Below are 1,146,938 nucleotides of genomic sequence, written 5' to 3'. Positions count from 1 at the left end.
CCTGAAACCTGGGCCTCATTCCCACTACCTTTTAAACCAGATCACGATTTGGTTCGAATCAGTTCAAACAACCCTGGTTCCCACTTAATCTAAATTGCTGAAGCGATTCTGGCGGGGGGGGGGGGGGCATGCGCCAGACCCATTTAACCTGCATCTTTTTGATGCTGATTTTTTCAGCTTTTTTGATAAATTGAATCTACACAAGTGTTAACCACATGTGGATCGGAATCGATTTATATTTGCCCTTCATCCAGCTGGAGCAGGTCCATTTTGAATCGATTCATGCCTGAATGTGAACCACAAGTGGATTATTTTAATGCGATTGGGCAAATGTAGTGGGACCCATGCTCTGCTGTCAAATCAATCCATCGATTTGAATCGCACACCGATTTATCCGTAAGTAGGAATGGGGCCCGGTTCAGGCTGAGCCTTACAGACCTCTGAAACACCAGCTCTGCCAGCAGAGCTCTTTGCATCATTAAAGCCTCCTGGGGAGCTTCCAAGGGTCCATCTACACTGGAGAAATAATGTGCTTTGACACCACTTTAAGTGCTGTAGCTCCATCCTGTGGAATCCAAGGGACTTTAAAGGGTCTTTAGAGTGCTGGTGCCTCACCAAACTACAGGTCCCAGGATTCTGTTGGAAGGAGCCATGGCAGTTACAATGGTGTCAAACTGCATTATTTCTACAGTATAGATGCACCCCAAGAAGGAAGGATAGCTTAGTGGGTAAAGCCTGGGGAATTTACAATTGTGGTGATTCAGTCCTGAGCATCAGTGCCAGGAAGGTGGGAATTGGTCTCTTTCTGCTCCCCTTCTTTTTTGGGGGGAGGGCAAAGCACCCCCTCTCCCACACTGTTCCATCTTTCCGGTTTGTTGGAAGCTGGAACAGAGATCAAATTTTAATTTAAACATCCAGAACCTGCTGAGGTGTTTAAATTTTACCAAGTGGGTGAGGCTAAAGTGTGGACATTTTTGAACCAGGGGAGATGCAATGCTTGGAAAAGTTACTGGCAGGTAGCAGAGGGAGCAAGATGCTGCTCAGCCTTTGCACAGTGTAAATTCACTGTCTATACAATTGCACAAGCAAAACGTATGTCAGGCTTAGACTTAGGAATGCATCCTAGTTAGGGTTCAAATGGATGCACACTCAGAGAAAACATAATAGCTTGGTCTGAACTTTTTACAAGTGGCGAAAATGTGTTCTGGATATCGCTTTTACACTGGGGCTGCATCTGCACTGCAGGTTTGGCACCGCTTTTGCCATGGTACCATGTTATGGAATCCTGGGATTTGTAGTTTTGTGAGATATTTAGCTTTCTCTGTCACAGAGCTGTGGTGCCACAACAAACTACAGATCCTAGGAGTCCATTGTATTGAGCCATGACAGTTAATGTGGTTTAAATCTGCAGTGCAGATGCAGTCTGGGACTGACCATGTGCTACTGCTGACACTGCAGGAATCATTTCAGTGTCAGTACGAAGCGGGAATCCAACTTCAGACTGCAACTACCGGAATCCCCATAGCTAGCAAGGTTCCCTTTGGTGGATTACAAGCCCCAGAATCCCCAGCCAACATGCACATTGAGGGAACTCCAGGAGTTACAGTCGCACAAGTGCATAGCCAAGAGCCATGTTGGCTGGAAGTTTCTGGAAGTTATGGTCCATAAAAGTAATACCGTCTGCCCACACCTTTCAAGGGGGTTAGAGGTGAAAAACCCTTTTGAGAGTGGAAAATATATTTTTAACCTCAGAGAATGCTTCTCTAGGCATCTTCTGCTGGACATTGACCACAGAATCACCCTGGAGGACCAAGAGAGAAATGCCAAGAGAGAACACTTCTCCAGGCATTTCCAGTGTAATTCTACAATCACCTTCCAGCAGAAGATGACCATAAACTCATGCTGGAGATCCTAGAAATGCCTAGAGAAGTGTACCCTCTGGTCATTTCTAGGTCCTCCAGCATGATTCCATGGTCAGCTTCCAGTGGAAGACAGTAATCTGTGAAAAATCAAATTCGTAAATGCTTCGATTTTGGAGGGACAACTGTATTTCCAGGGTGTAAAAAGCAAATCGACACATGAAACAAACCACATGGGATCAGAAATGGCAAAACTGCCTGAAACCCAAACATGGAGGTTCATTTTCTAGACACTGAAAGGGGCAGAATGCAAAGGGCAGAGAGAATGTTTTCTGCCAATATCTGAAGCTGGAATTTCCCAGATTTGGAACAAGTTTTGGGTGTTGGTGACGGTGCCGCTCTGCTCAGCAGAGGGCTGCATATGTGCCTTCCAGCACTTTGTAGCGGATCTTGGTGTTGGTGATGGCACCATGCTTCTGCCGGAGATGAAGCCGGAGCTGACTCTTGTGACGGAAGCGCACATTGCATTTCTCACACTGTTGAGAACAGATTTGTGTCAAGAGGAGTTCAGGAAATACAAGTCCGAATCTGGCCCTCCCGTTATCCCAGTCTGGCCTTCCTAAGCTTTTTCTGGTGGCTATACTCCATCGCTTGGAGGCTTCCCAAGTTTTGTATGGATTTTCCTGCTCATTCTTAAACAAGGGTAGGCAACCATGTGGGAACCGTGGCCAATGTTCTGCAATATCTGTCACAAGCTACCCTCCCTCTACAGATGGGCAAGCTCAAATACTCAGAGAAGATATGCACATCCTGTCACTATCTTCCAGGACTTAGAACTACAATGGCTTTCCTCCATGGTGTACTGGTTTGAGTGTAGGACTAGGACACTGGGAGACCAGGGTTTGAATCTGGATGCACGGCAGGGGGTTAGGCTTGATGGCCCTCAGGGTCGCTTCCTGCTCTATGATTCTATGGACCATGGAAACCCACTGGGTGACTATAGTTTTTGTGGGTATTTCGGGCGATGTGGCCATGTTCTAGAAGAGTTTATTCCTGACGTTTTGCCAGCAGCTGTGGCTGGCATCTTCAGCATTCTCTGAAGTCAGGAATAAACTCTTTTAGAACATGGCCCGAAAAACCCACAAAAATCTATGGATGCCGGCCATGAAAGCCTTCGACTTCCCACTGGGTGAGCTTGGGCAAATCACACTCTCTCAGCCTCAGGGCAATGGCAAACCCCCTCTGAACAAATCTTGCCAAGAAAACCCCATAATAGGGTTGCCTTAGGGTTGCCGTAAGCTGGAAACAACTTGAAGGCACACAACAACAATAACAACAACAATGACTATCCCACTTCTAACATGCATGTCCTGTTCAGAGGAGTTCTGATCCTCAGTATTTCCAACTGCTTTAACTATTAGGAGGTACTGTATATGTGAAAAGGTCCCCTACCCAGGAAGGTTATGCAGCAGACAGATGACTGGAGAGTAGCTACCAGGGATGGTCTTTACCAAACTTTTTGTTGTTGTGTGCCTTCAAGTTGTTTTTGACAATGCTAAGGCAAATCTACAGTGGGGATTTTGTGGCAAGATTAGTTCAGAGGAGGTTGGCCATTGCCTTTCCTTTTGGAAGAAAGCAGCGGTTCCCAACCTGTGGGTGGCAACCCCTTTGGGGGTCGAACAACCCTTTCACGGGGGTCGCCTAAGACCATTGGAAAACACATATTTCATATTATATAAAACAAATAATGTTGTGGTTGGGGGTCAACACAACATGAGGAACTGTATTAAAGGGTCATGGCATTAGGAAGGTTGCGAACTGCTGCTTTAGAGTCATGGTATTCTCCCTCTTGTCTTACTCACATGATAAGGCTTCTCTCCCGTGTGGATGCGGATGTGGCTTTTGAGAGTCTGGAGGTGACGGAAACGCGTCCCGCATGTCCCGCATGGGTACGGCTTCTCTCCTGTGTGGATCAGGACGTGGGCCCGCAGATGGGCAACCTGGAAGCAAGGAAGAAGTGATGTCAAGTAGGACTGTTGTCCTACTTGAATGTTCTTTTTTTGCCGTAAGACTTTCATTTATGGTGACCCTATGAATGAGAGACCTCCAAGTCCCCCTATCCTCAACTATCCTGCTCAGCTCTTGCAAACTCAGGGCTGTGGCTTCCTTGACAGAGACTATCCATCTGTCATGCAGTCTTCCTCTTTTCCTCCTGCCTTCTACCTTCCTAAGCATTATTCTCTTTTACAGTGAGTTACATCTTTCCATGATGTCTCCAAATTACAACATCTTCAGTTTAGTCATCTTGGCTTCTAAGGAGAGATCAAGCTTGATTTGCTCTTGGACCCATTCCCATTGTGTCCATAGAAATCTCCACCACAATATCTCAAATACATTGATTTTCTTCCTATCATCTTTCATCACTGTCCAGCTTTGACAACTGTATATAGAGATGGGAAATATGAAGGCATGGACCATCCACACTTTAGTATTCAATGATACATCTTCTTGGCACTTCAGGATCTTGTCTAGTTCCTTTGTAGCTGCCCTTCCAAGTCCTCCTCTTCTTCTGATCTCTTGACTGTAGTCTCCATTCTGATTCATGGCTGAGTCTTTCCCTACTGAATAATTTATCAAACTGGAATATGTTGGGGGAAACAAACCAGCATTTACAGCATGGGAAGTATATTTGGAAATATTTGGAAAATTGTCTAAAAAACATGTTCTCTGAGTTTTTCGCACACAGTTGTTCTGAGCCGATTTCTGAGCATGCTTTCTGCAGGAAGCGCACTTTCTTTTTTAGTACAGAAAACATACTCTGGCTGTTTCTGCACTGCAGAAATAATCTAGTTTGGTACTGCTTTAACTGCCATGGCTCAATGCTATAGAATTCTGGGAATTGTAGTTTTGTGAGACATTTAACACTCTCTGTCAGAGAGCTCTGGTGCCACAGCAGACAACTCCCAGAATTCCATAGCACAGAGCTGTGGCAGTTAAAGTGTTATCAAACTGGATTATTTTTGCAGCGGGGATGCAGCCCGACTAGAAACATAATTTCTGCAACGAAATTAATGTGGGTTTTTTTCTACTCAGAAAACAGGTTTTCCATGCAGAAATACATTTCTCTGTTCTAAAATACATGTTGCTTTTCTGTTGCAGAAAATACACACTCTGTGCAGGGACATATATGTTTCTTTTCTGTGCAAAAAACTTTTTTGCAGGCTGGAAAACATGTATTTCTGTGCAGACACATTAGTCCTAAAGTGTACAGAATCTTGCGCTAGCCTCAGACCTGTCTCCATTCTACCTGATGGAGTTTCCTGAGCATCAGGACCTTTCTTTCTCCATCCTTATGCAGAATGCCACCATGTTGGATTCCTTTGCATATTAACATGTCTTCTCCTCCTCCTTCCCATTTACCTGTACAAAGCGAGATCCACAGGTCTCACACTTGTAGGGCTTTTCCCCAGAATGGATACGCAGGTGGGTCTTCAGGTTGGCAGGTCGGTTGAACTGCGCTCCACAAATGCCACAGTGGTACGGTTTCTCTCCTAAATGGGAATGGAAAGTGGCATGTGGTGAAGCCAACAGGACACTGTGGAGGGTGGCACAGATGCCCCCAACTGAAGGAAGAAAGAGGTGCTTCCCACTACCCCTCCTGTGTGAATATTCATCTCCACTTCCTTCTGGTTAGCTTGTGTCATCCTTTCCTCCTCCTCATGGTACCCACCAGTGAGGTAGTGCAGCCGGGGATGGTTGCCAGATCTCTGCCCTTGGGCCCGAGTCTTCAATTTTTTTGGGCATCACCAAAGAGGAGATGTTCATTATATCCAGATTAAACATTCATTATATCCAGAAAGGAGATGAAGATGCAAATTCCCAGTTCTGGGTTGCTCAGCTCTAGGCAAGAGGAAATGGCCATGTGCAACTCTCCAGCTACAATTTGCAAGGATTAACTGATTTTGCAAAGACTGTCCAAGGTGATCTATGGATTTATTCCGTTAGTTTCCTCCTTCCCTCACAGTTGCAATAGTGCCAGGGCTCACCCTCTGCACTACTCTTCACCCACCTTCTGGTTAAAAGCAAGTAGGCTGGATTAAATGTTCATTATCCCATCTCCAGAAGTAAGTGAGAAGGCAGAATCTCTTCATTTCACCTTGATTTGGGAAAAGCCCCAGACTGTCTCTCTGTGTGCCTAGCTACCTTGTCCTGACTCTAAACCTCCAACAGTAATTTTAATCTGAATGCTGACACATCGGACCATTATTACATACTCCAAGGCATCAGATCCCATCTGATCCTGGAAGCTAAGCAGGGTCAACCCTGGTTAGTCCATGGATGGGAGACCACCAATGAACACCAGCTGCTGTTGGCTCTATTTCAGAGGGGGGAATAGGCAAAAACCACCTCTGAGTATTCCTTGCCTAGGAAAACCCTATGCCATAAGTCAATAGGCAACCTGGCACACACCTGTGCAAACACAGCCATACATACCTGTATGCAAAGTTCGATGGCTTGCAAGGTTCCCTTTGTAGCGGAAAGCAGAGCTGCAGAAGTGACACTTGTAGGGCTTCTCCGAGGTAGCACCAGTGGCTGTGGATGATGGGTCTTGCCCTTCTGTCTCCTCCTGGAGGTACGGCAGATCACAATCCCTGCAGTGGTACAGGCCAGCGCCTAGAAAGTAAGAAATGCCAAGGGGCTTTAGACCATCTTCTTCAAACCTCAAAACTATTCCCTGCCTTGGAATCCCTCATTTTCATTTATTTATTCCAAAATCCCAAATCTCAGCTGTTTTGGAAGTTACTCTAGGCTGCGCATGCATGCACAAGCACTCTGTACAAGCCCCATTTTTTGGGAGGGGAATGGTTCATTTGGCTGAATCTCAGGCAGAGGGAAAATAATTGCAGTGGAATGTGTGTGTTGTTGGCCTTCAGGCTGTTTCCTTTTCCGGAACTCACCAGCACTGCAGGGGTCTCCTTGGCCCACGGAGATGTTTCCTGGGGGATGTGAGCAGAAAATTGGGGGTGTTTGGTTGCAGATGGAGCAATGGGGCTGAGTCGGGGGAGTTCTAGAGAAGGCGAAAGGAAAGAGGGGCAGTTAGAGCCGGGTTCAAATCATGCCTTACCTGCCAGAGGCCTCTCTATCTTTGACTTGCTACCTGTGCCCCTAAACCAAGCTGTGTGAGAGGTGGAAATCCAACATGTGCCTCCTCTTCGTACTAGGAAGCTGCACTGATGTGATTTCTTTGGAATCAATAAAAGGCTACAGAACCTGGTTAGCCCAAGTGTACCTATGGACCACACCTTTGGATCCCCTTGGATCAATATTTTTTTGTCCCAAATGCCCTCTAAGGGCATTCTGTTGCCCCCTCTGCAATTTTACAACCAGGGAGGCCTTTCTTTAATAAATAAACAGGTTGTGAACATAAAATTGCTTCTGGTCACGTACTGTTTTTTTTTTAAAAATACATCTCCTGGATGGCACTGGGGGGCACCGAAAGCAAGGTGAAATTTCCCCCACAACCTCAAAAGGACATTTTTTTTGGGGGGGGGGGAGAACAATTTTTGCAATGGGGATCCTTTTTGCAGATGAACATAGGGACATGGCTACTTCAATTGCTGCAAACGGAATGCAAAAGTAGATCTGAAGATGCTAGCCATAGATGCTGGAAAAACATCAGGAATAAACTCTTCTAAAACATGGCCTGAAAAACTCACAAAAAATATGGATGACAGCCATGAAAGCCTTCGATTTCACCGTTTGCACTCAGTTAACTCAATGGGAGGAGAGGAGAGGAGGATGAGGCAAAAGCAAACTGCTGCAGATTCTCCTAGTTTGTATGTTGTTCCTCCTTCATAACTATTGCCATCGTGCCCCCGCTCTGATGTTGCTTGGTCACACGTATCCCACCAAGATGGATAGTGACTGGCAAGGAGTTAGTTTTAGTATTATATAATGGTCTCACCACATTCGCTGGGGCTAGGCATGAAGGACCCCTGTGAATGTGGCAAAAATGAAAACCAAAAAACACTATTCTTTTTTACTTAAGGGAATGCCTCTCTAGGAATCTCCAGGTCCTCCAGAGCAATTCTATGGCCAACATCTGCCAGAAGCTGATCGTAGAATAATGAAGTAGGACCTACAAATGTCTAGAAAAGAATTTTCTCTAAGAAATTCTAGATTCTCCAACACAACTCTATGGTCAACTTCTGGCAGAGTTGCACTAGAGGACCTAGAGAACATGTTCTCTCTAGGAAACATGTTCATCAACACTGCAAATAATCAAATCTGCAAAAGTCAACTGCAAATGCAGAGGGCCAACTGTATTATTTTAGCATGTTAGCATTTGATAGTATTGTATTTTATTGTCTGCTTTTGATTATATATGTTTGATGTTCCGCCCTTTGGTGGGAAGGATGTTATAAATAAATGTGGTTTTATTATTATCATTGTTGTTGTCAGTGGGAGGGATATGAATTAGATGAGCCTTGGATCCCTTCTCACCTTTCCGTTTCTCTGATTTTCTCTGTATCTATTCACTTTTCCCTCCACCTCCAGCCAAGTTGCACTCAATGCTCTTCCCCCCCCCCCAAGTGGGGAGGACAACCAAAACCATTCCTAAAAGAAGTGCAGCGTACAGCAAGGGGATTCCCAACCAACCTGCCTAGAAAATCCATCTCCTTACAGGTCCCATGGTTCTTCCCACCTTTGAAGGCCTCTTCCCCCTTTTCCAGAGGCATCTCCATCCATATCGGCCTGGTTGAGGGACTTCGGGGGGTCCAGCCGCCCTTCCTCCTCTTCTTCTTCCTCCTCCTCTTCACGGAGCCTAGAGTTCAGAACGATGAACTTGTACTTCTTCCAGTTGCAAGCTTTGGGGTCAGGGGTCAGGACACAACTGCTCGACTCGCAAGGAGAGGCCGGCTGGCCCGGGGCAGACTGGTCCCCAGTTCCTGGGGACAGAATAGGCCCCATTTCCTTGTCTTTGGGGCAGTAGGATCTGGGGAGCAGGGTATGGGTGATGGCGGCCGAAGTGGGCTCATCCTGCACCCGCCTTGGAAAACTGGCAGCGTCTGAGCCCTCAGTCCCTTCCAGGGGCTGGAACTGATGGTGGAGGACGTTAGGCGCCAGAGGGACCAAGAAGGAGGTCACGCGGTCGTAGCTGCAAGAAACACAGAGGGATCAACTCAGCTCTTTTCCATGAATTTCCAATTTCTCCTCAAATCTTCCCTCCAACCTAATCGCACACCTTGCATTGAACAAATAAACTTTTCTCCATACGAAGGGTTGCAAGACTCAATAGGAGGCTGAAGATTCAGGCATCTCCAAATAGGAGGCAGGAGCTGCTCTGCACTATAGTCCAAATTGCAAAGAAGCTATCCAAGGTGCTGAAGCATATCCCCATGGCCAGACACATCCATCCCCTCAGATATATCCTTTTAATGTTTGGCGTCAAAGCCACTTCCTTCTGCCCACCCAAATTTCATACCTCACACGGAAAGGAATTCTCCAAGGTGCTGAAGACTGTCTCCAAAAAAGAGTCAGTGCTTGGATCCCTCTTTTAAAATCTGGACTGAAAATCAGCACAGATTCACCTGTGCTTTGGGATACTTGTTCAGCTGCTCTGCCTTCTGCAAAAATAATCTGTTTTGACACCGATGTAAGTGCCATGGCTCCATGCTATGGAATTCTGGGGTTTACACTTTATTGTAGCACCAGAGCTCTCTGAGAAAGAAAGCTAAATATCGCACAAAACTACCCATTCCAGAATTCCACAGCATGGAGCCATGGCAGTTAAAGCAATGCCAAACTTCGGTTATTTCTGCAGTGCAGATGCAGCCTTGTAAAGTAAGGTTCCCAAATCCTGGCTCTCCCTTGCACCCTGACCCATATGCCACAGACCTGGCCTGGATGAAACGATGGCAACTCTCCACCACATGTTCCATCTGTAGATAGGAAGCAGCTGCAAGGACAGCTGGCACGGTGCCCGGGGTGAGGAGGAGGCGGGAGGTGTACATGAAATCGAGGATGGCCTGGAATCCAGCCGGCTCAATGGAACTGGGCAGGGTCAGGACGCTCACTTGGTGTCCTCCTTGGCCCAGGAAGATGGAGTAAAAAAAGCCACTGGAGGAGAAGGAAGAATGGGTCAAGCTAAGAGGCTGTCATGCCAAGGCCCTCCAAAGGTTCACAGACGAAAACTTGGACATGTATGGCTGGGGCTGCATCTACACTGCAGAATTAATGCAGTTTGACACCGCTTTACTTGCCATGGCTCGATGCAATAGAATTCTAGCATTTGTAGGGTTTTTAAAAGATATTTAGCCTTCTCCGTCAGAGAGCTTCAGTGCCACAACAAACTACAGATCTCGGGATTCCATAAGATGGAGCCATGGCAGATAAAGGGGCATCAAACTGCATTAATTCTGCAGTGTGGCAGCGGCCTGAGCCACATCTAAGTGGCTCAGGCTGCCACGTCATACCACAATGACAAAATTTATTAAAGTGGAAGAAGAGACAAGCTAGGCAAGGCTGCAGCTGTTTGCTTTTGCCTGAGCCTTCTGGGAAGGGCCAGACTGGGCCCCTTCCTGTCCTCTCTCCCTGCTGAGTTTATAGAGTACCAAGCACTTTGGCGTTTGGCAACAATTTGCGCTTTGCTGTGGCACCAGAGCTCTCCGACAGAGAAGGCATAATATCTCACAAAACTACAGTTCCCAAAATTCCACAGCATTGAGCCATGGCAATTAAAGAGATGTCAAACTGCATTATTTCTGCAGTGCAGACGCAACCCACAAGCCACCTGGGCTCACAGATCCTAACAAGTCACTTGCACTGACCTCCAAAAAGAACCCTAGATGATCCCGAAAATCAGGTAACATGCTCATCTGGAAAGACAATTGTGATTCCCAACACCAAACCAACTCATAGGATTGGTGGGATCTCACACTTTTGCACCTACATACCACCCATGCCCAGGGACAATGCAAATATTATCTACCTGATTTGCACTTTCTCACCTGCAGGCAGTCAGGATGGCTTTGTGGGCCTGAAGGGGGCATCCCCCGACCCTCAAGGTGACGTCCGTGAGGATGCATCGCTTGCGCAGCTCATTCAGGTTCATCAGGACATCACTGGAGTGTCGTGTGAACTCCCGCACATAGCTTTGGTTGCCCAGCCCAGCCATAATGCCTGGCAAATTGAGAGACAGATAACATTAAAACAGTCTGGATGGGGAAGGTATTTTAGCCCATCTGTCATAGCCAGAGGGGCAAAGCCGCCTTTACATATCTGAAGGGATGGCACATGAAGATTCATACAGGCAAATCTTAAGCCTGATCTTAAAGAGAATGCCATGGTTGCCCACTTCCTCCTGCTCCAAATGCAAAATGCTCTGGTCACAATCACTGTAGTAAGTGGGGCCTCTGATGCCACACAGATGGGTTCTAGAGTTCTTTGTGGCATCCAGTGGCTGTATAAGGAACATTGACAGAGACGTTTTGCATTCACTTTGCAATTTGAGGCTGGGAAAAGTTATGAAAGCAGAGGATGGAGTGAATTTTGCTCTGTTGCTAGCCTGCTTGGACATTTCTCATAGCTGGGGGGGGGGGGTGAGAGAGGGGTCACCCTTGTGCACTCTCATTTTCTTGGTTTGCTTCTTCCATCAGCCTCACCATATAGGTGCCCCGTACGTCCAGCAAATGGGGTTTGATTTTATTGCTGGCCAAAGGATCGATCTGAGCAGAATTTGTCTGGGGGTCCAATCCTCCCTTTGGCTGTGAGGGGATGCTGGACCCCATCAGCAAAAGGGATGGAATGCTTCTCTGTTGGGTACCATTTGCTGCATCACTGAGCATCCATAAAGTTCATGTAAATAACAACAAGAACAATGCTGATGGTGATGAGATAGTGATTTGAGTGTTGAACTACAACTCTGGAGATCAGGGTTAGATTCCCAGCTCAGCCACGAAACCCACTGGGTGAACTTGGGCATGTCTCACTCTCTCAGCCTCAGGGGAAGGCAATGGTAAACCTCCTCTGAACAAATCTTGCCAAGAAAACCCCCTGTATGTCCAGCAAAAGGGGTTTGATTTTATTGCTGGCCAAAGGATTGGAAAACGAGAGTCACCATAAGTCAAAAATTACTTGAAGGCAAACTACAACAACATCTCACCACTCTTTTGACAGAGAAACCACCAGCTGCCATGGCAGAGCGGAGCTTGGAAAAGCTCAGCCCCCAGAATCCCCCAGCCAATGTGGTTGCTCAGATTACAACTCAGTTTATATCCTTACCACACATTTACCCCCAATAGCCTTGTCCCAAGGCTAACCTCCTTGAACCTGGCTGGGAGACACCTGGCTTGATGGCAATATGTGCAAAAGGGATCTAAGAGTCTCAGTGGACCACAAGTTGAACAATGTGTTGCAGCAACTAAGAAAGCCAATGCAGTTCTAGGCTCCATGAATAGGGATATAGTGTCTAGAAGTAATAGTACCACTCCATTCTGCTTTGGTCAGGCCTCACCAGGAATATTGTGTCCAGTTCTGGGCACCACAATTCAAAAAGGATATAGTCAAACTGGAGCATCTCCAGAGGAGGGTGACCAAAATGGTGAAAGGCTTGGAAACCACTATCAGGAGTGGCTTAGGGAGCTGGGTATGTTTAACCTGGACAAAAGAAGGTTAAGGAGTAACATGACAGTCATGATTAAATATTGGAAGGAAAGTCATATTGAGCTTGGTTTCTATGGGTCCAGAGACTGGGATGTGGAGGGTTGATTGTGAGTTCCTGCATGGCAGAAGGGGGTTGGACTGCATGGCCCTTGTTGGAGGTCTCTTCTGACTCTAGGACTCTATGAACCTCTGGGTTGTAATTCACCACCTCTTTTCCTCTTTCCCATTTCAATGAGACCATTTGCACACAGTGCTGGGAAAAGCAAAGAACACATTTTCTCAGCAGCTGCAGGAGCCTTTGGGAATTTCAAAAGGGTATATTTTTGGCTTCTTCCAGAAGCGTTTTTCTCACTGGGGTGGGAGGCTTTGGGAAGAGTGGGCTGGAGTCAAGCTGGAGTGGGACTGGCTTTTGGTCTCCATTTTGGCAATGAGACAAAATAGAAAAGGATCATATTAATACTGACCCACGTTTTAAAACTGGAGGAATATTTCAAGTCCTCCCTGATATGTGTATCCTAATAAAAGCTATTGCCCAATGCTTATTTTTGTTCTGATTCATGAACTGCAGGGGTGTCGCTCTGTTGTTGCTGATGGTACTCTTGTTTTAGGTGGTTGCTCTTAAATGTCAAAGGATTTCAAATCTTTTCATCACCTACTGTCCAAAGGTTTCAGGAAAGAGTAGGATGCATGAATGCGAGACAAGCGCAAGAATATACAAAACTTCATAAAACATCATAAAATCATAAGAGTTATAAAGGTCCAAAGGGGCCATTTGTCCCAACCCTCTGTCATGCAGGAATATAACTAAAACATTCCCAAGTCCTGAAAGATGGCCATCCAACCTTTACTTAAAGTTCACCACTGCTTTCTGAAGCACCTTCCCTCTATCCCACTGTCAAACAGTTCTTAGAATAAAGCAATTCTTCCTGATGTTTAGGTGCAATCTCTTTTCTTGCCATTTGAATCCATTGGTTCTAGTCTCTGGGGCATCAAAAAACAAGCTCTCCCCATTCTCTACATTACACCCTTCAGATTTATAATAAATATTTAAAGATAACTATCATGTCTCTTGGTCTTCTCTTCTCCAAGCTAGACATATCCCACTCCCTAAGTCCTTCCTCAAATGTTGGTTTCCAGACCCTTCACCATTTGGGTCGCCCTCCTCTAGACACACTCCAGCTTGTCAATATTGTCTTGAATTGTGATGACCAGAACTGGACACCAGAGTCCAAAGGAGGTCTGACCAAAGCAGAAGACAGAGGTACTATTATTTTCCTTGATCAAGACACTACACTCCTATTGATACAGCTTAGGGTTGCTTTGGCTTTTTTAGCGGCTGCATCAGACTGTTGGCTAATGTTCGGCTTGTATCCTTTTCACATGTACACACCATGTACAGTAGATATCAAGCCATATTTAATCCATTCTTTTTGTTGTTGTTGGGTGCCTTCAAGCCGTTTCCAACTTACAGAGACCCTAAGGCGAACCCATCATGCGGTTTCCTTGACAACATTTCAGAGGACGTTTCCCATTGCCTTCCCCTGGGGCTGAGAGTATATGATTTGCTAAAGGTCACCCAGTGGGTTTCATGGAATCGAACCCTAGTCTCCAGAGTCATAGTCCAACACTCAAACCACTACGCCACGCAGGTTCTCCACCTAAATCCACTACCCTACATTTATCCCTCTTAAAATTCATATATTATCCCTTACTCAGTGAAAATGTCTCTCCCCCCCCCCCCCCCAATATCTTCTCCCAGTCTCCTATATTACATTCCCTAACAACAGACAACTCATGGCTTCTGTCGCTAAACCATTTTAGATCCTTTATGTGCGGATCCAGGAATCCCAGTTCTTGAACACTTACCCCTGTCCTGCAGGGACGACTGTCTGCCAAACCAATGTATCAACCTGACAGGGCCTGTTCCTGGCCAGCAGGTGTGAGGTCCTGGGGGGGGATGATGGGACCCGGAACCCAGCGGGACCCACCTACCCCTTGTCCCTTTAGGAAACCCAATGCTCTTGAGAACCAGCCTCAAAACTGGTCAGGGCAGGGAGGGCCTTTTATAACATTGGGTGCAAACTGGAAAGGAAACGATGCAAGTCACATCCTTCCTATCTTAGTTTGGGCTCAGCTGTAAGGGGAAGGATAGAGGGGGGCAACTCAGGGGGGTGTATTTATAGTGTTTTCAGGAAGGGGGACAGTTGGCTTGCGAAGAAATCCGGAAACTTTCCAGCTCAACGTCATTTCACAACCCTATCATGACTCTGGCCTGCTCCCCCCTGCAAAGCTCAGAGTACGGATGCCCCAAGTTGGCATCCCTTCGCAATTTGCAAACTCTGTTCTCTGTCTAAGGCTGCCCCCCCCCCGCACCATCTTGCTTCAAAATATCCCCCCACACCCCCCATTGCTCTGCTGTCTCCCATTCAAACAACCCATTCTTGGTGGACTATTGTTCTGTCCTTTCACTTCCTTGCATTGTCACCTCCCATGGGCAGCAGTGTGTCTGCCGGGTGGAGGGATACGTGTGGGTGGTGGAAGGAAGCACCTGTGCGCATGAGAGCATTTCCTCCTTTCCCAGATCCTTTGGCAAAACACTGAGACTGAGCCAAAGGACAAGACGTAGCTGGAGCAGTGGATGGTACCCATGCATCCGCCGCCATGATTCCTACTGTCTGCCTCTGCCTGTCTTCTTTAAGTACATTTCCTTTGTCACTCAACCAACTGGGGCTTTCTCGGTGCCCGTTCTAAGGCTTCGAAATCCCTACCAAGGCCAGGTGAAGATTGCTTGCTCTTTGGTGTCTTTTCACCTGCAAGCAAAGCATCAACTTCATTATCCCAATTGGGGCATAAAGTCAAAGCAAGCATTCAGTGGGACCTTGTTATCTGCTGGGGTTTGGTTTCAGGCCTCTCCATAGATACCAAAATCTATAGATGCTCAAGTCCCACAAAATACAATGGCATAGTAAACACTTGGCAAAACTAAGGTGTGTTTTTTGGAATGTATATATTTTTTCAATATTTTCAAGCAATGGATGCTTGAATTCGTGGATAAAGAATCTGTGGATACGAAGGGCCAACTGCATATATGGCCTGGACTGCGTCCAGCACACACACAAACAAACGCTGATAGTGATGGCTCAGCAAGAAAGCTGACTAGGGAGCTGGGAACTAGTCTACAGACCTTTCCAGAGTCCGAGAGAAGCAAGCCACAAACAAAGCCAAGGTCAGGATACCAGAGGTCATGGAAGTCAGTTTGATCCAAGGTCAGGGCAGCCAGAAGGTAGCAGTAGTCCAGTTCATTCCAAAGTCGTAGGTTCAAGACAAACAAGGGTTCAGGAAACAAGGAGCCAGTGCCGACAGCAATCACAATGAAGGATTCCGCAATAATCTCTGGCAAAGAGTCGGCGTTCTCCAGCTGCTTAAATGAGAGACGCCTTCCCTTGTGCCAGCTGTGGCTTATCTGCAGATTGCCTCTCTGCAAGCCTTCTGGATCGACACACGAAGAACTCGCAGCTCTCCTCTGCCTAAAGGAAGGAACCTCCAGGCTAGGTTCTTCCACAGAGTCACCATTAGGCTGCTGAGCCTCAGGAGGGAACCCCACAGAGCTAGGACCTGGCTGAGCCTCAACCCCTGGGGCTGGGAGATCAGGGCTGGGGTCTGGCAGGGCAGAACTGGGACCTGGTATAGCCTCAATCACCTCTTGCACGTGAGGAGCCACGGCCTCCTCCTTGGCCTCCTCGGCCTGCTCTTGACTGGCCATGACAATATATGCTGTGCACAGTGGCATTACTACGGCTGGTGCCATCCCAGTGGGGTAACTTATGGTATTACCCACCACCCCAATGGAAAGTAGTACCAATGGGGTGGAGGAAGAGGTGCCACTTTCATGAGCAAAGCTCTGGTGCCACATCAAACTACAATTCCCAGAACTCCGTAACATTGAGCCATGGCAATTAAAGTGGTGTCAAACCAAATCATTTCTGCAGTATGGAAGCAGCCTAGGTATAGTTCCTCAGATGCATGGAGTGAATTGTTGCCCAGGAAGGACATTATAACCAGACTGTATGAAATCTATACTTAGGACAAGAAGCTACAGTGAGAACAGAATATGGAGTAACAGGATGGTTCCCACTTGGCAAAGGGGTCCGTCAAGGCTGAATATTATCTCTCTACTTGTTCAACTTGTATGCAGAAAATATCATACGAAGAGCAGGTTTAGACTCAGAAGAAGGAGGAGTGAAGGCAGGAGGAAGGAACATCAACAATCTTAGATACGTGGATGACACCATACTAGAAGTGAAAAATATCAGAGACTTGTAACAATTACTAAGGAAAGTCAAAGAAGAGAGTGCAAAAGCACTGCTGAACATAAAGAAAAGAAAAATAATGACCACAGAGGATCAAATTCCAGCTAGACAAAGAGGAAATTGAAATAGTTAATAGAGTTCCCATGCCTTGGATCAAAGATCAACCAGAATGGAGACTGGAGTCAAGAAATAAGAAAATTGGGCATGGGAAGGGCAGCCATGAAAGAAATAGATAAGATCATAGGATCATAGAATCATAGAGTTGGAAGAGACTGCAAGGGCCATCCAGTCCAGCCCCATTCTGCCATACAGGAAATCTCAATCAAAGCATCCCCGACGGATGGCCATCCAGCCTCTGCTTAAACATCTCCGAGGAAGGAGACTCCACTCCACTCCGAGGAAGGAGTGTGTTCCACTGTCGAACAGCCCTCTCTGTCAGGAAGTTCCTCCTAATGTTGAGCTGGAATCTCTTTTCCTATCGCTTGCATCCATTGTTCTGGGTCCTGTTCTCTGGAGCAGCAGAAAACATCTCTCCTGAATATGACATCCCTTCAAATATTTAAACAGGACTATCATATCACCTCTTAACCGTCTCTTCTCCAGGCTAAACATCCCCAGCTCCCGAAGTCATTTCTCATAGGGCATGGTTTCCTAAAGATCTTAAAAGTGTATACAACTGAGCATGAGAGTCAGAATTGTCCAAGTCATGATATTCCCCACCACCATGGATGGATGTGAGGGCTGGACAATGAAGAAAGCAGAGAAGAAGCAAATCCATTCGTTGGCGATGTGGTGCTGGAGAAGAGTGCAGAGGATATCATGGGTGGCCAAAAAGACAAACAAATGGGTCCTAGAACAGATCAGGCCTGAAATCTCCCAGAAAGGCAGGATGATGAATCTGTCACCACAGTCCACATTATGACAAACCACATTGGCCACATCATGAAAAGACATGAATCATTGGAAAAGACAATAATGCTAGGAAAGGTGAAGCAGAAAGAGAGGAAGGTCACATGCTAGATGGATGGACTCCGTTAAGGAGGTCACAAGTATGCATTTGCAGGACCTGAGCAGAGCAGTGGAGGAGTCTTGGGCTGGATTCCCACTATGATTTAAAGCAAATTGCTGACTGGATTATATGACCGTCCTTCCCATTTGAAAACGGTTCCGATCCTGTGATCGGTTTCCATTGCGATGAAGTGAGGCAAACACAAAAAAACTGCTCTTTCCTGACACTAGTTCTTTGGTGGTTCTTTTGAAAAAAGTTGATTCCGAAGCATGTTCAACAAGTGGGAACGATGGCAGCTCAGTGAGGGAAGTAGTTGCAAAACCAATGAATTGAATTTTATATCAATTTTTAATAAAAAAATATAGTTCCCAGGCCAGGCTGCTGTTTACGTCACCGATGATTGACATGCATTTTGAAGTGGCGCAAACTAGTGAGGATGACAATTGTGCCAAAAAGAAACGATTAGAAGGGGATAATGAAAAGATCTCCTTTCATAGTGGGAACAATGGACCTTTTGGAATTCATTCACCGACACGGAGCAAAGGCAAATCACAAAGCAGTTGAAATGTAAGTGGGAATGGGGCCTTGAAGATGTCTCATCCACAGGGTCCCCATGAGTTGAGGTGATTCCAGGGCAGTAAACAACAACAACATGAATAGCCATAGAAATGCAAAATTTGTGGATATGGCAATGGGATGACAAGTTCAATTTGTTGATGGACAAAGGCAGCTGTTGCCTAAGACCAGGGTTGATGGAGGGAGTTATAGAAGTGGGTGCAGGCTGGGAACCAGAAAGGAGATGTGATAAATTGGCAAAGAACTGGGATGTTAACTAGTTTTATAATATATAGTGTGCCAGGAAGCCATTAACTCTGTGTAACCCATAGTTTGGGGATTGGTGTTTGTGGCTCTGTTCCAATTCAGCTGTTTCTCTTTCCACTCTTCCTTTGTAGCTGTTTTCTTTTGTTCCAGGACTGCTGTCCTGAGGTCAGAGACGGAAGGTCCAGGGAGACGGGAGGGTTCTGCAATACATTTTCCTGCATTTCCATTCCTCAAGGGTTGTCATATTGTCGAGAATGGAGAGGAAGGGAAAAGGGGCAGGGAAAGGACCCCTGAAAATGGACACCCCAAAAGCGGAACATGGCGACTTTTCAGCGGCCAAGCCAGGAAACGCTCCCCAGGTCTTGAAATAGCAAAAGGATTTGTCGTTCTTTGCCAATCCAATCCCAGTAATTATATTTAGATTTCAGATTTCACAGAGCGCTGCGGCGGCCAAAGGGGTGGGGCAGGCCTTAAAATAGACGCACTCTTACTTTTTTCCTTTTTTAAAACCAGGCAACGGCTACAACAAATCCCACTCTTGGCAGCACAATCACCCGCAGTAGTGCCAAGGTGGCTGGCGATCTGAGGTGGGCACACCCTGGTTTTGCCCCGCCACAATGGTCATTCACATTACAGAATTCTAGTACAGTACTTTGATTCCGCCTTAAACTGCCATGGTTCCATCCTGTGGAATCCTGGGATTTGTAGTTTAGGGAGAGCTGTTTAGGATTCTCAGCTGGAAAGCTCCTCAAACCATAAACCCCAGGATTCCATAGGATGTTGCCATGGTAGTTAAAGTGGAATAATACTGTTATAATTCCATACTGTGAATCCACAGCATCCTCATCCCAGCCTGGGCTCTAACCAGGGCGGTTGCAATCCAGCTTCAGGGGGTCTTGGACGAAACGGATCATCTGGACCCATTTCAAACTGGCTTTCGGGCAGGTTATGGGGTTGAGACGGCCATGGTCGCCTTAGTCGATGATCTCCGTCTGGGCATCGACAGGGGAAGCGTGTCCCTGTTGGTGCTCTTGGACATCTCAGCGGCTTTCGATACCATAGACCATGGTATCCTTCTGGGACGCCTGGCAGAGGTGGGAATCGGGGGCACTGCGCTCCAGTGGTTCCGGTCCTACCTCTCCGGGAGGTCCCAGATGGTGCAGCTGGGAGACGTGTGCTCCGATGAGAGGGCCCTTAAAACCGGGGTCCCTCAAGGAGCCATTCTGTCTCCCATGCTATTTAACATTTACATGAAACCGCTGGGAGAGATCATCCGGAGACATGGGGCGCGGGGTTATCAGTACGCTGATGACACCCAAATAATCTTCTCTATGTCTCCGACTGATGCAGTGACTGAGGATGGCGTCTCTCCTCTCGTGGCCTGTCTGGAGTCAGTAATAGGCTGGATGAGGGAAAACCGACTCAAGCTGAATCCAGAGAAGACAGAGGTACTTGTGATAGGTTCCCCTGGTCCAGGAATGGCCGTGGTTCCACCTGTCCTGAACGGGGTCACGCTCCCTGTGAAGGACTCCGTGCGCAGTCTGGGGGTGCTTCTTGACTCGTCCCTTCACCTGACTGCTCAGGTGAATGCGACGGTCAAGAGCACCTGCTATCAGCTTCGGCTTCTTCGCCAGCTGCGCTCATACCTGGCCCAGAGGGACCTTGAAACTGTGGTACATGCCCTGGTAACCTCGAGATTGGATTTCTGCAATGGACTCTACATGGGACAGCCCTTGTACCAAACCCGGAAGCTTCAATTGGTGCAGAACATGGCTGCAAGGCTGGTCACTGGCACGTCCAGGGCCAGCCACATAACACCGGTTTTAAAAAACCTCCATTGGCTGCCCATTCGCTTCCGGGCGCAATACAAGGTGCTGGTAATGACCTATAAAGTCCTAAATGGCTTGGGCCCAGGATACCTGAAGGACTGCCTCTCCCCATACATTCCGCCTCGCACCCTCAGAACATCTGGGCAGCAACTCCTTAGGGTTCCCGGGGCGAGGTTATCCTCCACTTCTAGGAGGTCTTTCTCCATCGCCGCCCCGGCCCTTTGGAACACGCTGCCCATAGAGCTCCGCTCAGTTACCTCCCTGGCCCAATTCAAACGGGAGTTGAAGACTCACCTGTTTAAAATCGCATTCCCCGATTAAGTCCTTATAGGCCCCCCCACCGTAAAGGCCGCACAGGCAATGGTTGGCTAACCCGGGGGCATTTGTTGTTGTTATTTTATTTTTGTATTGTAATTTTAATACTGTTTTTGGAATTTTTTTTAATGTACTTTTAAATGTTGTGAACCGCCCTGATCCTACGGAAGGGCGGTATACAAATAAAACATTTATTATTATTATTATTACTACCCTGCCCTGCCCAATCTCTCCCTGGATCCTTCTCCTATTCGGTCAGGGCTTTAAGCGACTGCGCTGTTTGCTTGTTTGCAGTTGTTTTATTTCTAAAAAAATGTTTAGTGCCTATTACATTTCTGAGCCCTTGCTAAGATTGATAAGAAAGACTAGCAGGCTGATAAGCTTGGGAAGGAGCCAAAAGAACACAGCCGCCAAGTGCCTTCATCCTTTCCTTGGAGGAGGTGAAGATGAGAGCTGTGCTATTCCTCACACAAAGCCAAGACAGTGTGGCACAGTGGTTAAAGCAATGGACCAATGGAGTTTGGGAGGTCCAGGTTCGAGTCCCACCACTAATTCCTGAAATTCACTGGAAAGTGTTGCAGCTTTAAATATTGTAGCTCCATTCTGTGCAACCCTAGGATATGAAGTATTGCAAGGTCTTTAGTCTTCTTTGCCAAAGAGTGCCGGTGCTGCACCAAACTACAGATCCCAGGATTTGGTAGGATTATTATTATTGCTACTATTATATCCTGCCTTTCTCCCAACAGAGTTATTCAAAGTGGCTGGATGGAGTCATGGCAGTTAAATTGGTGTCAAACTGCATTATTTCTACAGTGTAGATGCACCCCCTCTCCCACACACAGCCTGACCTACCTCACAGGGGTGTTGTGAGGAATAAAGCAGAGAGAACCATGCATGCCATTCCCTGAAGGAAAGGTGGAATGGGCTACTTAAATCTGAAATACATTATGTCTTCTCCCGCCCTATAAAGCACATTTTCCTAATCCTCAAATATAACACGAGTGGGGACAGCACACGCCTGGTGATGCTGGACTACAACTTCCAGCATGCTTCAACACTGGCCTGGGAGCTGCTGGGAGTTGTGGTCCAACAACAGCTGGAAGGCTGGACCATTCACATCCTAATATATAGGAATTCCGGGGACTTTTGCGCTCTGTCCATGCTCTCGGTCCACTCTTGTGTTCCATATCTGACTTTTCAAGTAGAAAAGAATGGGGAAGTGGGATGCATCTTTGCAGGTATCGGAGCTTGGAAAAGTTACTTTTTTGGACTAGAACTCCCAGAATCCCCACCATCCCCAGCAGATTCTGGGAATTCTATCCAATGCTGCATATCCACAGTGCAGGAATAATCCAGTTTGACACCTCTTTAACTGCTGTGGCTCAATGCTATGGAATTCTGGGAACTGTAGTTCATTCTGGCACCTGACAGGTAAGGCTACATTTTTCACAAAACACCAATTCCCAGCATTCCATAGCATTGAGACACAGCAGTTAAAGTGGTGCCAAAGGTCCAAAACACACTGCAGAAATAATCCAGTTTGAGACCACTTTAATTGGACCAGATAGCCCTTGAGGTCTCTTCCAATTCTATGATTCTATAACTGCCCTGGCTGAGTGCTAGGGAATCCTGGGAACTGTAGTTCTGTGAGACATTTAACCTTCTCTGTCAGAGAGCTTTGGTGCTACAATATAGTACAATTCCCAGAATTCCATAGCACTGAGCCGGGGCAGTTACAGTGGTCTCAAACTAGTTCCGCAATCTTGGATCAAACTGAATTATTTCTGCACACACACACACACAAATAACTTTGGCAAAGGGGGATTCTGGGAGGTCCAGGTTTTTTTAAAGTTACTTTCTCAAACTTTCCGATTCTCTTTCTCCCAGGGATAGATTTCAAGAGGTCAAGGCAGATCTCAGCAAAATGGAAGGCACAAAACTGGGAGAAGATGGCATACCACCTCCTCCCTGCCAGGCAGGCCTGGACATGCCCAAGAGCCCAGCCCAAGCAATGGCTCCATGCCCGGCTACGTCTCAGGCATGCAAGCTGAGAGAGGGCCACCCGGGCCGTGCCACAAGGCGGCCATGTGGCTACATTGGCATTGAATGGGCAAGAAAGCCCGACTGGTTGCTACTTCCCTGGCACTCTAGCCACTGGGCATCACTGCCTTTGAAAGCAAGCCATGGGGAAGCGGAGGGGGAACCTCTCACCAGGCCTTTGGGAACTGAGGGTCATCTGGAGTATAGAAATGAAGCCATTTGATACCACTTTATGTACTGTAGCTCCATATTCTGGAATACTGGGACCCATTACTTGGGCGCTTCGGCAAACTACAGATCCCAGGATTCTGTTGGAGAGTTGGAGAGTCCAATGGCATTATTTCTATGGTGTAGAGGTACCCTAGGTGTCCATTCCTCTTGTTGTGCTCTTGTTGCATTCCTTTGTTTTCTGACTTATGGAAACACGATCATGGGGATTTCATGGCAGGGTTTGTTCAGAGGAGGTGTGCCGTTGCTTTCCCCTGAGGCTGAGAGTGTGTGACTTGCCCAAAGCCACCCAGTGGGTTTCATGGCTGAGCGGGTATTCGAACCCTGGTTTCCAGAGTCACAGCCCAATGCTTAAAGCACTATGCCATGCTGACTCTACAAGGCAAGCCTACCACAAGGTTTTCTTGGCCAGATTTGTTCAGAAGGGGGTTTGACAGTGTCTGCCTCTGAGGCTGAGAGAGTGTGCCTATGGTCACCCAGACAGAGGGTTTCCATGGCTGAAAGCGGTGATTTGAACCTTGGTCTCCACAGTTATAATCCAGCCCCCAAACCATTATGCCCCACTGGTTCTCCTGTCTCCCCTCCAGAGGAACCCAGGAGTCCAGCTGCCACATTCCTAGGCACTAAGTTCCAGCCCAAGCCCTGAGATGGTCGAAGCAAGCTCAGCCCTCTCCTCTTGCACTCTGCACATGCTCTCCCCCCTTGATTCCAACCTTGGGGGGAACTGCACAGGCGCCCCTTAGCAAGTGGAAAGAAAGAGGAGCGATGGGGGCCTTTCTCATGTTTCAGGACTTGGAAAAGTTCCTTGTTTTGGGAAAGCTCCTTCCCCTGCCTTGCCCTCTGCCTTTCTCCAGGGAACTTCTCAGGCATCCCTTCCCAAGAGGAAAGAAAGGAGAGATGAGGGTCCCTTTCCCCATGTTCCTTTTGGGGGGGAGGGAAGCTCCCTTGGCTCCTGCCCTAACCACTAGGCCCTGCTGCTGCCGCCCTTCCTTTGGGCTGGGGCTGGGGCTGCCCCTCCCCCACCGGAAGTGGCAGGAATTCCCAGGCGCCACGTGACCCTTTGGAATGCGGTGACGTCACCGGGGGGCTCCAAGCCTTGGCAAGAAAGTTTCTTGTTGGGGAAAAGGCAAGGAAGGCGCTGGCGAGCGAGAGAGCTGCCTTCGGAGCCCTGGGCTGGGAGAGCCGGACCCAGGTGAGGAGGGCGGGCAAAGGCCAGCCGGGCAAGGGGGCTGGGAAAGGGCCTTTGGGGCTTGTCAGTCTCCCCTCTCCTCATCTGGGCCAGGCTTTGGAGAAGCTACTTTCCCCTTCCCCTCCTCTCGCCATTTAGCTGGCATCCACACTGGAGAAATAACCCGGTTTGGCCCCGCTTTGACTCCTTTCTGGCTCAAGGCTGTGGAATTCTGGGAGTTGGAGTTTGTGCTGGGAACGGCAGGCCTAAAAAAGTAACTTTTCCCAGCTCTGAGGGGATACCTGGCCATGTTGGCATGTCTTACTGAACTTTCAGCCCCCAAAGGTCACTCTTCCAAGCTCTGCTAAGACTTCCCTTTTGCATTGGCTGAGGAAGCTGAGGATTCTGGGAACTGTAGGCCTCCCAAAAGTAACTCTCCCAAGCCCTGAGTGGAGGATGCCTGGCTGAAGAAGGGGGCAGTTCAGGGGACTCTCAGCCCCAATAGCCCTTTCCAAGCCCTGGGAGGAAAGGCCCTGGGCCAGGCCTTGCTGCCAGAAGAAGGAGCTGCAGGCTGGAAAAGGAGCTTCTCCAAGCTCTGCTCTAGATCCTATCAGGGCTTGGAGAAGTTACTTTTGTCACCCAGCCTCCCTTGTTGGGGCGACCCTGATGGCTGTCTCCAAGTCTGGCATCATCTGTTTGTTGCAACGTTTCAAATGAATTGTTTTTACCATTTGTGTGTGTGTATATATATATATATATATATATATTGCTAATCATTGCTAATTTAATGGTAGTTTATTCTGATTGATGGGAGGGATGGGCTTATAATGTTTTATATTGCCATTGTATTTTATTGGTTTGTTTTAATGTAAGATGCTTCGATCATTTGGAGGAGCAGGACATAAATAAATAAATATGATGGTGATGATGATGATTAATATTTATTTCTTACCCGCCTCTCCCCATTATTATTATTATTATTATTATTGAGGAAAGAATCCCACCTGAAACCTGGAAGTTCAGACCTTGCTGTCTCTGCCCAATTCTGGCATCCGCCGCCCTCCTGTTTATTTTAACTGTCAAAGTGGTTTTGCTTTTAAATGTTATACCTATATATTATCTATATATGTATATCTCTATATTATATCTATATATAATCATTTTGAATGGTTTTAAATTGTATTGTTTTAAATTCATGGTGCACCTACTAGAGGCTCTGCATTGGGAGAAAGGCGGGATAGAAGAGGATGATGATGATAATTATTATTATTATTATTATTATTATTATTTCTTATCCTCCTATTCCTGTGGATCAAGGCAGGGAACAACAACAATTAACAGATAAACGACACCAGTTAAAACACATCAGTTAATTTAAATGGAAAATGACAAATAACATATTAAAGCCCTGCAAAGCTGCTGCCTGCCAGAGTTGGTCCTAGACTAGATGTATCTCCATGGCATAAAGGCAGTTGTTTATTATTATTATTATTATTATTATTAAGATTTATTTATAAAGTGCTGTAGTTTTTCACAGCGCTGTACATACAATCAGTTTAAATAAAATAAAATAAAGACCTGCGAGTGGCATACACTCTACAAAGAACGATGGAGATTAATACATATATTAAATTAGTGTAGAAGCAATAAAAGAAACAATGCAGGTTAAAACAGCGTAGGCTAACAGTCATGTAAGGCCTGCAAACGCTTCCCTAAACAGGGTTGTCTTTTCCAATGTATCGGTCAAGCCTTTCTAATCCGGAATTGCGAACTATTCCGAAATATTCCCAAATTGTCCACAAGGGTGGCTGAGAGATTGTGGGGTTGGGGTGGCATGACTTCGAATCATGTCCAATCTATGGAAACCCTATTAGAGGGTTGTTGTTTTTTTGCTGTCCTCTGAGGCTGAGAGTGTGTGACTTGCCCAAGGTCCCAGTATTGCGTCATAAAAGGCACTGATTTTCAAGGATTTCCTCTGCCCCATCCCGGATTCGCCCCTTTTCACTTGCTGCCCCTCACTCCTGGAACCTTCTTCCCCCACGAGACACAAGAGCCATCACTTCTCTAACCAGCTTCAAAATGGAGCTGAAGACCATCCTGTTCAGAGAAGCGTTCCCAGGCATTGCATAATTGTCACTTGCTATTTGATGTTCTTTTGTTGTCTGTTTTATTGAATCACTTCCTGTATTGCTATGTATTTTATATGTATTATCCTACTAGAGAGGCCCCCTCCCCACCATCTTTCCCTTCTCCTTTTGTATCGTGTCTTTTTAGATTGTAAGCCCAAGGGCAGGGAACCATCCAATTAAAAAGATTGTATGTACAGCGCTGTGATTTACAGCACTTTATAAATAAAGCTTAATAATAATAATAATAATAATAATAATGACAATAAGGATACCTAAATCCCAGCAAAAATTGAGTGTGAGGACGTGGAAGGAGAAGGCGACTGGGAGCAGAGAATGCAATATGGGGGAAATCTCATTTTCTCTCTCTCCTGTATTTCTCCCAAAGTGGGTTACAAAAAAAGAATGCACATTGCACAGCGTATCCCAAGGCAAGATCTGTAATTTGCAGGCCTTGCGGCTTCAGGGCGTGTCGGAGAGGGGCTGCATTTTTCCATTGAAAGGAACTGAACCAGACTTCTCTGAGTCAGTCGGTCTCCGGATGTGTCGGGTTGCAGTGTCCATCGTCCTCAGCTATGGCTAGGGATGATGGGCATTGCAGCCTGACACATCTGGAGGCCTTCTGGTTCTGGAAGCTTAGTGCTAATTTATTGTAACAGTGATTGTTATCAAAGAATCAAGGTCCCTCCTTTTTGGAAGCCATTCTTTTCACATTATTATTATTATTATTATTATTATTATTATTATTATTATTGTCTATGTGTCTTCCTGGTTGTTGAAGGGTGCATCTGCAGTGTAGAGATAATGCAGCTTGAAGAAGAAAACAAAGATAAAATAGTGTTGTATTGATAAATGACAGATTGTAGTAAATTGATTAATAACAGTAAATATCCAAAAGGTAGAGTTTAGGGAGTCTTTTTATTTGTTCATTGTTTATTGATCTTTGTTTATTGTTTATTATTGTTGTTTATTTTTAAGTTCTTATTTAATAATAATAATAATAATATGTTTTATTTATAGACCGCTATTCCGCGATGATCATAGCGGTGTACAGTAAAATCGTTAATACAATAAAAATACAGTTAAAGGAGGGAGAAGTCTCATCCTTCAGGCAGTCCCTGATGTTGCTGGGTCTGCCTGATGGCTCCCTCTGAGGCCGAGATGACAGTTGAGGAGGGAGGGGCCTCTTCCTTCAGGCAGTCCCTGATGTTGCTGGTCTGCCTGATGGCTCCCTCTGAGGCCGAGATGACAGTTGAGGAGGGAGGGGCCTCTTCCTTCAGGCAGTCCCTGATGTTGCTGGGTCTGCCTGATGACTCCCTCTGAGGCCGAGATGACAGTTGAGGAGGGAGGGGCCTCTTCCTTCAGGCAGTCCCTGATGTTGCTGGGTCTGCCTGATGGCTCCCTCTGAGGCCGAGATGACAGTTGAGGAGGGAGGGGCCTCTTCCTTCAGACAGTCCCTGATGTTGCTGGTCTGCCTGATGGCTCCCTCTGAGGCCGAGATGACAGTTGAGGAGGGAGGGGCCTCTTCCTTCAGGCAGTCCAAGATGTTGCTGGGTCTGCCTGATGGCTCCCTCTGAGGCCAAGATGACAGTTGAGGAGGGAGGGGCCTCTTCCTTCAGGCAGTCCCTGATGTTACTGGGTCTGCCTGATGGCTCCCTCTGAGGCCGAGATGACAGTTGAGGAGGGAGGGGCCTCTTCCTTCAGGCAGTCCCTGATGTTGCTGGGTCTGCCTGATGGCTCCCTCTGAGGCCGAGATGACAGTTGAGGAGGGAGGGGCCTCTTCCTTCAGACAGTCCCTGATGTTGCTGGTCTGCCTGATGGCTCCCTCTGAGGCCGAGATGACAGTTGAGGAGGGAGGGGCCTCTTCCTTCAGGCAGTCCCTGATGTTGCTGGGTCTGCCTGATGACTCCCTCTGAGGCCGAGATGACAGTTGAGGAGGGAGGGGCCTCTTCCTTCAGGCAGTCCCTGATGTTGCTGGGTCTGCCTGATGGCTCCCTCTGAGGCCGAGATGACAGTTGAGGAGGGAGGGGCCTCTTCCTTCAGACAGTCCCTGATGTTGCTGGTCTGCCTGATGGCTCCCTCTGAGGCCGAGATGACAGTTGAGGAGGGAGGGGCCTCTTCCTTCAGGCAGTCCCTGATGTTGCTGGGTCTGCCTGATGGCTCCCTCTGAGGCCAAGATGACAGTTGAGGAGGGAGGGGCCTCTTCATTTATTTATTGTCACTTACTGTACAGTAGTGTTAAAGTCTAATAGTCTCTGTGTTTAAGAAAAGTTTTTTAAAATAAATAAATAAAGGAAATAAAGTGATGCAGTTTGACACTATTTAAGTGCTGTAGCTCCATCCTGTGGGAACCTGGGATTTATAGTTTTACAAGATCTTTAACTTTCCTTGCCAAAGGGTGCTGGTGCCTCGTTGTTTGTTGTGATTGTTGTTCCTTCAGGTCGTTTCTGACTTACGGTGACACTACTAAGCCAAACCTATCATGGGTTTTTCTTGGCAAGGTTTGTTCAGAGCAGGCTTGCCATCGGCGTCTTCTGAGGCTGAGAGAGTGTGACTTGCCCAAAGCCACCCAGCAGGTTTGCAGGTGGAGTGGGGATTCGAACCCTGGTCTTCAGAGTCAAGAGTCCAGCACTTAAACCATTACACTATGCTGGCTTCATGCCAGGGACTAACTAAACTACAAATCCCAGGTTTCTACCAGATGAAGCCATGTCAGTTAAAGTGGTGTCAAACTGGATTATTTCTGCAGTGCAGATGCACCTAAACTGAAGGTTCCCTAGGCATGGCTGAATCCATGGCCTTTTCAATCTTGAACTGCTACACTGCAAATCTGTTTTCATTTTTTACTTTGGAAGGAATGAGAGGTGGGAACTTGGCTATATATGGATATATACAGTGTGTATATATGTGTGTGTGTGTGTATAGTTTTGCAGGGCAGGTAATTTTGCTACTGCCACTATCCCTTCAGTAGGAGAATGGAAATTCACAGTTTTGGAGATCCTCTCTCCCTTCTTTTTTCATTTTTAAGGAAAGTGGAAAGTATTTTTACAATCACAGGTAATTTTCTCTTGACAGGGTTGCACATACATTCGATTTCCTAAGAGAAGTGCATTGCCTCTACCTGTCCCTTGGCCCATAGTGGGCCTGGCTTTATAAAGAAAGACTGAAAGGTGGCATTTCTTCAGCAATTTTATTAAGTAATTTCAGTTATTCAGCTCTGGTGCCACAACAAACTATCATCCCCAGAATTCCATAGCATTGAGACATGGTGGTTAAAGTGGTGTCAGATTGGATTATTTCTGCAACCCAAGAAGGTTCTGATCTTGCAGGCAGAAAGTGAACCCAGGAGTCCAGGTTCTTTCTAGCTGTCAGTGGCCTAAATCCCAGTTTGGCAGTTCCCAATTAGAGTAAACTCATTGAGTCAATGGGATGGACACAATTATTGACTGACCAAGTCCATCTTCTTTCAGTGGCGCTAGTTTAGCTTATACAGAAATTATATTTAGGAGTGGGAATTGTGTGACTCTGAACGTCTTTGGACTGCAGCTCCCAGCAGCCTTAGCTGCTCTGTGTCCCAATATCCCCAGAATGCTCTTTATCTTGCAAGCTTCTAAGATCTGCAATTCTTTACAATGTGATATTCCTGTTTTTCCCGTCAGCTTCCCTCGGGATGTCCGGCCCCACTTGGCTTCCCCCAAAACAAGTTGGCATCCCGGGACAGCCGGGCATCACCGTCTCTGCCCCCACAGTCTGCAAACCCCAGAAGAGCTTCGCTTCGGTTCCCGCCTTGCCAAAACCCCTGTATGGGTCTCAGGAGGCAAATGGGACGATGAACTCAACCGGAGCTTCCCCGCGCTACCAGCCTCAAGTGCCAGGTAAAGCTGGTTTGGTGCTGCTTAGAGGAACTGGACTCTCCGTAAGGATTGCAGCGGGCAAATCTGTGCATTGGGATAGATGAGGGGTTAAAGGGAATAGGATGGATGGGTTGGTATGGCAGGACAGTTAGGGACAATGCTGGGACCTGGGATCCTAAGCATACCATACAATCATGCTGAGGGATATAGCAAATGCCTAGAGAAAACATACTTTTTCCAATATAGGTCTGTGTAATGGGACAGATAAGGACAATGCCAGGACTGGAGACTATGAGCATACCATAGAATCATACTGGAGAACCTAGAAAATGCCTAGGACCAATATGCCTATATTGGTGTGTATAATGGGAAAGTTAGGGACAATGCCGGGACCAGAGATTTCGAACATACCATAGAATTGTGCTGGAGGACCTAGAAAATGCCTGGAGAGAGCGTATTTTTTGCAAATGTTGGTCTGTATAACGGAAAAGTTAGGGGCAATGCCGGGACCAGAAATTTTAAACTTATCTACAGTGGGACAGTGAGGGACAATGCCGGAACTGGAGATTTTGAGCATACCATAAAAATGTGCCGGAGGACCTAGAAAATGTCTAGAGAGAGTATATTCTTTTCAAAAATGGAGAAGTGAAACAGTGAATTTATAACATAAATAAATAAAAGAAAAGATATAAAATACAATATGTTTAATAATTTTGTGCATGAAACAAAAGTTTGTGTACATTGAACCATTAGAAAGCAAAGCTGTCACTGTCTTAGCCCCCATGAAAAATGTTTTCGGTTTTGGAATATTTTGGATTTCATAATTCTGGATAAGTAGGCTGACCATATTTCCTTGAAACAAAAATGGGACTATTGGGATGGCAAAAACGGGACAGGGTTCTGCAATAGTCCATATTCATGAAAAAGTAAGACAATAAAAGCTTTATTACTTGAACATACTGAGGTAGCAATTATTATTCAGTGACAGTACTCAAACAACAAATTAAGTAGATGTCGAGGGGGGACTGGATTTCACCACAATCATACAATGATTATTTCTCCAAGAAAGTAATCTTGCACAGAAATTTTTGGTCCTTCAGCACCTTATCATAAAACTTCTCACACTCCATGCCACGTCGTGTGTGTCTTTCAGGCTCGGATTTGACCCTCTCTTCTTCTCTTTCCTTCTCCATGCCAGGGCCTTCTTCTTTTCTCCAGGATCCCTCGCCTGAGCATCATTACTCACCCGCAGACGAATCTTGGGCTGGTGTTTCTCACGCTGGCTATCCCCTGCAGGTAAGTTGACCAGGTGTGTGTATTTGTGCAGACCTGGCTGGAGTGGAGCAGTACATTGAGCCCCACATCCATTGGGGTTAGGGGTTAGTGGGAAAAACGCAAACAAAAAAACCCCACACTTTTTTCATCTCTAGGAATATCTAGGTCCTCTTGTGCAACTCTGTGGTCAACAGTGTTCTCTCTAGGAATTTCTTGGTCCACTAGCACAACTCTGTGGTCCACATTGACCACAGAATTGTGCTGGAGGACCTACTAATGGCCAGAGAAGTCGAAGGTTTCATGGCCGGCATCCATAGTTTTTTGTGGGTTTTTCGGTCTATGTGGCCATGTTCTATGAGAGTTTATTCCTGACGTTTCGCCAGCATTTGTGTCTGGCATCTGAAACGTCAGGAATAAAGTCTCATAGAACATAGCCACATAGACCGAAAAACCCACAAAAAACTATTAAAAAGGCCAGAGAAGTGTTTCTCTACGACTCTCTGGATCTTCTATGGTCAGCCTCCAGCAGACTCTATGGTCAGCCTCCAGGAGAGTCGTGCTGCGGGACCTAGAGAGAACATATTAATCAAATCTGGGAATAATCAGATCTGCAAAAGTCAAAATTGTGAATGCAGAGGGTCGACTATATTTTGGTTTGTGAAGGGACAAGAGGCAGCATGTGAAAACATGCAGTATAATTTTGAAGTGCTTGCCCTGGGTGTGAATTTGAGCATGGTCAGAGCGGGGAAAAGCTTCCAGCCAGTGCTGGCCATACTGGGCTAGATGGAACCAGCATCTGACTTGGTCTAGGGCTGAATCCCATTTTTCAAATGTTTTTCTTCCTGGCTTCTTTCTTCCTGCTGCCTTTTTGCCTTACCCTCCATCTTCCACCTTCTCTCTCATCAGAGCGGGGGGCCCCTGGATCATGGCCCTCCCCACTCCTCCAACATCGACGTCCAGATCGATTCACTGACCAGCATGTTGGCCGACATGGAGAGCGCCAGGAACCGCCGAGGGGAGCGGCCGGTAAGAGAGCCCAGCGGGGGTCCCAGGTGGGACTCAGGAAGGTGGCCTCCTGGGCACTGTCCTTCTCAGAATCCCCCAGCCAACCTACTAAAGGGAGGATTCTGGGAACTGGTCAGGGAAGATTCGGGGAGTTTGGGCCAGAGAGGTTTCTTTGAGCTTTCTAGACAATGCTCAGGGAGACTTCGGGATGTTTTTCTAAGCAATGTTCAGAGGATTCTCAGAATTTTGATCAGAGATTATTAAGGGAGACTTTCTGGGAGCTGGTCAGGAAGGATTCTGGGAGTTTTTCTAGGTGATGGTCAGAAAGGATTGTGGGAGCTTTCTGGGAGATGATCAGAGAAGTTCTGGGAGTTTTTCTAGAACTTTGTGTCCAAAATCCTAACATTTCCAAGCTCTGCTTTGGTGCTAGGGGTACCGGGAGGGGTTTTTGGTGTGTTCCTGTCCCTTTTCCCATTCCTGGTGGCTGAGCTGCCTTTGATTCCTCTTCTGCAGAATTTCGAGTCCACTCCATATCCTCTGGCCCATTCGCAGCCCAGTGGCGCCAAACCAACATCAGCCTACAAACCCGTTCCAACCTTCTCTCCTGCCAAGCCTTCCGCCTTGGCCGCCAACAACAATAGCTATGCCAAGAGTGTGCCTTACGGGAGCAACCAGTCCTCTCAGCCCCCATCCTACCCGGCCGTGCCTTCCTCTTATATCACTTCCATTCCGGGTGATGCCTACAGTGCCAACTACCACCGGGCAACCGGGGTGCCCAAACCATACCCCCAACCGATACCAGCATCTTATGCCACAGCCTCTTCTCCTGCCGGCCCCCCGGTCAACATCCAGGTGAAGGTGGCCCAACCGGTATTGGGCTACAACCAGCCCCGACGCCGTCCAGAGGTTGCTTATGGTCCGCCATCTCCTCGGCCGGGCTACGGGGCAAAACCTCCCCCTCAGTACACCTCAGAGCCAGGGGTCAGGACCCGATCCCACGAGGTGGAGCCATGGTATCCGGAGCCCCCATCTTACGGCAGGCGGCTGGGCGAGGGGGAGTTTTATCCTGGTCTTGGAGGGCACCCCAGGATGGGGGCACCTCAACCCGGACCATACCAGACTGGGTTGGGCAAACCAGTGAAGGAAGAGTTGGCGGTCGCCTCCCAGATGCCCTCGAGTGGTGGAGGGATGAGGTACCAGCACCAGGTAAAAAAATGGCTGAAAGAGGGGAACTGGGAAGGGAAGGAGGGTAGCTGAATTCTGGGGTGCTTGGGGGGGGGGTGATGGAAAAGGAGAGGGTTCTGGCCCCAGAGGAAGGGTCCCAAAGGGTCTGAGTCCCTTGGAAAAGTTATCTTATAAAGCCCTAAATGGCTTGGGCCCAGGGTACTTGAGGACTGCCTCTCCCCATATAATCCGCCCCACACTCTCAGATCAGCCGGGAAGCAATTGTTGAGGGTTCCTAAGTCGAAGTACACCTTGACTGCACAGAGGGCGTTTTCCAACTTGGCCCCGCAGCTCTGGAACTCCCTTCCCAGCGAGCTCCGCTCTTGCCTCCCTTGACCTGTTTAGGAAGAAGCTCAAGACCTATCTCTTCCAACAGGCTTTCCCCCATGTGTCGTGATATCTGCTCTCTCCCCATCATATAAGTTGTCTTCCAGCTAGTTTTGTTTTGGTTTTTATTCTCTGTAATTTTATGGTGTTTTTAACTCTAGAGTGTTTTTATGATGTGTATATACTGTTTGTTCAAATTGTATAATGTTTTATACCTTTGTTGTAACCCGCTTTGATCTCCTTTGGAAAAGCGGGCTATAAATAAACATTATTATTATTATTATTATTATTATTATTATTATCTTTCAGGAGGGTAGAGTTTGGGATGGGTGGGTATGTTGGCAGGGTGGATTCTGTCATTCTAAAAAAGTCACTTTCATAAACTGTAGAGGGCAATGTGAAAAATTTCTAGTATTTCCTATAACGAAGGGGTCTTTAAGAGCATCGAGTCCAACCTTTTGCTCACTGCTGAAAATTTGTAGGTCTGATGTGTAAAATTCTGAAATATTGATATAGTCACTTCTCTATTTTCTATTGCTTGGGTTTTCAGCCAGCTTGGAACCTTTATTGGAAATGATCTTTTGGGAGGGGTGTTGAGTGCGCTCTGGGATACGTAGCTTTGTAATCTAATGTATTTTGAAATATTTAAGGTTTTTTTTTTAATCCAGTGTTTTAAAAATGGGAGATCTAAGGGCTTAGAGCAGTGATGGCGAACCTATGGCATGCGTGCCAGAGGTGGTACTCAGAGCCCTCACTGTGGGCACACATGCTGTCGCCCTAGCACAGAGTTTGATAGAGTTTCTTACTAGAAAGCCAGAAGGATGTGGCACTTTGCAATAAATAAGTGGGGTCTGGGTTGGAGTTTGGGCACTCAGTCTGTAAAAGGTTCTCCATCACTGGCTTAGAGGTTGGGAACACTTGAGGGGCAACCCCCAAAAAGGATTAATACCATATTCCATAGTTGTAGTAGCTGTCATAGTAGTAATAGCTTACAAATCCAAACAGAAGGTAGAGAACAGGGATGGAGGGATTGTGGGAGTTGTATCTAAAAACATCCTCAGACCTCAAAATTTCCCAAGCCTGGGTAAAAAGAAAAAAAAAACTGGATACAAATAAAATTGAGGATATTTCCCCTCTTTCCCTTCCTGTTTCTTCTCCCTCTCCCACGGCTCCAGGTGCCTCCAAGCCGCCCTGAAGAGGAGCTGGACCGTCTCACAAAGAAATTGGTCTACGATATGAACAATCCGCCATCTGGGGAGTATTTCGGTGAGTGTCTTGGGAAGTTTGTGCTGCCACAAAATGGTGCCAGCTTCTACGCAGTCGGAGATGGAGAAGGGTCAGGCAGCCATCTTGAGGGCAGGACACATGCAAGGGGAGGTGAGTGGAGGGCTGCGGTGTTGACCCATTGCTTTCCAGAAGGCATCTGGTGAGCAACATGGACCGACTTTGGTCCACAGGCCACATTTTCCCCAAACCTGCCAAAGGGCACATGATAGTAATGCCTTTTCTGACCCCTGAAGATAGATAGATGTCATTATTTCAATAACTACAGTTTGCCCTTCAGATTTGTGGTTTTGATTTTTGCAGATTTGATTATTTGCAGTTTTGATTAATATGTTTTTAGGTCCTCCAGCACAACTCTACCAGAGGTTGACCATAGAGCTGTGCTGGAGAACCTAGAAGTTCCTAGAGAAAACCCTTCTCTATGCATTTGTAGGTTCTCCAGCATGACTCTTTGATCAGCTTCTGGCAGATGTTGGCCACAGAGTTGCTCTGGAGGACCTGGAGATTCCTAGAGAGGTGTTCTCTCAGGTAAAAAGAATATTTTTTTATTTGCAGTTACTCCACATTCACGGGGGTCCTTCACCCCTAACCCCAGTAAATGTGGAGGGACCGCTTTAGGTAATGTAATGTAATATTCCACTTTTCTGCCAGCGTGGGACCCAAGGTGGCTCACAGTGTAAGCAAAATAATTGCTTTTTAAGACAAAGAAAATACTCATTTCTGTCTGTCTTTCTCAATCCTTGCAGGCCGCTGCTCCCAATGTGGGGAGAACGTGGTCGGCGATGGCACAGGCTGCGTTGCCATGGACCAGGTCTTCCATGTGGAGTGCTTCACTTGTGCCACATGCCGCTGCCGTCTCCGTGGACAGCCCTTCTACGCCATCGACCGCCGCTCCTACTGTGAATCCTGCTACATTGTGAGTTGCAAGGGCTGGGGAAAGGGTCTCATTGTCTCAGGTGTCCGAGGATATTAGAGATAGGTCAGAGCAGGGGGGTCAAGTGGCCAGAATTCCCCATTCAATCATCCCAGGGCTGCTGTTGGTTCCACTGGAAAGTGTTAAGTTCCCCCTAAAATCCTAGGTTCACAGTTTAGGTGTATTCCTAAAGTCAGCCCTGAGCCAGGATTTCTGCTGCGCTCAGGAATGCATAGGAGAGACACCAGTACATAAAGGTTTCAGTGTTGGACTGGGAATGCATCCTCACTGCAGAAATAATGCAGTTTTGACATCACTTTAACTGTCATGGGTCAATGCTATGGAATTCTGGGAAGTGCAGTTCCCAGAATTGAAATGCACTTCCACAAATTCCACAACATTGACCCACGGCAGCTAAAGTGGTGTCAAACCAGATTATTTCTGCAGTGCGGATGCAGCCTACGACTCCAGGAGACCAGGGTTTTGACAAATGAGGAAAATCCAAGATATAGCTAGTTTTTACATATCAAAATCTGGCAAGCCAGAGCATGAGAAAATTACTTTGAGGGGACTACAACTTCCGTAATCCCCATTCATTAAAAAGGCGGGAGACCCTAGTAATTGAAAATACTCATCAAACATCTTGATTAAACCAAATTTCCTTTCAGCATGCTAGTTGCTAAAAAAATATCTGGGAAGTCAGTGCCCCCTGGTGTTTTGGAGTGGACACTGCAAATGGATAGGGAGAAATAATGGTTTTGAGGGCACTCCATCACACCTTGGAAAAGTTACTTTTTTGGATCGCAGCTCCCAAAATTCTCCAATCACTATGGACAGCCAGTGTTTGGAAAATTGACTTTTTTAGATTGCAGCTCCCACAAACAGTGGGATTCTTGGAGCTGCAATCCAAAAAAAGGTCACTTTCCCAAGCTCTGGATTTTGGTTTGCTTATTTTTAAACTTCTCTTTATCCTGGAGAAATGGCACTCCAAAATGGAGCACTGAGGGCCACATTTGTTCCACAGGCCAAGTTTTTTCCATCTGTGCCAAAGGCACGTGATGGTAATGCCTTTTCTGATTGCTGAAGATAGTCAGATAGATGTCATTAACTGAATAACTACAGTTGGTCCTTCACATTTGTGGCTTTGACTTTTGCAGGGACAAGATCCTTTTTTCTTTCTTTAAACTGCAGATTCCTTTTCTGGACTTCAGCTCTGTGCAGTTAGCCCTGGAAGCAGCAGTCCAGAAACGGTAGCCTTTTCCATACCCTGGATTTCACCTGGCCTTCCCTTCCTCTGTCGCAATAGGTGACCCTGGAGAAATGTTCAATGTGCTCCAAGCCGATCATGGACCGGATCCTGAGGGCAATGGGGAAGGCGTACCACCCGCAGTGCTTCACTTGTGTCGTTTGCCACCGGTGCTTGGATGGAGTCCCTTTCACTGTAGATGCCACCAGCCAAATCCATTGCATTGAAGATTTCCACCGGTAAGGGGGAAAAAAATCTCTGTGCTGAATAGTATTGATTTTGCAGAGAGAGAAACAGAGGGCACCTTTAGAGCACAGCTCTAAAGCCACCAGATCTTGTCTGATCTTGGAAGATAAGCAGGGTCAGCCGTGGTTGATACTTAGATGGGATACCATCAATGAATACCTGATGCTGTAGGGTATATCTTTCAGAGGAAGGATGTGGCAAAACCACCTCTGAGGATTCCTTGCCTAAGAAAACCCTATTTTAAAAAATCACCTTAAATCGACAGACGAATTGAAGGCACTCACACACATTATAATTATATTTATATCCTGCCCTTTTCCCACTTTGATTCTCACTTTGGGTTGTTGTTTTCCAAAATGTTGTGTTTTCTTCCCTCCGTAGGAAGTTTGCTCCCCGGTGTTCGGTCTGTGGAAATGCCATCATGCCAGAACCCGGGCAAGAAGAGACGGTGAGGATTGTTGCCCTGGATCGCAGTTTTCACATCGGTTGCTATAAGTGTGAGGTGAGAAAGGAGAGTCTGCTTCTTTTTTTAGTTTCACTCCCCCCCTTTTTTTCCCCTTTTCTTTACAGTTTCCCACCCTAAAAGCTCAAATTGCGGGTCTTAAAGCTTAGCTGGCTTTAGCCAGAGTTTCAAGATAAAAGAGGATGGCCCCACACACCCCTGAAATGTGCCCCTTGGGGCCATCTCTGAACAACATTCACTCATGCTGAATGATGTTCCCTATCCGAAATCTGAATTATTCCAAAAATGTCCACGTGAGTGGCTGAGAGAGTGACACCTTTGTTTTCTCATGGTCTGTTGTACACAAACTTTGTTTCATGCACAAAATCATTTAAAAAAATATTACGTATAAAATTACCTCCAGGCAATGCATATAAGATGTATGCGAAGCATAAATCTCTTGTTTAGATTTGGGTCTTATCTCCAAGTGATCTCATTATGTATGTGCAAATATTCCAAACTGAAAAAATCCAAAATCCAGAACACTTCTGGTCCTAAGCATTTGGATAAGGGAGACTCAATGAAAAAACTCACCCAGCCACCCCTTTTAGTGCCGGATTGGGGCTGCGGCAACAACATCCCGTGGCCCTTATCTAGCTTTTTCGTGGCATAAAAAGGAGCCACCACAGAAAGGGTGCAATAGCTACTGGTGTCACGGCTTTTTGGCACTCCTTTGGCGCTGCGTCATCTGGATGCAGCACCAGAAGAGTGCCGTGATGTTGCCCACCGTGTGGTGTAGCGCACAGCATCATGCTGGAATGGGATGGAGTCAGGGCATGTGCCAAACCCCCACTCCACCCCAATGCCTGTCTTTGATGCCAGCCTGTCAAGGCTCATAGTCAAAATGGCTACTGAGACACTTCTCTCCCCTCTTCTCCCTGGCAAAAATACTTTTTAAAAAAGCATTTTCAAGCCATGGATAGTTGAATCCGTGGATTAAAAAAAATCTGTGGATATGGAAGGGAATGAGGCTGGATTTTAAAACTGGAAGAATGCGGGGGGCTGGGAATGTTGTTCCATGGATCCAGCCTAGTTGTGGGTTTCATTGCTTCTTCTTCCCCCCAACCCAGGAGTGTGGTCTTCTCCTCTCCTCCGAAGGGGAAGGTCGGGGCTGCTATCCTCTGGATGGCCATATTCTCTGCAAGAGCTGCAGCGCGCAACGGATCCAAGAGCTCTCCTCCAAGATCACCACGGACTGCTGAAAACTGCTGATGTGACGGGAGGAAGAAGGCTGACATATTTGGCTCCTGCCTCCCCATCTCTCTCTGGCGTTGGGGAAGGAGAGGCTGACCTGCCCCTGGTTTTCAGCACCCCCTGCTCTTCTCTCTCGACACCTCTTTTTCTGCCCAGCCAACTTCATAAGAGATTCATTTTGTATATTATTTCGTTGTTGTCATTGTTGTTTGTTCTGATCTTGTAATCACCAAACCTGCCCCTGTGCGTGAGTGTCGACGTGAGATGTGTGAATGGGAGGGTCAGGTGGCAAGGTTTCTAGTAAAGTGAGCATCGCCTCTTGAACCTGTAACCCATCCCTTTTCATCCCCCACACATAGTGTCTTCTCCCAGCATGAGGAAATAATGGCAGAGCATCTTATGGGAGAGATTCCTGTGGGGTTTTTTGTACTACAGTTCCCAGAATCCTGCTGCTGGGAGGGATTCTGGGAGCTGTGGTAGGAAAAAAGTAACTTTCCTAGATCATTTGCAGTCTGTGAAGGCTGGCTAGCTAAACCTGCATTGAGTTTAGCTAAGCTAGCATTGATCTTAGCTAAGCCAGCTAGCTAAGCCACCATTGAGCCACCATTGATTAAGGCTAACTAGCTAAGACAGGAGGGTTTCTCACTTATCCAAATATTATCGTGTAAGGGTTGATGATGAAAACTGCTCCCTAAGCTGTTGATGAGGGGATTCTGGGCGTTGTAGTCCAAACAAAAGAGACCTTTTCCTCAAGTTTTGGGTATAGCGTCCCTTGAACCACACTCCTGAGTTTTTTGGAGGCAGAGCAGAGAATTGGTGCTGTATCCTGGTCCTGTTTTACTCCCCTCCCCACACATAACTGAGGTATCCCTGACCCCCAGACCCATAAGCTGGACTTAGCTGGTTGGTTGGGGGCTTTTTGCTGTTCCCCCACCCACTCCATACACTGAGTGATTGCAAAGGGAGAGCCCAGACTCTTGGGCCCCGTTGCCATCTCCTTACTGTTCTTGTGCCTTTTAATAAAAACAGTTCCCCAAATGGCCATTCTTTTATGGGCTGGGTGGTTATTGTTATTTTTACATATTGAAACACCACCACTCTGAGGTCTGGCTCAGGATGGTGGTTACACACCTGTGTGGGTCCTGTGTCAAAATTTTAAATAAAGATGTGTCAAATTTCACTCTCTGTCTACTGCTTTTTTGGGTTGGTGGGCTGTACCTTTCACACTTGCTTGGTTCTGGTCCATTAGCAGAAGTTAGGAACAGAGTTCATGGTTTCTTGGCTCACTATGGCAGGCATAAGTTTCACTAGACCTGCAGAATGATCATCCTTTCCCCAAACATAACAGTCGTATCCAGCTGATAATGGCATAAGTGGAGTTGTGGTTGGGATTATTGTTGATCATTAGCTGAATATGAGCCAGCAGTGTGATGCTGCAGCAAAGAAGACAAATGCTATTTTAGCCCGTATTAACAGAACCATAGTTCCCAAGAAAAAGGAAGTCATAGTTCTGCTATATTCTGTGCTACTCAGCCCTCATCCAGAGGCCTGCATTCAATTCTGGGTAGCTCATTTTAAGAAAGATATAGATAAATTGGAGCAGGTTCAGAAAAAGACAAGATATTTTTTTCGTCCTGTTTGATTTTTAACATCTTTGCCTGATGAAGATGCCAGGGGAGCTTCGAAAGCTTGCAAAAAGTATTTGGTGCATTTTTGTTACCCAAAAAGGGTATCACTGTTTTGTGGATTTTGGATAGAAAACGCTGCTATCTATGCCAAACAACCACATGGAAATTTTGTGCAGAATAAGTCCCATATTGTGAAAAGTCTTTGAAGACCCAGTGGTTCCCAAAGACCTTCTCCTCGCTGTGGGAAGGAAATTACTATTGAAATTTGCAATAGAATCCTAGTATGTGTTGTTTTACCAAGCCTTTCATTTTCTCTGCGCAAGAGGGCCAGTGCATTGCAAAGCTACAGATCCCAGGATTCTGTAGGATGAAGCTGTGGCAATTAAAGTGGTGTCAAACTGCATTATTTCTACAGTGCAGATGCACCCACAGTTGCCAAATGGGAAATGTTCAGAGGATGGTTTCTTTGGGAGGGATTTGCTAACCCCCCTCTCCTGACACCCTGATCCCCCCCCACCACTGTATTTTTTTGATCTAGGGCCCTGGTGAGACCTGGGTTCGACTCCCCACTCAGCCATGGAACCCCTTTGGGTGATCTTGGTCACACACTCTCAGCCCTAGAAAAACCCCATGATAAGTTTTAGAGTCATCATAAGTCACATACCAGCAAAAATTCTTTGTACGACCCTCTGCTGGTTTCCTTTTAATTCAATGTTTTTTCCCCTTTCTTATTAGCTGTCTAGGCAAGTCACCATCCACTTCACTGGCTGCTCTCTGGGGGTCCCCTCAACTCCCACCCCAATTTCTCCACCTCCCCATTGGCTGAATCCTCTCCTCCCCACCTTTTTGCACCCCCCCAAAAGCCCAGCACCCTAAGGTGCTTGCTGTCTTCCATTGACTCCCATCATTTCCTTTGCCAGCTGGAGAAAACCAAGAAGGTGTAGAGTACAGAGTTGGGACCACCGGCTTCCTTTCAGGTGTGCCCCAAAAAGTCTCACAGTCCCCCATTGCCAGGATGAAGTCCCTTCGGCTTTGCCTGCTGCTCTTGGCAGTCAGATTGATTCCTGGCATTCCTGTTCCAGCTGACCCCATGGATCTCCAGATTCCTGAAAGGAAGGTAAGATTTTGGGGATTTTTTGGGGGGTCTTTTTTGGAAGTAGGGGGGCAATCTGGAAAATCAGGGTTTTTTTGAGATCATCTCACACCAGCTTTTTAAACAACCCACCCCACTAGGATACTTTGGAATGAATAAAACCAACCGCTACCCATTGTGGATGCTGCATGGTCACCAGATTTTGGTACACCGACTCTGCTTTACTATAGCTGCCAGAATCCCGCAGCAGTCTCAGCAACAACAATGTGGCTCCCTTATTCCTTTTTGTCAAAACCAGAGCTTTGGCAAACTGACCCTTTGGCAAGCTGGCTGGGAGCTTTTGCGATTTTATGTAAGGGACATCACTTTGCTACACTATTGTATTTAATGGGACCAGAGCATCCACGGATTTTGGTACCCAAGTGAGGTCCTGGAACAAAAAACCCAGTGGATGCCAAGAGCCACTCTCCACTCTGTGTGTGTACCATGTATGTGTGTGTGTACATGTGTATGCGTACACACATGCACACACATACAGAGTATATATAAATTCCAAAAAGCAAACCTTGATTTTGCCATTTTCACTACCCTACTGTATTTAGTATTCATGGGACCCAAGCATCCATGAATTTTGGTATCCATGGAGGATCCTGGAACCAAATTCCAGCAGATAACAAGGGCTAATAATAATAATAATAATAATAATAATAATAATACACCATTGTATTTAATGGGACTCGAGCATCCACAGATTTTGGTAGCCACGGGGGATTCTGGAACCAACCCCCAGCAGATACCAAGATCCCACTGTAGTAGGAAGACTGTAAAGTGAATGGTTCATTTGTCTAGATAATTTTTTTGTGTGAGAGGAACAACAGTGTCTCTTCTTTTACACCCTGTTTCCCCATGTCTTTATTTGAAATGCTCAACAGATGGTAACCCCAATTTACTAAGTTTAGCAAAGTTTTGTTGTTGCATGCCTCCTCAAGTACTTTCGGACTTATGGAGACCCCAAGGCGACGTTCTCTTGGGGTTTTCTTGGCAGCAAGTGATTGTTCAGAAGGGGTTTGCCATTGCCTCTCTCTGAGGCTGAGTGTCTGACTTGCCTTCGCTCACCCAGCGGGTTTCCATAGCCAAGCGGGGATTCAAATCTCGGTCTCCAGAGACGTAGAGGTGAATTGACACTGTAGAAACAATGCAGTTTGACACCACTTTAACTGCCATAGTGCCATGCTAAAGAATCCTGTCATTTTGTGAAGGGTTGGCACTCTGCCAAGGCTGAAGTCATTGTAGAGCTACAAATTCCAAGGATTCCATAGGATGGAGCAACAGCACTTTAAAGTGGTGTCAAATTGCATTATTTCTACAGTATAGATGCATCTGTAAGCCAATGCTCAAACCATTGCACTGTGCAGACTCTCTTGGCAAAGTTACTGATCAGGAAAGTTGCTGGGGGACTACAACTCCCATAATCTGCCAGCCAGCTATGCTATGCTATGGCATGCTATACTGGCTGGGGGATTATGGGAGTTGTAGTCTCCCAAATGTAATATTTCAATGCTCGGACTGATCAGCTTTTGCTATGTATACAAACCAGCTGTATCTTGAATTTTCTTTTATTTGATGAAACCTGCTTTGAATCTCTTCCTTCGAAAACAGGACTTCTCTGGACACCTCGTTTTGAGAGCAATTTTGGGACCCCACCGAACCCCACCAGCCGGACCCCACCGCTCTTTCCACCCTCCGATTCCTTGGGAACCCCCTCGGGAACGCAAAGCCGGCTGCAAGACCTTCTTCTGGAAAACCTTGACCTCTTGCTAGCCTACCCCAAAGGGATGGCACACAACACTCTTTGGATGCTGTGATCTGCAACTAGACCTCCCCAGTTCATCCTCACCAGAGACACCTAATATGGCCTTGAGTGCAAACCTTCCCTATATGTTCTCCTCTTTCCCCACAGAAAATGTTTAACTTTTGCTTCTGACAAGTGCCGGCAGATTTGGAACTTAGCTTGGCATTGTAATGTCTGGATGGGGGCAATAAAACGCAATCTGTTTGCATTAACCTGCTGTTTTTCAGAGTGGGGTTTTCTTTGCTATTTCGGAAAAGGTTTCACTCCTGAAGACTCAGTATCCATTCATTGGTACATATTTGTACAATTGGGCTTCCATAGCCATGGATTTTTTCTTATCCAGATTCAAGCATTCATGAATTGAAAATATTCCAAAAAATATAAATTCCAAAAAAGCAAATCTTGATTTTGCCCTTTTGTATCAGGGACACCATTTCACTGTGCCACTCTATATCATGGGTCTTGAGCATCCACAGATTTTGGTATCCACAGGGGGCCCCTAGAACCAAACCTCAGCAGATACCAAGAGTCCACTGTAAATGGATACAGTGGTCCCTTGGTATCCGCTCGGCTTTAGTTCCAGGATCCCACCCCGTGGATACAAAAATCCATGGATGCTCAATTCCCATTAAATGCAGCAACATAAGGAAATGGTGTCTCTCATATAAAATGACAAAAATCAAGGTTTGCTTTTTGGAATTTATATTTTAAAGAATATTTTCAATCCATGGATGCTTGAATCCATGGATAAAAAAAAATCTGTGGATATTGAGTACTGATTGTATTTATAATTAACTATAGAGCAATACTCCAGTTAATAAAGCCACTGTGTTCCTGGGCATGACGTTTTAGCAAACAATTTGGTGCCAGGGGCAGAAATAACATGGAAAGCAGTGGCATAACTTGGGGCATGTGAGGGATGTGGACAGCACTGTGTGATGCCTCAGAGGAGGGGATGACACCCCAGTTAGGCCCTCCTCTCACCTATTCCACCTTCTCCATGCCTGGAGAAAGCCGAGGCACCAGAGAAGGAGGGACGAGTATTCAGCCCATCCACTTTCTCTGATACCACGGCTGTCTCAGATGAAGGAGCCAAGGCACTGGAGAAAGGATGAGTGTACATCCCTTGGCTTTTGATGCCAAGGCTGTCTCAAAGGAGCTCAGGTACTGGAGAAGGAGGGACAAATGTGCACCCCTTTGGCCTTCTCCAATGCCAAGGCTCTCTTGGGTGGAATATTGTGTCCAGTTCTGGGCACCACAATTAAAAAAGGACATTGAGAAACTGGAGCGTGTCCAAAGGAGAGTAACTAAAATGGTGAAGGGTCTGGAAACCATGAAGCCCTATGAGAAGAGACTTAGGGAGCTGGGGATGTTTAGCCTGGAGAAGAGAAGGTTAAGAGGTGATATGATAGCCCTGTTTAAATATTTGAAGGGATGTCATATTGAGGAGGGAGCAAGCTTGTTTTCTGCTGCTCCAGAGACTAGGACCTGGAAAAATGGATGCAAACTGCAGGAAAAGAGATTCCACCTAACTGACAGTAAGGGCTGTTCGACAGTGGAACAAACTCCCTCAGAGTGTAGTGGCGTCTCCTTCCTTGGAGGTCTTCAAGCAGAGGCTGGATGGCCATCTGTCGGGGATGCTTTGATTGTGATTTCTTGCATGGCAGGGGGTTGGACTGGATGGCCCTTGTGGTCTCTTCCAACTCTACGATTCTATGATCCTATGATTCTATGAAGGAGCCAAGGCAATGAAGGAGGGATGAATGTACACCTCTGCCACTTCCTCTGATGCCATGGCTGTCTGGGATGAAACAGCCAAGGCACTGGAGAAAGAGGGATGAATGTGCACCCATTCCGTCTTCAATGCCATGGCTGTTTCAGATGAAGGAGCCAAGGCACCAGAGAAGGAGGGACGAATGTGCATCCCTTCCATCTTCTCCAATGCCACGGCTGTTTTGGATGTAGCCAAGGCACTGGAGAAGGAGGGCCAAATGTGCACCCTTCTGCCTTCTCCGATGCCAAGGCTGTCTCGGATGAAGGAGCCAAGGTACCAGAGGAGGAGGACCAGTGTATGCTCCTTCCATCCTTTTCCACTGCCTTGCTTGCCCAGCTGGGCCCTAGCAGCCTTGGGAGGGCATTTGGGTGGGTGGCAGGAGGGTAGCCATTTGAGCAAGTGTAGCAGCTGGAAAGGAGGGGGTTAGGGAAGGTAATTGCCACAGTTGTCCAGCAGCCATTTCCAGGCTGTGCATTGATCATGTATTCCTGCATGGCAGAGGGTTGGATTAGATGGTCCCTCAGGCTTTTCCAGTGGTCTATGGTCCAGGCTTCTGCACCGGGTGACACCAACATGAGAGACGCCACTGACAGGAAGCAGAAGGTTAGTTGGCTGCAGGGTGGGAAAAAAGAGCAGGTCAACATCTTTCTGCAAACTTTTTATTCAAAACTAACAATATGCATGTAGGTAATAAAAACTAACAGGTCAGCTAAGCATTGCATAAGGAAACAAAAACATTTTGAAACTTCCAAGGACCACTTGAAACATTTATTCCAAAATCTATCTATGGACGATTTTCATTTTCTTTCACCAGCCTCCATTTTGATTACGATGTCCATTTTGATGCCCAAACTTTATAGCCTTTTTGCTTTTTTAACATGGGGGAGAACAGATGGTTAGGCTGGTTTGCCTGTTCTCCCCTGTTTCTTTCTCTTTGCTCTTTGTGCATGCTCCGGACTGGAAGGGATTCTGGAGGCAGCTGCTCTTTATCTTGCCTGTTGTAGGCAGGCAACAACAACAAGTTTATTGATTAGTCAGCTGACCATATCAATGGAATACAAAATACAGTTACAAAATACAATATATAAAATACAAGTTAAAAAAACAAGAGAAAAACATCAAAATATCCGCATACATACCGAGGTAGAACTGGATCACACTTAAAACTCATATAGGAGGTGAATACAAATACAGACTAAATAAAAGCAAATTTAATAAAATGGGATACAAAATAAAACAGTCTAAAATAAAAATGGCTAAAACAGAGTGGGAGATAACAATAAAAATGTTTAAATGAACTTATCACCATGACATGGAGCCCCGTTTTGTATAATAAACTGATCTCTCAAGCGAGCAGCATTAACTACGCATTTAGCTACACATGATCGCAATGTGTGAATGTTCTCTCCAGAGAATAGATAAGACAATTTTGCGGTAAGATCCCAGTAGGTCACTCTATCCAAAAATGGTTGTAAAAAGTGTGATCTCTCCTTATCATAAAGACAACAGTCAAACGGATATGTGGAGTATCCTCAATAGCTGGGGCTCCACAAATACATATTCTTTCATGATAAAGTATTTTTTGAAACTGTCCTATTCTCACCATTGAATTCAATTGCCAGGTGAAGGCTGTTCTCTGGCTCTGTGTTAAATGCAACTCAAGATAATTTTCTAGGCCAAATACAATTTTAGTTTTAGCTAGGCAGGCATACACAACACAGCGAGACACACATGATACTGTATCTCCTTTGCCTTCAGCTAGCCAATCACAATGCAGTTATGGATTGCTAGAGAAGATCTAGAAAAGCAACCTTTTATTTATTTATTTGGACTACAGCTCCCAGAATTCCCAGCCAGGGCAGAGAATTCCGGGGCTTCTGGGAATTGTAGGTTTTTTTTTAAAAGGTTGCTTTCCCATGCAACATGTGAATAAACTTTCATATGTATTTATCCAAACTCAAATTCAGCAAAGAGGGCAGGAAAATAAGGCGTTGAGGCCTCTTCTGCAAAATGTTTCCCCATGGAAGGAAATGGGGATTTTTTGCCCCCCAGCCTTCTATGAATCCAAACTGGGTACGTGGCTTTTCTGTTTGTAGAAGGATGTGGAAGAAAAGAGATCAGACAATGGGAGTATAAAAAAGCAAACTCTTTTCTCATACCCTCCAACGTTTCACAGATGAAAACTGGGACATATGCGGTGAATTAACATCAGTGTGGTCAAAGACAGCAAAAGTTATTAATGAGGAAGAACAGAGAAGATAGGAGAAGCTGCAGCAGGTTGCTTTTGCCTGAGCCGACTGGAAGGACAAATTCCTCCTTCTCTCCTCCATGTTGAGTTCAACGGGGGCAAAATACTGCAATGGACACAAACTCAGGAGAAAGGGGAAAGTGGGAGGATTAAAGAGAAAAGTGGACATTTCAAAAGCAGCTGGAAAAAAGGATTAAGCAGGGCTGTCCCTGACAAACTGGAAGTTTTGGAAGGTATATTTTCTTTCATTCTGGCTCATGCAGTGTGAGCTCAAGATGCAATTCAACTGCTTTGTAAGGCACTTTTTCAGGCTAACCGCTCAAAAATATACATCTTATTCTATTTGCTTAGGACTTACAACCTTTAGTAAAGCCTTACTCATAATTTCCCTTTCCCAAAACTTGCACAATCCCTTCTGGTATGACTAGTTTCCCTCCCCTAAAAACCAAAGCAAAATATTCTGGCGGGCGGTGTAGCCACACTGCAGAAAAAAGCAGTTTAACACCACTTTAACTGCTATTACTCCACTCTACAGAACCATGGGATTTGTAGTTTGCAGACACCAAGCTGAATACCTCACCAAACTACAAATCCCAGGATTCCACAGGATGGAGCCATAACATTTAAAGTGGTGTCAAACGGCTTTATTTCTGCAGTGTGGAAGAGCAGCAGGAATGACGTCAATATGGCCAAGAAGTTAATGAGATTATATAAAAAAGCATCAGCTAAGCTGTGTCATTGGGATCTCATGTGATGCCATGTGCCAGCCTTCCCCTACCCAACACCCCACTCCTGACATGTGGGACTACAACTCCCATCATCCACAGCCAGCATGGCAGCATCTGCTGTGTAGGCAAGGGAGGGCTGAAATGTAACTACACATCTGGACCATAAAAAGCACTCCCCCTGTGGAAATCTGTGTGCAGAGTTTGGAAAAGTTCCTTTGGGGTGGAGGGCTGGGGGATTCTGGAAGTAGTTGTCCTTACCCCACCCCAAACAACTCTTTTATAAGATCTGGGAAAAGACCGATGTTTGTCAGCATGTCATGTTTTCTGCTAGCCCTGCAAGGGCTAAATTAGATAGAAGAAGACTAGTTACTAATCAGAAAAGTTGTATCATTGGCCCTCCACATCCACGGATTTTGCATCCATGGATTCAACTATCTAGTTTTACTAATATTTTTAATTGCAAAAAGAAAAGCTTGATTTTACCATTTTATGTCAGGGATGCCATTTAACTACCGCATTGTATACAATGGGACAGGAGCATCTATGGATCTTGGCATCCACAGGGGGTCCTGGAACCAAACCCCATCAGATACCAAGGGACCACTGTAATACTACTACTGTACTACTACCACTACTACTACTAATAATAATAATACCTCATTGCCCATAATGAGACGTGAGCATTATATTGGTATCCATCAGGGATCCTGGAACCAAACCCCAGAATGTACCAAGGGCCCATTGTAACGTGATTCCCCCAATAGTGAAATGTTGGCACGCAACAAATGATTACCTTTCTTTGGCAAACACCTGTAGACCACCTTGAAAGAAGACTCATCTTCTTTGTAGGGCAAGTGTGTAAATGGAACAAATGGAAATGGGATTACTTGAGGCCATCTAAGCCCTGTCTCCTGACCATATTTAGCCAACATGGCTTAAGTTCCCTGTTCATGCACTCCACCTTACCTGGGCATTATGGGGTGAGAAGAGGTGTGCAGAGAATGAGAGACAGCCAGGCCCTTTCAGTTGTGAGAGTCATTGGGAACCGATAAATCAGACAGTAATGAAGCTTCGGTTGAGACGAGGTTGGGTTCTTCCAGCAGGTTTGCCTTAAGCTGTTGCTGACGGTGAGTTAAGAACATTTATGTGTCTTCTTTGCAAAACAGGAAGAGCATGGGAGGTCCAAATGGTCAAGGATTTAGCCTTTTTTTAAACAGCAACAAAGCGGCTATCACAGTTTGCAGGCAAGAAAGAGTCCCTTGTGCCACCGGATCAATTTGTCATGAATCAAAGACAACAGGGTAATGGCTGCATATCCAGGGGTAGTTGTGTTGGCTATATAGTCAAATCCTCCCAAATCCACAAAACAGTGAAATCTTTATGGGACCAACCAAAAATGCACAAAATACACATTGCAAACTTTTGAAGCTCCTCTGGCTTCATCCGACAAAGGTGTTAAAAACCATACAGGAGAAAGAAAAATATGGCGATGTTAGAGCCACAGGCTTATATTTGCTCAAGATGTTATTGTCGTTGCTGCTGTTCTGAGTTGAGATGGTATGGAGGAATAGCCATGCAAGCAGGCCACTTCTCCTTGTGGCTACGTGGGCACAGTGAGACAAAGCATCTTAAAGTCCAGGAAATGAAATTTAAATCCCATTAGCAACACAAAAAGGTCCTTCCTTTGAGATCCAGGATGTCTCCATCCTTTGTGAGGGACTCTTATCTGCATCAAGACCTCACTGGTTACACCTGAGTCCTTGTGACAGGTGTGCTACATTAAGTTCTTTGGGGTCTTACAAGTCCCTGTTGAATGAAGCATTTAGTGATGGGGTGTGTTCCATCTCAGGCTTTTTTTGAAAATGTGTAATGAGGAATATAGGGTGGAGGTAGGCAAAACTTTGTCTGAATTTGCACAGGAGAGGCAGATAGAAGTAAGACAACCATTCCCAGGTTCACAGGAACATGATGCTACCAGCATTTGGATCAACCTTGGTTTCTGTTTGCAGTTGGTTTTAAGGTGCCAATGTTCATCCCATGTGAAGCATTTTGCACCGGCCTGGTCACCCCTGAGGTCCTGAGGATGTTGAGCAGATTGAGGTGGTAGCCTCAGTTTGAGAGTGTCCATTGTGCAGGACAGATTTTGAGGCTTCTTCTGACATGAGACGTGAGTGCACTCTTGCCTTATGGAGATGCCCTGGGTTTGTGCATGATGGGTGCCCACTATTGGCTTCTAGGCAGCGATCTTCCACCTCCTCCAGTGTTTTAGGGCCTTTCCGCAGCACATAGCACACAACCTCACTGGGAGCATGATGCAAGAAATGCTCCAGCTCAGGCAGAAAGCGGATCTCCTTTGCTGTGGAGGTCTTTGCTGACGTGACCAACAGTCCACTCTTTGCATCTGCCAATTCTCAATCGGAACTGTCAGCCAGGTTTCCAGGCTAGATCTCTGAGGTGCTTCCATGCTGGTTCTGGGATGCGACCCAACCGTTGTCACACCAGTTCCACAAACTTAGTGAAATTGTCCATGTCCTCCAGTGACATGGTTTCCGTTCCTGAGCATTGCGCTCAGACTGAGCACATGGATTGAGCGACAGGGACACCACAAGGCACACAAGCTCTCTGGAAACTCACAAGGAAAGCCTCAAAATCTTCCCCATCTCTTCAAGTGGGATGCTTTCTAGTTGATCTAGTTGCACAAGATGAGAGGGTTTTTAGATTTTAACTGTATTCTCTTTTATTGTTGTAATCCGCTTGGATTCCAAGAGATTAAGCGGAATATAAATATTATTATTATTATTAGTAGTAGTAGTAGTAGTAGTACCAGAAGAGGCTCCTTTGTCTTGTAGGTCAGCTCCAGTGCCTTTGGTGGGAGCCTTAAGCAATCATCTGTGTCTGAAATTCCCAAGAGGAAGGTGGGCAGTTCTTTTAGATCCGGTGGAAGGCATGAAGTGGGAGTCATGCTAAAGGAAAGGGGTCCCCAAAGGAGAGTTAGCAGTAGTCCTATTCCCTCCACCCCAGGAAAGCAGGTTAGACTGGCCTCAAGTTTACACTGCAAATCCCATCCCATCAAGGACATAGGAGCCTTGGCATCAACTATCAAAAAGGTGTTTGAGGGATCACAACGTTAAGGGGAACAATGAGAGACAAAATGGTAGGATTTCCTTCAATGTCAGTTGCCTTTTGGTTTAGGAGAGAGATCCATTGTGCTTCGGCATGGGTCAAAAGAGAGAAAGTTGCCCCTGTATCTTACAAGAAGAGGGGGAAAAGATTTGTTTTCAATATACACAGTCACAATAGCATCAGGAGTACGCATTAGAAAACCATCCAAAGACCAGAGGCTGCATCTTCCTGGGAGAAATAATCCTGTTTGATCCTACTTTAACTGCCATGGTTCCATGCTCTGGAATTCTGGGAAATGCAGTTTGTTGTGGTACCAGAGTGGAGCTAGTATGATTTGTGGCACTACCACAAATTATGCAGTTGAGTTTCCTGCATTTGGGGAAATCTCAGGGGTCAGCACACCAGAGTGGAGCTCTGGGGCCACAACAAACTGCATTTCCCAGAATTCTAGAGTGTGGACCCATGGCAGTTAAAGTGGGGTCAAACCGGATTATTTCTCCCAGGTGGGCACAGCCTTAGAGTAAGCAGTCCAGACTCAGAGTAGGCATTGCCCTCAGTAAGGTGAGACCAGGACCATGCAACCTGAGGAGGTGGGGGGGTCCACAGGAACATCATCTTCAGCGTATGGTCCTACAAGGAAAGAATCTCACATCCAGGGACATTCTCGCCTGAAATGGCCCATCTGGCCGCATTGAAAGCAAGACCCATCATTCCAGCCCCCTCCTTGGACCCCTCTGCCCCATCCTCTGGTACCCGCTCTGCCCCTCCAACCTCCACGCTGGCCTCGGCCGCCTCTGAACTTGCACATCTCCCTTACCGCCAGTGAGATCAACTTCAATTCCTTCTGCCTCTCCCTTTCTTTTTTCTTCTCCTTCTCCTTTTCCCAAGCAGTGCTGGCGAAGGACAGCATTTGACTGATAGAGTAGTGAAGCCACCCAGGGCAGAAATCATTAAAATAATCTCTGATGGGTTTTTGAGACTGGTTAATGAAAAAAAACACAAACAGCTGCCGGTATTCGGGATCTTCTGGGTCCAAACTCGAAGACTGTTTTGCCTTTTCAAGGAACCGGCTCCAGAATTGTCTGGGTGACTCGTCTGACTCTTGGAAGCAAGTTTGGACCTTTCCCCAGTCTGGTGGCCGCTGGGCCATCTTTCTCAAATGCTGCAACAATCGGCATCGATCCCCATCTAAAGCCATTCTGTCTTTTTCCTCCCAATACCTGTCTCTCATCAGTTCCTTTCTTTCTCTCCAATGAGTTCTGTATTGCCATTCATTCACCCATTCCTGCTCTTCCTCCCAGAGACGACGGTACTCCTCTCCCGTCAACACTCTCATCAACAATTGCTCACAATCCACATAAGTCGGCTTGTAACTGGAAAAGAGTCTTTCCAATAAATCAATGACTTTGCGTGGATTGGTACCAAATGTCCCAGACAATTGCCCCAATTCTTTCAGGTCCCATTCCAGCCAAGGATGATATCTCACAATAGCAGGTCCCTGCAAAATACTTTGAGATAAAGAACCCAAGCTGGTGCCCTGTCTTGCAGCAATGCCTACCACTCTTTCCAACACCCGCTCACCATCGAGATCAGTCAGATTGTGGTTAGACAACAGCCTTTCCAACATGCCAAGGACTCTGTGCAGGTCAGTATCAAAATTCCCAGACAATTCTCCCCACCTTTCAAGGCCCTGTTCCTGGCAGGGGTGGTACTCCACTATAGCGGACCTCTGCAAGACGACTTGGCCGTCATAACAGGTTTGCTGATGTACTGTCAAGTCCTTCGATGAGGACTCAACATGCACCTCTGGGGAATGGGAAACTTCATTGCCTTGGATGGCGTTTGGGTCAGTTAGGTTGGAATTAGTGGTCACAATGTCCTCCTGGGAAGGTCCTGGCAAATCCTGTGAAGCCCCTTGAGCCTCCAACTCCTCCACCACCTTGGTAGGAGGAGATGGTGGCGACAGGTCTATTTTCTGACCCTCCTCTGAATGCAAGGATGGAAGGTTTTCCTCTTTGTTGGGACCCCTACGGATGTCCTTAACACCCGGAACGACTCTGAGAGGAGACCTCTTGTTACTGGCTTCTGCCCACAAATCCCAGTAAGCCATCTGCCAAAGTTGATTTTTCACTATTTGACCCCGGACCGCACGGAGTGGTCCGGGTTCAAAGGATCCCCACCGGCCCCAGTGCTCTTCTCCATCTCCTAACATGGCGGTGTATCTAGGCCAAGTCGAAGTGCACAATTGAATCATAATTTTTTTCTTGTGCGTGGATCGAAAAACGGTCAGTTCCCCTTTGTCCCACAATTTGCACATGATTCCCAGGGGGCTCCCTGGAGGGATGCTCATCCCCTGACCCATTCTTTTCTAAGGGGAGTTTCCCAGCTGATGCTTACCCCCAGTTGCCCACCCCAGAGGGTCAACTCACCCTGATCCTGGCTGACCAAGTCCTGGTGGGGCAAAAACTGCAGGCCGAAGGGTCCTGCGCTGCAATCCCGGATGACTCTCAAACGTTCGCAATATTCAGCGTTCACCTTCCACTTGTTTAAGGAACTTTGGATCTGATGAGAAAGGGAAGACACACACACAGCACTGTTGTTACTTTCGAAAGGGCCAGACCCTGCAGCTTGAGAGAGAGAGTGAATAAGACAAATGTGCGCAAACCTTTTAGCAAACAGCAAGAGGGGAATTCCTAAAAGACAACTGCTCATGCTTCTCTATGCTACCCACATACCTTTGCAAAATCTTACCGTTTGCTGCTTCCTGGGCTGGCGGAAACCAGTTCAGGCTGGCCTTGCGGTCACAACAATGGTTAGCACTGAAGAGTCAAAAATGCCTTGGAGAGGAAGGCAGAGGAGATAAGGCTAGACAGCCTTGATGGATGGCTCAAAGTTCCCTCCCTTTTGGTCTGCTTAGCCTGAATCCTCAGCTATGTAAACTGATACTCTGCAGCTGCAAGCTGCACTGCAGAAACAATACAGTTGGACCCCACTTTAACTGCCGTGGTTCAATGCTATGGAGTTCTGGGCTTTGTCATTTCGTGGAATATTTAGCCTTCCCTGTCAGAGTCTCACAAAACTACAGATCACAGAATCTCATAGCATTGAGCCACGGCAGTTAAAGCGGTGTCAAACTGCTTCAATTATGCAACGTAGATGCAGCCAAAGACTGTAGTAAAATTTTGGACCCAATCCATCCATTATATCAAATACCTTTTAAAAAAGACCCTTCTGCCTTTTTTTTACACTTTTTAAAAATGTTTACACTTTATTTTATTTTACTTCTATATTTATGATTTATTTATTTATTGGCCAAATTGTATATTAAGACGGAATGGACCACCGCATTCATTTTTGGGGATCAAATAGCAGGGTTTGGCAAATCAATTAGCAAGGTATTTTTCGGGAAAGTGCTCTTTTTAATACATCTTGCAAAGAACTTGTTGTGAAACAAATTTCATATTTAGCAGATGATGACAGATCAACAAGAAACAGTTTACAGAAAAGTGTTGGGGTAAAATATGAAATGTGTGTGTGTGTGTGTGTGTGTGTGTGTGTGTATTTTGGCCACATAATCAGTTGTTTCTTTCAAATCTTAAGCAAAAATCTCAGCCTCCGCCTAGGCAAACAAGAGATACACATTTCCCAGCATAACAAAACGATCATGTTAATTGTTGCAGCCATACACAATTGTATTGCCTCCTTCGGCCCTAAGTGTGATAACCACAAATAAAGAAGCACACTTCTTTCCCTTGGCAATGCACAGTGGCAAGAGAGGCTTCCCTGTTCAATTAGCTGCCTGTTTTGCAACACTTGCAAATAGAGGAGAGAGGTGCCAACTCAAAACACAAGGTATAATACACTGAGATAGGGAACACATGGCTCTCCAAGTGTTGTCGGACTGCAACTCCCACCAGCCCTAGCCAAGTATGAGGGGTGATAGGAGTTGCAATGAGGCAACAACAGCTGCCAACTGACTCAGGTTCAAGGTATTACACTTGCTTTATGAGGGAGGCATCTGCAGTGCAGAATTAATGCACTTTGATGCCATGGTTCAGTGCTATGCAATCCTGGGAGCTCTCTGAGAGGGAAGGCTAAATATCTCACAAAACTACAGATCCCAGAATTGCATAGCATTGAGCCATGGCAGTTAAAGCTGTATCAAAATGCAGTAATTCTGTACTGCAGATGCAGCTTTGGTCAGAAACTGATCCTGGGATGTTTGGGGCCTTATAAACCAAGGTTGCATCCACACTGGAGAAATAACTCGGTTTGGCATCACTTTAACTGCTCCAGCTCAAGGCTCTGGGCCCCACAACAAACTTCAACTCCCAGAATTCGATAGCTTTGAGCCAGGGCAGTTAAAGCGGTGTCAAACTGGGTTATTTCTCAAGTGTGGATGCAGCCCAAGAAAGTTTACTTAAGACATCAGCCCTGTTGTATGCACTGAAGACCAATAGTGATGATGATGATGATGGCAGGTCCTGGGTAGCAAACGAACAAAGCTTTTACACTTTGCAAGAACCTTATCTTTTCTGCAACAGACCAGCTGCACCATCTCACCCCTTTGCCGACATTTTGCTGATAAAGCTCAAGGTTCTTGGTCAGTACATCAATGCTTGCATTGGAAAGAGCGCATTCCAGGAGCCACAGGTTTCGGGTTTCATAAATATACACTGCAGTTGCAGGCTCAAAGCTAAACCCATTAGTCTTCAGTCTCCCTAACAACCTGGGCCTTTTAAGGCAGGGGTTGTGACAGTGTGGCCCTCCAGCCTATTTTATGGCCCTTCAGGTCTCTGGACTGTCCTTTTTCTGGCTAAAACCAAAGAAGATCCATTGCCTCTCCTGGAGCCCTTTCAGACAGCACCATTGTAAAGCAGGTTGAGTAGTCTCCCTTATGGATGGCTTACATAGTGGCCGTTATCACAGGAGGGAAATGTGCCCCATCCCAAAGGAAAGGAAAAGTAGACCCAATTCGAAGGCAAGCCAATTCACGTGATTAATTATCACACGTGAATAGCAAAATTGTGGTCATTCCAAAGGCAAAGCAGAGCAACCCCAAAAAAAGTTACCACACCAGTACACACCATGCGGATTTGACACTTTGAACTGGCACCCTTGCACATGCTTAGTGGGGCTCTGAACATGTTGTGGACCTGTACACTTCCGGGGTGAAGAAGGGGGCACTTCCAGTTTCACATGAATGCTTCACGTGAATGATTGCTTCGCATTTCTTCTTCTCCATGCATATATGTAGGGGCACATGGAAGCGCGCACGCACACACACACACATATTTGTGTGCACACATACATATGCATGCACACATAACCCCCTGCCCCCTCCCTCCCCCCCAATAGGCCATGGCTCTCTCCCAAATGGCCGACCTTCCCTTCGTTTGTCTTCCCTTCAGGAAGAACCCGAAAAGAAGACAAGTGAAGCGAAGCAAAAGTTGGCTGCCACCCATTTGGGAAAGAGCTGCAGCCTATGCGCTGCACCATGGGATATGAGGGGATACCAGGCCCGATGCAAACTTGCATTCCACACCAACTGACCAACATCACATTGGATTGGCTGTGAATTCACCTTGAAATAAGATTTGTGAATTTGCTAGTTCACTGCATTTACCCATTTTTGGATTGACTTAGGATCGGCCCCAGGATGACTGCACAACGACAGCAAGTGCGTGAGATAATCTCTTGCGAATTAACGTGAATACGCATGATTGGGCTCGGGATGTCATTGAATTGGCAGTGATTGTGATAAGGGGAAAACAGGATATTTAGGTAGGACATCCAGGACACATATATTACCTAGATGAGTTAGCTGAATAAATGTATCAGAAGCCATGATTTTGGGTTGGTATAAAATGATGATCCGTTTTCTATAAAAGGTCAGACAACGGTGAGACCTCAGCTTCTGCTGAATTAGACAAAGGATAGACATTAGCTTTTGCAGACCCTGCTATAATGAAGTTTCACATATAGAAACCCCTGAGGCGGGTTCCTCTTTTCTACTGTCTGGGACATTTCTGATGACAGGCAAGTATCTCTGGGATGGACATTACATTCTGAGGAGGGGGCTAATGGGAGGCTAATGGGGGGAGAGAACACTCTTTTCTTTGTGTAATGAAGATATAAAAACCTTGTTCCCCTGTAACTCTTTGCACAGTTCTCTGATTTGAGAGCTGTGTCTTGCATATGCAATAAAATCCTTGTATCTTGTGACTACTTGCAAGTGTTTCCTGGCTTTTAAATTGTCCTGTTCCAATTGGACTGGAAGTTTTTGTCGTGCAATAAGGGCCAGTGGCATCTTGGCTTTCTGATGGGACACACACTTTGAGCCATGCACCAAATTATTTTTTAAACATATTGTATACCTTTATCTTCAGCCTCTGCGTTGTCTCCCAATCTCTCTTTGGGATGCTAGTCTCAGGACCCCAACAGACAGACAGGCAAAAGAGACGGCTTTTCTTGATCAGGATACAGTTTATTTCCAGAGCCAGATTTTAATGTCCACAAGGGTGCCTCCGAAAGAGAGGGACCCTTTGTTCTTGCAATGCCCTGATGTTTTTATACAGTTAGTTTGTGGTTACAATCATGAATGCATAATTCAAACTTATAATTGGTTACAAGATACATATTCAACTCCTCCTATATTGATTACATACAGTGGGTCTGAGGTGGAAGGCTTTTAAAAATAAATATTTAGCATGCATATATAGATGTAGTGCATAGTAGTAAAAGGTACATATGTGAAGCATTTGGAGTTGAGGCCCCAAGAATGTAAACAGGGATTAGAGCAGAGGAGTAAAAGGCACAGGCTGACCTTAAGTGAAGGACCCTGGAGTTCCTGGTGCCTGGTGCTGGCTGGGAGACATAACTCATGACAGAGAGGCATCTCTGTCAAGGATTAGAAGGGGGGCGAAGACAGATAGTGGGAATGGAATGTGGCTAAGATGTACCTTCATGTATACATGAATCTGTGCTCTGATTGTAAGAAAATTCTATATGTTTAACTTTTGCTATGGCCAATGAAGTGTGTACTGGATGGGTTTCTTTGTTTAAACCCCTATAAAAGATGCTATTTTCTTTATTTCGGGGCTCCAGAATCTGGTTTTGGGAATACAAATTCCTTCTGGAGCTGCCGGCTATCTAAATAAACATCTATGTTTTCAACTGATCGTGGTCCCCTCCTTATCTGTTCTGTCAAGACCGAAGTTGCTGTGGGCTTTAGTGAGAGGAACTCGCCATTGTTTGGGTTTCCGCAGCAGTTTCTACAACAGGTCCTTGTTATCTGCTGGCGTTTGGTTCCAGGATCCATAACAAAATCCGTGGATGCTCAAGCCCCATTAAGTATATTGACATACTAGCAAAATGGTGTCCCTTATATAAAATGGAAAATCAAGGTTTGCTATTTGAAATTTATATATATATATATATATATATATATATGCATTTTTTTGACGTGGATGCTTGAATCTGTGGATAAAAATATCCATGGATAAAGAGGGCCAAGTGTATTACACTTCTACTTGACATGCACAAACTTATTTGAGCCACATCTCTGATCTACACCTTGGCCAAGGGTCACCCATCAAACACTTCCCTTTCTATCTTTTGGCTTAAACTAGCCAAGCTGGGTCAAGCTGACCCTATATTCCATCCCAAAAGTCAGACATCTCCTATCTTTCTACTTTGAAGCTAGCAATCTCAGCAAACTGTCTCTTGTTCAGGCCTTGCCTTTGAAGCTTTTGGCAACTATCTAGTTCCAACAACTCAAGGTTGCTGTGTTAGCTGTTTTGAACAAAGCTGTTTAAGGGGCTAAACAGACCAGCCCTTTCAGCGCTGGATTGGGGCTGCAGCAACTACATGCCACAGCCCAACCTGGCCTTTCCATGGAGCAAAAAGAAGCCACAGAAAATGGTTCTTTTCTGCACTGTGGAAAGGGCACCATAGCTGCCGGTGCAGCAGCTTTTCTGCACTCCTTTGGCCTTGTGCCATCTGGATGCAGTGCCAGAGGAGCGCCATGACACTGCCTGCCGTGTGGTAGGGCATGTGGCGTCACACCGACATGGGGGCAGAGTCAGGGCATGCATCATGCGGACCCCCCACTCCACCCCAATGCTGGCCTTTATGGCTGGTATGTGGAGACCCTAAGAAAGAGTCACAAAGATCCAGGCTGTGTTAAGCCATAGAAAATGGCTTGTTCAGAATGGCTATATAATTTTTCAAGACTGGATTTACTCCACACTGGTTTCTCCTTCCAGCTCAAGGCAATAATTTTAATATTTGCTTTACCACATACTCTTCATTCTTATCCAGCCCCAATTTTCTTAAACTAAACATGATGCTCTTTTCTTTACTGAGCTGTGTATCTTTCCCTAAAATTTCCTTCTTTATTATGGTAACTATGCTCCAAAATTTCTGAATCCAGGGACAGTCCCACCACATATGGATGCATGATTCTTTAACATTACAACCATGCCAGCAGTTAACTGATAACTGATACGGCATTCTATGCCACCGACCCATCCATTTCATTTATGGTTCTTTTACTTTTGTGTTTTTATTCTTCACTATTTCTTTGCTCATTAGCAGTTAATAATCCTGGGGAGACAGGAAAGAGTCCCAGCTGTGCAAAACCTCACTCATTGCGTGCTTTTCCATCCTTCTTCTCATGCATCTCCTAACCTTTTGCCTTGATGGAAATTAAAACTGATGACTTTTTTCCTTCCCAGTTTTAATTTCCCTGTTAGGAAGAAAAGTGTGGGCAGACCCAAAGGGTGCAAAGGCTTTGGCATCAAGGAGGCCCACACAAACTAATTCATGCTAATTTTCTGCCAATGAGATCTGTTAGGATGGAATGGCTCCAGCAGAGATGTCTGGCTGTCTTCTCTCCCCCCCCCCCCCAATCTGTTCCCCAGTGGAAAACTGGGGTTGCTTATATACATGTTAAGTTCCCCTACAGAAATGGTTGGAGATTTTATTTGTCGAAGGTGGTAAATCTGCATCCAGTTTAAGATTGCAGGAGTTGCACACAGAGGGTGCTTTTGCTCATGGCTGCACATGGCTGTGCACGCAGGTTGTGTACTAAGCATTCCAGACTATGCATGCACCCTTTGGTTTCACATCCACTTGTGCCATATTGCAATTCACCAATAAGGTGGTATTGCTCCAAAACAGCCTCATGTAAACTGATGCACCATTGTCAGGATGGAGGCTCTCAGCCAAGAGATTTTTGGAAGATGTCAATGGTACCTTCACTTTCCCTTTCTTCACACAAGGGATCAGATCCAGGGGGACATTATTCTGCACAAGCATCACAGGAGAGAAGGGGAGCTGTGCCACAACACTGTATGGCCAGAGCATAGTATTACAGAATCTTAAAGACTAGGGTCATCCAGTCCTTCTGCCATGCAGGAACTCTCAGTCAAAGCATACCTGACAGATGGCCATTCAACCTCTGTTTAAAAACCTCCAAAGACAGAAACTTCACCGCCCTCCAAAGCAGCTTCTTCCACTGTCAAACAGCCCTGGCTGTCAAGAAGTTCTTCCTAATGTTTAGGTGGAATCTTTTCCTGTCACTTGCATCCATTGTTCCGTGTCCTCATCTCTGGAGCAGCAGAAAACAAGTTTGCTCCATCCGCAATGTGACACCCCTTCAAATACTTAAACAGGGCTATCATGTCACCTCTTAACCGCCTCTTCTCCGGGCTAAACATACCCAGGTCCCTAAGTCTTGCCTCATAAGGTGTGATTTCCAGACCTTTCACCATTTTGGTTGACCACACTGGCTGGGGCTTCTGGGAGCTGAAGTCCAAAACGCATGGAGGACCAAAGTTTGGAAATCACTGCTGACTTCTTGGAACACGTCTACTGCTACAACTCTTATGACAGCCCTGCAGACAGTAGTAGGCGACTCTCACGCCTCCCCTAGAACCTTATCATATATGATTTCGATGAAAACAGTATGTAGCAACAAAATCAAAAGCCTTGGAAGCCTTAGGAGTTTATCAGACAAGGGAAATTGGAAGTATAATCCAATGGCAATCCAAACGCAATCATGGGGTTTAATGTTATTGCGTGATAGACTACCACTGCAATTTCGGGCAATGGGAAGTCAGTCCGAACGCAATCATGGGGTTTCACGTTATTGCGTGATAGACTACCACACGCAATTTGGGACAATGGCAAACTATTTTCGAGGAATGGGAAGTCAGTTCGAACACAATTCGCATTCACATAAATTCGCTGAACTAGCAAATTCACGTGAATGCATTCTGGCTCCACTTTCTTTTCATTTGAAATTAGCTGCCTTATCACACTGTTGGCTCATATTCAGCTTGTGGTCTACTAAGTCTTCTGGATCCCTTTCACGTATACTGTTGTCAAGCCAGGTCTCCCCCATCCTATATCTGAGTCTTTAATTTTGACTGCCTAAGGGCAGTAGTACTTTGTAGCACCTTGGATGGGTCCTTAACAGTTGGCACTAGAGCCCAGAGCAGGTTCACTGACTTGGAGCAACTTAGAACGTTATTGCAGGGGGGAGATTAGCGAAGTGGTAATTAAATTGGTCACTCAGTGTATGAAAGGAGAAGGTCACCTGCACCCACAGGAGGCTCAGGAGGAGGCCAGATCCCTCTTCACAATCACAATTGTTGTCGACAGAATGCAGCAGGAGGTGTTCAGACCGCTATAACAGCAGCGGGGAGGTTCCTTAGTTAATGAGGAAGATGAGAGTTTGGGGAAAGTCATGCCATATTTGTGTCAACAGAGTCCTTGACCATTTCCAAGGAATAACAAGGCTGCCTCTATTTGACCGGGGGAGGATACACTTCTTTTAGTTGATTTTGGACTGCAACTCCCAGAATCCCCAACCAGGCACATTTGACCCAGAAAAAGAGTTAAAGTGGTGCCAAACCGGGTTATTTCCCCAGTGCAGATGCAGCCTTTATTTCAAACTAAGGAGTTTATCACACTGAGAGCTGGGGATGTTTAGCCTGGAGAAGAGAAGGTTGAGAGGCGATATGATAGCCCTGTATTTGAAGGAGTGTCACATTGAGGAGGGAGCAAGCTTGTTTTCTGCTGCTCCAGATTACAGGACCCAGAACAATGGATACAAGGTACAGGAAAAGAGATTCCAACTCAACATTAGGAGGAACTTCCTGAGAGAAAGGGCTGTTTGACAGTGGAACACACTCCTTCTTCAGAGATTGTGGTGGAGTCTCCTTCCTTGGAGGTCTTCAAACAGAGGCTGCATGGCCATCTGTCAATGGGGATGCTTTGATTGAGATTTCCTGCATGGCAGAAGGGGATTGGATGGATGGCCTCCAACTCTAGGAATCTATGATAAAGGGAAAAAACCAATATTGAAATGAGACAAATTAGAAACTTGAATTGTAAATTCATGTTTCATCAAGGAATAGTGTTTGTATATTTTTCGTATATTTTAGAATGTATGAAATGGGTTGTTGTTGTTGTTGTTGTTGTTTTGAAAAGGCCCCTTCCACCTTAAATGATTTTGTGCATAACCTCATTGGCTCACAAGTAACACATAAATCCTGCCACTCAGCTGCTACTCTTAGGTGCCTCTACACTATGGAAATAATGCAGTTGGACAACATCCTATGGAATCCTGGGATCTGTAGTTTTGCAAGGTCTTCAGCCTTCTCTGCCAAAGAGTGATAGTGCCTCACGAAACTAGTAATCCCAGGATCGTGTAGGATGGAGCCCTGGCTGTTAAAAGTGGCATCAAACTGCATTATTTCTACAGTGAAGATGCACCTCTAGCAAGGCCATCCTCAGTACAGAAATGTATTTTCTTTCATTTGATAGGGAGAAAACTTGGACAAGTTACTTTTAGGAGCATCACTACCAATATCCTCCTAACAATTTATGGGGGATTCTGGTAGTCGTAGTCCATAGCCACGGCCCTAGAACAGACCCACTTTGTCAGGGGTAACTTAGCAAATCAATTCAACACCCAACTAAATCCCATTGTTTCAATGGGACTACTCTAGTTGCAACAGTGGTCCAGAACACACTGCAGAAATAATCCATCTTGAGACCGCTTTAACTGCCCTGGCTCAATGCTAGGGAATTCTGGGAAATGTAGTTCTGCATGACATTTAGCCTTCTCTGTCAGAGAGCCCTGGTGCCACAATAAACTACAAATCCCGGGATTCCCTAGCATTGAGCCAGGGCAAGTTAAAGTGGTCTCAAAATGGATTATTTCCGCAGTGTGTTTTGGCCCTAATAATAGGATTCAGGATTCCCAAAAGATTTTCTAAGTTCTAGAGAGGAGCAGATCTCTAAATAGCAATCAAGTATCTTTCAAAAAGGATAAAAATGCAAAACTCCAAATATTTTGCCTAAGAGGAAAATTCAAAATCCATTTTTTGTTAATGAAAAATTTTTTAATTGCTTTTCAGTGAGAAATTGCTGTCCATGGGGGGAGTTCAGGTGTCTGGGGGGGGGGGGGGGGGAAACAAGGCAAGATGGAAGCTTCTTGTACAAAATGCATATATTATATTATATCATATTATATTATATTAATAGCAATTATATTCCATTTAACTGTTACATTCTTCCAGTCTCCCAACATGGGACTCTAGGCAACTGAAATCATCCACAATAAACGTTATACAATGATCAGAAGAATAATGTTCTTCTTAAATAGTTAAATAAACTATCCTTGAACAGCCCACTAATTTAAAAACAATCTGCAAGATTTGTCATTTTTTCTGCAAACTAGGGAATATTTGCTCTTTACAACAAGGAAATAGAACGTAGGGAAATATGACTTTTTGGATTACAGTTCCTAATCCTGGAAATTGTAACCCAAAACAGTCACTTTCACAATTTTTCATGCAAGATCCCCTTCTAAGGGTGCATCCACATTGTAGAAATAATGCAGTTTGACACCACTTTAAATGCCAGGACTCTATCCTATGGTTTTTTTAAGTTTGGTGAAGGCCAGCATGGTGCAATGGTTTGAGCGTTGGACTAGGACACTGGGAGACCAGATTTCAAATCCTGGCTCAACTATGTAAACCCACTGGGTGACCCTTGGCAAGTCACACTCTCTTAGCCTCAGAGGATGGCAATGGCAAGCCCTCCTTGAAGAAACATGCCAAGTAAACTTTATGGACCTTATCACACTAAAGAAATCCCAAAGAGAAACGGGATTTAAATGAGATTTACATTCTTAAAAAACTTGAACGCACACACACAACAAAGAGGCACCAGCACTCTCTGGCAGAGGAGGCTAAAAAGGCGGCTTGTAGAACTACAAATCCCAGGGTTTTATTTGTTTGTTTGTTTCATTTTTATGCTGATTTTCTCCCAAAAGAGGGACCCCAGGCGGCTTACAAAATTAAAAAAACAAAAAGCAGTTTTTAAAAGTAAGAACTCTACATCGGATGAAGCTACAGCGGTGCCAAAAGTGCATTATTTCTCCAGTGTAGATGCACCCTTAGCAATGAAGGAAATGCATCAGTGGCTTAGGCCTTTGGGACTTGGTGCTACATGGCTTTCCTGCCTGCTACCCACAATCCCCCTCAGGCCTTGGAGTGCCACCATCACGGCTGCCCCTTGCTGCTCTTTTGCACCAGCCTTTCCAGGGCATCCCTGCCCAGCTCCATGCAATGAAAGTCTTCAGACTCAGTGGTGTCATGGGCTCCCAGGCGCTCATAAAAGGCCTTGGCACGGCGGTTCCAGTCCATGGTCACGAATTTCATCTCCATGCAGCCTGTGGCCAGAGCATTCTGGGTTCGAGAGAGACAACAGAGAAAGAAATGACCATCACACATAACTCCTTCAAAGGAACCAAGCTGATAAAAGTGACCAAAAAGGGTCTTGTGGCTGCATTCACATTGGAGAAATAACCTGGTTTGGCACTGCTTTAACTTGTTGTCTGGCTCAAGGCTATGGAATTCTGGGAGTTGGAGTATGTTGTGGACCCCACAACATACTCCAACTCCCAGAATTCCATAGCCTTGAGCTAGAAAAGAGTCAAAGATGTGCCAAACCAGGTTATGTCTCCAATGTGAATGTAGCTTCAGACTAGGAAAAGCATGCAGGAGGAGGGCTGGAATTAGGCTTGCCATTTCATGGCAGTGGGCGGGACCTTCCCGCCTCCTGGGGGCGTGACCGGCCCCGCCCCGCCCTCCCCCATTCTCGACTCAGGGCTCCCAGGGCTGCTGCCTCCCTTTCCTACAGTGCTGAGCAGGAGGGCTGGAGCAGCAGCAGCGGCTGGAGCTAGCAGGGGGCGGGGTCTGCTGCTCTGCCCTGCCCCTATTGGCCAGCCCTCTCAAGGAGCCAGCCCTCTGCTTCCTTATTTGGGCATGCTCCAACTCCAAGCAGGGAGGGCTTTGCAGTCAGGCAAGCTGCTTTTAGTTCTTCCCCTCTTTCTCTTTCTCTTTCCACTCCTTCTCTTCTTGTTATTCCGTTATTTTTTCTTCTCCTCTTCCTCCTCTCCTTTTTCTTCCTTTCTTCCCCCTCCTCATCTTCTTTTTCTCTTTGTTCCTATTCTTCTTCTTTCTCCTCCTTCTTTCTCCTTCCCCTTTTTTCTCCTCCTCCCCCTTCCTCCTCTGCTGTTGCTGTTGTTATTGTTGTTGTTGTGTGCCCAACTCCTTTCTGACTTATGGCAACCCTGCCTCTAGTCCTCTTATTTACCCCCCTCTCTCTAAGCCCCCCTCCTCTTCTTCTCAGGGGTCCAGGGCTTCTCAAAGCTTTGCCCCCATTACAAAAGAAAAAAGACTTTGCAAGGGATCTGACCCATAAATCCCCCCTCAGTTGAGACATACCTGGGGAAAAGGAGGGGTGAGGGGTTGGGGGGTTGGAGGAGGCGAGGAAAAGGAGGAAGGGGGGAATTGCTAAGAAGGCTTGGGAGTGGGACTTGTAGTTTGCCGTGGCAAAAAGGGGAGCCTGTGGTCTTTCAGATCCCATGCCTGCTTGGGAGTGGGACATGTAGTTGTAGAATTGGGGGGGGGGGGTATTTGGCCAGAAAGAGAAGTACATTTCTGCCATCTGTCTAGGAATAATGCCAAAATGTCCTCCATTTTGAGCAGCCAAAGAAACATGCATTTATATTAACATTTTTTAAAAATTATCAAATTTTTCATGTGTCCTCCATTTTTTAAAAACCGTGTCCTACATTTGAAAATGCGGCCCTACATTTGTCCCGGTTTGGAGGTCCTGACTTATGGCAACCCTAGTTGGAATACAGTTCCCAATATCCCTAGTCAGCATGGCCATGCTGGCAGGGGGATTCTGGGAGTTGCAGTCCTCCTCCTTACACACAAACACACACTTTCCCCACGGCTTGTTGAATTACGGATAACTTGGCAAATCAAAACCCTGACGCACAACACAGTAAGAACACTGATATTTTATTTTAATGAATGTTAGCATGTACTAATATACATTATATTTAATTGTTTTTGTAGAATGTGTGCCATAGGCAGGTTTATCTTATCTATTTTAATTGACTGTATGTGCAGCGCTGTGTAAATTTACAGCGCTATATGTGTGTGTGTGTGTGTAGCTTCATCATCATCACATTATAGCTGCTGTGACTGTCCTGTGGAATCCTGGGAATTGTAGTTTCCTGGGGTTTTCAAGATTTCTCTGCTAGATTTCACAACAGGTCACAAATCTAACGGTGCATCTACACTGCAGAAATAATGCAGTTTGACACCACTTTGAGCGCTGCAGTTCCATGGAATCCTGGGATTTGTAATTTTACATGGTATTTTTTTTTTGCCTTCTCTGCAAATGAGAGCCAGGTCCATTACAAAACTACAAATCCCAGTATTCTGGAGGATGGTTAAAGCAGTGTCAAAATGCATTATCTCTACAATGTAGGTGCATCTTCAAATGTATTCTGCACTACTGAGTTATAGTATCTAGATAACACTTCTACTGCCATGGCACCATCCTAAGACTCTTGGGAATTGTAGTTTGGAGAGGTACTTATAATGTTTTAGGAAGTTCTAGTCCACTCCCCATATCTTTATATCCCAAGGTACCTGCAATGCTTGTGTTGTTTTGATGCAACAGAGAAATAATAGCAACAAAGGCAATAAAAGAAAGGCCATTAAATTTTACTTCTTGGTTGCATTCGTAAAGTTTTCTCTGTAGCATTGTAAAACAACAAGAGACCAGAGACTCTGAGGAAGTTACTTTCTCTTGCATGGTTTTTGTTTAAATATAATACAAAGTATCCTGGGATAACAGTTACATCCGAAGCAATGATCACAGTATAGCTATAATAAGGTGAGTCTCCCTTTTCCAAATCTTTTGGCTTTTGGAATTTTTAGGGTTTTGGAATAATTCCTTATGTGTAATGGAATATTTCCATATAGGCATATCTTGGAGATGGGACCCAAGTCTAAACATGAAATTCATTTCATCTTTGCACTGCATACACACCTTAAAGACACAGCCTGGATGTAATTTTATACACAATATGTGTAATAATTTTGCATCAAGGCAGTTTTGTGCCACCTTGAGTCTCTATATTGGGAGAAAGGTGGGATATAAGAAAATAATAATATTAATAATGAAACAACATCTGTGTACATTGATCCTTCTGAATGCAAAGGTGTCACTCTCTCAGCCACCATTGTGGACAGTTTGGGATTCTGGAATATTTCGGATGTCAGGATAAGGGAGACTCAACCTGAATTAAGGCTGTTCTTCAGATTCAAAACTCACCTCCGCTACTTTCCTCAGCAATTCCATTCCGATGCCTTTCCCTGACGGACCAAATGGACAGAAAGAAGCATGAGGCAGAAAATCCATCCACGTTATGTTATTTTATTTTGAATTAAACTGAGCCTGCCAAACCTGAGCAAAGCAGAGGGTGAGCCCTGGCACCAAAACACAAACACTACAAAAGGAGTAAGCTGACAGAGTAAACATGTAGACCTTCTTGAGAGTCTTTGCAAGTCGCAGGAAGAAATCACTTAATCCTTGTAAAATGTACTGAGATCCCTCTTTAATAGATGAGCTGGAGATCTGCACCCAGCCCTTTCCTTTTGCCTCGAGCAGAAGGCTCCAGAACTGGAGGATTTGCACCCAGGACCCCTCAAAATTAGGTCCTGAGACCTGGTGACCTTATTCACATACCTCTGAATTCAGACACCACATACAGGTTTTCCAAGTAGAGCATCTTTCCATGATTAACGCTGTACCCAAAAAAGTATAAGGCATGGCCTATAGGGCGACCTGCATTTGGGATGGAGCATTGGAAAAGTCATTTGTAGGAAGAAGATAAGAAAGAAAGAAAGAAAGAAAGAAAGAAAGAAATCTGCCATTGATTTACTAACACGTTGTTGTTGTTGTTGTTGTGTGCTTTCAAGTCATTTCTGACTTATGCTGACCCTAAGACCAGCCTATCATAGGGTCTTCTTGGCAAGATCTGTTCAGAGGGGTTTTGCCATTGCCTTCCTCTGAGGTTGAGAGAGTGTGACTCACCCAAAGTCACCCAGTGGGTTTCCATGTCTGAGCAGAGATTTGCACCCTAGTCTTCAGAGTTGTAGTGATGCATAGCATTTCCCCCATGCCTCTCGTCTCTTTTGAACATATCACTGAATCCACATCTCTATCCTATCGTGTGAACATCCCTCCCACTTCCAAACCACTGAACTAGCCACACACTGCTATCCAGAATTATCCCCCCCCTTTTTTTTTTTTTTTTTTTTTTCTATTTTACAACCTGGAACAAACCTGGTGTAGTTCTAATAATTCCTTTTGTAAGGTCTCTGGGGCATTGTGGATGAATGGAGTAGGGGGCATCAATTTACCTGGCTTGCATCCTTTTTCCCCAGGCTGTTCAGCCAGCAAGCATTTGAAGAAAGGGTCCTTGCCAAAGCCATCTGCTTTTAAAACTGGAGTGGAAATAATATAAAGAAGAAGATGATCATACAATAAAGAAGATACATTTGGGTTGCATCCTTGTTCCAGCAAAACGGAATGTACCTTTCCTCAAATGCAGGCCTTTTCCGATGACGCTGGATGCTTTAGCAGCAACGGGTCAGACTAGATGACCTTTGCATTACAACTTTAGTTCTGCAATTCTGAGATTTTGCTTTATGAGCGATTGCATGTGAGGAAGACCTGGGACCCTGGATTATGGAGGGCAGGATCAGGATGAGAGTCTAGTTGGTGTGGTGACAACCTGGGACACTGAATGCGAATGATGGTGGGGTGGCCTTAATACCGATCATGAGTATGTATGATGGATCCCGGTTGCAAATGCAATGGCAGGTGCAAGACAGTGTTGTCTTAAAACAAGCTTGTGGATGTTGAAAAGGAGAAGGAAGATTGGTGAGGATGAGAAAATGAGCCACAAGAGTCACAAAAGCTTGTGGTTGCTGTTTATCATTAATTTTATTTAAAGTATTTTTGTATTGCTTTCCAGACCACAAGGGCTCCCCCGAGGCAAATCAGAAATAAAAAGCAATTAAAACAATTGTTGTTGTTGTGTGCCTTTGTTTCTGACTTACGGCAACCCTAAGGCAACTGTGGGGTTTTCTTGGCAAATTTATTCAGAGAAGGTTTGCCCTTGCCATCCTCTGAGGCTGAGAGAGTGTGACTTTCTCAAGGGTCACCTATTGGGTTTCCATATCTAAACCAGCATTTGAACTCTGTTTCCAAGCCTACAAGGGGATTCGAACCCAGGTCTCCCGGAGTCCCAAGCCCAGCATTCAAACCAGTATATCGAATTGGTATTCATGGAAATACAATTTTCCAGGACATTTCTATATAGGAAAATCCTTACCTTGTGCATTTATTGTTATTTCATTCTCCAGGTGATGGTAGGTAGCAATTTCCTGGGAGAGACAGACAAGAAACAATTCTCACGATCAGGGCTGGGGAAAGTTACGTTTGGGGGACTAGAACTCCCAGGGTGCATCTACACTGTAGAAATAATTAGATTTGACACCGCTTTAACTCCTGGCATGCCATATGACAGATTCTTGGGATCTGTAGTTTGGTGAGGCACACTAGCCCTCTTAGGAGTTATACTTCAGATGGTTGTTGTTGTTGCTGTTGTGTGTCTTCAAGTCATTTCCAACTCATGGCGATCCTAAAGCAAACCTATCATGGGGATTTCTTGGCAGGATTTGTTCAGAGGAGGTTTGCCATCGCCTTCCTCTGAGGCTGAGAGACTGTGGCTTGCCCAAGGTCACCTAATGGTTTCATGGCTGAGCGGGAATTGAACCCTGGTCTCCAGGGTCCTAGTCCTACATCACTGCAAAACCATTACCTTGAAGGCCCTGCTGCACCAGGGAAGCAAGAAATGAATGCTTTGAATATAGATAAAATGTTTAAAAACCAACTCTCCCAAGCTCTGGAGAGACATTATAAACAGGAGGGCAAGGCTGATCTGAGCATGTACAGAGTGCCTTTCTTTCCTTAATGTGGAAAATAGAGATAGCAGAGGCAAAGGGGGACCGGGGAGGCCACCAGAGCTTTGTCCTGATACCCAGAGCTCACCTGTATGAGACCCATCAGGTGCTCACAGTCATCTATGGTGGCTTCTCGGATGATGCAGTCCATGCTCCGGCAACGGACAACGGTTCCAAAGTCTCCTCTTTGGAGCGGTGAGGCAGATAGCCTTTATATAAAGTTGCCTTTATAGTTCTCCCCACCCACCACAGCGCACCTGGCTCGGCAAGGCTGATGATCCTGGATGTGGTCCAGATGGAGAAACAGCGGTCCCACGGAGGCCATGCGCAAGCTGGCATGGGAACTGTACACATACTTCACTCTGTCCATGGAAGACATAGCAACGGCTGGGAGAAACAAAAGGCCAAGAGCAAAGGGCCTCTTCAGTTCTCAAAGCCCTTAGCTATAATGCCAAAAACAACCTTTGCTTTTTGCATTTTAAAAACACACATGCATATTTATTTTCAAGCTGTACATGGGTGCATCTGTGGATGCAGAATCATTGGATATGGAGGGCCAATTGGAATAACTTCAAGGACTAACCAGGGCTGACACTGCTTAAGCTTCCAAGATCAGACAGGATTTGGTGCCTTTGGGAGTTTAAATATTTCACAAAACTACAAATCCCAGTCAGGATCCCATTAGCTAAGCATTAGGAGAAACTTCCTGAGAGTAAAGGCAGTTTGACAGTGGAATAGGCTGCTTCAGGGTTCATCTACATTGTAGAAATAATTCACGTATTAGGTGTCCTTGTTAGTGTCTTACTTGACCCCCCACTTTAACTGACACAGCACCATCCTACAGAGTCCTGGGATTTGTAGTTTGGTGAGGCACCAGCCCTCTTTGGCAGGGAAGGATGAAGACCTGGTACAACTATGAACCCCAGGATTCCATAGGACGGAGCGACAGCGCTTAAAATGGTGCCAAACTGCATTATTTCTACAGTGTAGATGCACTCTTAGAAGGTGGTAGTAGTCTCTCCTTCCTTGCAGGTTTTTAATAAGAGACTGGGTGCCACCTCTTGGGGTGCTTTTGCTGTGGACCCCTTACCCTGGCAAAGGGATGGTCTAGATGATCCTTGGCATTCATTCCGATTTGGTGAACGTAAAAGCTGCCGTTGTTAGTGTCTTCGCCAGAGAAGGCATTCCATAGAAGCGGCACCACGATGAAGAAGGCTCCATCCTATAATCCACCTATAGATTCGGTGGGCTACATCTGAACTATAGAGTCCAAAGACACAATAGCTGTGAGTTGTGAGTTTTCATATCACTTACACCCCATATGAAACAAAGAATGATACCTGCTTAAACCTTCCTATTTCTCAGTACCTTTTAGGGTGCAACATTTGCACAGATGTCTCAGTGGCTGTATCTGCAGTGCAGAAATAATCCAGTTTGATGCTACTTTAACTGCTGTGGCTCAGTGCTAGGGAATCCTGGGGTTCATAGTTGTACCAGGTCTTCAGCCTTCCCTGCCAAAGAAACATTTATCCTTCTCCGCCTGAGAGCTCTGGTGCCTCAACAAAATCCAAAGCCCAGCATTCCATAGCACTGTGCCATGGCAGTTAAAGTAGTGCCAACCTGAATTATTTTCTGCAATGCAGATGCAGCCGATGTGTGTGGGTGCATGTGTCGGTCGCACATTTGACCCCTGTTGCATGCAGACATTGGACCATCCCGCCTCCCAGGTGTGCAAATGGGATTTCTGACAGTCCTGGAGCACTGAAACTATAGGCCAAAGGTTCAGGGGAGTGAAAGTTCAGGTAAACAGACTGGGTCCAAAGTGCAGGCATCCCCAGGGAAGAGCATGAGACCAGAATCAGTATCGCTTTTGCCAGCTCCAGAGCATGGGAAATTTCTTAGAGGGAACTACAGCTCCCATAATCCCCAATCATATAGGGATTCAAGGAACTATAGACCTTCAAAATAGACTCTCCATCCCTGAGTCTATTCCCCATACATCAATTCTCAGGTGCATAATAGAGATCAGGGATAGATAGTGCAATGAGCCAAGGTGGGGTGCGTGTTAAAGATTTCTGCTCTGGGACTCTTTGGGGGTCTGCGTCTACACTGCAGAATTAATGCAGTTTGACACTGCTTTAACCACCGTGGCTCAATGCCATGGGATTCTGGGATTTGTAGTTTTGTGGGAGATTTAGCCTTCTCTGTTGTGCCACAACAAGCTACAAATCCCAGGACTCCGTAGGATGGAGCCAGGACAGTTAAAGCAATGCCAACCTGCATTAATTCTGCAATGGGGCAGCAGCCTTAGTTTTAAAGTTTGGAAGAAATGTGCCAAGAAAATCAAGCGACAAGATTGCCTCAAAGTTGCCATAAGTCAGAAAAGACTTGAAGGCATACAACAACAACAACAACAACAACAACAGCTCCTATAAACTAGGGACAGGGACCATTTGTGTGGACCTTGGGCTGTGGCACCATCCTGTGGTCAGATTCAGATACATCGTAGACTCAGGTCTACAAAAGTGTACACTACAAACTTATTTTTCTCGTGAGTTTCTCACTTTTCTCTTTCAGACTAAGGGAAACCTATTGTGTGTTGTTTTTCTTGCCAAGATTTGTTCAGTGGGGTTTTTGCCTTTGAGACTGAGAGAGTGTGACTTGCCCAAGAGGGTCACCCAATGGGTTTCCATGGCTGAACGGGAATTTGAACCCTAGTCTTCAGAGTCATGATCCAAAGCTCAAAGGGTTTAGGTAAACCATAGGAAGATTTCTTGGCAAGATTTGTTCAGAGGGAAAGGGGCTCGCCATTGCCTTCCTCTGAGGCCGTGATGGTGTGACTAACCCCAAGTCACCCAGTCGATTTCCCTGGTCTTCCAGAGCCCTAGCTAGTGGCCAGAATATCTGACTGGACTGCATTTTGCTGCTGAATTTTCTGATTCAGGGTGCATCCATGCTGCCATGGCTCCATGCTCCAGAATCCTGGGATGTGCAGTTTGGTGACGCACCGGCCCTCTTTGGCAGAGACTGCGAAAGACCTTGCAAAACTATAGAGCCCAGGATGTCGTTGCATGGAGCTACAGCACTTAAAATGGACTCAAAACTGCATTGTCTTCTATAGTGTGGGTGCACCCCTGGATGGCTGTTCTGGCTCACTTTTGTGAAAACAGGATGCTGGGCTTGATCCAACATTTGCAAAAGGAGCCTTTCTTATGGACTGAAATGGGGACTTTGGGAAGTACCTGGCCACAGGTTCCAGGTGAGTCATTCTAAGTTTTTCCTTGGTGCAAACTACCTCTCCCCACATCCCTGCAGGCCTGGGCGGTGAAATGTGGCTTCCATGTGGCACCCCTGAAGGCATTAAATTCCAGTGCAGGTCATAACACATCTCTTCTCCCTTCCTTGCCCAAACTTTACCTTCTGCAGGGCTGTGTTTTTAGTCTAGCACCCATATTGGAGGAAAAGAAGGAGGAGGAGAGCTGGCCCTGAGAGCAGAGAGACATTAAAAGCCAAATAACACTGGATCCGTCCATAGAGAGATCCTGAAGCACCTTTGACACTCACTGAAAGAAAGATGTTGGCAGCATGAGCTTTCCTAGACTTCAGTCCACTTCCTCAGATGCATATTATTATTATTATTATTATTATTATTATTATTATTATTTTCAAAGGTAATAATAGTCTGTAAAATCAATATGTAAAGAGATCTTGCAGCACCTTTGAGACTCACTGAAAGAAATAAGTTGGCAGCATGAGCTTTCCTAGACTAAAGTCCACTTCCTCAGATGCATCAGATGCATGGAGTGGAAAGCCAGGGACAGACACATATGTATGCCATTGGTATGTGAGAATGTCAGTTCAAATTCGACATCCTTTGTGTTTGGAAATGAACCATATACACAAAATCCATGCAGAGGGGATTTTGAATTTGAATTGACAACTGAATTTTTTTATTCTATGAGTTTAATCCTATTTCAATGTCTTTTTTTGGGGCATGTTTTTAATTGTATTGCTTTTTAGTTTGTGAGCTGCTTTGTGTGCCCTATTTGTGGGGGAAAGGGGATATAAACAAAGATGATGATATTATTATTATTGTTGTTGTTGTTGTTGTTGTTGTTTGTTGTTATTGTTATTATTATGTTAATAATAATAATCATCATCAAAATCAAAATAAAATAATAATAATATAATAATTATAAAACAAAATAATAATGATATAAAAGAATAAAGTAATTATAATATAATAATAATATAATATAAAATAATAATATAATAATAATAAACAAAATAATAATGATATAAAAGAAAAAGTTATAATATAATATAATAATAAAAATAATAATATAAAATAATAATAATATAATACAACAAAATAATGATATAAAAGAATAAAGTAATAATATAATATAAAATAATAATATTATAATAATAAAAAACAAAATAATAATGATATAAAATAATAAAGTTATAATATAATAATAATAAAATAATAATAATATAAAATAATAATAACAATATAATGAAACAAAATAATAATAATATAAAAGAATAAAGTAATAACATAATATAATATGATAATAATATAAAATAAAAGAATATAATAAATAATAATATAATAATAAAACAAAATAATGATATAAAAGAATAAAGTAATGATATAATATAATAATAATATAAAATAAAATAAAAATATGACAATAAAATATAATAATAATAATATAAAACAACAATAATTATAAATAATAATTGTAAGCCTCTCTGATAGCCTTAAGGGCTGAAGGGCGGGGTATAAATACCATAAACAAATAGATAAATACATAAATCATATAAAATAGGAACAGGCATTAATAACGAGGATGCTAATAGCAAGCTTTGCCAGTAGTCCCCTGCCCTGGCCCAAAATGGCGGCGGCGGCTTCTTATCGCGAGAGTCCGCGAGAGACGAGAGTTGGAGCCCGGGGATTCCCCGACACGTGGTTTTGCTTTTGCTGCTGGGAGGGACGTTTTGCCGCTGCTTTGGGGCTTCATTCTGCCGCAGAGAAGGAAGAGCGCTTCGCGGAGGCTGCCTTTCTCTTCGGGGCTGGTAGGGGGAAAAGGGGGCCGTGCATCTCAGGAGGGAATGAGTCAGGGAGGGCTGGTGGATGGTGTGGGTTTCTCTTCCTCCTCCGCTGCTGCTGCTGCTGCTGATGAGTCACCCTGGATTCCCCATTGATTAAAGAGAATCCAAGGCAAGGGGGGGGGGGGCAGGATCGAACGCTGGGGCGCCAAGGTTCGGAGGGTGGAACGTTGGGGGCCCCGGCATTCCATCCCTGGAACGTTGGAGCTCTTTTTTGCACCAAGAGGAAGGAGGAAGAAAGGCCCTGATCCTGGGCCTGGGGGAGACATAGTTCGCCTGCCCTTTGGTGTCCCTCCTTTTCCGACTTAGGGAGACCCTGTTGTTGTTGTGGCTGTTGCTGTTGCAAGATTGGTTCAGAGGGATTGTTTGTTTGTTTGTTTTGCCTCTGAGGCTGAGATAGTGTGACTTGTGCCCCAAGAGCTCCATGGCTGAGCCAGGATTCGAACCCAGGTCTCTATAGAGTCGTCGTCTTAACACACAAACAACCCTCCCTCAATTATTTGGTAACACTGCAGGACCAAATATATACGTACATACATATGTACACACACAGACACACACACAAATTATATATATATATATATATATATATATATGCAATTTAAACAATTAAATAAAAAACAAAACAGATTAAAATTAAAATGGAATGGACAAAAATATGTTAAGTGACAAAGGCCAAGATCTCAAAGTGACTTAAAGCAGCAGAAAATACTGAAGGAATAGATACAATATTCTACATACAATATTAAGCAGAGAAGGCGATAAGCCTCTGGAACTCTTGTCTCACCTTTCAGTCATAGAAGGAGAAAACCATTAAAAGGAAGGGCTCTCACTAAATCAGCAATTAATAACAAGTCATTTGTGTAATAACAAATTAATAGCAATTAATTAATACGCTGTTAAAATAACTCATAGTTTAGATCAGGCGAAGGAAGCAGAGATTTGTGGACTAGATGCAACTTGTTTATTGCACCTAAAATGTATAATAAGGAACCTTTCAATAAAAAATTAAAAACCACACAATTTAAGAGACAACGTTAAAATGGCAACAATATAAAAGCATTAAAATATGCTATTTTGTGTGATTGGTTACTGCATGCATTGTATTGTCCTATCTATCTATTGTTATTATTAAGTTTTATTTATAGAGCCTTGTCAATTTACATACAATCAGTTAAAAATAGAATAAAATAAGCCTGTGGCGTATATTCAATAAGAATAATTGTACATAATACACATTAATACTTATTCACAGTAAATAATAAAACATGGCAGGTCACAAATAAAAAATAAATATTATAAAAATATAATAAATATTATAAAATTATTATTATTATTATTATTATTATTATTTGTGCCCCCCCAAAAAAGGCAGCTTACAGTTTAAAAAGCACCTTACCATTAAGAACTTGCAAAAGTGACCATTAAAATAGAATTAAATTGCAGAGTCCAGCATTGAAGCTGATCATTTGTTTAAAAAACAGAATCCAACTTTAAAACAAAGATATAAAAACCACTTTAAAACCATCTTACATCTTTATTATTGTCAATATTATCATTTTCAGGTCACTAGCTTTGCTACACTTGGTTTTTGGTGGTGCATTTTTGGAATGGCTTTTCTGGGCTCTTTGCCTTATTTGGAACCTCTTTTTACTTAAAAAGCTCCAGGCAAGGAAGGGTTAACAGGGCCGTGGGAATGGGCCCTTGTTTATGGAGGGGACTCTGGATTTGGAAGAACCCCCTCCTTTTCACAATGGTACGCTCCGCCCGGCCATTGACTCCAATGGAGGAAGAGACCATTGCAGGGGAAGGAGAGGGGAGGCAGGGATAATGGCACAGTTTATGAGCTTTTGGCTGTTGTGGAAGCATCAGATACTTGGGGGGGAAATTAATACATACATATTTGAAGGTGTAGAGACAGGTTTGGGGCTTAGAAATTTGGCTGGATTCTCCAGTACATACCTGTGCCCCCTCCATTGCGGAATGGTATGGCCCACTGCCTCCCCTTTGCCCTGGGGCTGCAAAGCAAACGTTTTCACTACGTTTTTGAAGGAGGGAGGAGTGCAAAGGGATGCTTAGGCCTTTCCCTGTTGAATTGCTCCTGTCTGGAGCCTTGCTTCCGGCTCTGGGCCTGCAATGCATCCAGGAAGTCACATCTTGCATGCTTCCAAAATAACTTGGAAATAATATTTATATTTAAATGTTTTAAAAAATAATAGTACTGTAGTAAGTTTGCAATTGCAGGCACTTTTTTGGGTGACTGTGCAAGGCGACTGTGTATAATAAAATATGGTATGGCCTTACCTTGCACAGGTACCAAAAAAAAGGGCCTGGGAATTGCAGACTTCCTACAATATAATATCATATATTAATATAATACTATTAATTTGTTAATAGTTTAATATTCAGTATGTATAATAAAAATTGTGTGTCCTTACCTTGCAGAGTTAGCAAAAAAAAGAGAATTGCAGACTTTAATTTTCATTTATTTTCCCCCAGAACTGATAAACTGCTTAGATGTTTTTTAATTGCTATAGAGTTTGTTTTTAGAGGGAAATAAAAAAGTGTTGCAACCTCATCTTTAAATGTAGAGGTCACAATAAAGTAGCTGAGGATGTGAGAGTGATTTTTAAAGGTCTCGGGTCCGAATGTTTTGCAGTTGTGTGCAATAATAATAATAATAATAATAATAATAATAATATTTTTACCCGCCTCTCCTCATGGATCAGTGACAACAACAATTAGCAGATAAACAACATCAGTTAAAATAAAGAATAAGATATACTGTATTATTGTTATTATTATTATCTGTTTTCAGCTGCTTTTATTTGTTCAGTATAGCCTATGTCTTATCACAGCACAGACATAATAATAATAATAATAATAATAATAATAATGTTTATTTATATTTCCCACCTCCCCTAAGGATTGAGGTGGGATTACATCAATAAAATAATACAATAATACAAATACAGTTGATAAAACACTAATACTGAACTTAACCCATTCCTATTAGTTCTCTAAAAACAGTTCCTATGTGTGCGTTGTGCAAAAATACCAATACACCTTTTAGCAAATTGAAGGGGCAATGCTGTCTCCAAACACCATGCGCTGGAATAAACCACAAGAAAGAAGAAAGTTGACTGTTTCGGTTTCCTAACGTAAGCAAATGGGAAGTGCCAAAATTTAGCTTTCCGAATTTCTGTTTCGCTTTCCATCTTGTGGCTGTCTTCCTGTGCAATGATCATATTAGTATTAGTAAAAAAAAAATCTAATAAGATAGCATAAAAGAAGATTTTAAAAAGTCTGTTCATTCTCCTATCTAAATATCTTGAGATCCCAGGACAGTCAGCCCTTTATATCCATCGACTCTTTTCCCACGGATTCAACCATCCATGGCTTGAAAATATCCCAGAAAGGTCCAAAACACACTGCAGAAATAATCCAGTTTGAGAGCGCTTTAACTCTCCTGGCTCAATGCCAGGGAATTTTGGAAACCGTGGTTTTGTGCGACATTTAGTTCTCTCTATCTTTGATGCTACAATAAAATACAATTCCCAGGATTCCCGAGCATTGAGAGCCAAAGCGCTCTCAAACTGGGTTATTTCTGCAGTGTGTTTTGGCCCAAAGATATAAATTTGGAATACTAAACGCTTCAAAAAGATATAAATCCCAAGGACGCTTAAGACGTCTGAGCAAAGCAGAAGAGGATTGCATTACAACTTCTTTCAATCAAGAATCCATCCGGATCACTTTGAATTTGGAAACCAATCTTTAGATACCAAAATCCATGGGATGTTTAAGCGCAGTTATCTACGGCGGCATCACAAAATGGTGTCCCTTCTATAAAATGGCGCAAACCAAGGTTTGGTTTTTTGCAATATATCTCAATCTTGACAGGTTCAACATGAGACACTGTTTTGGCCACTGTAATGTCACACCGGCACACAAAATACACACTGCCACATTTCTGCACAATGCAAAACAGAGAAAGAAGCAAGATCCGAACATATGGGGTGGGGACTTAGTAGGAGTTGCAAAAGAAAGCTTTTTTGCGGCAGATGGGTCTGGTGACTCAGGTTGTGGTTTTCCTCCAAATGCTCCCCATTCGGGGCTTGAAGGAGGTACAGTCGGCCCTCTCTGTCCATGGATCCAAACATCCACAGCTTGAACATATATATATTTTTAAAGATATAAATTGCAAAAAGCAAGCCTTGATTTTGCTATTTTATAAAAGGGACAACATTTCACTATGCCATTGTATATAATGGGACTTGAGCATCCATGGATTTTGGAATCTACAGGGGGTCCTGGAACCAAACCCCAGCAGATACCAAGGGCTAATAATAATAATATTTGTAATTAATGGAACTTGAGCATCCTTGGATTTGGACATGGGGGGGGTCATGGAATAAAATCCCAGTGGATACCAAAGGCCCACAGTAATAATAGTACTGTAATAATAATAATAATACAGTCAGCCTTCCATATCCAGATATTTTTTATCCACAGATCAGCCACCCACAGCTTGAAAATATTCCAAAGATATATTTATGTATGTATGTATAAGTTCCAAAAGGCCAACCTTCATTTTGCCATCTTATATAATGGGCATCATGTTACTATGACCCTTGGTATCTGCTGGGGTCCAGTTCCAGGACCCCCCACGGATACGAGAATCTGTGGATGCTCAAGTCCCATTATATACAATGGGTTGTATTATTATTATTATTATTATTATTATTATTATTGCGCTGAGGATTGGTTCCAGGATCCCCTGTGGATGCCAAAATCCCATTATACACAATGGGGTATTATTATTAAGATTAATACTACTACTACAGTGGGCCCTTGGTATCCGCTGGGGTTTGGTTCCAGGACCCCCTGTGGATACCAAAATCTGTGAATGCTCCAGTTCTGTTAAATACAATGGGTGTCATGAAATGGTGCTCTTTATATAAAATAACAAAATCCAGGTTTGCTCTTTGGAATTTATATATATATTTGGAATATTTTCAAGCTGGGGATAGTTGCATCCATAGATTAAAAAAATCCACAGACATGAGAGGTGTCTATATAGTGGTGCAGTTGGCCCTCTTTAACCACAGATTTTGTATTCATGGATTCAGTCACCCGCGGCTTGAAAATATTAAAATATATATGTGTGTGTATAAATTCCAAATAGCAGACCTTGATTTTCCATTTTATACAAGGGCCACCATTTTGCTGTGCCATTGTATTTAATGGGACCTGAGCATCCATGGATTTTGGTATCCATGGGGGGTCCTGGAACCAAACCCAGCGGATAACAAAGACCCACTGGGGAAATGGCACAGCTACCTGGATCCGTCCTGTTTGCAAGTTTCCAACATGAATGTTTCACAAAGCAAATGCAATGTTTTCAAGGAATGGAGAGGTCCTTAACATTTCTGGTTTCCCATCTTCCTAGCTTTTTTAGATCCTGGCCATGGACCAAGAGGAAGACCTGGATCTTGATGCCACACTAAGCCCCCCGCTCAGCCAGAACACGTTCTGGTCTTGGTGGAACGGCATGGAGGTAACAGTTTCTGATGGCTTCTTACTGAGAAGGGGATGATGGGCGCGTAGGTGGGTGGGTGCGAAGGAAGACATAGGGATCTTGTGGTGGGCTGTGGGCCAAGGGGGATGAAATAACAAGTCACCCAAAAAACCCAACCAGCCACTGTTGGGTCCATCAGTCGCTAATTTCTTCCAGGGTGGGGTGGACATTTGTGTCACTTCACACTCTGCAGTATCCATTCTTTTTTTATGGGGACCGTAGGGCTGCATCCGCACTGCAGAAATAATCCTGTTTCACACCGCTTTGACTGCCGTGGCTCAATGCTGTGGAAACCTGGGATTTATAGTTTTGTGAGCTATTTAGCTTTCTCTCACAGAGAGTTCTAGCGCCACAACAGATTCCAAGATTCCATAGGATGGAGCCATGGCAGTTAAAGCGGTGTCAGACTGCCTTAATTCTGCAATGTGGCCACAGCCAAGGAGTAACTTTGTGGTGAAGTGTAACGTATGGGCTACATGTGGCCCCCAGGGCTGTTTTGTGGCAGCCAGATACCCCCACGCTGGGGGTCCAAAATGCTCAAAAATATAATTAAGCAGGGTGCAGCCCTGTCTGCACTGCAGAAATAACCCAGTTTGACACAGCTTTAACTGCCATGACTCTGTGTGTGGAATTTTGGGAACTGTGGCTTATTGTGGTACCAGTGCTCTCTAGCAGAGAAGACTAAAATGTCTCACCAAACTGCAAATCCCAGAATTCCATAGCAGTGCGGATGCAGCCTATTTCTGTTGTAGCTCCAATATTTTCAGATATTGGGATTTTGGGCCAGAGCGACTCAACTGGTATGTTGTAATTCTTTTGTGTTTCTACCCAGAATGAAAGCTCGATGTCTAGAGTTCTAGATATGGACCTGGCAGACCCCATGGGCCCCCTGGACTTCCAAGAGGCAGGGACCAGTCCCCGAACAGGAGGAGGAGGAGGCGGATATAACTGCCCTGTGCCGGTGTCAGCGGTCTCCGTCACTGCGTCTATTGTCCCTTCCACCGAAGATTACATTGGCGACCACGGTTTTGAGCTGGCTTTTGAGCAGTCAGGGACCGCCAAGTCCGTCACCTGCACCGTACGGCATTTTGGGGGGGGAGGCATGGAGGGGGAGGGACTTCCTCTCATTAAGGAATTACAGGAATGCTTGAACATTCCTCCCCCGCCGTGCAAGCGTTTTTTTGTCCCTTGCTGGGGAGCATTGTGCTTGGGAGGGGACTGTTGTGTTTGTAGAAATAATGCCATTCGACACCACTTTTAAGTGCTGTCATGCCATCCTATGGAATCCTGGGATTTTTAGTTTTGCAAGGTCTTCAGCATTCTCTGGCAAAGAGAGCTGGGGCCTCACAAAACTACAAATCCCAGGATTCTGTAGGATAGAGCCATGGCCATTAAAGTAGGGTTGAACTGTATCTACACTATAGAAATAATGTCGTTTGACACCACTTTCAGTGCTGTTGCACCATCCTGCCTTTCGCCTTCTCTGCCAAAGAGGCCTGGAGCCTCAACAAACTACAAATCCCAGTGTTCTGTAGGATGGAGCCATGGCACTTAAAGTGGTGTCAAACGGCATTATTTCTGCAGTGCAGATGTACATGCAGTCTCTTGTTTTATAAACTAGATTTAAGTGATATTTCTTACAAAGGGGATGCTATGCTTTTCTTTTTTAAAAAAAGTGGGGGGAAAACAGGGTTTGGACTATTCCACTTGATATTGCAGGCAAGGACTCACTAAACTTAAGCGCTGCTTTGGACAAAAATATACAATTTCAGTGGGTTTTCCAGATTTTGTTTTAACTTCTGTTGTAAGGCCTTGGCTCTCACATTGAGAGAAAAGACATACATTAATGAATTAAAGTTATATCAAAATGGAACCATATTTGGGGAGAAGGAGTCTCCAAGCCTGGCTAAACCCACCAAGCATGTTATGGTGTCCCTCCATAAAGAGGATTGATAATTTATTTATTTATTCAGGATCAATTATTTATTTATTCAGAAAGTGTTTGCTGTGAGTTGTAGTTCAACAACATCTCGAGGGCTACATGATTTCTAGGCCAGTTTAAGCAATTACGACTACCTGACGTCTCTAATTCCAGACATTGATGTGTGATAGGATCTCTACTATGTATGTGTCAAACTGTAATTGTTGGTGTTTTTATTTTAATTTGGCAAATAAGAAGGGGCTAATGTGGGGTCCAGACCCTTTCCTTATCAGAAAGGGATAGTAAATATGCCCTACTTTGGATGGATGTGGCACTGAGGATTGGTTAGTTATTTAATATCCTGCCCCTCTGGGTGCCAACACGACTTAGAAATTAAAGTGATTACAGGTTCAGTCTCCTTTATCCGAAATGTCTGGGACCAGAAGTGGTTTGGTTTTTGGAATACAGTGGTCCCTTCACATTCGCTAGGGTTAGGGGTGAGGTACCCCCGTGAATGTGGAAAAACCGCAAATAAAAGAACACTGTTCTTTTTACCTAATGGAACACTTCTTTAGGAAGTGCCAGGTCCTCCAATACAATTCTGTAGTCCAACATCTGCCAGGCATTGATCATGGAATCATGCTGGAGGACCTACAAATGCCCAGAGAAGTGTTTTCTTTAGGAACATCTAGGTTCCCGAGCACAACTTTATGGTTAATGTTTGGCAGAGTTGCACCAGAGATTCCTAGAGAGAACATATTAATCAAAACGGCAAATGTGGAGGGCCAACTGTATTTGCCTATACATGATGAGACGTCTTGTAGATGGGACCAAAGTCTAAACATGAAATTCATTTATGTTTCCTATAAAGCTTATACATCTAGACTAAAGGTCATTTCATACACAGTATTCACTCACAATACACAAACTTTTTAATAATTTTGTGTATGAAACAAAGTTTGTAAACATTGGAGCATCAGAAAGCAAAGGTGACATTGTTTTAGCCACTCAGTTGGACAATTTTGGACTTTTGGACTATTTTGGATTTACAGATAAGGGATACACAACCTGTACAGAGGATGTACCTTCTTAACTATCACCTGAAAGTTTAATTGATGGTGGGTGGGAGAAATAATGGGATCTGTAATGGAAGAGATTTCCAGGGAGTCACCACCTAGAAAGCCCTGCTGCGTATGGGTAGCCCTATGGATCACAGGTGTGTGTGTGTGTTAGCTATTTTGGATATGGTGGGTATTAAATAAATGGGAAGAAATGGACTGGCAACCGTACTTGATTTTTGGCTCTTGCCTTTTTAGTGGCTGGGCTAAAGCAGCCGTACCTGCGTTCCCGAAGTAGTTGAAAGGGACGTCACTCTTTTTCAGCGTTCGGAGAGCTTCAGATGGAGAGGTGTCTCTTCTTCCCTGCATGTCGGCTTATGCCGTGGCCTTCGTACCTTCCACAGTCTCCTCCTTAGAATTAGGCATGGATGAGGGAGCATCTCTTCATCAGGTGGAACATGCCCGATTCTCTCAAATGTTCAGCGCAAAAATTATGAAGAGAGGTTGAGGGAGCTGGACATGTTCAGCCTGGTGAAGAGAAGATGGAGAGGTGACATGGTGGCCCTCTTTGAACACCCAAAGGGCTGCCCCAGATAGGTTAGTTCTGTGCTGCCCCACAAGGTAGGACCACGTAGGTAAGTTACAGGAGGGTAGATTTTGATTGAACCTTAGAAGGAGCTTCGCAGTTCAGCAATTGGATAAGTTCTCTAGAGAGGGGATGGGATCTTTTTCTTTAATCCAGTTACCTGCTGGGGATGTTTTGCTGGAGATCCTGCATTGGGCAGGGGGTTCCAACTCCATGGGCTTGTCTACATGATTCAGATGCTCCTTATTCTATTCCAATCAACTGCAATCTGGCCACAGACAGTTTGGAAGGATCTGGACTTTTCAGGGGTGGACGAAATACTCCATAATTCCAGTGGAAACCAATTATTGGGTTTTACTCAAGTGTCCCCAAAAATGCACATTAGCAAATGTGCTTCCAGCTGTCTTCTTTGCATGGATTTGCATGTTGGCCCATTTTCAGCAAAGAGGGGGTGAATACATGCAGATTCACACCGGAGAATGAAGACAATTGAGTGTTGATGTGAATGTGTGAAAATCCTTGACAATTCGCATGATACACATGTAGACTTGCCCTATGGTTCCTTCCATCTACAAGTTGAGCCTTCCTTATCTGGAAAACTGAAAACCTCAATAATCTAGAAATTTTGCTGCAAGCTGCTTGCTTCCACTTTCAAGGAAAGAGGGTTAGTTACATGACCAGTGTCTGCTGAGTTTTTTCTTAAGGAGCCCTTGTTCGGCCACTGTCAGAAATTAGATGAAGGAAGGAAAGAGGGGGGTACTCCGGTTTCTGTTTTCCAAATCAAATTTCTGACAATGTTGAAGCAAGGGATACTTGAGAAAAAAAACTCCACAGACACTAGACCTGTGACTCAGCCCCCTTTCCCCCATCCCTCATTCACTAAGTACATTCCGACCCCTGTATCCACAGGGGATACGTACCCAGATTTAACATAGATAATAGGAAATGCTATATTACTGCTGCAAATTGACCATAGAGTTGCTCTGGAGGACTTCCAGATGCCTAGAGAGATCTCCCTGATGCGCATAAGTGAAACCGCATTTGCTGATTTCACAGATACAGGGGTCAGATTGTATATGCATATGCAAAATACGGGTATTCCAAAATCTAAAAAAATACAAAGCACTACTGGTTCCAAGCATTTTAGATAAGGGAGGCTCAACTTGTATTTGGCCTCCATAACTTGTAGTCTTTTATCTGTCTCCCCCCCCCCCATTCCTCCATTCCCAAGGGATGTAATGTTGAGGATTACCTGCCAGAATTTTGAAGTGTTTATTTATTTACAAGTTGTTGGCCAAAAAAAAAATTAAATAAATCTTCCCCCCCCCCAAGTTCTGGAGAGCTTTCCTTCAAATCCCTCTTTTGGAAATAACCTCTGCCAACTTACCCTAACCGCTGTCCATTAATGGCTGCCCCTTCTGTGCATCGCCCAGCCTTGCTTTGGCATTTGCGCATGCTGCCTGCTGCTTCAGTTGAATATGTATTTTGGCTCTCCCCAGACTTTGTCTCCCGATTTTCTCTTTCATTAAGTGCTCACAGATTCAAGGTTGCTGCTGGAGATAAAGAGGAGGGGATCTGGTTTGAAACTTAATACCCCCCTCCTTCCATCCATCCTGAAACATACGTCTTACTTCTTTGGAGAAACTTGGGACAAGTCTGAACATGCTGCAGTTGTCCCGTTGTTGTGAATTTTAGCCCCACTCCTGCGGCTGTGTTACCCGTCTTTGCTGCAGTTGGGAGTAGAGGGGTATAGGGGGTGCAGCCGGCCCTATTGGAGACCTCCTGCTTTCCCAGAATTAAATCTTTTGCTCTTGCAAAGATGGCGGAAAAGGTTAGTGCTGTCACCAGTGGGGCAGTGGCGGGGTTTTACGAAAGGCAGACAACATCTTCCAGTATGAGTTTGGAAAAGTGACCTTTGGACAAGCATTCCTAGAATTTCCCCAGTTAGAAGATTCTGGGTGTTGCAGTCTCCTGAGTCACTCTTCTGAGTTTGGTTTTAAATAGTTTTAAATAGAGAATTTCAGGTCTCTCTGAACGGCTTCTCCCTTCCAAGGAGAGGATGAAATGTTAAAGTGAAGGGCTGGCAGACAGAGTGCCCCCTTTGCATAGATAGGGGCACTGGCCGAGGGAGAGGGAGGTCCGTTATTGGGGTGGTAGTGTGTGCTAGAAATCCTTGTGGAGGGTCTGTGCCTTCTCTTAAGTTCCTGGGTTGACTAGCAAGAAGATAGGATCCAGGTTTGGGAAGGGAAGCATCATAGCTGCTGGATCTAATGGGGATTAGAATTTTAAAAATAAAAGTAGGCACGCCACATTCAAATTATTCAGGTGGCAGAGTATGGCTTCAGCTAAATTCAAGTTGGGACACATGGAATATGTCATTGGGAACGTTAACCCTCTCCTTTTTATTTCTTGCTCCTCTCCTGTCCCCAAATGTAGTACTCGCCGGAACTGAACAAGCTGTTCTGCCAGCTTGCTAAAACGTGTCCAGTCCATATCAAAGTGACCAGCTTCCCACCCCACGGCTCCATCATCCGTGCCATGGCTGTCTACAAGAAGTCCGAGCACGTGGCCGAGGTGGTGAAACGCTGCCCTCACCACGAGCGATCCCAAGAGTACAACGATGGTGAGTAAATTGATGGCAAGGGATGCATGGCTTTTGGAGGGCAGAGATAGGAAGGAATGGGAATTTTGAGAATGCTGTGGGTCAGATTCACTTTGGATAGCCATCTCAGCTTCTTGATTCACATCTTGGCCACAAGTGTCGCCAAACATGGTTTCAAGGTTTCTCTTGACATCTTGTTGAAACAGAAATGTAGAGCAAGGTATCATCTGCAAAATGTAACCAGCACCTCTTGGTTAATAATGCAGATATTGGTAACAATTGTATACTGATGATAATAATAATTATTAAAACCATTATCAAATGTATGTCCTGCTCTTCCTTATTAGAAGCTCAGGGCTTCTAACAAGCTGCATAAAACCATGCCATTGAAGCTATCAATGATAGATGTTTAAAGATGAGTTGGTTGTGGATTCCTGCATTGCAAGGAGTAGAATAGATGGCCCTTGGGGTCCCCCCATGCTTGTGATTTTAAGATCCTTCACTCTCTTTTGGTGTCCCTGTTACTAACCTCTCTACTTCTCCACCCCTCTATATACAAATGGGGATTTAAAATTAATCTTTAACCATGAAGGTGAAGAGGCTAATCTTGACCCAGTTACTATCTCTCATCTTATCGTACTCCACATGTTGGTTATAAAGATAAAACAGGGCCAGAAGCAAAAAGCAGGAACCGTAACAAGGCCCACAAGGCCCTAACATTAGATGACTCAGATAAGTGAGCCATGCAACATAATACCGGCTGAGTCTGCCTTATCTAAAATACTTGGGACCAGGATTTTGGATTTCAGAATATCTGTATTTGCATATATGTACATAAGGAGAGATCTTGGAGTTGGGACCCAAGTCTAAAGACAAAATGTATCTATGTTTCATATACACCTTATTACACCTGTACCCTGGAGATAATTTTATAGGTTTTTAATAATTTTGTGCATGAAACAGAGTTTACATACATTGAAGCCTCCGAAAGCAAAAGGTGTCACTATCCCAGCCACCCTTTTGGGTAGTTTTGGATTTTGGAGTACGTATACTAGTGATTACCTGCATCTTTTTGGGATCCAAGACAAACCTGAGAGAAGTGCTGTTGACTTGCTTTTTAACTACAGTCTCTCACACACATGTCCCCTTTCTCCCAGTGCATGATCCAAAGGTGGAGGTTTATGTACATAGTCAGAAAACAAAGGTGCCACTCTTTCAGCTACCCATGAAAATAAGTTTTGGGTTTTAATATTTTGGAATTCCCGATAAGGGAATTACTGGGGTTGCAGATTCTGTTTCAGATCTCAGCTTCCTCTGGGTTAATTGGTTTGGGAGTCATCGCTGCTGAGCAAGTGAACTTTCTGTACAGTCTCAGAGACTACACTTAGTAAAATCAAGCCATCCAAAGCCTCCCTCATTTGATCTAAAGCGTTTCTCCTCCTTTCCTCTGTCTCCCCATCCCACCCTGACCCTGGTTTGTGTCTCACGGCAGGCACTGCTCCCGCTGAGCACCTGATCCGGGTGGAAGCCAACCAGCAAGCCCACTACATCTCTGATCAGAACACCAGGCGCCACAGCGTCACTGTGCCTTACGAGAAACCACAGGTTATTGGGGTGGGATTGGGTGAGCGAGGAGAAAGAGAGCCCTTGGCCATGCCTCGTTGTCTTTCTGTGAGCAATGGGAGTTGCAGTCCAACACATCTGAAGGTTTTGGGGGAAGGCTGTCTTAAAGTTGCATGCCTTTCTATCCTCCCCAGTAAGAGAACACAAATACACTCCCCTGTCTCCCTGGTTGCATCAGCACTGAAGAAATAATGCAGCTTGACACTCCTTTTTTAACTGTGTGGGTGAGAGAGGTGTGCTGTTTTTAATGCTTCTGTTCTTTTTATTTTTATTGACATCGTTTTAACTCTGTTTTGTTTTTTTAGCTGTTACGTTTTAATACGAGTATTGTTTAATTCTTTCTTAATTTTTGTGATTAATGTTGTAGTGGCATCCTTTTAAATTATTATAAGCTGTCTTGAATCCCATTTTGGGAGAAGTGCAGAGATATACATCCCATAAATAAATAAGGTAAATAAACTGCCACAGCTCCATGCAGTGGGATGCTGGGATTTGTAGTTTTGTGAACTGTTTAGACTTCTCTGTGAGAAAGCTTTGGTGCCACAGCAAACTGAAAATGCCAGCATTCCATAGGATGGAGCTGTGACAGTTAAACTGGTGCCAAACTGCATTATTTCTGCAGTGTAGGCATAGCCCTTGTGAGATATTTTTTAAAAATGTCTCTTCTGCCCAGTTTTGCTCCTGACTGTTCCCTTTCTGCCTCTTGGTGGTTTCACCTTTCGGTCACCAGGTGGGCAAAAGATCAGAGAGTAACTGTGCCTCTCTCTCAACACTGCCTTACAGGTGGGGACTGACAACACCACCATCCTGTACAACTTCATGTGCAATAGTTCATGCATGGGAGGCATGAACCGGCGTGCCATCTTGACTATCATCACCTTGGAGACCCCTCAGTGAGTAGTTTTCCTTGTGCTCCTCTTCCCAGGTTTCTTGATATGGTATGCTTGGGTAGGACGTTGGTCAGAATCATACTGAAAGACATAGAAATACCTGCAGAAGTGTTCTCTCTAGGCATTCCTAGGTGCTCCAGCACAGTTTTGTGGTTTGTTTGGGGCAGAAGGTGGCCATTGTATCATGCTGGAGGACCTAGAAATGCCTAGTAAAGTATTCTTTCTAAGCTTTGCTAGCTCCTCCAGCGAAGTGTTCTCTCTAGGCATCCCTAGGCCCTCCAATTCAATTCTGTGGTTTGCTTGGGCTGGAAGTATGTGCAAACACAACTAACAGTTGGGTAGCATACAGCAAATTAACTTGAGATAACGCAGAAACACAAAGACAACGCAGGGCAGCATAAGCGACCCACAACTCTTAGCAGATAAGTGAAGCCACTGTAAATGAATCTGTATTAAATGGTCTTACTCTAGTGTGAAAGGACCTCAGGACGACCAGCAAGGTGCTGCAGAATCAGGCTCTCATCTGTTGCTTTCCAGGACTCCCAGTGGCAGAACAGAGACACAAATTTGCTCTGTAAGATTTGTTTCTTTTGGGTGTAAGAGTTGCTTTTGTAACATCTGGAAATGTTGCCTGGCTAGGACTATGGCAGACCAAGGTTCAGATCTGCACTCAGCCATAGAAAACCATTGGGTGATCTTGGGCAAGTCACAAGTCTCCCAGCCTTAGAAAAAATCTGAATAAATCTTTAGAGCCAATGTTGTGTAGTGGTCCGAGCGTTGTATTAAAACTTCAAGAGGCCAGAATTCACATCCCTGTTCAGTCCTGGAAATTGTAGGCAAGTCACACTCTTTCAGCTTAAGAAAATAGCAAAGGCAAACCACCTCTGAAAAATCTTGCCAAGAAACTCTGGGATAAGTGTCACCGTAAGTTTGAGTCAACTTGAAAGCACACAAGAATGGGCAAAGCTTTGAGTGAATTCAGCAACCCACTGCTAACTGCACACCATTGAGAATTAAGCTATTTTTCTTGGAATGACCTGTTTTGGGATCATGCAGCATCATTCCCCTTTTGGTTAGCTCTGTGTATTCCAATGCTTACGGATCCCCACTGCTTGAAGGTTTCTAGCTACCTCCCACCCATTAATGGCTATGCTTCTGTTCCCTCTCTGTCCCTCCATAGAGGTGAGCTGCTTGGACGCCGTTGCTTTGAGGTCCGGGTTTGCGCCTGCCCTGGACGGGACCGGAGGACAGAAGAGGAGAATGTCCGGAAAACTACTGCGCCACGTGGAAAATCCAAGAAGAGTAAATGGGGGAAGAGAGCTGATATTGGGCACCTGGGATGTTTCTGAGGTTGGGATGGAAGTGGATGTTCAGGTCGAAGGAAGAGACATTGGCTGCATCCACTCTGCAGAAATAATCTGGTTTGACATTACTTTAACTGCCGTGACTCAATGCTATGGAATTCAGGAAACAAACTACAACTTCCAGAATTTTATAGCATTGAGCCATGGCAGTGAAAGTGGTTGTGAAACCAGATTATTTCTGCAGTGTGGATGCAGCCGTTGTTGGGGCTGGATGTGACAAAGATTCTGACTTGGCTGTGATCCATGAAGAACCTTGGGGTTTTAGGGTTCACTTGTATAGGAAAAAGGGAGGTAGGTGGGCATATTAAAAGAGCTTCACACTCACAGCCTATGTCTTTGTGTCTCTTTTTCCCCAGCTGTCCCGCAGAAGAACTGTTCTGAAAACTCGAAGAAATCTTCTGGGGAAGTTGGCAACAACGATGCCAATAGCGGACCGTACACTCTCCAGGTGGGTCACCCGTGTCGGTTCTGTTGACGAAACACTTGGTGAATGTAATACTGTCAGCCCTCCATATCCATGGATTTTTTTATCCATGGATTCAAGCATCCAATGAATGAAAATATTCCAAAAAATATGAGGGTTCACAATTTTGCTTCAGATCGCAACTCAGAAAATCCCCCTTGTTTGCATGGTTCTGGAATTTGTAGTCCCTACAAATGAGTTTTCCTAAGCTCCCCATGGCCATATTAACTGGGGATTATGGAAGCTGTAGTGCAAAATAAGTAACACTCATATTATGGGCTAACCTAGTTAGCATTTGGCTACTAAACTTCCATCAGTCCATTATCCCAGAATATGTATCAAAGCAGTTGGCATATGCATGAACTTGTAAAAATAGTTCAGAGTGATACTTCCAAGTTTCTGTTCTCAAGAGAAATTGGGACTTGCTAGGATCTTCCTTCCCAAATCAGCAACTTGCCGTCATCTTTCCCACCTGTCTTTTGCTTCCTCTTCCCATCCAGATCCGCAAATGGAAACACTACCTGATCTTAAAGAAAATCCTGGAAGCCTTTGAATTTCAAGAAATGAAGCAGCCTGCAGAACCAGAACAGCAGGGGGAGCCAGAGAGCCGCACGTCCCGGAAAGAGTGAGTGAATAAACCCCGCCTTCTTGATGGGGAGGGGCTAAATGCAGAAGCTCCACCCACAACGTATTTATCGAGACCCCAGATAGTTTAGGAGGGGGGCAGTTTTGGCTGGAAAGGGTGAAGGCAACTATGGATGGCTGTTTGCCACTGTAGTCATTGCCAGCCAGATGGGAATGGTTTCTCTTAATGGTACCACTTTGTACGGAGGATTTATTGTGTTGCTGAGGATACGACTTGGCTTGTTCACTCGAGTTGCACATGACTCATAATAAAGGTATATCTCAGTTAACAAAGTAGATGCATTCCTAGGATCATAAGAGTGGAAGGGATCCCAAAGGCCATCCGACACGACCCTCTTTTGCCATGCAGGAATACACAGTCAAAGCATTCTTGACAGATGGCCATCCAGCCTCTGTTTAAAAATCTCCAAAGAAGGAGACTCCAGCCCATTGCCAGGCAACGTATTTAGCTGTTGGAACAGCTCTTACATCACAAAGCTCTCTCCAATGTTTTATTTTTATTTTATTTATATGCCGCTTTTCTCCTAAATTGGACCCACTGTGGCAGCTCACAAAAGAGGCTTAAAAACAACAACAAAACAGTACAGTTTTAAAACACAATCAAAACACCACAGATAAATCAAAAGTACATGTATTCCTGGGCCTTCAGTTATTGGGAAAAATGGTACCATAGGTAGAAATAACATGGAAAAAACAGGGGTATACATTCCTATATCACAAAAGAAGAGCAGTTGGACGTGCTTCAGCAAACTCTTTATCCAGAACTAAGCAATGTGCACATGTGAAATGAAACAGCCAAGTCAAGTGCATCATAAGTAGAAATAGATTTTGAACCTCCTGGAGACCACTTGAAGGAATCTTCCATCATGCATCCAAAAATTATCTTTCATCAGCCTCCACTTTTCTTACAATTTCCATTTTTTGCAATGATGTAGACTTGAGTCAGTTGGGCTCAGGTCATTTCATTGACTTAACTTGGACTCAACTCTGCCAGGAATGAAGCACTGACTTGGCTCGACTTGAGACTTGCATATTTTTAGTTACTGACTTGCTGGCCTTGGAGGAGGAGGATTCTTCTATGTATATACCCTACCACCACCTCTTTTACTGTTAATATTGGCTCCCAGACTTAAGACTTGATTTGAAGGACTTGAGTCTTGAAAGTATCTTGCAAGGACTTGAGTCATGGCTTGAAAGTATCTTGCAAAGACTTTGGCTTAAGACTTAAAGGTAGGGACTTGAGACTTGTATCCAAACCTATAGATGTATGCTTTTTAACAAGCTGGGCGTAACTTACTGAAGCATCCTTATCTACTCTCCCCTTTTGTCTCGGTTTTGCTGTTCACATGTGCTCAGTAATGGATTCTTGGAGTCAAATGCTGCTTACTTTGCCTGTTTTAGGGAGGCACACAAGGCTGCAGCTAGAATGGCTAGATCAGAATCCTTTTGGTGCAAAACACACTGCAGAAATAATCCAGTTTGAGACTGCATCAACTGCCCTGGGTCAGTGCTAGGGAATCCTGAAAATTGTAGTTCGTTGTGGCACCAGACCTTTCTGACAGAGAAGACAAAATGTCTCACAAAACTACAGTTCCCAGAATTCCATAGCATTGAGCCAAGGCAGTTAAAGCAGTCTCAAACTTGATTATTTCTGCAATGTGTTTTGGATCTTCCTTTCCTAGATTGAAGCATAATTGCATGGTTTACTGCAGACATGCTCCTGCAGCCAGACACAAAGGGTTCTGTTTCTCGGATGTTCCTTCACCAGCTTCCCAATGCAAAAAAGCATTCCATCTAGATGGAAGAGGGTTAGGCAGGGCTTTCAAAGCCTTTGTAAGAAGGTGCTTAGCTGTCAGAGGCTTTGTTACCTGATGCATAGCTGTAGTGTCTTGAACTACAATATCAAGTGGGTTGCGAATTTATTAATAAATAAGCAGATGGCTCTCAAATATTCCCCAGTAATAGCTGTTTCTCTCTTTTTCTCTCTAGCTTGCCAAAGGCTCAGAAACGCAGTGCTGCCCCGTGTTCGTTCTGCGCCAAGAGACTCAAGATGAAGGACGAGGCCCAGGATTCTGACTAGTGTTTCCCAGCCACCCATCCCTCCTCGGCCACTTGGGCCTTTTTCTTCCTTCCTGCTTTTTAAAACCTTTTTTTTTAAAAAAACCAAAAAAATTAGAGCAGGGGGTCCCCAAAATAATGGTTTAAGACAAATTGACTGCTGATCACAACTCATTTATGGTCTCCAGTATCGCTGGATTCTGAGGCTACATCTGCACTGCAGAATTAATTCACCCTTTTAACCGCCATGGCTCCATCCCATAGAATCCTGGGATCTGCGGTATATTCTGGCAGCAGAGTATCCTTCACAGAGGAGGCTAAATATCTCACCAAACTGCAATTCTCAGGATTCCATAGCAGTGAGCCACGGCAGTTAAAGAAGTGTCAGACTGCATTAATCCTGCAGTGTAGATGCAGCCTCCGTTGCTGGAAAGGATCAGGCTCATCCTCATATCCTGCTTGGAGCTTCACTGAACGGGATGCAGGGGGCATACGGAAATGGCGGACCACCATAGGGAGTTGGGAAGTTGGCCTAGAATAGACTTTTTGGTCTGATCCAACGTAGCTGCCCTTGATGTTTCCTTCTTCCTCTGCCAAAACAAAGGGAGGATTCAAACACGGTGCAGTTGGGCTATTTTCCTGCTGTGCAAATGGTTCGGGGTGGTGGGGTTGGACCTTTGCGGCCCCCAAGGCTTCCCTGGTAGCTGCTATTGGGTGGGGTGATGCTATCTTTCCTAAACTGCCCCCCATCTCATTAGGGAAGCTGTCAAATATATTTGGAGGAGGCCATCCTGGTATATTGGGGAAGGAATTGCAGGTAGGCTGGCTTGCTGTTTCCCCAAACCTCATTCTGTCCCTTTTGGATCAGGTCCAGCCCCTGATTTCCACCAGTCACCCATAAGACGGTTCCAGGAAGCTTTGCAAGCAGGATATGGAGGCAGTAGGATTTTCTGGTATACTGCCTTGGAACATGGAGGCTACATTATGCTTCATGGCACTGAATCACCTTGGTTGATCCCCAACTAGAATAGACACCATAAAACCAGTTAGTTCATGGTGACTCAGGACAATAGTACATGTCATGAATTTCAAGGGGTCTACTTGAGTGGGGACTAACTAACGGTAAGGTGCAAGGTGATGAAATAGTTGAGGGGTTCTTCCAGGGCTGGTCCCCAGGGAGAGCACTTCTTCCTCCATCGCCATTTTGACGTTTCCCTCCCTGCAGAAAAAATACATTTCTTTTTAAAAATACGTTTGTAGCGTTTCACAACAAACCTGTTGCGATAGGAATTGCTCCCCTCTCCTCTCGCAGCGAGAGTTGCTTTTAGTTTAGGTCAGCCTCCTCCCTTCTTTTTCACTGCCAGCTTAGTTGCTCACTTATTAAAATAAGCTTCCCTTCCCTTTTCCAACTTTTTTATGTTTTGTAGCAATCCTTTTTTTATACTGAATAAAGTTCGTTTCCTCTCCCCAGCATTTCTGGTAAGTTGTCTTTATTTCTAGGCATGGGTGAGAACTTTTAATGTGGGAGAATCATTGCTTGGGAAAATTACTTTGGGGCTCTGCAACTCCCAGTATCCTCAAGACTATGCTTACAGGAGGATTCTGGGCATTATAGTCCAGTTGATTTATTTTTGGTCATGCTCAGAATAGAGAACATTTTGGAATTCTGTTGAACAGACGGTTGAAATGTCGGACACATCCCGGAAAAGGATATCTTTGCCACCCTGGTCATGGCTCCATCCTGTGGCATCCTGGGATTTGTAGTTTGTTGTGGCCACAGAGCACTCTGACAGAGAAAGTGAAATATCTCACAAAAGTACAAATCCCAGGATTGCATAGTACAGTATTTATTTATTTATTTATTTTATTTGAAGGATTTATATCCTTCCTTTCTCCCACATTGGGATTCAAGGCAGGTATTGTATTGAGTAGTATTGAGCTGTGGCAGTTAAAGCAGTGTCAAAATGCATTAATTCTGAAGTGTGGATGCAGTCGTGAGTTAAGCCTGTATTGCAGTTGAGTGTGCTTGCTGCAATTCCTCAGGCAAACCAGGAGGAGGCAGTGTTGCATTGGAGAAAATAGCCCCTCAGGGTTGCTTTTAGCAGCATCCATTCAAGAGCAAAAATAGGACTCTTATGAATGGGAGATGCAGGATTGTAAGGAGGGGGGGAAGCCATGGGGAATGTAGGTTGCCTGAATGGAAGAGGACACAGCTTGCCTTTGCAAAGTGCCAAAGCCCTTCATCTCTCTTCCTCCCTCGGCCACATTGCTTTCTGTGCCATGAAAGTCGTGGGGGAGTATTTTATTTGCAGCCCAACCTCCTTTGGGATCAGAGAAGGATCTGAGCAGTGGGGAGAGATGCCTCCCTTTGTGCAATGAAGGTCCGGTGCCAAAAGAAATCCCCCAATCCATCAAGCAAATAAATAAAGAAATGAGCATTTCTCCAAGCTGTGATGTCACAATGTGGGAAAAGGCGGGGGGGAGCACAAACTGAGCCCAGTTTCATTCTCCTCTGCCCCAAGCGTTGGGTCCTGCCAAGTTTCCCCGAGGAAAATGGGCACAGAGGGACCTGGCACTTTCCTCTATCCCCTTCTTGTGACCTTGCCGTCGCCTGGGACGGTTTATTAAAACTTGGAAGGAACAATAAAAGATCCTCAAATGCAAGAATATATCATTTAATGCAGAAGCGAGGATTTTCCAAGCCATTTTATACAGACAGCCCTCGGTATCCATGGATTCTTTATCCACGGCTTGAAAATATTCCCCAAAATTATAAATTACAAAAAGCAAACCTTGGCCATTTAATAGAAGGGACTTTACAGAAGGGGCATAAAACCCAGACCTACATTATCCCCATATACCCACCAACGTTTTACAAGTGAAAACTAGGACAAGGGTTGCCAAGAATCGTCTAGAGTGGTCCAGACGGCAAAAGTTATAATAAGGAAGAACAGACAGGATGGGAAAGGTTGCAGCAGTTTGCTTTTGCCTGAGTCTACTGGGAAAGACAAGACTCCTCTCTGTTCTGCTGACCAAACTGTCCAAATGCATCTGAGGAAGTAGACTGAAATCTAGGAAAGCTCATACTGCCAGTTTCTTTCTGTGAGTCTCAAAGATGCTACAAGATCTCATATAGGAGGGTAGGGTTGCTTTCTCTCTGGATGCATGGTTGTTCAGGGGTTTGCATTTCCGCCTGTGTGACCCTTCTCCCCCTGTCCAAACCCTTCTTCCAAAATGGGACCCCATTTTTATCCCCCTCCTTATTTGTGTGCATGCACACCCCTCCTTTAAAAAAGACAAAACCAGCAGGAGCAACCATCGCCCAGAGGATAGGGAATCAGAATCAGCCTGAGGTGCCAAGAGGCAATGGAGTATTTATAGACCTCTCCTCTGCATGGTTGGGTTTGCCAGGCCAATGGAAACGGCCGGGGAACGGTGGGGCAAGGGTTGAGGCTGAGAAATACTGTCCAAGACAGCCCCCTCCCTGCACAAAAGGCCTGATAATCCCACCCCACCCCTGGGAAAATCCCATAAGCCGCTACTGTGGCTGCCAGTGCAGCGCACTGGGTGGTGTTCTTTCTCTGTCCTTGTGGAAGGATTAGTGGGCCACACTGAGGGTTAACTCCTTCCAAGGCAGAGCTGGCATCAGGGGTTTGGGGTTTGGGGGGGTGGCATTGGTTGGAAGGCTTTGGAAAGGGTACAACCTGACCCATGTGGCACATATGGCTGCGCATGGACCCTGGTGTTTGTGGAAGGGAGCTGCCCTTGGTGGGGCGGTTGTACGTTTTGTCCAAAACACTCCTATGAGGTTTTTTTGTGCGTTTTCCAGGCTATGTGGCCATGTTCTAGAAGAGTTTATTCCTTACGTTTCGCCAGCATCTGTGACTTGCATCTTTAGAGATGCTGGCAAAACGTCAGGAAGAAACTCTTCTAGAACATGGCCACATAGCCCAAAAAACCCACAAAAAACTATGGATGCTGGCCATGAAAGCTTTCAACTTCACATTCATGTCAAGGTTCAGAGGAGGGATGGAAAGAAAATTGGGAAATATTTGAATTACTAAGTTTAAAAAGGGAGTTTCTAAAACATTGGGAGAGCCAGCTTGGTGTAATGGTTTGAGTGTTGGATGCAACTCCAGAGTTATAGTTTGCTGTTGTGTGCCGTTTCCGACATATGGCGACCCCAAGGCAAATCTATCCTTGGGTTTTCTTGGCAAGTTGTTTCGGAGGGAGGTTGCCATTGCCATCCTCTGAGGCTGAGAGAGTGTGACTTGCCCAAGGTCACCCAGTGGGCTTACCATGGCCAAGCCGGGATTCGAACCAATTCCCAGTTTGACAATCAAAACAACTGTGCAAGTCATGCACTCTCAGTCTCAGGGGAAGGCAATGGCAAGCCTCTGAACAAATCTTGTCAAGAAAAACCCGTGATTTTCAAACCTTGGGGGTCACCGTAAGTCGGAAACAATTTGAAGTCACACAGAAACAACAACAACAACAACAAAACTTTGAGAAACCCTGATGAGAATACTGGACAGATGAGATTCTTCACAGATTGGGACTTACTTTGTGTGGAAAATCCAAGTAAGGTTGTTGCTGGTGTTTTGCTTGCAAAATTTGCATTCTCTGCACATGGATATCATTGTCCATAGAGAAATAATATTTTCTTTGCAGAGAATGCTGTTTCTTCACAAGAAGCACCCATTTACCTTTTTCACGCAGAATTAGTCCCGAACTGCGAATAGCGTTGAAAAAATTGTGCCATTTTCAAGGACTTTTCTGCAAATGTCTGCAGTGATGAGCAAAAGGGTAAAATGACTAATTCTTGCCTGTGGGAATGAAATGTATCAAGATTTACATTCCTGGCTGAGATGTTGTGTGCGTCACTAGGGAGAATTCATGAGGCTTCCCAGATGTCATTGCACTGCAACTCCCAGCAGCCCTGTGGCCAGAAATGCTACAGGAATGCTGGGATGTGCAGTACTGCAATCTTCAGTAAGTGTTATGCTGATACTGTTGGTGGTATTTGTGGGCTTTTGCCTACATGGTGCAGCCACATTAAATGTGGCAATAAATTGGCCCATGTAGGGTTGCCAAATATTGCTGCCAGCCCTTCACACAAATGTGGTTCTGCACCTTTAGCCAAAGTAGGACAGGCAGTAATGACACGGGTGCAGTTCTCCCTCTGGCATACACATCAGTTGGAGAAAGTTGTCTTGAGGCTTGAATTGAAGCAAGTCAGGCAGCAAGAAGGGTGATCAAAGCATGAACCTCCAGGCAGCATTCCTCACCCTTGGCTCTGCTGACAAGGGGTGATGAGAGCTGTAGTCCAACAACATGGGGAGGACTGTCCTGCTGCCAGCACAGAAGTTGCACCAAGGCATTTCATGGATGCTCTGCACCAACGCTTTGAACCACAGCTGGGCCCTTGCCAAGGAGAGATGCATTTTGGCCGGCCGGCTTGTGCTGGGAACATTCTGTGCTTCTGGCCTTCCTTCTCCATCCCAGCAGTCCAACTCCATCCATTCACAAAAGCCAGAGAGTTCCCAGGCCTGTAGCCAAAGGTAGGGAGACAGAAGGAGAGGAGAGATTTTTTAAATCACTCTTTACATGTGCATGTATTGTTCATGAATATGTACCTATACCAGGGGTGGGCAAAATGCAAAACCTCCAGAATTGCCCTGACAATCTTTCTGTCCACCCCTCAAAGAGGAGAAATTGATGCCCCAAACCCAAATGACCGGATTTGGTTTGGACAGCTCTGATTCATCCTCTGGTATCCACTTTCTCAGTTGCTTTTCCAATGTCCCTGGCTGCATCTGCACTGTAGAAATAATGCAGTTTGACACCGCTTTAGCTGCCGTGGCTCCATCCTATGGAATCCTGAACACTAAAGTATCTGAAAGTATCTAAACACCAAAGTATTTGGTATTTTGTATATGAAAGTTAGTATCGTTCGAGCCATTGTATCTTTTATCACTTTGTGCAGAGCTGAGAGCTGAATAATGAAGTAAATGGATAGAAAGAAAATCAACTCATTTGAGTTTTGATGCTGGAGAAGAGCACCGAGGATCCCATGGACAGACAGGAAGACAGACAAATGGATCTAAGAACAAATCAAGCCCAAAATCTCTCTGGAAGCCAGGATGACAATTGAGGTTGTCGTACTTTGGCCAGACCATGAGAAGGCATAGATCACTAGAAAAGACAATAATGCAATAGAAAGAGAAGAAGGCTGCATGCTAGATAGATGGGCTCCATTAAGGAGGTCACAGGTCTGAATCTGCAAGACCTAAGCAGAGCAGTCGAGGGCAGAAGGGCTTGGAGATGTTGCCATGAGTCGAGGCCGACCCAAGGACAGTTAACAACAACATGCACCAGTACCTCTGAGCATAACTGTTGTTTGAGGTTGTCCTTAATGCCCTCAAGTCAACTCTGACTTATGGTGGCCCAATTCTAGAGATTCCATGGCAAGCTTTCTTCCAAGGAGGTTTGTCATTGCCTTCCTCTGGGGCTGAGACAGTGTGACTTGCCCAAGCTCACCCTGCAGGTTCCCATGGCAGAGCAGGAATTGGAACCCTATCTCCTGGAGGCTTAGTCCAACATTCAAACCAATACACCATGCTGTGCCTCTGACGATTTTCTTGGCTGGATTTCTTCCAAGCATGTTGCCACTGCCTTCCTCCTAAAGCCTGACATTGCTTGACTTGCCCAAGTTTTCCCAGTGAATTTCCATGGCTGTGCAAAGATTCAAAACCTGGTCCCCAGGCATCCTAGTCTTACACTAAAACCACTACACCATGCCAGCTCTCTTGTTGTGATGTCTGTGACCCAAAAACAATCCCCCCCGACTGCATCTCACCCATTTTTGCTGGCTGATCCCTGCTTTGCCTTAATCTATCCTCACCCTGGCTTCTGATCCTCCCTGAAGGCCTCCCTTTCCCCCATCTGTTGCTGTGCTGAACCATAACGGCAGATGACCTGCGCACCCCCCCCCCTTCCTTGTAATATCTCTCAAGCCAGATCGGCTTCTCCCTCGCCCAGTCCAACCCCAGCGCCCACCTTGGCTGAATCAGAACTCAGGTGCAGCATATCTTTGTTGCTGTGTGCCTTCAAGTCATTTCCAGCTTAGGATGACCCTAAGGCAAACCTTTCCTGGAGTTTCCTTGGCAAAATTTATTCAGAGGAGATTTTCCTTGAGGCTGAGAACTTGTGACTTGCCCAAGGTCACTCAGTGGGTTTCATGGCTGAGGTGGGACTCGAACTCTGTTCTCAAGAGTCACAGTCTGACACTATACCACTACGCAGCGAGAAACATTTGCATGCAATGCTGGCTCTCCAACTTTGACTTATGGAGACCCTATGAATGAGAGACCTCCAAGTCCCCTATCATTAACAGTCATGCTCAGGTGTTGCAAACTCAAGGCAGCCATGGGTGCTTTCTTGACAGAGTTTTAATGCACAATGCTTAATGACATCACCAGAGCCATCCCTCGGTCTCAGAGTTTGGCCTGGAGATCTCAGGGCCTGGGATGATCCTGAAGTAGCAACCCTATTAGGCAGCCCAAAGGGGCACTGCCCACTCTCACATTCACACATAGAAATTAGAAACCCATATCTAATTCAGGCCTTAGTATTCAGTGAGCCAGCGTGGTGTAATAATTTGAGTGTCTGACTCTGGGTGCATTTACACTGTAGAAATAATGCAGTTTTACACCATTTTGTGTTGTTGTGCCATCCTATAGAATCCTGGAATTTGCAGTTTTACAATGTCTTTAGCCTTCTCTGCCAAAGAGGGTTAGTGGCTCGCTAACTACAAATCCCAAGATTCTGTAGGGTGGAGCTGTGGCTGCTAAAGTGGTGTCAAACGGCATTATTTCTACAATGTAGGTGCACCCTATGTCTCTGCTGATCAGTGTTCAAACCCTCACTTGGCCAGGTCAACCGACAGGGTGGGCTTGGGCAAGTCATACTCCTTTAGAGGAAGGCAATAATAATAATAATAATAATAATAATAATAATAATTTTTATTTATATCCCGCCTTTCCAATTGCATGATCAAGGCGGCTTACAAGACAAGAAACAATAAAATACAAGTAAAACATCACAATATAAAAAGTTTAAAAACATCATTACTAGGGGTAGGAATGGGAATCTATACAAATCACAATTCACTAGGGGCAAGAAAAAGACAATATATTGCACTAATCCGGGGTCGAAAAACAGAGGGCAAGGAGCAGAGAAAAAACACTATTACCTAAAGTGAAAAAGCCAACTGGAATAGATGCGTTTTTAATTGTTTCTTAAAAGAAACTAAAGATGCAGAGGAACGGAGCTCTACAGGGAGCTTATTCCACAATGAGGGGGCGGCGATAGTGAAAGCCCTCTGTGAGGTCCTCACCAAATGGGATTTAGGGACCTCTAACAAATTGGTCCCAGATGTTCTGAGTGTGCGGGGCGGATTGTGTGGGGAGAGGCGGTCCTCCAAGTACCCTGGGCCCAAGCCATTTAGGGCTTTATAGGTCAAAACCAACACCTTGTATTGAGCTCGGAAGCGAATGGGTAGCCAGTGGAGATCTTTTAAAATAGGTGTTATGTGGTCTGTCCTGGAACTACCAGCGACCAGTCTGGCTGCCATATTCTGCACCAATTGAAGCTTCCGGGTTTGGTACAAGGGTTGCCCTATGTAGAGCGCATTGCAGAAATCCAATCGAGAGGTTACCAAAGCATGTACAACAGTTTCAAGGTCCCGACGGCCCAGGTAGGGGCGCAGCTGGCGTATCAGCCGAAGCTGATAACAAGCACTCCTGATCGTCGCGTCCACCTGAGATGTCAGATGAAGCGACGAATCAAGGAGTGCTCCCAAGCTGCGCACCGAGTCCCTCAAGGGGAGCGTGACCCCATTCAGGACAGGCTGACAAATCTCACCACCCGGAACCGAGGGACCTATCACCAGTACTTCCGTTTTCCCTGGATTCACACTGAGTTTGTTCTCCCTCATCCAGCCCATTACCGACGCCAAGCAGGCATCTAGAGGAGAGATGCCATCCTTAGTTACTGCATCAGTCGGAGACACAGAGAAAATTATTTGGGTGTCATCAGCATACTGATAACACCGCGCCCCGTGTCTCCGGATGATCTCTCCCAGCGGTTTCATGTAGATGTTAAAAAGCATAGGGGATAAAATCGCTCCCTGAGGGACACCGGATGTAAGTGCCCTCTTATCGGAGCGACAATCCCCCAGCTCCACCATCTGGAATCTACCCGAGAGGTAGGACCGGAACCACTGCAAAGCAGTGCCCCCGATACCCAACTCCCCCAGGCGTTCCAGAAGGATACCATGGTCGATGGTATCGAAAGCCGCCGAGATGTCCAAGAGCACTAACAGGGACACGCTTCCCCTGTCCATGCTCAGAAGGAGGTCATCAACTAAGGCGACCATGGCAGTCTCAACTCCATAGCCCGCCCGGAAGCCAGTTTGAAATGGGTCCAGAAAATCGGTGTCATCCAAGATCGATTGAAGCTGGAAGGCGACTGCTCTCTCGATCACCTTCCCCAAAAAAGGTAGCAGCGAGATGGGCCGATAGTTGTTATGAATCAGGGGGTCTAAGGAGGGTTTCTTGAGCAAGGGTTTAACCACTGCCACTTTCAATTTAGATGGAAACTGACCCTCTCTTAGAGAAGTATTAATGATGCGGTGCAACATAGTCAGCACCGCATCTCCCCCCTGAGCTGCCAACCATGAGGGACAGGGATCAAGAGAGCACGTCGTCTTCCTAACGCTTCGAAGGATCTTGTCCACTTCATCGGTACTAACAAACTCAAAGCGATCCAGTATAACTGGGGCCACGGATGCTTCGGACGCCTCTCTTACAGGACCTGCATAAATACTGGCGTCAAGATCAGCCCTGATCTGAGAGATTTTATCCGCAAAGAAGTTATTAAAATCATCACAGCAGGCTTTAGATGGTACCAGAATAGGGCTCAGGGAGGGAGGGAGCTGAGTCAGCTCTCTCACAACCCTGAACAGCTCTGCTGGACGCAACTCTGCGGACGCAATACGTGCAGCATAGAACGAATTCTTAGCTGCACCTATTGCCACTCCATAGGCCTTCAAATGAGAGCGAAGGAGTGTCCTGTCAGATAAACGCTGATGTCTTCGCCAGTTACGCTCTAGTCGTTGCACAGCCCGCTTCCTTACTCTAAGATCTTCCGTATACCATGGTTGTTTATTAGGAGCAGGCCGGTAAGGACGCTTGGGAGCGACACTGTGTATAGCCCTGGACAGGTTGGTATCCCAGATATTAGCCAGGGCATCAACAGAATCGCCGTCAGAACCAGTCGCATATCCCTCTAGGGCTTCTTGGAACCTTTTGGGTTCCATCAGCCTTCGAGGGTGGACCATCCTAATGGGTCCGCCACCCCCGGGGGAGCTTGAGGTAGAAGCCTTGATTCGAGCCTCAACCAAGAAATGATCCGTCCATGACAAGGGAGAGATGTTTGAGATCTCTACCCACGGAACCTCCATGTCCGTACTAAAGATCACATCAAGGGTATTACCAGCGCAATGCGTAGGCCCTGAGACTAGTTGAGACAGGCCCATGGCTGTCATGGTAGTCATGAACTCCCGAGCAGCACCTGTTGGAACTTCACTGGCCTCGAAAGGGATGTTGAGGTCTCCCAAGACAAGAAGTCTTGGGGACTCCAACACCAGTTCCGAGACCAGCTGTGTGAGCTCGGCCAGGGAGTCTGTTAGCGCACGAGGTGGCCTGTAGACCAACAGAATCCCCAGACTGTCTCTAGCCCTCAGGGACAGGTAAATACACTCGATGTGATCTGTTTTCCGGACAGGGATCCTGGTTAAGGAGAAGGTGTTTTTATGGACCAAGGCAACACCACCCCCCCGTCCACCTAACCTGATCTGGTCCTTAACTGAGAACCCGGCTGGGAGGGCCTGGGCCCACACTGCCTCGCCCTCAGGCCCAAGCCAGGTCTCAGTAATGCACGCCAGGTCACAGTTTTTGTCCTGCAAAAGATCATAAATGATGTGGGTCTTGCTCTTTATGGACCTGGCGTTGCATAGGAGCAGAGACAGGGTTTGTGGTACGACTGGGCTGAACCCCAGGCCTTTTTGGTTAGGAAAGTGGAAGGAAGGGGAGATAGATATTATGCATCGATCTCTCCTTCCATTTTGACATAAACCCACTTTCCTACCGCCATACCTCCCCTTGCCCCGCACAACCTCAATAGGGGCTCCAATTACACATGCATCCTCCATAACAGCTGGTATCTCACATCCCACGTCCACCCCCATACCTATTACTAACCACAATACCCCCAAACAGAGAAAAGCAAAAAACGTCATTCCCTAACAATAGAGCAAACCAAATTACAAAAGCCCCTACACACAACCAACAAGATTTTATCAAAACTGAAGATTCCCAATCTTCCCTCCCAAAGGATCCTGGCGCGATGTCACGAAGTCAGGGGGCGGACACCAACGTCTTCAAAAAAAAAAAAAAAAAAAAAAAGGCAAAGTCCTCCCCACAGCTGGAAGCTCTCCTGCCCAGGTGTCAAGGGGCATACGTCGGCGTCCTTCGGGGCCCGGCAAGCAGGGATTTTATGGAGGAGAAGCTGCTCTCACCAGCTCCTCCCTCCCTCAGAGGCGCCGTTTGGGGGCAAGGCAAAGTCCTCCCCACAGCTGGAAGCTCTCCTGCCCAGGTGTCAAGGGGCATACGTCGGCGTCCTTCGGGGCCCGGCAAGCAGGGATTTTATGGCAAAATCCCTCTGAAGAAATCTTAAGAATCAGTATGGCATAATGGTTCAAGTGTTGGACTAGGATTCCAGCAGACCAGGGTTCAAATCCTCACTCTGCAATGGAAACCCACTGACTAGATGACCAGGAGTAAGTCGCACTCTCTCAGCATCAGAAGAAAACAATGGCATACCTCCTCTGAACAAATCTTGCCAAGATAACCCCATGATAGGGTCGCCTTAGGATCACCATAAGCCATAACTGACTTGAAAGTACACAGTGACAAGTGTCACCTGTAGTCACCCTTCTAAAGGGTAGGTGCACCCTATGGCTCTGGAGACCAGGGTTCAAATCCTCCCTTGGATAGGGAAACCCACTGGGTGACCCCAAACAATGCAACCCAACCTGTGCAACCTTTCGATATAATGCTATTACTCCAGTTCTGCATTCATCTGCCTCCATAGCTTATACCTACACACAGTCACCCAGGCCTCGCCCTTCTATCCTTGCTGCCCCAGAACAAGAGTACTTGATATGTGATTCTAGGCTGCATCAATAGTAGTATATTTTAGAAGGAAGTTGACAAACTGGAGTGTGTCCAAAGGAGGGCAACTAAAATGGTGAAGGAAACCATGCCCTATGAGGAACGCCTTAGGGAGCTGGGGATGTTTAGCCTGGAGAAGAGAAGGTTAAGAAGTGAGATGATAGCCCTGTTTAAGTATTTGAAAGGATGCCATGTTGAACTTGTTTTCTGCTGCTCCAGAGAATAGGACACAATGGAGCAATGGATACAAACTACAGGAAAAGAGATTCTGCCTCAACATTAGGAGGAACTTCCTGACAGTAAGGGCTGTTTGACAGTGGAACGCACACCTTCCTTGGAGATCTTTAAGCAGAGGCTGGATGGCCATCTGTCAGGGATGCTTTGATTGAGAGTTCCTGCATGGCAGGGGGTTGGACTGGATGGCTCTTGGGGTCTCTTCCAACTCTACAATTATACGATTCTATGATTCTATGATATGACATTGACCCACAGCTGGCAGGGGAGCAGGAGTTTGGGCCACAATGGGGCAGCAAAGGGGGGTGGCACAGAAGTGTGTGCCTGGTGCCAAGGTGGGTGCTGTTGGGGGCTAGCTTGCGTGATGAGACCGCTGCTGCCATCTGAGGATGCATGGCATGACTCTGCAGAGCAGAGGGCATGCGAGGCCGCAGTGCAGAGCCCTCCCTCTCCCCAGCCTGGCATCAAGCTGCATCGCAGCTGAGAAATGGAGATTGGCAAGGATCCGGTTGGGCAGCCAGACAGAAATGCAGGCTGGAAATCTTCGGAATAAGCAGGAGGGAGGGAGAGAGGGAGGGAGGCCAGCCGAAAGCACAAGCCGCATTAGAACACACACACACACACACACAGGAACAGGCACACTCATTCTGTCTCACAGTCTGGAGGGATGGGGAGAGTTTCATAACCTGCGACAGAAGCAATAAAATCATGTCATAAGTGAGGCACTGGATGAGAGTTCAAGCCAGAAATCCAAGCTGACTACTTTTGGGGTGCTATGCTCCATTCTCTAGACACACACATATACATTTCCATGCCCTACAACATTTCACAGATGGAAATCAGACCCGTCTGGCCAAGCAACATCAGAATATAGCCAAGATGGAAGAAGCAATGAATGAGGAAGAATAGACAAGCCAGGAAATGCTGCAGCAGTTTGCTTTTGACTAAGCCTCCTGGAAAGGGCAAGATTCTGCCTCTTCCTTTCTTCTCCCCTTGCTGAATTAATTGAACACAAACTACTTTTTGCACTTTGAATTTAGTTTGCAGTAACCAAAGACAGAAAGAAAGCCCTCCTTTGAGGACCATCAGACTTCAAATTCATATTGGAAGAAAATGGCCTATTATGAAAGATAAATATGAAGGTGGGGAGATATGGTTGCCCTCTTGAAGTACTTCAAGAGACCTGTTGCAGTTGCATCTGCACTGCAGAAATAATGCAGCTGAACACCACTTTTGATATCCATAAAAAGAGGAGTCCCTTGCCCCGGTGTGATTAAACCAGTGTCCACACAAGGGGAAGGAGAATTTGTAGTTTTATCTGCTGCAGCGCATAGATATCAGTGGCCTCTTGCTCCAAAAGACAGACCCAAAGGAAAGAAACAGACATTTATGCATAGATGTTTTTCCATCCGGTAATCATACAGCATCCTATCTTTATGTAGCCACAGAGTCGCTCATGTCATGAGCAGAACACATTTCATGAGCATGCGTACTAAACAGATCACATACTACCATCCCATAGTGATCCTACATCGCCTAGCAATTCAGAAATTGAGGAGGGTACCTTTTGGCAGAGAGGTGTGTTTGAGGGCTTATGGGTTCAATACAACAATATTCAGGGTTCAGGAACTCTGTGCAGCCCTGGAAGGCATCCAGTTTGTCCCAGGCATTGTCTAAACTCTGGCGCCTGTTATCTCTTTTGTTTTCCAGTTAGGCCTTGCAGTTTTGCTCCTCTCACCTACTCTCTACATTCCTTTCTTCTGCATCTCTTTTCAGGCTGAATGAGGCTAACATCACCCCCCACAACAAGACTTTAACTGACATGGCTCCATCCTATGGAATCCTGGGATTTATGTTCTGACACAGAAGGCTCAATCACTCACCAAACTACAAATCCCAGAAATCCATTGCTGCATCTTCAAAACCACTATGCCATGGACACACATCCATGCAAAGGTTTGCGGGAGGATGCAACCTGAATTGGCATGTTTAAAGGAAGAATGATAGGCTAGGCCAACCCAAGAGAACCCAGGAGGCCTGGCTCTCGGCCTCTAAGGCCTCATTCTGCCCCACAGGACCCCTTCCTCTTTCAGATCTAACCCACATTTCCCAGGCAGAGGGAACCCCCACTTTACAAGGGTCCCACACCAGCTTCCGGAGGCAACCAGGGTGGATCTAGGGCTAAAGTGGATGACAAGATATTGCTGTTGGCTTGTTATTATGCTGAATGTTCTTCCCCAGAAAAGCAGCTGCTGATGGAGGGAAGGGTTGGCAGGCAAAGATACTGCGGGAACAGAAGGTGGGGTGGAAGAGAGAGAGGGAAGGGGCTCTGGATTTGCAGATATACTGGCTGGTTTGCATCTTTTTTTTCCTGCTGTACTGAGCACTGCAACTTGTCCATGTAACAGAAGAAGTGGCTTCCTTTGAACGAAAGCATCAAGAGGTTTTGGAAGGGAACCCTGGAGGTCATCCAGTCTAGCCCCAAGCTTAAAACAGGGAGTCTTCTGCCTACAACACTAAAGCAATGACACTCAAAGCTTTCTGCCTTTGGGACCCCACTTTACATCTACATCATCCCCCCACTTGATGTAGTATATGAATAAAAATACTTTGTTTAGTGTGCATATTTTCATTGGCACATTTGTTATATTCATATTGTAACATTTGATAACATTCTTAGATTTGGAACAGTTTTATTTAAGTAAATTCAGTATTTAACTCAACAGATGCCTGCATTTTACACATAAAGAAGTTCAGAAAGAGGAGGAAGAGGAAGGATCAGGGCTTTCAAGTCCCGCTCTGGCTCCGCTCCTTGAGCAACCCTCACATCATCCCTTGGGGTCCTGACCCACCATTTGAGAACCACTGCATTAAAACATGTTGTTGTTGTTGTTGTTGTCGTCGTTGTTGTTGTTGTTTCTGCTGTGTGCCTCCAAGTCCTTTTTGACTTGTGGCAACCCTATCATGGGGTTTTCTTGGCAAGTTTCTTCAGAGGGGGTTTGTTCTGGCCCTTCCCTGAGGCTGAGAGAGTGTGACTCTCCCAAAGCCACACGGTGGGTTTCCATGGCTGAACCGAGATTTTAAACCCAGTCTCCAGAGTCATAGTCCAACACTCAAACCACAACACTATGCTGGCTCTCCTATATGTATTAAAGTATACAAAGATGGACAGCTGTCTTAAACTAAGGCTGCATCTGAACTTCAGAAATAATGCAGTTTGATACTGCCTTAACTGCCATGCCTCTATCTTATGGAGTCCTGGGATTTGTAGTTGTAGTTTGGTGTGGCACTAGGGCTCTCTGACAGAGAAAGCTAAATGTCTCACAAAACTACAAATCCCAGCATTCCATAGCATTGAGCCATGGCAGTTAAAACAGTGTCAGAGTACATTATTTTTGCACTGCAGATGCAACCTGAGTCAAGCAATTGGTTCACCAAAGCCAATACTATCAGCTCAGCCATGTCTCCCTGGGGATTACATGCAGGATCCTTTCGTGGCCCACTTACAGACCCCTGCTAGTCCGTGGTGGACTTCCATCATTCTTAAATCCCATGAGATCAAGTGTATTCAAAGAGAGCTATGTTAGTTTGCATAAAGATGCAGGTAACATGTCTTAGCATAAAGATGCAGGTCATCATGCAGCAGGTAACACCTTGAAGGGGGTAAATTCACTGCATCTTATGAAATCAACTGCATGCTTTAGACTGGACCTTTCTTTTTCCTAATCCACCAAAGGTGCTTCTGAGGTCTAATCCACATTGCAGAATTAATGCAGTTTGTCACCGCTTTTGATTCAATGGGTCTACTCTAGTCAGGACAGATAATAGCATTGAGGCCATATGTTCCATGCAATCTTTCTCTCTCCCTGCTCTTGCTTTGACCATTAAATATTTATCCAGTGCCTCCCAGTTGCTGAATTCTAATTCCTCAGCTGCAGAAGCAGAGAATCATATGTGGCATAGATTTACGCAATTTATTCACCGAATCGGAAAATAATTTTGCAGCAGGAGGGGGAAAAGTCTGATCCCACAAAGGCAATCCACCTAGGCCTACTGTACATCATCCGTCCAGAAGCTGATCTTGCCAAGACCCTGGACAGAGCGAGATTGTGTTACGCGTGCAGAAGATTAAAGAAATACAATCTGTCTCACTGCGGCAGCAGCTGATGGAAGCCTGATGATGATGATGAGTGGGGAGAGAGGGAAGGGATTACGGAGGATCCAGCTGGGAGGGGACAGCAAAGAGCCACTTGTGGGGGAAGAGTGATCTGATGAGGAGCGCAGAATGGGCTGGAGGGGGGAATTTAGGTTACTAGGGGAAAAGGGCCAACAGGCTGCAAGAAGATAGCCCACACACACACAGCCCCTCTGGGGAAAGCATCCGCCACAGTCAGGAAGCAACTAATCCAGGTATAGGGTTGCCATCAATCTCTTCCACAAAACCAGGACAAAAGGATGGAAGACAGGATTGAGGTGGTTTATCCAAAAATCCCACCCCTCCCCGCCTATGAAAAGCCTCCTCACACACCACATTTTGGTATTTAACATTGCATACAGTCAGCGCTCCCTATATTCATGGATTCAGCCAGCCATGGCTTCCAAATATTCACACACACACACACACACACACACACACACACACACACACACACACTATATATATATACACAAATTTCCAAAAAGCAAATTTTGATTTTGCCTTTTTATAGAAAGAACCCCATTTGACTAATCGAGTCTATATGATGGGACTTGAGCATCTGCAGATTTCGGGGTTCAAGGGGGCCCTGGTACCAAATCCCAGCGGATACACCAAGGGCCCCTACTGTGTTTCAGTTGTTTATTTATAATTTGTTATCCATTTATATTCTGGGATGTGTAGTTTCTTGCTTCTTCAACCAGCCCAGCTGGTGGTGATGGGGGCATTTTTCAAACCCTTCACTGCAGGAGTTTCCTAGTAAGGCTATCCAGGTAGAAACTTGCAAGAGAATCCAGGTTGCAAGCCAGCCAGCAACCACAGACCAGAGAGCATCCATTTTGGAGATGGAACTTGATTAAATATGTGTGTCGGTGGTGTGTGTGTGTGTGTGTTAATGCAGCGATGGCCTTAGAAAACCTGACAGGGATTAGATGTGTAAGGAAACTGCTCTGTTGTCAATCCTCAGGAAGTGTATTTGGAATTGCAGAGAGTCAACAGGACTTTTAAGCATGTGCAAAAAACAGTTTCCTACTACAAAGTAGCCACAACCAGAACCATACCCAGACCTCCAGGACTGAGTTTGGTTTACGACATGGATGTAGCCATACTGCAGAGTTATAGTAGTTTAACACCCCTTTACCTGCTGTGACTGGATCCTACAGAATCTGGGGATTTGTAGTTTGGTGAAGCACCAGAGGGCTCTGTTAGACCAGGCTGAATGCCTCAGCAAACTACAAATCCCAGGATTCTGTAGGATAGTGTCATGTCAATTAAAGGGGTGTCATTTTGTTGTTGTTGTTGTTGTATGCCTTCAAGTTCCTTCCCACTTATGGCGATCCTAAGGCATGGTCATCATGGAACTTTCTTGGTAAGATTTGTTCAGAGGAGGTTTGCCATTGCCTTCCCCTGAGGCTGAGAGAGTGTGACTTGAGAGAGGTTACCCAATGGTTTTCCATGGCCAAGCTGGAAATTGAACCCTGATCTCCAGAGTCATGGTCTAACACTCAAACCATTATGCCACCCTGGCTCTTAAAGGGATGTCAGACTGCTTTAATTCTGCAGTGTGGCTGCACCCCTAGATGTGACCTCCTTGATTCCCTGAAGTATTTTGAGGCAATAATTTTGGGATCAGCTGTGTATATGTGTAGCAGCAAAGACCAAGAGCTCTGTGGACTCTCAGGGGCTGCCTGGTTTTCTGTGGTCTGAGTTTGCATAGGCAAACACTTATTGAATCCACCCTAAGGATAGATCAAATAAGCCTTTGGAAGAACGGAGGATATAAAAATGAGGTAAAGAATAAATCAAAGTGCAGTTCAACTTCTTCTAGTATCAACGCATGCATGTTTTCAAGATACACCAAACTGCATTGGGCAAAACAAAATCTAGCAGAGAAATCTATGCCTGAAATGCTGTAAAACCCTTTTTGAGGCCTATCATGTTTCAGAGGAAGGCAATGGCAAATCTCCAAGTGCTCCTTGCCCAAGTAAACCATGTAAAATTTATGGAGCAGTAACTTGAAGGAACATATACACATACTCACACAATGTGTTTGTCCATTCACCTACCGTACCTTGCCTCCGAAACCTGTGTTTCAGCTCAGGCCAGAGGCAAAATCTCACCTGTTCTCACCCTTGCCTTTCCAGGAATGAGCACCTGCCCACCATTTTGTCTCCATCCCGGAAGGCATTGTGAGGTGTGATACCTTCACACCGAACAGTGACTCAGCCAGTTGAGACTTAAGTTTGGTCGCAGACTTTAGAGATGCTGCCACACTCTAGAAAGAAAGCTATATGACACCCAGTTTAAACTTCCAAGGCTGGGATTTGTAGTTTGGTGGGGCATTGGAGCTCTTTGATAAAGAAGGCTAAGTATCTCACAAAAGACACATCCCAGGATTCCATGGCAGTTGAAGTGGTGTCAAACTACATTATTTCTATAGTGCAGATGTTATCTGCCCTTGAGAGCACCTTGACTTATGGCAACCTTGTGGAGGAGACATCTGCAAGCCCTCCTATCCTCCACTGCTCTGTCTTGTAGAAGTTATGTAGACAGTGTAAATAATTCCAGTAGAACATGAGTTGAATCTGTGTTGTTCACATGAACTTTGAATGCATCTGATTAAAAATTTTTGGAGGGGCTACCAAAAAAACCCTGCAGAACCCGGGATAACAGATATGGAGGGTAGTTTTGTTTTGTCCTTGTTTTTAGTTTTCCTAAAAGTGTCGAAATGTTGGCTGTGTGAATAACCAGTGTGAATAGACACGGGATGAATCGGGATAAAACTGCATGTCTTGAAAGTGCATCTCCCCTTGCGAAGGCAGGCTTTCCCTTTGCAAAGAAAGGAGCTTCGTGTGCATTTCCCCTTGCGAATACATCTGCATCATCAACTCCATCTTTATTTGCAGTGCTGACACACGTGGGCAACAGAACTTGCAGAGATATTATTAAATTATTATTATTATTATATGGTTCTGATAAAAAATAACAGTGTGAACAACAATGTGTGAATAAGATAATTCATATAGTTGCTAAACAAAAAGTGTAGATAACCCCCTAGATTCAGGCCTGGGACCTTCCTGATTGAGTCTATCCATCCGGCATGCGCTCTTCCTCTCTTTCTTCTACCTTCTACCTTTCCTAGCATTATTGTCTCTTCCAATAATTCACATCTTCTCATGATGTGTCAAAAGTACGACCGCCTCAGTTTGATCATCATGGCTTCTGGGAAGATTTCAAGCTCAATCTGTTCCAGGACACATTGGTTTGACTTTTGAGCTGTCCACAGGATCCTCTGCACTCTTCTCCAGCACCACATCTCCAAGAATCGCAGATACAGCCCTGGAATAGCAATAGCATTTACATTTCTATACCACTCCATAGTGAACGCCACACTCTCTAAGCAGTTTACAATGTGTAAACCAATTGCGCCCAACAAGCTGGGTCCTCATTTTATGAACCAACGAAAGGATGGAAGGCTGAGTCAACCTTGGAGCCTCTGGGATCAAACTCACAACCTTGCGGCCGCAGTACAAGCATTTAGCCACTGTGCTGGAAATTTCGGACCAAAACCCAGAGCAGACTCACTGCCTCCCACACCGGTCCCCAAAGCCTCAGGGAGTTGTCTGAAGGAGGATGGCGGAGCTGTTCCAGTTCCTCCTCTCTGGCAAATCTGAAGCGCTGTGCTGCACACAGAGGCAGGCTTTCCCTCTGCAAAGAAAGGAGAGCCTTGCGTGCATCTCCCCGGCAACCTTCCTTCCCCGGAGAAATGCTCCCTGTTTCCATGGTGACTGTCCCACTTTTGGGAGCTGTCTCTGGTGCTGCCAGCTCCTTCCCCTTGCAGCATTGCCTTGTGGGCACCCTTGCACACTCAGTAGCGGGCACGCAAAGTGTGGGACCCACCACAGAGGCCTGCAGGGAGGCCAGGGGCAAAGGGCCATGGGATTCTGGGGGATCTGCCCCTCTTTCTCCCTATCACTGCCCCTCCACCCTCCTTCTAAGGAACCCTCTTTGGGCCACCATGGCCACATCTGATAGGAAGTTGTTGATGCTATTGTTGTCCATGCCATTTTTGACTTATGGTGACCCTAAGGCAAACCTGTCATAGGGTTTTCTTGGCACATTTCCTCAGAGAGGGTTTGCCATTGCCATCCTCTGAGGCTGAGAGTGTGTGACTTGCCCAAAGTCACCCAGTGGGGCTTTGAACCCTGGTCTCCAGAGTCACAGGGCCCAAACAGACAGGCCAAAATAAAGCTGCTTCAGTTGACTTTGGAGGTATGCTGTTTAAATTACACTTGCATCTTAAGAGGCTGGAAGCCGTGCCAAAGCCACACGCCAGTCCTAAGGACTGGAGCACAGTCTTCGTTTCTGAGGAGTGATGCCCGCTCATAATACGTCCAAAGGTCAACAGTCCCCATTTAGTCTATCTTTGATTCTAGGGATAATTCATTTGCTCTTGGAGCCATTAATTTGGCTTTTTAGCCGTCCATGGCATCTACAGAACTCTTGCCCAGCACCACATTTCAAATGTGTTGATTCTCTTCCTGACAGCTTTCTTCATTCTCCAGCTTTCACAACTACATAGAAATCAGAAAGACTATGGCCTGGATGATCCTGACCTTAGTATTTAATGATATGCACTTTGGGACATTTCCCAATGTGCTTATCATTAAATCTTTCATTCCTTCTTTCACACCTTCTTTTCCTGATTTCATGAGATGCATGCAAATGTTTGCAACCATGCAGCAAGGCCTGAAGGTTTCATTTCGATTTCCAGGTCAGAAATTCAGGGGAAACAAAATATAAGAAAGGAGGAGGAGGAGGATGTAGCCAAGAGCTAGAGAGCTGCAGCTTGGCTTTGCACTAAGAATAGCTTTGTCAAGCTGACACAGACAGAGCGGATGGGCATTAAAAGCTGCAGGGAAGCATTTCAGAGCTCCAAATGTCTGCAGTGGCGCAACAGTTAGAATGGTGTCTTTGGAAAGAGAGCTGCTTCCCAGTGACACTTTGGAAAATCAGACCATCTTCATGGCATGCACCCTTGCAAGTGTCCCTTCTTTGGAAAGCGTGGAGGGGATATGCAAGAGATTTGAACATCTTTCTCCTCTACATTGGGGTTGTTTGAGGGGAAGGGACTCAAAATCCCCCTCAGCTCAAAGCATAAGGCTCTTCTCCATCTTCAGCCAGCCACTAGCACCGTCTCACTTTGCACCCGGGACCAGAGGAAGAGGGACTCTGCTTTTCAAGCAGCCAAATGCTTCTCTCTCTCTGCTCTTGGCCTCCTCTCCCCTGTCCTCCCAGTGAAAAGAAAAAGGCTACAGCCGCCTTTAATGAAAGCCATTCATTCCCACAAGGGCTCACAAGGCAGGAGGCCGCTTCTGCCAAGGCTTCCCCATCCCCCAGCTCTGGGCACACGGAGCTGTTTTAATGTCATTTATTTTCATGGACAGCCCACTCTTCCTCACCTCACAGTTCCAGGTCAGGATGATATCCATAGATCCATAAGAGAGCATGAAACTACCATAAAAGCTCTGTTCATCTCATTGCAGACATAGTAACTCATGACCAGACAGGAGACAATATAATGTTATGTCTTTTATTCACTTTCCAAGATCTAAGTGATGCCTTGTCGATGAAATACAAGATACATCTTGCAGGGGAGAAAACTCTACAACTAGATACTACCACAAAGGAGGCCCTTTCAAACATTTCTGCCCCAAAGATTTCAAAGAGGTGTAGTATTCCAAGTAGGGCCTTTCCTTGCTGGTTCTAAGATTGGTTTATAAAGGAGGTGTTCCATCAGATTAAGGTGTTTTTGTTGTGTGCCTTCAGGCCATGTGATCCCAAGGCATCCCTATCACTGGGAAATGGCTCCCCTCTCCTTATCCCATCCTTAATCCTCCATGACTGCAATGGCGCAAAAGGCTTTCAAATCGTAGTGCCGTTCCCACCATTAACCTGTCATTAAAGCAGCATTTCATTAACGCAAACCTCTGTTAATCCAAAATGCCAGCCAATGTCATGGCAGGTTAATGGAGGGATGATGATGGGATCTGCGTGATTTCATCTGAAAGCCTTTCATGCAATTGCCATCATTTGCACTTTCTGAATGAGATAAGCATGAATCCCGTCTGAAAGTCCTTCCCACGATGGCGTGTCAAGGATGGGACAGGACATCCCTCATCTGATAAATCTCCTGTATTTAAAAACAAACAAAAACAATTATTCCTTCACACTCAAATCCAATTGAAATGTCCAAAAGCCACGTCTCCACTTTGAAATATCTGCTCCGTCCAATTTATTTCATTATTCCAACACCTCTCATTCCTGTTTCGGATGGGAAAAGCCTGCAGGTTTTGGATTCCTCAGTCTGGCATCGAAGCTCACCATGCAGACATTGCTATTCTGGCTCTCAAAAAGCAAGCATTTGCTCAGCTGCCAAGTTTTCCACTCCTGTTTCCCCATCCGCAAATCAATGAGGGCCACTTTGCCTTTGCATTAAGAGGGGCCTAAAGAAATACCATTTATCTTGTGATCTATCCTTGGTTTGAATGCAGTTGTGTATGTTGCCATTGAGATGTAATTGTCAGTTTAGATTTCATATTGGTTCATTGTATTTTGGGGGGTTTTGTAGAGCTTGCACCTCTCTTTGGGAGGATTTATTCTTAAAAACTGCTGAAGATAAAGCATGGCAATGATAGTTAAAAGGCAATGTAGTGCGGTATTCTGGGAAATGCAGTTCCACAACATTCAACAGGCTAGACTTTGCCTTATGAAATATAACCTGAGGGGAGAAAAGCATTAACCTGTACGGTAACAAATGGTCGGCCCCTAAAATAATCATCACAGAAGGCTATAATGACTTGAAAAAGCCATATTACTCTGTAGGGTCCAGAAGCCACCATTAAAAACGGTAGCCTAGTATGGCAACTTCTCTACTTTTCCCGAGGGACTGTTTCCAGCTCACAAAAATCTATCTTCTTAACATTTCATTTTGCATTTATATATATGGAATTTCACTTGCTATCATCAAAACCAATATCTTACATAAACATACGCTTGCACTCCTACAAAGAACGACAACTACACAAAAATCAAGCTTTTTAAGTTTTATTTCTCATCTTTTACAGTAAATCTGATACAGGCAATTAAATAATTCTGCAAATAAAAACCAAGAACAATCCCCCCCCAAAAAAAAGTTAAAAAGCAAAGGAATTTTAAGTTATGTCTTTCATTCATAGGTGTAACGACTTCTCAAAGATGCAGCCTTGAAAGGTAAAAGGGATGAAATTTCATAAGAATTATTAAAACATAAGAAGCAAGGAAAGTTAACCACCTCCGTTGCCAAATTGTGTTTTCCTTTTTTAAAAAACAACTTGTCGTCAAGAAAGATTAAGAGGAAGGGAGAGAACAGGCAGCAACGACCCAAAAATCTCTGTCAGTTAATTAAAGTGGCTAAAGAGGCATTATTGGGTTTGGTCGACGTTTTCCCCCTCAACTACGGCGGAAACAGCGGTTTCATTATTTTTCTCCATTTTTTATATTATCTTAGTGCAATGTGTCACTATAATTAACAGATTAAAACAACTGTACACTAAAAGAACAAACAGGGCCAGAGCAGATCCTATTAAGAAACAAAGAGGAAAAGGGAAGGGGAAGGCTAGCCTTTGCAGCTGCCATGACAGTTTCTTTCGCCAGGAAACAAAATCAAAAAATGGCCACCCGTCACAAATAAGCCTCGTCTTTCAGCCATTTTAAAAAAGCTTGCTTATAACGAAGAAGCAGTTACTGCAAATGGTTAGGGAAAGCTAGGTCACTTTCAGTTACCACAGAACGGTCAAGGAAGGACCCTTTCCATTCTGGCAGCCATTTTGGGCCCTCGGCACCTTTGGCGGCACAAACTTGCGGTTTGTGTTTGCAAGGGCCAAGTTGCCACAAAAGGCTAGCATGCCATATTATTTACTGACAGGACTAGCCCAGTAATAAAATGGTTGCCGTTCCACAAAAGCATCAAATGTCAACACCGAGGAGAGCAGCCATTTTGTTTCTTTCTAATGGAGACTGATGGGAACCAGCCATTCTTCATCCTGGCAAATATTTCAAATGGGTGACAATCCTATGCATATATGTATACCCACTGTGGTCAATGGGCCATGCTTCTAACAAAACCTGTTTCAGATTGCAGCCAAAAATCACTTTTGTCCTCTTGAAAAGAATCTTTTCCAAGTGATGGCAGCCCCAAGACATGCTGACAACAAAATGGCTTCCAACAGTCATCATGGCTAACCGTTAGGTCCATTTGGCTTTACAAAATTAAAGAAAAACACTATAATATTCTCTATAATGACCAAGAAAGCAAGTAGACCTGTCTCTTGGCCAGTTGAGAACACCAAACCTTTATATCAGTTAATAGGTTTCCAGGCAAGAGCTAAACTGGTATAAAAGACTGGGGAGGAGAGGGAAAACAGTGCCAGAAAGGAGTGTGCATGTGTGTTTTTGTGTGTGTGAAGAGCAGGAAAATACAGAGGACTCAGCAGTACCTTAATTTTTTAATATATATATAAAAAATATCTATATACATTTATTATTATATTAGGAAATATCTTGAAGAGGGGGACAAGGGAAGGGGTCACAGCCTCTGAGCTCCCCACGGACCATTTTGTGGGGTGGGAAGGGAGAAAGCAAGTAATGAGGGTTAGAACAAGCCAAAGTAGCATTCCAGATATTTTGGAGTGATACGGGGAAAGTAGGGCAAAGATGGCGGGGCGGGTGGAAGCAAAGCCTTTGTTTTTTAGGACGGAGGGAGCTGGGATTGTCTAACAGCAGAGGTTAGTGACCCTAGGATGAGCAGCAGTGGTCAAGAGAGCCACCAACCCCACACACCATCATCCCCTCTTCCTTCCTTCCTTCCTCTCTTCCTTCATCTAGGCGCAAACCACTCTTAAGCTCTGCTTAAGACAAGCAAACAGAGCCGTGGAAGGAGAAGATTAGCTTTCGAGGGTGCTGGGTGTGAGGGGATGGAGGAGAAAGGACCGAGAAATTAAGCTCAGTCTTTGTTGACCCGGATCTTGAAAGCCACGCGTCCGGCGAACTTGTCCCGCTCGTCGGTCGTGGCGATGTTGGCGGCGTTGATCTTGCACTCAATGTTGTGGTCGTAGTTGAACGTGAGGTTAAGGAACTTGACGGCCACAACGGGTTGCGTGTAGTTTAGCTGCGTAGAATTGGGGAAGGGGAAAGAAGAAGGGGAGAATATGAGGCCGATGTAAGGAGCAAGCAAGTGGAAAGAAATACACTCATCCATCCATATTTGCGGCTTTGATATTTGCAGATTTCATTATTCACGGATTTGATTAATATGTTCTCTCTAGGAATTTCCAGGTCCTCCAGTGCAACTCTATGGTCAACCTTAGCTAAAGGTTGCCCTGAAAGACCTAGAGATTCCTAGAGAGAATACTCTACTAGGCCTTTGTAGCTCCTCCAGTGCAGTTCTATGGTCAGTGTCTGTCGGATGTTGACCACAGAGTTGCCCTGGAGGACCTAGAGATTCCTAGAGGTGTCCTCTCAGGTAAAAACATGGTATTTTTGTCATTTGTGGTTTTTCCATATTCACGGGAGTCTTGTGCCCCTAACCCTAGCAAATATGGAGGGACAAGTGTACAGTGAGCCCTCCACATTTGCTGGGGTTAGGGGTGCAGGACCCTCATGAAAGTGGAAAAACTGCAAATAAAAAAACATTTGTTAAACTTGAGAACACTTCTCTAGGCATTTCTAGCTCCTCCAGATGAACTCTATGATCCACATCTGCCAGAGGTTGACCACAGAATTGTGCTGGAGGACTTACAAAAAGCCTAGAGAAGTGTTTTCTTTAAGAATCTCTAGGTCTTCCAGTGTGACTTTATGGTCAACTTCCAACAGAGTCATGCTGGAACATCTAGAGATACATAGAGATAACATATTCATCAAATCTATAAATATTCAAATCTGCAAAAACCAAAGCAGCAGATGTGGAGGATTGACTGTAATCTTAACACGACCCATGAATCTCACTCCCCCATTGCTGTCTCTCATTCCTCTTCTCATGCATGAAGAGGGATTAACACACAATGAGTTTACAGATATTTTAAAAAATGCTATATAAAATTTCCCCCAAATCTTGGGAAATTTCCCCCCTTTTCCCCTTGAACTACAGGTCCCAGAATGTTACATTCTGGGAATCGTTGTCCAAAACAACAACAACAACAACTCTTCCAAGCCCACTAAAACATACTATATATATGTGTGTGTGTGTGTGTGTGTGTGTGTGTGTGTTTTTTTCTCTGTCTGTACACTTTACTCAAGTGACTTTACCATACCTTTCACAGGTAAGCTTTGGCATTTGGAAGCTGTACCAGTGTTTCCCCGTTGCACTGGGAACTTTATTTAGCATATTTTAAAACTGTGCTTCCACTCTGAATGCTTGGCATCATGGTTTTCCACTCTTAAGATAAAAGGCAGAAGTTATCCTATTTCTCCCTAATCTAGTCATAATATTTAGTGATTATCTACCACACATTTTTCCTCTCCAACCCAATTTCTCCTTACACAACCCTGTAGCAGAAGATGATACCACTGAATCTACATTGGGTTGAAGAGGAAAAGGAGAAATTGGGGCACGTCATCTAACTAACAACCCAAAATAATGGAATGGATGCAGAAAGAGCCTAGCAGTTTTTTAGCATGCACCTTTAGGATGGGATCAATGGAGACAGATGTACCAGGCAATACTTACATGTACTTTTTTGCCATAATAAGGGAAGTACATTAGGTCAATGTTCCCATTGGCAGGAAACATTGCCAACTCTCCAAGTTTCTGGGCATCTTCCTCTTTCTGTAGGAAAGAAAAAGAGTGTGAAATTATAGCTTTAGTAGCTTCCCATCCCTGATATTTGCAGCCTTCGCTCCCATCAGATCCCCGCCATTCAAAGCCCACTGCTAGCCACAATGATCCTTCTCCATTCTAACTGGTAGCTTCTATTCCTCATCCCTACCCCAACCACAACCCCACTAAGAGTTTAGGGGGAGAAATAATCTGGACTACAATTCCCACAATCTATCAGACATTGGGGGATCCTGGGGGTTGTAGTCCACATAATTTTCTCCCAGTTCAGACCCTTCCACCATCAATTATGTACTCTGTGCTCCATGTTGGGTGTCCCCTACCCCATCCCACATCCCAGCCAACATTGTTCTTACTAGGATTTCCTCCTGCGGGCTTTTTTTCTTCTGAAGATGGAAACGTAGAAGAGAAAGACAGACGGAACAAATTAGTAAGAGAATAGAAGATGGTAGAGGGGAAACAACAGTAATGAACTAAAGAAATAGAGAGAGAGGAAGGCACAGCAGCAATGCAAACAAGGTGGGTGTGTATTCTGCAACTGCACCATCAATAGTCAAAGGTTTATACTCATTACAAAATAACATACTTGAATATTAAGGTCAGGATGAGGGATGATACCCGTATAAATTTGGACAGATGGCACAAGAGGCTGAGCAACATTCCCATTTTGGGAGAAACAAGAAAAGTCACTCTCAACAATAATGAAAGAAAAAAGAACATGTCCACTTTCTTTCCTTTATGGATTGCCATAAACTTCAGCTTTCCTCAGTGCAGGCATGCCATTATTTTTCAGCACAGAATACATACCCACTGCATTATTTGCGAAGGACCGCTGCTGAAGGAGACAACAAGACAGACGGAGACAACTACTGAACGAGGCACCAACATTTGGAGCAGATAACAAGCGGTATTCAAGTCTCTCAAAGTTGCTAACTCGGCTACTCCAAGGTGGAGTGGTTCAAATAAACAGATGTTCTTAACTTTACAGTGGACCTTTGGTATCCGCTGGGGTTTGGTTCTCAGCAGATACCAAATCCTTGGATACGTAAGTCCCATTAAATACAACAGCACACTAAAATGGTGTCCTTGACAAAAATAAAGGTTTGCTTTTTGGAGGGGGGGAAAATGGGGCTATTTTCAGGCTGTGGCTGACTGAATCTTTGGACATAGAATCCATGGATATGGAGGGCTGGCTGTACATAAGAGGGAAATTGTATTGGGTCAGGGGCAGGAGGGTGAAGAAGCCTTCTCCTGCACCATAGAGCCTTGAGAAGTGTCACAAAAGGTTCCCTTTAGCAGAGCGTTGCTAAAGGAAGCTACAGGAAAACTCAAGGCAGGAAGGGAAATGGGATTTGAACTCTTGCAGTGGCACTATTTAGGTTTTAATTCCAAACGCTAATTTGACAGGCTAATCTGAAAGATGCACGCCACCCTTGGCTGCAGGTTACTCACCCCAGCTTCACATTCTCAGCAGACGAAAAGCAACAGCAACCAACCACAGCCAAGACGTTACGTTTATCTGAATGCATTTTAGCTATACCCAGGGATGGAAGAGATAGCTCTCCCTTAGCAAGGGGTAAGGAAGTCTCCCACAAAGGACTGCAGAAAAGTTAGGTGATTTGTTTGAAGAAGCTTATAGTAGGAGAAAATGTAGGATCTACTTGGGAACTGGGACCGCTAGTTCTCCCAAATGCAAGGAGAACTGAGCAAGTTAAAGGGAAGTGGGTGCTGAGAGGCAGGACTCCTTAGCTCTAGCGCTATTTCCAGAAGCAGCAGGCAGAGAAGCAAGAGAAATAAGCCCTTGGCTTCTGTAATCCACTAGGCAGTACCATCCTGAACAAATTCTAGTTTTGTCCTCTAATGGTTTGTGAGATAAGCCCTTACCTCATGCTTGGACCTGGGTCTCTGAAGGCACAAAATAGGGTTTTTTTCCCCCCAAGAGACAAGGAGGTAAACACAGTGGAGTGTTAATAGAATGAAGAGAGTGTACAGCAAGAGAGAGAACAACAAAACAAAAAAGAGATGAAGGAGAGGGAAAAAATCCATGTGATGGAGGTTTCAAAGTTTTACCTTGGATATGCAAGTGATATTCATAGTCTTGTTAGCTCCTGCGTAAAAATTGATGACCTGCAAATACAAAGATGGGGGAGGAGGAGAAAAGAGGTTAATAGATTAATTAATTTAAAGGACTCTTCTATAGCAGTGGATTCCTTCATGGCAGCAGGTTGGACTAGGTGGCCTTTGGGATCCCTTCCAACTCTACAGCTCTGTAATATTCATATGTCATCAGTCTGAGTTAAGGATCTTGAATGGTGACATACAAATATTATAGATTTTCTGCATGCCAAGGGATTGGAGAATGATCTCAAACTGGCCTTTCCACAGTTCTTATTCTCAAAACCCAGACTGGGCATTATTAAAGTTGGGTCAAAGGCTGGTAAAGTTACTTTTTTTGGATCATAGCTCCCAGATTCCCCTGGTTCAGAATAGGTATGGTACATTTAAAAAAAGAGCTGTTTGCACAAAGAGATAGAGCTGTTTCCCGAAAAAAAGATAAAGCTGTTTGCTCTGTCTGCATAAGAAGATAGAGCTGTTTGCCTCCCTTTGGGAAGAAACAACACTTATGTCTCCAATGCACTATAAACTAGGAATCAGCAACAAGATGTCCCTAATGCCTAATCTGCTTCCCCTTACAGCCCTGCCAACTGTTGATTCTGGAGCCACGGAAGCAAGTCAAAAAGGGCATCTATGATGGTTCCCCTTAGGGAAAACGAGTCCCTTGCCAAAGGCCTACAAACACCAAAGGATACTGGCTGATTCTCAGAACCGGGGAGAGGAACCACCATTCCCAGCTCCCACATCTCGGCCCACCTACCCGGTTCATTTTGACAAGGATGCACGGGCGCCCCTCTCGGTAGCCATAGGTGGTATCGTTGATACCCGAGCAATCGCCCAACATGGTGCGGTTGAACTGGCACGCCCTCTTGGGATAGTTTGGCACCCCATTGTCGGGCTGTTCGTTGTATTGTCCTGGGCGGCAGAATTCATTGGTGGCCACTTGTTTTGAATTATTATACGCTGAAAGGCAAAGGCTGCAGTTTAGAGAATATACATATTGTTCAGTGCAGAAGATCCCAATGTTCATCTGAGGGCCTTCTGCGTATCATCAATATGGCAAAATGCAGTGAGTGGACAAAGGACAGAGGCTGCATCCGCACTGCAGAAATAATCTGGTTTGACACCCTTTTAACTGCCATGACTCCATGCTATGGAATTCTGGGAACTGTAATTTGTTGGGTCATTAGAGCTCTGCTGGATTATTTCTTTAATGTGGATTCAACCGGAGTCTGCTCTGCTGTGGCACCCCATTTACCAAATACTTTTCCACAATGGGCCTGATTAATGCCAGTGTTGCCACCAACGTGGCACCAAGTGAAAACATGGCTGTTCACTGAACCTTTGGGGGCCTGTCTAGGTTTACACAAACCTTCACATTTTAAAATGGTTTTAACCTGCTTTTTCAGTTTGTTCAGTTGTTTAATGTAGGTTTATCTATCATGTTCATGTTAACACTGTTTTAAAATAGTCAGATTAGTTTTATTGTAGACCTCCCTGAGACCTTTAGACAGAGAGTGGGATATAGATTATTTTATTAAACTAATAAAATAGAAAAGATAAATAATGCCTGGCACCTCCAGTTGGAAGCAGAAGTAAGCAGCTGATAGAAAACACTTTGATCTGCTGAAGAGCCATTGCTACTAGTCACAGGAGATGAAACCAGACTCTACTGACAAATAGTCTTGGCTAATCTTAGGCATGTGAGAGGCAGCATGGTGTAGTGGTTTAAATGCTGGATTAGGACTCTGGGAGACCAGGGTTCGAATCTCCACTTAGCCACAGAAACCCACTGGGTGGTCTTGGGCAAGTCAAATTCTCTCAGCCTTAGAGGAGGGCAATGAGAAACCCCCTCTGAAGAAATCTTTAAGAGCCAGCATGGTGTAGTGGCTTGCATGTTTGACTAGGGCTCTGGGAGACCAGGGTTTGAATCCCTGCTTGGCCATGAACAAATCTTTCCTGAGAATGAGCATGCTGCAGTTGTTTGTGTGTTAGCCTAGGCCCTAGACCAAGGTTCAAATCCCTGCTTGGCCACAGAAAACTACAGGGCAAATTTCACTCTCTCAGCTTAAGGTGGCCATGGCAAACCTCCACTGAAAAAATCTTGCAAAGAAAACCCTAGTTAGATTTGACATGAAGGTATATAAAAAGCAGTTTTATCAGTTCTTCTGCCTATCTTCCAAAAAAACAAAACAAAACAAAAAAACAAATGGGGGGGAGGGGGAGGGATCCAAAAGACCCAGTGCACCCAATGGGGAGCTTTAACTGGGACCAGTGAAAAACAGCCTCCCCATTGCCAATGAATTGGGTACAGTTGCCTGTAAAAACATATCTTAGCCCACATCCATAAAATATTGGACATAAAATATGCACAAGCTGCCCTAGGGAAGCAGCTACCCCAGCATGTTAAAACGAAACTCAGCCTCACAGGAAGGTAATGGCACGCCTCCTCTGTACAGATCTTGCCAAGAAAACCCCATAATATAGCCATAGGGTTGCCTTAGTCAGAAAAGACATGAAGGCACACAACAACTAAAATATATATTTTGGAATAAGCTTCCAAGTAGTCTCTAGAAGTTTCAAAATGTTTTTATTTACCTATCTGAGGCTTAACTGACTGTTGCTGAAAGATGTTTTTGTGGTGCGGGAACCCATCTCTACAGTCTTTATCTCTATGTTATTTCTACCTCTGGTAGTTTCTGTTGAAAGGGCAACTGCTGTGCTTTGGTGACTTACACCTGTACAACTATTTCTTTCTTTACTTGAAACCCTCCAGGGACTGGTAGCTCACAGTCCAGAAACCATCGCTTTGAGCAATGCTGATGTAGGAGTTGGAGCAAGCTGCTCCACAGATTAAAATGCAAACCAATGGATTCAAGAGACACAGCCTAAACTTTAGGAAGAACTTCTAGACCAGAGAGAACTTAAAGTGTCAGGCTCTCATAAGAAGATAAGAGCCCTACTACTGGCTCATACCAATGGTCCATCGTCATTAGACTGAAAATGTTATTTCCCCAAAATTGGCAGCCAGCATAGCCAGCCTGGAACTTGTAACCCAAGTTTAGTCTTGTTTCGCAGCCACCTGGTTCAGGAGACCCAAAAGTAGACCATGAAGGCAAACGTCCCCCTGTTTGTCCTCTGGTACTTGCTAGATAGGGATATCTTGCCCCTGAGCCTGGAGGATCCACTGAGCTCTGCTGGCGATCAATGTATTCTCTGCTGATCCCCTCTGAGAGGCCTCTAAGCCAGGGACTGCCGCCACGTCTTAGAGCTATCAGCTCTCTAAGCTAATTAACCAGTCCTATGATGAAGGGATAATAAAGGCTGGCAAAAATAATTTGAAAGGCTTGCAGCGTGAATAAAAATAGAATAGAGAAGCCATTCTGCTGCTGGAGATCAAACAGGTTAATTTATCTTAAGGAGTGGGGGAAGGAAGGAAGGAAAGCGCGTCTGCCTCAAAAGCCGGTCCTTGAAGCCACAATCAGCCCTCTGCGCAGATGAACCGCTTTTGCAAAGTCTCGGTGCTTTTTCCAAACACTTCCAAGCCACAAACTGACAGTCCAGATGTTCATTAAGCATCAATCAAAAGTGATTTGAAAAAGCCAGTGCAAAAACATTATGCTGTTGTAATCCTTACAACAACCTTGCAAGGGAGGTCAGCATTATCCCCATATGGCAGACTGGGGAGGGGAAAAATCTGTCTAAGTATAAACTTCATGGTTTATAGCACAGCGGAGTTACTCATCCATTATTTGGGCAGCACCCATTAGGGCACTGAATCCATTCTGGGTTTTATTCTGATATTTAAAACGATGGTTCTGGTACTAATTCTGAGGTGGGGAGATTTGGAGACTGCATTCAACTTTCAGACAGCTCTTTTCAAAATTAATAATAATAATGATAATAATAATAATAATAAAAGTATTTATTTATAACCTGCCTCTCTGTGTGTTGGATCAAGATGGGTAACAGCATATCAAAAGAGAAAACAATAATATCAAAGGCATTTGAATCAGGCCGAAGAGAACAATTTAGGCACTTGGAGAGTGAAATTAGGGGATCGATTTGGGAAGGCCCACCAGAAGAGATCTGTTTTTATTGCCTTCTTCAAGGCCTTGAAAAATGTTAGTTGGCGGATCTCATCCAGCAGATCGTTCCAGATTTTTGGAGCGGCAGCAGAAAATGTCCTCTGCGAAGTAGTTACCAGTCTAGTTCTCTGTGACTGTAGTAGATTCTTCCCAGAGGAAGACCTGAGAGTGCAGGAAGGATTATATGGGAGGAGGCCTTCCCTCAGGTGAGCTGGACCCAGGCCATGTAGGGCTTTATAGGTAATGACCAACACCTTATACTGTGCCTGGAAGCTAATAGGCAGCCAGTGTAGGGATTTTAAGATAGGTGTAATAGGATCAAATTTCGAACTCCCTGTAACCAATCTGACTGCCCTATTTTGGACCAGTTGCAGCTTCCGAACGTGGCATGAGGGTTGCCCCATGTAGAGTGCATTACAGAAATCAAGACGAGAGGTTACCAGTGAATGTACAACCGTTTCTAGGTTTTCCTGTTCCAGGATAGGTCGTAGCTGGCATATCAGCCGAAGCTGATAACAGGCACTCCTGGCTGTCGCATCCACCTGAGATGACAGCTGAAGCGACGAGTCCAGGAGCACCCCCAAACTACAAACAGAGTCCTTTAGGGGAAGTGTGACCCTGTCCATAACTGGGGAGCTTATCACCATACTTGGATTGGGATTGCCTATGACAAGTACCTCCGTTTTTAACTCCATTTTATCATCCCCACTAATGTGAAAGTCACCACAGTTAGCATTATGGTAAACCCTACATTCAACTAACAGAACATAAAGATCTGGAAGGTTTTTTGGTTTCTTATTTTAACTATATCTGATTTTACAACATCTAAAACTCCTGGCAAAGATCAGTGATGGCAAATAGGTGCATCTCATTCAAAAGGCTTCCTTTATATTCCATATAGGCAAGATTTCTAGTTGTTATGGCACCAACTTTGTCTTACAACTCAGCTGCACATAGCAGGGATAAGATGTGAAGGCCCAGGGAAACAAAACATAAAATTCAGGGGGAAGAAGCTGCTTCTTTTTTTCTTAAAGCCTTTTTTCTAAAAAAAAAATATTAAATGCAGTATGGAATATTTTCTCTGAGTAATTTAAATAAAATATTTAAGACAATGCATTCATATATTACTCCCTCCCTCCTTCAATTGTTTCTAAAAATTATATAGCAGGTGACCTTTATTGTAAGACTACTTATAGTATCTCACATCATTGAAATTTCTGGTCTTGCTTCCCTTCTCTTCTCTTAAATTTTAATTTTTAATGGGAGCGAGTGCTTTTTCTCTGCCTGGCTCCATGGAAGAATAGAGGATATTTTAATTATTTAGATGGTTTCTTTTGGGGTTTTTTTTAATTAAGGTTGATTTTCTTCCTGCTCCTGATAAATTGGCAAAAGCACAGAGGTTCCTTATCATTCAGGCCTTCCTTATATCTTAGTAGCCATAGTAGCTCCATTTGTAATAATGCATCTTACAAAGTAAATTCAATTTGTCATTATTTTTCTGGATAAACTGTACTTTTACATATCAAGACATGTTTTTATGCCAAGACAAGTTACACAAAATGTATTTTATGTTGCTAAAAAGTGACTTTCGATCTGTAACAGTTGATAATATTGTAATTTTTTTAAAAAAATTATGAACGTTTCTGGGAAAAGAGTTTCAGGAAGAAAATGGGTTTTGCCCCATGTAAGTTTTAAATCTAAATGTGGATATTACAGGAATGGGAAGCATGTGGGTGGATTGCCTGGCTCCCAGCATTCCTCACCAACGGCTATTCTGGCTAAGGCTGCTGGGAGCTGAAGCCCAACATCATTCATGGGGTGACCATGTGGCTCCCCAGCATTGGGCCTTAGCAAAGGAATAACAGCATTGCAGAGCCACCGTAGAAAAGAAGTGGTTTGGGGGAAAGACCACCTACAAGCAGCTGATCTTCCCATGACCGTTTCCTTCTCATTAATCTGCCATGCACCAGCAATTGCTACTACGTCTTGGCAGAAAGGATTGTAGTGAGGCAGTCTGTCTCCTTTCACCCGATACTTACCCTCCAAGAAGTTATTGAGCATCTTCACATAATTCTCCCAGGTCTCAGTGTTGGAAACATTGTAGGTGATGTCCAGAGCATCTGTCTTAGGGCGAATCATCATACCTGGGAAAGTTGGAGCAGGGAGGAAGTGGCAAATGAATGAATTTCGGAGTCCCAGCTTACTTTATCCTACTTGGATACCCTCTTCGCTGGACTAAACTGTGTCTCTTGCTCTTTTCAGCATCTTTCTACAAATCTGTTCCCAGCAAAGATGACAGCTACTGTCCCTGCCTGCCCAAGTGCAATGGCCAAGTTGGATGCGCACGGATGCTGCTTGACCTCTGAGCTGATTTGTAACAGAATGGATGGACAGACCGCAGAGAAAGGGTGAGGAAGGTATAGCCTGTGGTCCAAACGTGGGCCCTTTTTGTGGTCCCTGAACCTCAACTGACTCCACCTCCCTGAATAAAACCCTCTGGGCCTCTTTTTTAATAATGGGTAAACATTCCACTTAAAAACAGCCAAAACACACACAAACACAGAATCAAAATGCAGCAGTTTCCTTATTCACGCACCCCATTTGTTTCTCAACTACCAAATTAAGTTCACTGAAGGGGGACTTCCAGACACCTCCAGTATCATCATCATCATCATCATCATCATCATCATCATCATCATCATCTCAGTTTCAAAGTCCATCAGATGTCACTGACCCAGTTTTGGACTGTCAATGATTTAGATCCTTTCCAAGAATCTAGGCACCAGCGATGGGTCATCGGATAATAGGGCTTATTCCAAGTTACGTCAGCTTTTCGTAATTGTGCTGTTGTGATCCTATCTATGGCAGTTGCACTCAGATGATCTGACAATTTGGAATTGCACAAAGCATAATAATAATAATAATAATAATAATAATAATAATATCTCAGCCCCAGTGCAAGGCAATGCAAACCACCTCTGAAGAAACCTTGCCAAGAAAAACCCATGATAGGTTCACTTTAGGGTCACCATAAGTCAGAAAAGACCTGACTGAGGCACACAACAACAACAACAACAACAGCAGCAGTAATAACATTATTTATATTCCACCCCTTTCCCAACTTTGGGACTCAGGGCAGCTTAGTGGGTTAAAAGAAGTACAGGTAAAATCCCACCACACTAAAACATGCAAAAAAAGAAGCTACAAACAGAAGTAAATGCAATTTTAAAACATAACAATTAGAAATGGCAACAACAAGGCAGACATCGGACGCCTCTAGTTCAGGGATAAGCCAGCTCCAGAGACCTAATTTTTAGGACCCACCATGAACGACCCCAGCCTCCCAAAACACACACAGAAAAATTGAAGAAGCCCAAATTCCTTTCCTGTTAATTTAAACATCTGTTTGTTGGCTTGTTTGAGTGTGACACCTTGTTTTAATTCAAAATCTCCACTCCCAGAGGCTTCTAGGAACAGAAATATAACTTTGAGGGAATGTTCATTTTTCTGGGAACAGGCCTTGCGGACACAAACAACAGGTTTTCCCCAATACCTGCCCTAGAATGACCCTTTGCCTTGAATACTTGTTAAATGGTGGCGCATGTCCCACTGCAAGGCCATGGGGCCCCTGGGGATCTGGAACAGGTTCCTTCAGGAAAGCCTCCCCTGGCTTTGGCCTCAGAAGGGACACTATGTTATAACCAGTTTAACTTGACAGGCTTTCAAGACAAAGGGTTGTATAGGCCACTTTTTGCTGCCACAACTGATCCCAAAAACCTCTGGGAACTGTAGTTTCAGGGAGATGGGGATGGTACTAGAGATTCCTATCATCCTTCCCTCTTACAGGGCAACAATTCCTAGGAATGCCTGAAAAGAGGAAACAACTATGTCAGCTTTTGTTCTCTTTGTGTCAAGCTAACCTACAATGACATAAAAATATGGCAATTCACCAAGCTGCACTTTGATCCTTAAGTCTCTCAGCAAAAGCCACTAAATTAAACTGACATTCTTTTTTTGACTACCAATCCCAGAATCCTACAGCCGGCCAAGAGATTCTAGGAACCACAGCCCAAAAAACAAAACAAAACTTTTGCTGAAGCTCAATTGCTTCTTACCAACCTTATTTGTTAAAGGGGCTTTTAGAAGTCCAGGTATCTGGTTTTACTGTTGATACATGGAAGATATGAAGACAATAGGGCCTCTGAACATGGACAGAGTTTGGTGAATACTCTTTACCTGCCAGCATACCTATCTAAGTCTCTCTTTAGATCCTGACAGGTAGAGCTTATCTCAGAGATCCTGTTCTTTGGTCAACAACTTGTATCAGAGACTGAGTCTGTACACTCAGCAAAATGAGGCCGGGGAGGCCCCTTTCCCCCCTCAAATACTTACAGGTCCTTCTTAATGTAGAGCAGTATTCAAAATGAGAAACTTCCACCAACACTTTAAACGAGTGCAGTCAATTCTAATATCTCCTTTTGCTCAGAGTTTTAAAAAGTTCCTTTTTTTACATTGCAATAACCCAAATCCCCAGCCAGCCATGCTATCCTGCTCCTATTGCTCAGAGCGGGGAAAGTTTCCTTTCTGGAGATTCTGGAGCCTGTACTCCAAAACAGGAAACTTTTCCAGTTCTGCATGTTTGCTGCATGCATGTAACATCTTGCATTTCTGAAACAGAGCCCATAACCTCAGCCTCTTTTACAATAGAGGACTTAGCACAATCTCAGTACTCAAGATCTGAGCCACACACCATTGCAATGGACCAATGCAAGACTCAACGCATCATTAGAGGCATGCGCCCTTTGAAGTCTTCTTTGCCCCAAGACACAGCTGTCTGGAAGAGACTTGGTGAAGAACATGGAGAAGGTAACTACTTTTCTCCCATGCTTTTCTCAGTAAGAAGTGGAGCAAGGTTACAAAGAGACCCACAACGAAGCCTTACCTGGAACAGAGAGACGGTCTTGGTATTTGGGGATGAAGGGATCCACTGTCTGCAGCAACACCCACATTGTGAGGGTGAAGAGGGCAGTAAGGAAGCCATAGAAGATGAAGTAGAAGATCAGGATCAGAGCTGAGGGGAGGAAGAGAAGAGACCAGGTTTGATTAGGATCAGAGCTACCAAGTAGTTATATCCAAATACATCCTACACAACCCCCAAAAGTCCATCTGTCTCATCTTACTCAATTTGCCCTCCCTCTTTCTTATCAACCTCCCTCCAGAATTCATTGGGAGATGAGGGCATCCTCAAAAGCACTGCCCCAAAATTATCCTGGAGGAGCCCTTGTAAACTGCAACCAGAAAAATGCAACAGGCCTGCTCAGAAAGTCTGTCATATAGACAACAGCGGTGGGTGGCTTCTATGATGGGGGCAAAGGAGATGAGAGACAGAAGAGATAGAGTCTGCTTTGGATTTTAGTCCCAAGTTCAAAATTCTCTGTCTCTGTCGTGCTAAGGCCCATTCTCAAAAGAGGACCCTGTACTCTAAAACAGGTTCAGCACCTTGGAGAGATCTACTTTAAAGTTCAGAACTTTCAATACCTGACTGACATTAGCAGTCCACAAATGCAATGCCTACACCACACACAACTTTGTTGTTGTTGTTGTTAACTGCTCTCAAGTTGGCCCCAACTCATGGAGGCCCTGTGGATGAAACCTCTCCAAGGCCCACTGTCCTCCACTGCTCTGCTTAAGTCCTGCAAATTCAGGCCCCTGGCCTCCCTGACCAAGTCTATCCATGTAGTCTCTCCTCTCTTTCTCCTTCCATCTACCTTTCCTAGCATTGTCTTTTCCAGGGAGTCATGCTTTCTCATGATGTGGCCAAAGGACAACAGCCTCAATTTGATCATCTTGTCTTCCAAGGAAATTTCAGGCTTGATCTGCTCTAGGACCCATTTGTTCGTCTTTTTGGCCGTCCTCAGCACTCTTCTCTAGCACCACATCTCAAATGCATTGATTTTCTTTCTGTCAGCTTTCTTCACATACATGGTAATGCCCAACTTTAATTCAGTCAATTTCCCTTCCACAAATGTGCGCATGTGCACACACTCACACCACCCTGGCCCCATGACACCCATCTCACTCAATGCAAGGGCTTTGTGCCAATTTAATTAGAAGATTGAAGATGGTGAAACCTGAGATCCATCCATCCCTCTTTCCTTCCCCCACCCTTTACCCATCTTGAGTGGGTCAATGTGAGGGCATCTGTGCTATCTATGGCAGTGGCACCATGGGGACAGGAAATGTAAAGGGGGGAGGAAACACCCAAAGCCCTACTCTACACACACACACACCCACACACCAAATAATCTTCTTTGTCACCATTGTACAGTGTGGACATGGTTGCATCTGGGAGCCATGCTAGAGTCATAAGGATGAAGAGGAGAGGCAGAATTCACTGGAAGAAAACATGGGCACATAAATGTCTAGAATGGAGTGGGAACTCTTGGGTGCAAACCCTGAACCCCCCTCCCAAGTGCAGTCCTTGAAGCCCCCCCAAAGCCTCCAGATATTTTCAGCCATTTTTTAAGCCTGAAAACTGGTGAAAGCAGCTAAAACTGTCCACATTTAACCTCCAACCAACTCAAAATGTATAAAAATTAAGTCAGAAATTAACCTACATGGTGTCTGGAAGTGACTGAGCAGTCTGCCGGGTAGAGGAGGGGGGAGGAATATCCCCTGTTGCTCCACAGTTGCCCACTTCTGATCTATAGCCTTTCACAAACTTGAACACTCCAAATCTTTTAGACTACAACTCTCTGCAGTCATGTTGGGACACCAATTTGGGGAGGCTTGCTCTAGTCTAGAGACACAATTTGCCAGAGAAAGTGGCAAACAAGCAGAGCCACAAAACATCCTCTACAATTCTGGGCCAGAGAGTTGTGTCTAGTGGTTAGAGCACAGCTTCATGCAGGCCTTGCTTTCTGGGGAAAACACAGGGCTCATAAAGCAACATGTACAGAGTGCATTTCCTCCCCCAGCAAGCACAGCAGGATATGGCAAGGGTCTATGGATTCAGATATGGCAAGGGTCTATGGATCCAGAAAATCAGATTCTGGGGCTTTGTGGCCCCTTCCCATTTTAATATTTCAGGATATTTAGTATTTTAAGAATGGAGTCAGGGGTACCCGCAAGAGAAAGGGACCAAACCTAGGGGGCCCTGAAACAAAAAGTATCTCCTTGTTTTATGCCTAACTATCATAATCAAAACAGGCAGCACAGTCTACCAAATGAGAAATGTTATCTCCTTCATGCAAAAAAGAAATTTGGAATGTTAGACATTGGTTAGTGTCATCTTCCATAAAGGAGGACTGGGGCATTGAGCTAACATTAGAATATGCATACTCAAAGTGCTGTTTTGCACGCACGCACACACACACACACCCTGAATACACTAATGTGCCCCACCAAAGATAAAGTGCCTTTCTTGGAAGCCCCCCCCCCCCCCCCGGCAATCCTCCTCTCAAATAGACTGCAGTCATCCTGCACAACAACGAACACCAAAGATACCTCCCCCCCAAAAAAAAAAACCAGAGGTGGACTTCCAGCCATGAGCAGTTTTAAGGGAGGGGGGCATTTTTGGAGGAGCCCAAGGGGAGAAAATCCTGTTGCCACCCCCATCAGATTCAGTGCAGTCACCTACCCCTGTTATAGAAGGACAGCAATAGCCCAGGCCAAACTGTGCTGGACCTGGCACCCTCTTACATTACACAAACACTATGATTCCACTTTGATCGCCATGGCACTTCCTACAGATTCGTGGGATTTGTAGTTTAGAAAGGGGCATTTAAAATTCTTAGCAAGAGGACTTTATTGCCTCCCCCAAAGTACAAACCCCAGGAGTCCATAGTATGTATTCATGGTTACTGAAGTGGTACCATAGTGCTATAATTATTTAGTATGAAAGGGCCCCCAGTTATCAAAAGAGCTAACTACCAAGTTCCTTAGAGTAGGTCAATCTGTTGAACAAGACATGAGAAACTCAGGCGTCATCTGTGCACACTTTTCAAAACTAGCTTTTGAACACCAATTACTTCAATCTGGCTTTCTTTCATGACACTTACACCTGCCAACATATAGAGCATCCACTTTGGCTTCCTAGACTAAGAACTGCGGAGGAGTCTGGAAGGGTTGAGGGCCACAGAAACAGCCTGGAGGGCCACATACCAGAGCCTCACCAGGTTCTGATACAACTGTCACCTGTCCACAATATTCCTGTCCCTAATTACCTTTGTCCCACAATGCCATGGGAGGAAATCATTTTAATAAAAAAACAATATGACTGTACTTTCATCCAAACCCTCCAACTGTCCTGATTTGACATGGAGTTTGATTCACCCTCTGTCCTCCTACCTTTTCAGTTGCTCTTAAAAGACTCTAGTTTATCTGTCCTCCTCCCACTTTCTCCCTTTGTCCTCACTTCAACTCTGCAAACTGAATTCAAAGTGCAAATTTTATTCGCAATCGATGGCTCAAGCAGAGAAGAGCCGTGCCCTTCCCAGGATGTTCAGGCAAAAGCCAACTGCTACAGCCATCTTGTCTGTTCTTCTTCATAAATAACTTCGGCCATCTTGACCACGTTCGGATGTTGCTCAGCCACACCTGTCCCACTTTTCATCTGTGAAAATGCTGCAGGGTATGCTCATCTGTCCCATAATATCACTTGCAGGTGAAGAGGGCAATGTTAGCCTTTATTCGGGTTTCACTAGCAGTTAATGCAGACCTGATCCTTGTATTAGTTACTCATAGCAAGATGAACAACGAACACTTCCCACAGAGCAGGAATGCAGGGTAATCCTCTCTCTGGTAAATAGTTAGCCAAAATATGGTTTTATTTTTGTCCGTCGGAGCACCAGAGCACTCAGTTTTAGTCCTGAACTCTCCTGGCCAGCCTGAACTAGAACGTAAGTGACACAAAAATAATTCCCACCAAATCAATGGGTTTATTCTACAGTTGGGACTTCCAATAAAACTCAGACCCTGGTTAGCACTTGGATGGGAGACTGCCAACAAAGACCAAGTTGCTGGAGACTAGATTTCAGAGGAATGAACAGGCAAAAGCACCTCTGAGTATTCCTTGACTAAGAAAACCCTATCAAATGCAGGGGGTTGCCACAAGTTGACAGGCAACTTGAGGACACATGTACACACAGCATGTGGTTGCTGTGACCCTAAAAGTATCTTCACCTAGAGTCAGACAGTTAATTTAGAGTGAAAGCTTAAGAAAGCTCCTGTAGTTTTCATAAAAGGAGAATTTTAGCAGGAGTTGTTTGTCACACAGCTAAGTAACAACCAACATCTGATGAAAAAACCCTTCCACCCAACCAGCAATGGTACAGGAGGCCACTCCAGTTTTCACTCTGGCAACCAACTTATGGTGACCCTCTCAGAGTTTTCTTGGCAAGACTTCTTCAGAGGAGGTTTGCCCTTGCCTTCCTCTGTGGCTGAGAGAGTGTGACTTGCGTAAGGTCACCCAGTGGGTTTCCACAGCTGAATAGTGATTTGAACCTTGGTCTCCCAGAGTCCTAGTTCAGCTCTCAAACCACTACACTGCCTCCAGCTTCTCAATTGATGGCGACCCCATGAATTCTGTAGGGTTTACTTAGGCAAGGAATACTCAAGAGGTGGTTTGACCAGTTCCTTTCTCTGAAATAGTGCCTACAGCACCCAATACTTCCTCGGCAGTCTCCCTTCCCATTACTAACCAGGCCTCAACCTGATTAGCTTTCAAGATCAGACAGGATTTGGTGCCTTTGGGCATTTAGAAAGCCACAGAGACCAGTAGCCACAGATACAGTTGTCCTCCATGTGCCTTCAAGTTGACTCCAACACAGGGCAACCCTATCTTAGGGTTTTCTTGGTGGCGCAGTGGTTAAATGCCTGTACTGCAGCCACTCACTCAAAACCACAAGGTTGTGAGTTCAAGACCAGCAAAATGGTTCAAGCTTGACTGGTTCAAGCTCGACTCAGGCTTGCATCCTTCTGAGGAAGTCGCTAAAATGAGTACCCAGATTGTTGGGGGCAAATTAGCTTACAGTTGTAAACCACTTAGACACTGCTTAGGCGGTATGAAGCGGTATATAAATGAAGCTTGTTTGTTTTCTTGGCTAGATTTATTCAGAGGGGATTTACTATTATTGCCTTCTTCTGAGGCTGAGAAAGGGTGACATGCCCAAAGTCTCCCAATGGGTTTCTATGGCTGAGCAGAGATTTGAACCCTGGACTCCCAGAGTCCTAGTCCAAAAGCTATTACATGCCAAAAAAAGGTGTAATACCATTCTTTTAATGTGGAGGGAGGGTAAAGGCAACCTTCACACAAACCTCAACCTAGGTGTGGTGATAGGTTTCCTAGTCTTTTCTGAATGGTTTCTAGAGGAAACTTTCCCCCAAGACATATTCCAGTAAAAATAACAATCACCCACAACCAAAGTGGCTTCACAAAGTGGCGATGCCTCAATCTGGAATGGTCTTTTTCATGTGCTACCCTGTCTTCTCATAAGATGACTATGTGGGAACATGCAACAGTCCTGCCTCTTTTCTTCAGTTAACACATTTTTTAAAAGGGGGAGAAATAACTTCAAAAATAGCTTGTTCTTCTCGGCCGTCCTTTCACTATAAAACAATTTTTAGAATCTGTCCCAACATACCTTCAGTTTGCCTGATCTTTTCCATGATTCTGGGGCTCTCCAGCTACATTGGACTACAACTCCCATTATCTCCAGAAAGCCGCTCTCTAGAATTAGTTTACCTGGACCTCACAGTTTGTGCAAACTCTCCTTCCAAGCATAGGTCCTTCATGAGTTAACTAACACAGAAGGTGACAACAACTCCTTGTCATCAGACCTCTATTTATAAGGCAATTACTGAAGTAGGTCATTACTGCCATATTGCAGATAGGGAAACTGAGGCAAAGAGGAAGTGACTAGGCGCCTGCCGCCCCAATGAGAATCTGTGGCTAAAGAGATCGGTGACGTAGGCCTGCCTGATCCATGTTGCAATACCTTAATTGGAGCCTAGTTCAAATATAGGCCATGTTACTAAGAAATAATCTCCTAAAATGAACTCAGGGCCATCCAGTGCCATTCCTGCCACAGTTGAAGACAAGGGTCCATCAGCCAGGAGCAGGCTGAGCCAAGAGGAAACAAGGAAGGAGGCACAATCCCCGGTGAAAAAGAAAAACCTAGAATTGCTTCGGAAAATAACGCTAGTAAACATTAGGAATAATTTCCCAAAGGTGGGACAGACACCTCCAAAAGGTAGAGGACTCTTCTTTGTTGCAGATTGATGAACATGTTGGATGGCCTACCTGTCAAGGATGCTCCAGTTGTCAATTTCTGCACTGGGAGTGGAATAGATGACCTTTAGGGTCCCTTCCAACTCTGTGATACTGCAAAATCTCTGAATTGCCCAATGTGTTACAGTGGTATTACTGATGATGACAGGGAATCCTAAATCAGGGGTAAACCTGCAGTAACCTTGTTACAAATTTTAAAATACTCCCCTATGAACAATAAGCCCAGCCTACTACAATATCTTCTGGTGTTAAAACAAATGAGTCTTGCAGATACTTAGTAGCCTGCAACTCCTTTGGGGCCTTTACTGAGCTGTAAAGAAATCCAAAAGTCATTTTGACCATGAACTGCAGGGTTCACTCTACATAAGTCCTGCATCATTGTATTTTTACCGAAATACAATTGAATAGAGACTGGTCTAAACATCCTACATAGCATAAAAGGTGATCTATACATGTTTCAAATATGGCCAAGTAAAGTACAGCCCCAGTGTAGTGTAGATGTTTGAGCTATGACTCTGGAAGACCAAGGTTCAAATCTCACTCTGCCATGGAAACCCACAAGATGGCCTTGGTCAAGTCACACACACACACACACAGACACACACACACACACACAGAGTCTCAGAGGAAGGCCATAGCAAACTCACTCTGAACAAATCTTGCCAAGACCTCTTAGGGTCATAAGAGTCAGAAAACTAGGGAAGGGACACGACAACAGAATACCCTTAAATCACCTTTCCTCTGGGGAAAAGAAACCAAAAACAGAGATCACTGCCTTTCATGGAAGTCTCCGGCACTTTTTAAGACCAAGCATACTTTAAAAAAAAAGAAAAAAAGAACCAGAGGCAGATTTTTGGCCAGTTCTTAGTGGTTTTTCTGGGTTTTGTCATATTGACCAAGCCATGCAGCCTCCAGGGCCTGTGAAGGGCTGAAAACTGGCCTCCAATAGCAATAGCATCAGCAACAGCATTTATATACCACTTCATACCAGACTAAGCAGTCTCTAAGCACTTTACAACTGTAAGCTAATTGCCCCCAACAAGCTAGGCACACATTTTAGCCACCTACGGAAGGATGCCAGGCTGAGTCAGCCCTGGAGCCCTGGGATCAAACTCACAACCTTGTGGTTTATGAGGGAGTGGCTGCAGCATTGGCATTTGACCACTGCGCCACCAGGGCTCTTCCAGACATATCCGTGTTGCCCACCCTGTTTGAGAGAAATTTATTTTCTGGAGGAAAACACTGTTTCCATACCCGACTGCCCTAGTGCTTTAATGTTACTCACTGGGCAAGTCCAGAAAGGGGATTATTCCCAAGCAGTGGCATCACTGGGGAAGGGGATGCAGATGGCACCAGATGATGCCCTAAGAGGAGGTGGCACCACTGTTTCCCCATCATCTGCCATTTGGCAGAAATGGGCTGTTGGATTCACTTGTTTTCTGTTTAAAATGCTCTAAGAGATGCTGTGGGTGGTGGAGGCTCAGTGGGAAGAGAAAGGAGAGGCCCCAAAGTTTTACTTTCTAATTTCAAATTTCCCCAAAATTCTAATTTTTTAAAAAAATTAAAATCTTTATTATTTTTAAATTTTCTTTAAAAACAGCATCTTTTACCAAATTTTCACTTCAGCCACATGTAAACACATTTAGACCGTGTGGACGATATTGTAATTTAAAGGTATAATTTAGTGATGTATGGGAATTATGATTTATGAGCAATGTTAAAACCACATTCCTAAGGATTCTGTAATGGGAGGAGGAGGTCAATGGTGTGTGGGGGGTGACACCATGCGTTACCCCACACCAACCCTAGCGACGCCACTGTTCCCAAACATATTTGGCCCAAGGTTTTCTCTGGTATTCTTTGCAGAACACACCCACACACACCAAGCTGGGAAGCTGCAGCTCATAAGACATTAACCTCAGAACCTTGGGCCTTTGAACGGAGAAGCAGAGCTGACATGCCACGGCTCCCGTTAATCCTGTTTGTGTCCTTTTTGCATGTGTTGCTCTCTCATGCGGGAACACGTAGTAGGGTCAGACTGAGCCATAACACACGCTGGCAGAACTGGGGGAGACCCCCCAAAAACAGCCCCTTCTTGGATAAATCAAACTATTGCACACTATTCTTGGTACCCCTATCCTACCACTCACATCTTAAGGCCCCTGTTTCCATCCCAGATAATAGTCTCATCCAAAAAGCCTACCTGGGCTCCTTGCCTTCTTATCTGCTTTCGGGCTCTTCTGATTTTGGCCAGCCCAGCATTGGGAGAGAGCTTTGATTTGATCCTATATCAGTGGTTCTCAACCTTCCTAATGCTGCAACCCTTTAATATAGTTCCTCATGTTGTGGTGACCCCCAACCATAAAATTAGTGGTGTCTCAGTTCCTAAGATCATCAGAAATATGTGTTTTCCAATGGTCTTGGGCAACCCCTGTGAAAGGGTCATGCGACCACCAAAGGGGTTGCAACCCACAGGTTGAAAACTGCTGTTCTATATAGAATGCAATTCTTTACTGAAGCACCGGCTCATGCTAATGACCAGCCTACCTCAACCGATACTGTGGGCTGGTGGCAAAGCTCAGGATCATGGGCAGGGATCTGGTTCCCAAAACCTTGGCAGACCCCTTGGGGCAGGGGTGAGCAACTGCTGGGAGACTACATTCCTCCCCTCACCTGACATCTTTAATTTGAGGGGCACTAAAGAGTCCCCTGGGGCTTCAAAAATGAGCCTGGGGCCATACTTGGCCTATAGTCCATAGTCTGCCCACAGGGCACATTTTGTCCACCTCTCACCTTATGAAGAGATGCAACCTGCCTCTCCAATTGACACTCATGTCCTTTCACCAGTCTACAGAAGGCCTTTAAACTCAAATGAAGACGTGGGGAGAAATGGGGCACCTGAATCCTTTCTCCTATTCCCTGCAGACTTTGTGTGTGTGTGCTCCGAATGGCCAACCCCCCCCCCCCCAACTTCTGGCCAGCAACATCTCCTCTGCCAGCTGCATAAAACAGAGCCAATCCTGTGCCAACTCCCCCCACATTTTACATGCACACTCCCCCCTCCATCCTCCATCTCTGCAGTACCGAAGTGAACCAAATCCCAAGCCAAATTGAGAAGGAAGCCTGCAAAAAATAAACATGAAGAAAGAATAAAAATCGTTGGCCACTTTCCCCCGACTCAAATCAGCATATCAGCTACTGCAGTGGCATGGAGGGCAGGGGGGGAAGCTTGCTTTCTGCAGTGAAATACAAGGCAGGCTCCAATGAGACCCTCTGCCAACCTCCCCGCTGCCCCACATCAACCAACACACACCATCTAAGAGGCCACAAAGCAACAGTAATAAATGGCAGTGAATCACGGAAGCCAAATGGAGGTTGGGGAGGGATGCATTGCTTTGGGGAGGTATTGGGTGACCCAGGTAGCTCTGCTTCAGAATCAATGCTGCTGTATCCCCCTCCTAGCCAAAAAGTAAGCCAAGAGGGTTTTTTAAAAAGAGAGATGCTGAGAGGACAGTTCAGCCATCTTTTCCCAGCCCTGAAATATATTGGCTAGAAAGACTGCAAGATATTTGAGAAAGGGTTGTAAAGAACTGGAGGGGATGTGGGTAAGAAAATTGTTGGAGGGGAAGGATGTGGGTGGCAAAAGGAGGGAGCTAGAGATGTGGAGGGGGTTCAGGGGGAAAGGAGGTGAGTCTAAAAGCTTTGCAAAATCAATATTTTCCCCATGATTGCAACACAGTCAGCAAGCCAGAGTCTGGACTTTTTTTTCACTCCAGGTTTGCAATGCGGCATTTCCAAAGATTGAGTTTAGCCTCCTCCAGAAGATTGCTCTTTCCACCCCAGACACAGCAATCCAATTCCCTTCAGCCTCACCCTCCAGAGAGCCCTCATCTTTTCTGTTCCCAGTGCAAAGAAGCACCATGACAGCTGCCTCCCCAAATCTGAGTCCCCTGCAGGCAATTTGGCAGGCCATTTGGGCAAAGAGCTACAAAATCTTGGAGGACTAAACTCACCAGGGTTCAAGGATCTAAAGCGAGGCAGGAGTTTGCAGAATATCAGGCCTTATTTATGGGGTGATACATTGATAAGGAACCCACAGAGTCAGTTGTTGGGGGGGGGGCACAGAATGGAGGACAGATCTATAAACTGACATTTTGGAGATCAATCTTATGAGTGGAAAGATATATAGATCAAAGTACATTTGGGAATGTGTAGGTGCATATAAGGGGCATGCAAGAAATGAGGGTTCAGAAAATGTGTACATCAGTGTAAAGGAAATAGGGGTGCAGAAAATGCATATAATAATGTAAATATAATAATAATATTTGGGGCAGGAAATGGGTTGATGAATCAGGGAATGCATATATGGGGGTACAGGAAACAGGTGCAGAAATCTGTATGTATCGGGACACAAGAAGTATATACAGTCAGCCATCCATATCCATGGATTTTTTTGTTCACCAATTCAAGCATCCACGGTTTGAAAATAATTTAAAAATATATAAATTCCAAAAAGCAAACCATGATTTTGTCATTTGATGTAAGGGACGCCATTGTACAATGCCACTGTATTTAACAGGACTTGAGTGTCCATGGATTTTGGTATCCGAGGAGGGAGGGGGGTTCCTGGAACTAAACCCCAGCAGATCCCAAGGGCCCAGTGTCCATATTGGGGTCTAGGAAGTAGAGTGCAGGAAGTGTGTATTTGGGGGTGTAGGACCTGGGTTACAGAAAATATGGCTACAGGCCAGGAAGCTGGGGTAAAGAAAATGTGCAGAAAATTGGGGTGCCAAAAGGCACATCATGAGAATGTGTACATGGGAGAGACTTTTGCCTTTTCAGCCAACCCCGGGTGCTTTCAATGGAGGACAAAACAGGAGAAACAACAGATGCTGCACCAGCCATCCCCCTCCCCTTCCAGATTTCTCTCTCTGCCAAGAGGTTTTTGGGGGGGGGGCTTGTTGACAGACTGGGCTGGCGGTGGGGGAAGGGGGCTTTCAGGCCACTTGGTGGAAGGAAAATAATGACCTACTTTCCATTTGGCTCTGGTGGTGCCAAGAGCACCTTATGCTGCACCAGTGGCCAAAAAAAGTGGGGCTGGAGTGGGGAGACAAGAGACCCCCCCTTCCAAAAAAAATAATAATAATAATAACCATTAGCATCAGCAAAAAGCCCTGTTTGGATCCAAACCTTAACTACCTTAGATGTGATGTGGTTTTTTGGGGGAATAAAAAACCCCACTTTAGTCACATGAAAATATTTCAGGTCTGTTTGGTTCACCTGGACACCGAGAACTGATGTGCAAAGCCCCCCTTTCCCCTCTGTTTGTTCATATCTATTATTCTCTATCTACATTAGTCTATCTACATGAATTTTACCATCTACATGTTATATATATTACTATCTACATGTAGATGTAATCTATATTACATCTATGATTAGTAGATGTCATCTACATTACATCTATTATTATAATTATTATTATTATTATATTTATTCCCATCCCATTCCTCCCCCCCCCCCCCAGAACTGGGCCTCTAGAGCAGCTCACAATGTTAAAAGAACACCATTGTACAGTTAAAAGCACAAAGAAGTGGTACATTAAAATATGATGAAATTATTACAATATTAAAATATATGTCTAATCAATATGCTTTAAAAATATTGACCAAGCAGGAGAAAGAGGAGGATGGGGACAAATCCTGCTGTCTTCTTTTAAAATGGGGGGGGGGGGGGGTTTATGCAGCTGCAAAAAAACTATGGGAAGGGTAGATTTGAGGAATCATTTCCTCAAAAGTATTTTCTATCCTCATCTCATTCCATTCCCTTCTCATCTGATCTGTCATTCCCCAAAAACCAGCATCTGCAAGAATGCAGTAGCCTGTGAAATCATCCCTCCTGTCAAAAATCAAATCAAATCCCCCTTTTCTTGCCTTGCTCCAAATGCAGCACCCCAAGATGTCCCCACTTTTTCTAAGGCCCATTGATCCAGCCTTGACCCACCCCACCAATCATTCCCCAGCTGCCATCTTCTGGCCTTCCAGGTCTGGGCAAGCCTTTCCATGGAATACCATCTTTCCCTTCATGGATTCCTCAAACTGACCCTTCCCATAATATATTTGTGCAGCTCCATAACCCTCCATTTTCAAAGGAGGCAGCAGGATTCTCCCCCTCTTCCTCCTCCTTCTGCCTCATCAATATTCTTAAAGCATATTGATTTCAGATATATACTATATATATATATATATATATAATCTCAAAGGGGAAGGATCCTTTGACACATCCCCACCCCATTGAGTATTAAGGTGCCTTCTAAACCATTGCAAAGGTTAGATTCCCCTGCCCCCCCTAAAATATTTTCCCCCATAGAAGGAAAAAACCCACAAATCCAAAGTAATCCAACATTCAAATTCCAGTTTTTGCAGTTTTCTGGGTTGTTGGGAGGCAGGTGCACAGGAAAAAAAAGGGGGGCACATCTATTTTTGGGGGTGCAAATGGCCTCCTTGGGTGTTTCCCTTTTGGGGGTGCAGTTCTGGTGACCCAGTTCACTCTGGTTGCTCCCCCCCCCCCAGGATTCCAACCCACAGTTCAAAAAATGGCCACTTTATTCGGATGCCAGGTCTTGGTCGCCCATTTCCCCTTCTGTCTAGTAGCTCAGATCCCAATATGATTTTCAGAGACTGCATTTATTTCAGTAACACTCCTTTCTCTTTTCCATCTGCTGAGGAAGGAAATCTTTCCTCCCCAAAATATGGGGGGGGGGGCCTTTAAAAACCCAGTGTCATAGCAGACTCCCCATTACATAATGCTCCAATTCTCCCCTCAAAGCCTCCAGGATTCACAATGAAAGAATCCCCCCCAAATAAAGCTCCCTCTCCACTGAAAGGGGTTCGCTTTGGCTCCCCAACCTTCCTTACCCCCAATAATCCCTCTCTTTCCTGCCCCCCCAAAGAGGCTCCACTAATCCTGCCCCCCCCCCCCCCCTTTTGCCATAATCCCTGGGCTGCAAAGTCCTTGAACTGAACTCTCTTGTCATGGACGCCTCTCAGTCGAGGAAGGAAGGAAGGGAAGGAGGAAGGAAGGGAAAGAAGGATGGAAAGGAAGGGGGGGGGGCAAAGGATGGAAAAAAAAGAAGGATGGAAAGGAAGGAATGCAAGAAGAAAGGATCGGAAGGAAAGAAGACGAGAAAGAAGGAAGGGAAGAAGGAAGAGAAGGAAAGGAAACAAGAAAGGGAAAGAAGGATGGAAATGGAGGAAGGAAGGGAAAGATGGAATGAAAGGAAAGAAGGATGGGGAAAAGGTAAGAAGGGAAGGAAAGGAAAGAAGGAAGGAAGGAAGGAAAAGAAGGATGAAAGAAAGGAAAGAAGAGGAGGAAGAAAGGAAGGGAAAGAAGGATGGAAAGAAATGAAAAAAGGAAGGGAAAAAGGATGAAAAGGAAGGGAAGGGAAGGGAAAGGAGGGAGCGATGCCCCCGCCAGCCCTTTCCTGACCCCGGGGGAGGGTGAGAGAGAGAGGGGGAGAGACTGACCCCAGCTGCTGCCGGTGCGTCCCATGAACTGGTGGGTCCTGGGGTTCCAGACGAACTCCTTCCACTCGGTCATGACTTGCCCGCAGGTCTTCTTCTCCTTCTCGACGGCCATTCTAGGGGCCGAAGGGGGTCCTGCTCAAAGGGGATGCTCTCAAGCCGGAGGAGAGGGAGCGCGCCTGACCCACTCCCAGCAGCAGCAGCAGCAGCAGCAGCAGCAGCAGCAGCAGCAGAAGAGATGCAGGAGATGGAGGAGGAGGAGGAGGATGCTCAGCGAGGTTTCCCCAGGAGGCAGAGAAAGAGGCGGCCGCAGGGAGCCCGCCCGCTTTTATGGCTCGCCTCCCCAGACCGCCTGCCCTGGCCACGCCCCCCCACCATGCCACGCCCCTGGCTCATGAATATGCAAGCAGCCTCTCTCAGGCACCAGAGACACGCGGAGGCAGCTCCACACGTGCAAAACCAAGGTCCGCTTTGGGGGGATTTATACTGTTATGGAAGGTTTTCGAGCCCTGGATGCTTGACTCCGTGGATAAAAAAACCAGTGGATAAGGAGGGCAACTGTCTATTTAAAATGAAATGTGGTTATAAATAGATACGTGTTCCTAAGCCCTGTTAAAGCAAACATTTCCTGATGCTAAATACCTATCAGCACTTCCTCCAGGGCTTCAATCATTATTATTATTATTATTATTATTATTACTTTCTTATATCCCGCCTTTCTCTCAAGGCGGCAAACAAGTATAAAACAATACAATTTAAAAACAATACAAAATATTTAAATAGATAAATATACAATTAAAAAAACAACTAAACAATGTAAAGATTAAAACAGTTATAAATTAACCCTCCTTTGAGATCTCTCTTTGATCATCTGTAGATCTGTGACTTCTGTTCATGCTGTTATTCTGTGTTATGAATGCAATCTATTCTCAAAGGTTTACTTGATGCTTCTGAATGTCATATACTATCTCATCTCTCATTTTGACATTTGCTAGACTTCCCCCCATTTTTGCTGACAGTAATCATTTCACAGCCTCCAATCTTTCTTTATCAAGCTTGTTGGTTTATCTTGAATTAAGGACATTAATATATCCTTCTTCATCATCTCTTTCACCTTTATTAGCCACTCTTCTTTTGATGGTATTTCCGTACTCTTCCAATACTTTGCATACAATGTACAGGAGTATTCTTCTATATTTTATCCTCTTTCTCTTCAGTCTTGTGAATCATGTTCAGCAAAAAGAACTCTGGTTTGAATGGTACTTTTGCATGTATTCTTTCTATTATCTGTTTGCGAATCCTTTCCCAGTATTTTCTGGCCTTTTTACATCTTCCAAGGCACCAAATCCCATCCAAAACATCTCCTGAACAGAGGGGCCAAAAATCTCAGAAAAGCCCCCATTGCCATGCTCCATCCAGAGGGAAGAGTGCCACTGAGCATAGGCAGAGGGCTTTGCCTTTCACAGTGAATCCATGCAATATGTTACACGTTGTCAGCTCTACCCTTAAAGGCCCTCTTAGGTTCAAAAAAGGTGATAAACATCAGTGCGACGGAGTCATAAACTCTTTCACCTGCTCCAGCGCTGTCTCGCCACCCTCCCATGCCTACCAAGGAGGAAGTTGGCAACCATCAGCCAGCAGGTAAACAGCCAGGAGAGGCCAAAGGAGCTGTCTGGCAACCACTTCCTCATGTTCAGCACTCAGGAATGGACGGGTTCCTCCTTTCACCCTCCATTATGCCACCCTTGCCTTTTCACCTTTCTGCCTCTTGCCAGCACCTCCCAGATGTACTGGACTACACTACCCATCATTCCCAACAGGCTGGCCAAGGGTGATGGGACTTGTAATCAACAAGGTTGCTGGGTCGAGATAGTCCATGGTACAGTTTGCAAACCTATCGGACATGCTTTCTTTTTGCGGTTGTGTGCCTTCAAGTCGTTCCAGACCTAGGACAAGCCTGGAGTGACCCTATAGTGTTTCTTTTTTGGCAAGATTTTTTCAGGGGAGGCATACAGTTAAGAAAGTAGATGATGCAAAAGCTTTTAGCCCCATTTAAATGGACAATCATATGAAAATACCTAAAATAATTTTAAATGCATACGGTGGGCCCTTGGTGTCCACTGGGGTTTGGTTCCAGGAAACACACACACACACACACACACTCAAATCCATGGACGCTCAAGATATATTGTATACAACAACACAGTAAAATGGTGCACCTTAGATAAAATGGCAAAATCAAGGTTTACCTTTTCAAATGTATAATTTAAAAATATATATATTTTCAAGCTGTGGATGGTTTCATCCGTGGATAAAGGCTCTATGGATACGGAGGGCCAACTGTACCAAACTATATAAAACATAAGATTGCTCCATTAAAAGACCCTGTTAAAAACAGAAGGCATGTTTAAATAAAAATATCTTTAGTTCTTTGTGGGTTTTTAGGCTTTGTGGCCATGTTCTAGAAGAGTTTATTCCTGACGTTTTGCCAGCATCTGTGGCTGGCATCTTCGTTTCTCTAAAGATGCCAGCCACAGCTGCTGGCAAAACGTCAGGAATGAACTCTTCTAGAACATGGCCACATAGCCTGAAAAACCCACAAAAAACTATGGCTGCTGGCCATGAAAGCCTTTGCCTTCACCTCGTATTAAATAGATCTCCAGGTTAAAGTGTAGAAAAGGCTAAAACAATTAAAATACATTCACACGTACGCATTAAAAGAAAGGGAGAGAGAGAGAGAGAGAGATTAGGCCCAAAAGCTTTAATACAAAAACGATTTAACGTGGCCCCTAAAAGCAACCCGCTGTCTCAGAAATGGCTTGGGGATTCTCAGCCTTGTGCTCCCAAACCTGCTTTCTCTCCTCGACGTGAGTTATGCTCCTAGCGACAACAACCAGACAGCAGAAGAATCTCCTGCGTTCTCTCTATCTCCCAGACCTTTAGCCTCCAGACAAGGAGTGCAGTTTTCTGCCATGGGGGCTTTGTGTGTGGGGAGGGGGTCAGGACTGGGGCAGCCAAAGGAGCCTGTCCAACGAGTCCTTTGGGGCGAAATACCCTCTCTGTGCAGCTGAGAGCAGCTACTTCGCTCGGGGCTGTTATCTGGCCTGTATTTCCACACCTGTCCATTAAAAGCATGCCTCCCCGATGCTTGTTCTTTTCTTTCTCCTTCTCTTATCTCTTCACAGTCTTCAAGGACAACGCTGCTGCCACCAAAACCCTGGCTCACATGCCAGAGACAGAGAGAACAGATAGGTCACAGGGAGACTACAACTCCCCCCCCCCCCCCCCGTGAAGCAGCTTCGCCTGAGACCAATTTATTTCCGTACACAATTCAAAGAGTTGGTCATGACCTACAAAGCCCTGTATCAGTGCTTCTCAACCTTCCTAATGCTGCGACCCTTTAATACAGTTCCTCATGTTGTGGTGACCCCCAACCATAGAGGAGCAGTGTCTCATTTCCTAAGACCATTGGAAATATGTTCCACAGGTTGAGAACCGCTGCCTTAAATAGTCTAGGTCCAGACCATCAGAAGATCCTGTTTTCCTGTATGAGGCTGTCTGAACCTTAAGATACCCAGAGGAAGGCTTTCTCCGTATCCCACCGCCATCGGAGCCAAGGTTGGTGAGGATGCGGGAGATGGTCTTCTTGGTGGCTGCTCCCACACTGTGGATCTTCCACCCGCAAGGAACTTGTGATTTCTTTCAAGATATTTTTGTGAAGTCGAAGGCTTTCATGGCCGACATCCATAGTTTTTTGTGGGTTTTTTGGGCTATGTGGCCATGTTCTGAAACAGTTCATTCCTGACGTTTCGCCTGCATCTGTGGCTGGCATCTTTAGAGAATGCATTCCACAGCCACAGATGCCAGCCAAACGTCAGGAATAAACTCTTATAGAGCATGGCTACATAGCCAGAAAAACCCACAAAAACTATTTAACACGACTTTGTGCTCTCTAAATTCTTGTATTCTTATTCAGCTGGAACTGTTGCAAATTGTTTATATGAGAGCCAGTGTGGCATAGTGGTTTCAGTGTTGTGCTATGACTCTGGAGACCAGGGTTTGCCAAGAAACCCACTGGGTGACCTAGGGTCAAGTCACACTCTCTCAGCCTCAGTGTAAAGCAAAGGCAACCTTCCTCTGGGCAAAGCTTGCCAAGAAACCCCATGATAGGTTTGCCTTCGGGTCACTGTCAGTCAGTAAAGACTTGAAGGCACACAACAACAACAACAACAACAACAATTGTTTTAATTGCATGCTGCTTTGAGAGAGAGGGATAGATAGGTTTCAATAAATAAATAAGCTACTATGGCATTACTTCTGGTTTTCAATGAGATGGAAGTATGTGGGAATACCTTGCCTGACGGAGGCAGAAGTACTTTTGATAAGGGACCTTCTGGGACTACATGCACCGCCAAATCTTCCAAATGCCCTTCCCACAAAATCCGCCACAAGTTCTCTTTTCTTTGGAAAAATGTGCAATTTGCCTTAATTTCAAAAAGTGCAGGACTCCTGAAAGGTGAAGAAGACTGCGGTTTCTGGAAGCTAGCAGGAGAAGCAATTCGCTTTAGGGACAGTCAGAAAAAGGACAGCCTGGAGAGCAGCAGTGAATCCGTTCCCATTTGTAATCTGAATTCCAAGGAACTATTTAAGGAGCTGTAAGAAACTTCCTTAAGGAGCTGAAATGAGCTCTTCCAGGTGCCAGACCTATTTGGGGGGATAGAGTTGAGCCCAAAGATGCCTCTCAGCTCCTATATACATAACTGCAGGATTAGCACTATTGAGCAACAGGGTGTCAGTAGAGATGGTGCAACAATGCTTTCTTAATGGCTTGGAAAATTTAAATTTTTTGGACTATAACTTCCAGTACTTTCTATCCAAGACGGATCTAGATGCAGAGCGTGGGAAATTTAACTTCTTGGAACTACAGCCCCAGTATCTCCAAAGGCTGCAGCCCACTAGACAAGAGTACTTGGGAACTCTCCACCAGTTTCTCAGCCAAGGCATTCTTAATAGCCCTGCATGGCTATTACAACCCGCCCAGGGGCTAGAGACGCATTCCAAGAGACCCATCGGTTTGCTTTTGGAAAAGATCCTTGGTCTGCTACATGGACAAAGGTGGCTTCATCTTGTTATGGATATCTCTTCCTATCAGTTTTCTGGGATCTGAAGTCTCTCAGCAAGACAGAGTCCCCCAGGGCCAGCCTCCTGGGACTGATAGCCCATGAGAATAAAAGTGCCCCCATGAGAGCTCCAATGGCCATAAAAGACCAAGGGAGTGTTTGAAGAGATAGCATCTCAAAGAAACAACAGATGTTGAAACTTTTGGGAAAGGGGGATGGGGGTCACCAAGATCTGACTCTCAGGGCCAGGATCTTCTCCTCTAGTCCTCAGGGCAAATGGGAAGAATCTCAGGAGGAGAGCATCGTCTTGAAAATGTGTATGCATTTTTTTTATGAGTTAGACTGAGTGTTCTTGATCTTACAGTTAAGCCTCCACATTTGCAGCATTGACTTTTGTGGCTTTGATTATTTGCGGCTATGATTAATATGTTCTCTCTAGGAATCTCTAGGTCCTCCAGAGAAATCCTGCTGGACATTGGCCACAGAGTTGTGCTGAAGGACCTAAAGATTCCTAGAGAAAACACTTCTGTAGGCATTTATAGGTCCTCCAGCACAATTCTATGGTCAAATTATGGTCACTGTTGACCATAGAGTTATCCTGGAGGACGTAGAGATTCCTAGAGAGGTCTTCTCTCAGGTTAAATGAAATCACCTGGATTGGCAACACTTTAACTGCCCTGGCTCAAGGCTATGGAATTCTGGGAGTTGGAGTTTGTTGTGGGGCCCAGAGTGGCGCAGAGCTCTGCTCTGGGCCTCACAACATACTCCAAAATTCCATAGCCTTGGGCCAGACAGAGTTAAAGTGGTGCCAAACCGGGTTATTTCTCCAGTATGGATGCAGCCCAAGTTTGATTCTCTCTTCAAATGCTTCACCCAGGTTTCCTCAAAATTGCCCACCTGAGATCTGGCCTGACCTTTGAGACCCAGGGCCACCTTGTGCTCATCCCACCATTTTCCATGCCCCTATGCCCCTCTGGTCATCTATGAAGGTCCACACCAAATATTCAGGCTCACTTGTTGTATCCCACAGTCTTCCCTGAGTGGAGACTGGAACTCAGAGTCACATCCTGCTGACCTGATTTTAATCTCATTGACCTCTACATTTCTCCCAGATTCAAGCTGGAAATTTAGGGATCGGAAAATCCAAGTGTATGATTGCTCTTTTCAATTAAGAGTTGAGCCATCTTGTCAGCATCATATTTTCCAATACAAAGCCAGTCAGACCAGTCTTGGCCTGTAAGTGTGCCACTAGGTGACCCAGCCTGATGCTTCAGCTTTGAGGCCTCTGTTCCTCTCTCCCAGCCTCTTGGGATCACAGGCTGGGAATGAGAGACCAAAATGTCATCCAGCCCAATGCCAAGTCAGGACGGGGAAATGTTACTTTTTGTGGAATGGCAGCTCCCAGAATTTCCTTGCTGGCGGGTCCAAAAAGGAAAAGAAAAGTAACTCCTCCACATTGGTTCCTTTCACACTGTGCAATGCAGTTATAGCACTCTGATCCCACTTCAGCTGCAATGGCTGCATGCTATTGCGTCTTGCAATTTGTAATTGGGTGAGGAGGCACTAGAACTCTCTGGCTGTGAAGTCTAGAACTACAAATCCCAGGATTCCAAAGGAGGAAGCCATGGCAGCCAAAGTGAGACAAAAGTATTAGAATCATGTGGTGTGAAAGGGCTGATAGTTGGATAGGGCACTGGAGCAAAATGGCACTAGAATTATAAACATGTCATAGAACTACAAATCCCAGGGTTCCATGAAATGAAGCCCTGGCAATTAAAGCGGACACACATACACATCTCACCTGGGCCTTGTGGGGTTTGAATATTATCCCAGCTGTGTTGTAACTGAGTACAGGCTTTCTGCCCATTGTGTATCCTTCAAATGTCCCAGTTTGGCAAGGACAGTCCTCTGTCGTCCCACTTTTTTAGTTTATTTTGAAACTTACCAGATTCTCTCTCCTCTCTCCTCTCCCCACTTTCCCCTCTTAGATGTACTTCAAGGGCTGTAAACTAAGTTCAAAGTGCAAAAGTAACTTGCACGCTTAATAACTCAGCAGGTGACAGAATTGCGCCTTTCCAGGTCAACTCAGGCAAAAGCAAACTGCTGCAGTTTCTCCCAACTTGGGTTATTCCTCATTAAAAACGGTTGCCATCTTGACACACTCTGATTTCGCTTGGCCACATATGTCCAGGTTTCATCTGTAAAATGCTGGATGTTATAGATGGCTGGCTCTACTCAGGCTTGTCTATCTCCTCCCTCTAGATCAGTGGTTCTCAACTTTCCTAATGCTGCAACCTTTGAATACAGTTCCTTGTATTGTGGTGACCCCCATCCATAAAATTATGGATGGAGACGGATAGAGAAGTGGTTTTCTGATGGTCTTAGGCGACCCCTGTAAAAGGGTCATTCAACCCCCAAAGGGGTCACGACCCACAGATTGAGAACCGCTGTTCTACATGGAGGTTGTAGTCCAACACATCAGGGAATAGTGCGGGTTGGAGACGTCGGCATTAACGCATCTACCTGCATCATGACTGATATCACCAGGGACCTGGGTTACCAGGTCAGGATTACATGAGATCTAGGGACCACTGATGTCACAAGGGGCAACTCCTGATATCTTAAGGGTCAACCACTTGTGCGCATTCAAATGAAAAAGCACAAAGTCTAACCAAAGAAGGAAATGCTTTGGGAGAATGGTAAAGGAGGGCTGTGGAAACGCTGCAGATATTTTAAGCAATGTGATGAACAAAGCTTGATCTGGAATTAGAGTGCCTTACTCCCTCCTTCCTCATCCTCTGTCCAGCTGAATTTCCCCCCCTCTTTTTTACATTGGGAGGTTTGGTGCAAAAGAACTGGAAAACACAGGCTTTTGTGTCAGGTTGCAGCAGCATCTCTGCAGTAAAGAATGACTCAGTCTGGGAAGAATAGGATTTTAACCTGCTGTAGCTGCGTGTGCCTGCCTAGATCTAAAAGTCTGACCACCAAAATGGAAAACCCTAGGAAAAGTGAAATGAAAAGTCACTCTTGGATGCATTTTGGAAGAAACCTTCAAGTGATCTCCAGAGCCTTCAAAACGTTTTTATTTACAAGTTGTTGTTTTTCTGTCCTGGGTGTTTTAACTCCTGTCTGCAAACTGGGCGTTTTGAATAAAAAGAGGGTTTAAGGTCTTGAGCTGCTCTTCTCTTTTGTGATGGTGAAAGAACTTCTCCCTATTCTTTCCATGTGATTTCTACCTCTGGGACCATATTTGTATCAAAGAAGGAATGCAGGAACACATCAGCTTTGTATACTTGTACACACACTTTTAAAACCATTGCTTTCACCTTCAGATTCTTCCCTTTTATACTGGAGGAGAGGGACCAGGCCCTAAGACTGGGGAACGTATTTGGGACCTCAGCAAAACTGCCACTATGGCTACATTCCCGCTACCTCTTAAATCGGATCATGAATCAGTTTGAACCGGTTCAAATGACCCTGGTTCCCACTTAATCTGAATTGCTGAAGCATTCCGAGGGGGCCAGGCACTAGACCTATTTAACCCACGTCTTTTTGATGCTGGTTTTTTCCACTTCTTTTTCGATAAATTGAATCTGCGCAAGTGAGAATCACATGCGGATCGGAATCAGTTTAAATTTCCCCTTCAATCGGCTGGAACTGAATCATTTCCAATTGATTCATTCATGAATGGGAACCACAAGTGGATTGTTTTAGAGGGGAAACTGCGATCAGGGCAAATATAGTGGGAGAAAATGTGATCGGGGCAAATGTAGTGGAAACCATGCTCCTCTGTCAAACTGATACATTGATTCAGATGGCACACTGATTTATTTGTGAGAATGGAGCCCTTGTTTTCTTCCTCCTCCTATCAAGACGCCTGCCATTGGTGCACAAAAGAAGCAAAGATTCACCCTGAAGATCTTGTTTCCAATCTTGACAGGTTCCAACAAGCCTCTCCTTGCTTTCTCTCTTTCTCATTCTGCCTCTGCATTGGCGAAACTATGCCAGAAGTTGGTTTCTGAGCCTTTAACTTTGCTTCCCACTCAGGATCATGTCCTGCCTCTCTTTCTCCATCTGTGAAATGGGTATATAAATAAAGGCGTAGGTGGTGAAAAGATCCTGACCAGCGTTACATAAGCGGGACGCAGGCCAGGTGCCAGTCATACACCTGCGTGGCCTGACTTGGTTCGGTTCCCTGTTTAGATTTCCTATCAAAATGGCCTTCTTGGGGAGGAGCAAACCACACGCACATTTCGGCACTTACTCATCTTCCTCGAACAAGAGGCACCTTTAAATAAAAGAGAGAGCCCAGCTCTAACACGCAAGTCCCTCCCGCCTGCCTGGTTGCATTCCATATCGCATTGCTAAAGAACATTTGTCCTACATTTTTTATATACCATTACCTTTAGGGTGGGAAGCCAATTGAGCGGGCTGTAATTGCAAAGAACGGGAACGCAGGACAGACCGGAGTGGTCCTAGCCGGAATGAGAAGGACAAAAAGAACACAAGGGAGCTGGGTTTTATGACACAGAATTGCACATATAAAATTTTGCAAGGGTTTTTTTCTTTTGTTTTGTTTTCCTGCTTTTAACCACACTCCTGTCCTTTCACCAGCATGCTTTGCTACGAAATAAGATTTCTTTTTGGCTCAGGGATAGGTGAAAAGGGGAGACAGGGCCCCTGAGAATGGCATGCCCCTTCAAATTTTTACAGATGAAAATGAGGCAAATATAAAACCAGAGGCTTGTCTGTTCAGCTGTTAGTATGGCCAGTTAGAAATGGAGGTGGGGCAGGTGCAGATAGAAATCGGTTACATCTTAAAAGGATCGGACAACGTTTTGTTGTTGTTGTTGTGTGCCTTCAAGTTGTTTCCAACTGATGGCAACCCTACGGTGAACCTACCATGGGGTTTTGTTGGCAATGTTTGTTCAGAGGGGTTTGAGGCTGAGAGTATGTGACTTGCCCAAGTGGGTTTCATGGCTGAGCCGGGAATCAAACCCTGGTAGGGCCAGTTAGAAAGAGAGGCATTGGTAAGATCTGGAGAAGGCTTTGGTTGGTTGGAAGCTGAGAGTATAGAAAGAGTTCGAGGAGTTCATGTGTAACTTTTGTTGCTGTATAATAAATCTTTACTGCTTTTTTATTTTCTACAACTCAGTATGAATCTTTTCATTTCAGAACTGATAAGGAGGATTTGGTGAAACACTGAACTCACAGACCGACACCTTCTTTTATCTTAAGGGTAATGCTCCCCTTGAGGTCCAAGTATCAGAACCAGGAAGAGATTTAAGGATAAAAGGACGTGGTCTGTGACAAGAACACAAAGGTTGGAACAGCAGGGTCAACCTGGATAGGACATCCCATAATCCCCAGACAGCATATTTCATGGTGTGTGGTGGTTAGAGCTTGTCCTAGTGCAAAGAGTAAGTTAGTGTAAGCTGCTGCCACACTGCAGAATTAATGCAGTTTGAAACCGCTTCAACTGCCATGGCTCAATGCTATGGAATCCTGGGATTTGTAGTTTTGATGTGGCACCACAGAGAAGGCTAAATATCTCTTAAAAGTACATATCCCAGGATTCCATAGCACTGAGCCATGGCAGTTTTACAAAGTCTTTTGCCTTCTCTGCCAGAGAGTGCTGGCGCATCATCAAACTACACATCCCACTAGTCTTCTGTAGACAGTGAAAGTGGTGTCAAAAGGCATTATTTCTACAGTGTGGATGCATCCAAAGACTCACAGAATTCATCTTCTGCTTTTCTCCTTCCCTTGGTTACACTCAGTCCTACCTCACAAGATTGTTATGAGGATAACGACAGGCTGAAGTCCAAAAAAGCTGACCATATACCAAATATAATATTTCAGATGCCACAAAACTCTGCCCCTTATATTCGTTGCTATACGCCTTCATGTCATTTCCCACTTATGGCAACCCTAAGGGGAACCTATCCTGGGTTTTTCTAGAGAGGGTTTGTCATTGCCATCCCCTGAGGCTGAGAGAGTGTGACTTGCCCAAGGTCACCCGGTGGTTCTATATAGTATCACACTAACATTCTCCTCTAGACACAGTTCCCGAAAGCACAAAGGTCCCCGTTGTGGTGAAGCTTCCCTGCCCAAACAACAGCCTCAAGCCTTTTCAGTGAGGCTTGCATATTTGCACACTGGGTGACCCACATTCCCCTCCATTCTCGCACTTGCACCCAGAGAGTTTCCTTCCTCCTCCGGGAATCTGGGTTGCCTGTTTTGAACATGAGTCACCACCACTGGCCACAGCTACCACCTCACAAGAAACCGGGAAGCGCAGATGGCTGGCACTGGCACAAAAGGAGGAGACCTGCTCTTCCCAGCTCCTCTCCTCCCCTGTAGTCATTTTAATGCTTCAAGTTTCTTGCTACCCAGACTGGCAGCATACAAAGAAAACTGAATAAATGGAGGCCTAGGTTCCTGCATGAACATCTAATATTTTGAGGGGGGGGGGGGAAGACTCAGGTCTGCATCCGCCCTGCAGAAATACTGCATTTGACACCACTTTAACTGCCATGGCTCAACACAATGGATTTCGGAGATCTGTAGTTTTGGAAGGTATTCAGCCTGGCCTATCAGAGGGTGCCACAACAGACTACACATTCCAGAATTCCAGAGCATTCAGCCATGGTGATTAAAGTGGGGCCAAACTGCAATATTGTATATGTTCATGTATAAGTCTAGAAATTTAGGTTGAAAAATTGACCCAAAAAAACTGAGTTAACTTATCTACGGGTCAATGTGAGTACTGCATTTTAACTCATACACACATATATATGTATGTATGGTGAAAGGCAAGAGTTTAATCTCCCCAGACTCCATTCTACTCTCTCATCCATCCAACCTTTAGTATGTGCACAACAAATAGTTATGCCTATGGCAATTTTGTAATTTCTTTGGCATTGTTTTCCTTTGCTTCATCCTTTACATCCTCCATTGCATGCCCTTAGTGTCTTCTCTTCCCTCTTTTTTACATTTGGCAAGAGCCTGTTCCAGCTTTGCACATCACATCCTGATGGAGCAGAATATATATTCTGGTATAAGATTCCCCTCTGCTTGTGATCCTTCCCCGCATCTTCTCCCTCCAGGCCCCAGTCCAAAACAAACAGCTCCAGCCTCCATAAAGGTAGGGATGTTGCAAGGTTCCTGAAAGGGCTAAGAAGAAGATGGGGAGCTGTTTGGATCAAAGTCTAAAGTGTCTACATGAAGGAAAGAAAGTGGGTGAGGGAGCCAAGAGACCTGCCACAAAAGGATAAATGAAAGGAGAGGATCTCAGAAACTGGTCGGGAGATCAGTAGGTTTTGGAGGACACACAATCCAACAGGAAACCTTTCCCAGTGCAAGTGCCATTGGAATTAATGGGAAAATGCAGCAGGAAATAAACATACAGTGGTACCCTCTGAGTGTGCGTATCAAACAGGAGTTTATCACACTGGGGCTAAGAAGGTTAAGAGGCGATACGGTAGCCCTGCTTAAGTATTTGAAGGTGTGTCACATTGAGGACGGAGCAAGCTTGTTTTCTGCTGCTCCAGAGAACAGGACCTGGGGCAATGGATGCAAAGGTATAGGAAAAGAGATCCCACCTAAACATTAGGAATAAGAGCTGTTCAACTCCCTTGGAGAGTGGTGGAGTCCCCTTCTTTAGAGGTTTTTAAACAGAGGCTGCACGGTTGGTCATCTGTCAGGGATGCTTTGGTTGTAAGTTCCTGCATGGCAGAAGGAGGGTTGGACTGGATGGCCCTTGGGGTCTCTTACAACTCTATGCTTCTATGGTTTCAATGCTAGAATGATCCTGGGTGGTTTATAAGGCCACCCTGGGCCTCGCCAGTGTTCAGACTGTCATCGGTAGGAAACCTACAGGATGTCGCCACCTTCGGTTAATTAGTGATTTGTCAATTAGGGCCCATTTTCTAGCGCTGACCTACCTCCCAGGTTATCCTGACCTTGGTTAAAGTTATACCACATCTGCAAAAAATCATATCCTCCAATGCCAGGGAGTTCTTGGCCGTCCAGATGTTTAGGACTGTAACGCCCATAAGCCCTTATCATTGGCCCTGCAGGCTGCTGGGAGTTGTGAACACTTGGGAGGCCAAGGGTTCCCCACTCCTTCCCTTGATCAAATAAATTACAATGCCAAGTATGGTCAGACTCTCTATTCACTAACCATGCAGATTAGGATTCCTGCTCTGTCCATCTGGCGTGAAAGGCCAAAGGTCTTGGAAACTATTTTCTTGACCCTGATCCTGGGGAAGGCGTTGGGGTCAGAAGGCTGCCCTCTGCTCATTCTCTAAGCACCTCATTTCCTAGCCTTCAAATTGCACCATCTGCTCCTTTGGCATGACTGCTCCCTCTCCCAAAAGTGCTTTCTGTGAAATCTGATGTACTTATAGAGTTTAAATATTGGCTATCACCTGCAGCTTCCCTGAAGGCTTTCCTAGGTCTCATCTGCACTGCAGAAATAATGCAATTTGACACCACTTTAGCTGCCATGGCTCCATCCTACAGAATCCTGGATTTGTAGTTTGTTGTGGCACCAGCACTCTCTGACAAAGAAAGCTAAATATCTCAAAAAACTACAAATCTGAATATTCCATAGCATGGAACCATGGCAATTGAACGTGGCGTCAAGCTGCATTAATTCTGCAGTGCACATTGGACCCTGGTGGGAATCACTTTGCTAGTGATGCCATTGCTAAGCCCCTGTGGTGCCACAGAGTGCTCCCAAACATCCAAGCCGTCCTCATAAGAAAGGCATTGAAGACTGTGGTTCTTGGATTTTGTTCCTGCAGGAGTTTTGGATCAAGTCAGAGTCAATCCCAAGGCATATTGTGACAACAATGTCCATAGTCCACTCTTCCAGCATCACATTTCAGGTCTGTTGATTTTCTTCAGCGCTCAGGTTTCACAACCACACATATAGAAATTAGAAACAATGAGGTAGTCCTCAGTAAACTATGCATCCCAATATCATTAGCATCTTGGTCGCTTCCCATCGACTGCCTGCTTTGTTTTAATAATTTATTTTAATAATTTAATTGTATTGTTTTTTATTGTAGGTGGGTAGGTTTGTGGGATAGTGAGTTTTGTTGTATTTTAATGTTCTTTTAATGTTGTCAGCCACCTTGATCTAATTGGAGAAGTATAAATAAATTATTGTTATTATTATTATTTTATTAATATTTATTATTTATTATTATTATATTATGTGTGTGCTGTGTGCCTCCAAGTCATTTCCGACTTGTGGCGACCTTATCATGGGGTTTTCTTGGCAAGATCTGTTCAGAGAAGGTTTGCCATTGCCTTCCCTTGAGGCTGAGAGAAGAACTAGAGGGAGCTAGGGAACTAGGCAGCAACAGGCAGGAATCCAACAGGTGAAGGCGAAATGCAGAGAAAGGACCTAGAAGGAGAAGCTTCTTTTGCTTGTGACTGGGAAACTAAGCCTGCATCCACGCTGGAGAAATAACCCGGTTTGGCACTGCTTTAACTGCCCTGGCTCAAGACTATGGAATTCTGGGAGTTCCGCAGAGCTCTGCTCTGGGCCCCACAACAAACTCCAACTCCCAGAATTCCATAGCCTTGAGCCAGGAAGAGTTAAAGTGGTGCCAAACCGGGTTATTTCTCCAATGTGGATGCAATGACAGGCAGGAATCCAACCGGTGAAGGAGACCTAGAAATACACAGGAGAGAAGCCACTTCTTTTGTTTGTGGTTGTAAAGCTAGGAAAGTAGGCACTGACAGGCAGAAATCCAGCTGGTGAAGGAGAACAAGAAATACACAGCTCCTTTTGCTTGTAACTGTGAATCTACAAAAACTAGACAGTGCCAGGCAGAAATCCAGCTGGTGGCGGAGACCTAGAAATGCACAGGAAAGATCTAGAAACAGCTGCTTCTTTTGCTTGCGACAGTGAACCTAGGCATTGGCAGGCAGGAACCCAACAGGTGAGGTGTCAGCCTTTCTGTGTGGGTGAAGCCGTACCCTGCGTACTTCTGCCCACAAGCCTCTCCCCCAAAGGGGCACCCTCCTTCCTTTTCGCCCAGCTCCCAGGTAACCATCTGCCTTTATTAAGGATGACCGTTTGTCCTTGGAAGGGCTCCAGGCTGGGCCCAAGCCAAGGCCAAATCTGGCCTCTCCATCCCTTGCCAAGCTCAGCATCCCAAGCCAGCCAGCCCTGGGCCAATGGCAGCAGGAGAATGGCGGCCACTGCAAGGTGTCCAAGCACCTCCTGGTGGCGGTAGGTGGAAGTGCACCCACAAAACTGAGATGGGGATGATGGTATATACACTCGGCCCTCCACTTTGGCAGCTTTGACTTTTGCGAGCTTGATTATTTGCACATTTGATTCATATTATCTCTCTAGGAATCTCTAGGTCCTCCAGAGAAATTGTGCTGGAAGAAGTTGACTATAGAGTTGCACCAGAGGACTTAGAGAGACCTGGAGAAAACACTTCTCTAGGCATTTGTAATAATAATTATAATGTTTGCCCCACTTCTCCATCTGGATCAAAGCATTTTACAGCACAAAAAAGTTATAAAATACAAAATAATCCCACTTATCCCCTCCCTCCTTCCCTCCCTCCCTTAACAAATAATAATCCCTACATAACAATGATAAAAACATTTTAAAACGTTAAATTAATCATTAAAATAATTTGAATTAATATATTCTTTCAGTATTTGGAAATTCAGTTCCAAACGTTGCATGTTGTGCCTGACATATGGCAGTTTCAATGTGAGTATTCTTTACACGCATTGGGTTTTAATACTTGAACAGTTGGCAGCTTATAGGATTTATACTGATTTTTACCAAAAATTGAAAATATTTCAACAGGACTACGATATTCAGAGTTTTCCAGATGAAACCAAATTCTCATTTCACGTCTGAAACATTTCCTTTTGTGCTCTGATTTTGCACTCTCTCGCTTTCAGCTGGGCTGCCAATTCATTTTTAAGTGATCTTGCTTCTGGGATTTCAAACAGAAGCCTATTATCCCAGAAAATCCAGGAGGCAATCTTTTTATTGAGACGGCAACTAGCAATTTGCAAGCTTTGCTTGCTAAATTTCTGTGCGCCAATCCAGTGACACAGGAGCAGGTCCACAAAAAAAAGTTGGCAACTCTAGCATACTTCATTCTTATTAAGGCCAACAATCCAGTTATTCTACATTCCTGCCCTAAGTCATTGCTTCACAAATATTAACTTTTCTAGGGATGTTTCAAATGCTAGAGATAATATGTATATCAGTAGTTGTTAACCTTTTTTGGGAAGGTGTCACTTGGCATTTTATAATCTGCTTAAAGCTATCAATCCCAATACACATTAAACACATAAGCACCAAATTTTTGCATACACAAAATGTATGCGAAATTTACTTCATTCAGTTTGTACTAATTCCTTACTTCAGCATTAGAAATTCAGTTCCAAACATCACATGTTGCGCCTGACATGCAGTGCCAGTTTCAACGTGACTATTCTTTTACACACAATGAAACTAGTATGAAACAAAACTATCACAATGGACAATTTAAAAAAAACACCTAGATCTTGTTTACTTAAAAATTTATTGAGAGAGACAAAAATCAAAGTCGACAAAAAGAAACCACAGGCAGGAAATCCATTTTGGCCCCTGGTTTGTGGACTCTCTGGAGCACCTCCAGGAACCCGAGATGTAGAGAAAAATATCAGGTTGTACTTGACTGCTCAAATTGGTGCAGAAATGTGCAAGTTTTTGAGCTTCACACAACTTTTTTCCGGCCCGACACAGAGTTCTGTGAAATTCCAAAGATTTCCTATGCAAGTGAATCAGTGGCGTTTATCACACTGGGGCTAATTTTGGCATTAAAGAGAGATTAAAGCGCATTGAATGCATCCTGCAAATAAAGCAAAAACGGTGAGTCGTTGCACAAATGCATTGTTGCTGAAGTCCCGAAAATAAAAAGGTGCGCTTTAATGCTTCTTTGTGACCACTTTAATGGCAGGTTTTGTGCGACGCCATGAAATCGTTTCACGTAATTATGCTATATTTTCCAGGATATTCACGGGATAAACTCCCGATTTCCTTCGTGTGATAAACTCCAATGAAACGGAGCAATTTGGCTCCCTTTTGTCTTTCTTGCCTGTGAAGTCATAGAATCTTAGTGTTCGGAGGGACCCCAAGGGCCATCCACTCCAGCCAAATCTTCCATGCAGAATACACAGTCAAAGCACCCCTGACAGATGACCATCCAGGCACTGTTTAAAAACGTCCAACGAAGGAGACACCGCCACCATTAAACCACCTGTTTTACATCTTTCCAAAAAGCCTGGAAAGGCACAGAGCTTGCCGTGTGGGAACCTTTCCGAATTGCCTGCGAGTTCCAAGTGCCCTTTGACTCTTTGACAAAGCAATAGAGATTTCCTTAATGACCTGTGACAGGTTGCTGCTGTGTCCATTTCCATCCCAGCCCTGGCTTTGCTGGGGGAGCTAATCTTAGCCCGCAAGGATTGCTAGAGCCAAACCAGCCCCCCTCTTCCTAAATCCCACTGCTGGCCGTCCTCCGGATGCAGCCTGACACTTGGTGCCAGGTGCTTGCCAAGCCCTGAGGCACCAGGGGTGGGGGTGGCGGGGGCCACACAGGAGCACCCCAACCGAAGCTGGTTTTCACTTTCCACAACGCCTGGACCGGTGGTGAGTTATTCAGGGGTGCCTTTTTTTCTTTGTGGGAGGGGGCCTTTCGTACAAGCCGAGAAGGGTTTTGATTTTGGTTGGTCGTGGAAAAGCAGCAGGCGACATGTGGCCCACAGAATGGAAATGTGGCCCACGTATGGCCAGTGGGCATGAGAGCGGTGGGTCCCTTGCTCAGACCAGATAGTTTTAAACAGGGGGCTGTCCATGGGTATCAAAGTGTGGTAAGGAGGGGTTAGGAAATGAAAATGGGGTGCAAAGGAGGAGGGGATGGGGAGAATGCCGAAGGGAGAAAAGAGGACATTTAGGGTTGCATCTGAGCAGAGTGGTGTCTGGCCCAGGAAGGACATAATACAGGGCAGGTGAAAAGATAGGGAATCCACAGTTAGAAAAGGATAGAAAGTACTGTATTTCGGTATGAAGGAAAGCCAGCATGATGTAGTGGTTTGACAGTTGGACTAGGAGACCAGAGTTCGAATCCTGACTCAGACATGTAAACCCACTGGGCAAGTCACACTCTCTCAGCCTCAGATGTTGACTATGGCAAGTCTCCTCTGAATAAATGTGCCAAGAATACCCCATGATAGGTTCGCCTTAGGGTCACCATAAGGCAGAAACGACTTGAAGATACACAACAATTTGGGTGTGAAGAATGACAGAGAGTAGCCTCCCCAACCAGAACATCAATCCTATGGGGAAGGGAGGAGAGATTGTATAGGTGGAAGGAGAAATATGGCCCTAGGCTGTATGTGGCCCCCAGGCTGTTTTTGTGGCCTTCGACGCCTTCTGACTCCCTGCTGCCCTTTTTTCTGCCCCTTCCCCACAAAAGAGTGACAGTCTTCTAGAAGCCTTCAGGACTGTGGAAGTTCACTTTCAAATTGGTTGCAGGGCTCTGCCAGCACTGTTTAACATTAAATAATAATATCCCCTTTCCAAAACTAGAAGTGCATTTCGGGCCTGTTCCACAGGGAGAGGGAGCAATTTTGGGCACTCCATACCCAAAGGTGGAAAGATGTCCCTCCCAGCCCCACCACCGCTGTTCCCCTTCCTTGCTAAAGGGCTGGAGGAGGTTGCAAGAAAGCTTGCTCATGCATGCTCAATAATAATAATAATGTTGATTCAGAGTTAGCTGCTCCTCCCTGACTCCTTCTTTCCCCCTTCCTCTCAATCCTCAATGTTTCTGTATTTGCACTTGACAGTTGTGGTTGTCGTCTTTAAGTGTTAGAGGCATAGCAGGATGCAGAACAGATGCCTGCAGGTGGATGGAGCGCTGTCACTCTTATAGTCTCTCTGGGGGTGTGAGAGAGACATTTTTATTTTCTTTGGGGGGGGGGTGGCATCACTGCTCTTGCACCTGGAGGCTCCATCAGTTGCGTTCAGGTATTCAGAAGTGCCAGGAAATAAAGGATTAATGGGGGATTTGCAGGACTATAGCTCCCATCATTCGCAGCCAGTGGCCATGCTGGCTGGGGATGATGGAAATCATGGTCCAAAACATTGAGGAAGGTTGGGGAATGTTCAAAAAGGCTGGCTGAAGGACACACAAGCATGTAATAGATGCTTCTGCTTACTATACATTTTATGTTCCCTTGCAAAATGGGTTAGTCCAGGTGGCCCCTGGAGGTACTTTCATAATTTCAGGCAAGAGAGGAGGTGGGATGGAGCAGAAAAGGAAAAAGGTGGGTATCTCTTTGCTTCTCCCATCCATTTCTCTCTGCGCAGATGGAGAAAATACGCAACAGGCTATTTCCTTAGAGTATTTTTTAAAAGATGTGTATTAAAATGTAGCTATGTGGTTGTCATTTTAAATACACCTCAAGGTTTATTTAAGGTATCCAAAGGACCCCAGGAGCCGATGGGAGGAGGGGAGAGATTAATGAAATATAGGCCACCCTGTGCGGTATTTAAGCTGATAGGGAATTAATGGATAAAATTAAATTCGCTTTCTTTAAAAGGAAGTGTGTGTGCGCGTGTGCGCATGTGCGTGTCATTTTTATTTCAAGCGACTGCAAAGAAAGCAGAAGACCTAACATTTTGCTAATTCACTGATAAATTTATTTTTCTTATCTGCTCTAATATATGTGTGTGTGTGTGTGTGTGTGTGTATGTATGTTAACCCTGTCTAGCTAGGACCCAGACCAAACTTGTCAAAAAGTTTATTTGTATTTAAATCTCTCAATCTCTCTCTCTTAGCCCCCTTTAATGAAAGATAAATTAATTCTATCCATTCGTGAAATTTCTTCCATTACCAGATCTTGCAAATTCCTTGCAAGAACCACTGAAGTGTCTATGCATATCATATTTGCATGTTTGCTTTGTAATGAACTACAAAGTTCATTACTGCATAGCCAGCTGGAGGGATACTGGGAATTGTAGTCCAAAAAGTTACTTGGCCAAGCTGTGCTCATGCCAGAGGAAGGGATGCTACTCCAGTTGGTACTCCAAAAAACCCAAAACTTTTCTAAGCTCTGAGAAGCGGAAAGACGGCAACTGATATGGGAAGAGGTAGTTTGGTCTGTTTTGCTTCCTATGCTGTGCTTTGCTATTTGTTGCATTTTGGAAGCTACCAAAACAAATCAGATTCTCGGTCTACCTAGTTCATGCAGGAATACACAAACAATGAAGTCCCTGAAAAACCTCCAAAGAAAGAGACTCCATCAGACTATAAAAGGCAGCTTCTTCCATATTTAAACAGCTCTTATTCTCAGAAAGTTCTTCCTAATGTTGAGGTGGAAGCTCTTTTCCTATAGTTTGCATCCATTGCTTTGTGTCCTAGTCTCTGGAACAGCCGCAAAAAAATGGCTCCATCCTCAATTTGACATCCCTTCAAATATTTAAACAAGGCTATCATTGCTTTCATCCTTTTCAGTTAGCCCAGAGATCATCCAGGCAGGTATTCCCTACTAGAGTAGACCCATTACATTAATGGGATTCACCTATGTGTTAGTCTGCTAGTCTGATGTCTCTCAAAAAGTCTCCAACAGCCAAAGAAAAAGGGACATCCTTGCATCGTTCCCTTTTGTATCTCAGTTGGCATCATTGGGTTGCCATTTACCAAAATCTAGGCTTTTTGAACTACTGTATTGTCTTTATTGCCAGGATGATATTTTCACCAAAGTCCATTCTCTCCAACACTTGAAATAAACAATTCCGGGAATTACTGTATTGTCAAATGCCTTCTCTGCATCGAAAAAAAATCAGACTGGCCTTTTTTCGTTTTATTCAATAATATTCAGGAGTGTTCTTACATTACTCCTTCATTGTCTTTTTGTCAAAAATCCACTCTGGTCCCCGTGAATCATCCGGAAGATATAGTTCCGCAGCCTGTTTGCCGAAATAGTAGTAAATATTCTATAGTCATTGTGTAGTAATGAAGTAGCCCTGTAATTCCTTATTAATATCTCATCCGTATCTTCTTTGTGAATCACTGTTAATCCTCCAAGAATCTGGCATCCATCCTTTTCCTTTTCCTAACAGCCCATCACACACCATTTTGAATGGTTGAAGTAATTCACTACAGTTTTCTTATCCTATATGTTATTCCTACAAGAATCTGGCATCTATCCTTTCCCTAATATCCCATCACTCTTCATCTTGTATGTTGGAGTTTCTTATAATATACTAATTGATTCCATGAGAAACTCTAGGCAAGAGTAACCAATAGGTTTTCTCAGTACAACCGCAAAACAACAAAGCAACCCTTGAGCAAAGGTGAGCAACTTTGGGGCCTCAAAGGTAGCTAGACTTCAACTCCCATCATCCTTGATGCTGGCTAGGGCAGTGAACTGACAACATCAGAAAGTTTTTTGTGGGTTTTTCGGGCTATGTGGCCATGTTCTAGAAGAGTTTATTCCTGACGTTTCGCCAGCATCTGTGGCTATGGGCATCTTCAGGGGATGCACTGTTCTAGAACATGGCCCCATAGCCCGAAAAACCCACAAAAAACTATGGATGTTGGCCATGAAAGCCTTCGACTTCACAACATCAGAAAGGCTTTAAGTCCCCACCCCAACCCTGCTTTATAGAAATGCTCTGAGCGCAAAGAAAGCGGTGGGGATCATTTCTGTGCAACACAACCACCATCTTGATGGGTTTCCCCCCAGAAGCCTTTGCAAGAGCAACTCAGTGGGAAGCCTTTACATGGGAGGGGGTCAGATCCTACACGATGCCCTCCCTCCATTGGAAGAGGGCATGAGCCACGTTTAGGCCACAAAAGCTGCTTACAAGGGAGATTATCAATGGTTTTGCTAGCTCTGCCCTAATGGGATTGGACAGGTCATTCCCAGCCCCCAACCCAGCCTCAACGGGGGGGCACTCATGTCCCCCTGCCCCAACTCTTGCCTTGGCACCCGCATGTGCATGCATTTGTGTGTTACACACACACAAAGAGACAGCCCTCTCCCGCTGGTGCAGCGGAAAGAAAGCTATAAGCAGACATGCTTTTTAAACACATTTGCCAAAGGAACTGGCCTACTAGCCATAACCAGTATACACAGTGGCCTTGGATGCCCAGTTTAGCTGCCGTGCGGCAAGCTCTGGCAAGCCTCCAATGTTCCACAGGTGAAAAAAAGTTGAGGACGTGTTGACAACAGTGTAGGTGTCAAGACCGGGTTCGGCCAGAGCATGGGAATGTTCTTGGCATTGCAGCCCAAAAACATTGATATTTCTTCCACATTGTGCAGAAGAAGCATCTCCAAATGGTGCGGCCATGTTAGTATCAAGAGCTGTGCGCATTGGGGGCAGAACGTGTCGGGTGGGAGGGACTGGGCTAGTGTGCATGCTTGGCAGAGATATTTTGGGCACTATTGCTCAAAAATTGTTTTTTTCCTAGTTTGGTACCTGATATGCTGCACTTTCCACAGCCCTTCACAATGATGGCACTTTGCATGGTTAGAGCTTTAAGATGATGGCATTTTATATTTATTTTTGCCATGTGACTCCAAGTCATTTTTGACTGATAACAACTCTAAAGCAAACTCTTTCATAAGGTTTTCTTGGCATGTTTCTTCAGCGAGAGTTTGCCATTGCCTTCCTCTGAGTCTGAGAGAGTGCAACTCACCCATTTTTATATTGCTGGCACTTCATGTGAACAACAGTTTACTCTGCTGGCACTTTACATGGATGATATTTCACTCGGACAACATTTTACATGGACAGCCCTTTACCCTTGCATGAAACCCCACTTTAATGCCCACTTGCCCCATCCAAAGAGACCTTTTCTCTCCAAAAACTATGGAGGCTCATGGAGGGAAGGATGAAAGACTTCCTTTCCTCCAGGATCAGTTAGTTTCATGGCCTGCATTTTTCATTTACAAGAGCTGATCATAGATTTCATCTCACTCCCCAAAGATACCAAGGAGCTTGGCCCTAAGTCAAAATCAAGAATCTAAATAGTGCATTATTTAACCCTCACGTATTTAACCCTGAGAGAGAGCCCAGGCCAAGTATTCAGCAGCCATTCTTACCAGCACAGCTTTGGAAATTTCCATTAGAGAGGCTGCTCTTGCAATTGCTGGTTTCATTTTTGCATGTTCCACTACTTGCCACTTTCTTCAATGCTGGGTCATACAGCGGGCCCTTGAATAACAAAATCGATGGAGGCTCAAGTCCCATTAAATACAATGGCATTATAAATTGGTGTCCCTAAAGGTTCCTAAAGGTTTCCTCTCCCTGAGCCATCTCCAAAAGGCACGTTCACCTTGTCCCGGTTCACTTGGGTTAATCCGCATCACTCTCACAATGAGCAACTGAGATGCTCTGGCAAAGACTTAATTACTCCTCCAGCAATAGGCCTTTGCAATAAGTGGGAGCCAGGGGGGATTTGCACACAATCCAAAGATATCAAGCTGGTGTTGATGTGGAAGGCAAGAAGAAAGTCAGCCCAGCCTAGCAGTTAGAATACTGGACCAGGATTTGGCAGATTCAGGTTCTAATCCCTGCAGAGTTACAAGACTCATTTTGAATGGCCACAGATCTCTTGCTCTTTCTGCCTCTTGGCCTACCTCACAGGGCTGTTGTTGTGAGGATAGAAGTATGGACCTCAAGTTGTAGAAGGAAGAAAGAGTGGGTTTTAATCCCAACTGAGCCATCAGACTCCTCTTGAGTGGCTTCAACTCTGTCACTGTTTCTCTGGCTGCATCTGCACTCCAGAATTATTGCAGTTTGACACTGATTTAATTGCCCTGGCTCAGTGCTACAGAACACTGAGATTTGTCGTTTTGTGAGACATTTAGCCTTCTTGGTCAGAGAGTCTGGTGCCACATCAAACTACAAATCCCAGGATTCCATGGGATGGAGGCGTGACAGTTAAAGCAGAGTCAAAGTGCATTCGTTCTGCAGTGTGGCAACACCCTCTGTCTTGACCTTCCTCACAGGGCTGTTGTTGTGAGGATAAACGCATGAGTGTTTTAGTTACATCTTTTAACTTTTCTATGTTTTAAATGTAATTTTGTAATGTTTTTAGATGACTTTAATTGTTTTCAGTTTTAGTGTGATGTTTTTAACTTGTTGCTTTGATCTGTGAGCCGCTTTTGGTCCCTTCTGGGAGAACGGCGGCATACAAATGAAGTAAATAAATAAAATAAGAACTAAAAGCATGGAGCGCACGAGGAAGAAAGGCAGGATTTAAATGCAGCTAATAAATAATATAACATGAAGGCAGATGACTAGGGCAGTGACATTCCCAATCGGAAGAACAGGCTGGCAGTACAGGGAGGATCCAGGTTTTTAATTTTTAATGTGGGTCTATATATGAGTGCCTAAATATAGTATGTGTCTGTGAATGAGAGAGAGATCAAACAGTCCTGTGCCCCAGTTTGAAGAGCAATGTGTGGGTGGCAAAGAGACGTGGATTCAAGGCCTGAAGCCTCCTGCAATATGGCTTTAGACTAGAGAAGTCTCATTGTCAGCAATGGGACTGACTCCAGTGCAGGACTCCCCAGGGCTGCCCAGTTAATCTAGAAGTGCTGCTTCTTATATATATACACAAAGATGCCACATTTCCTTATAAAATGAACATTTTACAGTCTAGCCACAGTGTGTCTGTGTGCTTTGCAAAGCAGATATTAAAAGTTTAAAAGGCAGCTTGGTTTGCTTAACCAGGGAAAAGAACTGCTTGAAACTGGAATAACTTTGCCAACATCCAGAACAGTGGCAGAAATAAATTGGGTTCAAAGTGTGGTGTGTGTGTACATAAAATTTTACTGGTGTTGCTTGGTTTGATGTTGAGGATTGTGTTGTCTGAATGAAACAAAAGTCTTGGTGATGCCAAAAATCCTTATAGTTTGTTACACACCAAGTTCCAACCTTTTTCTGGAGGAAAAAAAGGATGAGTCTGCCAGTCGATCCCAGACTTGCATGGAAATGTTCAAGCTTTCAGTCTAAGGGTATATCTACACTGTAGAAATATCGCAGGATAGAGTCATGACATTTTAACAGCATCTTGGGATTTGTAGTTTGGTGATGCACCAGCACTCTCTGGCAGGGAGGGCAAAAGACCTTGTAAAACTACAAATCTCAGGACTCCATAGGATGGAGCTACAGCACTTAAAGTGGTGTCAAACTGCATTACCTCTACAGTGTAGATGGACCCTAATTGTATATATGGCATTGGTCAATTTCAGTTCACAATTGTGGATACCAGAGCGCTATATATATAGTGTGTGTGTGTGTGTGTGTGTGTGTGTGTGTATAAAATTAAAAACACAGAAATACAATCTGTTTGTTCAGGAAGTACCTCTGTTAGTTGGTGGAGCAGAAGTTGTAGTCAAAATGTAACTTTTCCATGCTCTTGGACACAGAATCATAGAACCATAGCACTGGAAGAGATCTCCAAAGAGACATCTAGTCGCCTGTCAGTTGCAGGAAACCACCACTAAATACCTCTGAGAAAAGGTCAGAACTAGCCTTCCCCAATATGGCACCCTCCAGATGCATTGGATCACAGTGCCCACCATCTCCAGCCAATGGCTTTGCTGGCTGGAGATGATGGGAGAAGTAATCTTCCAGGTTAGAAGTCTACTGTATGCACTTAGAGCCTCAACAGACTGGCACTAAACATCGACATCGGGGCGGAGTGGGGGCATAGCGTCCACATGCCACATGCCCTGACTCCGCTCCATGCCAGTATGATGCTGTGCCCCCCACCACACAGTGGGAGGCCTCATAGTGCTCCCTTGCTGCAGCATGTACACACATTGTGCCAAAGGAGCACCGAAAAGCTGCGGTGCCAGTGGCTATGGCATCCTTTCCACATTGCAAAAAGGAGGCATTTTTTGCGGCTCCTTTTTGCACCATGGAAATGCCAGATTGGGCCCATGGCGTGTGGTTGCTGCGGCCCTGATCCGGCTAGGAAAGGGGTGCTATCCTGCCACCCCTAAGGGGCTGTGTCTACAACCCCTTAGTTTCCAGTAACCTGAATTAAAGTCACTGGGACACAGCTTGATATCCTATCAGTATGTCGTTTTTAAACCCTATGTTTGTTTCTATACTACCCATTTAGCCTAGAATGTAGATCAGTCTTTCATAATGGCTTACAGAGAATCTAGATGAGGTAGCTGTTGATTTATTGCATTCTAACTTTTCTGCAGTTGGCTGTCTTTTTCAGACCTCATCTTCAGGCATGTTGAAAACCAAACCATTAAAACACAATGGTGGCACCAGCCTGTCTAAGGCTTCCAAGACCTATTGTGCTTTTAATTAGTAGCTTCCATCTTGTACCTTCTGCCTCCCTTTCCCTTCCTGTTCTGTATTATTATTAAACATGAAAAGGAGAGGGAAAAGCATAGAGGAACTCCGTGATTAAGCCATCATCCTGGGAATCCTGTGGAAGAGAAGCTAATTAGAGGGTCAATTAAGAACATATTCCTCAATAATAATATCGCAGCCACTTTCAACAAAACACAATAAACTGAAATGAAGTCATAAGCAGGAAGATATTAACTAATTTTACTGGGGATCTTAACAAGGCATTCTTGGGGATGATCATTGCTGGATAATGCAGCAATAAATGAAGTGGCATGTGATGCCCTTATTTTAGGTTTGGGAACCATGCATCCCTCAAAATGTTGGGCTCCAACTCCCAACAGTCCTAGCTAGCCTCACCGATGTCTGACCTTTAAAGGAGCAATCCAAGATAGATGCCTTCTGCAGGATTTGGGCTACAGATTTTGGCTAAACATTAGAAATGTCTGTTTAACAATGGAACAGGATGCCTCAGGAGGATATGGGTTCTCCTTGGAGGTATTTAAATCTAGGCAAGCTATACACAGAACAGGTGGGTTGGGAAGTGTGTCCTCCAAATGTACCTTCCAGCTCTATGATTATCTTAGAATTGTAGAATCATAGAGTTGGAAGAGACCCCAAGGGCATCCAGTCCAACCCATTGCCATGCAGGAATATACAACCATAGCAGTGGCTCAGTGCTAGGGAATCCTGGGAATTGTAGTTTATTGTGGCACCAGAGCTCTCTGACAGAGACGGCTAAATGTCTCACAAAACTACAGTTCCCAGAATTCCCTAGCACTGAGCCAGGGTAGTTAAAGCAGTTTCAAGATGGATTGTTTCTGCCATGTGTTTTGAACCCTAGACACCATAGTCCTATTGATGCAACCTAGAATCACATTGGCTTTTTAAGCTGCCTCATCACACTGTTGACTCGTGTTCAGCTGGTGGTCTACTAAGATTGCAGATCCCTTTCGCATGTACTGCTTACTTAAAATCTGGAATTGTCTGACTTCCCCTTTCTGCTGTAATACAAACTGCACGGTCATTCCCACCTAAGGATCCCCCCACTTTTTTACCCTACTAAACAGACCATCACTGTTGTTTAGAATCAGATCTAGAATCCCCTACTTGCCTCTTCCACCTTCTGGACAATAACATTGTGTGTAAGGTAAGTGAGGAATTTGTTGGACCTTAAATTTTTGACAGTTTGACATCCAACAAATATCAGGATAGTTGAAATCCCCCATTACTGCTACATCTCTTCTTTCTCAATGTGTGGTCTTCTGTTCTAGGAAAGCACCATCCAAGTCTTCGGTTTGGCTTGGAGGTCTGTAGTAGACCCTCACCACCACATCCCCGTGGTTTCTCTTCCCCTTTATTTTTCTCCAGGTGCTCTCAACCTGCCTTCCAGGTTTTAAGTCATGGGTCTGTTCATGGGTGTATGTGTGTATAGCACATGTACAGCAGCTTCCAACAATTCTGTGACAAACAGAGGCCCAACTAACCAGTGTAGACTAGTGGTTAGAGGTGGTTTAGGACTTGGAAAATCCAGGTTCAAGTCTCCATTAAACCACAAAAACTTTGAACCAGTCATACACATGCTCTTACTCAACCAAGGTGTTGAACTTTTGATCCTAAACTACATTTAGCACCATGGATAACTCCTCAAGCTAGCTTTTAAATCCTGGAATAAACTCACTACTGCCTGACATGGAATCTGCCAGCTGCTACTGTCTGGATCCAGTGTTCTAGATCAGCAGGACTCAGAGTGGATCGGCTGAGGATTTCAGACTCCCCAATAGTTTAACAACAGCAGCTATGAAATTAATCTTCCTTTTGTGATTAAAGAAGGGCAACTAAAATGGTGAAGGGTCTGGAAACCATGTCTTATGAGGAACGACTTAGGGAGCTGGGGATGTTTAGCCTGGAGAAGAGAAGGTTAAGAGGTGATATGATAGCCCTGTTTAAATATTTAAAAGGATGTCATATTCAGGAGGGAGCAAGCTTGTTTTCTGCTGCTCCAGAGAACAGGACCCAGAACAATGGATGCAAGCTATAGGAACAGAGATTCCAGCTCAACATTAGGAGGAACTTCCTGACAGTAAGGGCTGTTTGACAGTGGAACAGACTCCTTCCTCGGAGTATAGTGGAGTCTCCCTCCTTGGAGGTTTTTAAGCAGAGGCTGGATGGCCATCTGTCAATGGGGATGTTTTGATTGAGAGTTCCTGCATGGCAGAATGGGGTTGGACTGGATGGCCCTAGTGGTCTCTTCCAACTTTATGATTCTATGATTGCTTTGCATACTTTTAAAATTATACTAGAGAAATGAACAGAGATTCGAGTAACTAGATTTGTAGTTTGGTGGAAAGGATCAGTTCTGGTGACCAAGATGAATCTTTTAGTTCTGGATTCCTTATTTTGGATTAATTCCATGAGACTCCAAATGGTGGATCTTAAAACTCTAGTGTTTTTATTGGTTATATTTTTAACCTGCCTTTCACCCAACAATGTCAAACAAACCTATCTTCAAAAGGGTCCTGTGCAGTAGGCCAAGCAGAGAGGTCTGTCCATCCCTCTCTGTCTAGAGCAACCTTCTCCTCCTGTTCCCCTCCAGGTGTGTTGGACTCCATCGTCCCCAGCTGGACTGGACAAGTATGCACTGAACACTTGCTATATTTCCATGTTACACAAAAAGCATCCAAGAGGGAGATGGGATGATTTGCACTTGGCCAATAAATATAATGTTCTCTTTGGCTTGTTAACACTACCCTTAGTTCTAGAAATCATTTTAATATTTTAATCTTTGACACTTACGAACACAACAACATCCCAGAAGAACCAAAGAAGTTATATTTCTTGGATTAACAGGTCAGGAAGGAGATGGGTGGATGGACGGACGGAAGGATGGATGGATAGGGTCCAGTCTACCTAAGGACCATATGAGTCTGCCCAGGCCCTGAGATCCTTAGGAGAGACCCTTCTCTTAGTCCCACCACCTTCACAGGTTTGGCTGGGGGACACAGAAATGCCTTCTTGGTGGTTGCCTCAAAGCTCTGAACTCTCTTCCCAGGGAAATTAGAATGACCCCCTCTTTGCTGTCCTCCTGTCAGCATTTCCCCTATGCTGACTTAACTGAGTACAAACTCCTTTTGCACTTTGAACTCAGTTTGCAGCTGCTGAAGTAAAGTGAGGATAAAGAGGGAGGAGAAGAGAGAAACTGGGACATTTTAAAATCAGCTGGATAAACTGGGATGGCAGAGGATTACTTGGGACTGTTCTTACCAAACTGGGACAGTAAGACGATATTCCATCAGAGGCAGGAGAACAAGATGGATCAAGGGTTAGAATATCTCCCTTTCTCTCCCAGTTTCATCCTCTTTCTCATTCTTGGTCTCTGCTTTCCAGGTGATACCCCGCCATGGATATTGGAGGCCTGGAGACGGTGGTGGCCAACTCGGCCTATGTGTCGGCCCGGGGTGAAGGTGGGCCCTCCACAGCCCGGGACAAGAAGATGCGGGCCAAGCTGAAGCTGCCTCACATCACCCAGTGTGAACACATCAAAGATACCTTGGACCTGGACTTCAACTTCATCTGTGTGAGGCAGCCGATCGGCAAGAGGATCTTCCAGCAGTTTTTGGAGGATACGGATGAGTTCAAAGCGGCCGCTGGCTTGTGGAAAAGCATTGAGGACTACAACACCTTGGAGGAGGCCGACCGGCCCAAGGCGGCCCAGAAGAGCGTCAACAAATACTTTGACTCAGCCTCCAAGGAGTTCTGCCCCTTCCTGGAGGAGAAGGCCATCATGAGGGTCAAGGAGGACGCCAAACACGGCCACGGCGACCTCTTCAAGGAGTCCGAGCAGCACCTCCTCAAGTACCTCGAGGCGAACACCTTGGCCAAGTACAAGGAGAGCATCCATTTTGGCCGCTTCCTCCAGTTCAAGTGGCTGGAGTCCCAGAGCGTGACGGAGGAGTGGTTCATGGACTTCCGGGTGCTGGGCAAAGGCGGCTTCGGGGAAGTGTGCGCCTGCCAGATGAAGGCCACCGGCAAGATGTACGCCAACAAAAAGCTGAACAAGAAACGGCTCAAGAAGCGCAAAGGTTATGAGGTGAGGAGATGGGGGTCACAGCTGTGTGTATATGACAACATGACCCTTTTGGTTGGGGGGGGATTCTGGGGGCAGCCATCCAAAAAAAAGGAATGTTACCTAAGAGGAGGCACACCAAAACTAATGCTTTCCCATTCTGGTTTATACAGTTGGCCCTCCTTAACCAGAGGGTTTTTTTTTATCCACGGATTCAAGCATCCACGGCTTGAAAATGTTTTTTTTAAAGTCTAAATTCCAAATAGCAAACCTTGATTTTCCATTTTATGTAACAGACACCATTTCACTCTGCCACTGTATTTAATGGGGCTTGATCATCCATGGATTTTGGTATCTACAGGGGAACCTGGAACCAAATTCCAGCGGATACCAAAGGCCCACTGTATACATGAACAACTTCAAGCAAGCCCCAATACCTCCATTTTCCTTTGCTCTCACTTTCAAAATGGTGGCAGGAAGTGACAGGGTGGGACATCAATTCCGGTAGCCATTTTGAGAGGGACTGTTGAGGAAAATGGACATTTTGGAGCTTGCCTGAGACTCATGGCTGCTCATATATATGCTCATATATATGTTCAAATGAAGTGCTTGGTATCTGCTGAGGTTGGTTCCAGGATTTCCCATGGATACCAAAATCCATAGAGGATAAAGCCCCTTTAAATACAAAGTAAAATGATGTCCTTTACATAAAGTGGCAAAATCAAGATTTGCTTTTTGGAATTTGTATTTTTTAATAAATGTTTTTAGGCCATGGATAAAGTATCTGTGGATGCAGAGGGCAGGCTGCATAAGCCAGAACTGGAAAACATTCATTTTAGCAGCAACCACTCCTAGAATTGCCAAGCCAGCATTATGGGACTTATAGTCCAAACCACCTGCAGGGTACCACATTGGCAGGAAGAGGTGTTTTGGTTGGCACACCCCTGTTGGCAACTATAAGGTCTAGTAATTTGTGTGCAGGAGTATTTTAAAATGGAAGTAGGATGCCACAACTGGTATCTACCCCCACCCACAATTGCCAGCTTGTACAGTAGAGTTGCAGTACTTAGAAAGATCTTGTAGCCCCTTTGAGACTCACTGAAAGAAAGAAGTTGGCAACAGGAGCTTTCGTAGACTTCAGTCTACTTTCTTGGATGCTTTTGGAGTAGAGTTGCAGAAACTCAGTGCCTAGTTTTGCACCTGGGCAGGCAACTTCCAAGCACTGGAGGGCCATTTTTAATGCACCCCAGCACATTAGAGGGCCACACATACCCTCCGACACTCACCTCCAGAAATATAATGCCAGGCGCCATAGGTTTATTTCAGAGGAAGGAAGTGACAAAATCACCTCTGAGGATCCCTTGCCTAAGAAAACCCTATGAAATTCATGTCACTGTAAGTCAACAGGCAATTTGAAGACACAGACGTACACACACATCATGATCCTCAGAAAGCTACAAGGGCAACAAAAGGGAGGGGGGCATATATATAGCCCACAACCTACACTTTCTCCATCCCAGTTCTTCATAAGCCTCATACGGAAGAAAGAAATCACATCACTTCTGGATGCTCCTTGTGGAAATGCTTGACACACTTTGCCTGAGGTCAGGTGGCTGTTGATGCCGGCTCACATCCCCATCATCTGTCATCACATTTAGCACCTGCTCCAGGGAGGACATACCTTCCACCATCTTGGAAGTGTGCAGGAGATGCCAACAGAGACAGCATTCATTCATTCATTCATTCATTCATTCATTCATTCAGCACAAATGGCACCGTGCATACCAAGCATAAAATATATTGGTGAATGCACATTCCTCGTCAGCTGTTCCTCCATTCCCTCATTCAGATTATCATTCTGATTTTTTGAAGGATAGCTTCACAAATCAAAATATTTGGCCCACACACCCATTGAGCTTTGGGTGCAGGGCCAGACCTTCCATTAGGCAGAGCAAGCATATCCTCCAGCATTTCAACAATGAAAACCAGGACACATGTTGCCAAGCAGTATCAGATTGTGGCCAACTTGGCAAACATTATGTACGAGGAACAGCAGACAAGCTAGGAGAGGCTGCAGCTGTTTGCTTTTGCTGGAGCCTTCAGGGAAGAGTAAGATTCTGCCTGTTCATCTCCTCTTCCACTGCAGAGTTACTTGTGTACAAACTACTGGGGGGTTGGAGTGGATGGCCCTTGTGGTCTCTTTCAACTCTATTAAGTTTATCGCATGGGACTTGGAGAACGGGAACAGAGCGGAATGGAACAGAAAGGCAGAAAAACATGTTATCGCATTGGAGAACACTGCCGATGCCGCCAGGAGCCCCCAAGCTGTTCCCCAGCAGCTAATTTTGAAGAACTGTTCAGAATCGTTCTTCAAAATTGGCTTCTGTGGAACAGTTGGGGAACGGATTAGGAACTCCTGGCAGCATCAGTATCATTCTCCCATGCGATGACATACGTTTTTTCCTCTTTCTGTTCCATTCCGTTCTGTTGCATTTTGCTCCATTCCTGTTCTCCAAATCCTGTGCAATAAACTTAGGGGGGATACTGTAATTTTACAAGCTTCATTTATATACCGCTTCAAACCACCTAAGCAGTGTCTAAGCGGTTTACAACTGTAAGCTAATTTGCCCCCAACAATCTGGGTACAGTGGTACCCCGGGTTACGAAATTAATTCGTTCCGCCGCCGCTTTCGTAACCCGGAAAACTTTCGCTAGCCGAAAAGCCCATAGGCTTTAATAGCGAAAGCCGCGATTTCGTGTGAAATCGCGCCGAAAAGCACCAAAAATTTTTTCGTAACCCGGAATAACCTTCGTAACCCGGAAACAATTAATTAACTGGATTTTTTTCGTAACCCGGAAATTTCGTAAGGCGGCGCATTCGTATCCCGGGGTACCACTGTACTCATTTTAGTGACCTCGGAAGGATGCAAGCCTGAGTCGAGCTTGAGCCTCTTTGCTGGTCTTGAACTCGCAACCTTGTGGTTTTGAGTGAGTGGCTGCAGTACAGGCATTGAACCACTGCGCCACCAGGGCTCCTGGTGTATTTTATGTATACAGTGCACCTGCGCCATACGCGGGCGCGCCATACGTGGACTTGAGCGTATGCGCTCAAGCCGCGGCGCACGCGCAGGGCGGAAGGGGCAGCGCGTCCCATTCAATTGAATGGGCGCGTGCGCCCGTTGCGCCCTGCGCGTGCCCGCGCCGCCACGCACAAGCCCCATTGTTTCCAATGGGGCTCGAGCATAGGCGGAATTCGCCTTACGCGGAGGGATCCGGAACGGATCCCCCGCGTAAGGCGAGGACGCACTGTAATATGGTATGGGGATGTTTTAGTGTAATCCGCTTTGATTGTCTTGCTAGAGAAAAGCGGTTACAAATAAAAGTTTTATTATTTATTTATTTTATTTATCTGATTCTGTGATTCTGCTTTTGCACTTTGGACCCAGTTTGCAGCAATTAGAGTAAGCTGAGGACAAAGGTGGAGGAAAGACACTGGGACTTATTTATTTATTTATTACCCCGCTCTGATGGCTTACAGTTTGTTACTTAGACATTTCCCTGCCCTCAGGCTTACAGTCTAAAAGAAGACAAGACACAAAAGGAGAAGGAATGGCCATAGGGAAGGGGGAAAGTCCAGCAGATCTGCTCTCCCTTGGAGGCCTATTGGAGCTGGCTTGTCTTTCTCTCCCTCAAGATGGTGGATAAAAGCAGCTGAAAAGTGGGATGATGGAGGATTAATCAGGACTGTCTCTCCAAAATCAGGATAGTTGGAAAGTATGAGTAGTAGGGCAACTGCTTTGGGCAGCAAATGCTGAGGGGTGGGCCTAGCAGCCTCCTGGCTCAGGTGTGGCGGAGCGGATGAGACATTTCCCCATATGAAGTATTAAATTTAGCAGTCTAGCCACTTTCTGTATGTGGTCTGGGTATGTGCATGTCCCATTTTGGTCTTCAGTACTTCAAGCCAGCATGGCATAGTGGTTTGAGTGTTGGACTATGACTCTGGAGTCCAGGGTTCAGTTTCTAGCTCAGCCATGAAATCCATTGGGTGATCTTGGGCAAGTCACACTCTCTCAGCCTCAGGAGAAGGCAAAGGCAAATACATCTTGCCAAGAAAACCCCATGATTGCCTTAAGCTCACCATAAGTTGGAACTGACTTGAATGCACCCAACACCCAGCACACCTCAAGACAGCCCTCAATACCTTGAGCTGGTCCTGTCTGGAAGTCATCCTGTGAAGAGGAGAATAAGGAAATGATATTTATTAATTTTGTATTTGCCTTTTTTGCAGAATGGGACACAAGGCAACTCCCAATATGGGTTAAAACAAAAAGGCATGTACAAAATGGATAGTACAAAAGTGTTTTTAAAAAATAAACAGACAATCCCATTAAAAACCATTTTAAAACTGTTGTTTTAAAAGGCAGACAAACCATAATAATAATAACTATATTATTGCAAAAGAGGCTGTCTCTCAGCATCCTTGGACATTTAATTTTGGGGGAGCACAAATCCCAGATTGTGGAAATGTTAGTCCAAAAAGGGAACTTTTCTGAACTTGGCAAAAAGCCTTAGAAGCAAAGCTTTTGGCTACTTCACCAAAACATGGACACTGCTGCCACACATCATGGGTGCATCTACACTGTAGAAATAATGCCATTTGACATTACTGCTTTAAGCGCTGTAGCTCCATCCTGTAGAACCCTGAGATCTGTAGTTTTACAAGATCTTTATTTAGCCAAAGAGCGCTGCCGCTCTCACCGCTCTACAAATCCCAGGGTTCTGTTGGACGGAGCCATGGCAGCTAAAGTGGTGTCAAACTGCGTTATTTCTACAGTGTGGATGCACCCATGGTGATCTATGCGCCCCACCCTTGGTCAGGATTGCTCCCATCCCCCGCCATCCCTAGATTATTTTTAGCCCAAGCAAATTAGTCATCCTAATCCCTGCTTCCTATTCTGCCCAGCCAATTACTCCTCTAAAAGAGGCTTGTCTGACTTATCTGCTCAGTGGCCACAGCAGTCGATCCGGCGAAGGAGGCGTCAGAGGAGATCAGTGTCAATACGATGCTTTCTCAGCTGGGAGGATGAGGAAGATCAGCTGGAGGGGGGAGATGGGCACCTTCCCTGCTGTTGGGCAACCTCACTTCATGTGCATGAGCCAAAAGAGAGAACCTAGTCTCCCATGCATTGGGTAGGCCCAGCCCATTTTAAGATACATTGGTTGCATTGGTTGAAACCCAGTGGGTTTCATGGCTGAGTGAAGAATCAAACCCTGGTCTCCAGAGTCATAGTCCGACACTCAAATCACCACACCATGCTCACCCTTCCCGACATACATACATACATACACACGAGAAAACACATTTTCTCTCTCTGGGAGGCCACTTAGGAGTTTATCACACAGGACAGATCCCATGCAGACTTAAAAATCTGGAAAAAACATGCAAAAGCAGGTTGATTTTCAGACACGTCGGAGTTAATTAAGCAATAATGTGACATTAACTTTACTTTTGGGATTTTCAGTACTCCCTTAGTGAAGCCCCTTTGCAAAGATGTGTAGATCTCCTTCAGTGTGCATAGTTTAAGTAGGCCATCAAACTTCCCAGCTGTAGAAGCATGCTTAAGGCCCCATCCATTTCCTAATTTCACACCTTGCAGAATGCAGTCCTCTGCCAGAGTTTGGAAAAGTTACTTTTCTAGCCTACAACTCTTAGCATTGCCCCATCCAGTATGGGAAAGAGTGTGGAAGCTCACAACCCAACAACCTCTGACAACCCATAAACACACACACAAAGCGACCCTTTCTTGTTTCTAGGGGTCTTCACTTGATCTCATTCTCAGATGGAAGAATGAATATTTTCAATAGCTTTCTCCCCTGTAAATAAGAGCGTGTCATTTGTTTATTTATTTTGCATTTTCTATAATTTTTCATCAAAAACCTTTGAAACTTGTTAGAAGGAAAAAAATGCATGCAAAGAACATATTTTTGCACAGTGTCCCCCCCTGTCCTTCACAGTCCCATCATTTATCCCAATGGTGGGATGGGGGGAATCTTTTTGGCCATGAGACACTATTTTCTGTACATTTTTGTTTGCACAACCTAAGTCTATTTTCCATTTTAAAGGAAGTTTTCTGTCCAAACAAATTTTTCGCACACACTCCCAACAATCTCAGATTGAATACGAAACCATTTCCCTGCAGTTGACTGTCTCCTGATCGGTTGCTTCACTGTATTTAGAGACATCCTTCCTCTCTGAGGATTAGGAGAGTTGTAAGTCTTTCTGACATCCGCCTTGAGTCCCTATGTTGGAAAAAGGCGGGACATAAAATAATAATAATAATAATAATAATAATAATAATAATAATAATCCCGGCTTGTTCCATTGCAGGGGGCGATTGTGGAGAAGAGGATTCTAGCCAAAGTCCACAGCCGTTTCATCGTCACCTTGGCTTACGCTTTCCAGACCAAGGCAGACCTCTGTCTTGTCATGACGCTGATGAACGGAGGAGACCTCAGGTGAGAGATGGGCAAGTAGTAAACCAATAGGAATGAAAATCTTCATTAATTTTGCTCACATAGGCAGGAACAACAATTTCAATTAATGTTGTCCCCACTACAGGAAAGTCCTTGAAAACTGCCCAGTTTTCAAGGACTGTTTGCTGTTTGGGACTTACTCTGCACACACATAAAAGTATGTGGCCGAAGTTGACCAGAGTAGTCTGTCACACTGGAGGACCTAGAGATTCCTAGAGAGAACGTATGAATCAAATCTGTGAATAATCCAATCCACAAAAGTCAAAGCCACAAATGTGGAGGGTTTCTTGGGATAGAATTTCACAGGGGAGGGGAGAGCAACCCAGTTTTGAATTTCTACAGGGATTTGTGTTAGGAACCTTGCATTTCCTCTCTCTGCTCTCCCTCCTTATTCTCCCTAGATACCACGTCTATAACGTGGATGAGAAGAACCCTGGGTTTTCAGAAGCCCGGGCTGTTTTCTATGCAGCCCAGATCATCTGCGGCTTGGAGCACCTCCACCAAAACCGCATCATCTATCGAGATCTCAAGCCAGAAAACGTCCTACTGGATGACGCAGGTAAAGAGAGGCCCCAGGGCTGCTCATCCCAGGGGCAGATCCAGGAAATGTTCCTTTTGTGGACAACTACAACTCCCAGAATCCCCTAGTTTGAGGATTCTGGGAGTTGTGAACCCCCCAAAATGCACCTTTCTTAATTTTGCCTCAAAACATTGCAGACTGGACTTCCTGGAAGGTGAAATATGTACAAATCAGAACAATCCCCAAGCCAAAAATCAAAGTCAAGATGATGATGATAATAGTAATAGTAATAATAATAATAATAAATTTTATTTATATACTGCCTTTCCCATAGGATCAAGGCAGCTCACAACATCAGATAAAACACAATATACAGTTAAAATACATCCCGTTAATTCCCCCCCCCCCAACTTTACGACACTAAAATATTATTACCTTTATCTCTTTTGCAACTGAAACTGAAGCTGAAAATGGCCTTTAATTAGGAAAACAATCCTTTTTAATGTCCATATACCTTTAGCATGCAACTGATTTGCAGAAATAAACATATGAAATCTTACATGGCGAAAGCCAGTGTTGGGTACTGGTTTGAGCATTGGACTATGACTCTGAGGATCAGTTCACTGCTTGGCTATGGAAAGACACCTTGGGCAAGTCCCACACTCTCAGCCCCATAGCCCTCTTAGATTGTATGCCATAGGCAGGTTTTTAATTTTTGTTTTAATTTTTGTATACTCAGTATGTACAGCACTGTGCAAAGTTTAATAATAACAATACTAATAATCCTGTTATAGGGTTGCCTTAGGGTCGCCGTAAATTGGAAGTGACTTGAAGGCACAGAAATATTACTCAGTTACTAATAGAGGAATGTCCAGGTATACAGGAAAGGTTTCAGCCCTGCACCTTCCCAGTAGGCTTTACCACTGTATTTTTTGTAAACAAGAAATGATGCCATCTTGCTTCCTGTTTTTGCTTTGGACTGGTTTCCAAATGGAGCTGGAGAGTAGCAGCCTTCTTCAAGCCTGGCCGCATGATGTCGTAGCGCTTCAGTTCTCTTCCCACATTAAACGGTTGTCAAAGTGTGTCTTTTGACAAACTTATTTTTCCAGCTAGACAAAAGAGGCACTTTGACAGCTGTCGCAGCTATGAAGTCAAGCAGAGAGGCACAGCGAAAGCCACTACTCTCCAGCTCCATTTCAGCTTTGCTTTCTCTTGCGATAAGGCTTCCAGGGTTCATGAGTGGAGTAAAACCACTGTGGATTGGGCCATATTTTGTGGTTTCTGGGTGGGAAAATGCTTTGATATTTATTTTTAAATTGGGGGCTAGGGATTTTTTGTAGGTCTCTTGATAGGCTTGAGGGGTATAAAATTAAAGTTGGGGCAACGTGAGGTCCTTGGGGTGCACTTTCCTCACTTTTTGCTAAGGCCTGTTGTCAAGGGCTCAGCATGCCTTGGAAAAATTACTTCCTTTGGATGATAACTCCCAGTGGCCATGCTGGCGGCGGAGGTGGGGGGGGGGGGGTGTCTGGGAACTGTAATTGGAAAACCCTATTTCCCCCCCTTCCAAAAATAATTTGCAGCCAGGCTCTGATCATCTTCAATTAAAACATCTATAAAGCTTTCAGTAATATTTATTAAAATGTCTTTTCTTTGAACACTGAAAAGCAAAATTTGAGTCATTATGCTAAGCTTTGATTTTGGAAGAATACACCTAAATAGAACCGACTGGCGATCCTCTCCTCATCCCACTCTACCTTCTTTTAAAAAACTACGAAATACAAACCCTGCTGCTTTCCACTGCCGTCCTAAAGTAGGTTTCCTGACTACTTAACATTTCAAGATTTCTCTCTCTGTGTCACTCTCTTTCTCGAGGCCTTTTCAAGTCTTTGCAAAACAGAACACTGAAAACATGAGTCATCACCAAGCGCTAATCCGGCATCAAGAGCGACTAAAAATAAGACAAAACGCCAAACTGTAAAGAACTCAGAAATCAGGCCTGGCAGATTCAAGGGGGGCACAAAGCAGCTATCGCTGTGTGACCCCAGGAGGACTTCAATTAAAAATGCAGGGGGCCCTTGGTATCTGCTGGAGTTTGGTTTCAGGACCCCCCATGGATACCAAAATCCATGGATGTTCAAGTCCCATTATATACAATAGCGAAGTAAAATGGTCTCCCTGATATAAAATGTCAAAATAAAGGCTTGCTTTTTGGAATTTATATAGTTTTAAAATATTTTCAAGCCTTGGATGCTTGAATTTGTGGATTAAAAATCCATGGATACAGAGGGCTGACTGTAAATAAATAACAGCATTCTACTCCCCTGAATTGTAGATGCCACTTAGCCTCAACATTTGGGCTTCCTTTTTCAAAAGAGCATGCAACATTTGGACGTTTGTAAGTTAAGAACACTATTGTCTTCTCATTTTTCGTAATGCAGTGTCTTAAAACAAATTCAGAATTTTGGTTTAGAATTTTAAGTGGTTCCCCAATGTATGCATAAAGAAAACCCCAACCTGCTTTCATAGCCAACTGTTTTGGGGTTTCTTGTTATGATCTCTTTGTCTTTTCTCATAGGGCATGTCCGCCTTTCAGACCTGGGCTTGGCAGTTGAACTAGAAGAAGGGAAAGACAAGACCACCGGCTACGCTGGCACACCAGGTGGGCTCTTCGGGTGCGTGGGAGCCCTAAAATGCGGGATCAGCCCTAGCCCAAGGCCTGGGTGAGAATAAGGCAACACTCCCAGTCCAGGCCCTCCAGCATTTCGCAGATTAAAACTGGGACTCATGTAGCCAAATAGCATCAGAGTGTGATCAGAATGGCAAAAAGTACGGAAGAGGAAGAACTCATAAGCTAGGAGGAGATGCGTCAGTTTCATTTTGCCTGATCCTGATGGGAAGGGCAAGAGTCTATCCCATCCAGAGCCATAGTCTAACGCTGGAACCACAGTACCATGCTGACTGTTTAGGATATAAATGCCCTCAATCTATGAAAATTACCCCCCTCCCTTTAAATATAGCTTTGCAATCTCAGTGGCCATGCTGGTCAGAGGATCTGGGGAGCTGTAGGAACCAGCATAGTTTGAGCTATGACTCTGGAGACTAGGATTTGAATCCCACCTTAGCCATGGAAAACCACTGGGTGACCTTGGGCAAGTCATATGCTCTCAGCCTCAGAAGATGACAACGGCAAACCTCCTCTGAACAAATCTTGCCAAGAAAACCCCATGATAGGTTTGCCTTAGAGTTGCCATAAGTCGGAAACAACTTGAAGGCATACAACAACGGTAATTTCCCCCAAAGCTAACTTTCCTGAACTCAGTCCTGGAACACTCTCTCACTTCTCTCTCTCTCTCTCTCCATTCCAACAGGATTCATGGCTCCAGAGCTGCTGAAAGGGGAACAATATGACTCCAGCGTAGATTACTTTACCCTGGGAGTCACCCTCTTTGAAATGATTGCTGCAAAAGGTCCTTTCCGCAGCCGCGGTGAGAAGGTAATCCCTTTTGGGAAAGCTATAAGTTGCAGAAGGTATCTGGCAGCTTCCATGTAAAGAAGCTGCTCTGGATTTTAGCATGAACTTTAAGTGATCTATCCAAAGTGCAAAGCCCATTTTGGGTTAGGACTGAGAACCTTAATGCCTGGACTTTTGTTTGAACTCTGAAGTCTGAAATGAAACAACCCTAGCCATTTCCGTTTAAGCTCCAGCTAAATCCCAGAATGGATTCACCGCACTACTGAGATGAAACCATACATGGCACTTTTAAAGCGCCATGTACATTGATGGTGCTATATAAACAACCACAACAACAACAACAACAACAATAATAATAACCACATGGCAATACTATACTAGCTAGAGAAATCTTGGGATTTGTAACATCATGAAGCCACCAACTTGGTGAAAGTTGCCCAAATCCTCAAGTTCAGGATTTCATCATAGAACAATACAAATGGGAGAGGCTAACATAATTTATGGACAAATACATCATCCCAGATTTGATAGGTGACCTCCACTTCCTCCCTTCCTTCCTTGTGTGATGCGGCAGCTAACAAGGCCAATGCGATTTTAGGCTGCTTCAATAGAAGTATAGTGTCTAGATCAAGGGAAGTAATAGTGCCATTATATTCTGCTTTGGTCAGGCCCCACCTGGAATACTGGGTCCAGTTCTGGGCAAAACAATTCAAAAAGGATGTTGAGAAAGTGGAGCCATGTGTCCAAAGGAGGGCAACTAAAATGGTGAAGGGTCTGGAAACCATGAAACCCTGTGAGAAGAGACTTAGGGAGCTGGGGATGTTTAGCCTGGAGAAAAGAAGGTTAAGAGGTGATATGATAGCCCTGTTTAAATACTTGAAGGAATGTCATATTGAGGAGGGAGCAAGCTTATTTTCTGCTATTCTAGAGACTAAGACCCAGAGCAATGGATGCAAGCTCCAGGAAAAGAGATTCCAGCTCAACATTAGGAGGAATTTCCTGACAGTGAGGGCTGTTAAACAGTGGAACAAACTCCCTCAGAGTGTAGTGTAGTGGTTCCCAACCTGTGGGTCGGGAGCCCTTTGGGGGTCAAATGACTCTTTCATTGAGGTCGCCTAGGGCCAGAGGAAAACACCTCTTTAATTACAGTTATGAAGTAGCAATGAAAATAATTTCATGGGTTTGGGTCACCACAACATGAGGAACTGTATTAAAGGGTCGTGGCATTAGGAAGGTTGGGAACCACTGGTGTAGTGGAGTCTCCTTCCTTGGAGGTCTTTAAGCAGAGGCTGGATGGCCATCTGTCAGGGATGCTTTGATTTAGATTTCCTGCATGGCAGAAGGGGGTTGGACTGGATGGCCCTTGCGGTCTCTTCCAACTCTATGATTCTATGATTCTTCTTCAGGTGGAGAACAAGGAGGTGACCCGCCGTATCCTGAACGATCCTGTGACATATCCAGACACGTTCAGCGCTGAGTGCAAGGCCTGCTGCGAGGGGCTGATGGCCAAAGACCCTGCCGCACGACTGGGGTTCAAGAATAACGACTGCAGCGAACTAAAGAACCATCCACTTTTCCAGAAAATGAATTGGGGACGACTAGAGGCAGGTAACAACCTCCAGGATAGTTGGACCATGTATGGGAAAACACAAAACAGTCATTCCCCCTCTCCCCATTTCTTTCTGCAGCTCCAGGCTACTAAACCAACAGACTATGGCTCCTCTGTAGGCTACTTAAAACCAGAGCATGGGAATAATTAATTTTAAAATATATTTTGCTACTTCCAGTCCACTAACATTTTCAGCAGTGGTTTTAAAATGTGTTAATTCACTCATGCATCATATCATACCCCTGCTGTCAATTCTTCTAAGCACTGATTAACATTGCATTTTGATTTGATTTGTTACCGTTGCAGAAATAATTGACAATGTTTAGGAATTTTAATTGATTTTATTTTTTTTAAAATTGCCCTAAACATTTATTGTCAGTTCTGATTAGAGGTGACCTATTGAATCAATGGGATTTTCATAAGTGTCAACTTACCATTAAACAATTAATTTCATTAGTATACTCTGTTGGAATGAACAATCAAATTCAGACCCTAGAATTGCCACACGAGAAATACAATGGATAACGATCACAATCACAGATGGTTTGCCTAATTATTATTTTTAATGCCAATTAATTTTCCTTAATTTTTAATAGTGCTGCATTAGCAGTGAAAGTAACATTTCCAATCTCTGAATAAAAAACGAGCTAGAGCTTTTGCAAATACAGATGAGGCAAATTTTGCAAGAAATCACCTGCAACAAACTTGTTCCTATATCTTTCTGCATTGCAAGTGCAAGTAGAAGTATACTATTCATGTTTGCCTAACTGCACCCATGAAATACCAAGTAACCATTCCAAATAATTTTCCTGCCAACTGCTGTTTGATGGGGCAGGTGAGAACACACCCGTACCTCTGAACATGCTTTGGAGGCAGGTGACGCGAGTAGAGGCCAAAGGTCTCACGGTGTTTTCTAGAAAGAACATTGTCTTCTATGGCTGCATCCACACTGGAGACATCACCTGGTTTGGCACCGCTTTAACTGTCCTGGCTCAAGGCTATGGAATTCTGGGAGTTAGAGTTTGTTGTGGGGTCCAGAGCGGAGGGCTTATTGTTAAATAGAGGACACTTAATTTCTCAAGAAATATTCATACTTTTGCATCAGGAAAATTTTTAGGTGGTGTTGAGGTAAAACATGCCAATGCCATCCCAATTTTAGAAAAAAATATTTTACCTGTGTTGGGGGCAGAAACCGCAAATAGGAAACCCCAGTCCACTGGCTCTCTCTTTAGGATTGCCCAGTTGCGGCTATAAAGTGGTATTTTGAAATCCAGAAGACATCCAAGGTAGCTGTGTTGGCCATAAAGTAAATCCCATAACATCAAAAATCCACCAACCAAAGTGCACAATACCTGATGACTACCTTATGATGACAACACCTTACCTGGTGAAGAAGCCAGTGGAGCTTTGAAAGCTTGCAACATGTATAATATTGTGCATTTTGTTTGTTCCAATAAAGGTATCACTGTTTGGTGGATTTTTGATGTAATTGGATTTGTTATATGGCCAACACCTCTGCCCCTGAATGTTTACAGGAGTTGTATGCACTGTCATGGCTTTCTGTAGAAACTGCACTCTGATAAGGATGCAAATTATTCTCATTTAGAGACACTTTGAGCTGGCACAGGGGGATAGATTTGCTCAGAACGACAAGCAAGGAGTATGCCAATATGAACCACACCAACTCTGCTTCCCTCCTCTCTTGCTCAGGTATGGTTGAGCCCCCCTTTGTTCCTGACCCCAAAGTGGTCTACGCCAAGGACATAGGTGATGTGGGTGCCTTCTCTACGGTGAAGGGTGTGATGCTGGATGATACCGATAAGGCGTTCTACGATGAATTCTCCACGGGAAACATCCCCATCCCCTGGCAGGAGGAGATGGTTGAGACAGGGGTCTTTGGGGAGCTGAATGTCTGGGGTGCTAAGGGCTCCATCCCACGGGATCTGGACCGCAATGCGCCTCCTTCCTCTGCCACCAGCAAATCGGGGACTTGCCTTCTGCTCTGAAAGGAGGCCGCCAGGTTTTCTGTGAGATTCCTGATGGCAGGACTAGGCATGGCATAGACATTGAAGCCATTGCTCAATGCCCTCTGGGCCACACTGCCCTTCCAGAGCTGGGGAAAGAAGTCGCAAATCCTAACTCTGCAATTCACTTTTCTCTAAAGGGTTACACTCTATTTCCTTTTCTGGAAACCAGTGGGAAAAAGTCCAGGAGAGAGTGCTTATTTTGACCCTGCCTCCTTTCTTCTCTAACCAGTAGGCTCCACATCCGCTTATAGAACCAAGGCATGAAGATTGTTTTAGTTTGCAATGGCCTGACCTCTTTTGACATCCAAGTGGGAAGGCCCCATACCTGGATTCTGGCTTCTTACCTCCAGTTTGGGGACAAGAACCAAAAGCAATCGATTGGAGCAAGGCGACTGCCTTGTCTGCCAGAGAGCCATCTTATGAGTCTTAAAGAAAGGAATCAGAGACTGATAAACCCACCGATTCCTATTTAAAGGAGGACTGATTCTAGCTCAGGTTTCATCCTGGTGCCCTGTGATGGGGCTGACCATTCTGGTGCTGAAGAAACAACACAGACACTTTGGTTGAGATTTTACACCGGGGTTGCACAGCATCCATCTCCATGTGCGAAGCTGCACTTTGATTATGCTACATGACACTTGTGTCAAACAGCAACCTGGCACAACATAGTATGCCACAGCTGAGAATGTGCATCTGCATACCCGATGGCACAGCATGTGCCCCTTTCTTCCTGAGGCTTAGGACTGAATGTAGACCAAAATGCCCAACTGCTTCCATAGGGGAGTTTACACCAGCGTGAGACACCAACAAGAACCCAGTCATTACTTCTCACCATCTCCAGTTCTAATTTCTAGTGCACTTTATATTTACTCAATGGATTTTGATGACAGAAAAGTTCCTGGAGCTGATGTGGAACTGCATGTTGCAAGCCACTCCGTTACACTTCCCAGTTCTTTTGCCCTAACCACCACCTTTTTGTACTGGATTCTCTCTTGCAACTCTTTGATCAGTTGGATGAGGACTGAGATGGCCAAGGGAGATAAACCCAGTCTCCAAGAAAGCTGTGCCATCCACATTGGGGCACCCAGCTCTCTGCTCATCTCATGAACAGGTTTTTCTCTGGAGATGCTGTCCTCTCAAAATACAGACATTCCTCTCCATGATACCAAATCTCAGCTTTCTGGAGTTATGGCTGGGATAATAATAATAATAATAATAATAATAATAATAATAATAATAATATGTTTTATTTATATACCGCTATTCCAAAGATCATAGCGGTGAACAGCAAGTAAGCTAATTAGCAAGTAAGCTAATTTGCCCCCAACAGTCTGGGTACTCATTTTAGCTCCCTCCTCGGAAGGATGCAAGCCTGAGTCGAGCTTGGGCCCTTTTGCTGGTCTTGAATTCGCAACCTTGTGGTTTTGAGTGAATGGCTGCAGTACAGGCATTTAACCACTGCGCCACCAGGATGACTTTGGTTTTGATACTGTTTGGTGTTGTGTAGTGGGTAAGGATTAGAGAAGGTTGCCCTAGCCATCATCTGAGGCTGAGAGAGATAGGACTTCCCTTTGCTGTCAGCCAACATTTCTTATCCAGTAACAATAAATGATATTGTCTTCACAGCAGGTAAATAACACTTTGGGCTTCTTGTATTGTATGGACAGCTGTACGTGGAAAGAATTGGTTGTTGTTGTGTCATTTCTGATTCACAGTGATCCGAAAGTGAACCTATCATGGGGCTTTCTTGGCAAGTTTCTTTACAGAAGGTTGCCCTTGCTATCATCTGAGGCTGAGAGAGTGTGACTTGCCCAGGGTCACCCAATGGACTTACATGGCTGAGCTGGGATTTGGACCCTGGTCTCCAGAGTCATAGTCCAATGGTCAAACCACTACACCATGCTGGCTGGCCTTCAGATAACCTGGACCTCACCCATATTGGACTTTATAGGTCCAAACCAGCACTTTGTGCCGAGAAACAGACCCAAGCAGCAACACAGAAAAAAAGGGCCAGCAAAATAAAAATTAAGAAATGCTGTGGTCCAGTATTAAATAGCTAACAATTCCCTGCTCTTTCAAGATGACCAAAATCTGCTGCCTGAGGCGGACCCCAAACCCTGCCCAACGGTTAGAAAACCTCCCAGTAGCAAGAAAGCAAGTTTATTGTTTCCACTCCCAAACAAGAATATAATATGCAAATATATGTAAAAGTATTTAATTTCTGTTTTTATACAGGGATTATACAGGGATTACCATGAAGTATTTTGTGCTGAATGCAGGTTGCCCTGCAATAGACTTTTGATCACATGAGCTCTTCTGGAGCAGACTTGTGGGAGGTTAGATGCCATCCACTCACAGATGGATTTTTGCTCAACTACAACTCCCAGAATCCCTGGACCACCACCACTTTAGTCTGCTGTGAGATTCTTAACTCGCAGAATCCACAGCCACCATCCCAATTTTAGTCTTTGTTGGACCACAACTCCCAGAATCTCCCAGCTGCCACCCCCAGTTGCAGTCTTTATTGGACTACAAATCCCTCAACTCCCCGGCCACCCACCACCCAACTATTATTGGAGTATAGCTTCCAGAATCCTCCAACCCTCACCACCAAGTCATAGTCTTCCATTTAGCAACAACTCCCAGAATCCCCCAATGGGCTGATTCATTTGCTGATTGAAGATACAGGAAGCCCCTGCTTTTTGATGCCATTTTTCAACAACTCACTCTTTCGATTCTGGCAAATTACAGACATCTTCCATTAATTCAATGAGGGGTCTGCTCTTTCGTCTTTTCTTCCTGCCTGCAAGGATCACTTAGGACCGATCACTCACACAGGCGGTTCCAAGGCCTGCCTACAGAAAGAGCAAACCCCTCCTCAAATTAATGGAACACGTCTACATAATTTGCAAAAGTGGAAAGACCAGGCTAGTGGTCAGTTCTTCCTATGGGGGTTTGCTTTGGACCCCTTGCATCTGTATGTACTGCTTGCAAAGTGAGCTGAGAAAAGGTGCATTGGAGTCAAAAACGTATGCAAGAAGGTCCAAAGCAAACCTCTGTTGCAGCCCAAAGTGAGCACTGCTCTGCGTTCGGTCTGTGGGGCTTCTGAGATTATGAGCAGTGTTCCTTCAATCTCTGGGGTGACTCTGTGGCAGCCAAAATGCAGTTGCAAACTAAAAAACCCAGGTTTCTCTTCTCAACCAGTTTTACTTTCTGACCATGCTCTCTGATCCCTAACCCATCAGATAAGCGGAGGCTTCCTCTAGCAGACATTTGCAAGGGAGTAAGGAAAAACATATACTTCTGCAGCCTGACAAAGCTTTCTTGGGTGTCATTCAGATGTCTTTTTTTTTTTAACGTGATGATGTGAAACATTTCACTTATGCATTCCAGGTTTGTTATTCACACTATGGAACTGCATTGATCCACATTGATGAGAGTTCAGTTGTTGACATGTGCAAGCTATTGGATAAAGATGGAACTGATGATGCAAATGCATTTGGAACCCATTTTTTGGTATGCAGCATTTTATCCCAGGTCTATTTGAGTCCATTCTCATTGGTTATTTGCTCTACCGACGAGGCAGATCTTTTTTTTTAAACTTGGGGAGAAAACCCGATATCAATTATCTTGAATTAAGTGCAGGGGGTTGGCAGCCCCTCCCCCCCAAAAAAAACTTACTAGAGTGCATTCAGGCTGCGTATAACCAACAGAGATTTAACATGGATCCATCCTGGGTTATTTTCATAGTGTGAATAACGCCAGAGTTTGTGAAATGATGGAACATGGATTTTGGGGCCGGGCATCCATTTTTTTGGACCCAGAGAAGGGCAAGAAACTATTTGTGAAATCAGAAATTGCATAAATGGCTCTTAGTAAATGGTAAGGGGTGCTGGTGGTGGAGAGGGATCGAGATCAGACCCAAAGTGTGGGGAACAGGAGGTGGAGAGCTCAGGTTTCCACAAAGGACCCTCCAAGGTCTCCTTTTTGCCAGGTGCTTGGTAATGGCATAGAACACCTAAGTTGCCTTAGGTGGGCCAAAAATGTTGCCCTTTATCATGGAGAAAGGGAGGGAAGGAGAAATTGGGGATAAGGGGTCTTTAAATGAATGCACAAAGAAGTGGGGAGAAGTCGCACTGCAGGCAACCGGGGTCTTCTAGTTTCTGCCGTCCGTGTTGGCTTTGCCTCCATCTTCCAGCCCTGGGCAACTGTGAGCCCAGATGGAGTTGCTCCGAGATTGGGCCGCATCCAGGTCCAACTCCCAGCCTTGCACCCGGATTGCCCGCAGGCAGCCTCGGAAAAACCCTCTCTCCTGGGCCAATGGGGTTCTTTCTGACCCTGGAACGGAAAGGAAGACGTCCGTAAATTGTTTGAAAATCTGCCTGATTTTCAGCCATGCCAAGAGAAAAGGCTGGGGAAGTTTTCTTGTTTTCTGAACTATAATTCCTCCATCATGGACAATGGGAGCTACAGTCCAACAGTAGCTGAAAAACTACACCTTCTTACCTTCAAGGAAGGGGGTCACATCTTGGTCTCTAGATGTGATCAGACTGCAACTCCTATCAGCTCTAGCCAATACAGCCAAGGTTGAAGAATGCTGGGCCCTGCAATCCAACAATATCTAGAGGGCTGCACAATCCTCATCTCTGTCTTAAAATAGGTGCACCACAGTGTCCCTCTGGCTGTGGTTGCATTGCAACTCCCATCATTCCCAGACCAGTAGAGATGATGGTGAGGAATGGTAGGAGCTGTGATCCAACACCTGGAGGACTGCAATTCTCACCTCTGCCTAAAAAGAAGTAGGATGCACGTTGCTCTCTGGCTATGGTTAGACTGCAAGTCCCATCAGCCCCAGGCAAGTATAGATGACACTGAGGAATGATGAGAGCTGCAGCCCAACAAAGTCTGGGAGGCCTACAGTCTAAGGGCAAAGCCAGATTTGGGATAGCAATGAGGAATAGCGTAAACCTGGAGGAATGCAAATATCATCCCCCAACTATCTCCATGGTGTTCACAGCCCATTGGAGATGAAACATTTGAGGGACTGCCATGCTGTGACATACCAGCTGCTGCCACAGGAGGGTGCACTGCAAAAAAAAACCATTCAAAATGTACAGTTGTGCCTCCATTTTTGCGGGGGGTCCGTTCCGCCCCTCCCCAATGGAAATCCGCAGATATTCAAGCCCCATTGGCTTGAATGGCAGCATGGCCATGTGGGCACCCATGGGCGCATGTCACAGGCGCGTGCCCCATTTTAAGTCCTTCCATCTGCCCCTCGCGAGTAAGCAAGGGACACGGATCCAAAGTCTGCAGAAATGGAGGGACAACTGTATTCCTACAAAATTCATGACTTTTACAACTCCAGAAATGGAAGCAGATTGGCTTGGCATCATTTTTTATCACACTTTCCTCAGGACAGCACTTTGGTGATCCAGGGTTGTGTGATTTGTTTTCCGCACTGCCAAATGAATAATAATAATAAATAATAAATTTTATTTCTACCCCGCCCTTCCATGGATATGACCAGGGCGGCTTACAAAATTTATAAAAAACATTTCAATACAGGAAATGAAGAGGATGGGAGGAGCAAAAGATAACGGCTGCCAACTGCCACCTGAAACCTGCTGCTGCATGAATATGCACACAGCAACCAGCTTCAGGAGACAGTTGGCAGTCTTGATTGCTCCTCCTCCCCACTCCTGAAGTGCAGGGCTGCTATTTGCACAGTCATACAGCAGCCCTGTGCAAGTGATCACGGCTGCCAACCGCCTCCTAAAGCAAGCTGCTGTATGACTGTGTACACAGCAGCCAGCTTCAGGAAGTTGTTGGTAGCCATGATTCATGCAATGGGGAGATGAGCAGAACTACATGAAGCAGAACTGCAGTGGAAGGGACCTATCGCAGAAAGCCAGTCATGCAATAGAAGCTAGATAGGGAACCTATTGATGGGTTTCACCCATCAATGAAAAGGTGCAGGACAGACACGTCGTCATGCGAGAAGTCCTGGCCAAAGATGCTTTTATCCTGTTAAAATTCTGCTTTTTGCCGTTGTCTTGTAATGTCGATCGTGAAATAGGAAAAACAACCTCCCTTCAGGGCAGCCTAGCAGCTCAGATACATGAATACTTGTGGAAGACAGAGGCAGTAGAATAAAATGAAGTTAAAGACTTGGTAAGATTATGCCAGCTGCCTATTTTCAAGGGGAGGTCTTACCAGGTAACCCCCCGATGATGAGGTCTCCCCGCTGTCCCAACCAGATCTGCTTTAGACTGTCGAAATCCGTTTTTGGGATGGGCTTCAAGGTCTCAGCATTGGCCAGGCGCAGTGTAAGATGAGATGGAGTGATTTGCATGACGAGCTGCAAATCCAGGCAGCCTTCTGCTGGAAGCTGGACCATGAAGACCGTCTTGTTCCCCAGCTGGGCCACCAGATCCTAAGAGACACAGAAAGACAAGGTGGTGGCCCCATCTCATAGACAAATGGTGGCCTAAAGCAAGGAGCTGGCTGATGGCAGAACACCAGATTCCCTTTTGGTATCTACCTAAGAGTAGATTTTGACAGTGGATTGCTCTAGGTTTTAATGAAGAAGAACAATACAGTCTAGGAAGAGGTGACAGCAGTTTGCTTTTGGCTGAGCTACTGGGAAGGGCAAGACTCCACTCTGCCCCTCACCTCTTCTTTTGCCTGAGTGAAAACTACTTTTTGCAGCAGTTTGCAGCAACTGAAGTGAGCTGAGGACCAAGAGGGGAAGTGGGACATTTTCACAGCAGCTGGGAAAGTGGGATGGCAGGGGTTTGATCAGGATGCCCCCTGCCAAATCTGGGCAGTCGGAGAGGTTATTTTATCAACGCTTTATTTATTTCTCTACTGAAGTTTCAGGGACAGTGCGTAAATGCCCTCTTGCCTGCTGTGGCCTTTCTCAAAAGGATTTCATGGCCCTAAAAAGGGTGGGAAAGTGATGCCCTGGGAGTCACGTCTGGCCCTCAGGGACTCAAAAAACGTTGCACCAAAATGCCATGACACGTCCCTTAAGGAACGCTGGAAACACCACATTTTGCCTTCCTCTGGGGCCGATTTATGTCTGGGAGGGATCTTTTTATCCCCCCAAAAGTGTGGTCCTCTGATGTCCCATGAGCAGAGTGACCAGACATCCTCCTTTTCCAGGACACATCCTACATTTCAACCTTCTGTCCAGGAGGAATTCTGAAATGTCCTTGATTTTGAGCATGCTGAAGAAGCATGAATTTATGATCCCAAAACATCTTCCTTTTGGCAGAAATGAGCTGTGATGGTCACCTGCATCCCTTTCAAATGTGAGTGTGCTTAGTTGTTATTTGGCCATGTCCTACATTTTGGTACTGGAATATCCTACATTTTGAGGTACCTTGTCCTCTTTTAGGACATCTGCCCACGAAGATGCTCCCCTCCTCCATGGTGTCATAACAAAACAAAAACTTTTGTCATAACAAAAGATGTCATAACCTCCGTGTTTCTCACCGTGTGCCGCAGGTCCAAGCGGAGGACAGGTGTGTGCTTGACACTGGAGATGGCTAACAAGGTTGCGGCTTGGGGTGCTCCCTCGATCCGCATCTCCACAGCCAGGGACCAGTTCCCATTGGCAGGGCTGAGTCCGGTGGGGAGGCCTATAGGGCGAGAGGAGATTTGGTTGCAAAGAGCCAAGGAAAAGAGGTTGGTAAAGGATCCAGGGGTGCATCTACATTACAGAAATAATGCCATTTGACACCACTTTAAGCACTATGGCTCCATCATAAAGAATACTAGGATCTGTAGTTTGGTGAGGCTAGATTAGAACTTCCCAGAGTCTATCGTTCTACTACTACTACTCCTCTCTGATTTATTCATCCAATCTACACTTCTTATCTTCTACATGGAAATTCCAGCAATCAGGAATTTGACGTGTTTCTGGAATGGGGAATTTATGACTTTTTAAGTATCTACAAACTTACCCAATTCAGCTTTATATATTTGATATTTCTGCTATAGAATCTTTGTAATACTAGTCTATGTATTTTTCACTATTGTTCCTGTTATGTGTATTGGATGCCTATGGTCATAATTATTATATATGTCTGCATTGCCATCTTGTTTATGTAGTATTACACTATCCTATATTACTTAATACTGTATACCTGTTATTGTTCAGCATTTCCTAGTTTGGTGAGGCACCAGCTCTCTTTGGCAGAGAAGGCAAAAGGCCTTGCAAAACTACCAGTCCCAGGATTCCACAGGATGGAGCCACAGCACTTCTAAAAGCGGTGTCAAACCGCATTATTTCTACAGTGTAGATGCACCCCAGCTGTTTCCAAGCAATCCTTAATAATATCACTACCAGACAGTAATACAGTTGGTACAAAGATGGTTAAAAGAGCCTCAGCGGCTTGGATATCTCAACTTATTACTCCCCTCCAGATGTCTTGGACCTAGATGCTTTCTAATCTATTCAGGTCATTTTGAATTTTGATCCTGTCCTATGGGCTATTAGCTATTCCTCCTAATTTGGTGTCATCTGCAAATTGGATACACATGCCCTCTATTCCTTCATCCAAGTCATTGATAAAGATGTTGAATAGCACTGGGCTCAGGACAAAACCCCGTGGTACCCCACATCCAGTGATATATGGAATTATGATTTATGAATAATGTGGGTACAATACCACAATTCAAAAAGGATGTTGAGAAACTGCAGCATGTGCAGAAGAGGGCAACCAAAATGGTGAAGGGTCTGGAAACCATAAAGCCCTATGAGGAAAGACTTAGGAAGCTGGGTATGTTTAGCTTGGAGAAGGGATGGTTAAGAGATGATATAAAGGCCCTATATAAATATTTGAAGAGGTGTCACACTGAGAATGGAGCAAGCTTGTTTTCTGCTGCTCCAGAGCCTAGAACATGGAACCATGGATGCAAACTACAGCAAAAGAGATTCCACCTCAACATTAAGAGGAACTTCCTGAGAGTAAGGGCTGTTCAACAGTGGAACAAACTCCCTCAGAGTGTAGCGGAGTCTCTTTCTTTGGAGGTCTTTAAGCAGAGGCTGGATGGCCATCTGTCTGGGATGCTTTGTTTGTTTTCCTGCATGGCAGAAGGGGATTGGACTGGATGGCCACAGGGGTCTCTTCCAACTCTATGATTCTAGTATGAGAAAATTACTAAGGCTCCTCTGTGGTGTGGTATGGGAGGAAGTCAATGGGGGTGCGTGTGACTGCATGAGTTACCCCATCGGATGACACCTGCCTTAGTGACACCACTGCCCCCATCCAAGGTTGTGGACCATAGAGTAAGTCTCTGCAGCCCTGTCCCTCTCCTCTGACCTCCAGGTTGTACCTGCCAGAGAGAAGGTGGCCAGTCCGTTCCCGGGGAAGAAGCTGCCATGGCGGATGCTGGGGAAGCAGACCTTGGTCCCCTCTTCCTCCAGGGAGCTTCCCTCTCGCCACTCCAAACTCTTGTTCAGCCACTCCCAGCGCCTCATGCACCCGTCCATGGCTGTGTTCAGCTGCAAGGCAAGAAGAAGCCAGGTTTCGGGATGTGACGCAACAGACCTTCTCCTTTCCCTTTCTTCCCCGCTTGTCTCCATCTCAGAACAAAAACCCATTTGCGGAAAATTTACTTCAAGTTTTGATCTTAGAGAAACCTTTTCTAAAACGAGGCATCGTTGGTGTTTGACGCCAGAAAAGATCTCTAAAACGTATAAAGGTTCCTCGAACTGCTGCTGTAAATGCCAAGAGAAAGTAGGACCTTTTAAATCCTGGATGTGGACCTGCAAAAGAGTTTCAAACTTTTTGGGGGGCTGAGATTCGTAAACTGATGGAAGATATTTTGAAAACTAAGCTCTAGTTCAGTTCTGAACTCTTTTTATTCGGGCTTTTAGATGATCAGTTAGAGAAGACCCAAGGCAGGATGTTACAAATATCCCCACTGCCATTCCTTTCTCTTTTTGTGCCGTGTCTTTTTAGATTGTAAACCCCAGGGCAGGGATTTGTTTTATTAACTAATTAATCTCTGTAAAATGCCACGTAAATTTATGGCGCTATACAAATAAACATTAATAATAATAACAAATACAACTGGCCCTCCAAATTTGCAGCTCTGACTTTTGCGGGTATGATTATTCATGATTACGTTTATTTTAATCTGTTGTTTGTATATTTTTGTTGAATTATATTGCCTATTAATTTTGTATTATATTCCACTTTCTAAAATGTACACCACTGGCAGGTCCATTTTATTTTTATTTTATTCTATTTTATGTACAGCACTGTGTCAACCTACAGTGCTTTATAAATAAAGTTTAATAATAATAATAATAATAATAATAATAATAATTCACAGATTTGATTAATATGTTCTCTCTAGAAATCTCTAAGTTCTCCAATGCGATGCTATTGTCAACTTTCACCAAAAGCCAGCTGCAGGACCTAAAAGGAACACTTCTCTAGGAGTTTGCAGATCCTCCAGCACAATTCTGTGGTCAACTTCTGGCAGATATTGACCATAGAGTTGCCCTGGAGGACCTAGAGATTCCTAGAGAGGTGTTCTCTCAGGTTTAAAAAATAGTTGGTTCTTTTTTAATTTGTGGTTTTTAAAACATTTACGGGGGTCCTGTGCCCCTGACTCCAGTGAATGCGCAGGGTCCACTGTATATGCAAAAGTCCAGCCTTGTTATTACTGTGCTTTTGGCCTAAAAGTCCAGTTCACACTAAAACGCAAAGCGGATGCGCCAAGTGCAGCTGCTGAGAAAGACTTACCGGCATCAGCAGCTCCTGCGCAGGGATGAACAACCCGCCGACACCAATCCGCATATCAAAAATGGGTTGTTCGATGATGGGTTTGGAGACGTGGCTCAGGACCAGTTGGTCATCTCCGTCCACTTCTAACAGGACGATATGGCCCTCATTCTTCACCATCAGCTGCCAGGGAGGAGGAAGAGAATTAGAGACCAAACCAGATGCAAGAATCCTTTTCCTTACCCCAGTTAAAAGGGGAAGAAATGGGCAAAACTCAAATATTGCCCATTTTACAACCTTGCCTGCCTTCAACATACTTTCAAACAGAACAAGAGGGGAGTCAAAAGACAGTTCCTCATTCCATGACATTTAAAGGGCAATGCACTTCAAGGCCCTTCAGTGCGATTCAATTCATGCAGAGGATTTTGGAAGCAACCCCCAAAGCTCACAGACCGGGCTGTGAACAATGATTAAGGGATCAACCTAAACTTGGAAAGTTGCTTTTTGGGAAAGTTCCTTTTCTGGGACTGCCACTCCAGAATACAATAGGCCCTTGATATCTGCTGGGGTTTGGTTGCAGGAATCCTCCTGGATATCAAAAGCTGTGGATGCTCAAGTTCCATTAGTTACAATGGCGTAGTAAAATGGTATGCGTCCCTTATATAAAGTCGCAAAATCAAGGTTTGCTTTTTTGGAATATATATATATATATATATATATATATATATATATATCAAGCCCTGAGATATCCCAGCCAGACCAGGACCTGCTTTGGGCATTTGGTTTCAGCCTGCTGGACAACTGCCCCTTGCCATACCCGGTGCCAACGGCCGTCATTGAGGCGCAGCCCCCCAGAGACGGTGATGTTGGTGACGCTGTTGTGGATCTGCATTTCGGGCTTGCCCTTCCGCAAAGCCAAGATGAACCAGTCCTTGCCGTGGTTGGTGTCACCATAGAAAATCACGCCTTCCGGGTCGAAGGTGCGGAAGTCAAAGAAGGACGTGGCACTGGGGAGAAAACATCAGGAATTGAACCCATGGCATCTAGTCGAGTGGCTACCAAACTTTAGTCCTCCAGGTGTTTTGGACTTCAACTCCCAGAAGCCCCAGCCCACTTGGTCAATAGTCAGGAATACTGGGAGCTGAAGTCCAAAACATCTGGAGGACCAAAGGTTGGGAACCACTGCAAGAATGTCACCTTCCCTTGTGGCTGTTTCCCTCAGCTTGTGTGACAGGATTTTGGAGTGTAGGGTTGTTGTGTTTTTGATCCTTGGGAGGCAGATAGGTGCAGGCTTGCAAAACACACCAAGTTGCCTTTTCAGGGGAGTTTATCACACAGAGGAAATCGGGAGTTTATCCAGTGAATATCCTGAAAAGTAACGTAATTGCACTAAACAATTTCACGCGACATCGCACAAAACCCGCCATTAAAGTAGTCACAAAGAAGCATTAACGTGGATCTTTTTACTTTCGGGATTTCGGTAACAATGCATATCCAATATCACTTTGTGCAACTGCATGTGACAGTCATTTGTGCAATTACTCACCATTCCTGCTTTGTTTGTGGGATGCTTTAAATGCACTTTAATCTCTCTTTAATGCTGAAATTAGCCCCAGTGTGATAAACTCCTAGGCCAGACCTGTCTCCATTTGTAATACCTGGGGATGAGACTCATGTAAACCAAGGGACATACATATGTTCTAAGCTATTTTTCTGGCCCTCAGAGCCCCTTATGGATTTATAAAATACAACTAGGTGAATTGTTGCTCTAGGGGACACAATCCTTTTGTAAAACAACCGCCGGAAGGTCCTGCAATCAGAAAAATGGCCTCTGGACACTCAGAAGTTCTCCAGATTATCAACTGGAGAGTCCTTTTCAGTCCAAGAGCCAGATTCAAATTCAGACAAATAGTTGTCTGAAGTTGGTGGGTGGAGCCAAAGGGAAAGGGGTGGAGCCAAACAATCCCAGCATCTTTTAGCTTGCAGCGCTTCCTTCCTTTGCCTATAAGCATTAGGAAAGTCCTTTTCAAACTTTTAGAATATGGGGAATAACAGCATGAAAGCTGGTCGAGTGTGACATTCTCCACCTCTCCAACAACTCAGGAAAAATAACTTGCCCAGTGCTTCAGTCTCCTTATTCACAGATCTCCATATGTTGTTGGAGTGCAACTCCCAGCATTCCTTTCAGTCAGCTAGGGGGATGCTGGGAGTTGTAATCCCACATCATTCAATGTCACTGCACCTGTTGAATTTCCACCATTTAAAAAATTCACAGGATCATACAGTTGGGAGGGAAACACACACCCAGATCATCTCCTAGTATTTTTCACCATGGGATCTGCTGGCTAGGGCTGATGGGAGTTGTGGTCTAACAGCATTCAAAAAGGTCACTTGGGTTCCAGGTATGTGATCTCCCAGTTTTCCCCAATGTAATTTAAATGCTTGTTTACCTGGTCACTGTGCGCAGATCAATATACAATGTGGCTGTCGGGGAAGGGTCTCCCCATCTCTGTCCAAGGTTCAGAGCTCCAGCCTCCCCAGTGAGGGACTGGAAACACTGGCCATACTGGAAAAAGAGAGAATGGTCATTAATCCCAATGGCCACTAGATGGCAGCAACGATCTCCATAGGAAGGGTAGGGACTGTGCGTTACAAGAACTGGCCAACAGGTGGCGCTGTTGCTGCAGCTGCTCGCAAAAGAACCCATAGGGTGCGTTACAGCTGAAAGCCACACGGTGGCAGTGTTGCTTCGTGTAACTTGGACAATGTATACTACGTTTCCCCCCACTTACACCTCTGCGAAAGAATAGTTTAAACTTTAATAGTAATTGATTAATTAATTAGCTAATAGCAGGCCTCACTTTGATGTAGCAGCATCATGTGGTTGTAAATTCAGCATTTCTCCCTTGTCTTCCACCTCATGTGAATAAAGTCAGTAGAATACTAATGTTGCAGTGTTTTAAGAATATCTGTGTGCTTACATGTGTGTGTGTGTAATACTGTATATATAACAATACTGTATATATGCGTGTGTGTATGTATATATAAGAATATATATACATATAATAGTGTCTATATGTGCATGTGTGTATATGTAAGTATACATATAAAACAATACTGTATATATATGTGTGTGTATATGTATATATTGTATATATGTGTGCATGTGTATATATAAGAATATATGTGTGCACGCATGTGTGTGTATAAGAATATATGTGTGTGTATGTATAACCAATAACATCCAAACTGATACCTTAATTGGACCAACCAAAATGTACAATTACGTTGCAAGCTTTCAATGTCACACTGGCTTCTTCATCAGGCAAACAGGAGAAATAAATTGAAGATGTTAGCCATAGACCTGCATTTTCTGTTTCTGGCCTTAGTTCAGGTGGTAGGGAGGGCTACCTGTAGGCTGGCACCTTCCCTCTTTTTTTGGCCATGGGTTCACTGGGAGATTTTCAAATTCAAGGAACTTTAATGTCCATTTGCAATTCAAGGAAGACATTTCCTTGGAATCCAGCATGTCTCCTTCCTTTGCGAAGCCACAGGCTTCTATGGAGGTAGAGAACTTGCATGTGGCTTGTATGGTTCTGACTTTTGTGCTCAGTTGTAGGTCTTTGCATTTTAGGATCTTTTCTAGTTTTCATAGCCGCCCTCCCCATTCTTGATCTTCCGATTTCCTGACTGCCATCCCCATTCCTATCAATGTTTGATCCCAGATATAAGAACTCTTTTACTATTTCTGTTTCCTCATTGTCTAGTTTGAACGTGTGCAAGTTCTCTATGGTCACTGTTTTTTTGTTTTATGTTCAACAGCAAACCTGCCTTTGCACTTTCTTCCTTTTGGTCTTCCTTAGCAGGTGTTCCAGGTCTGGGAGTTTCTCTGCTCCAAAAGAAAACTAGTGTGTGCTTTATAGAATATAGCAAAGCCTTTGGCTGCATAGATCATGAAAGGCTATGGAAGGCCCTTAAAGACATGATGGGAGCGCCAACACATCTGATAGTCCTGATGGGGAATCTGAACTCAGGACAAGAGGCTGCTGTCAGGACAGAACAAGGAGAAACCAAATGGTTCCCAATTGGAAAAGGAGTCAGACAAGGATGCATCCCATCAACCTCACTATTCAACTTATATGCAGAACATATGGTAAGAAATTTAGGCTTGGACATGGAAGAGAGAGAAGTGAGAATAACAGGAAGGAATATCAACAATCTGAAATATATATGTGTGTGTATGTATATATATAGTTACATAGAACCTTATCAACTAGAGGAATCCCGCAGGGAACCGGGATTTAAAGGAGATTTAAAGGAGAGAGAAAAAACCCAAAATGTGGGAAGTTTATCACACAACGTTTCTCCAAAAGTGAAATAACGTGAAAATAAAGCCAACGTAAAAGGGACAAAAATGGCGGCTTTTTACTTTTGGAACTTCCTGATAAGGACAAAAATCTGCCAGTTTTGTCCCTTTTACATTTGCTTTATTTTCTTGTTATTTCACTTTTGCAGAAATGCATGTGATAAGTTCAAAATCCTGTTTGGGATTCCTCTGTGTGATAAGGTCCCTAATTACATCAATGTAACAAAATATGACAAATATGACAAAGTATGTTACATCCTCATATTACAATTTCTGTCTCCTGTATGGTTCTTAACACCTTTACCTGATAAAGAAGCCAGTGGAGCTTTGAAAGCTTGCAACATGCATTTTGTGCATTTGGGTTGGCCTCATTAAAGGCATCACTGTTTTGTGGATTTTGGATGCTATTGTGTTTTGCTATATGGCTAAATCATGGCTATATGGCTAAAACAACACTGGTACCCCTGAATACCTTCCCAGAGGTATGGCATTTGGTAAAGGTACTTCCCTAAACTACAAACCTCAGGATTTCACAGGCTGCTGCCATGACCATTCAAATGGTATCCAAATGCTGCAACTGTGCCACAGAAAGGGTCTTAAGGAGGTCTTTGGATCAGAAAGCCATAGTTCCATTACAGTTGGTCTCCATATCTACAGTTCCGGTGGTTTGAAAATATTCCCCAAAAGCAGAGATCCCAAAAAGCAAAGCTCGGTTTACCCATTTGATGTAAGGGACACTGTTTTACTGTATAAAGTGGGGCTTGCGCATGCACAGATTTTGGTATCAGTAAAGGGCTCTGGAACCAAACCAAAGCAGATACCAAGGGACCAACTATATTTTAATTTTGGTGGCTCAAGTTTGAAATTAAAATATCCAAGGCTGGGTCTAGGGCTGAACCTGGGAAGATCACCCATCTTGTACCCAAGAAATACCTCCTGTGCCTAAAAGGGGGAGTTGGGTTTGCTTTCTGGACGATTGGATGTTGCTTGACCAGGTAGACCCCCCCCCCCCGGTTGTTCCTGACTCACCTTGGAATCGTAGGTCCCCTCAATTTTGGGGGATGGCTCCCCCGCCATCAAGGGTAGCCCTGGGAGCACCAGAAGAAGTAGCCAAGCCGCGTTGGGGAGCATAGCTATGAGACTGGAAGGAGAGGACTGCTGGGTCTAGCCAGGGCTGGAGCTCAAGGTGGAACTGACAGTAGGCAAACACCAGCGCATCATTTTTGTGCCTGAGGAAAGGCGGTTGTTGACATAAACTCTCCAGGGGTCAAGGGCCCTGAGAGGCAGAAGCCGGCCTTGGGTGAGGAGACCGGCGTCTGGATTGCGTGGCCCCAAGGATCTGCCCTGGCCTCTGGGGGGCATCAAATAGGGCCCATCATCCTGAAAGAGTGTCACCCAAAAGTGGTCAAATGGTTTTCCAGCAAGGGTTGCCCTGCTCTGCCAGTTTGGAGCGTCCTGCCCCTTTACCTGGTTCATGATGTTTATTTGTAGTTCTAGGCAGGGTCCTTAGGTTAAGTACAGAGCTCAGGAGAGCTAAATGGTTGGGGATTCCTCCTGTGGCCATGTTGTTTGGAGGGATTCTGGGAGTTCTAGTGCAAAAAAAGTGGTGAATTTTTAACTTAGTGCAAAAAAAGAGGGGTGATTTCCCCCCAAGTTCCAAGCAGAACTATACAGTGACCATGCAAGGAGGTCATGCAAGCATTGTCAGGTCTCCACTGCCAGAATGGATGCTGCTGCCTTCCCAAGCAGAGAAAAGGTTCCAAGGAGAGGTGCACCATGCTGGCCTGGCCACATTTGCCTTCCAAGACCAAGCAAGAATCAAGATCCAGGTGATCGGTTAAGTTCTCCCACTGCTCACAGAGTCATGCCCACTGGCTTTGCATTGCTTTTCCCATTCCAGATCTCTCTCTCTCTCTCATGTCTTCATCCCATGCATCAAACTCTTCAGAGAGGCATTCGATTGCTGGGTGCACACAGCAGGGCCTTCTCTGTTGCAGCACCCCAACTGAGGAACACCATCCAGATGGCTCCACCACTTCTGAATCTGTGCCATTTTGCTTGGTGTCTGGACCTTAAACTTAGGAGGTGTCTACAATGGCTGTTTTTGAAATGGTTTAATTTTAGAACTATTTTTAAAGAAGCTTTTCATTTATTTAACGTTATTAAAACTGCCGTTATCTATCGTGTATCGCCTTGAGGGCTCTGGTGGGTCAAGAGGCAATAAATAAATGCCATAAATAAATGTTGTTGTTGTTGTTGTGTGCCTTCAGATTGTTTCTAACTTAGGCAAACCTTTCTTGGCATGCTTCTTCAGAGGAGGTTTGCCATTGCCATCCTCAGAGGCGGAGAAGGTGTAACTTGCCTAAGCTCATCCAGTGGGTTTATATGGCCAAGCTGGGACTTGAACCCAGGTCTCCAGAGTCCCATAAGCAAATAAACGGCACTTGCAAAAGCAAGGCAAGGCTGACCCTTGCACATGGAGCCAGAGTGAATCCTCCTGGGGAGGTGTGAAATGCAAACTTGCCTCCCATGAAACCCTCCGCCTTACCTGCTTTCTCAGCAGGGTGAAACGGTCATTGGTCACCACCGAGAGGCGAAAGGCCTTGTTTGCTCAGGGTTGCAACACCAGCAAAGGATTAAGTGTGGGGGGCAAAGATCCAGGACTGACGGCCAAGTCTTAAGGGGCCACAAAGGGTGCATGAGTGTGCATGCCCATGGCTAAGGGAAGCACCCTGGAAGGGGAGAGGAGCACCGCTTCAAGTAGGGCCAAAGTGGGAACCAGGTGAAACTCCATTTACAGGTGCTTCTTGAGAAAATGCAGGCATGCATGCAATGGGGAAAGCATGCCATGTGTTCCTCTCCCCAGAACCAAAAAGAAGAAGCCTTTCTAAAAACAGGAAGTGGCCTTGGATCACTTGTTGCAAAGAAAAAAAAGGGGTCCACCTGGTCCAATGATGCTCAAAATTATGGCAAAACTGTCCCTCATATCCCCCATTTGGGGGCAATTGTGAAGGGATGCTGGGAGTTCAATGCGGCTCCTACCCTCTGGTATGTAGTTCCAACCAAAACAAAAATACACCTGAAGTCAGGATAATTTTGGGACTGATCTGTGGAGGCCACATTTGAGGACCGAGAAAGGGCCAAACCAAGCTTTCAACTGCATTTCAAGACGCCATCCTGCATCCATCATGATGCTTCCAAGAATGGATTAGGATATGCACGTCACATTTTGAAAGCATGAGTTCTGCATTTTGAAACAGAAAAACATCACCCATCCCCAATTCATTTTTTAAATGCATTTGCATTTCCCACTGGGCTCTCCCCACAATGTATTAACAGCCAAAGCTAGGAAATGCTCCTTCTTTTGAACTACAGCTCCAAGCATCTCAGAGGCCCCTTGGCAGCAAGGTGCGGTAGGTAGGATGCACTGCCTGGTGAGTAGAGTAGCAGACGGAGATGCAAAGAGTGTAACATGTGCAGTCTCCCTACTTGCAAAACCATGTCTCAAATATTTAGGCAAATTCTTAAGACCTAAACAAAGCCCCCAACTTCAGGGGCAGTCTATAACTTTTGCTATCAAATGTGGTGGACCAATAACAGGTGCATGGGGAAATCATGCTAGCTGTGGGGATTCTGGGAGTTGTAGTTCAAAAAAGGTCAATTTCCCAGCTCAGTAAAGTTGTCTTCCATTTTACCTTTGTGTCCAACACAAGCACTTTGCTTCACTTTACCCCCATTACAACCAGACACTCTACAACTGTGCCGGGAGTCGCCACTGTTGGCTCAAGAAATAGAGGCCTCTTTCTACCAGAACCACTCATCTTCAAATCTAAAGCCAACCAAGCCCAGATGGCTGTATTAGCAGTCTCAAACATTGCACAAGTCTGCTTATCGTTGTTGTGTGCCTTCATGTCATTTCCAACTTATGACGACCCTAAGACAAGCCTATAATTGGGTTTATTTGGCAAGTTTTTTCTGAGGAGGTTTGCCATTGCCATCCTCTGAGGCTGAGAGAGTATGACTTGCACAAGGTCACCCAGCGGGTTTTTATAATGGCCCAGCAAGATATCTAACCCTGGTCTCCAGAGTCAACATCCAACACTCAAGCCACTATGCCATGCTGGTAGATGAACATAAATGCTGAATCAAGGTGCCAAAGATTAGCCAGCTCCCACACTGTAAATTAAGAGCACCCCAGCTTTGGAAGCAGAAATGGAATTGGCTCCCTTTTTCCGAAGGTGGTACCCTGTGAAATTCAGGTAGATGGGAAGTTTAATAATGTTTTCAGTGTTCCTCAGTTGTGGGACATGACCAGAAGCCAACACTAGTTTGGAACAGTTTTTTGTTTTGATTGCAAAAGCTGTGTGTTCCTTCTATGAAAAGAGAAGGTGGAATGTGAATTGCACAGGAATTGCAATGAAGGAAGTCACAGAAATAGCACTGAAACGAAGACCAAAGGGCTATCTGGTTCAACCCTCCCCACCAGTATGGGACCAATTGCTAAGGCTCAGTCCTGAAACAAAAGCCATCTAATCTGTGTTTTAAAATGTTGCCAAGAAAGAGAATCCAGCACTTCCAAGGAGAAACCATTTCCTGCTTCACAAAGCAGCAATGTACAGGAGTTCGGTTTTTGTTTCCCCCAAAAACTGTTTTGCGTTGAGTATATATTTGTCTTTTTATTCTGAAGAAGTTAATTCGAGTTACACACAAAGATGCAGAAAGATAAATACGGTATTTTGTCTAACGGACTCTTCACACTGTCACACTTGGAACAGAGACCGGGAAAAAGCGGCAAAAAATTATTATTCATCCTCATCATCAACATTATAATTATAATTATTATTAACAGTTTTGTAGATTTATTTCTCTTTCTTTTTTATTCAAACCCTTGGTATTGTTTTTCCTCTGTTTTTTCCCTCTCCTTAAACAGTTTCAGTAAATCTCTAAAGTGCCATAAAACTAGCTAGAGGTGCTTCTAAAAAATAAAAAATAAGACAAGTTACATTCAGTAGCAAACGGTCAACGATCACCGAGAGCCCCCCCCCCAGTGACAAAGTGCAAAAGATTGGAGAGATGGACAGCTATGTACATGTCAGTGACCGCCCTTCTGCCCCCCCCCGGTGACCCACAGCCTGCCCCCTCCATGCCAGAGGTGGCGGGCACCGTCCCCAAATACCTTTGGTGCTCTCTTCATCCATCGCTTTTTCACTCGGCGTTACCAACCCTGTTCCCTTTTGCTCCCCACTCACATTCAGACACACAAGACACGCAGACACACTCAAGACTTTTCAATGCATTTGCTGTGATGCACCAGAGAGTCGTCCAAGGTTTTAGCCATGGGGGGGGAGTGGGTGCAAAATTAGAGCATGGTGCCCCCAATAACTATTCTGGCCTCCTGAGATTCAACTTCAGTCTCAAATCTTTAACGCTGATGTACAGTGGGCCCTTGGTATCCGCTGGGGTTTGGTTCCAAGACCTCCGAGGGTACCAAAATCTGTGGATGCTCAAGCCTCATTATATACAACGGGCATTATTATTATATTGTTGTATAATAATAATTAACATTATTATTATATTGTTGTTATTATTACAGTGGGCCCTTCGTATCTGTTGGGGTTTGGTTCCAGGAACCCCCTGTGGATACCAAAATCTGTGGATGCTCATGTCCCATGATATACAATGGGGTACGATGATAATGATGATGATTACAGTGGGCCCTTGGTATCCACTTGGGTATCGGTTCCAAAATCATGGATGCTCAAGTCCCATTAAATACAATGGCAGAGTAGAATTATTTCCCCTATATTCCCCCCCCCCCCCAAATTTTTCTTTACCCTAGACTGTAAAATGGCCTGCCAGAAGAGATCCAGCAGCTGAACACACTGAATTTAAAAGAGCATGAAAAACCAGCAGGTTTATCCAGATGATTTTTGTGAATTTTAAATGATTAATTTAGATGTGGATTTTAATATGTGTAGATCTTATTTGTCCATTTAAACTGATGTGTGTTTTAACTAATGTTGTTTGTTAATTGTTGTTGTCCCCACCTCAACCCATGAAATAATAATAATAATAATAATAATAATAATAATAATAATAATATGCCAGTACTGCAGCCACAAGGATGTGAGTTTGATCTCAGGGGCTCCAAGGTTGACTCAGCCTTCCATCCTTTCACCGGTCGGTAAAATGAGGACCAAACCTCTTGGGGCAGTTGGCTTAGAGATTGTAAACTGCTTAGAGAGTGCTGAGTTCACTATCATGCAGTATAGAAATGTAAATGTTATTGCTAAAATCAAGGTTTGCTTTTTGGAATTTATATATTTTTTCACTAGTTTCAAACCATGGATACTTGAATCTATGGATAAAAAAATCGATAGCTACAGAGGGCCGATTGTAACTTGAGCATTTCGAACTACGGTTTAGGCATCTAAAGAAAAGGGGCAGACAAAGCAACAAAAGGAATGCAAACATAACCAACAGGAGAGTCCTGGGGTGAACTATTTTCCAATTAGTTTCATTGTACGCAATGCTACAAATGTGAGGACTGAAGGAACATTTCATGGGGGGGGGGGGTGCACAATTCTTATTTTGGAAGGACAATGCACTAATTTCTTCCCCTGGTAGCGACAACCCTGAAGTCGCCTCTGGAAATGTACAAATATTTGCTATATTGCAATAGCAGCCGCTCACTCCAAGGAATAAGGAGGAAGTGGGAAGGAATTGCCCCAGTATTGTTCCCTGCGGTGGGACCAGGTGCTGCTGGGCATTGCCAACTTTTCCAAGAAGCTGTAGCCCAGGGGAAACCCTGCCATTGGGAGAAGTGGCAAGGCAATAGATTTCATCCACCACAGCACATTTGCTGCTGGACTTTTCACCTGGCCGGCGCATTCCTTGTTTGCATTACAGACCAAAAAATAAAGCCAACAACCCAAGTCCAAGAACCTTTTTCTTTTTCAGAACGCCAATTCTAGGAAAGGTCTAGAGCCGTGGGTTCGTAACCTGCACCTCTACCATCCCTGGTGGAAGTTGGCGAGAGGGAAGACCAACTATCTGGGAACCTCGGTTCCCTGGTGGAATTGGGGGCCTGCCCCCTTTTTTCATTTGAAATCCAGAAAGCCAGCCTGGAATTACATTGCCGTTAATGCTAGATAAGTAACTTCATGGGGATGGGGGGGAAGGCAAGTGATTTTTCTCCCTTTGCCAGCCTGGCGGTGCAGCAGGCAGGAGGCTGGAATGTGCATCCAATGTGCCTCCAATGTGGCCCCACAAGGCCACTGCTGCAAATCTTGGCCGCGCTGCAGCAGGCGGAGTAGGAAACGGCTGTGTGGAATGCGTCAGACGCTGCAGCGTGAAGTGCCGGCGCAGAGGGAGGGAAGGGGGGGTGGAAAGAAATAAGACTGCACTATGAGACATCATTGCAAAAAAAAAAAAAATTAAAGAGAGCAGAGCAGAGAAAAGCAGGAGTTCGCCACTGCTGGAGGAGGAAAGGAGTGTGCGTGGCAGGCTATCATGTGCATGTGCCACTTGCAGTGAAGCAGAGAGGAGGGCGTGAATATGCGTTTGTGTATATGCCTGCATCTGTGAAAACCTCTTTTGCAAGGCAACGGCATGCAAAGTAGATGAGGCGGCAGCTTGCTGGTAACAGGAAGGAAGAGACTTGCGCCCATGCTAGGCTGCGGTGTGTGGAAAGCGTGCGAAGAAAAGGGACATTCGCACTGCAGCAGTGCATATCTTGCATGGCCCTGGAGTGCGCCGCAAGCCACAATCGCCCTTGAGTTTTCAGAGCAAGGTTCGCAAGCCGCAACCATACCCATGTGCACCCCACTGCCGACATGCCCCCGTTGGACCCGTTCCTCCAGAAACAAAGTGTGTGTTCAAAGACACACTCACACACATGCTTGCACATGGAGATACACACCTACTTCCTCAGCCTGGTCCTGCGCAACTTGCTCCCCATGCCCATGAGCCCATTGCCCTTCCCAGCAAATTGATTCATTGCCCCCAGTTCCTCACCACGTTTCTATTACGCTCCAAATGGAGCGACGAGAAAAGCTTCCTTTTGGGGGTGGATGGTGACTCCCAGAATGCCCCAATGGACCATGCTGGCTGAGGGATTCTGGGAGTTACATGACCAAAAAAAAAAGGGCACACCCATCACAACAGCCCAAACAAAATAGGGTTACCAAAGCGGCATGCAAGCAGCATGCCTTCCTCTCCATTCATTACCCCAGAGACATTTTCTAGACCAGAGGGAGGGACAATGTGGCCACTGGGCCACAAGCAGCCCCCAAAACCATTATGTGGCCCACAAAAAAAACCCACAAGGCTCCAAACACCATAACTTTCATCCCGAGTCCTTGGGGCATACCCTGGCAGAACACCTTTGATCCTTTTTAAAATAAAATATTAAATCTGTTTATAATGGAAAGGAGGTAGACCCAGAGCCTCCTAGATGCATTTCCCACCCCAGAGGCATAGATGCTTTTTCAAAATGGCAAATTAAGTGGAAAGAGGGGGAAATGAAAGAAGGGGCAGGAAGCCATCATGAGGTTGTCAAGGGAGCAAAGTTTTAAAGCTCATTTTCAGGATAAGGAGCAAACCCATGTAAGGCGTTTATTACAGGAAGGAGATCGGGAGTTTATCCCATGAATATCCTGGAAAAATTGCGTAATTATACGAAATGATTTCACACGACATTGCACAACACCCGCCATTAAAGTGGTCACAAAAAACCCTTAATGTACATCTTTTTACTTTTGGGCTTTCAGCGACAATGCATTTCTGACATCACTTTATTTGCACAACTGTGTGTGATAATCATTTGTGCAATTACTTGCCATTTTCACTTTATTTGAAGGATGCTTTAAATGTGCTCTAATCACTCTTTAATGCCAAAATTAGCCACAGTGTGATAAACTCCTGAGTTAGGAACTCTAGGCTTAGAGGGACAAGGAAAGGGCAGTTTTGCCAAAAAGAAATGGAATGTTTTGCACCCTTCTAAAGGTATAATCTAGCTCCCTCCTCAACCTGGGTTTGGACTACAAACCCCATAAACCACAGAAAACTAGCTGTGGGTTATGGGGGTTATAGTCAAAACCTTTGGGAGGGACCGCTTGAAGTCTTCAAGCATTTTCCTAAAACATGAGACATAATTCTGGATTCCTTCCTCCTCCTTTAAAAAAATAAAATTGGCTTCCCGAAGAAAATTCACAAACACTGAAGTTAGCATGACTTTCTTAGAGATGCCAGTTTATCTCTCCTCCATAAAACAAAACAAAGCCATTTTTTTAAAAAAAAAAAAGCAGCTCAACCCTGGATAATTCTTATAAAAATTTCCACTGTTTTGGTCCTTTTGTTTTCCTAAAAAATATTAATAAATTGAAAGTTGTTAAGTCTTCTGTCGTGGAGGAGGGAAAGAATCCACCGCCCTAACCATTAACCGGTTTAAAACCCTCTTTGTGTTGAACTTTTGGCTTAGAATTTGTTTTTTCTTTCATCAAAAAGTGCAGCCATTTGGACTGGAATGAAGTGCAAGGCTCACTTTGCTCTTATCCTAAAAATAAAGTTCCCTATTTATTTTTTGGGGTTGTAGCAAGAGAAGGAGGAGATGGGTGGGGGACAGGGAGAAGAAGAAGACCATTTTGACTCCCTAAAGTAGGTATTTCCTGGAGGGGAAAAAGTAAGATATCATTTCGAAAGCATGAATTGTGAGCTCTGTGACATGCGAAGTTTGTATTTAGCAAAGAGCTGAAATGGGACAATGCTTACAATATTGTATGTGGCCCAGAATTGTGCGTTTGCGAAACAAATACCTTCCAGGTCACCTCTCTCTCTTTTCCACAGGAGGCTCAAAGATACTTTAAGCCACATTTTTGAAAATGTTCCCCACTCCCAAGGGTTCCCCCACCCCTTCGCTTTCTTTTTAAACAGCGGTAAGGATGGAGTTCCTAAAAACATAGGAAACACAGAAGAGGACTTTTAAAATATAGATATATATATATACACACACAAACAAACATTACTGAAAGGTAGATAAACTGGCCTTTAACTAATACGATGGTCCTTGACTGTTGAAAAGGTAATGAAAATGGTCATTTTTACTGGATGGAGCGGGAAGTGTTTCTATTACTGAAATGAAATATTAAACCTACAGAGCTGGTTTTACAAAGTAAAACCTTATAGGGGAGGGGGTGAATGAACAATGTAAAACATTAAAAACACAGTACACAGTGGAACCCGGTCTATTTGGCACCCCCCAACCCACACCCGACACCCAGCTATCCTATCTCACCCCAAAGGACACAGCAGGATGGGAGGAATGGGCTGTTTCCCCCTCTTCCCAGTCTCCCCATATGTGTGTGTATGTGTGTGAGGACACACCAGCCTTCACCAACTCAGTGCCGTTGAGTTAACGATGCTAGCTGTGGACAATGGGAGCTGCAGTCCCACACCCTTCGGGGGCAACTGGACTGGGGAAGGGCAGCATAGGTGCATTATGTGCACTGCATTTTTGCAGTACGTTCCAAGCTAGCCTCCGTGGCCTTAAGGGGCTACAGGGGTTTCAGGAAGACCCACAGAAACTGTTCCCTCTGTTTGCCAGGCTTCATGCACCACTACCCTCTCCGCCGTCCTCCCCCACTGCAACTCCCTCGCCTTCCTTTCCTGCCAAAAGGAAAATGTGATTAATCTCATGCAAGCTGCAAAACAAAACAGGCCAGAGAGAGAAGGGAGGGGGAACAACCTCTTTCTGGCTCTTGCAGCAGCTGCTCAGCAGAGAAAACAAACAGGAAGGCCTGGAGGAGTTTACTTTGGGGGACTACAAAGCCCAGACTCCCCCAGTCCAGGATTCCTGGAGTCTGGAAACTACAACTCCTTCGCAAAAAGGCCTAGAGTCTGGGGGTGGGGTAGACTAACTTCCAGAAACAGCCCCCCTCCCTCCAATGTCCCATAACCAGTGGCCATGTTAGTTGGGAGACTCTACATACAAATTTTCATCCCAAATAAGTTATCATTTTCTTAGCCTGGTTACTAATTAATAGTTCTTGGTGAGGGTTTTTTTTTTTTTTGGGGGGGGGGGGGAGGGTCTGTTCTGCAGAAGAATCTCCCTGCAATTCCACTGCAGAAAAGCAACATCTATTGTGATAGGGGGACCGGAAGGAGAGGAGAAAGACAGGGAAGAGAATATAGGAGTGTGTTGTAGTGGGAGGGTCCATGGGAGGACCCCACCCATTGGGGGAGGCTCCTCCTCTTTCCCCGTACAACACTCCCGGGATAGCGGGTGCAAGGAACAGGTGGCAGCAATACCACAGGACTGCGAAGACGTCGCAAGAGGGCTGCCACACATCACTGGGAGCAAAGGGGAAAGAAGAGGTTGTGCAAATTCACTAATGGTGTCTACCAAGCAAGAAGACATTCACTTGGGAGTGGGGAGGATTTGGGAGCTGGGGAGAAGAGGGGTTACCCTGTACCTATTTTTGCTATTTATTTATTTTATTTATTTATTTTTTACAGTCTTATCTATGAGGTGCCCCACTGATGCGAAGGAGGAAGGATCTCCGTGTCAGCTCAGATGCTCACCTATCCCGCACACCTCTGCACAGTTCTCTCACACGACCCAATCATCTTCCCTTCAGATCTCTTCCACACACATGCACACACATACGCACACAACTCTCTCAGAATGGAGGAGGGAGGAATTACACCATCCCCACACCCTACCCTCCCTTGCCTTCTCCCACAAATATTTCTGGCGCCTTTCTTCTCCCCTCCTTCTCTCCCCACGAGCCAACCTCCCTCTGTCCCCTCAAAGAAGGCTTCCTTTCTTCAGCCTCTCTGAAGCCGTGGGTTCTCCTCTGCTCTCGCGAAGCATGCTGCCCCCCATCGTCATGCCCCCGTTGGATCCGGCGCCCCCCTCGTGTACCTCACTCCGGCATGGGTTCATGGAATAGCTGAAGACACTGGGCAAGAAGGGGAGAGGTTGACCCTTGTCATCTGGGACGACCATGTTCAAAGCCACTGGCAGGGTGAAATTGTACGGGTAGGCTGCCAAGAGCTGATGCCCATACATTAACGGGTAGGGATCCGGGTAGAAGCTCACCTTACTGTCCCCATCACTGCTGCCCGCTTTCCCCACAGCATTGAATTGGATGGCGCTGGGATAGGCGAGGAACGAGGCCTTGTCCTCCAGATCCTTCCTCGTCCGATAGCTGCCCGGCACCAGTAATGGCAAAGGGTATTCCTGGACCGGGTACTGCTCCTCTTCCATCTCAGGAGGAGGCACCAGGACCTCCTTCTGGACCAGGCCGGTATGTGAGATGACAGGGTCTTGGAGGGAGTGTGGTAAACTAGGGGGAACTTCCACAAGGCTGGTGGCAGCCTCCAGAGTTGGTGGGTGGATGGGGAGCTCCTCAGGGAAAGGGGACTTGTCCCCATCTGGTGGTGGTGAACTTTCCTCTGGCAGCATTGGTGCAAGAGTCCGGACATCGTAAGGCGTCAGGTCCATGGGTGGAAGGTCATCTTCTGGTACTTCCTGCCGGCAGAGGGGGGCTTCCCCACTGGAGGATGACACCTGCATCTCTTGAGTGGTCTCTTCCTTCACAACGGGCGATGGTGTCACCGGAGGCACATCAGGGGTCTTCTTGGAATAGGCGATGACAGTGGTGGGAGTTGGCAATGGAGCTGGCTCGGGCTGCTTGCCTTCGTGCCGTTTCATGTGCCGACTGAGTGCTGCTGCGGTCTTGCAGACCTTTGTGCAGTGAGCACAGGTGAACTTTACCAAAGGCTTGCGGCCTACACGATGAGGAGTGCCTGGCATGGGTGCCAAGGAATGGTCCTCCTTACCAAGGCGTCCATGCACCCTCTCGTGTTTCCTCAGTTTCTTCAAAGCAGAGAAGAGTTTGCCACATACACTGCACTCATGCTTCCACTCCGAGCCCCGTATGCTCCCGGCTTTGGGTGGCTGATCCGTTCCTTCACCCTCAGATATGCCTCCAGGCACCTCAGTGGACAGTGGCTCACTGGTCCCCACACTGGCATCATCTTTGGTTTCCTCTTCCTCCTCCTCCTTTTCCCCAGCCTCCTTGGCCTTCTCTGTCCGTTTCATCCAACGCAAAGAACGCAGCTTGCGACGCCATCGGGACTTCTTCATCTTTGGCATGGCATTGCCACTGGTGCCACCACTGCCTCCACATGCCTTTCGTTTGGGCTTGTAGCTGTAGTATGGTCGCCACAGCTGGTCTTCAGTGTCTCCCCGATCACTGTCCTCCTCGCCACTCTCATTAGTGTATGACCGGTTGCCGTGCTTGCTGTGAAGTGCCAGTGTGGGATGCGGCTGCTGCTTCTCGTCATTCCGGTCACGGCCAAAATCAAAGCGCCTACTTCCAACACGACCACTCTTGTCCAACATGAGGTCCGTCTCTGAGATTCGCCGCTTGACTATGGCTTCTTCACCGATACGCACTGTAATCTGGCAGAGTGGTGCAGCACGGCTTTCAGATGTGGTGCCCACATATGCTGGCTTTGCCATGTAAGTCATGGTACGGCCAGCTCGCACACCCCTCACCCTGTGCCCATGTTCAGTCCCATTCTCTTCTGAAGCCCGCTCATCTGCCTTCTGAGACTGGATATAATCCTTCAGGACTTGCTTCTTGATGGGTTTGGCCACGACCGTGGCAGGCGAGGATTGTGGCAAGAGGAGTGGAGGCCCTGTATCTAACAATGCATCCGAAGATTTGCTGTTGTATGTGATTACTGAGGAGGTTTGCGACTTCACCGAAGTACTGTGGACTATCACGGAGGAAGCTGGCCGCCCATAGGCGATGACTGTGGGAGCCTCTGTGGGTGCTCCTGGCCGGTTGTCTGGCTGGGCCTTTTCATCTACTGGTGGGAGAACAGGCATCTCCCGGTCACTTGTGGGATCTTGCTGCTGAAAGTGTTCTTCCTCTGGAAGCTCTAATGAGCTGCCATTGGTAGTGAAGACAGAAGGGACATCGCTGGTACCCAGCGAGGAGACCAAGTTTCCATCTAAGGAGTCACTGTCCCCTAATGTCATAGGGATGGGCTGGGTGGGGAGCAAGAGGTTATCTGGTACCAGCCCTTGGCTGTAAGTCTTATAGGGTCTTTTTTGGGAACGCATGGGCAACAGCCGGTAGAGTTTCAGAGCATTGAGCTTAGGCTTATAGCCGCCATTTGGAGTCTTTTCTGAAGAGATAAGACCGGGATTGATTCCATGGAAGGCTTTCTGGTGGGTCTTCAGGTTGTAGTAGGTGACGAAGGTCTCCCAGCAGAAAATGCACTGGTAGCGCCGTTCACCTGTGTGCCAGACCTCGTGCTTGGTGCGATACTCGGCCAGGGCAAAGACTTTGTCACAGTAACGGCATGGGTACTTCCGCCGCCATGAATGGACGTTGGAGTGGCGCTTGAGGCTCGAAAGTGTCATGTAAGATCTCTCACAGACAGTGCAGAAATAGATGATGTGGCCATCCACCACTTTGACAAAGTGGTCTTGGTCAGAGATATAGTCCATACGTGTCAAGCCTCGATGGCGGAACATCACACCCTTCTTGGCTGATGCGGGTGCTCCCACTGGTTTGGAAGGTAGCACGAGATCCGGTGGCATCTCGCTGCCCTCTAAAGTGTTTTCCTTGGGCTTTTCGACTTCTTTGCATAACACTTCATGAGTCTGCAGCCGTTTGATGTGAATAAAGCCCTTTCCACAGTGGCGGCAGGACAATGAACGCCGTGTCCGGTGGAGCTTCATGTGGAGACTGAGGGCAGAAGATGTGGTGAAAGAACGACTGCAGGTTCCACAGCAGAAAGTGCTACTGGCGGGATAGGAAGCTCCTGACGGAGAAGAGCAAGCAGAGACAGGTGCCTGGGCCTCATCGTTGTTGGTGATGGAAGCAGAGGGATTGCCAGGAAGAGCATCCTGGTCCCAACCTGCACTCCCCTTCAGAACAAAAGCCAGGTCAGGCGGGGGTGGCAGTGGCACCGAGGTGACTGAGCTGAGGTTGTACAGGATCTTTGCCGTCTCTCTTTCATTGTCAGGGTGGGCGTCTTCTGCTGGACTGGATGCTTTGGCCAGCTCCTGGAAACAGAGTGGGCTGGAAGGCTCAGCTGAACGGGAAGGGCAGGTGAGGTCAATCGGTGATCCGCACAGCCTGGAGGAGATCACGCTGGAGTCGTCCATCTTTGCATCTGCTGAGGAGTCATCCAGATTCTCCAAGAGGGAGATGCCCAGACGCCGACCGACAGCTCCGATTTCTTTAGCGGCAGCTGGGCTGGGCACTGAGAGACGGGAGTTGTAGATGAAGTTGAGAATGTCAGAGAATACTTCAGCCTGGATGTCAGGAAGCTCCAGGATCTGGCCTGGCTGGCGGCACACCGAGTCCTCGGAAAGCACTTCCTTAAAGTACGGGCTGGAGGCTGCAAGGATGTTCTTATGGGCTTTGAACTTGGTGTCTTCAGCAATGATAGTGATGTCACAAAACTGGCCGCGCAGGCGCTGTTCATTCAACTGGACCAGAAGGGAGCTGGAGTGGCTGATGTCTGTGACCTCCACAACTGGAGCCATTGTGTTGTTTCCAACCTGTAGAAAGAAAGAGAGAGAGACAGAGTGAAAGACTAGGGCATCTTGGCATCTCACTTGTTCTCTATATGGCAGTGATGGTGGGGAACATAAGTTTCAATCTGGAAGAATGGTTTCGAGCTTCCCAAATTTACCAAGTTGAAACGGAAGGAGCCAAAGGCTCCAGTAGACACACAACCTTGCATCTTGGGATGCAAAGCCAACATCTCGAATTACACATATTCTAAAGTCATTACAGTGGCTGCCTATTAGCTTCCGGGCTCAGTACAAGGTGTTGGTTATTACCTACAAAGCTCAACATGGCCTGGGTCCAGTCTATTTGAAGGAACGCCTCCTCCCATATAATCCTTCCCATGCACTCCGTTCCTCTGGGAAAAATCTTTTACATCCAAAAAAGACCAGATTTGCGGTGACCTCCTGGAGGTCCTTTTCTGCTTCGGCTTCTAAAGCTTGGAATGACCTGCTGGAAGAGATTCGTCAATTATCCTCATTGGAGGCTTTTAAAAAAGCGACTAAAACCTTTCTCTTCCGGCAGGCCTTCCCTGAGTGATAACCGCCCAGAACCGATTCCATCTGTCCTTCCTATTATATCTCCTCGTCATTCGCGGATTGTAGAATAATCCTGTAGTGTTGTATTGTTATATATTTTAATCATGTTTTATGTTAATTTTATAGTTTGGGAGGGAGGGCTGGGTCAGGGTTTTGTGGGTTTTATTGTTTTTATATTGTGTATCACAAACTCTGTTGTTACCCGCCTCGATCCCCAAATGGAAGAGGCGGGATACAAATAAATATTTATTATTATTATTATTATTATTATTATTATTATTATTATTTAACATCTCAGGTTTTCTGATAATTATTATTATTATTATTATTATTATTATTAACCTTTATTTATAAAGCACTGTAAATTTACACAGCGCTGTACATACAATCTTTTAATTAGGCGGTTCCCTGCCCTCAGGAACAGAGGAGGAAGAGGAAAGAAGAATTGTAGGCTTTTCTTAGGTTGACCTTATAGGAGTAGAGCTGAATATTTCCTAGGAAAAGGAAACAGTCTTTTAGATCACAGGTGGGGAAATTGTGGGGTGTGGGCCACATATGGCTGCCCAAACGTCTGGCCAAGAAGACCCCAGTAGTCTCTAGAAAAAATTCAAAAACAAAAAAAGTGAGATTTTTCAAGTCATTTTCTTCTTGAGAACTGGGTCAAACACACAAGAGCACCTATAAATCTGATCAGGTTGTTTTTCCTCATTCCCTGCCCCCAGGCTTTATTTCAGCCATTAAATTGACCCAAAATTGTGGTTTTGGAAATAAAATGTTCCCACCCCTTATTTAAAAGAGAGCCAGAATTAGGGGGCTTTGAGGAAGGGGAACGATGGCAAGATAGGGCTGGCAGGTGTGTTACCTGACATTCAGGGAAGAATAGGGTGTTGAAGTGAAGAGGGATGAGGTTACAAGCTATAGGTAGTAGAACAGCTAATTTCTCAGGAAAGATATGCAGCAGGGGGAAAGGTGACCTAACAATCCGGGCATAGTCTGAATGCATGCAAATATGTGAGAAGGGGTGACTGAAGGGAGCCAAAATCTGAGGCCAGGAGGGGGACCAAGGAGCCACAGATTCTTCTTTCTTGTCCAAAAAGGTCACTGGTCCGCTTGCCTGGCCTAAACAACCGATGATGCATTGGGGACAGGAGGAAGTCCCCATGCCTCTCCCCACAAGCCAGCTTTGTTTCTTTTACCCATTTTCCTTTTGTATTTACATCTCTCTCTCCTTTCCTCTCCTTTCTTTGGGGAGCCATTTTGCTCAAGGAGTTCCCCCAGCTGGCAGCCTAAAATGGCTGAAGGAAACAAAGTCTGGTGCCAACTCGGATTAACAGGCGATGTGCCGGCCCAACCCACTTTGATTCAGAGCAGGCACTGAGGCCGGTTCAAGTGGCTTGCCCCGTTGCCTCAGAAGCTCACTGGGCTGGCTCCTTCGGCTTGGCATTTCCTTGTGCCAAGCACTGGCAGGCACCTTTCCTGGCCCTCTTCATTGAGCATGGCCCCTGAAGGCATGCTCTTACTCCCCTCTTTGATGAGAGAACTTATGGCATGTGAGGGGTATGTGTGCGTGCATGTGCAACAGTGGTGTCAGTTGTGTCTTTATCTGTTTCTCTACCCTTGTCACGCACAAACACACTCCTCCTCTTCCTCTTTCCACCTTTCTCTTGATCTAGGAAGAGGTAACCAGGCCTCATGTCAGCCTAAGGTCATGTCAACCTGCAGGAATGGAAAGGGGGTGTGGGTCTTCTTGTAAACGTCTATTGTGCAAGCATGCATTGGGTGGGCAAGGGAAGGAGCTGGTGAGGGGGTATGTGCATAATGCAATGACAACAATACCTTGAGGGGTTCGCTCTCTCACACAGAGACACATACACACTGACACACAATCATACACAGATGCATGCATGCATGCGCACTCACACACACGCACAATCCCTTCCTGGCTGTGACGGGAGTATCCAAACGGAAAGGAAGTTTCTATGGAAACAGGCCGGGATGACGAAGAGAGAACGGGTTGTGGAGGAAGGGAAGGGAGAGGCGGTGTGGTTGTGGGGGGAGCATAGATTTTGAGGAGGGGGACTGGGGGTTACGTTGGGGGGCCATGGCATGGAGGGGCAATGAGCAATTGAAAGGACCCTCCAGGGTCCTCTGGGGGGATTCCAAACACTGTGCAATCTGGGATTGCAATCTGTTTCCAGTAGATGTCAAGTGGATCCACTTGATCCAACTTTCCCTTCCAGGCTTCTAAGAGACCCCCGGCCTCCTCATGGCCATCTCTTGACACTAATTTATTGGTGATTTCTAGAGTGATTTTATTCCTGATCCCAGATCCCACTGGTCAATATAACCGAATGCTATCCAGCCACACATGAGAAATCACAGGAGACCACGAAGTTGTTTTGGGACGATGCAGCCCCTTTTCAAGAAAACTTCCAAGGCTGCTTCTGAATTAGAACTCTGTTCCTCTAAGGTGGTTTGTTGAGTGGTGAAAGACACTCTGCACATGCCTGGAAATCAATGCTGTCACATTGCTTTCAGAGGATGAACCTTGGCTCAAGAGTAAAATCTAAACTGAAATACAGGCTGAGTATCCCCTTAACCAAAATGCTTGAGACCAGAAATGATTTGGATTTTGGAATTTTTTAGATTTTGGAATATTTACATCTATATGGTATTTTGGAGATGGGACCCAAGTCGAAACATTACATTCATTTATGTTTCATATACATGTTATAAACATAGCCTGAAAGTAATTTTACATACAATATCTGTAATCATTTTGTGCATGAAGCAAAGTTTGTGTACACTGAAATCTCAGAAAGCAACAGTATTACTATCTCAGCCACCCATGTGGACAATTTCAGATTTTGGAATTCTGGATACGGGAGACTCAACCTGTACTGTGAGTACATCAAAGGGAGCGAAATGAACTCCTATCAGCATTAGGTATGATCTTCTTGTTATCTATTTGGCATGTGAGTAATAATATTTAATGATTTTCACCACACAGGGCACGTTTTCTCCAGTTTTCAACCAAGCCTGCCATCTTCAACACAGTGAGGAACATGCAAAATGAAAGAAACAATCGCAGAAAAGAAAATGAAAGCCAAAATGGATTTTTTCCCCCTCCCTTCCAGTTGCAAGAAATAAACACCAGAAGAGGAGGAGTGGCAGAGGAACATTTGGATTCGAGGGACAGTGTGGCTCTCTCCATTTTTCCTGCAGTTTAAAGAAGCAGAACTGGGTCGGGCTTTGAGACTGCGTTGTTGTGCGGGCGAGAGAGAGACCGAGAAGGACTGGATAAGGGAAACATGCAAGTCAAGCATAAACAAGAGGAGACGACGGATGGATTTTTGCGGCCCTCTGTGAGTCACGGAGGCTGAGGTCAGCAGATTGACTCGGGAGCGGCCGCGCTGCAATGCCGAATCTGTGCACCACAGGAGAGCAAATATGAGGCGAGAAGGAGTTACCTGTGCCAGTCAGACTGTATTGACTTGTATGCGGATTCAAAGTATCTCCAAAAAAGCGAGACAGACTGTCTAAAAATTTGAGATAATACCACCCGGAGGGGTAAACACCCTTGTCCTGTGACTGGAAAAACTCCTAGGTACTGACAACATTTGGCACACCTTCTGAAAAACACTGTTTACTAAATCCCAAATGCCAAAACCTTTCGATTGCAGTGTTTATAGAACTCAACTGGAGGAGACTCAGGTTCAAATCACCTACTTGGCTCTCTCTTTCTTTTTCAACAGAAACTACCTCGCAGGGCTATTGCAAAGATTAAATAGGAAAGCTCTTTATCTCTTGCTCCAAGAAACTGGAAGGAAAAGGCAGAGGATCCTGTAACCAATAATCATAATAGCAATTCTCACAAGCAGGACTTGGAAAGGCTTGAGATAGCTGCTGAACCAACACCTGCTCGCTGATTCATCTCCTAACCTAAATAAAAATTGCAGGAAATAATATAAAGTGGGCACACGACTCCACATCCTTCTGCCTCCCACTCTAAAGCTAGGAAGCCCCAGAAAGGCATCAGAACTAGCTGACACTATCTCCCTTCCACATGCCAAATTGTATATTTTGTCACACATCTACCCTTGCGGCACTGTAAATTTTAGGCTTTATATTCCAAGGGTTCAGAAAACTCTATTTTGCTTATAGAATTCCAATAAGGTACCATATTTGCTGAAAAGATGGAATAAATAACTAAGAGATGGCAGACTTCAGGTAGCAAGCCTAAAAGAAAAACCCTCCGGAGCAGAGTACAGATTGCGTCTCCTTAATCCAGAATTCCAAAATCCAAAATACTCCAAAATCCAATATTGTCCATATGGGTGGCTGATATAGTAACGCTTTTGCTTTCTGATGGTTCATTGTACACAACCTTTGTTTCATGCAGAAAATTATTTTAAAAATATTATGTATAAAATTATAAGGGGGGGGGGGGGAGAACTGAAATACCCATTCCCACCACAGCCACCCCAATTTTATGTGGTTCAGACCAAAATCTGTTAGGAAAGATTGTTGTTCTTCATCAAGGATACAGAATCAGGGTCTGAACTGCAGCCCATGTACACTTGGAGTACAAAATCACCTTCAGGCTATATTTATATTTAAATATAAATATTTAAATGGCCTTTCGCCGGCAAGCAAAGACATTTTTATTCCAGAAAGCTTTTTAAACTCATGCAGGCCAGTTTTATTGGGGGATGGGGGGTTGCTTTAGATTATTTTTAACCTGTATGTTTTAAATTTTGTATGTTCATAGAATCAGTCGCCACTCCTTTTCTCAGGGGATCTGTTCCGGACCCCCTTGCAAAAATGGAATTTCACTTATATTCAAGCCCCATTGTTTCTTCCTCCATTCGTTCCTTGCACATAAGTGAGGGATGCGAGTTTGAAAACCATGAGAAGGGGGGGGCTGTATTTAATTTTTTTTTTACTGTTTTAATTGTTTTTTAAAGTGTTGTTTTAGTGTTTTGTGTGTGTGTGTGTATGTTGTGAGCCGGCTTGGGTCCCAACTTGAGAGAAAGGCAGGATAAAAATAAAAATAAAATAAAATAAATGTATCCAAAATGCTTGGGACTAGAAGTGTTTGGGATTCAGATTATGGAATATCTGCATATACATAATAAGATCACTTGGAGATGGGACCCAAGTCTAAACATGAAATTCAAATTTTGTTTTGTATACACCTGTATACAAAATAATAATGAATTTCATGTTGAGACTTGGGTCCCTGCTCCAAGTTACCTCATTATATATATAAGGGAATATATGCCAGTATTCCAAAATCTGAAACAATCCCAAACACTTCTCTTCCCCAGCATTTTGGATCAGGGAAACCCAACCTGTAACAACAGGCCTAAGGGTTGCTATGGCAATCTGCAGGCCCAGAAAATCGGCAATATAATAAAAAGCGCTGTTATTGCCCTGAAGTTCAGCAAAGAAACAGCCTCAGTTCAGCCACTATAGATACAGGAGGGTTATAAGAAGTGGAATAGCAGGAAGAAAGGAAGGAAGGAAGGAAGGAAGGAAGGAAGGAAGGAAGAAAGAAAGAAAGCAAGAAAGAAAGAAAGAAAGAAAGAAAGAGGCCTGTTGCTGTTGCCATGGTGACGTGATACGGATCCCGGAGTAGATAGGCCTCAGCCAGGCGATCTTGAGAAATGTACGCTTTGTACACTTGTATACTTTAAATTTTATACTTTAGTTTAAGATGTCTTTGGAGTTTAAGCATTTTATTTTATCTTCAAGAGGGGAGAGAAAGATCTCATCTGCACTGCATAAATAATGTGGCTTGACAACACTTTAAATGCCACAGCTCCAGCCTATGGAATCCTGGGATTTCTGGTTTGTTGCGGCACCAAAGTTCTCTGACAGAGAAAGCAGAATTCTCAAAAAACTACAAGTCCCAGGAATCCACAGCACTAAGCCCCGCGGCAGTTGAAATGGTGTCAAACTGCATTATTTCTGCAGAGCAGATTAGTTGTTTTTGAGCTCTTTTGGAGACTTATGGCTACCCTAAGCCAAAGCTATAATGGGGCTTTCTTGGCAAGATTGGTTCAGAGGGTTGCCATTGACTTCCCCTGAGGCTGAGAGAGTGTGACTTCTTGCCCAAGATCACCCAGTGGGTTTCATGGCCAAACTGGGAATCGAACACTGGTTTCCAGAGTCATATTCAACACTCAAACCACTACGCCATGCCAGCTCTTCACAGATTAAACCTAAGACTATTTTACAATACAGTGGGCGCTTGGTATCCATTAGGGTTTGGTTCCAGGACCCCCCATGGATAACAGAATCCATGGATGCTCAAGTCCCACTAAATACAAGGGCATAGTGAAATGGTGTCCCTTGCATCTTGGATATTATTGTTATTGTGGCGTGATTTTATGGTTGTAATCCCGCTTCGATCCATCGGGAGAGGCAGGAAAATACAAATAAAAAATTATTATTATTATTATTATTATTATTATTATTTATTGTACAGTTTTCTCTTTTTAAACTATATTTTATTCTTTTAATAACCTATCTATTTTAATACTGTAATAATTCAATTCCATTTTAATGTACCAATTTCCTATGTTTTTAATTGTACTGTTCTTTTAATGATGCAAGCCGCTCTGAGTCCAAGTTCTGGGGAAAGCGCGGGATACAAATAAATATGATGATGACGACGATGAAGCTTTTTGAAATTCACATTTTAAAAAATATTTTAAAGTCGTGGATGCTTGAATCCGTGGATAAAGAATCCATGGATACGGAGGACTGGCTGTACATCCTCAGGGGCAAGTTTTTGCAATACGACAAACTGCGACAACAAGCCAAAGGACAGAGGCGCCAAGTGTGGGAAGATCTAGGCTGAGCCTGCGCTACCGCAGAGAAGTGCAAGCCTAGAGAGGTGCAAGCAATCCTATGGGGGGTTGCTATGGGAACCACATCCAGCTGTAGAGGTCTGGCCTAGATCCAGTCCCGGTTGCCGTAGAGACCCAAGTAAGGGAGTAGCATCTGGCCTAGATACAGCCACCGTTGCTATGGAGACTGGAACAGGATAAACTGGTGGGTCTGGAAGCAGGCGGCATTTCCATAGAGACCCAAACAAGAATGGCCAGACCTACCCAAGAGGCCCCCCATGGCTGGCAATAGCTCAGGAGTCGGGAGGAAGGTGAGGAAGATGGAGGTTGCCTTACCGGGACACGCTGACCACATCTACCGGGGATCTGCGCTGCTCTTCTTCAAGTCGCTGCCTCCAAATTTGCCGGAGCAGGAACCTCTGGAGTAGGAAAGAAAAACAAGAGGCAGGAATTAACGCTGACTTTTTAAAAAGTTGCATCTGCCACATGACCGTTTGGCCCCCAAACTCAACTGTTAGCATGACGTCCAGCGCCAAATCTTAATCACTGAAATGGCAAAGCAAACAAATGGCTGAAGCGCTAAAATGCTGTCGGTGGCACGATCTCTGGAGAAGGAAACCATTACCCGAAATTATCTGTGTTCATTATTAATCCCACCCACATCCTTTCCACCTTCGTTTTGCATCTAGAGAATACATCTTCTTTCCCCAAAACAATGCACTGTGGATCTTTTTGCTCTTACAGCGGGCTGAAATTTGGGATTTTACGGAAGACAAAATAAAGGGTCACATGGCAAGTCAGAGACAGGTTATGCAGGAAATAAGAGCCTGCAATATTAAGAATATATGAATAGACTCACCAACCTCACGGGAGAGGCAGAACATGCATCCAGCATAATCCGCAAGTCTGGATTCAAATTTCATCCTTCACTCATGAGAACTAGGAACGTGCTTTGCAATATAAATAAAATTAAAACGCAAAGATTTCCCAGGAATTCAAGTAAATTGCCTACGTCCAGTTTCCAGGCAATGGACTACATCCATGAAAGGAGAAAAATATTTCAGAAGATTGAGACCCACTGTTTTCCATCGGTCAAATATGCATTGACTGGGACATATCTTTTACGTTCAGTCCCAGTCGCACTGAATGCTTACATGAGGCCGGGCTAGTAATAAGAACAAAAGCAATTCCCACTGCACTTTTGGTTTTTTGGTTTTGGCAAAAAGAAGGCTAATATAAGCAGGGGGGGGGGGGGGGAAATGCCTTCAACATCTGTCCCTGAAAATGTTCTGCCGAACTGCCATTTTGAGAAAAAAAGCTGCGCCCACAGAAGTCATGAAGCATCAACCCTATCCACGCTCACACTAAAATAAAAGTATGATGCCTTTTACTAAAAATATCCAACTTTAGATAGATTTGGTTTGCTACAGAAACGAAAAATCGCAAGGTGCTCCTCGCTAATAAACTGGAGATTTGAGAGCGAAGATTCAGGAAAAGAACGACAACCACTGCGCTTATATCCACCTCCTGAAAGAAAAAATTAATAAATCTAGGCTGCTGAGAAATAATAATTTTAAAAATATCACCAGACTAGCGTTTCTATTTTTATAAACCTGGTTCCCTAACTTCTGGCAGCATTTTCCTGAAGACTGCACAGCCATTCGCCTTGAAAAATTTCATCCCACTCATCCAAACTCTCTTAAGCTTCCTAAGCATTCTTACCATTTTAAGAGGAAAATAAATACCCACAGGAATTCTGGAGTGGGCTGTGCTGTGTACAGAACTCGTGGATTTTATCACGGGCTTTGGGCTTCAAAAACCTTCTCTGCTTGCACACCCCAAAAATTCAGCAGTGCATCTTGGGTTCAAATCCTGTCGCTCACCAGGCACAACTATGAAACCCAAACTCCCGAAAGCCTGAGTCCGATTCTGCTAAGTACTAGACGTCATTCCCCTATACTGCAAGATCTTCAGTCCTGGCTCCCACCCTCCAAATGCATCTCCGCCACCACTGTCGGAAAACTCAGATGTCAGCTTCTGGGATGGTTGCCTACCCTGCTTTCCCTAGAAGACTTAACAGGGACTACAGCCCCCACCATGTTTCGACCATCTCCCCCAAACCACCGAGAGCGTTGAGCCTCTTCTGGGCTTGAAGTGCACAGCAAACCTGATCCCCTTCCATTTCCGGAGAGCCTGTGATCTCAGCAGAGCCGCCTGTGTTGCGTTAGCAGCATCCACCTCCCAGAGCTTAGCACTCGAAAAATGCAGCAAGGCAGAAGGCGAAAAGGGGGGAGGCTTTTTAGCTGCCAACTAAAAAAGAGGCCGCAGCCTCCAAGAGTCACTGCCTCTTCCATCCGGCAGCAGAAGTCTCCCGCATAATGGATCAGGTCACAAGGATCATTGTGGCCGAGATGGGTTGTCCATGTGCAAATCAGAAACCAGAGCTGCTTTCACACGCGTGTCCCTATTACCGCTTGGGGTAACTCAAGACGGGGACTTGATCTGTCACGCTTGGAGATTTGTTTTGCACAGCAGTCTCAGGGACCGGCTTGTGATAAATACCCACTCACAACAGGAAAATAGCAACGAGGAAGACGAGAACCATACGACTGTAGCGAAGGAATTGTCAAATGCAGTTTAGGGATGTGGGTCAGGCAGACAGGAACAGTCTCAATGCAGAACTGCCGCCAGCATGACAAAATGCGGTCTCTATGTTCTCCTTTGCGGTACGCATGACACCATTATGGGATGAACAATGCCGACAAGAAATAAAATAAGTTGTCACATGCAGGCCAGTGTTTTGAAGGAGGGGGGTCTTTCAGGCCCAAGCGGAGAAATGTAATGAAGCGTGTCAGGCCAAATCCGACAGAATTCGCTTCTGTGTTTCTCACCGGAAATCAGAATGCAATTGTGTTAAGTACATCAGTAGATCCGGATATAACCAGAGCATAAAAATAAGCTGTTGGCAGCTTATTTACATGCAGCTGACAGCGACCAGAGCTTGGGAAAGTTACTCTTCCTTTGGACAAGGACTCTTAAGAAATTTGTTGTGCTGAAAAGTTACTTTTCCAAGCTCTGAAAGGAAAGGGGTTGATGTCTTGGATCGAACTTGATACGTTCCTGAATAGGAGTGAAAAATTCAGAGCCATGAGGAGATGTGTGCCTCCATGGTGGCATCTGGGGTAGTTTCACACCCTCCAAATATCCCAGTTTTGCAGGGATGGTCCCAATTAATCCTCTGCCTTCCCACTTTTTCAGTTGTTTTTAAAATGTCCCAGTTTCTCCCTCCTCCCCCCACTCTTCCCATTTGTCCTCGGCTTATTTCAATTACTGCAGACTAAATATGCAATGGCAAATCTCCTCTGAGGAAATCTTACCAAGAAAACCCCATGATAGATTTGCCTTAGCATCATGAAAACGACTAGAAGGTACACAACGGCAAACTGAATTCAAACAAACTGAAGTAGTCTGCACTCAGTCCACTTAATGGGATGGGAGAGCATGGGGGAGACTTGTGCCCTTCCCAGTAGGTTCAGGGAAACATAAACTGCTGCAGCCTCCCCAAGCTTGTGTGTTCTTCCTCATTAATAGCATTTGCCATCCTGACCGCACTCTGATGCTCCTTGGCCACACGTGTCCCACTTTTCACATGTGAAATGTTGGCGGGTCTGCAGTTTTGGCGCGTTGTGGTACCTCAATCTGGATTTAAAAAGTGCACATTGAGACTCCTTTGGGTGCACAAGAGAACGACAACAGATGCGACACGTCAGGAGGATGACTCAGTTGCAAATAGATGGCACTGGGGGGGGACATGGGTTAGGAATGGTTTGACTCAACTTCTGAGCGCTTGCAAAAAAGAGTCAGGTGATGTCATCGCGAAGCTAATAAATAACCCCAATGAATTATTCTTTTTTCCCCTTTTAAGCCACACAAGAAAATTGCTTTGAAGCCAAAGGAAGTAGCCAAGTGCTCACAAATAATTAACCAAAACAGAAAACACACAAAAAAAGGAAACCAGACACTGAATGTCACTGTAGAAACATCAAAATACTTGACCTCTTTTCCTCCTCTTTTTTTTTAAAAACAAACCCTAATGACTAAACAGCAAAGGAAGTCACTTAATAGGAGGGCATGCCACAGCAACCATATTTGACACCCGTTGTTGCCGAAGAGGCACAAGATCTTGAACTTGGAGCCTAGGAAAGGGAAGGAAGGGCTAGTACCAGTACCGGCTGGTTCAAATGGTTCCAGAGTAAAGCTGATCTTATTTGGGTTTGCACCCTTCCTTTGGAATCCCCCTGTATTAAGAGACTAAAAGGATTTTATTAGACCACTGTTGCTTTAAAAAGGAGGCATGCCCATTCTGGGACTCAATGCATGCGGGGCCAATAACTATGGCAGGAATCAAAGGCACGGAAGAGATCTGAAGGAGGATTGGACAAGTTGCCTATGATGACACACCACTACCTTCACCCCATCCCCCTTTCCCGCTGCCTTCTCCAGTGACTAAAAAAAGCACAGTGAAATAAACACACTCACCACGCTCACTCGGTGCATGGGCACTCCCTTTGTAAAACCCAGGCAGAAGGCACAGTCTGTTCATAAACACACCTTCGCAGCCAATCGCACATTGCAACCCAGCACAGAACTCTGGGCTTTGTATAAGCATCTCCAGGTGTGCAAAATCTGGAGCATGAGATCATTCTTTCAAGCAGGAGGGTTGGAAAAGGGTGCTCCTGGACACACAAAATTCTAAGAGTTGGGCCTTCTTGTGCAACCCTGTTTGCCGTGCAACACAACTAAAAAGCAAGCCAGAAAGATGCCCATCCAACCTCTGCTGAAAAGCCTAGAAAGATGGCGCGTCACTGCCCTCCATGGCAGTTCACTCCAGAGCTGAACTGTAAAGAAGTTATTCCTAAAGTTGAAGTGGAATCTCTTTTCCTGTAGTTTGTATCCATTGCTTCATTGTGTCCTATTTTCTGGAGCAGCACAAAACAAGCTTGCTCCATTCTCAAGATGACATCCTTTTGAATATTTAAACATGGATATCATGTCACCCCTTTTCTCCAGGCTAAACATGCTCAGCTCTCTAAGCTGCTCCTCACCCGGCTTGGTAGTTTCCAGACCTTTCACCATTTTGGTCACCCTCCTCTGGTCACGCTTCAGTTTGCCAATAATCTCCTCCTTAACTATGATGCTCAGAAATAGACACCCAATTCCAGATGAGGTCTGACCAAAGCAGGCCTCCCTTTCTATGGTCTAATCTGCACTGCAGAAATAAAGCAGTTGAACACCACTTTAACTGCCATGGCTCAATGCTGCTTGGTCCTATTCGTGTTCAGAGTGAAACAGGAGACTGGGCCTTCTTGTGCCAAACTTCCACTGTTCCCTGAAAAATAGACTACAGGGGAAAAAAACTACAACCCACAAAGTGCCAAACTTCTTGGAACAATTATGCTATTGTTGCTGTTGTTGTGTGCCTTCAAATGTTCCTGACTTATAGCGACTTTAAAGCAAACCTACCACAGGGTTTTCTGGGCAAAATTTGTCCAGAGAGTTTGCCTTTGTCTTTCTTTGAAAGCTGAGAGAGTGTGACTTGCCCAAGGCCACCCAGCTGGTTTCCATGGCTGAGCAGAGATTCGAACCTTGATCCCCAGAGTTGTAGTTTGATGCTTAAACCACTACACCATGCTGGCTCTCTTGACTATACAGTCAAATAATAATGCACTTTTTGTTATTTGTTTTTTAAAGGCAAATTACAATACAAGAGGAGGTGTTTTGGAGGCAGCCAAAGTCTCACTAAAATCATTAAAAGGAACAATGGAAGGTGGATGCCTAAATTGCTCCTGATGGATAAGTATAAGTGCATCTGTTTCTTACCCTGATGGAGACTTGAGAGAGGAACACAGTTCTTGCTGTATATAATGTAATGTTTTTAAGTGTTGGAATTGTTTAATTGTTTTTTTAAACTTGTATTTTGCATATTTTATAATGTTTTAACTTGGACTGTTTTCAGTTTGTAAGCTGCCTTGAGTCCCTGTACTGGGAGGAAGATGGGAAACAAACAAACAAACAAATAATTGTATGTTTATGTCCTTCACATTGCATTTGGTCATGGAAAACCAACCTGGTGACCTTGGGCAAGTTATGCTCTCTCAGCCTCAAGGGAAGGCAATTACAAAAACTCCCTCTGAATGAATCTTGCCAAGAAAACCCCACAACAAGTTCACTTTCTATGCTGGAAATGACTAGAAGGCACACAACAAGGCATAACAAACTACTAATCCCAAGTTTCCACAGGATCCAACCAGTTAATGTGGTTAATGCGGAATCATTTGCACTACAACTGAGTTGATTTTGCAAACTGAGCAGGATCAGTCATGGCTACTATTTGGATGGGAAACCACCAGGAAAGAATCCCAGGGGCCTCCAGGTAAGAAGGCTAAGAGAGATTCCCTGGGGAAGCCCAGCTGACAGTCAGAGCTGGAGGCTTTTAAGACAGAAGGTTGTTAAGGACTGAGTTTTTATGAGCATGCCGTATTGTTTTAAACTGAACTGTCTGGAATTGCTTTTTCTCTTTTTAATTGCTTTTTATCTTTTCAAGTGTACGTTTAAAATGCTTTAATAGTGTGGGTAGTATTTTTTTCAAGCGGTGGATGGCTGAATCCGTGGATAAAGAATCCATGGATATGGAGGGAGTACTGTAATAAGTAGCAGTGTTTGCCAACGAAAGCACTCTTGAGGAGTCCTGGAACTACATCCAGTTTCAAACCAAGGCAAGTCGTCAGAGAGAAAACTGGAGAGAGCACCTGTTCCTTTAATAACTGCATAGAAGAAAGAATTTCAGCAGGAGTTGTTGGTGTCACTAGGCTTGGTATCACCCTGTGCGGGTAACTCATAGTGTCACTCCACAGACCTCCTGGGATGGGGGTGCAGATGGGGAGGAGGGTCTCAGGGAGCCCAGCATCCTATCGCCATTCCCCCTTGCAACTGAGGCAGCAAAGGACAGTTTGTTTAATTGCAAAAGATCTCCATCCTTGATGAAAAAGGCAGGCACAGCAAATAGCCTCCCCTGCCCTCCTGAGGACAATGGCAGAAGGGAGCCAAACTTATCAGGAGGGGAAGATGCAGGAGGGGGGAGCAGAGAGAAAGGTCCAAGGCTTCACCCCTATACTCAGCCCCGCCAAGGGAACGGCATGCCAAGAAGAGTCCCTCCTTTCTTTTCAAGCCTTGGGATGCTTCGCTGCTACCTGGTGTCAGCCCCTCTGATGGTGTCACCCAGTGGGATCCGCATCCCCTGCACCCTCTTAGTGACACCACTGCAACCAGGCCATAAGCAAGCCCTGCTAAATTTTCCTCTTGTGCACAACTATTAATGGTAGAAGAGCCCTCTCTGGCTTTCAGTCTTGAAACACTAGTTCCTAGCACGGTGTTCGGGAGCAATATAGGTGTGATCTTGAAAGCAACTGAAAAGCAAGTTGTTGTTGTGTGCCTTCAAGTAATTTCCAACTTATGGCGACCCTAAGGCAACCCTATCATAGGGTTTTCTTGGCAGGTTTCCTCAGAATGGGTTTGCCATTGCCATCCTGAGGCTGAGAGAGTGTGACTTGCCCAAGGTCACCCAGTAGATTTCATGGATTTGAACCCTGGTTCTCAGAGTCATAGTCCAACCCTCAAACTGCTACACCAAAAGCAACTGAAAAGCATGCAAGGAAGTGTCTTTACCTAGATTTGGTCGTCATCCTATCCAGTCTTAGGGGGAATTTGGCATTATAGTGCAAAGGTTTGAGTGCTGAGCAACCCTCGCGGAAGGTTCCAGGGCCTTCTATTTCTGCGCAAAGTCCTGTTTTGATGTTCAGCTGGGAGACTTTCCATGGAAGGATGACCTTTTCCATGCACGGCAGCTCATTCTTGTCAGCAGCGAAAAAAAGAAAAAGGAAAAAAGCATCCTAGCTGAGGAGGAAAGAAAGGCAGGGCTAAATCCAGAGAGGAAGGGGGGAAATTAGAGAGAGAAGAGAGAGAGAAGTCAATGCAACAATGGAGGGTCAGAACGGCTGGAAGGCCTCCAGGGAAAACACAACGAAGCCTCCTGCCCGTGCTGACCATCCCCTGGAAATGCCCGAAGCCGAGCTTGGCATCGGAGCAAGATGGCTGCTGGCCGGCCACAAGAGCTACGTCAGTGGACTCTTGCAGGCCTCTTTTCTGGACATGTGCGCCTACAGGCAACACTGACCCCATGCTGGGAGCTTATTTCTACACACACACACACACAAGTCACAGCGTCTAAAGAAAGAAATGGAGACGTACACAGAAACTGGGCCTGAAACCCTGTGCAACATTTGGGGATGTGGATCCCAGTCTTGAGTACCAAAGTAAAATAATTTGGTTGGGAGAACCCCAAATTCTGTGCTCTAGGTTTGCAGCTATTTAGGGGTGCAGCTGCAGAGTAGACTCAAAACGAGGGCTTTCCCATCCCTCCAAAATTCCCAGTGCTATCGAGAAATACAGTCGTTCACAACTAGAACTCTTTTTTTCTTGTTGCTGTGTTTGCATTCCCTGGGTCGCTTGGCTGCCTCGTTTCTAAAGGGAAGTTTTATTTTCTAAATCATAGCTTAGAGAGCCAGCGTGGTGAAATGGTTTGAGCACTGGGACTACGACTCTGGAGATAGTCCCAGAATCAGCCACAGAAACTCCACTGTTGCAAATCGCACTCTCTCAGCCTCAGAAGACGGCCAAGGCAAACCCCCTCTGAGCAAATCTTGCTAAGAAAACTCCATGAAAACCCCCAAGAACAAATCTAAGAGAAAGATTTGTGATAGGATGCTTTAGGGTTGCCATAAGTCAGAAATGACTTGAAGGCACTAAAGCCACTAGGTAACCTAGGCTGAGTCACACTCTCTCAGCCTCAGAGGAAGGCCAAGGCAAACCCCCTCTTAGCAAATCTTGCAAAGAAAACACCATGACAGGCTCGCCTTAGGGTCGCCATAAGTCTGAAATGACTTGAAGGCACATAACAACAACCATATCTAATGCACTAAACCCACTAGGTGACCTTGGGTGAGTCACACTCTCTCACCCTCAGGAAGGCTGAGGCAAACCCTGGCCTGAACAAATCTTGCTGAGAAAGAATTGTGATAGGGTTGCCTTAGTATTGCCATAAGTCAGAAACGACTTGAAGGTATAAAACAACAACAACCACTTTTAAATTAGTGCAATGCTAGAAATGTGGGGATCGAAGGAAAATTTCATGGGGGAGGGACATAAATTCTGATTTGGGAGGACAATGTCCTCATTTTGCCCCACTCCACCCCTAGCTACACCCCTGCTGACACTGCTCAAAAAATGCTATTATAAAACGGACAGAGCATAGCAACAAGAGAGATGGTTCAGGGCAGAAGCAAAGGGACTGGACAACGTTCAACAAGTCCTTAATTCAAACCTCGTGTCGCCCATAAAATTTGCTAAGTCCTTTCGGCAGCCGATTCCCCCTCGACCTCGGCTCCCCACCCCAGTCACTGCAATGGAGTGGGGGAAGAATAATGGGGACTTACCTCACAGTTCTGCGGAAAACATTAGCACCCAATGTTGCATGTAAAGCATTTAGGAGTGCTCCGTTTATTGATGTTGCTGCTGTTAATTTTATTTGTTTTATTATTTGTTCATTTGTTTAATGTCAGTCCTGCCTGCCTTCCAATACAGGTAACTTGCAATATAAGTTAAAACACAATATAGATATAACTATGGCTGCATCCACATTGCAGAAGCAATCTGGTTTGACATGACTTTAGCTGCTATGGCTCAATGCTATGGAATTCTGGGAATTGTTGTTTGTTGTGGCAGCAGAGCTTTTTGCTAGAAAAGGCTAAATGTCTCACAACACTAACATTCCCCAAGTTCCATAGCACTGAGTCATGGCAGCTAAAGTAGCGTCAACCTAGATTATTTCTGCAGTGTGGATGCAACCTTAGGCTTTCCTGGTTGCTTCATTTCAAATGTGCTTTTGTTAGTTGTCAATAAATAGTTTTGTGGAGCATATTCAACTCTTCTTCTTTTTTGTGATGTAGCACAGCATTGGGGCTACAGTTCCAGAGAGCAGGGTTCAATTCCCAGCTCCGCCATGAAACCTACTGGGTGACCCTGGGCAAGTCGCACTCTCTCAGCCTCAAAGGAAGGCAATGGCAAATCTCCTCTGAATAAATTCTGCTACGAAAACCCTGTGATAGGTTCAAGTCAGGGTCAATGTAAGTCTGAAATGACCTGAAGGCACACAATAAGAACAAAGGAAGCTATCCCTTTTCTTTCTATGTTATTTCTGCCTGTTTTCTGTCAAAGAAGTCATGTCCAGGAGCACATCTTGTTTATTAATGGAGATATACTTGTATCTCCCTCTATGAGGCTGCCTGGTTTGTAAACTCTTTGGAAAAGGTGTCCCCTCCATTCCATTACTATCACAGTTTGGTGTTTGGTGAAGGGTTGGCTCCCTGTTCTTTCTATCATCTGGCAATGATATTTTCATTTAGCCAGAACTTTGGCTCTCAAATTACCTGCGGCCGAAGGTTTTTTTCATGGGTTATATTATGCCTGTGTCCCTTTTACGATGTTTCAATGTCCTCTGCAACTTTTTTAACATGTGTTTCTAACAGAATTGTTCATTTAATTTTTTTTAACTGCATCAGACAGGTTTTAGTGGTATATTGTTTTCATTTGTTGTAAACTGCCCTGGGAGAAAGGCAGATACAAAAATTAATTAATATGAGTTCAAGCGTGCCCAAGTCCACATGGGAAACCTTCCCACATTATATCTGCGCATATCATACAGCCTTAAATATTCCAGGAAAAGAGTCAGAGACACAGCCATCTGTTACTTCTACAACTTTGCTTACACATCATAGGGCAAAGCTGTTGATTAGGCCTCATTTCTTGCACAACCCTGTTCTTAACCCTTTGAGAAAGCCCCATCCATACACACATACAAACACGCATCTAGGACTCGGCACAAGATAACACAAATGCCTTGTCAGATGACCACATAAAATTATACGACTGCATATGCAACGCCTACCATTCTTTCTAAATATGTGCATAGCAGAGAGCATTACACACACAAAACGCCTCTCCTCTCCGCAACACAATCAATTTGTTGTATCTACTTGCGACTGCGTTTTCTCCCTGCACAAACACAGAGGTGGCTGCTATTAATGGCTTGTTACTACAGGCAGACTCTTCCGTCTTATCTGCATCACACATATACACACTTACTTCAGCTAGAACCCCAAGAGGTGTAGACGTTTGACCACCTCGAGATCTGTGCATGCATTTGCACGTGTAAAATCATGGTGGTGCAAAGAGAAGAAAGAGTGAGGATTCAGGGGCATTTGAAGGGTATGAGACGAGAAAGACAGGAAAGCAGAAAAGTCGGGGTCGAAATGCGCTTATGAAGAACGTGGACTGCTGGGGCATGAGAGAAGGTGTGAACAAGAGGGAAATATGAGTGATACACAAGATAAGTTGGTGGGTGTGTTTGAGACAAGGCGGTATGGTTACAAAATGCACTCTGTGTGAGGGGGGGGGGGGGGAGAGGATAACACAGGAAGCATGGAGAAATTTGGCCTGTGTGGGGCGAGGCACGGCTGGGGGGGGGGGAGACAGCCAGAAGATTACAAATGAAATACGTATGAGGATGAATCCCAAGTGTTGCGCTGATGTGTCTAAAAAGACAGTGTGCGAGCATGATCAGCACATGCAGAGATGAGGTGGAAAAGATGGTATGGAGAGATCTGGGGATAATCATTCTCCAAGACCAAGCTAGAAAGAGAACAAAAGCAAGAAAAGCTAGTGCACTTAAAAATGGCTCCCGAGTATCCAGATTTGGTTTCAACACTTGTGTGGACCTCAATGCTAAAGTCTGAGGCCAGTGGCTAAGAATTTTAAATAGTTCCACAAGCCTGGCTTGGAAGGCCACGGCAGCAGTTGAAGGTGTGAGGATTGTGGGTGTTTGGCTGAGGAGGAACAAGCAGCCGAAATGGCCTTGTCCTGTCATGGGACAAAATACGTGTGCTCTTCCGTAGCTCCCTTTTCATTTTAACATGGCTTCCACAGGAAAACTTGCCACTGGTCTGTGCCGGACATCAACTGTGTGAGACTTCCATGGGGATTTTCTGCCTCAGGTGTCAAAGATGTCTTAGGCTCGATTCTGACAAACCATGGCTCGGAGGACTTTGCCTGCGAGGGAGACGAGCTTGGCACGTCAAGTCCGCAAGTCTGCACCCATGTGCCCCCCTCTCATGCGCATGTGCCTGTGACAGATGTGGGATGCAGCGAAGAGAATGGAAAAAGCTGCCAGGAAGGTACATCAGAAAAACAGCAGAGGAACTTTGAGGCACATACGTATGGGTTGTTGTGCAGCAGGCTTATGCAGGGAGCCAACAGAGAATTGCCAATTAACACAAAAGGATCTGTTTATCGTGTTATGCGGGGAGAGTAATGCAAGAGCTATTTATGGGACTGCCTAAGACTGTGATGAAGGTTAGGACAGAGCTAGATAGCAATGTACATGCAAGGCAGAAGAGAGGTTGGAGAAAATTATTGTAAGGAAAGGATCTGCGCCACTAATGGATATGTACTGTTCTTCAGAGTTGAAAGGAATGCATATATAAGATGCAGGATGTTGGGCATGTAGAAACGGGGACATTGGCAATACGGGTTGCTCAAGGTGTTTATTTGGATGCCACAGAGAGTCCTGGGTAGTGTCAGTGGAAGACAAACTCCTGAGATGTGCCAGGGTTGTATTGTGTTGTGCGAAGTAACGCACAAGGACCTACCATGTTAATCCTCCAGATGCAAACAATTCAGAATGAGCCTGGCACAGAAAGAGAAACGCTCAAGAACTATCACTTGCTTTCCTAACCATAAATATCCAATCCTCCCTACACATAGAAGCCTATTCCAAAAATAGACAGCCGTGTCCCCTCCGCACCATTTTAATCTGCGATGCTACAACCAAGTTGTTTTACCCTGTAATCCAAGAGTGAGAAACTCTGTTGGGCCTTGGGGGATTTCTTCTGTTCTTGGCAGCCTCCAGGGTCCAAAAAGATTGCACCCCTCCCCCCAAAAAACCTCTGAAAACAGGCAAAGGTTAGACATCCACTTCCTAAAAAAAAGAGTGGGGGGGGGGGGATAAATTTGATACCACACAGCCCATGGAGGTAGGGCTGCAACCTACTGCTTCTCCTAGAGTTACCAGGGGAGGTTCCTCATCCTTTGGGTTGATGGGATGGAAAAAAGGGAATTCTGGGGAGGTTGGAGGGGTTGAGGGCCACATGTGCCCCAGGGCTCTACTATGCCCACGTCTAATAAAATTGAACCCTCAATAAACTGAATTCCGCTCTTCTAGATCTTCCATATCCCAGAACCCATCCTGAAAGCACAAAATCTAAGGATCCCCACCTACTGCCATCCTCCCCACAAAACACAGCACAGTTCTACTTCCTGGAATCCCACTTCCAGGCCACGGTGTTTTGGATTGCCCTCACAAAATTCAGACCCAAGAGGTGAAAAGAAAGCCTCACTCTGCCAACGCAGGCTGTTTTCTGTCCCAGAGTCTTGGGTCCTAAAGAAGCTAGGCCCAGCTCCTCCAAACCTCCTGCTGAGAAGGTCTCAAGAGTCAGAGCAACCCCCGACCAGAGGAATGTCACAGGAGGTCCTGCTTTTCAACGACAACTCCCAGATTTGCATGATCCCTTATATCTGCTGGGCAAGGAGAAACCCACAGAGTGAGAGAGCTGTGACCCACTGATGCTCATTCCTTGGACTAGAACTCCCAGTTGTGAAGGATCCCTTCTATTTGTTAGGTAAGGAGGAACTCCAAAAGGCTGTGACTTGCTTGGGGCCCATTTCTTGGACTCGCTTCCAAGCTCTTTGCTGTTTCCTGCCCTGGGACCCCTCCAGGGGCCACAAAAAAGACTTGTCTCAACTATCCTACATAAATACATGGGAGACATAAAGAAATAAATAAAAAGCAAAGTAAACGCAGAAGATAGGTCATCAGAGCTGTACTGGTTTGGAAAAATGGATAGTGTACATACACATTAGAAGTAGATATAGACACACACACATACAGTTGGCTCTCCATATCCACAGATATTTTTATCTGTGGATTCAAGTGTCCACGGATAGAAAATATAAATTGCAACAAGCAAACCTTGACTTTGCTGTTTTATGTAAGGGACACTATTTTACTACGCCATTGTATTTCCTGGAGCTTGAGAATCCCCGTATTTGGACATCCAGGTGGGTTCTGGTACCAAACTCCGGCGGATAACAAGGGCCCACTGTCCTCTTTTCAAACAGGGCAGGGAGCATCTTCAGACCTGTTTCAAAAGGTGATTCCTCAGCCCTGGCTCCCAGCAGAGGCGATTCCCCCATTGGAAAGTGGGGAGGAAAACCCTGCAGGGAATGGAGGAGGTTGTGGGCATCCCCAAAAACAGCTTCAGGGGGTCCCTCTTTGTGAGGGGTCTGGAAGACCCCCCCCCCCAGCCAGTTCTAGATCCCTTCCCCAAGCCCACTCTTGGTATCCTCCTTCTCTGGAGGAGACCCATTTTGGTCTCTTCTTGTGGTTCCAGAAGTGGGGTACCCCATCTTGTCCTTTTCTCTGTGGGTTCAGTTTGGGGCTGCCCCCTGGGGGGTGGGGCTCAAACCATGGGCCTTAATTGGCACAGCGGACCCCTCTTGTCTTGCCCCTTTCCCTACCTTCTCTCCCCCAGAGCATGAATATTGTGGGGCAGGACGCCAAAGTGTCCAAGGTGGGCTCCCCAGGAGAGGAAAAGCCAAGGGGGCTCTGGAGGGAGGAGAAAAAGGGGCCCCTAAAGTGGGCAAGGAGGACCCCCCCATGCGTAAAAAAGGAGAGGGGGCGCCTCAAGGGGTGGCTTTCTTGCCCTTTTCCTTTCATTACTCTTGAGGGGGAGGGACCCCCAAAGTGTCCAAGGAGGGCTCTCCAGGAAGACAGAAGCCATGGGGGGCTGGGAAGGAAGGGGGAAATGGGGCGCAAGAAGGAGGGCTCGCCCTGCGTAAAAAGGGATCCCTTGGAGAAGGGGGAGAAAAGGGGTCCTTTTCTTGCCTCTTTCCCTTCCTTCCTCCCTTCGCCCCCAAAGCGTCCAAGGGGGATTTCTTCTCCTGGGGGGCTTTGGAGGGAGACTGAGGGGGATAAATGGGGCGCAACAAGGAGGGCACCGGGGCGTCAAAAGGCTGCCTTGGAGAGGTTTTGGGGGGGCTCCAAGGAGGGCTCCTGGGGGTGGAGGGGGATCCCGGGCCCTGCTTACCTGGCTCTGGGGGTCTGGTCGGGGAGGGTCCGGCTCCAGCCCAAGATGGAGGCTGCCCGCCCTGCCATTCATGCTCGCAGCCGGCTTGCAAGGGGCCCCCGCTCAGCCCAGCTGCCTGCTGCCCGCTCCGGCTCCGGCTGGCCTTCTGGCCGCTCCGGCTGCCTCCCGCTCTGACATCATCCCTCCCTCCCTCCCTCCCTCCCTCCGCTCGACACGCAACTGCCTCGCCCCCCCCCCCAAGACACACACACACAGCCCGCCTTGGCCTTTGGCCTTGCCTAGGGTTATGCCAGCAGGCTGGAGGGGCAGGGCTGCCCACCTGGCCCACTCCTCTCTCCCCCCCCCAAGGCCACCAGGGAGTTGGGCTCCCAAACACGCAGGGGGCCCATTCCCACGAGAGGGAGAGACGCGTGTCAGAAAGAAGAGGATGCGAGTTTGGGCTTGGGAGGGGGGAGTGAAGGTTACTGTATACATCTAGGCATTTAGGTCCAAATATTGACCCCAAAAAGCTGCCTCGACTTCTCCCGGGATCAAGGGAAGTCCTGGATCTGAACCCTTCTTGAAAAGGAGGCACCATCCCTGGGGCAAAGAGCCAGAGTCTCCTCTGTCCTGGAAGCACCCAGCCCTTCGACACATTCAGAAGTTCTTTGACATGGTTTTGCTTGGCTTCATCCTTTAGATCCTTTGCTACGTGCCCCAAAGTCATAGCAAAATCCATTACTTGGGCCCCTCAACTTGCCCTCGACTTAGACATGAGGTCGACTTATAGGTTTAGTGTTAAGGTTTGGTTTCAGGCAGGATAGTCAGGGGGATCCGGGGATGTCACACTCTGAGGATGAGAGAGTGTGACTGCCACCAGATCATCTGCCTGAAATCAAACCAAGGTTTGGTTTCCAGCAAGATAGGCAAGTTCCTAGGTGACTTGGGGGAAGGCACGCTCTGAGGCTGAGAGAGTGTGACTCCCTCAAACCTCAAGCCAAGGATCGCAATGGCAAAGGGAAACCCCCCTCTGAAGAAACTTGCCAAGAAAATCCCATAATAAATTTACCTTGGTGTCACTGGCTATGCAGCCCAGTGGGTGACCTTGGGCACATCACACTCTCTCAGCCTCAGAGGATGGCAAAGGCAAACCCCTTCTGAAGAAATGTTGGCAAGAAAACCCCAAGATAGAGTTGCCCTAAGTCAGGAATGACTTGAAGGTGGACAATATCTAATAAGGCATTAAACTCACTGAGTGAGTTTGGGTGAGTCACACTCTCTCAGCCTCAGAGGGAGGGAGGGGCAACCAAGCCCACTCCCCAACAAGTCTTGGCCAAAAAAAACCCTTGTGATACCATCACACTAAGTCAGAAATGGCTTGAAGGCACACAACAACAACAACAACAACAACATCTAACACACCCCACAGGGTGAATCACACATTCTCTGCCCCAGAAAACTCCATTATAGGTTCAGTTGCTGTAAGTCAGATACAACTTGAAGGCACACAACAACAACAAATTGGGAAAATACAGACAGACAGCATGGTGTAGTGGTTGGAATATTGGACTAGGGCTCTGCAGACCAAGGTTCAAATCCCTGTTCAGTCATGGAAACCCACTGGGTGACTTTGAATAAGTCTCACTCTCTCAGCCTCAAAGGAACATCAAGACCACTGAACAATTCTTGCCAAGATTGCCAGCATTTTAACGGCCATGAGTTTATAGTTTGTTGTGGCATCAAAGTTCAGATCTCCACAAAACTACAAATTCAGAATTCCATGCATGGAGCCCTGGCACTTAAAGCGCTGTCAAAGAGCTTTATTTCTGCAGTGCAGATCAGACCTTAGAAGAAAGGTCTGCTTTGGTCAAACCTCACCTGGAATCCACATTAATTCTGCATTAAATCTGCAGTGTAGATGTTGTAACCCACCTTGGGTCCTCCCCCTCCCATCTTGAGAAAACAGTATATAAACAATAGGAAAATAAAATTATTTGCATTCTCTTTCTTGAAAGCACTCTAAGATCTTCCAAGAAAGGGAAGTGGCCTTGCCTTTTCTCTTCTGGTTACTAAAAGAGCAGTTTAGAGATGGAGGGTCACCCATGTAGACAGATACAGATATATTCAGAAGACAGCTATGGCCCCAGGGCAAACTTTCCCCTTCCTTGTAAGATGTAAGAAAACTTGTATAGTGGGTCCTTGATATCCGCTGGGGTTTGGTTCCAGGGCCCCTTGTGGACACCAAAATCTTTGGATGCTCAACTCCCATAATATAAAATGGTGAAGTAAAATGGTTGGTGTCCCTTATATAAAATGGCAAAAATCAAGGTTTGTGAAGTCAAAGGCTTCTGTGGCCAGAGAATCCATAGTTTTTTTGTGGGTTTTGTGCATTCTCTGAAGATGCTGGTGAAATATCAGGAATAAACTCTTCCAGAATATAGCCACATAACCTGAAAACCCCCCACAAAAAAAAAGCTGAGGCTTGCTTTTTGGTATATATATATATATATATATATATATATATCTTTAATATTTTCAATCTGTGGATGGTTGAATCCTTGGCTGGAGAGGGCTGACTGTATTGTCTAGCCACGCTGGTTCCCAAACTGACTATTTGAAGGATGTGATAATATTTTATCCAGGGCATTCATTTTCTATATTTTAATACCTTAACACATTGTTTGTTTTCAGTCAAAATACGCTTTGGAAGTACTCTAGAGCTTTCTACACCACCACCACCACCCACATTTTTTTCAGCCACACAAAGAAGAAAAGAAAAGAAAAACCAGAAGCAATGGGGAGGAAACGCATCATCCTGGGCAGCTAGACCCCTGGGAGTACTTCCTGTCTGGGGTACCAGATCCCTGAAGAGGCTCAAGGAAGTGACCACACCTTAGAGGTCTGATGTCACAGAGACATAGGGATGGTGAATGACATCACAATTTCTCCCAGCTGTTGAGGTGCTGGGCTTTATATGGCGGCTGTGGAGGTCTGAGTGTCAGGCAAGCAAAGATCTGAGGTGGGTATTTCTTCAGTCCTTTGTCCTCTGTCTCCTTCTGCCCCTTCTTCTTCCTTCCCAGAAATCCCAGAGAGAAGATCTCAGCTATCCTAGGCCTCCCTTGCATCTCTCATCCGAACACATTGACTCTGCTTCCCTTCTAGAACCAGAACACAGATGCCTTGACATCAACAAACAGTGGGATTGTGCCCTGAAAGGCAGGGAACCCCTGTTGAACCTGAAATCTAGGGAGGAAAATCCAGCACTGAGTGGCCTCCGGCAAATCAGTTCTCTCCCCCCCTCTCCCTTCCCTTCCGCCTCTTTAATCCCATTTTCCATCTGTAGTATGGAAATAGAACTATTGTTGAGATTAAGAAACTGGCACGCACATTTGAAAAAAGTTATAATTGCTAGATACTTAATAAAAGCCATTCTTCATCTAATCCCTAATACTAGGAATCACTTCAACTGTAAGGAGGACCAGAAAGAGGGGTGGAGGAGAGGGAAAAGAAGGGAGGAAAAATGGGGCAGAAGGATGCAAGGCACATGCATGGATGGCCAGAATGTGTGATCTTAGCCCATGCACTGCATTTAGTTTTGGCTGAACAATTCATCAGGCTCAAAACCCTGCCCTTCTAAAATGTGGGAAACACATGGCCCTCCAGATGTGGTTCTGTTGTTGTTTTTGTTGGGTGTCTCCAAGTCATTTTTTACTCCTGACAACCAAAAGGTGACCCTATTGTAGGGTTTTCTTGGCAAGTTTCTTCAGAGGGGATTGCAATTGCCATCCTCTGAGGCCAAGAGTGTGTGACCCAGGCAGTGGGTTTTGATGCTTGAGCAGGGAATCGAACCCTGATGTCCAGAGTCCTAGTCCAATATTCAAACCACTTCACCACGCTGATGATTCTGCTGCAACTCCATTGGAGAAACATCTAGATTTGAATAGATCTACAAATTCAATCCATCAACAGTGGGTTGAAGAGAGACAATGGCTTCCTGACACACATTATATCCCTGATTAACACTCCAGTTGAGTTCAAAATATCCACTCACTAAAGATGGGTGCTGGAGGAGAATTTTGTGGATACCACAGATGGCTAAAAAGACAGATAAATGGATCCTGAAACAAATCAGATCTGAACTCTCTGAACTCTCCCTAGAAGCCAGGATTACTAAATTGAGGCTGTCCTATTTTGGGCACACCGTGAGAAAAGGTGATTCCTTAGGAAAGACAATAATGCTCAGAAAGATAGAAGGTAGTAGGAAGAAAGGAAGGATAGACTCAGTCAAAGAGGACACAGCCCTAGGTCTGCAGAAACTGAGCAAGGTAGTTGAGAACAGGGAATAGTCTTTGTTATTGTTGTTACTGCCTTCAAGTTGTTTCCAATTTATAGCGACCCTAAGGTGAACCTAAGGGGAACCTATAATGGGATTTTATTGGTAAATTTCTTCAGAAGAGGTTTGCCATTGCCATCCTTTGAGGCTGAGAGATTGTAACTTGCCCAAGATCACCCAGCGAGTTTCATGGCTGTGTTGGGAATCGAACCCTGGTCACCAGAGTCAACGCCAAACACTCAGAACCACTATGCCACACTGGCAGATGAACATAAATGCTGAATCAAGGTGCCAAAGATTGGCCAGCTCCCATGCCGTAAACTGAGAGCATCCCAGATTTGGAGCCAGACTTTTAGACTTTCCATGGCTACAGAAATGGAATCAGTTCCCTTTGTCCAAAGGAGGTACCCTGAACAAATCTTGCCAAGAAAACCCAGTGATAGGGTCGCCACAAGTCAGAAATGACTTGAAGGCACATAGCAACAAAGCTTGGCACCAGTTCACTCCATGCATCTGAGGAAGTTGACCAAAGTCTACGAAAGCTGATGCTCCAACTTCTTTTGCTCAGTTAACCTCAAGATGCTACAAGGTCCCTTTCCATTAGCCCTAGGCAGCATTACCAGTGATGGGAGCTGCAGTCCGATCCCATCTGAATGGCTATCCCTGCTTTCTGTTTTTGTAAAATCCTACATCCCAAGTGCAGGGATAGGCTTGAAAATGTACAGGCAATGGCCAGTGTGAGAAGTTTGAAGCAAGCAAGAGGAAACCGGCTTCCTGTTTGTGGGAGGCAAGTCAAGAGAACTTGGTATTGCTGTTTACTTCTGTTGCTTCCTTTGAACAAAATATTAACAAAAAAGAACCAACAGGTACTGTGTTCTTTGGGTTGCTGCTGTTGTTACATGCCTTCAGCTTGACTCTGACTTATGGCCACTGTATTCTAGGCAAGGTTTCTTCAAAGAAGGCTTGCCATGGCCTTCTTCTGAGGCTGAGAGAGAATGGAACTTGCCCAAGGGACAAGTGGGTTTCCACAACTATGGGGAGATTCAAACCTTGGGCTCCAACACTCGACCTACTAAAGCATGCTACCTTTTCTAGCGCTTTCTTGGCCAGATTTATTCAGAAGAGGTTTGCCCTTGCTTTTTCTCTGAGGCTGAGAGAGTGTGCTTTTCCCAGACTCACCAAGTGGGGATTCCATAGCTGAGCGGAGACTTGAATTCTGTTCTCCTGGAGTATACTACAATACTCAGGCCTCCACACCATGCTAAACATCTACTTTATTCAGTCCATTAGATGCAACTTGTGGCAGTGTAGAATGCTGATTTTATTTATTCAGAGTAGACCTGACACTATCTTGTTAGAGGCTGTAAATCACTATTAACGTAATTTGTTCAGAGCAGATTCAAGTGTAAATGTTTATCAGTCTAGCTGTGGTGGGTTGGATTTATTGCCATTTTAGAAAAAGGGACCTGCATGAGAAGAGATGAGAAAGCAAAATAATGCAGATCGCTTGTAACAAGTTACATTTGTTGCTGTGTCTTCCAGCAGTTTCCAACCTATGGCCATTGTAAAGCAACCCTATCGTGGGGTTTTCTTGGCGATATTTATTCGAAGTAAGTTTGCCATTACTTTCCTCTGAGGCTGAGAGAGCATGGCTTGCTCAAGATCCTCCATTGGGTTTCCATAGTCGAGTGGCAATTCGAACCCTGATCTCAAGTCCTAGTCCAACCACAACTCCACTTTAATTTACTGATGTGAAACACAAAAATCCATTCAAAAATACTGAAAGAAATTGCACTGGAACATCAATGTCCGGACTTAATTAAAGCTGAATGACATCTGAGTTGATAAAAATATAAATTTGTGATAAAATTGTGTGACAAGTTTGTGACATTTTTATTGTTTTTAAAATTCAGCACTCAGAAAAAGAAATTAAAGGGACCAGTCTAACTTCTCTAGAAAGGGAGTTCCAGAGCCTAGGGCAGCTACCAAGAAGGCCCTGTTTCTGGTGTTTCCATCAATGGTATCTGAGGGTGGGGGTCTCATTTTATGGCAGTTTCTCTGCCAGTCCTATGATTCTGAACAGTAACAATAATGGCAATTTAATGTGTCAAATACTATTATTATTATTATTATTATTATTATCTATATAGCGCTGTAGATTTGCACAGCGCTGTACATAAAAACAATAAAAATAAAAGAGTAAACCTGCCTATGGCGTACAATCTAAGAAATAATAGGATAATATATATAAAATACATAGCAATACAGGAAATGATTCAATAAAACAGGCAACAAAAGAACATCAAATAGCAAGTGACAATCATGCAATGCAATATCTGTCACATCCATGCTAACGAGTCAGATATTTGATCTTTCAGATCAGTGGTTCCCAACCTTTGGTCCAGGTGTTTTGAACTCCAGCTACCAGAAGCTCCAGCTGGCTTGGCCAGGAGTCAGGAAATCTGGGAACTGAAGTCCAAAACGTCTGGAGGATCAAAGTTTGAGTATCACTGCATTAGACTAATGATACAAATTAAGCCTCCTCTAGTGATGGTCCAATCTTTGAAATTGGGACTAAGAGGGCAACTGGCCAAAGACCATGGTACAGTTGGAGACAAAAGGTTGACCTGAATGTTGTCATGTCCTGCCCAGCTGTTTGCTATCAGCTAACTTTCTGGCAATTTGATTCACCTCCTCCTCCTCCATCCTCTCCCACAGGTTGCCACTTGATTCCGCTCAGTGCCAGCAATTCTTTTGTGCTGAACATCCAAGTCCTGTCTTCAGAGAAGCCCCACAATGGCGTCTGACCCCCCACTTCCAACCCGACCGGCCTGGACCGTGGCGGACCTGTTACGCTTCTCTCCGCCTTGTTCCCCGCCTCCACCTCCCCGCCGCCCGGCCTGGAACCGCTACCGCCTGTCAGAAAGCATGAAGGGGCTGCTTGTAGCTCTTTTGGGGGGCGGAGTGCCGGCTGGCTTTGTGGCCCCTTTCACTCGCATGGCCAATGAAGCGTCAGGAATCCCTTCCTTGGAGATCCTCCTTTTCCGATGTGTCCTGCATCTGCTCTTTGCCTGCTACCTCCGCTGCCAGAAGGCCCCTTGCTTTGCACCCCCAGAGGCCCGCCTGCGCAGCTTGCTCCATGCCTCCATCAACGTCATCTCCATTGGCTGCGCCTACAGCTCATTCATGGTGGTGCCCAGTGGAAACGCCGCCACAGTCCGCAAAGGATCCTCCACCATCTGCTCTGTCTTTTTGGCCCTGTGCATTAAGAATGGACACTTGACAGGGTACGACTGGTTTGGGCTGGTGGGCAGCACCCTGGGACTGATCATCATGGTGGTCCCGGATTTGTTGAACTTGGACAAGAGCACCCAGCTCTACAACACCTTTGGTTACGCCTTGGCTTGCCTGGGAGGAATGGCCTTGGCGTTGGGCCTGGTCATCTTCCGAGCCCTGGATTTCCCAGCCAAACTGGTGACAGTGGCCTTCATGTTTGGTGTGGTGGGCAGCCTGGTGTGCTCTCCAGTCATGTTCCTCCTTCAAGATCCGGTGATGCCTTTGGATCCCTTGACATGGACTTGTGTGGTGGCAATCAGCTTCCTGGCCTTAGTCTCCTTCTTGTGTGCCAGCTACGCAGTGACAAAAGCTCACCCGGCTCTGGTGTGTGCCGTGTTGCACTCTGAGGTGGTAGTGACGCTCGCTGTCCAGTACTATGTCTTGCGTGAGGCAGTCTCACCTTTTGACATTATGGGGGCTGGGGTCATCCTAGGCAGTATTGCTATCATCACAGCCCAAAATATCAGCTGCGATGCCACAGAGGATGACGACGGATTCATTATGCAGCTTAAGGGGCCTCCTTAGTAGCAGAGAAGCCTAGGTGGTAGGAGCATGAGCTTGACTAGAAAGCACCTTCCGAAATGGGAGCCATCCGAAGCAGGGAATGTCCAGAATTACCATCTGCAGAGCGGTAGAGGAGCTTATAAGCCTCTCCACCCCACTATCACATCTGGAGCTAGCAAAAACAGGAGGGAAACAGTAGAGAATTTAGTGAATTTGAAGATGGTAGGAATCTTCTGGGCACCAAATGAGAGACACCCTGAATTTTTAAATCGATCCCCTAATATCGGGACTCAAGATGGCAATAAATCTCAAATACTTGCCTGGCACAGCTGTGGCCTTGTCTGCTTCTCCTGGCAAACCTCCTCTATGGATCACAGAATCAGAGGGGATGGGAAGATCCCCTAGCCTTCCATGTTGAGATCCACATCCTGAGCGGAAGCTGGCCATCCCTCGAAGGAGCAAAAGAAAACCCTTTCAACCCTTTGCAAAACCGCCCTGGTAATGTGCTTCAGGGGTCAGTGCACCATTCTGCTGAGCCCCTTAGGTGGCATTTCCTCGATGGCAGAAGAAGTTCCTCTTTCTCCTTTGAATAGGATGCAACCACAGAGGAACAGAAATAAAACCTCTGCATTGCTTGTTAATTGAAGATAACAATATGCTGACAGCCGTAGAAAGCCAAAATGAAGAGATCAAGGGACATCTCCACCTCACTAGATGCAGTTGGACCACCTTCTCTCAGACCAGAACCCAGGAGACCATGATCAGAGGAGGTGGCAGCTACTGGGGAAATCCTCATGACTTGACTTGGGGAGAAAAAGGACTAAAATGCAACTAAGTGAGGACTGTGGCATTCTCCCCATTCTGTTTCCTTTTTCTTTCCTTTTCTTTTTTTAAAGCATTCTCAAGGAGAAAAGAGTCGCATGAGTTGAAAGACAGCCTCCAGGAGTTTGAACAAAACCCAAAGGCCTATCCATGGAGCACCACAAATTCTGTGAGAATCAAAGCCACATACAGAAGATCTTAACAAAACCTCTATCCATGTAATTTGCTGCCATACATGTAATATGTATAAACCCCTCCAAATTCGATTAAAAAGCCAAGCCACATTCAGAAGACATTATTGTGCTGAAAGATACTCCCCTGCATCTTATTTGTATCTTTCTTTTTGCAATGAGTTTTGCTTACGAATGATTTATAATAAGATTACACTTTTTTTTTAAAGCCAAGATTTTTTTTTGTGGGGGGGGGGGAGAATGAAAGAATGCAGACTGTGGGACGGTGCCTTTGTTGGACTAAAGTTACCACAGTGCCCCGGCCAGCATTATGAGAGCTGCAGTCCAATAAAGGCACTGTCCCAATGTCTGACTTCGTGGGCAAACATATCACCTCTGAACATGGCACAGTTAAGGAACTCAGAGAGAGAGGATGGCATACAGGAGGCATTATGCTTCTCACTGAGAACCTTTGTTTGTGGAATTAGCTGACCATTAGTCCTGGAAAGGAGGGTTGAAGAAAGAATGAGATCCTGTAAGCAGGAAAGCAGCAAGTCTTGCAGTGTGTGTGTGTGTATGTATGTGTGGAAGAACTGGAATAGGGGAAGGGCACTGAGGCGGGGAGATTGAATCTTGAATCAGGGGCTGGAATATTGACTTTCCAGATGTTGTTGGACTAACTGCAACTCCCATCATTCTCTGCCATTGGCTTTGGCCGGCAAGGGTGGATGGAGTTTCAATCCAACGACCTCAGGCCTCCATGCTCTCCTCACATTCAACAGCAGCTTTTTAGGGATGAAGGCAGCACAACATAGAAGAGGAGATAGGCCTATGCAACTCTAGGTACTGCTGAACTGTAGTCTCCATCATTCCTCGGCACTTGCTAAGCAAGCAAGGGCTGCTGGGAATTGCAGGTCAGAATTCATACCCCGGCACACAGCAAAGTAAGATAACTTTCTTTAAACGTCGAAGTGATAGGAATGGGAGATGGTGTTATAAGTACACTGAAAAAAGTCAACAATATAATGGGGATGTGATGACGGGATGGGGCACATTAAGTGCTGGGTTCTACTAACGGTATAATTCTTCACTAATTTTCTTCTTAAAGGAAGCAACAAATAATTTTAGCAATTTGCTTCTTGCTGCAAGAAAATTTTCAAAAACCGTGCTGTTTTTGAAGACTCTTTGCCATTTGAGACTTACACAGAACCAGAGAACCCCAGACAGGATTGTTTTGCACAAAAAACTGCCATTGCTCTGTAGTAATAGCTTGTGTACCCTATATAACAGAATGCACATATGTACAGGACTTTTCTGCAAAAATTACATTCTGTGCAGAATGTTATTTTTGGGCGGGCGGATGGATATTATCTACAAAATACAACTATAAGCAAATGTTGCAAAAATTAAGTCCTGAACTGTGAAGAATCTTATCAGTCCAGCATTCTTCTCAGTAGTGTTACTAAACACTTGAGAAACGCTTTTTTCAAAACAAAAAACCCAGTTTTTGAGTATTTTCAGATGCTCTCCCCATCGCAAGGCTCTACAGATGTTAGGAATCCCCTGAAATGTCCAGAAGGCAACAAACAAAACAGCCATGTTGGCCAAGACAAAAGGGCAGGACATACAGGCCAGCAGAGGAAAACATGGAGCTTATTGGGATGGGGTCCTGGGATCAGAGACTATAGGAGAATTGGCCAGATTTTTCTGCCACAAAACTGACATTCAGTCATCATCTGTTTTACTACAATTGGAAGTGGGAGCTGGTGGTGGAGAAAACAAAAAAAGATCATTCTTAACGGCCCATTGCAGCTGCCTTGACATTTTTTCAGCAATAATTCTCACCAAAACGCACAGAAAACAGTAATTTTGGAACACCCTTCAATGCAATCTAGTCGCACGGTACTGAATTTAAGCAATTGAGGACATATGTTGCTGTTGTTAACTGCCGTCAAGTCAACTGCCGTCAAGTCAACTTTGGTCCAAAACACACTGCAGAAATAATCCAGTTTGAGGCCATTTTAACTGCCCTGGCTCAGTGCTAGGGAATTCTGGGGATTGTAGTTTATTGTGGCGCCAGAGCTCTCTGACAGAAGGCTAAATGTCTCACAAAACACAGTCCCCCAAATTCCTTAGCATTGAGACAGGGCAGTTAAAGCGGTCTCAAACTGGATTATTTCTGCAGTGGGTTTTAGACCTTTGATTTATGACAAACCTATGAATGAGAGACTTCCACGTCACCCTATCTTCAACTCAGTTCTTACAAACCCAGGTTTGTGCCTTCCTTGCATCTCTCCACCTCTAATGTGGTCTTCCTCTTTTCCTTCTGCCTTCCCCAGCATTATTGTCTTTTCTAGCAAGTCATGTCTTCTCATGATATGTCCAAAGTATAACATTCTCAGTTTAGTCCCTAACCCTCTAGCAATGAGGAATGGCTAATTCCTGGCTTGAATGGCAGGAAAAGGTTTATTACAATCCTTTAGAGCAGCAGTTCCCAACCTGTTCCACAAGTCAAAAAGGTTGGGAACCCCTTCTTTAGAAATATACTTTAATACCCAGAGTCCAGCACTGCAGGAGTGTCGTTGAGTAGTAGGGCACATATTTCACACACACAAAGTCTCTCATGTGCCAGCTAGGATGGAAAAAGAATTCAGTGTATGAAATTCTGTACTCCACACCCACTGATTCAATGGCTTTCAAATCCATGCCTTGAAAATATCCCCATCTAACCCCCGCAAAAAAAATTCCAAAAAGTAAACCTTGATTTTATATAAGGGACACCATTTTACTACCCCATTGTATATAATGGGATTTGAGCATCCAAAAATTCAGCTATCCACAGCTTGAAAATATCCCTCCCCCCCCCCCCAAATTCCCAAAAGCAAAACTTGATTTTGTCATTTTATATAGCAAATACTATATAGTACTACAACTGGCTTGGAGATTGCCAATACTGTACAGACGATACTGAATACTATGGAAAAACCAAGACTGATACGGGTTTTTGGATCTTTGGATCCTATTCAGAGGTTGTAAAGGTTACATTTCTGGACTGCAATTCTCAGAATGCTCCAGGCAGTTTAATCTCTGCTCCTGACTCTCACTCTCTACAATGCTAAAAAATTTAGGAACGGAAATAAATTTCATTGGGGGCAGAATTCCTATTGGGAAGGCAACATCCTCATTTTGCTCTCCCTCCATACTTACACTTCAGCCCTGGCACTGAGTTCCAGAAAGAGACCTATGGACCTCTAAGATTATTTGCCAGTCCAACCATGCTCAGAGCCACACCTCAAACTGGCTCATCTCTGAACAGCAGACATGGGAATCATGTGGCCCTCCAGATGTTGTTGGACTGTAGCCCCCAGCATCCCATATCCCACAAGGATGAGGAATGCTGGAAGCTGCATCCCAGCAACATCTGGAGGGCCACACAATTGCTGTCCTTTCAGTAAAGGAACTGAACCCAGTTTGAACATTTCTAGCCATAGGTTGCTGGAAAGACCCAAAGTAAATGGTTCCAGGATTCAATTTTGCAAAATTTCTGAATCAACCAGGTATGCAATTTCCAATTTGGCAAGGGTTTCCATTTTGCCAAGCATGGATCCATATGCATTCCATTTTGGCATCCCCAAAAGTATTGTGTCTCTCTCCACCTGCTCTCTTTTTTTGTTTTGTTTTCCTTGCCACTGCCCAGTCTGTCTAGCAGCAGGTGAAGGGAAGAACTGGGACAAGTCCACCCAGTTTGCCAGGGGTCAAATTCTGGGGGCATCGGCCTGCCTGGTTCTCTAACGAAACCTGAAAGCAAACACTCAAGAATGCAGGAAACAAAAAAACTCTGCCACCAACCTGGCTGGCTAAATAAATAAGATGTTGGCTCCAGAGTGATCAGGATGCTTTCTCCAGTCTGGACTGTACAGCAGTGGCCGCGACAGTGGCATTTCCCCCAAAAGCATCCCATAGAAGGCAAAGAATCACCTGTACTATACACCAGACTCCACGCAGGCAGCTGTTCGGACCAAGAGCGACCCTTAGAAGAGAGCCAAGGGGGCCTTAGCTTTGCACGGCCAAAGCAGTGTACTAAAGGAGCTCAAGCCAGGCCTGGCCGCCATTCTGCCCTCTGGCGGCTCTCTAGCTGTCGGACCTACCAGACAGGAAGGGCTCCTTGCGTGCCCAGCCAAGGCAGTGGCCTAGAAAGTTCACAACAAGCGCTCTCTCCTCTCTGTGTGTGTGTTGCGCTTACTGCTTGCATTTCCGTCTCTTGCCTTCAGTGTCCTGCAAAGCATTCAGTTATGAAGCAGTGGGTGGAGTGTGGTATGCGCAGGCAAAGAGATTTTCTCTCTCCAGTGCTTGAATCCTCATACTGCTTTTTGATCATGCTCCGGATTAATTTGGAGATGTCACAACCAGCTCCTGCAAAGTTTCCTGGCCGCTCTTCTCACTACTCCTGCTGGTCTCCTTCTTCTCTATCTTCTGTTAAACTCCTGCCTGAATCAGAACAACCTTCTCATCCATCACTGCTCTTTTCTCCGCAAGACAGCATTTTCCCAGCCCTGAATTTCCAGCATCGTTACATGTTTCCTGGCCTACTAATGGTACTCCAAGCTCCATTTGCCATACTTCAGCCTCTCCGCTTCAAATGCCCTGGCCAAGGAGATCAGGGTGGGGAACGAGGTGGTGGCAGTGTTCAACATTTTGAACCCGGTACTTTATATCCCATTACAACAGCCTCTGATTCTGGAGTAACATTCACTTCAGCAAGGCAGAGCTGGGAAGGCCTGTGGGCCTCCAAATGTGGCTACCCTGCATTTCACATCAGCCTCAGCCATCATGGATAGTGAGGGACGATGGGAATAGTCCATCAACACCTGGAAAGCTTTCAGTTCCCCATCCCTGCTCTAAAATGGGGGTGGGGATTTGATCCACCACTTCAACTCCCAAAAGCCCCAGCCAGCATGACATACCGTGAGGGAATACAGGAGCTGAAGATCAAAACATCTGGCAGGGTACAGGTTCTTCAGCCGTGGCTTTCATGTTTTTAGACTGCAGTTCCTATAATCTTTCATCAGTGACTGTGTCTGCTGGGAGATTTGGAGAAATGGAATTCAAAAAAGGAACTTCTCAAGCTGTGTCTGCATTGCCTGGTCCCAGTATATTGCAAAGCCCCCATTTTCCCCACATGAATTCTACATGAATGTTTAAAGACTGTTCCTCAGAGCGCTGTGACTTTAGGATGGAGGAGATGGAAACACTGAAATTGGGCACTACTTATCTGGAATGCAAGTAACACTGCCATTATTGCCAGCTGATTCTGTTTTTTTGGACAGGAAATCTTTTTTTATTCACCCAAGACTTTTAGATTTCAGATGGCAACAGCGTTAGTCTGTTGAAACAAAAAGATCTCGTGTCACCTTTGTTGTTTTGCGCCTTCAAGTCATTTCCAACTTATGGCAACCCTAAAGTGAACTTGTCGCAGGGTTTTCTTGGCAAGATTTGCTCAGAAGAGGTTTGCCATTGCCTTTCCCTGAGTCCCTGCGACTTTCTCAAGATCCCCCAGTGGGTTTCATATCCAAGCTGAGAATTGAAACCTGCTCTCCAGAATCGTAGTCCAAAACTCAAATCACTACGCCACGCTGGCTCCCAATTTTATTTGTAAGCTTTCATGGGCCTCTTCAGGTGCATGCAGTTGCCAGATCATCCTAAACAGATTAGGTGGACAACCATGAACATAGCCATCAGAACAAATCATACAGGTCATAAATTTTATCTTTATGGTCTTTTGCCCCTCAAAGCAGAGTGCCAACCATGTTAATTTGGGCCTTGTGAAGCCAGGCTGACATCTTACACTGATGGATTCTGCTTTTCCTCTACAGCAAGAATGAAGACCTGTGGCCGTACAGATGTGGACAGGTTGCCGTTCTCAACATAGCCAGTTTTAGGATTATGGGACCCATAATCCAGGAAACATCAAGAGGGCTACAATTACCCACATCATGACTGGCTACTCCCTCTTTTCACAACACAAAATGTAAAACAGACAAGCAGAAAAACACTTACTATCCCACCAAGGAACGCTTTTGGGTGCTTGGATTATGTATTGTTTCAGTAATTTTTATACAGTGGGCCTTTGCCCTCCACTGAGGTTCATTTCCAGGATCCCCCTGAGGGCATCAAAATCCATGAACACTCAAGTCCTATTATGCACAATGGGAGAGTAAAATGGTGTCCCTTATGTAAAACAGCAAAATCAAGGTTTGCTTTTTAGAACTTTTTTCCCCTCACTGTGAAGAAATCTTGCCAAGAAAACCCCAAGACAGCACGGTGTAGCGGTTGTAGTGTTGGATTAGATCTCTGGGAGGCCAGAGTTCAAATCTTTTATCAACTATGGAAACCCACTGGTGACTTTGGACAAGTCAGCCTCAGAGGAAGGCCATGGAAAAACCTCTCTAAAGAAATCTTGCCAAGAAAACCCCAAGACAACTAGAATAGTGCAGTGGTTGAATGTTGGACTAAGTCTCTAGGAAACCAGGATTCGAATCCCCATTCTGTCATTGAAACCCACTGGTTTACCTTTGGCAAATCCCACTTTCTCTGCCTCACAGGAAGGCAAGCAATGGTAAACCTTCTCTGAAGAAATCTTCCCAAGTAAACCTTGGGAGAGTTTTGCCATCAGCCAAAGTTAACTTGAAGACACGTAACAACCAACAACAGTTGTCCGCCCATGTTGTAGACACAAAGTTGATGTTAAGAGGTAGCAGTGTGTTTGCAAGCCACCTACAGCCAGATCCAAACCTGGGATATCCCAGCTCAGAAGCCTGACCATCATCACCCACTTGTCTCTGGGTCACTTTCAAGATCTGTCCAAGACATCCCCTTCTTGATGAGTGTCAAATCCATCAAAAGTTCTTCTCAGTTGCATGAGAGCTGCCGCACCATCTTGCACAGGCCTTGAGAAAGAACATCATGCACCCTAAGTCTTCTGCGGTTTTTCCTGCTTTAAGAGACAATTCCTGGCAGGATGCAAAGTGCAAACAATCCCCTTTTTACCAGCTGAGCTGACCACAAGTGCTGATATTTCTAAATTCCAGAGCCATGACTTGGCAGCCCAGATCAGGAAAACAACAAACACAGAAAAACCAAAGCTTTCTCCCCAAGTCCTTCTAAAATCACTGCCCCAGTCTTGTCATGTTTTCCCCCTCCTTCATGAGAACTAGAAGCCTCAAGGGCTTACTGAAAATAGATGCCAACATGAACAGCACCTTGAGGGAGCACCAGCCAGCCAGCATGCACCCACCCCTTGAAGCAAAAAATGCTGCAGGACACTTATGTCGATGTGGAAAGACCATTTTATTCATAATATTTGATTATAAGACAAATGTCAACTTACAGGAGGAAGGGGAGGGTGAAGAAGAGGAACTGGGAAGAAGTGTTGTCACCGCTGTGGGAGCCCCCGGAAAGAGGCTCTTGTGCTCCAAGCACCTCATTAAAATGCAAATGTAATCAGAGGCACTTTAAGGCATCAGACATCCGTGACAACCAGATGGCACTGGTATTTATGAACGCACATCAGTGCTCCCTGGAGAATGGAAGATTTCTCACAAGGAGGCTTGTTGGAGGAGGGAAAGCGGGTCAAAGGGAGGGACCTGGCCTCAGTTGACCCTGTATGTTTGGGGTGTATCTTTAGATGCTGCAACGTGGGGATTTTCCTGATAGAAAGTACCTACAGCTGCATTCCAAAGTTGGTTGCACTCGAATAGCTCAGAGAACCATAATTCAGCTTTCAGAGACTCGGTTATTTATTTCCTACCTCTCCCCCGCACCCCATATAAACCCATCACATCAATTGGCCACAACAGGATTATTTTTTATACATTGTTTGTCAAAATTTCCTCCACAAGTCCTTCCACCCTCCTTGCCCAACCCACTTGTACCCCATCCTAGGATCCAAATCCCTTTTGGATCTACTTCTGTTCACAGCTTCCCTGTTACTGAATTCCACAACACCTTGCCAAGCCTAAAATCCTTCACCCCACATCACAGCTGGCACCCTACACTCAGCCTGTCAAAGGGTCACCAACCCTGCCCCCCATGAGGGCAAAGGGGTAGCTTGAAAGAAAAAGGGACACACATGCCAAGCAAGAAGGAAGCCCAGCTCCTTTTTGCTGAGGCAAACCCATGGCCTCGCAGCCATTTTCAGCATCGGCTTTGCTGGCTGGAAATCTCAGAGTGGGATGGGATGGCCGAAAGCGCCGCAAAGAGGTTAAATGATGTGTTCGCGCCATCTGCTGGGAGACAGCAAATAGAAGCAGCTGGGAGAGGAAGGAAAAGAATGACCAGCTGCTACAACACATTTGTACCCACTTCCCCCCATTTCTTCTCTCCCTGACATTTTTTAACCCCCCTCACTATCCATAACTACAGTCTCTCCCCAATTAAACCCAAAATTTGGGTGTTATTTTGAATCTAGCTCCCAGGAACCCCAAGAAATGACCACTGGCAGGCTGGGGAATCTGACAGCTGTAGTTCAAAATACTGTAGTCAAACTTTTCCAAGCTTGGAGCAGATTAATCTAAAGGGAGAGCTGTTCTAGAAAACAATTCTTATAGTGCCTAACTGTGGATATTTTTACTGTCACCCACATTCCACATTCTCAGCTGTCTTCCTCCCTTGCAACTCCAAGGTCTAGCATTTACACTTCCCACAGAAGTGGGAATGATGGGGCCCTTCTGATGTTGACCTGCAGCTCCCAGCATGCCTTGCCATTGCCTAACCTATCTCCTCTCCACACAATTGAGGACTATTCCTTCCTTGGCTAATTTTAAGGCCAAATTGAAGACACTGTTGTTTAGGGAAGCATTCCAAATTACTGGGTGTTAATCTGCTGCTTACTTTGTCTTTATTGTATACTAGCTAGTATTATTTTAGAGATATTTTAATCATTTAATGTTGTTGTTTTAGATTGTACGTCGCCTGGCAGGTTTTTATTCTTTTCTTTTATTTGACCCTTCCTATGTAAAGTGCTGTGCAAACTTTACAGCTGTTAATAAATGTTAATAATAATAATAATAATAATAATAAGGCGGCTGGAACTTGCAGGCCAACAACATTGGGAGAGCAACATGGCTCCCAACCAGCCCTGCTCCACACCCAAAATCAAGGTCTGCAACTAACACCAGAAGATGCCAGTGCTTTCTCAGCTCTGTATAGTCTATCACTTCCTAAGGCACCTAAACACCTGTTTCTTGTATCTACTTTCCAGGTGTTCTGGCCACTAGAATTAAGGGGAATATCAACTACAAGAAGACATTTTTCTCATTGGAAACTCTCATTTGTGGAATCCCCTCCACAGATACCCACCTGAAATCAGCAGAGATATCCCTTTCCACACCATATTCTCAGGTATACTGTTCCTGCTGTTACTCTCCGTTTCAAAATATGTTCACAAACATTCATATCTAAACAGTTCACGGATATTCATAAACAAATGCCTAATAAATATTGTATGTTATTGTTTCCCCATGATTATAAGTGTACAGTACTTTCCACCTCTTCTTACATTTTATTTGTGTGTTTTAACTTCTTTTCATAAACTGCCCTGGAAGCTAAACTCAAGAGCTGTGGTACATAAATCTTTTCAAAGTATATTAAAGACATCTGCTGCTGCTCCTAGATATGTGAAAGTTTTTCTCAACTTTATCAAGAACATCGTTCTCATTCCTCATCCAAATATTTAGTTATTACCTTCCAGATCTTCCTCTCTTCGGACACGATTCCTCAAAATCATTACTGTTTTTCCTGGAGGGGAGAGGAGAATTAAGTGGTTTTCCCTATATTGTTCAGCTGCACCTTCTAACAGTTTTCACCCTTGGCTATGCTGACTGGGGCTGCTGCCAAACTGCAGAATGACGCTGCTTTAAATGCCATGGCTCAACGCCACCCAATCCTGGGATTTGTAGTTTGCCAGCATGGTGTAGAAGTTTGAGTGATGGACTATGACTGTGGAAACCAGGGTTCGATTCCCAGCTTGGTCATGAAACCCACGGTGGCTCTCAGCCGTAGGAAAGTCACACTCTCTCAATCTCAGGGGAAGGCAATGGCAAACCGCCTCTGAACATAGTTTTTTGTGGGTTTTTCAGGCTATGAGGCCATGTTCTAGAAGAGTTTATTCCTGACGTTTCGCCAGCAGCTGTGGCTGGCATCTTCTGAGAAGCTGCTGGTGAAATGTCAGAAATAAACTCTTCTAGAACATGGCCTCATAGCCCCCAAAACCCACAAAAAACTATGGATGCTGGCTGTGAAAAACTTCGACTCCACTCTTCTGAACAAATCTTGCCAAGAAGACCCCATGATCAGCTAGCCATAGGGTTGCCATATATCGGAAATGACTCGAAGGCATACAGCAAGAACAGCACGGCACCAAAGCTCTCTCACAGAGCAGGCCAAGTATCTCCTGAAACGACACACAAATCCCAACACTCCATAGCATTGAGCCATGACAGTTAAAGCAGTGGCAAACTGCATTAATTCCACAGCGTACATGCAGCCTGGGGCTGCTGGGAACTGCTGTTCAACATCACCTGGAATGCCCTGTTGATCCCACCACTGCTTTCAAGAAACTTTTCCAAGTTTAATTCCCTCTCTTAATGCCATTTTTCCTTGGGTCACCAAGCAGGAAGCCTCACAGCTCTCATAACCTGATCCCTGGGCCAAGTACTCAGGTGCAAACTGGGTTCCAGCCCGGAAACCTGCCTCTCTTGAGCTTTATTACAAATGAACCCTTCCCTTCCCCAGTATCTCCCCAAACAACCCATGTTGATTTGCCCCAACTCCCGTCCCTGCCAGGACCTCCGGATCCCTTTTACGGCTCTAATACCCTCACTTCCCAATTAGAAAGTTGTGCTTCCCTCTCTGAGTATCCTCCTTACAGCCCCAAATATTTTCCAGTGACCCTTCAGTCCCTAAACATATAAAACTATTATTATTATCATCATTGTTACTTGTACAGTACTGTATTATCTGAGTCCCAGTTTTGGAAGGAAAATGGGATACAAATACTACTTATTATTATCATCATCATCATCTAACCCCAAACTATAGATGTGGATCGTGTTAATATGTGTATGTGTTGTCATTCTAAATGGATGTGTATTTTAACGGAAGTGTTTTAACTTATGTTTGTCTCCTCGTTGTTGTTCCCTATCTCAATCCATGGGGAGAGGCAGGTAATTAATAATACCAACAACATGATGATGATAATAATAATGTCCCAAATGTGTACCTTACAGTGGCCCACCAACCACAACCCAAATCCTCCCTCAAAGGGGCTCAATTACCCATCATAACCTCACCACTTGAAGCCCCCCCCCAGTTCATATATTGTGACTCCTCTGCTACCCTTTAAGCCACAGGTGGGCAAAGGGCAAGCCAAGGGCCATATGTGGCCCCTCAACCAGTTTTTGTGGTCCTCAAACCCTCAGGCCCTAAACTCACCTCTCTGACTGATACCAGCTTCCCTAAAACCCAAAGAGAAAGCCTCGCTTTGGCTCCCAAAGCCACCCCCAAAACCAGCCCCATTACAACCCAATGCAACACCTGAGATTTCTCATCTCAGACACACACACACACACACCCCATTTTATATAGGCTTCTCAGGCCCCTGTTTTATACAGGTTTGTCAAAACCCCTTTTTATATAGGTTTCAGACCTCCTTTTTAAACAGCATTCTGAGATCCCCTTTTTACATAGTTTTCTCAGAACCCCCCCTTTTTTTATATAAGCTTCTCAAACTCCCTTTTTCTATAGGCTTCTCAGACCCCCCCCCCCTTTTACATAAGCTTCTCAAATCCCTTCTTTATATAACCTCCTCAGGTGCTCCTTTTTCTATAGGCTTCTCAGACCTCCTTTTTAAACAGGATTCTGAGACCCCCTTTTATATAGGTTTTTCAGGCCCCCGTTTTATGTAACTTTCTCTTCTGCCCTTTTTCCATAGGCTTCCCAGACCCTCTCCCCCTTTTTATGTACAGCTTTCTCAGATGTCTTTTTAGACAACCTTCTCAGACCCTCCATTTTAAATAGGCTTCTCACTTCAAAAGTCGGAAAGTCCTGCCTTCCTATATTACCAAAAGCACCCAAACTACACCCTTCTCTTTTACATATCTATATATCTATATATACTGTACCTCGGAAGCCTCCCCACTCCTGGGGTTGGGGAAAGTATTTTAATTTTAAACACCACCTTTTTTTTTGGGGGGGGGGTCTTAACCCAGGGTTTGTTTGCTTGCATTCAGGTCAACGTGGGTTTACCCCAATGTAAGACTAAATCGGAGAATTCAGTCTCCAAACGCGGCTCAGAGGTTAGGGCTGCTATCTGAGGTAATGACTTGTTCTTCTTTCCTTCCTTGAACTCCACATTATTTGACCCAAATCCCTAAATTTGAGAGCCAAATTAGCCCCCATAACCTTGATTTTACCCCTTTTGTGGCTATATCCATTGTTCATTGGCATCCAGGGCCCCCTGAACCCCAAAATGCCAACCTTGCCCCCAATTAATGCCCCCCATCTCGACACCCCTCCTATAGTCGCCATCTCCCCCTCAACCAGCAGCTTCCATAACCCGCAAAGGCGTAAATCCCGCAAATCCTAGCTCTCCGTACCCCCGAGAACGCTTTAGCTGCCTTCCCGGGAAGGCCCGACGCGGTTCCGGAAACAGGCCCCGAAGCCTCGGTCTTTCCTAAGCAGAGCGCCCGAGCAAACGCGCGCCATCTCCCGCGACGCCAACTACTTGAGCCCGAGGCTTTCTAGGCCGCGCCCCGGAGCGTTCCAACCCTCTCCGCCTTGCTCTCGACAACAGCAAGCCGGGCGCAGAAGAATCCCTCTCTCCACCCTCGGCTTCCTTCGGCCATTTCCGGCAAACTTCGGACTGTAGCCACGCCCCCGGCCTCTGAGCGAACCTTTCTCTTTCCCCGCCCAGCTCGGCTTATGAATAATCAATTAGGGGGGGTGTTGATTTATGACGAGGCCCCGCCTTCTTCTTCCAGACTGTACCATTAGCCAAAAAAAGGGGGAAGGAAGGAAATAGTCAGATTAAATCAAAGATGGCTATCATTCTTAAGACATTTTGGTCGGTAAAAATAAAAGGGTTTTGATCTGAATTAATTTTTTAGTGTTGGAAGGAGCAGCATCTCAAAATTGGGATTTTTGAAAATTAGCATTTTACTTCAATCTCATCTGCACTGCAGAATTAATGCAGATTGATACCGCTTTTAACTGTCATGGCTCAGTGCTGTGGAATTCTGGGACTTGTAGTCTGTCGGTATATTTTAGCCTCCGCTGTCAGAGAGCTAGTTCTTGGTGCCACTGCAAATAACAAATCCCATTGTTCCCATTAGGATGGAGCCATAGCAGTTAAAGTGGTGTCAGACTGCATTAATTCTGCATTAAAATATATTATTATTATTATTATTATTATTATTAAAATAATAATAAAGAATTATTTATTAAAATATGTAATAAACTGCATTAATTCTGCATAAAAATAAATAAAAATAAACTGCATTAATTCTGCATCAAGAGAAGCATAGTGTCTGGATCCAGGGAAGTCATAGTCCCCCTCTATCCTGCTCTGGTCAGGCCCCACCTGGAATACTGGGTCCAGTTCTGGGCAAAACAATTCAAAAAGGATGTTGAGAAACTGGAGCCCTGTGTCCAAAGGAGGGCGACTAAAATGGTGAAGGGTCTGGAAACCATGAAACCCTGTGAGAAGAGACTTAGGGAGCTGGGGATGTTTAGCCTGGAGAAAAGAAGGTTAAGAGGTGATATGATAGCCCTGTTTAAATACTTGAAGGGATGTCATGTTGAGGAGGGAGCAAGCTTATTTTCTGCTGCTCCAGAGAAGAGAATCATAGAGTTGGAAGAGACCGCAAGGGCCATCCAGTCCAACCCCATTCTGCCATGCAGGAAATCCAAATCAAAGCATCCCCAACAGATGGCCATCCAGTCTCTGCTTAAAGACCTCCAAGGAAGGAGACTCCACCAAAATCTCCAAGGAATGAACAGCCCTTACTTTCAGGAAGTTCCTCCTAATGTTGAGGTGGAATCTCTTTTCCTGGAGCTTGCATCCATTGTTCCTGGTCCTGTTCTCTGGAGCAGCAGAAAACAAGCTTGCTCCCTCCTCAATATTACATCCCTTCAGATATTTAAACAGGGCTATCATATCACCTCTTACCCTTCTCTTCTCCAGGCTAAACATCCCCAGCTCCCTCAGTCGTTCCTCATAGGGCTTCATGGTTTCCAGACCCTTCACCATTTTGCTTGCCCTCCTTTGGACACACGGGTCCAGTTTCTCAACATCCTTTTTGAATTGTTTTGCCCAGAACTGGACACAATATTCCAGGTGGGGCCTGACCAGAGCAGGATAGAGGGGCACTATTACTTCCCTGGATCCAGACACTATGCTTCTCTTGATGCAGCCTAAAATCGCATTGGCCTTGTTAGCTGCTGCGTTGCACTGTTGACTCAAGCTCAATTTGTGGTCTCCTTGGACTCCCAGATCCCTTTCACATGGATAAGTCTCTCATTCAGCCAGGCGTCCCCCATAATCCTATGTGTGCATTTCATTTTTCTGCCCTAAGTGCAGTACCTTACATAGGACCCGGAGCAATGGATGCAAGCTCCAGGAAAAGACATTCTAGTTCAACATTAGGAAGATCCTGACAGTAAGAGCTGTTTGACGGTGGAACACACTCCTTCCTTGATGGAGAATGGTGGAGTCTCCTTCCTTGGAGGTCTCCAAACAAAGGCTAAAAGGACATCTATCAGGGATGCTTTGATGGAGAGTTCCTGCATGGCAGAAGGGGGTTGGACTGGGTGGCCCTTGTGGCCTCTTCCAGCTTTAGGATTCTATGAAGAAAACCCCATAAAACTTGGCCTTAGGGTTGCCATAAGTCACAAATGACTTGAATAATAATAATAATAAGTTTTATTTATAAACCGCTTTTCTGCAGTGATCAAAGTGGTGTACATATAGAAATTGCAATTACAAACTACCAAATACAGACTAAAAATTGCAATACATAAATAAAACTTCAGTAAAAACAGTTATACAAATTAAAACCATTACATCAAATAAAAGCTAGCTGAGTGCAGTCGATAATACAATACATATCGGGGGGGGGGGGGGAGTCACATGATATCAAGGAGCATCGAAAGAAGAAGGTCTTGAGTCTCTTTTTGAAGAGATCCAGGGAGGTGGTGGAGCGGAGCTCATTGGGAAAGGTGTTCCAGATCCCAGGGGCCGAGATGGAAAAGGCCCTTTGCGAGGTTGACACATATCTCGCCATCGGGATCCTCAGCAAATTCTTCCCGGCCGACCTGAGTGTGTGGGGCGGATTGTATGGGGAGAGGCAGTCCTCCAAGTAACCTGGGCCCAAGCCATTTAGGGCTTTATATTGAAGACCCTTGCAAACCAATGCAAAAGATATCCTCCCCAGTATACCATCTTTACTAAGGACAGAAACAACATGCAGGCATCTGACTAACGTCTCCAATTGGTTTTCCTCTCTCCTGTTTGGTTTGTAAGATCTTGCCTGATGAAGAAGAAGCTCATGGAGCTTCGAAAGCTTGCAATCAGTATATCATGCATTTCAGTTGGCCAATAATGGCATCAATGATGGATTTCGGTTTGGATTTGTCAAATGGCCAACACAGCTCCCCCTGAATGTTGTTAATTATAGAGTAAGAGAGTTTGTAAACTGTAGGCCATGGAACTGTAATCTTAGGATTAATTAGAGTATGTACATTTTAAAGGAGTTTCATTCACATGTATGTATTCTGTGTTATATGTAGGTATGTATGCTATGTACATAACATGTAGTTTTTTGTGATATGGGTCTTATGAGCGATATATATATGATCAATAACATTTATTTAAAAACTACATTTCCCAGAATTCCTTAGCACTGAGCCAGGGCAGTTAAAGCGGTTTCAAACTGGATTATTTCTGCAGTGTGTTTTGGACCTAAGTGAAAGAAGAGGAAGAAGAAGAAACCCTTTTCATGTGAATTCAGAGGCATTGCACCGTTTGTCTGGAGTGTTGTTGTTGTTGTTTTGTTGTTGTGTGCCTGGGAGGAAGCCCAAATACACTTCGCACTGGCTTTTCCCTCAGCCTCCTCCTATCTTTATCTCCCCCCCGCTCACGAAATGGTTTCGCCCTTTCCCCACCCGCGGCCCCGCCTCTTGGACTCTCCCTCCTCGGCTCAGCTACTCCCTTTCCCAGTCGTCGACGACGCAAGCTTAGCCACGCCCACATCGGGCGACGTCGCCCTTGCCGTTCTCCTCCTGCAGCCCCGTGGAGGGGGGCAAGTCTATTTAAGGCGGCGCTGAGGGCGACTGAGCTCAGTCGCGCCGGAGAGCGCGGAGGGAGAGGATAGGAGGGAGGGGAGAGGCGGCTGGACGTGGTCGCGGCTGGGAGAGCGGGGGGCGCGTTCTCGTCGGGGAGGAGCGTCGAGGGTCGGTGAGGCGGTTCTGCTTCCGCAGGGGGCCAAGGCTCGGGTTAAAAGCCGGAGCGGCGGCGGAAAAGGCCTCGGTCGCCGCCGCCATAGTCTCCCTGAGTGGCGTCCGTCTGAGGCAGAGCTGCGCCTGCGCTGTCGTCGTCGTCGTCACGTGACCGGCCGCAGCCATGCACGGGGGCGCGCCTTCCGGGGACAGCGCGTGCCCGCTGCGCACCATCAAGAGAGTCCAGTTTGGCATCCTCAGCCCAGACGAAATGGTACCCAGCAGCAAGCAAATGGGCAGCAGACTCTCTCTCTCTCTCTCTATGCTACTAGCATTGCTCTTAGAAAGCCAAGGGAGGAGGAGGAGGCTTAGCGCTGGGGCTTCCTTTCGCTTAGTTGTTGTTAGTGTTATTATTGCGTTGCGTTTTCGCAGAGCAGGGAATGAATGAAGCGCTCTTGCTGCGGCTTCACTGCCTTTATTCACCCATTTCTGTGTTTGTTTGTTGATTTTCGCATTGCACTTTTTGTGAGGCTAAAAAGGAAGAGAGTGTCATTGTTGGGGCTTCGGTTAGTTCTTCCCCCGTTTTTGTTTCTGTTTTCTTGTCGCAGTTTCTTCAGTGGAAGGAAAGAGCCTCTTTCTGGGGCTTCGCTTCTCTTGATTCACCCTTTGTTTTATTTTGTGTTTCAGTGTTGCATTTTTTCAGTGTTTGGGAAAAAGTCCTATTGCTGCAGCTTCACTCTGTTCACCCAGTTTTTAAAATGTATTTATTTATTTATCTATTTATTTGGCATTGCACTTTTTACGATGCAGAAAGAGATCGAAGGACAAAAACCAACCAAGTTACATTAGGATAATTATTATTATACTTGATTTATCTAGCAATGCACAGACTGACAATTAAATCACTCAAGATGAAACCTGGCAATGGCACACATTCTGCGAAATACATACAAGACAATAGATAATAATACAAGATAGAATTAGATGAAATAAGCAGGCAACAGATTAAGAACATCAAAGATCAAATCAGAGATCGGATGGCAATCGTAGAAACAGCTTCCCTGAACAATATAGTCTTTGAAAAGCCATAGCCAACCTGTTAATAGTTAGAAGGCCTTGGGCAAGAATGAGGGGAAAGGGCTGTTTCCATAATGAGTAACGAACAGAACAGGCCAAAGAGAGCGCTCTCTCCATGGCATTTTGCCTGGCTTCTCAGCCGGGATGCTTTGGCTTCGTGTTGTTGATTTCACTATGTTTTTGCATTGCTTTCTTAAACGCAGGAAAAAGAAAATTGCTATGCTTCCATTCTGTTCATTCACCCATTATAAATGAGGAGATGGCGCAGGATGGGAAAGAGGGGAATCCTTTCTTAAAATGAATAATAATAACAATAATAATCAGTTTCATTTTATTTGGGCATTCATCTTTTGCATTGCATTTTTTTCAGTGCAGGGAAAGTTGCTATAATAATAACAATAAGTTTTATTTATAAACCGCTTTTCCGCAGTGATCAAAGCGGTGTACAGGTAAAAATTGCAATGACAGAGTAGATAATACAGACTAAAAATTGCAATACATAAATAAAACTTCAGTAAAAACAGTTATACAAATTAAAACCATTACATCAAATAAAAGCTAGCTGAGTGCAGTCGATAATACAATACATATGGGGGGGGGGAGTCACATGATATCAAGGAGCATCGAAAGAAGAAGGTCTTGAGTCTCTTTTTGAAGAGATCCAGGGAGGTGGTGGAGCGGAGCTCATTGGGAAAGGTGTTCCAGATCCCAGGGGCCGAGATGGAAAAGGCCCTTTGCGAGGTTGACACATATCTCGCCATCGGGATCCTCAGCAAATTCTTCCCAGCTGACCTGAGTGTGTGGGGCGGATTGTATGGGGAGAGGCGGTCCTCCAAGTACCCCGGGCCCAAGCCATTTAGGGCTTTATAGGTTATAACCAGCACCTTGTATTGTGCCCGGAAGCGAACAGGCAACCAATGGAGATCTTGCAAAACCGGTGTTATATGGTCAGCCTTGGAACATCCAGTGACCAACCTTGCTGCCATATTCTGCACTAGCTGAAGCTTCCAGGTTTGGTACAAGGGTTGCCTCATGTAGAGCACATTGCAGAAATCCAATCAAGAGGTTACCAGAGCATGTACCACTGTTTCAAGGTCCTCCGGCCAAGGTAGGGTCGCAGCTGGCGTATCAGCCGAAGCTGGTAACAGGTGCTTCTGACCGTCGCGTCCACTTGAGAAGTCAACTGGAGCGACGAGTCCAAAAGCACCCCCAGACTGTGAACTGAGTCCTTCAGGGGGAGCATGACCCATTCAGGACAGGTGGGCAAATTTCACCACCTGGACCGGGAGAACCTATCACTAGTACTTCTGTTTTCTCTGGATTGAAACTGAGTTTGTTTTTCTTCATCCAGCCCATTACCAACTCCAAGCAGGCATTTAGAGGAAAGATGCCATCCCTAGTCACCGCCTCAGTCAGAGACTATGGCTTCACTTTATTATTATTATTATTTATTTGTATCCCACTCTTTTCCCAGACCTGGGACTCAGAGCAGCTTCACAGCGTTAAAAAGAAAGTGCAATTACAAACATTGAAAAAGGTACATTAAAAGGGAATTAAATTACAGCCAGCCCTCCGTTTTTGCGGAGATCTGTTCCAAACAACACAAATAGCTCTTGGGTTTGGAGAAAATACTGGAGAGTGGACTTCTTGTGCAAATCATACAAAGCAGAGCTACTGGAGTTGGGGTGAATATTGGAGGCTTGCACTTTTTGGTGTAATGGGTGTATTTGTGTATAAAGCACACACTTGCTGGATCTCATCTCAGTTGATCTTAGGCCCTCTCATTGCCTGAAACTTCCCTGCGTGGATCCTGCATCGCAAAGGATATCTCTGCTAGTTTTGCATTCTGGGTGGACAGTGAGAGTAAGGAAACCCAACTTACCAGATCAGAGCGCTTTTCTCTAGCTGCCTACTTATAATTCTTTTACAGGTGAACAGGGTTGTGCTGGTAGGAGAAAGCATTGAATATAATATTAGTCCAAAAGTTAGAGCTTTTTAAACTCCCACAACAAATTGCTACTTGGGTAGAAAGCGGTCTTGGAATCCACTCTCTTACTTTAGAAACTAAGCCTTCCTAATAAAATGGCTTTAGGAGATTATTTGAGAGGTGGAATAATTGGAATGTTCTGTGCTGCTTCTTTCTTTATTCTCTTTTGCATAGAACATGGACTTCATGTTTCCTGAGATTTTAGGATACATTTGGGAATAATGCCTCTGCCAGCTTCATTCCAAGTTTTTCGAGGTCTGCATTCTCTCTCCAAATGACTGAACAAGGTTGGCTAATACTGTTCCTGTGTTCACTTCATTTCTCCCCCCCAGAAACGGATGTCCGTGACGGAAGGAGGGATCAAGTACCCTGAAACCACAGAAGCGGGCCGCCCCAAGTTGGGGGGCTTAATGGATCCTCGGCAGGGTGTCATTGAGAGGACCGGACGGTGCCAGACCTGTGCAGGTGAGCGCATTGGTTACGATTTTTAACCAGGGTGTATTGTATTGCATTTTTATCTTTGTTATTATATTGGGGCAGCCTTTTAAAAACTGTTCTGAATATTTTTAACATGGTTGGTTTAAATGCTTTTTAAAATGTTCTCTTATTTAACTTTTGAATTCATGTACCTTGTTTTAATTCATGTCCCTTTTGGGAGAAGGGCAGAATGCAAATAAGTATCGCAGTATGCCCTTAGTATCCATTGGAGTTTTGTCCAGGACACATACACACATACCTGTGAATACTAATATCCATGGATCCTCATCCCATTATATACTGCGATGTATATAAAATGTAATAAACCTTGCCCTTTTGGATTATTATGTTTTTTAAAAATCAAGCCGTGGACGGCTGAATCTGTGTATGCAGAATCCAGGGATGTGAAGGGCTGACTGATGTTAGGATGCCCTCACTAGGCTGAAAGGGGAGTCTGAGGTGGAAGAGGCCACACATCAAATGGTTTGCTGGGGTTTAACTGTGGAGCAGGGTCTGATGGTGTCTCCTTCCTTTCCCACCCGGCAGGCAACATGACAGAATGTCCTGGCCACTTTGGACACATTGAGCTGGCCAAGCCCGTCTTCCATGTCGGCTTCTTGGGCAAGACAATGAAAGTCCTCCGCTGTGTTTGCTTCTTCTGCTCCAAACTGCTGGTTGACTCCGTGAGTAATGGCAGAAGCTGATTTGCAGCCCTGGAAGGGCAGACAACTGGCTTGCCCCCAAGATTTTTACTAATTTGCTTTAGTAGGGCTCCCTTGTGGCTTGTTAACTGCTTAAAAAGGAAAGAAAAAACAACACTCTTTTCCCATTGGGCAATTGCTTCCTTACTTGGTTGCTTGTAGTTACATGCCACAGATGACTATTGAATTCCCGTTGACAAGCCTGGAGCTTCAGCCTAGTCTGGTCCAGTCCATTGTTCCTCATTTTGTATCTTACATCCACCAGGCTCTCTTTAAAATAACTAGGTATCGCCAAGATAGAAACAAAAACTCAATTTTCTGAAAAGCAGAAACTTTCTGTCACTGTATTGTATTGTTTATTGCAATTTTTAAGGATGTAAATTGCAATAGTGTAACCAGCAATTCAAGCAAACAAAAGATAACTGCAATGGTAGTTAAAAATTGTAGCAATAGTGCTGGTGATCATTCTTACCGATATAAAAGACAAAAGTTAAATGTTCACTTTGTTGCATTTAAGGATGTGCTAATAATGCAGCTTTGTTTCACTGACTGGTGGGTGGGTGGGCAGAGTTTTTGCTCCTCTCATACTAATTTTTCCATACCAGAAATGAACTCTTGGCCACCTTAATTTTCCAGTTTTATGTTTCAGCAATCATAAAGCCCCAGAGCAGTGATGGCGAACCTATGGCACGCGTGCCAGAGATGGCACTCAGAGCTCTCTCTGTGGGCACACATGCTGTCACCCTAGCACAGAGTTTGCCAAAGTTTCTTACTAGAAAGCCAGAGGGATGTGGCACTTTGCAATAAATAAGTGGGGTCTGGGTTGCAGTTTGGGCACTCGGTCTGTAAAAGGTTCACCATCACTGCCCTAGAGGGTCTCAGGGGCACAAGAGTGCCCTCTGGATCTGCCAGAGTTGCCTGGCCACTTGGATGGTATTTCAGTTCTTTGGAAAATGTTCAAAACAGCCTCTGTCTCACTAAAAGGCAGTGAGACCTTGTTTCTCATATTAAAAACAAGAGCCATGGAGAATTCACGGATGCTCTATCATTGGTTTTTTTCAAGGGTACTCATTTCTCAAGAATTTCTGCAGGAGGACCATGCACCTCTGCTTGATATTCGTGTGACTAAAGCAAAGCTTGTAAATACTTATGTAGTTCCCCCCACTCCCAAGTTGGTTGACACTCAAACCATTTCATACGCATGTAAGGCAGCAGAAATAGTACAGTAAATGGGACAGTGTTTTTAGGGCTGAATTGAACATGAATCTTCAGTAGTCCACCCAAGATGTATAATGAGGGAGAAAGTTACACAATGAAGCGTTGCCTGTGGGTTCTTGCCAGCTGAGGCACTGAAATTGACTCCTTTCAACACACCAGTTATACCTCAGTAGAGGCAAAGGACATAGGGCAGAATGGACTAGTTTGAGTCCTACATGATCTGACTTTCCTCTGTGGTCCACCATTGTGCTTTTGCTCTAACAATACCCAAGTATAATTAATCCATGGGATGAGACCATGAGCCTACACTCTTGTTTAAAATTACAGTTGGCCCTCCCTTTTTGTGGGGGATCTGTTCCAGAACCCTCTTCAAAAACGGAGGCTCGCACATATTCAAGCCTCTTAGGCTTGAATGGGATGTGCGCACCTTTGGAAATAGGGGAGGTCGCCCCTTCGTGGATATTCGAGGGTGCAGATCCCAGATCTGTGAGTTAGGAGGAGTGACTGTATAAAGATGCCCCTTTTTGTGAGTTTAGCAGTTGGATTTGTTTGTGTTGCAAACCAGCAGGTGCCAGGAGGCATGCCATGAGCTGATGCTGGACAAGGATGTAGCATCTGGTTACATCTGATGGAAACTTTGAGGAGCTGGGGTTAAATGTTTACATGTTTGCAGATACAAATGTACAAACATGGGTATGGATGTACGAAGGTGTCCTAATACCGAATGCAAATTTCAGCCTCTCAGATTTGACTACACTAGATAGGGACAGTTTTATGGGTTTTCAGACATATTTTTGGTGCAGATATGTAGGAGTGAGGATGTCTGGTACAGATGGTAACTTTCAATAGCTCACAGATTTTAATCGCCTCTTCTTATGGCTTGGGGGTCTCTTTTTTCCTTTTTTTCTGCAGAACAATCCAAAGATTAAAGATATCCTGGCCAAATCCAAAGGACAACCGAAGAAACGCTTGACTCACGTCTATGACCTTTGCAAAGGCAAAAACATCTGTGAAGGGGGAGAAGAGATGGACAACAAGTTTGGTGTGGAGCAATCAGAGGGCGATGAGGACATCACAAAGGAAAAGGTCAGAGTCATAAGTCAGGGAATGGAGCTGGCTTTGAAGCCTACTTCCAATATGTGGCATGCTGGCCTCTACTTCTTAATATTGGCATTACTGTTGTTGCTTTAGACCTCCTTGAAAACACTTTTAGTTGCTCAAAACATTGGGGGGAGGGGGGCTTTGAAACAGTATTTGCTATTGGTTCTTTTTCCACTATGAAGTATTTTGTTGTATATAACCCCATTTATGCAGAATGGCAGAACATATCTTACCAAAGTAAATATAATGATTTGAATCTCAGACTAGGATTCTGAGAAACAGGTTTGAGTCACTGTTCAGCTGTAGAAACCCACAAGGTAACCTTGGGCCAGTCCCATTTTCTCAGGCCAAGAGGAAGGCAGTGGCAGTCTGAATAAAAATGGCCATGAAAACCATAAGACAGGATTGTCATTAATCAGAATTGACTTGAGGGGACATAACAGCAACAGTAAATATTTTTTACAAATATTTAGGTGATGCTTTCATGCCAAAATTTCAGAGTTGTGTACTTCACTAAAATGTAAAATATACCTGACACAAATATACTACACAAATGTGAGATTAAACAAATTGATGTTGGGTTAGACTGAGGAGGTAGAGCATGCTGAGGTAAAATACATTGTCAGCATGTGTCAAAAGCTATGGACAGTTGGAGCATAGTGGAAAAACATTCCCTGTAGCAGGTGCCACTGTCCACTCAGTTCTCTGCTTCAAACAGCTGTCCGCTGGGCAGCATGTGGCACTACCAGAAAGACCTCTTCCAGTGACCTCAAAGTTGGACAGCATGTCTAAGAGTTACTGTAGGGGAAGGCAGGAATCTCAGAAGAAGTGTCCTTGGCTAATAAGATTTGTCAACAGTCTAAAATTTCATCAGGACATTTACAGTGGTTACAAAGTGTCACAGATTTTGAACTGTGCAATCCAAAAGTCAACAGGGTTTTTATCTTATGTGAATTAAGTGTGCTACCTGTATTAAGTACTACATTTCACATTGTTTTAGAGCAGGAGTGGGAATAATGCAGCTCTCATATGCCATAGCCAGCATTCACAAGGATTGCTGAAGATTGCATTTCAGCCATATTTGGAGGATTGCCTGATTCTTATCCTATTCTAGATAACAAGGTTGCAGAATAGCACTTTTCTTGATGTTTTAGATCCTCCTTATTTCAGACATCCAACTAATGTAATAATCTATATGAATACTAGGTATGATTGTTGAACCAGAAAATTTCTATCTTTGAACCTATTAGATGTTCTCTTTAATGTGTCTTAGCACCAAATAATCATCTATTCTTTGGGAAGGGTTTCTCCCCTGCTTGCTCAGTATGACACTATTGAGAAAATTGGAAATATTCTCTGTTCAGAACACAAAATAGAGCCATTGTGCAGAATACTTATTCAAGAAATTTGAATCACCTTGCCTCCATTTGTTGTTGTGTGCCTGCAAGTTGTTTCTGACTTACGACAGCCCTATTACAAGGTTTTCTTGGCAAGATTTGTTCAGAGGAGGTTTGCCATTGCCTCCCGTTGAGGCTGAGAACATGTGACTTGCCTTCATATTACACCTTTTTTTTTTTAAGGAAATTATTTCTTCATTTCAAAATACTGAGAAGGCTGGTTTAGTCATTATTTTTGGACAGTTAAAAATCTACATTGCTGTTTTAGTTCTGAAAAAAAGGAATAAAGTTTTTTTAACTTAGAGTTTTCCTCAAAGATTTCTGCAAAATGGCAGGAGGTGACATCCATTTGGTGATAGTTATGGACTTCATTGCATTCCTAATTATTAAAATGGCAGTCCTAAAGACACAAAAGTGCTTCAGTGGGAAATGCGAGACAACTTCTTCCCAGTTTAATCAGATTTCTCCTTGAATCCAGGGAAATGTATTGCTATATGATTTCTTACAACTGTAGGATGCGCACACCCCTTTAAGTGACTGTCAAGAATCTTAAGCCTAATTTCAAGCATTTTGTGATTTAGTTGTTCCTCAAACACCTGTCTGAGATGAAAAATAAATTTAAAAAACAGAAGAGCCCTCCCCAAGCATTCATCTCTGTTTACTCACCTTGGCCCACAAAGATCCTAGACTTGTAACAATGTGGATTAATGTCCAAAATGAAAGAGGAACAGAAGAGCATAAGAGCAATAGGCTTAGCAAAGCTAACAGTAGGAATATATACTCAGGCATAAAGCATAATAGCTGGATCAACCTAGCCATCTGTACCAATAGCATGGATTTCACAGAACACAGCAGCAAGAACAAAAGTCTGCAAGATGTGCAGGATGCATCTGTGAGATTGAGGCATGCATGGCGCATCTGAGAGCTCTCCTTTAAATGCTTTCTGCTGTAGCCTTCCAGAAAGTTCCTGTTTTCCAAACCAGGTCAGATGAACCAGAATCTTCTCGCATTTGGCATACATGCTGACTTTTAGCCACAGCCAATTAACTCCAGTTAGCAACAGGCTGATTTGTTGCCTTTGAGGTCTCCAAGCAACTGTTAAATTTAGTTGCACAGTATCTGAACTCCCCCCATTCCCAGTAGTAGCTGCTAGAAAAAAGGACTCGTGGCTCTTGGGCCTTGAGAGGTAGAAAAGTAAAAGCGTACATAGGGTAATACTTTCTAGGCAAGATTATATGCAAATTCAGCGATTTGTTGAGGCCCTTTACAGCGCTATATAATTAAAGCATAATAATAATAACAACAACAACAACCTGAACTGATGTTGCAGGTCATAAGGCCATTTAATACCACCGTGTGTAAATGGATAAGTGGACTATCTAAGTAAATTAGTTTTTTAAAATCTAGTCTGTATACTAGATGATACTATCTGGTATGGAGACAAATTCCGTTGCCCATAGAATTAAATATTTTATGTCATATATTGTGTTTACTCAATGTGATTATTATAATTTTCATACATAAAGCAAATAGTATTTGGCCAATATCACACTACACTGTTTTAGTGCTATTATTTCACTTCTTACTTCATTTATTCATTGGATTTATATCCCACCTTTTTCCCAAAATGGAATATTAAGTCGTTTGCAGTAATTTAAAAAGGATACAACTGAAGCATTAATTACAAAAGTTAAGAACAAATTAAAGAAAACAAGCACTTTATCTGCTATGGTTGTGGAATCGTGGGATTTGCAGTTTAGGGAGGGATATTTAGAGTTCTCAGCAAGAGAGCTCTTAGGTCTTGCTAAACTACAAACCCCAGAATTCCACAGGATGCAGCCATAGCAGTTAAAGTGGAATAATTGCTCTATAATAATAATAATAATAATAATAATAATAATAGGATTTATTTATATGCTGCCCAATCACTGGGAATCTGGGCGGCTTACAACAGAGGGGATAATAGACGGTTCTCTGCCCTCAGGCTTACAATCTAAAAAACACGACACAAAAGGAGAAGGGAATGGTGAGGGGGGGATCAGGTCCAGTGGTTCTTCTCTCCCTCTGAGGCCTGGACCAAGGCAGATGGACCGGAGGGAGGGCTCTTCTTCTTCAGGCTAGCCTAGTGTAATTTTAACCTTCATCAGAGGAGGATATTAGATAGGTCAGTCATTAAAATCCTTACAGTAAAAATGTAGCATACAAAAGATTTGTTATGTTCCTACCTGTGTAAAAGGTAAGAAATTCATGGTGGGGGGCTCAGAATTTTTCTCAGCATAGGATTTCAAACAACTAATGTAAAAACAAAGCTCCAAGGCTTTTAGGCAGAATAAAAGTTCAACAAGCCTAGCAATGGGTAAGTGAAAATCCTGCACCTGACACCCCTTGTTCCTTTCTCTCTTCCTCCTCCAGGGCCATGGTGGCTGTGGGCGCTACCAGCCTAGGATCCGGCGCTCGGGCCTTGAGCTTTATGCCGAGTGGAAGCACGTCAATGAGGACTCACAGGAGAAGAAGATCCTCCTGAGCCCGGAGCGGGTGCATGAGATATTCAAGCGCATCTCAGACGAGGAATGCTTCATCCTTGGCATGGACCCCAAATACGCCCGGCCTGAATGGATGATATGCACAGTGCTTCCTGTCCCACCGCTTTCTGTCAGGCCTGCTGTGGTCATGCAGGGCTCTGCCCGGAATCAGGTAAAGGGACCCAGAGGGGAAGGATCAGCTTAGCTTTTAAGCCTAAGCAAATATCTGTTTTCTGTCCAGCATTGGCAGTAACTCTGAATGCATATGAATCATATTTATCCAGTCAGTTGAAAGTTGTTTATAGAAACTGCAGCTGTGTTGGGGGACACTTTGCCCCTGGTTGGGCCACGGTGCCATCTTTGCTGTATCACAGAGTAACCTGATGTCAGTTCCCCTTTTCTTTCAGTTAGTTTAGTTACCATAGGGTGGAAAGCAAGACAAACCTCTGTCCCAGAGAATTTTTTTAAAAATTACTCCATTGGGTGAAAAATGATAGGGATTCAGGAGCTTTGGGATATCCAGGGGCACTTTGGAGCTGTGTGCATCAGGCTGGCCTCACTTTCCCCACCCCAGCTATGAATGGATTTCTGGCATGCACCAGAGTGGACAATGCTGAAGAGATTGCTGCCCATGCAGAAATCCATCCCACCTAGCCCATCCCATATGGCTAATGCAGTATAGCTTGGAATGGGCATTATAGTTCAACATAAACATTTATATTCTAACAGAACTACTTTTCCTCCTCTTCTCACCATCTCCCAGGATGACTTGACTCACAAACTGGCCGACATTGTGAAGATCAACAACCAACTCCGGAGGAATGAACAGAATGGGGCAGCTGCCCACGTCATTGCCGAAGACGTCAAACTGCTGCAGTTTCATGTGGCCACCATGGTGGACAACGAGCTCCCTGGGCTGCCCCGTGTAAGTGCCTGGGGTGCAAAGGCCAGGGACCATCAGTGACAGGGGATGTGACTGCCACCCTTCTTCTCAGCAGAAAAAGTAGTCCTCTGACACGTCTGTCCTCTTCCTCCTCCTCACTCCATGGGCACAGTTCTTTTTGAACACTGTAGTAGAGTCTTCAGCAGTGTAGGGAGAGGCTTCACTCCTTCTGGCCCTGTCTTCCTCAGTAGCAACAGGAGCCTTATAGAGCAGAAATGGGTAACTGTTTGTAAACTCTGGATCTTGTCATTCCTCACTGCTGACATTATTCTCTGGGCTAATAGAAGTTGTAGGCCAAAAACATTTGGTGGGCCATAATTGCCAGTCCAGTTTGAAACTCCCTTTGCTTTCACTTTGCTTACAAGCCTAGGTATTTGATTTTCCCTGGATTATACAGCTAAAAGAGGAGGGGAGCCACACTGCTTTAACTGTTAGCATTTCTTTTACATATGATAGAAATATATTGTTTGTGGCATGTAACATATTTAAGTAATCAGAAACAAATATATCAGACAGACGTCACATCGGAAATGTCATTAAGTCATTAATTAAGAGAATAATGAGTTTGCTTATTTATTTACTGTATTTATACCCTGCTTTTCAGCCAGAAAGGTTCTCAGAGCAGCTTACAGATAGAGACATTTCCCTGCCCTCAGGCTTACAATCTAAAAAAGACATGACACAAAAGGGGAAGAGAATGGCAGTGGGAAGGGGAATAAGTCCAGAGGTTCTTCTCTCCCTCTGAGGGAGGACTTGTCTTCTTACTTTAGGCCAGGCCTGATGGAGCTGGCCAGCCCTTCTCTCCCTCTGAGGCCAGATGATGTCAGATGGCAAAGAGTTGCTTAGAAGTAGTTCAGCAAATCTTGATTGGTCCAGTTATTCATAAATGAAGAAGCAGGTCGTTTAATTTGTAAACTAATAAAAGGATAAAATGAGTTATTTCTCTCTCATTTTTATTTAGTGATTGTTTGGAACAATATCTTGTTCTGTGCATTTGAATACTTTCTGTAATGAATTAAACGGCTGCATACTGGAATTTTATTTTTTTATTGTTATAAATTGTATTAGGGATTAGAATTTGTATTAAAGATTGTAATACACTGCATGCTGGTTGTTTCCTGCCCTTTGAAACTTTGTTCTCCAGCACTTAGAGCAGGGGTCGGCAACCTACGGCCCGTGGGCCGGATCCAGCCCGGCGAGGCCTTGGGACCGGCCCCAGCCCGGTCCTGCGGCTGATTGCCGCCCCCGCCGCAGCTTCCACGCCACTCCAGGCACCATTTTGAGCTCTAAAATGGCTGAAGTCTTGTGTGACCTTTCCCGTTGCGGGGCAGGACGGGAAAGGTCGCGTGAGACTTTGCCACCATTTTAGAACACAGCGGTGGGCCTGTAGGAATACCTTCATTTTAGATATTGTATATGTTCCCATTTTGTTTTTTACTTCAAAATATGATGTGTGCAGTGCATGTAGAAATTATATTTATTTATTTATTTAAAAAAGATATTTAATTATTTATTTTTGGCTTCGGCCCCCCAGTTGTCCAAGGGACAGCAACCCAGCCCCCGGCTCAAAAAGGTTGCCTACCCCTGACTTAGAGAGTGTCCTTCTGTTGGAAGCTTTGATGCCACAACTTGTAAGAAAGTAGCCATTGTTTCTACTTATGTTGACTGTGTGCTGAACCTCTTGATTCACAGGCTATGCAAAAATCGGGACGGCCTCTGAAGTCTCTGAAGCAGAGGCTGAAGGGGAAAGAGGGGCGCGTGCGAGGGAACCTGATGGGAAAGCGAGTGGATTTCTCTGCCCGGACAGTCATCACGCCAGATCCCAACCTCTCCATTGACCAAGTGGGAGTGCCCCGCTCCATTGCTGCCAACATGACCTTTGCTGAGATAGTAACACCCTTCAACATTGACAGGTGAGGGTTCCCACCTGTCCACTGTATACGTTACTGGAGTTGCAGGCAGAGGCCTAACCCCTCATTGCTCTGAGCACCTGCTCACTCTTACCAACTCCTCCAGGCTCCAGGAGTTGGTCCGCAGAGGCAACAGCCAGTATCCTGGAGCCAAGTACATTATCCGGGACAATGGTGACAGGATTGACCTCCGTTTTCACCCTAAGCCCAGCGACCTGCACCTGCAGATCGGCTACAAGGTCAGTCTTGCTTTCTGGGGGGAGGATTCATGTGGGGCAGTAGTTGGATGGGAGCATCTCAATGCCTTGAGGTTGAGCTGAGGTGTTGAGGTGCACATGTGTGTTTGCAAAGAGATCTTCAGAGACACTTTTTGGCTCTTCCATGCTTTCCCTTTCCAGGTAGAGCGACACATGTGTGACGGAGATATTGTCATTTTCAACCGTCAACCAACGTTGCACAAGATGTCCATGATGGGGCACAGGGTCCGGATTCTGCCATGGTCAACTTTCCGCCTCAATCTCAGGTGAGCCTTTGCTTCTTTTGCCCTCCTCTTCTGTATTATTTCATTCCTCTTCATATGACAGCAAGAGAATAAATGGAGAAAGTGAAACAGTTGTTCAGCAGATTTTCACATTTTTCCAGAGATTAATTGTGATGAGTCCGGTCACCTGATGCATCCCATCCTCCTCCTCCTAAAAAAAACTAGTTTGCTGTTGGGATGGTTAAGGTTTTAGGAATTATATAATCCAAAACAGGTTTCCATCACAAGCTGAACAGCTTTAGAAGCAACAGCTGAAATCAATGAACAATGCAAGGCTAGGAATCCTCCAGCCCCATGATGGTTCACTGTGTCCCTTGGGGCTTCATTTCTCAGTCAAAGCCACTATTTCGAAAATATGGACAGTGTTTTCTAGGAGAAAGAAGTGTGGAAGTTGCATAGGAAGTAAACTCCTTTTTCTGAGTTCAGTATAGCAAGATATTTTCTGATCTTTAATAATGTGCATTGTAGGAACTACATAGATTTGCCATTTGTTTGTTATGGGCACTTTTCAGCCTGTAGATGGCAACCCTGGCTAGTGTTTGTTTCTCTGGGTTCATATTCTCCTCAGATAGAAGGAAGAGATTGTTTTGCCAGACCTTAGACAAGGCCCACAAGTTTCATCAGAGGCAGAAAGGGCTCTGGAAATTGGAGGGTAGCCTAGAGGGGTCTTGGCTCAGGATGTTGTGGGCTCAGTCTCTCTGCAGTCTCAGGTGGGCTCATGGCTGGCACTTGATCAAATCAGGATCTCATTATGGCTGTCTTTCTTGCACTGGCAGTGTGACTACCCCCTACAACGCTGACTTTGACGGTGATGAAATGAACCTGCACCTCCCCCAGTCCCTTGAGACACGGGCAGAAATCCAGGAACTGGCCATGGTGCCCCGTATGATTGTCACGCCCCAGTCCAACAGACCCGTCATGGGGATCGTGCAGGACACTCTCACAGCTGTCCGCAAGTTCACTAAGAGAGATGTCTTCCTGGAAAGGGTGAGTCGGGAAGGGAAAGATTCTCCCTATATCCCTTCATATCACAAAGAAGATTCCCCCTCCCTATCTTACTTCAGTTTAACATTTCCTGGCATGAAGTTGGTTGGCTTATTCTCATCCTTTTTCATACCAGTAGCAGCTTCTGTTATAATACCGCAGTTAGTGGACAAGATCTGAATTCTCAAGTCTGAATGTATTCACATTAGATCACTGATTCCCACCCTTTGGTCCTCCAGATGTTTTGAACTTCAGTTACCAGAATTCCTGATTGTTGGCCGGATTGGCTGGGTCTTCTGGGATCTGAATTCCAAAAGTAATGGAGGACTAAATATTGGGAAGACTGCACTAGGCTAATTGGAGGCTGAGGACATGAGTGCTGACTTTCAGTATTCTTCCCCTTCTCTTGCTCCAGGGTGAAGTGATGAATCTGCTAATGTTCCTGTCTACCTGGGATGGCAAAGTACCACAGCCAGCCATTCTCAAACCGCGCCCACTCTGGACTGGGAAGCAGATCTTCTCCCTCATCATACCTGGTCACATCAACTGCATCCGGACACACAGCACCCACCCAGATGATGAGGACAGTGGTCCCTACAAACACATCTCCCCTGGAGACACTAAGGTACCTTTTTGCTGGGAGTCATGCTTTGGAAAGAGTGTTAGGCAACTGTCTGCCTGCAGCCTGGAGATGGTGGGAGCCATAGTCCAGTGCATTTGGAGGGCATTACATGGGGGAAGTATTTTTGAGGACACAGTACCCTTTTCTCCTGCAGATGGTACCAAGAGGTCTCTACTCATTCCTGTGTCTCTCCAGATGTGCTTCCAAATAGAACCAGTTACTTATAGGACTCTGGAGAACTCTGGAGGTGTTAGGAAAGGAGGCCTTGCCACCTGTTGTAACTTGCTGCCCTCTTGTGTAGCAATGTGGATTGCACCCAGCAGAATCTGCAATGGGTTGGATATGAGTGAAGCAGCAGAAGGCTATTTGGGGGGTCCTTTAATTGACATGTTGTCTGCCATTTTTCAAAACAAATGATGTTTTAGTCACTTAAAGTTACCTTTCTGGTATGTTTCCAGTTGCTTTCAGAAATAAGTAAAATCATGGCCTTGGAGGTGTCCCCCCCCAAAAAAATGTTGGGGCTTGGCAAAATAAATATTGAACTTGTCTTTGGGGTGTAGCTGCATTCTTCTGTTTCTGATCTGCTGCCTGGCAAGAGAAAGAAAGCATTTGCTAGTAAGTGTCAGGCATTAATTCTTAGTCTGTCTATGTAGGTGATTGTTGAAAATGGCGAGTTGATCATGGGCATCCTGTGCAAGAAGTCTTTGGGTACTTCTGCTGGCTCCCTAGTCCACATCTCCTACCTGGAGATGGGCCATGACGTCACACGCCTCTTCTACAGCAATATCCAGACTGTCATCAACAACTGGCTCCTGATTGAAGGCAAGTCAGGGCTTCTGAGGCTTCCAGGGTGCTGGTGTCTTCCATGGCATCTTCTAAAGGACATGGAAATCCTAGCCTTAGTAGGGAAGGGTATTGTTGGAACAGTTGTCATTGCGCCCGAGTCCTGCCAGTTCAATAAAGAATTCATACTTAGTGTTGTGGTCATCCTGCCGACAGACTGAACCTGAGAAGTGGGCAAAATATTTCCCAAAATAGTTCTTCCCATTTTCCACCAATATCTCTTTTTTGGTATGTTTTGTTGGAAGCCCTGGAATTTCAGGCCCATATAATCTTCACACTTCTTCAAGAATATATTCTTTGACTGCCAGCAGGAGATCAGAGACCCAGTCTTGGTCCCACCAAAAAGGAACTTGAGAGGGGGTGGTCCACCACTATGTGAAAACTGCTGCCGTCCCATGTTGGCTTTGTCCTTCTGTGCAGTTTGGTACTGTTGCTAATTCTGGACAGGCAAACCTAGCTTTTCAAGAGTGCAGAGAGCAATGGAAAGTGGGATGATACTTTTTCTTCATGCATTTGAACTGTCTTCCCCCCAAAAAAACAGGTCACACAATTGGTATTGGGGACTCCATTGCTGATGCCAAGACCTACCAGGACATTCAGAACACCATCAAGAAGGCCAAGCAAGATGTGATAGAGGTAGGGGGAAGCAAGCACAATGCCCCATCTGGTGGTTCCCATTCTGGATGCCCATGGATGTTACGCAGGGGGCAACAGAAATATGTTTAGGGATGGGAAGACGTAGAAGCAACTGTTCAGATGCTTACTGGGGGTGGGGGCCATGGCTTATTTCATTATCTCTGTAGTGATAGAAGAGAGCTACCTATGGTTCCAGTGTGTTTTTCTTTTATAAATTAGTACTATTTATGGAGCAGCTTGCACCCCACTATCCTCTGTATAACTTCACATTTAAGCAACATAAACTTAAACAGGACAGTTGTAGTGGAGAGGGTGTGGTGGACCAGTAGAGAGCAATAGAGCTTTTAAGGAGGTATGGATAGGAAATCAAGTGGGGGAAGATTTGAGAGCTGAATCGAGGGTTAGGAGCCTATAGTCTGTGATGTCTTACCCTGCCACACACACTCTTTCTCAAAACACACATGGACTGTAGATCATGAGTAGTTGGAAGCAAGGGGTACAGTGAGATTCCAAAGAAAGTAAGTAGCTTTGGATGATGGGTTTTACCCAGACGGGTTGAGCCTTAGGGGTTCAGTACTGAGGTTTTTCCCTGCCACCACCAGGTCATTGAGAAGGCCCACAACAATGAGCTGGAGCCCACCCCTGGCAACACGCTGCGACAGACCTTTGAAAACCAAGTCAACAGGATTCTGAATGATGCCCGAGACAAGACCGGTTCTTCAGCCCAGAAGTCCCTCTCAGAGTACAACAACTTCAAATCCATGGTGGTGTCAGGAGCAAAAGGCTCCAAGATTAACATCTCACAAGTAAGGCCTGCTGTGTCCTGCTACTTGGATGTGCCTGAGTCCTGAACATGTTTGCTTGCCTGCTTAATTACAGCCCATGGATGACAGTTTTGGCTCTTTCTCCTCTGCCCCACAGGTCATTGCTGTGGTGGGACAGCAGAACGTTGAAGGGAAACGTATCCCATTTGGCTTCAAGCATCGTACACTGCCTCACTTCATCAAGGATGACTATGGTCCTGAAAGCAGAGGCTTTGTAGAGAACTCGTACCTGGCTGGCCTGACCCCGACAGAGTTCTTCTTCCACGCCATGGGAGGCAGAGAGGGATTGATTGACACAGCTGTCAAAACCGCAGAAACTGGTGAGTGGATGGCAGTGTGGAATGATGTCTGGGAAAGGATGTGGGGCAGGGGAAAATCAGGATGTAAACCATAAAATTAAAAATAAGAAAAAGCAGTTTTACAAATGCTATTGTGTTTTTTTTTAATCAATCCATGAAAGTCTATCAGAACAAAAATAAGTCTTGGTCTGCCTGTGGAATGACGGAAATAATGGGGCCATTCTAGCCTCCCTAGAAAGGGAGTTATATCACCTAGGGGCAGCCACTGGGGAGGCCCTTCTGTTTTAATAGTCAGGCTTAATCCATTGGTATAGAAAGGAGTCTCCACAACAATCTTACCAGGTCTTGAGTCCTCCTCTGCCTCTCACCAGGTTACATCCAGCGTCGACTGATCAAATCTATGGAGTCAGTGATGGTGAAGTACGATGCCACAGTGCGCAATTCCATCAACCAGGTGGTGCAGCTGCGTTATGGTGAAGATGGTCTAGCAGGGGAGAGTGTGGAGTTCCAGAATCTGGCCACCCTCAAGCCTTCCAACAAGGCATTTGAAAAGAAGTGAGTCCAGAAGTGAGGCTCTGGGTCAGGTGTACGGGAGTTGCAGAAATCTGGCTTAATTCTGCGGTTCTTGGACTTTACATAGGGCCTCCTATCCATCTCTTTTATGTGACTGTGAAATCCAGAGCTCTGTCTCATCTTGGGAAAGTGGCTGGGATTCAAGGAAAGAGAAAATAATATGCTGTTAGTGGGAAGCACTCTCTTAGGAGGCCTCCTGCCTCACTTAAATGGTTCAAAATGACTGTTTATGTGGTACTTCCCAGACGAACGAGGAATGCTTTCCCTTGCCCAGGGCTGCCACAGAGCTGTAAAAATACAAAAGTATGTTTATTTTTTAGCTCACACCAGCCCTTCTGGGATGGCCATTCTGGCCATTGTCTGCTATTGTGCAAAGGGCTCCAACCACAGCTCTCTGTAGGATATTGCCTTGCTATTGTTTTTCTGGCTGAAAGCTTGGGCATTCCAAAGCCAAGTCTGATGGAGGGCACCATCACCGTCCTCCTGAAGGCTCTGCTTTTCTTATTTATTTATTATGTATGTATTTATTATTTCTATGCTTCCAGGTTCAAATTTGACTACACAAATGAGCGGGCGCTGCGGCGCACCCTGCAGGAAGAGATGGTGAAGGACATCCTCAGCAATGCCCACATCCAGAATGAATTGGAGAGAGAGTTTGAGAAGATGAAGGAGGACCGGGAGGTGCTGAGGGTCATCTTCCCCACAGGGGACAGCAAGGTGAGAACAGGCCTCAGTATCTCCTTCTGCTTCCCCCTCCAGGCAGCTGGACAGTTCGGAGTTGGGGCTTTCTCCTTCTGGAGCCAATGCTGGATCTAGTTAGGCTGCTGGGCTGGTCGAGGAAGGCAGTTTCAATGGCCACTCCTCTGGGTTCCCGTGTTCAATTTTCATCTCCACCCATCCTCTTAATCATGTGTTTTGCTTGTGACAAGAATATAGCAACTTCCTCTCCATGCCTCTGTTACTCCTTCTTCTCTTCTTTTTCTTAGTTCCAGTAATCGGAAAATTAGCGGTGCTAGACTCGGTGGTGCAGATGTGCATCCATCCACCTAGTGTTCCTGATTTCTCTTTAGTTGTTTTTATGAGCCATCATGTCAGCTTTGATTGATGGTGACTTTGAATGAGAGACTCTGAATGAGAGACTGCTCACATTTTGCAAGCTCAGGGCAGCCCTGGCTTCCTTGATTCAGTCTTCCTCTTTTCCTACTACTTGTACTTTCAGATTTTCCCATCAAGTCCTGTCATCTCATGAGGCTTCCAAAGTATGATAGCCTCAGTTTAGTCATTTTGGCTTTTGGGGAGAGTCCAGGCTACTTGTCTCAAATCAAAAGCAAGGGAGAAACCTGTCCCTATATTTTAGTTTCTCCCTTCACCTTTACATGGAATATGGTGCTGGGGATGGGGTTGAAGAAGCATGAGGTTGCTCTTGGAGGAGGGGGTGTAAAGATGCAAAATGACACCATCTAGCCCAGGGAATGGGGATCATGCTGTTGTTGTGGACTGCACTTCCCAGTTTTTTTCACCACTGGCTGCGTTGGCAATTGTGGTTCAACATGATTCCCACCATTAGGTAATGCATGGGATGTTGGTTCCTACCAGTCAGTCTGCAAATGTACCTTTCCAAACAGGTGGTTCTTCCCTGCAACTTGCTACGTATGATCTGGAATGCTCAGAAAATTTTCCACATCAACACTCGCCTGCCCTCTGACTTGCATCCCATCAAAGTGGTGGAGGGTGAGTTTGGGGAACTGGGGACTCTGTTGGTGGTATGTGGAGAAGGAGATGATTATTCTTTGGCCTTAGAAAATACCAACTTGGGTTGATTTTGTTGTCTGCTGGGCTGTGGGATATGCTTTTTTATCTCCTGGAATGATTTATTGGTCAAACTTGGGAGGAGAAGGTGTTGATCTTGAACAGCACAGAAGAGGGGAAATAATGCAACCAGATGAGAATTGCTGGTGTTGTGACCCATATGATGATCCCCAGAGGTGGCTTCATTCTCCATTTCTCTCATCTTTACTTCTCAGGTGTGAAGGAGTTGAGCAAGAAGCTGGTGATTGTGAATGGTGATGATCCCCTGAGCAAACAGGCCCAGGAGAATGCCACCCTCCTCTTCAACATACACTTGCGCTCTACACTCTGCAGCCGGCGCATGATTGAAGAGTTCCGTCTAAGTGGGGAGGCTTTTGACTGGCTGCTAGGCGAGATTGAATCTAAATTCAACCAGGCCATTGTAAGTACCCATGGGCTACATGGGACCTCCTTTGTTTTTCCCTGGAAGGTTGCCCCCATGTAATCTATGTCATAATGAACCTAAATTCATCCGGACTAGAAAGTTTCTGATTTTGTTCAAAGAGCCAGGAAGAGACAAGGGGTCTTAAATCGCATTGAAGTCACCCAGCATGGTTTTTGTGACAAATGAGCTTCAGAGAGCCTCAGATTCATATACTGTCACAGTCACAAAGATGAGTTCAGAAGCTTTTGCTTCCTTTTTTGAGACACATGTTGATCTTATAGTTTGTTTGACGCAGACCTACTTCAAACAATAGTTTAGTGAGCTGACCCCAAACCGTAGTTAAGATTATCCCAATATTAGGTTTTTGGCATAATGCTAAACTGTGGTAGTTAAAGGAATCAAAGCAAAAGCTTGCCATTTCCTCATGCCAGGTCGTGGGGAGCATATGATCACTATGTCAACTGAATTTTCTTCCTGTCAAAAACCATCACTTTATTTTGCCCAAAATCAGCTCACTGCATCAAACATAGGAAGCTGTCTTACACTGACTCAGACCATTGTTCCATCCAGCTCATCTTTCCTAGACTTGGAGACCCTTGGTATTACCAGGGAAGTTGGCCATCCGAGTGGCAACCAGGCTTAGCCCTGCTTAGCTTCTAAAATCAGATAGGATTGAGTTGTATGGTGTTACGAAATTCTGTCCATAGAGCAACTTGATGCCAAGGGCTGTTTCCTTCCCCTAGGCTCATCCTGGTGAGATGGTGGGGGCCCTGGCTGCCCAGTCCCTGGGTGAGCCTGCCACTCAGATGACCCTGAACACCTTCCACTATGCCGGTGTGTCAGCGAAGAACGTAACGCTGGGTGTGCCTCGACTCAAAGAGCTGATCAATATCTCAAAGAAACCCAAGACCCCCTCGCTGACAGTCTTCCTGCTGGGCCAGTCTGCGCGTGATGCTGAGAGAGCCAAGGTAAGCAGGAAGGGGCAGCATAGCACACCTTGGACACTGCATCTAGTGCGGAAGAAGCAAGAAAGGGGTGAAATGGAGCCTTTCAGGCTTCTTAGCCTTGCTACCAAATGTATCCACCCCCCTCTGGCTTATCAGGTTTTTTCATCTTCATTTTGTGGTCACTTAACAGCATTCCTGGCCTTAAAATCTGCCTGCTTTTTCCCCAGGACATCCTTTGCCGCTTGGAGCATACGACCCTCCGAAAGGTGACAGCCAACACTGCCATCTACTATGATCCCAACCCACAAAATACTGTGGTGGCCGAGGACCAGGAGTGGGTGAATGTTTACTATGAGATGCCTGACTTTGATGTCACCCGCATCTCGCCTTGGCTGCTTCGGGTGGAGCTGGACCGCAAGCACATGACTGACCGCAAGCTTACCATGGAGCAGATTGCAGAGAAGATCAATGCTGGTGAGGACCAGGGCAAGGCAGGGGGCAAGCACAGGGGCTGCCCTGACTCATTCCTTGCTTCATTTTCACGATGCGCAGACCTCACTCTCTTTTCCATCTGTAAGTAAACCCATCTGCTTCTTGCCTTCTTTTCCAGGTTTTGGGGATGACCTGAACTGCATCTTCAATGATGACAATGCTGAGAAGCTGGTGCTGCGGATCCGCATCATGAACAGTGATGAGAACAAAATGCAAGAGGTGAGCATTGCCCAAGTGCAAGACTGGGAATTAGCTCTCCAGACAGTTGATTTCAGTAGAATTCCCAACAGTCCTGCCTGACAGCACCTGTGGTGAAGAATGCTGGGAGTTGTAGTCCTATCAGCATCCCACTTCTCCCTATAGCTTTAATATTTTGCTGTTGCATCTGCTGGGGTGATGGCGGAGGAGGAGGCAGGGAGACAGGCAAAAAGCAAGGAACCTACCTGTTGAAGGAAAAGGGGAAGAATTTTTTCTTGTCTGTGATAATGAATTTTACCAAAATTGGTATCTAGACTATACCATACCCCAGAATGTGGGTTGGGCACCTTCCAGCTTTCCTTCATAAAGTACAACAGAAAAAAGAAAAAAAATTTCCTTCACTGTTCTTTTCTTTTTTTAAAAAAAAATGTGGGTTGAGGTCAAAACAGGTGCAGGGACAGGTTGCCTTGTTGCAGAGGAGAGTTGCGCCTTCTGGAAATGTGATTTTGGCTTTCTTTTTGCCTCTGTCATGATGGAGGAACTTGAGGAGGCATGTGGACCCATGGTCCACATAATTCTGACCCCTGCTCTAGACTGAGCCTGTGCGGCTGTCCCATAGGGCCAGGTTGTGATATCAGTTTCTGTGAAACACAAAATGGAAGCTGACATTTCATTCATGTCCTGGTGGTGGGTCTACCCATATGTAGATGGGATTGGCTACTCTGGCAACAGAATATGCTCTATTTAGAACTGTGGTGGAATCCAGTACAGCTTCTCTTAAGAGTATCCATCCTTTCCAGCAACTCTCAAGCTCTTCCACTCAAACTCTGACCTCACTCTGTGTCTGGATTCTATAAATGCAGTTTACTACAAGATACCTGACTTTGCAGCAGACTTTTACAAGCTCTTATCCTGTGGACATTGGGGTGGGTTGAATAATATTGTGCTACATTTCTTGTTTCCTTTTCCTGTTGCTCAGGAGGAAGAGGTGGTGGACAAAATGGATGATGACGTCTTCCTGCGTTGTATTGAGTCTAACATGCTGACTGATATGACTCTTCAAGGCATCGAGCAGATCAGCAAGGTGATTATAATGCATATCTCTCCATGGGGTTGCATTTCAGGGTTCTTAGTTTACCCTTCCCTAACCTGGGGCCCTCCAGGTTGGGGAAGAGTTCTGTCCAGAGAACATTGGTATTTTCTTTCTCCTCCTACCCCACTTAAATGTCTCTGGCTGAATATGGGTTCACTCGGAAAGTACACCCCCCCCCCTGATTTTCAGCCCACTCTTCATTTCCTTCCCAGGTATACATGCACCTGCCCCAGACAGACAACAAGAAGAAAATCATCATTACTGAAGATGGGGAATTCAAGGCCCTGCAGGAGTGGATCCTAGAGACAGATGGCGTGAGCCTCATGCGAGTGCTGAGCGAGAAGGATGTGGACCCTGTCCGCACCACATCCAATGACATTGTGGAGATCTTCACGGTGGGCATCTGGCAGGGCAAGATGCCCAGTGGGAGTTGGGTTGAAGCTGAGTGTCATAGCATCCATTTTTTTATAAATGGAGGGGGAGGTTGTGCAATGAATGAGGATTCTTCCTTTGAGTGATGTGTTTTGAAAGGCTATTAGTCCCCCATTTCCTATAACTTCATTCGTGATTGATTTTGTTAATTGTAAGCATTTTATTGTTGTTCCAGTATTTTTTAACCTGCTTTGGGAGCTTTGAGAATGGTGAAGTACAGTCCACCAGCCCCGTACGTGGGCTTGAGCTCATGTGGATGGCTAGCCCAGGGAGACAAAAGGGCGCACGCCCATGATGGCATGCACAGGAGTGGGCCGCCATTAAAATAAACAGGACCTGAGGTCCCACGGTTTTTCCCATGCATAGGGTGGATGGGTGTCCGGAACAGATCCTCCATGTACACAAAGGGCCCACTGTACCCATAAAATATTTTTAAAAGAGGACCAGTAGGGTGACATAGTTAAAGTGTCGGATTGGGACATTCGCCGAAGAATGAAACTTTACTTCTCATCGATCACTTTCTCTCCCAGCCTTGACCTACTGGGCAATAAGGCGGGAGGTAAAGAGCCTGCCTGATACGGTGATTGGAGTGTCAGACAAGGACTCTGGGAAACTAGGTTTTGAATCCCTGGAAACCCACCGGGTGACCTTGTGCAAGTCACACTCTCTCAGCCTCAGAAAGTCAGTAGCAGCAAATATGAATAAATCTGATCAAGAAAACATGATAGGTTCACCTTATGGTCACCGCACATTATACTCTTGGCCTAAAAAGAAAGTGATAGCAAACTTACCTCAAGAAACCCTCAGAGAGGGTCACCATAAGTCAAAGTGGACTCAGAGTAACAGCAGGAACAAGAGTACTACAGACGCCAACTTAAAGAGGTGCCATGTTTTTCATCCTTGGTGGCCTTTTGCTTGATTCTGGTTGTCTTCCTTACAGGTCCTGGGCATTGAGGCAGTGAGGAAGGCGCTGGAGAGGGAGCTGTACCATGTCATCTCTTTTGATGGTTCCTATGTCAACTACCGCCATCTGGCACTGCTCTGTGACACCATGACTTGCCGTGGGCACTTGATGGCCATCACTCGACATGGTGTCAACCGTCAGGACACAGGGCCCCTCATGAAATGCTCCTTTGAGGAGACGGTAAGTTAGTGGGAGCACAGGAGGATAAATCATCATCATAACTGCTGGTTGGTCGAGGGGGTTTTGAGCAAATGTTGAATCATGCTGTCCTTTGCCACAGGTTGACGTCTTGATGGAAGCAGCCGCTCATGGTGAAAGTGACCCAATGAAGGGTGTCTCAGAGAACATCATGTTGGGCCAGCTTGCTCCGGCAGGCACTGGCTGCTTTGACCTCCTGTTAGATGCAGAGAAATGCAAATATGGCATGGAAATCCCCACCAACATCCCTGGATTGGGCGTCGGTGGACGTAAGTACTCTGTGACACTTTCCATACCTAAGTAGTGTGGGTGTTAAGAAGCAACTTACCTGGAAGCCTGATTTTTCTACTCAGCTTTGTGGGGAAGCAGGAGTGATAAAGCAGATGGGGCAGAGCTAGTGTAGAGGTGGCATTTGGCTGCTTCTTCTGAAGAAGTGGACTGAAATCCAAAAAAGTTGGTTCTAAATAAATTGATCTTGATCTCCTGGTTTCTTTTCCTTTCCCTCTTTTTCTTACAAGAAATTACTAAGTGGCTATGACACAGCAGCAGCTTTACCAAAACATCCAGGAATGGAACCAGATATCAACCAGTGGTGTCAAGATTAGATTCTTGGCCTCCCATTTCTTTAGAGGAATTCTCGGTGTTCCTTGAATACACATTACTGTCTTGTGGAGTAAAGTCCCATGCCATTTCTCTGAAGCAAGAGATTGAGTTTGCAAGATGTGCTCAGGAAACAGTAGGATGTAGGGGAAGCAGTCCGAAGGTGAAGGAGTTTCCTCTTCCTTTAGACCAGGGGTAGGCAACCTTTTTGAGCCGGGGGCTGGGTTGCTGTCCTTCAGACAACTGGGGGGGGGGGGGGGGGTTTTGAGCCAAAAAATAAATAATTAAATAATTTTTTTAAAAAAAAATTAAATAAATAAACCAGGACAAAATTTTCAGATGGAGGACACTTTTTTAAAAAAATGGAGGACACACAAAAAATTTGCTGATTTTTTAAAAAAAATGTTAATATAAATGCATGTTTTGGAGGCTTCTATAGACAACTGCCCCCCTTGCCCGTCGCTTGCCCCCCCTTGCCCGCCTCCTCCTGATAGGCCAAAGGCCCCATGCCCTTACATGAGAGGCCAAAGGCTCTGGCGGCAATCGGTGGCAGGACCGGGCTGGGGCCGGTCCCAAGGCCTTGCCGGGCTGCATCCGGCCTGCGGGCCACAGGTTGCCTACCCCTCCTTTAGACTGTTTCATACAGTCTCAGTGCCGCTTCAGATGATGGGTTTAAAGTAGGGAGATGTTCATATGGCAGGTGGGTTTCAGGTCAGAGGTGGCTTGTTTTACATTGTTCTCTGCTCCCCCTAAACTGTTCTAAACAGAGTATGGAAACATTATTTTCTTGTTGTAATGCAAAGAAGGAAGTTCTCTGGGTTGGTGAGTCCTTGCGGGTTGAGTTGGGAACTTATAGGGAGCTAAACCTCATGGGGAAAGATTGTGTATGATCACAGCCCTCCTCATTTCTTTTCTTGCATATCTCCACTTGGACCCAGTGTCCTCTTCTCTAACTCTGATCTTTTTTCCAGCTACCGGCATGTTCTTTGGCTCTGCTCCCAGCCCCATGGGTGGAATGTCGCCTGCCATGACCCCGTGGAACCAAGGTGCTACACCAGCCTATGGAGCCTGGTCTCCTAGTGTTGGTAAGTGTTGAGCAATGCTGTGCCTAGATCCTTTAGTGCCAAATTCAAATTTGCCCTGTTCTGTTGATTAACAGTAGTGCTCTATATCTTCTTACTTCTCTGCAAGGAATTTGTGGGAATGTTGATGGCTTTATCCTTAGAAAATCCTGAGAACTATATTAGGTTGGGAAACATGTGGCTGGCCTTAAGGGTACCCAGGCAGTTTCTCAATTGAGGGGGGATTTCAATTCCAGTCTTGATCCAACAGTTTGGCCACTTTACTCACTGTGGGATTTCACCCTCATGCACACTCCTAGGCAGCCCAGGGGATACCAGAGAGAGGGGTTGGAGGGCACTGCAACAATGTCAGATTCACTTTGCGCATTTTATTTTTTGTTCCTTCTAAAATACTGGAGTCTTAAATTTGTTCACTCAAATATGTTTCAAGTGGTATTTGAGAATTTGTCCCAGTTAGAGAAAACAGTGAAAGGGCTTGACGTTTCTAGGAATTAGACTGCAGGAAATGACGGACAACCCAAATCCATTTGACTCATTTGGCTCTTGAACTGCTGCAGGGACCTTAAGATTTTATGATTTTATTTTTTTACAAATAGGATTTACACATTATAGTTGCCAAGCTGTTGAGCCGTTTTGTTTATTGGTAGTCTTCAGGTTGCTTTTAAATGGCTCTGTTTTAATGATAAGTTATTACACGTTTATCATTTTGAGCAATTACTTTTTTGTTTTTTGTAAAACAGGTAGAAATTATTAAAGAAAATAAAAGTGGCTTGTAATCATCATTTGTAGCAGGAATGTTAGTATGACACCATGATTCCACTGCTTGGTAGTGGGCAGACTCCCTTGGGAGATGATGAATTCTCCTTTGTTGGAGGTTTTTGAACTGGCCTGCCTGTAAGGGATGTTTTAGCTGTGGTTCTTGCATTGGAAGGGAAGTGGGATAGATGACACTTTGGATCCCTTCAGGCCCCTTCACTTTCAGGGTTCTGTAAACTGTCTTTTTGGGTCTCGGTAGTTCTGAGGTATGTTTCCTTTTCTGATTGTGTCTTTACTGTCTCCTCTGCAGGGAGTGGAATGACTCCTGGGGCAGCTGGTTTTTCACCCAGTGCTGCCTCCGATGCCAGCGGCTTCAGCCCTGGCTATTCTCCAGCCTGGTCCCCCACCCCAGGTTCTCCTGGATCTCCGGGACCTTCCAGCCCATACATCCCCTCACCAGGTGGGTAGTGGTTGTGTGTTTGTGGTGTGACTCCCCCATCCTAGTCCTGCGGGCTTTAGAAGTCTGAGCAGGGTCAATCTTTGGCAGAAAGGCATGTCATAAACAGTACCAATCATTCACAATGGTTCCTCTTTCTTTTCTCCAGGTGGTGCCATGTCGCCCAGCTATTCCCCAACATCTCCCGCCTACGAACCCCGCTCCCCTGGAGGGTATACACCACAGAGCCCCAGCTACAGCCCCACATCACCCTCCTACAGCCCAACCTCTCCTTCATACTCTCCTACTAGCCCCAATTACAGCCCCACCAGCCCCAGCTACAGCCCAACCTCACCCAGTTACTCTCCAACCAGCCCCAGCTATAGCCCAACCTCACCTAGCTACAGTCCTACCAGCCCCAGCTACAGCCCCACGTCACCAAGTTACTCTCCAACCAGTCCTAGCTACAGCCCAACATCACCCAGCTATAGCCCCACCAGCCCAAGCTACAGCCCAACATCACCCAGCTACAGCCCCACCAGCCCAAGCTATAGCCCAACATCGCCCAGTTACAGCCCCACCAGTCCCAGCTACAGTCCCACATCGCCCAGCTACAGCCCTACCAGCCCTAGCTACAGCCCAACAAGCCCCAATTACAGCCCAACGTCTCCAAATTATACCCCAACTTCTCCCAGTTACAGCCCCACCTCTCCCAGTTACAGTCCAACCTCTCCTAATTATACCCCAACATCTCCAAACTACAGCCCAACTTCCCCCAGCTATTCTCCAACCAGTCCTTCCTACAGCCCTACCTCGCCCAGCTATTCTCCCTCCAGCCCCCGCTATACCCCGCAGTCCCCTACTTACACCCCCTCTTCTCCCAGTTACAGCCCCAGTTCACCCAGCTACAGCCCAACCAGCCCCAAGTATACCCCCACCAGCCCATCCTACAGCCCAAGCTCCCCAGAATACACCCCAACATCCCCCAAGTACAGCCCAACCAGCCCCAAGTACAGCCCGACTTCTCCCAAGTACAGCCCGACTTCGCCTACCTACAGCCCCACCACACCCAAGTACAGCCCGACCAGCCCCACCTACTCTCCCACCTCACCCGTCTACACCCCGACTTCTCCGAAGTACAGTCCGACAAGTCCCACCTACTCGCCGACATCCCCCAAGTACAGCCCGACTTCTCCGACCTATTCGCCAACCTCTCCGAAAGGCTCCACCTACTCGCCAACCTCCCCGGGTTACAGCCCAACTTCGCCAACCTACAGCCTCACCAGCCCAGCCATCAGCCCAGACGACAGCGACGAAGAGAACTGAAAGCGGGGGGAGGCACCTATCGCTGCCCTGGAGAACGGTTGGGGTGTGATCTCTGGGTCATGCGCTTTGTGGTTTGAGGAAAAGATTGGAAACCGTTTGGGAGATGGGAAAATTTGCCTGAAATTTCTGTCACTTTCCTGGTTGGCCCCGGCTTTGACCAAGTGGGGCTGTGGGTGGGAATCTTATGTCACTGAGTCCCATCTCTCCCTCCGCCTGCATCCCCCCTTCCCCGGGTGGAAAAAGTTTTAGTCTCTGCTCTTCTTCATGTTTTGGTATTTTTATCTTTTAAAAAAAACTTGTAAATAATCATATAGACTACCTAATAAATCTGCAAATCAGGACCCTACAGGGTAAGCCCCTCATGCAGTGTGAAGGGGGTCGGACGCGCAACCTTTCACCCCAGTAAAACAGAGCCAAGTTTCTGATCTCGTAACTGTTCGGGAGGGGAGAAAAATGACATTTTGAAGCTATGATTACTTTGAGCATCGGTTTATCCTCTGTTGATTTCCTAGCTTCAGGTCTATAGTACACCTTTCCATGTCTGTTGAGAATTATTTATGTTAAAGACATACTAGAAGGTTTCTTGACTTAGGTGCATTATGTGTTCACTTTTTCTCTCTCCTTTGGTCTAATGAGAACGAAGCTCTTTTTTAAGAGGAGCTGTTTTTAACTATGAAAAAAACAACCTCTGGTCAGGATGGCTTGGTTTTCTTCTGTCCTGCCTGCGTCGCATGTTGAAAAGTTTGGAGTTGGCCCCTGGCCTTGTTTTCTCCGGTTCTGCTCAGGGCTGAGAGGAAGGGTGCCAGGCTACTTGTTCTGGACATGTTGGCAAGAGAGAAGAGCGGCCAGATCAGTTAAAAGCAATGTCGTTTCGTTGGGTGTTTGGAATTCTTGCTTTTTTCTCTGCACTCAAAATTGTAACTTTCTGAAGGAAAAAAAATAAAAACCTTTTTTACTAACTTTTGACCTTGTGTGCATTAATTCTGGGATGTTCTTTAAAAGCTTGGCAAGTCTCCTGCGCATCACAACAGAGCATTTCTTAACTTACAGAACTGGCTGCCATATTTGACAACTCCACAGAAAGTGGGGCTTCCACCTCAGGATGGATGTAACCTTTCAGTAGCCCGTCAAAGTCAGTAGCTGAACATTACAAATGGGAAAGTATAACAACAGCCAAAATCTACAAAACAGTGATACTTTTATTTGGCCAACCGGAATGAACAAAAATACGTGTTGCAAGCTTTTGAAGCTCCACTGCCTTCTTCCTCAGGCAAAAGTGATTTAAAAAATCACTCCCCTCATACAGGAGAGGAAAACTGATGCTAGTCACAAGCTTGTATTTTGTCAAGATGTTGTTGGTGTGTCGTTCTGTGTTGAGAGGGTGCAAAGGGATATCTGTATAGGCAGGCCCCTCTTCCTCCTGGCCTTGTGGCACTGGAAACCAAGCGCTGAAAAGCTCAGGAGATAGCATTTGAATTCTTTTGCCTAGCAGAAGGGGTTGTGACTTCAGAAGGGATGGAGATGTCTTGGATCTCAGAGGAAGTACCTTTTTGCATTGGTGACAGAATTCAAATTTTATCCCCTTTATTCCAAGGAGGTTTGCCATTGCCTTCCTCTGAAGCTGAGTGAAAGTGACTTGCCCACTGTCCCTCAAATGGATTTTTCCATGGCTGAGTGGATATTTGAACCCTATGATCAACATGTCTAGAGGTTGTGGTATGGTCAGCATTGTTACCTGTGCATTTCTGTAAGGGGGGGAGCAAAAACTATGGCCAAACAATCAAATCTATTAGATCCAATAAATCTCAAATAGAACGAAAAGGAATAAGAATGTTTTACAAATAATGTCACTGAGGAAGATATGGACAGGAATTGGTTTCAACCAAGGATAGGTGAAGTGAGGCTCTCCTACATATTGTTGGGTTGTACTTCCAGGATTGTTGACTTAGCAGTCCAACAAAGTTCAAAAAGGCTTGGTGATTCTCACCCCTTTAAACAGAAAAATTACTCATAAGTTCCAAGCAAATCCCTTCATGACTTCTTAATGTCGGGAACAGTCCAATAACCCACTCGGAAGCAGAGAGAGAGAAAACAGGAGCTCCAGAATTCATTGGTGGTTTTGGTCTAGAAAGGACTAGAACTGTATCAAGTTTCTGAAAGGTCTTGAAAGGTTTGCTCTCAACAATGTTGCCCCAAGTAAGCAGCAAATAGGAAAAGCAACCTTTTGAGGGATAGTCTCTTCCTCCTTGGGGTAGATTTTTGTTTTGCAAGCAGTTTAAATGATGCAAGTGTCCACCCAGTTGCTGTGTCTTGTATACCAGTTGGCTAGACACATTTTTAAAAACCAAGGTGGACACAAACGCCTGTGAAAAACATCTAGACAGAGGTATTAGTATTTGACATGCTCAACATGGGTTAGTGTGATGCAGCAGCCAAAAAAGCCAATGCAATTTTGGGATGCATCAAGAGAAGTATAATATCCAGAGGGAGAGAAGTTTTAGTGTCTGCTTTGGTCAGAACTGTCCTGGCACAGTGTCCAGCTGATATCAATAGTATCAGCAATCTGGAACATGTTCCAGATCAGGCTGACCAAGATGGCCAAAAGTCTGGAAACCAAGCCTTATGAGGAATGACCTACAGAAGTGGATATGTTTAACTTGGAGGAGAGGAGACTGGGAGGTGACATTATAGCTATCTAAACATCTGAAGGAATGTAACAGAGAAGATGGTGCCAGCTTCTTTTGTGCTGCTCCAGCTACTAGAACAATAATCAATGGATTAAAACTACAAGAAAAGCAATTTCACCTAAACATTAGGAAGAATTTATAAGACCGGTTCAGCAGTGGGCTAGAGAGGCTCAGAGGATGATGCTGCTTCTCTCCTTGGAGATGTTCAAGTTGGATGATAGTCCTTCAAGAGTGTTGCAGTTGTGCACTCCTACGTGGCAAGGGGTTGAAATAGATGACCTTTGCAAACCCCTCCAGCTCTCTATGATTTCTCTGCATGACAGAGATTTCATGCACATCTCACATTGCATATACTTTCTGGAAAACGCTTTGCTTTTGCCATTGAGCAGGCGGTTTGGAGCAAGCCTTAGCTTCTGCTGTAGTACCACTGCAAGCCATTGCTTCTGCGGTCTTCCCACTGTTGGATTTTTTGGGTCAAGAGAAAATGTCCTATTTTGAGGCACAAGGCTCAGACCGACAGAGGCTGATGGGAACAGCTGTGCGTCTCTTGTGACCGGGCCGAAAGGAGAAGTCGGAGGGAAGGATGGTGTGTTTTCTGTGAAAATCTGGACTTGTCTTCTTCGATGGAAGAGGAAGTGGGCAGGAAGGCTCTCCCACAACTGGGCAATGGAAGGAGACCGGAGGCGGCAAAGATATTTTTAGCAAGCAATTTGAGCTTCGACAACTTTTGTCCTGGGATAGTGGTGGAACTGTTGTTGCGTGCCTTCGAGCAATTTCCCGCTCATGGTGATCCTAAGGAGGCCCTGTTATGGAAAATTTCTTCAGAGGGGGTTTGCCATTGCCATCCTCTGAGGCTGAGAGAGCGTAACTTGCCTAAGGTCACCCAGTGGGTTTCCAAGGCTGAGCAGGGATTCAATCCCTGGTGTCCAGAGTGGTAGTCCAATGCTCAAACCATTACACCACACTCCCTAAATCCTCCAGGAAACCTTCACAATAGGATGTGATGTGGATGTTGGCTTCTGTGCCACCTCCTGTTGAACATAGTTTTGAAAAACACATCTTCCAATTGTCTGATTTGGAAGGGAGAGTCCCAGCTACAGTAATCCTCTGCTTTTAAAATGTCCCAGTTTCTCTCTCCTCCTCTTTGTCCTCAGCTTACTTCAATTGCTGCAACCTGAGTTCCATGTGCAAATGGGCTTTGCACTCCATTAACCCTGCAGATGAAGTCGAAGGCTTTCATGGCTGGCATCCATAGATTTTTGTGGGTTTTTTGGGCTATGTGGCCATGTTCTAGAAGAGTTTATTCCTAATGTTTCGTCAGCATCTTCAGAGCAACCCGAAGAACCCACAAAAAACAACCCATCAGGCCTTCTTAACTTGTGTGCTTTCTTGGGAATAAGAGTGCTGTGACTCTTTAAATGCTTAATGTGGCCTAAAGGCTTGCAGCCTGTTTCAAGAGATGCATGTACTCCTACCCCTCTCTATTGAAATTTGGCTGTCCTCTGTTGGAAACAGGAAGAAGGAGAAGGATGATGATGATGATTTCTCACCTGCCTCTCCCCATGGATCAAAGTGACTTCAGTTAACAACATTATTAACAACATCAGTTAAACTACATTAATTAAAACATGCAATAGTTTAAAAGGACAAGTAAGGTTTTTTGAGCGATTAGGCCATGGTCTAGAAGAGTTTTTTCCCTGACAAATTATAATATTCTTATCTCCCTACTGTTGCAAATATATATATATATACACACAAACACACACACACTATGAAAAGTTAGAAGAATTTTGCAACCTATATATACCATATAAAACCAATTAGAGAGTGCAGCATAGCACTATAAAGTGGTATATTAATGTAAATGCTATTGCTATATTCCTGTCTACTCTTGCAAATATATATATATATATATATATATACACACACACAGACACAGAGTATTCCTATCGCCCTACTCTGCTGTGTCTGTGTTTGTGTGTGTGTGTGTGTGTGTGTATACAGTGTGTATGTGTTGTTGCAGTTTCTAGTTAGTGGTTACCAATGGGACAAACTCCAGCAGAGCAGCACTCTTCCTTTGCATATATATATATATATAGAGAGAGAGAGAGAGAGACTCTGTGTGTGTGTGTGTGTGTGTGTGTGTGTGTATGCATGCAAAGGAAGAGTGTTATACAGTCCATTCCTAGCTCTCTGCTCTTGCGAAGGAAGAGTGTTGCTCAGCTGGAGTGTGTCCCATTGCTAACCAGAGGCTGCCACAAAACCACTCCAAGGTTGCAAAGAGGGATTTGCAAAACAGAAAAGGCAAGAAGGAAGGAGCTTTCAAACAGAGGGGAACAAACAGGCAAAAGGGGCCTGCGTTGGCCGGGAATCGAACCCGGGTCAACTGCTTGGAAGGCAGCTATGCTCACCACTATACCACCAACGCTGCTTGGCAAAAGCTGAGCTCCTGGGCGGCTGTAATGGCAGAACATTCCTGCTTTCTGCAGAGCAAAAAGTTGGAAGCAAGGGCCCAAGGGAGAAGAGGGAAAGCAACCTCTTTCCTTCCTCCTTTTCCTCGTTGCCCGCAAAACCCGCCTTTGCAACTGTCTGCAGCCTGAAAAGGATCTGGCAGCGGTGGGATTCGAACCCACGCCCCCGGAGGGACTGGAGCCTAAATCCAGCGCCTTAGACCGCTCGGCCACGCTACCTCCGCCGGGGCTTCCGGGGACCCAGCCGGGACATTGGGGCAAGACAGTTAGCTAGGCTCCAGAGAGAGAGAGAGAATCCGCTTTGAGCCCGGATTTAACTGCCAGGCTCCAGGAAGTGGCAGGCAGGCAGGCAGTCCTCACAACTGACCTTTCCAGCCTGGCCACTGTTTGCTGGGGATTCTGGGATTTCTAGTCCATAAAATAACTTTTGCCGCTTGGTTACTTTTGCCTTGGGGGATTCTGGGATTTGTAGTCCATAAAAAAAAAGAAGTTTTCCATCATGGCCGCTGCTGGCTGAGAGATCTTGGGATTTCTAGTCCATGAAACAACTTTTCCAGGATGGACAGCATTGGCTGGGGGATTCTGGGGGTTGCAGTCCATAAAACTCTTTCCACCTTGGCCACTTGGCTGAGTGTGTGTGTGTGTGTGTGTGTATATCTGGACTACATCTTCCAGAATATATATGTGTATATATGTATGCGTGTTATCTGTATATAGTAATTTAGCCACCAACCCCCATTTGCTGGGGAATCTGGGCCTTGCAGTCTGTGTCCGCTGAGGATTCTGGTATTTGTAGTCCAGGGCCCTCCCTTGCCTTGGGTTCCTCTGGGAGCAGTAACCCAGAAAAGCAACTTTCCCATCCTCGGTTTTTTAGTGACTCGGGTTCGATTCCTGGCCAGCCGAAGGGAAGATGCCTTTCTTTCCCTTTCCTTTGGGGTCCCATCAAACTGGGAGGAAACTGGATGTAATTTGTTCTTGGACCCTTCAGCTCCAGGCAGAGAGAGAAAGAGAGAGAAAGAAAGAAATCCACATTTCGCACTCAATGCACTAGTTTGTAATATATATATATATATATATATATATATATGACTGACTCTGTGAAAAGATTTCACCGATGTTTTCAGAGCCCAGAGCTTGGAAAAGTCAGCATCCCTGGCAAGAGCCAGGGAAGGCCCCATTCACACTACAAAATAACCCAGTTTGGAAACCGGGTTATTTCCCCGTCCTTCAGATTGCACCAATTCCACTCACTCAGTGCAGTTTGCGGAGGGAGCAACCGAAAAGCCCCTTTAAACTGGTCCATTTGGCACCGGATCCCTTAGCAGTCCTTTTTAAAAGAACCACCACAATCCACATCTCCCAAAGTGTGAGCAAGTGATCAGATCGATTCAGATCACGCAGCCGCCATTTGGGAAACAGAGGCACCTCCATTTTGATCTGGAACGGTGGCAAATGGGAACTTTGGACCAGGTTTAAATGCCGAGGAGAGATCCGCTGCTTTGAAACGTAGTGGGAATGGTGAATCAGTTTTGAATCAGTTCACAGATGTGCATCTCTCAGTGCAAAAAATGTAAGTGTGACTAAGATTCAAAGACATAGCTGTGTTAGTCTGTAGACTCAGTATGCAGAGAGATCTTGGAGCACCTTTGAGACTCACTGAAAAAAGAAGTTGGCAGCAGGATGAGTCAACAGTGCGGTGCGGCAGCTAACAAGGTGATTCTAGGCTGCATCAATAGAAGTATAGTGTCTAGCTCAAGGGAAGTCATAGTGCCACTCTATTCTGCCTTGGTCAGGCCCCACCTGGAATATTGTGTCCAGTTCTGGGCACCACAATTCAAAAAGGATGTTGAGAAAGTGGAGCCATGTGTCCAAAGGAGGGAGACTAAAATGGTGAAAGGTCTGGAAACCATGAAGCCCTATGAGGAAGGACTCAGGGAGCTGGGGATGTTTAGCCTGGAGAAGAGAAGGTTAAGAGGGGATAGGAGAGCCCTGTTTAAATATTTGAAGGGAGGTCATATTGAGGAGGGAGCAAGCTTGTTTTCTGCTGCTCCAGAGACTAGGACCCCGAGCAATGGATGCAAGCTGCAGGAAAAGAGATTCCACCTCAACATTAGGAGGAACTTGCTGACAGTAAGGGCTGTTCAACAGTGGAACAAACTCCTTCCTCGGAGTGTAGCTGAGTCTCCTTCTTTGGAGGTCTTTAAGAAGAGGCTGGATGGCCATCTGTCAGGGATGCTTTGAGAGAGTTCCTGCATGGACTGGATGGCCCTTGCGGTCGCTTCCAACTCTATGATTCTATGATTCTAGGAGATTTCCTAGACGTCAGCCTATTTCCTCAGATGCTTTTGGTGGCGTGGAAGCCGAGGATGGACCTATGTCTGGTATGTGAGGATGTCCATTCCAATACGAAGATATAGCTGTGTTCGTCTGTGGAATCAAATTCAGAATCCTTTGGGTGTGGAGATAATGTTAATGTTAATAATCATTGTATTTTGTGTTTAAAATGCCCACTTAAACGCTGCCAGGATGAGGCCTGCTGGAAATGGGGAGCCGAAGGAAGTGGCAAGTCCAGCTTTAAGGATGGTGGTTGGTGGGCAAAGACAGAGAAGGCCCTGGGTCTGGAAAGGAGTGGCAAGACCAGTGAAGCCCAGCCAGCCCCCTTTATGCATTGGAGCTTGTGGCCCGGGAAGGGAGAGCCTCCCTGGGCTGGCCCAGTCTATCTGAGCCCTCAGTTCCTCGTGTCCCAGCCTTCCCCCTCTTCCTGGGGTCTGAGCAGATGATCTTAGGGGGACCCTTCTCCCCCAGCTGAGAGCTTTTTGAATCCCTCCCTCTCTTGCCAGGGATGCTGGAGCAGGTGGCCAAGGCACAGGGCCCGAGAGTTGGGAGAGACCCCAAGAAGGGCCCTGACTCAGTCCAGGCCCCTTCGGCCATGCAGGAACTCTCCATCATCAGAACACCCCCAAGCTAAGGCCGTCGAGACTCTGCTTGAGGACCTGCATCCCTCTGCCCTTACTCTCAGGAAGGCCCTCCTGGCCTTTGAGCTGGGGTCTCTTTTGCTCTGGCCCTCCTCCTCCTCCTTCTTCTTCTCCAGGGCCCTGCTCTCCCCTCTTGCCCTTGGCTTCTCCAGGCTCAATGTCCCCAGCAGCAGTTCCCTCAGCGAGCCTCCCTGGGCGGGCGCAGTCTATCTGGGCCTGCGGTGCTGTCCCTCCTCCTCCTGCTGCTGCTGCTCCTCCTGCTGCTCCTCCTCCTGCTGCTGCTGCCGGGAGAGCGAGCGAGCGAGCGAGAGGGCGGCGGGCGGGCGGGCCTTGGCTTCCTGCTGCCTGGCTGCTGGGGCTGGTTCTCTTCTTGTTCTGGGGGCGATGGGGAGGCATCAGCCTCAGCCTCACCGGCGCCGTCCCCGTGCGGAGCCCCCCTCGCGGCTGGCGCTGCTGGCGCTGCTGGCGCTGGCCTCGGGCTCGGCGCTGCTGCTGGCCTCGCTCAGCCTCCTCTTGGCCGCCTGGCCCCGAGCCGCCTCCTCCTCCTCCTCCTCCTCCTCCTCCGCCCGGCCCCTGCTGCAGCCCCAACCCGACGGGGCCCTCCTCCTCGGACCCGGGCACCAGGTGAGCCCCAGAGGCAGCCCTGCAAGGCTCAAGGGGAATCAGCCCCGCCGCCAGGAGCCCTTGTGGGCAAGGCACACTCTCTCAGCCTCACACAAGCTATGGGCAGCTATAGGGCTTTTTTTTGGGGGGGGGGGAGGTTCAGCCGATGAAGAGGCTTTTTCATCAGCCTTTCAGCCTTGTTCTGGAAGAGTTTGGTCCTGGCTGGCATCTCAGAGACCGCTGCCATGGAAGAGAGTGGGCTGTGTCTGTGGGGGGGGGGGGGGTGTATATCTATCTACACACACACACACCCCTGTGTGACCCTGGGGAGGGAGGAGCGGTGCCCCTGCTAACCGGAGTCTTCTTCGGCTGTTGAATGCAAGGCCTGCGGAGGGGCTCCATTGGTTGAAGCTCTTTTGTGGGTTGTTCAGGCTCTGAGGCCCTTCGGAAAGAGACCTTTCTTCTCCAGCATCTCTGGCTGCCATCTTCAGAGAATGCTGCCATGGAAGTGTATATATATATATATATATATATATATATAGAGAGAGAGAGAGAGAGAGAGAGAGAGAGAGAGAGAGAGAGATGGTTCCCTGTGAATCGGCTGGCAAGGCCTTCAGAGGGGGGTCCACTTCCTTAATGACCCCCCTTTGACCCGGGATGCTTTTCATTTGCCTTTTCTGGGTCCTGATTTTGGTGTTTTCCAGGACCAGGAGCCAAACTTTCAGGGTTTCTTGGTTCCTGTTGAAGTTGTCCAGATGCTGGTGAAACATCTGGAAGAAAGTCAGAGCAGAGCTGAGAAGGAAATGAAAGGCTGTCTTTTAGGGAGGACTATAGCTCCTAAAGAGATAGAGGGGGGGGGTGAACCTTGAGGGCTCTGGAGACCAGGGTTCAAACTCCAGCTCAGCCGTGGAGACCCACCAGTCACACTCTCTCAGCCTCAGAGGAGGGCAGGGATGGGCAACACACTATGGACACACACACACACACACACACACACACTTGGGCCAGCCAGCCAGGCAAGTAAGAGCAAAGTTCGGAAGAAAATATTGTTAGGGGGTGGGGACTATAACTCCCAGAGTGGTGCAGTGCTTTGAGCCTTGGGACACACTGGAGACTAGGGTTCGAATTCCATCTCAGCCATGGAAACCCACTGGGTGACCCTTGAGCAAATCACACTCTCTCAGCCTCAGAGGAAGGCAATGATGGCAAACCTCCTTTGAAGAAACTTGCCAAGGAAACCCTAGGATAGGGCCTTGGAGGCACACAATATACACACACAGAGAGAGCAACCCCCCCCCCACTAGCAGATAGACCCCAGGAACAGAAATGCACAGTTGTTGTGGTTCTTGTTGTGTTGGTGGTGGTTGTGTGCCTACAAGCTCCTTCTGGCTATCCTAAGGCAAACCTTTCATTGGTTTTCTTGGCAAGGTCAGTTGGAAAGGGTCAGCCAAGGCAAACCTGTCGCTGGCTTTCCTAGCAGGACTGGTCCAGAGGGCAGTTTGCCTTCACCTGAGGCTGAGAGAGTGGACTCACTGTGGGAGTCCCCACAGAGAGAGTGGGGCCAGTGAGTTTCCATGACTTATGGCCACCCAATGGCAAACTTGTGGCTAGTTTCCTTTGCCAGGGTGGGTCAGAGAGGGTCACCTAAGGCAAGCCTGTCCCTGGTTTTCATGGCAAGATACGTCCAGAGGGGGTTTGCCTTTGCCTTCTTCTCAGGCCGAGAGAGTGTGACTCACCCAAGGGTTTGCAGGGTTTATGGTGAGCATAAGGCAAAACTATCAATGGTTTTCATGGCAAGATTGGGTCAGAGGGGGTTTGCCTTTGCCTTCTCCGGAGGGTGAGAGAGTGTAACTCAGTCAAGGTTTTCCAGGGTTTATGGCGGGCCTAAGGCAAAACTATCACTGGTTTTTGTGGCAAGATTTGTTCCGGGGGGGGGGGGGGGTTGCCTTTACCTCCCTTGGAGGCTGAGAGAATGTAATTCACTCAAACTCCCATTGGCTGTGCAGGGATTCGAACCCTGGACTCCAGAGTTGCAGTCTAATGCTCAAACCACAGCATCCTGCTGGCTCTTAACACACTGTATTAAGAGCCAAAACATCAAGGAATTTTGGGTACACAAAAGCCTAGAAACACACTTTATCAATAGACAAATAACTCCACAAGTCTGGACCCCTGGGAATTAGAACGGATCTTAATAAATAGCTAAGTAATCCCACCCATTTTGAAAGCCAGGGACTAGAAACCCACTTCCTAAATAGCCCCCTCATCCCACAAATCTGGAGCACAGGGACAAGAAACAGATTTGTATTATTAGCCAAGTAATCTGACAGGTTTGGAACCCCAAAGACTAGAAATGGACTCAATCAATCAATCAATCAATCAATCAATCCATACATCAATGATCTTATTTATATCCTGCCTTTTCTGCACAGTGGGAGTCGAGGCGGTCCAACAGTAAATAATAATGGCCAAATAGTCCTCCAGATTGTGGGCCTCAGGGACTAGAAATGCACTTTATAAAAATAGTCGCACAAGAATCCCACATTTTTTGGACCCTAGAGACCAGAAATGAGTGTTATAAATAGACAAATAATCCAGATGTCGGCTCCAAACACGCAAGAGGGAGGAACGATTGTTGGTTTGGTGGAAACAGAACAGCCAGCGCACACACATCCTTCCCTCGCACACAGACTCACACAAACACACACACACTCACATATGCCCACACGGTCTGTTCAGGGTAAACAGAACCTGCTGGGTCAGAGATAAAGTTGTATCCAACTAGCAAAGTATATTTATAGAGCAAGTTGTAAACAGTGTGGTTTGGGAAGCCATGCGCTAGAAGGTGGCGCAGGCTGCCAATTGTCCAGAGCTCAGAGGAAAGTATGCAAGGGAGAAGTGTGGCCCCATTGTTAGCCACCTTTCTGGTCTGGGTACTTTTAGGACCTGTTGTGGGTGGCTAGTGCTGTACTGGTGACATTTTTGTTGTGTAACTTCAAGTCACTTCTGATTTATGGCAACCTTAAGGTGAAGCTATTATAGGATTTTCTTGGCAAGATTTGTTCAGAGGTTTGCCATTGCTTCCTCTGAGCCTGAGAGAGTATGACTTGGTTGAGGTCACCCATTGGGTTTCCATGGCCAAGCAGGGATTTGAACTCTGATCTCTAGATTCCTAGACCAGCACTCAAACCACTATGCCACACTGCGGCTACTGGTCAAAGCCAGGCTGGCTGTAGCCCCCAAATAGGTTTACTGGGCTTTATATGGCAGATCAAACAGCAGACATCAAAGGTATACCTACCCCTGGTGCCATGACCAATTGACTTGGGAAAATGCCCACAAAAATGATGAAAATCTTGTATGGCACCTTCAAGGTGCCCACATCTTGCCATTGATTGCAGTCTATAAAAGCATATGCCAGATAAATTTGGGCACATCAAAGGTGCCATGACTTTCTCCGTGCACTGGGACAAAATTCTTACTTTAGTGGATGCACAATGCTACACACACACACACAGAGAGCGCCAAGGAAAATGGGAATGGTGTGCCACATCCCAATCTCCACACTGGTCAAGCCGCACATAACCACTGGATACTTATTATGGCCTTTGGTAGTGGGCAGAACGGTTTCCGCAAAATACTTTAAATAGTTTTAAGTGGGTCCCTTTTCCCGCTCCCGCTCCTGTGCCTTTGACCACTGCATGACAGACTGAAGTTCAACAGGTGCAGCATTGCCTCAGCAAAGCAGCACAACAATGCGTAAAGATGGGATTTGCAAGAAAAGTCACAGCATGAAAGTTGGAGATGCTCCTTTTGAGTGTTGTATTTAAAAAGACAGAATTAATATACAGGCACAGCTCAGTTGACAAAGTGACACTGAAGCTCCTTTTTACATTGGCCCCTTTCCTCCTCATCCTCTGGCTAATTAGAAGTTTTCTTTAGCAGCATCAGCATTGGGGGAGGATGAAGGAGGGAGAAACAGACTTTCAGCGCTTGGTTTCAGCAGCACATTTGCAATAAACAGTGCAATAAAACAGGCCAAGTCTCCCCTATCTGGAATTCCAAGATCCGAAATATTCTAGAATCCAAAACCTTTTTTTCCTTTATGGCTGAGATAGTGCCACCTTTGCTTTCTAATGGGTCGGTATACACAAACTTTGTTTCATGCACAAAAGCATTCACAATATTGTGAAATTAGCCTCCAGCCCAGGAGGATACAAGGATGTAATTCTTCACAGATTTTGTTCTTGAAGGAAGCAGTGAGTAATTTTAGGACAGGCTAATCCAAAACTCAAAATGGTCCCCCCAGGTGGCTGTGATCCTGCCTTATTTGCTTTCCGACAGTTCAGTGGACACCAACTTCGTTTCATGCACAAAAGTATACAAAATATTGGGTATAACATCATCTTCCGGCTCTGCGTATAAGGTGTATACGAAACATTTATGAACTTCACATTTCAACTTGGGTCCCGTCTCTAAGAGATCTCATGATGCAAATGCAAATATTCCAAAATCTGAAAAACTCCAAAATTCAAAACACTCCTGGTCCCAAGCATTTCAGAGAAGGGAGATTCAGCCTATATTTTCTCCCATGCATGGCTTACTCTAAAGGCTTAGGGTAGGCCTTGTGTTTCATTCATGCCTGCATCCTTCGCCATGCAAACTGATTTAAATATATGTATTGCAAATGGTTCGAATGTGAGTTTTGTGTTGCTGCCTGAGGAAGGAAGTGAGCTTGAAAAGGTTGCTAAAGAGAGATCCAGCAGACCCATGGCCTGAGGTCAGTGCAGATGTTGGGCGTGGGAGTCCGTTCAGGGAGGAGTGGGATGATCTCAAGAGGACCCTTCTTTCTCAGGTGGAAGATCAGTGGCTTGGCTGTGGCCACCCAAGTGAGAGAAGGAGTTGGCTGAGAGCTCAGCCCCACAGTTTGCCAGGACAACATGCTTTAAGAGACCTTTCTGCTCCTCTGCATTTTGTGGTTTTTATGGGCTACAGATCTCAGAATCCTAGCAATCAGAATGCTGGGAGATGCTGTCTACAAAAAGCCACCCCTCCACTGTTGTTGTTGTTGTTGTTGTTGTTGTTGTTGTTGTTATTATTGTTATTATTATTATACTTTATTTATATAATGCTGTAGATTTACACAGTGCTGTACATACAAACAATAAAATCAATAAAGATGAAACCTGCCAATGGCGTACATTCTACGAAATACATATAAGACAATAGATAATAATACAAGATAGAATTAGATGAAATAAGCAGGCAACAGATTAAGAACATCAAATATCAAATCAAACAGAATATCAGATAACAATCGGATAAACAGTCACACAATGCCTGGAAACACTTCCCTGAACAATATAGTCTTCGACTCGGTTTTGAAACTGGTTAAAGAAGGGATGACCCTTTGCTTTGTCTGTATTTGAGGGACTATTGCACAAGATGGTTTTTTGTGGGGTTTTCGAACTATGTGGCCATGTTCTGGAAGACTTTATTCCTGACGTTTCACCAGCAGCTGTGTCTGGCATCTTCAGAGAATGCTGGCATGGAAGTGAGTGGAGCATATATATCAGTGGTGGCGAACCTATGGCACACGTGCCAGATGTGGCACTCAGAGTGCTCTTTGTGGGCACATGCGCCATCACTGCAGCACAGAGTTTGCCAGAGTTCATTACTAGAAAGCCAGAGAGGTACAGCACTTTGCAGTAAATAAGTGGGTTCGGGCACTCGATCTCTAAAAGGTTTGCCATCTCTTATATATATCCTGTGTGACTCTAAGTTGGGAGGAGTGATTTACGTGTCAATCTGTGTATCATGCGGTTGTTGAATGGCACAAGAGTTTATGCTTGTCTCCTTGGTATGTTTGTCTGCTTAAGTGAGAATTGTGCAATGGTTATGGGATTGCTGGGAAATGCAGTCTAAAACCACATATATCCCCCCCCCCCACCGGGGCCTGGACTCTGCTATACTTTTATTTGAAGGGATACCTGACCAGAGTCCTCAAAATCCTTGGTGCAGTGGGCTGTTGGTGGGGTGGGCGGCATTCTGGGAACTTTAGTTGCAGGGATTCTGGAATTTATAGTCCTCCCAAAAAAGAATGTTTTCTTGTCTCCTGAAGTCTGCTCTGTTCTTATTTGCATGGCTAGTTGGCCAGAGTTGGCAGATGCACCTCCATAGCATGGTGGACTTTTGTCTAGCAGTGAGAATACTCACAGTGGTGACTGGGGGATTATGGGATTTGTAGTATTAGGTGGGGAAAAAGCCACATTACTGCTTCTCCTCCCCTTCCTCCTCCAGCAAGCTCTTCTCCTTGTACTTGAGCAGATAGTGGACTGGAGTTTGCACAGGTCTTTTGCAACCGCCAGCTTGGGGTGAGAGTTCAGTAGCAAATGGCAGGGGAAACTGGGAGTTGTAGTACTTTTATTATTATTATTATTTAAGCTTTGATCTGATCTGAAGGGATAGCTTGGCCAGAGTTTGGGACAAGGTTTCTCCTGAGGCCATTGGAAAATGCTCCCTTTGTTCAGCACTTGTTTGTTAAGCCAAGACCCCTGACCTTGCTGGAGGATGGGGCTTGCAGTTACAGAGGTGGGGAAGGCTCACGCAGGTGCACCTTTTTCCCCAGCCCACCCTCCGGACCCCCTCCACCCAACAGCTGCCCTGGCCTGAGTTTGGAGCCTGGCCTGGGCCGCACCTCTGGATCGGCCTCCCAAAAAATCTCAGCAGTAAAAGCAGTCAAAGCAATCCTGATGTTGAGCGTTTGCAGCTGTTCTGTGCAGATGAGACCCAGTAGATTCCAAATCTGTTTTGGACGTCACTTTCCAGCCTTGGAAAGCTTGACAGGCCCATTTAAAGAACACTGAAAAACAGCTCCAATGTGACGTTTTCCCTTTAGCCAAAAAGGATGTGTGATTTTGGGGGGGACCTCTGAGCATGTGCAAAGCGATTTTATTTTGCCATTGTTTCATTGCATAATTACATGAGAGACCCAGTGTGGCATAGTAGTTTGAGCATAGGACTGAGACTCTGGAGACCAGGGTTCGAATCCCTTCTCAGCCTTGGCCAAGTCAAGAGGATGGCCAAGGCAAACCCCCTCGGAAGAAACTTGCCAAGAAAACTCTGTGATAGGGTCGCCATCAGTCAGAAATGACTTGAAGGCACACAACAACAGCAAACAGCATCCTCTGAAGGGATCCGCCTTAGTGGAACAGTAGAAGCCTTTAAAAAGGCATTAAAAACCCACCTCTTCCTACAAGCCTTCCCTCCCAATTCCTTCTAAGATTATCTTTCCGCTATTGACTTTGACGTATTGATAGTCATGATTTTAATATTATTACTGTATGTTTTTAACAATGCTTTTGGATTTAATTTGTTTTAATGTGCATTTTTAATATGTGGTATTGTTTTTACTGACTGTCTTTACTGACACTTATACACCGCTTTGATCCTGGGAAAAGCGGTTAATAAATAAACAATTTATTGTTTATTAAATAATTAATCTTGCACAGGAACCAAATATGAGCTCAGGGCATCCAGGCCAGTTTCAGGCCTTTTGGGCTGCATCTGTAGTACAGAAATAATCCAGTTTCACACCACTTTAACTGCCATGGCGCAATGCTATGGAATTCTGGGAACTGTCATTTGTTGCGGCTCCAGATAGACTCATCCTTGCCTTGTAGTCCAGTTCCCCTCTGTCTTTTTCTGAGTTCCTCTGTCTTGCTTGAGGCGATAGTGGATTAGAGTTTGTACAGCTCTCCTTTTTGGGATTGAGATTTCTGCAGTGATTGGGGGGATTCTGGATGCTGTAGTCTGTTGCTGTCTACTGCTCTGAACTGAGGAGGCCAGAGTTTGCAGATGAAGACAGGCTTTGGAGAACAGACTGTTTTTAAGGACATGTCTCTTAACAATGTTCCATATCGCTTTTATTTTAATGTTTAAATGGATATCTTTTCTATTACTTGCAATTTTGTAGATAATTACCTTTTAGCAATATGTTTTCCATGTTTTTGCATATATAACAGGGAGAGAAAGAGAGGTAAATGTGGGTGTGCATCTGTTTTATTCTTTTCATCCCACTTCTGGGTGAGAAATATATATGTATATTCTTAAAAGGCCTGGTGCTTTGAACAGATTTGACTCCTGGTAATAGTGGTCAAGGCAGGAGAGCAGGGAACAAAATTATATTGGCAACAGCTAACACATTTTGCTGCAGAAAAGACTATTAAGAGAACATCGAATATTCAGTAGAATAGGAGAATTTCTAAATTTGTCAACAGGAAAAGCAAATTAATACATTGTATCTCCAAGTAAGTGTCTGGGAATGTTACTCCTTTTAATCATTTTTGTAGCCGAACCATAAAAAGCTGCTTGGTTTATGTGACATAGCCCTTATACATCTTTAAAGAGATTGAGCCAATAATTCTTATTCTTTATCATGGGAATGTTGTTCGACTGCAAGCCCCAGCAGCCACTAGCCAGCTTCACCAAGGGTGAGGGATATTGGGATATGCTATCTGAAAAATGACTGGACGGCAACAGGATCCCCACCTCTGTCTGAAGTGGACTTAAAGTGGACTCCAACTGTTTTGGGATCAGGGCTGACTCTCCACTCTGCTCTGCATTGATCCAAACTGCAGCCACTTGTTGTTTGGATTATTCAGTAAGGGGGGGGGAATGCCATTTTGACCCTAAGGGAAACTGTTGAGGAACCACAGAGTTTGTGACATGGTTGCACCACTGAGCTGAGCGCATGCTGGTTGCACAGCACACTTGCAGCAGGAAGATCGGCGGAAAGGATGATGGAATGCTGATCTAGGAATATGTCATGTTGCGTGCTGGGTTTTGTCATGTCAGCAGTGCACCAGAGTCCTTTATCACACTTTTGCTTGGCAAGCAAAAAGCAATTTGAGGATTGGCCTGTTCCCCTCCAAAATACACTCTGTGCCTTTGGACCATCCTTTCCCTCTGCTGTGATTAATATGTTGTTTTGCTCTTGTGTTGCTGCTGGCGGAGCACCGTGCAACCTCCAAAAATGTGTGAGCTGCGGGATGTTGGGAAGGTTGTTTGCTGTGTTTCTGTAGTAACCACCTCTGCTCTCCTCCCAAAAATATATATTTTACTCTGCATTTTTGAACTCAACCCAACACCTTTCCCTCCCTCAGGTATGAGAGCTGTCAATTTGCCCTGAAAGTTGTAGCACACCATTCCTTACAGTGCTCTCAGTTTCAGTTTGCAAAAGGGTTTTCTCTTTATTCTTTGCTGTATTTGGTGGTTGTTAGGGGGATGATCCCAATCTTCCTAGAGTGGATCTTATGTTGCCAGATCTCCAGGCCTGGCCCTGAGTCTGCAGTTTTCAGGGCTCATCTCCAGATGGGAGACCCAAGTGCAAATATTCCACGTTTGCATAGGAGGGGAGAGGCTCACCTCTGGACAGGACAAGAGGATCGGGTGCAAATCTCTAGCTCACCTAATGGAGCAGCAGCTTGCTATGACCTCCAAGGTTTAATAATCCAAGTCCAAAACACACTGAAGAAATACTCCAGTTTGAGACCACTTTAACAGCCCTGGTTCAGTGCTAGGGAATCCTTGGAAATGTAGTTTATTGTGGCACCAGAGCTTTCTGACAGAGAAGGCTAAATGTCAGTTCCCAGAATTCCCTAGCATTGAGCCAGGGCGGTTAAAGCAGTCTCAAACTGGAGTATTTCTGCAGTGGGTTTTGGGCCTCAGTTGCTACCATTTGTAAAGACTGCTCAGTAGTCTGTGCACTTACTTAGGCCTAATCTGCACTGCAAAAGTAATGCCATTTGACCCCACTTTAACTGCCATGGCTCAGTGCTATGGAGTTCTGGGATTTCTAGTTTTGAGAGCTATTAGGCCTCCTTTGTCAGATTGCTCAACAACAAACTACAAATTGCTCAACAACAAACTACAAATCCCAGGATTTGATAGGATGGAGCCTTGGTAGTTAAAGCAGAGTCAAACTGCATATTATTATTTCTGCAGTTCAGGTAGCTACTTCTTTCTTTTCTTGTTGTTGTGGGACCAGGGCTCACCCTCTGCTCTGCTCTCCATCCACTTTCTGGCAAAAAGCAAGCTGGCTTGATTAAACGTTCCTTATCCCGTCTCCCCAAGCAAGCGAGAAGGAATAATCCCCTCATTTCAACACTTAACTAAGATTTCTGCTGTAATATCCAAACAGGACAATACAGTGTGCACATGTACATTGGAATGAGAAGGGGTGAACAACTGTGGTTGGTACTTAATGCATGATGCTTAATGCATGATGATTCCCAGGGGCCATTGTCCCTTGCTCTCAGGTTTTGGCCCTGAAACGTCAAGGTCTGGAATGAGCCTGAATGGGCAAACGTAATATATTCCACTATAATATATATAATATATGTAATATATATATAATATATTCAGAGATGTCATGCCTTCCTTTGGAGAGAAGCAAAAACATGTGGTTCAGTTTCCTCTCAAAACACACCCGAGAAGATTTCCAACTCTTGATCGCAACTTTCGAATGTCAGCCGCTGCCACATCCGTGGTCGCTGTGGCTTTTTGTTGCTGCTGTTGTTCCAGGAAGATTTACTCGATTCTAAGATCCACCAGCTGCTTTTGTGGCAGAGGAGGCACACCTTGTTTGAACCTTTTCACAGAGCAAAGATTTCTTTCATTATTTACTCAAGGCATTTATCTATCACTTCACGGCCCATGCAGACTGCATTGGCAATGCAGAATTAATGCAGTTTGGCATGCTTTAACTGCCATGGCTCGATGGAAAATCCTGTTATTCATAGTTTGCTATGGCACCAGAGCTCTTGGATAGAGAAGGCTAAATCGCTCCCTAAACTACAAATCCCAGAACTCCATAGCACTGAGCCATGGCAGTTAAACTGGTGTCAGACTGCATTAACTATGCAGGGCAGATGCAACCCAGGACTCCCAAGATGATGCAGAAATTTTAAAATTAGATGCATAGATAAAACAAGCACAGACATATACACACTCATTATAATAATTTTTAAATGACAGAGATATTTCAAGGACCTGAAGCCATGTGGAAGAGCACCATCTTGGCAAGCCATTGGTGCTCAGAAGAGAATGGCGCCAGCCCAGCGTCCAGTGGCAGGGAGTTCCACATTTTTGGGTGCTGCTACAGAGAAAGCCCTGTCATGTCTACACACCAACGCAGGAGCCTCTCTCAAAAGGATGGGGAAGGATTTCTGGGGAGGATGTTTTGCACGATTTGGGGGGAAAGGGTCCTGATCTGTCCTCTTTCCTGCTGGTCCGCAGGAGCTGCTATCCGAGGAAGAAGCAGAGGAACTGGGCCCGGTATGTGGATCTTCTTCTTGGCAACAGTTTGGGCTCTGATCCGGCTGACCTACGTGAGGGGTGTATGCGTACGTGTGTCCGTATGTATGCTTTGTATGTTTGGGGACGAGGGGAGTATGTCTCTGGAACACGTCACCTCTTTGGCTTGCGGTAAACCCTCTTGGCCAGATCGCATACAAAGGCATGGGGAATCTGGTTATTATCTTTTCCCTTCCAGAACTTGGGACCTTATTGTTTATGACTGCAGCTCCCAGAATCCCCCCCACCAGCCAGCATGGCTGCTGGCCATAAATCCCTGGCGTCATTTCCAAGCTAGACAATTTCTGTGCCAGGCATATGTTGGCCGTCGCATTCTGGCGGTGGGTGATGTGGAGGCAAAGATGGACAGAACTATTGTCCCCACCATGCCTTTCTTTGGCACCCCATTTCTCTTTTTATTTCCTCCCATCTGTCCTCTTGGTCCTCCAGAGGAGAAAGGGAGGAACAGATCACAGTCTAAGAGAAACTGGCAGATCGAGAAGGGGTGCTTTGGGGGGAGAAGGCTGCACCCACACTGCAGAAATAATCTCGTTTGACACCGCTTAAACTGCCATGGTTCAGTGGTATGGAATTCTGGGATTTGTAGTTTGGTGGGCACCGGTGTTCTCTGATAGAGAAGGCGAAATATCTCACAAAACTACAAATCCCACAGTTCCATGGCAAGTCATTTCCAACTTATGGCAACTCTATGGGGTCTTCTTGGCAAGTTTCTTCAGAGGTGGGTTGCCATTGCCATCCTCTGAGGCTGAGAGAGTGTGACTTGCTCAAGGTCACCCAATGGGGTTTCATGACTGAGCAGGGATTTGAACCCTGGTCTCCAGTGTCATAGTCCAATGCTCAAACCATTTGACTGCACTGGAGATCTTAGGCCTGCCTGCCTATATCTCTCAACCCAGCCTACCTCACAGGGCATTTGTGAAGCTTAAATGGATATTGGTGGGGTCTCATGTAATGGCAAGTGGAGTATAAACCAAATTGAGTGACATGTCAAAATGTGAAAACATTAAATGTTTTGCAAAACGCCACAGCCGTCAAAATGTTTCCTAATTAAAATAATTAATGGCTGTTTCCTCCCCCTCCTCCTCCCTCTAGGTGGCGCTCTCTACTGGCTGGAACAGCCAAGGCAAGTTCCTGCACCATCTTGCCCAGCAGGGGGCGCTTCGGCAGCGAAGGCAGGGTGAGTTTGGCTCCATCCCTCAAACTGGGACACTCTGTACCTAAGGGACCAGAGCCCATCTGATTGGGGACGTTCAGCAGGGACAGCCCTGGTTAGTGCTGGGATGGCAGACCACCAACTAATCCCAGGTGCCATATTTTGGAGCAAGGAACTGTTTTTGCAATAGTCAGTTAATGTATTCCATTCTTTTTCTGTTTCTTTGGATGACTTACCATTTGTTAGCAAGAAAATGTATCCATTTCTATTGTGTCTAACATTTTCAGAAAGCGATTGTCAATAGATGGAACATTTTTTGATTTCCAATTCTGGGCCAGTAATATTCTGGCCACTGAAACCATATACAATATTTTCCACCAGCGGTGGTTTTTGCTCTGATTATGTATTTTGTTGGTCATATTTAATAAATATATTTCTCTTACATTGGTTTTAACCTTGCTGAATCTTAGAGAGCCAGCATGCTGGAGTGGGTTGAGTGCTGGACTAAGACACTGGGTTCGAATCTCTGCTCAGCTATGGAAATTTTCTAGGTGGTCTTGGGCAAGTTACACTCTCCAAAGGCACTTTTGCAAACCCTTTGCATCGTGTGGCTCTTCACCCATTCAGTCTCTTCTTCCCTTCCAGCAGCTGGCAAAGGGAAGCGCTCCAGACCTCGCCGAACCAGCACCGTCTCTGCTGCGCACTACGAAGGTGAAGAGCATGGAAATGTATCTGCATCCCCAGCTCCATTCATGCCTGTTGACCCACAGATTGGAAAACCTCGGGGGATGATCTCCAACCCCACTCTGGGAAACTTTGGGGAATGGGTGGTAGTCCCTAAAAGTAATGGTTCCAAGCCCTTCCCCCCTGGCGCAAGCATGCACTCCTTCCCCTCTCTCCCTCCAAGACTGCACTCGTGGTATGCTCACAAAACCTAACCCCAGTTTCTTTATTTCAGTACAAAACACAGAGGGACGAGCTGGGATCCAGGCAGGTAACTTTTTTTGGACCAGGACATTTTGGGAGGGAGGATGGGAGCAGATGGATAAATGAAAAAACTTAGCATAAAGGAATTAAAGCAATTACAGTGGGTCCTTGGTATCCACCAGAATTTGGTTCCAAGACCCCCACGAATACCAAAATTGGTGGATGTTTGTGGTGGTGGTGGTGCCTTCAAGTCATTTTTGACTTATGGCAACCTTAAGGTGAACCTATCATGGGGTTTTCTTGGCAAGTTTCTTAAAAGTGGGGCTATCATTGCCATCCTATGAGGCTGAGAGTGTGTGACTTGCCCAGGATCACCCAGTGGGTTTCATGGCCGAGCTGGGAATTGAACCCTGGATTCCAGAGTCATGGTCCAATGCTCAAAGTACTACACCACACTTGCTGTCTTGCAATGGCAAACCTCCTCTGAACAAATCTTGCCAAGAAAACTCCATGAATTCCCTTAGGGTGGCCGTAAACTGGAAACAACTTGAAGGCACACAACAACAACAACAACAACAACAACAACAACAACAAGTAAATTGCCATCCCTAATGTAAAATGGCAAAATCAAGGTTTGCTTTTTGGAATTTTTGGAATAGTTTTTTTTAATAGTTTCAAGCCGTAGATGGCTGAATCTGTGGATGCAGAATCTGTGCAAAAATCCTTATCCATGGGTGTTGTATGCACAGAGTCAAGCATCCATGACTTGAAAATATTCCAAGAAAACATACATTCCTTATAACAAACCTTGGTTTTCCATTTTATTCAAAGGACACTATTTTCCTGTGCCATTGTATTTAATGGGACATGTGCGTCCACGGATTTTGTTACCTATGTGGGGTCCTGGAACCAAACCCTAGCGGATAGCAAAGGCCCACTGTCATTAAAAAGGTAGCCAAGCAGAGTGTGTTGGGCTACCTTGTGCCTAGGTTTTCTCAGCAACGTCTGCCTTTGGGCTCCTTCTGTGTGATGGCCAGACTTTCCAGAAAGGAGAAAAGGGGTCCAGTGGGTAGAGGGGGAATTTCTTCTTGCCACTCATTCACTTTCCAATTCTTGCCACCCATTTCTCCAGATGCAAATGGGACCATCCATGGGTGGGCAGAAGCCAAACTCAACACGACAAGCCCCCTGCGTTATGACCGGAACCGACGGGAGTTCACCGTGGTCAAGAGGGGGCTCTATTACCTGTATTGTCAGGTGAGGGGGCTAACATAGACTGGGATGGGGCTGGAGGTGTTTGGGCAGGGGGTAGGGACTTATGGGTAAAAAAGAGCATAGGATCCTGGGAACCAGGATTCTGGACTGTTTTGAGAGGGGTGGACAACTGTCAGGGGTTAGGGAATCACATCCCCACCTCCTAATGAAAAAAATGATATTTTTCCATCCTCCAGCACCTCCTAAGAGATGTGTGGGGCAATTTCAATATCGTTTGCTCCTCTCTGGGCCATTTTAGGCCGGGAGAATCCTTGACTTCCAACAGAAAGTGGCCCAGAAGTCACTTGTAGGCTTTTCCTCAAAATGTTCAGGGAGAAGGGGATGTGCCAAAATTGGTTCCTGTGGACTGGTGCCTTCTTAGAGCAAAAGGCAGTGCCAATCTCATAATCGGATGGTCCTGAGCTTGAATCTCAGAGAGGGCACAGTGTTTCAAGAGCCAGCATGGTGTCATGTTTTGAGTGCTGGACTAGACCTCTGGAGACCAAGGTTCAAATCCCTGTTTTGCCATGAAAAGCCACTGGTTGACCTTGGGCAAGTCCTACTGTGACTGTAGGTCAGAGATGACTTGGAAGCACAGAACAATAGGTCCCAAAAACAGCCCTTGGGGCCACTTGCCAGCCACAATTTCCCTACTTTGCTTTAAGAGGAAGAGAGTCTTTTCCTCCTAATGGCTTAGCAAAAGGTAAAAAGGTAGTGGCTTAGCACATTTGAATAATTGCTTCCCACATAGAAATGGGAGGAAAACTGGGTTTGGTGCACCTGGCTAGTTTTGGGCTTCAAAAGCCCCCAGAACATGGTAATAATTTTTTTTTTTTTTTTTAAAAACCATTTGGTAGAGGTCTGTGGGCTTTGGAAGGCTTCAGGAGTTTTCAAGGTCCACACTTTGGGATCTCAAAGACTTTGTGCAGCAGCCCTTGGCCAGATTTTGTTCAGTCCTGTGATGGACAGCTTGAATTTAGAGTTGGATTTCTCATTTCCCTCCCTGTGCTACCTCCTAGATGCCACTTCCCTCCACCATAGTCAAAGAGATGAAAGAAGGGCAATTACCTCTCCCATCATCCCCAAACAGTTGGGACAGTTACCTAGACTGATGACTCTTTCTTCCTCCCTCATTTCCTCTCTAAGGCTGCATCTGCAACTACAGAAACAATGCAGTCTCACACTGCTTAAACTGCCACAGAATTCTGGGTTTTGTAGTTTTGTAAGATATTTAGCCTCCTCTCTCATAGAGTTCTGGTGCCACAACAAACTACAAGCATTACAATTCCATAGCATGGAGCCATGGCAGTTAAAGCAGTGTCAAACTGCATTAATTCTGCAGGACAGATGCAGCTTGAATTTGTTCAACCTTTGCCCGAACATAGAGCGCAGAAAAGTTACTGTTTTGGATGACCAGTTCCCAAAATTCCACAGTAGCCATGCTGTCGAGGGATGCTGGGAGGATTCTGGAGTTGGCTATTCCTCCAAAGGGACCTTTCCAAGTTCTGATATGCACATATCTGTGCATCCCCATCTTGAGTTGTGTACTTCTGTTCTCTGCATTGCTGCTTTCTTGTTCCCCTCCAGGTACATTTCAACGAAGGGAAGACCATCTATATGAAGCTGGATGTGATGCTTGATGGGGAGCTAGCCTTGCGATGCTTGGAACAGTTCCCCCCGACCAGCTCTGGACCCCAGGAGCCTGAACTGAAAGTGTGCCAAGTGTCCGGCCTGGTCCTGCTCACGCCCGGAGAGTCCATCCGGCTCCGGACAATCCCCAAGGTCCGGCTGAAGGCCGAACGCTACCTCACCTACTTCGGTCTTTTCCAAGTTCACTGAGGTTGGAACAGAGTGCCCCCATTTTGGGGGAGCTGGATTGGTGGGGTATTGAGAGGACAAGGAGAGAGGGGATGATGGGAGCTGGGAATCCCAGATGCAGCCTTGTGGATTTCTCCGTTTCAAACTGCACTGGATCAGGTCAGCGTTCAATATGTCCTCCTTTGTTTCTCATCGCTGTTTTCACCTTCAAATCCTCCTAATGGCTCCTAAGTGCACTTTTTAACAAGTAGGCGGGAGGTAGGGAACGGTTGCCATAACTCATCATATCCTTGCTCCAGTGCAGCCATGTACCTGCCCTCCAACACCATTTGAATCATATTGTGAACTGAAGAACCCAAACAGCAGCTGCAAAAAGACAAACTGAGTCACTTGTGCCTGGACTTGTTGGTTCAAATAGACAAATACCACGTTTCCTTCCTGGATTGTATTTTCTTGCCAACGCTGCTAAGCTTTTTACCCATGGCGGGCACCATGCCATCCTGAACAACTTTGTTCTGCTTTCTTAAATTGGATTTGCTGGGTGCTGCTGAACTCTTTTGGAAGCCTCGTGTTTTATGGAATAAGATGCTGAGGACCCTGCAAGCCACGAACACACCACTGTCATCCTCCAGCTGGGGACAGTACACAGTGCAAAGTATATAGAGATGACAGTTTTGGTAACAGCCGGCAGAAGGTGGCGAAAGACAGAGGAGAAGGATGCACTCTGCTTTGGTTTATCCTGTCCACTCCATTGGGTCAAGAGGCCAGTTCTCACAAGCTATAGAAAGCAAAGAGGGTTGATCCTGTATCTCTGTTAGCCATCTGTAGCCCAGTTGCATGTGGATGACATCTAAGGATGCATCCACACTGCAGAAATAATCCAGTCTGACATCGCTTTAGTTGCCATGGCTCAATGTTATGAAATTCTGGGAACTGTAGTACTGTAAAGAGAGCCAGCGTGGGGTTGTGACTTCAGCTTTAGACTAGGACAGGGTTCGAATCCCAGCTCAGCGATAGAAAAATCTCTGGGTGACCTTGGAATTCTATAGCATTGATACATGGCAGTTAAAGTAGCATCAAAGTGGATTGCAGCCTAAGAGAAATGTCAAGAGACATGCAGCTGCAGCCTAAGAAAAGTATTAATTTTTTAAAAAATATGGCGTAGGCATAATGAGAGAGCTTAACATAACTCTGTGGAAACCATTTTCCAAAATGGCTTCCGCCCATCCACCGTCAGCACCTCTCTTATGAACCATAGCACATAGATCTGAAAACTGTTTGCCAAATTCTAGGTTTTGTGATGGAACAAACCCAGTGATAATTCCCTCAAAGCTTTACCAGGGCACCTTTGGAAGCTATCAAGATAAATGTGAAATGGCTTTATTTTCTGCCAGTTGGTTTCTCTGTGCAGTTTCACAAGCAGTGGATAGTTTGATGGTACACTATATGAAGTGACAATTGTATGTTCCTCAAAACAGCATCGGGCACCAAACTGATACCAGAAGAATAGCTGCTCTTTGTTCCCCAAATGTAAACCGGTGTAACCTGTAGAAATCCTTGCACTACAGATGAAAAGAAAGTAGAAAAATTGGGGAAATGGTCAAAAACACATTTCCTGAATGCCAGGGAAAGGGAGAATCCTGGCCTTACTAAAATCCTTGTAGGTCAGGATGCATCCTGTACATAACTTGCACATTTGTGTGTGTATAAAACAACATTTTCTGTAGAAGAAATGTTGGCCAGAATTCATTTGGGGACTTGCATCTTTATAAGTAGACTTAGTACATCTGTGGGAAATAATATTTAGCAGTTTCCAATGTCCTCATTCAGCGAGGGAGCACATAACTTCCCCAGTATTATGCCATGCCTGAGATACTCTGCACTTCCCTTCTTCTTTGCTAAGGGTTTTTTCCATATTGTTGATGCTGTGGGCTGCGCCAGCAGGTTTTGCAATGTGTTTCTTTCAGTAAGCACTTTTTGTGTTGTTGTTGTTGTTATTGTCACTTTTGTTGCTGCGTTCCTTCAAGCCATTTCCAACTTACAGTGACCTTACTATCGTGCGTTATTTTCTTGGGCTGAGAGCATGCGACTTGCCCAGTTATGGCTGGAGGATTTGGGAAGTTGCAGTCCCCAAAGAGGAATTTGTCCAGGTGTTGAATCAGTAACAACTTAATGTGAGACAGCATCATTTATTTAGCTTCAAAAATGTTATAAAGACCTGCTGCTTTGACAGGAATATCTTGGGTTTGGCCTCTTGGTTTTTGGCTGCTCCTGGGTCTTTTTTCAGCCACCGTTTCCTTTTTTTGCAATGAAAGCTAACGCAGCAACATTTCTTCAGTATCCTGGGGAATTTCACCTGCTGGATCAAAATTTAACAGCTACCTAAATTGGGCATTTCTGGATAGTGTAAATCTGGGGATACTTGCAAAAGCCTTTCCGACTCGACAGTTGATACTTGTGGTTGTCTAGTTCCGCACACAAGTGCCTTTGCAGATGGCTGTGGCACTGTATTTTGCAAATGAGTTAATTACAAATAGCATGCTGTTTAATTATATATTTCCCTCCACATATTCCATATTTGCCCTCTTGTTTAGGTAACGACAAAATGTGCTCTGTTTGTACACTGGTTTCCTTCTCCCGTAACAAATCAATGTATTTTCCCCCAACTTTAAATGTGTGTGTTTTTTAAAGTGTATTTCTTTTGAAAACTTGCTGTATAATTTCCAAAAGAGGCACTGATCTACTCTGGGATATTTCCATCAGTTTTTTGTTACACCCCAAAGTTTGTAGCTTGCCATCACATTCATGGAGACAGTTGACTAGGGATGCATCTACTATAACATAGAAATTATGCAGTTTGACGCCATTTTAAGTGTTGTCGCTCCATCCTATGGAATCCTGGGATCTGTAGTTTTACAAGGTCTTTAGCTTTCTCTGCCAAAGAGGACTGGTGCCTCACAAAACTACAGATCCCATGATTCTGTAGGAAGGAGCCATGGCAGTTAAAATGGTGTCAGACCGCATTATTTCTAGTGTAGATGCAGCGATGGTTCATGAGAAGGAGGATATGGGAGGCATTGGCCAATGTCACATCTGCCAAGCTTTTTGTCCTTCTTAACCATGCGATCTAAGCAGAAATTGCCATTAATAAGGACCTTCCAATGGAAGTTTATATTAAAAATTAATATCCAAGGGACAGTGCCTTGAAGCCAGATTTTTCCCTGACAGGCTTGGGGCAGAGAAGAGGAGGCATGACTGGTGCTGTTGCAAAAAGGGACAGATGAAGATAGAGATGCTTTTTGTTCTAGCTGTTAATACAGATTTTTTTTTTAAATAAAGACATTTTTAATAACAGAAGTGACTTGAATGTCTATTCATTTCATTTCCAATTCCCAACCGGGCATCGGCGAGACTGAGATGGAAGGACAGAATAAGGCCACATCTGCACTGCAGAAATAATCCGGTTTGTCGCCACTTTAACTGCCATGGCTCAATGCTATGGAATTCTGGGACTTGTAGTTGTATGAGACATTTAGCCTTCTCTGTCTGAGAGCTCTGGTGCCACACAACAGTCTACAAATCCTTGAATTCCATAGCATTGAGCCGTGGCTGATAAAGGGGTGTGAAACTGGATCATTTCTGCAATGTGGATGCAGCTCTAGTGGTTACACTTGCAGGAGGATTCTGGGAGTTGAAGTCCAACAAAGTCACTCTTCCTCAATTTCCCCACCCTCCATGCTTAGGAATGGGAGAACCGTGGGGCCCCCAGATGTTTTGGACTCCCATAATCCCCTAATCTTCTGGGACTTGAGAACATCTGGAAGATAGCAGGTTAAGGAAAACAGATCAATCTTATCTCTACCTTGCTATCAGGTGTTATCCACCCCCTTTTTCCTTATCTCTTCTCCAGAAAACTATTTCTCCACCCAGACATCCAGGCTCCCTTTCAATTTCCCCCCCATCTCTGCCAAATTCCTTTTCCTAACCATTGTTTCTTCTCTGCATTTCACTTCCACCAAAGAACTAAGTCTTATGCACATGCATTGCACATTTTATCCCTTGCAACCACCTTGTGAGGTAGATTAGAATAAAACAGAACAAATTGGCTCAAGGTTGCTAAGATTTTTAGAGCCAGTATGGTGGAGTGGTTTGAGCATTGGACAATGACTCTGGAGACCAGGGTTCGAATCCTCGCTTGGCCATGAAAACCCACTGGGTGACCTTGGACAAAAGTCAGAAATGTATTGAAGGTGCACGACAACATCATTAAGATTTTGAATTGGGATCTCTCACATGAAGCTCAGGAGTGCAGAAATGGCAAGTCATCCACATTTTGGACTTGATTTGGCAGCACTGGCTGGGGCAAATGGGAGTCGAAGTCCAACCACAACTGGGATGGCCACAGAATCCTTGTCCTTACTCCCATCACTGCATTTCACTGCCTCTCAAGAGTATGAAATAGAGCAGAAACATCTCCTGTTTTAAAGATCGTTTTATATTGATATGACAGGAGACAGCAATCTATAATCTAGAGAGATCTTGGAAGTTACAGTCCCTTAAGGATACTTTTGCAAGTTGGCGGGGGATTCTGAGGGATGTCATCCCCAAAAGCAACTTTTTGAAACTGAGGCTGCAGAAATAAAGCACTATAGTTTGACACCGCTTTAAATGCCACGACTCAGTGTTACAGAATTGTGGAATTTGTGGTTTTGTGAGTTATTTAGCTTTCACTGTCAGAGAGCTCTAGTGCCCCACTAAACTAAAAATCCCAGTATTCCATTGCATTCAGCCATGGAATTTAAAATGCCATCAAACCGGAGAGAGGGCTGCATATCCACACTCCTGGGTCCGGGATGCTTTTGCGGTTGGATTGCATGGCCTTCGGAGTTCCCCTTCCAACTCATCCGTTCCAAAGCTTGAGTATAGGGAAGTCAGGCTCAAAAAATAATATTTATAAAGAGGCAGCATCCAGTGACTGGTGACTTGCCAGGCTACCCTTTGGATCTGGCAAGCAATTGTGCGCGCGCACACACACACACACACACACACACACACACACACTTTGTTCGGCACTAGATTTGTGAAGCTGAACACCACTCTGCAGTTGGCTGCCCTCCATGCTGGGCGGGCAGAACTGGCCCTTGCGATGGGCTGTGTGTGAATAGCTTCCTCAATTTCTTGCACAACCGCCCCCAGCTTTCATTGGCACTGCCTCAGTTGCTGCCAAGCAAGAAAGCCAGCCCCATGTCCAGATGAGGTGGCCCTTTCCAGTGGGACAAGGGCATTTCCTTGTATCCATTTAGGCCAAAGAAAAAGAGAAGGATCGGGACCACAGGAGTGGGTCAAGGAACCAGATGGAGTGAGGTTTCCTTTGCCTTTGTAAAAGCCAGGTTATGGGGCTGGATGTGCCAAGGGCCTGGCACTATGACTCATGAGCGATGTTAGGGGGGCATAGGAACCAGTGGAAACTTTCAGGCCTGGGAAATTCTAGCCAGGAAAAAAAGGCGGAAAGAGATTAGTTTAGCAAAGCCAAAAGTCCCAGGATCTTTCTGGGGAAAATAAAAGTGGGTGGGTTGGCAGGACACTGGCTTGGTCCCTTTCTCCAGCTTTGGGGAAAGGAAACTCTCTTTGAGGTGTCAGAACGGTCCAGGAGTTGGAGATACTGAAAGACCAAGAACTGAGGATCTTCCAGAAGAATCATAGAAAGGGAGGACGGGATGCCAAGAGGTCATCTAAGCCAAATCCCTGCCAATGCAGCGTTTGGCACCTACAAGACCATGTTAGGTCCAGCTGCGCCTGCACCTCCATCTCCACCATCTTCTCCTCCAGGTTTTATGGCTAATTTTTGGCCAAGGCAGCGTTCCATTCAAGCACCTTCTTTCTTGCATGCCACTTGGGTGGTAGGAGTAGCCCTGGGAATGGCCTGCCTGCTCACACTGGTCAGCATCCAGTGCCAGCTGGCCATGTTGCGAGGAGAGCTGGCGCAGCTGCGAGGAGAGCTGGTGGCCAAGACGGGAGAACAGAGGAACTCGCTACTACAACAGGTAAGAGCAAAAACAGAGTGCAAGAGGGAAGAATCCAGAAGGGTGGGATGGGAGACAATACAACCTAGTAGTAGATGGTGGCTGGGAGATACCTGGGTGGGAGAACTAAACCCAGATCCAAACCAGAACTCTCCCTGCCATGGAAAAATGGAGATGAAGAATGAGCTATCATCTTAATTTCTGGCCCCTGTAAGAAACAAAATGTGTTTCCATGTCTTGGTTTCATGTTAAAACAGACTAAGGTAAGTATCATAAAAAGTTTAATTTCAAAGTTCTAGGTTTGGAACCTGTTCACAGGCCAAGCAAAAGTATTCCTGAGAATGTGCAGAGTGCATTTTCCCAGTGTTGGAGAGCACAGCACCCAGCTCTCACAAAGCAACAGGAAGCACTCAAGTTTATCACACTGGGGCTAAACTTGGCATTAGAGATTAAAGTGCATTTAAAACATCCCACAAATAAAGCGAATATGGCAAGTAATTGTGATATCGGAAATGCATTATCACTGAAATCCCGAAAGTAAAAAGATGTGTGTTAATGCTTCTTTGTGACCACTTTAATGCGACGTCATGTGAAATTGTTTCTTATAATCACACATTTTTTTCTGGGATATTCACAGGATAAATGCCCAATCTCCTTTGTGTGATAAACTCCACTGTGACCAAACATCTCTGTAGTGAGTTGGGCCTCTGCCACAAAGCAGATTGGGTTTGGAGTCCTTCTTTGCATCACAGCCAAATGTTAACAGATGTTTAGTGGTGCAGTTAATTATTACTATTATTATCATTTATTTATATAGCGCCACCCATGAACAAGGCGCTTGACAAACAGTTGCAGAATAGAAAATTTATAGCTACTGTATTCAAAAAATGTAAAGTACTAAAATACAATACTGAAATACAAGGAAGTACACACATGCACAAATAATGCAGAATAAAACAAAATAGTCAGAACAGATAATAAAATCATCAGATAATTGTATTTGTGTTGTTGTGTGCCTTCAAATCCTTTTATGGCAACTCTAAGGCGACCCTGTCACAGGGTTTTCTGGGCAAGATATGTTCAGAGGTGGTTTGCCATTGCCTTCCCCTGAGGCTGAGAGAGTGTGACTTTCCCAAAGGCACCCTGTGGGTCTGAATGGCTGAGGCGGAATTTGAATCCTGGTCTCCAGACTCATGGTCCAACAATGGTCAAACCACAACACCACACTGGTTCTCCTAATTTGCATTATTTACAATTGGAGTGCATTTTCCTCTGTAACTAACCTCTTTATTCTGTTCTGATTATTGGGGTGGGGAGAAATGGGTCATACTTGCACACTTTGGTCTTCTTTCTTTGCTTCTGCACTATACAGTCAGTCCTCTGTATCCACGGATTTTTATATTTACAGATTCAAGTACCCATGGTTTGAAAATATTTTAAAATATATATGAATTCCAAAAAACAAAGCTTGATTTTGCTATTGTATATGAGGAACCCCGCCTTACTATGTCATCACATTTAATGGGATTTGAGCATCCATGGATTTTGGTATTCACGGAGGTCCTGGAACCAAACCCCAGAAGATCCCAAGGGGCAATATATACCGCTTGGGTGCCCCTCTTCCATCAGCCTTGCCCAGGGGAGCAGCCCTATGCCAGCCACAGGAAACTGGATTGTCAGCCAGGGATCCAGTTTTACCATTGTGAAAGGATGCTGGATCCTATTAGTGAAGAGGTTGGGATGCTTCTCTGCTGGATACCATCTGCAGCATCTTTAACAGCTAATAAAACTCATGCTATAGCAGTAACATGTATCAGTTTTTGGTAGCACCCCATCCAAAAACAAACACCTAGTGAGGCCCAGAGCTAAACCCAGATCCCAGCCAGAACCAGGACTAAACCCAGATCCAAACCAGAACTCCCCCCTCCATGGAAAAATGGAGATGAGGAAGAGCCGAAGCTATCATCTTAATTTCTGGCCCCTGTAAGAAACAAAATGTGTGTCCATGGAGGCATCTACGCTGCAGAAATAATCCAGTTTGGCACCACTTTAACTGCCACGGCTCAATGCTATGTATACCTGGGATTTGTAGTTCTATGGGATATGTAACCTTCCTGGTCCAGAGAGCTCTGGTGCCACAACAAATGACAGATCCCAGGATTTCAAGCACTCAGCCATGGGAGTTAAAGCACATTGGATTAATTCTGCAGCTTGGATTAAAAATGCAGCTAAGAGCCAGCATGGCATAGTGGTTTGAGCATTGATTATGACTCTGGAGACCAGGGTTTGAGTTTCCACTTGGGTATCAAACCCACTGGGTGACCTCTGGCAGGTCACACTCTCTCAGCCTCAGAAGAAGGCAATGGCAAACCCGCTCTGAACAAATCTTGTCAAGAAAACCCCATGACAGGGTTGCTTTAGTGTCACCACAAGTTGGAAATGACTTGAAGGCATAATAACATTGGTGCAGTCCATGTGTGCTTGTGTGTGCATGCATACAATTTCTTTCTGAGTTTTGGGGAGATCATGCTGGGGACTAAACTGATTTCTCTTCACTGCCCTTCCCTGTGAAACATGGATCTTTCTTCACCTCCTGCCTCCCCAATTTGCAGAACATCCCAGGCCACATTCCTTTCCCTTGTGGTTTCCCAGATGTCGGATTTAACTTTCTTTTCCCCGACTCTGGCTGCAGTATGAATCTGGCCTCCCTTGTCTTTCAGCCGGCTCCAGATCCTGCCTGGGAACAGGTCCAAACATTGCAGCATTTCCAGGAACCACTCCGTCTATAGAGGCCGGGGGAAACAGGGAAGAATCAGGAAACCCCACAAGTTAATCCGAGTTAAAGCACCTGTGAGGGAGTGTTGTGGGTGCAAATACACAACCAGTGTGGTGGAGTGGTCTGAGTGTTGGACTATGCCTCTGGAGACCAGGGTTCAAGTCCCCACTTGGCCATAGAAACCCTTGGACAAGTCACACCCTCTCAGCCTCAGAGGAAGGCAATGGAGAAAACCCTGCTGAGCAAATCTTGCCCAGAAAACTGCACAACATGGTAACCTTGGGGTTGCCATAAATTGGAACCAATTTGAAGGCACACAACAAGAACAACAACAGCAATGCATGCATGCCTCTCAGGGATCCTACCCCTCTGAAAATGAACTGTGAGGCTGAGGCAACTGGAAAATAAGCAGGACCCTGAGCATGGGCAGAGTGGATGGCACCTGCTCCCCTCCTGACAAGCCTTAGGTCTAGCTGCACTGCAGAAATAATGCAATTTGACACTGCTTTAATGGTCATGGCTCAATGCTATGGAAATCCTGGGATTTGTAGTTTGTTGTGGCACCAGAACTCTCTGGCACAGAAGACTAACTGTCTCACAAAACTACAAATCTTGGGATAATAATAATAATAATAATAATAATAATAATAATAATAATTTATTTTTATCCTGCCTCTCTGACAGGATCGCCTGCTTACAGTAAGAAAAAGGATTGCATAGCATTAAGCCATGGCAGTTCAAGCAGTGTCGAACATTCAGAAGTAAGAATTAAAATAGAATTAAATGACACTCTTCCCTCCCCATTTAGGACCCCGGTGAACGTGGGAAAACCACAAATAACAAAAACACTATGCTTTTATCGAAGGGAACACCTCTCTAGGAATCTGTAGGTCCTTCGGTGCGACTTTTGGTTAAATCATAGAGTTGCGCTGGAGGACCTAGTGATTCCTAGACAGAACATATTAATAACATCTGTGAATAATCAAATCTGCAAAATCAGCAAAGAAACAAATCCATCAAAGTGGAGGGACGAGTGTATTACAATATTAAAACAGATTTATGTCCTTAATTCAGATGTGGCTGAGGGATGTGCACTCTGCACATGCTCAAAGTGTAAGAATTTATTGTTGTTGTTGTTTATAGCCTACCTTTTCCCTCATTTTTGGGACTCAGAGTGGCTTACAATTGAAGAGAATAGTACAATTGGAAAAAAAACACACAAAAGTGGGCATTAAAATAGGATTAAATGATTACAGTGTTAAAACAGATTGATGTCCTTAATTTGTGTGTGGCAGAAGGATGTGCACTCTGCACATGCTCAAAAGCACACTGATGTTATAAATGTCAGGACTGAGTTTTGGACTTTGGCACTGGCTTTCTTGTAGGGTTTCCCATTCCTCCCACCTTGCCCTGCCTTTAAGTCCTGTAAGGAGGACAAAGCCAGCTTTTATTCCAGCCATGGCTTCTCCTTACTTTCTCATCAGCTTCCCTTTTGAACTTCCTGTTCATTTATTGCTCTGCAGAATAAAAATGAGAAAAGCAAACATAACCGCACACAAAACATCATTTAATGTGTAAAACGGAAGCAGCGCTGCCACAAGACACAGATTAGAAATTTCCTCTTTTCACAGGCCAGAAAGCAGCTGCTACTTTCTGCAGCGACAGCTGGGCAAGGTTGCCAGCGTCTCCCTCCTGGCCCTGCTGCTGTGCTTGTCTACAAAACCATCCTGAAGGGGAGGATTGAAGCCGATTCAACATCCTCTTTAACTAGGGGGGGGGGGGAAATGTTGCATTGGACATATTTCCTCTCCATCAGGATGCTGTTAAAAGCACAGGAGTGGTTGGGTTTTTAAAAGTTGGCAACCTTTCCTCTCAAATTAATCTCTAAAAGATTTGGCTTGGCGTGGAAAGCGGGACTCATGAATTGGTACAAAATGGCAAATCCCAAGATTCTGTAAGATGGAGCCGTGGTAGTTAAAGTAGTGTTCAACTGCATTATTTCTTCAGTGTGTAGTCATTGTTGTTGTGTGCCTTCTCATTATATCCGACTTACGGAAACCTTAAGGCAAAGCTATCAAGGGGTTTTCTTGGCAAGTTTCTTCAGAGAGGGTTTGCCTTTGCCTTCCTCTGAAGCTGAGAGAGTGTGACTTGCCTAAGGTCAGCCAGTGGGTTTCCCTAAATTTCCAAACAGGAAAATCTGATCTGTCTCTTTCTCTGTATGCGTTTGACAAGCAGTGAGCAACTGTCTTCTTTGGTACTTAATCTATAATGCTTGGTGGTGGTGATGATGATGATGATGATGATGATGATGATGATGATGATGATAATGTCTTACCCGCCTCTCCCCATGGATTGAGGCAGGGAACAATAACAATGACAGATAAACAACAGAGCCATATATCACCAAGAGCTATCCCTTAGTCTCAGGTTTGAATACGTGGGGGTCACTACAACTCCCATCATCTGCAAACATTTGGCACCTGGCTGGGCTGGGGCTGATGGGAACTAGAATCCAACCAGCTTTAAAGGGCTATCAATCTGCCAATAACATGTGGCACACAATTCATTGTGAAATTAACAGATAAAATGCCTAGCTGTTCTGTTCTTTGCAAGAAGCAATGAGAGGAATTACTGTATGTGCTCAGAGGTCTGGGTTTGGGGGACCGACAGGAACCGGGTGGAAAAGGCCCTATCATTCTTTTCCAATTTTTGGTTTCAGAGGCCTGGCGATTTTCTGGGGCCCCCTGTTTTGAAATTTAAGTCCCCTGCCCCCCTGGAAAGAAGGAAAAGGGAGGTGACAAGGACGTCGCACGAACAACTACGCCAACGCAGTGAGTGGGCAGCTGTGGAAGAGGCACCTTCTCCAAACCCCAAAGCAGAGCTTGAAGGAAAAGTTACTTTTGTGGGGATGACAATTCTGGGAATCCTCATGCCCCCCAAAGTAACTTTCCCCTCAAGCTTTGCCCCAAGCTAACCAAGACCTGGGCAAACAGAATAGGGCAACAGCTACTAAGGAAGAAAAACCAGCCTTTTAAATCCATAGGAGTTTATCCCTCGGGGGCTAATTTCGGCATTAAAGAGAGATTAAAGCTCATTTAAAGCATCCTGCAAATCAAGTGAAAACGGCAAGTAATTGCACAAATTATTATCACACACAATTGTGCAAATAAAGTGATATTGGAAATGCATTGCCGCTGAAACCCCGAAAGTAAAAAGATGTGCGTTAATGCTTCTTTGTGACCAGTTTAATGGTGGGTTTTGTGCAATGTCGTGTGAAATCGTTTCGCATAATTATGTGATTTTCCCGGGATATTCACAGGATAAATTCCCAATCTCCTTCATGTGATAAACTCCCAAACTTTGGTCCTCCAGGAACTTTAGATTTCAACTCAGAGAAGCCTTAGCCAGCTTGGCCAACAGTCAGAAATTCTGGGAGCCGAAGTCCAAAACATCTGGAGGAGCAGAGTTTGGAAATCACCGATTTGGAGGATTCCCATAAACATCTGGCAGACCACTGAAGGAACCAGGTGGCTTTTCAGCCTGGTCTAGCAAACCTCTTCTTATGACAACTTATTGTAACTCTGATACAGTGGTTTCCAAACTTTCATCCTTCAGATGTTTTGCACTTCACTTCCCAGAATGCCCAGTCAGCTTGGTCAACAATCATGAAGTCTGGGAGCTGGAGTCCAAAACATCTGGAGGCTCAAAGTCTGGGAACCACTGCATTTCATATCTTTAGCTGATTTTAATTTGTTAAATGCCCTGAGTCCCCATTCTCAGGGCAGCTTCCAAGTATAACTATAAAGACATATAGCTGTGTTGGTCTGGAAAATCAGTATGCAAAGGGTTCTTGTAGTCCCTTTGAGACAAATAACTGAAAGAAAGAAGTTGGTGGTAGCATGAGAATTTTTAGACTTGAGTCTACTTCCTCAGATGCATGTAGGCTCAAGTCTACAAAAGCTCTTCCTACCAGCTTCTCTGTTTCATCAGTTAGTCTCAAAGGTGCTGCAAGATCCCTTTGCATACTAAGCATAAATACAGATGAACATAATGGTAGCGAAATTAATGGTTGAAAATAAGGTACATGGATTCTTGCTTCTCAGACTCCAGTAGAAGACACAGGCAGCAGTCTGGATCCTAACTATTACACTAGGACTTATAGGATTGGCCTGCTCTACAAGACTGTAATTAGGATAAATACTGAGCAGCTATGCCCCTCTCTCTTTTCCCCTTTTATACCTCTGTCTGTCTGCATCCATCGAAAAAAGAATTCAGGTGAAGAATTTGGAACATGAATATGTTCCATCTAAGATTCCCAGATTTCAAGGCTGGGTCCACTTTCAATGATGCTCACAATCGGAGGGAGGAATCTCATGGTGAGAGTGCTGTCTTGAAAATTTGTGTGCTTTCTGTATTTGTAAGTATTGCCACACTGCAGAACTGGAGCAGATGAATCCCGCTTCAGCTGTCAAAAACACCCAACAAAAACATTTCTGGTGACATTGCACATATCCACCTTTTAAAAAATTTGAATATACATCTCAGACCAAGCTATTTTTGCCTTCTTGCAAGTCTACCAGATGTGAAGGACAGTTCCTTCCTTCTCCTGTGGTTTTCTTACTAATTATGCAGTCACTGTCTGTAAGTCTTGTGCAAGAGGAACAGGAGTCAGGACATATATATAAACAAATCCCATAAATAAGTAAGTAAATAAATAAATAAAATACCCTCCAACATTTCGCAGGTGAAAACTGGGACATAAGTGAGTGTGCCTCTGAATGCCAAAAATTATTCTCAGACAAGCCAGGAGAAGCTGCAGCACTTTGCTTTTGCCTGAGTCTGAAGGACAAGATCCTGTCCTCTGCCTCTTCCCTTGTTAATTCCCAGCACATTTCCCCCTGATTTTGTCCTGCGTCTTCCTAAGAGAACTCCAGCTGTAGGCAGTTAAAATCTGATGCAGGCCAATGATGCCAAAGAAGGATCCCAGGATGAGAACTGGGTGGTAATAGGGAGGATATTTGGAGAGGGAAGAAGGTATTAACAGCTGGACCAAATATTACAGAGTGCATTTCTTCCTTATCTTCCCTCCAGGAAAGCAGTCTGTCCTCCATTTGACTCCTGCCCGTCTTTCAAGTAATTGTGAGTAAGCCTTTGGCCCTGCTCTGTCTTCTTCCTCTTCCTCTTCCTCTCCTCCTCCTCCTTTTTCTTCAAAAGTACTCAAAAGTGTTACTCCTCCTTGGAGTGGGCCCATTCCAGTTATGTTGGACTACAAAGCCCATCATCTCCAACCCAGCATGGCTGAAGGGCTTAGAAAGCAGTTGAAAAACAGGACAGTTAAAACAATGCAGCAAATAGGGTTGCCGGACGGAAAACTGGGGAGGGTTCCTCTATCTTTGGAGCTTATTGCATAAACGTTAAAAGGGTTTCAAGCCTCCCAGGCTGGAGCCAGGACACAGCATGGAGGGTTATCGCATACTAAATCGCTGCCTAATTGCCACCAGCCCAGGTCCCAGCCATGCTCAGCCCGCACTTTTTAGAAGTCAGAAACATCTCCTTCCATGGCAGCACCTCTCCAAATCTGAATAATAATAAATAATAAAATATTTATATCCTGCCTCTTCCGTTTGGGGATCGAGGCGGGTAACAACAGAGTTTGTGATACACAATATAAAAACAATAAAACCCACAAAACCCTGACCCAGCCCTCCCTCCCAAACTATAAAGTTAACATAAAACATGATTAAAATATACAACAATACAACACTACAAGATTATTCTACAATCTGCAAATGACGAGGAGATATAATAGGAAGGACAGATGGAATCGGTTCTGGGTGGTTATCACTCAGGGAAGGCCTGCTGGAAGAGAAAGGTTTTAGTCGCTTTGAAGAGACCTGCCTGCCAATCTCCACCTTTAGTCTGTGTCTCTGCCTTACCAATCTGGTATCCCAGTGAACTACAAATCCATCATTCCTGAGGTCATGCTTACAAATGGAAGAGAAAAATATATATATAAGATAGCTGATCGGCTTTGGGTGATCTGCAGGTAGGTTTCAAATACAGATTAAAATATAACCACTGTCTTCTTGCCAACCCCACAGATGAGGAGAACGAGACAGAAATCTGGTGGGAACCCTTCCTCCAACAAGGCCGGTCCCTGGAACTGAGCGGCACGGAAGTCGTGGTGAAGCACACGGGGCTTTACTTTGTTTACAGTCAGGTGAGAGGCATTGAAAGAAGGGAGCATCCCAGGCCACAGAGGCCTTGTCCACATGAGCCAAAATCGTGCCTCCCCATGTGTTCTCTGAGGAGAGCATGGCCAAAACCTCAATTCTGGTGCAAACAGACTGAATGATGTCTGGCACATTCAGCACTAGAACCAGAGTATAACACCCTTAACCAGTAATATAGAAGATTATCAGATGGGGGACAAAACATCCTTTTTCACACAAGATCACGCATATCCGGACACTATCCCATCCAGAAAGCACGATCAACCACGATCACATGAAAGACTTTCAAATGACGTCGCACAGGTCCTGTCATTGTCCCGTCATTGAAGCGCATTGCTCGACATTTTGCATTAATGGGAGTTCGTGTTAATGGAGTGCTGCTTCAATGATGGGACTATAGCACTGCTATCTGAAAAGCCTTTTGTGGGATCGCAGTCAAAGACGGGATAAAGACGGGGAGCGATCCTATCCTTATCTCATCCCCGTGTGATAATCTCCATCAACTCGAGCCAATTTGGAGTCAAGTCACGTCAATGACTCAACTTGGACTCGACTGAGTAATAAATGACTGGGGCCACAACAAACTCCAGTTCCCAGAATTCCATAGCATGGAGCCAGGAAGAGTTAAAGCTGTGTCAAACCGGCTTATTTCCCCAGTGTGGATGAGGCCTGGATGGCCATTTGTGTTTTGGTGGTGTATTCCTGCATGGCAGTATAGGGTTGGATTAGATTGCCTTTAGGATCTCCTCCAGCTCCATGATTCTATGATACTGTGGAGCAGGGGTAGGCAACCTTTTTGAGCCGGGGGCCGGGTTGCTGTCCCTCAGACAACTGGGGGGGCCGAAGCCAAAAAATAAATAATTAAATAATTTTTTAAAAAATTTAAATAAATAAATAAACCAGGACAAATGTAGGACAAAATTTTCAAATGGAAGACAGTGTGTTTTTTTTTAAAAAAAATGCAAGACACGCAAAAAAATTTGTTGATTTTTTAAAAAATGTTAATATAAATGCATGTTTCGGAGGCTTCTATAGACAATTGCCCCCCTTGCCCGCCTCCTCCTGATAGGCCAAAGGCCCCACACTCTCACACGAGAGGCCAAAGGCTCCGGCAGCAATCGGCAGCAGCACCGGGCTGGGGCCGGTCCCAAGGCCTTGACGGGCTGCATCCGGCCTGCGGGCCGCAAGTTGCCTACCCCTGCTGTGGAGCAACTACTGCTCTCTCTTTCCTCCTGCCTAGGTCTTGTTCCATGACCCCGCTTTTACAATGGGGCAGGTGTTGCGGAGGCTGGCCGTGGGGCGGCCAGATCAAATCTTGTTCCGCTGCGTCCAAAGCATGCCTGCGCACCCAGGAAAAGCGTACAACAGTTGCTACAGTGGAGGTGAGAGGAGGAACCATTGAATGCAGCCACCTGGAAGAACTGACCGGTTTGAATCCAGTGAGCTAATAGAGCCAGCATGGTGATGGGGCTTGAATTTTGGGAATAGGACTCTAGGAGTGCAGGGTTCAAATCCTTGCTTAGCCATGGAAAAACTTGTGGTGACTTTGGCAAGTTACTCTCTGAACCTGAGACCTCTTCTGAAAGGTCTTGAAGATACGCAACAAGCTGTCAATTAAATTAGAGATTTTCTAACAAAAAGGGGGACACTTATTAATTTCCGAAGCATAGTTGATTAATTGTACAATATCCCTTTAATTCCTGAATTAATACTGTATACAAAGGGATATTGTAGCACTTTTAGGACTAATTGAGAGAAAGAAGTGTGTAGTGCATTCATTCACACACACTCTGTCTCACACACGCGCACACATCTGCTAATTCATGGACATAAATACCTGTCTCTAAGCACTTTACTCCATTCATCTGATGAAACAGACTTGGGGTGCATCTGCACTGTAGAAATAATGCAGTTTGGCACTACTTTAACTGTTGTGGCTTCATCCTATAGAATAATGGGATTTGTAGTTTGGTGAGGCACCAGCAATCTGGCAGAGAAGGCTAAAGACCTTGTAAAACTGCAAATCCCAGGTTTCTGTAGGAATGGAACCACAGCACTTAAAATGGTGTCAAACTGCTTTACTTCTATGGTGTAGGTGCACCCTTGGTCTACGAAAGCTTACGTTACCAACCCCTTTCTCTCAGTTATTCTCAACAGTGCTACAAAATTCCTTTTCATACTGATAGAGACAGGCTGTCTTTGAATTCCAGAATTAAGTTATTCATTATTAATCAAATGAGATAGATAGATTAGATAGACAGATAGATAGAGATATACAAACTTTATTTCATGTAAAAAAATATTAAAATCATGACGTATAAATTTACCTTCAGGCTATACGCATAAGATGTTTATGAAACATAAATGAATTTTGTCTGTAGACTTGGGTCCCATCTCCAAGATACCTTATTACGTATGCATATGCAAATACAGGTATCCCAAAATCCAAAACAAACACACAAACAAATAAATAAAAACCTAAAATCCAAAACACGTTTGGTCCCAAGCATTTCAGGCAAGAGAAACTCAACCTCTGCTGAAATCAGACATTTTTAATTGGCCCTTTCACATCACACAATTATAGTGCCATTGTTCCACTTCAACTGCTTGGGATTTGCAGTTTAGTGAGGGGTATTTAGAACTGTCATCCAGAGAGCTCTAGTGTTGCCCCAAACAACAAGATGCAGACATTACAGCTGAAGTGGTATTATGATGCAATGACTGCATAAAGTGTGAAAGCACCTTCTACTGATAAAACATAGAGGACTTCTGTTGTAGAAACACTTGAAAACCATGTGAGTCGATTAGAATCTGGGATTTTTGAGTGAAAGGCTGTAGAGGTTTCCTCGGTCCCTTTCTCTCTGCTGACCCTTTTCGGCTTACCTCCTAGGGATCTTCCACTTGCAGCATGGAGACCGCTTGACCCTGCGCATCCCGCGATTCAATGCCACTTTTGATGCCAGTGCCCACGGGACGTTCTTGGGGCTGCTGGGCTTATAGGGCCTGCCTGCTGGGTCTCTCCAAATACGAATGACATTGGGGCCATAATGTTAGAGCAGGGCTGAGGATACCGCTGGAAGACGGAGCCCCAGTTCCTGAAAGGACACCAACGGAAGAACTGAAGTGCAGTTTCTCCAAGTATTTTTGTGTGGAACTGATGGAACTGAGATGGAACCACGATAAGTGGAAGATGAGGTCCAGAATCTGTATGTTGCTGTATAGGGGAGCCTAGATTTTCAACAGAAAACAACACAAAGCTTTGGACTCCACAGGGATCTCTCATCCATGTTTTTCAATATCTTAGCAGAATTTCTTATGCATAAGCAGTCTTTTTCTGCAAGTGAACATAAGAGACTCAGCTTGATCTTTGTATTCAACAAGAACACCACATTTCAAATGAGCTGATTCTCCTCCTATCTGCTGTCCTTACTGTCCAGCTTTTGCAACCATTCATCGAGACTGGAATTCCATTTCCCAACCACTGCACTTGCCCACCTCAGTATAAAAGGTGCCTATTCTTCAGCCTTTTTTACCAGAGAGATTGTCTAGGGCCTCGTTCCCACTTACGAATAAATAAGTCTGCGATCCGAATCAATGGATCGATTTGACAACGGAGCGTGGTTCACTCTACGTATGCCTCGATTGCATTTCCCCCCTGTAACATAACCCACTTGTGGTTCACATTCATGAATGAATTGATTCAAAATGGACCAGCTCCAGCCAGCCAAAGGGCAAATTTAAATTAATTTCTATCTGCATCTTGTTCACACTTGCGCAGAATCAATTTATCCAAAAAGATGCAGAAAAAAATCAGCATCAAAAAGTCACGGGTTAAATGGGTCTAGTAGTGTATGTCTCCCCCCCTCTCCAAATAGCTTCAGCGATTTGGTTCAAGTGCGAATCATGATCATTTAAACCAGTTCAACCAATTTGCAATCTGGTTTAAAAGGTAGTGGGAATGAGGCCTAGGCTATCGGCTGTTATTTTACTAGTTGCACATTTGTTCCAAGATGCAGATCCTGTGTTAGGCTAGGGCTGCCTCTGCACTGCAAAAATAAGCCGGTTTGATATCACTTTAACTGCCATGGCACCAAAACATTGTTTTTACTACAATTACAATTCCCAAAATTAAATAGCATGGAGCCATGACAGTTAAAGTGGTATCAAACCAGATTATTTTGGCAGTGCAGAAGCAGCCAGATAACCTTGCCTTTGCTATGGTGTCCTCTGCTTTTCGGAAGCAATCAAAAAAGAGTTGTATCGTGTTAGAAAAGTGGAATTGCAATTGGTTCTCCCATTTTAAATCTTCATCCAAAGGCAAAATCAGCCTTAGAAAACAGACATTGCCAGTCTATCCCACTATTGCAAACAATGGTTTGCAAGAATTTAATTTTTAAATGTTTTTTTCCTGGTTTGTGGTTTAAACTATTTTAATATTATTGTAGTTACATGGTTTATTGTAGGCCTTCTTGGGCAAAGGTTTATTATGGAGAAGAAGGCTAGCTTTTAAAATAAAACCTCAATGTTGGGCTATGCTGAGTGTTGTCTTGAATTTGTAGGTTGTGATCTAGAGGTATGCATTGTGAGAAGAAACCTATTTAAATGGTATTCATGACAAACCTGGGAGAATCAGTGCAGTGAAGTGATCTGAGCATTGGATTACGACTCTGAAGACCAGAGTTTGAATCCCCGCTCATCCATGGAAGCTGACTAGGCGACCTTTGCCAAGTCACACTCTCTCAGCCTCAGGGGAAGGCAATGGCAAACTTCTTCTGAACAAATCTTGCCAAGAAAAACCCAGGATAGTTCGCCTTACGGTCGTCATGAGTCGGGAACTATCTAAAGCCACACAACAATTAACAAAAACACGACAAACCTAAATCCCATAGTTTTCAGTGCTTCTGTTCAAAGTACAAATTCATTGCAGAAATAATCCAGTCTGAGACCACTTTAACTCAATGCTATTGATTCCTGGGAACTGTAGTTTGTGAAACATTCAGCCTTCTCTGTGAGAGAGCTCTGGTGCCATGAGAAACTACAATTCCTAGGATTCTCTAGGAATAAGCCAGGGGAGTTAAAGCGGTCTCAAACTGGATTATTTCTGCAGTGTGTTTTGGACAATGGTTAATTTGATGTGTTATTACTTTAGCAGAGAACAGAATCATATAACACGAAGGAGATTGGGAGTTTATCCCGTGAATATCCCAGAAAAATCACATAATTATGTGTAACGATTTCACACGGCAACACACAAAACCCGCCATTAAAGTGGTCACATAGAAGCATTAACACACATCTTTTTACTTGTGGGATTTCAGCAACAATGCATTTCCAGTATCACTTTATTTGTGCAATTGTGTGTGATAATAATTCGGGTAATTACTCACTGTTTTCACTTTATTTGCAGGATGCTTTAATTGAGCTTTAATCTCTCTTTAATGCTGAAATTAGCCCCCGAGGGATAAACTCCTATGGATCTAAAAGGCTAGTTTTTCTTCCTTAGTAACTGTTGCCCTTTTTTGTTTGCCCAGGTCTTGGTTAGCTTGGAGCAAAGCTTGAGGGGAAAGTTACTTTGGGGGGCATGAGGATGCCCAGAATTGTCATCCTCACTAAAGTAACTTTTCCTTCAAGCTCATAAAGTTGGAAACAACCACAAGGAAAGTGTAGTTTATTGTGGCACCAGAGCTATCTGATAGAGAAGGCTAAATATCTCCCAGAATTCTATAGCATTGAACCATGGCAGTAAAAGTGGTGTCAGACCGGATTATTTCCTGCTGTGTGGATGCAGGCCCAGTTAACTGAAGCCTCTTTGCATTTCCAAGCTTGTGGTTTGCTGATCTAGCTGGTGGTAGCAATTCTTCTCTCTGGAGGCAGGAATGCTTAGTGCAAGATGGAGATCCTCTTCCAGAGGGTTGGATTTTGCAACGCAAACAAATTCTTGCCCAAATTCCCCTTTTGTCCTCAAAACTCTAGAAGTCAGGGTCAGTCAGAGAAAAGGAAGGGCTCAGAGGACTCAAGAAAAACAAAGGAAACATTCTTCAGGCATAATTAGCCTCTTAAATTCACTTTCCCAAGGTTAAATGATCAGAGAATGCTTGAAATGCATGGCTGGGTATGTGTCAGGCCACAGTTTTGTGCAAAGTGCTTGCTCACCCCAATGCAATCCTGGGCATTTTTACTCTGCAGCAAATTCCTCTCTTATGCACTCTGTTGTTGTGTGCCTTCGAGTAGTTTCTGACTTATAGCAACCCTAAATGTGGCACAGTGGCTTGAACGTTGGACTATGACTCTAGAGACCAGGGTTCAAATCCCACTTCGTCCGTGGAAACCCACTGGGTGACCTTGGGCAATATGACACACTCTCTCAGCTTCACAGAGGAAGGCAACGGCAAAAACTCCTCTGACAAAATTTGGAAAGAAAACCCTGTGATAGGGCCGCCTTAGGGTCGCCATAAGTCGCAAGTGACTAGAAGGCAAAACAACACTGCAAGGCAAATTTACCACGGGGGTTTCTTGGCAAGGGTCTTCAGAGAGGGTTTGCCATTGCCTTTGCCTGAGGCTGAAAGTATGTGACCTTAGAAGAAGGGGGAGAACTGAGATACCAGTTCCCACCATGACTACCCTGAGTATGTGCAGACTGTGGGATTTGACCCTGAATTTGTGTGGAAAGATTGTTATCTTTGATCAAGGGGTTCCCCTCCTCTCCCAAACAGAGAAACCTGGCAGTCTGTCTCAGGAGCAAAGAAAGAACAACTTTATTGATAGGATTCCAACATTTCTAAGTTTGCAAGGTGACATTACAGATGATTAATAATTCACATGTACATTACTTTATAGTATCTAGATCAAGGGGCGTAATAGTGCCACTCTATTCTGCTCTGGTCAGGCCTCACCTGGAATAATCCTGTGTCCAGTTCTGAGCACTGCAATTCAAAAAGGATGTTGAGAAACTGGAGCATGTCCAAAGGAGGGCAACTAAAATGGTGAAGGGTCTGGAAATCATGCCTTATGAGGAAAGAAGTAGGGAGCTGGGTATGTTTAGGAAGGAGAAAAGACAGTTAAGACGTGATATAATGGCCATGTTTAAGTGTTTGAAGGAGTGTCATATTGAGGAGGGAGCAAGCTTGTTTTCTGCTGCTCTAGAGACTAGGACCTGGAACAATGGATGCAAGCTGCAGGAAAAGAGATTCCGCCTCCACATTAGGAGGAACTTCCTGACAGTAAGAGCTTTTTGACAATGAAACACATTCCCTCTGAGAGTGGTGGAGTCTCCTTCCTTGGAGGTCTTTAAACAGAGGCTGGATGACCATCTGTTGGGAATGCTTTGATTGAGATTTCCTGCATGGCCAAATGGGGTTGGACTGGATGGCCTTTGGGGTCTCTTCCAACTCTATGAGTCTACTGAGATTCCCATGACTTCATTTGGGACATGGGTCTACATGGTGTTAGTTATTAACAAGCAACAATTGAGCATTCAATTTACTTTCCCTTAGTTAGCCAATGTTGCACAAATGTATTAGTAAATGATACAGTGACCATTGATCCCAGCACCTTCCCAGGCGGCTGCAACGCTATCCTAACATGCCAAGTTGACCAAGGTCAGTTCCCACTCTTACTATCCTCACTCCCACCATCAATGCAGATGAACATACAGTTTGTTAATGATCACTGACTTTGGGCTTTTAAATGTGAACATGTCTTCATCCTAGAAAATCACACCTTGAGAGCATCTGGTCTGACCCCAACTAAAAGGAACTTGGGAATCTTGGTTTGAACTCCTAGATAAATCATTGAATTACACAATATGGTTTCAGGATTCAGCTTACAAACTCTTTCCGAAGGTCACCTTTGAGGGTTTCCGTGAATGAAGTGGGTTTTCAACCCTGGTCTCCAGAGTCATAGTCCCCTGAAGCTGAGAGAGTGCAACTTGCCCAAGGTCACCCAATGGCTTTTCATGGCCAGGGGATTTGAACCCTGGTCTCCAGGACCACAGTCAACTACAAATTCCATAATGCTGTAGGATAGAGCCATGGCGAAACCGTTAATTTCAATGTACTGACGATTCATTCAGGGATGTGTGAGAAACATGGTTGCGATATTGCATGGTGATGTGACCATAATTGCGCAATGCGTGACTGCGTGAAAATATTGAGTGCTATAGTGCTACTGTTGCATTAGATTTAATTACTGCGATGATTGCCAAATTGGCCTTGGGATGATAACCTCCTAAGTCAGTGCCAGCGAATCTTTTAGGGACCGAGTGTCCAAATTAAAAGGCCTTCTGGCGTTGGGTGTTACGTGGTGCCAGGGGTGGGACTTCCGGGAGGGAAATGGCATTTCCGGGGGGGACGTCTTCCCCCGCACCCTCCTGAAGGCCTGGCATGGCTGGGAAGGAGGAGGACAGGCATGCACTTGTTTCCCCCCCGCCCTCTGCGTGCCACAAAAAATGGCTACGCGTGCCATCTTTGGCACGTGTGCCATAGGTTCGCCACTACGGTCTTAAGTCAATTCACAAAGGCTGACCACTCTTGGGGAGACATCAGTAGTCTACATTTTTCATTGCTCTATGCTAGCTGGGGAAAGAGATCCCGCGAGATTTAAGGAGGGATTCTCGCCCGGTTAGAGCTCCACTGAGGTTCCATGGGGTTTCACTTTGTACTCTTGTGATAGTCTATGAGACCCGAGAGTCGATCTCTATAAGTGTCATGATGGGGAACGCAGAGCTAGGCAATGAGTAGAGTGACATCTGATAGTTTATGAAGAGGGAACCCTTTGGTCCAGTTGTATATTTCTTTTTCTGGAGAGAAAACATTTAAGAGCTACTTTAATAATAATGATGATGATGATGATATTATTATTGCTCCCGGCTCAGTCCCTGCTCTCTTTCTGCCGGCAGCTGAAGGCATTTTTATTTAGGCAGGCATTCGGTGGATGAATGTCACTTGTGCTGCGTGCAGTAAATGCTTTTATCCCCAATAGTTTTTACTGGTTTTGACTATGTTTTAACTTACGTTTTGATATTAATAATTTCAAATATATTTTTTAACTGTTGTCATTAACATTTTACTTCTGTCTTTTTAAATTCTTCTGTCTTTTAAAATTATTGTAACCCTCCTTGAATCCCATTGTGGGAGAACGGCAGGATATAAACCCTTGAAACAAACAAACAAACGATGATGATGATTTGTAATTATTATTATTACATATGTTATTACACTTATTATTATGCTTATTATTATTATTATTATTATTATTATTATTATTACTACAGGTTGAGTCTCTCTTATCTGAAATACATGGGACCAGAAATGTTTGGGATTTTGGATCACCTTCTCCTTCTTCTTAATATTAGTATTATTTGGGAATACTCGTATTTGCATATATGTACATAATGAAATTTCCTGGAAATGAGAACCCAGTCTAAACCACAACATTCCTTTATGTTTCATATACACTTTATAGACACAGCCTGAAGGTACATGTATACATAATATGTTTAATAATTTTGTGCATGGAATAAAGTTTGTCTACACCTTGCCATCCAAAAGCAAAGGTGTCACTGTCTCAGCCACCCATGGAAACAGTGTTGGGTTTTGGAGTATTTTGGATTTTGTAAAGCTTCTCACAAAACCATAAAATCTAGACGTTTTGGATCAGGTTCCTGGGCACCAAAGGAGATGCGGCAAAGTCTAGCCAGACCGCTGTTCTCTCACTTGCTCTGCCAGTTTCTTTATATCTGGCTGGTCGATGTGGCACACAATCCAGTGGTTGAGGTCTGTGACATTCACAGCGCCCAGCTTGGTGTAGAAATTCATTGCTGGCTGGTTCCACTTATCTGAGATGAAACGGAACTGGGAGCAGCCTTTCTCCAGGGCAATCTGTGGAAGGAGACAGAGGGGGAGCAATCTCAGTCAAACTGCCCCCCAGAACCAGTGGCATCACTAGGGGTGTGTGGGAAGTGAAACATGCATTGAATGACACCAGTGGCATCACTTGGGAGATGCAGGAGATGCAACATACACTGGGTGACACCAGTGACGTCACTAAGAGGTGTGGGAAGTGCAACATGCATCAGGTGACAACATTGGCATCACTTGGGGGATGTGGGAGATGCAATATATGCCAGGTGACACCAGTGACATCGCTAAGGGTTGCAGGAAGTGCAACATGCATCAGGTGACACCAGTGGCGTCACGTGGGGCATGCGGGAGATGCAACATACACTGGGTAACACCAGTGGCATCACCAGGGGTGTGTTTGAGGTATAACATGCATTGGGTGGCACCAGTGGCATCACTAGGGAGCTGCGGGAGGCGTAAAGTGCATGGATGACACTGTTGGGGTGGAGACAGTGGGCAGCAGTGAAAGGTCCCCAAGAAAGAAAGGGAAGACTTCTTGGCATGCTGTTTCCCATTTGGGGGGGGGGGGTGAGAACAGGGGTGAAGCTGTGGACCTTTCTGTCTGCCAGAGCTTGGTAATATCCCCCCTTTTGGGGGGATTGAAATTCCCAGCATCCCCCCTCACAACCAGTCCAAATTCTCCCTTCTCACAGTTTGACTCACCTGGGATACTTTTTTCATCAAATTTGTACCAATGCCTTTGCCTGTCCAGGAAAATGGAGGGTGGGGGAAAAGAAGGCAAATGAATCCAGTATCAGACAATTCGATATTAACGCTGCTGCTCCAGAGGGACGCACTTGAATCAATGGATTCTACCTGTTGTTGTTGTTGTTGTTGTTACTGTTGAGTGTCTCTGTTTCTGACTGATGGTGGCCCTAAAATGACCCTATCACAAGGTTTTGTTTCTGTTTTTTGGCAAAATTTGTTCAGAAGGGGATTGCCTTTGCCTTTCCTCGAGGCTGAGAAAGTGTGTCTTGCTTAAGGTCACCCAGTGGGTCTCCGTGGTTGAGCAGGGATTCAAATCCTGGAAGGAAATTCCGATCAAATTCTTTTAAATTTTCTGATGTATGTCTCTCTGCCCGCCAAATTGTTTTTAATTTTAACTTAATGCTGTATTGCATTTTATTGTTTTTAAACTCTGATTGTTTAATTCTATTTTTAATATTGGGGAGGGGGTTGGGAAGGGACCATTTAGAATTTTATTGTAATGTATTTTTACTGTTGTAATGCACCCGGATTCCTAGTGATTGGGCGGGCTATAAATAAATTTAATAGTATTATTATTATTATTATTATTATTAGCTGGAGATTTCTGGAGAGCTTTTTTCTGAATATCACACTACACTGTTATAGCGGTGTTATAGCACTATATCATTCCACTTTAACTCCTATGGCTGCCTCTTTTGGAGTCCTGGGATTTGTAGTTTAGGAAGGGGCATTTAGAATTTTAGACAACAATACCTAGAATCTGCCAGACAGCATGGCAAATTTGTGGGGGATTCTGGGCATTGTAGTCAAGACACCCACCTTTCCCAGCTATTCCGTTAATAACACCTTGTCTTCTCCTGCATTTCTTTCACTGACAATAGTTTATATGCCAATAATACACTTTGATTTCTAAGCCAGCCTTTCCCAAATCGACATTTTCTAGATGGACTTGATTGTAATTCTCATAATCCCAAACCATAATGTCTGGGAAAGTTGGGAGTTGCATCCAACTCCTCTGGAAAATGCCAGCTTGGGGTGAAACTGTCCTAATTATTGTGCCAATGTGTGGACAGATCATAAAATGGGAGCAATAACATCAGTTCCACTATAAATTGCCACATGGATTTAATCTGCACTGCAGAAATAATGCAGTTTGACACCACTTTAACTGCCACAGCTCCATGCCACAGGATTCTGGTGTTTGTAGTTCAGTGGGACATTTAGCCTTCTCTGCCAGAGAGCTCTGGTGCCCCACCAAACGACGAATCCCAGGATCCTATAGCACTAAGCCATAATAGTTAAAGTGGTGTCAAACTGGATTATTTCTTCAGCATGGATGCATCCCTAGTTTCGCATCTGTTGATTATTATCTACTAAACCCTGGGGACTCAGAGGGGTGTGAGAAATGGACTTTGCACATGCTTCAAGGTGCCCAGCCTCCTCAGTACCTCTGAAATCTGGCATGACATAGAGATCTTCTCCAAAGAGAACGGGGCCGTCCCAGGTGCAATAGGACACATAGTGGAATTGGTATCCAATAATACTGTGGCCTGCAGAGAAAGAAACAGGGGGCAAAAAGACCAAAGCCCCCGTGAGATTGAGACATAATGGGAATTAAAATCCCACCCACCCGCAGTTTGAATTCTGCACTGATGGCATGCCCTCCAATGATTCACAGATGAAAATTGGGACCCATGTGGCCAGGCAACCTCAGAGTGTTTAGTCAAGATGGCAAAAAAAATTATTATTAATGAGGATGAACACACAAGATGGGGGAGACTGCAGTGGTTTGCTTTTACCTGAGCCTACACAGTCACATCTGCACTGCAGAAATAATCCAGTTTGACTCTGCTTTAACTGCCATGCTATGGAATCGTGAGATCTGTAGTTTGTTGTGGCACCAGAGCTCTCCGACAGAGAAGGCTAAATAGCTCACAAAACTACAGTTCCCGAGATTCCATAGCATGGAGCCATGGCAGTGGAAGTGGTCTCAACCTGGATTATTTCCGCAGTGCAGATGCATTCAGGGAAAAGGAACATTTCCCTCCCTGCTTTGTCCTCTCTCCCTAATGGAGTGCATACGACTTTTGCACATTGAACTCAGTTTGCAGCACTTGACATAAGTTGAGGACAAAGGAGGAAAGTGGGAGGAGGAGAGAGAAACTGGGTCATTTTAAAGGCAGATGGAAAAGCGGGAAGGCAGAAGATTAATTGGAACTGTCTCTGCCAAATCAGGACCATTGGAGGGTTTGTGATGCTAGTTCAGCTAAACCACTTTAAGTGTCGTCTTTGGGAAAGACAAAGGATATACATACAAGTCATTCATGTTTGGGTGGGGGGAGGCCTCACCTGAGCCTATTGTGCCCAGGGAAGGCAAAATGTTTGGTGAAATTGGCACATACCATAGAGAGTATTTGGGTGGGCTACAAAAATAGGCCAAAAGACCGCATGTGATCCACAAGCCACCTTTCCCCCAACTCCTGGCATAAATAAACCAATACAATAACATACAATTTTTGGTCCAGTATATTTGTTTCATTTAAGGCTGCATTCCCACTATGATTTAAAGTGAATTGCTGATTGGGTTATACCATTTGAACCCGGTTCCGATTTTAGTGTCTAGATCCAGGGAAGTAATAGTGCCACTCTATTCTGCTCTGGTCAGGCCCCACCTGGAATACTGTGTCCAGTTCTGGGCACCACAATTAAAAAAGGACATTGAGAAACTGGAGCGTGTCCAAGGAGAGCAACTAAAATGGTGAAAGGTCTGGAAACTATGCCCTATGAGGAAAGACTTAGGGAGTTGGGGATGTTTAGCCTGGAGAAAAGAAGGTTAAGAGGTGATATGATAGCCCTGTTTAAATACTGAAGGGATGTCACATTGAGGAGGAAGTAAGCTTGTTTTCTGCTGCTCAAGAGACTAGGACCAGGAATGATGGATTCAAGCTGCAGGAAAATAGATTCCACCTCAACATTAGGAGGAACTTCCTGACAGTAAGGGCTGTTCGACAGTGGAACACACTCCTTCCTTGGAGTGTAGTGGAGTCTCTTTCCTTGGAGGTCTTCAAACGGAGGCTGGATGGCCATCTGTCAGGGATGCTTTGACTAAGATTTCCTGCATGGCAGGGGGTTGGACTGGATGGCCCTTGTGGTCTCTTCCAACTCTACGATTCTATGATTCTATGAATATTTATGGTTTCATCCAGAACAGCTTGTCTGTCTTGTGCTTACCTTCCTTGGTCTTTTCTTCTGGGGGCACCTCTGCGACAAGGCACCCAAAGGTGGCCTCTTTCCCAAAGCCATCATCTCTGAAAGCTACAAATAAATCATGATGATGTAAGGTTAGGCACTGGATAGAATGTCTTTTTTCTAGTTGACTTCTTACAGCTCGGATCTCAAGGCTTGCACCCTATTGTTAGACCCACTGAATTAAGGGGATTGGCATAATCCCATTGAGTCCCAGTTCTGAGTAAAAGGCAGGGGATAGATGAATTTTAGACTACCTAGCAATCCATCAGATTATTAAATGAGAGTGATATAAGCCATTTCTTACTTTCCGGGGTGGTCTTCACCTGGTCCAAAGCTTTATGGAAAGCCGCAGATTCCTGAAAAAGATTAAACTGTTAGAGAGAGTTGTGGAAACGTAAAGGGATCTCCAAAGTGCATCTATCTCAAGCCCCTGCAAATGCCCTCAAGTCCAGGATTCCTAGAGGAATGTTCCGCTCCACAGTCTCCATCCCAACACTTCTGCCTGTGTTTTCTCCTATTTTATTTTATTTTAATTGATGAGATTGAGACTTTTTTCCCCAAACCTCCCTAAAAGAAGGACAGATGAGACAGAACTCAATCAAGTGAGAGTGAAATTTGAAAGGCAATGGTTTGCTGGGCATTAAAAAAAGACTGCATTTGCACTGAAGAAATAATCCAGGCTGACACCATGGCTCCATGCTATGGAATCCTGGGATTTGTAGTTTATTGTGGCACCAGAGCTCTGACAGAGAAGGATAAATGTCTCGCAAAACTACAGTTCCCAGGATTCCCTAGCATTGAGCCAGGGCAGTTAAAGCGGTGTCAAACTGGATTATTTCTGCAGTGCGAATGCAGTGTCAGAGGATTAATTTGACACCCCTTGATAGAAATTGGAGGGGGGATATAAATTTGGACTATGAACCCCATCACCTACAAACAGCAAGCACAAGTAGATGGATGTGGGAAATTCATAATACCGTAACTATTAATTAATATTAATAATATTATTGATTGGTATCCCACTTTTCTCCCAGAATTGGGACCCAAAGTGGCTCACCGTCTAAAAATACAGTCCAGTTTAAAACGTATGCCCAATAGCCAACAATACCCATTGTCCACTCCTGACAGCAGGCCAAGGAGACGATGGATACTGGAGTTGAAACAAATTCCCAAGCTGAGATTCTGACAACTAAGGGAGAAGGAACCCCATCCCACAGGTCTTCCCCATATTGATCTATTCTTTGGAGATGCTGACCCTTCCAGATCCCAGTTTCTCACCCGAATCAGCCGCATGACCTCCTTGAGGTCTTTGATGGCCCAAGGACGGATGATGTAGTTCATGATGGCGCCAAGCTTCTGGCCGTCTCTGTCTCGGCTTGTGATGGACTCTGATCCACTTAAAGAAAACTGACCCACTGGACTCACCCTCTCCGTTCTCCTTGACTGGACATCTCTCTTGGGTCACCAGTTGGTGATGGTCATCTATTAATTTTGGGACATCCCAGAAGAAGGAGGATTATGACCCTAGAAGAGTGCAAAGGGTGGTATAGTACACAAGACCTCCTTTAGGTATGATTGGGAAAGCTGCATTTAGCTTTTGTCCCAAATTCCTAGCGTAAAGACAAGTCACGGGTTTGATCACCAATATAATATTAACTTCCTTTGGCTTGACTTTCACCCAACAGCTTTTGGAAGGCCTCTGTTAGACAGGAGGTCTGGGATTGAGCAGCGACGGGTTCCAGACCCAAATGTTTGTCGTTGCTGTGTACCTTCAAGTCAATTCTAACTTATGGTGACCCTAAGGCAAACCTTTCATGTTTTTTTTGGGCTGCATCTGCATTGCAGAAATAATCCACGGTGACATCGCTTTAACTGCCCTGGCTTAATGCTATGGAATTCTGGGAACGGTAGTTTTGCAAGACATTTAGCCTTCTCCGTCAGAGAGCTCTTGGGCCACAACTACAGCTCCCCAAATTCCCTAGCACTGAGCCAGGCCAGTTAAATCTGGATTATTTTTGCCATGCGGATGCAGCCTTGGCAAGATTTGTTCAGAGGGAGTATGCCATTGCCATCCTCTGAGGCTGAGAGTGTGTGACTTGCCCAGGGTCACCCAATGGGTTTCAGCCCTCTTTGGCAGAGGAGGCTAAAAACTGTGTAAAACTACACATCCCAGAATTCAACAGAATGGAGCCAAAGCACTTAAAGTGGTGTCAAGCTGCATTAATCCTGTAGTACAGAAGCAGCCCTAGGGTGCATCCACACTGTAGAAACAATGCAGTTTGACACCACTTTTGCTGCCCTGGCTCCATGCTATAGAATCCTGGGATTTGTAGTTTGGTGAAGCACCAGTTCTCTTTGACAGAGGAGGCTGAAGACCTTGTAAAACTACAAATCCCAGGATTATGAAGAATGGAGAATTTAAAGCGGTATCAAACTGCACTAATCCTGTAGTACAGATGCAGCCTTAGTGTGCATCTACACTGTAGAAATAATCTAGGATGGGGCTGCAGCACTTAAAATGGTGTCAAGCTGCATTAATCCAGCAGTGTGTGGATGCACCCTGCTGCAATGGGACACAGAAGAAGAAGCAAATCGCGCGAGAGTTCCAGCTTTCCTCCAACTCTCGCGACACTTGAGGCCCGGGAAAGTGGGCGGGACCAGGTGTGTCATGGCTGCCTCCACTCAGAGCACGTGAGTTGCTGCTTGCAGAATAGTGGCAGGTAAAGGAGGGGCTTTTTGGAGCAGTGCTTTTTCCTTTTCTCTATATATTCTGGAGGAGATAAAGGGAATTTGTGCAATTTTTGCTCTTCTGTTTGCATTGCACAAACCTGCAGGCAGATAGGTGTTCTATTATTATTATTGTTATCATCGTCATCTATTAACTAAGATTAACTATTATTATTATTAACTATTAATTACTATTATTAGATTGACTCTCATTAACAACAACAATCACAGTAAAATGTCCTTAGCAATTATAATAACATGGGATTATCCTTAATGTCATCGTTATTATTGCACAGAGTTTAGAAAGTCTGCAAAGATATATCCATCCTGGTTTGTTTTTAGTACAAAAAAAGGGGGAGGGGAAGGAAGGAGTCTTTTGTGACACCCTTTAAATCTAAGCAGTTTGTTAAGTTTATGATTGATAAATTTTGCTTGGCTGCAGCCCAATAAAAAGAAACAACATGGTCATTGAAAGTTTATGCTGAAATAAATGGGTTTTGCTTTTAAAAGAGCGCCAGGAGAGATTTGAGGAATTGCTTTCTGGATTAAAAACTCCCAGAAATTGTCTGGAAATTTTGGGAATTGTTATCCTGGTCCGCATCCGCTTTGCAGGAATAATCCGGTTTGACACCACTTTGACTGCTGTGGCTCCATGCTATGGAATTCAGAGAAATGTTCTGGTGCCACAACAAACTACAGTTCTCAGAATTCTATAGTATGGAGTCATGGCAGTTAAAGTGGCATCAAACCGGATTATTTCTGCAGTATAGATGCAGTCCAAAAAACCAAGGCTTCTCATCTGTCATTGCAGCATCATAACTACCTTGGGTACCTTTCTGGAAGAAAGGCGACCTAGAAATACATACATACATACATACATACATACATAAAATGTAAGAATAAAACAGGGCTCCTTCTTCTTCCCTCTCTCCATGAAACTACAAATCCATGGACTCCATAGCATGGAGCTACAGCACTTGGTATCAAACTGCACTATATCTACAGTGTAGATGCACTCTTATTTAGAATCATAGGCCTGTTACAGACTGCCAAAATAAAGCTGCTTCGGGTCTCTTTGGAGGTATGCTGTTTAAATGATGCATGCATCCTAAGAATCCGGAAGCTGCACCAAAGCTGCACTCCAGTGCTTAGGAATGGAGTGTGGCTTTGGCGCGACCTCCGGACTCTTAGGACCCATGCATCATTTAAATAGCATACCTCCAAAGAGACCCGAAGCAGCTTTATTTTGGCCGTCTGTAACAGGCCATAGAATCATAGAATCGTAGTTGGAAGAGACCGCAAGGGCCATGCAGTCCAACCCCCTTCTGCCATGCAGGAACTCCCAATCAAAGCATCCCCATTGACAGATGGCCATACAGCCTCTGTTTAAAGACCTCTAAGGAAGGAGACTCTATCACCCTCTGAGGAAATTTGTTCCACTGTCGAACAGCCCTTACTCTCAGGAAGTTCCTCCTAATATTGAGGTGGAATCTCTTTTCCTGGAGCTTGCATCCATTGCTCCATTGGGTCCTGTTCTCTGGAGCAGCAGAAAACAAGCTTGCTCCCTCCTCAGTGTGACATCCCTTCAAATATTTGAACAGGGCTATCATATCACCTCTTAACCTTCTTTTCTCCAGGCTAAACATCCCCAGCTCCCTAAATTGTTCCTCATAGGGCATGGTTTCCAGACCCTTCACCATTTTAGTTGCCCTCCTTTGGACATGCTCCAGTTTCTCAATGTCCTTTTTTAATTGTGGCGCCCAGAACTGGACACAATATTCCAAGTGGGGCCTGACCAAAGCAGAATACAGTGGCACTATTACTTCTCTTGATCTGGACACTATACTTCTATTGATGCAGCCTAGAATCACATTGGCCTTGTTAGCTGCCGCATCGCACTGTTGACTAATGTTCAACTTGTGGTCTACTTGGACTCCCAGATCCCTTTCACACGTAGTTTCATTCAGCCAGGTGTCCCCCATAATCCTATATCTGTGCATTTTATTTTTCCGCCCTAAGTGCAATACCTTACATTTCTCCCTGTTGAAGTTCATTTTGTTAGCTTTGGCCCAGCTTTCTAGTCTATTCAGGTCATTTTGAATCTTGATCCTGTCCTCTGGAGTATTAGCTATTCCTCCTAATTTGGTGTCATCTCCAAATTTGATAAGTATTCCCCCAATTTTGTCCTCCAAGTCATTGATAAAGATGTTGAATAGCACTGGGCCCAGGACAGAGCCCTGTGGGACCCCACTGGTCACTTCTCTCCAGAATGAAAAGGAGCCATTGTTGAGCACCCTTTGGCTTCGGCCAGTCAACCAATTACAAATCCATGTAACAGTTGCCTTGTCTAGCCCACATTTCACTATCTTGTTTGCAAGAATGTCATGGGGAACCTTGTCAAAGGCCTTACTGAAATCAAGATATACTATATCCACAGCATTCCCTTCATCTACCAAGCTGGTAATTTTATCAAAGAAAGAGATTAGATTTGTCTGGCATGCCTTGTTTCTCTCATTTTGCTCATTTATCTGTCCTTGCTTGCTCTTTTATGTCCCTTTGTACTGGTAAAACTGTTCTTGAAAGAACTAATATGATGTTGTTTTAGGAGGGAGGGGATAATTATTATTCATATTCCGCTTAATCACTTGGAATCCAAGCGGATTACAACAATACTAAAAAGAGAGTAAACCAGAAAGACATCAAAACAATAATATAAAATAACAGTTAAAATCAGTAGAAGATTTGTAAGAAATTTATAGCAGGGTCCAGACAGGATGGAAAAGGTGATGGAGAAAATGGGATTTAATTTTATACAGTATGTATTTTATTACTGCTGTAAGCCACCTCGATCCTCTTGGAGAGGCGGGATATAAATAAACTATTAGGAGCCAGTGTAGTGTAGTGGTTGGAGTGTTGGATTAGGACTCTGGAGAGCAAGGTTTGAATCTCCGCTCAGTCATGTAAACCCACTGGGTGACCTTAGGCATAGAAACATAGATCATAGAATCATAGAGCTGGAAGAGACCGCAAGGGCCATCCAGTCCAACCCCATTCTGCCATGCAGGAAATCCACAATCTCTCAGATTCAGAGGAAAGAAATTGCAACCCCCCTCTGAAGAAACTAGCCAAAAAAATAAAATAAAATAAAATAAAATAAAAAAAAACCCACCCATAAGTTGGAAATGACTTGAGGGCACACAACATACACAGAGTTGTTCTTATGTGATAATTTTGCACCTTTCTTTTTTGAATCACTTTGTATTGTTCAAGGAAAGTTGTGATTGTCTGGCTGCTGAATTTTGCGGCTGCTGACTTCTGCGGTTGTGAGTAAAGGTTTCAGCTCAGACGATGTCCGAAGGAGGAGGTGGCTTTGAGTTTCAGCATACTTTGGTGATTTTTCTTTTCTCTGCAGGAACCTCACTCCTTGGTGCCCCCTATTTTTTTGTGGGGATGAATGAAGTACCTGACGCTGTGGCCCACTCAAAGTTTGTTTGGCGGTCTGGCTGGAACCCAGACATCAGTTTGCATAAACACTATCCTAGTAGCGCTTCGTAGAGGCTGGGCTCTTGGAGAGGCTTGTATGATGGAGGCTGAACCATCCGTTGTGGATCAAGTTGTAGCAAATATGGAGCAGCCATCAGCCAGCATTGTGGAAGCGGAAGGCATTTTGGAACCCTTTGCAGAGGTGCCAAGGCTGGATGTGGGTCTAGAAACTGAAGGCACTTTGGGTGAGATGTTTTCTGGATCAGATCTCCCAGGAGAAGAGCCTCAGTTAGAAGATGCTGAGCAGTGTTTGGAGCAAGAGCTGGAGGAAAAGAAGAAGGAAGATACAAACAACGGAAGAGAAGCATTGACAGAAGGAGGCGAATATTAGTGAGTGTGGATATTCTCTTGCAGTTTGCTAGATAGAAGTCCAAGACTGCAGCTGCTCTACAAAAATAGCATTTGGGTCTCTATATCCACTGATTCTTTATCCACAGATTCAACCATCCATGGCTTGAAAATACAGTGCAGCCACCCCAATACGTGGGCTTGCCATCTGCAGACTCAAGCTCATGCAGACGGCAAGCCCCAGGCATTAAAATGGTGCATGCACCGGTGCACACAGCTATAGCAAACAACAGGACTTGAGGTCCTGCATTTTGTTCCATATGCAGGGGGTCCGGAATAGATCCCCCGCATATACAAAGGGTCCACTGTATTCCAAAAAGATATCATGTCTAAAAAGCAAAGCTTGATTTTGCTATTTTATACAAAGGGCACCATTTTACTACCCCATTGTATTTAATGGGACTTAAGCATCCATGGATTTTGCTGTCCATGGGAGGTCCTGGAACCAAACCTCAGCAGATACCAAGAGCCCATTGTAATGCAGTGACACTGCTTTAATTGTCATGGCTCAGTACTATAGAATCCTGGGATTTATAGTTTGTTGTAGCTGTCTGACAGAGAGGGCCATATATCTCACAAAACTACAAATCACAGAATTCTGTAGCATTGAGCCATGGCAATTCAAGCAGTGTCAAACTGCATTATTTCTGCAGTGCAGATGCAGCCCACCTCAGTCACAATACTGGGCTCCTTTACCTGCTCCTGGCAGAGGAAAGAAGAGAAATCCAAGAGTTCAGAGTTTTCTTCCTGGCACAAAATCTTTGTTTCTAAGTAGAAATATCTCCTAGTTGCAGTGTTTTCAACAAAGGATTGAGTTTGGGTTTGGGTTTGGGTTTGGGTTAGAGGGGTTGGTGATTGTCACAGATTAAAGGGTTGCATTGGTCATATTCCCAACACCCCCATGGGAACTTTTGTTTTGTCCTCCAAATGCACATCACAGGTCTGAGGGCTGTTTCACACCTATTTTTTGCCCACTTTGGGCTGTTTTAGGCCCAAGAGAAACCTTATTTCCAACAGGAATTGACCAAGACATTCACAGCCCAGGGTTGTAAAAAATGTGGCAATCCCCATAGGATATATTTTGCAGGCATTTGGGTCAATTTTTCCTGAGACCTGGGTCCTATAAAAGCAGCCCAGGACCACATGTGGCCCATGGGCCCAACTTTCCTCACCCCTGAGTTAGGGGTTAGGAGGTGGGTAGGTTTTTACTGTATAAGACCAGAGTGATTTAGACAAACCCTTTAGATGTGATTTGCCTTTCGCTTCTCTCCTAGCTTTCCAATGTACGATTTCTCGCAGCCTCCCAAGCTTCTGACAGGCTCTTGGGCAGAGTTCAGCCGGACGGTGGAGAATTTCCTGAAAGGCTGCAAGTGGTGAGTTGATGGTGGGATTTGCCAGATTTCCTGACCCTTGAGAAGGAGACAAATACTCCCTGGTGTTAATATACTGCTCTCAGAACTGGTATTACTGCTGATAACAAGAGCAGAAACCGACATTGCTTAGGAGACTGGTTGCTTAACCGAACACCTCTAAGATCAGAGGTAGCAGCCTTTAATTTTATTATATGCTGCCCTGAGATTGCTGGATGTAGGGCAAGATATAAATATTTTAATAAATAAGATAAAATAAATGAGAAGATGGTTGTCAAGATGCTGAAAAGAGAGGCTTGATGGGTAGAGACAGTGAGGGAGCCAGTGTGGTACAAAGAGGAGTGGGGTGTGCGGGTACAAGAGCAAGTGGGACAATGTAAATGCAGTGGGATTGGGTGAGATGAGTTCAGGTGAAAGGAAAATCCAGGCCCTAAAGCTGTGTTTCCCAAATGCTGGTCCTCCAGGTGTTTTGGACTTCAAGTTCCAGAAACAACAAACAGCTTGGTCAAAAGTCAGGAATTCTGGGAAATGAAGTCCAAAACATCCGGAGGACCAAAGTTTGAGAATCACTGTTCTAAACCATACATTTTGGAACAGTGGTTGTGTGTGTGGGGGGGGTGGGGGGGTAATACTAGCTTTGAAAGAGATTAGCAGGAAAACATGATGACTAGATAAGAATCCTTGAAAAATTTTGTGCATCCTTGGGCATCTCTACATAGGCCATGTAGAGGTGCCCAAGCATCAATTATGAACGACAGTGGGTGGCACAGTGGGATGTGTGTATTGACAGCCACATGGCATTGCTCCAGAGTGTGGACGTAATGGGGAGTGGAATTTGGGACAGCTTCTGGGCCTAAACACTCTGGAAGCTGCCCAGAGTATTCTGGCCAGCGTAGACCTGCCCTGTGTTATTGTGCAACCAGGTTTTTTTCTCTGCAAAAGGATGCCTTAGATACTGTTTTTCTTTTTCCTGCTTCAGGAGAGACCAGGCACTGACTCTCCTGGTTGCATGGACAGTCTGTTAATGCCACGCTGCTCTTTCCAGGGCTCCTGATGGGACTTGTCTGCTCACCAACAGCGCTGACAACACACTACGGATTTACAACCTTCCTGCAGAGCTGTATACTAAGGAATGGGGAACTGTTGCTGAAATGGTACGGAGTGGGGAGAGCAGAGAGAGACAGAAGCAGGGCTGTCTAGGCACACCTTGGCAACATTTCTTTTTTCTGGGAGGGGGAGTACAACCTCCAGGAGTCCCTAAGGCATGCTAATTAGGGGATTCTGGGAGCTGCAGTCCACAAAGGATTCTGGAAGTAATATATAACCGTCACGGTTTGATAATATTTACGATGGCATACACTTCAACATTTCTCAGCCTCCTCTTGCATGGTCAATATTGATAGATTCTGGGAGGTTGAGTCCAAAATGTCTGGAGGACAAAACGTTGACTCCCATTGATCTAGACTGTAGTAAAAGTTTCTGTGGCCACTTAGCTCTTGCCACAGGAATGTTTAAAAACATTTCTTGCTCTGCCTTCCCTCTACTGATAAGAGTAGAAGGCAGTTGGTTCTGGGGTGAGGATGTTTCCTTTAACAGCACATGGTTTATTAAGGAGGCCAAATGTCTGAATTGACCCCAAGAGGGGAAAGAGAAGGAGTAGCATGGGTCTTCTCTGAAGACTGCATCCCCCGATTCCTGTGTTGTGTTCACTATACCTTCTGCCTGATTTCCTGGTGTGCTTCCTGTTTGGACTGCAAAGGAGGTTTCTGGGAAAAGTTATTATTATTACTTTGGGGGGCTGTAACTCCAGAATCCCTTGTCCAGGGGCCAGCTGGGAGTTGTATTGCACAAGTCTGAATTTTCCTTTGCACAGAATGTGCTTCTGTATTGAAAGTGTCTGCAAACTATATGTTTAGGATGCATATACACTGTAGGAATAATACAGTTTGATACCACTTTAAGTGCTGCAGCTCCAACTTCTGGAATCCTGGGGTTTGTAGCTTTGCAAGGTCTTTAGCCTTCTTTGCCAAAGAGTGCTGGTGCCTTACCAAACTACAAATCGAAGGAGCTGAGCGTCCTCCACTCTCCTGACCCTGATGGCCTCTGTCTCTTCCTCTCCACAGAGCCCTGTGCTGCGCATGGTGGAAGGTGACACTGTCTACGACTACTGTTGGTTCCCGCTGATGAATTCTTCTGACCCGCAGACTTGTTTGTAAATCCATCTTTCACCCCTTCTGCTTCCTTTGCCTTTCCCTCCTGGCGCTTGCCTTCAAATGCATGGGATTGACAGTGGAAACTGAACCAGAGTCTGGCTTTGAGTGGAAGAAATCATAGCTAAAAGCTGTGGAGCAGAAGGGAGGATAGTGTGACTTTCCAGATGCTGTTGGACTGCAGCTTCCAGCATACCTCACCCTTGGTTATATGCGAGCTGGGGACTTGCAGTCCAGTAAACTGAGGGTGGGCACATGAGTCCCACCTCTGCCTTACAGCTTCCAAAGAAGAAATGGCACTCCAGCTAAACATGGGTGTGTGTGAGTGTAGCTTTTGAGGCTTGGCTGCCCCAGCTCCACTTTCCTCTACCACTATCCTGGGAGATTGTACCTGCCCTTTTTCCCAAACCAAAAATGAATGCAATTCTTTTCCTTTTAAAAAATGAAATTGTGGGTCCCAAAGGTTCATTCCTATTTCCCCCCCTTGGCATAGCATTATATAGAGCAGGAGTGGAGTTTGGGAGCTGACTGGGGGATTCTGATAGCTGGGTTACAAGATAAAATAACTTCTCCAAGATGAATTGCCTATATACCTTCATATCTTCCATTTCAGCCTTCTTAGGTCTCACATCTTGCAACAAAGGATGATCTGGGTGCTAATTTCTTTGCCTGACATGTTGTCCAGCAGATTACCAGGTGTATTCACTGTATATACTCAACTAGTTGATCTCATGTATAAGTCCAGGACAGGTTTTGGGGCCAGAATTATGGATTTTGATATGATCATGGTATGTCAAGTGTAAAAACATAGGGGCCTGTAACATAGGATCTAAAGGATGAAGCAAAGGAAAACAATGCGAAAGAACTTAGGAAGTTCCAGCAGGCATCACTGTTTGGGCTCACGCTAAAGGTTGGTTAAATGATCAAGTCTTTCCAGGACAGATTACACTCTTGCCTTTCAGCAGGGGATGGTTTCTTTTTAAAAATTATTATTATTATTATTATTATTATTATTATTATCATCATCATCATCATTATTAAGCTTTATTTATAAAGCGCTGTAAATTTACACAGCGCTGTACATACAATCTTTTTAATTGGACGGTTCCCTGCCCTTGGGCTTACAATCTAAAAAGACACGACACAAAAGGAGAAGGGAAAGGTGGTGGGGAAGGGGCCTCTCTAGTAGGATAATACATATAAAATACATAGCAATACAGGAAGTGATTCAATAAAACAGACAACAAAAGAACATCAAATAGCAAGTGACAATTATGCAATGCCTGGGAACGCTTCTCTGAACAGAATGGTCTTCAGCTCCATTTTGAAGCTGGTTAGAGAAGTGATGGTTCTTGTGTCTCGCGGGGGAAGAAGGTTCCAGGAGTGAGGGGTAGCGAGTGAAAAGGGGCGAATCCGGGATGGGGCAGAGGAAATCCTGGGCTGAGACAGGAGCCCTTGACTACCAGAACGGAGGGCCCTGGTGGGAAGGTGAGGAGAAAGAAGGTCTGATAAGTAAGGAGGGGCCAGTCCATGGAGGGCTTTGAATGTCGACAGCAGGAGCTTATACTGAATGCGGAAAGGGAGGGGGAGCCAGTGAAGGGATGCCAACACAGGAGAGATGTGGTCAGAGCGGTGGGTGGAAGTGATAATGCGTGCAGCTGAATGCTGGACAGTGATTAAAGGACGGAGGTGAGAAAGAGGAAGCCCAGCCAGGAGGACGTTACAGTAATCAAGTTGTGAGATCTCTAGGGCATGGACCAGGATCTTGGCAGTAGAGGCAGAGAGATATGGTCGGATTTTGGCAATATTGTACGAAAAGAATCTACAAGCCTTGACTGTGGTCTGGATATGAGGGATACACGACAGAGAAGAGTCAAAGATAAAGCCAAGACTGCGGGCATGCTGGACTGGTTGAATAGAAATGTTGTTCACAGAGACAGAAAAGGAGTGTTGAAGGGTGGGCTTAGGAGGAAAGACAAGAAACTCCGTCTTGGACATGTTGAGTTTCAAACGCCGATGGCGCATCCACTGTGAGACAGCTGTGAGGCAAGACGAAACTTGCTGTTCAAGCCTTGAAGAAAGGTCAGGGGTGGAAAGATACAGCTGGGTGTCATCGGCATACAGATGGTAGGAAAAACCAAAAGAGCTAATGAGTTTTCCTAAGGACAGTGTGTAGAGAGAAAACAGAAGGGGACCCAGAACAGAGCCCTGGGGAACTCCAACAGATAAGGGAACAGGAGAAGAAGTCTGACCACCTGCAACTACTGCAAAAGATCTGCCAGACAAGTAAGATCTAAACCAGTCAAGAACAGAGTCTGAGAACCCAAGGTCAGAGAGTATGTCAACTAGGAGACAGTGATCAACGGTGTCAAAGGCTGTAGACAGATCGAGAAGGATGAGAACAGAGTAAAGGCCATTAGCCTTGGCCTGTAAGAGTTAGTACATCACTTTCTTTGACCCATGGATAAGTTGACTGAGGTGTTTGGGATCAACTATTAGACTAAAATTTCTAGACTTATGCATGAGTATATACATTCTCTGGAATATACAAATAATGTGGCTAGCGTATTGAGAAAATTCACGCCTTGCCTTTGTTTATATGCCTGCGCACTCTTTTTGTTGCCCACCTGTATTGCTGGTCTTCTCTAGTCCACAACTGCTCCTCACAATCCCTTCCTTTTCTTCCCATCTAGTGTGGCCAGCAGCAGTCGGGACAATCCCATCCATATATGGGATGCTTTCAGTGGAGACCTGAGAGCCACCTTCCGGCCTTACAATCACCTTGTGAGTATGTGGGAGGGCATAATGTGCCATAGATGCCCACTGGATGCTTTTCCTCTTGAAACAATTTTGCTTTTACCCCCTCTGTTTTGATTGCTTTCTTCTCTAATCTCTCCAGAAGTTATTTTCCATTGACTCTTTGTTTTTCTTCTAGGATGAACTGACCGCTGCCCACTCTCTGTGCTTCACCCCGGATGGCGCACAACTTTTCTGTGGCTTCAACAAGACCGTCAGAGTGTTTGACACATCGCGTCCCGGCCGGATGTGTGAGAATAGGCCTACTTTGGGTGAGCTCACTTTGGTTAGGGCCAAAATTTAGGAATGTTACTTCTTTTGGAGTAATGCTACTGTATTCAGCTTTGGTCAGTGCTCACACCAATCCTGTGTCCAGTTCTGGGCACTATATTTTAAAAAGGATATTGGCAAATTGGAATAGGTCCAGGGGAGGACAAATAAGATGATTAAAGGTCTCGAAGCCATGAAACCCTATGAGAAATAGCTTAGGGAATTGGGTATGTTTAACCTAGAAAAGTGACATAATATGTGTGTGTGTGTGTGCATACCCATGTGCCTTCAAGTCACTTGTCAGCTTATAACAACCCCATGAATTTTATAGGGTTTTCTTAGGCAGGGAACACTCAGAGTTGGTTTTGCAAGTTACGTAACAGCCATCCTCAAATAACTGGAGGTATTGTGTAAAGGATGGAGCGAACTTGTTTTATACTGTTCCAGAGATTGCAACGTGAATTGGTGGATTCAAATTACAAGGAAAAAGTTTCTGCTTAAACATTAGAGAGAACTACCTCACAGTAAGTGAAAGGTTGTGAAAGAAAAAAGTCATCCTTGAATGCATTTTGGAAGAAGCTATCAACTGGCCTCTAGAAGGTTTGAGATGTTTTTATTTAGTTATGGAAAGCTTAGCTGACATGATTGTTTCATTTTACATATGCGTATGGTTAGTTTTGAATTAGAGGTTTGCTAAAACGTATTCAACTGCTCTTCTTTTTTTGGTGTAGGGATTTTACTTCCCAAGTTATTGCTGCCCTGGTACTAAATTTTCTGTTAAAGGAGTCAGGTATACCTGGGGATTTGGTTAATAAAGTAGATGTGTTCCTGGGCATTACGCAGGTATGCTAGTATACCTGGCGACTGAGAGCCAGCATGGCGTAGTAGTTTAAGTGTTGAACTATGACAGTATAGATGCAGCCAAGAGTCAGTTGCATAGTGTAGCCTGAGTGGCGGAGTGGCTTGGGTGTTGGACTGCAACTCTGGAGACCAGGGTTCAATTCCCAACTTTGGCCATGAAATCCATTGGGTGACGTTGACAAAATCTCATGCTCTCAGCCTCAGGAGAAGGCAATGGCAAACCACCTTTGAACAAATCGTGCCAAGAAAACCCCATGATAGGGTTGCCTTAGGGTCGCCATAAGGTGGAATGACTTGAAGACACACAACAACAACACCTGGAGACTACTTTGGAGAGTGGTAGAGTCTCCTTTGAATGTCTTTAAAGAGAGGCTTAGTGGCCGTTTCTCAAGAATGCTTTAGTTATGCATTCCTTGCATGGCAGAAGGGGTTGGACTGCATGGTCTATATGATCCTGACGCTATGATTCTGTGACCACAGCTCCCAAAATCCCTCAGCCAGCATGGCAGCCAGGCTGACTGGAGGATTGTACTCTAAAAGGTTTCTGGGCAAGGTGTCTCTTTCTCTTTGCAGTCGGGATCTTTGGCAGAGATCCTACATCTCTGTTCTCGGCATGTGAAGTCATGCATTGGTTGTGGGGTGGGAGTCTTGTTTTGAAAGTCAACATTACACATTTACAGAGGTACAGAGAACAAAATCTAAGAGGAAAAGTTGAAGGGAGCAGGGCATGTTCAGCCAGGTGAAGAGGAGAATAAGAGGCTGCATGCCTGCAAAATATTTAAAATATCTTAAGGACTGCTACAGAGAGGAGCATACAGCTTTCTTCTTTGCTGCCCCAGAAGCAGGGTTGGGGGGGACAGGCTTTAAAAAAACAAACCAAAACACCATTTTTTGTTGTTGCTTAAACCATTTTTTTTACATTGATGGGCAGAGCTTCACCATTACAGGCCTAAATCAGAAAATTATGTAGCAAAGTGGAGTTCAGATGTTACGGACGCTAGCTTAAACAATAATTGTTCTTTGAAAAGTGCTTTTTAAAAAACAAATTGTTTTGGTTGAACTTTATGTTAATGGAAGGGTTTGTTTCTGAATGGCATTTCTTGCCCTATAAAATAAAAGTGATTAAAAAGAAGCAACTGGCTCTGGCTACTGGTCGTAACAATGAACAACTGGCAATGAGTTAAAATGTTTAAATTGAAACAGTTGTTTAAGAGGGCTGGAAAATAGTAATAAAAATATGTGAATAATCAGTTTTTTTAAAAAAAGTTTTTTGTTTTTTTTTTAAAAAAGTCATTTGGTTTAAACCAAGGTTTAAACCAGCTAACCCAGGCCAGAAGGTAGGATCAGGTCTCATGGTTTTATTTATTTATTTAGGTATTTATATCCCGCCCTTCAGCCCTAATGGCTCTCAGGGCGGCTTACAATATTATTTTTAATCAGACAGTTCCCTGCTCTCAGGCTTACAATCTAAAAGACACGAAACAAAAGGAGAAGGGAATGATGGAGGGAAAGGGGATGAGGTCCAGTGGTTCTTCTCTCCCTCTGAGAAAAGTTTTAAGTTACAGGTGGGTAGATTTTGAGCACACATTAGAAAGAACTTGATGGTAAGAGCCACTTGACAGTGGAACCTATTATTTGAAAAGGTGGTGGATGTCTTTCTCTGGATATCTTCAAAAAAGAGGCAACCTGCATTAGGGCTAGCGCTGGATTAGATGGCTTCCAACTCATTCATTCTTTGGTTTGATAAAATACGTAACTAAAGGAGCACTAGCACCAACATCAGCATTCTTGGTAGCTCTTCTTCTGCGACCCTGAATTGAATGCAGATTTTGCTCATTAGACAAGAAAGTCCCCAAGTTTCCTTAAAGGAACATATGCACCTGCAAGACACCAGCAGAATTCCTGTCCTCGATTAGGCCAGAAATGAGGCATACAACACAGTTGGAAAAAGAGGTTCTTTCAAGACCTCTGTTGTCCTTCCATAACATCACCTTCTTGTGGGTTGCAACCGGGTGGAAAATGTGCACAGGATCATAATAAACAATTAGAATATTTTAACATAAAACATTAGATCTCTATACATTCCTCTTTCTTGTTGAATTTCAGTGCAGGCATGTGTATAGTGGTATTTACATCATTGCTCTGTCCCCTGGGAATATTCTGAAAGACCAAAATCATGTCAACACTCTTCATTGTAAATGTACTGTAAACATTGCCTTCCCAAAATTTTGGAGCAGCTGGAGAAACCCCTGAATAGCAAAACCCCCCAAAAATGTTTAATGATGCTGTCAGGAGACAGTGAAAATAAAACCTGCTCATGTTGATAAAAACCTTTTCTCAGATTTCTGTGCCTTGATAATTAAAACAAAGAGAAATAAATAAATTTTGTGCTATTTTGGGAATACTATAAGGAGTTTTGACATACTTTGGGGCTCAACAGACTGGCGTTATATGCTGGCATAGAGGTGGCATCTGCTGCGCTGAAGAAGCGGCAAAAAGCTGTCACCACAGCAGCTAGGGTGCCCTTTCTGCTGCACAAAAAAGAGCTGCTTTTCAGCTTCTTTTTGCGCTGCAGAAAGGCCAGATTGGTACCGCAGTGTGTGGTTGCCACAGTCTCAATCTGGTGAGGAAAGGTTGCCCTTTAGGGGCCATCTGTGGAGCCCCTTTGTCCTGAAGGTTGTTGATAATGGTAGGGCAAATGTAAAGAAGGCCTGTTTTAGCATCTTTCTGACCTAATGTGGGAAAGCCAGTGTGGCATAGTGGTTTCAGCATTAGACTACGACTCTGGAGACCGGGGTTTGAATTGTGGCTGAACCATGCAAACCCACTGGGTGAACTTAGGCAAATCACTCTCTCTCAGGGGAAGGCAAACCCCCTCTGAAGAAACTTGCCAAGAAAACCCCATGATAGGTTTGCCTTAGGGTCTCCATAAGTCGGAAATGACTTGAAGGCACACAAGAACAAAACGATCTAATGGGAGAAGGCTTTTGGGCCTAACTCTGTTGCCTCCTTTCTCTTTCCCAGTGAAGAAACAAGGACAGAACGGCATCATTTCCTGCATTGCCTTCAGCCCATCGCAGCCCCTCTACGCCTGCACATCCTACTCCAAGACGGTGGGCCTCTACTCCCTAGCAGAGGGTGACCCCCTGGCTGTGCTACATGGGCATCAAGGTGGCATCACCCACGCTCTCTTTTCCCCTGATGGCTTCCACTTGTTCACTGGTGGCCGCAAGGTAAGGGACTCAAGCAGAGGGCCAGGAGAAGGAGAGAAATGGAGAGGAGGGAGGACCAGGATGCCCTTGTCTAATATGGTGAAGGTGTCTCCTTTTCCTGCCTTGCCCTCACTTCTGGGGTCATCCTGGTAAATGTACCCCTACTCCCCAAAGGGATTTCTTTTGCCTAATTTTCTAAGGTTAAGCATGGGTCAAGCCTTGTTAGTATTTTGGGTGCAATATTCTTCCTCCCTCCCTGGGACTATCAGGGGCTTTATGTGCATGTCTTACAGCGGCATTATTTAAAATCATTTTAACTGGTAGGATGCTAGAGCTGGAAGAGACTTCAAGAGCCATCAAGTGACATGCAAGAATACACAAGCAAAACACTCCCAACTGTTGGCCAACCTAAGGGCAGTTTCATATACCCTCAAGCTGCCTTCGCTGAGGCAGGCTAGGAGTTTCAGACAGATGGAAGGGCTGCCATCTCCATTAGTTCCAGGAGAGCCCGCTTCTGATAATACATAGTGTTGCTTCTCCTTCCCTCCCATTCAGGATGCTGAGATCTTGTGCTGGGACCTTCGTTGGCCAGGCGAGATCCTCTTCTCCATGGGCCGCACAGTTGCCACCAATCAACGGCTCTATTTTGACTTGGACCCGTGAGTGCATATTTGTATTCTCTCCCATCCCTTACATGCACGCACATTTTGTGGGGGGAGGGTTTGCCTATAAAATGGAGCAGAAAATACTAAGCCCATGCTTTGCACCAAGAAGGTCCATTTCTTCTTCCAGCATCTTCAGGTACTGCTGGAAAACATGTACCTGAAACCCTGGGGAGTTGTGCCTGAGCCAGATGGACCAAGAGTACGACAGCCATGTGTGGCTGTTGAAGCTGGGGATTTGTGGTTTTACAAGGCTTTTAGCCTCCTCTGCCAAAGAGTGCTGGTGCCTCACCAAACTACAAATCTCAGGATTCTGTGGGGGTGGTGCCATGGCAGTTAAAGTGGTGTCAAACTGCATTATTTCTACAGTGTAGATGCACCTACACTGGACCAGAACCATATAGGGATTTAAAGGTCATAACCAGCACTTTGAATTGTGCCAGAAACTAACTGGTAGGCAGTGGAACTGTTATACAGTGGACCCTGGTTATATGCTGGGGTTTGGTTCCAAGATCCCCCACGGATAACAAAATCCGTGAATGCTCAAGTCCCATTAAATGTAATGACATAGCAAAATGGTGTCCTTTATAAAAAAAATGGAAAATCAAGGTTTGATATTTGAAATTTATACTTTTTTGAACATTTTAAAACCGTGGATGCTTGAATCCGTGTGTAAAAAATTTGTGTATCAGAAGGGCCGACTGTAGTAGGGGAATTGTACAGGATTAAAGAATGTTTTGCTAGGCTGGAAGGAGGGCAGCCTCTCTTCTGAGATTTCCCACAGTTTCTACTTGACCTATGCGGTGTGGATGATCTGGCGTGGAGGTGCCATAGCTGGTGGGTTTCCATTGCACCTTCCAGAGACCATCATCTCCACCATGGGGACAGTCTTGCAACCAGCCTTTCCGTGCTTTTCTTTGCAGGAGTGGGGTGTTTTTGGTGAGTGGGAACACCGAGGGGAACGTCACCATCTGGGACACCACACAGCCTCCAAGCAGTGACCCGCATCCTGTGCTGCAGCCCAGTTTGCAGTTCCAAGCCCTGCGGGACTGTGTCAATGGAATTAGGTACTTATTTGCATGATGGGAGGATCCTGGCCCGTGTGGGATTTGGGGAGGGGGGTAGTTTAGGGTCTATACGCAGTTCCAAGATAGAAGGTGGACTCTAGAATCCTTGTGTGCTTAAAAAAAAACACTCAGGATTTTAGAATTTGGATCATAGTACAAGATAATTCAGAACTGCACCCCCAACCCCACATGCTACCCAAGGAACAGTCCTAAAATATAGGACAAGATAAATAGTCCAGAGTAGTGCACTTCAAAGGAAAAAGATGGTGACTTTGTCTTGTATATTTGCAGCGGCAGACTACAGCACGCATGGTATAGGTCACAGGTGTGGAGTGTGTGATCCTCCAGATGTGATTGAACTGCAGCTCCCATCAGCCAAACGTAGCCAAGGGCAAGGAATGCTAAAAAAAGATGAGATGACAAATGCTGGGAGATGTAGTCCAGCATCACCAGAAGGGCTGAAAATTTCAATCCCTCATTAATTTTCTGTTATTAGAGTTTGGTAATGATTTATTCCAGTTTGTGACCGTTCCTTTTTCATTGCTGCTTAGGGTGGTTAACAAGCTACATAAAACTGCAGATTTCTAAAATAGTGCATTAGAAATGTCTGCTAAATATAATAAAAGTGTTAACAACAAGCAGCAGTAGAAAACAAAGCAAAACATTTGCAGAGATCATTAAAATATGTTTGTAATTGGCCCCTGAATGACCCAAATGTGAAAGGACAACCGAGTCCTAGTCCATTCTAACCAAGTTCAGAACTAGCAAACTAGTTCTGTAAGTGAGGTGCCACTGCTGAGAAATTCTTGCTGTGTGGTGGATCGTTGTTGTGTGGTGTACTACACCAGTGGACCACAAAACTCCAGGGCATCACAAGTAGAGCCTCTCAGCTGATCATAACATCCCTGGCAGATCAGTACTTGGAAAGGTGGAGGGTTTTAATACCTGTGTCCTGATCTGTTCAGGCCTTTGTGTACTAATATTGATGCCTTGCGTTGGACCTGGGGACTTTCTAGCAGCCAATGCAATGATTTCACAAGGTGTCAAGTCCAGCATTATCTCTGCACATGTGTCTGAGATCACCACAACTTAACAATACCACTTCTACTATATTCACACCTAATTCCCAACATTTTATGGCAGGCCTTTCATGGCAGTCAAGTTGCCTGTGCAACTCCAGCACAAGGAGTATGGTATAGCATTTTTCATGGCTGCTGAACTGGATTATCCATAGCACCAGCAAACCACAGTTATGGGGGATGGAGGGAACAGTGAAGCTCAGGGGAGACTAGTGCCTGGGATTTGGTGGACCCCTTCCTGTCTGACCCTTCTAACCCACTTTGCTCAGCCTCCACCCCAGCCTACCCCTGATGGCCACTGCCTCCGGCCAGCGCATATTTGCTAGCCCATGGGACAGCGGGAATGAAGAAGAGGAAGAGGACTTTCCATCTGACCACCATCCAGCCCATGGGAACAATTCTCTTCAGCTCTGGTGGTGCTCCTCAGTGGCCGGAGCAGAACTACTTCAGACAGTCTCATGACTTTGCAGCTGTGCCCAGGAGACATGAAGTTGGAACCACATTTGTGTGTCACTAATCTCCTACCCTTCTTTGGCCTTTGAAGCCCAAAGGGAGAGACCATGCTCCAGCTGCCATGCATAGGGTGCATAGAGCGCTGTTAGGCCAACATGTCTTTTTGCATGTGCAAATGGGACCAGACGTTTGCATGCCTGTTGGTGGTTACATCTGAAGCTTGTACCAAAGAGACAATGAGAGTTTGCTTGGATGTAGAGCTGATAGCTGTGGCTCTTCTCTTGAGATGGTACACCACTGAGGAGGAAGGTGGGTGCAAACATTTTGTGGTGCGATTGTGTGCGATTGATGTTATCTAATCGGTAGTAGAAAAGGGACATTCTCCTCAGGGGAACAGTCCCTGGTACAACAGGGTGGGGAAAGTGTGACCCCTACCAATTTTGAGATTTTGGGTAGAGCTTTAGTGGCTATCAAACCATGTCTTCACTTGGAGGACAGAGTAAGATTAAAGACCCAGGTATAAAGCATATTTATACAGTTGTGGAAGTGGGAGAGAAGATAATAAATACATATAAATATGCTTTATACCTGAGGCCTTAATACCACTCGATACAGCATCTGAAGAAGTGGGACTATGGAAGAGTTGCCCACCTCTGCTGTGTGAGACTTGGAGGTGTAAACCAAAACCCTGTTAGTCTTGACTCAAGTAGACTCATTAAATCAATGAGATTTACCTACACTTGAACTCGCTACTCAACAGTTGATTCACTGGAGTTGCATCTGCACTGCAGAAATAACCAAGCTTGACACCACTTTAATTGCCATGGCTCCATGCTATGAAATTCTGGGAAGTGTAGTTTGTTGTTCCAGAGCTCTCTGCCGGAGAAGGCTAAATGTCTCACAAAACTACAATTCTCAGATTCTACAGCACTGTGCCATGGCAGTTAAAAGCAGTGTCAAAATTCATTCTGCATTGCAGATGCAGCCTGGGTCTGCTGTAGTTAGGATGAATCAAAAGTCCTACTTGAGTGAGGACAAAGCCAGTATTAGCCATACAGTAACTGCAGCTTTCTTACCCTAGATTTGGCAATAGGGCAGGCGGGAGGAAAAGGACAAAATAAGGGACAGCCCTTTGTAGCCCATATCTCCTGTTTCCCTGGCTGTTGGCTTGCTCCTTTGGCAATTGTGTGTCGCAAGTCTCAACAGGAGAAAGAATAAATTTTAAGGAGTAAAAAGATGTATGAATGTGTTGATCTGGATGTTGTACCCTAATTTTTAAGGTTTTTTTTTAAACTAGAGGGTAACTGGTTATTTCAGGTTTTTTTTAAAAATTGCTTTGTCTTTGGTGCTCTGTAAATAGTTTTTCTTCTTTTGCTCACCTACTGGGGACATGGCTCTGATGCAGACTAGCTTGTGGGGTGGGGGTGGGGGGTTGCTATGGGTTCCTTTTTTTTACTAGTCACCTCCAGTACCTGTTTACAGACTTTAAAAACATGAACTCATCTTGTGATAGGTGTTCAATAAATGTTTACTGTGTTGTGTCTGTGTGCTTCTAAGTCTCTGAGTATGAAGGGACGTTGATTGCAACCCAGAAAAGTTGTTGCTCTCAAAGAGTGCCTGTTGAGAGGTTTGCTGGGGTGTTGGAAAGTACCTAACACATGGAATATTTTTCAGTTCTGAGTATTTTCCTAGCCATCATCCAGGTGTGATTTTTAATTATTATTCTTTTGAGAATCAAGAACCTCGTTTCCTACATCAGCCATAAAACAACATATTAATTTATATTTTCTAAATGCAAGGATCTGTAGAAAAACACAATTAACTTGAAACAGTGAGTGCATTATCTTTTGAATTCAGGTTTTCAGGTTACTTACGTCACTTGGTCACGCAGGAATGCTGGGCTTGGGTGCTTCGCTTCACTTTTTTGCCCACATCTCTTCAGTCCCAACCAAGATGGAAGGTGCAGAAGCATTCCTAAGTAGAATTGTGCTGTATGAGCTCAAAGGCACATCTAGGGGGATGTCTGCACTGTTTAAAAACCCCTTTCTCACATCAAATTGGTGCAGATCTGGCCAAACAACATTCTTTCCTATTTGCGGCAGGTGTGGCGTTTGGGGCCACCTGAGGGCTTTAATCTACAGAAAGGTGAATTTTGGTTTTCTCTGGATTTGCCAGAAAAATTCTGTAGAGTGGCTGATGGCTTTGCATTGGTGGCAGAGGCAATAGTGGCAGGCCCCTTGTCCATGGTTGAGGCAATAGTGGCAGGCCCCTTTGAAAAAATCTCGCCAATGAGAGCAAGTGTGGGATTGTGGTTGTGAGTGTTGGAGGAGGGCCCTTGGAGACCAGGGCTGAAATCTCTTTTCAGCCATGGAAACTCTCTGAGCGGCCTTGATCAAGTCACACTCTCTCGGCCTTAGAGGAAGGAGCAAACCCCCTCTGAACAAATCTTGCCAAGAAAACCCTATGCTAAATTTGCTCCAGGGCGGCCATAAGTCAGAAATGACCTGAAGGAGCACAACAGCAATGCAACACATTCTCCACGTCCACAGCAGGGAATTCTGCTGAGGTTTGGAGCTATTTCTGTTTTAAATCTGCAAGCTCTGAATGTAACAAAGGGGGAATATTCTTGGCAGGCAGAATTATTATTAATGTTTTTGTTCCTTCAGTTCAATTGAGCTAGGATTGAGCTGCGGAGTGTGTTTTCCCCCTGATCGGTTACGGCTGACCAGGGTTGTAAGGTTCACTGAGCACCACGAGGGGGCACACAATTCCTACACATGCCCCCCTATTAGAAGTTCACTAGATTTTCGGAGATGGAATGGTGCCTTTTCTCATTCTTTCCAACCCCTTTTCTTTCTGGGAACTTCACCCACTTGGTCTCCTGTTTTGGCAGAAAGAGTGGCGTGGAGGAAGAGATTCTTCAAGGCCGGACAGCCCAGAAGAAGTCTTGCCTAGGAAAGATATTCTGGGAATCTGAAAGGTAAACATCTCCTCCTAAGTTTGGGAAAACCTGAAATAATTGCAAGCGTTGACTTTGCTGCCAGCACCAAAGATGGTTATGCCATCTGGACTCCAAGCACAGCCCAAAATTCTCTGCATTCTCTCTGAAATACCCACTGATCCTTTACCTAGAAGAGGCCAGAGCTTGGGAAAGTTACTCTTTTGGACAACAGTGCCCAGAAAGTGCCCAGTGCTGGGAGTTTAAGTCCCCAAAGGTACCATTCCCAGGCTTTCCCCTGTAAGATGCAAAGAGTTCCAAGATGCACTTTATAATTTTTTGATTGCAGGTTTTTTTTAAAAAAAACCATGTTTTTGAGGTCTGGTGGAGGTAACATGGAGTAGCACTGTCTTCCATTCTGGTTTGGGGGCTGTCCCACTGAGACAACTGTTGGCCAGCATAGAGGAAAAAGGATACTGGACTGGAGAGTCCCCTGGCCTTATTCTGCTGGATGTTCCTTCCCTCATCTAAGAAACACAAATGCAACAGTGTGTTTACAGTGAGAATTATGATAATCATACCCTTTGTTTTGAAGATTGTAGGAAAGAATGTGGCCATTTGCCTTCAGATTTGCAATCTGGCCTCATTAGCAGATCTGAGAACAGCCGGTGTGGTGCAGTGGTTTGAATGTTGGACTAGGACACTGGGAAACTAGCGTTTGAATCCCTGCTCAGCCACGGAAACCCACTGGGTGGTCTTGGGCAAGTCACGCTCTCTCAGCCTCAGGAAAGAAAGAGCAAACCTCTTCTGAAGAAATCTTGCCAGGAAACCCCCTTAAAAGGTCCACCTTTGGGTCTCCATAAGCCAGAAATGGCTGCAAGGCACCTAACAACAAACAGTTTATGGTTGACCCTCCACATCTGCTTATTTGACTTTTGTGGATTTGATTATATGAGGATTTGGTTAAATAGCTTTGTGCAGAATTGGGAAGTAGAGATGGATTAAAAAAAAAGGGGGGGGGGTTTCAGCAGAGGCCGATTCTGCACCCGGTACATCCAGATGGCCATCATCCACAAGACAGAAAAGTTTTAAGACCAAAAAAAGACAGGACTTCTACTTCAAAAAGCCCAACTGGATTGCAGTATTGTTGCACATGGCCTTCCATATTTGTGCCTTTGACTTTTGCGGATTTGATTATTTGCAGTTTTGATTAATATGTTCTCTCTAGGAACCTCTAGGTCCTCCAGTGCAAATCTGCCAGAAGTTGACCAGAGAGTTATGTGGGAGGATCTAGAGGTTCCTAGGGAAAACACTTCTCTAGGCATTTGTAGGTCCTTCAACATGATTCTGTGTTCAGTTTCTGGCAGATGTTGACTATAGAGTTGCACTGGAGGACCTGGAGATTCGGGTAAAAAGGATAGTGGGTTTTTTTATATGTGGTTTTTTCACATTCACAGGGGTCCTTCACCCCTAACCCCAGCGAATATGGAGGGACCACTATAGAGGCTGCAGTACTTTTGAGTACCAAGGCGACCAGGTTTTTGGTGTTGCAATTGTGAAAACAGGAGGATTCCTGTACCTGTGTAGAAGCGGGAATTTCAACCAGCTTTGCTTATTATTTGGTTATGTGACTAGCAGCTCCTGCTGAAATCCTCTCCCCAGCGCAACCATTAAAAGGTACAGAAACCCTCTCCGGTTTTCAGTCTGGCAACTGTAGACCGTATGGCTCATTGGAAAATATGATAATGCTTGGCAAAGTGGAAGGCAGTAGGACAAGAGGAAGACCACAAAGTAAAGGTATACTGTTGAATAACGGAGGCAGAATTAGCCATGCTATTGTGCGGCTGATTTCTACTTATATATACGTATGAGTGTGCAATCTGTCACACTCTCTCAGCCTCAGAGGAAGACAGTGGCAAACTCCCTCTGAACACTTTCTGCCAAGAAAACCCTGTGATAGTTTCCCCTTTGGGTTGCCATAAATTAGAAATGACTTCAGGGCACACAACATTAGCAAGCAAATCTGTATGCTATTCCTGCCCCTCTCACTGTGGATCCTCCTTGCTGCACCCATTACTCCTACTTGCCAGCTAAAATGCCTTTCTTCCTATGGCCAAAGGTTGGCCTTTGGAGGATGCGCACCAACCTCTGTAGCAAAGGGAGGTTTAATGGCATTCCTGCTTTGGGATGAGGTTTTAACATGGTGATTGGAAGTCCTTCCCATACCCAGCAATGAAAACCAGGACATGTGTGGCTAAGCAATGTAGTCAAGATGGAGAATTGCATCTGAAATGCAAATCAGACGTCAAGGTTTGTACAGTCAGGCCTCCATATCCATGGATTCCTTATCCACGAATTCAAGCGTCCAATATATGAAAGTATATTGTTAAAAAAAATCTCAAAAGCAAACCATGATATTGCCATTTTATATAAGGGATACCATTTTACTTTGCCATTGTATTTAATGGGACTTGAACATCCACAGATTTTGGTATGCATGGGGGGGTGTTGTTGGTCCTGGAACCAAATCCCAGCAGATACCAAGGGCCCACTGTATATAGTTTTTAAATACATTTTAATATTTTTTAACTTTTTAAATTATTTTTTAAACTTTATATTTACACTTCTTAATGCTTTTGTCTTGTTTTTAACTTGTACTGTTTTAAAGGTGTTGGCATCAGCCTTGAGTCCCGCCATTAGGGAAAAGGTGGGATATATACAATAAAATGATACTAATAAATAGTGATAGTTATAAATGTGGAACAACACAGAAGCTAGAAGAGGCTGCAGCAGTTTGCTTTTGCCTGAGTGGACTGGGAAAGGGACTGGGGAGATTCCACCTCTCCTTCTTCTCCTTTTGAGTTAATGGAGTGCACTTTGAAATCAGTTTGCAAGAATTAATCTAAGCCCAGGATGAGGGGTGAAAGTGGAAGGAGGAGAGAGAAACTGGTACATTGTAAAGGGAGATGAAAAAGTGGGACACCAGAGGATTACTTGGGGCCATGCCTTCTACCTTTGCAGAATTTGTCAATGATGCAACCTGTGCCTTTGGTGCCGTCGACTGTAATTTGTGTCTAAAAGGCCCCAAGGCACATCTCACTCAGCTGCCGGCATCCAATTTTCCAAGCCAGTTGAGGGCCTTTTCCTAGAAAGATAAAACTGACAGCTTATTTTGTAATTTCCCCCCAAATTTCCAAGCTGCCACCCAACCATTAAAGCTAAAATAAGGGGGGGAAACTATTAGGACAACCATTAAAGCCGCAAGGATGATGAAGTCAAACAGTAAAAACCCTTCTGTAGCTGTTTGTATTTTCTGCGTCGCTCAAGCGGTCGGCTTTTCCAGGGATAAAAGGGGGAAAGGCCTTGTAAATTCCTCTTTCTGTTCACAACAGCAGAAGAGGAATAATAAGCAGCATAATTCAATGCAGTGTGCTAAAAGTGTAGGCTAGAAAAAAAGGTCTTGGCTGGTGTCTAAAAATCCAGCAATTTTTTTTGGAAATCTAGCGTTCCCAAGCTTTTGTAGGGTCAACATTCTGATGTTGGAGATACTTGGAAGAGATTATTTAAATTATTCAGGTGCACAAGGACATTTGAGACTATGTACAAAAGATAAAAAAACATTAAAATGCACAGACAGAAAACATTTAAAAACAGACTGGAACAACCGTAGAAAAATAATTGGGAAACCACAGGCAGTTAAAACAGATAGAACAGCCATGCTGATTTTAAGGACCAAACACAAAGTGCTCTATCCTTTGGGATTTGTAGTCTGCTCTTAGGATTCTCCCTTGAACTGCTCCATTACATAGAGCTCCCTGGCAGATAATTCTGTCTAAAAGATTACAAATCCCAGTGCTCCTGGGATGGAGACATGGCAAACTAAGGGGTCATTCAGACATAGTGTTTTTAATTCAACGATACAAATCATCTCACACATTCTGGGTTTGTTATTCACACTGGAACCACATCAATGCGCATCTCTGCAAGTTCAGTTGCTCGCATGTGCAAACATTGGAATAAAGATGGAGTCAGCGATGCAAATGCATTTGGAACATGTTCAAGGCATGCAGCATTTTATCCTGGGTCTGTTTGAGTCTATTTGCATTGGTTATTCTCACTACCCTGTACATGCGTGTCTTCAAGTCTTGCCGACTTATGGCGACCTCATCAATTTCATAGGGTTTTCTTAGGCAAGGAATATTCAGAAGTGGTTTTGCCAGTTCCTTCATCATAGCATTCCAGTTCTATTATTTGTTATGATTCTGCCTTTCTTGTCTATCTGGAAATATATCTGATTGTGTATTCCTGCATAGCAGTGGGTTGGCCCAGTTGGCCCCTTGTGGTCTCCTCCAGTTCTATGAGTCTATGATTCTATGATTCTACATTTCTTGTCCACCTGGAAATTTCTTCTTTGTGGTCTCTGTGAATCACACAAATGGGTTATATCAGTCAACTTTGCAGGTGCAGATATAAACCATTTGTGTGTATTCGCAGATGACCACTTGAAGAAATACCGTTACAGATAAGCAACCTGTCCTCCTTGTGCACCTGGAAATCCACCTTTCTTGTTCACCTGGAAATCCACCTTTCTTGTCCATCTGGAAATATGTCTTTCTGGAAATATACCTGATTTTGTATTCCTGCTTGGCAAAGGGTTGGACTGGATGGCCCTTGGGGTCTCTTCCAGTTCTATGATTCTGCACTTCCTTTTCCATCTAAAATATACCTTTCTTGTCCATCTGGAAAGATACATGTCTTGTGCATCTAAAATACACTTACTTGTCCATCTGGAAATGTACCTTCTTGACCATCTAAAATATACTTCTCTTTGTCACTCTGGAAACACACCATTCTTGCCCATTTGGAAATATACCTTTCTTGTCCCCACCTGGAAATGTAACATTCCTGTGCCCACACCCTCCCATCTTTTCCAAACTGTTTTGGGGAAGGATGGTATGGGCCCTGCCCTCCGGCCGCCCACTTGCCCTCCTTGGACCCCCTGCGTTGCCAAATAAATAGGGAACGCTAATGGCCCCAAAGTGGATTCTTGCACGGAGAAACCGTTGCCTGGCAACCACCGTGTAAACTGAACTGGCCCCGGGAAGCCAGTTGTGCCGCTTGCCTGCGTGCAACAATATTTCCTCTCATGCTTGCCAAGAGTGCTAGAAACATCTAGCCTGGCTTGTCCCGAAAGGCCAAAAGAAAGTGTCCTCATGCTTTAAAAAAGGTCAAAATGGAGGCAGGCTGGGCCCCATTGTGACCGAGGCTGCTTCCGCACTGCAGAACTAATGTGGTTTGACGCTGCTTTAGCTGCCATGGCACCATCCTTTGGAATCTTGGGGTTTATCGTTTGCTAGAAGGCAAAATAGCTCACAAAACCACAAACCCCAGAATCCCATAGCTTTGAGCCAGGCCAGTTAAAGCCGTGTCAAACTGCATTCATTCTTTAATAGTTTAATTCTATTTAATGCCCACTTTCGTATGTTTTTAATTGTACTGTTTTTAAAAAAAATTATAAGCCGCTTTGTGTGCCAGTTGTGGCAAAAGCAGGAAATAATAATAATAATAATAATAATAATAATAATAATATACAGAGATCTTGTATCACCTTTGAGACTAACTGAAAGAAAGAAATTGGCAGCATGAGCTTTCCTAGACTTCAGTCTGCTTCCTCAGATGCGTTTAGTCTAGGAAAGCCCATGCTGCCAACTTCCTTCTTTCACAGAGTCTTAAAGGTGCTACAAAATCTCTCTACGTACTGATTCTACAGACTAACACGGCTATATCTTTGATGATGATGATGAAGATGATGATGATGATTATGCAGTGTAGATGCAGCCTCACCAGTGATGCCCAAGGTCTAGGCAAGATAGATACTTGGGTACCACTTGTTCCTTAATTTGGATTTTCGTTTGACTCAGAATCATAGAATCGTAGAGTTGGAAGAGACCGCTAGGGTCATCCAGTCCAACCCCCTTCTGCCATGCAGGAAATCTAAATCAAAGCATCCCTGACAGATGGACATCCAGCCTCTGTTTGAAGACCTCTAAGGAAGGAGACTCCGTTACACTCTGAGGAAGGAGTGTATTCCACTGTCGAACAGTCCTTACTGTCTGGAAGCTGGAATCTCTTTTCATGTAGCATGCATCCATTGTTCCGGGTCCTGTTCTCTGGGGCAGCAGAAAACAAGCTTGGTCCCTCCTCAATGTGACATCCCTTCAAGTATTTAAACAGGGCTATCATGTCACTTATTAACCTTCTCTTCTCCAGGATAAACATATACCCTTCTCCCTCAGTCGTTCCTCATAGAGCTTCATGGTTTCCAGGCCCTTCACCATTTTAATCGCTGTTCTTTGGACATGCTTCAATTTCTCAACATCCTTTTTGAATTGTTTTGCCCAGAACTGGACACAGTAATCCAGGTGGAGCTTGACCAAAGCAGAATACGGTGGCACTATTACTTCCCTTGATTTAGACACTATGCTTCTATTGATGCACCCTAGAATTGCATTGGCCTCTTAGTTGCTGCATCACACTGTTGACTCATGTTCACCTTGTGGTCCACTTGGACTCCCAGATCCCTTTCACATTTACTGTTGTCAAGCCAAGTGTCCCCCATCCTATAGCTATGCATTCCACCCCTCCCATGCAATATCTTATCTTTCTCTGTATTAAAATTCATTTTGTTAGCTTTGGCCCAGCTTTCTAATTTATTAAGGCCATTTCGAATGTTGATCCTCTCCTCTGGGGTATTAGCAATTCCTCCTAATTTGGTCTCATCTGCAGATTTGATAAGCATGCCCTCTGTCACTGTTTTGTGGATTTTAGATGATGCCGTATATGAATCAGGGGTGGCCTAGTGGTCTGAGTCTTAGAATATGACTCTGGAGGCCAGGGTTCGATTCCCAGCTCAGCCATGAAACCCACTGGGAGACCTTGGACAAGTCACACTCTCTCAACCTCAGGGGAAGGCAGTGGCAAACCTCCTCTGAACAAATCTTGCCAAGAACAACCCTCTGATAGGTTTGCCTTAGGGTCGCCATAAGTCAGAAATAACTTGGAGGAAGACAACAACAAACAACAAGATATGCACAGCAAGGTTTGGCAAGTGTCACAAGTGGAGGGCATTGCTGCCATTGCTACTTTGCCTCTCCCATTGCCTCTCTTCCTGGTGCCGCTTTCTTCTACCCATCCTTCCCAGCCACCACCGGCCATGTCTTGACTTGTTTCTCCTCCTTCCTCAATATCACACCTTCCTTGCTGCCCAGCAGGTCCTTCTCAGCTTCAGGGCATTGCATCTCTTTGTGCATTGCCTGCATGTGCATATGTGGCGAAGGAGAGGAGGGCTAGATGAGACTAGTTGATCTGTGGGGCTGAGGATCAGGGATTTCATTTTATCTGCCAGGAGCATGGCGAAGAGGGACCAGACATCCTACTTTTCCTGATCATGCCCTACATTTCAACCTTCGGTCCAGGAGAGACTTCCAAAATGTTCCTCCATTTTGAGCATGGCAAAGAAGTCCATTCAGTAACACCATTTCCCACTACATAAACTGGCTTGCAAACTGACCAGAACTGGTTTAAATGGCCCTTGCAGTCACCCAGTGCTAAGCCCATTTAAACTGGTTCTTCTGGACCTGCAGCACCCCCCCCCCCCTTTTTTTTTGGCAATTAATTGATTCAGTGCTAGTGTGAACAGGCTGTAGATCTGAATCGGTTCCTTATGGTGACCCCCATGAGGCGACTCCATGTTGAATTGATCCATTGCTGAATGTGAACGCAAAGTGGGTTAAATTGAAATGGGTAGGTTCGATCACAGCTCGAATAGTGTGAACGTCTATTTGGCGCTAAATCACTTAATTGATTTGACTCAAAAAAAGATTTATTTTGTAGTGGGAATGAGGCCCATATTTACTATTCCATTTTGAGAAATATGTCTATTTGGTGCCCTGTCCTCGTTGCAAATAGGGAGATCCTTCTAAAGTTATTTTTCCCTAAATCTATCTATTTATCTATCATCCATCCATCCATCCTTTTTATTATTAAGTAACATCCAATATACAGTTACGGTTTATTACATATTAACATAACCTTTGCCACTGCAGTTCTCTGAGGCTAAGAGACTGACTCACCTAAGGTCGCCCAGTAGGTTTCTATGGCTGAGCAAGGATTCAAACCCTGCTCTCCAGAGTCATAGTCCAACACTCGAACCCCTACACTATGCTGGAAGATTCGGAGGGGTTTAGGTGCCTCATGTCAGAGCCTGGAGGGCCACATGAGACCCATAGACAGTCCTTTCCTCAGCCCTTCACTGAGCTCTGCCCGTCCTGCCAAAGATGCCAAACACGTGCGATGCCACTCAGCCGCCTCCTCCTCTCTCTGCTCTTCATTCTGCTTCCTGCTTCTGCTTCACTAGGTGCCAGGATTGGCGCTTTGTTGTTTTTTGGGCACAGCAGAAGCTAATCTTTTATTTTGATTGTTGCTTAGATATCTCAGCAGGTTTCTCCCTTTCCCAGTCCTAAAATCTGCCACCCCGTTTGCAAGCATGGGAGAAGGGAGCTTATGTGTTTATGGCAGAGACGATATTTGGGATCCAGATTTTATATTGCATCGAGGAGACTCATGGAAATGAAAGGGACTTCAAAGAATCCCATTGCTTTCAGCAGGCCTTCCCTAAGCAGAAGTTTATTATATTATATTTTTTTGGCTAGCCTCAGTAGGGAGCATGCCACTTATAAATCTGGGAAGGGCACCCTCACCTTTCTGATAATACTGTGCCACCGCTACAGTTTTTGGAAAAAGTGCTCTCAACCTGTTTCAGGGTGCTGCAATTTTGGGTTCTGGGTGTGAAGTTTTGCACCACTTGCTTTACCCAACTCATTGCCAGAGAAAGAAGAAAAGTGCAATATTCTGCATAAATTATCACTTTATTTTAAAAAATGCGCAAAGCATTTGTACAGCTGTAAGGGCCTGTGATACAAATCTGCAAAATCATTTGCAAAATGTTACTGAGAGAGGTGGGGAACGGCAAGCAGCTTTGAGGAGGCAGAACGAAAAATCAAAATGGGTATTGAAGAGCATTGGAGAGGCCTTCCAGAGGTTTTTTAGACTGCAAGCCCCAGCATCATCAAGGCCAAGGAATGCTGGGAGTTGCAGTCTATAGCAATTTTAGGAGGGCCACATACTTATCCAGAAGAAGAACATATAGTCCAACATTTTGCAGATGAAAACCAGGACATATTTAGCCAAGCAACATGGAGCCAACAGGGCAAATGTTATGAATGAGGAAGAACACACAAGCCGGCAGAGGCTGTGGCAGTTTGCTTTTGCCTGAGGCTATTGGGAAGGACAGGAGACCAGCACTGTGTAGAGGTTTAAGTGGAGGACACTGGAGATGAGGGTTTGAATCCTGGCTCAACCATGTAAACCCAGTCGGTGACCTTGAGTAAGTCACACTCTCTCTGCTTCAGAGGATGGCAATGGCAAACCCCCTCTGAAGAAACTTGCCAAGAAAACCCATGGTACGGTCTTGCCTTAGGGTCTCCATTAGTCAGAAACAACTTGAAGGCACACAACAACAACAACAATTGAGAAGGACAAGATTTTTTGTACTGTCCTCTCCTCCCCTCCCTGTTAAGGATTGAAAATGATTTTTCCTCTTTGCAGCAATGGAAGTAAGCTGAGGACAAAGGGAGAAAGTGGGAGAAGGTGCAAGAAACCGGGACATTTTATAAGGAGCTGAAAAAGTGGGACGGCAGGTATGGTATGTATGGGAATAATTGTAGCCAGCTTTCCTTACTGGGTGGCAATACGGATTGCAAGCAGAACTTCTGTGAGCATTTACAAAACCCAGTTGCAGAGGGAAATGTGACACTCTTAAGTGTGAAGTCGAAGGCTTTCATGGCTGGCATCCATAGTTTTTTGTGGTTTTTTTGGGCTATGTGGCCATGTTCTAGAAGAGTTTATTCCTGACAGATGCTGGAGAAACGTCAGCAATAAACTCTTCTTCTAGAACATGGCCACATAGCCCAAAAAACCCACATAAAACTCTTAAGGCCACATTCCCACTAACAAATAAATCACTTTGCAATCTGAATTGATGGATCGGTTCAGCAGTGGAGTGTGGTTCACCCTACATTTACCCCGATCGCATTTTCTTGCTGCAAAATAAAATAAAATAACCCACTTGTGGTTCACATTAACGAATGACTCGATTCAAAATGGACCCGCTCCAGCCGGCCAAAGGGCAAATTTAAATCAATTCTGATCCGCATCTGGTTCACACTTGTGCGGAATCGATTTATCCAAAAAGACGTGGAAAAAAATCAGCATCAAAAAGATGTGGGTTAAATGGATCTAGTGCGTGCCCCCCCTCCGAATTGCTTCAGCGATTTGGTTCAAGTGCGAACCAGAGCCATTTAAACCGGTTCAAACCAATTTATGCTCCGGTTTAGAAGGTAGTTGGAATGAGGCCTAAGTGTCTTTCTCCATCTCGCTCTCTACAATCTGCCTTATTGTGAGCTTTGTCTGTTGTTCCTTTTTCTCTTCCTAAGTGACCCTGTGCAGCGCAAAAGCAAACATACATTAAACATGATTTTCCTCTCTGTCTCCCCCCTCGACTTCTGTCTCGGCCCAAAGAGAGGGGAGAAATGGCTGGGGAAGGGGGGCTCTTGTCTCTCTCAGCTGGGGCAGGGGTTTTATGCCTCCGCTCTGGGGGACCAGCGGGAAGCTCTTGCAGCGCCTGCCTCTCAGCAAATGCATTGGCAATTTGCATCCAAATGGCCGGGCCTCCTGAGGTGAGCGCAGGTAAAAGACAAAGCTAATCTTCCAAGCTGGGAGGCACTGAGATTTCGTGGGGTCTGCTTGCCAAGGGAAAGTGGGCACCACTGGTCGGAGCTGGCCTACAATGAGAGAGAGAGAGAGAGAGAGAGAGGGCAAGGAGGTTGAATTTCAAATTCAAATAATAAATTAGAGGAGAGAGGAGGAGGAGGGATGTGAAGAAGGCTTTCACGGCCGGCCGCCATCCATAGCTTTTTGTGGATTTTTCAGGTGATGTGGCCATGTTCTGGAAGAGTTTATTCCTGGCGTTTCACCAGCATCTTCAGAAGAAGATGCCAGCCACAAATGCTGATGAAACATCAGGAATAAACCCGTCCAGAACATGGCCACATCGCCCAAAAACCCCACAAAAAACTGAGGAGAAGAGAGTTCGAGGCCTAGTAGTGTTCTTTTCTAAGTGAATACGGTTTGAGCATTAGACTAGGACTCTAGAGACCAGGGTTCGAATCCCAGTTTGGCCTTGTAAACCCACTGGGTGATCTTGGGTGAGTCACACTCAGTCTCAGAGTATGGCAATGGCAAACCCCATTTGACAAAACCTGCTAAGAAAACCCTATGATACCTTTGCCTTAGGATCGCCATAAGCAGGAAACAATTTCAAGGCCAGCAACAACAACAAAATTGTTACCTTCTAAGGAAATGATGGGCTATACATCTGTTATCACCAAAAATAAGATTTTGTTGCTCCAGTGCGATTAAAGCCAAAGGTATTTTGTGGCTCATGTCACAAAGTTTCATGAGCGGAATGAGAAAGGATAGAGAACCAGTATAGCGTAGTGGTTTGAGTGTTGGACTATGGCTCTGTAGACCAGAAGACGGTTAGACTTTGACCAAGACATTTAGTGAGGTGGACTGGATGGGTGTCTGAAGTCCCACTTTGTGGGTTGATGTGTCCACAGGCTCAGCCTTGGCATGGGAAACAAAAACTGGGGAGCACCCAATAAAAACCAGAGGAGAAGCCAGAAGCTCATCTCAAGATGTTCAATTGATGGTTGTTTTTATTGGTTTGTTGTTGTTGTTCGCTGCCTTTGAGTCAATTCTGACTCATGGCGACCATGTGGATGAGACATCTCCAAGAATCTCTATCTTCTGCTGCAGTCTTGCCCAGATCCTGCCAGCCCTTGCCTCTAATAACCCTCCTAACTGAGTTTATGCATCTGGTTTGTGGTCTTCCTCTCTTCTCCCTTTCCTAGCATTAGTGTTTTTCCTAGTGATCCATTCCTTCTCCTGATGTGGCCAAAGTACGATAGTCTCAACTTGACCCTCTTTGCTTCCAAGGAGAGCCCTGGTCTGATCTGTTCAAGAACCCATTTGTCTGTCTTCTTGGCTGCCCATGGGATCATCCTCAGCACTCTTCTCCAGCCCCACATTTCAAAGGAGTTGGGTTTCTTTCTGTCTGCTTCCTTCACTGTCCAGCTCTCACATCAGTACCTGGGGATGACGGGGAACACAATGGCCTGGACATGGTGCTCAGTTGTATGTCTTTGCTCTTCAGTATCTTTTCCAGTTTAGCAAGCTCCATAAAAACGTCCACCAACTGAGCCCCTTGAAATGCATCTCTGGTTTCTTCTTTGGCCTTGCCATAAACACGACACAGCCCTTCCTCAACCTTGGGCAGCCCTCCAGGTGTGTGTGGGCCACAACTCCCATCATCCCCAACCAGTGCCTGGGGTGATGGGTACAGCAGTCCAACACACCTGGAGGGCCATCCAAGCTGGGAAAGGGTTCCAGGGGTGAAAAATACATGGAAATACTTGTAATTTCAACTATGATAACCCAGCAGTTACTACAGTTTGGGGGGTCTGCGCCCCCAACAAGCAGCTGTTTTCCTGGTGGGCTGTTACCTCCTGTTTCCTCACTTAAAAAGACAAATTTATTTCCAGGAATGACAGTCTTCCTGCCTTAGCAATATTTTCATTTTCTACAAAATGCAATGCAGTGCATTTGGCGTAAATGCCTCAGTCCAGGGCTGTTCTTTGCATCCCCCAAAATGTCCCCCCTGCCTCCTTCCAAAACAACAATGCTCATTTATTATTTCATTCTTTTACCTTTGTTCTTCCTTGCTGGCTGCGCTTTCCTGTCTTTGCCTCTAGATGGTGCTCTTTTGCCTCGGGAACTTGGTTCATTTTCCATTTTCCTCCCAAACAGAGAAGATGCTCTTGGGATGCCAGGGAGAGTATTTCAAGGTCTATATTTTAATATACAGAATTCTCCCATTTCCCAAGCAACCTTTACAAACCCCACCGTAACCCTAGAAAGCCACCAAATTAATTTCAGTAAACCAACAAAAGTCCAATTGTGGGTCTCAACTAGCGGTGATGCTACTGCATCAGTGGAAAGTTAAACTTGCTTTAACCACCAGTTGAACTTGCTTTGGTGTACAAACTTGGTTTAATCAGCACTTTGGCTTGCTTTAACCAACAGTTAAACTTGTTTTAATCAACATTTACGCTTGCTTTAATTAACGGTTAAACTTGGTTTAGCCAACTAGTTTGTTTAATCGACATATAATCTTACTTTAACAACAGTTAGACATGTACAATCAGCATTTAAACTTGTTTTAATAACTTTTTTTTACACTTCCTTTAATCAGTGGTTAAACTTTGATTTAATCTTGTCTTAATAAATAGTTCAGCTTCCTTTCATCAATAGTTAAACTTGGTTTAGTCAACATTTAGACTCAACACTTCCACTTGCTTTAACTCAACATGTAAACTTGCTTTAATCCACAGTTACATTTGGTTTAGTGAATGCTTATGTCAGATCTACTGATTCAATATGTCTGTTTTAATCTGGGCAGGACTAACCATTTGATAGGGGTTACAGAAACTATATTTTAATCCTGTTTATGTTAGACCTTTATCCCGCCCTGTTTCAAAAACTCTTTTAATTTCTATTGCCTCTATTCCATTATCCTCTGAAAGGTTCCAGTCTCTCAAAAGGCTTGAGACTCAGAAACTTGCTTAAGTTCAGGCAATGGATGCCATGCATCATATTCTTGCATTTGAATCCTTGGAGCGAAGTGAAGGAAACTGGGGCAAAAACACCTGTCCTTTCTGATATACCTTCCCCTACATACATTATAATTTATTTTAGCATTAATTTTTTTCCAGACTTTTAACCTGCTGGGAATACGTTCAATACAAAGTGGTCAGCTGCAGAACCCATTGTGGGATGCCAGCGGTTGTAAGCACTTCTTGGAAACATTATTTATTTCGTCTTAAAAATAACAGCGCTAAACAAAATGCAAACAAGGTGAGTATCCATGAACATGTAGCAACCTCATGGCACAATTTTACACTGTTTATTTCTATGGGATTCAGGTCATAATGTTGAAAACACATCACACAGTTCTAGAACTCAGATCTCACTGTCAATGTAATGGCTCAATCCTATGGAATCCTGGGATTTGTAGTTTGGTAAGGCATTTATGATTCCTTGCCAGAGTGCAAACTGCACATCCTATGATTCCATCTGATGCACCCATGGCAGAGGGTGCATCTACACTGCAGAAATAATGCAGTTTGACACTGCTTTAACTGCCATAGTGCCATGCTACAGACTCCTGGGATCTGTAGTTTGGTGAGGCACCAGCCGTCTTTGGCAGTGAAGGAGAAAGACCTTGTGAAACTACAAACCCCAGGATTCCATAGGATGGAGCCGCAGCACTTAAAGTGGTATCAAACTGCATTATTTCTACAGTGTCGATACACCCAAAAATGTATCAAAGTGTAGAAAGAGATTCAACACTCATGTGGCAGAAGGAATCACACACAGACACCTCTTGGGCAACATGTGTATGTGTGCAACACAAAAAGTATATCTAGGTACATCAAGTGTACATCTGCTCAGAAGTTGTGGGGTCATTTCACCATGGGTCCATGCCTGTTGTTGTTGTTGTTGTGTACCTTGAAGTCGTTTCAGACTTATGGAGAGCCGAAAGAGAACCTATCATGGGGTTTTCTTGGCAATATTTTTTCAGAGGAGGTATGCCATCATCTTCCCCGGAGGCTGAGAGAGTGTGACTTGCCCAACCCCCCCAGTAAGTTTCCATGGCTGAGTGGGAATTCGTACCCTGGTTTCCAGAGTTGTAGTCCAATGCTCAAACCACTACACCATGCTACCAACTGATTAAAACTGAGATACATGTGGCCAAGCAACATCAGAGTGCGATCAAGACAGCAAAAGTCATGAATGAGGAATCTAGGAGAGGCCATGGCAGTTTGCTTTTGCCTGAGTCTACTGGGAAAGGCAAGATTTTGACCCTTCCTCTCCTTTCCCTTCTTCTGGGTTAACTGAATGTGAATGACTTTTGCACCTTGGGCTCAATTTGCAGCAATGCAAGGAAGCGAAGGGCAAAGGAGGAATGTGGGGAGGAGGAGAGAGAAACTAGGACCTTTTAAAAGCAGGTGGAATAATGGGACAGCAGAGGATTAAATTTCAAGTCAACGTTTATTGTACTAGCCAAAGGCCATGACAAAAAGAGCTTATCAAAAAATGGGACTGTCCCTGCCAAATTGGGACAGTTGGAGGGTATGATCTTCCCATGGCTTTTACTTTAGGAGAAGTGGCTTGCCAACATTTTCAAAGTACTTGCTCCACTGCTTGCTTCATGAGAACAGGAACAAGCCTGAGCCTGAGCTCCTTCTGAGCGGAACTCCTTGTCACTGGATGCTATGGATGCAAGAAAAGAAAAAAGAGGGTATTGGATTAATTGTTAGCAGTATTAATAATAATCCTTGGGAACTTTATGTTAAATTATGGGGTGCCTTTTGGACTTTTGATCTTAAATGTTTTGTGCAGTTTAAGCTTTTGGTCATGACTTTTGGCCATCAATGAACGTACTGATGATGGATTAATAAACAACCTGCTATGATAAAAGCAATTAGAAAACAAATGCTTTAAAATAATATTGTTGGCGTTGTTGTTGAGTGCCTTCAAGTCGTTTCCAACAAATGGCGACCCGAAGGGGAACCTATCATGGAGTTTTCTTGGCATGATTTGTTCAGAGGAGGTTTGCCATTGCCTTCCCTGGAGGCTGAGAGAGTGTGACTTCCCCAAAGTGATCCAGTGGGTTTCATAGATGAGCTGAGAACTGAACACTGGTCTCCAGATTCTTATACCCATTCTTACTCTTTTATTTTCATCCAGCTTTTCTTTCAAAGTAGGACCCAAGGTGGCTAACAACATATATAAAATCATCCCAACACTTAAACCTCTGTGCCATGTCTACTATAGCTCCCATGAAACAGAATTCAGATCCAGTCATCCTTGATGCATAATCGTGACTGATGCTGATCTTGCTAAATTCACTGAGTTTCCAGTTGGGATCCAGCTCTTGTGTCACATCATTTCCATCTTCTGACAAAACTTGCACCATTGGAAAAGCCATATGTAGAGAGGTCTTGTACTACCTTTGAGACTGAAAGAAAGAAATTGGCATCATGACCTTTCGTGGACTAAGGTCTACTTCCTCGGACATTGGGAAAGCAGAGATTCCACAGGCCTGGCTTCTTCTGGGCAGGGCAATGCTGCTGTGATGGGAGATGTAGTCCTATGCCAAATTTCAGAGATTGACCAAGAAGCATAGTGGTTTGAGTTTTGGACTAGGATTCTAGGGACCTGGGTTTGAATCCCGCCTTTGCCCTGGAAATACACTGGGTGACCCTGGGCAAGTCACACTCTCTCAGCCTCAGAGGAAGGCCATGGCAAACCCTCTCTGAAGAAACTTGCCAAGAGAACTAGGGTCACCATAAGTCACAAATGGCTTGAAGGCATACAACCACAACAAAGAGAGCAAGTTGACCCTCTCACCCTTCCAGGACTCTCTGGAAAATTCAGGATTTTATTCCTCTCCAAAAACGTAGCTGTCCGCAAGGCAGAATCCCATCATCGGTGGTGTGGATGCACAGACTTTGCTATCCATTTCCAAAGAGTTTGTGCAGGAGGATGCCCTGCTGGACTGGGATCTAAAGCCCTTGGCCCACTTTTTCTCCACAGGCGCCCAGCCCACTCTCCTCCAAAAACCCCTCCACCTTCCCCTCTTCCCAAACCTTGGGAGAGATTTGGCCAATAACCCTCTCCCTGCCTCCCTCTTCCCAACAATTCCTTCTATATATAATTCTGCTGACTCCATGAAAAACCAGCCCTGCCATTCATCAGCCTGGCTGGCATTTACCTGGGGAGGCACAGCCAGAGCCAGGAGCCAGGATGGCACCTTGGAAAAGAATCATTTGAAAATAAAATATACATATACAAATATATATATATATATATATTTGTATATTCTATTTTCAAATGATTCTTTGAAAATATGCATAATATATATATATTTAAATATTATATATATATATATATACAGTATATATAATATTTAAATATATATTATGCATATTTGCATTATTATTATTATTATTATTATTTTTAAAACACACTTCACCAACTAATTCTGCCATTTGGTTTCTTCTTTGCCATCTCTACACAGATGCTTGGAAGTCTCAAAATTGGTGTGTGTGCAAATATGTGTGTGTGTGTGTGTGTGTGTATACATATATATATATATACACATACATACATTCATACATACATATATATTCTGTTTTTGCAGGGAACCCTGCTGGCATTTAGTTGGCATCTCTCTTTCTCTCTCTCCATTCCTTCCCCTCCTCCTTTCTCTTTCCCTCTCTTATTCCTCTTTCACTGGAGGCTGTGTGCTGTGTGTGTGTGTGTATATATATATGTGTGTGTGTGTGGTTGTGTGTGTGTGTTTGTCTTCTCCTTCTCCCTCTTTTCTGTCTGCAGAGTCCTGACTCCGTATCTTCTTTCATCTCCTCTGACTCCAGCTCCCTGAAAGCCTTTTTTGGACTCTCTCTTCATTCCACTCTTTCGCATTCACCAATTCTTTTTTCTCTCTCTCTCTCCTCCCTTTCTCTTTCTCTCTCTCTGTCTCTTGAAGAAAAAAAGAAAAAAGGGGGAAAAAAGGAGGAAAAAGGGAGGAAAAAAAATCTCCTCCTGATTCCGGCTTCATCGTTGGGAGTTCTTCATTGCTGAGGGTTTTTGTGTTGTTGGTTTTTTGCAAAGGAGGAGTTGAAAGAAAAGAAGGAGAGGAAGAGGGGGGTGAAAGAAGGAGAGCTCCAGCAAAAAACCAAGATTGAGAGGAGGATCTGGGAGGGGAAGAAAAGGGGGGGAAAGAAGGAGGAGGGGGCAGTGGCTGGGCAGGAATTCTTCTTCCTCTGCCCCCCTTCTTTCTTCTCCTTCTTCTCCTTTCTTGCCCACTTTCCCCCTCCTCCTTTCAACACCCCCCTGAAAAGATCTCTGCAAAGAGGGACCCACAACAGGCAAGGAGCCCAGGGCAGGCCAGGACCCCCTTCCCCCAACATTTGGGCATTCTTCTCTTCTTTTTTTAGTCTGGATCTTCCTCTCTCCTCTCCTCTCCTCCCTTTCCTTCCTTTCCTCCTGTTTCTTTCTTCTTTCCTTTTCCTTTCCCTGCCCCCCTCAAAAAAGAACCACCCCAAAAGATGCCTCTTTTCCTCCAAAAACTGGCTCCATCTTTGGCTCTCAAACTTTCCGGATCCTCCGCCAAACTGCTGCCAAAAAGCCCAGCATCGATCTAACTTTCCTGATCCCACTCTCCTTTTTCTCTTCTTCTTCTTTCCCTTTCTCTCCCAAAGTCTTTCTCTCTTTTCCCCCAAAGAGTGCCTTTCTTGATTCTCTTGGCTGCCTTTGCTGAGCTGCCTCTTGGGATTTGGTCTGGAGTGTCTGCTGCGATTGTCAAAAAAAGGAGGACAACAAAAGAAGGGAAGGAGAAAGAGAAGGAAAGAAAGAAAGAAAGAAAAAGAGAGCCCTTGCTGCTGCCTCTCCTGCGGTGAGGATGGTGGCCCTGGGCATCTCCTGGCTTGGATTCTATACTGGGCTCCTCTTCGCTTTCCTGGAACTCTGGTTCATCGAAGGACTCAGCCTGGAACCCATTTACTGGAACACCTCCAACAAAAAGTAAGTCTCTCTCTATCTTTCTGGGGGGGGGGGGAGAAAGTGGAGCAAAAAAGGGGGTGTCCTTGCACACAATACACACTCACTCACTCACACACAGGGTCCAAAGTCTGCCCAAAGATTGGCAACTTTTCCAAGCTGGCGATAAGTGTCTTGCTTTGGTTTTCCTCCCAAAATAAGACCTCAAATCACATCATCAACCAAAAAGAAGCCTCAGCAGTCAGGAAAGAAGAAGAAATGGACTTAGGTTTGGCCTGTTGCGTGTGCTTTTGTGTTGCACTTTGTGTGTGTGTGTTTCAAATCTCCTTTGGAGTCTCACAATTTGGAAACGTTGGAGAGTGTTGAAGAAGGGAGTGTTTGAAATGCCTATATATATATGTATAGGAAAAGAAATATATATAAGGAATATATTCAGGAATATAAAGAAATATATATAAGGAATATATTCAGGAATCTATATAGGAAAAGGGGTGACCATGGTCAGTTTGGAGGAAACCAACATCAGAGGCATCCCCTATTACTCCAAATAATAAAACTGAAGACAGATCTATACACACACACACACACACACACACACACACATTGCAGACTTGGAAGTTTCCATTTCCTTCTCCTCACTTTCTCTCTCTCACTCTCTTTGAATATTTTGGAGAGGGGCGAAGAAAAGTGGACTGCCCTTGCTCTAGTTGGATGAACTTCTATAGATCCAGGATGCCATAGTTTTTTGATGAGGGGGTCTCCTTTTAAAGGGCAATGCCTTCTTTCTTTGAAGAGGGGGCTCTTTTGATGGCTGGCTTTGGTGAGGTTGGGCATGCATCTAAAGAAAGGAAAGGTTATGTTCATTTGAAGTGTGTGCCTGCATACACACTGCAGAAATAATGCAGTTTGACACCACTTTAACTGCCATGGCTCCATGCTATGGAGTTCTGGGGCTTGTAGTTTGTTGTGGCACCTCTGTCAAACTGCATTATTTCTGCAGTTCAAATGCAAGTGTGTGTATATATACTCCAACTTTGACAGCATCCTAAAGTTAGATGTCAAGTGTGTGTGTCAGAGAGGGACACTCTCACTCCCTGAAAACACATAAAAGTTAGTTTCGGTGAAAATCCTCATGAATCCTGGCATGTCTCAGCCATACTTAATGTGCAGGTCTTTGATGGTCATTTAGGAATCATGGCCAATGAATCCAGAAATGAAGTGGGATCGCTTACATTGGGTCCTTTATCAGAGCAACAGCTAGGAAACTCTGTGGACTCACAAAAGACACACACACACACCTTGGACTGTCAGAAAAGGCAAGGTGTGTCTGGGCTGATGCTGCGAACTCCCACATTTGTGACTTGGGTGGGTCTCTCTCTGGATTTTGCATCCTGCACTTATCTGGGGTTTGTGGGTGTCTTTTGTGTGGTTCTAGACAACAACACCTCCCTCCTTCCCCTTTCTTTCTTTCTTTCTTTCTTTCTTTCTTTCTTTCTTTCCTTCCTTCCTTCCTTCTTTCTTTTGGATCCTATTTTCCCTCTTTCTTTCTTTTTGCATGCATGGATCACATTTTCCCTCTCTCTTTCTTTTTGTGTGCATGGATCATATTTTCTTTTTATAAAAAGGTGTGCCATCCCCTTGGAAGTTTTTTCTCGCAGAACAATAAAAATGAATGAAAACTAGCTCAGAGCGAGAAAGAAACTTCTTGGCTGTATTTCACTTTAAAATGTACGCACCCACACATATACACGATCCCCCCCCCCAGATCATAGCTTTAATAGGTCAAACTATGAATTGTTGTAGGTGTAGTTGTTGTTGTTGGATTCTCATTTTCCTTTCAGTGGAGTTCCCAGGCCTGCTTGAGATGCTTACTAGAGGTGTTTGCAAGATGGGATAAGAGAGCATAATACACTCCTCTTGCTAAAAAGTCTGTCTCTCTCCTCTGGAGTCCAGAGCCGACTTCCCATCTGTTAACAATTGTGGCTAAAACCCCCAATAACTTCTGAAACCCAAGTGCTCCTTACACATTTTTAAGGGGGCTGGGAAAAAGCAAGAGGAGGAGAAGGAGGCGGCAGCGGCAGCAGCAGTGGCTAAATTGCAATAATTTAAATAGAAACTGGGATTTGGGATTACATCAGTTTTTGGAGGAATAAAAGCAGCAGGCTGGAAGGATTGGGGGTTTTTTGGGGTGGGAGGGAAGGGGAGAGGAAAGCATGGTGGTTGTTTGTCGGGGGAAAAAATCCCTTCCACATTTGATGGAGGGAGGAAAAAAACACATCCTGTGATTCATAAGTGCTACAATTTGTGCTACTGTAGCCATGCGAGAAAACGCTCCCTAGCAACAGAAATATATATTAGAGCTTAATAGGTCTATTTGCTTAAATCATGCTGTGTGGAAGTGTGTGCGTCTGTGTGTGCGTTGCGCCTCCCTTACCTTTTCTTCTCTCCCCTTTCTTTCCCATACCTTAACAATCCCTTCGAAACCTATCCATGGGGTAGCCGTGTTGGCCATATAGCCAAGGGCGATAACATCCAAAATCCACCAAAGAGTGATGCCTTTGTGGGGCCAACCCATAGGCATAAAATCCATGTTGCAGGCTTTGGAAGCTTTGCAAGCGTGCAGCATGGATTTTATGCCTTTGGGTTGGCACCATAAAGGTATCACTGCTTTGTAGATTCTGGATGTTAATCCCTTCTAAAGGAAGGGATGGTAATCCCATATTCCCAAAGTTACACCCCCTTCGCTCACTTTTGGATGAATGCAGATGTCTGATCTTTTAAACTATAGGAGGTGCAGGGAGAGAAACAATCCAGGAAGGAGAGAGAAGGTTTTCTCCCTTAATTTGTATTTTAAATATATAGATTGTATCTGGGTGTAAATAGTGGGGAGAAAGCTACTAACAGTACTCTTTTCAGGGAGAACCTGGATCTCAGGCGGATAGTATAAAACTGAAGTTTCTATAATATGCATATAACTATTTTAAAGGGAGAACTTGGGCTAAACAGGCCTGGTCAAATGGCTGGTGAGCATCTCCTCTCTAGTCTTTGTCTTTGCTATGGGCATCCATGGGCATTTGGTAGTAGAAGCCCTGTTGAAATGAATGAGAGATGAGCAAAGATGCTGTCCATTGCAATTCCCCACTCCCACGGAAATTAATGGTAAAACTTCCCAGTAGTAGATTGTGTCTCCAGAAACTACCAGCTCTAGAAACATGGAGAGCCAGCATGGCGTAGTGGTTTGACTGTTGGATTGCAGCTCTGGAGACCAGGGTTCGATTCCCTCGCTGGCCATAAAACCCACTGGGCGACCTTAGGCAAGTCACACTCTCTCAGCCTTAGAGGAAAGCAATGGCAAATCTCTGAACAAATCTTGCCAAGAAAGCCCTATGATAGGTTTGCCTCAGGGTCGCCATAAGTTGAAACCAACTTGAAAGTACACAGCGACAATGATAGAAACATGGTTTTCTTGGAGTTCTGGTTGGGTTCAAGCAGAAGTCTTCTTTTTCAAATGGATTGTTGTTGCGTTGGCAACACTGGGGATTTGGAAATGGCTGAGTGTGCATGCTTGATTTGTGTGTGTTCCTTTGGAGAGAAGTCCAAAAGAAACTGATGGGTCAACAGGAGGGAGAGACAGAAGGTTGTGATTCCTTTTTGGTTGGGACCCAAGTGTAAAATTTCAGAAGGTCAAGTGATCCCCCCCTTTCCCACACACGCACCCCACCTCAAATGGAGGAGTTGCACCACACCTTGGCCCTGCAGCATTGCCTTTGATTGTTCAAAACCATGCAAGCAAAGATTATTCCTTAGGAAAGTTGTTTCCAGAGGAGCCCACACAGAGCTTTCGCTTTTGCAAATTGTTCTGCCTGCTTCAGCAGAGTGGAATGGCTGAGAATGTGGTCAGGCTATCTCTCCCAGCCATCCCATTGTCAGTTTCCTCTCTCTTTCCCACCATTTGGCTCATTACACACACACACACAACACACACAGACACAGAATGAGCTGAAGCAAACTGACAGCAATAATGCTCATCTCTTTTTGGCATCTGGCAGTGTGGGATTAAAGCTACCACTTCTGGAGAGCTACTTTGGTGAGAACTGATGTGTCTTTCTGCGGCTTTCCTGTTTGGAAGCATCTTCTCCTTCAAAGAATAGATTAATCAACTTTTTTTCTTAAAAGGTTTTCAGTCTGTTTGGTGGTACTTTAGGATGTTGCAAGACCCATGGTGATTTTCATGGCAATATTGGTTTTGGTTCATCACTGTAAACAGGGAATGAAACTCAATTAAAGATGGCCTTTCCTTCCCGCTGTAGCTTTTCATGATTAAATTGCAAGTTACTCCACACTTTCTCCGAGGCTTGCATTGTGCTGAGGTTTCTGCAATGTACAGGAGTGTTTCAATGCGATCGGTTAATGAGCCAATTAACTGGGTGGCCACCTCTCCCAAAGGTAGGGCATCCTTTGAACAGGAAAACTTCACCCAGAGATCTGGCCCACCCAAGATGGTGAGGGGGAAAAGCAACAAGGGTGATGAGATATATAGATATATAGATGTCTAGATATAATATGTAATATCATGTCAGTATGTAAAGGTGAGTGAGTTTGGTGTGATTCCCCCCCCCCCCAACATAATTGGGACTCCATTGCCCCTGGTGTTGCTTGCTTTTCAGCAAAAAAGAGGACTTTACATTTATTCATTTATTTTTAGTCACCTGGCCAGATACTGTCCTCTGTACTCAAACCCCAGACCCCTTTATGGCAAGCCCTAAACTCAATGAAGATTGATGGGTCTGCTTTGTATTTGCAAAAGGTGTGAAAAACCAGATGTAGAGTGCTATAGGGGGGCATTTTCACACACATTGGGGTCCTGGTGTGTTATTGTCATCATGTGCCTTCAAACTGACAGTGACTTATGGGGACTCTATCCAAGAGCTTTCTTGGCCAGAGCTGTTCAGAGAGGGGTTTGCCATGGCCTTCCTCTTGAGGCTGAGAGCGGGTGACTTACCCATAGTCACTCATTGGACTTCCATGGCCATGCAGGGATTTGAACCCTGATCTCCCAGTCTTAGTCCAGCACTCAGACTAGAACACCGCTCTGGCTCTCTGCACTAACAGGCTGTTTGTGGGTAACTCTTCAATGTGTGTGGACACAACAATAGAAGAGATAATGCTTGGCAGCCTTACCTGCCTATACTTGCCATGTGTGCCATACATATGCCATACATGCACTTTCCTACATGTGGGTTTGCTTTCTATTCCCATTTTGAAAGCTGTTCAGCACCCCCACCCTCTTTACGAAAGGTCTTTCTTTTCCACTCCGGATGAATTAACTCCAAAATAGTTCCCATCCCCAACGTCACAGGGGTGGAAATGCACCCTTCCTTCAGAAGCCTGAATTATACGATTATTAAAAGAGAAGAGAAACGAACTGCCCCAACAGTGATTATATAAGCTGGGGAAATGAATGAAGGGGACAGGGAAGGAGTGTGTCTCATGAGCAAAGTGGTGTGACGGCGACATGATTCAGCAAAGCCAAAACTTTGAAAACTTTGAGTAATACAACAAAGTCATATTATTGTTGGGAGGATAACTTGGCTACATTGCCCCAAGCACAATAGGCAATTCAACCCATGTTTAACCCACCACTGCAAGATTGTTATGGCACAGGATCAGAAAACTTGGATCTTTATTCTTTGTGTGTGTGTGTGTGTGTGTGTGTGTGTGTGTGCATGTTTGAGAAACAAGATTGTAGTCCCTGTTGTTGTACAGACAGGCTTAAAGAAGGAATCATAGCTCACTGGTTGAGTCTACGCGCTTTGCATACAAATGTTGTTATGTGCCTCCAAGTCGGTTGTTGCTATGTGCCTTTAAACGGACATTGAATTATGGTGACCCTATCCTAGGGTTTTCTTGGCAAGGTTTATTTCAGAGGTGGCTTGTCATTGCCTTTCTCTGAGGCTGAAATGTGTGAATGATCCAGGGTCACCCAATAGGTTTCCAAAGCTGAGCAAAGATTCAAATCCTGGCCTTCCAGAGTTCAGCACTCAAACCATGCTGGCTCATAGTGAAATACTTTTTTGTTCTGTGCCTTCAAATTGACTCCAATTTAAGGCAACTCTCTCATAGAGTTTTCTTGGTAAGTTTTTTTTTCCAGAGGAGGTTTGCCATTGCTCTCCTCATAGGCTGAGAGAGTATGACTTGCTCAAGATCACCCAGTGAGCTTCCATGTTTGAATGGAGATTTGAACCCAAGTCCTAGCCCATCACTCAAACTGGCTCTCTGAATTTCTGTTATTTTCACTGAAGTGGTTGGGTAGCAGATGATGCAAAAGCTTGGAAAAGTTACTGTTTTGAACTATGATTCCCAGAATCCCCCAGCCAGCATGACCCTTCTGGAAATCATAATCCAAAAGAGTACTGTAACTTTTCCAAGCTCTGGCAAGACCTCTCTCTCTGTCTGAGGACCTGCCAGCTAGAGAAGTGCCAATTACTGGCTAAAAAGAGAGAAATAATTGACCTGGTATAAGGCAGTTAGTTCCCCTATGAAAAGTGTACACTTATTATAGGATATGCCATCCCGAAAACTCCCAAAGGAGAGCTGAGTTTCAAGATGTGTTTAAATTGTAATGATTGGCATGACCCTCTCAACCCCTGGCCCTTAAGCAAAGAAAGATACTTTAGAGACTTTGCAAAATGTCCACCTTATTATAGTTCGGATTCCAAATTTTGATAAAATGCTTTGCTTGGGTGTAATAAAGTTTTGTGCTCCGGCTGAAATGGTGTTTTTGCAAAGCTCCCCTCAGCTAGGTCAATGTTGGCTGCCCTCTTAGAAGTGGGCACACAACCGTAGGCTGAGAATCAATTCTGCCATCCACCCTGTTTGGTAACAGCCATTCTTCCCTTCAGAAATAAGAACCTTTTGTGGTTTTTATTTTTCTGGAACATCTCCTCTCGTTTCACTCTTGGAGAAATAGGTCGGATCGACAACATGCACATCTGTTTTGCTGCAGATATGTATCAGGCGATTGCAAAGTTTGACCACCATGGTTCCTCCACAAAGGATCTTGAGAATCCTAGTTGGGTGGTAGCGTCGAAGCTTTCAAGATCTCTATCTTTCTTCCCACAGTTCTCTGGAGAAAGGAACTCACTGCTAAAATCTGCGGTTTAACTCTGTGTTGTACAGATAGATATAGACAGGGTGTCATACCGCAACTTTGGTCTGGCCAACACAGTGGTGGCTGTTTGACTTCCAGCCAGCATAGGCAGAAATGGGAAAAATCCAAATGTCCTGGGAAGGAGGCAAATGTTTGCACATCAAAACAGAAGTTCTACATTGGTCCTATACAGTTGGCACTCTGTGTCCATAAATTCCTTATCCGCAGATTCAAGCATCCACAGCTTGGAAATATTCAAAAATGTATAAATTCCAGAAAGCAAAACTTGAATATGCCATTTTATATAAGGGACACCATTTTACTACACCATTGTATTTAAAGGGACTTGAGGATCCACGTATCGATGGTATCGATGGGGGTCCTGGAACCAAACTCCAACAGATACTAAGGGTCTACTGTACTTGGTGAAGTACAGTCAGCCCTATGTATCCACAAGATTCTTTATCCACAGATTCAAACATCCATGGTTTGAAAATATTCAAAAATTTATGAATTCCCCAAAATAAACCTTGATTTTGTCATTTTATATAAGGCACTCCATTTTACTATGCCATTTTATTTAATGGGACATGAGCATCCACAGATTTGGTATCAATGGAGGGTCCTACAACCAGTGAATACCAAGGGATGACTGTACATACCACCACAGAAGAAATCTAGATGGGATTCAGGATCCTTTTCAACGATAAATGGAATTTTTCTTTTTATGTGTTTGTGGTTACTCCCAAGAATACGGCAGGTTGAGTCTCTCTTATGTGAAATGCTTGGGACCAGAAGTGTTTTGGATTTTGCATTTTTTGGAATTTCAGAATGCCTCTAATTGCACATATGTCCATAATGATCCAGCATGGCATAATGACTTAAGTGCTGGGCTACAACTCTGGAGACCAAGGTTCAGTTCCCAGCTCAGCTATGAAACCCATTGGGTGACCATGGGCAAGTCAGAATCTCTCAGCCTCCAAGGATGACAATGGCAACCTCCTCTGAACAAATCTTGCCAAGAAAACCCCATGATAGGTTCATCTTAGGGTCACCATAGGTTAGAAACAACTTGAAGGCACACAACAACAGCAATAACTACAACAACAAATGAGATGCTGTGGACATTATACGCATAACCTGAAGATAATTTTATACACACTATTTTTAATAACTTTGTGAATGAAACAAAGTTTGTGTACAGCAAAACACCTGGAAGCAAAAGATTCACTATCTCAGCCACCCATGAAAAAGGTTTGCTTTGTGAAATATTTTAGATTTTGGAATTCCAGGTAAAGGAGAATCAACCTGTACTGCAATTTTTATATCCCTAAAACCCCCATAACAGAATTCCTGCATGGAGATCACTTTTCTTCTTCTGAAAGGAAAAAATCCTAGCTTTGGTTTCTACCATGACAAGATTCAGGTTCTTTGACAGAGGGGCTGAATATCGCAAAGAGTCATGGGTGGGATATAACACACTTCAAAGCTTAGGACAACTGTTGTCGAGGTTTCTATTAAGACATTTGTCATTTCAGTTCCTGGGGAACAAGGACTGCTCCAGAGATGCTCACTGATCCATTATCACCAAGGAACAATTTCCAACATGTTTTCCATGTTTGTCTGCTCAAGATGGCATATCTTAAAGTTTTTCAGGATGGTATAGCCTACAGACCAACAAGACGTCCCATGCACCTGGAAGACTTTAAAAACAAAAACGATCGTGGCATAAAGTTTTGAAGACAACTAAGTCCATACAAACTCTCTTTCCTTTGAGGAGTCCAACTGGGTTTAAGGCTGTTTGTGAAAGCATCATAGATGTGGAGTTGCTACTGGGATTTGCAGCCAAAGGCCATGTCTATGTGAATGTTTCTGGCAAGACCAGCAAAGAGATGTTAATTTGAGCCAGCTTGGCCCCATGGATGGACCCTGGGTCCCTCCATGGCCTTCAGCAGCTGTAGGCCTTCCCTTTCTTTTTTGCCTCAGTTTCTTCTGAGCGGAATAACTATGGGCTCCATTTCAAGGTGGTGGTAGGTAGATGGTCTTAATAAAGATTGTGAAACATTTTGTGCTGAAAAATTGTAGCCATCTGCATTGCTGGTAGAGCCAACATAATGTAGTGATTTGCGTTTTGGATTATAACTCTGAAGATCAGGGTTCAATTTGCCATTCGAGCATAAAAACCCACTGGGTGACTTTGGGCAAGTAACACTCTCTCCACCTCAGAGGAAGGCAATAGCAAACCTCCTTTGAAGAAACTTGCCATGTAAAATCCCATGATGGATTTGCCTTTGTTGGGGTATGCCTTCATGTCGTTTCTGACTTATGGTGACCCTAAGGCCAACCTATCATGGTGTTTTCTTGGCAAGATTGGCTCAGAACTTCAGAGGAGGTTTGCCTTTGCCCTCCTTGGAGGCTGAGAGAGCGTGACTTGCTCAAGGCCACTCAGTGGGTTTCAAGGCCAAGCTGGGATTCAAATCCTGCTCTCCGGAGCCGAGGGTCTCCCTAAGTCAAAAAATGACTTTGAGGCACACAACAAATGCATTGCCAAACCAGCCTCCCAAAGTGGAGAGAAGTGGTTTTTCAACCTACGTGGAGCTCTCTGCGCAAGCTGTCCTCTTCCATATGGCGGCGTGAAAAGTTCTGAGGAGCTAGCAAGCTCTTTCCTTTCCTCCCTCGCTGAAGTTGATCCAATAAAAGCAATCCTCTTACCTGTTTTGGGTTGGCAGTTGACAAAAGCTGCAAACCAGAAGTCAAGCTGGGTATAGCAGCGGTTTGGCTCCTTGTAAAATATTTTTCCTTCGCTCGACACTTGGGGAGTTGCCTGTGATTCGTTGGCAGACAGATGTCAACTTGTTGAAGGTGTTTGTCTTTATAGCTCTCCGTCAGGCAATTTGTGCATGGAGAATAATGTTTCCCCCCCCCCCTTTGCTTTTTCCCCCATCCAAAATGCCACCTCCCTTTCCTGAAATGTGCCATTCCCAATAGGTCCGAATCCTACATCTTGTGTCCACAACATTCCCAAAGTAGCATCTGTTTTTTAGATTGGGACAAACCAATCCAACTCAGCGGACTCCCTGCTTTAGAGAAACCTCTGGCCTTGGAGGTCCTTTATCTTCCCGCTGCTTTGCTTGTGGGAAAAGTGTAATTTGAGGGTAGCCATTTCTTCTTCTTTTCTGACAACTCTTCTCATGGAGGTGACTTGGGCGTGACAGATCCTGCCCCGGCGTATGTGGCGGGGTCAAGATGGATGACCTCTACAGTCTCTCATAGACCTATAATTGTTTAAAACTGTCGTCTTCCTTCTGAAACCACTGGGAAGCTGTACCTTTGATATACAGTATTTTAACATGCTAGTGAGTTTCCTCCTCCATTTTGAAAATGTTCTTTTTCTGAAGCAGGGAGAGAGGGAGGGAGGAAAGAACACGTGCGTTTCTTTACTTTTTCTGGAATACGGCACCTCCTCCTGAATTGCATTCAGTGACGATGTTGCATCTCTTGCTATAATACACACAAGGTACTGGAAAGGAAGGAGCTGTAACTATTATCAGTGGCTTCAATAGGGAGTGCAAGAACTGAGGACCACTCTGGGTGACACCATCAGAGGGGATGACATTGGGCAGCAGTAAGACATTTCTGCTGAAAGTGGGGGACTCTCCTTGGTGTGACGCTTCTTTTCGGGAAGGTGAGGGATGTCCCAGCTTTGCCTTCTCAACTGGGGGAAAGTGGTGGCAGGATGCTGGGTTCCCTGGGGTGAGATCCTCCTCTGCATCCCCATCTCATGAGGTCCATGGGGTGACACCATGAGTCATTGCACTGCGTGACACCAACCCTAGTGATGACACTGGTATTATTATTATTATTATTATTATTATTATTATTATTATTATCTACTTCAGTGCGACCTTGTTATCTGCTGGCATTTGGTTCCAGGACTCTCCGTGGATAACAAAATCCGTGGATGCTCAAGTACCATTAAATATAATGGCATAATAAAATGGTGTTCCTTATATAAAGTAGAAAATCAAGGTTTGCTATTTGGAATTTATACTTTTTTGAATATTTTCAAACTGTGGATGCTTCAATCTGTGGATAAAAAAATCCATGGATAAGGAGAGTTGACTGTAATATAGTTGACCCTTCATATCCATGAGTTCCTTATACATGGGTTTAACTATCCATGGCTTCAAAATATTTTTAAAAATATATAAATTCCAAAAAAAACCCACCCAAACCTTGATTTTGCCATTTTAAAGAAGAGATACTATTTTACTATATCATTGTATTTAAGGGGACTTGAACATCCATGGATTTTGGTGTCCACAACAAGTCCTGGAACCAAACCCCAGCGGATCTCAAGGACCCACTGTACCCACTAATAATAAATAATGTTTATATGACACTACTGGGTGACTTTGGGCAAATCACACTCAGCCACAGAGGATGGCAATGGTGATCCTCCTCTGAACACATTGTACCAAGAAAACCCCACGATAGGGTCACCGTAAAGTCGGGAATGACTTGAAGGGACACAACAACAAATACCATATATCAGGGCAGCTTACAAGTAAAATCTATTTAAGCAGATTAAAAGAATCTGAAATCATTTAAAAAATAGACATATTAAAAAGCATATTAAATAATTTAGCAAGTTTTAAAAATGGTTTCTAAAGGTTAAAAACAATTTAAAGCCATGTGCCTTGGCATTTTGTAATGAATCTGTTAGACCCGTCAGGTTTTCATCAACCAGCCATGCTTTCCCTTGGTACCAAAATGAAGCACTAGTCAGATCTCTGAAGGGAAGGCATGGCACAGTTGTGGGGCACAGTTAAGCAGTAAGTATGTGTGTGTGTGCTTTTGTGTTACTCATTTGCTAGAACTGGTCTTTTTTACCTGAATGGCATACTTGTGCAATGGTGGTTGATACTTAAGTTTTTAGGATGCCTAATAACTTTTAATTTGTAAGCTGCTTTGTGTCCCAACTTTGTGGAAGTAGCGAGATATCATCATCATCATCAGGGATTGTCCCTTTACATCACAAGGGGTCTCTTGTCAATCTCAGATTTTGATACTGAAATCCCAAGGCCTTAGAATTGGCAACCTGAAAAAGGAGAGTAACTTCTTGCCATATGTGTGTCTCCTATTTCAGAAATCCAGATTTTTGGGTCCCTCTTTTCCCATTACTGGGTCCTCATTATTGTTTTCCAACTACTTTTCAGCCCTTGGGCTTTTTTTAAAAAAGAAAGAGAGGCAAAGGTCCAGATTCAATTCCTGGCATCTCCAGCTGAGAAGGATCAAGTAACAGGAATGGGAAAAGGTGCCCATCTCTGCCTAGGGCATTAGACAGCTGTTTTCAATCAGAGTAGACAGTATTGGACTAATGGAAAAGCAATCTGGCTCTGCGAAGGTCAGCTTATTGCTACCTTCTCTGCATGATGCTTCAGATTTTAAAACTATTTTTGTACACATGTCTGTTTAACTCAGGAGTGGAAGTTATGTGTTTCTCCAGATGTTTGTGAATGGCGTATCTCACCATTACTCACCAGTAGACCTTTTGGCAAGGGCTGGCTGGAGTTGTAATAAACAAGACGTTGTAGTAAAACAACAACATGTGGTAATAAAACAACAGTGTCTTGGGGATACACAGTTTCCACCCCCCCCCCCCCCCCCGGTTTAGCACTTACATGGCTATCTATACACAGGATATATGGAGGTGGTACTTGGATTATCCAAACCACTGCTGGGAACCTGTTGGAGACTTGCTTCTTCGTAAGTGGACTTCCGTCTCTGGGAATTAGAATCGCATCGTTGCATCATGTCTATATTCAGTAGAGGGCTGCTGTTATGTTACTAAGAGCTGAGAAAGTGCATGATGCACATTAGTGCACTATGTGCATTGTGCAGTTATGTACATTGCACACTAAAGTGCACCATGCAGTGTGCATCATGCAGTTACATGCATTGCACAACAATGTGTATCGTACTGTGATGTGCATTATGCATCTATGTGCATTGGGTGCTCTTGCCAATGTCCCATGATGCATCTTTGCAATTTACTAAAGGGGTTTATTTAACGCCTCTGCTTCATAGCTAGGTACAGTGGGACCTTGGTATCTGCTGGGGTTTGCTTCCAAGACCCTTCAGGGATACCAAAATATTTGCAGCAAATGGGTGGGCTGCTTCCATCGTGCCTTTCTGGATGGGACAGTAAAATGATAGAAAGCCAGTGTGGCACGTTGAGTGTTGAACTGCGACTCTGGAGACCAGGATTCCATTCCCAGCTCAGCCATGAAAACCCATGAAATTCACATGTTCAGCCCCAGGGAAAGTCAATGGCAAACTTCTTCTGAACAGATCATGGCAAGACAACCCCATGATAGGTCTGTCTTAGAGCTGCCATAAGTTGGAAATAACTTGAAAGCACTCAGCAACAAAGTGTGCCTTCAAGTATATAAAATGGCAAAATCAAGGTTCGCTATTTAGATTATTTTTTGTTGGGGGGGAATATTTTAAAGCTGTTGATGGTTGAATCCATGGTTGAATCTACAATGGATACGGAGGGCTGACTATATACATAAAATTATGTAATGTAATAGGTCACAGAGGATCCTAGCACACATAACTGTGACAGATGAGTCCCTAAATGTGGGAAGTGATGGGGAAGAGTCCCCTGCGTATGTGAAAAATGTCTTTCCCTTGCCAGTTAGCAACAATACCAGCACCATCTGACATTGGTTTCCCAGGGCAGGTGAAGGCGAGTGATGCTTAAGGCTATGGCTGCAATCCTTAAAAACTGACGCCTCTGCTTGAATGATGGAGGGGCAAGTGAGTGGGACACAATCCTCTCTACTTTTTATTTTATTTTCTTCCAGAATGTTTGGCAGTCTGTCTGCCCTGAAACCGATTCGAAGGGTAGAAAACTGGGCCTTGGGCTCACCACAGTTGCCTTGCCCTCCTGCAGAGGCATAAGTTAGGAGAAAGGCAAAATTTGGGCACCTTCTGGATTTCATTAAGCACTCCCTATCTTCCCCCAATGTAGACACAGATTGTGGTCCGACTATAACAATACCCCACAAAAAACTATTCCAGTTCTGATGAATGAACCCCTACACATTAAAGCTCTTCTCCCCTTCCCATGCATGCTGCACACTCCCTTCAGTCCCTCAGGCTCCTGGGATAAATGAGATATTTGAACATTAAAATATGGTGTGTGTGTGTCCCTCGTATGTTCCCTCGGGAGAAATCAAGCCAAACGGGTTTGTTGTGCCTCCTGGTTTTAAATAAATAAATAAAAAAAGAACATTTCCAGATTTCAACATCAGCGTCGAACCTTTCAGCTGCTTCTTTGGCCCAACCCACAGACGTTTCGGCAGCAAAAAGTGTGGGTTCCTCAGGCCTTGGAGTGTCTGCCTGAAGCTTGCATTCCACCTGGGCATTGGGAAATGTGTCTTTAAAATGTTGTATTTCTCCATTGGTTATCACTGTTGCAACATTTAGGGACAGAGGATCCTCTTGTTCTTATAGACACCGTTGCAAAATGGGATGTGCAGCCTGGCCTGGGAGAAAGGTGGCCCCATATGGAATAGGTATGAATTTACACAGCTACCTAGACTCCTGAATACTTTATTGTTATTATTTTAAAATAATATTTATTATGTTCTAAATCATAACATACAGAATTAAAAAACCAAAACAACATCAAAATAACTAAACACAATGCTACTGACCAAAATAACAAATAAACCTAAACTGCATCCACATGGCAGAAATAATCCAGTTTGACACCACTTTAAATGCCATGATTTAATGCTACAGAATTCTGGAAAGCGTAGTTTGTTGTGGCCTGAGAGCTCTCTGACAGAGAAGGCTTAATGTCCCACAAAACTACAATTCCACAGCACTGAGCCCGGGTAGTTAAAATGGTGCCAAACTGGATTATTTCTGCAGTGTGGATGCAGCTTTAATAATCTAAAAATAATCTTAAGAACCTAATTGACCCACCCCTCCACTTAAAAAACTAAACTGAACAAAATAACTACATATAACAAATTAACTGAAATTCCCATCCCAGAAAATTTAAAGCAAAATATAGTGAACTTCTCCAATGTATGTTTTGACTGCAAATCCACTTCTCTTTTAGTATCCCAAACATCTAAAAAGCTTCAAGTCTCCCAGTCTGTGAGCATCATTTTCTTTTCTTTCTTATTCAGGTAAAGCAATAATAATAATAATAATACTAATAATAACAATAATAATGGTTCCCAGTCTTTTAAAAAGTTGACCAACCATTTCTTCTCCAGTAATATTGAAAGTCTGTCCATCTTTGCCAACTCCAGGACTTTGGTAATCCAGTCTTCAGATGATGGAATAGGATTTGTCTTCCAGTTCTGGGCATATCAAAATCTAGCTGCTAATATCATACAGTGAATCACTTTAAAATAGATATCTTTATCTTTTTCTTTAACTATTTGTGGTTTTCGGTGTGCCTGTTTCTTCGACAGGGATTTGCCATTGCCATCCTCTGAGGCCAAGAGAATGCCACTTGCCCAAGTCACCCAGCGGGTTTCCCTGGCTAAGCAGGGATTCGAACCCAGCTCTCCAGAGTCACAGATCTAGCCTGCACTGCAAAAAATAATGCCGTTTGACACTTCTTTGACTAGCATAGGTCCCTGTTATGGAATCCTGGGATTTGTAGTTTGTTGTGGCACTAGGCAGGGAAGATTTGCTGTTGTTGCCATTGTGTGCCTTCAAATCGTTTCTGACTTATGACAACCCAAAGGCAAACCTATCACAGGCTTTTCTTGGCAAGATTTGTTCAGAGGAGGTTTGCCATTGCCTTCCCTTGAGGCTGAGAGAGTGACACATACCCAAGTTCACCCAGTGGGTTTCATGGCCAAGTGGGGAATTGAACCCTGATCTCCATAGTCATAGTCACTAAGCCATGCTGGCTTTAACTAAGCAAAAATAAAATAAAAGTCCAGTTTAAATTCAATCTTGCCTCTCCAAAGTGACTGCATTAGCAAACTCATTTCTCCAATAAATCTTTGCATTATCAGAAGTCTGTCGCATGTGGCAAGATGGACCTTCGCAGTGTCCGTATATTTTCAGCAGCTCTGCTCAATTGTATTTAATCGACTAACATTTTAATCACAGGTTAAAATTTGCCACCGGCTAGTCTATTAAGTAATCGATTGACAGCTAGATAATACATGGATTTCTTTAAAAAGCACTTCAGATGTTTTGCAGCCCTCATTTTCAGCACCGAGAGTGTGTCTGAGATCTGAGTTCTTAATGAAGTTTTGGACAGAGAAGAAAGAGATACTCAAGGCTGTGGACAGAAGAGGATGCTCATAAGATGGGAGAAAGTGCCGGACGTGTGGTCTTTTTGGTCTCTGCTGATTCGTGAGCATTGGGCGGACATGGAAAACCCATGTACACTTCCCACTTTGTGCCAATTAACGTTGATGTGGCTCGCAAAAAAGGCAGTCCAAAACCTGGTGGAAATTGGCCTGCGTCAAGTCTCCTTTAGGAGGATTTTTCACTGCAATGTGTCCCCACGTTTGGGTCCTCTTGCCTCCTGGAAAAATATATTCTTCCACCTGAGACAAATCAATGCCACCTTTCCAAATGAATGCATATAATGCCCATGTTGTTGTTGATTGCCATCAAGACTTATAGTTACCCTATGAATGAGAAACCTTCAGGCCTCCCTGTTAGCAGCTCAGGTCTTGCAAATGTAGTCTAGCCACCTGCTGCCACATTGATTGCAGAATCAACGCAGTTTGACATCACTTTAAATGGCATGGCTCAATCCTATGGAATTCTGGGGTGTGTAGTTTGCTGTGGCACCAAAGCTAAATATCTCACAAAACTACAAATCCATAGCACTGAGCCTTGGCAGTTAAAGCGGTATCAAACTGCATCCATTCTGTATTGTAGATGCAGCCTCTTCCTCTTTTCCTACTCCTTCCAATTTACCAAGCATTATTGTCTTTTCTAAGGAGTTTTATCACACTGGGGCTAATTTCAGCATTACAGAGAGATTGAAGCGCATTTAAAGCATCCCGTGAACAAAGCAGGAATGGTGAGTAATTATGCAAATGATCATCACGTGCAGTTGCTCAAATAAAGTAATATCGGAAATGCATTGTCATCGAAATCCTGAAAATAAAAAGATGTGCATGAATGTTTCTTTGTGACCACTTTAATGGCGGGTGTTGTGTGACATTGTATGAAATCGTTATGCATAATTACGCGATTTTCCTGGGATATCCATGGGATACTCCCGATCTCCTTCGTATGATAATTGCCTAAGTCATGTCTTTTCATGATATGTCCAAAGTACAGCAGTCTCAATGTAGTAATTTTGGCTTCTAGGGAGAATTTTGTTTGGCTCCTGGATGCATTTATTGGTATCTGCAAAACTTTCCTCTAGCAACACATTTCAAAGGAGTTGATGCTCTTCTTAACAGCTTTTTCCACTGTCCAACTTTCACAGCTGTACGTAAAAATTGGAAACATGGCAAGGACAAACCTGACCTTGGTATTCAATAGTGCCCAAGACACCCAAAGTTTTTCTGACATGTGTGGCAGTAGATCCCACAAGCACCTCTCTAGCATTCTGGCAGGAGAGATGGAAGAAAACTACATCAATAACAAGCTTTTGTAACAAGCCAAATCTGTTGCCCTGGAAGGTTGCCTTGGTCGGTCTACCTAATGATAGTGCCGGCTGTGTTGACGCCTGTTGTCCTCAATGCCATGCCAAATCTATTGTCTCTCATTCCACTTTCTGGGGAAGAAGATGCCAGTTTGTAGCTGCCAGTTTGGCCCCAAGCAGTTGGAAAAGTCTTCCTGGTGTTTTCTGCCTGAAATCTCCATTTTTTGTTCTAAGTGTTTGCCTGTGGTTTGATGCCACGACGCATATGGAGAGAAATCTATAGCCTCTCTTCCTCAAGGCTACCTTTTGTGTTCTTAGGAAGAGTAGTCCCATTCTCCCCAAGCCTTTCCTTCTCCATTCTAAACAATCTCCACTCCTTCCATCCCTCCTTATGCCTTCTCTTCTCCACTCCTCTCAGCATTTGTGTTGTTTGGTGCCCTTTTTTGAATTCTGGCCAATTATTTCTCACAAGGGATTGCAAGCCAGCTCTTATCAGGTGGTTTGCTGGCGGAAGCAAGTCTCTCTTTTCTTTTTTCCCTTCTTTCTTTTTTCCAGATGTTCACAAGGGCTAGGAACCTTACATCTACCCCCTTTCCACCCCCTTCTTTTTTCCAAAGGAAAAGTAAGATTCCATTCTTGCAGATCAGCAGGATTTTGCTATTCAGGTGGATTTTTCACGAGGGGCGTGCAAATCACTTTTTGTCATCTCCCAGGAATCTCTGGTGTCATCACCACATCGGCCGATTTGCATTAATCCCATTCCTAGGTGCGTCTTTTTCTTTTCCCCTGCTCTAAAAGGTTGCTTTGCATTATTCCTTTTTATGGGGAAGGACATCGCTAATGGTACATCTAGCAAAACAAGAAAGTAGTACCTGATCAGTACTGGTCAGATAAGAGGAGCAAGCCAAAAAGATCTCTTGCAATATATCTGAAGAAGTCATCCTCCTGGCCCCCCTCCTTTAATTGCGCTTTCCCCGAAAGGAAATCTTTTAAGAGCTCATCCGAGGAGGAGCTCTGTGGTGGTAGCAATGGTTCGAAGACCAATAATGTGCTTCAGGTGGGGCACATCTGTTCACAGGTGTCGCAGAAAGCGCATGAAGGTTCGACATGTGACCGTAAATCCACCTTCCTGTTCAGCCCTCAACCGCTTTTAAAAACTGGTTTCCTGCCCATTTACAAACCGCAATACGTTAATTCTCTCCCTCCACTGTGCACACAAAATGGTGCAAAGTGCTGGGGGCGAAGGCTACATGGCACACCTCTTTTTTTAAAAAAAATATCCTCTATTTAGTGCTGGGTTGTGGAGATGATATTTTGGTTCGCTTCAAGACTTTTGGCTCAGTACCGTATGGAATTTGCAATGACAATAAATGATCATGTTCTACAAAGGGAAAGGAGGGATTCTTTCTTTCTTTCTTTCTTTCTTTCTTTCTTTCTTTCTTTCCTTCCGAGAGTCTTTATACTTTTCTTTCTTCTGCCATGTTCGTACTTAAATATCTGCTGATGTGCCCAGTAAATCTAAGCTTTCCCCTTTTATTAAAATCGACAGTTCTGTGTCCTGGAGCCAGAAAAGGCTCAGCTGTCGTTGCAACGGTGTCCCTAAAGAATTCTTTCTTTTACGACGTTGAAATTCCCAATAAAATGAAAGTAGCAAATAATTGGATGGCCCTAATCAAACTTGGCAAAGATGTTGTCTGTGTGGCCTCTGTACACCAGCGTTGACCATTCACTGGGAGAAGATCTCTTGTATCTTCTCCCAAGGTCTATCCATAGTAGTTGGGTACCCAGAAACAGAATATATCCATGCAAACGCTCTCTTCCCAATAATTAACACCTGGCAATGTTTGAATGGACAAGTGGGATTTGGGACAGTTGGGCCCCCTTGTTAATTCCTGGAAAGCTGCATATGGGCACATGTATCGTTTTTGAATTTCTGACTCAGGGCAGCCCAAAATCAAGAGCAAATGCTTTCTAAATTATTCAAGGTAGCAAACTAAGGCCTTGTCTACACAATGAAAATACTCCTTGTGCCATTTGAATAAAATGTATTCTGGCCACACACAATTCAAAGGAGTCCTGACTTTTTGCACAAACACCACTGGGAAAGGCTTCATTGTTTTTACTGGAGTATCTATATGTATCCATGAGGATGCACATTGTCGAATGTGTGGCTGGCCCTCTGTTTTGCATGGATTTGTATGGCTGCACATTTTCGGCAGAGAGAGGGCGAATAGATGTGAATTGGCACAGGAAAGTGATGACAAACATTCATGTGCATGTGCAAAAATCCACAGCAATTCACATAATATACTTAGCATGGACACTAGAGCTAAGAGACAGTGCTACAGAAGGGAAAGGAGATACAATCAGTTGTCACATAAGCAATGTGGTGACCGCTGGCTTACACTGGCCTTTTAAAAGGACTACTAGAAAATGACAAGGAGGAGGAAAGGTAATGGCCAAAGAATGAAACCTACATGTTCATAGGCAGTATATCTCTGTGATCACAACCAGCTGTTTGCAGCAAATGTGTGGGTTGCCTTACTGGTGACATCCAGATGTTGTAAACACTGGTGGAGATAAGGCTGTCAGATAAAATGGGCCCTCTCTCTGACCCAAGAAAGGGATTTTTCATGGCCTCACAGAGCCTTCAACTAGTAGCCAAACTGGTGGGGATATGCGTTCCAGTCCAACACCAGATACAGGTGGGATAGACTAACCTAATTTAATTTAGACCCTCTACTCCTACCCTTTCAGAAACTATCTTGGCCCTACCCTGAGTAGTATTTTAATTATTTGCAAAATATCAACCAGCTACCCCAGAGACAGATTCATACCAAGAAAAAGTACAATTTACATAAAATTATAATGCTACCGTGATACAATCCTATCAATTGAAACCAGCAGCCGGGGCCTTGCTTGAAAGCTGAAATATACTTTCTCTAAACGCTCGTTGAGGAAGGATTAGCGAAACCCGTTTGCCGATCCGTCCAAAGAGAAATTTAATTGGGCGCAGCATCACCCCCACCCAATGCCCTACTTGTGCACCCAAGAAGTAAAGGGGGGCAAAAATGCCAAATCGTAGCCCTTTTTCATGAGAAACGGTAAATCGCCCCGGCTCGATTCAAAACCTTTGAAACCAGGTTGCAACTGCCCAGTCTGCTGGGAATTTACCAAATGAGCTGGAGCACCAGTTTCCCTCTCTTGGTCTTGATTTTTTTTCCCTCTCTTTCTCTCTTTCTTATGTGCAAGGGGAGAGACAAATCATCTCAGCATTGTGTCCAATTGGTCAATCACCACTTATTGTGCAGGAAGAATGGTGAAAGGGGGACCTTTATTTGCAGGATACATTTTCCCTCCGCTTCCCTTCGGTGCTTGTTTTTGTCTCCCTGCGCTCCCCTCCTCCAACCTTTGTGCAATTCAAGAGCCCCCTTGGAAACCAGAGCAGGAAGGGGGCTGGTGAAGTGCCATCTTGTCACCTGTGTGACATGCGTCGAAGCAAAGGAGTGAAGGCCCAGCCGCCCGATCGATGCTCCCAAGGCACTTAAAAATCAGTCCCCTCTTGTTAAATCAACAGGCAACTGTTCGCCTGATGCATGCTTCGCCACACTAATCGGGCTTGGGTTTGTGTGAGGTTCGGCAATGGATTTTGTGCAGCTGCACCTGGCAAAAGGAGAACTGGAAGGCCCTCCGTGTTTCGGAGAAAAGATGGGAAACGTTTGGACGCTTTTCACAAGCGACATGGAGGAAGCCGTTTCCATCACTTCAGAAGTCCGTATTATGGAGATAGCTTTAGTAGGCCAACCTAAATACAGTCGGCCTTCTGTATCCACAGATTCTTTATCCACAGATTCAAGCATCCCTTCCTTGAAGATATGCACAAAATTATTTGAAATACTGTATGACGTCTATGTAGAAGGAGTAAATGAAACATAAATGATTTTTGCGTTTAGACTTGGCTCTCCATGTTATCTCATTATGTACAGATATGCAAATACAGGTATTCCAAAATCCGAAATATTCTGAAGTCCAAAACACATCTGGTCCCAAGCATTTTGGATAAAAGAGATTCAACATGTCTATGATTGTATCATCCCAGAATATGAATCACGTGGAGATGTAAATGATGAACTGGATCCCCTTTTTCTCATGTGATTCTACTCCAAACCTCAGCGGATACCAAGGGCCTACTGTACCACAAAGTACAATAACATCCAAAATCCACAAAACAGTGATACCTTTACTGGGTCATCCAAAATGCACAAAATCAGTATCACTGTTTTGTGAATTTTGTATATTATTGTACTTTGCTACATGGCTATCATGGCTGCCCCGGGTATGTTTCCTAATACCACAAGATAGACTTTGAATGGTACTTTATGATCAACACAGCTTTCCCTGAATTTTTTTTATCTGAATGTGCATCATATTTGTTTATTGTTGATGGCCAAAAGCAATTTTACACTAAAGGGATATTCTTGTACATGCAAGATTCATGTTCATACAACAGACATGGTGTATGTAAAATATGCCTATAATTATAATTCTGGTCACTGGTGAAAATCACTTTGCACAGACTGGCTGTTGCCAGTCTGGCAGGTTTAGTTCAGACAGTTTACCACTGCTGTGTTGCTGTTTTGGAAATGTATTTTATGTATTATCAATATAGTGGGCCTTTGATGTTTGCTGGATTTTGGTTCCAGGACCCCTTGTGGATACCAAAACCTGCAGATGGTCAAGTCCCATTACATATAATGGCATAGTAAAATGGTGTCCCTTATATAAAATAGCAAAACCTGGGTCATATCTTGTGGGTGGGGAGATATTTTCAAGCCGTGGATGCAGTATCCATAAATGTTCAAGCCTTATATAAAATGGAAAAAAAAAATCAAGATTTGCTTTTTGGGATGGGGGGGATTTTTTTTCCAAGCCATGGATAGCTGAATCCATGGATGTAGAATTTATGGATGCAGGGGGGCGACTGTATTAGTAACACAATTTTTGCCTTTAATTAGCATCAGTTGATAACCGAATGCCTTGTGTGTAGAACCATGACATCCAGTCCTAATGTTAAGCAAGGTAAACTGGACTATCTGGTGCCGTTGTGTGTGTCCCCATTCAAGGAAATAAATAGTCAGTTCTTTTTAGTGTATTGTTCTAAGCTTTTCAGATAGCTTTGGGGGGGGGGGGGTGGAATTAATTTTTTGGATTTTCTGCCTGGGCCACCCCAAATCCCCTCTGCTAAGGGGCCATGGTTTTGCTAGGCACGGCCAGGGAGCTCAGCCCGCAGAAGGTGGGCTAGGGAACGCGGTGCAGGGAGCTTTCCAGAGGTACGGTAATTTTGCTGACAAGCAGACAGGGATGGCTGGTGCTGCTCTTGTTAATTAGGTCATGAACAATTTGGAACAGTTTGATGTTAAAAATGTGATGTGAGAGACCGTTCGATAGGAGTTTCAAGAACGAAATGAGGAGCGGAGTTGAGGAAATGCACACACAGGCATTTCGTATGTGCTTCTCTAACCCCCCCCCCCCAGGTTATATAATGAAAAGTAGCTATAAATACAAGATATACACACACAACACACAAAATAAAACAATAAAATGCAAAGTCGTCTTCCAGCTTCCATAGCTGGCTAATCTTGCACTGGAGCCCTGGCCTAAGAGTTCTGCACGCATGATGCATTGATGCTTAATGGCACCCTCTTTTTCTCAGGTTCTCTGACCCCGAGTTTAGGGAAGGGAAGGTCTGCCTCTTTTGCTGGGTTTATAGGAAATGAGTACAATTTCAGAGAGAGGACAGGCTATTTTTGTGCCTTGATGGGAAATTTTCCTACCAGGATTTGGCCCCAACCCATCAGGTGTGGAGGGTGGCCTCAGCCGTCCTCACACATTGGATGCCTCTACATTGCAGAAATAATGCAGTTTGACACCACTTTAACTGCCGTGGCTCCATCCTACAAAATCTTGGCATTTGTGGTTTTGTGAAGCACCAGCAGCCCTCTTTGGCAGAGAAGGCAAAAGACCTTGCAAAACTGCAAATCCTAGGATTCCATCGGATGGAGCAACAGCATTGAAAGTGGTGTCAAACTTCATTCTTTCTACAGTGTAGATGCACCCTTAGACTCTTTGGCTGGTTTGATAGGAAATGAGTATAGTTTCAGAGAAAATACAGGCTACTTTCTTGGCTCAGTGGTGGGAAGTTTTGCAACCCAGCTTTGCCTCCTGGCCCATCAGATTTGTGGGATGACTTCAGCCTTATCTCTCAAGATGGAGGCTCTAGGGACCAAGTCATGCTATTTTGTTCCACTAACCGAGATGGGCGTAAGCTTTTGGGAAAAAATTCTGCTGTACAAATCTCACCGAAGGAATTGTTTTTGATATAAGATTGTTTTGTTTTAAATGAAACAGATTGCTATATTAGGTTGCAAGCCCACACGATCTCGCACACACACAACCATCACTTTTATTTTGCTTCCTCCCTCCCCATCAATGTTTAGCTTGCTTTCCTTTTACCAGAGAACTCCAGCTGGCTAACATAAAATAAATAATCAGAATAATATCAAAGTGAGATAATAAAATAACACAACAGACAACAGAAGGGGAAAAACAACAGCAGCTCACTTGGAGACATAGAAGAAAAAGATCTGTGAATGCTTTCTTTCACATACTTCTTTAAGAAGTCATATTCACCAGACTGGAAGGCAAGATGGAGTGGCATTCCCAAATGGCAGTGCCATCACTGAAAAGATCCTGTTTCTTGTAGGCACCAACCAAGCTTCAGCCACTGGGATATTTGGAGCATAAATACAGATTTTGAACAGAGTATAATGGTATATAGAAATAGGAACAAGAATACATTAAGGCAGGGGTGGGCAGAAGGTAGATTATGATCTACTGGTAGATCTCTAGATTATTTGCAGTAGATCAGCCAGGGTTCGTTGACTCCCATCTCATTTCTAAATCACCTTGTTGGAATCCCTCAGATATGGAGATTTTTACAAGTACAGGTTGAGTCTCCCTTATCTGGTTTTCCGAAATCCCAAATATACCGAAAACCAAAACTTTTTTCATGGGTACCTGAGAGAGTGCCACCTTTGCTGTCTGATGGTTCAGTGTCCCCAAACTTTTGTTCTTTGCACAAAATTGTTTTAAAAAACCAAGTGACATGTATAAATGTAGATGCAACATAACACAAATTTTGTGTTTAGACTTGGGATGCAGGTCCAAGATGCTCAAGTCCATTACGGTATATGCAGAGAGGTAGTAAAATGGTGTCCCTTATAGAAAGTGGCAAAATCAAGCTTTGCTTTTTGGATTTTCAAAAAAAATATGTTTTTAAGCCATGGATGGTGGGATCAGTAGATGCAGAATGCTTGGATATGGAGGGACAAATCTATGTCCACTTAAGGGATTTAGGTCAGAAGCCAAACGCCTTAAAGCAAGGGTCAGATCTGGTTTTCCTGGTATCGTCATCTACCCTTCTGGGCCTCCCCACATGGTAGCTACACCTTCTTCCTCATGACTCCATCACTATATTAACATCCCAGCTTTTGAGTTATTTTTTCCCATTGAAGTGCCTTTCGCAAGGCAAAAGCTCTAAGATAAATGTTACTGATATATGGTACTTTTGGTCCCACACTTTTGCCTGTGGCTCTTTGTCCATCACTGGCATGCATGCCTTGCCAATCCCACCATGAATATCTCTGAAATCCATCTCAACCCTCAAGCTGAAAGAATTTCCCCAGCTCTTTCTTGAAAGGTAATAACTAGTACAGTCAGCCCTCCATATCCATGGATTCTTTATCTACAGGCCGTCCATGGCTTGAAAATATTCAAAAATATATATCAGTTCCAAAAACCAAACCTTAGTTTTCTGCCATTTTGTATAAGGGATACAATTTTTCTACTCCACTGTATATAAGGGGACTTGAGCATCCAAGGATTTTGGCATCCACAGGGGGTCCTGGAACCAAACCCCAATGGAAACTCTATACTCACCCCATAGCTGCAGTGCATTTTCCCAGTCAGTACTAACTCTTATCATGCCACACTCGCCAAGGCAAGATCAGAGTAATCTGGACGAAAAGAGCAGCCCTACAACAATCACATGTTCTATCATGAATATTTTCAGCCACACAGCCATGTCCTCACCACTGATCTAGATTTTCCAGGCAAAAGAAAGTGCTCTTTTTTCTGGATTTTGGGGAGAAAAGACCCATATTACCCACAAATCATCTGCCCAAGTCACAGCTGCTACGGGGTCAGTATGGGGTTTCCCACTGAGGTCAGCAAGCTCCCTAAGTTAAATTTTGGCTGACTGAAGTTTCCAGACATTTATCAAGGGCAGCTCCATGCAGAATGCTTGCAGTAGTCCAGCCTGTTAGTTATTAGTGCATGACTGGCCATGTCTGACTTTTCCACAAAAAGGATCACTTCTTAGGCTAGGCAGGGATATGGTGAAACCCTTCCTAGTGCACTCTGTATACCCAAACCCAGATTATCATTTGATCTCTTCATCAAAATTACTTTCCCTCACAAATTTAGGTTAAGTTTCAGCTTCCTTGCCCCATACACACCAATGTTTGAGGGAGACGTGTGTCTGATAACATCAGAATGTGGTCAGAAGCTTGTGGCCAGGCAACAAGAAGGCAGCATGCAATGAGGGAAGAACATACAGAACTACTATTTATGTGCTAAAATTTAGAAAGCCTGCAAAAAGGAAAAACCCACATGAGTCTGCTGCATAGGGAAGACTTTGTCCCTGTCTTTTCTTCTCTCCTCTTTTGCACTGAGTGTAAACTACATTTGCACTTTGAACTCAGTTTGCAGCAATTCAAGCAAGCAGAAGAAGGGGGGGAAAGTGGGAGGAACAGAGAGAAACTGGGACGTTTCAAAGTAGCTGAGAAAGTGGGATGACAGAGGATTAACTGGAATTATCCCTGCCAAAATGGGACAGTTGGGAGGTACGTTGTCTGCTTCCAGTCCCTTCCTGATGTTAGTGATTGCAGGTGAAATTCCCAATTCAATACAAACCCCGTATGCATGGGGGAATCGGTTCTCAGACTAAGCACAGATAGCAAAAATTGCAGATAAACCCTATACTTCTGCTGGAAGTTGACAGTAGAGTTGTGCTGGAGGACTCCAGATGCTTAAAGAGACCTTTTTTCCTCCAGATGTGGATAAGTGAAACCATGATTGCTAGTTCTGCACATACAGTACTATATTCATTCTTGAGGAGCAAAAACTTATTTAGCATCCCATGGCCCATCAAGTAACCAAGTCATGCTAACTCCCAAGTGACTAATGTACACAGTAACACACTTTTGGGAAGGAGACGACTCCAGGGGCAGTTCGGTGGTCGCGTGTCATGTGTGAACCTGATCCCAAAATAACTGGACGGTGTTAGCTAATGATGGAAATGAATGAGGAGAAGAATGAGATTGAACTAACAGTTGGAATTCCTCCACCTGCTTTCTTAAACCGAGCTCTGAATTCGGATTACAGATTTGAAACGGTCCATTTATTTCCAGGCTACCATTCCACCGCTCCTCCTCCTATCTTAAATGGACAGGTGGTGACCAGGCAACCAATAATTTGCCTGTGGAATCGATACGAATCTGTGTGTTCAGGTACTTTCAGATGTCAGCCTATTGCAATAAATGTGCTCAGAGAAAGGATGGGGTGGAGAGCAAAATTACCTTTTCTAGGATGAGGGGAGGATGGGGGAGAGGTAATGGCCTCATAATTTTCCAGCCTTTAACCAGGGTTCCTTTGTCCTGGAACCTCATGGACTTTGAACAGAGCAATCCTCCTGAACTTCATTGCTCTCCCAGGATACTGGGCTATGTAGTCCATCACATCAGGAGAGCATCGGGTTGGGGAAGTCTTAGAAGACCGCAGAAGAAAGAGGGAAAAGTCGCATTCAACCCAGACTGTACGAAGAAGGAATGTTGTTGGTTTTGTTATTTTTAGACCCTTGTCAGATGTCCAAGTATCCCAATAAATTAATAATTCAGACTAAAAAATACATAATACCACCAAAGTCACCAAGAGCACAGTTTTAAAATGCAGTAAGGATGGTGTCAGCTATAAAGTAAGTAGCAGTAGAATTAAGCTTCCCTGGCAGTCTGTGTGCAATAAAAGCAAGATGGACAGTTCTCAGTAGCTTGTCTTCCTGCATCTGGTGCCTTGCCCACTCACCACTGTGGGTGGATGATGGACCTGCCTAGCAATAAACGCGTAACTTTTTTCGTTTTGTGATTTATGTATTTATTGTGCGGTAACCCAAATCCAGGGTTGTCTGCAGCCAGCTTCCTTAACTGTATTACCTAAAAAGTGGGATCTGGCAATGGATATGGAATTCACAGTTTAACACCCTGGAAAAAAGCAAGATTCCAGCCCTTTTCACTGTGGAGATAAGCTCCAGGACATGCAAATTATGCAAAAATGTAATTAACTTGCATCGGTAGTACACAGGTTACTGAATCCAGCATTTCTCTGTGAAGGATCTGGTTGTCTCAGCGGAGAATTTACACCTCCCTGGTGTCATGTTTGGAAGCCAAACCTGTGCTCCCAGCCTTTTTGCAGAAGGTCAGCAATGGAAGCCCCTGCGCCAGATCTAGCCCTCAAGGCGAAAGAGAACCATTTGGCCCAAACAGCAGAACTTGCAGCCTTTCGCCCCTCATTAATTTCTCAAAGGAAAAGTAGTTGCTGGCATATGTCAGTAGACCATTTGTTACCTTTTTAGACAGGAGAGAGAGGGAAAAAACCTTACAACTGTTCTGATTTGGTAATTGTTGTGCCTTCAAGTCGTTTCTGATATATGGAGACCCTAAGGACAATTTTTACAGGGTTTTTTTTTTTTTTTTGGCAAGATTTCTTAAGAGGAGGTTTGACATTGCCTTCCTCTGAGGCTGAGAGAGTGTGACTTGCCCAAAGTCACCCAATGGGTTTCATGACCCAGCAGAGAATCGAACCCTGGTCTCCAGAGTGTAGTCCAACACTCAAATTACTATGGCACACTGGTGCATTCATTAAACCAAGTTTCACTGTTGATCAAAGCAAGTTGAAATGTCAATGAAACCAAGTTGAACTGTTTATTAGATGAAGTGTAACGATCTGTTAAAACAAATTTAAATGATGATGATACATGTTGAAATGTTGTTAAGGTAAGTTTATACAAGTATGTTGATTGAACCAGGTTTTTGAGTTAACGGTTAATTAAAGCAAGTTTAAATGTTGATTAAACCAAGTTTAATTGTAGCCCAATGCTCCAACCATTCCACCACACTGGCTGATTTGGAAGAGACAGCCCCAATTAATTCTCTGCCACCCCGCTTTTTCAGCAGCTTTTAAAAGGTCCCAGTTTCTCCCTCCTCCTCCCACTTTACCCCTTGGTGCTCAGTTGACTTCAATTGCTGCAAACTGTGTTCAAAAGTAGTTTGCACTCAACTAAGGGGCTATACAGATGAGTGGCATGTAGCCACCCCTTTTCACCCTGGATCAGTGCTGCAGCAACCGCACACAGCAGCACTGATCCGCTCCCTAGAGGGAGTAAAAAGAAGCCGCCCCAAGCAGCTCCCTGGAAGGGGTGTCATAAGTGCTGTGGCATGGCGTTATGAGGGCCCTTCTGTGCTGTGCCGTTTGGGTGCTGTGGCAGAGGTGCATCATCATGGCACGGCCCGTCTAGAAGGGCACATGCCAAAATGGCACTCAGGTGGTGGCATAAGGGCTTAGAGCGGTCGGATGCTCAGCCCTCACCCTGCGCACAAGCCGGCACAAATGCCAATCTGTATAGCCCTAACTCAGCAAGGAGGAGATGAGAGGAAAGTCCAGAATCTTGTTCTTAGAGTCATAGAACAATAGAGTTGGAAGAGACCACAAGGGCCATCCAGTCCAACCCCATTTTGCCATGCAGGAACTCTCAGTCAAAGCATCCCCGACAGATGGCCATCCAGCCTCTGTTTAAAGACCTCTAAGGAAGGAGACTCCACCACAATCTCCAAGTCAGAAAGTTCCTCCTAATGTTGAGGTGGAATCTCTTTTCTTGTAGCTTGCATCAATTGCTCCAGGTCCTTGTCTCTGGAGCAGCAGAAAACAAGCAGCAGAAAGCAAGCTCAAAAATTTAAACAGGGCTATCATATCACCTCTTAACTTTATTTTCTTCAGACTAAACATCCCCAGCTCCCTAAGGCATTCCTCCTAGGGCATGGTTTCCAGACCCTTCACCATTTTAATTGCCCTCCTTTGGGCAACTACTTGGTTCTTCCAAGTAACCTTGAGCAAAAGCAAACTTCTGCCACCTCTCCTAGCCTCTGTTTTTTTCCTCACTGATAACTTTTGCCACCCCACACTTTGGGATCGCTTGGCCACAAGTGTCCTGGTTTTCATGTATGAAATGTTGGAAGGGTATGGAGAGAAAGGAGAGCCAGTGTGGCGTAGCAATTGAGTGTTGTACCACGACTCTGAATACCGGGGTTCGATTCCCAGCTCAGCCATGGAAACCCACTGGATGAACCTGGGCAAGTCATACGCTTTCAGCCTCAGGGGAAGGCAGTGGCAAACCTCCTCTGAACAAAACTTGCTAAGAAAAGCCCACAATAGGTTCGCTCAGGGTCACCTAAGTGGGGAAACGACAAGAAGGCACACAGCCTTCAAGGGAGAGAAAGCGCCATCACACTTTTTTGTGCTCCATATATTGTGGTCCAAGTGTTTGGGTCCTGATTTGCACAGAATCTGTGCAAATTCTGTGAACTTGCAGCCTCTCAGTAGCATAACCTTCTTGTTCCTTCTGGTGCCAGGCAAAACAACCACTCTTTTCCATCTCTCTCCCAGCCTCCCTTATCACTCTTCTGATGTTGCAAAGCCTTATCATCCTATCCACACCCCTGAGATCATCTGCTTCTCTCAAGATCCAACATGCCCACCTCCCCACCTCCAATCCCTCTTCCTCAAAGAAGGCCTTCATCATCCATTTAACCTCTTAAGGGCTTAAAACCACACACATACACACAAAACAAGGGATGGGGCTGTGATGTCAGGCATGCCACCCAGGCTGCCTCCAGGCTCTCCTGCCCTAGAAATTGACTGGAGCGTTCGGGAAGGGCAACCCCCCCCCAAAAAAAAAAAAAAACCCTCAGAATAAGAATCTAGGGCCATTTACTCAGCAAAGATTTTCTTGCAAACCTCAAAATAAGAATCTGTGGCCATTTATTCAGCAAAGATGTTCTTGCAATACCTTTGCTTCCTTCTGTTCTGTTTTTGCCAGCCCTAGAGATGTCTCTGAATCCTCTACCCATCCTGACTGATAATTTGATGGGTTCTGAACTGCATCTACACTGCAGATTTAATGTGGTTTGACACCACTTTGACTGTCGTGGCACAGTGCTATGTTGTTGCTGTGTGCCTTCAAGCTGTTTCTGACTTACGGCAACCCTAAGGCAAACCTGTCACAGGGTTTTCTTGACAATATTTGTTCAGAGGAGGGTTTGCTATTGCCTTTCTCTGAGGCTGAAAGAGGTTGACTTGCCAAAAGTCACCCAGTGAGTTTACATGGCTTAGTTGGGATTTGAACCCTGGTCTCCAGGGTCGTTGCTATAGAACTCTAGAATTTGTAGTTCTGTGAGATAGTTAGCTTTCTCTGCCGCAAGAAACCTCCAATCCCAGGATTCCACAGAATGGAGCCATGACAGTTAAAAGTTAAAAAAGCGGTGTCAAACTGCATTAAATCTGCAGTATGGCAGCAGCTGTTTTTAGTGCTTGGGATTATGGATATTTTATTTTATTTATATCCCACCTTTCTCCTGGCATCAGATCCAAGGTGTCTTGCAACAAGGCCAAGATAAAGCTAAAAACCTGATAATAAAGATGCTTAAAACACAGTTAATAAAGATATCATATTAATAATATATTTAATTTTAAAAGGTGCAGAATCTTTACCAAACATATCATTAAAGTGGTTACTAAAAATAAGTCACCGAATGGAAATGGATAAATGAACAAGACTATTAAAGGAAAAGACAGATAAGGATGTAAAAAAAGACTGGGAATTGTTAGAACAATATATTTGGAAGCCAAAACCCTCAGGGATAGCTTGCAAAATAAGGTAGATAGGAAAAGAAAGAATAGATAGTAGGATGTATTGAATATTCAGTTCAGTTGTGTAGAGTTCTGTGTAAAAATACACAAACTGAGAAGCAAATATTAATACAGAAAGAACAGATACTGGGAAGGGAGGAAGTCTTAATTTTAATGGCTGTTTGCTATTGTTAGAGTCTTTTCTAGATTGTTTCCTTTGTCTGGGTGTATGTATGTATTTGTCATTGAAGAGTGGTTTGATGCTGTAAACATATATTCATCAAAAATATATATAATTCAAGATAAAACTATAGCACATACACACCCATAAAAAATTATCCCCAGTAACCAATTAACCATAAAATGCTTGTTTATATAGGCGTTTATCACTATCACGCAAAGGAGATCGGGAGTTTATCCTGTGAATATTCCAGAAAAATTGCATAATTATGCGAAACAATTTCACACGACGTTGCACAAAACCTGCCATTAAAGTGGTCACAAAGCATCCTTAACACACATCTTTTTACTTTCGGGATTTCAGCAACAGTGCATTTCCGATATCACTTTATTTGCGCAATTGCATGTGATAACCATTTGTGCAATTACTCGCCATTTTATTTGTGGGATGCTTTAAATGCGCTTTAATCTCTCTTTAATGCCGAAATTAGCCCCCGTGTGATAAACTCCATAAAAAGGACTTTGCTTGCCAGAGAAAAGACAGCAGAAAGGGGGCTAGCCTTCCACCTGGGAGCCACCACCAAGAAAGCCCTCCTTTGCGGTTAGGACATCTGGTCACCTTGGGCACCGACAATTTCTCAGGTGGGAACAAAGGAGAGGGCCTTCTTGGTGACTGCTCCCAGGCCCTAGAACTCCCTAGATAGGCTAGACTTGGCTGTTCCCTATAGTGTCCTTTTGCTGACAGGTGAAGTCTCAATGGGCCTTTGGGAACTGACCACTTACTGGGAAAGTGCTTTGGGCAACAAACTGTATAGTTCACATTTGTTATTCTTGCAAATGTGCTTGTGGATTACTTTTAATTTTATTGACAGTTCAATGGTATTTTTGCCATTGTATGTTCTTTTGGGTGAGGGCCAGCATGGCATAGTGGTTTGAGTGTTGCCCAAAACTCCAGAGACCAGAGTTCAATTCCTAGCTCAACCATGAAACCCACTGGTTGGTCTTGGGCAGGTTACACTCTTTCAGCTTCAATGGAAGGCAATGGCAAGCCTCATCTGAACAATTCTTGCCAACACACACACACACGTTTTTCTGGAAGTGACCCCTTCTCTGCTTTGGTTTCAGTTTTTGCAAGTCTCTTATGCATCCTGGAGGTGGGGGAAAGATGGCATGTGAATTTAAAAAAACAAAACAGTATCATTATAGTGTCAGCTATAAGGTCTCTGGCACATGGACCATCATGTGCCATCTTTGGTACTGCTGCCCAGCCACTGCTGGTATTAAAACATGTAGAATAATATGTATGAGAAATATGACAAAATGAAGTCTTGGGAAAGAAAGAGATAAAAGTGGAGCTGGGGTGGGAGAGAGCAGCAATTATTTGTGTGGCTCTAGATTTCCATGCATCTAGAACCATTGTTGGTGTCGTACTTTGAGCACTGGACCATGGTCTAATCTGTGCTGCATACAGTTGGACACTGCTTTAACTGCCATGGCTCAGTGCTATGGAATTGTGTGATTTATAGTGTGGTGAGATGTTTAGGAAAGCCAGTGTGGTGTAGTGGTTTGAGCATTGAACTGCAACTCTGGAGACCTGGGTTCAATTCTCATCTCCTCCATAGAACGCACTGGGGGACCTTGGGCAAGTCACACTCTCTCAGCCTCAGAAGATGACAATGGCAAACCTTCTCTGAACAGATCTTGCTAACAAAACCCTATTGTTGGTTTGCTTTAGGGAATCCATTAGTAAGAAACAACTTGAGGGCACATAGCGGCAACAGCAGTGAGATATTTAACCTTCTCTGTCTGGTGCCACAACAAACTGCAAATCCCAGGATTCCATAGCAGTGAGCCATGGCAGTCAAAGTGGCATCAAACAGTATCATTTCTGCAGTGCTGATTAGATCTATGATTCCGAAGGGTAGGGTTTGAATCCCTCCTTAGCCAGGGAAGCCATTGGGTGATATCCTCAGAAGATGTCAGTGGCAAACCACTGCTGCAGAAACTTGCCAAGAAAACCATGTGATAAGTTTGCCATAGGGTTGCCATAAATCAGAAACATCATGAAGGCGCACAATAACAAAGCCTTGTTTACCAATCCATCAGGTGAAGCTAAGAAAGGATCAGAACTGAGTTTGGGGCCTGGGTTTTAGCTTTGGGCGGCTGTGCGCTCAGGCCTGCCTGCCCCACCTCGGCCCATCTGTCTTTTCCATCTGAAAATTCAGGCGGAAGCCGGGGAAATGCACCAAAGAAATGTTGGGAATGTGGCCTGGGGAGCAGGAGTGGAGGCGGGGGAGTTGGCAGCAAAGGAGGCAAGTTCGGGCTGGGAAAATCCTAGGGATTTTTGCACAGGTGTGTGAGAGCGAAGGAGAAAAACGTGAGCGAGCAGAGAGAGGGAGAGAAAGAGAAAGAGGGGGGAATAAGGGGAGGAAAATGTGCAAAAGAACAATGCCAAGGCGGTGCTCAAGTGATGCCACCCTCCCCTTGCCCACCCAACTTCTTGCATTCAGATTTGGATAGGAATCAAGATTGGTATGTGGAAGAAAACACAACCTGGTGTAGCACTCCCTATTTTGCGGCCTTCCAGATGTGCTGGGCTGCAACACCCATCATCCCTAGCCAGCATGACCATTGCATAGTGTCCCTTTTCTAGTGCTCCAATGTATAATGTTCCTCAAGGTGCTGGACATTGTTCTTCTTATACCTGACTCAAACCTGTGGCCTTCCAGATGTACTAGGTTGCATCACACCCATCATCCCCAGCCAGCATGGCTGTTGTATAATGTTTCTCAAGGCAGTGGATAGTGTTCTTCTTATACCTGACTCAAACCTGTGGCCTTTCAGATGCGTTAGGTTACAACGCCCACAATCCCCAGCCAGCATGGCCACTTATAATCTTTTCTATAGTGTTCCTCATGGTGATGAAGAGTGCTCCTCTTATCTCTGACTTTTCCAGGTTAAACTTCTTAACCTGCAGCCTTCCAGATGTGCTGGGCTACAACACCCATCTTTCCCAGCCAGCATAGCAAATGGATGTTTAACCTGTGAAAGTCAGGTATAAGAGGAATGCTGTGCACCACCTTGAAGAACACTATACAATGGAACATTATAAGAGGAACACTACACAATAGCCATTCTGGCTGAGGATGATGGGTGTTGAAGCCAAGCATTCCTGGAAGACTGTGGGTTAGGAAGTTTCACTTGGGAGAGTCAGAGATAAGAGGAACACTATCTATCACCTTGAGGAACATTATAGATCAGAAAACTATAAGAGGAACACTATACAATGGCCATAATGGCTTGGGATGATCCTTTAGTGCGCATGCATGAACTGCCAAACACACAGAGAGGCTGAAATAGTGACACCTTTGCTTTCTCATGGTTCAGTGTATGCTAACTTTGTCTCATGGACAACATTATTAAAAATATTGTGTATAAAATTATCTTCAGCTATATGTTGAAGAGGGAGCAAGCTTGTTTTCTGCTGCTCCAGAGAACAGGACCCGGAACAATGGATGCAAGCTACAGGAAAAGAGATTCCACCTGAACATTAGGAGGAACTTCCTGACAGTAAGGGCTGTTCGACAGTGGAATGCACTCCCTCGGAGGGTGATAGAGTCTCCTTCCTTGGAGGTCTTTAAACAGAGGCTGGATGGCCATCTGTCAGGGATGCTTTGATTTGGATTTCCTGCATGGCAGAATGGGGTTGGACTGAATGGCCCTTGCGGTCTCTTCCAACTCTATGATTCTACGATTCTATGATTCTATGTATAAAGTGTATACAAAACTTAAATGAATTTCATGTTTAGATCTGGGTCCCACCTCCAATATATATGTGTGTGTGTGTGTGTGTGTGTCTGTGTGTCTGTGGGGGTGTGGGAGTGCATGTGCGTGCGTGCGTGCATGCGTGCACATACATTCCAAAATCTGAAAAACTCCGAAATCCACAACCCTTCTTGGTCCCAGTTATTTCGGATAAAGGAGACTCAGCGCATGGATGTGTTCCTGTGCATTTCTTCTCTGACAGAAAATTTGGTACCGGGAGCAGAGATAACATGGAAAAAAATAGGGAGAGGTTCTTGCACAACAGAAAGGAAGAACAGTTCTAACATGTTTCAACAAACTTTTTTTAAATCCCAAATTAACAAGATGCATGTCTGAAATTAAGCAAGCGGGTCAGGTGAGCCTTGCATGAGTAAACCAAACCATTCTGAGCCTTCTAGAGACCATTTGAAAGCTCTTTCCAAGGTCAACTAGGGACGACTTTTTTCTTTCTTCCACCAGCCTCCATTTTTCTTAGGATTTGCATTTTGGTTATAAAACTTCTCGATCAACGCATTTTTAACATGCTGGGGGGGGTTTAGCTAGTGAGGCAGGCTTATCTTCTCTATGTTTTGCAGTTCATGCATGCTCAGGAAGGGATTTTGGGCGTTGTTCACGTTGCATGTTACGCTAGAGTCAGATCAGCTAGGCTGCATTCACACCACAGAAATAATCCAGTTTGACATTACTTTAACTGCCATGGTGCAATGCTATGGCATTTTAGGGATCGTAGTTTGTTGGGGTGCCAGAGCTCTCAGTCAGAGAAGGCCAAATATTTCACAAAACTACAGTTCTCCAAATTCCATAGCATGGAGCCATGGCAGTTAAAGTGGTGTCAAACTAGATTATTTTTGCTGTGTGGATGCAGCCCTAGAGGAGAATCCCTTTCTTTTCCGGCTCAAACTTTATCGTATTGTTTTTGTTGTGGTGTGCCTTCAAGTCCTTTCTGGCTTATGACAACCCTAAGGCAAACCTATCATGGGGTTTTCTAAGCAAGGTTTGTTCAGAGGAGGCTTGCCATTGCCTTCACATGAGACTGAGTGTGACGTGCGCAAGGTCACCCATCGGGTTTCATGGTTGAGCTGGGAATCGAACCCTGGTCTCCAGAGTCGTAGTCCAACAATTAAAGCACTACACTACTGCAAACCAAAATATTTCTGAAACCGAATATTTGCCATCCCTCCTTCACCAGCCAGTGCCTATGCTAATAAAAGTCTTTAAGCTAGAGAGAGGAGGAGGAGGAAAAGTTGGAGCTTCTTTGTCAGAGGCTTTGTTGCGTTATTCCTGTGCTAGGAATATAAAAACAGAAGGCGAGGGCTGTGTTTGGTTTCCTTTCCTTTTTTTCTTTCTGTGGTCAGACTGCAATTAACTAGGGGATCTATTTAGAACTTTGGTTTCTGCCCTCTCAGGTGAGAAGCACTAAAATACTTTCCTCCTCCCTGCAACTGAAAGAGTGTCTTTCCCCCTTTCATCCCCCCCTCTGCTCCGGCCAGACAGTTTCTCGGTTTCTGATCCTTCTCCTCCCATCCAGAGAAACCAGGCCAGTGACCCTGCCTACCCCAGCCCCAGCTCCAGGTTAATCATTGCCAGAAGATGTAAACCTCCCTGAGATCCAAATGCAGTGGTTTGGAAAAATGTTAGACGCTCCTTCAGTGCAAGCAAGAGAAATACCAGCACAGAGGACCCAGGAGTCCTGAAAAACACAAGCTTCCCCCTTCCTGCCTTGCTTTTCAAGCACTTATGGCCTCTTCTCCAGAGGCAGCTCAGCCTCCGGCAAGGAATCCTACATCCATTACTGCCCACATGCAGGACAGGATTCGAACCAAGTATTACATCTGTGTAACTGCATTTTTATAGGCATTGCATCCCCTCCCTGGGCTAGTTTTTCCGGCTCCCCCTCCTTCACTGTGCTCCTACTATTTAGATTGTAAGTGCCTCAGGGGCAGAGACCTGCCCGATTTTACCAATTGGGTTCGTTAAAATAAAGACTAATGAGTAAGGTTGCCATCTGTCCTGGAAAACCTGTGAAATTCTGGATTGAAGGGACTAAAAATGCCCCAGCTGGTTGGACCTGCTGAAGCAGTAAATCTCAGATTTCTCCTTTGTTGCTGGCCAGTGGGTAGGGTAAAATGTGGCAGTGGCGATGAAGCAAGAAACTTTGCTAGAAGACTGGCACACTCTTCACACCAGTTTGGGAGGAGGGAGAAGAAGAAAAAAGAGCTCTTAGCTTGGTATTGATACTAATGTTGAAATATTAAAATGCAGTAATTTATGTGTTGGATTTGTATAGTCAGCAATGTGTTGAATTTGTATAGGAATATGGCAACCCTACTAATGTGGAGGGCTACCAAGATGGTTAAAAATCTGAAAACCTTCACGTCATAGAATCATAGAATCACAGAACTGGAAGAGACCACAAGTCCTATGAGAACTAGCTTAGGGAGTTGGGTATGTTTGGTTTGGAGAAGACTGAGAGGTGGGGTGATGTTGTTGCGGTTGTGCATGGCGGCCATGAGGTCAACTTAGACTTATGGGGACTCCTTGAATAAGAGACCCCCAAGTCACCCTTTCATTCACAGCCCTGCTCAGGTTTTGCAAATATAGGGTTGTAGGTTCTCTAGTTGAGTCTACACATCTGGAATGCAAGCGTCCTCTTTTTCTACTGCCTTCCACTTTTCCAAGCAGGGTTGTCTTTTCTTGTGAGGCGTGTCTTCTCATGATACAGACAAAGTATGACAGCCTCGCTTCAGACAATCTTGGCATGATTTCTTGTTTGTTGTTGTGTGCTTTCAAGTTGTTTCCCACTTACAGCCACCCTGGCTGCAGCTACTCTGCAGAAATAATCCGGTTTGACACCACTTTGACTGCCATGGCTCAATGCTATGGAAATCTAGGAGATGTAGTTTGTTGTGGCACCAAAGCTCTTGGTCAGAGAAGGCTCAATGTCTCACAAAACGACAAATCCCAGGATTCTGTAGTACTGAGCCATGGCAGTTAAAGTGGTGTCAAACTGCATTAATTCTGCAGTGCTGATGCAGCCACAGTCCATAGCCAGGCTGGATGCATACCCACTTGCTGCACCCCAGAGGCAGCTGCATCTCCCTGTGCCCAACAAATGCCCCCTGCACCAACCACACACCTCCTTTGCAGAGGTGGCAGCTGTATGTCTGCTTGAAACAAGGAGACACTGTGCGATGCAGGCCTCCTTTTCTGTCTCAGGGCCGGGGAGGTCAGGGGGGAGTTAATTATTTCATTTAGAAGAAGGTGCGGAGGCAATCAGGTCCGTGTTCCTTCATTGCAACCCCCCCCCCCCATGATAGGCATCAGAAGGCGTCTTACTCCAGCGAGCTGGAACTGGAGACGGAGCAAGCCACAGGGTCACACAGGGAAAGAGAAAGGAGTGGGATCTCTAATATTTAACCAAGAAGAGGCTGATTAAATTCCTGCTTGTCCTAGGCATGAGAGCGCAGGGTCTTGGGAGGGACACGCCGGGTAATGGGACATCTGGAATGAACAGGCAAAGGGCTGGTTTCTGCAAAGTAGGGTGTTTTCTACTCAGAACTGGGACTCCATTGTGTGCCTTCAAATCATTTTTCTGATTTATGGCGACCTTATCATTGGGGCTGGTGTGTGTGTGTGTGTGTTTTGTGCCTTCATGTTGGTTCTGACTTATGGCAACCCTGAGGCCACCCTATCCTGGGGTTTTCTTGGCAGGTTTCTTCAGTGGAGGTGCACCATTGTCATCCTCTGAGGCTGAGAGCGTGTGACTTGCCCAAGGTCACCCATTGGGCCAAGCAAGGAATCAAATGACTAAGTAGGAAATCGAACCCTGGTATCCAGAGCCCAATGCTCAAACCACTACATACTTATGTAGTGTGTTTGCATGGGATTCCATACATGCACGCACACACTGGGTTCTCTGGTTCTAGTCAGGTTCTAGACAGTTACAACATGAGTCAGAGGGAGAAATGAAATATCAGTTCCCACCAGGGCTCGAACTATGGCTCCCACAGCTCATTGTATCTTTTACTGTTACATTTGTGCAACAGGGATAAACCAGTGTTGATTAAAGAATACCCTGTTGTTGATTGTTAAAGCTAATTTTGAACTGCTACTTTTGGCTTAATGAAATCGTGAGAACCTCTGTCCTGTACATGTGGGATTACAGCTTTCGGTATCGTCACAACACAAGCTTCTAAATTTCTGACTTGTGCTAATAAAGTTGTTCTTGTTTGTTTCTAATACAGAAACAAACTTCTCTTTTGAATGAGAGAAAATCCACTTTGGCCAGAGATATAGTCGACCCTCCACATTTGAAGCTTTGACTTGTATGGATTTGATTATTGATGGATTTGATTAATATGTTCTCTCTAGAAATCTCTAGGTCCTCCAGTGTAATTCTGTTGGAAGTTGACCGTAGAGTCATACTCAAAGACTTAGAGATTCCTGCAGAAAATTCTTCTCTAGGCATTTGTAGGATCTCCAGCGCTGTTCAGTGGTCAACGTCGAGCAGAAGTTGACCACAGAGATGTGCTGGAGGACTTAGTGACTGCTAGAGAGGCTTTTATTTGCCGTTTTCCCACTTTCATGAAGGTCCTGTGCCCCCCAGTGTGATTCTCTGGTCAACGTCCACCAGATGTTGACCACAGAATTGCGCTGGAGGACCTAGAGATTCCTAGAGAGGTGTTCTCCCCGATAAAAAAAAGAAGTAATTTTTTAATTTGCATTTATCCACTTTCACAGGGGTCCTGCACCCCTGACCCCAGTGAATACGGAGGGCTGACTGTAATTATCTTCCTAGATAGATTCAGGATCTAACCTGTAGTCCGTGTATACTTTTGGTGACCGTGGTGGGAACTGATATCTTAGTTCTCTCTCTGACTTATAAGAGAACGGGTGACATGGGGTGGGAGGCAACAATGGCCCTCCAGATATTTTTGACCAGTGGCATCCCTGGGGTTGGTGTCACCCGGTGTGGGGGACCAGTGGGGGTGGGGGTGGACTGCAATGGCCTCTGGAGAGCCACTTGTACTCCGGCATGGCTGTAACTATGCCAGGGCCCAAAGGGAAGACATTGTGGACCCCCCCAGAGGCCATGCCAATTGAGAGGGGCAGTGCCCCCACTGCTGGAAAGTTGTTTGGGCTCTGGCATGGCTGCTGGACAAACGAGAAAGGGACATGAAGCCCTTTTTTGCTTGCCCAGCAATTGCGCAAGTCCCACTGGGTGTACCATCTCTCTGGGTGTCACCCAATGTGGTCTACATCCCCCCGGACATTGCTAGTGACGCCACTGTTTTTTTATCACTGACTCCCATACACCAGCAGTGAGGGGATGGAGGGAACTGCAGCCCCACAACATTTGGAGGGGTACCCTTGGTTGCACGGATTTTGGCACGTGAGAAAGAATAAGCACAAGAGGAGTGGGATTTTCGTGACACCGAGAACCTGAAAGTCCTGCTGCGTAGAGCCCAGGTGGCCTGGGTCTCTTTGGATGAGCGGGAGAGGGTCTCCTCCTGCCTCCCCTCTCCTCCTTTCCCTTTTAGCTCCTTTCCTGAACTGTCACTTTCTATTCCATCTCCTCTCTTCGCCTCCCCCAATTCCAGCTGAGCCCATGACCCCATTACAGGGCAATGGCAGGGGGAGGGAGAATGCAACGGAGGGGGGTCTCCAGGAATGGGGAGCAAGGGTCCAGAGAGGGAAGGAGGAGGCTCATTCCCATGCCCCATGGAAGCAACAAGTCCTATGGGCAAACCTGGACATGTTTTCTTTGTGGGTAGGGGGAGAGAATACTCCCACCCAAGCCAAGGGAAAAAAAAAGAAGTGGTTAAAAAAACAAGCCCCCCTCCCCATGTTGTTCCCCTCTCTGTGGGTCCTAAAAAGATGCCCACTACCTCCCCTTCTTCCTCCACTCATTTAGCCTTGGCGGCCCCTTCATCACTAGTTGGCATGTGTCGCCATGGCGACGGAAGGCATTTCTGCCTTCTCTTCCCAAATTACTACTAGGCCTAGTAAGGAGGGAGGAGTGGGGCCTAGCCACTTTAAACCCATGTGGAAGCCAAGGGCAAGGGCCTCAAACTGTGGGGCCAATTTGTCCTTTTAAAGAGGATGCCAGCCAGGATGATTGGATGCTACAACCATAAAGCAGAACAAGGCACTGCAAAGTGCAGGACGTTCAGGAAAAACGCCGGGCATCTGCAAATAAAGGCTGAAAAGACTCAAATAAATGTAAATATGCGCTTCTTAGTTACTTTCAAAATGGAGGATATCTTGGAATTCCTCCTGGAGAGGAGGTTGAAATGTAGGACTTGTGAAATGGAGGACGTCTACTCACCCTGATGCCAGCTGGACCTGGCATGGGGTGCAGATCCTTGGGAGGAAAGAAAGGACAGCAAATAATGTAGCCTGTGTGGGAGCATCTACACTGTGGAAATACCGTATATACTTGGTTATGAGTAGACCTCATGTATAAGTCAAGGGCAAGTTTTGGGGTCAAAAGTATGGATTTTGATATGACCCGTGGATAAGTTGAGGGTAAAATCTAAAGGCATATAACAAAATCTAAAGGATGGAGCAAGGAAAACAATACCAAAGAATTTACAAGATTCTAGAAGGCATAGAGAATAGAGGAGAGTCAGTGCTTCCAGGACAGATTTTACTCTTGCCTTTCAGCAGGGGATAGTTCATTCTTTTATAAGAGTTAAAACGGAGTACTTACATTGACCCATGGACAAGGCGATTCAAGTTTTTGGGGGTCAATTTTTTGATTAAAATTTCTAGACTTAGACATGAGTATATACAGTAATGTAGTTTGACACCACTTTGAGTACTGCAGCCCTTTGGATGGAATCCTGGAATTTGTAGTTTTACAAGGTGCTGAGCCTTCTCAGCCAAAGAGTGCTGGTGCCTCACTAAACAACAGATCCAAGGATTCTGCAGGATGGAGCCATGGCAGTTAAAAGTGGTGTCAAACTGCATTATTTCTACAGTGCAGATGCACCTTTACATGCATCTTCTAGGCTTTGCTCCAGCAAGTAACTTCAACTATGCCCTTGTGGTACAGAAACAAAGTCTTGGGGACAGGGAGTCTCCTTGTGTATGCAAGATAGCCACATCAGTGGTTATCTCACACCCCCAGGATGCATTCCTTTGCTGGTAGTTGCACTGGATGATGGGACTGTGTATTTTGAGTCAGGGCTGGTCAAAGGTCTTGTTTGGGGTGTTGGAGAAGGGAAGCTGATGTCTTAAGTACCTGGGGGTAGGAATGCGGGGAAGCGGAGATAGGAAGCAGTCATTTCTCGGTAGCATAATTCTTGCGCAAGTATATGGGGGTTACGCAGCCAGGTCAGCATGTGTGTGTGTATGTGTGTGTGTGTGTGTGTGAGAGAGAGAGAGGTGCGAGGACTTTGCCATGGCTCTGATTTGTGGGTTGGTGGCACCAAGTTTTGATGGTGTAACCCAGTGAGATCCACACTTCCTGCACCCCTTTAGTGACACCACTGGCCAGGGGCCCCCTTTTTCTGTCCACAGTTGATATTTTTAATACAGTGGGCCCTTGTTATCTGCTGGGGTTTGGTTCCAGGATCCTCCGTGGATAACAAAATCCGTGGATGCTCAAGTCCCGTTAAATAAAATGGCAAATTCAAGGTTTGCTATTTGGAATTTATATTTTTGTTTGGAATATTTTCAAGATGTGGATGCTTGAATCCATGGATAAAAATCCGTGGATAAGGGGGGCTGGCTGCATACAGTAGGCTGGGGTTAAGAGCACAGGATCCCTGTGAAAGTGGGAAAACTGCAAGTAACAGAAACACTTTTTCTGTTTTTTACCGGAGAAAAAATCTCTCTAGGAATCTCTAGGTCCTTCAGCACAACTCAGTGGGGACTATCACACGGGGGGAAATCAGGGGATTAAAAAGCATTTTCCCGGGATAGTCGCACGATCGCGGGGAAGATTTTCACACACATCGCAGTCTGAAAGGTCTTATCCTGGGAAGAACCAGGAGTGCTTCAGCATCAAACTGTTCATGGGGAAAGAGCATTCCTGGTTCTTCCTGGGATAGGTCCTCTTAGGGGCTCGACAGACTGGCCATTAAGGCCAACCTGGGGGCAGAGTCGTGATGTGGCGTCCACATGATGCACGTGCCAACTCCGCTCTCAAACCAATGTGACACTGTGCGCTGCTCCACACAGCATGTGGAGGCACTCCTCTGGCAATTTACATGACACAGTTCCAAAAGAGGGCAAAAAAGCCACACGCCGTGGCTATCGCCCTTTCTGAGGCACAAAAAGGAGCCACTTTTTGTGGCTCCTTTTTGCACTGTGGAAAGGAGAGATCAGGGCCGCAGCGTGCAGTTTCCGTGGCCCCGATCTAATGTAGGTAGAGGCGGATGCAGGCTGCACCTAGAGATCTTTACAGAAAACACTTCCTTAGACATTTGTAGGTCCTCCATCACCATTCTAAGGTCAACATCTGCCAAGTGTTGGCCATAGAGTTAAGTTGGAGGACCTAGACACTTCTAGAGAGGTGTTTGCTTAGGTTAAAAAGTAGTTTTTTATTTGTCCCCCCTCCCACTTTCATGGGGGCCCTGTGCCCCTAACCCCAGTGAATGTGGAGGGCCAGGGATGTTCCAGAGAGCAAAATATATTTCATTTCTTTTATTTTGCATGCTTGAACCAGCCCTAGCTTTAGGACCAGTGATGTTGCAACCCATCCTGCAAGATGAAATATGGATAAAAGTTAGCTTAGGGTGAGGAGAAACATTTTAAAAGGGGTGGCGGTGAAGCAGCCGCCTCGCTGGTGTTTGCCAATGGTTTTTTAAAGAAAGATTTTGAGCACTCCATTGCTTCACTGCAGGGAGCCAGCTTTTGAAGAAGTAAAAAGCCCAGCTAAATTAATTATGTAGAAATGTTAATAAAAGGACACAAACACAGGATGGAATCCAGCGCTAGTCAGTAGATCAGCTTCATGCATAGAGACGCAAAGGCCTGGAAAAAAAGGACTGCAAAAATTAATGGGGAGAAAGTCCCCCCATGAAATTTTTCTGAAATCTTCTATTTTTCCCCAGGAAAAATGGGGGGGGGAGGGAGAAATTGATTATGGAATGTTTCCTGTTAAAATGATGAATAAAATGTTTAGGAATTAACATATTCATTCCCCCAAAATCATTTCTAAACCCTATGTAAAGGAAGACTTTTCTGTAAGATTGTGTTGAGTACCAAACCATTACAATTCCTGGTTTTGGTTTGCTTTTCTCTTTATATGGGAACGAGTCTGGTGCCGGCCGGATGCTTATAAGAAACTAGTGGAGACAAAATTATATTTGTTTTACTTACATTGACAGTTTTAAAATTGTTTTTATTGCTTGTTCATTTTGGGTTTACAGTATTTATTTTTTTATCTGATCCTCAAACTGGCCAAACTAGAGAAGTTCCTTATAGTTCAGACCTTCCTTTTTTCAGTTCAGGGCCCTAGTACTTCCATTTGCAACAAAAGAGGACATTTTTTAAAGTTCAGTTTGTAATTACCTTCTGAATAAACTGTATTTTTTAATATATCAAACTTTATGCCAAACCAAGGAATATATAACACTTTGTCTTGTGGTGCTAAAGTAACAACGTCATTTTCAATCTGCAGAAGGTACTAACATTGCATTTTTCAGTGTTTTCCAAACGTTTGTGTTTTGTTCTCTGAAAATGCAAAGTTTCTGGAAACTTTACATTACTAATTTTACAGGTTGATGTGCACCTTCAAGTCATTTCTGACTTATGGCAACCCTAAGGCAATTCTATCAAGGAGTTTTCTTGGCAGAGTTTGTTCAGAAGGCCCTTGCCTTTGCCTTCCTCTGAAGCTGAAAGAGTGCAACTTGCCCAAAGTCTCCCAGTGAGTTTCCAAAGCTGAGCACAGATTCGAATCTTGGTCTTCCGGTGTCCTAGTCTAACACTTGCACCACTACAGCACATGAGCTCTCTGCGCCTATTCTATATAGATTCACAAATACAAAAAACCCAAATTACTAGCCCTCTGGGAGTCTAGCATCAATCATACACGCTGGTGGTAGCAAAGGAAGGGCTGTTGGATTTTGTATGCTTTGAAAATGGATTCAAGGTCCTCAGAGGAGTTCTCTTTCTGGAGCAATTTTGTTTAGCTAGTTTTATATTGGGATGGGAGACTGCCAGGGCATCCTGGCCCTCGGCTTTCTTAGAGGAAGGCTGATATGCAGATAGGACAAATCAACAATGCTGTGGATATATATGTGTGCGGTAGGTTGTTATGTCTGACCTGCCATTGCCAGACTCAGAACTATTACATTTAAGCCAGCATTTATGCATCGTCTAATTGGAACACATCTGTTTTTCTTCTTTGCAGCAATTAGTTTATGCATCTTCACAACAGTCCTGCAAGAAAAATACTTAAGATTTGAATTTTGCAGCAGTTGGGGAATGGATTTAGGCAAAGCTCAGATCAAGCTGCTCTTATGGAGATCAACTCAACACTGATAAATTATACAGTACAAGTAGTGTGGCCCTAGCTACTATCAGATGGAACACTGGAATAATTAATTACAAATAACTAGTTACTTCTAATTAGTTTTTTTCTCCGATGAATACAGCAGACCCTTGGTATCTGTTGGGGTTTGATTCCAGGACTCCTTGTGAACGCCAAAATCCGTAGATGCTCAAGACCCATTATATACAATGGCACAGTAAAATGGTCGTCCTTATTTGAAAAATGGCAAAATCAAATGTTGTTTTTGGAATTTTTTGGGAGGGGGAATATTTTCAAGCCATGAATGGTGAAATCCATGGGTATAGAATTTGGGGATAAGGAGGGTTGACTGTACATTGAAACCCAGAGAACGACAGTAGCAATTGAATAAATCTGAATAAAATATATCTGAATACATCTTGCCAAGAAAACCCTTTGAGTTGGTCCCAATGAGTTGTGAAACTGAAGGCACAAAACAACAAACATTACATCATGACTCTAACTTAACAAGCGATAACTTTACTCCTTTTATGGGGTGACTAATTCAGTTACTTTTATAGTTACAGGCATGTGGTCTCTAAATGGTAGAGGAGGGGCTGTATTGCCTTGTACAACTGCCTCTGTGCTCCGTTGTTGTTTGTTGTGGTCACTCAAAGGTGGATGGAAGCTGCATACGTTTTGTATCAGCAGATTCTAGCATTCAGATTTTTTAAAAATACAGCGCACCCACGCCATGCGCGGGTTTGCTGTACGTGGATTTGAGCTTGCGCGTACGGCAAACCTGGGAGGACAAAATGGTGTGCATGCTGCAGGCGAGTGCAGTGCTGTGTGCATGAGCGCGCCACCATAGAAACCAATGGGATTTCAGTGTACCTGTTTTTCCCCATATGCCAGGGGGTCCAGAACAGTCCCGCCGTGTTTAATAAAAACAAATGCTTAGTTTAGTTTTGCAAAAGTCAAGTGTCACTTTTCAAAAAAGGATAAAAAGGTTCTCTGCCTAACAAGGGTTTGCAGCCTCACAAAGGATGGAGAAATCCTGGCTCTCAAAGGAAGTATTTGTGTGTGTGTGTTGCTAATGGAATTTAAATTTTATTTCTTGGACTTTAAGATGCTTTTATCTCCCAGGACTCACTTGTCCAGAAGGAAGAGTGGCTTGCCTGCATGGATAGCCCTCCATACCATCTCAACTCACAATAACACCAGCAATAACTTGACAAAATGCAGACTTGTGTCTAACATTGTTGTATTGTTCTTTCTCCTGTATGATTTTTAACACCTTTGCCTAGTGAAGAAGCCAGTGGAGCTTTGAAAGCTTGCAACATGTATTTTGTGCATTTTGGTTGGTCCAATAATGGTATCACAGTTTTGTGGGGTTTGGATATTATTGTATAATGGCAGCTAATTACAGGAGTGTAACTAATCATTTGTCATTTATATAATAATTATAATAATAATTGCATAATAATTACACCCCAGAGAGGGAAATGGACTCCGCTTGTGTAACTGTATTAGGGCTTCATTTCAAAAATAAAATAAATAAAACAGTGCTACCTTCATGGGACCAACCAAAATGCACGAAATACATGTTGCAAGCTGCATTTGCACAAAATACATCTTACAAGGGCTGTAACTGTAATCAGTTACTTTTTTAATAGTTCAGTTGGCCCTCTACACTTGCTGATTTCACTTTTGCGGATTCGATTGTTTGCAGTTTTGATGAACACGTTCTCTCTAGGAATCTCTAGGTCAGGGGTAGGCAACCTGCGGCCCGTGGGCCGGATGCGGCCCGGCGAGGCCTTGGGACCGGCCCCAGCCCAGTCCTGCCGCCGATTGCCGCCGGGGCCTTTGGCGTCTTGCGTGAGGGGCATGGTGGGGCAATTGTCTAAAGAAGCCTCAGAAACATGCATTTATCTTAACATTTTTTTTAAAAAATCAGCAAATTTTTTTTGCGTGTCCTCCATTTTTTATTTTAAAAGTGCCCTCCATTTGAAAATTTTGTCCTACATTTGTCCCGGTTTATTTATTTATTTAATTTTTTAAAAAATTATTTAATTATTTATTTTTTGGCTTTGGCCCCCCAGTTGTCTGAGGGACAGCAACCCGGCCCCCGGCTCAAAAGGGTTGCCTACCCCTGCTCTAGGTCCTCCAGCCAGAGGTTGGCCATAGGGTTGTGCTGGAGAATCTGGAAGTTCCTTGAGAAAACACTTCTGTAGGCATTTGTGGGTCCTCCAACCTGATTTGGTGATCAACCTCTGGCAGATGCTGACCACAGGGTTGCACTGGAAGATTTGGAGGTAAAAAGAATAGTGGTTTTTTTTATTTGTGATTTTTAAACATCTCTGGGGGTCCTTCACCCTGAACCCCAGCGAATGTAGAGGGACCACTGTGGTTTCCCAAGCCCCAGTGCTAAGTTGCTCACATTTCAAGGAGAGAATCCATGCATCTTGCTCTGTCCTGCAATCTCAACCTCCCTTCCTAATTCCAAGATAAGATCAGAATCCAGGAGGAGTCCAGGCTCTTACCCATCACTTTGTAAACCCCCCAGGCCCAAAATTGTGCCCCTTCTTCCTGAGGCTATTATCTCATTTGGCAGCTGATCTGTCCCAGAGGATTTGGGGACAGGCAGCTTTGAGGTCAGATGTCAACAGGTTTGAATACAGGGTGAGAATCCTTTGTGGGTCCCATGATGCTGTCTCACTGGGGGGCAAGGGTATGCAATGGATGGGTCTGTGGATGAGGCGCCATGGGCGTGCAAGAGTTGCGTGGGGGGGTGCTTTTTTCTGGAGAGGAGAGTTAAAGACATTAAATCAAAACCAGATGCAGAGCATTACACCCCAGAGAGAAATGGACTCGGCTTGTGTAACTGCATTAGGGCTTTGTTTTAAAAATAGATAGATAGATAGATAGATAGATAGATAGATAGATAGAATTTGTTGTTTGATGCAGCTTTCATCTGCTAATTTTTTAAAATAAGCTTTTACACGTGTGTGCCTGTGCATTTTAAAGAATGTGCTGAGCACTCCCAAACATGTCGGGACAGTTAGACTCGGGCTTTCTCCCAAATACAGAAATATGCAGGAGGCTGGCGCTTAATCAATTGATTAAATCTGCATATGCCTTTCAGAAAAAAGTGCCAAAGTGAGAGAAGAAATCATTCCCCTGTACACCATAACAGACATTTCTTCTAAAAGAAAACGTGGGCAACATATGGTCTTAGGGTTCTTGTTGGCTTTTTAATGTCTCTTATCCCTGGATGGGGATGGTGGGAGATGGAGTCCTTTGGCAGGTTCCCTTGCTTCGCTATAAAGGAATTATTTTCTAAGCAGGTAATAAATGGACTGTTTGACACCTACTCTTGTGTGTTACAGTTCTTTCAATGCTGGAGAACAGTCTTTCCCAGCCAGAGCTCTCCACATTACCCCAGACTACGATTACCATCATCTCCACCCAATGGCTTTGCTGGTGAGGAATGCTGTGAGTTGTAGTCCAACACATCAGATAGGCCCCCCAGGTTGAGCAAGACCACAGCAAATTAATCAGGGACACTGTTTTAATTTGATTTAACTTTTTAATCTATTGGTCTGGGCAATTGAACTAGTCAGATGTTCAGCGTCTAATGTGAAGATGCAGATAAAGATCTGAGACGGCTGGTGGGCGGAGGGGCGGGGGAGACGGCGGAGCTTTCCAAAGGACGGGAAGTGTTTTCCAAGAGGAGCTGGTGTACTTTTGCTGTTTCTGTTCCTCTGCCCGCCATTGCCTCTGCCGAAACAGGTCAGGCAGGGTTTTCGTGTGTATTTCAAACACCTTAGCGCCTATTTGAATAAAGGTGAAGGTGGTGACAAAGAAATAACAGGTGTGTATGTGTGTGTACACCATGGGAAGCGAGATCTTTCAAAAGTTATGGGTTGAGTCTCCTTTATCCTAGAAACATAGTATCCTAGAGTTGGAAGGGATCCCAAGGGCCATCCAATCCAGTCCAATCCTTTGCCATGCAGGAACTCACAATCAAAGCACCCCCATTGACAGATGGCCAACCAGCCTCTGTTTAAAGATCTCCAAAGAAGGAGACTCCATTACACTCCGAGGAAGGAGTGTGTTCCACTGTCGAACAGCCCTTACTGTCAAGACATTCTTCCTAATGTTGAGGTGGAGTTTCTTTTCCTGGAGCTTGCTTCCATTGTTCCATGTTCTAGTCTCTGGAGCAACAGAAAACAAACTTGCTCCCTCCTCAAAGTGGCATCCCTTCAAAGTCTTAAACAGGGCTGTCATATCATCCCTTAACCGTCTCTTCTCCAGGCTCTCCTCATAAGGCATGTTTTTTGTCATATTTCCCATACATATTGTTTTTTGTTGTAGTTGTTGTGTGCCTTCAAGTCGTTTCTGTCTTATGGCAACCCTAAGGCAAACCTATCATGGGTTTTCTTGGCAAGTTTTTTCAGAGGGGGTTTGCCACTGCCAGCCTTTGAGGCAGAGAGACTGTGACTTGCCCAAGGTCACCTAATGGGTTTTCGTGGCCAAAGGGGGATTCAAACCCTGCTCTCCAGAGTTATAGTCCAATGTGCAAACCACTACACCACACTTGCTCTCATGATCATTGAAACATCCCTAAATAAGAAGACACTTGGACGCCCATCGTTTCTGTAGAAATGCCCTCCATGTGTTGAGTGCAGCTAACTTCTAAATAAGTGTACCTAGAATAGATTGCAGACAGCTTTTATTATTCCTAGGAGGGTGCAATGCCTTTGTATTTCTTCGTGCTGCTTGATCACTTAGTACCCTTCTGAGTTATAATCTCTGAAGAGGCTCAATTCTACTGATCTCTTGGTGGTTCAGTTCCACCAGATCATTTCAGGAGCCGAGGGGCTCAGCCCCCCCCCCCCCCCAAATAGCCTGGTGTTTGGGGGGTCTCCAACCCTCTCTTTGATCTATGCTCACAATAAGCTTATGATGTAGATCAGGCTGGGATAATGTTTCAGTGTCATCCAATAGGTTTTATGGCCTAGTGGGCACCAGAACCTGGGTTTCCCAAGTTCTGATCCAAAATTAACACCTTATGGACTCTTCGGTCCTGTTTTGCCAAGCTCCCAGCCCAAAGCCTTCACATTTTAAGCAGAGAAGAGAAAGCGTCCAAGCTCACCAAGGTGTTCATAGAAAAGCAGAGGTCATCTAATCCAGTCCAGGTCCTTCATGAGTCAGTATTAAGTCCAGGAAAGGGGTCCAAAGGGTAATCTGAAAGAATAGTCAAGAGTCCAAGCTGAGTTCAAGGTAACAGGCAATCAGTCATGGAAAGAGGCACCAGCATGGTTTTCTCCCAAGGAAGATGGATGGTTGTCAGCCATACTGGACTGAGGGAGGTGCCCCCTATTTGCAGTGTACTTTTTATTTAAATTCGGAGAGCATGGGTGTTTTTTTCTCTCCTGGTATCTCTCCGCAGGGGTAGGTACTGGTAAGTCTGGCTCTTCATTCGAGGGTTGTGGCTGCTGTGAACTTGGGGCCCAGACAGGCCAAAATAAAGCTACTTTGGATCACTTTGGAAGTATGCTGTTTAAATAATGCATGTGTCCTAAAAGGCTGGAAGCCACGCCAAAGCCATGCTCCAGTCCTAAGGAGCACAACTTTGGTGCAGCTTCTGGCCTCTTAAAGATGCATGTGTCGTTTAAACACCACACCTCCAAAGTGACCCGAAGCAGACTGCACAGTTATAGTGCTATAGTTCCATTTTACCTGCCATGGAATCCTGAGATATGTAGTTTAAAGAGGATTATTTTGAATCCCCAACCAGGGAGCTCTAGGACTTCCCCAAACTACAGATCCCAGAATCCCATACGATACATCTATGGCAGCTGAAGTGGAATCATAGTACTATAATTGCATAGTGAGAAGGGAATCCTAGACAACCCCAAAGTTCCAGTTCCCATCTGTTTGGGCTTGAACTCACTACAGTTCTCCTGGTCATCTTAGAAATTGACAGAAGGACATGGGAATGCTGTTGCTTATTTTCACACCGATAGTTGCTCCATTTGGCTGACCTTCTTTCCGGTTGTGTTCCTTGCAGGTTCCAGAACGAGGGAGGCTACGTCTTGTACCCCCAGATTGGTGACCGCCTGGACTTAATCTGCCCGCGCTCGGTCCCCCTGGGTCCCTTCTCCACCGAGGACTATGAGTATTACAAGCTGTACCTGGTCCAGACGGAGCAGGCGGAACGCTGTGAGATCCTGCGCACCCCCAACCTGCTCCTCACCTGTGACCGTCCAGAGCATGACATGCGCTTTACAATCAAGTTCCAGGAGTACAGCCCCAATCTCTGGGGTCACGAGTTCAAGACCAACCAGGATTATTACATCATTAGTAAGTTTAGTCCCTCTTTCTTTCTTTCTTTCTTTCTTTCTTTCTTTCTGGAAGCTGAGATCTCCAAGGTGCACCCTGCGTGTGCAGACCCACACTTCCGCAGGACTGGGAGACACACACCCAGCCCTTGAGGTGTCTGTAGGCGGCCTGCTCTTATTTTAATAGGCACCACTGCAGTTGTTTCCCAGGTGTCAGATATGATGAAGGGCAAAATCAGAAAAACAGGGAGATGTGGTAAAAAAAAAAGTTGTCTTCACAAGGGAACCGGGACAGAAAGAAACAGAGCCTTAAAAGTTAAGTTCAAAGTAGCAAGATATTGCTAACAATTGTGAGAACTCGGTTATATCCCTTATATCCACATGCTTCTTCTACTCTGCTTATGGTTTAACTTGTACTGTTCCTTCATTTACCCTTACTGCACCACATCAGTGTTCCAGAGAACACAATTTTAAAAAAAGAATATCAAAGAAATAATAAAACCAAATTCTTGACTACTGTCTCCATTTTGATTTACGACTAGGCCAAAATCTTTGACTATTTGGATGTCTTAGAATCATAGACTCACAGAGTTGGAAGAGACCCCAAGGGCCATCCACTCCAACCCCATTCTGCCATGGAAGAAGACAGGTCAAATGGCATTATTTCTGCAGAGCAGATTCAGACTTAGTTACAATATACCTTCCCTGATACTTTGACCTACAACTCCCAAAAGCTCCCGCCTGCATGATCAAAACAAGGGATCATGGCAGTTGTACAGCAGGGGATCCATTCTGGATGCCTCCGCAGATAAGAAAAAAGGTGGGAGCTCAAATCCCGTCCCCAATGGCTGGCCGTGCACATGCGCTGTCATTGAGAACAATGGTTTTTGCCATCCTTGGATGCTCAAATTCGTGGATGACAAGCTGGCGGATGGTGAGAGAGCCCACTGTAATAAAAAAAAATTTGGAAAGCTAAAGGTCCCTGAGACTCCTGTAGCAGCAAGCTGGCGAGGTTCATTTTCAAGGTCTACCAGAACTGGGGAGCAAGTCTTCACCTCCAGTTCATAATAACAATCTAGCTTGTATTTTTCTCCCCATTTGCATTTTCCAAGCAAGTTCGTGGACAGCCCTGCTGATAATACACAGCGGTAGTCCAGTGCTTACTCTTCCACTTTCCTAGAAAGCCACATGCTGTAAGATCATCTAGGCAGCATCTTCACTGCAGAATTAAAGTGCACTAGAGAGCTCTGGTGCTGTAGGTTTTTAAGCCTTCTCTGGCAAAGAGCGCTGGTGCCTCACAAAGTTACATATCCCAGGATAGGATGGAGCCATAGCAGTTAAAGTGGTATCAAAGTGCATTATTTCTACAGTGCAGATACACCCAGAGAAGAGCATTTTAAAGAGAGCCGCAGGTGCAGAGCGTGTCCAAAGGAGGGCGACTAAAATGGTGAAGGGTCTGGAAGCCTTGCCCTATGAGGAACGCCTTGGGGAGCTGGGGATGTTTAGCCTGGAGAAAAGAAGGTTAAGAGGTGATATGATAGCTCTGTTTAAATATTTGAAGGGATGTCATATTGAGGAGGGAGCGGGCTTGTTTTCTGCTGCTCCAGAGACTAGGACCTGGAACAATGGATGCAAGCTGCAGGAAAAGAGATTCCACCTCAACATTAGGAGGAACTTCCTGACAGTAAGGGCTGTTCGACAGTGGAACACACTCCTTCCTCGAAGTGTAGTGGAGTCTCCCTCCTTGGAGGTCTTCAAACGGAGGCTGGATGGCCATCTGTCAGGGATGCTTTGATCTGGATTTCCTGCATGGCAGGGGGTTGGACTGGATGGCCCTTGTGGTCTCTTCCAACTCTATGATTCTATGGCTATATGGATAGATCCCTTTCAAGCCATTGGGGCAAATTGAAGAGAGATGCATGTGAGCTGTGGCAAATGGAGGGAAAACCCACTTTGTTAAGGGAAGAGGGTTGGGATGGATCTCCTACTCTCTTTCTGTCCCACAGCATCCCTCTTGCATCAGCCTTCACCATGGCAACCGTCTCCCAGCAAACCTGAGTGAGCCAGCATCTTGGCTGTACCACAACAGCAACCATGATGTGGTAGCCAGCCCATCTCGCTTGCCTTGCCACTCCAGGCTCTCTTTCCAATAGTGGAGGTGTTTGGCACTGATTTCCCTTCCTTGCTTGCTAGAGAGGGGTTTTTGGAAGGGCATCCCAGGAGCCAAGCTGACCTTTATTGAGATGCTCCTGTTGGGCTTGAAATGGGGCAACAGTCCCTTTGCCTCACTTCTGGACATGCCATGGTCTTTATTGGGATTAAAAGCCTGGAGATATGGGTCTTAACAGGTGCAAAGGACTGTGAGAAGCAGTTTTCCTAGTCACACTGCCTTTTGCATGTGTGTGTGCATGCACACACAATCTGTGTGTGTGTGTGTGTGTGTGTGTGTGTGTGTGTGTGGAGAATTCAAAGATATAGTAGCCATGTTAGTGTGTAGATTCAGTATGCAGAGAGAGCTTGTATCACTTTTGAGACTAACTGAAAGAAAGCAGTTGGCAGCATGAGTTTTCCTAGACATCAGTCTGCTTCCCCAAATGAAATCTACAAAAGCTCATGCTGCCAACTTCTTTCTTTCAGTTAGTCTCAAAGGTGCTACAAGATCTCTGGATGGATGGATGGACGGACGGACGGACATGGAGCTAGCATGGTGTAGTGGTCTGAGCATTGGTCTATGACTCTGGAAACCAGGGTTCGATTTCCAGCTCAACCATGAAACCTGCTGGATTACTTTGGGCAAGTCACACTCTCTCAGCCTCAGGGGAAGGCCATGGCAAACCTCCTCTGAACAAATCTTGCCAAGAAAACCCCTTAGGGTTGCCTTAAGTCAGAAATAACTTGAAGGCACACAACAACAGCATACACACACACACACACACACACACACACACACACACACACACAGAGTGGAGCTAGCATGGTGACCTGGGCAAATCACATGCTCTCAGAGGATGCTAATGGCACACCGCCTCTGAAGAAGCTTGCCAAGAAAAACCCAGGATAGGTTTGCCTTAGGGTTGCCATAAGTCAGAAACAACTTGAAGGTGCACAACACACACACACACATATTTTCTTTCTGTCTTTTCTTCCATCATCCGTCCCTCCTCTGCTTTGTAGCCTGGTACATGCCCCTGGGCAAGGAGACACTACTGTTGAAAGGAACCCACTCTTTGCCTGCCCTGTGTGCTTCTCCTCCTCCTCCTCTTCCCAGCCATTGCGTCTCCTGTGTGGCAGGCGAGGCGAATCCGGAGTGCTATTATTATCGTTTATTTCTTTTTATTTTTGGAAGAAGATGCAATCCAAGGTCGCAGCCCAACTGGCTGGGCAAGACAGCGGGCGGCTTTTTCTGCCACTTCTTCCCCTACCCACCTTGCCACTCCTCACATTAATGCTTCCCTTCCAAACCAGCTGATGGAAGCACTCCCTGGAAGAGCATCCGCGCGGACATGGTGGGTTTTCAGTGGTGGCAAGGCGTCGTTGACCCAGATATTCTTTTTTTTTTCTCCCTCCCCCATCAAATGATTTTATGCCCAGCCAAGCATGAGGGGAATGCGCGAGACAGCTGAGTGGAAGGAAGGAAGGAAGGATAGACAGATAGAAGGAAGGCAGCTAAGAGTAAAGGGGAGAGCTGAGGGCGCCACGTCAAACAGGAAGTGATGGAAGAGGAAATGACAAGTAACCGATGTAAAAAACTGCCTCCACCCCATAAGAAGTGGCTGTTTCCTTAGCATTACAGCCAAGGAATCCAGACCTGAACTGAATCCTCCACACTTATTTAGTAGACAACAGTTTTATCTGTAAAGCAAAATTTGTTCTTGTTGCGTGCCATTTGAGTCATTTCATGGGGTTTTTTGGGGCTGAGAGTATGTAACCAGCCCATGGTCAACCAGTGGGTTTCCACATTTTCAACCTTGGCAGGCACAGTATTGCAAATTTTACCTACTTGCAAATCCTTGCAGAGAGAGAGCAAATTGCTTTCCCCAAACATGGTGTCGTGTGCCTTCAGGCCGTTTCCGATGTATGGTAACATACGGGGGGGGGGGGGGGGTTGGTAAGTTTGTTCAGAATAGAGTTGCCATTGATATCCTCTGAGGCTGAGAGACTGTGGCCTGCCCATGGCCAAGTGAGGATTCAAACCCTGATCTACAGAGTGGTAGTCCAACACTCAAACCACTGCACCACATTGGATCTAAAAGCAAGACAGGGTATAAATGTTAGGAATTAATTTTTAAAAACCATATTTTTCCCCAGGAGGATAATGTTTCTTGAGTGTGTGGAGAGTGCATTCCTCTCACTGACTGCCTAAAGTTGAAGAGTGAGGGAATGGATGCCAACGCAGGCCCTTCTCATGTGGTAAAATGTCCTCTTTTTGCCTCTCTGTCAGGTCTGAGGAGAGCAACGAGAAAGTAATGTGGTCTTTTAATAGATCCCATCAAGGCCTTCTCCGTCTGAAAAGCTGTGGTGCCCAGGGAGGCCTGAGCTACATCATGTCTTTTTAAAGAGGAGAAGCGAAATAAATGGACGATGCGCTTAACCGTTTGTGGCGAGTGGACCAGTTCGGTTCACAGAGCATCTCTCCGGACAGTTGCCCTCACTCCTCATTTTGGAGAGAAGGGGCATCATCATCCAGGTCCAGACCTATCTGCAGCCTTTTTAAAAGGTGGACCCCCATTGCCCAGGCAGGTTCTTTGTGAGGGCTCAGCCGAGCGCAGCTAAACTGAACCGACGGGCCCGGCTTCCCAGTGCCCCCGGCAGCTGCCAGCAAGAGAGAATCCCGCGCTCCTCATGCACGCGACCCCCTCTTCTCCTTTTTCTCCTCCTCCTCTTCTTCCTTCTTTTAACCATTAGGCCATCATTCCCTTCCAGGGCTGCACTGAGCACTCTGGTTGCATTCCAGTGATAGACATTCTGCAGAGACGCCATCACACAATCTGATCTCCTCCTTTTCTGTGCAATTGCATCCGGATGAAACTCCCCCTTTCACTTCATCACCAATCTGCCACCTGAAATTGCACCCATCTGCCACCAGAGCTTGGGAAAGTTACTTTTTCGGACCCCGTGGCTGCTCCTATGGTTAGAGTGGGACCCTCCTTAACCTCTTTCCAAATCCAGGTGAAGACCATTTCTGTTCCTGCAGGTCTTTGAGAAATGATTTTTTAAAATATGAAATGGGCCTTGTTTTCCTGGATTGCTATTTTCCAACAGTTCCTTTCATGGCCATGCCATTTGGGGGAAATCTGGGAACTGAGGTCCAAAAAAAGAGGAACTTTCCCAAGCTCTGGAAACTGAGTTCCCCCCTTTTTTTCATTGGGATGCCTTGCAGGGTGGACAAGTCCATGCTCTCAACCTGTGAGAGTTTGCAAAGGATGCAAAGTTTGGAATGTCTAGTAAGCGTGCACAACTGGACCATGCAACCTTTGGCCTCTTGTGCACTGGATTGAAAATTGGAAGCACAATTGGTGGGAAGGGAGAGGCTTAGGGCTTTTTCCTCGCTCAGAATATGGCATACCTATTGTTGTTTCCCAGCCAGGTTCATGGTTGACACTTGCCTTATCTTCTCAGCCTTTTAAAAGTCTTTCCAGTCAACACCAGGTCCACCAGGACCAACCTCCATTTTACATGCCCATAGAGCTCCAGTCCAGGTTATTTGAAGGATTGTATTCTCCCACACTAGAGCCAGCGTAGTGTGATGCTTTAAGGCAAGGGTAGGCAACCTGTGGCCCGCGGGCCGAATGCGGCCCAGCAAGGCCTTGGGACCGGCCCCAGCCCACTCCTGCCGCTGATTGCCACCGGGGCCTTTGGTGTCTCACACGAGGGGCATGGTGGGGCAATTGTCTATAGAAGCTTCAGAAACATGCATTTATCTTAACATTTTTTAAAAAATCAGCAAATTTTTTCGCATGTCCTCCATTTTTTAATAAAAAAGTGTCCTCCATTTGAAAATTTTGTCCTACATTTGTTCTGGTTTATTTATTTATTTAATTAAAAATATAATTTAATTATTTTTTGGCTTCGGCCCCCCAGTTGTCTGAGGGACAGCAACCCGGCCCCCGGCTCAAAAGGGTTGCCTACCCCTGCTTTAAGGGTTGGACTACAACCCTGGAGAACAAGGTTTGAATCCCCACTTAGCCATGGAAACCCCCTTTCACACTTTCTCATCCTCAGAGGATGGCAATGGCAAATCCCCTCTAAAGAAATATTCCATGAAATGACCCATGATAAGGTCACCTTATGTTCTCCATAAGTTGGAAACTCACACTTTTTTGTGTGCAGAAACTAACTTTTTTTGCATAGAAAATAATATTTCTGCACTGAAACATTATTTTCTGCACATAAAATGTTTCCTATGCAAAAAAAAAAGAAAAAGAAAAAGAAAAAGAAAGAAAGAAAGAAAAGAAAAGAAACCCTCATGCCAAATTTTCACAGAATTAAGTCCCGAAATGCAAATACTGTAGTATGGTTTGTAAAGACTTCCCACAGCAGAAAGAAAATTGTTAAAATTTACTTGTTGCTTCCGTAGAGAATTAAATTAGTGAACAAATGCATCCTTAAGCCCAGCTTTCCAACCCTTGTAATTGGAGCCAATTGCTTTTCAGGATAATTTAGCGAGTGGTTGAGTTTTCCAGGCCTGTGGCAGGACCTAATTTCCCGGCGGACTTGACTCACTTGCATGAGCTGCACAAAAGTTCCTGCTTTATATCCAGGCGGCAACAGTGTACCAGTTTTCCTTCCTGATATCAAGATGCAGCAGCTCTCATTTTTGGGAAGAGGCCATGATGGTGGAGATGGGTGCCTCCACCTTAGGACAAAGTTTGGCTTTGAGAATCTGCTGGTTTCCCCCCATCTCTAGGATCCTGTTAAATTTCTCTTTCAGTTTTGTGAAAACTGGGGGGAAAAATCTGTATAAGAAGACTGTTTGTTGTAGTGTGCCTTTTAGTTGTTTCCAGTTTAAGTGGTCCCTAAGGTGATCATGGGATTTTCTTGGCAGGTTTGAATAAACTTTGGTTACTATTGCCATCTTCTGAGGCTAAGAGTGTGTGACAATCCCAGGGTCACCCAATGGGTTTCCATGGTTGAGCTGGAAGATGAACCTTGGTCTCCAGAATCATAGTCCAGAGTCTATGACTCCTGAGTCATAGAAGGACTCCATTATACTACAACTGGAAATAATAGTGTGAGAGCCAGCATTGGACTACAACTCTGGAGACCAGGGTTCAAATCCCTGCTCAGCCATGGAAACCCATTGGATGATCTTAGACAAGTCACAGTCTCTTAGCTTCAAAGGGAGGCAAAGGCAACTCCCTTCCCTGAACAAATAATGCCAAGAAAATCTTGTGATATGTCCACTTTGTCATTGCTGTGTGCCTTCAGGTCATTTCCGACTTATGGAGACCCTAAGGCTTAGATCATGGGGTTTTCCTAAGACCCTAAGATCATGGGGTTTTCTGGGGCTGAGAGTGTGTGACGTGTCCAAGGTAGGTAGGTTTCCATGGCTGAGCAGGGCATCGAACCCTGATCTCCAGAGTCATAGTCCAAAGCTCAAACCATTACACATACTGGCTCTCAATCAGTAACAGTACTGCATTTTATTTAACTTTTATTTATTTATTTATTTATTTATTTATTTAGGTATTTATATCCCGCCCTTCAGCCTTAATGGCTCTCAGGGCGGCTTACAATTATTATTTTTAATCAGACACTTCCCTGCCCTCAGGCTTAAAATCTAAAAGACACGACACAAAAGGAGAAGGGAATGGTGGAGGTAAAGGGGATGAGGTCCAGTGGTTCTTCTCTCCCTCTAAGGCCTGGACCAAAGCAGATGGATTGGAGGGAGGGCTCTTCCTTCTTCCAGGCTAGTCCTGATAGAGCTGGACCTGCCTAGTGAACTCCCTCTCAGGCCGGCGGATGGCAGTGATGGAGGGCGGAGTATATATCCTGCCTTTCTTCCAGTTTGGAACTGAAAGTGGCTTACAATGAACACTAAAACAAAATAGTAGAAACAATGTAAAATACAAAAATATAAAAAGCATTAAACAACCAATCCAATTAAATCTTACTATAAAACAATAAAAAACATTTCAACAGGTTTTAGCACATATTAAAAAAAATACACCATGCCTCATTAAAAAGAACCCCTTCTGCCTTAACCAGTTAAAAGCTGAAAGCTTTTGTGAATGAAAAGGTCTTTGTGAAAAGACAGCAAGGAAGGGACCTAGCAAGTCTTTCTTGGGAGAGAGTTGCATAACCCAGGCTCTGTACTATGTCTTTGTCAAAAGAAGCTGTTGAGGGTGGTGGGACTAAAAGAAAATTCCCCCCAAGAACCTAAAAATCGGGCAGGTTGATATGGGGAGATCTGGGCTTTCGGACAGTTTTGCCATTTTCATGGCTGTTGCTACTTTCTGTGCTCTGTCTTGATAGCACATATTACAGCGGGCCCTCCCCTTACTCAGGGGATCCATTCTGGATCCCCCTGCATAAAGGGAAATCTGCGTATACTCGTGCCCCGTTGGAAACAATGGGGCACATGCTTGCGGCTTGGGATGGCACACACGCCATTGCTTTAATTGCAGTGCGGCTTCTGCATAAGCTGAGGCTGCATATAGTGTGCCCACGTATGGTGAGGGCGCACTGTATAAGTAAGGGGGAGAATTGAGATTTCAGTTCCCACCACCACAACCTTGAGTGTACATGGACTGCAGTTCAGACACTGAATCTGCTTGGAAAGATTTTTATTTTTGGCCAAAGAGATTACCTTCCCTCCTCTACAGAACAGCCTCGTAGTCTGTAACAGAAGCAAAGAAGAAATTTATTGTGAAGTCGAAGGCTTTCATGGCTGGCATCCATAGTTTTTTGTGGGGTTTTTGGGCTATGTGGCCATCTTCTAGAAGAGTTTATTCCTGGTGTTTCGCCAGCATCTCTGAAGATGCCAGCCACAGATGCAGGCGAAACGTCAGGAATAAACTCTTCTAGAACATGGCCACATAGCCTGAAAAAACCACAAAAAACAAAGAAATTTATTAACATAAACCAGAAATGTGTAAGCTTGCATTATGACAATACAAAAAGTTGTAAACCCACACAGAGAAGTTCTCATGACTTCTGTAGGCAAAAAGTATCAGCTTAGAATTAGTTTTAGCAATCAACAGTTGGATATTCAATGCATCAGCATTCCTTAGTCCATGTTGCACAAATGAAACAGTAAATGATACAGTGAGTGGAGGGAGACATAGTTCCTAGCAATGGTATCTCTGTCATTCAAGGCTGGCCAAGGTCAGTTCCCATGCTTACTAGTCTCACCCCCACCATCAATATGGTGTGGACTCTCGTTTGTTAATGAACATTGACTTTGAGCCATTAAATGTAAAAAAATCTTCATCTATAGATCATTAGAGCCTCTAGTCTGACTTCGACTAAAAGAGAACTTGGGAATCTTGGCTTGAACTTTTAGATAAACCATTGAATTACCAATGTGGTGTCAGGATTCTGCTTCCAGTATGACAGCCATGGCCATAAGTCTCTGGCTGCATCCTCCATGAAGAATTAATGGAGTTTGGCACTGCTTCAACTACTGTGGCTCAATGCTATGGAATCCTGGGATTTGCCATTCTGTGAGATATTTAGCCTTCTCTGTCAGAGAGCTTTGGTGTCGCAACAAATGACAAATCCCAGGATTCCACAGGAGGGAGCAACGAAAGTGTCAAGCTGCATTAATTCTGCAGTCTGTGTCTGTGAGTTGGTGGCCTGGGCGAGATCAAACTGAGGCCTTCGCAGCTAATTCTTTTAAGCACCACGCTATGCCGGGCTGCAACTGGACAGATTTGGGTCAGTTGTGAGTTGCTGAAGCTCTCCATCCCTGTGCACCGCTTTCTCCACATCTCTCTGGGCTTTGCTTTGGCCAGGGCTCCCCTCCTGGATTCCAGCCCTTTTGGCCAGGGCTGTGACTGTGGTTAGAGGTGCTACTTCTAGACAAGGCTGAGCCCTGGCTCTGCCCGCCTCATGCCAAGGCTTCAGGGGGTGTCGACAGGCTGCCAAGACACCTGGATATTTGCAACAGCTCTCTCTGAGACGTTGGCAGGGCAGGTGCCTTCATTCTCCTTGCACTTCGCTGCAGTGGCTGGCTTATTAACAGATCATGAGGGGAGCCTTGTCTGTGCAAACATTAAACGTCTTGTTTAAATATTAAATGGCCCTGCAGAGCATCTTGCAGTGGTCGGGAGGGGTGGGGAGACGTTGAGGGGTGGCGGAGTGGGCACCGGTGTGTCTAGCCAGGAGGGTCCCTGTAGGGCAGGATTGGGGGCACCTCTGCACCCCTCCAGCCCATGGCCTAATCCCCTGCAATCCTCTTAATGACAAGGTCTGCATTCTCTCATCTGGGGTGATTAAGGGCATTTAATCTGGCTCTTCAAATAATGGAGAGACATCCTTGTCTTCTCCATCCAAACCAACCTACATTGGGGGGGGGGGGGGGCGACCAAGCGAGAAATGGATCAACCAAATATTCATCCTTTGAGACATTTATTTGAGGTCTCCATTCTCATCAGCCCACTTATTTGTTTATTTATTTAGATTCGGCTCTGGTGGTATTCAATATTTTCAGAGTGGATTACACAACAAAAATTAAAACGAGCAAAATCATGCGCTGCTACCAAGCAAAAGAATTACAGAAGGTGGCTAAAACCTGGCGGTGAGGAAAACCCACGTCCGTTCCCACAATGGAAAAACTTGGTCAAATAATAATTTAAAAAGCACTGTGCCTTCCTGCTGGAAAATTAGCATAAGCTGTCACAAGTGAGCCTCCTTCAAGGAGGTGCCCATTGTGGAAATGCCAGTGGCTACCTTCCCCACTAAACACAGCTCTTTGTTTGGTGGCAGGGGCGCCCAACAAAAGGCCTAAAACATATTGTCTCAAGCAGTGTCCACACTGCACAGTAATAGCCCTTTGATTCCACTTTTATTGCTCTGTCTTATGGAACCCTGGGATTTGTATTTTGGTGGGAGACCTAGAGTTCTGTAGCAAATTCCTCTGAGATACAGCATTGGAGCCCTTGGGCAGAGAATTCTAAATAACTAATGAAACAATGGTTGCATCTCACTGCAGAAACAATGCAGTTTGACCCCACTTTAAACTGCTATGGCTCCATGCTACGGAATTTTGGGATTTGTAGTTTTTTGTGGCACCAGAGCTCGGTGACAGAAAAGGCAAAACATCTCTCAAAACTACTAATCCCAGAATGCCATAGCATTGAATCGTGGCTGCATTATTTCTGCAGAGCAAATACAGCCAATGAATCCCAGATTCCATACGACAGAGCCATGGATGTTAAAGTGAGCTCAAAGTGGTATAAATTTACTATGTGGATACACCCTCAGAAGACCAGCAAGCTTTCCTTCAGAGCTCTTGATGCCAAGCCAGGAACAGAAACAGACCAATAACTAGTACAGGTGTTTAAAAACTGGCAAAACATGTTCCCATCTGTCGGTGCTGGTCAAAAGGCTTCCAGACATATTCTGAACTAGCTCACATGTCTAGGCTTCAGTAGCTGCTCCATGTATAACATCTCAGAGTAGTCTAAAGGTGGGCATCTGTGGAGGGGCAGAGGATATTTTTCACCATGGATCCTTCCAGGAGTCAGACTGGCAGGCCATACATGAACAGAAGTGACACCACATCCTTTCTTGTTTGGTTTTTAGCAGCATTTTCGCTGAGTTTGTGATGGGTTTTTGGCTTCTAGAGGTATGTGAAAGGCTTGGGAGGGTGGCCAAACTACTGGTGTTTTGCATAGGTGAGAGGCTGGTTGAAAAACTGCTTGAAAATACATTTGGCCCTTCACAAATTTTGGTTTTGACTTTTGTGGATTTGATTATTTGAGGTTTTGATTAATAAGCTCTCTCTAGGAATCTCTAGGTCCTCTAGTAGAACTCTGTCAGAAGTTGACCATAGAGTTGTGCTGGAGAATCTGAACGTTCTTAGAGAAAACACTTGTCTAGGCATTTCTAGGTCCTCCAGCATAATTCTATGAGCAACCTCTGGCAGAAGTTGACCAAATCTGCAAAAGTCAAAGCCACAGACTTGGAGGGTCAAGTGTATTTTTTTATTTGCGGTTTTTCCACATTCACAGGGGTCTTTCACCCCTAACCCCAGCGAATGTGGAGGGACCACTGTATATACATACAGTAAGCCCTTGGTATCTGCTGGGGTTTGGTTCCAGGAACCACCATGGATACCAAAATCCGTGGATTTTCAAGTCCCGTTATATACCACGGTGTAGTAAATGGTGTTCCTAATACAAAATTGGGGGGGGGGGGGGTTTCAAGGTTTCCTTTTTGTAATATATATATATTATTGTTGTTAACTGCCCTCACATCCATCTCGACCCATGGCGACCCTACTGATGAGACATCTCCAAGCTGTAGATAGTTGAATCTGTGGATATGTAGGCCCCACTGTGTTTTCTTAAATGGGGACTGGAGATTTTGGAAGTGTACACAAGGGTCCTTTCCCCACCCCACTGTAATCTATCCCATGAGAAGAGCTAGTTTCTCCCTGTCTCTTCTGCTCCACAGCAACATCAGATGGGACTAAAGAAGGCCTAGAGAACATGAAAGGTGGAGCCTGCCTCTCCAAAGGCATGAAAGTCGTCCTGAAGGTCGGACAACGTATGTCACGTAAGAGATGGGAACAAGTCTCCAAAAGGGTGTTGAAGGGAGTGGGTGGGTGGGTGGCTGAGAAGATCCAAGAAGTTACAATCTGAAATCCTGATTTATCCATGGAAGGGGAGAAGAGCTGAAAGAGTTGGGTCCTATTTACATGGGTCAAATAAACTGGCCACCTCTCCTCCTCTCAGCTGGGAGTCTGGATGACGCAGGGCTCAGTCCCTGGCACAAACAGATGTCCCACACATCCAGCACCAAGTCCAGGCTATACCTCTCTTAAAATTATGTAATGTAAGCCCCTGTTTGCTCCATACCCTCCTGGAAGATTTGGTGCCCTCTGTTCCAAATTTGGGCAGCTGTGTAAAATGTGTCCTGCTGTGCCACCCGGTGGCAACACCACTGGCAAGAGTTGCTTGCTCTGAGGTGAGAACAAGATGCCCAGCTACATGACTGATGCTAGGTGCCTTGTTCGGACCTCAGAAGTGAGTGACTTGACACGGTGGCAGCAATGCTAGGCGACATGGCAAGACACATGTGAACAGCCATCCAGCCTTGAGATGGAGGATCCTGGGTAATTCAGCAAGATTGGGGCAGTTCTGGGACCAGGATATTCTGCACTGAATCCAGAATATTTTGGCTCGTGCAAACAGTTAGTTGTACTCTGCCTTTCTCCTGATGTGGATCCAAGTGTATTCTAGATCTGTTAGGAGGTAGGATTTCCTGTCAGTTAGAAGAATAAGGAACGTTGGAAATTGGATTCTTGGTTGCATCCCCTGGAATCAAGAAGAGAATGTTACCTGGGGACTTGGCTTTTTTGCTCTTCCGCTTGGCAGCCCTCTTGTATTTCAGAGGTTCAGACTGGTCCAGCTGCTGGGTGATTCACAGATGCCCACTAACTGGGAGGCAGCAGGAAAGGAATCTACTAGGACAAAGCACATGGGCACAGATAGCCTGATCATATAGATCAGGGGTGGGCCACATGTAGCCCCTCAACTGCCACATTTGTGGCTCCTGAGCTCCCTTGGCAGTCCCCCCAAACCCTCCAACTTCATCCCAAATTTAATTTTTTGGGGTGCAATATGTCTGGGCTTTTCACTTGAAAGGTGCCTGGAAAGATTCCAAAGCATGCAAGAACACGCCAGTCTCACACAGAAAGCCCCCCAGAAACCAAAAACAACTCCCCCCGCATCTGAGACCTTCTAAAAATAGTGACAAGAAATGATGCAACATCACTTCCGGTTGCCATTTTGAGAAGGGCTCCAACAAAGTCAAATTCTCTGAAGATGCCAGCCACAGATGCTGGTGAAACGTCAGGAACAAACTCTTCTAGAACATGGCCACAGAACCTGAAAAACCCACAAAAAACTAAAGGCAGGGGTGTTTAGCAACACTGTTGGAGGGGTACAACCAGTGGGGGTTTAGAAGAGGCAAAGAGGCCCCTGGTCCTCACGCAGTCCCCCCCCCAATATAGACAAAGCCCCAGACTGCAGCCTTCCTCCCCCTGTTAACCTTTTCCCTAACCCTTACCCAGCCCACCACCATCTGAACAACCTGCCCCCTTCAGTCTTCTGCTACTCCTGCTCCAAAGGGTATCTTACCATGCAAAACAATGAGGCTACATACCTGTTGTGAAGAAAAGAAGCCACAAGACCTGCAAAGTGGGAAGGGGTTGGCAATTATTGGTGATGGCAGCAGCAGAATTTGGAAAATGTACTTTATGGGACACCAGTTCTCAGAATCAGGATTGTGGGAACTGGAGTCCCAAAAAGTAGCTTTTCTCAGCTCTGACTGCATTAACAACAGCAAACGCCACCTCCTTCCATTGGTGACTCCAAGTCTTCTTTGCTCAGCAAGGCCAAGGCAAAAACTAGTTATTCTCATGAGAGAGACTCTAGGTTAGTTCCCCATCTCACCACAAGCTCTGTCCATTTATTCATATGATTATTCATATATCCAAAATCTCCAAAGAAAGGGTCAAGCGGGTATCTCCCTGCCATCTTAAGTGGGGCAGCTTCTTTTGAATGTTGGCATACAGACATCCAATACATGCAAGACTTCTTGTTCTCCTCCAGCCGATGCAGAATTCTGTAATACTCAAAGGCTGACTTGCCTCCTATTTGAGGAGTTATTGAACAGATCTCCTTTGTATCTCTTAAGGCTCGTGTTACAATAAGGGCCACAAATCGGAGTGTAAGGGTTGAGGGGGGGAGGGAATCAAGAGCAGGACCATGGGTTGGACATCTCTGTGTCTGTGTTCCTATTTGGATCCCTCCCTGCTCCCTTTACCTCCACTTCTGGGCCAAGCGATGGCCCTACATAAGCCCACCACTCTCTCTTTGCCCTTGCCCCATAGAACCCAACACAGGCTCCAAATCCCAGAAGTCCATCCCAGACACACCTGCTGAGAAGGAGCGAGGGACATCAGGCGCCGTCGAACCCAACAAGGAGATGAACCCAGGTATGCCCCTTCCTATCATCCCCCTGCCCCATAGCAACAGGCACCCAGCTCCACGTTATCTCCCTGGCTTAGAGTAGGGATGGAAGATTTCCCACAGTTCATTCTCACAGCCCCACAGGGTGAGGTTACAAAAGTTGGTGCAATTTTAGCAGTTTTTGGACATTTTTAACAAAAAATTCATTTTTGCAAAACAAACCAAAAATTGTTTTGTAGAAGGTACAATGTTTTTGAACAGGAAAAAGTGAGTTTGCACAGAATAAACTCCTTGTTTTTCTCTGCAAAAAAACCCAAAGCAAAACAAAACAAAAACCTAAGCTTTTTGGGCAAATGAATTATTCTCAGAAAAGTCCCAAAAGAATGGGAAAAAACCCCCTCATTTCTTCATCTCCTGTGTCAAGTTACCCTTTCCCACTGAGAATGAGAAATTTAACAAGTATTCTTTACAGCCCCACATCCAACGTAGCTAGAACATCTGTTCAGGTACCCCACTTATCCCCTTCCTAATATTATTCCCAAAATCCTTCTGTTCCTTGACCATATTTCTGTTCTTTTCCATTACATGTCTCCCATTCAGCACTTCCATTAGAGCGTGAGCTTGTAAAAGTTACTTTTTTTGGAGGACAGTTCCCAGCATCTCAAGTTCATGGCATACTCTCAGAGCTTCTAAGAGTTGCTTTTTTAGAAGACAATTCCCAGAATCTCCTGTCAGTATGGCCTCTACCAGGGGATTCTGGGAATTGTCCTCCCAAAAAGAAACAACGTTTACAAGCTTTGGGAGTATGCCATGACCTTGAGATGCTGAGAAAAATCTACATAGTTCCCTTCTTTTCCATATACCTGTAGGACCAGGAGCAAAATGTGGGATTGTTGATGCATTGGAAGGTGAGAATCCCAATAACTGAGTGGATACAAAACCATGGCTCCCAGAATGCCCTGCTTTATGCATCAGACCTCACCTCCTTCCTCCAAGAATTCAGCATTTATCCTTTCTTGCATCCCATTCTGAAACAACCCAAGCCTTGTGGCTCCTCATCCCGATTCCTCTCTCCTTGCTGCTTCCTCCCTGGGAATCCAAGGGCCCTGCCTCCCAAATTTCCTAGCCCATAATCTGTTTGGCTTGGGCAGTGAGCCACAAGGAAGGTCCACTAAGGTTGGTCCTGAGCAGTGGCATAGCTGGGACTGGTATCACTTGGCGCAGCGGGGAGCGAGGAGCAGATTGCTGTGGCCTTTGGCAGATACTGCCCCCCCAGCAACCGCTATCACAGGAAGGAGTGGTGCCTTGGCCTCCAGAGAGTCATTTGGGCTCTGGCATGAGTACTGGGCAAGTGATAATGGGAAAAGAAGCTGTCTTTCGCACGCCCAGCAGCCGTGCCAGTCCCATTGGGTGTACCACCTCACTGGGTGACACCCCTTCTGGGTTGTCACCCAGTATGATCTGAACCCCCTGCACTTCTGCAGTGATGCTATTGGTCCCAAGGCTATCAGATCAGTGGTCATAGGGCCTCTCTTCTCCCATCCTTCCCCTGAACTACAATAGTTTGCCCTGGCAGGTCCAGACAGGGAAAGTCGCATTCTCCTGTCTCTCTTCTGCAGCTTGGACAGACGCGGGAGTGGGAGCAGATCCCCCTTGCCTCCCTGTTTGAGCTTTATCGATAGTGATGGTTGAGCTGAACCCTGCCGAGCCGGGCCAGGGGAGGTATCGGGGAGGCAATTAGCTCTATTAACCAGAGTCGACAGACACTAACAAGCACCTTCCCTAGCCAAGCTGGGCTTGCTTTGCTGCTTGAAGAAGTCTGCACCCAACAGGTTCATGGAAGGGGGGTGTTTTAACACTCTGAAATGTACAAGTCATGGGCAATGGACAGGAGGAGGCACCTGGGACTGAGGCAAATGTGCCCGGGCTATGGTTGCCTACCTTTCTAGGATTAGCAAAGCTGTTCCCAAGGCCCCCTCCAAGGTGTGGGCCAGGAAACAAGGAGGAGGAGGAGGAGGAGAGCGGCTGAGCTTGGGGGGGCTAGGGGCTCTTGCATGCAAAAGCATGAGGTTTTGATCAAAAGCCCTGTCTCCAACTCCATCTCCTTCCTCCTGGCTGTCCCAGCCTGATCTCTGTTGAAGGAAAAAGAAGGAAGAATGTCTGGCACTTCTTGCCAATAGGAAGTGGTTTAGAAAGATAATTCTGGAAGAAACATTTTTGTGTAATGTTCAGTTAAATTTCTGCGGGGAAACACAAGAAAGAGTGTCCACTTAAATATTAGGAGGCACTCCTTGGCTGCAAGAACTGTTTGCAGTGCAATGGACTGCTGTGGGGGCAGTGCACTCTCCTTTGGAGGTCTTTAAATGGAGGTCGGAAGGGTAACCTCTTCCCATTAGCCTGAAAATCCTTCTTTTTATTTCCCACAGTTCACCTGCACAAGGTGGGCATCTACCTTCAAGGGTTGGCACAATCCGTGTGCTTGTCATTACTCCGGAAAAACATGAGAGAAAGGCAGGCCTCAGCAATGGGCTCTGCCAGGGTACTGGATGGCACTGACATTTGCCCAAGGATGATGACTGCCATTGCCAGAGGTGGAAAGACTGGCAGAGCTGTCTATGAAGTGGTCCCTCCTTGGCCCGCAGTGGTCAGTGCTCTATTCTGATTTGGTCAGGCCTCACTTGGAGTCCTGTGTTCAGTTCTGGGTACCACAGTTTAAGACAAATGTGGCCAAGCTGGAACATGTCCAGATGAGAGCAACCAAGATCTTGGCAGGAAAAATGAAAAGCATGAATATCGGATGGGTGACACCTGGCTTGAAGGCAGGACATGTGAAAAGGATCTGGGGGTCTTAGCAGATCACAGGCTGAGCATAAGCGAACAGTGTGGTGCATCAGCCCAAAATGCCAATGCACTTCTAGGCTGCATCAACAGGAATATAGCATACAGATCCAAGCAGATCGTAGTGCCAATGTATTCTGCTTTGGTCATACCTCACTTGGAATATTGTGTCCAGTTTTGAGCACCACAGTTCAAGATGGATATGTCTACAGAAAGGCAACCAAGATGATCAAAGATCTGGAAACCATACACACACCTGAGGAGTGATAAAAGAATGGCATAAAACTTGGCCAAATCCTGTCAATTTTTAAAAAATGCTTTAAAACTTTAGAGGTCAGTTAGAAAATACTACTCATTACACTCATGAAGTAGTACCCCTGGATAGTTTTTCTGGAAATAATAATAATAATAATAATAATAATTATTATTATTATTATTATTATTATTATTTATACCACACCTTTTCACTAAGATTGGAATTCAAAGCAACTTCCAAATTAAAATAAATTGCAATATCGTCAAAACTCAGCGTGAAAATATAATTATACCATTATTACAACAATTTAAAACCTACATGCAAACAGGATTAAAAGCTATTTAAAAACCATTTAAAACAATACTGAAAAGATCTTTCCTTAATAAACCTCTTGGAATAACCAAATCTTTGCCTGCTGATGGAGGATAGCAAAAAAGGGGGCCATTCCAACTTCCCTGGAGAGGTAGTTGCAGACCTTGGGGGAAACCATTGAGAAGGCTCTTATCTTTTTATCTCTCTTGTGAGAATGCTCTGTCCTTTGCAAAGGGTGGGGATAAAAAAACTACCTTGGCTGCATCTGCACTCCCAAAAATATCTGGCTTGACACCACTTTGAGCTCTGCTGTGGTCCCATGACAAACTACAGTTCTCTGAATTCCATAGCATTGATCCATGACAGTTAAACTGGTGTCAAACCAGATTATTTCAGCAGTGTGGATGCAGTTTGAGTTTCCCTTATGATACTTTTAAAACATAACTTGACAGTTTAATTTGTTACAGGTGACTGTGTTATTTGTAACTCAAGATATTGTTGGTCTCTTTTTGGGCAAGTGATGTACCCAGTAACTGGGATGGGAGGATGGGTGATGTGTATCTAACATGAATGTTCAAGCAGGGAAACTGGTCATCTAGGATGCTTCTTCTAAACATGCCTCTTTTTCTCCCCCACCACATCAGGACCCCCAACCGGAAACACCACTGGGAAGGTGGGGGGCGAGAATGGCCCCCTGCCACAGTCCAATGTGCCCATCATTGCAGGTGCCGCCGGGGGAGCAGCCTTTGTCCTTCTGGTGGCGGCCGCCGTGACGGGGGCCCTGTGCTACCGCCACCGCCGGGCCAAGCACAGTGAATCCCATCATCCACCTCTGTCACTCAGCACCCTGACCAGCCCCAAGCGGGGCGGCGGGGGTGGTGGGGGCAACAACAACGGCTCTGAGCCCAGCGATATCATCATCCCGCTCAGGACTTCAGATAGCGCCTTCTGCCCCCACTACGAGAAGGTGAGCGGAGACTACGGGCACCCCGTCTACATTGTCCAGGAAATGCCCCCGCAGAGCCCCGCCAACATCTACTACAAAGTATGAGGGGGGGACAGCAGAGCTCCCTCCGGCTGCTTCTTCAGCCCCCCTAGTCGGGGAGGGGAGAACTCAGCACAGACAGGAGAGGGCAGACGGGACACCGACACCACCCCACGTCCCTCTCGCCCACCCCGAGGCGGCACACATGGGGTCAACGCACAGCGGCCTGGGCCACCCTCCCTCGCGCAGAAGGGCCACTGGAACTTGGACCCTCATCTGCCAATGTAACGGAGGCATGAACCTTTTGTACCTCTCAGTGGCCTTCCCCTTTCAGTGGATTCTGGCCCGGCTATGATGGACAGAATGGGGGACATGACTCCCTGCCCGAACCTGCTCCCTGTCCAACCAGATAGAGCTTAATGGAGACAATGTGACCCCCGCAAGTTAAAGAAAAGGGCTGTGCCCCCTCCCTTCTCCTCACCCCAAATTGGTGGGGTTTTCTGGAGTCCATCGTGGCTGCTCTCAGCTCTTGTTTTACGGTTTCGGCACTCGGAAAGAGAGCTAAGCTTTTGCTGCTCCGGAAGGGTTCCTTACCTATCTGTGCCTGCAAGCCCAAATGAATTTAGGAACAGGTGAAAAACAAAAATCTGGGGTCTTCAATCTTCACCTGCAAATATCCTTGCAATAACGGACATTTACTTTCTTGTCTGTCTCGTTTTGTTCCGCCGCACCCACGGCGTAACAAAAATTCCATGCTGTTATGGTTAGAGATATTTTGTCAGGATAAAAATGGTGGTGGCTGGGGGGATGCTGAATTTAAACTCAAGGCTGTATGGTTTGATCTTAATGTTACTGCCTTTCAAAGCAACAACTATTTAGCAAGAGTTAGGATTTTTTTTCTTTCCTCCTCCCTGCTTTCGTGTGCCCCTCAAACCTGACATTTCAAACTTGAAATGTGAAATTTTTTGAAGGTTTACACAGCTTCAGTACCCTGCCAAGTTTACTTTGGGCCCCATGATATTTCCTTTCTCCTTATTCCTGTTATCTTCTTGAGACTCCTAGAAGGAGTAATAAATGCAAGGTCAGGTTCTCCATTGCTCGGTTGCCTCCTCTCCACCAGCCATCCCCCCTCATCCATAAACATGCAAACTGCCACAGGTCTGGTATGCTCCAAACCATGTGCCTGTCCTTGTGGACCTCTTTCATCCCTCAAATTAAATTCCACTGAGAAAGGAGTGAAGGTTTCTGTCTTACCCTGGGTGACCAGATATCCTAACCACAAAGGAGGTCAAAGCACCACAAGATGTAGGGCATTCAAGAAAAATGTCGGACACTACAAAACAAAAGCTGAAAACGTTAATATACATCCAACCTTCTTAGTCATGCTCAAAATGGAGGACATATTGAAATTCTTCCTAGGGCAGAAGGTTGAAACATAGGACATGTCCTGGAAAAAGAGGACATCTGGTCACCTTGGTCTTACCACCTCCATCTCCGCCCTGGATGCATTTTCATTTCCTTGCCGGTCACTTCCATCTATCCCAACATGAGTCTTTAACAATGATCCCTTTCCCCCCGCACTGCCTCATTCTGTGGGATACAACATGGAGGCCATTTCTCTGCCAGTATTTATATCGGGGAGACTCTTGGGCAACTGTGGAATCCACCGTTTGGACTCAGTCTTTGGAAGAAGTTCACTTGTTTGTTTATTCATTGGTGGCCATTTTGGGAGCCCTTTATTTGTTTAGTTGCTAGAAGAAGAAGAAAGCCAAACAAAATATCTGTCCTTCTCCATCTGACCATACCAAGAAGACTGGGTGGAGGTGGGGATGCTGGGGACAGTGGAGGGCAGGAGGTTCTCCAGTATTTTTTGTACCCTCCATACGGGGAGAAATTTGTGACTGTGAATTCCTAAATGGCCACATCCGGTGGATTTTGAGAAGCAGTGTTTCGTGTGTGACATTTAGTGGAACGCCAGAAGAGGCAGGACTTCGTGAGTTAGACTGGGGGAACGTGGTCAAGCTTTCCTGTCTTGCAGGAAAACAAAAAGAAAATGGGGGGGGGGAATGAAATGTGGTCTTTTGCAGCTTTAACAGAGGTTTCTTGTTTGTTTTTTCCTTCTGGTTTTTGTTTTTTGTTTTTTTGATCCAAGAGTTTCTTAGCTTTGTTGGTGGAATTTTACTGTTGGACATTGTTGATTATAGAAGTTCTTGTGCAGATTGGTCTGTTCTTTCTTTATTTCACCTCTACCTCCTTTGAAAAAAACATTGAATCTCTTATCATCACCAGGGCAGACGTACAAGGGAATTGCAGTTCTTTTCGTATGTAAAGTCTGGGACACAGCTTGAGAAAGTTATTTTTTAGGGGGGGAGACAACTCCAAGGATAGCCAACATGGTCCAGAAAGGTAACCTTCCAATACTCAACAGATAATTTTAGATTATGAATGTCTAAAAGAAGAGGAGGATAGTAGGATCTCATGTACATGTGCAACACCTTTGGGTGTGGGGAGAATAATTGGAGAAGATGCTAAAAATTATTGGATGTAAGGGAAATTGTGAGTAGTTGTCTGCACACCAGTGGCATCACTACGATTGGTGTCACCCAGTGCGGGTGCCCAGAAAGGGCTGTGAGGCTTATGGTGGCAGTGGCCTGACCCACCCGTCCTCCCATAGTTTTGCTTCCCTGCCTTCCGGCTAGACTGCTGCTGGAGAGATGGTGCTGCGGCCCCTGGCATGGCTGCTGGGTGAGCCAGAAAGGGAGGTGATGCCCTTTTTATTCACCCAGTAGCTGCGCCAATCCCACCAGGTGTACCACCCCACCATATGTACACACCCCACTGTGTCACCCAATATGGTCTGCACTCCCTGCACTTTATTAGTGACAACCCTGCCACACAAAAAGGACAGCTGCACATTTCAGTTGCCCAGTGTGATTCTGCCATGGTGGGCATTTTGGATTATTGGTGTAAATACCCCACCCTCAGGATGCCCATGCTCCTGAGACAATCTTTGGAAAAGTCTCCCATGGGGAGAAGGGGTCTGGAAGTTGCACTCCAAAACCAAACAAACTCTGTTGTTGTTGTTGTTGTTGTTGTTGTTGTTATTATTATTATTATTATCATCATCCACTTATATCCCACCTTTCTCCCAACATAGGGACTTATGCTAGAGATGGTTTTAATGTGGCCTAAAAGCCATCCTGAAAGAGAACAAGGCACACTGACTTAAAGTTTGAAGAAACGTGAAAAGTGTTTCCAAACCCCATGCGACTGCACTTGGAAGCTCCATTCCTTCATCCTACTACAGCTATTTGGAGTGATTCAGAGGAGAGAAAGGGACTCCGCACATGAATCATAGAATCCTAGAGCTGGAAGAGACCCCAAGGGTCATCCAGTCCAGGAACTCTCAATCAAAGCATTCCCATTGACAGATGGCCATCCAGCCTCTGCTTAAAGACCTCCAAAGAAGGAGACTCCACCACACTCCGAGGGAGTGTGTTCCACTGTCAAACAGCCCTTACTGTGAAGTTCCTCCTAATGTTAAGCTGGAATCTGTTTTCCTGTAGCTTGCATCCATTGCTCCGGGTCCTGTTCTCTGGAGCAACAGAAAACAAGCTTGCTCCCTCCTCAATATGACATGCTCAGGGGCCAAGGCCTAGCATTAAAACAGACAAAAAATCACAGCAAGTTGTCCCAAAATGTTTGGGAGAAAATAAATTCTTAAGACAAAAACATTCCGCAGTGCTTCAGATGAAGCAAAGGGTGGGTTACCCCACACGCGTACCCTATCCCTTACCCCAAAAGCAGTAACCCCTGGGCTGTGGGTGGAGGGTTGCACCCCATTATTGCTTGGCTTGGCTGTTTCCTCCTTTCTCTGCCCCAGAATTGCCAAGCCTGGCACTTTCCACCCCGACCTTGCGTGGCTGGCATCTCCTCCTCCTCCTCCTGCTGAGCCCAGGCAGTTGGATCAGCAAACCTTGCTTGCTACATGATGGGTTGTGACAGTGTGTGGAGCTACAAGCACCCCAGGGCCCTGTCTGTCCCGTGTACCAGGGATCTAATTAAGGATTCCTCCTGCCCCCCTCCCAGCCCCAGAGACATACATGCATTTAAGTAAACAGCCCCCAAAGGGGATTTTGCTGGGTGAGACTTTGTAAGGGCAAGGCGGGGTGCGGTGGGGGCGACTAGGAGATCTGCCATGCCAGCAGCCGCTCTCCTCCGAGTGGCACAATCTCCCAACACTCAACTTGGTTCACATCAAGCGGGCAGGCGTGTCCCAAGCATACCAATGACAGGTTTGGGCTCTGCCCAACCCCACACATGCATGTATACATGCAACCTCCACCGTCTCTCTCCATCTCCCTTCCCTTCCCCCTGCCACCTATGCGTTCCGGGCCTGTCTCCTGCCACGTCCAGATACCTTGTCAGTTGTTGGAGCCAGACAAGGACTTGAGAAGTTATTTTGGGAATGGGAACATGAGCAAACGAATCAGCAGAGCCAAGATGACAATGTTAGGGGGCCCAACTAGGATGGGGAGCAAAGCCTGGCAAACAAGGGAGGGGGTATTAGGGAATATCGGAATTACCAAATGCAAATAAATAGTGAAATAATGACTCTAAAAATTAGTGCTGCCGAATTATAGACACAAAGCAATATTATTTTTTTTTTTTTGCTTTGGTGTGTCTTTTTCATTCCTCCAGTGTGTGTAAATGTATGTATAGGCTTAATGGTGGAAGACAATTTCTATCTATACCTTCAAGGGGTGCCCTTAAGAAAATGGACCCATTCCAATTACCATCATCTCAAGACATGCTGGGATCATTAACAGAACCATCCAGATTCCCACACAGGAATTTTTCACTCACAAAGTCTCCATCTATACATTGCTTTAGTGTTGTTTCTAAAATCCTGCTAACAACACAGATGGTAATAAAAAGCCCTGGTTTTTGAAACACGGCTCTGACACAACAGTGCATCAGTAAGTGATGATTGTAAAGATTCTGCACACGCGCATGCACACGCACACACATTGAATGTTTATTTTGGGAACGTGGATGATCTGTTTTGTGGCTCCCCTTGAAATTTCCGTTCAGTGTTTCCTTGGTTTGGTTGCTGTTGTGTTCCAAAAATGTGGCTTCACAACCGTTTGAATGTCAGTGAAATTTGGGTTGAGCCTTAAAGTTTGAACAGTTAGGAGGGGGTAGGAAAAACAATTCACAGAAAGAGAGAAAGAGGAATCCACCTGTTGTTGTTGATGTTGTGTGTCTTGAAGTCGTTTCCGAATTATGGCGAACCTAAGGCAAACCTATCATGGGGTTTCCTTGGCAAGTTTCTTCAGAGTGGGTTTGCCATTGCCATCCTTAAAAGGCTGAGAGTGTGTGACTTGTCCAAGGTCACCCAGTGTGTTACATGGTTGAGCGGGAATCAAACGCTGGTCTTCCATGATGCCCTAGCTCAATGCTCAAAACACTAGGCCATGCTAGCCCATTTGGGTGAATTAAAGTTTGCAGCGTCAGGTAAAATTGCACAGAAAGAGAGCAAGTGAGCGAGAGGAATTCATCTACTATCAGCCAAAAGAAATGAGCTGGGGGAAGATTGGGATCTCAAAACCAGCAATCGAAATAGCCAACCAAACAATGGAACCGCTTCTTCCTCTTCGTCGTCATCATCATCAACTCAGCTGAAAATGATGGGTGCCAAGGGGAGGGGGGAGTGGTGGGCTGGGGGACCTACAAGTCTCTGGGGGGGAGAGCAGAGCCCATTAGCTCAGCCAGCGCAGCCGTTTGGCTGGGAGCCAGGGGTCAGCTGGGGTCACTCCCCAATTAGGTCACATTTTCTCCTCCTGTCTCCACACTTGGAAGAAGCCCTGGCTAATGAGGCAGCCTTTGGGGTCCCTGCACCCTCCTCCTCCCTGGGCTGGTTCCCTCCAGGGCTGGCTGGCCTAATGGGCGGGTGTGGGTTTGGGCCCTTCTCTCCCTTGCTGTCTAGCTCTGCTTGCTTGCTTGGAGCCCCAAGGAAGGAAAAGGAGGAGGAGGGGGGGAAGTGGTTTACAAATGACCAGGGAATTAATCAAAGAGGCCCCATAACCAAAATCCCTCGGCTTCTTTCTTCTTGCTTTCCCCCTTCTTTCCAAAGAGTTTGAAAAGTTGTGGCCTGACAAAGGGAGAGATGTGAAGCTTTCCCAAACGCCTGTTGCTTCGGGCATGGCTGATGGCAGGAAAGATGAACTAAAGAGAAGCATGGAGTTCTTTAAAGTCAGGGTCACCCAACATCCTCCTTTTCCAGGACATGCCCTCCATGTCATCCTCCTGTCCAGGGGGGATTTCAAAATGTCCTCTGTTGAGTGCATGACTAAGAAGCATGGATTTATATTTCTAGGCGTCTTTTTAGCTTTTATTTGGTCATGTCTGACGTTTTTCTTGAATGGCCTCCATTTTGCGGTGCCTTGTCCTCCTTTGCACTTATGACATCTGGTTACCCTGCTGTAAAGTCCATGGTAGGCTTTGGCAGAGATCAGAATAGCTGCTTTCCACTTGGACCACCATCATTCTGGAAGCTGTATTCCAAAAATAAAATGAACTTTTCCAAGCTCTGCTGGAGCCCAGCTACGAATCTTCTTGTAGGTATGGAGCCATCAAGGTTTAGCCCTCAACGAACCCGTTCCTGCTGCCAGCATCCAGAACTGCAGAGCACTAGGAAGAGCCATAGTGCCCCTGGGCATATGCAAAGTGCTTTTATCTTGCTGTGGCGCAACAGAAGCACTGCCTAACGTATCTTGAATCAGGTCAGGGGCTCAGACTCATAGGTGCCCCCCTTCCCTGCTGAGACAGTAAGCCATCTATGCAACACCCTGTCATGTGTTCTCCTAAATGCCCATGTCATCTTGCCTATGCTTGGCATATGAGGAGGGAGCAAACACCCACACATGCCTCTAGCAGCCCTCTCTAGCACATGTCTATGCAGGATGGGTGCAAAGAGCCACAAAAATGCCAGGAAGACACAGAACAGCACGGCTGTCAGTTTGCATCCAGGAGTGATGCCAAGCTTGGCCAAACATGTTGTGGTACTGCATCTCCAGATCGAGGCATATGCATACAGTGGCAGTGGGCATGGAGAGGGGCAGAAAAGTGGAGGTCAGAGGTCAAGTGGACACTTCCACCAGCTCTGGGTTCAGTCTTAGACTCTTAGGACTCAGTAGCAGTCAATGGCAAGATGATAGCTTCCATGCCAGTGGACAGGGGTACATCGGTGGGGGCTGACGGGGGTGAATTCCCTCCATATTTTAGTTCAGTAGTTCCCAAACTTTGGTCCACCAGATGTTAGGGACGGCAGGTCCCAGAATTCCTGACTGTTGACCAAGTTGGCTGGGGCTTCTGGGAATTGAAGTCCGAAACATCTGAAGGGTCAATGTTTGGGAATCACTGGCCTGGGCCAGACTGCCTGAAAAGGGCAGCCTGCCAGCTGCCTACTTTCCTCCAGAGGGAAGCCACAGCCGCCAAACTGCGCGGCTTCCTTCCGGAGGAAAGGTGGGTCCTTTTTCCACAGCAGGGCAGACGTAACAAGTGCGCCTTACGTAAGTGACGTGTGGCGATGTGTGGATGCCATGCAGTGCTTACTTAACAATGGCAGCACCCGTGTAGACAGGATGCCGCCATTGTTATGCTGCCCGTATGTTCTAGGGTTAGGGACCGTGCAGTTGCCGCGTGGTCCCTAACCCTAGAATCGGTGCCGGTAGGCCACTTGTTGGCGGTATATACTGCGCCACTGTTTTAGTTGGAACTTTTTTTTAAAAAGGGATTTTATTGGCTCAGAAAAGTGCTACACCCCCAAATAAGTAAAATAAATATACCCCAAAATAAGTTTGGCATCTTGGATAGCACCTTTACAGTTCAGGCAACAGCAACACCAACAACAGATGACCCCAAGAGAGCATACAAAATGTGCTGGGCAGCAGGCGCCCTGTTTCTTTTAGCTCCGTGTACATACTCTAGATTATTCTGATGAGCCTTTTTATTGGTTTCAACCCTGATAGCAAACTGCACTAGTGGTGAGAGTCACAAACAAAGTGCAGATGCACCTGGGCGTGTTTGGAGGAGTGTTGGGTGTTGGGTGCCTTCAAGTCATTTCTGATTTATGGTGACCCTAAGGTCTATCATGATAGGCTCTATCATGTGGTTTTCTTGACAAGATTTGTTCAGAGGAGGTTTGCCATTGCCTTCTCTGGGGGCTGAGAGAGTGTGACTTGCCTCAGGTCGCCCAGTGCGCTTCATGGCTGAGCAGGGAATCAAACCCTGGTCTCCAGAGTAAAAGTCCAGGGCTCAAACCACTATGCCACACTGTGTCACCCCCCCCCCCACACACACACACACTCTCAGTCTTTTTCTCTTGGAGATAAATCATCTTGCCTTTCTTCTCAAGGACTACTTCTCTACCTCTTTTAGGCTGAAATAAGATTCCTATTCTCCCTCTTCTATCCCAGTGTATTTCTTATAATAAATACTATCTTGAACCACTCTAGACCAAACAACTGCAAAGGAAGGCATTCACAGATTCTTCCTTTACTTTTAACAGTTGGATCGGGTGGGGCTATATCATTTGGTAGATGTTCCCTGTCTCTTCTGTGTTGAAAGAAGCTGCATCCGCTAAAATTCTCATTTGCACCAAGACCTTTTGGGTAGGGATGGGAAATATATTTGTAAAACATTAAAAAGTGGTTTTAAAAAAAACACCCTTGTTTCTTAAGTGTCAGAGAATCCTGACAAGGGGAATTGGACCTGTTACACATCAGGTCCTGTTGCACGCTGGTCTTTTTGATGGCTCACCTACATTGTGACAGCAGCCCCTTGCTGAATACAGAAGTTGTGTAATTGTTCAAAATCTATTTCCTGCAGACATTAGTTAGCTTAGGAAGGTGCAAATCCCCAGTTGAATTCTAGCCCTGGTTAGTGAATTTTATGCAGAATACATCTCACAGTACGGATAGTATTTGAAAACCTCACCATTTTTGCAGTTTGGAAACAGGAAGCCTAGGAAAATGCAGAGGGTCAGCTTGGCCATGAAACTCACTGGGTGACTTTAAGCAAGCCACATCCTCTCAGCCTCAGGGGGAAGGCAATGGCAAACCTCTGCTGAACAAATCTTGCCAATAAAACCCCATCATGGGTTCACCTTAGGGTTATCATAAGCTGGAAATGACTTGAAGGCACACAACAGACACATGCAGGCTTGAAGCGTGTGTGTGATGGCCATTCACAACTCAAATCCTGAGAGAGGGAAGGGAAAATGAAGACACAGCCACACCTTCCTTATTTCTTTTGTTAGACCTGGAACAGCCAAACAGTTCAGACACCAAGGTTTGATCTGGGCAGGTAAGAGTTACATGATGGTGGTGTTGGAATGTAGTAGCAAAATTTGGTAGTTGACATATTAAGTGGAGCAGCAGTATGATCCAGCAGTACGCATATATTTGTGCTTCTGGGAAATAAACAAGATACATTGGTAAGGTAAAAATAAGACAGTACTTTATCGTTACAGAGAATTCATCTAGCATTTAGGAAAGTAGGCAATCAGAGGAGTCCCTATAGCTGATTCTCATGGATGCAAGTAAGAAGAAAAACATCCTTAGAGAGACAGTCTTGTGGCTGCATCCATCTTGGACCAAGGCAGGAAAGAGAAGAGACTTAGAACCAAGAGTGGTAAAACCCTTAACCTTTAGTAGAGAGTAGGAGGAGATAGGGAGTGGCCTCTTTACACTCACACTGACCAAATGACCATAGAAATCATTAATGCAGCTATAAGGAAGTCAACCTCCCTTTCTCCCAATTCCATAGACACAAACATTGATGCAATACTCCAATAGGCAGTACCTCCATGTGGCAGAGAGCCACAGATCTGGGAATTTGAGGAAGCCATTGTGACGCTTGAGTCGGAACCCTAAATCTTTCTCCAGACAGTCTTGTAGGTGGACACCAGAAAGGTTCCCGACGCTGCCCCAGACAGGCATGGGTCACAGCGCCTGATTCGGCCTTGTTGCAGCTGCCATGTAAGCCTGGTTTGGCGTGGGCGGCTACCTCGCCTGCCCTTTGGTCCCCTTACAAGATGCCGAGCCTGTCGGAGCAACCAGGCAGACAGGAGGGCAAGATGGTCCAGAGAAGGGCCCTGTCACTCTCCTCCTACGCAGGGCTGGCGAGGTGAAGGGGAAACTGCTTGGGCGTCTCGGCTGCTGTCACTCTCCCGCTGTCTGGGCACGCATCTGGACACATGCCCTCCTGCAGGTATTGCCCACAGCTAGGACAAACACAAAACACAAAATGATATTCAGTGTGGCAGGCAAGTGCTTGCTGGCAAAGGAGGGCAAAAGGAAGAGGACATATAGTGGTTATTTGAAGACTGCAGAAGAGATGGTGAGCAAATTTGCCAAAAGTAGAAGAGAAGGTAAAGAAGATTCTTGGGTGACCTGGAGATTGCAAATCATCTCTCACAATGCCCCAATAAAATTGGTAACATAGGTCTGAAATTTTTTTTTAACAATGTTGGTTTGCTTGTTTCAGAGTTTGGAGCTGTTACTTTTGGGGTGGGGAAATCCCCCAACCAACATAGGACCATGATCTACACCAGGAATTGCAGATTCAGCTCCTCAAGAGTAACTTTTCACAGCTGTGGTTCACGGATTACATTTTTAAACAGCCCAGTGGCCTATGCCCTCTACAATGGTCCCTCCACATTTGCAGGAATTAAAGGTGAAGGACTCCCATGAAAAACCACAAATAAAAAAACACTTCTTTTTACCTAAGAGAACACCTCTCTAGGAATCTCCAGGTCCTCCAGGGCAACTTTATGGTCAACATCTGCCAGAAGCTGATCGCACGATCATGCAGGAGGACCTATAAATGCCCAGAGAAGTGTTTTTTCAAGGAACTTCTAGTTGCTCCAACACAACTCTATGCTTAATTTCTAGAGGAGTTGCTTTGGAAGACCTAGAGATTCATAGAACATATTAATCAAAACCACATATACTCAAAGCCGCAAAAGTCAAAGCCGCAAATGTGGAGGGCCAAGTATAACAAAATACTGCATTCCAGTTGACCTTTTTGAAGCAGAAGTCCTGTCTTTTTTTTTTAGTCTTAAAACTTTTCTTTCTTGTGGATGATGGCTACCTAGATGTACTAGATGCAGAATCGGCCTCTGCCAAACCCCCTTTTTTGTATCCATCTGTCCTCCCCAGTTGTCCACAAAGCTATTTTGGTGACTCCTTGGGCATGAAGTAAAATAACAAAACTGAGATTCTCAAAGCTTTAAAGTCTACATCTTGCTGCTCCAGCAGGACCTAGAAGGGAACCTCACCTCACCAAGATGCTCAGAAGTCTGAAAAGCCACTATGGGCACAGGTGTAAATGATCCTATGCCAGTGTAGCTTTGATGGAGCAATTAGATCACACCTTTGAGCAACCAATATTGCAATGGATGGCACGGCCATGCACTCTCCCATTGTGCAGAAAGGCAATCCAACTCTCTACCTGTTACTAAGAGCCTCCCAAAAAGTGCAAGTGCTTGTGCAAAAGGTTTAAAGGGTTTGCACCACGGTCAACACGACACTTTCCTTGTGCAAATGTTGAGAAGATGCAACCACTTGCCCAACACAATTTACACCAAGGTAAAGCCACGCCAAAGCAATCATCAGATATCAGAGCTGGGAAATGTTCCTTTCTTGGACTACAGTACCCAAATTCCCAAGATTTGTGAGCCAGTGTGGTGTAGGTGTTTGAGCATTGGACTATGACTCTGGAAACCAGGGTTCATTCCATGGAAACTCACTGGCCTCTGAGGCTGGTAATGGCAACCCCCCTCTGAAGAAACTTGCCAAGAAAACCCCATGATAGATTCACCTTAGGATCGCCATAAGTCAGAAATAACTTTAAGCCACACAACGACAAACAACAAACCCAAGATTCTCCTCTGGTCCTGTCGCCTTGGGAAACTTAGGAGCTGTAGTCGAAAGGAATAACATTTCTGAACTCTGGAGGAAAGACAAATAAAATTGGAATGGTAGACCTAAAATCCTGGGGAGTCACTTTCTTCTGCAAGTTAACACTTCACATACATTCATTTTTCTCACACCTGGCCTTATCTTTCCCTTCTTTCTTTTCATACTTTCCAACTATCCCAGTTTGCAGGGACAGTCCCAATTATTCTCCTGTCATCCCAGGTTTCCACCTGCTTCTTTATTCTAGTTTCTCTCTCCTCCTCCCACTTCTCCCTTTTGTTCTCACCATACTCCAGTTGCTGCAAATTTGGCTCAAAGTGAAAAAGTAATTCCTACTCCATTAACACAACGGGGGGTGAAGGGGAGATGACAATAAAAGGCAGAATCTTGCCTTTTCCAGGAGGCTCAAGCAAAATCAAACAGCTGCAGCATCTCTTTGCCTGTATAATTTTCCTCATCCGTACTTTTTGCCATCTTGACAATGCCATGATGTTGCTCAGCCCCACAAGTCCTGGTTTTCATCTGTGAAATGCTGGAGGGTATGTCTTTCCTCTCCAGCTGCTTCCAGATGGAGGGTTCTTGCTCTCGGAAGAGAAAGCCACGGCGGCAGCGCTATTGTGTTTGCTTAACAGATTTTGTCTGTAACTTGGAAGCGTTGCGCGTGGAAGGCACCACTGTCTGGATCCCCCAGGAAGATTACAGGAACAAAGCAGAGCAAATGACATGATGAAAAACTCACCTGGGAGAACCCTCCATCCATTTCTGTCTTCTTCAGAATAAACTGATCTCCATGTAGTTATTTAGTCATCAAAATTTGCAATGTATTTCCCTTCCTCAGATATTGCAGGGTCGTTTACAGTGAGGCATTTCTTGCTGCTGTCTGTCTTCAAGTCATTTCTGACTTCTGGTGACCCTAAAGCAAACCTGAGAGCTGCATGGTGTAGTGGGTTCAACTTTGGACTATGATCCTGGAGACCAGGGTTCGAATTTCTGCTCGGCTGTGGAAACTCCCTGGGTGACCTTGGGCAAGTCACACACTTTCATCCTCAGAAGAAGGCAAAGGCAAAAACCCTCTGAACAAAGAAAACCCCGTGATACGTTCCCCTTAGGGTCGCCATAAGTCAGAAAACAACTTGAAGGCACGCAACAGCAAAAATAAGGCAAAACTGTCTCAGGTTTTTCTTGGCAAGAATTGCTCAGCCAAAGGGGTTTTGCCATTGTCTTCTCCTGGTATGTAGGCTCCCATGAGTCTTAGGCTGGATCTACACTGAAGAATTAATGCCATCTTACACCGCTTTAACTGCCGTGGCTCAATATTGTGCAATTCTGGTTGTTGTAGTTTCATGACATTTTGTGCCTTCTCTGTCAGAGAGCTCTGGTGCCACAACAAATTATAAATCCCACAAGAACCCTAGTCCAATATTCATGCCAGTCCACCACAATGACTCTCGCATCAGGAATACTGTGGGATATTGTGGTGTAGTGGTTTGGGTTGGACTACCGAGATTATAAAATGGGACAAAATGTCCTTGTCCCATCCTTTTCCCATTCAATCGCGAGTGCAATAGCGAGAAGATTTTCATACATCACACTTATCCTGACATTATACCATCCGGAAAGTGCGATTGACCGCAATCACTTGACTTTCAAATGACGTCGCACAGATCCTGGCATTGTCCTGTCATTGAAGCAGCATTGCCCGACATTTTGCCTTAAGGGGAGTTCGCGTTAATGCAATGCCGCTTCAATGATGGGACAATAGTACTGTGATCTGAAAGCCTTTCATAGGCCTTATCCCAAAGATGAGATAAGGATGGGGGAGCAATCCCATCCCTATCCTTTCCTCATGTGATAATCTCCTGTGACTCCGAAGACCAGGGTTCAGATCCCTGCCCAGCCACGGAAACCCACTGGGCGACTTTGAGCAAGTCCCACTCTCTCATTATGTATGTGTTAACCCAATTTTGCGGGGCGTATGATATTGTAATTTAAAGGTATAATTGTAGATTTGCTGGTCCTTTGCGTCACAACAATTACCATTATTATCAGTGATATATGAGAATTATGATCCTTGACTTTAATACAAAAGACATGACTAAGGATTCGGTATGGTGTGGTATGAGAGGAGGTCGATGGGGAGGGGACACCATGGGTTACTTCAATGGGTGATGCCAACCTGAGTGATGCCAGTGCCCAGGTGGTCTCTCTTCCAACCCTAGGATTCTACGAAACATATCCCTGGTCAACTTTCTCCATCCTAAATGCTTCATTCTAGGTTCAATAGAAGAAGTTCATCTTGTTGGAGACTACAGCTCCTATAATCGATCACTGAGCACAGACCTCTTCCAACCCCCAGGTTGGGTGGGAGATTGTGGGAGTTGTAGTCCAGAAAAGGAACTTTTTTGATGTGGATTTCCACTCTCTTCCTCCTCCTCCTCCTCTTCTCCTCCATCTGCCTGCTGCCCATCTTCTGACAGTTCTGCCCAGCTCCTGGCCTTGGTGAGTTGGGAGGAGGCCTTCCCCTGACAGACGGGGGCCCCACTCTCGAAAGCAACATGCAGCAGCTGTCGGGCTGGACCTGTCAGGGGGAGAATAGGACCTCCATTAATCACCCTCCTCGCCTGGCTTGCTAGGTCCTGTCCCCCTTGCAGCTGGGATGGGTCAGGCCTGCTTTTGAGGGAGAGGAACAATGATACAAGAGAAAGGAGAGGGGAGGGGGCAAGGGAGGGGAGAGGAAGGCCCCCCCCCAGCCCACCTCTCCCTCCCTCTTTTCCTCCCTCTTTCCCTTCCTTTCTCTCTTCCCCCTTTCCATCGATTCCTTTATGATAAAGACATTCCTGAGTCTGGACCCCTAACTTAAAAAACCAGGGGAGGGACCTTGCCCTCTAGTGGACACTATGGGAATTACAGGGCAATAGCCACAACGCCACACTGACCCCTGGTGGTCAGTTGTGGTACCTGCCGGTTCATAGGGAAGGGAGGGTGGTAAATTCTAAGGGTTACAGCCACTGTTTATTCAGTTTATTGGCCTTTTCTTCTTCTTCTAGGGGCTGGTAGGGCTCCTCATTTTAAAAAATGGGTGGAGTGGGATATATAGAGAGAGCCTTGGTGCTGCAGTGGTTAAATGCCTGTGTTGCAGCCACTACTCACAAACCATAAGGTTGCGAGTTCAATACCAGCCAGGGGCTCAAGCCTGACTCAGGCTTGCATCCTTCCAAGGTTGCTAAAACAAGTACCCACATTGTTGGGGGCAAATAGCTTACACTTTTACACTTGTAAACCACTGAAGGGGCGCTTAAGTACACGGATAAGTGCCATAGGAATGTACTTGCTATTGCTATAGAGAGAGAGAGAAAGGGGAGGGGTGAAGAGAAAGAAGGAGGCAGAAATACAGAAAGGGGAACTGGAAGTCAAAGACTGTCTAGCCGAGTTATTCTAGAAAACGAGTATGTAAAGGGATCTTCTGTAGCACTTTTGAGACTCAAAAGTTGTCTCAAAAGTCTCAAAGGTGCTACAAGATTCCCTTTACAGAAAGGGAAGTGATGAGTGAAGGGGGAATGTTTTTTGCAAAGTGAGGGATAATGGTGCTAAAGTCATACTGTTTTTTTAATATTGCAAGCAAAAATCCATCGGTGAGACCTTTATTGGCCAACCCAAACGCACAATATACTTGTTGCAAGCTTTCAAAGCTCCATGGGCTTCTTCATCATCAGGCAAGATGTCACAAAGCAAACAGAAGAAGAAATAAACCAACTGGAGATGTTAGTCAGATACCTGGATGTTGTTTCAGTCCTTAGTAAAGATGGTATACTGAGGAGGTTATATTTTGTGCAGGCCAGCTCCTCCTCCTTCTGGCCATGCGGCAATAGGGAGACTTGCAAAGTCTAGGGAATTTAAAGTCCATTTGCATCTCAAGAGGGATTTTTAATATTGTTAGCCACTCTGAGTCCCAGATTTGGGGGAAAGGGTGGGAAACTGATGGAGATGATGATGATAATGATGATGATGATTTTGAAAGAGGGATAACAACAGAAATTAGAAGTCCTCCCATCCCCCCCCAGTATCCTCCTTCATAACTGTTAAGATCATAGGAATGGATGGGGCAAAAAGAACTTTCAAATAATTTTGCACTTTGCTTTTTGTTTGCTTTCTTTCTTTCTTTCTTTCTTTCTTTCTTTCTTTCTTTTTACGTGCAAAGGGCTGGGAAAGGGAGACATGCCTCTGCACCCAGACAAGCACAAAGTCTGGTGCAACAACTCTACAAATCCAAGGGGGAAAAAGATTTTCTTTTTTAAAAAAGGAAACACTCCCGCAATCATCAAGTCCTCTTGAATATATTAATTCTTCCAGCCGCCTCTCTGCAAACATAGCCTCCCTTTGTACACACCGGAATGTCAAGATGGATTCATTTTAGATATTATTTCTGAGCCTGAAAGATATAACCCAGGCTTGAGGTGGATAGGCAGGCAAATACTCCGAATGTTTGATTTCTCTTACCGTCCCCCCCCCCCCAAAGCATCCATCCCTAGGGCACAAATGGGGAAGGAAGACAGAAAGAGAGGCCAAAGAAAAGGAGTATTTTCCCCATATGCCTCCCATTCCACCCGTCACCCTCCTTAGAAATTTTACATCTCTATTCACGACCACCACCACACCCCACAGGGAGGTGTTGCTATCGCTGGCCATCGCCCTGGGCAACAGCAACAGTAACCATGACAACCTGTTGCCCGGCGACAGCAAGCTCACTGTGCCAGGGAAGATGCCCTGACCCCCAGCAACTCCCTCTCTCAGAGAGGAGTGTGTTTTTTCGGGGATGGGGAGGAGGCTGGCGGGTGAGCTTGTCTTCCCCTAGTTGCCCATCTCACCCCTGGCCTAGGAAACTGGTGGCCATTTGGCTACCCTCCCATAGAAAGCGGCTCCCAAGAAATGGGGAGGGAAGCAGACTGGCCTCGCAAGGATTTGGGCATGAAAAAGGGGGGCTGCAATTAGAAATGCAGAGAGAATATGGAGGGGACAATTTTGGGCTGGGCGGGAGTTGTAGGTTTCTTGTTGTGTGCCTTTGATGCCACCTCACATCCTGAGCCCTGTTGCATACCCTGAGCACACCTACAGTTTTTGTGGGTTTTTCGGGCTCTGTGGCCATGTTCTAGAAGAGTTTGTTCCTGAGGTTTCGCCAGCATCTTTGGCAGGCATTTTCAGAGAATGCTGGCATGGAAGAGAGTGGTGTGTGTGTGTGTGTGTGTGTGTGTGTGTGTGTGGGTGGGTGTGTAGAGTGACCCTGGGTAGAGAGGAGTGATTTCCATGTTAATCTGTGTATTGTTCTGTTGTTGAATGGCAAGGCAAGGCCTCAGGGTGGGAGGATATACAAAGAGGATTTGTGTCTGTTTAATCAGAGATCCATTGTCTGCCAATGGATCTCTAATTAAACAGACACAAATCCTTTCATGGCCGGCATCCATAGTTTGTTGTGGGTTTTTCAGGCTATGTGGCCATGTTCTAGAAGAGTTTATTCCTGAGTTTATTCCTGCTGGGGTTTTCCCAGCAGACAATGAACACGAATTAAACAGACACTGATTCTCTTTGCATATCCTCCCACCCTGAGGCCTTGCCATTCAGCAACAGAACAATACACAGATGAACATGGAAATCACTCCTCCCTGCCCAGGGTCACATAGTACATATATACCCCACTCACTTCCATGCCAGCATTCTCTGAAAATGCCAGCCAGAGATGCTGGTGAAACATCAGGACCAAACTCTTCTAGAACATGACCACATAGCCTGAAAAACCTACAGAAAACCTATGGATGCTGGCCATGAAAGCCTTTGACTTCACATCTGAGCACATCGCTTCACACTCTAAGCTCTGTTGCATACCCTGAGCACACCGCCTCTCATTTCTGGACTTTGTTGCACAGCCTGAGCACACTGCTTCACACCCCGAGCTCAGGCTGGGTTCAAAGCTGGGTTGGAGAAGACACATTGGTGCTATAGATTATTCACACCTTCAAGTCATTTCCAAATTATGGCGACCCTAAGGCAAACCTATCATGGGGTTTTCTTGGGAAGTTTCTTCAGAGGGGGGTTGCCATTGCCATCCTCTGAGAGAGTGTGACTTGCCTGAGGTCACCCTGTGGGTTTCCATGGCCCTGCTGGGATTTGAACCCTGGTCTCACAGTGTCCTGGTGCAGTACTCAAGCACTACACCATTCTGGCCCTTAGACGTAGAGTAGTATTCATCAGTTGCAGAATTGGAAAAGGAAAGTACAGTACTATCTAAAATCCACAAAACAGCAGGACCTTTATGGGGCCAACCCAAATGCACTAAATATTTGATGCAAGCTTTCAAAGGTCTTCTGGCTTTATCAGGCAAAGATGGTAAAAATTAGATAGAAATTAAAAGGAAAGAAAAAAATATGATGATGTTGGAGTCATAAGTCTACATGTTGTCAAGTTGTTGTTATAGTTGTTCTCAGTTAAGATGGTACAGATGGATAGCCATGCAGGCAGAGGCCATTTCGCCTCCTTGGCCAGGGGCACTCTGGGAGATAAATATATTTATCACACTGGGGCTAATTTCGACATTAAAGAGATATTAAAGCGCATTTAAAGCATCCTGCAGATAAAGTGAAAATGGCGAGTAATTGCATGGCTGATTATCACACGCAATTGCAAAAATAAAGTGACATCAGAAATGCGTTGTGGCTGAAACCCCGAAAGTAAAAAGATGCATATTAATGCTTCTTTGTGACCACTTTAATGGTGGGTTACACAATTTTCCTGGGATATTCAGAGGATAAACTCCCAATCTCCTTTGTGTGATAAACTCCAAAGGATTGTAAAGTCCAGGAAATAAAATTTAAACTCCATTAGCAACACACACAAAAAGAAAATACTTCCCTTGAGATCCCAGTTGTCTCTGTTCTGTGTGCGTCTACCAGACTCCTTCTTTGGCAGAGACCACTGAATTTCTCAAGAACTGGCAAAAGACATCTAAATCAGGGCTGGGGATTATGCGGCCTTCCAGATGTGGTTGGACTGCAACTCCCAGCATTCCTCAGTCATAGTGATGCTGGCTAGGACTGCTGGGCATTGTAGTCCAGCAACATCTGGAAGTCACTGGCAAGCCTCCTGTGAACAAGTGTTCTTGCCAAGAAAACCCCATGACAGTTTCACCTTAGGGTCTCCATAAGTCAGAAATGACTTGAAGGCACACAACAAGGACAATATGGCTAGTCGCTCCAACTGCAAGATGTTGTGGGGATTGCAGATGACCTCGAATTAAAGTAAATTTTAATATGGAAAAGTTGGGAGATGCTTCCTAGCCAACCCTCAAAGGGGCAAAATGTGACCAGGCATTTGAAAAATCCCATGTTGTTATTTATAGTACATATTTGTAATTTTTCCACATATGTCTCCCAAGCAGCATGTATAAGAAACACCAACAACGTTAAACATTTACACCCCGAGACAGTGAACATATTTCCAAACATGTACTGCAGCGGTGGGATCACTTTAAGCCGCATAAAATTCAATAAAGCCTTCAAAAACAAGAACAGTAGGTTGTCAGTCAGTCAATCAATCAATCAATCAATCAATCAACGGATTAGTCAGTCAGTCAAAAACTTTGCTAAAAAGGCAGGTTGTAACCTGGTGCTTAAAAATCAATAACGATAATGACTCGGAGTGCATCTACACTGTAGAAATAATGCAGTTTGACACCACTTTAAAAGCTGTGGCTTCATCCTATGGATATCTGGGATTTTTAGTTTGGTGAGGCACCAGTGCTCTTGGGCAGAGAAGGCTAAAGACAGTGTAAAACTACAAATCCCAGGAGTCCATCCAATGGAGCAACAGCACTTAAAGTGGTGTCAAAGTGCATTATTTCTACAGTGTACATGAACCCTTGCATATCTATTGGAAAGGTTGTTCTGGAAAAGGGGTGCCAGGGCCGAAAAGGTCCTTTCTCCACCAGTACAAATGGCCCGGTTATTTCATTTAACTGGATCTGAGTATGCGGAGAAGGGTCTCAAAAGTACCATCCAGAATGGGAGTATTATTTGGTCCATCTTCCATTGGTCTTTTCCTCTCTTTTCTGTATACAGCCAGCCCTCCTGATCCACAGATTTTTTTATCCACAGATTCAAGCAATCATGGCTTGAAAATATGCCAAAAAAGTTGACCATAGAATTGCATTGGAGGACCTACAAACGCTTAGGCAAGTGTTCTCTCTAGGAATCTCTAGGTCCTTCGGTGTGACTTTTGGTGGAAGGTGACCATAGAGTCATGCTGGAGGATCTCAAGATTCCTAGAAAGAACATATTAATCAAATCTGTGAGTAATCAAATCCGCAAGAGTTGCCAATGTGGAGAGCTGACTGTATATAATGGTCATATAATTACATTGGAGGACCTACAAATACCTCGACAAGTGTTCTGTCTAGGAATCTGTAGGTGTTTTGGCATGACTTTTGGTGGAAGTTGACCATAGAGTTATGCTGGATGACCCACAATTTGGGCCTGCTCCTCTTTCATGGTTTTCCTTGCAGGATGGCACTCTGAGTAGTGACAAACACCTGGGTTGTGCCACCCGTCGAAAGCGGATGCCCACCATATGCAAGTGCACTGTTGGAAATAAAAAGCAATGCTTCTGAGGCTCATGGGTGGAGTGTGCAACATAGACAGAGGAAGATAGCTCCTTTAAAGTTCGCACTAGGACCCCGGAGTGGATTCACTGCCCCACTGGCACACTAGTAACCAGCCGTGGCTGCATGTGGGAAATAGGCCTCCTTGTCCCTGCATGATCCTCACAGGCAGCTTCTCTTTCCCACCAACCAGCTCTATGAAAAAGGGGTGGGGGGTGGTTGATGGAGGGAAAGCAAGACAAACGAAAATAAAAAATCCTTGACGAATTTCTGTCACCGAGACGAGAGTCGGTTTCCCCAAAAGGTCAGGCAGATGCTTGTCAGACGGATCAGAAATAACCATCTCATTTGGGTTCTCCTGCGATGGCGGGGAAGCGCTTCAAAATACCACAGAGATTCAAAATTAGGCAGGCAAATTGCTTTGAAAAGGCCCTCTGCATACACAGATTTTTTTGCGTTCAATTCCAATATTTGTTTTATCAGAGCGTGTTGCTTTTTTTCCGGAAACAATCACAAGCAAAGCCCCGGGTGGCTGGCATGTCATGGCAATGGTGTCCCTTGGTAACTTCACCCCTTATTCCTCCCTTCATTCAATGAACCAAATCTCTCTCATCTGTTTGTTCAGCAGATCATAGAATACTAGCATCTTAGAGCTGGAAGGGATCCGATGGGCCATATAGTCCAACCCGCCTTCCGCCAGGCAGGAATACACAATCTAAACACATCTGTCAGATGCCCATCCAACCTCTGTTTGAAAACTTTCAAAGATAGGAGACCCCACCACCCTCCAAAGCAATCCATTCCATTGCCAAACTGCTCTTACAGTCAAGAAGTTCCTAGGCTGCATCCCAACTGCAGAAATAATCCTGTTCAACGTCACTTTAACCGACATGGCTCAAAACTTTAGAATTCTGGGATTAGTAGTTAGTGTCAAACCAGATTATTTTTGCAGTGCGGATGAAGTTTTAAGGCCCAAAACAGACTGCAGAAATAATCCAGTTTGAGACCACTTTAACTATCATAGAATCATAGAGTTGGAAGAGACTACAAGGGCCATCCAGTCCAACCCCCTTCTGCCATGCAGGAAGTCCCAATCAAAGTATCCCTGACAAAAGGCCATCCAGCCTCTGCTTAAAGACCTCCAAGGAGGGAGACTCCAACACTCTCCGAGGAAGGAATGTGTTCTACTATCGAAAAGCCTTTACTCTCAAGAAGTTCCTCCTAATGTTGAAGTGGGATCTCTTTTCCTGGAGCTTGCATCCATTGCTCCATTGGGTCCTAGTCTCTGGAGCAGCAGAAAACAAGCTTGCTCCCTCCTCAATGTGACATCCCTTTAAATATTTAAACAGGGCTATCATATCACCTCTTAACCTTCTTTTCTCCAGGCTAAACATCCCCAGCTCCCTAAATTGTTCCTCATAGGGCATGGTTTCCAGACCCTTCACCATTTTAGTCGCCCTCCTCTGGACATGCTCCAGTTTCTCAATGTCCTTTTTTAATTGTGGCACCCAGAACTGGACACAATATTCCAGGTGGGGCCTGATCAAAGCAGAATACAGTGGCACTATTACTTCCCTTGATCTAGACACTATACTTCTATTGATGTTGCCTAAAATTGCATTGGCCTTTTTAGCTGCTGCATTGCACTGTTGACTCATGTTCAACTTGTGGTCTACTTGGACTCCTAGATTCCTTTCACACGTATTTTCATTCAGCCAGGTGTCCCCCATAATCCTATATCTGTGCATTTTATTTTTCTGCCCTAAGTGCAGTACCTTACATTTCTCCGTGTTGAAATTCATTTTGTTAGCTTTGGCCCAGCTTTCTAGTCTATTCAGGTCATTTTGAATCTTGATCCTGTCCTCTGGGGTATTAGCTATTCCTCCTAATTTGGTGTCATCTTCAAATTTGATAAGTATGCTCCCAATTCTGTCATCCAGGTCATTGATAAAGATGTTGAATAACACTGGGCCCAGGACAGAGCCCCACTGGACACCCCACTGGTCACTTCCCTCCAGGATGAAAAAGAGCCATTGTTGAGCACCCTTTGGGTTCGGCCGGTCAACCAATTACAAATCCATGTAACAGTTGCCTTGTCTAGCCCACATTTTACAAGCTTGTTTGCAAGAATGTCATGGGAAACCTTGTCAAAAGCCTTACTGAAATCAAGATACACTACATCCACAGCATTCCCTTCATCTACCAAGCTGGTCATTTTATCAAAGAAAGAAAGAAATTAGATTCGTCTGGCATGACTTCTTTCTTTGAAACCCGTGTTGACTTTTTGTGATTATGGCTCAATGCCTAGGAATTCTGGGAGCTGTAATTTTGTGAGACATTTAGCCTTCTCTGTCAGAGAGCTCTGGTGCAACAATAAACTTCAATTTCCAGGATTCCCTAGCACTGAGCCAGGGCAGTTAAAGCAGTCTGAAACTGGATTATTTCTGCAGTGTGTCTCAGCAGCAGAATACATAATGGCTCCATCCTCAAAATGGCATACCATCAGATATTTAAATATGGTTATCATGTCATCTCTCAGTCTTTTCTTCCCCAGTTTAAACCGATCCAGCTCCCGAAAGTGTTCCTCAAAATGCTTGATTTCCAGACTTTCCATCCTATGTCAGGATCTGGGGGCTGCCATGTCAGTGGGACGATGAATTCACTCCGGACTTTAATGCGAACTTTCACAAGATGATGCAAGGTGCGGAGAGTTTTGCCCCAAACCAGCACCTTGGATAGCTCCCTTAAAGTCTGTACATGATTAGGAAAGGGAGGGACATCATTTTGAACTTGGTTACAAAACAGAAATAAGCATGTGTTGTATTAATTTTTTAATATATGTTGAATATGAATGGAATTTAAGGTAAAGTATCTTTGTTTTAAAGAAATAAAGTTTGCACAAAACCCTAGGCTGCATCTGCGCTGCAGAACTAATGCAGTTTGACACCGCTTTAACTGCCATGGCTCAATGCTATGGAATTCTGGGACTTATTATTATTATTAAGCTTTATTTATAAAGCGCTGTAAATTTACACAGTGCTGTACATACAATCAATTAAAATAAATAAAATTTGTAGCTCGTTGTGGCACCAGAGCTCTCAGATAGAGAAGGCTAAAGAGCTCATCAAACTACAAATCCCAGAATTCCATAGCATGGAGCCATGACAGAGGTGTCAAAGTAAAGATGCAGCCCCAGAGTTGGTTTATTATCACACTGAGGCTCACATCTGCACTACATTTTGACACCACTTTACAATCCCCAGCATTCCATAGCATTGAGCCATGGCAGTTAAAGTGGTGTCAAACTAGATTTTTTTTGCAATGCGGATGGATGGGAGCCACCAGTTTGTACTGCTAGTATTTTGAAAATAACTACAAAAATTGCTTTAAAGGCAACTCCAAAAATGAGTTTAAAAAGCATTTGGGTTTTTCTACTCTTATTACCAGGAAAAGTAACTTGTTACAAGGAGCTTCTTTTGTTCTGCAGTTGCCTCTGGGATGCATTGGGTACACTGTTTAATTAATGTATGAATTTATTCCCCTTAGTCTCCCACAAGTGTGACTGAAGGCATCTCCCACTAAAATAGTAGCAACACATTAAATGAATAAGCATCACAAATTTTAAACATACATTTAAAAACTCATCAGTGGAAGGGAAAACAAGGCAGCTCCCGTTTCATGAACAGTCTCTTTTTTTACAGCAAGCAAAACCATTTATCAAAGGCCACCTGCCTGAATATTAGTACTATTATTGTTGTGTTGTTGTTGTTGTTGTTGTTAATTTGCATCCTGCCTTCCCTCCAGTCCTGGGACTCAAGCCAGTTTATAAATTATTAAAACCAATACGTATTAAAAATATACAAAAAGATTAGTTTAAAAAGTATAATAAAAGTTATTTAAAATAAACCTATAGGTTTAAAACCTTCTAAAATTGATTTCATAGAATCATAGAATCGTAGAGTTGGAAGAGCCCTCAAAGGCCATCCAGTCCAACCCCATTCTGCCATGCAGGAAATCTAAATCAAAGCATCCCTGACAGATGGCCATCCAGCCTCCGTTTGAAGACCTCCAAGGAGGGAGACTCCACTACACTCCGAGGAAGTGTGTTCCACTGTCGAACAGCCCTTGCTGTCAAGAAGTTCCTCCTAATGTTGAGGTGGAATCTCTTTTCCTGCAGCTTGCATCCATTGCTCCGGGTCCTAGTCTCTGGAGCAGCAGAAAACAAGCTTACTCCCTCCTCAATATGACATCCCTTCAAATATTTAAACAGGGCTATCATATCACCTCTTAACCTTCTTTTCTCCAGGCTAAACATCCCCAGCTCCCTCAGTCGTTCCTCATAGGACATGGTTTCCAGACCCTTCACCATTTTAGTCGCCCTCCTCTGGACATGCTCCAGTTTCTCAATGTCCTTTTTTAATACAGTGGCACTATTACTTCTCTTGATCTGGACACTATACTTCTATTGATGCAGCCTAGAATCACATTGGCCTTGTTAGCTGCTGCATCACACTGTTGACTCATGTTCAACTTGTGGTCTACTTGGACTCCTAGATTCCTTTCACACATAGTTTCATTCAGCCAGGTGTCCCCCATAATCCTATATCTGTGCATTTCATTTTTTCGCCCTAAGTGCAGTACCTTACATTTCTCTCTGTTGAAGTTCATTTTGTTAGCTGTGGCCCAGCTTTCTAGTCTATTCAGGTCATTTTGAATTTTGATCTTGTCCTCTGGAGTATTAGCTATTCCTTTAAAAGGTCTATATTGGTTTTCTAGTCTGAGTCAAAATTGTCACGGTCTCTGGGCTGCCAAACGGAAGCAAAAACAAAACACCAGAGCTTGGAAAAATAACTTCTTGGGATGACAACTCCCAGAACCCCCTCTGGCTGGGGGATTATGGGGGTTGAAATTAAAAAATGCTTTCTAGATTTTTTTGCCAAATGCATTAGTGCCCTTTTTAGATATGTGCCTATACCATAGCGACTGAGGAAAGCATACTGTGCATGCTCAAAGGCACTCTTGTACTGCTCATATATGTCTTTATTGCATTTATCTCCCGCCTTTCTCCCAAAATGGCATGTTTCAGGGTCCTAAATACAGGCAAAGGGTGGCACCTAACCCCTGTTTTATATTATGTCTGACTTACAGGACCTGCCATTCCTTTTCCTTACTGGAGGATTTAAACATATTTATCCCATAGCTGCTGTGAGACAGACAACCCAGTCTCACATGCCTTTCCAGCAGATCCATTCCTTGCCACCTCTTTCTTCAAGGTGTTAATTGGGACGGAGAGGGTGTGCATGTGTGCGAGTGTGCATTGGTGTGAGTGCGGGTGTCCATGAAAGGGGGGAAGCAGCTGGCAGAGCCACGGAAGCGTGAAACTTCATCAGCATCTGTACAGAATGAACAGGATGGAAAAGGCAGTGTGTATATATATATATATATATATATATGGAACAGAACTGCCAAATCTGAGGCTACCAAAATGTCATCTAGTCTGGCCTGCTCAAATGAGTCCAAGTCTCTAGTCCTCAAGGCTCCAATAGCCGGGCTTTACAATGCACAGCCAGCCTCAGGGAACTTCGTAATATATAGAGAACAGAAGTGATGAATCAGAGGCTACCAAAATATCAACTAGCTCAAGTCCTAGTCTTCAAGGGTGCAACAGCTGGGTTGTAAAATGCATGGGAGAAGGCATGGCATGGTGGGCAGGTGCAGGGAAAGGGCAACATCCAGCTCTATGGGATACAGTTGGCCCTGAGGCTTTGACTTTTGTGGCTTTGATTATTTGCGGTTTTGATTCATATGTCCTCTCTAGGCATCTCTAGGGCCTCCAGCGCAACTCTGCCAGAAGTTGACCATAGAGTTGTGCTGGAGAAACTAGAAGTTCCTAGACAAAACTCTTTCTCTGAAGATGCTCATAGCCACAGATGCCAGCAAAATGTCAGGAAGAAACTCTTCTAGAACATAATAATAATAATAATAATAATAATAATAATAATAATAATAATATTTCTATCCCGCTTTTCCAGAGATCAAGGCGGGTAACAGCATATAAAAAGTTTTACAATAATACAATTCGTAAAAACATACAATAAAACATTAATCAATAAAAACAACAATCAGCAATTACTACACACAGATGACATATCCAACTAGCATAATAGTGCTATAGTTAGGGGAGAGAGGGAGTACTTTGGGGTATTAGGGGTATGCCTGCTGGAACAGGTGTGTTTTAAGCCCCTTTTTGAATTGGTCCAGAGAGGTGGCCGAGCGGAGCTCGCCGGGAAGTGAGTTCCAGAGCTTGGGGGCCGAAATGGAGAAGGCCCTCTGTGTGGTGGTGGAATATCTCGCATCTGGAACTCTTAATAACTGCTTCCCGGCTGATCTGAGTGTGCGGGGCGGATTATATGGAGAGAGGCGGTCCTTCAAGTACCCTGGGCCCAAGCCATTTAGGGCTTTATAGGTAATAACCAACACCTTGTATTGCACCCGGAAGCGAATAGGCAGCCAATGAAGATCTTTAAGGACAGGTGTTATGTGGCTGGTCCTGGAAGATCCAGTGACCAGTCTTGCTGCCATATTCTGAACAAGTTGAAGCTTCCGAGTATGGTACAAGGGTTGCCCCATGTAGAGCGCATTACAGAAATCCAATCGAGAGGTTACCAGAGCATGTACTACTGTTTCAAGGTCCCCCCGGCCCAGGTAAGGTCGCAGCTGGCATATCAGCTGAAGCTGATAACAGGAGCTCCTGACCGTCGCATCCACCTGAGACGTGAGGTGGAGCGATGAGTCCAGGAGCACCCCCAGACTGCGAACTGAGTCCTTCACAGGAAGCGTGATCCCATTCAGGACAGGTGGAGAAATAACCATCCCCGGGCCCGGGGAACCTATCACGAGCACTTCCGTTTTCTCTGGATTCAGGCTGAGTCTGTTTTCCCTCATTCAGCCCATTACCGACTCCAGACAGGCATCCAGAGGAGAGATGCCATCCCATGTCACTGCATCAGTCAGAGACACAGAGAAATATATTTGGGTGTCATCAGCATACTGATAACACCGCACCCCGTGCCTCCGGATGATCTCTCCCAGTTGTTTCATGTAAATGTTGAATAGCATGGGGGACAGAATGGCTCCTTGAGGGACACCAGATGTAAGTGCCCTCTTTTCGGAGCACACGTCCCCCAGCTGCACCATCTGGAATCTACCCGAGAGGTAGGAACGGAACCACTGAAGTGCAGTGCCTCCAATTCCTAAGTCCCTCAGGCATTCCAGAAGGATACCATGGTCAATGGTATCGAAAGCCGCTGAGATGTCCAAGAGCACTAACAGGGACACGCTACCCCTGTCCATGCCCAGACGGAGATCATCGACCAGGGAGACCATGGCAGTCTCAACCCCGCAGCCCGACCGGAAGCCGGTTTGAAATGAGTCTAGATAATCAGTATCATCCAAGATCGATTGAAGCTGGATTGCAACTGCCAGCCACATAGCCCGAAAAACCCACAAAAGAATACTTCTCTGAGCATTTGAAGTTCCTCCAGCATGATTCTGTGATCAGCCTCTGCCAGATGTTGATCACAGAGTTGCACTGGAGGACCTGGAGATTCCTAGAGAGGTATTCTTTTAGGCTTCTTTGTCTGGACTGGAGGTTAAAAGTCATTTGGGGGAGAATTATGACAATGGAGGGTCACAAAGCAGCATCTTTCTTTAGGTGTTCAAGCTGGGTTTCAGATGGTGGCAAAGGGAAGGTTGGTGCACCCGCAAGCTGCAAACACGGTCTTGGTGGGTAGTGAAACTCCATCCAGGGCTCCAAACCCTAAGTAGGACCCCAACAATAAGCACCTCCAAGTTGTGTCTGGGTCCAGTTTCAGCTTGTTTTTTCTCATTCAGCATCGAATCCCCATATCAAAGCTTGGAAAACTTTCCTTTTTGTCAATGACAACTCCCCAAATCCCCAAACCAGCCTCCCAGTTGTGGAGTCAGAGGGCTATCGTCTCAAGAATTAAAATTTCCAAGGTCTGCTTCTTTTCTGGCAGTTCTCAAGCTCCTCAGGAGGGAGAGCTCTGGCCAGTTCTTACAGTCACTTTGGCTGATCGGAAGCATATTTTACCTCGCCCCCATTTGCCCCCTCCGTAGTGACAGACTGCAGAGGGGCATTGGAAGGGAGGGCAAGTCCCATCACCCTGCAGTGCTGCTGGAAGCCAGTGTGCTCAGCAAACCCAGGGAACAAAGAAGGTGTCTATCACTAACATGACGGAGGTGGGACAGCGCAGGGAGATTCCTAGAAACCAACTTTTATTAACAGAGGGGGAAATATATAGGGTTTTAATTTAAAAACAACATCAATCACACTCCGGGGGGAAGAAGATCTGCAAATGTCTTCACATTCCCACAGCCTAGTCTTAAGCAGAAAAGTTGTGGAACAGCTGTAATGGTGGGGAACGGTGGTAGAGCAATTGCAGGGTTGGGGGGCGGTTGGGGGCTGGATTGGGGAGATGCCATGTTCTCCATCCAACACCCTCCCTCTGTAAGAAAAGGGGGAGACCTAGGACTCCCCCCCTTCATCTTCTTCTTGTGGGTATGAGAAACTGAGGAGGTAGTTGAAAGGGATTGTAGAAGAGTCCAGTAGAGAGTGGGAGAGACTAGACAATGGTGTCATGGAGGTTATGCCATTCTACTAAGTCCAGGCTGTGGGAATGTGAAGACATTTGCAGATCTTCTTCCCTCCAGACCGTAATTGATGCTGTTTTTGAATTAATCATAGATATAGGTCACAGATATGGGATGGGGGACACCTGGCTTGACAACAGTACATGTGAAAAGGATCTAGGAGTCCTAGTCGACCACAAGTTGAACATGAGCCAACAGTATGATGCGGCAGCTAAAACAGCCAATACAATTCTTGGCTGAATTAATAATTAAGTTTAGTGTCTAGTGCCACTCTGTTCCGCTTTGGTCAGGCCTCACTAGGAATACTGTGTCCAGTTCTGGGCACCACAATTCAAAAAGGATGTGAACAAGCTGGAGTGTGTCCAGAGGAGGGCCACCAAAAGGGTGGAAGGTCTAGAAACCACCAAGCCCTACGGCCAGAGTCATAGTTCAATGCTCAATCACTACGCCATGCTGGAGTGTATTTACCCAGTGTGAAATTTTAAATATCTCTTTGTACATGGGCAAGAGATGTGCTTGTGTCACCCTGTGTCTATACGCACACACTCACAGTGAGGGAGTGTTCCAGTGTGCTCAAACCACCCCATTGATGGCTCATTTTCTCCAGTGCAGACCTGCAGCTTGTGTGAGGGATCAGGCCCATCTTCCTGCCTGTGAATACAGAACCAGCGGTGGTGCCAACACTTCTGGACTGGTTCCCTAGGTGTTTCATGGGTGTGAAGTTGCGCACATGCGCAATCCTGTAAGGAACTACAGCCATCTTTCTGTTTGGGTCTGAGCAATTGCTTCTCCATGGACATTTCTTTGTGTCTGGGGTGCGAGACTGTGTAGTGCATGATTCTTTACACATTAAATTGTATGCACTAACAGACTGCGTTCATGTTGCTGGTGTCTGTGCGCCTGTTGTATGCTCGTCTTTTTTGGGCTGTGTCTTTGTGAGCTGCCTTTGTTCTCACTCTTTTTTTTGCTCTCTTGTCTGTCTGTCCATCCCATGTGCAAGGTCTAGCCTTCCTTCACACCCCTGAGAGATGAGGCACCTTGCACAGTGTGCAGGAGGGTTTGACACCCATGGAGGCGGCAGCTTCTCTGCTCCTGGCAATGAAGTTTCACAGCTACATGTTGTGATGTGCTACCCTTGCATCTAGGTCTCCAGCCTCTCTGGAGAGTGCATATGTGTGTGTTTGTGGGGGGAGCAACGCTACCTGGGAGATTGTGAATTTAGTGGGGTGACACGGGGGGGGGGTGCTTGGTTGGATGGAGGGGGAGGAAACAACGCTCTTCTGATGAACTTTATTAATCCCCAGACACCGTTCCAGTCTAGTTTGGAAAGGAAGAAACACATATCAATAGTCCCTAATTAAGACAAAAGGAGCGGGAAGAACCTTTGATTGCATTTCCATTTAAAGTAACACTAATGACATTTCCCTTTTATGTATAAACTCTGATCTCACCTCTTTTGCATGGAGTTCACCCTGACAACCTCCCCAGTGCTTGCTCCCAACCCCAAACATTTCACCACTTTGGGGGTTGTGCAACAAGCTGGCAAAGAAACACACACACTTACATACACACACACACACACAGAGAGAGAGAGATCCTGTTCCAAACAAATTGGCGTGGTTGGTACATACCAACAGTTTGTACATGCATGCCGATCCAGAGGTAAAGCCTCATCAGAAATGAAAAAAAAAATGCAGGATTTTAACATAAAATGGTCTATGAATACACACAGTGCTCTTGTCATAATGATGCCATCACAGATTTGCACGCTTGTATTTGGACATCACAACTGTCCCAGCATCTACACAACGTGAAAATAATATTCTTGTTTGTTTGCTGGAGGAAGGTACATATTCATCTGTCCATAGCATGAGAGGGGTGATATCCCCTGTGTTAAAGAAAGTTATGTGGACTTGAGCGTTTGCATTACTTAGAATCTTTGCAAGGAAAGGGCAGCCAGGGCAGCCTCTTCCACCCAAAACTGGATCCAAGACTTTGCAGGGTTTGGAGATGACTCTCAGGACCCCAGGGTGGGGGTGGGGGGACTTGATGTTGCTAGACTGAAGGGCATCATTCAGCACAGTGTAAATTTACAGCACTTTATAAATAAAGGTTAATAATAATCATTCCCACTATCTTTTAAACAGGATCACAAATTGGTTTGAACTAGTTGAAATGACCCCGGTTCGCACTTGAACTGAATCACTGAAGCAATTCAGAGAGGGGGGCCATGAGCTAGACCCATTTAACCCACATCTTTTTGACGCTGATTTTTTTCTGCATCTTTTTGGATAAAGTGATTCCGCACAAGTGTGAACCACATGCGGATTGGAATCAACTTAAATTTGCCCTTTGGCTGGCTGGAGCAGGTCCATTTTGAATCGATTCATTCGTCAATGTGAACCACAAATGGCTTATTTTATTTTATTTTGCAGCAAGAAAATGCAACTGGGGCAAATGTAGGGTGAACCATGCTCTGCTGCCGAACTGATCCATCGATTTGGATCGGTTTAGCGATTTATTTGTAAGTGGGAATGAGGCCCTTGTATTTTAGAGAATGTCCTTCTCCTTCCCTCCTTGCATTTGGCTAAAGGAGTGGGTTACTATGGACATCTGCCACATTCCAGTAACCAACACCGTGGTGTTGGTGGGATGGGGGGGAGGCTGTGTGATTTGGGAGGGGAGGATAGACCTGGCACAAGGGGAGAGAAAGAGAAAAACAGAGCCAGGATGGAGAGGCCCCCATGGAGAAGTTAAATATTGACGGATTGAAAAGTTCACTCTTCACAAGCGGAGAGAATCCGTCATGCCTCCTGGAGTCTTGAGTATGAAAAGCGGTTCTGGTGGGAACCTGTCTAGGAGCCGAGAGAAGCGAAAGGCCACCCGGACATAAAGCAAGGAGGACAAAAGAGCCGAGATTGGCTGATGAGCCAAGGCAAGCAATGTTTTTAATATCAATATATATATATATATATATATATATATATATATATATATATATATGAGTGTCTTTCTCCCACTCCCGCCGTTGATTTAGCATCAGAAAGGTGTGCCAAATCTGAGAGGCTCATGTAAAGGTCAGCTCCCCTTCTCATCCTGGCCTGAGTTATTCCAGCCATCAGCTTTTGTTTGCTTTCAGTGCGGCCTCATATTGGAAGCCTTCCTATCTCTGTAGGTTGCTGGTTCCGATCCAGTCGTATTTCTGCCAGAGGTCTGTACAGTGTGTCTGCGGAAGGCGGGGGGGGGGGGATTGACACAACCGATCAGTAAAGACGGCAATGAAAACATTGTTTGCTGAGTTGGGAAATTTCTGTCTGTATCCACAGCCATCAAGGGGGATTCAGCGGGTTTTATAGTCCAGCACATCAGGAGGGCAGCAAGCTGGGGAGACTCTTTTGCTTATCCAAAGGTCTTCTCAGCAAGGCCAAAAAGTAAAGGGGCCTCAAGACACTCCTGGGTTTTTGAATAAGCTTCTCCAGTTGCAAGAACAGAAGCTATTTGGATAGTCCCAGAAGAATTCTGCCAAAAAAATGGATGTAGAACTTCTATCACTGCCTTGAAAGTTTTGGATTTCAGTTCTCAGAAGCCCCTAGCCAGAAGGAAAAGAGGCTGTGCTGGGGATTCTGGGCACTGTAATCCAGAAAGTAATTTTTCCCAAGCTCTGTCTACTGCATCAGCTGTTTGGCACTCTCACACCGCCATTTCCTCCGGAATCCACCTTTTTATTCATTCTCCACAGGTGAGTGATCAGGGTGACCAGACTTTCTCCTTTTCCAGGGCACATCCTACATTTCATCTTTCCGTCCAGGGAGAATTCTGAAGTGTCCTCTATTTTAAGCATGACCACGGAGTTTATCACACTGGGGCTGATTTTGGCATTAAAGAGAGGTTAAAGCACATTTAAAGCATCCCACAAATGAAGCGGAAATAGCGAATAATTGCACGAATGATTATCACCCGCAATTGCGCAAATAAAGTGATATCGGAAATGCATTGTGGCTGAAATCCCCAAAGTAAAAAGATGCACATTAATGCTTCTTTGTGACCACTTTAATGGCAGGTTTTGTGTGATGTTGTGTGAAACCGTTATGCGTAATTACACAATTTTTCTGGGCTATTCATGGGATAAACTCCTCATCTCCTTCGTATGATAAACTCCTAAGAAGCATTAATTTACTTTTATATGAGTGTTTTTATCATTTCTTTAATATCTTACATTTTAGGATGCCTTGTCCTTCTTTGTGGTTATGATGTCTGGTCACCCTGAGTCTGATGCTGCTTTAACTGGCAAGGCTCCATCCGATGGCATCCTGGGATGTGTAGTTTGTTGTGGCACCAGCGCCCTCTGATAGAGATGGCTAAATAGCTCACCAAACAGATACAGCCCTGGTCATACATTCCCAATTCAATCTAAGTTGGCAATCTTCTTGGTGTCTCATTCATGGCTACATTGCCTTGTGGAAGCAGTTGCACGTTTTTGACTGATTTAAAGATATAGCCATGTTAGTCTGTAGAATCAGTACGTAGAGGGATCTTGTAGTACCTTTGAGACAGAGGACCTTATCATACTAGATAAATCCTGTTCAGAAACGGGATTTTAGAAGTAGAAAAAACCTGGAAATGCAGGTGGTTTTTCACACGCTTTTCTGCAAAAGAGAAATAATGTGAAAACAAAAGTGAACGTAAAGGGGACAAAAATGGCTACAAAAGCTCATGCTGCCAACTTTTTTATTTCAGTTAGGGCCTTATCACACGAGCAAAATTTGAAGTTATCCCAGGGTCAATGTGAAGGCAATGCAGGGGCAATCATCTGGTTTCAACTTTGTTTATCACACAACACCAAACGCAATCAGGAGCCATCCTAAATACAATCGGGGGTCATTCCAGGGTTAAGTAAATTCAGGGGGGAAAGAGGATTTACCTAACCCTGGAATGACCCCCAATTGTGTTTAAGATGGCTCCTGATTGAAACCCCATGATTGCCCCTGCATTGCCTTCACACTGACCCTGGGATAACTTCAAATTTTGCTCGTGTGATAAGAGCCTATGTCTCAAAGGTGCTACAAGATCCCTCTACATACCGTTTTTGACTGCTGTACATCAAAAGCATTCAAGGGATGGGAACAGAAGAAGAGACCCTTGGCCTTTGCCCTCTGCTGGCTCTCTTTCCCTTGCAGGGGCACTCTGGCTGCATCCATACTGGAGAAATAATCCGGTTTGAGACCACTTTAACTGCCATGGCTTGATGCTATGGAATTCTGGGAATCGCAGTTTGTTGTGGCACCAGAACAAATCTCTGCAATCCCCAGAATTCCATTGCATCGAGCCATGGCAGTTAAAGTGGTCTCAAACCGGACTATTTCTCCAGTATGGATGCAGCCTCTGAGTACCTTTCTCTCTTTTTCATCCCACCCGGTTGCTGAATGCCTCTTCTCCTGCAGTCAGAACAGTCCCCCCAAGACTGTCACCCCTGTTGCACCCAGCATCCCCATCCTGTCTCTCCTCTTGCATTGCATCCTCCTCTCTGTCTCTGCCATTCACACTTCTCCGCTCTCCGCTATCTCTCTCTCTCCCTCTCCCTCCTTCTTTCTTCCCTCCTTCCTCACACCTTTCCTGTCCCTCTCCCCTCCTTGTTCTCACACCCCCCTCCCCACCATCACCATCACCATCCCAGCCTGGTCTCACCCCCACTGTTTCTCCCTCCTCCCCATTCCTGGTCTATCTTTAGCTCCCCATGGAAACACAGGCACCATTTTATTTCATTCTCTCCCCCCCCCCCCCCATCCCCAGCACTGATTGGGAAATTGGCATTTGCAAAGAAATTAAACAGCAAAAGTGCTGTTGCATTGCTGGTGTGCTTGTGTGTGTGTGTGTGTGTGTGTGCGCTGCCAGATGAATCATGCTACACTTCCCTTAAGCAAAACTCTTCAGAGTTGTGATACGTTTGTCCAGAGTTTCTGTTGATCATCCTCTCTTGTTTCTTGAATAAGCATTTCCCCTTAAATTTCTAGGTGGAGGTGGCGGGAAAACGCCATCTGATTTTCTTTTTTAAATCCCACTCATCTTCTTTGTTGTTGTTGTTGTTGTTGTTGTTGTTGTTGTGTGCCTTCAAGTCATTTCAGACCTGTGGCAATTGTGCCACGGGGCTTTCTTGGCCCGTTTCTTCAAAAGGAGTTTGCCATTGCCATCCTTTGAGGCTGAGAGTGTGTGACTTGCCCACTGTCACTCAGCGGGCTTCCATGGTCGAGCTGGGATTCCAAAGTCATAGTTGAGTGCTCAAACCACTACACCACACTGGCTCTTTAATCTGACTCTATGACCTCTTCTTGGGTGTATCACAAATGTGTTCCACCTTGGGTTTTGGGGTTTTTTTTTGGTCCATTGCATAGAAATTCTCATTTCCTTAGCAGAGAGTTGGGGTACCCCCAAAAGATGCTGCAGCATCTTAGATGACTCTAACCAGTAAGCCAAACTGTGTGCCCCAGGGGCCAAATTTCAAGACCAAAGAAGGACAAACAGATGGCAGAATCAACTACTTGGGGTACTTTAGTGATGGATTCCTGCACTGGCAGAAGGTTGAAATATATGGCCCTTTCGGGTCCCTTCCATGATTCTGACACTATGACTTTTTGACTGTATCAAAACCATATTCCACCTTGGGTTTTTGTATTGTTTTGGTCTATTACACAGAAATTTTCGGGGTGTGAGCAGGAGGATGGGGGTAAAGTCCAACCCAGAACCCAATGGGGCCTTGATATGTATTTTTTTTAAAAAATTGGCACTGCAGTAGAAAACATTAACGTTCCTTATTTTGTTTCTGGCTGCCATGAAAAGGCTTCTCAACCGTACTTCTCCAGTCATGCCACCTGCAGCCAGAAGGGAGCACCCTTCTGGTCACTGTTTCTGGTATTAGCTATTTCATGCACCATTTTCAGTTAATGAGTTGCCTCTCCCTAACTGAAACTCCCTAATAAAAATCTCTAATAAAAGCATCAAATGCATACCCAGTCAACAGCACTGGATGCCTGTTTTGTGCATGAAAATTTGGACAGGGATGGCCATGAAGGAGTGGTTGAAAAGTTATAGAAATGAGGCAGAGTGGCGCCAAAAGGAGTGGAAGGATGTTATTATTTGCCATCAAGTTGTCTTTGCGATTCCAAGAACCCTGGTGCTCCACTGCCATGTTCAGGTCTTGCAAACTCAGGGCAGCTAAAGCTTGATTGAATGAAATGCACTCTTCCTCTTTACCCTTCCCTCTTTTCATTTTATTAAGCATTATAATTTTTCTACATCCGCTATTCTATTATACTTCAAATATTATGTAATTCTATAGGCATATATGCATTAATAGGGGATATATATGCATGGTCCCATGAATGAGACCCCCAAGACCCCATTGTCCGGAACCACTCTGCTCAGGTCTTGCAGGGTCATGGCTGTGGCCTTTCTGACTGAGTCTGTCCATCTGGAATGTGATCTTTCTGTCTTCCTACTGCCCTCCACCTTCCATAGCATCATTGTTTTTTCTAGTGAGTCATCTCTTCTTATGGTGTGCCCAAAGTATAACAGCCTCAGTTGTTATCTTGGCTTTCAGAGAGATTTCAGGCTAGATCTGTTCCAGGACCCATCTGTTTGTCTTTTTGGCCGTTCATGCTCTCCTCAGCACTCTTCTCCGTCACCACATCTCAAGTGAGTTTATTTTCTTCCTCTCTACTTTCTTTACTGTCCAGCTTTGGCATCTGTTCATGTCGATGAGGAATACAAGAGCCTGGGTGATCCTAATTTAGTGTTCAGTTTTATGATCTTGTCCAGTTCTTTCATAGTTGCCCTTTCCAATCCTAGTCTTCTTCTGAGTTCTTGACTGCAGTCTCTGTTCTGATCAATGATTGATCCAAGGTATGGGGAATCTTTAACCATTTCGATTTCTTCATCATCTAAATTGAATTTCTTAATGTTCAGCAGTAAGCCTACCTTTGCATTTTCTTCTTTAACTTTTCTTAGCAATTGTTCCAAGTCCATGATGTTTCCCACTAGTAGTATGGTGTCATCTGCATTTCTTAGATTCTTGATATCCCTTCCTCTAATCTTCACTCCTTCCTCTGTGTCTAAAACTCCTCTGTGTATTATATTTTCTGTGTACAAGTTGAATAGATAGCATGAAGATGTGCAGCCTTGTCTGACCCCCTTTCTGATTCAGAACCATTCTGTTTCTCCATTTCTGTTCTGACGGTAGCCTCTTGTCCTGAGTACAAACAAATGTAACGGTACACCCATGTCTTTAAAATCAATCCACAGTTTTTCGTTATCTATGCAAGCAAAGGCTTGCTGTAGTCTCTATCTATACACACATACAGACGCACACACACGCATGTACATATACAATTTTCTTTTCTTTTTACAAATCATAGCAAACGACACTTAACAAATAGGCATGCTATAAGACCTTAAATTGTAATTAATTATTTTATTGCTAATATCTAGTCCAATGGAAAATAAAGGGTTGTTCCATATGGGTTCAGTGGTAGTGTCCTATCAAAAGGAACTGGTCCAGAATTGTCAAAAGGACTGTATTCAGAAGTTCCTTTTTAAATAAAATTATCATCTTCATCCTTCTTTGTCTGCTGTCTCATTTTATATGTCCTTTCCTACAAGGCTATGTCGTTGTTGTTGTTGTTGCTGTTGTTGCTGTTGTTGTGTCTTAAAGCTGTTTCCAGCTTATGGCAGACCTAAGGTGAATCTGTCATAAGTTTTTCATGGCAAGATGTGTGCAGAGGAGGTTTACCATTGTCTTTCCTTGATTTTGAGAGCATGTGACTTGCCCAAGGTTACCCAGTGAGTTTTATGGCCGAATGGGGAATCGAACTCTGGTCTCCAGAGTTGTAGTCCAACACTCAGACCACTGTGCCACACTGACTTGCCTAGTTTCTTCATGGCTGCCTTTCTGAGTCTTAGTCTTAGGCCTGGTACATACCTCTGTGAAGTGGCATGCCAGTGCCGGTTCTAGGGTTCTGGAGCATGCAGCAACCGCATGCTCCAGAACCCTAGTCCATACGGATGCCGCAATGATGATGTTGCTGCCGTGAAGCATCCAGATGTTGCTGGCAGGAAGTGGTGTCATGGCGGCGCCCCTTCCTGTTTGCGACGCCGCAAAAAAGAAGCTGCTCAAGGCAGTTTCTCTTTGGCAGTGCTTCGGTGCTACAGCACTGACACGAAACAAAGGCCGGCGGCACCGGGCCGCCCATCATTCAAGACCCATAGTCTTCTTCTGATTTCTTGACTACAGTCTCTATTTTGGTTGATGACGTTGCAAGAATTAGGGGAGCAGGGATTAGAGGACCAGGCATACAAGGTGAAGCCAAAAAGTCCTTGGCCTGACCCACTTCCCAAAACCAGAGCATAATTTTGTCACTATGGCTTGAAAGAGTGTTCTTTTATATTGTAGGGTGTCAAGTTATAAGATCATAGCACTAATTTCTGGATTTTTTCAGATCTTTGATAGAACCATGTCAGTGAAAAGTGTGGAATTTTCAAGTGCTGAACTCCTGAACATCAAGAAGTTCCTGCTCCAGCAGAAGACAGCTCCAAAGAAAATCCCTGAGTGTATGACCCAAACACTGAGTGACAAGTGCCTGTCATACTTAACTGTGAAGAAGCGTTGTGCTAACTTTCAGTGTGAGATTTTGAGTCTGAAGATGCAGCAAGGTCTGGGAGGCCTTCAACAGTATCAACTCCTGAAATTGTTGAGTGTGTTCATGCCCTGATTTTGGCAGACTGGCAAATCTCAGCTAAAGCGATTGCTGAGATACTAGAGAAATCCAGGGAACACATTGATTTTATAATTCATGAGCAGTTGGCTATGCAGAAGCTGTCAGACAAGCGGGTGCCAAAATGCTTGAATGCTGTTGTTGTTGTGTGCTTCAAGTCATTTCCGACTTATGGCAACTCATAGACTTGTCATGAGGGTCTCTGAGGCTGAGAATGTGTGATGTGCCAAGGTCACCCATTGTGTTTTACTGGCTAAGCAGGGAATCAAACCTTGATCTCCACTCATGGTTCAATGCTAAACTACTACACCGTGCTTGCTCTCTGACCAGAAATGAAATCAAGTGGTGCCTCCATGATGATTTTGCAGCATTTTCAGCAATTTAGTGATAACTTTTGGAACAAGTGGTCACTGTTGATGAAAAATGGCTACATCACTATGATTTGGAGACCAAACAACAGTCCTTGCAGTGGCAATGCTTGGGCTACCCACAGCCAAAGAAATTCAAGACTCAAAGTTCAGAAGGAAAGGTCATGGTCACAGATTTTGGGGACAAGAAAGGTATTTTGATGACTGACTATCTTCAGGGGGGCTAAACTGTTAATGTGGAATACTACTCTAAGTTGTGCCAATTAAAGGAGGCATTGAAGGAAAAATGGTGAGGGGAACTGCAGAAAGATGTTCTCTTTTTGCAAGACAATGCACCTGCTCACTAAGCTGGTAAGATAACAAATGTTTTGAAGAATTTGGGATTTGCATAAACCACCCAAACCTTAAAAAGTGTTTGGAAGAAATGGTTTATTTTTAAGATTCAGAGGTGATAGCAGCAGCAGAGCAGTATTTCAGTGACCAGATATCATCATCATCATCATCATCATCATCATCATCGAAAGATATAGCCATGTTACTCTGTAGCATGTAGAGAGATCTTGTAGCACCTTTGAGACTCAGTGAAAGGGAGAACTTGGCAGCATGAGCTGTTATAGACTGAAGTCTACTTCCTCACCAAATGCATCTGAGGAAGTAGACTTTAGTCTATGAAAGCTCATGCTGCCAATTTCTTTCTTTCAGTTAGTCTCAAAAGTATCATCAGCATGATGATGATGATGATGATGATGATGATGATGATGATGATGATGACGATGATGGGTAAAGGAAACATGAGAAACGATGTTCCAAGTGCATTAAACCTTGGGGTTAATATGGGGAAAAGCATGTAAGTTTCATGTCTTGGTCAGGCCATTAACTTTTCAGCACCCCCTTGTAATTTCCCCTAGTAAGAGGCCTTGAGTCCCAGTTTGGGAACGAGGGAATGTATATAAAGTGATGGATGAATGGAGTGATGCAAGAGTTCACTGACATTCTTGGATATTTCCTGTTTATTTCAAAGGCGCTTGTGAAGGAGAGGGTCTTGCTCCAGGGACCCTGAAACGGTTTTTAAGGTTGTGGGGGTGGCGCTCAACATTGCTAGGCAGGTTATTCATAATATTGCCTCCTTGCAGTTACTGCCAGGAGGAGGGCAAATTACTTTTCCCACCTATTATCATGGAAATATCGTTAAATATGAAGACTCTTATAAGCACACACTGTATTCAGTGTAGCTTACTGTTAAGTATAGTATAGATTGCAGGCAGCCTTTCTTATTCCTGGAAGGGCTCAGTGATAAGCGCTACTTTAATACGTCTTAGTGCTTGATCATTTTTAGTACATTTTTGATTGATAACACATGAGGAGGCGCAACAACATAGGAACCTTGGGCCTTGTCTGCACAAACCAGAAGGCCCATTTCTCTCCCATTCTGGTGTCATCCTAGTCGGATGAAGCATGTGGCCCAAACCCCAGTTCTAGTATGGACAGCCTGAACAATGTCCAGCATGTCCCGCACCACAGCCAGGACAAAGCAAGGTTAAAACACATTGAAAAAATGTACCTGTTGATCCAGAGCTCTCCATTTCTGCAGTGTGGTGGTTGTGCACGGGTGTCCCTTTGAGACACTTGGTACATCCATCGCAGCTGCAGGTCACTTGTTTTAAGGTCAGAATGAGGCATCCAACACGTCCCCATTACCTTGGCATTTTGTTCCGACTTCAGAACAGGTGACTTGCAGCAGTGGCAGATGCTTGCCCTTGTAGACAGCCTCCTTGCCACAGAAAGTGAGGGTATGGTAACAGTGGGGAAACGGGGAAACTGTGGGGCCAGGATACTCTGGGCACAGCCTTGGTGGTCCAATTTTGCCACATCGTTGCCAGTTTTGCCATCCCAGTGTCCCTGTCTTGCTGGACTCTTTGGTGTCTCTTTCCCAACCTCCAGCTGAACTGGTTTTTGTGGGGGGTCAATGTGACTCACCTTGCTTAGCCCTTTTGTGGGGACTTTGGTCGGGCATACGCAGATGTGGAGTAGCAGTTTCTTCCCTATCAGTCTATTTTGCACTGGTTTCTCGTCCAAATGCCATTCCCTGCTTGCAAATTGACAGGGGTTAATATAATTGATTACGGAGAGATGGGCCTTATTTGCGAGCCATTTAGTTAATTATGCCTGGATGGGGGAAGCGTGCGCACTAATTGCTGCTCGTGGATGGCTGTGCCAAATGGCTGCAGGTGCAGCTTGCCATAGCGTCCTGCTAATGGCTGCCATGCGCAGGCAGTGGGAGATGAAAGGCACAGACGCCCGTCTTCCTTGCCTCCTGTTAGAGATCAACCCCCAGCTCCACTTCCAACGAGGAACATTTTGGAAAGGGGGAGAAACAACAAAAAGATATGGCGTTGCTTTTGCATGGTGAGTAAGCCAAAGAATTTGATTTCTGGTTGGTTCTAGCACATTGGTTGTACATTTCTGGGAGAAAAGAAGAACGCAAATGGACCCATGTCTTGTTGCAGAACTCTGGGCTGTGATGGTGGTGCAGTGGCTTTCAAACACATTGAATTGCTGTTTCTATCATTTCTAGTTGTGGTTGTTTATCTGCTGTCAAATCAGCATCAACTTATGGCAACTCCATGAATGAGAGACCACCAAGGCTGCTGCCACACTGCAGAATTAGAGCATTTTGACACAACTTTAACTGCCATGGCTCCATCCTATGGCATCCTGGGATCTGCAGTTTGTTGTGGCACCAGAGCTCTCTGGCAGAGAAGGCTAAATAGCTCACAAAACTTTTTTAAGTCCCAGCATTCCATAGCATTGAATCATGGTAGTTAATGCAGTGTCAAACTGCATTAATTCAACAATGCAGATACAGCCCTAGAAATCCTCTTAGTAGCTGCCCTTGCTCAGGTCTTGCAAACTCAAGGCTGTGGCTTCCTTGACAGAAACAACCCTGTTTGTAATGTGTTCTCCCTTCTTTCCTGCTGCCTTCCATTATTGCCTTTTCCAGGGAGTCATGCGTACTGCTACCCCGGGTTACGAAATTAATTCGTTCCGCTATTCCTTTCGTAAGCCGAAAATTTCGTAACCCGAAGCGCTTTTCCCATTGAAAATAACTAATGCGTTCCATGACCTCAGACTGAACCTGCAAGTCAAAACAAAGTCACAATAGAGGCCTATTAAGCTAAGTACCCTACAATACAATGTAATACAAAGTTGCCTGAGGCACTAAAGAGCTTAACAATGACTGGCAGGTCCATTCTAAACTTTCTAAGGATCTTAACAATGACTGGCAGGTCCATTCTAAACTTTCTAATGATCTTAACAATGACTGACAGGTCCATTCTAAACTTTCTAATGATCTTAACAATGACTGACAGGTCCATTCTAAACTTTCTAAAGGATAAAGAAAAAAAGTTTTTTTCTCTCTTTGATGGTTCTGGCATCTCAGAGTCAGGCAGGAGGAGGAGGATGAGCTCTCAAATCATCACACCCATGACCAAAGCACCCCAAATCTAAAAAAGCAACCCCATGGTCACACTCTCTGGCCCAAACTTGCAAAAGTCCCACCCCACACTTTGAAAACATCACAGCCATGACCAAACCACCCCAGAACCCAAACTCAAAGGCCAGAACCCCCAAATCTGAAAATGCCACCCCAAAGTCACACTCTCTGGCCCACATCAAATCAAGGCCAAACTTGCAAAAATCGATGCCCACACTTTGAAAACATCACAGCCATGACCAAACCACCCCAGAACCCAAACTCAAAGGCCAGAAACCCCAAATCTGAACATGCCACCCCAAAGTCACACTCTCTGGCCCACATCAAATCAAGGCCAAACTTGCAAAAATCGATGCCCACACTTTGAAAACATCACAGCCATGACCAAACCACCCCAGAACCCAAACTCAAAGGCCAGAAACCCCAAATCTGAACATGCCACCCCAAGGTCACACTCTCTGGCCCACATCAAATCAAGGCCAAACACATCTCACACTTTGAAAACATCACACCCATGACCATGCCACCCCAGAACCCAAACTCAAAGGCCAGAAACCCCAAATCTGAACATGCCACCCCAAGGTCACACTCTCTGGCCCACATCAAATCAGGGCCAAACATGCAAACCTCACATCTCACACTTTGAAATCATCACACCCATGACCATGCCACCCCAGAACCCAAACTCAAAGGCCAGAAACCCCAAATCTGAACATGCCACCCCATGGTCACACTCTCTGGCCCACATCAAATCAAGGCCAAACTTGCAAAAATCGATGCCCACACTTTGAAAACATCACAGCCATGACCAAACCACCCCAGAACTCAAACCCAAAGGCCAGAAAACCCAAATCTGAACATGCATCCCCATGGTAAGGCCCATTCTAAAGGATAAAGAAAAAAAGTGTTGCTGGTCTTGGCATCTCAGAGTGAGGCAGGGGAAGGAGGAGGAGGAGCTGCTCTCAAATCATCACAGCCATGACCAAAGCAACCACAAATCTAAAAAAGGAACCCCATGGTCACACTCTCTGGCCCACATCAAATCAAGGCCAAACACATCTCACACTTTGAAAACATCACAGCCATGACCAAACCACCCCAGAACCCAAACTCAAAGGCCAGAAACCCCAAATCTGAACATGCCACCCCAAGGTCACACTCTCTGGCCCACATCAAATCAGGGCCAAACATGCAAACCTCACATCTCACACTTTGAAATCATCACACCCATGACCATGCCACCCCAGAACCCAAACTCAAAGGCCAGAAACCCCAAATCTGAACATGCCACCCCAAGGTCACACTCTCTGGCCCACATCAAATCAAGGCCAAACACATCTCACACTTTGAAAACATCACACCCATGACCATGCCACCCCAGAACCCAAACTCAAAGGCCAGAAACCCCAAATCTGAAAATGCCACCCCAAAGTCACACTCTCTGGCCCACATCAAATCAAGGCCAAACACATCTCACACTTTGAAAACATCACACCCATGACCATGCCACCCCAGAACCCAAACTCAAAGGCCAGAAACCCCAAATCTGAACATGCCACCCCAAGGTCACACTCTCTGGCCCACATCAAATCAGGGCCAAACATGCAAACCTCACATCTCACACTTTGAAATCATCACACCCATGACCATGCCACCCCAGAACCCAAACTCAAAGGCCAGAAACCCCAAATCTGAACATGCCACCCCAAGGTCACACTCTCTGGCCCACATCAAATCAAGGCCAAACACATCTCACACTTTGAAAACATCACACCCATGACCATGCCACCCCAGAACCCAAACTCAAAGGCCAGAAACCCCAAATCTGAACATGCCACCCCAAGGTCACACTCTCTGGCCCACATCAAATCAGGGCCAAACATGCAAACCTCACATCTCACACTTTGAAATCATCACACCCATGACCATGCCACCCCAGAACCCAAACTCAAAGGCCAGAAACCCCAAATCTGAACATGCCACCCCATGGTCACACTCTCTGGCCCACATCAAATCAAGGCCAAACTTGCAAAAATCGATGCCCACACTTTGAAAACATCACAGCCATGACCAAACCACCCCAGAACTCAAACCCAAAGGCCAGAAAACCCAAATCTGAACATGCATCCCCATGGTAAGGCCCATTCTAAAGGATAAAGAAAAAAAGTGTTGCTGGTCTTGGCATCTCAGAGTGAGGCAGGGGAAGGAGGAGGAGGAGCTGCTCTCAAATCATCACAGCCATGACCAAAGCAACCACAAATCTAAAAAAGGAACCCCATGGTCACACTCTCTGGCCCACATCAAATCAAGGCCAAACACATCTCACACTTTGAAAACATCACAGCCATGACCAAACCACCCCAGAACCCAAACTCAAAGGCCAGAAACCCCAAATCTGAACATGCCACCCCAAGGTCACACTCTCTGGCCCACATCAAATCAGGGCCAAACATGCAAACCTCACATCTCACACTTTGAAATCATCACACCCATGACCATGCCACCCCAGAACCCAAACTCAAAGGCCAGAAACCCCAAATCTGAACATGCCACCCCAAGGTCACACTCTCTGGCCCACATCAAATCAAGGCCAAACACATCTCACACTTTGAAAACATCACACCCATGACCATGCCACCCCAGAACCCAAACTCAAAGGCCAGAAACCCCAAATCTGAAAATGCCACCCCAAAGTCACACTCTCTGGCCCACATCAAATCAAGGCCAAACACATCTCACACTTTGAAAACATCACACCCATGACCATGCCACCCCAGAACCCAAACTCAAAGGCCAGAAACCCCAAATCTGAACATGCCACCCCAAGGTCACACTCTCTGGCCCACATCAAATCAAGGCCAAACACATCTCACACTTTGAAAACATCACACCCATGACCATACCACCCCAGAACCCAAACCCAAAGGCCAGAAACCCCAAATCTGAACATGCCACCCCAAGGTCACACTCTCTGGCCCACATCAAATCAAGGCCAAACATGCAAACCTCACATCCCACACTCTCAAATCATCACACCCATGACCATACAGTACAAAAGTGTTTTTCTTATCTTTGCTGGTCTTGGCATCTGGTCCTGGCATCTCGGAGTGAGGCAGGAGGAGGAGGAGGAGGAGAGGGGCAGCCCAAAAAGCCAAATTTAAACCAATTCAAGCAATTTAACCACTTCAGCCAATTCAAGCAATTTCACCACTTCAGCCAATTTAGCCAATTCAAGCAATTTAACCAATTCAGCCAATTTAGCCAATGCCACCAATTTAACAAAGTTAACCATTTTTTTAAAAAGAATTTGGTGTTTTTTTTAAGGGTCACCTTTTTTTTAAGGGTCACCTTTTGCCTTCTTGGAAGACGGTTCTCCCGCTCTAGGGAAGAACTGGTCCAAGGATGTCTGCTTTTGCCGGCCCTTAAGCAGGTTCTTAAAATGGCTAAGGCAGACATTATCAAAATGGGCAATGGCATGGCTGGTGAGCACCTGCTCAGGGTGGTGCTTCTCCACAAAGGAAGCCACATTGTGGAATTGCCGCAAAATGTCTTTAATTTCTGCCGTTGGCAGAGATGCCCCCGCAGCCTCCTCCTCCTGGCCCCTGTCGAAATGGAGCACGTCTTCATCCACGGCCGAGTGTTGCATCGCCGCCAAGGCCTTCAGGTCCTCTGTTGTCAGGTCCTCGTTGTGCTCCTCGATGAGTTCCTCCACGTCCTCGTTGTCCACGTCGAGTCCCAGGGACCTCGCGATGGAGACGATCTCGTGCACCTCTTCCTCTTCACCTGGCTCAGCACCCTCGGACTGTGACCCTTCCAAGGAAGAAGCATCAGGCCACAGCTTCCTCCACGCAGCAATCAGGTTGCGCCTGGTGATCGCCTGCCAGGCCAAGTCCACCATCTTTAAGCACACCACGATGTCAAAATGCTGCTTCCAGAACTCACGAAGGGTCAGCTGTGTGCTCTCGGTCACATCGAAGCAACGCTTGAAGAGGTGCTTGGTGTACAGCTTCTTGAAGTTGGCGATCACCTGCTGGTCCATGGGTTGCAAGAGGGAGGTCGTGTTGGGTGGCAGAAACTGGACCTTGATGAAGGAGAACTCCGCGAGGATGTCCTTCTCCAGGCCATGCGGGTGCGCAGGAGCATTGTCCAAGAGGAGGAGGCACTTCAGGGGCAAATCTTCTTCCTCCAGGTACCGCTTCACTGTCGGGGCGAAGACACTGTTGATCCACTCGACGAAAAGGAGGCGTGTCACCCATGCGCGGCCATTGGAGCGCCACATCACTGGCAACCTGTCCTTCTGGATGTTGTGTGCCTTGAACGCCCTGGGATTCTCGGAGTGGTACACCAACAGGGGCTTGACCTTACAGTCCCCGCTGGCATTGGCACACAACGCAAGTGTGAAGCGGTCCTTCATTGGCTTGTGGCCTGGCTGTCTCCTCTCCTCCTGGGTGATGTAGGTGCGGCGAGGCATCTTCTTCCAGAAGAGGCCCGTCTCGTCGCAGTTGAAGACTTGCTGCGGGACGTAGCCTTCCTCCTCCACCATGGCCTTGAACGCGACGACGAATGCTTCAGCGGCCTGGTGGTCTGCGCTGGACGCCTCGCCGTGACGGACGACAGAGTGGATCCCGGTCCTCCTCTTGAACCTGTCGAACCAGCCACGTGATGCTTTGAAGTCCGGGGTGGCTGGCTCCTCCTGCGAAGAAGTTCCTTCGCCTGCCTCCTTGCTGGCCAGGTCTTCGTAGATGGCGGTGGCCTTCTCGCAGATGACCGAGGTGGTCACAGTGTCCCCGACTCGCTCCTTTTCCTTGATCCAGAGGAGAAGCAGGCGCTCCATCTCCTCATGCTTCGGTGTCCTCTGCTTGGCGATGGTCGTCACGCCTTTCGCTGGAGCCACAACAGCTCTGATGGCCTCCTTCTGCTTGAGGACAGTGCCAATCGTCGATGGGTTGCGTCCATACTCCTTGGCAATGTCCACCAAGCGCACGCCCCTCTCGTGCTTGGCAATGATGTCCTTCTTGTCCTCCAAGGACAAGGGAGCCCTCTTCTTCTTCTCACCGCTTGGCTTGGGAGCCATACTGTAGCTCAAGCCTAAAAAGGACAAAAGGAACAGGCACTGAGCAAAAGCCACAATTGGAAACCACCCCCACCCCCATGGTCACACTCTCTGGCCCAAACTTGCAAAAGTCCCACCCCACACTCTCAAATCATCACAGCCATGGCCAAAGCACACAAGAACACAAGCCCATAGGCCAGAAACCCAAAATCTGAAAATGCAACCCTATGGTGAGAGTCTCTGGCCACATGTGACCATAGCCAAAGTGTTAAAAGTCTCACACCACACTTTGAAAACAGCACAGCCATGAAGAAATCAAAGCAGCAAATGAAGCCCATCATCCACACATGAGAGCATGTTACCCAAACAGCAAAAACCCCGCAAAAAAGCAACCCAGCAGCTCTAACCCATCATCCACACATGAGAGCATGTTACCCAAACAGCAAAAAACCCCCAAAAAAGCAACCCAGCAGCTCTAACCCATCATCCACACATGAGAGCATGTTACCCAAACAGCAAAAAACCCCCAAAAAAGCAACCCAGCAGCTCTAACCCATCATCCACACATCAGAGCATGCCACACTAACAGCAAAAACCCCCCAAAAAAGCAACCCAGCAGCTCTAACCCATCATCCACACATCAGAGCATGTTACCCAAACAGCAAAAAACCCCCAAAAATGCAACCCAGCAGCTCTAACCCATCATCCACACATGAGAGCATGTTACCCAAACAGCAAAAAAACCCCAAAAAAGCAACCCAGCAGCTCTAACCCATCATCCACACATCAGAGCATGTTACCCAAACAGCAAAAAAACCCCAAAAATGCAACCCAGCAGCTCTAACCCATCATCCACACATCAGAGCATGCCACACTAACAGCAAAAACCCCCCAAAAAAGCAACCCAGCAGCTCTAACCCATCATCCACACATGAGAGCATGTTACCCAAACAGCAAAAACCCCCCAAAAAAGCAACCCAGCAGCTCTAACCCATCATCCACACATCAGAGCATGTTACCCAAACAGCAAAAAACCCCCAAAAATGCAACCCAGCAGCTCTAGCCCATCATCCACACATCAGAGCATGTTACCCAAACAGCAAAAAAACCCCAAAAATGCAACCCAGCAGCTCTAACCCATCATCCACACATCAGAGCATGTTACCCAAACAGCAAAAAAACCCCAAAAATGCAACCCAGCAGCTCTAACCCATCATCCACACATGAGAGCATGTTACCCAAACAGCAAAAAAACCCCAAAAATGCAACCCAGCAGCTCTAGCCCATCATCCACACATCAGAGCATGTTACCCAAACAGCAAAAAACCCCCAAAAATGCAACCCAGCAGCTCTAACCCATCATCCACACATCAGAGCATGTTACCCAAACAGCAAAAAAACCCCAAAAATGCAACCCAGCAGCTCTAACCCATCATCCACACATCAGAGCATGTTACCCAAACAGCAAAAAACCCCCAAAAAAGCAACCCAGCAGCTCTAACCCATCATCCACACATGAGAGCATGTTACCCAAACAGCAAAAAACCCCCAAAAAAGCAACCCAGCAGCTCTAACCCATCATCCACACATCAGAGCATGCCACACTAACAGCAAAAACCCCCCAAAAAAGCAACCCAGCAGCTCTAACCCATCATCCACACATCAGAGCATGTTACCCAAACAGCAAAAAAACCCCAAAAATGCAACCCAGCAGCTCTAACCCATCATCCACACATGAGAGCATGTTACCCAAACAGCAAAAAAACCCCAAAAAAGCAACCCAGCAGCTCTAACCCATCATCCACACATCAGAGCATGTTACCCAAACAGCAAAAAAACCCCAAAAATGCAACCCAGCAGCTCTAACCCATCATCCACACATCAGAGCATGCCACACTAACAGCAAAAACCCCCCAAAAAAGCAACCCAGCAGCTCTAACCCATCATCCACACATGAGAGCATGTTACCCAAACAGCAAAAACCCCCCAAAAAAGCAACCCAGCAGCTCTAACCCATCATCCACACATCAGAGCATGTTACCCAAACAGCAAAAAACCCCCAAAAATGCAACCCAGCAGCTCTAGCCCATCATCCACACATCAGAGCATGTTACCCAAACAGCAAAAAAACCCCAAAAATGCAACCCAGCAGCTCTAACCCATCATCCACACATCAGAGCATGTTACCCAAACAGCAAAAAAACCCCAAAAATGCAACCCAGCAGCTCTAACCCATCATCCACACATGAGAGCATGTTACCCAAACAGCAAAAAAACCCCAAAAATGCAACCCAGCAGCTCTAGCCCATCATCCACACATCAGAGCATGTTACCCAAACAGCAAAAAAACCCCAAAAATGCAACCCAGCAGCTCTAACCCATCATCCACACATCAGAGCATGTTACCCAAACAGCAAAAAAACCCCAAAAATGCAACCCAGCAGCTCTAACCCATCATCCACACATCAGAGCATGTTACCCAAACAGCAAAAAAAACCCAAAAATGCAACCCAGCAGCTCTAACCCATCATCCACACATGAGAGCATGTTACCCAAACAGCAAAAAACCCCCAAAAATGCAACCCAGCAGCTCTAGCCCATCATCCACACATCAGAGCATGTTACCCAAACAGCAAAAAAACCCCAAAAATGCAACCCAGCAGCTCTAACCCATCATCCACACATCAGAGCATGTTACCCAAACAGCAAAAAAACCCCAAAAATGCAACCCAGCAGCTCTAACCCATCATCCACACATCAGAGCATGTTACCCAAACAGCAAAAAAACCCCAAAAATGCAACCCAGCAGCTCTAGCCCATCATCCACACATCAGAGCATGTTACCCAAACAGCAAAAAACCCCCAAAAATGCAACCCAGCAGCTCTAACCCATCATCCACACATCAGAGCATGTTACCCAAACAGCAAAAAAACCCCAAAAATGCAACCCAGCAGCTCTAACCCATCATCCACACATCAGAGCATGTTACCCAAACAGCAAAAAAACCCCAAAAATGCAACCCAGCAGCTCTAACCCATCATCCACACATGAGAGCATGTTACCCAAACAGCAAAAACCCCCCAAAAAAGCAACCCAGCAGCTCTAACCCATCATCCACACATGAGAGCATGTTACCCAAACAGCAAAAAAAACCCCAAAAATGCAACCCAGCAGCTCTAACCCATCATCCACACATGAGAGCATGTTACCCAAACAGCAAAAAACCCCCAAAAATGCAACCCAGCAGCTCTAACCCATCATCCACACATGAGAGCATGTTACCCAAACAGCAAAAACCCCCCAAAAAAGCAACCCAGCAGCTCTAACCCATCATCCACACATGAGAGCATGTTACCCAAACAGCAAAAAAACCCCAAAAATGCAACCCAGCAGCTCTAACCCATCATCCACACATCAGAGCATGTTACCCAAACAGCAAAAAAACCCCAAAAATGCAACCCAGCAGCTCTAACCCATCATCCACACATCAGAGCATGTTACCCAAACAGCAAAAAAACCCCAAAAATGCAACCCAGCAGCTCTAACCCATCATCCACACATCAGAGCATGTTACCCAAACAGCAAAAAAACCCCAAAAATGCAACCCAGCAGCTCTAACCCATCATCCACACATCAGAGCATGTTACCCAAACAGCAAAAAACCCCCAAAAATGCAACCCAGCAGCTCTAACCCATCATCCACACATCAGAGCATGTTACCCAAACAGCAAAAAAACCCCAAAAATGCAACCCAGCAGCTCTAGCCCATCATCCACAAATCTGAACATGCCAGTAGTGTAGCAAAACCCACAATCCACACTTTGAAAACACCAAAAAAATAAAAAAAAAAATAAAAATTAAAAAAAAATTAAAAAAATTTAAAAAAAAAAAACAGCACCCCAGCACCCCAGAGCAAAAGCATGGTCACACTGTCTCAGCCCACCCCACCCCACAAGAAGAAGGTAAAAATCCATCAACCTACCTGTAGAGAAATTCCTGATGGCCGGTCTTGATCCGAAGATACACCTGGCAAAGGCAGCAAAAGTCCAAAGCCAGGCAAAGTCCGAACCGCAAGTGAACCCAAGAGTCAGAGCTCAAAATATCAACTCTTCCTCACACAGTCCACAGGGCCAGACAAAGGAGCAGATCGATGGAAGCCGGCTTTTGTACCTCAAGCCAGGCCACCCCCCCCAATTTCGTTAGCCAATACAGTTGATCAGCTTGATTTCGCAAGCCAATCACTGCTGCTAACGAAATTCAAAATTCGCGCCCAAGCTAACCCCTAACCCAGCCCCCTGGGTTAGCCGTTAGCCCTTTAAATCCCTGGAAAGCCTATCGCTGCAGTTTGCATCTTTTGAATTTCGCGCCGAAAAGGATTGCGTAACCCGAAGAATCTTTCGTAACCCGGGACAGCTTTTTACCAGCCGCTTTTTTCGTATCCCGAATATTTCGTAACCCGGTCCTTTCGTATCCCGGGGTACCAGTGTATGTCTAATGTATGACAGTCTCAGTTTAGTCATTTTAGCATCTATTTCAGGCTTGATTTTCTCTTGGACCTATATATTTGTCTTTTTGGTCGTCCATAGTAGCTATAAAATTCTCTTCTAGCAGCTTATAACAAATCAATCATGTTTTTCCCTGTCTACTTTCTTCTTTCTCCTGCTTTCACATCCATACACAGAAGCTGAAATACCATGGCATTGATGAGCTTGAATTTGGTGTTCAACAGTATAGCATTACACTTGCATTTCTATCATGTCCAAACTAAGAGCAAAATCCAGCTGTTAGTCTGAACTGGAGAAGACCCACTGAGTCAGCAAAACGTAGTAAGTCAACACCTACATAACTTCCATAGATTCAGGGCCATAGTGTGGTACTGTGTTGTGTATATTGTGTGCCTTCAAGTCGTTTCTGACTTATAGCAACATTAAGGTATGGCGTTTTCTTGGCAAGATTTGTCCAAGGAGGTTTGCCATTGCCTTCCCCTGGGCATCGAATCCTAGTCCATCACTCAAAGCACTACATCATGCTGGCGCTCAATCTTCAGTGTAGTACTACTGAATAATAATTGGATTTGGTTCAGACACATCTAGGGATGAACTTGGCAGTGAAACTCTGGAGGGTAAGCACTCCTTTCTCCTCCCCGCCTTCTCTCAAGTTGCTCTTTTTTAAATGTTGCCACTCTTGGCATTATTGTGAATTCCTGCTTTTACAGCTGGCCCTCCTTATCCACTTATTTTTTTATCCACCAATTCAAGCATTCACGGCTTGAAAATATTCAAAAAAAGTATAAATTCCAAGTATCAAACCTTGATTTTGCCATTTTACATAAGGGACACCATTTTATTGAGCCATTGTATTTAATGGGACTTGAGCACCCATGGATTTTGTTATTCACTGGGGTTCTGGAACCAAATCCCAGCAGATAACAGGGCTTACTGTATTAGAAAACAAAGGATTAATCAGGATTGTCCTCACCAAATCAGGACAGATGGGAGGTACCTTTACTTCATACAGTGGCCAAGGGAGAGGGAGAAAATGGAAGCAATTCTGCTCCTAAATTCCTTGAAAGTCAGGTGAAGAGCAAACATAATACAGAAGCCATGGTCTCATATGATCATAAAGCTGGGCTTTGATGTACTACATTTAGGCTCATCTCCAGAAATATCTGAAATTTGCAGAATATATAGAAAATACAGATTTCTCCACTCCCACCAGAAGAATTTTTCTGGAACTCAGAAACTCTGTTAATTTAATGTTCATTTCATGCACACATGCACACACTCCTGGCCATTGGACAGTACTGCTGTTGCCCACTTGCCCAAGAGCCTTGGCTTGTTTCGTACCAATTACGAAGACAAGAGGGACTCTGTCAGCCACAATGAATTGTACTTTATTTATAGGAGGGACCCCATAATCTTTAGGGAGAAGGGAGGCCCCTCTCAATCTAATGCATCTGGTTCTTTGTCCCAGTTGGGATTTTCCCCTCTGACTTTTGGTCCTCCACTCTTCTTGGCTACAATGACCTCACTCACTCCCAGGAGTGTGACTGCCATCTCAGTGGCCAACACAATGCCTCGTTGTTTTACTAAGAATGGATCCAGGAGGCCTTCTTTGACGGTGTCGATTGTGCCACCTTCCTCCACGGCCAAGTTGATGCCAGTGTTCTGTATGCCCAGTTGGTGCTGCACCTCTATCTTTGCCATCACTTCATTGACTGGGAGACCTGAATTTTCAGCCAGGGTGGCTGGGAGGGTTTTCAATGCTTGTGAGAACTCCAAGACTCCATACTGCTCAGATCCTGGGTAGTACATCCCCAAGGTATTGAGTCGCACTGATAGTGCCATCTCTGTGGCACCGGCCCCTGGCAACAGTCGCCCATCATTGCCCAAAATCTTGTAGACGTTGACTCCATCACGGATGGCTTCTTCCAAGCAGTCCAGCATATCCTTGGTGGCTCCTCTAAGCACAATAGTGGCGACAGGGCAAGGGGTGTCATCTTGACTGAAAATGACTGTGTTAGTGCTGCCGATTTCGGTCATGTAGACACGGCGGCAGTGCCCAATCTGTTCTTGGGATGGCACAGCTAAGTTGAGCAATAAAGTGGCTCCCACAGCTGTACACAGACGTTGCAGCTCCATGTGGGAGGTCAGCCGAACCACCAGTATCCTGTACCGGTTGGCATAGAAGAGCGCCAAATCGTCCACCTTTCCTCCAACCACCACCACATTGATGCCAGCCTGGGCAAGGCCCCGAATGTGCTGCTCCAATAGCCGCTCTTCTCCTTTGGTATAGACCTTCATTTCTGTTGCATTTCCAAAGACAACTGTGCCCTTTGCTTCCAGTCTAGGTGGGCCAAAGCAGCAACAGTAGGCCGCGATATGAGCTCTCTCCATCCGCTTGACTGTTCCTTCAACTTCTGTGCAGATGACCATACCCGCCACTATGCAGGAGTTGGTGATGTCACCCCCTGGGATTTTACATATGCGGATGAGATCCGGGTTGAAGGTGTTGTTGTCTGGAGGCAGCACCAAAATGCAGGACTTGGCTACCAATTTGGATAAGAACTTCTGGTGACCAAAGATTTTACTGCCCACAATGGCCTGCAGGATCCACATTACCTCATCCTCATCACGTGGGTTTTTCATCACGTGGCACACCAGTGTGGGCAGCAGGCGCAAAGCTTCCTTGCAAGCCATCTCATAGCCAGACCGGACGTGGACCACCGGCAGTCCTGATCGTAGCAGCTTCTCAGCATTCTCCAAAAGTGCTCCTGCCAGGAGGATAACAAAATTTGTGCCATCTCCCGTCTCCTCCTCTTGTGTTTCGGCAGCTGAGCGTAGCAAGCAAGCCACTGGGTTCTCCAGCTCCAGTTCGCGCAAGATGGTGGCAGCGTGGGAGGTGTGGAACGACTTGCCAAGATGGTTGATTACCAGCTTGTTGTGGCCCAACGGACCATAACAGGTACGCAAGGAACGCACCAAAGCTTTGCAGGCTGTGATGTTGCTGAAGAGTGTTTCCTGGAGGCCGGTGAAGTACTTCACGCCTGCCTTGAGCATCTGTGGAAGGCCAGGAGCCATGGGGACATGTGCAGCCATAACCTGTGGAGACAGTGGCAGTGAGAAGATCCACAATGACAGCTGGAATGTGTGCCATCATCATGATAGGATTTAAAAGGAACAAAACAAGCACAAAGCAAGTGTACACACCAGTTTTCGGATGTGTGTATGATAAAAACAACCGTCTGTGATCCGTTTCATCCAGCTCTACCACCCTCCAAGGTCTAGATACCACCTATTCACTTAGGTAATTCAGCTCATCCTGTCTTGTTGCCCCATCTTATCTTTAGAATTGTCTCCCAGCACACCTGCCTGATCCCACCTCTCTGACTTCCTTTCAGATCCACAAAGCCTTTGGCTTGATGTTCATTCCCCCCCCCCCGGCCCCACCCCAATAATTTCCTCTAGTTTTGCCCATTCTGGTGCTCTCCAGATATCTTGGACTACTACAACTCCCAGCATCCCTGGCATCACCACAATGGCAAGCTGTACTTCATAAATAAAAATCAAATAAATAAATAGATGAATAAAGTTCAACCATGCTGGAGGGCCTCAGATTGGGAAAGCTTGTCCTATCATAACCAGGATCCTTTTCACACTAGATATATTATAGCAACTATGGGCCCAAACAGACAGGCCAAAATAAAGCTGCTTCAGGTCACTTTGGAGGTATGCTGTTTAAATGATGCATGCGTCCTAAGAGTCCAGAAGCCACGCCAAAGCCATGCTCCAGTCCTGTCTGTTCAGGCCCTGAGATTCCTTTTTTTCTGTCATGGCAACATCCTGTGAATGCCTGGGATTTCTTGTTTGGTGATGCCTTAGAATTTTCTGGCCACTCTCTAATTCATGAATCCTAGGATTTCACGGGATCGTGTCAATTAAAATGGAATTGTAGTACTATAATTGTGTAGCATGTAAAAGTCCCAAGCCAATGTATTAATAGTACAGTAGTTTAAAAGCAATATGGCCAATTTTCCCCTTCGATGTCCCCCCACCGGTTGCACTGTTGCATCCTGATGCACTGGTTCTGGCACATGTACGGCCCAACAAATAGCAGAAACAGTGGCTTTCCGGAGATGTTGGAGAGTGTGGGAGGCTAAAAGGGAAAGCTGCTGTGTCTGTACATGCTCTTGGGTACTTTTGGTTGGAAAAGTGCCTTAAAATTGCTAGGGAATAATAATAATAATAATACAACTAAATTACTAATAATAGGCATTTGGGAGGGGTTCAGAGGGCTTTTGAGGATTGTGGGGTCCCACAGGTTTCTGTCCTGGGCCCAGTGCTGTTCAACATCTTTATCAATGACTTGGATGACAGAATTGGGGGTATACTTATCAAATTTGCAGATGACACCAAACTAGGAGGAGTAGCTAAGAACCCAGAGAACAGGATCAAACTTCAGAATGACCTTAATGATTAGAAAGCTGGGCCAAAGCTAACAAAATGAATTTCAACACAGAGAAATGTAAGGTACTGCACTTAGGGTGGAAAAATGAAATGAACAGATATAAGATGGGTGACACCTGGCTGAACGAAAAACTTTTACGTATGAAGGGATCTAGGAGTCCAAGTAGACTACAAGTTGAACATGAGTCAACAGTGCGATGCAGCAGCTAACAAGGCCAGTGCAATTTTAGGCTGCATCAATAGAAGTATAGTGTCTAGATCAAGGGAAGTAATAGTGCCACTCTATTCTGCCTTGGTCAGGCCCCACCTGGAATATTGTGTCCAGTTCTGGGCACCACAATTTAAAAAGGATGTTGAGAAACTGGAGCCATGTGTCCAAAGGAGGGAGACTAAAATGGTGAAGGGTCTGGAAACCATGCCCTATGAGGAACAACATAGGGAGCTGGAGATGTTTAGCCTGGAGAAGAGAAGGGTAAGAGGTGATATGATAGCCCTGTTTAAATACATAAAGGGATGTCATATTGAGGAGGGAGTAAGCTTGTTTTCTGCTGCTCCAGAGACTAGGACCCGTAGTAATGGATGCAAGCTACAGGAAAAGAGATTCCACCTCAACATTAGGAGGAACTTCCTGACAGTAAAGGCTGTTTGACAGTGGAACACACTCCTTCCTCAGAGTGTAGTGGAATCTCCTTCCTTAGATGTTTTTAAACTGAGGCTGGATGGCCATCTGTCAGGGATGCTTTGATTTAGATTTCCTGCATGGCAGAATGGGGTTGGACTGGATGGCCCTTCTGGTCTCTTCCAACTCTATGATTCTATGATTCTATGGTTCTTTCCCTTCTCCTACTTTAAAGCCATAGGCAGGCACCCTATTAGTATTTTATTATTAGTATACACTGTTAGTCCATATGCAAATAGTTACACTTTCTCCCAGATTTTAGAAAATGGTTGAGGGAAGGCATACAAAAACCTGCCAGTTCTGAGCAGTCTATTCCTCCAGTGCCTTCCTTCCTTCCTTCCTTCACGGTCGCTGTGCCCGCAGCCTTTTTCCTTCTGTCGTCACCGCCTACACTGGCATAGTTACTCCAGAGTAGTTCACCAAGAAGATTCTAGCCATTATCTACTTTTTTGTATTTTATGTTGTCTTGTTTTATTGGTTTTTTCTTAGTTTGCTTACTTCGTTTATACGCTCATATGATGAAGATCAATTCAGTATATAAACTTTTTAAACAAGATGGTAAAACTAGCCATTAATTTTTATATTAACACAACCCTCCACCATTTACCATTGCCTCTGTTCCTCTCTCTTGTGGTGTGGTCTTTCCAAATGTTAGCCCCATGGGGCAGAGACCTTTTGTTTCATTTTGTAGAAAGGCAGTTACCTAAATCACCAGAACTGGCACCAACAACAATCAGTAAATGAAAAGATGCCACAGAGAGCGAACATTCATGCCACTTTGCCCCGTCTTGGTGATCTGGGCTTAAGAAAAATCCATGAGCTAACATTTTCTTAATGCCTCAAGATTAATCTTATAGTCTTTCCACTGCCCCATAAACTAAAATGTAGGCTAGTAATTAGTGTCACCAATGGTTACTTGCTTTACTTTTTAGAAAGGTTCAGGGGTTTAAGATTGTCTGGGGAACACATCTACATGCTCTCCAACAGTTTACAGATGAAAATGGGGGTCTGTTTGGCTATGCAATAGCAAACTGTGGTCAGGACAGCAAACATTATTAATGAGGAAGAATGAAAAAGCTAGGAAAGGCTACAGCAGTTTGCTTTTGCCTGAGCCTACTGAGAAAGTCAATTCCTGCCCCTTCCTCTCTACACGCCAGTTGAGTTAATTTAATGCAAACTACTTTTACATTTTGAGTTCAGTTTGCAGCAACTGAAGTAAGCTGAGGACAAAGGGAGAAAAAGGAAGGAGAAGAAAGAAATTGGGACGTTTTTTAAAAAGCTGCAAAAGTGGGATGAGAGCTAATTAACTGGGATGTCCCTGCTGTTATTGGGTCAGTTGGACAGTATGCATCCGAATTCGGCTGCCCCTTTGACCCCTTTTCCATGTGCCAAGAGGACAAACCTACTGAAGCCAGCTGAGAAGCGACCACTCGAGATGCCAAGGACCTGAGAGCTACCAGGATGTGAAGGGAGGAAGCAACCAGTAAACAGTCGCTCTGATTGAGAAGTTGAGGAGGAAGTGATGTCACAATGGCACATTCTCATGGCCAGGGAGAAGCCCTGGCCAGCCTGTGAAGCCATGGGCTGTACGTGGAGATCCATTCCATAGGATGGAGCCATGTCAGTTGAAGTGGCGTCAAAATGCATTCATTCCTCAGTGTGGCAGCATCAGTCTCAACATCCATTTCCAGTGTCGCCCATTGCTACTGGTGGGGCTGCTGTTGTTCACGGCCCTTTAGTCAACCCCGATTCAGGGCAACCCTGTCGATGAGACAGTTTCAAGCTCCCTTGTCCTCCACTGCTCTGCTTAGGTCCTGCAAATTCATGTCTGCAACGTCCCTGATTGAATCTATCCATTTGGCGTGTGATCTTCCTCTCTATTACCCTCTACCTTCTCTAGCATTATTGTTTTTTCAGTGATCCGTGTCTTCACATGATGTAGCCAAAGCATGACAGCCTCAATTTGATCATTTTGGCTTTCAGGGAGATTTTGGGTTTGATCTGTTCAAGGACCCATTTGTTTGTCTTTTGGCTGTTCACAGTATCCTAAGCACTTTTCTCAGCACCACATCTCAAACAAGTTCATTTTCCTTCTGTCCATTTCCTTTGCTGTCCAGCTCTTGCACGCATACATGATGATGGGGAATATGATGGCTTGGACAATTCCAACTTTAGTGCTGTGTTGTATATCTTTACATTTTAGGATTTTGTCTAGTTCTTTCATGGCTGCCCTTCACATTCCTAGTCTTCTTCTTACTCCTTGACCGCAGTCTCTGTTCTGATCAATGTTTGATCCAAGGCATGGGAAACTTTAACTCTTTTGATTTTCTCATTATCTAGGTTGAATTTATTTATCTAGGCTTAATCATGGTCATTTTTTTCTTTACATTCAGCAGCAATCCTGTCTTTGCACTATCTTCCTTGACCTTCCTCAGTAATTGTTTCAAATCCATGATGTTTTCTGCTAGTAACATGGGGTCAACCACAAATCTGAGATGGTTGAAGTTCCTTCCTCCTATCTTCTTCCTCTTTCTTCTGAGTCTAACCCTGCTTTTCTTATGTTTTTTGCATACGAGTTGAACAAATAGGGTTCAACTGCTGCTCCCCGGTGTATAATACCAAAGTCAGGATTGCCCATACTATAGTATTTCCAATTTCTATGTACAGTTGAGAAAACAGAACAGCGGAAAAAGCTGACGAGAAGAGAATCGACTCATTTGAAACGTGATGCTAGAGGACGGATACCCTGGACTGCTAAAAAGAAAAATGGATGGGTCAGAGGGAAAATCAAGCATGGATTCTCTCTCAAAGCCAAAATGACTGAACTGAGGAATATCATACTTTGGGACTGTTGAGCTGTATCTGCACTGCAGAATTAATGCAGTGCTTTCACTTCCATGGCTCCATGCTATGGAATCTTGCAATTCGTAGTTTGTTGTGGTGCCAGAGCCCTCTGACAGAGAAGGCTAAATAGCGCACAAAGCTACAAATCCCATAATTCCATTGCCTTGAGCCATGGTGGTTAAAGTGGTGTCAAACTACATTCATTCTGCAGTGCAGATGCATCCTTCTTTCAGCAAAGTTATGGCCTCCATGTTGGAAAGCTTGGCTCAGGTTCGGTCTGGGCCAACATTCCCATTATTCCCTGCCTTCCTGGCTGAGGGGTTCTCCTAGATTCCTCTTTAGAGATGTTGCTTTCCCCCACCTCCACCTCCACTTTTGCCATCAAAACCATGGCCTGGCTTCTTTTGATTTTGCTTTGGCCGCTTGGTCAAAGCTGACCTCCTGACCCACAGCCCTCTCTCCTAGAAGTACACTGCCAGGGTCAGGGAACACTTGCCCACCCTTTTGTGCACTCTCTTTCTTTCCAGATGTTCCCCTGGTGCATTTCCATTCTCCCCCATCCCTCTTTCGCTCCCTCTCTCTTTCACATGATAATGTGAAAGTACAAAAGGCTTGGAAGTGTGAGTGTGCATGCATGTGAAAAGTGAGCAGGGTGACCAGATGGCCTGACTGAAAAAGAGGACAAGACACCCCCAAATGTAGGACATTATTAAATAAAAGCTAAAAATATGCATCTAAATATAAATTCATGCTTCTGAGTCATTTCAAACTGGAGGACATTTTGAAATTCCTCCCGGACAGAAGGTGGAAATGTGGGACATATCCTAGTAAAGGAGGACATCTGGTCATCCTGAAAGTGAGGCAAAGGGGGTGACCAGGCTGCTGTTCCAAGAAGATCCTGAGTAAATAGATAGGGATCTTGAAACACCTTTGAGGATAACTGTGCCAAAGAAGTTATAACATTACCTTTCCAGACTTGGGCTGCATCCACACTGTAGAAATACTCCAGTTTGACACAGCTTTAACTGCCACAGCTTGATATTACAGAATTCTGGGAACTGTAGTTAGTTGCAGCCCCAGAGCCCTCTGACAAAGAAGGCTAGATGTCTCACAAAACTACAAATTCTCTGAGTCCATAGCATTGAGCCACAGCAGTTTAAGCAGTGGCAAACTGGGTTATTTCCTCAGTGAAGATGCATATGGGTGGGTCTACTCCCCCATGAAAAGGCATGCTATAAATAAATCATATTATTATTATTATTATTATTATTATTTCCTCAGATGCAGCTCATGTAATTCATACTATAACTCTTTCACAGAATTAGTCTCAAAGGTGCTGCAAGATCCCTTTGCATAATGAATCCATTCCAGGTTTCAGTTTGCACTTTAAAGGCCATATCCAAAACAATAAACCTGACTCTGGAAACCAGGGTTTGAATCCCAGCTAAGCCATGGAAATCAACTGGGCTGCCTTGGGCAAGTCACAATCTCTCACCCTCAGAGGATGGCCATGACATACCCCCTCTGGAGAAACATGTCAAGAAAACCCTATGATAGAGTTGCTTTAGGGCTGCCATAAGTCAGAGATGACTTGAATGCACTCAACGACAACAACAACAGCGACAATCCCTAAAACATATGCAACAATTTGGATAGGTCCTTTATAGTTCACATTACAACCTGCAGCGGATTCACTGCCCAGGAACATGAAAATCACAGCCACAACTGTTTATAAATAAACTTATTTTTTAAACAACAACAACAACAACAACAACATGCGACTTCCTTTCTTTGTGCCATGATGGAAATGTCTTCTGCAAATGATCCCCTCAATTTCTCTCTAGTTGAGGAAAACCATGAAATATAACACCACATGCCATGAATGCTGCATTTCCTGGCTTCTTTGTGGGGCTGGTCACCTCTGTCGGGTGCCACCTTACGGATGGCAAACCGTACAAGAAAAATGCTCTTTCTCCCCTCCAGTGTCCTTTCCCTTTCCCCGCTTTTAATTGCCACTTTTCCTCCTTGATGAGCCACGGTTGCCTTCTCCCTTTTGTCGCCAACTCCCGTCTATCAAAGCGTGCCACCACCACCTCAACTACCGGTGGTGGCAACCAAGAGATAGGGACTTAATAACAGGGCTCGCTGGGGACCTGCTGATAATCCCGGCCCACTGACGGCTCCTGGGCTGATAAGACTGCGCAGAAAGCCAGCTAATCTACCTTCCTGGCAGCGGGCTGAGGATGTTCTGCTACCTGGAAGCCAGGGGTGTTGCTCATAATGAGACTCCAAATGGATTCTTCTTCCAGACAGGCAGGAGGGGGGAGTACAGAGAAGCCAGGCGAGGAGGTCTCACACAGGCTGGCAAGGCTTTCGCTCTGAAGCATTTGCATGCCGCCCGTTTTTCCAAGGCCTCCCGGAAGCTAGGATGGTTTCCTTGCACTCGCATGGCTCACCATACAAACCAGGTACAACAGCATCCAAAATCCACCAAACAGCAATACCTTTTTTGGGAAGTCGAAGACTTTCATGGCCAGCGTCCATAGTTTTTTGTGGGGGGTTTTGGGCTATGTGGTCATGTTCTAGAAGAGTTTATTACCAACATTTCACCAGCATCTGTGGTTGGCATCTGCAGAGATGCTGGCGAAACATCAGGAATAAACTCTTCTAGAACATGGCCACCTAGCCCGAAAAACCCACAAAAAACAACCCAGAGTAAGAGCCCTGGTGGCGCAGTGGTTAAATGCCTGTACTGCAGCCACTCACTCAAAACCATAAGGCTGCGAGTTCAAGACCAGCAAAGGGGCTCAAGCTTGACTCAGGCTTGCATCCTTCTGAGGAGGGAACTAAAATGAGTACCCAGATTGTTGGGGACAAATTAGCTTACAGTTGTAAACCTCTTAGACACTGCTTAGGTAGTATGAAGCAGTATATAAATGAAGCTTGTTTGTTTGTTTGTTTGTTGTTATTGCTGTCGTGTACCTTCAAGTCATCCCCAACTTACAGCAAACCTAAGGTGAGCCTATGACAAGGTTTTCTTGGCAAGATTTGTTCATAAGAGGTTTGTCCTTGCCTTCCCCTGAGGCTGAGAGAGTGTGACTTGACTAAAGTCACCCATAGGGTTTCGTAACCAAGCTGGAAAAAAAACACCCTGGTCTCCAGAGTCAGGTTTGTTATTTTGGATGAGGCCTTTCAAGTTCCATCTAAAAAGCTGGAGTGGATTCATTGCCCCACTGACATGGATGCCACCAGCCGCCACCATTTTTTTGTTTTTAAATATTGTGTATAAACAGCTGGGTTTCGCTTTGCTCTGTGTTTAGATGAGTTTCCAAGGGGGACAAAGGAAGTAAAACTATTTTCCATTTTAAAAAGAGGAAGTAGGCTGTATCTACACTGCAGAAATAATCCAGTTCGACCCCACGTTGACTGCCATAGCTCAATGCTGTGGAATTCTGGGAGCTGTAGTTTGTTGTGGCAGCAGAGCTCTCTCTGATAGAGAAGGTTTGATGTCTCACCTACAATTCCTAGGATTCCATAGCACTGAGCTGTGGAAGTTTAAAACGGTGTCAAACTGGATTATTTCTACAGTGCGGATGCAGCTTTAGATGAATAGAAAACCTTTTCCTTATCTCCTGCCTTCTTCCCAGACAAGTTTTGGACTGTCTTGACCCAATAAGCTCCACTCCAAGCTCCATCTGGATCTTATTTCAAGAACTGGCAACCCAGACTAGGTATCTGCTAGTCCAAGTATAGAAGCAATGTAGTTTGGCACCACTCTAAATTACCATGGCTTCATCCTACAGAATCCTGGGATTTGTAGTTTATGAGCACCACCATTCTTTGATTAATGACCTTGCAAAACTACTAATCCCAAGATTCCATAGGATGGAGCAACAGCACTTAAAGTGGTGTTAAGCTGCTTTATTTCTTCAGGGTAGATGCAGCCCAGTCTTAAACAGTTGTTCTCCAGCTTCTCTCCCTCTCTCTTTCTTGCAGACAGACGGCTAAATACAAAAATGGCTCCAGCTTCCAGCTGCTATGACTCAGTGTAGGTTCCTAGGTGGTCTCATACAAAGTGCGGTAATCCATTAGGGTTGATTGTCTTCCGTCAGCGATCACGCCACATAAAGCCACTTGACGTGGCATGCCAGCATGGCTCACAATAACAGCACAGAGCAGCAGAGAGAAGGTGGCCACAGAGACAAGACATTTCTGAAAACATTTGCTCTGCTATAGCGCCTCATACATGCGACATACCACTTAGCGAGTAGGCCAGCTTCCTTATCAGCTTTTGCCAGTATAGTTTATTGGAAGACGTGTCCTTTGTTTTGATGTAACTAATTGCAAATTTCGGATCTTAGATAGTGGCAAAAGGGTGCTGAATTTCACCCAGGACAAGTTCAGAACTTATGGTAGTTTCTTACAATGACACCTGTGAGCAAAGTTAAGCAGTTGTCAAAGCTGGACTCAGGCCACCTTGACTAACTGAAGCTAGAAGCACTGATACCCCTAGTGTTGCCTGCCTCTTATGAATGGGGTCAGCCCTATTAAGAACAAATCTATGCACTGGTTCAGGAAAACTGCCACCTAGTGAATGAAGATGGTAGTGCACGTTTCAACTACAGATACAGTCGGCCGTCTGTATTGACAGACTCTTTCTCTGCAGGTTCAAGTATCCACAGCTTGAAAATATTCACAAAAGTAAACGTTTCAAATAGCAAACCTTGAGCAGCAGCAGAACATGCCACAAACCATCCTGGGCATAAAATACTGTTTGAAAACACTGAAATTCTGGACCATGTCAGGATGCACAGGGAAGCCATTGAAATCCACAAACACTTGGACAATTTCAACAGGAAAGAAGAAACCCTTAAAGTGAACAAAGGTGCTTTACAGACCGCCCAAAAGGGTGGTCTGCCGGCGCCCGTGTTTGCTGCGCGAGGGAACCACAGCGGACAAACCGTGCGGTTCCCCCATGCAGCAAGAAAAACCCACACAAAGCGGGTTCTTCTTGCGGCGCTGTTGTGATGTCGCAAGGTGCCAATGGCACCCTTGCAGCATCACAAGGGCGCTGAGACGTGCGGACGCTAAGTGTCCATCACGTCAAAATGGCGGCACCCATCTGTATAGGGCACCGCCATTTTGACACCCTCGTTACGTGCAAGGGGCAAGGTGCGTCAGGAAGCACTGCCCCTCGCGCGTAACGACGGTGCCCAATAGGGCCTCTCTGGAACATGCCAAAATTTGGCTACCAGTCCTGAGGAATAGCAAAATGAGGACTCAGCAAATGCAAATGGGAAACCATTCAGAGTCAGGGGCTTTCCCAGCAGATAATGATCACCAGTTAGCACAGACTCGTCCTCTTTTGCATTAGCCTCCCAGCCTGAGGCCTGCCATCAGCACAGAACAATACACATGCAAATCACTCCTGCATTCCCAGGCTCACACAGTGTGTGTGTGTGTGTGTGTGTGTGTGTGTGTATACCCAATGTAAAGTCGAAGGCTTTTATGGCTGGCATCCATGGTTTTTTGTGGGTTTTTCGGGCTCTGTGGCCATGTTCTAGCAGAGTTTCTTTCTGACGTTTCAGAGAAGATACCAGCCGCAGATGCTGGCAAAACGTCAGAAAGAAACTCTGCTAGAACATGGCCACATAGCCCAAAAACCCCACAAAAAACCATGGATGCCAGCCATAAAAGCCTTCAACTTCACAGCAAGCCTTGATTTTGCCATTTTACAGTTGGCCCTCCTTATCCACTGATTTTTTTATACACGGATTCAAGCATTCATAGCATTCATTTTGCGATGCCATTGTATTCAATGGGACTTGAGAAGACACAGATTTTGTTATTCATGGGGGTTCCTGGAACCAAACCCCAACGGATAACAAGGGTCCACTGTATATGAGGAACAGAACTTTATTATTATGCCAATGCATTTAATGGGACTTGAACATCCACGGATTTTGATATCCACAGTTGGGTCCTAGAACCAAACCCCAGCGGATGCCAAGGGCCAACTGTACACTTAAATGGATAAAAATTAGTAATGTGTGTTTAACAACAGCAACAACAACCGTGGCGTGTTTCATAGTACTGAGACTATGGACAGGGAGAGAAAGGCACATATCCTCTTTTATTGTTAATATAGATATAATTCACTTTATAGTTCATATATAGTTTTCCAGTACTGTATGCTTCTTTGGGGGAAATCCTGTATTGCTCGAAATCTGAGGGTGCATCTGCATTGTAGAAACATGGCAGTTTGACCCCACTTTTAACCGCCATGGTGCCATTTTTACAGACTCCTGGGATTCGTAGTTTTGTGAGGCACCAGAGAAGGCTGAAGACCTTTGCCAAACTGCAAATGCCAGGATCCATAGCAATGGTTTCATAGGGTATTAATATGTTGATTTTAAATTGCTTTAAAACCTTTTTGTAAACCTTTTTTAATTTCTGAAGGCCGCCTCAGGCCCTGTCCTGGAAGAAAGGCGGCATATAAATGAGGTGAATAAATGAATAAATAAAAGAATTATGGGCTGCAGCACATAAAAGTGATGTCAAACTACATTGTTTTCACTGTACTGAGTCTCCTCAGACAGAGTCCTGTTTCCTGAAGAGAAAAAGTTCAACCCTCTCGGTTTTCATTCCCTTTAAACAGACTCCTCTATCTCCCGCCTCGGACTCAAAATTTATCCAATCCGGTGAGCTGGTGGTTATGATTGACAGGCTTTTCCCCTCCCTCCGCCTCGAGATTATGGGGGTATTAAGCTCCTCCTGCACATTTACCGCCCCGCCCCTTTCCCCCACAAACCGCCGCTTTGGTCCCTTTCCCCGACCAATCCCTCACGCGCCTTAACCGTTCCCACTCCCAACTCTCCTGTCACTCATGAAGCTCTAGCCCCACCCCCCGCTCAACCCTTTCGCTGAATGACCCGCCCCCAACATCAGGATGTGAACTCCTCCCTTTTTTCCTCCTTAGCTCCTCCCCCTCCTGATTCCTCGCCATCCCATTGGTCCCCCGGCGGCCCTCGCTCCCCGCCCAGTAAGCGGCCCCGTTGCCCATGGCAACGTTGGTAGGTGGGCGGAGCTCTGCCAACTGCCAAGAGTTTGAGGAGGAAGAAGTTGGGGAAGGTGTGTGTTTGGGGGGAGGGGCAAAAAATGGGAGGAGAGTGAGGAATGATGGGGATTGCAATGGAGGACCTAGAGATTATTCCTAGAGAGGTGTCCTCTCGGGTAAAAACATGGCGTTCCAGTTATTTGCGGTTTCCCCATATTCACAGGGGTCTTGTGCCCCTAACCCTTTGGGCCTCTTTGGAGGTTTGCTGTTTAAATGAGGCAGGTCTCTTAAGAGTCCAGAAACTGCGCCAGAGCTGCGCCCCGGTCCTTAGAACCGGAGCATGGCTTTGGCGTGGCTTCTGGCCTCTTGGGACGCATGCAGCATTTCAACAGCACCCCAAAAACACTTAGTGCTGCTGACTATGTCTTGGGCTCAGCTGCCTGCCTCGCAGGGAGAGCCAGGCGTGGCGTAGTGGGCTTGAATGCTGGACTGAGACTCTGGAGACGCCCCTCTTAAGCATAAAAAACCCTGGGCAAGTCACACTCTCTCAGCCTCAGAGGATGGCAATAGCAGTGGTAATCCTGCTCTGGAGAAAGTCGCCAAGGAAGCCCTGTGATAGCCTTCAGGTTGTTTCCGATTTACACTGACCCCATTATAGGGTTTTCCTTGGCAGATTTCTTCACAGGTTTTCCCATTGCCTTCCCCAGAGGCTGAGAGAGCGGTGGATGCAGCAAATCTTGATTGCAGTCAGGCCTTTGACAATGGGATTTTTGTAGGGAACGAATTCAGAGACATAGCCAGGATTCATCTGGAATATCAGTGTGCAAAGGGATCTTGTAACACCTTTGAGAGTAACTGTGTGAAACTGAGGAAGCAGAACAAGTTTTTAAATACATTTTAAATGTTAAGGTGTAAAGCTTTTTACTTTTTAAAATGGTTTAATTGCATGTTTTTTAAACTCTGTATCTATATTCTTAAAGGTTCTGTATTGTTGTATCAATTGCATAAATGAATGTGGGTTTAGATCCAGCTCTGAACTTGGTTATGCCACACTGGGCCAAACTAAACAGGCTAGGAGAAATGAGGAAATGGCTAGAGGGTACAGACAGGAAAGAGAGAGAGGATTGGATCATGCTGTGGATGCTGGAGTTGTGGAAATGGCTGTGCCACATTCTGTACTCATTCCTAATCATTTGCCTGTCTTTTCTTCCCATGTCCACCTTGTATTTTCTCATGATGCATACGGCTTCTTACAGGCGCCAGTGGTGAAAGATGAGCACTCGACGGCGCGGTGCATCTGGTGATAAGAAAGGGCGGCGGAGTGCTGGCCGTGGACCAGGCCCACCTGTGCCGAAGACCGAGTCTCCCCTGCCGCCAGTTGCTCCTGATGAACCTCCTGGTATTTTTTTAAAATTCACGTTTACTGATCTCAGTACTTCTGCCACTTCTGAGTTGGCTTTGATCCCTCCTCCCAGGAGTCCTATGATGCTTTTGATAAGGCTTTTGGCACTGGAGTGATGTCTTTTAGGCACTGTGTGGGTAGGATTCCTCCTGAGGCAGGGCTGCATATCCTTTGTGCTCACCAAAGCTGTCCAGATTCAGCCCTATGAGGCTGCATTTTGTGACCTGAGTAACTGAAGGCTAAAGCCAGCCAACACTGCCCACATTGGTCTGCATTTTGAATGATTTTCTTAGCAGGAGGGGAGAGGCTGGGCTCTTTGAACACCCCCCTTCCCAACCACAACAAGTTCCGCTCAGCCCCCAAACTGTCGTGTGACATTTCTCACACTTTCAATCAAACCTACCTTGCAAGGCACAAAGACTAAGGCATGCTTTTAAAAAGCAAGAAAGGAAGAATGAAAGAAAGCCAAACTCCTTAGAGTGCTGAATTTCATGTCCATTATCAAAGCTTTTATTTTCTGTCTGTGTGTATGGCATGAGCCTAAAAGCAAAGAATACACACAGGTGTTTTTGTGGGAAGGGTAGCAAGCAGAAGGGTGGTTATTGAAGAATTTTGGAAAACTACTGGTGAGGTATCAGTTTCTCACCATGGCACTGCCTCTGTCTTCTTGCTGACCTTTGCACCCTCTGCCAATAGGTGCAGGAGGGACTCAGACTATCTTCTGCCAACTCAGTAGAAAGTCCCTTTGACTGTATGCCCACCTTCACCCTCTTTGTCCTCTCCTAGCACTGTATGTTGCATTTACAAACATTGACAAAATGGTATTTATACATGATCACTGGCTGGGGAGAGACGCATATATGGCTGGGGATTTACGCTGTCATTTGAAGACATGTGCTGCAGATCCAGGACAGCTGTAGCCAGGTAAGCAGCCTACAGAGGTCTCCACATATAATTTATCCATCATTTGCATAATTGTGATCCAAATGTCGTTCTTAACTGCCTTTGAGGCGACTTCAACTCATGGTGACCCCATGGATCAAACACCTCCAAGACCCCCTGTCCTCAACAGCTCTGCTCAGTTCCTTCAGGCTTATGGCTGTAGCCTCCTCGACTGTCTAACCATCTGTTATGAGGTCTGTCTCTTATTCTGATACCTTTTACTTTAAAAAAAACTTTCACCATGTACAAACCAAAGTTTGGAATCACTGCTTTTTTGGATGACAGTTTCCTGAATCCCTTAACCCACCAGAAGGTACTGGAAAATGTAGCTGGGGTAAAAAACAACAACCCACATTTCCAGGCTCTAATAGGAACTGACCTGAGTGACCAGAGACAGGGCTTAAAAGAACCTTTCCTATTTCCAGCCCTCCTCTTGCTGGAATAGATTTTGTGCTTCAGGAAGTCTCTCTTTCTTCCCTCCTTGTGTTTGGACCCCTAGTATCTTCAGGCGTTCTATGCCTGGGGAGGAAAATGTCACTGTCTACAACTTTCAGCCCTAGACGTGTATCTTAACCAGTCTCGTGAGTTTCCCCGTTGCCTTTCTCCAGCATGTTACCACAGTAACCCGCCGGGATTTCCAGCAGCAGCTTTTCAAAGCTCCAACTCACTCTCACATCCCGGCAGTCATTGGTGCCTAATGTAATGTGCACAGAACCCCTCCACTCCAATCCCATCTGCCACAACAGGCGGGGAAATGACATCCCCTGTCAGGCGGCTGCACACCGTCTGAATTGGGAAGCATAGGCCTGGTGTGCACCCTGTGAGCCAAAGCCACAGGAGGGTTTCATTTCAGCAAAGCGCAGGGGGTTTGATTATGGAACAGGGGATGTGGGAGAGAAGGAGAAATGAAAGGAAGCAGAGGGGGGGGGGGGGGGAGATTTAACTGCTAGTGTGTGAATGTAGGTGGTAGCAGACCCTCCTGAAGCTTCACAATCAAGTCTGGGCAGGGGGAGACTGTCTCCCGTCTTGGCCGTCTGTTGTTCCGTCTGTCTCTTCTGTTTTGGGTGTGTATATGAGAGAGAGAGAGACAGAGGAGTGCCCTCCATGCTGGCTTATTTACTTATATTGTATCTCACTTATTTTGGTGGGCTAGGGAAGAGAGAAAGCCCAGCTGGTGAGCAGTTCAGCGCTTCAAATGCCAGTTAAAATCCTCACATGATTGGAACTGAATGGGATGGAAAGTTGGTACGGAACATAACTTCAGTATAGGAGGATTTTTAAAAAAAAGCAAGTTGATTTTTAAAATGAAAAGTGCAGTTTGGTTGCTTCCAGAAACTTTAGGGAGCTGGAAAGAGGGGTTGAGACACTGATGGGTGCCCCACCAGGACAACAATAGGGGCTGCTTTCTTCCAGATCAGGATAAGGTGCTTCTATGGTGTGAAGTGTGAAATGTGGGCACAGTTGAATCCAGCTGTAAGACATGGTTGCACTTTCCCAGAGCTCCAAAGAGATCATGTCAGTGAGACCTGCCTGTAGTTTCCCAGGGCTCCCAGTAGTGAGCCGGCTTACAGTTTCCTAGGTGTCAGTTGCCCAGCCCTGAGACATACTCTGTTTGCCAGAGGAGGCAAGTAGGAGCATGTGGGCAAGAGTTTATGCTGCTCCAGTCTTCTCCAGCAGAAGGAACTGGAGAATTGGTGGAAGACTGGTCTCTTCCTTGGCTTCAAATTGTTGGAAAGAGGCTCCTGGCCCCTTAGGTACTGTTTCAAAGGTTGCAGAAGAAGCCATGGACTGGTTCAAGACATGGGATCGAATAATGGCTAAAATTACACTTTGCATAGTGTGTCCATTTCTGGTTACTGCTGTTCAAGAAGGATACTGATAAGCCTGAACATATCCAGAGAAGAAATACAAACAAAAATCCATCAGTGATACCTATATTGGCCAACCGAAATGCACAATATACTTGTTGCAAGCTTTCCAAGCTCCATGGGCTTCTTCATCAGGCAAGATGTTACAAACCAAACTAGGTTGGGGGGGGGGGGAGGCAATTGGAGATGTTAGGTGGCTGCATGTTATTTTAGTCCTTAGTTAAGATGTTATGATGGGGAGGATATCTTTGGTAGGCAGACTCCTCCTCTTTCTGGCCATATGGCAATAGGGAGATTTTCAAAGTCCAGGGAATTTAAAGTCCATTTGCATTTCAACAGGGACCCCTCTTTTGCAATCCAATATTATTAACCTTTATTTATGAAGCGCTGTAAATTTACACAGCGCTGTACATACAATCTTTTAGTTAGACGGATCCCTGCCCTCGGGCTTACAATCTAAAAAGACATGACACAGAAGGAGAAGGGAGTGGTGGAGGGAAAGGGTAAGAGGTCCAGCAGTTCCTCTCTACCTCCGAGGCCTGGACCAAGGCAGATGGACTGGAGGGAGGGCTTGGCTTCATAATGGATGGTTAATCTTCTTCCAGGGAAAATACATACTCTCAAGTAGGATAATACATATACAGTACATAGCAATACAGGAAATGGTTTGATAAACCATTTCCAATATGTCTCCATTCCAGTGAGGTCACAGGCCTCTCTGTTTGGTTTGTAACATCTTGCCTGATGAAGAAGCCCATGGAGCTTTGAAAGCTTGCAACAAGTATATTATGCATTTCGGTTGGCCAATAAAGGTATCACTGATGGATTTTTGTTTGTATTTTATTAAATGGCCAACACATCTACCCATGCATGTCCAAGCTGGTAAAGGATCTGGAAACCCAAGTCCTGTGAGAAATGACTTAGGTAGCTGGATATGTTTAGCTTGGAAAAGAGAAGCCAGAGAAATGACATGACAATCATCTTTAAACATCTGGAAGGATGTCAAGTTGAACAGTGCTACTAAAAAATGGTAGACTATGAACTGGCAGTAGACCCCAAGCCATTGGCTGCTGGTCCCTGGGAAGTCTCCAGGAAAGAAAGAAACCATTGTAGTCAATGGGCACAAATACGATACCAGCTCCTGGCACATGGTGGGTCCTGCTGTCCCGCAGGAAGCTTAAGATGCACTGAGGTACAAGACAAAGCACTTCTACAATGAGGCAGAAGCTGTTCTGGAGACTAGAACATGAACCAGTGAGTAATAATACAAGAAAAGAGTTTCCACGTGAACGTTAAGAGGAATGTCCTGACAGTAGGAGTGGTTTGAAAGTGGAATCGACTGCCTCAGAGGGTGGTGAACACTTCTTTGAAGGTCTTTAACCAGAGTTGAAATGACCATATCTCAAGAGTACCATACTTTCACTGTGGATTCCCACATGGCAGGGAGTTGGAATAGATGGCTCTTGGAATCCCTTTCAGTCCAATGGTGCTATGGATTGTAAGTTGAGTGTTTTGTTAAGAGAGTCCCCCACATTTTCTTCCCCCAGTCCCAGCACTGAAGAGTGAGCAGGGTGAGGCCTTTTCTCTTCCCTTGTTCCTCTGTTTCTTGTCCTGCAGGAGGATGGGGAAGGCTCTTGCTCTTTGCTGTCCCTAGTGCCTCAACAGGTTCTGTGTCTGGTCCATGTGAGAACTGTATTCCGGCTTTGTTGCCCAGGAGAGTTTGGGGGACAAAACCAGTTTCTCAAAGCTTCTAAGGGCCAATCTGGACCTGACCTGGGGCACTTTCAGGCTGCACATTGGCTCTATATATTGTGGGATAGTACTTTATTTTTTACCACACAAGAGGTTTGCACCTGAAAAAAATGGGAAGAGTTGCAGGCACTTTCTCTCAGCCGGCATGGGTGACCTGAGGTGGAAGAGGTACCACATATATACCTAATATGGGTGTAGAGAGGAAGACAGAATTAGTTTTCTCTCACTGCCAAACACAACTTTGGGGTGAAATGACAGCCTCCCCCCATGCATTACACATGAATGGAGTGAATACCCCCATCTATCCCTGGGTGGATAATAGGAAGCAAGACACACAGTTGCAGGGGCATCCTGGCATCCTCCTGCCCATCTTCTCTTCATCTGATGCTGTCTCATCTCCAATGCAGCAACAGAAGAGAGGCTGGTGGTGAGTGAGGGAAAGAGAGAAGGGAGGAGAGGACCTTGTTTGTCATAGAACAATAGCAGGTGACCATTGTTAGATGGCCAAGAGGGAGGGGGGCTGCTGCTGCTGCTGCCGCCAGAATGGTTTGCATTTCCCCAAGCTGTATTTGGTGAATAATTGAGGTTTTGGCTCATTTGGGGGTGCAGGGAGGCCCTGTGTGATGAGTTACATAAACAAGGAGGCCTCGTAGCCATATGGTGGGCAACCTCTGGGGTAAGATTCATATCTTCCCATGCTGACTTTTTGGAGAGGGATTTGTTTGCTGGTTTTGCAGCTCTGGGATATGGGAGCCAACTTCATGCTAAGAGGTGGAGCAGAACTTGAGAGTGAACTCAAGATCAGAATGGCAGATCTGAGGATGTAGGGCAGGGCTGGGTAACTAACTGGCCATCTAGGTATAGCTGGATAGCCCCCCCACAGCATGCCTCGCTATACCCTGAGCTTGATAGGACTGATGGGAGTGGTAGGCCCAAAACATCTCCGCCATTGCTCAGCCCTGGTGTAAGCTTTCTGCCTTCCCATCACATCGAGCCATTTAGCCGCTCAATGCTGTTTTGCTCCTGGCACTCTAACAAGTTAGTCTTCCACAGTTGTCCTGAAGGGGAAACATGCCTTTTTCATCTCACTCTTTGCTTGCTGACTCTGAGCTATCTGGAGCAGAAGTCCTTTTTCTGTCCAGCTTACTGTATTGACCTGGTTTCCCAGATGGTGAGCCCCAGCAATAATTTTGCACGTGATATTTTCTGAATAGTTTTAATGTTGCGCTTTAGAACCTCTCTATTTTACCTACATGTGTGTTGTTGTTTTTCCGGGCAAAGTGAGGTATTCCTCTCAAGAGGAGAATTTGGCGTTCTATTGAAGGCAACCCAGGTTGAGCTGGAGAAGATCAGTTGGTACTCACTGTGCCCAGAAATTTTTGTGGCCCAACCAGCCTCATTACTACAAGGCAGGGGTGGGAATCATACAACCCTCCAGTTGTTGTTGGACTGTAGCTCCCAGCATTCTTATTGGCTGTGCTGGCTAGGGCAGTTGGGACTTGTAATTAGTCCAACATCTAGATCCCATGCCATAAATTGGGTCTAGCCCCCACCTGGCTAGACATGGATCCTGAAATGAAAGGGACAGATGGGCTCAACTCCCCCCCCCCCCCCCCCAAGACTAGACTAGAGGAAAAACAGATTGAGGCCGAATCCAGACAAAACGGAAGTGCTCACGGTAGCGGCCCCAAAACCAAGAATTGGGTTGCAACCTCCAGTCCTGGACGGGGTCACACTCTCCGTCAAGGACTGCATTTGCAGTCTGGGGGTGCTCCTTGACTCGTTTCTCCTGGTGTCGAACCAGGTAAATGCGACATTCAGGAGCGCCTGTTATCAGCTTCGGCTGATACGCCAGCTGCGCCCTTTTCTGGAAGGGATCTTGAGACTTGTGCATGCGCTGGTAACCTCACGTCTAGACTTCTGTAATGTGCTCTACATGGGGCTACCCTTGTGCTTGGTCCGGAAACTGCAACTAGTACAGAATATGGCAGCCAGAGTAATTTCTGGAACATCCAGGAGGGACCATATTACCCCGGTTCTAAAGTTCCTCCACTGGCTGCCCATTAGCTTCTGGACGCAGTGCAAGGTGTTGGTCATCACCTTTAAAGCCCTAAATGGCTTGGGTCCAAGCTATCTCCGGGACCGCCTTCTCCCTTACAATCCTCCCCGCGCACTCCGCTCCTTTGGGAGAGGCTACTTCAGCCACAAACATCTAGGCTTTCGACTGCCTCCCAGAGGGCATTTTTCATTGTCGCCCCCAGACTGTGGAACGGCCTCTGGATGAGATCCGTCTGCTTACATCCTTAGACAGCTTTAAAAAGGCTGTTAAGACGGATCTCTTCCGGCAGGCCTTCCCAGAATAGAGAACCCGGCCTTAGAAAAACGTCTGGGAAAGATACTGCTGCTCCCACTGGTTGCTTGTTGGAATGATGTTGTTGACCTTCTGGTCAGTTTTTAACTTGTTTGTTTGTTTGTTTGTTGTTTTTTGTTCTTTGTTTTAAATATTGCATTGGATTTAATACTTTTTTAAGGAGGGGAGGGTACCAGGGATTTTATATGTTTTGTATTTTTAACTTTGTTAGCTGCCCCGATTGTTCTCAGAGGGGCGGGATACAAATAAATTTTATTATTATTATTATTATTATTATTATTATTATTAGACTGAGGGGGCTTAAGCCCTCTCCGATGGCAAAATTGGATCACCAAGATTCCTATGCAGTTGATCCTCCTTAGGAATTATCAATCAGAAGTGTACTAAACAGTCAAGCACTAAGGCATGCAGTATAAATACAGTCAGCTGTCTCTTTCCACAGATTCTGTATCCATGGGTTCACCATCCGTGGCTTGAAAATATTTTTATAAAAAATCCAAAAAGTGAACCTTGATTTGTGATTTTATTTAAGGGATGCTATTTTACTACAACACTGTATATAATGGGACTTGAGCATCCATGATTCAGCCATCCATGGCTAGAAAATACTCTCACTCCCATCCCCCAATATTTCCACAAAGTAAACCTTGATTTTTTTCCCTTTTACTATATCATTGTATATAATGGGACTTGAGCATCCACGGATTCTGGTATCCACGGGAAGTCATGGAACCAACCCAATGGATACCAAGGGCCCGCTTTACAACAGTTGTTGAGCCCTCCCAGGAATAATATCAGCTACCTGCATGTGCACTCTTACTTGGGAGAAGGCTGCCGTCAACACACGGAGGGCCCTTCTAGGTACACATTGTACTTATAGGAGCCCTCCTATTTAAGGATAATTAAATGGCTATGGATGGGAAAAGTAAATTGCTCTCCCACTGCCAAGTACCTGCAAGTAGGCAAAATTAAGAACAACCTGCTTGCCTTTATCACACAGAGGTTTCTGCAGCTCGGATCTGGGGTGACTCCTGGTTCAGCTATGTGAATTCACATTATAATGTGAATGTTTTATCACACCTGGTTGCCCTTCCGTTGCCCTTCCGAATCGAGGGGGAATTGAATCCAAGGCAAGTCGTGTGATGTGGATTCACGTAAAGCAGAGTGAGTGCAAATTGTATTACCACACTGGTGCATACCTTGCAGATTCAACAATTCGAATCGGCACCCTTGTGCATTCTCAGTGGTGATCTGAACGCATCGTGACCTGGGGTGAAAAGGGGTGCAAATTCTTGTTCCCTGTTTCGTGTGATTGTGTGAATATTTGCCTTGTGAATATTTCTGTCTTCTTCATCCCCCCTTTTTATTTTCCCTTCCATTTCAGCAATTTCAACACACAGATAGACAGACAGACAGACAGACAGACAGATCTGTATATTCACATTCACGCACATAGACACATATATATTCTCCAAAAAAGTGAGTTGCCCTGAAAGTGAAAAGACCACCGAAAGGAAATGGGGGGAAATTGCAGTGCCGCATCATGGGAAATTTGCAACCCAGGGGTTGTACCAGACCAGAAGCAAAGTTGCATTCCACACCAGACTAATTTGGAGTGAAATCAAAGTGAGCTTGGAAGCGATTTCTGTGAATTCGCTTGTTACCGATTTCACCAAAATGAAGGGTCACTTTGGAATCACTGCGGAAGCGCCAAGGATGGAGGCCCCATAGAAAGGAATCGGCGGGTTATAACACATTAACGTTATAACATGATTTTGCATCATTTGACCCGCAGTCACGTCGGATCTGAGCTGCAAAAAGCTGCAGAAACCTCAGTGTGATAAACACCAATGTCCTCCCCCACCATAAAAACAGTGCTGGGCTCCCTGTCTGCACATGTGTTGAACTAGAATTCCAGATGGCTGTGGAATGAATGAAAGTTTTAGTCCAGCACATCTGAAGAGTATCAGGTTGAAAAAGGCTGAGCTCATTCAAGAGAATGTTCTGGTTTCTGCCCTATTTGGATTTTTCTGCCTCCGGTGTTGAAATGTCTCATGCTGGCCCGCCTGCCTCCCCATCTCAGCAAGACCTTCTCTGCTGTCTTCGTAGGGGGGAAATGGGGGTAGTGATGATGGAATAAACCCTTCTCAAACTGCCGCTTTCAATAAGTATTAAACATTTTAGTGCATGACAACTTCTGACACAGAAGCAGGTTTATGGGGAAATTAATTGTAATTTGGTTTGACAACTCCAAATGTTCCAAAGAAGAGCTACAGTCAGTCTCTTAAAATTCACAAGATTAAGGGAAAAATTGAAAATACCTTTTGGACTCTTTTGATTTGCCAGTTAGGATCCATGGTGCAGTCATGGTTTCAAAATACACACAACCAAAAGCTGAAAAGATAGTCATCATTTTTTAAAAAAACACCTCGCAGTCCATAATTCCTTGCATTTGGTCGGGCTTTGTACAGATTAATGGCAGCCTGAGTTCAAAGATCTTCCAGGATGCCTGGAGATGTAGAGCTTTGAAAAATTACTTTAGGAGCCTATAATGCTCAAAATTCCCCAGCCAATATGGCCAGTCATGGAACTATTGGATCAGCCCTTAGGGACACTTTGGGGTTGGGGCTAAATTTCTCCCATTTTGACCCCCCACCCCAGCTGTACTGTCGTGTCACTTGAATAACCCCAACCTGGGAGGTCTGCATTATTATTATTATTATTATTATTATTATTATTAATTATGTTTTGTTTATATACCGCTATTCCAAAGATCATAGCGGTGAAGAGCAAGTAAGCTAATTAGCAAGTAAGCTAATTTGCCCCCAACAGTCTGGGTACTCATTTTAGCTCCCTCCTCGGAAGGATGCAAGCCTGAGTCGAGCTTGGGCCCTTTTGCTGGTCTTGAACTCGCAACCTTGCGGTTTTGAGTAAATGGCTGCAGTACAGGCATTTAACCACTGCGCCACCAGGGCTCCTATTAAACCATGAGAAAAGTGGCATTTGTAGACAAAACACTAGATCCAGAATAACTGAGTTGTCCTCAAGTCTCCTTGAAATCAATGGGACAAGCTGATCATGTTTTAAGCCCTCATTGGTGACTAAATTCACTGAGCTTAGTGATGTGGGCCTTTGGCCCTGGATTCAGTTTCAGTGTACTTAGCAGGCAACGCTGCAGAGACAGGTGTATCTTGGGCTCTGTAGAGCAGGGATTTAATTCTTTAATAACTCTATTCTTAAAGGGAGCAATGACAAGTAGCTTTACATTTTTCTTTCTGCTAAAGGAAAGTCTTTGAAAAACTTCACAGACAATTTGTGGTTGAAGACTTACTATGTGCAAAAAAATTTGCCCCTTTTTTGCACTGAAAACAGTATTTTATGCAGAGAAAATAATATTTTTATGTCAAAATATTTCCAGAACAGTAAACAGTGCATATGACCATCCCCTACCCCCTTGGGTGCTTTCCAAATGTGTTGGACAGAAACAGAATTGTGCAGAAAATTGTGTAGCATTGTGCAGAAAATGCTGTAATTTAGCACAAAATTAATGCATGGAGTTTTGTTGTTGTTGTTGTTGTTGTTGTGTTCAGGATGCAGTATTTGTGCAAAGGAAACTGCATTTTCTTTGCAGAAAATAAGATAATAATGTTACTTCTTGGATAGAAAATAGTATTTTCTGTGCAAACACCCCCCCCCCATGCTAATTTTGTACAGAATAAGTCCCAGACTGCATAAGATTCTTATTACTCCAGGATTCTCTTCCTTGTAGATTCTCAACTCTTCAGAATTTTAAAACCATCTTTCCTTCCCTGCTGCACCCCCTCCAACATTTCATAGATGAAAACCGGGACTTGTGTGGCCAAGGAACATCAGTGTGTGAGCAAGATGGCCAAAGGTATTAATTAGTGAGAACAAATAAATTAGGAGAGGCTGCAGCAGTTTGCTTTTGCCTGAACCTCCTGGGAAGGACAGGATTCTGCTCTCTCCTTTGCCCCCGATGAATTAACTGAATGAAAATTACCTTTGCATTTTGAATTGAACTAAGCTGAGGATGGAGGAGTAAAGTGGGAAGAGGAGAGAGAAACCAGGACATTTTAAAAGCAGCTGAAAAAAATGGGACAGCAAAGGATTGATCAGGACTGCCCCTCTTGAATGGGGACAGTTGTTGAGTAGCATTACTGTAGAGCTTAGAATGGATTGGCCTCCTCAAGACCCTGCCAGAGGTGGCCTTCTTGTCCATTCAAGACGTTGAGATCACAGAGGCAAATTATTTTTTCCTGCTTGTGGGGTGGTGTCTTCTAGATAAAGAGCCTGGGGTGGAATCCTAATGGATACTTCCCCTTTATAAGCTGCCCCAAGCCTCTAGACATGCAAAGCCTGGGGGTGGAGGTATCTGATGGAATTAGTTGGTTTCTTTCGTCTGTGTGCCGATTGCTGCCACACTCTGCAAAAACCTGCCCTGTTGGGTGCCTGAGCTGCAAATTCAAATAGAGTTTCAAGCAGCTTTAAGACGCAATTGCACAGCCCCAGCTGAGGTGATGGTTTGCTTTACGCTTCTCACAGGTGGCCATGGCTGTGAGACCAGTGTAGGCACACGATTTTGTATGTAGGGGAAGGTCTGTTTTGGAAGAAATGCACTGGTATTGCCCATAGGAGGCTGTCACCCCCTGATGCCAGGAAGCCATTCTGCGCTTGAGTACATGTTGAACCCTGCTCTCACACACATTCCCACATTACAGGAAAGTTGAAATTATTCCAGAGGCGAAGCACAGAAATGGATTAATCCTGACTGTTGTGTGAAAAACAGATTATGTATTCAAAAAAAGGGTGGGGGGCTTGGAATGAGACTTGAGTAGTCACTGGTTTCATGGAAGCTGTGATGGGCAGCCATTTTAAAGCTGAACTGTGCCCACTCTTATAGACGTCGGATTTGGCCACGGGAACACGTGCCTTAGTTACATCCCATTTGGTTTACTGAAACGTGCTGTATGTGGAACATACTTTGAAAAACACTTTGAAGAGTGTTCAGAAACTTCAGCTGGTGCAAAGAGCTGCAGCCAAATTGTTAGCTGGGGCTGGCTACAGGGGGCATACAAGTCCCCTGTTGTAATGGCTCTGCTGGCTACTGGTCCATTTCCAGGCATAATTCAAAGTACTGGTTATCATCTACAAAGCCCTGTACGGCTCAGGTCCAGGATATTCTCCGATATAAATGTGCCTGTGTTCTTCTCCCTCTGCCCCAGTCATGTTTAATATAAATGTTTCTGTGTTCTGAGATTTTCTGGGGAGGCCCTTCTGCCCCACCTCTCAGGTACTTCTGATGGGAACATGGGAGACAAGGCCTTCTTGGTGGTACTTCCAGGCTGTAGAATGCTTTCCCTAGAGAAGCTAGATTGGCCCCATCCTTGCTATCCTTTAGGCAAGGTGATGATTTCTTGTTTTGTTTGGCCTGGTTCTTAGGACTAGTTGCTCATGGGGAAAGGGCATTTGCAACGTTCTGTATTGTCTATATTTATTGTTTTTCCTTTTTAATAGATGTACATTTAATTGCTTTGAATTTGAATTAAACTAACTGATAGATTAATTATACTTTATATTTTATAAATATATATAATTTGAATAATGTCATCTTTTACCTGTTTCTTTTCTAACTTTGGTAAGCCACCTTGAGTCCCAGGGATGGGGAAGAAGGTGGGAAACCAACCAAAAAACAAGGCAAGGTTACAGATAGAAAGTATTGCTTTGTGCAGACTCTGTAAAACCACCCAAGTGAGGCAGGGCATGATAAAACCCTTCTCTGAAAGTCCCCTTGTTTTACCAAGGTGGCATTGACAATGCATACAGTCTTAGCAGCTGTAAAGCATGTGTGTAAATGAAGGAGCCCATGGTTCCAGAGGTTGGCATTCAACAGCCACACATGCCTTTGGGAAGGAGGGGTCTCAAGATGCAGTGCTCAGGTTGCAAAGCCCTGATGTTTGCAATGGCTGTGCTCTAGTGGTTATGCAAGTATTTATGGGATTTGGATGTGTTGTTAAGAGCTGCAGAGACATTTCTGTAGCTATAAAAATGAAGATGCCCTGACAAAATTACCTTTTCCTCCACAAGTGATGATAGAATCCTCATGATGCACCTGAGATTGTGCCTACGCCTGTTATGCCAGAGATAGCAGAATGCATTTCTTTCCGCTGCTCTGCTTTTCCTTGGCATGTTCCCTGCTTAAGATTGAATCCTACTTTCTGTGAGGTGTGAGGCAGTGCTGTAGATGGGATATGGAAAGGAGAAGAAATGGCCAAGATGTTTTTCTGGCTATTCCTTTTCTGAATATTCCCTGGTGCTGCATGCCAGAAACAACTGGGTAAGAATGTAACACAAGCAGGGCTGGATCAAACTAAAGACCTATGTCAGGATGAGCAAGCCCATTTAAGCTCCTAAAGCCTCCAGGCCATCTCTATTCTTAAAAATATGGAAGGACCCACCCGTAAAATTGCACCTAACCATGCTTTAGTGGAGGTGTGCCTTCAAATCATTTCTGACTCTGGCTGCACTAAGGCAAATCTATCACAATATTGTTTTGTTTTTTCAAGATTTGTTCAGAGGAGGTTTTCATCACCATCCTCTGAGATTGAGAGAGTGTGACTTGCCCAAAATTTCCCAGTGGATTTCCATTACCATGCCTGGAATGGTATTATGGAGCTATTTTTTCAAATTTTGCTAAAAATACCAAAAAGAGCTGCCAGAAGTACAAATAGGAAATGGACTTCTTTTTGCTTCCAGCTTGTATCCATAAACAGTTGCTAGCCAAAAATGTGTTCATGTGGATTGTTTGCCTGTGCCCACACTACAGTTGCCCACTACTGGCCCATTCACTCCTTGCTCGTAGCACACTGGTTTAGAGAGAATAGATCGGAGGGGGGGGGGAGAGGGCAAGACTGAGATGGATGACCTTCAAGAGGTGATGAGGGACATATTAGACTTTTGGATCTTTCTGAGCCTTTGATTCTGTCAGAATTGTCCTGAACTAGTTGTGTGGTGTGAACCAGACCTGTGAGAGGGAGTAGTGTGTTGGAAATATTGCATCTATACAACACATTTGCCTCATCCACTTGTACAGAAGTTTTGCCAGTTTTAGAATACCAACCAGTGCTGAGTGTAAAATCTATTTGTTACTCTCATCCTTGGTCCACTTCTGATTTGTGTCCTTTGCCTTTTGCCTTCTCTTAAAGGAATTTTTTCCAGTACCCTTGGAAGAGAAGGAGGAGAGCAAGGTGGAGTTAGTTATTCCTGCCAGCCCACTGGAACATGAGATAGATTTGGTAAGTTCTGGGACGGGCACCCCTTGACCTTGCCACTTGGAAGCATAGTGCAAGGAGGAGGTATTGGTCCCACCAAAGCCTTTGATCAGCTGGGCCCATGTTTAATGGGGAGCATTTAATGAGGGTCTTTTCTTTATTAAGCTTCAATCATTCTTGTGATCTTGGTTTTTTTTTTTTAATTTTTATATATTATTTACAAAGCCTCCAACCTTGGACATCCCATTGATATGGATAGCTGGTCTTTGGCTAGATCATTCTTGTGATCTTGTAAATGTTTCTTTAATACAGCTGAAGTTTATGCTAGAGTCAAGCAGGTGAGTTTGGGGACAGGACTTCTCCCTCTCTCCCTCTCGCTCTCTCTCTCTCTGTGCCTTCAACGTTGACTTTATGGCTACCCTTGATGATCTTCTTGGTCATAGAATCATAGAGTTGGAAGAGACTGCAAAGGCCATCCAGACCAACCCCCTGCCATGCAGGAAATCTAAATTAAAGCTTCCCCGACAGATGGCCGTCCAGTCTCTGCTTAAAGACCTCTAAGGAAGAAGACTCCACTACACTCTGAGGGAGTTTGTTCCACTGTTGAACAGCCCTTACTGTCAGGAAGTTTTTCCTAATGTTGAGCTGGAATCTCTTTTCCTGTAGCTTGCATTCATTGCTCCGGGCCCTAGTCTCTGGAGCAGCAGAAAACAAGCTAGCTCCCTCCTCAGTATGACATCCCTTCAAGTATTTAAACAGGGCTATCATATCACTGCTTCTAGGGCTCCCTTCTCTCTCCCCACTCTCTATCTTATTCTGTCCCAGACCTGACTTTGTCCCTTGGAAAACAGCCATGTCCTATTAGCAAGGCAGCTGCATCTATGCAGCAAATGAAATGATCCTGACGGAAATGTGCCTTTAAGGCAATGAGGCTTTTGGACATCTTCAGAAGTGCTATAAGAGGGTCTGACACTAGGTTCTGGCATGGGAGGTGGATCTCTTCTCCGCTTGCCTAACCATTAAGCAAAGAAATATAAGGGATGCCATATCAGAGGAAAGTGTTGTGGTTCTGATCCAGCACTGCTGACTGTCAATCCTGAGTATTTCCTCCCACTGAAACCCCAAAGGCAAAGAACAAAGAATAGAGAGTGAGAAGTTGCCTGCACGGAATGCTACACAGTTTTGTCGCATTTGGGCAGGGAACATCTGGCTCTACACTTCCATGCCAGATGCTGTGTTAATTTGATCTTGATTTCCCATGTCTTCTTTAAGAAGCTCTTAGGTATTGGGGCGGGGGGAATCTTAAAATGTTTGGGAAGAAAAAAAATCCACATTTTCTCTGTAAGGCCAAAGAATGGCTACTGCCAGCCCCCCCCCCCCCATTTCTCCTTTTCATTCTTCACCATTCCTACCCTTAATTGTCTTTTCCCCATTTACCTCCTCCTCAGCCAGGAATTGTATTGCTTTAACAGCTCAGTGCCACAGTCTGCAGAAGCTCTCTCCAGAGCCCCCGTCTTTCAATCATCTTAACAAATTAGCCCTCTTCCATCTCATCTGAGGGCCCTCATGGGGGCCTGACGAAACAAGGGAGACATAACAAGATCAGGAGTCTTGTAGTTCCCACTTTCCAGTCCTGGTTGGCGGCACGTACACCATGTTGGCATGTAGCAGACCAGCAGTATAAAGCTGAGAAGCAAAGGCTTAATGCTCCACAGCTGAGGGCCAGAGAACCCATGTGAAACATGGGTCTGTGTATGACTGGCTGTTTTTATTTGAACAGCAAACTTATGGCAGGATTGGAGGATGATCAGCATCAGGACTGTGCTATCTAATGAAGGGGTTCCTAACTCGTTTGCCCCCATGCCAGAGCTCTGATGTAAATCATGCCCCAAAGCTTCTATTCTATGGACTCTACCACTCAAGAAAAGAGGTGAACCCCACCACCTAATAGCGGGGTCTCGATTATCCTCAGCTCCCCTGGCTTTATTTCAGTAGCAGATATGTTGACTGCACACAAGCCATTTATCAGATTGTCTAGCCTGGCTGGAAGAGGGGACATCTTGCTTTGTGCCCCTACCTGCAGGACTTGTAGGCTAGGGGCAAGACTATCAGCTCATCCCCAAGACTACCTCTGTATCCAGTGTTTGCTGAAGGCTGGGACTGAGTCAGGGAGGGCAGCTGTCCAACACTATACCCAATTGTCTGTGGATGTAAGGCTTATAGTTTGGGAAGGAGGACTCTCCAAGCTTTTTCTAAGCCATTTATGCCCACCAGCTACTTTCCTTTCTTGTTGGGACCCATGAAAGGGTTATGTTTAAGTACTTAGGAACAATCATGTTGGATCTAACAAAAAGGTGTTAGTGTTTGCCTCATTCCACAACCAAATTCAGATGCCTTTGGGAGGCCTAGAAACCGAGTGTGAGTGAAATAGTATCCTCCCACTTGGGTTTCCAGCAAATGGTATTGGGAGGCATAGTGTCTGTGAGAGTGGAGATAATATAAAATAATAATAATAAATGATTTATTTATAGCCCACCTAATCACAAGGAATCCAGGCTGGTTACAGCAATAAAAATACATAAATATAAATTACATAAAAATAAAAATACACTCTCTTCTTGAGGTAAGCCCTGATGGAGATGGGCCAGCCTTTTCACTCCCTCCCAGGCCAGAAGATGACAGTTGCCATGGAGGGAGGGCTTTCCTTCTTGAGTCTAGCCCTGATGGAGACTATGAAGCCATCACAGTTGGTAGCCATTGGTAGCCCCCTTCTCCATGAACTTGTCTCATTCCCTGTAATCATTTAACAGAAGGACATTTGAACCACAAATAAATTATCTGCTGGAACAGACCAAAAGCATGTTTAGTCCAGCATCTGGTTCCCTACAGTGGCCAAGCAGATGCCTACTTGGCTACTTGTCAAGGAAGAACAGGTGAGATTGTGCACCTGTGCACAGAAATAGGCTTGTTTCTGTACTGGTGGGGAAGTTGGAAGGTAATGCCACTAAACATTGCCTGTCTGAAAACTGCAATTCTTTCTCGTACCCACATCCACTTCCATACTCTTTTGCTTGAGCTTTTGCCAAGACTCTTGTTTCTTCCTCTATTTGTTGTTCAGAAACCCTGCATCCAAAGCTGCCTGGCCCTATCTGGCCTCAGGGATGAGATGTGGAGCGAAGAACATGAAGCCACCATGGATTAGTTTTTGAAGGATGTAACCAAGCGACTGCTCGTAATTTACATTGATGAGTTTGCTGGACTGAAAGTAGAGTTCGTCATGCCACTCCAGGTGGGTCTGGCTCAGCATGCCCTAAACCTCCCAAGGGCTCCTCTGTTTCTTCAACAGTGGTCATGAGGGAGGGCTTAGTCTTTCTGTGCTAGCGCCCAGCAGCCACTGGTCCTCCGTGGCACACAGTTTATGTAAGTGCATGGCCTAAGAAGAGCCATTGTGCATCAGACCAAAGATCTACCTAGTCTAGTACATGATAATGTCTGAAGCAGGATTCTACTTTTTATTTTCAAAGCATCTGATCATGGTGAAGAGTTCTACTTTGGTTCAAATCCCTGAACATTGGGAGGTTGGATAATGAGAGGGTACAGCTCAGCACACACAGGAACACTGGCGCAGAACCAGCATGGACATTTGCCCATGTTTGAGACCTCATGTGTTCTTTTGAACACACAAATACAGTCTTTGTCAAATCTCCTTTTAGAACACTCCACTCGTGGCCACCACAACTTCTGTCTAGATTTCTCTTGGATGGAAGGAGATCTTTCCTTTGGCTGGTGGGATCTTTATTAGCCCCTCAGTAGTTGGCCCAGTTGCATTAAATTAATGGCTGTGGGGTTTTTGCATGGAATGTACGCAAAATATGAGGAGAATACTGTTTTGGACTCCCAGAATGCCCAACCCAGCATGGTCAGTGGCTGCGATGGTTGGGGGCTTCTAAGAGTTATAGTCTAAAAAGTTATATCTTCAGGTTCTTTTCAGGCATAAGGTTGATGCAGTGCTTCTGTGTTTTGTTCCTGTAAGCAATTTCTCTACTGTTCTGTATCTCAGGGTGGGAGGAGATTAAATTACTCCAAATCCCAAGGCCTGAAAGCAGCAGGAAAATCCAATTCTTAAATAAAAGCATGTTTGTTACAATCTACTGCCAAAAATCCATCCACTCCAATTTGTTCTGGAAAGCACATTGCCCAAGCTGGAGCAAGTCTCTGGTGTTCATTCCTGTTGTGGATTAGTGTGACATTCCAAAGTAGATCAGCTTCAAGGGCCTAGGGATGGACCCTGGAAAAAGCAGCCAGTTCAGAAGGACAGGTTGCTTACCTGTAACAGTATTTCTTCGAGTGGTCATCTGCGAATACATACAAATGGGTTTCACTGCGCCTGCGCAGTGCTGTTCGGAAACTTCTGGAATCACTGGGCAAAGTTAACTTTGCAACATATAGAAACTTTTTGGCGGTAACTCCGCCCACCCGTTATAAGGCCCCTGCGTTCCCGCTCTTTCCCCAGTTCCGCAAATTTTTTCCGCCAAGAGGCGATGGAAAGAGCCAATCAGAGCAGGACACTGAGGGGACGGACGGGTGGGATTTGTATGTATTCGCAGATGACCACTCGAAGAAATACTGTTACAGGTAAGCAACCTGTCCTTCTTCTTCGTGGTCTCTGCGAATCATACAAATGGGTTTAGACTAACAAGCTTAGGTATGCGGTGGAGGGAGTGTCCTGAGACCAAAGCTATGGTAAACCAAAGGTACATTTATTACAACAATAAACACCTTGAACCATAAAGGGAGTCAGTCTTTTGTTATTGTACAAACCCAACACAGCAACCACATTGCTAAACCTGAGAAGGGGATATAAGGTCGTGCAAGACCTATCCCAACGAAACCGTGCAAAGTAACATTGAGCACATTGTAAACGTAAAGGCATTATATACAGAAATGCTGGAACACAACTATCAGTAGTGCAATTAGTGCAACCCTGAAACCAGCACAGCCCTCCCAAAGGCTGCATCTCGAATAGCCCTGGTGTCCAACCTATAATGCTTGATAAAAGTCAAAGGTTGGGACCAAATAGCAGCCCTGCAAACATCTTCCAAGGGAATGCCTGATAGGAATGCAGAGGATGCTGCCACTGCCCTTGTGGAGTGGGATCGAACCCTACCAGGGAGAGGTTTGCCCAGGAGCTCATAGCAGAGGCGGATGGTACCAGCCACCCATTTGGAAAACCTCTGCGGAGACACAGGCAACCCCTTTTTCGGTTCCGAGTAGCAATGGAACAGTCTCTCGGACCGACTGGAGGCAGCAGTCCTGTCCAAGTAAAAGGCCAGCGCCCTCCTGACATCAAGGGAGTGCGGGGCCCGCTCCGCATCCGAGGTCGGGTTGGAAGCGAGGGTTGGCAACACAATGTCCTGGCACATATGAAAAGCAGAGACAACCTTAGGTAAAAAAGTAATGTCAGTCCGGAGGACCACCTTGTCCTTGTGAAACCTCAGGAAGGGTTGGTCCCTCCGCAAGGCACATAGTTCACCCGCACGGCGGGCAGAGGTGATGGCCACAAGGAAGGCGGTCTTCCAAGTCAATAGTCTCAAGTCCGCTGTGGCCATCGGTTCAAAGGGTTTGGACTGGAGTGCGGCCAGCACCACCTCCAGGCTCCAAGCCGGAGTCGGTACCGACACGGGAGGGTACAGGTTGGCACATCCCTTAAGGAACCCCTTTACCAAGGGATCCTTGAAAAAAGAAACCCTCCCCCCGAATTGGTACTTGGCACAAATAGCAGATAAGTAGCACTTGATGGACGAGAGGCGCAGCCCCTCATCCAACAGCGCCATCAAGAACTCCAGCACCACCGGGGTGGAGATCTCAGCAGGAGACAAGCCCTTCTCCTCAAGGAAGAGACCGAACCTCCTCCACTTGAGGGCATAGGATCGTTGGGTGGAAGGTCTATGTGCAGCCAGGATTACCCTGCGTACCGGATCTGGTAATGTAGTCAGGGACGAAGCCTCCAGGCCACCAAGGGTAGGCTCTCGATCTCTGGGTGTCGAATCCGTCCCTCCCGCATCGTGAGGAGATCGGGACGGGACTCGAGGCGGAGGTGTTCTCCGTTGGAGAGTTGAAGGAGTACCGGGAACCACGGTTGCCTCGGCCACCAAGGGGTGATGAGGATTGCCTCCGGGCGATCCGCGGACATCTTGGAGACTACTCTGGTTATTAGTGGAAACGGTGGGAAGGCGTACAGCTTCCGCCCCGACCAAATGAACCCGAACGCGTCTCCAAGGCACCTGTGGTTCGGCGTCCGGGAGCAGAACTGGGGACAGTGCGTATTGTGGACGGTCGCGAAGAGGTCGATCTGGGCTCGGCCCCACCTGTCGAAGAGGTCCTTGACCGTGTCTGGGTGTAGCCTCCACTCGTGGCAGGCGGATGAGGACCTGCTGAGTTGATCCGCTAGGTCGTTCTCGTCTCCGGGCAAGTGAATTGCTTGGAGGGTGATCCGCCTCTGTATGCACCAGTCCCAGATCCGCAGAGTGATGTCCAGTAAGGTCCTGGACTTGGTGCCTCCCTGCTTGTTTATGTAGAACATCACCGTGGTGTTGTCGGTCCTGAGCAGCACCACTTTGTTCATAACATTGGGCTCGAAAGAACGGAGGGCCTTCTCCACCGCCAGCATTTCCAGTGCATTGATGTGGAGGCAACTCTCTTCCGGGGACCAAGTGTTCCTTATCACGAGGTCGAGGAGGTGGGCCCCCCAGCCTTCCAGCGATGCGTCCGTCGTGAGGGTTATTTGTGGTTGTGGTGGAACGAACGGCATGCCAGCGCAGACGTTGCGGGAGTCTAGCCACCATTGCAGAGAAGAGGCGACAGGTCTTGGGACGGTGAGCCACTTGGAGGGGTGATCCTCTATTGGGTTGAAGACCGAAAGGAACCAGGCCTGTAATGGTCGGAGGCGAAGCCTTGCGAAGGGGGTGACATAGGTGGTCGATGCCATGTGGCCCAGGGCTATCTGAATGACCTTGGCCGTGACCCTTCTGTGAGCCAAACACGCCCGAACCGCTGTCGACAGGGTCTGGAAACGGTCTCGAGGGAGATAAGCGGTGCATAGCACGGAGTCGAGGACGGCGCCAATAAACCTGATGCGCATGGATGGGACGAGATGGGATTTGTCTAAATTGACGACCAGTCCTAGAGATGACAGAAGCTCCAGTGCAAATCTGGACGCCTCGAGAAGTTGGTCTCGTGAGGTCGCTGCAAAGAGCCAATCGTCCAGGTATGGAAACACCATATAGCCCCTTTGATGGAGATAGGCTACTATCGGCGCCATGCACTTGGTGAACACCCTTGGAGCCGTGGCCAGGCCGAAGGGAAGAACGTTGTAGTGGTAAGCATCGGGTCCGACGGCAAAGGCAAGAAAACGTCTGTGGGACTCCCGGATCCCTATGTGGAAGTAGGCGTCCTTGGGATCGATGGTTGCAAACCAAAGTCCCTGGTGGAGTAAAGGCAGGATAGAAGCCAACGTTACCATGCGGAAATGGTGGTGGTCAAGGAATTGATTCAGATCTCTTAAGTCTAGAATTGGTCTGATGCCACCATCTGCCTTGGGCACTGTGAAGTACCGTGAGAAGAAAGATCTATGGAGAAGTTCAGGAGCCAAAGGTGAGATTGCTCCCTTGGCAAGGAGAGAGCGCACTTCGTCGAGAAGGGTGTCCGAGGGTGGGGTGGAAACAAAAAATCCAGTCGGGGGGAAGTCAAAAAACTCGAGGGCATAACCCCTACAGACAATTTTGAGGACCCACGAGTCAGATGTTATGGAGGCCCAGATGTTACTGTGAGGCCTCAGAATATCAAGATAGGAGGGAGGAGAAGAGGAGACGAAGCGCGCTGGAACCCTTCAGGACCTCTTTTTAGATTGGTCGGGCTCCTGTTGACGGTTCTTCCGGTACCGACCAGTGCTGCGTCGACCAGAGGAGGAGGAAGACTGAGAGGGGTATCTCTGCCTCTGGGGACCCTGTTGCTGAAAGGAACGGTCCTGCTGGAAAGGTCGCTGGGACTGACCTTGAGTGTGCCAGGGGCGCTGCCTCTTCCTAAACGGTTGGGTGGGTGCCGAAGACATGCCGTGCTTTCTGGCGGCCGCTTTCATACGATACTTCTTATTGAGAGTCTCATCAGTGTCGGTATGAAACAGGCCGGACCCGTCAATTGGCATCTCCTCAATAGCGGCCCTGGCGTTGAGGTTGAGATCAGAGCTCCTGAGCCATGCATGTCGGCGAAGGGCGATAGCGGCTGACATAGCCCTGCCCACACAATCTGTGATGTTCCTAGAAGTGGTGATGAGCCAGCTTCCTATAGAGTGGGCCTCATCCCTGATCTCTACCAGCTTGCGTTGAACATCGTCCGGCACATCAGGGATCAGAGGAGAGATGCCCTCCATGAGAGTCTGGACATATGCTCCCATGCACGCATTATAATTTGTAGCCTTGGCAGCAAGGGCGGCGGCGGAATAGGCCTTCTTCGCCAAGGCATCCACTTTCTTAGCCTCACGGTCTGCTGGAGATGCGGCTTGTTTTTGAGTGAAAGTCTGCTGGGAGCCCTCCACAATAGCAGAATTCTGCTTCGGATGCGAAGCCAGCCATGGGCAGGAGGAGGGTGAGACCCTGTAGAGAGTCTCCACCTTTCGGGATGAACCCGCCAGCGAAGTAGGGGAATCCCACGCCCGCTTCAGTATGGTCTCCAGTGACGGTAGCAACGGAATCGAAGGGGGAGTCGGGACCTTGCCTTGAACTCGACGCTCGACGGGGTCTTGGGCACCATCGTTAGCGTAAGAGAGTTCAATCTCAAGAGCATTGGCCATCTTGATGGTATGCTCACTGAAAGACCTAACGTCATCAGATGGGGAGGCCGGACCCGGACAATGCATCTCCTGTGGAGAGCCTGGAGGTGACAGCTCCGCCTCAGATGGTTCGTCTGAGGACACAACAATCTCGGGCTCAGAGTCCAGTTCCTCAGGCTCCTGAAGCACCACTGGACGATCCGGACGGGGCGCCCTCTTGGGAGGCGCTGGGGCTGCGGGTGCCATGGAACCGCGTCCAGGGCGTGAGGGAGATGCAGGCGGATGCCTCGGTGTCGGTACAGCTGGGTCTAGGGCACGGCGCTTAGGATGCTTGGATGAGAAGCACTCAAAGGCATGCTCCTTGGAGACCGACATATAATATTGGTCCGTCTCCGAGTCATAGAAGAAGTCAGGTGCCTTTCGTCGAGAGACCTCCCGTGCGGGCACCGGAATCGGAGTCGGGGACCGGCGTCCGGAAGACAACGAATCTTCATCCCCGGAATGGATGAACGGCACCGTGGACGCGTCCCGAGGTGTATTCATGGGGACTATGTCGGTCCGACGGCAGGCGGAGCTGGGCTCGGAAGGAGGTATACAAGATACCGATGATGGACCTTCCTTGGCGGTTTCAGGCCGCTCAGAAGGCCCAGAGGATGACCTGGACTTCTTTGAAATCGGGTCGGGCTCGAAGAGGTTATCGGGGGCCGCCAGATGAGAGGCCTTATCCAAGCTCTTCTTCCTTTTCTTGGAAGACTTGGAGGGGTCCCGGTCTCCATGGGGTCGTGAGCCATCACCTTTGGGCAGAGAGGTGGTGCGGGCCCCTGCATCAAGCTTGGAGGCGTCCGAAGACATCAGAGAGGTTGACGACTTCGATTTTTTGGATGAGCTGCCTCCGGGCGTAGGGGTCTTGGAAATCGAAGCCTCGATCCCGGTCCCATGGGTCTTCGGGTCCCCTGGATTCTCTGGGGTCGAAACCGGTCCGCGACCCGAGATCTCGGATGGAGTCTTAGAGACCTTGGGGCTGGTCTGAGATGGAGTGGCCCGATCTTTTTTCTTCTGGACAACAGAAGAACTGGAAGACTCCCCCGTACCCGAAGCTTTATGAGGGCGTTTCGGGGGTTTGGTGGTGGCTCTGGGTGCATCAAGACCACGGGCCACAGCGGTGGCGGCACTGGGTTCGGCGGAACCACGGGCCGCGTCGGCCGGGGGAGCTGAAGACACGCCGGCCGAACTGTCACGAGCCGAAACGGAGCTCATTACCGGGGCTGAGGATGGTCGCGGGTCCCCTTCATCTGGTCTCTTCAGGGCTCCCTGGGCAATAGCGGAGGTGAGACGAGACTCCCGGTTCTTCCGGGCCTGAGACGTCATGGACCTACAGAGTAGACAGGCCCTGACATCGTGGTCCCTCCCCAGACAAAGAAGGCAGGAGGTGTGGGGATCCTGGATAGGTACTTTACCACCACAGACGTCACACTTCTTGAAAGGAGCCGGAGACATGGTCGACGGAAAAAACGAAGCCAACGTCAAAAACGGTCCGGAGTCACCAAAAACACGGGGGATGTGGAAGAAGAGTTGTCAAAAGCAGTCCGAAGTCAGAAAAAACCAGTGATTCAAGCCAAAAAAGCTAGCGAAAGCAAGCGAAGTTCCCTACAACAGCCAACGCGGCGGAAAAAAAGGAACTGGGGAAAGAGCGGGAACGCAGGGGGCTTATAACGGGTGGGCGGAGTTACCGCCAAAAAGTTTCTATATGTTGCAAAGTTAACTTTGCCCAGTGATTCCAGAAGTTTCCGAACAGCACTGCGCAGGCGCAGTGAAACCCATTTGTATGATTCGCAGAGACCACGAAGAAGAAAGTATTTTCCCAGGTAGGAGTGACCACATCGCATATCTGCCAAGGATTCCTCCATCTTTAATCCAGCATTGTCCTCGCAGGAACAGAGACAGCTTACTTATTTCATCCGCCGAGAAAACACAGAGATCACAGAAGAGAATTTCCATGAGGTGGTCAGTTTGGCACTGTCCGGAAACCCTACATCGATTCCCTGATGCGCCTGCTTAATTCAGTCTTTCTCCCTCGGCTCTTTCACAGAGCATCCTGGCCTGAGAGCATAAAGAATGAATTTTTCTCAGAAGTTTACCACTTCATGACTTCTCTCACAGGTAGGTCTCTGTCCTCCTTTCAGTCAACATTTGACCTTTACAATGAGCTGGATTTACCCTTTCATTAAGTACTAAGACCTCCCTCTAGGTCTTAATATAGTGCAGATCAATAATGTAGTTCAGATTGATCTGTGAAATGTAGTGCTCCTCAGGTGTTAGGTGTGCTGAATGGTAAGGGGTGTGTCCGGGAAGAAACCAGGAACATGGTGTAAACAGGTTGTTAGAAAAAGATATTTATCCTTAGTCGTGATAACCAGACTCTCCTCCATGTCTGTCTGTCTCCAGATACTCGCGCCAGAATGAGAGGTCGCACTGTCCTCTACGTCCCAATAGAGTGTCTGACCATAAAGAAAAAGGTGGCCGTAAAGGACAAAGCCCTGGTTCAGCGGCTGGAGAGTGAGTGATGGGTCTTTGGGGACCTGGGCCAGGAGGTGATGGGGGTTGGTAACAGGATCAGCAACATAGGAAAAGGGCTGATGGGGAGGATAAAGCTTGACCGAAGGGCTTCTGAGAGGAACTGCACTCAGACTGTAAGTGAATTAACCCCCGGCAGCATATGAGCTGCATCCATCATTCCCAATCATGGAAAACGGGTTTGTCAGGCTGTGAGCGTGTTCAGGGTCCCTTTGTGGGGTTATTAGTTCTGCTGCAGACGTTCTGTCAGGAAATAGAATGCAAGGGCGGCTCAGGCCCCCCTCCCAGCCCTCCCATCTTACCTTTGGTCTCATGGTGGAATTTACTTCTTACTTCTCCTCCATCAAAATTCTGATCCACACACAGAATAAGGTGTACAAATGAAGCAAACAACTGCATTGAAACAACACTACCTCCCTTCTTTTTTTTCTTTTGTTTTTGAGCCTTCACAAATTTTTTCCAGATATTTTGGCAACATCTGGGGAAGGAGTGCAGCCTGAAAGAAGAGGAGAGGCTCAGGGATGCCTGGGAAAGAAGCAGGATGCTATACCTGCTGAAGAGAGGGGCTGCCCATTCTAGAAATTTTATCTCCTCACATTTCAGATCTTTGTAGATCTTTCTGTCCCGGTTTCCTGAGAGCCCTTTGCCTGTTCCAGAATCCAGCTGTTAGAGCACTGCTGTTTGGTTCTGGCTTACAGCAATGGTGAGCAATTGTCAGGGGTTAGGGGCAGCATGCCCTGCCACAGGGCCTTAGAGGGCTGCACCCTCTTACACATCCCATTCCCATTTTTACAAATTTAAAAGAACAAAGCAAGTCATGAAATGTCCCCTGTGTGCCCATCAGCATACGCTGTAGCAGTTGCCTTGTTGTCAGTAATTCCCATATTATTGAGCACTAAAAAGATTCTTGCTTGCTGCTCCTATGGAAGATTGGAGTAATTTTTTGAAGACAAATTTTGGTAAAACTTGGAGAGAGTGGGGAAATCCTAAAAGATCTGGAAGCAGAGCAGCCACTAATCCAGATCCTCACCAAGAGGAATTCTCAGATACGGACCATATTATAGGCTTGTTCATTTTTCCTTGCATAACTATCTAAACTCCAACAAACTGAACAATAGTTTCTCTTATCTAGGCATCCAACCACAATACTTAACCATATATTTGCAGGAGGTCCAAATGACTTAAAGGTGATAGCTTCTTTTCCACTATTGTTTCCCCAGAGAAATAGTCATAAAATAGACCTTTCCTCCTTTTCCTCCATGGATTTTCTTTTAAAGTCTTCTAGACCAGTGGCCATCACCACATCTTGTGATAACAAATCCTATAAATGAGTTGCACACTGTGAGAAAAATGCTTTCTCTTGTCTTTCTCTGAATCTACTGCCAACCTGTTCTCACTGAGTGATGTCACATTCTTGTATATACCAAAGAATGGGGAAGTTCACCTCTTTCACTTTCTGCACATCATGCATGCTTTTGATAAATCTTTATTATGTGTCATCCTCTTGACCCCCACTATAGCTCCCCTCCTGTCTTCTCCCTGGGCTGCTGCCTTGTGGCCAGCAACTAAACAATAAGATGGTAGACGTGAGTCATTCTTCATCTTGCTCTCCAACACTTTCTCTCCTCAGCTCTATTATACAACCTGCTGTTATTATTTTTTGGGGGGAAATCCAATGAGGTGGAGGAGGAGGAGGAGGAGGAAGTGAGGGAAAACACAGAGACCAGAAATCCGAAGAATAAAAATGGAAGGGGAGCAGGAGGCCAGGCCTTGGCTCCACAGTCGAGCCGATGTGTGGTTTTTGTTCTGGAAGTGTGTAGAGCTAGCCTCAGGGCTAAATTGGAGCATGTCCAGACTTGCTTTCAGCGGCAGTGGCTCAACTCTGAACATAGAAAACAATAATACAGGTGAGAGGGCAGAGGGCCTTTATATCGCTACAGGAGAAGCTCAGGCTGTTCCCTCATCTGTGGGGAATTTGGAAAAGTGTATGCCTGGGGCTCTGTGTTCTCATGGCAGCCAGCACTGCCTTAAAAACACTGACACTCGCGAGAGCTTTTCTGTTGATGCAACCTCTCCCTTGCATTAGGAAACTCTCATCTAGTGAGGCCTTGTGCTAACAGGGCGAACCACAGTCCCACAACTTGCAATGCTGTCCTTCAAAGTGGTGCTGTGCATGACCCAAACAGATTGCACCCTCCTGCACACATTACAGACTACCTCAGAAGACCATCTGGTTGATGCTTGTATTAAAAGTACACCAAAAAGAGTTCCTGCTCGTTGATGCACATTGCTGCTCTTCCAGCAGATACGTCACAGTACTCCAAAGAGGAATGGGAAGTATTAAACATCCACAAGAAGTAGTAGTAGTAGAAGTAGTAGTAGTAGTTCTTCTTCTTCTTCTTCTTCTTCTTCTTCTTCTTCTTCTTCTTCTTCTTCTTCTTCTTCTTCTGCTATTTTTAATTGATGTGCTATGTGTCCAAAGCCCTCGGGGTATTATTCTTTTAGAGACCTGTTCTGCCCTTTGCTTTCCTTATCTTGTGAGAGCTCCTCTGTGCCTTCGGGGAAGGGCACAACCTTCCTGCGCCAATCTATTCATCTGCCTCCAGGCAGGAGCCTTGTAGACAGAGCAAGCCATTTTCTCATTTTGTCCCTTACTCCCCTCCTCTTTTAACCTTTGCGTGTATTTCAAGTGTGTGGGGCAGGCTGATGATGGGGCTCATCAGTTTCCCTCCCTCCCTCCCTCCCCATGTCTTCTGAGGGGAACGTTCTCCTTTGAGGGGGAATTGGGCCTCAGAGAGGCCTGCAATCCAAGAGTCCTTCGTTGGAGAGGCCAGGCATTGAGTCCAAACAGGCCTTCCATGCTCACACAGCCCTAGAAGAGCACCCACTACTGGTCCTTATGGCCAGAGTGCACTACATGGCAGCACACCCATGTTGTTAGATACAAGCCTGAGTATATCAGGTGTAAAGCGGGGAGTGAGTCAGGTTATAATCTGCAGGACAAAAAGATGGGTGGGCTGAAGCCTCTCTCTCCCTCTAGTTCCCTTGAGGTAAGTTTCCGCTCAGCTCTGCTCTTCCAGCAGATATGTCACAGTACTCCAAAGCTTTTGCAGTTGGTCTGAGCCCAGCTGGAGGAGAAATAACCTCAGGGGCACGGTTTGCAGAGCAGAGAAAAAGCAGCTAAGAGATGGGCCCAAGTGGAGGGAAGCAGCAAGTGGGAGGGAGGGTTTGGCGCCGTCACATGCACACACATACAGACACAGCCCTTTTGTGCTGCGAATTGCACCCTGTGTGTTTAAAGATGCAGGCCTTTTGCTATTATGTCTGCTTTGGCCCTTTGGGGCCCAGCCTGGTGTGTCATTGTGGCATTCATGTCTCCCTTGCTGGTATCCCAGGGGCCTCTGGTTCCATTACTGCCCTGCAGGCAAAAAGTGTTGAGGAGAGAAATCACCAGTCAGACCTAGAGCAGCAGCTCGTTTGTTCCGCCCTGCGCAAATTCAATTGAACGTCTCGCTATGGACAAGGGGAAAAAGATGTTGACTGAATTATGCAGTGCGTGTGTCTCTATTAGGAATAATAAAGCCAAGCCTGGTGAAGGTGTGACTCACTGGGGGTTATTCTGTCCTTTTCTTCCTCATGCAAATGGCAGAAGGAGCCCACTGTGAGAGCAAGCTAGGGCTAGATTGCCCATCCTCCCCTGTAGCCTAGCTGTCTGAAGGAAGTGTCGCACGTTATGTTTTGAAAGGGTACCCAGAAAATGTCGCTGTAGTTAAAAATGAGGCATTTCAGTCTCATTGGTCATTATGCTTCAGGGATTGGGGCCTGGCTATGGTTTCCCACAGCACAAATGCACACACAACTGCAAACATACCTTTGCCATTGAGCCGTGTGTGGAGCTGCTAGAGTCATCATACAGTTGTGTGTCGAATGTCTTCTGGGGTCTGGAAGTGCCAGCTCCTTGTTCATTCTATATTGCTTGTGGCGTTAAAATAAATTGCTATTACTCTTGGCTCTAACAATGAGGGAAAATAAAAAGGCTCTTAGTAACAACAGGTATTAATTGACTCGTTTTCTGGACTGAATGCAGCAGCTCTTCAGTATGGCCCCGGTCTTGTACAAATGTGGGGTGGGAGAAACAGACTCCAGAGTGTTCTTATCTCCCCTTTCATTAGTTTTGTAGGTTAGAAAACGGCAACGACAAAAGAGAGCGAGCACAAAGAAGTGGGATCTGGCTCAACTAGTGCATTATTTTATATCTGGAATACGGGAATTTAAGAAAACAGTAGTGGAACGAGCCCCTTTTAAAAGTTGGGAAGCGTTATGAAGAAATCCCCCACTGCTGAATGCAGATGGACGATTTGAAATTCACATGATTGTCCCATAATGAGAGGCCTGTGCGGTTGGCAGCGCCCAGCCTGTGAAGTGCTGTGTGCATTAAAATCTTCCCATGCCTGGATATTTTGCATGGCAATGCATGCTTGGGTTAAGCATCCAATTGGCTACCTCGGTTGTCTCTTGTGTGACTAAAACCTCAGCTGTTATCAAGCACTTAGAGATACTTGGCTATTCTAATCCCTGGGCTGCCTGATTGTCTTACCCCTGTAATTTGGCACAGAGACTGCAGCTTCCACGCTGTGATACTAACTCTTCCTAGGTGGCTGCTCTGTAGCTATTAGCCTCTTCCATTCTGAGAACAGGGGGAGGCAGCAAACTTACTTAGCGCCGTTCGCCACAGACTTTCCCCACAGATGAAGCTGGGCTGCTCCCGCTGCAAATTTCTGCTCTGAGGGGGTCTCATTTACCTGGCAATTTTGGGGGGTCTCTCTCTTTCTGAAGCCTTGAGAGAACCCCCCTTGCGATTCAGTCATGGTGTGCCTCCTCCTTTTGACTTCTCTTCACAGTGCACTTGGACGTGATGCATTTGGGATCTATCAGACAACAGACCGCAAAGTAGAAGGTAATTTCTGCCCTAGCCCAGACGCCACAACCAAAGTCCCATATTAAAGAGCAGGGATGACAGTGCATTTTGGCAAGCTGCAGTGCCTCGCATATAGAATTGTTAGGACAAAGAACTTGCTGTATTCCATTCTGTTGTACAGGAGAGCAACATGGTGGTAAAACATAAAAGCATTGATAGCACTCTGATGCTCAAAACAGTGTGCGTTCACATGGAACAAAGGCAAATGGCCAGGTACCCTTGGAGTGATATTTTTTCCTCCCCAAAAGACATGTCTTATTTCTGTTTGGGTCACAGTACCTCTTTTTCAGGAGCACTGTCCTCCCCCAGGAGGTCTGTCTTCAGTGAGGGCATGGCAATATTCCAGAAATCTTTTGTAGTTTCCAGAAGGGCAACAGACCTCTTCTCTAGCAGGCTGTCTGGAAGGAGGTGGAGCAAGCCTGACTCCATTAGCAGTCTCATATGTACAGTAGATAGTATAAAAAGCTGGGGGGACTTGCTCTAGGTTCCTCCTCAGTGCAGCATTTTTGTAGCATTATAAGAATGGAAGCCTCTGATTGTGTTGACATGGCTGGAGGTTCAGTCTAAAAGTGCTTTCTTCTCCCTTTCCACTGGCTGTCTATCTCAGAATCCATTGTTGGTACAACTTTCAATTTAATATTAGTCTGCTCACCAGCCCAGTAGATTTTTTAATGTGTAGACAACACAACAAGTCATGCTACAGGTTGGCGGGTTGAGAAGTGAGCTGGTCTAAGCCCCACAGCTTAACTAAGCAACTTTGCCTAAAGTCCAAGGTTGGAAACATGTGGCCCTAATCAAACGTTCTTGGATTGCAAACCTCAACAACCAACCAAGCCAGAGATTAGAGTTGCAGGTTCTCCATCTTGGCACTATTTTCCTGGCATTCTAGGCAACTCCTTCATCCTTAAAACTGATCAGGACCTTTCTCATTAAGGCATGGTAAATATGACTCAAAAAGGAAAAGACTGAAAGCCTGTACTGGGAACTGATTCCCACAGCTAGACAGACTGAGGGATGAAGTGGTCATTGTCATTCCAGCTTCCATGATTCACTGGACTCGCCAAATCAAGGAAGTGCTGAGGGCCCAAGAGGCTGTGGAGAGCAGAGAGAGTGCAGGCCCATTGGAAGAGATTGAGTTCTGGAGGAACCGCTGCATGGACCTCTCTGAAATCAGCAAGCAGCTCTGCCAGGAAGGGGTCAAGTACATTGAGTCCATCTTGTGTCTGTCCAAGTCCTCCTATGTGGCCCCATTCCAGCGACTTACCAAACAAATACAGGTGGGCACATTTGGTGTGGAATAGGGAGAAGGATGTCTTAAGCAAGCAAGTCTTGGTTTCTCTCCTGGGTTCCTTGGGCTTCAGATGGGTTCACAAAGAACCAGATATTGAGCTTTGAGGAATAGCTTGATTTGAGTCCTGGGTTGTGAGGGGCTGTGTTCACTGCTGTTTGCCATTACTTTTGCAGGATGGGTCAGAGCAGGCCCAGTCCAACCTCCAGTTCCTCTCCATCCTGAAAGAACCGTTCCAAGAACTTGCTACACTGAGACCCAAAGATATCCCTGAGAAGCTGCCTAACCTCATCAGTCTTGTCCGTATTGTGTGGGTCAACTCTCCCTACTATAACAGCAGGGAAAGAATCACGGCTCTTTTTCGACCACCACTAAAAAAGCTCTCCTTAGAATCAGATCCTCCTATTCTGGGATTATGGAATATTTAGACCAGGGCCACTGTCATAAATTCCAGGCAAATTTGTGTAGGCGACTTTGACGGTGCCCTCTGCTGTTGGGCACTGTGAGGCTAGTTGATGCAGCTGATTTGGGATGTCATGAAAGTCAAGCAAATGGTCAGTTGTTTATTTTTTATAATTTATTTCAACAGATGAGATGTTTGGCTATTTTTTGGCCTCAGGTGCAAAAAACCAAACAAACCCCGAACCACCCTTGGCTCACTTTGGATAATAGGCATTGTGACTGAGGTGGGCACAGGAACAGAAGAGATGCACTGCTTTGCCTTAGGCAGTAAAGTCTGCTGGACCTGCCCTGCTGTCTGACAAGATATGGCTGTGTCAGACATTTGGTGGCATTACTTGGTCTAACTAAGCTAAAAGATGACAAGGAAGGTGTCCTCAGGTGATGTCTTTTGACTTCTCGCCAGATGAGCAACAAAATTATCCAGATGTGTTGCAAAGACATCTCCCTGGACAGGCTGTTTGAGGGTTATGTCAACTCTTCCCGGCAGACTCTCCATGGCTGCATCTCCTGCATGTCATCTTGGAAAGAGAGCTACCAGCATGCAGCCTACATGCACAACAAGTAAGTGGCTTAGGCTGCGGTGTGAGCAGTGCTTGGAAAAGGGGGGATTTGGAATCCCCCGGGGGGGGGGTCTCTGGGAGAAATCCTCCCGGTAAAGGAACTTTTCCAGCATCTGGGTGGGAGTTGATCTAGGAGCATTCAAAGCTGCTTTATGGTGAGTGAGACCATAGGTTTATCTAGCACAGTGTTGTCTCCCCCACTTGGCAAAAAGGACACTGAGTCCTCAGGCAGAGGGAGACTTCTTTCCTGGAGCCTGTTGTTTGAGCTCCTTTAATTCAGAGGAGCAACTGTCAGGGGTTTGGAAGACCATTGACTCCTAGGGAACCCTAGAGGGCATCCAACAGGAAGTGACCCAGAACTTGCATATGAGTTGCATCTTGTTGCGAAAAATGTATCTTGCGTCTTGCTGGGAAAAACGTTCCTAATAGTCATTTTAGGTCCAAAAGAAACCCCTTGTCAGGCAAAAGGGGTTTCTCTTGGACCCAAAATGACTATTAGGAGGCCAAATACATGGCAGAATTGCCATCCACATCTTCTGGACTGTATTTGAGGATATTTTTGGCTAAAACATTGAAAAAAATTGGGTGAACATTAGGCTTATGACCTGCACTCCCTACCCAACTTTATTTGAAGATGCTGGAAGTTGCTCTGCGGTTTGACACATGCACCTCTCACATAGGAGAATAGAAAAGAGAGATGGATTTGTGATCTTCACATGGGGATTGGTGTGCCAAGAAAAACTCTTTCTTCTCAGACATGCCTCTGCCTCCTCACAGGCTCATGGCTGCCTCGCTGACAGTCCAGTTGTATTCAAACCCCACCTCATTTGTGCTCTTTTCCATTTGGAAGATGCCATCTGAGTTCTTATGAGAGCAGGCCTTAGGTCTTCTCACTGTAGCAGACAGTCCCCTTGGGACTGGAGGCTGGGGCAAGCTGATTTCAGTGTGTGTGTGTGTGTGTGTGTGTGTGTGTGCGTGCGTGCACCCGTGTGCATGTGCTTATGTGCCTGCATGAAAGTTTATTCTCTGTTTGGCAAGAAATCAGGTCTTTGTTGTCTTTCCAATCCTTAGATCTGGAAAAGTGTGATTTTCTGAGACTAGAGGTAATAAGCAGAAGGTTGAAATCAGTTTTGGGAAGAAAAACTGTTTTGGTGTGTACACCAGCGTTAGTTATGAGAAGTCAGAACAAGTTTAAAGGTTTTTATGTACTGTTTCCAATACCTCTCAGACCTTTTTGATTAAAGCTGCTGATAGTGGGACAATGGTCCAAACCACACTGCAGGAATAATCCAGTTTGAGATTGCTTTAATTGCTCTGGCTCAGTGCTAAGAAATCCAGGGAACTGTAGTTTATTGTGGCACCAGAGCTCTCTGATAGAGAAGGCTAAATGTCTCACAAAACTACAGTTCCCAGAATTCCCTAGCGTTGAGCCAGGGCAGTTAAAGTGATCTCAAACTGGATTATTTCTGCAGTGTGTTTTGAACCTAAATGAATGTTGCCTGATGACTTACCCAGTGAAGCTTCGAAAGCTTGTGTTTTGTGCTTTTTAGTTGGCCCAATAAAGATACCACTCTTTTTGTGAATTTAGATATTTTAAAAAATGATAAAGAACTCTTGTATCTTTTCTCTTCCAAGTAATATTCAGTTTTCTTAAAAACAACAATACATGGGATTTCTCCCTCATTTCCTTGGGCTCTTCATAACACAGTTTTTCTGCTCTCCACTCCATGACAGTCCCAGTGGTTTCTGAGCCACACAGACTCTAAAGTCTGATCTTGTCCGTCGTAAAATCATTCCTTCCTTCCTCGTGTCTCTATGGGCTCCAACCAGCGCACTGCGTTTTGATAGAGTGGCCATCATTTGAGCTGGAAGGAAAGAAGCATAGTGTGTGCCTGCTTTTTTATGGCCCTTGTCTGCCCTTAGTCTGCATCCTGATGGCAGCTGATCCTTGGCTCCACCGGCTCCATTCCAGCCCTGGCCCCATCTTCTGTTCTCTGATTCTCCTAGCTGTACTTCAGAAATAATGCAACATAATCCATCATTATGATTAGGGATGTCAGGTTTAAGTGGGTGCCTGCTCCTTGACAATTAAGTCTAAGTGTTACTTGTCTGCTTCAAATTCAAATTAGTAGGGCTGGATCAATATCATAAAAGATATAAAGACATTTAACATGTGAACAGCTCTGATGGAAGGCAGGCGCAGCCAGGCCTAGATTAGGCTCTCGAGCCTTGCTCCTGGGGTGAGGGTCTCGCATGTTCCCAGAGCTCTTTGATTAGATGATTTCTTCAGAAGCCACTTGCCTGCCTGGTGACGGTGGGGAGGGACAGGAAAGAGATACAGACAAACAGGGAGAACCGACTATCTGCTTGTCAGCTTCTATCTCATTTCCCAAGATGTTGGGACTCCACCTTGAGGAAAAACCTGTCTTGATTTTCTGAGGTCTGGATGCTCAGTAGATACATGCTAATCCATACACTGGTTCTGCCATTTCTCTGCCCCCAATTATTTGGACAGGCTTGCAGTCTAGGCAGTGACTACAACGTTTTGCCTTAAATCTGATGGGAGGGAGTTGTAACCCTTTTAACCATATGACTCTTCTGACAGGATTTCTGGGAAAGGCTGGGTGCTGGATCAGACCAGTATCTTTGCCCAAGTTGATGCTTTTGTCCAGCGCTGCAAGGATCTCCTGGAGGTAGGTGGCATGTCGCCCCAAAAGGCCTGTCCCTACAAATGCTTTCACTAGTTTGTCTCATACAGGTTTCCAGGAATTCATATTTGATGTGAGCTGCAGATGTGCATAGGTTGAGGTCCAGGCTGGGTCTTTCGTACTGTAGGTCAGACCCATCTGATCTGGGCTCTCCTCAGGATGAATCCCATTTGGGGGAAAAGCAGGATAAAAATAAAGTAAAATAAATGTTAAGGCTGCTGGTGGGAAGAGAGATAGCAGCCTTGAGGAGAAGTGTGATGAGTTACAATGGTAACGAAGGCCCTGGCCTCTTTGTCTGATAGGTCTGTGACAGCCAGCAGCACTTTGCACGCTGGGAAGATGGCAAGCAGACACCGCTGCCTGGCTTCTTCGGCCAGAGGGGCCCCCAGATGGCCAGGAGCCTGTTGGAGATGGAAGAAACCTTCCACAAGTACCTCAATCATCTCCGAAATGTGAAGCGGGGGATCCTAGATGTAAAGAACACCTCTTGGCATGAGGACTTCAACCGGTGAGAGATGCTCCCGCTATCCTTTGGGAATAAGACTGACAGCTCTGGCTTAAGGAGGGAGGAGTGCTAGAGAAAGAATGAGCGTTTCCATAGTTATTGTTTTAGCTACAGGTGGGCCACATGTGGTCCCCCAGAGTTGTTTTTGCAACCCTCTCCTGTGCCAGACTAGTTGAATAAAAAGAAGAGGAGTAGGGAGCAGCACATCTTAGCCTGTCATATGTGAGGGACTGGCAAGTTTTTAAAATAATATACCAATGACTGGTACCATATTTGTGTCCATTGGCTACAGCTGTTTGTTTTTTTCCTGGAAGCTCACCATAGACAGGCAGCTAATGGGCTGTGGACCAGCACCAATCCTCAGATCACCAGTTTGAGTAGCACTGGTGTAATGGACACTGGGAGAATAACAACAATCACTCCAGAGATGAGGCAAACCTCAGTTGGGGAATACAATGCCCCTGTGTGTTCTGACCATTCTCTCCCTTCTTGCTTTGAACTCCTTGGGGACCACAGCTTCCGTGCTGGTGTCAAGGGCCTGGAGGTGATGACCCAGAACTTGATGAGTTCCGCTTTTGAAACAGTGAAAGATGTCGAGCATGGTGTGAAGATCCTGGACATCTTCCAGCATTTGTCATCACGAGAGGTACAGCTGAGGCAACTGCTGCTCTTTGAATCCAAGGCAGGGCTGAACTTGACAGTTCAGAAGAGAGAAAACAAGATCAGCCTCTGAATAAGATCTTTGCACTTGCAATGGGGATATAGCTGCAGGTGGCCTGAATGACTCCACAGTCGGGGACCACAAATTTGAAGTCTGAGAGTGAGACCTTGGGCATGCCATTGCCCTTAACCAGTGGCTGTCTTAGAAAGAGCTTAGCATTCCTTAGCCCAACAGACACCACATGAGCACCCAACTTCTAATCCTGTTGGTTGCTGTTCTGTCAAAAGCCTTGGGAGCTGTGCAGAAGGAGGTGTTGGGAGATTTGGGGAACTCTGGGAAGTGCTCTGTTCTGCTAGAAAAAAGATGTGTCCATGTCTTAGTACAAAAAGCACATCCCACCATCCCTCCTTTCTCTCTCCCAGGCCATCAAACGCACCTTTGACAAGAAAACAGTGGACCTCTACATGTTGTTGAACAGGGAACTCACTCTGGCCAACAAGGAACTGAGCAAGAAGGTGCCATTCCTCCCACCATACATGTGTCATTACTCAGGCATCGCCCACTGGGTTTGTGCTCTGCGACGCCGCATTGACAAACCCATGCAGGTGGGTCTTCTGTTCCTAGTCCTGTTCAGTAGGCCAGAGGGGGAATGGCGTTGTCACTGCTCTGCCATATGTGGCTGGTGCCCATCTGGCCTGACTCTCCTTGAGCCCAAGCTTTTGGTGTAGTTGGGTGGGACTATGGAACACAAATCAGCTGAAATCCTACATGCTTGTGCATAGTGTAAGAGTTTCCAATACCAAACTCTGCTAAGGCTATCCTTCATCAACCCTGGGACTCACTGTGTCTCTGATAGCCCCCCTTGACCATTCAGTGGCTAGTGGACAGTGGCTGGGGGGATTAGAGGAGTGTCTGGCGATATCCTCATTGCTGCCCGAGGACATCTTCTACAAGATCCACTGGGAATCTTCCAGAGGTCTAGCAGATGATGTCATTGATTTGCATCTTGTTATGGAAATATAGCCAGACACATTTCCAATCCCCTCTGCTCTCCACCAGCAATGGAACACCAATTAAGGGTGGCTGTTGCAGTGTCTTGGTGAGTCCTGGGTGGCTTTGTCATTTTAGTAGGAGGAAGGGACCCTTTCTCCTACCAACCTCTGCAGCAACCAGACAAATTACCTACACAAGCACAAGGTAGAATTACTCTTGCATATATCACTAACATAATCCTGGCTGTAGATCCCAGGAGTTCTGATGGTCAGTGAGTTGGTGATGGTGGGCAGTCCAGGGTAAACTACACCAGGCTGAACTACACCTGAAGCCTCTCTTCATAACTTATGAGCAGTTAACCCCTGCCTCTTATCACTGTACAGCAGATGTGTCTAGTCTTCCAGAGGTTTCAACCTATTTGCCAATAATCTAGTTGTCCCTTAATATGGCAGAGAGAAAGTGAGCAATGGTTTTTCTGCTTTGGTCATCTGGCCTACAGAAATTGTGGTGTGGTGGGCAAGCTCAAGGGATCTGTGGGCTATTTTTCTGCCTCCATGCTCTGCTTTGTAACATACCAGGACCCCAAAAGTGAACTAGAAGGATTCAGAAGTCAACTTTTGGTTTATTAAACACACACACGCGCACACAGTTTTTTTGGAGGAGCCAAACAAAGCATGGGAGTGATGCATCTTAAAGGACAATAGCTACTCCTGATGGCTTCTCAGAGTGGCAATTCCATTTTCCGCCAGCCAGAATTTCCCCACCATTTTGAGGGTACTGGAAGAATAGGGGAGGCCTGGATCTAGGAAAAGGGCCTGAAGGGCATGCAGGCCATTTCATTCCCATCCCTCAAGTAAATGATGTCCAGTGGTTTACAGAGACCCCTGTTACCCAGTAACACACCTTTCTCTCACAGCAGTTTTATATCACTTGTGGGGCTGGTGGAAGGATAATCCTCCCCAGTCCTCCTGTGACTTGAGGGCCCATTTGTTGGTCAGCAAAATCATTTGGCTCTTGGTGTAGCCATGACCACTGCTCTTTATGCATCAAGCAACCTCATCAATGTTTTTGTCTCTTTCTCAGCTATTTACCTCAATAGCATCCTCTGTTGCTGAGTTCTTTTTGACAGGTTTAATTATACTTTGAGTAGAAACAAAACGGCATTTCCACCATCAATCAACCTTCCCCACCCCTCTCTCTGTGCATGCCTGAAGACTGAAATTGCCAAATCCTTGTTAGGATGTAAAACAAACACTGCCTACCGAGGGGCTCCTTCTGAACCACCCTGCCCAATTCCTGCTTCTCCCCTGCCAGGAGCCTTCATTTTTATGTTACTATTAGTAGTTGGCAAATTCCTGGCCTCCAATGATGCTCCTGTGCTCTGCTTTAGATGTTGATTATGTCCTGGTGAGCTGTGCTTGTCCCCAAACACTGCTCTTGGCAGGCAGAGTCGATGTGTGATCTCAATACTCTCTCCCTCTGTAGCCCCACTGTCTCTCAGACTTGGGGAAGGTGGGACGGATGTACACAGCTTTGCAGGCCTAATGCCAAGAAAGTTCAAGGTTTCCCACTGGGATTGCTTGACTTCCCAACTACTGTGGTGGGTAAAGCTCCAAGCTGAAACAGCAGGCAGCTGAAGGGGAGGAGGGGAGAGTAGAAGACAATGGTATCTGGTAGGTGGCATTCAGAAGCTGGGTTTGAGGATAAGAGCCAAAGTTTGAAAAAGTGACTTTTTAGGACTAGGACTCCCAGAATCTTCTGACCATGCTGGCTAGGAGACTTTAGAAGCTGTTGTCCAAAGCCAAGATCCTATTTTTGAAGCTAGCAGAACAGATAGCTCCACTGGCATACCTAAGTAGAATGAGGGAGAGCAGCCGGTTAGTGGCATGGGCAGTTCTTGCATCCAGCTGGGAGCTTCCTGGTTCAGCTCACAGGCCAATCTGTGACTGTCTTGGTTGTGGGAGTGGAGCTCTGCCCTTCTGCTGCACCAGCATGTCAGCCAAGCCATTGTGCCACCATTCAGATTAAGGGAACTACTTGGATCAGGATATGGAATACCCCCTTGCACATGCTTCTCAAAAGTACAGCAACCTGTATAAGCAGAGTTTTTGCAGGCATAGTGCCCCAATGGCATCCTGGCCCTCAAAAATAACCTTTTCCCAATTTGGGGGCGGGGGGGGAGGGGGAAGATGTAGGTGAGTAGGAAGAAGTAATAGAGCAGAGGCTGTCAAGCCAGGAGGTAACTAGCCAATAAACACTGAGTCAGAAGATCTAATACCATGGTGGCGAACTTGTGCCACATGTGCCAGAGAGTGCACACAAAGCCCTCTCTGAGGGCACGCAGCAGAGGTTTGCCACCACGGGCTCCGTTCCTCCACCCCTCCCACTCTGGAAAGATGAGAGGAAGCCTTTCCAAGGTGGGAGGGGTGGAGGAAAGGAGCACTCTGTTTCTCCACCTCCCCACCCTGGAAAATGGGGGAAAGCTATCCTCCATTTTGAACAAGGCTGAGAAGCATGGATTTATTTTATATCTATATGGGTGTTTTTAGCTCTGGATGACCATACTTGGTCCTCCTCCTTTTCAGGACCTGCCCTCCATTTCAACCTCCTGGCCAACCTCCATTTTTTCCTTGCATGTTTTCCCCCCGGATGTCCCCCCGCACCCAATGCGGGAACACCATTGAGTTTGGACATTCAGTCTTTAAAAGGTTCGCCATCACTGATCTAACAGGTTTGGTGAACAGATGCCTTTGGGGGCCTTTACTGGCTCTGTATGCGGCTCTTAAAAACTTGTGAAATGCCGCATAAATTTAAAAAAAAAAACTGATTTGACTTTAGAGAATCATAGCTTCCAACCTCTCCTCATTGTTTGTTTGAGAAACAGAACTCAGTTTGGTGGGTGGAGTGGTGGTCTGGAAGCAAAGGCCTGAAGCATCTGGGCTATACATGAAGCCAGATACCTTTTTCTGCCTTCTCACAACTGATCCCTGGCCAGCGTTGTCTCTCACCATAGTCTGATTAGCCGGGAGACATGCATCAGGGACGTAGCCAGGATTTTGGGAAGGGGGGGTCAAGACTAAGTGCCACCATTTTGAGAGGCTAAGAGCCCCCCCCCCCGACACAAAAAGAGGGTCGAGCGTTTACCCTCGACACCTCGATGGCACCACTTTAACTTCCGTTATGGCTTCGTGCTATGGAATCTTGGGATCTGTAGTTTTGAGGACCTGTTGAGTCATCTGTCAGGTGCCACAACAAACTACAAATCCCAGCATTTCACAACATGGAGCCAAGGGCAGTTAAAGTGGCATCAAACTGGATTATTTTTTCAGTGCAGATGCAAACTGAGTCCTTCCTCTGAAGGTGTTTACATCAGATAAATTCAGCTCGATAAAGCAAAGTGCAGCTGCTCGAACAATGAGCGGCAGCCACTCTGTTCATGCTCAGAGACACTCTGCTCATGCTTTGAGACACTGTATTCCAACTTCTGAGCTGAGCTAAGAACCCAGGCTGCATCCACACAACATTTCATTCCCACTTCCAAGAGGGATTTTTAATTTTAAGACACACACACACACACACACACACTTTTTAATTCCAAGACTCTATCTATCTATCTATCTATCTATCTATCTATCTATCTATCTATCATAATTTTTAATTCCAAGCCATTATACGTTCCTTTCTTTTTATAATAAATAAACCCCTTTAAGAGAATCCTATTTTGGGAGAAAGGCAGGGTATAAAATCAATCAATAAAAAATTATAGTGCAATAGTCCATCAGTGCATGGCTTGCATTATAATAATAATAATAATAATAATATGTTTTATTTATAGACCGCTATTCCGCGATGATCATAGCGGTGTACAGTAAAATTGTTAATACAATAAAAATACAGTTAAAGGAGGGAGAAGTCTCATCCTTCAGGCAGTCCAAGATGTTGCTGGGTCTGCCTGCTGGCTCCCTCTGAGGCCGAGATGACAGTTGAGGAGGGAGGGGCCTCTTCCTTCAGGCAGTCCAAGATGTTGCTGGTCTGCCTGCTGGCTCCCTCTGAGGCCGAGATGACAGTTGAGGAGGGAGGGGCCTCTTCCTTCAGGCAGTCCAAGATGTTGCTGGTCTGCCTGATGACTCCCTCTGAGGCCGAGATGACAGTTGAGGAGGGAGGGGCCTCTTCCTTCAGGCAGTCCCTGATGTTGCTGGTCTGCCTGATGACTCCCTCTGAGGCCAAGATGACAGTTGAGGAGGGAGGGGCCTCTTCCTTCAGGCAGTCCCTGATGTTGCTGGTCTGCCTGATGACTCCCTCTGAGGCCGAGATGACAGTTGAGGAGGGAGGGGCCTCTTCCTTCAGGCAGTCCAAGATGTTGCTGGTCTGCCTGATGACTCCCTCTGAGGCCAAGATGACAGTTGAGGAGGGAGGGGCCTCTTCCTTCAGGCAGTCCAAGATTATAAGACTTTATACCTTTATACATTTAAAAACAATTAAAATCACAGTAGGCTCAGAGTGCTATAGAATCATGGAATCATGGAGTTGGAAGAGACCCCAAGGGCCATCCAGTCCAACCCCATTCTGCCATGCAGGAACTCCCAGTCAAAGCATCCTCAACAAATTATGTAATGGAGGTGTCCATCTACATTGTAGAAAGATATACTATAGATTAATGCTATGGAAAATCACCACTTTGAGTCCGTATATTGGGAGAAAGGCAGGATATAGGAAAATAACAACAACAATATCTGGGTATTGTAGTTTTGTGAGACATTTAGCATTCTTTGTCAGAGAGCTCTGGTGGCACAACATACTACAAATCCCAGGATTTTCCATAGCATTAAAATAGTGTCGAACTGGATTATTTCTGCAGTGTGCAGCCTTATTAGACTGCAGTTCCCAGCAGTCTGTGGTGCTGCTGGATGATGGGGCCTGCAGTCTAGCATTGCCTGGAGCAGGGCCATAGGACTCCACAGCCCCGATTCATCATCTTAGATTGATTCCATATATTAATTAATTAATCATAAAATCATAGAGTTGGAAGAGACCCCAAGAAGGGCCATCCAGTCCAACCCCATTCTGCCATGCAGGAACTCTCAGTCAAAGCATCCCCATTGACATGCTGAAAAAGGGCCAGCTAACTGTATTTTATTCTATTTGTCTTTTAAAAAAGAGAAAAAACAAGGCTGGAAGGAAGCCTCTTGCTTTTTTGCATCACAGACCCTCCTCTTTTTTGTTGTTGCAAAAATCCAGAAATGACTGTTTTTGAAAACATGAGTCCATTCTCAGGAGAAATGTCCAGAGTAGAGTCTGAGTCTCCTTTCTCTGGACTTCTGAAAACCCAAAACTGACCCTGAGAGCATCTGGTCTGACCCCAACTCAAGGAAACTTGGGAATCCTGAAGGTTTAGATCAATTACTGAATTACTGAATTATACATGGAATAGTGGTCTCAGGGTTTTGCTGAAGCTCAGTGTACAGAAGCACAACATTATTTTGAAAATATTGTGTATTAAATTACCTTCAGTCTATGTCTATGAGATGCATATGAGACATACATGGATCCCATCTCCCAATATATCCCATTAGACATATATAAATATACCAAACTCTGAAAAACTCCAAAATCCAAAATACATCTAGTCCTCAGCATTTTGGGTAAGGGATATTATTATTATTATTATTATTATTATTATACTATATTGTATATGTATATAACTGCTGAAAGGAAAGTTAGAAGTCACCTTTTCTTTCTTTTATATTTCCTTTTAGAAGCTTCCTTCCTTTTTCTTTCTTCCTTTCTCCCCTTCCTCTTCCTCCCTTTCTTTTCCTTCTTTTCTTCAGTTCTCCCTCCCTCCCTATCATTCTTCCTTCCTTTTTTCCCTTCCTTCCCTTCTTCTTCCTACTCTCCTTCTGCAGGAAGAGACTTTTATTCTGGCAAAAGCACAAGGGAGGAGGGGGGAGGAGGAGGAGTGGAAGCTGGACTCAGATGGAAACGAAAGGGAAAGAAATCACAGGGACCCCCTCCCTCCCCCTCCTCTCCCCCCCCCCCTCTCTCTCTCTCCCCCCCTCTCTGAGCTTGCAACTTTTGTTTTGTCTTTCCCCTTTTCCCTCTCCGAGTTCTCTGTGGTTTTGATGGAGGGGAGGAGGGGGGAGGAAGGAGCTTGAATGCCCCCCAGGCCTGAAGGGGGGGGTCCGGACCCCCAAACCCCCCCCCCCCTTTGGCTACGTCCCTGCATGCATGACCCTGCTGGGGCAGGTGACATCCTAGCCTTTCTGCAATCTCTGGACTCTTTGAGAAAAGGCAGGGATCAACCAACCAACCAATCAATCAGCCAATCAAAGAAACAGTCTGTTGAAGGCCCTGGCCAGTGTCTTTGTCCTCACTTGACATTAATCCTAATTCCTGGTCTTGTTGCCCAGTCCTCGCCTTCTGTGAACTGCCTGTCTGCCAGGACTTCACCTGCTGCCATTACAAGTCTAGAGACTGGCACCACTGCTAGTCTGAAGTTGAGCCCCAGAGTTGTTGGTCTAGAAAGTGAGGAGTCAGTGCCAGCTTCTCTGGCACCATACAGTCATAGAGGAAACCACAGCACCAGATGAGTGGTTAAGAATCTGCCTCTGGATGGGTAATCTCCACCCCTACCATTTAAAAAAGAGAATGGTTGTACTCATTTATACACCTGTTTTGGTGGGGCAGATCAATTCTACTGTAAGTGCTAAGAGGCAAGAAAGGCTGGAGTTACCTGGTTGGAAATTTGGGGGAGGGACAAACAGAGGATGAGGTAGCAAGCTCCAACCTCGAGACCCAGTCACCATCGTGCCTGTCTCCTGTCCCCAGTGCTCTCTCTCTCTCTCTCTCTCTCTCTCTCTCTCTCTCTCTCTCTCTCTCTCTCTCTCAAAGCTGCAGCATGTCCAGCATTTGGGTTAGAGCAGTATTCCCCACCCAAGCCTTTCAGAGGGTTGGCACTGCAAGCCCAAACATCTACAGGGCCAATGGCATGGAAAGTATAGTTCAAACCGTTGCAGAGATACAAAATGGGGAAGGATGACCCAAGCGATGCCTTCTTATTTTAACTCTGACTGCAGCTAAAGGTGACACACAGTTCAGTGACAGAGATTTCAGTGTTGGTGGTCTTTTTAAAACGAGGTCCCCACAGTAGGGAGATTGGGACAGGTTTGTAATGTGGTCTCTTTTGGGTCAGGAGAGCCTGGAGAGTAAAAGGCACAGTCTTCCCCATGTCTGTATATCTGGACCAAACAAGTATATGCCCTGACTCTGGGAAGTGGCACTGGCTTGAGAACAGACAAAAGCACTAACTCCATGCTGTGTCCTCACCCAATTGACTGTCAACTGAAAGAGTAGGAAACAGGTTTCCTCCGCCCTGAAGAGCAACAAGATAGATCAAGGGGGACATCTTGCAAGAAGTGACTGTAGGAGGGGGAGGCATACATTTGTGGTTCAAGGGGGAATTGGGTTTGCCTCATTGTTCATGGATTATTGACCCTCAGGTGGTCCTTTAAAGGCTAGCAGTAGCGACTCTCTTCTGCAATGGATCCCAGTCAGCATGACTGGGAGTTCATGCTGGGCAAATCTGTCATGGATGGTTGACTCAGTTTTGCAAATGGCAAAAGCTTTTTAATATATATATATATATTAGAAGTAATATAAAATATTATTTTGGCACAAGAAATTGGCCTGATTTTCTATGTGGCATATGCTGTTTTCTTTATTACACCTACCGAAAAGAGTTTAATGGGCAACCAGGATTTTATTTTCCCCATTTCATTCCTGCCCACTGTTGATCAAGCAGTGAACTAATGTTCTAGCTGAGCTCAAGACTGGAGGATGGATCCTGGGAACTGGGGAAAGAGGAATGGGGGGGGGGCAGTTAGGTGAGCTCAGCATCAGCTAGTGTTACCTCACCTCCCTTTTGCTCACATACATGGAGCCCTGTCTCACAAGAGGCAAAAAACCCCTGTGTGTATTGATATGGCAGCTTTTGCAACAGCCCCATGCCCCAGTTATACACATTTACACGTGGTGGCAAAGTTGCTAGAACCAGCCCTTTCCAGTACAAGAGGAGGCTGTGCTTTCAGGCAGAGAACCTGGATGCTGCTTGTATCAGTGGCTGAAAGGATGGTTGGCAATTGGCTGTTTATATTTCAAGAACCACAGGAGTGAAGGAACATGCATCTATCTGCTGGGTCGTTTCAACCAGAGTTTGGAAATGTTACTTCTCTGGAGGACAACTCCCAGATTCTTTTAGCCCAAATGGAAAGGGAATTAGGGCCCATAAAAGTAAAACTGCCAAGTTGTCTGTTAGAACCGGGCAGGAGGAACCATGGCTGTGTGGGAGAGCATAGAGCAGGCCCCCGTTTTCCCCACAGGAATGGAAGGAAACCGGAGAGCCACTGCCAGGAAGTGTCCAAGAATGCAGCCTAAGTCAGGCGTGGGCAGCTGTAAGAGACTAGGGAGCCCCATTGTACCCCCCAAAAACCTCTCAGAGCAACTTTTAAAAATCCTGATTGCCCTCTTGGTAATGTGGGGGTCATTCTGGCCATACCTTTGGGCTCCCCTGGGCCTTTTTAAGGCCAAGAAAGGCCTACTTGGGAGTTACTTCCATTTCACTTCTTTTTTGAAAAAAAGAAAGAAAGTCTTCTCCTCAACCTAAAATAGCCCGGGGGGCCAGAACCTTGACATAAATGATCCCCAGAGGATTTTGGGGTTCATTTGGAGAAAAAAATGTATTTTCAAAAATTGAACCCCAGGAGACCTAGGGGCCACATGCAGCCCATGGGCCATACTTTGCCCATCCAGATTGTTTAACTCGTGTGTGCCTTGTGCAGGACATTAGCTCTTCCTGAATTGGCTTGCCTTCCTGGCTGTCTTCATAAGCAGGAAGCAGTGATGGCGAACCTATGGCACACGTGCCAGAGGTGACACTCAGAGCACACTCTGTGGGCACATGTGCCGTCGCCCCAGCACAGAGTTTTTACTAGAAAGCCAGAGGGACATGGCACTTTGCAATAAATAAGTGGGTTTTGGGTTGCAGTTTGGGCACTCAGCCTGTAAAAGGTTCACCATCACTGGACTAGAGTATTGTTTACAGAAGTATCCATCTCATCCCTTCCCCTGTACATCCTTTCTTCTGAGAAAAAGCCCCCCCTCTTTTTTCCCCTCCTCGACAGTGTCTTGCCAGTGCCCACTTTATCCCCCACATTGGGACTGGAGAAGAGAGCTTCCAGACCTATCACCTGCTTGTGCAGGCCTTGGACGAGATTGAGAGGAAGACATTCCAGGAATGGACCCAGAGCTTGGACAAAGACTGCCTGAAGCGCCTGGACACCCCCCTCCTGATCCTAAGCAGTGAGAAGCCAGGGATGCTGGACATCAATTTTGACAAGTGCCCATCAAAGTGAATAGGCATGAGGCTGGCTCCCTGCTACAGCCTGCTTTCTATGTTTCGCTCTCTAGGCACTTATTGAAATTATTTGTGGAAATCCACTACTGGGAGAGAGTGCTGTTTGAGATCCCCCACTACGTGGTTGAAGCCTATGAACGGAGAGAGGACCTGTGCAACCTCAGGGAGAACCTGTTGCTGGTGGCTTGAGACTATAACAGGTTTGCCCTGGCATGCTCAGCCTCTTAGGAGATGTTTCCAGCTTCTAACCCAGGGGTGGGGAGTATACAGCTTTGTAGATGCTAGGCCTGCAACACTCATCAGCCATAGCAGCACAGCTAATGATGAAGGATTATGGGAAGTGTAGTCCAGTAGGGGCACCTGATCCCTGTTCTATAGTTATAGCCAATGACAAATTTGGTCTTCCTTCCTGCTGCAATGGGCAGACTGGATTGAATTACTTAGGCCAGAAAGGACATCTGTTGATGTCCTTTGCTTAATACCATCCTTGAAGAACAGCCCTCCTTTTGGAACACTGCCAGTGTTCAGTTTAATGTTGTGATGCTCACCATTGCATTGGGCTGGGTTATAGAATATTATGATTTGGAACAGAGTTACTCAGAGTGATGGTCCCTGGACTGGTGCTGATCTATGAACCATTGACATGCAGGAAATACAGAAACAGTTGTAGCCAGTGGGTGGGAATCCCTGATACATTGAGAGAAAAATTGTCTGCCCCCACATGAGATAGCAGAAGAAGCAATTTTTTAAAATTGTTGACTGTGGATTTGGCATAGATGGCTGCATGTTTTCATTTCATGCAAGCTTTTCTGGGTATCTGTGCCACAGCATCTTCATGACAAGTTCTGTGTGGCATCCTTAGATGTATTGCATTGTATTAGTTTATTTCAAACTCATTTCCCCCCAAACCTGGGACTCAAGGTGGCTTGAGGTAAGTCCCCATGATGGGACTGTGCAGATTAAATGGGTCTGCACCATTTGTTGGGAGAATCCCCCTCCCCAAATCCTACCCTGTGATACCCATGATGCACTTCTCCAAGCTCTTGTAGCTTTAGGGTTGGTATGCTCTCAGCTTCAGGGGAAAGCAACAGCAAACCTCCTCTGAACAAATCTCGCCAAGAAAACCCCATAGGTTCACCTTAAGGTGACATACGTCAGAGATGACTTTAAGGCACACAACTTAACACACACTTGGGGTACCAACTGCGCTAAAACCAACTAAGGCAGATAAACAAGCCATGTGGGGTTAGTGGGGTGTAGACTGCAAGCTTGACAGTGGCAAACTCCAGTTTTCCTCGCTTCAATTTCGTAGGAGGGAATAATTCCCTCCAGTGAAGATGGTTTGAATGAATGTACAGCAGTGCCTGCTCCAAGCCAGCCAAAATTCCTTTTGGGCTACTGGCCCTCCCTCTTCTAGCCCTACTCCTCCAGTCCAGGGGTCTCATGTTCAGGGAACAGGGTGGTTGCCAGATTCAAACAGACTGAAAGAGTGGTTTGCTTCCTGACTATGTTTTCCAAAGGTGTGTTTGTCAGAGAGGGGGCTCTCTCTCTGCTTTCTCCACAGCCTTTCTTGAAGTGTGACATGGAGGCGTTTCTCTACTAAGAAAGTGTTGTTTGAAACGAGCTTTGTCTTGGCACTTGTATTTTTATCATGACACAAGTGTAAACATTTCTTTTGTACTTGCTTTTTTCCTCTCGGGAATTAATTGGACACCACACTGGTGCTGTAGGGAAGAAGTGGGCAGCGTTCAGCGTCTATTCACATCCCTTGGTTAACTCAGGCAAGGCTACTGAAGGGAGATCCCTGCATTCAGGACTTTGGTCAGCTTGCCATGCAGAGGCACACAGTTTGAAATTAGATTGCCCTGGAGAAATCCTGTCCTCCTAGCCCCCAGGTTAGTTCATCTGGAGAAACCACTTTGGCATCCTGCACCCACAAACACTAGGGATGCAATTCTTTGCTAAGTTTCTTCTCAAAAGAAGCAGTGAATAATTTAAGCAATTTTCTTCTTGTTGAGAGAATGTCTGGGTTTTTTCCCTGGTTCCCCCCCCCCTTTTTTTTTTTTTTTTTTTTTTACAATTTGGCCTTTATTCTGCACAAAATTCGCACATGGCAATTTTGCACTGTTTTCTGTGTAAAAATACCAGATGCAAAGTCCACACAGGATAAATCCCCAATTAAAATAGCACTTGTGGAGAAGAGGACATCCACTGTACAAGATGACAGAAGTGCCCATCCAGAACTAAGCATCTTTTCAACATGGAGGCAGCCTGCAGCCACCTCCATTTTCGCTGGATTGGTGCCACGGCAACTGCACACTGCAGCCCCAATCTGGCCTTTGTAGGGCGCAAAAAGGAGCTGCAAAAACCTATGAACCAAAGATTTCAGATAAACATGGAAAATCTTAACTTTAGTGAAAAATAATACGCGATGCCTGGTGAGTTTTAGTTTGCTGTGTTAAAAAGATTAATTACATTATGCCACTTTGTCATATTGTTAATAACTTAATAAAAAAAGGGTAAAAATAAGTCCCCAACTACAGCATTTTCCATGCAAGAAACAGAATTTTCTGCTCAGAAAATGCTATTTCTTCACAGAAAGTGCTGTTTTCTATGGAAAATAACCACACGTGAATTTTACGGGAGCCAGCTGTTAGTTTCTCATCAGTCCAGGATTCTTCTCATCAGAGTTTCTTGAAACATGTGCTCTGGCCATTTTCCAGATATTTTAAAATATTCTTCCCATCTCTAATAAGCACTAAAACAGGAAAGAAAATCTCAAATCCTCCTCAAATGGACTAAAGATGTTAGATGGGGATTGACTGGTTGATTGATTTATACTTTAATTTTGCCACTGGCCTGTAGAAACAAATGACAAACTATGACATGGGTATGGGGAAATACCACTTTATTTTGTGGGCTTCAGTTTTCAGTATCCTCAGCCAACATAGCCATGCTATCTGAAGGATTCTGGGAATTGTGGTCCAAAACAGGATTTTTTTCCAAGCTCTGGTGCTTTAGGAATGTTGACTGTGTATCTGTGGAAGTGTACACCAACCTCTTATCCAAAACCTGCAGTCAGAGTGAGTGACTGATGCAAATCACTCAGCATCCAGAAGAATCCACTCCAGCCAGAGTGTTTTGACTGTAACGTTTTGTCTGGCCCTGCTCTGGAGGGGAAGGAGAGCCGACTTGTCTCCAGCTTTCATGCATTCCATCCTGTACCTTTCTCTCTGTACACCAGGATCATCAGCATGCTGTCCCCAGAGGAGAGGGGCCTCTTCAAGGAGCGCATCCGCTACCTAGACAGGAAGATCCAGCCTGGCCTGAAGAAGCTCCACTGGTCGCTCAAGGGGGCAAGTGCTGCCTTCATCTCTGAATGCCGACTGCATGCTAGGGTTCCTCCTCCTGCAAAGTGGGGGGGGGGGGTGATAACTGCAGCCATCTTTACATTCCTTGGCCTTCAGGCAATCTGGTGGCATTGAGGGACATGAAGAATGCCATGTAGAGCTGGCTTTCAGTGCCTTCCAGGGACACAATGAGGTTTAAAAAGTGAGCTCTTGCCTGCTGGTGTATCAGACCACCCCCACCTCCACCTTTGTACCCCCTGGACAGTGAAAATGACAATCCAGAGGCACTTCAGCCTACAAGTCACATCAGCCTTCACCTGCATAGCCATTAGCGAGAGATTGTGGAAACTGAAGTCCTGAAGGGCCACATTTGCCCACACCAGGCTTTTCATATCAGACAGTTCCACTTGGATCTGGGATTTGGTGAGCCCCCACCATCACCCATCACTAATCTTTTACATGCTTTTGAGTTGGTAGCTTCTGTGGTCTTCATTTGTACTGCAGAACTTGCAAAAAGAACCAAGATCCCTTGGTCCTTTTTCATGGCCACTGAGCCATCGCCTCCATCAGGAGAAGCCTCCAGTCTCTTAGGCTGGTTGGTCCTCTTCTTTCCCCTCCTGGCTGCCTGTGGATTCCTTTGTTGTTCCCAGTGGTACTGGAATGTGGGCTTGCCCAGTTCTTTTCTGCTACTTCCCACATGGCTGAAGGCTTCTTCCCCAGGTTTTCCCCCCAGCAGCCCCCTCTTTCAGCAGGGAGTCCCATTCTTAATCACAGTTGGGAGTGTATCCCCATGCTTTCTCCTTTCTGCTTTCCCACAGGTGCATACCATTGTGAATGAATACAAGGCAGCCACCTTGGCGATTGCTCGCAGGGCCCAACAGATGAGTGAAGCTTTGCTTGTGCGGATCACTGGCAAGAGGATCTACAACGACCTGGAGTTTGAAGAGGACCAAAAGGAGCATCGAGAGTCCATACAGAAGAAGCTGATTAATTTCCACGAAGACAGCATCGCTGTCATGCGGCAGACATATGAAGTCTTCAAGAGTGATGGGCCAGAGGTGAGTGTCTGCTTTTAGAACGGTGTACTTTTTCTGGAACGCAGCTCTCAAAATCCTCAGCCAAGTTGTAATCCCAAAATGATACTTTTCTAAGCCCTGGTGTAGCCTTATGTATAGTTTGCTTCAGAGTACATTGGAATGAACTGAGTGACACCAAAAAGAATTGAAGCACACTTTGCATTTATTTCAATAAATGTCAGCAGGTGACACTATTGTATTTCTTCATATTGCTGTAAGGGACACATTGGAATGGCAGCCCTGTGGGCTGAAACAAATAAGAGAAGGATTGCCTTGAAAACAAGGCCAAGGGGTTCTCTGATTAATCTGGTCATGGACAGCAGTTATCCTTAGCATCACTGGGCTAAGTGGCTTTTGGAGGAACTGAGGAACACTGTTGTAAACTTGATCCTAAAAAAGCCTGAATAATATGTTGTCCCACTTGTCTACCTGATGACTTGATGCCTGGTGAAAACCTACCGCATGGCTTCTCAGTTTGGATTTTGTGAGGGTCTTTTTGACAGCAGTTGTACCCCATTGCCTTTCCCCCTAAGGTCCAACAGTATTGGTACAATTAAACCATTAAGATGAATAAGATGATGGAGGATGCCCTGAGGTTGAATGTCAAATGGTCCCTGATGGAACTCTCCAAAGCCTTCAATGGGGATGGCAAGACAAGCCCAAACCCCCTCTTCAGGGTGAAGGTGATTCTGCAGGACAACTATCCTCAGACCCCTCAGGTAAGCCTTAAGAAGCCCACTATCTCTCCTCGCTCTGGACTCTTCTGAGGGCCACTGGCAAAAGATAGAAATCCTCATCTTTCCAACCATTTTGGAATGGAATATAGAACTCCACCCGTGGGCTTAAGTGAATGGTGGAGGATGTGTGTGGGAGTAGTTTTAGAGTTTCACCTGATGTTGTGCCAAAGGAAGCATTCTTGAAGTGAGAATCATAGGTGAATTTTCTAATAACTCAGTCCTTATTCCTGGGTGGCTTTCATCTGACTTTCTCTCTGAGGTCTTGCTTTGGGTCCTTCCCCTTTCTGCTGACCCACCAACTTCTGCTCTCATAGGTAGAGTTTTCTCCAACGCTAGTCCAGTTGGCCAACATGGTCAATGACATCAGCACCCACCTGATCGCCAGCATCGCTGTCTTCCGCCACCTCCCAGAAATTCTTGTCAGGCGCAAGTTTGCCCGTGACCCCATCGCTATTCTTGTGGGTAAGGAGAGATCCTTGTACTCAGTGGGGTTGGCTGTTTGTTTTGAGATCTATAAAGCAGCTAAGATGTTGCTTGTTCTTTGGAGATGGGCCTGTTCTGCATGCAAACCTTGTAGCTCATATGCCTCTCACAGACCAGATTGTCCACCTTGCCTCATACATTACCCCAAACACAGTTCAAGCTTGGGTATTTTGGAAATGGGGCAGGAATGGCATTTGTCTCCAAGACCATTTTTCTTTGTTTTCCTTGCTCCTCACTCATACAACTTGGACCCAAGTAAAAATAATAAAACTATAAAAGGAGCATATTAAAAGCAGAAGCATTCTGAAAGAGCACTGTAGATTGATAATAAATAAATAAAACTTTTATTTTTATCCCACTTTTCTGTAACTAGACAATCAAAGTGGCTCACAACATATTAAAATATCCACATTTACAACATTATATCTCAAATTCCCCTCCTTAAAACAGGATTAAACATGTTACGATTAAAATATCTATTAAAAACACTATTAAAAACACAATAAAAACATAACAAGGACAGAGCGGTGGGCTAATTCATGATGTGGGGGCTGTCATTCTGTGGCTGGGCACTTTAAGGATAAAGGCTATGAAAAAAACCTCAGGAGTACTGAAGGATCTTCACTTGATGTTGAAATGACATCAGAATTGACATGGGGAAGGGTTCTCTTAAGAACAGGGCTGAGAAAAGTTACTTTTTGTATTACCATTCCCAGAATCCACAATGTATTAATAGATTATTGGTATTCTAGGAGTTGCAGTCAAAACAAAGTAACTTTTCCCAGCTCTGGAAAGGCATTCCTTAATTGAGGCTCCTTCATAGAGAAGGCCTTTCCCCTAGCTTTACAATGAAAGAGGCTAAGTCACTGAGTCTCTCCTTTGTGACATGCTTTTTACCTTAAGTTTGCCTGACGCTTTTGACCCTTGAGTTGCAAAAGGGGTATGTGACAGGTGTCCCATCTGGTGGCCTGTGGCCAAGGGGCACCCATTCTGTGAAACCACATAACTGTGAGCAGCCTTGAAATCTGGGTTGTACCCTACATTCCTTGTGCAGCTGACAAATGCTAACAGTGAAGCTTAAGCAAAGGGAGAGGTAGAAACTTAGGGTGGTGCCTTGCCTGGCCAACTGCTTTTCCTCCTTTCCCTTGAGAGCCAACAAGAGTGTTGTACCCCCAAGAGTGCCAGCCCGTGGTTGTCCCTGGGGTTCAACCTGTTCCTACTTAGGCTTTCTGGGAAATGAAGGAGCAGAGGCCCTCTTGGTGAGAGGAGACGTGAGCTTAAAATGTATTAGCCTGAAGGACCTGGGAAGTGGGATAGCAGACCTTCAGAACATCATTAAATGAAGTGGTAATTTATGGCATATGTGTTGGGAGGGATGGGGCATGCTTTCATTTGTTAGTTTTGAGTGGGGAAAGCAGCCGAGCTGAGTCTCTTCCCCGTTGGCCCAGGAGTCATTATAACCATCTTTAGCAGTCGTTGCATACAGCAGCCAACAACTCTAGAAGAGCCAGGTGAGAGTCAGAGATTCTGCAGTGGTCGTGTGGGACCTCTTGCAGACAAGGAGAGAGGACTACTCCAAACTCCAGCCACGTACAAACTCCTTGCTTGAGTCTTCGGGCTTCCTCCTGGTTTTTGTTTTCTTCTTTTTTTTCCTGGGCTGAGGCCCAGGACATGTTCTATGTTATTCTGCTGTCACTTCCCCTATTCCCTGCTGCACAGATGCTAGTGTATGATTCATGATGCTGACTTCACAGTCTCCTGGAAGCTTTGTAAGACGTCTTGAGGAGGGAGAGGGGCTTGAGTAACAGAGAAACTGTACTGATACTTTCAGCCTGGGGTGGGAGCCTGTCTGCATATCCTGGAAGGAAATTTGGCTTGTACCTCACTATTCCTGATGTCTGCAGTCTTTGTTTTCTCCGCTGGCTTGATATCTTGTATGTCACAGAAGGCATGCAATGATAAGGAAAATAATGCAGAAAATGTTTCAGCACCTTCTGGGTGGCCTGCCACCTCCATGCAGCAATGGGCAGTTTCTATCCTGAGTCCAGGATCAATTTGGATCACAAGCAGGAGCCCTGGTGGCGCAGTGGTTAAATGCCTGTACTGCAGCCATTCACTCAAAACCACAAGGTTGCGAGTTCAAGACCAGCAAAAGGGCCCAAGCTCGACTCAGGCTTGCATCCTTCCGAGGAGGGAGCTAAAATGAGTACCCAGACTGTTGGGGGCAAATTAGCTTACTTGCTAATTAGCTTACATGCTGCTCACCGCTATGATCTTTGGAATAGCGGTATATAAATAAAACAAATTATTATTATTATTAATGGTTCTGATCCATAGTATCTTTTTTTAAAAAAGGAAGAAAAATAAGTACAAACCACACATGACAGAGGACAACCTTGGTGGGTTCAGGAGCCAATTTTCTCCAGAGGTCACACAGACTACCAAAAAGCAGGGAAATCACCACAGTAACTAGGACTCCTTTTCTGGTTTTGAAAAACAGGGGTATTAAAGATATGCAGCACTACAGAGGGCCCAGGAAAAGGGTGAGAACCATGCTGAGAACTAATTCCTGGGTAGCTCCAGCCCATCCATACCCCACCAGTGTACATGATGAGAATTCTGATCCCTCTCATCTCATATTCATTACTTTACATGCACTTATTTGAACAGCACGGATCTATTGTAATATGCATGGGGTTTTCTTTGCCCTGATTAATGTGGTGTCATTGGCCAGTTTTTTGTTGTTGTTGTTGCGTGCTTTCAAGTTGTTTCTGACTTACAGCAACCCAAAGGCAAACTTTGGCAAGATTTGTTCAGAGGTGGTTTGCCCTTGCTTTCCTCTGCAATTGGTCCTCATTCCAACTCAGCATGGTGTAGTGGTTTAAGCATTGGACTGTGACACTGGAGACCAGCTTTTAAATCTCAGCTCAGCCGTGTAAACCCACTGGCTGATCTTGGGCAAGTCACACTCTCTCAACCTGGTAGATTAACCTGTAATTTCCTAGGCCACCCCGGATCTGTTTTTTTTAATGCCCTTCATGTTGGCTACCTTCCAGCCCTCTGCTAGCAAAGCCAATGTTAGTGACCAGTTTCGTACATTGATTAAAAGGTCATCAGTTCCATGTTTGGGTTCTTAAGAGCTCAAGGATGGATGCTCTTTGGACCTGGTGAATTTTATATATATATATATATATATATATATATATATATAAAATGACCTTGTGGGAATAGTTCAGCATTTCTATAAGGTTCTGGGTTGCTGCCTACAGACTTTAGATGCCATGGGCTTGGCATGAAGGTACGGCATGTAATAGTTCATTGGTGCTGAGTCTTGGCACCGTCATGGCATCTGATTTCTTTGTCATGCTTCAGAACGGGATGAAGACATAAAGAAAATCCAGTCACAGATCAGTAGTGGCATGCAGAGTAATGCAGCACTCCTCCAGGGCTACCTGAAGACCTGGGATGTCTACCGTGAGATCTGGGAAGTCAACAAAGATGCCTTCATCAACCACTACCGGCACCTCAACCCACTGGTGTCGTCCTTTGATGCTGACACTGCTCGGTAAGAGGGCAAAGAGATGTCTGTAATACCACTGGAAAGAAACAAAGCTGTGTTTGTGGGCTTCTCATTGATCCTTCTAATTCCACAAGTCATATCTTGAGGTAGTTGGTTTTGTGAGCAAGTAGGTTCTTCTCATTTATTTTAAGGAATATACATGACCCACCCAGGGATTGTTTACTGTTGTAGGAATCAGAAAAAAGGGGTTCATCCTAGAACCACCAGTTGCAGAGCTTGGAAAAAGTGTCTGTTTTGCACAGCACTTTCTGGAATCCTCCAGCTGACATCACCAATGGCTATGCAGGCTGTGGGGAGTGGTGGTTCTGCGAGTTTTTGTCCACCCAAATAGGCATTCCACCAGAGCACGACCTTGGTGCAAGCATGGCTGTTCCAAAAGTACATGTGGTCCAGAGCTAAGGCCGGCTTCTGGGGAGAAGGACAATGGGCTAGAAGACAGGAATAAAGGGGAAGCAGCACTGATGTGGGGAAAGGACTATCTGAAAGACAAAGCTTGAGTTGGAAAGATTTGGGGCCAGCAGGAACCAGTCGCCTTCTGCAAGGCAAGCCAAAGCCTGCTGTGCAAGGTAGTGCCAGGATTACTAGGAGCTTTGCCATGATGAATGTCATGGTCTGGAACCTGAATTTCTTCTGTCATGCCATACCAACTCAAATGTGGTTACCTCTAGCAAAACTGGCAGAGGTTTAGAAGCCATGGTCTTAATTCGGGCACAGATTCCCTCCAGGCCGAGTCCTGCAGTGTCTCATGATGCCATTCACACATGTCTATCTTACAAGGTGGATGTTGACCTTGGCATGTGAAGCTGGGCCAAGTGTGACCCAGAGGCTCTGTATTATACACCCCTCCTAAAGTCTGCAGCTGGAAACTCACAGCCTTGTTCCCCGCCCCACAAGATTTGGAGCATCCTACTCTTAGCCTTGCCTGAAGCCAATTTTTGGGGGGGAAAGGGTGGAAGGCCTGTCCTTCACCTTTGTCACAATTTCTCCCTGTCCTAGGGAGGGGGCATTTGATTTTCCCTGGGTTCTGCAAACTGTTGTGGAACATCATTGTGTGCCGCTCTGCAGCTGCCTTGTCCCTTTGCTGGAGGAGGCTGGAATCCAGTGCCGTTTGAGGAATGGGTTTGGGCAGAATGAACAGCAGGAAGAAGAAAACCTGTTTCCATGCAAATGTCAAAAGTGATTGTAGAAACCTAAACTGGGGGGAGAAATGTTGAGAGGCTGAGTGCAAGGGGGATATTTGTACAGCTCTCTCCCTGGAGACATCCCATTAAGAGCTTTGTAAACAAGATCCAGCTGCTGCAGTAGACTAAGCAAAGAGGCCTGGAAACCCATATCCCACCTCCACCACACTCCAGACACTGCCCAATGGGGCTGGCCTTACTGGAGAAGCTGGGGGGGGGGGCATGGCTCAGGCACTTGGGCTGGCCTTGAACAAAATCCTCCTCTTTACCCTGGTGGACTGCCTGTGTGCCTAGTGGATGTCTGGTACCTGGGGTGGGCAGTAGGTGTAGCTGGCCTAATGCCCTAATGGGAAGAGGAGAGGGAGGGGGTGGTAATGGTGGCCCGCAAAGTGTGGCATTTCTTGGGATGACGAGGACCGCTGCTTTTGAACTACACCTTTATAGTGCTTTGATACTGTTACAGCACACTGATACTGCTTTATCATTATCTTTGTCATCGTTATTATCGTCATTTACATCACACCTCTTCCCCAGTTTGGGACTCAAGGCAGCTAACAAAAATTAAAACAGACATAGTGTCAAAGTCGCAGTATACAAAAGTTAAAAAGCAAATAATAATAATAATAATAATAATAATAATAATGTTTGTTTATATACCGCTTTTCCAAATTAGATCAAAGCAGTGTACAACAGGAAGTACAATACAAAGTCAAAATAAAACATAACAGGCCTCTCTCCCCCTCAAGATGGTGGTCAGAAGGAGGGCTTTTTCTTCTTTCAGGCAGGCAGTTGGAGCTTGCCTGCCTCTCTCCCCCTGAAGGGAGAATTAAATCATCAGGAAATTGAAAGCAGTTAAAAAGAAACTATTAAAGAAACCCATTACCACAAACAAAAGTTTGCCACATTATAAATGGGCTGTTTCTCGTAAAATATTAACTTCAAAAGCCTGCTATAGTAAAAAGGTCTGCTATCTGCAAGTTTCCTATTTTTCCTTAGAACAGCTCTGCATGCTGGGATTTGTAGTTTGGCACTAGAACTCTGGCAGAAGAGCATAAACACCTCATGAACCTACCAATCCAAGATTCCAGGATATGCATGTATCCCTGGCAGTTAAAGTGGGATCAAAGTATTATAACTATGTCCTATGAAAGGGACCAGTTTTACTTTTAAAAAGCAATGTATCAAATGGCTGCAAATTCTTCTTTTGCTGTAACAAGAAATGCATCACTTGTTGCTTCTTTGGAATCATGGGGGAGTTGGGGCTGTTTCTGTATTTTTAATGCTTCTGTGGTAGGTAACAACACCAAGTAATCTATTATTTGTGAGTGAAGAGAAATGGCACTCTAAAGAGTTAATGGGAAAAATTGCTTCTGCAAAATAACATTCCAAACTGTATCCAAGACTTTATCCTATTTTTTTTGGGGGGGGGGGGTATGGTTATAGTTGTTCTTGTTTTTGTTATGTACATACCCTCAGTGTTTTTTCAAAGTGCAAAAGCACCAGTCCCTTCCCCAAGGAGCATACAGTTTAATATCAGTATGGGGGGGGGGGGGGGACAAAAAGAGGCAGGTAGGAACAGGGAAAGCGTAGGTGGTTCCAAGTCTGCAGGGCAGCAAAGGAGTCTTTGAGGGAGTAGGAGACCTTTGGAGGTGAAGATCATAGTTAGAGGTGTGTTGGGAGGGATACAAGTGTGGAGAGATAAGGAACTGACAGACAAGGGCACCCGGGGTTTTTAAGGAGGGTATGGTAATGTGATGAGAGCCCAAATGATTGTGACAGCAGAGGGCTGGGTAGGTAGGAAAGGATCAAGGTGAGCCAAGACTAGAGAGAAGAAAATTCTGGTTGTTGAGGCAAGATATGACCAGGGGGACAAAAGCAAAAGGGAAGGAAGAACCAAAGATAAAGCCATAGCATGACTGATCATGTTGTTCATGGATGAGGGATGCTTAAAGGGAAGGCTTGGAATTTTGTCATATGCAGGTCCTCCAGCCTTGGATTTCAGGGGCTCACCAGCTCTCTGCCATGTAGATGTAGAGAAGATTGATTTTTCTTCTACTGGCCTCTTTCCATTTCCCACTCAGGGCTTTCCCTAACAGTTTTGCTTCTTTCTTTTTCAGCTCCCAGTCTGACTGATGGCCACGGGCCTCCTTGCTTCTGGTCTGCCTGTGCAGAAGTGCTGTCCAGCAAGAGGCCCGCTTTCTCTCCCTGGGATGGCCCAGGCTGAGCCCCCCATACCCCATCCCTCCCTTGGCCTTCAGTTAACTTGCTCTGGCCACAGAGGGAGATGAAGGCACGGTGGCCAAGAGCGCTTCATGTCTACACAGAAGAGGGATAAGCAGGAGGATTCCATCCCTGATCCTTTAATCTTTTAATAATTTATTGAACAAGCATGTCGAGTGCTTGAGAACAAGAGAGGAGAAGGAGGAGAGGAAGAGAGAGTCCCCCTTCCATCCTTATCCCAGGGGCTTGCCACTCTCTTGTTCAAGAGGAAGACAGGAGGCTGTGGGAGGACTTAAGGATGCCTCCGCTTGGTGGTTCAAGGTTTGTGGCTGTCGGGAAGACAAGAGGAAGATATAAAAACTGGGTCCTCCAATGTCCCAGTGTCATGGGCAGGTCAAGGGTGTCCCTGGGGCTGTCTGGCTCTAGTGAAGGCTTCTTAAACAGCTGCTGTTTGCCTTTTGAACTTTTTTGTTTTGTTTACAGCATGTTTTACAAGCTTTTGATTCTTCGCATTCTCATGCGTAAGGTCAGTGGCAGAGCAATGTTAAATTTCCCGATTAAAGACAACAAAGTAAAAGTGGGGGCGGAATTAACAGGAGATCAGGATAACAGGCTACAAGCAAGAGCCATCAAGGGCTCTTCTACCATATTTATCCCACGTGTGCGGCATCACTCGCCGGTGGCAAAGTCAAGGCATGAGGCCGCCAAGGCGCTGGGGCTGAGAGGAGCCGGCATAAATGTCTTTCTCTCCCACCTGCATCTTCCTGGGCGGCCTCCATGCATGGCTGACTCAGCATTCTGACACACCTAATTGATGGGCCCCGTGTGGGAAGGAGGCAAATTTGGGCCCAGAGCAAGGGACTGGTGCGAAGGAGTCCTCAGCCCAATCTGTCTCTGCCAACACCTGAGTGTTGCCATTGTCCCCATTGGTGTCTTCTGGGACCATGGATTTTTTTGAGGGGGAGGAGGTGGTATTCTTGTTAGTTGGGTTTGGCTTTGCGTTTCCAGTGACCTGCTGACAGGGAATTAATTAATGAAATGGGAAGATTTAATAAGATCCCTTGGGACTGGAACAACCCTCCACCTGCTAGCCTTCCTTGCTTCAGTGAGCCAGGGAGATAGAGATAAAGCTATATTTCAATTAACAAATCACTTCAAGGTATCTACTCCTGTTTCCCCTAACATTTCTCGTTGTGCAGCCATGGTATGTAACTTGCATAGTTTAAGGACAGATAACTGCACATCTTTCTTTTACTCTTTATATACATCATTCAAATGTACATAAGAGAAAGGGCAGCTCTTCCCTTTTTTTCTGAAAATCATCCTCTCCTGTTCAAACATAACCAGTTCTACTAATTTGGATTGAGAATTCGGTTAACATTCCCCCACCACCAGCCTCCTAACCAGCTAGTCTAGAGCCTAAAACAGCAAATTAATCTCAGTGATACTTTATTTAAAGTCTAGACAAGTTGAGGTTATGGATGTGATCAATGTGATACATTAAAGGACCCAACTAATTTTGTAGGTTACGCTCAGGTATGTTTGAATCGTTACGGTGAGACGAGAACATCTTCAGTGCTGGAATTCAGCAAACTTCTGCAGCATGTCAAACAACCATGTAGGCCTTCCCCTGCAACATGTGTCCGTGTTTATGGGTATAGGAGGGGGAGGTAGGTTCAGAGACAACAGAGCTTAGAAAGGTACTTTTTGGACAGTATGCTGGCTGAGGAACTGTGGGAGCTGTAGTCAAAAAAATTTACTGTTACAAGATCTGATTCAGAGGCAATATATTGGGAAGTATCAGTTGATATGGGTGGGCAATAGCAGAGGGGAGTTTTGGCTTCAGGCCCTGCCTCTAGTCTTCCTGAAGAGATGTATTAGCTGTTTTTGAGCAGTAGCATCATGGATTAGGTGGCTGTTTAGGGTCTGACCCAGCAGGGTTCTGCTTATGCTACATTTATTACTTTCCTCTTCTGCTTTCAGGAATGCTCTTCCTTCAAATACCAGTTGCTAGCAGGATGATAAGCAACAGGGACAGGTTTGGAAAATTTGCTTTGCTGGACTGAAACTCTCAGCATCCCCCAGCCAGCGTGGCTTGTAGTTATATTAGTGTGTGTGCGTGCGTGCGTGCGTGCGTGCATGTATTTCTGGGAGTTGAAGCCCAGAAAAAGTAACATTGCAATCTCTGCAAAAGAGGCCTGTGTTCTAATCCATTGGGTATTCACTGAAATGCAAAATGCATTTGCACAAGGTATCTTTTGGTCAACTCCTAGCAGTTTCTGAGGCTTCCTTGTACAACCCAGGCTTGGTTATGTTAGGAACTGGTAGAGCAGCAGTGACGTTTTATTTGACATAAGATGTCCCTGTCCCCCTGGTAGCTTCTTTGCTGCCTTTTCTTCTGCCCCAGGGGGCCATAACTGTTGTTCATGTGCCTGTGTGCCATAGATACATGGAGGTGGCCAACAATGCCCAGAAGGAGGAGACGGTGCTGAGCATCCAGTTTGTGCTCCTGGACTGCTCCCACCTGAAGGTGGCAGTGGTCCAGCACTGCATCGAGTGGCAGAACAAGCTCACCTACCTGCTGAATGAGATGGCCAGCAGCCGCCTGTGGGAGCTCCACACCTACCTGCAGGATAATGCAGCTGAGTGAGTCACGGGGCCTGGTCCCTGCCCCTTGCCCAGGGCCTGGCTTCTGCTTCATGCCCCCCTGCCCTATCCCACCGTGCTCAGAGAAGGCTCCTTTCTCCCACAGCGTCAGCCGCCCCCCGCAAACCCTGGAAGAGCTCAGCAGAAGCCTCCAGCTCCATGAGACTCTTCAGAATGAATTGCCTAAGATTGAGGCGCAGATCCCACCCATCCACGAACAGTTTGCCATCCTTGAAAAGTATGAGGTGGCCGTGGAAGAAGAGATATCTGTCACTTGCCTCAGATGCACCCCCCCCCCCAAAAAAAGAGGATGTGCAGCCCATTCCCAGTTTTCCTGGCTAAAGTGATCCCGCTCCCAATTCTCTCCTCTTCTGCTGAGGTCGACAGTCTCAGTATTAGGTTATGCACCTTTCTGAGGGCAAAAGGCAAGCATAAATTTGATTGGTATCGGGGGACTGATGGGGGCCTGGAGAAGTGGGAGGGAGGATGCACCCTCTCTATACCTGTGCAGGCAAGGCAGCAGGCATGCTAGCACTCCCCAGATGCTCAAGACTTCCATTTCTTGGTAAAAGAAATCACATGGGCTAAGAGTGGTAGTTTTCTTTGAAAGGAAGGCATGGGGTGCAAGGATGGGGAAATGTCCGCTACAGGCCATATGCAGTCCCTGGGGATGCTGTTGTGGACCCAATGTCCACTCCACTCCACCCCACCTTTTATTAACTGATTGACTGATTTCATTCAAAATGCCCCTCTGCATCCTTTCAAGGATGTGGGGAACAATTTTATTCTTTCTTTCCCTGGGCTGTTTTTGGGCTGAGGGGAGCTTTTTCCAAAAAAAGTAATGACTTCTGTTCACTTCTCATTGGGGGGGGGGGGGGAGACTTCATGGCCTAAAGCAGACCTTAAAAGACATACGGGAAGTGCATTTGTGCCCTGTAGTGGGTGTGTGGGGTATGAGACATTATTTCAGAAAACAAATATTTATTTATTTATTTATTTATTTATTTATAAAATGGTAGTGAGTGGGCACAGAGATGTGTGGCCCGCCAGGATTTAGTGAGACATGTGAGCAGCCCTGACTTTGAAAAATTGCTCACTACTGCTTTTTCTTTGTTGAGGGTGGCCGTGGGGAGAGGGTTGAACTTTTAAAAATTGTCTTTTTGAAGCTCAGCTTCCAGTCACCCCTGGGTTTAGAAAAAAATGCAGAAAATTGCCTTTATAGAGGGGATGCAGCCTGCAGAGGAGGTCTTGAGTGGTGGTGCACTTGGTCTGCAAACGTGGCCACCCTGCTGTATAAAGACTTCTTTCAGACCCTCCTGTTGCTCTAAGACCCACCCTTCTGCTATGATGTTTCCCTCTGTCATTTCTTGTTCCTCTTCTCTTCCTCTATTCCAGGTTCTGCAACTGTTGGGAGACCCAGAGTGGCTGGCCTTCCAGCAATGCATCCTGGACAGTGAAGTCATGCTCAAGAAGCACAAGGAAAAGTTCAAGACAAATCTGATCCATTGTGCAGATGACTTGAAAAAGAAGGCCCAGAGTCTCCTTCAAGACTTCAGCACCAATGGTGAATGGCCAAACAGAACACAGTCTCTCCTCCTTTGCCCTGCGATGGTTAAAATTCTGTCCCTGGGAGTATTGTCCCTTTCTTCTGGGAACACCTTGCTTTCTCATGTTTGAAACCTCAGCCTTGGTTTGCTTGTTTCAAAACTCTTGGCAAAATCTGTAAGGTAGCCAGGGTTTGATTGCAGCCAGCTCCCATTATTTTGTAGCCATTGGCAATTATCACTTAATAGCCTGTAGCCAGCATTTTGGCTGGTAAAGGCATGTCCTGGTTCTGTTGCCTGTGGACTGCAAAAGAGGCTTATAGCTTGATCCTGGGTATGTTTATTCAACTTACAATATTTAGGAAGTAAAAGGAGACGCTGCTATCACATCCAGCCTATTCTCAGGTAGACTGAAGGAACAATCCACTACACATGGGTTGTGTCCATGTGCCAACTGCTCAAAGCAGGATTAAAGAATTCTAACCCGATGTTACCATTGCCCTCAACCACCAGCCCCCCTCTGTTTTATTTTCCTGCCTTGCCAACTGGTTGATTTTTTTCTTTGCCTCCCCTTCTGTCTATAGGAATCTTGTTATTTAGGAAAGATTTGGTAGCTAGTTAGGCTTCAGAGGCAGTCATGTCTGATCCTCTGCAGTCACTTTTAATTTGCTCTGGCAGCAGCCATTTTGAGAGCAAAAGATGAAGATAGTTATATTGGCCAAGGACCAAACAAGTGTGTGTGTGTGTGTGTGTGTGTGTTTAAGAGAGAGATGAAGGCTGGGAGGCAGTGCTACAGCCCTTTTTGTTTCTGATCTGGAGACAGTCCAAAAAGAAAGGGTGCAAAGCTATATTTAGCTACATTATCTTATTTGGCCCATGACCTTGTTTATTTCCAAGGAAAACATGCACGTGACCAGATGTGACCAAGTGTATGTGTCTCCCATGTGCTTTTCTCATGTTGTCTCTCCTCCCTGGCTACTACATGGCACAGTTCCTGGGAGGTTTCATTTCTATAAGAGCAGGATAATGTAAGATTCCCTTGACCTTCATGGTTGGTTTCTTAAACCCACAGGTTGGTCATGTACCATTGTCCAGCATTCTCAGATTTTTGAATCTCAGGAATCAACTCTGCCCCCACCCACCCAAGATGAGACCCAAACCCAACACTGTAGACCTTCATTGCTGCTTTCTTTAAGAATCCTTATTCCCAGGGATTGAAGGGAGGAGGAAGGAAGGAAGGAAGGAAGGAAGGAAGGAAGGAAGGAAAGAAGGGACTTATATTCATTAGGCTCTATTTGTTTTGTTTTGTTTTCCTCCATTAGGTCCTTTCACCAGTGCCTTGTCTGCTGATGCAGCCCTAGACCAAATTGCAGCCATGAGGCAGTTGCTGGCCAAATTGAAGGAGGAAGAGAACACTCTTCGCTCTAACCTGGGCATCTTCAAGATTGACCAGCCTGCCTCCAAAGACCTTCAGAAGTTGGAGAGAGTAAGATGGCTTCCCTTCTCATTCTTGCTAAGAGAGAGAAGGTTTACCCTGAACCACTTGATCTGTATCATTCAGTTTTATAACAGCAGAGAGAGAGAAAGAAATTATAACTCCTAGTGTAGAACTGGAGGTGATCTCACCAAGTGCTGACCTCTTCTGTGTGTTCTGCAGGAGCTGGACTACACTCAGCAAGTGTGGGAGATTACAAAGGAGTGGGAGGACCACTGAAATGAGTGGAAGAATGTAAGCTTCAAGACTCTGAAGACAGAAGTGATGGAGAACACGGCCTTTGCACTTTTCCGGCAGCTGAATAAGCTGAGTAAGGAGCTGAAGGTAAGTAGAAACAGCAGGGGTATGCGTGTGTTCTGGGTGTTACTCAGGAAATTATCAGGGATATAGAAATCATTTTCTCATATGAGAGGAAGCCCTTATTAGGAACTGAAAAAACATTTTGCAGGACAGGACAGCTTCTCTTTTCTTTCCTGTGCTCCCTGTGTAAATGAAACCATCCCCCAGGCATCCTTCGGCCTATTACAGTTCACGTTCCGTAGATCTGTGTTGCGTCCTCTCCTTGGGAGTAGAGGCAGATGCAACAAAACAGGTGCTGAAGAGTGTGACAGATTATGTCTTTCAGTTTTCCACCATTTAATCTTTTAACTCTCTGGTTTTGTTTTATTTTTGACACAAGGATCGGAACTGGGAAATAATTGAGACCTCCATGTCAAAGATCGAACAGTTTAAGGGGACAATGCCCTTGATCACTGACCTTAGGAATCCAGCCTTGTGGGAAAGGTGGGCAGCTTGACTCCTGCTTATGTTGGCCTTTTAGAAAGGGTTAAAGGCTGGTTCTGGGAGGCATCTCTAAGGGTTCTGTGGAAGGTATATGGTCAAGGGCTCAGTGGAAAGTATAAATACTTGCTCCACCTTGTGGCAGAGGTTACTTAATTGTATTGTAAGATGGGTGGGGCAGTTTAAATCTCCCACACTTACCTGTTGTTGTTGCTTTGGGATGTCTTTCTGTATCCACCATGTGTCCTCAAAAGGATTTGCCTGCAGCAGGAGCACCAGAGTGAGGAAAGCAGTATCTCTCATTATTACTAAAATACTGGGGGGTGGGGGGGGGTCAAATACAGGGGAAGACTGTCAGACTGAGGAAAGAGCTTTCCTGACCTGCTTGTGGACAAAGAGGGTGCCAGAGTGAAAGGGAGGAGAAGATCTTCAGAAATACTTCTGCACCCTGGGAAAGTTGGAGCCTGACCAGCTGTTTTTCTGTAGACACTGGGATCAGGTGAAGGATCTGGTCCTCCGTACATTTGAACAGGATGCCGAGGATTTCAGGCTGGAGAATATCATTGAGCTGGGCCTGGATAAACATGTGGCGAAGATTGGTGAGATCTCTGCCTCGGCCACCAAGGAGCTGGCAATTGAGCAGGTGAGGTCTGCTGTTTGCTGCTGTTGGGCCACTTGCGTAAAGACCAACCAGAAGGCTGAGATTGAATGCCATTTTCAGGACCCAGGGAGACCTAGTTTGTCCTCCCTGATTCTCCCCCACCCTCAAGTAGGTCCTGATTTACTACTAGAGTGCACATCTGTGCTGAGTCCAACATCTCTCCACATAGCCACCTACCATATCCTCTGCCTATCTGACGCACTGCATTTTTATCCTCCTTGCAGGCTCTCATAAACATTGGCAAGACATGGAAAACTACCTCCTTGGACATTGTGCCCTACAAGGATAAGGGACACCACCGAATCCGGTAGGTCTACAAGGTACACCCCAGCCCACGAATAAGAGCAAGGTGGTAGCATACTCTTAACACAGTAATGTTTGTCACAGCTATCTTGGGCATCTTGAAATGCATTCTGCATGGGGCTATCTCTGGGAACTTCAACTGTCCCAAATATGCCAGTGTGTGGATCTTAGTGGGTGACCTTGCCATATGGACATATTGTTCATTTTACTGCAATTGAGCTGCCTTCCCATTATTGTCTGGGCACAGTTCAAAGTTCTGGTTATTAATTTCTGTAAAGCCCAAACTTGTTTTGGATCAGACAGGATAGGAAAGGCCCAATTTATCTCCTTCTTAGCCTGCTTGATCTGTATGATCCATATGAGAGATTTCTTTTCTTTGTGTTCTGACCATGGTGTGAAAGCACAATTTGGCTAGAGATATGAATTATTTCATTATTGTGAAATGAGTATTTTCAAAAGTTCTTTCTGCTAGGTGAGATTACAAGAGATTTTGTTTATTTTTATTGTTGTTCGTTTCAAGACTTTCTGCAAAAAAATTGTTTGCAGACCAAAAAATGGTGTTTCTGCAAAGATGCTCCTAAATAAATAAATAAATAAATAAATAAATTTTGCAACACTGTGCTGCTTTCTTGATGGAGTGTCTCAACATATCAAGAGTCATAGAGGATGAGAAAATGTGTCAATATTCTTTATGTTTGGCTGTGGAAAGGTTTTTCAGTCAGTATCAGAAAGCAGAAGGGCAAAAAGTTCTTCTGAAGATATTTATGCTTCAAGGAAAGGGGAAAAGACTGTGTTCAGAACGAGTCTGTCCCCCACCCCAAGAAGGAGAATAATGCCTGCAGCAAATCTAGGCTTTTGCAGAACACTCAGACCTCAAGGGCTATATTGGCAGAACTTGAAGGAGAGAGAGTAGGGGACATTCCAGCAGGATTTGTAGAAGCCGGGGTTATAGCAGGAACCCTGTTTCCGCCACATGCTTCACAGGCAGAGCCATGCTTTGTGCTTGGTTCCCATCCAACCTCCTCCAGCAGTCATTGGGGAGGGCTTTGGAATCCTGTGCTCTTGAGCTTCCAGTCTTGGAAGCAGCAGGAATAGTTGAGATGGCCATAAGAAAAATGCCAGATCCCATGATTAGGCCGACCAAAAAGGCACCAAAACATGTGCATGTATTTGTGATCTTCAGAACTCTTAATAAGGCAAGGTGCCCCAATGATGGAGAAGCTGGGCTCTTCAAACAGAATGGAGACAGTTCTGAATTAACACTGTTCTTTTGTATTTTTAAAATGGAGATTCAAAGCTTTTTCCTTTTCCTCTTTACAGCAAACCCAGGGGCTATTTGGGTGAAATCTAATACTGTAATATCACATCACATGATTAGCCCATCTGAGAGTTTGTAGACTCTTCTTCTCTATATGTCAAGATGACATGCAGATTAGATGACTTAAATCAACTCTCCCTCCTTTTCTCCTTCGCTTTCCAGCCTACATTTTGTAGCATCTTGCCTGATAAAGAGATCTGAAGATCTCAAAAGCTAAATCCATTTTGGTGCATTGTTGGTTGCTTGATAAATGTATGGATCATGAACTCCCTGTCTCTGCAGAGGTACAGAGGATGTCTTCCAAGCCCTGGAAGATAACCAGGTGGCCCTATCCACAATGAAGCCCTCATGTTTTGTGAAGCCCTTCGAGAAGGAAGTGGACCGTTGGGAGCGCTGCCTCTCGCTCATCTTGGAAGTGATTGAGATGCTGCTTGTCGTGCAACGACAATGTATGTACATGGAGGTGAGGCAGCCATCTGACAGACTTCCATGGCTAGTTTTGTCTCTTTCCTTTAATAGACATCTCTGCCAGTGTCTTTTTACAGGGGCAGAAAGCTGTCTTGGTGGCAGGAAGAGTCTTTTTGTGACTTCTTGTTAGAAGTGAGCATCTCTCTCCTTGGGATCTAAAGAGCAGATCTCTCTTGGTGATAACAAGTGTGCCTCTTAATAAATATAAAGTGTTAGCAAGTCACAGGAGTGGTCACTAGTGGATGCCACAGTGACAGCTGTTGCCCATTTCTGTGGAAAGAGTAAAGAGACTCCCTAGTGAGAACCATTCTCTTCCTTTATGTTCCTGTGACCATTTTTATTAGTCTCCCATTGCAACCTGGAGAGAGAAAAATTACCCAGAGTCCTTAGAGCATGTTGGAGGCATGCCATATAGAATTCTGGGAATGGGAAATTTGACCCTTCTTTGAGGGATGCTATCCAGCTCCTTCTCATCCCAGTCTGAAGCGCTTATTTGTCAATCCTTATCATTGTCACTGTGGAGAAGGAGATCTGGTGCCTGGTGACCCTTAGGCCAAAGGTGAAAAAGAACCTTTGCTTTGGCATCAAGTGATATCCATCTTACCTCTCTCCTTTTGCATTCTGTCACCAGAACATCTTCTTGGGTGAAGACATCCGCAAGCAGTTGCCTAGTGAGTCAGCTTCTTTTGACCAAATCAACAGCAGCTGGAAAACCATCATGGACCGCTTCGTCAAGGACAACAATGCTTTACGGGCCACCCATTTCCCAGGTTGCTGCTGCACGTTTCCATCATATCGGAGGACATGTGCAGGGGTGCAAGGGGAGGGACCATAACTCATGGCAGGGTGGGGGGCAGGGGGAAGAGCACATGTTCTGTGTTTGTTGCCAAGGAGGAATCTGCATAGTTTGGAAAGAAATGGAGATGGCAACAATGGAGAGGGTGTTCTTGTGAGTCCTAGCATCATTTTCAACCCTCAAGGCATAAAGGTTTTGAGAAAGGGGTGGAGGTGGAGTCACCCACCATTTTGAAGCCTCTTCTGGCATCTATCATTTTGAGATCAGCTAAATGCAGCCATCCTGTCTCAGTCCATGTCCATTCCTGTTGGAATTTTTTAGTGTCTTTGGGGCCTTCCCCTGAAATAGTGGCTGTCAGAGCAGCTTGATGGCCCCAAGACATAAGATGGTTTCTTCTGTTCATAGGGAGGGGAGTTGTTTGGTTCTGGAGGGTTACTGTGGAATTTACTGTGTTCTAAATGAGGAATAGTTTGGAAAGGGTGCGTGAGTACAGCAGGAGCAGGTGGGCAAGAGATGGAATGTGGCTGGAGGGGCTCATCATCATCATCATCATCATCATCATCATCATCATCATCTGTTGCTGTTACTCCTAATAATCATGGTCTTGTGGTGGGGCAATGGCTCCCTTGTGATTTATTCTGGGATCCTTCCTCCCCACAGGACTACTGGACAGGCTAGTGGAAATGAATGCTTCCCTAGACGAAATCCAGAAGTCTCTTGACATGTACCTGGAGACCAAGTGCCACATCTTCCCTCACTTCTACTTCCTGTCCAACGATGACCTTTTGGAAGTCCTGGGTCAGTCACGCAACCCAGAAGCTGTCCAGCCCCACCTGAAAAAATGCTTTGATAACATCAAATGCCTCAAGATGCAGAAGGTATGACTCTGGATTCCCAGTGGGCACTCCACCTCTGCCCAGCCTGCTCCATTTTGCCCCTTAGTATCTTTTTATGGGCATTTCCTTCTGCTAAATGCAGCAACTAATTCAGTGTTAGAGGTCTCCTCGTGTTGGGGCTGTTGTGGGGGGAGGAAAACTAGCCAAAGCCATCCCTTCCTACCTTGCTGGTGAGAGCTGAAGACTCTTTGTGGTCTGCACTTTTTTGTTCTCAGACTGGCCTGACAAACCGATTTGAAGCCTTGGGCATGTTCTCCTTGGATGGTGAATATGTAGATTTCACACACTCTGTGCTATTAGAGGGACCCGTGGAGGTGAGTCCTGTTTTTTTCCCTTCCTTTCTCTTGCCTAGCAAACATTTCGCAAGGTAAGTTTGATTCTCCATTACAGAAATGCAAACTATACTGTCAGCTCAAAATCCATACTGTATATATCCAAAATCCTTTTATTAGGATAACCAAAATAACATAAGTATGTAGAGTGACCTTGTTGCACCTTTGAGAGTAACTGAAAGAAAGAAGTTGGCAGCATGAGATTTTGTAGACTGAAGTCTACTTCCTCAGATGCATTTGGGTAACATAAATAAATTAACATAAAACAGCATGGAATCTTTTGAAATCTTCAGATCTCCTCATCAGGTAAGAGGCTGATAAGAAAGTGAGGCTGGGAGATGAGAAAGAGGGAGATCATAATGTATTTGATCTGCATGTCTTCTGATAATACTGAAGAAGAAGATTTTGTTGCAGACTCGCCAGTGGGGTTAGTCAGATGACATGGTAGTATTAGATTTTGTCTGGAGTAGCCTCTGGGCATGCTGGAAAGAGGAAGGGAAAGCTGGCACAAATCTTTGTGCCTTTTTGTTTGGCTTAATAAAGTATTCCGGAACACAGTGTTATTAGGATCCATACATTATAAATTTTGGAATGTTTCCCTTGCTGCCTTCTCTGCCGCCCACAACACATCCTACCCTGTGAAGAAACTGTGTGTGCACATCATGACAGTTACAAATGCAGCAGACCCACAGTTTCAGGTCCAGGTCCTCAGCATCACAGTTTCAAGAGGCCTACCTGACCTTAGAGTGGAAACATGTTGCTCTAGAGCTCCCCCCTTTCTGGAACTGTGCTTTGGGTTCCAGTGATTTTGGGTTTTATTGATGAAAATGGAGCCATATGCTCTCTTTCAGTCAATGCAATCTATACAACATCCTTGTAATGAAAGATTGAGGGTTTTCTTTTGTGGCCATGGGGCCAAATTCCAATCTGAAAAATGGTTTGGGATGATACATTCCAGAAGGAGATGTCACTAATGCCATAGAGGGAGGGATCAAGGCCACAGGAAAGAGGGTCAAAGAGAGCACCTGGAGCCAGGCATAATTTCCACCATTTGGGTCATTTTGCCACTAAGCATAGAAAACATACAGAAACTCAATCCTATGCATGTCTTTAAAGTATTAATCCCTTTATTCCCCTATTCTTATATCCAATCAGAGATAAAGACTTGGTTTCTGTCCATAGGGCTGGGGGCAGAGGAAGAAGGGGCAGAGCCTGTACAAAAAGCTTGCAAGCTGGATGAGAGATTCCAGTTGATTTTTGCAGTATGTGGAGTTTTTGAAACTTGAGAGGGAACAACTTATGTGCTCTCATCTTCTCTGACCCCAGAATGTATTCACAGATATTCATGTGTGGTGCTTACTCTTGCAGGAGTGGCTGTGTGATGTGGAACGGGCCATGCGCTGGACTTTGAGGGAGGTGCTGAAGAACTGCCGACTTGCCTTGAAGAAGATGTTGACCAAGCGGGACAAATGGGTGAAGGAGTGGCCTGGACAGGTGACTTGGGAGGCCAGAGGAGGACTGGGCATGCTCTGCTGCAGTACCATGCTCTGACTAAGGACTTTTTCATAAGGGAAAATTGGAAGGTTATACTGGTCACAATGCAGGGTCATCCAGAGCATTAGGGACAATTTTGCAATTGCTTTTCAGAAAATGCTTTACACAAACTGGTCAGAATCCAGACAGAAAGTGAAGTGAATCAGGGAACAAGCATTTTCGCAAAAATATCGTGTTTTCATTTCCAGTTCATTCACAAATGTGCTTTATTTATGTAATTGCAGCAGTCTGAAAACCATGTACCTGATTCTCCCGGTTCCCAGATATCCCATGGTTCCTTGCTGTGCCAAGGAGAGGGAGGCAGGCTTGTTCTTAAAGGGACACACACAACACACACACCTCTTTCCCTCGCATGGCTGCTCTCGAAGGCAGAGAGAGAGGACATTTTGGAATTCCTCCTGTACAGGAGGAAGAAATGGAGGATATGTCCTGGAAAAGAAGGACATCTGGGAGTTTCAGGCAGGTTTATGGACCAGCTCTGTCCTCTTTCTTTCTTGTGTGTGTGTGTTTGTGTGTGGTTTTATAGGAGTTCGTAAAGGGAAACCCCAGCCTGCCTTCCTCTGAAACAGCTTCTGGGGCAAAGAGGATTTTCCTTCCTGTTTCCCTTCCCTCTCTGGAGCATGTGTGTGTATGCACTTGTGGAAATGCTAGTTTGGAGCATGCACAAAAAAGTTATTTCCAAGCTAGGAATGGGATTTGTCCTCATCTGTCTGAAACCCAAATTCGTTTTCAACCCATTTTCTTGCTTAAGTAATGTGCTTTTAACCCCTAGTTGTGCTCTGTGCGTGATAAGTATTAGCAAATTTGCTTGCTTTTCTGGGATGCCAACATTTTAACTGTTTTCAGAATGGAAGCACATAGGTCCCCGTGTGAAAAAGTCCTAAGCTGGAAGTCCCATTGTGACCTGTTGTTCTTTAGCCAAACATGTCTGTGTCTGTATGCATTTCTTCTCTTAAACATAAGAGTGGGCATTTGAAGCTACCTTGTAGATACAGTGCAGGACACGTGGGAAGAAAAGATTATGCAGTGCTTGAAAGCCTTTTCAGTTGTACTATGAAATAAGGCATTTTTATGCAGTGGAGGAAACTCTCCTTGGGTGCATTGCTCCTTCTGTTTGCTCTCATGTGGAGATATTCTGGGTGAGGGTTTGTACACCCAAGAATAGTCTCCTCCACTACACAAAAATGCTTTATTTTCATATTTCATAGGGTTTTGCTGGGGATGGCGGCAATGGCAGCTTCTGCAGGAACAGCCAGGCCCCTCTTTCATTCTTATCCTGATTTCATCCCCTTGCAGATGGTGATCACTGCAAGCCAGATCCAGTGGACAGCTGACGTTAGCAAGTGCCTGGTCACCTGCAAAGACCGTGGTGACAAGAAATATCTCAAGGTCATGAAGATGAAGCAGGTGAGAAAAGGCAGCAGCTGAGGGGACACAGCGGCTGGCTGTAGAGTTTGACAAATCTGCCTTGTTCCTGGATTTCTTTAGGACCCTGTTGTGATTGTACTGGCATGTTTTTAGTGGTGCTTGGTGGTAAACACATGCTCACACCTTCCTGCCTCCACTTCTTTCCCTCCCCTCAGACCTGGCTCTTTGTTACTTACAAGTGCATGGGGTGGGAGAGCTGCTCCAATTTGCTTTTCTTTGGGGATGCCTTGAGCGGGGAGCTGGAGCCATGGGGAAATGCAAAGTGGGGCACACTTCCCCCTTTGTCCTCTGGCTCTCCAGTGTTTGGACTTAGTGCATTCAGGCTGGGAACGTGCTCCCTTCCTGTGACATCCAGAGAACTCACATTTTCGCCAAACAAAGGTGGTGGATATTCTCTGCTAGTTTTGGACCAAGTGCTGCAGAAATGGTGTCTTAAAACAGGAGGCATGAAGTCTCTGTAACACCTCCAGTTTGCCTCAAAATAACAGAGGCAGAGCATTGCTGGCTTGGACCAAGAGAGTTCTTTATATTATAGCATTAGCCTGAAAGTTGCCCTGAGATGCCCACAGCAGCCCTCCTTCATCATTTATGCACACATGCAACCCCCATCCATTAATGAAACTAGCCTTTCAAGGTAGACTGTTGCTGTACACTGAAGCTCTGTTTTGCTATCATGGCTAGAAGAATTTGGTTGGCCTCTTCCTCACAAACAGGCCTTTTTGTGGGCAGGTATCCATGTTAAACAAATATTCAGAGGCCATCCAAGGCAACCTGACAAAAATCATGCGCCTGAAGATTGTGGCATTGGTGACGGTGGAAGTCCATGCCCGAGATGTCATTGAGAGGCTCTACAAGAGTGGCTTGATTGATGTGACATCCTTTGAGTGGCTGAGCCAGCTTCTCCTCTACTGGGAGAAGGTGAGGGGAGCCAAGCATGTGCCAGTTGAGGAGGATGGAGTAGCATAGGTGGGAGAAAGAGAGTGGGCAAGAATGGAGTTTGTGTTTATGTGCATATGTGTGTGTCAGAGAGAGAGGTTTATCAGACTCAAAGTTTTGGACCTCAATTGCGCTAAGGAAGTGTAAAGAACATTGCAAAATGACTGTTTCGCGCGATGTCTTACCACATTGTTTGCTTTTCCGTCATTCCCCCGTAACGTTATGTTAGCGGTACAATTGCGCGAAAGTTGCTATTTGCGTGATGCAAAACCATGCATAGCGGAACTTTTTACTACACCAGCGCCTTCATTTTGTCTTGAACATTTCGCATCAACATATTTGTGCATGCTCCTTGGAGGTTTTGGTGGCATCCTGACCTTTGTGCTTCCGGGGGGGGGGGGGGGAGGGAAAAGGGGAGAAACCCCTTCCAGTTTCCTGTTTCATGCGGGGCAGAAGAATGGGGCTGGAATGGATGACCCCTAGGGACCCCTTCAATTCCTAGCCTCCGCGGAGTTCATGCGGGACAGAAGAATGGGGCTGGAATGGATGACCCTTAGGGGTCCCTTAAATTTGCAGCCTCCTAGGTGTTCTTGCAGGGCAGAGGAATGGGGCTGGAATGGATGACCCCTAGGGGCCCCTTCAATTCCTAGCCTCCTCAGAGTTCATGTGGGGCAGAAGAATGGGGCTGGAATGGATGACCCTTTGGGGTCCCTTCAATTTCTAGCCTCCTCGGAGTTCATGCGGGGCAGAAGAATGGGGCTGGAATGGATGACCCCTAGGGGTCCCTTCAATTCCTAGCCTCCGCAGAGTTCATGCGGGGCAGAAGAATGGGGCTGGAATGGATGACCCTTAGGGGTCTCTTAAATTTGCAGCCTCCTAGGTGTTCTTGCAGGGCAGAGGAATGAGGCTGGAATGGATGACCCTTAGGGGCCCCTTACATTTGCAGCCTCCTAGGTGTTCATGCAGGACAGAGCAACCCTCCCCTCCCCGGGGTTGTCCTGAAAAAGGAAGGCCACCGGAAGGGAATGGGGTGAAAAAGCAGCTCAGCATCATGGGAACTTTGCAATCAGTAACTTTTGCGTTGCGTTGTGTTGCTGCCTACCACACCAAACCATTTCGCAACACATTCGCAAGGATAAAGGGAGACAAAGGCCTGACTTCCCTTTTTCCCCATAGTGCCCAAAAAGGGGAGAAATGACGCTAAAACTACAGGAGCGTTGCGCAACGGGCTCCCATAGAAATGAATGGCGTCTGGAAGAACATCGCGGCTTTAATGTTATTGCGCAACATTCGTGATGCTAACATTGCGCGATAGGCAGGAAAAATAGCCAAAAAACCGCGTCTGATAAACTCCAGAGATTGAAAGAGAAAGACAGGAGAGTGCTAATGGGTTTCTGCTTCTGCTCTCTGCTGGACAGAAGGGTTGGTACTCTACCTTCCCCACTTCATCTATCCTTGCCTTTCACTTCCCTCTGCTGTCTGTGGTACAGAACCACAGCAGAATGTGCTGCTGGGGAAAGCCTGAGCTGAACCATGGGTCTCTGAACTCTCTTCTTCCAGGTGCACCCTTAAGGACTGGTGAGCAGCAGCCAGACTGCTTGATCAAGAGAGAACCCAAAGAGCATGTGGAAAGAGCTCCCATTCTGAGCTCTTTTTGCTTTTAGAGCTGCTCAGCTCTGGAATTTGCATTTAGGAGGTGGAATCAGGAGGTTGCCCTGAAAGCTGTAGGCTTCCCACTTGTTCCCAGCATGGGACTTTTTGCAGCCTGCCTTGCTTGGGCAAATCACACACTCTCAGCCCCAGAAAACCTCATGATAGAATTGCCTTAGGCACTAACAGTCAGAAATTACTTGAAGGTACACAGCAACAACAAACTTTCTACTACGCCTGGTTTGAGACCAGGCTGTAGTTGATTTTCAGGAACCAGGTGGGCCCCAGGCAAGATTGGGTACAGAACAAAAGCCAAAGTACGGAATGGAAAAGAAGGATGCAGGCATGTAGTCAAACCCAAGCAGAGCTCTCAAGATCCAAAAGAAAGAAGAGGGTCCAGAGTGCAGGTGGTTTGTTATAGTGTTATATAATTAATACACTTTTTCCACTCTGTTGTATGTGTTGGGATTGGTCTCGCATGACCTTGCGTTCCCTGTCAGGTTCTGTAATAGGTTGCCTGTTTGTACATGATGAATTGGTTGGGTCGTACATGACCTTATATCTTCTCCTCAGGTCTTGCAATATTATTGCTTTATTGAGGTTTATACACTGATAAAGACTGACTCCTGTTTTTTGGTTCAAAGGTTTTTTATTGTTGCAATAAATACACCTTGGTTTACCTTATGCTCTGGTCTCAGGACACTCCCTTCTCCTTGTACCTAAGCTTGTCAGTCTAAACCCATTTGTATGATTCGCAGAGACCACGAAGAAGAAGGACAGGTTACTCACCTGTAACGGTATTTCTTCGAGTGGTCATCTGCGAATTCATACAAATCCCGCCCATCCTCCCCTCGGTGTCCTGCTCCCATTGGCTCTGTCTTACATTGCCTACTTGGCGGAAAAATTTGGAACTGGGGAAAAGAGCGGGAACCAGGGCTTTATAGGAGGGGGGCGGGGTTACCGCCAAAAAGTTTCTAAGTGTTGCAAAGTGTACTTTGCCCAGTGATTCTAGAAGTTTCCGAACAGCACTGCGCAGGCGCAGTAAAACCCATTTGTATGAATTCGCAGATGACCACTCGAAGAAATACCGTTACAGGTGAGTAACCTGTCCATCTCTGGATTTTGTTGGACTGTGCCTCCTGTTAGCCCTTATGATTGGCTATGCTGGAAAGAGCCGATAGTACTTCAGTAGCATCTCGAGGGCCTTACAGTCTTCATTTCTGTTAGATAGGCGTTGGCCGGCGAGAGTCAGCTAACAGTACTTGGGCAGCCAAATACTGCTGCCTTGAAAGTGCGCTTGAACCCTTCAGCTGGGCTTGCAGGAGAAATGGGCTGTTGGTAGCACAGGAGGTCAGGTGCTGGAATCTGGCTGCTGGGAGACCCATTTGAGAAACATCTGTCCCCCAGCGTTTCACACTTTCTTTCTTCTGCATGGTGACAAAAAACAATGAGAGCTTAGAAAAAGCTGTGGCAGAATGTCAGTCATTTTACCACTGCTGTAAGAAGTGTCTCATAATCCCTGTGACTTTGGAATGATCTCTCCTCTGCCTTTCCTCCCATTCCATGTCTTGAGATGCACATGATGGAAACTCTGTTTTCAGTACCTGGATGACTGTGTCATCCGACAGACCAACACTCAGTTTGCCTATGGCTATGAATATCTGGGAAACTCTGGGCGGCTGGTCATCACCCCACTTACTGACAGGTACCCCATGGCATGAGCCTCTGACCCATATTTGTTTTGGCGCTTGTTGAATAGAGAGGTGGGCATGTGTGGAAGAGCTGGTGTGACTTTCTGACAGGTTGCAACCTGTGTCTTCCTTGTCTTGGTTGGCAAGCCGAGGGATCCACTAAGAAGATCAGGAGGGGATCAGGAATGTAATTACCAGGCAAAATAAAGGCACTGGGCTCCCAAATAAATATACGAATGGATAAAAGTTTCCTTCAGTCCTCACATCCCTAGCATTGCTCAGATGAGACATTAGAAATTGCTCACCCTTAGAACTCTTTTATTTGTTGCATTTGCATTCCCTTGGTCACAGTGCCTTTTTTCATTGAATGCTTAAACTGTATTTTTAAATACTCAACTGAATTGTTAAGTTTTAATTTTTAAGTTATTATAATGCTAGAAATTTGGACATCACAGGACAATTTCATTGAGGGGGGCAGAGCTCTTAGTTGGGAGAACACCCTAATTTTATTCCCCCTACCCATAGCTACACACCTGAGAGGGACACTGGAATTGAGGTGGGGGCCTACTGTTTGCGGGTGTGCAATGGAAACGAATGGAGCATAGACAGAACAAGAAAGATTACAGCAGTGGCCAATGAGAAGTGAGGAACCAGCTGTGGTGCACCCACAGTCCTGCTCTAAGAAAAAGTCAACAAGGTTCAGGTTGCTTTCTTCACAGGTGCTACATGACCCTGACCACAGCCCTCCACCTCCACCGGGGAGGGTCCCCCAAAGGCCCTGCAGGCACTGGCAAGACAGAGACAGTGAAGGACCTGGGCAAAGCGCTGGGCATGTACGTGATTGTGGTGAATTGCTCTGAAGGCCTGGACTACAAGTCGATGGGGTGCATGTACTCTGGCCTGGCACAAGTAAGTAAGATGTAGTGTGTGGAACTTGTGTATGTGTCAGTTGCTGATATCACCAGGCTGGGCTCCTGATGCAATCCAGCACTTGAACTTCCTACGGGTGCCCTGGCTTTCCTCAGCTCATTGCCTTCTTTACCTCACAGACAGGTGCCTGGGGCTGCTTTGATGAGTTCAACCGCATCAACATTGAACATTGCTGTCTGTTGTGGCTCAGCAGATCCTTTCCATCCTCTCAGCTTTAGCTGCCAACATGACTTGCTTCACCTTTGAAGGCCATGAAATCAACTTGGTGTGGTCTTGTGGCATTTTTATCACCATGAACCCAGGTGGGAATCTAGGAGATCTCGGATGGGACAAAGAGTGAGCTGAGCTGAATAGCAAGGGGGTGGAGTAAGGTGGACATACCTCTGTCGCTGCCCAGTGCCCTGTACTGATGCTCTTCCCGGTGCCATATGGCAGGACATGCTGGGCACACGGAGCTTCCTGACAATCTCAAGTCCATGTTCCGTCCTATCTCCATGGTGGTGCCTGATTCCACCCTCATTGCAGAAATCATACTCTTTGGAGAAGGCTTCAATAACTGCAAGGTACTGCATGGTTGGTGGGCAAAGTGGGCACAGTGCCATCCCCTGCAGTGAAAAGTTTGCCAGAGCTCCAAATTCTTTTCTCCCATTCCCAGGTCCTAGCCAAGAAGGTCTACACCTTGTACTCATTGGCCGTGCAGCAGCTCTCCAAGCAGGACCGCTATGATTTTGGCCTTCGGGCACTCACTTCTCTGCTCCGTTATGCTGGGAAGAAGCGCAGGGTTCGGCCTGACCTTACAGATGAGGAGGTGCAGTGCTCTTGGTCTTCCAGCATAAAGCTGCATCACCTGAGAGAAGGGCTTGGCCAGGGGTCACACTTTCCCAATCTCCTGCTATACCGTGGCGCCAGCACAGAGAGTCCTTGGCTCTTGGTTGCTAAGAGCTCTGCTGTGTTTCCCATCCCACACAATTCTTAAAGATTTCTGATACTTGTTTATTTGTTTGTTTGTTTATGGATTTGCTTATTTTCAGTCATTCTGGGGTCCTGAGATAATGTGTAAAAACAGAGAAAATATTATTTAAAAATAGGCTGAAACAATTTCCTGTAAAATCAATTTTAAAGTAACTTGTGTTAGTTTTTTGTGGGTTTTTCAGGCTGTGTGGCCATGTTCTAGAAGATTTTCTTCCTGACGTTTCGCCAGCATCTGTGCGTACAATGTTCCCGTGTCATACGTGGGCGCCTTTTACGCGGCTTTCAGCTTACGCTGAAACTATTTGCCTTATGTGGAGGGGTCCGGAATGGATGGGCATACTGTGTATAGCATGATCTATGTACAGCAATGATGGTGGGCAGACCAGTTACAGGGGACGGGGCTTCTTTGTACCTGTGCCTTTGATGGCTTTGGGAATGATGCAGAAACCCCTCCACCATGGGATCCTCTTGGGGTGAGTGATAATTTCTGTTACGGGAGGCCTGTACCTGCCCCCTTCACTTTTGCTCTCCTGCTTGTAGGCTCTTTAATCATCTCTTCTGCTTTGGTTCCTTCTTAGGTTCTCCTCATGACATGAATATAGCCAAACTGACATCCAGTGATGTGCCCCTCTTCAACGCCATCATTCAGGACCTCTTTCCGGGCATCGAATGCCCTGTCATTGATTATGGAAAGGTCAGCCAACAAGTCTCTGGTCTCTTTCCTATCTAGTTTTACTCAGGTGGGCATAGCCTCTCTTTTCTGGGTAGTGGGCCACCATCACCACCTATTGCTGAGATGCTGACCATCAGAGAAAGATCTCTCCCTCCCCTTTCTAGTTACTCTCTGAGATTCACCACCCCATAGAAATGGTGGGGAAGCAGTAGCGTTCATTCCTGGGGCAGTGGGCTATAGTACGCAGAGCTTACTATAGCTTTTGGATCTCAGAAAGGTTTTTCCTTTCCTCCTCCCTTTCCTTCCAGATCAAGGAAGTGCTTGAGCAGGAATTGAGGGAAATGGGGCTTCAGGTGATCCCCTTCACTATAACCAAGGTGATCCAGCTGTACGAGACCAAGAACTCCTGCCACTCCTCCATGATTGTGGGCAACACAGACAGTGGCAAGACTGTTACCTGGCGTGCCTTGCAAGCTACCCTCTGTAGCCTGCACAAGAGCGGAGACCCCACCGGCAACATAGTCCGGGTTAGTAGGCTGTTGTGTTGGTTTTCCAGGACCTGTTGTGTTGGTGGGCAGGGCAATGCTAAGAGCTGAATGGTCCCCTGCCTCCCTCCCTTGGCTCTGCCCATCTAGCTGTTTTCTCCTCAGCATTCCAATTCACTTATTTCCTGTCTTTGCAAGCATCTTCTTGGGCTTGGTGGTGTGGTATTCTTCCTTTTTAGCTTTTTGCTTTATCAAAGAGTCTTTTCTGGTTGGCTTCTGTCCTGCATTTTTTTTCTGTTGGATGGGTGTCATGTTGAATATTGTTGCTTGCCCTTGCCAATGGAAAGAAGATACAAATTACCCATAGCCCCCAAGGAGCTCTGGCTTTGAGCAACCATAGAGAGCTGTAGAGAAAGGGCAGGTGTGTGGCTGGGTCTTAGATAGACAGAAGGCCCCTTGCTTCCTTCTGACTGTGGCTTGTGCTCTCTCTCGCCTCCTTTCCTTCTCTCTTTCCTTGCTGGGCCTTTCTGCTTCCAGGAATTCCCCTTGAACCCGAAGGCAGTTTCCTTGGGTGAGCTGTACGGAGAGTACGACCTCAACACCAACGAATGGACAGACAGCATTCTGTCCAGTGTGATGCGAACAGCGTGTGCAGGTACTCCAGACTTGAACGCCACTGTGTTGGGGCATGTGTTTATGAGGGAGGGAGGTGCCAGAGATCTGGGTAGAGGTGTGGAAAGAAAGGCATCCATTTCTCATTGGGTTATGTGGTGCATTGCCTAGGTAACTGCTTTGCATTGAGTCAGATGCTTGGGCCATCCAGTTCAGGCTTACCTACCCTGGACTAAATCCTATTGTTACCCATTAGAATTATCTATGGGTTGGCTCACCATTCAAGAATGGATTGATTGGACCTATTCTAGGTGGGAATAAACAATAGGATGTCAGCCACTGTGTGGCAGCAAAGGTGACGGCAGAATCTGACAGCAGCGTTGGACACGGCACAGTTTCCTTTCTAGGGTGCAATGTTGTCAGGCTGCTCTGCAGGCCAGCCTAGTTGCAAGTTATGCAAAGGCCTGGAGTTTAAATCATGGGTTGGGGGTGCTGAGAGCTAAAGGGCAGAGGAAGGAAAGGGCAGAGGGATCAATAGTTATGCCCACAGGAAAAAAAGGAATAGTTGAGAGTCCAGAGCTTCAAAATGTTAAAAAAAATTTTTTTGGATCATAACTCCCACAGTCCTCAAGCCAGCATGATTACTGATTGGGCACTTTTAGAAGTTAGGGCCAGGGTTTGATTCTCAGCTCAGCCATTAACCCACTGGGTGCTTTGACTGTGAAGGCACTGTGCAATATAGCAGCTAAGTAAAGGCCTCAGTCAGGTAAGCTTCAAGCATGAAGAATCTTTGGCTCAATTCTGTTGCAGCTTTTGCCTCCTCCTTTCTAATCCTCCTCCTTACTAGCACATTCCTTCCTTCCTTCTGCCTGGTTGTCTCTCAGCGACCATTTCCTCACACTGAGCAAGGGAGAATGCAAAAAACATCTCTGCTGGCCATCACAGGCTGGCACCAATGATCTTGATGGTGTTGGCTGCTCTGTCGGGAGTTGCCCTCAAAGACTTGGGGTGCTGAACTGCAAGCTTCTGGGGATGCATGCCAGCCCAGCTGCCAAGTTATGGCATTGCTGCCTGCTGCTCTTCAGACCTGCCTCTTGCAGTTCACCTGATAGGGGGCAAAGGTGATTATCTCGGTACATTGGCAGGTGACCTCCCACAGCCCTTTGCTTTTTAAATGCCAGCAGGGCGGTGGGATGGCTGTTTCTAGGAAGGAGTGGAGGAGGAAAGGAGCAGGAGGCCCTCCTCTGACTCCAATTTCTATGATAATTAAAAGCAAGAGTGTGGTGGCATGCATGTTGATTTGTGGGACAGAGGGAGCAGAAATCTACAGCTTTCTTAGAGTCTCAGATGAAGTCTAACCCTCAACCACCCTTATCTCTGCTTGCTATCAGAAACTATACCAGTACTGGCAGAAAAGAAAACTTCCCTTGTCCTTGTGGAGGAGGATCCTGACCATCCATTTGGTGCAGGAGAAAGAAGCAACTGGTCATGTGCAGAGTGCTAGGAACTAGCCGCTGGAACAATCACCCTAGGGGCTAAGGTTCTGGCCTAGTTAAGCTATATCACAGCATGGTCTGTTTTCAACCTTTGGGCTTCAGGATCTCAGGTCCCCACTTGCCCAGTCAGCCTTGCTTCCTTGATTCCCCCGCCTCACAGCCCTCTAACCTCAACTCCTATCCCACTCTGACCTCCTCACAGGCATTCCCCCTCAACCCCAAAGCTGTGAGTCTCGGGGAATTGTTTGGGAGCTATGACCTAGCCACCAATGAATGGTGCGATGGCATTCTGGCTTCCATCATGCGAGAAGTCTTCACAGGTATTTATCCTCTGCAAGGCCCGTCTTGGCCATGCCAGGTGCCAGCCTCAGCTGCCAATCACTCTTCCTTTTCTGAGCAAGCTGGCACCTCTGTTTGCCTGAGTCAGTCAACCTCTTCAAAAACAAGCCCTTGGAAGAAATTCACTGCCTGTCTTCTGAAATTTTCTCTGTCTGTCAGAATTCAAAAGGCTTGGTGGATACATTGGAGGAGGCTGATGTGATTGCATCATTTGCTGAGCTTGTATGTGTCAATAACCAGTTGTGCATGTTCCCTTCTTCCACTGACTCCCTTTCTCTAAGGTGCTGATTGAGGCTTTCAGTGTGGCATTTTTAAAAAGTCATATTTCTAGTTCTCATTAAGGTAGGAGAATGAGGGGGGGAATATCAATGAGCCTAATAATGACTCTTCCTATAGATATTCTCCATACATTTGGATTGAATTTAAGGTAGGTGAGTCTGTCTGCCTACTGTACATTCTGACTGGCAATGACTGTTCAAAACAAACCCACACCAACACATCTGCTGGTCATGCTAGCTGAGGAGTTCTGATTATTTAGCTACAGAAGTAATATTTTCAGGTTCTGTTCCCGCCCCCCAGCCCATTCAGTGACTAAATATCATTTCAAGGAAGAAAGTAGGTAATCCACAGTCCTGAGACCAATCGTGCCTCGGTGAGGGGAGCAGGATTCTACATTCTGGTTGCACTTGCTTGCCTTAGGACCTGACTGGGCTTCTTCTCTGCCCTCTTTGCTCAGATGAGAAACCTGACGAGAAGTGGATCCTTTTTGATGGCCCCGTTGACACATTGTGGATTGAGAGCATGAACTCAGTCATGGATGACAACAAAGTGCTGATGCTGATCAATGGTGAGACGATTGCCATGCCTGAGCAGGTGAGCCAGCAATCCATCCCCAGCTGGTCTCTGGGTTGTCATCCCCAGCTGATCTCTGCTCAGGATGGATGGCTACTTTCTCTTCCTTCCCTGCTGCAGGTGTCCTTGTTGTTTGAAGTGGAAAACCTTGCAGTAGCCTCTCCTGCCACAGTCTCCCAGTGTGGAATGGTGTACACAGATTATAGTGACTTGGGCTGGAAGCCATACGTCCTTTCCTGGATTGAGAAGCCCCCAAAGGTACTTGAAGGGAGGAGTGGAAATTTGTGCAGTTTGGGGATTGTACAAAGATGCCCCTAACAGAAACAGTAGCTCCCAGCAGCTAGCCCTTACAGAGGTAACATCAGCAAGCCTTCCCCACATTCCCTCTTGTCATGCTCATATCATCACTCCAACCCTGGTACTGCTCTCACTGATGCAGCCATCCCAGAACACATCCATTGCTCTGTCTGCAAAGGCCCAATATACCAGGAAGAGAAGGGATCCAGACTGTGGGTGGGTGAGTGGAAACGGGGTGAGAGAGACAACAGGGGAGCTCCAAAGCATGTTTAGGAGGCAAACTGTGGGTTCACTCAAAACTGGATGAAGAGGAGCTTGGCGGAGAATGACATGGTGAGGAAAAAGGTGGACCAGGAATTAAATTAAAGAGATGGCATTCGATTACCTGGCTCTGTTAAGAACCTACAAGGGGGTTTAATCTTCATTTGTCTCTTCTCAGGCTGAATCAGAAACCCTGCAGCGCATGTTTGACAAATTCACCAATAAGATCCTGAACTTCAAGAAGGAGAACTGCCAGGAACTTGTCCCCATCTCTGAATATAGTGGGATTGTGGCTCTCTGCAAACTCTTCTCATCCCTGGCCTCTTCAGAGGAAGGGGTAGGTAGCAGACAAAGCTTGTTCCTCTGTCCTGCATGCCCTCAGGTTCCTTAGAAACTTCTAGGGAAATAGCAACCTCTTTTTTGGTCAGGCAGCCTAGTGCTGTGGTCCTGCTAATCAAGGGTCAAAATGTGTGTGTGTGTGTGTGTGTGAGAGAGAGAGAGAGAGAGAGAGAACTAGAATTTCTTCTTCGTGGTCTCTGCGAATCATACAAATGGGTTTCACTGCGCCTGCGCAGTGCTGCTCGGAAACTTCTGGAATCACTGGGCAAAGTTTACTTTGCAACATATAGAAACTTTTTGGCGGTAACTCCGCCCACCTGTTATAAGGCCCCTGCTTTCCCGCTCTTTCCCCAGTTCCTTTTTTCCGCCGCGCTTGCTGCTTTAGGGAACTTCGCTCTTGCTTCTATCATTGGATCACTGGCTTTTTGACTTCGGACCATTCTTGACCACTCTCTTGACCACTGCCCCCACTGTATCTTGACCTCGGACTGCTTTTGACTTCGACTTCGTCTCCGCCTTCTTGCTCCGTCACGATGTCGCCCCCCTTTAAGAAGTGTGATGTCTGCGGGGGCAAACTCCCGGTCCAAGACCCTCACTCTTCGTGTCTTCTCTGTCTTGGCGGCGACCACGACATGAAATCCTGTTCGCTCTGCAAATCTATGACGTCGCAGGCGCGTAAGAACCGTGAATCCCGCCTGACTTCGGCGATCGCCCAGGGTAAGGTCCATGGGGAGACTTCCCGCCCAGCTTCGGCTCCTTCCCTCCCGGCTGCCGCTCCTGCCTCGGCCCCGCGCGAGAGTCCTACAAGCGCCGCTTCGGCCCCCCCGGCACTCTCAACCCCCGCCAAAGTGGACCGCGGCTCTCACAAGCCCAGTGCCACCACCAAGTCGTCTTCTGTGGTCAGCGGCCCAGACAGGTCCAGTACCACCACCAAACCCTCAAAGAGCCCCTGCACACTGTCGGGGACCGAGGGTCCGACGGCTTCGGCGTCGGTTGCTGGCTCCGCCTCCAAGGTCGGGACCGACCGGTCAACTTCGGCTCCATCCTGTAAGCCCAAGCACTCCAAGAAGGCTAAGGGAGGAGACCCCACCGCTCCGACGGCTACAGTCTCCAGTCCGTCAACCTCTGCCCCGGCGGCTTCTGTGTCTTCAGCCGGTTCATCCCGGATGAGAGAGCTCCAGGAGAACCCCTTCTTTCCTCCGGAGGCGCCCAGGCCCGTCAAAAAGGCCAAACATTCTGACTCCGCTTCTTCCGAGCCACCCAAGAAGAAGTCACGCAAGGAGCCCTCCAAGTCCTCCGACGGACGTAGTCACCGTAAGGATGCGGAACCCCTTACGCCACAGCGTTCGGTTCCAGCTCCGGCCCTCCAGACTCCCACTCCGCTGCCACAGGACTCTCCCGTGCGAGATGATGTCCCACGTCTAGCTCCGACGCTCCCCGGGCTGACCACCGCCGAGTTCGTGGGTTCAGACGATGATGACCTCGCTCTGCCTCAGCGTCCCCCGATTGTTGTCCGCTCTCCGATCTCGGTACCATGTCCGGAGGCTGTGCCATCCGAAGAAGTCTGCCATGATGACCTTGATGTCTTTTATGATTCGGAGGTAGACCGTTACTACATGGCGGTCCCGCGAGAGATGGCGCTTCGCAAGTTTGATGAAGGTCGCCGCCACCGGGCCCCAAAGGACAAGGCCTCGACGGTCACCTCCAAGCCCTCCACCTCAGCAGCTAAGCCTTCCTCATCAAGGCTTGAGCTTGGACCACGCTCTCACGGGCCCGGCCGGGACCGTCCCCAACTGGAGCACCTGGTGATCCACTCCGATACCGAGTCGGATCTTGTGCCAGTACCGTTGCCAGCTTCACCTGACTCGCCCTCTGACAACGACCTGTCACCGCAGGACTCTCCACAGGTCATGCACCACCCTGAGCCAGCGTCACCTACTGACGATCGCCGATCCTTCAGTGAGCATGTCATCAAAATGTCCAGGGCTCTGGACATTGAGCTGGCTTATCCTGAGGAGGCGGCCCGGGATCCGGTGGAACAAAGGGTCCATGGTCGGGTTCCAACCCCACCTTGCATCCCTCTCCTTCCGTCCCTGGAGACCATCATCAAACGGTCTTGGGACAGCCCTGCGGCCTTGGTCAGCACCTCGCGGAAGGTGGAAACCCTCTACCGCGTTTCTCCGGCTTCCTGTCCGTGGCTGTCAACTCATCCAAGACAGAACTCGGCCATCGTAGAGGGCGCGCAGCTCGCCTCCACCCACAAGCAGGCCACCTCTCCAGTAGACCGGGAGGCTTGCAAGATCGATGGATTGGCTAAGAAGGCCTATTCAGCTTCTTGCTTAGCTGTCAAGGCCACCAACTACACTGCATGTATGGGGGCCTATGTGCAGTCCTTGATGGAGACTATCTCCCCCCTGATTCCCGACGTCCCGGATGACGTCCAGAGGAAACTGGTTGAGGTCAGAGACGAGGCCCACTCCATAGGTGGATGGCTCATCACCGCGTGCCGCAACATCACGGACTGTGTGGGACGGGCGATGTCGGCTTCAATGGCACTCCGCCGACACGCCTGGCTGAGAGGCACAGACCTTACTCCTGGAGTCAAGTCAGCTATTGAAGAGATGCCTCTCGATGAGTCTGGGCTCTTCAACACCGACACCGACGACCGCCTCAATCGCAAGTTTAAGATGAAGGCAGCCGCGAGGAAACATGGCATGTCATCCTCGGTGTCAGCCCCGTTTCGCAAGAGACAGCGCCCATGGCAATCCCAAGGCCAGTCCTACAGACCATTTGGCCAGGACCGACAATTCCATCAGCAGGGCTCTCAACGATCCAGGCACGCGTCCCAGTCATCCTCCTCCCCTGGCCGACGGAATTTTCCTACCCGGCACCGGAAGCCCTGCCGGCAGGATGGTGACCAGGGTAAGAAGAGAGACTGATGGGGTCTAGCACGCTTCGTCTCCTCTTCCCCTTTTTTCCTGGACATACTCAGGCCATTTGCTACCACCTGGGCCTCCATCACAACGGACTCGTGGGTGCTCAACATCGTCCGTAGGGGATATGCCCTCGAGTTCCAAGAGCTCCCTAAGACCGGAGTCTTCATGTCCACCACCCCCCTCGGACACCCTTCTCGACGAAGTGCGCACTTTGCTTAGCAAAGGGGCAATCTCCCCGTTACTACCCGGCCTCTTGGCCAGGGCTTTTTTCTCCAGGTACTTTACGGTACCGAAGTCGGATGGCGGCATCAGACCCATCCTGGACTTGAGGGATCTGAATGTGTGTCTTGAATACCGGCGTTTCCGAATGGTAACCCTAGCTTCCATTCTTCCCTTGCTTCATCAGGGTCTCTGGTTTGCAACGATCGACCTGAAGGACGCTTATTTCCACATCGGGATTCGGGAGTCCCACCGGAGATTCCTCGCATTCGCCGTCGGTCCCGTTTCTTACCACTACAACGTGCTTCCCTTCGGTTTGGCCACGGCGCCCAGAGTTTTCACGAAGTGCATGGCACCGGTGGTAGCATACCTCCATCAAAAGGGCTTCATGGTCTTTCCATACCTGGACGACTGGCTGTTCGCCGCCGAGTCCCAACAGGAACTGCGGGAAGCAGTCTCGTACGCCTTGCACCTCCTAGACTCCCTGGGTCTGGTCGTCAACCGAGAAAAGTCGCACTTCACACCGACCAGGCAGGTCAAATTCATCGGGGCCATCATCGACTCCGAAAGATGCTCCGCCTTTCTCCCTCCGGACCGTTTCCAGGCCCTGGGGGTGTCTCTCAGGCCTTTCATCTCCCACAGGAGAGTGACGGCCAGGGACGTTCAGGTCACCCTGGGACACATGGCATCGACGACGTCTGTCACGCCTTGGTCACGGCTTCGCCTCCGACCCCTACAGTCCTGGTTCCTCTCGGTCTTCTCCCCGATGGAGGACCCCCCGTCCAAGTGGCTCACGGTACCGAGACCGGTAGCCGCTTCCCTACGATGGTGGTTGGACTGCCGCAACGTGTGCACCGGGATGCCTTTCCATCAGCCTCAGCCCCAACTGACTCTGACAACTGATGCTTCCCTGGAGGGATGGGGCGCCCACCTGCTCGACCTGGTCGTCAAGGACAAGTGGTCTGCTCAAGACAAGCTCCTTCACATCAACGCTTTGGAGATGCTGGCGGTGGAAAAGGCACTGAGGGCATTCGAATCCGCTGTCGCAGGAAAGGTGGTCCTCCTGAGGACGGACAACACCACGGTGATGTACTACGTCAACAAGCAGGGAGGCACCAGATCCAGGACCCTGCTCGACCTCACTCTTCGCATCTGGGACTGGTGCATCCAAAGACGGGTCCTCCTCCAGGTGATTCATCTCCCCGGAGAGGACAACGAGTTGGCGGATCGCCTCAGCAGATCTCCGTCGGTGTGCCACGAGTGGAGGCTCCATCCCGAGACGGTCAGCGACCTCTTCGACCGGTGGGGAACTCCCCGGATCGACCTCTTCACGACCAGGTGGAACAGCCACTGTCCCCAGTTCTGCTCCAGGAAGCGAATGGACGGATCCCTCGGAGACGCATTCGCTTTCCTCTGGACAGGAGAGCTCCTCTACGCCTTCCCTCCGTTCCCTCTCATCATCAGGGTGGTGTCCAAGTTGACATCCGACCGGTCGCATGCGATCCTGATCACCCCGTGGTGGCCGAGACAGCCTTGGTTCGCATCCCTTCTCCATCTTTCCAAGAGATGCTTCCTCCGCCTCGATCCTCGCCCGGACCTGCTGTCGATCCAGGACGGACGGATTCTCCACCCGGACATCGAGAGCCTACCGCTGGTGGCCTGGAACATACAGCCCTATCCGGCCTGCCGGAGGCGGTGAGGACGGTGATCCTGGCTGCAAGGAAACCTTCCACCCAGCGGTCCTACGCCCTGAAATGGAAGAGGTTTAGCCTCTTCCTTGACCGAAAGGGCTTGTCTCCGGCTCAGGTGTCCACTCCAGTGGTGCTGGAGTTTTTGATGGTGCTTTTGGATGAGGGGCTGTGCCTCGCATCCATTAAGTGCTATTTGTCTGCCATTTGTGCCAAGTACCAATTCGGGGGGAGGGCTTCCTTTTTTAGGGATCCCTTGGTGAAGGGGTTCCTTAAGGGATGTGCCAACCTGCATCCTCCTGTGTCGGTACCGGCGCCGGCTTGGAGCTTGGAGGCGGTACTGTCCGCGCTCCAATCCAAGCCCTTTGAACCGATGGCCACAGCGGACTTGAGACTACTGACTTGGAAAACCGCCTTTCTTGTGGCCATCACCTCTGCCCGCCGTGCGGGCGAACTCTGTGCCTTGCGGAGGGACCAGCCCTTCCTGAGGTTTCACAAAGACAAGGTGGTCCTGCGGACAGACATTACTTTCTTGCCTAAGGTGGTGTCTGCTTTCCACATGTGCCAGGACATTGTGTTGCCGACCTTCGCTTCCAATCCGACTTCGGATGCGGAGCGAAGCCTGCATTCTCTTGATGTCAGGAGAGCGCTGGCGTTTTACCTGGACAGAACTGCTGCCTCCAGTCGGTCCGAGAGACTTTTCCAATGCTACTCGGAACCGAAGAAGGGGTTGCCTGTCTCTGCGCAGAGGTCTTCCAAATGGGTGGCCGGTACCATCCTCCTCTGCTATGAACTGTTGGGCAAACCTCTCCCTGCCAGGGTTCGGTCCCATTCTACAAGGGCAATGTCAGCATCCTCGGCATTCCTGTCGGGGATTCCCTTGGAGGATGTCTGCAAGGCTGCTGTCTGGTCCCAACCTCTGACTTTTATTAAACATTACAGGTTGGACACCAGGGCCATCCGAGACGCAGCTTTCGGGAGGGCTGTGTTGGTTTCAGGTTTGCACTGATTGCACTACTGATGGGTTGTGTCTCAGCACTTATGTACATATGTCACTGTTTCCAATTTGTTCAATGTTGGTTTGCACAATTTCTATGGGACTGGTCTTGCACGACCTCTTGTTCCCTTCTCAGGTTTAGCAATGTTATTGCTATGTTTGGTCTGTTGATCAACAAAAAGGCTGACTCTTTTATGGTTCAAGGTGTTTATTGTTCGAATAAATATGCCTTTGGTTTACCATAGCTTTGGTTTCAGGACACTCCCTCCGCCGCATACCTAAGCTTGTCAGTCTAAACCCATTTGTATGATTCGCAGAGACCACGAAGAAGAAGGACAGGTTGCTTACCTGTAACAGTATTTCTTCGAGTGGTCATCTGCGAATACATACAAATCCCACCCGTCCATCCCCTCAGTGTCCTGCTCTTATTGGCTCTTTCCATCGCCTGCTTGGCGGAAAAATTGCGGAACTGGGGAAAGAGCGGGAAGGCAGGGGCCTTATAACGGGTGGGTGGAGTTACCGCCAAAAAGTTTCTATATGTTGCAAAGTAAACTTTACCCAGTGATTCCAGAAGTTTCTGAGCAGCACTGCGCAGGCGCAGTGAAACCCATTTGTATGTATTCGCAGATGACCACTCGAAGAAATACTGTTACAGGTAAGCAACCTGTCCATTTGGGTTGCATTGCCAAGTATTTTGAAGCATGCTGTTGTCCTGCCCATAGCTTTGAGAGGAGAAATTTCCAGCTAGGTTGCCCCATGTTTTCAAAATGCAGATCTAAATATTAACATCTGACTTTCTAACCATGTCTTTCGAGCACATCCTTTTTTTACTCTTGCTATGTCTCAAACTCTGGTGCTGCAGCAGCAGCTCTGAATTGTGCTTATGTTGACCTGTAGTCTTCCTATATATTCTAGTTTTTCAAAACTGTTAGCAACAGTGGAACACTCTCCCTTGGTGGGTGGAGAAGTCTTCCTTGGAGGTCTTTAAACAGAGGCTGGTTGGCCATCTGTTGGGGATGCTTTGATTGAGAGTCCCTGCATGGCAGAATGGGGGTTGGACTGGATCAGGGCCCTTGGGGTCTCTTCCAATTCTGCGATTCTATGATTGCCCCAGAAATATCTGTCTGGAAGACACTGGAAGACATAGACCTCCCCTGCATGCTCTGAATATATTGCCTTCTGGCTGCCTAGATACTATGTACTAAAGCTTTCACTGTCTCTTACCACTACCTATGTTGGGTGGGGCTGGTGGAAGTTGTAGGCCAAAACACCTGGCAAGTCAAAGGTTCCCTGCTGTGTGTCTGTGAACTTCTGGGCAGCCCTGTTTCTCTAGTCCCAAATATTTACTTCCCTCACTGCTCTGAGTCAATCAGCCAGCAGGTTTCCTGTGCTTATTTTCTATGTTCTTTCCTTCCAAGCTGAATCCCACAGACAGTGAGAACTACACAACGGTGGTGGAAATGTATTTCATCTTCAGCTTAATATGGTCCCTTTGTGCAGCAGTGGATGAGGAGGGTCGGAAGAAGATAGACAGTTTCCTTCGAGAGATGGAAGGCTCCTTCCCTAACAAGGTCACTTGGATTTCATTGCTACAGGGGGAAAGGGGTGACATGGCTGGGCCAAGCCTAGCAACTTTGGTCTGTTGCCCCTCACAGCTCTCATCTCTCAAGTTTCTGGTCTATGCAGGGCTTAAAAATAGTGACACTCACCATTCTCCATTTGGGTCCCACCTTTACCTGCAAAAAGGCTTAAGAAAAAAGCAGTGACACCCCTGTTTGAGGCAAGTAATCAGAAGGAAAGACCTTCCCAGTCCTCTGGAGTGGCTTCCCGAGACTGAACCTGGGACCTTCTGTTTGCAAAACATGCTGTCTGCTACAGAGTGTTTGCAGCAACCTCCAGCCCAAATTTGAAACCTTTCCACCACCTGGGAGGCAGTGATGTAGTCTCACAGGACAAAAGCAAAACTGGAAAATGTCCCTATGCTGTAACAAAAAACTGTAGAAATTTATTGTCTTGAATATTTTTAGTACTGTAAAGAGAATAACAGATAATTTCCTTGTTTTTAACAACAACAAAAAACAACCCTTGGCTAAACCTCAAAGAAAACTGTTTTCTCAAAGGTCACATATCAGAATTGTACTGATATGCCTCAAGTTTAGTTTTCTTTTGTATAGGTATAACAATAACACTTTTAGCTTCACTCACACACTTCCTACATTACTTACCAGATCACATTTTGACTTGGCTATATGCACTTGTGACTTACTGAGAAGCAAGAGATTTTGTGAAATAGAAACAGGTTTAACGTTTTGTTCATTTGGTAGTCTATTCCTCTAAAAGCTAGGGTTTGTTAATGCTTGTCTGCTTAGAATAATAGCTAGAACTTCATATTCCATATTTAATCCATCTAATATGACTGATTGCAGTGCAGCAGCCCAGACAATTAGAGAGATGGATATAGATATTAGACACAGAGAAAGTGTGGAAAATTTTCCAGAGAAAAATATCACCTCACATTTTTGTGAGGAAGATCCTGCATTCTTTGTTTAGCCTGGGGCACATTCTACTGTTGTGGTCCTTGTGCCAGAAGTAACTGCAAAAAGGCCATCCACCTGACAAGTTCACTTCCTTCCCTCCCAGGACACTGTCTACGAGTATTATGTTGACCCCAAGCGGAAGCAGTGGTCTTCTTTTGAAGATAAGCTCCCCAAGATGTGGCGATGCCCACCCCAGTGAGTAAACCATCTCATATTTTTCTCCAGAGGCAGCAGCCTATGGCCCAGCACTCTGGTCTACGCCAATCCTGGCCAGTGAAGGAAGGGTTTACAGTGAGTGCAGCTGAATCCACAAGGCGATGATCTGTTTTCATGGGTCTTGTGTCCACAGCTTGAAAAAAAGTACAGTTGGTCCCCCTGATTCATGCATTTTTAATCTATGGATTCAAGCAGCCACGGCTTCAAAATATTTTTTAAAAGTATAAATTCCAAGTAGGAAACCTTGATTTTCCATTTTATATTAGAGGCACCATTTTCCTTTTTCCATTATATTTCATGGGACTTGAGCATCCATGGGTTTTGCTATGGGGGGGCAGGGGCTGGAACCAAACCCCAGTGGATAACAAGAACCCACTGTACCTATTTTGGATATGATTCTCAAAATCCCCTGGCCAGCACAGACACAGGCAAAAAAAAACCCCAAACACACCATTATTCCAAGATCTGAGGCGGCGGCGCCGCGAGAGGCGGCAGCGGCGGAGGGTGAGGAGGAGCAGGAACACCTGGGCTATTAAAGCCCCCAGCGCTCCCCAGTCCACCGCGGCGGCAGCGTGAGAGGCGGCAGCAGCGGAGGGTGAGGAGGAGCAGGAACACCTGGGCTGTTAAGGCCCCCAGCGCCCCCTACCCAACACAGCGGCAGTAAGAAGATCAGTGCCAAGTCGCCCTGTAGCTTGCTCTGTTAAGATAATTTTGTTGATCAGACTGGAGGGACTAAGTATAGGGTGTTCCTACCCCTATACTATTCCTGACACTGTACTCAGCTAGATCTCTGATCTAGAGGACACGACCTGCACGCCTGTGGGGTCTGAGGGGGGGGGTTTAGTAGAGCTTGTCCAAGCTAAAAGAACTGAACATATTAAGCTAGGGGAATACAAGGCGAAGCTTAGGGCAGGCTCAATAAACAGCCCGACAGTGCCAGGATACTTCCTTTTGGAACCAGTCCTATTCTAGTTTGGTGGGGTTTTTCTCACTTGTGAGGGTAAAGTTTTTTATTTGTTGTTGTAGCGCAAGTTAAGGAATATTTAAGTACCAGCAGAAGCATGCCAAAAAAAAAGAATACACATAAAACACAGAGGATGGATAGTCCGCTAAGTGATGAGTCTGAGTCGGTAAGTGTTCAAAGCGAGATTAGTGTCACGATCCTGCAGGAACTGAGAGAATTTAAACAATCCTTTGGGAGAGAAATAAGGGAAGAGTTGAAAGGGATAAGGGAGGAATTAAAAGAAACTAGAAATGAAATACAAAAAGATTTCCACAAGGAAATAGAAACCCTTAGCGGGAAAATTGAGAAAATCAATAGAGAAATAGAAGAAGTTAAATCAGAGACGGGGGAAGTATCTATAAAAACTAAGAATCTAGAAACGCAGATTGTAGCCTTAGAGACAAGATTAAAATAAAATGAACAATTAATCTATATACAGGAAAGTAAGCACAGAGAAAAGTGTTTGAAACTGAGAAATGTGCTAGAAGACCCAGAAGAGAAACTATTGGAAAAAGTGGTAACGAGTTTAGCAAAGTATGTTGATGTGGCGGAAGACTATCTAGACGCGCAGATAAAAAAAGTCTTCAGAATTAATTCCAGAATTGCTAGGGAAAGGAATATGCCAAGAGATATCCTGATCTGTTTCACGAATTCTAGGATAAGAGATGAGATAATACACCAGAATTTTAAAGAAAAATTGTTTATAGACGAAAATATAATTGAGATATATAAAGATTTGCCGACCCTGATTTTAAAGAAAAGACAGAGCTATAAATTCCTGACAAATCTGCTCCAGGAAAAAGATATTAAATACAAATGGGACAAGCTGGAGGGTATAATTGTGACTTACAAGCAAAAGAGACATATTATAAACTCAGTTGATAAAGCAAGGGATTTTTATAAGGAAATCGCCACAACAGAACAAGAAGGAAAGCAAGCATCGTGATAAAATAAATAGTTTTTTGTTTTTTTTTTTAAATCAAAGTCTGAAAGTGGGATTCCGCTTAAGGCGGGAGGGGTTTTTTTGTGGTCTTCTCTGACCAAATGGCTATAAAAATTGGTTCGTGGAATGTTAAAGGATTAAATCAAGGGAAGAAAAGGAAGCAAATATTTCATTTATTGAGTAAAAGTTTTTTTGATATTGTGTGTATCCAGGAAACCAAAATTAGAGAAAAGGATGTGGGAACCTTAGCAGATTCGAGACTAGGCAATCTTTATCACTCATGTTATAAGAAAACTAAGAGAGGGGTAGCAACGTATGTAAATAAGAATTATGAGTCTAAACTAGTATATAAGGATACAGAGGGGAGATTGGTAATAATAGAAGTGACGATTGAGGGTAAGAGCCTATATATAGGGAATATTTATGCTCCCACGAACAGGAAACCATCTTTTTTTCAACAACTTAATAAAGAATTGACCAAACTCAACAAAGCAAGTGTTATTGTGGCAGGGGACTTCAATGGTGTTATCAAACCAAGTAGGGATAGGAAATCGATAAAAACCATGGGTCCTAATCAAGGGAAACTTCCCAAAAGTGCCAAGGAATTAATCGAGGACCATGACTTGATTGATGTGTGGCCAAAGCTATATGGAGACAAAAAAGGCTTCACTTTCTTTTCTGACTGCCATTTATCATATTCCAGAATAGACATGTTTATGGTTTCTGAAGATTTATTTATCAGGATAGATAAAATGGAGATTGCCCCTAAAACTTTATCAGATCATAACCTTATTGAACTCTATGTTCAAAAAGTGCAACCTCGGAGGTTTGATTGGAAATTAAATGAGACTATCTTAAATGATGAGGCTTTTGTTAAAAAATTGAGAAAAGAAATAAATTTCTTTTTTGAGGAAAATGATAAGGAAGATATGCCGATACAAACAATTTGGGATACCAGTAAGGTAGTGATTAGGGGTCTATTAATACAAAGAGCATGTGAAATAAGGAAAATTAAACAAATGAAATATAATAAACTGCAAGCAGAACTGAAAAAAACTGAAGAGCAATTAATAGCTTGCCCTCAGAACAAAAGATTAATTAATAAAAAGAAATTGCTACAGAAAGAGTTGCAAGCGGAAATAGTAGAGGAAATTGCATTGGAGATGAATAAGTCAAAACAAACACAATTTGAATATGCAAATAAGATAGGTAAAATACTTGCAAGGAAACTAAAAAGAGGGGAAAAAACAAATAAAATAGAAGAAATTAATTATAAAGGAACAGTAACAAATAAACAGGAGGATATAATTAAAGCATTTGAAGAATACTTTCAGAACCTATACAAGGAAGAGAGGCTGTCAGCTGAATTATTAAAGGGCATGGAGTTATTTTTAGATAAAGGAGAAATAGGGAAAATATCCAAAGATCAAAGAGCACAATAAAACAGCTTAATTAGTAAGGATGAGATCTTTCAGGCAATTGGGAGACTGAAAGAAGCAAAGGCCCCAGGGCCTGACGGGTTCACGGCTAAGTATTACAAGATATTTAGAGGAGAATTAGCAAACCCACTACAGAGAATGTTTAATATAATAGTGACCCAAAGAATACCAGCGACGTGGCAAGAAGCTACAATTGTCATGATCCCAAAGGAAGGCAAAGATAAACGTCTAGTGCAAAATTATAGACCAATATCCCTTTTAAATGTGGATTACAAGATCTTAGCAATGATATTGGCGGAGAGACTTAAATCTATCTTGAATTTAACAATCAAAAGAGAACAAAGGGGTTTTCTCCCCAAACGTCAAGCTAAGGATAATATAAGAACAATACTTAATACTATAGAATTTTACAACAAGAATAAGAACAAGAAATTAGCATTATTATTTATCGACGCCGAGAAGGCGTTTGATAATATAAGATGGGAGTTCATGATTGCAGTCTTAAAAAGGATGAATATAGGATTTAGATTTTTGGGATATATAGAACAAATTTATAAACATCAGTGCGCTAGACTTAGAATAAATGGTTATAAATCGAGGGAAATCCAAATTAGCAAAGGAACAAGACAGGGGTGTCCCCTTTCCCCACTGCTTTTCATCAACACAATGGAGATCTTAATGAACAACATTAGAAACAATGACAAAATTAAAGGTATCAGAATTAAAGGGAAAGAAAAGAAAGTTTTAGCATTCGCTGACGATATAGTTGCCATAGTAGAAGATCCTATAAAGGGAGCTGAACAGTTAATGAAGAATTTAAAGGAATTTGGTAGCTTTGCTGGCTTCAAAATCAATAAGGATAAAACGAATATGTTAATGAAGAATATAGATAAAAAAGAAGAAGAGAAAATATCTAAAAAGACGGGGTGTAAGACCGTTAAGAAAGTAAAATATTTAGGCATATGGCTAACGAACGATAACTCAAGACTATATGAAAATAATTATAAAGTAAAATGGAAGGAAATACACAAAGACTTAGTAAGATGGAACAAGCTAAATTTGTCAATTCTAGGTAGAATCGAGACTATCAAAATGGCCATCCTTCCCAAGCTTTTGTTTCTTTTCGGCAATTTACCAATTATAACTAAAGGGAAAATAATAGAACAATGGGAGAAAGAAATTAGAAATTTCGTATGGAAGGGAGGGAAATCAAGAATAAAATGGGACGTATTAAAGGATAGTAAGGAAAGAGGTGGATGTGCTTTACCCGATCTAAAGCTATATATGTGGGCTAGTAAACTAAGTTGGTTAAAAGAGTGGATAAAATTAGAAAATACAGAATTACTGAATTTAGAAGGGGCAGATTTGAGCAATGGATGGCATGCTTACCTCTTTTACAAAAAGCAAACAAAACTTAAAGATTTCTTAAACCATCCTATAAGGAAAGCATTATTTTTAACATGGGAAAAGACAAGGAAGATGTTCTATAACAACAAACTCCCCTTGTGGATATTAGTTCAAGAGGCTTTCGGACTAAAATGGGATAAAGAACAGAAGTGGTTATCATATATGGATTTAACAAAAGTAGGAAAGGAAGGGAATTTGAGACTGAAAGAGTGGGAAGAAATAAATAAGGATAACTATAAAATGAATTGGTTTGAGTATACCCAGATTAAATTAAAGTTCAAGAATGATGTTTAAAAAAATGGAATTGAAGCAGTGGTAAATGAAATAGATATAATTTGGTGGAAACAAGATAAAAAAGAAATGTCAAAGTTTTATAAGGTGTTGTTGAAAAGAGCTCTAGAAAAAGAGACAATTAAAGAAAGCATGATACGATGGGCACAGGATATAGGGCACTCAATTGATTATGAGGAATGGCAGAGATCCTGGCAAAGAACTAATAAATTTACAGCGTCTCAAGCTTTAAAAGAAAACTATTTAAAAATGTTTAACAGATGGTACCTCACTCCTGTTAAAATCAAAAAGATTTATAAAATACAGAAATTAAAGTGTTGGAAATGTAACAGGAATGAGGGCTCGCTATTCCATATGTGGTGGACTTGCAGAAAGGTCAACAAATTCTGGAACAAAATACATACAGAAATGCAAAAAATGCTTGATTGTGAGTTTAAGCGGACACCAGAATTTTACTTGCTGAACATGCTACCGAAACTAGATAAGAGTATCGAAAAGGAACATTGGAGAGTATTGCTTTACTTAGTTACAGCGGCAAGATTAGTCATCGCTCAAAATTGGAAAAACAATAAATCTCTACTTCTGGAAGATTGCATATTAAAGCTACAAGAATTGAAGGAAATGGACAGACTCACAAGATTGCTAAACAACAGATGTGTAGATGAGTGGAAAGATGAATGGTTACCTGTAGTAAAATTTTGGGAAAGAACAACGGATATTAAGAAAGACATGTGGATATAAATTATTGGTATTATGGAATTACACTTATCAATTTATCTATGTTAATTAAGAAGTATAGATTTATGTATAATTCTCATGGAAAAATGAAATAAAAATAAAATAAAATTATTCCAAGATCTGGTTCTGTCCAGTAGATGCAAGACAGAAAACAAAGGGCCATTAGTGCGTAATTCGCTTAGAGTATTTGCTGCCGTAAGATGTGGCAATAGGTTTGGGTGGCTTGAAAAGGAGGGAGTGGTAAGGGATAGTGGATTGATGGGCTATTCATTGCTGGAAGGCAGCCATAGAAGGATGGCCAGTTTCCAGGGGGGCATCTCATTGGCTCCTTTGGGATGCAATGGCTGTTGGACTAGTTGGATGCTTGACTTGATTCAGGAAGGCTTTGCTTATGTTCACATGTTAAAGAAAGTGAGCTAGAGAAGGAGGATTTCTTCTCTGTATGTGTACATTTGTTTGTGGGGATGGAGGATTCACTCCCCTGGCTGATCTTTATCTCCTTTGTCTTTGTTTCTCACAGCCATGACAGTAAGCTAGCAAAAGGAAGAGGATCTCTCTGATCATCTCCTTCCTGTAGTTGCACCCCTCCCTGCCCCCAGCTTGGCTCATCTGTTGCCCATATCCAATTCCTTCCTGGCACCCAGCAGCCTGACTTTGCAGTGCCACTGAGTCGTACGGCTGGTTTTGTTGCTTGAGCCAGTGGCTCGGATCCATTTCCCACCTCTCCCTCCCTAATCCTATCAGTGGCCTGAAATTACCGGAACGTGGTCCCAGGGCTGCCACAAGCGGCTGGCCACCCGCATCAAAAGCCAGGCGGAGGGACAAGCCTTCATTAACAGTGGCTTCCTTCCAAACTGTCAGGCTCCAGCGGGGGTGACAGCTGCACGAATTGTGTCTCGTGTTGGATGTCTTCATGCATTTAGACCAATGTCATTTGCAAAACTGACAGCCACATCCAAAAGCACCGTAGTGGCACTTGGAGCTAACACCATGTATTCTCCCTGCAGGAGGGAAGGAAGGCTCTGGAGCTTGGAGAGTCTGGAGCTGTCCTCTTCCCTTCCATGCTGAGCAGGGGTCTCCCGATTTTCTTCCCAGTTCTCCCTTCTATAAGATCATTGTCCCAACTGGGGATACCATGCGATACAACTACCTTGTCAATGCCCTCATATCCAACCAGAACCCAGCGTTGCTCGTCTGCCTGGTGGGCACAGGGAAGACCTCTATTGCACAAGGTGTTCTTCAGTCCCTTGACAGCACCAAGTGGGCCGTGCTGGTCATCAACATGTCCGCACAGGTAATTGGGGAAAGAAGGAGTTGATGTATCACATCTTGAGATGTTGTGAAGTTTTCTGGGAGAGGGTGACTTGTCAGCCACATCATACTTGCAGCGAGCCAGACCCAGGTCTACAGAAGGGAAGCCTGACCCTTAACATGTCTACTTTCACTCCTGCAGACAACCTCAAACAATGTCCAGAGCATTATTGAGAGCCGTGTAGAGAAGCACACCAAAGGTGTCTATGTGCCCTTGGGTGGGAAGAGCATGATAATCTTCATGGATGACCTTAATATGCCTGCCAAGGATCAGTTTGGCTCCCAACCCCCACTGGAGTGGCTCCATCTTTGGCTGGACTATGGCTTCTGGTATGACCGGTCTAAGCAGACTATCAAGTATGTCAAGGTGAGGCATGTTGGCAGGCAAGGATCTGGTTTCAGCAGAGGCCACCAGACCTTCCTCCTGTGGGGTTCCAGTCATTGGGCTACAGCTCCATCCTCAGGGCCTGGTCAGCCTTGCTTTCTGCCACACACTAAAGAGACTGCTCTCTTGCTTATCATTGCTCGGGGCCAAGTGAGGTGGCATGTTAGGTGTTTCAGTGCAGGAAACAACTTTTCTCCCTTGAAATAGCAAATGTGTAAGGAGAAGTAGGTTCAGGATTGGGACCCTGATGTGTGACGGATAGGGGTTGAAACCTTTGTCCTGTAGGGCTGTTAGCAGCTTTGGCAACAAGGTCTTTGGTCTGGAATTCTGCGCCACTACTCCTGCTCCTGTCTAGACACACATTAAATACAATCACGCTGTTAACGTATCGTCTAGTTAGCCTCCCCCCCTCTCCACTTGTTTGAAAACTCAGCAACCTGTGAGAAGAGACCATTTGTGCCTGGAATAATTGTCCTCAATGTTTTCTGAGAAGCTGTGCATCTGAATTTCAAGAGCGGTTGGGTAGCAGAGGGAGCGGGGTGTCTGAGAAGCATCTTCCTGCCTCCCGGCTGGAGCACTGGCACGTGCCTCTGCAGCTATTACAGCCTCCACTTCCATGCAGGGCCCCAATTTGTATGCTGCCTGCCTCCCCTCCACCCCCTCCATGGGTCCCTCTGGACCGCTTAGTGTGGCACTACTAAAACACTTTTATGGAAAGGGAGAAAGGTGGTATGGTAGGGGGACTGTGAGTTGGCGGGGGAGAAATTCCTTTATTTTCTTTCATTTTTGATCTATGCCTGTTTGTCTTCCCCTCAGGACATGTTCCTGATGGCAGCCATGGGACCCCCTGGAGGAGGGCACACAGTGATATCCAGCTGACTTCAGAGCCGCTTCAACCTCATCAACATGACCTTCCCCACAGTAAGGGCTGCTTAGGCATTCAAAGGGTGGGCCTGCCGGAAGGGCTCCGGGGCCAGGGGTTAATCAGGCAATCATAGCCAGAGGCACCGCCAGCCCTCCCTTCCCATCTCTTGGGGTGAGGGATGGATGGGGGAGCCAAAGGCTGCCACACAAGTGGCCCAAAGGGCTTGTCCAGATGGCCTTTTGGTTGCCAGAGCCTCCCTGTGATCAAGGGGGAGCATGGTGGCTGCAGCGTTCACCTCTGTAGGCCTGCGTTCTGAGCAGCCTTTGCTGTTCTGCATAATGCTGAGTGACAACAAGGCCTGGTATCCAAAATCAAAGCTGTGAGGCCGGGAGGCATGGTGGGGGGGGGGGAGCGAGGGAGGTGCTCTTGGCAAGGTAGCACTGGCCAGGACATTGCGGTGCCTGAGGCATGGATTCCAGATTGGTGCTGCCTCCTGCTCAGTCCTGGGAGGGCACTATCCAGCAAGACGTTCTCCCCTGTGCAAAGTCTTTTGAAGTAAGCAGATCTCCCTGCTGCTTTGTGCCTGTGATGAATCAGATTGGCCCAACAATCCCTCCACAAAATCCATGGCTTGTGGCATCTGCCTCATTGTACATCAGATATCAGATGTTTGATAGCAGGCTTGACTGACAACTGTAAATACCACATTTAGAGCATCCTTATAACAACACTCATCAGTACTATTACTGACATAGTAATAGAATAAGTGGATAAGAGAATGTTAATGAGAATATGATGAAAAAATATAGGTAGAGAAGATTGTTATTCTTTCTCCGATTTTGGGAAATCTTTAATAAGAAGGTGATAATAATTTTTAACATATTAATAAACTTGGGTCGTAAGAACTTAATGGTAAATTTATATGGGATAAAAAGAGTATAAAAAGAAACAAAGAAAATTTTAGTTTATAAAACTCAAGCTCAAGGAAGTATACTGAGGTGTTGTTTTTTTTTTTTAAATGGACCTGATATGTATTTTTAGAAATATGATGTATTAGGAACTGTCTTTTTTATGTTTTTGGATGTTTTATTTCTTTCAATAAAAAAAAAAATAACAACACTCATCAGGTGTGTCCCAGCAATACTGACGGAGGCTGCCTATTTATTTATTTATTTATTTATTTAATATGCTGCCTTTTTCTTACATGGGATCAAAGGTGCACACAGCATGACTGAAAACAAAGTGTAGTGGCTTGTGCATTGGACTATGACTCTGGAGACCAGGGTTCGAATCCCCGCACGGCCATGGAAACCCACTCGCTGACCTTGGGCAAGTCACACTCTCTCAGTCTCAGAGGAAAGCAAAGGAAAACCCCCTCTGATCAGATCTTGCCAAGAAAAACCTACGATAGGGTCATCATAAGTCAGAAATGATACAACAGCAACAACATCTTTAAAAAGCTCCTAATGATAATTAACTTGAAAAATTAAAGAAACTACAAGTGAGCCATTTGTGTTGGCCTATGATTTTGGAGATGAGGATTCGATTCCCAGTTGGCAATGAAAACAACTGGTTGACCTTGGACAAATCACATGCTGTCAGCTTTAGGGAAAAGCAGTGACAAAACTCTTCTGAACAAATCTTGCAAAAAGAAAAAACCCCACACCTCATGATAACCTTAGGGGAAGACTTAAGGCTGCCATAAGTTGGAAAGACACACAACAACAACAAACCACAGTAAAACATCAGGCCTATAAAGCAATGTTGCCTCATTTTAAAACATGACAATAACAATAAAAATGCAACACACATCTCCCATTAGTAGACCTTTCTGTGTGCCTATTCAGTTCTGAGGCAGAAGAGTGACTTCAGCCCCAAAATCAGATCAGATCAACATCAGCAAGATAAGAGTGGTAACCCTGGACAAGTATTTTTGCTCCTGGAAGACTCCAACAGTGGTATTATTGCTCAGTTTCCCCAAGTCGTCTCTTGAAACTGGAAGTGGGCTTCCTGTTACTTGGAATTTTCCCTTTTTTTGGTCTACTTTCCCACATTTTGTGGGATGGTACAGCCTGTGGTGGCTTATGGAGATGGAAAATGGACCCATGGACTGCTAGGTTTGCCTAGCCTTGCCAATAAGGCAAGGGCTTTTCAATGATGGGATACACTTCTAGCTGGGCTCCAGCATTTTTTATTTTTGTTTTGGGGTAAGAGAATTTTTAGATTTAATTTAAAAATTACCCAAATGTCTTAATGAATAATATCAAGGTATCCTCTTCTGGGCCCCAGCTGTTTCACTACTTACAGCAGAGCATATGGGCTCTTGTGTCTCCCAGCATGACTGTGGGGCACCTAGCCAGCCTGTGGCCCACTATTATGGATAGCAGTCCATAATATGGAAGTCACTAACTTCTGTGGCAGGGATCCTAACTTCCTGTTGAGGTTGACACTTTCCACAGGCACCAGTTCTATAGCACAGCTTTCCCTCAGCTGGGAAAGGCCAGAAGGGTCCCAATGATGATGATGATGATGATGATGTTTATTTATATACCGCTTTTCCAAATTAGATCAAAGCGGTGTACAACAGGAAGTACAATTCAAAGTAAAAAAACAAACAAACATAACAGGCCTCTCTCCCCCTCAAGATGGTGGTCGGAAGGAGGGCTCTTAGTCTTTCAGGCCCTGGCCTCTCTCTCCCCAAGATGGTGGTCGGAAGGAGGGCTTTTCTTCTTACAGGCAGGCAGTTGGAGCTTGCCTGCCTCTCTCCCCCCAAGATGGTGGCTGAAGGGAGGGCTTTTCTTCATACAGGCAGGCAGTTGGAGCTAGCCTGCCTCTCTCCCCCCAAGATGGTGGCTGAAGGGAGGGCTTTACTTCTTCAGGCAGGCAGTTGGAGCTAGCCTGCCTCTCTCCCCCCAAGATGGTGGCTGAAGGGAGGCCTTTTCTTCTTACAGGCAGGCAGTTGGAGCTTTGCCTGCCTCTCTCCCCCCAAGATGGTGGCTGAAGGGAGGGCTTTTCTTCTTCAGGCAGGCAGTTGGAGCTAGCCTGCCTCTCTCCCCCCAAGATGGTGGCTGAAGGGAGGGCTTTACTTCTTCAGGCAGGCAGTTGGAGCTAGCCTGCCTCTCTCCCCCCAAGATGGTGGCTGAAGGGAGGCCTTTTCTTCTTACAGGCAGGCAGTTGGAGCTTTGCCTGCCTCTCTCCCCCCAAGATGGTGGCTGAAGGGAGGGCTTTTCTTCTTACTGGCAGGCAGTTGGAGCTTTGCCTGCCTCTCTCCCACCAAGATGGTGGCTGAAGGGAGGGCTTTTCTTCTTCAGGCAGGCAGTTGGAGCTAGCCTGCCTCTCTCCCCCCAAGATGGTGGCTGAAGGGAGGGCTTTACTTCTTACAGGCAGGCAGTTGGAGCTAGCCTGCCTCTCTCCCCCCAAGATGGTGGCTGAAGGGAGGGCTTTACTTCTTCAGGCAGGCAGTTGGAGCTTGCCTGCCTCTCTCCCCCCAAGATGGTGGCTGAAGGGAGGGCTTTTCTTCTTACAGGCAGGCAGTTGGAGCTAGCCTGCCTCTCTCCCCCCAAGATGGTGGCTGAAGGGAGGGCTTTTCTTCTTACAGGCAGGCAGTTGGAGCTAGCCTGCCTCTCTCCCCCCAAGATGGTGGCTGAAGGGAGGGCTTTTCTTCTTACAGGCAGGCAGTTGGAGCTAGCCTGCCTCTCTCCCCCCAAGATGGTGGCTGAAGGGAGGGCTTTTCTTCTTACTGGCAGGCAGTTGGAGCTTTGCCTGCCTCTCTCCCCCCAAGATGGTGGCTGAAGGGAGGGCTTTACTTCTTCAGGCAGGCAGTTGGAGCTAGCCTGCCTCTCTCCCTCCAAGATGGTGGCTGAAGGGAGGGCTTTACTTCTTCAGGCAGGCAGTTGGAGCTTTGCCTGCCTCTCTCCCCCCAAGATGGTGGCTGAAGGGAGGGCTTTACTTCTTCAGGCAGGCAGTTGGAGCTAGCCTGCCTCTCTCCCCCCAAGATGGTGGCTGAAGGGAGGGCTTTTCTTCTTACTGGCAGGCAGTTGGAGCTAGCCTGCCTCTCTCCCCCCAAGATGGTGGCTGAAGGGAGGGCTTTACTTCTTCAGGCAGGCAGTTGGAGCTAGCCTGCCTCTCTCCCCCCAAGATGGTGGCTGAAGGGAGGGCTTTACTTCTTCAGGCAGGCAGTTGGAGCTTTGCCTGCCTCTCTCCCCCCAAGATGGTGGCTGAAGGGAGGGCTTTACTTCTTCAGGCAGGCAGTTGGAGCTAGCCTGCCTCTCTCCCCCCAAGATGGTGGCTGAAGGAAGGGCTTTTCTTCTTACTGGCAGGCAGTTGGAGCTAGCCTGCCTCTCTCCCCCCAAGATGGTGGCTGAAGGGAGGGCTTTACTTCTTCAGGCAGGCAGTTGGAGCTAGCCTGCCTCTCTCCCCCCAAGATGGTGGCTGAAGGGAGGGCTTTTCTTCTTCAGGCAGGCAGTTGGAGCTAGCCTGCCTCTCTCCCCCCAAGATGGTGGCTGAAGGGAGGGCTTTTCTTCTTCAGGCAGGCAGTTGGAGCTAGCCTGCCTCTCTCCCCCCAAGATGGTGGCTGAAGGGAGGGCTTTTCTTCTTCAGGCAGGCAGTTGGAGCTAGCCTGCTTCTCTCCCACCAAGATGGTGGCTGAAGGGAGGGCTTTTCTTCTTCAGGCAGGCAGTTGGAGCTTTGCCTGCCTCTCTCCCCCCAAGATGGTGGCTGAAGGGAGGGCTTTACTTCTTCAGGCAGGCAGTTGGAGCTAGCCTGCCTCTCTCCCCCCAAGATGGTGGCTGAAGGGAGGGCTTTACTTCTTCAGGCAGGCAGTTGGAGCTAGCCTGCCTCTCTCCCCCCAAGATGGTGGCTGAAGGGAGGCCTTTTCTTCTTACAGGCAGGCAGTTGGAGCTAGCCTGCCTCTCTCCCCCCAAGATGGTGGCTGAAGGGAGGGCTTTTCTTCTTACTGGCAGGCAGTTGGAGCTTTGCCTGCCTCTCTCCCCCCAAGATGGTGGCTGAAGGGAGGGCTTTTCTTCTTCAGGCAGGCAGTTGGAGCTAGCCTGCCTCTCTCCCCACAAGATGGTGGCTGAAGGGAGGGCTTTACTTCTTCAGGCAGGCAGTTGGAGCTAGCCTGCCTCTCTCCCCCCAAGATGGTGGCTGAAGGGAGGGCTTTACTTCTTCAGGCAGGCAGTTGGAGCTAGCCTGCCTCTCTCCCCCCAAGATGGTGGCTGAAGGGAGGGCTTTACTTCTTCAGGCAGGCAGTTGGAGCTAGCCTGCCTCTCTCCCCCCAAGATGGTGGCTGAAGGGAGGGCTTTACTTCTTACAGGCAGGCAGTTGGAGCTAGCCTGCCTCTCTCCCCCCAAGATGGTGGCTGAAGGGAGGGCTTTACTTCTTCAGGCAGGCAGTTGGAGCTAGCCTGCCTCTCTCCCCCCAAGATGGTGGCTGAAGGGAGGGCTTTTCTTCTTCAGGCAGGCAGTTGGAGCTAGCCTGCCTCTCTCCCCCCAAGATGGTGGCTGAAGGGAGGGCTTTTCTTCTTCAGGCAGGCAGTTGGAGCTAGCCTGCCTCTCTCCCACCAAGATGGTGGCTGAAGGGAGGGCTTTACTTCTTCAGGCAGGCAGTTGGAGCTAGCCTGCCTCTCTCCCCCCAAGATGGTGGCTGAAGGGAGGGCTTTTCTTCTTACAGGCAGGCAGTTGGAGCTAGCCTGCCTCTCTCCCCCCAAGATGGTGGCTGAAGGGAGGGCTTTACTTCTTCAGGCAGGCAGTTGGAGCTTTGCCTGCCTCTCTCCCCCCAAGATGGTGGCTGAAGGGAGGGCTTTTCTTCTTACAGGCAGGCAGTTGGAGCTAGCCTGCCTCTCTCCCCCCAAGATGGTGGCTGAAGGGAGGGCTTTACTTCTTCAGGCAGGCAGTTGGAGCTTTGCCTGCCTCTCTCCCCCCAAGATGGTGGCTGAAGGGAGGGCTTTTCTTCTTACTGGCAGGCAGTTGGAGCTAGCCTGCCTCTCTCCCCCCAAGATGGTGGCTGAAGGGAGGGCTTTTCTTCTTACTGGCAGGCAGTTAGGGTTGTCAAGTCACATCCAGAAGGGGATCAGTGACCACCATTTCTTCACTTCCATCCCTGGGCTTGTGTGTGTATGGGCGAGTTGGTCCCTCTTGCATGCCTTTGCCACCACCATCACCTCCACACTATAATTTCCCCCTCCCTGAATAGGATTCCCAAATCCGGTGCATCTTTGGCACCATGATAAACCAGAAGTTGCAGAATTTTGATGAGGCGGTGAAGCCCATTGGAAACGTCATCACCAAGGAGGCCACAATGGAGCTCTACAGTGGCCACAATGGAGCTCTGGACAGTGTTGTCCAGAAGTTCCTGCCTACCCCGGCCAAGATCCACTACCTTTTCAACCTGCACGACATTTCCAAGGTAGAAGGCCTGTTCTGTGGCCAGAGGGGTTTGCCTCTGGAGAGGACTCTGCCCTCCAAGTCAGGGAGAGCATGTGGGTGGGTGCAGGGCAGGAGCAGAGGGCCGCAGCAGAGGGTTCCCTTCTCAGGGATTGCACACCCACAGGGCGCTCTGCCCTCCTTTCTGCTTGGGCCAAGGGGACAGGAGGCAGCAGGTGTGCTTTGCTTGATGTAGCTCAGTACACATGGAAGGGGGCAGCTCACCCACACGTTCCAGACTCATTCTGCCTCAGGCAAGGAAGCAAGTCCTTGTTAGCTGTTCGCAGCCGAGGGTTAGGGAAGCTTTCGGCTTTCCCCTCCACATCTCCCTGACATCTTCATTCTTTATGCATATATGTGTGTGTATATGGTTTTTTTGCCTGAATGCTGTGGCTTTCTGAGAATGAAAAACTGCTTTTCTTTCTTCTTCCATTTTCATGCCTTCTGGAACTGTGGTGAGATTGTTCTTGCTGATGCCTCAGAAACCCAGGAAAGCTTTTTAAGGGGTGGGTGGGTGGAGAGAGCGTGTGTCTCTTTCAGCACTTGATGGATTCTGTGATTCAAATTTAGTCATTGGGCCAAGGTGGCTGTGGCTGATGGGAGTTGTAGTTTAACACATACAGAAGACATGAGGAGGAAGTGCTAACGCATATTTCTGTCATGTTCATTGTATGTAGAAAAACAACAAGTGGCACTTTTATGGCTAACAGATTTATTACAGCATAATGTTTTTGTTTTTTGTGGAGAGCACTCCACTTTGTTGGGTGGATGGGTTATAATCTTAGAGATTCAGGTATGCACTGTGTACATGTAAATATTCAATTGTTTCATACTCACATGTGATAATTAATCGTTCTCACAGTTTTCTCCCTGGTATGAGGGGAAAGGAATATTTCTGTGAAGTTCTCATCTGATACTTCCACATCCTTAAGTGTTTCAAGAAATTATTCTATACATATTTTTTTGTGCAAAAATTGTGTATTTTAATGCAAAGCGTTTTTGTGTGTGCAGAAAACAGCTTCTAACCTTTCACATTTTCTGTGTGCAAAACTGCTACATTCTGTGGAAAGAATGTTTTCCCACAAAACCACCATAGTTTTCATGCAAAACCCCATGTGAAACAAGGATCTACAAATACCAGGTGAAGACTGCACAAAATTCTCCTTTCAGAGTTATTCTTGCAAATGGGTTTCTTGATTGTTGGGAGTCCCATTTTTCAGGCAATGAATGAATAACAGCATGTTTTCTTTCCACTTTCTACATGAATGGGCATGGGATCAGAGCAAGATGGGGTGCACAAAGTAATGACATTGGCAGTTATATTATTAACTTTGGCCATCAACAAAATCATTGGTGATCATGCAAACATTCCCAGTCGGACAACTCTGACATCTGGGTTGCTGAGCAGCCATGAGACAAGGGTTAATGTTACATTTTTTGTGTTGTGGTTTAAATAATGCTCCTTTATGCAAGCCTAAAGGCTGGGAGCATTAGGATTCCAGGCGAGCACATTTCCTTCCCACCAGTGCTGCAGAGCTCACATCAAATGGGTTCAGCAAGTTAGGAGAGAGTTTGAAGATATCAAACACCACTGAACGTTTGTCCCGACCCAAGCCCTGGAGCTGTGCTCAAACACATCAAGTGCCAGCAGGTTGCATGTGAACTAGGCGAGTTGTGCTGCCAGCCCCAGAGTTCCCACACAGTTGAAAGAGCAGCCAACTCGAAGGCGGAGGAAATGGTGAAGGCAGACTGTCAGGGCTTCTTATTCTTGGGCCACCAGCCATGATGGCTGAGACTTTTTGGAAGCTGTAGTCCAAAAGAGTCCTGCTCCCAAACTCTGGTTTTGACAAACAGCCCAGGGCTGCTTCAGAATAGCCTTTCTAGCATAGATGTTGCCTGACTCCTGTGGTAGCAAAGAAATTCCAAATTGGGATGTAAGCTCTAGGTCCAGCCTCCTTTAAGAGTCCCCAACCTCCCTCCAGCTCCAGGCAGTGGTCAAAAATGGCCTTCCTTGTGATGAAAGGGTGGATAGGTACAGGAACCAGCACCACCTGTCTCTAATGTTCGTGTCACGGGAGTCATGGGTGTGATAGGCCTTGATGGCAATCTGTTGACTTGTCTGGTTCTGTTTCTTCCCTTGCTCAGGTGTTTCAAGGCATGCTGTGGGCCCACAAGGACTTCCACGATACCAAAGCCAGCCTCACACGTCTCTGGCTTCATGAGTGCTTCAGGTAGAGATGTCCTAAAGGCTTCTTTCTGCTGTTTCTGGTAGATGGGCCTTGGAGAAGCATTGGGGTAGTGGAGCAAGGGGTGGGTGCCTTCTGAAATATCTGGGTCAAGAAATAATATAACATAGGAGCCCCCTCTGAATGCTGTTCCTTGCAGTAGTTGTGTAGCCCTGGGCACCATGATTCCTTGGGAGCCTCCTTTTGTACAGTGTCATTGTTCTTGGAAAGGGGGCTCTCAAAAGCCAGCAGAAACCACAAAGAAGAGTCCCAGGGTATTTCTGCGGTAGGAGAAGAGGCCAAAATTGATACTCAGCTAGAGCAGTTTATCTGTAGGTGGACGTGGTCATGGTTCTGGATTGCCTATAGGGAGAAAGAAGAGCTGTGGATGAGTGGCTCCTGCTTTTCCTAGGAGCCTCTTCTCTGTCCCTGAGGCTTGCTTTCCATGGGACCAGGTGCACACAGAGGCCTCTGGTAATGTATGTATTGAAATGGGTACCTGCAAGCCCCAGAACACATGGATTCTTTCTCCTCTGCTCCAGGGTTTTCTCTGCCCGTCTGGTGGATGCTGCAGACATGGAGGCCTTTGTGGTCCTCTTGAGTGAGAAGCTGGGCTCATTCTTTGACCTGACCTTTCACAACCTCTGTCCCAACAAGCACTCCCCCATCTTTGGTTTGTACCTGCTGCTGTTTGTAGAATTTGTATCCTTTTTTTTTCTACACATGACATTCAAGACCAAATCTTAACCCTTCTCTCACACATAGGAAGGAATGCCTGTTTCACACACAATTTTTACGCCTAACTAAGAAATATGCCCACTGTTTATCCAGGCTGATGTGGATAATTGGGATTATGATTTCAAGGAAATCAAAGTTTGGGAGCCGCAGCACCTACAGTGGGAGAAAGCCGGGTGTAGTGGTTTGAGTGCTGGATTAGGACTCCTGGAGACCAATGTTCAAATCCCTGCTCAAGCATGGAAACCATTTGGGGGAAGGCAATGGCAACCCTCCTCTGAATAAATGTCCAAGAAAAACCTAGGATGGGGTTGCCATATGTTCAACTTCAAGACACATAACAATAACAGCACTGACAGTCCTTCATGTTTATTTCCTGCCAGGCTCTATGCGAAATTGTCCCAAACCATCTATAACCCCCCCCCCCCCAAAAAAAAAAAAACCCAAAGTTTGCTGATCTATTCTGAACTTGCACAAAAATGCCTGGACAGATCAGCCTAAGTATAAAATATTAGGTTTGGTCATAATGAGTTGAGAAACCTTCAAAACATACCAAACACTTAGGTGTTGGTATGGCATGTAGTTGATTGATCAGGTCAAAAATATTGCTGTGTAATAATTAATTTAAGTGTTGTTAAGCATATTCCACTAGCTTCAGTTCAAGGAAAAGGGAGTTATAGGATGTTCTTGGCTCTCAGGGCTTTCTGCCTCTGGTTCTGGAGGAGTGGGTATAAAAAGCTGAATTACCAGAGCACTGGGAGGATGGAAGGAAAGCTCACTGGGGACTTGGGGTGATTGTTCTCTCCAGGGGACTTCATGCGCAATGTGTGTGAAGACCTGACAGACATGGGTGTCCTGAAGGCAGAGATGGAGCGTGCCCTGGATGACTACACCCGGACGCCGGGCATGGTGTCCATGAGACTGGTGCTTTTCCGTGATGCAATTGAACACAGTGAGCGTGTAGAGTCACAGTGCTGGATGTTGCAGAATGATTTACATCTGGGTGGGATACAGTGTGGTCTGGAAATGATACGGAACATCTTTGCCTTGGGGATCCTTCCTGGAAGATACCTCCCAGCACTTACAGTCAAAAGCCACTAAGCTGGTGTTTTCACAGTTTTCCCATGGCAAGAGAAAAGATGGAAAGAGCAATAGAAAAACCTGGGGGAGTTACAAAGGGAAAACTACTATTAAGCTTGAAGCTCTTCCACATTGCAGAAGTAGGCCAGTTTGACACCACATCAACTGTCATGCGTCTATCCTGTGGAATCCTGGGTTTTGTGGTTTGGTGAGGTATTCAGCCTGGTCTGTCAAAGAGCTCAGGCGCCTCACCAAACTACAGATGCCAGGATTCTGTAGCACAGAGTCATGGCAGCGAAAGTGCTGTTAAACTGCTTTATTTCTACAGTATGGAAATACCCTAAGTGAATGATGCTAGGGCTTGAAAGCATTACTTATGGTGGGCTACAACTTGCAATGCAACTCATCCAGCACAGCTACTGGCCATGCTGTCTGGGGGACTTGGGGGGGTCTTGATCAAGCTGTGGTTATTGTACAGAAAAAACCATTGTCTGGGGTACACAACTTGGTACCCCATTCTGCTTCCATTGTGCCTACCTAGTGCTTTGTTTTCCTGCAGTAACCCGTATTGTCTGGGTGATCAGTCAGCCACGAGGAAACATGCTGCTGGTGGGCATTGGAGGCAGTGGGCGCCAGAGCCTGGCACGCCTGGCTTCATCCATTTGCGAATACTACACCTTCCAGATCGAGGTCTCCAGGCAGTATCGTAAACAAGAATTCAGGGAAGGTAAGGATGTGCTCCTGCTTAAACTCTAGGACCCAGGTTGTAAACCCGCTCCTATGTGGCTTCTCCTTTGAGTGGCCCTTACTGTCTCCTCTTTGCCACAGATGTCATGAAGCTCTACCGTCAGACAGGAGTAGACCTGAAGCCCACTACCTTCCTCTTTGTGGACACCCAGATTGCAGATGAGTGCTTCCTGGAGGACATCAACAACATCCTCAGCTCTGGGGAGGTGCCCAACCTCTACAAGCCAGATGAATTTGAGGAGGTGGGTGTGTGTTTTGTGTCTCTGGAATGACCAAGTGGGTGGGGGAGCAGTGGGAGTCATCCATATCCTCACTTCATACTATCTCCTTCCTGGACTTTGTCTCCTCCTTTCAGTGATTTCAAACGGTGCTTCTATGTCCAAGACATTGTAATTTTTTTTTATTTGCCTACAGCCATCTTGGATGGGGGAATTCTGGGAGTTGTGTTCTAGAAATGTACTTTTCCAAGTTCTGTGCAGAGAATGCATAATTTGTCAACCCAGAAGTACTGCAGTAAAAACATGCTTGAGGGCCACACTTGGTTCCAAAAAGATATGCCTCAGCCCAGTCCCAGAAATGTAGGGACTGTTATACCTTTGGATCTTCAACTCGGTCCAAGGCTGCCTATGCTGGCCTTGGGAATCTGTGGCCCAGCCCTGGAGCCTCTTTTCCACATCAGCGCTGAACTCTGGGAAACATGAAAAAGTGGATGAGTTGCACACTCTGGGGATGTGCAGAGTTCTTGAAGCTCTTTAGTGATAGTGGCCATCCCCACTGCACACTGAGGCTTAAGGAGTAAAGTTTCTAGGCAAGTGTGAGCCTCCCCTTCCCTCTTGCCCTGGTATTTCCCTCTCGCTTGTAAAAAATTAGACAAAGCTGCCTTATCTTGAGTCAGATTCATGGTCAGTCTAGCCCAGTCCAGGCTTCCTCCCATTGGCATCACAAAGCCTCTTGCAAAAAGAGGGTTTTCTTTCTTTCCTTCCTTCCTTCCTTCCTTCCTTCCTTCCTTCCTTCCTTCCTAACTGAAGATCTGGAGATACCAAGGTTTGAGCCTGGAACCTTGTGGATGCACAGTAGCTGTTCCTTCTGGGGGTTGTAGCTGAACATCTGGAGGACCACACAGTGTTCACCTCTGGTGAAACCGTGGGGATCTTTGCCACTATCGAATGAGTGCTGACTCTCCCCACTGCTATGCTTGTGGCCCATGAAATGCTTGTGAGTTCCCCCATGGGGAGATGGGGAGCACTTCCAAAGTTGGGGTTGTCCCTTCATTGCCTCTAGCCATCCTTAAGTTCTGCCTCACTGTTTTTCTGTGGAGCATTCAAGCCCAATCTAGCCTCTTTCTCATTAATGCTCTTTTTCTTACCAGATCCAAAACAACATCATTGATGCGGCTCGAAAAGAGGGCATCCAGGAAAGCCAAGACAGCCTCTTTGCCTACCTCACTGAACGGGTGCGGAACAACCTGCATGTTGTGCTGTGCCTGAGCCCCATGGGTGATCCTTTCAGGTAACCCAGCTTCTGTCTAGACAGCAAGCCAGTAGGTTTTACTTGGAGCAACAGTGACCCCTGGTGGATAGGAGTGGCTTAAAGCGAAAAAGTGTTGACAAAATGGTGCTGGTCTAATAGGAAAGAAGGAGAAAATGACCCAGTGCAAGGTGATAAGCCTAGCTGAAGTCACAAAGGGCAAAGCAAAGGATGAGACACAGAGAAAAGGAAGGAATTAAAAGAGAACTTCGGAGGTGCTGGGTGCACAACACTTCAGGGCCTCTCTCCTTTCTATGGCTGTTCATGCAGTCTGATTATAAAGGTCCTTCCAGGATACCAGTTCACTCCATGTGTCTGAGGAAGTAGACCTAAGTCTGTGAAAGCCTATGCTACATGTCTTTCACTCAGTTAGTCTCAAAGGTACTACAAGATCCCTTTACATACTGATATTACAGACTAACACAGCTTTTTATAAATTCCACTCCTTTGCCTTAGGAACTGGATTCGCCAGTATCCTGCCCTGGTGAACTGCACCACCATAGACTGGTTCTCTGAATGGCCCAAGGAAGCACTGCTGGAGGTGGCAGAGAAGTACTTGGAAGGCGGTGACCTGGGAAGCGTGGAGCAGGGAAGTCTGGATATGGTGAAGGGCATAGGGCATCTTTTGAATTCTCTGCTACCAAGGACAGCAGTGCCCCTTCCTGATGCTCTTCTTCTTCCTCCTGCCTAGATGCAAAAACGAGTGGCTAAAATCTTTGTCACCATGCACTGGTCTGTGGCCAGGTACTCAAAGAAGATGATGCTGGAACTTCAGCGCCATAATTATGTCACCCCTACCAACTACCTGGAGCTAGTCTCTGGCTACAAGAAGTATGTGCCTCTCTCTTTTGGTATCTTCAGGGAAGTGGCCAGGCAGAATGTTTTAGAACAATGCCAGGGAGAGCGTGCTGACTGAAAAATAGCTCCAGACATGGACATGGTACTGACACTGCTTTGATAGAACCTATTTCCTAGGAGAGAGAGATGGGAAATGTGGCCCTGCTGATACTATCTCATCCCTCAGTACCATCAGATGTAGTGGCATACCAGACTGTCTCAGTGGGTTGAGTGTGGGAGGCTCAGAGTTACTGTGTTTCCACTTCTGCTGTGGGATTGGGTTGAGAAAATGGATTTAGGGGGATTTTTGCTTGACTCTCCAGTCTTTCGTCTGCAGGGTCCTTTGAGAATCCATCTCAGCAGATGTAGAGGTTTGAGTGTTGTGGTTTGAGCATTGGACTACAACTCTGCAGACTAGGGTTCGATTCCCAGTTCATCCATAAACCCCACTGGGTGACAATGGGCAAGTCACAATCTCTCCGCCTCAGAAGATGGCAAAGGCAAACCCCTTTAAACAAATCTTGTCAAGAAAACTTCATGATAGCTTCACCTTAGCTTCACATAAGGCAAAAATGTCTTGAAGGCACACAACAACAACAACAACAACAACAAAGAGTTGGAAAAGGTGCACAAAGGGCAACTAGCATTATCAAAGAACTAGATCATCTACTCTAGGAAAAAGATTATAAATTTGGGTTTGTTTTTTTTTTACTTTGAAGAAAAGATGGAAGGAACACAAGGTATATAAAATGTATATAAAATGATGCAGTATAAGAACAGAGTGTTAGATTAGGTACTGATTCATCAGGACTATTCTAATGTACTTAAATAAATCTGTTGGGTTTCCCACATAAATAAATATTACATGTTACATCTAAATAAATGAATGCAAGTAAGATATTTTAGTTATATCATAGTTCATATAGGAGATAAGAAGTGATTCCAAACATTGCTGTAAGTGGTATTTTTTGCTGGTGGAAAGCCATTTTAGGCAGAGCACTGTCACTGATCTGGTTTGTGTAGAAATCCTTGGGGAACAGATGAGCAAGAGGGAGATATTATACTGAGAAGGGGAAATAGTGATCTCTGGCCCCCTTTTTATGGCCCTGATGCTCCTGGCAATCCCAAAAGTATTCCAACACTTTTTTAAAAAATTAAAAATTTGTGCTGATCTTCAGGCATTTTTTCATCCCAAACTGGTCAAAACAACTAAAAAACAACATCATATTGAGCAATTTATTTCTTCCACTCATAAGAGCATGCCTAAGCCCCTCAAAGCCCAGAAATAATCAGCCAAAGATTGCCCAAAAAACCAGCCAAAAGTGACATGACGAAGCACAACAGCGTGGCCCATGGGGGGAAGCACGGCAAGAATTGGCTCCTGCCTCCTGTACAGTTGCCACCCCTTGGTTACACTCATCTCCTGTTCATTGATTTTCCCAAGGCATCTCTAGGAACAGAAAGTTGGACTCAATAAGGGCTTCAGTCTTATCTAGCTTCAGAGCTCCTCTTCTTTCTAAGAGGTTTGTGTGAAATACTCCTGGAGAAACAGGCCTTCCTCTTCTTCCCTCTGTGCAGGCTCCTAGCAGAGAAGCGGAAAGAGCTCTCAGACCAAGCCAACAAGCTCTCCAATGGCCTCTTCAAAATTGATGAGACTCGTGAGAAAGTGGAGGTGATGACGCTGGAGCTGGAGGAGGCTCGGAAGAAGGTTGCAGAATTTCAGAAGCAGTGTGAGGAATATCTGGTTATCATTGTCCAGCAGAAGCGAGAGGCTGATGAGCAGCAGAAGGTGAGCGGCTGAGGCTGGGTTCCCTGTTTGTAGTTGTGCCAGCGGTAGGCTTGTGGTCCTCACAATGCTCGTCTTTCCCGTCTCCCCACAAACAGTGACTGCAAACAGTGAGAAGATCACTGCCGAGGAGATCAAGTGCAAATTATTGGCCGACAATGCTCAGAAGGATTTGGAGGAGGCCCTACCTGCTCTGGAGAAGGCCATGAAGGTAGACGGGTGTGGAGAACTGTCACAGAGCAGCTCTGGAGAGCATGGAGATTGGAAAAGCTACTTTTTTAGACTATAGCTCCTAGAATGCCCTAGCCAGCAATGTCCAAAAAAGAAGAAGAAAAAGAAAAAGAAGGAATTTCTCAGCATCACCCCATAGGTCTTTTTTTTTTGGAATGCTGGAGCTGCTTTTTATTAAACATCTAACAGGACTTACAGCACGTTTTTTAAAATCTCTTTCAAAAATGTATTAGTTCCATAAATCCACTATTGTCATGCCTCCAGAGCATCTTTGATGCTCTTGAGACATATATTTAGTTGACATTATATTAGGTTTTCTAGGTATTAATTTAAGAGGGGAAATACAGATCTATAGCTTTAAGAAAGACAAGGATTGTGGGAAATCCCAGGGTCTCTTACTGTCTCCCTCTAGCTAAGTTTCAGTGTGTAGTAAGATTTCAGCCAAGTCAGACCTGGAGAGAGTATTTTCCTTTGAAAAAAAGATAAGTCCACAAAGGAAGAAAGATAGTCCTCAAAGAAAGATAGAATACATCAAGAAGAGAGCAAGGTATTTAGAAAGGACTATACTGTAAGAAAAAGAAGAAATCAGTTTTGTGTTTTTTGTGTTATAACCAGTAAAGCTTTTGGAAACGTAAGAAATTTGTGGACAAGTCTTTTGTTCAGGCTGTGTTCCCGAGAGCCAGAGGCCTTACTACACCCAAAGTCCATAGCATCGCTCTTGGGACAAAACAACTATCAAAACAGAGAAATTCAAAGGGCTATGATTTATCTCTCTGGTTATCTAGCTAGGCCATCTGCACCCTCCACTTGATCCTGACAGATGCCTCATACCCCCTTCCTTGTCACTTCACAGTTCCTAGTGGCTGGGTGGGTTTGGTGTTTTTTGACAAGGTTGGTCACCAAGGTCAAGAACTTTCTTCCAGTGTTCATGCTTTGTCTCATCCAACTGCTGGAGACAGTCTCTCCTAACTTTTCAAAGTCTGTCTGACTTTGCCTTCTTTGATCCTCTTGTCCTTCTGTCATTGTCCTTTGCTTCCTTCTGCCCTCTGCTTTTTGCATTCTGTGGGATTAACAGTTGGGAAGAACCTTGATGCACAAAGGATGACCCTATATGGTTCATCCAGCCCTCCAGTTCTGCTTGAGTGGTGAACTTTATCTAGGAATGGGTTACTACTGGAGCATGGAAATGTTATGCTTTTGGACTTGAGACTGGGGGATCCTAGAAGTTATAGTCCCAAAAAGTAATGTTTCTAAGCTCTGGTTTATGCCTATGCAAATGACTTCATGCTTCAGCCCATGCTTATGTGTGGGATGCCTTCTCCAATATGAGTCCTGCCATTTGGAAGCCCCTGGGCATGCTCAGAGCTTCTTATTGGGGAACCTTTTTGTCACACTCTTTGCTAAGCAGAGCCTGCTGATGTGAACTTCTGCTCTGTGTTTGTTCTGTGCCTCAGGACTGGCTGTAAAGAGGTGCATTGTTTCGTGTCTACTTTTTGGTAAGAAGACACAGCACAGGTGTCTTACTGCTCATGGAAGGTCTTGCTTTGTTAGTTGCAGTTTGGAGATTACACAGTTAAGGATCAAGGCCTAAGAGAGGCAGGAAGACTCAGTCTTGCCTGCTGCTTGGATTTAATCAGCAAGTTGTTGTCCCAGATCTCATACTCATAAGTGTTCTGGCTTACTGCACTCCTTGAGCCCTGAGTAAATGATGCCACATTTGAAAATATGGAATGATGAAGTGACCTCTGACTCTTTGAAATCTCTCCAAACATCACTCTTGGAAATGCTTAGAATTCAGTCTTGACAAACCTGCTACACTGGCAGAATTAGACATTGCTCCTGGATTCCTTATGGCTCTGTCTTCTCTATTGCACCCTCCTTCCAGGGCAGACTTATTCCTTTCAGAGGAAGCTGGGAGCTCAGCTTTCAAAATCTTGCTAGAACTTACTGCACACAGACAGTGCGGGGCACTCAAGTGCTTGGCTTTCTGTGAGCTCTTTTGTGAACTGGCCAGGAGGTTTCCCAGTCTCTGGGCTTTGTAATCTGAGAAGTGCTTGGGGCTTGGTCAGGCCTGTCCTTGACAACAGGCCAAGAGCAATGGAAGAACAACCTGCCCATCCCGCTTCCTTGCAGTGACAGCCAGGGGCTTAGCAGGCAGGAAAGCCCTCCCCCCCCTCTGTGTGTGTGTGTGTGTGTGTGTGTCCATCACTTGTCAGCATATGTATTAGAGAGATTTTGTAGCACCTTAGAGACTAACTGAAAGAAAGTAAGAAGTTGGCAACATGAGTTTTCATAGGCTTCAGTCTACTTAAGATGCTTTTGGTGGAGCATTTGTCAGCATCTGGTGATCCCATGAGTTGCGTAGGGCCTTCTTAGACAAGGAATCCTGAAGTGTAGCTTTTGCCAGTTTCTTCCTCTGAAATAGAGCCTACAGCAAAGTATTTTTTGGTAGTCTTCCATCTAAGTGCTAACCAGGGCTGACCCTCCTGAGCTTTCACGATCACATGGGATCTGGGAAGACACCCCAGCTTCTTGCCAACTGGATTTATTTTCTGCTGCCTCATTTGGGTGGGGGTCCTTGGAGCAACAGCAGCTGAGAAATGGCCAGAGGTGTGTTCCTCTTATGGGGCCAGTCTACCCAGGCTACTGGCCCTGTCAGCCTTTTGCTAAGAATTGCAAACGAAAGTGTGTGTCAGAGCCTGAGGTTTTCAGGCTTCTCATTATTGCATGCTCCATTCTTCCCCCTGAGGTAATGCTCTCCCCTTAAAGCAGTGATTTTTCAACATCTGACTCTCGAGAGGTTTTGGATTTCAGCTCCCAGAGGCCGCTAGCAGCAGGAGAGTTCTGGGAGTTGAAGTCCAAAACATTTGGAGGTCACAGGTTGAGAATAACTGCCCTATGGAGAGCATTCCTTTCCTCTTGGAAGAAATGTAGGCAAAATGTAACTATTGGGCATATTTCAGGCATTCTTGGTTGTTTGGCAGATGCTTATTGTTGATGTGAGGTACCTGTGGCTCGTTTCCTTTTCTGTTTTTATGGGCATATATGAGACAGTGAAGTGCAGAAAAATAGCTTTGCAGTCCCACAGTGCTGCAAACTCCAAACCAGCAGACTTAGGAAATAAATAAGTAAAGCTTATATGCCAAACTGACCCTTGCATGCATAGTATTTTGCCTTTAGGGTTACTTTCGAACTGGATGGATCAGGTCTTTATTATAGGCCATTGACTTTCTATCTCTAAATTGATCTTTTTATTTAGAATACTGTATATTTATGTAAGTTCTACTTATTAATTTCCTGCCTCTGTAGGTTTGTTGATGGCCAGCCCTGTGAGTTAGGTCTTGTGTTTCCTTCCTTCTTGTCATGCTGCAAACTCCCCCTGTCTTAGCCCTGGCTCTGCCCCCACCCCAGCTACAGTCTCTGGTTAACTCTTTCTGCTGGGTTCATGGCCTTTTGTTCAGAAACATTTCTTCACTCCTGGTTTAGACAAAACTTGACAACTAGGTGACTAGGACTTGCTTTGTGAGAAGACTCATGTCTTCAGCCATTCCTGTCTCTGGCTTTGGGCAGGTCCTGTGCTTTGCCTCTCCCTAGAGGCAGGAGTGAGCAATGTCCTCCTCTGGTCCTTTGGTCACTTGCTCTCCCTTTGTCCCTCCTTGCAGGTGCTCAACAGGGAAAGGCAGATGGACAGTCCCTGCACAAGCTGGTTAGCCGATACCTACTGGGACAACATCACTGAGCTGGACAAGCTCACCAACTTCCACGGCATCATGAACTCTTTTGAGCAATACCCTCGTGACTGGAACCTATGGCACACCAGCTCCAAGCCGGAGAAAGCCATGCTGCCAGGTTAGACACCACACTGGGGCTGAGGAGCTTTCCCTTCTTCCTGGGAAACTAGCTGGCATCCTGGTGGTCAATCCCAGCTAAAGTAGACTCATTCCATCCATGGTTTTAATGGTGAGTCAACACATAGGCAAATCTTTCATTCGTCAGAACTTTAAATAAGTTTAGGCTCTTGTGTGATTAGATTACATGAGAGAAGTTGAGTGCAGTTTGCTCCTTCCTCTTGTGTCTGGAAAAGCAGAAAGGTGGTTACCCACAGTCCTGTAAAGTACCTAGAACTCCTAAAAATGGCCAGCTCCAAGAACAGGTCCTAGGGCAAGTTGATGCCTCCACATAGCAAAGATGGGTAGGTGTCTGGGCATCTTGGTTCCAGTGATGACAGCTCCTGTTTTCCAGTCTTTCCCCATCCATATGCCCACTGTCTCCCCCTGCAGGTGAGTGGGAGAACTCCTGCAACCAGATGCAGCGGATGCTGATCGTCCGGTCCTTGCATCCAGACCGTGTGGCTTTCTGCGTCATGGAATTCATAGTCTCCAACTTGGGCTCCCAGTTCATTGAACCGCCTGTGCTTAACATGAGATCAGTGAGTGGATAACATTTCTGGGGCTGGGAAGAAGGGCACCCTTTTGCGGCATCCCTTCATGTTGTGGACTACAATCTCTACAACTAGACTCTGAGACAGGACAACTGAGGGATGTCCCACAGTTTTGACCTACAGGGGCAGGTGAATCTATTGTGTTTCTCAGAATTTACAACTTGGAGGTAACACTGCTGCCTGTGTTACCTGCAACAAGTTACTCCTCCTGCGAATGTGGTTGTAACTTTGCTCCTTCTGAGAAGTAGTGTGACAATTGCTAAGATGCTACTTGGAAAAGGAACCAATAACAACCTTTCACATTGGGGGAAGAGAGTGTTTTAAATATAGTCTTCTTTTACCTCCAAACAAGGATCCTACAAGGCTCAGCTTAGCAGAAGACCTGGCAACTTCTTGCTTCCCCTTTCCCTCTTCTTCAGAAAAATGCTTCAGCTTCAGACTGATGGGTTATACAATGCTGTAGGAAGTGTGACATTCACACTTGATGGAGGACTAGCTAAAACTGTCAAGATGGCAATGTAATGAGTAACGTTACAACTGGAACAAGCACCTTAACAAATTAAATTGCATCTGATGTGTATCATAACAAATTACTTTGAAATTGCAATGTTTTCAGCTCTACCAGTATGTCCTCCTTCAGCCAAGGAAGGCAGAAATAACAACAACAACAATATTTATGACTTATATGCTCTGTCTTTCCCCTAAAAAAATTGTATGTAAGGCAGTAAGCAATGACATTAAAATAGATTCAGAACAAATTAGAATCAGACCCAGCAGTTGAATAATGAAAATCCAGTAATCAAAGCTTGTTAGCTCTCCAGGTCATTGATTGCTTTTTCCATCTCCTCCCGCCCTGGACTCAGGTGGTGGATGACTCCACAACAAAGACCCCATTGATCTTTGTGCTGTCCCCTGGTGTTGATCCCACGTCCACCCTCCTTCAGCTGGCAGAGCAGTCGGGCATGTCCCAGCACTTCCATGCCCTCTCGCTGGGCCAGGGCCAGGCACCTATTGCCACTCGCATGATTAAAGATGGCGTCCGTCAGGGTGAGTGCCAAAGGAGCAAGGAAAGGCTGCTTCCCCCTCCCCCTCATGGGAGATTCGTTCAGCCCTCTGGAGCAAGAGTGGAGAAAGTGTGGCCCATGCCTTGCATATGGTCCTTGGCCCCCACTTTAGTAGTCTTGGAAACCCCCTACCAGTCCCCTAAAGCCCCTAAACATCTTTCAATTTTGGGGAAAAGAAGTTTTTTGTGACCTTTGGGCAATATTTGCATGAAAATTGTGCTGAAAGTCCCACAAACACACAAAAACAGGGGGTATTACCTCTATCACAACCTCCAAAGTAAAACAAGAGAGAATGCCAGTGTTTTCAATCCCTCCCTTCTCAAAATGGTCACCAAAAGTTAAGTGACAATTTCTGGTTGCCATTTTGAAAGGAAGTGTAATGAATTTGGGTGTGCTGTGGGGGAGGATGAAACCCATGGAGGGGGCTGGCGGGAAATGGCACTCCCCTGCTGTAGAATTCCTTTTTTTTTCAAGTGGGGAGGCCACCCCTACCTTCCTCTCTCTCTCTCTCTCTCTCTCTCTCTCTCTTTCTCACACACACACACACACACACACACACACACAGCCTTTTCATTCATAGGTCCTCCCTCAGCTTTCTGTGTCACAGTGCATTCTTTCCAGCTGCAGGTCCCTTTGGGCCTCTGCAGAATGCCCAAGTTTACCTCTTGTTTCTTGGCAGGTAACTGGGTCTTCCTGGCCAATTGTCACCTCTCCCTCTCCTGGATGCCTCAGCTGGACAAGCTGGTGGATCAACTGCAGGTAGAGGAGCCGCATCCGTCCTTCCGCCTGTGGCTCAGCTCAAGCCCCCACCCCGACTTCCCCATCTCCATCTTACAAGCTGGCATCAAGATGACAACGGAGCCTCCCACGGTAAGAGCAGAGGGCCAGGCAACACTAGAAGGGGTGGGAGAGGCAGGGCCAAGTCTCACAATTTCCTATTGTATCTAACCCATTTTCTGAATGCCAACTTAGGCTGAGGAAAAGTCTTCACTTGTTTTTAGCTCCCTCCTCTTTTCAGCCCAAGTTATCTTTTCTCTCCTCCTTTCTTTTGCATTGGGAAGTTCATGCAAGATCAGTTTTCTGTGGAAGAGAGACAGATTCGGAAAAAATTCTCAAGATGTGCAAACACACAGCTTGAGAAGGGGCTGGTAGTAGGGTTACCAGGTGAGGACTGCCTCAGGCCAAAACGTGAGACCTTGTGATGCCACTGGCGGGGGGGAGACCCCAATAATCTTAAAAGGGGCAAACCCCTTGTAATGTGATTAAACATGAGTCCTTATGTCCTGGCAAGTCCAAGGTATGCCATTCAAATAAAAGCCACCCACTCTAACAGGCAAGGAAAATGTGTGTACACACACTTTTCAAGACAGCACTTTTGCCCTGAGAGTTGTCACTCTTGCCCTGTGAACTGGAGAAACTGGGTCAGGCCTTGAGATCTGGGGAATCTAGTAAGTGGTTGGGTTGAATAAAGCACCAATGGTGTTAGAAGCCAGGCAGATTCATCACAAGCCCCTAGATCTAAGAAGCTTGAGAACAGTACACAAAGCCACTCTCTTCCTCACTGCCCCCATCATTCCCCTCCAGGGAGCCACCAAGAGACGTCTTCATTCCTGGGGAATAGGTAGCCAACCAAAGCAGGTTATGAAATAACCTCTTAATCTTTCCAGTTCATCAGCCTAAATTGCTGGTTCTCAGTGGAGGGAGACGATTCTGTCCATCTGCAGGCAGGAGAAATAATCTAGTTAGGCTGTTCCAGACCTTGCTTTTCCTTCTCAGTACCCCATCAAGTTCTGGGATTTGTGAGGTGTCTGAGGTCAGATATCTCTCTAATCCCTCACCCTTCTTCCCATGACAGGGCTTGAAAGCTAATATGAAGCGCCTCTACCAATTCATCACGGAGCCCCAGTTCAACCGCTGCACCAAGCTGACCAAGTACAAGAAGCTACTCTTTGCCATCTGCTTCTTCCACAGTGTTCTGCTGGAGCGCAAGAAGTTCTTGCAGTTGGGCTGGAACATCATTTATGGCTTCAGTGATTCAGACTTTGAGGTGATGTGATTGGGAGGGAGGAGGAGAGGATGCTGAGCAGTTTGGGACAGCCAAAGAAAGCAAAGGGCAGGGTGTTGGCAGATTGTACCCTCCCTTGTAGAGTCTCAGGTCCCGCAACAATGGTTCTGGTGTGCCCAGAGACAATGCCCTTCAAACTGTGGTCTGTTGTTCCAGGAACTGACACTTAATAATAATAATAATAATAATTATTATTATTATTATTATTATTATTATTATTATTTGTATTTTCCCTGCCTCTCCCAGGTGGATTGAGGCGGGATTCAACCCAGCAGTAACAATAATATACAAGAATGACACATATAATTTCAAACATTAAAACAGTTAAAAACAGTGTAGTCAACATTTGTCTCCTTGAGGGTTGTCAGGGCAGAACTATCTCATGTCCTGAGAGTTAGGGGCTAAAACCTGAGGCCTAGGGACACCCCCATGTGATGTCACAGGAGAAAGCCCTGATAATGCTACAAGGATGCTTTCAGTGGGAGTCAGTCCTTGGTAAGGTCATGAAGCATGATACATTAAGCACTACTATAGCTGCACAGAGAATGCCATTAAAATTTAAAAAGAACACCAAGTCTAATAAATGAGGAATATAGTTTATATTCCATTTAATGCTGCTGAATATTGGTTACAAAAATCAGTATCAGGGTTTTTTAAAAAATAAAAATTTGGAGGACCAGTAGAGGGGATGCAGAAGAGGACTTGCTGGCAACATGCTGTACCTTGTCCATCACTACTTGAGAATATGATTCACAAACAAGTGTTACAAGTATTTGGGGGGTGGGGGGCTGGCAGCAAGATAGGTGGGCAGGTGCTGGACAGGTGAGTTGTTGGAACATAGGTAGATGTTGTTCCCAGAGTAAACAGCACTCAGAGGAATGGGGTGAAAGACTGCCAGAGGTCTGCACAGTCCTCCCTAAGGATTCATCTCAGGCCATAAGGCCTGCTCCTAGGCTGCCTGGAGGACCTCCGCCAACTCTGTCCACCCCATCTCCTGCAGACCTGGTTCTGATTTAGCATGGATTTTTCTCCTCCCTCCCAGGTGTCTGAGAACCTCCTGAGCCTCTACCTAGATGAGTACAAGGAGACGCCCTGGGATGCCCTCAAATACCTGATTGCAGGCGTCAATTACGGGGGCCACGTGACAGATGACTGGGACCGCCGACTCCTGACCCCTTATATCAACTACTACTTCTGCGAGCAAAGCATTGCCACCCCTTTGTACAAGTTAGTGTGGAGGGAGCTCTGTCAAAAGTCTGGGGTCCTCGGAAGTCTGGAGGAAGGCTCCTAGAAAGCAGGAGTAGGGTCTGTTTTTGTGAGTGATAGGGAGCAGAGTATAGAAGATAATCTTTACTGGGGAGAGGTTAGTACAGGATCATTCCCTTGTATGGTTGCAAACGCACTTTGCCCAAGGCAAGACTCAGGTCTGAAATTCTTTGCTCATCTCTCCCCTGTTGTGCTGTACAACTGGAGTTCTTCTCTTGTTCTCCCTGTTAGTTCTGTTATCAGGAGATTGTTCTCTTGATCAAGAGAAGGTTGGGATGGGGATGAAAATGGAGTCCACAGCCCTAGGAACCACATAGTCCTTCTTCCAGAAATTAATTCATCCACCTCAAAGCTGGTAGGCAGGATGATCATTTGTCCTGTCAAGCACAGGAGCTCTGCTTCTCTGCTTTGTTCCTTTCTCCTTTGCAAAAACTTCTGTCCTTTCTCTTTTACCTTTTCTTCAGGGTGAAACCCTCAGGGACTCTTTATCTTCCTTTCCAGCTGTTTTACAACCATAGAATGGTTTCCTGGTACTGTGCTTTTTTTTTATAGAGGCCTAGCATTAGAGAATGGTCACTGAGAATACCTTGGTAGGGCGTGTCCTTGCAGTTCAGATTTGGTATATAAAGGGTACACATGGGGAAGGAATGCTGTGGGGTAGTTGGGGGCAGAAGAATGTGGAAAGAAAAGTCGTCATGGATGGCAGTGAAACTGGCCTTTACCTGCAGGCTCTCTGCGCTGGACGCCTATTACATCCCCAAGAATGGCAACCTGCCCTCTTACAAGGAATACATCACTCTATTGCCTGGCATGGATGCCCCGGAGGCCTTTGGCCAGCACCCCAATGCTGACGTGGCCTCCCAAATCACAGAAGCCAGAACACTTTTCGAAACCCTGCTTTCTCTACAGCCCCAGACAACACCCACTGGAGTGCCTGGGCAGAGCCGTGAAGATAAGGTACCAACCCCAGGGGCAGAATAGGACTGGGTCAGTGTGGCATTAGGACCTTTTGCCATCCCAGAAGGAAGCATATTTCTAAAACAAGAAGTCCCAAGACTCAAGGCCTCCTATGTGAAAGCTTCATACCTTTCTAGGGGGAAGTGGTAGGTCTTGCCCCACAACACTGGGGATGACAATAGACCCTGTGCATCCTCAGAGGCATATCTTAGGGTTGTGATTTCACTCTTACAAAGGCTGATACTGAATCTTACTGTTCTGATGTCAAACAGAACCCAGTCCCAGATGTAAACATCAGTGGTACTTGGTCCTTATTCATGGCCCTCACTATCCCTGCATTTTCCATCACCTGTGGGTAACCCAGAGTAGGTAGGGTCACCTCTGTCAGCTGAGTTTTGAGCATTCTGGGACAACGCAAAGTTACCTTTGGAAGCTGTGATTCCCAGGCTCTTATACCCCACCCAGCACAATAGTCAGTGAGCATGCTCACTTGGTAATTCTGGAAGTTGTAGCCCAAAAAGTAACTTCCCTATGCTTTGGAAAAGATAGAGAGAGAGTCCCTGTTCATGCAGCATGTGGTCTTGCCTGCTCTGTTAGGTACTGGAGCTCTCAGCTGATGTGCGCAGTAAGATCCCAGAGGAGATTGACTATGAGGGCACCTGCAAGGTCCTCTCCACTGACCCTTCCCCACTGAATGTGGTCTTGCTGCAGGAGATCCAGCGTTACAACTCTTTGCTGCAGGTCATCAGGTGAGGGGGGGAAGGGCACTTCAGCCACAGCCCATGCCACCCTTGCCTCTCTTCTTTCTTCTGTGTGTGGAGCTGTGAGTTTCTTGGTCTCAGCTAAAGGGCACAAGCCTAGAATGCAGCTTCCTTGGACTGACATTGGCTCAGCCTTCCCCCAAAGTCAGTTTTGACCTGTTCCTTGCTTGTAAAGAGAGAGTGAGGTGAGCAGAGTGTTCTCTGCCAGCAGAGATGGAGCCACTCTTTTCTCTTCCTTGGAACAAACTGAACTCCCTACCTGGAAATGCTGCAGCAGAAAGAGACTCTCTGTATGCTCAGAGGCACTTTCCCCTTCCTGAATTGGCCTTGTGCAGGAAACCAGTTCTGGCCTGCATCCCTGTAACTTTTGCCTCATCCCTTTGTGTGACTCCCTTCCTTCTTTTCTGCCCCTGTAGTTCCTCTCTGATAGAGCTGGAGAAGGGCATCCAAGGCCTGGTGGTCATGTCAACAGACCTTGAGGAGATGTTCAACTGCATATTTGATGCCCGTGTGCCCCCCGTGTGGGAGAGGGTAAGGCCCTAAGAGCTGCTGCTTCTTTCCCTCCCCTTTCTGTGGAGGTGGCATGCTCTCCCCTTGGCTACCAGGTAAAACCTGACAGGACACAGGAAGGGTGAAGGGACCAATCCAAAGGCTCCAGGAGGTTCATCTTCTTCAGATGGAAAGGGTGCCTCTGGCACTTCCACCAGCGCTGCTGGAACCTTGTAAGGCGAAACAACTCCTGTTCTTCTTTCGTTTCTCAACACATTTTCCCTGGGTTTTTTTTAGCCCCAGGGGCAATCTGTGTTTAAGAAGAGGGGTTTGCTGCATCCCTTCTGGGACCCACTAGTTTTCCCTTTCTCCTTCTCTCCTCCACAACCTTCTACTTCTGAGACAGAGATTTCCCACTAGGGAAACATAAATAATTCATAAACCTCTTCTAAGGTAAAAAGTTCCCCCACAGAGGGAAAAGAAGGATTTCAAAAGCTGTACTTCTGAGGTAAAAGATTTACCAGCTACATACCAAACCTTTCCAAGTCACTGGAGTTAGGGGAGAGGAAGCAGTTCTTGTCAAGTAATAAACGGCTGGTGTCTTGAGAGAAGCACCTTTTAACTTTGCCGGAGGTTTTTTGGATTTTTGTTTTGCAAGGCTGCATGGGGAGTCCTTCCTTCTTTAGGGGTCTAGCTGAAGTTGTCTGTCACATCCAGTTGTTTCCTTCCCCTGCAGGCCTATCCATCCCAGAAGCCACTAGCTGCCTGGACCCGGGACCTGGGCCTCTGCGTGGAACAGTTTGCCCGCTGGGCAAATACCGCTCACCCTCCCGTGCTTTTCTGGCTCTCTGATTTTACGTTTCCTACTGGGTTCCTGACCGCTGTGTTGTAAGCTGCCGCTCGCCAGACCAATGTAGGAAATGTTACGAGGAAATGGGCAGTGGGGTGGGTGGATGAGGGAGCTCTAGTTATGGGGTGGGGCAAAATGGGGACATTACTCCCCCAAATAGGAATTCTACACCCCCCACCCCCACCCTGTTCCTTCATTACCCCAAATTTTAGCATTGCAGTAACTTAAAACTTCACTTGAGTGTTTAGAAATACAGTTTGGGGCATCTAAAGGAAAGAGGCACGCAGAGTGACCAAGAGAATGCAAACACAGCAAACAGAAAAGTTCTAGGTATTTACAGTTATCTGTGTCTCACTCTCTCCAGTGCAATAAATTTGGGTGCTGAAGGAAAATTTCAGTGGGGGAGCAGAAGTCTTATTTCGGTAGGTGATGTGCTATCTTTACTTTGCCCCTGTCCCCATTGCTACAACCCCAGAGGTTTGTAATGGGAGTTTATCAGACAAGGGAAATTGGAAGTATAATCCAATGGCAATCTGAACGCAATCATGGGGTTTAACGTTATTGCGTGATAGACTACCATTGCAATTTGGGGCAATGGGAAGTCAGTCTGAACGTAATCATGGGGTTTCACGTTATTGCGTGATAGACTACTGCATGCAATTTGGGGCAATGGCAAGCTATTTGCGGGCAATGGGAAGCCAGTTCGAACGCAATTCGAATTCACGTAAATTCGCTGAACTAGTGAATTCACATAAATGCGTTCTGGCCCCACTTTCTTTTCATTCGAAATTAAGAGAAATTCCTCAGTGTGATAAAGTCCATGGTCTGAGGAAGAAGCTGATGGGGAGGAGAGCAGGGCCAAAGGGCCCTGCGTGTCTCTTTACTATTACCTTGAAACGGGATCTGTGTGTGCGGCTGCGGAGATGGGACAGGAAGGAGAAGCGAGGCTGAGTGAGGGAACCTGTGATTCCTCACAGTCAAACTTTGTGGTTCAGGCTTCAGGTGGGAAGAAGGACTAATGGTGAGAGCCAGCGCACTTGTATTCTCAAGGATAGAGAGCTTCAGGGTGGGCTACTCTCAGCATGAGTACTGGGGACCCCTGGATTGTGGAGGCATCTCACTTTCCTCCTCACTTTGTTCCTTTTAGATCTCAGTTGATACACTCTCTTGGGAATTCATTGTCTCCACTGTAGATGACAACAACCTGGTGTATCCACCCAAGGTAGGTGTGCTCCCTCTCTTGTAGAGGGTTATAGATTGGGACCTCTGGAAGCTTGTGCCCAGACTTCAGCCCTCCTCCTGCTGTCTCTCCTCCCACCCCACCTGTCCTCCTGCCACTTCCCAACCCTCAGGAGGGCGTCTGGGTCCGCGGTCTCTACCTGGAGGGTGCCGGCTGGGACAAGAAGAACTCCTGCCTAATGGAAGCTGAGCCCACGCAGCTGGTCTGCCCCATCCCCACCATCCACTTCAAACCAGTGGAGTACAAGAAGAGCGGCAAAGGTGGGCCTGGGAGGGCTGGAAGAGAGGAAGATGTAGAGTAGCCTGGAAGAGAGGAGACAGGGAGACATTGGTCTGCTTTGGCCCATGTTGTTTCTTATGACTGGTACCACATGGGTCTCTCCAGAGACACCAGCCAGGCAGGGGCCTGATCCCATCATCCAGACTGTTCTACTTGCCAGGCAGGCATGGTACCACTGGGTGATGCTCCCAGCTTTGAAGTCGGGGAGGCAGATCTTGGAAGACTTGCTGTAGTAGGCTACAATGAGTTGTAACCTACTAAAGGAACTTTTCTCCACCAGCCATGCTGGATGAGAAATTAAAGGAGTAATAATCCAAAAAAGGTACTTCTGTAAGCTCCAAGAAGCCATTTGTCCATGGGAAATTCTGGGCCAGATTCTGAGCAAAAACAGTTGTATTCCTTCTCTGTGCTTTAGTTCTGCTGCCAAGCAGCAGCTGCCACATCCTTCCCTGGCGCTGCCTGAGGGCCCCTCCTTGTTTTCTCTGTCTCCAGGGATGTACTCCTGCCCTTGCTACTATTACCCTAACCGGGCTGGCACTTCCGGGCGGCCCTCTTTCGTCATTGGCGTTGACCTGCGGTCCGGAACAATGACCTCCGACCACTGGATCAAACGAGGCACTGCCTTGCTGATGAGTCTGGATAGCTGAAGATAAACCTCCCCTTTCTACCAGGAAAAAACTTTCCTATTTCCTGCTCCCCATTATTGTTCTAGTTAAAATTAAATAGTTATTCTGTTTAATGCATTTGTTGTACATCATGTGTATGTTATTTGGAAATCTGTGCTGAGGTGATACATTGGGATTGCTGTTGTTGTTGTTTTTTAAAGCACCCCACAAAACTCAGAAAAGCTTTGTTGGGGTCTGCAACTCCCAGAATCCCCCAGGTATGATGGGATTCTAGGAGCTGTAATTCAAAAGAGGGACCTTCCCAAATTGCATTTAGCTGGGGGAAGCCCACTATGTAGTTTGTTACACCACCAGCATGAATGCCAGTCTGAGGCATCCATGTAAAAGCTGGACAGCGAAGAAAGAGGGTAAGAAGAGCATCAACTCATTGAAAATATGGTGCCAGAGGAGAATTCTGCAGATACCCTGGATGCCGAAAAGACAAATAGATGCGTTGGTTTGAGAACAAATCAAGCCCGAACTCTCCCTAGAAGCCAGCATGACTAAATTGAGACGATGGTGCTTTGGATGTATCATGTGAAGACGTGACTCATTAGAAAATACAGCGATGCTTGGTAAAGCGGAAGGCAAGAGGAAAAGAGGAAGAGCGCATGGCAGGTAGATTGACTCAATCAAGGAAGACACGGCGACAGTCCTGAGTTTGCAAGACCTGAGCAGAGCTCTTGATAAGAGGGGGGCTTGGAGGGTCTCTCATTCATAGGACTGTCATGTCAAGCAACTTGACCAGTCGACAACAACATTCTGCCCCATAATGACAGCTCAACTCCCACAATGTGTGGCTGCAGAGTGGAGGCTGGATGTGGGCATCCTCCATATGCAGAAGAAGACCTCCTGCATTTCTGTGGATGCTGGCGAGAGGGGGAGATGTTTGAGAAGCCTGGACCATTTGTGAGCCCTTCCTGGCATCATTGCCATTTGTGCTGGAGTCTGTGGGATAGAAGTGTGGTTCCAAAGAACTTGCTGTTGTGTGCAGAGAGCCTAGCAGGCCTTGAGAACAGAGGAAAGGAAATACCTTTCGGGTGACACACAACCCCATGGCTCTCAGGCTGCAGGCCAGAGAGGAGCCAGTGTGTCTCAGGCTGGCAGGCAACTGGTGGTGATGGGGAATTGGGACGGGGAATTGGGGAGGAAGGCGCCCCAGAAGGAACTGGGCAGCAAGGGAGGCTGCTTGGAGAAGAAGGGGCTCTCAGGGAGAGTTTCTGGACTTGAGCAAAGCTGCTGTGCAGGGCAGGGGAAGAAGACCTTGCAGGGGAAGGAGGGCAGCTGGTATGACTGGGAACAGGAGATGCTTTTTCTTGGGTGGCACAATTTAGTTGGGGGGGGGGCACACAGGAACCCTAAACTTATTGCTTCCAAGGAAGCATTCACTTGGAGGGAAGAACAGAGTTGCCTGAGCCCTGGAAGTAACGGGGGCTGCATCTGCACTGTAGGAATTACGCAGTTTGACACAAACCTCCATCCTGCAGGATCCTGGGATTTGTAGTTTCACAAGGATTTTAGCCATCCCTGCCAAAGAGTGCTGGTGCCTCACCAAAGTACACATCGCAGGACAGAGCCATGGCAAATAAAGTGGTGTCAAATATAGATGCACTTGCTTCTTTCCCTTCCCCAAATCAGGAGGAATCAAGGAGAGGGGAGGGAAGGAGATTGAGCTATCTAATTTCTCTCCAAACCCCCAGAGGCCTGTTCTGCACAAGCAGCCCCAGCAGCTTCCTTGCCCCACAGGAGACAGGGTGCCTTCTCTGGGGCAAATGGAAACCCACTGCAAGCCAAGATGGTGGGGTTGGTGGGGGGATCCTTTGCATAGAAAGGGTTTGGGGAGCAGAAATCCTTTGCATTTAAAAGTGGGGGGGGGGTAAATTCTTTGCATGCAAAGATGTGGGGAGGGAAATCATTGCATATATAAATGGGGGTGGTGGATAACTGACTCCTTGTGTGTAGGGAGAACTACATACAATGGCGGTGGGTTGGTGGGAGAAACCCTTTACGTACAAGGATAATGGGGGAATCATTACATGCAATGGTAAGAGGAGGGATTCATTTCTATGCAGAAGTGTGGGGAAAGAAATCCTTGCATGCAGTGGTGTCTGTGTGGGATTCTTTGCATGCAAAAGTGGAGATAAAGAAGTCCTTTACGTTGGAAGGTGGGGGGGGGATCCTTTACATGCAAAAGTGTGGGGGAGGGGGGAATCTTTTGCATGCAATGGGGGTGGTGAGCAATCCTGGCATGCAATGGTGTGTGTGTGTGTGTGTGTAGGGGGGAAGAAATCCATGCATTCAATGGTAGGGGGGATCTTTTTCATGCAGTGGTTTGTCCGGGGGGGGGGTAAGAAATCCTGACATGCAATGGTATGAGGAAGGCATCTTTTGCATGCAATGGTGTGGAGAAAGAAACTGGTATGCAATGATCCGGGGGGGGGGAAGAAATCCTTTGCATGCAATGGTGTGTAGTCTGTGTGATGAGGACTTCTTTGCCTGTTTCGGGTGCTGCCCAGAGGGGGAGGGCCAGCAGCAACAGCCTCCTCCTCCTCTTGCTCCTGCTCCCGCTGCTCTTCTTGCTGCTGCTGCTGCTGCGGCTGCTCTTCCTCCGGGCGAAATGCAACTGCGCCACCGGCGGGGCGGGCTTTTCCCGGGCGGGCCCCTTGTGTCCTGGCCCTCCCTGGCTTTGGGGAAGAGGCAGCGGGGGGCGGGAAGGATCGTGGCCGGGAGGGAGCCTTTGGCCCCCGAGGGACGGAGGCAGGGGGCAGCGGTGCCAACTTCCCAGCCAGCTCCTTCCTGCAGGACCAGGGAGAGGGAGATGCTGCTCCCCGGTCAGTCGGTCGGTCTGGGTCTCTGTGTGTGTGTGTGTGTGGGGGGGGGGTGCTGTGTTTCTTGGGGTGTTGTTGTTGTTGTTGTTGTTGTTGTTGTGAGGCTGCTCTCCCTCCCCTCGCAAGCCCCCAGGAAAAAGTGGCGGGAGAGCTGGGGAGGGGCGTGTGTGTGTGTGTGTCGTTGTGTGTTTGTGGGTTTGTCTGCCCTCCAACTTAGGAGAGCGTCTCAAAAACTCACGTGTGTGTGTCTCCTTGTGTGTAGGGAGGGGGTGAGAGGACATTCTGAGGGGAAAGCCCTTAGGGGTGTGTAGGGGGGGTGAGTGACACACATTCCGAGGGAAGATGCCCTGTGTGCGAGTGTGACACTTTCTGGGGCCGTGTGGGGTGTGAAAGTGAGGCACATTCTGTGGAGGAGGAGGAGGAGGAGGAGGAGGCTCTGGGCCCACAACCAACTCCCACTCCCAGAATTCCATAGCCTTGAGCCAGGATGCTGGGAAGCAGTGCCAAACCGGTTGATGTCTGCCGTGTGGACGCAGCCCAGACCCGCAGGGACCAGGAGGGGAGGGGGCATGCCTTTAAAGGCGGATGGGGGCATTGGCAGAGTTTGGGGCCAGGATGAGGGAAGAAATGGATCCGGGCCCACGATTCCCAGCATCCCCCAGACAGCGAGGGCTGGAAGTTGTGGCCCCAAAAAGAGGAACTTCATCCCAAAGTCTGAAGGAAGGAAGCATTTGTTTTTCTTTGGTCCAAAACACACTGCAGAAAGAATCCACTTTGAGACAGTCTCAACTGCCCTGGCTCAGTGCTAGGGGATCATGGGAATTGTAGTTTGTGGTGGCCCCAGAGCTCTCTGACAAGAGGAGGCTCAACGTCTCCCACGAAACCACAATTCCCAGGATCCCCTAGCACTGAGCCAGGGCAGTTCAAGCGGTCTCAAAGTGGATGATTTCGGCAGCGTGTTTTGGACCTTTGGAGGCATTGGAGAATATACTTGGGACAATATCGTCTACAGTAGCGGAGAGATCCATCCCACACAAGAAGGGGAATCCAACGCACTAGAACCCACTGGGCAAGTCACACTCTCTCAGCCTCAGAGGATGACAATGGCAAACTCCCTCTGAAGACACTTGCCAAGAAAACCCCATGGCAGGTCGCCTTGGGGCAGTGGTTCCCAACCTGTGGGTCGGGACCCCTTTGGGGGTCAAATGACTCTTTCATGGGGGTCGCCTAAGACCATTGGAAAACACCTCTTTAATTACAGTTATGAAGTAGCAATGAAAATAATTTCATGGGTTTGGGTCACCACAACATGAGGAACTGTATTAAGGGGTCGCAGCATTAGGAAGGTTGGGAACCACTGCCTTGGGGTCTCCATACGTCAGAAGTGACTTGAAGGCACACAACACACACAGAGCTCTCAATCATGCATCAAGTTGGGGATCAACTGGATGGCCCCAGGGTTCCCTTTCCCTTGATGGTCATTCCTCTCCCATCTCTTGCCCTGTAGCACCTCACTTTTATCTTATTTATTGTGGTGGTCTTGGGAAGGCCTGGGGTTTGAGACCCCGATCCCTGGGTCCTGTGGTCCAGATGGGGCAGGACTGAGGAGTCCCAGAAGACAGCCCCCCCCCCCCCAGGAAGGGAGGATATTGTAATGTGTGAAGGGACAAGGGAGGCCTGGTGTGGGATGGGAAGCCTTGGAAGGATGAAGGTATAGTGGCTGAGTCCCAGTCATATGCTTATGGCCTAACTCCATAATGGGGCATTGATAATGCTGTCATTGGCAATCCTATCATGGGGTTATAAATAAAATAATAAAAATTTTATTTTTATACCGCCCTTCAAAAAACCAAGGCGGTGTACAGCATACATAAAATACATGGCATATCATATACATCTACAAAACATATACCATATAAACATTCCAGCCAGCTGCCACTGCTGACGTGGGGGGGGGGGGAGGGTTAATCGGGGCTTGTATCAGGGAACGCTTGCTTAAATAAAAAAGTCTTCAGCCCCTTTCTAAACTGGGCCAGGGAGGTGGCCGAGCGGAGCTCAATGGGCAGAGAATTCCAGAGGGTAGGGGCCAAGATGGAAAAAGTCCTCTTAGAGGTAGAGGTTAGTCTGGCCCCTGGAACCCTCAATAGCTGCTGCCCTGATGTTCTGAGGGTGCGGGGCGGATTGTATGGGGAGAGGCGGTCCTCCAGATATCCTGGGCCCAAGCCATTTAGGGCTTTATAGGTAATGACCAACACCTTGTATTGCGCCCGGAAGCGAGTGGTGTATTTGTGTAAAAGTTATCATTGGCAAGTTTCTTCAGAGGGGGGTTTGCCATCCTCATCCTCTGAGGCTGAGAGATTGTATATTGCCTAAGGTCACCCAATGTGTTTCAGGGCCCAGTGGGGATTTCAACCCTGGCCGCTGTGCCACATTGGCTCTCATGTTATTGGTACACAAGCCTGGCCGGCAGCATTAGTAATGATCATGGCCATAAAATGGTCCCTTCCTTTACCATCTCACGTTGCTAGTTTTAGAATCCTGGTAATTTCATTTCACCTGAACTGGGAAAGATGTTTCACAGTCATGTCCCTTTTAAATCCCTTTCCCCAAACAACAGCCTTGCGAGGTGGGGTAATGTCAGTCCCAGTTTCCATAGGTTGCTGGCTGGGTTAAGCCTTGGGAAGAGAAGGGTAAAAGCTAACATGATGGCTGTGTTTAAATAGTTGAAGAGATGTCTTATTGAGGATGGAGCAAGCTTGATGGCCGTGTTTAAATATTTTAAAAGGATGTCATATTGAGGATGGAGCAAGCTCATTTTCTGCTGCTGGAGACCTGGAGCAATGGATTCAAGCTACAGAAAGAGAGATCCCACCCAAACATAAGGAAGAACTTCCTCAAGGTAAGAGCCATTGGAGGATAGTGGAGCCTGCTTTCAAGGTTTTTAATAAGATGCTGGATGGCCATCTGTCACAGGGAGTGCCTGAATAGTGTCTTCCTCCATGGGAGAATGGGGCTGGGCTGGATGGCCCTTGCAGGTCTCTTTCAACTTTGTGATTCTGTGATAGGGAGAAAGGCAGTCTGCTCCAGGCAGATTTAACCATGAGCTCAGGGCCCAAAGAAGGACTTTGAGGCCAGGCATCAAGTCCACCGTCCCTGCTCTGCTCCCTAGTCTCTTTCTGCCTCAGTTTCTCTTCTTGCAGGGTATTGGATTGGTGTGGAGTAGAATCCTTTCTCTCCTTTCCCAAGTTGAGTGACACCTGAAGGGAAAAAACACACACAACTAAAACAGTAACAGTCTGGAGGAACGGAATTATTTATTTTTTCCCCTTTTTGCTGGGCAGGAAAAGAAAACAAAAAAAACCATTTCCCAGCTCAGAAATGATTTCCCAGTTTAGTGTTTTGAAATGTAAATGAAGAAGGAGGGGGAAACTCCTATTGGTCAGCCTGATTGCCATGTGCAACCAATTGGTCCAATTGGGATGGAGGGAGCTTTTCAAAACAGTTCTCCAATGTCATAACTCTTTTCTGCGCCTGGCATTCTGCTCATTTAAAAGGTTCTTCCGAGTGGTGGATTTGTGTAAAAGTGTGAATTAGAGATAGACTTCATTGGGATGCCACTGGGTTCTGTCCAGGGCCTAGTGCTAGTCAACATCTTTATCAATGACTTGGATGAAGGAATAGAGGGCATGCTTAGCAAATTTGCAGATGACATCAAATTCGGAGGAGTAGCTAATACTCCAGAGGACAGGATCAAAATTCAAAATGACCTGAATAGATTAGAAAGCTGGGCCAAACCTAACAAAATGAATTTCAACAGGCAGAGATGTAAGGTGCTACTCTTAGGCAGAGAAAATGAAATGCATAGATATAGGATGGGGGACAGCTGGCTTGACAACAGTACATGCGAAAGTGATCTAGGAGTCCTAGTAGTCCACAAGTTGAACATGAGTCAATAGTGTGGTGTGGCAGCCATAAAAAAGCCAATGCAAATCTAGGCTGCATCAGTGGAAGTATAGTGTCTAGAGTGGAAGAAGTAATAGTACCACACTATTCTGCTTTGGTCAGGCCTCACCTGGAATACTGGGTCCACTTCTGGGCAACACAGTTCATAAAGGATGTTGAGAAGCTGGAGCATGTCCAGAGGAGGGTAACAAAAATGATGAAAAGTCTGGAAAACACTAAGGCCTATGAGGAGCAACTTAGGGAGCAGGGTATGTTTCGCCTGGGGAAGAGAAGGTTAAGAGATGACATGATACCCATGTTTAAGTATTAGAAGGGATATCATATTGAGGAAGGAGCAAGCTTGTTTTCTGCTGCTCCAAGGATTAGAACACGGAGCAATGGGTCCATACTACAGGAAAAGAGATTCCACCTAAACATTAAGAAGGACTTCCTGATGGTAGGAGCTGTTTGACAGTGGAAGACACTCCCTCCGAGATTTTGGTGGAGTCTCCTCCTTTGGAGGTCTTTAAACAGAGGCTGGATGGTCATCTGTCAGGAGTGCTTTGATTGTGTATTCCTGCGTTGGCAGAATGGGGTTGACTTTGTTGACATGGTCTCTTCCAACTCTATGATTATGTGAAATGAAAGTGTAACACATTTAACTCTTCCCACTTTAATTTTGTCAAGGGGAATGCAAACTTCTGAGTTTCAGTGAGCTCTTCAGAATGGGGAAAGAATTGTGAGAAATTTGCATATGCAACACCAACTTTAACATAGTGTCATTTATACCTGCGCTTTATTACATCTTATTTGGGATAAAACCATCAGGCCTAACAAAGCACTGTTTGCTGAACTCTTGGTGAAAAGGGGTTTTCTTTCTATACTCCAGTACTACAGGATTGGAGTTAGCTGAAAATGGCTGCCAGCTCTTATTTATCAGTCTAGCAGAGTGTTTGGGCTTGGTTTTGATGTGCAAGTTTGGACAGAAATACAATTAAGATATAAGTGGCTTGAGAACTTGTACAGAATATGTCTACCTTAGTGTTTCAGTTAGTTTATCATAACCAGTTCTAGGTTAAATAATAATAATAATAAATTTTATTTATATACCACTTTTCTACAGATCAGTGGCCAGCTACTGCAGCACGCTGGTGACTCATGTTCCACTTGTGGTCTTGGACTATAACATTCACAAGCCCAGGACATCTGGAGGGCTTCATGTTGGGGTGAGTATGTTTTTAGCATGCAATAACCTCAACAGTTAATTAACTACAGCTATTGCAATTAGTCTTCTGCGTTTGCAACCGACTACCACGAGAGGGCGAGTGAAGGCCACAGAACAAGAATTGATGTCTTCCCTCCCTTCCCAGTAACTTCTTTAGTGGGTTAATCCCAGAAGAAACATGGAGGTTAGTGTTTCAAACAGACTGTTGTAGTGTTAAGTCAAGGATTGCAGCTTTGAATGACGATAATGATAATATTGTCCCTGTGAGTGAGTGCAGATTGCATTCCTAGACGTTGCCCTAGAAATTACATTTATAGTGCAGAACTGAAGATGGGGGGGAAAGAGCTACATGTTAAAAACTTGAACATGTGTAAAAATGTTCCCCACCTCTCCACTAAATAAACGCAAGCAGTCTCCACGAATCTAGCCTTAGGCTGCTACCTAAGAATTTATTCAGTTAACTGCCATATCTTCATCTGATGAAATCTTAGGATCTGTAGTTTGTTGTGGCACCAGAGCTCTCTGAAAGAGAGAAGGCAAAATATCTCACAAAGCTACAAATCCTAGAATTTCATAGCATTGAGCCATGGCAATTAAAGTGGCGTCAATCTGCTTTAGTTCTGCAGTGTAGATACAGCCTTAGTGGAAGGTTGTTTAACTCATGCGGGGCTGGACAGAAGGTAGAGTAGCCTTTTTGGATCTGATTTGGAGAGCATTAGCAAGCATCTTATAGAAACCCCCTACTCCTCTCCCCATCGTTGGGTTGCCGGGTGTGTGTGTGTGTGTGTGTGCAGGTGGGAAATGCTGGTTATAAAATAAAAGTAAGCATTTCTGTGCTTGGGTCTGGTGTTGATCCAGAAACTCCTTGGGTTGAACATATGTTCAGAAGCACCCTTTTTCTTCATGCTTAGCATATGTCCCCAAGACTGAGTCCTTGTGTGTGTGTGTGTGTGTGTGTCTGGCCCTGGCTGGTGGACCTTAAGGTCCTAGCTTTAAAAGCCCCAAAGTCAATCTTATAAGTTTGTTTTAAAACCCCCAAAGTAGATCCTGTAAGTTTGAGGCCTGCCCATTGATGCTTTAAGCTGTCAGGTAAAGGAAAACCTCATACTTTAGAAATTAGAAGTTAAATAGTAATGTTAGTTCATTTCCTGAGTTTTGGTAAGAATCCCCCCATCCTCCTTTGTAACTTTTAGCAGATAGTTTACTGCTAGATATTTACATGTATGGAGTGGAGCTTGGAAACACTCCTTTTCTGGGAAACACTCCCAGAATCCCACAGTCAGAATAGCCAGTAGCCATGTTCGTTGGGGGATTCTGAGAGTTGTAGTCCAAGAAAATAAGTTTTTCTAAGTTGGCTGAGGAACACTGGGAGTTTAAAGTCCTCCCAGAAAACCTTTTGAGTGGGGTGGGGGAGAGGGAGATGAAGTTCAAGAAAAACTCTTTTGAGCTGGCACGGGTGTAATGAGAATTTTAGTTTCAAAAAGCAACCCCCCCCCCCCCCAAAAGCACTGACAGAATCACTAGGAAATGGGTAGGAGGAATGAAAGTTGAGGAAGGACAAGCCAGAGTTTCCACAATGGAGCCTATTCCATTTTGCTCAGTTACAAAAGGTATTTTTAAACTGCATGGCATTAGTTTGCTGCTGTGACGTGATGCCAGGTGGTTGGGCAAACCCTCAATCTTGCTCCCTTTTTCTCTGGGGAGGGGAGCTGTAATTCAGCACCTAATTATAGTTTTCAGCCAATTTAGCTGCTCCCCCCTCCTTTTCTCAGTCCCAGCCTTATACATCATTAAAAGGAACTATAAGGCGGTCGTATTGAATATAATGAGCAGGTGTTCAGAACATGTTTGCCAACTGTCCCAGTTTCAAATCTCATCTCTTAGGGGCTAGGATCTTCTTAATGCCTCTTAGGATTTTTGGTCCCATGGTGCAGCAGAGAGGTATACAGAGATGTAAAACTGAGCTGAGCTAAGGGGAGCAGAGGTGTTGTCTACTTTTCCCACTCAGAAGCTTATGTTTGGTTAGCCGAAGCCTCTGTCCTTCCCATTTTCCGTTCATTGAACACAGAAAATAACAACAACAACAACAGCAACAACACACCTGCTTTTGTGTATATGTATGTGTACGTATGTATGTGTGCACACGTGTATGTAGGTGTATGGAGTCCCTCTCCACCTTTGCTTTGCAGATCAAGACAGCAAAGTAGTAGGTGGGGAGAATGGTTTCTGCTTCTGGATACAGACATTGTGGTTTTGGTGCAGTTGAGAAGTGGGCATTTCTACACAATGTGGTTTGCTGCAAAGTAGGCAAAACTTAATGAGATAAAGATTTATCTCTGTCTTGAGGGGGGAAAGTTTACATCTGTTGATTACCTTCTTGATGTGCAGCCATTGAAGGCAGGAGGTAATGTTCCTGTGGGTCTACCTGCAGGTCACAGAAAACAGCAATACTTTCCCTACAATCCAATTAGATCTAAGCACTGGGAACTACAGCCTTTTGAATCTGGTCTCCCTCCCCCCCCTCCGGTTTCTCTCTCCCATATGCTTTTAATCCTCGAAAGAGACAACAGGGTTATCCCTTGTTCCCTAGACAAAGCTGTAGGGGAGAGTTTTACTCTCTTTGGGCTTGTCTTGTTACCTGGGTGGCTACCACTACCTGTCTGAGTAGCGGCTTGTGCCACACCCTCCAAAGTGAGCCGTGGAACCGGATCTTTCCACCAGGAACAGACCAAGGTGCCACCTGTTCATGGATTTGCTTGGCCAGCTGGCTGGCTGGCTGGGTCAGATTTGACGGTTTGAAGACAACAACACCTCAACACAGAAAACGGCCTTGTATTACCAAGTCACAGAGCTTGTAAAAGTGACCTTTTTTATTGCAATAGCCAGAATCCCCAGCCAGCATGGCCAGCGCAGCCATACTGGCTGGGGGTTCTGGGTGTTGTAATACCCCAAAGTCACCTTTCCAAGCTTTGGGGTCTGTGGTCTTATCTACACTGCAGAAATAAACCAGTTTCATACTACTTCACCTGCCATGGCTCAGTGCCATGGACTTATGGGATTTGTAGTTTTGTAAGATATTTAGCCTTCTATGTCAGAGAGCTCTGGTGCAAACAAAGTGCATATCCTAGAATTCCAGAGCATTGAGTCGTTGCAGTTAAAGTGGTGTCAAACAGAATTATTTCTGCTATGCAGATGCAGCTTGTGTGGACCGGTCTTGTGAGTCCTGACAAGGAACAGCTTCCCAGGTTGTCAAAGTCACAAAGAGTCTTTCTTTGGTGGAAAAGCTATAAATCGAACTTAGGGCCTCCTTGCTTCAAGAATACTTCTAGAGCCAGCATGGTGTATGCTTTGAGTGTTGAGTTACAGCTCTGGACATCAGGATTCAATTCTCTGCTCAGCCATGAAACCCACTGGTTGACCTCGGGCAAGTCACACTCTCTCAGCCTCAAGGGAAGGCAATGGCAAGCCTCCTCTCAACACACCTTACTGGTTTGCCATGAGATGGAATAGACTTGATGGCAGACAACACACACATATGCCATCAACCTATGAACGAGCTCTGAAACCATACTGCCAAGCAGGCCACTCAAATCCACTGCAGTTGTGACTGATTTAGGCCAGTCAGCAGCTGTTGTGATGTGTGTTTCTTTTGGTGCCTTCTCATGACACTGCCCCATTTTCTTCTTTATCCCAGCTTAGCTGAATGGTCTGGAATACTACACAGAGCCTGGGGATAGTTAAAGCTGATTAGAAGCAACTTTCTGTACATAGAAGTGTTTGTGTTTATGTGTATAAGAGAAAGAGTGAGTCGTAGTATGGTATTTGGAATAGGATTTACACAGCCCTTCAATATTGTTGGACATCACCACCATCTTATTCATTTATATCTTACCCTTTTCCCAATAGTGGGACTCCAGGCAGTTTATAAAAATATTAAATGTACGGTTAGAAATGCTTACAAAGACATAAATGAGAAATATGTTAAAAGTTACTGTTTAAGGTATGTATTTAATTTGTATTTAATGATGTGTAATTAAATCATCTGTAGAATTATCTTTAGAATTAAAGCAGTTTAAAAGAAACCAATTAAGAAACACAAGATAAATACTGTGGTCCCCTGACATCTGCTGGGGTTTGTCTCCAAGACCCCCCGTGGATATCAAAATCTGTGGATGCTCAAATCTTGTTAAATACAATGATACAGTAAAATGGTGTGCCTTATATAAAATGGCAAAATTAAGGATTGAGTTTTGGAATTTATATATTTCTTGAATATTTTCAAGCCGTTGATGGTTGAATCTGCGGTTAAGGAATTTGTGGATATGGAGGGACGACGGTATTAATAAAAGGGAACACCAGTAAAAGCTCTTGCCATTGGTTCTCAAAAGTTCTTAAAATCCAGTCAGGGAGCCATCCTACTCTGCTGAAGAAGTAAGTTCCACAGCTTTGTGGAGCACCTACTGAGAAGGTCCTCTCCTGTGTTCCCACCAAAAGTACAAGGGAAGGTGGTGGTGGTGGATCAAGAGAAGGGCTTCCCTCAAAGAGCTTTGGACAGGCCCATCTGGCATTGCTCACCATTGGCTATGCTGCATGGGGCTACTGGGAGGTCCAGTTCAATAACGTAAGGAGGAATGCATGATTCCTACCCCTGGGTTAGAGTCTCAGACTGAAACTAGGGTCCTCCACGTTCTAATCCCCACTGAGCCATGAAACACACTGTCTTAGGTCAGCCACTCTTTTCCATCCTGACCTACTTCACAGGGTTGTTTTTGCAAGGACAGATTGGAGGAGGAGGAGAGACCCATGTATGTTGGCCTGTTACAGGAAAACTTATATAAATGTAACTGATAATAAGATCCCTTAACACAGCTATGAACTTACTGGTTCAGAGCTTGAGCCATGAACTAAGAGGCCAGAACTTGCCTGAGGGTGAAACATATGTGGTTTGCGAGCCTCAGTTAGTCCTCTGTACAATGGAGCTACTAATACCATTTGTGGGAATCCTTACTAAATGTTTGAACTGGATTATAGAAAGTCCAAGTATTTTATACTTAGCATTTAGCCACCATCTTGTTCAGGCACCCGGAGTGGTTAAATGAATGGATTTGGCAGTCCAGGGTTCAGTCAATCAGTATTTATGGAGAAGGGTTTGCTTTACCATTCTTGTACTCCACTAGGCTTTCAGGTCACGTTCAATTGATCTGTGCCATTATTAGTGTCGATTAATGCTACCCTTTGGTTCTTTTAAAAGTCTCTACCCATTTCTACCCATCAGAGCTGAGGAAAGACTTTTTTGGACAACAAGTCCCAGGAATCTCCAGCCAACATTGATTCTGGGACTTGTCATCCCAAAAAGTCACTTTTGTATTATTTATTTATTTATTTTATTTGAGTGCTTTCTGTATATACTCATGTATAAGTCTAGAAATTTTAGTCAAAAAATTGACCCCAAAAACCTAGGTCAACTTAGCCACGGGTCAATGTAAATACTATACTTTAAGTCTTATTAAAAAGAGAACCATCCCTGGTGAAAGGCAAGAGTGCAATCTGTCCTGGAAGCAGTGACCTCTCTCTGCTTTCTCTTCCATCCATCCTTTAGTGTGAGCCAAAACCATTATGCCTGCCAGAATTTTGTAGGTTCTTTGGCATTGTTTTCCTTTGCTCCATCATTTAGATTCTTTGTTGCCTTCCCTTACGTTTTACCCTCGACTTATCCAAGGGTCATATCAAAATCCATAATTTTGTCCCCAAAACCTGCCCTCGACTTATACATGAGATCAACGTATAGTTAAGTATATATGGTATACCCTGTCCTTCAGCCCTAAAGGCTATCACAGCGGCTTACAATTATTATTTGTAATTGGACTGTTCCCTGCCCTCAAGACACAACACAAAAGGAGAAGGGAATGGTGATGGGGAAGGGGATCAGGACAGCAGTTCTTCTCTCCCTCTGAGGCCTGGACCAAGGCAGATGGACTGGAGGGATGCTCTTCTTCTTAGTTCAGGCCAGGCCAGATGGAGCTGGCAGGACTCTGATGACGTAGATGGCAAAGGGTGGGCTCATCCACCATGTTGGCCAGTAGCCTGGAATTATGGGAGTTGAAATCCAAAATCCCTTAAAGAGCATAGTTTGGGGACCCCCAACCTATTCTGTCTGTGGTGCTTTACAGACCGCCCAAAAGGTCGGTCTGCTACCGCCCTTGTTTGTTGCGCAAGGGAGTCATAGCGGACAAACCGCGCAGCTCCCCCATGCAGCAAAAAGAAGCCGCAAAAAGCGGCTTCTTTTTCTGGCGCTGTTATGATGCTGCAAGGTGCTAATGGCACACTTGCGGCTTCATCAAGGCGCTGTGACATGTGGACGCTAGGCATCCATCACGTCAAAATGGTGGCGCCCATGTGTATAGGGCGCCACCATTTTTACTCCCTCGTTATATGCAAGGGGCAAGGCGCGTCAGGAAGCGCCGCGCCCTCGTGTGTAACGGCGGTGGCCAAAAGGCCCCGTCTATAAAGCGCCTATATTGAGGATGGAACAAGCTTGTTTTCTGCTGCTCCATTACATGGAGCAATGGATGCAAACGTCAGGGAAAGTGATTCTACATAAACATTAGGAAGAACTTCCTGATAGTAAGAGCTGCTCTTCTTTGGAGATTTTTAAACAGAGGCTGGATGGCTGGCCATATGTCAGGAGTGTTTTGATTGTGTATTCCTGCATGGCCCTTGTGGTCTCTTCCAACTGTATGATTCTGTTATCCTTATGGATGTAAACAAGATGTGTGGTCCCAAGGGGAATTAATGAACAGTAAAGGAACTTTGGAAACCCCCTCTCTCCCTATTTACTTTAGCAATTTTTTACAAACTCTCAGGCTGGATGAATGGTCTGCGGTGCTATGCCCCACACTACAGCCTCCAGGCAAGTTGTGGGTTTGAATTCTGACACTGGTAATTTTGAGGGAAAATATTGCTTGAGTATAATGCATTCTTTGTAGAGAAAGCCCTTAGTTTAGTCCTTGGCATCCACAGCTTAGAAAAGTTGTTTTTCTGGAACACATGAAATCTCTCCATGCTAGTTAGACAGATTGTGATCATTGTAATTCAGAAAAAGTAGGTTTTCCAAGGTTTTCTGGCATCTCCAGTATTGTTAGGAAAGAGTTTTGTCTGAAAATCATAGAGAACTGATGTCAGGTGATGCAAATATGACATTTTTCTATTGAAACCAGTGGGTATATTTTGAATTTAGAAAAAGTGATGCAAGTAGACTGTCAGAAAATGTGTGCCATGGATGGAGGCGCAAGGAGGGCAGATTTGCTCTTGCCTAAAATGACTAATAAAGTTACAAAACATGTACCAAAAGCATATTGGTGAGACAAGAAGTAGGTTGTATAAGGCAGAGATGTGTGTATGGATCTGTATGCTTTGAGTTCCAAAGTACAAAGCTGTTGTCGCAGTTACCTACTCTGGCACCCATTCTACTGAAGAACAGCTGAGGAGGTGCAAAAGTGAGTTAGATTAGCTGAAAAACTGAATCTGTACAGAAGTGAAGTATGCTTGCCCTTCAGAGATCCAAGTTGTGCAGTTTCCCTGAAAAAGACACTGAGAGCTAGTGTGGTGTAGAGATTTAATTTTTGGACTAGCACTATGGGAGATCAGGGTTCATATTTTCACTAAACTATGATCTTGGGCAAGTCAACCTCTCTCAGGCTCAGAGGAAGGCAATGGCAACCCTTCTCTGAACTTAACAGTTGTGGTAAGTTGGAAATAACTTAAAGGCATGCAGTAACAACAGCCTCATAAACACAAGAAAATGCACATCTCACAGAAGGCAGAGTGATCAGTGTACAGAGGAGAGGCTGGTGCTTTGCTTTCCAGTATGCCCAAGTGTCGTCATTCATTTTTTTAAACAAAATCTAATTAAAAAATAATTAACCAAGAGGGGCAGAGAGCCTGATGGGGCACCAAGGGAAGCGTCCACAGGTGGCAAGTTGGGGAATTAGGTGCAGACAATAAATACCGAGTTAGATGCACCAATGAAGATACCTGAGTAATAAAACAGATTTCAAGGTTTCTCTCTACTGATTTCCCTCTTCACTCTGGGAAAAGTGGGATGAGAGCTAGGGTTTTTTTTATCAGTCCCTCAGCATCGCTAGCGTACCATGACATTTTCCTCAAAGGTTCTCTGAGGTGGCTTAAGGATGATGACCCTAAGGCTGTCCAGTGCTGGTATGGGCATCCTAATGTCAATTGTAGCCCAAAATAATTCTTCCAAGCTTGTGTCTGTGTCAGAATCTCCCATGCTGACGGGGAGGTTCTGGGATTTGTAGTCCAAAAATACATTTCGGGAACTTGTCTCTGTCTCATGCTGGCTAGTGGGATTGTGGAAAAGGTGGGATATAAATGATGTCGTCAAAAGGCTATTTTTCTTTGTGTATCTGAGAATCCACCATGGTGGCTAGGGGAATCTGTTGTCCAAAACACACTGCAAAAATAATCCAGTTTGAGACCTCTTTAACTGCCCTTGCTCAATGTTAGGGAATTCTACGAATTGTAGTTTTGTGGGACATTTAGCCTTCTCTGTCAGAGAACTCTGGCACCACAGTAAACTACAATTCTTCTTCTTGGTCTCTGTGAATCACACAAAGGGGTCTCCCTGCACTAGGATTCCCTAGCACTGAGCCAGGGCAGTTAAAGGGGTCTCAAATTGGATTATTTCTGCAGTGTGTTTGGGACCTGTGAAGTGTGTGTGAGAGAGAGGGAGAGAGGGAACACATTTGCTGTGCTGAAGAGTTGTAGGAATTTTTGGTAGTACAAAAAAGACCTTTTCCAATGTTTGGACTGTGTGTGTGAGAACCAAATGTGACTTCTTGCTCCCATATGTCCTGTAAAATGTCAGCATGAACCCACCGTTAATGTGTGAGCGTGGGAAGACCTCTGTGTACCCCTCCCCTACTTTTTGATGTGGGTGCAAGCAGGCGTCAGCTCCCTGCCTCCCTCCCCACTCACTACGCAGATGCAGCACCCAAAACAGGAAGCCCACCCCTCTCTGGAGAAGGGGGGGAGCGGGAAGGAGTTTGCCCCCTCCTTCCTCCTTGTTTCTCTTCCTTCTTCTTTTTAACATGAAGACAAAAGGTGTAATTCCTGCAAGAGGGGACCCCTTGCCTGTTTAATGTTAGCATCTTGAACATAGGCAACTCTGGGGGCAGGTTGGGTCAAGTGCAACCCTCCAGAGGTGGTGCATTGCAGATCCTATTGGCCCTAACCAGCATGGCTGATAGAGTGAGGGTTATTGGGAATTGTACTCCCAGCAACATCTGGAAGGCCACATTAGCCCCAGTGGTGGCTGCTCACTCCCATCTCAAATGCCATATTATAGAGTCCTAGAGTTGGAGGGGAATATACAATTAAAGGCACTCCCTGTGACAGATGGCCATCCAGCCTCTGTTTAAAAGCCTCCAAAGAAGGAGACTCCACCACTCTCCGAGACATTATCTTCCACTGTCTAACATTGTTTTCCCGACTGGAAAATAAAGCGAATGGAAAGTGGACAAAAATGACACCTTTTTACTTTCGGGAACTTCCTGAAAGTAAAAAAAGGTGTGGTTTTTGTCCACTTTCCATTTGCTTCATTTTCGCATTATTGCTATTTGGAAGAAACATTGTCTGAAAAACTTCCTGCATTTGTGATTTTTTTCTAATTTTAAATCCCGTTTCTGAGTGGGATTCGTCTAGTGTGATAAAGTCTTCTGTCACAGAGTTGGAAGAGAACGCAAGGGCCATTCTGCGATGCAGGAAGACACAATCAAAGCTCTCCCTAAGTGACAAATCGCCAACCAGAGGCGATTCTTTGCCAAGGCAGCAGCATCTTCCACTGTCAAATAGCTCTTACCATCAGGAAGTTCTTCCTAATGTTTAGCTGGAATCTCCAAAACCACATTGTGTTTGTCCTGTAGCTTGAGTTCATTGCTCTGTATTCTAGTCTCTGGAGCAGCAGAAAACAAGCTTGCTACCATCTTCAGTGTGACATTCCTTCTAGTATTTCAGCATGGCTATCATGTCAACCGTCTCTTCTCCAGGCTAAACATACCCAGCTCACTCAGCTGCTCCGCATAGGGCCTGATGGTTTCCAGACCTTTCTCCATTTTGGTTGTCCTCCTCTGGACATGCTCCAGCTTGTTAATATCCCTCTTGAATTGTGTTGCCTGGAATTGGACACAATGTTCCAGGTGTGGCCTGACCAAAGCAGAATAGAGTGGCACTATTATTTCCCTCACTGTAGAAACTATACTCCTATTGATGCAGCCTACTAACAATTTATATGTATTCCATCATTACCTGCAAGTGGTTATTTTTCTGGATAATGAGGGAGCAACAATAATACATTTAAAAAATGGTGTAACAAGTAAACATGACACTGTGTAACCTGAGTAACAAGTAAGAGTTTCTAGTTGATTTCATTCCTTTCTTGCAAACGTGCTTTTTGACAGGAATTTTTCAAGACATTACACTCCTGTTGATGCAACCTAGGATCATATTGGCTTCTCTACAGTTGTCCCTCCACATTTGTAGCTTTGACTTTTGCAGATTTGATTATTTGCTGATGTGATTTCAGTCCTCCCTTCCCTTATGCAGGGGATCCGTTCCAGACACAAACACCCCCGTGTAAGGTGAAAACTGCATATGCTCGCATCCCATTGAAAACAATAGGGTGCATGTATGCGGTGTGGTGCACATGCCAATCATTAGATTGTACCTTAGCTTCAGCATTTGCTGAAAGTCGGGGCTGACTGTAATATTTTATCTCTATGAATCTCGAGGTCCTCCGGCATGACTGCTCAAAGTTGACCATAGAGTCACGCTGGAGGACCTAGAGATTCCTAGAAGAAAGCAGTTCTCTGGGCATTTGTAAGTCCTCCAGTGATTCTGTGGTCCATTTTTGTAAGATGTTGACCACAGATAGAAATGTGCTGGAGGACCTAGATATTTTATTTGCTTCCCCCCCCCCCCCCACTTTCACAGGGGTCCTGTGCTCCTAACCCCAGCAAATGTGGAAGGTTTTGTGTATATGTCTTGTTTGTCCATGAAGAGTCAATTTCCTGTCCCAGATTAAATTTTGGGCGTACCACTCTCAGGCCAAAACAGTGAGAGGGTTGCGGGGGTCCATATGCGAAAGGAGGCATGTGTTGGCCTTATCTTGCACAACCTAGAAGAGGGCCCTCTCTGCTGTGGCTCCCCAGATATGGGACATCTTCCTCTTGAAGGCCTAATTGGCACCAACACTGGTGTCACTGAGGCACCAAGTCAAAATATGACTCTTTATTAAAATCTTTGGTATCTAATTGATTTTATGCCAACCCTTGTGCATACAGTGGTCCCTCCACATTCACTTGGGTTATGGGCACAGAACCCCTGTGAATGTGGGAAAACCGCAAATAAGAAAAACCTCTTTTTACCTGAGGGGGGCACCTCTCTAGAATCTCCAAGTTCTCCAGTGCAACTCTATAGTCTTCCAGTGCAATTCTGTGGTCAGCGTCTACCACAGGTTGATCATAGAATCATACTGGAGGACCTACAGATACCTAGAGAAGTGTTTTCTCTAGGAATGTCTAGGTTCTCCAGCACAACCGTATGGTCAACTTCCAGCAGAATTGTGCTTGAGTACCTAAGAGATTTCTAGAGAGAACATATTAATCAAAACTGCAAATAATCAAAGCTGCAAAAGTCAAAGTTGCAAATGTGGAACTGTATATGGTTTTGAATTGTTTTACGTTATTACAACCAGTTTTAATCAGTTTTTTAAAAAAAATTGTTGAATTTACCCAAATTTTCCCAGGCAAAGCATTCTCTGAAGATGCCAGCCACAGATGTTGGCAAAACATCAGGAATAAACTTTTCTGGAACATGGCCACATAGCCCGAAAAACCCACAAAAAACAATTGTTGAATTCTTTAATGTGCTCTAATAGGTTTGCAAAATTATTTTTAATATTTACACAGTTTTAAATTTGTCAGATTTGTTTCATTGTATGCAGCCCTGACATCTCTAAACAGAAGGTATTTTTTCAGGTTATCATTCCCCCCAAAATGTGGTTTTTGTTTGTTGATGCTGGAATATAAACCTGTTTACTTTTTAAGGAGCCATGAGATTCTTTGCTTAAGCTTCGTCTTCTCCCTCAGGGAATGGGTTAATAATTAATGTGGGGGAGGACCTTTGAATCCACCTGGAAAATGATTGACTCCCCTATTTCCCTTTCCTTCTCCTTTGTTTCCATCTGTCCAGATCTCTAGTCTTTTCCCTTCCAGTCCTGACTCAGTACCCATGTGTGTTGCATGGCATAAGTCCGTTTCACACTAGACAACTGTCTGCAGCACTGTGATCTCACTTTAACTGCCTTGGCTTCATCATGTGGAATCCTGGGATTTGTAGTTTGGGGAAGGCATTTTGAATTCTCTGCCAGAGAGCACTAGTGCTTCCTAAGCTACAGATCCCAGGATTCCATAGGATGCATCCATAGCTGTTCAGGTAGAATCGTACTGCTTTAATTCTGTAGTGTGAAAAGACTCATACTTTCTAGTTGTTGTATGCTTTGAATTGTTTCCTATTTACTTAAGACCCTAGCCCCAGAGTGGTTTGCCCGAGTGGGGGTTTGAATCCTGGTCTCTAGGGTCCTACTCCAGCACCCAAACCACTGCACCATGGTGGCTGTCTATAGTTTCTAGAGCGGGTAGGTTTTATAATATGGGGTTTGGGGTGAATCTGTCACAAGAGGTTGAACCCTGTACCTACAGCTCGACTGTAGACAAGCACACTCCCCTGTTGCATCCCTTGACTTTGGTGAACTGAATTGCATATGCCAGACCAAGCTTCTCCTGTTTGGTAGTTAATCTATGTGCTATACAGTCATTGACAAAGATATATTTCTGTCTGGAAGAAGTGAACAAAGGTTTTTAAAGTAAATTGATTTTGTGGCTAATGAACAGTTTCAGAAAAACTGGCACAGAATCCTGTGGCAGTGAGTTCCACAGTCTAGCATTGCATTGTACGAAGAAATTTATGTTGGATAATGCAGTGAAATCCTCATAACTTTGGGATTGGCTTGTGGGGTTTTTCCCTCCCAGAAGGTGGCTGTGATGGTGAGTACCACCCTTCCTGTCATCCTTTCTTTCTATGCATTTCCCCCCTTCTGGTGCCTTCTCCCCCTCTGCTATCATGGAAGCCAAAGTCAGCTGCAGAGGGATGGGTGGAGGGGGCATATGCGCGCGCATACGCACGCATGCCAAGTCTGGGCCCAGAGATGAAGAGGGAGTGTGTGTGGGGGGGATAGCCCAGCTGGGGTGCTTGCCTTGTTGCTATGGGAACAGTGGCAGGAATGTTTGCCCTCTTCCCCAGCCACCCTATTAACTTTTTGGGGATGCTGACATCACTGGCTGCGGTGGCCAATAGTGGCTCGGTAGCAGCCTTGTTGCTCAGGCGATGGGGATGGGCGGGAGGGGGAGAGCTTAGAAACAGCTGCTAGGAGACGCACGTGCACGCACACACATCCACAGGGCACGCCCGGACACGCTCCCTCACACATGGAACACGCCTGCACACGCTATTCCGCATGGCCGGAAGGGGGGCCAGGGGGAGGAGGAGGGCGTGGAGACAGGGGAGAGCTGGAACATGCCGGAAGGTGATGCTCTGTCCCTGGGCCAGAGGCCTGGTGTGCACCTTGGCTCCTCACATGCTAGGCATTTTCTCCTGGGTGTGTGTGTGGGAGACATGGTTTCTTCCCTCTTTGCACATGCCAAGAGATCCTCAGGGGCAAGTTTGCCCTCCTTTCCCATTGCCCCCACTAAGTGACCTATTTGGAAGAGCCTCAGAGGTTGAGGAACACCAGGCTGCATTTATTACAAATGCTGGGGAGTGTTTGCACCACTCATGAAATGCACCTCCAAACTCTATCCTGTTGCACGTCACTGGGACAGAGCCAGATCCCCCCCCCCCCCCAGATTTTCCCACCACCCAAAATGAAATAAATAGAGACTGGTTGAATCCAAAACACATCATCCCCATTTTTGCTCTTAAGATAAAATCAGTCTGGAATAATCACCTATCTCTTGCAGATCTTGCAGAGTGTTAATTCAGAACAATGGCCCTTGTTGCCAGTCTAGCAAAGGATCAATCCAGACTAATGATTCGCTTGCAGAATTCAAAGATATGGCCATGTTAGTCTGTAGAATCAGTATGTAGAGAGATCTTGTAGCACTTTTGAGGCTAACTGAAAGAAAGACTTTTGCAGACCCTCATTGTTGTGTGTCTTCAACTTGTTTCTGACTTACGGCGACCCTAAGGCGAACTTGTCATGGGATTTTCTTGGCAAGAGTTGTCTGAGGAGGTTTGCCATTGTCTTCCCCTGAGGCTGAGAGTTTGTTACTTGCCCAAAGTCACCCAGTGGGGTTCATGGCTGAGCAAGCAATCGAACCATGGTGTCCAAGATCCTAGTCCAGCACTCAAACCAATATGCGGCCTTGTGAGGTATTATTCCAGAATAACCACCTTCCCTTTTAGAAATAGTAAAGTATTAATCCAGAATAGCCTCCCCCTCCCTTTTAGACCTAGCAAAGCATGAATCCAGAATCACTGTCTGCTCCGCTGCAGATCTAGCAAAGTATTTGAAATCTGTAAGATGCTCTGAGACAAATACTCTGAATAAAAATAAAATAACCACTGCTCCTCCTGTGACGATCTAGCAAAGTATTAATCTGGAATAGCCTCCCTTTTTTTTTTTAGACCTGTGTGTGTATGTGCCTTTAAGTCACCTCTGGACCTGTCATGACCCCTTGAATTTCATAGGGTTTTCTTAGGTAAAGAATCCTCAGATGTTGTTTTGCCAATTCCTTTCTCTGAAATGCAGCCTCAGCAACTGGCATTTGTTGATGGGTTTCCATCCATGGACTAACTCTGACTCTGCTTAGCTCCCAAGAACAGATGAGATCTGGTGCCTTTGGCATATTTAGGCCTTTCTGGGAATTGTAGTCCAGAAAGAAAGCTAACTGGTTTTGAGCAGAGCAGGTAGAGGTAGCATTTTCTTCTTGACTTGGATGGCTTCTTTTCCATCTGCTTGTAATCTTGTGGAATTGTTCATATCTGTGTCACTTTGATCCAAGACAATTTACTGCCTGAGGCAGAGTAGCAGGACCCCTCCCCTTTCCTCTTTCTCCCTGGTCTTTGTTGGCGGTGTCCCACCCAAGCATTAACTAGGGCTGACTCTGATTAGATTCCAAAATCAGATGGGATCTGGTGCCATAGCAAGGTATTGGTCCAGAATAACCTCCCCTTGCTGTTTTACATATAGCAAAGTGTTAATCCAGAATCACTCTCCCTCCCTTGCTGATCTGCCAAAGTAAGCAAGGATTGAAATTGGGGTGGGAATAGCTTCCTTTTATTGCCACCCTTCTTGTTTGCAAGCAAGACAATTGTGTTCAGAGTCAGAGGATTTGGAGGGGTGTGTATATGGATGTATCCTATGATCTCTCCCCCATTTTCTTTTTTAATTCAGATACTGGTTTTTGTTTATTGTGTGTCTTCAAGTCATTCCTGACTTATGGCAACCCTAAGGCAAAGCTATCATGGGGTTTTCTTGGCAAGATTTATTCAGAGGAGGTTTACCATTGCCTTCCCCTGAGGCTGAGAGAGTGTGACTTGAGAGAAGTTACCCAGTGGTTTTCCATGGCCAAGCTGGAAATCGAGCCCTGGTCTGCAGAGTCACAGTCCAATGCTCCAACCACTCTGCCATGCTGGATATTTATATCCCATCCTATATCATAGCATCTGTGGAACAGAGGCATTGTGTACAGTTAAACCAGCCATCAGTTGGAAGGAACAACTGCACTTTCTTTCCAATATCTCTCCTTTCTCATTCCTCTCCCAGGGGGATCGGGGGAATGTCTAGTAGGGGGGTCCTTCATGGCAGGTGGCCCATCCATTTCTCAGCACAACAACCTGTTGCCTCTCCCTCTCTGCACCTCACCCCAATTCCCTTTGCGGTGAGGGTTTATGCCTCACAAGTTAGCAACCGTTTTTTACTTTGTGGTTGCATGCCTTTGGTTTCCAGCCTCTTCCCCTCCACCATGATGGGTAGCAGGGGAGTAATCGCTGCCCCCAGAATGAACTGGGGCATTGCTAGTAGGTTTTTTCCCCCTTCTGAATTTTTAAAAATTACTTTGTAATGGGAGAGTTAGGCTTGAGTCCTATCCCTCCCTGCCTTGGAAAGCTGAATCTTAGCCTCACCTGTAAGATGGTGCCATTTTTAAATTGTCTTGTGTGAATTAGGGAAGGAGAAATAAATCATGCACAGATGGCACACTGGTCGCTCATTCCTTTTAGGGATCTTGTTCTTACCTACGCAACTCTCCATCTAATTCTGGGCAAGACAGTCCCCTATATTGTGATATCTCCCCCCCCCCCCCCCCCCATAGTGGGATTCTTCTCTCTCTTATGTTGCTCAGGATTGATGCTTCCTTGTCTCCAAGCACCTGCCTGCAAAGGCTCTTCTCTATATTTGGTGAGAGACCTCTTTTCTTTTGTGTATTCTACTGCAGTGGGGTAGTGCCTTAAATGCACTTACCAGAGGCTATTTTTGAAGCCTCTACTCTGTGGTTTTTCTTTTTGTTTGAAGTTCAGAGCTGCTTGTTCAAGGGCAGCTGATAGACTGAATGCAGTTTTTACTAGCCTTCTGAATTCTTCATTCCCTTCACACACACACACACACACACCCCATTCTGCTCCAGCAGCCAAGGTTTCGGAGCATTCATCCAGCCTTCTTCATATACATTAAAACCTCCACGCCCCAAGCCCACTCCTTTGCAATCTTCATGGTACAGTATAATAATAAGAGCTCTGGGGAGAGATTTATGCAGAACCAAATGGAAGTCAAATTACACTTTGCTTCTTCCGTGGAGCAGAGGGGGTCTTTGAATCTTTGAATTTCTACCTGTCCTTCTAATCTTAGACACCTGAGGGCTGTTGGTGATTGTTCAGCTTTTGCCAAAAATGCTGTTTGTGCATGCTCAGAGGCATACTACTGTCAAGTCACATTTGTTGAAATTGGAACTTTCAACATGTTGTTGAAGGCATAGATTCCGTGATTCTGGATAATAAGATTTCTTTGGATGAAGAAGGGAATTTCATTTCTTAATCTGTTTTAAGAAGCTGGGATGGGTTTACACACACTTCTACATTAAAAGGAAGTCTTGGAAAAGGAAGTGGAGAAAGCAAAAGCAGGGTGACAGAGACCAAAAAATAGTCTTGCAGTGTTTTTTTCTGTCCTCTGCTCAGTGCCACTATTCTTCCCATTTTACAGATGGAAATATTGAGGCCAAAAGAGCCAGGGCTACAGTGGACCTACCAGGGATGTCAAGAATGAAACACCAGGGAGACACATGGTACCTTGGGAACTGAGCCAAAAAGATTCCCACACCAAAATAAATAAATCAGTGCTGGACAAAAATGGAAAAGCTTTAATGCCCCTTAATTGCTGTACTCACATAGCTCCATAAGGACATGAAAAAAACTCTCAACCATACAGAAGATACCTGTTTTCCTGATAAACAAAACCTTACCAAGCACAGTCTGAAAATAAATTTCCCAAGAAAACTGTTGCAATTATAGAACATAAGGGAGTTTGAGATCTCTTTCTCTTCCTCCTGTCTTAGACTGCAGATAGGTGTTACTGGAGGTAAAAAAGGTGCAGAGGCTGGAACAACAGAGAGAGGGGGGGTTATAGTTCGCTTATGAGTAACTGGAAAACTACAGAAGTCAGGCAGGCATGTATGACCTATTGAAAGTAATTGAACCAGGGATTCTGGGAGTTAGGTCAACTATTGTAGCATGTTCTATATGCAAAGATAAGCTAACATGTTGGGCTATCTATACCAGTAGTAACAAAACCTGATTTGGTTTTTTTAGGGCAGGGGTACTTCAGCACTTGTTACCTGTTTTCCCCATGTCTACCTCACAACTGCTAAAATCATTGACTGGATTAATGGAGATGCTCCCCAATTTTCCTGGATAATGGTGGGTACGTCATTTGTCTTTATTTATCTCTACAGACTATTATGTTGCGAAGACTTGCATTGTCGGCAGCTTCAACTTAGCCCTATAAATGAGACATCTCCAAGAGCCCTAGTCATTCCTGCTCAGGTCTTGCAGATCTGCAGCTGCCATGGCTTCTTTGACTGAATCAATCCATCTGTAATATAGGCCCAATACAGACTGGCATTTTGTGGCGGGGCAGTGGCGGTTCTAGGGTTAGGCACCGCGCACCAACCACACGGTTCCTAACCCTAGTACGTCATGGCAACGGTTTCATGATGATGTCACCGCCACCCAGCATCCACACATTGCTGCGTGTCGCTTACGTCACAAATGCACCAATGGTGCACATGTGATGTAACCCAGATGCTGCAAAAAGAACCCGGAAGAACCAGGTTCTTTTTACTGCACACGGATGCCGCGAGGTTTGGCGGCTGCGGTGTCCTTCCGCAGGTAAAATGGGAGAATCCAGCCCACCCTTTCAGGCAGTCTTTACTGCTCCATAGTTGTCGCCTTTTGTACAACTTCACCAAGCTTTATCATCTTTTCCAATGTTCTGAGAAAAGGTTCCCACATTCTTGAGAATGTTACACATCCCCACTCCCTTTATTTGGTACCCATTTTACAGAACTGAGCAAGGCTGAGCTCAAATGGTAAATCCTGCAACAGTCTCAGTCCTTGCCAACCAAGTTTCCCAGTCTTCTTACACTCCCCCACATAAGCCTTAAATCTTTTAAGTGCTTTGGAGAGATTGAAGATGGGGTAGGGATTGGAGGTGGGGGAGTAACGGATGGGCACCTGGGGTTGAAACTGGTAGTCTGGGAAACCAGACTCCTGGGTTCAAAGCCAAGCATTTCTATTGGAAGTCTAGGTGGTCCTTTGCCCGTGATTGGCTGCCGAAGTAAATCAGCCATTGCAAACGTGATGGTTGTGTGATGGCTACCAGGGGGTCTGTGGGGGAGTGGCTGGTGGGGAAGCAATGGGAGGGGGAACATCAGCCGGAGGACAGGAGCAGCAGCACAGCTGTGGCTGTTGGAGTAGGTGGAGCCCGTGGCTCACGTGACAGATTTGTACACACTTTCATGCTCCTAGTGGTGCATGGGTTTGCATACATGGGGTCGGGGTGGAGAGATTCCTCCCACTCTGCTATGATGAACATGCTGGCCTCCAGTCTGGGAGACAACTCCTGAAATGATGGCTTCTAGCATCTCTCGGCTGCCTACCTTTCCCTTTCCCTACCTCTGATTCTTGTAAAAGACAAAAAGAGGGGATTGAAAAGCTGTACATTAGCATGCAGGAGAGGGAGCTAGGAGAGGGGGAAGAAGAGGAGGGAAGAAGGGCAGTGGCACCTAGGGGGTAATTTTATTTTTATTTTTCAGGAAAGAGGGAGTGGGTAAGGATGCCTACATTTTGTTGCGGGGGGTCTGAGTGGATGTTGGAGCAGGCCCTGCTTAGAAGCAGGAGTCCTGGTTTCCCCTTGGAAGAGAGATTGGTGGCAGGCATGGCTGTGACTCACCAGGGGAAGCGTTGTTAAGGCTCCTTCCCTCCGCCATCCACCTTTTCTCTTCCGATGCACCCGCCTGCCCCCACCCCAGACTTCCCCCGCATCTCCACCTTGTGTTGTCTTTGCAAGCAGCTTATATAACGTCTGCTGTTTGCTTGTCCTGGGTTGAACTCTCTGGCTGAAATCAGCAAGGAAGACGATTGCGGGGAGGGAAGGGGGGTGGCGTTGTGGCGGCTTCGCAGATCATGTTAAGAGATTGAGAAAGAAAGAGCAAGAGGGGAAACACACACCAGTTGGAAGCTGCAAAAGTGGGTATGTGGGTCAGAGTTTCAGTGCCTTACTAGGAAATTGTCAACAACTCCTGCAGGGTTAGAAGGACACCCATGCACCTGTGTATCTTGCGCCTCCAGGCAGGTTGCAAATTCCACCTTTGCCTTGTTCTTTCCCCCTCCCAGTATGCACAGAGGCCAAGGAGGGGATTCATCTATTGCAAAACCAAAATTAAATAAAATCTCATCAACTGGGGAAAAGTCACCAGTAATAAGACCAACTCTTAAGAAGAAAGATAGGGAGAGTCTTGATTTTGTCCAGATGTAGTGTGGTGAGGGTGTTCCTATTTGTGATTCGGAGGGTGCCCTGATGTTGTTAGGATAGTGGGGTGTGTGGTAAAGGGGTACAAGAACTTGAGGAGTAGTGACGTATCTGGTGGCATCTATGTGGAAGAAAGAAAAAAGTGAAAGAGATTGAAATTGGGTCCTTTCTTTCTTTCTCCCATTTGCCCCAGTGCCTCCGCATCTCCCCCTTGCACCGCCGCCGCCCTCCTGTGGCCAGAGTTGGGGTGAAAGGTCACAGAAGATTACGCTGCCTCAGCGCGTGCCCTCCGGCAGTTGCTGGGTAACACCCCCTTCTCCGCTCTCCATTCAAGCTCAAGCTATAAATATTCCCTAGGTCCCCCCTGGGACCTGTCTTGCTTGCTGTTGGGAGTGGCTGGGGTGGGGGTGGAATTGCAGATCTTCATCCGGTTTTGCAAGGAATGGGGGGAAGGGCCTGCTTCCTGCACATGTGCAGACACACAACACACACACACACACCTGCTCAGTAATGTCCTGACTCACCCAGGTCAAAGTGTGGCTTGCACAGAACATAGAATCCCCTCCCAGTGCGTCCTCTTACCCACTAGGTGCCACTGCCCTTCTTCCCTCCTCTTCTTCCCCCTCTCCCAGCTTCTCTCTATGGAATCCTGCCATACTGCCTTCCTCCCAGCTCTCAAGCATGTTTCCCTGTTGGAAAAGCCATCTGTCTTCTCTCCCCAGTTCCCAAATGTTGGCTGGGTCAGTCACAAATGCTTGATCCCTGCTGGGGGCGGCTGGAAAAGTCCCTTTGGAGGGGGAAGCAGTGTAGAGAAAGGAGCTGGACTGGAGCGCACACACACATTCTCTCTTGCATGCTTATGGACACACACACACACACACACAGAGGCACACCATCTCTGGTGGCTGATAAGGACACTGAACTGCCTTGATAGGAGAAGAGGGAAACTCCCTCCTCCTTGCTTGCCTGTGTTCATTTCATTTCCTGGACCGGCCACGTTCACAGAGAGAGTTTAGGATTTCTCAGTAGAATCATAGGAGTTTATCACACGAGAGGTATCCTTTGCAGATATGGGATTTAAAACCCTAAAATAGCCCCCAAAAGATACACAAAAGCGGGGTTGATTTTCAGACAAGTCGGGGTTAACGAGCATTAACGCGATATTAACCTGGACAGAGAGTGGAGAAAAACCAGCCACTTTTTACTTTCAGGATTTTCCAAAAGTGAAAAGAATCGCGTTTTGTCAACTTTCTGTCTGGGCTGATGTCACGTTAATGCACTTTAATGCCAACTTTGTCTGAAAATCAGTTGCACCTTTGCATGTCTTTTCTAGCTTCTGTCCAGGTTAATGCTGTGTTCATCTGGACGTCGTCTGATAATCATTTTGCTTTTGCGGGTTTTTTCAGTTTAAATCTCATTTTCCCTTCCATGTGATAAACTCCATAGAGTTGGAAGACACCCCAAGGGTCAGCCAGTCCAACTCATGATCAAAGCACCCCCAAAAGATGGCCATCCAGACTCTGTTTAAAGATCTCCAGAGAAGGAGACTCCATCACCCTCCAAGGGAGTGCGTTCCGCTGTCAAACAGCTCTCACTGTCAGGAAATGTTTACGTGGAATCTCTTTTCCTGTAGCTTGCATCCATTGTTCCAGGTCCTATTTTCTGGAGCAGCAGAAAACAAGCTTGCTCCATCCTCAATGTGACACCCCTTCAAATACTTAAAAAAGGCTATCATGTCACCTCTTCTCTTTTCCAGGCTAAACATCCCCAGCTCCCTAAGTCTTTCCTCATAAGGCATGATTTCTAGGCCCTTCACCATTTTGGTGGCACTCCTTTGGACACCCTCCAGTTTGTCAACATCCTTTTGTGGTACCCCCAACTGGATGCAATATTCCTGGTGAGGCTTGACCAAGACAGAATAGAGTGGCACTGGCGGTGTACAGACCACCCCTTTGGGGCGGCCTGCACCCGCCCCTTTCCCCGACGGATCGGGGCCTCAGCTACTACAGCGGCAGCCCTGAGGCCCCGATCTACCACTTTTCCAGGCTGCGGGGAAGTGGCAAAAGGCCGCTTCCCTGCAGCCTGGAAAGGGGTGTCCTTGGGGCTTCAAGCCCCAAGGACACCCCGACAGCAGCGAGGAAAGGGATGTGTTGCTGGTGCAGCTGTGTAAAGGCTGTGCCAGCGACACAAACCTAGGAAAGAGCTCCAAAATGGATATCCTTCCGGTGCCACGGAAAGGGCGCCACAGGCACCCTTCAGCAGTGCCAGGACATCAAGTCTGCGCTGCTCCGTTTGGAGGCGGCCTGGTTGTGACGTCATAATGGCGGCGCCCATGTAGAATGGGCACCACCATTACAACGTACTAGGGTTGCGGGGCATCTGGAAAGGACGCCCCGAGGCAACCCTAGTACGCGTGCAGGCCGGCGCAAAGCGCCGGTCTGTACAGCGCCACTGTTACTTCCCTTGATCTAAACACTATACTTCTATTGATGCAGCCTAAAATTGCATTGGCCTTTTTAGCTGCCGCATCACACTGTTGACTCATGTTCAACTTGTGTTCTACTAGGACTCCTAGATCCCTTTCACACGTATAAATCTCCTTAAGCCAGGTGTCCCCCATGCTATAGCTATGCATTTCATTTTTTCTGCCCTTGTAGAACCTTATATTTCTCCGTGTTGAAATTCATTTTGTTAGCTTTGGCCCTTGGAGGCTTAGGGAGTAGAAATTGGGGAAAGGGTTACTCATTTGGACTACATCTCCCAGAATCCAGCGTGGCAGCACTGGGAGAATTCTGAGATCTGTAGTTTAAAAAATTAAGCCGTGAGCAGAGTAGCAGAGACACCTGACCATGCTGGCTAAGGGATTTTGGGAGTTGTAATCCAGGAGAAATGTAACTATTTGTGTGCAGGTCATTCTGGGAGTTGTAGTCCAGAAGAAACGGGGGTCCTTTGTGGGCAGATCAGGGGCAGAAGTAGCTGGCAGTGCTAGCTGGGGGATTCTGGGAATTATGTGTGTGCACGCCTTCAAGTTGCCTGTTGACATATGGTGACCCTTTGAATTTTCTAGGGTTTTTTTAGGCAAGGAATACTCAGAGGTGGTTTTGTCCGTTCTTTCCCTTGAAATGTAGCCTACAGTACTTGGCATTTGTTGGCAGGCTCCTGTCCAAGTACTAACCAGAGCTGACTCTGCTTAGCTTCCAAGTTCAGATGAGATCTGATGCCTTTGGGATGCCTTTCTGGGAACTGTAATCCAGAAAGAAAGCTGACTGGTTGTGAGCAGAGCAGGTATAGGTGGCATTTTCCTCATGACTATAATGGCTTCTTTTCCATCTGCCTGTTATCCTGGAATATGGTTCACGTCAGTGCAGCGTTGACCAAGATAATTTACTGCCTGAGGTAGAGTAACAGATGATGCTCTTTCTTCCACCCCTTCCTCTTTCTCATCCATGTTGAGGTGCATAAGTACACAGAGCTAACCAGGTTCTCCTTCTTTGGAGGTCTTTAAATAGATGCTGGATGGCCATATGTCAGGAGTGCGTTGGTTGTGAGTTTCTGCATGGTATTTGATGACCCTTGAGGTCTCTTCCAACTCTATGATTCTAAGTTACAAGTATACAGGGGGCAGGAATCCTCTGCTCAGCCTTAGGAGGTAAATAAACACCAAATGGAGCAACTAACCCACTTGTGGCCATTAGTGTAGCATTGACAGAAGCCTAGTAAGGCACCCATTTGCTCACAGGTACCTCTGGGAACTCCATGAGTGGTTTTTGTTGTTGTTGCTGTTGTGTGCCTTCAAGTAATTTCTGACTTATGGTGACCGTAAGGCTAACCTATCATAGAAATTCCTTGGCAAGATTTGTTCAGAGGAGATTTGCCATTGCCTTCTCTTGAGGCTGAGAACATGTGACTTGCCCAAGGGTACTCAGTGGGTTTCAGGTCAAGCAGGGAATCTCCAGAGCCATAGTCCAACACTCAAACTACTATGCCACCCTGTGTTCTGGATAAGTGACATACCCAGATATACTGGCTCTGAAGATAGAGGTTATAGATAGCTCTCAGAACTAGTAGCCCCTTTTATGCCTTCATGAAATCTGAAATCTCTCCCTGTGATTCTTCAGCTTATACATGATGCTGCCCCACTTCGGTGGCATAATGGTAAATTTCAAAATGCAAGCTGTCATCATGATAGCTCCTCACATCCATCTGCGTACCTACAAGGAGAATTCCCCAAATATAAGCAGCTGTGTTGATCCAGGTCAACAAAGCAAGGCATAATGGTTTTCACCTGCATGAGCCAAGTCTTCTGTAAGGTTAATGGAACTTAACTGTCTATTCAAGACCAAGCCAGCCTTGGAATGTTTTGCATTACCGTAAGAATAGTCCACCAGTGTTGGGGAAAATCCATTTCCCCTCTGGCTCCTGGGGGTCAGCAGGGTCACAGCTAAATTCAGAGGGAATAAGGGAAATTAAAGGGAAAGGTGTGTGTGTTAAAGATGATGTTAGAGCAGGGGTTGGCAACCTACGGCCCACGGGCCGCATCCGGCCCGGCGAGGCCTTGGGACCGGCCCCAGCCCGGTCCTGCCACCGACTACCGGCCCCGCCGCAGCTTCCTCGCCGCTCCGGGCGCCATTTTGAGTTCAGCCCCCCAGTTGTCTGAGGGACAGCAGCCCAGCCCCCGGCTCAAAAAGGTTGCCTACCCCTGTGTTAGAGTCTTTGCCAATCAAAGACTCAATGCTGTAAGCCCTGGATGCCATTGCCCAGTCCTCGCTCCCTCTTGTACATAACAGTCACATACAAATATATGCACATGCATCTTAAGGAGTTGAGATGAGGACACACACCACTGCTGCTCCTTCTCTATGTAGCACTTACAGTTTGCAAAGCTGTGATATGATCTTTATTTTAGGTGAGTATAGCATCAGATGGGTATCCCAATTATTCCTCCCCCCCCCCACTCCTCTTCTTTTCTCTGCAACTGGAGAGCTAAGGGTGTGAGAGTAGGTGGCTTCACCATGCAGCAGAAGGGGTACACCAAAGAGATGTTGGCGGTATGTGGGTGGGGAACTCGAACCCACATCCCCTGGTTTCTCAGTGTCTCTCGCATTCAGTTTTCGTCTCCGTTGCAGCCCTTGCCAGCCCTGATTCAGAAGGGTGGGGGGAACAGAGAGAGAAGAGCCATCTGTCTCCCCATCTGTGTTTTGAGCAGGGTGAAATCCGCTTTGTGGGATGTTTGGTGGTATGGGAGATTGCACTGGATTCAGTTTTCCCACTGCAGCCTTACTGGCTGGCCACACAGAGGGGACTTCCCCTGTGCTGTGTAGGGGGAATTGTGGAAAGACAGCTAGGCTTGGCTGGCACATTGCAGGAAGAAATCTCTGCTTGCAAATGAGGGCTTGAGAGGGGGAAAGGTCCACTTTTTTGGAGAAAAATTCCCAGAATCCTTCAGCCAGCATGAGTAGCAATGAAGAAACAGCCACATGGCCACTGGTTGTCATGGGTCTGTTAAGGCCACAAACTGAAGGTTTTGACTTCCATAATCATTGTGCCAGAATGGAATTTGTGGAATTCTAGGGACAGGTTGATCCAGTGGCCAAGAGACTAGTCCCCATGAACCTTCTCTGTTAGGAGTTGGAATCCATGGCAGGAGGAAAGCAAGATGATAAATAAATAAATAATAGTGGTATGCTTAGTTTTGGAGAGACAGCAGGGTGTAGCGGTTTGTGTTTTGGACTAGGGCTCTGGAATACTAGGCTTCAAATCCCTGCTAAACCATGGAAGCCCTCAGGGTTACCTTGGGCAAATTACCATTTCAGAGAAAGGCATTGACAAACCTCTGAATAATAAACCTGGCCAAGTAAACCCTAAGAGATGCTTACTATAAGTCAAATGTTGACTTGAATGTACATGTCAACTGCAGCCAGGGACAAGTTGCAGTCTTTTCATTGTCCTCAGTCCCTTTTGCTTATCAAACAGGGGCCAGAACAGGAGCTCCAGCTTGCTCATTTGGCCAGGGCTCAGTGGGATGACAGTCTGCATTGGACGAAGGTACTGACCATGTTAGTTGACCTGCCAGTGGGGTGTGTAGTTTTTGTCCCTTGACACTTTGTGCTTCCTTAGAGATTTCAGGATTGTGTTATCCAGGCTTACGTATGTACAACAATGTCATCCTTTGGTTAGCATTGTCTTCCTGTAGACAAGCCACTGTAGACAAATGATGCCCCTCAAGCATCCTGGCCATATCCTTTACCCACATTGTCTTGTTTTTTGACCAATGTATATTACCTAAATGGTGGCATGTAGCAAATGGGTCTTATGTTTTACATATGTCCTTCTGCCAGCCTCAGCTAGTTGTAGAATTCTGGAATTTTTAATTTTTTTATTTCTCTCCTTGTTTTTTTTAGGATAGCAGTATCTACACTACACAGTTATAACAGTTTGGTACCACTTCAGCTGCCATGGCTACCTCCCACAAAACCTTTGGAATTGTTGAGGTACTGAGAGAGCATTATGTAGTTCAGGGGAGTGGATTATTCCTGTCTAGCAGGGAATTCTAAGTAAGTCCTTCACCAAACTACAAACCTCAGGATTGTCCAGGATGAGGCCAGAATGCTTAAAGCGGTATCAAACTGTCTAGTCTAGTGTATATATGCCCTGAAAAATGGGAATCACATAGCTGCCATGGTGCTGTTGGACTGCAATTCTCAGCATCCCTAGCCAGGGTAATAAGTGATGAGGAATGCTTTGCAGTTCTACAATATTTGGAGGGCTGCAAATGCATGATCCCTACACCTGCCCTAAGTCAAGGATGTGGACATACCTGGGAAGGGTTCAGAGAAAGATAAATCTTTCAAAAGAAAAAGCAGAATAGGTCTAGATATATAATTTTTTTTATGATGGTACTGGTGGTCATAGATGATTGATGGTAATGATGACAATAGTGGTGGTGATGGTAATAATAATAATAATAATAATAATAATAATAAGCATGCACAAATAACTGGCAGATAAAGGACTTTGGGAAAGTAGACTGGGCATATTGCAGCCTGCCCACCAGAATAAGTTATAGTACCTTGTGGGAATAAATGACAGGAATGCAGATTTAAGTTGGACATTGGAAAGAACGACTGGCACTCGGTAAGAGAAAGTCAGATATGAAATAAGCCATCTTGTGCAGGCAGGTTTCTGTGGGATCTATTTATCTGAAAATTTTAAATGCATCCAGACGACTTCCATCCATCCTCCTCCTATCCATCCTCTGCTCTAACCACCTGTCTTGTTTGTCAGTACACACACACATACACACACACACAAAACCCCAAACAGCTTCCCCTACATGCATTTTTTCCATCCCCCCCTTCCATCCCATCCACACCCCAATCTCTGCCTCTGTGCCATCTCTCCTCCTTCTCATGGAAGCATCTCTCTCCTTCCTTAGACATCTCCCTCCCTATCCAGCCTGGCCCTATCTGAACCCGACTTTTCAGTCCAGCCGCTCATGCCACCACCGCCATCCCTACGCCTCTCTTGCTCTGTGCCCTCCTTCCCAGGAAACCTGTTTGTTCCAGCAAGCCCCCTCCCCTCTTTCCCAAACCACCCTTGAACAACAACCTCCCACTCCCAGCCCCATACACCCCCACACACCCAGAGAGCATCCAAGTGCATTGCTCTTCCAGTATCCATCCAGTAACCCCACTTCTCAGTCCCGTCCACTTCTCCTGGCTTCCTTCCTTCCTTCCTTCCTTCCTTCCTTCCTTCCTTCCTTCCCTGTGTGTATGTGTGTTTGAGAGAGAGAGACATTTGTGTTCCTTCTCCAGCAGTGGGCTCTCTCTTCTCCTTTCCCCTGCCTGCGCATGAGAGCATGTGAGCTGGGAACATGGAAGTCAGCCTGTCTTTTTTTAAGCCGGAAAGGGAGGGAGAGGAGGAAGAAGAGGGGGAGGAGGTATGTCTGGGCTTGGGGAAGGGGGGGCGAGTAGGGGGTTGGGCACGGAACACAACCCTCATTTCTTTGTTTGAGTAGAGACTGAAGGGGGGGGCAAGCGAGCTAAGGCAAGCCAGCCAGCCAGCCAGCCATCGAGTGTGCAAGAGAAGGGAGTTAGTGGAGAAAGCTCACAACGCCGCCGAATCCTGTGGATTTATCCTAGTTGGCACTAAAGTCCGCTCCCCCAAAAGCAGCAAGATTGGCCATATTTTTTTTCCACAAAAAAAAATTTATTTTGGTGCCCTTTGGAATTTTTTTCGTTTTTCTGTTTTTGTTTTTTGGTCGTCTTTTCCCTGTGGGGTTTTTTAAATTGGAAAATTTACCATTTTTTTCCTCCTATTTCTCTCCCAGTTCTTCTGTGGGGAGATCCTGACGAACGGAGTCCTCTTTCCCATATCCCCCCCCAAAAAAAAACCTTAGCAGTTCCCTTTCTGCAGGTAATGTTGGTTTCTCCTCCAAATCTTTCTTTCTCTGAACCCCCACCCACCCCCTTGATGTCTGTGTGGTTCACCCCCCCCCTTTTTTTTTCTTGGAACAGTTTGGGGGGGATCTCTAGCTGTTTAGCTTGATGTGTGTGTGTGTGTGTGGTGTTGGTGGTGGTGGGGGGACAGAGGACCCACACAGCTTGTGTGTGGCTGGAGAGGGGAGAGCTGGTGTGTGTGCCTGTGTGGCTGTAAGGTCTTTCTGGCTGCTTTTCCTGGCTTTGTTATCTGCTGTGAGTAGAGAAGCGGAGGACTGGGGTGAGGGAACCCGGTCTGGCACAGGCCTAGCAGCCGACGGTTCACTCCACTCCCAGCCTCCCTGTTCACCTCGCATGCAACCCAAAAGAGGGACCTTTAAAAAAGGAACAGAAGGCGGAGCAGCTGGCCCGGGTTTCGGACAGAAGATGGATGGACGGACATTCTTCCAGCAGCAAAGACAGCCCTGCCACTGCTGCTACCACTGTGGGATCTGAGCAGAGCCTCTTCGCCTTTTGAAGAAGAAGAAGAAGAAAATCTTCAGAGATGGACAAACTGGACTTGACTGACCTGTTTCAGTTGTGCTAAAGGAAATCAAAATCAGAACCCCAGGGCTAAGCCTCTCTGGTGTCAGTCCTGGCCCCCCCAAACCCACGTCGCCCACATCTGGTGTGGAAAAATGGGTTGGAGGTCGCTGAGACCCTCACCCACCCAAAAATCCTACCGCAGGTGACTGTGTCATCACCATCGCCTTGCTGGATGTCAGGACCTGGCTGGGGCTGAACATTCCCACAACCACACACTCAGGCAGCTGGAGGTCACAGATAAAAGTTCTGGTGTGTGGATCGAGGTGCACATGGAGTCATCCCGGAGTCTCCAATCCTAACAGCTGAGGCCAAACTGCGACCAGAACTCACTGGGATAGACATCTGGATGCCAAGTTGGAGCCGGTTGCATTGTCCATGTCTCACTCTAATTGTACGAGTGTAGCCACCTTCAGCACTCTCCGCCAGCGGTGAAGTAGAGACAGGGGACCCAGCTTTCTTGGAAGTGAAGACCCCAATTTCTGGGGGGCAGCCCTTTCCTCATTGGTATAAATGGGGGAGAAGAAGCCTTGTCATTTACACTGAACCTGGCCCTTATGGATTTGGACTGAGTCACTGCTGCATGAGGTCCTAGATAGGAATGGGAGTCTGGAGCAGAATTGCAAAGACCCTTGGGTATTGGCTGCCTTGATGTCTTTTCCTGCCGTCAGGGGAGACAAATTTGGCAGAGTGTGGTGGCTTATGGTCCTGCTCAACTTTTGCACACAAACTCTAGCGTAGCAATGTGGGCTGTACCCTAAATCTTCTTTTATTTTAATGACACACACACACACACACTGCAAAAAGGATATTGCAGAAAAAAGGGGAGAGCAAATAATCCATAACAAATCTGGAGGATTACTTAGATTTTTTTAATTTGAGGGAGCTGTTGCATTTAGAATACGGGGATGCATATGTTTATAGGCAGAGGTGTATGCATGCAAATATTGGGAGAGTGCCTGAGATGAACAGAGCAAGTTTGTTCTGAACAGCAGTGACAGAAGTAGGAATTGAGTTTTGGAAGGCTGTTGGGGGCCAGGAAGAAAGTTGTGCGCCTTCCTGTGTTGAGAGTGCGGATGCAGATTTAATCCTGTTTTGGAAGATGCTGATGCTTTTGTCAACCAAGAAAATGTGGATTTAAGAGCATTTTTTGAACTGGACAGAACTGTGGGACAATCATTGAAGCATGGGATGTCATTTGGGCTTCTCTTGGGAGGTGAGGGTGAGGTGGAGTAGATATGGAAAGATACAGAAAGATTTGGAATGATGGATGGGCCATGGATGAGAAGCTAGGGATCTACATGAAGGGTCCGATTGCAATATGGCATAAGCTGTGGATGGTGGGGGGGGGCACAGAAGTCGGGTGAGACGTTTTAGCTTTCCCTTGCGCACCCCTTTTTGGCAGGAGTTGGCAGCAGGGGAGTAGCATTCCAGGTGATTGCTAGCTGGGTTTTGAAACACAATCCATATGAATTTGAGGGGTTTTTTTAAATAGAGGGGTGGCAAGAGAAAGATTTAAAGATAATTTGGGTCTATACATCAAGCAATTGAAATTCAGTTTGTTTAGGATCATGGAATTTACTTTCCGGGTTTTTTGTGGATTTTTCGGACCATGTGGCCATGTTCTAGAAGAGTTTATTCCTGATGTTTCGCTGGCATCTTCAAAGAATGCTTATTTTCTGGCTTGGGCTTGGCCCTAATGAATGCAAAGCACTAACAAAGTCAAGAGGGCTTCTGAGCATGTGTGTTTTGGGTACCGCTGAATAATCGCAATCAGACTTTCACTCTTGAAGTGGGGGCAGGTTGGTGTCAAGATGATTTGGGACAGCTATATGTGTATATCAAGAGAGAGGGGCGGAAAGGAGAGATGGCTACCAATTTTTGAGAAGCTGATGATGGGAACAAGGGGAGGAGGACCACCACCATCACCCCTTACACCAAGGAAACCTTCTCTCTGTTGTCAGACCCTTTCCTCACACTGTGTGCCTGGCCCTTTAAGATTGCCCAGGTGAGACGGGCTAGGTGTGCTCTCAGGAGGGTGGCATTAACCAACCGGATGACAAACGGGTCAGGCAAGGCAGCTTCTTCCAGCCCAGAAAAAAAAGGAGATTGCCTTGGAAGGGTGCAGGTGAGACAAAGCAGTGGGGCTTTCTGATTTATTTATTTATTTATTTTTATGCATGCATTTTGTTTTCAAGGATATAGTCCTGTCTCTGTGTTTCAGCATGAAAAGCGGGGGGGGGGGGGGGGAATCACCTTTAAAAACTGATTTGTTGAGACTAAAATAAATCAGTTAGTCTTAAAGGAGCCGCTAGATTCCTTCCATCCCCACACACTTGCCCCACGGCTTGCTTACATATTTTGTTGTATAGTATACTTGATCCCCTTGAAATCTGGGGGGGGGGGTATTTTTTTGGTTTGTAAAGGTGAGACTAGGGGCTTGTCTGTCTGATTGAGGACTGCCTTATCTTAGTAAAGTTGTTAACCTTCCATGGATAAAAGATTAGACTTTAGGCACTGTCAGCTGCACGGGGCAGTGATTCGAAAGGTGACTGGACACACACACAGGTTTATTCTCTCCAAGTTTGCATTTTTGTTATTGGGGAGCTGCAAAGTTGACAGTGGTGATGTTTTGGGGGGGATGGGGGTCATATGGGGTCATAAAATATGGTCCCTGGGTATGAATGGGGATATCCTCTCTCCCCCCCCCCCCACCGCTGCTGCTTTCCTGACACCCACATCACATGGTTTCCTAGTGGGTTGGCTCAGAGCAGCAGTGGCTGATGGGAACCAGGACTCCTGGGTTCTCTGCTTGCCCTCTCCTAGATGGGGTTTTAGAATGGAGATGGTTGTAGGTTATATTTTTGATGAAAAGGGGTGAGTGGATGAGTCAGGTGTTGGCTTGTGAGGTAGCATTGGTGGAAGAAGGGAGGGAAGCCAGGATTCCCAGTTCTGTGGGAATGGATTCCTTGGTGTTTCGTCCGAAGGGGATACCTCTGCGCCAGGATAGGTAGTTCCCACTAGTGCTGTATTTCTGCTTCTTCCCACGGTTGCAATCCAGGGAAGAGAGAAACACCCTGGGCGTGAAGGGAAAGTGTTCCAGTTTGGGAAGGATGTGTGACCCACAGAGTGGGGCTTGACCCAGAGAGGCACAGAGAACCAAGAGCAAACCTCATTCATTCCCCTCTCCAACCTTTCCTCTTATAGAAACAATTACTTGTTCTTACTATATAATTACAGTTACTTATATTGCACATTATATTATATTATATTACTTATTGTTACAATATTGTTATAGTTACTGCATGCTGGCTGGTGGGATTCTGGAAAATGTAGCTTTATTCCCCCACCCACCCAAAAGTAATTTTTCTAGGATCTTGCTTTGGTGGCTTCTGGGAACAATCCCCAACTCCTTTTTTGAAACTACAGTGGGCTCTTGGTATCCGATAGGGTTTGGTTCCAGGACCCCACCATGAATAACTCAAGTCCCATTAAATACAGTGGCTCAGTAAAGTGGTGTCCCTTGTATAAAATGGCAAAATGAAGGCTTGCTTTTTGGAATTTACACATTTTTAAAATATTTTCAAACCATGGATGCTTAAATCAATGTATGAAAAATCTATGGATACAGAGGGCTTGACTGTACATTGGCTTTCTTTTCCTGTTGCAATTTATTCTGTTAACCCCAGTCCATTATAGAATAGGAACCTCCCATTTTCATTCTTGAAATACAAATAAAGCTCACTCCACCTCCATGTCCTTAGATGCCCAATGAACAGATTTTTTAACTCTCCCCCTTCAACCAATATTTTGGAATAGTTTGCTGGTTGCCCTGGCTTCTCTTAAGTTGGTTGCTTTTAGGGTGTGGGTGTGTGTGCCAGGTGTGTGCTCTTCCTTGATCATGATATAGTATTTACTATTTCCTTTACGTTCTTGTTCTCCACTCCTATTTCTTCTCTTCAGCCAGACAAGAAAATGGCTCAGCATTTCCCAATGCTACTTAAATTTCATAACATACCTCCCCCCCCAAAAAAAATTGCTTTACTGATAAAAAAATTGTGCATATTTGGGCATATGTTTCCCTCTGTGGGAAATGTTTTGTGTCACCTCCCACATGTTTTCCTTTCTTGGCTGGAAAAAGCACCTCCATGTAGGAAAAGATGTGGAAATGGAGTTGCGAGTGAGCTCCATATGTGCATAGATTTCACTGGTGCGCTTCACCCATGTTGTACTATCAATGTCACTAGTGAGCTGTGGCTTTTGTCCTCTCCTCCCCTACATAGAAATGAATAATGTGTGATTCAGTTCCTGCCAGGTGAATCCCTGACTCTCCCCATGAGGGCTGGAAGCAGTTTCTCCTGTCTATATTGTGAAAGGTAGAGTGAAACTGAAACTGATTCCATGAGAGCATCTATACCAATGTTCCCCAAACTGTGCCCTTTAAGCGATTTTGGACTTCAGCTCATAGAAGCTTCAGCTATGTTTGCCAGTAGTCTGGGATTCTGGGAGCTGAAGCCCAAAATCCCTTAAAGAGCACAGCTTGGGGACCACTTCTATAGAGTTACAAGAGCTTGATATCACTTCAATTGACCAGGCTCTCCCCTGTGGAATTCTGGGATATGTAGCTTGTTGAAATATTTAGAAGTATCTTATTGGCAGGACCCCCAAACCAATAAATCCAAGGGTTCTGTAGAATGAAGTAATGACATTTGAAGTGGTATCAAACTGCTGCAACTGTATGCACCCTTGTCTCACCCCCCTCCCAATTTCAATTTTTGTGTAAACCTCCACTGGGACCCAGCTATATGACCATAGAGCTGTGATGGTTTGTGGGCAGAAATCCCAGCAGTCCATTGGGCAGTCTTCCATGGGCTTCTTCATAAATCACCATCATCTAAGAATTCATATATAAATATCTTGAGAGTGTGTGTTTTTAAAAGTGGTGTCAAGCCTAACCAGAGAAAGATAAAGAGGTAGGAATGCTGTTACAAACAGGTCTATGTGATTGAGCAAATTCAGTGTGAGGTTAGCAAAATATAGGTTTCACAGCATGCTCATGTTCTAACACATCCATATCTGACTGTGAGTATTCACATTTAAAGAGAGGTAATACAGGGACAGGAGGTGCCAGCATTGGAGGGCAGAATTAGAGGAATGTCAGCAGTAACTGAAAATTTGGATCTAGAGGATTGAGAGAGAGGAGCAGGAGGAGGAAGAGAGTGAATTAATAGCTCTTCTGCTGATTCTGTTCCTGCTGTAGGTTACAGACAGAGGAACACTGGCCCTGGAGATGGTGTTCTGAGCTGGGAAACATGTTTCAGAACAAGAAAAACTAGCCTTTCATGGGGGAGCAGTAGCCCAAGGTCGAAGAGTTTTATTATTGTGTCCAAAGGTATCCTGCTAGTTGGCAAACTCTCCACCCCACACCTCCCTCCAGGGCTCTTTTCTGCCCCCCCCCCCCCAGAACATTTACCATTTTGATTGCAAAGAAAGCTTAGGAAAAGTTACTTGTGGGGACTAAAGTTCCCTCTTGTGCAGTAACTTTCCCAAACTCTCACCTTGAAAGATGGGAGATAAAAGATATATGAAGTGGATCACTTGAGAGGTTAGCGTAGGATATCCTTCTGAGTGTCACAGAACTCTTTTTTTCCTCAATTCTGATGAAGACTTTTGTGAAACTGAAAAATGCGCTGCACAGGGAAGGAAGGAGTGTTGACTGTGGGTTAGGAATATCAGTGAGTTCACCCTGCATCAAGTTCAAGCTGCCTACACCATACCAAGGAACTTTTACATCACCGAACGCAGGTGATTGCCCTTTCTTGCATCACCAAGAAAGGACACCAGCTGGAGCGCATGTGGCATAGATCTTGGTGTGCTCCCCAGTGAGCTCAAATCCCCCATTGCTTTGCTTTGCTTTCATTTCCTTTGCCTCTCCCCTACATTCCCCACTGTCCTTTATCAATCTGAGACACTGTGATAGTACAGTTTGTGCCAGAAATTACATAAGCATTTAGATTTTAGATTTGCACATACAACGAGAAGAACCTGTTGGGAGGTGTATGGACTAAGTGAATGGCGTATTTGAGTGCTGGAACTCCTAGATTCTTTTCTAGTTTTGCCTCTAGCCATGGTCACAAAGTGATAGTTCAGAACATTTTCAAAATGGGATGTGGGTAAACTCGCTTTATTTTAGGCTTAGAAGATTGAAGACACCCAGTTCTTAACATCAGGCACATGCACACCGCAGATAATGGTGTTGGAGTGAATACAGTTGGAATAACTGTCTCCCTTTGATTCCTGAAGCTTTGGTCACCAAGCTGGCTTAAACAGACCACTGCAGTAAGGAATTTTGCGGTGTGTAAAGTAAAAGTACCCACATTTTCCACAATAATGTCACTAGTTCCTTGCACCTTGCCTGAGAGCCAGCCTTCTTTTTCAGCCTTTTGTATAAATGGTTAAGGGATTAACAAAGGAGCTGGAAGTTCCTCTTTCCTTTACTGATTATGAATTCAGAACTTCTGGTTGCATGGATGAGTAAAATTTAGAGTGACTTGCTTCCTCTGCAATAAAAGGGATGCGAAGCAGCGGACTGCATAAGTATGTGTGTAGTTCTGGGGCAGATAAGCCCTTATGTAAAATCTGAAGGAGCTAGGTGCCATTTCTGAGCTGTCCAAATGGGAGAAGTGGAATATGAAAGGTTAAACCTGGAAGAGGTTGGTTTGCAACCTGTGAAATCTCATGCCTTTGATGTTTAAGGCACTCTTCCAGTGGTCAGAAGTATTCCAGTTGCTCCTTCCTTTGCTTCAAGGCAGGGCTGAGGCTGAAGGGAAGGTCTGCCTTTACATCTGAATGCCATGTAGAAGCTAAATCATAGTTTTTTGTGGGTTTTTCGGGCTATATGGCCATGTTCTAGAAGCTGAATCCCTCCTGAAAGTAACTTTGCTGTTGTTATTCTTATTTTGACATAATGCTATCAGTACACCTGATGCTTGACAGAATATAACCGGGCAGAACCCAGAGGCATGGATACTTCGGAATTCTGGGAGCCCTCTTAAGCTCTAGCCAGTCTCCCATAGGCAGCATCCTCACTGCGGAAGTAATCTGGTTTGACCTGGCGCCACAAGAAAGTACACTTCCCAGAATTCCATAGCATGGAGGCATGGCAGTTAAAGTGGGGTCAAACTGGATTATTTCTGCAGTGCGGATGCAGCCATAGTGGAAAGTATTTTGGAAAGGAGGCAGCACTGGAAATGGGGTTGTCCCTCCCTCTACTCCACATAGAGAGAGGGAAGAGACTCTGGCCCTGGCTGCAGCTGCTTCAGCCCCCAGCCGCCCACCCGCGGAAGGAGTCTCCCCAGCCTCTGTGGGCAGCTCTGAAGGGCCCCCTTGTCCGGATCCTTTCTGTGTTCATTGTCTCCACACAGTGGGATCTTTATCTCCCTCAAGACAGAGACGCCATCCTCTACGCACCACTTCTGTGAACCCTCCCACCCCACAACTGTGTCACTTAAGGGGTGATTGTATTTCTCTTCTTTTAACGAGAGCTCTCTCTGTTCATCCTTGTCCTGCAGTCCATTTTACAGATGAACTGAAGCTGAAGTGGAAAGGGAAACTGAGGCAGGGAGAGAGAGGACGGGCGACTTGCTCAAGACCACACTGCAAGTCTGTGGCAGAGAGGGAATCATGAGGCTCTCCAGATGTTACTAGACTGCAGCTCCCAGCATTCTTCAACCTTGCGACTGCTGGAGGTTGCAGCCCCCTAACATCTGAGGGCCACAAATTGTCTACCCCTGCTATAGCACAAAGGTGGAACTTAAATGTAGAGCTTGAAACTGATAAATTACATACAGCAGGTACCTGGAATGAGTTACTCTGTGTGTGTGTGTGTGTGCATGTGCGAAACAATTTGGTAATGAAGCTTTATTTCAAAAAGTAGCATAAACAGTGAGAATGAAGTTACTGGTGCAACAAGCAGTGTTTTGCATTTAAAGATAATTTCTTTCACAGATCACATTGATCAAGATTTACAATTTTTAGTTTTATCAGTCCTGAGTTTTTTTCTTCTTTTTTTTAAAAAAATGGGGTGTAACACTGAGTAGCATGCTGAGATATTTTTTAAACATCGCAACATGTTAGCAATGTTTAGAAATGCTGTTAACGGGTAATGAAAATAACTGTCCCAGCTAAGCTCCGGTGCTGCTTTTTACTTGCCACAAGCTGCGAGAAAGCGCCACGTCTTCACCTTTGACCTCCCCTCTGGGTTCTCTCTTTTTAAGAGTTTTGACATTCTGGTGACTCAGCCGCTTCAGAGCAGGGCAGGCTTACTGGAGCAATGGGTATTTTGGCTTTGGGTGTTGGCCCAGCCCCAGAGGGCAGAGGACAGGCAAGTGGGTCAGGTTTTATTTTTTTTTTATTGCTATTTTTTGGCAGAGAGAACTTTTGAATACCTTAAGCATGCATAAGCACACCTCCTTTCTCCACTTGGCTCTGGTATTTTTTTTATTCCTATTATTTATTCATTAGTTACATTTAAATCCTGTCTCTTCTCCAGGGAACACAAGGTAATATATGTGGCTTTTCTTCCTCTCCATGTTCTTCTCGCAACAACCCTGTGAGGCAAGGCAGAGCTGAGGGAGATTTGACTATCCCAGGGTCACCCTCAATCAGTTTCTTGGAGACTAGAACCTGGAACTCCCAAATCCCAATCCAACATTCTCAGCTGGAGATGGGAATCATGCTGCTGGAGCAGTTGCACTGTAACTCCCAGCGGCCTGAGCCAGCACATTCAGTAGTGAGGAAAGCTGAGAGTTGCCGGCCAAAAAGTGCATAGTTTCTGAGCTTGCTCAGACTATGACACCACACTGGCTCTCATGACTTGCATTGGAGAAGGGTGCAGCTGAGTTCAAGTGGTTTCCTGCCTTAGTCCTCCAGGGTCACTTGCGTTTGGCTTGCCACCAGCCCTTCCTTCTGGAAGCAGGAGAAGCTGAGATACAGTGTACCATGGGCTCTAGTATCTGTGCTCCGATAAGTCACAGCTGTTCCTACTACAGAGTTGATAACACCCAGCATCTCACAGCTTTGGCATAGCTAACAGTAGTGTTGACAGTGGCAACATGGAGGCCTGAATTGGTCAGAGGGGGACCATTTGCAGGCTGTACGGAACAGGGAGGCTTTGATGGTACGGAGATACATCGGTTGGTCAAGTATCATCTTGGTGGTTTGTTCCCAATGCCACTGAAGGCCCGGATAGTTTGTGCACCAATTGTTAAAGGAGTTTTCTTCAAGGATATGAGGTTGATGGCCAGTGCCTTCCATGTAAAATCCTTTTCCTTCCCAGACTGTGTTTGGCTGTGCATTTTCTTCTCCTGACCTGATGCAATCTTGTACAGTCATGGTCGCATGATATGTGTATAGTGTGGAGCATGGCAGCTGAAGCGTGTGAGAAAGTAGTGTGCAAATGGGATGAGTGGGGGGGGGGGGACTGTTCATCTCTTCCTACAAAGAGGAGTGTGAAATGTGAAACCTAAATGAATGTGTGCCTTTGTGTTTGTGTGTGTGTATATATTTATATTTTAGTCTCAAGGGTACAGATCACACCATTTAACACACCATTTTCCTTCTTTCTCCACAGGATTAGGTTATCCACCATGGCTGGAGCATAGCCATACCCCCCCCCCCCCGCCAGCCGCACCTTGTGGGCCAGAACGCCGCATGGGTCCGGTGTGGGCGGGGGAGTCAGCCCATGAGAAAGTCGTGACAGGCAGACCCCCGCTTTGGTGAGTGTGTGGCATTGTTGGGCCTTGTTTGAATTTGCATGCTTCTTTCTCTTCCTTTCTTTCCACTTCAGTTTTCTGTATTGTTCACTGCTGCTGTTATAATGCTTGTTGCTATTTTATTCACAGCAATGGAAGGAGCAGGATGGACATATTGGGGTGGGGAGGGGTGGATGACTGAGGTTTGGCATGTTTTGGGAAGAGCGGATGGTAATGTGTTCCACTCTGAAATGAAATTTTAGGCCAAGCTATCTGCAACTGCCAGGTCAGTTGGACTATAATTTGCATAATCTCACAACCAGGTTGTGTATTGCTCATCACATCTGGAGGACACCAGCTTGAGGAGGACTATCAAGAAAGCTTAAGGGATGGTGGTGAAAAAATTATTTATTTATTTATTTATTTATTTATTTTATTTAGAGTATTTACACCCTGTTCTTCAGCCACAAAGTCTCTCAGAGCAGATTGACAGTTCCCTGCCCTCAGGCTTACAGTCTAAAAGACATGACACAAAAGGAGAAGGGAATGGCAGTGGGGAAAGGGGAGCAAATCCAACAGATACTGCCAGCTCTTCTCTCCCTCTAAGGCCAGGGTGGTAGCTGTTAAGATGGAGGGAGGGCCTTTAATCTTCCTCTGGGCCTAGGCATGATGAAGCTGTGTCTGCCTCTCCTTCTGTCCATGGATCAGGCAGCAAGTGCTCAGAATGGGCGCTGGTGGGAGGCATGCTCTGCTTTAGCTTGAGGGGCCGAAATGCGCTTTCTTACATCCCCAAATATAGGAGTGCTTATAGAAAGCTGTGTTCTTGCTCAAGTGCTGTTGTACCAGTGTCTGCATGCTTGAAGAGACAAAGCATGCTCATGTAGACGTCACAGCCTACAAGGACGTAGGGCACACATGCGCGCACACACACCCAGTGGTCTTTCTCCTCCTTCCCTCCCCTTCTTTCCCTTGTTCTCTTCCTGATGTCTGCCCTCTGCTACTGCTACTGCTGCTGGAGGGGCTGAGCCAGGGCTCTGGGCCTCCTCCCCACCCCTCCTGCCTAGCAGCTGGGCACTGGGGGGGGAGAGTGGGAGGGGGCAAGGGCAGGACGTGGAGGGAGGTCCTTTGCATATCTATGAGCAGAAGGAGGAGGTTGAGAGTGTGATGCATACACAGCGCCTCCCCCAATTGCAGCCACTGTCACCTTAAAAGGCTCCTTGTTGGAGTGAGGAACAGTTAACCCCAGCACAAACCTTCACGTTTTGTGGTCTCTCTCTTGTGGGCCCACAGATGTTCCCCACATCCCTGCCCCATCCCCAATTTCTCCATCCCTTTATTTCCTGCCTGTGAGCCCCACCTGATTCCCTCCCCAACATTTTGTGTTTGGGTTCTGCATTTCACAGAAGGAACGTGTGCTGTATTTGTGCTCACTGGCTGCAGCTGTTTCTTTCTGTCCTGGAACCTCACCGCAGAGCGGCAGCCAATGGCTCACAGACCGGACTTTGAATACCACTGCTATAGATCCCTGTTACTGGGTGAGGAGAAGCTGTTAACCCTTACGTCCCTCAAGAGCAGCGGACCGTGGGGCCATTTCTGTTCAGCAGCAGGCAGGGTCCTGAATTATTTACCCCACTAAAACAGACATGTCAAATCAATGGGGTTTACTTATTTATTCATCTTCCAAGAGTTGATTCTGGGGGTGTATTGTTGTTGGGACCAATAAGTCTCTAGTTATTTTTGTGTGTGTGTGTGTGCTTTCATGATCCCCATGCTCTTTTTTCTCTCTCTCGTGTTTCTCCACCTTCTCTTTGAGTCAAGATATCATTGCTGAGAATGTAAGGTTCACTTAGGCAGAAAAAAAAAAAGAAATGCACAGATATAGGATGGAGTACACCTGGCTTGACAACAGTGGGTTAGACTTAATGGCCCTTGGGGTCTCTTCCAACTCTATGATTCTAGAATAACTGCTGAACATGTGAAGAACCTCATATTACTGCATTGTGGCTCTCTCTGACTTTTTATGTGAGCACTACCACCGTTGTACCCACATGTCATATTTTTTAAAAATATGACAGCATCTAGCCACTCTGCTGTTCAGGGTTTTGGGGCTATCATCATCATCTTTATTATTAGAATCATAGAATCACCTAGGAGTTGGAAATGATCCCAAGAGCCATCCAAAGTTCGTAGTTTGGGGGTACTCCTGGATCCATCTCTACAGTTATCATCTCAAGTAGATGCAATGGCCAGAAGTGCTTGGTACCAGCTTCGGCTGATACACTGTGTCCCTGTCTGGATCGGAAGGACCTAGAAATTGTAGTACATGCACTGGTAACCTCTTGTTTGGATTTCTGTAATGCGCTCTACATGGGGCTACCTTTGTATCAGGTTCGGAAGCTTCAGCTGGTTCAAAATGCCGCAGCCAGACTGATCACTGGTACATCTAGATCAGATCATATAACACCTGTGTTAAAATCTCTTCACTGGCTGCCAATTTGCTTCCGGTCCCAATACAAAGTGTTGGTTATTAAAGCCCTAAATGGCTTGGGCCCGGGTTACTTGAGGGAACGCCTCTCCCTACACAATCCGCCCCGCACCCTCAGAACGACGGGGAAACTGTTACTTGAACATCCTAAGGTGAGACTGGCGACAACCAACAGAGGGCTTATACGGCTATAGCGCCCACTCTCTGGAATGGACTCCCGGAAGATATCCGCTCTAGCGGGTCATTAGAAGCCTTTAAAAAGGGATTAAAAACCCACCTCTTCCAACAAGCTTACCCTCGCGACTCTCTTTAGAGACCATACTCCCCAACCGGACTATGTTATTGTAAATATTTCTGATCTTTTAGTCTTATCTAATTGTGTTATTTTTAGATAATTTTATTGAATTGTTAATATTGTAATGGTAATTCTATTTCTTAACTGTTTTTATGCTGTATTATGACCTTGGTCATAGTTTTAAGTAATGTAAACTGCTTTGATCCCAGGAAAAGCGGTATACAGTCAGCCCTTCTTATACACGGATTTTTTATACACGGATTTAAGCATACACGGTTTGAAAATGTTCCAAAAAAGTATACATTTACCTTGATGTTCCATTTTTTATTAGGGACACCATTTTGCTATGTCATTATACTTAATGGGACTTGAGCATACACGGATTTTGTTATACACGGGGGATCTTGGAACCAAACCCCAGCGTATAACAAGGATCCACTGTATAAATAAACAATTTATTATTATTTATTTATTAATCCAACTCCCTGCCATGCAGGAACACAGTATCATCATCATCATCATCATCATCATCAATCCCGCTTTCCTCCCAAGACTGGGAGCCAAAGCAGCTTACAGTCTAAAAAACTCAGTACAATTAAAAACCTACAAAACAGACAATTAAAACGGCATTAAACTATTACAATATTTAAAAGAACATTCATTTAAAAATAGAATACAAGTTTTAAAAAGATAAAATCACTTCAAAAAACTGATACACTTTGAAACAATACACCAACTTCAGGACTTTAAAAAAAATGTTTTAAATGCCTGTCTCAACAATAAAGGTCTTACCCAGACCTTCCTTCATTGTGGGATTGTCTATCCAGTTTGATTGACCTTGTGGCCTGCATGGGTGCTGAGCAACCAAGGCTCCTTTGTACACAGATACACACACACACACACACACCTCTGATGCTTCTCTTTAGTATATTTGTGTTAGTGGTGCAGGTGTGGGACCTTGAATTGTTCTCTCTCCAGTGGACACTCTCAATACTCTCTGAATACTCTGTTTCCAGCAGGGAAACAGTTACAGCTTCGGCAAATGACGTAAGATGGTGCCGCTGACAGGAACTGGCACAATCTGCGTGGCATGTCATGGTCGTCTTCATCTTTTTAATTGCCTAACGGTTGCTTTGGAAATATTGCTACCAGTTCCTTACACAACCAGGAATCTGGAGTGGGTTAGAAATGAGAGCAAGAAAAGGATGGGTGTGTGTGTCTGTGTGAATGATATCCACACTTCCTTGCGTTTGTCTTGGCCATTTCGTCAGCATGTGGTGCTGCATTGTGTAAGAGGAGGCAGCTGGGATGTGCCAGGACACGGGGCCTCCCTCTCTCCCTCTGCCATTGTTGTGCTATCTTTTGCTGTGTTTATACATAGACAGCGGAGCTGCGAACTGCGATATCAGTTGCGTGACGTTGCTCCGCTTACGTTCACCAACCTTGTACATGAGTTACATGTTGGCGGACAATTTTGAGTGTATATTTGTGGGAAGGTGGGGAGGGGGTGTTGTTGTTGCGTGGTGTGAGGGCATGAGATGGTGCGGTGTCCCCTCAGAGAGCTCTTGGTGTGTGTTGCAAGGATGTGTCTCTGTTTAAAATGTCCTGTACCTTTGTGTGCTGCGCCTGAGTGTGTTTGTATGGGTCCTACCATTGTGTGGTATGTGGAGCCCACTCGGCGACGGCAGGTATGACTGCATTGTTGTTGTTATTGTTGCTGCTGCTTCTGCAGTTGTGTTTTCTCAGAATGAGTTGTAGGGAAGGAAGCCGGGCAGTTGGGGCTGTGAGGGGGAGGCGACTGTTGTCTGGGATTCCCAAGGCAGGCCAATGCTGCAGGAGAGAGGGGGTGGAGAAGGGAACTAGAACGGCGGCAGGGGGGGGGGGTGTATGATGATGTCACCCAGCCCTTTAAATCAGGATAAGTTTGGGGGGGGGGAGAGGAGGGCTGAGTCACTTGTGGCCGGAATTCACCCCCCACACACTCACACACTGCTCCGCCGACTTGGCAGGGACCCCGAACCCCACACAGTGGCAGCCGTGGTGGTGATGGTGGTGGGGAAAGAAGATAGTAGGACAAGCCGGCAGGCAAGGAACACACAGGTTTCACACACCACACTCGTTCTGGCTCAATCACCTCTGCTGGTCAGGAGCTCCTTTGTACCCCTGGGGGACAACAACGGTGGACAGCTTTGAAGCAGGGCCACACCACGCCTCTCTTTCACACGGTCACAGCCACCCCTCGTGTGCCAGGAGGTAAGGCCATGCTGTCTGGGTGGAATTAGGGTATACATGTGCACATCAGCTTTGGATGTATGTGTTCTGTGGTCTCTTTTCTCTGTGTGTGATCCAAGAGAGAGAGGAAGAGAGGGAGCTGCTGTGCCAGTGTGCTGGACAGAGAGAGCCCTTGGTTTATTTGTGTCTTGCGCATGGCCTGTGTGGTGCTCACATGTCGCTATTTAAACTGTGAAAAGTTTCTGCCTTTATTTGTGTGCCTTTGACAATTACAATAAGGATCCTGCCTTTTCAATATGAAATATTACTGTCTGTCTTTTAGAGGTTTGGGTTGTGTTTGTTGGGTATGTGAGGGAGAGACTCCGTGGCAGCTCTGTGAGTCTGTCTTCACCCATTGTGATGCTCCTGTGAACAGCTGCATGGTTTCTACCTTTGTGTTGCAATTTTTCTTTAGGGCCACACAGTGATGAAACTCTGTGTTTCTGGCCCCCACCCCGTTCCTGTTGTGCTTCAGTGTCTGTTTTGTAACTCTGGGGCCTTCAGTGGTGCTTCGTGTGTGTTTGCGTCTAGATCTGCCCTTTGTCCATTCCACAGAAGGCCAGATAATTTTTCTTAGTGAGATTCAGGTATGTCTTGTTTGATTTTCCTGAGTCTCAGCCTTGTCTCTCTTGACATGTGACAGAACTGGTTTGTATATTCTCCTCTCTTCTGTGTGTGTGTGTGTGTGTGTGTGTGTGTGTGTGTGTGTGTGTGTTTGGCGTGAAAAGGTTATTTTCTGCTCAAAATCTATTTCTCCATTTCATTTAAAGAACTCTCTACCTGTTCCCACATTCACTCTCTCTGTCTTTCTCTGTTCCACTGTTGGATAGGTCAATAGCAAACTGACAGGATATGGTAGCCTTTCACAGCCTGGCAGGCATGTCAGACTGCAACTCCCATTGACCTCTGCTGGATGAGGATGATGGCAGTTGTAATCTAACACTCCTGGGAGGGCTTTACAAATCGAGAACGAGCAAGATCGGGGTGGGATGGGCTTTGAGGTGTGGAAGGCTTAAAAATTTGATTCTCACTCCCTGGGAATCCCAAGTGCTGTACCTGAGAAGAGGGGAATTCCTTCAGTCCTCACCTCTGTGGACCTCTGCCCTCCTGTATCTGTTATGCTCTAAAATGTCAGGGTCCCCCCCCCCCCCCCATGGTGTGCTCAATTGCCCTCTGTTGGTGAAGACATGTTTCTTGTTAATGTTGTTTTTGCCTCATTGATCATCATGGGTAAAGAAGGAAGAGCCAAAGAGAGAATCCCCCCACCCCCAGGGCACCTGGTAGGCACATAGTTTTCAACAGTGCATGGACTCCCACCATACCCCTGAATTTATTCCTTTTTTTTCTATTGCAGTGGATTTTGGGCACCACTCCATGTATTTTCTTTTGGTGAATTTGTGCATTGTTGTATCCAGTTTACCACTATATGTGTTTGTGTGTGTGTGTGTAAGAGAGAGAGAGAGAGAGATTTTCCTTTATGTCAGTGGACCCATGTGGGGGGGGGGGGGGACTGTTGGGGGTTTAATTATGAACTTTTCATAAGTTATCCAAAGTGTGGAAACGATTCCAGGCATCAGAGCTCCACCCCTTGGATAGCTCCTTTAAACTTTGAACTAAAAACTGCAACAGATTCACATGCACCCTCTCCCATTGACATGGTTGCTATCTTTACTTGTGTGTGTTACTGTGTCTTGTGTACATGTCATATTACATTTGTTGGCAGAGTGGAAAGAAAAGGGTCTGGGTGACTTATGTTGGAAGGTAAGGACCTGGGATATGTCTGGGGGGGGGGGTACTGTGTGCCCCTGTGTTTGTGTGTAAGTGTGTGTTGTGAAGTTGAGGGGATGAACTGAAGTGACTCTGCACACACTCCTCCCCTCTCAGTTCTCAGTGGTTTCCAGGACAGAAAAGGGGAGAGAGGGAGAAGTGGCGGCCGTACTGGCGCTGACTCAGCGCTGACACAGCTGTTCTCACCCTCCTGGGCGAGAATGTGGGGGACCGTGCATTGTGTCTAATGAATCACATACATGCAGTCACACTCACATACAAAACACACCGCCTGTCTCCTTACAAGCAAGACTCTAAAACCCACATCCTGGAAGGGGAAAGGGGGTTTGCTTTCCCTCCAAGTTCTCCTGACCTATTCAGTCTTCCCACACATTGCTTTAAGAAGCCACACACCCGCGCACGCCCCTGCTGCTGGGGGATGACTGATTCAAGTGCCGGCTTCTAGAGGAAAGAATCCACTTTCCTCTGTGCGTAACCTTTTGAGACATGAACCACTGTGTAGAAGTGTTGCATAGGATGGAAGCAGAGCCTGCATCTTGGGAGAGGGAGTTACTTGGATGCTGTGTCCCTAACTGTGTGCATGTTGCACCCACTTGTGTGTGACTCTCTGTGTGGGTGAGAGAAAGGGAAAGGGTGAGGGAAAGAATCCAGCGACACTTTTTAAGACTCAGTGATTTATTTTTTCCTGAGCTTTTGTGGATTTCAACCCATTTCTTCAGATGAGGGGTTTGGTTCCTGTTGTGTGCCTACAAGTCATTTCTGACTTATAGTGACCCTATGCAATCACAGGGCTTTCTTGGCAAGATTTGTTCAGAAAGAGCTTGCCTTCCTCTGAGGCTATAAGAGTGTGACTTGGCAAGGTCACCCAGTGGGTTTCCATGGCTAAGCAGGGATTCAAACCCTGGTCTCCAGAGTTGTAGTCCAACAATCAAACCACTACACCATGCCGGCTGACTCATTGACTATGGAACATTTCATATGTGCAGTTTTGTTTGTTTGAATGTACACATGAAGTGTGTGTGTGTGTTGTATCTCTGTATACAGCCCTGGAGGTCTGTGGTTTTGTTTTTGTTTCCAGTGGGAGACAGTGTGGATTCGCATGCACACACACATACATACACACTCATATTCATTTATAGCAAACTAAAGTTTGTGCCTTCTCTGATTCCACCCTCAGTTTCCAAGTACCACAGTTATCTCTCCTGCCTTGCATCTCATCCAGAGAGCTGGAGAGTTGGTGATTGGCATCTGATGGGGCAGAACAGGAATCCAAAGCTTCCTTTGTTCCCTGGCATACCTGAAGAGATGGCCCTGTCCTATGCAAGTCCCACAGTATAAAGCATGGCAGTATGTAATGGTTGAGTGAGGGACTACAAGTGAGGAAGCACTGTTCTCGTGTACCATCAAGTTGTGCATCTGATGAAATGGGCTGCAATCTATGAAAGTTTATTGCAAAAATGTTTTCCCAGTCAGCCTCAAAGATGCTACTGGATTCCTTTAAGTCTTGTCATGCTAAAACAGACTAACATGGCTATACTCATGAATCAGTGGTTAGTTAAGGGGCAGAGAGAACCAGTATGGTGTACTGGACTAGGACACTGAGGGATCAGAGTGCAAATCCCCACTCGGCCTTGGAAACCCACTGGAGAAGGAAGCGGTGGCAAATGTCTGAAGAAATACGGTGATTATCTCTTAAGGTTTTTGTGGCCTGATTTTCTTCAGAAGAGGCTTGCTATTCCTTCTTCTCAGGCTGAGAAAATGTGACTTCCTCAGGTCACCCAGTGGTTTTCCATGGCTGAACCTTGGTCTCCCAAAATCCAACACTAAAACCACTACAGCCTGCTGGCTCTCATTTTTATTCTACTTCGTTTATAAAATTCCTGTATGGTCTCAATCTTTGGACCATCCGTGAGCATCATCCTCATTGCTGTGTTATGCCTGATACATATATGACACATTCACTTTTCGCTTCTTGCTCTACGCGACACCCACGTTTCTTCAAGTCTCTCTCCTTTTTGCCCAAAGCCATTCTTTTTATTTCTCTCACACTTGCCTTTGGGATCCACTCACTCTTGGTTCCCACAGCCCTTTTCTCCTCTTTGATGCCTACACCAGGGACCTCAGGCTTTGTGCACACTTACCCATGATGTTCATGTTCTTGTCAATTGATGCTTCCGTTCTGGATTGCACGAGTTTGCATCTTCAGTGCTTCCCTTTTCTTGTAAATCTGCTGAACCAGCGTGCATCTCTTACATCAGAGACTGTGGCCACAATGGGGGAAACCCAAAGGGCAGTTTTCCAGAAACACCCAACTCAGTGGGGAGTGGGTGGGGGAACCCATAGAGAAATTTTCAATACATGGACGAATTTCTAAGGTGGAGCATTAGTCCATTCTGGCACTGCCGTGACAGGGGTGTATCAGTTTTGCTTGCAGCTGCCTAACGGGGGTGTTTCAAGGAAGGCCAGTGGTTGCAACCATTTCTGCCACACTGCTTTCCCGGTAGCCACCCTCAAATGCTCTTTTTTCCTCTTCCCGGTGGTGTGGGAGGGATGGAGATTCCCCTGCGCATCATCGGTGTGCCATAAGAAGATGACTTGCACGCATGCATTGAGAAGGACAGTCACCTCATTTGTTCACCCAGAATTCTCCGTGGTGCCGGCACCGGGGCTGATGGGAGGTTATGGGAGTGTACCTGCCTACAGAGCATCAGTGTGATGCGAGAGAAAATGGACACGTTTGTGTGCAAGTCTGGCAGGGAATGAGTGCATAAGTGTGTGCCTGGCCACAGTGGTGATGTGGTCATTTTATTTTGTTTTTAAATGAAACTTCTATTTGAAGATAGCTGTCTCTACATACCCCCCCCCCCTTTGCTGGGATGGGCCATAGTTTCCTTTCCTAAGCTGTAAAGAGCTGCCTACACAGGAAACAGTTGCCTAAGGGGGGGCATTTCCTGCCCCCTCTCCTTTCCTCTGCTCACATTTGCTGCTGCTTCACTTCCTCTTTGGGTAGATAGTGCTGGACGCCATCTCTCTTAGCTTTCCCACAATGCAAAGTGGGCTTCCTGAGGAAGGAGGGGTGGGTGGAGGCAGAAGTGCAGCTCCTCTGGGCTGTGTTTGCCTCCCACCACCACCATTGGCCAGGTAGCCAGAGGACATTTTAGCCTGGCCTGAGAGCACATTGTAACCCATATGTGCATGGAGGCCTGAGTAGTGGTCTTGGCAGCCTGGCCAAATGGGGTGAGGAGTGGGTGCTTCAGCAGTCTTTAAGTCTTAAGCAGCAGGGCGGGTATGATTGCCAGAGGCTGGGTGCCTCTGACATGGCCCAACCTCACCTGCTAGTTGCACTGGGACTTGCCCCCATGAGCTGCCTTTGCGTCATGGTACAAACCCCTATGGCATGGAGACTGTGACAGTGATAGAGTGCATGTGTGAGTGAAGGTGTAGTTCTTGTGCAAATTGTGCCTGTATATGTAGAGTCAGCATGGCATATCTTCACCTGGAGACAGCAAGAGTGAAAATGAGAGAAATAAGGAATGTGCAGTCAGTGCGTGCGGCTGAGCAGAGCATTCAGGGACCACAGATGTACAGATGTGTGAGACACAATTGAGTGTTTGGGCATAGGAATATCATGACCTTGTGAACACATAAGGAACCTTTGTGGTGAAGCACATGGGGAAACTGTATGTGAATGTGTGAACATATGCAATACATGTGTGGAAACAGGCATGTGGAGATCATGAGGAGGAGGTGGCTAGACATGAGATCATATATTTTTGAACATGCAGAGCACATATGTGGTTTAGCTCTGGGGGATTGTGCATCTTTGAAGTGTTTGTTTGTTTGTTTGTTTTTCTTTTTCCATACTCATGCCACAGCCTTTGCAGTTTAAAAAAAGCACCTTTCGACCTTTGTATGACCACCAAGGTCGTACATGTGTGTGTGAGAGAGAGCGTGAATCTCCAAAACTGGAGATACAGATTTTAAAAACAAACAAACGGGGCAGTCTGGAGTTGTCCTGACATAACCAAGGAAAATTCCACAGACCTGGAATTTGGAACTGCAAACAGAAAAGAGCACACAGGGAGTGCAGTCACATTTTAACTTTTTAGCGACTGAAAGCTGATAAGGGGAGGTGGGCGTCAGTTGGTAAAGAGTAAGATGTGGGCACCATTACTAGAAGATATAGCCACCTACTTGTGAAACAACAGTAGAGGGTGGGAGACAAAGCCACAAGATTTGAATGACTAGGGAGGTGCTGTGTGGAGAAGGGACACATGCAGAGCCCAGTTTACAAAAATTCCCTGGGGGAGGGAAGAACATGGCATGTTAATGGGAAGGCTATGAATATGGAAGCCATGTGGAGATAGCACATCTTAGAACTCACGAGCCAATGTGGCTTGACACAAAGAAGATTATGTGTGAGGTGGAAAAGAACAGAGAGCATGGAGGACATGTTTGCGACATAGTGGTTCAATGTTCAGAATAGCTCTATAGAAATTGGTATGTGTCAGTTTCCTCCAACATTGCATACTCCAGATGTGTTGAGCTATACCCTCCCAACATCTCTGGGGTTGCCAAATTCAGGATGGCTCTATGTGGCAAGTGTGTACAGAATGTATGTATGGACTGATACATCTCAGGATCTTTGTTAGCATCTCACAGATCCTGGGAATACAGGTCACATATGCATGAGGCCTATTTGTGCTGGCAATAGAAGGTGTCTTCCCTGTGTAGCTGTGTCCAGATTGCTCTGTGTTGCTAGCATATCTTCAATATATAACACATCTTGGATTGCAAATGTTGCTAAAACCACATATCTCACTTGCATTTTTAGCCCTTTCATGCCCATGTCTGTGTATGAAACAACAATATATCTAGTTTTTTGTGGGTTTTTTGGGCTATGTAGCCATGTTCTAGAAGAGTTTATTCCTGACGCTTCGCCAGCATTTGTGGCTGGCATCTTCAGAGAATTCAATTCTCTGAAGATGCCAGCCACAGATGCTTTCTAGAACATGGCCACATAGCCCGAAAAACTCACAAAAAACTATGGATGCCAGCCATGAAAGCCTTTGACTTCAACAATATTTCTGCTAGGAATCATCCTTTCTGTGTCTTTATTTACCTCCTGGGTTTTGTTAACATGTAGTATGGTGTCCCTTACAATCCCATTTGTGCCAAACACCTGTGATTTATTCATGAACATGAAGTGCAAGGGATCATGAGGCAGATCCCCCTTTGACATGGCGTTAGCAATAGCAATACCAAGTACATTTCTATACCACTTATCAGTGCACTTTAGCACTCCTTAAGTAGTTTACACAGTGTAAGCTAATTGCCCCCAACAATCTGAGTACTCATTTTAGCGACCTCAGAAGAATGCAAGCCTGAGTCGAGCTTGAGCCCTCTGGCTGGAATTGAACTTGCAACCTTATGGTTTATAAGTAGCTGCAGTACAGTCATTTAACCAATGTGCCACATGGGCTCCAAATTTGTGGCCCTTAAAGCCGCCCGGACATCTTCAAATTAAAAAGATTTTTCCAAGTTATTCTCATGCCCTGTGCTCATAATGGGTCAGAACCTCTAGCAAACATAGCAGTTTTGCTGTCACATATCCAAAAAGCCTATCCCCTGGAAATGGGTTGAAATGTAGCCCACCAGGGGGGGAGGTATGGGGTGACATTGCCCCCTACTCCCCCCACAGTTTGCCACTCATGCAATAAATAGTAGAAGGTGCTCCCCTTCCGACTAGTCTTCATCCCTTGGAGCGGTTAGTGCCCCACCCTGCTTGCAGCCAAACTTAGCTGTCAACCTCAGCTCTTCCAGAAATAGCCGTGGTCTTTGGCTTGTGTGTTCCTGCGTGTGTGTGTGTGTGTGTTTTGGTGTGGCAACTTGGTCCTTGGATATATTCACCCCCACTCTCCCTGCCCAGAGCTAAAGGTTGGGAGGAGGGCACTTGAATCCCACAGCTGCACATGCTTGGGGTCCAAAGTACAGCCATGTTTGGGGAAGGCCGTGTGGGTGTGAGTCGTCCACCTTTTCTCCCCTCCATCCCTTCCTGTCTGCAGTGGCACTGGCCAGTGGGTGACGTGGGTGGCTGCACAAGACACCCACACTGTCTGGCTCACACCTACGGTAGGAAGAGCGAGGCAGCTCTGACCTCATGGGTAAGGGGGGCACGACAGGAGCTGGCGTGTCTGGCTTAGGATTGTGGCGGGACGCAGACCCAGACACACTTTATGGGGGAGAGAGGATTATATGAGCAGCGGTGAGTGAGTCACAGGCGGGGACGAGAGAGCCCTGTTCCCTTCCCTCTCTTGCCGTGGTTGGCAGCGTGGGAAAAAGCTCCCTCCAATTCATTTTTTCTTTCACTGCCCATCACGCTCAGCCAAACATTGGCTGGTTAGACGCACAGTGCTTTTTTTCTTTCTTCTTCAGTGCAGCCATGAAGTGGGTCTGGGGACAGAGGAGAAGCAAACCAAGGCCATCACTGACCTTAAAAGTACAGCTTCTTGGTGCTGGAACCAGGTTTCAGTCCCTGGCTACAGCTCCAGAGGAGTAGCGGCAATAATGAGAAACAAATATTATTTTTCAGCACATGGAGAGTGCTTTCTCCTCACCATTCATAGCATACACACTCCAAGTCTCTATGCCACCCCACAGTTCTGTTTATGCTGGGCTAAGTATGTTGCAAAGATTGTAAGCCTTGTTGCTGTGTGCCTTCAAGTCGTCTCTGACTGACCAAGACCCTAAAGTAAACCTACCATGAGGTTTACTTGGCAATATTGGTTCAGAGGAGGATGGGGTTTTAGTTAGCTGGGTTTGTTTAATTGTTTGTTTAATGCAGACCACTGTGGTAACCTCACATCTCAGGTTGCACATCTAGTGCTGTGGAAAATGAGTGTGATTCACAACAACCCTTCAATGCACCTTTGAATGGGGGTTTGTTGTTGTGTGGCTCCAAGTCATTTTGGACTTCTAGCGATCCTAATGTGGACCTGTCACAGGGTTTTCTCACAAGCTTCTTCAGAGGGGGTTTGCCATTGCCATACTGTGAAGCTGAGAGTGTGTGACTTGCCCAAGTTCACCCAGTGGGTTTTCACCCTGGAGCAGGGATTTGAACCCTGTTCTCCAGACTTGTTGTCCAATGCTCAAACCACTATAGCACATTGGAGTTACAACCACTTTGTATCGTCATCATCATCATCACCATCATTACTACTGCTGCTACTACAGTTATTTTTACTATTGCCAAGATGTGGACTGTAATTGAAGGATCAGGTCTTACAGTGATACTCTAATAAAGATTTAATCTCTTCAGGCTTTACCAGCAAAAAAAATAAGGTCACATATTAAGGTCTGTGGCCTCCATCTATCTGGTACCCCCAGATGGTTTAGGCTACAAGTTGCACTATCCCCAGCTAACATGGCTGGGGATGATGAGATCTGCAGCCTGACAAATCCAAGGAAGGGGGCACCAGATTCAAAAACACTGCAGTGCATTATTAAGATAGACATTAGGACAGTTACATAACAGGATAATGACTATTTCAAGAGGACCCCTTTCACTAATCATGTCCTGCAATTTCCACACAACCATGTTGAAAAAGAGACAGCAGAGTTGCTACACACTGATTTTTCATATACAGTAAATGCATCCCAGAGGTTTCAGAGGCAAGGGCAAGCTGGAAATCCTGGTTCTAGAACAATTTTGCAGCTTGTGTTAGCACCGTGGGGAGAATTGGTCAACATCAGTGCATGACCAAACACAAGCCACAGAAGGCCTCTGACTGAACTACAGTGGACCCTTGTTATACGCTGGGGTTTGGTTTCAAGATCCCTTGCAGATAACAAAATTGTGGATACTCAAGTCCCATTAAATATAATGACATAGCAAAATGGTGTCCCTTTAAAAATGGAAAATCAAGGTTTGATATTTGAAATTTATACTTTTTTTAACATTTTCAAACCGTGGATGCTTGAATCCGTGTATAAAAAATCCGTGTATAAGAAGGGCCGACTGTAGTACCAAACCACAAAAACAGGTGTATACAGTCGGCCTCCCATGTCCATGGGATTCTTACCCATGGATTCAGACATCCACAGTTTGAAAATATTCCCCCCAAAATATAAATTCTTAAAGCAAACTTTGATTTTGCCATTTTATATAAGAGACACCATTTTACTATGCCACTGTATTTAATGGGATTTGAGCATCCACAGATATTGATATCCACCTGGGAACCAAACCACACCAGATACCAAGGGCCCACTGTAATGCAATTAAACTATGTATGGTTGTTTATATAAATGTAATAATTTACATCACTCACTTGGTTCAATATTTACCAGCAACATATACATCAACAGTGTCTCAATGAACAATATGTATCAAATAGCTGAAGTTTAGAAAAGCAACAACTGTATTACATACAGAAATCAGTAGCGTGCAGAAGGGAGCATAATGGCAGAAAATAAATGATTATCAAATAACAATTGTAGAAATTGTTGGGAGGCAGCAACACTTGTTGGCTGACTGATGTGTGATGTTAATTTTTTATTACATGCATATACACAGTCATAGGTAGTTTAATGGCATTATATACCTGGTTTTGTGGTCTGGTACATTATCAGTGCATGCGAAATACCTCTATTATAACACCCTTAGAATGGTTCCCAAACTTTGGCCTTCCAGATGTTTTGGACTTCAACTCCCAGAATCCCTGACTGTTGGCCAAGCTGGCTTGGTCTTCTGGGAGTTAAAGTGTAAAACATCTGGAAGTCCAAAATTTGGAAATCATTTTAAGGCAGTGGTCCCCAAACTGCTCTTTAAGGGATTTTGGACTTCAGGTCCCAGAATCCCAAACTATTGGCCAACACGGCTGAAGCGTCTGGGGGCTGAAATCCAAAATCTCTTAAAGGGCACAGTTTGGGACCATGGCTTTAAGGATTTTTTTTAAAGGATCCTACACAAACAACTGGAGACATTTTGGTAGGGTTGTAGGGAAATTCATCTTTCCTCAGATGAGGGAATGCAGCTCCCACAATCTCTGAATCTTTGGAATACAGCTCCCATAATCTCTGGTGATTGGTCATGCCATCAGAAGCTGATGGGATTTATAGTCCAGCTCATCCAGATAGCATGCAATAGGTTTGCCTACCCATGATGGTTGAAAAATGAATAGTCTAAGCCAGAAAATGCAAACTTATTGCGCAGTGTGGTTTCTAGCGCAAGAAATCCCAGTGTAAGAAATGTGTACACATGTGCCGTCGTCTCATAAAACTGTCCCTGGGTGGTGTTCTGCTTCTCTCATCTTCCCCTCCATGCGCCTTGGCTGCAGACATATTGTGCTCTTGCCACTGGAAGAAAGATCCTAATTGGCATCAGAAGACTAATCATGCTTTTCCTTTTCTTCCTCCCTCCCTTCCTATCTCTGTGCTCCAGGCCTCATTAAGATACTGATGTGAAAGATGATTGGTGGCCACCTGAAGAAGGTTGCGTGATTGGCCATCTTCCAGGAGAGAGAGAGAGGACCGCTGAGCATCACTGAGTGCATCATCAAAGCGCAGTAGGTTCAGCCCAGTGAAATTGCTTCCAGGATAATGGCAAGGCAAGGGTTAACTTTAGTAGGCCAGAGCAGATTCCCCACCTCCCTCTCCAAATGAAGAAATTTCATTGGGGGAGAATAAGAAGGGCTCTCCCTTGAAGGGGGCAGGGCCTTTGTTCATTAACGGGACACAAACTGCTTGTTAACTGTTTCCTTTCTGGGTGTAATTGTGTCTTCAATGATTTCTCCAGAAAAATCTGTTCAAGCAGATACTGTGGGTCTTTGTTATCCACTGGGGTTTGGTTCCTGGATCCCCGTGGATAACAAAATCCTATTAAATACAATGGCATAGCAAGATGATGTCCCTTATATACAATGAAAAATCAGGGTTTGCTATTTGGAATTTATACTTTTTTAAAAAGTATTTTGACACCATGTGTGCTTGAATGTGGATAAACAATCTGCGGATATGGAGGGCCGGCTGTAATAAGAAGAGTGCAAAATATGTTCAGAGGGTTTTCTTCCCCCCAATCTGTGTGAAGGAATGAATGGGACTTCTGAGTGGTAAAAATACATGCTTAAAGATGATAATAATAAGGTAACTGATCGAAAACAGCTTCACTTGTTATTTTTTTCTTTTATATCATTATATGTCATTTTATTTTATATCAAATATATTTCTGTTTTCTCTTATAAAATTTTTGCTGTACACATTCATTTAAGTGTGGTTAACTACAATAAAAGGTTTAGGGCATTGTTTTGTACAGTCAGCCCTAATAATAATAATAATAATAAAATTTTATTTATATACCGCTTTTCCATTGATCAAAGTATCCAGGGATTCTTTATCCACGGATTGAACCATCCAGGGCTTCAAAATATTTAAAAAATTGATACATTCCAGAAAGGAAATCTTGATTTTGCCATTTTATACAAGTGGACACCATTTTACTGTGCCATTGTATATAATGGGAATTGAATATCCATAGAATTTGGTATCGGGGGGGGGGGGGGGGGGCGTTTCCTAGAACCAAACCGTGAGCCCACTTATTTTATATCAAGTATGTATTTGTCTTTTATCCTATACAATTTTATGTGCTCTTTGTACACATTCATTTATGTGTGGCTAACTACAACCATGACTTCCAGTTTCAGGGCATTACATTGTTTTCTAAAAGTGAAATTATCAATTCAATTTCTTAATATTAAGAATTGGAATAAATTAATTTTGCATCAATCCCGTCTTGCATTACCCATTTTGCATTGTAAAACTTTATTCAAATATTTACTTAAACAAAAGTAAACAATGATGACAATTCTAACTAATTTGAACTAGCTAATAATAAAATTTCTTAAATTATTTAATAATAATAAAATGTAACAATTTTTAATAATAAAAATGTAGCCATTTTATATGTCCTTGTTCTCCTTGTGTGTTTTGACTCGGTGTCACAACCTGGGAATACTCTTTGAAACCTAAAAATATTATACACACACACACACACACACACACACATTTTTAAATAGCACTAAATTATTAAGATTTCTGTTTCTATAATATAGACTCAACTCAGCACAAGTTGCAAATTTGTTCTGAAAGAAGAAGACTTGTTCTCGAAATCTGAAATAGTAATGTCTTTATTTTTTTTCCTTCTCCCCTTTCATTCTCTCCCTGACCACTTCCCCATCCCCAGCATTATATGTGGCTGTGACTGGACAAGAGGCTAAATCAGGACACGCAGCCAGCGGCGACTGGGTGGGGGCACCCATCGCTCAGATCCTGGGGGGTGGAGGGTGGGGTACCAAGACGCATCCACTGCGGCAGAAGAGGTAAGAGAAAACAAGAAGGTAGGAACGACAGGGACAGTCTGTGTAGCAAAAGAACTGGGGTGCAATGAGAGACACCTGCCTCCCAATTGCCCTGACAGGGACATTCCCAATTAATCCTCTGTTATCCCACTGTCTCAGCTTCTTTCAAAATGTCCCAGCTACCCCTCTTGTCTCCCACTTTCCCCCTTTGCCCTCAGCTTGTTTCCATAGCTGCAAACTGAATTCAGAGCGTGAAAGTGGTTTGCACTCAATTGCACTCATTAGAGAGGATAGAAGAGTTGTAATCTTGCTTTTCCCAGTAAGGTCAGGCAAAAGCAAACTCCTACAGCCTCTCTTAATATGTCTCTTCTTCCTTGTTAATAACTTTTGCTTTCTTGGCCACACACTGATGTTGCTTGGCCACACATGTTCCACTTTTCGTCTGTGAAATGTTGAAGGTTATAGAAGCATGTATTTGCATATTTCTGTACTTCAGCCTTTTCTCTACCTGATGCCTTCCAGAACGGTTAGGCTAAAATTCTACATTCTGTAATCATGGGAATGATGGGAGTTGTCATTTGAATACATCATATAGGGGGGAGGTTGATTTATCTGTTTTGTTTTCCAGGTATTCCTCGTTCCTTCTGCATTAAAAAAAACAAAGTGCAAAGTGCTTATCCATATTTATAAAACATATATTTTAAGATGCTAGTAATAATAGCAGTATTTTTTTAAAAATCTCCCATTGCAGTCATTGGTTCATTAATTATTGATGTGTATAAATATGAAAACAAATGTCTAGATAATGAACTGTAAATGGTAGCAACATTTGAGAGTCTGTATGTCAGCCCCACAGCTTGTGAAAAGGCCCTTTTTGGGCTACAATGCCAGATCCTCCAGCCACCGTGACCAGTGGCCATATTTGGCTGGGGATTTGGGGACGTGAAATTCAAATAAATAATGCTTCCAGGCCCTACTTAGCTTTCCCTAACCTGGTGTCCTCAGAATATGGTTGACTATAACTCCCATCACCCCAGGGCTATGATAGCATAACTGAAAGCTGCTGGACTGCTAAAGTGGGGGTGGGTGAGAGTGCAGGGATTTTAAAGATCAGTTGCTAGTTGGGAAAGAAAGGGGGCAATTCCTGGGGTCAGGTGGGATCAGGTGTTAGAATTAGAGAGAAGAATGGGTGCACCTAGTATGATAAACCCAAAATGTTGAGTATTAATTGTTGTCCATAGTGGTTTTGAACTGATGGAAGTGAAAGATGTAGATTCATTTCTATTCAGTACAGTACAGAGCTTGGAAAAAAGTTGCTTTTTGCAACTCCTCCTCCCAGAGTCTACTCTCTCCACCTCCTAGCCAGTTGCTTTATTGTAAAGTTTGGAAAGATTACTTTTGGGGAGTATCAGTCCCACTTTGCCTGAGCTAGCATGAATTCTGGGAATTGTAGTCAAAATCTAACCTTGCAAAGCGCTCCCTAAGCGAGGAAAAACGGGTTGCGGTTGGGGATGAGTGGGAATGATATACAGAAAGAGGTGGGCACAAAGTGTTGGGACAGAGGAAGTTTCAAACCCCATTCTTTCTTCCTCCACCCATCTTATCTTCCTCACCCCTCCAGACTGGATGCATCGCACAGTGGAGCAGTTGGGGGGCCGTACTGGACGGGACCCCTTTTCTCTCGGCAACCTGGGCTGCAGCGGAGCCTGGAGTTCGTGCCATTCTCGCCCATGGCTCCCGGGCGGCAGGTATGTCTTTGTCACTCCCCACCCTGATATGCGCCTTCAAGTCAGCTTTCTGCTCAGCTGTGGAAACATACTGGGCAACCGTGGGCTAGTTATTCTCTGTCAGCCTAAGAAGAAAGCAGTGAGAAACCTCCTCTGAAGAAATCTGGTCAAGAAAACCCTAAGAGAGTATCACTGTCTTTCTTCAAAGGATTGCCATTGCTTCCTTCTTAGGCTGAGCGAGTGAGACTTGCATCAGGTCACCCAGTGGGTTTCCAAGGCTGAGCGGGGATTTGCACTGATCTTCTGGTGTCCTAGTGCAGCATTCAAACTGCTACACCACAGTGGCTCTTTGTGCCTTAACTAACCTCAGAGAGATATCCATGTTAGTCTGTTTTTAGCATTACAAGACATAAAGGAACCCAGTAGCATCTTTGAGGCTGACTGGGAAAACAATATTTCTGCAATAAACTTTCACAGACTACAGCCCTTTTCATCAGATGCCTTCCATGGAGGCTTATGCTAAAAATTTATTTTTTCTAATTCCCTTTTCCCCAAAGGTGCTCTTCAATTCCTCTGGAGCAGAACCAGAGCTTGGAAAAGTATTGTATGTGCATGCATGTGTGCGTGTGTGTTTTGGACTACAACCCAAAATTCCCCATCCACTTTCCATACTGGTTTGGGTGATCTGGGAGTTGTCGTCCAATAAAGGCAGCTTTTCCAAGTTCTGTTAGACGACAATGTTCTACTAAAGCACCAGTCTTTCTTTTGGCTGTAATTTGGTTACAGGGCAGACCGGGGTGAATGGTTAGTGTTAACACAAGTGGATGCACTCGTGTTGTGGTGGTGGTGGCTAGGGAGGACGGATTCGCTGGATGTCACACCTATTAGAAAACTCAGGAAAAGAGTGCTTTAACTTTAGAAAGGGCATGAGGCAGCAGCAAATGGAGACTTCCATGTTAGTAGGATGGTAAATCCACTCTGTGTTTTAGCCCAAACCTCAAAGGGATGACCAGAGGTATGGAAATCCTATTCCTCAAAATAGATGTCTTTTTTAAAGATTCTGTCCAAAGGGAAGAAACGGTACTGTCCTGGATTTTCTCTTGTTGTTTCTTCTTCTTATTTCAATTGTAGCTGTGGATAGTTTTGGCCCTGCTTCTTCAGTGATGGAGAGTTGAGCCCTGGGATGTTTTGAAGCACTAATGGAGAGGTGCTCATGAGCATGTGCCAAGTGCTTTCCCCTGGAATAACTACTCAAGAGCTTATAAATCCACATGTAAAGAGAGCTTTTGCTGAACATATTTATTGTTCTTGAACCCAGCACCACAGCGTGTGTTGGACTACACTCCCCATCATCCCACAGCATTGGGCTTGCTGGCTGACGATGATGAGGACTGTACATCCTAGTAGTGCTGGGTTTGGGAAGGATGGTTTAAGAACCTTTTAAATTCAATTTTAAGTGATTGTGCTTGTTTTATTGATTCCCCTTCTTTTATTTCTCTTTCTTCTGCCCCCTTCAGGTGCTCTGCCAGTGTGGGCCAGCCTCAGCTGCCCCCGCACCTGCCGCCCAACCATGGCTCTAACATGGGGCAGCATAGTAAAGGCTACTTCCCTTCAGGGTAAGATGTCCTCCAGAGGGTTGTGGTGGACACTTGCACCCAGCTTTAGAAAGATGGCAGCAGAAATGGGTGGGTGGGTGGGGGGTAATAGCAAAGCAGTGCATCCTAGATACTGGGTTATGAGGAGTGGGCAGCTTTTTTCTGGGATCTTCTCTCAGCACACTGTTGCAAGAGAATGTGTGTGTAGAGGAGGGATGCAGGGTGATGTGTGTTTGTGATATCATCTCAGACCTTTAAATCACAACAAATTTCTTATGGTGGGGAGAGTCACGTCAGGCCAGAATTGACCAGCACACTGCTTAGCTGTGAGACTGATGGGGGAAGGAAATACAGCTGGTCACTACAGGTAGCTGAGGGGCTACATTAACCCTCTATGGAGCATTGGAGAGCCAAACCCTCCACCATGCTGTGTACCCTAGAAAATGTTTTAAAACTATATTGGATAAAAGTGCCACCCCCACCCCTGTAATATTGCCCATGCTTTGAATGCCTCCTGAGCTGTTTTAGGAGAAGCGTAGACAACAAAAAACAAAATAGGAAGTCAACTGAAAGTAAAAAAGAGAGAGAGAGAGAGAGGAGCATTCATGGAAGTTCTGGGGACCTCAAAAATGGCAATCCAGTAATAGCCCCAGGCACTTTCCCCACTCCTGGCTTACCAATTCTTTGCTTTTCATGCTCTTGTTTGGGCTCATCTCTGAAGTGAGGCCTTGGTTCTCTCATGGGTTCCTTTTGTGCGCCTACAGATAAAACCACACTGTCTGGGCAAAGGTTTATGTGTGCACACTCCTTTTGTGTGTGTGTTGTGTGTTTTGATTTTGGAGTTTGTTTTCTGGTGTGTGATATGAGAGAGAGATGTTGTTCATGGGTAGTGGAAGAGAAAGCTTGTTGTGTGAGTATGCAACACCAGTATGTGTTTTGCTACAGTTTCCTCAGGAAGGGGCATTTTCATGTTTCTCCCTCCCCTCTTTGCCAGGAACCTGGGCCCCCGGCCCCTCCACGGGAAGCTAGAGGCCATCCATAGCTGTGTCCAGGCTCTGCAACGGGATCAGGGCCAGCCACAGCTCTGGGAACAACTGGGCGAGATTTATGAGTCGGAGCAGGACTGTGAGGAGGCTGTGCATTGCTATCAGAATGCAGCCAGGTACCAGCGCGACTATGGGAGCTATGGAGAGATGCATGCCCGGATCGGACGCCTTCAGCAGGTGGGAAAGGGAAGAAGTCCCAAAGAGGCAGGAGGGTGGGGAAGGGGATGGGAGGGGCTGCTGCAACTCTGCATTATTTATTATCGTTTATTTATGCCTTGCCTGGGAGCCAAGGTGGCCTACAGATTAAAATGGTTGCAATATAGTTTAAGACATAGAAAATCTAGCATTTAAATTAAATTAAACAATTAGCAGTATTAAAATATACACTTAAAAATGATAAATGGCAGATTAAAAAAAAACCAGAGCAAGGATGGGGTATGGTTTGAGTGTTGGCCTAGAGCCGAAGGTTCCCAAACTTTGATCCTCCAGGTGTTTTGGACTTCAGAAGCTCCAGCTAGTTTGGCCAACAGTCAAAAATTCTGAAACTGAATTCTAAAACATCCAAACTGGGAACCACTGGTCTACAGACCAGGGTTTGAATCCCCTCTCAGCCATGGAAACTCCCTGAGTGACCTTGGGCAAATTACTCTCTCTCACCCTCAGAGGAAGGCAAAAGCAAACCCTCTCAGAACAAATCTGGCCAAGGAAACCCTATGATAGGTTCACCTTAGGGTTGCTGCAAGTCGGAAATGACTTGAAGGCAGATAAAAACAGCAACGAATAGTACCATTTAAAACCAGTAGACTAGCCTATAAAAGCTTCTGAAAGTGATCACCAGTGATCATCATCAGTTAACAACTGTCATACAGCAACCTTACTTAGGTAACTCTCTTGCGTTCCCCTTTCTCCTAGGCTCAGCTGTGGAACTTCCATTCTGGGTCATCTCATCACCGGTCGAAAGCATTACCCCCCCTGCAACAGGTCTGGAACCTCCTGCACCTTGAGGTGAGTGGAGAACAAGGGAGCCACACCACCCAAAATGAGCACTCTGCCTTCGCCATGTTTTGTCTAGAGCAGGGGTGAACAACTATTGTGGCCTACCAGATGTTGCTGGACTGCAACTCCTAGCATATCTTGTCACTGACTGTGCTGATGGGAGGTGTAATTCAAGAACAGCTGCAGGGCCACAAGATGTCTGCTCTTGGCTTAGAGAGTATAGACAGGGGCAGGAAGATGCCATGGGTCACAAAGTCAGTGGCATCTCCTTCATGCTTGCATTTGTCACCTTTGTTTTCATTGATTGCTAGATGTGTCCTCTTCTCTTGGACTCCTGGGCCATGTCATATCCTGGATCTGGTTGTATGAACATTTAATGGACTCCTCTAAAGCTTGCAAAAGCTACTTCTTTTGGAGTGCAGCTCCCAAAATACCCCAGCCAGCATGGATAGTGCTTGTTCAGGGATGGAGAATTCTGGGAGTTTGACTTCAGAAAGGTAACTTTCTTGAGTTTGGGCTTCATGCAAATAGAGTGCAAGGCAAGTTGGTTTCTGCCTCATTTAAAAATAAAGCTTTAAAATGTAATTTTGTTTTTGGTTGCATTTCACTCTATTGAGGAGTTTACAAATTATGACAATATCTTTTTAGCCAAGAATTACTTAGTGCAAATTTGCTGTACAATCCAGTTCCTCAGTGATAGCTGAGCAAAACTATATGCATTTAACATACCTATTATCTGGTAAAGTTGTCTAATACAGGTGTTATATAAGTTGATGAATTCTAACAGTTTTAATTTGTTTTTCATTTTTTTAATCTGAGGTTACTTCCACCGCTTTTAACAGGCCCCCACCCCCCTGTATTAAATTTTGAAGGTTATACTCCTCCCAGGCAAATAGAGTGCGCCCGCATCATACGCCATCGCCTTTTACGCAGCTTCCAGCTTATGCTAGAAGCCCTGCGCCATTCAATGAACGGCGTGTGCACCCACGACACTCAAGTTACCACACCGCCGTGTGCACAAGCCCCATTATCCTCAATGGGACTTGAGGATAGGCGGAACTTGCCTTACATGGCAGACTCCGGAATGGATCCCTGCGTAAGGCAGGGGACCACTGTGCACATGTTTTTTATATAAGTACGAAGAGCAAAAATAACTTGATATTGTTAAATTTTGGCACAAACCTCCAAATCCAGGAAAATGTGGAGTTTGCCCATATGATCAAGTTATCTGTTTAAGAAATATTGCTATATTTTTTAAAAGGAGGAATGACTTGTTTTTCAAGAGGTCTTGTGGCCTTGTAAAGTCTGTTCTGGTGACACAACATCCATCCTAAGAATATTTACTGAGGAATGTGTTCAGCTGGCCTGGGTAATGTTTATGTCATACCCTCCTAACATTTCACAAATGAAAACCAGGATGGAGAATATTCCATCCCTTTCTCTCCTCTCTGGTCCCCCCTGCAGAGTTAATTGAATGCAATATACTTTTGCCCTTTGAACTCAGTTTGCAACAATTGAAATAAGCTGAGGACAAAGGGGAAAGTGGGAGGAGGAGAGAGAAACCAGGAAATTTCCAAAGCAGCTGAGAAAGTGGGATGATAAAAGATTAATTGGGACTATCTCTGCCAAGTGAAGTCATTGGAGGATATTTTTTGTAAAAGGTTGTGAAATGCATGAAGCTTTATGGGAAGAATGCTCATAAAGCTAAACATTCTGCTAAAAATTCCATTATTTACTCCTAGTGATATATGTAAACCATGTTGCAAAGAAGTATTTAAACTAGTCTTAAAGTATTGGCCTTGAAACCAGAGGTGGGAATCTAGTGACTCACCAGATTCTGTTGGATTGCAACTCCTCATGCAGCCAGTGGTGAAGAATGCTGGGAGTTGCAAATGAACAACATCTGCAGGGCTGCATGGTTTCCACCCCATTTTATACTGAAAGTTTATACTGGAATGAAGTTGGAATGGTATCTGAGAAATGGGGATAAATGTCTAGATTCTTTCTCTTCAACATTTCCCCTGCTTTTATCAATCTTTATTCTGCTTTTTAGTCTATCAATTTGTCTGTTTACTCAGTCCCTCTCAGTTAAGCAAGACACTGTAACTTTGTACATTCCTCATGGTCTGCAAAACTGGCAAGAAGGAAAAGGCCTTGCTGTGACTGTTTGGCAGGATAAGATAACTGACCCCAAACCCTGCCTATTCTTGTCTATCCAGTAAAAGGGTGGCAGTGGTTTGCTTTTGAGTTAAATCTTTCAGAAGCAATAGTAAGAATAACAAAAGGTCTTGTAGCAACCTCAGAGTCATAACATATTTATAGTTGTGAGACTTGAAAGCCTCATGATCACCTCATGCACTTGATGGGATGAGATGGGATGGATGTGTGCAGAGACTGTGCCACATATCACCCTGGCAAGAATCAGGCTACTGTTTATATTTTCTGTCTCTTTCAAGATAGCCAGTGTTTCTGTAGATAAAAGGAATTGCAAACTCCTGTCTTTTTATCTCTCACTGTATTATCTCCTCCCCACAATCTCCAGAAGAGGAACTTCTCTGCCAAGCGCAACCCCCAGCTGAAGAGGCCTGGCCCTCCAATGGAGCCCCCTGTGGTCCAGCCAATCCCCCCAGTTCAACACCCACCCCATCCTGGGCATGCCGAAGAGATGCCTGCCCCTATGAAGAGAAGAAGGAGCTCCAGCCCCGACCAGGTACTGCAGGAAGATTGGCTCACAAACCATGGTATACCAAACCTCTCTGCAAGGTGGACCACTAGGGGACAGTGAATGATTGTAATGCACATCCTCCCTGCCCATACTACTTTTTCATGCTTGCTTGGCTTGCTTGAGCTGAATGCTGGCCAGGGCATTTGGAGAAGCATTCTCTTGTTTTTGGACTATAGAAAAATCCCCCAGCCAGCTGCAGAACAGCTGGACTCTCTATGATATTTTTCACACTTCACAGTTATAACATGAGAGTACTTCAACTGCCATGTCTCTATCCTGTGGAATACAGGGATCTATAGTTTGGTGAGAGATTCAAAATTCTCTGCCAGAATGTTCTTGTGCTTCACCAGAATATAAATTCAGAAGACTCCAGCAGTGGCAGTTTAAATGCAATCAAAGTGCTATAATCACCTAACGTGAAAGAAACCCCTAGGAACTTCCATCCCCCCAAAAGTAACTTTTTCCAGACTATGTGAAGAGGAGAGAATGAGCATGGGGCTGGGTGCAAGGAGAAAGCTTTGGGGAGAATGCTGTGGGATGCTTAGCAGTGTGACCCCTCTGTCTCTTGCTGTCTTTGTGTGTGTGTGTGTGTGTGTCTGCGCTTTGCTCTCTCTGCAAACTTCTACGCTGGAGCAGAATGGGAATGGGCTGGGCCACCATCCGCCTGGGCCTGGCATCCCTGGCCACCCCCATTACCAGCTGCCTAAACCAGGACTCTGGAACCCCCTCCACGGAGACTCATGGGGACAAGAGCGGAAGAACGTGGCTGCCCCAGAGAGACAAGTAAGGCTGCCTTCCTGCCTTTCACCACTACCACCAAAAAAAGCCAACTCACTTTGCCATCTTACTTCATTGTGCCTCATTGCAGAGCTTGGGGGAAATGGTTTCCCCTTTTTGGGGACAATAATTCCTAGAATCCTCCTGCCATCTTGGTGGCTCTGTTTGTCCTGCTCCTCAAACTGAACATCAATGAGGTTAAAAATTCAGGCTTTCTCTGTTACTATTATTTAACTATCTCTCCTTTTACCTCCAATAAGGGAACTCAGCCTAGCTTGCAATATAGATTAAAAGCTACACAAAACCGTGTACAGTCAGCCCTCGATATCCACTGATTTTTTTATCCATGGATTCAAGCATCCACAGTTTGAAAATTCCAAAAAAAACCAAAAAAACAGACATTGATTTTGCAATTTTATACAAGGCACTCAATCTTACTGTGCCATTCTATTTAATGGGACTTGAGTATCCACGGATTTCGTTATTGATTCAGAGGTCTTGGAACGAAACCCCAGCGAATACCAAAGGCCTACTGTATATTAAAAGCTACACAAAAACATATCTCTGCATGTATGTGTGTTTCTGCATATTAAAGAGAATTAAACACTCTATAGTGTTTTGGCAATCTGTGCACCACCACCCAGCCCCTTAAATGGCCCTGGTCTTGCCTTCTGAAGTAGCCTAGTGGAGCGTTCTGGAGGACTCGAAAGCTTACAGTTTTGTTACATGGCATGCCTTCTTTTTCTTTTTTCTTCTGCACCCTCCATCCCTACCTAGGAGCAGAGGAACTCGGTGGCTCACCCCTTCCCATACCCATCTCCCGCCTATGGTTCGCACCCCCCTCCTCACCGCCCTTCGGCCATGGCGCCCAGCCCTCGCACACCGCCAGCACACCGTCTGCCCCTGGAGAGCCATGGCTGCCTGGCCCGGCCTAACGGAAGTGACCTTAGAGACAGCCGGGTGCCCCGGGCGCGTCCAGACTCCACCGCCACACCAGCAACTGTTGCCTGCGTGCCTTACGCCCCGCGCCCGACCCCAGGAGGCTCACCCGCCACCAGCAAGACCACCTCGCGGGGGCAACCGCCCCTTGACAGCCTTGTGAGTGGAAAAGGTGTAGGATAAAATGCGGGGAAGGGGTGGCATTTGATGAGGCGACTTGGAATACAGTTGGCCCTCTGTACCCACGGATTCTTTATCCATGGATTCAATCATCCACAACATGAAAATATTCAAAAAATATAAATATAAAAAATATAAATTTCAACCGTATATAAAGGACACCATTTGCCACTATATTTAGGGGAACTTGAGCATCCACAGATTTTGGTATTCATGAGGGGACCTGGAACCAAACCCCAGTGGATACCAAAGGACCACTGTATAGCTGACATCAGTAGCTCTGCTGGCTGGGGATGACAGGTCTTGTAGTACATGATGTCTGGAGAGTACAGCAAGGCTGGCCTCAGGCCCAGAGCTTGGAAGCAACGAGATACACATAATGAAATTACCTGTAACTAGTTCTTCCCCCTCCTCTTCTTCTTTCTTCTTCTTGGTGTCAAGAGTGTTATTACAAAAATAAGATAATAAATGATGGGTTCTGTTAATGTAGCAAGTCAGGATTTCAAATTACTTCATATACTTAATGTTTTAAGTGCATTTTGAGGGTTTTTTAGACACAGTGTGAGAGGATTTTTTTTAATGAGTTTTCTGCCGTTCTCTTACCAATCCTGGGGTAAGTGAATTAAAAAAAGAAGACGACGAACTCCAACTTTAAATATTATAATGAGTAATAGAAACAAATTGCTACTGGTAAGTATAGGACCAAAAATCCTTAGAGTTGTCTAGTTCACCCCCTGCCATTCAAGAATCATGATTAAAGCTCTCCTGTTTAAGCTGAGGTTGGACAGGCATCTCTCAGAATCATAAAGTAGTTACAATTCTGTACCTTCTGAATCTGAAAGATGCCCATCCAACTTCTGTTTAAAGACCTCTGGAGAAGGGAGACTCTTCTACCCTCCACGACATTCCATTCCATTCCACTGCTGAGCAACTCTTACAGCAAAGAAGGTTAGGAAAAATCTCTTTTCTTGTAATTTGAATCCATTTCCCAGATTAGTTTTCTAGTCTCTTCTGAGAACTATTTTGGGATGTTTCATTGTTGTACATTTGAGGGCATGTGGTTCTGGTGGCTGGCCCATTCCTATAGGTTGGAGAAGGAGATGGTAGGCAGGGGGAATTGTTGTCCAGGGATGTTCGCTGCCTTCTCATTGCCATCCTTTCTGTCTATCCGTACAGGGTTCTGATCATTACCAAACATCGGCACTGGAACAGTCCTGTCCCGCTCAGGAGAGTGGAGGGCGCAAACATCCCCCACCGCCACGGCCGGCTCCCTGCCTTGCCCCCCGCAACTTGCCATGTGCTCGCATGCCACCACCCCCAACCATCACCAGGGGGCCTCCACCCCCAGCGGTCACACGGCCACCCCCAGCCACTCCACAATGCCCCCCGCCTCCTCTGCCGCCTCCACCCCCACCGCCCCCTCCACCCCCGCCTCCATTGCCCTGGCTGAAAGGACCAGCTGCGTTTGGTAGCAAGGCTGCAGAAGAGGAAGCCAGCAGCGACCCTCTAAGTGATATCTTGTTTGGATGCGGAGAGCCACACCAAGGTGAACCGCCCCTGATGGCAACCAGTGACTCGGGGTGCAGCTTCCAGGATTCCAGCACCAGCAATCAGAAGGGGTCTTTCTCTCTCCCCCAAGAAGAGGCTGTGGAGAAGACCAGCCCCTTGAGATCAGCCAGCCCTGCCCCCTCTCCACCCTCCGAATTCTGGCTATCAGAAAGTGGCCGGGATGAGAAGTGCTCCAGTGGTACCCCAGCTCAGACTAGGAGCCCCTCGATTACCTCAGGAACCTTCCAATCACCAGAGAGCCCCCCTCAGCCACCAGCGCTGCCCCCTCACCCACCCCAGTCACCCCCACAGCCGCCCCCGCAACCACCCCGGGCCTCCTATCCAAAGACCCCTGAGCCGCCTGTGGTGACCTCAGCCCCAGAGGCTGCGTCAGAACGCCTCTTTGGCTTCGCCAGCCCCCCTCTGGAAGACCAGTTCGAGGAGCCCCCCGAGTTCTCCAAGATCCTGCCTGACGGTCTGGCAAACATCATGAAGATGCTAGATGAGTCAATCCGGCGTGGGGAGGAGGAACGTGAAGAGAGCTTCCCACCACCACCACCACCGGCCCCGCTCTTGCCAAGCCCCCCACCTTTGGCAAGACCGAAGCCACCCTCCTCATCTGCCTCTTCCTTCGATTACACCAAGCCCCCCGGGCAGGATCCACCAGAGCCTCCCTGCCTCTATCGCTTTGGCAAACGTGATGTGGAGGAGCGGCCCCCTCCGGCGGCAGTGGCGGCGGTGGCACCAGGAGGAGGAGGAGGAAATGGAGGAGGAGGAAGTGGCAAGTTCCCTCACCACAGCACTGCCTCTCTGCTGAAGTCTTTGGCCAATGTGCTGGAGGGGCAGAAACACTCCTATCGGCCAAAACCACTGACCCCGCCAGGTGCTAAAATCCCTCCTCCGGCTGTTGCTGGCCAGAGCACTGTGCCGCATTTCTCTACCTCAAGCCAAGCCTGGGTCGGAGGAGCCGGGACAGTGGGGGAGCGGGTGACCACTCCCCCGCCTCCACCCCCCACCCGGCCGATCAAGACGGAGTCGGAAGTGTTAGAAGAAATTAGCCGTGCGTGCGAGACCCTGGTGGAGTGGGCTGAGAGGGAGAAGACACCACCACCACCAGCCACCCCGCCGCCGCCACCTCCCCCTCCCCCAACTCCTCCACCTCCTCCTGTCCCCCCTCCTCCTGTCACAGCCCCCCCACCACCTCCAGCTGCTCCTCCCACCCCACGACTCAAGGATGAGTCCCGGAAACGAGATCGCGAACACCGTCGCCACCGCCGATCTGGTAAGGATGGGTCTCGGAGGCACAGGGAAGGCAAGGCCCATAAGGAGAAGAACCGCCAGATCCTGGGCAGCTTAGATGTTCAGAGCACTGAGAGCCAGGCACGGGAGAACGGGGCCAAGCCGCCGCCGCCTCCCCCACCGTTGCCACCGCCACCACCACCAGCAGCTACAGCAGCCCCCCAGACTGAGCGGAAACTGGCCATCAAGAAAGAAGAGGGGTCCCTTGGCACAACTGGCTCCACTGTCGTGTGCTCAGCAGATCTGCTCAAGCTGCGCTCCTTCACCGAAGGACCTCCGAAAGAGCTGAAAATTCGCCTCATCAAAGTGGAGAGCGGGGATAAAGAGACCTTCATTGCTTCTGAAGTGGAGGAACGGAGGATCCCCCTGGGTGAACTCACCATCAACCATTCAGCCACAGAAGTAGTGCGGGCGAGCAAGTGAGTACAAACTTCAGACTCTTGGAGAAGCTAAATATTGTTTTAGATTGTGACTCCCAGAATCCCCCAGCCAGCATAGTAACTTTTCCAAGCTCTACACGCTCCCCAACTGCACCTCCTTTTTCCCTTCCATATCCCCCCTTCTTTTTTCTCAGATATTTTTCCAAGTTGTGTGTGTAGAAACACACACAAGAGAGCTGTTTTCAGCAGTCATGGTCAATAATAATAATAATAATAATAATAATAATAATAATAATCGTAATAATAATAATAATTGTAATAATTACTACTACTTTTCCAAGCTTTCCAGTTTCCCCCAATGTGTCTTCCTTCTCCTTTCCATATCCTCCCTTTTCTTTTCTCCTGATAGGAAGTACACACTACAGCATTACAGCAGTTTGAGGCCATTTTAACAGCCATGGCTTCACTCTATGAAATCCTGGCATTTTTATAATTTGCTGAGTGTCTTCTCTGCTAGATGACTCCAGTTTACATCCCTGTGCTAGCAGAGAATTCTAAGTTCCTCAGCAAACTATAGATCCTAGAGTTCCATAGGATGGAGCTGTGGCAGTTAAAGTGGGTTCAGATGGCCTTAATAGTACAGTATGGATACTTTTCTAAGTTGCACCTCCAGAAACATACAGCACAGAGAGCTATGCTGGCTGAGGAATTCTAGCATTTGTAAGTTTTCCAGGCTCTCCACACTTCTCAGCTGTCCCTCTCTTCTCCTTTTCATGTCCTCACCTTAAAGCTGCATCTGCACAGAGAAAGCCATTTTATTAAATATAAAAAAATCACCATGTGAAGTCATTTTGCTCTTGTCAGTTTTGACGTTAGCATTGACCGTGGGAGAGGAGTGGACAGGTTGTTGAGAGTGAGGGTCTTGTAAGAAAAGCAGAGGCCTGGCCATGTTAGTTTCCATGTGTGAAATTGTCAAACAGCATTGTCTAAAAGGCTTCAGTAAAATATGTGGTGCAATGTGAAATAATTAGGCGTATGTATGCTGCCTCTAACTGTCACAGTTTGGCAGGGAAGAGTCCTATTTAATTCTCATTATCCCACTTCTCCAGCTGCTTTTAAAATGTCCCGGTTTCTCTCCTTCTCCCCCTCCTTTCCTGCTTTGTCCTCAGCTTACTTCATTAGCTGCAGACTGAGCTCAAAGTACAAAAGACCAAAGAGTCAGCAGGAGTGAGGGGAGATGAGGAGTCAGGTCTTGCCCATCCTAGTTGGCTCAGGCGAAAGCAAACTGCTGTAGTGCTCCTGGCTTGTGTGTTATTCCTCATTAATAACTCCAGCCCTTTTGACCACACATTGATGTGGCTTAGTCCATGCCCCATTTTCATCTGCAAAATGTTGGTTTGTATGAATATGCTTGGATCAAAATCTGAAAAGGTGCTGTGTGTAGTTTGTGCTTCTGAACCTTATGTACAGTTCAGTTTTCGGACTTGTTTCACCTTTCCTAATTATTCTATGTTGCATCTAATTCTTCTCACACCTAGCATTAAGGTCTGTGCTGTGTGCACCCAAATACGAATTTTCTCACACGCATACATTATTTTGCTGGCTTTTCTTACTTTCCGTAGAAGTCTTTTAAACTGTTTGATTAATTCTTTACATCTTCCCATATAACCACCATCAGGCTTGCATGCACACACATGCGCGCGCACACACACACATCGGCTTATTTCACAGGTAGAGCCAAATATCCTTCAAAGCTTAATTTAGCTGCAAAAATGTCACTTGGGGATCTGTGCACTGATATGTGAATGTGACCTTGATCACTGTTAAAGCTGGGAGACAGATGACATTTAAGAAGTCAAGGTACATATGGGTGCGAGGAGCTGAGACCTCCCCCCAAAAGTTGGTTGTTGGAGGCCCCTTCCAACTCCCTTATCACTAGCTTCACTTCCAGGATTGGTGAAAGAGAGGAACATTTGTGCTGTCTCTTACACGCACGCACACACACACACTACTTTTACCCATAATCATGTCTCCAGTTTGCCTTTTTAGACATGATTGAATAGGCTTGGGTTGAATTGAACACTTTTGCTGTTCTGTGTCACTCGAAGCAGAAAGGAAGTGTGTGTGTATGCGCGCAAGAGAGAGAAGTCTGGAGAGCCAAAGAGAAGAAGCAGTAGAGATAGGAGGAGGAAAGGGACTGATAATGGAGGCAGTTTCTTGAAATGGAGGGCATAGGAGTACATTTTGTGCTGGAAGTCTTCCTTAGATGATTTTGTTCCTGGAGAGTTCAGTCTGTCCCTCTTTTCTTTTTCAAAGCTCTCCTCACATACTATACCCTCAAAGTAGTTTTAATTCTCATTGCAAAATGTTTGTGCAGATTCAAGAGCAAGGGTCAATCTGGAGAAGTGTTTTGGCGATGGAAAGGGGGTGGAGCAGACTTTGCGTAGGCCCTGAATTAGGTAGTACCATGGCTGCATCCCTAGGAGCCTTCAGCCTAATATTATATAGTTCAGTGCATCGCTTCAGTGACCCATTGCTACTTTGATGCAGAGCTTGGAACAGTTTCTTCCCCCCGCCCACAACTCCCAGAATCCCCCAGGCACCATGACCCTTGGCTCTGCTGGTTGGGGGATTCTGGGTGTTGCATTCCAAGAACAAAGAAAAGAAAAAAAGAGAAAAACCTTTTCCCAAGATCTGATTTCAGATAGTTGCTCTGTGCATGAACGCTGGTTCTCTTCTCCATGGCAACCAACTAGTGTGAAAAACCAAATGTGTGTACCTATTCATGTCTGACGGTCACCATTTCTCCTCTCTTCTTTCTAGGCACGCCAAGGTAAAAGGGAAATTCAAGGAGTCTTACCTGTTGAACAGCCACTCTGTCAAACCTCAGATCAACGCAGATGAAAAGCTCCCCCGGGATAAACTTAACCCCCCAACCCCAAGCATCTATGTGAGTACTTGTTTCCTGGGGAGACAGGGAAAAGGTGGGCAGAGGTGTACATGAAAAGTGTAAAGCAGCATGGAACTGGGTCTCTTGGGAAGATGGGCCAATGCCCAGCATGGGGAGAGGTCACAGGTGCATCACAGGTATCCTGTGATGAACTCACATGGAAGAAATGTCATATATGGAATATTACAAGTGTCATCATCCAAGTTTCTAGCCCTCATGGCTTCAAAGGGCGGGATGGTGGTGAAGTTCATGAGTGGAATTTTAGAAGCCCAAATGGGGCAGAACAAAGCCTTCCATGTGGATATGGATCAAGCACTTGGAAACATCTCACTTGGTTGTTATTTCTGGGTCAGGCCTTGTCCTGAGCACAAGCTACCTCTCCCCCAGAGCTTGAGAGGGCAATCTTTTTGGACTATCACTCCCAGAATCCCGCCCCCCACAGCCAGCCTAAATGGCTGGGGAGATTCTGGGAGTGATAGACCAAACATTTTACGTTACCAAGCTCTGGTCAGTCAGTACACAGACCCTAAGGGCAGAGGGCATAGATCCCTTATATTCAGTTACCCCATAGACTTGGGGTTTCACAACAGCCCTGGGGATGAATTTGGGGCTACCTCATGATGGCTGGGGCTCCTAGCCTGGGCAGTGTGGGTCTGGATGTTAACTGGGGGGAAGAGTAATGATGCCGTTAAAGGTACACTCAGAAGGAACCAACCTTGTCTATCTCTATTCTCCTTTCCTCTCTTGCCACTGAATGGATCCTCCTACACCACTGGTCACCCCCATTCTTCAGTTAACCTTTTGTTTGTGTTTCTGTTCTTTCTCTGACTTGGGTTCTTCTCCTCCTCTTCTTTCTTTTCAATTTTCCTTTAGGCAGTCTTCCAAAGATTCTCTCTCCAAAGCAAAGAAAGTTGGTGGTCGTAGAAAGAAAATTAACTGACAGCCAGTATCTTCTTCTGGTTTTAGATTGACAGAATCACAGCTTAATGCTTTTCACAGAAGTTAAGTCGCATTCAGGATTGCACAAGCCCTTTAAAACAAAAGTCACCGCCATGCACAAGTATGCCTGCCACCACCTTTTCTGTTAAAGAAATAGTTTTTGTATTGAAAACATATTTTGCCCAAATCAGATCTGAGGCATCAACCTCAATTTAAGATTTAACTGTCTTCCTCTTGTACATTTGCGGTGCTTTGAGCTTTCTTTATATTTAAAGGCAACTCATCCCACAAAGAGGGCTAACCACTTAAATCTCACAGTGCAAACCTCATTTTTATTGCAGTCCATTCCCCAAACGCTCACCTTGTATCTGTATAATTTTTATAAGGCTGCAACATTGTCCAGTTTGCATCTGGAGGAGACATCTTTCTTCCATTTCCTCCTTGAAACTGCTCCTTAAAAGTAATAGCAGTCTTTGTGTGCTTGGGGATATTTTACAGTTTGTCCTTCCTCATTCATATGGATCCACCTTGTAACTCAACAGGACCTTGTAACTCAACTTACTTCTTGTTCCTAGGTAGATGTGAGTTTTGGTATTTAAACAGTGTAATTTTCCTCTTTGCCACCATTGAAAACAATTGTACACTTTAATTGTGGCTTCTCTCTCTTTCTCTCTCTTAAAGCCATGTTTAATGTCACAGAATTTTCATTCACCTCCTGGCTGAGAACTTCCTTGCATTCTTATTTCTTGTTCATGGCTATTGATTGGTTTCTCTTTGTAGACCAGTCTGAACAGGGTTGAGAGAATCCTTATTCTTTTTTCTTTTTTTAATGGTAGGGATATGAGCTTTTTCATATAATAAATAAGAAAAAAAACCCACCCTCCACTGCCCAGATACTTGCATCTTTACCTTTTGGTATTTGTTAGTGACCTTAGAATAGGATAGATTTAGGCTGTACAGTAAGAGATATGTCCTGATTCTAAAAAGAGCTTGTCAGGGGAACTAATTCTCTGAGAGAAGGGTTAGGAATTGTATATGGTCTGCAACTCCTAGCTAGCATAGTCAGCAGTAATGTTTCTTGGGAGATGTAGTTTAACACATCTAGAGGGTTGCATGACTCTGGAGGGTTGGGGGCTCACAGGAGGATTTCAGGCAAGGTCTCAACAAGCCTTCTGTTGCGGAGGGATTAGCTCTGGGTTTCCTTTATTGAAAAGGGAGGTCAGATTATATGGCCTTGTAAGGCTCCTTCCAGCACTAATATTCAAGGCACAGGTCTGTTCTCTGCATCTATTCTCTCTCTCAGTTGTCCCCCACACTTCTGCATTGACTTTTCAGCTGCTTTTAATCCTTGGCAGCTTCCAGCGACTGATTTGTGACTAACGAAACCGTTTGGATCTTTACTCCCTTCCAAATTCTGGAACATCCATTGCTGTTCAGAGCGTGAATGAGCCAAGCTTTATTCATCTTGTTCTTTTCCCACTCTGACACGCAGGCTGACTGTTTTTGCCAATGGGCTTTTCTTTTCTGAAAGAGCTCATCTTAGATGGGTCCTTTCTGTGCTTCCGGTCTAAGATGCCATTAGTCTGTTCGGATACTCATCCATCCTTCCCTCATATAAAGAGAAACCTGTCCTGATTCACTTCTTTTTACATGTGGAATAAAATGGTTCATCAACCACAATTGTTTCTCCTCGGAGTCCTTCAGTTATTCCCCATCCCCCCCCACACATTTCTCCTCGGAGGTTTTTTTATTTTAAATTTTTATAGAATCTATCTTTGCCAACTGTTCTCTTATTTTTCTTATAGCCTAGTTGTTCCACCATCATGAAATTGGTAGAGTTCAGACCTTGGCTGAATTCTTTCTCTGATACAGTTCTTTTAAGGTAGATTGTTAATTATATGACCTCCTTGTAATGATCATACTGTTAGTCGTGGTTGTGATCTTTGGTCTCCCAGTGGTGTTTTTCGGCAGCCTGGACACTAGACTAGAGAGATAGAATTGCCAAATTCCCTTGTACCCATATTTTTGGTCTACATTAAAACCTTTAGATTAGACATTTTGATGTTTTTCTTCTTGAAGCAGTCAGCTTGCATCTCTTCTCATTGCTTTGTATTCAAATGCTTCTTTACACATGCGTAATGTGTCCCCAGGCTTTGCGTCCAGTAACCAGTTGCTGACCATGTTTTGTTGGGTTTCTCTCTCCACTGGCTCCATTCTCCATTTTTCTGCCGTGGTTCGAATCTCTGGTTTAATTATCACGCAACAGCAACATCACTGCTGGCCAGATCATACCCAGGCCCCTTTTCCCAGCCATTAAGATTTCCTTGCACTTCTCCACTTTGCTTGTGTGGCTGAGGGTTTCCAATGCGGAAGGAGAGGGGAAGGCTCCCTAAGCTCTTCTGTGACTTTCTGCTCACTTTGACTCATTCTCACTCCACTCATGCTTCTGTTTTTGTCCTTCCTTTTCCTTCTTTGCTTTGTCTCACTTGAATTTCCATACTGCTTATTGTTTGGCCATTTTTGTGCCTACCTGCAAGTTACCCTTTCTCCTTGTTCCCCTCTTCCCTTCCCTGCACCCAGTTGCACCATTAATTTAATGGCCTTCTGACTGCTCTTAGTGTAGTGCAGCACCCCAGAAGATGGGCTCCTCTGCTCCTGAAAGTAGGCCTCTAAGCACCTGGAAACCAGAGCAAAACAGAACTCCAGAGATGCCCAGCTTGGAGCAGCGGTTACCTTTTACTACTTGCATTAGTCCTTGGAATCTGCAGTTTCTGACTGAATCTGCAATCAACAAGACTTTTTGCTCCTTTTGGGATTCCTTTCTGCCCCCTTCAACATACTTTCCCACCTTCTGCATCATTTTGCCACAAGCACTTCCTGACTGTCAGTTGTTCACACTGGTCGTTAATGACATTTTTATGATCAAAACCTTTCTCTCTTGGCATAGTGAAACTTTTTTTGTTGTTGTTTTGGAATACTTGTCTAGTTTTATGGAAATCAGAACTCTTTTTTTTCTCTGTGTATTGGATGGTATGGTAGTTTGGAGCCATCGGCTGTTTCCTGCCACTCCTTGACTGGTTCCTCCAAGAAAATCTGTCCCTTTTTGGACATGGAATTGCAAGCAAACTCTTTCATCCAAGTATTTCTTCCATAGCTACACTGTTGGCCCCTCCATTGCTCCTGAAGTGTCTGTTTTCAACCCAACGGGGGCTTATGCACTGGAGTTTTCTCTTGCAACGTTGTCCCTTTGGAATGCTTAAAAAACCTAGAACATACAGATCTTTCTCTACATGCTGTGTCCCCCAGGGTCCTCTTTGCTTATACTTAAACCATCTGGTGAAGGACCTCAACCTCATCAAGCGCAAGGGAACTCAAGTCTTCTGGATGATTCTAAAGGCACCCAGTGGAAATAAATGGATACCTTGGATGGGATCTAAGGGGGAGCTGAAGCGAAGGGGTTTGGACCTGAACTGGGGAACAGTGACTTAACTAAGCCCTGTTATCTAAAAAGGGGGAATATGGGGAAATGCTAGACTCAGTGGCTCAAACTGGGAGATTCTGGCCTCATCAGGCCTGTGGTTCTAAGGAATGGGTTTGCTGGCATGGACCACCGGTCCAAACTAGTAGATAAAATGCTCTTTGGTTGGTTGCTCCTCTAAGTTGGGGTGTCTTGGGCTTGCTGCTTTTGTTTGCAGGGTATTGGGAGGGCTGTGGGAGGGTGCCCTACTGGAATAGTAGCCTCTGATTGTCATTCCCTTTGCTTCAGTTGGAGAGCAAACGGGACGCCTTCTCGCCTGTCCTCCTGCAGTTCTGCACGGACCCTAAGAACCCCATCACTGTCATCCGGGGTTTGGCAGGATCACTCCGCCTCAGTGAGTATAAAGTCAGGGTGCCTTGGGACATGGGGCAGTTCTTTGAAAAGGCACGGTGTGTGTGTGTGTGTGTGTGTGCATGCATGCGTGCGTGTGTGCGCGTGCTGTGTTTGTGCTAGGAGCAGCTACTTTGGGCAACCATCTGAACTTGGGGAAGGACAGTTTGTGAGCAGCAACAATGGGGTTTGGGATCCCACAGTGTTTTCAGACTTTGGGGCTGGATAAATTTTTGAAGGGGACATGAAATTGGAGGGATGGCAGGGATATTTTTGTAGGCATTTGTGCAATGTTGAAGAGAAGTGGTTGGAAGCTGAAGTGATTCCGTTAGGAAGTAGATCTGTGGGCTTTGTTGAAGAAGTTGCATTTCCATAGAGGGTGGGGGGCAGAGGAAATTCTTGGCCATATTCAGGCAGATGGGCCAGTGGTGTGTCTCAGTATAAGATATCTTCCTGTGTATGGTAGGAGGAGGTGAGGTTGGATCAAAGGCCACAACATGGAAGGTGAAGTTCCCACAGCATATAGAAATGAGCTTCTCCCCTCAGCAGCAAGTCAGATCCAGCAAGGGGTGTGAGAGGGGTGCTAGAGGCATCCCATCATGAGACCCCTTTCTCCTTCCTCTTCTCTCCCCTCAGACTTGGGCCTTTTTAGCACAAAGACCTTGGTGGAGGCGAGCGGGGAGCACACCGTCGAAGTCCGCACCCAGGTGCAGCAGCCATCAGATGAAAACTGGGACCTCTTGGGGACAAAGCAAGTTTGGCCCTGCGAGAGCAGCCGGTCGCACACCACCATTGCCAAATATGCCCAGTACCAAGCGGCTTCCTTCCAGGAGTCACTTCAGGTGAGGAAGAGGAGGAAGAAGTGGCCACAACTTGCTTTTCTACTCTTTTCCTCACCGCACAATTCTCTTCATGTGAATTGCATGGGGGCAGGCTGCATAGAATTGTAAAGTTGGAAGGGAACCAGGGGGCCATCCAGTTCAACCCCCTGCCATACAGGAACATACAACTAAAGCTCTCATAGGAGGTACCCCTTCAACCTCAATTGAAAGACTTCCAAAGATGGAGAATCCATCATGTTTCAAGACAAGAGTATTCCACTGTCAAAGTGCTCTTAATGCTAAATATATCCTTCCTATTGTTTAGGTGAAATCTCTTTTCTTGCAATTTGAATCCATTGCTTTGTGTTCTAGTTTCTGGAGCAACAGCAGACAAGCTTGCTCTATCTTCAGATATTTAAAGATGGCTGTCATGTCTCCTCTCAGTCATCTCTCCAAGTGAAACATACCCAGCTCCTTCATTCGTTCCCCATAAGGCTTTGTTTCCAGACTTTTGATCATTTTGTTTACCCCCTCTGGGCACTTTCCAACTTGCCAATACTGTTCTTGAACTCTAGCCCCCAGAGCTGGACACAGGATTCCAGGTGAGGGATGAAAGCACTGTGAGTAGGAAGGCGTCCGTACCCTCACCTTGATGTGTGGGTGAGAAGGAATGTACCACAGTACCATGCTGAGCACTGCTGGTCTCGCCTAATTTAGGAAGCTAAGGAGAGTCAGGACTGGCTAGTACTTGAATTGGGACACCCTTCCAGGAGGGAACACCAGGGGTCTCCAGGTATTGGCCCAGAACGTGGCTTTGAAACCTTGGAGAATAGCTGCACCTTCCAGTTAAAATTATGGGCCTAGATAGACCAGTGTGCTGACTGTATAAAGGGCTGCTTCCTAGGTTCCTCCACAGAAGGTTCAGTCCTTACTAGTAGGGCTAAGAAGAGATCCTGCCTTAAACACAAACTAGAGTTGTGGCTGTTGCCAGTCAGTCAACATTTTTGTGGGTGAAATGAACGTCTCTCTCAAAATGAGGCAGATGCGTAGATGGGAGGAGCCCCTATTTTGACTATTCTCTCTTTCCATCGAGGCAGGAAGACAAAGAGACCGATGATGAGGAGACGGACGAACCTGACAGCACAACAGAGACGCCGCCAAGGTAGAGCCTGCCTGGTCCTTGTCTTGGCCTTCTCCTTGCTCTTACTCATTATTACGTGGGGGTGGGATGGGATTTGGCTGAAAAGCAGCATAATACATGTTAAAATTAACAAAAGTAAAGGGGGAGAGATAGTGAGGGTGGATTCCTGGATCATAGAATCATAGAGTTGGAAGAGACCACAAGGGCCATCCAGTCCAACCCCCTGCCATGCAGGAAATCCAAATCTGACTTATGTTCTCTTCTGATGCTGCAATAGAACATTCCTGGTGTTTTGAGGCGAGTGAACTTCCTTGAAGAAGTGCAGGATGAGAGAAGGGTATAGGATTGTATAGCAGTCTCCGCATCCTACCTCCCCTTCTGGAGCCTTCCTGATCTTTCGGATTACAACTCCCCTTTTCCCCCAGCCAAGCAATTTCTTTGTAGTTTCAGGAGAGATTATTTGGGAAATTAACGTGAATGTGTTTTACTCAGGCTGGGAAAGGATAGGACAGAAAATTGGACGGTTTAATCAACCTTTGATCCTCCAGTTGTTTTGGACTTCAGCATCCAGAAGCCTTTTCCAGCATGACCAGTGATAAGGAATCTGGGAGATGAAGTCAAAAACATCTGGAGGACCAGAGGTTGAGAACCACTGGTTTAATCAGTCTCCTTCAACCTCAGAGTTCCTACAGCTCATATCCCATTTTTTTCCTTTCCAGCAATCCTGACCAGAAACCGCACCAGATTATCAAATTTGGGACCAACATCGACCTGTCAGATGCCAAGCGGTGAGAACCAAGTGGGGGGAAACATCATAAATTGCAGACCGTGAACTTCCTCTTCCTGTACTTTATTGTCCTTTTGTGTTGTTAGTTAAGGATGTGGCAGTACCACTTTCCCACCCTTAACATTCTGCTTTTTCAGTGTGATGCTGCTGCTGTGCAGCTTTCTTGTCACTGCAAGAAAATGAGATTGTTTAAAGCGCTCTGTCCTCTCGTGGCCTTGTCTTAGTAACTCTTTGGCGGCCCCTTTGTGGCCACATCTGCAACTGTAGGGAACAATTGCATTTGTACCGCAAGAGCTCTGCTCTATAAAGCTGCCTCTTTGCTTATCTCTGTGTGATCATATCTAGTCATTGCATGAGGATAGGATCAGAGTGCCCTGCTGCCCCCCAGTGACTATAATGTGTCACTGCAGTTAGATATTCCTTTGCTGCCCCACTGTGGCCTTAGTTTGCCATTGCAAGGGAGGGGCTGGATAATAGTCTTTGCTGCCTCTCGCTGGTCAGGTTTGGAATTGCACTCTCAATATTACTCTGTTCTCCAGGATAATGGTTATGCTATACTTCCCCTCTATGATGTTGTTTTGTGCTGCCCCCTTGTGGGTAGACGTCATCAATGCAGGAGAATTTGATGATGGTTGAATGCCTTGCCACTGCAGTTTGGGTCTTTGCCGCCTTTCGGTGGTCATAACTGGTCAGTGCAACTGAACCTACTTTTTTTGGCTCTTGGGGTTTATCCGGTGTGCCCCAAACATTTTTTTCCTCACTAGCAGAAAGGCAAACATCAGAAGTTACGTCCAACTCTTGGTTCTTGTAGCTGAGTACTGTTCGCGATTCCAGCTGCTTTCCAGGGCTTCAAATGAGAGACTTTTCCAGCTCTTCTTGGCGATTCTGGGGTTTTCCCAATGATCTATGGCCTGTCTCAAAGAGACTGTGGCTCAGTGCTTGTTCAGTGGAGGATAGGATGTAGGTGGAGCAAAGCAGATTTGGATTATTCCTATAAACATTTGAATAAAGACTTTAACCCCCATTCCCATCCCCAATACATTTCAGGTGGAAACCACAGCTGCAGGAACTGTTGAAGTTGCCAGCTTTCATGCGGGTCACATCAACGGGAAACATGCTCAGTCATGTGGGACACACCATCCTGGGCATGAACACAGTACAGTTGTATATGAAAGTGCCCGGCAGCCGCACACCAGGTAAGATCCCATGATGCAGCGCTTGCTTAGTTGGCTTTCACAGGGAGCCTGTCAAGTTTGTGGAACAAGGGGAGAGATCTAGGTCAACAGTTGGGGTGATAAAGTGGAACCTCCAGGTTCCAAGACAGTCTATCTCTGTATATCATTTGCCAGGAAACCCACTGAAGGAAATTCTACTTCTGGGCTTCCATGGGCATCTCTTTGGCCCCTTTGAGAACAAAACACTGGTCTGTAGGGGCTTTTGATCTGATTCAGCACGGCTCAGCTGATGTTCTTTTTATTTTTATTCTTATTTTGTCATACTCTACCATTTTCCCAACATGGGACTCGAGGCACCTTACAAAAGTTTAAACAGTTAAAAAAAAAGTCTCACAAAAAAGTTTAAAATATATAAAAGCAGTTACAAGTATATGCCAGAATTCTATATCACCTTTTATAATACATAGATTTCCATATACTTAGCTAAGTAGCAGAGGCAGTAAGAAACCCTGTTAGTGAATTGCAAAGATTTGTATCAGGACACCGGCAAGAGAGCCAGATGTGCATAGGTACCAATGTGAATTGGCTTGTGATAAGATTGGCCATTTTGCGAGCTCTGCTCCATTGTAACAGTAGTCCTATATTGGAAACACATATTGGACTCGTCGATACAGGATTTTGTGGGGGTTTTGGGCCATGTGGTCATGTTCTAGAAGAGTTTGTTCCTGATGTTTCGCCAGCATCTGATGCTAGCGAAAGATCAGGAACAAACCCTTCTAGAACATGGCCACATGGCCCAAAAAACCCCAAAAAACCTATGGATGCCATCCATGAAAGCCTTTAACTTCACATCCAATACAGCAGTTTGGTCATAGTCATTAAAAGAAGACCAGCATATATGAACAATGAAGCACGTGAACGGCCTTCCCCCAACTGAGCAATCAGCCCTCAAAAGCCTGCCGAAATTAAAAAGTGTATGCCTCCTATGAAAGGAGAATGAGGACACCAGTCTAACCTTTCTGGGAAGGGAGCTTCAGAGCCTGGGAGCAGCCACCGAGAAGGCACTCTCGGGAGAAAGCAAAAGGCCTCTGCCAAAGCTCTCAAACACAGGCAGGGAGATATAGTCCCCCAGAGAGGTTCTTATGAAGAGTGGTAGGAGAGGAATGCTGATGATGGGAGAAGGAATGTGAGATGGATGAGGGTATATTGTGTAAGATATAGTTTCTAAGTACCAAGTACCTAGTCAACATACAACAAAACAAATGAAGCAGCAATATACAATTTATTAATTACAACCTTGCAAGAAGGAGTGTCCTAAGCAAGTAGGCACAGCCCAGACTTGATGCAACAAGTTTTTAATCCCTTCTCCCAGCAGCATGTTCCTTCCCTCATTTTCCCTTTGGTTGGATGCTTTGAGGTTTACAGCCTATCCTGCCCACCTAATATGCATACATTATCTCCACCCCTGTTTCCATCTCCCCCTCCCCAAATTCCAAAAACCCACCCCCCTTATTTATAAAGTTCCTTATATGGTGTACTTGGCATGTGATTGTAACCAAACTTTTAACCTGTACAATTAACTGGACTTTGAACTGTGTAATTGGTAGCTGTCCACCTTCTTGGCTCATTCGCTCATGTTTGCCTTATTTATGTCAGCTGTGTCCTTACTATCTGGAGAATGCCTCCCTGCCAAGAGAGAACTCTTTTTTGCTTGTTTTATGTGTATTTTATAATTAGTGATTTGCCTTTTCTGCTGAGTTTGTGTGGAATTTAAAAGATAATTGGTTTTCTATCCTGTGGGGCTCCTATAAGGTTTAAACCTCTTCCTGACTAACCCATCATGCTGAATTCAGATATTAACCATTTTTCTCATATGGGTCAGTTTTATACCACTAAGTGTGGGTAGTGAGAACAGCACTGGATTCTTGGGCCAGAATCCTATTGAGGGTAGTTTTCAAAGAGACAGCCATGCTAGTCTGTTTCAGAATAAAAAGAAAATGGGGTGCGGGGAGGGGAATGAAGGAGTGATGCACCACCTGATTTATTTTATCATTAGCTTTCCTGGTTATCTGTTCCTTTCTTCAGATACACTGACAGAGTTGTAAATAAGGAATGGAATTATGCAAATACAGCCTGTGGTTGTACTTTGAACTCCACCAGTGCATCTGAAGAACCAAACTGATATCCACAAAAGGTCATGCTCAAATAAATCAACTAATCTCAGAGGTGCTGCTTGATTCCTTCATTTTTCCATTTTATTCTAGTAGAAGGATTGTTGCACAAGGATTGGTACTTCGTCAGAAGTTGCATAGGTGCTGCCCCCAGTTAATGGTTACACAGTCATACATGCAGCCCTTGCTCTAATTCTTTAATTGATAGGCACGAGGCTAATTTGACTTTTGCCAGATTGGCATAGAGTTTGAGCATTAGACTATGGCTCTGGAGACTAGGGTTTGATTCCCAGCTCAGCCATGAAATCCACCGGGTGATCTTGGGCAAGTCACACTCTCTCAGCCTCAGGGGAAAGCAATGGCAAACCTCCTCTGAATAAATCATGCCAAGAAAACCCTATGCTAGATTTGCCTTAGGGTCTCCATATGTCAGAACCAACTTCAAGACACACAATCCAACTATGACTATGCTAGCATATATTCACACTATGCTAAATGTATGTACCAAAGACTCCCCAGCCAAACCTCAGTTTCACATGGCAGGGAATTTCCAAAGAAATACTTTCTATCACAAAGGTGTTACTTCAAAGAAATGCCTCCATCCATGCCTGGTTGGCAGATTCTAGGAGCTGTATTCTGAACAAGGAATTTTTCCAGGCCCCATTGTGTTCAGCCATTATAATGTGTGTTTTGCTCTCATTCAGGTCACCAGGAGAACAACAACTTCTGCTCCGTGAACATCAACATTGGGCCGGGCGACTGTGAATGGTTTGCTGTCCATGAGCATTATTGGCAGAGCATCAGCGCCTTCTGTGAAAGGTAGGATGGGCAAAGGACGGTGGGGGAGGATGGCTCAGCCTGTTTTTAGAAGGGAACGGGGGAGTTTACCCCATTGAAAGTGTCATGCTCATGTTAGTATATGGCATCACCCTTTGTTCTCTGCAAGAAGAAAACATAGATGCTATTCTAATGAAATGGCAATTGGGGTGGGCCCCTTGGCCCTGGGTTTAATTTAGTCATTTATTGGTTTGATTTATTCCCACCTTTTACCCCAAAATTGACCCTTACAAATAAAAACAAAATGAGTAAAATGTGCTAAAAGTTCTTTAAAAATTACTTCATGAAACCGTTAATTTAAAGCAATTGCAAACACATAAAGCATATGTTACAAAACAGTATATCTGTTGCACATCGTTGTACCCCAACCAGTTAAAGGTGAAAGGCTAGTCTAAATGGAGAAGTCTTTGCCTGGTGACAGAAAGAGAACACAGCCAACTGAGCCTCCTGTGGAAAGGAGTTCCATAGCCTTGAGGCAGCCAACCAGAAGGGCCTGTGTCCCATGTCCTCCCCTGATCAGCTTGGAAGGGGGTCAGATGGAGAGAAAGCCCTCCCCTTTCTTTCCTTTGCCAGTTTTGGGTGGCTTAAATGGGATGTGAGCTCTACCTGTATCCTGTTGGGTGAAGACACTGTATGTAGAATTCACCAGTGCATTGGGTTTCAGTGCAGAGAAAGCCCTGTAATCTGGTAAAAGACTGGTGGTGCCACTAAAAGGGCAGCAGGTCTCTCTCCCATGGAGTATCACCACCCAGAGAATTCTCAATTATGAGCCATGTAGAAATGGTCAGGAGATACCCAAGAGCATTACATACGCAGAGCTCACAAGGGAGAATTCCCTGCCAGATTTTGTTCCCCATTAATTAGCAGGCAAGGATGGCCGTTTGGATTTTCTCCCACATCTAATCAATGTGGGCTTTCTCGCAGGCATGGTGTGGATTATCTCACTGGCTCATGGTGGCCCATCCTGGAAGACCTTTACCAGTCCAACATCCCCGTCTACCGCTTCATCCAGCGGCCAGGAGACCTTGTGTGGATCAACGCGGGGACAGTGCACTGGGTTCAGGCCACCGGATGGTGTAATAACATCGCTTGGAATGTTGGTCCGCTGACAGGTGGGTGAACCAACTGGGCTGAGATCCTTTGGAAATAAAGGGTGTAGAAGGAGGAACTGGTGGCTGAAGGGGGGTTGAAGTTAGCCCCTTCAGCAAAAATAGAGCAACAGCCGTAGCAGCAAGAGAAATTCCATTGCCATTTGCTACTCTTTGTCCCTGTTTTTGGAAAGAAATCCAATTTTTCAAGTCAGGAGATGAATAGATACTTTTAAATACATCGGGATAGTCTATGCTTTTTCCACACACACAAAGACAAAAAGTTAATCGTCATTATAGAGGACTTTGGCCAAATGGGTCTTTAAAGCCATACTTTTCAGGAGTGGGGGCTTTGACTTGGGTGCAACGCTCACAGAAAATGTTGACCCAAAGTATGATTGCCATTTAGACTGATAATATCCTACTGTGGTACAATTCAAAGATATAGCTGTGTTAGTCTGTAGAACGAGTATGTAGAGAGATCTTGTAGCACCATTGAGACTAACTGAAAGAAAGAAGTTGGCAGCATGAGCTTTCGTAAACTGAAGTCTACAAAAATTCATGCTGCCAACTTAATTTCTTTCAATTAGTCTCAAAGGTGCTACAAAATATCCTACTGTGTTTATATCAGTCCGTACAATAATTTGAAGTAGGAGTACAACTCAGGTCATATGGAATTGGGAAAAGGTACAGAAAGGAACAGTCAAAATAATCAAATAGGAAGAGCAACTTGAACTCTCCGTAGAAGCCAATTGAGGTTGTTGTACTTTGGACATACCAAGAGATGTCATGCCTCATTGCAAAAATTGTTAATGCTTGGTAAAATTGAAGAGAGTAGGAAAAGAGGAGGACCACACCCACTTAATCACGGAAGCCACAGCTGTCCTGACTTTGCAAGACCTGAGCAAGGCTGTTAATAATGGAAAATCTTAGAGGTCTCTCATTCATAGGATTGCCATGTTGTAGCCAACTTGATGGATATTAACAACAGCAACAAGGAGCAACTTCCCTGTGAAAGGTTACACCATGTTGTTACACCACCCTTTTAGGCTGTGCAGGGGAGAGAGGTTTACAGAATTTTGTGTGATGTGGAGAAAGTGAAGCAAGACATTCCTTTTCTCCCTCGCCTGTTGCTGGAACCCCAAGGGATCATCCAGCAACCCATCCAACCTCTCCCTTTTCCCACAGCTTACCAGTACCAGTTGGCACTGGAGCGCTACGAGTGGAATGAGATCAAGAATGTCAAGTCAATTGTGCCCATGATCCACGTCTCCTGGAACGTCGCCCGCACAGTCAAGATCAGCGACCTCGACTTGTACAAAATGATCAAGTGAGTTTTGACTAGTATTCTGGCTGGTAGCATATATGGTATTTGGCCTGCCATCCCTTACCGTCCCATAAAATACTTGGGCAAGAGGGTTACCAAAAGGAGTCAAGAGCTGTTGGATATTTCAGCCTATCTTAATGCATGTGATCTTCCCTGCATGGGTGCAGTCCTGGGGGAGCCATGCCCCAAGTCAGGACAAGTGTAGAATCTGCTCTTATTTTGGCAGCGGCTGTTGCTGTTGTTATCCTTATTTACATATATAGCACTATACATGGTGCTTTACAAGAAAAAGTGCAAGAAAAAACAATTTCCTGCCCTCAGTCTTACAGTCTATAGATCCAACACACAATGAAGAAGGGATGGCGGTGGGACTTCCGCAGCCATGGCAGTTGCAGCTGGGATGGAAGGAGGGCCTTTCATCTGCTTCTGGGTCTAGTCTTGGTGGAGTTGTGCCTGGGTCCTGGGATGGAAGAGATGACATTCAGCACAGTTTTCTGTGGTTCCTCGCAGGTTTAGGTAGATGTGTCTTCCTCACCACTACCTTCTTCATTCTTTCTATCCCAGGTACTGTCTGATGCAGTCAATAAAACACTGTCAGGTCCAACGCGAGAGCCTGGTGCGGTCTGGGAAGAAGATTGCGTACCAGGGCCGAGTGAAAGATGAGCCGGCCTACTACTGCAATGAATGCGACGTAGGTTTTCATATCTTTCTGGGTTTCCTTTAGCCTCAGTGGCTAGGCGTGATCTTGGGTCCATTCCAGCATGGAGGTGGGAGGTATTAGGATGCACTTTTTGTTTGGTTCTCATACTCTCTCTTTTTCGTTAGTGGGTGCTGCCATTTCTCCACAGGTAATGCGGTGCCCATGGAGTGACAGTGTGGGGGGCATTTCCCGCTCTAAGGCAGTGGCTGGACTGTTCTCCCCCTGCCCTAGGAGGCGAAAATGCTGTGGCTGGATGATTCTCTGTGTTATCCCCCCTCTTTTCGGTTTTTCACTAAGGGAGCTCCTTTTGCTTTTCACTTCACACTCAGGTGCTGTGAATTGTGTGGCCCACTTCAAAAGACATTCCCAACAATCTCCTCTAACAATTGCCTCTGGTCTCCCTGTCAGGAAGCAACCAGTAGGATGGTTTTATTCCCTGCCATGAACTTCTGGGAGTCAACTGTTCCCGCTCCTCCCCAAAACTGAAAGGGGCCCGGCTTTCAGGGGTTATCCATAGGCCCTCTGGAGGGAGCAGTGGTTTTTTGAGGTCTGTTTATCTTTTAAATACCTCCTGTCCCACCTGTAGTTTGAGGTTTCCACACCTCCTTCATACCTGAGAATGCTGATGAGTGAGACCATGAGAGTAGAAGGGTCAAAACAGTGAGTATGAACCGCGTATTTTTAAAAGCGGCGATGAAAAAGAAAGATAGCGTTTCCCTGAAGGATTGGAGCTACAGCTGCAAGAATTGAAAAAGATACACAGATGTATTCTGTTGTCTGGAGTGTCTGACTGGTGGTAGTGGTGCCAAGAAACCAGATAGAAGCCTCTCCTCATTCCTAAAATGAAATGGAAGATGACATAACAAGAAAAGAGATACAGACATCTCCCCTTTCAGAAGAAGGGGATAAGAAGAGGTCTTCGGGCTGCAGCCCAGTTAAGCCAGAGCTCGCAGACTGGTTGGCTCATGCAGAAAGGCTACTGAATAGAAGGGTAAAGGTTCTTAAATGAGAAATTGGGAAGAAAGGAACAACAAGGAGGTGATGGAGCAACAACTCAGCAAGTTGGCAAGAAGGCAGTGGTGACCCAGCTAAGCAAGTGAGCAAGGAGCAATGACTGAGCAGCAAGAGGTGGACAGAATACCAACTCAGTTTTATTGGGGAGCAGATATCTAGCAGATTGGATAGAAAGAAAGAGTGAGTTGGTGGTTTAGGGAGATGGAAGCAGTCATATTTGCCACCAAGCTAGTAATATAACAAATATCTCCAGGCAGCCTGCTTGGCATAAGAGCTGATTGAACAACCCTGAAGGGGCTTGAAAGGCACTGGCAGAAGCTTTTATAGGAGCTAGATAGGAAACTAATAAGCTTTTCCAAAAGTGGATACAGAGATTTGACTTGAGCCAAACTGAAAGCTAGCAAACTCTTTCAAGACCAGACACGAAGATCTGAGCAAATCAAGGAAGTCAACTGGGAATGTGGATGAAGTCGTGATTTGATGGCAAGTTAGGTAAAAATAACAAGGCTGGTTTTGAGCTGGTCTAAATGAAGAGAGAGCCAAATTCAGCCAAACAGTGTACAGAAGATGAAATACCTGAAGGGGCCAATTGGATTACCAAACCTAGAGGAAAGAAGCCACTGTTTTCGGAGTGTTTGCAATCTGACACACAGCTGATATACTGAGCCCAGAATAGGCAGACTCTGTGCTAGACCTCACTTGCTTTGTCACACAGGCACCAATTCTTCCCTGAGATGCACAGGAAGATGCAGGCAAGAGACTCCCTTGAAGATGCCTGGATGTGGTTCTCTAAGGAGAGGCCAAAACTTGTTGGATCAGCAGTGAGGAGCAAGACTTTGTGTAGACATCATCCGTGTGAGATTTGCAAAAGAAGGTATGGGAATGAAGCAAAGAGCCTCGGATCCTGGATTTCTTCACCAATTTAGGAGCGACTTGCTGTCTGGGGTTGTAATGCGGAAGCAAATATCTGTGGGGGGTTTTATTTGAAGCCAAAAGATGGAAAACAAATAAACTCTTCCCCTCTCGGTTCTGTGTTTGTCTTGTTTTTGCAAGATTCTACACTTTTAGTTCTTTACCACCTCTTACCCTCTAGCAAGGAATCCTACTGTAACTTCACATGTTTTCTTTGCTCCTGAAACTTGGCTTTCTCTCTGGCCTGCCCACTGGCAGTGGCAGCCCAAGCCATTGCCAGACATGGAGTCATGCACGATTTTGGCACTTGGAAATCGCTGCCAGATCATTTCCAAAAGAGTAGCCATGGCATCTTCCTCACAATCCAGTTAGAGGAGTTAAATGCTTCTTTAACTGTCATGGCTCAATCCTGTGGAATCCTTGGATTTATAGTTTGGAAAGACATTAGAGCTCTCTGGCAGAGAATTCTGAATACCTCTCTAAAGTACAAATCTCCAAATTCCAAAGCATGGCGTTATGACACTTGAAGCAGTATGAAACTTTTCTGTTTGTGGTGGTGTGAAAGAGACATGTTAACTCATTGCAGCAAAAACAATGCCTTAAAAACAAAGAAATGTATCCTATAATTGTTTATTATTACAGGATTCTGATTTTGTTGTTGTTGGCTTTTGCTGCTTATCGTTTGTGTCCTTGCATGACCAAAGTTGGGATGAAAAGAATGACTTGGTGGACTACAATTCCCACAACCCCCGAGCCAGCATGACCATGGGAGTTGTAGTCTGGATCCACTTGAGGGCAGCCAAAGGTCTTCCCACATTGCACCAACCTTCCCAGTTTAGCTAGTAAAACATAAAAAGACTTGCCTTTGAAAATGCATAGTTATGTGGGAGGAAGGACAGGACAGCCCCACTTTCTCCTTGCAGGCTGAGATTGTTACCCCAATAGGTGCATTTCTTCAATTGCTGGGACTTTATATTCAGAAAAATGTGCGGTTAGGACAGGGGCAGGGTCTGGAAACTGAGCTGGCTGGGGATTCTGGGAGTTGCAGTCCAAGAGAGTTAGAGCAAGAAAATTACCTCTTCTAAGGCCTGTTGAGAAAAAATCCACCAGAAATCTTCCCTCAAAAAGGGTGGTGGTGTTTATTTTGTGACTGTTGGTGCAGACAGGCATCTTGATGCACTCAGTGATGCCTTTTATTCCCGAGGCCAGTCCCTGAGCCCTTCCCCTGCTCCAATACTCTGCATGGATTGGCTAAGGGGGAGCAGGACTGAGGCCGCCTTTCCTTTGGGGCAGATGCTAACATCCCTTTGTGTTCCCCCACAGGTGGAGGTGTTCAACATCCTCTTTGTGACCAGTGAGAACGGTAGCAAAAATACCTACCTGGTACACTGCGAGGCCTGCGCCCGCAAGCGCAACTCCTCCCTCCACGGCGTTGTGGTGCTCGAGCAGTACAAGACGGAGGAATTGATACACATCTACGACAGCTTCACCCTGGTGAGTCTCCCAGGAGGATCAGAAATTGCTCAGTTTTGAGGTTGTTGTCCCCCCCCCACACACACACACACACTATTTCACTCCCTACTCACCACCACTAGCGTTTTTCACCAGAAAAAAAATAAGGAATTTGAATAGGTGCCCTTCAGGATAGATCAGGGTTGTTCAGTCAGCTTTAAAACTACATTGAAAGATGCTGTCTGGCAGAAAACTTTCCAGACTGGTGGGTTGGAGGGCACAAAGGTCCAAAACACACTGAAGAAATAATCAAGTTTGAGACCACTTTTTAACTGCCCTGGCTCAGTGCTAGGGAATCCTGGGAAATGTAGTTATTCTGGCCTCAGAGCTCTTTGAAAGAGAAGGCTAAATGTCTCACAAAACTACAGTTCCCAGAATTCCCTAGCATTGAGCCAGGGTAGTTAAAGCCATCTCAAACTAGATTATTTCAAACGGTACTCATATCCATCACCCTCTTTACCATTTTGTTTTACTGTATATACTCATGTAGAACTCTAGAAATTTTAGTCAAAAATTAACCCAAATTGCCTGAGTCCAGTTATCCGCTGGTCAATGAAAGCACTGTTCCTTTTTTTAAAAGTAAAAGGTGAAAGGCAAGTCCATAATTGTCCTGGAAGCACTGGCCTCCCTCTACTCTCTCATCCATCCAGTCCTTAGTATGAACACAAACAGTTATGCCTGCTGGAATTGTGTAAGTGCTTTGGTATCGTTTCCCTTGGCTTCCTCCTTTAGACCAGTGATTCCCAAACTGGTCTTCCAGGTGTTTTGGACTTCAGCTCCCAGAGTCCTTCATCATTGACCACGATGGCTTACGCTTCTGGGATCAGAGTTTGGGAATCACTGCTTTAGACCCTTTGTCACATGCCCCTTAGTAATACCATGGCTCATATAAAGATACACAATTTGGGTCCCAAAACCTGCCCATGACTTAGACGTGAGGTCATCCTGTAGTCGAGTAGAAACAACATTGTTTTCCTTTTCTCGTTGTCTTGGCAGGCTGCGTCGCCTAGTTCGAGATGAGCCATACCCTGCCTGGGCGCCAACGTCTGGGCTGTTTCTCCATGCCAGCGGCTCCTCTGCTCACCGCGGGTGAGGCGGAGGGGGCCGCTCTCCCTGCTCCCCCCTTCCTCTAATAGCAGCTGAGCCGCCAACCTCCACCCATCCACTCACTTATGCCTCTCCTGGGATGGAGCGACACACACAACCGGAATAACCTAGACGTTCCAACAATGGATCCCTTTTTTAATTTATTCTTTGAAATGAACTCTTTTCCTCTCCTTCTGGGTGGTGCTGATTTTGTATTAAAAGAAAAAAAACTGAATCTCAAAAAAAGGGGGGGCAGCAGAATTGCTTGGAAAGGTAACGGCGTTCTCTCTGGTGGGAGTCTGGACCGTGGCAAGGTCTCCCTCCCGTTTTTCCACATTGGACTCTACTTTCACCGTGCCTGGCGTCCCCTTGGACAGAGGATCAAGGGCTCCGGGGAGCAGATTAAAAGGAGACAGAAAGGTTTCCTTCTTCACGAGAGCATTAATTTTTCCTTTTTCTGTCTCTCTCTCTCTCTCTCTCTCTTATGGCGTGGAGAGCAAAACATGTGGAACAGAGAAGATGGGCCGTTACTTTCTGGGGTGTGTGGTTTGGTTTGGTTTCTTTCGATTGCAATGTTTTCTTTCCTCGTTGGAAATTTAAAAGGAAAAAGAGTGTTTTGGAAAGCAAGAACGCAAGCAAGCAAGCAAAAAACAAAAACAAAATTAATACGGGTTTCTTAACACAGGACTTTAATGGGTTCAGTTCTCTCTGGATGAACTTCTCACTGGGAGGGGGAGAGCGTGTACATGGATTTATATATATTGGCGGGGTGGGAAAGGGGAGACCTCTTGCGCGTGTGGTTTTTAATTATTCTGATGGACATTTTGATTTCTTACATCCTTTTATATATTATATATATAAATATAAGAAGAAAAAAAATCCTGGTTTGTATTAGAAACTGCTTTTAAAAAAGAAAAAGAGAAAAACCGACAAAAAAAAAAAAAGATATATATCCACGAAGTCCGGACGAAATGTTAGTGCGAGGCACAGGTGAATTCCAGTGCGGTGAGTTGGGATGGGGAGACCCCAGCCCTTTGCAGAGCGGATATGGTGCTTGCCCCAAATCAGACACACGGGTAGATGGGAGAAAAGATGGGCAAAATAGGGGGAGAGGCCTGGCATCTGCTCCCCCTTTCCTTAGGCTTTTTCACAGCCTGCCCTCAAATAAAACAAACGCCCCATACCATTTGGGGAAGGGGCCCAAACTAACAGTGGACCCTTAACTATCTAACTTTCATCCTTCTTCCCTATGAAATCTCCTTAATGTTTCATCTTTAGCTGATTAAATGATTTAAATCTTAATTCTTAGCCTATTCCCCCCCAAACACACACACACTTCTTCCTTAAAGGGAGAAGCCTCTCTCGCCTCGCTCTGCGCATGCTTTTGGCTCCCAGTTCATTTTAAAAGCAAACCAACAAATGTCTCAGATTTGGGGTAATTTTTTTTCTTTTAAAAATGTGTACCTCCATGCCTCAGAATTGTTTTGCAATTTGTAAATGTTTAGTCTCTTTCCCCCCCAATCCTGCTCTCTCTCTCTTTTTTTAATTTATATGTCTTTTTGGTAATGATTTCTCTATTTATTGGTCCTTTAATGGGGTTTGATCCAGCTTTTTTTTAAAAAAAGAAATAACTTTTTACAATGTTAATGTATCTGTTTTATTTTTGTTTTTACGTGTCTTTCTCTTTTTTTGTTGTTCCTTATTTGACTTCTCTCTGGAATTTTTATTGAATTTCGAAATGTTTTTATTTTTGTCTTGTAACATTTTCCTTGACATGGTGCTCAGTTTTCTCGCTGGGGGGGTGGGGGGGTTGGAGAAGGAAAACACAGCTTCATCTTGGTTCATCTGTTGATTTCCATTTTTAATAGAACTTCACCCCAACCTACATTGTAAAAATCTCTTCCTTTCGAAACCTGCACTTTTTAATTCCCAGATTCCCAAATCCCCCCCTTCCCAACACAAACACACTGTAATAAAACAGATGAACATCTAGCTACTCTAGAATCAAAGATACACAAAATGGATTCTTATTGTACTGTAGGGGACAAGGAGAAAGCAAATCTTATTTTGTAAATGTAAAAAAAAATTAAATTAACTCACAGAGATAAAGCAGCCTGTCTTCTTCTTCATTCTCTGCGGAGGTTACAGGGCAGGATGGAAGCGTTTGTGTTAGGAAGCTGCACGGCCTGGGACTCGTCTGAGAGAGTGGGTTGCGTGTTCAGTTTGGAACAGGAAATTTTACGGGAAACAAAAACCAGAGGTTACTCTTTTGGTCCGTGAGTAAAGACATCATCCAACATTGGGCAGGACTTTTAATTAGGACCAAACAAAATGCATGGCAGGGTGCAAAATGTTGAGTTTTCCAGGATGGTTCCTCAGGGTAGATGGTGCATTAATGTTGATTCTTTACCGATCGTATGATCATCAGGCTAAGTTTTCAGACATTTCTGTGTTTTCTCCTACCCCACCCCATGTATTGAATGTTTTGAGGCTGATGAAGCATTTTGATGAACTCCAAGCTCATGCTTTTGTTTTGCAGCACTGGTGGGTCCCAGCAAAAAGTTATTGCCCAACTCAGCATCGTTTTTACTCGGAAATGAACACACACTTTAAAGCCATAATTCTTGTTCTCACGGAAAGCTGAAGTGCCCTTGGCTCCTTGAGAGGATCAGGGAGAGGATGGAAGTTGTTGGTGGATTGTTTTCAGTAGACGCGTGTGTGTGTCGTTTCCCTTCAGGTTGTTTCTGACTTAAGGCGCCCCTAAGGCAAACCTGTCGCAGGGTTTTCTTGGCCAGTTTCTTCAGAAGGGGTCTGTCTTTGCCACCCTCTGAAAGTGAGAGACTGACTTGCCAGTGGGTTTCCATGGCTGAGGAGGGTTTTGAACCTTGGTCTCCAGAGTCATAGTTTAGTGCTCAAAAACCACTACACCACGCTGGCTGTTTTTCAGTAGTTATCCTGAAGCAAACATCTGAATGGATAAACACAAATTGCAGAGTTGAGGAAGTTACATTTGGGGATGACAACATCAAGAATTCCGGGGGGGGGGGGGATGTAGGATTCTGAGAACTGCTGTCCCAAAAAGTAACTTTTCCTCATCTCCACTCTTGCATGTTTCCCATTTGTTTGGAGCAATTGGACTGGCCTGCTTCGGAGGGTAGTGTAATCTCCTTTGGAGTATTTAAAAGAGAGGTGGGATGCTTGTCTTTCAGGAGTGTGCTGGTTCTATGTTCCTGAAAGGCAAGAGGTTTGGAATAGATGACCCTTGAGGTCTCTTCCAACGCATTTAAGATTTTGTGATGTGTCTGTCACAGAAGGATGTCCTGTGAGTCTGGGCCTCAAAGTCCAATCTGCCCCTGAGTTGTAGTCCAAGATTTTTGAGATGGACCTGGTAGATGAGAATGGGAAACTGTGACAGTTTGGGTTGCAATGAGTGTATCATTCCACACACACACCCAAATACACCCAGCCACCTCTCCTTGCTCGATGGCATTACGAAGGACCACTTTTCGGCCTCTGCTGTCTCTGTGGGTCTTCTGCGCACATAGCAGCCTTTGCAAGCATGGCCTTAGCAGGGCCCTGTTGTACCACGAAGGGCAGGCAGGCGTAGGGGGTGGATGAATGGCAAAGAAGGGGGGGAAGAGGAGAAGCATCTTTGGAATTTGAGCTCAAGGGAGAGCCCCTTCTCCAGGAATGAGTCTCCATCCCTTGGGATGGACAAGTTTGGAAGGCTAGCTGGGGTGGGAGGGAACCTGAAGGAAAGCTCCTGCTTGAAGCTTGTTTAGGATGGGTGTGTGTGTGTGTTGTGGGGAACAGAAGGCATTCCTAGATTATGCTGGAGGGATGGATGGAGGTTGGGCCTGGCAGGAGGTGGAGAAGGATGGGAGGCTGTATAAAAGATGGAAGAGACAGCCCAGTCCAGCCAGAGCGCAAAGCAAGAGGCTGGGAAAGGTGGTCTTGTGAGGCTGTTGAAGGAAAGAAGGAAGGGAGGACTCTGGAGCCTTGAGAGATGGGTTTGGACACCCGCTCCCCCAAAGCCACCCAAGGCTCCCTGGACCGTGAGAGCACACTGGGGGTCTCTCCGCCGGCACCCCCTCCTTATGCTGGGGAAGGGGCTCTGGAGCTCCGGGGGTCCCTGGATTGCTGGGCCTGCGCTGTCCTGGTCACCCTCCAGAACCTGCTGGTTGCTGGGCTCAACCTCCTCTTGGTGGCAGTCATTTTTGGGGTCATCCTGCTCCCTGCTGGGGTCCTGGTGACCTTTGGGGTCCTCTGTCACTCCAAGGTAGGTGCCTCTGGGGATGATGGGTGGCTGGACTGGGAGATGCTGCAGAAGAGGATTTGGGGATGAGGAGAGCTTGGAAAAGTTTCTTTTTGGGGGTCAGGACTCCCAGAATCCCCCAGCCAGTAGCACAAAAAATGAATGAGGATGGTCCTGTGCGTTGGCAGTGAAGACGGGAATGGGCCTGAGGGTATAAAAAGGGGGGGGGGAATCATAAGAGAGACCCAAGGGCCACCCAGTCCAACCCATTCTGCCACGCAGGAGTACACAGTCAAAATTCAAAGCACCCCCAACAGCAGGCCATCCAGCTTCTGTTTAAAAATCTCCGGAGGAGGAGGAGGAGGAAGGGAAAGAAAGGACACTTTGCACAGGCTCAGGGGTACTCTTGCACACCAAAATAACCCCACCCAAGTCTCAAGGGCACAATGGGGAGGGAAAGAGACCCTTTTCTAATTCAGAAGTGTCTACTCCAGCCCTGTTTGTTTGCTTGAAGTATCACTTTAATATATTAGAACTTGGGTGTCTTTGCAAAGGGGGGCTGCCAGAGGATTGTTTTCAGCTCCTGGGCTTGAAAAAACCTGGCAAAAAGATCTCAGAATGACCTCGAATGGAAAAAGCAACATTTCTCTCAACCTTGGTAACCTCAGCTCATTTCCTACACAAACTGCACAAGCTAAACGAAGTCTGAGCTCCTTTCCCAGGACGAAGAGAGGGTGGCTTTTCCTTACGTATTTTAAATGCTGAATGTGTCTATGTTTCTAATATCACCTATTACAGTTGGTCCACAGATCTGTCTCTTTCTTCCATTCCAACAATACATCAGCTCCTGGTAGGTTTTTTCTTTTTTGGTAAAGCTTTTAGCCTAATCCAGTCAAGACTGTCTCTTTCCTACAGCCCCTGCCTTCTTCTGAATGTCTCCTGCAAAGGTAAAAGGCCCATTTCCTTCCTGAAAATACCCATTTTATGGATGGAGGAGACTGAGGCTATGTTGGCGTGTGATCTACCAAATCCCACCCAATTTGTTAAAATACTTTTAATCCCACCCATTTATTGGGTGATCTCAGGATGACAGATAAATAATATAAAACAATTTGAACAATATTAGATTAAAATCAATGGGTAACGTAAACAAGATAAAAACATGTTGAACAACTTGACAATGTAAAAACAGATTTAAAAGCTGAAAAGAGTTCAACAAACACACATCTAAAATTAACTTAAGCCCCCACGGAATTAATTTAAAGTCTATCTGGTACCAGAAAGAAACTGGGTTTAGTCAGGCCTCCAAGGGGAGAATGTTTCACAAGTGACCCTCTCCTGCTTCTTCCCACATCATACTGACCCTCCTGGTGGGACACAAAGGATGGTCCCTCCAAGATCTCAGGCCTTGTGGGGGGGGGGGCACATGCTAAAAGCTATGTCACATAAGGATTCAAAGATACAGTATTGTTGTGTTATTCTGGAAAATCAGTGTGGAAAGGAATCTTGGAGCACCTCTGAGGTTAGCCAGTGCTGCAAGATCCCTTTGCATAATAATGCCCACTTTTGTATGTTTGTAATTGCACTGTTCTTCTAAATTGTAAGCCCTTTCAGTCCCAATTTTTGGGGGAAATTGGGATATAAATAAATATAACAGCAACAGCTTTGATCACATGTATCCAATCTCTCAGGTCAGTGTCATTGCTTCATCTGTGGATGCTCTTTAAGATTTTTGCCCTCTTGAGTTGTTCTTGTTGTGTGCCTTTCTTTGAGTCATTTTCGACTCACGGAGACACTAGAACAACCTATCACAAAGTTTTCTGGGGCTGAGAGAGAGTGACCCAGTCTCCAGAGTCCTTGTCCTACGCTCAAACCACTATGCCATGCTGGCTCCTACATTGTTCTATGACTTCAAGTCGTTCTGAGAAACGACTTGAAGGCACACAACATATGTACATGCTCCATAAAGTGTGCTGCTTAGCCCAGTCCTGGCTCCAAATGAAGCCTGGCAAATTCTCTCAAGGGCAAAGACAACTTTGATCAGGTAACAGCCGCGGTGTTCATTCTTTCCCTGCAATCCTGGTAAACTGTAAAAGGCATTTTGCAAAGATTTGGGGTTTTAAAATTTAAATTAAAAGGGCCAAGCTTTCCAGGAAGGTTCCCTTCTACAAATGCTTGCATGCAGCATGTTATCTTCATAAAGGCCTGGAATTTGCTAGGTTCCCCACCCTTCTCCCTGGTCATGAGAATCCTTTTGCTTCACCAATTTCACAGTTCAAGCGGCTGTTTGGCCTCCAGGGTGGTCTCCCCGCAGGGAGATTTAAAAGGGTGGGGGGGACGAAGCTACCGTGGAATGCTCTGGGATTAAGCTGCTCTTGTGGCAAACTCAGATGGGGGGTGGGAGCTGGTGTCACATTCCCCTCTTCTTCCAACCTGTCATGTGGATCATTTGCAGCCCAGTCAGGACTGGGCCAGCAAGGGTTGGTGCTTCTGTGTCCAGCATTTAATGTGCAATTGCAGCACTTCCTCCACTCACTTCTTACCTACAGAGAGAGATGCTGTTCTCTCTGCACCATCTCAGATTCTGCCTGTTGTTCTTGGTGGGTGTAGAGCAGCTGAATCACAGCCAGAGCTTGAGGAAAGCCCTCTTTGTGGACTACAGCTCCCAGAATTCCCCAGCTGGTAATCTTTTCAGAGCTCCAAATGTGTCAGCTGTGGGAAAGCTGCAGCGGTGGAGCAGCCACCTGCATTCTGGGAATAAGCTGCCCAAGGCTAAAAGTTGCAGGTGATGAATTTGTACACTTCTAGAGTTGGATCCAGATGAGGATTTTGTACGGTTGTAGGGTTGGAAGGAAGACTAAGGATTATCTGGTCCAATCTTCAATACAGGAATCCACATCTGAAACATCCCTGACATTTAGGCTATCCAATTGCCTGTTTGTTTGTTTTTTGAAGGGAGGAATTGCACCCCAAATATATTGCTTAAACTAAAGAGTAGAGACTAACGCTTCCACATTTCAAGCAAAGGACAATTCAGATCTGGATTATGTGTTCAGAAAGATTAATATGGTATTATCCAAAGATGTAGCACCTTTGAGACTAACCAAAGAAAGAAGTTGGCAGCATGAGCTTTTGTAGCCTCAGGTGCATCAGGTGCACCAAATACATCTGAGGAAGTAGAAATGATTCTACAGACTAACACAGCTACTGGTATATCCTTGAATTCTATCCAGAAATGGTTTTAAGAGGAGGGATAGCATTTTAAATGTTCATTTCATGCAAACCAAAAACTAATTATTCAACAAACCTTTCTAAAGGAGAAGTTCTAGCCAAGAGTTCCCTACTCAGTTTCTCTGTTCACAGCGATGCTTTTCTTTTTAAGTAACACAAACATTTTTAAAAGCATTCCAAAATCTGAGTGTGCTAAGCCAGGCCCAAAGTGTCATGATCCACTCTCTAGTTGCAGGACTACCATCTTGTTTTGCAGCCCACATGAGCCAGACACCAGCGAGGGTCTTGGAAAGGAACTGAACCTCATAGGCAGCAAGAGAAAAAGTACAGCCAAGCCATGTGGGGAAATCTGAAATTAAAAGCTCTATTTATTTTTATTTATTTTTGCATTACATCTCCCAGAATCCCCCAACCAGCATGGAGGATTCTAGGAATAAATATCTCTAAAATGGCCATGTTCCCCTTAAAATGAAGGCAGAAGCATAGACTCTCAGAACTGGAAGGGACTCCAAGGGTCACTTACTCCAACCCCTGACATGCCAGAAAAGACAGCAAAAGCTTTCCTGAGAGATGCCCACCCAATGTCTGTTTTAAGACTTCCAAATAAGACTCCTCCTCATTTTGAGGCAGTCCATTTCATTGTTAAAACAGGCCTTCCAGTCAAGAAGTTATTCGTAACGTTTGGGTGGAATCGCCTTCCTTTTCATTTTAATGGACTGGCTTGTGTCCTAATCTCTGGAGCAGACAAAAACAAGCTTGCTCCATCTATTTCTACATGTCATCCCTTCAGTATTTATAGACAGCTATTCTATCGCTTCCCATTAGTCTTCGCCAGGCTTAATCTACCCATCTCTGTCCTTCCTCGCAGGGTTTGGTTTCCAGACCTTTGGCCATCCTGGTAGTCAAACAACAGAAAGGACAAAGAGAAGATCCTCTGGTCAGGAAACCTGGGCGCCTGGCTCCAAATTCCCTCCCTGCTCCCTGTGACAAAAGCCAGATGGCCAGGGGGTTCTGGCGGCTCTGATAACCTCCAGGGGCCAAAGCGCACATTCCAGGCCTGGCTTCACGCAGCCCCCTCTCCAACCCTGCAATTTCCTCTTGCATCTGGGCCTGTTCCCTTCCAAGAGCCATGGGACCTCCGCCTTTTTTTGTAAAAAAGGTCTTAGTGTTGAATTTTAGGAGCAAAACAACAACAGAGCAAAGCCAGTGCAGCACCACTGAGGGAAAAGGCCCAACCACAGAAATGGATAGAGAGAGGAAATATTATTCTTATGGGTCAAAATAATAGGGACCTTTCTGGGGTGTGTGCACCATGGTGTCAAGTTTTCAAACCCTGGGGCTGGAAGGGCTTTTGACAATGATACGTATTTACGTTGCAGTTAAGGACCCCTTCCTTTTAAGAAGGGCAACGCGTTGGTCACAACCCAACTGCAGGTCTCAAAATTTGAACAGACCTCCCAAAGCAATGGGATTGGTGTGTGTATGTGCCTTCAGGTGTTCAGTGCTGTGTTGTGTGCACAAGTACAGGAAACCTTATTGTTTTATCACAATACCCCAGAGGCACTGGTTGGGGACTCTGGGAGTTGTAAGCCAAAAGATAACTTTTCTGAGCTCTGGGTAGACTTGTCTTCATGTGCGTGCATGCGAAAGACGGCCTGCCTCCAAGTCACCTGTCGGCCTATGGCAACCCCATTAATTTCGGCAATTCTTCATAGACAAGGAATACTCAGAGGTGATTTTATACCAGCTTGTTAGATGAAGGGAATGCTGTGGATATAGTATATCTTGATTTCAGTAAGGCCTTTGACAAGGTTCCCCATGACATTCTTGCAAACAAGATAGTGAAATGTGGGCTAGAGAAGGCAACTGTTACATGGATTTGTAATTGGTTGACCGGCCGAACCCAAAGGGTGCTCAACAATGGCTCCTTTTCATCCTGGAGAGAAGTGACCAGTGGGGTGTCCAGTGGGGCTCTGTCCTGGGCCCAGTGTTACTCAACACTTTTATCAATGACCTGGATGACAGAATTGGGAGCATACTTATTAAATTTGCAGATGACACCAAATTAGGAGAAGTAGCTAATACTCCAGAGGACAGGATCAACATTCAAAATGACCTGAATAGACTAGAAAGCTGGGCCAAAGCTAACAAAATGAAATTCAACATGGTACTGCACTTAGGGCGGAAAAATGAAATGCACAGAGATAGGATTATGGGGGACACCTGGCAGAATGAAACTATGTGTGAAAGGAATCTAGGAGTCCAAGTAGACCACAAGTTGAACATGAGTCAACAGTGCGATGCAGCAGCTAACAAGGCCAATGTGATTCTAGGCTGCATCAAGAGAAGTATAGTGTCTAGATCAAGGGAAGTAATAGTGCCACTGTATTCTGCTTGGTCAGGCCCCACCTGGAATATTGTATCCAGTTCTGAGCACCACAATTAAAAAAGGACATTGAGAAACTGGAGTGTGTCCAAAGGAGGGTGACTAAAATGGAGAAGGGTCTGGAAACCATGAAGCCCTATGAGGAACGACTCAGGGAGCTGGGGATGTTTAGCCTGGAGAAGAGAAGGTTAAGAGGTGATATGATAGCCCTGTTTAAATACTGAAGGGATGTCACATTGCGGAGGGAGTAAGCTTGTTTTCTGCTGCTCAAGAGACTCGGACCAGGAACAATGGATTCAAGCTGCAGGAAAAGAGATTCCACCTCAACATTAGGAGGAACTTCCTGAGAGTAAGGGCTGTTTGACAGTGGAACATACTCCTTCCTCCGAGTGTAGTGGAGTCGTCTCCTTTGGAGGTCTTTAAGCAGAGGCTGGATGGCCATCTGTCAGGGATGCTTTGATTTAGATTTCCTGCATGACAGAATGGGGTTGGACTGGATCAGGGCCCTTGTGGTCTCTTCCAACTCTACAATTCTATGATTCTATAATAATAATAATTTGTTTTATTTATATACCGCTATTCCAAAGATCATATGAAATATAGCCTACAGCATTGGTATTAATTGGCAGTCTCCCATCCAAGTACTAACCAATGCTGACCCTGCTTAGCTTCCCAGATCAGACGGGATCTGTTCCCTTTTCGGTAGCAGTGGCTTAAATCTCATTGCTAGTCCTGGCTAAAGATGCTGTTGTTCTTATATGCTGTCAGGTCAGCTTTGACTTATAGTGACCCTCTCAATGAGAGACCTCCACAATCCTCCATTAAAGGCTTGGCTCAAGTTTTGCAAACTCACAGCAGCTATGGCTTCATTGACTGCTTAGAGTAGACCTGTTGAATCCATAAGATCTACCTACATTTTGACTCACCATTCAATAAATGATTGAATGGGTCTACTCTAGGATGCCAGCCATCTGCTAGCAATCCATTGCAGGATTGTGTACATTTACTCAACGTTTTGCAGTCTTGCCGATATATCTTTTATTTCACCCAGGGTGGGAAAGAGGAGGCAGAGGGCAGCACCAAAAGTTACTTTTGCAGCTAGTGACCAAGCTGGCTAGGGGCTTCTGGGAGCACTGCAGGAGAGCTTGGAGCAGTTGTGGATTTTTTTGGACTATGACCCCTGAAATCCACAAGCCAGCATAGCTGGCCTGGGGTTCTGGGGGTTATGCTGGTGGTCTCAGGCAGCAAAATGTCTTGAGATGCCCCCAAATCACAAGCACAGGATTTTGCTCGTACCCAAGAGATCTTAAATGCTGTGCTTTCTCTTCCTCTCTCTCTTTTCAGTTTTTACATACCCAAGCTGCCTACTGCACGCCTCACTTGCACGACGCTGCCTCCGTTGCCCTCCTGGTGGTGGGCTTCACCCTGGCAGTGCCCCTCCTAGTCCTGGCCTTGGCTGCCTACTGCCGCTTGGCTCGCCGCCTCCAGTTGGGCTACTGCCTCGTCCCCTACAGCAAAGCCGTCTACAAGAACCTGCCGGCCTCTCAGTATCACAGCTCCGGATGCTGCTGCTCTCAGGATCTTGACCCTGTGGAAAAAGTCTGGGTTTGAGGAATGGAGGGCAATTTAGGAATGGGGAGGTCGCAGATTTAAAAACAAAACACAAGGTAAGCTCAGGATTAAAGAACATGGGTTGAGAAAATCAAAGTATTCAAGTGTCTAGGAAACTGTTTTTCCCCTACCCTTCCAAACCAAAGGTGGATACTACTCTGCTGTGAAATGTGCAATTGTATATCAGACTCTCCTTAAATTATGGGAGTTGCTCGTGCATACTACTGTTGCAAATGCAAGAGGTGTGACATCCTATCAAGAGACTTCTGAGTTCAGCAAGCACAGCGGGAGAGGAAGCGAGAGGCAGCAATTTGGCCAAGCCCTCCCCATGCCAATACTTCTTCCAAGGACTCTCAACAATGCTGCTAGGAAAAACCAGAGGAAATGCTTTTGTCATGTTTATGGGAAAGGTTGCAGACCCCTTGCCTGGCTGGGCCATGGACAGAAAAATAAATGACCTAGTGTCTTCCAATACCATACAGGACAGATCTAGAAAAAGGCCCAGATTGCTCATAGAATACAATTTTAGAAGCTGGATGACTGATCCACACTTGAAGATGGATGGAGAAATCACCTCTGTTGCTCTATTCTGGGTCTTACTAGTGCATGCGGCAGTGGTGCTCCTAAACCTCAGTTCTTCCCTCAAACACTCTTTTGTTAACCTCCAGCGATAGGGAAAGTATGGCCTATTGGCCACATGTAGCTCCAGCTAGTTGTTTTTTAAAGTGGCCCAAGTCCCCCCCCAACCCTTCTTTTCAGAATTTGTATGCAAGTTACACAAGCAAAGTTGTTGAAGACAAGAAAGCAGTGCTTAGCTTCTTAAGATCCAAAAGAAATGTATCAAAGATATGAAAAGGCATTGAACCCTGGAGCTTTGTATGAAAGGGCTACTTGAAATTTCTCACACTATCACAGATGTAGAAGGGAGAGAGGAGGAGAGAATCTGGCCAAGCAAAGAGCCTGTGGAATCCACCGCTACATGGAATCACTCTCTTACATACTTAAGCCCTTTGTTTTCCTTATGCCGCCACTCCTTTCGACTCTTGCAAATGTATACAAATCATTCATACTGTTTGTGCATTTATTTCAGGTAAACATGTCAGTGAATTGAATTTGTACAGTTCTGTCCATATACAGTCTATATAACTTTGTTACACACTTTTGAGTCTTTCCATTTATTCCCCCCTCCCATAGTGGTGGCGGTGAATCTTTCCTTCATTAAATGGGGTAGAGTTGAAAACACAAGACTTACTGGACCATGGCCTTCTGTGTTTTGATGAAATGCCAGAAAGAATGAGACCTCAGAGCAACCCAACCCAGTCACTGCAAACTTAATGGTTGCTGTTTGTTGTTGTGTGCTTTTCAGTAGTTTCCATCTTATGGCGACCCTCAGGCAAACCTACCACAGGGCTCTCTGGTCACCTACGGTCACTCAGTGGGAGAGTAAGGAACTGAACGCTGGTATCCAGAGTCATGGTCCAATGCTCAAACAACTACATCACATTCAAGTAAGAATCTACATAGAAATATCTCAGAGCTGGAAAACAACAACATCATCAATAGCAATAATAAACATTTCTTTGCATCTACCAGAATCTCCTAGCCCAGAAACTCCACTGACATAATGGCCACTTTTCCAAGCTCCACTAGCATCCAATTTCTGGGTGTGAAAACAGAAGTGGGGGTACTGGTGGAAAGTCTCAGTACTATTGTTCAACACAAATCTCTTTGCTCCCTCCATAAATGAAAGTAATAGCAATATACTTTTGACAAACTATATTTATTTATTTATTTAAAAAAGGAGTCTGCACAACATGAAAATACACACTCTCACTGTGCCTGGTAAGCAAGACAGTTTGCAAACTGTTGTCTTTGATTATAAAAACAGTGACTGACTAAAACAGACTAAAATGGCGAAGGGTCTGGAAACCATGCCCTATGAGGAACAATTTAGGGAGCTGGGGATGTTTAGCCTGGAGAAGAGAAGGTTAAGAGGTGATATGATAGCCCTGTTTAAATATTTGAAGGGAGGTCATATTGAGGAGGGAGCAAGCTTGTTTTCTGCTGCTCCAGAGACTAGGACCCCGAGCAATGGATGCAAGCTGCAGGAAAAGAGATTCCACCTCAACATTAGGAGGAACTTGCTGACAGTAAGGGCTGTTCAACAGTGGAACAAACTCCTTCCTCGGAGTGTAGCAGAGTCTCCTTCTTTGGAGGTCTTTAAGAAGAGGCTGGATGGCCATCTGTCAGGGATGCTTTGAGAGAGTTCCTGCATGGACTGGATGGCCCTTGCGGTCGCTTCCAACTCTATGATTCTATGAGTTTTCTCCTCTCTGCCACAGCTGTTATGGGGCAAGAGAGAAATTCAACAGATAATGCCCTGTGTGAGAACAAAGCTCAGAAAAGTCATTTTTTTTGAAACCACAGTTCTGAAAGTCCTCCTAACCAGCTCAACTACTAGGGATTCTGGGACCAGCAGTTCAAAATAGGAACTCTCCCAAGCTCTTGAAAGCATACCCCAGAATCTCCCAGCAACAAGATCTATTAGTAATGACAATTAGTAATGCTTTTCCTGATACAAATGCAGAGTTTAGAAAAGTTCTTTTCTTGAGCTACAATTCCCAGAATTCCCCACAGCCAGAACGGCTAATGGGGATTCTTGGAATTATAGCCCCCAAAATCAACTTTCTGTCACAACAAGGAGCGTTTGCAGAAATGGGATTTTGGTGTGGAAATACAGGGTCCCAGTCCGGAAAGGACACTGACAATTTACTGACAGGTTGTCCATTTGCGTGGGGTCAGAGAGAGGAATATCCTGTTCCAAACAGGATAAGGAAAAACTGAGTCAGCCCCGGGCGCCAAAAGGTTCATATGGAAACTCTGTGTTCTGGGGAGGAAGGAACCCTGGATAAGATAACAAGGTCCCGTTGGCTCCCATAAGTTCTCCATTGTGATGTGGGAGCAAAGAGGAGCCAAAACAGACCGGGGGCATCTATCTATAGATACAGTTTCCTGCCCGGTTGCCACCAATAGAAGACCCCAGAGGCCAGTTTGGGAGGAAAGCCTGTTGTTTCTTCCCAGGGAGGTTTTGGCAGGAAGCAAAAAGTTGTCAGCTGGCACAGGGGTGCTCTGAGACAGATCCCAGAATTGTTTGGATCCAGAAAAAAAACTGAATGTGTGTATTATCATTTGTGTATTATCTTCAAGATTGTGTGGATTCAGCAAAGCTCACTACAGGGCGATACAGTCATGGTTGTTGGATTCCAGCTCCAGAACTCCTGCAGTTGTAGTTTCTAGCCCTTATGGTTTGAAGACATACGCAGATTCTTCTAAAGGGGAGGCCAGGTTCATTTGCTTAGGGCTGGAGCTTCAGCATCGTTTTCAGTAAACCTTCCACTCTGGAGCAAACAAATCCTTAAAATGGAATATAATTAATCCCTGTTGCAAAACACTGTGCTTGTAACAAAATAATCATCGTGTCTACTTTCCAAGTCATTTCCAACTTATGGCAACCCTAAGGCAAGCCTATTATGGGGTTTTATTGGCAAAATTTGTTTGGAGAGGATTTGCCATTGCCTACCTCTGAAGCTGAGAGTATATGACTTGACCACAGTCATCCAGTGGGTTTCTGTAACTGAGCAGGGATTTGAACCTTGGTCTCCCAGAGTCCTACTCCGAAACTACTACTTAACTCTCAACATAATTGTTACAAAGAACAAAATTACAGAAACCAATTATAAAGTTACAAACTAACAAAAAACCTGATTTTTCAAGTTATACCACTGGGGCTTTTTTGTTGAACTTCTCCCCAAACTGAAAGAGTTTCCTGACCCCTACTAACTGCAGGGGTGGCAACTATGTGCCCTCTTCCCCAGATGTGGCTGGACTGCCATTCCCAGCATTCCTGGCTATGCTAGCAAGGGCTGATGCAACTCCAGCCCAATCACATCTGGACAACTACATTTTGCCCATCCTTGACCTAGATGTTACAAAAAACCACTCACCAACGATAGCAGGATTTTTCTTAGAATATCTGTTTATTACAACACTTAACAAACATCTGCAAAAATATATACACCTTCAGAGTGCAAGTACATCCCAAAACTTGGGGGCATAATGTTTCTCATTATGGCATCACTGCAATCCTCAACCGCCAGCCAGTGCCTGCTCCTTCCCACACGATCTTGGCAAAGCCAGGCTGGAGTCCAACAGGTGGGAGAAAACCATCTCTTGCCCTCAGCTCCCGGTCTTTTCTTTTGGTCAAATAAACAACGCCTGCTGCACTCGGGTGCTGCGTCATAGGTACTGCAAGGAGGGCAGACTCTCCAGCTCAACCTCGATGGAGACAATGTGATGCCCTGGAACCATGGCCAGACCCAAGACTCGGGGTTCTCCAGCCGAGAAGGAGTCTGCAGACCACAGGAGACAGAGGATGAGTGCCTGGGAGATCCAAACCGCTTTAAAATCACCAGCACTAACTGTGTCCTCCAGAGAAGCCAGAGGTCTGCAACTCCCTTTCTCAAGATGGCCTGAAAGTCGTCCTTCTCTTCAGGTAATTCATAAAAAGGAAAGGGGAAAAGGAAGGGATCTGACAACTTATGTAAGACCGATTTATTTTAGCATGAGCTTTCATGGATTTTAACTCTTTATATCCAAGTGGGTTGAAGTCAGATGAAGGAAGAGAACTGTTTATATTTATAGTGCACCTTTCCCCCAAGATTGGGACTCAAGGCAGCTTGTAATTTAAATTGATTACAATATGGTTAAAAATATACAAAAATGTTTTTAACTCTGATAAGGATAAAAAGCAGCTGAAACCATAAACAGACAATGCAATTTTAAATAATACAGGGCCTTCTTAGAAGCCCTTTTCTTGAAAGCCATCAGTTCTAGGGTTGACTACTGAGAAACCCTATTGCATGTTTCCATTAACCATACCTGTAAAGGTGATAGGACTGAAAGACTGGCTTCTCCTGAGGGTTCTAGGGCCTGGGCCCTATACACAAAAACCCAGGCTGAAATAAATCAGTTAGTCTTAAAGATGCTGCTATGTTTCTTTTTTGTTTTGTTGCTCCGCACCCTTTCCTTTTTATACTGCAACAGCAAACAAATATACCTATCTCTTTGATAATCCAAGGCACTGGATATTCCCAAACCCTCTCCCTGATTCAAATTAAGGGGCTCTTGTTACTGATGAAGCAATTTTCTTTACTTACCGTTCTATTTTTTTTCTAAAATGAGACCCACAAATGATCTAAAAACTTACAGAAAATATTAAACAACGCATGACGAAATCAGAATAACTAAGGCTGAATCCACACTAGAGAAATAACCTGGTTTGGCACTGTTTTCACTGTCCTGGCTCAAGGCTATGGAATTCTGGGAGTTGGAGTTTGCTGTGGGCCCAGAGCGGAGCAGAGCTTAAGGAAGGGAGGCCCCACAACAAACTCCAACTCCCAGAATTCCATAGCCTTGAGCCAGGACGGTTAAAGCAGTGCCAAACCAGTTATTTATCTAATGTGGATGCAGCCTGAGATGGCAAAGAACTTGAACGCACCAGAGAGGACTTACCAGAGGCTTTCAGGTACTCTTGGGCAGAGCCAAGGATGACATTGCAATCCCGGTCTGTGCACAGGAAGCAGCCCACCAGGGTCCGTCCATCGGTCATGCGGATGCGCATGCTCTTGTTGAGGAGGTTCTCCAGCTTGCGGCGGGCGTGCAGGTAGGGCGAATCAGTCTTGTCCTCCACCAAGTCCTGGCAGAAACATCCCAATGGTTAGATTTAATGGGTCAGAGGGATAAGGCAATCCCTCCAGATCATTTAATAGGAAAACGTGCTGGATACTGCTGGGATGTCTCCCCCCACACTTTGCTGGTTTGGCCTTTGCCCAGGCCAAAGAGAGGGCAAGTCTGTGGTCCTCATGATGGGCAATGATGGCAACCTCTTGGCCAAGAAATTGGATGTGAAAAAATAAATACATTGTATTATCTGTACTTTGCTCCCTTTGCGCCTGCATTGATAGATAGCCCTCTAGAAGATGGTCCCGGCCTTTGGCCCAACATTTGCATTGGACTTCATCTCCCAGAAGCCCCAGGCCACTTGAATAACAGGAACGATGGGATCTGAAGTCCAAATCATCTGGGAACCAACAGACCATCTTAACTGACGACAAAAATAAAACCTGAGACAAAGTGTAGACCTGTGGCTCTCCCTCCGATCATTGCTTTTCTCCTGCATTTTAACATCATTTCTAAGAAAGGCTCCCATCGACATGGAAGTTAAGTTTGTGAAGAGATTGATCCTCTCCAGTCCATCAGGGCTGAGTGCTCTCTCTGGCTGCTTCAGGACTAACTTCATGGGCCAGGGACTGAGGCCCAGCTGAAACAGGCTGTTCTAGGGGCTGCGGCCTGAAGAATGTCCCTGGCACTTCGGATAAACCTTGACTGCCCCAGAGTGCCTCCTATTTGGCACAGAGGTACATCTGGGGACAGCAGCCTTTGGCTACAAAGGGGCCATTTGACACCACTTTCAATGCCAGGGCTGCATCCAACACAATCCTGGGAGCTGCCCTTTTGTGAGGCGCCAGCACTCTTTGGCAAGAGACAGATCTGGGGATGGCTACGGCATTTAAAGTGGTGTCAAACCGCATTAAGTTTACAGTGTGGATGCCCCCGAGCCAGACAATGTCTGCAGGCTTTGCTTTCTGTGGTAGCGCTCTCTTCAGCCCAGCCTCAAAAGAGCCCCTTTCCTCCTGGCATCACCTGCCGCCACAGTATTAAGGGCAGAGGCCTTGAAGTGCCCGGGCTCCATGGGCCTGGCCAGACCGACAGCTCCCAGGGCTCTCTCTGCAGGATGGAGGCCGAAGCAGGGGCCGGAGGGCCGCCTGTCAGGGGAGGCTTTGCCCGAGCCAGCGCCCATCTCCCGGACCCTCTGCTCTTCAGAAGCAATCCAGTTTGACACCGCTTTAACTGCCGGAGTCTGGAAACGGAGGTCCTGTCAGGCACTGAGCCTCCTCTTCTCAGAGCAATCGACGCTTCCCAGAATTCCACAGCCGCGACAGCGAAGGCGACCCCGAGGCTGCATCCGGGCTCGAGGCTGTGGGATTCTGGGAGTATGCTGCCTCGAGGCAGCAAAGAGCCAAAGCGGTGCCAAAGCGGGCCTTCCTTTTGGGGGCAGGCCCTCTCTTCCCCTCAGGCGCCCGAGAGGCTCCTCCTGGGCTCTTACCTCGGGGCCCTTCCCGCTGCAGCCATTTTCCTGCTGCTGAGGCGCCAAGGGCTCCACTGCCGCGAGGGCCGCCGCCGGCGCCGCCATTTTCCCGCTCCGCCGGACTAGACTACGCTTCCCATGATGCTTTGGGCGCCCGGGTTCCCGTCAGGCTGCGCGCGGGAGGGCGCTCCGTCCCGCACCACGTGACCCCTGGGCCCCGCCCACCCGGACTCCATTTGGGTTGCCATGGCAGCGTGTGAGGCGGCATGATGGAGTCCTCCTCCTGCCGCCCCCGCTATTACACCCCGAAGGAGGTGGCGGTCCACAACCGGCCCTGGGACCTCTGGGTCTCCTTCCTGGGCCGCGCCTACGACCTCAGCCCCCTGGCTGCCGCCAACAAGGGTAGGCCGAGAGCTCCCTTCACGCGCCTCGGATGCTGGAGACAGGGCAAGCCTTCTGCCGCCACGCCTCCCCTGCTTAAGGCCTCCGAAGAAGGAGGCTCAGTCTTCCGCTGCCAAACAGCCCTCACTCGCGGGAGGGAGGGAGGGAGGGAGGGAGGGTCCTCCTGAGGATGGCTCCCTTGGCTCCCACTCTCTGGAGCAGCAGAAAACAAGCTTGCTTGTGATGCCACTGAGCCTTCGGTGTCAGAGAGCAGGGCAAGCTACCAGCCTCCGAAGCATGGGCTTTCCAGAGTATGGAGCCCTGGCAGCCAAAGCCAGGTCAAGCTGCCTTGTTTCCCCGGTGTAGAAGCTGTGGGGAGAGCGTCTGGGACTATGACTGGAGGCAGGGTAAAACCCGCTGGTTGGCCTCAGGCAAGTCACACTCTCTCAGCCTCGGAGGATGGCAGCATCCCCACAGAGAGACCACCAAAGAAAGTACCTACAGGATGAGGCTCCTAGGAGTCCGCTTCTCATGTCTCTATATGCTTTCTGTCCTTCCAGGTGATCTCTTGATGAAGCCTATCCTAGAAGCAGCCGGGAAAGACATTAGCCACTGGTTCAACCCCAAAACCAAAGATGTGAGTATTGCTAGCACCGGCGGCACCCAGGGCAGCTTAGTTGTGCCCAAGATGAAGAGCAATAGCAGGGTGACCATTTGTTTGGTTTAACTACGAAAGAGTGCTCACACTCACCTCCACAAATGTGTTAAGTTTTATGGCGTCTGGTAGCCCTTGCTCTCTGGGTGGTTTTAAAAATGAAACACTATAAAGTTAAAACAAGAAGAGTTAAAACCAGAGCAATGTATGAAAAGAGGATGAGCCTAAAAGCCTTGGGAAAAGGTTCCCTTCTCCTTTTGTCTCATGTCTTTTTAGACTGGAAGCCTGAGGAGGGCAGGGAACTCTCTCATTAACAACTTGTAAGCCATTCTGAAAGCATTTCTAAAGAGCGGGATATAAATACAATTAACAACAATAATAATAATATGCCTAGGAAAAGGGGGGGGGGAGGATTTCTTTTGGTGCCAGCGTGTCTCCTTAGGATAGGCACCTGGCAAGCTTCTAAAGGGGAGACACAGGTGGGATGCCACAAGTAAAAAGATGCTCTCCCTTGCCTCATTCGGTGGGTGCAGCCAGAGAAGGGCCAGGCCATGTTTGCCTGGCCCTTTCACCTGGGTCCAGAAGAGGACTGACAGCCAGAAGGGGAAGTATTGGTATAATATCATAATGTGAGCCATCCTAGTCAATAAAATAGATCCCCTATTTTGGATTAACTGAAATTTCTGGATTATTTTCAAAGGCACTGCCATTTATATGACATAATCCTAATTCTGAAGTCAAAGGCTTTCATAGTTTTTTGGGCAATGTGCCCATGTTGTAGAAGAGTTTATTCCTGATGTTTTGCCAGGATCTGTAGGTGGCATCTTCAGAGAAGAAGGCTGGCATCTTCTCTGAAGATGCTAGCTACAGATGCTGGCAAAACGTCAGGAATAAACTCTGCTAGAACATGGGCACATTGCCCAAAAACTCCCACAAAAAACTATAATTAAAAAACCTAATTGTATGTAATCAGGATTACATTGGTTGCCATCCACTGTCTGAAAACCTCCACTAACATACAACCTTGTATTTATTCCTGTTGAAATCCTTGTCCCATTCCTTGCCCTGGCACTCTGATGTCATCTGCACATTTGATGATAATTTCTTCTATTCCTTCATCCAAGTCATTGATTGAAATCTGTGCCTCTCTTTGCTAAGGATAGAAATCGGAGCTCCCACTAACTAATTTACCTTCCCTCTTTCCCTTCCTTCCTTCCAGATACAGACACACATTGATCCTCTGACAGGATGCCTGAAGTATTATACCCCGCAGGGCCGCTTTGTACACGTTCCCCCTCCCCTGCCTCGTTCAGACTGGGCCAATGACTTTGGTAAGCCCTGGTGGAAAGATCCCACATATGAGGTGGGCATCTTGTCCACCAAAACAAGGCATATACGAATCATCAACACTCTGACCTCCCAGGAGCATACCCTTGAGGTGAGTCCTGTCCTTACTCCACATAGGATTTATAAAAATTAAGCAAATTGCCCTTCTTTCTTGTTAACGTTTCGGTGGGATAATGGTGCCCAAGTTAAACACAGATAATGTGTTCCCACCCTGTCTCTCCAAGAATATGCAAGCTGAAGGGAATTGTTTTGGGGTTGTATTCTGACCTTGCAATTCCATTCCTGGAGTTCACCACAGGTATGTACAGAAGAAACCATGTGGGAGATCCTGCGACGATATCTCCCTTACAATGCCCACGCTGCCAGCTACACGTGGAAGTATGAAGGCACCAATCTAGACATGGACAAGAATCTTCAACAAAACCACATTGCAGATGAGGATGAGGAGTTCTACGAGCTCAACATGGATGCTGATTCATGGACACCAGCCATCTTACTCTACTTCAATGATGATCTCACTGAGCTCTAGCAAGCCCCCGGAGTGGAGAATGGAAAATGTTATGTCAGGTGAGGGAGCAGATCTAACCATGTGGCAGTGGGATTTCCCTGACCCCTCACATCTGGAATTCTGCTCTGTTTTATTGGCCTACTTAATCCCACAGTCGTCCTGTTGCAGCCTTCCCTTCTGTTCATTTCTTCTTTCCAGCTGTGACTGGATAGAGTAGGTATAGGGAGCCTTTGGCCCTCCAGATGCTGTTGGGTTCCACCTCCCATCATCCTTAGCCATCATCACCAGTGGCTAAGGGTGAATGGAGTTATAGCCCAACCATAGGTGGAGGGGTACTAGTCCTACCTGAGGAGCAGGTAAATATTTCTTTCAGAATTGATTGGCATGAAAAATTCTTCAACAGACCTGCATGGAAGTTTTGGACTGAGGCAACACTCTACTACAAATTTGTCATTAAAAATACTTAAGGGTGCTGCATGTACACGGATTGTAGGCATAGCTATTGAGGAAAGAATTTGGAGAGCAGGGTGAGTTCTGGAGGAGTTTCCTCTAGTCAGAGAAAGATAGATGCTCTTCCTTCTTCTCTTAATATAGATTTATCACCTAGGAGGCTAATGTTCCAACTCTCTGTGTCAAAGACATAGCACCTGCTTTTGCTGCACAAATCACAGAGGTGTTTCCTCTCAACTTCTCTTGAAATCAGGTACGAAGAAGACAGCAAGACGTGGCCCTGGTGAAATTTCATGCCAGACTTGAGGCAGCAGTGCTCCAATATTTCAAAGATACGCTTTCTGATTTAGAGAAGCTTATTTTTTTTCTTATAACAAATGAATCTATATCTGCTGAACAATTAAAGTCATTATCATAAAACCCAAATCTTTTGCTGATTTTTTGGGAGAAGCAGGAACCAGTGCTGATTGCGGCCATTTGGTTCCGTATCAGGATTGCGTTTGGTCTCATTTACTCATTCACTGATATTGGCTAGAAGTGAAGTTGTGGCAGAAATTATTATTTCCAGTGACTCAGATGAATAGGCTTCTGAAATATGCTTTCACAGGTCTGTGGATGTGCCCATACCATGCCCTTTCACTGGTCTTACAATTAATAAGTAATTTACCGTTCTTACCAGTAGATGTCATCTGTGGTTCGTCAAGCAGCCATTTTGAAGCTGCAACCACTCTTAAAATGGTTTTTTATAGAGAAAAGTGAACCTTACACTGAACAGTTTGATATTCTGCAGCGTTATGATGGTTGAGAAAAGCAGTGCAGATGTTCTCCCTTATTCCTTTGGAGAAAATGGAGGGTTGGGGGAATCTCATTTTATACACAACCTTTGGCAACTTATGGTGGGTGCTCATCTCACAGCAGCAAGATTTTTTCAGATCATGGTCTATCTGTGTTGAATCCAACTCAGACTTGGTTCTTAAGGTTCCTATATATATTGAGACTGTGGCAGCACCCGAATTAGCCTCCCTGCTCTACTGTCAAGTTCAGTGGGCCATCTTGGGTCAGATTAGTTTACTTCACAGCATGGTGGTGAGAATACAGATGAGTATGAATGGTTGAGGAACCAAGTGTACATTAAGTATTGTATAGAAAAAGCACCACTGGCATGTCTGGCATCTTCTTTCACAGTGTTGATGTGCCGGAAAAAAGGAGTCAACATTCTTCTTATATGCCTCTCTTTTTAAGAAGGAAAATATTTATTAGAGCCAAACCTCGTTATATCTTTTCTATTAATGCACAATGTAGTCAAAGTATATTTATGTAGAAACATGTCCCCATTGTTTTCAGTAGGGCTTACTCTGTATGTATGGAATTGCAGCCAATATCTGCTTTGACATAAAGGCAACATAAATAAATCTATATTTTTAGAAAATATAAATTTTATTTATTTAGTTAGTTACATTATTTTTGTATTGCTTTCCAGCTCACAAGGGTTCCTGAAGCTATGGACAAATAAAACCTAATTAAAACAATGCAAAGAATTTTTTTTAAAACACATTAAAATATTGTTTGAAAACTCTTAAAGCAATGCATCCAGGTCCCATATCACCCAAATGACCCAGATGGATTACCATGGTTGATAGTATCAAATGCTGCTGAAAGACCTAAGAGGACCAACAGGGACTCACTCCCCCTGTCCAGTCCCCAGCGGAGGTCATTCACCAAGTCAACCAAGGCCTGAACCCAGACTGGAATGGCTCCTCCAGGCAATTTAGCTATATCATCATGCTGAACAACCTGCAGCTTAGCCATTAAAACTGGACAAATATATGCTTCACTTACCTCTCCAGACTCAACCAAATTAAAAGAGAGAGAGAGAGAGAGATAACTACATATATGAGAATCATCAAAAAGTGTATGTTCCAATACAGAATCATTATGTTGCTTCTAAGGAGCTAGGGCAATGTAGTGGTTTCAGTGTTGGACAGGGACATTGGGAGAGCAGGGTTCAAATCCCTGCTCTGCCATTGAAAGCTACTGGTGTCCTTGGGCTAGTCACACTCTTAGCCTCAAAGGAAGGCAAAGACAACCCCTTCTGAACAAATTCTGTCTGGAAAGCCCCATGATAAGGTTGCCATAAGTCAGAAATGACTTGAGGGCACACAACAGCAACAAGCAGTATTGCTTGTAAAGTACACTTTGTCAGATTTCTGAAGGCTATGAGTTTTGGGGGAGCAGCCATCAAGAGGGTGCCTCTGGGTCCTTTTGCCTTTTGAGCTTGCTCCTTAGAGGATGCTAATCAAAGCTAGTTTTGCAGATTTGAAAAGGACACACACAGAGAAGAAAGGCTAGCTCAGCCACCAGCCCCGCAATATGGTACGGAGCATCTGTGGAGCATGCTGCAAGGATACCCAGTGCAGGAGAAAAGGAACCGTTTAAAGCAAAGCCCAGGGGGGCAGAGGACCCTGTGGAGAAGCATCACCCCCTTCTGTGGTAATTGCTTGGTGGGTGTTTCTTTCCCAGCAAGTAACAGCCAGGCTCTCTGCCTGCTGACCTGTGTCTCTAGGCAAAGTGGCAGTGCTTTGAGAGTAAATGGGTGGGTGCCAGGGATCTTGCTTCAGAAGACGAGAACATGACAGGTCCCAGGAGAGGTTGTTGACTGAACAAAGGTTTAAGTTTTAAAAGCAGCATCTGATCCAGTCCCAAATGTTCACGAATGTTGTGCTCAGACTCACACGCCGCTGCAGGCTGTGATGGAGGCTTAGCGGGAGTTGAAGGGACATAGATGATTCCTGTCCTTAACTTACACAGCTGAAAAAGACTGTCAGAGAGGACATTTTCTGACAGAGGTACACAGTGAAACAGAATAATTTTGCTTTGAACCAAATAGACATGAAACACACCTCGGTCATAAAAACATTTTGTGGAAAGAAGTCCTACTGCTGTTAGCCCAACTTACTTCACAATGAAACATTTCGAATATGGGCATTTGTTCCTCCAAAGACCAATTACATTCAACAGTTTGTTTTTCAAAAGCCTTCCTCCTGTTGCTACCTGAATATATTAATAAAAATTAAATTAATATAGGATTGATTGATACATCCATTCACAATTGGTGGACATTCAATGGCACAAAATAATTGGGGGGGGGGAAGGCTTCTCTTTTAAAATAGCCTCTTAGAAACATCCTTTCCTACATATGTAAAATATTTTTTAAAAAATCAATAAAGATACTGAATTATTTTATTACTTACACAGAATATAATGTATGTCTTGAAAGGAAAACTGTGATTTGGAAAGGATGATGATCCAATTTTCAGAGGAAAAGACTTAAGCAAAATAATCAGGAAAGAAACCTGTGATTTTGTGTGGAATTATACCAAACTGACCTTAAAACACCAAATCTATTGGCAGCCCTCTGAGGATGGCAGTGTGTCTTCTCTGATACAACTCCTACAATACCTTTTCACTTGCTCCTCAGGTTTTTTGGCAATGAAACCCTACTCTCCATGTGCTTAAAAATACTGCTCACAGGTATGCCTATGCAGAACAACAAAAATACCATATAGGCAAAACAAGAACATATCCTGGAGCAGGAAGGCTGCTTGTGAATCAGGTGTATATCCAAGGTGTAATTGTTTTGTTCAAACCTCTTGTTTGTTGGAGTGAAGCTGAAATCCTTCCAGCAAACTGTCTGTTGACAAGAGGAAGTTCTAATAAAGGAGTTCCTTCAAAGTTACCAGGCTGATGGGAGAGATCAGATGGTCTCCTTTCTTCCTTCCCAGTCACTATGGCCACTGCCTTCTTGCTTGGCTTTACCTTGAACTCTCTTGATCCTTCTGTGGATCCATCTTCTCCTCATTCATATATGAGTTTTGGGTGGTGGTGCCGTGCAAATGAAGAATGGGTCAGAGTTATAAGTGCATAGTAATGTGATTGTGAGAATGTACCTGTTGGCTGTGCAGTAGTAACTTGCAAACCACAGGAAGGCAAAGGATAAAGAAAATCCATTGCAGAGGAACCAGGAGGATTTGAATGCTTTATTGCATATTGTTTGTCTGTTGTGTGCCTCCAAGTGGTTTCTGAAGACGAGGATGACAGGGATTTCTTGGCAAGATTTGTTCAGAGGGGGCTTGTTTTTGCCTTCCTCTGAGGCTAAGAGAATGCAGTTTGCCTAAGGTCACCCAGTGGGTTTCCATAGCCAAACGAGGAATTCAAACCCTAATCTCTAGTGTTGTAGCCCAGTGGTCAAACCACTACACCACACTCCTTGACTGAGTATGCAAAAGGATAATGTGTCGCTGGACCACAAAGAGTTGGCTCACAATGACACGACTGAATTATAATAAAATAATACCTGAATTATAAATGATCACCCTGTGTGGGTCTATGCACTTTCAAGTTGCTGTCAAATTATGGTGACCCTTAGGCAAGGAATCCTCAGAGGTGGACTTTCCAATTCCTTCCTCTGAAATAGAGCCTACAGCACCTGGTATTCATTGTCAGTCTCCATCCAAGTATTAACCAGGGCTGATCCTGCTTAGCTTCCCAGGTCAGGTGGGTTATAGTGCCTTTAAGATATTTAGATGACAATTAATCACTATGTGTTCATATAAATATGAGATAAAAATTTGACAAAGAGGTGTAGCTTATATATAGTTGTAATGCAAAGTTCATTCCTTGCCACTTTCTTGAAACTGAAATTAGAGAATGCACAAAAAAGTATACACTTCCTACAAAAAAGACAAAACTTCAATTCTGGAGTATACTAAAGCTATCAAATATTAGAAGTCATGAAGAAGGCAGACTTTTGCAGCACAAGATTTATGGACCTTTCCTTAGGGGACAGACTTCCTGTTGGAATCCTAGAAGAGCCATAGTGTAACAGACACACTGGGCTTGATGCCACCTTAGATCCCGGGGTAGGAGAAAGGCAAGATGAAAATTACATCAGTAAAGACAGACCAATTATCTGGCTTATAATAAGACACACTGACCTCTTCCTGTGGCCCTGTTTGCCGTCTCTTCATTGCGAGACATCCCTTTCCCTCGTCACTTCATCCCTTGGGCAGGGGCACCAAAATCTCCTTTCAGCTGTGAGAGAGATAAAGGGCATCTGTTCACTCCTCCTCTCAGCACCAGGCCAGCTGCCCTCTCTCTTTCCCACCTTGGAGAGCTGTTGTCCTTGGCAGCTGTTGTAGGGAAAGTGTAGGTTATGAAACAAGACTGGAAGACCGAACATTATCCTATGGTACTGGTTGGTCCCATAACTACAGGGATATGTTCAGTTCTGTAGGGAACAGATGGGATACAAGCCCTGTTCAGTCTTCCAAGAAAGCAGAATTGGTTTTGGTTTTGCCCTGTGGTCATCCTTCCTTTTTCTTCTGTGTTGTAATTGGTCTCTTCCCCCATTCCCACTCCACCAGATTGTTTCCCTTGGGCAAACTCTTGTTTCCCTTGGGCAAACCTGATGCATGTCAGACGGGTACACAGGAGTGAGTCTCTGGAGTTGCACCTGGGCCCTCTCTTGTCCTGTAGGAAAAGCGTGGCTCTTCTGTGGCGGGTCTGGCAAGGAACTAGTGGGATAACTCACCCTTTATTTCCTGGCAGATGGTACGTCTTGTTTGGCAAGAAGTCCCTTACACATTTTCCTGGGAAGAAGACCCCTTGAAAGCTGTGAGTGGAAAACATGTCTGCTTCTGAGTTTACTTTTGATTTTTTCCCTTGCAAATAATATTTTTAGATTATTGTTTTTTTGTCATTCAAGATGCCCAAGGTCCACTATTGAGGCAGAAGGAGACAAAGCGGTGGCTCACGTTGACTCTGAAGAGTGTGACCTCCGACCTGGAAATCCTCCAGCGCTTCTTCTAAGGAGTCACTGAGGAGTGATGGAGGATCAAAACACAATAAAAATAAGTACAGCCACCAGTTTCCCAACAGCTGACCCCAATCGATCATAACTTTGTCATAAATCCATTGGATGACTTTGCCAAGAGGTAGGAGGGTTTATACATGTTTCCTGAGGGCTGGAAGTTGGCATCAGTATCGATAAACTGCCTTGGGGAAGTATTGACAGATGCCATCTGCACTTTGGTTTTCTGAATGAAAGTGTGCCGTTCCCACATTTCTCTAGGCTATCGCACACACTTTGTGTGCATGCGCACGCTTCAGCCATATTGTCATCACAGCGGGGAAAAGGCCTTTAAAGATGCTCCCCCTTAAGCCAAACAGCAACAGTTCCCTCGAGGGAAGAGCCGCTTCGTGGTGTAATGAGCAACACATCTTTGACCCTCTTGAAAGACAAGATGCAGTTGCGGGAGTGAACTGTTGAAATAAACGCTGCCTTTTCTCCTATTAGTATCATGCTGTAGGTTCCTTGATGGGATTCCTGATGCTTGCTGCATTGTGAAGAGACATCAAAGTCAGAAAAAGGATGTTTTCCTCTTTGCAGGCTGCTCCCTTGAGCAACGAGGAAGACCAAGCCAGAAACAGCTAAGGTCAAGACTCAAAAGGGGGGTTCCCCTTGTTGGGAAAGTTATATTCTCTTTTCACTGCTTTATTTTTAACCAAGGGGTCACGCAATGCTTCCAAACGGATGACATTCCAAGCTTAAAAGTCAGATGTTACCGTAACCTCTTTAATCTTTCTCCTTTCCACCAGGAAGAGCAACGCTTTGTACGGCGTGAACTGGAAATTGCATTTTAGAGTAAAGAGATTCTGATAGCATGAAACCTCCAAAGCTCTTCCTGGAGCACTGGCTTCCAGCGTTGCCAGCGAAATGTTTCAACTTGAGTGAATGGGATTGGCGCCCGAACTCCTGGAGGGCTTCAGAGGGTGTTGCGTTGAATATAAAAGCCACATGGGGGGATAACATTCATTTGGCAAACTCCGTCTCCTGCAGGCACAGCTACTCCTCTGTGGACACTTATAACTAGTCCGTCGGGGGATAAGCTTAGGCTTAGGCTGAACATGTTCGCCAAAGAACAACCATGCTTTTGTAAGCTGGGATCGGCTTCTGTTTCTTCCCGTAAACAGAAGCTTACCTCCATCAGGGCCAAAATAAAATAAGCGTACTGTTGACCGCAACACCGTTGTCTTCATTGGGAGTTTTTAAAATATGCTTTGAAACATACTTATTTTTTAAAAAAGATTCTTCTGAAATCAGTGACACTTTTTTTTACCCAAAGTAATCTGTGATAGCATTTTAAACATTCCTTCAAAATTAAAACGGAAGAAAAGTTTCAAACTAGTCAAAATTAGACAGTTGATCAACTTTGGTGATGTTGTGTGCTTTCAAGTTGGATTATGGTGACCCTAAGGCAGTGAGGTGTAGTGGTCTGAGTGCTGGACTAGGGCTCTGGAGCCAGGGATTGAATCCCTTCTCGGCCATTGACCTTTGACAAGTCACAGGATCAGAGTATGGCAAAGGCCTCTGAACCAACCTTGCCAAGAAAACCCCATGATAGGTTCGCCATAAGTCAGAAACAACATGAAGACACACAACAACAAAGGCAGCCTTATCACAGTGTTTTCCCAGCAAGATGGGGGCTTGCCATTGCCATCCTCTGATGATGAAAGTGTGTGACTTCTCCATGGTTGCCAAATGGATCCAGTTTGCTACAGCCAGGTTGCTACTATAGCATTACACAGTATGTCCTGAATTCTGTTGGTGGACTCACTGCATCATTTGTTGTCTGTAAATTCGACGTGTCTGGCTTCAGTTGAGACTCGCAATAGGACTGAGGCCTGTGTGTAGAAACAGAAGATTTTGGTGCTAAAAAAGCTGAACCACTTTGATCAAGCCTGGTTTTGAGGTTGCTTCTAATTTTAGGATGGATCAAATAACAGGTGGGGGGGGTGTGTTCCCTCCCGACACATTTTAGATCCAAAAATATATTCGGGTGTTTTTTTAAAAGAAATTATAAAGAAAAACACAGGTATTCTTGAAATATTATGCATATTATATTCTACACAAAACATTATTCTTTAACATAGGTATTGTTCCAAACAGGACTACTCTAGATTAACTGTACTCACTGCATTTATAGATCATCTATCCGTAAGGCTGTCCTTCAGCAATAAGATATCTGGGGCCAGAAATAATTTTCTCCTTATATATGGAAAGGGAGCAAGAATTGAAGAAAGTGTAACAAAGGAAAACAGTGGAAGGTTGGCACAGTTGATTACTGATGGAATCAACAGTAGTAGGAGTTGATTTCTGAAATAAGCATTTACACAAAATATAACACCATCCCAAAGCTTTTGAAATGTGACAGAGCTGTTATTATTTATTTGGTTATTTTATTTGTAGGCCCACTTCTCCCAGAATGGGACCAAAGGTAGCTCTGAAAGAGAATCAATTGAAATAAAGCACCAAATCAGTCCAAACTCAACAAAGACTGCATCCACACTGGAGGAATAACCCAGTTTGGCACCGCTTTAACTGCCCTGGCTGAAGGCTATGGAATTCTGGGAGTCCCAGAATTCCATAGCCTTCAGCCAGACAAAGAGTTAAAGTGGTGCCAAACCGAGTTATTTCTCCAGTGCGGATGCAGCCCCAAAGTCTCACTCAGATAAATCACTGCGCATAAGCCTTACTGAAGGAAAATCACAGCTGCTTTCTAAATTTCTATAAATTTCCTCATTTTAATATTTGTTTCCCTTTGGGTTTTTTTTTTTTATGTTTCTAAAGCTGCTTCGGGTCACTTTGGAGGTATGCTGTTTAAATGTTGCATGCGTCCTAAGAGTCTGGAAGCTGTGCCAAAGCCACATTCCATTCCTTAGGACTGGATTGTGGGTTTGGTGCGGCTTCCAGACTCTTAGGACGCATGCAACATTTAAACAGCATACCTCCAAAGTGACCCGAAGCAGCTTTCTTTTGGCCTGTCTGTATGGAGCCATAGGGGTGAGGGCAGTTGTGGGCCTGGGTCTGTCTAGGGAAGGGCTACAGAATAACCTTATGTGTAGCTACTCAGAAGTAAGCCTCATTGAATTCAGTGGGACTTACTCCCAGGTAAGATTTCAGTTGGACTTGAGTGTTTAACTTTGTGCTGGTTTTTGTGGCTTATATTTATTCCTCAAACCTGCTTTTAAAACAGCCTCCCCAGATGTTTGGTGAGAAAGAACAAGGAATATTGTGTTACTCTGCACTTTAATTTCACGCTGTTGTTTTTAAAATTCTTATTACTATTATTATTATTACTTTGCTAGAGGGCACAAACCTAAGATAAGCAAAACCTTCCTTTGCTTTAAAAGAGAGCAATATACATATTTACGCAGGGGGTAAAAAGATATTTTTATACAGAAATTATCCCCCCCCCCAAAAAATCTTGTTTTTTAAATAAACCCTCATTTAGGAAGGGGAAAAATAAATCTATTTATTTGAATATAGATAAGAGCAGGGGAAAAAGCTTTTATGTGGAAATTTAAGCAGAAAATAAGTAAAATCTACTTATGTGAATGTGGATAATAGCAATATATATATATATATATATATCTAAGCGGGGGGGGGGGAGCTTTATATGCAGAAATATTCCCCCTCCAAAACAAAATCTTCCTTATTTTTCCCTCCCTTAGGAAGGGAAAAAAAGGTGGCATGTATTGATGTGAATGAGGATAAGATCTTATAACCATAAATTGTGTGTGGTTTTGTTTCTTTTCCTCTCCCTCCCCTCCTTCTCTCTCCTTCCTTTCTTGCCCTGGAGGGAAAAAAGGAGAGAAATAATAAACCACTCCCTTCTGAAGTATTTAAAGTTAGAGAGAGAGAGAGAGAGAGAGAGAAAGAAGAAGTGGAGAAGGGGGGGGGGAGAGAATTTGGAAACCAAACACCCCCATTATTCTTTCTTTCCCTTTCTGCTGCTAGTAAAGCAGAGAGAGAGAGAGAGACAAAAGTCCTGGTCTTACTAGTATGGAACTAGTTAACCTTTAACAGTTTTTATGCTGATGTCATAACTGAGCATGAGTACTGATTAATCCAACCTTTCTCTCTCTCTCTCTCTCTCTTCCCCCCCTCCTTGTAAAAAACATTTTTATTGAGAGGGGGGGGAGAGAGAGAGAGCATAAGAAGAAGAAGAAGAAGGGGGGGAGAAATAATTTAGAGCAGCCATCTTTGTTTTATGCAGAAATCTTTGTCAGTAGTTCCCCCCAGGAGTGCCAGGAATGTCTAAATATTGTCCATGATCCCACAGATCTTGGGGGAGGACTGAGGGGGGGGGGGCAAAAGAGAAGGAAATATGTAACAACAGGAAGAAGGAGAAGAGGAAGAGGAAGAAGAAAAGAGCCTTTTATCTTTTATTATCTTTTTTGTTTCCTTCTTTCTTGCAATTTGGAGCTGATTTTTTAAAAAAAAAAAATTTTGGAGGGGGGGGAGATTTTTGTTTTTTATTTTTGGAAGGGGGGGGTTAGACCTGAGCCAGCCATTTTGTTTTGGTTTTGTTTTTCTCTATAGTGGGTGTGTATGTAGATATACATACATACATAGATACATATATATAATTTTAACCTCCTGGGGGGGGGCTTGGTTTAAAATATTAATTCAAAGGCGGCCATTTTTGTTGTCTTGCTTTTCTGGAGGGAAAAATATCAATCCCCTTTTCAGAATTTTAAACATTTCGACTCTTTTTTTACATTTTTAAAAAGAGGAGATTCTGAGGAAACCTTTCCAGGAAGAAGTTCTAGAAGAGAGTTTTTGCTTTTTAGATTCATGGGACTTTTATTTTATTTTTAAGTAGAAAGGAGGAGGGGGGCTCGAGAGAGAGAGAGAGAGAGAGAGAGAGAGAGAGAGAGGGGGGGGGGAAGGGGTCTTCTCCCCCATTTTGTGTGCTTTTGTGTCTCTTTTCACTTCGACAACAACGACCCCCCCTCCTCCTTCCTCCTCCTCCTCCTCCTCCTGGAGCACCACCATGGCTTCCCCTCTGAGGGAGGACGAGGAAGAGGAGGAGGAGATGGTGGTGTCTGAGGCGGAGGGGGACGAAGACGACGACGACGACGAGGAGGAGGAGGAAGACGAGGAAGAGGAGGAAGACGAGGACGACGACGACGGAGAAACGAGACGGAGACGGAGAGCCAGGGGCGACTGCAGCCCAGGCGCCGGAGACACCTTCCCGCCGCCCGCTGCCGCCCAGGCTCCAGAGGAGGCTGCTATCGCCGCCGAGGCTGCTCCGCCACTGACGCCCCTCGCGCCGCCGCCGCCGCCGCCAGGTAAAAGGAGCAGCGGCAACAACCCCAGCCGCCTCCGCGGGGCAAATGTGTATCCCTGCCCGGCTATAATCTGCCCAGCAACCGGGGCTCGCGGGGGGAGGAGGCGGAGGAGGGAGCGCAAAGGGGGGCGGCGGTCGGTCGGTCGGTCGGTCGGTCGCGCAATTCGCGTGTATTTAAAACCGCGGAGGGGGAGGGGTTGTTTGTAAACACACACAAACAACGCAGCAGCGGCTTCGGAGCGTTCAGGGCCCCAAACGCCGCCGCCGCCGCCCTCGCCCCCCCAGTGCGCATGCGCGAGCAGCCGAGGCTCCCGGGCGACCGTTGAGGAGGGAGACGCCCCCCCCTCTGTTCCGTACTTCCCTTTGGCCTCAATAGAAAGCCCCTCTCGCCTCAGAAGCAGCTGTGCCCTCCTCCCGCCTTTTCTCTCAGGGAGGAAGAGAATCCTAGTTGGAAGACAGGCCCCAAGGGCCCTGGTCCAGCCCAGCCCCCTTCTTCTGCCATGCAGGAACTCTCCGTCAAAGCATCCCCACTGACAGAGGGCCATCCAGCCTCAGTCTAAAGGCCTCCAAGGAAGGAGTGTGTACACTGTCAAACAGCCCTTACTCTCAGGAGGTTCTTCCTAATGTTCAGCTGGAATCTCTTTTCCTGCAGCTTGCATCCATTGCTCCATTGGGTCTTTTTCTCTGGAGCAGCAGAAAACAAGCTTGCTCCCTCCTCAATATGACATCCCTTCAAATATTTAAACATGGCCATCATATCACCTCTTAACCTTCTTTTCTCCAGGCTAAACATCCCCAGCATCTCTCTAAGTCTTTTCCCCATAAGGCATGGTTTCCAGACCCTTCACCATTTTAGTTGCCCTCCTTTGGACACACGGGTCCAGTTTCTCAACATCCTTCACTCTGGACACAATATTCCAGGTGGGGCCTGACCAGAGCAGAATAGAGTGGCACTATGACTTCCCTTGATCTAGACACTAACTTCTATTGATGCAGCCAAAAATCGCATTGGCCTTGTTAGCTGCTGCATCGCACTGTTGACTCATGTTCAACTTGTGGTCTACTTGGACTCCTAGATTCCTTTCACACATAGTTTCATTCTGCCAGGTGTCCCTCATAATCCTATATCTGTGCATTTCATTTTTCTGCCCTAAGTGCAATACCTTACATTTCTCCGTATTGAAATTCATTTTGTTAGCTTTGGCCCAGCCTTCTAGTCTATTCAGGTCATTTTGAACGTTGATCCTGTCCTCTGGGTATTAGGATTCTCTAGCCTTGAGCCAAGGCAGTTAAAGTGGTCTCCCCAAACCTGGATTATTTTTGCAGTGTGTTTTGGGCTGCTCTCTCATCCGCTCAGACAATGTGCTGAGAAGAGTCCGGAAAGCTGGCCAAGAGAGAGTTTCAGTCAGCTTTGCAGACTCTTCTTGGTGTGCCTTCTGAGGAGACGAGAGAACGAGCAAAAGTGTCCCCTTCCCATTGATAGTGGTCCAAGAGATGGGTTCAAATCTCTCCCCCTTCATTGTTAAACGTTGTTTTACATGGCCATCCTAAGTTATTAAACAGTGGTATTACCTTGTTGTTGTGTGGCTTTCAAGTCATGGCCGTTCTATTAAACATTGTTACTGCATTTGTTATTAAACATTATGTGGCTTTCAAGTCATGGCCATCCTAAGTTATTAAACACTGTGAAGTTGAAGGCTTTCGTGCATCCATAGTTCTTTTGTGGTTTTTTTGGGCTATGAGGCCATGTTCTAGAAGAGAAAGAACAAACTCCGCTAGAACAAGCCTCATAGCCCGAAAAACCCACAAAAATGATTAAACATTGTTATTACCTTCATTATTAAATGTGTGGCTTTCAAGTCATCACCATCCTGAGGCAAACCAATCCTATCATGGGTTTTCTTGGCAAGTTTGTTCAGAAGGGGCTTGCCCCTTGCCATCCTCTGAGGCTGAGAGAGTATGGCTTGCCTGAGCTCCATCTGGGTTTCCGTGGCCTAGCTGAGATTCGAACCCTGGTTTCTAGTGTCCCAGTGCTCAAACCACTACACTACCTTGGCTACCTGTCCTGAGGTTTTCCTGGCTGGTTTCTTCAGAGGCAGTTTGCCCTTTGTTGTCCTCTGAGGCTAAGAGACTGTGACTTGCCTGTGGTCCATCTGGGTTTCCTTGGCCCAGCCAGGATTAGAACCTCGGTTTCTAGAGTCCAATCCAACGCTCAAATCCCTGCACCACCCCAGCTCTATATATTATGTATATGGCATTGCTATATATGTTATATAAAGGCTTTGAAACTTTGGTGATGTGGGGAGAACCCCTGTCAGTTCAGAACTCTTCCCCCTCCCAGCCATGTTCAGCCCTTCATGCCGGATTGAAAGGTAGCCATATCCTCCCCTCACATTGGTCTGAGAGAAAAGTCTGTCAACTCCTATGGCCATAGGCTCACTCTATGCTAAAATGAGCATATCCCCACCACCTCCATCAGCCTTACAATCTGGGAGAAAACTCCCACAACTGGCACTCTTTTGGCTATAGTCCTGCTCTGTGCTCAAATGGTGTTGTGTGCCTATGGCAACCCTATCACAGGGTTTTCTTGTCAGAGTTGGTTGAGAGGGGTTTGCCCTGGCCTTCTTCGCCTGAGAACTTGGTTAAGGTCATCCAATGGGTTTCCATGGCCGAGTGGGGATTCGAATCCTGGTCTCCAGAGTGGTAGCCCAACACTCCAACTATTTGTTGTAGTTATGTGCCTTCAAGTTGTTTCCTACTCAAGGCAATGCTACAAATGGGATTTTCTTGCAAACAAGGGGTTTGCCATGGCCTTCCCCGGAGGCTGAGAGCGTGTGACTCACCTGAGGTCATCCAGTGTGTTTCATGGCTGAACTGGGAATCCAACCCTGGTCTCCAGAGTTGTAGTTGAACACTCAAAGCACTATGCCATGCTGGCTCACTCCAACTATTAGGTATCATTATATATCGTTAAATACAAGCTTGGTTTGGTCGTATCTCCGGACCTCCTTAGAATATTTAGACTTCATCCAGGACCTTTTGGACTTGGTCCTCTCAGTCCTCATCCCACAATGATAAGGAGGTAAGTCGAGTGTCACTGTCTTCCTAAAATCCAAAATCCTCCAAAATTGTCCAAGGGGTGGCTGGCATAGGGGCACATTTGCTTTTTGATATTTCAAGGTACACAAACTTTGTTTACAAAAGGTATACAAAATTGCCTTCAGGCTGCTCTATGTATAAGGTGTATATGAAACAGAAATGGATTTCCTGTTTACACTTGGGTCTCATCTCCAAGATTTCTCATTATGTATACGCATATGTTCCAAAATCTGGGAGAGGGGGGAATCCAAAATCCAAAAGGAGTCTGGTCGCAAGCATTTTAGATAAGGGATACTCAACCTGGTATGGCCCATGGGTTTTGAGCATGAACATGCTAAATCGTCTGTGCCTGATTTGTTTCACAATAAATGAAATGAATTACATTTGGTGGGATTAATTCAGCAAAAAGGTGATGTGAATAGGTGGCACATTTGGCATAACTGTGAGCCTGGCAGGGAATTGGGGGTTCTTGTTACTTGGGGTTGGCCTCAGGTAGGTGACACTTCACTGTGAGGTGAGGCACATGCCATTAAATTATGTGCCTTAGGTGTGAGGGGAACTGCTGGTAGGACTGTGGCCCTTGGCTAATTATGGCAGGAGGAGATGGCTGCCCCAAAGCCAAGCAAAGAGTCAGGAAGAAACTTTTCCAGAACACGGCCACATAGCCTGAAAACCCCACCAAAAACTATGAAAGCCTTTGACTTCACAAGCATAGAGAACCGACAGGAAGCCCCATATCCTCAGGCAACTGAGACAGTCAGGAATCTTATGTGCTGGGATGCTGGGAGCAGAAGTGCTCTGCTTATCAGGTAGTGTGCTTGTCAGCAGAATGGGACTAATAAAGCACCTACATTTCAAGTACCTTTGACAAATAAAATGGAGACATCCCCAGACTCCAAATGTGTAACTGGGGCAGGGGAGTAAAAAGGGAGCCCAGAGACACATTAGAGCAGGGCTAGGACTAGGATAAATTGTACTGTTGAACACTTTTGGTACGCCCCCCCCCCCCCCGGTGTTGCATTTGTACTGCTTATACCATTTGACAGTGATACCTGAAGCTAAAGCCCTGTTTTGCTGTGTTTTACCTAGAAGTGTTGGAAGATTTTTGCATTCTCTTCCCCCTCCTCAGAGAGAGAGGGAATTCCTGCATGCAGAGTCTCCTCTCTCCCTCTCTCTCTTATTCAGACTGACCATGTGAATTAGCTCCCTCCCTCTTTGGGACTTAGTGACATTCTCTCTAAATATTTTCGACTGAGCTCTTGTGTTTCCATCTTCCTGCTCTCTCAACTTTCTTTGGAAAGATGGTGAGATAAATATTTCCTTTATCTGAACTATTCACTAGCTAGATTAGGATATGGCTTCTATGTAAATATAGATTAAAGCCATTAGCAAACTTTTGTTTTAAACTACAAACTACGTGTTTGTTGTTTTTTGGAGTCGGTTTCAGTTCTTAGGAGAGCATAGTTGGATAACTCATGTTTTCGCTACTCTGTTAATTTAACGCTAGACTCTACCTAACAGGCTTCGCTTTGACATTTTTGATATTCAATATTTTTGTTTCCTTAGCAAAGGCTGAAGCCTTAGGAAACTTAAATTACCCCACAAGAAGAACTGACGTTGAACTACTAGGAATTCAAAATGAAACAGGCTTTAAAATCACTTGATGCAAAGTCAAGTTTTCAGGAGGAAGTTTGTTTTTTGCATTCATTGCCTAAACAACCAGTTGAACTTTGGAGGAAAGGAAGGGGAAAAGCCACTTAGTTCCTCCTGCTTACTGTGTCCACTACAAACAGCAGATGTTGAACCACCAAACACATTTTGGCACAGGGTTTGTCTTTGCATCCAGTCTGCTGGTAAGGCAGGCCTTCCCTTAGAGGGACAGTAACTCAGGTCAAGCGAGGAGACTTGATATTTGGCAGGAGGGGATCTTGGGCCTCAAGTGGCGCTTAACCATCCATAGTTCAAGGCCACTGTGTATTTTGAGGATTGCATGATGAAATGCAAGTTATTCCTGGGTCAGATTGGGGATGCCAGGTGTTAGGGCAAAATGTCCTCCTGAAAATGTCAAATAATAGGTAAGGGAAATTAGCACTTTTAAAGACCTCAGGCGAAGAATCTTATAGAATCCTAGAGTTGGAAGAGACCCCAAGGGCCATCCAGTCCAGCCGCATTCTGCCATGCAGGAACTCACAATCAAAGCACTCTCGACAGATGGCCATCCAGCCTTTGTTTAAAAACCTCCAAAGGATGCTCCTTCAAAGGCACAATTCAGTTAGCCTAAGAGTTGATGGATGTTAATTAGTAAGGGATACAATATTTAAAACCCAGTCAACACTGACCTTTTCCAAATGATTCAAGTCTTCTGGTGTGCTTGACTTCCTCATTACAAACACTAAGGTGCAACACACTGTCCATTTCTTCCCACTTGTAGCAGAAACAGCTAAAGACACCTTTGGTTTGTGAAGTCAAAGGCTTTCATGGTCGACATCCATAGTTTTTTGTGGGGTTTTCAGGCTATGTGGCCATGTTCTAGAAGAATTTATTCCTGATGTTTTGCCGGCATCTGCTGAATGAATTCTCTGGAGATGCCAGCCACAGGTGCTGGCGAAATGTCAGGAATAAACTCTTCTAGAATATGGCCACAGAGCCCAAAACCCCCCACAAAAACTCCTTTGGGTTGTTTAGCATGTACTCCAAGCTTGGACTCTGCCCCTTCTCTGCTGCGTTTTTCTTCAGAAAACGAGAGAAGGAATCCAGGGATTGTTTTAGATTTCTTGCTGTCAGCGGGAGCAACTGGGCTCCAGCATGCAGCTTGTCATCCGTTAGTCAAGGTTCCTGTGGATCTCTGGCTTCCCATGTTATCCGAACCAATCTTATGACTGATAAATCTCCTCCCCACTCCCCTTCCCAATGTTCTTCTCTTCCTTTCTTTCATTATCTTCCTTTACTTATCACTGACGCCATCAGAGAATTTGCAGACGATAAAATGACAGGTAGATGTGTTTTAAGGAGGCTTATTGGGTTGATTTGTTCTTTTGCTTCTGGATTAATACTGGGACAACATAAGCTAAGTGAGAGGCAAAAGGACTTTTCTGTCACACAGCAGTTGAACAGTAAATGTATTGGCCTCGCCTGTAATAGCTATCGTGGGAAGTGCCCCTGGAGGGTTTACACATCTGCAGGGATAGCGCCACTGATACTGACAAACAGTGGCATTCTCTAGTTTTATTAGGAGTGTGTGTGTGTGTGTGTGTGTGTGTGTGTGTGTGCCTACAAGTCGCCTGTCGATTTATGACATCCCTGTGAATTTCATGGGGTTTTCTTAGGCACAGAACAGTCAGGAGTGTTTTTGCCAGTTCTTACGTGGTTCATAATAGTATACTTGTATACAAGTATACAAATAGTATACTTGTATATTTTTTGTGGCTAGAATCATGGTGTAGAATGGCATTATGCTTTGAATTGTTTTAATACTGTTAATAGTTTGATTCTGTTTTAATGCTGACCTTTTGCATGCTTTTAACCATATTGTAGTCATCTTTTATTTTAAAGCCAGTTGTGGGGGAAAATGTGGGATATAAGCAAAGTATGATAATAATAATGTGGTTTAGTCTACTCATGCAACAGATAGAGGAGTTCTGAGCAGTTATAATTTGATTTGGCTATTTCACTGCTTTTTGATGGATTCTTTTTATTTGAGTGGCTGAGACCAAGTATTTGCAACCCATAAAAGTTGTATTGTTCCAAAGGGGGAAAATATATATCTGGCTCTTCAGAATGATAGTAAAATGGGTAAGATGAACCTGGTAGAATAGGTGGTGCAAGTCAATGTTTATTTGATTTAATTGGATTTTGGGTCCTCCCTCAACCATTTCTGTTACTTAGTATATTACTGTTACAGGTCTAGAGACTTCATGCAAAGCTACATTTTAATTATGTTTCATTGTAATTATATATTTAATTATATGGATTAATTAATTGTGTGTGTGAATGACCTGTAATTCTGAATACTAATGGATAAGCAACCCACCACCCAATGGGTAATGGACAGTATATATCTTTCCAGGCTGTAGAGCACTTGTTTTTGATCATATGGAACTTTATCCAAGGTAGAGAGCTCTTGTAACACCTTTGAGACTAACTGAAAGAAAGAGGTTGGCAGCATGAGCTTTCCCAGACTTCAGACTACTTCCTCAGGTGTTTTAATTGCAGTGGTTCCATTCCTTTCTCTCGGGTAGATCCCAGAGGGTGCTGCTCAGGGACAGTTGCTCCAGTAAAAGGGAGCTCACCTGTGGGGTTCCACAGGGTGCTATTCTGTCCCCGATGTTATTTAACATCTGTATGAAGCCGCTGGGCGAGATCATTCAGCGTTATGGAGCTGGGTGTTATCAGTACGCTGATGACACCCAAATCTATTTCTCCATGTCTCGTTCGTCGGCCTTGAATTCTGATGGTGTCTCCTTTCAATGAATGTCTCTGGGCAGTAATGGGCTGGATGAAGAAAAACAGATTGAGGCTGAATCCAGACAAAACGGAAATGCTCACGGTAGCGGCCCCAAAACCAAGAATTGGGTTGCAACCTCCAGTCCTGGACGGGGTCACACTCTCCGTCAAGGACTGCGTTTGCAGTCTGGGGGTGCTCCTTGACTCGTTTCTCCTGGTGTCGAACCAGGTAAATGCGACATTCAGGAGCGCCTGTTATCAGCTTCGGCTGATACGCCAGCTGCGCCCTTTTCTGGAAGTAAGGGATCTTGAGACTTGTGCATGCGCTGGTAACCTCACGTCTAGACTTCTGTAATGTGCTCTACATGGGGCTACTCTCGTGCTTGGTCCGGAAACTGCAACTAGTACAGAATATGGCAGCCAGAGTAATTTCTGGAACATCCAGGAGGGACCATATTACCCCGGTTCTAAAGTTCCTCCACTGGCTGCCCATTAGCTTCTGGATGCAGTGCAAGGTGTTGGTCATCACCTTTAAAGCCCTAAATGGCTTGGGTCCAAGCTATCTCCGGGACCGCCTTCTCCCCTACAATCCTCCCCGCGCACTCCGCTCCTTTGGGAGAGGCTACTTCAGCCACAAACATCTAGGCTTTCGACTGCCTCCCAGAGGGCATTTTTCATTGTCGCCCCCAGACTGTGGAACGGCCTCTGGATGAGATCCGTCTGCTTACATCCTTAGACAGCTTTAAAAAGGCTGTTAAGACGGATCTCTTCCGGCAGGCCTTCCCAGAATAGAGAACCCGGCCTTAGAAAAACGTCTGGGAAAGATACTGCTGCTCCCACTGGTTGCTTGTTGGAATGATGTTGTTGACCTTCTGGTCAGTTTTTAACTTGTTTGTTTGTTTGTTGTTGTTTTTTGTTCTTTGTTTTAAATATTGCATTGGATTTAATACTTTTTTAAGGAGGGGAGGGTACCAGGGATTTTATGTGTTTTGTATTTTTAACTTGGTTAGCCGCCCCGATTGTTCTCAGAGGGGCGGGATACAAATAAATTTTATTATTATTTATTATTATTATTTTATCCAAGGTGCAGACCTTCAGCAGGCACAAAGCTTCTCAAGTCTTCCCTTGTTGCAGAAGATACTTTACTACAATCCAGTGGTGCTTGGGACATGAGTGGCAGCCTATTCAAGTTAACCTATGATACTTTCATTCTGCAGCCTGTGAGTGGGCTGAAAATCAAAGTGAAGTTTTCCTGCTGTGATAGAGCTCTCAAATAAAAATGTATGTGGATGCGAATTTTGTAAATTGGATGTTGCTCATCTTGGCTGAGGGAGGAACCTGTTGAGTTCCTAGTGATAGTGATATATTTTGTTTTTAGCTGTTCATGATTTTCAACAGCTCTGCAGTTTCATTAAAATACTGTATTAGTCTGATGATCTCTGTAATACGAAAATAACATAATATGCAAACAGGCATTATATAAATAATAGTTCTTTCATCATGCTCTCTTGTGACATCTTGGTATTGCCCTCCTGGCGGATGGCATTTCTCTGTCCCCATTTGGGGCCTCTGAAAATAATAATGGGTGTGGAAGAATTCAAGATCTGGAGAGGTGTGGCAAATAAAACAACATTAATACACATGCTTTTGCTTTAGGTTCAGACCCACCTTGTTCTAAGCATATTTTTAATTTCCTCTTGTTTTCCTAACGCCTGAGTATTTGCGTGCTTAGGATGTGCCTATTCTGACAATGGACAGTAAGCAGCTCTGGAAAGGTACTAGAATACTGAGTCAGTCAGATATGGAATAAATTTGGAGCTGATCATGTTCTCATGATGTTACCCAAAATTTCCTTCAGGTTATAATGGTATCCACACCATTTGAGGTGGGGCTTGAGCTCAGATTTCTGTGGCCTAAGTTGAGTATTCTGACTGAATGATGGCAGCTCTTTAAAGTCAAGAAATCTCAGCTTTCTAGTTGACAGAATATGGCTAAGATACACTGTTGTGCATATAGTTTCAAACCATGAAAGTTAGAAGCACAGCAGGGTGGATTGTCAATGAAGAGGACCATGACATGTTGGTCGGTCGCCTCATATTCTGCATGTATTTGCCTTTACTTTGTCTGTCTCATTTTGCTTCCAGAGCTAATGCTGCAGACAAGTAATATTATCCATTGAGCAATATTATTGGCTCTTTTTCTGTACTGAGGGAAGAGCTCATAGTTCTCATGATGTTAATGATCCAAATAGCCTGTGGTCCCCCTCTACATGGACCATGGACCATCCTAGAGATAATGTTAAATGCAGTTATCTGGCTCACGGAGAACTAAATGGAATCTCAGTCCTCTTGATCTGCTTAAAAGTTATACTTGATCTATTTTTACAAATGTAGGTGAATTTAAAAGAAACATTTTTCCTTAACGGCACTTTCAGGGCTAGCACCATGGAGATGTGGTTGTTTAAAAGATTTTTAACCTGCCTTTCAGGGTGCTCAGTTCTCAGAAAGGAGCTTACAGAAATCATGAACATGCAATTGCATGTTGAAAATAAAATAAAATAGCAGCTAAAATTTCCTCCCCGGGCCCCAGAAGAATCCACTTCAACTATAGTGGGGCCTTGGTATTGCTGGGGTTTAGTTCCAGAACCCCCTGTGGATACCAAAACTGGTGGATGCTCAAAGCCTGTTAAATACACTGGCATAGGAAAATGGTGCCCCTTATCTAAAACTGCAAAATTAAGGTTTGCTTTTTGGAATATATATGCTTGTTGAATATTTTCATGATGTGGATGGTTGAATCCATGGGTCAAGAATCCATGGATACGGAAGGCTGACTGTATAGCCTAATTCTGTTGCATAAGAAAGAGCAGCAGGTAGAGGGCTACAGGAAAGGAGTGACAAGGCACTGCCGAGAGGGTGGGGAAATGAGATCAGGAGCAGATCTAAAGCAGTGGAGATGGTGACATGGTAATCCAGGTCCAAAGAAGGAAGTTAGGATATTGCCTTGAACCAGAAGAGGGAGCAAAGACCAGCACTGGACATGAGCCCAGGGCCAGGTGAGCAGGGCAAAGTCTGGACAGAATAGTAGAGACAGCAGTTGAAGAAACTTGAAGAGAGGCCTTTTGAAACCAATGCAAGGAGAGGTTCCATACTCCTCAGATGTTTGGGGGCTTCCTCTTGCAGACTGCTTGGACCACTGGATTCTGAGCCATGAACGTTCCTGTTCATTCTTGAAGCTGACTTTTTGAGCCTGTCCCCTCTTTGCCAACAAGGTAGTTTCTTCCCTTCCCTTCTGCAATACAGGAAGGCCTGTATGATCTGGGAGGAAGCCCGGGTGCCCTGACCTCACCCGCTGCTGCGTAGGAACATAGATCTGTCAGCCATGCGTGCCAGCAATGCTCCCTTGCCAGCTGGTGCCCTTCTAGTCTAGATTTGTAGCGGTGTAACTGGCTGGAAGACAACCATCCTGTTTTCAGCCACTGGCTAGAGATGACAGCTGGTTGTCAAGCTATTTTTGAAAACCCGATTGCTTCATTCTCGTTTCTGTCCTGCCAGGTCCGGCTCTTGAGAAACCACAGTTTAGAAAAGCCTGTTTCACTATTAATCCAGCATTGCTTTTTTGTGGGCAAATCATAGAATCGAACTCCCCCATAAATCTTTCACCAGTCTTACAAATGCATATGCCATTTTCCCCTTGCCACCCCCATCTCCTCATGACTGTTTTTGCCCTGATGATTAAGATTTCTCACTAATGGAAATGGCTGTTATTCTCCTCCATTAACTGACACAGATAAAAGGCGCTGTTCTTTTTTCTTTCCAAATTGGCCGTCCGTTTTTATGTTTTATTTTTTTGGTATTACATTGAAATACATAAATACTGTTTGTCGTAAAAGGGATGGCGATTCTAAGCTGGGTTGATCTTCTGTAATTTGTAGTTATGGCTACACATCTACATTCCTTCCCCCTCCCCCATTTCCTTTCCAGATCCTTTGTTAGCCTTATATAATATATATTTTCAAGGTAGGGAGTAGAAATATCACGTGTCTGGAAAATTCTAGTTGATTGCCTGCCAAATATAAGAATCTTCTGCGCATGTGTGCCAATATTATGATTAGGAAAAGGGGGGCTAAGGGGGAACAAGAATGCGTGGAAGAAGTAGGAAGAAAAAAAGATTGATAGATGGATTAGAAATTGACAAGAGTTGTGGGGGAGGGGGTGTCTGATAAGCCTATCCTGATGTATTTCCCCCCCTGGTATTTGTCAATTCTACCCCATCAGAAGCGGAAGGAAGGCGGCGTTGTATGAGGGAAATGCAACAAGGTGAATCAGCTTGGAGGATTCAGAGATAAATGTATTGTCAGAAGGAGCTAGGATTGTACAGATGCAAAATGTCGCAAGTGGGGAGAGGGAGGGGGGGTTCGGAAAGGGGGGGCTGTCGAATCGTGGTTATTGCACCAGTCTCCATTAATCTTGATGGCATTTGTTTAGTTGGATTTATGTGGGGGGAGCTTTTGGAAGGGATTGATGCGTGAGTTTTGTTTGCAAGATGACTGTTTTTAAAAACCCTGCCAAAGGGCTTGGTTGAGTCAGTACGGGAAAAAGTGTTGCAGCGTACATCCCATGCCAGTGCCTCCCAGTTTGAGAGTCCTCCTGTAGCAGACTGTCCTTGTTGGTTAGTTAAACCTAAATTTGCATTTGCACCTATTTTTACTCTTGGATGTTAAAATTAGAAAGTCTGCTAGGGAAGATTTTTTTTTTTTTTTGGGACCTCATTTTGAATAGGGATTTGACCAACTGCTGGATTGTCTTTGAAAAAAACCTGGCAATCTTATCTGCATTGTATGAATTGGCTGATCTCAAGATACTTGAGAAAGAAGGGGAGATGGATGGGTGGGTGCATGGGTGAGCGGGTGGGGGGCAGATGTGAAATAAGAAGGTGGGGTTGGGCTGCTAAAGCCAATGTCTGTATGTGAATCTCTCCCCACAGGCCTGGTGTAGCTGTTGGAGCAATTCCCACGACTGTTTTGAGATTGGCACTGTTTGAAAAGGAGGCCTGTTTGGTGTGAGCGAGGAAGCTCTGGCTGGCCAACAATGTGGAGATAAAATTCAGATGCTGGGTGGGTGGGGAGAAGGGTTGGATTTGCACACTCTGCCAGAGCCAAACGTAGTAGGCTTTCTGTTTACCCACAAAGGGTGGATGCCGTGCTATTCCCAGGCCCGCTGGCTTTCTCTGTAGTCAGTATGTTTAATCTTTGACCTGGAGGAACCCCCCTGCGGGAGCACAAGAGGGCAGTTTAGCTTCCTGCCGCCCTGTTTAGCCTGCGACCTCTTGGCAGAGCTGCTGGCGCAGTCGGCCAATTAGTGCCAGCTGTGATTTATACAGTAGCTTGTGTCCTGTGGCTTGGGGTGTGTGTGCATGGAGGGAAGTCAGCAGAGAGGGGCCAAGATGTAAGAGCATGACAACACATTGCCTTGTAGGTTGTCCAACAGACCTTGGGTGGCGGTGACTCCTAGCTCCTTGGAGCTGAACACTCAGTACTGGAGACAAATGCCTTTCTCTCTCCTGGCCCTATTGAGGACAATGTTATCCTGTCTAGGTTATAACGCATTAGTCTCACTGAGGCAGAGAATAGTGGGAAATGTTGCAGGCTATCATGGCAAGCCAAATCTGATGTATGTGTCAAATTATGGGAAACATTGCTTTGAGGTAGCAGTTGAGAAGGGAAGAGAACGAGTCATTTTTGAGAGGTGGTTGTGAGTGGGCCCTTGGTGAGGAATGGATTCTTGATTTGACAGCATACTAAAGAACTGGGCTGGATCAGACTAAACAGAATGAATCAGATGAATGGTCTACCTAGTCCAGCCTTCTGTTCCCACAGTTGCCAACTGGTTGTCCATGGGAAGTCCATCAGCAGGACATTTTTGTAGTGGCACCCACCCATTTATGCTTCCCAGCAATTTCCCACTGTTCTTCTTTAGTGATTCACCCCAGGTTCTAGTATTACGAAGTGAGCAAAAGATGTCCTGTTATCCATTTGATCCACAACACCCATAATTGCATATGTATCTCATGTGTCTCCCCTTAATTAACTTTGTGGTAAGACAAACAGGCAAATAATGGAGTTGATCCAGTCCCTTGATCATTTTGGTGTCTCCTTTCTGGACCCTTTTCAGCTCTCCAATGTCTTTTTTCCCTCGGGTGTGTTGATTAGAACTGTATGCAATATTCTGTGTGTGGTTGTGCCACTGATTTGTATGATAATTGGCAAGGTTTTTTTTTTAAATTTGTTTTCCAGTTACTAGGTCCACATTTTTATCAAGCTTTTCCTTTTCTTGGTCAGCTGCTGTCAGCTTAGATCCCATCAGGGTTGCATCCAAGGTGCTTTCCAGATGTTGTAGCCTTAGCCAGCATAAGCAATGGCCAGGAATGCTGGGAGTTGCAATCTGACAACATTCTAGAGAGCTACATGATTTCCACCCCAGATATATATGAAGTTGGAATTTTTCATCTCAGTATGCCAAATCTCATTTGCCATTTTAATACCCATTTCCCAGTTTGGAATTTCTTCTGAAACTCATCTGAGTCTGGTTTTTATATACGACCCATTCTAACTGTTTTGGTATCGTCAGCAAACTTGGCCATCTCCCTACTTAACACTAAAACAAGGTAGTTTATGAACAAGTTTTAAAAACAAGGCCACCATTTTGCTGCCTGAGCCAAAACATTTTGCTGCCTGAAACAAAGCAGCAAATGGCCCCTATTACCAGGTTTAAGTTCTAGTTAGGACATTCATTTATATGCTCGTTTATAGGTCCTAAGCCCTATATTGCTCTGGTCCAGGTTACCTGAGGGACTGCATCTCCCTATATGATCCTGTTGATATCTTGAAACCCGGGAAGGCCCTTTTCTCTCTCCCACCGCCCTCACAGGTATGTCTGGTGGGAACATGGGAGACAGGGCTTTCTCTGTGGCTGCTCCCAGGTTCTGGAACTCCCTTCCCAGAGAGGCATCCTCCTCATTATCTTTCTGCAAACGGATAAATCCTTTTTATTTTGGCAGCCCTCTGAGAATTGGGCTGATTTGGTTGGCTGGTTTTTAGACTGGAGGTTTTTAAACGGAGGCTGGATTGCCCTCTGTTACAGGGAGTGCTTTAATTGTGTATTCCTGCAGGGCAGAATGGGGTTGGACTGTATGGCCCTTTCAGATCTCTTCCAACTTTAGGATTCTAACTGGTCTTCTATATAGTGCAGTACTTTTTTTAAGGTTTATGTTTTTAAGTGGTTTTAATGTTATCATTTAATTGCTTTTTGACTTTTGTTTACTGTGAATTTTTAACTTTTGTAAGTCACATCAAGTCCCAAACTGGGGAAAAGGTGGGATATTATTAAACCACTGCACTCACAAGGTAGATTGTATCATCATTCTCATCATCTAGATGTATAACACAGTTTAAAATCAAAATTGCAAATAATGATATGAAGCAATACAAAGTTTTTAAAGGACATTATTATTATTATTAACCTTTATTTATAAAACGCTGTAAATTTACACATATAGCAGTTAAAAATAGATAAAACAGCAGCAAAATAAAAATACTAAACCACTGTGAACAAACTCTGTTTTAGACTTGAAACAAACACAAATCCAGGAAACAGCAGCACAGAAGGTATGAATAGGGATCTTGTGCCACCTTCAAGACTGACAGAAAAAGAAGTCTGAAGTATAAGCTTTCGTAGATGTGAGTTAACTTCAACAGATGCAAGTAGGCATAGACCCAGTCTACAAAAGCTTATGCTACAAACTTCTCTCCATTTTAAAGGTGTTACAAGATTCTTTTTCATGCTGACCCAGACTAACACAGCTATATCTTTGAATACAGAAGATACGAGTTTCTAGTACCTATTTAAGCTGCAACCTTATTCCTGCTTAGCTAAGAGTGAGCCGCGGTGGATTCAGTGGGACATACTTTTCAGTAGACATGTCCATGTTTGGACTGTTAAATATTTTACAGGGTGGAGGCCATATCTACCACACTGGGCAGGAAGTTTCATAATCTGAGGGCCACTCAGAGAAGGCCCTGTCAAGTGAATTAGATTATCATCCAGGTAGACCTTGAGGAGGGCCTCTGAGGAAGAGCTTAAAGCCTGCAAGATTCATAGGGGTGGAGATGATTCTTCAAGTAACTCCAAGATTCAAATTGATTTTGATTTGAAAGATCAAAATCAGCCTTGAAATTCAGGGGAGGACACAGAGCTGTTTGATGCAGCACATGGAATAGATAAGAAAGAGTGCTGGAAGTACCACTTCTGATTCCAGATGGATCATCATGTTTCTCCTTTCCCATGTAATATTTCCTGCATGTTGTGGAGTAGTACACAGGCCTTCTACTAATTTACTACATACATAGGGGTTTTTTTAATGGTTGAGCACTGAAAAAATATGATCATCAACTTGGAGTGAGAAGCACCTGCCTTTTGTTCAGTTTGGTCAACCATCTGAATTGACTATAATGTTGTAGGAGCCCTGGTGGCGCAGTGGTTAAATGCCTGTCCTGCAGCCACTCACTCAAAACCACAAGGTTGTGAGTTCAAGACCAGCAAAAGGGCTCAAGCTCCATTCAGGCTTGCATCCTTCTGAGGAGGTCTCTAAAATGAGTATCCAGATTGTTGGGGGCAAATTAGCTTACAGTTGTAAACCACTTAGACACTGCTTAGGCGGTATGAAGCAGTATATAAATGAAGCTTGTTTGTGTTTGTTTGTTTCAGTGCGGATGGTATTTTGAAGAGAACATTTGCTTTGCTATTCAAAAGGGGAGAGTGAGATATTGGGTGGCAAACAATTTTAGCCCCATGCATAACTAAAAAGAGAGCTCTGCATCTCCTGCATGTTGTGGCTAACATTATTTTAAGAAACTATCTAATTATGAATGAATCAAAGAATAAATGAATGAATAAATGAATACCTACTTTATAAATTATTTAGTCAGTCACTGAAATTATTAGCTGGCAATCTCAGTCACACAAAGAGCACTTTGGTTTTTCAACTGTTTACCTAAAAGAGGGGATTTCCAGTTATAGAAGTTAAGTTTCCATTTGAAGTAAACTAGTGTGATGTAATGGTTTGAGCGTTGGAGTAGGACACTGGAAGATCAGGGTTCAAATCCTTGCTCAGCCATGTAAATCCTCCCAGGGACAAGGGCAAATCACACTCTCTCAGACTCAGAGGATGGCAATGGCAAACTCCCTCTGAAGAAACTTGCCAAGAAAATCCCGTGATAGGTTTCCCTTGGGTTACAATAAGTTGGATATGACTTGAAGGCACACAACAACAACAAAGCTTAGCGTATGACTGCGCAAAACTGTGTGAATGGCAAAGTTTTTACAGACTGACTGGTTGTTTAAAGATGCAGTACATGAAATTGGGATGTTAGCGTGTTTTAGAACAGGCCTGTGGAGGAATATAGTACCACAGTTAATGAAGTAGATGTATTCCTGGACATTACACGTTTAACAGAAAATTTGGTGCCAGATGTAGAAATAACATGGAAATAAATTGATAATTTCCTACACCACAAAACTAGAGAGCGTTTCCACATGTTTCACCAAAGTTTTTAGTCAGAACTACCATTATACACAAATGAAATGAAGCAACCAGGTCAGGTAAGCCTTGCATAAGTTAAACAGAAACATTTTGAATCTTCTAGAGACCACTTGAAGGCTTCTTCCAGAATGCATCCAGGGATATATATATATTTTCCTTCCACAAGAACAAAGATTTCCATTTTGGTGGCCATAAGTCTAGATCTATGCTTTCGTGAAGCAAACTAATTTTATTTTCCCCATTATCTCTGTATTGCTTTTTATACATGCTCAGTAAGGGATTTCAGAGACAGCTGATATTTACTTTGCCTTTTATAGGCAGGCAACACACAGGTAGAGTAAGACGGCTCAAATTTTACTGCACTGTTTACTGCAGACACAGTGCTGCAACCCAGCAACTGAAAATCTGTATTTCTCCAGGACTCCTTTGTTGTTGCTAACTGTCCTAAGGTTAGCCATCTAGTATGTGATCTTTCTCTCTTTCTACTGCCCTCCACATTTCCTAGCATTATTGTCTTTTGTAGTGAGACATTTCTTCTCATGATGTGGCCGACATACAACAGCCTCAATTCAGTCATTTTGGCTTCCAGAGAGAGTTCAGGTTTGATCAGTTAGGACCCATGTATTTGTCTTTTTGGCCACCCATGGTATCCTCAGCACCCTTCTCTAGTACCACATCTCAAATTAGTTTATATTCTTCTTATCCTCTTTTTTTACTGTCTATCTCTCACATTCCTACATGGTGATGGGAAATATGAAGGTTTGGCCAATCTTAACTTTGACATGTCTTTGTCTTAGATCTTGTCCAGTTCTTTCATAGCTGCCATTCTCAAACCTAGTGTTCTTCTGATTTCTTAACTGAAGTCCTCGTTCTGATCTTTATTACCTTCCAAATGCTGTTTAAAACAAAAACAAAAACCTTTCAGCTAGACTGAGGACAAGGAGGAAAAGAGGAGAGGCTGAGTAGGTAGAAAAGGACTTTGTACAAAGAACCATCTTTCTCAAAGGCTTTGTTAATTGACTGTATGCAATTTCAACCCATAATTTTGCTGTACCCAAGAAGTTTATGAGCAAGCATGTGCCCTGTTTTTCTATACCACCATGCAAGTTCATTCTTCCTCCTCTGTGAACATCAGCTTGATTTGAATCGTTCCTTCTTCCGTGGTAAAAATCCCACTTGTGAATCACCATACGCTGAGTTCTGTCTCTTGCACCGGGACCTACTCTTATTCACTTAAGCTGTTGGTTCATCCATATCTCATGCCCAGTCACACTGCCTTTGAGATTTCTTGTCTGGCACTTTGTATCCTTGTAGCGTTAGGCTGCTTTGAAGTTCCTACAAAGATAAGCACTGCTTCTCGTGGATATTGAAAAGGCAAAAGCCATTCCCTGTGAAGCAGAAAATGCTAAAGTCCCAAAGCAGCTTGGAAAAGTTTCCTTTTTTGATGATAGCTTCCAATTGGCTAGGCCCCAGGGACTGTAGTCTGCTACAGTAGCTTTTTAGTTGTGATCCCTGCTGAAATGCTTCACTAGATCTCATTGCAGCAAGTGCCAAATAGATGCACAAAAAACAAGCATGTCCCAGGGCTCAAAGTGATAAGCAGTTTGTGCTTCTCTCACCCTGCTTTTCCCCCAGTGAGGTAATACTGCTGGGCTGCTAAGATCCATGCAAGCTGTATCCTGGGTCTACAGGGATCTGTGACTTGAGAAAAAGGACAATTGAATCAGAAGTTCTGGGATGCGTTATATATACTCAGTGGACTTGGAGTAGTGTCCGTGGAGGGTTTTCTGACAGTCGTGAATCTGGCTGTGGCTTCAGCCAGGGACATAGCCAGGATTTTAGGAAGGGGAGGGGTCCAGACTAAGTGCCACCATTATAATGGGGCTTGGGCGCGGCGGCGCAGCAGCACACACCATTCATTTTTCTAATGGAAGGGGGGGTCCGGACCCCAAGAACCCCCCCTTGGCTACGTCCCTGCTTCAGCACTGTTTTCTTTGAGTCTTTTTGCTGGAATCACCATGCAGAACTGAGGTGGAGAACCTTTTTGCACAGAGTGGTCACACAAAAAGCATGGGTTTTCCAACACAAGGGAGTTTATCAAACGGGAGGAATTTCTCTTAAATTCGAATGAAAAGAAAGTGGGGCCAGAACGCATTCACTTAAAGTCACTAGTTTAGCGCAATTATGTGAATGTGCATTGCATTCGAACTGGCTCCCCATTGCCTGAAAATAGCATGCCATTGCCTGAATTTGCGTGTGGCAGTCTATCATGCAATAATGTGAAACCCCATGATTGTGTTCAGATTGCCATCGGATTATACTTCCAATTCCCCTTGTCTGATAAACTCCTAAGCCAGTTCTCTGTTTTAACTTTTGGAACAGTAGAAGTGGCAGCTGGGTAGTGTGATGGGACTTGTTGAAATAATTGCTTAGGTGCTGGGGGGGGGGGGCAGGAGCAGTATTAGTTCCAGAACACCCTGGGAATGCTCATTGTTCCACAGGATTTTTCAGTGTGCAAAATATACTAGACTGCATTTATATATATATATATGAATCAACTGAACTTATAAGGTAGCAATGCTTCAAGATGTTTATTAAGCCTTGTTGTTATTGTTGTATATTGAATACACACACACACACACACACACACACCTTGGATCCCATTTTGGAAAAAGGCGGGCTATAAGTGAAATAAATAAAAATATATAAATCAATGTTCCACCTTTCCCCTAATAATGAAAGTCAAGGCGCTAGCAACATATTTTGAAAGCAATGAAGATTAAAAATTATACAAAAGCTCCAATAAAAGTGTAAATATAAATGTTATTTTAAAAACAATTAAATAATCTCTTAAGTTAAAAGCATTCAAATTCATTAAAAGCCCATGCATGTGCTATAAAAACTGCACCCTACAGCATTGAAAGCCCATCCCTGTCTGTCTGGCAGCATTAAAATGTTTTTACTTTTATCCTTGCTGCTGTGTTCAGCTTAGAATAATAGAATCTTACAGCTGAAAGGGACCACAAGGACCATCTACTACAATCTCCTGCCATGCAGGAATACACAACTAAAGCACTCCTGAAAGATGTCTATCCAAACCCTGTTTAAAGACCTCCAAAGAAGGAGACCCCACAACCCTCTGAGGCTGTCCGTTCCACTGCACAGATCTTATAGTCAAGAAGCTCTTTTTAACATTTAGTTGGAATCTCTTTTCTTGTAACTTGAATCTGTTGGTCCATGTTCTTGTCTCTGGAGCAACAAAATAAAACAAAAAACAAACCCCATCTTCTACTCTTGCTCCATCTTCTACATGACCTCCCTTCAGATATGTAAAGATGGAAATCTTGTCCCCTTTCAGTCTTCTCTTTTCCAAGCTAAACATACTCAGCTCCCTAAGTCCTGAAGCCCTGTTATGTTTTTCCACTACTACTATCACCTTCTTTTTTCATTGTTGTTGTTGTGTGCCTTCAGGTTGTTTCTGACTTATGGTGGCCCTAAGGTGAATCTATCACAGAGTGTTCTTGGCAATATATTTGTTTAGAGTGGGTTGCCTTCCTCTGAGACTGTGAGGATGTGGCTTGCCCAAGGTCCCCCAGTGGGTTTCCATGGCTAAGAAGGGAATTGAACCCTGCTCGCCAAAATTATAGTCTAAGGCTCAAACCACTACAAGAGGAGGAAAGAGGGACTAGGTGTACTCTGACATATTCTCCTACATGAGGCTATCCGAGTACTGAGATCTTTGAGAGAGACCTTTCTCATGATCCTGCCACCAACAGAGGTACTTTTGGTGGTCCACAAGTATTTTTTCAGGCTAAGTTGCCCCTTTCCTGTTGTCTTACTGACAGCAATCAAAGATCTTTTTGATTCAAGCAGACTTTCAGCAGTTGACTAGCTGCTTGGACAGGAGCTTTTAATGGATGGGTGACACACTTTCTAAAAATTGCTTTTAAGATGTGTTTTGCTATTATAATTTCTTGTGTTCTTTGTTGTGCTTTTATTCTCTGCCAGCAGGGAAGAAGACATCCAGGAAAAGGTTAACCTCAAGCCTCTAAGTCCCAGTTTGGGGAAAAGACAGAATATAAATCAGACAGAACAAGTTAAGCCTTTGGGTTAGTAGTGCTGGCTGCCCTGTGTGTGGAAGTACCCTTAGTGAGGCTGAGGTGAGCCCAAAGTAGTCCACCCTATGAATTGGGATTTGAAAGAGGGATGTGCATTTCTGCCTTAAACCCAGGAGCTTAGCCTATTATTATTATTTTGGTTTCACAGTCTACCAGGCCGAAAGATGACAGTTAAGGAGGGAGGAGCCTCTTTCTTCAGGCTAGCCCTGATGGAGCTGGGCCTACCTGGTCACCTCCCTCGCAGGCAGAGGATGACAGTTATGGAGGGAGGAGTCTCTTCCTTCAGGCTAGCCCTGATGGAGCTGGGCCTGCCTGGTCAACTCTCTCATAGGCCGAAAGATGACAGTTAAGGAGGGAGGAACCTCTTTCTTCAGGCTAGCCCTGATGGAGCTGGGCCTGCCTGGTCACCTCCCTCACAGGGAGAGGATGACAGTTATGGAGGGAGGAGCCTCTTTCTTCAGGCTAGCCCTGATGGAGCTGGGCCTGCCTGGTCAACTCTCTCATAGGCCGAAAGATCTAGGAGTCCAAGTAGACCACAAGTTGAACATGAGTGAACAGTGTGATGCGGCAGCTAAAAAGGCCAATGCTATTTTAGGCTGCATCAATAGAAGTATATTGTCTAGATCAAGAGAAGTAATAGTGCCACTGTATTCTGCTTTGGTCAGGCCCCACCTAGAATATTATGTCCAGTTCTGGGCGCCACAATTCAAAAAGGACATTGAGAAACTGGAGCGTGTCCAAAGGAGGGCGACAAAAATGGTGAAGGGTCTGGAGACCATGCCCTATGAGGAACAACTTAGGGAGCTGGGGATGTTTAGCCTGGAGAAAAGAAGGTTAAGAGGTGATATGATAGCCCTGTTTAAATATTTGAAAGGATGTCATATTGAGGAGGGAGCAAGCTTGTTTTCTGCTGCTCCAGAGAACAGGACCCAGAACAATGGATGCAAGCTACAGGAAAAGAAATTCCACCTGAACATTAGGAGGAACTTCCTGACAGTAAGGGCTGTTCGGCAGTGGAATGCACTTCCTCGGAAGGTGATAGAGTCTCCTTCCTTGGAGGTCTTTAAACAGAGGCTGGATGGCCATCTGTCAGGGATGCTTTGATTTGGATTTCCTGCATGGCAGGGGGTTGGACTGGATGGCCCTAGTGGTCTCTTCCAACTCTACGATTCTATGATTCTATGATTCTATGATTCTATGAGATGACAGTTAAGGAGGGAGGAGGCTCTTTCTTCAGGCTAGCCCTGATGGAGCTGGGCCTGCCTGGTCACCTCCCTTGCAGGCAGAGGATGACAGTTATGGAGGGAGGAGTCTCTTCCTTCAGGCTAGCCCTGATGGAGCTGGGCCTGCCTGGTCACCTCCCTCGCAGGCAGAGGATGACAGTTATGGAGGGAGGAGTCTCTTCCTTCAGGCTAGCCCTGATGGAGCTGGGCCTGCCTGGTCAACTCTCTCATAGGCCGAAAGATGACAGTTAAGGAGGGAGGAGCCTCTTTCTTCAGGCTAGCCCTGCACTAAATAAGTGGGGTCTGGGTTGCAGTTTGGGCGCTTGGTCTATAAAAGGTTCACCATCACTGATCTAGGAACTAGTGAGATATTTTTATATAATGTACCACATTCCAAGAAATGTTGCTTATTATTACCATTACTATTACTATTATTATCTAACTCAGCACTTTTTAACCTGTGGTCTGTGGATCCCTGGAGGTCCACAGTGTCCTTTCAGGGGGTCCAGTGGACCCTGGGGGGCTCACTTGCCCTCCCTGTCTTTTTCTCCAACCGCCTACCCGCCTTCCCTGTCTCTTTCTCCAGCTAGGATGAACATTGAGGTTCTGGGTACAGCAGAGGGAAGGAGCTCTGGAGGGTGGCCACAGCAAGCAGTGGGAAGCAGAGCCCCTTCCCTCCCTTCTCTGCCGGGTGCTGCCATCATTCTCCTAGGAGGGCTCACTTGCCCTCCCTTTTCTGCCTCTTTCTCCTGTGGCTGGCGAACACATAGACCTAAAGGCAACCCCAGCAGACCCAAGTCAAGGTGTATAGTAAGTATAGTGGTATCCATGGATTCTTTATCCGTGGATTTAACCATCCACAGCTTGAAAATATTCCAAAAATATATAAATTCCAAAAAGCAAACCTTGATTTTGCCATTTTATTTAAGGGAGACCATTTTACAACACCACTGAATTTAATGGGACTTGAACATCCACTTGTTTTGGTATACACAGGGGGTCCTGGAACTAAATCCCAGCAAATACCAATGGCCCACTGTACAGTATTTGATGCACTTTGGGGTTTAAAATCTTGAGTTCCCTCTTGGGAGTCCATGCAATAAAAGATATTTCAAGGACAGCCTTGGTAAAGAAAGGGTTAAGAACCGTTGATCTAAGTAACCACACTGGGGAAAAGAGTTCATCTGCCTATCAGGGCTTAACTATGTAAAAGTTAGCTAAAAACAATTAAACAGTATCTAGAATTAAAACCATGTAAAATTCATTAAAAGAAGATTTAAAAATCAGCAGAACAGCACACCTTTTTCTCATTCCTAACAGCCTGACAGAATAGTAAAGGAGAAGGAGAGAGCCATCCTAGCCTCTGTAGGGAGGGAGTTTCAGGGTATGGGAGCAGCCACGAAGAAGGCCATCTCCCTTGTTGCCATCAAATGTGCCTGGGTAGACAGTTGGACAGAGAGCTCTTGAAGATCTTACAACTCAAGCAGGCTCATATATGGAAATACAGTCCTTCAGATAGCTTGGATCCAAGCCATATAGGTCATGACCAGTGCTTTGAACTGTATCTGGAAATGAGACTTTTCAGTCTCATTCCAGTTTTCCGATCCAACTACCGTGAGGCTAATGCTTAATCTCACCCCTTGTGCTCCTTGCATCTCTCAGAGGCTGGTTGGGTATGGGGAGGGGTTGGCCAGCATAGGAATTAAATACCACAATGATGTATTTGTTCTCCAGGCCTGGAAGAGAGATTTGGATGTGATGTCTTGGTCCTTCCACTTTAGGGGACTTTTTTTGTGCCCGCTGAGCATTGACACTTAGTTGTGTGATGTTCCACATTAATCACAGCCAGGTTAACGGGTGAGCCTCCTCTGTCTCCTTCCCCTCCTGCCTTGTCTGGCAAGACAAGAGAAATCACTCAAGGGGGCAGAGTGGCTCTGGAGCGTCTCATTACCACCGAGGCGGCTGTCCTGTGATATTAACGAGTTGGCGGCGTGTGTAGCCTCCGCATGCGCCAGTGGTAGATAGAGCCTTCCTCTGCGCACTGAGGAGAGCAGGAGGTTGAAAAGCTGTCGGAGAAAATGCAGAGGATTAATGGTTCCTCCTCTGTCTTAATATACTGAAGTAATTCCACTTGATGCTGGAGGAGTCGCTTCTGATTTACAATAAGTGTGAACGAGAGGGGAATTGGCCCGGGTGACTCCTATTAAGGGAGTTATGCTTCGTCGCAGCACCTGCTGCATTATGTAGCGTCTGCTGCGTCTATGGCAGTCAACCTCCGGCTACCCTTGGGGGATTTCTCAGACTGCCCCTCCACTTTGTTCCTTTAGCTTGTAGCAGATCGCAACCTTAAAAAGACTTTGTTGACCTGTTGAGACTGAACTGCCTGTATAGGAGAGATAATAGCGTCTTAGGAACATCTTGACACAATATCAAAAGCTCACCTGCCAAGGCTTCAAACCAGGAGTCAAGATCATAACAGTAGCAGAAGGGTAAATGATGTTGGGGGTTGGGATAGGGGCAGAGCAGCAGGTAAAAGGTCTCGTGTCTCCAACTCACATGTTTTGGGGGCATAGTGCCCTGAGCCATAGGAATGTTTGCTATCTCTGGTATAGAGTATTGTCAGTCAACCTTCACAATAGGACCAAAAATATAAGAACCATCCTGGGTCAGATCAAAGCTTTCCTAGTCCAGCACTGTTTTTTCCTCTTGGACAGCCAGTTAGCCACAAAAAGCCTGCAAGCAGGACCAGAGTGCAACTGTATCTTCTTTTCATTTTTCAAGTAACTGTTATGCAGAGGAAGGATATTAGTATACAGAGGGATGCTGCTATTTGAGATATGCTGGAAGAGAGTTTTATGGGCATCATGGTCATGAGAAGTACAGCTAAATGGAAATCAAGCCTGATTTCTTCCTAGAAGCCAAAATTACTAAACTGAGGCTATTGTACTCTGGATGCATCATGAGACAATGTGACTCATTTGAAAAACCAATGTTTGGTAAGGCAGTAGGAAAAGAGGAAGATCACACTACAGTGGATAGGCTTAATTAAGCCACAGCCTTAAGTTTGCAAGATCCTGGCAGTCCTATTAATAACAGGGAGTCTTGGAGGGCTCTGATTCACAGGGCTGTCACAATTCAAAACTGTTGTTGTTACTGGAAGTCATATATAACCTATATGCAAAGGAATCTTGTAGCACCTTTGAGAATAACTGAAAGAAAGAAATTGATAGCATGAACTTTTGTAGACTTAAGTTTCTTCCTCAGATGCATGTTTGGAGTGGAGAATCCAGAGACAGACCAAATATGCAACTGAGGAAGTAGGCTCATGTCTACAAAACCTCAACATCTTTGTTTCAGTTAGTCTCAAAGGTGCTACAAGATCCTTTGCATACTGATTTTTCAGACTAACATGGCTAGGTTTTTGAATTCTTCAACCATATATAACCTGGTAATTATTGATGGCCCTAATCTCCATGAATTTCTCTTCCTTTGTTGTTTTGTGCCTACTGATGTTTTTGACGTATCACAACCTTATCATGGGATTTTCTGAGGTTATGTGACCTGCCTAGGTCACCCAGTCGGTTTCCATAGCCGAGCAGAGAATTGAACCCTTGTCCCCAGAGTCGTAGTCCAATGCTCAAACCTCTACACCATGCTGTATCTTCTTTTGAAGCCATCCAAGTAGGCATCTGTGGGGACATCTTAATGGTGGTGAATTTTGCAGCTTCACTATAAGCGGAAAAATAAAATGCACAGATATAGGATGGGTGACATCTGGCTGAATGAAACTACATGTGAAAGGGATCTAGGAGTCCAAGTAGACCACAAGTTGAACATGAGTGAACAGTGTGATGCGGCAGCTAAAAAGGCCAATGCAATTTTAGGCTGCATCAATAAAAGTATAGTGTCTAGATCAAGAGAAGTAATAGTGCCACTGTATTCTGCTTTGATCAGACCCCACCTAGAATATTGTGTCCAGTTCTGGGCGCCACAATTCAGAAAGGACATTGAGAAACTGGAGCGTGTCCAAAGGAGAGAGACTAAAATGGTGAAGGGTCTGGAAACCATGCCCTATGAGGAACGACTTAGGGAGCTGGGGATGTTTAGCCTGGAGAAAAGAAGGTTAAGAGGTTAAGAGGTGATATGATAGCCCTGTTTAAATATTTGAAAGGATGTCATGTTGAAGAGGGAGCAAGCTTGTTTTCTGCTGCTCCAGAGAACAGGACCCAGAACAATGGATGCAAGCTACAGGAAAAGAGATTTCACCTGAACATTAGGAGGAACTTCCTGACAGTAAGGGCTGTTCGACAGTGGAATGCACTTCCTCGGAAGGTGATAGAGTCTCCTTCCTTGAAGGTCTTTAAACAGAGGCTGGATGGCCATCTGTCAGGGATGCTTTGATTGGGATTTCCTGCATGGCAGGGGGTTGGACTGGATGGCCCTAGTGGTCTCGTCCAACTTTACGATTCTATGATTCTAAGTACTTCCTTATATTTATCTTGAATCTCACACCATTTGGCTTCAGTGGATGACCCTAGGTTGGCCAGTCGGAGAAAGGATGGAAAGCTTCTTGCTGTCTTTTTTCTCTCCTCACAAGAGTATTAAAAGGGAGAACATAATAGTTTAAGCTGCACTGATATGAACAAAATTGCTCAAAATTAAGTATTGCTATAGGGGGTTATTTGGGCAGGCATATTTTATTTCTGTCTTCGTGGCATAGGCAGTAGGTACAGACTTCTCCAACCTAATTCCCACTGCCCCCAAGGTTTGCTTGTATTTAGTGAAGCTTACATGAGCACACTACCAAAATTACTCTATGGGTTGCATGAGTTTGTGACTCCAAACTGTTCTGTCTTGAGTTGCTCTCTGCCTGGCTTCACTAGCATTTCGTTAGTTTTATGTTGCTCTGCTTAAGCACATGTTTATTTGCTTTTACTTCGAATGGTATGTTAGTGCTGGTGATTTACATTCTATTTTAATGGTAATTTAATAATTAAAATTTTGTCAAATTTTATTGGCAATTTATTAAAGGCATAAGATGACTTGCAAGGGACACAGCCACTAAAAGGTGGGTGTGAAATCCATTCAATAGAAATTATAATTCTATTAATCCTACATCCTTTGTAGCTGGTGCACCACATATGAGCTTCCCGCTTCCTGTGCTCAAAGTCCCCCCCTCCTCCTGCTGCTCTTCATGGCTTCAAGTGGTCTTTGAAGTGAAATGAGCCAAGGTCTTTGTGGAAGTTCCTTCAAGGATTGTAATCTGTGCCCTGTAACTGTCTGGGGAGTGTTGGAACAGATGGCTGCTGTTCTGACTGAGGGCGAGTAAGAAGTGTGTGGGTTTAAATAAAAGCACCAAGCCTGCCTAGGTAAAGCTGACCAGGGGGAGCTCCACTGGTGTTCACAGCTTCTGATAGCATGGCCCTTTTCAGTGCCAGGGAATACAGTGTGAGGATTGGAAGGGAACAGGAGAGAGGATAAATGTTTCATTTTTCAGCGTGTGAGTGAGCCTGGAATGGCAGCTGTCCAGAAGTGGCAAAGCAGATGATGAATGATCTCTTTTCTCTTTCTGTGTTGTTTTTTGGGGTCTTTTTCCTCTGCACCCCTTTATTTCAGACGAAGAGGAGGAGGAGTTGCACAACCTAGAGAGCCCCCTTGTCATCAAGAAGAAGAAACGAGGGCCCAAAAAGCAAAAGGAGAACAAGCCGGGGAAACCCAGGAAGCGCAAAAAATTAGTAAGTTGTGCAAGCACAGCCTTCTCCCTCTCTCCCCCCCCCTCTCCCCGTGTATGCTTTGTTGCTTTTGGGGCATAAGTGGGCTATTGAAATTGAAGTGGTGCAATCGGGATAGTGGTTAAAATTGTCTTACAGGAATCTGTGGGAGGATGGTTTGCAATGAGGGGGTTTCTTTCCTACTCCCATTTGCATCCTGCACAGCACCCACCTCAGGAACAAATAGCACACTTTAGCACTGCAATACCCTCCTTTACCCCATCACTGGGTATAAACTAAATCCTGGGTTTACTGGCTTTGCTCCTTTTTACTGGCTTTGCTATTGTTCCTGGAGAAGAGAGATCCCCTTCTTATTGAAGGCATATATGGTGGAATATAAAGGGGACATGCCTTCAGTGAGATGGGAAAGGAATCAGAGGCACTGCCTCCTGTGTCCCCTCCCTTTGCTTTCAGGTGAAAGTAGATTGTTCGTGTGCGTCACCAGGTTTTTCTTGTACTGACCAGTCAAAGATATCCTGGGACTTCCCTGTCAGTGGCCTTACACCTCCCTAAGGGCTCCTGCTTTGTAGTAAAAAGCTTCCTGCCTGAGGTGTTCTGCTCAGTCACCTCTACAAAGTTTACTCCTTTCATAGAAACCATAGACTGTTAACTTAGCAGCATCCCTTTCTTTCACCACAGTGAACGAGATGCGCTCGCTCTGCCACAGCGGTGGCTTCCCTTTGCCTGACAGGAAGGCTTGTCATTAATTAATGCTAATGATCTCACTTGGCGGTGTCCTCTTGCTCTCCATCTTTCTCTTGGCAGCTCAGCGAAGATGAGTTTGAGTCAGACCGAGAAGAGTTTCGGGCTAAGTCAGAGAGTGGTGGCAGCGATTATGGAGGAGTGGGGAAGAAGAAGCGAAGGAAGCATCGGGAGAAGAAGGAGAAAAAGACGAAGCGGCGGAAAAAGTCGGAAGAAGATGGAGTGCAAAAGCCAAAGGTAGGAAGGCCCTTAGAACCTAGGGAGACAATGTCTCTATTTGGCCTAGAGTTGTAGCCTCCCACTCAGTCACTGGCAGATTGATGGGACTGAACTGAAAAGGGAAAAATTTTAATCAGAATTTAGAGAAGTTACTGTTTTGCACTACACCTCCTGGAATCCCCAGCCAGTATAGCTTGTTCCTCCCACATCCTCTGGCTGTACTCACTCCTCTCCTGCATTGGTGTAGCAAACAGAGATGACCAGACTGCTTCTCCAGACACCTCAGCTCCCCCATTTATATTTGGTTAAACCAACCCTATAAGGCAGAACTGCCACCCACCTGTACACAGTCAGCCTGATTTGGGCAGAACTGAGACCTCTACACGATGCCCTAAGATTCTAAGTACCGAGGGTCTAAGCCAGCATCTTCTGTTCTTGAGCATTAGGCAGAACACTTTAAATAGTAATATAAGTTAATTGCCCAGAACTAGAATTAGTAACAAGGATAACTTCCCATAGTAAACACATAACACAACCAGTTTAAAAAGATGGATTTATTTACAAGGATTGAGGAAAAGGGATCGCTGTAGGCAAAACCATGCCCTATGAAGAACGCCTTAGGGAACTTGGTATGTTTAGCCTGGAGAAGAGAAGGTTAATAGGTGTTATGATAGCCCTGTTTAAATGTTTGAAGGGATGTCATATTGAGGAGGGAGCAAGCTTGTTTTCTGCTGCTCCAGAGACTAGAACGCAGAACAATGGATGCAAACTGCAGGAAAAGAGATCCCACCTCAACATTAGGAGGAACTTCATGACAGTAAGAGCTGTTTGAGAGTGGAACAAACTCTCTCGGAGTGTAGTGGAGTCTCCTTGTTTGGAGATCTTCAAATAGAGGCTGGATGGCCATCTGTCGGGGATGCTTTGATTTAGATTTCCTGCATGACAGAATGGGGTTGGACTGGATGGCCCTTGTGGTCTCCTCCAACTCTATGATTCTATGAAACAAGAATAGCTGTTTGAACAAAGAAAATTAGCAAAATTATATCTGTGGCATGGGACAGACCGCCAAGAAACGGCGGTCTGCCAGCGCCCAGTTTTACTCCCCAGGGACGGCACAGCCCCCAAACGGCGCGCCGCCACTGCGGATCAAAAAGAACCCAAAATTTCTGGGTTCTTTGTGCGACACCACAGTGATGTCACGAGTGCACCATTGGCGCACTTGTGGCCTATACGATGCGCGGTGCCTACGTCACAATGGTGGCGCCCGTGTGACGCCGCTTCCGCCACATAATAAGGTTGTGGGGTATGTGGTTGCTCCGCCCCTGGGCAGCCATACTACGTGTCCAGGCTGGCGCAAAGCACCGGTCTGGGTCAGCCGTGTGCTACCTATATTTGCCAAATGACTTCATTAGACAGGATTCAGGTGCTTAGATACCCGAGCATATCCCAGAGAAATAGAAAGCTATAAGACAAAACTAAAAAGGTTCCAGCATGACATGAAGCAATAAACAGGGTGGTGGTGGTGGTATTCTTTTATCTCCATAATGAATAACAAACAAGATGGTTCCAGTTAACCAGTCAGAGGGCCTAATGTCCAGAACCTCCCAAGACCTGGTCTGTTCACTCTTTTTCATGTAATCCAATGGGGGGGGGTGTTTCTCACATATGAGTCACATTGTGGCCTTGAGCAAACAAACAAAAAAAGGCCTTGAAAATCCAAGTGATAATGAAGTCTGAAGCCTCAGGCTGATTGTAAATGAGAGTCTCCCAAAAGCTCACTGAAGACTGATTTCCATGCCACATGGGTTTTTCTAATGACACAAATTGGGGACTCTGGTCTGAGTTTTTATTGTTTTTAATTGAATTACTAAGTATATTGCATTCTCAATGCATAAAACCTTCCCAAAGCAAGTAATCATTTAAAAATAAAAACAGTAAACTCAACATACAAATACTGTGGGCCTGTGGGATTGGAGAGCTTGGGATTCTCGGTTTCAACTAGTTGTGTACTGAAAATGAAGTATTAGTCAAAAAATTTTTTATAAATATAATTGACTGCAGCCAGGCTGAGAAGTGCCCTCAGGGCAACAGTGAAGGCTGTGACGACAAGGCCTGGGCACCAGGCACACATCTTGCTAAGCTGTGATGCTTCTGCTCTTTCCTTCCAAAGGTGGAAGTAGTGGCTTGTGTGCTCCCAGCTGGAAGCAGGAAGAATGTGTGCCGGGTACTCAAGGCTTATTGCCGCCACTTCACCCTCTCCTGTGCACATGAAAACCAGTCCTGGGATAGTGCTTGCTCCACCTTAGCATAATAATTTCATATCATGCTTAGGTTGCTGAGTGTCCCAAAAGGTGTACTCTGCACATTCCTTAAATCTGTGACGCAATCTTTTTTTCTAGTTAAATCTGGAGTTTGACTTACCCTACACACAACAGAATATATATGTTTTTCTTATTCAGGCTGTCACCTCAGAGGGCAGGTGTAGTTCTTGTACCTACAATATAGTATAATAAGTGTCACCACCCTGTGATCAGGATTGGAATCCTTGTTCAACTGTGGAAACCCACAGGGTGACCTTGGGCAAATTACTCTCTCTCCTAGTTTTTTGTCGGTTTTTCGGGCTATGTGGCCATGTTCTAGCAGAGTTTTTTCCTGATGTTTCGCCAGCATCTGTGGCTGGCATCTTCAGAGAATGTTTGCCTGGAAAGGACTTGGCTCTATATATTGTGTGACCTGGAAAGGCAGGAGTGATTTGCATGTATATTGTTTGTTGCTAATGGCAGGCCTCAGGGTGTGAGGGTCTGCACAAGAGGATTAGTGTCTGCTTGATAGTGCTCATTGTCTGCTGGGAGAGTTCTCATTTGCATTTGTTGAGTTTTTATCTTGCTGTCTTTCAGGACTGGTAGCCAAACCTTGTTTACTTTAAGGGTTTCCTCTTTCCTGTTGAAATTGTTTAGGTGTTTGTGGATTTCAATGGCTTCCCTGTGCATCCTGACATGGTAGTGGTTGGCATGGTCCAGAATTCCAGTGTTTCCAAACAGTATTTTATGCCCAGGATGGTTTGTAACATGTTCTGCTACTGCTGATTTTTCTAGCTGGCCCAGTCTGCAGTGTCTCTCGTGTTCCTTGATTCTTGTTTGCACACTGCGTTTGGTGGTCCCTATGTAGACCTGTCCACAGCTGCATGGTATGTGGTAAACTCCTGCGGCTGTGAGAGGGTCTCTTTGGTCCTTGGCTGAGTGCAGCATTTGCTGGATTTTCTTCGTTGGTTTGTAAACCAGCCACAGATGCTGGCGAAACGTCAGGAAGAAACTCTGCTAGAACATGGCCACATAGCCCAAAAAACCCACAAAAAACTATGGATGCCGGCCATGAAAGCCTTCGACTACTCTCTCTCAGCTTCAGAGGAAGGTAGTGGCAGACTTCTGATAAACTTGGCCAAGAAAACCCTAGGACAGGGTCTCCAGAAGACGGAATCATCCCGAAGGCACGTAATAACAACAAATCAGGTGTGACACAGAAAACACCACAGAGTTTATCACACTGTGTGATAAACTCCACAGAATCCCAGTAGATTTTCTCCCCCCTCATTCCTTGGGACTATCCCAGCATCCTTAAATTGATAGAGTGTGAAGGGATTAATGCTTCAATAGCCACAGAGTAGTAGAGGCATACAACATGGAGCTGAATTTGTCAGGGCATGCTTGACCTCCTCTCACAGCACACTAGTGTACTAATGTTAAGGCCCACTTGTGTGTCCCAGGTGTGTTTCCAGACTGGCACTTCTCTTGTCCCTGCATTCCTCAATAGCAGTAGCATAGAATGAAAGTTGTTGCTTCAAAAGCTCAAACAACCAGAACGTTTTATATTCCTTTAAAGGTGGAGCAAAAATCCTCTGCTCAGCTGCTCATGACTTGGGGACTGGAGGATGTAGATCATGTCTTCACTGAAGAGGACTATCACACCCTGACAAATTACAAAGCTTTCAGCCAGTTTATGAGGTAATTGCTATGATGATGATTTGGGGCAGGGGGGAGTGGATTTCAAACTACACCTGTTTTGTTTGTTCATTTGTTTCTTTGAAGACTTGATGGTGTTTGAAGCTCTGGAGTGGATGTTGTGGACAGTTCTAAATATTGATATAGATATTTTATCTTTGTGTTTATTTAGAATAGCTTTAGACATGGAAAAAAGCCTGCTCTAAGCAACAAACAGCAATGTTTTAAAAAATGCAGTCATTGTCAGGCAGATGGACTATATACTGTGTACCCTTTGTGAGCTGGAACACATTTGCACCCTGCCTGCTTCTTTTTAGAAGGAGAATTGTATTTAGTTATATCATGGGAGACACTTATATCATGAGAGACAGTTTTTGCTCCTGCTTTTGGAGATGGCCCTACTTGATGATGAACAAATATTTGGGGAATGTAGGTAGGTCTCTGAAGAAGTGTTCACCTGCCCTATGATTATTCTTGTTTCCGAGAACTGGGTAAAGGCAAGAATGGTTTATTAAACTGAAATACTGGGGTATAGCTCCTGTTCACTGGTTGTATAAATGAATGGTACAAATAAAAGGGATGGTGGTGGGGATGTGGAGAGACAGCGGACCTGTGTCTTTAACAAAGGTGTAGTATGCTGACTAATTGTGTCTCATCTAAAGCTTGCAGCCTAGTTAAAACAAGCATGGAACACCAAACAGCCCAGTGTTTGCATCCACAGACCTGCGGGCTTATCTGGCTGGGAGCCTGTGACTAGATCCAGGCAAGACTGAGCTCATGTCAATTACAAGGAAGCAGCCAGTGGCCTTGGCAGGCCCTGCAGTATCTTCCTGCTTTGGTTTGGCAGGCGGAGACACACTCCACCGCCAAGAGCTCCCTGTGACCAATGGCAGAAATCTGGTACCGACACTCATGGGATTTGTGGGCCACCTGGGCCTCACCAGTTTTAATCAAAGCAGTGATTTGTGCCAGGTGCTCAAGGGACAGGCTTGCCAGTAGGGCTTTAGGGAAGGAAAGCTCACAGCCTGACTCTAATTAGCTCTAAATTGTTTGGCATTTGGCTCTACCTGAGGCAACTTGCCTTCTTTGCTGGCTGCTGCTGCTGCTGTTGGGATCAGCCAAGAGCTCCCTCAGGAATAGTGACATGGAGCTCCTGCTGGGAAGCCCCTCTGGAACCTTTTCTTGTGTTTTTCATAACTCCCCAGGGACTTAAAGGTCTCTTGCTGTGCATGGGAGTGTTGGATGTGTTTCTCAAATGCAACTTCTTATTCAGGGATCTCAGAGACCTGCAGCATTGCTGTGGTGCTATGTTGAACTGTAACTGGTGTTGCAGTTCTCCCCCCATGTGCAAAGTATTTGATCATTTAGCACGTTTTTATTTTCACAGCAACCCTGCAAAGTTCAGGAGGTTCAGAAATAGTTCTTGCTTAAGGCCATCCTTCAGCCTTATGGTAGGGCCTCAAGGGAATTAAACCTGATCTCCTGTTTCATTTGAGTCCAGCAGTGTATTTTCACAGCATCACTAGACCGAGAACAGGAGCCATGGTAGGAACAGTGCCTGTTGACCCAATCTTATCTGTTGCACTCTGTGGGCACGGTTACATGTGTGCCTGCGCTAACCCTATCCTCCCTCAATTGACTGTAACACCTCATTGCTAGCACAGTAGCAGAGTGAGGGACCAGAATATAGCAGCAGGCCTCCTTTTCATCACATAGGCCTGTTACAGACTGCCAAAATAAAGCTGCTTCGGGTCTCTTTGGAGGTATGCTGTTTAAATGATGCATGGGTCCTAAGAGTCCGGAGGTCACACCAAAGCCACACTCCATTCCTAAGCACTGGAGTGCGGCTTTTGGTGCAGCTTCCAGATTCTTAGGATGCATGCATCATTTAAACAGCATACCTCCAAAGAGACTCAAAGCAGCTTTATCTTGGCAGTCTGTAACAGGCCATAGTTTGCGTTAGCAGTTATGTGGAGAGGTCAAGAAGCAAAGCAGCTGTTGAATTCAAAGGGAGAGAGAAACAGAGAGCTAGCATAAGAACTAGAATGAAAGTCAGTGTGATTAAGGGAACTGAGAGAACGTTGAATTCAGCCTGAGTATTTTGAACTGGGTAAAGAGCTGAAAAACATGGACAATCCCAGATGATGGATACTGGGGCCAACGTCCTCCAGAGGTTTTGTTCCTGAAGGGTCCAGTTTCCCTGTTGGAGGAGAGATGAGATGCGGGTGCTATGAATCTGCCATATTGTGCCATCCCTTTCTGTTTTACTTCACTCCCCCTTCCACAGACCCTTTCTCTCTCTTTCCCTTCCTTTTAATCTGTTTTTAATATTAGCCCACTATCTTTTTCTCTGGATGTAGAATTGATGCCATATGGTATTGCAGTCTGAAATAGTAAGTCACATTGGCTGGGGCTTCCGTTACCTTGTTGCTATACTTGCATCTGCCTCTCCTTTTCCTGCTCCCTGGCCTCATTCCCTTTTAGTTTCTCTCCACATGCAAGACATGGCAGACCTATTGCTGCTGCTGCGGCTGTTCCTTTGTTTTGTTCAGGCCTGTCTTTGTCTCAGAGCCCCGCCTATTTCTGGAAAGCATTTTGAAATGAAATAAATTCAGACATCACTCCCCCCCCCCCACCGCGTCAGTGCAGGCGCTTAACATTCTCCCCTCCCTTTAAAGTAAAAGCTCATATTTCTTTAATAGCATCCCTTAATAGTCTGCAATGCATTGTGGGTTGTGGGGACCATCAATAACTGAAAAGCTAAATTCAGTAGTCAGGATGAGATCATAGTATGAATCTGCACACTTGCTTTCTGATTGGTTCCGTTCAGATGATTCGCCAAATCATGGTTTAGAGGAATGGGAAAGTGGCCTGGGTCTGTGCACACACCCTTTGCACACAACTCTTTCTTCTCCTATTGCATGCCAAGTTGTTATAACTTGTTGTTCTAACTCGGGAAAATTATTTAGAGACATAACTGTGTTAGTCTGGAATATCAGTATGCTAAGAGATCCTGCAGCACCTTTGAGACTAACTGAGTGAAAGAAGTTGTACCATAAACTTTCATAGACTTGGTCTAGACCAAGTCAGTCTGAAAGATGCTACAAGAGCCCTTTGCAGAATGAAAATTATGGTTAGAGCAGACCTCTGAAGCATGGTTTGCAACTCCATTTCAGACTGTGCTTTTGGAGGTCAGTTAAGCATAGATTCCCCAGTTTAGATGTCAAGAGTGTGTGAGAAGAGTAAAGGATGTGATGGGAAGGTGATTGTGGTAGGGAGGATTATTCAAACTGAGCAATAGTGGAGCTTTTCTTTTCTTTTCTTTTTGTATTTGTTTGCCTCTACAGCAAAAGGGGGGAAATCATGGAGCCTTCCAGATATTATTTGCCTATAGTCCCTGTTGTTTCTAGCTAGCATTGTCAGTGGTGGAAAATGCAGAAAGCTGTAATCCAGCATCCAGAGGACCACACACTTCCCATCCCTGAACTACTGCTGTGACTGTTCTGTTTCATGGAGAGGGACTGAACTTGGAAAAGTTACCTTTTTGCGCTAAAAGTTGCAACAGTGTTGAACATGGGTTGTAGTCCAAAAAAGGAATGTTTCCAAACTCTGGGAAAGGCGATGTAAAAGTCCCTCAACAGAGACAAGCAAGGATCATTTATTCTTTTGTTAGCTAAGATGAAACAAGAGGACATGTAGGATTATGAGGTTCTTAGACTTCTGATTTCTGGGAGGGAATGATGAAGGAAATGACTGTCTTCTAGAGAAATAGTTATTTGTGTCTGAAGGAAATGGATAGGTTTTTCATCATCTTCAAGCATGGCCTGATTTGGAAACCTGGGTGACATTGTGTAGAAGACCTGGGACGTAAACTGTGCCATGGAACACTGCATGCATTAATGAAACCAAGAAGGGCTGTGGGGCATCACAGGCAGCCCACTAGTCCACATTTGGATTATCTAGAGAGCGTGAATACTTATGGGCACATCCAGTCTTACCATGCAAGTTTAGAAAATTGGATAGTGCATTGGATTCATCATCTTGAGAAAAGTTTCTGTTCATTTGCAGAATTCCAGCTATTCTGGCGGTGGTACTTATGTGTGTGAAGTCTCAGGTGTGAGTTGAGCTCAGTAGAAAAATCAATACTGTTAGATACAGAGACCTGTTGAAACAGACCTGTTTTAAGGCATGTGTTCCATTTGCAAAATATTGTCCTTTCAGTTCTTACTGTATTTCTTTTCAAAACAACACTGTGCTGCAGGACTCTAGGGGCCTTGAAACGTGTGGGAAGTAGAGGTTTACACAACAGCTGAATGTGGTTAGGGACCAGGTTTGCTAGAAATGAACCCCTGTAGAGTCCTGGCCTGGCTTTCCTGTCAGAATTATAAAAATTCATATTTATGCCCGTCGCTCAGAGATACACACAAAGGCTATGAATGTCTGCCAGCCAAAGTCCCAGAGGTCCTTGTAGACTCAAACCCGCATTGGGTCAAATGTCAGTGTGCTGGTTACTAGTGCTGTGTGTTGACAGCTGATGAAGTGTCAAGGCTGGCTGGGGGCAGCGAGATCAAGAAGAGACAGCCTCTGCAGTGAGGATTATTGCAAATGATGGATGTCTTATGCTTTGGGGGGTTTTGGCTCGGGGTGGGAGGATGGAGGAAGAAGAGTGGGGAGGTCAGAGAGCTGTGCCTCAAGCCCTGTACTGCAGCACCGTGCTTTGTTCCAGTGTGTACAGCAGTACTGGTCCCTGTCGGATTAAACAGAGCATTGGCCTGTTCCACTTTGGCAGTCCTTGTCCTCCCTTGAGACTGATAAGAACTGAGAGGAAGGAGAATTGTAATCCTTGCCTTGCTGGGCTTTTCCTGCAGGAGTAGCGACTGGTGCGATCTGTACATAATGCTTTGGTTTTCTGTGCAGAGCAGACCTACTTAATAATAATAATAATAATAATAATAGTTTTTATTTATATCTTCCTGCCTCTCCCGATGGATTGAGGCGGGATCACAACAGAGTTAAAAACAATTACAATATTACAACATTAGTTACCACATAATTAAAAACACAGCTAAAAACATGAAACATCAATCAATCACAGGGTCAGGTGCTCTCGTTCCATACCAGTAGTCTTCATAGGAGGTTAGGAGGATACATGTGACGAAAGAGCTCTGTCTTTACCGTGTTCTTGAAAATTTCCAAGGATGTAATAAGGCGAGTCTCCTCTGGGAGTCTGTTCCATAGTCTAGGTGCAGCTATGCTGAATGCTTTTTGGGAAGTAGAGACATGTTTGGATGCTGATACTTCCAGCAGATTCTTCCCACTTGTTCTAAGCGTGCGAGGCAGATTGTCTAGGGAGATGTGTTCCTGTAAGTAACCCGGGCTCAAGCCATATAGGGCTTTAAAGGTGATAACCAACACCTTGTACTGTGCCCGGAAGCTGACTGGGAGCCAGTGTAGATCTTTCAAAATAGGTGTTATGTGGTCAAATCTCGAAGAGTTAGTGACCAACCTGGCTGCCGCATTTTGCACTAGTTGAAGCTTCTGAACTTGATACAAGGGTAGCCCCATGTAGAGCACATTACAGAAATCAAGATGAGAGATTACCAGAGCATGTACTACAGCTTCAAGGCCCTTTTGATTGAGGTAGGGTCGCAGTTGGCGTATCAGCCGAAGTTGGTACCAAGCAGTTCCACATTGGCCTGATCTGCCAGCCTAATATGCTGCTATCCTGTTGGCCTCACTTATCAGAATGAAAGTGAGAATGAAAAGGAATGCTTTGTATCATTTTCAATGAATCTCTAATTCATGGGGCCAGTTCTAAAATACTTAATTCGCACGATAGCTCTGGGAACTTAATAACAGATGCATAGAGTCGGAAGGGATCATTCCCCTAAGCTTACTTAAATCAACTTTCTTGAAGTCTACAGCGTGTGCTGACTATGTTTGGCTTCCTCTTTCTTCTGCATAAAATTCCCAAGAAAACATGGTCACTCTCACCCAAAGTTCCCAGTATTTCCACTCCATTGGCCAGTTAATCTTTGTTGCTTAGTATCAAATCCAAAACAGTTGATCCCCTTTTTATTTCCCCCACCTTTTGTACAACTAAATTGTTTGCAAGGCTAGTGAGGAATTTGTTGGACCTTAAACTTTTGGCAGAATGTGACTTCCCACAAATATCTGGGTCACTGAAATATCACGTTATTATTATCTCTCTTCTTTCTAAATATTTGTTCATTTGCTTTAGGATGGCATCATCCAAATCTTCAGTCTGGCTGGGGAACCTATAGGAGACATTACGAAGTCACTGTTGTTTCTCTCCCCTTTAATTTTGACCCAAATACTCTCAATCTGGTTTCCATGCTTTTAAGTCATGGATCTCCTCACAGACGTACATATCCTTGACATATAATGTTCCTTCTCCTTTCCTGTTGGTCTCTTTTTCTTATGAATAGGTTATATTTATATCCTTCCATTACTGTGTTTCAATCATAAAATTTGTCCCCCCCCCCCCCCCCCCGGTTTCAGTGATGTTAAATCATATTTGCTTTCTTACTTCAAGTCCATCTTGCTTATTTCCCATGCTGTGTCCATTAGTGTAGGGACATCTAAGGCCATGGGTCATTTTCTCTAGCTGTTTCCTTGTTGGTTTTTAACGTCCCTTGGTGGGCTCTTACGTTATTGGTCCAATTCCTCGTGTACTTGATGTTCCCTTGCCCTTTTGATTTTTACTGTTAGGGCCTGGAAAAGTTACTCTTCTAGATTACAACCAAGGCCCCAGCCATCATGAGCAAATTGTGAGAGTTGTCATGGTTGCTTGGTTTTTACCTTGTGCTTCAAGGTTTCTAAGCTATACAGCTGCCTAGTCCTCACTCTTCTCATTCTACTCTTCATTATCTAAGTAAATAAATAAAAGTGTTTGTTTGCTCATAAAAAATTATTCAGGGCTTCCAAGTTTGTTCCTTGCATTGAAATAGAAGAAGAGGAGCTGTGACTGTAGGAGGCCTGTGATGGAGGAAGTTTTGATTTTTGAACTCTTTGGGAGCAGATTCTAGTGTTCAGTAGGCAGGGGAAGTGGAAATAGGATTCCTGATTTGTATAAAGAAACAAGAATGGCCTAACGGATTAAGCAGGGGAAAAACATGGATAGCCATGGTATCAAGGCAGCTTCTTTCCTGAGATGATGGGCAATTTGTATCTTGAACCAAGTGGGTACATTGAATAACTGTTTTCTCTTCCTCCTGCCCCAGGCCTCTTATTGCCAAAAAGAACCCCAAGATTCCAATGTCCAAAATGATGACTATCATGGGAGCCAAATGGCGGGAGTTCAGTGCCAACAACCCCTTCAAAGGGTCAACAGCAGCTGTGGCTGCTGCCGCTGCCGCTGCCGCTGCCGCAGTAGCAGAGCAAGTGTCGGCTGCGGTGTCTGCCGTCACTGCTTCACCTGAGCCGCCTCCACCTCTGCCTCTGCTACAGCCGCCTTCTCAGCCTCTTCCAATTCGCAAAGCCAAAACTAAAGAAGGCAAAGGTGAGTGCCAGGAGCCCTTGGGCTTCTTGGAGTAGGTGGAGGTCCTGGAGTGTGTTGAAGAAATCTGCTGGTTTGAATTATCCAGATTCTCCTTGCTGTAGAGGCTGAGTCTGTCTCCATTGTTATGAAATTACAGCTCTGAATTGGGGAGGAGGCGCTTCTAGGTTAGAGTGAGTATGGGTGTGTGTACCTACAAAACCACACACTAGCCATTGTGTTTCTTGAGCTGAACCAAGGTCAATCAGTGGTAGCTCTTGGTTTCCATATCTTGGGTTTCAGCCTGAGCTCTAAAGGAGCGGTGCAAGGTGCTGAACCCCATCTGCCATGTTAGGTTCAGTCGCTTGGACAGTTCTTTTGAATTTCAACAAAACCCAGGAGTGGATTTATTGTCCCATGAAAACCACCAGCCACTACTGAAGTTAGGATTCAGGGTATAAGATTGTGCACTTAGACCAGTGAGTCTGAACTTTCATCTTTTCCATAGAATGGAGGGTGAAATAGTGGGTTAAAGGCTTGGAATTCTGCAACCTGGGTGGACCTTGGCTCCCAGATTTTGATGTGCTAGCGTACTATACTCCTTTCTTCCTGAGGAACTTGAAGTATTTGTTTTCACTCGTTTCCAGACTCCTTTTTCCCACCCCCTTTGATAAGCGAGGATGATAATGGGTTGGAGCAAAAGAGAATAGCAGCAAGGACACTTGGGTTCTTGGCATCTAGTAGACGTAGTATCACTCCAGGAATCACTTGCCAAGCTCTGCCATCTGCTTGCAGCTTTGCAGCTTCACAGAGGCCCACATTTCTCTTTTCAAATGAGGGGCGAAACAATGCAATGTCCTTGTGACAGCTTCCTTAATTTTTTCCACAAAAGGCCCGGGCCACAAGAAGCGGAGCAAGAGCCCTCGTGTCCCAGAGGTGAAGAGGAAGATGAAGGGGAAGAAAATGGCACCACTGAAGATCAAGTTGGGCATGATTGGGGGCAAGCGCAAGAAGAGCAGCTCAGTAAGGCCCATTCCTTGGCAGTGTGTGAATGTTGATGCCGAGCTTGATGTAATGAAGGGCTTCATGGCTGGGCTTATTCTGGACAAACAGGCAGGACAGGGTGCAACTTTTTAAAAAATTGTACTAAAATGAGCTCATTTCTATTTATCTCTTGCAAATTAAGTTCATTTGCACCCCTTTGCTTGTTTTGCATGTAGTAATAAATAAGAGTAGAACTTTGACCCCTGGAAGTCCTATGCCATATTGAAACTTTCAGGAATTGTTGCATTGTGTGCACATTGCTGCTTTCAGGGCTTCTCACCCCTGTAGCCATGAGATCTTTCTTACAAACTATGATGGTGATGTAAGATAGGGTTGCATGGTATGACTGTAGGCATGTTTGTTCAGTTATGACATCATACCCATTTTCTTTCTACCTACCCTCATCCTTTCCTTGTAACACAGAAGGATGTGTCTTTCTTAAATTACACTGAGTACTTCTTATCCCAAAAAACTACCCCCTGCTCCATTACTGAGCAGGACTGGCTGGTAAGCAATCTCCTCTTTCCTTTCTCTGCCTGTTTTTGAGGCTGATACTAACCTTTAAGTGGTAGTCCCTGCCCGCATTGTCATCTCTTCTCCATCCGTTCCCCCTCATTTCTTCCTCTGTTTGGGCCTTTCCTAATGGAGGGCCGCTCCGGTTATGTGCAGCATTTGTTTCAGAGCGATGAGGCAGGAGAGCCAGAGGAAGAATCTGACCTCGACAACTCCAGTGTTCACAGCTCCTCGGTGCGTTCAGACAGTTCGGGAAGGGTCAAGAAACTCAAGCGGGGTAGGCCTGGGCGGAAGAAAAAAAAAGGTGAGCCTAAGCTGTGGATTGTAGTTTGATGGTGGGTGGGTACCCAGACACCACTCCTGATTTTGTGGACCATAAGGATGTAAATCCTCAACTATTTCATCCTCATATGTGAAGATAAACAATTTACTTAATTTTCCTCCTGTTGCTGGAAAAATTGATATTTTTCTGCAGTATTCTTTCTATATTTGAAGATCCCAAAAGTGTTGCACAGGAAAAACTCTGCATAGGAAAAAAGTTCACCCCCCCCCCCTTTTCTGTGCAGGAAACAGCAATTGTATGTATGTATGTATGTATGTATGTATGTATGTATGTATGTATTTATTTATTTATTTATTTATTGTATAGGAATTCCCATGTTCAGTGTAGAAAAAATGTGTGCAATGAATGAATGAATGAATGAATGAATGAATGAATGAATGAATGTGTTTTTCTCCACAGAATAATTCCTGAGCAACACTCTTGGATGCCCAATATCAGGGGGAAATAGTATGCAATTCTCACTATTTTATTATTCTTTCCAGTTGGGTTTCCTGAATGTTGGGAAAGCCATTTCTAAAAAACCTGGAAACAAATAGCTGTAAATATTCTTGCCATTCCTAGTGGCCTCTCTTTGCATTTGGGTTATGAAGAGAGACATCTTTTTCCATTTTTTTAAAAAAAGGTCAGAAGAATTAGAGGTTGCCTGTCTCACTTAGTAGCTGTAGAAAAAATGTTATTTTCTAGTGTATTATATGTGGCTAAGGAATTCTGGTAACTTGTGTGTGGAGTAGTATCCACCCCAGTCATTTGTGTGTACTAAAGGTGGGGTTATGTTGTATGACATCCACTGTGCTTTTGATTTCCCAGCCTCTTCTTCCTTTTCTTGTAGTAAACATAACTTCTTAGCTATGTCCCCTCTTTGGGATCAGCTGCAAATGCAGTTGAGAGCCCCTTATATTTTTAAAGAAAGTAAGGTGGTGGCTCCCAAACACAGACCTGCCCTATCTCAAGATAAGATAGCCCTGTTTAAATTATTTGAAGGGATGTCATATTGAAGATGGAACAAGTTGTTTTCTGCTGCTCCAGAGAATAGGACATGGAGCAATGGATGCAAACCACAGGAAAAGAGATACCATTTCAACATTAGGAAGAACTTCCTGACAGTAAGAGCTGTTTGAAAGTTGAATACACTCCCTCAGAGTGTGGTAGAATCTCCTTCTTTGAAGGTTTTTAAACAGGGGCTGGATGGCCATCTGTCTGGGGTGCTTTGATTGTTTATTCCTGCATGGCACTTGATGGCCCTTGAAGTCTTTTCCAGCTGTGATTCTATGAAAAAATGATGTAGAATGCACATAGTTCTGAACTTGGGAAGTGCCCTCATGCTGTTTTCCTTTCTTCTTATTCCCTGGCTTGGCAGTTGCTGGTGAAGAAGAGGCAGATGGCTACGAGACAGACCACCAAGACTACTGTGAGGTGTGTCAGCAGGGCGGGGAGATCATCCTCTGCGACTCATGTCCCAGAGCTTATCACCTGGTGTGCCTGGATCCGGAGCTAGACAAGGCCCCTGAGGGCAAGTGGAGCTGCCCCCACTGTGTAAGCTGCTCACCTTTCTTCTTTGTTCTCTGCACACTAGCACCTCCCACCCCCTGTCTCCCACATTTCTAGGGAAGGAGTTTGCCTGCTACAGCCTTTGCTTGATGAAGGGTGCACCTCCTATTCCAATTTAGGAGCGCAGAATTCTATGCTTTAAAAAAAAAATCCAAAACATTGTGATCACAAAAGTCAGGTTTTCTTTGGGTCCATTTGAATCACACAATTAGGTCTAAAGCCTAATTGTGTGGAATCACAGATTGCTATTCAAAGAACCACAGTGACAGGTAAGCAACCTATTCTTCTTATTTGTAGTCACTGTGTATCGCACAATTGGGTTTTCTGCTAATTGTGTAAATTCACAGATGACCATTCAAAGACCCACATAGATAGGTAAGCAACCTGCTCTGCAACTGGAATAAATCAAACCCCTCCGTTCCAGAACCATGTGGTTCAGGCTTAAAAACTATTTTAAAATAGTGTGTGGGTTGGGGTGGAAAAAGAGGGGCCTTGGGGGGTGCTGTGTGCATAGGGACAAGGAGACAAGGGCTGGGGTATAGGGAAAGGACTCTGATTTGTCCGTTTAGATGCCAAATTATAATCAAGCCCTCACATATTCTGGTACCACCATGACCAATACTCAACTGTTTAACACAATGGCAGTGGATATTTTTGGTATCCTGATCTTCTGCTAGGAGCCTGAGTCTGTTGTTATTGGATTAAAGTGTCTGGATCTTTTCAAAAGAATTCAAATTTAATTCTTCAGAGCAACTCTGGTTCTCCTTAAATAATAAACATAATTTCAAAACTATGACTCTTCCATGTACTTTGTTTTCCTTTGCTGAGCATTTTGGCTGTATAAAACAAATGTTCAAGTATTTGAAAATCATTTGGAACCATTTGAACAGTATTTGTTGTTCCAGCCTCCAAGCGCTCCTGCTTGCGTGACTCATATATCACAATCCAGCTCTCTCTCTTTGCTTCTGTCATGTTGCCGGCCTACAGGAAAAAGAAGGGGTGCAGTGGGAGCCGAAGGAGGAAGAGGATGAGTATGAAGGGGAGATGGATGATGGCGAGAAGGAGGAGGAGGACGATCACATGGAGTACTGCCGTGTCTGTAAGGACGGTGGCGAGCTCTTATGCTGTGATGCTTGCATCTCCTCCTACCATATCCACTGCCTCAACCCACCGCTTCCTGAAATCCCCAATGGGGAATGGCTGTGTCCCCGCTGTACGGTGAGACTGCTGGGAGAGAGGGTATGATACTGGGATTTGGGTAAAAGGGGGTGGTTGACCTGTGAGAAAGGACAAGAGAAAAACCAGTCTCACTTGTATTTTAAAGGGTCTATAAAGGACTCATTCCTAGGAAAGAAGTTTTATTTGGCTTCCTGAATATCTAACAGCCTCTATTTTCCATTCCTAGTGTCCCATGCTAAAGGGCCGTGTACAGAAAATTCTCTACTGGCGATGGGGGGAGCCTCCAATGCCAGTCGCTGTGCCCCCGCCATCTGAGGGCAACCCAGATGAGCCACCACCCAAGGCAATGCAGGGCCGTTCGGAGCGTGAATTCTTTGTCAAGTGGGTTGGCCTTTCCTATTGGCACTGCTCCTGGATAAAAGAATTGCAGGTACAATTAAATGTGGGTGACGGCCGATGTGGAATTGAGACTTTACCTCCTTTCTTCATTGGTGGTTATATTAGTGTATAGGCAAAATTTGGAACGTTTGGGCTGCAATGTTTATGATATTAGTAACAACCCATCAGGAATCTTTTGAAATTGACTATGGTCAATGAAAGCTGCTATGGTAAATATAAGATGCCACAAGTTTCTTTGCTTTTGCTGAGACTGGTTAACATGTGCATGCTTCTAGGAATTCTACATAGCATCAGTGAATTCTTGCTGCTCTCTCTCTAACTCTCTTTTGTGTCCAGCATAAATGACAATAAAGCAGTAATACTGCAACTGTGGGTCAGACTTCTTCACTCTTCTCCCAAGTCCTGTCACTCTTTTTACGCACCTAAGGTTGCCAGCATCCCATTCCAAGCAGGTTTAGTTCAGCAGTGCAGTGGATTGGGCATTGTCAGCTGTTGCAAACAATTTGGAAATGGGGAGAGGCATCAGAGCCCATTGACTCTGACATATATCACAGGTTGCCTATGAGGTGGCCCATGTAGGAGGGCTGAGAAAGCCTTTTATATGAAGAAGCTGCTGCCAAGCTGAGTGAACAATACCAATAGCCCAATTCTTTAGAAAGAAATTTCATATTGAAGAATGGGGTTTTGAAATAAGAGATAGTCATAGATGACAGGTCTGTCAATAGAAGCCAGCGCTTGCCAGAAGTCTGTCCATTCTGTCCTGTCTACTGAGGATAAAGAGATTCTAAATTTTGATATCATCATGGTATCTTCTTTGGGATCTCCCTTAAGCCATGGGACTGGTTGTTAGAGGGGATGGCTGGCAAAACATTATTATTGGAATGAAAGCCTGCTAGAGGCTTTGGTCCAGTCACAGTGGATTTCCCATATTAGGATGGTGAGTTTGAAAGAACCAGATTGCAGGCAGAAAAATAAGTTTAGAATCCTCAACAGGAGGAACATTTATTACTAAAGAAATACATTCTTGAATAGAATTAGCCTGATCCTTTCTAAACTAATTTAAAAGAGAAAAGGATGGGAGGAAGACATGTTGCGGCACATCCTCCGTTATCTACGAAAAGATGGGAAGAGAGCAGAGGGTCAGGTCCAGACTGGTTCTTTTGTCTTTTACAACAGAGGGCAGTCAGTTCATTAACCCTGACTAAACCAGACAATGTTGGCTGCCTAGATCACTTTTGGAATAGATGGCTGACAAAGGAGGCAGAAACAAGCAAGAAAGGAAGGCAAGGAAGATCTGGTCCCCCTCTGTCTAACCCTCTCTGTTTTATCCCTAGTGGAGAAGAGAGCAGCAAGAACAAGTGCAGAAGCTGCTTTTTCTTTCAGCACTGGTCACATCAGTGTTGCTATTGTCTCACCATGGCAGTCTTCATATTCTCACTCCCTTTTGCATTTCTCATGTCCTTCCTCTTCCTTTGTGCTCTTCTCATTGAATCCTAGCTCGAGATCTTTCACTTGGTGATGTACAGGAATTACCAGCGGAAGAATGACATGGATGAGCCCCCGCCACTTGATTATGGCTCTGGTGATGATGATGGCAAGAGTGAGAAGAGGAAGAACAAGGATCCTCTGTATGCTGAAATGGAGGAAAAGTACTACCGTTATGGCATCAAGCCTGACTGGATGACTGTCCATCGTATCATAAACCACAGGTCAGCTTGCGTCTGTGTGTGGTATAGAGAGTTAGTACTTCTTGCCACCTTACCTCAAAGCCCTGTCAGTGGCCCAGTCCTTGTTAGTGTGTTGCTAAACGTTTTAAGATTTATGCATCTCTTTGAAATATTGTGACCCCACCTTTTGTTACTGAAAATATCCTGTGCAATAAGAAGCAGTTGATGGTCCAGTTAAGGCACACAGGTTAAGCTATGGGAGTTGGCAGCATGGCAATACTTAAGAATTTTTTCCCCTGTTTTTGTTTTTTGACAAGCTAAGAATTCTGATGGCTGTGGAGGAGAAAATGGGTTGAAACGTCATGTTTTCCAAATGTGTTCCCCCCCCCCAAAGAATCTCCCCTCCCCCCAAAAAAACTCGTGAGGAGGAGTCTTTAGTTATTATTGGGAACTCTAATTTTCTCCTTTCTTTTGTCATGTTTGAGGTTGAGTCTCATTATAGTGCAGGATTCTATCCATTGTAGACTTTATTGACTTGACTGCATCAGCTGCTTTGTAGTCCTACTGCACCTATTGGCATTAGGGAGAATAAGTAAGACCTCTTTGTGTTTTGTATTTTCTTTCTGGTACTCTCTCTTTTCTTCTGCGTCCTATTTACCACTCGCAGCATTGACAAAAAAGGCAACTATCACTACTTGGTGAAATGGCGTGACCTTTCCTATGACCAGTCCACATGGGAGGAGGATGAAATGTCAATTCCTGACTATGAGTACCACAAGCAGGCCTATTGGCTGCATAGGTAAGAAGTTCACTTAAGCTTCGTTGATCTCTTGGAAACTAGGATGGAGAATCAGAAAACAGGGTCATATTGGACTCTGTCTGGTCTAGAACACTCTAGCCATGCTAGCACCCCCTGGGATTCTTGGGTCAAACATGAGATAGGTCTTTCTTTTCTCTAGGGAGCTGATTATGGGTGAAGACCCAGCGCAGCCCAGGAAGTACAAGAAGAAGAAAAAGGAACTGACTTCAGAGGACCCACCTAACTCTCCCACCAATGATGTAGGTTCGGTGAAAGCAGTTAGCAGCGTAGTGGTTCTGCCGCCCCTTGATATTACAGTGAAGGGACAGCTTTGGCTTCCCATAGAGGAAATGGGACATGGGAAAGTGCAAGGCCCTGTGTAGCTGCTAGGCCCACATTACACATAAGCTTCTCTTGGGGGCTAGGGCTTGGGAAGAGAGGAGTCAGTCTGTTCCATGCATCCCAGATACTGAGATTGTCTTGGCCTTAACTCTCTTCCTTGCAGCCGACCGTGAAATATGACAGCCAGCCACGCTTCATCACAGCCACAGGGGGCACGCTGCACATGTATCAGTTGGAAGGCCTCAACTGGCTGCGGTTTTCCTGGGCCCAGAGCACAGACACCATCCTGGCTGATGAGATGGGTCTTGGCAAGACCATCCAGACAATTGTCTTTTTGTACTCGCTGTACAGGGAGGTGAGGCTGGAGCAGGAATTCTGGGTGTGAATGATCCCCTCTGAAGGCATACAGTCATGTGTAGGAGTATGTGGGGCTAGTTCTGTTTTTTGTCAGGTGTTATGTAAACAGAAGTCTGTGTGCCATTGCATGCCCTTTCTTTGTGCCCTGTGATGCTTGGATGCATTGCTTCCAAAGTGCTTCTGTTAGTTTGCATTCACCTTGTTGCTTTGCTCTTTTCCTTATATTATGAGGAAAGATCTGTTTACCTGTCCTAAAAGTTGGCAGTTATAGTTAGATGAAGTGGGGTGGGGTAACAAGGAGAGTAGTGGGATAGCACTGTGTCCATAAGTCACTCCCACCAGTTTGCATTTTTCCCTGCCCCCAAACTGTGGCACAGAATCAGATTAGAACTATTTAATTTAGGAGGGACATAAGCTTGCTGTTCACTCCACTTTAGATGAGACATGGCAGTGTTATGTCTAAACTCAAGGGCTTCACTTTATCTAATTGAGATTTTCAGGCACAACACCTAAAGGGTGTCCCCCTCCTGCAGCTGGTATTGAGAATCTGGCTTCCCTCATCCTTCAGGCCAAAACAGTGCTCTTTGGTCTTCCATATTGCTGAGAGTTCTGCATTGGGCTTAATTCCACTTCTTGGCACATGTTAGACCTGGAGAGGCCCTTGACCTTCTTCCTAGCTCCCCAACGTCTTTATCCACCCCAGCTGGCTCTTGTCCTGATCTCTTCATGACAGTCTTCTCAGTGAGCATTTTCTCTGTTGTCTTTATTGGCACATTTGGCTGAACTGCTGGCGTTTCAGGCTTCACTAAAATTAGAGAGCTGGGGAGGGCAGGGGGGAACCCCTTGCTGTAGCCAAGGAACTGATGTATTCTGAGTTGATATCTGTTCCCAGTGCTGATTCCTTAGTGTGAGATGAACAGATCTTGTACTCTTCCTAGATCTTTTCACCCACAAAAGCATCTGAGAAACTCTGACGTGCACTGAGGGAATTTTGCACTGCACCCAGCGTGCCTCCTTGCTTATTATAGTTGTGGAAAATGTGTGCAAATTCAAATGATACGCACCTGGGAAATGAGATTGGACGAGGTTTCCCAGGTACACTTACCCTTCTGTGTGATGTCTTTGCAAGGCTGTGTTCCTTGCAGGAAGTTATATCTTAGCCTAGGTCCCACAAGATCCCACAAGATCCCACAAGATCCATTCTGTGTGGTACTTTCCTGAGCCTTGTCTGTTTGATGTGGCTTGCCTTTTGGACAGTGACCAGGCAATGCCTGCGTTGTGTACTCCGCCTAGCACAGTGCTGGTGCTTAATGGATGTTTGCTGGGAGGACTGCCTCAGCCTCAGGCAAAAGGTCCATCTGTGAACAGCTGTTATTTCTGTATGAACAGCTGCTGTGGCTGGCTGCGTGTCAGTGATCCCGGCAGAGCCAGGGGAGAACCTTGCTCATTCTGGCAGCCAGTATTTTATGAATGGATTTCTCTTTGCCTAGCTCAGCCCCTGGGAGCCAAAAGCAAAGAGCCTGAGAATTGCTGCCTCAGTCTGAGTCAGGGCTGATGGTCTTTTCTGGCTCCTGAGCCGCTGACGGCAAAGATCCTTCCAGTTCATATACAATCTTCTTTCTCTCCACCCTAGGGCCACACCAAGGGGCCTTTCCTTGTCAGCGCCCCACTGTCCACCATCATCAACTGGGAAAGAGAATTTCAGATGTGGGCACCCAATTTCTACGTGGTGACCTACACTGGGGACAAGGACAGCCGCTCCATCATCCGGGAGAACGAATTTTCCTTTGAGGACAATGCTATGAAAGGCGGAAAGAAGGCCTTCAAGATGAAGGCAAGTGGGTCTGGGTTTTGCCATCCTACAGTGTAGCAGCTACTCTGGCAGCATTGTACTCTGGAATCTGCCTTATTTTGACTGTTGTAAATAGACAATAGCTGCAGTCTTACCTTGAGGTCAAAGGCAGATTGTTAACCCCTTCATTTCCAGACTGCTACAGCTCTGTTTTGTCAGGTTGCCTTAAAATGCACAAGGCATGCATAACATTTATAAAAACTGCCTACCCTCAAGAAGGACTATGCTCAATGCGACTTTCTGAGGGTTTATTTTTTCTCTTTGCTTTTTTCTAGGAAAGAAACAGTCCTTCTTTATGTGATGGACATAATGCCCTTGGCCCTGGATGCAGTCATCAACCCTTCAGAAGGGTTATGTACTCTCTTTCCTTCCCTCACTGTCTCTTTCTGTGAGGACAGTAAAGTAGTGAAGCTATGCTATGGAACTGTAAAACAATCCGTCTAAATGCGGACTTGATCCTCTTTTTAAACAGAGATGCAATTCTGCTGGCGATTCACCTCTCCTGTGGAAGTATCCAAAGCTGATGGTGGCTGACCTGCTCTCTCTTTCTCTCTCTTGTTTATTTTCATCTCACTTTCTCTGTCTTTGTCTCCCTTCTTTATTTTCAGAGAGAGGCTCAGGTGAAATTCCACGTCCTCCTTACCTCATATGAGCTAGTCACCATTGACCAGGCTGCCTTGGCCTCCATCCGGTGGGCCTGTCTTGTTGTAGATGAAGCTCACCGGCTCAAAAACAACCAGTCTAAGGTGAGGAGAGCTTGTCAGTCTGAAGCATGGGCTTGCATGCATGGAAAGAAAATCGGGGTCTGGGAAACTTCTCTTTGATTGTGGGTTGTGAGAATAACAGTCAAGACAAGACCTGTTTTTCTTCAAACTTTTTCTTGGTTTCAGTTTTTCAGGGTCTTAAATGGTTATAAGATCGACCACAAGCTGCTGCTCACTGGGACTCCCTTGCAAAACAACCTGGAGGAGCTGTTCCATCTGCTGAACTTCCTGACTCCTGAGAGATTCAAGTATGGCCAACCTGTGCACTTTCTTTCCTCCTTGCTGTAGAGGCCTGTTAGTCAAAGAACTAGTGATGCTGCCTGTTCTCTCTGTCACTGATGTCTTGGCCAGCTTTCCCATCTGTAGGTGCCATGTACTTCCATCTGATCAGTCTTAAACCTAGAGAACATTTGAATGCCCAATTTTCAAAAGCATCTAGATATATGGGGAGATGAGGAATTGTGCCAACTGATACAAAAAGATACTTGTCTTGAATGTGAAAGAAATCGGAAGTGGCACCTCTCCTGACAGCATCTCCTTAGCTGTCCCCTGTGTCAAAGACTTTCTCCACAACCAGTTGGACTTTCCTAACACCATAAGGCCTGGTGCTTAACAGTGGATCTCAAAATGTCAAAGGAACCTACAAAAGCCATCTGTCTCACCTGACAGGGCAGCGCTAGCGTTCCATGTTATCTAGGAAACCTGACAGAGGTGCTGTTCAGTGTCTGGAGCTTTATCTCTGAAAGGAGGTCACCCTCTGCTGGCTCAGGCTGTGAATTGCCACCATTCTGGCAGCTTGGTCACTCCTGGCTGCAATTTATTTGGCCTTCTAGTGTTTTGGTTGTTGTCAGATGAGAACCTCTGCTGATAAGTATATCTTCCCCTTCGCCAGTGAAGGCAGGTTTTAAATGGTCAGTGTGGTTGTGGAAAGAGAAACAGATCACCTTTTCATATTTTGTCTTGGCTTCCCCTCATCTACTTATGTCTGTCTAAGTTCAGGCTTTGCCTTAGAAAGTAAAATGGAAAGGGAGAGTATTTTCTTTCATGTCTCACATGGAGATCTAGTCAGAGAGTGTTTATTTGGGGGGGGGGGTGTTTTGGGTGTTTAACAGTGAGTAACATAATTCAAAGACATAGCCATGTTAGTCTGGAAAGTCAGTGGGAAGGGATCTTTGCAGCACCTTTGAGTCCATTGTAGTTTGTGTGTTTATAGACTTGAGCCTACTTCCAAATGCATCTGGGGAAATAGGCTCAAATTTGCAAAAAACTCATGCTTCCAACTTCTATCTTTCACCTAGTCTCAAAGGTGCTGCACACTCCCTTTGCATACTGAGACTAACAAGGAATACATAGTGTTTCCAGTCTATATCCTTTCTGTGGATATTTCTCTTTCCTGACTTACCTCAACATCCTCCCCCCCGTCCCCAAATTTGTCATTATAGGGTTAGCTAATGCAGTGATTGTAGCGATATCCTATAAAGCTATGTTGAATTTAATTTTTGCTTCCGAATTTTTAAAAAATGTGGGAATTTGGGAAAGAGTGAGAGCAACAGTGGCATTGGTTATGATTAGCCATGTTCCCTAAAATTACAAGAGTAATTGGTTGGGCTTGATAAAATCTGTACATAATAAAGTTGGAATACTTCTTGTAGACTTTGATTTCTTGTCTTTCTGTCTTTAAAAGTTAACTATAAGAGAAGAAGAAGCATTGAAAAATAGCATCTTCTTGCCCTTTTTGTGTGTGGTTCCTTCTCTGTAATCCTTGGTGTTTTTTTAGCTTCGAGGTTACAGATTTAGAATCATAGAATCATAGAGTTGGAAGAGACCGCAAGGGCCATCCAGTCCAACCCCCTGCCATGCAGGAAATCCAAATCAAAGCATCCCTGACAGATGGCCATCCAGCCTCTGTTTAAAGACCTCCAAGGAGAGAGACTCTATCACCCTCCGAGGGAGTGCATTCCACTGTCGAACAGCCCTTACTGTCAGGAAGTTCCTCCTAATGTTCAGGTGGAATCTCTTTTCCTGTAGCTTGCATCCATTGTTCCGGGTCCTGTTCTCTGGAGCAGCAGAAAACAAGCTTGCTCCCTCTTCAACATGACATCCTTTCAAATATTTAAACAGGGCTATCATATCACCTCTTAACCTCTTAACTTTCTTTTCTCCAGGCTAAACATCCCCAGCTCCCTAAGTTGTTCCTCATAGGGCATGGTTTCCAGACCCTTCACCATTTTTGTCGCCCTCCTTTGGACACGCTCCAGTTTCTCAATGTCCTTTCTGAATTGTGGCGCCCAGAACTGGACACAATATTCTAGGTGGGGCCTGACCAAAGCAGAATACAGTGGCACTATTACTTCTCTTGATCTAGACACTATACTTTTATTGATGCAGCCTAAAATTGCATTGGCCTTTTTAGCTGCCGCATCACTGTTTGTACCTACAGAAGTTTTGTAGCTCTGAAAATCAGTTTTTTGGGGGGAAAACCAGCAACAGATGAGACCTGTTGCTTTCACATGTTGTTTGTAGGTTTCCTATTTTCATCTAATTCTTGGAGTTTAACATGGTTTCAGCAATGTAAAGCTCCCGGATGACTCCCCAAAGCCCTTCAACCCTTAAACATTTTAAAAATATATTTGTGACTTGGGGGCATTTTTTGTTTTTGTTTTTGGTTTTTTTTTTTGCCTAAAATCTTGCCAAAAGCTGGCCAAAAATGTGGCTGTTTACTTCTCCCATCTCCACCATCTCTGGCAAACCCCCAAATTGACTCAAAGTTGGTAAAAATGGCACTGAAATACTACGGTGAAAGTTGCTGGGAGAAGATTATTGACACCACACCCCTCCCAATGCCACAGTTACCTGTCCCTAGTTAAATATGCAGTCACAATGTCTGTTGGTCTGGGCAGTGCTGACATTATAGTGGGGCATAAAGGAACTAGCTGCTTTTACATGTAAGGCTGTAGGTGGAATATAATTTGTAGAGTTCGGACGAGCCAGGAGAGAGGAGGTGGATTTCCTTGGGGAGTACTCCCCCTCATGGGATATCTTTGCTGTGGCATATTCATTTCAATAAGTTTTTCCCTTGCCAAAATTCCCCTGGCCCTCAGTGTTTTCTGTGTAGTATTCTGTTCATTTAAAACATCTCTAGAGATATAAGCCTCACTGTCTCCTTCCTGCAGCAATTTGGAAGGCTTCCTGGAAGAGTTTGCTGACATCTCCAAGGAGGACCAGATTAAAAAACTCCATGACCTGTTGGGCCCCCATATGTTGCGCCGCCTCAAGGCTGATGTCTTCAAGAATATGCCGGCCAAGACAGAGCTCATTGTCCGAGTGGAGCTCAGCCCCATGCAGAAGTATGGGCGGTATTGTGGGAAGGGAGCGACAGGGCAGATACCTTCAGGTCCTTTTGTGGAAGGTCTATGATGTGAACTAGTGATGTGGGACAGTTGGGATGGTGGTGGTATACATTTCCAAGTGCAGTGAGAATTGAGGGCTTTTGGATCAGAGAAAGGGATTGGGTGTATAAGAGTTTGACTGAGGGGAGCAAGAGCTGCTCAGGGTGGAGAAAAATCAAGGTTTCCAGATTCTCTGGAAGATGAGTTGCCTCTTGCGAAGCTCAGGATAGAATTATTATTATTATTATTAAGCTTTATGTATATAGCGCTGTAAATTTACTCAGCACTGTACATAAAATCTTTTAATTAGACGGTTCCCTGCCTTCAGGCTTACACTCTAAGAAGACACGACACAAAAGGAGAAGGAAATGGTGGGTGGGAAGGGGATCAGGTCCAGCAGTTCTTCTCTCCCTCTGAGGCCTGGACCAAGGCAGATGGACAGATGGAGGGCTCTGTATCTTAAGGATAGGCCTGATGGCATTGGCCTACCCTCACTCCCCCTCAGAGGTCAGGATGGAGTAGGATGCCTTCTGAGAGGGCTCAGTTCCTTTAGGGAGGCCCGATGGCATTGGCCTACCTTTCTCTCCCCCTCAGAGGCCAGGATGGAGTCAGATGCCTTGTGGGAAGGGTTCAGTTCCTTTAGGGAGGCCCATAGAACAGGGCATGGCAGAATCCTGGTTTCTCTGTTCTGATCATTGAGACAGGTCATAGAATTGGTAAAAAGACAACCATTAAGCATAACTTGCTGGATGCAAAAACTGACATGCTGGGAAAATTTCTGTATAATTTCTACCTTTTGATAAAGTTCTTGCATACTCTTCTATGTATGAGTGGTTTATAGCATCTCTGTTTTTCCCATTCTTTTCCTGCATTTTTCCCCACCCCATTCCCTGCCAAAATCAGGAAATACTATAAATACATATTGACTCGCAACTTTGAAGCTTTGAACTCACGTGGTGGTGGAAACCAAGTGTCTTTACTGAACATCATGATGGACTTGAAGAAATGCTGTAACCACCCCTACCTCTTCCCTGTTGCTGCAATGGTATGTCCTGTATTGGCTGACTGGCTGGCTGGCTTTGAGAGCACTGGTCAGGACCAGGGCAATTCCCTCCCCTCTTGGAAGGGGTGTGTGCACCCCTGTTGTGGAGTGGGGACAAAATACCTTCAGCTCTATGGTCCTTTGTGTTCTGTGGTGGATGTGCCAGGATCACAGCAAGGGAGGTGGAGAAGAAGCTCCCGGGTTATTTGTTTTTCAGAAATGCAAGATTTTGGTGGACAAATCAGCTCACCTCCCCAGTCAGCCCCTTGTCTTGATATATTCCATTAGTATATGACAGTGGAAGAGAAACCCATGCAAATCATCTGCCCTTTTAGTGACAGCTGTGTTTTGCCTTGACAGGAATCCCCCAAGCTGCCAAGCGGTGCCTACGAAGGGGGTGCTCTGATCAAGGCCTCTGGGAAACTGATGCTGTTACAGAAGATGTTGAGGAAACTGAAGGAGCAGGGCCACCGAGTGCTCATCTTCTCACAAGTGAGGGAGCTGTGGGGTAGCAGACTTTAGAGATGTAAATTACCCTAAGGGCCAGCTAGTCCAACTCCACAGTTCTCTCTTCTCTAGGGTCTGATTTGGCCAGAAGGCCCAAGGGGATAAAACAGTATCCTAAGAAGAGTCATGTAATGTTCAGCAACAATTCCATTGCTGAGTTAAAGTGTACATTTATTGGTGTTACATTTTTGTTCCACCTTTGCACCAAAAAATGCATTCAAGACAGCTAACAAATACTGCTGAACAATGAAAACAACAAAACCATTCAAATCCATGTAATAATAGTAACAGCTTAAAATGCCAAACCAGAAAACATGCATCTTCATCTTATCCTTTTGAAAGCACTGGGAGTGGTAACCAATCACTGCTCCATCCAAAGGGAGCGCATTCCATGCTTGGGACCATTATAATAGAAAAGACTGTACAGATATATCTTTGATGTCTATCAGAACTGTAGCAACAGGCAAAAACCATTATATGTTTGATACCTTAGGATTCACAGTACACTGTTCCGTTTTCACCATCAATATATTTGTAATTATTCAAACAGAACTGGTGATTTGTAACTTAGCCTGTACAATTGGACTGTTTGCTATTATTTATTTCATTTGAAATACAAACAGTACAATTGTATGTGTTAAGTTACACAGAGTACCTTTTATATTCTTAAAGTAATAAATTTTAGAATTTATGGAATCAGTGACTCAGCTCACTTCATAGGAAAAATCAAGAACCTGGAACTAAAACCTGGAGACATTTTAATCAGCTTTGATGTGGTCTCCCTGTTCACCAAAGTCCCCATAATGGACACTATGACACTCATCCAACAGATTTTTCCAGAAGACATCACAGCCCTGTTCAAACAGTGCCTCACCACAAGCTATTTCCAGTGGGACAATAAATTCTATGAACAGAGAGATGGAGTAGCAATGGGAAGCCCTCTAAGCCCGGTGATAGCAAACCTTTACATGGAACACTTTGAAAAGCAAGCCCTGAAAACAGCACCGAAAAAGCCCACAACTTGGTTCCGATACGTGGACGACACTTTCACCATCTGGAGCCATGGAGAAGAAGACCTGGCTGTATTCCTGAACCGTCCACCCCAACATCCAATTCACTATGGAAAAAGAAAAGGAAGGACATCAGAAGAGCTGCCAGGCCCAGGAAAACCCAGAGGAGTGAAGACAAGCAGCCAACCAAAGGGAAGGTATTTTTACCATACATCAAAGGGTCGCAGACAGAATAGGCAAAGTGGTGAGGAAGCACAACCTTCAAATGGTTTACAAACTGATGAAGAAAATCCAGCAAATGCTTCGCTCAGCCAAGGACCAGAGAGACCCTCTCACAGCCGCAGGAGTTTACCACATACCATGCAGCTGCAGACAAGTCTACATAGGGACCACCAAACGCAGTGTGCAAACAAGAATCAAGGAACATGAGAGACACTGCAGACTGGGCCAGCTAGAAAAATCAGCAATAGCGGAACATGCCACAAACCATCCTGGGTATAAAATAGTGTTTGAAAACACTGAAGTTCTGGACCATGCCAACCACTACCATGTCAGGATGCACAGGGAAACCATTGAAATCCACAAACACCTAGACAATTTCAACCGGAAAGAAGAAACCCTTAAAGTGAACAAAATTTGGCTACCAATAGCAAAATAAGGACTCAGCAAATGCAAATGGGAAACCATCCAGAATCAGGGGTTTTCCCAGCAGATAACGATCACCAATTAGCAGACATTAATCCTCATTTGCATTAGCCTCCCAGCCTGAGGCCGGCCATCAGCACAGAACAATACACATGCAAATCACTCCTGCATTCCCAGGCTCACACAGTATATATACACCCAACTTTTTCCAGGCAAATCATTCCCTGAAGATGCCAGCCACAGATGTTGGTGAAACGTCAGGAAGAAACTTCTGGAACATGGCCACATAGCCCGAAAAACCCTTAAAAAACTATAATTTTAGAATTGTTGGGAAAGTATGTGTTGCATTTATTTCAGTTCCCCATATAATTTCTATTTATTTCTGACCCCCAAAACATATATGTATTCCCCCCCTCGCCTTGATTTTGGGATGTTTCAAAACGTTTATGCCTCTAGAGAATCTCATTCATTGATATATTTTCCAGATGACAAAAATGCTGGACCTTCTTGAGGATTTCCTGGACTATGAAGGATACAAGTATGAAAGGATTGATGGGGGCATTACAGGGGCCCTGCGGCAAGAGGCAATTGATAGGTTTAATGGTAAGCTTGAAGGGTGTTGGGGCCTGATGTGTGAGGGCAGGAGATGGATTAGTCATTCTATAGCTCCTGAATTCTGTTAGCTCTAAGCCTGCTGGAAATGTCCCCTCAGAAGGGAATTCCCAACTGCCTTGGTCTGGTCTACATTGCTTGGATCAGTCTAGGTGTCATTTGCAAAGGAAACATGGTTGTCACAATTGATAAAGCAGAGCAGGAATTGGGGTCTAAAATTGTCAGGTTTTTGTCAGAGAAGAGAGAAAGGATAAAGGTGTAAGGGAAGTTGGTTAATCAAGTTGGAATGGCCAGTGGAGAAGCAAAGAGATCCTGATTGACAAGTGTTAACTGTATCATTAGGCTGGTACAATGATACTGCTAAAGTTCAGTACAAACCTGAACTCTCACTAGAAGCCAAAATGATTAAACTGAAGATATCATATTTTGGACACATCACGAATCAATATGTCTTACTAGAAACTCATTGAGGCAGTTTTCCTCCTTGACTGCCACTTAGCTTATCCACTTAGTAATAGTTTCATCCATACCACTGGTGTCTGCATAGACATCCTTGCTCTCAGCTCTAGTGTTGACACCCAGTGTTTAGTTGCTGGATTCTGTACTGTTATCCATTCTTTTGGTTCACCTTGCGTATCAACGAATTCTTTATTGGCATTGTAAAAAATGCCAGTAGAGTCATCTGCATTGATGCCTCTACCATCTGCTTGCACATCAAGTGGTAGTGTGGCATAGTCAGTGGCCACTCCAGCACAGCTTTTCATCTTAGAATCCTTTCATCAGTACTACCCAATCTTTCAACTCAAGAACATTAGTATTGCTTTGTATCTTATTTTGTCGTCTACAGACCATGGTTCCAGCCAGGACAATTAGGTTTGGAGTCTTCCTTCATGTTCTCAGTTGTGGTAGTGAAAGACCTGAGTAGGATATGTGCCACTATACTGAGCATGTCTCTAGGGTGGTTAAGTCACTGGGCCTGAACATAAACCACACACATCTATTGCTGACTCAATTCTCCAGTTTTTTCCGTTGGTCATAGCTACAGCAGAAGCCATTTCTGTGTTGCTGATGATCTTCCCATATTGCTAATGGAATAAGATTACTTTGATGTAACCTACCTTGAGCAAATTAGAAGATATTACCAAGTATAAGAAGACACTTTAGTTTCTTGTTTTTCACCCTAGTCCTGATTCCATTGCAAAGTAAAACCAGACAGAAACCACGTTCAATGTTAAATTTCTCGACTACAAGGGAACCTTTTCACTTGGACTGTGATGTGTCACCCTCACCTACCACTCAGCTTGGAATCTTAGTGATATGCTCATGGTTACTGCAAAATCATAGAGCTTTGCAAAAATGGATGTGATATATGAATGTCCTATGTGATTAACTCACATCTTTCCCACTGCCATTTGATGCATGTAGCTGCTGAGGTAGGAGTACATCTGTGCTTGTTCCACAATGTCCTTATGCAGAATCTCATTGCCGCATCTCTTCTGAGTAGCTATGGGGTTGCAGCTGCTCAAGTTCGTTAGGTATTATAAACTGGCCACTAGGACAAGAGCAGATGCAGTCTTTCAGTGGGCAGTTAATCTCTTTCTGTTGATGTAATATCTGTCCGCATCTGGTAAATTGACTTGCCAATTTTCAATATTCTTAATAAGTTACAGAGACCACAGAACCCTATGTATAATTACACAGGTGACCATTTGAAATAGCATGTCTGTTTCTGTTTGAAATTTGTGCATAATTTGAAGGGGAAAATCATAATGTTTAATCTTAATTAATGGGATTTGTTTGTTTGTTTGTTTGTTTGTTTAGTTAAAGTATTGAAGCAGACTAACAGTGGTCTTTTTTTGGTTTCTTAGGCCTATTACAGACTGCCAAAATAAAGCTGCTTTGGGTCTCTTTGGAGGTATTCTGTTTAAATTATGCATGCATCCTAAGAATCCGGAAGCTGCACCAAAGCTGCACTCCAGTGCTTAGGAATGGAGTGTGGCTTTGGTGTGACCTCCGGACTCTTAGGACCCATGCATCATTTAAACAGCATACCTCCAAAGAGACCCGAAGCAGCTTTATTTTGGCAGTCTGTAACAGGCCTTACTCAGGAATCTGTTACCAAAAATTAAAATATCTCCTATAGAGTAGTCCTGAGTCTGGCTTTTCAGTCAGAATTCTTTCAGACTTGTATTCTTTCAGCTTTCTAGTTCATTTGCCTTCCGATCTCGTTCACTCAGCAAACCCTTCATTCCTTTTCAGCTCCTGGAGCTCAGCAGTTCTGTTTCCTGCTCTCTACACGAGCTGGTGGTTTGGGCATCAACCTGGCCACAGCAGACACAGTGATCATCTTTGATTCAGACTGGAATCCTCACAATGATATCCAGGTAGACTCGTACTGTCTTACAAAGATGTATCTTCTGATCACATCTCCTTATGTCAAGCTGTACGTAAGGATATTAAAAGACCAGTGTTTAAACACTCTCTCTTACACAGTATTGAACAAAGAGCTTTTCCCTGTATGTATTAGAAAACACCAACTGGCTCTTCTCTAACTTTATTCACTTTCATGACTCTTACATCTCTCTCTGAAACCATGAAAGTATTGGAAATTACACCCAGATTCATTTCTCTGGTCTCTTTTTGTATTGTGCCTTCATCCCATTCCATCTCCCTATTCCTTCTAGGCCTTCAGCCGAGCTCATCGTATTGGCCAGGCTAACAAGGTGATGATCTACCGCTTTGTAACGCGAGCATCAGTGGAAGAGCGGATTACGCAGGTGGCCAAGCGCAAGATGATGTTGACTCACCTGGTGGTTCGCCCAGGACTGGGCTCCAAGTCGGGTAGCATGTCCAAACAGGAACTGGATGACATTCTCAAATTTGGCACTGAGGAGCTCTTCAAAGATGAAAATGAGGGTGAGAAGTTCATTGCTCTGAGTGATGCTATAGGAAGCAGAAAGTAGTTAAAGGTTGTTTTCTTTAAGGGCAGACTTGACTGGAATTGGCTGCAGTAATCTAGTCACATATTCACCAAAACAGGAATATCTTTTACAAGTACAAAATCCCTCAAAAGTGATTTGTAGCCTTTTCATTAGATGATGAAAAAATGTTTGGCATCCACTGCATCCAGGATTTCCAGATGGAATGCTGAAGTCAGTTTGCATAGCCATAGCAGAGTCAAGTGTGTTGAATCTGCTTGTACTACCAGGAACTGGACTAGAATTGAATTCTATAGCTCACAAATCCTCGCATGGTTTGGGACAGCAACTCTCCCAAGGCCCAGCTCAGATCATTTATCCCAATTTTCTCTTCTTCTCTCTCTCCTGATTTTTGTGTAGGGGAGAACAAAGAGGAAGACAGCAGTGTCATCCACTATGACAACGAAGCCATCGCTCGGCTGTTGGACCGTAACCAGGATGCCACAGATGATGCTGATGTTCAGAACATGAATGAGTACCTCAGCTCCTTCAAAGTGGCACAGTATGTGGTTCGGGAGGAGGACAAGGTCAGTTGGGCAAGGGGATGCTGGTGGTTCCTGTGGCAAAAAGATTGTGACCCAGAGCTGATGCTTGAGAGGTCTGTGTATACCTGGCTCTGGTTGGTGCAAGAGTGACCATGACTTGGGCCAGTATGCGTGTCTCACTCTCTGTCCTTCTCTGACAACCTCAGATTGAAGAGATTGAGCGGGAGATCATCAAGCAAGAGGAGAATGTGGATCCTGACTATTGGGAGAAGCTTTTGCGGCACCATTATGAGCAGCAACAGGAAGACTTGGCCCGCAACCTGGGGAAAGGGAAGCGTGTGCGCAAACAAGTAAACTACAATGATGCTGCCCAGGAGGACCAAGGTCAGCATTAAATGGCTCTCTTGGGAGGATGGAAGCACCCACTTTGTGCAGCTGGGACTACTGAGCTCAGCCCAAAGCAAATGGGTTTCAAACTTTGGGGAACCTAGATACACATCTTGTTAGCAACATACGCTGGTGTTGTTGCACTGTGCTTGAGGAGGGATTGTTTTGGATAATGCACAATAGTTATATCCAGCTGAAAGTGGCATAAGCAGAGTTGTACATGTCGGACCACTGCACATACAGCATACAGTAGTGTGTGACTGTGTATTGTGCACTGAAGTTGCTCAATGGGTTGTCAGTCATATGCATTGACCATTGAGCCACATACATTGGGCTACATTGGTGTTCACTATAAGGGACTGCATAAGGTAATTTCACCGGCAGATTTTTATGATTTGCTGAAGTATTTACACTATACTGAATCATCCATAGTTCCCATTTTTTAAAAACTAGACATCTGCAAATAAAGAGAAATAGTGTTAAATGTGGCATTCAGTGGCTACATCACTGTATGTCTGACTTTTTGATCCTCCATCGTGCAGTGGAGGAAAATCTAGCCAAATATGTGCTTCTAATATGTGGTCCCCTGGAAATAGTATGGCAGCTTGATCATATATTTGGCCATTGGGCAGGTGTTTCAAGACAAGGAAGGGCTTGTTCTTATTCTAAAGTCTTCAGCAGTTTGCCCCAAAGTGATGAAATCATGTAGCCTTGGGTGCAGCTCTACTGAGCTGTTCTGTGGGGTTGAAGGAGGAGGGATGAAGCATTTAACAAGCAAACAGTCTGGTACTGCTTACAAACTGACGCCATCCTGTTCCAGACAATCAGTCTGAATACTCAGTGGGTTCTGAAGAGGAGGACGAAGACTTTGACGAGAGGCCAGAAGGTGAGGGCTTTTTCCCCCTTCCTCTCTTTTGAGCTGTGGACTTGAAGAGGGGCTTGAGGATTGTGCAGTAGCCCAGCTGTTTGCTTTGGGGAGGGGATTTTCCTGCCTTCTGCACCTTTAGTCCACACAGCATGAAAACCCCTGCTGAGAAGAAAATGGGAACCCATTGAATGCTAGCATTCTAGCCTAGGAGGAAAGATCATGCTTGCTTTGTGTGCAGCATTTTCTCAAACTCTGTGTATTGGTGTGCCTGTATTTTGGCCAATGTTCCTACTGTATCCCACTTAGGAAACTTGATGGGAACTGCTTTTCCCTGGTGGCATCCCTCTGTGTCTGTACGTGTGTGTGTGTGTGTGTGGTTGGTGGGAGGTTGCTTTCTGTCAAATCAAGCTGCTGCCCTTGTCTTTCTGGGAAGGCGTCCAGCCCTTCCTATCAGCCCTGCCAGGGAACTGGGCTTGCTTCCGAGTTTTCCTTGGCTAAATGAGCATGTGGCCTTGGGCTTACTGGCACGGGGGACATTGGCAAGAGTCTGTTTCACCTCCTGCCAAGCCAGGTGGAGGTTTTCTGGGCACCTGGCCATGTCTGGCTAATGCTACAGCAGTGAAGCGGTTTGATTGTAAGTCTCTTGTCTCTCCCTCTACACAACAAGGTCGCAGACAGTCCAGACGGCAGCTTCGGAATGAAAAGGACAAGCCGCTCCCCCCACTTTTGGCACGGGTTGGTGGGAACATTGAGGTGAGAGAGAACAGCTCTAGAGGGCAGCCTGCAGGCAGTGGGGCTAAAGGGCTAATTGTTTATGTCCACTCCTCTAAAAGCTGTTTGGCCTGTGGTGGGAAAAGTGTGCAATGCTGTGGTGAGGTCACAGGTTCAGGAAACTGTATTTTTTAACCACAACACCCCAGGTGCACTGGTTGGGGATTCTGGGAGTTGTAATCCAAAAAGTAATATTTCTGAGCTCTGGGTAGGCTTGTGTTTGTGCGTGGATGTGCAAGAGTGCCTGTCTTCGAGTCACCTGTTGGCTTATGGTGACCCTGTGAATTTTTTAGGGTTTTCTTAGGCAAGGAATGCTCAGAAGTAATTCTGCTAGTTCCTTCCTCTGAAATATAGCCTACACCACCTGGTACTAGTTGGCAGCCTCCCATTACTAACCAGGCCTGACCTTGCTTAGCTTCAAAGATCAGATGGGATTTGGTGCCTTCGGGATATTTAGCCCTGTAGTGTAGACACATTAGAGGATCTCAATTGTATAGATGGGGATGGGCAACTGTGGTGGATGCAGGGGATAATTTTGGCCCTGAGTTCCCTTGCTGGCCAGATGTCTCCCTCCCCTGCCAAGCAGCCATTTGAGAGGCTGATAACCAAAGTTACTTTTGGCCTCTGGTTTTGCCTGATTTTTGGTTGATTTTCATTATTTTGGGGTGGTTTGCGAAGGTATTTCTGCACTATCCACCTTTCCTGGAGTGCCTTTTGACTGATTTGAATGATTTTCGCTTTGTCCTTCTGCCTTGGTGTAGTCTTCAAACATATAGTGAAGGCTGTAAGGTTTTAAAAAGAACATAATGTTCACTTAGGTCTTAGAATCTAGTGCAGTAGTTACCAAATTTTATTTTCCTTGATAGAAACATTTATATATTGCTGTTTGCTCCCCGCAAAAGTTCCTAAAAGGTTAGATATAAAGATAAATCTGTCACCTTATACTCAGTTACATTGCAGTGTGAAAAATGGTTGAGTCCCATTAAGAGGAAGATTTTTCAGGTTATCCTTCTGGCTACTTTTATTGGGCTTTCTAGTAGAGGGAGCAGGGCATGAAGATCTAGAATGCAGTTCTGTGGGTGATGTTTGGGAGTCTGATTCTGCTGCATTGCATTTCCTCCTTTCAGGTGCTGGGCTTCAACACCCGTCAACGCAAGGCCTTCCTGAATGCTGTTATGCGCTGGGGCATGCCTCCCCAAGATGCTTTTACCTCCCAGTGGCTAGTTCGGGACTTGCGGGGCAAGACTGAGAAAGAATTCAAGTAGGTTATCTGTATGAGATTGGAGTCCTGTCTGATAGAAGGTTCCTTTCAGTATCTGCCCAGAGACAGCCCTGAATAAAAATTCTGGCCAGTACTCCTAAAAGCATCTACCAGGATGATACAGTTTCCCATAATCTAGGGCTGAAATCCTTTCTGTCTCAATGTAGTGTAGTAGTTTCCCTTGTAGAAATATGCTACAGCTGGTCATTCACTGCTCCTAACCTTACACTGCTGCTCTTTCCCAATACCCCTTTCATGGGTGATGTTTGGGGACCTGCTGTACTGGAGAGCAGTGGGAGATTGGAGAAATGTCTGGCTACATCTTTGTACCCAGGTGCAAAATGATTGCATCACCCTCCTGGGCCCCCTGGAGGTCTCAGCAAATCATGGAATCATTTAGGGTCTGCTAATGGTGACATAGCCAGATGCTTCTTTGATTTCCTGACCCCTGCTTTCCACCAGGCATGAAATGAGCATGGAGGGGCTCAGAGACTGAAATGTCCATCTGAGGAAGCTTTGGTGGGTGCGGTGGGAGGAAGCGAATACCAACCTCTGCATCAACCAAAAAAAAAAAAGAGATATCCTGGTGTAAGGTTGACTTAGTGCTTATATAAACCACCATCAGGATGCCAGCTGTGGCAGCACACACACCATTATAGGTAAGCATCCTATCCATTTTGGCATTCTGATTGTTGGGATAAGCATGCCGATGCCTGCTGGGATGCCTGACACTGGAGAAAGGCTTTCAGTGTCTCCCACCGCCACCCCCCAGTTCACACAAACAGCAAGAATAATACAAAATGTAGAAAGGCATAGAAAGTATATTTTCTGTCTAAATTGTTGAGGTGCCAAGTTTGTTGATTGCGGAATGAGGGAGATATTAGAGTTGAGTCTGAACCCTTGGGATAGAGGAGGCATATTAGCCCCACTGCTTTAATTGCCAAGTGATGACATTTCTTACTCATCTGACATGCCCTCCACAGGCATTTTTTGGTCTGTGTTTCCTGGAGTGTGAGGTGAAGAGGTGACCCTCCCTCCCTCATGCAGACACAGAACAATCCCTCTGCAGAGGGAAGCTGTAGCCAAGTACATTGGGGAGCCTGAGGTATGGCTTCTGCCAAGCTGGCCCACAGCTACACAGCCATGTGTTCACTGGTTGAAGACGAAGCAAGAAAATCTGATGGCAAACTAGTGCAAAGGCCTGATCCAGGCCTCGGAGGTAGAGAAGAACTGCTGGCCCTCATCCCCTTCCCCACCACCACTCCCTTCTCCTTTTGTGTCGTGTCTTTTTAGATTGTAAACCTGAGGGCAGGGAACTGTCCAATTAAAAAGATTGTATGTACAGCGCTGTGTAAATTTACAGCGCTTTATAAATAAAGGCTAATAATAATAACAACAACAACAACAAAGTGGCAAGAATCTTGAGCTAGGACCTCTGTTGTGTATTTGGGTGTTGGTGATGGGGTCTGTGCTTAAGATTTTCCATTCCATTTCCCACCTTTCCCTCTTCGATTTGATGCTATTGCAGGCTCCTTTCAGAATTTTGGTTGTGAGAACTCTGTGACTGCAGATTGATTAGCCAATGGCTAGGCGAGAGGCAGCAATCTGCTCTAATCTAAACCACATTCTGATATAACTAGTACTGACAATTGGTCCCTCTCTCCTCACATTATGACTGCAGCATCTTTCTATATGCGGTTAAGAGGAGCTCTAGATGAAACCAAAGGCCTATCTACTCCACCATTCTGCTCCCTGAGTGGCCAGCCAGATGTCTCAAGGAAGCCCATGAACAGGACAAGATTGAAACAACAACAAAAACACCTCTCTCCCCCATTACCTCCCTGTAATATACAGCAATCCTGAGCAGTAGCCATTGATAGCCTTTACTTCCATGAATCTGTCTTACCTCTTTTTGGAAGCCATCACATAACTTGATAATGAATTTTGTATAAAAATGGTATAGCCTGTATTCTGAATCTTGTACCATTCAGCTTTTCTGGCTGACCCAGTATTCTAATATTATACAAGAGTACAAAGGCTCTTTTATCTGTCCACTTTCCCCACTCTGGACATAGTTTCACACATCTGTTCCACCTTTACTAACTTTTTTCCTAAATAAAAAGCCCCAAATGTTTTAACCTTTTCTGATAGGAGAGTTCTGCAACCTCCCAAGTAGGCAGACTTACAGACAGGAGAGAGAGAGAGATCAGAATCTCATCTTCGGTGAGTTTTTGCCTTGCACAAATCCTCACTAAGCTGTTGGATTTTATATTTTCCCAGGGCATATGTCTCTTTGTTCATGAGACACCTCTGTGAACCTGGGGCTGATGGTTCTGAGACTTTTGCTGATGGGGTTCCCAGGGAGGGACTTTCAAGGCAGCAGGTCCTGACACGGATAGGCGTCATGTCTCTGGTGAAGAAAAAGGTATGGAATCTGATCACTGGGCATAGAAAGGCATATGGGTAAAGGTGAAGGACTGACTATACAGTGCCTTTTTAGATTAGTCTGCATGGATGCAAAGGTGGCCCCTTAAAGCAAGGGTGGGGAAACTGTTGTCCTCCAAACACTGTTGGACTGCAGCTCCCTTCATCCCATACCATTATCTCTGCTGCCTGGTTCTTTTGTGAACTGCAGTCTAAGAATATCTGTAAGGCCACAAAGTGTCCACCCTTGCTCTAATGGGGAAGAATCTTGGAATTAAAAGTTTGCTCAACATGAGGAGGGAGGATGGGATGAAATGCTTGCTAATACACATTATTTGTCAGCTTAGAGACTGTGAGCATGCATTGAACCAGTACCCTTTAATTTGTACAGATGAATTCTTCATGGCTGTTCAAAGCATCATAATCATGGTGTTTGTGAAATCCTTCCTACAAAAGCCATAATGAGTCCATAGACTGGGCTTTCCCTCTATTACTCTGTAATGATTTGTTTCTGTGGCCCTTAATTTGCTTACAGCAGGGCTTATGTCTTTTTGCATGATAGGTGCAAGAGTTCGAACATATAAATGGGCGTTGGAGCATGCCTGAATTGATGCCCGACCCCAGTGCTGACTCCAAAAAGTCCTCCCGAGCTTCATCTCCCACTATCAAAACCTCTACCACCACCCCAGACCCCAGTTGCACCAATACGCCTTGTACCTCCAAGCCAGGTAGGTACCCAGGGGGAAAGGGGAGCAAAGAAGGAGCTCTCAGGAGGCTGGCCTAAGATTTCTAACTGAGACCAGAGTTTTTCCAAATTACTTTGTCTCTCTTTCATATTGGTTTTAGTGGATGTGTCCAGTTGTTCTGCTTTTTTACAGTTACTAATATACATGGCCAAATCGTTGGAGAATTAATGCTGATGATAATTACGTCAAAATTATACCCCAGCATTTAAGGTTGAATCTTGATACAAGTGCAAATGGAACCGGTTGTAATTTAATGTGGTGCTATAATAGGATAGCATAAATTCGATAACAGTTCAGTATGTTAAAATATTAAGTGTGCTTGTGAATGTTGCAGGACTGCAGTTCAGCTCAGCTCTTGGTTTCTCTTAAAGTATAATGGGTTGTAGGGAAATGTGTATTTGGGAAAAGAGAGGAAGATGGATGTAGCCAGGGCAGATTATCATGGTCTCCATCTTACCAGCAACCCCAGCTCCGAGTGACAAAGGGGACGGGGGGATCCTGACAGAAAAGGAGGATTCAGAGGCCAAAGACGAGAAGCCGGAGAAGGAAGCCAAGGGTGGCGAGAAGATGGAGATGGAGGTTTGTGCTTGTTCAGGGGACTCCCCTGCATATGGTCTGTAGTGCCGAGTGAAAGGGCTGTGGTGGGGGCTCCTTGTGGGAAAAGGTTGGGGGATGTTTCCTGAAGGAATTGCCAGAGGTGGTGCTAGATAAGGCAACAAATGACAGGGACATCTGGGTATGCCCTGCTCTCTTTAAAACCACCCCTTTCCATATTAACAGTCATATATGGTTTTGTGTAAGGCCAGAAAATTCCTCAGATGAGTAAAGCCATAGCTCCATCTGTAGGCAGTCAAGACACAATCACACAGTGCACTCTAATGCTGTTGCATTAAATCAAATTATTTTTTATGCCACATAGAGTGTCTAGCAATGCATTAGCGGCTCAAAGATTGCTGGAAATTATTGCTAAAAGCTTTCAGCATCTGTTGCATGATTTTACAGGTGAAGGTTTCATACCTGGTCTGGATGTTCCAAAGTCTTAAGATCGCTGTATACACACATCCCTTTGTTTTATCTTTCCCAGCCTTCAGCCCCCGAGCAGCCTATTTGTGCCACATTCTCAGGTGAAAAGGTGGAGCTGGAGCCATCCAAAAAGCCTGAGGAGGAGGGACTGATGGCCCCTGGGGAGAAGGAGTCAGAATCTGAGCTTCCAGTCAAAGAAGAGAAAGAGAAAATTGGTAAAAATGGTTGTTGTTGTTGTTGTTGTTGTTTAAAAAACACTTGCTGTGTAAAGTAGGGGTAGAGTTGTGCCAGATCTCAGTGCTGAAAGCAATCTTCTTTTGGTAGGTAAAGACGAACACATTTGTACTATTTTAATGAATGCCATGTAAAAGTGCTAAGTTGAATATGTCTGGATTTGGCACAGGTGCAATGGCAGGTCAATAGGCGATAAAAGAAGGTGTCTGTAAAGCTGTGTTGCCTACTTGGCAACTTTAATTGTGGCCCAAGAACTCTGGCCTGTCCAACAGAAAAGGTCTGTGGAAAACTTCCAGAGAAATCGTGGGAGTCATTCATTTTGCCCAGTAGTTCTCAAACTTTGGTCCTATAGGGGTTTTGAACTGCAGTTCCAGAATTCCATTGGCCAACCTGTTTGGGGCTTGTGGAGGACCAAAGTAAACAAGCCAACCCAACACCTTCTAGACTCCTACCACTTTAAAGACAAAATTAGTAGAATATGACTAGAGTTCACTTTATCAGATGCATGAAGTGTTATCTCAGGTTGGCACATTTATGTACACAGAGATGAGTATGTGTGTTGGGCAAGGGTATTGTAAGCATAGCAATTAGAGGAAAATGAAGTGCAAAAAAATACAAGACAATTACATTAAAGTATAAACGTATGTACGTATGTACAGTAACCATCTGCAACCCTAGCCTTGGTGAGAGCAGCATCAGGGACGTAGCCAAGGGGGGGAGGTTCTTGGGGTCTGGACCCCCCCCTTCCATTAGAAAAATGACTGGTGTGTTCTGCTGCACCGCCGCACCCAAGCCCCATTATAATGGTGGCACTTAGTCTGGACCCCCCCATCCTAAAATCCTAGCTACGTCCCTGGCAGCATGCAATTAGTGGGAGTTCCAGCCAAACTTCAGTCTCAATCTGTAGGTTTTCAAAGATGACAAGACCCTTTGGCTGAGGTTGCCTGTTCTAGTTTGAGAAAAATGCAGTGAAGTTGTGTGCAGTGTGGTGTGTGAAACATCTCCCTGGATTCTGCAGGGGTGAGGAGAGCAGCTATTCCTTATCCCCTTGATCCTGTTTCCTTCCATTTTCTTGCACTTTGCTAATTCCAGATGCTGATCCGGATAAACTTGTTGCAGATGAAAAAACCCCTGAGAATGATGAGAGTAAAGAGAAAGCTGAGGGGGAAATTCAGGAGGTGAAGAAAGGTAATGTGGCTACTGGGAATTGGCTCCCAAACATGACATTAGCTAAACGTTCCCTCTAAAACATAATTTTTATCACCTTCCACAGCTGGAAAAGGGGTACAAATAAACTAGGTTGGATCATTTTCCTAATCTCCCTTCCCCTCTAGAAACTGGTTGAAAAATTGCTTTTTTCCAAATCTTCCATCCACTGGCTTTTTGGAGATGCTGGAAGTAATAGTCTAAAAAATAACTTTTCCACATTCACTGTTTCTTCAAGACCTTGAATGGAGAGGTGGATGGGAAGGTATTAGAATGACAAGTGTTGCTTACAGAAAGGAAATCTTAAATGGAGGAGGGCAGCAGGAGGGGATGGGGAACATGGGACTTGGTGGCCTTGTTCATCTTTACGTTTTTATACTGTCCCTTTTAAAAGAAGAATCAAAAGGTGAGAGGGAGCCAGGAAAAGACCTCAGAGCTAGCAGCATTAAAGACGAGAACCGGAACAATGGCAAGAAGGAGGAAAAGATGGAGAAGCCCCGATTTATGTTCAACATTGCTGATGGTGGCTTCACAGGTAGGTGGTGGCAAATGGAGGTTCGACCCACAGTGGGGGTACGCCAGTGCTGGACAGAGGGTGATATAAGTGAGGGGTCAAGTGAGTGGATCTCCCTCACAAGTCACTCAGAGAAAGAAGCACTCTCCCTTCTTTTGGATGTCTGGAAAAAAGCAACATCCTTGTTTTGTTTCATTAAATCCTAATTTCTGTTTGAGGTAATACCTCCCTGTGCACCTAGTGGAAAGAGGCATTTAGTTTTGTTTGGGCAAGGGTTACTCGAGAAGTAGCACTGCCTGTGACCCTTTCTCCCTAGAACTCCACACCCTCTGGCAGAATGAGGAGCGAGCCGCCATCTCCTCTAGTAAGCTCAATGAGATTTGGCACCGGCGACATGACTACTGGCTACTGGCTGGCATTGTCCTGTATCCTTTGACCAATAGCACTCTGTGTGTGTGAGAGAGAGAGAAAGAGAGAGTGTTTGTGTGTGGCGACTCCTATCAAGGTAGGAGAACAAATTTCATTTCATGGAAACAGGGGCAGGAGCGCCCCTTTTTGAAAAAAGGATATAAACCCAGTAAAGAAATATGTGATGGAACAAAGAAATGAGCACCAAAAATTGCTGGTTAGTGCTTAACCCAGGGGTGGGCCTGGGATGGGAGAAAAGCCCATGTGTACCAGCTGGGTGGCATTCCAAGGCTGGAAGGAGTTAGGAAGTGGCACATGCATAATGGCTGCCCTGATGCTTGTGTTCTCCAACATTTGCCACATTGGCAGTAGGACCTAGTAGCCTCCACCATGGAGGAGTGTGGCTTAAGTTCAGTCAAGGAGCTGAAAAGGGTTCCTGGAGGGGTGTGGAGAGGCTTGATCCTATCCATACATCACTGTGTGTTGGCATGTCTTCTGTACACAAACTCACATAAAGCCTCCTCAAGTAACAAGCTTGTGGGAGTGTGGGGAGGGAGTGGGGAGTGCAACAGTGGTAACTAGATCAGTCAAATAGCCAGTGAGTTATTCACCTGTAACTTAAAGGGTCTTTAGTCTTGATGTTGAGACAGACAGGCACCAGACAATCCATGGTTATGTAGCTGAGCAAAGAGAATTGCCACCATCTGTAAATCGTGAGGATGACTGTATGTCTGTGTTCCTTGTATCTTTGCCTAACTTGGGAGGGGGCAGTGGGCTCTTTGCTGCACTGTGGATGTTCCTTAATGCCTCTGTACCACTTGGTAGTCATGGTTATGCTCGCTGGCAGGACATCCAGAATGACAACCAGTTTGCTATCATCAATGAACCGTTTAAGACCGAAGCTAACAAGGGCAACTTCTTGGAGATGAAGAATAAGTTTCTTGCAAGAAGGTTCAAGGTGTGTGCAAAGGGACAAGAATTCAGAGATTTAGGCCTGGTTTACAGTTGTCCAACATGGCATAGTGGTTTGAATGTTGGAGAGACCAGGGTTGAAATCCTTGCTCAGCCATGAAAACCCCCACTGGAGGACTGTGGCCAAGTCACACTTTTTCCACATTAGAGGAATAGCAAATTTGCTTTGAAGAAATCTTGCTAAGAAAACCCCTTGATAGGTTCACTGTAGGAGGCACATAACAATGACTTGAAGGCACACAACAAAAACACAGTGCTTGTCAAAAACTTGCTTTTTAGCATTTTTTACCTAAAATGTGAGAAGTTTAATTATGATGATATAGCCAAAGAATGCTAGTTTAAGAACAAAAAGTGCTGCTTCTAAAATAATATGTACACTGGAGCATTATATGCTTTGACTATCATGCTGCACAAACATAGTACTTTGGAATCCATTTTAAGAGTACAGCTCTTGGAATCATATTTAGAGTACAGTTGTTGAAATAAGGTGCAACACAAGTAATTCCTGACTTACCTGATTGATTTCAATGGATCTGTTTTAATGCCTTTAAGATTGGTAAATGAGAACAGATGTAGAAATATTTCTGATTAAAAATCCTTCTTCTGTGCTCTGATAGAATGCCTACTGAATGACATTTGGAATACAGGCAAAGCTTGAGAAAAAGCTTCTAATCATAGCTAATCAGGGCCATGTTCTCATTCTCTGCCCATGCTGAATCCTGATGAAGTGTTTGGTACTGGGTACAAAATCTAGCAGACAGCCTGGAAATCTCAACTTTTAAAAACAAATGTCCTGGCAAAGGGTTCACTGTAAGAGAGGCCATGTTTGGCAAAGTTGCACTTTTGAAGGGATCCGGCCTCCTCATCTACTCATGCCCTGTCTTTTCTCCAGCTCCTGGAACAAGCCCTGGTGATTGAAGAGCAGCTGCGCAGAGCGGCCTACCTGAACATGACGCAGGACCCCAGCCACCCGGCCATGGCCCTCAACACCCGCTTTGCCGAGGTGGAGTGTCTGGCTGAGAGCCACCAGCACTTGTCCAAGGAATCTCTGGCTGGCAACAAGCCTGCCAACGCCGTCCTACACAAGGGTAAGAGGCGGGTGGGTAGACGGGCCCGGAGAGGACAGTCCATGTAACTCCCCTCCCTTTCGCGCGTCTGTGCTGCATCCTTCTGTACCACACTCTGAATCCATTAAAGTGCGGTTGTGATCAGAAAAGCCGCTGTGTACGGTTGTCTCCTTGATGCTGCTCTGTGTATCTTTGGTGTATCTGCTTTGGTTTCTATGGAGTATCCCACAAGTAGCTTCTGAGTATCTGCCAACAATCTTTTGTGTGCCAGCTGAGCATCCTCAAACACATCCTTTTCTGAACACCTCTTCCCTCCCCCTGCCAAGCATGCCTGCAGCATATCTCATGGAGTATCCTTTGATGTCATTGTGGAATACTCAAGTATCTCTTTGCACAACCATCTTCAATGCTTTTGATGTATCCTTAAAAAAATGTTCCCAGAAAATGCTCTTGAGTTATATATGGAGTGCTTCTGGGTTATCTGGCTCAATGCCCCTTTAGTATCTCTTGCAAGTTTCTCCACTGATTATTGTGTGAGTAGCACTGGTTGACATTTGTCCCTATCAAAGTGTCATGTGAACACCTCTGATGTATTTCACTACCTGTGTATCTCTGTGCATTTATCACTATATCTCTGGTCTGTTTCCCTGTGAGTTTCTTCATGAGTCCCCACCCCTCCCCTGCCACAAATATCGTGTGAGTATCTCTTTGTGTTTAGTTTCTCATAAGTATCTTTGGTGAATTCATCTCCCATCATCCACATAGAATAATCTAGTCACTAGTGCTTTGTAGCTATTTGGGACATACTGTTTGGTGATGGAAAGAATGGGCCTAGTGTGCTGTGCTCCTCCTCTATCAGTGGTGGAAAGAGGAATGTCTGGGCATTTCTTGAGCTTTAGGAGTGTCTTGGAAGCAACCCCCATCCCATATACTACATGCAATAATAACCCTTTTACGGTAGGTTCGGCAAGGGGGTTGTGGGTGCTAGGAGAGGTCATCTGCAAACCTGGGCTCTGTCCCACCTGACAAATTGCGGTTTCTTTTTCTGCTTCTCTCTCCTCCTTTCTCTCTTCTGTTGGCTTGCCAGTGTTGAACCAGCTGGAGGAACTTCTCAGCGACATGAAGGCAGATGTGACACGTCTGCCCGCCACACTCTCCCGCATCCCTCCGATTGCTGCCCGCCTCCAGATGTCTGAACGCAGCATCCTCAGTCGCTTGGCAAGCAAAGGGAATGAGACACAAACTGCCCCGGTAACCTAACTGCCTTCTTATAAGATTACACAATGTGGTGGGCAGGGATGGGGGCAGTCCATGACAGAACCCAACACTATTTTGCTTCTGTTCACACAAATGCAACCTAAAGCAAAACTGATTTTTAAACTATGTGTCTACCCACAAATGTTCTGTAAATAAAGCCACAATTGTTATTAGCTTACGTTTTCATACTGGCTGAAGAGAAAGAAAAGCCTCTACCACAACTGACATGAGTGTGCCTTTTGGCAGGCTTAAAAAGAAAGGAAAAAAGCCTTCTCTCAAGGGGAGTGTCAGAGAAAGGACAGATCAGTGCAACTTCCCTTGGCCGGTCCACTATGCTTCCATTCTGGTTGTGAATGGAGGAGCTTTCTTTTTTATGTAGCTAGCCTGGAAACCACGAGGGCTTGGTAGTGAAGGAGAAGCAAGAGCCAGCTCTCCTCTGCCAGATTTGGTCATTCACTTGCATTGTATTCCTGGTAACCTGTAGCTACCCACAAAGTTGTTGACTACTAGACTGCTCCAGCGCTCTTGTTCCCTCTGGCTGGGCTTGTTGACTTCTGCAATGTGGTTTGTTTTTTTTTTGTTTTTTTTTTGTATTGTGTTTGTAACTCAATAACCCCCTTCCTTCTCTCTGCCTCCTTCCCCACAGGCCTTTCCCCCTGGGCCATATGCCACTCCTCCTACCTTTGGAGGGTCCTTTGGTGCCACGCCTGGCGGGACACTGCCCACCATGGGTGCTAACTACAGCCAAATGCCAACTGGCTCCTTCATCACAGGTTAGTTGTGGTTGAGTGGGGGACAAGGTAGGCAACCATAAAGGAGTAACTACTAGTTTTGTAGTGGGAAGGGATCACTGTGGATGCATGTGGTGTTGTCAAGCATAGCCAGTGGTCAGGAATTCTGAAAGCTGCAGGCTTGTCTCCTGATATAATAAAGTCTTTGGAAGCCACTGTTAAGGGGGATCTCCTGCCTCCCTTCATCGACCATTATGTAGGAAGGAGAACTCAGACAGAATAAAGACCTCTAAGTAGTCAGGGCTAGAGTAGAACCAATACTGTGGAGTACGTGGGGCCAGCATTTGTGGGTTCTCTCAAGGTTGTGGGGTGTGTGTGTGAGAGAGAGAGAACTATGCAATTTTGGGTGTTAAGGCACAAAGCTTGATAAAGTGTTAAGGAAGTTTCCTGTCTAAACAACCATCTCCTTAGAGTGGCCACCATCATTACCCTTCAGAAGTCCTGATTTTCAAGCAGACGGTTACCAGTGACACACTTTTTCCACAGACTGATTTAATGATAGGAGGGAAAGGGGTGCAAAGGGGAGGGCAACAGCAAAGAGACCAGCACTCTTGTGTTCCAACAGTGACTAGCAAAATAAGGAGGGAAGTCACCAAGATGATGACATCCCAGCCCTGCCCTGCAGCCAATTGCTACCATTAGACCACCTGAAGTATTCCACCAGCTCTCCTCATACAGATGTGGCAGTTTGGGGTTGTGTTCACAAAATCCACTTCTTCTTTCCCCTAGTTTACACCACATGGACCTAACTTCTTTTATTCCAGTTATGCTAATGGTAAAGCCTCAAAAGGGAACTGACTAAAGGAACAGGCTGCTGATGAAAATGCCTTCAGGGGTTCACCTCCACCAGAAGACTGAATGCTTTGGCAGTATCAAAGGCTAGGAGGTCTCAAGTCCCATCTTTCGCTAACCTTGCCCTTTACTCTCCCCCACCCCATGTCATTGCAGCCAATGGTCCCCCTGTGAATGTGAAGAAGGAAAAAGAAGGTGAGATCCTGGAGAAGAAGGAGGCGAAGAGCGGGGAGGTGATTTGCATAGACGACTGAGGCACCCGCCTGCTCACATCTGGACAGGTCCTGCCTCTGGCAGAACACTCCCCTCAAGCCTCTCTTCTTTTTTATTTCCTGATCACATTGATGGCTTTGCCTTGGGGGGTGTGGGGGGCAGAGTGGGTTGGTCAGGCCCACCGCAGCTCCCCTTTGCTTGATTTTGTTGCTCCTCCCGTTTCCTCTTCTTGGGTAAGGGGAGGTGGGCTTCACAACCAGCTGGTTTCAACCAGAGAGATGCTTGGGAGTCAGGAGGCACTGGGGTTCCATTCTGGGCTGGAGAAGGAAGAGGAATGGGGATGGAACTGGAGACCCAGGTCTTCTGATGGGACTCCCATCTTTGGGGTTTCCTGCCTGTGACAGGAGGGGGCAACCTGGCTCTGTGCTGTTTGCCCCCAGCAGTGCAAATCTTTGGGAAGCACTGCAAAGTGACTCTATAAATATGAATATATATATAATGTATACACATTCATCCTGTATGTTTAAAAAAAAAACCTCCCCACTTGTGCTTGAACTCTCTATGGGGCAATCATGGGGCAGATGTGGGAGGGGAGACACTCCCTAGCCATGCGCGGTTCTCTGCAGTGGGGAGAGGAGCCAGTGTCAAGGTGGCCCTTGCTGGGAGCAGGGGCTGCCTCTTGCCCTTCCTCCCTCCGACCCAGTTCTTGGAATGAAGCTTCTTTGGGTGCGGGGAAGAGGCAGTAGCAGGGCCAAGCTGCACTCCTGGATTTGTTGCTGAATCTCAAGTCACTTCTTGTTTAAGCCTTGCAGAATAAAGGCCGTTTCCTTGGCTACATAACCCAGACGTGTTATGCCTCCTTTGTGTTGGTGGTGATTGGCTTCTAGACAAAACCTTCCTGGTGCAAATGCCCTGCTTTGTTTCATTCACACAAACATACAAATGGCATGACATTCTCCTCCTCCTTTCTGGTCTGACCTTCACATATTTTCTTACCCCTCTGTTCTTGTCCCTTACAAGACAAGAAACGTTTTGGGGTTTTTTGCATGGGAAGGTGGGATTACCTGCACTGTATCTTTTGAGTGTTGGCTTCAGGAGCCATCCTTCTGGAAGCATCTAGGTTTTGAAAGAGGAAACCAGTGTTTTGTTGAGTCTCTTCTTTTCTCTCTGCTCATTTTGCACAATCTGACACACATCACAAAATGCGTTAATGTGCAAAAGTATGAAGACTGGTCGTGTATCATAAATGTATGTGGTTGGCAGTGTGAATGCTGTGCTTTTGCAGTCATTCCCATTTTTCTGATTCATCTTTGCAGTGATTTAGGTATGATTATCTGTGGCCAACAGCTGGTATTAAAGTGATACAGACGTAACAGGACTTTGGGGTTCAAAGAAAAGTTTGAAGAGTGGACAGAAGCATTGTTTTTCTAGTGCAGGAATAGGATTCTTTCATTATAATTCCTGAATTCATAGCCTTCCTTATGGTTAGTAGTAACAACCAAATCTGAAAAGTAAGATACAGTTTGCACATACATTCATTTTTCTGCAGTGTGTACAGCTACACTGTCCTTTTTAAGAGATTGCCTCAATACATTGCTAGAACATGATACTCTGTGATCCAACTAACTTTTGCTGTTGGTAGTTACTCACGCCAGGCAAGGGACACAAGGCCCCCACAGTATCTGCTTCTGAAGTAAAGTATCCTTGACAATGTCAGCAATATTAGGCGAACAGTTTTAGTATAATAGGCCCCTTCCCCTCCACCACTCCCTTCTCCTTTTGTGTCGTGTCTTTTTAGATTGTAAGCCTGAGGGCAGGGAACCGTCCAATTAAAAAGATTGTATGTACAGCGCTGTGTAAATTTACAGCGCTTTATAAATAAAGGTTAATAATAATAATAGGCAGCCAGCATGGTATAATGGTTTATGCATTGGACTATGACTCTGGAGACCAGGAAACCAGATCCCGTGCTCTCAGCCTCAGAAGAAGGCAAGGACAAAGCTGCTCTGAACCAGTATTTGAAAATCCCATGATAGGTTTTCCTTAGGGTCACCATAAGTCAAAGAAATGACAAATAATTAGTATATTTATAGAGCAGCATCAATGCGCAAGGCATGTTTAAAAGTACAGGAGACCAGTTCTTTCTCCAAGAGGCTGGAATGAAAAGAAAAATACGTGTCAGATTTTATTTTGAGTAAAGGCATCTAAACCTTTTCCATGGTCATGCTTCTTGAACAGCTGTGGTTTGAGTATATAGGTAATGTATGTGTGTAGGCTAGTAGGATGTTGAGAGTGGAAACAGACGTACAGACAACTCACCACAACGTTTTCTGTGTTATGGTGAGTTCCTGAAGCAACTGACACTGGGTCCCAGTTGCCCAACTGGATAGACTTCAGAAAGGCTTGATAATGCCCATTCTGAGAATGGAAAGGTTATGTAGCATGGCATAGAAGAATGCTGTACAATTTCAAGGGAAAAGGAAGACACACCAACAGGAAACACATGGATTTTCAACATAGTGGATGATGGATGTTCTTTATGTAGAGGAAGAGAGATGGGGCTGAAAATGAGAATATTCTGCTTTTGCATCTTACCAACCCAATTTAAAAGGGGAGTGTTGATGCGGCAGGAAAACTTTTGCCAGCAGATGGCAGTGAACAGCTCTCTGCAAACAGCTCTCCATTTCTTGCATCTTGTTTCAGACAAGGGCAGACAAACCCCTCAAAGGAATAGTGCCATCTCCATCTATCCTGTTTTGCCTGGGTGGCCTAGTCATTCAGTTTCTTGTCCCTGGAGATGACTTGGAGCCAATTTCATGAGGATATCCCTACGTTGAGGTGCCAGTGCTTGTAGAGTAGCATCACCCAAAACAAACCTGTGGAAGTTTTTCTCTGCCAAACTGTTTTAACACCTGGCTATTCCACCACCACCACCCTCTTCCTCCTCATCCTCCTCTAAATAGGGTCATAGTCTCTCTAAACACTACAGAGCAGTATGGCTTGCAAATAGTTTGGAAGTTGCCACAGGTGCAATAGGCATCGAGTAACATGCCAGTTGTGAGATTCAGATAGTTGTAGTCTGAAGTAGCTTTTTCAAGCTCAGTATCTGAAGTACTGGGTTCAGAATGCTGAAAGCCAATTGCAAGTGCTTCATTCATATGATGCCACCAGGCTTGGTTTCTCCACTTGTTTCATGTATGCAGAATTCTCCCCCTTTTATTGCTCAGGACCAACATGGGAAGCTGTTCTGAACCCATCTGCCTCCGCAGCCATCACTGATCTGTTGAATCCTCTACCACCTGGCAGATCTTAACATTCAAGCATCAAACTATTTGTGGGGTCACTAAGCTTCAATGGGAGTTCGATCCCATCTAGGGCTGCTGCTGCATACTAGAGCCCATTGATGCAAGTGATGGTTTGTTGGAGGGCATGGCTCACCCTCAGATCTTTGTCTCCAGTCGCATTTGCCTTGGCCTCTCTTGTAAATGGTGGCATTCCTCCCAGCTTTTGCTCCTTGATCACCACTTTGGATATCTAGCTTTGGCATCCTAAAAAAAGTATAGGAAGCTGCCATAGATTTATTCAAACCTTTGGCCCAGCTCAGAACTTGGGACAAATCTTTTTTGAACCACAGCTCCCTGGTCCGCACCCCACTGTAGCCAGCGGTAGTCTTTCCAGAAGGCACTTTTAAATTCAATAGTATCTACACCAACTTGCTGCAACACCTCAGGATTTGGGGTGAGAAGCTCCATGGAAACTGAACCTGGAACAGGCTAGATGGAAAGCAGCAGGCTGCTACTGCGCTGGAAGCCTTCCCTTGTGCTATTGGGGTAGCTTTTGTATAGTTCCTTATCTAGCTTTAGTTCTTATTTGTGGTCTCTGTGAAATCACACAATTGGGTTTTACTGCGCCTCAAGCTTTGTAAACCAAATGAACTCCCATGAGCAATGGGGGGGGGGGGAGAGAAAAGAGCTAACTTTTTGAATAGTAGTTATGCTGATCTAATTCTAAGGTTTAAATTCCCTTAATTTTTAAAAATGCTAAAGGCTGGTAGAGTTAGCAGTGAAAACATGTCCTCCTAGCTTGGCATAATTGTCTCTTGAGTTCTTCCGTTAATAAAATTGTGAACTTACTTTGTGCTTTGTTTTGAAACTTACTTTAAAATAGTGGTAGTGATGCTCTCCCACTTGCTCTTCCTCCTTCTAAGGCACAGAATCAATCTCTTGAGAATTTTACCCCCCCCCCCCCCCCCAAATCCCACTGATTACATTCACAGGGACAATAGCACTGGAACAGGACCACTCACGTCGGCAGCCCTGTATATTCACCTATCCAGAGCGGTCCATACTAATGCGCTGTAGGCTCCTAATATGTAGGCGCTTGCTCAGAAAAGGTGCTTTTTGGAGGCAGCTTCCACATTCCCAGTTCAGTCACTATCTCCACTGGCTATACTGGTGGGGAGGGTCTAGGAGCAGTCGCACAAAAAGTAACTTTTCCAAGCTCTGCATTTGGAACTGAGCTTTGAAATTAACCCCTTCTCTCAAGATAATCTATTCACAAAGAGTCAAAAACATATTGCAATTTGTGAACATTCATGTATTAAGCATTCACACTTAAAAAATTGAGTTCACTTTTCACTCATCCTCTCACCAGTTCTTCCTTGAAATGTAGTAGTTGATTTCAGACATTTACCTTTTAAATCAGGAATTTCTCTTTGGTCTCATAAAGCCAGTACTCAAATGTAGAGGCTGGTTGGTTAACGGGTTGCCAGCCTGGTCACAAGATGCTTTGCTTCACGGAGATGTCCAACTGGATTTCTATGGAACAAGATACCTTGGCCACTGCAAGGTTTAGTCACATCCTTCCACACTCATTTGTTTGCAACTACCTGGCCCTGTTGCATTGTTAGCTGCAGGCGCAGGTGGACCAAGCACAGTGACTCACCTGAATGACACCCACAGACCGTTTCGATGTAGCATTGTCTCAAGTCAGGAGAGGAAGGCAGATTGGAGGTCCAGAGTGGTGATGAAACAGGATATGATGGATGAAATGCTGCAACCGTTTGTCTCAAGAAAGCCGGGACCCTGAGATAAAGAGGCAGCTGTGCCACTTGGAGGAATTCAACTCATGAATCAGCCAGAGGGAGACACTGGAGGCTGAAGGCAGTCTGGATGCATCACAGAGGAAGGAAGTGCTCTTGGGCAATGACTGCTCTTCCAGATGCCAGAGGAACACCCAACCCATGCCACCACCAAGGTCTAATGTGAAAGAAGGTATTTCATTCTTTTGGGTCCCATCTTCCCTCAGATTTAGATTCTTTAACCCAAAAAATACACACTGCCTCAACTTTTATACAAAACCACTTTCCTGATGTTTTGTTATGATGAAAGCGTATTTTTAACTTTGTGTATCTGCAAACAGGCAGAAGAGGAGATGGGGCTCATGAAGTAAGGACAATACACTGCACCATCCTAGCAGTCTGTTTGGCTTCAGTAATTCATTAGCGAAAGGAAACAGTTGGCTAGCAGAGGAGGAAAGAGGCCATTTCTTCTCAACCCTCAGGCTGTTTGGGTAGAACCAAGCTGTATTGCCTTACAGTTATTTTGCCAAGAATACAGAAACCTCAATTTCCATGCTAGTCATGGAAAACAGTACAAACTAATGTAGAATCAAGACATCGGGGGTTAGCACAGATGGCTCTAGCGAGCCTTTCCAACTCTGAGGATTCTACCTGGCATCCCATTCTCCTTTACCTAATGCGCCTGGAACCAGCAAGGGCCTTTCCCAGTTATAAATGTGTGGTCACCAAATATTCCAAATCTCAGGTTTTTATTAAAATTAAATAAGTTACAATTACCAAAATAAGAAATCTGAGCAGAAACTGGTCAAATACATTTCACAGAAATGCTTCTTATCAAAACAACAACCATCATTTAAAACTCTTTTTGACAACAAAACTCTTAGGTATGAAGGTCCAAGTGTGTGTCTTTACTATTTGCATGTGAAATTCTGAAATGAGGGAAAACCTGTAAAATCTGTTCTCTAGTTTGTAGCAAATGCAGATAAAGAAAAAGCCATCTTGGTAACCTCATAAAAGATAACGAATTCCCTTATGTGCCTGAAACCAAGCCATCCAGCAGACTAGAACGCCAGTCCCAAGGAGCTGTCTGGCAAGAGGCCTCTGCAGGTTAGCAATAAAGCATTCCTCATCTCTGCCTGCTGCACCCAATTTATAGTCAAATGAGGCAAAATGTGTATGCCTCTGAGACAATAACCCCATCTGGGCAGGAACTGGCTCTCCCCTGATACTTTCAATGGCTTTCTAGATGGAAGGAAGGTATGAGGCATCCCATTGTCCCAAGTTTTATGTTTTCTGAATGCAGAGGGAAAACATTATTTCCCTCCAAGGGTGAAGTAACGAAGGCAGGATTATACACACAAATGGGAACTCAAGGATGATCTACCTCTTGCTATCTGTTTCCTCCCCAAAACAAGGAATGTCTTGTATCAAAAATAAAAATGATAAAAATAATGATTTTACAATCAGAAACAAAAGTTCACTTGGTTCAAACAAACAAATCATATCACATCTGTCTCTATTTTTACCAGGATGGGCATGGGAAGGTGCTTTTTGACGCTTTTCCATATGTTTATGAACAGGCAACAGAGATGTTCAATAGGGGCAAAACTGGAAACAGGCACAGACACAGACACAACAAACGGTCTGCAAAGAGGCCACTGAAATACTCCCAATTCTGCTTGGAAGAGAAACCAAGTAGCATCTTGTATGACTGGACACGACACGTTAAATCTTTCCTCTTCTTTCTGTTCCCTCTCCCTTCTTGTGCTGCATTTCACATGGCAGATGTGATGGACCAGGGCAGGAAAGAGATTCTTGGGCCACGTATCTGCAGCCTCAGAGCCTGTGGGCTAAAGAACAGCAACTCCAAGGGCAGCAAAGTGCTTTCATGGGCAATAACCAGGGCAGGAGTTTCATCAGCCTCCATCATCCTGCACATGTTGTGGGGAAAGAATGCTCTGGGTGTCGCCAAGGGCCAGCTTCCCCAAAGCTTGTAAATACCAAGCAGGTTACATTCTCCCGAAGGCGCAGGTCATAAGCTTTGTTGATTCAAGCCTTCCACGTTCTTTCATATGATGTAGCAAGTCATGAGAGCCAAGTCCTTCATTTCAGAGCCGTAAGCTGTGCAGAAGGGAAGAAAGAGGTACCAGTGTAAACAACCAGCGAAGGTGACCCCATTTTATATTCAAGGACTTGAAATGCTACATCTAGCTCTTGCCAGCACAGGCTCCACTCTTGTATAGACTCACCTCACAGGAACCATACATTAAAGTGGGAGTGTACTTTATCTCAATGCCTGTGGCCTAGAAAACCTACCCTCCCACAGAAACAAGCCAAGGACTAAGAGTGCTCAGCTCCATAGACTTTAGCCCTGAAAGGTCATGGAGCTTTCACTTTCAAGAACTCTGGCAACCTATGCTTCCCTGTTTTTAACCCATAAAGCACCACTTGTATTCTCAAGTTAGAAATGCTGCTTAGGATTCCCCCCCACATAAAGGTCAGCACACTTTTGTCTAGGGCAGTGTTTCCTAAACTGGTTCTCCAGATGTTTTGTACATCAGCTCCCAAAATTCTTGTTGCCCAAGCTGTTTGGTGCTTCTGGGAGTTGAAGTCTAAAACATCTGGAAGACCAATGTTTAGGAACCACTGGTCTAGGCAGAAGAATGAACCAACTTTTAAAGGAGCAAAATGAGTTTGTATTAGGCATTTTAAGTGTTGATATTCAGGTCCAAGAGAAATGTGGAGGCAGCAGAGGGGACCACAGGCACCAACAGCATCTGCTTCTGCTCCACTCCAGGGCCATCCAAAAGCGGCTGCCTGGTGCAATCCTGAGTGCATCCGACGGGGACCAGGGAGCATCCAAGTTTACCTCTCCACTGAGCCATGAAGCTCACTCGGGGACCTGTTGGGCCAGTTAGACTCTCTCATCTTAACCTGCCTCAAAGATGTTGTACAAGTAAAAAGTGGGAAGGAGGGAGCCACATAGATTGCTTTGACCTATTTGGTAGAAAGGCAGGTCAGAAGACATGTGCTAACAGTGAACGCCCCACAGTAAGGAACGCTGGATGCCAAGTGCTTTAATGGCGCCAATGGCTTTGTTTTATTTTGTATTTCACTTCATGTTTATAAATGCTGTGAAGCTGTGATGGAGCCCTGGTAGCGCAGTGGTTAAATGCCTGTCCTGCAGCCATTCACTCAAAACCAAAAGGTTGCGAGTTCAAGACCAGCAAAAGGGCCCAAGCTCGACTCAGGCTTGCATCCTTCCGAGGAGGGAGCTAAAATGAGTACCCAGACTGTTGGGGGCAAATTAGCTTACTTGCTAATTAGCTTACTTGCTGTTCACCGCTATGATCTTTGGAATAGCGGTATATAAATAAAACATATTATTATTATTATTGTTGTTATCTAAACAGAGCTCAGTAAATTAATGCTGCACATTAATGAAAGCATGTAATGTTTCATTAAAATGGAGAAGATACAGGAGAGCTTCATTATACTAATAATTTCATCTTCAACCATCAACCTTTTTCTTCAAACATTCCCAAAGCTTCAGGCCCCTTTTATAGAAATTACAGTGATTCCTCCTCAAATCAGCCTGCAGAACCGTTCCAAAACATAGCAGCTTCACCTTCCTAAGCTGCCCCTAACCTGGAAGTAAGAAAATGCCCTTCAGAGACCCAGAAGTGATTAAATGGTTTGACATTCCTTCTGGGGCACCAAAGACAGGCTGCTGCAGTTCAGGATGGGGAATATAGGGGCCACAAGAAGCCCCCATGTCGGCTGAGGGGCCTATTTGCTTACAGCAGTGGTCCCCAAACTGTGCTCTTTAAGGGATTTTGGACTTCATCTCCCAGAATCCCAGCCTATTGGCCAACATGGCTGAGGCTTCTGGGAGCTGATGTCCAAAATCTCTTAAGGGCACAGTTTGGGGGCCACTGGCTTACAGCATCCCTTGTAAAGCACAAATGGTCTTGTACAGATAATCGATGCACCAAAGGAAGAGGGAGCCCTGTGCTGCCCAGAGCCCAACCCGATTCCAGAAGCGGCACAAAGGGGACCAACACTGTGTGCCTCCAAATCGTTTCTGACTCTCGGTGGCCCTAACCAGGCTTTTCTGAACCAGATTTCTTCCAAAGGAGTTTGCCACTGCCTTCCTCTGGCAGGGAGGCTGACTTGACCCGTTCAAAGCCCCACTCCAACACTCAAACCACGCAGCTTCACGGCCTTCCCAAGAAGGAAACCAGAACTACTTCTGGATAATTAAGTGCATTTCTCTGTTCTGGTTAAAATTAAGAGTCCTGAGGTATAAAGAAGAAAAAAGTGACAGAAGCACATGCCAAGACTGAGCAATCTCCATCTGGGCCAAATGGCCTTGTCCCCTTTGAGACCTCCATCCTTTATAGAGGTCTCTTCTTATTAAAAGGCTGAAATGACTCTCCTAATAATGCTTAGCCACGTTAAGGGCGCATGTATGGGTCTTCAAGTCACACAGGGACCTGATGAATTCCAGACATTCTCCTTAAGCTGCTAACACAGGCTGCATTTCAGCCCATCCAGCAGCGGGAGGCCAGGCTCCCTTCTGGGAGAAAGGCAGCATACTGCCATGCTGAGAACCACCCTAAATGTGGCCCTAAGGCTCAAAAAAGGGCCCCGCACCCTTGTCATAGAAGCCTTTAGGGACTAGGACTCCTCCGCAGCAGTCAGTGACATGCCTCTTTCTCTGGAGGAGGGAGAGAGAGATACAGGGCCTGTGGAGAAGGCAGGGCTGACCCACTTGGCTCTACTGGAGAAAGGCTTTTCTGTGCCGGTGGAGCCAGCCTATGACTCTAGAGACCAGGCTTCGATTTCCAGCCCAGCCATGAAACCCTCTGGGAGACCTGGGGCAATAAGTCACTCTCTCTCAGCCTCAGGGGAAGCCTCCTCTGGACAAATCTTGCCAAACCCCAGGATAGCTTTGCCTTAGGAAAGACTTAATGGCACACAACACTTGAGGCGTCTATGAGTCTCACCTTCAAGGAGCCTCGCTGTTCTGTGCCTTCGGGCCATTTCCTACTATGGCGACCCTAAAGCGACCCTGTGGCTGGGTCTCCTGGGCAAGATCTGCTCAGAGAGGAGGCTTGCCATTGCCTTCCCTGAGGCTGAGAGAGTGTGGTCTCCAATGGGTCTCATGGCTGAGCTGCAACTGGAGCCTGCTCTCGAGAGCCAGAGACCCACCCTCAAACCGCTGCGCCGCGTCGGCTTTTCGACTTCAGCTCCCAGAATCCCCGACTGCTGGCCAACACGGCAGAGGCTTCTGGGAGCTGAAGTCCAAGCCCTTCGAGGGCCACCGGCGGATATATGGACCTATTCCGAAACCCCAGACTCCGAAGGCCTGGCGAAGACCGTCTCCTGGCCCCAGTTCAGCCACTTTCCCCTCAAACGAACCAGGAACTTCGTCTCTGTTTCGTTCTTAGTTCCATCTGTTCTTATATTGAAACGCCCTGGTTCTTATTTCCTCTCTCTTTAACACAAAAGGCCACTGTGTTCCTTCATGGAACCCTCCGGCTTTTGCTCAGTCTGCAGAAGCTTTGTCTCTCGTCCCTAGACAGGACTACACTTCCCATGATCCCACCCCAGAGAGAGCGAGAGAGAGAGCAGCCATGATGCTCACGTCACATACAAGGCGGGGAGGGAGAGGGCGAGGGAGGGCCACTCACGGTTGACGGGCATCCGCCGCCGTCCAATGGGGAGCGAGTTGCTGCGGCCACGCCCCCTCCTCCGGCTCCGCGCATGCGCAGCGCTCCCTTCGCCCTTGAGGAGGCGCTTGAAGGCTCGCCACAGCCGCCATTGCTGTCCTTCCTCGTCTTCCTCCTCCTCTTCGTCCTTCGTCTCCGCTGCCTCTGCCTCCGCGCCGTCTTTCCCCTCCTGGAGGCGGACGACGCGGTGCCAGAGCTCGGCGTCGATGGGCGGCAGGACGAGGCGCCTCCTGGCCCCGCCGCTGCCTCGCCTGACGCCGGCCACCAGAGGGTTGCCTCGCTCGCGGAGCGGAGTGACGGCCCGGCAGTAGGGGCACGTGACCTCCTCCCACCAGCCCTCGCGCGCCAGCCGGCACACGCACGCGCTGCACATCACGTGGCGGCAGCGCGAGGGCTTCCACGAGCCGTGCGCGGCCCCGAGGCGGCGGGGCGCGCGGCCGCAGCGGTCGTAAGGCATGCAGCAGATGCCGCACTCCAGCTCCTCCTCCTCGCCGCACTCCGAGGCCACGCCTTCCCCTCCTCCGCCGCTGATAGGCGCCTTCTCTACCAGCATTTTTGATGGCCACGCCCTCTCACCAACATCTGTGGCGAGATTGTGGGGCACCAAGCCTCGACTCCCTCTATTTATAGACGCGATGCGGCGCTGTAGCCACGCCTCTTTTTTGTTTCCCGCCAATCAGGAGCTCGAAGGGGCGGGGGCGCGAGGAAGGGAAAAAGGGCACGCCCCTTTCGAGCGACGGAGAAGGCGATTGGTTGGGGAGAACGAATGAGGGGGCGTGATGACGTCAGACGTAGCCTGGAATCAAACAGCGGCGCCTCAGGCAGAGAAAGCATCCCAGCTTCGCCTCTGTCGCGGGATTGTAAATCAGATTCAAAGTAGCAATGTTTATTATAATAAAGGAATAAGTAATCTCAGCACTGCAGAAATAAGTTGACCGCCACGGCTCCGTGCTGAGGGATTCTGGGATTTGTAGTTTTTGTTGTGGCACTGAGGGGGCTAAATGTCTCAAAACTACAAATCCCAGCATTCCTAAAAAGCCCTGAAAGTGAACTAAAACGTCCTGAAAGCACAGCGGATCCTTCCTGAGGAAGGCCAGGCGCTTAGAGAGACATTGGCAGCCTGAGCCTTCCTAGGCTTCGGCCTACTTCCTCAGATGCATTTGGAGAGGCGCTGTAGGCTGTGTTTTTGGAGGAAAGAGCAGGCAAAACTAACTCGAGGATCCCTAGCCTTCTTCAGCACCATCGTCTCAAATGGCTTGGTTTCCATTGGACTTACACACTGACTTAAAATGATATCCTAGAATCGTAGAGTTGGAAGAGACCCCAAAAGGGCCCTGATCCAGTGCAAGCCCTTCTGCCATGCAGGAAGTCTCCACCAAAGCATCCCATTGAGAGATGGCCATCAGCCTCTGTTTAAAGACCTCCGAAGAAGGAGACTCACTCCACTTATTGCAAGGCAGCATCTTCCACTGTTGAACAGGAAGTTGAGCCAGAATCTCTGTTCCTGGAGCTTGCATCCATTGCTCCATTGGGTCCCATTCTCTGGAGCAGCAGAAAACAAGCTTCCCTTCAAGTATTTAAACAGGGCTATCATGTCACCCCTTAACCTTCTCTTCTCCAGGCTAAACTTCCCCAGCAATTCCCTCAGTCGCTCCTCATAGGACTTTATGGCTTCCAGACTCTCCACCATTTCAGTCGCCCTCCTTTGGAAAGCCGCATTCAGCCTTAGCCCCCTGCCCCAAGAAACCCCCTCAGACTACTCTCCCAATGCATACAGCCAATCCCCTGGAGAGCGGTTCCCAGCCGGAGCTGCGCAGAGCCCTTCTTAGGGCTTTCCCAGGGGCTCCAGTGGCCTCTCCGGGAAAATGAAAGAAATACAAACAGAATGAAATTAAAGAATAAGAAACAAAAAGTAGCATCAAAATAAGAAAAGTAGAAATTGCGTTCCAAATGGAAACTTGCCAAGTTGAACTGGCCAAAGGGCTTCTGGAGTCAAAAAGGCTCTTCTAGAGTCTAGGCAATGGAAGCAGGGCCATGGGTTCCCCTTTCATTGGCTGTGTTCACTCTGTTTCAGGTCATCTCAGAATGGGAAACTTTGAGGGCTGTACCATCAATTGACAAACACTCACAAATTTAACCCAGCATCTTGGAGGTTTAAGAAACAATTGCAGTTTTAAAATCTCAGAGAGGGATACATCAAAATCCATCAAGGCGCAAGATGCACCAGCTGTCATGGAGACTTCACATCATGCACATCCAGCAAAATAATCAATAATCAATAATAATAACAATAATTTTTTATTTTTGCCCTGCCTTTCCCACTGGATCGAGGCGGCTTACCGACAGAATAAAATACAACATAAAATACATCATACAGTTATAAAAATATGTCCTGTTATTCCCTCCCACCATAAAGCTATCAATTAAAATAATCAGACGACAATCAAGACAATGATAAAGAGAGGGGTCATTTTTGGGTGTTCTGCACAATAATCCGCATTCATGAGACCAAGTGGGTCACTCAGGGAAAGCCTGTCGGAAGAGGTCCGTCTTGACAGCCTTTTTAAAGCTGTCAGGATTATTAATATTTCGGATCTCTTCCGACAGGCCATTCCATAGTTTTTGTTGGTTTAGTTTTTGTTTTGGCTTTGCTTGTTTGCTCCCAAAAGTCGTTGGATGCTCAGTAATTCAGCAACATGGTTTCTCCACATGAGGCTTTGCAAGAGAGGCTTTCTTTGGAATAAACCCAAAGCAAGGGTAAAGTCTGGCACTGTGGCCCCAACTCTTCCAGTCTCCTCTGTTCCCCAAAAAGAACGAATTGCCTTTCCCAAAAGCCTCTAAGGAGTAGTGATTCACTTTGCATTTGGTTTAACTGTCCCCTTCGTTTTAACAACACACACATCCCACCCTTTTTTTCCAGACAAGAAGCAGAGCTCTGGTCACATTGACTTTGTTTGGTTTCCAGACCCTCTGCCCATCCCTAACTCAGAGCGTTACTTGAGGAAAGGTGATGTGGAAAGAGGAAACACATTGGTTTCTTTGCCTTTTGTGGGTCTTTCGAGTACAGGAGCAAAGACTCTAAAAAAGTTGGCAACTCTAATCAGAGCTTGGAGGAAAGGCTGCTTCCAAACCATTGGTCCTGCTGGTCGAGGGGCCTGAGAAGTATCGCCTAACTATTCAATGTTTTCAAGGCAGCACAACCTCCCACCGGCCTTTGGACCCATGGCTTTCCCTTCTGTTCTGCAGTTGAATGATGCAAATATTTCAAGAAGAGCAGTGTATGGGGGAATATTAAAATGGTGCAGGTCCAGGAAATGGCACTTTGCTGAGTAGAATAATAGAGTTGGACGGGAATTGAAGGGCCATCCAGTTTGACCTCCTGCCATGGAGGAATAGACAGTTAAAGCCCTCCTAAAAGATGGCCACTCAATCTGTGTTGTGAGAGCTCCAAAAAAGGAGTGTTGACTGCTTCCAAGGCTGTCTGTTCCACTGTCAAGTAGTTTTTACAGTTAAGAAGTTCTTCTTAATGTTTAGCTGGAATCTTTTTTATGTCATTTGAATCCACTGATTCACGTTCTAGTCTCTGAAGCAGCAGAAGACAAGCTTGTTCCTTCATCTAGATGATGCTCCTTCAAGAATTTAAATATGGCTACCGTGCTTCAGTTTTCTCTTCTCCAAGCCGTGGTCCATGAAACAACTCTTCTCTGTTTAAAGGGGCCCAAGTTGGTGGCTTCGTCCCGCCTTTTGTGGCTGAGAATTCCACAGATTTGACTAGATGGGGTTCTCTGTCTCAAGACCAGGAGGAGACACATTCATAACTTTCCAGACTGATTAAAATATTTGGTTTTTTAAAAAAAGAAAAAGAAAAATAGGTTTTAAAAAATTAAATTACATTGTTAAAAGTTAAATTATGTTTCAAAGCTTCCTTTAGAACAATTAGTTAGAAAAGAGCCTAGGGCAAACATACAATCATGAATAGCATTTCTAATTAGATGTTAGAAATATGTTAACAGTTTGTGGCGATGGAAGATAACCTGATCAGTCCTATTCTCTCTTAGCCTTCCTTCTGGAGAAGGTCTGGCAATTTGGGCAGGTAGAGCAGAGCCTACCATTTGTATCCATATAAATGAATATACATGAAATGGATATAAAGAAAATGCATATAAATGAAATGAATGAATGAACTGAAAGTTAATCCGATAACAGAACATTTGCTCAGTTTGTGCCTACCTACTAATGAAATTTCCATATATATATATATATATATATATACACACACACACACACACACATACATACATTCAGGTTGTATTAAATAATAGGGTCCTTCTACTAAAAAAATAACATGGTCAAATCTTTTTCACTAGTGATTTAAGCTGAGATTTAAATCATCAAAACTGAACCCTTTGGAGCGGCAGTTTAAATTTTGATTTAAATGAATCTGGTTTCAGTCAGACTAACTAGACCCTGCTATGCTTCCCATCCTCCTACGGATGATGGCCAGAGATGGGACATTGGAGGATTTGTGGGAAAACCCTCTGAGGTAATGGGAAGGTTTTTAGTTTGTTTGGCCTCCCTTGCTGGACGATTTCTCCCTGGGCCTTTCAAACAAATCCCCGGACAAATAAGATTTACTGGAAAGACAAATACAGTTTAAAGCCTCGGTGACCCGGCTGCTTTGGGTCCTGTGATGCATTTCCTTGTAGCCAGGATGCTTGGCGCTTACTCCCTGCTTTCAGAGAGCTGTGTGTGCTTTTCGGATACCTTACTGTATTGCACCAGCTGGGCATCTGTGTGGGGCAAGCTGTGTGAAAAGCCTGCTTACCATTCCCACTGTGAGTAATCTTGCTGGCAATGAGTCCTTCTTCCTCTGGGACCGTGGCAGTTGCCTTCTGATGAAATCCAAGCTGCCCGGGAATTAAGAACACATAGGTTTTTGTTCCCCTAAGTATGCACACTTGCAGCTGTTTCCAGGTTGCTTGATATTTTGATGAAGTCTTCATCCAGAAATTATCCTTGAGGGGGTTTCAGCATGCACTAGAAATGCACAGATGCTTGGGACTGTCTTGGCCTGGATTGTCTCCGTGGACTTGACCCTATCATAGCACATCCCCTGCCCCTTCCCCGACATCCCAGGCTGTGCTTTTGCACTCTCCTATTTACAGAGCCAGCATTTCCAGAGAGAAACATCTACATTTTTAAAAAAAGGCACCAGCTGGCTGCATACAAAGCCATAAATGAGCTTTTCCCACAAAGGCTCAATGAGCCTTATTTCATGTATCAGGAAGTGCGGCTCAAGGGAACCCAGATCTGCACTGATGTATATTCTGGTGGCAGCTGGTGGCTTCCAAGTCAATGCTCAGTGAATTGACGGTGAATTTCTTCTGAGTTTTAAATTTAAAAGAACTATCCAAGGCACCGAGATTAATTGTGGGCTAGAATTCAGCACTTTGGATAGATGCTTTAAAGTTGGAACTAAAAGTTTTTATATTTAGACAATAAAAGGGGATAGTGGGATGGATCTTTTTCTTCTATTTCTTCCCTCTCTTTCCTGGCTCCGGTCTTTTTCCTCTTTTTTTTGTTTTGTTTAGTTTTGTTTTTTTCCTCATCCTTATGTCTCTGTTTTTGTTTATGATATATTCTGTATATGTATGTTGGCTTTTTAACATTTAAAAATTGTTAATAAATACTATTTTAAAGTTTGAACTAAAACCCAGATCATATCCAATGCTTGATTTTGCCTGTTTGTGGGAGAGAATTACTCATTTGGAGCCATATCACTTACTGGACACAAATGAGTGGGTGCAATACTAATTTAACATCCCAGTTCACAGTTCATCTCAACTGTGTCAATCTTTAATGCCATTACTGGTAACTTAAACGTTTCTGCTTCTCCAGTGAGGTACATTTTAACCATCCGAGTAGCTGTCTGGTAATCACAAAGCCATCCCAGGAGAAATAACTCTCTTCTTCCGCGACTGGTTCCTGTGATCCTTGAGGTTTAAGGACAGGCTGACTCCTGCATCCTTTGTTCACACTGCTGCATTGTGGGAAGGGATTTCCAGTGTGATGCTATCCATGATTTAATCTTCAAATCAGACGTTTTAAAGTAAGAGCTAGAAGTGAGGCTGAGATAAAGTCAGCTACTCTAAGTACCTTGCAGTTACATATTTAACAATGAGCTAGAATTTATCAACCAGTTTCATAGAGTTAGAAGGGGCCACAAGGGTCAAGTCAAAGCCCCAGCATGCAGGAATATACTACTAAAGCACTCCTGAAAGATGCCAATCTAACCTCTTTTTAAAATCTTATAAAGAAGAAGAGTCCACCATCCTCTAGTCAGTCTGTTCCACTTCTTACAGTCAAGAAGTTCTTCCTAATGTTTTGGTGGAATCTCTGTTTGAATCAATTGGTTCTCGTTCTAATCTCTGGCACAGCATTAAACAAGATCATTCAATCTTCTACAAGACATCCCTTCAGATATTTAAAGATAGCTATCACATCACCTATCAGTTTTTACTTCTCCAAGTGAAATGTATCCAAATCCATGAGCCGTTCCTCGTAAGGTCTGGTTTCCAGAGCTGTGTTCATTTTAACTGCCCTGTTCTGGGCCTGTCTATGTCCTTTAAGCTTGTCTATGTGCTTAAATAGTGGTGCTCAGAACTGGACACAATATTCCAGGTGAGGGGTGACTCTGAATAATGTGGCCCTACTACTTCCCTTGATCTGGACACTGCTTCTATTGATCCAGCCTAGAATTGCATTGGCTTTTTTGTCCATGACATCCCCACACAAAAAAGCCTACATGATTCTACTTGTTTAGGATTCTGTCAAGAGCCAGATTTTTTTCTATGGTTTTAAATGTTGGACTAGCAAAGCTAGGATGTTTCAGGTTTTGACAATAAGTGCTTTTTTGAACCATATTTGTTGTAGTTAAGTTTTGCATAGATGTGTCACAAAGTGTACATCTTGTGTTTCAAGGCCTTAGGGCTCTGACTGAGAATAATATGACCAACAGTCAGTATCTAGCTCAATATTGCCAATCCTGATTGGGCCGCCAATCCATGGTCCACCAGGATTTCAGTCAGGATTCCTTCCTATCCTTTCCTGTAGATCTCTGGTATTCCTGGAGGTATGTATCTCCTACCCATGGGAGAAGTAATGGATTCCAGTCCATAAAAACAGATGCCACAACAAGTCTGTTCGATTCTGAAATGCTGTGGATCTCTTCCATTTCCCATATGATAGCCTCTGAAATTTGAGGAGTGGGCTGTGCAAACTTTTAATCTCAACCAGAGCTTTTCTCCAGTCCCATTTTGGAACTACGGTATATATTTATGTATAAGTCTAGAAATGTTAGTTAAAAATTGACCCCAAAATCCTGAGTCGACTTATCCACAGGTCAGTGCAAGTACTGTACTTTAACTCTGATTAAAAAAGAAACCATGCCCTGGTGAAAAGGAAGAGCATAATCTCTCCTGGAAGCATTAAGGCCCTTTTATTCTCTCTTCTCATCCTTTGGGATGAGCACAAAGAGTTGTGCCTGCTGGAATTTTGTACGTTGTTTGGCATTGTTTTCCTTGCTTCATCCTTTAGATCCTTTGTCACATGGATCAACTTATACATGGGTCATATCAAAATCCATAGTTTTGGCCCTAAAAGCTACCCTTGATTTATACAGGGGTTCAACTTATAGTTAAGTATATATAGTACAGTGGATCAGGACCATCTGGATGCTGTGAAGATTTCCTTTCCTTGCAAACTGGGAGCAATGCCTTTTAGGTAAACAGGAAGCCATCAAACCGGTTGGGGAGAGAATTGCATGCAGATTTCCTTCTTGACAGCTGGAGTGATCTCTGACAAGGGAATGAGGCACCTGGCTGTCACGAGGGAATTTGAAATAGCTAGGAATGGCAGAGTCTTGATGAGATTTGTCTCTGCGTCAGACACCAGCTGCGATGAGGAGAGCAACAAACATTTGATCTCTCCTTTGTGAGCAACCAGTTGCGGGACTCAGAGAGGATGCTGTGACAGCACAGGCTTTATATCCATCAGCCCCAATCTGGTGTCTTGCAACTGTCTAAGACTACATAGGAAAATGCCTTATCCTTAGTCAGGGCCTTGATCCATCTAGTCTACTATTGTCAACTCTGACTAGCAGGAGTATGTGCCTTTCTATTGGGGTTTAGGAGGAATTATTTCTCAGCTCTACCAGGAGATCATTGGTATTTCTTCCTGGTGGTCTACCATCCAAGGGCTAATCACACACAACCCTACTTAGCTTCCAGAAATAAATTTGTACATGGTAGCATGGGAATACTGTTCCCACCATCACCAGTCCACATACTTCTGGGCTGCTTTATACTCTTCTGTGATGTTGCAACAAAGGAGAAACCACCATTTTTTGGAAATAGAAGAGAGGGGACCAGATCTATTGATTTTAGAGGAGTATGGTCCTTATCTACCGAGAGACACACACACGAAAGAAAGGGCCCCTCCAGGTCATAATGTCATTCTTAGGGTTTCTTTTTGCCCTTTTTGATTCCTTCTCTTCAGAATAACATGAAACAAATGGTACTTGCAACAGCACCTATTTGTGGATCTATCTGGCGAACAACATGATCTCTCAGGGTTCTCTATCAAATTACTTCTCTCTCCCAGATATCCAGTACTTAATGGGCTGTTTGAGGATATTCCCTCTCCATTAGATGGGTTTTTCCCATTTGTTTTTAATGTGGGGGTTGGAATGGGATATGTTACCAAAATGCAGGATGCCTCTGAGCCTAGCAGTCCCCTATGTCTGGGTTATACTGTTTTGGCTGCCTAAAACTCAGCATTCATCTCATGAGTTGACTGTAGTGATACCAATGAGTCTTGCAAGAATTTTAAGTACGGTATATTATGAGGTTAGTGAGGTCTAGTCCCCCGGACTTCTTTCAGTCTCACATTTATTCCCTGTCACTTTGGTCTCCTCGATTCCCTTGTACGTTCTCTCAAGTTTACTTTGGAAAAGGCCTAACAAAACATCCCTCGTTGATTTATCACCAGCTGGAAGGTGACGGCATCCACTGACTCACTTTTCACTTCGGAAGGCAAAGAGGAAATTGGCAGGAGCAGAGGCAGCAGCCATGACTCAGCCTCTTCCTAAACAGGGAGAGTGCCTTTATTGGTCATCATGGGATTACAAACCAAGCCAGTCCCAGGAGAATAATAATAATTTACAGGGTACCTTTAAAATATTCCACATAGTACTTTACATTGTTGTTGTGTGCCTTCTAGTCCTTCCCAACTTTGGGTGACCCTAAACCTATCTTGCAATTTTCTTAGCACAATTTCATAGAATCATAGAGTTGGAAGAGAGACTCCAAGGGCCCTGATCCAGTCCAACCCCCTTCTGCCATGCAGGAACTCTCAATCAAAGCATCCCCGACAGTTGGCCATCCAGCCTCTGTTTAAAGACCTCCAAGGAGGGAGACTCCACCACACTCTCCGGATGGAGTGTGTTCCACTGTCAAACAGCCCTTACTGTCAGGAAGTTCCAACCAGTTGGAATGTCTTTTCCTGTACTTTGCATCGATTGTTCTGTGTTCTAGTCTCTGGAGCGGCAGAAAACAAGCTTGCTACATCCTCAGTGTGACACCCATTCAAATACTTAATCAGGGCTATCATATCACCTCTTAAACGTCTCTTTTCCAGGATAAACATACTCAGCTCCCTAAGTCTTTCCTCATAAGGCATGATTTCCAGGGCCCTTCGCCATTTTGGTGGCCCTCTTTTGGACACACTCCAGTTTGTCAACATCCTTTTTGAATTGTGGGGCCCAGAACTGGACACAGCATCAGAGAGAGTTTGCCTTCCTCTGAGGCTGAGAGAGTGGGATTTGCCCTGGGTGACCCAGTGGGCTTCCACATCCAACCAGGGATTTGAACCCTGGTCTCCAGAGACCAACACTCAAACCACTACACCATGCTGTCACATAGGGCCAAAATACCAGCATATTTTAGTTTAAAGCTCCAACTGCAAGTAGAAAACCTTTTTAAAACATGGGTGGGGACCTCTGTATAGAACTGGTAAGTTGCCAAATGAGGGTGTTATGGGGACATGGAGTGGGGCTGTATGGGGAACCCCAGGAAGGCTGGATGTTTGTTGCCAGGTACTGGAGCCCCCAGACAGTGGCATTTAGCAGTGCTTCTCAGACCGGGGGGGGGGGGGGGACTGGCAATGGTTGTTTTTCCAATATTCCAGTGGCATTTTTAATTTTGTGCATGAAGCAAAGTTTATCAAAAAGATAAAATATCAGAAAGAAAAGGTGTCACTGTCTCAGCCATCCATTTAGATTATTTTGGAGGATTTTGGTATTATACATATGGGAAACTCAACCTCTACAAAGCAATAACCAGAGGCAAGTTCCATGCCAAGAAGTGGGCCGTGAATCCACTCTGGGCGCCAGGTTTGCTGCCTGGGGGAGTCTTGAAGGCCAGGCCAGCCTAGTGGGCCGAGTCCCTTGCCAGTCCCAAATAGGAAGGAGAAAGGAACACCCAGTGCAGGCTTGGTTCAATTTGGTCACTTCATGTATTGTTTATTTCAACATTTCAAATGTCAGCACCCGCCTCCCACCCACCCCCAAAAGAAGAAGACCCCTTGAAAGCCAAGTGCACTCAGTTCTACATATATGTGAAGCTTTTTCCCCTTCAAGGGGGTCTCTGCAGGGATTGGGGGGGTTGAGGCCTAAGACTTTGCAGTGCTTCCACTGGCCTCAAGAGGGGGCTACTTGCCCTTGGAATGGGCTTTGCTTTCTCAAGCCTTTCCCATTCTTTGATCTGGCTGAGGGTGACCTCAAGTGACCCAGCCATGTTGGAAGCAGGGAATATATATATGTATATTCTGTATGTATTTGTGCCTTTTTCTTCCTCTTTCCCCGCTTTGCCAGTTTGAAAGAACGCCAGGAGAGCAAAAGTTGGTCAGATATAAATAGCTACAGAGAGAAAATCTGGCCTGGTTAGATCTGGAGGTAGGAATTGGTGGCAGCTGGTGGATTCTGCGACAGCTGGATGGGGAATGCATTCACTGGGGTAGTGAACCATGGGGAGGGGGGGTGTTTGATACTATTCATTGCCCTGAATAGCTTGTTCAAAATTCAGACTAAAACCCACAGTGGATCCACAGCCCATGGGAGACATGAGCAGCCACTGCCTCACTTACAGGGATAGCCTTTGAGATGTTAGTGTGTGCAGTGGGGGCTGCTTTTGCACAGAGTCTGGAAAATTGGCTTCATTGGACTACAGTTCCCAGTTTCTCCCTAGACAGTGTGGCCACTTTCCAGGTTGGCTGGGGATGCTGGGAGGTTTAGTCCAAGAGGGGTTAACACTCTGAGCCCTGCCAGTTTAACCAGGTCATTTAAAAGTCTCTACCTCTTGGATCACTGGGGTTATAGGAAACAGCTTTGTGCGGCGGGTGGCTGTATTTCCTATTCTGTTTCCCTATGCTTTTCATCAGGTAGATTTTTTAAATGGGCTTTTGTGAATTTCCCCAAGGGAGTGGGTTATATCTGCCGAAAGAGACCCCTGAAAGGGAAAGAAATGTTACTCTACACACCATGAAGCTGGTTCCTTCTTGCCAGAGGGAATGAAACAGAGCATTGTACAAGTTTTTTACAATTTTGCAGCCAGTGCAAGGAGCGCAGGCACAATGGGGCCCTGTCCTGAAGCGAGGTGGATCCAAAGCAATGAGTTGTGCAAAATGGGATGCTGGGGCACCCTGGGCGAGAGGGGGCTGGGGGCTCAACACCACCCTTTGCCCTCTCCCCGCTGCCCCAAGGCTTCCCATGACCCTGAGGGCACTTTTGAGCATTATTATTGCTTTAAGAAGAGATGGCTCTCTTTCCCTAGAGGAGATGAGTATGTTTTTAAAATAATAATTCAACATTAAGAAGCAACTAAATTGGAACTAAGAAGGTGGAAGGAAAAAGGCCACAGACTTCCACAGAGAATGGTAGTGTTGGTGTTAAGGGGGGCATGAATGGTGAACACAAACCACAGAGGAGAACGGAAGGTTTCTCTCATTAACTGAGGGAGAAAAGGTGCCAGTTTTGCTTTCCTGCCAATGTGAACAGGTGGAATTAAGTCCATCCTGGGGTTGGCTGACAGGGGAGAAGTACCACTACAAAATACACAATGCATTACGATAAATCAAATAAGGATATCCAGAATCACATGGAAGGGAAGAAAAGACACATTCCGGAACCTTTCCCCCCACTCTTTAAGTGAGCCCCTGTTCTGCCAACCCTATTCCCGTCAGATGGGTTGCACCACAACCCCCATCATCCCCTGCCAGGACGATTGCAGTGAGAGGTTGTAGTCTGATACATCTGGGAAATGTCATATTGAAGAAGGTGGCTCTGCACTCCTTTGAATTACAGTTCCCAAGATACCCCAAGAAGAGGGACAGGGGATTAAATAAACCTTAGAAATTGTAGTTGGGATTGTCGTAGAGTCTTCAGCAGCTGATTCAAGTCCTTTGCAATCTACAAATCCCTGATTTTCCATAGCATGGCACTGTGGCAGTTAAAGTGAGATGAAACTGCTTTCATTGTGCAGTGTAGATAAACCCCTGTTTTACTCTAATTGAAGCTTACATTCCAAACTGGCCTTGTGCTTTTCATGAATACAGCAGGAAACCCAAAATGCTGCCCTTCCTGCCTGTTAACTTAGGATGCTGTGCTTTCATGTAGCACCCACACACTTCACTGTTTCTTCTACCAGGGAAATGTCCACCGGATTGTATCTATGGCAACTCCTCTGTGGACGATCACAAAACAAAGAAGGTGGAAAAGATGGAAGAACAACAAAAAGTGACCATGAGAAACTAAAAATAAACCCACACATAAATGGAGTAACTCAGCACATCCACACACCATTGGGACTACCGCAATGGAGCAGAAGACACTGCTTATAATAAATTAAGGATGGATGCTGTGTGCTTTTCTTTTGTTTGGACTACTCTCCCTCCCTTCACCTTCTTACTCTTGCCTGCCCCTTTGAAAAGAAACAAAAAACGAATCAGGCATATTGAGACAGAAAAAGAGGCGAAGCGGCCATTTGTTCCGGCCTTAGCAGGAGGCGGTGCCTCTCACCCGCCAGCCCCATAGCTGAGTTGCTCATGCCATATAGTTGTACTGTATACTCTAAGCAGCTGCCGCGGGGCAGAGTAACCCCAAATCCCGCCCCCCACCCCACTTCATCCACCGTTGGAAGTATATGGATATTTGGTTCATGCGCAAAGCGGCTCCTTGATGCCCGCCCCCACCAAATTAAGAGGCAGCAGCTGGTGGGAGAGCATAAGTGGGGGAGGCAGGTGAGGGGGGCACAGGTGCCCCCCATCGAGGAGCAGAGGGGTTTGCAGTCTGTTGGGACAAAAGCGTGCACAGTCCCGGGCGCCAATGTGTCCCTACGCCCGGGACTCTTTTTTTGTATTGGGCTTGTTACCCAGGAGTGCATCTATTTCCTGGACAACTTGGGGTGTCAGTTGGGTTAGAACCTGTAAAGAGAGAAGAAGAGAAGAGAATGTTAAGAAGGGAAGGAAGACAGTTTTTTCTTTGTCATCTGTTTGTTTCATTAATATAAAATTGCATTTGGCTCAGAAGGTGGAGCCTTTCTGGCTGTGGCCCCTCTTGTTCATAAAATGTCCTCCCCAGCAAGACCCACCAGAGCCAGACATCGTTATTTTTTCAGCACCCAATCAATATATTCTAGTCATGTAAGCCGCCTTGATGGCTGCAGCAGAAAGGCGGGGTACAAGGATAATGTTTATTTTATTGTATTTAAGACATTTTCCTACTCTCAGGCATTTGATGGGATACAACTGATTGTTTTTAAACATAGGCTGATATTGTCCATTACAGCAAGAGTGCTCCAAAGCACATTGGGCACTTTTGCCCAGATGTCCCTTGGGGAGTACCCTGATCTCCATTTCACACTGTGCATCCGCCTTGTCCCCATTCCCACATGACACTATGTTCCCCTCTTTCTCTTCACCTGAATAGATCCCAAGTTCTCAATGAGCTGATCGGTGCTGGAGACCCCCAGGAGGACGGAGCTAACCCCTTCAGAGCGGAGACACCAGGCTTTTTAGGGGAAAAGAACAGGGGAAAGAAAGAAAGAAAGGTAAGAAACGGGAGAATTATCTACACTCTTCTAATGTTGCTATTACCAGATTGGTGCCTCACATATGGACTGGATTACAGCTCCCATCTAGATTTTACAAATATGATTTAAAAAGCCATTCTGTTAATGTAATCTTTTATTTTGCCAAAAAAGAAGTTAGTCATCTACTCGCCGGTCTCCTCTTTCCCTCCCCTCCTTCCCCCAGTCTACAACGCAGCAACCAGGCTGCCACAAACAGAAAGTAAGCAAGCCAGGAAAGGCCTGTGATGACTTACAAAGGCCCTCAGCAAACTGGGCTGGAGGGGAAATGGCTTCCCAAGCCCAGTTGCAGCAGTTAGTCAGGCCCCAAGCCAGGCTGGGGAAAGGAAGGAAAGCTGGGCAAAATCTCCATGCTTGTTGTCCCTGGCTGTGATAGTTCCTCTGGAGCTCCCAGAGGAAGATAAAGTTTGAGGGGATGGTAAGGAATTACTCAGCAGCAGCTAGCCTTCCTCAGGTTATACAGCTCAGGTCCAGGTCATTTGAGGGACCATGTTCTTCCTTATGAACCATCCCTTGCTTTGTGATCTGCTGGGGAGACCCTCGTAGCTACAGCTGGTGGGAACACATTCTCAGTGGCAGCTCCCAGGCTCTGACACTCCCTTCCCAGAGAGGTTCGACTGGCACCCTCCCTGCTTTCTTTTCACAGACAAGTAAAGACTTTTCTGTTTCAAAAGGCATTTGACGAATTGGATGTATAAGGCTCATCCCACCGAAGCAATGTGCAGGGTTTCCCAACTGCTGTGTCATTATGTCAGCCAGTGTGTATTTAATGGGGTATGCTTTAATCTGGTTTTAGTGTTGTTGTTGTTTTGCTCATTTAATCTCTATAACTTTTGCATTTTGTGAACTTTTACCAATGTGCTTTTTAAATGTGTTGTAAGCTGTTTTGATTCCAGAACTGGAGTCAAGGCAGGATATAAGTAAACAATCTCAATCTTATCTTGCACAGGGATGGGTTAGATTCTTTGCTCTCCTAATTCTTCCAGAGAGCATATTCTAGACTGCCTTCATCTCTGCTCCCCAATGACTGTCAAGCAGAGCAAGGCATGTTTTGAATCAGTTGTGTGTCCGAATGGAAACCCACTCCTGGCATTTGTCCCAGTGGCACCAAATGGCCACCTACAATTTAATCAGTGGACGGCATGATCCTCACCTGGTTCAATGCCTCCTGCAAGTTACTGCAAACCAAGAATAAAAAAAATCCCAAATCTTTTGCAATCTTTATCTGAGGCCAGTTGTATTTCTAAACCAATTTTTTGAAGTTTTGATTATTCTTCTTAATTCAGGTATTTTCTGGTGTGGAAGGGTAATAAAAATAGCTAGGATATTGATGGGTGTAGAAGTATTTGCAGGTCTTGTTTAAAAGAAAGAAATTTCTTTCTACATGGTCTGCATGTCAGGACTTTATGTAATGGAGTAATTTCCACTCATGAACTTTTTGAACGGGAGAAGAGATACCCAGTAACAATTCCTTTAAAATGCCCTGAAATAAAATAACACATTATAAAAAAGCATTGTTGCTTGTAACAAGGGCATTTTTTTAAAAAGTCCTTTTGGAAATAAAGGACACAAGCAGTTACTTCATTACTCCAACCCCCTCTTCATGTAAAGTTTATTCATTAACTTTCTTCATTACTTTTTGGGAGGCTAAAAAGTGTTCCCAGAATACTGTAAGATTTCCTCCTAAATTTCAGGACATTTTCTTTGTTTTTATAAATATATCCCAGCCCCTTTTCCCCAGGAAAGAAAAAGTTACAGCAGAATAAGGAGTAACAGAATGAGTGAATGATGGCCTCCTTCAGAGCTTCTTCACAAGTCAATAACAAATTATTTTTAAAAGTAACTTTTGAAGCTGAGTAATTTCTCATCTACATCTGTTAATGTCTGTAGCTGCATGTCAAATAGCCCACCTCCTTCTAAGGCTGCCTACTCAAAGACTGAATCTAGAATATGGCCCAGGCTGCATCCACACTGCAGAAGTAATCCGGTTTGACACCACTTTAACTACCATGCCTCATGGAATTCTGGACACTAGTTTATTTGTGCACCAGAGCTCTGGAGCCACAACAAACTGCAATGGCCAGAATTCCATAGCACTGAGGCATTGCAGTTAAAGTGGTATCAAACCAAATTATTTCTGTAGTTCAGACACTTCCAGGGGCACTTCAGGCCTGTTCATGCCAACACATCCGTAAGTCCACTCCTTGCTGAACACCAGCTCCCATGTTCCCCTCACCTATAGCCAGCTGTGCCACAGTGCAGCCCAGGCGTTCTGCGATCGGGTGGAGTTCTTTCACTTTCGCCTGCTGCTTCTTCCCGTCTTCACTCTGCAGCTTCTCTTTCAGCCACTGATATCCCTGGAGGAGGGAGGCCAACAAGAAGCGATATGGGATGCTGGGGTCCTCTGCCACCAGGTAGATAGGTGGCTTTTGGAGTCCTTGCTAGCATAATGGCCAAACATGAACAGCTTTCCAATAGCATTGCAAGGATTAATCTGTATAATAAGTGACCTTGTTAGATTTTTATTTTCTTTTATTTGCATTAGCTCAGCCATCTGAGGCTGGGAAAAGATATGAAGGCTAAGAACAGACTCTGGGAGCAAATTATTTTCTGTTACTAATCTGCTTGTACAGTTCTCATAGCTATGGGAGGAGGAGATGGGTCAGGCCTGCACATTTGGTTTGTCTTGCTTTGATTTTTTTGTTGTTTCGAGTTCATCTTCCATCAGCCTCATTCTGGGATCGGGGGGGGGGGGGGGGATGCACCCAGCCCTGGCCCCTTGGGAATTATTGCTAGCCAGGGATAATCTGTGTAGAATGAATTGTTGAAGGGCCCAGTTCCACCGTTGGTCGTGAGGGGATGATGGATCCCGTCCGTGAAAGGGATGGGATGCTTCTCGGCTGTGGACCATCTGCTGCATCACGGACCACCAATATAGCTTATTTTACAGCAATAACATGGATTAATGTCTCACGTAAAACAAATCATTGGGGAAATCCTATGGAAGAAAACGTATAGTATGCAGGGATGGCAGTGGGTCAGGATGGCGCATAGAAGTGCAAGTATGTACCAGTTCATGACATAACATGGGGGGAGGAGAAAAGGACTTCAGAGAGGAAAAAGAGGACCTTCTGAAGCTTCAGTAATCACTACTGTTTTGTTTGGGAAGGAAAACGAAGAGAGGGGCTTGGAGGAATAACCGGATTTAATTTGGGCCCCATAATTTATTTCCAGTTTTGGTCCTTAGTGCTGGATCATACAAGGTGGCAACAGGGAGCAAACAGAACTTAAAGGGATGTAGTGTCCCTTTTCTTCCCAACCACTGTTGGGTAGTTTGGACAGGGTTTTTGTGTGTGTGTGTGGATTACAGCTCCCAGAATCCATCAGCCAGCATGGCTGGGGAATTCTGGGAGTTGGAGTCCCAAGAAGGAAATCGTCCAAATAGTGCCTCTTTGTAAGATGGAAGATTAAGACTTCCAAGGCATGACAATGGCATCTTCTCTAACGCTGTAACCATTTCAGATTAATTAAAATATCCAGGGGGATGTTTGCGGGGAGAAGGAGACAAGAAAGGCAATCCTTCAATAGTGGGCTTTTTGATTCATTTGAGAAAACCTCCAATTTACTTCCCGGTTTAAAAAAGAGGATCTCAAACAGCTCAATGAAGGCTAAAACCAGGGTAAAACCATCCCCACCCCAGGGTTGCAGGAGGTATTTTTGAATCTTGAACATTTGCCCCCCCAAAAATACCCCAAAGTTTTTACAGTTTCAGAAGATACAAAGAAAAGGTTAGAGTCCTCCAAGGCCTTGCAGAGGGCCAAAGCATGCCCAGCCCAGGGACGTAGCCAAGGGGGGGGGGGATCTTGGGGTCTGGACCCCCCCCTTCCAATAGAAAAATGAATGGTGTGTGCTGCTGCGCCACCGCACCCAAGCCCCCTTATAATGGTGGCACTTAGTCTGGAACCCCCCCCCCCCTTCCTAAAATCTTGGCTACGTCCCTGCCCAGCCCCGGCAGTTGCCCATGCCATTTAAGTGTGAGGCAGAAGCGAGGCAGAGGGGCTGGAGAACAGCATACCTTCATGGAAGCACGGCAGTTTTCAGGGACTCGGTCCTCATATTTTCCTGTGATCAGTCCACACGCTAAAGGAGACCAGGTTATGGCTCCGACCCCTAACAGGACAAGCCAAAAAGACAGGTTGCGACCTACAGTTTTCCCAGACTAAGGGTCCATTCACACCACATCATTATAGCACTATGATTCCACTTCAATGGCCCAGGCTGCATAGCACAGAATCCTGGGACTTGGGAGTTTAGGGAAGGGCATTTAGAATTCTCAGCCAGAGATTCTGGCCAAACTACACATCTCAGAAGTCCAGTGCTATAATTATGTAGTGTGAAAGGGTCCTTAGTTTGTGTCCTTTCCCCCCCTCTAAACAGAGCTTACAAATGTTATTTTGGGTGGCTACGGCTGCAGGAATCTACCAGCACCATGGCAATGCTGTCTGGGGATTCTGGGAGTTGTAGTAACTTTTTCTCAGTTTTGCCCCTGCCCACACATATATCTCCTATTTCCTATGTGATACATAGATTGCTCCACATAGAATCATTGGAAGAGACCCTATGGGGCTATCCAGTTCAACTCCCTGTCATGCAGCAATACACAGTCAAAGTACTCCCTGTGACAGATGACCATCCAGCCTTTGCTTAAAAACTTCCAAAGAAAGAGACCCCACTTCCATATATCTTCCTCTGTCAAACAGCTCTTACTGTCAGGAAGTTCTTCTTAATGTTTAGATAGAATCTCTTTTCCTGTAGTTTGAATCCATTGCTCTGTGTCTTAACCTCTGGAGCAGCAGAAAACAAGCTTGCTCCATCCTCAGTGTGAAATCCCTTCATTTCCACAGGCTGTCATCCCTATCTCCATTTCTTGCTCTCCCACATCACCCCGGAGCAACTTTTTCCCATCCTTCCTCTTACCAATTTTGTGGTAGAGCTCCGGGAGTTGTGTCTCCACCTTTTCCCTCTGGAACATGTGATATTCTGCTTGTTCACATACAGGGGGGATGAGGTTGAATTGCCTTGCCACTGAATACGCTTCCTAGTTCAGAGGAGGGAAGCAGAAGAAAATCAGAATGGGCCAGTCATGGCCAAGTCAATGCACATCAGTGCCAAGTCAATGCACAATGCACATGGGCTCGGGCTTGCAAACACCTCTGCAGAGGCAGAATTTACCATGATCTCCATTGCGCTCCACCGAGAGGTACCCCAGTACATAGCCATCCCCTGGTTGATCACATAAGTCATGGCTCGTACAATCTCTGTAGGTGAGAAAGGAATGGTAAGAGTGGGAACTTGCTGGGATGCCATTTCTCTTGTCACACTCTATGCCAGGAGTAGGCAATCTTTTTGAGCCGGGGGCCGGGTTGCTGTCCCTCAGACAACTGGGGGGCTGAAGCCAAAAAATAAATAATTAAATAATTTTTTAAAAAATTAAATAAATAAACCGGGACAAATGTAGGACAAAATTTTCAAATAGAAGACACTTTTTTTTAAAAAATGGAGGACACGTGAAAAAATTTGCTGATTTTTAAAAAAATGTTAATATAAATGCATGTTTCTGAGGCTTCTATAGACAATTGCCCCCCAAAGGCCCCGGCGGCAATCGGCAGCAGGACCGGGCTGGGGCCGGTCCCAAGTCCTCACCGGGCCGCATCTGGCCCGCGGGCTGCAGGTTGCCTACCCCTGCTCTATGCCTTCCCCCAATAATAACTTAGGTTTTCTCTCCAAAACCTATTGAATCACACATTTTTAATTCCTCCTTAATAAAAAGGACAGCCAGCTGTCAAAAATTTCTGTAAAAGCATGTCCTAACATGTTAAATTTAAAGTAGTCTTGTTTTCCCTCTCTGCCTTCCAGCTTGCAAAACATGTTCAATGGCGAGTTCCAATCCCATTAGAAAGGCCCCTGAATTTCTTATATTTGTGATAGAAACATGCACAGGGGGTGCCAACTTTTATTTTCCCCCTGCTTCTGCCTGTTTAATTGTATCTACAGTACAGAGTGGCCCTCCTTGTGGCAAGAACAGCTTTGTTTATAGATTTCAAAGGCAGCCAGGCTGGCATGCTCTAATCAGTTGGCAACACTAAGTGGCAAAGAGTTTTACAGAGCAGGAAACCAAAGCATGCCAATCCACAGCACATTCATTCACTCTCTTTACAACGCTGACCACCATCGCCCACCGTCCCATCTCTATAGGTCTAAAGTGGGATCTCTGTAGGGTAAGAGTATGGGATAGTCATAAAGGGATTGCTTTTTTAAGGGGAGGTAATTTAAGGGGCAAAAGGCACGAGCCTGAGAGTAAGCCCCATTATTTCATGGACCTTACTCTCAAGTAGGCATGAATAGGATTGTGCTGTTAGTAATGTGAGAGGAAGGCATTACCTCATGAGGCAAAAAGGTGCACAAGGCTTTGTGGCACAAGTCGGGCCACTGTTATGGGAGGGATATTATGAGATGCCAAGAGGAGCATGGGTCTCAGGAGGGGACAGCGGCTCTGCATATCTCTCAAGAGTCTACTTTGGCCGCACCTAGACTGATTTTAAAAGACCAGAAAGTCCCAGGTTTCGTTCCTGTTTGCCCCCAATTTTATTTCTGAGACCCCTACCCTTTTTGTGTATCGATTATCAGAGATTTCCTTTTCCATCTCCAAAGGTTCAGATTATTTTAACTCAGTATAAAATCAGAAAGAACAGGAACAAAATATGGGACTTCAATCAGTTTTGATGCACCCTTAAAATAATTTATTTATTTATATGGTATCTCCATTGATCTCATAAATAGGCTCCTGCTTTTTCATTATAAGTGGTGATATCTTGAAGCCACCACAAAGCAGAGTCTTAGCCATTTTTGTAAACATTTGAAACTGACTTTAAAATGCGCTTACAAAAGTCATTTTGGACTATAATGCCCAGAATCCTCCCAGCCACTTGTGGCAAGGGGGATTCTGGGAGCTATTGTCCAAAAAGGCAATGTCCCCAGCTTTTCTTTCTCCATTCAGCATCAAAGTTAGAAAGTCAGGAAACTGCTCCAGAAGATTTCGCCAGACTGTTTTCTATAGGGATGGCAGGAGCTGTAGTCCAGAACATCTGACAAAAGCCCCCACTTTATTTTCATTGGCAGCCTCTCTCAGGCTGGGAGTTTTGCCATCACTTGTAGACACTGCAAGGGAATTGGTCCTGTAACCTTCTGCATACAGGGCACTGAGCTATGGAGTCAGACTATCTGGGGAAAAGAAAGCTGAGATCATTTCTCCTGAGAAGTCTCAGCCTCCCCACCCTTCAGACCCCACAACAACAGCATCCTCTCTGGGGTAGACATGGCTATTCTGAGCAAAAGCACCCTTGATCTTAAGATGAACTGAGTTGCCACCTTTGTTACTGGGAGGGTCCCTGTACCCATGAAGAGCAGCAGATCAGGTCAAAATCCAACACAGCAAACTCCACTGAATCTCCATGCTGAGAAAATCTAAACATAAGAGCAGCACGGCAGGCAGAAGTCCAACAGAACAAACCTCCTGCTTGTTGCATCTTCATGCTGGGAAAATTTACCCATAACAGCAGCATGGCAGGGAGAAATCAACAAGGGAAGCAGAAACTGGGGAGCATCCCCAGAAGAAACTGGAGACATATATCAAGATGCTCAAAAAATTGTTGTTTTATTATTAAAGAAAAGCCAAGCATCTGTTTTTATTTATACAGTCAGCCCTCCGTTTTCGTGGGAGATCTGTTCTGGACTTCCCTGCAAAATTGGAGACTCCCTTATATTCAAGCCCCATAGGCTTGAATGGGACGTGTGCCCGCTAGTGTGTGTGGGGTATGTGGTGCGGGGGCACACCCCATTGAAATAATGGAAGTCATCCCTCTGTGAATATTCAAGACCATGGACCTCAAGTCCGCGAGAAAAGAGGGGCGACTGTATATGGTTTCAGAGTTCCTGGTCCAGAAATATCTGAACTTTGATTTTAAATAACTGCTGAAGAACGCCTTAAATGGATATGTTATTGTTGTTGTTGTGTGTATACCTTCAAGTAGTTTTAAAATTATGGCAGCCCTAAGGCAAACTTATCACAGGGTTTTCCTGGCTATATTTATTTAGAGGGGATTTGTCTTTGCCTTCCTCTGAGACCTAAGGCCACCCAGTGGGTTTCTGTGGCTGAGCGGGGATTCGAACCCTTGTCTCCAGAGTCATAGCCCAACATTCAAACCACAACAGCGCATAGGCTTTTTTGGGTGCATATAAGGAAAAATGTCACATCTTCTGAGCATCTTGAGAAAAAGCAGCATGGCAGGCAGAAATCCAACAGACCACACTCCCCTTCACTACCTCTTCAGAATTGGGGAAAATCTCCTTGATAAAGAGCCCCCCCCCCCCCCCCACCAACAGAGCAAAACATGCTCTTGGTTGCAACCCAAAGGGAATTTGACATCTCCTCCCAAAGTAGCTTCCTTTCATCACAGCAGTAAAAACAATTGTGATGTATGTATTTGGTATTTTTGTCTCTTTGTTGTAAGGCCTTGAGAGGTATGGGGCTCAGGAAGGTCTGGGGAGGGGGGGCAGCAAATAGGATGGACAGATTTTTTGGAAGTTGGTGGTGGTGGGAATCGGTCTGCAGTACCTTCCAGCAAGAGCAATCGGAAATTCGGGTCGCATTCTGCAGGAGGGGAAGGAGAGAACCAATGAGCCAAGGTTGGAATTGGGAGGAGGGTTTGGCAGCAAGAGAAACACGTCAGATTTGGGGGTATTCTGCTGTGGATCCCGTTATCTGGCCCTTGGGCCATTCTCTTTCTCTCCACTCCGTTTCCCTCCCCATCCCCACTGCTTGAAAAATAAGATTAACAGCGTCCTTTCCCCCCAAAGATTATCCTCCCTGCAAGGCCAAACGCTATAGAAAAGTACGGATGGCACATGTATGGGAAACTGAAAGAGAGGGAACCCCTGAATTGTGGGAATCGGGGTGTTGGAAGGCCTTTTCTCAAGAAGGATATGGCGGGGGGGGGGGGGAAGCTATAGCTCATGGGATACATTGCACAGCACACTAGGATGGAGGGTCTGGGTCTCCTCCAAGCTGCTCACACAAGGCTGGGAAGGAGGCTGTGGCTTTGTCGGAACCCTTTTAAAGCTGTCAGGGGGTGGTTGTATGTTTGGGGAAACAGGGAGGGGGCTTTCCACTCACCTTCCATGGGGCTGTTGGCGTCCATTCTGTTTGCAAACACGATGTCGACATATTCCAGCTGAAGCCGCTGCAGTGAACCTTTTAGCCCTAAAAAAGGTGGCAAAAAGGGTTGCAGAGGGGCACACATTTGAGATAAGGAGTTTCACAAATGCCCCAAAATCCTTAGGGATACCAGTTCCCCCACCCACCCACAGACACATTTAGGGCTGCTGGCTCCAAAACCTCCTGATAATCTTCTTTCCCAATTCAACACTTGCCACACTGTTTCCATAAAATCTCATCTCTTCATCTTCCTCTCACCTGATTTTTATACTAGTATTCTTCAATTGGGGGGACAGTCCCCATCATCCTCAGCAGAGGCAACTACCAGTCGGGGAAGTCTGCTTCAAATGAACCCCAAATCCTTCCCCCCAAACTCTCCTGTACCCCCAAATAATTCCTTGCTTTTACCACATACCTTCCAACTATCTGGATTTAGTAAAGACAGTCCTGCTTAATTCTCTGCTGTCCTATAGTTTTTAAAATGTCCCAGTTTTTAATCTTCTCACATTTTCCTCCTTTATCCTAGCTTACTTGAATTACTGCAACCAGAGTTCAAAGTGCAAAAGGAATTTGCACTCAGCTTCTTCAGTGCAGAGGGGAGAGGAAGGCTAGGAAGGTGTAAAATCTTGCTCTTTCTAGTAGGCTCAGGCAAAAGCAAACTGCTGCAGCCTCTCCTGGCTTGTGTGTACTGACACATTAATAACATCAGCCATCTTCACCACACTGATGTGGCTTGGCCAAACACACTTCCCAGTTTTCATTTGTGAAATGTTTTAGGGAATGTTATCGCCCTGGTCCTTGATTCTACCACCCTCATATTCATCTACCTCCTGCATTTGCCATGATTTGCCCCTTTCCAGCTCCCTCCCAACATTTCCAGTCTTCGCCCACCCACACCCTCAGGTCTTACCTTCAATGATGTGTTTCCGCGACAAGCCCCTTTCTGTCTCAGCCCTTGGAAGAAAACAAGAAGGAAACAAATTTGTAAAAATTGAGATATTAGGAAGCTGGGTTTATTTCTGCCCCTCTTCCTCTGATGTTCCTGGGTTTGTACATCCCCAGAAGACCTCTCTGTGTCATACCCTCCAACAGTCCCAATTAATTCTCTTGCCATCTCACTTTTTCAACTGCTTTTAAAATGTCCTGGTTTCTCTCTCCTCCCCCCACTTTCTGTTTTTATCCTGCAGCAATTGCTGCAAATGAGTTCAACATGCAATTGAACAGATGGTACAACTCTGAAGATGCCAGCCACAGATACTGGCGAAACGTCAGGAAGAAACTTTTCTGGAACATGGCCACAGAGCCCGAAAAACCCACAAAAAACTAAAAAGATGGTACAACTGTCTCTGTGTGAAATTTAACACACTGACACACACACTCCTCCTGAGTAGCCTCCTGCCCCTGCGTCCCCTCCCTGCCTCAGTTCCCCAGGAATTTTGACTACTTACTGGCCTCCCCAGTAAATTTTAGTGGTAACGACATAACTGGAACGCCTGAAGAGCAGAGAGAAGAGGGGAAATTAGTACGGGTTGAGTCTCCTTTATCCGAAATGCTTGGCACCAGAAGTGCTTTGGATTACTTAAATTTTAAGATTTTGGAATATTTGCATATACATAAAGAAATATCTTCAAATGTGGCCCAAATCTAAACATGGAATTCATTTGATCTGTATATGCTTTATACACATAGCCTGGAGTTCATTTTATGCACAATAGTTTAATCATGTTGTGCATGAAACAAAATCTGTGTAAACTGAACTATCAGAAAGCAAAGGGGTCACTATCTCAGCCACCCATGCAGATAATTTTGGATTTTGGGGTATTTCAGATTTTGGAATACCGGGTAACCTGTAAAACCACAAAAAGCCAGTAATTATTGGAAAGGCTTGTAAGGGAAGAAGATTTTTAGGACTGCATCTCCCAGCATGGGGGAACCCCTCCTAATGTGTTGGAATACAACTCCCATCATTCCAGTGACCATGCTGACTGATGACAATGGGAGTTGCACCCCAATACATCTAGAAAGCTGGGGAAAGCTGATTTAGAGCATCCCCATAAAATCACAAATAAGAGGAAGCTGTCACAAGGGTTCATATACAGTATTTTTTTAAGCGAACAGAAAGGAACTTACCTCCATCCTTTGCTCTTCAGGATGTTCCCTAAGGTTTTTTCTGCTCTGATGAATGAAAACAGTGAGAGAGAGAGAGAGATAAACATTTTAAAAGGAGTTGGTTGGCTCTGGTGGATTAATCAGCAATACCGTGGGCCCTCCACATTCCCTGGGGTTAGGGGCACAGGATCCCCATGAAAGTAGAAAAACCCTGCAAATAAAAAAACACTATTTTTTTAACCTGCGAGAACACTTCTCTATGAATCTCTGGGTCCTCCAGTACAACTCTATGGTCCACATCTGCCAGAAGTTGACCATAGAATTGTGCGGGAGGATCTACAAATGCCTAGAGAAGTGTTTTCTCCAGGAATCTCTCAGTCTTCCAATGTGATTTTATGGTCAACTTCCACCAGAAGATCCTAGAGAGAACATATTAATGAAATCCCTGAATAATCAACTCTGCCAAAGTCAAAGCTGCAAATGTGGTGGATTGACTATATTATTCAAATGTGGGCTTTTATATCGATTCCAGTCACTTAGCTGGCCTTGGCACAAATAAAAAAAAATGTCAAACAGTATGAAAGCTGCAGCTGGAGCAATAGGTCCCAACATGTACCCGAAGGTAGCAGATGGCTTTTGCCTGGCATGCCTTGGAGGGTGTCATATTTTTGCTTTCACTGCACGCCATCAGGAGAGGACAGTGTTCTGTTGTGATCCTTACCACAAGATAGCTTTTTGGACCATCACTCAGTACTGATAGGTCTTCCCTGGTCTTGTTCAGCTTAATTGTCATGTTCACCTTTGTGTTTCTACTGGGAGAACCTTATATACTCTGCCAAATATCATAAGAGAGCCTTAAAGGAAAAGGCCAGCGTGGGACTGCTGAACTAGAATGTATCTGCAAGTTTGATCAATGAGACGGACTCAACTGAGACCATGTTCTCCCAGGCATGACAGGCATTAAATTAATAAGAAGACAGTGCATTATCACTCATTTCTGCTACAGTCAAATGTTTCAATGTTTATTTCCTGTACTTTATACCTAAATTTTGCAGAGAAAATGTCATAGGCTGGTTTTTTATGCCCATTTGCTCCCCCCCCCCCCGCCAAGATAAATCTTCATACATCAGAGGAAGTGGTTCCTCATATCCATAGACACTGACACCACAATAAATTAGTTATTTTTCCATGTGCCACAAAACATCTTGCTTCTGATGCAACCGACAGCTACTGGACTATGAAATAATTTTAAATTTTAGCTTCAGCAGCGAAGGCATATGGTCCAATTCCCCCCTGAACTCCATTTCATCTGTATTTTATAATACACCTCTCTGCATTTGTGTCTGGGGATCCCTTGTCAGATGGTCTCAAGACTACAATATGAAAATTAAAATGGTACCACATTCTTGATCACCCCAGTGCTTAGAAATACTGCTTTTGGGGGAACTACAGCAGTGTGAGTGTGTATGTGTTACCCTTTCGGACTACAGTAGGCAGAGCAATTCTGAGACTACAAATACACACCTAAGACATGCCAGCTTGCTCTTGCTGGTGTGGGCATCTGCCACCTATCCTTGAATAGTCCTGGTCTGTCTGCATCATCTGTTCAAGTCTTCTCCGTCATCCCATCACCTCACCTCACCCTGTGACAGATTGCCTCTCGCTTTCTTCCTCAGCCCTTCCTCTAGAGTCAGCTAGCCCACAAATCTGGCCTGACAGAATCATGTCATGGGTTTCTCATTTCTGCCTCCCGAAAAGCCCTGAGACAGCGCTTTGCCACAAAAGTGTCCGGCAGGCAGAAGTAAAACAAGGCAGCGTGCCCCAAATATGCGAGAATCGGGAGAGAAGAAAAGGAAGAAGGAAGACCAGGAGGATTTGGGAGCAAGGGAAGGAATAATGGAGTAGATTATCACCAGATATTTGAGGCAAGGCTCAAACATAGAAGAGATCAGGTAGCGTAAGGGGAGGGGGCATGGAAAGGCACCTTTCCTACAGAGCTCTTTGCAGATACCTGAGACTATTTCTGCTGCAAATGGATGTTAAATTTCCTGGAATTTGAGACTCTCCTCCCAGTATCCCCAGAGTCAGAAGGAGGAGGTTCCAGCCTGCAAGAAATACCCCTCCATACCATCTGAGAACAAAGATAGCAAAATGCAGGCATATGACTAACATCTTCAATTTTTTCCCCTCCTGTATGGTTTTTAGCACCTTGCCTGATGAAGAAGCCAGTGGAGCTTCAAAAGCTTGCAACATGTATATTGCGCATTTTGGTTGGCCCCATATAGATATCATTGTTTGGATGTTATTGGATCTGCTGTATGGCCAACACGGCTATCCCTGGATGTTTTCCTGAGACTAAAGGATTAGAGTTGTCAAGACAAATGGTATGGTTCTCAGCATTTATCTTTAGGGAAATCGTATCTTTAGGGCTAAATCACACAGGGACAGAGTAGGTGTGGGTCAGGTTTTCTGTGCCTCTACACTGCATTGCATTTGTATTATTTTATTTATGCCTTGCTTTCCCCCCAAAGCTGGGACTCTAGGCACCTCACAGAATATATAATAAGGTATGACTAAATGGTATTTGGGTGTCTATAGAATTAAAAAAAAAACATTTAAAAATAGATTTAAAAGCAAATAATAAAATAGTCCTGCCCACATAGAGAAACCTTTATCTTGTAAAACAATAATTTTCTCAAAATATGATATATTAAAAAGTAGACATAACTGAGTTAGTCTGGAAAAACGGTATGCAAAGGGATATGTAGCACCTTTGAGGCTAACCGAAAGAGAAAAGTTGGTAGCATGCGCTTTCATAGACTTCAGCTTACTTCCTTAGACCGCAGAACAGGTGGATGGACATCAATGAAGCCATGGCTCTGACTTTGCAAGACCTGAGCTGGGCATTTGGTAATTAGGAATATTGGTGGCCTCTCATTCTCATTTAACTTGCCAAAAGTTAAAGTGCACATGTCATGAAATAACAATGATGAAGCCACCTTGAGTTGCAATATTGGGGGGAAAGCAGGAATAATAATAATAATAATAATAATAATAATAATAATAATAATATCATCACCATCATCATTTACTGCTCCTTGCAGTGTGGCAGGGAGAATTCCAAGAGATGCCAGTTTCTTTCCCTGGCACAAAGACACAACAGAGCTCCGTGGGTTGAATTTCTGCCTGTTGTGGGGAGTTTATGCAACCCACAGGCACACAGGGGATAGTAGTGGGCAATCCTTGGAGTACCATGCCCTGTTTTGTTTTGCTTTTTGGAAGATATTGAAGGTGTATGTAATAGGCGGACATACTTGCCAGAAGCGTAGACCTCAGCCGTGTCAAAGAGGTTGACCCCGTTCTCGTAAGCAATGGTGAGCACATTTTCGGCCATCTAGAAACAGAAAGATAATACAATAATGTCCCAAATCCACAAAACAATAGTAAAGGCTGAGGAGGGCCTGAGTGAGAAGGGACCAAGGCATGAGTGACAGTGGGTGCTTACCTCATCTGAAATCTGAGAGCCAAAGGTCACCCAGGTACCTGCAGGGGAGAGAGATCAAGATTTTTGAGAGAAAAACGTAGCCATGATCTACCCAAAGACCTTTCTGAAACTCTTCTGTCACATCCCAGCAAGATCAATGCACAGAACTTCATCTGGATATAAGTTGGAACATTTCCTCTTTTTTGGATTGCTGTTCCCAGTATCCCTAAAAGGTGGGAATTTCCCATGTTCTAGAATCCTGGGCTGCTTCTCCCAAGAACTCACCAAGTCCAAGACAGGAAACGCGGAGTCCTGATTTGCCAAGATTTCTACAGAGGGAAGAGAGAAAAATGAAATGTTAAAAGGATAATTAGGTGTACTATAGTGTAAACATTATCCAGAAATCCTTCAAGTGATCCTATACTACTACATTTCCTGTTGGGGTTTCATATAACCCCATACAAAGTCCTGTACAAGGCAGCTAAAGTTTTGCACCCAAAGGTTTTATAATCTGCCTCTGAAGGTGCATCTGAACTGTAGAAATAATGCAGTTCAACAAGACTTTAGGTGCTGTAGATCCCAAGATTTGTAGTTTTACAAGGTCCTGAGTGCCACAAATTTATCCACTCTACATTCAAAGATGCCCACTTTGGCAAGCCATCACTGCTTCCAGTGGCAGTGAATTCCACAGTTTAACTATGCCCTTTTATCTCTCTCCTGATGTTTCCAGAATCCCTCTTCCATGCATGACTCCTATAGATTCCAGGATAATGAGAAAGGGAGAAAGCTTTTTGGGTGGTGGAGGTGGAAATTCTGTCACCTTCCAGATGTTGTTGGACCACAGTGTCCAGCAGCCCCACCCAGGAAAGCCCTAGCAAAGTGTGATGGGAGTTGCAGTCCAGCGACATCAGCAAGTCTCCAGGATTCTGTGAGAGCCAGAACAACTGCATAATAATAAATAATAATATAATTTATTTGTATCCCGCCCAATCACGGGGAATGGATAGTTAAGTGCAGCTACATTTTTCTTCCCTTCACTTGCTATCAAGTGTGCAACGGAAAACACACCGAGGAGGAATTAATCCTTCTTAACTGGTTCAATATGCCTTCTGCGAATCTCTTGGCTGAGCAAATCAAGCAGCGACCAGGGCCAGGACTCTGGGCTCCTCTTTGGGAGAGGCACAGCGGTGCCCTTGGAAGTGCCCAGCTCCATGCACCTCACTTCTGCCCCCCATGTTCATTAGCGCTGCCATGCGCCCAGTGTGCCTCTTGCAGCTTCATTAGCGAGTGGATCTACCGCTGTGAGCGATAACTGAGATAAAAATAGATGAGAAGCTGAGCTCGGGGCTTTGAAACAGGGTCACTGCTGCGGTGACTGGGAGGTTCTGGGGAGAAAATGTGGAAGGGGGACGACAACAGGATGGGACAGAGCTTCAGAGAAAAGCTCCAGGGTGCCGGGAAAGAAAGGGAGACAAATTCTGTCTTCTTACAGCCATTTTCAACTGCCTCCGCATCTGCTTCTGGAGAAGAGCACAGTAGCTTTCTGCAAAGACCCCTGGCTGTTTCCACACATGCTTTAGCGGCATATTCTCACATGCCAAGGGGTTGGAGTACATGGCCCCTTGGGATCCCTTTCACCTCTATGAATCCACTCTGGTAGCAACAGACTGGGGAAGAAATAACCCTGAATTGCCAGATGAAGTGCTTTATGCAATGCCAGTGCTTGGTTATGGAACAAGAGGAGTGCATCATCAAATACATACCCTTCAACTGGTCTGGCAAGGACAGCCACAGTTAATCCTCTGCCATCTCACTTTCTCATCTCCTGTTAAAATGTCCAGGTTTCCCTCTCCTCCCCATGCTTCCCCCCTTTGTCCTCAGCTTACGTCAAACTGCATTCAAATTGCAAAATGTAATGCAAACTGAGTTTGAAGTGCAACTGTGGCTGGAATGGCAGCTTTTACCATTTCCCCCATTGACAACTGGTTAGGGACACTCCCTCCAACTGTCTGGTTTGGCAGGGACAGTTCAGATTAATCCTCTTTTGGTACCAGTTTTTCATATTGTTTTTAAAATGGCCCAGTTTCCCTTTCTTCCTCCCACTTTCCTCTTTTGTCCTCAGCTTCCTTCACTTGCGGCAAACTGATTTGAAAGTGCCAAAAGCAGTTTGCACTCAGTTAGCAGGGGGAGAGGACAGGAGGTGGCAGATCTTGCCCTTCCCAGTCAGCTCAGGCAAAAACAAGCTGCTGCCACTCCTCTAACTTGCGTGTTCTTCTTCATTAACAACTTTTGCCATCTTGATCACACACAAGAGGATATTTGGCTACTTGTGTTCAGTTTTAATCTGAGAAATGATGAAGGGTGTGCAAATATGTTGCTATAAATCAAGTTTGTTCTTGTTCTTGTCATTGTTGACATTACAGTTGCTTCCAACTAATGGTGACCTGAAGGTGAAATTATCACAGCGTTTTCTTGGCAAGATTTGTTCAGAGGAGGATTGTCATTTCTTTCCCCTGAGGCTGAGAGACTGTGACTTGCCCAAGGTCACCCAGTGGGTTTCATGGCTGAGCTAGGAATCAAACCTTGTTTTCTAGAGTCGTAGTCCAACACTCAAACCATTATGCCACACAAGTCCAAAGTGCATTTCCATCGCTCCTGAGTAACACAATACACTTTTGTTGCCACAAATGGAGGGACAGTTTGTGCAGGGACAGTCTGTGCATAGTGAATGAGCCTCTGTGCGGCACTCTTGATTTAAATGAATAACCTCAAAACCAGCCACATGGTTTAAATGAATACCCTCAAAACCCTTAGCCTCCCTGTGGACCCCCAAGGCTCTTCTTGTAGTCCTTGGGCTTTCTACATTGCCCTTTTTCTACAGAGAAAATGGTGAATTGGTTTTTTGAGGGGAGAACTGCAGGAAAGGCAATTCACCATTTTAAAAAGTTGTAGGTTTCTCCTTCCTGTTGCACTTTTTAATGTCAAAAAAACTGCATTCTAAAACAGGAGGAAGACCTTTAATTAATTCCAGTTTTTTTTAAAAAAATAATGTTAAGTGTTTTAACAATCTGTGCCGCTCTGGGGTTGCCGACAGTTGCCCACGTTTGCTTTAGGCTCATTAAATGGAACTAGTGGACCTGAATCTCGTTATTTTTCCTCCCCTCAACCTCCAGGCCTGTTCTGACTTCTCAGAGCAAAATAACCGCATAACGGTGAGACTGGAACCAGGGACACAATCATCCACATTCTGCAAATGCAAACGGGGACATGTGGGGCCAAACAACATTAGCGTGTGGTCAGGATGGGAAAAGTGATGAAAGAGGAAGAACACCCCAGCAAGGAAATGCTGCAGGAGAGGTTTGCTTCTGGGACAGTTGGAGAATGTGCAGAAAGGCCCATCTCTCTACTCAGATGTGAAGAATTCTCCAGGTGATCTTGGGTTCAGCCTATCCTACCTCGCAGGGTTGCTGTGGACAAAAAAGTGGTGGGGGGATGGAGGGGAGTTGACCACAGCTTAACCACAGAACACACACTTCATGTAAAGTACAAAACCACTGCAAATCCACAAAACAGTGATAACTTTATCCTAAAAGGGGGCCAAGGGACTGGGACGCAATTCTGAGGTTTCTGCCTCCAACAAAGGTTAAACCTTCTTCAACTGGGATTGCGTTTGGCATGTTTTGCCTAATCAGCACCTAAAAAGTTTTCCAACCAAATGCAACAACAGAGACTTTTTTGGGAAATGCAGTGCTCTCTGCCTAACAAGGGGCCCAGGCAAAGGACAGAGGCAACCTGGGTCTCAAAGGTAGCATCTTCTGTGTTGCTAATGGAGTTTAAATTCTATTTCCTGGCCTGAAGGAGGCATATTTGTATTGCTAATGGATTTTAAATTTTATTTCTTGGACTTTTAAGACTGTGTCTCCAGGAACCCACACGGCCAAAAGGAATGGCCTGCCTGGATATCCCTCTTTATCATCTTGAGAACGACAGCATCATCTTGACAAAATGTAGGCCTGTGACTCTTAACGTTGTTGTTGCCTTTTTCTGTCTCCTGTATGATTTTTAATACCTTTGCCTGATGAAGAAGCCAGTGGAGTTTTGTGCATTTGAGTTGGTCCCATAAAGGTATCACTGCTTTGTGGATCGCTATTGTACATTTCCATATGGCCAGCAACATTCTTTCTGTGTTTGTTGAAGTCGTGTGTGTTGTGTACCTTGAAGTTATTTCTGACTTATGGTGACCCTAAGGGTTTTCTTGGCAAGATTTGTTTGGAACTTGGAACAGCTACAGAAAGCATAGAAACCCAGCACTTTCTTCTTTCCCGATGGCTTCTCCCCAGAATGCTCTCCAAACTCCATGCCAAAAGCGAAAAAAGAACATAAAAGAAATTGGCACATCCTTAGCTTCTATGTGTCCCAACTTACTTGAAAGCGAAGGAGCAGGGTCAAAGCAAGCGATCAAGCAAACCAGTTCCAGTGATCCAAGAGCAATGGGTAGGCCAACTCCCTTCCTTCCTGCCCTCCCCATGCCAGGGGGATAAGTATCACTGTCCCCCAAATGCCAGCTGCTGCGTTGATACGGATCATGGCTTGGCCTCATAATTAAACCATAAGGGATCGGTGGAAAACAGATGGCAGGAGGCGAGGGGCCAGAAATGCAATCCAGCAACCTCTCCTCCCACCCAGGCGATTCTAGCCTTGCCTTGGTGGACCAGAACCAGGGCCCAGGGAAGTTCCTTTCGGGGGCTGCCACCCTCTCTTGCATCCCCTGGTTAGTGTGGGTAATATTGCCATGCTCTGTTTGGCTCAATCTCTTCCATTCAGCAGGAATTCTTAACTGGCTTTTATGGCAAATACGATCCCTGTTTTTCTCCGGCCCAGAAAGTAGCTTGGAGTTGAGTCCGCAAAACAGGGATGGACACTCATGTGCAAGTACCTAGCTCGGTGGTCCCCAAATTGTGGTCTTTAAGAGGTTTTGGACTTCAGCTCCCAGAAGCCTCAGCCATGTTGGCCAATAGTCTGGGATTCTGGGAGATGTAGTCCAAAACCCTTAAGACCACAGTTTGGGGACCACTGCCCTAGCTAATGGGCTAGGGCTGGCTCATACTAGCCCTCTGGCTTGAATCTGTCCCAGTTGGCCTACATATTCTGAGCATAAAGCAGGGAAATGGGGTGCAGATGGAGGTAATTGATTTTGGGGCACCATTAGATGGTGATAGACTTGAAGAAAGCTTGGACTGCAGGAAAGCTGTCACAAGCAAATGCCAATAAAACGATCTGTTGTTGCTTGCCTTCAAGTGGCTTCCAACTGAAATCATGTGACTTGACCAAGGTCACTCTGGGTTTCATGGCTAAGCTGAGAGTTGAACCCTGGACTCCAAAGCCGTAGTCCAGCACTCAAACCACTATGCCACACACCAGCACTAAGAAATGATCTTAGCACTCTCTTAATGACTAGGAGTACAACATGAGATGTGGTTGTGGTTGTGGTTGTTGTCTGCCTTCAAGTCATTTGCAACTTACAGTATGGCAACCCTAAGGCAAGCAGGGTTTTCTTGGCAAGATTTGTCCAGAGGGGTTTTTGCCAGTGCTTTCCTCTGAGGCTCACAGAGTGCAACTTGCCTAAGTCCATCCAGTGGCTGGGGAGAGATTCGAACTCTGGTCTCCAGAGTTACAGTCCAATGCTCATATCATTGGACTATGCTGGCTCTGTATTATCGTGATCCAAATCTCTCCAAGAAAGATGCAAAGTGATCACTCCAGACAGCTCAAGAAAGCCAACCCAGGTACAAAAAGGAGCTGGAGCATTGTGGGATGATGCCGTTTTTGGGGACGACAGTTCCCAGGATCCCCTAGTTACCATGGCTGTTTTGCAAGGTGTCTGGGTGACCATAGGAGGTTTATTCCAAACCTATTTTTCCAGTGTTGGGGATAGATTAAAACCACCCTGCAAATTTCTTAGCCTTTATAACCAGCAGGAGAATGACTTTTGCCATCTAGTGAGGTGGAGAGAGAATTTGTGGTGGGTCAAGAGGTTTAATTTACATGGTTTCCCAAAAACGAAAAAGAAAGTCAGTAAATTGTGACAAATGGACTTTAAATAAAATCTCAAAAAGGGTAAAACCTATTTAAAGGGTGAATGATTGCCGTTAAATTTGTCCTTTTTTGGCCAGAAGAAAAAGCATGGTCCAGAGGACTTTGCACATGTTCAGAGGAAACACACTGACAGTCGTCTTATACCGGTGCCAAGCAAGCCCTGTTCTCATGGGGGATAACCTGTCAACACACAAGCACACATATGCACTTCCAACAACACGACAATCCCATTGATACTTTTATTTTCTAATTGGAGTTGGTGCCGGAGGGTCACTTGAAACGCCCTTTCCCTTCTAACCCTTTTTAAAAAACCCTAATAAACTTTCCCCAGGGCAACTCCTTTAGAGGGAAAACGCAGCTATAAATATTGAACATCAGCCATAAATATTAAATAAGGTTTTCATCTACATCTTTAAGATAAATGAGACCAGAGTTGGGAAATACTCTGCAACCAGAAACATACAAAGGGACTTCTCTTCTTACTGGGTCTAGCCTTGATTTTTTTGGTGGGGAGGGCTAGATTTCTATGCAAACAAGCTTGGCAAAGTTATTTTTTGGGACTCTGACTCCAAGAACCCCTGCCTAGCCAGCTTGGGGCCAGGGCTGCTAGGGGATTCTGGGAGCTGCAGTTCCCCCAAATAACTTTCCCATGCTTTGCTCTGCAGCTGAGCTCTGTGACCTTCACTTACCCCACAAGTCTCCGCAGTGCCAGGCCGGTACCCAGACTCCTCTCATTGTGTGCCCACATTTGCACATCCCACCAGCCTTATATGACCCCCTTCCTACCACACTCCCCACTTTGTAGTTGTGCAGTGCCTCCATCTTTTAATCTGTTGTGGTGCCAAGGTGCAAGGAGACACAGAGCAGCAATGATGGGATCCGTGAGACGTTTTGGAGGCTAGCCAGCCCCAACAGCCATCCCACCCATGTGCGTTGTGTTGTGTGTACACCGCTACCGTTAAGGGAATTTGACCTGAGAGGCCTGGCTGGCGGCCCAGTCCACACCACTTGACAACAACCACAACTACACCAACAACACCCACCGGGCCCTGTTCCCACTTGGGGCTGTGCCCATGTACTGCTTCTGGTCTCCTCTCCTCCACAGCTTCTGTCTAGGAGGTCTCTGCAGGCAGGCTTTTCGTGTGTCGTTCTGGGGTGGGTTTTATATGGGATGGGTATTGTGATTTTATTGGGGTTTTCATATTTTGTAATTTTAGGTTGTTCTTAGCTGATGTTTTAATTTTTTTAAATTGTAGTATATGTTTAAAATTGTGATTGTGAGCCACCTTGGGTCCCTTCGGGGAGAAAGGCGGAATAGAAATTAAATAATAAATAAATAAAAATAAACAAGTTGGCCTCCCTGGCACCACCATTGCCCCCATTTGGCTGATCCTTTCCCACATATAACACACACACACACACACACACACACACACACACACACACACGACACCCCACATGGTAGAAAGGCTTGGCTTTCTGGCCCAAAGCAAGCCCCCTTGAAGTAACTACTAGGCCTTTGGGCCCTTCCAGTGCAGGAAGCATTTCCACAAATGCAGCCTAAAGTAGACTAAGGTGTGAAGGCAGTGTCAGGGTGTCTTGGGCCCAAACACACTGCAGAAATAACCCACTTTGAGACCGCTTTAACTGCCCTGGCCCAATGCTAGGCAATTCTGAGAACTGTAGTTTTGGGAGACATTTAGCCTTCTCTGTCCAAGAGCTCTGGTGCAACAGCAATGTACAGTTCCCAGCATTCCCTAGCACTCGGCCAGGGCAATTAAAACGGTCTCAAACTGGGCTATTTCTGCAGTGTGCTCTGGCCCTAGGTGGCTCCTCTTCTGTGGTGACACACATGAAGGGCAGAGAGGCCCAATGGTCAAGCCAAGCCTGTCCAGTTCCCGAAATACAGACCTTTCTTAGCTGGGCTCTGCAAAACGTTTGCCCCACATGAACCCCCCTCCCCAGCCCCTCCCCAGCCAGAGCCACTGCGCCCAGAGACCCCCCCCCCTCCATCTTGCTCAATCCTACATTATAGGATTTTCTGGCTCTCCCTCCTGTGTCACTGTCTTTTATACACACACAAACACACCATGCTACTAGGACCCACAATCTGCCCCCCCTCGCCATCATTGTGAGCAAATGGATTAACCTTAGGTCCAGCAAAGAAGCCATCTAACTTTAATTAGAATGCCCAATGCGAGATTAAAAGCCTCCCAAAGGCCAAGGAGGAGGGGGGACCAAAGAGCAGGGGGGGAGAGGTTTCATTAACTTTTGGGGATCCTGTTTGCCCCCCAACCCCCCCAAGAGAGCTTGTGTGAGTGTCACAGACCTTGCAATACCCTCTCATACGGCTTTAGGGCTAAAGGGTAGCAGTGGGTTCCCCTCCATTGAGGAGGAAGGGATCAGCTTGGCATCTTTTCTTTATCACTTCACCTGCCCACCTTTCTCCAGTGGTGCCCCCCATGAGCACAAGAAGACTTTGCAGTGCCACCCAGGAGGTCCCCAGCATTCAATGCTGCAGTCTTTCCTCCTTCAAAGTGGAGGGAAAGGGTTCAGGGACCCCCCCCCCCCTTTTAACCCCTCCTGCTTGCTATACTTCAGTAGTTGTCATCCCATAGTCCCCCCACAGCAATGGAGCCATGGGCTGCTTAAGAAACACCCCCCCCCCATACACACACACCCCTTCTCCTTCCTGATTCCCTCAATCTGCCACCCAGATATTTTCCCGCAATGCCTGGAAAGTGCCCCTCCATTCTTCTCTGGGCCCCATCTCTACCCCCTGAACCCCAAGAAGGAGCAGCCCACCAACAACTGTCCTCCTCAGCCACTCCAGACCCCCAGGGACCACCCAATGTCTCAGACCCCCCCCCGCAAACCGATCCCTCTCCAAACCCTCCTTTAGCACCCCGCCAAAAAAACGCTGGCACACCCCCTCCCCCTCCTCCCACTGCCTTGCTAGACCCCCCCCAAATGGCAGGCTCCCGACCCCCCTTGCAATAAACACCCCCTACATTTTCTCCCCCCACACACATCCCTAACCATTGCAATACCAGATTCTGGGGTGACGTTTGCCCCCCTCCCCCCCCACACACACTACACACAAGTGGGTTGTTTTGGACTGTCATCGCAACGCTGCTTCTGAGATGGGGTTCACCTCAGCCCCCCAACTGGGACCCAAGGGGGGACTCCGGATCCCTCCCCCCCCAAAAAGCGGAAATTCCTGATCCACCCTAAAATGGGGATTCCTGATCTCCCTCAAATGAGAAACTCCGGATCCCTCCACATTGGAGGTTCCTGATCCCCCCAAACCCCTACCCCCCAAATCCCTGCCGCATACCCCCCTCCCTCCCCGCCAAGTACCTGTAGTTCATGCCGGTGGCTCTGCCGGTGGACTCCCGGAGGAGGAAGGCGATGTGGGGCAGGTTCTGGCCGGGGGCCCGGGGTCCCAGGGCCAGGCGGGCTCCTTTGCCGGGGGGCCCCGCGTAGCCCCCATTGCCCTGCTGCCCTTGGCCCCGGGAGCCCCCTCCGCCGCCCCCGCAGAGCCGGTCCTCGCTGCTCCGGCTCCGGAGGTTCTGCTCCGTGCAGGCGATCGAGACTTGCATGGCTCGGGCTTGCTTTTTTTTGGGGGGGGGGTGCTGGGGGACCCCCAAAAGGTCCCTGTTAGATCTGAGCCCAGAGAGAGGCGAGAAGAGAGGCGAGGCAAGGATGCTGCAAGGCTGCTCTGAGAGGGGAGTCGGGGGCTAGGAAGCGGGGCTCCCCCAAGGTCCCGGGGAGCCTCTGTCCCGCCGGGCTGCCTTCGCCCCACTTCAGGGGAGACTAGAGCTGGGACTCATTTGCATGCCAAGCCCCGCCCACTTCTGCTGAGGGGGGGCGGCGGCAGCAGAGCGGGGAGGACCAGGGAGAAGGATGCTGAGGGAGGGATGCAGGCAGGGATGCAGGCGGAGAGGCAGAGGGACCACAGCCTGCCCTCCCCTCCTGCTCTGAGCCAATGGAAGGGGCTCCTTGGCCAAGTGGAGCGGAGGAAGGCACCATCCAGGACTCTTGGGGCGGCGGCGGGGAGTCCGGGAGAGTGGGTCGCTGGCTGACAGATGGGGCCAGCTTTGCAAAGGGGACCACGTGGGCCCCCTTCTGCCCCCCCCTTCTCCCCAAAGGCTTTTCTTCCTCTTCCTAATCCAGCCAGAGAGGAAAGAGAAAGGCATCATCCATCAGGGCTGGGAGGAAGGAGAGGATTGGGGGTAATGGCTGTTTAAGGGAGAAAGGCTTAAGCATTGGGGGGGGGGGGGGAGATAGCCAGAGGGATGGCCAGAATAAATGGATGGGATATTAGGGAGGGAGGGAGGGAGGGGGAGTCCATCTGGGATGGGGGGAGCTTGGCAGGGGCGGGCTGCCCCCTTCTGGAGGGACAGAGGAAGGGCGGCTCATTTCCCTTCCTGGAGCTGCATCCACACTGGAGAAATAACCCAGTTTGGCACCACTTTTAACTGCCCTGCTCAAGGCTATGGAATTCTGGGAGTTGGAGTTTGTTGTGGGGCCAGAGCGGAGCTCTGCTCTGCTCTTGGCCCCACAACAAACTCCAACTGCCAGAATGCAATAGCCTTGAGCCAGAAAAGAGGTAAAGTGCCAAACTGGGTTATGCCGTCTTGGTCAAGCCTTACCCCAGAGGAGGTTGGGTTGGGTTGTCTCCTTGCTCCTCTCTGCCCAGATGTCCACTTTGCAAAACAAGAAAAGAACCATTGCTTATCCATTGCATGGGAGCCAAAGGCTTTCCTTCAAGGGAAGGATCCCACAAAAATCATATCCGTGAGGCACATGGAGGCACAACGTACTACCACTGGAAAGACACTTTCCTTTTGGGGCTTTGCAGTGATGTCAGGTGGTTCCATGAACAAATGAATGAACGAACATTGCAGGGCACCTGCAGGACAAGGCCTGTGACATTGGAAGCCACTCTGGTTCCCACCTGGAAAATGTGGATTACAGGAACTGAAAGCCATCGAGAGGATCCCATTCCCAGTTAAGCAGCAGCACAACAGGCAGAGGTTAAACAGGTACAAAGGCTTTCATGGCCGGCATCCATAGATTTTTGTGGGTTTTTCAGGCTTTGTGGCCATGTTCTAGAAGAGTTTTTCCTGATGTTTTGCCAGCATCTGTGGCTGGCATCTTCAGGAATCTGTGGCTGGCAAAACGTCAGGAATAAACTCTTCTAGAACATGGCCACAAAGCCCAAAAAACCCACAAAAATCTATAGGTACAGATTTTCCTGCCACAAAAGGATAGGAAGCATTTACCTGCTCAGTTTCTGCTTGTGCCACACTTGATAGGAAGAGCAGGAACCCAGCCAGCATGGTTGGTAGGCAATTACCCAACTTCAAAATTTAAGGGTTGTGCCCCTATTTCTACTGGATAATAGAGAGATCGATAGATATTGCCATCCAAACCAACTTTTGTTTTTTAAAAGATATGCTTCCTGCATTTAGAGGTCTGTTAAGGTCTGCCACAAAATGAACATCGGATTGATAAAACCCAGATATTGCAGAAAAGCAGGGTTTTGGGTAACTGGGTGGCATGCCACCCAATCCTCGGTTTTCCTCTAGTCTCTCCAGCTGGCCAAGCGGCAGAATAAACTGCGCGGCACAAAAGCCTTGGGCAAATGTCCTTAATTTGCATAATTTATTCAGACAGCGGAATGAAGCTTTTCTCATTGCGGGATTTGGATTACCTCTGCAAAGATTTCTGATCAGCCTTCGCAAGCCTGAGCTCCCAACGTACGTATATGTTATGTGTCTTTAGAGGAAGGGAATAAAATGCAGCCTTAGCAAACCAAACCAGTCAGTGAAGGTTGTACGCTGATACCTACCGGAGAAATTATAAAAATGGCAAGAGGCGGGAGGTTGGGGGCTATTTCCTTGGCAAAGAACGAGAAGGGACCCCTGAAATTCAGTTTTTGTGCAAAAAAGAATTGGCATTAACAGGCAATGAAGAGGCTATTGATCAATAATGCTGCGATCACCCTGAAAAGGCAACAATAAAGGAAGAGTAAAGGAAGTCAAGCTTAACTTTGGTTTGTTCCACATCCACAATGAAAACTTTAAAATTGCTTAGCCTCCTTTTCTGGCCACCACTGAATAAAAAAGAAATTTGGGATTGAAGGAGCCAAAGCATAATGGAAATTCAAACAAGGGAGAGGATGGAAGTTCACCAAGAGATGGCAACATTTGAGAGCCAAAACATTTCAGACAGTGAAAATACTGTACCATCTGAGTCAGTTAAGACAATAGCTTAAGTCAAGGTTTTGAATTATACAGCCCTCCAGATGTTGTTGGACTGCAAACCTGGCGCAGCCAATAGTGAAGAATGCTGGGAGATGCAGCCCAACAAAACCCATTTTAGGGCTGCATCACTAAAATGTCACAAAAGTGGCAAGCTTTCGAGTTCCACAGAACTCTTCTTCAGGCTGAGATGGTACAAAAATTGGGGCCCCTGGGAAGGAGTAAAATAATCCACACATTTGGCCCAATGTGGAATTCCTTGATTTTGTAGGGAGTTGTTATTACTATATGCCTTCAAGTCATTTCTGACTTAATGGCAAACCTATCACAGGGTTTTCTTGGCAAGATTTGTTCAAAGAGGAGGTTTGCCACTGCCTTCCCCTGAGAGAGCGTGACTTGCCCAAGGCCACTCAGTGGGTTTCTGTGGCTGAGCCGGGATTCGAACCCTGGTCTCCAGAGTCATAGTCCAACCCTCAAACCGCTACGCCATGCTGACTGTAGGGAGACTGGCTTGCAAAAGAAGTTGTGGATTCAGTAATGCATCAATTGACAAATTTTCTCTTTTCTGTTGCTGGCCTAAGTCGATCCTCTGAAGAAAGTGATTCAGTTTTTTGTGGGTTTTTCAGGCTATGTGGCCATGTTCTAGAAGAGTTTATTCCATTGACTTCACAAAGAGATTCAGCTTAGTTACTAGAATCCCTCACAGAAATTTCTGGTTTCTATATTAAGGCTCCTGAGTGCTACATCACTTTCCAGAGTTAACTAGAAATAGAATTACAACAGTGGTTCCTCAAACAACACTTAATATAGCGCTGTCTTATTCAGCAATGACTGCTTGAATGGCATAACTGAGTCATAAATAGAATGAAACACCAATAAGAATGAGAAGGAATCCCTGATTAAATTCAGAATTGACATTCAGGGACTATTGGCCAATACAGTGGATCCTTGTTATACGCTGGGGTTTGCTTCTAAGATCCCCCGTGGAAAACAAAATCCATGTATGCTCAAGTCCCATTGAATATAATGACACAGCAAAATGGTGTCCCTTATAAAAAATGGAAAACCAAGGCTTGATATTTGAAATTTATACTTTTTTTTGATCATTTTCATTCATGTATTCATGTTGGCACCACATTGAATAGCAAACAATAATGCGGACAGAAAATACAAGGCTTTAACAAAAGGTGCAGAGGGTCTCAAATGTCCCAATATTGGTTTACCTGCCAGTGCTGGGCAGGGAGTTTATATGATTAAAATGGCCCCAACGCATTATTACCTTTATCAGGCCAACTCAAAGGCACAAAATACTTGTTGCAAGCTTTCAAAGCTCCATAAAGGTATCGTTGTTTTGTGGATTTGGGATGTTGTTATACTTTGCTATATGAGCAACATGGCTACTCCTGGATGTTACTAAACAGACAAACCAGCCTCATCCAAATAAGCCAGGTCTAAATATAATGGAGGGAGGGGACCAAGATAGAATATTGTTGTTATTGTTGTGTGCCTTCCAATCGTTTCTGACTTATGGCAACCCTATCATGGGGTTTTCTTGGCAAGATTTGTTCAGAAAAGGTTTGCCATTGCCTTCCCCTGAGGCTGAGAGAGTGTGACTTGTCCAAGATCATTCAGTGGGTTTCATGGCTGAGCTAGGAACTGAACTTTGGTCTCCAGAACTGTAATCTAACACTCAAACCACTATGCCATGACACTGAACTACAGTGTGATGACAATGGCATCATATGTGTTACACATTTAGGAAGTGAACAGTGGAAGAAGATCCATGCAAATAGCTAATTTGGAAGCAGGCCAATTCTTGTGCATGTTTGAGATCTGCACCTTCTTTTTGAGACCACCTCTGTGCCAGGCAGGTCTGCCGTAAATGAGCCCTCTCTAGTTTGGCGTCCTCAAGATATGTTGGGTATAAATTCCCCTTTTGGGGGAAGGACAGTTGTTAAATGACAGAGCAGCTGGTCTGCATGAAAAAGGTTACAGGTTCGTCATTGCTATCTGTGAATAGGGCTGAGGAGACTTTGGAAATTGTAGCCTAGCTGACCTATAGGGCTTTGGGTTGGGGAAGGCTGGTTTAGAAAGATACAATATGGACATATAGGATCCTTGAACCCAGGGCCTTTTGAAATTTGCTGGCAGCTGCTTAAGCTCAGTGCCATTTTGGGAGGCTCTCCTAACAGCTCCATTTGCATTTTTAAAAACCCACTCCTGCTGTTCTTAAGGATGCAGCTGCCTCTGCTTCCTTCATGGTGATGGAGAGGATCTGCTAGGAAGGATGAAAGCACTAGCGTTTTATAGCTCCAATAAAAATCAGCTCCACTCCAGCTTAGGGGCCACTGAGGAGAACAGAAAGTGAATGAACAAGAAGTCAATGGTGGCCAATGAATAGGAACATTGGGTCTTACCTGTGAGATGTTCATTTTCAGCAATGTAGGTGGGAAATCTAGCTATTATTATTTTAAAAATTCAGTAATGAATGAGATGCAGTTGTAAAAGCTGGACTTTGGCTTGATTTATTGCTCTGCATAGTCAAATAAAGCTTGACATTTGCATGAAGTGATGCCATGGAAGCCAAAGAACCAGTCTTGCTGTTACTTTCCTTTTCCCTAGCCTTTTTTGTTTGTTTTTTAGAAGTCTTGCTGGCTGTGTGGTTCAGTTTTAGGGTTCATTTTTAGTACTGAAATACTGGGTTGAATTTCAGTAGCGCAATCTATCTTTTAGGGGAGGACTGCAGTTCAATGGTAGAGCATCTGGTTTGCATGGAGAAGGTCACAGGCTGAGTTGCTGGCACTGTGAGTAAGGTGCTGGAGGGAAAGCCCATTGGTTAGGACTGACAATAAAACCCCCAAGGGCTAAAAAGATTTCCAGCAGTCCTAACCCAACACAGATGGAGGTCATAAGGCTGGAGAAAGCTCCTTTAGAGACACATGAAGTAACCTTGTATAGAGTTGGACCAGTAGTCCTTGAACAAATTTCAAAATGTGTTTGCAGCTGTTTGAGTGTGAGGATCTGAAACCCTACAGCATAGTAGGGAACCTCTTTCAGCTAAATTCATTTTCAGAAAAGATCAGGGGCATATAAGACTGTCCAAAGTCTTATGATCTTTGTGGAAGGGCCTTTTCGCAATTGTACCATCCTGAGAGCTGTCTGGGGATGGACACTGGAAAGGGCTTTCTTGGCCATTGTTCCTAGATTGTGGAATTCCCTTCCATGGGAAACTAGACTGGCCCCTTCTCTGCCGTCATTTCACTGGCGGGGAAATACCTTTATTGATTTTGTAAATTTAAATGGAATGTCAGCTTTTGGCTACTGGTGGCTGAAGGATTTTTTTTAATATCTGTGTGCTGTATTTTTAAATCTTTACTATGCTCTTGAATGTTTTTCTGAACTGTTTGTCACGTTTTAATTGATTATCTGCCATGTTGAATATCTTTAAAAAATGGTATTATATATTGTCTTAAGCTGTTATTTTATTTTAAATTACATTGTAAGCCACTTTGAGTCCATCCAAAATGGGGGGAAATTGGATATCAATCAACCAGTTCAAATCATTTCATGGGACAAAAATGCCAACATGTTTTAACTAGGGGCTCATATTGTCAATAGGCATCCCTTGGGAGAAGGATTCTGGCTTCTCATGAGCAGGCGTTGGGTGGAGGGAACTATGCAGAATTTGAGAAGCTGCCAAACAATGGTGCCACAAGGAAAGGGGTTCTGGCCATCTGGAGATTGAGGCCCCAGCTGGGCCAGATTCAGTCCCAAGGCCTGAGGTTCCCTATCCCTGCTTGGGAGCTCCTGACAGTTAGAACTGTTGTTCTTGTTGTGTGTCTTCACTTTGTGCCCGATAGGCAACCTTAAAGTGAGCCTATCATGGAGTTTTCTTGGCATACTCTCCAATATGAAAGCTGGGACACATGTGGCCAAGCAACATCGGAGTGCGGCAAGCTAGGAAACGTCTGCAGCAGTTTGCTTTCCCCTGTGCCTCCTGGGAAGGACAAGATTCTGCTCCCACCTTTTCTCACCATTGCTGAGTTAATTTAGTGGAAACTACTTTTTCACTTTCAACTCAGTTTGCAGTGATGGAAGTAAGCTGAGAACAACGGGGGGAAGTTGGGGGAGAAGGAGAGAGAAGCTGGGTCATTTTAAAAGCTGACAAAGTGGGATGGTATAGGATTATCAGGACTCTCCCTGCTGTATTAGGATCATCAGAGGGTGTGCTGAGACTTCTTATAAGGCAACAGGACTAAGCCTGAAGGAAGGAGACTCTGCCCTCCACAACTGCCATCTGCCGGCCTGAGAGGGAGTTGACCAGGCAGGTCCAGCTCCATCAGGACTAGCCTGGAAGAAGGAAGAGCCCTCCCTCCAATCCATCTGCTTTGGTCCAGGCCTTAGAGGGAGAGAAGAGCCACTGGACCTCATCCCCTTTCCCTCCACCATTCCCTTCTCCTTTTGTTTCGTGTCTTTTAGATTGTAAGCCTGAGGGCAGGGAAGTGTCTGATTAAAAATAATAATTGTAAGCCGCCCTGAGAGCCATTAGGGCTGAAGGGCGGGATATAAATACCTAAATAAATAAATAAATAAATAAATAAACAAACTGTCATACGATCTCTTCCTCAGAAGTGGGCAGAGAATCCATGGCGACAGAGACATCCCTAACCATCATTTACCTACCTTCCCTGGACACATGCCCATTCTCAATGTCTCCCCCTCCATTTTTAAGCTGTATTTCAAGAAAGGGTCATACAAGAGGCCACTCTTGGGCTAGTCAAGAATTTACCTAGTCCACTCTCAAGGATGTGGGTCTAGAGCAGTGGTTCTCAACCTTCCTAATGCCACAGGTTGAGAACCACTTCACTAGAGTATTATAGATCATGACACTAAACCTGGGTCTTAGATGACTCTTGTGAAAAGGGTCATTCGACCCCCAAAGGGGTCACAACCCACAGATTGAGAACCGCTGGTCTAAAGCGTGCAGTGGGGCTGCACTCTTCCTCTCCAGGACTTCCCTCTTGGCTTGGGGTGGAGTGCACTGCAGAGGGACCCTCAAAGCATTGGGACTGTAGGGTTTGTAGGGCTGCATGGTGGATGTGCTTGCTTTGCAATCATGGGTATAGCAATGAAGATACAAGGAGGAGTAGTGTGATAGTGGTTGGATTAAGCTCTTACCTCTCCACCATCACCTCCCCACAGCCATGTGGACATCTGCCTTGCTGCAAGTTCAAGAAATAAGGTCAAACAAAAGGCATATGAAAGTGGACAAAAGCCCTCAGCCCTCTTTATCTCTCAATGGCAGAGATGTAAAGTGTCCCCTGAGTAGGTGGAGAGGATGAGGCAGAGTGGGTGGGAAAAGACTACAGTGATTTTGTTAGCTGCTGTATCAGGAAATAAAGAAAATAAAAGTGTGTGCCAGTTATTATATGTTATTTGAAGAGAACAGTGCCTGGACCTTTCTAGACAGTGCCCTGCCTCTTAGCTGTGTCTGAGATTGACATCTTTGCCATGGTACATTTTGGAGAGAATTTTGAGTGCTGTGTATGATTGCAAAAGAAGGTTTGTCCTGAAGAAAAGAAGGCTGAAAGGTGCTATAACAGCTGTCTTCCAAAATGTGAAGAGATGTCATCACATAGAAGGTGGAAGAAGCTTATTTTCTGCTGCTCCAGAAGGTAGAACCTAAGCCAGCACGTTCAAACAACAAGACCACAAGTTGAATATGAGTCAACAGTGTGATGCGGCAGCTAACAAGGCCAATGTGATTCTAGGCTGCATCAATAAAAGTATAGTGTCTAGATCAAGAGAAGTAATAGTGCCACTCTATTCTGCTCTGGTCAGGCCCCACCTGGAATATTGTGTCCAGTTCTGGGCAAAACAATTAAAAAAGGACATTGAGAAAGTGGAGCCATGTGTCCAAAGGAGGGTGACTAAAATGGTGAAGGGTCTGGAAACCATGCCCTATGAGGAATGACTGAGGGAGCTGGGGATGTTTAGCCTGGAGAAGAGAAGGTTAAGAGGTGATATGATAGCCCTGTTTAAATATTTGAAGGGAGGTCATGTTGAGGAGGGAGCAAGCTTGTTTTCTGCTGCTCCAGAGAACAGGACCAGGAACAATGGATGCAAGCTACAGGAAAAGAGATTCCACCTGAACATTAGGGGGAACTTCCTGACAGTAAGGGCTGTTCGACAGTGGAATGCACTCCCTCGGAGGGTGATAGAGTCTCCTTCCTTGGAGGTCTTTAAACAGAGGCTGGATGGCTATCTGTCAGGGATGCTTTGATTTCGATTTCCTGTATGGCAGACTGGGGCTGGACTGGATGGCCCTTCTGGTCTCTTCCAACTCTATGATTCTATGATTCTAAGACAGGAGACTCTGACTAAACATTAGGAAGAACTTTCCAATAGTAAGAGTGTTCAGCATTGGAACATGGGCTGCTTCAGACAGTGGTGGAATTCTTTGCTGGTGGTCTTAAAACATAGCTTGGATATCTCCCCAAGTTGCTTTCACTGTGGATTTCAGCACTGGCATGGGATTGGAACAGATTATTTTTGCGGTGCCTTCCAACTTGATGATCCTACCATACAAGCTTCTAAGAAATGGGAAATCCTACAGGCATCAATACAGTGGTGAAAAGTTCAGGAAAGCAACCAAAGGTCAGAGATGCAATAGATAACTTGGGTGCAGAAGGTCCCAGACTTAACCACTAGCAACATCAGTAGCGAGTGATGGCAAAGGGTTTTCTCTGCCTAGCACTCTGGAAAACTCTGCAGGTCAGAGACAATAATGCTGGACTCAACAGATGACAGAACTGACGTTAAGGTTGATTCTCAGGTTCCCAGGCCAGATTGCGTATCTTACAGTTAGACGGTCACACCAAAGTCACATTAGATTATCTCTGTGCACCCATATTTACACATACAGATGAAAAACAAACAAGGAAACAACTGTGTCAGAAGATCCAGTGTTTTCTCTCTCTTGTCACCTTCAGGCAATGCTTTCAAGGGTCTCAAGTTTTGATAGCGTTGGTTCCTGTCCTTTTAGAAATAAACTTGTATCAGAGACAATCTGCAGTTTCTTTCATCTGCAAAACTGCTACCTTGATACTATGATGGGCATTTCCCCTCTTATTCAACCTACTATCTGCATTTTTTTAAAAAAAGTGCAAAGCAATAACTCACAAGCATTCCTATTTTGCATGTATATTTTTCTATAAAGACACATTCAAAGGATACCTGCTTAACACACAGTAGAATCTCCTGTGAGTTTGAGATAAAGCTTATTCCCAGTTCCTTATTTGCGTGAAATTTTGAAGCAGCCAAATCCAGATGAAGAACAGCATGAGATTTAAATGCACCCCAAATTCAGCTGGCAAATACCCCATGTTGGATATGGTCATAATCAGAAAATTCTCCCTGTCAAGATAAAATTATTATTAAAAGCCACACATCTTTATCAGTCTCAATCCCTTGTCTGTCTTTTGATGTCTCATGTAAATATGGAACGAGGAAGAAGGAACCAGTTTAAGCCTCCGCCAATGTTAGGGGTGACAGCAAGGTGGTTTGCTTTCGTCGAACCTGGCAGGATGCGTGGTCTTTCTGAACTGTTAGCTGGATTGAGTGAATCCTGGGAGATGGGATCTGACATGATCAGTGAGGTGCCTCATCTGAACTGACGCTGAAGCTGGAAATGCTTTGCTGTACTTTCAGCCTGACATGCTTCCCGTTTCCACCAGCACCAAGAAAATGACAGAATGAAGATAATGAGGTGACACATTGCTGTAGTGGGGTGCGTGGTGGAACCCCAAAAATCCGCTTGCAGGCAATCTGCTGCATGTGAAGGTAAAGACCACTGACAATCTGGATGTTATCAATAAAACCCTGCCTTCCTTCTATCATAGGTCCATTATTGAATCTTAAAGCTGAAGATCCATCTCCTATATCCTACCCTCACAGTGTGCTGAATTCTGGGTTTGGCCCAGTGCATTGGGAAACCCTACATACAGGGGCTATACTTGCTAGCTGAGTCCAGAAAGAGCTGCAGAGCTGGAGTTGCAATTGCTAAGGCTAAGGAGCAGGTCTTTATTTAAAACCTTGAATAAGGTACTAGAATTTTCAGTTACATATATAGTGGATGGCCTTGGGCAAGTCACATTCTCTCAGCTCAGAGGAAGGCAAGGGCAACCCCCCTCTGAAGAAACTTGCCAACAAACCCTGCGATAGGTTCACCTTTGGGGTCACCATGAGTCGGAAACGGCTTGAAGGCACACAATAACAACAAATACAGAAGGGAACCAAAGGGGTGAATATTTTATATAGTGGCATTTCTATATTGCATTTGTATCTATTCTGGATTTTTTTATTTAGGGTTTTATTGCATCTGGAAGTCTGCCGACCAGCACAAACAGAAGAGTCCTGCAGTCAAATCCTTCAGTGGTGCCTCATTGCTTTTGGGACAGTGCAGATATGTCAAAATGTAACATACAATTTGTTGTATTGTTGATATATATATATATATATATATATGTATATGAATTTAAACTGTAATTGTGTTTGTAAATATTCCATTATGGTTGGTCTTAGAGAACTTTGAAGGTGGTACAAAATGGCCAATTTCATAATCATGGCTTGTTCCTGGAAACCAGAAATGGAAAGTGGGGAAAGGCAAAGAGCTACTGTGATGTAGTGGTTTGAGTGTTGGATTAAGACTCCAGGCGATCAGGATCTGAATCCCCACTCAGCCGTGGAAACCCCCTGGGTGCCCTTGGCCAAGTCCCACTCTCTCAGCCAATAGCAATATTCCTCCTTGGAATAAATCTGACCAAGGAAACCCCAGGAGAAGGTCATCCTACATTGGCATTAACTGGAAGATACATAGTAATGAAGACTCTATGCATTCTTTTATATTAACAAATAGCTATTTTCAGAACCAAAAGTGCATTTCTGACCATCTCCACTTCTTTTTTGCTTTGTTTTTGGGCAATCTGTGTGAGCCAAGGAGGGTGCCAGGAGCAGAAAAAAGAGCCCTCAAACCACACCACTGAATAGGAGATTTTGGAAAGGTTCTCCCTCCTCATATTATAATAGAATCATAGAATCATAGAGTTGGAAGAGACCACAAGGGCCATCCAGTCCAACCCCTGCCATGCAGGAAATCACAATCAAAGCATCCCTGACAGATGGCCATCCAGCCTCTGCTTAAAGACCTCTAAGGAAGGAGACTCCACTACACTCCGAGGGAGTTTGTTCCACTGTTGAACAGCCCTTACTGTCAGGACGTTCCTCCTAATGTTGAGGTGGAATCTCTTCTCTTGTAGTTTGCATCCATTGTTCCGCGTTCTAGTCTCTGGAGCAGCAGAAATTGTTTCTGTAGATGTTTCTGGGGCTGAAACCTAGACATTTTGCCCACACAACAGGTGTTCCACAAGTGAGTGATGAATCATCATCAACAACGGGATGGCTGCCCATTTCCACAGCAAAAAACCACATGTAGTTTAATGGCCCTTGCTCCCGGGAGTGAGCTTGGGAGTATAGCTTTCAATCAGCAAATCTGAATGATCGGAATAAACTTTTCCACTCAAATACCCATAAAAAAAAAGAGCTCCTGTCCTTTAAATTGATGGTTTCCCTCCCATCCGTTGCATTATTGCCATTAATTTTTTCCTGCTCTTTGGTCAAAGGCTTCTTACCAACCCATTTCCTTGTGCAGCATAAGATAAACTGCTTATTCATTTGCTTAATTTTTTATTCCTCCACCCCCAAAAGTATTACCATTTTAATTCTCCACTGGAAGTTTTACATAATGTCAGACTTACACACTTATTCTTCTGCTCAACCACTAAATTAACCAAGTGAATTCTATTTTCAATTTATATTAAAATGAAGCTAACCCTAAAACAACAACTAGATAAAATGAATGGTGCGTGCTGCTGCACCGCCGCACCCAAGCCCCATTATAATGGTGGAACTTAGTCTGGACGCCCCCCCTTCCCAAAATCCTTGCTATGTCCCTGATTACACACCCCTTTGATAAGGCCCTGCCCAGAGTCTGGGAAAGTTACCTTCTTGGACTGCAACTCGCCAACTTCCAGCATGTCCACTGCCATGACAGCTGGGAGGTTCAGGGAGCTGTAGTGTAAAGAGAGAGACCAGACATCACCTTTTCCAGGACACATCCTACATTTCAACCTTCTATCCAGGAGGAATTTCGTAGGATTTTATATTTCTATTAGTGTTCTTATCAGTTATTTCAAAGTGTCCTACATTTTTCTTGATTTTTTCTTGCAGTGCCTTGTCCTCCTTTGCAGTTAGGACACCTGGTCACCCTGAGTGTAAAGAAGTAACTTTCCCAGGCTAATGCTGTTTAAAGGGCCATGCAGTCTGAAAGTGCAATATATACGTTTGATATTTACATGCAATAATAATTAAAAAAAAAAACTGAACAAGTAATTCTAGCTGCAAAGAAGAAGTCAGCTACTACAATGCCAGCCCCTGGTGAAGAGGAAACGACTAACTAAAGGGCTAATGCAGTAATGTGATATCTGGGAGGCAAATGAGATTAACAGGACAATAGCCCCCATATGCCTTAAATAGTGCTTCACCCGTCAGAGAAAATTGGGATCAAAACGATATTTTTAAAAATTCTGATTGGCTTACTGTCCTTTGCCTGCCTTCTCCTTCTGGAATTACTGCCACTTGGTCTTTGTTTGATTTGGTGGCTGCAGGTGGAGAATCATTTTTAATCCCGTTTTCCAATTGCTGTCAGTCTTTTTGAAGCACCTCCACAAGGAAAGGAAACGTGGCAGCATGGAATTTACTACAAATAGCTTGTGATGAATACAAAAAGCTGAAAGTATTGTTGTCTGGGTAGTGTGTAAAGAAACCGAGGAAGGGAATGAAAAGTCAAATGCTGCAAAAAAGCAAGACACTGTCTTTCCTGATGGTAGCCAGCCACTAACTATGGGTGGTTACAAAGCTGGTGAAGGAAGACAAAGCGACTGCCGCTAAGTGAACAGATGATGGACAAAGCTATCATGGTGAGGCTGAACCATGGATGTTCTGCACAAATAAGAACAGTCCTTCTGGATCACACCAAAAGCCTATCTAGTCTAGCATCCTGTTTTCTGGGGGGGGGGGGCAATCCAAATCCCCCATAGAAGCTCACAAACAAAACCTCACTGCATTTCTTCTCTGCTGCCACATTTTGTTTCTGCTATTTAGAGATAGGCTGCTTCTGATCATGTAGTAGACTGGATCTCCTCAAAGGTGTAGTCCCTGGAACAGTGCCATTGGTCTCCAAGTCATTGGCTGCCAATCGCTGGAGAGTTTCCAGGAAAGAAAGAAACAGCTGTTGTACCCCATGGGAACAGATATGGTGCTAATCCCCGGCACATCAGGAAGAAGTAAGTGTCGGTCCCCCACAGCAGAGAGCCCAAGTAGCACTGATGTAGACAACATACAACTGCCATCAGTAGTGGCAGCCATTTTATCACTTTATGGTCCATAAAGCTGCCCAGGTTGGTGGCAGCTCAGCACATCCTGAGGCAGTGAATTAATACATTCGGCGGTAGTGGCGGTGTGCCTTCAATTCGTCCCTGACTTATGGCGACCCTAAGGCAAACTTATTGTGGGGTTTTCTTGGCAAGGTTTGTTCAGAGGGGGTTTGCCATTGCCTTGCCCTGAGGCTGAGAGTATATGACTTGCCCAAGGTCACCCAGTGGGTTTCATGGCTGAGCAGGGAATCAAACATTTCTTCTACACTACACAGTCTCAAAGGTGCTACAAGATCACTTTGCATACAGTTTTTCCTCTGTTACTAACCAGCTTGTACATTTACCATAGCTACTTGGAGCGAGGGAGATGGCCTCCACTTGGGCACTTTTTCTTGCTTGCTTCTGCACTATATAACCTTTAGAAGTCTGTCTTCCATCAGCCTTCCTTTGAGGGGTACATATTTTACCAGCCAGAGGCCCAGTTCCACCACTGGTAGACACTGAGATGTCTATGTTTTTCCCTGTGTCTGTTTGTGCATCTATCACTGCAGATACTAAATAGTCTAAAAGTCTAATGGAGTACCTGCTCATTCTCCCAGATATATACTCTGATATTCCAATGCTTAAGAACGTTTGAGTGTTGATGCCTCATTCCTCAAAACATTGTTGTTTCGTATGATAGCTTCTTTAATAACTGAATCAGTGCCAATTAATTTTAAAGGCCTGGTTGAATTAAATTAAAAACTTGAAAGAAAGAGCAGCATCAAAAGTGGGAGAAGCCAACCAGAGAGAGGGAGGGAGCAATTTAAGGGAAGCAGCAATGAATCTCAGACAGCTTCATTGGTGCGATAAACCATTGCTGGCAACAGAAAATCACTCCCTCGCATGCAAGTTTTGTCAGGGATCAAGCAGGCTTATGAAATTATTATGGGAAAGGATGTTTTATATCCATATTATCTTATCAACTCGGGAGAAGGAGGGGGCAACTGGTTGGGTGGGTGATTTTCTCAGATCCTGACGGCTGATGGAGCCGATCTGGCATACTATATCAGAGGAAGGGCAATGGCAACAGTAAGAGATACCAAGCAAAAATTTAACAAGGAAGGAAGTTTTCTGTTTTCCACTCTGTCAAGGAACTGAATTCTTTCACGTTTTCTCCTGTTCCAGCTCCACAAGTGTTTTATAAAAGATCCAGGTTCAAAGGCCCTCTGTCATAAAGGTGAACAGAAACTAGGACATAACCAGGTGTGATCTTGCTAAATCTGAGCACGGAGGAGGTCAAGCCACGACTTCTAACCCCATGATGTGAAAGAAAAAGGGTATTTGAAAGAGAAAAAAAGTTATTTTTTGTCTTTTAAAAGCATGCATCCAGCAGTGGTTCAAGTCTGCACATGCCCTCCAAAACAGTAAGGGTCAGAAACTACCCCGCTAGATGGGGTGATGCCATTTTCTTAAAGCTTCCTGCATTTGATGTTCAAGGCACCAACTGATCAAAACCTCAGTGATGCTGGTACAGCTTTAACCTTGCGCTGCTGGTTCATTCAGCTGTTTGCTTCTTGATTAAACGGACCCTTTGAACCCACTCTCTCCCTCCGACAGCCAGTCTTCTAGTTAGCTTCTTGACCTTCTTTTGAAGATGCTGAACAGACCAAGATCCTTAAATCTTTTTCCCAGCAAGGTCACTGTGTTCTGATTTCTTTCCTTGGTGTCCTAAATAGGGACTGTGTGAAAATGTGAGGCACAGAATAACACAAAGAAGCTGTTTCCATCGGCCATAGGTGTGCCCTTGTGGTGTCAAGGGATGACAATAGTGTGAGAGCAATACAGGTAAGACAGTACTTAAAAGATGGTATGAGAAATCAGAAAAAGAGCCAGTATGTTGTAGTGGTTTGAGTGTTGGACTAGGATTCCAGGAGACCAGAGTTCAAATCCCTTCAGCCACGGAAACCTACTGGGCACTTTGGGCCCATCACATTTTCTCTGTCGCAGAGGACGGCAATGCAAACCCACTCTAAAAAAATCTTGCTAAGAAAACCCTCCGATAGGTTTACCTTAGGGTCACCATAAGTCACAAATAATGTGACTTATGACAACCCAAAGGCCGTATCAGGTACACTACAGGCATGCCACAATAGGAAATTATTCATAAAGAATCCTTGCCAGCTATTGATCTCCAGCACAACAACCATCCCCCTCTGTCCTCAAGAGGACTACATACATGATGTGTCAGGAAGACAATGAAGTTACCCCTAGTAGTTGGTGCTTAAGTGGCCCACCAGGGAAAAGAAATTGTACCTCAGGGTCTCAGGCTACTGAACCAGCTTTCACCTTAAAATGGGCATGGGGGAACCAATTGGTCCACTTAGACCAGTGTTATCTTCTGGGATGGTCATGGCTGTCCCAGCTCCCAGGCAAATTCCTCCCAGTTCTGCCATCCATTGAACCAGGGATGCTGGGACTGAACCAAGACCTTCTGGAGGCAAAGCATGAGTTTTCTTCTGAGCTTGGAAGTCAGTGTTTTGGACTATAACTCTGAGAACTGCAGAATGGCAGGTGGATTCTGAAAGTTGTAGTCCAATGAAGTAACTTTCCCAAGTTCTGGTTCTACCCCTTAGCTTTTGTCTCACCCTTGGTCCACTCTTGCCGCTTGTTCTTGAAGTGAAAACATACAAATCATTTGCTAATTTGGAAAACAAAATGGTTTTCTTCCAAGATTTTCAGCTGTGATTGGAAAATCCACTGGTGTGTGCTCCCTAAATGGCACTGCCTCCTTTCTCTCAATTAAATCAGACAAGAAATCCCATCATCCAGGCAGGAGGGTGAATGAATGATGGGAGTTACAGCCTAACGCATTTCAATTGGAGACGCCTCAACAGGACACTTTCAGAACCATGTTCTCAAGCAGAGGAGAAAAGCTGGAAGCTGCTTTGTTTTTGCTGGAAAAATTGCTTGCACATTTTAAAATGGTCATTCAGACACCTTCTTTTTCTTCTGCACATGAAGAGTATCAGAGATGAGATATGAGGCTGGGAATTAGAGACTAAGTGGAGAAAGAAACCACTGTGAAAGGATTTCCCCCTCTGTGTTTCCAGTGGAAATAACAACAAAAACTCCTTTCCTTAGCTACCACGAAGACTAGCAACTTTCTAAAAAACACTTCAACAGCCCCAAATTACTGCGTATAAAAAACCTGCATATCTCACCTCTGCTCACAACACAATTAAAATCCACCTGTCTTCCAAATCCAGATTAAAATAATATACTCCTTTCCTGAGCCTCCATGAGGACTAGCAACTTGTTGGGAGTTCTTTTTGAAAAAGATACTGCAGGCTACAATTGCTACGTATGAAATACCTGCAGAACTCCCCTGTCCTCTCATTCAGATTAATATCCACTTATCCTTTACCCCCATATTACAATAAAACACTTCCCCCCCATGCCTCCTTGAGAATTAGCAACTTGTTCGGAGTTCTTATAAAAATATGGCACTCCAAATTGCCACATGTGAAACACCTGCAGAACTCATCTGTCCTCATTACTTTGCCACTATCCTGCCCTGCTGACTAGCCAATGCCAATGTGGCCGACATACCTGTATCTCATGCCGGTCCGGTTTGTCTCCATCTCCTCGATACTGAGACCAGCTTCTAGGAGGTAGCTCTCGACTCGCCTTCTCTCCATCAGGCACCTGGCTACCTCCACCATTTGGGCAGGACTCAGCGCCTGCCCATCTCGCCCTGCTGGACCTCCCTGACCCGCCTGGCTCCGTTGCCGGACGCTCTCCCCTCTCGACCCTTTGCTCTTCTTGGGCAAGCCATAGAGTTCATCCACACTGAACTTACCCCCTCCACCCCCGGCGGCCCCCCGGCCCACGGGGGCTGGGCCTCCCCTGGAAGAGCTGGCAAACATGGTGCCCACCAGGAGGTCTGCAAAAGGGCCTGGCGGAGATGCCCGCAGCACCTGCTACACCACAGCCAAGGACAGTGGCTTAGCTGGAGTCACGGTGCTTAATGCCCGGAGATTCCCTGGTCGCTCCCCCCGTCCGCCCCGCAGGGGAGGGAACATGTGGAGGATTTGCAGGCCTGGCAGCTGGTGACACACGGCCTCTGGCCTGGCAAAGCTTCCTCCTCCTCCTTCTCTGTAGACCCCCCTTCCTGGCTACCCTTCCCATTTCCTTGGCCTGTGTTCCCTAAAGCACCAAATCCTGCCCACACACCCTGCTTTTGGCTCTTCTACATAAACTCCCCTTTTGACCTGAACTGCTGCCAAATTCCTAGCAAGACAAGAGTGGCAAACTCTTTTGCAAAGGGGTATGTGCATGTTTCCAGGAAGCCAGAAAGCACAAAGGACTGTATTCTGGATATGAGCCTGCACCTGAGATATCTTCCATGATGTTGTATGGCTTGGGCTGAGACTTTCTGAAGGATCATGTCTCCCTAAATGAGCCTGCTTAAACGCTAAACTCTTTGAGGCAGGTGCTTCCCTCAATCTCACCAGCTTTGCAGGCGCATTGGGCAGGTATGCAGGAGAGGGCCTTCTCTGTGGTTGCACCTAAACTCTAGAACACTATTTCTAAGAAGGCTAAGGCTGCTTCCAGATGCCCTTTTGTTGTCAGGTGAAGACCTTTCTATTTCAGCTGGCACTTGGGAACTGATGGTTCTATATATAGTTGACCCTCCGTTTTCGCAGGGGATCCGTTCTGGACCCCCCCCCCCCCGTGAAAATGCTCACATGTATGGGGCATGCCTCATTGAGGATAACGGAGGCCGTCCCTCCGTGAATAATCAAGAACGTGGATCTCAAGTCCGCAAGAAAGGAGGGGCGACTGTCATGCATTTCTGTTTTAGTGATGTACTGTTCTTAATCTATGTTTTTAAATCAATATAATATTTATACACACACATGCACACCACATATACTGAACTATAAATTGACCTCATGCATAAGTTGTGGGCAGGGTCTGTGTCCAAAATTATGTACTTTGACATGACCCATGGATAAGTCGATGTTAGGCCCATGAAGAAGGATGTAAAGGACAAAGCAAATGAAAACGATGCCAAAGAACTTACAGTCATAACCGTTTGTGCTCACAGTAAGGGCTGAATGGATGAGGGTGGGGGAGGCCAGTGCTTCTAAGACAGATTACACTCTTGTCTTTCACCAGAGGATGGTTCTTTTAAAAGAAGAGTTAAAGTAAAGTACCTAGCTTGACCTGTGGATAGGTGGACTCGGTTTTTGGGGGTCAGTTTTTTGACTAAAATTTCTAGGCTTATATTTGAATGTGTATGTGTGTATATATTGTGTGTCTTCAGGTCGTTTCCGACTCATGGTGACCCTAAGGCAAACCCATTATGGGATTTTCTTGGCAGGATTTATTTATCGAACCTTGGTCTCTAGCATCATAGTCCAACACTCAAACCACTACTGGCTACAATTCTATATTCTAATTCTATAGACATTGCTATATGCAGCTTTACTTGTCCTTTTTAAAAACTCTGTAACTGCCTTGAGTCACAAAGTGCATGTTTGTGAACACTAGAGCCAAGAAATCACCTACTCTCTAATTCCAGTCTTAAAAGAATTGGGAATTCCTCATGGGTTGGTCAAAGCAACAGCCTTGAAATCAGTACTGGAGACAGTCAACTTTTTGAAGTCAAAGACTTTCATGGCCAGCATCCATAGTTTTTTGTGGGTTTTGGGCTATGAGGCTATATTCTAGAAGAGTTTATTCCTGACGTTTCGCCAGCAGCTGTGGCTGGCACCTTCTTCTGAAAAGATGCCAGTCACAGATGCTGGCAAAACATCAGGAATAAACTCTTCTAGAACATGGTCATAGAGCCTGAAAAACCCACAAAAATCTACAGGCAACTCCAAGGAACATCAATGAGGGTTAAAGGACTACATGTTTTGTGATTCCTTGGAGGGAAGCCCACGTACAAAGTTAAAATCTATCTTTGTAGTTTCCTTCATGTCACATGCAATTGCAAAGCTTGGAAAAGTTCTGGCTGGGAGATTCTGTGAACTGTAACCCCAAAAGATAATTTCCTCAAGCTCTGGTCATGTGTTGATTTGGTCAGTGTATGACAGAAAGCAGAAGAGAGGAACACTAATTTCAAACTGGCTTCCGGGTGGGCTATGGAGTTGAGACTGCCATGGTCGCCTTAGTCGATGATCTCCGTCTGGGCATGGACAGGGGAAGCGTGTCCCTGTTAGTGCTTTTGGATATCTCAGTGGCTTTCGATACCATTGACCATGGTATCCTTCTGGAATGCCTGAGGGAGTTGGTTATCGGGGGCACTGCGCTCCAGTGGTTCCGTTCCTACCTCTCGGGTAGATTCCAGATGGTGCAGCTGGGGGACGTCTGCTCCAATAAGAGGGAACTGACATCTGGTGTCCCTCAAGGAGCCATTCTGTTTCCCATGCTATTTAACATTTACATGAAACCGTTGGGAGAAATCATCTGGAGACACGGGGCGCGGTGCTATCAGTACGCTGATGACACCCAAATTTGTTTCTCTGTGACTCTGACTGATGCAGTGACATGGGATGGCATCTCGCCTCTAAATGCCTGTTTGGAGTCGGTAATGGGCTGGATGAGGGAAAACAAACTCAGTTTGAATCCAGAGAAAACGGAAGTACTGGTGATAGGTTCCCCGGGTCCGGGTGGTGAGATTTGTCATCCTGTCCTCAATGGGGTCACGCTCCCCTTGAAGGACTCGGTTCACAGCTTGGGAGTGCTCCTGGACTCATCGCTCCAGCTGTCATCTCAGGTGGATGCGGCAGTCAGGAGCACTTGTTATCAGCTTCGGCTGATACGCCAGCTGCGCCCCTACCTGGACCGGAGGGACCTTGAAACTGTAGTACATGCTCTGGTAACCTCTCAATTGGATTTCTGCAACGCGCTCTACATGGGGCAACCCTTGTACCAAACCCGGAAGCTACAGTTAGTGCAAAATATGGCAGCGAGACTGGTTGCTGGGTGTTCCAGGTCAGATCATATAACACCAATCCTGAAAGATCTTCATTGGCTGCCTATGCGCTTCCAGGCTCAATACAAGGTGTTGGTTATGACCTATAAAGCCCTAAATGGCTTGGGCCCAGGGTACTTGGAGGACCGCCTCTCCCCATATAATCCGCCCCGCTCACTCAGGTCAGCAGGGAAGAATCTGCTAGAGGTCCCAACTGCACATTATGCAAGGACCTCGCAACAGGCCTTTTCCATCTCGGCCCCAAGATTATGGAATAATCTTCCAGATGAGCTCCGCTCCACCACATCTTTAGATACTTTTAAGAAGAACCTTAAGACCTTCTTCTTTTCTCAAGCCTTCCCAACATGAGATGTTACTTCATGTTTCACCCCCTCGGTTTGACGACCTTGTGATGTTTATGGATTTCCCCACTCAGCTGAACCTGTTGCTTTATTGTTATTGTGACTGTTTTTAGATACTGTTTTAATTGTTTTTATCTTGATTTTTTTTTACTTAAACTTGTATGCCGCTTTGATCAAAAATTGGAAAAGCGGGATATAAATAAACTATTATTATTATTATTATTATTATTATTATTATGTTCCCGCCAGTGTAGGTTTTGTGTTCACAAAAACCAGTTACAAACTGGTTTTAAGAACAATGTAAACTTTCTGTGGGAGTATAGGAGGGGGTCCACAATAGCTCACAGAAGGCCTTCCAGGTGTTGCTGGACTGCAAACTCCCAGCAGCCCTAACCATCATTGCCAATCGTAAGGAATGCTGCAACTTACAACTTGCAGATCCACAGTATCTGGAGGGCTGTGTGATCGCCATCCTGCATTACTGGAACTACCTGGTGTCTTGAGAGATGAACTGATAGACTGGAATCTTATCAGATACAATCCAGCACTCAGTAACTCCTACAGTAAAGAGGGTCTCATAGAATCGTAGAGTTGGAAGAGCCCTCAAAGGCCATCCAGTCCAACCCCATTCTGCCATGCAGGAAATCACAATCAAAGCATCCCCGACAGATGGCCATCCAGCCTCTGTTTGAAGACCTCTAAGGAAGGAGACTCCACTACACTCCGAGGGAGTTTGTTCCACTGTCGAACAGCCCTCACTGTCAGGAAGTTCCTCCTAATGTTGAGGTGGAATTTCTTTTCTTATCATTTAATCAACTGGGTTGTATTCCAAAATATCAGGTACCATGGACCTGAAGGATGGAGGCATGGCTTCTGGGAGTTGCAGTCCAAAAAAGTCCAAGTTCTGGAACAGGGACTCCTGTTTTAAATCATTGGATCTCAAGACCTGACATCTCCAAAAAGGAGAGCAGCCAAGCTTTGGAACTATCAGGTGTAGAAAGGTGTCCTTCATCCCACCCTTGCAATGTGCTTGTTAACGGCTATGACCGGATACATTTCAAACAGTTAAAAATTTCGACAGTTGGCAGTGTTGGCCCACAGAGGTTGTTTTCGTTTGGGGCTTTGCAGGAATTAAAGCTTGGGAACTGTGCAAAAATTAAAGCCTCTCAGCGCACCCAAAGCATCCCCACTACCAGCCTAACGCCACCTGGTCAGCTTGCTGGGATTAGCTGGAAGAACAACCGGGGGGTGGGTCAATGGACAGGCAAACAAGTGGGATGAGGACAGAAGGATCGAACCAGTGCTTGGTATGGTTGGCTTTCAGGAGGAAGGGCTAAACACTGTTTTATCTCCCTAACCCTCAGAGAAGAACAAAGCAATCCAAACAAACTCACATGGCTACCCTATCTTCCTGTTTCTTTCTTCCAGCTACTTACAAACTAGCACTGTTAAGTTTGAAGCAATGGCCAGGAATAATATCTAGGTGTTTTACAAAACCCTTCACAGGGTGTAAGATGCAGGTTTGTTGTTGTTCTGTGCCTTCAAGTCATTTCCGACTTATGGCAATCCTAAGGCGAACGTATCATGGGGTTTTCTTGGCAAGATTTGTTCAGAGGAGGTTTATCATTGGCTTCCCCTGAGGCTGAGAGGCTGTGACTTGCCCAAGGTTACCCAGTGGGTTTCATGGCTGAGCTGGGAACTGAACCCCACACTGCTGCAAAAAAACATCCCCCAAGGGCAGCATCCGCACTACGGTGCCACAAAAAACTGTGATGTCCAGAATTCCATAGCACTGAGCAGTTAAAGTGGTATCAAACTGGATTATTTCTGCTGTGCAGATGCAGCTGAGGTGTTCGTGATCAAAGGGCCCTGTTTTATAGAGATCTCCAGGAAGCCAGAGATGCAAAAGGACCTATATTTGTGAGAAGAGACCTCAATACACATTGGCGCAAACACAGAACCTGCACACCTGCCCAATGTGTTGGTATACCATTTCCATCATCTCCAGCCAATCATTAGAACTCCTGTCATTCCTCACCAACCCTACAAAGATTCAAGAAAGCCAGCATGACACTTGATGATCCTTAAAAAACAACACCAAACCAGCAGTAAATACCACACTTATCTCAACAAACATGGCTATATTTGTTAGACTGGAAACTAGCAAGCCAGTATAACTGAAGGCTATCTTCATAAACAGTAGGGTCAGTCCAAGAATACCCCACGTTCAAGACTATAAGGGTCACAGATTGACCTATACCTGCCTTGGATTCAATGCCTGGTGAGTGGGAAGGAGTGGAATCCCTGAGGGACAATCCTTCCAACAAGTATACTTAGGTTTTCACAGGCAAGACTTCAGATTCAGTTCTGTCAAGATTTTAGTCAGTTACGTTAAAAAGATGGGTAGGGAAATTTAAGTCCTGGGCCCTGATATTCACAGAGATCCCTGTCTCAGTATAAAGGGGGGGGGGGAGCCCCTCTACTGCACAGAATGTAGACTGAGCCCTAATCTTGCAAGGGCTCTTGGATTTTCAGTGCATAGTGTCCTCTCTCTGCCTTCCTCCTTCCCTTTCCAAGCTACCTGCTTGTCCTTGTTGTCCTGGAGGATTAAGCAAAGATAATCCCCATCAGACACTAAACCCCAGTATGGAGGACAGGCACTCTGCCTTTTAGCGGTAGCTGCCTGGCAGCTGGCTTGGACGCTACTCCAAAGCCCTTGCCCTCTGCTGTTCAAGATGCTCTTGGCATCTGGAGGTCCCCCAGCAATGGGAGCCAGCATCTTGTATCCCACCAGGCAAGATCAAGGATGGGGACCATACACATTGCCTGAATAATCCTGGTTCCATATGAATGCTGTGCGTGTGCTAGATTCGAGTGTGATTTTAGCTTGAGGGTCTTCCATAAGCTGCTTTAAGAGCCTCTTGGGACTTTCAATCATGACAGAAGTACTCTAAATACATGCATATAACTGCACTTCTTTTGAGAGGGCAAGTGCAAGCTTCTAGCTTAAACCAGCCTCCCACACTTCCCAATCCACTGGACTACAGCACTCCCTCTCCCTCACCAGATGCTGGTGGCTATGAATGGGAAAGAGAATTTCAGTCAGTTTGCATTTTGAGAAAGACATACTAAATTCACCCTTCCCAAACCGATATGGGAACTGGAATGGAGTCATTTTCTTATACAGGCACCATTTATACCTCTGACAAAGAAGCTCCTTTTTTGCAAAGTCTTTTTATAGTGACCCACCCCATAACTTTCCCTCTTTACCCTCTCTAGCTGTATGTTTTTGGCAGCATCGGCATTGGGAGGATGGTGAAACACTGGAGAAACAATGACTTTCAGTGTCAGGTTGCAGCAGTGTATCTGCAGTAAACAATGCAATAACGCTTCAGTTGGTAAAGAATGGGATTCTCCTCTAGCCAATCCTATTGCATTTGTGTGTGCCTGCCTGCAAATAGCAAGTTAAAGTGCAGCTGTCTCCAGACTCTCCTACTAAGCATGTGTAAACAGCAAAACAGAGAATAGGGGAAAGCAGATAAGCCTGTTTCACCAGCCACCCCATTCCTAGCCTGTTAAAGAAGAACAGATTCATAAGTTTGGCCACTAAAATGGAAATCATAAGAAAAGTGGAGGCTGGTGAGATAAAGAAAAAATCCCTGGATGCATTCTGAAAGAAGTTTTCAAGTGCTCTTTAGGAGGCCCAGAATGTTTCTACTTATGCAAGGCTTAGCTGTCTGGGTGGTTATATTTCATATCTGCATATTGTTAGTTCTCAATAAAAAAAAAATTAAACATATTCAACTGCTCTTCTTTTCTATGGTGCAGGAAAGCTATCCCTTCAGCCTCTAGTACCAATAATAATAATAATAATAATAATAATAATAATAATAATAGGTTTTATTTATATACCGCCCAATCACTGGGAATCCGAGTGGTTTACAATAGAGGGGATAACAGACAGTTCCCTGCCCACAGGCTTACAATCTAAAAGACACGACACAAAAGGAGAAGGGAATGGTGAGTGAGGGAGGGAATCAGGTCCAGCATTCTTCTCTCCCTCTGAGGCCTGGACCAAGGCAGATGGACCGGAGGGAGGGCTCTTCTTCTTCAGGCTAGCCCCTGATGGTACTGGGCCAGCCTTCTCTCTCCCTCAGAGGCCGAAAGATGACAGTTAGGGAAGGAGGAGCCTCTTTCTTCAAGATTTTTGTTAAAACAGAAATGCCCAGGAACATACAACCTTATTAACTGAGGTATTCTCTCAGAATTTTGCAATGCAATTGTCCACATAACAAAAAAATAAATGTACAAACACACATACTCGAATGGAAAAAATTGAAACAGGATTATAAAGGGGAAAATGATTGCAAAAATGCAGATGTATGGTAAATTTGCATGATATTAGGTTTGTATATTAGGAGAAATGCACACAAACATCTACAGTGGGCCTGCCCTATCCACAGGCTCCAGATTCAGATTTAACCCATTGCAGCCTGAAAATGCCATGGATACCAAAATCCATGAAAGTCCCATTCAATACAATGGATAGCAAAATGGTGTCCCTTATATAAAATGGCAATAATCAAGGTTTGTTTTTCAGAATTTCTATATTTTTTGAATATTTTAAAGCTGTGGATGCTTGAATCCATAGATATGGAGGGCTGATATTAAAAAAAAAATAATACTACCTGCAGTCTAGTAAGAAGTGGTCCTAGGGCAGCAGAAGAGATAGTGGCAAGTCCCAGCCACCAGGCACACAATCTTTGGCCTCCATGGAGCCTGCCAGCTGCCCACATCTGCCTTGCAAACAGAGGTCTGCTGCCACTTCATTCACTCTCAAGGTGGAAACAGCAGCTGGCGGGCTCCCTGGAAGCAGGGGAAGCCAAAGAGCACACACCTGTCGGCCGGAGCGTGCTGCCACCTCAGCTGCTGCATTTTATAAGGACTTGAACACCCATTTTATAATAAGGACTTGAACAATCCAGATCACTAACTCATCTTTTGGAAGAGATGTGCTTGGAAAAGACAGGCTGCTGTGGGGTCCTGGAACCAAACTCCTGCGGATATGGCAAGCCCACTGTATATGAATTTTTAGATGCCTAGTCAAAACCTTGTCATACAAATAAAAGAAAATGAAATAAATAGGGGGAAAATAAGAAATTGATGGATTTGCCATTCCAAATGTAGCTAAGATTTCAAGAACTGAGTGCACACTTGATGGTTAAGATGGGAGATGGTATTAAGATGCTGTATGTATACATTGCCTTTGCTCTCATCCTCCAAGATGCAAGAATTTAGTCATTTTGCTTGATCTCCTATTTTGGGACAAAACTCACAGCCCTTCCACCACAGAATTTAGGTCACACTGTACCACAAGTATCTACAAAAAGATGCCTGTTGGAGGAACAACTCAAGATTGGCAGCATCAAGTGAAACCAGTCAAACACTCTGAGGAGATGTCACCAAACTCACACAACTTCAAACTCTTCCCACATCACTGCCAGATTAAATCTTGGATTGAGAGGTGGATACCGAATATGACTCAGCCAGAAGTTGGAGTAGAGCTCAAGCCATTAACCAAGTCATCTCAAGAGACACTTAATTAGTGCTCCTCTCCAGGCTGCGGGTGTAACATTTAATGGACTGTGATCCACTGGTACTGTAGTGCACAAGCTTTCAAACCATGCAAAATGTATCATGACACAAAGAACAAGAGACACAATATCTTTATTTCTTATCTACTTGTATTTAAGAGGTTGGAAATAAGCTCAAATCAGAGAAAAGTCCCAGAGTAGAAGATGCTTGGAGCAACCAAAAAATGTAAAAAAACCCCCAAAACCCACCAGCTGCATCTATAGCCTTCTGGCGCAAAGAAGCAAAACAGCAGTTAACTCAGGCACTTAATTTTTTGCCTAGAATCAAATGCTGAACATTTTTTCAAATTTTCTTTTTGTTTTCTGAACATTTAAGCCTAAGGAAGTAAACACACACACACACACACTCAAATGCCCTGTGATGTAGGAACGTGTAACCAAAATTTTAATATGCCTCACTGGGTTTTTGCCTCTTGTGGATTGGGACTGAGATGGCCCAGACTCCCAGACTATACAGGTTTTCTTGGATGTACTCCTAAAGAACGGTGACAGAGATGCTAGCAGTCACTGCAAACAGAAAAACTATAGAGGGCAGTGGCAACAGCTAGCCAGCAAAACTAGAAAAGCAGTTCTCAAGGACCAGGACTGTAAGAGGTCAGCCAATCCTCTCATAAACTGTAGACACCTCCATGGATTCTTCAGAAAAGTCATATGCAGTTAAACAGAAACAAAACAGAACGACAAAAAACATAGCAAAAAGGTATGGACCATTTTGTGCTTGCTGGTACTTCTCAGCGGTGGAAGTGAGAAGCCAGATCACTAACTCGTCTTTTTGAAGAGATGTGTTTGGAAAAGACAGGCTGCTGCAATGCCTCTTTATGTCTCAAGCAGCCCCTGGGGTGCTTGATGTCATGCCCAGGCTGAGGAACAGCACTGAACTGGAAAAGCAGAAGAGACTGCCTATAAATAGGAATTGGGAGAGGGGGTGAGGATGAAGCAAAGAAGAAAGGGGCCCCTATAAATAGAATATAGCAGGTCTAGGCCAGCAAAGGACTGTAGGTAGGATGGGGAAAGTGGTCCAGAGAACACGGAATAGATCCTGAGGTCCTTGCCAAGGGGAAGGGTCAAAGGAAAGGGAAAGCAATGCAAGAGGCAGGTGACCAGTCATGGTATGGCTTTGCAAGAGGAAACGGTCTGATGAGCAATGTTGAGGGAAGGAGGTGGGGAGGCCTGTCCCAAGCTCAGAGTTTCTGTTTCTGGATACCAAGTACATTATGGAGGCTGTCGTAGTGACACTGGCACAGCCAGCCGAGAACATGCCAGGCTTCCTGCTTGATGGTAATCCATATGTACATCACAGGAAATACAGTTTTGAGAATGGGAAAAGTTAGCCTGCCCGAGCCGAGAAGAAGGGCAGGCCACGGATGAAACTATCCAGCTTGTTCCGAAAGAGCTCACTCTGGATGGTCTCGTTCAAGTTGCACAGAGGATTTTTGACGACATACTCCACATAGATCTGAGGAGGAGGAGGAAGAAGAAGAAGAAGAAGAAGAAGAAGAAGGGAAACAGGCTGTGAGGCAAATCAGGTCAGACTCTACCCACTCCCACCTGATAAAGCAAACTCCAAACTGACTTCAGATAGGAATTGAATGCTGGAATCCTCCTCCCTCCCATAGAAATATCTCTGTTTTGACCAACCCTGATTAGATTACACCTTCAGTTTTTTGGGGTGGTGGTGCAGTTATCTGCACCTACCTTCTCTCACAGATCAATCATATTCTGCCTAACTCACCAACACAGTGAGGGATAAATGACTCCTCACTGGTGTGATGGCCACCTGAGAGTTGAAGCAACTGATGAAATTTACTGTTTGAGTAAATTACTACTGTTTGAGGGCAGGTGTGAACACATCCCATGGGATAATTGTAAAGCACTGACAGAATAGAGGTTTGGATCCTTTTCTGAAGAAAAGTATGCATTGCCAATCCTGAACTGGTGGTGTTCTGACATCAGGTGGAAGCCTTCCTAATTTTATAGGACATGAGTAAGTAATGTTTTGAATGGGGACTTCCTTGAACTCCTCCAAAGGCTGGATGACTCCAGGAAGTACAGCCTGGATTTTGATATCATTGGACTTCTAGCTAGGATCTGGAATGAAACAAATCTCATGCAGCAGGTGCTTTCTGCAGCCATGTAAATTCCAGTGTTTGTCCTGTCAAGATGATCTCTTTTCTCTGTTGTTTCTCTTTGCTGCCTTCCAATTCTATTTAACTAATTCATAAAATGTAAAAACTGCACTAGCAGAAAAATCACATTTCCCTAACAAATGATAGGGAAAAACAGTGACAGTAAAAATGTTCTTTGTCATGTCTCACCTATTGATGGGTAACACATGATAGGGCTTCCAAAGTGGCCACATTGTCAACACTGTGGAACATCTTCTAAATCGTGAATGGTTATTTCTGAGGGTTAGCAATAACCACTACATTCTGGGAGGCATTTTCTTTGCTTGCTTAATGCATTATGTGTGTGGTATCTTGCTCATTGTTGTTTTAGGATAATGCACTTTCCACTATTGTACTCTACCCTAAGTAATGTTTATGCATTAATGGAGTAGGAAGAAATTCAAACACGCTGCATAACACCTTCCAGAATCAGGAGTGTCAACTTCTGTTTGCCCTTGCCCACAGGGTCACAGCTTTATTTTAACTCAAAATCACCTACGACCATTAATAGGCTCCCCTCTTTTTAATAGGCTCTCCCCTCTAACCTCTTTCAATTGCCCTGCAGCTGCATACAAAAGATCAATGGAAGCGGTTACTCTGGGACAGAAAAATACGAATAGGAGGAAAGATTGTCCTACTTACATAGCTGTAGATCTGGTGCAACACATCCCGAATGTTGCCCACCCCCAAGTCTGTATTCATCACTACCTTCAGCCCTGTGGGGGTCTCATAATAGTGCAGCTTGTACTTGCTGGTCTGGAAGGAGAGGAAACCATCCTTCCTGGGGTGCAGAGATTAAGGAGAAATAAAAGAAGACAAGGGGAAGACAGACAACCCACCATAGGCTCCATTTCACCTGCTTTCCAAATAGGTCAACCTGGAAAATGCTGTGTTTTATAGCACAAATAGAAAAAGGCATACTGCTGACCTCCCCTACCATCCCACTTCCCTTTCATTCAGAGATTAGCATCTCTAGGGAGAAAGGATACATATCTACAGGGCTCATTTTACTAACAAAGGAGCGGATGGAGAAGAGCATGCCATACATCAGCTTGAACTCCTATGGAGAGAGAACACATGCAGTGGGAAGAAAGGATGAGAATCCACAGCAAGGGCAGTGTTGGGCAGCCTCCATGTCCTCTAGTTTCACCCTGTGGCCATGTTGCATCAGGTCATTCAAACAATGTCCACACTGGGGTGGTTTCTAATTGTTCTTTCAAAATGATCCATGGAGAAAATTCACAACTTTTTGCATTTCTCCTCCTTGTGAAAATATTCAAATTCACAGAGACTGATAAATTAAAGGAATTAAAGAAAATTTAATTAGGTTATTACAGGAAAAATCAACAGACAAGTTTGTTGGAGAGTGGAATCCATTTCTGAGGCATAATCAAGAAAAAGAAGGAACAACATTTTCTGGTTTTGAATTATAAGTAATCTTTTATACATTTAGGAAGAGATGTAGATTGTAACCTGGATACTTAAGTGGAAATGTAACAGATGGATAAAATAGACCAAAGGATAGAAACTGTGAAGTCATTTTTAAATATAGTATGTTGTGTTGTGGTGGTTGGATGTTAAAGATGGCTGGGATGTGTTTTATGTGTAGAAAGGCTTTTGTGTGTTTTGTTTAACAACATTGCTAACTTGTATGCCAATAAAAAATATTTCTTCAAAAATTTCTCCCTGTATTATCTTCTGAACCCTTTTTAAGTGCAAGGGTGGGCAATATGTGAGTCACAGCCTATTGAACCCCCAAATTCAGCAACAGACGTAGTTCACAATTAGACATTGGGCTTGAAACAAGGCACTTGGGGAGAAGACACTTTGCTTAAAAACAAACTGGTCCTCCAGCAAGCACATCCCTTCTTTAAAACAAGCACAACAATAAAGTTTTAAACTATGCAGACTACCAAATGTTGGCAGTGCATCAGCAGCTGCGGCTCAGTGCCCAAGCCAGAACCAACAAAACTGTCCACCCCTATTTAGTGCAAGGGATGGCGTTCTGGTATCTAGACATTTATTCATTTATTTTATATCCCACTTTTCTCCCAATATGGGATCCAAAGCAGTTTACAATCATCTACTGCACTGTGCTTAGCCTGCCACTGATGCTTGGGAATTTTTAGGAATATGAATTTTCAAAGTCACTCCATCCCTTCCTTGATTATGCGCTGACATTCTGTGGTATGGAAATTGCCACTTGTTTGCATGCTCCTCTCAAGCAAGAAGAGGACAAATGTGCCTGATTGTCCCTGGGCCTTTGGGCATCTTTCCCCGAGGTGAAGATGGCACTTCAGAACTATTTCAACCAGAAAATGGACTACAGCTCCTAGAATCCCCCAGCTTACATGGTGCTGATGCTTGTAGTCCAAAGTTGTAGTTCTCCTCACTAAAAAGAAAAATCCTGTTCTGATCAGAAACCTCTTGCTGTGTTCTTTCCAGCCATTGAAAAAAGCACAGTGTAGCAGTGCTGTTTTTGCTCATGCTCACTTTCCTTTTCTTCGGCCCTTAAACACAAGAGAAAAGGCTTCCTATACAAAACTTCTTCTTTCTCTAGCTGGAAGGAACCCTAGTAGACTAAACTGGGAGAATGCATTAAAGATACAGGAAAAGTAGTCAAGGTAGCATGGCACAACCAGAGTAGTAGCTTGGTGGAAGGCTGATGTAATGAACATCTTAGAATCATAGAATTGGAAGAGACCGCAAGGGCCATCCAGTCCAACCCCATTCTGCCATGCAGGAAATCCAAATCAAAGCATCCCCCACAGATGGCCATCCAGCCTTTGTTTGAAGACCTCCAAGGAGGGAGACTCCACTACACTCCGAGGAAGGAGTGTGTTCCACTGTTGAACAGCCCTTACTCTCAGGAAGTTCTCCTAATGTTGAGGTGGAATCTCTTTTCCTGCAGCTTGCATCCATTGCTCCGGCAGCCTCAGAACCTCCTTTTCACAGCAGTTCCATGTCCCAGAACATGCAAAGTGGTAACATAAAAAACAAACACCCCAAATAATATTGATGAAATGCTACAATTATGTGTGAAGCATAATCCCCTCATAGCTGAACAGTCTCAGCCTAGAGAGCAGGCCTGAATCCTGGCACTGGTTAATTTAGAAGAGTGGTTCTCAACTGTCCTAATGCTGCGACCCTTCAACACAGCTCCTCAGGTTTTGGTGACCCCCAACCGATGATCCCGGTTCCTAAGACCGTGGGAAATATGTGTTTTTCGATGGTCTTAGGTGACCCCTGTGAAAGGGCTGTTCAGCTGCCAAAGGGGCCGCGATCCACAGGTTGGGAACCACTGCTTTAGACTGTGGAACGGCCTGTCAGAGGAGATCTCTCAGATTACCTGCTTGGATAGCTTTAAAAAGCCATCAAGGTGGGTCTCTTCCGACAGGTCTTTCCGGAATAGCCACCCACTGAACTGAATCGAACTGACCATCGTCTCACCAACTAGTCTGCACCCCACCCTGCATTTAGTTGATTTTAATGTATCCTTTTTAATGCATACACAGTTTAATTGTTATTTTAAGGGGGGAGGGAGGGAAGAATGTGGGGTTATTGAGTATTGTTATTTTATTATGTATTAGATTGTTTTTACTGTAAGCTGCCTCGATCCAAATTGGAGTAGGTGGGATACAAATAAAGTTGTTGTTGTTGTTATTGCTATTTAGAACCTAACTAACCGGGGCCTTACCTCCTCTTTGGAAATGCCAGCTTGTTTCTTCCGGTTCCACTCACTGTAGTGCAAGCAGATGCCATTGCGGTCAAAGATGTATAAGTTATGCACCGTCATCTGGGGGCGAAAAGGAAGTGAGAAGCAGGGAATGGCGCACGCACACTGGGATACATGAGTGTACATAGACAGACACATAGAGACACCTCCAAAGGTTCTTGTTGACTTCTACGTTGGAACATACAGTACTGCAACATAGGCCTTAAAACGAAATACCAACACTATAGAAATACAAATTAAAATCAATTTAAAATAGGCAAGACAAACATTGAGTACAATTTAAAAAGCAACAACAACAGGCGACTAGCAACTAAAACATAGCTAAAAACAGCCTGATTCAGAGCAATAATCACACGCCGTACATTAGTGGTTTCCCAACGTTGGGCTTCCAGGTTTTTGGACTACAACTCCCAGAAGCCCCAGCCGGCTTGGCCAACAGCCAGGAGTTCTGGGAGTTGAAGTCCAAAAACCTAGAGGACCAAACGCACCCAGAGACTGCTGGGAACGAGGCCCAGCGGGACTCCTCTCGGAGCCTCAGCCTCAGGAAGGAGAAACGGGGCCTCAGGAGCCTCTTCCCTCCCTCTCAGGCGCTGCTTCCCACCAAAACCCCCATTTGGGCCTATCAAGGGGAAACCCTCACCTCCTTTTTCCCCGTCGTCGCTATGACAACCACTCCACTCCCCAACTCAGCGCTTCCGCCCAAAATACCGTCCACTTCCGGGAAGGGCGGGTGCGCGGAACGAGTGACAAACAAACTCGCCTCTTTGATTGGACCCGTGAACTGCCCGTCAAGGTGACTGGCCCCGCCCTCCACCGCACCGTTTCCCTTTCGGCCCCGCCCCCTAGCTTCAGCCCTCGCTGATTGGACGGCTGTCGCGTCACGGTGACTGGCCCCGCCCCCTGCCTCCCTCAGGCGCGCTCGCCCGTGAGCAAAATGTCGGCCGCGGCTTCAATCCTCGCTTTCCCCTATGAGGAGGTTGCCAGGAGTTGTACTCTGCGAAAGGCGGCGGCGCGGCCTAGTGGGCGGAGAGGGGCGGGAGTCGCGCGCGGTTGTTTAAAAACGGCTCGTAGGCGGAGAGAAAGGGAAGGAAGCTCCTCAGCGCTCAGGCGGTAGGTCTTGAAGACGAGAAAAGTTACTTGTTTGGACTACAGCTCCCAACTATCACCTCAGCCAGGGGATTCTGGGTATTGTCTAGAAAAGTAACTTTTCCAAGCTCAGCTGAGGGAAGGGTGAAGAGGGGGTGGGCGGAGCTTCAACAAGCAGAGGTATCTACACTGCAGAATTAACGCAGTTTGAGACCGCTTTAACTTGTTGTCTGGCTGTTGGAGTTTGTTGTGGGGCCCAGAGCGGAGCAGAGCAGTGGAGACAGTGGAGCACACTCCTTCCTCGGAGTGAAGTGGAGTCTCCCTCCTTGGAGGCTGTCTTTAAGCAGAGGCTGGGTGGCCCTCTGTCAATGGGGTGCTTTGACTGGGAGTTCCTGCATGGCAGAGGGGGGCTGGGCTGGATCAGGGCCCTTTTTGGGGCCTCTTCCAAGTCTAGCATTCTATGAAAATAATAATGATAATTACTATTCTAGGCAATGTCAGCTGAGAAGCCGATCCCAGCTGCGCTCACGACATCTTCTCCCCAGCGCTCTCTGGATGCCTTGGCACCTTCTCTCCCTCGGAAACCAGCCATCCCAGGACCCTCCCTTATGGCAACGCCTGCCACCTGGTAGGCCAGGGAAGACATTTCCACCACCACCACCTCTTTCCTCGGCGGCACATGGCGGAGAAGACCCCCTGCCGGACGTTGTCCTCCTCCATCCGCAGTGAAGATCTCCTGAGTGACATGGAGCTCCTGCCAGCCTCAGAACCCACGACTCCATCGCAGCGGGTCCCGGGTTCCCAGTTGGTCTCCCCTTACAACTCCAAGGTGACAACGCAACTCTATGCGACTCTGCGCCAATGCCGGCAGGCTGAAGAGCAGGCCTGCTCCCACCTGGACATCCAGCCTGGGTTGGCCCTGGCCAGGGAAGCCCAGGCCCCAGAGGTCGATCTGGAGACTCTGGCAGAAGAGCTGAGCCATCAGCTCTCGACTGGCGTGGAGGCAAGCTCACACAGAAAGGTGAGGGAAGCGTGCAGGAAGGAAGGGGCTTATGTACTGATTTGCTTCATTTGTATCAGCAGTTCTCAACCTGTGGCTCACAGCCCCTTTGCCGGTCAAAGGACCCTTTCACAGGGGTCGCCAATGATCTTAGGAATTGAGACACCATAATTTTATGGTCAGGGGTCACCACAACATGAGGAGCGTTAGGAAGGTTGAGAACCACTGATTTATATGGTTCTTTCTCCTGGAGTGGGACCCAAGGCAGTTTCCAGAAATAGTCAATTAACAATGTTTATGATAAAATTTAGAAAAACTAGGCAGGAAAAGGCTCAGGGAGAAGCACCTCACCATTTGTTGGAGGGGAGGCCCTCTCTGCCCACCCACCCACCTCAAAGGACACCTGTCACTCTTCAACATTTTTATCAGTGATTCAGATGATGATTTAGGGCCAAAAAACACCGCAGAAGTAATCCAGTTTGACACTTCTTGAACTGCCCTGGCTTAATGCTAGGGAATTCTGGGAACTGTAGTTTTGTGAGACATTTAGCCTTCACTGTCAGAGACCCCTAGTGCCACCACAACTGCAGTTTCCAAGATTCCCTAGCACTGAGCCAGGGCAGTTAAAGCAGTGGCAAACTGGATTCATTCCGCAGCATGTTTTGGCCCTCAAGAGGGAAGTCTTATCTGGTCCAAGGGTGGTGCAAAATTGGGAGGGGAGATAACCCACTGGAAAATGGGAACAGAATTCAGAAGGAGCTGTTCAGCTAGAAAACTGGGTGGAAATTAATGAAATGAAATCCAGCAGAGACAAATGCAAAAAGTTACATTTAGGCCACAAAAACCAAACGCACAGGTTTGGTCCCACAGGATGGGTGTAACTTGGCTTAGCAGAAGTTCATGTGGAAAGCACCTTGGAATTATTGTGAACCACACATTGGAGTTTATCAGACAAGGGAAATTGGAAGTATATTCCAATGGCAATCTGAATGCAATCATGGGGTTTCACGTTATTGCATGATAGACTGCCACACGCAATTTTGGGCAATGGCATGCTATTTTCAGGCAATGAGAAGCCAGTTCGAACACAATGTGCATTCACGTAATTGCGCTAAACTAGTGACTTTAAGTGAATGTGTTCTGGCCCCACTTTCTTTTCATTCGAATTTAAGAGAAATTCCTCCCGTTTGATAAATTCCATTGAATATGACCAGCAATGCAATAGTGCAGCAAATAAGAAAAGTGTTATTTTAGCCTGCATTAACAAAATTCCAAGTCAAGAGAAGTAATGTGCATGTGTGTTTGTATGTGCTCTCAGGTTGCCTATTGATTTATGATGATCTCATTAATTTTATAGGATTTTCTTAGGCAAGGAATACTCAGAGATGGTTTCGCCAGTTCCTTCCATTGCACTACAGTCATCCCTCCATATGTGTGGACTTGGAGTCTGCGGTCTCGCTCTTTGTGGGAGGGACAAGCTGCTATTTTTAAAATGGGCGCACACGCTTGCGCACAACTCCGCACATGCACCATGGGCATACATGCCATTATTCTCTATGGGATTTGCATATGTGCGAGTCACCATTTTTGCAGGAGAAGGGTGGAATGGATCCCCACGAATTAGAAAGGGCAACTGTATATTCATATTCATTGGTAGTTTCCTATCCAAGTACTAGCCAAGGCTTACCCTGTTTAGCTTCCAAAATCAGATCAGGTGTCTTGAGGGTATTTAGGCCTTAAGGAAAGAAAATATCCCACTATATTTTGCCCTAATCAGGCCTTATCTGGAGTACTGTGTTCCCTTCGGGTGCCTCATTTTAAGGAACCGTATAGACAAGTTGGAGTAGGTTTAGAGAAGGACAACAAGGATGGAAAGAAGTATGGAGAAGAAAACATGAGGAAAGGTTGAGGGAACTGAGCATATTCATCACGGTGAAAAAAACAGGGGGGGGGGATGATGACATGATTGCACCCTTTAAATATCCCAAGGGCTGTGACAGAGAGGAGGGGGCAGGTTTGTTCTCTGCTGCCTCAGAGGAGAGGACCAGGTCTAATGGTTTTAAGATACAGAAGTATAGATTTTGACTGAACATTAATTGTGATGTACTGTTCTCTTGTTTACTTTCTAGTCAATATGTTTTTACACAGCTTTTAATTCTATTGATTTACCGTTGTAAGTGAACTTAACCAGAAACTACTGAAAGTAGATTTTAACTTTTGTATGTTTCCAGCGATGGAAGCTGTCATCTGTGTCTGTTTTAGTTTTTGCAAGCTGCCTTGGGTCCCGGGGTTGGGGAAAAGGCAGGATATAAATAAGTATAAACTAACACCCAGGTCTCCTTCCTCTTTGCAGGGTGCTGCCACCACTGAGTCCCGCCACATCTCAGAGATGGAAAATGTGCGCTGCTACCTACAAAATATGCTTCGTGGTTCCAAAGAGGCTGCTCATAGTGAGAGAGGAGTGGGGGGGGGGAGAACTGGTTGCAATTCAAATAGGGGTTAGAAAGCTTCACCTGTTGTGGGATATTGAAACAACTGAGTTCTCATGGCAGAGCCTCTGGTTTTCCAGCCAGGGTTGTGTTTATGTTCACAGCAGCCCTTCCTTGCTGTCATATGGATTTCATGTCCTATCTACTCGCTCCCAGTCATTTTATTTCCAGTTTTAAGGTAAAGGTAAAGATTTCCCTTTGACATGAATATCTAGTTGTAACCAATTGTAGGGGGTGGTGCTCATCTCTGTTACTAAGCTGAAGAGCCAGCATTTTCCAAAGATGACTCCAGTGGTCATGTGGCCAGCATGACTGCACCAAATGCTGTTACCTTCCCATCGAAGTGGTACTTATTTATCTACTTGCATTTGCATGGATTTGAACTCCTAAGTTGGCAGAAGCTAGGACTAGTGACAGGAGCTCACCCCATCATGCAGCACTTGGGCCTCGAAATGCCTACCTTCAACCTTATGATTGTCAGAATTGATGTCTTAACCACTGAGTCACCACATCCCCTTTAGTAAGCTGTTTTGGACACTCCTATATCCTGGAAGGTTGATTCTGCAGCCCTGTATTATAGCTATGGATGCAGCTACTGTGGAGGTACAAGCAGAATGGAGATATTGACCTCCCAATAGGAATTCATCTCCCCAATGAAATTTTCCCTCAGTCCCCAAATTTTGTAGCATTGAACTAACTTTAAAGTTCTGTTGAACATTTAGAAATACAGCTTAGTTGTCCAAAAAAAAGGGCCAGGCCAGCCTATCAACAGACTTTTTCTGAGAAAAAAAAGTCGTAAAACAAATAACTATGTCAAAAATACAAAAATTAAATACAGCATTTCCTCCTGCTGTGGACAAAACAATTGGCAGCTCTGATTAAAAACTAACACGATGAAAGAATTTTAACACGCACATTTGTTTGAAATGTGTGAAAATGTTTTAACTAGGGCCTTCCCCATTTTTTTTCTAACAGGAAAGGAACAGAAAATAATTTCCCCTTAATTTCCTGTTGTTTTAAACAGGCTTCTCCTTGGCCTAAAATGCTCCAAGTGGCCTAAAGACATGGCAGAAATGCCCTTCATGCCTATTAGAAGGCGTTTGGAGGCAGTTGGAGGGGACTGTAATGGCAGTATGTGGAGCCCTTCAAGGTCTTGAGGGGCTAATACAGCCCCCTCAATATGTGGAGCCCTAGCCTTCTACGGTTGCCCACTCTTGGTGCAATGGATCTCATTTGTCACAGACTGTGATCCACTTCTACTTGAGCTCTGCATTTCTCTTTGTGGTACAAGACAAGAGAATTCCGCATTGGCGCTCAAGCTCCCAAAACCCTTGCTCCTTCTGGCGACTGGGATAAAATCCAAGCTCTCTTCCCTTGGAGTTGCAGAAAAAAATAGGAGGTAGAAAAAGACCATTGAAGCCCAGAGCTCTGAAAAGTTACTTTAAGAAGTTACTTTTCCACGATCTGAGTAGGACTCCATACAGCAAGTTTCTCTCTGATGTTAAACCCAAGGAAAAGGAGAACAGTTCATACTACACTAGTTTCTTTAAAGGCTCAAGGTATGCATCCTTTGTGCATACAGTAATCTCTGCCTCTCTTCCTGCAGGGGACGCTGTGGCACTAGGGACCTTGGAGCGGAAAGATGACGATTCTTTCGAGAGTGACAGCACGGCTGCCCTTCTCAAGTAAGATTATCTCAGGTTATTAACAAGTGTCCTACACCTTGGATCATCCAGTGCTATAGCCAAGTCAGGGGCTGCTATAATTGCAGCTGCAGGGCCAGATCAAGAATCGTTTCCTAAAACTAGGTGGATTTCAGCATCTCTTTTCAATTCCCCTGCCCCCAAACTGGAACCTGGTGACATGATAAATCATGGAACACTGATAAATCCTGATTTGTATTAACCATGCTTTGTGATTTAAGCCACAAAATGTACCACTAATAACTAAACACATGCAGGCTTATCTTCCCCATAGTGGTTTGTTTCTCTCCTTGTTTTGTGCCTTCATGTTGACGCTGCCTTATGCCAACTGTATCTTACGGTTTTCTTGGCAAGATTTCTTCAGAGGGGGTTTGCTGTTGTCTTCCTCTGAGGGTGAGAATGTGACTTGCCCAGCATCACCTGGTGGGTTTCAATGGCTCAGTTGGGATTTCAGACATGGTCTCCTGGAGTCCTAGTCCAGCACTAAAAGGATTACACCTCACTAGCTCTCTCTCCTGCCCCCTGTTTTCCACTTCTTGTTTCAAGTTGGGCAGTTATGTAGGGGGACAACATGTCAAGAACAAACTGCCATGGCAGTGCTAATATCGCAACAAACCATAGTTCAAACTAGACAGTAATATGGCAATAACAAACAATGGGTTCAAATGACAAGTTATCTTGGACTGTTGTTGTTGTTATTGTTGTTGTCGTTGTGTCCCTTCAAGTCATTTCCAGCTTATGGCAACCCTATAGTGATTTTCTTGGCAATATTTCTTTAATATTTGTTTGCCTTTGCCTTCTGAGGCTGAGAGAGTATACTTGCCTTAGGTCACCCATTGGGTTTCAATGGCTGAGCAAGGATTTAAAATCTGGTCTACAGAGTCTTACTCCCAGCTCTCCAGCACTACATCACACTGGTAACCACCACATTACACCACATCTAAGGGATTCTGAGTGCTGCAGCTCAAAAAAGGGAACTTTTCTAAGCACTGAATCAAATTGCTGTTTGTAGTGGTTAAATACATGTAACTAGCATAGGCTGATTCACATATCATAGCAAGCAATATTTTGACAAACCACAGAGTGGTTTGTTATGTTGCATGGATTTGGTCAATATTTCCCTGTGCGTGTTTTTCTACATTTAGGACCCTTTGGTGTCCTCGCCTGTAGAAGAGCTAGGGCTAGAGTCACAGAGCTAGGGTGTTACCTACACTAAAAAGTATTTTTTTCAGAGCCCTTGAAGCTGCAAACTTATCTGATAGGTGGAGTTTAGCTGTACAGAGAAACCCCAATCTGTGTTGGAGCCATGTCATAAAGTGAAGAGCCAGGATTGGGATGCCAGAAGGATCACTGGTCAGTTGACAGAACTTGGTGTCCATTGAGGAGATTGCTTAGCTCAACCCTACAGTTTAAGGTTTCTACTTAGCAGACTGTTTTCAGAAATGATGAAAAATGGGACCCACAATGCCTGGGCCCTGGTCCTGCAGAAGAGCTGTAATGCAGAAGATCTGGGCTGGTTTTAAATAAATCTCTGCCTTTCTCACCCATTTTGTTTATTACTTTAGTGCGCGGCCCCTGCAGGAAGTCTCCCCTCCTGGTTCATTGATGGGCTTTGAGGAACTCTTCCCTCGCTACACCAGCTTGCGCCTGGGCCAGATCCGAGAGCACTCCTCCTATGCTGATTCTCACCTCTTAAAGGACTCTTTGGACAAGGAACAGGCCCGGCGGAAGGTGAGCAGCAAAGCCTTGGCTGAGGGGTTTGCAAAGATTTGTGGGCGAGTATGAGAGCAGATGACCACCAGCGATAGAACCTCTGGACCAAAGCTTAGAAAATTTCTGTCTTGGACTCCCAGAATCCTTCAACCAGCATGGCCCAGTGCTTTTCTAAGCTATGATCTGGAATGTGGTTTTCTTACCTCCAACATCCTTACAGAAGCTATTTTTAATCCTTTTCCCCTCATAAACTGGGGCAGAGTGGGGGTGGACAACTGTGTTCCTCCAGAAGTTTTTGACTTATGGCTCCCAGTAGCCTTGGGCAGCATAGTTGCTAGTGAAGGATTATTGGAGGTGGAGTCCAGAAATACCCAGAAGACCACAGGAGCCCACCTTTGTCTTAAACCAAAGAGGCCCAGCTGACTGGACTTCTCAACAGCAAAATCAGTTCCACCAAATCCAGTGTCTAGTCCAAACAGTCAACTGTTGGCTCAACAACTTTTCTCCTCCCCTGATTCTCACCTGAGCAGCTCCTAATTGCTGGGATTATTCCTCTGCATTAGGCGGCCAAAGCTTCTTGAAGGACGGACCAATATGGCTCAGGGGGAGGAGGAGGAGGAGGAGGAGGGTATCATGTGATCTGCGACTTTAAGCAAAGCTACTCAGCTTAGCCGGTATCATGGCCCATAATGAGCTTTCCATCTTCCCAGCCACGTGGCCCCTCCACCTCTCCCTCAACATGGGCAGAGTGCCTTCCTTGCCCATGAGGAACAGATCTCTGCTAGCCTCACCAAAGCCTCAAGGAGCAGACTCCCAGAGTCCTGTCCTTTCTCTACAGCCTAACTTCAGGCATACCCAAAGTGGGAAATGAGTGATCTTGCCCCATCCAAATAAGCTTGATCTGTGATTAAGTCTAAAAAAGGGACCCTAGAATTAAGGCTGCCAACTGAGATTGCTGATGGATTCCACACAATTCCCCTAAAGGGGTCAGGAGTTGCCCAAAGGGGCCAGGAGTCCTCACAGGGAAAAGATAAAGCCAGGCAGACCTGCTCCTTGAAGGACCCCTCACAGACAAAAACAAGACTGTGGCCTGTTACAGACTGCCAAAATAAAGCTGCTTCGGGTCTCTTTGGCTGTTTAAATAATGCATGGATCCTAAGAATCCGGAAGCTGCACCAAAGCTGCCCTCCAGTGCTTAGGAATGGAGTGTGGCTTTGGCGCAACCTCCGGACTCTTAGGACCCATGCATCATTTAAATAGCATACCTCCAAAGAGACCCGAAGCAGCTTTATTTTGGCAGTCTGTAACAGGCCTGTGTTTCATGTACCTGCAAGCACAATTTACCTTCTCATCTAGAAGCTGATATTCAAAAATAGGAGCTTTAAAGTACATATTAAATCAGGGTTGAGCAACTGTGTGGGAGCTGGTACCAATTTTTCCTCTTTCTGTGGGCCACATCCTCTTCCAATGGTCCAACAACCTATTTCCTCTGCATTCCCTCTCAAAATGGCAACAGGAAGTGACTTGACACCATTTTGAGAGGGACTGTAGAAGAAATCAGAGGCATTGGGGGATAGTAAAGAGTTCTGGGTGGGATGAGGTATTTATATTTATATATATATTTAATGTGTTTGGGGCTTTCTGCATGATTTGGAGGCAAAATTTGTCAGAAAAGGAGGCTCTTCTTTAAAATTGGGTGGCGTAGCAGGTTGAGCAAGTGAAATTTCATTTTGTTAGCTGCACTAAGTGTGTGTAAGCCCTGTTCTACTGCATGTGTGCTGACTCCATAATAAATAATTTCAAGTGTTCTCACTTGACCAGTGTGCAGTTGGCTCTGGAAGAGATGAGAGTATGGAAATTGGGATACGTACAGCTCTCATAATCTGCTGGCCAGCATGGCTACTATTAAATTCCTGTGACAGCCAGTTTCACTTTGATGTGATAAAAACAAGAGTGACTCCCAACCACAGTTCTAAGCACAGATGAACTGTCTTTCCTAGTCAGGTATTCTTGATTCTATGACTCCCAGAATTTCCCAGGCCAATTGGCCACTAGGAGAATCTAGGAGCTGTTTCCCAGAAAACACTACAGTCACCAAGCTCTGACAAAAGGCCACACAGTCTAGTGTTCTCTGCAAAGATCTGATCAGCTGGCAGGTGCTCACTTGTCCTTCCAGAAACTCAACAGTGGCCGCAGAGATATGGCTTATTCTCACCTCGATTCTGATCCACTCTTTGATATAGCTGAAGGGCAGATTAAGGTATGGAGTAGCAAGAGATCTGAATGTCCCCAGATCACCTCTTGTCCCTGCTTCCCAACTTGTGTTCAGTTCCCCAAACGCTAGTCCATCCCCAAACTGATAGACAGATCTGGTCCCCCCCACTTCCACCCCAAACAGCTTCCAGAGGCAACAGGTAGCGTGGGTGATGCCCAGAAGAGGGTCAACCCTGACCAGGAGGAGGCGCTGGCATGCTGCAGACCCAGCCCACGTGCCGCTGGAAGAAACCTGACCTTGCTGGAGCTGGCTCTCGAGCTCCTTGCAGGGATTTAAGCCGCTTCCCGGGGAGGGAGGAGGGCTAGCTGCCCCTTCTCTCAAGGCTCAATTTAGCCTTCTAAGCTTATTAGAATGCAGCCTGCCATCCCTGGCCCAGGTGTTGCTGGGAACCTAAAGAAAGCTTTCTGGCACTCTCTCTGATCTTCTATGCACCCTGCCAGAACATCTTTGCTCCCTAGAGAAACAGTTGAGGAAATCAAGATACAAGCTTCTGCTCCCTGAAATAGTGGACAGAATGGAATTTGGGGCTCAGCTCCTGTCCCAGGTGCTACAGTCAGGGTGGAGAGATTGTGTCCCATGGGACACATGTGGCCCCTGGGCTTTACTTTTGTGGCCCCTGGAAACGCCACCAGTTCCAGCAAAGCCCCAACCCCCCCTTAAAAAAATTGGAATGATTTTCAGGCAATTTTACCTCCAAACACAGAAAGTTCCCTGCAAAACACATGGAAATGTGCAAAAATAACCCACCCACCCCAACAAACGCTTCAGAACCCCATACTACCACAAATACCTCCCTTTCCCTCTGCAGTTCCCCACAAAATTATAATCATTTTGAGAGGGACTGCAATGAGAGCCAGTGTGGCTTACTGGCTTATGTGCTGGACTGCGACTTTGGAGACCAGGGTTCAATTCCCCTCTTGACTATGAAACCCACTGGGGGCAAGTCACATGCTCTCAGCCTCAGGTGAAGGTATTGGTAAACCTCCTCTAATAAATATTGTCGATAAGAGCCCATGATAGGGTCACCATGAGTTGGCTGTGACCTGAAGGCACACAACAACAGCAGCAGAGGAATAGAGAGGTATCTGGTCTTGCTGTGTGTGAGAGAGAGAGGGAGAGAGAGAGAGAGAGAGAGAGAGAGAGAGAATATGAATGTGGGGGGGGGGCAGGGAGGAGAAATTGGTCCTTGATTTGCACACTGCCCACTACAGTCATACAAGGAGATCATCATGTCAGTTAGTCAAGTCCACAACCTAAAGGCTTAATTTTTTCAGAGGTTCTATGGATCACTCCTGTTAAACATTCTGGCCATGGAACTCTTACAGCTGCCTTGTTCAAGAGCTTGGTAAAGTTACCTTTTTAGAATTCCAGCTTCCAGAATGGGAGCTGGAGTTCCAACAAACAAGATTTCCAATTTCTGCCTAGTCCCAGAGGAAAAGGGCCAGTCTTACCAAAATGGTAAGGGAACAGTGCTAAGCATATGCTAACATCCCTTTATGAAGATCTCTTGCATTCCAGAATTGTACCTGTGCACTGAGAACTGGTTTGAAGGTCTAAGCATATCCACCCATCCAATGGACATGTTGCACTCTGATTTTGGTGGAAGATTGTTTGACACACTTTAACTGTCATGGCTCCATTCTAGGGAAACTTGAAATTTGTAATTTGTTGTGGTCCCGATCTCTTTGACAGAGATGGTTAAATTCCAGAACCCGGCAAAGTTAAAGTGAATCCAAAGATGATTTGTGTTTGAAATGATGTATAATTTGGAAATAACCTAGAAGGAAAGAAGATTTATTTTGTTAAATTAAAGATAAGCATAAATCCAGAAGGTACTATCTCCAAACCAGTAGGAAGGAAGTAATGAATGTATGGATGATCGATGTAATTGTATTTACTGTTATTGTTTGTTAGTGAATGTATGGAAGGAATGTATGATATTTTATTTTATGTATTTTTAAAAACCAAATAAAAATTATTACTAAATGACAGAGACAGTTAATATCTCTCAGAACTACAAATCCCAGGATTCCATAGGATGGAGCCATGGCAGTTAAAGCAGTGTCCAGCTGCATTATTTCTGCAGTGCAGATGCACCCCCTGTCTCCTCCTTCCAGATACAACCACCTTGCCTACTTCTCTGTCTCCCCTCCAGCACTGCGAACGACACATCCAGACCTTGCAGCACCGTATCCTGGAGTTGCAGCAACAGCTAGCAGTCGCAGTCTCAGCTGACAGGAAGAAAGACAGCATGATTGAGCAGCTAGATAAGGTGAACATGGCTGGGGTGTGAGGGAGCTACCATCCCCATCCCACCCCCAGCTGTGGAGGCCAGAAGTGGCTGGTTTTGTAAAGCACCAAGTGAGAGGGTGAACAAAGCACAAGAAAAGGCTACATTTTCTTGCAGTGTGACCTTACAGCTCCTAGAGGTTTCTGAGAACAGAAATTATGGTTCTTATTTTTTCCTAGAATGAATTCCTTCAGATGAAGGGTCTGGGATTGGCCTGAAGGCTGCAAAAACAGCCCCTGGGTCACGGCATTGCCACCTCTTTTTTTTAGACAATCAGTTAGCTATCCCAATTTAATTAGTTTGGGTTTGCCTTGGCCTCTAGTAGGAGCCTAGAATGCCTCATTCTTCTGTTAGTGCTTGGAAGGTGATGGGTTGTTTTTTAAAGGTGGGCACACATCTATAAACAGTGAGAAGGCTCACAGATCCAACAAAACCATCAATACTGTGTGCGCACATGTGACACACACAGAGAATTACAAGATGCTATTGGTTATCTGGGGGCAAAAATATTTTCTATCCCCCTACCATGTGTGTGTGTATCTTTGAGTGGCACAAAAACTGCCCACAGGCTGCACTTTGCCCATCCCTGAGCAAGGGGCCCTTTTTTCTGCTGGGCAGTCCATGCCAGTAACCCCTGCAGGGACCGACCTTTCCATTCTCCTCAGACTCTGGCCAAAGTGGTGGAGGGCTGGAATCGGCATGAGGCCCAGCGAACAGCAGCACTACATCGATTGCAAATGGAAAAAGAGGCAGCAGAGCAAACCTTGGGAAGGCAGAAAAAGGTGAGCTTGAGTGGCTGGGAAAGGGGTTGGTCTCACAGTGCCTCCCATCAGCCCCTAATTGTGGACATGTCAACCCACCAAACATGATCTCGGAAGGTCTTTTCTTTTTTTTGTGGATCAAACCAGAGGTCCATCCACCCTGAATGCATCTCAGAGCCAGTTCTGCTTATTCTGCTTCTAGGAAATGGCTAGCTCTTCTCACACTATTTTTCTCCTTTAGAAAGCATCAGAAGTGGAAGAGCGCCTTGAGAATGCTTTGTCTGCCCTCAACAAGGAGCAGCAAGCTGGGAGACAGTATTGCAAGGAGAAGGAGGCACTGGTAAGTATCACTTCCTTTGAACACTTATTGAACCCTCCAGATTCTGGGGCTATAAAGCTGAAGATCTTACCAGTGAACAGCTTAGTTTTGGCCACTTCATTTAAAGAAGGCTATAGACAAGACAGAGCAGGATTAAAAAAGAGGCAACAAGAATGATAAGAGATACAGAGGACAAAACCTGAGGAAAAGTTGAAGGATTTGGGCATGTTCCGCCTGGTCAAAAGAAGAGTGAGAAGTGACATGAATGCACACTTTTAATATCTAAAGGACTGTTGCAGAGAAGAAGGTGCAGGTTTGATTTTTGCTGCATCAGAAAGTATAACCAGGTCTAAAGTTACAGGAGAGGATATTTTGATTGAACATGAAAAGGAACTTCCTAATGGCACGAGCAGTTTGGCAGTGGAACCAGTTCCTTAGAGACGTGGTGAGATCTCTTTCTCTGGACGTCTTCAGAAAGAGGCTGCCTGCTTGGGATGCTCTAGTTAGAGTTCCTAAATTGATCAGAAGGTTGGACCTGAATGCCTGTGGAGCCCCTTTCAACTTTATGATTCTAAGAAGAAGCCTCAGCTGAGCTTGTTGCCTACTTTGTTCTGAGTAAAAAGGCTTAAGGCCTGGTTTCTAAATTTCCCTGTATCAGGAAAGGCCCTTCTGAACTAAAAGCAAGTCCTTCCTATTCAGAGATAAGGATGTTTTTGATCACTAACAGTGACTGCTCATGGCTAGCCTTAGAGCTTGGGAAAATTACCTTTTGGGTTACAACTCCTTGAATCTCCCAGTCATGTTGGCTGGACATTCTGTGGGTTATGGACCAAAAAAAGGTATATTTCCCAAGGTTCTGGTTTGTTGGGGCTCCCGTGTGTGTGTGTATGGGGGAGTGTTCTTCCTATTAAGGGGGCATGGCAGGGGCCTAGTTTGCATTTCTGGTCTAGTGTGAACAAATAGCATTTTCAGACAACAAAAATTGGGGATTCTAGGAACTGTGGTCTATATTGGGAGATTTATCCGAGTTCTGGGTGGTTCTCACAATACTTTGCTTGACAGCATTCTAGAGATCAGACTGAGCACAAGAATTTAGAATCATAGAATCAGAGTTGGAAGAGACCTCAGGGCTATCCAGTCCAAATCCCTGCCATGCTGGAATACACAAATTTGACTTAGGTCCAAAACACACTGCATAAATAATCCTGTTTGAGACGGCTGTAACTGCCCTGGCTCAGTGCTAGAGAATCCTGGCAACTGTAGTTCATTGTGGCCCAGAGCTCTCTTACAGAGAAGGCCAAAGGTCTCCAAAATTCCCTAACATTGAGCCAGGGCAGTTAGAATCATAGAGTTGGAAGAGACCTCAAGGGCCATCCAGTCCAACCCCCTGCCATGCAGGAAATCTAAATCAAAGCATCCCCAACAGTTGGCCATCCAGCCTCTGTTTAAAGACCTCTAAGGAAGGAGACTCCACTACACTCCAAGGGAGTTTGTTCCACTGTCGAACAGCCCTTAACTGTCAGGAAGTTCCTCCTAATGTTGAGGTGGAATCTCTTTTCCTGCAGTTTGCATCCATTGTTCCATGGTCTAGCCTCTGGAGCAGCAGAAAACAAGCTTGCTCCCTCCTCAATATGACATCCCTTCAAATATTTAAACAGGGCTATCAGTTAAAGCAGCCTCAAATAGGATTATTTCTGCAGTTTGTTTTGGACCTTAATTTCCCTCTGTTATTTCACAAAACCCATTTCTTCTTCTTGCTGCGCACTTAGGAGGAGGAAAAGGCATCCCTGCTGCGCAACTTGGAGGTGGAGCACCTACGGGTGCGTGACCTGGAGGCCAGTTGGGATCTAGAGCATCGCCAACAAGTGGCACTGCAGGCCACGCTGGAGGAAGAACAACGGGGCTGGGCCCAGCGAGAGAAGCAACTGGAACAACAGCGCCAGGCCTTGGAGGAGGAGAGCCGGAACCAGCTGGACAAGGAGAAGGTGAGATACAGAAAACAGGTATCCTTTTATTCCTGCTGATGGAAACAGCTTCTCTGCTTCTGGCATTTTTAAACATGCTTTTAAGAACTCTTCTAAATCAGCTTTTTAAAACAATAATGATGATCATCTATTTATCTGTTTACATGGCTATAAAAAGACATATACCCTATATACTCAACTATAAGTTGACCTCATGTACAAGTTGAGGGCAGATTTTGGGGCCAAGCTTAGGGGCATGTTATGAAGGATCTAAAGGATGAAGTAAAGGAAAATAACTCCAGAAAACTTACAAAATTCCAGCAGACATAACTGTGCTCACCCTAAAAGCTGGGTGGATGAGTGAGTAGAGGGAGGTCAATGCTTCCAGGACAGATTACAGTCTTGTCTTTCACCAGGGAATTGTTCCTTTTAAAATAAGAGGTAAAGTACAGTACTTTGACTTGTGGATAAGTTGACTCAGGTTTTGGGGTCAATTTTTGACTAAAATTTCTAGACTAATAAATGAGTAGTTAAAAACCATACAGACATTAAGCTTAAAACAGTATTAAACTTAAACAGCACTAACTAGTGGTTTGAAAGTTGGACTAAGGCTCTGGGAGAATAGGGTTTGAATTTTTACCCAGTTATAAGGACCCCACTAGACAAGTCACACTGTCTCACCCTAAGGCAGTGCTTCTCAGTCTTTGTACCTCCATACGTTCAAGACGTCAACACTCAGGATGCATGAACTTTTACCATACTGGTTGAAACTTTTAGGAGTTGAAGTCCAAAACATCTAGAAGACCAAAGTTTGAGAACCACTGGCCCAAGGAGAAAGCAATGGCAAACTCTGTTTGAACAGGTCTCTCAGAAAACCCTAGGTTAGGGTTGGCACCTAACAGTAACAATAAAAACCCATGTGGAGAATTTAAGGGGGACTCCTTTGCTGTGACGCCTGATAATGTAGGTTTTTTGTTGTTGCTGTCATTCTCATATGAACACCACTGAGACTGCTTGCTCCCATTTTAAAAAAGCCAGAACTTGTAAAAATGTTATTTTGTGAGAGCTGAAATGTGCAGAATCCAGCATGGCCCTGTTGGCTGGGAGGATTCTGGGTGGTTTAGTGGATGAAAAACTTCACATTTCAAAGCAGCAGCAGGGAAAAGCAGGAAACCTTGTCTCTCTTCATCTGCTGGTTTACAGATAGGTAGATTGCAATTGAGAGCCAGTGTGGTGTAGTGGTTTGAGTGTTGAACTATGACTGGAGACCAGGGTTCAAATTTCTGCTGAGCTGTTAAACCTACTGGATGATGTTGGGCACATCACACACTGTCAGTCTTAGAGGATGGCAATGCTGAATCCCATCTGAAGAAACTTGCTAAGAAAACCCTATGATCAGGTTGCCATAAGTTGGAAACAACTTGAAGACAAACAATAAAAACAACATCAATAACAACAGATTTTAATGAAGGCTCCAGCCCTACCTTGCTAGTGAGCTTCCTTGAACCCAGGGCTTTTCAGTAGCCCAAGGATGGTAATGCTGGCTGGATAATAGCGAGGTTATAGTCCCATTCCTCTGGAGGCCAGCAAGCTAGCAAAGAGTTTCATTCCATGACAAAAGTTCACACGTTTGGGGAGGGGCATGGCTTTTCTTGATCAGGGGGGTGGGGTCCTGAGCTTGGCTGTACTCCATAGCCTCTTACCTTGCAGCAAGGAAGCAGGCAAGGTTTTGGCTTTGCCATGGAGTCCCAGGGCTGGGAAGAGCTGCAGCTGATTGAGGCTTCTGGGGAAGAGAAAAAGCGACGACCTTCTCGATCAGTGAGTTGGGAAGTGGAGATGTATCATCTTAGCCCCAGAAGCACATGGCCCAGGGAGGTGGGGTACATTACCTGTGGAGGTCAAGTCTGGTTTCTGGTAATAGTTTTAGGAAATACCTTTCTGGAACACCCCTAGCGTAATTATTTGATCCACCCCTAGTGTAATTATTTGTACCGGTGCAATTTCCCACAACCTCTTACCTGTTTTATAGAGTCTCTGCTGCTTCATTTTCATGTTCAAGTTCTTAGTCCTTAGTGATTCAGAGAATCCACAATACATTTGTACTTGCTTTAGCTGGACTGTTTTGCTGGGTTGACATTTCATTAAATATGCTTTTCTGTCTCAGAGGTTGGAAAAAGTACCTTTTTTCAGACTACAATCCCAAAATTGCCAGGCAACATGGCCCCAGGCAGCAGGGGAGCATGTGGATTCTGGGAGTTGTAGTCTATAAAAATAATCTTTTCTTATAGTCAGAGTTGTCTTTTGTGGCTTACTGCGGCTTTTCTTTGTTCTTTTAGACAGCTGCTAGTAAACAGTCCCTTAATCCAACTCTACTAGAGGTCTTAGAGTGTTGTTTTGCATGCTACAGTCAAGTTGACAGTCATACATTCTTTGCCTTCAGAAGTAGAATCAGCAGTGCTTTTCCTCCCATTTTGATCAACCCAGAGCAGCCCTTACAAAGCTGGAATGGTTTGGGTGTGACTTTTAAATGCCATTTATAACACAGGCTGATGAAAAGACATCGTCTACAGGATGAGTAGCTCCTTTCCTGACTTAGGCTTTTGTGCTCTTAAAGATTCTCTGGCTGCAAAATTCAGCAGGTGCAGCAGTAAGTGGAGAAGCTGCATCTGTTGAGTTTCCTGGCCTCATGCAGCTGTGAAAGACACAGGGAAGGAAGAAGCTGGAAAGCTTGCAGGATTAAGCCTCACTGAAAGCTTCTGGGTAAATGCTCTGGAATGATTCACTCGCTCCTGTTCAGTGCCTGACAGAATTTATCTTGCAGCACTTGAAAAACGCAGCCTGGCTTCTCTTTAAACTGGCCTCAGGTAGGCCACTAGCATTTGAAGGCTCACCGATTGCAAAATAATCCACCACTAGAGGGGAAAGAGCTGCATCTGTTTTTCTTGGCTGAACACGAACCTGCATTTTTTCAGCTATATTTCTTCTCTTTTTAAATAAATCTCTGTCTTTAGCAATACTTGGCCAGCCCCAAAGCCTGTGGGGAAAGGGTCCTTCCAAATCTGTTGGACTACAGCTCCTATTAGCTCCAGTCGGCATGACCACTGACCAGGGATTATGGGGGATGCAGTCCAAAAGCTTTGGAAATCAGCAGATTACTTTTATGTTCACTGCATTTATATCTTGTTTTTCTTTCCCAAGGCTGACTCGAGGTGGTTAGAATATAGCTTGAAGGGGCAACTCTCCATATATAAGCTCACCTGAGGATTATGGTCTGTTGGAGGAGGCCTCTTTTGTGTCCCACTCATGGGGGATATACATTGTGGCAGGGGGTGGGACAGTGCTTTCTCTGCGGTGGCACCCCAGTTACGGAATACTATTCTCTTAAAGGCCCAACTGGCACCAGTGGTGGGGCCATTCCAGCACCAAGTAAAAACAGACATTTTACTAATTGATTTCATTCAGATCTGCACATGTAGGTGTGTGTCATCTGTTGACTTACTGTGACCCCATGAATTTTATTAGGCAATCAGTCCTCAGAAGTGGTGTTGCCAGTTCTTTGTAGCATACAGCATCCTGGTGTCCCATCTAAGTACTAAGCAGGGCTGATCCTGCTTAGTTTCCAAGATCAGATAGGCTCTATTGCCTTTCTCTGAGACTGACTAGAATTGTAAAAGGGTCTAGAATGAACTAGTATGCAGAATTTCTGGATTTGGATATTGAACCAAATATCCATCATGACCAGACAAAAGATTCATTATTGTAATGGTCTGTTGTTACTAGCCCTTTTTATTAAGGAGAACAAAAAGGTACAATACAAATACAGCATTCTTTCTTGCTGCTGCCCAAATGTTTATTGTAAAATATTGGGGGGGTGGGGAAGCATAATTTCCATGATGGACTGATAGGGAAAAGTCTAGAACTTTCTCCTCATAGAAAAGTTATCCCATAACATGCTAAAGGACTTGTTAGCAATGACACTTTTATCATGTCTTGGTTTCTTTTTATAGCATATGTCAAGGAAAATGCACATTCTTTGCGCCCACCTTATCATCAAACTTCCTTTTGGAAAGAGATTTAGCATACCATCTTTTAAAAAGGCCTCTAATCTATTTCTTTTTCTGATTGTATCCCATATGTTCGATTATCTGCATTGTTTATTGTTAATAGGTTTAGAATTTTCTAATAATCTCCAAGAGACTTCCAGGGGAGGAAGATAATTCACCTTTCTTCACACTGGAAAAAGGACAATCCAGGATGCCTGGAGGGTTTGAGGGCTGAGAAGACAGCTGTAGGGGGCCATATACGGCCCTGGGCCCACATGCTGTCCATCCCTGCTTCAATACAGTACTCGCCACCTTTGAATCTGAGTGCCTGGCAGCTTCTTATAATGCGTCTTCTGTTTCTTCACATCCTTGTCAAGGCGATGACCCAACGAGAATCTCAAAAAGCAGCAGATGTCCAACGGGCCCTTTCCTCCGTGCAGTCGGAAGTACAAATCCTTCAGAGTGAACTGGAGGCCGTCCGGCGAGAGAGGGACAACCTGAAAATGGAGATGAGCTTGGTTAAGGTAATGGAGCTAGGGGTCTTCTACACTCAAATTCCAGTTTTGCAGTGGGGGAATAGTAACTAAGGATTGTGGTTGTTGTAGAATTCTTAATCATATAGAACACAGAATTTTGATTGCTGTAGGTTTACCTGCTTTTTGCAACCCACTAATTTGAGTAGGAGAAATAAACTTTTCTATGGTGGTTGTAAAAGATAACAAAAATCCCATCCTGAATGGAATTTTGTAGGTATCTGAGATAATGCATAGACCTTGGGGCAGCCAATAATGTGAAATTTAGGATCAGTTTCCATTTGTACCCCTGCAGGCCTCATTCTTCTTCCACAGCAAGCCTAAATACTCATTTTTTTCTGCAGTCCTCAAAATGGTGCCAGAAAATAAGATCACATCTCTTCCGGTTGCTATTTTGAGAGGGACTGCAGAAGATAACATAATTTTTCTTGGTAGTATTGGTGATTGTGAGGGTGGGGTGGAGTTTTCTGTGTTTTCTCATATATTTGAGGAGCTTTCTGTGTAATTTGGGGGCAAACATTGCTGAAAAACACATCATTTAAAAATTTTGAGGGGAGGACTGGAAACTTCGGAGACCAGGTGGAGGGGCTTCAGAGGCCATAAAGGAGGGATTGGGGGGGGGGGGGCAGCATGTTACCAGTAGGCCACGCTATGCCCTCACTGATGTACTTACTTAATTCAAGGGCTTTCAACTTCATGTGGGATCTTTGAACTTGTGAATTCCTTGAGGACTTGAAGCATGCCAAGTCCTTAATACAGCACTAGAAACCTGAAATCAATGGATTCTTTTTGTCTTTCTCTTTCTAGGCACGTTATGAGGCACAAAAGGTAAAGCTGGAGTCAGAACTGAAAGTGGCATTAGAGCAACGGGTGACAGAGCGTCTGGCTGAGGTTCATGAGGAGAGCTTGCGCCAGATGACTGTCATGCGGGAGCAGCACAGGTGGGAAGGGTTCTGCCCATCTATGCCTCTGGCCACTTAGGGCACAGCTCAATTCTTAGATGCTATCACCAGTAATGACCTGAACTCCCCAGATCTTCCCCCTTTGCTCTGGGGCACTGCCTCCTTCTGTTTTCTTTTGATGGTTGTGTCTGTTAGCTCTGTCTATGGCCTGTTACAGACTGCCAAAATAAAGCTGCTTCGGGTCTCTTTGGAGGTATGCTATTGAAATGATGCATGGGTCCTAAGAGTCCGGAGGTCGCGCCAAAGCCACACTCCCTTCCTAAGCACTGGAGTGCAGCTTTGGTGCAGCTTCCGGATTCTTAGGATGCATGCTTCATTTAAACAGCATACCTCCAAAGAGACCCGAAGCAGCTTTATTTTGACAGTCTGTAAAAGGCCTATGTTTTTATTTTTGTCAAGTATTCTCTCTCTTTCATGTTTCTTCCCCTTCCTTTCCTCCAACTCACTCACTAGGAATTTCTAATTCATTTTTGTCAAGAATGGACTTTTTTCAAAAGTCCAGGTTGATAGTGTTGAAATTTCACTCCTGCAATATTTGTGCATGCAGGCAGAAATTTGAAGCACATTCAGCCATGCATTCATTTTTACTCTATTTTCCCTGCTGCCTTTTCCTTGTCCAACCTTCCTGTGGCTTATGTTTTGAAGCATTAACAGGGATAACATGTGCATGTCTTAAAACTGGGTGATACAGGCACTCTACAAGTAATAAAGTCCCCCCTGTCTTACCCTATTTGTCTTCTCACATGTATGGTTGATTGGTCTGTCAGTATATTTCCTTCTGGTCTGGTTATTCCTCAGGTGGTTCAGGGCCCCAAATACCTCTAAAATAGATATTTTTGAAAAAATTGCAACTGAAAACCCCAAATTGGCCCTTCCACAGAAATGGCACTTTAATCATTGTTTCAGTGTCAACAGCAGCAGCAGCAGCAACAACAATAACAATTAAAAATTAATTAATTAAAAATAGAAACAAGAAATAACCGGAACATCTTTTCTAATTCTTCAACCCAAGCAGACTTGAAGGATCTGGAAATTCAACAGGTGCAGCCCTTCAACTTTCTGAGGTTACTGATCCTTAGTCTAGTGTAATTCCACTGGATTTGAAGTTCTGTTCTTGAATGACCAGTCCCTTATTACTTTAGGGGGAAATCCACGCAGAACTTGGCAGGTACAGGCTAACCCTGGATGGGCATTGTGGTCCCTTCCAACTCTACGATTCTGTGAATGTAATCTTTGTAATCATGATTACTAATTTTATACTACTGCTTCATCTACTGGCTGTCATTTGGAAGTTGTCCTCAATTTGGGGGTAGTTATTCTGGGGATTTTATAGATTGGAGGGATGGATTGTTATGGAGCAAGGTGGACTGGTTCAAACAGATAGGCCAGCACAATGACTTCTGTTTTTCTTCTTTGACTGTAAAGTGGATCGGATCAAAGAACACAAAAAGATTGTTTTGATATGGAGAAAGTAATGACATTGTTTCTAGAAAGGAAACAAAGAAAAAAAACTTTCCCTGCCTCTGGAACAAAACCTTTCTTCTAATTAATAAGTGTACTTTTTTGTTCGCAACGGTCAGGGAGAATGAGGACAGAATTCAAGATGGCTCCTCTCACATTCCTACTTTATTTGTTAGCTTTGTATTTTATATTGATATTTGTTGTAATGTAGCATTCTTGGGCTACATTATAGAGTTTGTGATTTCCTTTCCTTGGCAGGAAGCAGCTATTGGAGTTAAGCAGCCACCATGAGAAGGAGTTGGCCGGCCAGTTGGCCCAGTTCAAGTCAGACCTGGCTGAGAGGGAAGAGCGGCAGCGGCATCTCACGGAGGAATATGAACACAGGTGCATGCCTTGAAGGGCCAGATGTCTGCGGTGTACTGGAGAAGCCATATACAGACCATATTGTTCGTGGCCTTTGGAGAGTTTAGCCCAAACAAGTAACTTTTCCAAGCTCTGGTGATTTGAAGGTTGGAGAAGGAAGACTTCCCATTCAGAGATGATGAGTGGAGAAGGAATTGCTTGAAAGTGTGGAAAAACCTTTAAAAACAGGGGCTTGGTAGAAAGTTGTAAACATATAAACCATACTACTCTGTACATACCTGATCATATCTGATTTTAGAAGCTAGCTTGGTTCCTACTTGGATGGGAGACCAGGAAGGAAGGCCAAGCTAGGGCTAGGAAAAAGTGTTGCTTGAAACCCCCAGAATACATGCCTTCCACCAGAGTGGACAAGACTGGCTTAGATGGACCCATGGCTCTGACTCAATATAAGGCAGCTTCCTATATTTTGGTATATGAGGACATGTCTGATCAAAATTGCTTTCTTCTGCTAGATCTCTTTCACGCTACCAAATTATAGTACCTTGATACCACTTTAACTGGTGTGGCTGCTTCCTGTGGAATCCTGGGATTTATAGTTGAGGAGGGGTCACAGACGCTCTGGAAGAGAATGCTAAGGAGCTCACTGACAAATCCCGAGATTCCACAGGATGGAGCCAGAACACTTAAAGTGGGATCAATGTGCTATAATTGTATAGTTTGGAAGAGACCTTGGTTGAGTAGGTTCATCTGAGAGCACCTTTCCTTCTGCTGCTGCAGCCTCTTTCCTGCTCCTTCCTTCCTCAGTCAGTCAAGCTCTTTCTCCCTGTTTCCCAACTCCTGGCATTCCTTGTGTCTTACAGGCTGTGGCTTGCTTCTTAAATAATTAATTTGTTTGTTTTAACCTCCACTTCACCCAGGATCTCCAAGCAGGAAGAGGAGTTGAGGGAGCTTCAAGTCAGGCATCGGCGCTTGGAGGCGCAGCGTGCTGAGATGGTGAGCCAGTTCCAGGCCATGATGCAGGCCCACTGGAATGAGGCCCTGCGCCTCTTCTCTGGAGGCAGTGCCTCCCTCCAGACCGGTGCAAAACCCCAATTGCAGGTGAGTGAGTACCTGCTGCCCCAGCTCTTCACACGGACCCATTGTAAAATGCAGTGGACTGTAAAGCATTGCATAATAGCTATGATTTAATTCTGAATTTCATGAAGAATGCTTTGTGCATTTTTAAAAATGTGTTTATTATTTTTCTGGGTTGGGAGAGATGGTGCCCAGGAGATTCTTATGAAGCTGGCTGGGTATTTTTCACCTTTTGGCTTCCTCCGACAGGATGCTTCTTCAAATCCAGGTGCCACCTTGGACCCAGAGTGTCTGGCAACTTCAGAAACTCTGAAGAAGACCCAGAAAGCAGAGTCATTTGTGAATAGCCAGGGTGCAGGAGATGGCAAAGGACCAGCATGGACCCAGGCAGTCCCTCTCCAGCCTGTCATCCAGTGCAGCAATCCACAGGGACCTTCTGAAGCCCCCGAGAAGTCCTTGCTGGACCCTTACCAGCCGTTTCTCCATATACTCCCTGATGTGGGCCGTCCCTCCTCAGAATTCAGCCACATTTTCAACTACAGCCTTCTCAGCCAACAGGGGTTCCAGCAGCTCGAACCTCAGGCAGACACCACTGTAGCAGGTCCAGGTGTGTTGCTTTATGCCTAAACTTGGGGAGGAGCCTGACTTCTGGGGCTTCTCATGCCATGATCTCCCATCTGGCCATGCTGCTGGGGGATTCTGAGAGGCGTGTGTCTTCAAGTCACCAGTCAACTCATGGTGGCCCACTAGGGCTTTTTCCCATATAGCACACATGCAATGCTGGGGGTAATTCCAGGCCCTATGCTGCTCCTGGGGCTCAAGGAAGGTTTAGCACCAGTGCACAGGGCAGTTTTTCCATGCCCTATGCCACTGCTGCCAGCAAGAAGGCTCACAAGTTGTGGCATTCTGTGTGTATGTGTGCGCATGCCTTCAAGTCATCTGTCATCATCAGACCTGGGAGGGAGTGAAAAAGACAGGCCCAATTCCATCAGGTCTAGTTGTGAATTCTGTGACTTACATTGCTCTTTTTTTATCTTTCTTTCTTTTCTTTTCTTTTATTCTCTGTATTTTTATTGCTGTAATCTGCCTGGATTCCTTGTGATTGGGCAGGCTATAAATTATTATTATTATTATTATTGTTATTATTATTATTATTGTTATTATTATTATTATTATTTTATTATGATGTTGACTTCTGGTGAACCCATTAATTTTTCATAGGGTTATTTTAGGCAAGGAATCCTCAGAGGTGGTTTTACCAGTTCTTCTCTCTGAAATATAGCCTACAGCACCTGGCATTCATTGGCCAGGGCTGACCCTGCTTTACCTCCAATATCAGATGGCATCTGGGGCCATTAGAGTATTTAGGCCCTTTCTGAGAGGTACAGACCTGCAAAATAACTTTTCCAGGCTCTGTTCTTTGTGTATTTGGTTGTCTGCCCATAATTTTGAATGAACTAGAGCTTCATAGCTTCATGGGACACATTTGTACATCAGGATATAGGGTTGACATGCACCAGTCAACTGACGCATCAGATATAGTCAGTTGACCTTTTGTTACCAGATGGCAGTAAAACATTCCACTGTATGAGTGACAGCCTGTCTTTTTAATGTCATAATGATGAAATCCTTAGTAGTTCAGGCTAAAAGTGAAAGCACCTTGCCCCTTAACCTGCCAGCACCTGGGGCAAATCTAGCTGCAGGGGAGGGTCCCTGCTCCTTCCTGCCTTGTAACATTTGATACTTTGAAAAGATGTGATCCACTTGGGTAACTCTTTATAAGTGACATGCTGCCTGTCTGAATTTTTCTTGAGGAATGGTTTCAGCATTTGCACGTCCAAAGAGACCAGAAGTCACAGCTGATTCCTTTGAGACAGGCTTTGTAGCTTCATCACTAGGTTATTCCATCCCCTGGCAGTACATGGATCCACTGCTAAAGTGTCTGTGAGAGTTGGGTAGCAAAATCTCTTTTAAAACCTACAGTGAAAAAGAGAGCCCACCACCATCTAAGCTCTTACTGTCAGGAAGTTCTTCTAATGTTTAGTCAGAATCTCCTTTCTTGTTACTCGAATCTATTAGTTTGGATTCTGTCTTCCTGGAACAGTAGAAAACAAGCTTGCTCCATCTCCCACATAACAGCCCACAAGATATTTGACTGTCATATCATCTCTCAGTCTTATCTTTTTTAGGTCAGAGATACCTGGACTCCCTCAACAATTCCTCGTTGGGTTCAGTTTCTAGCTCTTTTATCATCTTGATCATCCTGCTCTGGGCACATAACATTTTGTCACTGTGCTTAACCTCGGCCTCCCTTATTTCTCTCTTAATTTTTCTGTATACCCCTTTTCTCTGCTTTAGGTGTGACCTTCCACCCTGAAAACCTTGCAGAGCATCCTTTCACCGATGACACGGACGAGACCCTCACTGAGGGGGCTGGTCACGAGGGGGAGACCTCCCAGTGCAACAGCTCGGAAAGTGGCATTCCAATATCCCAGCAAGACTTAAATTTCTACATGCGTCTGGTAGGAGGCTGTTCCCCACTCCTCCTTTTTCTAGCTTGCAGAGGTGTCTATTGTTTGTCAGATAGCTGGGGGAATATTTCAAGTTATAGTGAGAAAATGCCATTTTTTCCAAAGTCTGGTGTGTGTGTTTGGGGTAGAAAAGGGAAGAGATAGTAAGAGGAATCCTGACAGGATATATTGATATTCAGTCAAGTTTCTCATTTGGGAAATGAGTACATTTTCTGAACAAGAATACATTACCAATGTGTTGCTGTATCAACTGAAATTAATTACATTACAGCTAAAAGGATGCTTTTATGTGACCAGGAGGTATAATACAAAATTTATGTAGTCCATGAGCCTTGAAGAATTATATCTGCAAAGAAACAAGATTTTTGTATCTATTTTTACTCTCTGTACACATACAAGATCCTTAAGTGAAAGCACTTGACTTAAACACTAAGATCTTTTTACAGTTACCTGGAAATAAGTAGCACTGCTTATAGAAGGATTTGCAACCTGAGTATAGGCTGCTTACTTGGAAGTAAATATTCATAATTATCCATAAGAAAGTGTAGGTAACAATTGGGAAAAAGCAGTGATTAATTCAAAAGTAAATGTCCACAATGTTTTTTTTAAATATTCAGAATACAAATTCTGTACTTACTTCAGTTCTTAGGTAAAAAAGGAATACGAGATTGCCTTTTTGTTTAAATGATTTTCCCTAGTTCTTTGGCTAAAATGTCTTCCAGATTAATTTATGATGATTAGTAATAAGGCAGTCTGCACCCCCAGGCTTATTATCATCTAAAAGGCACGACTTGCAAAGAAAAAGAGGTGTGGAGGGAAAACGAAAAGAAAAGCAAGTTCAGGCACCAGTTCTTCACATTGCTGTGCTTAATTCCAACCAACTGGGAGATGAACACAAAAAGATAGAAAGGAATAATTTACTGCAATTGACACCAACTGATAACAATATTTTTTCAGCCTAGGATTTTATGGACTTCAGTCCATTTCATCACTTGGAATGTGAATGCTATTAGGGATGGTTGGGAGAGCCAAAGGCTGATGAATAGCCTGCTTTGCTTTTTTTTTTTTTTTTTTTTTTTTTGGGAGAGTCAATGGCTGATCAATATTCCTGTTTTGCTTTTCTTCCTCTTCCTTAGGCTCCATGGCAGAGCTTGACAAAAGTTACTCCTTTTGGACTGCAGCTCCCAGAATCCCCCAGCTGGCAACATGAAGACTGCCAACATTTTGGAAATGTTCACAATGACCATGTGACTGAGGGATTGTGGGATTTGTAATTCAAAAAACAAAGAAAAAAACAGCCTTATATTTCCAAGATGGTACCTCCTAAATCCTAGTCCTCATGATGACCAGCTAGTCCTTGGGCTCCGCAGAGAGATCAGTGTGTGACTGGTGTGCTTTTTCCCTTCTTATTCTCATAATCTTTAGCTCCTTCAGTCTTACATAGAAAAACAGTCTTTAATTCAGACTGTGGAATGGACACAGCAATTAAGTTTTAAGAGCGTGACATTTTTATAATTCATTTGTTAAATTCAGGCTTTGTTTTAAGTGTGTGTGTGTGTGTGTGTGTGTGTGTGTGTTTTCAAAAGGGATGTAGTTACTCTAATTGGGGGGAAATTTTAAACATTTTTAAGACAGTTTTTATCCACCCTGAGTTCTTGGCTGTTCCATCATTATTTTAGTAGCAGTCTTAGGAGAGTAACTCTGGATATCTGCAACTTGCTTTTCAATGTGATTTCAAATAACCAAGGAACTTCTGATGTTGAGTATTTGATTGGCTGGTGTCTAACGTCTCTGTTTATGTGACTTCTAGCTTTGGGATCACTCTGTGAATGAAAGCAATGCTCAGAAGCAGGAAGGATTTTCCATGGTCAGTCCAACAGACAGTACAAACCAGACACAGTGTGGTAAGAATTGGCCCAAGCCCCTTTTCTTTTTCTCTATGGGAACTCTGCTGTCATTCCATAATGCAGGAATGAGCAGTTCTGAAAGATCCAGGGCCCAGCCCTTCCACCTCTTTTGGACCTACTCTAGGCATCACCTCTGGCAAAAATTGCCTTTTTTGTGTGTTTTGTTTTTTTAAATTAGAGGTGACTGGAAGGAGAACTACAGTTCTTGGAGACTTTCAGGAGTGTGATTCTCCGTGTTGCCAACCCCTACCAAAATGATTCCTGGCTCTGTTCTCCATTTTTTATATGTATGGTTAAAGCCTCTGTAAAGACCAAGAAAATGAGGAGACCAAGCAAGAATTCTGCCCCTCCCGCCCCAGGTGAAAGTTTCTTTCATTCTTCAAATTTCTAGCATTGCAGTAATTTAAAGTTTTATCTGAACATGTAGAAACAGAGGTTAGGCTTCCAAAGAAAAGGAGCAGGGTAAAGTAACCAAGGGGAAGCAAATACAAGACTTCTGGGTGGAAATGATGTTCAGTGTCTCCCTCTTTGCAATGCCAAAAATTTGGGGACTGAGGGGAAATTTCATTGGAGATACAATCCCTTTGTTTTGCCTGGTCTTTTCCCCGAGTCTGTGGAATCTGAGGACTACAAAAATGGCCTGGAATGCATGTGGCCTCAAGTCTGCACTTTGGCAGCTGGTGTAGACTATGGTTCTTGGCATTCTTAAATGGGTAGATCTGGAGAAGCACCAATGTTCACAGTGCCACTGAGAGCATGAGATGCACTTCTAGATTAATGCTGACCCACAGACTTTGCCAACTTAAATCTTTTCCTGCCTTCCTTCTCAGGCACATCCCTGTCTTATCATGAGCGGTCCACAGTTCTCTGGGATGCAGCTCAGCCCTCCGCCAGCACTATTCGCATCCAGCCTCTCAGCAGCGTTGCTGTCCACAAGACCAAAGTACCCTTGCCCAAAGCTGGGCCAGCCTACTCAAACCAGGAACCAACCAGCCCCCTGAAGCAGAAGCCTGGTGTGTCTTCACCCCATCAGTGACAGCTAAGATTTCAAGTACAAGCTCTTTTTGTTGGCTAGGTTTGACCCCAGACCTATCTTTTTTCCCTCTTTCTTTTCCTTCAAAGTCCACGAGGGTGGAATCCTGTCTCCAAAGCAGGTGGCTGAAGTTTCGCGCCTACTAAAACAGTACCAGGCTAAAGGGAGGCCTGGACCTTCAACTGAGGATCTATATAAATATTTGCGTGGGATAAGCCAGAATGGGTAAGTCTTGAGCATGGGGATTTCTGGGCTGAGGCATTGCCCCTCAACAGATGCTATGATGTGATATATGAAACTGGAGAATATGTTGGATCTATTCCATGGCTTTCTGATTTGTTTTATAAAACCCTTTTTGGAGTAGGGCAGGGCCTAGAGACCAGTTGAGAAGTTTTGATGGGTCAGAACATCTGGATTTTGTTCTGTGGCCCTATCTTTTTCCTTTTCATACTTTCATCTACAGGACAGAAATGAAAAATGATGGAAATCTGCAAGCCAGGAGGAACCTTGATGCTAAATTATCAGAAACACTGAGGAAGGAGGTATGTTTGTCAACTCATCAGGATGAGATGTGAGACATAAATCTTGTAACAAAGTCTGGCCTCAGTTTTTCTAAGCAGCCAGTGGGATGGAATAACAAAACAAAGGAGGGCAACTATAATTTGTTCATGTGGCTTTGTAGGAAAGTTTCAGCTGTCCTTCATGGACATTGTGCGTCAAAAGTGACTACCTTTCCCCCCCTCTCTTCCTTCCCAGGTGGTCCCGGTGCGTCGTCTCGCCTCTTCAGGACTTGGCCGTGAGAAGTCTCAAGCCAGTGCCAAAGCTGGGAAGAAACTATCTGGAGGTGCACCAACCTCCAACCCTCGTTCCAGCCGAGGTGGAAGTGTGTGGAGATGATCTTGGGGTTTGGATGGTTTCCTCCTTAGCCCTGTTAGCCTCTTCTTACTAACTTGTTCTGCTTAGTTTTTTCTATCTGAGGGTCTGTGGGCCACAGTTTGAATGAAGTACATTTCATCGCCATTTTTACCCTCAACTTTTTGGTACATGTAGGAAGTCAAAAATTTGCTCTTTTAAAAAAGGAAGGATTGAGAATGTATGTCCAGAGTGTTTGATTTTATGGCTTAAATCCTGCAGTGCCAAACTTGGAATTTTTTTTAAAAATTTAAACCAGCAGAGAAGCTGCAAAGGCTGCATTGCGCCCAGTTCTCTGAGAAGCCCTTGGCCTTCCACCCTTCTGTCTTTTCTCCCTTCCCTCTTCAGGTCAGCTGTGGTCATTCCATTCACAGATGAAAGCCGGTTTGCCTGTTGAAAGACTTGATTTCAAGTGTACGTGCAGAAGGTATTTTCAAGGATGGCGTTGTGAGACTATGTATCCTGACATTTTGGAGGGCTTCATTCTGGGTTTGCTGTTTTAGAACACCTGGCTTTGCTATCAAAGTTTGCTCTTATTTTGCACAGTTTATTTTTGTATGGTTATTATTTTCGAAATAAAAGAATGTTGAGTTATTTCTAAGCTTGTCACTGTCTTTTTCTTTGCTCCGCTCACTGCTATCCTTAAAACACACAATGCTTCTGCACTGTAGAAGAAACGCTTCTACACTGATTCTGTTGTCTCCCCTCTAAAATTCCCATTGAAAAAATTAGGCTGTTTAATTTGTGGGTTTTAAAGAACCACCTTCTTTTCTTTCCTTGAGTACAGTTCCACTGAAATCCTGAGGCTCAGAACTTGGGAGACCAGAAGCCAAAGATCAAAGATATAACTTGTTTATTCAGTTCTAAAGGCTGTATGTCAAATTGCGCTTGCTTCTTCCAATGCAGGAGGTGACTCACTTCTGCTCTTTTCCTCACATACTGGGAAATTGCATGCATATGCATTGCACTTCAAGTGCACCACTCTGATTGTCTTCAAACAAAACGTTATTCCATACATACACCATACAAACACAAATCAGGGTGTACTCTCCGCTGTATATCCAGGGTCAAGGTACCCTTTCCTCCAGACATGGACAGTTAAATTGTAGAAGACTATTAAAATGTAATCAGTTCCTCCAGTAAAAAAAACAACAACGACCTTGGAATATATGAGACTGGACTTTCTTCTTCCTGATTTCAAGGGCAACTATTCTGCAATTTTCTCTCTTTTCATCTTTCCTTCCTCTTTCTTTTGTGCTGCATTAACCATTCCTGAGCTCTGAGAGTTTTAGAGGAAACCTCTGTGTGGACATCTGAGCAGAAATAGCTCTCCCGTGAATGTGTTCCTAGCTATGTATTAGCTGTGTGATAACACTGGCAGGGAGAATAAAATGTTCCCACCCTGTCTTTGCTTTGGTCTTTGATAAAAATCATCTTAGGAATTTCCAGTGTCTCTTTCTCTCCAGAACAAAGAATGTAGTATACACCATTCTTTTACTACTTTCCCTTTTTCTACTGTAGCAAATGCCACATATCTGAAACCTTGTTTCTTCCTGTGTTTAACACCTTTTGCAGTTCTCCTTCCTTTGAGAGCTACCTGGTACAACTACTGGTTAGGCTTCCCTAAAATACACAGTCCTCCAAAGGTGATCCCTTTTGAAATCCTTTTCTCCAATAGGATTGAAATAGAAGAGGCTCAGCTAACCATCATCTATGACAAGAACCCTCAAGGTATTGCTACCCCAAGTAAATACATTTAACCATTTCTAAACCAAGCTATGGTGTGCACCACCAAAGAGCCGACAATATGTCCCCATCCCATTTCCAAGAACAGGCAGACCCAGGGGGCTCAGAAATCCCCTCCCTTTTCTCTTTGTGCTTGCATTTTCCATCTGCACCTGTTTCCACTAACTTGCTTTTTACAGCAGTGCTTCCTTCTTTTTTGTTTAGCAGTTTTCACAGAAAACATGTCTTAAGATGGATATCTGAAATGTCCTCTCTGTCTGAGCTTGATCGTTCTTGCACCCGTCTTCTTCCGCTGCTTACTGTGTCTTCTCGTTGCTGAGGAGAAAGCAAGAAGTATTCATTTGAATGTGTTTTTTTTAATGTACCTGGTTTCCAATGCGCTTCCTTTATGGTTCCATTCCATCTCAGTCTTTCTGCCAGCCTTTTTGCCTTCCTCAAATTGACCCAGCCATACCTCAGCACCCCATCCCTTGTCACTCATTCACTCCCAACTTCACACTTGTTGTCCACTCCCCTTTGCTTTGTACTGCCTCTGCATCTCATATCAGTGCCCTTGCCATATCTGGACTCTCCAGGCTACAAACCACAAAGCCCCTGGTCCCCTGGACACGTGGCTGCCTTACCTCCCCTGCCACCCCATCACTCCATCCCACCTCCACTTCTCTTCTTCCTCCTCCCGCACAAAGTCCTAATCTGATTAGCTGTTACGAGACAGCGAACATGGATTATGGGTTTAAAAAAACAACACCCCTTTCCTGATCCCCCCCCCCCCCCACCAGCACCAGCCTGACATCTCACAAGCGCCCAAGTCTACAGCTCCAGTGTGCTGCTCTTGGATCCGAGGGGGACCCTGTACCCAGTGGCCACCAGTGCCCCCTGTTCCCTGTGTCCTGCAGGGAATTTCTGGGGGGGAAGGAAGGAGCTCTGTGGTGCTGGGCAAACCCTTCTCTCATTTCTCCAAGCCACTTGCCCTCAATGGCTGATGGATGCAGGGACTGATCTTTGGTCTTTGGCTTTTGTTGGAGTGTCGTCGTCTCTCTTCTGGTGGGTTTCTGGTTTTGTTTTCCAACAACTGTTCCTCTGGATTTAGCAACTTGGAATATTTTTGGGAGCAACCACTGAAAGTAGTTGTGGAGCAGATCTTGGTAAGAGAGTGGCGTCTGTAACTTAGCAAATGTGGCTGTCTATCACTGAACTGTACTGTAGCTGCAAAGGAATGGTGAACTCATAACTTTCTGTGGTTCAGACCCCCAGTTTTGGACTAGTTGGTTAAAGAAACCAGAAAGATAGCTTGGAGGGAAAAAAGGACTTGTTTTAGATTTCTTCTACCATGACCTGGGTAAGAGTTTGGTCAAAGGGAATCGGGAACCCGGCGGCTGCACTTCCTTCTTTTTCTTGACTGGCATTAGCCATTTGTCCAGACTTTTTCTCGTCCTTGTAGCCACATGGACTCAATATTCCAACTGTGATGGTGTGAGGAAAAATGGTGTGTGCATGTGCTGGGGAGATCACTGGAGATGAAGACTTTAGGAATAATGAGAAGAGATGTAATTATTTTGTGGATCCTGTGATGTTGACTGGAGATGCTGGTAATGTTGGGATAGAAATGGGAGTAATTAGGAGGGATAATTGGGATGATGTTACGCATTGTATTTAGTACTTTCTCAGCAAGAGGAGAAATAATCTGCCTGGTGGTGACTTCTGTGTGTCTTAGTGTCTGAGTAAGACAGTATGCAAAGTTGGACATCCCCCCCCCCCCCCAAGCAATGGTGCTAGACTCTTCTAATGATTCTGCTTGATTCCCCTCCTTTCCTCACCTTCCCCAGTATCTTCTTGGCACTGTTGTGGTGAGAGAAGTGGGGAAGGGATTAAGCCAACCCGTGCACCTGTCTGAGCTTCAAGCAAGAACCTTTTTGAGGCGGGGAGTGGTGGCAGTTGTGTAAGAGATTTATAGCTCTTAAGTTCTGGGAGGTTCAGGGTTAAGCAGCAACACTGGTCGCCTCTCCTCCTCCTCTTCGCCTGTGTGTCCATTTTCTGGGAATGATCCAGAAGCAGGGAGGAGCATGGAGGTAAATTAACATGCAAGGGCAGAGAAACTGGGCATTGCCAGTTAAGAGCTCATTGGGCATGAGATGCATACCTTAATGGTTTGAGTGTTGGACTAGGATTCTGGAGACCAAGGTTCAATCCCCACTTGGCCATGGAAGCCCACTAGGTGACCCTTGCCAAGTCACACTATCTCAGTCTCAGGGAAGGCAATGGCAAACCTCGTCTGAACAAATCTTGCCAAGAAAACCCCATGATAGGTTCACCTGAGTGTTGGAAATGACTTGAAGGCACACAGCAACAACAGTTGTAGTCCAAAAAAGTTTTGGTTCTTGTACCCTTCCATGTTCCTTCTTCCCCCGCAAACCCTCCCCTTCATATACATGTATATACACAAATAAGAGGGAGCAGGACATTGGGGAGAAGGTCTACTGCAGTCTTCTGTGTAAACTCTTGTTTTCTGTGTAGAGAGAATGGTCTAACTTTACATGTACTACCTCCAATTGTAAGTGGAGTAGTATCCTCTGGACACTAGTTATACAACTCATAAACCCTCTATGAGTGCAGATGGGTCCCTAATAGAAGTTACTTAATGCTAAAATCATTTGTTGCTTCTGTCAAGACAAAAAATAGTGAGAAATTACATCCCCCTGAAGATGTTGAAGAAGATTAGAAGAGACCTCTTTAGCTATGTACTGTAGAGCCCCACAAGTCCCATCCAGATTAGCTTTTGACCTCTATTACAAAAAACACCAATTTTTAGGTGTGGTTTGGTATGTTTCCTTGTCACAAAAGAAAGAGCCAACCCATAACATAACAGGATGTAATTAACTGTTCATTTATTCTTTTGCTATTAAAAAATTCTTCCCATTCCTACAATCATTCCACTCATGGCTAGTATATAACCAAATGTAATCCACTGTTCCTTCATTAATTCTCTTCCTATAAAAATTCTTCCCATTCCTACAATCATTCATTCCACTGATGACTTTTTTAAAAACAGAATGTGTAAGTCACTATATATTCAATAATTATTTCCCTGTTAAAAAAATCTTCCCATTCTTAACAATCGTTCCACTCATGACTAATGTAAAACAGTAATAAAAATTGCACTGCCTGCCAATATGTTTCCGGCCTGAATTCAGGGGGCTTGTGATGACATTTAACCCCCTAAATGGTTAGGGATCATGATACTCCATCTTGCTTCTCATTGAATGTTCAAAGTTGTTAATCATCCAGGTTCCCTCTATGCTTCTCTCTTGATGTATGTCTCTCTTCTACTGTTTTATATCATCAGATATCTTCTTCATCTCTCAGCCTACTTATCCCAAGCACTCTGTGCAGATATAAGAAGCAGTAACATGGTGCTGTCTCTTCCATTCTTTGGGACCATTGTGGCAATCCCATAACCTACTGGACTTCCTACATTTGCTTTTCTCAGTCACGTTGAATGTCAGCATGTACACTGGCCTCTTGGTATCTGTTCTTCCAATGACTCATTGTTTGCCATACATCCAGTCTCAAGAATTTTTTGATCATCTTAATCATTACGACAAAAGTTCACTTAATTGGTTACCAAGAACAGATCTGTGTCAGTGTTGGGGCTCTTACCTTATGGGATTCTCTCCCCAGCACCTATAGTTTTGACTTTTAGTCATATGTTTAAGATGCATTCTTTCATTCAGCCTTTCCCTGAAGTGAGTTCATCTTTGTACATTAGTTTTATCAATTAGATTTTAGGGGATGCTGTATTTTATCTCTGTAGGCTTTATATTGCATTCCACTGTATGATAGTTTTATATTTAGTGGTATATAAATGTGTATGATATATAAATAAGTTGTTCTATGAATCAACTTCATCTAAGGACAATCACCACCCCAAAATATCCAATATGTATGTTTGCCCCTGTTTTTTTACACTGTTTGCCTCTCTGTTTTGATCATTGATTTTACTTCTTTTAATTCCGAATGTCTGATTCTGACAGACTTAATTTATGTCCTCATTGGAGTAATGAGAAATCCAGCTGGTAAGAGAGGTCTCTTAGACGCTGCACAGCCTCTTTCAGTTGTTAAAAACTGCTGGCCTTGTGAATTAGCTAGTCCTCCAATTTCTTGTAATTTATTTGTTTTTCAACATATATCTCAACCTATTACCCAGCTACTCCACTAGCCATATTGCCTTTCTGCCATCTCTGTATTTTAGATCAACCATCAAGCAAAGAGTGTCCTAGTAACTTGGATCATCTTAAATCTATTAGAATTGACCTGTGTTTGGTAGTAAAAATCTTCTTTTGAACAAGCTAATCTCCTTGATTTTATGTTGCAGTTTATATTTTACTGCAAAGCAGAATATAAACTCAGCACGTTCACTTAAAACTTTCATGTTCATCTTGTTTCCTCCTTTGCTAGCACTTCAGTTCAACCATTCACTGCCTCACAGTGTTAGCAGAGAAATCTTTCCTGAGGTTCTGAGTGGAAGGAATCAACTGTTGTTGATTGCTATTGTAGTGAGTGAATGCTGGAGACAAGAGTCATATTGCTATTTCTATGTGCAATGATGTAACACTTTGCACTCATTCAGCCAAAAACTTGTAAGTTTGGGGAAGAGAGGGTAGATTTCTGGAATTTGCCATGATTATGGTGATGATTTTACATGTCTTCAAGTTCGTTCCACCTATCATAAGGTTTTCTTGGCAAGATTTATTCCAAGATGCCTGGAGTTGGAAGGCCATAGCGCCACCATGATCACCGACAACTCCTATAAGAGAAGGAGAGTAATGAAATGTCTCTGCTGTGTGCTTTATTGTCAAAGGCATCACCTTCTGTATAGGTAACAGGAATCAAAACCATGTGCAAAGGACACACAATATCACAGTGTACAAGCCACAGAAAACTCCATGAGGTGAGCTGCAATGCCTAGTACAAAAATGTTTAAATGTGTGTTTTGGAAATAAGAATACAGTTTCTTCCTACATTCTAGAAAGAATGTTCTCACATTTACATGCTATACTCTACATTGAAAAAAATACATAAACACTCTTGTATGTTGGGTTTGTGTGGAAATGGATACAACTGGAAAACTGCAATGGTGACAATCACTTTGTTTCCTGAATTTGGGGTTTTCTTTGTTGTTATTGTTGTTGTTGTTATTATTATTATTAAGCTTTATTTATATAGCGCTGTAAATTTACACAGCACTGTACATAAAATCATTTAATTAGACAGTTCCCTGCCTTCATGCTTACAATCTAAGACACGACACAGAAGGAGAAGGGAATGGTTGAGGGGAAGGGGATCAGGTCCAGTATTCTTCTCTCCCTCTGAGTCCTGGACCAAGGCAGATGGACAGATAGAGGGATCTGTATCTTAAGGATAGGCCTGATGGCATTGGCCTACCCTCTCTGGGCTTTTTATTTGAGTGTAGAAACCGACAAAGAAAGGCACACATAGTTTAGGTTGGTATGCAGAACCCTTGATTTCTGCTTACTGTTATTATTAGGTCAGAAAACCGAGATTGTACACAGCATTTCAGGCTTTGTGTGCTGTGCCCAACTATGTGGGATGGGATGGGGAGGGTTTTCACAAAGAGGGGGGATTTATTTTGGTGTCACCAGTATAATGGTTCTGGGTGAAATAAGGTCTAAAGGGAGGGGATTAAGTCCTTAAATCTCCCTGAAAGGATTCCCATGCATCCAAGCACACTTAGAAGGTGGGTCAGACGCTCTTTGAATGTAAAGTGGGTCTTGGTTAACAGGTACCAGTTAGCTAGGTCCAGGGGGATCCAAAATCCTTAACACCATGAATGCCAAATGCAAGCTGGGCATCTTGAAAGAAAGAAAAAATCTCCCTTCCTTCCTTTTGCTGCCTGATTTCTTAAACTTTAATCAGATTATAAAGACTGTAGGTTGGATCAGAATAATATATTCAGGATAATATTACTAGTTGGTTTTGTTCCCCAGATAAGGCCATTGTATCTAGGGCTCTTTGGATATTAAACTTTTCTGATTTTGTTTGGACTAAACCAGGAGTGGACAATTGTGGCAGGATTGGGCGGCACAATATTTTGGGACTGTTCAGAGACTTCATTCACTGCTTAAAACCCTCCGGATCCAGAAATGGCCAGAGGAGTCCAACTCTGCTTTTGAAAAACACCTTTAAAAGAATTTTAAATCATGCAGGGTTGGCCTTGCAGTCTTTTCCAATTCATGTTCTGGAGGCTTCCAAAAGAGGCAACTCTCTCTCTCTCACACACACACACGCACACCTAGAAAAGTGGTGGTCCAGAGAGAACGGAAGGCTCAAATTGCACAAAATAGCCCAGGGCTGTACATTTGTCTTCCCTTGGATTAAAAATGCAGATGAACGGGGATTTTATTATTTCTCTCTGTTGTGTCAGTGTGAAGATTGATCTTTTTATGTCTACACTGTTCTTGTTTTGTGGATGTCCCATTTGTATTGTCTGTCTGTAGCCTTCTTCTGGTCTTGTTTTTTTTAAAACAGTAGAAATCGAGTGTTAAAGTCTTTCCTGCACTTAAACCAATTCAGCAGCGGGTGAGAATTACATACAAGAGGGCTGTCCCAAACAGTTCCCTGTACATAAGAAATGGCTTGGGTCAGACTGTATGAAAGACCATTATCTTTCAGCATAAGCCTTCCAGAGTTTTATGATCTTCAGGGGAGGGCTTTTTCCCAGTTCCACCATGATCACAGACAAGTTTGGTGAAGATGTGCGAGAAAGTCTTTTTGGTGGCTGCCCTCAGAATGTGAATGTTGATTCCCTCGCTGCTCTCTTTCCAGCAGCAGGCAAAAACATTTCTTATTTACCCAGGCCTTTCTATTTATCTTGGCTTTTAACTGTCAGCTGCAGAAGTGCATTTGGTGCAAGATATATTATGTTGATGATATACAAAGGGATCTTGTTGCACCTTTGAGATTAATAAAAAGGAAGAAGCTGGTAGCATGAGCTTTTGTAGGCTTGAGTCTCTTTCTTCAGATGCATGATGGTTATTATTATAATGACATAATGCCCTTTAAAAAATTAAATTAATGTTTTTAAATATAATTCTTTAATTAAAAAGCATTTGCAGTATCCATTGTTTTAATTATATTTTGTTTAAACTCATATTGTGAGGTCTCTTGGGTGCTGTATTGGGAGAAAGGCAAGAGATAAATGAAAATAAATAAGTAATAGGATAATAGCATATTCCAGCGAGGGTTGAATGAAGTTCTTCTCTTTGCTGTATAGTGGGCCCTTGGGATCTGCTGTGGTTTGGTACCAAGACCTTCTGTGAATATCAAAATCTGTGGATGCTCATTTCTCATTATCTGTAACAGCGTAGTAAAATGATGTCCCTTATATAAAATGGCAAAATGAAGGTTTGCTTTTTGGATTTGTGTGTGTGTGTGTGTGTGTGTCGGGGGGGGGGGATATTTTCATGTCATGGATGGTTGAATCCATGGATGCAGAATTCAATTGTACTACTTTGTATGTGTAATTACAGTGTTTTGAGTTTGGGGTTTTGTTTATTTGTTTTGCTGTGTGAGATTATTCACCTTTGTCTTTCTTCGGTATATGCTGGTCCTGGATTCTCAAGGTATCTGAAGCACCTTCATCCAGTCTTGAGCTGAACAACAATGCATTTAGAGTAGAAAGGAGGTACAGGGCCCCCTTGTTACCTGCTGGAGTTTGGTTCCAGGACCCCCTGTGGATACCAAAACCCTTGTGTGCTAAAGTCCCATTAAATACAATGGCATAGTGAAATGGTGTCTCATGTACAGAATGGCAAAAGCAAGGTTTGCTTTTGAAATTTATATTATATTTGAGTAAAAGATCACCTACTTAAATGCTTGCTAGTACAGGAATCCATAACCAAAACTTCCCTGGCAACTGTTCATCTAACTTCAGTTTAAAATCTTCCACCAAAGATTCAGAGGTAGTTTTACTATTTGATGATAGTTTTAGAACTTGAAAGGGACCAAATGTGCCCAAGAAATGCCCTAGAAAACAGCAAGCCCTAGCCCACTCCCAGAATAGTTGTCATGCCAGCATTGGACCACTTTCCTTTCCATTTCTTAATGGCTCTGTTAAGACCTCCATTCCACTGCTAAAAGCTAGGGTTGCTCCGCATGGTTTGTGCGCCTGTAGTTACCGTTTTGCGTTCTTTTAAAAGACCTGAGTAAAATGTTCCCTCTAGTGCTAGAGTGAGAGAATGCATCCTCTCTCCTTGCCAATCCACTACAGATTGGAAAGTTTTAATTAACAGACTCTTTCCAGGAAAGCAAGAAACAGTTGTGATCACAAACACAATGTGGGCCCTTAGCACATGGAATGGTGGTGGCGGTGGTGGGGATGGACCATGCCAATCCCCACGTCGGATAGCTTAAAAGGCACTGGTCTGTCTGACACTTACTGCAACAAGTGTGTGTGCCTTCGAGTTGCCTGTTGACTTATGGTGACCCTATGAATTCTAGAGGATTTTCTTACAGGCAAGGAATACTCATTGGTGGTTTTGCCTATGAAGTATCACCTAGAGCACCTGGTATTCATTGGTGGTCTCCCATTCAAGTACTAACCAAGCCTGACCCTGCTTAGTTTTAAAGATCAGACAGGATCTGAGACTTTTGGGGTATTTAGGAAGCACTGGGAATTTCCCACCTATGAGGGATCTTAAAAAAGAAGAATGGGGTTTAATTATCATCAGTTTTTGGCATGGAACAATTCCTCTTATTCTAGACCAGTGTTCCCCTAACTGCGCCCTTTAAGAGATTTTGGACTTCAGCTCCCAGAATACCAGACTATTGGCCAACATGACTGAGGCTTCTGGGAGTGGAAGTCCTTTAGGATTTTTAACACCTTTGCCTGATGAAGTAGCCAGTGGAGCTTTGAAAGCTTGCATCATATATTTTGTGCATTTCAGCTGGTCCCATAAGTGCCTCACTGTTTTGTGGATTTTGGATGTTATTGTACTTGGCTGTATGGTCCAGCTTGACTACCTTGGATATGTTTTCTATACAACATAGTAATTCTACAAAATTTGAAAAATGTGACTGGCCTTTCTTTTTTTAAAAAAAACAAAACCTAAGGGCCATCATCTAATTTAAAGCAATCTTATTTGGCTGACTGGTTAGTTAACTGCTCATAAATGCTTTAGAGCAAACAGTAGTTGCGAGGCAAGAAATATGTGTCCTTTGTTTTTAGGTAATGCTCTTAGCAAGCCTCATCTTGGAAGAGACAGTCCCTCGAATATCTGAGAAAAGGCAGGATTAATGCTTCCTTTCAGATGTTTCTGGCCATCTGCAGTTTGCTTGCTTAAAATATCTGTATTGTGCCCAGTTGACAATGCCACCAGAGCCCTTTACAAATATAAAAACAGCACTGAAAATATTAGAAATACTTGCATTCAAAGATATAGATATAAGTTTGCTGTTGAAGCTAATTGAGTCATGCAGGAGTGTCATACGTTCAGTGGCTGCATTCAGTGGTGGAGACTCCTTGAACCCTAGCAGCCCTCTTGGCCTGTGGGTCAATGGACAACCCTTTTGGGAAGTTTGGCCACCTCTGTGGCACTGTCTTGTACACCCTTTCCCTCCTGCAATGCCCCTTGTTGGAAGACTACAAGTAGCTCCTCCTTGTAGGAGTATAATCTTCAACCACTTTATCTATATCCCAAATGGTCCCCAAAACCAGGACTCCAGGAAGCTTATCAGTGAAAACAAAAATACACTGTAGATAGAACCATCAAAAACGTTATTGCTGCAGCATAATTCACCAATCAATAGCATTCAAAGCAGTCCAGTTGCCAATCAATAGCAGTAAATCAACTGGTTCACCAATCAATATTGTCATAAGCAGTCTAGAACAATCAATAAAGAGAAGAAAAGTGCTATACAACCTCTCTTAGAAGAAAAACAGTTGAAGACAATACAGGACCTTATTAAGAAAAGAGCCAGCATGGGGTAGTGTTTTGAGCATTGGACTACAGCTCTGGGGATCAGGGTTCGATTGCCCACTTGCCCATGGAAGTGAATCACACCTTGGGTGAATTGCACGCTCTCAACCCCAGAAAACCCCACGGTCTCTTCCAGTTCAATGATTCTATGACAATGGCCTTAGGGCCGCCGGTAAATTGGACATGACTTGAAGGCACAGAACAACAACAACTCTATTAAGAGCCTTTTCTTTCGAAATGATCTCATCCTGAAATCCTGTTGGAGTAGAAATGCCTTTGCTTGCCGAGAGAAGGACAGCAAGGAGGACATCTTTCTAGTCTTCCTAGGAAGGAAATTCCAGGCCTAGGAGCAGCTGCTAAAAAGACTCTGTCCCAGGTCCCTAGCGGTCATTGCCTTGGACTGTCCTGTCCTCATGGGCAGCATGGCGGGAAGGATTTGCTCCAGCAAGCGGCCATTACTGAGGACCTCCTTAACCATGGGCTACCATGAGGAACACCAAAGCTTGGGAAAGTCACTTTTTTGGACCACGGTCCAAAACACATTGCTGAAATAATCCAGTTTGAAACCACTTTAACTGCCCTGGCTCAGTGCTAAGGAATCCGGGGAACTGTAGTTTATTGTGGCACCAGAGCTGTCTGAAAGAGAAGACTTTTCTTTTGCTTCATACATAGAGTTTTACATTTTAGTAATGTAATGTTTTTAATTGCTTGTATCATTTAATTGTTTTTTAAACTTGTATTTTGTATATTTATATTGTTTTAACCTGGAATGTTTTAGATTTGTAAGCCACCCTGAGTCCCTGTACTGGGAGGAAGGTGGGGAATAATAATAATAATAATAATAGTCTCACAAAACTACCATTTCCAGGATTCTCTAGCACTGAACCAGGACAGTTGAAGCGATCTCAAACTGGATTATTTCTGTAGTTTGTTTTGGACCTGAGAGATGGGAGCCAAGTCTAAACATGAAATCCATTTATGTGTCATCTGCACCTTTTACACACAAAGCCTGAAGGTCATTTTATAAACAACATTTTCAATAATTTTGTGCATGAAGCAAAGTTTGTGTACACTGAACCATTATAAAGCGAAGGTGTCACTTTCTCAGCCATCCATGAAAGAAGTTTGGGTTTTTGGAATATTTTGGATTTTGTTATTCCGGATAGAAGAGACTCAAATGGTGATGATGATGATGATAACAGCTTGGGCATTCTGGGAGTTGTAGTCCCCCAAATCTCAAACTTTTTTTCCCAACTGAGGAATACTATTCACCTGTCACTCCATAGCTTTTCCCTGTTTATTTGATCTAAAATGAAATATTGTAGACCAGGAATGTTTTGCATACTTTTTTGCTGGTTGGGTTTGGAAAGCTGATTTTCCAAATGCTGAGCGTTTGCCTCTCAAAAACAAAATTCAGCTCCTTTGACACTATTTAAAGTTGGAGAGATGTCAGTTCTCCACCGAGAAAGAGGCAGAATAAGGGGATTTGAGTTTTACAACTGGGACACTAAGGTGATTTAAACAGTTTAAATGGTCCGAGGCCTCTTGTTTTACCAAGCCTTTTGCTTCTACTCCCTTCAGGATTCAGTTTTGTATACAAAAGGGAGACATTGGATGGAAGTTATGGAATATACTAGTGTTGACGCTGGGGTCATTCTGGCCCCAGCATTGACACAAGTATATTGACTCCATTATATTCTGTAACCGGTTTCATCAAATTTTCACATGTTCTCTGGTTGGCATTATTTTAAATAATCTTTAATTAGTTTTAAACAGTCTGGTTTTAAGTGCTGAGTGATTTAATGGTTTGTCATCCCTTGATATTATGGGAGGGTTTATTATGGTGGCTGCTGGTTCCCAGTCATGAATTTGCTCTGGGTTTTAATTTGATCTATGAAGAAATCTTCCAAGATGCTAAACCAGTTTTGTGGACCAAATTCTACATATCAGATAGTTCCTTTAAGGTCTGGATAAAGGCCTGGAACAGATTTACTGATGGGGGCTACTCCAGGTCGGAAGGATGATAAACCACATTTTTGCTTCTCTGAGAGAACTGCTAGAAAACAAATTAGAAAACAGATCCTCTAGAAAAAAAGAAATACTCTGCCCCTTTCAGTTTTTATATATATCTATATATCCATATTAATAAAACTAATCTATACAGATTCAAATTGACAGCTTTATATTTTCCACAACATATAAAATATGTATACATATCTAGAATTAACAGTATGTGAAAAATCAAGACGCTTCCACCTCTACTTGCACCACAACTACTTCTAAATTGTGATTATATCTACTTTCATGGAACATTTCTTTAGCTCTATATTCACAACTTTTGATTCTTCTAATTTTTCATTATCTCAACAGTTTGAAATCTGTTTAGTGCAGCTCTTAATTGTAAATCTTTCCTTACATTTTCATTTGTTTAAGTTTCCCATTTCTTTTTGCAAAGTTCTACAATGGGGTTCCATTCTTTTTTCAATAATATTCAAGTCTTTATTATTTAATCTAGCAGTTAATTTGTCCATTTCACACATTTCAACTAATTTCAGTAGCCATTCATTAATTGGTGGTACATTTTCAGATTTCCAATACTTTGCCCAGATTATCCTAGCTGAGGTTATCATATATGGTTGATGATCTCCGTCTGGGCATAGACAGGGGTAGCGTGTCCCTGTTGGTGCTCTTGGACATCTCAGCGGCTTTCGATACCATTGACCATGGTATCCTTCTGGAGCGCCTGAGGGAGTTGGTTATCGGGGGCACTGCGCTCCAGTGGTTCCGATCCTACCTCTCAGGAAGGTTCCAGATGGTGCAGCTGGGAGACGTGTGCTCTGATAAGAGGGCACTTACATCTGGTGTCCCTCAAGGAGCCATTCTGTCTCCCATGCTATTTAACATTTACATGAAACCGCTGGGAGAGATCATCCGGAGGCACGGGGCGCGGTGTTATCAGTACGCTGATGACACCCAAATAGTCTTCTCTGTGTCTCCGACTGATGCAGTGACCAGGGATGGCATCTCTCCTCTAGATGCCTGTCTGGAGTCAGTAATGGGCTGGATGAGGGAAAACAGACTCAGGCTGAATCCAGAGAAAACGGAAGTACTTGTGATAGGTTCCCCAGGTCCAGGTTTGGAGGTTTGTCCACCTGTCCTTGACGGGGTCACGCTTCCCCTGAAGGACTCTGTTCGCAGTCTGGGGGTGCTCTTGGACTCGTCGCTCCACCTTACATCTCAGGTGGATGCGACGGTCAGGAGTACCTGCTATCAGCTTCGGTTGATACGCCAGCTGCGACACTACCTGGGCCGGGGGGACCTTGAAACTGTAGTACATGCTCTGGTAACCTCTCGTTTGGATTTCTGCAACGCGCTCTACATGGGGCAACCCTTGTACCATACCCGGAAGCTTCAGTTGGTTCAGAACATGGCAGCAAGGCTGGTCACTGGATCTTCCAGGGCTAGCCACATAACACCGGTACTTGAAGATCTCCATTGGCTGCCTATTCGCTTCCGGGCGCAATACAAGGTGTTGGTTGTTACCTATAAAGCCCTAAATGGCTTGGGCCCAGGGTACTTAGAGGACCGCCTCTCTCCATATAATCCGCCCCGCACTCTCAGATCTGGGGATAAACATCTATTAAAAGTTCCAGATGTGAGATGAGCTGTCACCACGCAAAGGGCCTTCTCAATAGCGGCCCCTAAGCTCTGGAACTTGATCCCCAACAAGCTCCGCTCGACCCCCTCCCTAGCCCAATTTAAAAAAGGGCTGAAAACGTATTTGTTCAAACAGGCTTACCCTCAATAGCCCTATTATGTTCCCCTCCCCCATTGCTAGCTTGGATGCTTGTAAATGCTATTGTGTATTGCTGTTTTTAACCTGATATTGTAATTGTTTTTATTGTATTTTATCTGTTATTGTATTTTATTTGTTATTGGGATGATATATCCCATTATTGTATGCCGCCTTGATCCCTGGAAAGGTGGGATAGAAATAAAACTTTTATTATTTATTTATTATATATATAGTACCAGTCTCCAGTGATCCTTCTCAATCTTTTTTGGTTAAGTTATTTGTCATGTTCAGCAAATAAAGTTCAGGAGTCATACAAAAATTAATTTTGAATATTTTACTTATTATCATGCCCTTTTCAAAATTTAAGGAGAATTTTCAACACCAGACAGGTTATTGAAAATGTATAAGAATATATGAAATCGAAGGCTTCCACAGTTGGCATCCATAGTTTTTTGTGGGTTTTTTGGGCTGTGTAGCCGTGTTCTGGAAGAATTTATTTCTAGGGCTAAATTCTTCCAGAACATGGCCATATAACCTGAAAAACCCACAAAAAAACTCTGTATAAGAATAGTTCAAATAAATGTTGGAAATGTGAACAGAAGATTGAGGCTTTTCCCCCCGTATGTGGTGGACCTGTGATGAAGTACAGAAATATTGGGCTTAAATACATTCAGTATTGGAAGATATTTTCAAAGTTATGATACAGCTGAATCCATATATATATGTGTGTGTGTGTGTGTGTGTGTGTGTGTGTGTGTGTATTGCTTGGGATGCTGGATGATCAAACCTAGAATAATATCAGAAGGACTTTACAGTGTATGAATGCAGCAGCAAGAATAATTTATGCTCGAAGGTAAAATAATATGGACTCAAAGATGAGACACTGCTATTCCAACACAAGAAGAGTGTCTGATTAAAACAATTGAACTTGCTGAAATGGACAAATTGACAACACTGATCAAAGAGAAACGATCAATTTTAAGAAACATTGGGAATTGCAATGTATTATTATTATTATTATTATTATTATGTTTATGTTTATGTTTATTTATATCCTGCCTTCCTCCCAGTGCAGGGAATCAAGGCGGCCACTTATTTGCAGATATATATGGAATGTGAATCAATTTTAGGTTTGTAAATTAAACAGATTGCATAGTGATTTGAGTGCTGGACTAAAACTCTGGAGAGCAGGGTTTGAATCCCCATTCAGCCACGAAAACCCACTGGGGACCTTGGTCAAGTTACGTTTTCTTAGCCTTAGAGGATGGCAAGGCAACCCTCTCTGAAGAAACATGTCCATGATAGGTTTGCCTTAGGGTCGCCTAATTATTATTTTTTAATTGCAATATGTTTTTAAAATTGTTATTGTGAGTCGCCTTGGGTCCCTTCAGGGAGAAAGGTGGGATAGAAATTAAATAAACAATAAAGAGTAAATTGTGGAATATGTATGGAATATATCCATCAGGAGAGAGTCAGTAGTGTTTGTTTTTGTTAGTGGTTTATTGAAATATGTGATATTGTTGTCATTTGTATATCTTAGTTTTAGCTATACATATAAACTATTTTTGTGATTGTGTTTATGTCTAATGAAAATATAGAATAAGAGTTCACAATGAAGGAAAAGCCATCAGCCACCATTGCAGTGGTGTTAGAGAATTAAAGAAGAGGAACACATCCGTCAGTAATCCTGTTCTGCAAAAAGGCCATTGCAGTGGTAGCAATAATATCAGTCAATATAGATCAGACAATAATAATAATAATAATAATAATAATAATAATAATAATAATAATACGTTTATTTATATCCCAGCTCTCTGTCAATGGCAATCCCAGAATATTAATCTCTCTTTCTTTCTCTCAAATGACCCCAGGTTTGTTTTCTGATCTGATGCGTTCATGAACACTTCCTCTCCATAAACATGCTTAGCTGGGCTCTTCTTGCAATGGCCCTACCATCTAATCCAATAAATAACATGAGAGAAAATGATTTTTAGATGCATCCTCTCTGCTACATCAATGTGTTTTTCTTCCTAATATGTGGGGTGTATGAAAATTTTTGTTCTCGGTTAGTCATGGTTCATTTGATTTTGACTGGGCTCGATGAAATGGAGACATCTTTGCTATGGCATTGTGTGAGGCGGTTCACATGTGCTTCATTTTTCAAGTAAAATGTTCAGTGTTGCTATGGACTCCATGTTTCTTCTTTCAAACTACAGATTCTGGAGCTCAAACATGTCTTCATGCTCACTCTTATGGTTAGGGGTTGCTAGTAGTTTGTGGGGACGCAGCCACACTTTGCAAATGTTCAGAGGCATGTTCACTTCTTCCTCCACTGAGCCCTGAGGCAAAGCAGTCCTTGTGAGGCCTTGTTTAATTAAATACTTCAGTAAAGCCAACAGAGGAAAAACAAGTGTGCACATAAGTACCCACAACATTGCCTTTACATTATTTAGAAATGACAGCTACCAGAGAGGGCTTGAGGCTACCATGTTGTCCCACCATCCAGCTGCAAAGCTCTACCCCCAAAACCAAATGCTCCTTTTTTGCTGTTGCTTGTTTCTGGTGAGCAAAATATATTTTGCTCATTGCCAAAGTTAATGTAATCTTAAAGCATCCAGGGCTAAGCCCTGATGAATTCTGCATAAAACTATATTTAGTTGATGATGGTTACTTGGTATTTGCTAGGATCTGGTTCCAGGACCCCTTGTCTATACCAAAATACACAGATGTCTAAGTCCCATTATGTACCATGACATAGTAAAATGGTGTCCCTTACATAAAATGGAAAAATCGAGGTTTGCTTTTTGGAATTTTGGATTTTTTATTTTATTTTGGGGGGGATTATTTTCAATGGGGAATGAATGCAGTAGAATCCATGGATATGAAGAACCGACTGTATTATTCCTATTCCTGGCTTTGAGTTCAAAACCATAATCTACCACCCTACAAAACAGCAAGCGACGATAACAGCAGTAAGCATTATACCACAGCTGGAAATCTTTGCATTTGATACTGGAAGGTGCTTCTAACCAAGAAGGGTTTGAAGTGGTTCCTGAAACCAGTCTGCTGCTGTATTTCTGTATTTCTTCCTTAGCTGTTTGATACAAGGGAGGGAAAAATAAAAGAGAATTAGCACTTGACAAACTTCTTTTATCACCTTCCTTCATGAAAGCTGTTCAAGTTTTCAAGTTTGATTTCCCACAAAGAGAGGGGCATGTTAGCTTGTCTTCCCAATCTCTCGTCCTCTTTTAAAACCGTACTGCCAGCATTTTTGCAATTACCTGTTATTGGAGAAGGTTTGCGTTAGTTGATCACCCAGGCCTCTGGGGCTGCATCCACACTGCAGAATTAATGCACTTTGACACTGCTTTAACTGCCATGGCTCAGTGCTATGGAATTATGAGATTTGAACTTTGTTGTGGCACCAGGAGATCTCTTGGGCACTGAGCCATGGCCCTTTTAATATTAAAAATGTGCAACTTACTTAAAAGTTAAATTGCTGCTTGTGGAGGTGTCTAGGAAGGACCATCCACCCTTTAAGAAGAGCAGAAAAGGGGGAGCTCAAGGGCCACAGAAACGGCTTTGGGGGTTTACATGTGGCCCAAGGACCATACTTTGGCAACTTCTCCCTAAGGTGCCCTGCATTCCCTAGTGCTGAAGTAAGGTTCAGTGGTGAGGCCAGTTGGCTTCTGTTCTGATGGAGCACCAACTGGTCCTTTGCCTCCGGCAACAAAGTGCCTGCAAATGACCCTGACAGCAACATGCATGACTTCTCTAAAAAGACTGGGCGATGGAATTTGCATAGGAGTTTATCATACTGGCACTAATTTCAGCATTAAAGAGAGAGTAAAGCAACCTGCAAATAAAGCAAAAATAGCAAGTAATTGTGCGAATGACTATCACAAGCAATTGCGCAAATAAAGTGACATCGGAAATGCATTGTTGCCAAAATCCTGGAAGTAAAAAGATGCACGTTAATGCTTCTTTGCAACCACTTTAATGGAGCATTTTGTTCAATATCATGTGAAATTGTTTTGCATAATTATGCATTTTTGCACATATTCACAGGATAAATTCCCACTCTCCTTCATGTGATAAACTCCATAGATTATGATGACGTTTAATGCTTGAAACAGCTTGGGACCTTGATTATTGAGGGATGTGCCTTTCCTGCTCAAAGACTGAGATGTGCTGGGAGTAGGGTCCTCCCAGGTGACCAGATGTCATAACTGAAAGGAGGACAAGGCACTGTAAAATGTAGGACATTCAAGAAAAATGTAGAGCATTACAAAAGAAAAGCTAAAAACACACATATAAATATAAATTCGTGCTCTTTAGTCATGCTCAAAAGAGAGACCATATTGAAACTCCTCCTGGACAGAAGGTTGAAATGTAGGACATGTCCTGGAAAAGGAGGATGTCTGGTCACCCTGGGTCCTCCTGTTTGTCCCACCAGTGCAGCAAATACATGGCGTGAGGACATGGGAGAAGGCCTTCTCAGTGGTGCCCCAAACTTGTGAAATTTCCTGCCAGGGGAGGCTTGGTTGACCCTTTGTCTACTCTCCTGGATTCAAGCTATAGGAAAAGATCTTCCACCTAAGTGTTAGGAAAAACTTCCTGACAGTAAGGGGTTTTTTGACATTAGAAGACATTGCCTTGAAGTGTGATGAAGACTCCTTCTTTGGATGTTTTTAGAGGTTGGATGGCTGTTTGTCAGGAGTGCTTTAATGGTGTATTCCTGCATGGCAGAAAGGAGTTGGACTGGACTTTTCCAATTTTGTGATTCTATGATGAGCCAAAAACCTTTTTATTTAGGCAGATATTTGGCCTTTCAGTTACTGGGGCAAAAGAACTTTTTAGGGGTGTACACTGCAGCACTGTGTAGGAATTTGAATGTCTGACCAGAACTCTTGGACCCCAGATTTCAAATCTTTACTTGGCCATGAAAACCACTGGGTGAACTTGGTCAAGTCATGCTCTCTTAGCCTCAGCGAAAGGGCAAGGCAAACCTCCCCTGAATAAATCTTGCCAACAAAACCCTCTGATGGCTTTGTCTTAGGGTCACCGTCAGTTGCACATGACTTGAAGGCACACAACAACAGCAGCAAATACTAATTATTATTTTTTAATCTTTTTGCTGTGTAATGCTGTATCAAACGGTTGTAATGTAGTCTTAATTTTTTTGGTACTAAATAGGTTTTTAGTGTACATTGTTCTTAACTTCATGTGAGGCAAAGTATGTCCAGAAGAAAGGCAAAATATTGAACAAATGAATGAATCAATGAATAGATCAATAAATATTTTCAACCACCCTCTCTTTAGAGGCCTGATTGGCACCAACACTAGTTCCATGTTGTTGTTGTTGTTGTTGTTGTTGTTGTTGTTGTTGTTGTGTGCCTTCAAGTCATTTCTGACTAATGGCAACCCTAAGGTGAACCTTTCATGAGGTTTTCTTGGCACGTTTCTTCAGAGGGGGTTTGCCATTGGCATCCTCTGAGGCTGAGAGAGTATGACTTCCCCACTTGGTTCCATGGCAAAGCTGGTATTCGAACCCTGGCCTCCAGAGTCCTAGTCCAACACTCAAATCACTATGCCATTCTGGCTCTCTCTTGTTTCCATTTAGGCACCAAGTAAGAACATAGCTGTTTATTAAAATCTTTGCTTTGCATGGATTTACTTCCCGTGCTGCGCATGAGATTTTTAAACTCTGATCTTCTAAATCTGTTTTAACTTGATAATGTATTTAATATGATCTTAGTCTGTTTAAATTATTTTTCATTGTTTTAAATTGTTAGTATTGATGTTAATTGTATGTTGCCGTAGATCTTTTGAATAGGATGGGGTAGAAATATTTGAATAATCATACAAATAAATTGTGCCAATCCTAATGCGGAGTGGCAGGAGAAACCAATAGTGTCCAGAAAGAAAGATGTAATTGCTATACAGTAATTACAAAATGGAAATTTGTGACCAAGAACAGAGACCAGATTGGGGCCTCCATTGGTGTTATATGTGAAACAGTCCTATTTATACACAATTAACTGAGGTGTCCTTGTTCAGCACCATTTACCCAGTGAAACAGCTAGCTTGTTTTCTTTTTAAACCACCATGTTGTTTTTAAACGTCAAAAGATGAGCTTTAGTCTTCTATGTGTATGCGCCATAAGTCGACTGTCTCCCCATGAATTTCATAGGATTTTCTTAGGTAAGGAATACTCAGAGGTGGTTTTACCAGTTCCTTCCTTTGAAATGTAGCCTACAGCACACCTGGTATTTGTTGCTGGCCTCCCATCCAAGCATAGCTAGGACTGGCCCTGCTTAGCTTCAAAGATTAGACAGGCTCTGGTGCCTTGAAGGTATTTAGGCTTCTGTTAGTTGATAAATGCCCTGCCAGACAGGTATTTATAGGTTAGATCCACAGGTGTGAAAAGATGAGCCTTTCAACCTTTATCCATTGAAAATAGATATACTTCTCATGCTGCATATTAACACAACAGCTACTCCTAAATGGGACGATGAGAAAGGTAGAAACAGATTCCATGTACCTCTAATATACCCCTTTCTAAACAATTTTGGAAAACGAATGTCAAAAGACAAGATCTGTTTTTATCTAGAAAATAAAAGTTCCCGCCTTCTAGCCAAAACCGCATTTTGATTTTACACCTTGAATGCCTTCTTGCATGTTCTTCTCTCACACTTTAAATTCGGATACTTAGGCTTTCAGAACTTGGTTGTTAAAAACTGACATGGGTTTGTGGGTTTTCTACTAGCAGCAGTAATACAAAGAGATGCATTTTACCTTTTAAATGAAGCTATTAAAACAAATAGTTAAATATTTGTTTATTGAGAAATATTTAATGCACATGCGAGGAAATAGATTATTTCACCCACAAAGTGTGTACATGAGCAGCAATGCGTAGAGAACCAAACTGAAAATTCTAAAATGTTTTAAAAGGATGAGAAAGACTCCACTTTTACACATAATTGTTATAGTCGCTGTATTTCTAAACTTTCAGTAACAAATGCTATTACTTCTGTTGTTTTCAGATAATCCTTAATTGTTGTTGTTGTGTGCCTTTAAGCCATTTCTGACTTATGGTGACCCTAAGGCAATCCTATCATGGGGTATTAATATACAGAGCCAGCATGGTGTAGTTGTTTGAGTGTTGGACTGCAACTCTGGAGACCAGGGTTCGATTCCTGGCTTGGCCACAAAACCCACTGGGTGGACCTTTGGCAAATCCTCTGCTCTCAGCCTCAGGGGAAGCCAATGGCAAACCCTCTGCATACGGTAAATCTTGCCAAGAAAACTCCATGTTAGGTTTGCCTTAGGGTTGCCAGCACACAACAACAACAACAACAATGAATATTTTTGTTAGAATATTTATACCCAGCGGCTTGCAATAGCATTAAAAAGGTGAAATAGGCTGAAAACAGTAAGATAGTTGAAATAAGCTAAAAACATACTAAACAATTGTTACTGTGTGACTTCAAGTTGTTTTAGACTTATGGCATCCCTAAAGGGACACTATCACAAGGTTTTCTTGGCAAGATTTGTCCAGAGAGGGTTTCCCCTTTGCCCTTCCCTGCAGCTGAGAGAGTGTGACTTGCCCAACGTCACCCAACTGGTTTCAATAGCTGAGCAGGGATTTGAACCCTGGTCTCCAGAGTTGTAGTCCAACGCCCAAACCGCTACACCATACTGGTTCTCTGTATTCAACAATATAATGAGCTAAAAACAGATTTTAATTTTTAATTTTTTAAAAAAAGTATAAATACAAGTGTTGCAGCCCTTTGGGACTCCAGGGGAGAGCAAGCCACAGTTCGGGGCCATGGCTGAGAAGGCGCTTTCCCATCTATTTTCCATGGACACAGTGTTTTGACTTCACTGGTGGGACACAGAGGAGCCCCCCACAGCAGGTCTTAATCCCTGGGCAGGCACATATTGGGAATGGCACTCCCTCAAGTATCGAGGTCTCAAGCTGTTTAGGACTTTAAATGTCATCACAAGCCCCTTGAATTAAGACCAGAAATGTATTGGCAGCAAGTGCAATTATTTTAAGAGTGGCATTACATACTGTTAATATGATATTCCAGTTAGCCATTGAGACGCTTCATTTTGCACTAGCTGCAACTTCTGAGTTTTCTTCAGTGGCAGCCCCACGTAGAGCACATTATGGTAGTCCGGTTGGGAGGTTACCAGTGCATTCACCGTTGCAGCTAAGACTGTATCTGTACTACGGAAATAGAATCATAGAATCATAGAGTTGGAAGAGACCACAAGGGCTATCAAGTCCAATCCCCTGCCATGCAGGAAATCACAATCAAAGCATGCCCAACAGTATGCAAAGGAATCTTGTAGTACCTTGAGACCATTAAAAGAAAGAGATTGGCAGCATGAACCTTCATGGCTTTGACCCCAGTTCATCATATGCATGATAGACCTTGTCACAATAGGTCTACCAAGAAAATAATGCAGTGTTGGCACCACTTTAACTGCCACGGCTCAATGTTATGGAATCCTCAAATTTGCAGTTGTTGTGATACCAGAGCTCTCTCACAGACAAGGTTAAATATCTCACAAAACGTCAATATCAGAGGTCCATAGCAGTTAAAGCAGTGTGAAACTGCATTATTTCTGCAGTGCAGATGAATCCTTGGTTATCTAGGTTAAAAATATTAAATATTTAAATATTAAATATACAGTGGTGCCCCGGGTTACGAAATTAATTCGTTCCGGGGCGCCGTTCGTAACCCGAAAAGCCTTCGTAAGCCGGATCGCCATAGGCGCTAATGGGGAAAAGCCGCGTTTCGTGCGAAAAAGCCGAAAAAAGCACCAAAATTTTTTTTCGTAACCCGAATAAACATTCGTAACCCGGAACAATTATTTCCTATGGGATTTTTTCGTATCCCGGAAATTTCGTAACCTGGGTATTTCGTATCCCGGGGTACCACTGTATTTAAAAGGAACTTTTCTTGTATTTTCCGTGACCTGTTATATTAAGTATAAAATGCAGTTGATGTTTCTAGTTTCCTGTATCCTCTACCTTCTTCCATTTCCTTGCCATGCACATGAAACCAAAACAAAAATGTGTTTTCCTCCTCTAAAATGTCAATGCGCAGTGTTTTTGATTGGTAAGGTAGCCAAGGGGGTGAAGGTATTCCTGGCTGAGGTGGTACCCATCACCTTTTCTCCCATGAAGGAATTGGTAGAGGTGACCTGCTCACAACACGTGGGTGCAGGAGTGCCATCGTGCCAATTCACACCTAATATGATCAGGCAGCTGAGGCCAAAAGGGTAAGCCTGTTTTAGTTCAGCTGCAAGATTAGGATTTGAGGGAAGGTGGGGGCAGATTTACGAAGGTGCTGGAGCATGAGCAGAGCAGTGGTTTGGCTAATACCAGCCAAGGCTGATGGGATAGGATGGACTTTAGCCAAAGCAGTTGCCCTCTCCCACCATGACCTATGTGTGTTTGATAGTGAATGCTTTTCTCCATGTTATATGGCACATAAATGGGCATGGCTCTCAGCAGGACAGGCAGTGATAACTAGGGGCATGGAATTATCAAGGACTAGGAGGCATTTTGCTTTCTTTCTTTCTTTCTTTCTTTCTTTCTTTCTTTTTTTGCCTCTCTTAGAAATTCTCACCAGATGGCTGTCTCTGAGGTCAAGGTGAATTTTACAAATATAAAAATGGCTACTTATAGAAGCAATGTAAGTATTCTGGACAGTGATAAGAGAATGTTTTGCCAAAGGACAGATGTTGGATGGTACTCTGTCTAGTAGGCAAAATAGGAAACATTTGTGTTTTTATGCCAAGGTGGGCAAAGTGTATCCATCCACAGTGCTATAGCATAGTGAGCAAACAGGAATGCTGGAAGCTGAGGTTCTGATATTTCTCTTGTTGACCAACAACAGCTGGAGGGTTGTACTTTGCCTACCTCTTTCTTATGCCCACTGTTTACCTGCTGTATGGAGTCAACACCAGATAATTTGTTCTGATGTTTCTTTTTCTTTATTTTCCAGCTTTATTCCCTGCATCCTCTCTTTTCTTCTGACCATACATGGTGAAACGTGACTGAGTTGATGGCGGCAAACGAACCTACTCCAACCAAAGACTTTTGGGCCTGGCCCCTGAGGAACTAAATAAAGGCTCTGTGAGCTGTGCCTTCTCCCATTTCCTCTCTTCCTTGTCCCTTATACCCAACTGGACCATTCCCTGGCTCTGCAGCAAAATGATCCTAGCCCGGTTTGACTTCCACAGTTTCTTGCTTCGTCTTTCCAACCATCCCAGGTGGGGCTGCTACAGACGTCCTCGTCGACGGGCCCTTCTCCTCTGGCTCTTGTTCCTTTGTTTGCCCTGCTGTATCCAAGCCACTACTTTCAAAGTGGGTGTGATAGGTCCTTGGAACTGTGACTCTATCTACGCCAGGGCCTACCCTGATGCGGCTGCCAGCTTGGCAGTTTCTCGCATCAATAAGGACCCAACACTGAACCAGGGATATTGGTTCGATTATGTCCTCCTCAGTGAAGAGTGCCAGTCATCCAAGGCCATGGTGGGCTTTATCAACTCAGAACGCTATGCTTCTGGATTTGTAGGTCCGGTCAACCCAGCAACCTGCGAAGCAGCTGGTTTGTTAGGAAAAGCTTGGAACAAACCCATCTTCTCCTGGTCTTGCTTGACAGATGATGCCGAGGTGGAGCGATTTGGCACCTTTGCCCGGCCATTGCCACAGGCCTCTGCTGTTCTCTACACTGTGCTCAAGTACTTCCGATGGGCTCATGTCGCTGTGATAACCTCTGCGCAGGACTTGTGGGTGGAAGTAGGCGAAGGCCTGGCCGATTCGTTGCGTAACTTTGGCCTCCCTGTCAGTATAGTGACCACCATGGAAAATGAACCCGAAGGGGCCCGGGATGCTCTTCGCAGGGTACAGAGGGTCTACGATGTAAAAGGTATGGTGGGGACAGACGATATTTTTTGTGACCAGAGCATGGGAAAGTCACTTTGTTGGACAACAACTCTGAGAATCTCCCAGCCAGTGTGGCCATGGTCCCAGGATTCTGGGAACTGTTGTTCAACAAGGCACTCCAAATTCTGATATTAATGCTGTTTGTTAGAGGTCTAGTATAGCTGTGGGATAATAGAACTAGGTCCAATTAACAAGCATTGGCTATGGCTACCATATATATTAGGGATAAACTATTTAATTTAATTGGACCCCATTCTGTGAGATGTAAGAGCCCAACATAAGATTGATGTTTCACCTCCCATATTATCTCCCACTGGAAGAACATAGCTGAATATGAGGCACACCAGATGAACAGAAGCTCACAGCAAAAGGTTTTTAAGTTGTCACTGCAAGATAATCTGTTGAGCAAAGGTTCAGCTCATAACAAGATTATAACAGAAGTGAAAATGAATTCATTTGTCAGTCAGATGATTAAGGTGTAGATTTGGTTTTTATTATTTGTTAGAAAAGCTTTTTTATTAATTTTTGATTACAACAGAAACCATTGGATTGCCTCCTCACCTCCCCCATACAGCCTAAATGTTGGCTTCTCCCAGCCTTTCCGATGATCCTGTGTACAAAACTTTAACTGGAATTAACAAATGTATACATGTGCACACAGGCACAACAAGTACAAGCACACAATCTGGATGCTTACATGGTTGGTTAGGGGACAGGGGAGGTGACAGTAAATGAAGAGCATTTTGAGTGCTCAACTGCATTACATTACCAAGTTGGACCATGAAACCAAGTTGGACTATATCAGACCATTTAGAATGGTACTATCTACATTAGTTTTCCATGATCTGATGTCCTCTAGATGTGGTGGACTACAATTCTCATCATCCACTGGCCATGCTTGCTAGGAATTGTAAGAGTTGTACTCCAACTACAGGCACCTGATTGGGGGAAGACTGATCAGTCTTACCTCACAACTGCTCCACAGTGTAGTCTTTCCCAGTCCCATCTGGATCACCAAGTTCAGCCCCTTCTCTAAACAAGTGAAGTGAAGATGCTGACAACAGGTCCTATCCTTTACTAAGTAATGAAGATATAGACACTGATTCCAGTGGCTGCTAAGTAAGAGATATTGATAAATTAGGCACCTGGTGTTGCTGAGGGAGCATCTCCCAGTGTCTTTCTTGTTCACAACCCTTTTATCTGGGTGGTTGACTGTTCTCTGTTTTTCTTTGCCCTTGGACTGGCTTCACTTTGATGGCTTCATTTACTCCTTTCTGTCTTCTGGTATCTGAACTGCTGACTTGTTATAACGACTCCTGGATTGGTTGATGACCACCCTTTAGTTTCACCCTCCATCTTGTGAGAAAATCTGTGACTGACCTGGACTGAATTGTCGGCATGACTGTTCTTGCATTATAACTCCCTGCTTCCCAGAATGCTTACAGACTGGAGAATAGACATCTCCAAACTACAACTCAGTGCTTCTGGGAAAAGAAAACAACTTTGGTTTGAGTAGGGATTGGTGCTCTGGGAATAATTTGAATTGCACTGACAAAATGTCGGAATGAAATCGCCATAGGTAAATAACAATGGCAAATTAGAAAATAATAATAATAATATGGCACTGCTTGGAAACTGCCATATTATCTGACAATATCTCACTGGTTCCAAAATTCTTGGAGAGAAGAATCTGAAGAGTCCTAAACTCCAGTTGGCAATATCAGGTAGACAGTAAAACAGATAATAATATCATTAAATTTTGAGACTCACAAACTGAGATTCAGCAGTGGGAACCAGAAATAGCTGCAGTTCCAGTGGCACTCTGGGTGTATATTATCCTAGAGCTGGAAGAGACCCCAAGGGTCATCCAGTTCAACCCCATTCTGCCATGCAGGAATACACAATCAAAGTACTCCCAACAGATGGGCATCCAGCCTCTGTCTAAAAAACTCCAGAGAAGGAGACTCTACCACACTCAGTCAGCATATTCCAATGTCGAAAAACTTTTACCATCAAAGTTTGGATGAAATCTCTTTTCCTGTAGTTTGAATCCACTGATGTGTGACCTACTCTCTGAAGCAGGAGAAAACAAGCTTGCTCCATCCTCAGTATGACATCCTTCCAAATATTTAAATATTGCTATATGTCACCTCTTAACATTCTCTTCTCCAAGCTAAACATACTCAGCTCCTTAATCTGCTCCTCATACAGCATGTTTTTGAGACCTTTTCTCATTTTGGCTGCACTACTCTAGACATGCTCCAGCTTATTAATATGCTTCCTGAATTGTGGTGCCCAGAACTGGACACAATATTCCAGATGAGGTCTGACCAAAACAGATTACAGTAGTACTATTACTTCCCTTAATCTAGACACTATACTTCTGTTGATGCAGCCTAGGATCATATTGGTTTTTGGAGTGATAAAGCAATTGCCACTAAAAGTGACACTACTTGGAACACGGCACATTATCTGATGATACTTCACTGACCCCTAGATTCTTGGATAAAATCCAAATTACTAACGGTCCCAAACTCTAGTCAGCAACACTTGGTAGACTGTGATACCAAAATAACAACAACATGCTGTAGTTAATTGCTCTTGAGTCAGCCTGACTTATGGCGACCCTGTGGATGAGACGTCTCCAAGGCTCCCTGTCCTCCACTGCTCTGCTTTGGTCATGTAGATTCAGGCCCATGATTTTCTTGATTCAGTCTATCCATCTGGCATGTGGTCTTCCTTTCTTTCTACTGCCTTCTACCTTCCCTAGCATTATCGTCTTTTCTCATGTTATGACCAAAGTATAACAGCCTCAGTTTAACCATCTTGGCTTCCAGGGAGATTTCAGGCTTAATCTGTTCAAGGACCCATTTGCTTGTCTTTTGGGCTGTCCACAGTATCCTCAGCACTCTTCTCCAGCCCCACATCTCAAATGCGTTGATTTTTTTCCCCGGTTGGCTTTCTTCACTGTCCAGCTCTGCTGTTGTTATTTTACCTTACTTTCAACAATGTGTCCTTCTCCTACTTTATCTTCATAACAATCAACCAGATTATTATGATTGCCTCAAGGCCACCCAATTAGTTTACTCCATGGTGTAGTGGTTTGAATGTTGGACTGAGAGACCTGCGTTCAATCCTCATTTGGCCATAGAGACACACTGGGCGGCTTTGGGCAAGTGACACACTCTTAACCTTAGAGGAAGGCAAAGGCAGCCCCCTTCTGAACAAATTTTGCCAAGAAAGCCTTGTGATAGGTTTTCCTTTGGGTTGCCATAAGTCAGAAACAACTAGAAGGCACACAATACATCAATAAACCGAGTCTCTATCTTTTCCCAAGGGATGATGTGTAATGTGTTCCAATTCCAGTGAGAGAGCTTTTTTCCCTAATGCTAATAGTAGTGGAAAATGGAGTGTGGGGAAGGAGTTTTGGTCACTCTTGCAACTGAGTTGAAAGTATTAAGCCTCCCTTCCCCTGCACTGTGACTCCCATCAAATCACACCTGGATACTCTTGCTCCTGCTATTACATTACAAGAGAACCTGTTGTGCTTCTCTTCCTAATTTTGCATTTGTATCACACCTGGTTTTGCCTTAAGTGTATTGCCTGCTGTCCTCTTCACATTCAGCTTGGAAGAAACAGCTTAGTTTAAATGTAGACTAAGCACCTTTCATGCTCTGTGAATAAAATTACATGAACTTAAATAACTGACAATTTGTGCATCATCCTATACACTGGAAACCTGCTCCTTAGGTGGGAGATGTCTTTTTTGGTGGCCTCTGGAGGTCTGTTTCTAGCTCTAAATGGTGCTTACTTTGAACAGAGGTGATGTTGGAAAAGTCTGCCTACAGGCTCTAAATCTCTGGCCCTGGTGTGCAATACAGGGTTCATAGCACCCACTGTCAAGCAAATTGTTTTAGTACACAAGGCAGAAGCTCCTATAAGCACCTTTCCCCATCCATGGCTGTAAAAATACAATGATAAACCAAGGAAATAAATCATCTGTTGCTGCCTTTTAACAATACCTGAGATGGCTGTTATTCCTAATAGTAGGGTCAGTCCCAGTCTTTAGCTTAGTTTGTAGCCACAGAATGTCTCCACCGGATGGGTTTGGTACACTGATTCCAAAATACTCCTTTCGTTAATCCATTGCCAAGATCTGATTTGTGAAAGCTATATATATCTGTTAATAATAATAATAATAATAATAATAATACATTTATTTGTATCCCGCCCCTCTGAGAACAATTGGGGCGGCTAACCAAGTTAAAAATACAAAACACATAAAATCCCTGGTACCCTCCCCTCCTTAAAAAAGTATTAAATCCAATGCAATATTTAAAAAACAGAACAAACAACAACAACAAACAAACAAACATACAAGTTAAAAACTGACCAGAAGGTCAACAACATCATTCCAACAAGCAACCAGTGGGAGCAGCAGTATCTTTCCCAGACGTTTTTCTAAGGCCGGGTTCTCTATTCTGGGAAGGCCTGCCGGAAGAGATCCGTTTTAACAGCCTTTTTAAAGCTGTTTAAGGATGTAAGCAGATGGATCTCGTCCGGCAGTCTGGGGGCTATAATGGAAAATGCCCTCTGGGAGGTAGTCGAAAGCCTAGATTTTTGTGGCTGAAGTAGGCCTCTCCCTTCCTTCCTCAAAACAAAAATTACACCAGCACTTGGTGTTAAAGCCTATTAGGAATCCTCTTTCACTTGGCTGGATGCTCAAGATGTTGAGAGCAATAAATAATTATTTGGTTGTGAAGAAAAGGCACCAGATGCACCTTCTTTGTCAAAGAGAACTTCACTTTGGCCGCAGTGCTAACGAGAGCTTGAAACAGGGGTCTACTGAGGCTTTTCCAGCTTGCATGGGAGCATGCTGTTTTACTTAATCTGAGATGTTTGGGATGAGTCTGTTACAAAAGTGGCACTTGGCTACACATACACAGAGGCCTTACATCCCTTATTGTCATCCCACAGGTTCAAATTATGCTATGATGAGCTCTGACTTTTGCACTATTATCCTCTCTCTCTCTCTATTTCAACTTTCTTACCCATTTCTCCTCTTCCTACCTGCGCCTCTGTCCAATTCCTGTTTCTTTTCCTCCCGCATCTCATCCCGTTCTTTTCCAGTTATCGTTATGTGCATGCATTCTGTGCTTCTGGGTGGAGAGGAGCAGCAAATCTTGCTGGAGAAAGCGGAGGACATGAAAATGACTGACGGGACCTATGTTTTCATCCCCTACGATGCCCTGACTTACAGCATGCCCTACCAGAAGGAAGCCTACACTATGTTGGATGACAGCATCAAATTGCGCCTGGCCTATGATGCGGTGCTCACCATCACCATCGACTCACCAGAACGCTCCTTCCGTGAAGCCTTCCGGGAAGCTCAGGAGAAACGGGATATTCCTGGTCACCTCGATGCTGACAAGGTGCACCACCAAGAACAGAAACTAAATGGAGGGGTGTGGATGGGGATTATTGGAGCTGAAGAAGGTGATTGAATGAGGATCTCTGTGTTAGGAGCTGTTTATCTTGCATATGCTCAACACAGCATTTGCTCTTAGGTGTGAATATGGCAGAGAATTCAGCAACCATTTTGAAGTGTTTTATTTTTACATGCAGGAATGAAATAAACAAAGATGGACTGCCTCGCTATGTTCTAGAAACTTGCATCCTGTTTTGCTTGTTTTAAACTTAAAGTCTTAAGTTATTGTACAATAAATAAATTTAAAAAAAGGCTTAACAGGATCAAGTTTCCAGCCTATAGCAAGGCAATACGTCTTTGTTTATTTTGGTCCTGCATGTAAGAACAAAAACATTTAAAAACCTTTCTTTCTGTGGGGTGAGTGTATGAGAATATCTGTGCAATAGCCCGAAAAACCCACAAAAAACTATCTGTGCATTTTCAGTGATTTTTTTTGGCAGTTTAGGTATGTTTTTATGAGCTAAAAAATTCACAAAGGTTCCCCCCAAAGCCATTTGTTTTTATGTACAGCAGAGTGTTTTGCAAACATTGTATCCTGCTATTTTCAAACATTTGCTAGCAGCCCCCCCTCCCTTTTTACTACTACTGATGGAAAAAAGTTCTGGCCCTTTTTTGTCTCAGGTGGGGGCAAAAGAACTCTAGGTGATTGACAGGCTTTTTTGATGGAGTGTCTCAACCTGTCAAGGACAAGAACATTTACAAATATGTTCATGCCTGGTCGATAAGATGGTGAAAACGACTTTGAAAACTTGTCAGCAGTCCCTGGTACAAAAACTAGGGCAGTAGAAGGCTGAATACTCCCACAGAGTATCCCACAATGCAAACAAAGAAAAATAAGAAAAGAAAAACAAATGTTCCCTACTTGCATAATTTGCTCAGGTAGCAGAGTGTGTCCCTCACTCTTTCCCCCCTTCTCTTTACAGGCTCATCCTCTCTTTGGTACCATTTTTAACTCCATCTACTTCCTGGCCAAGGCAGTGGAAAGCACCCGTAAGGCTGGCAAGTGGGTGATGGGCACCAGCATTGCTGAAAACACCAAGGATTTTGAGTTGGAAGGCTTCAGCCAGCCTGTGTCGGCTGATGAATATGGAGATGCTGTGGTCCCCTATATCATCTTGGACACGGATGGGAAGGGCAACCGTCTCTGGCGTACCTACAGCGTGGATGTGGCTGCCGGCACTCTACGCTATGTTGGCCACTCCATCCACTGGCCCCATAGCTCCAGTCCTGATTCGGATTCCAATTGCTGGTTTGACTCTGTCAATATCTGCTCTGGAGGTAGGCAATGAAGTGGTGGGTATACAGCTCCTGACAAGAATGTCCTTGTTGGACTTCACTCTCTAACTTAATAAAGGTCCATAGAATCCAAAGATACATAGAATCATAGAATTGGAAGAGACCACAGGAGCTATTGAGTCCAACTTCCTGCCATGCAGGAAGACACAATCTAAGCACCCCTGACAGCCTCTGTTTAAAGACTGCTAAAGAAGAAGACTCCACCAGTCAAGTGCATCCTATGGATTGTATGTAGCCTCCTAGGGCCACCCCAGGGTGAAATCTTTTCCCCTCAATTGCTTACTGGGCCGCTTGGGTGGCATTTTCATCATATCTTGCCCTCTTTTTTTTGGAAACAGGAATTGAACAGGAAGGACTTCCTCTCACTTCCTGTTGTTTTGGGGCTAAGTACTTTGTAACTTTGCATGAGAAAGCCCTTCCTTCCTTCCTTCCTTCATTCCTTCCTTCGTTCCTTTGTTCCTTCCTTCCTTTTTTGGTAGTATTTTGGGAGTATTTGTATAGACAGCGGGGGTTTTTTAGAAAAGGGCTCTCCTGGTCCAAAATGGCACAGGGAGGCTTAAAAACGTGGTGAAAACAGGCCCCACACCAACCAAAAAGGCATTTTGGGGGTAGCCTTTATTTTGTGTGTGGAGGTGCAGTGTGTGTGTGTGTGGGGAGAAAGCCCTCCAGGTCTTCTTGGGGTGCTAATGTGGCCACTTGCATTCCTCAGTTGCTTGTGGCAGTCTAAGTACTCTGCCACATATGAGAGATTCTGGGAACTGTTATCCCAAAAATAAAGCTTTTCCGCTGTGAGCCAAAGTGTAGGAGGAATGCTGCTGGGCACTTTTGATAAGGTAGCCCTACACATGATGAAAATGGAAGCTTCTGTTTGCCAATGGAGTTGGAAATTTCAGGTATCTCAGCTTGCCTGAGTGAAGTGAACGTGGCAACACTCTTCTTTTTTCTCTCCCTGCCCCAGGGATAGATGCTGGCTTTGTCTTTTTCATCTTCCTTATGATTATTGCCTTGACTCTGGGTGGAGCTGTCCTTGCTTTTCATCTTAGGTGAGTTGCTCAAACCCTACTCATGATTTGGCCTCTATGGGACAGAAACTGATACCTACTTTGGATTTTGGAGCAGGTCTCCTCTGAGTTTGTGATTTGGGGCAGCCATTTGGGGTTTCTGACCAGCCTTGTTGATTCCCACAGGCGCCAGTTTCAGCACGCTCAGCTAATGAGGGGGCCCAACAAGATTGTCCTCACCATGGATGATTTGACCTTCATTAACACTGGGAACAGCAAAAAGGTGAATGAACGGGAAGGGTTTCCATGCAAGGGCTTTTTATTTTAACCCTAGGCTCCTGACCCATTCAGGTTCTGGCTAAACCAAAATCAAGGGTTGTCAAAACAAAATAAAGCCACTGATGCAACAAGATGACAGCTTATTTTAATGTATAATTAGAAGCAGAAATAAGAAACAAATGCAAAGAAAACGATCAAACTCACAAGTGAATATGCCATTTGAGTCTCTGACATATTTAAGGTTGGCAGTGTGCTCCCAAAGCGTGGCTCATAGGCCATATGTGGCCCCACAGGGCTATTTTTGTGGCCCTGGGGCCCTCCAGAAATCGAAGATTTTTGGCAAAAACCCTTTGCTCCAAAATTATAGAGAGAGAGCATGGAGGCATTTCCATCACATTTGGAACCCACCCAGCTCCCCAGGGGTCAAATAAAAAAATGTGCAATTTTTGTTGTTGTTGTTGTTGTTGTTGTTGTTGTTAAAAATGCCCTCTGGGGCCCAGGAAGGCCCAAAACATGCTTCCATGTCCCCTAGAGGGCATTTGGGACATTTGGGGGCAAGAATTGGGCGGAAGAAGCATTAAATCAGGTGTGGGCATCATGAAGACAGAGTGGACCTGATTCAGGGTTTTGGTCCTGCATCCTGTAAACAGGACACAGTGAGCCCAGGGGAATTTGGGTTAAATCACTCATGTAGGCAAGCTGAAAGAGAGACAGGGAAAGGTGGACTAGAGCAGTCAGAGTAGTACAGTTCAAGTAATAGTAATTGCCAAGGCCCAAATGAAGAATAGAATATAACCAGTGAAATAAAGGATGATGAGCAGAATAAATGCCATATATGGGAACTAATATTGGTATTCAGGCATTGGTACATGGACATTGGGGAGCTGTGTCAAGGGCTACAGGATGTGGTAGGGGTTCGACTCATGGCAACCCTGTGGATGAGATATCTCCAAGACTCCCTGTCCTCCACTGCTTTGCTCATGTCCTGCAGACTCATGCCCATGACCTCCCTAATTGAGTCTAGCCATTTGGTGTCATCTCTTTCTTCTACCCTGAACCTTTCCAAGTATTATTGTCTTTTCTGAGTCATGTCTTCTTATGAAGTGGCCAAAGTACAACAGCTTCAGTTTAATCACCTTGGTTTCTAGGGGTATTTCCAGCTTGATCTGTTCAAAGACCCATTTCTTTGTCTTCTTGGCTGTCCACGATATCCTCAGACTCTTCTCCAGCACCACATCTCAAATAAGCTGATTTTCTTTTGTATCTGTTTTTTTCACTGTCCAGCTTTCACATCCATACATAATGACTGGGAATACCATGGCTTGGATGATTCTAACTTTAGTAACCCCCAACTCCAGTTAGGGGTCATAATTGAATGTTAAAGGCGTGAAGTGTAGAAAAAAATGTTCTTGTGTTCATTCTGATTTCCCTACTTGTTCTGCCAGAGAATGAATGACAGCCGTGCTAGTCTTGGAGGAAAGAGCATGTCAGACATGAAAAGTCTCAAGAGTGTGGCAGCTCATCCGGACAACACCAGCGTTGCTGTGGCTGAGGTAACAGCCTTACCCTCCCTGCACCAGAAGTAATCCCTTATCCCTGGATACTAGTGGTGTGTACAAGTGGGGAGCAAACCAGAAGAACTCTCTATTGCAGAGACCTTCCAAGAGATTATAAGGCACTGACCACCCTCCTGCCCAGAGGTCATCCTTGGGGCAAAATGAAGACTGCCATAGGGGTGTGGGGAGGGTGAGAAGAAAGCACAGACACTGGGATTGTGAGGTTCAATGCAGTGCCCCCCTTTATCCCAAAACAAAACCTTTCCTACAGAGCTCACAATTCTCATGTAGTCTCTTCCCTTTCAAATGCACACCTGTGTTCATCTTTATATACTGATTTTATTTTTTCTTATTTTATCCGTAATACCTATGTACTGCTTGGCAGTATTAATGAAAAGTGGTTTCATTATATGCATGCCTAATACAAGTTTAAAACAAACAGATGCTGGCGAAACGTCAGGAAGAAACTCTTTTAGAGCATGGCAACATAGCCCGAAAAACCCACAAAAAACAATCTAAAGAAGGGTGGGTGAACAGCAGCCCTCTTGATACCTGTGGACTGAAACTCCCATGCAACATTAGCCACCATAACCCATGGTGAATGCTGGAAGTCACAGTTCAATGGCATCTGGAATGCCATGAAGCAAATTAAAAATGCCATATACAGTCAGCCCTCCCTATTCAACCATCCATGGCTTGAAAATATTCATATATATGTGTGAATATATATATATATATATATATATATATATATATTCTAAAAAGCAAACCTTGATTTTACCATTTTTTATAAAAGACACCATTTTACTATGCAATTGTATTTAATGAGATGGATTTTGCTATCCACAGAGGTCCAGGAAACAAGCCTCAGTGAATACCAAGGACCCACTGTAATATAAAAACAGCATTTGCTTATTTAAAAACTTGTCCTCCTAGGTTGTTATTGTTTTTTAACAAAAACATTTTCAAGCTTTTATCGACTTCCTGGCAACATTTCCTAACTGGCACCATTTTGAGAGACCAAGCGAGCGAGCGAGCGAGTGGCAGGTTACCACTGTCTCGGCTGCAGGGAGGCAAGCCTTAAGCATTCAGGGAGCAGAAGCAGGTTTTTACTCTGTAAGAAGGGATGCCCCCAGTAACCCCCATCACTGTGGCTTTGCTTGCCAGCACATCTTCCTGCTCCCTATTGCTGCTTCCCTTCCCCACTTCAACTCCAATTCCTGCAACGTATGTGTCAGGAAGTGATGCAGTCTCTAGGCACCCTGTCCTTCCTCAATCCCAAGTACTAAAACCATCAGTTTCTTGGCCATGTGATGTGTCCAGCATGGCGGCTAAGCTGGTGCCCACTGTAGCAAATAGATGGAGACTGTGGACCAGTATGGACCTTCCTCCCTGTTGCCACTGGTCTTCCATTAGTAGCGGCAAAGTGGAAGCCTTGACTTCTCCTCCTCTGCTGGCAATTTTTCACTTTCCCAACCCAACCACTCTTTGGATGGCTGTTTTTTGGGTTGTGAAAGGAGCCTTGTTCTGCAAGGGTGTTTTTGCCCAACATATCAAGGCATCTCTTAAGATCCTTGTGAATGTAAGCTTAACTGGCAGCACCCCAGTATGCCCATCACTGCCAGTGTTTCCATCTTTCCCTATTCACTGCTCTTTCCTTTCGTCCCACAGCTCTTTCAGAAATAATAATAAGAAGCAATAAGACTCGGTTACTCTCTAAAGAGTGATCAATGGCTGAGAAAATGTCAGGGTTGAATTCCTAAGCAGAGACATTCTGGGGCCTCAAGCCCAACTTGAGGGGCCCTATGCCCTTATCTATGATATTTGTGGCTGGGAGGGAAAATGCACTTTGCACTTGTTTAGAACAGAAGCACTCTCATATTCCATTATGACAACCTGTGTTTGCTAAACTTGGAAAAAATTAATTCTTTTTTTTTTTCTTTTTGGTCCCTCAACACCCAGAAGCCATTAATCAAACTGACCAGGGGACTCTGGGAGCATAGCCCAAGCCCAGTAAACTTTCCTAAGATTTGTAGGGGGCTAGGCACTGATGGCAGCCCTGGCTGAAATAGAGGTGTGGGAGCTTTAGTACCTTTCCCTTCCCCTCAACTCACACACCTGTTGTTCTGAGTTTGGACCTTCCTTTCTACCTTCTCCATCCCTCCTCCATCAGCATCACTTGTTTTGACCTCCTGCTTCCTGCTGTCCTTAGGTTGATGAGAAGCAAAAAGCCAGCAGCCATCTCCCTTTGCTCCTTCTTTTGTTTAACAGTCAAGGCATAATAGCCGCTGTCCAGGTAAGTCCCGTTTGGACTAAAGGCCTCTTTGCTGTGCCTTTCAGCCAGTCCCGTTGCCTTCCGGTTTGGTTTGCCGCATATCCTTCTCTCCTCCACTTTTGACTTTTTTCTTTTAGCTCTTGTACCTTTCCCCCTCCCGTGCTAGGTGTTTTTCCTTGTTTTGTTTTGCTCCTCTCAAATTGAAAGGAGGAAACATGTTGGCTATGGCACTTGTTGTGTACCCTTTTTCTACTTCCAGACTTAATATTACTCCATGGTAGAGGAGATAGCCACCAGGGCTAAAAAAAAAAAAAATAGGAAATTGGTCATTTGCTGGGAGAGTCTTCTGGAAATGAATGCGGTCTGAGTTTATTTAAAAAAGAGAGGTAACTAGACTTAGGTCCACATGAAAATGGGCCCTCAGTCAGAGAAGTTATTTTTGACCACTTCACATTTTTGACCACTTCATGCATCAGTTTAGTATTTGGGATTCTCTCCTTTGATTTATGATCTTTGGGGGCTCAGGCTCTTTCAAATTCTTGAGGAGAGAAGTTAAGTGTGTTGATGGTGTAAAAGAGACTTTCCATAGAAAGAAACCGTTGGTTGCTAATCTACTGCAGAGAGATATAAGAAGCAATGGCTTACTGTTAAAACTCACCATATTCAGGGGATCAGCTATAATTAAGAGACTTGGGGTGAGAAAGAATTAAACAGCCTTAACTTTGGTTGACTGAATACAATGAAGTTCAGCAGTCACGTTGATATGAAAAGCATCCCATACTCCTGTATGAAAAGCATCCTCCATTCAAGGCATATCTTGTGCCTGTTTTTGCCTTTTTGTCCAAGCCTAGCTACCAGCTTGTAGTTAATTGTCTGTTATATTCTGAGAAGCCTATCAACAAGTCTTGGAAATAACAAGTTAAATCTATATTTACTTTCTGGAGAAAATGTAGGCAGGATAGAGAGGACATGACAAAGGTTATATTTTGAAAGGAACATAATGGGGACCGAGGCACAGGTTCACTATACCGGTGAGCCAAGCAGCTTTTCTCGTTGCTTTTTTAAAATTGATTTTAAACAACATTATTAGGCATTTTTAAAGATGGTTTACAAGAATTTTGCATTTCATGTTGTTCTTTTATAAATCCTATTTTTTTAAAGTATCAGAAAACAATGAACAACCAAATAATTCATGCAGCAAACATCAGAAGCAGCAGCACCCAATTACTTTTATGGAATCGTTATAAAATGGCATGTTGAATTTGTAACTCACTCCTTCCACCTCCGATCTTTGACGTGCCAATCCTTAACTGGATCAAATTGCTTTTAAAAAGTAACTTTCCAAGTGATGCCTTTCCTCATGCAGGTTTCTTAATCTAAATATTTCCCATCAAGTAACAAGAGTTAGACTTCCCCTGAAAGATTGAACAACATACTGGATAGTGGCATAATGACAATTTCCTGACTGCAGCCTGTTGCATCAGCTAGTAGTCTCTGCCTTTCCTTCAGAAGAATCAGTTACTTTGCTTCACTGATGTTAGATGAGGATTTGGGGGATTTTCTGCACAAACATTGGGAAAATGCCAGGTTATGAGAGGCTGCCCTCAAGAGGGTAGAAAGCAATCCACCTTTGGCTGTCATTCCAGATGGAACCCCAGGTCCTCTTTATAGCCTGGAATAAAATATGTCTTGGGGATGGGGATGGGAAGCACAGTTTGATAAGCACCAAAACATATGCCATAGCAACCTTAGAAGCACTATCTCTCTGTCTTTCTTTAATCTTCCTTTGTTTTGTTCCTGGGAGTCAACAAAGAGAAGGAAGCAGGTGGTGACTCCTTCTGCTAACAGTTCATATATTCATTGAGAGCTCTGGAAAGTTACTTTTAGGAGCAGCAGCTTTCTGGGTCTCCCAGTCAGTGGTGGATTCTAGGAGTTGTACTTCAAAGAAAGTAGCTTTCCAAAAGCTCTAATTTCTTGGGACTTTTCTTCAGCCCCTTCTTTCTCATGCCAGGGACCTTATCTATGCAATTGGGATGGCAGAAGGGAGAGGATGAGAACAAAATGTCTCTTAAGTTTTTCCCCAATGTATTTATTTGTTTTATGTACATCCTTTTCTGATTTGAATTAGAGGGACATGTGTATGTGTGTGTAAGAGGGATCCTAGGTAATCTCTTTGCTAGCTACTGGCCAAACCAAAAGTTTCTAGCCTTTGGAGAGTCACAGGTTACCTTCTCTTCCAGTCACTCCTAGATCCATTGAAGGAATTAGATGCTTTAGAACTAAATTGCTTTAGAACTAAGAAATACAACCTTTTCCATTGAAAAAGAAAAAAATTGTAGGAAGGAGAAGGGGATGCATACCAATGCATACTTTTCTTGACCAATTAAAGCAAACACAACGGATTGCAAACATGATCTCCAGTGACAATAGAGCCTGGGCAGAAACTTCCCACCTGTCCAGGGGGGTCCTATTGCAGATTTACATCCCCCCTCATCACAAGAAATAGTGATTTTGTCAAGGATCTCCTGTTCAGAAGTTTCTTGTCTCTTGGAGATGGATGTGTAGGATGAGAGAAAGAAGTGAAGGGGTGGTAGACAGGATGCATGCAGAGGATCCTGTTCAGTTGTGACCAGCTTATAAACATAGAACATTAAGTACTGAAGGACTCAATGAATTTACTCATGGCCTTGATAGGCCAGTCTCTCTATAACAAAGTTCTTGGGCTGGCTCACAATAACAAACAAAAACATTTGAAATTAAGTAACAGTTATGTGAATATTTATTTATTTGAATAATATAACTATTATTCAGTATCAGTTAATTGTCGAGGACTGATTAAGTAAAATGAGTTATTATATATTTATTGCATTTATACCACTTTCCTGTAATGGGTTTTCTTGGTAACTCACAGTACAGCTTGACCAAAAATGACAAAAGAAACCATATCGGAGTATTAAAATACATATAAAATGCAAATATCTACAACAAATTGTAAAAATAAAAAGACCAAGAGCCTTATTGCATAAGAAAAGAAAGGCAAAATGGAACAGGGAAATTTCCGCCTCTCCACATGCCATCATAGCACTTCTGTTCTCTTCCCGGTCTTTTGTCAAATGGGTTTTTCCAGCATGAAAAATTCAATTAAAATTGATTTTGATACTGAGAGGATCAGACTGTGAAATACAAGTTATTTTTTAAAAAAATTCACTTGGTGGCAAAAAGACCAGATTGATGGTACCAGCTGCATTTCTGAAAAGAGGTGATTCCACAGTTGCGTTGCCGAGCTAAGTTTGAAACGGAACATGTATAAGAAATGGAAAAAGGGGGAAATCACAAAAAAGGAATTCAAAGAAATAGCAGGCATGTGTAGGGGTAAAGTCAGAAAAGCTAAAGCGCAGAATGAACTCAGGCTTGCTAGAGAGGTTAAAGACAACAAAAAAGGCTTTTTTGGATATGTCCGCAGCAAAAGTAAGAAGAAGGAAATGGTAGGGCCACTGCAAAATTGGTTGACCGGCCGAACCCAAAGGGTCCTCAACAATGACTCCTTTTCATCCTGGAGAGAAGTGACCAGTGGGGTGTCCAGTGGGGCTCTGTCCTGGGCCCAGTGTTATTCAACATCTTTATCAATGACCTGGATGACAGAATTGGGAGCATACTTATCAAATTTGCAGATGACACCAAATTAGGAGGAATAGCTAATACCCCAGAGGACAGGATCAACATTCAAAATGACCTGAATAGACTAGAAAGCTGGGCCAAAGCTAACAAAATGAAATTCAACATGGAGAAATGTAAGGTACTGCACTTAGGGCGGAAAAATAAAATGCACAGATATAGGATGGGGGACACCTGGCTGAATGAAACTACGTGTGAAAGGGATCTGGGAGTCCAAGTAGACCATAAGTTGAACATGAGTGAACAGTGCAATGCAACAGCTAAAAAGGCCAATGCTATTTTAGGCTGCATCAATAAAAGTATAGTGTCTAGATCAAGAGAAGTAATAGTGCCACTGTATTCTGCTCTGGTCAGGCCCCACCTGGAATATTGTGTCCAGTTCTGGGCGCCACAATTCAAAAAGGACATTGAGAAACTGGAGCGTGTCCAAAGGAGAGAGACTAAAATGGTGAAGGGTCTGGAAACCATGCCCTATGAGGAACAATTTAGGGAGCTGGGGATGTTTAGCCTGGAGAAAAGAAGGTTAAGAGGTGATATGATAGCCCTGTTTAAATATTTGAAGGGATGTCATATTGAGGAGGGAACAAGCTTGTTTTCTTCTGCTCCAGAGAACAGGACCTGGAACAATGGATGCAAGCTACAGGAAAAGAGATTCCACCTGAACATTAGGGGGAACTTCCTGACAGTAAGGGCTGTTCGACAGTGGAATGCACTCCCTCAGAGGGTGATAGAGTCTCCTTCCTTGGAGGTCTTTAAACAGAGGCTGGATGGCCATCTGTCAGGGATGCTTTGATTTGGATTTCCTGCATGGCAGGGGGTTGGACTGGATGGCCCTAGTGGTCTCTTCCAACTCTACGATTCTATGATTCTATGATTTTTTAAACTGGATCTGTAAACCAATTTAAAAAACAACATAAAAATAGAAACTGGAGCTGTAGAAACAGCATAAAGTGAAAACAGATGGTCTGAGCAACCCTGCACTTGTCTTATGCCAACACTAGAGGTATGCCACCTGCCATTAAACCACCAGAAAGTACACAGTGTGTCCCCAACCTGTGATAGGAGGGCCAAAACATGGTTGAAAGAAACTGAAAATACATGTATTTATCTTGGATGATTTAATTTATATTTCACCGTTATCCTTGTGCATGATACAAAGCAGCTTACACCACAAAAATGCCTGCCATGTCTTCATAGACTTTGCCAGTACTACCCACCACTCCCAGGAGGTAGCAGAAATTATATACCTGCACCACCCAGAAGCACAGGGAAGCTAAACTTATGCTGCGGATCTGAGGTCTTGGCTCTGGTTTAATGCCCTCTCAGTTTGGATAACGCACACACAACAATGCTACAGCAAGCCCAACACCTATCTGGGTGCTGAGTTGCATCTTATTCTGTACTACTGTTGTGAGTAATGGCGGTAGTTGATGAAGGACCAGCTCTCTCTTATTCCTCTCCTTTCTCACTGAGATGGAAGGCCCAGCATGGATGTAAATTTCTACCATGGCTTTAGATGGAAGTCAGGCCTCAGAATCTACATATTCTGCATCCATGGATTCAACAACCCATGATTTTGGGGGGGGGGGGGGGGGAATAATTACAGTCTGCCCTCCATATTCATGGATTTTTAATATATGGATTCAAGCATCCACAGCTTGAAAATACTTTTAAAATATATAAATTCCAACAAGCAAACCTTCATTTTTGCCATCTGATGTAAAGGGTCCCATTTTACTACCCCATTGCATATACTGGGACTTGAGTATACTATTCATGGATTTTGAGATCCAGAGAGTCCTGGAACAAGACTCACTGGACACCAAGGGCCCAATGTCTAGGTTAAGGAACAACTGGTGCCTTCCTTTGTGATGCCCACATGCCACCGATGACGTTACCCATTGTGGCTGTTCCACTTCAGTGGAGTTTTCTAAGCTCATCAAAATAGCTTTCTGCTGATGTCCTGGGGGATCTTATGTCAAATATTAAGCCCTCCTCAGATCTAGGAGCAAAAGGTCTCACTAATTCCAAAATAACAGTGCATTTGCCTCTAGAGAAGGCATTCCACAGCCATCATGAAAAACACTTTGTCTTTTTTAAGCCCCTTCTTCCCCATTTAGACAAAGGCCATTGGACAAGCACCTAAGATATGGATAGGTGCATGAGGAAAGGGACTTTTCTTTCAGATACCTTGGTCTTAAGCCATGGAGGTCTTAAGAATAATGTATAGGAAAGTTCCTTCCTCTTTTCTCATAAATTGTCTCCCTCTTTTCATATCCAGAGTCAGAGAGGTTCCTTCAGGCTTGACCAGTTTAGGTTAGTCCCTTCCTAGATTCTGCAAAGTCGCATGTTATTAACTTCTTGCTTGATTTCCAATTCCTCTTGCTTCCTTTTAAATGTCAACTTGACCCTCTTTCCTTTCTTCTGTGAATCTTTCAGGGTGTGGGGAGTGTGGGCTTTGTCTTCTCGCTTTCTTATGTGTTATCTGGGAAAGACAACCAACAACTCCTTTGTTCCTTTTTATTTAGGGTGACTGGGTCTGGCTGAAGAAATTCCCAGGAGAACAGCACACTGAAATCAAACCAGCTACTAAAACAGCTTTTTGTAAGGTAAGCATTGCCCTATTATGTTCAGAACATAACAGAATATCAGAATACATCAGGTGTGGGGTAATAATAATAATAATAATAATAATAATAATAATAATAATTTATTTATAGGTAAGAACTCATATGTGTTGCATTTTAAGAGGGATCAAAAATATCATAGTTGTCTTAATTTTAGTTTAAACAGCCTGCCAGATATTCTCTAAGCCCTTCAAGGGTTCTTGTCCCCAACCTAAGAATGAACCATCAAGCCTTTTCCCACTCCGTAATATTTTCCTTGGTGTGACTGAAAAATCTCTGCACAAAATAGGATTGTATCATACCCCCCAACTGTCCCAGTTTGCAAGGGACAGTCCCAATTATTCCTCTGTCATCCCATTTTTTCCAGCTGCTTTTAAAATGTTGTAGCTTCTCTCTTCTCCTCTCACTTTGTCAGTTATTTCAATTGCTGCAAATGAGGTTGAAGGTGCAAACATACCAGTAGTTTTCACTCAATTAACTCAGTGCATGTAGAGGAGAGAAATGGTTGGCGCCTTGCCCTTTCCAGTAGGCTCAGGCAAAAGCAGGCTGCTGCAGCTTTCCCTAGCTTGGGTGTTCTTCCTCTTCAATAACATTTGCCATCTTGACTACACTCTGATGTTTCAGGGCCACATGGGTCCCAGTTTTCATTTTGGAAATGTTGGAGGGCATGCTGTCAGATGCCTATGCAATCTCAGAGCTTGTAGGAACCCCTAGATCCTTGGAAATCTTCTGAGACCATGACAGCAACCATCATGAAGGGAAGCATTTTACGCTGAGCATGCCATTTGGCCTGAAATAGAAAAAGGGCAGCCACAGTCACAACAGACCCCTCCCCAACACCTGATGTGTAATTTGAGGGCTGTGTGTTCAATACCTGAAAAAACTGGACTTTTGGCATTCTCGTTAATGCTCATATGGGGTAAGCTTTATGGTTCTCGAGTGACATCCGGTACAATAAGGGACACCTGGAAATCCTAACACAGAACTAGGGCTTTTTCCTTTGTGTGATTAAGTACACACACACACACGCACAGAGCAAGCATGAAAAGACAGGCCAATTGATCAAGAAGCTGTGAACCACCCATTCGGAGCTATCTTCTTTTAATAGTCCATCAAATAAACAACATTTAGAGTTTTAAATTTGGCACCTTTCCAGAAATTGGCAAAAATCATTCTTGAAAATACGCAAAATCTCTCTGAATGACCAAAAAACAACCCCTTTAGCATCTCATGGCATAGAAAAAGCCCCCTCCCCATTTTTATTTCATTTATTTTATGAGGAAGTATCAAGTCATGGCTCAATGCTATGGATATCCTGGAATTTATAGTTTGTTGTGGCACCAGAGCTCACAGGGAAGGCTAAATTTATCACAAAATTACTCATTTCAGAATTCAGCGTTGAGCCATGATGGTTAAAGTGGTGTCAAACTGCATTATTTCTGCATTGCAGATGCAGCCTTGCATTCCTAATTCTGTGGTACTAAACTAGCTCCCTCTTGTGGAAAATCCTGTAACAAAAGCCTTGAAGTCTTTCTGGTTCTTTCTATCTCCTCCCACACACTTTTTCCTTTATCTTCAGCTGCGGGATCTGCGGCATGAAAATGTAAACCTTTTCCTTGGCTTCTTCCACGACTGTGGGATCTTTGCCGTTGTCTCGGAGCACTGCACCCGTGGGAGTCTTGAGGATCTCATCCAAAACAAGGACATGAAGTTGGATTGGATGTTTAAGTCATCCTTGCTTCTGGACCTGATTAAGGTGCTTTGGCGGGGGAAGAAAGGGGGCTTCATTATTGCCTTTGAAGATCCCAGAAAAGTCATGTTAGAAAGAAAGTGATTTGGTTCAGCTTGGAGAGAAGGGAAGGGAACACCACAAATGTTGCTTAAGAGTGCCACTGGATCAGCCTACAGGTTATCTCCTCCAGCATCCTCTTTCTCACCAGTGGTGTCCCTACCTCTAGTCTCACCTGGTCCAGGTAGGCTGCTGGAGGACAGCGGTGGCCAAAAGAGCATGCTCAGCTCTCTCCTTTGCAGCAGTGGTGGAGGCTTTCTCATGAGAAGGCATCCGCTGCCATGACAAAGTCAAGAGGGATGTGCTTGGCCCTTCTCACTCTACAACGTGAGGAGGACCCAACCGGATGTCACCCATCTTCTGGGGCATCACCTGGTATGGTCCGCATCACCTGCACTCTTGTAGTGACACCACTGTTTCTCACTACCACAGGAGTCTTTTCTGCTGGTGCTTGCTAAAAGAGCATGGAAATACTACTGTCTTTTGGATTCCCCCTATCCTGGAGAACAGACCATACTGCAGCCCAAAAGTAATGCTTTGAAGCTCTCCTTACCAGCAGTAACTAGTATGCATAGACATTTGAGGTATTGACACAGGCTAGGATCCTACAGAGTCCAACCATTGTGCACAGTGGGCCATAGAACATATTCAGGGGTAACCACATTGGCCATAAAGCAAAGTACAATAACATCCAACACCCACAAAACAGCAATACCTTTATTATCCATTACAAATACAAAAAGATACTTCCTATGAGATCCAGGTTCCTATGATAACATGGATCTTGAAGTATATTTTTGTGTTGCTCAAGTAATTTCAATTTTATTGCCTGTTTCTTACAACTATGGCAGGTCCAGGGGCCAGTTTTCTGCCCCTGATGTGCTTGGGGAGGGGGGGGGCATGTTGACTTCCAAAAAAATGAATAAAATACAATAAAATCGAAGCAGCCAGAGGTTTTGGAAAAAACCAACACATTTTGATGCTGGAAAGTGCAGGGATCTGCTAGAATCTATTAAAAAGAAAAATTGCTTCTCCTGCAATCCTCAAGGAGAGGCAGTTCATCTCTGGGGGGTGCATTTTGATAAAAAACAATCAATCCATTGAGTCTGGAAGGTCTGAAACTCAAAAGCAGCCTTGGAGCCATATATGGCCTCAGTGTTCCACTTTCCCCTTTATAGTGAAAAGTAGTCACATTTGGGGGTGATCTGAATGTCTGATTTGTGATAATTTCTTAGGCTTTGTGTGAATCATCAGGGGTAGGGGGGCCATCCACATATTGAGGGATTCTCTACAGCAATTAAGAATTTTGGGCCTGTTGTACAATTTTACAAGCCAGCCGGTGTGATTCTTCCAATTTTCTTTTTGTTATTTTTTAACATTAAATAAAGGAAAACCCCCACATTTGGCAGTGAGAGGTGGTTGCTGAGCTTTTAATGTTTCTCAGGGATGGTGCTAGAGATGTCAATCCAGTCTCTACCTGATGACATTGTTCTTTCTAAAAAGTGGCTGCAATTCCAAAGCGATTTTAAAATAAACTAGCAACAGCTGCTGGGTATAACAGCTTGCCTTAATGGAGCAGGGATACGGAAAGGCCACCTGGTCACCTTCTAAAATTGTAGGTATTCCAGCCTGCCCAAAGTGTTGTTGTGATTGTTTTGGGAATGAATGTCGCACCAGGGACCACAGAATAATTTTAAGGTGGATAGGACCCAAGAATAGGAAGTGGTATATTATGATGTTTGCATATTTGTAGCTCCCTCCTCCCAAAACAGTGGGGGGGAAATGCGGCCTGTGGACCACACTGATCACCAGTGACATCGGCCATGTCCCATAGAGAAAAATTCTGGGAGTGTGTGTGTCTGTCAAGGGGATGGGGAGGGTGAAGTAGGATTGCCAGGACTCAGGGCAGTGTCTTGAGATTATTATGCTTTTTTTAAGGAAGGAGGAGATAGCTTGATTTTTGCATGCGAGTAGCTTTAAAGACTGGGCACCCATTCCCTCTCCACTCCCATTTGGTGCCTGGCTGGATTTGCTACTTCAGCATGAAGGTATTTGTGTTGTAGTTGCATGTACATTAGCTCACCCAAAGACCATAGGAGAGGTGAGGGGATGTACAGAAGAGAGAGGGCATGTGCATGTTCTTGGGCCCATTATGCTATTTGGGGCAAGGCAGGAAATAGAAGATGCTGAGACATTTTGCCACCTAATTGGCTATCAAAAATGCCCCACCTGCTTTGTGCTGCCATGTTGTGTGGTTTCACTAAATTCTGGGTAGATTTATGGAAATCCCTCCCCCTCATGATTGTTTGGACTATCAGGTGAGCCAGAAGGGGTTCCAGCCCTTAGTCAACTATCACCTGCCTCTTCTTTGTGATATCACAAATCACCTCCTCTCCCGTTCTCAGATTTTGACTCTGAAATCTCAAGGGATGGGAGGTGGCTAACCTGATAATCTGAGCAAGAGATCAGTGTAATGAATGGGGTCCACAAACAGACCCTTAATCTTCCTTCCTTTAGGGGATGAAATACCTGCACCATCACGACTTTGCACATGGACGGCTGAAGTCTCGGAACTGTGTCGTGGATGGCCGCTTTGTCCTCAAAGTCACAGATCATGGCTACAATGAGCTGCTGGAGGCCCAGAAGATCCCACGAGCACCAATGAAGCCCGAAGGTTAGCAAAGTCAGGAACTGAGAAGGACATGTGCAGATGTAGATGTATGGGGCATGTTACAGGGCATGTTAGATAGGAAGGTTTCATAGCTGCTTCCTACATTTCTATATTAGAATATTAGGCAGTGAAACAAACGTGCTAATTGGGTAGTGCTGCTTCTGTCCCAAAGCAAGGTCATTCAGTACACCAAAAGCAGCCCTTGATCTGTTCAGAAGTAGACAAAATACTTGCCAACCAGGATGTATACCAGGTTGGAAATTGGGTGACCCTCCAGATTGTTGGATTACAGCTCATGAAAGCTTGTGTCAGCAGATCCAATGGTGAGGAATGCAGTTCTGCCATATCTGGAGATCCATACAATTCTGACTCCCATGTAAGCAATATACGAGGCAGTATCTTTGGCCACATATTTCTTGAGTGACACAGAAAGTTTCTTTATGTGAGGAATGATTTTAGCAGTGAAATTAGAGGAACATTATCAACAAGGGGCCAGACACTGCTGGAACAGTATAGAACTGAGGCAAACAACCCATTCTGTTTTCAATGCAGCCAGGTTTTAGGAATAAATATAACAACCCTGTCTGAAGAAATTTGCCAAGAAAATCCTAAAATAGGTTCACCTTAGGGTCACCATAATTAAAAAAAAATGACTTGTAGGGACAAAACAAGAACAAAGACAGTGTACCATTCAATGGTTGAATAAAAGTGGAATGCAGACGTTCCCTCCCTGAGCTTAAAGGCTCAGTGTCAAGCTTACTCTCTTCCACTTGACACTGGAAGGAAAAAACATTCAAAAGATGAAGTCCCAGAGAAGCCACCTGAGGAGTTGAGAATGTGCATAGATTGGAGAACCAGGAGCACACAGGGCTATGGAATGTTGTGTGGGATTGATATGAGGAGGAAGTAGGATGGAAGAAGTTGATATCTCTCTTGCTTTTTTCATTTCCTCTTCCAGAAAGGTTCTGGACAGCACCAGAACTGTTGCGAGATCCATCACTGGAACGAAAAGGCACCCTCAAAGGAGATGTCTACAGTATCTCCATAATTATGCAGGAAGTCATATGCCGCGCACCTCCGTACTGCATGCTGGATATGACTGCGGAAGGTACAGAGAGGGCATGAAGGAATGTGGGGAGAAGAGTGCATATCATGTTCTTCCATACACAGGCTTTCTGTCTTTACACTGGTCATGACCCCTCTTGCAGACTGGAACAATGAATTGGGTACAAACAGCAGGCCTTCCATACATTCCCTTGCACGGTTTGTTTTTCCCAAGTAGGAAACTCAGCCTAATGTGAACATGGGAAGTTGCCTTGTAGCAAATTAGGCTTTGGTCCATCTAGCTCAGTCTATATTGACTGGTAGTGGCTTTCCAGACGAAATCTTTTCCAGGTATGCCTAAAGATTTAGTGGATTGAATCTGGAGTGTCCTGATATCAAAGCCTATGCTCTACTATAGTTGTTATGGTACCCGTCTGTCCCATGCAACAAGGGACATAAAAAATGCTCACATTTTTTTTCATAGCTAGTGAGAAAGAGTGTTGAGACACATTGAGACAATCCATTGAAAAACTCCTCAACTGCTGTGATATCTTTCCCATTTGGGGACTTTTTTATCTATACAAAAAATTGGTTTGAACAATATACCCAGTTTGAACGAGAATGGAGAAATATTTTTGCACTGAAAATAATGCATTTTGTGTTGTGTCGCACTAAGTATTGTTTGCTCAAACTTGGGGGGGGGGTGTGTGCAAAAAATCTACAAAGTTTTGCACAAATGTACTTTTCATGCAAAAAGTCTTAAAATGGAAAAGTCATGAAAAATACGTACAAATACTCTTGTTATCTCATGGGGAGAAAGCTTTTGAAAGTCTTCATTCTTGCATGCAAGAACAAATAAGCAAAGAATAACATCCCTAGAATGTGGTATATTACATCAATTTTCCATCGTAATAATTTTGCACACTGTGGTCTGGTGTTTACCATGTGAGGCCACTAAAGGCTGATTTGATAAAATCCCATATTTCACACAAGGGCTGCTTTCAGAGAAGAGGATTACCATGCAAAATTGATATAACTGAAACCATTGGCCCTAAAAGCATTTTCTCAGACTCTAACCCATATACATATGCTGAATGCAGATTGTTTATACAACACAGCTTTGAGCTGTGACCCAAACTGTATTAGAACATATGTATGCAAAGGGATTTGTAGCACCTTTGAGACTAACTGTGTGAAAGAAGTTGTAGCACAAACTGTCATAGGTATGGGCTACTTCCTCAAACGCATGGAGGGACCTCCAGTGTAAGAGGAAGTTAGTGTAAAAAATCATACCAGTCAAACAGTGATGGGTTTGTTAGGGCTTAGATGTATTCTCCCATATGGACTTACTTGTGCTTTGAGATCTCTTGGGGAGGCTCTTCTCTCTGTCCCACCACCCTTACAGTTACATCTGGTGGAAACAAGAACTTTTTGGTGGGTGCTCCCAAGCATCAGTACTCCATTCACAGAGAGGTTAGAGTAGCACCGGCCTTACTATCTTCCCACACCCAAGTAAAGACCTTTTTATTCTGGTAGGAATTTGAGAAATGATTTTTAGGGGGAATGGGCCATGTACAATGTGCTGAATTTTTATGTGCTTTGGCTGTCAGTTTTTAAAGATTTTTTTTAAAAAATGTATTGGATAGTTTAATTGTTTTTAATTTTTGTACACTGTAAAAATTTTTTAACTATCTTTGTTTTATCTATTATAAAGGTGCCATGAGTCCTAAACTGGGGAGGATACTAATCCCATGAGTCCCAAGCTGGGAAAAAATATTGTATTAATATGAATGCTAATGCTGTTAATATTTATTGAGTAAAAAAGCAGAGTGCACAACACAGAATTGGGTGGAAAGAGATTGGCCTGAAACAAAAGTGATGCACTGTCCTATTGTCCAAACAGAAATCATCAGTAAAGTGGAGAAGCCGCCACCACTTTGCCGGCCTTCCGTTTCTGTAGACCAAGCTCCGATGGAATGTATTCAGCTGATGAAACAGTGTTGGGGTGAGCAGCCAGAAAAGAGGCCCAATATCAATCAAATATTTGACCAGGTAAATTTGGCTTCAGGTGTAGTGAATAAGGTTTGGGGGCACCAGAAAGACTTACCACTAATGCCCTTCCTATCTTTCCTCCAAAGTTTAAGAACATCAACAAAGGTAGGAAGACAAACATCATTGACTCCATGCTACGCATGTTAGAGCAGTACTCCAGCAACTTGGAGGACTTGATCCGAGAGCGAACAGAGGAGCTGGAGGTGGAGAAGCAGAAGACGGACAAGTTGCTAACACAGATGCTGCCCCCGTGAGTCTTTGGATGCGACAAGGGAGCTTAATGTGGGGAGCCTTCAGGACATTTCTAGATTATGGACTTCCTTTCATATTCTTAAGGAGATATAATGGGCACACATTTTGGGTCTTTCCTCCTAAAAGAAGAAAGAACGAGGGTGGTGTTGGTTTCATCTGAGCTAGGCATGGGGAGTTTCACCAGCAGCACCCTCAATTTTAGCATAAATGTGTGTAGGGAAGTGATTCATCTTGTGAAGAAACAAATGGAGGGCAGAGAGGAGAGCAATTGTATTTTGAATCTGTTTTGCAAATGCAATAAAAGGGAGCTGCTAGCTGGGCCTATTCCTTCCACTATTCTTTCTTTTTCTCTAACATCTAAAGGATCATTCATATGGACTGGAAACAGAAAATAATATTTATTTGTTTTGGCATTTTGTGCCGTCCGTGAGGACCCTGAAAGATTCAGGGGCAAAAATGTGGCCTTTGTACCTCGCCAAGTTGCCAACCCTGTGTTTAGGAGTTTTAGTAAGAGCTGGGTGGTGGTGGAGGTTATTAATTTTGTGCAGTTAATTGAGAGAGTTTAATGCCCTTAGCTGTTATCAATGAGAGAAATTGGTTATGATTTGTTTTTTAAAATATTTGTTAAAAATGAAGGGTATCTTACTGAAAGGTTTCACCAAAATGTGAAATTTGGGCTATTTTTGTTGACTGCATTTGGAAGTTTCTTCTGAGGCATTTCAACTTGTATGGAAAGCCGTACAAGAACATGACTGTAAAAGCTTCAGCCGTTCACCTGTTTCTGTTTCTGAGCCATTTTGTTTACTGCAGTCCTAAGGAGAAACTGACTGACATGTCTGCTTGTTGCCATCCCTTCAGCTCAGTGGCAGAAGCCCTGAAGACAGGAGCCCCTGTGGAGCCAGAGTATTTTGAAGAGGTGACCTTGTACTTCAGCGACATTGTGGGCTTCACCACCATCTCAGCCATGAGTGAGCCCATCGAGGTGGTCGACCTTCTCAATGACCTTTATACCCTCTTTGATGCCATCATCGGTTCCCATGATGTCTACAAGGTGCAGATAGATAAGCCCTGCTAGCCAACTTTATTGTAGTCAGAAGACTTCAATAGGGAAAGGCTTGGGGAGAGGGGAAGATGGGGTTCATGCTTAGTGTTGTCATATCATCAGCATTGGTGGAGAGAACTTGACTTCTGGGGCTCCTTAGGAACCTCCAGTTGGGTTTCCTACAAATATCAAAAGGGTTGGGTGATTTTTTCAGTGCCCATCTCCTGCATTTCTTTGGTCTTCTGGCAACTGGGAAAAGTCCATGTCCGCATAGGCGCAAGTCCCCACTCCTTGCTAGAGTTGAGTCCCACCTCCATCAGGCTGCTTTCCCCTTCCAAGATCTCCGGTCAGTTTTCATATGTCTTGTTTTTGCTGACAGGTGGAGACCATTGGTGATGCTTACATGGTAGCGTCAGGACTACCCAAGCGCAATGGGAACCGGCATGCGGGTGAGATCGCCAATATGTCACTTGACATCCTCAGTGCTGTTGGCAGCTTCAGGATGCGTCACATGCCAGAGGTGCCCGTACGGATTCGCATCGGCCTGCACTCAGGTAGGCTATGAAAGCTGCGCTATTGCGCGGTAGTGCTACAGGCCTTCATCTAAATGGGCCCCATGTATACCCTGCACCTAGGTCATCATTCAGTCTCCTGAAAGAAAGCAACACCACAGCAGAGAGAAACTGGGGTGGTGGAAAGAGTGATTTTGGTTCAAGAAAGGTCTGGAAACAAGAATGAATGCAGCCATTTTCCTCAACAGGGCCTTGCGTGGCTGGCGTAGTGGGACTAACAATGCCACGGTACTGTCTCTTTGGAGACACAGTCAACACTGCCTCACGGATGGAGTCCACAGGCCTGCGTGAGTAGCCCCTGACCTCAATTGGGGTGGGGAGATTTCACAGTTTGGCTGGCAGAATACAGTTGGCCCAATTTGGAGGTAACCTGGCTGGCCATTCAGAAATGCTGTTGTGTGAAACAGGATGTACCCTAAGGTAGGGAAAGTATAGCCTGCAGATTGTTTGTGCCTCCCAGAGCTGTTTTTATGGCCTTCACCTAGTGGCAACATAGACAGCTGGTGGAGAAAGACAGGTAAAAAGTTGGAAGTGGTTTTGGCCAAGACACCATTCCACTGAAGACCAGGTATTGAACACTATTGCAACTCGTATGTTATTTTGTCTTGTGGCCATTTTATCATATTGGTGTACATCTCCTTCCTAGCTAACTAAGAGCAACATGCAAGTTTGCTTTTTTATCCTAACAATGAATCAGTAGTGTGGGTTAACCTCAAAAATAGCAACTTTTTTCAGTACCACAATGTAGTGAACAAGGTTGTGCATATTTCTGACATCTAAACCCTTGTCTGTTCAACACTGTTTTTTTCTGTAAAGGTCTGTAGTACATCATATCCTATGCCTGCTCCACCTAGGTTTTGGCCTTGGAAGCCCAAAACAATGTTTACTGGCTGAGGTGTGCTAAAAATTGTGCATTGTCACCACAGAGGCTTCTTCCACCTCACTGTCCTCTGTTGCCTCGGCAGCTTATCGAATCCATGTCAACATACGCACAGTGGAGATCTTGCATTCGCTCAAAGAAGGCTTCAAACTGGACTGCAGGGGCAAAACAGAGCTGAAGGTAAGAAGTTTGGGGGCTCCTTTAAACTCTTGTACTGTGTTGTCTTCCCTACCATTCATGTCCCAAGGACATGATCTCAAGCCTTGTGTGGCCCCTGGTGAATCAAGGGCATTGTTCAGAGAAGCGTTCCCATGCATTGCGTGATTATCATTTGCTATTTGATGTTCTTTTTTGTTGCCTGTTTTATTGAACAATTTCCTGTATTGCTATGTATTTTATATGTATTATCCTATTATCTCTTAGATTGTACACCATAGGCAGGTTTCCTCTTTTATATTTATTGTTTTTATGTACAGCGCTGTGCAAATCTACAGCGCTAAATAAATAAATAAATAAATAAATAAATAATATGCCTCAAAATCATAAGGTTGTCTATAGGATCCTTTCTCTGGTTATGAAATCAATGGTGTAGTCTCAGTGGGCATGTGATGCTCCCTGTGCATTTCAGAATCATTGGACAAAGTCAAAGTGCATTTGCCCACCCCCCACCCCCACCTGGGTCCTGATCCCCCTCAAATCTGAAACTATATTTCCCTCAATTGTCCAGTGAAACCCTCAAGTGTGTGTGTTTTGTCCATGAGCCACCAGTTTATTTTTAGGGCTCCCTCACTCCAAAACTGGAAATAATAAGTTTCGAATTTCAATATGCTGGTGTTCCCCTTCCCCAGATTTGTAGTTTTGAAAAAAGTTACCTCTTCCCAGGCTTAAAGGGGCTGGAAAGGGTCTAAAATGGTAAATAATCCCTTCTGGGTGTCTGGTCATTTTTGATGGTGGGAAACTGGGATGGAATGGTGGATGCTGCCCTCTGAGGTCTTTGGGCAGCAGGGTCCACCTAGTTCCCTGGAAGTCACTCACCTTTTTAGTAGAGCTTTACATGGTCATCTTCAGAGATTCCTCTGGATCTGTGCTCTAAGGAATATTCATTGATCTCTGGAAAAATCTCCTCCAACTCCTTATCAGCATCTTTCTTTTCTCTCCAGGGAAAAGGCATTGAAGACACGTATTGGCTCACAGGCCGTGTAGGCTTTAACAAGCCCATCCCCACCCCTCCTGACTTGCTGCCGGGGTAAGAGGATGGGAATGGGATATTCTTCTGCTTGGGAGCAAGGTGGGGAAGGAGAACCTAGTTGGGTGACTGGGGATCATGGCCTTGTGTCTGTTAGTCTCCACTGTCCCCTCTTTGCTTCCAGTGCAAGCAACCATGGCATAAGCATGGATGAGATCCCCGAGGACCGAAAGAAGAAGCTACAAAAAGCACGTCCAGGGCAGACATAACCAGGCAACCGTTGTGGAATGCATAGCCATTCTCAACAGAGGTGAGACCAGATTTGGGGGGAATAAAGTGTATTGGATGCATCCCCTGTCTGAAAGAGGTGGGGTTGATTCAGAGCTTCCCTCACCTTCCTTTCAATTAAAAATCAAACAAGCCCTGGTCTCTTTCCTGACTCTTTTTGATACTTCAGAAGGTGCAATGGGAGAACAGTCACTTGGTTTCCACCCCTTTGTCCCAACATGAATGTTTTTACATTTAGCTTAAGATGACCTTTTCGCTGCCTAATCCAGGTTTCAAAGATCCCTTAAAACATCCTGGTTCCCTTATTCTTTAGACTTTGCATCTCTCAGCAGAACAATTTTTGATTACAAAACATTTCCACCCTCAAGGAAAGAGAAAGTCACAGCACGCAGCCCCCCCCCCCCCTCAAATGAAAATGGCAGAAAGCAGTCAAATAAATTGGGGGGAGGCTGCGGGGAGGGGGGAAGCAAAGAGAAAAGTTCATGGCTTCAGCTCATCCTCATCCTCCAAAAGAGTGTGTCACACAAAGAAGAATCCCCCTTTCTTTCCAAGGAAGGGCCTTGAACGCCTCATTGCTACCCAGTTTCACCCCCTCTGATGGTGTCACCCAGTGAGACATGCACCTCTCTCACCCCTTTGTGATGCCTGTGGGGTAGAGAGGTTTTGTGGGATTGTAAACTTTTGATATGAATGAGCTTTGTTGCTCCTGTTTCAACAGCTCAAATGGCAACCAAGATCTGTGGTCTGTTCCTGCTGGTGCTTTCGGACCAACTCTGATGAGGCCTTTTGGACACATGAGGAGGAGGCAAGTAGGCAGGAGAGACCCTTTGAAAGGAGCATGAATTGGTGGTTGGTGTTTGAAGGGCTCCCAGCTTCCTTTGCCCACAACCATCTTGATTTTAAAAAACCAGCAATACGGACTCATCCATTCTCTCCCACACTATATGTCTTCCTCGCCCACTCTTGTTGGTTTTGGCATTTGGGGAAACCTCAGCTCAACCTAAGATTTTCCATTCGCTCTCCAAACCAAAAAGGGAAAGGAAAGGAAAAGGGCCACATGCATGATGGGACTTTGGCCAGCCTGCAGTTTGCCATTTCTACACTGATCTAAAAGGCTGAATGCATGATGGGACTTTGGTCAATTTAAGAACAGCAGTTGATTCTTCTCTCCTCTCAGAGACTTCATTTCAAGACTGTGGGGCTACTAAGGAAGAACAGGTGCAAGAGTGACCCTCAAAGTGGCTTTCTCCAGAGAGGTTTGGGGTCCAGTGTTGACTGACTCTACTATGCTTTTATGACAAACTGATGGTAATCCCAGGAGGGGCCAATGATGAGGTGGCTAAATGAAACTATACCCCACCATGAGCAGAGGGATTACCTTGTTACTGCTAGGTGGCTAGCAGGGTTTGATTCTGCAGATGCATGAATGGTCTAATGGCAGGAGAAGGGTACCTTTAGAGCAGATTGGACTCACCCATCTGCTCAGGGCAGGGCACATCCTTTGCGCCTCTTTATTTTGGATTTGATTCCATGAAGATGTTAAACTCAAGTTTAAGAAAGTGCACTTGGAGTTTCCGTAACTGTTGAAACAGTGAATGGTGGGCCTTGGTACAAGTACCATTTGGGGGGATTCAGCTTCTATGGCAATCTACTGGATGGCATTCTTGCTTCAGAGACATATTTATACACCTGTCAGAATTGGCGTTCTTAAGGGCTACTTTCCTATTACAAACCCATGAGCCCCATTGCCTTTTAAAAACCCAACCACCCCAAAATGCTTTCTTTCTAACAGGGTTGTTTTGAGTGAGGAAGCAGAAGGGAAGGGAGCATATCACACAACTGTGAATTCCCTTGACAGAGGTCCTATATCACCCATGCAAGGCAATTTACATTTTGTAAATGTAGTTGTCATTGATCTTTTAAAAATGGGATGGATTATACTCAACCAAATTGGTATTCTTGAAAATTTCAAGGGATGTTTGCTGAAAATTTGGCTCAGGATGGTTAGAATTGATCCTCACAGTAAACTACAGTTGATTGTCTGGGCTGTTAAATATAGATAATAAAATATTTGCCCAGCAGTTGTCCATAGTTAAAATAAAAAAATATTAAGATTTATGTCAACATGACTTTTCCAACAATGGTGAGCTGGCTTGACACATTTGACCCAAGCTTGTATAATAAGTGTATATAAGATGATATTTCTTTAAAGGCATGGTTGCTATTTGTCAGCAGACAAAAAGTATTTTTTTAAAGGGGCAGGGAGTGATACCCATCACTGTCTATTTCCTCATTGGGCATGGACTGGCCAGCCTCAGAATTTGTCTATCATTTTCATAGACTGTGTACAAATTGTACTTTTTTTCCTTTATTCTTCTTATTTAACAAGTATCAGGCTATTTTATTTACTTATAAATATCTATTTTTGCAATGTTGTTTTTTCCCCCTCTTGCAAAACTTGGGGAGGGCAGGCAAGACAGCCGTAGCATCTGTGGGTGGGAATGGAATAAGTGGGTGGTAAATAAATGTACATATGCATCATTATTGTGAAATTGCTGGGGGGAGCTGATAATTTTACTCTGTATCATCTGGGGATTCTGCTAAGTACTTTTTCAGCTGGTCCACCAGCGACTTTATACAACTGTGTAATTAAAGGACCAGACTAGAGTCTCTGAACTGTGTGTCGAGTGTGAATTCTCCTAAACAAGCCTTTTAATACTTGGAGCATATCTGCCTAGGACAGTTGTATCATCTGTGCCTTAGGCCATAATCTGTCACATTAAAGCCAGAGCCCAGGAACATTGCTTTTAAGACATAACTGTTCCCATTATTTGTTTGAAAAGTAATTCTTCCAATACTCATTGCAGTATTTGAAAAGTCACTTTTTACATTGCTTGTGAGACTAATGATTGCTTTCTGAATGTTTTCCCAACACTTTGATAAGACAATGCTCTAAAGCTCAAAACATTTCTGTCAAAGTGCCCTTTAAAAGTAACTTTTAAAAAATTACTAGGAAACATTTCTTGTTAACACCAATGAAGTGCTGGTATTCCCACTCATTACATTGCTTTGGAAATATATCATTATCCCCTCGTTGCCAAGAAAAGTAACTCATTACACGTAATTGCATTACTTGTAACTCATCTCTTCCATGCTCTGACCAGAGTTCCCAAGAAGAATCCATGAAGAAGATGGAGCTGGATCAAACCCACATGCTCCTCAAATTTGAGTGGTACCTTTGCTAGGATCCTTTGTGGTCTTGTGGAAAATCTCAATCCAAGAGTGGTGTTGCAAGATTCTCATCATCATAATCGGTGCTGTGGTATTTCTCCCTGCTTGTGCCATCTGGCCATTAAGACAAAGGTGGGCAGCTGTGTGCAGCATGGTGGTGGGGAGCAATTTTCACACACATGCACCCCAAATCCTCCTGTGGATCACACGACACAGAGGCGGTACAGAGGAAGGGATGTGTCACATTTGCTTCCTATTTTCAAGGTTTCATTAGGGTTGTGGGATATAAAAGGAGGCAAACTGTCCCACTTGCAGTCAAGTTTGGGGACTTTTGGAGTTCACCACTCTGAAAATCATCCAGTTTGAGGGACTTTTTGTGGGGCACACCACAGAGGACAGACATGTGGAGTCAGAGCACTGCATGCAACCTATGGGTGGGACATGGTCCCCATCCCTGAATTCAGGGTTTCCAAGATACCTTGGATTAGCCCTTGTGTAGGCTGCAAGTCTATTAATTTATGCTCAGGTGGTTCACCTTGGATTACTTGAACTGGGACTTAAAATTGTTAGAAGTCATGGAGACCAGGGAGGTTAAAAAAGGACCAGAAGTTGTGAAAGGAAGAAGGAGAAAGACATTGGAACAGATGAGGAGCATGGAGAGGAAAGAGGATTGGAGGATAAGGAAGGACTGGATCTTCTGGAGTTGTTGGGGGAGAGTTGGGGATGTGAATGTGTCAAGCGCCCCACTGTTCAGCATGACTGCAAACACATCTTTCCTTTGAGCACCTCATATTTACAAGCATTGTGGATGCCATGAGAGTATTGATCCCTTTCATCAATGCCTTCCTTACCTGGCTTGGTGCCAAACATATCCAGGGGTAGCTCTGTTGGCCCAACAGCAAAGCACAATAACATCCAAAATCCACAAAACTAACATACCTTTATGGGTCCAAGAAAAATCCAAAAACTACATGATGCAAGCTTTTGAAGCTCCATTGGCTTCTTCATCAGGCAAAAGTGTTAAGAATCAGGCAGAAGAAAGAAAAAAAATGAGATGGTATTAGATAGGCCTACATTTTGTCAAGATGTTGTTGTTGTTGTTTTAAGTTAAGATGGTAGAGAGGGATATCCATGCAGGCAGGTCACTTCTTCCAGCCATGTTGGGTCTGGGAGACAAAAAAGTAATAAAGTGAAATCCCCTCAGTAGCACAACAAGATATTTTCTTTGAGATGCAGGTTGCCTCTGTCCTTTCGTGAGGCTAAAAGTTCCCTTGCGATCAGATTGCCATTGGATTATACTTCCAATTTCCCTTGTCTGATAAACTCCCCACACTAAAGTAACCAGGGGTTGAAGTACCTTGGCATTAGGTACTTTTACCAGTAGTTACATGGAGGTATTCAGTGCCCTAGCATGCCAAATTCTGATACCAACCCACACTTTTTAAAAGGGTCCTTAATTCCTCCACATTATTGCCTGTAGAGGGGAACAGACTGAACAGGTTTGTTGTCATATGCCTTTGAGTATCCATCTCCTTGGGCCTTTGTTGCAAGTTTTTCTTTGCCATTGCCTCCTTCTCCCAAACCTCTGCTTCAGAAACCCAAACAAACAAACAAACAAACAAACATGCCCCCAAATCAGCCAAAATGGCGGCCAGAAAGCACACTGCATTGCTTTGGGCAAGTGAAATGTGCCAGAGCAGCCCACTGGGCAAGTGCCTCTCATCCCCTGTCCCATTGCCAAGCCCTGCTCAAAGGCTGAGAGACTCGCCCCCAGTAGGGATTTGAACCCTCTTCAAGGGTGTATCTACACTGTAGAAATAATGCAGTTTGACACCACTTTAACTGCCACGGTGCCATCCTACAGAATCCTGTGAAGTGCCAGCACTTTTGGGCAGAGAAAAATAAAGACCATGTAAACCTACACATCCTAGGATTCCATAGGATGGAGCTACAGCACTTCAAGCAATGTCCAACTGCATCATTTCTGCAGTGTAGATGCACTCCTGGGTTCCCACTCATGGGAGAAAGAGGGGGTCTATTAAAGTAATTGACTCTTGGTCCTCTGGAGTGCAAATCCAACACTCAAATCATCCCACCATTCTGACTTTCTTGAAAAGGCCATTACACAACATGGGATTCGAACCCATGACCCCAAGCTTGAGAGTTTTAAATTACTGAACTAGCCAGGGTAGTTGAACAGAAATCATTTTTGGGCTATAAGGCCATGTTCTAGAAGAGTTTATTCCTGACGTTCCACCAGCAGCTGTGGCTGGCATCTTCAGAGACTCTTCCATGCCAGCTTTCTCTGAAGATGCCAGCCACAGCTGCTGGTGAAATGTCAGGAACAAACTCTTCTAGAATACAGCCTCACAGCCCGAAAAACCTACAAAAAACTATGGGTGCCGGCCAAATAGGTTCAGAACCTTAGATAGTTCTTTTAATGTCTGGAATACAGAGGAGAACCTGACCCCTTTGACATGAACTATCTGCCCTCTGTCCAGGACTCATGCAACCCAGTTTCAAGTGTTCCTCTTTTAAGCAAGAAAACTTGCATTTGAGGTTAGGAAACACAGCTGGGAAGGCTGCAAAGTTGTTCAGAGGGGTGGCTTTCAGAACACAAGTGACAAAAATCACCTCTGACTCAAGCCATTTCTTCTACTGAAAGGCAAGTTTGTTATTTCCCTTGAGTTTCCTGCAAAGTTTGCTCATCCCCAAACCTTTAGTAGGAGAGTGGGTTCACTTTTGCAATCTGTCAGATGCTAAAACACGGCATAGCAAAGTATAGTATAGTACAGTATAGTATAACCTCTAGGAATATGGTGCTGGCAAAGTTCTATGGATACAGATCATTAAAAAAGACAGATGAATGGGTCTTAGAGCAAATCAACTCTGAATTCACACTAGAAGATGACTAAATAGAGGTTGTACTTTGGACATGAGATGAATTGATTCACTGGAAAAGATTATAATTTTGGGGAAAGGGGAAAGCAGTAGGAAAAAGGAGGACCACATTACAGGTGGATAGACTCCCTCAAGGAAGCCACGGCTGCCTTGAGTTTGCAAGCCTTGAGCCAGGGCTCTTGGTGACTGAAGCTCTTGGAGGTTTCTCATTCATAGGGTCTACATAAGCCCAAGCTGACCTGATGGCAATGAACAATAACAAACAAGAACAGTAGGCAGAGTAAAGTGTAGTGGTTGAGTGCTGGACTATGACTCTGGAGACCAGGGTTCGAATCTCTGCTTAGCCATGGAAACCTGCTGGGTGACCTTGAGCAAGTCACACTCTCTCGGCCTCAGAGGAAGGTAATGGAAAAACCCCTTTACCAGCTAAATTTCATCCTCCTGGAAAACTGTGTGGCAAGTGCAAACTCAACTGTTCAAAGCATGCCCTTTTCACAATTACAGATGGGAAGAGGAGGATTGACAGTTGCTCTTTATGAAGTTGAAGGCTTTCACAGCCGGCATCCATAGTTTTCTTGTGAGTTTTTTGGACAAAGTGGCCATGTTCTACAAGAGTTTATTCCTGACGTTTCACCTGCATCTGTGGCTGCTGGCATCTTCAGAGAATGACATTCTCTGAAGATGCTGGCCACAGATGCAGGCGAAACATCAGGAATAAACTCTTGTAGAACATGACCACATAGTCTGAAAATGCACAAAAAACAATTGCAACAACAACAACAACAACAACAACAACAACAAACCCTGACAGAAACTGAAAACAACAAGGATTGTGATTCATTGAGCAACTGCAGGCTTGCATCAGAGGACACAGGACATTAAGCTCACCTGAAATCTTGCAAAAGGACAACCTCTTGCAAAAATTGCAGGTTCCTGAGAGAGAAGTCTCATTGGAGCCCATTGTGAGATGCTCTCTATGAGGTTTGAGGTGGACCTTACATAGGCCTGTCTCACATCCTCCTCACTCTGTCACCTGTAGAGCTGACTAGGAAAAGCTGGCTCCAGAAACACTCATATAATAGACCTTCCCATCGGAAGCCATTTTGCTGTGTATTAAACTAGGGCCCGTTACAGACGGGCTTAAAAGTACGCACGGAGCGCATACTAGGGTTAAGGCGGGGCAGTGCTTCTGCACCGCCCTAACTCTAGTGCGTGCTGTGCACACACAAAATGGCAGCGCCCGTCCCACACGGCCGCCGCCATCGATACGTCACGACCGCGCCGCCTCCAAACGAGGTGGTGCGGTTGTGACATATTGGGGTCGCGGCAGGGCGCCTAGGGCGCCCTTTCCGCGACCCCAGAAGGAGCTCCATTTCGGAGCTCCTTCCTGGTTTGGTCCGCTGGGCGCAGCCTTCAGATGGCTGCGCCCAGCGGACCAAAGGAGAAAGGGGCCAAACGGCCCCTTTCTCCTTCTCCCTGCCGCTGCGGGGTGTCCTTGGGGCTTGAAGCCCCAAGGACACCCCTTTCCAGGCTGCGGGGAAGGGGCCTTTTGCTGCTTCCCCACAGCCCGGAAAGCGGTGGATCGGGGCCTCAGCGGCTGCCGCTCTGGATGCTGAGGCCCCGATCCGGTGGGGAAAGGTGCGCCTACAGGCCGCCCCAAAGGGGCGGTCTGTAACGCACCCATGTTTGCCAGACTGAAAACTGGAGATCTATATCTTTCATGATTCTGTAGAAGAGGGAGTTTCATTAGGGCTCCCTTATTATCTGGCTGCATGACAAGCAACACTTGCTAAAATTCCCTCTTCTGCACAGCCACCAAAGGTACAAGGAGCCCTCTCCAGTTTACAGTGTGGCAACCCTATGCCAAATGCTTTTTTCTGGAAGTACGGCTGGCACCTTCTCTTCCTTTTGTCAGTTGTTGGAGCCTAGGTGACTTGAAGTGGCTGGCATGCGGGGCATGATTTGGGGCTGCTCTGACAACCTGGCCAGAGAGGATGTAAAAGAGAAGGACCATGCCAGCTGCCATCCCAGCAGGTGGTACATAGGAAGATAAGCCAGTGATTCAAGCACCCAATATGGGATGTATTGGAAAACCCTCAAAAACAGTTTGAATAGTTATTGGGTTCACCTGAAAATATCTGAGAACAAACACAGCTCTTTTCATAGAGAAATGCGCACAGTCTTTAGCATTACCAAATACAGCACGCCTTCAACTACCCCGGTTTGCACTGTTATAGTGTGCTACTTGTCACACCTCTGGTCTAGAGAACAGGTCCCAGCAAATCTCAATTTTATTGATTATTTTTGGAAGATTGCCTGTTTTTCAAGCATATCTGATTTTGTTTTCTCATCTACAGCAATGTTCAACAATTGAGATTAGAACTCGTGACTTGCCTCCATTGCAAAAGGTGTAAACAACCCAGTCCATGACACAGAAACAGTTCAAATACAAAGCTTCAAGGATTTACATTTGGATGACTACAATTCCCAGCCAGTACTGTATGCTGACTGGTTTCTGGGTGTTGCAATTCCCAGAGTTACTCTCGTGTTTCTTTTTTGAATATAGCGGCTGCATACAGGGCTGTTTGGACATGCTTCAATTTTGCTGGAGCCAAGAAAAATGTGATTAAGATGCTTGCAAAATACAGTTGCAACCTGGAGTTAGGAAAATGCAGTTAAAAGTGTTCGCAAGACATGCAGCCATGACAATAAAATAATCATTAACTTCAGGGCAGCAGCAGGGTTCCTTAGGGACCAAGGCTGAACATAAGCAAGCAAAAATTCAATTCAATTCAATTTTTAAAAAATTGTCTTTGGAAATCCCATTGTCTCTTGAAAACCAGCTCTGAGCAGATTACAGATTTATCAATGAAATTTATATACACACACACACACTTAATCATCAGGAGGCTTGCCTTTTCTCCCTGCGCCTTACTGGGAAGAGCAAGATTTCATCCCTTCTTTTTCTCTTCCCTCTGCAAAGCACTTTTAAAAACGTAACATCAGTTAAAAACACATAAACCAGTTAAAACACACAACAGCAATTTAAAAGAACAAATAAGACCAGTACAGGCTGCAACGCAAACAATGGGGCGCTTGAATCACCATAGTTTAAAATCTGTAGGTTAAAATCCACAATTAAAAAACCATCTGGATACACCAGTCAGAAGAGACTGGTCTTTAATGCTGTATTAAATTCAGCTTATTCAGCTGTTGCATCTTTTCCAGCAGGTCGTTCCTGTTCAAGTTGAAGTTCCTCTAAATAAGCCATCTACGCTTTGCTTCGACACAGCATTGACCTAACACCAAATTTTGTAACAAACTAGGGTTGCCAGAGTGAAAACAGGAAAAGGCTCCATTGCTTTTAACAGTTGGGTAGAAGAGAGAATTTCAGCCAGTATTGCCTGTCAGCTGGTTGGGTAACAAGCGACACTTGCGGAAGTATACATAGGCTGACCATACATAACATTTTAAACAGGACAGTTCTCCTTTTTCATATTTCCAGAGTGAAATTTCCAGAAAAATGCCCTGTTACATTGCAAAAATGGTCTGAAGATCCCCGTTTGAAATTGTGGTTGTCATCTGCAAGAGGTCAAGTGTCTATGTTCCAAACACACATTAGTTTCACTGGAAAAGTTAATATTTCAGCTGCAGAGGTAGCCATCAACACTGAAAATCTTGTAAAGCATTTAGAGTCCAGAAAAAGTGAAGCGCTTGTAACTACAAAATTCTGTCACGGAGTGTGAGAAATTTAATGGCAAGGTGTAGAAAGGCCAGAATTTACTGTGTAAGATTACTTCGTCGGAGAAATGTTCATGGGACGATCGTGGTGAAAGACAGTTCCCCTTCTACATCTACCTAAATTATTATATGAGTCTTGTCAATGAAGAATAATTGTTAGCTCTATATGTTCATGTAATAAAACATTTATTATCATCTTACTTTTTCATGGATATGGAACATTGCATGACTCCAACCCGTTTTTGCCATCCCAGTGTTCCATTTTTGTCTCAAGGAAATATGGTCAGCCTACTTCTACACAACCAGAGATGTCATTAGGAGGTGCGAGGGTAAAAGGTACACTTGTCATATAAAGGTACACTTGGTGGGACAGGCACAGCTACTGGGCAAGCGGGAAAGGGCATCGCATCCCTTTCTCCCTTGCCCAGTAGCCACGCCAGACCTGGAAAGGGCCACCTAGAGGCCACACTGGTCTGGCTGGGTGGCGGCTGGTCAGTTGTGGGCAGGAGGGAAGATGGGACAATGTGGCACCCGTTGTGACCCTTTCCGGGACCCTGGCCGGGGGTCACCAACCTCAGTGATGCCTCTATACACAACCATCAAAAGCAGAGGAGGCCTATTCAGTTTTCAGTCTGCCAACCCTAGGATGACCAGAAACAGACATATGACCAAGAGATGAACTGTAGAATGTAATGCTCCTGATTTAGGAAGCGAGGGTTTCAAGGTTGTTGATATTTTTTTAAAATATGTGAAACAGCAAAGGACTTGCTAAAGCCAGGAAGGAACGGTGCGTACCTTCCAACTGTCCTGGTTTGGCAGGGACAAACCCAGGTCACCTCTATTGTTGTTCTATTTTTACAGCTGTTTTTTTAAAATATAAATGTCTTGAGTTCTGTTTCTACCTCCCACTTTCCCCGCTTCCTTTTCAGTTTGTCCTCAGCCAAGTTCAATTGCTGCAAATTCAACGTACACAATTTGTTTGCATTCAGTTTAACTCAGCAGGAAAAATACTGGGGTGGAGCCCTACCCTTCTGAGTCAGTTCATTTCTTCATCTTCTAGTTTTCAGCTTTCCAAAATCCGGGTACATAAATTCTAGAGTGTCTCAGCTTCAAATAGTACCTGCTTGTCTTCTTCCTCATTAATAACTTTTGCTCTCTTGCTCCCTGACCGCACCTTTCTGAAGACAATTTGATCTTGCTCAGCCACATATGTCTTGGTTTTCATCTGTGACATGTTCATCTGGTATGAAGATGCCTCCAGCAGTTATTCCTCAATCTGATCGCCTGTATTCATAGGCGTGGATCTGGTAAAACTGAACATTTCACAATACTGAGCTTTAAAGTAAGCTGCCCAAGATTTCTAAAGGTCATGGAGTTCACCTTCATGGGGCACCATTCCGACCAAAAGATAGAATCATGTTTTCTCACTTTCTGGGTGACCCCAAAGCTGTGCTAGCATACCCTCCATCATTTCCCAGATGCAAAGCAGGACCTGTGTGGCCAAACAACATTAGAGAGTGGCCAAGATGGCAAAAAATTAGCCATGAGGGGGAAAAGGACTACCTAGAAGAGGCCGCAGCAGTTTGCTTCTGCCTGAGCCTCCTGGAAAGGGCAAGATTCTGCTTCTCCCTTCCATTCCCCCACTGACTTACTCTACTATAATTTGACTTCATGTATAATTTGAGGATAGTTTTGGGGGGCAAAATTATGGCAAGGCCTAGAACAGGCCATATAGCCTGAAAAACCCACAAGAAACCATGGCCAAATTGCCCCTCCCCATGCTTTCTAGGAGGCAATGTTTAAAATATATTAATTAATAACTGATTTAAAACACCCTTTCCACCAAAGAGTGGTACATCAGAACATACAAACAAAAACCAATGATGGAACGCCACATTATGAAATGCTAAAATGCTAAAATACTAAAATAATATACTCACGCAACTCCCTCCTCCCCTGAACCCTATTTTGGAACCATCTAAAGCCTGCTGCGACGACTTTAACAACTTCTTCGCGGATAAAACCTCTCGGATAAGAGCTGATCTTGACTCCATTATTAGTTCAGAATCTAGAATAGAGGCATCCAGAGCTTCCGTGGACTCAGTTAAACTGGATCACTTTGAGTCTGTAAATACCGAGGATGTGGACAAGATTCTTCGAAATGTTAGGAGGACAATTTGCTCACTTGATCCCTGTCCTTCATGGCTGACAGCTCAAGGGGGAACGGTTGTAACTAACTTGCTACACCATATCATTAATACATCGTTCAGGGATGGGCAGTTTCCATCTACTTTGAAGACAGCCATTGTTAAACCTTTGTTGAAAAAGCCCTCCCTTGACCCCCTAATTCGGAACAATTATCGGCCTGTCTCGCTGCTGCCATTTTTAGGGAAGGTGATCAAGAGGGCAGTTGCCTTTCAGCTTCAAGGGATCTTGGATGAGACGGATTATCTGGACCCATTTCAAACCGGCTTCCGGGCGGGCTATGGAGACTGCTATGGTTGCCTTAGTTGATTATCTCCGTCTGGGTATGGATAGGGGGAGCGTGTCCCTGTTAGTACTCTTGGAAATCTCAGCGGCCTTCAATACCATCGACCATGGTATCCTTCTGGAACGCCTGGGGGAGCTGGGTATCGGGGGCTCTGCTCTGCAGTGGTTCCGTTCCTACCTCCAGGGCAGATTCCAGATGGTGGAGCTGGGGGGCTGTCGCTCTGATAGGAGGGCTCTTACATCTGGGGTCCCTCAGGGAGCGATTTTGTCCCCTATGCTATTTAACATTTACATGAAGCCGCTGGGAGAGATCATCCGGAAACATGGGACGCGGTGTTATCAGTACACTGATGACACCCAAATAGTTTTCTCTGTGTCTCCGACTGATGCAGTAACTAGGGATGGCATCTCTCCTCTTAATGCTTGCTTGGAGTCGGTAATGGGCTGGATGAGGGAAAACAGACTCAGCCTGAATCCAGAGAAAACGGAAGTACTGGTGATTGGCTCTCCTGGCCCGGGTAAGGAAATTTTCCCACCTGTCCTAAATGGGGTCACGCTCCCTGTGAAGGACTCGGTTCGCAGCTTGGGGGTGCTTCTGGACTCGTCGCTTCACCTTACTGCTCAGGTGGATGCGACGGTCAGGAGCACTTGTTATCAGCTTCGGCTGATATGCCAACTGCGGCCCTTCCTTGGCCGGGGGGACCTTGATACCGTTGTACATGCTCTGGTAACCTCTCAATTAGATTTCTGTAATGCACTTTACATGGGGCAACCCTTGTACCAAACCCGGAAGCTTCAATTAGTGCAGAATATGGCTGCTAGGCTGGTTACTGGATGTCCCAGGGCCAGCCATATAACACCAGTTTTAAAAGATCTTCATTGGCTGCCTTTTCGCTTCCGGGCCGAATACAAGGTGTTGGTTATCACCTATAAAGCCCTAAATGGCTTGGGCCCAGAGTACTTGGAGGACCGCCTCTCCCCATACAATCTGCCCCGCACTCTCAGATCGGGTGAGAGACATCTTTTAAGAATTCCAGATGCTAGATATGCTTCATCCCGGAGGGCCTTTTCTGTTGCAGTCCCTGTTGCAGTTAATTGTTGTTAACTGTTGTAATTCTGCTGGGGGGGGGGGGGTTGGGGCTCATGTTGTTTTAACTATTTTATCTTTTATTGTTCACCACTGTGATCCTTGGAATAGCGGTATTTAAATAAATAAATAAATAAATAAATAAATAATAATATGCTAAAACAAAATCCTCATCAGTTGCAACCCATGTCAACCACTTTAGGCACACTAAGCAACTTAGTCTAGCAAATCAAAAGGGTCTTCAACCCTTTAAGAAAGGAGATCAGATCCTTCTCCAGCCAGAGCTGCAAAGGAAGACTATTCCACAAATGCGGAGCCAGATTCTGAACGGCTCACAGCCGTGACAGAGCTGTATGCATTGATGAAACCACCAACAATTCTTTGTAAATCAATTAATCAGTTTTTTTAAAAATTGGGGAGAAGCGCTTGGAAATTTACAAATGAACTTTTGGGGCTACCCCTTTTGTAGAGGAAACAGAGTTGCATTCATTTCAGGGTTCAGTTCGGAAGAGGTGGTGACTTTTCAACATGTAAAATTACATCCAGCAAGCTAGCCAGGGCCTGGAAAAAGGCTGCTGCTTTGGGCTACAACTCCCAGAACCCCCCAGGCAGCACTATATCTTAATGGCCAGAGGATTCTGGGGTTTGTAGTCCAAATAAGGCCTTTCTACACACACACACACACAAAATACAGCAATCACTAAATGGTGGTGTTCAAGGATTAGGAAGAGCCTACTTCAGCTGCAGTCCTGTGTTTGTAATAAGGCTTATCCTCCCAAGCTTAAAATATGTCACTCTTACAATAGGATTGTGGTAAAAAGATGCTTAGGCTGTAAATCCTCAGCATTTTATGACTTTTATGCAATCATGGTACAGTTTTAATTTCCCCAACTTTGAAGCCCAGTGTTGTGAAATGATCTCTCGAGTCCACACCCGGCATGCATTCGTACAGCCGATGGGATGAAATAATTGTTGCTTGGAGACACAACCTGGGGCCCTTTTGCTCTCCACAATTATTGTATTATAATTCCATGTCAAGGTGCTTTAATGGCTCCATCCGATGGAATTCAGGGACTTGTTATTAGGCGGGGCACTTAAAATGCATTAAAATACTCTTTAAAAAAGCAGTCTGATCATGTTGATAATAGGAAAAAGTAGAAATATAAGTTAAATGATGGAGTGATCTATGTAATATGACAAATATATATACATACACATATATTATATAATATAAATTATGAAAATTGGAATGTGATATCGATACACATTGTTATTATATTATGTTTGAGGTATTTCTCTTTTTTTAAGAATAAAGCTTTATTTTTTTTAAAAAAAAGCAGTCTGAAAACAATTGTAGAATCCAGTTTTGTTTGTTAAAGCTAAACATGACATAAAACTTAGGTTCCAATCTCTCGTCATAGTATTGAGAATTAGTCAAAAAGCCAATTAGGTTTCTGATTACGTGAAGATAAAAGACATAGGATCCGGGGCGGCTGTGCCCCCCCCCCCAATACCCTAAGATAATGTAATAATAAAGAGAGTACTCACCTAAACAACTAAAACTTTCTCTTTACTTAGTTTAAAACTTGTCCTAAGAATGCAACGCAGAATTAAAGTACTAGGCAAACATCCAAAATCAAGCACAAACACTGAAACACTATTGCATGATCATTACTACCAAAAATGCAAAACTCAAAAACAAACTAGTTTTGTGTTGTAACCGTCACACAGTAGCTTGCTTTTACATCACTTGCTGTAATGAGTTTTCACTTTAATATTGTTTATTATGCAAAAAAGCCGCCAAGTCGGCCCTAAATTTTGCCGCCTGAGACGGCTGCCTAGTTCACCTATATGGATGAGCCAGCTCTGCTATTAGGACAAGCTTGACACAGACAGCAGAAAAAACAGGCAGAGGCATGGAAGAGGCTTTGCTTCCTACTTTGATCAGCTGCCAGACTTTGGAGAAACTTCTTTGAAATCCCTGCAAGTTGATTTTCAGATGGCTTTGGTACGTATACAGTCCTCCCTCTGAATTCACAGTGAATTTGGAAATTGCTTATATTCAAGCCCCATTGGCTTGAATGGGCATGCGCTCCTGTGTGTGTGCATCATGGGTGCAAGCGCCATTAACGTTAATGGAGATTGCCCTTCTGTGAATAATCAAAACTGCAGATCTCAAGTCGGTGAAAACGGAGGGGCGACTGTATTGAAAGCATTGCTTTAACATAAGCAGTGGGCCTGCCACTTTCGCTGGAGTTAGGGGTGCATGACTCCCATAAAAGTGGGAAAATTACAAATTAAAAATGCACTATTTTTTTATCCTGAGAGAACACCTCTCTAGGAATCTCCACGTCCTCCAAGATGTTGACTATGGTCAACATTTGCCAGAAGTTGACTATAGAATTGCTCTGGAGGACCTACAAAAGTCCAGAGACATGTTTTCTCTAGGAACCTTTGAGTTCTCCAGCACAACTCTATGGTCAACCTCTGGCAGAGTTGCATTGGAGGACCTAGAAATTCCTAGAGAGAACTTCATTAATCAAATCCACAAAAGTCAAAGCTGCAAATGTGGAGCACATTTACGGGGGTCTTTCACCTCTAACCTCTAGTGAATGTGGAGGGACCACTGTAATAGATATACCTGTACTATTATCTACTATTGTCTACTATCTATTATATCCATAATAAAATAGATATAATATTTCTTAATGTATATGCAATAATACATTTATTAATACACTATTGAGCAATTCTTTAGGAGCCATATATGCACATGCATAATTATATGATCCTTTATTCTATGGCTGACCTATAATTATTAATATACATGTCTCTCCCTGAGCTTTTTAAAAACCCTTTCTTTTTTCTTTTTTAATAATAAATTTTATTGAAATTTTAAAATCTCAACAACTCTTTGTTTTAACAGCCCCTGAGGAAGACTTTGCAATTATTATTATTATTATTATTATTATTATTATTATTATTATTATTTGGCTAAATTGCATTGTGGTAATTTAAGGGATAACGCCTTTAAAAAAAGTTCTTCCTGAGAATCAGTTTCTGTTTTTCATCTAACAAATTTATCCAGCCGATGAAAATTATGCAAAAAATCGCAGTGCTAGTTTACAAAAACAGATTTCTTCATCAGGCAAAGAGGTTTCAAAAGAAGCATCCAGGGAGGAGGGAAGGGAGAAGAAGAAAGATATTGCAGTCAGGTGCTCACATGTTGTCCTCAGATGGCAATGGTGTCGTTCAGCTGGTTCATACTGGTTCATCCGAAACTATTGTTAAATGATTTTAAAATTTAATTAAATTTATTTAAGGGATTTATATCCTGCCTTTCTTTCAAAATGGGATTCATTTTGGAGAGGCCAGAGAGGTTAAAAGAGATCCAAGAGTCATGAAGAGGAGGAAGAGGAGAAAGAGACCAAAGCGGAAGAGGAGCATGGAGAGAGGAGAGGGAAGAATTAGATCCATTATGACATCTAGACAGCAGTTTGAATGTTGACTCTGGAGACCCAGGTTTGAATCCCTTCGGCTGTGTCCCATAGAGAGAAATAATGGGCGTATGTGTGGCTCAGGAGGGTAGGGAGAGTCAAGAAGGGTTGCCAGGGCTCAGAGCAGTGTCTTGAGATTATTCTGCCTTTCTGGCTCTCTGGTTGATCATGATGATCGGAGAAGATGGAAACCAGTGTGGCCTAGTGCTCTGAGTGTTAAATTACAGTGGGCCCTTCCCTTGTGCAGGGGATCCGTTCTGGATCCACCCACATAAGGGGAATTTTGTGTATGCTCACGTCTCATTGAAAGCAACGGGGCACGTGCTCACGGCAGTGTGCTTGCCACAGGCATGCGTGCCATATATTTGAGTGTCGCATGGCTTCAGAATAAGCTTGAAGCCACATATAGTGCACCAGCATACGATGTGGGCGCATTGTACAACTCTGGAGGCCAGGGTTCGATCTCCTGCTTGGCCATGTAAATCCACTGGATGACCTTGGCCAAGTCACACTCTCTCAGCCTCAGGGGAAGGCAATGGCAAACCTCCTCTGAATAAATCTTGCCAAGGAAACCGCATGATAGGTTCCCCTAAGACTGGGGTGTCACTCAGGGGCATGGGGAATACAGACTGCACTGGGTGACACTTCAGAGTGGGGCAAATGTCCAGGGAGACAGTTGTTTCCCTCCATCCCAAGACCCTCCAGGCCACCCCATCTACCAGCCAGGGAGCATGGTGGGGTGCAGCTTCTGCCCAGTATCTCCTTCTGGGTCTGGCAGGGCTGCTGGCCAAGTGAAAAAAGGCTGCTGGTGGGAAGGGACTGCCTTATGGAACCAGCGGATTTGCTGGCCATGCTGGAAAGCAAGTCACCTCTGCCAGACCCAGAAAAGGCTGTTGAAGAGAGGAGCGGGGTATTAAAAGATGATGTGAACTGGACATCAAATACACTAGGTACACCATTGCCCTTAGGGTTGTTGTAAGTCAGAAATCACTTAAAGGCACACAACAACAAAGATCTTCTGGAGCCACATTGGAAAGCCAAGGACGTGCACACGCCATGATAGGTTTTACCTTAGGGTTGCCATAAGTTGAAATTGACTTAAGCACACAACATCAACAACAAGGGATTTTTGTGGGTTTTTCAGGCTATGTGGCCCGAAAATCCCACAAAAATCTTGGTTTGCTTTACCCAAAACAATTACACATTTGTCAAAACAAGATGTAGACCATTCTGGATTTGGGGTCCTCAGTTTTTAGCAAGAGAGCAGCCCCTGGTGAAGTTAGAAAGGTGGTGTTATAAGAAGGAGGCCTGGTAGTGTCATTACCAGGTCATTACTTTGATCCATGGGGAGAGGCAGGTAAGAAAGAAATATGAGGCTGATGATGATGCCCGACACATTAACCACTAACTATAGACACACAGACACACGCACACACCTGTTTTTCAAGGCAGTGCCCTCACTCTGAGATTCCTTCCCCTCACCTTGGGGATTGGAGAAGGCACTCCAGGCTCTGAGATTCAGGACCAGGACATTTGGGAACCCTGTCTGTGTCCTATGTGACAAATCTGCAAAGCACACTCCGGCTATACAGAGAACCCCAATTCAAATATGGGAGCTGTCGCATCACATTTGATCCCTTTGTTTGTCACAATGAGCCAGACTTTTGCTTCTGGGACAGTGTGTGACCTGGAGGTATGCCACAAACCCAGGGACGGCTGCACCTTTTACTTTGGAGGTGTGTCATGAATTGCTGAGCTAATCGGATTCCTTAAACATTACTGCAGTGGAGAAAATACAATGGAGACATGTTCACAGGACAGGCACCCCTTCCAAAATAATTGATAAATGCAGGGTTTGCTGAGGTGTGATGCAGATAAGTGATAAATGCAGGGCTTGTTGAGGTGCAAGAACAATTGAAGGAATGGCAAGGAATATTCCATGTTGATCTTTTCATCCTGGTGTACAGGAATGCCAAAGGCTGCGCATGTTTCTCTGTTTCACGTTCCTTCCTTTATGGTTGCAGAGAGGCCCCATAACTACTCAAAGCCTCTTTCCAGGGAGTCACAGCTAGAGGCAACTCCTTCCTCTCCACACAAACCAACTTTGCTTTTTAAGAAGCATTGCATTAGAAGGAAATTAATATGATGCAACTATGCTGGTTCTCTCTTGCTTGTTGATTCACCTTCCTTCTTCTTAAAGGTCCTTTCTGTCTTGTCAGCTCCATACCTTGAATTACTGGGCATAAACTTCAACATTTCAGACATGAAAACTGGGACATAAACAGCCAACCAATATCAGAGTGTGGTCCAGATGACAAAAGGTATTAATGAAGAAGAACAGACAAGCTAGGAGAATCTGCAGTAGTTTGCTTTGGCCTGAGCTGACTGGGAAGGGTAAGATTTTGCCGCCGCCTCCTCTCCCTGCTGAGTTGAGTACAAAAATACATTTGCACTTTGCACTCAGTTTGCAGAAATTGAATAAGGCTGATGTCTGAGGGGAATGTGGGAAGAGGAGAGCAAAACTGGGCCATTTTTAAAGCAGCAGGAAGAGTGGGATTGCAGAGGATTCATCAGGACTCTCCCTTATGAATTGGAACAGGTGCATGCAGTTGAATTGGGAGAGGCATGCAGTTCTCTTGCTCCATCATAACCTTCACAACCTTTCCTTTGAGTGCGTATATGCTTTCATGGCCGGCATCCATAGTTTTTGGTGGGTTTTTCGGGCTGTGTGCCATGTTCTAGAAGAGTTTGTTCCTGACGTTTCACCAGCATCTGTGGCTGGCATCTTCAGAGATGCTGGCGAAACGTCAGGAACAAACTCTTCTAGAACATGGCACACAGCTCGAAAAACCCACAAAAACTATTTTTATTTTCCTTTATCTGCTCTTTTCTCTTCTTCAAATGCCTTTTCTCCATTTGCCTTTTCACAACCTTCCTTCCTTCCTTCCTTCCTTCCTTCCTTCCTTCCTTCCTTCCTTCCTTTTCCCTGGCTGACTGCTCTCTCTCTCTCATGGCTTATGCCTGATATTCTACAACTTCTCTTATGCTGCCCCCGGGGTTTATAATATTAAAACAAGTACTGTTCTTCCCAAATTGAAAGTGATGCCACTCCTTTCTGGCAGAACTCCAATGTTCTAGTTTGAAGAGCGGAAGAATACACTTGGAAAGGACAATTGGAAAGAACACTAGGACACTTGTAAAGCTCTTTCTCCAGAGGACCATCATTGTGCTTCTGATGTCCTGGAAGCATTGTGGTTCTTGGTCTGCCTCTCTTTCCAGGGTGGAGCCACTGCTGGAGAAAAGGTGGAGCTCCAAGGCTGATGGAGGCTGGCATGTTTTATAAATGCCATCCTCTGGGGAGAAGGCTTCTGGTAGAGCTGCAGGGTAGACTGAGGTTTTCTCTTCCATCTCCAGCTCCTTGTTGGACGCTCAACCTCCAGCTGCCATAACTGAGATCCAGCAATATGGCCGTCACATACAACGTCCAGGTGGTGACGGGCAACTTCCTCCGTTCGGGCACTCTCGACTCCATTTTCATCACCTTGGTGGGCACCGAGGGCGAGAGTCCCAAAACTGCACTAGACAACTGGGGCGTGGATTTCTATCCTGGAGCGGTGAGTTGGGAAGGGTGGACTGTCTGGGTCACAATACAACGTGGTAATCATAGAGTATTCTATGGAGCCCTGGTGGCGCAGTGGTTAAATGCCTGTACTGCAGCCATTCACTCGAAACCACAAGGTTGCGAGTTCAAGACCAGCAAAAGGGCCCAAGCTTGACTCAGGCTTGCATCCTTCCGAGGAGGGAGCTAAAATGAGTACCCAGATTGTTGGGGGCAAATTAGCTTACTTGCTAATTAGCTTACTTGCTGTTCACCGCTATGATCTTTGGAATAGCGGTATATAAATAAAACAAATTATTATTATTATTATTATTATTATTATTATTCTATCTATCTGTCTATCTATCAAAAAACTTCACTGGTACACTGCAACAACCATGACAATACTGGCACAATCTTATGCATCATTCTCTACTCAGAATTAACCCCATTGAATTCAATGGAGCTATTCCCAGGAAAGTATGTTTATGATAACAACATAAGAATATTCTTTTTCTACGACCGGAGAAAAATAAAGTCTGGTTTTCAAGACAGTCTAGTAGTATCTTCTCATTAAAGAAATGTTCCCAGTTTTTAGAATGGTTCTTCCAGACATGCCTGAAACTGAGATTATTATTCTCTCCCTACTTGCTTTTCCTTGTTAAAACTTAATGGTAAGCATTTAGGAATGCTTATTTCTACCCCCTGGATAGATTTTCTCCCTCTTGTGTTATATAACCAGGCTGCCTAAGGATGATTTCCAAATAATATTTACACATTGGATTCTGTATGTGTTGAGGTTTATATAGAAGCCCTTGGTACAAAAAGCTGTTTAGAAAGGAACCCTTTGTAGAACATTGTACCAAAATTAACTTGAGATGTCTTCTCACTATACATTTGGATCCCGACCTACTCATTTTCCCTTTCTGTGCCTCTTTCCATTTGAAACATCTGGCAGTGTTACAACTGTATAATGATGCGGGTGGATCAAGAGGCAGATAATATCTCAAGGGTATAAACAATGAAGGTTTTATCATCCCAGCAGATATACAAACATAGGCCCATATTCTACATTGTCTGCCTAGTTACTAATGCACAACTAAGTAATGTCTCCTGGCCTGACCTCTTCTCCCCCAATTTATTTTACTGAGGCAGAAATCTTGCATGAGATGGAGGACTGTTCAGTTGGCAATTGGGGCAAAAAGAGGATGGCATTTCCACCCTCCTCACATCAGTGAGCAAGGCTGTGCCAACCAGAAGGAAGATGCCGGTCACAGCCTTTCTTGCTGGCAAGATGGGAAACATCCTCCTCCTGCCCCCTGATTTCCAGCTGAACATGAAGATTTATATCTCTAGGCCAATCTGCCAATGTGGCTCAGGAGAGATCAGTGCCAATCTGCACACCTTTGAACTTGGCTTCCAAGGAGATGGAAAGGTGGATTTTCCAGGGGATGGCATGGTCAGGCATACCTATAGTGTGGGACTGCAGCCAGTGTTTAATCCTTCCCATCTGTTTCTACACTTCTTCCCCCTCCTCTCTGTTATGCTTTCCTCCCTCAATCCTTCTGGAGCTCCTGATGAGTATTCACCAGGCCCCTTCTTGCATCTTGTTTTGTTTGTACAACTAATTCTTGTAGTACCTTTGAGTCTGAGTGAAAGATGTTGTAGCAGAAGCTTTTGAGGAATCTGAGGAAGCAGACCATGTCTATGAAAGCTACTGCTACAATGTCTTTTCTCTCAGTTAGAATCAAAGATGCTACAAGATGCTTTTGCATACTAATACAGTATTCTGGACGAACACGGCAATGCCTCTGAATTGTGCAACTGAAGTTTTGATTTGTTTTGCTAAAATCCTACAGTTCCTGGCACCAGGTTTCATGCAAATCAAGTTGTGAAATACCCCTGTCTCCCAACCACACTGTCCTTTGTGGCTTCTGTTGCAACTGGAATTTGTGTTTGTGTATTTATTTATTTATAGCACTTCTTCCTCACCTCTGCAGCTGTTTTATGGCTTCAAGTTGATTTGGACTTACGGTAACCCTGTTTTAGGATTTTATTTGCAAGATTTATTCAGGAGATTTTTGCCACTGCCTTCCGCAAAGGCTGAAAGGCTTAAAAGCCCTTTGTCTTTAAGTGGTTCCTAAAGACCTCTTGATACCTGTCTGTCGATCTAGCTTCACTTGCTAGAGGGGACCAATGCAGTCTCTCTAGGGCTGTGTCCACAGGGGCCAAATACCACATCTCCCTCCGTCCTCACAGTGACCAGTCCAGATGACGCAATTCCTGATTCTGGTGCAAACTGTCCCGATGACATATGGCCAGTTCAGCACGAAACCCACAATGTACTACCCTTAAAACAGATTTTAAAAACTCTTCCCGGAAATCCAGAGCCCGTGTCACTGACATTGGGTGGCTCTTCACATATGCATCCTGCTATGCCACCCACCATTGCTGCTGCTGGCACAAATCACTCCCTCTGAGGTTGGATCGATGCTCAATGATGTGTTACTGCATCACTCTACCTTGGCAACCTCTGTATAAATTTGGGAAACAGTCTCAAGGGTCCTGTAGCTGACCCAATACATTAAGCTATTCAAAATTGTCCTGGAGAGACCCTTGGCTACAGGTGATCAATGCTAGGCACTTTGTTTCCAGCCCCAGAGGGAATTATTTTTGCAGCTGCTGGTGGCAGCTGGAGGCAGCTTAGTGGGATGCCTGCGTGCACAGCTTCCTGATGTTGCTGTGTGTCCAAGCAATGGGAAATTTGGGGCTGCATTGTGGCCAGAATATTCCATGCTGCTCCTTGAATTTTCTGCCCCCCTCCCAAAGATATGGCTGAAGAAGGGGTATCCTAGGACCAGTGGCATCCCTGCCTGGGGTGTCATCTGGTGTGGGGAGGGGGACTTCTGAGAGTGGGGCTTCTGGGGTGGGGTCGAAAGAGTACTGCCCCAACCTTGTTGCCTTGGCACATAGTGTCTAGATCAAGAGAAGTAATAGTGCCACTGTATTCTGCTTTGGTCAGGCCCCACCTGGAATATTGTGTCCAGTTCTGGGCACCACAATTCAAAAAGGACATTGAGAAACTGGAGCGTGTCCAAAGGAGGGCGACAAAAATCGTGAAGGGTCTGGAAACCATGCCCTATGAGAAATGACTTAGGGAGCTGGGGATGTTTAGCCTGGAGAAAAGAAGGTTAAGAGGTGATAGGATAGCCCTGTTTAAATATTTGAAAGGATGTCATGTTGAGGAGGGAGCAAGCTTGTTTTCTGCTGCTCCAGAGAACAGGACCCGGAACAATGGATGCAAGCTACAGGAAAAGAGATTCCACCTGAACATTAGGAGGAACTTCCTGAGAGTAAGGGCTGTTTGACAGTGGAATGCACTCCCTCGGAGGGTGATAGAGTCTCCTTCCTTGGAGGTCTTTAAACAGAGGCTGGATGGCCATCTGTCAGGGATGCTTTGATTTGGATTTCCTGCATGGCAGGGGGTTGGACTGGATGGCCTTAGTGGTCTCTTCCAACTCTATGATTCTATGATTCTATGATAGAATGGTGCCATGGCAGCGAGGGGCCCCCGCGTGGGACCTGAAAGGCAACCACCTGCTTCCCACAGGGTGTACAACCCCACTGGGTGGCACCCCCCCTTTGGTGTCACCCAGTGTGGTCCACACCACCGTACCCCCCCAGTGATGCCAATGCCTAGGACCAGCCACTAAGAAGGCCCTGTTTCTGTGTACCCACTGGTTGTACACTCAATTAGGGTTGTCAAAGTGAAAACTGGAGAGGGCTCCTGCCCCTTTCATGGTTGTGGAAAAGAGGAAATTTCAGCAGGTGTTGCTTCTCATGCAACCAGCTAACATAACTGCATAACTATTAAAATCAGAGGACTCATCTCCCTGTTCCCAATCTGCATGTAACGTATAAAGTTATTGGCAAGGTTCTTCGACCAGAGCTAAAATATGGCATATCATCTACTCTGTCATTATCTGAGGCTGCCCCGTTGGTTTTTCCATGCCAGGTGAGTGATTACAAAGTCTCTTGTGAGCATGACCTGGGAGAAATTGTGCTCATCCGGCTCCACAAAGTATTCAAACTTGAACTCTTCTCCACAAGCTGGCACTGCAGTTCTCTCACTGTGACGTCCCCAAAAGGAGAGACCTACCGTTTCCCCTGCTACCAGTGGATGGAAGGGCAGCAGAAATTGGAGCTGAGGGAAGGAACTGGTAAGGAAGTTTTCTGAGGGGAGAAAATGGAAAGAAATCCCGACACTGATGCTCAGCTTCCCATTAGCCCCCAGCAAAATCATCCAGGGGATATCTTAACATTTCTTTGTTTTTGCTGGGTGATTGGACAATGCAGACCATTAGCCGGATGATGAAGGCCTTTAGCTCCAGACCAGGATCAGGTAGACCAGGTGTAGATCTGGCAGATCTGGACAGAACTCAGCCCAAAAAGTTCTTAATCCAGTCTAAAAGGACCGTCTGTTTTCACCGGATAGGCCTGCATGCCCCTTACTTGTCACCACTGTCACATCCTCTCTAAAGGCTCCCCACTATGGCCTGTGACATTGGGAGCCTCTGGCAATGTGGGTGTAGCCAGGCACCTTGCTTCTGCCCTTCAGACGGGACATGATGGCGGTGACAGGTAACGGGTGTGCAGTGGTGGCAGTGACAGATCCATGCAACGGCAGTAATATGCATATATGTGAACATCCTCCCATTGCCATGCCAGCCCAGGGACTGACCCAAGTGGAAACCATGGGCAGGATACCACAAGGTTGGTCCATGGTATCCTTCCCATTTAGGTCCTTAGAGAAGTCCTGTCCTGTGCTGTTCTCACTGTAGTATTCCAAGATATAGCCATGCTAGTCTGTAGAATCAGTACATAGAGAGATATTGTAGCACCTTTGAGACTCACTGAAAAGGAAGAAATTGGCAGCATGAGCTTTCCTAGACTTCAGTCTACTTCTTCAGATGTATTTATTACGGTGGGGGATGGGTCACATCTGGGCAGTTCAGTTTCCTTTGTAAGGCTCCATCCTATATGACCTTAGGGTTGTATCCTATACTCTGGGGAGTGGGCTGCACTTTAGCTCAGGATACCCATTGTCCCGCCATGAATATCTGGAGTGCTGACACTTGGATCGTCTGGGTAGAATTTGCTGTTCAGGGGTCTGATTCTACCACTTCTTGCAAACAGATCTTGGAGTCCATCCTGGAAAAGATGCTGGATCAGTTTATCCCCCATAAAGGTTACCTTCCAGCAGTGATGTGTGTCCATTTTTGGTACTCTGTGAAGTCTTTGTGGATAGGGCTGGAACTTGAAGCAAATTCCAGCTTGGATCCATTGTAAAGCATATCTGGAATAAAACAAAGAGGCTCCTGAGTATTTAACAACATTCTCTGTGTTTGGTCCTCCAGCAAAAATCCCTGCCATGGACACTCTGCCCTTGCTCAAAGAGTTCCGGATAAAGGAGGTTCAGAACCGGCAGTCAGATTATGAGTAAGTGAACTTGTGAAATGGCATATCGTGCACCAGCTGAAAATACCATCCAACAGCCATCATTATCTCAGAGCCTGATCTGGCTCACACAGGGAAATGGTGAATGTAGCCCCACTCCAGAATTAAAACAGTTTGACACCACTTTAATTACCATAACTTATCCTATGAAATTCTGGCATTTATAGTTTGGTGAGGTATTCAGCCTGGTCTGTCAGAGAGAGCTGGTGCCTCACCAAACTACAAATTCCATCATGCTATAGGATAGGGTCATGCAGTAAGGCTGCAACTACACTGCAGAAATAGTCTGATTTGACACCATGTTAACTGCAATTTCTCAATGCTGTGGAATTCTGGGAACTGTAGATCGTTGTGGCACCAGAGCACTGCAAGGCAGAGGGCAGAGTTCAGGTGCCACAGCAAACTACAATTCCCAGAACTGTATTGAGCTATGGCAGTTAAAGTGCTGTCAACCTGGATTATTTTTGCAGTGCCAGAAGCAGCCTTAAAGTGGTATCAAACTGATTTAATTCTGTAGTGTGGCTACATTCACAGTCTTCCAGATGGCCTAGACCTAAGCCATAGAAGGTTTTATTGGTCATAGCCAGCACCTTGAATTGTGCCCAGAAACAAACTGGTAGCTGGTGAAAGTATTGCAGTAGGAGAGTTGTATGATCATTGTAACTTGGTCCTTCTAATTGTAGTCCAAATTGTAACCCCAAGATACAGATCAACTCTAGCAGCAACTGCTAGCTTGCAGTTCCTTTGCGGGTGGGTGGGCAATGAACGTATGACCCCCCCCCAAAAAAAAACCCTCAAATTTTCAAAAGCAGATCCAATTCGGAAACCCTCCCTTGAGTTGCAGCCTCCTTTTCAGTCTCATTTGCAACAACCTCCCAAGTCCCAAGATGTGTTCTGAATATTTGCTCTATATTTCCGTGGAGGACAGAGCACTGAGATGCTCACTGATTCAAGCAGGTGTCATTTAACTGTTGAATTAAGTGTGATGAAGGTGCCACTCATTACTCATTAATTACTCATTAATCTGCAAACAGGAGTTCCAGTTTCCCAGCCTCTGCACACCTCTGGGTTGGAGAACTCTGTTTCTCTCTCTGATGGGAAAAAGCAAAACCCCCAGAAGTTGGCAGCAATGAGTCCTTTGGGGGGACTACAACTCCCAGAATCCCCCTTCCCAGCACAAGATTTTCAGATCTAAAGGATTTTAATTCTCCCTGATTCCGTACAGGTGGAAAGTTTATGCTGAAGGTGTCCCCTACTGTCTGAACGTCTCATCCATGGAGGAGCTGGAAAGTGAGGTCAAGTTTTCTTTCACCAAAGCGGCCCTTTTCGCAGAACGCTCTGCAAGCAAGTGAGTGGCGTAAGAAGGACAGTTATTCGTTTTTTATTTAACAAGTTTTTTTAAAGAGTAACCATCACCAACCTAGGAATCTCTGTGTAATAGGAGTGATAAATAGGGAGCCTAAGGTTGTATCCACACTGCAGAAATAATCCAGTTTGACACCACTTTAACTGCCAAGACTCAATGCTATGACATTCTGGGAATTGTAGTTTGGCACCAGAGTTCTCTGACAGAGAAGGATAAATAACCCACAAAACTACAAGTCCCAGAATTCCACAGCACTGAGCCATGGCAGTTAAAGTGACATCAACCTGATGAAACCGATTATCTGGACCCATTTCAAACTGGCTTCAGAGCGGGATATGGAGCTGAGACTGCCATGGTCGCCTTAGTCGATGATCTCCATCTGGGCATTGACAGGGGACAGGGGAAGTGTGGCCTTGTTGGTGCTCTTGTTGGTGCTTTTGGACATCTCAGCGGCTTTCGATACCATTGACCATGGTATCCTTCTGGAACACCTGAGGGGAGTTGGGTATGGGTGGCACTGCACTCCAGTGGTTCCGTTCCTACCTCTTGGGCAGATTCCAGATGGTGCAGTTGGGGGACACTTGCTCCTCTAAGAGGGAACTGACATCTGGTGTCCCTCAGGGAGCTATTTTGTCCCCCACTTTGTTTAACATTTACTTGAAACCGCTGGGAGAGATCATCTGGAGACACGGGGCGTCGTGTTTGCTATCAACTTTGGTTGATACGCCAACTGCGACCCTTCCTGGGCCAAAGAGACCTTGAAACTGTGGTGCATGCTCTGGTTACCTCTCGCTTAGATTTCTGTAATGCATTCTACATGGGGCTACCCTTGTACCAAGCCCAGAAGCTTCAGTTCATACAAAACATGGCAGCCAGATTGGTCACCGGTGCATCTAGGTTTGACCATATAACACCTATTTTGAAAGATCTTCACTGGCTGCCCATTCACTTCTGAGCGCAATACAAGGTGTTGTTATTACCTATAAAGCCCTACATGGCTTGGGCCCGAGTTACTTGAGGGACTGCATCTCCCCATATAATCTGCCCCACACATTTAGAACATCCGGGAAGAACCTGTTGGAAACTCCATCTTCCAAATACGTCTCCACATCCCAGATGGCCTTTTCAATTGCAGCCCCGCGGATCTGGAATAGTCTTCCCAATGAGCTCTGTCTTATGACCCCCCTGGAAACATTCAAAAAGAGTCTTAAAACCTTTCTCTTTTGTCAAGCCTTCCCCCCTGAAGAATGAAGTTTTGTATTTTGATGCCATGGACTCTCTGCCTTACCCTGGATACGCATGCTGAATGACTGTGAATAGAGTTTCTGTACTATTGAAATTTATCTATATTTTTATCTATATTTTAATGAGATTGTTTGTACTGGTTTTTAATAGTCTGTAACCCTGCCTTGATCCAATGGGAGAGGCGGGAAAACATAAATAAAATTTATCATCATCATCATCATCATCATCATCATCATCATCATCATCTTCTCTAGGCTTTCCAACAGTTTTGTCCTTTTCTACCACTCTTAGGAAGATAGAGCTGAAGCTGAAAGGTTATTCTGATAGCCAAGAATCCTGGGAGAACCTGGAGGACATCAAGAATGTTTTCTGGTTCAACAAATCAGAGATGTCAGGTAAGACGGAAGCCCTGCTAAAATCCAGAGTTGGAGAGTTTACTGTTTGGGGGGACAACTTGCAGAATCTCTCAGTCAGCAAATTCAGCCAGCTCTTCTTCTTCCTCCTCTTCTCCTTCTTTGTAATAATTTCAAACAATTTAAAATAGACGGACAAAGCATCATAATGCACTTGCCATATATGACATGAGGCAACCCATTGCAAATGGGACCCAAAATTCCTGAATGCAATTTACACTAGTGTAAACTATCCCATGCTTCCTCTTAAATCCCAGATATAATGATATTGAATGTGATCTTGAATTGCTGGGACAAAGAGACCTAAATCTTTTGTTAGTCCCAGCTATAACAGAGCCATCCAGTCAGCAGGATTTACTCAGAAGTCAACTTATCATTGAATGGGTCTACTCTAGTTGGGATTCACCAACTAACCCGGTCCCAATTAAGCCTCTGCCATCCTGCTTTTAAAGCTGCTTTTAAAATGTCCCACTTTCTCTTTACTTCTCTCAGTTTCCACCTTTGTCCTCAGCTTACTTGGGGCCCATTCACATTACAAAAAAAATCGGTTCTGAAACCGATTCAATCACGTGAAGTTCCTACTCACCCCGAATCTCACACAAGCGAATCAGGAGCTTGCACACCCGTTCCGTGTTAAATGGCCCCTAGCGCGGGTCTTTTGAAATCGGCGCAAATGCCGTTTCTTTTTAAAAACCCCGGGTCCTGGGAATGAGAACTTTGCCTCGATCACGATCGAGGCAAATTGAGGGAGGGATTTAGGTCAGAGGGTGGGCAAAGGGCAAGGCATTTCCTCCCCTCATCGGAGGGGAGGGGGAGGAGGAAAGAGCCCTGAGCAGAAGGGCTGCTGCTGGGCAAGGAGCAGGCAGGGCTCCTGGCGCCGGGAGGAAGGGGATGCTCTCCTCCTCCTCCTCCTCCTCTTCCTCCTCCTCCTGCTCTCCTGCTGGCCCCTGCTCCCTCCGGGGCCATTCAAGGCCGCCTCTCTTGCTGGGGGACTTGGCCAACCCCAGGAGGGCACATTGTATGCCCACGGAGGCAGCCGCTTCCAGTCTGGAGCCTGGCACCCAGAGAGGGGCTCCCCTGAGAGCCAGCCTGGCAGCCAGGGGATGGCGGGAGGAGGAGGAGGAGGGTCGCTGGCCAGGCAGCAGCAGACCTCCAGCAGCTGAAGCAGGGAGAGAGATTCCTCTCTCTCTCTCTCTCTGTGTGTGTGTGTGTGTGTGTGTGTGTCAGAGGGAAAAGGGGGGGGTGGTCTACTTCCCGCTCCCGCAGCCTCCGCAGCCTCCCCATTGCTCTTCTCCCTCATGATCCCAAGGCTGGAAGGGATCCCCAAGGGACATCCAGTCCAACCCCCAATCAAAGCAACACCCCCCCCTTTTCAAGCAGCCTCTTTTGACCATTTATGCGCATTTTTGACCATTTATGCGCATTTTTTGGGGGGTGACATGTCTGTGTGCTTGCTTGTGCTTTATTTCCTCTTGCTCCTGGATTATTTATTATTATTATTATTATTATTGTTGTTGTTGTTGTTGTTGTTATTACTGTTATATGCGGATGCTACAGTCAGAATGCCTGCACTGCATTTCCCCTTTATTCCCAATTGATTCCATGGGTTAGAGCATTCCCTCCCCTCATCGGAGGGGAGAGAGAGGAGGAAAGAGCCCAAAGGGTGGATGCTAAGGGTGACAGGTGGCAAAAGGGGAGGCTGGGCTGCATAGGGCTGGGGGTGGGGGGGGAGATGGAGAAAGTGATGGAGGAGGAGGAAGGAGGAAGAGGAAGAGGAGGATTGCCAAGGCTGGGGGATGTAGGGAAATGGATGCAGCAGAAGCATTTATGCGCATTTTTTGACCATTTATGCGCATTTTTTGGGGGGTGACATGTCTGTGTGCTTGCTATTTCCTCTTGCTCCTGGATTATTATTATTATTATTATTATTATTATTATTATTATTATTAATGCGCTGCATTTCCCATTTATTCCCAATTGATTCCATGAGGTCACTCTCTCTCAGCCTCAGTGGAAGGCAATGGCAAAGTGTAAGCAGGAGGAAAGGGGTCAGTTCAGCAGAGGGGGAAGCTACAATGTTGCAAAAGACCTCACTTACAATCAGTGTTACATTTTTAAACAATTTTTTGGAGCAAAGGGAAAGCTACAAATGTTGCTTTTAAAAGCATAAAAAAATGCATGACAATTCCATCCTTTGCCTGGGACGGGGCAGATCTGACCCAAATGCCCACAGGTTTATAAAAAAATTAACCCTGTGCCTGGCTCTTTAAAAAAAGGGAGGAGGGGGAGGACACTTTCCGATGCCCTGCAAAACGTCACCATGACAATCGCTTGATTGACAGCGGCCACCTCGCCGGCAGACAGAATGCATTCGATTTCTGTCAAAATGCATTCGATTTCAAATTTGTAGTGGGCACTTGCTAACGGAGCGATTCGGGGGAGGGGCATCCGGATCAGCCCAGTTCCCTCCATGTCTTTTAGGCCAGTATGAATGGGGCCTTGGTTTGCTCCAAACTGAGTTCAAATAGCACAAGTAATTTGTACTTGGTTAACTCCCTATTTAATCCCTTGTTGCAAATGGATCCTGCCCAGTTGAATCCTTTTATTTGGTGTTCCCCATTCCAGAATTCATCACAGAACACTGGGAAGAAGATGTGTTCTTTGGGTGCCAGTTCTTGAATGGATTGAACCCAAGACTGATCCGGAAATGTACTGAAATCCCACCGAATTTCCCTGTGACGCAGGAGATGGTGGCCAAGTCCCTTGGGAATGGCACCACGCTGCAGGAAGAGCTGAAGGTATGAAAGGAAGCAGGCGCTCAGTCTTTTAGGGCCCCATTTTGAGAAGAAACCAGAACGTGAGAAAGTTACTTTTGGAATACTATTTCTCCTGGCATTCTGCCAGTGTCCATGCCATGCTTGCAAATTGCCCAGTTTGTCTGGGACAATTGCAGTTAATCCTCTGCTGTCCCACTTTTTCAGTGACTTTTAAAACGTCACGGTTCTTCTCTCCTCTTCCTATGTTACCCTTTTGTTCTCAGCTTGCTTCAGTGGCTGCAAACTGAGTTCACAGGGCAAAGGAAGTTTGTGCTCCATTAACTGAACAGGGGGAAGGGAAGAGGAAAGGGCCGAATCTTGCCCTTCCCAGTAGGCGTGAGCAAAAGCAAACTGCTGCAGCAACTCCGAAGTCATTTCTTCTTCCTCATTCATAACTATGAAGCTGCTTGGCCTCCACATGTTCTGGACTGCATCCACACAATAGAAATAATCTGGTTTGACACTATGTAGAAAGATCGTTCTGCACCTTTTGAGACTAAGAGACTGTGCAGACCGGTCATTAAGGCCAGCCTCGGGGCAGAATTGGGGTGTGGTGTCCATACGACGCATACCCTGACTCCCCCCCCCCCCATGGCAATGTAATGCTGCACACTGCTCCACACGGCATGCAGCATCACACACTCCTCTGGTGCTGTATTTACATGATGCAGCCCCAAAGGAGCACCTTAAAGCCATGACGGCACAGCTATCACACCTTTTCCAGGGCGCAAAAAGGACCCATTTTCTTCTGGCTCCTTTTGCGCCCTGGAAAGACCAGATCAGAGCCGCGGCGTGCAGTTGCCGCCGCCCTGATCCGGCGCAGCGGGAGGTGACTGCAGGCCGCCCCTTAGGGGCAGTCTGTACAACCTCTAACTGGAAGAAAGAAGTTGGCAGCATGAGCTTTTGTAAACTAAAGTCTACTTCCTCAAATGCATTTGGTTTGACACTACTTTAACTGCCATGGTGCAATGCTGGGGAATTCTGAGAAATGTAGTTTGTTGCGGCACCAGAGTACAGCTGGTGTCAAACTGGGTCCTTTCTGCCGTGCAGATGCAGCCCTAGTTTTCATCTGGGAAATGTTGGAGGGTATGCCATACTGACTGCAGGATTCTGGAAGCATTAGTCTTAAAAAAGCAAAATTTCAAGCCCTAGAAATCACTTCAGGTAAGGGATGGTGGACATTAGTGTGACCCACTCCTGTCAAACCTTGGCTTCCCCCTTGGTTCAGATTGTCCATCTTTCTTCTCCACTACAGAAGGGCAATATTTTCATTGCTGACTACCGCGTCTTGGAAGGCGTTCCTGCAGGGGTGAATAACGGAAGCCAACAGTACCTGACTGCTCCCTTGTGCCTGCTGCATGTCACTGCGCAGAAGCATCTCATGCCCCTGGCGATCCAGGTAAAAAGGTTTTCTGGGTGGGGGACCTTGGGAACTAGGAAGGCACAAGGTCTGGACAGAGATCTGCAGTCTTCTGGGTCCCACCAGTGGCAACAATCTACTGTGGCCCTTCATTTGTGAGATGCCCCACTTGCAAGCCCTATTGGTGCTGGAGCTAGGCTGCATCCACACTGCAGAAATAATCTGGTTTGGCACCATTTTAACTACCATGGCTCCACGCTCTGGAATTCTGAGGATGGTAGTTTGTTGTGGGAACTACCCACAACTACCATTCCCAGAATTCCAGAGCATAGAGTCGAGGTAGTTAAAGTGGTGCCAAACTAGACTATTTCTGCAATGCAGATGCAGCCCTAGTTTCATTCCAGAGCCAAGTTAAGATCTGGCTTTTTATTAAAGCTTTGAATGCCTCATTGATTCTGGCCAGATCTGTAGGCAAAGAAGTTTTTAAAGTGTTTTAACTTTTTCAAATCTTTCCATTGTGTAATATGCTTAAATTATTATTTTTTAACTTTTAAATTGCTTAAACTGTTTTTATCACGAGTGGCCCAGAGATCTTATGGGCCACGTGGCCTGCAAAGCGGCTTTGTGAGCAGTACTGCAATCTGGGCAGTCTCTTCTAGCAAAAGGACAAGAGTTGCTATTTTCCCCTGTAAAAGTGTACTTTTAAAAAAGTAGTTAGTTACAGCTATTGTTCCAAGCCCCATGGCTGCTTGCCATTATAGTTACAGTCTTTAAAATACATTTCTATTTAATGCTACAACTCCAAAGAATTTCTCTGTTGGGAAACTTTGATCCAAAAAGTTACTTTTTTCGAATCTTAGAATCCTTGCAACACAAGAGGAGGAAGGCACTGGGAGAGCCCACTCCTGTCTTTCTCTTTCTTTTTCCAAACATATCTTGTAATGTTTCTAAATTAACTAAGTTAGTTACTGTTAGTTACTTTAAAAACAGCAACGGCAACCTGATTCCACTCCGCAACAACGCAAGCAACGCAAAGCACAGCACAAGCCAGAAGCTGATTCATGGGATAGTTTGTTTTCCTGCCATTTAGAGAAATTAGAACCCCATAGCTAGGAAAACAACTAGAAAGTTATGTCACAGTGTAAAATCAGAGAAGTTAGTTCTAGATGAGTTGTATAAATATGCTTCCCCTGTTTTATTTCTGCCTGTCACAGATTTGCTAAAGAAACACTAACTTTTGTCATTTAAAAAGGCAGCACAGTTAACAAATGAACAAAGAGCTTGCATTAAGAAATGTTTTATTTGCATCAACCAATATTTTATTCAGAGATTTGTGAAGCTGGTTTTGGACTACAGGGCCCAGAATCCCTCAGACACCATGGCCACTGATTTATTACACTGGCCAGGGGGATTCTGGGAATGTTTCCAAACTCTAGTTGTGTCTTGGTTCATTCCAGACTTTGCCTCCTCTCCTGTTTTAGCATTGCAAGCAGCCAAGGCCCCACATAACGCTGTCTCCTTTGTGTAGCTCACCCAGACACCGGGCCCAGAGTCGCCCATCTTCCTGCCAAGCGACTCCAAATGGGACTGGATCCTGGCAAAGACCTGGGTGCGAAATTCCGACTTCCATGTTCATCAGGCAATCACCCACCTGCTCCGGACACACCTCTTGGCGGAGGTCTTCACCCTGGCCACGATCCGCCAGCTGCCCATGTGCCACCCGCTCTACAAGGTGAAGTGGAAGCTTTAAAACTTTGAATGCTAGAATCTACTTCCTGGTCACTTCTGGGTCCCTTTCTGTTTGGGGAAAAAGCTTCTCCAGGGCCTGAAATGATTAAGAGAGATTGAAAAACCAAGTCAAAGCTGCAAATGCAGGGGCCAACTGCACCACTCTCCAAGTGTCCCAATGAATTTTCTGCCACCCTCCTAGCTGCTTTTAAAATGTTCCAGTTTCTTTTTCTTCCTCCCACCTTCCTTCTTTGTCCTCAGCTTACTTCACTTGCTGCAAACTGAGTTCAAGTGCAAAAGTAGTTGGCACTTGCTTGACTCACTAGGCTGGACTAGATGAAACCACGGGGTTTAAATGCCGTCTTGTTTCTCGCCTTTTCTTTCCCCAGCTCCTGATTCCTCACACGCGCTACACCCTTCACATCAACACCGTGGCACGCGACAGCCTCATTTCTGAAGGGGGGGTCTTTGACAAGGTAAATGGTTCTGGATTTTCACCTCCATTGTGCCTGTCCGCACTTTCGAATTTTAACACTTGGATAGCATTTTAGTTGTCATGGCACCATCCTATGGGATATGCAGTTTTGTGAGATACCAGGATTCAGTGCTGGAGAACTCTAATGCTGTGGTTTTCAGAGAAGCGCACAGGCTTCGATTTACAATCTCAAGTTTGTGATGGGGCCATGACCACCAAAATGCTATCAAGCCACTAAATTTGTATAGTGCAGATATGCCAAGAGTGGTGTAGCTGGGTGACCAAAGGTGCCTCTACACGGCACATTTTGCAACTACTTGAATAGCCATGGTTTCATCCTGGTGGTATCTTGGGATCTGTAGTTTGGTGAAGGGCCAAACAGTTCTCTGCTATAGAGCTCTCTCTCAAGTCTGTTTCCTTGAACTACAAGGTTCCTGAGAAGAAAAGGGATGAAAATTTGATCTGAGAATTGTGAGCTCCCAAGGGTTGCCTTTAGTTGTGCTGGTTGGGGCATTTTGGGAGTTGTCATCCAAAAAATAACTTCCCCCACACTCCCAGTTCTTCCTTAACCTTTTGTTATGGAAGCTTTTTTCCTTTTGACATGTAATTTGTTTTAATTTTGTAATAGTGTAACTCTATTTTAAGATACCATTTTTGTATGCTTTTAATTGTATTGTGTTTTTTTTAAAATACTGTAAGCTGCCTTGAATCCCAGTTTTGGGGAAAGGATGGGATATAAATATAATAATAATAATAATAATAATAATAATAATAATCCTTCTCAAGAACAACTCAGTTTAAATCAAAGAGGTTTGGTAAGCCAGTCGACAACGAGTGACAACTGTCACATCCAAAGAATGCAAAATGTTTTTAGTAGGAGCATCCCTGACCTCCAGCTCTGATCTTCCCTTTTTCCTATTCCTTGCCTTGTTCTAGTCAACCGGCGTTGGTTACCAGGGCTTGGTGAAAGTATTGCAGAAAGGTACCCAAGCCTTGACTTACTCTTCCCTCTGCCTGCCGGAAGATCTGGAAGCTCGCGGAGTATCCTCATTGCCCAAGTATTACTACAAGGAGGACGGCCTGAAGATCTGGGCAGCCGTGGAGAGGTCAGGCGAGGGCAGTGGGGTGGAGATGATGATTATCATTATCGTTATCATCATCATCATCATTATTAAATTTATTTGTATCTTGCTTCTCTTCCAAAATTGGGACTCAAAGAGTTCAATTGGACAATATCATCCAAAATTCACAAAACAGGGCTACCTTTAATGGGTCAACCAAAATGCACATTATACATTGAGGATGGCCTTGGCCCAATAAAGGTATCCCCACTATTTTGTGGGTTTTGGATGATATTGTACTTTGGCCAACCCAGCTACCCCTGGATCAGTGTCCAATTGTGTTAGATTTCAGGGATGCTGGATGGACATGGAATCATGTTGCTGAAGCTGACTTTGGGCCCTGGAAAAATCTAATAGAGCTTGGGGGAATGAAGTTTAGGTCATTTTGTCATGGTCATGTTGGCTGGGGGACACTGGGATTTGTGGTCCAACCCCCCCCCCCCCTTTCCCAGGCTATCCATGTGTATGCCTCGAAGGTACAGGTTAGGTTGCTTTGGCCTAGGCATGCTGGCTGGGGGATACTGGGACTTGTAGTCCAAAAAAGAGAACTCAAGCTCTGGTTCTGATCCCCATATTGCTCCTGGAAGCATAGATGAGGTTTGTGCATTTAAAAGTGTGGACCAACTGACCTTTCCTGGCATCCTGACTAGGTTTACAACCAAGTGATGCTGGTGGACTCTACTCTGATGGTCCTCTTCTTTGGCTCTTCTTTTTAGGTTTGTCTCTGGCATTGTCGACTTGTATTATAAAGACGATCGCTCTGTACAGGAAGATTCTGAACTGAAGAAGTGGATAGAGGAGGTCTATGAGAAAGGCTTTCTGGCGCAAGAGTCTTCCGGTACGATTGAGTCAACTACTTGGCTGCCATTTCCTATTCTAATGAGAACGGTGTGGGTGAAGCAGTTGCAATCCGTTATATAAGCAACCACACTGTTGTTGTTGTTGTTGTTGTTGTTGTTATACATCCCAACTTCCTCCCAAAATCAGGACTCAAGCACCTTGCAATTTTATAACAAAGAACACACACACACACACACACACACACACACACACACACACACACACATATATATATATATATCTCCCAAAACCTTGATTTTGCCCTTTTATATAAGGGACACCATTTTATTATGCCATTGTTTATAATGGAACTTGAGCATCCACAGATTTTGGTATCCAAGGGAGGTCCTGGAACCAAACTCCAGCGGATACTAAGGGCCCACTGTATTTAAAAAGACAAAATACAGTTAAAAAGTGAAGTGAAAAAAGTGAAGAAAAACAGTTCAGTTTAAAACAATACAGCACCCTCAGCTAGCTCTTTCAAAAAAGATCTGTTTTAAAAGCCTGTACATCTGTGTGGTGCAGTGGTTTGAGCATTGGACTAGGACTCTGGAGAACAGGGTTCGCATCCCTGTTTGGCCATGCAAAAACCCACTGGGTGACCATGGGCAAGTTACACTCTCTCAGCCTCAGAGGATGGCAAGGGCAAACCCCCTCTGAAAGAAACTTGCCTAGAAAACCTCATGATAGGATTGTCATAAGTTGGAAACGACTTGAAGGCCTGCAATAACAACAACAATAAAATAGAATAAAAAGGGTTTTGCTTGCCAGTGGAAGGATGGCAGGGAGAGGGCATTGTGGGCTCCTTGCAAAGGGATTACAGTGGTCCCTCTTGCTGGAGTTAGCGTTGAAGGACCCCCATGAATGTGTAAAAGCCACAAATTAAAAAAAACAACAACACATCACAATATTTTTACCTAAGACCTCTCTAGGAATCTCCTGTTCTCTAGTGCAACTCTATGGTCAACATCTGCAAGAATTTGACCATAGAGTCATGCTGGAGTGCCTACCAATGCCTAGATAAGTGTTTTCTCTAAGAACGTCTAGGTTTTCCAGCACAACTCTATGGTCAACTTCTGGCAGAGTTGTGGTGGAGTAAACATGTTCATCAAATCTGCAAAAGTCAAAGCCATAAATGTGGAGGGCTGACTGCTGATTCTTCTTTTTTTCCCAGCTAGTTGCTGGAAATATGATAAATTCAAGGGATATTGAAATATATGAAAAACTCAGTGTGTGTGCCCAGTTTCTTCATCCTTGTGATACTTTATAGAGGACTCACAGCTTAGTGTCTGTTGTGAATTTATATCTTCTTGCTCTTTTCCCAGGCATCCCTTCCTCATTCACTTCGGTGGCAGAGCTCAAAAAGTTCCTGACGATGGTGATTTACACCTGTTCAGCCCAGCATTCAGCAGTCAACAGTGGGCAGGTAGGAGAAAGAACAGCCTTGTTGCAAAGAGCTCTAAATGCATGGCACGGTCCAAACCTGTGTTGCATTGCAAGATTTGTAACTGTCATGGTGTTCCCAAAAGATCCTGAGAGTCGGAGTACAGTCAGGATGCTGACAAGTTTCTGGAAAAGATCTCTAGACTGGAGACAAGTCTTTTTGTTTTTGGAATGCTGCTCCCAGAATCCCCCAGCTGGCATGGCCATGGCCAGTGAGAATGCTGGCTGGGGAATTTGGGGAGTTGTAGGCCAGAAAAGTAACTTTTCCAGGCTCTCTGACAGACATGATCCCCACCTCAATTACAGAGTCAGTTTCGCAGAGCAGCAGAAATAATAGTTCAAACCAATTTAAGTTTATGATGTAAAAGGAACATAATAAAGGGCTGATTAACTGAAGCTGGTCAGAGGAGGGCATTTTTCTGTTTCTGGGATGCACTGGGGATTGCATGGATGTCCAAAAAACATACCCATGACATAAAATTTTGGTACTAAAAGGCTATCAGTATAAAAAAACACTTCATCTGCCAAGGAAGGACAGCAGCAGGGGCATTCTAGCTTCCCTAAGAAGGGAGTTGCAGTGCCAGGGGGCTGTGACAGAGAAGACTTTGTCACCTGTGCCCCCACCAACCCGTAATGGTACATCATGTTCTTAATATTTCAATTTTTCTTTTACAAAACCACAGTTTGATTTTGGTGCCTGGATGCCCAACTTCCCGTCCTCGATGAGGAAGCCCCCTCCTACCACCAAAGGCTCAGCGAACTTGCAGAACTACAAAGACACCATCCCACAGATCAACACCACGTGCAAAATTCTGAGCACCTTGTGGTTACTCAGTGCCTATCCGGGAGATATGGTGAGTGCTCAGATAGTGTCCACGGCTCCTTGAATTGGGGGCATGCGTCTGCAACATACAAAAATCCACTTCCCCATGCCACACAATGTTGTGAGATGAGTGCCAGGACTGCGGGGAATCACAAGAGTTGTAGGCAAGGTTCCCATACCCCAAGGAAGGAACCAGTCTTATCCAAAGACTGGAGAAGAGGGAGACAGCAGTGAGCCTTAGGAACACTAATACTCTAGGGATACTCCAGGTCTTCTAGTGCAATTCTATGGTCAACCTTTGCCAGATGTTGATCATAGAATCATGCTTGAGGACCTACAAATGCCCAAAGAGGGCACGAGTTGTAGGCAAGGTTCCCAGACCCCAAGGAAGGAACCTGGTAAGCTGGCACTTTTTCTGTGGTCCTCAGGGTGAAGGGGGAGGAAATTCAAGCTGCCTTGAAAAGGGTACACACACACACACACATATATATATTCTTCATTTGTCAGACTTGATCTTTTTTATTTGAATGGCATACTCTATGCAACTCTAGTTGATGCGAGGTCTCAGGTTTTGACCCCAAAAAATCAGGGTCTGAGGTTGTCCTGACCTGGTAACCTTAGTTGTAGCCAATTTCTAGAAAATGTTACTTCTTGCACCGATGCAGTAGCCGGATTTCTACCGAATTTGTCAGTGGTTCCATCGCCTCAATGTGCTAAATCTACATAGGGGTTCATATGAGCATTTCTGGACCTCATGGAAGCTCTCCAATGTGCTGCATCTATTCCCCAAAGACTTCCAGCACCTTGGAGAGCTCCCAGATAACACTTGTGGAACCCACTGAGTGTGTGTCTCTGTGTGTGGCGACATCCGGATGTAGATGTAAAGGAACTCACAAGAGTAAGAAGTTTGAGAAATGCTGTCCTAGGCTATGTCCCTTTGGCTGTAAAGAACAACAGTTTATGTCAAATATCATGGGGCTTGTTCAGCCCTGCACAGGATCTCACTTTTGTTCATCTCCCAAAAAAGTGCAGCCACTGATATAACTGTTTACACCTGCATAAAGCCACAACAGGAGCCTGGCCTTAAAAAGTGCAATGAATAACAGCAACAAATTACTTTTCAAATGACATAGCAAATAGCATTACAATGGGCCCTTGGTCAGTCCGCTGGGATTTGGTTTCAGGACCACACATAGATAGCAAAATCAATGGATGCTCAAGTCCCATTAAATATAGTGGGGTAGCAAATTGCTGTCCCTTATATAAAATGGAAAAATCAAGCTTTGCTTTTTAAAAAAATTTGGGAAGAGGAATATTTTTAAGCCATGGCTGGTTAAATCTGTGGATGCAGAATCCATGAATAATGAAAGTGAACTGTATTTACTTCCTTTTGTAAAAAAAAAAAAAAAGGTTGTTCTCCAAGGTTGGGGGGTAGCTGTGTTGTTTCAGTTTGCTCAAATTACTCCATCATATTTTCCCCCTCTTCTCTTCTCTTCTCTTCTCTTCTCTTCTCTTCTCTTTCCCTCCCTCCTTTTCTTTCTTTTCCAAAATGACAGATCCCTCTGGGCAAGTACCCAGATGAGCATTTTACTGAAGGCGCACCCCAAAGGCACATTAGTGCTTTCCAAGAGGACCTGAAGAAGATTTCCAATGAAATTGAGAAGAGGAATGAGTCTCTGGCCAAAATGGGGGGTCCCCTCCCTCTCAGCTACGAGTATTTGTACCCCCCAAGTTTCGAGAACAGCGTCTCTATCTGAGCGACAGAATGGAAACCTCCTTCAGCAGCTGTTTCTCCAGACTCTCTGTTTCTGTATCTTATTTACGTGTTTTCTTTTGTGTATGTTTAAGCAGCATGATGTGCCTGGAGAAGGTAGATATCAGAATCAGGCTGTTGGGTGAAGCGTTTTCCTTACCGGTGGGTCGGTGCCATCCAAGATTTGACTCTGGTTAACATAGGATGTCTATTGTGTCAGATGAAATGAATATTCAAAAAAATAATAATATTTGAATGACAGATTAGTTACCAAGAATCCACCAAGCTACATCCATATGTTGTTGGACTGCAGGTCCCAGCATCCCTCATCATTGGCTATGCTGGTGATACTTGCTTGCCAAGAAACATCTGGGGGTTTGTATGGGACTCACCTTTACTCTAACCACTACACCACAGTGACTCTTTTATTGTAATGTCATACTTGTCCTTTGGTCCCAGGGGGAAAAAGGGACAGCCTCTGGGTCCCATTGGGGGCCCAGTGTGTGGCCTTCAAAGCCCCACAGCAGATGCCAAAGCTTCCAGACCCCCACTTAAAAAAAAATATCCTAGGAAATTTTTCATCATCAAATATCCAGAAACAGATCAAAGACATTGCAAAACATAGTGGATTTGCTCTCGGACTTGCCAAATGCTTGGGCTCTCCCCAAATATGAGGAAATAATGCCCCCAATGGCATAAAATGAAAGCAAAAGTGATGTGACACCATTTCCAGAATGTCTGGTATGGCTCACAGTGGGAGAAAGGAACCCAGTCCCTTCTTAGGGTTACTCTGCACATAAGTGTATTATGCAAATTGCTGCCGATTTTCACACATTTGCACTAATTGTCCACTTTCCTGCACAAATGTGCATCTATTCACCCCCGCACTCTGCAAAAAGCCCGAATTCTCCCGAATCATGTGTGGCAGGATCACATTCTATTCAAATAGTATGAGGGGTATTTTGAATGTGTAGACAAGACCTTAGTTTCCAGCCTCTTCCTTGAGAGTCTCACATTTCTTGGAAAGGCGAGCCCTGGGTTCAATTCCCCATTCAGGTAATGGCTGCCTAGTGTCTACCAACTACGATGTCTTTCTGTAATGGGCAAAGTGGTGCTAAAGGCCATTCAGTCACTACAGCAATTGGTGTTTTCCGTGCATGAGTAACATTTGAAGGCGTTACCAGGGCATGCACTGTGGTAGGTGATTGGAACCAGTGGCATGGATGCCATATGGAGGGAGCGTCTGTACTCCTACATTGTCTGCCTCTTTCTAGAATTACAGTTGTCTTTCTTGGTTGACATATGCACATTGAATTCTCTTTGCAAGATTCCCATCTCAATGTGCTGCCACGATGCACCTTAGCGGGATTTCAATAATCTGCCTTACAGTAACCAAAACTCATAAAGCTTGCATTCTTCCAAGGTTTACTATCATTGACATACCCTCCAACATTTCACAGATGAAAACTGGGGGACACATACTGGCTCAAAAGGGTGCATTTGACCAGGAAACTAGAGGCCTAAAGTTATTAAGGAGGAACATGCACCAAACTACCATTTTAAGCAGAGAAACCCTGTAATTTAAGTACTGAAATTTGGAAAAGTAAGACTCTTTCCTCTCTGCTGAATTAATTGAGTACAAGTCCTTGTGCGCTTTGAATGGAGTTTGCAGCAACGGAAGGATATTGAGGCCAATGGGGGAAAGTGGTAGGAAGGGAGAGAAACGGACATTTTAAAACTGGCTGAGAAAGTAGGACAGCAGAGGACTAACTGGGGCTGTCCCTTCCAAACTGGGACAGTTGGAGGGTATGCACTGATTCCTTTCTTTACTCTAGGAAGCAAATAGGTACACATCTCTATATACAGATCAGAGGTTAAGATTTGCAATCACTCTGCAAACTGCTTGGCTTGAATGCTTACAAAACATCTGATGAAGTGGGCAGGAGTTCTCAAAAGCTTATGGAAAATAAAACTTTTTGGTCTTTTGAGGTACCACCTGAGTCTGTTATTTTTAACCAACAACCAGTATGTGTTCTGTTACTATACCTGGAATGTGGGGGAGTTATCCAAGGGAGAGCTTGCATCTAACAAAACAGCTCACATTTTGAACTGGGACATGCTTTAAGCTAACTGCTCTGTATGGGGCTTTTTTAAAAAATCAAGTGTAATTTAGCCCAAGAATGTGGGTCATAAGACTCTGTGTGTGTGTGTCTATTGCCCCAAACAAAACATCACAGATTTATTGATTTTTATTTTATTTATTTCATGTGCATGCTGATTTTCTCCAAAAAGGTGGCTTAGTACAATTACTAAGGAAGGCCAAGGAAGAAAGTGTAAAGGCAGGATTACTGCTAAACATAAAGAAAACAAAAGTAATGACCATGGAAGATCTACATAAATTCAACCTAAACAATGAGGAAATGGAAACAGTTAAAGAGTTCCCATACCTTGAATCAAACATGGATAGAATGGAGGCTGCAGCCAAGAAATCGGAAGAACACTATTTGAGGGAAGAACTCTAAGGAGTAAAGATATACAGTTAAAATCATCAGTTAAAGTTAAAATCACCCAAGCCCATGATATTCCCCATCACCAGGTACACATGTGAGAACTGGACAGTGAAGGAAGTGGATCAGAAGAAAATCAACTCATTGGAGATGCGGTGCTGGAGAAGAGTGCTGAGGATCCCATGGATGGCCCCAAAAACAAACAAATGGGTTCTAGAATAGATCAAACCTGATCTTTCCATGGAAACCAAGGCGGGTTACAGACCGCCCGTTTGGGGAGGCCTGCACCCACCCTTTTCCCCACTGTATCAGGGCCTCAGCTGCCAGACCGGCAGCCTCCGAGGCCCCGATCTGCCGCTTTGCAGGCCATGGGGAAGCGGCAAAAGGCTGCTTCCCCGCGGCCTGGAAAGGGGCGTCCTTGGGGCTTCAAGCCCCAAGGACACCCGGCGATGGCGAGGAGGAGGCCCCTTTCTCCTCTGTGTCGCTGGGCGCAGCCATGTAAAGGCTGCGCCCAGCGATGCAAACCCCAGAAGGAGCTCCGTTTTAGAGCTCCTTCTTATGCTGCGGAAAGCGGGCTCTAGGCGCCCTCGCACGGCGCAAAGACGTCACGTCCGCACTGCCTTGTTTGGAGGCGGCACAGTTGTGACGTCGTAATGGCGGCGGCTGTGTGGAACGTCCACCGCCATTTTGTATGGATTCAGTCCGTGCTAGGGTTAGGGGCGTCTGGAAGAGACGCCCCTTTCTAACCCTAGCACGGACTGAGTCTGTCCTAGGGTGCCTGTCTGTAACGGGCCCAAGATAGTCAAATTGAGGCTGCTTTATTTTGAACCCATGAGAAGGCATCACTCATTAGAAAATACAATAATGCTAGGAAAGGTAGAGGACATAAGGAAGAAAGGAAGACTGCATGCCAGATAGATAGATTCAATTAAAGATGCCATTGGCCTGAGTTTGTAGGACCTAAGTAGAGCAATGGAGGACAAGGGGTCTTGGAGATGTTTCATCCACAGGGTTGCCATGAGTCTGAGTCAACTTGAGGGCAGGCAACAGAAACAAATAGGTATTAGGTAGCGCCTCCCAACCCACCCGATCCCCGAATCGACTGTACTGGGCATCAACCGCACAGAGAAAAGGAGGTCCGTTCTGCCAATTCAGAATGGATGCTTCACAGACACATGCATGGCAGCCAGGGGGCTGTGACATGGATGTGTGTTAAGGGTCTTGCTTCTTGCTCCATCAGTGATCCACCCACATCAAAATCCCCAGCAGAAAATGCCTCCTCCTCCCAGTGCAGCTGGGAAGTTATGATGGTGGTAATGCAGTCACCCCTCCACCCATGTCCATGGATTCTGCATCCATCGATTCAACCATCCAAAAAGCAAGCCTTGATTTTGCCCTTTTATATGAGGAACACCATTTTACTACGCCATTATTTTTAATGGGATTTGAGCATCCATGGATTTTGGTAACCATGGGGGCCAGTTGTTGGAACCAAACCCCAGCCAAGGGCCCACTATAGTGCCATCATCATGACTACATGGTACTGAGTTCTGGCCTACAATTTTTAAAAAGCTAAAACACACAGAGCATAAGTGTATATATTTTTTAAAAAGAGTGAGGAACTTTCAAGACTGAAAGGAAAATACAGGACTAGTTTTCTAGTCTGCAAAACTTATATGGAGACACTGCACTCTATTTGGGAAGGGTCCAGATAGACATAGTCGATGTCTGATGACAGGTTCCTCTTCCCAATTTCCTTGGAGATCTTATGGAGCTGGTCTTGGAAAGCCACAATGAAATCTTGGGGCTTCTCCTCAGTGAAATGTTCCTCAGTGTAATGACCCAGCACTATCTGTTTTAAAAAGTGAATGGAGGACAAACAAGATGTTAAAGGGAATGCATTTTCTTCTTCCACAAAGTGATTTCCCCAGAGATATATGCTTCCTCAACCAGACTTGCACATGAATCCTATGCTTACCCTGCAATCACCAATCTGAAAGCAAAGTGTGCAAAATGCAAAACATACAGATGAAGAAAAATATTAACTAAAAAAAGAATTCTGTTCAGGGCACTACATTGGCATAAAAACATTTGTACAGGCAGATATTTTCAGTGGAATCCTATTAGTCCAAACAACTTTAGAGCCATTTAAGCAACTGTTGAATGATGGGACAACACATAGGTAAATACTGTGATTTCAATAGGTCTACTCTAGTTGAAATTCACAATGAGATTCATACTTATGGTTGTGTCTGGATAGGCTGGAATCCTGTTGGTTATCCCCATTAATCAATATGCTGACTCAACTGTTGAACAGCAACTAGGTAATTTCCATTCATTCAGTAGGTCTACTCTAGCTCAGTAACAATAGGATTTTGGGCCATACCCCCTGTGGCCATTTTTGTTTCCCCATCCACTCCTCAAAACATTCAAAGCACTCACTGTGTCTCCAGGGTTGGCACTCAGAAGGTAGATGGTGCCTATGATGACACAAGTGGTATTGATCGCAGGGAGGGTAGCCTTGAAATACTCCAGGTTTGCTGTGCCCTTGGTCTTTGGAGGGGGCCTCCTCATGGTGGAGGGGAAGTTGGGCATCCAGGCACCATTATCAAACTGTAATATAATAATAATAATAATAATAATAATAATAATAATAATAAGGCAGAAGATGTGGTGGCTGACATTCTGCTTGGGTCTTGTATCTTTGTAAATGGCCTGACTTGTGTGCAAGACTGAATGCTTCTTAACACTCATATTCACCCATTGCACAATAGTAGCAAGTAGAGTGACTGATATGCCACGGCTCAATGCGCAATGGGAAACAATGTGTATCTGGACATCAGTTGCATATTGAAGCACTCTCTCCAGTGCCCAGATGCACACCTTTGCAATTCACATTTCTTGGTTGTGTTTCTGCAATATAGCTACAGGTTTGTAAAGTTAAAGAAATATAGACTGTGGCATAGGAGCTCAACTAATAATAATAATAAGGTAAATAAATTCCCTTGGATCATGGAAAGCTATCCTATACCATCGACCTTTGTTGCGGTTGTTTTGTGCCTTCAAGTTGTTTCCGACTTATGGCAAACCTATCATTGAGTTTTGTTCACAGGGGATTTACCACTGCCTTCCCCTGAGGCTGAGAGCGTGTGACCAGAGTTACCCAAAATGCATAAGATATTATTGATTATGTCTCTCTTTTTTAATCCTCTTCTGGATTTGAATTGAAGCTTGGGAATGTTTTTGGGTTGTTTTTTTTTAAATTACAACTCCCAGAATTCCCCATTGGCCATAGTGGCCAGGGGATTTTGGGAGCTCCAGTCCCAAAACTGTAAGCTCTGGAGGAGGGATTTAAGCCAGGGATGCTCCAGATGGCAGTTCTGCTCCCTATAAACGGTGGTTCCCAAAAGTTGGTCCTCCAGAGGTTTTGGATTTTGGAATCCAGAATTCTGACTGTTGGCCAAACTAGCTGGGGCTTTTGGGAGGTGAAGTCCAAAACACTTGGAGACCCAATGTCTGGGGATCACTGCCCATAAGCTTCACCACATCATCTCCAAATATGACGCTGGAATTATTACTGTGATGTGTGGATGCACCTTCAAGTCACCTGTAGACTTATGGTGACTCATGAGTTTCAGAGGGTTTTCTTAGGCAAAGACTACTCAGAGGTGGTTTGACAGTTCCTTCCTGTGAATATATCCCAAAGCACCTGGGATTCCTTGGCGGTCTCCCATCCAAGTACTAACCAAGGCTGATGCTACTTAGCATTCAAGATAAGAGAGGATCTGGTGAGTAATTGGATCTAATTTCTCTGTGTTAAGAGATAGCACACCAAAATCTTTTTTGCCCTCTACTGGATGCAGAGGTTAAAGCTCTTAAAAGGCACCGCAGGTACATTTCCAGGTAGAAATGAAGGTACACTAGCGTCTTCCTACCTGCCCATTGTTCACGGCAGCGTGTTGGCTTGAGACAGTGAAAATCAGCATTGTCAGGAACTTCTTGAGCTCTGCCACTGTATTTAGTGAGGATGGGATGCCTGTGAATAGGAAGAAAATGAAATTCACAAAAGATTCACCAATGTTATTTACTATGCAGACAGAGTTGCAGTCCAACCCACTACACCCCACTGGCTCTCAAGAGAGGCTTACAATCGCACAAAGGCTGAATAGGATGCCAGTGTCTTAGCGTGTGTCTGTGTGTTTTTTGCTGAGGGAATAAAACCTCCAAAGAAAATGTAAAAATAAAAGGTTATCTATGAAGTTGAGTTCATTGAGCAACATTCAAGTGCCTTCAGACGCATGCTGTGGCTATTTCTTTAACAGTTTTTGTGTTCCTAGGGGTCTGCTACCCATGGCTGTGGAGCATACACCCGTCCCTTGAGGCAATGATACAATACCAGAGGATGTGTGTCCCAGGAATCCTTTGGTAAAGATCTCTTCCACCCAGGCTTGGACCTCAAAATCTTGCTGTACGGAGCTGTCATTTGAGTAGTAGAAGTCAACAATGTTGGAGACAAAACTGTGAGGGTGAAAAAGTGGGGAAAGAAAAGTCAGCATGCTGGACTGGGTCTATTATTCTTCTTATTATTCTTATTTATAATATTTATTTGTATCCTGCTTCCCCCCAAAACTGGGACTGGGTGAGGAAGAATAGCCAGAAGAGAACAGTAAGAATATCTGGGTGAGTTGAGATTTGTAGATTGGTGATACATTCAACCTGGTCTGTCCGAAAGCTCTTGGTATATACAAATGTTTGTAGTTTGGGGAAACACCAAACTCACCAAGCTACAAATCTCAGGATTTTGTATAGAGTCATGGCAGTTAAAGTGGTGCCTTCCATTTTGGTGGGTATGACAAATCCACTCCAGGTTTTACTCTAAAATTTAATCTGAATTGGTGTTGAACCCTATACTCCAAATAGGTGCACCTTGGATGATTCCTTTAAAGTTTGGACTAAAAACTTGGGCTGACATTGGAGCTACCATTGAACAAAAGGACTGAAGGATGCCCCAATGAGGGCATGACCAATGTTTAGACCTAAAGTCAGAGACGCAGAACAGAATCCCTAATATAGCAGCTTCCACTTGGGAAACAAAGGTTTGTTGCTCAAATGTTGGAGAATATTGGAAACATGTAAAGGCACTGTAAGGCCTGACTTTGGAGTAATCTTTTTGGACTACAGCTCCCAGAATTATGGGTCTTGTTGGCTGGGGATTCTGGGAGTTGTTCTTCAAAAAAGTAACTGTTCCACCATTCCATGCTCCAATCCACATTAGGAATGCCAGGACAAGATACTCCTAGACCTTTAGATTTTGGAGCAAAAATCTGGGACCTAGAAATGACTCCTTGGTGACTCCATTATAAGTAGTGCCACTAAGCACTAGTATATAGAGAGGTCTTGTAGCACCGTTGAGACTAAGTGAAATAAAGAAGTTGGCAGCCGGAGTTTTTGTAGACTTCAGTCTACTTCCTTGGATGTATTAAGATGCCACTAAGCATAATTTCTTAATCGTCAGCTATTGTTGCACAGAAGATGCCATTACAAGAAAAAGAAAGAGTGAAACAAATGCAGACTATAGATCTACACACACCTTCCAAAGCAGTGCTCTGCAGGACTGGAGAAGGGATGCCAGGCCCTTAGGAACACCAATACCCACATATGCATGTGTGCTACCCCCCATTCCCCTTGCCTGACCTCTCTGTGGCTGCCCAAACTTTCAGTCCATCCTCCTTGTAGTAATAATTGGGCAGCGAAGACACACCCCGAGACTCCAGATCATCTGGGAGGCAGAGGGACGAATACTTCAGGGCTTTGGTTCCCCTCGCCAACAGCTCATTCAAACCTTGGAACCCAGTGCTGGTTGCCTGGAAATGGAAATGGGATTTTATACTTGCAAGGAGCATTGGCTAGGCAGGGCTACCCCTACTTTTGAGCAGAGTGGGGCAACTGCCTTAGTTTATCAGATGCTGGATGGTAGAAAGGATAAAAATGGTTGTCTCCAGCTCTTCTGACTGTGTTCAGATGCAAATGCTAGGTGACACTGCTCTTCCATGTGAAACAGAAGGGAGTGCCATTTTTGTCCTTATACTCAGGCAGTAAAATGTCTTGGGATGGCTCTAGTGCTGAGAGCTGAATCTGAAATACACTGAATCTGAAATATAAGGCTTTCAGGCAACTCTTAGCGTCTCTGCTTTTTGTTCTGTTTCCATGGAAGAGCAAAGGAAGGGATGCATAGTGTCCCCTATGCTATTCAACATTTACATGAAGCCGCTGGGAGAGATCATCCGGAGACATGGGGCGAGGTGTTATCAGTACGCTGATGACACCCAGATAATTTTCTCTATGTCTCCGACTGATGCAGTAACTAAGGATGGCATCTCTCCTCTAGATGCCTGCTTGGCGTCGGTAATGGGCTGGATGAGGGAGAACAAACTCAGTGTGAATCCAGGGAAAACGGAAGTACTGGTGATAGGTTCCCCGGTTTCGGGTGGTGAGATCTGTCACCCGGTCCTGAACGGGGTCACACTCCCCCTGAAGGACTCGGTGCGCAGCTTGGGAGTACTCCTTGATTCGTCACTCCAGCTAACTTCTCAGGTGGATGCGATGGTCAGGAGTGCTTGTTATCAGCTACGGCTGATACGCCAGCTGCGTCCCTACCTGGACCGAAAGGACCTTGAATCTGTTGTACATGCTTTGGTAACCTCTCGATTAGATTTCTGCAATGCGCTCTACATGGGGCAACCCTTGTACCAAACCCGGAAGCTGCAATTGGTGCAGAACATGGCAGCCAGATTGGTCGCTGGTAGCTCCAGGTCGGACCATATAACACCTATTTTAAAAGATCTTCATTGGCTGCCTATTTGCTTCCGAGCTCAATACAAGGTGTTGGTTTTGACCTATAAAGCCCTAAATGGCTTGGGCCCAGGGTACTTGGAGGATCGCCTCTCCCCACATAATCCGCCTCGCACGCTCAGAACTTCCGGGACCAAATTGTTGGAGGTCCCTAGGTCCAACTTAATGCGGACCTCACAGAGGGCTTTCACTACTGCTGCCCCTTCTCTCTGGAATAAGCTCCCTGCAGAACTTCGCTCCGCCGCCTCATTAGCTGTCTTTAAGACACAGCTGAAAACATATCTATTCCGGCTGGCCTTCCCACCTTAGACTGTCTGTTCTTTCCTGCTCTCCTTTTCCCTTTCGACCCCGGACCATTGTAAACTTCTTCTCTTTTCTCCTTGCCCCTGACATGTATATTTTATTGTCTTCCTGTTCCGTTTTTGTACTAATGTTTTTAACTGTTATATTGTATTTTTTATCTTGTATTGGAATGTTTTAATAATTTTGTAAGCCGCCCTGATCATACCTATGGAAGGGCGGGGTAGAAATAAAATTTATTATTATTATTATTATTGATGGTGACCTCAAAACTTTGTAATGAGGAATCTACCAGAACCCATTTTCTTTAAGACAGAAACTAATCCCCCCATTTTAGCAAGATATTACAGCATTAAGTAACTATAGTGCTATGTAATGGATCCCAGCCAGCTCCCCCTCACCTGTCAACATCTGCTGGGATTGACAGGGATCTGCTCCTCTGTCAATCAAGAAGCAGCTGCCTGACATTCAGTCCCCTTCTCATGAACAATCTCTTGCACAACAGGCACCAAACGCCCAATGCTACTCTATGGCCAACATTCGGCAGAAGCTGACCATAGAATTGTACTGGAGGACCTACAAAGGTCTAGCGAAGCTTTTACTCTAGGAATCTTTAGGTCCTCCAGTGTGATTCTATGGTCAACCTCTGGCAGAGTCACGCAGGAGGACCTAGAAGACTCCTAAAGAGAACAGCTTGATCAAATCCACAAATAACCAAATCCAGAAAATTCAAAGTTGCAAATCTGGAGGGCCGACTGCCATTACAAATAGTCATTCCATCCCAGCCAAGGGAGAATAGGAGTAGTTCTGCTTACTTTGTTAAAGATGCCATTTTCTCCAATCAGAAGCTGCCGGGCCAAAGTGTTGATGTGAAGGGTGTAGCGGATATGAGGGATCAGGAGCTGCAAGAGGGATAACAATAGATAGTGAGAAAATTAGAAGCAAACAGGGATATTTTAAGGTGTAAATTAACCTGCATGCACCCGGATGTGACATTTAAATCACCCAGAGTTGCATAATCTACGTAGAACTAGACCTAGAATTATGGATCTGTAGCTGTTTCATTTTCAGTAAGACTAGACACTCCTCCAAACCTACCTTAAGAGCCAGCAGCCTAAGCGGGCAAAGGAGGTCTGTTCAGTGGCTGATTTGGGTGCAAGGAGGAAGCCATTTCCAGCCCCATCTCACCAGTGAGCCAATCTGCAACAATAAGAAGCACCATTCTTCATTGCACTGCAGATTGATGGTGGAAGGGGCTTGGAAATATGAACCTCCTTGTGCCCAAATGGATGGTTGAACAGATCTGTTTTCCCCGATCCAGATGCCGATAGTTAGGTGATGTAACAGCTAATGGAGAAAATCAGTGAATATTAATTTCTCTTTTATGTGTTGGAATCCCCAGGCCAATATTGCAAAGATCCCAGTGGTTAGTCCCAATGAGAGGTTACCCATTGAATCAATGGTTTGTCAACACACAAGTCAGTCCGGTTGCTTGAATGGCTTGCATATCCTTGCTTCCTCCCCAAATTGCTTGGTCCAATAATCACCTTGTAGAGTGGGTGGCACATGGGGAGTTGGCGTATCGTGGCCAAGGCAAAGACCTCTGCCAGCAGATGTGTCCCAAGTAGGTGGCTGACGGCCTGGTGGACGAGGAAGTCAGCATTTCGCACCCAGGTCTTGGCCAGGTTCCAGTCCCATCGGGAGTCACTTGGCAGGAAGATGGGTGCCTCAGGGCCTGGTGTCTGGCTGAGCTGTGAGAAAAAACACATACCAGTTTTCTGTTGTGAGCCTCTTTTTAAAACATGGCATAATAACCAGACTCCATGGCAGTTGGTGGCTTCCATACTAGTTGGTTCAGCAGTCCCTTGTTAAAGTTCAGACTGAAACCCAGAGCAGACTGAACTCCCTCCCCGCAACCCTTGGAACCACTAATTGTCCCCAAGTTTCAATGTATCTGTTTCTAACCTGCTTTTAAAATGTCTTAGGGATGGAAACTGCGTGGAGCATTCAGGCAATGAGAAAGCCCATTTGTAGAACTAATTGTTTCAGCCAAGATTTGACTCTTAAAAACCATTTGGATGGAAGAAAACCACATCAGTCTAAGCCAGTGGTTCTCAAAATTTGGTCCTGCGGGTATTTTGGACTTTGGCTCCCAGAATTCCTAAATGTTGGCCAAGCTGGCTGGGGTTTCTGGGAGCTGAAATCCAAAACACCTGGAGGACCAGTTTGGAAACCACTGGTCTGAGCTAAGGATGGACAAATTGATCTATTTCTCATCTATGCCATTTCCAATCAAGTGTATATGACTGGCTTATTCCAATTTTGCACAAATCTGCAGTGGTCCTTTTCCCCCTTCATGTGCAAATTCACATCCTCCTAAACAGGTCCAGCACCATGGACAGCATTGTAAAGTTCAGAGCACAGGTGCTTTGGGTCTCAATTTTGGGAGGAAAATGGGACACAAATTAATATCATTAATATAATAAATACATCCCAGAGCGGATTGAACAAATAGACCTAGGCAGTACTAGCTGCCACTGTCTCCAGTCCATAGTGAAGCAGGGAGATTTCTTCTGTGCAACCTTGGCCCCAGAGCTTCCAAACCAAAGCCCTGCTCCCATTGCTCCCAACCAATGCCGTGACCCCATTGCTCCCAAACCAATGCCTGTAAACAACCAGCCCACCAACCCAGTTACCTGGATGGCCAGGGGCAAGAGGATCCCTTGAGAATTGAGATGCAGCAGGCAGAGAGGAGCAGCTATGTACTGCAGTTGATCATTGATCTTCCCAGATGGGAGTCCATCCAGGATCTTGTAGTCAGTGATGAAGATGTTCCCCTTCTGAGCAACAGCATGCAATGATAAATGTCAGAGAGAAAGAGGGGAAGTCTGAATACAGCGTGGCATAAAAATGCTGGGCTTCCTCTGGAGCCATGGACATCTCATAATAGCATCCCTTAAGCCCTCTTCTTCATGGAGTTGCTGAAAAATGTATTGTACTTTGGCCCCACTGACCCAGGCTGGAAACATTCGTTTTGATGAACTACAGTGCCTACTGTTGTCCATTCTGGCTGGAGGATTTAGGCAAGCTCAAGTCAAGAAGTAACTTTTTATTTTTTATTTTTTAAAAAAAATTATTAACACAATACAATCATGTACAAATAAAGAATCAATACATAACATCTCAAAACTCTGTCGATCACAATTGCATGGCTATAATAAAATTGTTGTTATCAGAATGCCATATAATATTAACTTGAAATATTTGAACACTCTTATTTCACTGACATTCCATTTGCATTTATCTGAACTTCTTTTGTACTTCTTAGCTAGCCCTTGTTGGATTCTGCTTTTTAATTTTCCTAATCAGTTTCATAGAATCATACAATCATAGAATCATAGAGTTGGAAGAGACGGCAAGGGCCATCCAGTCCAGCCCCCTTCTGCCATGCAGGAACTCCCAATCAAAGCATCCCCATTGAAAGATGGCCATCCAGCCTCTGTTTAAAGACCTCCAGGGAGGGAGATTCTACTACACTCCAAGGAAGGAGTGTGTTCCACTGTTGAATAGCCCTTACTGTCAGGAAGTTCCTCCTAATGTTGAGGTGGAATCTCTTTTCCTGCAGCTTACATCCATTGTTCCAGGTTTTGTTTTCTGGAGCAGCAGAAAACAAGCTTGCTCCGTCCTCAATATGACATCCCTTCAAATATTTAAACAGGGCTAGCGTCTTGTTTCAAATAAATTGATCATTCCACCTCTAAGTCTGTTTTCTCTTCACTTTCTTAACCCAATTAATCTCTGACTCTATATCTGTGCAAGAATGACATGCTATATCAGTGATGGCAAACCTATGGCATGCGTGCCAGAGGTGGCACTCAGAGTCCTCTCTGTGAGCACACATGCTGTCACTCTAGCATAGAGTTTGCCAGAGTTTCTTACTAGAAAGCCAGAGGGATGTGGCACTTTGTAATAAATAAGTGGGGTCTGGGTTGCAGTTTCAGAGCTTGGTCTGTAAAAGGTTCACCATCACTGGGCTATATCAAATAACTGCCATGCGCTCTCTCTCTCTCTCCCCCCCCCCCATATATATATATATATATATATATATATATATATATATATATATCAAGGATTTATAGCCCAACTTTCTCTTACAATGGGACTGAATAGGAATATCAAGCTTTCCCAACTTTTAGACAACAATCCTTTGCTTTGCCTTTAAGCATGTTTGTTCGGACACTTGATTGACTCTTAGCCCTCGTTCTGATTGGCTTGTGGTTGCCTCTGTCTGATTGGCTCCTGGATGTGTCTCTTTGATTTGCCCATAGCTGTCTTTCTCTGATTGGTTCATGGCTATATATAAAAGGAGCCGATCACCTCCAAAGCCCATTTCAGTCTTAAAGATCCTGCTGGCTTCATGTACTGCAGAGCTTTGACACTGAAGGAAGCAATGGAAATCTCTAGTGCAGGTTATCTGATGGTTTGGCTTTATATTAAAATATGTGTCCCTATTTTTTGTGCAAAAGGCTTACTTGAGGCAATGTTTAGCATTTTGACATGATAACTTGTTATCTATTATTATTATTATTATTATTATTATTATTATTATTATTATTATTATTTTCTTATATTCCACCTTTCTCCCAATACAGGGACTCAAGGCGGTGAACAGCAAGTATAAAACAGTACACTTTAAAAACAGTTAAGTATTAAAAATGTAAATATAAAATGTAAAAAGCAATTAAACAATTTTAAGAATCAAAATGGATATAAATTAAAATGTCATGTGTTAACGATACAAACCAATTTCTAAGAACATACCAACAAGGATGAAGACTCCAAAAACAGCAGTAACAGAACAAAACAACAAACACATAATGAAGCAACAATAAGAGAACCAGCCGAATTTTTCATGATACGGTCTGTTTTTACACAACAGCTTAAAAGGCCAAGACCTCCATCTCTTCTCCCGAACCCAACTCCTTTGTGAACAAAATGCATATTCTGAACAAAATTCGAAAGAGGCAATACTGTAGCCCCAAACTTATTATAGGCTCAATTTTTTCCTTTATTCCCCCCATCCATCCTTACCTCCAGCTCATCCTGCAGAGTGGTAGAGGCCCCAAGGGATTTGCCCACCATCTCTTGGGTCACTGGGAAATTCAATGGGATCTCGGTGCATTTTCGAATCATGTTTGGGTTCAACCCGTTCAGGAACTGGTACACAAAGAACTCATCTTTGCTCCAGTTATTCTTGATATACTCTAGAGGAGAGGAAGAAAAGGACATTATCAGGTGGATTTGTATGGGCAGGATCCATATACAGAGAGAAAGGCATGGCATCCCAATGACTTGTCAGACACAAGAGGGTCCAAGAGCAAATCAAGTCTGAATTCTCACTAGAAGCCAAGATGACCCCATTGAGGCTATTGGACACTGGACCGGTCATGAGAGAACAGGACCCACTGCAAAGGAAGATAGCACTCAGTAAAAGAGAAGGCCACTCCAATACCAAAGTCAGGATCTTCCTTGCCACATTATTTCCAGTTTCTATGTATGGTTGTGGAAGGTGCACAGGGAAGAAAGCAGACAGGTTATAGTATCAGAGAGTTGGAAGAGACCCCAAAGGCCATCCAGTTCATCCCCCTTCTGCCCTGCAATAAGACACAATCAGAGCACTCCGGGTGACAGATAGCCATCCAGACTTTGGGGCTTTTAAATTATATATCTTTTTATTTCATTTATCCATAATGTTCAATGAAAAGGCAAACATTCCATATATACAAACTTATACATACAGTCACTCCTCCAAGTCTGTGGACTTGAGATCCACGGACTTGAAAATCCAAGGAGGGGTGACTGCCATTAACGTCATTGGCGCACTCCCTGCATGCAAGCACCCCATTCAAGCCTATGGGGTTTGAATATGTGCGCGTTTTGGAACTCGGATGGGGTCTGGAACGGACCGCCAGCGAGTTTCAAGGGCCAACTGTACCTACATTCATTCCTATAAATCCCATCACCCTCTTTAAACCCTCCATCCATTCTCTACCATTCACCTTTTTACAATCTCCATACCACTTCCTAAGGCAATAAATAATTGTGAAGTTGAAGGCTTTCATGGCTGGCATACATAGTTTTTTGTGGGTTTTGGGGGCTCTGTGGCCATGTACTAGAAGAGTTTGTTACTGGCGTTTTGCCAGCATCTGTGGTTGGCATCTGTGGCTGGCATGGAAGTGAGTGGGATATATTCTCTCTGAAGATGCCAGGCACAGATGCTGGCAAAACATCAGGAATAAACTCTTTTAGAACATGGCCACAAAGTCCAAAAAACTCACACAAAAAAAAACTCCCAATAAACAATTGTTCTTGCTTGTTATTTCTTCACCAGTTGCTACATTAATTTTATCATCAGAAATAACTTTTTAAATATATAAATATATTTGTTTTCTCCTTAACTTCACTTAGGAAAGGTGTATATCTGTTTTTACTAGTTTTCTACTTCCTTCCCTTCTTTCTGAATTATGTCATATACATCTCTTAGCTTTTCTTTCTTCTTTTACTTTTCCCACAATTTGGTTACTTTCCCCCCCCACTTTGTTCCATAATTTTGAATTGAATTACCATTTATCTACATTCAGACTTTGTTCAAAGACCTCCAAAGAAGGAGACTCTGACACACTCCAAGCCAGGATCCACTGTCAAACAGCTCTTACCATCGGCACATTCTTCCTAAGGTTTAGGTGGAACCATTGGAGAACAAGTATTGGGTTCAAGGCCATTTACCTGTCATATCATTCTTTTTGAAGCGGTAGACGTTCTCAATGTCCTCCAGTTCTCTCCACGAGAGCGGACTGTTGGAAAAACCTTCTAGCCTCTGCTGGATGACCCTAAAGGAGACAAAAAGGTCACAATGGGGAGCTGAGCGATTACATGGGCAGCGGGTAGAGAAGAAAAGTAAGTCTATCTCCACTGAAATCATGTAATGAGAGCTACACCCAACAATATCAGTCCATGTGCCTTCCATCTCAAAGGTATCCACCTTGGAAGGTGTACATCACAAGCATTTCTATCCTAAAAAAGCCCCCAGATCAGTGGTTTCCAAACTTTGTTCCTCCAGATATTTTGGATTTCAGCTCCCAGGAATTTCTGATTCTTGGCCAAACTAGCTAGGTCTTCCAGGAATTGAAGTCCAAAACACTGGAGGACCAAAGTTTTGGGAAGCACTGCCCTAGACCTTCCTCAGTCGTCCTGTCCTTTCATTCATCTGATCTTGGGTTCTTTTGTCTATGTCCTGCTCTTATTGCCATACAGATGTTTGAATCATGACCCTCTTTTCCTGTTACTGGGCAGCATCTCCCAGCATCCCTCACCATCAGCCAGTGGTGAGGAATGCTGGGAGGTGCAATGTGGAAGGCTGGGGGCCGCATTAGCCCTTTGGAGACTCGAGAGGACCACACCGTTCCAATGCGCCCTTTGGTGGAAGGAAAGTTGTTTAAAAAGGGGGCATGGTGACTACATTGGGGGCATGAGGAACAATTCACCATGTTTGTAGGCCTTTCTGGGCCATTTTTTTAAACTACAGAAACTGAGCAGAAGTAACTTCCTCCCCATCCCTAAATTGGTTTATCCCCCACAAAAAGTGGTGGAAATGACCTCTACACCCTCAAGAAGGCCTGGAGCAGAGCACAAAAACAGAGCTGGATTCTCTTCGAGAGCCCCTTTCACTGTCAACCAGCCACTAAATGGATTTGTTGGAAAGGCCGCAGTAGCTTAAAGGTGGGCTTCAAAGAGGAGTTTGGTTGTTCTGCAATTGATAGAGGGTTCCAACCTTCCCAACAGCCACAAAAGCGAGTTGCAGAGGTGTATGTTGGACTTACAACTTCATGTGACCCTAACAGGATGCCTGTTAATGTTTTACTCTCCCAGTTCTCAAAAGGAGCTACAACATTTACCTTGTAGGAACCTAGAAAAACATCTCAGTGCAGCTGCGTTAGCCAACACTTGAACCTTGGGGTGTTCCTCTTCTCCTGTTTAGTGGCACCACACACTATAACTACAGAAGTAACTTAAAAATAATTGCAACTATGCCTGAAAAAGATTGATGTTATCCCTATTCAGCTTAGGACTCTAATGTAATGGAGGGTGTATCTACACTGCAGAAATAAAGCAGTTTGACACCACTTTGGGGCCATTCAAACTGCCTTTTACCCTGGATCAGGAACCGAATTATGCATGTGAAGTTCATATTCGCCCTGCATCTCCCACAAGTGAATGAGAGGCTTGCACACCAGTTCAGGGGCAAATGCCCCTTAGCGCGGGTCTTTTCAAATTGGAGTAAAAGCTCTATCTTTTTTTTTTAATGGGTTCGACGAATATGAACTTGCCCCCGATCATGATCGGGTGAAGTTCATGGGAGGGGTTTAGGCCAGAGGGAGGGCAAAGGGCGGAAGTGGAGAAAGGGTGCCAAGAGTGATGGAGGAGGAGGATGAAGGAGCCGGGGGGGAGAAGGGGGCCATGGAGGGCAATTGGGGTAATGGAACAGGAGGAGGGGGAGAAGGAAGGAGCCAAAGGGTGCCAAGAGAATTGGTGACGGAGGAGGAACAGGAGGAGGAGAAGGAAGGAGCAAGACGAAGGGTCAAGTCCAGGGTAGGTCAGAGGGAGGGCAGAGGACGGAGCAAGTCTCCCTCTTGCACCAGGCAGCTTTCTCTCTCTTTTTTATTTTTTTAAAATTATTTTTGACATACCATGCGCATGTTGTTTTGCTACAGGTAGATAGATATATAGATAGAATGTGGCTGCCTGCCTGTTCACTTTCCCTTTCATTTCCTTGCTTCCAGCAGCATGGCACTTTGCAGAAGGCTTTTTTTCTTTGCGAATGCTACATTGCAAATGTTACAAACGTTTCTCTTCCCAGTTTGGAAAACTGATACAGAATGCTTTTGCTACTGTCTGTAAGGAATTCAGGGGTAGCTGAGGGAAAGCAAAGAATGCATGGCATCCTTTTCTGGCATTCTGAGATAAGGAATTAATTAATTAATTAATTATTACATGTGTATGAGGCATTCTGGGGTGGCAAGGAGGGAGGATGCAGGATTCAGAGATGGCATTAGATTGCATTTTGTGGTTGAAAATGGGGCCAAGGGAAGATCCATAACCTGCAGTGACCCAAATACTGTACCCACAACACACACACACAGGAGGTTTTTGAATTTGACAACATATGTGCATATTGGTGCCTGACTATTTTTTTTAAAAGGAGGGGGGAAGGCAGAAATCACCCATCCGGTGGCCCAATCGCTGTAAGAAACGTCATGTTGATGAAAGCGGAAGAGAACTTGATTGACAGCAACGGAGCCTTTTTTAAAACCGGTTCAGCAAATAAGAACTCTCCGTGGAGCTGCATGGCATTCAGGATTAAATTACCCTGGGGTAAATAGTGGGCACTTGCTTCCAGAGAGATTCGGGGGGAGGGCATCCAGATCTACCCAGTTCCATCCAGCGCAAATAGCTCAGTATGAATGGGGCCTTTAACTGCCACAACACTTTCGTACAGAATGCTGGGATTTGTAGTATGGTGAGGCCCCAGCACTCAATGTCAGACTGGGCTGAATACATCACCAAACTACAAATTCGGGGAAGGCACAGGGGCATCAAATTGCTTTATTTCTGCAGTGTGATTTAGCTCCTACTTACTGCTTCATTACCAGACGAAAAGGAAGCAATTACAAGTAACTAGTTATTTGTAACATGATACTTTCACACAGTGTGTTTCTTGATTCTATCCCCAGCCTTGGTTTGTCTTTTCCCTGTACCAGAAAATATCTAGGCTTCTTTTAACAGAGGGCTGGAGGTCCATCTGTCACAGGGGATGCTTTGAATGAGAGTTCCTGCATGGCAGTTTGGGGTTGGACTCTCTTCCAATGCTATGAGATTCTATGATTCGATGCATGACTCACGTGACTGCGGCACGTTTGATAAACAGTGCGGATTTGGTGAAAGAGAATTGGAAATTGGTGTCCAGTTGCAGAAACGAAGAGATGTTCAGACATTGTGGGATCCCAGGGATATAATCTTTCCATCTGGAGAGATTAGAAGAAGATTTGTTAGGGAATTGAAAAGTCTGTTAATAATATTTTTTTTGAAAAACATAATAATGTAAATAATATAATAATATAAAAATAATCACACACACACACACATATACACAAGAAAAGAATAGAAAAGTATGATAAAGTATCAAAGATATTTGTGAGTTAGAGGAGAGGAAGTCATTTCAGTTTATATGTTTGGTGTTTGTAATGTTGGCAATGATTGTGTAAATGTAAGTATTTTGTGTGAGTTTGGTATGCCATTCTTTTTTATTAAATAATTTAAAACAAAAACAGAACATACAATCAAATTTTCCATGTTTCAAAAACATACACAACCCCCCAAAATCTAACAAACAGCAAACAAAAACATAGAATAAATACAAAAAACAGACAAACCAAATAACAACAACATCTAAAATCTCTAAGACTTCTAACATACCTGACTATGGCTCTTTTATATTAGTTATCTAATGCTCTATAGTTTATTATAGAACATTAGAGGTTAATATATTGGGGGGGGACCTTTGACTAATAAAAATCCTTACCAAGGGCCTAATAAGAATATAAAATATGTTTAAAAAATAAAATCCCCATCTCTCTCTATATCCATCTTCTAAAAATCTGAAACCGTGATAGAAGCTCCTTTATTTTCCATGTCAACATCTTCTGCTCTTGGCCTTCCCAGTAGACTCAGGGAAAAGCAAACTGCCGGAGACTCTCCTAGTTTGTCTGTCCTTCCTCATTCACAACTAAATAAAATGAATGAATGAATGAATGAATGAATGAATGAATGAATGAATGAACATTTGCCCTTGGCCACAAGTGACCTGGTTTTCAACGGGGAAATGTTGGAAAGTGTGGCACATGCGCAACTCCTCTTCTGCAACCTTCAACCAGAAATGGCTATTCTGCATTGAACAAAATTGTCCATCTGCTTTGGTACTCAAAATGTATGCCCCCATGAAACACCAACAAAATGCTGTCCTCAGGAGCCATACTCACGTGTAAGCGTTCTGTTTTTCCGCCAACTCTTGTTTCCGCTTCTCTGGAAGAGGATCCGTAAGAACAGTTTTCCCTGGCGAGAGAGACAGATGTGAGATACACACAGACACACCCCTGTATTGTGGGAGGGCCATGGCCTAGTGGTTTGAGCGTAGGAGTCTAGAGACCATGGTTCAATGCCCACTTGGCTATGGAAAACCATGGGCTAACCTCTCTCAAACCACACTCTCTCAGCCTCAGGGGAAGGAAATGGCAAACCTCCTCTGAACAAATTTTGCCAAGAAAACCCTGTGATAGGTTCACTTTATGGTCATCATGAGTTGGACATCACTTGAAGGCACACAACAACATCATCTATGGACACACTTTGCTGTGAGAAGGAAGAGATGGTCCTCAAACCAGCGTCTAAGATCCAAATCAAGTAGACTTGAGCATGGGAATGGGGCAGAGTGATGTAACAGTTAGAGAAAACAGACCTGAGGCCATTCTGCAAAGTTATGGCAAGAAGACGACACTTTAACTGACACAGCTACATCATGGGGATCCCTGGGATTTCTAGTCTGGTGAGATAGTAGAGCTCTCTGGCTGAGAATTTTAAATACCCCTATTTTAAAAATCCCTTGAAGACCACTGTGCCCAGAACTGGACATAGTATTCCAGGCGAGGTGTAGAATAGGTTGGTACTATTACTTCCCTCGACCTAGACACATTCTTGGGTGGAAACATATTGTGCATTTCAGTTGGCCAATAAAGGTATCACTGAAAGAGGTTATACCTCTTTAGTATTACCTTCCAATCATGAGACTCATCTCACCAGCTTTTAGTGATGCCTATTATATTGTACTTGCTTGGTGGTGCTAAGAGTTCAAGTTCATCTTGTTTAATTCCCATGCTCTGTATATTAGCATAGAGACCTCTAAGGCCATGGGCCATTCCCTCTTGCTGCCTAGGAGATGTGAAGGCACCTTCTTGGGTGGAAGGGGAGCTGGTGGCTTACCTGTTCCCTCTCTGAATTCGAAGGTATCGCTGCCCTCAATCCAAGAGTAGATGGGGAAATTGTAAGCTTTTCCTTCAGGGGAGGTGACTTTGATAAAGTTGCAGTACCAGCTGTCTGAGAGGACCAGGGATTTCTTTTTATGCAGACGGATGAGCAAAATATCTCCCAAGTCCTGTTTGCTGGTGACTTTGTATGTACTGTCCTGAAATGAGTGGGTGGGTGAAAGGGGAGAATTGAGACGGATGTGGGGAGTGTACAAAAGAGAAGGGGGGAAGGAGAGGGAAGGAAGGAAGCAGAAGGAGAAAGAGAGAGAGGGGGGCTTAAAATGCCATTAAACTGTGAATACAGTCAGCCCTTCTTATACATAGATTTTTATGCACAGATTCAAGCATCCATATTTTGAAAATGTTCAAAAAAAGTATAAACTTCAAATATCAAACCATGATTTTCCAGTTTTTATAAAGGACACTATTTTGCTCTGTCATTATATTTAATGGGACTTGAGCAGCCATGGATTTTTTTAGCCACAGGGATCTTGGAACCAAACCCCAGCATATAACAAGGGTCCACTGTACTATTAAAACCCTGGAGTGTATCCATACTACACAATGAGAGCACTTTGCTACCACTCTACAAACTGCCAGGACTCCATCCGGTGGAATTTTGGGATTTGTAGTTCCGTGCGGCACTAAGAAATCTCTGCCAGAGCTATGTCACAGTTGAGAGGAGTGTGCTAGACATTTTAGGTGCCCCACCAAACTACTGTATAAACTCAGCTATAAGTCGACTTCATGTATAAGTTGAAGGTGGGTTTTGGAGCCAAAATTATGGATTTTGATATGACCCATGGATAAGTCGAGGGCAAAACTTAGGGGCGTGTAACAAAGGATGTAAAGGATGTAGCAAAGGAAAACAATGCCAAAGAATGTGCAAAATTCCAGCAGAGATTGGTCTGGGCTCAAAATAAAGGCTGGATGGACGAGAGAGCAAAGGGGGGAGGGATTCAGTTCTTCCAGGAAAGATTCTATTCTTGCCTTTCACTAGGAAATGGTTCCTTTGTAAAATAAGAATTAATGTACAGTACTTACATTGACCACTGGATAAGTTGACTCTGTTTTTGGGGCCAATTTTGTGACTAAGATTTCTAGACTTATACAAGAGTATAAACAAAGATATAGCTGTGTTAGTTTGTAGAATCGATATGTGAAGAGATCTTGTAGCACCTTTGAGACTGACTGAAAGAAAGAAATTGGCAGCATGAGTTTTCCTAAACTTCAGTCTGCTTCCCCAGTCTACTTCTAAATGCATCTGAGGAAGTAGGCAGAAGTCTAGGAAAGCTTATGCTGCCAATTCCTTTCTTTCAGTCAGTCTCAAAGGTGCTACAGGATCTCTCCACGTAATGAGTATATACAGTCTAACTCCCAGGGCTCCACAAGCTACAATCATTGCAGTTAAACTGGTATCAAAATGCTATAATGGCACAGTGTGGATCAACGGTGACCCCACCACTCCCTCACAAGAACTCACCGCTCCAAAGTAGAAGTCCTTGATCCAGCTGTCGAGGAGCGTTTTGGGACTCTCGCCCGCAGTGCCCACTAAGGTGAGAGAAATCCAGTCGGTGGTACCCGAATCCACGTAGGTGCCAGTAGCCACACGGACCTGATACTGGAACATGGCAGCTTCTGGTTCCAAATGGTGCTTCGTCCAAATAGTTTTGAGGATGAGAGGGAACTTGAGGCAGTTCTCAAGTGCTCAGCTCAGCTCTCAGGGGGATTTTATAGACCTCCACCAGTGACATCCCTCTTTCCAGTAGCAGCTCCACCCCAAGACTAGGAAAGAGGCCTCCTTGATAGACATTCACCTGCAGGGGTTTCGTAACCTCTTCTGCTGTTTTGGAGCCCTTGCAAACTGCACACTTACAACACTGCCATTCCACTTGAACTGCCATTGCAACATCCTATAGATTCCTGGGGTTTGTATTCTGCTGAGGCTCTAAAGTTCTTGGGGTGAGAATTCTAAGGTTGCATCCACAGTGGAGAAATAACCCAGTCTGGCACTGCTTTAATGCTTTACTGGCTCAAGGTTATGGAATTCTGGGAGTTGGAGTTTGTTGTGGGGCCTTCCTTCTTTAAGCTCTGCTCTGCTCTGGGCCCCACAACAAACTTCAACTCCCAGAATTCCATAGCCTTGAGCCAGGGCAGTGAAGGCAGTAACAAACCGGATTATTTCTGCAGAGTGGATGCATCATAAGTACTTCTCCCCCAACTGCAAATCCCAGGATTCCACAGGAAAGCACCATGGCATCTAAAATGGAATCATAGCGCTACAACTGTGTAGAGTGAAAGGGCCCCTGAACTCTTGGTGGAGTTGAGTTGTGCGTTTCTTCAAGCCTCCCGTCAGCTTATGGTGATCCAATGAATTTTCTTGTTAGGCAAGGAATACCCAGAGGTGGTTTTGCTGGTTCCTTGCTCCAAAAGGAAAAAGCATCTTGTATTCCTTGGTCCGGAAGTTATATACTATTAAAACACTATTTAAAAAGTTGTCCTCTTAAAACCACAACTGGGTTAAAAGGAATTTGAAAGGAATTGGGGTAGAACAGGGCATGCCGACCCATTCAGAATCTTTTTCTTAGCTGACAGTTAGCTGCTAAAAGCCCATCTGAATGAAAAGATCTTTGCCTGCTGGCAGAACGATAAGAACAAGAAGGCAGTTGCTCCTTATTCTGGGGGCAGCCACTTCGAAGGCCTAGTTTTTACTTTTGTTTTTCATTGCCAATTCATATGCCATTCAAATGCGACACTACATTTGGTGTCATCCTGTACCATGACCCACATCCCATGCATTGCCCATGCCTTCCAGCAATGCTAAGGGGGTGGAAAGATGATCTCCTTGCTCACACTCAGTGAGTGGGAGAGTGTCTTTCCATCCACTGGGCACATCTGAGGAGCAATGGTGTCACCCTGCTGTCACCCAATGTGGTCCTCCGTCCTTGCATCCCCCAATGATGCCACTGTATGGAGGCCTGGAGACACAACTCCAAGGGTAGGATTAACCTGGTCCTTTGGGGGCTGATGTTTGCAACACACACACACTGATGTGCTGGTAATTTTGCAATGTATTGCAAACTACAGAAAGGCTGAAGCAAAAGCCCTCTGGATAACTTCACCACAGTCCTGATGCAATGGCATGCTGACTTCCAAAGCCAGGGAGATAAGCAATTTTTAAAATATATTATCGCCACTGCGATCACCCCTTCCTGGCCACAGCTGGGATGCAATGCAATGCAAACAATGTTGGTACCTGAAATTAATTCCTTTTTAAGGAGATTATCAGTGGCAGATTATCAGGGGGGAGCTGGGAGTAAAAGGCATACCCCAGCAAAGTTGTGTGATCCTGCTGAAGATTTTCAGACACATTGCGCTTATCCAGAACTTAACCCATAAAGATCCAGGAATGCTCCAGCAACAAACCATTCACGGGGAAGTGCCGGGAATGGCTTGCTGCTGGAGCATTCCTGGATCTTCATGGGATAAGCACAACGTCATTTAAAAATCAACATGGAATTCACCAGCTACCACCAGGAGATGGTCATGGATAAATGCTTTCCTCTCCCAGTCTGAAACTGGGAGTTCAGATACAGAGACTGGATTTATTGTTTTTTGTGGGTATTTCAAGCTATGTGGCCATATACTAGAAGAGTTTCTTCCTGACGTTTTGCCAGCATCTATGGCTGGCATCTTCAGAGAATGATGGATTTATTATTTATTTGTTTATTTATTGACAGGGTACGGGTGCCTCTGGGGCCAGACCTCCCATGTGCCATGGGTCTGGATCTGAGCAAGGAGTGGAGAAACTCTTGCACATCTCCAGCCATATCTCTAGCAGAGGGATTTATAAACTGCCCCTGTAGAGAGCTTTAGCAAGATTATCATCAGGAAAAGGTTTTAGAAACTTCTTCCACCAGCAGAGATTGTGCAAGTGGGAGCTGTGTTACAGTTTCCAAATTTCTCATTGAACAAAGAGAGATGTTTAGATCAGGACTGGCATGTCTTGGTGTTTGTTCCAACAAGCTTTTTAGTAGTAGATGGTTTTGAAGAGAGGGTCTGGAATTCAGGATTGGATTTCCATCTGCAAAAAACAGAATTCGGGAGTTTTGCAATGTCCTTATTAGGGGAAGCCCCAAAGTGGTTAATACATATTGATGTTTATCACGCGGAGGTTTTTGCAGCTCAGATGCAGGGTGACTCCTGGTTCAGCTATGCGAACTCACGTTATAACATGAATGTTTTATCACACCTGGTTGCCCTCCTGTTGCCCTCCTGAATCGAGGGGGAATCGAATCCAAGGCAAGTCACGTGATGCGGATTCAAGCAAAGTGGAGTGAGTGCAAATTGTATTACCACACCAGTGGGATTCAATGATTCGAATCGGCACCCTTGCACATGCTCAGTGGGAGTCTGAACGCATTGTGACCTTGTACTTTCTGGGGTGAAAAGGGGCACAAGTTCTTGTTCCATGTTTTGTGTAATTGTGTGATTGCGTGAATATTTGCCTCGTGAATATTTCTGTGTCTTCTTCATCTCCCTTTTTTATTTTCCCTTCCATTTCAGCAATTTCAGCACACATAGACAGACAGACAGACAGACAGACAGACATATCTGTATATTCACATTGATGCACATACACACATATATATATTTCCAAAAAATGAGTTGCCCTGAAAGTTACCCTGAAAGTGAAAGGACCACCAAAAGGAAATGGGGGAAAATTGCAGTGCCACATCATGGGAAATTTGCAACCCGGGGGGTTTCCGATGGTGTACCAGAACAGAAGCAAAGTTGCATTCCACACGAGACCAATTTGGAGTGAAATTGAAGTGAGCTTGGAGCAATTTCTGTGAATTCACTTTTTTCTGAATTCATCAAAATGAGGAGTCACTTTGGAATCACTGCAGAAGCGCCACGGAGGAAGCCCCCATAGAAAGGAATCGCGTGTGATAACACGTCATGTTATCATGTGAATTCGCATCACTGGACCCACAGTCACCCCGGATCTGAGCTGCAAAAAGCTCCATGTGATAAGGCTCCTTGGTTCAGTGACTGCCGAAATGATTAGGGCTGAAGCAAAGAAAAGGTACAAAGAGAAGGAGGAAACTCTAGCATGTTTGGGGCTATCTTACCCTGGAGTTACTTTTCTCTCCCCCCCCCCCCCCCGCAATATATGAGTTTATTAAGACAACATATTATCTTACATACCAACCAATTATTCACATCCTTATTCCTTATTAAATTCCTTTTTCTCTCATATGGAGGATCATTTTAACTGTTTCTTTTACATTCTCATACCCCTTCCTCTCCTCAACAAACTCACTCATTATTCTCCAGTTACTAAGCCAAACCTCTTCTTTCAATGGACCAAAATAAATACTCTTTTTCCCCTTTATAAAGTCAGACATCATATACTCTGATATATTTTGCTTCCATCTATTAGAGTTCCACCTTTCTTTATCCTTCCATCTGTATGCAATCACTGCTTGTGCCGCTATAATTGTTAAGTCTCCTTCTTCTGTATTCCTGTGCTCCTAACATTACCAGTTGTATATCTTTCTTTCTTTAATTTGATTTCCACCTCTATTATTTTATTAATTTCCTGTTCTATTTCCTTCCAAATCTTTGTTGCCAGGGAGCAACTATATAACTTTGTGTGCCTCTGTGTATTATTTTGCAGCGTTTCTGAGAGACAACCTCTTTTGCCAACAGCAAAGGGGTGAAAACTGGGGGAAGGAACATCCAACAGTTTATAGTATGCAGATGACACCGTATTACTTGAACAAAACAGCAGTGGCTTGGAAAAACAGCTGATAAAAATCTGGACTCCTGTTGATGTCTTACACATGTATAAATTCTCCTAAGGAAGAGGCTGGGCATTTTTGTCTAGTGCAGCATGGCACATATGATGCCACTGAGCATAGTGGCCCATGCATATTTTTGTACCATTGCCCATGGATGCACATTCCACCTGCAGGGGCACATGAGAGTTGCACAATATCCCAATTCACTAATGAGGCAGTGTTGCACAATTGCTGTGTACCTCCATGAGTTCAAATTATGCTCTGTCTTCTTGTTGTAGGATCTTGAGTACAAAGGAGAGTCGATCATTCTTTGCCCTGGGACATGTGGGCCCTAACATTGGATAGAGTGAGGCATATTGCCTCTGGTATCAGGAGTTATGGAGGGCAGCACCCTGACCATGTTCCTCTCTTGGAAAATAGCACTGTGCGTTGTCAAGTTGCTTCCGACTCTCAGGAGTAAATCATTCAGTTTGAAATGGTTTGAAATGTTCATCAAAAAGGGTACATATCCACAGTGTGAAATGGCATCAGCATGTACCCGCATAGCCAGCTCTGGTAGGAGGGGGGATCCTGGTCATGATAGGACTGCAGTTGCAGCCAAGAAAGAAGAAGGCTGACTGCCTTTTCCCCTTCTGTAGTGCCACCAGCTGGAAGATTATCTTGGTTTAGGAGAGCAAGGGTTCTTATTTTACATCTGCAAACTGACAGCTGGATGGTGCCAGGCATTTTTACAAGCCCCTGATTTATTACACAGTTGTGCTCTTGGTGCCACAAGTTGGGACATGCGCCAGATGGAAGTGAAAGATTCACCAGCTAATTTTGGCAGAGATTTATGCTCCACCAGCATTCATACAGGTTCTTAGCCAATATCTCCCTGTAGGAACGGGACTGGACTAGAGACAGTTGCCACAGGATACCAAGGGAGTTTATGGAAGCGACAAACCAGACATTAAATGCAATGTGTTGCTTCATGGGCTAAAACCATTTTTGATTCCCTCAATGGGATTTCCACAGAGACGTGCTCCTTGTCAATCAGACTTGAAAACTAATCACAAAGCAAAGCATATGAAGCATATAAGAGAGAGGAAAGCACATGCAATGACAAACAGACATCTTTCTTCACTTGAAGGAGTATGTGGAGAGATCTTGTAGCACCTTTGTGACTAACTGAACTAAAGCATTTAGTGATGCACTTAGTGAGGAAGTAGTAGACTTTAGTCTATGAAAGCTCATGCTGCCAACTTCTTTATTCAGTGAGTCTCAAAGGTGCTACAAGATCTATCTACATACTGAATCTACAGACCAACATGGCTATATATCTTTGAATTCTTTCACTTGAAGGGGCATTTCTTCTAAAAAAAAAAAAACTTCTAGGCATATTATTATTATTATTATTATTCAACCCTACACATGGCTACTCAAAACTAAATCCCATTGAGTTCAATGGATCTTATGTGCATAAGGTCACAACATTTATCTCTGAACGTTACTTAGCTTACATCAGCAGGTCCTACAACGGCATCATTTCTGGTGCTGTAAACATATGACTGTGGTAACACAAAGGGACACAAACTAAAGATCTGCCCTTTTTAGTTTTCCAGAAATGGATTTTCTCTCTGCTGCTGAAATTTATGTTTTCATCAGTCAGTTTTTCAAAATATAGTCAAGCCAAGGTCCATCTCAGTCTAAACAACTGGAGCACAGCAAACAAACTAATGTCTGGACCAGTTCCTATCAGTGCTTGTGGGACGAGGTGGATCCATAATGCCCTCTTGCCTCCGGTTTTGACATTTGAGTAACTCCTTTCAGTCAAAGAATTTCTTCACAGGAGAAGTGGAGTCATGCTAGAAGAAGGCCAGGAGACATCCTTTAGATGGAGGTGCTGTTCTCTATTTCAGGGGGGCTGAGATAATGGTACGGCAGCAGGAGGCGCTTGTTTCTCTCCTCAGTTTCCTTGGTGATCTGGGCCAGGCGTTTCTGGAAAGCGGAGATGACTTGTTTTGCTTTTTCCTCGGTAAAATGTTCATCAGGGTAGCAACCCAAAGGTCTCTGGAAGGAGATGAGGGAAAAGTATGGTGAGGGCCCAACCTTACAAGGAATCAGAACAGACCTTGGGGTCTGTGGGGCAGCCTTCATGATGGAGAGATGTCTAAGGATGAGTGAAACCACACTTCTGACCGGAGATACTATGGAACAGCGCTCTTGAGGAGCAGAGTTTAGGAACGGTCCTTTTTGGGGTTGGGTGGGGAATACTACAGCTCCCAGAATCCATCTAGCATTGGGGGATTATGGAGCTGGAGTCCAAAAACCCAAGATCTGGGGTGGGTAAAATGCAGCCTATGGGCTACATGCAACCTTGGGAGACCCCATAACCAGCCACTCCTTTAAAAATATTCTTGTTTCCCATTATCCAAATCCTCCAAGGGGAGGACATTAGAAGGATGGCACGAGTGGTTTGGCACTGGAACCCATTGCCTAGAGAGATGGTGAAGTCTCCTTCTCTGTTGTTGTTGTTGTTGTTTCCGATGTGGCAACCCTAAGGCAATCCTATCTAAAGTTTTCTTGGCAAGATTTGCTCAGCGGAGGTTTGCCATTGTCTTCCCCTGAGGCCGAGAGAGTTTGACTTTCCCAAAGTCACCCAGTGGGTTTCATGGCTGAGCGGGGAATCAGTTGGAGAGCTGAGCCTTTCAAAGTATCTACGCTAAGGCCAGGAGGGATGCTTTTTTTTTTACCAGTACAATAATCTTGTAAAGTAGGTCATGCCAAAAGATAGCAAGGAACCCAAGGCTACCCATTGAGTTTCATGGCTTCAAAGCCAGGTTTTTCTAGTCCTAGTTCAGGGCTGTAACCTCTACACCAAACTTGGGACTCCAGATATTTTGGACTTCAGCTCCCAGATGTGCCAGCCAGCTTGGCCAACTGTCAGGAATTCTTGGACCTGAAGTCTAAAACATCTGGGTTACCAAAGTTTGGGAATCACTGCACCATACTGGCCTATTTCATTTTATTCTTGGATTGTAATGTAGATTTGGTGCCCAGTGCCTCAGATAAGGAGCTGGCGTCAAACCCTTCTTCTTACCCTGTCCCCTGGTTCCCGGCTGAGAAGCCAAAGGATCAGCAAAGTGCTACAAGTCGTGCTGACGTCCGGCAAGGTATCCAAGATGTCCCTGAAAGTTACACTGCCCTTGCATTTGGGGGGCGGCTTCCGCATAGAAGAAGGGTAATTGGGCATCCAGGCCCCATAGTCAAACTGGAGAAGAGTAGAAATGAAAGTTAGAAAAGGCCTTAGGCAGACTAAGAAATGTTTAAATGCCTTCCAAAGGTTTTTTGTGGGTTTTGAACTCAAAGAAAGGGAATGCTAGCTGCTCTTATGATGCCCCACAAACTTGACCCGGTTCTTTCGGCATGCAACCCACCCACTCCAACCCACAGCTCTTCCAAATATTTTTTTTTTTTTGGATGGTAGTTCATAGTCTTTGGTTCTGGGATATTTTTGTATATTATTATATTATATTATATTATATTATATTATATTATATTATATTATATTATATTATATTATGATCATTGCGGAATAGCGGACTATAAATAAAACTTATTATTATTATTATTATTATTATTATTATTATTATTATTATTATTATTATTGTGACTTCAACTCCCAGAAGTCCTTGGGCATCTTGACCAAACAGCCCAGGATTCTATGGGCTGGAGGCCAAAAGTTCCTGGGAACAAGATTCAGGAATCCATGTCTAGGAACTACTCGTCTCGGTCTGTATCTGCACTGCAGAATGAATATAGTTTGACACTGCTTTAACTGCCATGGCTCAGTGCTATGGAATCCAGGATTCTAGTTTGTTGTGGCACAAGAGTTCTCTGACAAAGAAAGTCAAATATCTCACAAAATGACAAATCTCAGGATTGCAAAGCACTGAGCCATGGAAGTTAAAGTGGTGTCAAACTATATTATATGTGCAGTGCAGATGCAGCCTGACTCATGGCGTGAGGCTGCATATTTTTGCAAGCAATTTCTTCAAATGTAATGCATTTAAAAAAGGTATCTGCATTAATGTCAGCATTCCTGCAAGCTTCTTTTGCTACCATGATGCATTGTGATTTTCACTAATATATACATCATCTATTTTTCAATTTTTAAAATTAAAATATTGGTAATATTTATAATCTGTGCCATATCATGTGATGTCAGATAAAATTAATTTACAAAAACATGAGACAATGGCTGCATCTGCACCACAGTTTGTCACCCCTTTTTAACTGCCATAGCTTTATCCCATGGCATCCTGGGATTTGTAGTTTGTTTTGGTACCAGAGCTCTCTGTCATGGAAAGCTAAATATATAAAAAAACTACAAAACCTGGTATTCCATAGAATTAAGCCATTGCAGTTAAAGTGGTGTCAAACTCCATGATTTCTGCAGTGTAGATGCAGCCCATGCCAACCCAGAACACTTCAGAACACTCCAAATGACGTCACTAGAAGGAATGAGTGCAATGGGAAAAGCTCCTATCAATGCAACGCTATATCCGTTCTGGATTTTAATTCATAATTCAAAGGGCCTGTCTAAGGCGCTGAGCCCTATCCCTAAGTATGGGATCAACATCTTGGATATCCCTGTTACAGTTCAAACCCAAACTCAGAGCAGATTTATTGCCTCATTGACAAAGGAGGCAGAAGCTACTACAACCACCAATTTTGAATGTTGGATGGAAGGGAGGAGGTACTGATTTCTTTCTTTCTTTCCATAAAAGATTGCTGTGCTTTTTAAAATGGTAGAAATTCAGCAGGAAAAGCTTGCTCCTTCCTTTGCATGTCTGTGCTTGATCCATTATTGTCACAAATTTCCATACCCTCTCCATTCCAAAAGCCGCTTTGCCAGGGTAATCTTAGCAGTTTATCACACTGGAGGCTAAGTGCCCAAATTCCGTGCAGAAACTGGATTTAAATTCCAGGAATATCCCGCAAAAGCGGGAACATTTTTAGACACATCGGGGGCATTGAACATTAATCCAACATTAACCCACACAGAAGGACAAAATCAGCTGCTTTTTATTTTTGGGAAAATCGTGAAAGTCCCTCATGTGTCTGAAAACAATCCCACTTTTGTGGGATTTGTCCACTTTCTGTGTGGGTTAATTTCAGATTAATGCTCAATGTGTCTGAAAACCATCCCGCATTTGTAGATTTAAATCCCATTTCTGCATGGGATTTGGCCGATTCCCTCTTCTGTGATAAACTCCTCAGAGCACTACAAATGCCAGTGGTTTTTGGACTACAGCTCCAAGAATCCCCCAGCCAGCATAGCCATATTACCTTGAGGAATCTGGAAGCTGCAGTCCAAAACAAAAGACAATGTTTGCTAGTTCAGCAACAAACCATTCCTTTCCTCCCCTTTCTATGGGAGTGAAGTTGTCCTCCATGGATGGAATTAGAAGAAGAATCATGAAGTGCTCAAACCTGGCCATTGTTGACGCTGGCGTGGCGAATGGAGCTGGTGAAGATCACCATGGTTAGATACTTGCTGAGCTCGCTGATGGTTTCCAGGTGTGAAGGGAAACCTGGGAAGGAGGGAGGGATGGGAAAAAAATTGGAAAATAAGTTACTCTGTTCAAGGGATAAGGTCACTGAGACAGGGTCATCCCAGGCCCTGGTGATGTCCGCCGAAGACGACCACTATATATACTCATGTATAAGTCTAGAAATTTAGGTCAAAAAATTGACCCCCAAAACCTGAGTCGACTTATCCACGGGTCAATGTAAGTACTGTACCATAACTCTTATTTAAAAGAAGGAACCATCCCCTGGTGAAAAACAAGCGTATAATCTGTCCTGGAATCACCAGTTCCCTCTACTCTCTCATCCATCCATCCTTAAGAATAAGCACAAAGAGTTATGTCTGATGGAATTTCGTAAGCTCTTTGACATTGTTTTGCTTTGCTTCATCCTTTAGACCCTTTGTTAGATGCCCCTAAGTTTTACCCTCAACTTATCCATGGGTCATAGCAAAATCTATAATTTTGGCTCCCAAACCTGCCCTTCCCTTATGCACGGGGATGATTTATAGATGAGTATATACAGTAAGTAAACATAGCTTGGGTCCTCATGGGCCAGAATGCTCTGGGAGAAGCTTGTGGTATTCTGGCCCCAGAGCTGCCCTGACATCCCCCTGTTACATGGGGCCCACAAGTTTTTAAAAATCATTTAAAAAGGGATATTCTGCAGGTTCAGTGCTGGACTGGCCAGACATTGTCCGGACTGTTTGCACCAGAACTGAGGATTAGGCCAGGTATCATCTGGCCTCCATGCAGAGAAGATGTGGGGAGAAAGTTTTATTTGGCCCTTGCAGATAAGGCCATAGAGACCCACTGGCATTTTTGCAAGTGCAACTACTTGAACTGAAGTCAATTGAGCTTTACAGATTGAAGCAAGCTGTGTTTGCATAGTGGCAGCTTTGCCTTGCCCATAACTGACCACATGGAAACTAGAGACCAAGCTTGCACCCTTGCCTCCCATCTGAAGCTGCCCCATGAAATCTGGAGACTTAAGCTGGGCATGGTGAGATCTGGCATCACGACTCAAAGGGGCTCCCATCCACCACCCTCTTCCTCAACTAGAGAAGGGAGTTTATCAGACAAGGAGAATTGGAAGTATAATCTGATGGCAATCTGAATGCAATCATGGGGTTTAACGTTATTGCGTGATAACCCACTACACATAAATTCGGGCAATGGGAAGTCAGTCCGAACACAATCATGTGGTTTCACGTTATTGCGTGGTAGACTGCCACACGCAAATTCGGGCAATGGCATGTTATTTTCAGGCAATGGGAAGCCAGTTTAAACACAACGCACATTCACGTAATTGCGCTAAACTAGTGACTTTAAGTGAATGCGTTCTGGGTCCACTTTCTTTTCATTTGAATTTAAGAGAAATTCCTCCCATTTGATAAACTCCAAGATGAGAGAGATTTCTGGATCCTACAATCCTTTCATTGAAAGCAGCAGTAAAGCTGAGGGACATGGACATTACCGGAAGACTCTCGCCCAAAGAAACATTTGTCAAAAATCTCTGCCACCCAGGCCTGGAGCTCTGGGTCTTCCTTCACAGAGTGGTCACTCCTGTAGTAGAGAGCTACAATTCCAGATACGAAGCTGCAAGAATATGGCACAAGAGAGGAAAAGAGAAACGAGAAACCATAGTTAGTTAGGGCCCACAGGGGAGCAGCTTCCCAGATCTCAAGGCCTAGAACCCCTTCTCTGCTTTCAGGAGGTAACTCAGGATGAGAGCACTGCCTTGAAAGACACACACACACACACACTACTGTGGCTGCACTGGCACTGCAGAAATAATGCAGTCTGACATGACTTTAACTGTCATGGCTCCATCTTATAGAATCCTGGAAATTTTAGTTTGTTGTGGCACCAGAGCACTCGGACAGAAAAGGCTAAATAGCTCAAAAACTACAATTCCCAGAGAGCTATAAGTCACCCTCTTCACCTGCCAGAATCCCTAGCAGGTAGGCCAGGCCTTAAACTTTCTATATGGTCACCCAACGTCACCCACCAGTTCCTGCAACCTGGAGCATCCTTCCTCCTACCTTTCAATGGCTTCCCAGAGCTTCAGAGCATCATCCTTGTAATAGTAGTTGGGGAGCGATTCGACTCCTCTGTCCCGGAGGTCATCAGGGAGGCAGAGGGTGGAGTAGGTCAGGGTTGACAGACCTTTGGCCAGCAAGTGGGAGACACCATGGAAGCCCGTGCCGGTGGCCTAAGAAGAAGAAGAAGGGGCACATCTGGTCACTGGATGGAATGAATTGAACATAGTGGGTGATCCACTGCGCTTTGGAAGTCCCTGGATTCAACAAGAGGTCCCTCTGCCTTGGCCTCACCAGGTGCCTTGGACATGCTTGGCATCTTCTTGATCTAGGGACAGTAATATGGACTTTTCTTATGGGACTGTTGTGATTTATAGAATTATAGAATCATAGAGTTGGAAGAGACCACAACGGCCATTAAGTACAACCCCATTCTGCCATGCAGGAACTCATGATCAAAGCATCCCCAACAGATAGCCATCCAGCCTCTGTTTAAAAACCTCTAAAGAAGGACTCCACCACTCTCAGAGGGAATGTGCTCCTCTGTCGAACAGCTCTCACTGTCAGAAAGTTCCTCCTAAAGTTTAGGTGGAATCTCAGCAGAAGGCAATGGCAAACCTCCTCTCAACAAAACTTGTCAAGAATCATAGAGTTGGAAGAGACCGCAAGGGCCATCCAGTCCAACCTCCTTCTGCCATGCAGGAACTCTCAATCAAAGCATCCCCAACAGATGGCCATCCAGCCTCTGTTTAAAGACCTCCAAAGGAGGAGACTCCACTACACTCTGAGGAAGGAGTGTCTTCCACTGTTGAACAGAGGTGGAATCTCTTTTCCTGGAGCTTGGATCCATTGTTCAGGGTCCTATTCTCTGCATCAGCTATGAAACCCACTGCATGACTTTGGACAAGTCCCACTCCCTCAGCCTCAGAGAAAGGCCATAGCAAATCTCCTCTGAACAAAACCTGCCATGAATACTCCATGATCGGTTCACCTTAGGTTGGCCATAAGTCGGAAATGACTTGAAGACACACAACACACACACACACAGTCTCTTCTGTTTCCATGGGCATCTGACGAGTAACTATATAAAGCCCATCTCGCCTAAACAGTGCACCTGCCGCTGGATCCTGCCCATTATTGTGATCGTGTGTTTGTGTGTGTGTTTAATGATATATGATTTAATCTGGTTTTAAATTTTTTTGATTGTTTGATCTTGTTTTTAAGTTTTGTACCCTGTGAACTTTTAACAATGTATTTTGTTGTAAGCCATTTTGAGTCCCTGGGGAAAAGGCAGGACTGAAATAAACATAATAAAATACTAATACAGTATCCGCTGGGGTTTGATTCCAAGACTCCCAATGGATACCAAAATCCGTGGATGCTCAAGTCCCATTAAATACAACGACATAGTGAAATGGCATCCCTTATATAAAATGGCAAAACTAAGGCTTGCCTTTTGGAATTTATATTATTTTTGAATATTTTCAGCCTGTGGACGGTTGAACCTGTGGATGCAGAGGGCCAACTGTACTAAATCCATGTTCTGTCACAAACTCCCTGGGTTCCCTTCCAATTCATGTTCCTTTGCAAAGGTGTTGTGATCATAAAGCAGGGAGGACACAAGAGCCATGTGTGCCACTTTGCGCTCACTGGAAGAAAGGTAAGATATAAATGCAGAACAAAGGAAGGAAGTTGATTTATACTAGTCCAGGTTGTTTTCCCATTCACCCTTATATATTCATATATCGGTTATGACACCCCTTGGGCAAGTCACATTCTCTCAGCTTCAGGGGAAGGCACTCTGGTTGTTCACTCTGGTTGGAAATAGCTCACTTGGGTCGCTGGAAGACTATGGTCTTTTCCACCAAATGCTACCTGAGTCTCATACACTGAATGTGTTGGGAGCTGAACCTGGATGCTTGCTTCTGCTGTACTACCATATTGCAATGCTTTCCTTCCCAAGGGCTGCATGGCTTTGTGCATCATGCTATGACCTGAGCATTCCTGCGCATCAAGATTTTTTCATCTTGCCTTGTATCTCTATTAGTAAATGCCAATCTTCCCTCACATCTCATGTTTGTATTACTACCGAGCATGTAAAGAATCGTCTCCTTTATCTCATCAGCAACATGAAAGACTGAAAGGTAGAGATAAGTTCTGTCAGTCCACATAATTATTTCCCCTATTTTGAGATTTGTATGTGGAAAAAATTGTTTGCATAATGCAACACTTGCGCAGTGTTTTTTGTACAAAATTTGAGGCAGGCAACCAGTATTAATTTGTGCAAAAAAAAAAAAAAGAAAGAAAAAAAAAGCTACAACCCTGTACAGAAAATAGTGTAAATTTTTGTGTAAACAACTTGTGGCTACAATTGTATGCAGAAAATACTGTACTTTGTACAAAACATTGCATAAACAGCTAGTTTTCTTTTTGTAAACCAAAAGCAACACACACACAGTATACAACGCATCATAAAAATGTGTAAACATGCACAGAAAACTATTTTGTGCAAAATTTGGTGCTATTGGGTTTTGGGTTTTTTTGGTGCAAAATGCAACAGTTTTATGCACAATTCTAACACTGTTTTCTCTGCACAAATATTGCTTTTTTGCACACAAAAACCCCCAGAAGCGGTTTGCACAAACAAACCCTTTTTGCAACCATATGTCCCTGGGATCAGGACTGTTAACATATAAAAGGTGACATGCTTACTTGTTCTATGAGCCCTCCTGGGGCAAAGAGGTTCACCCGGCCAAGAACATTGATGTGTAACGTATATCGGAAGTGAGGAATTAGCATCTATATGCATATGCGGGATAGAAAAGAAAGAGATGAAGTCAGAAAAGGTCTCAAATAGGGAGCTGTGGCAAGTGAGGAGAGCAGCGATACCCCAGATCTTTGTCCAGAAATCCCCAACAGACATGGGAAAAGCCGTTCTCAGAGGCTGCTATGAGCAGCAGTGACTGAACAGACTTTCAAATTCCTTGTTGGGAAGTAATGGGGTTTTGCCATCAACTTGCATGCCAATGATATGGAGGGCCAGATCATCACTTTTCTAACCCTAACCCGTCATTTAAATCTATTTTACTACTATACCAGTATAATTCTGTTTTAATGCCCACTTTGGTATGCTTTTAATTGTATTTTTTTTTAAATTTGTAAGCTGCTTTGTGTCTCAATTTTGGGGGAAAGTGGGATATATATATATAAATATAACCACAACAACAATAACCCTAACTCTTGCTGCTATTTTTGGAACTGCTATAGGGTCCCGGCCACCTTACACTGGTCTTGGGGACATGAAGAAATTACTCCTCATTCCAGTTGAATAGAATGTGATCTGGCCACAAATTATTTGTACAAGTTTGGGCTTTTTGTACTCCCTCCCTGTGCAAAAAAATAAACAAACAAAAAACGCCTCCTTAAACTCTGTGGGAAAAGGCTTCACATTCTCTGAAGCATTCTCTGAAGATGCCAGCCACAGATGCTGGCGAAACGTCAGGAAGAAAATTTTCTAGAACATGGCCACAGAGCCCAAAAAACCCACAAAAAACCAAAAGGCTTCACAGTTTTTATACTAGTTAGTATTATTTTAGAGATGTTTTAGGGGCTTGACAGACAGCCCTAAGGGGCGCTCTGTGTCACCCCTGGAAGCACCGAATCGCACACCACGGCCCCGATCTGGCCTTTCTGCAGCACAAAAAGAAGCTTCAAAAAGCAGCTCATTTTTGCGCCACGGAAAGGTTGTGCTAGCTGCCATAGCAGTGGCTTTTCTCTGCTTCTTTGGCGCAGCACATGTAAACATGTGCCGAAGATGCAGCGTGACATCACTCGCCATGTGGTTGCTTGGATGGCGTCACACCGGTGTGGAAGTGGAGCTAGGGCAGCTGGCGTGCAATTGCCATGCCCCCACTCTGCCTCCACACTGGCTCTCTATGCCAATCTTTACAACCTCTAAATCATGTAATGTTGTTTTAGATTGTATGTTGCTTGGCAGGTTTGTATTCTTTTTCTTATTTTAGTTGACCCCCTACTATGTAAAGTGCTGTGCAAACTTTACAGTGCTCTATAAATAAATGTTATTATTAATAATAGTAATCTGCAGAAATGCACATTATTGCATGTGTGGCCATCCATTTGCTTTGTATGGATTTGGAGGTCTGTGCATTTTTGGCAGAGGGAGGGTGAATAGATGCAAATTTGCACAGGAAAGTGAAGACAATTAAGCCTCAATGTAAATGTGCAAAAATGTGCACCAATCTGCATAATACACCTACGTGTAGACTAGCTCCCACATTCCTTCCTTCTGTTCCATGCATTTTCAAAACCTCTGACCACCTCTAGAGGTTGAAGATTTGGTTCTTTCCAAAATGTCCCTTCCACCATCGTATGCCTCCCACATACCTTGTAGATTGGATGACACATTGGCAAGTGATGGAGGGTAGCTAACATGAAGACTTCCACCACCAGGTGTGTGGAAAGCAAGTGGGTGAGGACTTCGTGGATGTAAAAAGTGCTGTTGCGGACCCAAAACTTTGCCAATGCCCAATCCCACTCCGAATCGGTGGGTAAGAAAATTGGGCTCTCTGGTCCTGGTTGCTGAGTAAGCTGGAAAGACAAAAAGGATTACTTAAGCTTTTTTCTGTTGCATTCTGAAAGAGCAAATTCCTAGTCCTGTTGTAGGAGTTACAAAATACAGCTGGTCCTTCATATCCATGTACAGCATTTTTTATCTATGGATTCAACCATCCACAGCTTGAAAATATTCCAAAATGATATAATTTCCAAAAAAGCAAACTTTGATTTGGCTATTTTTCTAAATGACACCAATTTACTATGCCATTGTATATAATGAGATTGAACATCCACGGATTTTGGTATCCACAGGGGGTCTTGTAACCAAACCCCAGTGGATACTAAGGGCCCACTATAAATGAAAGTGCAGCCCAAAATCAGGTTCCAAGTCCCATTGGAGACAATACAAAGTAAGTACAAACTACAGGAAAAGAGATTCCACCTCAACATTTGGAACAACTTTCCGAGGGTAAGAGCTGTTTGACAGTGGAAGACACTGCCTGGGAGAGCGATGGAGTCTTCTTTCTTGATAGTTTCTCAGCAGAGGCTGGATAGTCATCTGTTGGGAGTGCTTTGATAGTTTTTAAAAAAATTATTGTAAAGCTTTTAAATGGTTTTATTTGTGAGCTGCCTTGGGTCCTTTTCTGGGAGAAAGGCAGCATAAACTGTGTGTTCCTGCACGGCAGAACAGAGCTGGACTGGATGGCCCTTGATTTGTATTTTTGTTTGTTACTTTTATATACGCCTCTAAAAGAATATTTGGGTTTCACAACTACATCCCTAGAAACAGCAAGGATGAAAAAGGATGATTCTGGTTCTCATGAGAATTCCTGAACCAAACAAAGACCTTACCTGGATGGCGATGGGGATCATTTCGCCCAGGCGAGTAAGATGCAAGAGGCAGAGAGGAGCAGAGATATACTGGAGACATCCATTGAGTTTTGTAGCTGGGACGCCTTCGAGAATCCAGCAGTCTATAAGGAAGATGGTACCCTTCTGTAAAAACCGCAGTGCAAGAGGAGGGTATGTTAATATGGCTGGGTGGCGGGTATTAGGAGTGCACCTACACTGCAGAAATAATGCAGTTTCATACCACTTTAACTGCCATGGTTCTGTCCTACAGAATCTTGGGATTTGTAGTTTGGTGAGGCAGACAAGGCTAAAGACCTTGTGAAACTATAACTCCCAGGATTCCATAGGATAAAGCTACAGCATTTAAAGTAGTGTCAAGCTGCATTATTTCTATAGTGTAGATGCATAAAAGCTTGCTAAATGTATTTTGGGCAGTTAGTTTCAATGAAGAAGCTGGTGGGGGTTTGACAGCTTGCAACATGTATTTTGCGCATTTTGCTTGGCCAAATGCAGTTATCACTGCTTTGTGGATTTTGGATATTATTGTACTTTGCTATATGGCCAACACAGATACTCCTGGATATGTATCCTGAGGAAGTCAATACTGGATGACACAGAGGGAAGGACACTATATATTTCGTATATAGGGGCTAATTTTCCAGAATGCTCCGCCATCACCAAAATGAGCAAGGGTCATTCATGTCAATGGGGTTTGTGTAGGAGGGTTCCCAACCAAAGGAAAACCCTCGTTTTTATAAAGGAAGAGAAAGCAAGAGAGACCCTATTTTGAATTTCTTGTCTCAGATTCCAAAATGGTCAACAAGACTGTTAGTCCAAGAGGTCCCCCAAGGAAGCAAGTAAGTATTAAAGTAACTGCCTCTTGAGCTCTGTAGTTGTGTTTTATGGGGTCTAGTTGAAGACCAAGTGTCTGTGTTTGTCATCTCACCTTGAGCTCATTGTCCAATGTTGTGTGCTTTCCCAAGGACTCAGCCACCATCTCGTGTGTGACAGGGAATTTGGCCGGCACTTCGACACACCTCTGGATGATAACAGGGTTCACACCATTGAGATACTGGTAGCCGAAGAAAGCATCTTCATCCCAGTGTCTGCTGACATACTCTGGAGACACACAGAGATGGCATTAAAAAGAGCAAAGAGCAAACAGACTTTGCTTCTTGGATGAAGAAGGGGAGGAACATTCTTATGAGGGGAAAAACAGTATATTTTCTCCTCAGCTCCTTTTTCTTTGTAAAGTAGACACTGCTTATATATTGAAGCCATAGGGACTAGAAACATACTGGATTGTTTTAAATGAAAATGCTGAGATTTTCAGGAGCCTACATGCTGCGTTTACCTTCATATTCTAAGATTTCGTCCACAGTCCAGAGAATCATGGCATCTCTGTGGCATGCTTTGCTATGTGTGCGCATCAAAGAAACAGAGATTAGGAAACAGATGGGGAAAGAATTTGGGGAAAGGTACTTCTGGCCTTGATAAATAGGGACACTTAGGTCAAACAGGCATGGTCCCAACACACTCAGCTCTTCAATAGATGCTTAATCAGAGCTCAGAAATAACATTCTGTTGAACTACAGCTTCCCAAATCCCCAAGATGGCCATGTTGTCCAGGGCATTTTGGGGGTTGCAAATTCCCCCCCCCCCCTAAAGTGACACTGTAGTGCAGTTATGGATTCGTATCGCAATTTTAAAAAATCCAAAACAGAACAGGAGAAAATTGCCTTTCTCTGTGCCTTTCTGGATGCTGTTGTAGCACTTCATTCACAAAAAATGTGTCTTTTGTTGTGCTGGAAAATATCACTTTGAGAAAAGTCATGCTTTTACAACCATCTCTCTCAGGAAGAGAATGGAAATACAGTATTTTGACGGCACATAGAGAGGAACAGAGAAAGTTGATACTCTCTGGCTCTTTGCCTTTCTTTTCTCATGAGATAAGGGTTACAGATCTGTATCTGCTCTGTATATATTTTTGTAAGACTACATATTATTGATTGTGGTACTATTGCAATGATTGTAAATGCCTCTCCAGCCCACCCTAGGAGCTAGCAGCCACATTGAGCAGAAAAGTTCAGTTTAGTTGCCAATCAGGCTGCAAGGAGAATGATGTTTCTAGTCTCCTGCCACCAGCGAGTAGGTGGACCCCTATTGCAACTCCTCCTTGCACCCTTGCTCACTGATGTTGGGGTGGGGGGCTGGAAATGTCACCCTCCTTGTGTCCCAGTTGACAGTTGAACAGATGTGGCTGCTGGCTGTTAAGGTAGGCTTGGGGGCATGATATCAAAACATTTCTGTTCTCTTCCCGAGGGAGATGGTCATAAAAGCATGCCTTTTCTCAAACTGATTCTTATAGCGTGACAAAAGACATACTTTTATGATCTTCTACCTCAAGAAGGAGACTGGAAGTGTTACAACAGCATGCGGAGCGGCATGGAGAAAGCCCCGACTCTCTCACTCTGTTTCGGCTTTCTTTTCTCATGTGATAAGGCCTTAGGTTATACACCAGAAGATGTTACTTAGGCCCGGTATAGAAAATGGAAAATGGTGGTCTGCAGGTGCCCATTTTAATTCTGGAGGGACGCCGCAGCTGCTAGACCACACAACGACTCTCAGGAGTTAAAAGAACCTGGTTTTTTTGGGTTCTTTTACCGGCACCCGGATTACATTGCAAGTGCGGCAATGGCTCACTCATGATGTAATGGACATACCAATACATGTGGACACTATGCATCCGTTATGTGAAAATGGCAGGATGCCGTCATCAGGCCGCCGCCATTACATACTAGGGTTTCAGACCATGCAGTTGCTGCGCAGTCAGGAACCCTAGTATTGCCACCACCATGGCGCTTTCAGCCCATCTGTCTCGGGCCTTAGTTACATATACATAGCTAAATAGCTGATTTAGAATACTGGTGAACGTTTCTGAGCTCTTCTTAGGCCCTTATCACATGGAGGGACTTAGGTTGCCAAAATGTTGCTGAACTGTTTCAGAAGCATGAAGGTGGGATCATTCATTGCGCTTCAAAAATGTAATTGAGGCTTCCCACTTTCCTTCCGTCGCCCAAGCCTTTGTGGGGAAGCCAGGAGAAGCCATATTTTGAATAATGAGATCTCCCGTTATTCAAAAAATGGCTTCCCCACGAACACTTCGTCGACGGAAGGAAAGCAGGAAGCCTCAATTACATTTTAGAAACATGATAGATGATCCCACCTTTGCACTTCTGAAACAGTTCGGCAAAATTCTGGCAACATATGTCCCTCCACATGATAAGGTTCTTAGGCCTATTAACAATACATCCACATCAGGGTGGTAAAGATGAATGCTTTAGTTGCACTGGCAGAGGGTTAGGATAGATGATCCTTGGGATCCCTTCCAGCTCTGTGGTTCTAGGATTCAGTGAATGGGACTAACTGCTGACTAAATAGACCTCATATTGCACTGTTAAGGCATGGTTAGGCTTCTAATCCACACAGGATGGCTTGCCAAGGAAACTAATGATGAGGTGTGTGGAATCATTCTAGATTAGTTAATCTGATTTATCTGACAACAATACTGACCTGCAACAGGGGATCGGTAAAACCAAAAAGCCATCCGTATGTCATCTAGTTTCTTCCAAGAATTTTTGCAATCTAGCAAACCCTTCAGCTTCAATTCAACTTCACTGTTGTCAAGACAGAAAAATAAAACTATATATTGAATGTGTAGATAAAGGGCTGCTTGTGTTTCCCACTCCCTCCCCCTTACGCCACTCCCATACTATGCTTTTTAGAGCTGGCAGAAATTCAATGGGTATAACTTTCCTCTACCTTAGAGGAATGCATGATTGGAAGAAAATTTTGCCTGTTGGGTTTCCGCCTGCTATATGGCTAGATAGATTACTAATGCTGAGAAGGCTAGGAATGTTGCAATATCGCCATTTATTCCAACCGGAATTGCCTTCCTATTCACCCACAGAAAAACCCCTCTTGAGAGCAAGACACTTTCTCAGATAGAAAAAGTCAGATAAACCTGGTCAAAATGAACATCTCCCCCCCGCCCCCCACCACACAATGACTTGGAAATGTTTTGCTTCTCCTTCAAATGAGCACACCCCACCCCAGACCTTGGAAAAGTTACTTTTGGGAATTATAATTCCCAGATTCTCCCAACTCACATTCCCAGTGGCCAAGCAGCTCAGTGAATAATGGGAATTACAGTCCAAGAAATGTAATTTCTTGGCCCTACAAATGCCCACCCAGCTAGGACTTACGCAGCCACCATCTGCACCTGGAAAACATTTTCCTTGGTTCTCGAGTAGCGATCGTTCAGATGCAAGTGGTCCACCATGTCAGCATCCAGGCACATGGGCCACCCTGGCTGGTATTCTTTATACCTGTACCAGAAAACAGACAAACAAGAGGCATAAATTCCTGCAAGGTGAGTAACCTTTTTGCACTTTTCGATGCATGCCAGCTGGGAATATCTTGTTTCACTCTCAGGAAGTGTGCAAAATGCAGACACAGGGTGTGTGTGCCGATCGAAAGAAATCGCACAATTTCCCTGATTTAACCAGAGCTCTGAAAAGTTACTTCGAGGTGGGGATAACATCTCCCAGAATCCCTATTGCTGTGGGCTATCAAATATGTGAGCCTTTCTACGGGTGTATTTAAACTGTAAAAACCTGTAAAAACCTCAGTGCAAGAGAAGGGTATGTTAATATGCCATGGAGATCTTGCCACAAGGGCCACTTTAAAGTCCTGGCTGATGGACTTGCCATCAATGGCCATACGTTGGCTGCAATTTCAGTGGAGGCAGTGAACCTGCTCCAGGTTTTAGTCCAAGACTGATGCTAGCTCTCTTAATGTCCAAGCTAAAACTTGGAACACATTCACACACACAGAGTCATCAGAAGCCAGTAGTCACTGCTGCAAAAGTTACTATCATAGGCTGCATCCATACTGCAGAAATAATCTGGTTTGACTCCACTTTAACTGTCATGGCACCAGAGTGGAACTCTGGTATCACAAGAAGCTACAATTCCCAAAATTCCATAGCACTGAGCCATGGCAGTTAAAGCAATGTGGATGCAGCCATGGTCCAACGCCCTCACCTGTAGGCTTCCCGCTTTGCCTGCAGCTCCTTTTGACGGTGTTGTAAGAGCGTCTGGTTATCAGCATCCATGCAAATAGTTCTGGCTGCAAGGAAGAGAGAAAATTAGAGGGAATGATTTGTTGAATGCTATAAGGATCTGGTTTCCTTTGAATCAGCCTTTACCCAATGTGTGTGTAATTTGTCATTGTAACCATTACAACAGGAATGAGAAATATTAAGAGGGATAGCTAATACTCCCCAGAGATGGCATGGTGTAATGGTCTAAGAGTCTAGGACACCAGGAGACCAGGGTTCAACTCCCCCCTTGGCCATGGAAACCTACTAGGTGTTTTTTGTGGGGGTTTTCCGAGCTATGTGGCCATGTTCTAGCTCCGAAAAACCCACAAAAAACTATGGATGCCGGTCATGAAAGCCTTCGACTACTAGGCATGTTAGGAAAATCACATTTTTGCAGCCCCAGAGAAAGGCAAGAGCAAACCCTTGCTGAACATTATGCCAACAAAACTCTATGATAGGTTTGCCTTAGGGTTGCCATAAGTCATAAATGACTTGAAAGCACCCCACAACAAAAACAACACTAACACTCCAGAGGACAGAATTCAAAGGCACAGCAGTGCTAGGCCCTGTAGAGACCGGCCTGAAAAGCTGGCTTTGGGGGGGGGGGGGGCTGGCTGGCTGTGTATGAAATTGATCAGACTTTGCCTGGAGTGCTGTGTCCATTTCTGGACATCACAATTCAAGAAGGATATTGACAAGCTGGAGCCAGTCCAGAGGAGGGAAACCAAAAGGTTGAAAGGTCTGGAAACCATCAGGAACTATGAAAAATGGCCTGGAGAAGAGAAGGTTAAGACTTGATAACCATCTGTAAATATTTGAAGGGATGTCATATTGAGGATGGAGCAAGCTGGTTTTCTGATGCTCAGAGAGTAGAACATGAATCAACAGATTCAAGTTACAAGAAAAGAGATTCCATGTAAACATTAGGAAGGACATGTTTACTGTGAGGGCTGTATATTAGTGAAATAGGGTGGTCTTGGAGGGCGGTGGACTGTCCTTCTTTGGAGGTCTTTAAACTGAGGTTGGATGGACATCTATCAGGAGGGCTTTAGCTGTGTATTCCTGCATGGCAAAGATGGCCCTTGTGATCCTTTCCAGCTCTATGATTCTATGATTGTATGGGGTCCTTCAGATATTGTAGGACTGCAACACTGAGCATTCCTTTTCTTTGGATAGGCTGCCTATGGGTGATGGGACATGCAGTCCAACCACATCTGGAGGGCAGTGTTCCCATTCCTGCTTTGCAACATAAATAAAATCCTGGACCAGCTTCTGGGCAGTAGCATCCTTTTTATAATATCCCACTGTGTTCTGGAAAAGCTGATGCCGAAGAGGCAGGAATTGAATTGGGGAAGCTTTGTCTGTCAAGGTAGCAACATTTGTCTGCAGGTGGATTTCTGCCTGCAGCAAATTCAAAAGCACAAAAAGGAATAGCAATTCTGTTTGGTGTGGGAGCATTTGTTGCAGAGCTGGCAAAAGTTCCTTTTTGGATTACAACTTCCAATATTCTCCATTCAGTTGCCCAGCATTGTACATGAGTAATTCTTTGGGGTTCTGTTTTCCTGTTGCTGCATGTTAGACGTTTAGCCTGGAGAGGTCACTTCTTCAACTCTAAATCCCAGAATCCAGAAGTTAGGCAGGCTGGGGGATATTGGAAGCTGTAGTCCAAAATAAAGATAACATTCTCAAGCCCCGGGTCTAGTGTAAAGCTGGTGAACAACATCCCCAACATCAGCACGTTAGAAACCTTCTTTACAGTTTGGACTAGAATCCAGAGTGGATTTATCACCCCACTGAGATAGAAGCCATCAGCTGCCAGTTTTCTGGTTTTATGAGGGTTTGCTAGGCACCTCTGCCTGTTTTTATTCCTTTAGTATACATCACTACAGGTTGTATCTCCCTTATCCGCAATTCCAAACTCCAGAATATTCCAAAATCCAAAAATTGTCCCCATGGATGGCAGAGACGGTGACACGTTTGCTTTCTGATGGTTAAACAGAGGCTGGATGGCCATCTGTTAGCAGTGCTTTGACTGAGATTTCCTGCATGGCAGAATGGGGTTGGACTGGATCAGGTTTGGTACCAGCCTCTCCCCCCCCCCCCCCCAACCCAATGGATACTAAAATCCATGTATATTCAAGTCCCATTAAATACAGGGGCAAAGTCAAATGGTGTCCCTTATATAAAATGGCAAAACCATGTTTTGCTGTTTGGAATTTATATATATTCTTGGAATATTTTCAAGCTGTGGATGCTTGAATCTGTGGATAAAAAAAATCCATGGATGTGGAGGGAGAGCTGTCCTTAGGCCTGTAGCGTGTGTGTCTTATTACAACCCACAGCAGAAAGAGCAAACAGCCTGTGGTTCTCTGCACTGCGGCTGCTGAGAAATGTGTTGGGGAAAATAGGAGAATTATGCTTCCCCTGCGTTTCTTGAATGCAAAGAACAAACAACCGTTCAGCCTTTAAATCATCTGAGAACAAATAGCTGCAGAGCCAACAAAGCTAGCAAAACCGTGTTGAATAATAGCAGGAATGAGTCATACCGATGGAAGGGATGTGAAGGCTTTGGGCAGCGGTTCAGGTGCAGAGACTGAGCAGAACCTTCCTGCCTGTGTATCCTTCCTTAGGAGCATCTACACTGTAGAAATAATGCAGTTTGGCACGCCTTTCACTACCATGGCTCCATCCTACAGAATCCTGGGATCTGTAGTTTGGTGAGGCACCAGCACATTTTGGCAGAGCAGGCTAAAGACCTTGTTAAACTACAAATCCCAGGATGGGGTGAAAACACTTAAAATGGTGTCTCACTGCACTATTTATATACCGTAGATGCAACCCTGTTTCTCTCTATAACGGGGAAAGTGCAAACTGTGGGTCACATATGGCCCCAGAGCCCTTTTTTAGCCCCAATTTAAATGAACAAATAAATAAAATTCTATTTATTTATTTTTTTGCCCCAGAATGCCACTTAATATTTCCTGGGGATGTGCAAGGCAATTTGGGCACATTTTCTTCCCTCCATCATTTTAGAAATCAACCCCCCCCCCCCCCCGACATGGAATAAAATTTGGACTATGACTTCCTGTTACTTGGGTGCTTTCTGGAGTTTATCAAACAAAGGAGATTGGGAGTTTATCCCAAGAATATCCCAGAAAAATCGTGTAATTATGCATAACGATTTCACACAAAATTGCACAAAACCCGCCATTAAAGTGGTCACAAAGAAGCATTAATGCACATCTTTTTACTTTTGGGATTTCAGCGACAATGCATTTCTGATATCGCTTTATTTGCTCAATTGTGTGTGAAAATCATTCGCGCAATTACTCGCCATTTTTGCTTTATTTGCGGGATGCTTTAAATGTGCTTTAATCTCTCTTTAATGCCGAAATCAGCCCAACCCCAGTATGAGAAACTCCTATGAATCTATGATTATATGGTGTCCTTCAAATATTGTAGGAGTGTCTCCCAGACCTCAACCTTGGTCTTATCTGCACTGCAGAAACAATGCAATTTAATACCACTTTAACTATCATGGCTCGATGCTATGGGATTTTGGGATTTGTAGTTTTGTGAGCTATTTAGCCTTCTTTGTCAGAGAACTCTGGTGCCACAGCAAACTACAAACCCCAGGATTCCATAGCATCAAGCCATGGCAGTTAAAGCGGTGTCAAACAGCATCATTTCCTTAATTTCCTTGCAATTTTTCGCCAGTGATAGCAAAATATCCAGTATCAGTGACCAGGAATGGAGAAATGGGAAACCTGGACTTGCTTGCCTGCTGCCATACTACAAAATTCAGGCACTTTGAAACCGCTTTAACTGTCATGGCTCCATGCTATGGAATCCTGGGATTTTTAGTTTGTTGTGTCACCAGAGCTCTATCATAGAGGAGGCTAAATATCTCATAAAAATATAAATCCTGGGATTCCATAGCATTAAGCCAGGGCAATTAAAGCAGTATCAAACTGCCTGGATTTTGTAGTGTGGCAGCAGTCATAGTCAAGATTCCATCACATGGAGCCATGGCAGTTAAAGTGGTGTCACACTGGATTATTTCTGCAGTGCAGATGAGACCTATGTCTAGGGTTAAACAGCCTGGAGAGGTGCAACTGTATGAGAGGGCATGGGAGGAGAATTCAGTTTTTTGGAGGAGTGTGGCAGGCCTCTCACCTGCCCCTTCTCTTAGCTCTATGGTCTGGTATCCCACAATCCATTGGTAGCAAGGGAAACGGTACACCTGCCCCTGAGGCGCCGTCACTTCGACGAAGCTGCAATTCCAGTTGGTTTGCGGAAAAGCGCCATAGCGTTCCTTGTGCAGCCGGACCAGCAGGATGGGGCCCAAGACTTGCTGGCTGTCGACCTTGTATTCATCTACCTGGAAAATGGAAAGGGAAAGGGGATTTTTTTAGCAATAAAACCAGAGGAATAGCTAATCCTTACGATCGTATGATGCTGCGAGACTGCAACTCCCAGCATCCCTGGCTATGCTGTCTGAGGATGATGGGAGCCCAGTCCAACAAAATCAGGAGTGCTGCATGATTCCCATTTGTGGAGATGCAAGCTATAAAACCCAATGAGTGGATCGGTCATTGATTTTATATAAATTACACAGTTAGATCAGTTTGACCCCACTGGAAAAGTCATGGGTGACGCCTAAGGAATCCTGGGATTTGTAGTTTGATTTAGAGATCTTCTGGTACAGAGAGCTCTGCCTCTCATCAAACTGGTTCTCCAGAAAACTGGGACTTCAACACCTAAGATTCTTGAGCTTTGGCCATATGCCTATGGATTCTGGGAGTTGAACTCCAAAAAATCTGGAAGGTTAGGGTCTAAGAACCGCTACTTTTGTACACCTCCCTAAACTAGAGCTCCCAAAGTAGTCTGAATTAATTATCAATCCCTCTTCTTAAGCTGCCTTAGGAACTGTAGTTTAGGAACTATTCTTCTCAGGCAGAGGATTCCATGTACTTCCGCAAACTACAGACCCCAACATTCCTTAGGATGCCGTATGCAGGTGAAATGCTGTCCCATGCATACCAGTCCTGATTTTGCAGAGACAGTCCTGATTAATCCTCTGCCATCCATTTTTGCAGCTGCTGTTGAAATGTCCCAACTTCTCTCTCCTCCTCTGTTCTTTCCCCTTTGTCCTCAGTTTACTTCAGTTGCTGCAAACTGAGTTCAAAGTCCAGAAGTGGTTTGTACTCCATTAACTCCATCTTGCCCTTCCCAGTCAACTCAAGCAAAAACAAACTGCTAAATACTCATTGACAACTTCCACCATCTGGACCACACACTGACATTGCTTGGCCTCACATGTCCTGATTTTCATCTGTGAAATGTTGGAGGATATGTCATATGAGTATAAATGTATGTTGCAGATGTGCTTATACTCATTCTCAGGCTGCATCTGCACTGCAGAATTAATGCAGTTTGTCACTGCTTTATATGCCATGGCTCCACGCAGTGCAATTCCTGGGATTTATAGTTTGTTGTGGGACCAGAGCTCTCTGATAAAGAAGGCTAAATAGATGGACCCTTGGTATACGCTGGAGTTTGTTTTCAAGACCCCGCGTGGATAGCAAAATGCTATGGCCCCATTGAATACAATGGCATAATAAAATGGTGTCCTTTATATAAAATAGCCAGACCAAGTTTTGATTTTTGGAATACATATTCTTGGGGAATATTTCCAATTCATGGATGTTTAAATACATGGATAAAAAAAAATCTGTGGATATGGAGAGATGACTGTATGTCACAAAACCACAAATCCCAGGATTGCACAGCATGGAGCCATGGCAGTTAAAGCGGTATCAAACTGCATTATTTCTGTAATGCAGATGCAGCCTCAATCTTTCCCACTTCACTGGCTTGTTGTCAAAATGGGTAGCGATGGTGTTGGAAGGTTGCTTTTGCGATTCAGAGAAAAATGAATGAAATAGCTACAGATACATGTTTTTAACCTGCTGGAATTTCCTTTGGTACATAAGAAATAAGATCCCGGCATTTATTAGAGCCTTTTTTCTGTTATAGGTTGCATTGCTGGCAAGGGTTCAGCCGTCATCAGATTAATGTTTAATCTCATAATGTCGTTTTGCAATCTAATGGATCTGTATTTTGCTTTGGAGTATTGTGGCCTTCTCCTCTGAGGGCTTGAGGGAGAGATGACAATGCAACATCACAGATGTCTTGCCAATTTATCACAGCCATCCTTGACATGTGAGAGATGAACACAGGGACGTGGTGAGAATACATTATCCTTTGATTTCACACCAAGGCTCCGCTGGCAGAAACCACTCATTGCAGACTGATACAGTATCCTTGCTTCATCTCTGGCATGCATTTATCACTTGGGTTACTTCTCTTGCGTTGATCAAAAAGCCACATTAAAATAGATTAGGGAAAAATAAATAAAATAAAATCCAACACCATCAGTCAACCCCGCAAGATGGAACTCATTCCGAAAGGTGGGCTGAACTCCCCACAAATTGTTCGAGTCCAATTGCAATTTTAAAATCAGTAAAATTTAATTACATTTTCCCATTCTTTTAAAAAACTGTAATTATTACATTACTTACAGGGACGTTTTCCATTTGCTTGAATAGTTTTAACCTATGTATTTAATGGTTTTAATGTGGTTAATCCATCGCGCCTTGAAAGAGATGGCATATGTAATTGTCCTAAAGAATGAAAATAAATGATTTTGCCACATCATTTGCAAATAGCAAAACTGAGGAAGGTGGGTGGAACTCCTTTCTCCTTTATGACAGTTGCAAGTAGCAATTATTGTTTTGTTCTTTGCAGGGTAGGAATTGGCTAGTTTTTGAGGAGGAGGCTGGATAAATGACTCTTTGGGACTACAAGTCCCAGTGATAAGGGAAAATTGAAGGTTTATACTGCTTTGACTATGATTGTCTATGACTGCAATTTAGGGTAAGGCTAGATAGATACATGGGGCTTCAGCTAAATGACTCTTGCAAAAGTTAACAAGTAAGTTCTGCTTCTCTGTTTCTGCCAACGAATGCTTGCTTAAGCAAGCTTGGTAAACATCACCAGGCTAGAGGTTTTTGCAACAAGTTTCTGTTCCGCTTTCCTTGTAACTGCTGAAAGTGTTTACAAGGCATCTGAGATGTCAACATCTGTTTCATGTTATTGCTATCAAACCTCCTATAAAAGATTAAGTCTGGGAGTCTTTTGCTTTGCGCAGCCTGTTTGGGATGAATCCCAAGGCTGCGTTTTACATATGCAATAAAATCCTTGGTTCATCCTGGATCTGCTTATGAGGGATTCCTGCCTTTGAATTTTTCCTGTTTCACCAGAATCCCCCAGCCATCATGGGCAGTGGATTCTGGGATATGGCATCCCAGAGAAGATCTGATTCCGTACGGAACAAAAAAAATTCTGTTTCCCAGTTCCAAAGGACTTACCTCTCCTGGAGAGAAATCTCGGCCGCATTTGTCCAGAGAGAACTTGGCACTTTCTCCTTGAGATCCCACCAAAGTGATGGAAATGGAGTCCATGGTCCCTCCGCACAAGTAGTTGCCAGTAGCCACACGGATTTTGTAGGTGGCCACCGAAGCTGCCGCCATGGTACTCTGTGGCACCCTTGGAAGGGGAAGAACCCAAAAGAGGGTATTTGGTGTTTTCTTCTGTCTCCTACTGGGAATCTGTCTATATAAAGGGGACAGGCCAAGCCTGTTCACCCACTGCTCTGCCCAGGAGGGTTGAGGCAGGCAGGAGACTCAGGTTGTCATCATGAGGTTCTGAGAAAAGGCTCCTCCCAACTCCTACACACCTGGAGGGTGAGACAGGTGGGAATCCACGCAGGTAGACAGGGAAGCATGATATTCCTGGTGCGTTTTCCAGCTAGGTTGGAAGGTCAAGTGTTCAAGACAGCTTCCCGGCAGAACAGCGATGGCTCAATTGATGGGAAGCTAAGGGTGCATCTACACTGCAGAGATAACCCAATTTGATTGCCATGGCTCCATCCTACAGAATCCTTGGATTTGTAGTTTTGCAAGGCACCGATACTAGTTGGCATAGAAGGCAAAAGGCCTAAATCCCAGGATTCCATAGGATGGAGCTACAGCACTTGATATGGTATCAAATGGCATTACAGTGGGCCTTCCACATTCGCTGGTGTTAGGGGCACAGGACTACCGTGAAAATGAGAAAACCACAACTAAAAAGCGACCATGTTTTTTTACCTGAGAGAACATCTCTCTAGGAATCTCTAGGTCCTCCAGCAGTGCAACTCTGTGGTC

General features: G+C 45.1%; 29 protein-coding genes, 2 non-coding genes and 1 pseudogene across 77 annotated transcripts; 16 read left to right on the top strand and 16 right to left on the bottom strand.

The window, feature by feature from the left end:
* Positions 1-2,105: 2,105 nt before the first annotated feature.
* BCL6B (BCL6B transcription repressor) lies at positions 2,106-14,429 on the bottom strand. The gene is made up of 9 exons (XM_089479841.1): positions 14,391-14,429; positions 10,871-11,042; positions 9,759-9,980; positions 8,566-9,018; positions 6,818-6,927; positions 6,354-6,533; positions 5,280-5,410; positions 3,722-3,859; positions 2,106-2,395 (listed from the first exon to the last, which is right to left on the bottom strand). Exons 2-9 carry the CDS (start codon positions 11,035-11,037, stop codon positions 2,264-2,266), a joined length of 1,533 nt encoding a protein of 510 aa, XP_089335967.1. The 5' UTR covers positions 11,038-11,042; positions 14,391-14,429; the 3' UTR covers positions 2,106-2,263.
* Positions 14,430-24,189: 9,760 nt separating this feature from the next.
* LOC149304324 (thyroid receptor-interacting protein 6-like) lies at positions 24,190-40,621 on the top strand. Of its 3 annotated transcripts, none has more exons than XM_089479837.1 (10): positions 24,190-24,269; positions 30,031-30,246; positions 31,424-31,521; positions 32,407-32,526; positions 33,019-33,711; positions 35,232-35,322; positions 36,087-36,256; positions 37,560-37,738; positions 38,127-38,247; positions 39,318-40,621. In XM_089479837.1, the coding sequence occupies exons 2-10, from the start codon at positions 30,042-30,044 to the stop codon at positions 39,447-39,449; spliced, it is 1,809 nt and encodes a 602-aa protein (XP_089335963.1). In that variant the 5' UTR covers positions 24,190-24,269; positions 30,031-30,041; the 3' UTR covers positions 39,450-40,621. The 3 variants fall into 3 exon arrangements, with proteins under 3 accessions (XP_089335963.1, XP_089335965.1, XP_089335964.1); XM_089479838.1 differs by lacking the exon at positions 24,190-24,269 and adding an exon at positions 24,576-24,590; XM_089479839.1 differs by lacking the exon at positions 33,019-33,711.
* Positions 40,622-52,183: 11,562 nt separating this feature from the next.
* Positions 52,184-53,997, bottom strand: LOC149304323 (uncharacterized). The gene has a single exon (XM_089479720.1). It carries the CDS (start codon positions 53,995-53,997, stop codon positions 52,534-52,536), a length of 1,464 nt encoding a protein of 487 aa, XP_089335846.1. The 3' UTR covers positions 52,184-52,533.
* A 10,290-nt stretch (positions 53,998-64,287) lies between these two features.
* Positions 64,288-71,596, bottom strand: LOC149304322 (thialysine N-epsilon-acetyltransferase-like). Its single transcript, XM_089479848.1, has 6 exons — positions 71,394-71,596; positions 70,675-70,726; positions 69,698-69,781; positions 69,021-69,119; positions 68,607-68,647; positions 64,288-65,653 (listed from the first exon to the last, which is right to left on the bottom strand). Exons 1-6 carry the CDS (start codon positions 71,454-71,456, stop codon positions 65,468-65,470), a joined length of 525 nt encoding a protein of 174 aa, XP_089335974.1. The 5' UTR covers positions 71,457-71,596; the 3' UTR covers positions 64,288-65,467.
* Positions 71,597-76,283: 4,687 nt separating this feature from the next.
* TP53 (tumor protein p53) lies at positions 76,284-96,681 on the top strand. 2 transcript variants are annotated; one of them, XM_089479842.1, is made up of 10 exons: positions 76,284-76,387; positions 81,870-81,977; positions 82,831-83,076; positions 88,000-88,186; positions 89,658-89,770; positions 90,572-90,681; positions 91,859-91,980; positions 92,399-92,490; positions 93,006-93,130; positions 95,140-96,681. In XM_089479842.1, exons 2-10 carry the CDS (start codon positions 81,888-81,890, stop codon positions 95,228-95,230), a joined length of 1,176 nt encoding a protein of 391 aa, XP_089335968.1. In that variant the 5' UTR covers positions 76,284-76,387; positions 81,870-81,887; the 3' UTR covers positions 95,231-96,681. The 2 variants fall into 2 exon arrangements, with proteins under 2 accessions (XP_089335968.1, XP_089335969.1); XM_089479843.1 differs by lacking the exons at positions 76,284-76,387; positions 81,870-81,977; positions 82,831-83,076 and adding an exon at positions 83,126-87,394.
* Positions 96,682-119,024: 22,343 nt separating this feature from the next.
* On the bottom strand, positions 119,025-148,031 carry ATP1B2 (ATPase Na+/K+ transporting subunit beta 2). Of its 3 annotated transcripts, XM_089479845.1 has the most exons (9): positions 147,826-148,031; positions 133,952-134,080; positions 131,049-131,153; positions 125,682-125,884; positions 124,877-124,933; positions 124,691-124,711; positions 123,163-123,192; positions 122,699-122,797; positions 119,025-121,141 (listed from the first exon to the last, which is right to left on the bottom strand). In XM_089479845.1, exons 1-9 carry the CDS (start codon positions 147,935-147,937, stop codon positions 120,977-120,979), a joined length of 921 nt encoding a protein of 306 aa, XP_089335971.1. In that variant the 5' UTR covers positions 147,938-148,031; the 3' UTR covers positions 119,025-120,976. The 3 variants fall into 3 exon arrangements, with proteins under 3 accessions (XP_089335971.1, XP_089335972.1, XP_089335973.1); XM_089479846.1 differs by lacking the exon at positions 124,691-124,711; XM_089479847.1 differs by lacking the exons at positions 123,163-123,192; positions 124,691-124,711.
* Positions 148,032-165,536: 17,505 nt separating this feature from the next.
* On the top strand, positions 165,537-193,818 carry LOC149304319 (rhodopsin kinase GRK1-like). The gene is made up of 8 exons (XM_089479840.1): positions 165,537-165,627; positions 177,754-178,456; positions 184,821-184,948; positions 185,368-185,525; positions 188,062-188,145; positions 188,855-188,979; positions 190,365-190,566; positions 192,278-193,818. Exons 2-8 carry the CDS (start codon positions 177,767-177,769, stop codon positions 192,571-192,573), a joined length of 1,683 nt encoding a protein of 560 aa, XP_089335966.1. The 5' UTR covers positions 165,537-165,627; positions 177,754-177,766; the 3' UTR covers positions 192,574-193,818.
* Positions 193,819-194,765: 947 nt separating this feature from the next.
* On the bottom strand, positions 194,766-206,043 carry SHBG (sex hormone binding globulin). The gene is made up of 7 exons (XM_089479719.1): positions 205,787-206,043; positions 204,154-204,343; positions 203,358-203,519; positions 201,937-202,105; positions 200,092-200,237; positions 198,808-199,027; positions 194,766-196,932 (listed from the first exon to the last, which is right to left on the bottom strand). The coding sequence occupies exons 1-7, from the start codon at positions 206,041-206,043 to the stop codon at positions 196,751-196,753; spliced, it is 1,326 nt and encodes a 441-aa protein (XP_089335845.1). The 3' UTR covers positions 194,766-196,750.
* Positions 206,044-216,998: 10,955 nt separating this feature from the next.
* On the bottom strand, positions 216,999-267,995 carry ZBTB4 (zinc finger and BTB domain containing 4). 5 transcript variants are annotated; one of them, XM_089479833.1, is made up of 4 exons: positions 267,812-267,995; positions 264,900-264,953; positions 231,034-231,116; positions 216,999-223,291 (listed from the first exon to the last, which is right to left on the bottom strand). In XM_089479833.1, exon 4 carries the CDS (start codon positions 223,274-223,276, stop codon positions 219,509-219,511), a length of 3,768 nt encoding a protein of 1,255 aa, XP_089335959.1. In that variant the 5' UTR covers positions 223,277-223,291; positions 231,034-231,116; positions 264,900-264,953; positions 267,812-267,995; the 3' UTR covers positions 216,999-219,508. The 5 variants fall into 5 exon arrangements, with proteins under 5 accessions (XP_089335959.1, XP_089335958.1, XP_089335957.1 ...); XM_089479832.1 differs by lacking the exons at positions 264,900-264,953; positions 267,812-267,995 and adding an exon at positions 246,015-246,156; XM_089479831.1 differs by lacking the exons at positions 264,900-264,953; positions 267,812-267,995 and adding an exon at positions 232,420-233,032.
* Positions 253,056-254,195, top strand: LOC149304317 (solute carrier family 35 member G3-like). Its single transcript, XM_089480352.1, has one exon. It carries the CDS (start codon positions 253,123-253,125, stop codon positions 254,185-254,187), a length of 1,065 nt encoding a protein of 354 aa, XP_089336478.1. The 5' UTR covers positions 253,056-253,122; the 3' UTR covers positions 254,188-254,195.
* Positions 267,996-271,588: 3,593 nt separating the features above from the next.
* On the top strand, positions 271,589-302,020 carry POLR2A (RNA polymerase II subunit A). Its single transcript, XM_089481090.1, has 29 exons — positions 271,589-271,923; positions 275,046-275,178; positions 275,737-275,873; positions 278,022-278,195; positions 282,020-282,301; positions 282,893-283,054; positions 284,765-284,985; positions 285,089-285,221; positions 285,381-285,505; positions 286,300-286,510; positions 286,923-287,132; positions 287,783-287,951; positions 288,514-288,608; positions 289,211-289,414; positions 289,530-289,752; positions 290,103-290,286; positions 290,850-291,021; positions 291,930-292,035; positions 292,329-292,534; positions 293,281-293,505; positions 293,712-293,958; positions 294,095-294,195; positions 295,154-295,258; positions 295,480-295,662; positions 296,640-296,843; positions 296,944-297,130; positions 298,433-298,546; positions 299,610-299,759; positions 299,905-302,020. The coding sequence occupies exons 1-29, from the start codon at positions 271,834-271,836 to the stop codon at positions 301,059-301,061; spliced, it is 5,910 nt and encodes a 1,969-aa protein (XP_089337216.1). The 5' UTR covers positions 271,589-271,833; the 3' UTR covers positions 301,062-302,020.
* Positions 302,021-306,104: 4,084 nt separating this feature from the next.
* TRNAG-UCC (transfer RNA glycine (anticodon UCC)) lies at positions 306,105-306,176 on the bottom strand. Its single transcript has one exon. It is a non-coding gene; the product is annotated as a tRNA-Gly (tRNA).
* Positions 306,177-306,356: 180 nt separating this feature from the next.
* TRNAL-UAG (transfer RNA leucine (anticodon UAG)) lies at positions 306,357-306,438 on the bottom strand. The gene has a single exon. It is a non-coding gene; the product is annotated as a tRNA-Leu (tRNA).
* Positions 306,439-320,857: 14,419 nt separating this feature from the next.
* On the top strand, positions 320,858-345,880 carry TNFSF12 (TNF superfamily member 12). The gene is made up of 13 exons (XM_089479718.1): positions 320,858-321,202; positions 322,266-322,350; positions 322,972-323,037; positions 323,285-323,320; positions 324,386-324,510; positions 326,095-326,337; positions 331,629-331,684; positions 332,018-332,369; positions 337,844-337,955; positions 340,216-340,263; positions 341,226-341,344; positions 342,598-342,739; positions 344,248-345,880. The coding sequence occupies exons 1-13, from the start codon at positions 320,858-320,860 to the stop codon at positions 344,355-344,357; spliced, it is 1,839 nt and encodes a 612-aa protein (XP_089335844.1). The 3' UTR covers positions 344,358-345,880.
* Positions 345,881-350,820: 4,940 nt separating this feature from the next.
* Positions 350,821-357,055, bottom strand: LOC149304311 (thialysine N-epsilon-acetyltransferase-like). The gene is made up of 6 exons (XM_089480556.1): positions 356,492-357,055; positions 355,518-355,569; positions 355,196-355,279; positions 353,413-353,514; positions 351,920-351,960; positions 350,821-351,235 (listed from the first exon to the last, which is right to left on the bottom strand). The coding sequence occupies exons 1-6, from the start codon at positions 356,552-356,554 to the stop codon at positions 351,047-351,049; spliced, it is 531 nt and encodes a 176-aa protein (XP_089336682.1). The 5' UTR covers positions 356,555-357,055; the 3' UTR covers positions 350,821-351,046.
* An 812-nt stretch (positions 357,056-357,867) lies between these two features.
* On the top strand, positions 357,868-377,226 carry WRAP53 (WD repeat containing antisense to TP53). Of its 2 annotated transcripts, XM_089480377.1 has the most exons (11): positions 357,868-357,933; positions 361,353-361,813; positions 363,106-363,204; positions 364,247-364,355; positions 365,325-365,413; positions 368,105-368,195; positions 368,347-368,479; positions 372,363-372,571; positions 373,106-373,209; positions 374,136-374,279; positions 375,628-377,226. In XM_089480377.1, the coding sequence occupies exons 2-11, from the start codon at positions 361,395-361,397 to the stop codon at positions 375,818-375,820; spliced, it is 1,590 nt and encodes a 529-aa protein (XP_089336503.1). In that variant the 5' UTR covers positions 357,868-357,933; positions 361,353-361,394; the 3' UTR covers positions 375,821-377,226. The 2 variants fall into 2 exon arrangements, with proteins under 2 accessions (XP_089336503.1, XP_089336504.1); XM_089480378.1 differs by lacking the exon at positions 357,868-357,933 and having other exon boundaries at positions 361,060-361,813.
* Positions 377,227-396,823: 19,597 nt separating this feature from the next.
* On the top strand, positions 396,824-472,004 carry EFNB3 (ephrin B3). Of its 4 annotated transcripts, none has more exons than XM_089480340.1 (5): positions 396,824-397,580; positions 449,983-450,275; positions 462,875-462,967; positions 465,318-465,422; positions 469,447-472,004. In XM_089480340.1, the coding sequence occupies exons 1-5, from the start codon at positions 397,459-397,461 to the stop codon at positions 469,851-469,853; spliced, it is 1,020 nt and encodes a 339-aa protein (XP_089336466.1). In that variant the 5' UTR covers positions 396,824-397,458; the 3' UTR covers positions 469,854-472,004. The 4 variants fall into 4 exon arrangements, with proteins under 4 accessions (XP_089336466.1, XP_089336465.1, XP_089336467.1 ...); XM_089480339.1 differs by having other exon boundaries at positions 462,875-462,976; XM_089480341.1 differs by lacking the exon at positions 462,875-462,967.
* A 37,228-nt stretch (positions 472,005-509,232) lies between these two features.
* On the top strand, positions 509,233-670,969 carry DNAH2 (dynein axonemal heavy chain 2). The gene is given in 76 exon segments (XM_089481030.1): positions 509,233-509,571; positions 538,573-538,715; positions 552,875-552,964; positions 556,059-556,229; positions 563,700-563,769; positions 563,772-563,927; positions 564,213-564,323; positions 570,358-570,596; positions 570,784-570,968; positions 571,466-571,630; positions 574,235-574,322; positions 574,640-574,845; positions 575,359-575,488; positions 575,926-576,108; positions 585,673-585,887; positions 585,959-586,105; positions 589,150-589,303; positions 590,074-590,313; positions 590,865-591,050; positions 591,383-591,530; positions 594,924-595,116; positions 600,978-601,178; positions 601,285-601,447; positions 602,574-602,742; positions 604,045-604,208; positions 604,380-604,541; positions 604,897-605,000; positions 605,484-605,640; positions 605,883-605,965; positions 607,562-607,742; positions 608,379-608,517; positions 609,204-609,421; positions 609,655-609,753; positions 611,140-611,265; positions 612,622-612,732; positions 613,483-613,671; positions 616,941-617,044; positions 617,750-617,939; positions 618,080-618,127; positions 618,130-618,262; positions 618,396-618,523; positions 618,616-618,772; positions 619,505-619,626; positions 619,914-620,132; positions 620,628-620,745; positions 623,274-623,410; positions 623,510-623,647; positions 624,126-624,284; positions 631,545-631,697; positions 632,767-632,858; positions 639,796-639,994; positions 640,154-640,378; positions 641,213-641,317; positions 647,454-647,666; positions 649,829-649,914; positions 650,451-650,581; positions 651,452-651,595; positions 652,283-652,450; positions 652,552-652,712; positions 653,840-653,979; positions 654,454-654,601; positions 654,689-654,828; positions 656,413-656,623; positions 660,514-660,700; positions 661,132-661,280; positions 662,156-662,339; positions 663,036-663,226; positions 664,212-664,403; positions 665,464-665,648; positions 666,416-666,644; positions 667,242-667,393; positions 667,822-667,936; positions 668,631-668,807; positions 669,892-669,966; positions 670,097-670,244; positions 670,756-670,969. Coding segments are annotated over 75 exon segments (11,463 nt in total). The 5' UTR covers positions 509,233-509,571; positions 538,573-538,703; the 3' UTR covers positions 670,911-670,969.
* LOC149304308 (T-complex protein 1 subunit theta pseudogene) lies at positions 523,602-528,906 on the bottom strand (annotated as a pseudogene). Of its 2 annotated transcripts, none has more exons than XR_016271985.1 (2): positions 528,818-528,906; positions 523,602-525,371 (listed from the first exon to the last, which is right to left on the bottom strand). The product of XR_016271985.1 is annotated as a T-complex protein 1 subunit theta pseudogene, transcript variant X2 (transcript). The 2 variants fall into 2 exon arrangements; XR_016271984.1 differs by having other exon boundaries at positions 523,603-525,371; positions 528,822-528,906.
* A 2,577-nt stretch (positions 670,970-673,546) lies between the features above and the next one.
* On the top strand, positions 673,547-773,716 carry KDM6B (lysine demethylase 6B). Of its 10 annotated transcripts, XM_089479596.1 has the most exons (28): positions 673,547-673,759; positions 676,542-676,655; positions 678,822-679,107; positions 696,864-696,975; positions 717,736-717,880; positions 719,260-719,391; positions 734,138-734,261; positions 735,935-736,070; positions 737,671-737,797; positions 739,294-739,392; positions 740,366-740,594; positions 741,330-741,422; positions 743,956-744,123; positions 744,775-744,921; positions 745,693-746,013; positions 747,211-749,300; positions 752,085-752,211; positions 756,917-757,022; positions 757,655-757,860; positions 758,937-759,001; positions 759,700-759,768; positions 760,815-760,963; positions 763,818-763,932; positions 764,875-765,062; positions 766,227-766,368; positions 766,930-767,056; positions 770,315-770,485; positions 771,500-773,716. In XM_089479596.1, the coding sequence occupies exons 9-28, from the start codon at positions 737,676-737,678 to the stop codon at positions 771,521-771,523; spliced, it is 4,758 nt and encodes a 1,585-aa protein (XP_089335722.1). In that variant the 5' UTR covers positions 673,547-673,759; positions 676,542-676,655; positions 678,822-679,107; positions 696,864-696,975; positions 717,736-717,880; positions 719,260-719,391; positions 734,138-734,261; positions 735,935-736,070; positions 737,671-737,675; the 3' UTR covers positions 771,524-773,716. The 10 variants fall into 10 exon arrangements, with proteins under 10 accessions (XP_089335722.1, XP_089335718.1, XP_089335719.1 ...); XM_089479592.1 differs by lacking the exon at positions 719,260-719,391 and having other exon boundaries at positions 678,822-678,924; XM_089479593.1 differs by lacking the exon at positions 719,260-719,391 and having other exon boundaries at positions 696,864-696,971.
* A 1,495-nt stretch (positions 773,717-775,211) lies between these two features.
* On the top strand, positions 775,212-783,926 carry TMEM88 (transmembrane protein 88). Its single transcript, XM_089479604.1, has 2 exons — positions 775,212-775,868; positions 782,806-783,926. The coding sequence occupies exons 1-2, from the start codon at positions 775,596-775,598 to the stop codon at positions 783,070-783,072; spliced, it is 540 nt and encodes a 179-aa protein (XP_089335730.1). The 5' UTR covers positions 775,212-775,595; the 3' UTR covers positions 783,073-783,926.
* Positions 783,927-784,338: 412 nt separating this feature from the next.
* On the bottom strand, positions 784,339-790,525 carry NAA38 (N-alpha-acetyltransferase 38, NatC auxiliary subunit). Of its 2 annotated transcripts, none has more exons than XM_089479606.1 (3): positions 790,298-790,525; positions 788,644-788,827; positions 784,339-786,486 (listed from the first exon to the last, which is right to left on the bottom strand). In XM_089479606.1, the coding sequence occupies exons 1-3, from the start codon at positions 790,382-790,384 to the stop codon at positions 786,428-786,430; spliced, it is 330 nt and encodes a 109-aa protein (XP_089335732.1). In that variant the 5' UTR covers positions 790,385-790,525; the 3' UTR covers positions 784,339-786,427. The 2 variants fall into 2 exon arrangements, with proteins under 2 accessions (XP_089335732.1, XP_089335731.1); XM_089479605.1 differs by lacking the exon at positions 784,339-786,486 and adding an exon at positions 787,090-787,481 and having other exon boundaries at positions 790,298-790,462.
* CYB5D1 (cytochrome b5 domain containing 1) lies at positions 790,497-800,715 on the top strand. 5 transcript variants are annotated; one of them, XR_016271939.1, is made up of 7 exons: positions 790,497-790,681; positions 791,221-791,297; positions 792,535-792,753; positions 792,961-793,229; positions 799,228-799,293; positions 799,385-799,613; positions 799,976-800,715. XR_016271939.1 is itself a non-coding variant. In XM_089479602.1 (5 exons), exons 1-4 carry the CDS (start codon positions 790,546-790,548, stop codon positions 793,189-793,191), a joined length of 663 nt encoding a protein of 220 aa, XP_089335728.1. In that variant the 5' UTR covers positions 790,499-790,545; the 3' UTR covers positions 793,192-793,229; positions 793,874-794,882. The 5 variants fall into 5 exon arrangements, 2 of the variants coding, with proteins under 2 accessions (XP_089335728.1, XP_089335729.1); XR_016271938.1 differs by having other exon boundaries at positions 799,385-800,114; positions 800,278-800,715; XR_016271937.1 differs by having other exon boundaries at positions 799,385-800,715.
* A 3,291-nt stretch (positions 800,716-804,006) lies between these two features.
* CHD3 (chromodomain helicase DNA binding protein 3) lies at positions 804,007-882,735 on the top strand. 9 transcript variants are annotated; one of them, XM_089480033.1, is made up of 40 exons: positions 804,007-804,816; positions 832,915-833,033; positions 833,835-834,008; positions 837,870-837,991; positions 845,233-845,510; positions 846,379-846,509; positions 847,212-847,347; positions 848,744-848,919; positions 849,922-850,152; positions 850,340-850,543; positions 852,010-852,221; positions 852,847-852,978; positions 853,139-853,238; positions 853,484-853,675; positions 855,311-855,511; positions 856,138-856,275; positions 856,420-856,541; positions 859,467-859,640; positions 860,586-860,727; positions 861,085-861,216; positions 863,372-863,489; positions 865,758-865,882; positions 866,183-866,414; positions 866,837-867,003; positions 867,168-867,345; positions 868,169-868,234; positions 868,884-868,969; positions 870,115-870,248; positions 872,529-872,673; positions 873,235-873,400; positions 873,879-873,997; positions 874,503-874,656; positions 875,768-875,863; positions 876,276-876,416; positions 876,712-876,820; positions 877,629-877,761; positions 878,668-878,863; positions 879,930-880,093; positions 880,746-880,872; positions 881,839-882,735. In XM_089480033.1, exons 1-40 carry the CDS (start codon positions 804,519-804,521, stop codon positions 881,934-881,936), a joined length of 6,168 nt encoding a protein of 2,055 aa, XP_089336159.1. In that variant the 5' UTR covers positions 804,007-804,518; the 3' UTR covers positions 881,937-882,735. The 9 variants fall into 9 exon arrangements, with proteins under 9 accessions (XP_089336159.1, XP_089336160.1, XP_089336158.1 ...); XM_089480034.1 differs by having other exon boundaries at positions 847,200-847,347; positions 848,744-848,799; XM_089480032.1 differs by having other exon boundaries at positions 847,200-847,347; positions 876,279-876,416.
* Positions 882,736-887,707: 4,972 nt separating this feature from the next.
* On the bottom strand, positions 887,708-893,289 carry RNF227 (ring finger protein 227). Of its 2 annotated transcripts, none has more exons than XM_089480015.1 (2): positions 892,635-893,289; positions 887,708-889,096 (listed from the first exon to the last, which is right to left on the bottom strand). In XM_089480015.1, exons 1-2 carry the CDS (start codon positions 893,261-893,263, stop codon positions 889,084-889,086), a joined length of 642 nt encoding a protein of 213 aa, XP_089336141.1. In that variant the 5' UTR covers positions 893,264-893,289; the 3' UTR covers positions 887,708-889,083. The 2 variants fall into 2 exon arrangements, with proteins under 2 accessions (XP_089336141.1, XP_089336140.1); XM_089480014.1 differs by having other exon boundaries at positions 892,672-893,289.
* Positions 893,290-903,286: 9,997 nt separating this feature from the next.
* Positions 903,287-949,611, bottom strand: KCNAB3 (potassium voltage-gated channel subfamily A regulatory beta subunit 3). 5 transcript variants are annotated; one of them, XM_089479613.1, is made up of 15 exons: positions 949,227-949,611; positions 922,064-922,107; positions 921,800-921,837; positions 921,609-921,688; positions 918,316-918,360; positions 917,634-917,678; positions 917,096-917,139; positions 916,144-916,230; positions 915,586-915,621; positions 912,144-912,229; positions 911,889-912,009; positions 910,987-911,081; positions 909,148-909,268; positions 906,744-906,832; positions 903,288-906,246 (listed from the first exon to the last, which is right to left on the bottom strand). In XM_089479613.1, exons 1-15 carry the CDS (start codon positions 949,541-949,543, stop codon positions 906,157-906,159), a joined length of 1,338 nt encoding a protein of 445 aa, XP_089335739.1. In that variant the 5' UTR covers positions 949,544-949,611; the 3' UTR covers positions 903,288-906,156. The 5 variants fall into 5 exon arrangements, with proteins under 5 accessions (XP_089335743.1, XP_089335739.1, XP_089335741.1 ...); XM_089479615.1 differs by lacking the exon at positions 949,227-949,611 and adding an exon at positions 931,235-932,072; XM_089479617.1 differs by lacking the exon at positions 906,744-906,832 and having other exon boundaries at positions 903,287-906,246.
* A 9,063-nt stretch (positions 949,612-958,674) lies between these two features.
* Positions 958,675-965,259, bottom strand: TRAPPC1 (trafficking protein particle complex subunit 1). 2 transcript variants are annotated; one of them, XM_089480275.1, is made up of 5 exons: positions 965,160-965,259; positions 964,481-964,579; positions 961,773-961,843; positions 961,426-961,564; positions 958,675-960,074 (listed from the first exon to the last, which is right to left on the bottom strand). In XM_089480275.1, the coding sequence occupies exons 2-5, from the start codon at positions 964,577-964,579 to the stop codon at positions 959,946-959,948; spliced, it is 438 nt and encodes a 145-aa protein (XP_089336401.1). In that variant the 5' UTR covers positions 965,160-965,259; the 3' UTR covers positions 958,675-959,945. The 2 variants fall into 2 exon arrangements, with proteins under 2 accessions (XP_089336401.1, XP_089336403.1); XM_089480277.1 differs by lacking the exon at positions 965,160-965,259 and adding an exon at positions 964,882-964,930.
* Positions 965,260-965,552: 293 nt separating this feature from the next.
* Positions 965,553-995,377, top strand: CNTROB (centrobin, centriole duplication and spindle assembly protein). The gene is made up of 20 exons (XM_089480287.1): positions 965,553-965,629; positions 966,097-966,626; positions 968,959-969,055; positions 970,677-970,779; positions 972,363-972,528; positions 976,941-977,057; positions 977,741-977,857; positions 978,078-978,176; positions 979,925-980,140; positions 984,540-984,686; positions 985,503-985,636; positions 987,377-987,502; positions 988,399-988,579; positions 988,805-989,162; positions 990,914-991,077; positions 992,897-992,990; positions 993,824-994,006; positions 994,116-994,251; positions 994,490-994,568; positions 994,783-995,377. The coding sequence occupies exons 2-20, from the start codon at positions 966,285-966,287 to the stop codon at positions 994,921-994,923; spliced, it is 3,000 nt and encodes a 999-aa protein (XP_089336413.1). The 5' UTR covers positions 965,553-965,629; positions 966,097-966,284; the 3' UTR covers positions 994,924-995,377.
* A 2,120-nt stretch (positions 995,378-997,497) lies between these two features.
* On the top strand, positions 997,498-1,054,082 carry GUCY2D (guanylate cyclase 2D, retinal). Of its 4 annotated transcripts, XR_016271966.1 has the most exons (22): positions 997,739-997,829; positions 1,020,501-1,021,427; positions 1,026,575-1,026,876; positions 1,027,856-1,028,210; positions 1,029,187-1,029,271; positions 1,029,416-1,029,512; positions 1,030,954-1,031,061; positions 1,033,277-1,033,360; positions 1,039,543-1,039,623; positions 1,041,221-1,041,397; positions 1,043,948-1,044,104; positions 1,045,060-1,045,209; positions 1,047,049-1,047,197; positions 1,047,284-1,047,447; positions 1,048,308-1,048,500; positions 1,048,871-1,049,045; positions 1,049,252-1,049,350; positions 1,050,029-1,050,123; positions 1,051,104-1,051,189; positions 1,051,314-1,051,439; positions 1,052,136-1,052,222; positions 1,052,595-1,054,082. XR_016271966.1 is itself a non-coding variant. In XM_089480292.1 (21 exons), the coding sequence occupies exons 2-20, from the start codon at positions 1,020,710-1,020,712 to the stop codon at positions 1,051,396-1,051,398; spliced, it is 3,360 nt and encodes a 1,119-aa protein (XP_089336418.1). In that variant the 5' UTR covers positions 997,498-997,728; positions 1,020,501-1,020,709; the 3' UTR covers positions 1,051,399-1,051,439; positions 1,052,136-1,054,082. The 4 variants fall into 4 exon arrangements, 3 of the variants coding, with proteins under 3 accessions (XP_089336418.1, XP_089336417.1, XP_089336419.1); XM_089480292.1 differs by lacking the exon at positions 997,739-997,829 and adding an exon at positions 997,498-997,728 and having other exon boundaries at positions 1,052,136-1,054,082; XM_089480291.1 differs by having other exon boundaries at positions 1,052,136-1,054,082.
* Positions 1,054,083-1,071,787: 17,705 nt separating this feature from the next.
* Positions 1,071,788-1,094,854, top strand: LOC149304296 (hydroperoxide isomerase ALOXE3-like). Its single transcript, XM_089479907.1, has 14 exons — positions 1,071,788-1,071,978; positions 1,075,978-1,076,182; positions 1,077,380-1,077,461; positions 1,078,705-1,078,827; positions 1,080,382-1,080,485; positions 1,083,129-1,083,301; positions 1,084,575-1,084,718; positions 1,086,208-1,086,411; positions 1,086,797-1,086,883; positions 1,087,819-1,087,988; positions 1,088,720-1,088,841; positions 1,090,169-1,090,269; positions 1,090,970-1,091,140; positions 1,092,666-1,094,854. Exons 1-14 carry the CDS (start codon positions 1,071,829-1,071,831, stop codon positions 1,092,864-1,092,866), a joined length of 2,037 nt encoding a protein of 678 aa, XP_089336033.1. The 5' UTR covers positions 1,071,788-1,071,828; the 3' UTR covers positions 1,092,867-1,094,854.
* Positions 1,094,855-1,097,041: 2,187 nt separating this feature from the next.
* Positions 1,097,042-1,116,288, bottom strand: LOC149304295 (hydroperoxide isomerase ALOXE3-like). Its single transcript, XM_089481313.1, has 14 exons — positions 1,116,142-1,116,288; positions 1,114,615-1,114,816; positions 1,113,618-1,113,690; positions 1,112,481-1,112,603; positions 1,109,308-1,109,411; positions 1,107,613-1,107,785; positions 1,105,218-1,105,361; positions 1,104,069-1,104,272; positions 1,103,337-1,103,423; positions 1,101,064-1,101,233; positions 1,099,766-1,099,887; positions 1,099,305-1,099,405; positions 1,097,808-1,097,982; positions 1,097,042-1,097,217 (listed from the first exon to the last, which is right to left on the bottom strand). The coding sequence occupies exons 1-14, from the start codon at positions 1,116,286-1,116,288 to the stop codon at positions 1,097,042-1,097,044; spliced, it is 2,001 nt and encodes a 666-aa protein (XP_089337439.1).
* A 6,046-nt stretch (positions 1,116,289-1,122,334) lies between these two features.
* Positions 1,122,335-1,146,263, bottom strand: LOC149304294 (hydroperoxide isomerase ALOXE3-like). Its single transcript, XM_089479717.1, has 14 exons — positions 1,146,102-1,146,263; positions 1,142,845-1,143,049; positions 1,138,610-1,138,694; positions 1,137,770-1,137,892; positions 1,137,078-1,137,181; positions 1,134,451-1,134,623; positions 1,133,505-1,133,648; positions 1,132,482-1,132,685; positions 1,130,790-1,130,876; positions 1,128,081-1,128,250; positions 1,127,513-1,127,634; positions 1,125,941-1,126,041; positions 1,123,545-1,123,715; positions 1,122,335-1,122,514 (listed from the first exon to the last, which is right to left on the bottom strand). The coding sequence occupies exons 1-14, from the start codon at positions 1,146,261-1,146,263 to the stop codon at positions 1,122,335-1,122,337; spliced, it is 2,031 nt and encodes a 676-aa protein (XP_089335843.1).
* Between the last annotated feature and the right edge of the window lie 675 nt (positions 1,146,264-1,146,938).

Source organism: Sceloporus occidentalis, unplaced genomic scaffold, assembly GCF_023333645.1.
Source record: "Sceloporus occidentalis isolate IW3139 unplaced genomic scaffold, rSceOcc1.0.p SCAF_14, whole genome shotgun sequence".
NCBI lineage: Eukaryota > Metazoa > Chordata > Lepidosauria > Squamata > Phrynosomatidae > Sceloporus > Sceloporus occidentalis.
Note: the sequence above shows the minus strand (reverse complement) of the source record. Positions and strands in the feature narration are given on the sequence as shown.

Bases quoted from the DNA above. Each gene is read 5' to 3' on its own strand.
- NAA38 (XM_089479605.1), bottom strand. From the start codon at position 790,384: ATGGCGGCGCCGGCGGCGGCCCTCGCGGCAGTGGAGCCCTTGGCGCCT. The intron at 788,828-790,297 runs GTAAGAGCCCAG...TGTTTCTGCCAG, and splicing joins GCAGCGGGAAGGGCCCCGAG to GACTTGGTGGAGGACAAGAC. The intron at 787,482-788,643 runs GTAAGTCCTCTC...TGTGGTCTGCAG, and splicing joins AGAGTACCTGAAAGCCTCTG to ACTCCTTCTCGGCTGGAGAA.
- KDM6B (XM_089479595.1), top strand. From the start codon at position 737,676: ATGCATCGCACAGTGGAGCAGTTGGGGGGCCGTACTGGACGGGACCCC. The intron at 744,124-744,774 runs GTACTGCAGGAA...ACGCTGGAGCAG, and splicing joins GGAGCTCCAGCCCCGACCAG to AATGGGAATGGGCTGGGCCA. The intron at 744,922-745,692 runs GTAAGGCTGCCT...ATCCCTACCTAG, and splicing joins TGGCTGCCCCAGAGAGACAA to GAGCAGAGGAACTCGGTGGC.
- LOC149304324 (XM_089479837.1), top strand. From the start codon at position 30,042: ATGTCCGGCCCCACTTGGCTTCCCCCAAAACAAGTTGGCATCCCGGGA. The intron at 36,257-37,559 runs GTGAGTTGCAAG...CTGTCGCAATAG, and splicing joins ACTGTGAATCCTGCTACATT to GTGACCCTGGAGAAATGTTC. The intron at 38,248-39,317 runs GTGAGAAAGGAG...CCCCCAACCCAG, and splicing joins TCGGTTGCTATAAGTGTGAG to GAGTGTGGTCTTCTCCTCTC.
- SHBG (XM_089479719.1), bottom strand. From the start codon at position 206,043: ATGGGTTCTTTTGCGAGCAGCTGCAGCAACAGCGCCACCTGTTGGCCA. The intron at 202,106-203,357 runs GTAAGTCTTTCT...CTTGCCTTGCAG, and splicing joins CGCAGGAGCTGCTGATGCCG to CTGAACACAGCCATGGACGG. The intron at 199,028-200,091 runs GTGAGAAACACG...TGTGTCTCTTAG, and splicing joins GCTTGGACCTGCGGCACACG to GATCTGGTGGCCCAGCTGGG.
- ATP1B2 (XM_089479845.1), bottom strand. From the start codon at position 147,937: ATGGCCGTCGAGAAGGAGAAGAAGACCTGCGGGCAAGTCATGACCGAG. The intron at 125,885-131,048 runs GTAAGTATCGGG...TTTGCCTTTCAG, and splicing joins GCTCAATAACTTCTTGGAGG to CGTATAATAATTCAAAACAA. The intron at 123,193-124,690 runs GTAAGGGCTTAT...TTCCATCTTCAG, and splicing joins GACCCAGGTCCAAGCATGAG to AAGAAAAAAAGCCCGCAGGA.
- TNFSF12 (XM_089479718.1), top strand. From the start codon at position 320,858: ATGTGGAAGAGCACCATCTTGGCAAGCCATTGGTGCTCAGAAGAGAAT. The intron at 337,956-340,215 runs GTGAGTGGGCAG...TCTTCCCTCCAG, and splicing joins CGAACAACTACGCCAACGCA to GAAAGCAGTCTGTCCTCCAT. The intron at 342,740-344,247 runs GTGAGAGGAGGA...CTTACCTCCTAG, and splicing joins CAACAGTTGCTACAGTGGAG to GGATCTTCCACTTGCAGCAT.
- LOC149304319 (XM_089479840.1), top strand. From the start codon at position 177,767: ATGGATATTGGAGGCCTGGAGACGGTGGTGGCCAACTCGGCCTATGTG. The intron at 184,949-185,367 runs GTGAGAGATGGG...TATTCTCCCTAG, and splicing joins ATGAACGGAGGAGACCTCAG to ATACCACGTCTATAACGTGG. The intron at 188,980-190,364 runs GTAATCCCTTTT...ATTCTTCTTCAG, and splicing joins TCCGCAGCCGCGGTGAGAAG to GTGGAGAACAAGGAGGTGAC.
- BCL6B (XM_089479841.1), bottom strand. From the start codon at position 11,037: ATGGCTGGGCTGGGCAACCAAAGCTATGTGCGGGAGTTCACACGACAC. The intron at 5,411-6,353 runs GTATGTATGGCT...ATTCCCATTTAG, and splicing joins CCATCGAACTTTGCATACAG to GAGAGAAACCGTACCACTGT. The intron at 2,396-3,721 runs GTGAGTAAGACA...TGTTCTCAACAG, and splicing joins CGGGAGAGAAGCCTTATCAT to TGTGAGAAATGCAATGTGCG.
- ZBTB4 (XM_089479833.1), bottom strand. From the start codon at position 223,276: ATGGCTCCAGTTGTGGAGGTCACAGACATCAGCCACTCCAGCTCCCTT.
- LOC149304322 (XM_089479848.1), bottom strand. From the start codon at position 71,456: ATGGACTGCATCATCCGAGAAGCCACCATAGATGACTGTGAGCACCTG. The intron at 69,782-70,674 runs GTAAGGATTTTC...TTTCCACTCCAG, and splicing joins AATAACAATAAATGCACAAG to TTTTAAAAGCAGATGGCTTT. The intron at 68,648-69,020 runs GTATGTGAATAA...TTGGTCCGTCAG, and splicing joins TGTGGTGTCTGAATTCAGAG to GGAAAGGCATCGGAATGGAA.
- WRAP53 (XM_089480377.1), top strand. From the start codon at position 361,395: ATGAAGTACCTGACGCTGTGGCCCACTCAAAGTTTGTTTGGCGGTCTG. The intron at 368,480-372,362 runs GTGAGCTCACTT...TCTCTTTCCCAG, and splicing joins TGAGAATAGGCCTACTTTGG to TGAAGAAACAAGGACAGAAC. The intron at 373,210-374,135 runs GTGAGTGCATAT...TTTTCTTTGCAG, and splicing joins CTCTATTTTGACTTGGACCC to GAGTGGGGTGTTTTTGGTGA.
- LOC149304311 (XM_089480556.1), bottom strand. From the start codon at position 356,554: ATGAACTACATCATCCGTCCTTGGGCCATCAAAGACCTCAAGGAGGTC. The intron at 355,280-355,517 runs GTAAGAAATGGC...ATTTATTTGTAG, and splicing joins GGTGAAGACCACCCCGGAAA to CTTTCAGAGATGATGGCTTT. The intron at 351,961-353,412 runs GTACTGAGGAGG...TTTCCTGGACAG, and splicing joins TGTCATGCCAGATTTCAGAG to GCAAAGGCATTGGTACAAAT.
- CHD3 (XM_089480031.1), top strand. From the start codon at position 804,519: ATGGCTTCCCCTCTGAGGGAGGACGAGGAAGAGGAGGAGGAGATGGTG. The intron at 847,348-848,743 runs GTGAGCCTAAGC...CTGGCTTGGCAG, and splicing joins TGGGCGGAAGAAAAAAAAAG to TTGCTGGTGAAGAAGAGGCA. The intron at 872,674-873,234 runs GTATGGAATCTG...TTTGCATGATAG, and splicing joins TGTCTCTGGTGAAGAAAAAG to GTGCAAGAGTTCGAACATAT.
- LOC149304295 (XM_089481313.1), bottom strand. From the start codon at position 1,116,288: ATGTTCCAGTATCAGGTCCGTGTGGCTACTGGCACCTACGTGGATTCG. The intron at 1,109,412-1,112,480 runs GTGAGTCATGCA...TGTCTCCTTTAG, and splicing joins ATCAAACGTGCCGCAGTCAC to GGTCATCCAGCAGAGGCTAG. The intron at 1,103,424-1,104,068 runs GTGATTATTGGA...TCCCTCTTGCAG, and splicing joins TGTGCCACCCACTCTACAAG to CTCCTGATCCCTCATATCCG.
- CYB5D1 (XM_089479602.1), top strand. From the start codon at position 790,546: ATGATGGAGTCCTCCTCCTGCCGCCCCCGCTATTACACCCCGAAGGAG. The intron at 791,298-792,534 runs GTGAGTATTGCT...CCTTCCTTCCAG, and splicing joins TCAACCCCAAAACCAAAGAT to ATACAGACACACATTGATCC. The intron at 792,754-792,960 runs GTGAGTCCTGTC...AGTTCACCACAG, and splicing joins CCCAGGAGCATACCCTTGAG to GTATGTACAGAAGAAACCAT.
- RNF227 (XM_089480014.1), bottom strand. From the start codon at position 893,263: ATGCTGGTAGAGAAGGCGCCTATCAGCGGCGGAGGAGGGGAAGGCGTG. The intron at 889,097-892,671 runs GTGAGTGGCCCT...CCTTCTGCACAG, and splicing joins GCGGCGGATGCCCGTCAACC to CTTACGGCTCTGAAATGAAG.
- POLR2A (XM_089481090.1), top strand. From the start codon at position 271,834: ATGCACGGGGGCGCGCCTTCCGGGGACAGCGCGTGCCCGCTGCGCACC. The intron at 275,874-278,021 runs GTGAGTAATGGC...TTTTTTCTGCAG, and splicing joins CCAAACTGCTGGTTGACTCC to AACAATCCAAAGATTAAAGA. The intron at 295,663-296,639 runs GTGGGCATCTGG...TCTTCCTTACAG, and splicing joins ACATTGTGGAGATCTTCACG to GTCCTGGGCATTGAGGCAGT.
- LOC149304317 (XM_089480352.1), top strand. From the start codon at position 253,123: ATGGCGTCTGACCCCCCACTTCCAACCCGACCGGCCTGGACCGTGGCG.
- TRAPPC1 (XM_089480275.1), bottom strand. From the start codon at position 964,579: ATGACGGTGCATAACTTATACATCTTTGACCGCAATGGCATCTGCTTG. The intron at 961,844-964,480 runs GTAAGGCCCCGG...CTCTCTCCATAG, and splicing joins CTGGCATTTCCAAAGAGGAG to GAGTTCAAGCTGATGTATGG. The intron at 960,075-961,425 runs GTAAGTAGGACA...CCTCCTCCTCAG, and splicing joins TGCACCAGATCTACAGCTAT to ATCTATGTGGAGTATGTCGT.
- EFNB3 (XM_089480339.1), top strand. From the start codon at position 397,459: ATGGTGGCCCTGGGCATCTCCTGGCTTGGATTCTATACTGGGCTCCTC. The intron at 450,276-462,874 runs GTAAGTTTAGTC...TCTGCTCCACAG, and splicing joins CCAGGATTATTACATCATTA to CAACATCAGATGGGACTAAA. The intron at 465,423-469,446 runs GTATGCCCCTTC...CCACCACATCAG, and splicing joins CAACAAGGAGATGAACCCAG to GACCCCCAACCGGAAACACC.
- LOC149304294 (XM_089479717.1), bottom strand. From the start codon at position 1,146,263: ATGGCGGCAGCTTCGGTGGCCACCTACAAAATCCGTGTGGCTACTGGC. The intron at 1,134,624-1,137,077 runs GTCAGTATTGTT...GTGTGTCTCCAG, and splicing joins TTACCGATCCCCTGTTGCAG to AGTATGTCAGCAGACACTGG. The intron at 1,130,877-1,132,481 runs GTATGTGGGAGG...ATATGCATATAG, and splicing joins TGTGTCATCCAATCTACAAG to ATGCTAATTCCTCACTTCCG.
- KCNAB3 (XM_089479613.1), bottom strand. From the start codon at position 949,543: ATGTTTGCCAGCTCTTCCAGGGGAGGCCCAGCCCCCGTGGGCCGGGGG. The intron at 922,108-949,226 runs GTATGTCGGCCA...TTCCCTCTGTAG, and splicing joins CGGACCGGCATGAGATACAG to AAATCTTGGCAAATCAGGAC. The intron at 912,230-915,585 runs GTACTGCAGACC...TCTCACCTACAG, and splicing joins CCGATTGCTCTTGCTGGAAG to AGATTGTACGAGCCATGACT.
- GUCY2D (XM_089480292.1), top strand. From the start codon at position 1,020,710: ATGATCCTAGCCCGGTTTGACTTCCACAGTTTCTTGCTTCGTCTTTCC. The intron at 1,039,624-1,041,220 runs GTAAGCATTGCC...CTTTATCTTCAG, and splicing joins CTAAAACAGCTTTTTGTAAG to CTGCGGGATCTGCGGCATGA. The intron at 1,047,448-1,048,307 runs GTGAGTCTTTGG...CCATCCCTTCAG, and splicing joins CTAACACAGATGCTGCCCCC to CTCAGTGGCAGAAGCCCTGA.
- TMEM88 (XM_089479604.1), top strand. From the start codon at position 775,596: ATGGGTTTGGACACCCGCTCCCCCAAAGCCACCCAAGGCTCCCTGGAC. The intron at 775,869-782,805 runs GTAGGTGCCTCT...CTCTCTTTTCAG, and splicing joins GGGTCCTCTGTCACTCCAAG to TTTTTACATACCCAAGCTGC.
- TP53 (XM_089479842.1), top strand. From the start codon at position 81,888: ATGGACCAAGAGGAAGACCTGGATCTTGATGCCACACTAAGCCCCCCG. The intron at 83,077-87,999 runs GTACGGCATTTT...CCCCAAATGTAG, and splicing joins CCAAGTCCGTCACCTGCACC to TACTCGCCGGAACTGAACAA. The intron at 93,131-95,139 runs GTGAGTGAATAA...TTTTCTCTCTAG, and splicing joins AGCCGCACGTCCCGGAAAGA to CTTGCCAAAGGCTCAGAAAC.
- LOC149304323 (XM_089479720.1), bottom strand. From the start codon at position 53,997: ATGGCTTACTGGGATTTGTGGGCAGAAGCCAGTAACAAGAGGTCTCCT.
- LOC149304296 (XM_089479907.1), top strand. From the start codon at position 1,071,829: ATGGCCGTCACATACAACGTCCAGGTGGTGACGGGCAACTTCCTCCGT. The intron at 1,077,462-1,078,704 runs GTAAGTGAACTT...GATTCCGTACAG, and splicing joins AACCGGCAGTCAGATTATGA to GTGGAAAGTTTATGCTGAAG. The intron at 1,078,828-1,080,381 runs GTGAGTGGCGTA...TACCACTCTTAG, and splicing joins GCAGAACGCTCTGCAAGCAA to GAAGATAGAGCTGAAGCTGA.
- CNTROB (XM_089480287.1), top strand. From the start codon at position 966,285: ATGGCGGAGAAGACCCCCTGCCGGACGTTGTCCTCCTCCATCCGCAGT. The intron at 989,163-990,913 runs GTGTGTTGCTTT...TCTCTGCTTTAG, and splicing joins CACCACTGTAGCAGGTCCAG to GTGTGACCTTCCACCCTGAA. The intron at 994,252-994,489 runs GTAAGTCTTGAG...TTTCATCTACAG, and splicing joins CGTGGGATAAGCCAGAATGG to GACAGAAATGAAAAATGATG.